Raw genomic sequence first — 1,071,100 nt, forward strand, 5'->3', positions numbered from 1 at the left:
GACTTGGCCAAAAAGTTCTACTCTCAAATTCGTATTGTTTCAAACGGGTCGCAGGCTCTCTCTGCTAGAACTATTTTGTGCTGAAATTGTTTTTTGCATTTTTAATAATGTATTTTACCATCTAATGGACATGAAGGTGGCCGAGATAACAAAGAAAATAGGTTTACATACATACATACATACATACATACATACATATAAATAAATTAGGTTTACACTTCCCTCATAGAGTTTTTATGTGACTCCCCATCCCAAATTCTCTAATGTGCTATGCATGTTTCCTGAAAATCTTCCATATCTCATTCTATAATCTGCCCCCTTCTTTCAGAAAGCCATGTATGAACCTGTCAAGTAGCCAAAAGCGAGTAGCATTCCTTGTTGGGACACACAGGAAACTCATTAGCTGAGGCGTAGAAAGACAAGAGACCTTTCCTAACCTCTTTATATATTTAGGCAGTTTGGATGCTCCTTCCTTCTGAGATAGAAAGGAAGGAACATAATCCTTCCTTTTCGGCAGCGCATCCTCCCTCCTTCTCACACACAGAGTACCGGTAGTTGAAAACCACTCTTAAAACGAATGCAAACCTGCAACGTGGCAAAAAGCATTGCCCTCGGCTGTACTTGAGGGACGATTCCAACAGATTCCACACGAAAAATGCTTCTGTCCCCGTGGAGATGGCAACGCCGTATCGGTGGCGCATGCCCTTCTGGCTTGCACTCTTTATAAAGTCTTGAGGAATGAGATTATCACCCTTCTTTTATTGTCCATTCCGGGTCACCCAACCACTGCCCCAGTGTCCTTTCTCTTGGCAGATCAAGGTGAGCAGGTGACAGCAAAGGTTGCAAGGTTTTTAGCTGGGGCAATCAGAATACGATCCACCATTTGACTACTGATTCAGAACCCTAAAATGTATTTTATATAATTGACTTTTTATTTCTATTCTTTGTATAGCATATTGTTGTTTTATTGCTATGGCCGATGGCTGACACAAATAAAGATTCATCCATTCGTTCATTCACTTTGAATATATTACCCAACCTTGTTTGGAGGTCCTACTGATTGCTACTAGTTGACTCGGAAGCTGTCTTAACAATGAAGAAGCCTTTGCCTCTGGTTATGAAAACGTCCCCGATGAACCCTTCCCGGCAATAAATTTTAACAACTGAAATGAGGTGGAAGAGATGGAAGCGTAATTACCTTATTTTATCAGTGCATAACAGAAGCGTGGCTTGTAGCCACATGAAGCAGGCGTCTGAGGGCAAGGAAGAATGGCAGGGAAGGCAAAATCTCTTGCCATTCTCTAAGTTCAACGGGTCTTGGCACTATCTTCTGTCTCTGATTTGCTCCACCCCACTCAAAAGGTTAGCCAATGTGATGCTCCCCAGATGTTGTTGGGCTACAGTTCCCATCATTCCCTTTGGGGGGGACTTTTTTAAGGGTTTACAGAGAAAAAGACAAAACTTAATATCAAATACCTTTTCCTCATTTTTTTCCCTCGAAACGTTTGACAACGGAGGCGTTTGAAAACTGAGGTACCACTGCATAACACACAGAAAAGCCACTTTCTTTAAACAAACATTATCTTCAATCCTCAAATCCAAATGTCATTATTCCTTTTTCTTTTTCATGCAAAAGGCCCATGAGAGGTTTCTGATCTTTATCAAACGTTCGCCATCACTTTTCTCTGATGAAACATGGCAGTTTCTCAGCCTTCTCAGCCAAGTCCATTCATTTTGGCAGCCATTCTTCCATCATTGGCGGCCCTCATCATTCCTGACCAATGGATCATGCAGCCTTGAAATGACAATGCTTGGAAGAAGCCCCATGGCGTTCCTCTGATCTAATGCACCTTTTCAGACTTCTGTGTCCTATCTTGTGTTTTTAGTGTTCAGCTACCCTTGGGACGTGGGTGGCGTTGTGGGTTAAAGCACAGAGCCTAGGATTTGCCTATCAGAAGGTGGGCGGTTCGAATCCCCGCAACGGGGTGAGCTCCCATTGCTTGGTCCCTGCTCCTGCCAACCTAGCAGTTCAAAAGCACATCAGAGCACAAGTAGATAAATAGGCGGGAAGGTAAATGGCGTTTCCGTGTGCTGCTCTGGTTCACCAGAAGCTGCTTAGTCATGCTGGCCACATGACCGAGAAGCTGTACGCCGGCTCCCTCGGCCAATAAAGCAAGATGAGCGCCACAACCCCAGAGTCAGTCATGACTGGACCTAGTGGTCAGGGGTCCCTTCACCTTTTACCCTTGGGAATGTGTGACAGAAAGGGAGGAGGCAACAAAATCATAGAATAGAATCATAGAATCATAGAGTTGGAAGAGACCACAAGGGCCATCGAGTCCAACCCCCTGCCAAGCAGGAAACACCATCAGAGCACTCCTGACATATGGTTGTCAAGCCTCTGCTTAAACACCTCCAAAGAAGGAGACTCCACCACACTCCTTGGCAGCTAATTCCACTGTCGAACAGCTCTTACTGTCAGGAAGTTCTTCCTAATGTTTAGGTGGAATCTTCTTTCTTGTAGTTTGGATCCATTGCTCCGTGTCCACTTCTCTGGAGCAGCAGAAAACAACCTTTCTCCCTCCTCTATGTGACATCCTTTTATATATTTGAACATGGCTATCATATCACCCCTTAACCTCCTCTTCTCCAGGCTAAACATGCCCAGCTCCCTTAGCTGTTCCTCATAAGGCATCGTTTCCAGGCCTTTGACCATTTTGGTTGCCCTCCTCTGGACACGTTCCAGTTTGTCAGTGTCCTTCTTGAACTGTGGTGCCCAGAACTGGACACAGTACTCCAGGTGAGGTCTGACTAGAGCAGAATACAGTGGCACGATTACTTCCTAGATCTAGATGCTATACTCCTATTGATGCAGCCCAGAATTGCATTGGCTTTTTTAGCTGCCGCGTCACACTGTTGGCTCATGTCAAGTTTGTGGTCAACCAAGACTCCTAGATCCTTTTCACATGTACTGCTCTCAAGCCAGGTGTCACCCATCTTGTATTTGTGCCTCTCATTTTTTTTGCCCAAGTGCAATACTTTACATTTCTCCCTGTTAAAATTCATCTTGTTTGTTTTGGCCCAGTTCTCTAATCTGTCAAGGTCGTTTTGAAGTGTGATCCTGTCCTCTGGGGTGTTAGCCACCCCTCCCAGTTTGGTGTCATCTGCAAATTTGATCAGGATGCCCTTGAGTCCATCATCCAAGTCGTTGATAAAGATGTTGAATAAGACCGGGCCCAAGACAGAACCCTGTGGCACCCCACTAGTCACTCTTCTCCAGGATGAAGAGGAACCATTGATGAGCACCCTTTGGGTTCGGTCAGTCAGCCAGTTACAAATCCACTGAGTGGTAGCATAGTCAAGACCGCATTTTACCAGCTTCTTTACAAGAATATCATGGGGCACCTTGTCAAATGCCTTGCTGAAATCAAGGTAGGCTACATCCACTGCGTTCCCTTCATCTACCAGGCTTGTAATTCTGTCAAAAAACGAGATCAGGTTAGTCTGACATGACTTATTTTTCAGAAATCCATGCTGACTATTGGTGATCACAGCATTCCTTTCTAGGTGCTCACAGACTGTTTGCTTAATGATCTGCTCCAGAATCTTCCCTGGTATTGATGTCAGACTGACTGGGCGGTAATTATCTGGGTCCTCTCTTTTCCCCTTTTTGAAAATAGGGACAACATTTGCCCTCCTCCAGTCTGCCGGGACTTCGCCTGTTCTCCAGGAATTCTCAAAGATGACTGCCAGTGATTCTGAGATCACATCTGCCAGTTCTTTTAATACTCTTGGATGCAGTTCATCTGGCCCTGGAGACTTGAATACATCTAAACTAGCCAAGTATTCTTGTACTATCTCCTTATTTATTCTGGGCTGTGTTTCCTCTGCTGAATCATTTGCTCCAAATTCTTCAGGTCGGGCATTGTTTTCTTTATCGGAGAAGACTGAGGCAAAGAAGGCATTGAGGAGTTCAGCCCTTTCTGTGTCCCCTGTTTGCATTTCACCATCTTCTCCTCTGAGTGACCCCACTGTTTCTTTGTTCTTCCTTTTGCTATGAACATACCCATAAAAGCCTTTTTTGTTGCTTTTAACCTCTCTAGCAAGCCTGAGTTCATTCTGTGCTTTAGCTTTTCTGACTTTGTGTCTACACGTGCTGGCTATTTGTTTGAATTCCTCTTTGGTGGTTTCCCCCCTTTTCCATTTTTTGTACACATCCTTTTTAAATCTTAACTCAGTTAAAAGTTCTTTAGATAGCCACCCTGGCTTCTTTAGGCACCTTCCATGTTTCCGTCTCATTGGTATTGCCTGAAGTTGTGCTTTTACTATCTCCCTCTTAACAAACTCCCAGCCATCATGAACTCCCTTTCCTTTTAGTATTACTGTCCATGGGATCTCACCCAGCACTTCCCTAAGTTTAATGAAGTCGGCTTTCTTAAAGTCAAGAAATTGAGTCCTAGTATGCTTGGCTGCTCCTTTCCACTGTATAGTAAACTTCAGAAGAGCATGATCACTCGTGATAAATCATTATCACCCTCCACCACAGCTGAAGGAAGCAGGCTAGTTACAGAGTGCCATGGCTCAACAGCTTTTTCCTTCAATGGAGAAGAATGACTGGGGGTCAGAAAGATGCATGGGGGCGGCAGGGGCATGGGTGCCATTTCCCCCATGTGCCAGCATCGTGGCCAACACTCTCTGTCCAGCGATTGCATCAGAAACTTCAGATACCTTCCATCTCTGTTTCCAAAAGCAAGTCCACATTACAGCAGTCCAACAGGTTGCTCTTGAATGGGCAGAACTTCAATAATTCAGCCTCTTATGCAGCAGGAGTTGTACTTCGAAAGCCTTGAAGATTGCTTCGAGCAACTCATATGTGTTGAAATTGCTAAGCAGGTATTTAGACTGAGAGGGACACGGGTGGCGCTGTGGGTTAAACCACAGAGCCTAGGTAGGACTTGCCGATCAGAAGGTCAGCGGTTCAAATCCCCGTGATGGGGTGAGCTCCCATTGCTCAGTCCCTGCTCCTGCCAACCTAGCAGTTCGAAAGCACATCAAAGTGCAAGTAGATAAATAGGTACCACTCCGGCGGGAAGGTAAATGGCGTTTCCGTGCGCTGCTCTGGTTTGCCAGAAGCGGCTTAGTCATGCTGGCCACATGACCCAGAAGCTGTCTGCAGACAGACGCCGGCTCCCTCGGCCAATAAAGCAAGATGAGCACCACAACCCCAGAGTCGGCCACGACTGGACCTAATGGTCAGGGGTCCCTTTACCTTTACTATTTAGACTGAGCCTTTTGTCCATGTGATGAACCTTTTATTTTTTATGGGGGAAAATTATTCATTTTATAACACAAATAAACATCACAAACAGGAACACAAACAACAGAAACAGATTCTTGTCTTATCCTTATTTTTTCTAAACATTGTTAGGTGGGCTTCCCCAAGTCCCCCCTATCTGATTTTCATTTTACCTCATCTTTAGCAGTTTACATATATCATAATTTCTAACCATTTTTTTTATCACACTTACTTTAACCATAAAAATCTTCACATTTTATCGCTTGCAAATAATACTATTTTAAAATATCCTGGGGGTCTGCTGTTCTGGAGCAGTTTCCCCCACCTTTGATGTACCGAGGTCTCCTCCAGCGAAGAGATCTCCAACTACAGTGGTACCTCGGGTTACAGACGCTTCAGGTTACATATGCATCAGGTTACAGACTCTGCTAACCCAGAAATAGTGCTTCAGGTTAAGAACTTTGCTTCAGGATGAGAACAGAAATCGTGCTCCGGCGGCACGGCAGCAGCAGGAGGCCCCATTAGCTAAAGTGATGCTTCAGGTTAAGAACAGTTTCTGGTTAAGTACGGACCTCCGGAACGAATTAAATACTTAACCCGAGGTACCACTGTACGATGGTGTGCACAATCAAGCGGAAAGCCTGTGATGAACCTTTCAGGTGCAGTTCGTCACATGGACAAGGCAGTGAAAGGGACTGGAATCTGCATCTGTGGATTAAATTTTTTTTTTTCAAAAAAACAGAACCCAAAGACAAGAAATTTTCAGCTATAGAATATCATGCCGGGACGAGGGTGGTTTGGGATTGAACCTTTTCCAGTGCCATGAGTCATTTATTAGCTTTTAAGCCTTGATAAATGATGGCTGCTGCTGAGATTTTATAGTTATCTGTAAATATTTTAGGACAAACCCTTGCGTTGCCAACCAAATGGCTCATCCTCATGGGAAACGAGGGCCAGCGATTCAAGGCAGACAAGCAGAAGACCCACCTGATGCATTTTTATTTTTGCTGGGCCACACTATTTCAGACTAAGTGGGAGGAGGCGGGGCAATCTTTGACTGCTTGACCCCATAAAATACTTTTTACATGTACGCAACTGTATACACACGCCACAGGGGATATGTGGAGTCTCTTTCATTCTTTTTATTAAAAAAAAGGCATTAGAAAATTCTTCTGCCTGGAATGGTATATAGCCTAGAAATAGACAGTACCTGAGACATCCGCTCTTCTGTTTTCTGAAGTTCTCTTGAGGTGTTGGTGGAGGGGAAAACAATGAAAGGAAGGGTCTTTCAGTTAAAAAAAAATTAAATGATAAAATCTAAGGTCGCACCCAGATTAGCTGGTTATTGAGCATTAATCCTGATTTGTTTGTGCAGAGTTTTCAGGATGCTTGCATGACGTCATATCAAGCAGTAGGGAAGCTTTTAATGTTTAATAGGTTATTGTATTTTAGTGTTTTGTTGGAAGCCGCCCATAGTGGCTGGGGAAACCCAGCCAAATGGGCGGGGTATAAATAAATTATTATTATTATTATTATTATTATTATTATTAATTATTTATTATCCCGCTCTCTAAGGCAAATTCCCCATCACTTTCCTTACTGCAAAAAGTCTGGTGTGTTTTTTTATAATGCTGGTTTGTTGTGTAAGAGTTTTCCAAATTCATTTTAATTGTGCAAACCGAAAGTTCCTGCATGCGCTTGAATCCCACCTGAAAAATAGTGACAGTCTGGAATCGCCCTTCTATCGTTTCAGCTTATGCTGTTTTCGTACTCAGGCAGTGACAGGTAATGTGCGTGGATGAGGGAAGCTTTGGGTCTAAGTTAATGTTATGTACTGAAGTTCTCACCCTGGGCCAGCAGGGGGATACTGTACATAGTTATGCAAATGAAGGATCGAAAGTGATGTTCAGTGATTGGATAGTTTGTATGCAAATGAAGGATCGAAAGTGACGTTCAGTGATTGGATAGTTTTAGAAAGTTGCAACAGTTACGTTGTTCTGGAGCTCTATATAAGCAGGCTGACTGAGTTCCTCAGTTCAGTTCTGTTCTGCCTCTGAATAAACCAGAGCTGTTTGAAGAATCGCTGTGTCGTCTGATATGTTCGCCCACAACTTAATAGTTAAGATCCGTTGAAGGAAGAGCAGCCAGCCTATATCCTAAAGCAGCCTGGAGAGATCTATTAAAAGGAAGTGTTTAAAGGTTGGCAATGAAAAGTAACCAGCGCTAATTGCATAGCAAAGTTTGCCAAGGTTGCAGGGAAACTCCCAGGGCATGTCAGAGCACATTCTAGCAAAGATAATTATTCATCGGATGTTAAGTACATCTCTGGAACGCAACTGTGTTAATAGCACAGGTCTGCGCTTTCACATCAACTGCCTATTTATATATTGGCAGAACAGATGTTTGAGGGAGGACTGGAACATCAAACATGCTGAAAGCATAAAACAAATAGGGTGTCCCTAGGAATATTTTGCGCCTGCTGTTGTTTTGATTCAGGTAGAATGTTTTCCATCCGACAGATGCAGCAAGGCTCCCTAACTATTGACACACATTTCCAGTGCAATCCTAGGCATGCCTGTTGACTCGGACATCAGTTTCATTGCATCCAGCGGGATCCTTTTCCCCAAAATCTCTGCTAAAACCTGTGGGGGGGTGACAACAAGGTGGGGTGGGTGGGTTAAAAATGGAGCAATCTTAGAAGAAGAGGGAAGCCCAAGGGAACATCAAGAGAACCTTTTCATAATTCAGTACGCTGATTGCAGGTGGGATTCCCAAATACTTTTTGTACTGGATGCCCACCCCTTGAAAAAAATTTAAGGTCCACATGCCCTGTTGAGGTCTTGTGTCAATGGTGGGAAGGGCCAGCAAGCCCAGAAGGCCTGGATATGCCAGGGTTATATATATATATTTAATCTTATGCAGCATTTGTTCATAATCTTTGTTGTGATTATTTTAATTTTTTATACATCTCCTAACCAGGGCCTCCACAGTCACTTGTGGACACACTGCTAAGACCAAATTAATGGAAGGCAATCTTAGTCGGCTACGAGGGATCACCAAAAAAGAAGAATTTAAAATGAAGCTGTCCGTGTGCGGAGTGTCCAGGCCCTGGTGAAATGTCTTAAGACTAAAACCTGGCAAATCTCTGAAATTCAGGGCTTATTTCCAGCTTGCTTTTTTCACACAGCCCCTGGACCTTTCAGGTGGGCGACATTGCCGTTCTAAGAGAACAAGGGAGAAGAAGTTTGTGGTGAGCTCTGGCACCTTGTTTTCTAGAAAAATGGCACTGTTCCTACATGATTGAATTATTATATTTGCATCCTTCTAACCTCCCCTCACTAGAAGGTCTCTCCTTCTCTCAAATCTTAGTCTCTGCAGCTCGGGAGACGTCAGTGGGTTACTAGACCCAGGGGCCGCCTCAGCCTCCCCTGACCCAACCGGTAGTGGAGCAGCTGTAAGTGATGGCTCAGCTGAAGGCAATGAGGGAATCCCCGCATCTGGAGCCAGGGCAGGCTCAGGCCCCTGACTCGGCCCAGCTGGTGTTTGTTGCAGGGGAACCTGTGCAGACTGGGACTCTTCAGGATCAGGCCCCAGACTTGGTTCAGATGATGCCTGAGGCAAAGGATCTGGTGCAGACTGAGACTCCTCTAGTTCTGAGTCCGAGCCCGAGTCCCAGGCCATCACAGCAGGGATGCTTCTAAATACCATTTGCTGGAAACCACAGGAGGGGAGAGATACTCTTGTGGCCAGATCCTGCTTGAGAGTTTCCCACAGGGATCTGGATGGCCGCTGTGAGAATAGGATGCTCCATTCGCCTGACGCAGCAGGCTTTTCTTATCTTCTCATGTCCCTATGCCTCCATCTTTTCTTTTCAAGTTGCCAAGCAGGTCTTCCTTTCCCTCCTCTCCCATCGTGCGACTAGCCTCTTGCTCAGTAAGCCCAAGGGCAGGGCTTTTATTTTGATTTATGTGTGCTGCCTAGTTAATGAAAGTGCTTCAGAAACATAATTAGATCCTCAGGGCCACTTATGCCTCTGCCCAATGCATTGTTTCAACGTATTGTGCGGGGACAGAATTGCCAGTGTTTTAAAGGCAGTTCTGCATACCAGGGCTGCCTGGCAAATGGGACAAATCCCTTTGCTTTCAAAAACAACAGCAAAACAACACCCCGCCTCCTAGTTTGTTTTGCTGGTGTGGCAGGTTGCTGGATGAGGACTCTTGAGATTCATGTTCCCATTCCCTCTTGGACATGAAGCTCACAAGCCATGAAGCTGACTTGAGAGAGTTCTTGAGAGAATAAAATGAGGGGAGGTTTGTTGTTGTTGTTGTTTAGTCATTTAGTCGTGTCCGCCTCTTCATGACCCCATGGACCAGAGCATGCCAGGCACTCCTGTCTTCCACTGCCTCCCGCAGTTTGGTCAAACTCATGCTGGTAGCTTTGAGAACACTGTCCAACCATCTTGTCCTCTGCTGTCCCCTTCTCCTTGTGCCCTCCATCTTTCCCAACATCAGGGTCTTTTCCAGGGAGTCTTCTCATGAGGTGGCCATAGTCTTGGAGTCTCAGCTTCAGGATCTGTCCTTCCAGTGAGCACTCAGGGCTGATTTCCTTCAAAATGGAGAGGTTTGATCTTTTTGCAGTCCATGGGACTCTCAAGAGTCCAGCACCAGAATTCAAAAGCACCAATTCTTCGGCGATCAGCCTTCTTTATGGTCCAGCTCTCACTTCCATACATCACTACTGGGAAAACCATAGCTTGAACTATGCGGACCTTTGCTGGCAAGGTGATGTCTCTGCTTTTTAAGATGCTGTCTAGGTTTGTCATTGCTTTTCTTCTAAAATATAGCAAAGGAAAGTATTTTGCCTTATATCACTGTGTGCTTCTCACAGTGTAGCAAACTGATCTCCATGCATCCGTAACACATACTTCTTTTAACACCTCTTCTGCCAAGCGCAATTCACTGATCCCATTAAAATGTTTGCCCCCAGAATAGTCCTGGGTGAACTGTGCCCTTCTGCATACATGTCTGCATGAATGCTGGTCCCGGTGCCTTTCAGTCATCTTTATGTTGTCCTCGCTTCTGTATAAATAACAATAAAACTCAGTGTTGTTTACAGGTTTATTATCACTAGTGATTATCATTTTAATTTGATTTTAAATTAAACTACCCAATTTGTTTTTATGCTTTTGGTTTATGGAGGCCTTGGCGATGTGGTCTATTTTTCACTGCTTTGGAACAGAGGGGTCGGAGCAAAGCAGAATATGATATTGCTCTGAGCTCATGTGGAAGATGTGCCAATTCCTGGGGGCCGTGGCAGATTCGGGGGGCCCCAATGTGTTTTTTGAGGGAGCTAACCCCCCTCAATATTCAGCAGCAGAGCAACTTTGACCCCAAAAGCCACATCCCGTCCGCATTGTAAGCTGCGGCGCGTACCTTTGAGACACCAATCGCACATGCGCAGATGACAGCGGCTCCACAGATGACAGCCCATGCGTTTTATACTGTATTTTATGCTGTTTTTTGTTGCATCAATTAAGTGTTTTAAATTTGTTGTGAGGTGCCCTGAGCCCAGTTTTCTGAACTGGGAAGGGCGGGGTATAAATAAAAATGTATTCATTATGATTATTAGAAATGACAACTTCATGAACGGGAGGTGAGGGGGTTGCAGGGGCAGGGAAACCAAACAGGTAATGCACATCGGGTGAAGGCATCCCCAACTCCTTTCTTGCAATTTGCAACGACTTGCGACATTGTTGGGAGAACAGCCTCACGACATTTTAAGCCACTAATGTGTGCATAGCCTTTGCATCATGCAAAATCATCCCATGATCCTAGAAAATGGTATCGGATCCAGAAAATGGCTTCCAGATAATTTGGGGTTGCTGTTGTTGTTGTTTTAAGTATGTTTCCTGCCTTTAAGGCTATGAAGATAATGCTTGGAAATGAATCTGGTCAAAATCTCAGAAACGAAAGAGGGAGGGAATTAAGATGTCCAGAATTTTTTGGGTGGGTGAGTGGGGTTTTCATAGCTACTTTTCCCTCCTTATGATAGACAAACCAAAATAAATCATTGTAGTGTACATGATTTTATGCAAAGCAAACAACTTTGCGTTTTGTTTTAATTTTATTTCTGAATTTATAATCAGCACTGGCATAAAAATATAGGAAGGTGGTGTTCAATGTATGATGATAACATCAACAAAGGAACCTCAATTTAAAACATCGATAAAAAATTCAATAAATATCCAAGAAAGAAAATGGTTAAAAGGAAAATCAGGTTGTAAAGGCCTGTTTAAATGAAAAAGTTTTCAAAAGATGTAGGAGAGGACATGGTTTATGTCTAGGAAGCTCACCAAATTCAGCTTCTCTTGGTTCAACATCCACCCTAGTCCCACAAACACAGCCGTGATCATTATTTTGAGGTTCAAATGGGAACTGGGCAGTTTGTTTGTGGTGCTGTTGGCCTAAGTACATCTCATGTGATGAGCAATCACGTTGTGGGTTTTTAAAATTAAATACGAGACGTTGCGGGGAGTGTGGGATTGGGACCAGCACACAGGGAGGGGAGATAATGAGCCTGGGGCTGGGGAAATTGGCTCAGCATTGGCCTTGCTGACTGAAATGTCATACAAATGAACAGACTACTCTGCGTATAGCTTCCGTCTGTTCCAACGAAATCGCTCGGTTGGTAGAAAGATGGAATTTGCTTCTACCAGATTGCTTGATCTTTGCAGCCAAGTCTAATTTCCTTCGCCAGCATAAATCTCTCATTTGTATCTGGAGCATGGAATGAACTCTGTCTAAGGGCTGATTAATCGCTACTCTTTCCCGTAATAGTACTATCTGTGCTATATGGAACAAAATATTAACATATTGTGGTTTGAATCCTGCAACAGGGGCCCACTTTGTGCTTTCGTTGTTGGATTATTCCCTTTTAGGCTTCATGGGGATAAAAGTCGATCTTCCATAAACACTTTTCCACCTTCAGAGAGCCTGCTGAGGGTGTCCATTGATGACATCTAATCGTGCCACTGAGTTTTAATTGAACTTGGTCTACACCACCAGCTTCATTATAGATTTAATAAACTAATTCACTAAATCTGTGTAAGCATGAAAGAACTCAAGTCAGACACTAGTGTGAATAAGTAGCTTTCTTTTCCTGTTGCCTTTGTAGAAACAGCTCATGCAATGGGGTGGATGACGCAAGCTGGGAAACTTGTAACCGCTAGATGTTGGGTTTCAGCTTCCATCAAGCCCGAACATTAGTCAAATGGAGGGCAGATCCATTCAATACATACAAATTCAACAACATGCCGTCCATCTGACTGGGTTTCCCTAGCCACTCTGGGCAGCTCCTTACAGAATATTAAAAACACAAAAAACATCAAACATAAAAAACTTCCCTAAACAGGGCTGCCTTCAGATGCCTTCTAAAAACCAGATAGTTGTTTATTTCCTTGACATCTGATGGGAGGGCTTTTCAAAGGGCAGTGCCACTACTGAGAAGGCCTTCTGCCTGGTTCCCTGTAGCTTCACTTCTCACGTTGAGGGAATCGCCAGAAGACCCGCGGAGCTAGACCTCAGTGTCCAGGCTGAACAATGGAGGTGGAGATGTTCCTTCAGGTATCCAGGGCCAACACCATTTAGGACTTTAAAGGTCAGCATCAACCCCAACCCAAGAATCCTGGGAACTGTAGTTTGTTAACGGTGCTGGGAATTGTACTGGTGTGAGGAGGGAAACTACAGTTTCGAAGACTCTTTGGGTGAAGTCATGTGCTTTAAAAGTGTGTTGTAGGTGCTCTAATGTATAGTGTGGATCTGCTCTGAACTGGTGATACCTGGCAAAGATCAAAGGGGGAGGTGCTCCCTTGTGTGTCTTGGACCCAAGCCATTTAGGGCCACAAAGGTCATCAACAACACTTTGAATTTTGCTATTCTCCTATCCGAAAAACATTCCATTGCAACACTTCCTCCACCTCCCAACTGCCAGGAGAGGTCGTTCATCATTGATCTTCATCATACAAATCAAGAACGTGAGAAAGGATGATTTGAATGACTCATGGGTCAATGGATCTTGAAGCCCAAGCTCATTGGATCATACAAACACATTTTTGTCCTATCTGCTTTTGTGAATGTGATGCATTTTATGGAGCCGATTCATTTTAATACATGATTTCCTGACATCAAACTACAGTCTTTAAGAGCAGCTCATGTGTCACATCACAAGCTCAACATTTCCATCCTACAGGCTTCCCTCTAGAAGTTGTAATGATCACCACAGAAACTTTATAACTTTATCCCCTACAACATCTGGAAGCAGTGCCTGGGTCACTCACTGTAACTGCCATTCACAAGCTGTGATGACAGTTAAACCTTTGTGGTTATAAATAAGCACTATTGAAACACACCGAACTTTAAAAACTATGTCACCATAACATCCAACCACCTGTCGATTTCAAATCCTAAACCCTTTGAAGCTCGCAACCAGTAAAACTAAACATATACTTTGTCATGATTTTCCTTCACGGAAGCTTTTACAGTCCTATAAATCGCTTGTCTGAGAGGTCTATTCCTCAAACGTTGAGTAGTAGCTAAAAGGCTCTCCTGGAGTTTAAAATTGTCCTCTCCACTTTTGTCTTGCATGGCATAATTGCCATTTAATTTTGCTCAGCTTTCAGACGATGAACTGTTTAAAGTTCAAGAGGAGAAGAAAGCCAATTAACCTGTGAGGCTCCTCCACTGTATTCCACGGTGAAAATATCAAGCTTATTTGCAAAGCTTGCTGGTGCATTAGCACACAAATGATAGGTCACGTCTATTACATCTGCTCTGCCCGTCCAAGAAAACAAAAGGAATAGAATTGCTCTTGAGCTCCCCACCTCTCTGGGTGATGAGATGTTCCAGGGAAAGCTGGGTGTGATGGCCTGGGACTCGGGCTTGGACTCGGAACCAGAGGAGTCTTAGTCTGCGCCAGATCCTTTGCCTCAAGCATCATCTGAACCAAGTCTGGGGCCTGATCCTGAAGAGTCCCAGTCTGCACAGGTTCCCCTGCAATAAACACCAGCTGGGCCGAGTCAGGGGCCTGAGCCTGCCCTAGCTCCAGATGCCTTCAGCTGGGCCATCACTTACAGCTGCTCCACTACCAGTTGGGTCAGGGGAGGCTGAGGTCTAGTCACCCACCGACATCTCCCAAGCTGCAGAGACTGAGGGCTGAGAGAAGGAGAGGCCTGAGTACTCGCAGGAGGAGTGTTCACCTTCGGGCGAAGCAGGGAGGTGAGGCGCAGGGGGCTCAGGACCAGCCATTACCCCGACAAAGATAAAAGGCTGCTGGACCCCGCCCCAGGTTGCGGGAGCAACATTGCTGTATGCCAGATCCTGCCTGAGATCCTGTATCTGTCCTTGCCTGGTTTCCTGCCTCGTGTCCTGCCTTGGACCTGTCGGACTGACTCCTAGTGGAACCTTTGGATTCTGGACTGGTCCTGGACCGTATTTCTTGGGTTACCCCCGGGGCCTGCACACTCTGCCAGGATTTGCCTTCCTCCTGGAGAAAAGTGTTTGTTTTGTTTTTTGGGACAGCATACTGTTGTATGCCACCCTGATCTACAAGTGGTGTGAGATTCCTGGGGTTTCCGACTCTTACCATGAGTTTGTGCTCTCCCTCCCCTTTAAAAAAAAAAAAATGAGGAAGAGAGCACAACTACTGGATGAGCAACTGAAACAGCTCACGGCTGAGATGCATAAAACTGTGAATAAAAATGGACCAGAGAACCTTTGGAGAATAAGAAGACACAGAACCTTTGGAGAATCATACTGATGGAGGACTGCTGGAACAGGAGGGCGGAATGGCAAAGGCAGAGGCAGTAGGTGGTGAATTGGAGAGGACTTCCACACAGGTGGAAGGAGGAGAGAAATTGTCAAACAGTGGATTTGTGAAACTGGAGGAATGAGACCATGGATGGAGAAATTAAGAAGTATTCTGAGCTGGCAGAGAAAGAGCTGAGAAAGAAAGGATTCTGTGTACTATTTGGAGTGAATGTAGAGGAAAAAGTTACCCAGCCCCTAGTAACACTCTTGGAGAAAGAATGGAAGGAGTGGAAATGGGAAGAATCTCTTCTTCTAAATTATGATGGAAAATCACAGCAAATGGGATTGGGAAATGTGGAACAGGGTGTGAATTAATGAATATATATTAAGTAAATAACTATGGATTGCTGTTTTCATATATTACCACAGCGAAGAGACTCCTGTGTGAGTAAAGATGAAGGATTTGTGGTTTCTCAGCATTGGAGGTAAAGCTGTTCCGCTGGACTGGAGGAAGACTATCGTTGACCTTTATCGATAATAATAATTGGAGAAGCTCTTTTAGACTTTTTGTGAGGAAGGAAAAATGAAGACTGGGAAAATATCTCCTAGCAGGAGGAGAAGCAGCTGGATGCCATCCTGGAGGGATTGCTTATTTTGAATAATCTTTATATATATAACTGAAAGATGGCAGATTGGAAGCCCCTTCCTTCCTTCCTTCCTTCCTTCCTTCCTTCCTTCCTTTTTTCGGGTCACGTGTTGGACTGCCCTGATCTGAAGGGTACCAGGTTCCTCACCCCTCAAGTGACAAACTTGCATTGCTTGTGTGATCTGTGTCAGTGAAGACTGGGTTGCCAGGATGGAGGGTGAGTCCTATCCTCACCACAACAGTGTTTTCTCCATGGGGTGAATAGTAACCAGCCACTTACCGTATTTTTCGCTCTATAGGACGCACCCTACCATAGGACACACCTTGTTTTAGAGGGGGAGAACAAGAAAAAAAATTCACCCCCTCTCTCCTCAGCACCCCTTCAGTGAAGTGGCAGGAGAAATGGAGCCCCTTCCATTTCTCCTCCCGCTTCGCTGAGGGGGCGCTGCGCAGCTCTCCCTCTCTGCTGAAGCCGGGAGAGTCTTGCTCTCCCAGCTTCAGCAAAAGGAACCTGAAGCCTGCGGAGCGCAGCGCGAGTTCCCACTGTGCTCCGGAGGCTTCGCGTTGCTTTCGCTGAAGCCTGGAGAGCGAGAGGGATCGGTGCGCACTGACCCCTCTCGCTCTCCAGGCTTCAGCGAAAGCAACACAAAGCCTCCGGAGCGTGGAAGGAGCACTCCCTCTGCGCTTCGGAGGCTTTGCGTTGCTATCGCTGAAGCCAAGGAGCCTGCATTGGCTCCATAGGACGCACACACATTTCCCCTTAATTTTTGGAGGGGGAAAAGTGCATCCTATAGAGTGAAAAATACGGTACATGGGAGAAATTAAAGGTGTGCCTTCATTGGGGATGTGGTTCAATTCTCCTCATCCAGCAATCAAGTCGCTGGCAATCAAGGAAAGGCAGATTTAAACATCGCCGTCGATTTTGATCTCCTGACTGATTAGATTCTAACCGTTCTGATGCATTTGATCAAGGGAAAACATGCTCACTAAAGCACACACGTCACAAAGCCCCATATAAATAAATAAAAAATCTCTCTCCACTTAAAAATTGAGTTCCCCCCTCACTTTAGTGACCTGCTTCTTCTGCGAAAATGACAGAAGTTCTATAAAAGACAAGACTTTGTCCTCTGGCGTGCTGCAGATGAGGAACATGGTTACTCTCTGATTCCCATGGCATTCCATTATGCGAAAGGAGTTTGGTTTTAGTACAGGTCCCCAAGGAAACCTGTCCTCTTCTTCTCTGCTGTTGCTGCATCAAACTGGTTTCTTTGTTGTTGGTCTGAACAAAGAGAAGTGTGGGGGGGGGGAAGGTTAGATGATGCAGTACATCGAACAATAATAGAAAATCCAGCAATACCCTAATTTACAGAAGATTCAGGCAATGCAAATCTAAGCTCAACTACTCCAGTTCAGCCGAGGAGTCGCATAGTCTTTGCAATCAGTAATCACAAATGTAAACTGGAAAGTTTTCGTGTCTGGACTTAATGGCCTTATGCCCTCCTCTTTAGGTTGCAGTGTGTATAACTTTAAAATGTAGCTGCTGAATTTGGGGTCTGTTATGTACTGTGCTGAATCCTAGAACAATAGGATCCAGAATGCAGCAGTCTGATTGGTCCGAAGGAGCCACCCAATCCAGCTCCAGGTGGAAGTGAATCAGCGACCTGATTGGCCTGCAGGAGCAGCCAATTAGGCTCCTGGATGCAGTGAATCAGCAACCTGATTGGCCTGCGGGAACAGCCCGGAAGTAGCCAATCACACAGAGCCCATTGTGTAAATAATGTATATCTAGCTAGACGTTTTGGGGAAAGATTCATTCATTGCTACTATGAGCTGAATAAAGAGCATGAAATTCACACTCGACTCCGAGTATATTTCAGGGTCCCTCCTGCTCATTCTGTAGAATGGGACTCTGGGCATTTGACCCCCCAAATCCTGCCCAGATATAACAACTGCTATGGGGCACTTCTCATCTGCACTGTTTTTTATATTTACAAAAGTGTTCATTTTGAATCACAGAGCCACAGTTGCCCATAAAGTATGCTGCACTTCTTAAAAAGGTGTTTTAAAATTCCTTCCTCTCAGACACATTCTAACCAAGACCATGGGGCCAGTGGGAAAATCCCTCCCGGTGCAAACAGCAGCTGTGGGGGCCCGGTCAGAACTGCAGCCATAGTGGCAGCAAAAGATAAATGCCCCCATTCTCCCACAGCTCCAGTGTAGCCCAGTCTACCCCTGTGGGCTGCTTTTTACTTTGAAACACACACACACCCGTCAAGTGCTAATTGCATGAATGGCGTCATATCTATTTGGGGCCCAAATGCCTCTCCCACTCCCATTTCCTGATGCATGACCTCCTTTATGAATGACACATGAGGTCATTTTATTTGAAGGGTTTTCAAAAAATAAATAAATAAATTGCCACCCAATTGTCTAATTCTGGCAGCTAAGCTCACTCGTTTGGGAACTTATCAGATAGCAACAGTAAGATGGATATCTATTTTCTGTCTCTGCATTTTTTTATCTTTGAGTTCTTTGGTGATATCCAACTAACTCATAGCGTAGACCAATTGAAACCAATGGACTCTGGTTACTGCTCTGAGTGTGACTGACATTGCCTCTCTCGCCCTCTCTGTCTACTACATAAACCTGCAACAACAAAAACTTGAGTACTGGGACTTTTAACTTGTTATCCCACTTTCTTGCTTGTGACATGTGCCTCCTCCAGACTGAAAGCGATTTAACTGCCAAAATATCCACAACAATGTACACAAACTGGCAATTGTAGTTCAGGACTAAAACTTTGCATATATTTTTCTCGTCGTCAGCCTTTAACAGTAGCTTCTTTCCAAAAGTGAGAAATTCATATGGAGGGTGGCATGCAGAAATATATACAAGACGATCTATTTTCATGGACGTTTGAAAAGTTAATGGCTGACTCAAGTCTCCAGTGTGAAATTTCACCAATGCTCCTAAAATGACCGCAGAAACAAAAGTGCAAAGCCATGGCTTCCTTGCGTGTTTGTTTTTCTGCAAATCTGTAGGGATCTATTTGCTTAGTGATCAGTTTTCTGTCCTACCTTGCAGCAAAGTAGTTGGAGATGCACTGGGGAAACATGGGAGAAATTCTGCAATGGAACGTGAATTTTTGGCATTAAGTTTCTGCAGGCCTGTTGCTGACACGGAATGCAAGTCCCTGTGATTATCGCGGACACTTCTTCCCATTTAAGCAAATAATGCACTGTCATCTGGTGGCAAACCAAGGAAATGACCTTCTTGGATTTGTCTCACATGGTCTGAATAAGAAAGGCAAAGGGGATGAGGACAGGCTGTAGAATGGCTCTGATTTGGACCAGGCCAGGTGAACCTTCCCAAAGTCGTGCCATGCCACAGGGATGGCACCAAAGCCCACAAACTGGAAGAAAGTTGGTTCCCACCACTAGCATGTGAATGAGCAAAGCCTTTTCTTCACCCCAGTCAGACCAACTTTCTGTGGGTGCTTCCAGGGTGTCCTGTTCATTGAGCATCCATCCTGATCTGTTTGCAGGGAGATTAGACCACATTGACTATTGAATTAGCGTTCCTTCTGATTAGTTTGTGGGGAGGTTAGATGACATTGTGCCAAAGCAAGTACAGTCGTACCTCGGCTCCCGAACGCCTTGGAAGTCAAACGTTCCAGCTCTCAAACTATCGAAAACCGGAAGTGATTGTTCTGGTTTTTGAATGTTCTTTTGGAAGCCGAACATCCGACGGGGCTTCCATGGCTTCCGATTGGCTGCAGGAGCTTCCTACAGCCAATCAGAAGCCGCGCTTTGGAAGTCGAACATTTTGGAAGTCCGGAACAGATTCTGTTCAACTTCCAAGGTGCAACTGTACTATCCCATACTCTCCAGTGAATTTTCCCATCACTTTCCTTCTTACCTCAAAAAGTCTGATCTTTTTGGGAAGCGGTTTTGTTGCCCAAGACCTCCACATATATATAACAACACAACCTGAATTTGCGAATATGAATCCCACCTGAAATACCAACAGTCTGAAATCGCCCTGTATCGGAGATTACCTACCTCCCAGTTTAAATATTGCTAGAAAGAGAACGCCTTTCCTTTATCAGAAGGCCCTTGCACAAATATTGCTGGGCACTGGGAAGATTTTACATCTAGAGTTTTGCTTCTCCCTCCACCCCACCCCCAAATCTGAGTACAAATTAAATCTGCCGTTTGTACTGTTTTGCATTGTTTTCAAATTGCATTTTGCTGTATTCCTTTGCTTATTTCGTGCTTTTGGTAGAGAAAAAAAAGCCACGTAAATAACTAACTAGAGGAGATGCACAAAGAAGGCTAGTGAAGTAATAAAAGGATGTTAAGCAGAGTTTGCGCAGACTTTTATTAGACTCCACTCTTAATAGGGTTATCAGGCTTAAAATGCTTGCAGAAGTCGCGCCTGGAAGAGCCAGAGGAACTGGGTTAATTGTCTTTATTTATAGACAACGTTCAAGACTCACACCCATTATTGTTGTCTGCAGTTTCCTTTCTTCTTCCTTTTTGGACTCTGGTCTTTCCATACTTCTTTGTGTAAAGCAGAGGCCTTTTGCCATCTCTCTGCTGAAACTACAGTCAATGCTATTTTGTGTGTGTGTGTGTGTGTGTGTGTGTGTATATATATATCGGACGCGTGTGGTGCTGTGGGTTAAACCACAGAGCCTAGGACTTGCCGATCAGAAGCTCGACGGTTCAAATCCCCATGAAGGGGGGAGCTCCCATTGCTCGGTCCCTGCTCCTGCCAACCTAGCAGTTCGAAAGCACGTCAAGTGCAAGTAGATAAATAGGTACCACTCCAGCGGGAAGGTAAATGGCGTTTCCATGCGCTGCTCTGGTTCACCAGAAGTGGCTTAGTCATGCTGGCCACATGACCCGGAAGCTGTACGCCAGCTCCCTCGGCCAATAAAGCAAGATGAGCACCGCAACCCCAGAGTCAGCCACGACTGGACCTAATGGTAAGGGGTTCCTTTACATACATACATACACACACACACACACACACACACACACACACATTTTTATTAGTTTTTTTAACATACTATTTTCAACAGTAATTAAACATATTTGTACATCTTATTCAATTTTTTGACTTCCATCAGTCCTGTCTGAAAATTTTCCAATCTAATCTCTTAGTATACATTTCTTATTTTCCCTGTTACGTTTAAAACTCATAACCAATATCTCTATTCTATATCTACTTTGTAGCACTTCATATATTCCTCCTTAAAAAACTTTTTGTAGTCCTACTAGCATAATTTGTTGGTTACAATTGCTTTTCAAATAGTTCATATACTTCTTCCAATCTTCTGTTAATCTCTGGTCCCACAGGTTTCGAATCCTTCCTGTCATTTTGTCCAATTTTGCATAGTCCATTATTTTCATCTGCCATTCTTCTTTTGTCGTGATTTCTTCTTGTTTCCATTTCTGGGCTAACAATACCCTTGCCACAGTTGTTGCATATAAAAACAATTTAACATCTTGCCTATTAATGTCCACAGTAAATGCTATTTTGAACTCGCTTTTCAGTCTGTTCGCTATTATGCCTGGTTTTTGACTGTAAGTGTTTTGCTGACCACAATCTTCTCCTACCAATGTGGTGATCATTTTAACTGAAAAGTGGAAGAGAAGCAGCTGAACTGGTGGAGCATATGAATTGCCAGTTCATATACAAGTCAAGAGATTCTCCTTCACTGAAAGTTTTTAAGCAGAGATTGGATGGTCATCTATCTTGGATGCTTTAGTTGAGATTCCTGCATTGCAGGGGGTGGACTGGATGACCCCAGAGGTCCCTTATATTTCATGATCCTAAGGGCTGCTGAATTGATGCTTTTGAATTCTGGTGCTGGAGGAGAGTCCCATGGACTGCAAGAAGATCAAACCTCTCCATTCTGAAGGAAATCAGCCCTTAGTGCTCACTGGAAGGACAGATCCTGAAGCTGAGGCTCCAATAATTTGGCCACCTCATGAGAAGAGAAGACTCCCTGGAAAAGACCCTGATGTTGGGAAAGATGGAGGGCACAAGGAGAAGGGGACGACAGAGGACAAGATGGTTGGACAGTGTTCTCAAAGCTACCAGCATGAGTTTGACTAAACTGCAGGAGGCAGTGGAAGACAGAGGTGCCTGGCGTGCTCTGGTCCATGGGGTCATGAAGAGTCAGACACGACTAAACAACTAAGCAACAACAACAAGGGCTGCAAATTTTTGGTCTTTCACAACATAGACCCTTTTAAGATTTTGTGGAAAGAAATCTGAGTAGCATTAAGCAGACCACTCAACAACAACAACAATTTATTTGCTTCCAACAAATTATAAAACCACAGTAAAATGTCACACATTCAAATCATACATCAGACATCTCTGCTTGCCTGATGGAACAAGATGCAACCACTTTATGATGATGATGATTTAATTTCTATACTGCTTAATATATTTCTTTTAAAAATTTCTAAGTGGTCTTGATGGCGACCATTATTAAGTCTGCAGGGAGATTATCGTTATGGAGATTTGTATATATTATTGTGACTGTAGTCTGAATTCCAAATCCATTGTTTTCTTCCAATTACAAAGGGCTGGGCAGAGAAATTTAGATCATTTCACCAGTGTAATCTGCCTCTTGTGAAAGCATTCCTTTGAATGCACATCTGAATGTCAGGCATTTGCTGTTGATTCTTAAAATTGGCTTAATTTCGCCTTTGGACTTCTTAATAAAAAAAAGTCTTTGGTGCCACCCCACCAACACATCTCAGCTATTCAGAGATGGGGGGTGGGGAGGGAGATTTGACTAGGTAAAATCCACCCCATGTGAAAGAGGCTGCGTGGCCTGTAATAACATTTTTTATTGGACTTTAGATGCTACTCTCCTTTACAGAGTGGTGCTTTATGCTTCGTCCCCATCCTGCTGCCCAGACAGCACACATCAGCCTTTAAATCTTCTTCTCCTGCCTATGAAAATTTATGGAGGCTCTCAGACAGGCTTGGCTTAGAGCCATTGACCTTTGTGGCCTGATTCATTGACCAGAACACAGCATCCTCAGCCCACAACCGTATCTGTCTCTTTTTATCTCCCTGAAAGAAAAGGAAACGGCTTTCCAAATGACCAGGAACCCAGTAATAAAGATGGGAGCTATCTCTGCATTTTGTCGAAGTGCGGGGGGGGGGGCAGAACTGGCCCTTGGAGGGAAATGATAGACGTGATCCAAAGACTCACTCAGCAGAACTTTGACACACACAAACCCTGTTCACAACCCATTTGGGAACAGCAATACAAAGCTCCCCCCGAATGACCTGAGCATTTGCAACATGTAATTAACCAAAAGAGTGACGGTTTTTATGGCTAATCAATAGTAGATAATAGAGGGTGTAGATCAGTCAGTAAGTCTCCAGAGGCCACTGCCAAATTCTCTGGAACCAAAACCATCGCAGACTCCCAGATTCCGAGCACACATCCCATAAACAATCATTTTTAAGCGCTCATTGACTTGCATGTTAGTTTATGATTCAGCCCTTTTGTCTTACTAATTCGTTTAGTACATTTCTTTGTTCTTTAGCTTCGGCTACACGCCCACCATACATTCAAAGCATGCGACTTCGAAAGCAGAGGTACCAGGATTCTTTGGGGTCAAGTCATGTACTTTCAATGTATAGCATTTATGTTGTTTTATTCTCTTCTCTGTTGCTCACTTAGTTGCTTACACACTTTGGGTTATAGCGCATGTGAGCCATACTCAGAGTAGAACCACTGAAATAATAGAACCATAGAGTTGGAAAAAAAAACCTGAGGCTTCTCTAGTCCAACACCCTGCAATGCAGAAAACTTTCATCACATGTGGGACTCAAACCCACAAACCTGAGATTAAGACTCTCGTGCTCTACCAACTGAGCTATCTCAATAGACTTAAGTCTTACAGGTTACTTACCTACTAATTTACAGTTTTATTGTGCTGGATTTGCATCAGGGGCTTTATGCTGGTTTTTTCTTGAGTTTGCTGTGCTTTTGTACTGTAGTATGGTTTTGCTGTTATTGTTTTTATTCTCCAGTTATGTGTTCAGCACTTAGATAATTTGTTTTTAAGGGTCCTTATTAGTAAATTTAGCCATTCTACTTCTTCCTCATCTGACTTCCTCATTTAGCCTTTGACTCCTTTGTCCACTGCAAGCAGAAATCACCAGCTCCTTTCAACCACAGCTCCCATCAGAAGCGCATGGTCTGAGCTGGACAGGAACTATAGTCCAAAATATTTTATAGGGCGCCAGGGGGAGTCGAATCAAACCCACAAGATGAGGGACATCAGCCCATGGTGATGCAGCCTTGCCCAGTCCTAATCTTCTTTAAAGTGAAAAATAACTAATAGCCAGTTTTCAGGCTGTTTGCCGTAACTCGGTTCTTCTTTGAAAACTTACAGGAGAGAAAAAGGAGAAATTTGCACAGGAAAGCTGCGGGGGTGGGAAGCAGAGAGAACATACAGCATCGATTTTTTTCCCAAGACACAAGAATGCCTATAATTTATTGCTTTCATTTTGAAAATCCTGACAATTGAAATTATGGCTTAGTACATTTGGCCTGCACTATGCCTGACCTTTTGTGCAATATTAAGATGGTTTTATTATCGAACTCAGTGTCCGACCAATTTCAGTGAAATAGGTTTTCATAGCGTACGCAGCTTCCTCACCCGCCCATTTGGTTTCCCCTTTTTCTTTGCAGAAGAGGGGGATCTCGCAAATGGATTGCTGGCAAAGTAATTTCATTTTCATTTTTATTTAACCTACTGGATTCCCCCCCCCCCAATAGGGTAGATCTAGATTAAATGGGGGAGGAGGCAGGAATTCAAGCTGGTGTTTTGATGCCAATGACATCATGTGGACATCCCAAAAACACCCATCCCATAATAAACATCTGTCTGGAAGCACCCTATATCTTGAGATGAGATAAGATGAAAACCTTCCAGGTTGTCTGAATGTGACAATAACAGCTCTTTGCACTTAAGGACCGAAAACATGTCCTTAAATCAATGCATTGCCAATTTGCATTGTTATTCAAAGCATTGCCCCGGATATTTTAATGAAACTATATTGAAAACTAGAAAGGAACATAGGAACATGGGAAGTTGGGTTGGTCCTATGGTCTATCTAGTTTAATATTGCCCACTCTGACTGGCTGTGGCTCTCCAGGATTTGGGGAAGGGATATTTCCCCAGCCCTCCCTGGAGATGCTGCTGGTTGAGTCCAGGACATTCTGCCTGCCAAGTAGGGTTTCTGCCACCAAGCTATATCCCTTCCTGTACCACCTTTCCAGTAAGTTTAGAAAAGGAAAATATCTTCTAAGCTTTGGGGAAAGCGAGTTATTTGAGAACGGAACTTTTGTAATCATCTATTTTCTCTCCACTAGGTGGTGGCAGAAGATTATCCCAGCCAAAACCCAGTGTCAAAACAAACCTTACCAAGTGCACCTTGTAGATGTATTTCCACCAGATATTGCTGGAAACCCAATCATAACAGTGCTTAGCTCACTCCAGAATAACTTATTAAAAGCTTTTAACAATTATGAAACAACTAAGGAAAAGAGGCAGAATGTGAAATAGGTCGTGCGTGGGTTTTAAAAATTTTAACCCTGTTTTTTACGGCACATTGCTAGATCAAATGTTCTGCTAATGATCACTTCACGCAGAGGAGTTCTTGGTCATGTCCCAGAGAGCACATCGGTCTGTTGAACAGATGTGCAGGAAAATACAGCCGTAGCCATTCCCCTCTGTCCCTGGAAAATAGGGACACTTGGAGGGTCTGTGAGCCAGAAAGTCTGAAGGGGATTCTTTGAGATTGTGCAGATTTCACCCCATAAACTTCATTCCCCCACATTTTCAAAAATGCTTGAATAAGGCCAAGAGGAAAGCAGAACTGCTGTGATCTTTCTGATTTTGTTCAATATTCTCAATACTTCAGGTATTCAGCAGCAAGATAATGCTAGAAGTGGCGTTGTTGTTGTTGTTGTTGTTTGTTGTTGTTGTTATGTTTATTTCTTGCTCAATAGCTTGTTGACAGACCTTTCCGAGAAGCTTGTATCTAACTGGAGCTTTATGTAGCTTTCAAAACAGTCCAGATATATCCCATGAGTGTTGAGCTGTGCACATTGGAGAGAGGCAGAGAGCGCACATCCATAAATAATACAAAGGTTTTGTAAATGTCACTGAACAACAACAATAAAGCCAATTACATAAGCTCCTTTTCCCTGACATGCAGGGAAATCTTTCCCTTTTTAACATACTCTCAGCATTTCCACAAATGCAGGATCTTTTGACCATATAACCCACCAGAGCACATGGTGTTTTGGAGAGATGATGGACAAGGGGAACTTTTCAGAACTGAAATGTGCCACACAATACCACACGGCAGGGTTACATGAGGTTTGCCACCTTTCCCACCTGTCACTGCAACTGTGCTTTTAACAGCTGCTTAATTAAGTGGCTGTGCTTCACCTGCTAGCATGTGCACATTAAAGGTAAAGGTAAAGGTCCCCTGACAGTTAAGTCCAGTCGTGAACGACTCTGAGGTCGCGGCGCTCATTTCGCTTTACTGGCCGAAGGAGGCGACGTTTGTCCACAGACAGTTTTTCCTGGAAAACGCTGTTTACCTTCCCGCCGGAGAGGTACCTATTTATCTACAGTGGTACCTCAGGTTAAGTACTTAATTCGTTCCAGAGGTCCGTTCTTAATGCAAGTCTTCAATACGCAGCCAGCATCCGAGCTGTGGGTGCAAACTCTGCTAAACAATTCAAAAACACCTAAATATCTCAGAATAGGGGTGGGGGGTGCCTGCTTCTCCAGCTCCCAGCCTTTTCAACCATCTTATCAGGGATGGTGGGGCTTGTAGCCCAGAAACATTTGGGGTTGCCCACCTCTGCCTTAGAACATTTCCTGGCCATGATGCCTCCTCTGCTACACTAGCAGAAGTTTTTGTGTTGCTTTCTTTGCTGCTGCTGCTGCTGTAGCTGCTGCTTCTACCCACAATGCATAAGGAGAAACTGTTCTCAGCAGCAATCCAAGAACACCTGATTACTTAGTCTGATCTCTGCGAGGTCAGGGCTAATCAGTTTCAAACGCCAGACCTTCTGCTTTTGTTTAATATAGCCCACTGAGATTAAAATGGGATTAGAGCTGGACCCATGGTGAGAATAGCTTCCGAAGAAGCCGAATTCTTTTTTCACTGCAAAAGACTGAAGAGGAGGAAGTATCCTGTTTTCCTCAAGGGTCCCAAACCATCTACCACAGGCACTTCTAACACAATCTCCCCACCCTACCCCTAACCAACGGTTGCACATTTCTCTGTCTGTGCAGGCAGATGTTCAGTTTAAGACTCCAGCTTTGCGAGTGTGAGCATAAATTTCACCTTCGTTTCCAGAGGTCTTTCTGATTCGATTGCTGGCTTTCGGATTTGTCCTTGTTGCCAGCTGCCTCTTTTGCGTCAAGCCAGATGTGATTTTGGCCACATCTTTGAATCCTGTGATTGGGAGCCAGTGTGGTGTAGTGGTTAAGAGCAGTGGACTTGTAATCTGGTGAAACCAGGTTCGATTCCCCACTCCTCCACATGCAGCTGCTGGGTGACTTTGGGCTAGTCACACTTCTCTGAAGTCTCTCAGCCTCACTCGTCTCACAGAGTGTTTGTTGTGGGGGAGGAAGGGAAAGGAGGTTGTTAGCCACTTTGAGACTCCTTCGGGTAGTGATAAAGCGGGATATCAAATCCAAACTCTTCTTCTTCTTCTTCTTCTTCTTCTTCTTCTTCTTCTTCTTCTTCTTCTTCTTCCTTTAAACTCACAACTGACCCAGACTGGGACTGCACTGTGAGAGAAAGTGTTTTTCAACCCATTTTCCCGTATGGTGTTTTATTTGACAGTTTTGAACATGTGGTTATCAGTGGAGCAAACTTTGCACCACAGACGGTCCTGATTTTGGACCCAGCTGTGGGAAGAGAGACACATCTAACATCACACGCCTAGGTTGACCTTGCTGAAGCGAAGTAGGTGATAATATATAGCTCCTTGACATGAATTCTTGTTTCCTGACCCCTTGGCTCCTTTGAGTGACATGATAGCAATAGGCTGTGGCTCTGCTTAAGTGTGGGGCAGCAGCTAAACGCTTGCGCATTGAGCCAGAATGTCCCTAATTGAAGTTGCTCATGTGCCTCTAAACGAAACTTGGACTCCAGATATTGTCACCATCTGATGATGCAGTGAATGCTTAACCTGCTCATTTTCAAAGATCAAGCTGCAAAAGTCACAGGAGTGGGCCAAGTTGTTATTTTATGATTTGTTGGCAACCCACTTTCTAATTCAGAGCTTGCCTCTGTCCCATATTCAGTGTGAACTTCAACAAGCCACACCAGTGCCGGATTTACATATAAGCTAAACAAACTATAGCTTAGGGCTCCACTCTCTTGGGGGCCCCAAAAAATTTAAAGGGAAAAAACCTCGATATACGATTCCAAAATATAAGATAAAAAACAAATAAAATAAAACCTACATACAGCAACTGTGTTTTATGATGTGTAGCTCCTGTGATGTAAGTACAGTGGTACCTCGGGTTAAGTACTTAATTCGTTCTGGAGGTCCGTTCTTAACCTGAAGCACCACTTTAGCTAATGGAGCCTCCTGCTGCTGCCGTGCCACCGGAGCACAATTTCTGTTCTCATCCTGAAGCAAAGTTCTTAACCTGAGGTACTATTTCTGGGTTAGTGGAGTCTGTAACCTGAAGCATATGTAACCTGAAGCATATGTAACCTGAGGTACCACTGTAATCGGCCCCGCCTGCTAGCCTGCTCCCTAAAACATCACTGGTTTCCTGCTATTATTTCATGTTATAGCAAGTTTCTAGAGACTAGATTATGAGTCTTTGTAAATTGTGTTTCTAAAGGAACTCTTGTTATTGCCAAATGCCAATGAGTTTGCATTATTAAGTTTGTTATGAATAAAAAATAATTTTAGAGCTTTAGAGCTTAATAATTATTTCACTATTAATATACTTCTTCTTAATTGTATTTCACTATTAATATACTTCTTCTTAATTGTATTTCAGCTCAACAATTACTTTGATAAAATACATATTTTGTTATGTGCAAGTGGTTTGAGATACCTATTAGGTCCATAAATTACCATATAGCATATATTCAGCACAAAAAACAGCAACAATTTGTTGTGGACAAAGGACAGCTGGACATATAAAGGGCCCCATTACCTTCAGTAGTTGAGGGCCTCATCAAACCAAAATCTGGCCCTGAGCCATACTCTCTGGCTGTATGCACATTAACAGTTTAAAAAAAGCCAATTTCTGCATTTTCTATAAGTTTTTGTATCCATTCTTTTTTTGCTGGGACTTCTTCTTTCCATTTTTGGTCAAGTAACATTCTTGCCATTGTAGTCACATACGTGAATAAATTTCCGTATAGTTTGAGTAGTCCTGTCCCTATAATTCCCAAAAGGAAGGCTTCTGGGTTTTTCCCAACTGTTATTTTCAACATCTTTTTCAATTCATTATATATCATTTCCCAGTAAGCTTTAATCTTAGTACAAGACCTTCCCCAACCGCAATGTAATACTGACCAACTTGCCAGGGTTGCTGACAGCTGCTGTAACTGAAGTCCTGCACCTGACATATTTTGAACATTCTGGTTATTCCAATTATCCTTTTTATAAATCCAGGAAAACAAATTATTCACAGTTCTCTAAACTTCAGACACACTTCCTGAATCTTAGAGATATTACAGCACGCTACATGCAGAAGCTTACTCTTCCCTTGTGTCTGAAAGGGTCATAATAAATGGTTGGGTCAATGCCATTATGAGAAAGTTTTGATCCTGCTCTAATTTCCACCACCACCCTGCCATTTTTTTTTTTTTTTACCAACTCTATTAGATTGGAATTACAGAGCCATTAGGTTTTTTTTAGGCTGTTATCCCTTTACGAACGGTGAGTGTCACGCCAGAGTAATGATTCTCAATTGCGCTCCTTTTGTGACGGACAATTTGCAGACTACTGGGAGTTAATGAATTTCAGGCTTTGTCAAGCCCGACTGCCGCATTATGCCACATTTATTCTACACCTTCCCGTCATTCTGCTAAATGAGCATTGATTAGCTCTTGACCCGCTCTGGGGCCAGAGATTGCAATAGTAATTTCATTACCAATCTTTATTGTCGCGGCTAGAACCTCCTTATAGACACACACACACACACACACACTCCTAAGAATATATTTTGTAAAATAGCCTGTCTCAAGATTTCTGTGACTAATGAGGCAAAAAACAAAACCCTTGGCTGTGAAAAAAGGGTTAGATTAGCCTTTTCTTATGGGTTGCTGGGTTTATACTTTGGTTCTCAAATGCCTTGGTACTCAAACAACTTGGAACCCAAACACTGCAAACCTGGAAGTAAGTGTTCCGGTTTGCAAACATTTTTTGGAAGCCGAACGTGCTCCATTTTGAGTGCCGCACTTCTGTTTTGAGTGTTACTTTGAGGTCCTTCTGTTTTTGCTTTTTATTTTGCATTATTGTTTTTGTGGCTTTTTTTGTGTTTTTGTGACTGTGTGGAACCCAGTTCAGCTACTGATTGATTGATTGATTGATTGTGTGTCTGCAATACATTGTTTATTGTTTTCATTTTATGGATCAATGGTCTCATTAGAGAGTAAAATTCATGTTAAATTGCTGTTTCTGGGGTTGCTTTTAAAAGTTTGGAACGGATTAATCCATTTTGCAATACTTTCTATGGGAAAGTGCACCTTGGTTTTGGAACACTTTGGTTTTGGAACAGACTTTCGGAACGGATTAAGTTTGAGAACCAAGGTACCACTGTATAGCCTTTGCAGGGGTGACACTGATGCAATTGCCGTGGCGAAAGTCAAGACTGCCACCAGAGGCTGACATCACTAGATGCCAGCAGAGAACAAACTACTGTCCCCTATGACGCCACGCCCTCCAAATGTCCCTATATTCCAGGGACAGTCCCGGATTTACAAAAGCTATCCTGGTTTGTGATTTGATCCTGGAATATCCTACTTTTCCTTCCGACGTCCTTTTTTTCCATTGGAGAAATGTTGGAGGGTATGGAGTTATGCGTCCCCTGAGCCAAGGAGATAAGAAACGATACAACCTTTAGAAGACATCTGAAGGCAGCCCTGTATGGGGAAGTTTTCTTTTAATGTTGAATGTTGAATGATGTTTTTATCATCATCAACCTTTATTACGGTCCAGAGACCCAACAAATCGTTACAAAGCAATACACAATTCATACAGCCTACCTCCAGGTTAAACAAGCATTTTGTTCAGAATATAGGGATCATTGGTTCTTGCAGCCACCGATAAAAACTTTGCCACTGCTAATGTTCTAGCGTTTGTCCGGTCTTCCAATAGGAACCTGACATAGTGAGCCTCTGGTTTTCCGGGGAAAGGTACCAGCAAGGGTAATATCAGTTCAGCCCTGGCTTGCTCATATTTTGCACAGTGCAACAAAATATGTTTTATGGAATCGATGTCTTGAGCACACGAGCAAAGTCTGTCCTGGTAGGGAACTCCTCTCAACCTGCCATCCAACACTGTAGAAGGAAAGACGTGTAGTCTGGCTTTGGTGAATAACCTTCGATAATTTGGTACTGTCAGGTTTTTAATGTAAGGTGTTAACTTAAGGACATGCCCATATTGTACTCCTACTGCCAGCGGACTACAGACTGCGTGTGATCGAGATCGCAAGTCACTGTGTGCATTATCCCATAATCTTTGCTTTAACATCATTAGGGCGCCTTCATAACCCAGGTAATACAGTTGGGGGGGGGGTGACAGACCAATAGAGGTAGCTTTTCTAGCCATGGTTTTCTCCCATTTGCTGATAAATTCCTCATTGGTCAGGTGTTGGTACAAACCCTTCCCTAGATCAAACACAGAAATCCTGAGCCAATGTTTTAGGGCAGCCCACCACGCTTTAGTTGAAATTGGGCATTCACCAGCTCCTAGCAGAAGTATGGAGTTGGGGACACAGTTGGGTACCAGCAGCAGAGATCGTAGAAATTTTGCCTGAAAGCCATCTAGCTTTGGCAGGTTTTTATATGTGTTGGAAGCCGCCCCTCTGATGAAGACTGGGAAGATTGGGGTGCCCAAACGTTTTTCAAAGAGAACCAGATTTGATGAAGTGAACATGCATGAGGGCCGGCCAAAATTGTTGAGCTTTTTTAGGATTTAACCCTAAAGCCACGGGGCATGGATTAAGTCCCCAAAACACTTCCTCTGGAAAATAGGGACACTTGGAGGGTCTGGGGATGTTTGCTATTTATTGAACATTAACAGGGCACCTTAAAGGTGGAAATTGGCAGGAACAAGCGGACCCAGTCACGATCTATAAGAAGGACCGATGTTTCTCAGCTGACCACAGCATTCTCAGGACCACAAAAGAAAGACAGCCTACCTGTGAGTATAGCAGCCGTTTAAAATTGTGCAGGGGTCCCATGAAATGGCGCATGTGCACAACTTATGGGTCTCTCGTGTGCTCACAGCTCCCAGTGTGCATGCACTAGCTTAAATAATATTGATTCAGTTAAAAAATGGAAAAAATAAATGGCCACAGGAAAATTGGGCACAGATTAGAATGCCAGTCCTTTCTCTTTCGGCAAAGGCATGGAGGCATGATCAAGGCCACCCAAACCTGCTGTTTTGAGGGCAGAGGTGGCAACCAGTTGTGCCACACAGTTGCATTTTAAAATAAATTATTTCAAAATAAGTTATCAAAAGTTTGATGCAGACACTTTTTAACAGTCAAAAGAAATGCAAGGAAAAACGGGTGATTGCATTAAGGGAATATAACATTTGTTTGCACTGCTAAATATGCCGTTCTATTTCAGAGTAATTATCACAGCAATTAAATGCCGAAAAACCAAAGGAAACAAAGCTAGGCTAAAGCTGTTAACTCTGTTTGAGGTTGCTATGACTTCAAGCACACACACAAAACTGATAAGCTCATGTGAAAAAAAATTAAAAAATACAACTGAGTCATCTATTTGATCTTCTGACCTAACTAGGCCACAGGTTGAAAACAGCACCATCATAATCAACGTTTCATAGATGTTTCTGGATAAAGGTCTGAATCCTTCTGAAACAAGGCAGATTATTCCAAAAATGCATTAGCCTTGCGTGATCTGCAAATCACTAAAAGCTACTGTAATTAACTTCATTGATTGTTAGCTGGAGATTTTGTAAGCAGCAAGTTTTATTTCCTGTGCGTTGCCCTCAGTTAAACTGTGCAGAAAAGTTAAAACTATCTGACCTAATGCCATTAGTTTTCAAGCAAGATTTCAAACCTTTTCAAAAGATTCAGGGAAGGGCTGCTGTCTTCTTAATGCACTCTTTTCCTGTGCTCTTTTTTTAATAATATTTTTTATTGATTTTCCAATTTTTTCATAATAACATCCATTTTATAGATAAAATACAAAAGAAAAACATTTCTTTAAGCAAACTGCATGCTGTAAAATCTTTCTCCTGTGCTCTTAAACACCAATTTGACAAACAAATATTTAGCATCTGAAGCTTTTTCTACATGGTTTTCAGCCAGCATGGAACCTCAGAGCTCATCTTCTTTGTTTTGTTTGAATCAAAGAAATATTTAAGAGCAACCAAGGGTGGTTTCATTAAAGCACCAGTTCTGAACAGCTGGTGCACAGAAAAGTATTCTTGGTGAAATCCCTTAATGGCCCATGAAAATCTGAGGCTGAATGCCTTCCAAATGTGATGTGAGATTTCCCTGATTTGGTTTTAACCATGCAGGCAGGTCGTTTTAATTTATATATTTATGCATTCGTTGTGTTTGTGTGTATTAATAAAACTTTTCTTACTTGGCTGAACTCTTGGGAAGGTGCAGAATGCAAATTATTTTTTAGTTAAAAGGGTCACCCATAAGGATGAAAGTGTTTGTATCCATGTGCCTACAAAGTGTTTAATTTATAATATTGAATACATATTTACTAAAACATCTATTAGTTCCCACAAATGCGCATAAGAAACAGTTGGGATTTGTTAAAACAATCTTTGCAGGATCTAGAATCCACCCTAGTTTTGTGATTGCAATTTGTTTTAAACTATTTTTTATGTTGTGTTTTAAATTGTTGTGACCTGCCCTGGGACTTTAAGGCGAAGGGTGAGATTATAATAGTATTTCTTATTTTTGTAGCCTTTCTGAAGTCCCATTAAATTCAGGGGGAGAGACTATAGTACATATTTGAATATTTTACTTTCAATTAAGTGGGATTTCAAAGTGCTTAATACCCCCTTGTTATCCTCATAATCAAAGAACTGCTTGAAAATGCAAAAAGGGGAAAGAAAAATATGACCCAGTCTTATGTATTTGGGCTGTTTTCCAACCATAACGCTATGGTACTTGAGCTACAAGAATGGACAGCTTTAATTTAAGACATAAAGCAGCAGTACTCAGGTAATTATATTGTGCCTGCTTAAATTACTTCTAATATAATAAACTTGTCATAGTTGAGAGTAACTAACAGGTAATGGATTAGTGCTAATGGAGCCACCGCCCAAAAAGGTATTAATTTGGTTGTTTGTACATTTCACTCTCTGAATCACGCAGCCAAGATGTATTTATTATTGAAGAGTCTGTTGAAACATTAACTCTTGCCATTCTAAACTGAGCAGAGGTTACTTCCTACGCAATACCTCAATCTCTGAGAATTTCACCGCTATTTTTATTTTTGCTGCTGCATCACACTGTTGACGCGTGATAAGCTTGTGGTCCACCAAGACCCCTAGATCCGTTTTGCTGGGTTTCCTCCATCTTATATTTTTGCATCTGGTTCTTCCTGCCTAAATGCAGAACCGGACATTGGTTCTGTTTTCACAGATGCCTATGGGAAGCTGCAAGCGGGATGTGAGCAGGACAGCACTCCTTCCACTTGTATTTCCAAACAACAACAACAATTTATTATTTATACCCTGCCCACCTGGCTGGGTTTCCCCAGCCGCTCTGGGAGGCTCCCAACAGAATATTAAAAACACGATAAAAGATCAAACATTAAAAACTTCCCTAAACAGGGTTGCCTTCAGATGTCTTCTAAAAGTCAGATAGTTGTTTATTTCCTTGACATCTGATGGAAGAGCATTCCACAGGGCGGGTACCACTACTGAGAAGCCCCTCTGCCTGGTTCCCTGTAACTTCAGTTCTCACGGTGAGGGAACTGCCTCGGAGATGGACCCTGGTGTCCAGGCTGAATGATGGGGGTGGAGACGCTCCTTCAGGTATACTGGGCTGAGGCCATTTAGGGCTTTAAAGGTCAGCACCGACACTTTGAATTGTGCTTCAAAACATACAGGGAGCCAATGTAGGTCTTTCAAGACCGGTGTTATATGGTCTCAGCAGCCACTCCCAGTCACCAGTCTAGCTGCCGCATTCTGGATTAGTTGTAGTTTCCAGGTCACCTTCAAAGGTAGCCCCACATAGAGTGCATTGCAGTAGTCCAAGCAGGAGATAACCAGAGCATGCACCACTCTGGCAAGACACTCTGCAGGCAGGTAGGGTCTCATCCTGCGTACCAGATGGAGCTGGCAGACAGCTGCCCTGGACACAGAACTGACCTGTTTCTCCATGGACAGCTGTGAGTCCAAAATGACTCCCAGGCTGCGCACCTGGTGCTTCAGGGGCACAGTTACCCCATTCAGGACCAGGGCGTCCTCCACACCTGCCCGCCCCCTGTCCCCCAAGAACAGCACTTCTGTCTTGTCAGGATTCAACCTCAATCTGAGTGGTACTCAGAGACATGCTACCTCTGACAGCAAAGGCAGGGCTGATAGCCTCATCCCCTGTGAATTTGACTTTTAAAGTCATCTGAGTTGGTTGTCGTCACTACACCCAATGGTAGCTATACATTCTGCCATACGTGTAACAAGTGTGTTAAAAAAAAACAACCAAGCTGTCTCCTTCCCCTCCCCCATTGTGAGCCGGAAAATTATTCTGCGTACGCCTCTTCCTATTCAACATCATGCTATTTGCATTTTGTTTCCTCTAGCCCTCTTCTTAAAATAGGGCGTGCGTTGTGAAGTATTAGGAAAAAAATGATTGCAATTTCGATCGTCTCTTATTTCTCTATCGCAATTAGCATTTAAAAGCCCAGCTCCAATTTGTATTTAAATATGCCGCCTTTGTAGTCATGGCAATCTCCTTCGCTTGCCTCTTCCCGTTTTAGAATGTACTGATTCTAGCTGCTATTCAGGCACTGCTCTCATCAGAGCCTGTTCTCCCACTCTCTCTTCCTCTCACACAGATGCTTGTGCACATGTACCTCTGCCGCCTAAGTACATGTAACAAAAGAGTCGTAATAAAAAATTGCCTAAAAATAGAATACTGCTCTGATAAACACCACTCACTGAAGGAAGTCTTTTGGGAAAAGGAATGAATGAACAATTATTCCTTCGTGATCTTCAGCAGGTGTCTTCATTCATGTGATACAGAAGTAAACCAAAAATACATGCTTTCCTCTTCTCACATTTATTTATGGATTATGCATATTTTACAAGGGACAGGAAAACGAAGAGAATCTTACAGTATTTAATTCCATGGTGGGGTTTGTCTGGTTGTTCGCAAAGTGGGGTGGCTTGCACCTTATATTGCTATGTCATAGGCTAAACCCATGATCTTACAAACGAAGATCATGGCCACTGGGCCCATCACCTCCTGGCAAATAGAAGGGGAAGAAATGGAGGCAGTGAGAGATTTTACTTTCTTGGGCTCCATGATCACTGCAGATGGTGACAGCAGTCACAAAATTAAAAGACGCCTGCTTCTTGGGAGAAAAGCAATGACAAACCTAGACAGCATCTTCAAAAGCAGAGACATCACCTTGCCAACAAAGGTCCGTATAGTTCAAGCTATGTTTTTCCCAGTAGTGATGTATGGAAGTGAGAGCTGTACCATAAAGAAGGCTGATCACCAAAGAATGGATGCTTTTGAATTATGGTGCTGGAGGAGACTCTTGAGAGTCCCATGGACTGCAAGAAGATCCAACCTCTCCATTTTGAAGGAAATCAGCCCTGAGTGCTCACTGGAAGGACAGATCATGAAGCTGAGGCTCCAATACTTTGGCCACCTCATGAGAAGACTCCCTGGAAAAGACTCTGATGTTGGGAAAGATGGAGGGCACAAGGAGAAGGGGACGACAGAGGACGAGATGGTTGGACAGTGTTCTCAAAGCTACCAACATGAGTTGGACCAAACTGCGGGAGGCAGTGGAAGACAGGAGTGTCTGGCATGCTCTGGTCCATGGGGTCACGAAGAGTCGGACACAACTAAATGACTAAACAACTCAACAACAACAGGCTAAACCCAAAATAGGTTTGAGCTCATGTTAAGTTTTGCTTATTGCTAATTATCTTAATGTTCCTCAGAGTCCTCAGTCTGAGCAAGAATATCTTTTTAAACTCCATTGTGCAGCTTGCATTACTTCCATCTTTTTCTGGCAGGGCTTTCTGCACCCTCCTAACAGCTGCAAGGTGAGAATTCAGCTGCTGAAACTTTCCTCATCAGTGAATTAACATGTTTCGGAAATGCCCAAACTTCTGAATTTATACTTGCTGTTCAGGAAACCTGGCTGGTGGGGCAGGCAGGGGAACCGGCAACCCTAATTTGCTCCTGCCACATCTTATGCTTTGGAACAGAATAGGCAAGCATCTAGCAAGCAAAGCTTTCCCCATCTCATTTCCATATCAGGAAAAAGCATCAGAAGTATCCTGACTTTGTGTACTCTGTGCCGTAGGGCTGCTGTTTATTATTTACTCATTTATAATACTTTATATACCACTTTTCCATTTTCAGTATATACCTAAAGTAAATGGAGCTAAATAGGTGAAACAATTAAAACATCTTAATTCTAAGGTTTTCTCTAGAGTTTTGTGTTCGAGTCTTGGAGGTTATATAGGGCAGATGGCATCAACCAGGCTCTCAGAATTCTCAGTGGAGAAATGTGTTAGATCTGCTAGTGGAATTGTGATACCTGGCCCTAATCTTCTCCACTTCCTCTCGGCTTAGGCCACAGAACCAGCCAAGAGTACAAGAGAAGTAGAGAACATAAAAAGAGTCTTCTGGATCAGGCCAAAGGCCAGTCTGGTCCAATGTTCTCATGGTGGCCAACCAAATGTCCGTGGGACAGACGTTTGCAGAACATGAGAGCTCTTGCCACCTGTGGTCTCCAGAAACTGTTATTCAGAGGCTCTGAATACAAAGCAGGTAGAACATAGCCATAATGGCTAGCTTCCATATGTGCTTCTCCATCTCTTTGTTCTTGTCTTACCTGTGTTTGCGTGTTTGGAGAGGGCTGACAAACAGCGAAGAGGTGACAGAAGGCCATGAAGCCCCAGAGATAGACAGTGGCGCCCCCTACTGGTGTATGGGTCTAGGCATGTGCCCAATGATGCCAACCCAATGCCCACCTTCTTCTGTCATCAACAGCAACTTAAATCACCTGCTGACGTTTTTCATGGAATTGAGATTTATCACTAGCTAATACCTTCACCTAGTGGGATGCGGGTGGTGCTGTAGGTTAAACCACTGAGCCTAGGGCTTGCCGATCAGAAGGTCGGCAGTTCGAATCCCTGCGACGGGGTGAGCTCCCATTGCTCGGTCCCAGCTCCTGCCAACCTAGCAGTTCGAAAGGACGTCAAAGTGCAAGTAGATAAATAGGTACCGCTTGGACAGGAAGGTAAAAGGCGTGCACTGCTCTGGTTTGCCAGAAGCTCCTTAGTCGTGCTGGCCACATGACCCAGAAAAACTGTCTGTGGACAAACGCCGGCTCCCTTGGCCTGTAGAGCAAGATGAGCACCGCAACCCTAGAGTCGTCCGCGACTAGACCTAACGGTCAGGGGTACCTTTACCTTCAACATCGTCACCTCTACCTGCTATTTAGATAAATAACAACTGTCCGGGAGCCTTGTTGTGCTGCCTTTCAATCCAGAATGCTTCTCAAGGCATGAATAAACTATACATACACCAGCCCTACCAATCAGCATTGCATTGTGCTAAGGCAGCAAGATCATCCCCAGTCCCTGACCCACTTCTCGTTATGTAACTGCTCTCCTTGCCTTTCGTCCCATTTCGTTCCTGCAGCTGGGATGTTCTGTTGCTTGGCTGTGTATTTATTTTCTCTGTCCCTAGAACGGCCCGTCTTTTCACCTTCCAAGGGCAGAGAGGGATGAGTCAGGTGCAGCAGCAGCTGCGCCTTCGAAGAGACGCTGAGTGATGGCAGCTGGATATTCTGTCACCTGGCTGTGACCTCCTTCCTTCCTACCTGCCTGCCTGCCTGCAGGATTGCAGGTCTTTTCGCAGCCCAAGGACAAAGGAGGAGATGCCAGGTGCAGCGGCAATGTCTTCTCAGATGAAAAATGGGCAACTCCGCTTGCGAAACAGGAAAGGCATTTAATAAATCCATCCGTCCTGTGTGTATTTGTAGCATTTTGTTCACAGAACTGCAACCTAGCACTGAAGCACTAGCATGGGCTGTGCTGGTTGGGGCTGAAAACATCGGAAAATGTTCAGAGGGGTGCAGGCATAGCTGTCAACCGTCCCTTATTTGGCGGGAAACTCCCTTATCCCAGCGCCGTGTCCCACTGCTGTCCCGGATTGATGATGTCCCTTAAATTTCCCGGGTTTCATGCTCGCGCGGCTCGGGAGGGAAGCAGCGGCTCGGGGTTCTCCGCCTCGAGAGAGCGAGCACATGAGCTGCCGTGTCTCCGTCTCTCCCTTTTCACCCTCAGGGGCGCGTTGTGAAAGACGGGTAGCGGCGGGCAGGCAGGCAGCCCCTCTCTTGCGAGACTTCCGCCGCGCTGCCAGGGGAAGTCGGAGGCGGCAGCGGCGGCAGCAGCCTGAGGGAGGAGGAAGAAGAGGGGATGGGGAGGGTCACAGAAGGGCAGCGCTTCAGTGGCCGCCACAGCACCGCAACGACCTCATGTCGGGCTTGCGGGCAGCGTGGGCGAGAGTCTCTCTCCCTCCCTCTCGGGTGCTGAAGGGCCAATGGAACTCATAAGCTAAGCAAAATCCCTCATTTTGGCTGCTGATCCCTTATTTTCAAGGCTGCTGGTCCCTTATTTTCAAATCTGTAAGTTGACAGCTATGGCTGCAGGCTCCCTATCCCTGGAGGAAGAGGAAGAGGAAGAGGAGGAGGAGGAGGAGGAGGAGGAAGAAGAAGAAGAAGAAGAAGAAGAAGAAGAAGAAGAAGAAGAAGAAGAAGAAGAACAACAACAACAACAACAACAACAACAACAACAACAACAACTACTTCATTTCAGAAAGTGAGGAGGGATATAACACTTTGGGTATGTTATGCACCCCAACCCTACAGATATAAATTCAGCAAGATTTATTCTGAAGGAAGTGCACAGCCCAGCCACAATCGGAAGCGTTGTTCCCTGGAAGCAAGAAAATCCCCTTGAACTCAGCAAGGCAGGCTTCTGAATCAACAAGGCTAAGAAGGAAAAAGTGCCCCCTGCTAACACCCAGCCTCTCAGAAAAGCATAGGAGCCCCGGGTGCAATTTCCCAGGGGGGCAAGAAGCCCCATTCCTTGCAACTTCTGGGTAGACAAGAACACGCAGGCGGGAGCAGCAGATTCTATGGTGCAGACTTGTCCTTGTTTAGGCATCTGCTGTTGCCTCTGTCCGCATCCTAATCTGTTCTCCACGATGCTCAGGGTACCCCAGCTTTGAGCGTAGTTCCTGGGAAGGACTGCCTGCCCCCCAAAATTAATAAAATATGGGGGAGCACATAATCACAGAACATGACATGGCACACCCACCCACACCCATTTGGAGGGCAATGCCTATCAACTTTGGCAATGCCTATCAATTTTTTTTGGGGGGGGGTGTCCAAGGCACCTCAGCATAGCTGTCAACGTTTCCCCTTTTTAAAGGGAAATTCCCTTATTCCGAATAGGATTCCTCTCAAGAAAAGGGAAAAGTTGACAGCTATGCACCTCAGCCCCTAGTGTGGCAGGGACCCAAAGGGCCACAATAAATGTGATAATGTGTACCCCTGTAAATCCTTGAGTTTGCTTCAATTAGAGAAGTTATGGTAGCCTGTTATTTTATGCAACTGATGATTTTGCAAGTTGCCACCCCCCATTGGGGCAGAAATACAGCTAATATAGTAAAAGGTAAAGGGTATCCCTGACCATTAGGTCCAGTCGTGGCTGATTCTGGTGTTGTGGCGCTCATCTCGCTTTAGCTGTATAGTAATCACATCACCTTGCGAACAAAGGTCCATATAGTTAAAGCTATGGTTTTCCCAGTAGTGATGTATGGAAGTGAGAGCTGAAGAATTGATGCTTTTGAATTATGGTGCTGGAGGAGACTCTTGAGAGTCCTATGGACTGCAAGAAGATCAAATCTCTCCATTCTGAAGGAAATCAGCCCTGAGTGCTCACTGGAAGGACAGATCATGAAGCTGAGGCTCCAATACTTTGGCCACCTCATGAGAAGAGAAGACTCCCTGGACAAGACCCTGATGTTGGGAAAGATGGAAGGCACAAGGAGAAGGGGACGACAGAGAACGAGATGGTTGGACAGTGTTCTCAAAGCTACCAGCATGAGTTTGACCAAACTGCTGGAGGCAGTAGAAGACAGGGGTGCCTGGCGTGCTCTGGTCCATGGGGTCACAAAGAGTCGGACACGACTAAATGACTAAACAACAACAATCACAAAGATACAGCTGAATCACAAAGATGCAGCTCAAGTTGTTACATGGTGCAAATGGCTACACGTAACACAGGTTCCCAACATGCACACTGACACAATGTAACAGAACACAGCAGGAATCAGAACTTAATCAGCAGAAATTGCCAGTGTTTATTGCACACGTGTATTAATCATGAAATGAGGTAATAATGTATATGACTGGTAAAAATTGAAATGCTTTGTTTGAAACTTTATAAATAGTCGTGCCTGGACCACCGGGCGGGGTTGCAGTTTTGCAGAACGATCAGACTGTAACCTATTGCTTTGCAATAAACAATGTTGGGCTCCTAACTCTTCATGTTTCTGAGTTCTATCTGCGTAAACTCAGGAGATAAGCCATTTTTCGGCTTACAACACTAGGAGTTGGCTCCTGAGGCTGGCAGTCAGTGCAGACAACTTGAAGCTTTGATGGACCTGGTGATCTGGGCGCTTCCTGCGTTTCTCATCCTCTCTGAGGCATAGATGGAGCCAACTCCTGGGGGCTGAGGTCCCTTTGTACCCCCTGCCCCAAATAATATAACTGAGGGGGGCTGGGTCCCCCCAAAGTTGATGGGCATTGCTATCTGATTTGCATGGATTTGCATTGATTTTTATTCCTTTAGTGAGTGGCAGATGCCCCTCTGAGGGCATAGCCAGGATTTTTGTTGGGGGGGGCAGAACCTTAGACTTGTATTAACTTGTATTGGCGCAGCCAGCCAGCCAGCACTGGCAAAGCCAAGGGGCGTGGGGGCAAGCATGATTGAAAAGCGTTGAAAATACTCAATTATTTGAGGTTCTGCCACACACCGCCAGCAGAAACTTCCCCCCTCCGTGATGTCCTCTACTTTTTATCCGTTATTTTCCAACTTTGATTTCCTATTAAAAAAAAAACACCTTTGGCTGTCCTCCCCCCTCCCCACTTAACAAAAATACGCCCATGGTCAGCAGGATTTTTGTTGTGTTTGTTTGTTTGTTTTTTGGGGGGGAGTTGTGAAGCTTTTTTGAGGGAGATCACAGGTAAAAACAAGACCTGACAGGGGCAGGTATTTTTAAGGGGAGCAGGTTAAACTGAATATTTAATTGTTCATATATGGTGGGATTGCAAAATTGCTGAGAAGTATTGGGAAATGATTTATAATGAAATGAAGAAGTTGTTTAAAACAACCTTTGTCCAAAAACAAACCCAGAAGCTTCCCTATTAGGTATCACAGGAATGGATTTACCAAGATCACAAAAGAACTTGTTTATGTACACAACCAAGGCTGCAGCAACATTGTTAGCTAAAGAAGATTGGCAAGTCAAATTAACGGAATATGCTGAAATGGCGAAACTGACAATGAAATTAAGAGGAAGAGACAACAACGAATTTAAGGAAGACTGGAAGGACTTTATTGCATATATACAGAAGCAGTGTACAGTTTAATACATCGGCAGGGTTTTGAAGAATACTTGTAATTATATTATGAATGGACATAATTCATATGGTTAAAACGGGCATAGGCAAACTTGGCCCTCCAGATGTTTTCGGACTACAACTCCCATCATCCCTGATCAGTGGTCCAGTTAGTGAGGGATCATGGGAGTTATAGTCCCCAAAACAGCTGGAGGGCCGAGTTTGCCTATGCCTGGCTTAAAACTTTATAATGGACATGTAGTACACTGATATACAATGGAACCAAGGAAGGGAATAGGGGGGAGTCAATCTGTTTTGTTTTTGTTTTTATCTTTATTATTGTTTTTATGTTTTATATGTTTTAATGTTGTATTTCAATCAATTGTTTTTATACCTGGTCTTAGCTGCCCTGAGCCCGGTCTTGGCTGGGGAGGGCGGGGTATAAATAAAATTTATTATTATTGTTGTTATTGTAAAATTAATAAAATGTTATGTGGTAAAAACCTGAGTATTTGAGTATTTTTTTTAACGCTTTTCCATAATGTTTGAGGATTGGGGAGGAGTGTAGCTGCCCTGAGATATGGACAAGGCATATAACTATGAACATGGTTTATTGTGGAAAAGGGACGCAGACATGTCGAAATTGAAATTTAATTGAAACTCTGAGGTAAAAAGGTGAGGGGGAAAAGAGCTCGAGGCGGGCGGGGGGCGGGGCTTGGACAGAGCGCGGGAAAAGGCGGAGGCGGAGAAGCCCCGCCCCGAGGGGTGGGGATGAGAGGCTCCGCCCTCCTGGCTCGCCCAGTTCCCCTGGGTGGGCGTGGTTGGGTTGGGCGGTGGGCGTGGCTCCCCGGAGGCTCTCCTGGTCCTCTTCCAGGCAGTGGATGCTGCGCGTCTGGCGGCGCCGGTCGGTCTCTCCCGGAGCTGCTGCTGCTGCCGCTGCCGCGGGTCTGCCTGGCCGGGTCCGAGGCGTCTGCCGCCGCCCGCTGATCGCGCTGGAGAGGAGAAGGCTGAGTTCTTGCGCTGGGGGACCGCGGAGGGGCTTCCCACTCATGCCCGGGGACGGAGGGCGCAGGGTGGTAAGTTGTGCGGGGAGGGAGGGGGCGCCTAGGATGCTGGGGGGGGGGTGTCCGCGACCTCAACTGGGGTTTGCATTCATTGTGATTTGAGGTTTGCATTCATTGGGATTTGTATTAATTGGGATTTATAGCCTGCTCTAAGTGCCCCACTCCCCACCCGCTTCCTGGGTTGGCGCTGCCAGTTTCAGAGAATCCTGGAATTTGCAAAAATCGGAAGGGACCCCTGAAGGTCATCCAGCCCAACCCATGCAATGCAGGAATGCAATGCAGGAATAAGCAGCCGCCCCGCACGGGCATCGAACCCGCAACCCTTGGCGTCAATCGCACCCCTCATTCTCACCAGCAGAGTTATCCAGGCAAAGATCATTCCTGCTTGCAGTTTTGCTGCTTTCCTTATCCTGCTGGATTTCTTCACTGGATCCGTTATGAATGACCCGCCTTGTCTAAGGACCTCTTCCTAGAAGGATCTTGGAATCGTAGGGTTGCAGAGCTGGAAGGGACCCCTGAGGGTAATCGAGTCCGACCCCCTGCAATGCAGGGATAGGCAGCTGTCCCATACGGGGGATCGAAGCCGCAACCTTGGTGTTATCACCACTTGTTCTAACCAACTGAGCCATGAATTCGTTTTGCATGGAGTTGAAGCCCTGCCAGATTCCCAGAGGAAGGGTCATTTGCCCTCGACAGAGAACAAGCAGCTTCTTAAAATGGGGCAGTTGTTTCGATTTGCTTGGCCCCAGCACAGAACTGTGGCACAGTCCTATGCAGGTCTACTCGGCAGTAAACCCCATGGAGTTCAAATAGGATTTGCCCCCAGGCAGGGGTGCCAGTTTCAATCAAATATTGGGAGTGGAGTGGGGCTACCCCCTCCACATAATCGCTAACAAGACATGCCCCCCCACACCATTTGAATGGCTAATCTGCTTGGGGGGCATGGCCCCCCCAAATCAATAAAATCAGTAAAAAAAAAAAACAACCCTGAGATTCTGCCCCCCCCCAACATAAATCCTGGCATACCCATGGGTGGTCCCCTCAAATATTTTATTGGGGCGCCAAAGTGACCTCGATCCCTAGGAGTTGACTCCTTTGCTCCCAGGTAAGTGTGCCTAGGTTTTTGCAGTCTTCCTTCAGGGGTTTTCCTTTGCCGCGGCTGATTTGCTCCAGTCATCCTGAGCGTTGCAGCTGAAGAGCTGTTTTGTTTCGAAGAATGCGATGGAAACGGTTAAATCTCTCTCTCTGGGAAAAAAAAAAAATTAAAGGGACATCCATGCAGTAGGGAAGGTTTCGTCATTGTTTTTCGGTCAGACTGGGTTTCTGATTTGGAGAGAAGCAAATATTTCAACTGCACCATGATACGCCCTGTGGATGGTAACTTACAAAAAAAAAAAGTACAAGAAAGCCTGAGTCTGTACAGTAATAGGATCAGTTTGCCGGGAAAAGTGCACAGCGGAGTCTGAGGGATGAGCAGAGGTCGGAGGAGGAGAGGCTTAGAGAGTAATTAATTCCTTGGCCATAAGTATGCCATGACTGCTTACAAAAAGGAGGGTCAGGGAGGAAAGGACAGTTGAATCCATTGTACATGTTTTGCCTTTATGGCGGTGGGTACCAAGGCAGTGAGGAAGGTTTTTCCAGCTTCTCTTTTTATGATAACACACTTTAGTCTCTTGCAGTGTCTTTTTCCAATGCATCTTATTTTGCTCCGAGTTTACAGTGGCTCTGAGTTTGCTATTACTGAGTGCATCGCATTGGATAGTATTTGAGTATTCTTCTAACTATGCTTCCAAAGGACTGCCAGGGTGTTTTCACTTTTCAACGCTGCATATTGCAGTATTGCAATATTGGATATTTAATGCCTTTAATGTCCTTAAGAAACAACTTGCAGCTAGGTCCACAGAGCTGTGGATCCATGTGAAGCGGCTGGATTTCAGCCAGTCTAATTCAGTTGACTTTGGTGGGTATTAATTGTTTAAAGTGGCTTAAATCCTAAAGCTTCAGTCCAAAGAGATTGTGAATTGGGACTGGTTTTTGGAATGCTCCTCTGTGTCAGCCAGATCACCATTTCTGCACACTTTCCTGACAATAATATTGACGCTTGTTGCGTTTTCTTCTCACCAAACTGCAGTCACAGATTCCACCCGCTCCCCCCCCAAAAAAAAGAATTTGCGCACTTCCCTCAAGCAGTGCATGCATGCACCTGTGTTAACTTGATGCTGACTAAAAGAATGAGGGATCAGGACAGGTACGCTCAGTGACTGATCCTGGGATCGTGAACTTGGCAGGTTTGGCTTCAGCTATAAGAAATTAGTAAATGAGTGCTCAGATTCATAAATGATGACTAGAGTGCAGTGATTCAAAATCAGAATAAAATACTCCTTGTTGACTGCGTACCCGGTGGCAGTCCCAGGTTTTCCATCACATAAAATGTTAAGCGGCACTTATTTGTGTTATTAGTCTTTTTGGTTTAATGTAGCCGGAAATTTAACTCTCTTTTTTTCCTATAATGTACAGGGAAATGTCTTTTGATGTTTGACCTTGTAACTAAACTGATGAAAACATTTCTCTCTCTTTTTAAGCGCAACCAAGGAATGTGTTCCACATGAAGCATAAAGCTATCGGATTCTGAAAGGACACGTCAAAGCCGCATTTACTTGAACAGTGAAAGAAGAATGACAGAACAATCTGTCTGACTTTAAATTCTCGGACCGCAAGAAAGAGCTCAGAATGGCTCCGTGCAAAAACATTGTCGTCAACTTTCTTGAGGAATTGTGTCTGCCAGAACCGCTGCTTGGCTGTAAGAAACACCCAAACGTTAGGAAAAAGCTGAGACTGATACGAATAACAGGACTTTTCCTGGGTATCGTGGCCGTTAGCACGCTGTATCTTTCAATTAGTGCCTTTTTCCAGTCGCAACCTTATAGCACAGAGACAACCAGCAATCTAGATAGCCATAAGTCAAAGCACATGCATCAAAGAACTCTATTGGACTTTAACGAACAGAATCAAACCGGCGCTCCAGATTCACCTATTTCTATGAAATATGAAGCTGGGCAGGATAACCATACGGAGGAGCACTCCAAGGGAGAGTACCCGGAAGATCTTTTTTCTCTTGAAGAAAGACGGAGGGGTGCTGTAATACTTCATATTTGTGGAATGGTTTACATGTTCATAGCCTTAGCCATTGTCTGCGATGAGTTCTTTGTTCCTTCATTGACAGTCATTACAGAAAAACTGGCAATTTCTGATGATGTGGCCGGGGCAACATTCATGGCTGCTGGTGGCTCAGCCCCAGAACTCTTCACTTCTCTAATAGGAGTTTTTATATCCCACAGCAATGTCGGCATTGGAACAATAGTTGGCTCTGCCGTGTTCAATATCCTCTTCGTGATTGGGATGTGTGCTTTATTTTCCAAGGAGATCCTGCACCTCACCTGGTGGCCCCTCTTTCGGGATGTGTCTTTTTACATCATGGACCTGATATTGCTGATCATCTTCTTTTTGGATAACTTCATCATGTGGTGGGAAAGTTTAACGCTGCTGTTTGCTTATTTCGTCTACGTGACGTTCATGAAGTTCAACGTGCAAGTGGAAGAACTGGTGAAAAGCCTGCTAAGCAAGAACAAAGTGGAAAAAGTATCGCCAGAAGTCGAAGCAAAGGTTAGTATCGTATGGAGAAACTAGTACCACTCACTTTCAAAACCGTGTTGCGTTGTCCTTAGCTTGTGGTTTGCCGCTGTGTCTATATCAGGGCTGGTTCACATTTCCTGGCAGCCTCTGTTTTCCCTCCCCATCACCCATTGTTTTGATATTATTAACCATCTTTTCTTTCTGCATGTGGGACTGTTAGAATGTCCAACCGTCATGTATTAAATGGGATCCGTAATTCCTGAGCTGCAAATAAAAACCTCAAACCAGAAAGCAAAGCAAAAAATTCAAAGCATCAGCAGTAAATAGGCTTCCACGATAAGCATTCAGCTACTGCTCAGGTCTAAAGCATATGGGAAGAATAACATGTCTCAAGGCAAGCAGAATACTAGACAGTGAATTCCATAGTCCGTGTGCTACTGCTGAAACAGTTCTGCTTTGTGTGTTGCTTCACCTTATACAGTGAAGGATTTCAGACAAAGAACAAAAGGCCCGGTGGCTTTAGATGGAAGGAGGTAGCATTTATACATCTAGGTCCCAAACCAAAACCTTGTGCCTTCAGAGTGTGCTGTACTGTTGTGCTCGTGGATGGTGCCACATGCATGACCTGTGGATAATGACCTTCACGTCAGGACTGTGGATATGACTTCAGCAATTTGCGCAGTTCTGACAGCTGCATTTTGAACTGTTGGAAGGGACACAGGTTGTGGCAACAGCTTACGTATATAGAGCTTGGAGGAACCATTTCATTTCTGTACGTAGCACGATGTCATCAAACCTGCACACTCGAGAGCTTGCTCAAGGGCTGCTACAAATGTGAAATAGCTCACAGTTTCAGCCACAAATGCATTTCTGCAAGCATATAATACTGTGAGTTAAAGAGCTGATATACTCAATAATATATTTGCTCTCCTTCTACATACTGTGGCTCAATTCAAACATCACACCAAACATGCTTTGCACAGGTTGTGATTTAGGACCTAAAGGTTCCTTGGGTCATGCCAGCTCTGTTTTGCCGGTTTATTCCCATTTCCTTATAGACCTACCTGTGGGTGTGGTGCTGCAGCTATAATAGGCTTTGCCAGTTCAGGTATCATGTCAAAGCAGCAGAAAGAAGAATTCACAACCGTTCAAAAGTAAAAATACCAAAACAGATTAAAATTGGCCAACTGCCATCTGCAAATGGCCAAAGCAGAACCAGATATCTTCATTTAAAAGTGAGGTGTAAACTGTACTCTTCAGTGTAGTCTTTTCGGCAGCGGTTGAAAACATTTAGGCAAGCCTGTCCGCTACAGTCATCTGCCTCTGTAGTAAAATGTTGCGATGTGAAGTTCTGCATGTCTTGTTTTCCATTGGGATACTTTAAAGATACAGTTTGCATTACTTCAGAGTAAACACTCTGCATGAGGAGAAATGTAACTAATCAGTCTTTGCCATATGAATTAAATGTTTATACGTGTCTGCATTCTCCCAGCTTTAAAAAAAGCTTTCCAAGATATATCTACCATAAGGTTTTATATGAGAAAGTTTGAAATGTCATATCTGATTAATATACAGTTGTTTGCATGATCATTCTAGGTGTGTAATAACATTCTGGATCTTCCTAACAGTTTTCAAACTCTTTTGGGGAATGCAGAGTTCATCGATGAGATGATCAGTTATGCTCAATACAAGCTTTCACAAATGGTGGATTGAAACAGCAATCGCGCCATTTTATTCCAGAAAAACTACAATTTCCTGTGATCTGAATCATTAACATGGATTAGAATTTCCAGTCTGTACATTAAAAAGGGACGGGCGTAGATGCAACAGAGTCCACTGGTGGAGAGACTGGGCATGGGCCATAGGAATGTGGGCTCCTTTATTCTTGTCTGTCTCCTTTCTGGTGCAAATTCTACACACACACCCTTCATATCCTTAACCATGGTTAATGCTAAACAGAGTTTACCCTTTACCACAATTGGAAGCAGGGTTGGCTGTGGTTAAGGCTTACTTTGGCAGCATCCTTAGCCATGGTTAAGGATGGCTGGGGAAGGATGAAAGGAATTCATAATGGACTGATGGGAGTGGAGACAGGGACTGCCCATGCCCACCCCCTATTCCTTACCCATAAATGATGAGTCATGTTACATCTTCCCTGGCTCAGAGTGGGCCAGTTTATACAGTCTCACTATAATTCTGTGAGCAAAGTACATACGGTAAGAGGTTTACTAATCTGTACAAAATGATCATGAGTCGGATATTGATGTTGGCATCTGTTCTTCTTGAGGGACCATGGAGTGTGCCTCTGGGGGTGAGGTCAAACCGCAGTACTGAATTGACCTCCCTGGGCATTGAACATGGAGGTCCTGGGCTGCCCAGAGGACAAGACACCGCCCCCTCCTCGGCCATGCTGTGGGTCCAAAGGAAAGTGAGCAATACATTTGGCACCAGCTTGGCTGCAGGAGATGCCGGGAGGAGGTGTACAAGTCGCCATCCGACCATCTTAGGGACTTCACTCTGGATATGTGTAAGGTTTACTCCTTCTCCCAAAGATGTCCCCAAGGCAGCACAGGTTTAGGGTCAGAGTTTTCTGAGTTTTCCTTCTCCTGGATGGACTACCTTCCCAGGCTAACGAGCCCCCAATAACTATAGTGGCACACAATGCATCATGCTGCTACAATAGCATACTGATCCATTATTTTATGTTGACTATCATCTGCAGGCCCAAACCCGCCTAACAGTATTGAGTGCATTGATTGGCAACGTATTTTTGTCTTGGAGATGTCTGGGAAGCTTTTAGATTAGCACTTAGACCAGCTTCCACCAATCTGGTGCCCTCCAGATCATCCGATGTCCACATCATCTGCAGGATATCAGGTTGGCGAAACTGGCACAAACATATCACCCCCCCCCCCCCCCCCCGTTTAGCAGCCTTAATTACTGTTGTTTCTGAGCTATGTGCAATGCCTCGTGTGTCTGCAGTGGCATTTCCTAACATGGCAGGATATTACGGCTCTGTTCCATGTAGGTTTTGTTTTACTTTGACATCATGGTCCTTTGCACATATCATAAGCATAGCTCCCTCCTTTTTTAAACATCTAGCTAGATTTGCACTCAAACCCAGGAGGGAGGGAGCATATCGCTTTCAAAGAATTACAGTGTAAAGATTAGAGGTTTCACAAAATGGCCAAGCATTGGTGTAGCATGACTCTTGTTTGTTACTTTTAGAAATGCATCTCAATGAGGGGCAGCAGGGTTTACAAATGGTTTGGCGAGGAGATGAGTGCACCGTGACACATCATTTTACAACATTATCCAATCCAGGACACTTGCACAACCACATTCCATGCAGCAGTTAAAAAAGCAGTTGAGGTATTATCTAGGGTTGGTGACTGTAACATTTTGTCAAATGCTGGAAAAATAGACTTGAGTGATAGAAGTGAAACCTTGAGAGGGTATTGGAGAGTAAGGTAAAGGTAAAGGGACCCCTGACCATTAGGTCCACTCGTGACCGACTCTGGGGTTGCGGCACTCATCTTGCTTTATTGGCCGAGGGAGCCAGTGTACAGTCATGTGGCCAGCATGACTAAGCCGCTTCTGGCGAACCAGAGCAGCGCATGGAAACGCCGTTTACCTTCCCACCGAAGTGGTACCTATTTATCTACTTGCACTTTGAGGTGCTTTTGAACTGCTAGGTTGGCAGGAGCAGGGACTGAGCAACGGGAGCTCATCCCGTCGCAGGGATTCGAACTGCCGACCTTCTGATCAGCAAGTCCGTGGTGCCTATTTATCTACTTGCACTTTGACGTGCTTTTGAACTGCTAGGTTGACAGGAGCAGGGACTGAGCAACGGGAGCTCATCCTGTCGCGGGGATTCGAACTGCCGACCTTCTGATCAGCAAGTCCTAGGCTCGGTGGTTTAACCCACAGCGCCGTGGAGAGTAGCACTTGGTAAATGCACATTTTTATGTGCTAAATGTGCAGGAAGATTTTTAATAGATGAGGTTATGCTCACACTGACTGGGGTCTGACTGATGGCTGAGGGTATATCTGTTTATTAAAATATTCATGTGCATTACACATCTTGATGGATTTTCTTTGTTAGAACTGCTGGACAGTGCACTTGATTTTTTTGTGGCTCACTGTGGGCCAGATCACCAAATTAAGTCTATGGAGAAATTTCTGGATGGATAGTTTTGCTTCAGGCTGATATCTGTTCTAGTCAGGTGGGTCCTGAAACAAAAAGCTGAGTGTGCTTGTTCATGGTTTCTCTTTTCCACTGTGTTTTCTGTCCAGCTGGTTTTCTACCCCTGTCCCTTGACATCGGTCATCACTCTTGGCTACTAAACATGCTCAGCTCAGTGGGCTGCTACTTTGCTTTACTTCTGCAATCTTGGGGTTCCTCCAAGCCTGCAGATACTTCTTCCCTGTGCACAGATGGTGCCTTTTTTATAGTTACACAAGGATCAACACTCAGCGAATTGAATTTGCTATTAGTGCAGAGAAATGTTGCAGAGTGCAATGCTCCTCAGGATTCCAGACACTTCATTCTATTTGCACTTCCATTTCCCCATGTATTTTGCTTTCCCTCTCTGTTAGTCAGCATCCTGAGCATGCCAACTGGGCATAAGCCCTTAGTGGGCTTTTGGGTGGCATGGATTCCATGTTCCCCTTAGAGTGTTTTCCTCTGTGGATTTTTAAAAAAACTTTTGCAAATATTGGGGCTCCCACAAGGTTGCCGGTTCATCCGTCTGTTGTTCGGTTACGAACATTTTGGCTACTTATGGACCAACACTCAGAGAACTGAGAACACTGTTGGAATATAAAGGAAAGGGCACTTTGCTTCCTCCTTGTAGTATAGAATGTGGATATTCTGCATGCAACTCAGAAGTTCAATGAGTTCAGTGGGATTTATTTATGTATAGTGTTACAGTATTTTTGTTACATCTAAACAAATGTTTTGAAAGTTTCAGAGTAGTTTATAGGATGGTTTCCTAAAGCACTCAACAAGATTGTTCTGGCATCTGTAGCAAGCATTAATGACTAATCCCGACGGCACATGGACTCTAGCTCCTGAAGCAACAGAGGTTAGAAGCATTGCAGAGGCGGTGTTCTTGGTTTTCATTGGGACAAGCTATCTCCTGTTATTGCGCCTGTTAGTGGCTGCAGAATTTGTCCTTGTTCTGTGCAAGGAAATAAATGACAAGCAGTATTGCTATATTCTAATGGAGAGTCAAATGCAATTCGTTTTCAGTGCAAAGTATTTTATTTCTTTCTCTCTTTCTTTCTACAGAATGTATAACAATCAAAGCATTCATCGTAGAATCAAAATAAATTTATACGGCAATGGTTGTTCTAGGTATTAATAAGATGCAAGACTAATTTGGCGGTTCCTGCTGTTTTTCTGTACCTCTCCTTTCAAATATGCAAAACGAGCTTTAGCTTTCTTAAGCTGGAAAGTGGTTAGTCAAGGAAACTGTTGTCTGTGGTATTTATCTCTAAGACTTTGTGTTGTAATCTGACAGCAGGTCAAGAGAGTTCTGAGAGACCTAAATAAAGAACCAAGAGCTAAAGAGTTATCCTAGCAACAAATCCCCAATCCCAAACAGTGAAATGTACACAGTCCCAGTTAAATGAAAAACATTTGAATTTGGACATTTCTACGGTGCTAGAGGACAGTATGTCATTTCAGTCTGTTGCAATAAACTACTGATGAAAGAGCCACCTTTGAAAAAGAAACTCTAGCATAAAAACAGAAAAGCTATTAGTGCATCACACAGTATTATGGATAGACCCATTTTTGTTTATATTTTTCCATTTGTGGGGGAAATTCCTGCCTATTATTTTAAAATGCAATCCTAGATATGTCTACTGTACTCAGAAATAAGTCCTATTGACTGCAGTCGGACTTATTCCCTGGTAATTGTGCATATGATTGCAGCCTAACTCAGGTTTGACTCACTACCTCAATAATCTGCTGCAGTCTATATATAAAACATATTTTATGTCTTTTGAAGCACTTTATTATTTCTGTGGACTCAGCTGGGTTTTTGCAACGTACTTTTTTCTCGCTCAAGCTCAACTCTTGTAAAAGGTGCCTTCCTCTTCTTTAGAAAACCTTAAAGAAGAGGAGGGAAACCGTTTTTGCACATATGGTGAACTGACCAGAGAAAAACAAAATTGGAAATTGATTGGTAAAATTCCAAGGGGTTGGCAAATAAGAGTAGCTTTAATATTGGAAGTCAAACATACCTTTCCAGGTGGCAATTGGTAGCTCTGCAATTAAGTTGCTGCCTAAAGGATTCTAATCTCTTCACCCGGTATTGTGTGCTTGACAACAAAAGAAGCCAAATGTGAGTGGCAGAACAACAACGTGTGCAAATTGGCACCATCTTTATGGCCAATATTTTCTTGTTGTAGTTATTTACAGAAGTCATTTCATAGAATCATAAAGTTGGAAGGGACCACGAGCAATGCAGGGATGTTTGCAGCCGTTTGCCTTGGCAAGAACACAATTTCAGTATAATAAAGTCCCTTGTTTGCTCATCATGCCTTTGGGGTGGTGAAGTATTCAGATAGATTACTTTGGGTAACATGTTTTCAGTGGCAACGAGAATTGAGAAATACTGTATACACGTCATGGGAAAATGGTGACACTAATTACAATCTTAGTGAGAAACACTTAACAAGTGAATTATAAAGACGTCTTTAATCAACACATCATTTACTATTACAGCTGTTACCATTTGAGATGGAGAAGAGGCGTTGCTGTTTGATGAACAATGGTTGAGGTTAAAAAACTTAGTAAGTCATAAGACACCTGAATTTTCATGTTAGACATATACAAGCTACTACAAAAGAGAGCCTGGGTAAGTGGCTAGAGCAGGCATCGCCAAACTTGGCCCTCCAGATGTTGTGGGACTACAACTCCCATCATTCCTACCACTGGTCCTGTTAACTAGGGATGGTGGAAGTTGTAGTCCCAAAACATCTGGCGGGCTGAGTTTGGGGGTGCCTGGGTTAGAGTGTTGGGTTAGGACCTAAGAAACCAGATTGCCACTCACCCATGAAACTCACTGGGTGACCCTGAGCCAGTAACTCACTCACAGCCTAAGCTACATCACAGGGTTGTTGTGAGGATAAAATGGGGAGGAGAACTATTTACACAACCTTGAACTCCTTAGCTTAGAGGAAAGGTGGGATATAAATTATACAAGCCAGAGATTTCTTGTATATTTTTTGTATATATAGTTTTTGACATGGCACTCTTTCTATGAGGATAGAAAACCAGGAATTTTAATAGTCCAGATAAATGATCTCGCTTCTTAAATTTTGCAAAACTTTTAAGTGAAACATTGTAGTAGTTCCAAATACAGTACATTAGTAGAATGCTATTGTAGGCTGGGCTGGATGAATCCCAAACCAGAATTAAGATTGCCAGAAGAAATATCAACAACCACAGATATGCAGATAACACAAGCTTGATAGCAGAAAGTGAGGAGGGATTAAAGAACCTTTTAATGAGGGTGAAAGAGGACAGCGCAAAATATGGTCTGAAGCTCAAAATCAAAAAACGAAGATCATGGCCACTGGTCCCATCACCTCCTGGCAAATAGAAGGGGAAGAAATAGAGGCAATGAGAGATTTTACTTTCTTGGGCTCCATGATCACTGCAGATGGTGACAGCAGCCATGAAATTAAAAGACGCCTGCTTCTTGGGAGAAAAGCAATGACAAACCTATACAGCATCTTAAAAAGCAGAGACATCACCTTGCCGACAAAGGTCCGTATAGTTCAAGCTATGGTTTTCCCAGTAGTGATGTATGGAAGCGAGAGCTGATTGCCGAAGAATTGATGCTTTTGAATTATGGTGCTGGAGGAGACTCTTGAGAGTCCCATGGACTGCAAGAAGACCAAACCTATCCATTCTGAAGGGAATCAGCCCTGAGTGCTCACTGGAAGGACAGATCCTGAAGCTGAGGCTCCAAGGCTTTGGCCACCTCATGAGAAGAGAAGACTCCCTGGAAAAGACCCTGATGCTGGGAAAGATGGAGGGCACAAGGAGAAGGGGACGACAGAGGACGAGATGGTTGGACAGTGTTCTCGAAGCTACTAACACGAGTTTGACCAAACTGCGGGAGGCAGTGGAAGACAGGAGTGCCTGGAGTGCTCTGGTCCATGGGGTCATGAAGAGATGGACACGACTAAACTACTAAACAACAACAATTGTATTGAAGCATTCTTTTCTCCAGTCTCGTACCCAGCTGTCTTCGACTTGCCAAAATATGCATCACTTTATAAGTTGGCAACACTTGGCTCACGCTGACTAGCAATCTTTCCCAGGAATACTCAGAAGAAAAATTATGTATGGAGAGGCTTTGTGATGGTGACTGTACCATAACAATGTCTCCACAAGAAGGAGATAGTACGCATACATAGAGAGAAGCACGAGAGATAAATTGTGAGAGGTTCAAATGCTGTATGTTTTCTTTTAATTTTTGTTTTAAAGAAGTTTATTTACCTGACTTTAAAGTTCAGTGTTACACTATCCTAAACCCATTCTAAAAACAAAAGTTTGTTTCTATAGGAGCACGTGAATGTTTGAGAACTACGTCAGTTACAGGATGAATACTATTTAAAGTAAATGCTTTGCATCTTGATTGTATAGATTTATATGTAAACGACATTCTGAACATATTGGGGTGCATAATTCTCCTTCAGTTATGGTTGTCTTTATCAAATGGGACTGAGCAATTGTCAGAAAGCCTTGGACATTTGTACAAGAGGCTATATGGATAAACAGAATGATACATGTATAAATATATATACATGTACATCTTTCATATGCTTTTCAATTAGAGCTGCAACATTTAATTGGTTAGGTTAATGAATTTACAGCACAATCGTTTGCACTTTTGCTCAGAAGTGAACACCACTGAATTCAATAGGATTTACTCCCGGGTACAGGTGTATAGGATTGCAGCCTTACAAACCTGTTAATCAACAGAAAAGTTGCATCTGCTTACTGTTTTTAATACAAGTCTCTTACTTGAAAAACTGCTGTTGGTCGTACATAGGAGAGAAATACATCTTCTAAAATGCTGCCTACTCCATGAGTGCCTCACCTAAAAACCAAGGGTGATTTTTTGCTTCAGAAATACTCATAAGCACATTAAAGTGATCAGTGCAGCCTGCGTTCCTTTACCTGCTTATCTGATTTATTTTCGATTAGGCCTATATAAAAGGGTACTGTTGGATTGCAATATTATGCATGCATACGGCTGCACTGTAAACTTCATAGCATTAATTGATTGCCTGATCAATCCTATCCTTGTTAACTCAGAACTAAGATGTTTTAAGACTTTTATTCAGGACTAGATGGTGCATTTGTTTTATTATTATTATTATTAATAATAATTTATTATTTATACCCCGCCCATCTGGCTGTGCTTCCCCAGCCACTCTGCGCGGCTTCCAAAAAAATATTAAAATACTATAATACATCAAACATTAAAAGCTTCCCTAAACAGGGCTGCCTTCAGATGTCTTCTAAAAGTCTGGTAGTTGTTGTTCTCTTTGACATCTGGTGGGAGGGCATTCCATGGGGTGGGTGCCACTACTGAGAAGGCCCTCTGCCTGGTTCCCTGTAACTTGGCTTCTCACAGTGAGGGAACCGCCAAAAGGCCCTCGGTCTGCCAGAAGGCCCTCGGTTTATTTATTTATTACCCACCCTTCACTGTAAGGTCCTAGGGCAGGTTACAGGCACACAGACAACTCGAAGTAGGAATTCAGTTGTGGGTAAAAGCTGTAGAAAGTTATGAACACGGTAACTTTGGCTATATGACTTCATAGAGGTCCATAATATGTAGGTGGGACTGTCTGTTCATGCTGTTTGAGCCATGCTAGGGTGTGGACAGGTCTGTATACCAGGCCCTAAACCTTCCCATTCCCAGCATCAAACTTTCCTTTTCTCTCCCCTCCCTTAACAATTGAGCATGTCAATAGCTTCCTTGTAAGTAGGCTAGAATTTGCCCAGCTTATTGTGACATCAGCTGCAGCTATAGCTAATATCCTTGTGCCATTTGTACTCAACAGTAATAACACATTTTACAATTTCTTTGAGAGTGAGAGTGGTAAGCCTTTTTGTCCTAAGTATTTATTTTCAACACATATTCCTATCGTTTAAAGGGGAAAAAATTATATTCAGGTTTCCAGGCTGTACAATATTATCTGTTGGCAGCTACAATAGAAATAAAAAAAAGTTAAAATACAATTCAGTGCAGTTAATTATAAATGATTGCTCATATGTATAATTTCAGTTCAAAATGTTTTCTAAGTTAGTGATATTAAAAATTATAAAATACAACCCAGACGTGCTACAAAGAGAGGAAGTATTTTTCTACAGCATAAATACCTATAAAGTCAATTCCCTTCTCCGAGATTTATAATTCTTTCTTGACATATTGCATTGTTGTTGCTGTTGTTAAATGTATTTACATCCCACCTTTCTCCCAAACTGGCATTCAAGGCAGCTATAAATACTTTCCTACCATTACAGTTAATTTTATTATACTTGGTTATCCCAGACTCTTGAACAAATCCACCTACATTTTCAAACATCTTTCCATTTTTCTGCATATAAAAATTTGTCCATTTTAAGGATTGTAACCCTTGAGTCCAATAAGTTGACTGTATTGATTATTTCACATAATTTAGCAACGTATAATAATAAAAAGGAGGGTCTAATGCAGTAGTGGGAAACCTGTTGCCCTTCATATATGGCTGGACTCCAAATCCCATCAGCCCCTGCCTGCGTGGCCAGGGATTATGGGAGTTTTAGTTCTGCAACATCTGGAGGGCTGCAGGCTCCCGATGCCTGTTCCAAGGGTACGTTGCACCTGACTATTTCATTTCAATTTTATTCTTAGAAATGACCACATTTGCTATCTTTCCCAGTTTGTCTGCCTACATTAACATGGATTCATAATGTGGGAGTCTGAGGTGGTACAGTCCTTGCTTTTGACAAAGAGGCAATTCAAGGCTGAAACAGTTCTCTCGTGGAAGTTAAAGAACCTCTGTGCCAATGGCAGTGAAAGCGAGCAATATTCATATGGGAACTCCATCCCCGTGTAAATGTTTTTAGAGTCATCGTCCGAAGACTAGTTAGTAAGAGTGTGTTTAGGCATGAAACATCCCAGGTCAATATTTCCATGCAGTCATTGTGCTTGCTGTGTGACATTTGATGAATCACTTTCAGGCAGATATACTTTTCAGAGTTCTTGGGAATTAAATTAGATGAGAACATTGAGAACTTAGACTGCAATCCTGTACTTACTTAGCTTGCTTAAAGCCCATTGAGTTAAGATTTCTAAGCTGCACTTAAATTATCTGTAGGCTTGCAATTGTCGAATACTGAAAATTACAGCTGAAATTATCAACAATAATTGTTTTAAAGATGATGTTTGAGTAAATGGATCCACCCTACCATTGATCTAATGCATTTTGCAAGGGTTACTTATTGTACTTAGCATAGTTTGTCTGTCTGTCTATCTGTCTGTCTCTCTAATCTACAGTATTTTAATTCCAATTCAATTAATCGACTGAAAGAATCAATTTATTTTGGTCACTGACCAGAGTGCCCGATTCAATTATTTCAGTGCCATTGCTTATGTAGACAACAGATCAATAACTACATAGAAGAATGAGTTATCCACAGACTCAGGATAACTTTGCAGGAGTAAAGAAGAAGAAGGAGAAGAAGAAGAAGAAAGGAAGGAAGGAAGGAAGGAAGGAAGGAAGGAAGGAAGGAAGGAAAGAAAGAAAGAAAGAAAGAAAGAAAGAAAGAAAGAAAGAAAGAAAACTTCAAGCACTGTAATGAAGACTCAGTGGTGGCCATGAAATATTGACTGATTTAGAGGAAAATAAACTACGAAACTGAGAGGGGACAACGACGTACAGAGTGGCAGGGAAAAGAGGACTAGCTGTTGTGGAATGGAATGGAATGGTTGGAGCCTTGAACAGAAGCCCTCCATACCACAACAACATCTTGTTGTAGAGCTATCATTTGAATAAACAAGTAAGTGCAAATTGAGCTTTTACTGTGTGCCAAATACTGGAGACAATAACCATTCCTTGAGGTGGTGCATTTTTTGTTTTGTTTTGGGAAAGAAGTGCCCATTCTAAAAGTGCCAAAATTGCTTTTCCAGCAACACATTGGAGAGGAAATATTTTGTTGTTAATTTAACAGCTGATTTCTCCTGTATGCAAATATGCCCAGGTTGGAAAGATCAGCCACTCTGCTGCACGGTGTTGTAATACATGGCTTGGTAGCAGATTTGTTGCTGTTGTTTAGGATTAAAGTAAAGGTCTTGAAGGACTGTTGGTTACAGAAGGACTGTGTTTTGGTAGGAAAATTTTCCATGGCGTTGGCACATAGAAATCTGCTGAGTGAGAAAATGGGATTCTGTTGTGCAAATCTGCTTCAGCGAGAAACCAAAAAGCTGCTACAGGGATCAAAATCCCTCTACCCTAACCTGTGTTCTGAATAGCCATGAACTTCAGCTGAAAGTTTCCTTGATAGCTTCCTTGCAATTCCCCAAGCATTGGTTATGTGGGGGGGGGGGGGGAGGTTTCATCCTTTTAGTGCTTTGTATGCTGTCACCTGGGAGAAAAGCAATGACAAACCTAGACAGCATCTTAAAAAGCAGAGTCATCACCATGCTGACAAAGGTCCGTATAGTTAAACTATGGTTTTCCCAGTAGTGATGTATGGAAGTGAGAGCTGGACCATAGAGAAGGCTGATAGCCAGAGAATGGATGCTTTTGAATTCTGGTGCTGGAGGAGACTCTTGAAAGTCCCATGGACTGCAAGAGGTTCAAACCTCTCCATTCTGAAGGAAATCAGCCCTGAGGACACTGGAAGGACACTCAGCTGAGGCTCCAATACTTTGGCCACCTCATGAGAAGAGAAGACTCCCTGGAAAAGACCCTGATGTTGGGAAAGATGGAGGGCACAAGGAGAAGGGGATGACAGAGGACGAGATGGTTGGACAGTGTTCTTGGAGCTACCAACATGAGTTTGACCAAGCTGCAGGAGGCAGTGGAAGACAGGAGTGCCTGGCGTGCTCTGGTCCATGGGGTCACGAAAAGTCGGACACGACAAAACGACTAAACAACAACAACAACATGCTGTCACCATGGGGTAACTTGCCAGTTGAAAACTAATATTGAGAAGCATTATATATATATAAAGGTAAAGGTAAAGGGACCCCTGACCATTAGGTCCAGTTGTGACCAACTCTGGGGTTGCGCGCTCATCTCACTCTATAGGCCGAGGGAGCCGGCATTTGTCTGCAGACAGCTTCTGGGTCATGTGGCCAGCATGACTAAGCCACTTCTAGCGAACCAGAGCAGCGCATGGAAATGCTGTTTACCTTCCCGCTGGAGCGGTCCCTATTTATCTACTTGCACTGACGTGCTTTCGAACTGCTAGGTTGGCAGGAGGAGGGACCGAGCAACAGGAGCTCACCCCGTCGCGGGGATTCGAACCACCAACCTTCTGATCGGCAAGTCCTAGGCTCTGTGGTTTAACCCACAGTGCCACCCGCGTCCATTATATATATATATAGGGGTCAAAAAATTGTGTCTGGGCTTTGTAACAGGCAGTTTTTTTCTACTAGCCTGCAGGAATGAAGAGGCAGCATTCCTGAGCATATGCAGAATGCCTTGCTGCTATGCCTCCACCTGCTCTGCTAGCTGCCAATCCTGTGGTCAGTTATGACATTAATTCTGCATAGAATTGGCTGCAAGCCTCACAGCATGCAATTATCTGGTCCCCGGACGTTTTACTTGCTAGGATGAAAAACATCCTTGCTCCAGGTGTGTTGGCGTATGGTTTTTGTAGAAGGCTGATAATGTAAATCCAAGATAAATCTTGCCTTGCTCAGCTGGAAGTTGCCGCTGTTAAAGCACCCACTGACTTCCATGGGAACAGGATCGATCCCTGTATTTTCTAAGGACAGAGAAGTGTTATCCTTTCTGATTGGTGTTTTGTTCTAGGGTGATGCAAGGTTCAGGGCTCACATTGCTTGGAAAGCAGCTTAAAAATATCCCTCTGCTCCAGCTTGAACCAGATGCAACTAAAGTGTATTTGGCAATTTTACAGTAATCTCAAATGCTGACAAATTTCGGATATGTATCTCAGCCCAGAAATGATTGGTCGGTAATTGCTGTTTTTATTGATCTGCCACTAGCTGTCTGTGTCTTCCTCGCTCTTCTTCCTTTTAAAAAATGTCTTTCTTTAAATGGCAAAGCCATAAATAGCCGTGACCTTGAGTAACTCTTTTAAGGTGAGATGTGGGAATAGGCTTAAAAGAGACATATGGTTTGTGGCATAAATAGCTCCACAGAAGGCCAAAAGCTTACATTTAGAAAAGGGAAATGAAGGAGAAACAGGAAGAAATATCCAAATAGTTTAATGCTGGAGGAATAGGTGCATTTCTGGGAATGTTTAGAATATACATAAAAAAGAGGAAGAGACTTACGCAAATACAGAAATATCCCAATAAGTTTCATGTTGTTGGAGATATAAATATCTAACTTGAAGCTTCACTGACAAATGCAATAAATAAAACTATCCATAAATTATGCTTAGGAGTTAGTTTTATTATCTCTTTAATGGTTGCTGCTCTTAGTCTAAAGTAAATTATGTTACCAGGGGCATTTATTATGTAACTAACTAGTGTCAACATTACACATTTTTTTTAATACTGTACTTTGGCTGTTGACACACATGGGACATTCTGCAAGGAAACAAAGTATCCCTTACATAAATTTCTTAAAAGAATTTCCTTTACTGCTTTCTGTTGTAACTAATATAAATGTATTGGCCATAAAGGAAGAGATTAAACAATAACGGCTTTTCTCCTTCTTTTGCTGAAACTGTATTTTTTAAATCTTGTTGTCATCTTGATTGTTTAGTGCACGAGTCCTGCAGCCTGATCCCAAGAATTCTGTGACTGCTGATTTATTGTTTAGGTTAATTTAGGTTAATATCCAAGGATAATCAAAGAAATGCCTAGTAAATAAGACACAAAACATTAAATAAAATAAATTAATTATTTATTTAAATTATTTAAATTAAATTAAAATATTCCAACGCACAATCAAATCCAGGAAGACAAACAGTGGTGATGGCTGCAGAGAAATAAGAGTATATTTAGTATATTCTTGGAAAGAGAAAAGTGAGATCACCCCTCCCTCAAATCGGAGAAAATCATTAACGCATAAGCATTCCATTGTATGGTGATAACATAAGTACCTTTTATTAAAATGGAACCCCACAATTCTGAAATGGTGCAGTCTGTTTTCTGTATTCCAGGTACTGCAATAAAAATAGACTTGTAACATGAGAACAAAATGAACTTCTTCTGGCTTTAAATAGCATATCATTGCAGTCACAAATACAAGCACATAACAAGCAAGAAACAACAAATAAATTGCAAATTCATGTGTTAATTTAGGAATTTTGAGTCTAATGGTTCTCTAATCCAATCAGGCAGGCAGAAAGGAAGCTTTGTTCTGAAAAAAATGGTCTCGCAGGCTTGAAAGCCACTGCTTTTAAGAAGATTAGTGTATGTAAGTGAATCAGTAGAAAGAATATTGACTGTAAAAATCTTAACACAGCTTAGTTATTTAATTGGCAGCCATGGCTGTTCTAAGGAAGGTAGCAGTTGCATAAGAAAAACACACCCAATTAGGGATTTCATTGTTTTCCAATTTCATTGTTCTGTATGGGACAATGACAATAAAGATATCGTATATTGATGAGAATCTATGACCACTTTGCCTGGTCCATCAGTTCATAGCCGCTTTTAATGTGTGTTTTGCTTCAGATTGGTAATCAATCTGGATTTTGTGTTAGACCTAGAAGATCCACAGATTACTCACAGAGGGTGAACTTTCCTCAGTTCCATAACTTTAACGTGAGACTTGATTATCTTTATAGATGGTTGATGTTTTGTTCATTAAGGCAGCTGTTCACAGGGCATGGTATTCTGATGCTATGGTGAAAAGCAACAGAGATCCAGCAAAATGTCAATAAACTTCTGAAAACAGTGTGTGTGCCCTGCTTTCTGTAACAGAAGGGAAGAGATGAAACCTAAGTGTGGCTAGTTTTGTGTGATCTCTGTCTGAATTCATACATGGTATCCTGAGCAGAGTGTCACTCAGGACCACTAGAGCTCAACTTTGACATTGGTGGAAGGATGTGCCCTTAACCCTAATGGCAAAACATATTTTCAGGTCGCAGGTGTTAGGTGGAGAGCTTTGCTTTCCCATTAGGTAGGAGGAGGAGTTTGTGATACGTTTGACTTATTCTAATAAAAATACAGGGTCTGAAGATGGCTTCCAAATTATCCTAAATTGCTTCACAGGTTATTTTAACTTTAAAGCAAGCATCGAGTTCCAAACAGACAATCAAAACTGACAGGTTTAGGGGAGCAACAGAACAAGCTAGGAAGACAAAAGGCACGAGTCATCAGTGACACACAAGTTTTCTCTAAGCTCTACCTGCATGCAGGATATCAGAAGTTGAAGCTAGATTCCAGTTCCAGATTCATATGCTTTATTTTATTTTTATGTGTTAGAGAAGTTTATAATCTGCTTTCAACTCAACTGTGCTTTTTCAATGTTACGATTGCAGTTCCTTTCTCTAGTTACAGGTAGGTAGCCGTGTTGGTCTGCCGTAGTTGAAACAAAATAAATAAATTCCTTCCAGTAGCACCTTAGAGACCAACTAAGTTTGTTATTGGTATGAGCTTTCGTGTGCATGCACACTGTGTATCTGAAGAAGTGTGCATGCACACGAAAGCTCATACCAATAACAAACTTAGTTGGTCTCTAAAGTGCTACTGGAAGGATTTTTTTTATTTAGTTCATTTCTCTATTCTTGCTGGTGTAAGGAGATCCAATTTTGGAATCTTTTCAGCAGCAGAAATCTTTAAAGATCTCAGTCATGAATTCTGGTCAGCAGCGGCGTAGCGTGAGTTGTCAGCACCCGGGGCAAGGCAAGTAATTTGCGCCCCCTAACCCGGGGCAAGGCAAGTAATTTGCGCCCCCCCCCAACCCCTAACCTGCCGATCTGAGTCGAGTTGCTGCTGGCGCTGCCGCCCAAACCACGCCGCTTGCCCGGAGGAGGAGGGGGGCAGAGAGGCGAGGAAAATGCAACATGGCCCAGCAGCTGCAGCAGCAGCAGCGGAGGCGGGGCTGTGAGGAGGGGCTGCCTGGCACGTCCTCCGCGGCCCTGACGCGCGGGGCTGAGAGCCGCTGCCTGCCGGACGCCTTCAGCCCGGGCGCGCGCACAGCTCATCGGTTCCACGAGACATGGGGCTCTGCTACAGCCTGCGCCCGAGGCTCTTCGGCGACTCCGGAGGCAGCGAGCGCGCCCCCCCAGATGTTGCGCCCGGTGCGGCCGGCCCCCCTGGCACCCCCCACGCTACGCCACTGCTGGTCAGGAATTCCAGTAGTGAAAAACCTTAGTGATTGACAACATGTAGAATTCTCAAATAAAATTAGTACATCAAAACCAAGAGAAAATTATCATTAGAATGTGACAGTGTGGAAGTGAATTCAAAAAGATTATCTAGTATTCTGTTACTAGCTGTTCATATAGCAGAAGCACAAAGCAGTATAAATGGGATTAGAAGCCTATGGGAACTGATCAATCGCATCTCATGATTTATCAGGGATAATTTCTCCAGTACTTGACCAAGCAAAGTGAGTAGCTGGTCATTTTAATGATTGCTTTGTCTTGCTTCTAAAGGTTATACATTGCTGTACACCACCCTGAGGTTTTGTGAGTGGATGTCATTTGAATATATATATATATATATATATATATATATATATATATATATATAGTAAGTATTAATAAGTAAAATATAGACTGGAATGGGGCAAGAAACAGGAGAGAGACCTCTTTGCCAGCTATAAGACAGGGTTGGGAACTGGTGACCTTGTAGATAACTTTTATCAACTCCAGCCAGTAATCAGGGATGATGTGAGTTGGTCAACATCTGCTGGTTTCAGATTTCCATGGTATATGCAGTATTTGCAGAGTCAATTTTAAGCACCCATTAAGGGTGATTACTTGTCTGAGCATTCTCCATTTTTTGCTTGTAATTGCTGGTCCCAATCCGAATTGATCCTGTTGGAGTGCTGTGATATATATAAAAAAGCTTTATAACTCTATTCAGTTGAGACGTGCAGAGAAAAGAGCTGGTTTATATGTAACATGAAGTCAAATGGTGGCTTAGAATCTATACTCACATTCTCAGGCAGGACATTGCGGATCCTGCGCTCCTTCCCTGGTACTCCGACTGCTGCAAGGTATGCCATGGTTTGGCTTGGTATATTGTCTTGGTTCAGACCAAGGTTTGTTCTTGTGTTTTCACCTTGTGATTTGTCTGAAGGAGGCAACAGCAGCAGGAGGACTGAAGACATAGTTTGACTTAATGTTGTGTGTGAGCTCACTCATTTGGGGAAACCAATGGGGTTTTTGCTATTAATTTTAGTTGAAGCAAGGTTTGATTCTAATATGAAGGAAATCTAGTTGCTGACTAAATATTCTCATTTGTGTCATGGAGAAGATGAAGTATGTTAAGACAAAAATATGCTTGACTGGAAGCCACCCGTCTCTTCTTGTTCTGAAACGTTCCATCTTTTAAATATATATATATATATCCCAAAGTGGTTTTTTGAACAAGGTTAGAGGCACTGTAGAAAAGAAAATGAAGGCAAAATGCTGTTGTACAAATTTGCTTTAGCGCGATATTTACAACTTTGAGCAATCTTGGTAGATAGATTGTGACCTATTCAAGGTCATGCATTGAGTTTTCGTCTCCTGCCAACCTAGCAGTTCAAAAGCACATCAAAGTGCAAGTAGATAAATAGGTACCGCTCCGGCAGGAAGGTAAATGGCGTTTCCGTGCGCTGCTCTGGTTTGCCAGAAGCGGCTTCGTCATGCTGGTCACATGACCCGGAAGCTGTAAGCCAGCTCCCTCGGCCAATAAAGTGAGATGAGCGCCACAACCCCAGAGTCGGCCACAACTGGACCTAATGGTCAGGGGTCCCTTTACCTTTAGCTTTATTGAGTTTTCGTAGCTGAGTGGTGACTTGTTTCTGGTTCACCCAGATCTGAAGCAGACACATTATCCACTAATCCTCAGGAAATCTTTCCTTTGGAAATCTCTCCCCTAGTGAAGTCAAAAGAGCCAGACTTGAATTTTGGTTTCTAGTGGTATGTTCTCTTAATACTTTTGATGTTTCTTTGTAGAAAGGGTCTAGCATGATTATTCTCATTGCAATGATTCTGTTCAGTGCTCATCCTGTATATTAGATTATGGTGAATCTTGTGGCCTACTAGTTAATATACAGGGCAAGGATTATGCGCTTGCAGAAATTAAAATGGGAGAAGGTATGGAATAGAGATTCTACTTTCTGACTTTCGGCTTGTGTCTGATGTTGATGCTGTATTGCCACTGCTTGGTTGTCTTAAGGTTGCCAGAAATAGATGAAGGTAGCATTTCAATTCAGCTATCTTGTTCTTGTACTAAAGGGTTTCAAATTAAAAATGTGGGTGCTTCTGTGGCTATCATCTAGACTCTTCTGTTTATAAATTTTTGAAACATTAATAGGAAAATAAAATGGTAGGTCTATACCGTATTTTTCCATGTATAAGACGATACTTTTTGCTAAAAAAAATTACTGTATTTTTTGCTCTATAAGACTCACTTTTTCCCTCCTAAAAAGTAAGGGGAAATGTGTGTGCGTCTTATGGAGTGAATGCAGGCTGCGCAGCTATCCCAGAAGCCAGAACAGCCAGAGCTGCTTTCACTGCACAGCGATCCCTCTTGTTGTTCTGGCTTCTGAGATTCAGAATATTTTTTTTTTCTTGTTTTCCTCCTCCAAAAACTAGGTGCGTCTTATGGTCTGGTGTGTCTTATAGAGCGAAAAATACGGTGGGCAAAAATTGAGTGTCGTCTTATACACGGATAGTGAATGCAGAAGGGGGACATGCGATTAATGGCAGCAGCAAGCAGGAGATTGGCAGCGGCGATTGGGCAGGTGATTGGTGGCTGCGGCAAGGCCTGCTGGCGATTGGCTATGGCTGCGGCAATTGGGCAGGCAATTGGTGGCTGCAGCAAGGTGTGCAATCGGCAGTGGCAAGCGATTGGCAGTGGCGGGCAGGCGGGTGAGCGGTTGGCGGAAGTGACCTCCCCCACCTCCCAAAAAAGCTTAACAACTTAATTTCTTAGTTTTGTGTTAAAAAGAAATAGGGGTCGTCTTACACATGGGGGCATCTAATACACCGAAAAATACAGTAATTGGTACTCTGTCTTCCAATATAAAGTCTCAATATTACCCTTCCACCTAAACAACAGCAACAGCAAAACTTTTACCAAATCACTAGACAAGCATTGGGCAAAGCGAGTACTTCCAGGCCTATTGTCTGCTTTTCTAATGCTGTATCCCAGGTTGCTGTGTTGTGTTTCCACAGCAGATCGATTGTATGATAGTCATTAATGCATGTAGCTATTTCAACTCATTTTCTCACATAGCAGACACAGATATGGTAGTACCAGTGCTTTTTTTCTGAGGGTACGCAGGGGGTACACATACCCCTAAACATTTTGTGAATCTAAGTTTGGCTTCATTGAGGGGCAGTATTTCAATATGAGGAGGAAAATGAGAGTACCCCTAAACATTTTTTTAGAAAAAAAGCACTGTGTAGTACTATCTAGTTTCTTATCAGTGGATTATATATTTCTGCCTTTTTTAGGCTTCTGCCTCACAATAAATATTTCAGATGCTGCAGATGAAGCTGTCCCCTATGTTTTATAAATGTAGGCAGCAGCTCAGAAAAAGACGCTACTATGCAGAAAACAGTGTTACTAATTCAAGCCTATGATATGAATTTTTCAGTAGGCTTGAAGCACCTTAAAGTTAAGCTACTTTAGATGTTTATTTCCACTCAATACTGAATTCCCAGGTTCTGATGGCTCGTGTTGGTGCCTAGGTACCTTAGAACAGTAAAATGCTTCAGATAGGATTGATTTTTTTACTCGTTGTGCTACGTCTGTCCTTCTGATCACATAAAACAGGAGCTGAATAGAAGTAGAAACATGATGCTAAAAAAGTCCACCTGCAGTTTGGTTTGAAGCAGCATCTGGCGGCCGGAAAGTAAACCACATTCATAGATAAAGGTAAAGGTAAAGGACCCCTGGACAGTTAAGTCCAGTCAAAGGCGACTATGGGGTTGCGGCACTCATCTCACTTTCAGGCCAAGAGAGCCAGAGTTTGTCCACAGACAGCTTTCCGGGTCATGTGGCCAGCAGGACTAAACCACCTCTGGTGCAACGGGACACCGTGATGGAAACCAGAACACACGGAAACGCTGTTTACCTTCCCGCCGGAGCGGTACCTATTTATCTACCTGCACTGGTGTGCTTTCGAACCGCTAGGTTGGCAGGAGCTGGGACAGAGCAACGGGAGCTCACCCTGTCGCAGGGATTTGAACCGCTAACCTTCTGATCGGCAAGCCCAAGAGGCTCAGTGGTTTAGACCACAGCACCACCCGTGTCCCTGAGCTACATCCATAGGGCATGGCTGAATAAGGAGCATCTGGAGGGTGTAGGTTCCTTTGCCCTTGGTGTAACCATTGCACTGAACTGGGTTAAGAGGAAGCTAAGGAAATGGATACTGATAAAATGTGTGTGTTCTCCCCCTGGACTACCATAGCTGTGTTTCATTCTGCTAGCATGGATTGATAAGGAGAAGGCTGTACATGCAGAGTACAGAGGCTGACTGTGCAAATAAATAGCAGTTCTCCTGTAAAGCCACCATTGATATGCATCCAAGAGGCAGAGATGGATCAAGGTGATCTAGGATTGGCTATGAAAATGACTGTGAAAAGGAGGTTTCATTGAAACTCAACCAACCATATGACTACACAGGTAGACTCGGGAGATCAGTGATTGGGTGAGAAGGGATGGCAGAAGCTACAGTCTTCCTATTTTTCAAGCACCAGTATGCCATCACCATTACAAGTCCTTTCCTAAAATAACCTCTCCATCTGCCTTTGTGCAATTTATTTCTTCTCTTAACGCATATTCTTTAAATTAGACTAGAAAACTCGTTGAGATAATCACCTTTTATAAGATGGCTTCGCCCGTTGCTTATCTACTTACAGGAGCACGATGGTTCCCCTTCCCTCAAAGGAGATAGATATCTGCAATCGACTGTAATTGCAGCTTGTATAGCTTTTTAAAACCGGAGCGCTTGTCCTTTCTCCCCCTGGATTGAAAAGTAGTATTCATATTAACAATACATTTTTATATTAGGACTTTAAAAAAAGTACAATTGCACATAAGCTCAGATTTGGGGGGGGTGAAGGGGGGACAAATGCCCCAGGTGGTAGGTTAGTGTGGTAGCAAAACAGAATCCTGCAGAACTTGGCCAGAACACATAGAGTCCCCATGTACATCGCTCCAGGTGTCATCCCTGAGTGGGGGTGACATTTGGTGCGCCGCCTGCGACTCGGAATCCCTTCAGGGGAAGGGGAGAGCTGCTGCACCGCCTTGCCGGTTCCTTCCTCTCCCCTTCCCACTCGCCTGCCTCCTTCCCGTCCTCTCCCCTGCCTGCCTGCCTGCCTCCTCTAGCCGGGGGTGCGACCCAGCAGCTCCCCCCTTCCCCTGATGGTTGGCGCGGGAGTATGGGTGGGCGGTGCGCCGTTGCCCTGTGCTCCTGGCTGGAGGAGGCAGGCAAGCAGGAAGGGGAGAGGAAGGAAGTGGGATTGGCGGGTGCACATGAGGCTATTCCGTGTCTGGGAGGGCACCCTCTGTGCCCCTCAGGAATGTGCCTGCCCCATGAACTCCAGCGGGTGCAGAATGCCGCAGTGAGGCTCCTTACGGGGTCCTTGCCACGAGATCACATTCATCCAGTGCTTTACCTACTGCACTGGCTCCCAGTGGAGTACAGGGTCAGGTTTAAGGTGCTGGTTTTGACCTTTAAAGCCCTATGCGGCCTAGGACCCAGGTACCTACGGGACCGCCTCTCCTGGTATGCCCCCCGGAGGACCTTAAGGTCACAAATGACAACACTTTGGAGGTCCCAGGTCGCAAGGTGGTTAGATTGGTCTCAGCTAGGGCTGAGCCATATTTTTCCTTGTAGCAGACAACACTGTATATGTAGTTCTATGCTCTCAAATGCAAATATTTTTCAGCATGTAATTTTGATAGTTGTATTTCTTAGAAGCATTCAAATGGTTCTCCCATGACTTACAATCTTTTTTAGAGGTAGACAACATTCAGTTACCTGCCTGCTACCTTGGCAGGTGAAAATGCAACCTAAAACCTTTGCGATAGAAGCAAAGCCACAAGGAGGTTTCATAGAATTTCCCCATAGGGCATTTTATGTTTTAATTTCTAATATGAAATGTTATAATGGAATAAGAAGAGGTGCTACAGAAGGACAATAATTTATAATAGCCATTCAGAGCACCCATTTTGCTTGAGAAAATCTCATTTTGTGCTAAAAAGGAAAGAAATAAAAAAAGATTTGATTAGAATACTAATTACTTTTAAGCTAGATGCAAATAATTAAACATCTGTGTAACATTTTGGAGCACACGGACAAGGAAAACCAAATGTCTGTATTTTGTTAGAAGTTTGTGGAATGAATTGGTAATTTGGCTTTTAACGGGGCCCATACTGAATACCTAAAATGAATAAATGAATCTTTTCCATTTAGATTACAGTGCGGAACACCTGCAGGTTGTTCAGAGTTACAGCCGTCTTGGTCTTAGTCCCTTATCAGTCTCTCACTTTCACCCCAATAATTGCTTTTAACAAAACTCAATTATAGAAGCCAATTGAGAATAGCAAGAGTTCTTCTGCACTGCATAAAAAGACAAAATAGAATGTAAAATAGAAAGCATGAATCTTTGCATAACGATGGGATCTGGAAGGCTTTTTTTGTGCTTGTTGCATAAGGCAGGTAAGCCGTTTTGGAACCTCTTTGTTAGCTGGAGAACAGTGGATCTTCCAGCTGATTCTTGTTGACAGTGAAGCGCTCCCCACCTTTTTGTTGACACGCTATAGCCCATGGCTATAGTAAGAGTGCATTGGACTGCAGTCCAGATCAGGGCCCCACATCTGCTGCTTGCATTGGAAGCAAAGGTCCCATTCAGCTGTCCACACAATTTGCTAATTTTATGAAAGTGCCTTGCCTAACTTGGGCCACAGATCTAGTGCTGCTGCTATAGACAGATAACTTAACAGAGTCGGTGGGAGGGAGGTCTGTGTTGTGCCTCACATCTGTTTACTTTGCAGCGAGCCCAATAATATTATTTCCATGCGGCACTGAAAATAGTGATCATGGAAATGCCAATGTTACTAATACAGGATTGACCTTTCTAACCTGGAGCCTTAAGTCCTCCTATTGCTGGCAACAGTGGCTAGGTAGCAAAAGCTTCTCTGCCTAATGCATAGCAGGTATTAAGGAAGCACAGCTATGCAGTCTCACAGCAGATTTCGTTATTTAAAGAAGCCAGTGGTTAACGCTGCAATCCAGCTTAAGAAGTCATCAGCAATCAAAAAGCTAAATCACAACATTGGTTTCTCCCAGCACTGCCCAAAATTAACCCGGTTTTAGAAACTGGCAAACTCAAAGGCTTGTGTTTCCAAAGCAGAGCGGCAGGTTTCTGAAATTTAGTTGGCAATCTTGTTCCCAGGCTGCTGTTTATTCAGATGATTTTGTTTTGTTTTACCCTGCCTTTTGAAAGGCGTCTCACAACCAAAACATCTGAAATAAAGATGAAAACACTGGTGAGAACATGATATGCAAATAATGATAATGAATAGTTAGCTGGTTGGTTAAATTAATCAGGAGTAAGCAAAAGCAAGCAAACAAGCAAACAAACAAAAACTAGCAAAAAAGGAAGGAAATACTTTGAAATTCAGAAAAAGAGTGCAGTCTTTTCCTGGCATTTAAAAGCCAACAAGGATGGGGGATGAGGAGTCATGTTCACTGCTGTCAAGGACCTGCCTTGACCCCTCACCCTAGCACACAATCTATACAGAGCCCCCAAGGGACAGGAAAATGCTAATTACTATGGTAACCCACGCGGATGGCACTGTGGGTTAAAGCACAGAGCCTAGGACTTGCCGATCAGAAGGTCGGCGGTTTGAATCCCCGCGACGGGGTGAGCTCCCGTTGCTCAGTTCCAGCTCCTGCCAACCTAGCAGTTCGAAAGCACGTCAACGTGCAAGTAGATAAATAGGTACCGCTCCGGCGGGAAGGTAAACGGCGTTTCCATGCGCTGCTCTGGTTCACCAGCAGCGGCTTAGTCATGCTGGCCACATGACTCGGAAGCTGTACGCCGGCTCCCTCGGCCAATAAAGCGAGATGAGCGCCGCAACCCCAGAGTCGGTCACAACTGGACCTAATGGTCAGGGGTCCCTTTACCTTTTTTATGGTATTTATATTGGCCACCCAAAAACAGGGTTCTGGGCAGCTCACTCAAAAAGATAAAATTATCAAATGCTATATTAAAAATAGTATTAAAATAATTGCAGCGTGCAAAAAAAAAAAAATCCATATGATCGGTGGGAGTTTTTTAAAATTGTTTTTTAAAGCTCAGACAAATTTTCAGTCAAGGTCTTAAGATGGTGTGCAGGAAGATGCTGCTTACTTGATTGGATTAGTGACTGCTAGGTGTTATGTAGGTTTCAGATTACACCTTGGATTGCTGGGATGAGGAAATACAAAATGGTGGTTTTCCTATTCTTGAAAATATAGAATACAGCAGTTACCCAGATCTGCCTCCAGTCTGCACAGTTCCTCTACTGTGCAGGGAACAGAAGTAAAGAGTAACATGGCAGTTTTTATATTAACAAAACTAGAGATTAATCTTAGGCGGTAATTTGATAAAAAGTCAATAAACCCTTCAAAGGGTGACATCTTCTCTCTAGGTATTAGGAACCATCTTTCTGCAGGTCTAAGATTCTATTCTGGTATGGCTAAATTGACATTTTTCCAAGTTATACAAAAACCCAAAGGTTTGTCTATGCTGTGAACAATACTTTATTGTTGTTGTTGTTGAGTCGTTTAGTCGTGTCTGACTCTTCATGACCCCAAGGACCAGAGCACGCCAGGCACTCCTGTTTGTAGCTTCGAGAACACTGTCCAACCATCTCATCCTCTGTCGTCCCCTTCTCTTTGTGCCCTCCATCTTTCCCAACATCAGGGTCTTTTCCAGGGAGTCTTCTCTTCTCATGAGGTGACCAAAGTATTGGAGCCTCACCTTCAGGATCTGTCCTTCAAGTGAGCACTCAGGGCTGATTTCCTTCAGAATGGATCGGTTTGATCTTCTTGCAGTCCATGGGACTCTCAAGAGTCTCCTCCAGCACCATAATTCAAAAGCATCAATTCTTCGGCAATCAGTCTTCTTTATGGTCCAGCTTTCACTTCCATACATCACTACTGGGAAAACCATAGCTTGAACTATACGGACCTTTGTTGTATCTAATAAATACTTCATTAGAACCAACCAAAACACACAAAATGATGGGGGCAAAGATTCCTGCACTTGATAACACTTGTGATTCCTTCCTGCTCTACATTTCCATGATTCTGTAAGCAAGTTTTTAATGTTCTAAGAGTTGGTCCAGAGGTGTTTTAGGTCTGGTGTGTCAGCAAGCTGTTGGGAGTGTTTACTCGTGTAAAAAATGGAGTTGTAAGTTATGAAAAGATTGCAAGTCAATCCTATTTACGTAAACTACTATATAAAAAATAATAACCCAGAAGGGCAGAGCGTCTCCACCCCCATTGTCCAGCCCAGACACTGAGGTCCAGCTCCAAGGGCCTTCTGGTGGTTCCCTCCCTGCGAGAAGTGAGGTTACAGGGAACCAGGCAGAGGGCCTTCTCGGTGGTGGTGCCTGCCCCGTGGAACACCCTCCCACCAGATGTCAAGGAAATAAACAACTAAATGACTTTTAGAAGACATCTGAAGGCAGCCCTGTTTAGGGAAGCTATTAATGTTTAATATTTTATTGTGTTTTTAATATTCTGTTGGGAGCCGCCCAGAGTGGCTGGGGAAACCCAGCCAGATGGGCGGGGTATATTATTATTATTATTATTTTATATAATGAAAATGTTTTCTTCACACAATGGCGTTTGATCCAGTGGACACCTTTGCTGATACAAGAGGAGGGGAAGCATTTTTTTATTATTTTTTGCCAATTACTCCTTCCTGCTGCAACCTACTCCACTCCCTGAAAGTCTGTTTCAGAGGGTTTGGGAACCCTCTTGAATTGCAGGGAAGCTAGTATAAAGGGAAGGGATCACACACATGCCCATACGCTTGTGGAAGCATCTTCTGGAAGAAAGGCAGCAATGGAACATCAGCATTGGATTCCATTCTTCATGTGTTTGGTTGGTTTTACGTTAACATGCTTATTTGATGCTTGAAGCATTCAGTACTGGGACACGGGTGGCGCTGTGGGTTAAACCACAGAGCCTAGGACTTGCCGATCAGAAGGTCGGTGGTTCGAATCCCATGACGGGGTGAGCCCCCATTGATCGGTCCCTGCTCCTGCCAACCTAGCTCGAAAGCACGTCAAAGTGCAAGTAGATAAATAGGTACCGCTCCGGTGAGAAGGTAAACAGCGTTTCCGTGCGCTGCTCTGGTTTGCCAGAAGCGGCTTAGTTATGCTGGCCACATGACCCGGAAGCTGTACGCCGGCTCCCTCGGCCAATAAAGCGAGATGAGAGCTGCAACCCCAGAGTCGGCCACGACTGGACCTAATGGTCAGGGTTCCCTTTACCTAGCATTCAGTAAGCAGAAAGGGCATCAGAGCACAGAAATGCTATGCTACCCTTTCCAACTGCAACCTTGACAGCTTTAAGGCCATGTGTTCACTTTTAATAGGAAATATGACATTAATAATGGATGGTGTAAAGCCAAATATGGATATATGTAGAAACCCTTGAGCTGCCCAGAGTGCTGCCTGGCATTCTGAATGCATCATTTTTAACTTTGACAAATGCGTGTGTTTAGTTTCTTTTTATACTATAACTTCAGAAATTTCTGTAGCATGAAATCTTCCTCCTCCAGTTATGGTTTTATCCTGAAGAACATGCAATAGAAACCAACATTAAAATCCCCAAAGGTTTTAAAGCAGGCATAGGCAAACTCGGCCCTCCAGATGTTTTGGGACTACAACTCCCATCATCCCTAGCTAACAGGACCAGTGGTCAAGGATGATGGGAGTTGTAGTCCCAAAACATCTGGAGGGCCGAGTTTGCCTATGCCTGTTTTAAAGAGTCTTCTTGCAGGCTAAGGAACTAATCAATGGGAGCAAAGTGCCAGAATCATCAGGCAAGGACAGAGAGCAGAATGGGTGTTCACAGAACTCCTTATGTCACTGCTAGTGACTAAATGCTTAGGTTAAATTCCTTATGCCAGTTATGGAGACCTGGATTATTTCTGTGACCAGGGATTGCCCAGGCTAAAATTACTTGCACATAGATTTATGTTGTAGTGCAGAAGAGATAAACCAACAAGTTTATATAATATATATATATATATATATATATATATATATATATATATATAAAATAGCTTTTAAATTCCATCTTGCTTGGCGTGACAAAATCAATTTTTTCTTGTGGTTTGCAAACCTAAAATTATGCAGCCCAGTATGTGTTCTGAATGAAATCTTTCCATAAAATGAAATTTTACCTTAGAAACCCTGGCAACGGATCTACAGATATGAAAGTACTTTCATTTTCTTTGCTGGCTTAAGTAGATATGCTCCAAAATAATCTTCAAGGATCATCTTAGCACAGGTTGAGCAAGTGATTTGTATTTAGGCTTGAGGGGGGAAATAGCACAAATTATCCCAATATGTGTTATTCGTTCTGTATAGAACAGTTTCACTCGTTTTTGACACAGTCCCCAGATATTTAAAAAATGGGGAAGGGTATTCAATAAAAAAAAATTGTTCCAAATGCGGGGGAGGGTCTCCAGTACTATCAAAAATGTTTGCCAGAAGTACACAGGTTGTACATGAAAACTCTGGTTTTAATGAAAAGGAAGGTATTTTCTTCAGTACCATGGAGAGCACCTTGCTATCTCAGAAGTCATTGCTGAAGCAAGATTCATACAACAGCAGAGTTGGGACTGATGCACAATACCATTTTATATATCAAAAACACAGCTGTGGCACTCATGTTAGGTGCTCCACTTGCAAAATAAAATAAAATAAAATAAATCAGTCAGTAATTTCCTACAAGTACAGATCACTGCTGAATAAATGACCAATTCGTCCACAATTAAGGTGAAGATAAGTTGGACCCTTTTACCTTACCCAGTTAAGCTGAGTAAAAAAAAGCTGTTTTATGAAAATGGATGCTTACTGTTGGTGCAAAAGGATCTTTTTAAAGGAATCTGTGAATAATGCTCATAATTATATTGGCATAAGGCAATACACTGAGAAAACACATTATTACACAAAAGGCCTAAATATGAAATATTGGACAATTTCAGATAAAGCACAGTGCTAAAATGTGATAAAAGACCGATTCCAAGAAATGTGGGTATGACCTAAATGTCATTTACAGTTGCAGAATCTCAAGCAAAATGGAAGTTAATCAGTGAACATCTGCTACCATTTTCAGAACTAGCATACTAGCTAAATACCCAATCAGGAACCATTGTGGTTGTGCTTAGATTAAGTATGAATAATAGTCATTTTTCCTCTTATGTCACCAATGAAACCGTATAAAGTGTTGGCATATTGATGTGGGAGGTGGGAGATAACAAAGCAGAGATAATAGCTGTTGTTGTTAAAAAATGATAAACCAGATTGAGACAAATGTTGATGATGGGGATTGTTCGTTTTCTGGAATGCTAGCGTTATGTCATGAAATTAAACCACATTGGGGTAAAACCGTCTTTCTTGAATTGTCCATGTGTCAACCATAGGTTATTTGTTAATCTCTCTCAAGGAGGGCTGTTTCCCGAACTGTTTTGTACGAATTGTCTATCATTGTGCCAGAAAGGTCTTCCAATTAAAATTTGTAAAGAGAAAGAAAGAAAAAGAACTAGCATCCAACAATTGTATGTTCCATCAGAGGGCATAGTCTGCGAGCCACAAAAGCTGGCAAGTCTAAAATGGAGTCATGTGATTGTCTTACGTATATAGTTGGCTGGGAAAGAAGCAATTAAGTTCTGTTGAATCTTTCTGTGTGATTTGAAAACTATATTGTTCTTTGTATGAGTGTCAGTTATCGTTGACATGATAGCGTGGCATGGTACAGATAATGTACTGCTCTAAATCAAGATGGGGGAGTGCAGTGGCTTAAACATAGATTGCATTGCCCCTTGAAGGCATTTGCTATCCTCTGTGAAATTGGAATGAACAATCAAAATCAGAATTGAAATATTGACTTGTCCTTACAACTTAGGGCAGGCACCCCCAAACTCAGCCCTCCAGTGTTTTGGGACTACAGTTCCCATCATCCCTGACCACTGGTCCTGTTAGCTAGGAATGATGGGAGTTGTAGTCCTAAAACAGCAGGAGGGCCGAGTTTGGGGATGCCTGACTTGGAGGTATGCCACCACTGTTATACACTGATGGGTGGTGGAAGAGTTCTGAGACTCAGAAATGTGCCACACTGAGAAAAGTTCATGGCTGGTGTGAGCTCTTCAGTCTCTTAAGTTGTTGATCTTAATATCACATCACTATAATGCTTGTAGAGGGACGCAGGTGGCACTGTGGGTTAAACCACAGAGCCTAGGACTTGCCGATCAGAAGGTCGGCTGTTTGAATCCCCATGACGGGGTGAGCTCCCGTTGCTTGGTCCCTGCTCCTGCCAACCTAGCAGTTCGAAAGCACGTCAAAGTGCAAGTAGATAAATAGGTACCACTCCGGCGGGAAGGTAAACAGCATTTCCATGTGCTGCTCTGGTTCACCAGAAGCAGCTTAGTCATGCTGGCCACATGACCCGGAAGCTGTACGCCGGCTCCCTCGACCAATAAAGCGAGATGAGCGCCGCAACCCCAGAGTTGTCTGCAACTGGACCTGATGGTCAGGGGTCCCTTTACCTTTACCTTTACAGCTTCCAAAGCGAGCCTCTTGATCCAGCTACTGCTCCTCAAAAGCCTGGCATTCTAACTTGGCAAGTTTGCTTATATGTTGACATAATGGTAAAGGTAAAGGGACCCCTGACCATTAGGTCCAGTCATGACCGACTCTGGGGTTGCAGCACTCATCTCGCTTTATTGGCCGAGGGAGCCGGCGTTTGTCCGCAGACAGCTTCCGCGTCATGTGGCCAGCATGACCAAGCTGCTTCTGGTGAACCAGAGCAGCGCACGGAAATGCCGTTTACCTTCCCGCTGGAGCGGTACCTATTTATCTACTTGCACTTTGATGTGCTTTCGAACTGCTAGGTTGGCAGGAGCAGGGACCGAGCAACGGGAGCTCACCCCGTCGCGGGGATTCGAACCGCCGACCTTCTGATCAGCAAGTCCTAGGCTCGGTGATTTAACCCACAGCGCCACCCGCATCCCTTATATGTTGACATATTTTAGGGTAAATCGACATTATGAACTTGAACTGTTTAAGCCTGGGACCCTGTGCACATTCACCTTAGAATAAGCACCATTTAATTCCATGAAACTTGCTTCTGAGCAGACATGTAAGATTATAGCTTACAATTTTATGAACTCTTTCCTGATGTGTGCTTTATAGAATAGACTTTTGAATAAATATGCATAGGATTTCACTGTGAAACCAGGATAGATGATAGATAGGTAGGTGATAGATAGATAGATAGATAGATAGATAGATAGATAGATAGATGATGGATGATATAGTAGTTTTCTGATGATACTAGAAATACTTCATTTATGCAATACTTGAATACTAAGATCCCCTCCTAAATTACAGTTCCTGGTTTATCTCCTTTTTGGTAGAGAGTCTATATACTCTGTTCTATAGAATTGCAGTAGGTTTATTCTCTCCTGTGTGTTCTCCATACATTGGATTGTCTCTTTGCACTAAAGTACCGGTTTATAATCAGTGTTAGGATTGGTTAGAGACAGAGGATGCCACAAGAAAAAGGAAGGAGCAAGGAAAATGAAAGGGTGGCTTTTTATTTAATTCTTGAATATTTAATATCAATAAACGGTTAATGGCTGAACATTTATTTTTAAAAAAACTATTTTGACGGCACCAACATCCATAGAGGCTATATACCTTCACCCATCTCAGTTCTTTGCAGAAACAAGGTGCGCCTGCTCCCTCTCTTCCTAAAAATAGGTCTCAATCGATATTGTGAGTCTTCCTTATCTGCACAATGAAAGGCATTCTCTGTCAAAGGCAGGAAGAGATTTCAAACAATTTCCAGTTTCTCAGAAAGAAATCCTTAGACAACAGCTCTGCCAGGAATCTCAAGATTAGATGTGTCCTCCCCAAACCTAGTTAAGCTTTTTAAAACAATAGCCACTTCTCTTTGTTGAATCTTGCAAAAGCACGATGACTCCTGCAGGTCTACAAATAACAACACTTTGGAGGTCCCAAGCCTCAAGGAGGTTAGATTGGTCTCAACTAGGGCCAGGGCCTTTTCAGCACTGGCCCCGATGTGATGGAATGCTCTGTCACAAGAGACTAGGGCCCTGCGGGACTTGACATCTTTCCGCAGGGCCTGCAAGACAGAGCTGTTCTGCCTGGCCTTTGGTTTAGACTCGGTCTGACCCTTATATTTCCCTCCCCTTATGATTTATCAGCTACTTTAAAATGAGGCTGCATTTTAAATTGCATTTTAACCTATATTTGAAATTGGTTTGTTTCTCTCCCCCACCCCTCTTTCCCCCTATTATGTTTTTACTGCAATTTTATTGGTGTTAGCCGCTCTGAGCCTGGCTCTGGCTGGGGAGGGCGGGGTATAAATAAAATTTATTATTATTATCATTATTATTATTATTATTATTCTCATCATCATCATCATCATCAGATTTCACGGTCCTGGCATATTTTCACACAACGCAGGCATGATCTAGGGATCACTTGTGTTGTTGGCATCTGTCTATTTCGAGAGGGGTGCATCTCTGGGGGTGAAGTTAAACCACTGCATTAGCAGCACTGAAGAGTAGTATCCAGTGTAGTGCAGGAAGATTTTCTCTCCTGCGCCCACCCCCAAATCTGGACCACAGAGCTGCTTAACCCTCCAAAGAAGATGCGTAGAAAAAGAAGAAGAGTTTGGATTTGATATCCCGCCTTTCACTCCCCTTCAGGAGTCTCAAAGCGGCTAACATTCTCCTTTCCCTTCCTCCCCCACAACAAACACTCTGTGAGGTGAGTGGGGCTGAGAGACTTCAAGGAAGTATGACTGGCCCAAGGTCACCCAGCAGCTGCATGTGGAGGAGCGGAGACTCGAACCCGGTTCCCCAGATTACAAGACTACCGCTCTTAACCACTACACCACACTGGCTCTCACCAGTGAAGCAAGCAGAGGGGAGGACAGTGGCATGCCGTAGGATAATAATAATAATAATAATAATAATAATAATAATTTATTTATAACTTGCCCATCTGGCTGAGTTTCCCCAGCCACTCTGGGTGGCTCCTAATTGAGTGTTAAAAACAATACATCATTAAATATTAAAAAGTTCCCGAAACAGGGCTGCCTTCAGATGTCTTTTAAAGATAAGATAGCTGCTTATTTCCTTGACATCTGATGGGAGGGCATTCCACGGAGTGGGCGCTACTACCGAGAAGGCCCTCTGCCTGGTTCCCTATAACCTCACTTCTCGCAATGAGGGAACCGCCAGAAGGCCCTTGGAGATGGACCCCGGTGTCCGGGCTGAATGGTGGGGGTGGAGACGCTCCTTCAGGTATACTGGGCTGAGGCTGTTTAGGGCTTTCAAGGTCAGCACCGACACTTGGAATTGTGCTCAGAAACATACTGGGAGCCAATGCAGATCTCTCAGAACTGGTGTTATGTGGTCCCAGTGGCCACTGCCAGTCACCAGTGGTAGTCTCTGCTGCTAGCTGCAGGCAGGCACAATTAAACTATCGCTCTGTAAGTCTAGATGTCTCAGCTATGGTGTGCATGCATTCTACACAAGCATGTTCATGTGCAAACTCTCCCGATCTTTCTCCGTGGAGATTGTTCTGTGCCCATTATAATCCTTCTCAGCTGAGAACAAGATAAGGAATCATGTTTTTGATGGTGAGGAAATAAGATATTAGTTGTTTGCCCAATAATTGGGGGGGGGGGCAGAATTCACATGTCTTTACTGCAGCATATCTCTGATATGGGGTTCCTGGGAGGTCAGAGGGGAGGCAATGTGTTGTAAAAGAAGTGTTCCCAGATATGTTTCATGTCTTCTATCTATTGCAGAGTGGGTGATAATGTAAAAAAAGGGTTTGTGAAATACACCATTGGTGTAATACTCTATTTAGGTCAGTTCCAGAGATGTCACTTAATAATGTTGTTTCCAGATAAGATCATCTCTGGTAATAAAACATGGTTTCACATGAATGTGTAGTTCTTAGATGCTGGCAGCACTTAAGCGCATGCATGCACATGTTTTTAAAACCTCCCTGGACACGAGTAGGAGACGTCTTCTCTCAGTCAAGGATGCTTATTAATTTAAACACTTGGGTTGATATTTTCTAAATACTGCCCCTGACTGACTCCACAAATCCCTTTGAAATGGGACAAGAATGTTCTGTCCTCTAAAGAGTACAAATGTCACACACACAAAAATGGATGTGTGTTCCGTCTAGATCTAAATTTCTCTAGACAGAAATACTGTGCCAGCATTAACTTGATATATTGGAGAAGTATGCAAAGGGCATTGTAAAATGCTCTGCCTCTTATCTGAACAGCCAAGGTCAACCCGATAGCTTAATAATTTTATTTTGCAGCCTGGTTCTGTTGTTAGGTGCTATTCGTCACGCAACAACATCAAAACCTTTCAAGCTCCTTGATGTTGCATTTTGGCTGGTGCATATTTGTGTCAGGCTGAACTACCCCTGTATTACATAGAAGATTTTATGAGTGCTGTTAGCATGGGACCCTGGACCTTAGCACCTGAGCAAAAAGCCCTATACTCCACAGCAGGTAGCAGGTATTGTACTATTATTGAAATTAGTTATGTTCTATGATTTATCTATGAGCAGAATTCATCTAAGTTGTAGCAGGGGAGGAATGAGGTCTGTTGCTGCAATGGGATTTCCCTTCAATGCCTCCTTTCACTCCCTAAATCTGCTCTGGAGGGGGCCCACGGTGGGGGGGGGAAGCATGGACTTTCCCCCCTGCATGCGTACCCTACTTAGTTCCTATGTTGAATTCCACCATATAAATGGTAAATGAGAAAGCGGTTAATCTCTTAAAGACTCCAGGACAAAATATCTTTGCAAAATGTATTTTCACTAGATCAGTTTTGATGTTGTTGTTGTTGTTTAGTCGTTTAGTCGTGTCCGACTCTTTGTGATCCCATGGACCAGAGCACGCCAGGCACTCCTGTCTTCCACTGCCTCCTGCAGTTTGGTCAAACTTATGTTGGTAGCTTCGAGAACACTGTCCAACCATCTCGTCCTCTGCCGTCCTGTGCCTTGGCCAAAGGCTTGGTGGAACAGCTCTGTCTTGCAGGCCCTACGGAAAGATATCAAGTCCTGCAGGGTCCTAGTCTCTTGTGACAGAGCGTTCCACCAGATCAGGGCCACAGCCGAAAAAGCCCTGGCTCTGGTTGTGGCCCGGGATCTCCACGATGTTTTGGTTTGAAGACCGTAAGTCCTCCGTGGGACATACCAGGAGAGGCAGTCCCATAGGTACAAGGGTCCTAGGCTGTATAGGGCTTTAAAGGATAAAACCAGCACATTAAACCTGATCCTGTACTCCACCGGGAGCCAGTGCAGCTGGTATAGCACCGGGTGAATGTGATCCCGCGGCGAGGACACCCGCTGGAGTTTCTGGGTCAGTCTCAAGGGCAGCCCCACGTAGAGTGAGTTACAATAATCCAATCTGGAGGTGACCGTCGCGTGGATCACAGTGGCTAGATCAGGGCGAGAGAGGTAAGGAGGAAACTGCTTAGCTTGGTGGAGATGAAAAAATGCCGCCTTTGTTATAGCTGCAATCTGAGCCTCCATGTAAAGGGAGGTGTCGAGGAAGCAATAAAATATACATGGGGGGCGGGGTATTTTTATTCAGGTTCTTCTATCTTTTATCTCCGCTCTTTTCCTTTTTTGTTTTTTTTAACCAAAGAATGCATATTTAGAACCAGTTCTGAAGCTGGGAAAGTTTGCAGAGGACAAGAGCTATAGCGCAATGGAGAGAGAGGTGAAAGATGAGGTGAGGTCTCGAGTAGAGACCTTCTGGATCAGGATAGCAACTGCTAGCCATAGGTCCCCTCTGAACTTGATGCATCACAGTGCTAGGGAAAGTTGTGTTCCACATGTGCTGTAGATCAAGAGAAAGGCAGATGTATGAGATTAGTTTGATTTCGGGCCAAATCCTACTTATCTTTGTGTGTGTGTCTGTGTGTGCAACACAGCTGGTTTAGCCAGCCATAAAGTACATTTGGCAAGAGTGATTTGGATGTTCTAATCATATTACTTATAAATGCGAGTTTATTGATGTTCTTTATTAAGTAGATCTTTTTTTCATTTGCTGAATAAACTTGTTCCACTGCCCAGAACTGAAAGTTTTTAATGTCATATCCATATTCCAAGAAATGACTCACCAAAGGGGTGCCAATCTCCTGGTTCCTAATGTTACCCAGATGCTCCTCTATTCTTAATTTGAGCATCCTTGTAGTTTGACCTACATAGATTCTTTTTGCATGGACACTGAATGATGTATATAGCATTGTTAGTGATTTAGTGAATGATTCCAAAGGGTAAACATTGTGTGAGTCATTTCTTGGAATATGGACATGAAATTAGACGATGGATTTTGAAATTAAGCAACAGCCCCTCAAGGCTTGAATGAACTAGTGCGGTTTTTTGTTTTGTTTTTTGTCTTCTTTTAGCCTAAATAGCATACTCATTGATTTACATTATATAATTTCCCAAAACATTGTGCATTGCTGAATAATTGTTATTTTTAATGGGGGTTGTTGTTTTTTAGACTGTGTTGTTGTTGTTTAATCGTTTAGTCGTGTCTGACTCTTCGTGACCCCATGGACCAGAGCATGCCAGGCACTCCTGTCTTCCACTACCTCCTGCAGTTTGGTAAAACTCATGCTGGTAGCTTCGAGAACACTGTCCAACCATCTCGTCCTCTGTCGTCCCCTTCTCCTTGTGCCCTCCATCTTTCCTAACATTAGGGTCTTTTCCAGGGAGTCTTCTCTTCTCATGAGGTGGCCAAAGTATTGGAGCCTCAGCTTCAGGATCTGTCCTTCCAGTGAGCACTCAGGGCTGATTTCCTTAAGAATCGATAGGTTTGATCTTCTTGCAGTCCATGGGACTCTCAAGAGTCTCCCCCAGCACCATAATTCAAAAGCATTGATTCTTCGGCGATCAGCCTTCTTCATGGTCCAGCTCTCACTTACATACATCACTACTGGGAAAACCATAGCTTTTACTATACGGACCTTTGTTGGCAAGGTGATGTCTCTGCTTTTTAAGATGCTGTCTAGATTTGTCATTGCTTTTCTCCCAAGAAGCAGGCGTCTTTTAATTTTGTGGCTGCTGTCACCATCTGCAGTGATCATGGAGCCCAAGAAAGTAAAATCTCTCACTGCCTCCATTTCTTCCGCTTCTATTTGCCAGGAGGTGATGGGCCCAGTGGCCATGATCTTCGTTTTTTTGATGTTGAGCTTCAAACCATATATTGCGCTCTCCTCTTTCACCCTAATTAAAAGGCTCTTTAATTCCTCCTCACTTTCTGCCATCAATGTTGTGTCATCTGATTAGCCCTTGATAAAGGCCTCCTGGCCAAAATGTGGGCATTCTTCATAAATAAAGTCACCATTATTCTTCCAGCATCTTTGAGATTCATTTCTCCCATGGTCTTTCAGATGCTTCCAGATTTTGGTGCAATGTGAAGCAAGGATTCAAATTCCTTTTCAATCATAAGCATATCCAAACTAATGCAAGGCAAATAAATAGCAGGTGAAAAGCTCCAAAGTTATATGAAAACTCATGCGCATTAGAGTTTATCAGACATCTTAGGTTGCAGAGAAGAAGTGTTCTTGGTAGCTGCTTCCTGACTTCAGAGATAGAGGGTTTTCTTAGAGGTTCTGGCAGAATATATTTCAAAAGTTACTTAAGACACTGGGATACATATATCCTTTTTCATCTTACTTTTTTTGGGGGGGGGATGGTGGAATCGTTCTTAACATTTTAAAAAACTTGGCTTTTTCTTCTTCTGATTTTCTTTTAAAAAAAAACCACACTCTTCAGAAAGCTCTAAAGCATTTTCCACTAAATGAACTTCATTTGACATTAAAGCTGACCTTTTCAGAAAGCTGCCGTTTTTGTTCCTAGGCTCTCTTTGTAACTTGAGTGAGCGTTGTAGGTATTTCCCTGCTCATGTTATGTTTTGTCATGGAAACAGACCTTCTCTGTTTGCTTCTAGCTGCAAAAAAAATATGACAAAACATTGTTGTTTGATTCAGTGGTGATGCAGTTATTATCTTCACCATTGGATGCAATTAAAATGCATTTGCCAGGCTTGGAAGAAGAGAATAAATTCGTTAAAACTGTGAGTTTTATGTAACCAGCAGTAGGAACTAGGTGTTCTCTGGTTGCATTATTGCTACCTCTTTCAAATCAAACATTTACAAGACTAAAGAAAATAAAATACAATAAAATAATTTTTAAAAATCCTTCCACTAGCACCTTAGAGACAAACTAAGTTAGTTATTGGTATGAGCTTTCAACTTGAGGTTGTAAAGGTAAAGGTACCCCTGACCATTAGGTCCAACTTCTGCCAGTTTCAGAAATTGTGGGTTACTTTGCACCCACAGACTCTGGTACCCAAAACCTGTAACAATATTATTTTCTTAGATATGTCAGCTTTGTTGTTGTTGTTGTTGTTTAGTTGTTTAGTCGTGTCCGACTCTTCATGACCCCATGGACCAGAGCACGCCAGGCACTCCTGTCTTCCACTGCCTCCCGCAGTTTGGTCAAACTCATGCTGGTAGCTTAGAGAACACTTTCCCACCATCTCTTCCTCTGTCGTCCCCTTCTCCTTGGGCCCTCCATCTTTCCCAACATCAGGGTCTTTTCCAAGGAGTCTTCTCTTCTCATGAGGTGGCCAAATTATTGGAGCCTCAGCTTCAGGATCTGTCCTTCCAGTGAGCACTCAGGGCTGATTTCCTTCAGAATGGAGAGGTTGGATCTTCTTGCAGTCCACGGGACTCTCAAGAGTCTCCTCCAGCACCATAATTCAAAAGCATCAATTCTTCGGCGATCAGCCTTCTTTATGGTCCAGCTTACGTATCCTTAAATGTAATTTTGGGTGCATGGTGTACACAAGCATATTTGATTCTCTCAATGATTTCAAGCAAGTATACTTAAAATGACAGCAAATATTTCATTTGGAGTGGTACTTGTGGGGAATCATTTATTCATAGCAATTCTTTGAAAAAGGCATCTCAACAACTTTTCCAGTGGAAGAATCACACAGCATGACAAGATAGCAATGCTGTAAAAACTAGCAGGACATTTTTATTTTATTTTATAAAGAAAATGAGGACTTCTATTGTTGTTGGGTTTTTAAAATATGTGTGTGTGTAGAGAGAGAGAGAGAGAGAGAGAGAGAGAGAGAGAAAGAGAGAGATGGATCACAGCCATTTTTATTATTATTTAGTGGCTTCAGCTCTTAATTTTGTCATATTTTGAATAGTAGGAGTGATTTCATCCCAGCCTGGGCTGAACAAAGAAAGAAGTGTGATGCTAACTAGGTTTTTTGGACTCATACCAAAATGCAATGTGCTTTATTTGGCTACCTTAATAGGTTATAATAAGGTTTAAGGATTGTTACTCCCACAAGCCCTTTTGAGCTTATAATATATTTGCTCTTAGAGACTTTAGTCCTTATCTACCAAACACTTGTTCGGACAAGTAAACCTCCTCTATATTTTTTGTCAACTTAGGAGAAACTTTGCTTAGAAGGTTTGCAAAATTGCACAAAATCATATTCCATCTTGTAAGAACAGCTTTGCCCAAATCCTGATTCAGAGAAGTGTGGGAATCAGATCTGGGTGGGAGACCTCAAAGACCTGAGGTGGGATACCATCTGGGACAAGCAACCAGCCACTTAAAACAATGTTGGCTAAAATTAAAAGAGTCCGTACTCAAGGTTGAACATAGTTGCCATCTCATCCTAGTAAGGGTGCATTATATGAACTGATCTTCAGCATCATTATGTTGGCAGCGTTATAATGTGGAGGCTCTCTAATATGTATGTGGTGGGGTGGTAAAGTTTTTGGGGAGATTTCAGAAATTGTTCCACACATAACCCCACTAATGTATATTTAGCACATCTCTCATTATATGACAGCAAAGCAATATTGATTATACACAATGGCTCATTGATACTTCTCCTGGCAGCAGTAATATTGGAAGTGGTAAGATACTAGAAGCTGAACACTAGATCTCCATTAGAGGGGTGAATATAATAGAATCTAGAATTTTTGTCTGAAAAGGTTACCTACCGCAGCAGAAGGTTGAGGGGCTTGGTCAAACAATGCAACTTTCTGAAGACTCCAAATGTTACTAAAGGATCTGACCTCCCAAGACCACCAACAGATCTCTTTCTGAGGAGATAATTTACCTTGGACATTTTGGTAGCAAAATTAAACACCAAAAAGACTGGGCTTAGAATATACATTCCTTTGAAACTTGTATGAGGAACATGATTTGGGAAACTTGTTTGTATTTTGGAATGTTAATTGTGCTGTTTGAAACCAAATAAAAATGTGTCCATATATTTGTTCAGCTAGTCAGAATAGGCAGTAAGCTTTGTACCACGTTATTGCATCATCTCCATCCTGTATGAGGCAGGGAGAGAGAGACGTTTGCCCTCCACAGCAGGTCAGGTCACCATGTGCCAGTTAACTTAGAATAGCTTGATACCAGAGATGAAGGTTAGGAGACCGTTTTCTTTTTGTGTTTGGAAGATCACAGTCATACAGGTAAAGTGCCAGGAATAATTAGAAGAGACAATGCTTCAGTCCCCAGTAGGTGCTGAACGCTTTATCTGTAATGAAGAACTTGCTGTTCAGGTTTTGTGCTGTTTTGTTCTGATTAACTGGCAAGCGAGTTGCCCATATAGTGCATTCTCATGGTAGCGGCAATGCTGTCTTTCTGAATAATCGTCACGAGGATGTAATATGAGTTAGTACTGTGTTAGACAGTACTAAAGATCGTGTTCAACAAGTCAGGTTGCACCCTTGCTGCATAATTTGTTTGACTTCTATACTGATTGTCTCGCCTCTGTTTGGGGGCAATTCTTACACGTCCAACATCTCAGTCCCAAATCTGTTTACTTGGAGCTATTTGTCCCACTGATTCTTAGTAAATCTGCTTAGGAACTCGAGAGACCCTGCAGCTACAATCCTACACATACAACTTATATTTAATGATTTTATGCTTTGCTGTTGTTTCCCACTCTGGAAATACTTTGGAATACTGTGCCAATAACTCTTTTTTGAAAAGAAATGTGTGTGTGTTTTGGAGGGAATCATAGCACTATGGCAATAGTTCTGCCAGCACAAGCTTTTCAGCTTGCCAGGTAGAACTGTCCCCCTTTGCACTAACAGACATCCCGCTCTGGGGTGGGAAGAAGAGTGCAGAAAGCCCCATTGCACTAACAGACATCCCGCTCTTGGTCTCTGATGATGATGATGATGATAATAATAATAATAATAATAATAATAATAATAGCACAGCTCTGTTTGCCGCTGCCATCTCGTACCAAATCCAAATACTGTATAGGTCTGAAAAGTATTACGTACAGAGAAAATCACTCCTCCTTCACTGAGCACAGGTGTCAATCATCATGTAGTCAAAATGGCACCACCTGCACATAAGAGGAAGGTGTTAGGAGGCTCAGAAGAACCCCAAGATTTGCAGTAATGCAAAAAAAGAAATCTTTAGGAACACCTTCCCCCCAAACAGCTCATTGAGGACTCAGTGGGCACAGAATGCTGCCTGGAAGGAAAAATGGAAAACCAGGAATTGAACATCATGGAAAATGGCATGGCTGAGAGGAACAGGAACATCTTGGGTAGATTCCATTGGCTTCCCCCGTTTTCAGATTTCAGCGGGTGGGAGATAATCCTTACGTAAGACAAAACAGCTCCATCCACACACAAGAGAGCAGGTACTGTGAGGTTTGGGTGAACCCAGAGATTTGCAGAAGTACAAGGAATCTTGGGGGGTGGGGTGGATATCTAATGGGGAGGAACCCGAAACAATCCATTGGGGACTGAGAAGGATCAGCAGCCCTGAAGTGCTGAATCACTTGGAAATGCAAACAGAGCAAGGAATGGAATGGAATGGGCTGACTGGTGAGGAGAGTTGCGATGGGGCAGGAGATGCTAGCTGAAAGAACAAGGAGGAAGCCCAAGAAAGTGGAAGGTAGGCACTCATACCTTGGTCTTTTCCATTACTGTCCTCTGTCTCCTTCCCTTTACTCCTTTTGGAGAAATTAGGAGAAATCTGCTTCCAGGGAAGATAGATATAGATTAGATATAGATATAGATATAGATATAGATATAGATATAGATATAGATATAGATATTTCCCAGTAGTGATGTATGGAAGTGAAAGCTGAACCATAAAGAAGGCTGATCGCTGAAGAATTGATGCTTTTGAATTATGGTGCTGGAGGAGACTCTTGAGAGTCCTATGGACTGCAAGAAGATCAAACCTCTCCATTCTGAAGAAAATCAGCCCTGAGTGCTCACTAGAAGGACAGATCGTGAAGCTGAGGCTCCAATACTTTGGCCACCTCATGAGAAGAGAAGACTCCTTGGAAAAGACCCTGGTGTTAGGAAAGATGGAGGGCACAATGAGAAGGGGACGACAGAGGACGAGATGTTTGGACAGTGTTCTCTAAGCTACCAACATGAGTTTGACCAAACTGCGGGAGGCAGTGGGAGACAGGAGTGCCTTGCGTGCTCTGGTCCATGGGGTCACGAAGAGTCGGACACGACTAAATGACTAAACAACAACAACAATAGTTGGGCAGTGGGTTGAAGTCATCAACGCTTGATTGGAGCCCAGGAAGCTGTAGAACAAAAGTACCACGTACAGTAGCGATTCGGCAGGATGGTAAATTGTATCTTCAGATAAGCTTGTGAAGGAAATTACCTGTGCTTCTACAACAGAAGAACCCTTTTCCATTTTGACCCCAGTTGACTTTTCCTTGTCGTAATAAGTTAAAAAAGGAGGAAAGGGAAGTTTTCTCATCTAGTCTACCACATCGTCTACCACAATTCACATGTAGCTTCTATGGGGCTTTAAGCAAAGTCTTCCTTAGGTTGGAGACCTTCGTCCTGCTATCTAAACATCTCAACTCTTCATCTAGAGCAGGCATGGCCAAATTGGCCCTCCAGCTGTTTTGGGACTACAACTCCCATCATCCCTAGCTAACAGGACCAGGGGTCAGGGATGATGGGAATTGTAGTCCCAAAACAGTTGGAGGGCCAAGTTTGGCCATGCCTGATCTAGAGTTTCTGCAGATTGTACTTGGAACTCTGTTGTGCCCTCTACTGCTGAACTGTGGAACCTCCCATAATTGATTTCTTTTTAGCCCACATCCCAACAATTCCCTAAATATCAGAGTTCATTCTTCAAAAAAACTGGATCAAAGTGAATATAGGAAAGTTCAGCTTGCTTTTTATCTTCTGCCAGTGGTTCTCCTTCTGAGGTCAACTACAAACGAGCCGTATCTATTGGCCTGAGATGGAAATTCTGTTTTATAAATTGTGGGTTCTCTTACTTTATATCATGTGTATTATTGCATAGTATGTTCAGTGTGCAGCATACTCTGCAATGTTTTGCATCACTAAAACTTACAAATTGGGCTTCGTTCCCTAATGGCTTGTGGCTTGAAATACCAGGAATGTGCTTATTAAAGTATCTTTGAACAGTTCGGGCATCTCTGGAGCAGGGCCAGCCATGGACATTTTGCCACCAGAGGCAAACCAGAAATTGCTGCCCGGTTTCCTCCTACTCCTCTGTGCACCCAACATGCATTAGATGTCAATCAGGCCTGGTTAAAGAGGAACTTTTTCTATCTATTATCATTTATTATAAAAGGTAAAGGGACCCCTGACCATTAGGTCCAGTCGTGGCCGACTCTGGGGTTGTGGTGCTCATCTCGCTTTATTGGCCGAGGGAGCTGGCATACAGCTTCCGGGTCATGTGGCCAGCATGACTAAGCCGCTTCCGACAAGCCAGAGCAGCACACGGAAATGCCGTTTTCCTTCCCGCCGGAGCGGTACCTATTTATCTACTTGCACTTTGACGTGCTTTCAAACTGCTAGGTTGGCAGGAGCAGGGACCGAGCAACAGGAGCTCACCCCGTCGCGGGGATTCGAACCGCCGACCTTCTGATCGGCAGGTCCTAGGCTCTGTGGTTTAACCCACAGCACCACTCGCGTCCCATTATTTATTTATTATACTTGTCCTGTAAAGGCCAAGCTAAATGTGAGGGGACATGGAATTAATTGTGTAGATACAGTTATGTGCACTTAAATAAATTTGTAAATAACATCCATGGGAAGCCTCCAAGTTGTTGGGGATTGGGATGTGGGACTGCTTTCCACTGTCCAAACCATTACTTCTCTGAAGAGATTTACATTTTAAGGGAAGTCCTCATTGGTCCTAAATATCAATTACAGGTATAGTAGGTATGTAGTCTCTGTTTCAAAATGTCAAGGCAATCATCCTTATTTCTTCAAGCCATTCTTCTTACAGCAGGATTACTCTGAGGTGCTTTATTTACATATTTATTTACATAGATGAATGATTCAGATGCATATGTGTCTAGAATAAATGTCTAGAGTTGCATGACACTGAGATGTGACTCTTTTCTAGAGAATGTATGTTAGCATTTCTAGAGAGAGAGAGAAATTATTGTGCTGTCTTGACACTTTGTTTAACACTTTCTTTTGAAAACATTGGCATCCTTTACCATCCATTTTACTCTTTTGTTTTGTCTTTCCTTTTTCCTTTCCACTCATGCAGTCAAATGCCGGGGATGACCAGACACTAACGGTAGGCAGTAGCAAGTGTCTTTTTATATCTAGTCATTTTGATTCTAAAATGCATAGTCAGTTTTTTTATTATATATGTGATGATTTAATTGTAAAACTTAGAATTCTAGTGCTAAAACTATTTCTGGGATTTTACTTTTCCATTTCATTTGCATTTTATTGGAAGATGGATGCATATACAGAGGGACTGCATCCAACTAAGTTTTATTCACAGTTGGCCTGTTGAAATGAATGATCCTTAGTTAGGCATGCTCATTAATTTCAATAGGTCCATTGTCAAGTATGACTTAAGACTGGATACAAGTCAGAGTCTGCCATTTTTCCTTGGCCTTAATCACCAAGCCACATACAGTCATACCTCAGGTTACAGACACTTCAGGTTGCGTTTTCATGGGTTACGGACCACCAAAACCCAGCAGTACCGAAACGGGTTACTTCCAGGTTTCAGTGGTCGTGCATGCGAAGAAGCGCTGAATCGCAACCCACACGTGTGCAGGTTGCAAACGTGCATCCCACACAGATCACGTTCGCAACCCGAGCGTCCACTGTATTGTAGTTGCTTGCCTCTCTCCTTGCAGTTTTGCAGCCCACAAGAAACCAAGGTGTAGAAGCTGTCTAGCCCAGTTTAGGTGAAGAACTTCACTTTCATTGGCTAACTGGCAGCCAAGGACACATTTCCCTTTCCTTTGATAGCTAAGGTAAAGGTAATGAGACCCTTGACCATTAGGTCCTGTCGTGACCGACTCTGGGGTTGCGGCGCTCATCTTGCTTTATTGGCTGAGGGAGCCAGCGTACAGCTTCTGTGGCCAGCATGACTAAGCTGCTTCTGGCGAAACCAGAGCAGCGCACAGAAACGCCATTTACCTTCCCGCTGGAGCGGTACCTATTTATCTACTTGCACTTTGACGTGCTTTCGAACTGCTAGGTTGGCAGGAGCAGGGACCGAGCAACGGGAGCTCACCCCGTCGCGGGGATTCAAACCGCCGACCTTCTGATCGGCAAGTCCTAGGCTCTGTGGTTTAGACCACAGTGCCACCCACCTTTGATAGCTAACTCTCTTCAAATGCCTGTTCTTTCATTCGTGTCACCTCAGTAGATACGGTTTTGTGAATGTGTTTGCCCAGGTCATGCGTAGCTCCCCTCTCAGGGCTCATGTGCTTAACCAAACCCCCCTGGTTATAAAAGAATGGCCCTGCAAGTTATTTTTTTCTTTTCCACCAACTGCGCATACATCTTACAGTCATATATATTTCCAGAGTTATAATTCCACCTACAAAACTACAGTGAGTCAGAAGAATGAATTGCATATGAATATGGAAATCATGTTAAGAACTTCATTGCTTTTCCATAGGTCTGGTTCACATGTCGCTTAAAAAGCAGGGGTCAGCAAAGGTTTTGTAGCTTGGGCCAGAGTGCGCACGCATGCGCAAATGCTATTTCCGGCGCTCCTTCCGGTGCGGAGGAGGCTTGCCCTGTTCTAGGAAGTTTTTAATGTGTGATATTTTAGTGTTTTTTTGGTTTCTATGGAAGCCGCCCAGAGTGGCTGGGGAAACCCAGCCAGCTGGGCGGGGTACAAATAATTAATAATTAATAATAATAATAATAATAATAATAATAATAATAATAATTATTATTATTCCATTGGCTGCAGGAGCTTCCTGCAGCCAATGGGAAGCCGGCCAGCGTCGCGGAAGGCGGTCCCCGCTCTGCTCTGCGCCGGTTTAGCATGGCACACGGGAGCCAACTAAGCAGGCGGCGAGGGTCCCCTAGCGGGCAGTGTGGGTCCATGGGCCTTAGGTTGCCAACCCCTGCTTTAAAGCACGGTTGAAATAAAACTACCACACTGTTCAAAAGTTCCCGTTTTCTTCCTTTTGCTGCACCAAAAAGCAATCAAACCAGACTGGCCATAGTACACATGTCCCTTCAAGTGTCCCATTTTCTAGGGGCAATCTCAGAATTTCAGAAGCCGTCCCAATTTCTGATTTGATCCTGGAATGTCCTGGTTGTCCTTTTTTTACTCCCCTCCACAAATACCCACTCCTGCCACGAACTAGTAAGTAAAGGGGAAGAGTTACCTTAGTAGATGCTTGGTCTTGTTTTTAGACCAATTTGGAGCCTTCATTTTGCTCAGTATTTCTGCTGTGGGCTGGAATTCTTCCTTAGCCACAACTACCTTGTCATTTGCTCTTAAGATACTGGTGTTTATGAGGCTTATATAATGTGACCCAGGGACTGAAAACCTAGCTTTATGTGAAGTATTTAAGACTATATTATCTTTTTTCTTTTTTTTAAAGATATTTACTAAGTTTTCCATTGTAACCATCCAGTAAAAACCACATTAAAACATTCCAAATTATAATACAATTTAAAAAGCCAAACAACTATGCCAAATTAGATATTAGCCAAACAACTATGCCAAATTAGTTTGGGGAGTGATGATCTAACGTTGCACTGCATTCCTTAATTAGTCCAAATAGTCCTGATAAACATTTCCGATATTGATCCTTCGTTTATTTTTAACAGCCTCTGAATTCGTTTAGCAAGCGATTTAGTCCTGACTGTACGACCTTATTGTGTTATCTAATTATTTTCCTAAAATATTTAAAAAAATAACAATACCTGCTTTATATACATAGTAGGGAGGAGTCACAGTGTTGTAGTACATGAAGTAAATTTACTTTCCAAACAGGATTTAAATAGTTTTTCCCCCTCTTTCCCCCTTTAGACTAAGCCCCGTCTGCAGCGTGGTGGGAGCTCTGCGTCTCTGCACAACAGTCTAATGAGGAACAGCATTTTCCAGCTTATGATTCACACTCTTGATCCACTTGCTGAAGGTATCGCTTCAACGTGTTTTATTTTTTCTGTTGCTTTTCTTTCCCTCTTGTTAATTTTATTTAAAATTGCCTTCGGCAGCTAATGCTTCTTTTTTCCTGTTCTCTTCCGGCTCAGTTGACAAAATGGGTGCTTTCTTTTCATCTCAGTAGGGGGCTTCCACACGTGCAAAAACCTCCCATGCACAAACATTGGTTTAAAATCAGCCTTTAAATCAAGGTCCCGCTGAAACAATTCCTCTCCCTTCAGATAAAATAGACAAATGTAGACACAGCCCTGTTTGTGTGTTTTGTGTGTATGCAGCTCTCTCTCTCTGTGTGTGTGTGTGTTCTTAAGTCTTGGCTTTAGCTTTTCATACAGATTATGTCTTCCGAAATAACGCTTGCATTTGCAAGGCTAGAATTTCTCCAAAATTAAGTAATCGTATGTTAGCAAACTATGAGAATATTCTCATCATTTGCTTACTCAAGTGATTGCAAAATTTAAATTGCTCTGTATTAGAAGCACAAGGAATTTGGGTTTCACTTGAAAACTGTTTAATTACATTTTTTTTTAAAAAAAAAAAGTGAATACTCCACATCTCTTTGAAACGAAGATTTTGGGGTTTTTTGGTCATTTGTAACCAAATGATGTAACGTTCACCAGTCTTAAAGGAAAAGCTGCTACTCTTTCATTCCTTACGTTCTAAGCATTACCAAGTCTCCGCTCAGACAAGTACATGTGCTTGAAAATGTTGTCAGAAGCGATTGAGACTCTCTTGACTGTATAAAGCTTTGCAACTGCCACTGGAAGCTTTGCAGCTGCTCAGTTGAAATTAACTTTGCCAGTAATAATCTGTCTGGACTGTGAAGGTTAGCTTTTAAAAAATAAATAAGATTTGTATCTTCTGTCATCTTACTAAAAGAAGCAAACAAACCCCAAGACACCCAACCAAATTGTATAATTTGCCTCCTTTTATATTTCTTTGTTTTCTCCTTCAAAGCATAGCTTTGCATCTGTCTTGCATCATCTGCCCTAAGCAGCTGCTGTGTAGCCTTTCAGAACCATTTTTTAAAAACATAACACAGTGTTGAAGGAGGTTTACTTTTCCTCTCCTGTAACAAAAGTATTTAGATGGATATTCCAGAAATCCAGTGTCAGCACTCATTTATTGGTGGGCCATGACCAACAACTAGCTTATGCCTTACCCTAAATTTGCACCTGTGAAAGCACCACCATCTTCTTAAAGTCTTCTTAAAAGGTTGAGGGGGAAAGCATGGGAGATCAGGCAGGAGGGAGACAAGAGAAGGGGAAAGCTGGGTCAAAATTAATATTCAGTGTGCATTATAAGCCAAGAACAGAAATGCATGTATTCAAAAATTGGGTCTGATCTTGAAATATTATTTTAGCAAAACTATAAATCCTCCAGGTGATGCGGTCATCTAGTTGTGAGATTATGACGATGACAATTGTGATTAAAGTTACCAAGGCGCTGCATAAAGATTAATTTTATTTAAGTACAGTTCCTTCCCACAACCTTACGGTCTAGTAGATACGATACAAAAGGGGAAAGGGGTTGAGAGTTCAAAGAGGGAGAGCAAACTAGTACCGTTAATTTCCCCACCCCCCCCAAAAAAATTATTCATTTTATAACACAAATGAACAACAAAAAAGCAAACAATACAAACAAATTCTTATCTTATCCTTATTTTTTCTAAACATTGTTGGGTGAACTTCCCCAAGTCTCCCCTACCTGATTTTCATTTTAATTCATCTTTAGCAGATTACAAATATCATAATTTGTAACCATTTTTTTATCACACTTGCTTTTCCCATAAAAATCTTCATATTTTATCCCTTACAAATAATACTATTTTAAAATAAATTATCTTCTACTTCTAACCCTACAGCCTATATCCACTTCCAAAGCTATTCTAAGATTTAAATATTAACATATTTTTTCAAATAGTCTTTAAACTTCTTCCAGTCTTCTTCCACCACCTCTTCTCTCTGGTCTCAGAATCTCCCAGTCAGTTCGGCAAGTTCCATACAGTCCAGTGGTCCCACTAATGTTATACGTGTTGAACCATCAGGTGGAATGGCCACTGAGGGAGATGGTTTGGGGAGAGCCACTGCTTTTTCATCTATTGTACTAATAATAGCATTAACTTAGGACATTTATTAAGGATTAAAGTATTCCTCGGGCCATTAAGTTATCCTGGGTAATTGTTTGTCTTCTGGGAATCTAAAGTATTCATAAAGTGCTTTAGAGTGTTCAAAACGCTTCACATACATTAAATTGTACAAAAAGGGAGGCACGATTATCTCCATATTACAAATACAGAGAGAGGGACTGAGAGATAATGGCTTTCTTAAGAAAATGAGCTTTATTTGTATCTGTCTCACCCTTCACTACTGCATTTATAGGCAGCTGACATCTTATGACTATAAACAAACATAATAAAATTATGACAATAGATAAAAACTACAACAGTAAACCACCAAACATTAAAACTAGGAATTTCCTGATTTGTAGCTCATTTTCATGCAGCACAAGTCTATGCCTGTTTACGCAAAACTAAGTCCCACAGTGCTCAATGGAACTTACGTCCAGGAAAAGTGTGTAAAAAAAATTTGTGTCCTTAGCTACTATGCCATATCAGGACATCACTTGATTCTTAAGGCCTTTTAATCCACTGGCATTATTTAAACTTTGCAAGAAATTTGCAGAATAAGTTATCACATCTTAAAGCATTTTTTTTAAATTCGTAAAAAGAACCATATAAATATTTGAATACTTAAGTATACTTTCAGCCCATTCCGTCTTATTCCCCAAACTTACAAATGTGTACAGGTAACTTTAATCTTACGCTTATTTTACTTATACAGTTGCAATTTTGTGCAGGTGAGCAGAGGAAACCCAGTCTCCATTTATTTGTTTCCCCACAGGCAACTGCACCAAGCTCCTATTGCAGCACCCCAGGTGTCAGGCTTTGGCAGGTGTCTTAGAGAGCCAGTGTGGTGTAGTGGTTAAGAGCGGTGGACTCGTAATCTGGTGAACCGGGTTCGCTTCCCTGCTCCTCCACATGCAGCTGCTGGGTGACCTTGGGCCAGACACACTTCTTTGAAGTCTCTCAGCCCCACTCACCTCACAGAGTGCTTGTTGTAGGGGAGGAAGGGAAAGGAGATTGTTAGCCGCTTTGAGACTCCTTAGGGTAGTGATAAAGCGGGGTATCAAATCCAAACTCTTCTTCTTCTTCTTCTTCGAGCCCACTGGCCTCTGTCCCCAAGCTGGGCAGGTGCTTACTAGGCTTTGGGAAGGAGGAGGGGGGACTCGAGGACTCTGCCAGAGTCCTCACACCTGCTTCCCAAAGCCAGGCAAGCACTTACTGAATTTTGGGAAGGCGGCAGGAGGGCTTCAGGACCTTGTCAGAGTGGAGTGTTTTTTCAACTTTCAAATTCCAAAAATGTGGGGTGCTAAAAAGTTGTAACATCGCCACTTCCAGGGAGGAAAGGTGGCGGACTAGTCATGGACTGCTGACACTCCTGTCGGCAGAGATAATTATGTTGTGATTGAGATAACCAAGGTATGATGTTTGGTTACCAAAACTTCCTTTTGAGATAAGGGAGTTCAGCAATGAGCATCACATGCTCAGAAGAAGATGTTCATCATGCCAGAGACAGAAGCTTTCGGGAGTAGAGGATCATCTAGAGAGAGGAACAGTCATTGGGCCCATGCACCGCATAATAGCCCTTAAATTAGGCCATCGGGTCAACGAAACCTCCTTCTTTTCGCTACTACTAAGATTGGAAGTAAATATGAGTTTTATTTTCTGTCTGCCAATTAATTAGCACCCAGAAAGGAAGCAGGCTGCGGGGGGTGGGGCGGCTGCAGTGGCAAAAAAAGCACTAATTAACAGGCTAGAAAATAAATCAAAAATCTTAAATTGATTACTATCAACTTTGAAAGAATACAACTTATAAGATAGACCTGAATCTGCTTTCAATCTTCACTTTGTATTGCCTGTAAATCTCCATCTTGTATGTGCTGTGTTGGCTGCGGAAACGAATCTGAAAAGGAATGCTTAAGAAGACACAAGTTCCTGGAAAAGGAGACTGCCAAGGGGGAGATTAATAGGACCCAGTATGGCAAAGGCAATGCTGAATGCTTCACCAATAGTTTATATCATACGATGGCTGCTGGACGAACAGCTGACAGTTAAGAGCTGAGATGTGTAGAACGTTAAGAGAGATTGGATGAGAGATGCTTCAGACTAAGAATGCACAAGACCTGTTTCTATATCTGCCTGAACATGTGCAAACCTCTAGTGAATATTGTTAATAATCAGTAATAATAAATGTATGGCAAGAATATACTCCTAAACAGGATATTTTAAAAAGCTGTACAATCCAAAATGCATTTCGTTTTTTAAAGAAATCAATATGCCACTGCTTTTTCACCTATTATGCTAATAATGGCATTAACCTAGGGCACTTATTAACGATTTTAAGTATTCCCCAGACCATTATCCTGGGTAATTGTTAGTCTTCTGAGAATCTGAAGCATCCATAAAGCTTGGTTTGTTTTCCAACTGCTCGTGCCTCATACCTCTGTAACTTGCCGAGAAACTGGGAAGGAGTGGCTGAATGACTCGTGGTTAAGCAAGCCTGGTGGGTTTGGACATAACGCCAAACCATAGCTGAAAGAAACCACAGGCTAAACAAACCATAGCTTACTTACTCAAGGGCTGATTCTGCATAATGTATTTGCAGAAATTCTGAGGTATCAGAATTTGAAACAAAAGTGACTAATAATCCTAGATTAGTGAATCTGTTTAGGCTTAGATTGGAGACACAGATAACACACCCTTCAGATCCCTAGCTGTGGCAATATATTGTGCACTTATGGCCTTGATTTCTTCTTACCTACTCTTGCGTTTGCTAGCGTGTACCTTCCTTCCTTTCTGTTAGTATCTTTTCTGTCAATGGGAAAATCTGATTACAAAATACTGGGTATCTGATATCCCTTACGTGTTCATTTTCATTCTTTGATTTGAGGCATGTTGTGCAACAACCACTTCAGATCGCAATATGTAATCCTTTGCATTTCTCCCCCGCCCCCAGTTAATTTATGATACTTATTTCATTTCTCCTAGTCTCTTTCTTGTAATAAATTCCTTCCCTGAACACCTCCTCTTCTTTCCTCCTCCTTGATTATTATATCCATCTGGGATCATCCTGGTACCTTCCTCAAACTTCCACTTGGCAGGCACTATTACAGTGGTACCTCGGGTTACATACGCTTCAGGTTACAGACTCTGCTAACCCAGAAATAGTGCTTCAGGTTAAGAACTTTGCTTCAGGATGAGAACAGAAATCGCGCGGCTGCAGCAGGAGGCCCCATTAGCTAAAGTGGTGCTTCAGGTTAAGAACAGTTTCAGGTTAAGTACGGACCTCCAGAACGAATTAAGTACTTAACCCAAGGTACCACTGTATTTTCCTTAAATGAGAAATGTTAAGGATAAACACTCTTTCCAGGATCCCAAAGAATGTCAGCTTAAGGTAATGATTGTGGCTGCACCTCAAACCGCTGCTGCTCCCATTCAGAAGGAAGTGGGAAGAGTTGTTATGTCAGGGGTCGAAAACCTAAGGCCTGTGGGCCACAAGTGGCCCAGGGGAGTCGTTTTACCAGCCCACGAGCCCTCCACGAACTGAGCCACCCGCTTGGCGCATCGCTGTGCTAAACCAATGCAGCACAGTGCAGGGACTCACTTTCGCAGCGCCCAAAATCGCGTCTGTGCAGACACAGATGCTGGAAATCGCAGGCGCTCTCACTCATGTGCGCCCGCGATCTGGCCCACAGAGGGGGTGAACCGGCCCAGGCAAAGTAAGCCTTGCTGACCCCTGTGTTATGTAGTCCTTCATACAGCTTTTAGACCAGGGGTCGGCAAGGTTTACCTCGCCTGTGCTGGTTCACTCCAGCAGAGATCCCTCCGTGGGCCGGATCGCGCATGTTTTGGCATCTGAGAATCCGCAGATGTTTTTTCCGGCACCGTGGAAGCGAGTCCCTGCACTGTGCTGTGCCAGTTTAGCGCAGCACGCAGATAGTCGCTGAGTGGGTGGCTCGGTTTGGGGGCAGTTTGGGGCCCATGGGCCTTAGGTTGCCTACCCCTGTTTTAGACAGAGCCATGTGTTACGAATGCTCCTCCTTTCAACCCCACTCTGAATGCCATACATATGTCAGGATGCAATTGTGCTTAGAAATTCATGATATATTTGAAAGACAATTGTAATCAATTGACATCGCTTGTAGGGTTACAAGAAGCTTTGTAAGGAGAACTATATGAATTCTTGCGAAAGAGGACTAAGAAGGAGTTTATTTAGGATTTGGATTTCATAGCAATAACTATAATAAAAAAATTCAAAATTAGAAAGGAAGTTAGAAAACCATCAGTTGAGGTTGATGGAAGTCCTAGGCTGTGATAACCAAAGTTTGTTACTGTTGTTTAAAATGGGATGTTATGTTTGTAAAAAGCAATAAAAATTATATTAAAACAAAACAAAACAGAATGCAATTGTGCTTGCATGCATTATGAATGCCAGTAGAAAAGTGAGCCATTTATTTGTTCTGGTTATTATTATTATTATTATTATTATTATTATTATTATTATTATTTCTACCCCGCCCATCTGGCTGGGTTTCCTGAACCACTCTGTGCGGCTTTCAACAGAACATTAAAAACAGAATAAAAACTTCAAACATAAAAAACTTCCTTAAACAGTGCTGGCTTCAGATGTCTTCTAAAAGTCAGATACTTGTTTATCTGTTTGACATCTGATGGGAGGGTGTTCAACAGGGTGGGCGCCACCACCGAGAAGGCCCTCTCCCTGGTTCCCTGTAAATTCGCTTCTTGCAGGGAGGGAACCGCCAGAAGACCCTCAGAGCTGGACCTCAGCGTCCGGGCTGAACGATGAGTTGGAGACAAATACACCAGTCCTCCTAAGATGATGAATTGTGTAAGATGGTTGGGAACCTGTTGCGGGAATGTAATTGATATTGCCTGTGTCAATCACTTATGACAAGAGAATCACCCAACCTCCCCCTTCACCATGACCACAAAATGTTAAGAGCTGATTCTTTTAATTTTTCAAAAATCTAAAAGAATTTGAGCATGAAGTCCGCTGCTTTTCTTTGTCAACTTTTAAAAACTTGAAAGACCTGACCTGAATGCAAAACTGCCTCTTTCTTTTCAAGGACCCTTTTAATTATGTTTTTGCTCTGTCCCTTTCCTACTGCAAATATTGTGGGTTGGGGAGTTATGTGAAAATGTTTTTTTCATTAGGAAAGCCTTCTGAAGCAAGTCCTGTTTAACCGTTGTTGTAGCACTGTTGCATTTTAATGCCTACCTGGCAGATAGCACCATGAGGTGTTTTTAGGGCATTCAGGAATCTTAGGCAAGTCAACCGAAAAAATCACATTTCCCTAAAAACTCAACAACTTCCTGGTTTTTTACTTTTTGAAGTAAATGCCACGTAACTGTTCTGAACAGTGGCATAGCAAGCAAGAGACTGTCGTTCTTAAATTGACTATACATTTTAGCCAGTACAGGGATGCACAGGTAAGATACATTTCATATTTATCAGGAAACAAAATCCTCTTCTTATTAGCAATTAAGATTGGAAAATCGTCACTGTTATCTTAGATCTAAACGTAAGAGAGAGATCAAGTGTTATGGAAATGTGCCTGAACCCAGACCGTTTTTAGAAGAGAACATGCAATCGAAAGAGTTGACTAAAGAGCGAAATAATGGACCGTTGCTGCTATAATTACTTTCTAAGTGCTTCCATTAAAGCAGGGAGAATAACATCTGAAATTCTATTATTAGGTCTCTGCAAAGCTTCAGTTTTGGTAGTCGGTGATAAATGCTCAGAAATGGAATTACCGAAGGAGGACTAGAACATAATGATGGGGGGGAATCACAGTGTTTCTAAATAATTTGCCTTAATTTGTCATTATTTTGCGCCCCTACTTATCTCATGAATAATTTTAAAAGTCATTTTGAACAATTAACTCACCCCCAGGTATTAAAATGAGCTCATATTTCCAGTTCAGAGGGGAACTTTCCCTTTGAACTTGGAGAGTTCCAACACTGTTTCCACCGTTGATTTGCATCTTATATAATCTTAGCTTTGCTGCATTGGTGCTACAAGATAATTCCACTTTGCAGAAGGCTTTTCCTTCTGTTTGACGAAGGGGTGAAGAAGCTCCCTGAGTCAGATGTTTTCTTTGAAACATATGCTCAGCAATCACAGTGCGACTGTAATGTGCATTTCTGAAGCATTCCTCTTTTATTTAAGTTTTCAGTTTTACAGTTACATCGTTTTCCATTCTTATACAGCAGTTCCTTTTGACTTCCCACCCAGTCTGCATGAAAAACAAAATGAAGTATATTTAGAGTATATCACATAAAAAGCCACAACCTAAACTAAATCATGAAAAGCCTTATGTGGCTCAAGAGCTCAATAGCTCTCCCCATAGGAACCAACCTAGACTCTGTGCTTCTCATCCAAGGCCCTTCACTATGTCCCCCCCCCCCAAGAGGTTTGGAGGGTTAAACCATGAGAACGGGGCCTTTTCTGTGGTGGCTCCCAGTCTGTGTAATGCTTTCCCCAGAGAGGCTTGCCTAGCACCATCATTATATATCTTTAGGCTCCAGGCGAAGACATTCCTCTTTATCCTGGCCTTTGGCCGTTAAATATCTATGGCCTGTTAAATGGGGAGGGTGGGCTCTTCTTACGATTATTTTATTATTATGCTGTGTATTATCATTTTTTTATTATTATTATGCTGTGTAAATTATGTTCTTAATTTTGTACACTGCCCTGGGATTTTTGGATAAAAGGTGGTATAAAATTTAAAATAAATTAATAAAAAAACTTCAATCGTATCCCAATAAACATTAAATAGGCTTTCACCGGAACATGTTCTAGGCATCTTGCAGACTATTGGTGCTAAATAAATATTAAATCATAGCATAAAATTGTAGTTTACAAAAGAAAATTCTCAGAAGGTGAAACTTAAAACGTAACCTTAGAAGAGAAAACGTAATTTCCGGTGACACCCCAAAACTTAATGCGTTTTGTGCTCCAACCAACCTATCCAGGATGCTTACATTAACTACAAAAGCAATTTTCATAAATACGTCTCATTTTGACAAGCTGTGCTTCCCTACTCTGCAGAAAGATTATTGCTGTGAATTTTATTGAGAATGTGTGAAAGCATGTTGATTACTTTGAATGTCTGCTGCTTCCTTATCTCTGTGTCTTTTACTATGATGTTGTAGAGCTGGGATCATATGGAAAGCTAAAATATTATGACACAATGACTGAAGAAGGTAAGAAATATTTTGGAATTTTTGTCTCAGCCTTTTTTTATACTCCTTTTTAAACAAAAAACAAAAAACCTACTGTGATTACTTTTCTTCTTCTTCTTCTTCTTCTTCTTGGGTTTTCTTTTTTCAGTTCCTCTTTGCATGATTTCACTGACATAGCGTGATGTGCTGCCATACCTCTTAACGTTTTTATCAACTCGCATTTGCTGTTTCTTTTTTTATTGCCATACAGCAAATCAGTTTTGCTTTCACATAGCACACACTTCCACTGATCGGCACTTTTAAAACTTTGTTCTTCATGCAAACCTGATCATGTCCACAGCAAGCCCTACTGAGTTCAGTGGGACACACTCCCATCTAAGTGTGTAAAAAGACCGCTGTCCAGATGTGCCTAGATTTATTAACGCAAGACACAATGAGACTTATTAATCACACTTCTCATTTCGGATATAGCAAGGCTAGGAGGTGACCTTTTGATTTTGCAAACACCTACGTGCAAATCGTTCAGAGCTTCATAAAAATATTTGGCTAATTGATGTGAGTGTTTTCATCGAGGTTAGGTGATGTTGTGCAATCCACATTAACAACTGAGATATAGTTTACACCTGTGCAGCCATTTTAAAAATGTAAGCTATGCCAGTTAGCAGTTTGCTCCATCTTGTCAGCACACGCAGTCCTTATCCTTATCACACTGAGAGCCAGTGTGGTGTAGTGGTTAAGAACGGTAGACTCGTAATCTGGTGAACCGGGTTCGATTCCCTGCTCCTCCACATGCAGCTGCTGGGTGACCTTGGGCCAGTCACACTTCTCTGAAGTCTCTCAGCCCCACTCACCTCACAGAGTGTTTGTTGTGGGGGAGGAAGGGAAAGGAGAATGTTAGCCGCTTTGAGACTCCTTTCGGTAGTGATAAAGCGGGATATCAAATCCAAACTCCTCTTCTTCTTCTTCTTCTTCTTCTTCTTCTTCTTCTTCTTATCCAAAGTTTTTGATGGACAAATGAGAGATGGGTGATGCTTCTATCGTCTCCTCCCCATTGCTGAACCAAAGGTGGAACTGCACTGAGAGTTCTTGCAATCCTAATGCAGGGAGGGGGCAATTGCAAGGCAGAATCCATGGAAGGAAGTGAGGCACTTTCCTCTTCCCTCTCTCACTAATTTGGTCTGAATGGATCTCAAACGGGAAATAAGATTGGCATTTTGCCACAAACTATGTCCATTGTTGGACACGGGTGGTGCTGTGGGTGAATCAGATGACAGAGGCAAAGACAAATTCTCCTTGTAGCTCGTGACTCCTGAGCTCTTAGGGCTCCTGTAGCACTGGAAAGTGGGACGTGGGTGGTACTGTGGGTTAAACCACAGAGCCTAGGACTTGCCGATCAGAAGGTCGGCGGTTCAAATCCCCGCGACGGGGTGAGCTCCCGTTGCTCGGTCCCTGCTCCTGCCAAACCAGCAGTTCGAAAGCACGTCAAAGTGCAAGTAGATAAATAGGTACCGCTCCAGAGGGAAGGTAAACGGCGTTTTCGTCTGCTGCTCTGGTTCGCCAGAAGCGGCTTAGTCATGCTGGCCACATGACCCAGAAGCTGTACACCGGCTCCCTCAGCCAATAAAGCGAGATGAGCGCCACAACCCCAGAGCCACGACTGGACCTAATGGTCAGGGGTCCCTTTACCTTTAGCACTGGAAAAGTCTGTTGTGTGGATGGGGCTGGCTTTTCAAATGATTCTGGACTTCAGCTCTCAACAGACCCAGTCAACATGGCCAGTGGTCAGGGATGGTGGGATTTTAGATTAACACTGCCAGCTTCCCCTCCCTTGCTCTCTTGAGTGTCATGCTAAGCGGCCGAAATGAGCACTTTCCCTATTATGGCCCTGGCAGTCAGTGCAACCACTGGCTTTGTTGGGGGTGGGGGTAGGAACAACTGCCTGTCCGTGAGTCCCTCTGGCTGCAACAGGAACAGGTGTGATCTTGCAATAGGACCCGGCCAATAGGACCAGATTGTAAATAGCCCCTTCTGTTTGTGTGCCTCTTCTGATGACTCCATAATCGATCTGTATCCATTTTTCTACCCATAAGTAGATTTGTACTCTTAACCATGTGAGGTTTTGTACCTATTATTTTAGATTTGCGTTTTCCACTGCATTAGAATGAACTAACTAATGAACAGATGACATCTCATTAATCGGTTCTTCATTTCTTTTTGTAAGCGCTCTTTATATAGTCTGGCTTTTGTTTCTTGAAGCACCCATTGATCTCGCTATTACATTACCGTATGTTGTATTAAATGCTCCTGTTTTCAAGCTGTGCCATGTTTGCCAAGTGCATTCTTCTGTGTCAAACCAGTACCAACTTTAAAATACATCCATCGGACACTGCAAACATCAAATAATAAAAATGCTTCGGGATGGATGAATCTTGCCACTGGAGAGACGAATTTTATTGGTGTCCATCAATTGCCATGTTTATCTTTTATTTGATTACATGATTATATCCAAGCTTTATGCCTTCATAGATAACCTTCTATGTTCCTAGTCCCAGTTTTCGTTGCTTCTCTGCATCCAGCCATCTTCTGCTCTCCAAAAGCCTTTCAGAAAACCACAAAGGTTACATTTTTAGAAACTAATCTGATCTCAGGAAGGTCTTTTGAGGGGGGCAAAAACCATTGTTGTCTGCATCTCAGAAACATAATGAAAAGGGAAATAGAAAAGTATTTCTCTTCCACCACTTCCCCACAAATATTTGGTATTTCCCGCTGCCTACTGCCTACCATTATATTTGAGCTATATCCTTAAATCACTCCACTACTAATTGAAAAGCAATTGTTAAGATGAATACCGGAAGTCTGTGCTGCGGGCGGATCCCAGCTATAGCTGAAGACACAATCATGTGCTCTTCCCACCCCCCAGGCAAAGGAGTTGAATGCAGTTGTAAAAACAGATTGCTGCTCAGGGTACATACATTTTTTATTTTTATTTTTTACTTTCACCTCTTCTACATAAGCTTTTCATGGTTTAGCAAATATGCCAAGCTTTTTTGTCCAAAGACAACAACAGAGCAAAACAAATACATATATCCATCATGGGAAGTATCCTGGTTTGTGCAAAAGACAGGTTCTTATTTTCAGATAAAATAGGAAACTGGTTTGCTGCAAACTCTGGGTTGTTTTACTACATTCAATTTGAATCAGACACTGGTCCATGGTGTTCGCTCAGCCAGTTCCTGCTCATTATCAAAATTCATTATCAGAACGGGGAAAATATATTGTAGGATAATTACAAATGTCATGCACTTAGGTCTCTGAGTTGCATAAAGGTCTTATTGCGTTAAAGTATTTTATTGATTAATTGATAAGTAAATAGCGTATGATTTGTTGGCGGCATTTTATTGTTTGTGTCATATGTGTCTTAAAACTGTTGTACGCTACCTTGAGATTCTCAGAGGAAGGAAAAAGAAACATTTTAATTACCCCCCCCCCCCGTTGCATGAGTGAATCTCCAATTCCTCTCCGTCCCCCTTGTGGTATAACCCCCATATCTGTTCCAGAGGGTTGGGGGATCCTCTGGAAAAGATTTTGGGGTCGGCTGGTGGGCTATAGGGGGAGGAGAGGAGCAGGAAGTCCCATTGCTCATGCAGAAGTCAGTTGTACAGTCAGACAGATATCATTGGTATTCACCCCTATATTTACTAGGTAGGCTCTAGCTTGAGAATGATTTTGCCACAATTAACGCATTAGTCTCTGGGCTGCCACAGGCCTCTTAGGCTGCAATCCATTTAATTTAGTGAGATCTAGTGTAAATTTGCATAGGACTGAGCTGTTAGTTGTCTCTTCTGGAATTTGTCTCCTAGGAATGGGAAAAAAAGGCGAAGCATAGCAGTCATCCTATTAATAAAAGTTGGTGTTAATTCTGACAGGTTTCTTCATTCAGCGTTAATTGAAACCAAATCCATGTGCCCCCTTGGTCCAAGATGCTGTCTCTCAGCCTTGCAGGAGCTTCTGATGATACAAATACACACGCAATACTAAGCCACCGTTTTGCAGCTATTCAAGTTGGAAGATATAAGTTCAGCTTGCTGTTTCACGGTGCAAGAAGCTGAGGCAGTAACAGGAATCTGCCACCTCCGATAGCTGTGCTTTAACAAATGTGGTTTTTTCTTTCTTTCAGGAAAGTTTAAAGAAAGGGCATCTATTCTTCATAAGATGGCCAAAAAGTGTCAGGTGGAGGACGGTGAAAAACGGAATGGAAGTGCTAATCATGCTGGTAGGCAAAACATAAGAATATTTAATTATTTCGTTTGCGGATATGTGAATAGAGAGATAGATAATTTATTATAGTCAAAGACCAGCTCACATAACATAACACAATAAAAACAGCATTCATAAAGATAAAATCTACAATCGGAGCAGATTGCAGCATTCGCTCATGAGTTAAAATTGAGATATATACATACACCCGTACAACTGAGATTTGGGCTAGCATAAAAAAAATTGACCCTGAGGCGCCCCAAAGGGGAACTTCAGCATTTCCCTAGTAAGCTATTTTATTCTATAGGATGATCTGTGCCTACAAATCTGGGCGCAGAATCTGGCTACCAGACAGGTCGTCTTACGATCTTTGCCTAAGAGGAGAGAATTAAATATGTGAATAGAAATGCTATAGAGTACTTTACTCAAGAAAATACCGCATTTTTAAAAAAATGAGGTAATACCTATGTATTTATAGTATAATTGCAAAATAGCATGTGCTTTTTTTGTTGCAAAGAAACCTGCAGCTGTTCTGCACAAGATGGATGGGTCTGGCATTCTCATCTGTCTTCCAGTGCAAACATGCTTCCCTTGGCTTCTTGGTACAGTGGTGCCTCGCAAGACGAAAAGAATCCGTTCCGCGAGTCTCTTTGTCTTGCGGGTTTTCTCGTCTTGCGAAGCAAGCCCATTAGCAGTTTAGCAGATTAGCGCTACAGTATTAGCGTCTTAGCGGGCTTAGCGGATCAGCTGATAAGCGGCTTAGCCATCAGCTGTTAAGCGGCTTAAAGAACAGCTGTTAAGCGGCTTAGCCATCAGCTGATAAGCGGTTTAGCGGCTTGGGAAAAAGGGGGGGGGGAAACCCCGCAGGAACTCGCAAGACATTTTCGTCTTGCGAAGCAAGCACATAGGAAATTCGTTTTGCGAAGCACCTCCAAAACGGAAAACCCTTTCGTCTAGCGGGTTTTCCGTCTTGCGAGGCATTCATCTTGCGGGGCACCACTGTATATGCGGTGCAACTGTGTTCACCAAGTTGAAAGCAGCAGTGAAAAACAAGCTTTCCTTCTGCAACATCTTTTTTCCATGCTTGATTTTATTTAAGCTTAGCTCAGCAGTGGGAACAGCAGCCCACCGGCCTAATTAGGCCCAGCAAGCCATTTCCCAAACCAGACCCACCTGCCCACATGATGTGTGATGCAGTGACAGTGAACCCCTTTGAAGATATCACCTGACATCATACTAGAATCATCTGATTGACAGCTGGGCAGTCCCACTCAGCCAGTTCCCCTCCCCTCCCCTGGCTTAGATAATCCTCTGTGATCACACAGGCTAATGATGGTCAACAGGTTGGCTCATTTGCAACCCACCAGCTGATACACGTGTGTGTCCCCCAATTAAGGGATAGACCGGCATCCCTCATCCACATTCTTCTAGAGACTGGCTAGGAGTCAGAGAATATACTGCAGAATAAGCAGTGCCTTTTATGCCTTCCTCCTTCACCTGTTCACGAGTCTTTAAATTGTGGTGTGTGTGAATAGCCCAGGTTTATCCTTGCACCAGTCAGGTCTAGCGGAACGGGAACTAGGAGAATCCCAAAGCACTACATATTCTTCCTCTCTTGCAACATAAATGCTTATGTATGGGCAAAGAGGAGCAAATCACAGAGCTTCTCTCTGCCAGTTTCATCTCCTGAGCAGTTCTACCTGAGGTCCTGGGAGTTGGCCGTGTCTGTAAGAGGCAGATGCATGATAAGAGACTAATTCGCTCTGGGTGAGCAGCTGTGTAAACAAGGAGGTGATTAATTAATAGACTTGATATTGGAGCAAAGAAGGTAAAGATTACAAAGATATTATATTAAACTCTGCTAGCATTCAGTTTGACTCTCCTTTAAATGCCACTGGCTTCAGTAGGTTTAAGCTAGACTATTTTTGTCTCAAGCTAACTCTTATATCAGCTAATTAAATACCAGTGCTTAACTGTTCAATGAGTTTACAGATTAATGGTTGAAAAGTAACTGATATGTTCTCAGTTTTGCTTACGTTTTGTTTTTTAATTTCTGGAATATGCTTCAGGTGCCCCAAACACTGCAAAAGTCGAAGTTGAAGTGACACCACCAAATGACGGAGCTATGCAAAACGGAACGGCTGTTGGAGCAGTAGAGGTTGCTATCTTATTCCTTCCCCTTCTCCCCCCTGTCTCCTCCATCCCTATTTATGCATGATTTCGTGATGCACAGGAAGTACCATAAAAGGGCAAAGAGATTCATAAAATTATGAAACACTGGAGAGAGAGAGAGAGAGAGAGAGAGAGAGAGACTCTTCTTCTTCTTCTTCTTCTTCTCTTCTTCTTCTTCCTCCTCTTCTCCCTCCTCACAAGAATTCAGTCCTCCACAGGTATAGCAAGTTATCATACGGTGTTTGTGAATTGCATGGACACAAGCTGTAGTGTTGGCCACTTGGTTTGATCACTTGGCCATTAGCTTTATGCCCTCCTCACACACCCCTTAGAAACATCCAGCTGGTCACTGTTGCAAACAGAATTATGGGTGTAGGCCACGGATGGGGAAGTTGTGGCCTTCCAGATGTTGCCGGACTTTGGTGCCTGTCCTCGCTGACAAAGGACTATGCTGGCTCATCTTCCCCATCCCTGGACAAAGTGGACCTTTGGTCCATTTCAGTAGCACCCTTATGTTTTCACCGTACGAAGTCTGTGGGCCCAGGGTGGGGGACGCTTACCACTTATCAAGATATAACCTATATGTGAGAACAATCACCTTGGAGATTTAAAAAAGCCCACTGGTTTCACATAAGCTGATGCAGCAGCCGTGTCGTGTGATACGTGGCAAACTGGCTCTCCAAAACTTCTGAGTGAACATTTTTCTCAAGGTTGGGCCAAAGTCAGCGATGTTTCCTTCCAGGGTGCATTTCTCACTCTTGCCTAGGGAACTGCGTTCAGATCACCTGGTTCCATTAATATTCTTTCCTTGCGCTGAGCAAAACATTTCCTCCCAAGACTGCAGCCTGTCAGCTGTGATTAACTGGATTCATAAAAGGGACACGCTTGTGAGTGCTGCAACCTAACCCACATTCTCTCATTTTATTTTATTTCTCATTATTTATAAGATTTTATTACTACATTACAATTAAAAAGATTAATCTGAAAGAAAAAAAAAGATACAAAGCCCTCTTTCACAGGTAAATCTTAACTTAGACTAACACAAGTTTTGACCCAGAATGAGTTTTTGACAAATGGATTCCCACTTTCAAGACTTCATAATTAGAGTCATAGCAAATATACCTGTGGCTCCACTCTTGATGTTCCTGAATAGTCTTGAAATAATTTCAGCTTTTAAACAAGGCTGTCTTCAAAGCAGACAGACAAAAAAAGACAAAGCGCAGTGATTTAATTTTCCATATGAATATTGTTTTGTTATCTTCTTGTTTACATTAGGTATCACCCAGGATTTTAATTTCAGTTAAGCACTTCATTTCACTGGGAGATATTTGAGCATCTGCTCTACTCTCCCATTGACTCACCAGGATTTAAGACTGCTTAGTTTGGCCTGGATCTTGCCCTTTGTCTGTCTAACAAAGAAGTGTTTTCTTTAAGCACAGGGAGAAAACACAAAAGGGTCTAGAACTGAACGAATTAATTTGGAAGTCTTTATCCTTCCTGTCACTCAGGCCTCAGAAATTATTCAGGAAGAACAGAGGCACAAGGAAGCACAACTGCATCTCATAGAATATTCTATGTACAGTCGTTGTGTGTCTAGCATTTTCTAAGCCCACTGGAAAATCCTGCAGAGTCAGGAAGTCTTGTTTTCAAAAGCAAAGTGCTATGTCTGCCTTATTTTGAATAAACTGTAAAGAGAAGGGACCTGACTTTTTGCAAGTCCATACAACTGGATCAAACCATGTTCTCTGCCAGTTCTGCAAAAGAAGAAATCAACAAAAATCTGGCATCAGAAATGGCAACATTTAGAAACCAGTGGGTGAGCCTTTTAATTTCCCAGAACGCTCCACTTTTTATATGAATGTTGGAGTTCCCTGTCAGAGGAATTTCAGAGGGAGAACAGCGTGTCAGATAGCTGGACTGAGACTAATCAAGAAGTTTGATTCCATCATTTAAGCTTCACTAGATACCATGTTTTACTGTCCCAGTATAGCTGTTAATTGACATAGTAAAACTCTGATGCTGCTGCTATCAGCAATTGCTGTTCCGTATTTTAAGCTTTACACAGAGTTGTGGACATTGTCATGTATCCCCCAGCTGAGATTCTAGGCCACGGGTGTCAAACACATGTGGCCCGTGTAGCCACCACCGGCCGCCAGCCTTCACCTTTTATTCTCCCTTTTTTTTTTTTTTTTTTGACACAAGAAAGCCGCCTCTTCAGCGCATGCGCGGCAGCCTACAAGCCAGAGAACGCCTGCCCTCTAGCGGCCCTCCACTTTACTGTAGGACCTACAGATACAACCGGCCCTTTGAGGGTGACCAAACTGCTGATACGGCCCCCGATGAATTTGAGTTTGACACCCCTGTTCTAGGCCATGAAAATTTATACTGCACTGACAGCCGAAACCTGTACCTGTTTACTTAGAAGTAAGCACCACTGAGTTCTTTGGGACTTACGTACAGGTGAGGGAACACAGGATTAAAGCCTTAATCTGCTGGTCTTTCAGTAACCTTGCCAAGATGACACAGCTGCCCAATGGCAGGTGCTGAACTACTTGTTACACTACTTAACTCAGGCCAAGAAAATCTTGCAAGCCTGTTCCTCATAGCTTCTACTAATCTGAGAGGAGTGTACTTTGCAACCATTTATATTTCATAGAGTAGCAATGCACTCTATTTCATTTCCGATAAACAAAAGCTACCACTCGCTTTCCAAAGAAAAGGCCATGTATTACTGTATATTTTCTTGCTGCTAGCATTAGAATGTTATGTTCTATAGCTTGGCACTGAGTATGTTTGATTTTAAAAAAGGCCAAAAGTACTACAGGAGCCGCTCACTGAAAAAATGAGGCTGCCCTATGGAAGATCATCCAGAAATTTTATATACCTTTTAAAAGCACCATTCCCCTGTTAGATAAGCAGTTAAGCAAGTTCAGCTGTAATTGTTCTAACCTGTGACTTCCCTAAAAATAACATTCACTTTCACATTAACATCTCCTCCCACTCAGACGTGTTCCTTTTTTAACAGTTTCTATGGAAACCAAATCAGAAATATATATATATATATGCGCGCATGCCTGCCATGGCAAAGACAACTTCTAGTGAAAAGGGGCAAACTTAAGTCCATATTGTTTTCTCTGTGATTAGTAAACAGCTTTATTGAATGACTGTGGCAAAGTGGGTTTTGCTTGATACATCAGAGAGATAACACAGGATTTACTCATTTCAGGAAAAGTTCCTCTCTGGAGTGTTTTGTCTCCTTGCAATGCATACTGGGCCACTTTTGTCAAAATAGCTTGACTTTTAACTATGAATAGTTGGCCATTTCTCCCTATCCCATTATTCCTTGGGATCACTGAATGTTTCTAACAAGATAAACAGTTTTTGGGGGAGTGAAGAGTGAGAACATGCATTTAGATGGTGTGGTTCTGTAGAATTATATCTCTTCAACTCATGGGTTGCAGTTCTGCTCCTAAGGTGTATCACATCTGTGTCATCAGCACTGCAACCATTGGTCATTTAAAGTTTTTTAAGGAGAATGAACAGACAGAAGCAGAGCAAAGGTGAATCACATTACTCCAAAACATGGTTAATACCAACAAAGTAGGCAAGGAGTGAATTATCACAGGAAAGGCTGGGAGCAGTAGACCATCTCAACTTTACAAACCAGTATAATTACAGAGACTTTGGTAAAGGTAAAGGTAAAGGGACCCCTGACCATTAGGTCCAGTCGTGACCGACTCTGGGGTTGTGGCGCTCATCTCGCTTTATTGGCCGAGGGAGCCGGCGTACAGCTTCCGGTTCATGTGGCCAGCATGACTAAGCCGCTTCTGACGAACCAGAGCAGCGCACGGAAACGCCATTTACCTTCCCGCTGGAGCGGTACCTATTTATCTACTTGCACTTTGATGTGCTTTTGAACTGCTAGGTTGGCAGGAGCAGGGACCGAGCAACGGGAGCTCACCCCGTCGCGGGGATTCGAACCTTCTGATCAGCAAGTCCTAGGCTCTGTGATTTAACCCACAGCGCCACCTGCGTCCCTTACTTTGGTACTGGACTTTGGTACTGGACTTTAATTTCCCTTTGCTGGGTTGATCTACACAAGCAATTTTTGACTGCTTTTGGGTGGCCCCTGCTCCTCTAATAGTTGTGTAGCAGAGAGTGAGACTTGTCATCATCATCACTTTTAATTTGTATACTGCCTTTCTATCTTACAATACTCAAGGCGGTTTACAAGCTGAAGAAACAAAGAATGTGCACCTTACAACAATCTAATGCAATACAAAAATGTGATAATGAAACAGCTTTAAAATAGCAATCTACATCAAATAAAGTAACATTCAACAATCATTAGAATAGTATAGAATTATAATATCAGCATATAAAAATTAAACAGAAACCCGATTGCAATAAATAATTTCGAATAAATAAACAATTGCAATAAATAATTTCGAAACTACAATCAATAAAACAACGGCAAGCCACAGTGCATAAAATAATACAATACAAATTGAGAAGCAAAGACTGGAGGGTGGGGCAAGGCAGGTGGAAGGCAAATTGCATCAGCTGAAAATCCCTCTTCTGCAGAACTATTAATGGTTCAGGAGCCCTGTCCTCATTTTCCACTGGCCAGCCAGACTGTGAGCTCAGATCACTGGCAAGCAACCAGTTCTGAGAGTAACCTCACGCAGATCACAGTCTCCGCGCAGGTGATTGACGCCTGTGGCAGCTAAGCCAGTTTCCCCCATAGTTCATTCAGCATTGGCAAGGTGAAGGAATAGCTTACGCAACATGCAGAGTGCAAACATTCCACTTCAGGGGGAAATCGGAATGGTGCATTACGGCAAAAATTCACTTACAAAAATATTGGAGCCTATGAGGTTAACATGATGAAACAGCAACTAGACCTGCCTGAAAACAATTTGGAATAGGCTCCTTCGGGAGATTGTAGACTCTTCTTCCTTGGAGGTCTTCAGGCAGAGGTTGGGTGGCCATCTGTCAGGGCTGCTTTAGCTGAGATTCCTGCATTGCGGTGCGTCAGACTAGATGATTCTCGGGGTCCCTTCCAATTGCACAGTTTGGTTATTTTATGCATAGTAAGGTAAACAGTGTTTCCGTGCGCTGCTCTGGTTCACCAGAAGCGGCTTTGTCATGCTGGCCACATGACCTGGAACCTGTCTGCAGACAAACGCCGGCTCCCTTGGCCAATAAAGCGAGATGAGCTCCGCAACCCCAGAGTCGGTCACGACTGGACCTAATGGTCAGGGGTCCCTTTAACTTTACCTTTTTAACTGAGTCACGCTGCTTCAAAATTGCAGCAAAGCTACTCGGTTCAGCAGGGCTGTTGCAAACTGCTGCTGCTAATACAGGAAGACGGCAACATCACGGTCAACAACAACAACAACAATTTAATATTTATACTCCGCCCATGTGGCTGGGTTTCCCCAGCCACTCTGGGTGGCTTCCAACAAAACACTAAAATACAATAACCTATTAAACATTAAAAGCTTCCCTAAACAGGGCTGCCTTCAGATGTCTTCTGAAAGTCTGGTAGTTGTTTTTCTCTTTGACATCTGGTGGGAGGGCATTACACGGGGTGGGTGCCACTACTGAGAAGGCCCTCTGTCTGGTTCCCTGTAACTTGACTTCTCGCAGTGAGGGAACCACCAGAAGGCCCTCGGCGCTGGACCTCAGTGTCCGGGCTGAACAATGGGGATGGAGATGCTCCTTCAGGTATACTGGACTGAGGCCATTTAGGGCTTTAAAGGTCAGCACCAACACTTTGAATTGTGCTTGGAAACGTACTGGGAGCCAGTTTAAAGCAAGACTATTATGGACCAAAACACATGTTAAAGTATATCCTAATTGGGATTTAGCATTTCTGTAGCCTGTACAGGAATCCCATTTTCCCCATCATTAAAACCATTGCAGAGTTGTTTAGATTAAGAAATATTAAGTAGGTGCAAGGTTTTTACGGCTGCATTGTAATTGATTCTCCTATCCGAACATTCTACGTAGTGAATAGCCTCTAGGCTAGAAAATGAGTTTTCACAGTACAGGTGGTCCCCCCCCCCCAATCCTTTGTGAGCACATGCAACATTGAATGGGCTCTGCACTATAGAACACAGAATCACACATTCTGGGCACATGCTCCATTTTTTCAAAGCACATTTTTAGCCCTTATTGCTGAACATGAATGGGAAATGTTTGGTGAATGTTCAGGACCTGGATGGGAAAGAGGAGGGAGAAATTTTGATTATTCAGTGCTCTGTCAAGTTTTTTGCTGCTCCCCATTACTTGCAGAAGCAAAGCAAATTCAGTGAAATAAGTTTCTGCTTCTTTGCCATCCAAAATCTGGGTTATATAATATTGCAAAAAAAAAGTTTTGTTTTGTTTTGTTTTTTAAAAAGGAAATTCAGTGAAAAGTGTATATAGTTTGGACCCAAGACTGATTTGTAACTGTTACCTTTCTTATATCACAAGATGCTAAAACTTGTATAGCTTTTATGCTGGTATTATTATTATTTACCACCCTTTATCTGAAAATCCCAGGGCGGTGTGCAACATAAAAAGCACAACTTTCCGTTTTGCAGCCAAATTAACATTATTGCAATTTCTCTCCCTTGTAACAGGAAGAGGAGGATGAAGATCAGCCCCTCAGCCTGGCCTGGCCCGACACGCCCCGCAAACAACTCACCTATCTGGCTATTCTCCCCATCGTTTTCCCATTATGGGCTACCCTGCCTGACGTCAGAAACCCTGTAAGCAGTGCAATGATTATTCCCTTTTTGTATAGGATTTGAAATATTGGGTATTGTCAGGGAACTGCCATCAGCTCAGAGGCGAGAGGGGGAAGGGCAGCTGGATTGCAGAGAGCCTCCAAAGATCGTGGGAAGCAGCACCTCCTCAGCGGAGGAAGGAAGCCCCGCCTCTAGTGGAGAGGAGCTTCAGGGCTCGGAGGATGCAAGGCAGTGCCAGGACACCTTGCCTGAGCAAAGCAGGGAGGAGGGAGGTCCTCTTTTACCCAAGCCTTCCCTGCGCAGTAGGCTTTCGTGCAGAGAGGGGAGGCGTTGGCTGGGGGTCAAGACACTACTCTGCTGGGGAAAGTTTAAGGACCGCCCACTCTCAGATTCTGCTAGTGAGTGAGCAAGACATGGAATAGAGGCGTTCTGCATTGCAAATGTTTTGCTCCAATAATAAAGCCTTTGAAAAGACCAGTGAGGGACCTTGCCTGATCGCTCTTGAGCAACCACACCGATAGGCATAACAGGTATCTTAAGTAGCAGATCTTCTCAAGAAGTGTACGGTTGTTAGGGCTCTGTAACTAAGTTCACGATCCCTTTGCCTCCGTTAAATTTCCTGGTGGAGAAAATACCCGGCAAGAGTTGCTGCGGGAAATGACATTTGGTTTGAGCCGTTCTTAACCTGGCAGACAATAGCTGTGAATATATTGCCATTTACCTATGTAAATATTTAATGGCAACCTATAAAATACGGCATGAATAGTCCTTTCATGTGGATCCCTGTGGCTGTTTCTTTAGATGTCTATTATCAGTACATATGCATAAGAAATAGTCCCCCTTGGATTCTGCAGGCGCCCAACAGTTTGTATATCCTTCAGTCCTCTCTTCTGCAGAAGTTTCTGCATTCATTTGGATAAAGTATTTTCCATAATAGAATCAAGGGAGCACACCAGTTCTTTCCTGGAAAGAAATTCCGTTTTTTGTTTTTTGTTTTTAATTTCAGTGGAGCTTCCTTCCATGCAAATATAAAAAGCTTCACAGCCTAAGATTGTGCATGTTTCGTTTCTCACCTTTAGAGCCAAGCAGCCTGCCCCTCCCAAGTGAAGTTGTAGCCCCTCCATTTACTATTTTGTATTTCCTTCAGTGGGACGCGGGTGGCGCTGTGGTTCGAATCCCCGCAACGGGGTGAGCTCCCGTTTCTCGGTCTCTGCTCCTGCCAACCTAGCAGTTCAAAAGCACATCAAAGTGCAAGTAGATAAATAGGTACCCTTCCGGCGGGAAGGTAAACGGTGTTTCCATGTGCCACTCTGGTTCGCCAGAAGCGGCTTAGTCATGCTAACCACATGACCCGGAAGCTGTACGCCGGCTCCTTCAACCAATAAAGCGGGATGAGCACCGCAACCCCAGAGTCAGTCCTGACTGTACCTAATGGTCAGGGATCCCTTTACCTTTAGGCTTTAACACCTTTGTAGCATGCGCAAATGAGCAACAAGGCAACTGGTTGCACCATCATACAGCGTAGACCAGGCATGTCCAAAGTCCATTTTGGAGGCCTAATCCAGCCTGCCGGTCGGTTTAATCTGGCCCCTGTGGTAGTTTATTTCCTGAGGTAAAATCCTAAAAAAAACAAAAGCTCAACGACTTTGAGGGGAAATCATAAAAAAGCTCAACAACTTCAGTCCTTAAAAAAAGCCACGGTCCGTCATTTCATCAAAACTGGCCCTCTGTGAAAAGAGTTTGGACACAACTGTAGACAGATTAAACACTTAAAGAGAAATTCTCTTGGAAAGTCAGGGCCAGTGCAAACCACCTGGGGTTGAGGAATGTACTAACTCTGATTCAAATGATGTCCCTTTCCACCTTTTGTTGTTGTTGTTGTTGTTGTTGTTGTTGTTGTTATTCTCAAAACCTATTTGGGCACGTTTTCCAAAGAAATCTTAATTAATTCACGTATTTCTAGCAATGGATTCGTGCTGCTCATAGGAATATGCTTTAAGGAACAACTCGTTTGTTTTATCAAAAGTTATTTGGTAGTAATAATGACTGTCACCCAGTTAAAGAAATCTTAGTCCATTATGGATTGGCTTTAATCAAACTGGTAATTCATTCTTCATGCTTTGGGGGACGTGGGTGTATTTTCACAAGTGATACCATTGTAGGAGAGGCATTACCTCCCGTGAAGAATAAATGTATCTTCTTTGATGGTGCCTATCATCTGTAGCTGCGCTGTATTCAAAAGCTCGCTAGGCAGCACATTTTAATAATGTTAATTATTTTTCTGCACGTACTTACACAAAAGCACTTAGAGTTAAAATAATTAACATTATTAAAATGTGCTGCCTGATTATTTGGGGAGCTTTTGAATTGATTAACCTAATGTTTAAAGGTTGTCGCTCTAGTTTTAATGTATTGCACTTCATAATTTAAGAGCTGAAATGTGCATCAAGGAAATCTAAATTGCTCAGATGAAGCACTGCATATCAGCTGCACTGAGCCAGCTAATCTTCCTTCAAGTTGCTGAATCCAATTGGTGTTGTCAGGGTGGAAATTGGATATTTGCTTTATAAAAAAATACTTGTCAGCATGTCCTATTGCCATGACGGCAGGAAAGATGGCTAGTAATAAAGAAGTTGCTAGGTTCTTTCCAATACGCATTACAAAAAAAGTCATGCATTTCTTCTGGAAGGAAATGTTCAGACGGGAAATAGCCGATGGATTGTTGTTGTTTAGTCATTTAGTCATGTCCGACTCTTCGTGACCCCATGGACCAGATCACGCCAGGCACTCCTGTCTTCCACTGCCTCCCGCAGTTTGGTCAAACTCATGCTGGTAGCTTTGAGAACACTATCCAACCATCTCATCCTCTGTTGTCCCCTTCTCCTTGTGCCCTCCATCTTTCCCAACACCAGGGTCTTTTCCAGGGAGTCTTCTCTTCTCATGAGGTGGCCAAAGTACTGGAGTCTCAGCTTCAGGATCTGTCCTTCCAGTGAGCACTCAGGGCTGAGTTCCTCCAGAATGGATCGGTTTGATCTTCTTGCAGTCCATGGGACTCTCATGAGTCTCCTCCAGCACCATAATTCAAAAGCATCAATTCTTCAGCGATCAGCCTTCTTTATGGTCCAGCTCTCACTTCCATACATCACTACTGGGCAATAGCCGATGGATAGTTTCAACTAATCCTTTCAGAACCCTTTTGCCATGCCCTCTCTCACCTTAGAGATGCAAAGATCTTGTGGAAATGTGCTTCCAAGACACAGGGGCATTTCAAAACTAGAGGAGGGGGGTAACAACATTCAGCAAATTGCAAGGGCTGGCTCCTGGATGCATTAAGGATTAAATTGTGAAAAGGTTTATTACAGGAGCATTTCTTCTGATTATTTCTGTTTGCCTTGAGGGATTAAGTCAGAAGGATAAAAATGTGGTTGGGGTGGATTGGCCATGCACATAGAAGCAAAACAGATTATACATCTGGGTAAATTTCAGTAGAATGCCTCATTTTGTGGACTTTGGACTAAACTAGTAGCACCTCTACTTACTGTTCCCATTCTTTCTGTTTTTCAGAGCTCAAAGAAGTTTTTCCCCTTAACGTTTTTCGGATCGATCTCTTGGATAGCAGTATTTTCTTACCTAATGGTCTGGTGGGCACATCAAGTAAGTGAAAGATACGTCTCTGTTTTGTGTGTAACCCTTCCCGTCTGAAAATTTCACTATATCGCAAGCTAACTTAACTTGATACATCTAATGGCTTTTTTTACTCCGCTTCTGTACCTTGACGATACAACTAGTAGAGTGAGATGAAGCTTTGGATGTAAGGATGGGGGATAGAAGCTGTTTTTTATTTAGTACTGTTATTTAAGACCTTCCGGGGCAACTTAAAACAGGAAAGGGATATGGAGCTGAAGAACAATACCATAAAATAAGTAAAACAGCCATTTCAGCATAAAAACAGAACAGGGTACTGAAGAAACCCACCCTGGAAAAATAAAAAGGTCTTCAGCTGGTGCTGGAAAGATGCCAGACAAGTGGTGCCACAATCGAAAAGGCCCTGTATCCAATCACGGCCCTCTTCATTTGAAAAAGTGCTATAGATCTGGAGAAGAACCTCTGAGGATAATTTTTATATCCAAAAATATATCTATGGAGTTGGGGAGCTAAAATAGCACAGTGCTCAAAAGCAAAATCAGCAGCAGACCTAACAGCTTGAAGAATGCCAGACCAGCTAAGGGACCAGGTAACAAATGCTGAAAGCCCCTTGAAAGATAATCATGTTATTAGGTCAATAAGGAAAGCTCTCTTCATAGATCAGTTAAGACTAAATATGGACTCACCAAAGAGCAAAGGGAAGGTCTGCTTGCACATGTAAGCGTTCTTCCTCCTGGGGACGTCAGCCCTGAATTAAGCACACAGAGAGACTAGAGCAGGCATAGGCAAACTCGGCCCTCCAGATGTTTTGGGACTACAACTCCCATCATCCCTAGCTAACAGGACCAGTGGTCAAGGATGATGGGAACTGTAGTCCCAAAACATCTGGAGGGCCAAGTTTGCCTATGCCTGGGCTAGAGTATACTTCTCTACTCTGCTAAGTATAGTATGTTTTGCAAAGAAGTGTTTCTCGCTTCCACGATTTCAGCTTATTATTTTGTGTTTAGGTGGGAGAAACCATTGGCATCAGCGAAGAAATCATGGGTCTGACGATTTTAGCTGCTGGCACATCGATCCCTGACCTAATTACCAGTGTTATTGTGGCACGTAAAGGCCTGGGGGACATGGCGGTGTCCAGCTCTGTCGGAAGTAACATCTTTGACATCACTGTGGGGTAAGTACTGTTTTTCTTTTTTTTAAAAGCGGCAACACTCAATTTTAACTTAAGCCACAGATTGAAACTTTACACTACAGTTATTAGTTGCAGTTCTTGCTTGCTACTTTGGGGAAAAGATGTAAATTAGAAATACGAAACCTCAAGGGAAAAGTAGTTCACAGCCTGTGAAAGCTGCTCAAAGTTACTTCTCTTCATGGATTTGTTTATCATTTTTACCACTTAACATACTAAAAATTTCTTAAGAGGTTTACATAGGGGTGGTATTCATACATAAGGTAACAGGGGGTGGTATTCAAACTAAGTCTAAAGTAGACCCATTGAAAACAGTGAACCTGACTTTGTTAGGCACATTCATTTGAAAGGGTCTACTCTGAGTAAATTGAACACCAGTTAATAAAATGCTCTAAAATCTGGATTAAAAACAAGTTAAAATAAGACACAACTGCGTATCACAAATAAAACTGAGTGGTTTATATTAACGACCCAGCCATGCATAAAGGCATGTTAAATGTGACATTCTTACACCAGTTGGTGTTGGCTTTATCATATAGCTTTCACTGCCACCGTGTTGATGGTGTGGCAGAATGCACTTTTGCTGCCTTTGAGAATGGTGTGATGCTCAAGGTGACAGGAGTTGGTTCTCCTTTCAGTGGACCTCAGCCAGCAACCTCCTCGTCATCTTCTGGCGCAGAAAACCCTTTCCCCTTCTAATGCACTTGTTGTTGTTTAGTCGTTTAGTCGTGTCCGACTCTTCATGACCCCATGGACCAGAGCACGCCAGGCACTCCTGTCTTCCGCTGCCTCCCGCAGTTTGGTCAAACTCATGTTGGTAGCTTCGAGAACACTGTCCAACCATCTCATCCTCTGTCATCCTCTTCTCCTTGTGCCCTCCATCTTTCCCAACATCAGGGTCTTTTCCAGGGAGTCATCTCTTCTCATGAGGTGGCCAAAGTATTGGAGCCTCAGCTTCAGGATCTGTCCTTCCAGTGAGCACTCAGGGCTGATTTCCTTCAGAATGGAGAGGTTTGATCTTCTTGAAGTCCATGGGACTCTCAAGAGTCTCCTCCAGATTCTAATGCACTACCATTCTCCAAAGAAATGTTTCCGTGCTCCCTACTGATAGCCTTTCCAATGTCGCTTGTGAGCTAAATCACACTGTCTTCCAGTTGCTAGCAAAGCCTTTGCAAAAGCGTTTCCAATATTGTCTGCCTCTCTCTTCACCCAACAGCCTTCCTCTGCCATGGCTCCTCTATGCTGTGATCAACAATTTCGTCCCCGTGGCCGTGAGCAGCAACGGGCTCTTCTGCGCAATAGTCCTCCTTTTCATCATGCTGCTCTTCGTCATCCTCTCCATTGCGGCTTGCAAGTGGAGGATGAACAAATTCCTGGGCTTCACCATGTTTGGGCTTTACTTTGTGTTCCTGATCGTCAGCGTCCTTCTAGAAGACAGGATCATCGTGTGCCCTGTGTCTATTTGACAAGGAAGGAGGTGCCGCTTTCTTGAACAACATCCCCCCCATACACACACAAATTGCAAAAGCAAATGCCCAAACCAGAACCAGACAAGAACAAAGAAACAGTCTTGCAAGACAAGATAAGCAACGTCTTTGGAACCCTCTAATTTAAAACAGTGGGGAGAGAGAGAGCTGAAGTCATGAAGCGAGGCGTGGAGTAGTTCAGCTCATACAATTGCTGCCGCTGAACCGTGTTGTGGCTGCTTCAGAAACATGGTCTTGGAGAAGTCCCACTGCTTATCTGTTGGAGGTATTGTGCATGTATTTTATAACAATGTTAAGCTATTACGTATGCTACACCTAGGATCTGCTCCCATGCATCTTTCTCTCTCTACCTATATATTAACAAATACATGCTACACAGAGAGAGAGAGAGAGCGCAATATCTTATAAACATACAGGAAAATGCCGATATCCATCTTTGGGGAGATGCAATTCTCCTGTTTGGGATTTTATCTGTTCGTGTAATGTAACAGAAAGAGTTATCAGTACCCAGTGCTGTCAGCATGAAGCGAACGACAGACAAGAGACGATTCTCCGTGGATCGTGTGCTGTTCCGGTGCAGCTAGCACGTGACGTGGACACGGAGGCTCTGCAGGTTTGAGAAGCGTGCAGATGCTTAGAGCAGATCAGTAGACGTTGGGTTGATCCACACACACCCAGACTGTGAGAAATCAATAACCTTTATATGAGGCCAGTCAAGTTAAACAACAACAAAAAAGTTCGGATACTAGCATCTCCTGTATGTTCCTGCTTATCACAGCATTATAGCAAGCAACTATTATGTACATGTGTGAAAGAAGCACCACAGGTCGCATATCACAGAGGTTGTGCAATGCCTCTTATATAATACTTTACCAGTGGCGGAAGTTTGCATACTTAGGTGTGCAGCATCGGGGTCAAGCGATGTCCAAGCATGTGAGAACCAGCCTTTAATCCCCCAAAAAGATGCACCCTGGCTTGCTCTGGCTTCCTTAGAAGGATCTCTGCATTTTTGCTATTGTTCTTCAACTATATATATATATATATATATATATACATTAGCAGGACATCTTTGAGGTACTCACAGGTAAAACCCACACTTGAAGTGTGGACTCCCATCGCCCACAGCATTTACATAAAAATGTACCGCTACTAAGTAAATATACTCATTTTGGTAGTGCAGCAATACTGTAAGGATACAAAGTCATTTTAAATGCTGTTTCCATTAGTGCATTTGCCTTGTCACATGAAAGATGCTAGTGTGGCTTCCGTGTAGCTTTTTAAAATAGAATTTCAAAACTGCTCTATGATGGGGACAAGAACAGAAACGGATAAATCCCATAGGTTATTTCCTTTTGTTACCTGCACTGCTGTGCACACTTCCATGTTCCTTTTCTGCTAAAACTTTGGGGATGTTTGAGAAGGTAAATCATTTCTAGGGATGTGGAACTAAGCGGTTTGAAACCGTTTTCTGAAGTCGTTGAGAAATGTGAAAATCTAATTGGGACAGTGAACAATTAAAGTTTCATCCATCTCCTGTAGAAGCCCCAGGAAGAGGGACAGTAGCAAAGGAGAAGCAAAAGAGGTTTCATATTTACTAAGACTCAGCATTAAATAGAACAGCTGTAAAAAAACTTTTTTTAAAAAAACCAGCCCTTCCTTCTACAATAATCAGCACTTATCTGTGAAGCATCTTCTACCTTGTTAAAACTCATGCCATCTCAGTTCCGTGAGTGATTCATTACCAGTGTTCTTGATATCCTAGGTCACCCATGCACCATGGAAACATGATACTTAAGACCATATAACTGAGGACTCAGCAGATGTTGATGCTGAGCTTTCCTGTTCGTCTCACGCTTCCGCTTTCCTTTGTACTCTGTGTATTCATGCATCTGTACATAGCTATATTCATGCATAGCTATATCCAGGTAAATCACAGAACTCACAGAAAACAAGCCTAGATATTAGCCTAGGCATATTAAAACAAAAGTGGTGGAAAGCGAGATAACACGTGAAAGCAAGAAAATAAGCCGCCCCCCACCAAATACTAGCAACATAACTGCTGTTCCTTTCTTGTTTCTAAGCTGCTACAGCATCTTCCTGGGCAAACCTTTGTTTGTTGTTGTTTCCTGGAACATCCCTGGTGCCATTTTGAGGCCCTGTTTGTTCATTGTGCCCTTTGGGGTTGCATACAGGGCTGGGCTTGATACTGACACACATACCACTATGTTGTAAATTCTGTGCATGTTCCTTGAGGTTTACTCCAGCTTCTAGAATCTAGCAGGGCTTTCTGCCATCTCACAGGATTGCAGCCAAAGTTAATATCCGTACGTTGTGTTAAAATACATGGGCTAGGATTCAAAGATCTGTTCGCCCCTAAAGAGGGAGCTTTGCACTTGTGTTTCACAAACATCTCTTCTGAAATGCAAATCGGTTGTGATAGGACACTGGGTGGGGAGGTTGTGGGGGAAGTCAGAGATTGCTCTGGAGGCATCTAAGCCCTTGGACATGCCCAAAGCACTTCTTTTTATCTTGGCCCTTTTTATCTTTGTTTGAAAAGTTAAAGTGTAATTTGTTCATGCCCATAGAACAGGCACATCCAACTTGCAAGAGACTGCGAACTACAGTTGTTGAGTTTTTTGGGGGGAGGGTGAGCTTTTGGGGGGGCGATCCACCATGATCAACCACAGACACCCCACGATCGACCGGTAGATCATGATCGACCAGTTGGACATGCCTGCCATAGCGGTCTTCAGCTTTCTTTTCAAAATGTCAGCTGTGAGGGCAGTTCCATCTATGGGCCGCTGTCACCAAGAACTCCCTATCTCATGTCACTGCCCTTCTGCCTTCTGCCATGGATGAAATGAAGAGCAGGGCATCTCCTGCCAATCATAATCCCTGGGTCGGTTGGCAGTGAGTAAGATGATCCTCAGATCCTTGAGTCCCGAGTCATTTAGAGCCTTTTATGCTAACAGCAAGTCTATAAGCTGGGTCTGTGGAAAAGCTGGTTGCAGTTCTTAAGCTGAACAATCCTTTGCATGATTAGCTGAGAAGAACTGCTTTTTCTCTTCTTTTGCAGTTCAGTAGCTTCACTTCTAAAGGTAATGATGAGGATGGCATGTACTAACTTGCTTGAGTTGGGTGGGCTGACAAAGCATCATAGATCATTTTTATCCAATAGCTGCTTGTAGCCTTTACTTGCAGATTCACACCTGCAATAAAGACATTGGGGGGGGGGAGAGAATATGCATTTTGGGGTAGGAAGAAACTGTACGGTACTTCATCTCTCAGGAATCAAAATCCACATTAAAATTGGAGCAGCTTCAGACGCAGGATTATGATTAAGGGTTTGGAATGCATGTCATAGGAAGAAAGGCCGCTGACTCAGAAGTAGGCTAGCTTTTCAAAAACACCATTTGGGGAGACAACTGTGCAGGAAGCTGTGGGGTGGGTGGTTCTGCAGAACAACACAGTGACATTTGGAGAGGGACAGAGAACCTTAGGAACAAACAGTTCCAACAAATGGCTGGAGCCTCCGTTTGGCAGAGATGCTCCTCGCAGAGTTCTGTGCTTTCCAGCGCTCGGTTTCCATGGCTTCAGCATTCCTAGTTGTTTGGAAAGTTAAAAGTGCAATATTAGGTTATTAGAACCTTGTAGCACAAATCATTGGCAGGTTACTTAACATCAGCACATGAAATGCAGCCACACATGTTTATTTGTGCCCCCATAACTATGTATTTACAAGACACAATGGGAAGAATAACCCCATCAGGGCCTAGACCACTGAAAGTGTAGACAATCTCAGTAACCAGAATGGAGGCTTAGTTTCCAACAGTAGGGCGTATGACTTCTCTTCTCTTAGTAACTCTTTGACCCTTCTCAGGAAAAAAAAAGAGAGGCAAATTAACATAATTAATTCCAGTTGCAGAATTCAGCTTTTCTTGGCGCAGGACTTGAATTCCTTGGGCGCTTAATTAAAATTTGTTTTTAGTGCAGAGTACACAACAGCCCAGATGCTATCTAATTCTGTGTAGTTATGAAACATCAGGCTGACTTCAGTTAACCCAGGACTTTGCCCAATACTTTCTTGGACATTTTAATATCAGTGAGATGACTGTATGCTTTTCAAAACTCCGTAGTCAGGTATGCCTGAGATCCTTTATAGATTACAGAAAGTAGTACTTCTCATAGATTAGGCTTGGTTGAACTTCACATCGCCATTGTAAAGGGCTGCAGTTCCTGCTTTGAGAAGCACCAGTGAGATTTAAGTGGTGCATTGCTCTTGATAGCTTTCTCTGCAAATTTCTGGTCCTTCTGCAGTTAAAAATAAAATGTCCCCTGAGTGCTTCAACTCCTGCTAGTTTAAACTAGTACCGACATTCCCATCAGAGCTGTAATACAAGTGAGGTTCTCCTTGCATGCAGACGGAAAAGCTTCTCTAGTGACGGTCACTTGAATGGATGTAGATGGCGATTTTGAATTAAGTTCGAAATGGTTAGGTGTTAGACGTTAAGTGCAGATTTCTCATGTACAGAAACACATTCAGCTTGCATGTAAAGCCCGTGGACCCCAATGGAATTTGCGCCCAAACATGCTTCAGGTTCATTTAAACACAAACACTTGGGCTGCAATCCTGTATCCACTTACCTGGAAGTGAGACCCGTGAGCCAGGCTTGACTAAAAACTTGCAGTAGCGGCGCTGGCACAGTTGTGGTTCCCTCTTCTCCCTCTGTGTGCATCTGCCACCGCCGCCACCCTGCAAACATCTGTGAAGTTTGGGAGAGCACAGCTGGCAAGAAGAACCTTTGTGCAGACCAGGCGACCGTAACAGTGCAACGTTGCATTCGGTGTGACTGAATAGACCTGTACAAGGTTGCACTGTTAGATGCAAACACTAGTAACAAGTAGATAAATAGGTTCCGCTGTGGCGGGAAGGTAAACTGTGTTTCCGTGCGCTCTGGTTTCCATCACGGTGTTCCGTTGTGCCAGAAGCAGTTTAGTCCTGCTGACCACATGACCCGGAAAGCAGTCTGTGAACAAACGCCGGCTCCCTCGGCCTGAAAGCGAGATGAGCGCTGCAACCCCATAGTCACCTTTGACTGGATCCAGCTATCCAGGGATCCTTTACCTTTACCTTTTACCTTTAGGGTTGCACTGTTAGATGCAAAAACTAAGTAACAGGAATGGGTGTCCGTAGGCTTATGTGGTTAACACCTTTGCAACCTGCCCTGCTGCCTCAACAAGGCATTCCAAGCTGCAGGCAGCGCTGAAACTCTGCAATATTTCTTAGCTATCCTCAAAAAGCCAGATAAGAAGCAGAACAAAGCAGCAGAACAAACCATTGTCAGACAGGAGCTTGCAGCGTCCCAAATCAACTGAAGGGCAACATGCACCAAACTATCCCACGAATGCCAATTAAGAATCTATGCACAGTATAGAAAAACCGACACCCTGTTATATAAATATAAATCGATCCAATTTTTTGTGTGAGAAGTGATGGGAAAAGAGTATCAAACTGAAAATAAAGTAACTGATCCCTGATGGAGATGGAATGCGTTCCATCTTTCAGGTGTACAGGGAATTCAACACGGTTGCCTGTGATGGCTTTCCCCCAATTAAATTCTTAAGGGGGTGCTGTAAGCGCTCCCTCTTTCCAATTGTTCTCCCCCTCCCCTTTGGAGACCTCAGCAATAACAAAATGTGAAGCTTTGCTTTGTTTCAGTCTGCCATAGACCCCTGAATTACCAGGGATGGGGGTGGCGCTGTGGTCTAAACCGCTGGGCCTCTTGGGCTTGCCGATCCGAGGGTCAGCAGTTTAAATCTGCGCAACGGGGTGAGCTCCCGTTGTTCTGTCCCAGCTCCTGCCAACCTAGCAGTTCGAAAGCACACCAGTGCAAGTAGATAAATAGGTACCACTGTGGCGGGAAGGTAAATTGTGTTTCCGTGCGCTCTGGTTTCCGTCACAGTGTCCTGTTGCACCAGAAGTGGTTTAGTCTTGCTGGCTACGTGACCCCGAAAGCTGTCTGGGGACAAATGCTGGCTCCCTTGGCCTGAAAGCAAGAAAGATGAGCGCCACAACCCCATAGTCGCCTTTGACTGGACTTAACAGTCCAGGGGTCTACCTTAGACCCCTGAAGAATCACGTCATTCTGATTTGAAAAAGCAAGTTGCTAACAGTACTGCAGAGGACCTCTGAAGGCTGCTGGTGTTCTGTAGATAGTGGCACTCAATGCAAATTGCATTTCTCTTTTAACAGGGAACATTGCCCACCAACCTAGGCAGCCTGCCTTACACAGTGTTAGACCATTGGTCCATTTAATTCAGTATTGTCTCTACTAGCTGGTTGCACCTTCTTCGAGTTTCTTCCCTAACCCTAACAAGAGATCCCAGGGATTGAACCTTCAACTTTATTCATACAAAGCAGATGTTCCGTGCAGTCCTTCTCCGGTGTAATTCCAAAAATTTGATTCTCCAAGGTCAGTTTACCACCTTGATAGCAACTTTTTTTGTTTTTAAGTTGATTTCAGAAATTAATATTGCAAAAGCCTCCAACGTCACATTTAGTCATTGCGGGAATGACCTGGAAAGCCGTACCTGTGTCGTTCCACTACTGCAGTTTGCAAATTACTTTCTCCAGAATAGATCTACATACGTCAGTAGAACTACTTCTGAATAAGTATCCTGTAAATTGCAGTTCAGTAACAAATTTGCACTTTCTCAAGATCAGCCATTGATTGTGAAAACATTGATAAAGCGTTATGAATGACAATCATATATTATTTTTTTAATAGAGTATTTTTTAAAAACCCCAAGCAAACAAACCCACATTTCCTTTGTTACTTAGGGGGGAGAGTATTGATTTCAAGCTGCTAATTATTTACTTATTTTAAAGAATTGTGTTTTGTTTTTTTAAAAAAAGAAATTAATATATGCAGGCCCAAAATAATAATTTATTTTTATGTGAATTTATTTATTGCTATTCCTTGAATGAAAATGGGACAAATGAATCAGTATTTTCTCTGTGAATAAAAAATTTGTACATAGTGTGAAAGCTCTTATTTGTACATAAGTGTTGCAGAAATATTATTCTGAATGTATTTCTTCACTATAAGTACTGAATTTTAATTATTGTGACTCGTGTACACTTTTCCACAGCTACTCTGTGTTCCTGTAACTCCTCATAAGGCACCTTGTGTAACTTAAAAATCATATAAGTGTGGAAATAAATGAACAAATTTAAAAAGTGAGTGACCTAAACGAGGCTGTGTTTTCTTTTTCTCCTTCAACTCTGCCTCCCAAAGAACCCTGGGAACCATAGTGTGTCCCGTACAGAGCTATAGTTCCAGCAAGCCTAACAAACCTTAGGCTTCTTCGGGCAGGGGAGTAATGTGTCTTCTTAAATATATAAACTTTATTTATAACTCTTTGCTGGAGGGAGTTTGGCACAAGGTTCCTGTTCTGGGTTCTGCCCCTGTACCGTTCATGACACAGCTCTCCCCCCCCCCCCCCCGAGATAGTTGTCATCACACCAAACACATCACCAAGATTTAAATTGGTACGTTTCCAATTATCGCTGTAGCAACTTCGGACCTAGATATTTTTAGATTAAATCTGCTTAGCAGCAAAGAAGTCATATGGTAGTCTCTCAGCAAGATGCTTTTCTGTTTTCTGAATCTAGTGGTCCCTCGAAAGTCCAGCAACGGTGCACATCTAGGTAGGCAAGGGGGTCTGGGTGCTCAAAGAGCTTGGCTTTCCCGCACTGCCCACTTCCTGCTGATGGCTTCAGCTAGTCAACAGTCAAATTACCTATCAAAATAGCTTATTAAGTGCAAGGCTGCTCTGGCACCCTTAAGCTTCTCTCGCGACTTGCAGCCTGCCCCACAAGGCTTCCTGCTAGAGGCTTTTCCTGGAAGCCTTAATGGAGGACAGGGGGCAGGTAGCAGACAGAAGGCAGAGCGTCTCAGCGAAGGAAATTTAGCCCCCCGAAAAAGCAGCCCTATCTCACCCAGATTAGCATTGGCAGGTGCCAGGATGAGTGCGCCGGACTCATGTGGGACTGTGCCAACACCTCTGTGTTTAGCAACAGGTGTGCTTATGGCGATCACACAGGGTCCCCAGACGTTTCACCATCTATTGATCCCTGTGCCACCACTTGATTTCTCGCTGCCACCACCCAGACCCTACCTGGTACAATACTGAGTCCAGTCAGGGTTAAATTGGAACATAAACTTCTGTTTATTTATTGCAGTTTAACAAGCGTGTGGTTTCATAAACGGTATCGGTCAATTACAATCATGGGATGCCTATCCAGACCTATAACTTCCACTACCTGATCTCACTCACTAAACCACCTCTCAGATATTTACTTGTCTTCCTAGCTCCTAACTGTTCCTGACTCAACTTATTTCGCTACACTAACTCAACCTACCCACAGGCTCTATCCCAATTCACTCCCACTCCAACCAACCACCCAACTCCCAACGAACTCCCCTTTCGCCCCTCCCAGAGCTGGTTTTATAGTCCCTCTGACTCCACCCCCGGGTTCTGATTGGGTAACTTGTTTAACTAATTCACCTCCAGCACTCTCATATGTTAACGTCACAGTGTTCAAGAGCACATGCAGGAAATCTGGTGATTTAAAGTCGGCAGTGTGACATGATGGCAACTCATAGCAGGAATTGAAGCATTTCGCAAGAGGTTGTAAGGGGGAGGGAAGTAGTTCTGGGGGGAGGCATTGACTAAGGAAGAGGGCTACAGCTTCCTTGTAAGACTTGTAAGACTTGTACAGCACAGGGTTAATTAGCTCCTTTGCCAATTTCAGTCTCGTGCCTGCATCAGTTACTGTACAAAAATTGACGTGCAATTATTACAAAGACAAGGGTTTGTTTTTTAAAAAAAGAGCTGAGCTAAGAGATGATAGTGTTGTTTCCAGCTTCTTAACAATTTCAGCAAATGTGTTTTGTCAATTTTTACATGTTCGATAGTACATTCCCTGGCAAACTCTACTGTCGTGTTCCTTAGCACCCGTTCTTGCAGCTACAAGTGTTAAAAACAAACAAAAATATGTATATGGTGGGTCCTAAAAATAAAGTGTCAAAAACCAAGGTAAAAAGGTACATATTCAGCAAACATATTGTCCATTCAAGGCCTGTGATATGAGGAGAGTATTTGAGGGGGCCCGACGAGCATGTGAATCAACCCAGGCAGGAAGAACTTTCCTCTCTTTGCGATCAGTTGTTCCAAACACTTGAATCAACTCACTGGTGGGACACACAGACTATGCACAGAGTCATAAGCCTTAACCATATATAGAGAATTCTAGAACTGTAGAGTTGGAAGGGACTATGAGGAATTTTTTTGCCCCATGTGGGACTCAAACCCACAACCCTGAGATTAAGAGCCTCATGCTCTGCCCGCTGAGCTATCCTACCAGAATATGCGCCAACAGTGTTAGAAAGAAAGAAAGAAAGAAAGAAAGAAAGAAAGAAAGAAAGAAAGCATTGGGGGAATGAGATGGTGGTGTGCCAAGATTTGGGGGTCGGGGGGAATACATAGCACAGGACCTAGTCTCGTTTGAAGCTTGGCGTTTAAATAAAATAGATAAAGCAATTCGGTTGCTATGCACCCAAGTAGCAAATAAGGCATTCATCATTTAAGTGGGACTAAAGACGGAAATGATTGATGGGTTCAGGCAAGTAGGAAAATAAGTGAGCAAATTATGTAAGAGATTACACACAGAAGTAGCAGTGCCATTCTATGTACGTCTACTCTGAAGCAAGTCACGCGGGGGTCATTTTGACTTACTCCCACACAACATAGGCTCTATGGACTTAAATGGCTAATGGACAGACAGGAACGGCAATCCCCTGGGAGCAGATCTCACTGAACACAGCTGGACTTGCTTCTGAGTAGACATACCTAATATTTCACTGTAAAGGCTTTACTGTCGCAACGAACTTTAGCATCCACTTGCGTAATTTACAGAAGTGTCTCCTTGGTGCAAAATGGACCAGAAATTACTTGGTGCTAAGTCTGTGTAGCGCAATTGCGGGTGGCGCTGTGGGTTAAACCACAGAGCCTAGGACTTGCCGATCAATTCCCGTGGTTCGAATTCCCGTGACGGGGTGAGCTCCCGTTGCTCGGTCCCTGCTCCTGCCAACCTAGCAGTTCGAAAGCACGTCAAAGTGCAAGTAGATAAATAGGTACCGCTACAGTGGGAAGGTAAACGGCGTTTCCGTGCGCTGCTCTGCTTCGCCAGAAGCGGCTTAGTCATGCTGGCCACATGACCCAGAAGCTGTACGCCGGCTCCCTCGGCCAGTAAAGTGAGATGAGTGCCACACGACTGAACCTAATGGTCAGGGGTCCCTTTACCTTTACCTTTAAGTCTGTAATTGCCAGTTACAAATCACAGCGTCCGACTCTGCTGGTTTTTACATTCTTTGGGCTGCGGACACAGTTTGACGTTCCCCCTTCTGACTGAGCGGCTCTGTGAAGTCTCCCACCACATTGGGCAAATAAGCTTTTTCCATTCTAAAGCTACGGTTTCGTTTGCGAGGAAATCCATCTACACCTGTCAGTCACAATTTAGGAAACAGCACAGGCTGAGATAACAGCACTGAGAACTGGGAGGACTGCAGATGGAGCTGCCCTCTCTGACTGGCTAAGCAAGGTCTGAGGTAAAGCTTGTTTCATTAACTCAGAGCCCTCTTTCTCACGCACAGCCGCCGCGCACAGGGAGAAGCCATGTGCCGTCCACCTTGTGAGCGGCTCTTGCATGGAGCCGGACATCTCTCAGTGGCAGGAACCTGATGCAAGCGTCTTTATATATCCTTAAACCTCTTACCAGTGCACCTTTCTTGGACGAGGGCAGCTCTGCGCAAGGTACAGAATGGGCTGGCGCTTCTGATGAAAGGTAGTGGAAGAGTTATGGACTGCCACAGAACCACTGAAAGCAAGGCAGACAAAAACATACATATACACAGAGAACAAGTCTTCCAGTTCCTTAATTAAGTAATTAATTTATTTTATTTTATAATATTTATTAAATTTCATCAATAGACATAAGAAAAAAGAAAATATACAACAACACAATTGAAAAGTGAAAAAGAAGAAGAAAAAATAGCAAACAAGATACCTAAACAGAAAAAAAAATCAATTAATTCATTAAAATGCATTTTCATAAACATTTTGGTTGACTTCCTCTAATCTCCTCCATCTGAATTTCCTCTTAATTTGAATGTAGCAGTTTCCAATATCATTATTTCATAAAACAATATTACAGTCATGTTCCAATTTCTTTACCTTTCTTATAATACATTTTCTTATTTATATATTTAAATCTAATTTAATCCTAGGCCTGATTGGTTCTTTCAAGTGATTACATATCTTTAATATTAGAATATTTGTTCAAATAGTCTTTAAATTTCTTCCAGTCTTCTTGGTATTCCTCTTCTTTCTGGTCGCGGATTCTCCCGGTGAGATCAGCCAGCTCCATAAATTCCATCATCTTCATCTGCCATTCTTCTACCGTTGGTAATTCTTGTGTTTCCCATTTTCTGGCTATTAAAATCCTAGCAGCAATTAAGTAATTAATTTAATGCAGGCCTGCAATATTTAAGCGGCAGTTACAATGCTTAGTTGAAGAATCAGATTTTTTATTATTATTTTTAAGTGTCCCTAATTAATTGGGCAATGGACCTTTAAAACACTGGTCTTTTTTTTATCACAAGCACTTGCAAGAGGTGCCCCAATGTTTTTTGGCGCAGGGGAACCTTTAAGACGTCAAAGAAACTGTCGTGGGTAGTTTCACAGGAGGAAAAATTGGCAGTGCTCAGTCAGGACCACTGCCCCAAACAAGTAAAACACCTAAGCACACCCCAAAACAATAGAAAAGGGCAGGGGTCCCCCAAAGCGGGTAAGCCTTTCAGCAACAAAAAATAAATGAAAAAACAAACCCAAATGGGAAGGGAGCCACGTTGGTCCCAGGTAAATCTACCCTGGTGGTCCTAGATGAGCGGCATAGGTGCAAACTCCTATTGGCTCAGCTGTTTTGCAGCCTCCCCCCAAAAATTTTGGTATGTTGTCATCATCACAGGTAAGGGTGACTAACTTTGGGTTCAATCAAGAGGGCTACATTGGCTCAGGCAAGGGGGGTCCTTCCTTGATTTCTGCCCACTGTGACTTACAGCTAGAACTCCTCACAGCCTCAGGATCAGCTGGGGGCAGGTGGGGGGGCAGTAGGTCCAGGAAAGTCCCATGTCACAGCCATAGAATCATAAGAGCTGGAATTATTATTATTATTATTATTATTATTATTATTATTATTATTTATACCCCGCCCATCTGGCTGAGTTTCCCCAGCCACTCTGGGTGGCTTCCAATCGAGTGTTAAAAACAATACAGCATTAAATATTAAAAACTTCCCTAAACAGGGCTGCCTTCAGATGTCTTCTAAAAGTCAGATAGTTGTTTATTTCCTTGACATTTGATGGGAGGGTGTTCCACAGGGTGGGCGCCACTACTGAGAAGGCCTTCTGTCTGATTCCCTGTAACCTCACTTCTCGCAATGAGGGAACCGCCAGAAGGCCCTCAGAGCTGGACCTCAGTGTCCAGGCTGAGGGACACAGAGCGTCAGAGTGTCATCTTGACCACACACACACACACCCCTCGCAATGCAAGCATACCTTAATGAATTTCAAGTAACAGAGGCAGATATTTTTAAAAGAAAAATGGTTCCACTGCTTTGCTATGGAGAAACCTCTTTGTGACATGCTGCCAAGTTTCTGCAGAGTTTCTCGCCTGCATTAAGTTCACACTGTTAGGTCAATGCTGCCCCCGTGTGGAACTAGATGCCACAGTGAGAGATTTCCCCCAATTCTCTCCGATAAGAGATACAGCGGTACCTTGGTTCTCAAATGCCTTGGTACTCAAACAACTTGGAACCCAAACACTGCAAACCCGGAAGTGTTCCAGTTTGCGAATGTTTTTCGGAAGCCGAACATGCTCCGTTTTGAGTGCCACACTTCCAATTTGAGTGTTACGCTGAGGTCTGTCTGTATTTGTTATTTATTTATTTATTATTATTTTTTTGTGACTGTGGAACCCGGTTCAGCTACTGATTGATTGTGCATGGTTTATTGCTTTCATTGTATGGATCAATGGTCTCGTTAGACAATAAAGTTCATGTTAAATTGCTGTTTTAAGGGTTGTTTTTAGAAGTCTGGAAGGGATTAATCCGTTTTGCATTACTTTCTATGCGAAAGCGTGCCTTGGTTTTGGAACGCTTTGGTTTTGGAACGGAATTTCCAGAACGGATTAAGTTTGAGAACCAAGGGACCACTGTACTTCATAAAGGAAATCATATCCTCCAGCATTTCTCCAATGAAAATAAGGATGTGCTAAGTAAGGAAAATCAGAAATTGGAGTGGCTTCTGTAAATTCAGGACTGTCCCTGGAAAATAGGGACACTTTGAGGGTCTGGGAAAGCCAAATAAATTTGTGAAACTGTAATCTCTCCCCCCTCCCATTTTATTCTGTGTGTGTGTGTGTGTGTGTGTGTGTGTGTGTGTGTGTGATGTTTGCCCTGTTATTAATACATTTATACTAGCCAGAATCCAAAGAACACAAGTGCTTCTCATGCATCCAAAAGGCCTTTAGAGTTGTGATGTTCAAAGAGCAACTTTCCTTACCCTATGACAAAATGGCTTTGGGAACTGAGACGGGTTAACAACCACCACCAGTTGCAATATGGAGGAAAGAGTGTCATGTCACCCGAAGAGGGGGGAAATGCCCAAGCCTTTGAGCTCTTAAGAGCCCACCTGGAGAAAATAAGGCCAAGGTAAAAACAGAGCTGCTCCGTGATCAAAAGATGCTTAATATCTTTTGTGGCACCTGCCCTGTGGAACGCCCTCCCACCAGATGTCAAAGAGAAAAATAACTACCAAACTTTTAGAAGACATCTGAAGGCAGCCCTGTTTAGGGAAGCTTTTAATGTTTAATAGGTTATTGTATTTTAGTGTTTTGTTGGAAGCCGCCCAGAGTGGCTGGGGGGACCCAGCCAGATGGGCGGGGTATAAATAAATTATTATTATTGTTATTATTATTATTGTTGTTGTTGTTGTTGCTATTCTGTTTGTACATTTCATGCACATTTTAGAATACTACCCATAGAGGATCTGTAAGCTTTGAAAGCAATTCAGAACTTAATACTGTGAAGACTACCCTCCTCCAGTATATTCTGCTTTTCTTCTTTTTCATGCACACACACACACACACAGAGAGACATTGTGCCTGGCCTCAGCTCACCTCAGACTGGCAGACCTCTTCCAGCAGAAGAGTTGTACTGATACAGCAAACCAAAACATACGAATTTTGAGGAACGCTTTGCATTAAATTGGCATGTAGCCTGTGAGGACACCAGGACACAGACTCTAAGAGCAATCACTGTATCTCTCTGAGACCAGAATCCTGCACACTAAATGTATGTTTTGGCTTCAATCTTAAAACATGCTTCCTATTAAGTAAGTCCCAAATACTGGAATGTACTTTTAAGAAAGCAGAGTAAAAGGAAAACTTCTCAGTGTTGATTTTATAAAAACAAAATATGAACAGGGTTCCTAGTCCTCAAGAAAGCAGATGAAACATTTTCCCCAAGGGTTACAGCAAATCCAAGGCAGGCTTCCAGGGATGAGGAATTTGACGCCTTAAAAAAAATAAATGTGAAGAAGTTCTGGCAATGTTTGCTCATCCACATGTTTATTCTTTCCCTCTCCACTTTTTCACGATTCCCAACCACCCTTCCCCAGTTCCAAAGTGGATCAAAATAAAAAGTCTGAAAGCAAAATTCCAAATACTGAAAAAAATGTGACTTTTACAGAAACGTTTAATTTTTTCCCCAAGTACTGTTTTTTTCCTTTTGCAGAAAAAATAGTAAGTTCAGAGCTTTCTGCAAACCTTTCGGTAACCTCTGCCTGACCCCTCTGCAGTTACCTCCATTAATACTGCTCAAAATACGAAATCTCTGTAATGGAAAGGATACCTGCTATATTAGAGAGAAGAACTATATACATTTCAGCCTGTTTCAGGCTACAGAAAGGGGCAGTGCATTGGCTTCCCTGTTCTATAGATGGCGACGGAAATTACTAACGGTTCTTTCCGTCACAGCCCCTATTAAACCCATTCTTTTCAGAGAGAAGTTCCAAAGGAAAGATTTTATTGCAGTACACAGTGAAGAAGATTTAACACTGAACATTTTACTAAATCATACACAAAGGAATTAAAAGCTTGCTGGGTTTTACATCATCAATCTTTATTACGGTCCAGAGACCCAACAAAACATTACAAATTAATACAGAGTTCGTACAGTCTACCTCCAGGTTAATCAAGCACTTTGTTTGGAATATAGGGCTCGTTTGTTCTTGCAGCCACCGATAAAAACTTTGCCACTGCCAACGTTCTAGCTTTTGTCCGGTCTTCCAGTAGTTTTACATGAAACTTGCTCACTTTTAAAATGCTAGCTAGGTTGCATTCTTGTCAAGTGGTACCATCCCATGAGTCACATTGAGTCCTTAAGCAATTCACGGTATATGGTTTGTGTGTGTGTGTGTATTTTAACATCCGCAGAAAACCAAAACACACGTTGAGGGTTAACACTGTACCGGAGTATTATCACAAATTTCCTAAGCTTAAAAACAAAAACAAAGACAGACAGTGGTAACCCTGAAAACCCTAATAAACATAAAATAAATTGGAGCAAAGAGAAGTGCAAAGAAAGGAAATAGGAACAAGGGGTGCACATTCCTATCTAGGATCTTCTGCATGAAAATCTTTTGAGGTCAGCCAGAGCCAAAGCCTTTTGGTTTGAAATGGGCCTTGCCGTGGGTGTTCCGAGCCAGAAGTGGGAGAGTCTGTCTCATGTGCCAGTGCCACACATCTGACGATGAGGTAAGCCATGCTCCTGTCACATCAAAACATGGAGGTACCACCTGGGTCAGTTAGGTGGCCCATCAGAAATCAAGCTTGAGCTCTCAGCTTATTTAGTTAGAGGGACCATATCTCAGCTTAATAAGCCACTGAGCGTGAACTTTTGTGTACATCAGAAAACAAACCAAGCCATCTTCCACCGCTCTTTGTTGGAACCGGGGAGCTATGGTTAGTGAGTAGCATCTGCCCAAGCCAGGCGTTGAAGCCAGCTTCAAATGGTGGTTTAATACCTCGGCTCCTTCAAAGTGTTAACCATATTTTTTCCAGATTTGGACAAATGAGGAAACTATGGTTAATTGGAAGGCTACCTGGTCCGTTTCCTAGTTCTTGTGAAGGGAGAAGGCAGGAAGCACCTACACAACATTAAAACTGCTTTGTCATTAAGCTTTATATGGAGCTGGGTAAAATTAAAAAGCTAAATTTTGGGGTTAGAATACAGTTTAGAACAAGGTATGTTATGCCTGGAGTTGGGACCCAAAAATATGATGTATCTCTCCAAAGCAGCTAGATTCTCTGAGGCCTATATTAATCATCATGCTTTCTGGTCAGATGTTATAGACTGTGCCAATGGCTCATGCAACATTTGCATCATGTTGTCCTAAAAGTTGAAACAGCTTTTATGAATTCAGCTTGTGAACCACAGTCTTCACTGTTGTTGAAACGAAACTGCAACCTCCTTAAAACTAAAACAGGTGCCAGAATATTAGTGCTCTCTGCATGAGCACTCTCTAAAACTCTGTCATGGCAACATGTGACAAAAAAAACCCCATATTTGACAGCTAAACTTCAACCTTTCAGAGTTCATTTATTTGCTCGCAAAGAGCCAAGGATTTAAATGCAGATTAAAAGGTAAATTGGTTTTTCAAAAAATCTGGTGGCTTATTGTTGCATTAATCTCTTTCCAAGAACTCAATGCATTTTTCAGTTGCTACCAAAAGGGAACTGAAGGTGGGATAATAAAGCCATGTTCAGTCATTTCAATCAGTACTTGGGGCACAATTAGCTAAATGTGGATTTTATTTTATTTTTTATTTGTTTTAACATCTCATTTCCTTGGTGGGGGTGGGGATTAATCTATTAAAAATCAAGGCCAATATGTCTCAACAGAAACAGCAGCCAGAAAAGTGTGCATCATGATATATACATATATGTTAATTATATGTTAATAACGAAGTGTTTAATTGGTTAATTGCTTCCTTGCCCACAATCACCTAACAGTGTTTTTTTAGTCTGCTTATTGTCATAGATTGAGAAACAGCCCCAAATAATAAGGATGAAGCTCAGAGCTCAAGCAAGTAGATCGGAATCTGAAGGTTCATTCTTAGATCTTGCAATTCAAATCTCTCAATGGAAGGAGAGATTTTCATGCATTTAGAGCTTTTAACCTACCATCTCATTTTCCAGCCCAACTGAGTTCACGCAGAGTAGACCCACTGAAATGAATGGGCCTAAGTTAGTAATACCAGTTGGTTTTAATGGGACACCTCTGAGTAGGACTAATATTGAATACCTTATTCACACTGCCCTCAAAGGCCCAACCTTATAAAGAGCACCTATGGCTGATCTGCCAACTCTTCTCCACTTCCATTGCCAACTCAACCCAGATTTCTGCTGCGATAACTTGAAAAGCAGGAGGTCATTGACAAACACATGATGTCTAAGGGTTGTACAAGGCAGCCAGCATTCCAACTGGGGAAGGTTCGAGGGGTGGGGGGAGAAAAAGGTCTGTCCCGGGACCCCCAGCCCCCTGGCACTGCCAAACCACCTCCACCACCAAGTGCCACAGCTCTGCTTAAAATGGTGGTTGAGCAATGCAGTCACGCCACCAATGGATTGGAGGCATCTCTCCCGAGGCGTCTTCCACACCGCCAGCCTCGTAGTCCTGAGTAAAGAGAGAGGATCCGAGGCGGCAACTGCGAATTTGCACAAATTCAAGGCCTTCTGCGGAAGCCTGGGAGAAGAACATCACAAAAAGGTAAGTGGAAAAAAGCTCCTTCCTCTGAATAGGGTTGTAAAGACTGCGGAGAGAATAATTGGGTGCACTCTTCCCACCTTGGATCAAACCGATGCTTCCAGGTGCCATAAGAAAGCTGCAGAGATAGCACAGGATGGTGCACACCCTGGAAATGATCTCTTTCAGCTTCTGCCTTCTGGGTTATAAAGACTAGGACTAGCCGCCTGAGAAACAGTTTCTACCCAAATGCAATTTTGGTTTTAAACGCAGTGTAGAGAGTCTCTATGGGAGTATATTGTATTTAAAAATGGGGTATCAGAGTTTTTAGGGGGCTAACCAGGTTGGGATAGCTGGGGTAGCAGGCTTGTTGGGTTTTGAATGTTTTATGTAGATTTTTCAATTTCGTTGTTCTGTATGGGACAATGACAATAAAGATTATCGTATAGATGCACGCGAGTTTTGTTTTTTTCCTTCAAGTGGCAACTAATGGCAAGTGGCCACTAGATAATCACACTGCCAAGTAAGGGGGACAGTGGACAAGACAGGGGCAACCTGGGTTGGCTTTTTCCTATGCCGTAAGCAGCTGCCTGATCTGCAGAAATCAACAAGGGAAAGGTTCACAGCACCGACCCAGCTGCCATTCTTAAGTTGGCAATTCCCAGTGAGAATGAGTTTACCATAGTACAACAGGAGGAGACCTAGAGCAGAACAGTCTCAGTGGTAAGCCTACGAACTACTAAATCAAGCAACTGAGAAGAAAAGCCGGCTTCTCAAAACATATTTCCTTGTGAATCCCTGCCCCCCCCCCCAAGAAACCCAACAACAACTTCTGACTAGATTGGCTAGAAATATATTTTGTCCTTGAAGATGCCGTTGGTATAAATATCCTCCCAAGTTTGTGAGAGAGGCGATAGTGGTAGAACTACAAAGCAAACCTTTCAAAAGCCTTCAGTAACAGCTGGATCCTGTGGTTACTTCACAACGAAAGATTGCCTCTATAAATACTCTCTCGGAGGTGACCGGAGGGGTTTTGTCAGGAGCTGGGCTTTATGGGAAATCGCGTGGCATTGTCAAAGTTGACATGCTGTGATGTCAGAGCATTCTGGGCGCCCCCGCCCTGCAAGAGCAGCTGGCAGCCAATTAAAAGGGAGGCAGAGTTCAATTGTGGAAGACGCCACACATTGTGGGGGGAGGTAGGTGGTTGAGGAAGGGGAAAAAGAGCTTGGCGCCTTTTCAACAACAACCGCACATCTCCCACGATGTCTAGTTCCAGCTAGAGAACGCTATGCAAAACGCACACGGCAAAACATTGCCAGTACTATAATTCAAGACTTCTAATGGGGGGAAAACTCCAGTTCTGCCAAAACCACAGAGAAGGGGTGCAAAAGAGTTGCCATTGCTGCTCGCTCCTAAGAACTTTGCTTGGGAGCCAGAGAGAGGGGTGGGAGGCAGGAAAGACGCAGCTTACACCCTCGTGGTTCCCTTTGCAGAACCGCAGTTTGTAGAGACAGAGGAAGAAAGGCGCAGGTCTCGTTCTCTGGCCTCTCCTCCTCCTGCAGGTTAGAACCGTCAAACATCATGTGATCTTCAGGGGCGATTTCTTGTGCGCGCAGAGGAGGGAGACGTAAGGGACCCCGATGAACGCCCACTTCTCGCTGGGCCAGAACTTAATGACCGGGCCCTGCTCAGGGATCTCTGAGACGGCATCGAAGTAGGCAAAGCACACGCAGCCCAGGTAAGCGGCAATGCAAATGAGGATGTGCCTGAGGGGGCAGAACAGAAACGGAGGAGGGTGAGTACAGCTTGCTCCTCACCACCAGCGTGCAACTGATATTCATAATAATAATAATAATAATAATAATAATAATAAATGTTATTTATACCCCACCCTCCCCAGCTCAGGGCAGCTAACGCCAATAAAATCACAGTAATTACATAATAGGGGGAAAAGAGAGTTTATTTGTAATATGTATGTATTAATGTTGAATTAAGGGACGCAGGTGGCGCTGTGGGTAAAACCTCAGTGCCTTGGGCTTGCCAATCACATGGTCGGCGGTTCGAATCCCCGCGGCGGGGTGAGCTCCCGTCTTTCGGTCCCAGCTCCTGCCCACCTAGCAGTTTGAAAGCACCCCTAAGTGCAAGTAGATAAATAGGTACCGCTTTATAGCGGGAAGGTAAATGGCGTTTCCGTGTGCTGCGCTGGTACTGGCTCGCCAGAGCAGCTTTGTCACGCTGGCCACGTGACCCGGAAGTGTCTCCGGACAGCACTGGCCCCCGGCCTCTTAAGTGAGATGGGCGCACAACCCTAGAGTCGGACACGACTGGCCCATACGGGCAGGGGTACCTTTACCTTTACTAATGTTGAATTATTTTAATAATAAAATATTTGTCAAAAAATTTTGAAAAAAAATCACAGTAAAAACATAATGGGGGGGGCCCAATTTAAAATAGAGGTTCAAATGCAATTTAAAATGCAGCCTCATTTTAAAAGTAACCGATAGATCAAAACCATAAAGGGAGGGCAGCATAAGGGTCAGACTGAGTCCAAACCAAAGGCCAGGCAGAACAGCTCTGTCTTGATTTCCTTGCAAATCTGAAAAGAAGGAACCGTGCGTTAGGCCTGGGCGATGTATCGATACATTGTCCAGGGCCGGATTGAGGGCCAGATTGTGATGGGGTTTTAACCCGGCGGTATATTGGGGGGGGGCTTCCCTGCAGGCCGTCACCTTTGATTCCTTCTCCTGCTGAGCAGGCAGGCTGAGTGCTTCCTCCATGCGCTGGGTGCTGGCAGAAGCTTCACTCCAGTGCCTTGTGAAAGAGCATCTCCATATACCTGAAGGAGCGTCTCCACCCCCATCGTTCAGCCCAGACACTGAGGTCCAGCTCCGAGGGCCTTCTGGCAATTCCCTCACTGCGAGAAGTGAAGTTACTAGGAACCAGGCAGAGGGCCTTCTTGGTGGTGGCACTCGCCTCCCGTCAGATGTCAAGGAGCTTCACAATATTCCAATATACCTGAAGGAGCGTTTCCACCCCCATCGTTCAGCCTGGAAACTGAGGTCCTGCTCTGAGGGCCTTCTGGCGGGTCCCTCCCTGCGAGAAGCGAGGTTACAGGGAACCAGGCAGAGGGCCTTCTCGGTGGTGGCACCCGCCCTGTGGAACACCCTCCCGCCAGATGTCAGGGAGATAAATAACTAAATGACTTTTAGAAGACATCTGAAGGAAGCCCTGTTTAGGGAAGCTTTTAATGTTTGAAGTTTTATCGTGTTTTTAATATTCTGTTGGGAGCCGCCAAGAGTGGCTGGGGAAACCTAGACAGATGGACAGGGTATAAATAATAAATTATTATAATAATAATATTGTTGTTGTTGTTGTGAGGCTGGGGCTCCTCCCTCCACAGGCCAGGTGCTGGCGGGAGCAGCAGCAGTTTCGCCCTGGTGCCTCACACGCCTTCCTTTTTGGCATCGTGATATATCACTATATCACGATGTTCAGCTGGTGATCATCATGAGGCTGAAACAGGAGGTGTCAGGGACTGAACCGGGGACCTTAGGCAGGCAAAAGATGCGCTTTGCCCCAAGCACAGGGCTATTTCCTTAGAAATGTAAATCCAGTATTAAGGCAACAAAACGTTTTTTTCACTCCCAACACACATTTTTGTAAAAACAACAGAGTTGAATGCCTGTAGTGTCTGGATCAGCCTTCACAGACTACACTGAGAACTCAGACCAGCTTTAACAAACATGGTGCCCTCTAGTGTGTGGGGCTGGGGGGGGGTGATGGGCATCGGGGAGGCGGGTACCACGTTGGTCAGGGGTCAGCAAACTTACCGCGCCTCAAGCTGGTGGTTCCCAGCGCTGATCGCACTGTGGGCCGGAGGGCGAGGGAGCACATGCCCATACGCATGCGCACACGCTATTTCCGGCGCACTTCTGGGCCGGAGGAGCACCGGAAATAGCTTGTGAGCATGTGCACGGGCCTCCCCCAACCTGGATGTGCACCAGAAATAATGCTTGCGCATGCGCACAAGCTATTGTCAGTGCTCCTCCGACCCGGAAGTGGGCAGCCGCGCAGAGCAGCGCCGGTAAGAGCAGGTGGTGGTCGCGGGTGGCAGGGGTCTCCGTAGGCCAGATAAACGAGTCCCTCAGGCCTTATCTGGCCCGTGGGCCTTAGTTTGGGGACCCCTGATGTTGGTGAAGGGTGGTCTGAGTTTTCTATATAGTCTCTTCATCCAACAAATATGGCAAGATGTAATACTGGGAAACGGAGGGCAGAGAGAGGGGGGCGGGAATTGTGGGAAGGACTGGAATCCGAACACGATGGACTCACCATACACAGTGCAAATATGGGAAGTTGAATGATGACCAGATCTCACAAAATGCTTTGTCGCTGATCCAACAAAAAAGCGCCAAAGTCCACCAGAGGCCAGAAAATAGTCCCAGCTTGTACACTCGCACATTGTCACATCTGAAAGCCAAGCCAGGCGATCATTGAAAGCACAGCAAAAGCATGACATCTGACCCAAGATTAAGAACTGAACAAAACTCAGAGGCGATAAGCTTTGCACATTTGGGGGCAACATTTGCATACACCCCCCTTGCCCCGAGGCAGGTCATGGCATGAAAACAAGTATCAAGGGCATCGTCTAAAAGCACTCTTTAAAAAAACAACAAGCATGTGGCCCAGAAAAAGCCACGAGCCAAAAGCAAATTAAGGCTTACAACTAAACACAGAAAGTCTAAGCCACTTTTAGAGGCATCCAAGCTGATGGCCGTCATTGCGCACGGCAGGAGCGAATGCCATAGACTGCATGTTCCTGTGTGAAGCGGTACTTTGATTTCGTCTTCCTGCTTTCCCCACAACACTGTTGCAAGAAGGATTGGCGGCAAGTTAGGGTGTGTTACACCTGCCCGAGGGGTTCTTATCCCAGCGCAGTTCCACTGGCATTTCTGGTTTCCAAATAAATGAGACCATTCAGATGGTGACTAACAGCCAGGCACTGGGACGCGGGTGGCGCTGTGGGTTAAGCCACAGAGCCTCTTGGGCTTGCTGATCAGAAGGTCGGCAGTTCGAATCCCCGTGACGGGGTGAGCTCCCGTTGCTCGGTCCCTGCTCCTGCCCACCTAGCAGTTCGAAAGCACCTCAAAGTGCAAGTAGATAAATGGGTGCCGCTCCAGCAGGAAGGTAAACGGCGTTTCCGTGCGCTGCTCTGGTTTTGCCAGAAGCAGCTTAGTCATGCTGGCCACATGACCAGGAAACTGTACGCCGGCTCCCTCGGCCAATAAAGCGAGATGAGCGCCGCAACCCCAGAGTCGGTCACAAGTGGACCTAATGGTCAGGGGTCCTTTTACCTTTACCTAAAAGCCAGGCAGTTACAGATGGTATTTTTAAAAAATGGGGGGAATGGACAGGGTATAAATAATAAATTATTTAAAAATTATAATCCCTCTTCTCAGCATCACAGCCCCTTTTGAAGGCCCAGGTGGCAGCTTTCAAACTGGGAGCCTTTGTCACCTCTTCGAAGTGACAAGATATTTTGTTTTGCAACCCTAAGGGAGAGAAGTTATTATAATGCACCCAGTTTATTTACAGAACCATTTATCACCTTGTCAAGTCGTCCACCCAAAACAGCTCCTGTCCAGATGCTTGGGATTTCCATGGGAACATTTAAGCTCTTTTGTGTCTTAATTCCAGGTGTGCTTCTGCCTCTCTGCCCACAAGTAAGTCACACGCCCAGTGCCGGATTTACGTATAAGCTAAACAAGCTATAGCTTAGGGCTTCACTCGCTTGGGGGCCCCCCCAAAAAAATTATAGGAAAAAAACCCTGGATGTACATTTCCAAAATATAAGAAAAAAACAAATAAAATAAAACCTACGTACAGCAACAGTGTTTTGTGTTGTGTAGGCTCCTCTGATGTAAGTCATGGGCCCTGCCTGCTAGCCTGCTCCCTCAAATATCACTGGTTTGCTCCTTTCTATATATAGGGTGCCTACATTCTGCTATTTATAATTATTAGTAGTTTGCATCATATATTTACACCTATTATTATTTCATGTTATAGCAAGTTTCTAGAGACTAGATAAATCTTTGTAAATTGTGTTTCTAATGGAACTTTTGTTATTGCCAAATGCCAATGTGTTTGCATTATTAAGTTTGTTATGAATAAAAAAATCATTTTAAGTTAGAGTTTAATAATTATTTCACTATTAATATACTTCTTCTTAATTGCATTTCACTATTAATATACTTCTTCTTAATTGTATTCGAGTTCAGCAATTACTTTGATAAAATACAAGTTTTGTGATGTGCAAATGGCTTTAGATACCTACTAGAGCCATCAATAGGGATGCGGGTGGCGCTGTGGGTTAAACCACAGAGCCTAGGGCTTGCCGATCAGAAGGTCGGCGGTTCGAATCCCCGCGACAGGGTGAGCTCCCGTTGTTCAGTCCCAGCTCCTGCCAACCTAGCAGTTCGAAAGCACGTCAAAGTGCAAGTAGACAAATAGGTACCACTCCTGCGGGAAGGTAAACAGCGTTTCCGTGCGCTGCTCTGGTTCGCCAGAAGCAGCTTAGTCATGCTGGCCACATGACCTGGAAGCTGTACGCTGGCTCCCTTGGCCAATAAAGCGAGATAAGTGCAGCAACCCCAGAGTCGGTCATGACTGGACCTTATGGTCAGGGGTCCCTTTACCTTTACCTTTAGGGCCATCAATTACCATATAGCATATACTCAACACAAAAAACAGCGCCAATTTGTTGTGGACAAAGGACAGCTGGACATAGAAAGGGCCCCATTACCTTCAGGAGCTGAGGGCCTCATCAAATCTAAATCCGGCCCTGCATACACCCAGAAGGTGTTCGCTCCAAACGGTAAGCAAGCATCCAAACAGAAGATCTATTTTGTCACAGCGACAGACACCCACCTTTTCAGCTCTGCGACGAGCAAGGCACTGCAGGGAAGACCCAACGTCATCAGCGAGATGTTATTGATGGCAGGCTTAATGAAGGCGAGGCAGGTGGTGACCCCAGAGAGGATGCCCACTGCTGCCTTAAATCGGCCCCTGGATTATTATTTTTAAAAAGAGTCAGCATAATTAAACCTTTTATTGGCATCACATACAAACTTCCAAAACAAATCAATACAGAATTTCCACTTCCCCAGTGGCACAAAACATTTACTAAAAGAAAGGAGGCAGAACAGTCTATGGTCACATCTCTTGGTCTCCAGGGAGATCAGACGTCTGCAGTGTATTTCGACGACAAAAAACCAAATGGAGATATTTAGCCACTAACTTGGTGAGCTCCTGATCATTCCCCAGTAATAGAAAATGTATGACCTCTGACTCTGGTTTCCATTTGGGGATACAGAGATGATCTAGAAATTGCTGGCGGAGATCAGCATATAGTTTACAATTGAGAACCATGTGTGTAAGGGTTTCCACCAGGTGGTCTTCACATGGGCAAATACTTTCTCCTTCCACCCTGCCTGAGAACCTTCCCCAAAGGAGGTTTGATGGATTTGAATTAAACCTGGCCAGCGAAAATGCCCTCCTTTCTTGAGGGTTAAGCAGAAATTCAAGGTAATTGTGTTAGTTTCATGTGCCCAAGAAAGTTGAAAATAAAGAGGGGAACATGTTTTCTCTGCTGCTACTGTTAGTTCTTGGCTTTCAATATCCCACAACCTAGTTTTTATTATAGCCTTGGCAGATGGCAAATTTAAAGGTGATGTCAGAATCTCTGGGTTACAGCCCTTTCTGGTTCTCTCCTGCCCTCTTCCGAGGAGAAGGACACGGTGCTATTAATGCAGCCCACTCTTTAAAGGCCAGCTGTGATGGCCTGGGATTCGGACTCGGAGGCTGAACCTGAGGAATCCCAGCCTGCACAGGAGTTCCCGCCTCCAGAACCAGCTGAGCCGGGGCTGGGGCATGAGCCTGAAGGGTCCTCACCTGTGCTGGATCCTCAGGTGCAGGCACCAGCTGAGTCTGCTCTGGCTCGTGAGGTGATGGAGGACCCATTGCCTGTAGGTGCTCCACTTTCAGCCCTGTCAGAGGAAGCTGAGGTTGCCTCTGGGTCCGGTAACCCTCCAGCCTCTCCTGAGCTGCAGAGGCTCAGGGCAGAGAGGCGGAGGGAACGAAGTTCCCCCAGGAAGAGTGCTCACCTCCAGGCCAGGAGAGGAGAGTCACCAGAAGATCGGGGCCGCCCTATGCCTCAGGGCATATAAAAGCCGGCCAGCCCCAGTCCCAAGTTGCGGGAGCAACATTGTTGGTAGCCTGTTCCTGCCCGCACCCTGTCCTGCTCTTCTGCCAGAGTTCCTGACCTCGCCCGACTCCCTGCCTTGGACCCAGCTTCAGCTTTGATGGACAGCCTCCATACTACACCCTCGACCTCGGACTAGACTCGGACCTCGCCACACGGTTAACCCTCGGGACCAGCACACCAGCGCTTAAGAGACATTACCTGTCGTTCCTGAACATTTTGGGAAGATATCTTCTGGGAAACCACAGAGCCAGAGCACACATCAAAACCCAGAGTATAGCGAGTTCGTCAAGCATTTGACCCAGGAAACTGAGCGTGGCGTGGAAGTAGACAGATCCAATTCCTGGAGGGGGGACACATTCAGAATCAAGAGGTCATTACAGCACAGTTCAAACTTTCCTCTTCTCTTCTTGGCGAGATTCAACAACAGCCAGGCGGCTTTGCACAGACAAGTGTCTGAAAATTGAATGCAAGCAAGCAACCAAGCACACGGCGAAGAGCTAGATTTTGAAGATCGAAACCCACTCCCAAAAGCTTCAAAATTAACTTTAGAGCAAAGTATTTGTGGGAGACTTCAGTGGGGAGGGGTTTTGTTTGCCCAGTCAGTTATCTCATTGCAGAACTTAATTGAGAAACTGTGAGGATGTGTTAAAATAGATATCTATATATATGAAGGTGCAAAAAGTAAATCAGCTGATGAGTAGTTCAGGGCCTGACTGAGCAAACAGGGCTGGCCTACTACTCTTTGAGGTAAGTAAAATAATACGCACTGCCCTTCCTCTCGAGACCATTAAGACCAGAACCGAAACCAACCTCAATGCTTACAGACAGGGACTTAATCTGCATATTAGCAGAAATGGGTCATTGGCAACAGACTTCTTTGTACTTATTGGATTTCTGCCAGAAAGGCTAAATCCAGATTAAATGAAGGATGGATAAAACTTGTCGGCTTGAGGAGAAGCCATCCCAGCATAAGAATCCAACTGGAAGCACCATGACGTATCCCACAATGTTCGTAATAATGGAAAACTACCTTATTTAATACATAGCAGGGGAAACTGAGAGGCTCAAAATGGCACCCAACTTCCAATATTTTATTTTGGGAGTGTACTGTACTTCTGAATTCGGGCACATTCTCCAAGCACCTTATTTGTTGTCCACCCCCACCCCGGTGCACCTTGTTTTCAAATAATAAATAAATAAATATAATTTCAGGTCACATAGGACAGACACAGAAGGACTTACCAACCACCACAAGGAGGGTCCATATTAAATATATTCCGCTGTTGAAGCAGGTTGCATATTGTCGGAATAAGCACATACATATGGGTGGCAAAACAAAAAATAAGATGTTGCTTATCTAAGGGGGGAAACGGGGAAAAAAAATTAAATAAGCAGAAAGGAATGATTAAATAAAGTGGTATTTTACAAAACTGAAACAAAAAACGTTAGGGGAGGGAGAGGGATCTTGCACAACGGAGTAAGCTTAGCACTTTCCCAGGCAAATATCTGGATAAGAGGAGGCAGAAATAAAAACAACCTCTCCCCCCCCAAGACTCCATCCCTGCCCTGACACACAAATTGAGATAGAAGTGTAGACCAGGGGTCAGCCAACTTTTTCAGCAGGGGGCTGGTCCACTGTCCCTCAGACCTTGTGAGGGGCCGGACTATATTTATTGGGAGGGAATAATGAATTCCTATGCCCCACAAATAACCCAGAGATTAATAATAAATAAACAGCACACATAAATAAAAGCACACATTCTACTCATGTAAAAACACACTGATTCCTGGACCGTCCACGGGCCAGATTTAGAAGGCGATTGGGCCGGATCTGGCCTTAGTTTGCCTACCCATGGTGTAGACAGACCTCATGCCATGCACGACTTAGACCATCGCTTTGCCTGAGTCAACTCTTTCTAGGACATGCAGTGCTCTCAACTGCCTGGAGAAGACATCACCCTCATGTTGACACAATATGAAAATGGCGGAGACCAACAGGTATGATCCCTGGAAGACCACTGCCAAGGCTGCAACCACAAAACCAGGAGTGGTGGCCATGAAAGAGGCCAACTGGGTTGCGGGCATCCCCCAATTTTGAGCCAGAAGAAAGAAAGCGCTATGAAACACTTGCAACTCGGTCTCCGTGCCCTTTCTTCTTCTTCTTCTTCTTCTTCTTCTTCTTCTTCTTCTTCTTCTTCTTTTGGCCGAGAGCATTGAAAGACTTGCACGTGCAAGGAAGAATAAATTGAGCAGAAGTCACTTGGCTCCAACTCGTGGGAAGTTCTGGTCCGAGCCAGCACTTTGGCCTGGAAAACACATGGCAACACGGCTCTTCCCGTGGCTCAAGGAATTTTGTCACCTGAGGCGAGCCACAAAACAGTGCCGCCCACCCTGCCAGGAGAGGAATAAAGATCTACAATGGGGACAAGGGTGACAGGAGACCAGCCGTGCCTCCTATTGGCCAAGAAGCTGCTATAGAGGCGGCAAGGAGCACCCTGTCACTGTCACCACAGCAGCAACGGACAATGCTGCTGGAAGACAGATCTGCCGTCCCTGTGGATCCTGCCGCCTGAGTGGAGTGCATGCAGAAGCCAGGCCTGTGACCGGTAGGGCTTCGCAGGACTAGGGCCTTCCTAAGTTTGTTCTGAGGAGGCAAGGTGCGGCCACACAGGTGAGGCCGATTGGTAACTCGCTGCATCTGGTGGCAAGAGCCGGGAAGGGATATAAGGTCAGCATTTTCCTTCGGCTCTTTGCCACAGCAACACGTTCCCTGCCTTGCTGTGTTTGGCTCCTTGACTCCTTGCTTCTTGATCCTCGGACCCCTTACTTCGTGACTCCTTGCTACGTGATCCTCGGACCCCTGACTTTGTGACTCCTTGCTTCTTGATCCTCGGACCCCTGACTTCGTGACTCCTTGCTTCCTGACCCTCAAACCCTTGGCTTCTTGACTCCCGGCTCTCCGACCCTCGGACTCTTGGCTTCCTGACTTCTGGACCCCCGTTCCTGCTCCCACCCCGCCATCTTGCCCCCGGTCCCGAAGTCCTCAGCTGGGACTTTGCCTCGGACCGTGACACCATTGACTCACTTTGCCTCACGGGAGAGCCAGCCATAGTTCAAACTCTACGACAGAACAATCGGTTGGCTTTAGCTTCTTAATTTTGGGGCAGCCTTGTTGTGTTGGAGGAAGGAGTGGGTGGAGAACCCCCACTACACCCCTTCCTTGTTGTTTGGGACACATCAAGAGGTCAACAAGAAAGGAGATTTCCAACTAGATATCAGGAAGAACGTTCTGACAGTAAGAGCTGTCTCTCTAGGGAGATGGTGGACTCTCCTTCCTTGGGGGCTTTTAAGCAGAGGTTGGATGGCCGTCTGTCATGGATGCTTCCGCTGAGATGGTGGGATTGGACTAGATGACCCTCGGGTCCCTTTCCAATTCTGCGATCCTATGATTCTATGCTCTGCGATTCCAGGAGACCAAGAGAAGAGGAGGTAAGAGCTCCCTGAACCAGCTCTCTGATGGACGCAGCAAAGGGGAGCAAAAGTTTTGAGGGGGCAGAATAAACAGAACCAGGAAGGGGGGCAAATGCTAAGTGGAATATCTCCCTGAATGCCCTGCAAGTAGAAAACCAGCCCTGCAGTGAAACAGAGAGATAGCTAAGAGCAGGTTTCTCCCAGACACAGTATTGTTGATATGCAAGGAACTTTGCACAGTCAAACCTCGGTTCTTGAATGGCTCCGTTTTCAAACGTTTCGGCTCCCGAATGCTGAAAACCCAGAAGTAAATGTTCCGGTTTTCAAACGTTTTTCAGAACCCAAACGTCTGGCGCGGCTTCCATTTTGAGTTACCCTATTGAACTGAGAGGGACGTGGGTGGTGCTGTGGGTAAAACCTCAGTGCCTAGGACTTGCTGATCGTAAGGTCGGCGGTTCGAATCCCCGCGGCGGGGTGAGCTCCCGTCTTTCGGTCCCCGCTCCTGCCCACCTAGCAGTTCGAAAGCACCCTTAAGTGCAAGTAGATAAATAGGTACCGCTTTATAGCGGGAAGGTAAACGGCGTTTCCGTGTGCGGCACTGGTGCTGGCTCGCCAGTTGCAGCTTTGTCACGCTGGCAACGTGACCCGGAAGTGTCTTCGGACGGCGCTGGCTCCCGGCCTCTTGAGCGAGATGAGCGCGCAACCCTAGAGTCGGTCACGACTGGCCCGTACGGGCAGGGGTACCTTTATTGAACTGAGGCTTTCGCTTTGTTTTTTAAACATTTTGGAAGTTGAACCATCTTCCGGAATTGATTACGTTTGAAAACCAAGGTTCCATTGTATCTTGCAAACACTGGGAGTGTTCAGAAACAGCATAAGGCTGTCTTCATCAACAGATTCAGCAGAGCCCAGTGGACAGACGAGGGTAGGCAATATGTCAATATATCATCCCAAATCGATTTGAAGTCCATATTGTGATAATGATTTCCTAATCTTTGACCTGGCAATATATCAGACTTCCGGAATGGATTATGTTTGCTGCTTTCGTTTTTGCTTTTTTGCGTTTTTGTGGCTTTTTCGGTTGATTTATTTTTGTGACTGTGTGGAACCCAGTTGAGCTGCTGACTGATTGATTGTGCGACTGCGGAAATGGATAAAAGCCCCCCATCCAAACAATGACTATCATCAGTGCAGGTAGGAAAAAATAATAATTTTAATTTCAATCATCTACAATACTGTCTTATTTATTTTATAGTACAGTACATTTATTATTGCTTTCATTTTATGGATCAATGGTCTTGTTAGATAGTAAAATTCATGTTAAAAGGTTGTTTTTAAAAGTCTGTAATGGATTGATCCGTTTTGCATTACTTTCTATGGGAAAGCACGCTTGGTTTTGCAACAGACTTCTGGAACGGATTGTTTAAGAACCAAGGGACCACTGTACATAGCTCCATCCTTATTTCAGACATCGTGATATATCGGTATATTGCGATGTTTCGTCGGTGATCTATCGCCATGTTGATCTATCGCCATGTTGAAAACCAGGTATCGCCCAGCGCTAGCACACAATGGGAGGCCTTCACTGACAGAGTACTTGCTTCCATTCAGGGAAAATTTCAGAAACACTGGGCATGGAGCAGGGACGTTGAGGGAAAGGAAGGAGGAAGAGAGAGACACATTTTTCCACCCTGTTCCGTTTGACTTTAGAAACAGCCTTGCAGATGGAACGGAAAGCACTAAGCAGCCTATTTTGTAAAGATTAAACCCCACTACTTTCGGTACAAGGCAGTTGCTTGAGAAGAGCAAATCCTTTTGAGTTGCTTTTCAAGTTTCAAAGCACAAGATATAATCCTTAATTTGGGCTGCATGGGGGAGGGAAAAGCACTCCTACTTTATATTCACTTCAGCTCCTTAATTGCAACCAGCAAACGGCCGTGAGGAAAGAGGTAACTTTTTCTCTCCTCTTGAAATCATAAGGGCATCCATGGCGGAGGTGGGCCTGAGAGATCCAATCATTTGGGAGAGATCTCCCAATATTGACTTTATTTTCTAAAAGTAGCTGTCACTAGAATTTTTGGGGGGAAAAGGGAAATATCAACCTTTTCCTTTTATATGTTGATATTATCATTTTATACTACTCTAATAATTGTTGAATGTTACTTTTTGATGTAGGTTGCTTATTTTAAAGTTTTGTTTTATTATCACATTTTTGTATTGCATTAGATTGCTAGATCTTCAGCTTGTAAACCGCCTTGAGTATTGTAAGGTAGAAAGACGGTATGCAAATAAAAAAATTGATAATGATATTTCGCCTCCCACCCCAAATTGAAATGTGGAACGCTCTCCCCCAGGGAGACTCATTCATTCTACATCTTTAGGTGCCAGGCAAAAAAGGTTCCTCTTCAACCAGGCCTTGGACTGATTGTCATCTGAAGCCCTTTGAAAAGGTGTTGTGAAAAGGGGGATTCTTGGTTTGTCTTTTGTTTCTATTATCTATTTTCTGTTTGTTTTTTATATTGCGATTTTATGTTGTGAATGGCCCTGAGATCTACAGGTATAAGGGAGGTATACAAATTTAATAAATAAATAAACCTTGACGTTCAAAGTATGTCCTCATCAGAGCATCCTGCTGAGGCCATGGGTGGATTGATTGATTGATTGATTGATTGATTGATTAATTAATAATAAACCTGCTTGGGGACATTACTGGATTATTATGTCAGTGGTGGGTGATGAAGTGGATTGGAATGAAAATTATTAGATCATGTATTACAGGTCTTAGACACACCTGAAATTCAGGTAAACTAATCCTTCACTTGTGGATTGCCTGCTTTTCAAAAACCCCGGTGACAGAATTAGGGCACACAACCTCAGGGTGTCTAGCCGGAAATGCAGTCACTTCCTGTGGCTCATAAGTGATGAGAAGAACCTATTGGGCGCAAACTCTTGACGACTTCAACCGGTATCCTAACCCATCACCTGTGCAAACGTGAAGATAAGGTGCAGGTAAGAAGAATCAGTCCTGCATCTCAGATCAGTCACTCGGCCTCGGTAGTCCATCTGTAAAATGGGAGCAATGGTGGATCACTCTTCTCGAGTGCACACATGGGTGTGAGGTGAGGGGCGTGTATAAATCATTTGCTCCGAATAAGCCCCCTTGCGCTTATAAAACATGCTCAGCAGGTATGTAGATTACACTCTAAGCAATTGCAGAAAGAATTAATGTGTTGCAGAGCATTATCACACGTGGCTTATTTTGGGGAACTCTCATACATGGATTTTATATTATTTTGTAAACCTTTTTGCAAGGCTTTCAAATGTGTCTGTGGGAAGGGGGTTATTGTTTTGCTGTTTTACTTATTTTCATGTTTCCATCTTATGAGATCTTACGATGGCGGGTGTTATATAAATCTCAATAAATAAAATAATAAACAAATGTGAGAGGAGGGTGACAACTCTGTTGGCCCATCAATGGCCAACAGCACCATTTCATTCCTCCTTGCTATTCGCTTTAAGATGCATCACGGCCCGGGTTTATGCAAGCTGTCTTCGGGGAACGAAAACTTGCTTCCTAGTTCAGACTTGGGGCAATGATGAGGCTCATCCCCAATTCACTCGGTCAATCAGTCAGTAAAGTTGACACCAACAGCAGCCTGACATTCAGACGACAACTCATATACAGTGGTGTAGTTAAGCTGTTGCTCAGGCCAATGACCAAAATGTCACAGGCAGGGCCGTCTTCCCCCAGGGGTGCAAGGGGTGCAGGGCACCCGGGCGGCGAATTCTTGGGGGGGGGGAGAGCACCATGCGCCCGCTGCTGAAGCCACCTAAGCTCTTAACCATCTACCTGTTATGAAATAATAAATAATTTTGATCAAGCTAGAAAAACAAAATACATATATACCTAAGTATTACCGAAATGTATACCTACTGTTTCACTAAGGGACTTTCGACTTTGTGCGCTCATTTACCAAAGACGCGCCACACCATCACTTGTGCACGCGAAATTAACTCTTACATCAAAATATTATGTTACGTATTATATTGAGCCGCTATGAGGCAGCGGGATCAGAGGCACCTTTGACATGACTGATGTTTCTCCTAAGTAGGTGCCCAAACAATAATAATAAATAATAATAATAATAAATTTTTATTTATGCCCCGCCCTTCCCAGCCAAGACCAGGCTCAGGGTGGCTAACAACCAATAATAAAAACAAGTTGATTAAAATACAATTTAAAAGATTAAGATACAACATTAAAACAATTAGGGAGCAATCTCATCATAGGAGGAGAAAGGAAAAAGAAAAAGGGGGAGGGAATCAAACTGATTCTGAGCCAAAGGCCAGGTGAAACAACTCTGTCTTACAGGCCCTGCGGAAAGAGATCAGATCCCGCAGGGCCCTGGTCTCGTGAGACAGAGGGCCAGGCCGGAGCCAGTGTTGAGAAGGCCCTGACTCTGGTTGAGGCTAATCTAACTTCCTTAGGGCCCGGGACCTCTAGGGGGTGCTATATATGGACCTTAAGGTCCTCCGTGGGGCATACCAGGAGAGGCAGTCCTATAGGTACGAGGGTCCTAGGCCGTGAAGGGCTTAAAAGGTCAAAACCAGCACCTTAAATCTGACCCTGTACTCCACCGAGAGCCAGTGCAGCTTGAAAAGCACTGGGTGAATATGCTCCCATGGCAGAGACCCTGTGAGGAGCCTCGCTGCAGCATTCTGCACCCGCTGGAGTTTCTGGGACAGCTTCAAGGGCAGCCCCGCGTAGAGTGAATTACAGTAGTCAAGCCTCGAGGTGACCGTCGCATGGATCACTGTGGCCAGGTCGGGGCGGGAAAGGTAAGGGACCAACTGCTTATAAGTGTGGTGGTATTAATTTGGGGGCTAAACTAAATTTGGGGGCGCTGGGCGGATCTTTGCACCCTGGAGGCACATACGCTAAAGACACAGTTTCGGACTGCAAGGAGCAATCTTTAAAGCGCTGAAGTGTCAACATGCTCCTAACAACAGGATCCTGAGAAAATAAACGCACTGGCCTTTTCCAGGTGGCCTCGTGTTTTGAAGTCAGGTGGAAGGAAAATAATAGCACAATTTCTTCCCTCACATTTGTTGCCTGTTTTGTTGTTGCTACCTCTATCCTGCGTCTGTGTGCGCACATTCGTACGCAGGTTGGGGAGTTACGTTCAAATGTGGATTTTTGTTTGATACTGTTTTATTCTGGGTCACCAACAGCATTAAAGATCTTGCAGTGGAAAAACACGACTTGTGTTTTCAAATCAGCAAACGAAGAAACGCAGGAAAGTACGCAACAATTGTCCCATGGGATGAGGGGCCGCTCCACACATTGCCACAATATTGTGGAGGTAGGAATTAAGTGCTGGCTTATAAATTGACACAGAAAACCAGGTGAATAACTTAAAAGAATCCCTCCTGACCAGAAAAGCAGGGAACCTTTTGGAGATGGAAGAAAGATTATTCTTATCCTTTCGGGCTGTTTAAACACGCTATTGACTTAACATAGGCGTGTGCAGTCAGAAGGCTAGTTGGTTTGCAAGCTAGTTTTTTTGTGGGGGAGGGCGGACTTATTAGCAGATTAAATTAATGTGTTACCAGCATGCAACACCATGTGCATCCAGGCCACATTTTTGCATGAATGCACAGTCCTCTATGTGTGAAAACCTATTTTTATTTTTATTTTAAAATTAGCAAAGATATATCATAATTGTGACAATATGTGTTGGAAATGTAAAGAAAAGGAAGGAACCTTTTATCATATGTGGTGGACCTGTCCCAAGATGAAAGACTTCTGGGGAAAAAATTATAATGAATGGAAAAAAATGTTGAAATATACATTTATAAAGAAACCAGAGGCCTTTCTTCTTGGAATAACAGGTTTGGAATTGCCCAAGAAAGATGTTGAATTATTTTTGTATGCCACAACTGCTGCTCGTATTTTGTTAGCTAAAAAGTGGAAAACCCAAGAATTACCAACAATAGAAGAATGGCAGATGAAGATGATGGATTTTTCGGAGATAGCCGACCTAACCGGAAGAGTCCGCGACCAGAAGGAGGAGGAGTATCAGGAAGAATGGATTAAATTTAATGATTATTTAGTTAAATTTGTTAAGTTAAACTGAAAATAGCTTGCAGATACCCAATGGGCTAAGGATTTTATTTATGTTACGTGATGAATTGATATGTTTAATTCCATAAGGTGAAGATCTAAGGATGTTAATGCTTAAGTTAAATTTTATAAAAATTGGGATTTGGAAAACTGTTAAAAGGACATGCAATGAAATTCAACCAAAGGGAAGTGAGGAAGTCATTTAACAAAGTTTATAACTGTAATTTTCAATAAGGCTATGATTTATGTTTGTCTTGTGTGTTTGTTTGTTTGTTTGTTTGTTTGTTTGTTTGTTTATAATATTGTGAAAACTAATAAATTTTTTGGACAACTATGTGTGAAAACCTACATGCAAGATAGCATTATTCCTACACAGAGCTGATTGCATGGAAGAATTTGTTAATATGTAAATCAGCCCTGAAAGCAGTCTTAATTCCTTGAGAAAAAGCTGTTTTTCTAAAGCTGGGAAAGGCAAGACTTCAAGCTTGTGAACTCCTGATCAGGCCAGAAATTTTGCTCTCAGTTCAGTACCAGAATTTCCCTTCAAGTTTCCTAACTATCAGACGCCCAGATTGTAGCGTTTTAGTTGTTAGGAAAGCCTGCTGATCTGCAAATCAGCCAGAGATCCAGATCTACCTTTTCTAAAGCAATGTTAAAGCTTAAGATGATAACAGATGGAAAATTCTGCTTTGCTCCATTAATCCACTGCATGCAATTTAAGCTTTATCCTCCAATCTGAACAGCCTGAAAAAATGACAGTCCATGATCCCAGCTCCTCTCAAAGGGGATTCAAAGGACTACAGACTTTTTCCAGCTCTATGGGGGATTCTCTGATTTTACAAGCATTTCTGCCAGGAAAAACAAAAGAAAAAAGCTCCCAGGAAAGCGATCTGATCCCCAGTTCCATATCTGCAAGCTATTCAGATAATAAAAAGATAGTTTGTGGTATTTTAAGGCCCCGCACTTTCTGAAAATAAGACCACCAGGATAATAAACAACCACTTAGAATACACTATGGTCGGTTTTACTTTAAGAAACTGTTTGTTTACCGAGATAGGCTCTCTCTTCGATAAAAAAAAATATACACAGCTATTCGCCAGTAGCTGCAGTTTTAAAATACAACACTGGGTATCCTCTTCCCGATTTGCAAAATAGTCCTTTTCCCAATTTGACCAAGGCTGAGAACTGATATGCAGCGCCTTGCACGCGAGTCGGTGCCAAAGCAGAAATCGGAGCCCGACTTGAAGGTCTCCAGGATCCTATTGCAAGTCTGATTGCGCCCAGAACCTCATTTGGCATTTCCACGACGCGGTGGCATTTGTTTTTTAAAAAATAACCATTTGTTGAGAAATCAGTAATTGAGCGGCAGGGAAGGGAAAGAGCCGAGCCGTGTGAACATCATGTATTCAGCCCCGCCGTGCATTTGCACGTACTTCCCAATCCACACGCCCCCCGCCCCCCGTATTCCAAATGCACCCTCCTCCTCCTCCTCCTCCTCTTCCTCCTCCTCTCCGGGCTCAGGTCTTGAGTTCGAGATACGCACCGTGTTGTAGAACTCGGCGATGCTGGGCACGATGGTGTAGTTGTCTTCGCACCAGTCCAGCTCGGAGCTGCCGGCCCGCAGGTGGTCCCACAAACGGAGCGTGGTCATGATGGCCAGACCCGGGCAAGGAACATGGGGGGCGCGCGCAACGCCGACGCAACCTAAGCAGAAGAGGATCCGCGCAGCAGCATCCGCGCGGGGGGAGGCTGGTCGCTGCTGCCTCGGCTGCTGCTTTGTCCCTCTTCTGCCTGCTCAACTCCGCACCAAAACAGCCCCCGCCGCCGGCTCTGGGAGCGCAAGAGCGCACGCCTCCCGCCAGCTGATCCGGCCCCCGGGGGCGCGTCCTCCCCGTCCACAGCGCGCCTGCGCAAAGTCGTTAGGCTTGCGCCGAGCCCCTTTATCACGTGGTCTAGCCCACAACCTTTAAGCGATCCTATGCATCGTGGCTCGTTTGGACGCAGCTGCGCGCCACGGATGGGGCTGTGCGCCACGAAGAGCACGGCGCTTTACGCTCCCCGCCGCCCTCCAACTTGCATTTGTTTCTGGAAGGCGGGGGGGGGGGGAAGCATGGGATTTTTTGGGAGGGAGGGCAGGTCTAGCAGTCTGTTGCTCTTGCGCGGACTCATTTGGAAGGAAGCAAACGCGCGTCGCTGTTCCTGTTGTTCTGTTTTGAGTGGGGAGAGGGGTGGGTCTAAAGTTTTGTTTTAAGTGCGTGGGACGTTTCATGGCAAAAACCGCACCCAAAGCTTTGCAGGGCCAAGTTCTTAGTCCCCCCCCCCCCCCGGAACGCTTCCTCAGGATAGATGAGGTCGGGATCCAAAGGCGGGGTGGGAAGGAAAAGGGTGGCTGGCGGCGGCGGAGCCAGGCAGTTTGCCTGCATTGCGCAGTCATGGGGCAGGCCCGGCAGAGAGGCAAGTGAAGGGGCCTTTCAGGTTTCAGGATGCGCCCAGGCTTGGGGTGCAGGGAATAGGAAAGGCCTTGGAGATAAGGTTCCCCCATTACTTAAAGTATAAAACCCGGCCGTTGCCCAGATATGCCGCCAGGTCTTGTTTTATTTAAATGTGAGCTGAATTGTACAGTTGGAAAGGGGTCCCCAAGGGTCATCGAGTCCAACCCGCTGCAATGCAGGAATCTCAGCTAAAGCATCCATGGCCAACCCCTGCTTGAAAACCTCCAAGGAAGGAAAAATCACTGCCCCCCAACTTCTTCTTTCTGCCCCCTTCCCCCTCTTCACAACGTTTGTAGCAGCAGGTGTCTCACACCAAATGGAAGTGATCTGTAGTGTTATGTACTGAAGTTCTCACCCTGGGCCAGCAGGGGGATACTGTAGATAGTTTTCACTCAGGTCCACGTATGCAAATAAGGGATTGAAAGTGACGTTAAGTGATTGGATAGTTACAGAAAATGGTTACTGTTGCGTTCTAGTGGAGCTCTATATAAGCAGGCTGGCTGAGCCCTTCAGTTCAGTTCTGTTCTGGCCTGTGAATAAACGAGCTGTTTGAAGAATCGCTGTGTCGTCTGATATGTTCACTCACAACTTAACATGTAGAAAGGACTCATGTGAATGTTGTACGTCCCCTTGTTAACTATGAAAAGTTTTTAATTGAAAACAACCAGTGCTTTTTCTTCCGGAAAAAAGGTGGAGGAACTCACCACCATTGCCATCATTTTCCCCCCACCACACGCACACTAACCCACCCCCAGGCCACCACCGTGTGCCCCTGAGTCAGGCAATTGTTCATCTATGTTGTTTGAAACAGAGGTGGGAAAACTTTTCCCTTCCATTGACCCATAGGAAAAATCAATTTGCAGTTGCAGCTGATACCTGGTCAAGGCCAAGTGGGCAGTGTTTGCTGCACTGCAAGATTGCAGAGTCCTCTCCCCACAATCTGAGTCTCTCTCTGCCATCTCTAGAGTGCATAGAATTAGGTTGTGAGCCCTCGGGTTCCTTATCTCAGCTGTAAACTGCCTGGCAATGGTTCTCCAAGGCGTTGCAGGTAGCAGTTGTTCCCAGGCTTACCTAGATATACCAAGGACTGACCCGCTAGGCAGCCTTTTTTATGCAACATGCAAGTTACTGAAAGGGACACTGGTGGCGCTGTGGGTTAAACCACAGAGCCTAGGACTTGCCGATCAGAAGGTAAGCGGTTCGAATCCCCGCAATGGGGTGAGCTCCCGGTGCTTGGTCCCTGCTCCTGCCAACCTAGCAGTTCGAAAGCACGTCAAAGTGCAAGTAGATAAATAGGTACCGCTCCGGGGGGAAGGTAAACGGCGTTTCTGTGTGCTGCTCTGGTTCGCCAGAAGCGGCTTAGTCATGCTGGCCACATGACCCAGAAGCTGTACACCGGCTCCCTCAGCCAGTAAACGAGATGAGCGCCGCAACCCCAGAGTCGGTCACGACTGGACCTAATGGTCAGGGGTCCCTTTACCTTTACCTTTAAGTTACTGAAAAAGCTAATAGCAGTGACATTCAAGGAAGACAACTGCCTCTCTGAGGCTTTGTAAGGTTCAGCTGCAAAGCAGTAGGAATCAGGCCTATCTAATTACCCAAAACTGTTGGTATCATGCCTACATTTCTTTAATTATAAATAAGCACCAAGAAACTAAAGGAGACCATCTTTCCTTCTGCATTGTCTTGCTTTTAATGCAGCATCGAGCTGCTGCTTTTTATCCTATTCACAAACATACTTGAAAGGGGAGGACGGCAAGAACCTAAATTGGTGCACGGGTCCAGCTGCAATATTCTGAGCGGCGTAAACGAAGGGAACATCACACAGCTTTGCTTGCTTGCGAACACTGGGAAGCTGGAACAGGAACAGCAGAAGGGAAAATGACCTGTGCTACTCAAATACATCAATAGGATCTAGGGAAAAGAAGGAGACGTTTTTCTGAACAATCGTGACACGTTCTTGGCTGGGAACAGGGTCACGTCGCTTGCTGGACATGCAAAACTAAACAGAAGGGTGCACTTCCTGTCGCCTGCGGTCTCGTGTTTCTTTTGTTTGATTAGCTGTAAAGCTAATCCGCAGAATGTAATTCTGGGGAAGAGACTGTACGGGAGATGGAATGACATCAGTGCAGAGTCAGAGAGACGAGATCATTGTAAAGGGAGACGGGAGACTTTGTCGTAAGCAGTGTAGTGTGAACTCCCAGGCTGTGGCACGTCCAGTTCCACTCTGGATGTACTAACCCTTAGAACAGTGTTTCCCAACCTTGGGCCTCCAGCTGTTTTTGGACTACAACTCCCATCATCCCTAGCTAGCAAGACCAGTGGTCAGGGATGATGGGAATTGTAGTTCAAAAACAGCTGGAGGCCCAAGGTTGGGAAACACTGCCTTAGAACAGAGCCATAGTGGGGGGCCATTGACAGTTTGGGGAGGTGCATTCCTCTTTTTTAAAAGATTTTTTATTAACAATTTCAACATATCAAAATATCAAAACATATCATATTCATTCTTTCCCCCCTTTCCCCCCACCTCCCCATCAAACCCTCCTTCCCTACCCCCCGAGACTTCCCTCAGCTCCTCTCTCTGATTTCTCAACACATATTATTCTCTGCATACTGTAAAATTGTATAAATCCTTATAATAGCTATCTGCTATGTTAACAATCAATAAATTTGTGTATGTTTCTTCAAAACCTGCCAAGGAGTCCAATTCATTTTGTTGTCTTTTTAAGTAATTTGTGAAAAGTTCCCATTCTTCTCTGAAGTCACAGTTGTCCTTATCTCGCAGTTTATATGTCAGTTTAACCAGCTCTACATAGTCCATCAATATCTCTTGCCACTGTTCTTTTGTCGGGGTTTCCTCATTCTTCCATCCTTGTGCTATCAAGACTCTTGCCGCTGTTGTAGCATATATAAATAAATTCTTTGTTTTCCTTGGCAGGTCTTGTCCTACAATCCCTAACAAAAATATTTCTGTCGTTTTTTTTACAAATGTGATTTTAAACAGTTTCTTCAATTCATTATATATCATTTCCCATTTTTTTTAATTTCTCTACATTCCCATCACATATGATAAAAGATCCCTTCCTTTTCTTTACATTTCCAACATATGTTTGACCTGGTTTTATACATTTTTGCTATCTTTACTGGTGTTATATACCATCTGGGGAGGTGCATTCCTTACGACGCCCTGCCGTGTCCTGAGCTGTTGCGTCCTTCTCTTAACCTGGGATGCAGGTGGCGCTGTGGTCTAAACCACTGAGCCTCTTGGGCTTGCTGATCAGAAGGTCAGTGGTTCGAATCCCCACAATGGGGTGAGCTCCCATTGCTCTGTCCCAGCTCCTGCCAATCTAGCAGTTCGAAAGCATGCAAGTAGAAGATAAACTGCGTTTTCATGCACTCATGGTGTCACATGGCACAAGAAGCAGTTTAGTCCTGCTGGCCACATGACCCGGAAAGCTGTCTGTGGACAAACGGTGGCTCCCTCAGCCTGAAAAGTGAGATGAGCGCCGCAACCCCATAGTTGCCTTTGACTGGACTTAACCGTCCAGGGGTCCTTTGCCTTTACCTTTTACTTTTTACCTTTCTCTTAACCTGGCTTAAGGTGTCATCTGAACTCGCCAGATGCTTAACTGTTAATGAATTGCAATCAACCCACCATTTGAAAAATAAGACTTTAGAGACATCTTGCCCAAAAATGGCAACTAGGCATCCTGTTATGGTAGCTGTAACCTTGGTTTAAGGAGCCATTTGGCGCCTAGTTTATATACCTGAGTTTCTAACACTGATGCCAACCAACTCAGCAATGCTCCAAACACCTTCTCATGCATTAGTGCTGAAAAGCATTCTGCTAGCGTTGCAATTGTTAAGAGCCAATTATGAACCTCAAAAGCTCCTTTCAGGAACACAGGAAAAAGGTGCCTGTCTTATACGGAAGCGGACCATTGGCATCAATCGAGCTCAGCATTGTCAACATGACAACCGGCAGCAGCCCTCCAGGAGTATTTCCCAGCCTTATCAGGAGTTGCCAGCATTTGACCCTGGGACCTTTGAATGCAAACCACAGGCTCTGCCATTGGGCAAGGGAGATAAGAAGCCAGCAGGACAGTCCATTTCTGCAGAGTAAATTGACTAGAAAGCCTTTTCAAAACAGCATCTTTGAAATGTGCATTTATTCACCACCTCAAAAAGGGCTGGTGCTTATGCATAAAATCTACCGATCTGTATAAATTCAACCAGGTATTTTATGGTTCAAAGAACACTTGTCCCTGGCACCTATGAGACTATGTAACTGTCCTCAAATGTTTTTAGATATTCTTAATGTTTTAATATGTTTATTTTTGCATTGTTTTTCAACTTTTTTGTTTGCCACCCTGGGCAAACAAAAGGAATGGAAGGATGGAATAGAAATGTAATGAATATGATTTAATAGTTTCACTGTGTCATTTCTGTCTAGCTGGAAGAATTTCTCATATCCTAGCAAAGTGTTAGCTCATGTACTCAAAGCAAGAAAGCGGATACTTAGGCACCGTTAGGTTATATTCTCTAGCCTTAGACACATAATTTTTTAAAATGTTACTGGTTTTCAGTAACATGGCAATGAACAACTTGTTAGCTTGGGGTTCAGAGATGATTATAATCAATGATTCTGCCACCCAGTCTATATCAACTCAAATGGTTCGTCTGTCTCAGCTATGGCAACACAGCTGTAACTATTACTCTACTATGGTTAGAGGCAGGATAGTTGGCCCTATAGCTGTTTCCAAACCAAAACTTGGGGGTGGAGGGGGCACTGGATGCAGGGAAAAATCAGAAGAACACGTTTTCCAAACGCAAAGGATGTATTTGTACCCAGTGAGTAGCAATCTCCAGTTTTGCCTGTCCTGAATCTCTAGCTTGAGAGAGGGAGGGAAAGCTCACTTTCTCAGATTCCTGAATAATTTTATATACCTCCACCCCAGATTCCCACCCACTCATGGGTGTAGCTTAGATTTTTGTTGGGGGGGGGAGGAGAAAGTCAGCTATGTATTTTTTATTGTTTTTTATTGATTGGGGGGCAGCTGTCTCTCCCTGCCCCCTCTGGCTACTACGCCCATGCACCCACTTAAATGGAAAAGGTTCAACCATTGTGACTTTTCTTGGTTATTCCAGCCCCCTGACCCTTTTGAATGCCCCTTTTTTTACCAACTGGTCTTAACCACCGCCTGGATTAGAAATGCCAAGAGGTTTTGTCTACGGTGCCTTGAAGAAGCCCAAGAAGAATCTAAGAACAACCTTCCGGCACTCTCTTCTCACAGCGGCCAGGGGAACCTGCAGGCAGACTCTGACCCTTCAAGTGTCCCTATTTTCCAGGGACAGTCCCAGATTTACAGAAGCCGTGCTGGTTTCTGAATTGATCACTGAATGTCCCGCTTTTCCTTAAAGATAAAGGTAAAGGTAAAGGGACCCCTGACCATCAGGTCTAGTCGTGACTAACTCTGGGGTTGCAGCGCTCATCTCGCTTTATTGGCCGAGGGAGCCGGCGTACAGCTTCCGGGTCATGTGGCCAGCATGACTAAGCTGCTTCTGGCGAACCAGAGCAGCACATGGAAACGCTGTTTACCTTCCCGCTGGAGCGGTACCTATTTATCTACTTGCACTTTGACGTGCTTTCGAACTACTAGGTTGGCAGGAGCTGGGACCGAGCAACAGGAGCTCACCCCGTCGCAGGGATTCCGACCTTCTGATCAGCAAGTCCTAGGCTCTGCGGTTTAACCCACAGCGCCACCCACTTTTCCTTAGGACGTCCCTAATTTCATCAAAGAAATGTTGGAGGATATGGAGTTGTGCCACCCCCAAGTTTAGAAAATAAGTAACTATGCAATGTTTAGAAGACAACTTGAAGGCGGCCCTGTATAGGGAAGTTTTTAAATGTTTTATTATATTTTTATATATGTTGGAAGCCACTCAGAGTGGCTGGAGCAATGCAGTCAGATGGGGAGGGGAGTACAAATGTGATGATGATGGAATAGGATGTCCCTAATTTCATCGGAGAAATGTTGCAGGATATGGAGTTATGCAACCCATGAACCAGGGAGATAAGTAACTATACAACCTTTAGAAGACATCTGAAGGCAGACCTGTAGAAGGAATTTATTATTATGGAATAGAGCATCCCTATTTTCATCAGAGAAACGTTGGAGGGAATGCTGTGGTTCCCATCAATTCCCATTCAGAATATGCAGCAGTCCAAAATTCCTCTATTTCTCCATTCCTTCCTCTAAATGAAAGAGTTTTATTCGCAAGACCACAGCAGCTGCCCACTCTACCCTTTTTCCTATCTCTATCGGCTCGCCCAGGAGCTCCCGCTGAGCCCCGAGGGGGCGGGCCCTTCTGAACTCTCGCGAGATCCCGCGCGGGAGCCTCTGTGACTTCCGGCCGAGCGGAAGAGCGTCCTCTTTCCCGTGGCGGACCCGAGGCGAGCTGTGCCGGCGCCATGAAGGTAGGTGTTGTGGGGCGCGGAGGGGGCGCAAACCGCCTCCACCCCCGGGAAATAGAGGCCTCGGCAGGTCGAGGGGCCCCGGCGGGAGGCGGCGGGGCAGGGGGCCGGCAAGAGAACGCGGCCCCGTCGGCGGATGGAGGCCGATGCGGGGAAGCGGCGCGGCGGCCCTGGCCTCCCTTCCCCGCTTCGGAGAGGAGCTCTCGCGCGGTGTGTCATCTCGCGGGAATTACTGTTAACCCTTCAGACCCCCCCACCCTGTGCGTCTTGAGCGCTTAGCAGTGGTGGTCAAGCTTGGCCCTCAAGTGGTTTTGGGACTACACGTCCCATCATCCCTAACCAAAGATCCTGTTAGCTAGGGATGGTGGGAGTTTGGCCGCCACTGGTAAAGGAGGCAGCGTTTCTCGTCCTCGTGGAGCAGTGGTTCTCAACCTGTGGGTCCCCAGATGTTGGACTACAACTCCCATCATCCCTGAGCTCTGGCCTTGCTGGCTAAGGGTGATGGGAGTTGTAGTCCAAAAACAGCTGAAGGGCCAAGGTTGGCCATGCCTGATCTAGAGCAGTGGTGGCCAAGCTTGGCCCTCCAGCAGTTTTGGAACTACAATTCCTATCATCCCTAGCTAACAGGACCAGTGGTCAGGGATGGTGGGAATTGTAGTCCCAAAACTGCAGGAGGTCCAAGTTTGTCCGTCACTGGTAAAGGAGGAAGCGTTTCTAGTCCTTGTGGAGGACGACGGGGCTCAATGCCGCCCTGGGGAACCCCTTGAACCCCTTTGCAAACCCGAGTGTGGCTTCTTCTCTCCTCCCTGCAGCTGAACATCTCCTTCCCAGCCACCGGCTGCCAGAAACTCATCGAAGTGGACGATGAGCGCAAGCTGCGCACCTTCTACGAGAAGCGCATGACCACGGAAGTCTCCGCGGATGCTCTTGGCGAGGAGTGGAAGGTGAGGCTGGCTTCACAAGGCTTGTTGCATGTGTGCAAAATGGGGCTGAGAAAGCAGCGGCGGTGAGAAAATTTAGGGTCTGTGGGTTGCCATTTTGGTTCTTGCCAAATGCCAGGTTCTGTGTGCTGCTGTGCTCGGAGTCTGCCTGCAGGTTCCCCTGGCCGCTGTGGGAATAGAGTGCTGCTGAGCCAGGTGGTCGTCTGGCCTGATCCAGGAAGGCTGCTCTTAGGTTCTTATTGGGCTTCAAGGCAGCGTAGACAAAAGCTCTTGGCATTTCTAATTCAGGCAGTGGCTAAGGCCAGTCAGTAAAGAAAGGGGCATTTAAAAGGGTCAGGGGGCTGGAATAACTCCCCCACCGGGAAAAGTCGCAATGGTTGGAGCATTTCCATTTGAGTGGGTGGTTGGTAAGGTTGCCACCTTTGTTCTGGCAAAATACAGGACAGGGTGGGAGTTGGGAGGGTGATTTTAAAAAAAACAAACCAGGTGCTGAAGTGACTTCCGATCAATCCATTGCAATCTATTGCAGCCTAACAGGATGGGCCCCCTAGAATCTGTTGCCCAAAGACATACACATGAATTTGTAAAAGTGTGCTGGGCTACCCAGAGCTGAAATACATACCCTTTCAAACACATGCAGTTGGAGAGGATCCCTAATTTGGCAGAGAGAGGGGACCTGAAATACAGGACAAAACTCTCAATACAGGATGTAGCCTGCGTTATACAGGACAGGTGACAACCTTATTGTCTGGTGTCTTGTCCAGAGGCCCTCGTGGATTCATATTAAATGAGAACTCTGGGAGTTACTAAGTTACACTTTGGGCCCATCTAATTATTCCTGAGAGGTTGTTTCAGTAGTTGGGGATAAATTGTTCCTAGGCTACCTTCAGATCTCAGGGATTGAACCTGGGAGCCTTTGAATGAATGCAAAGCTACTACTACCACTGAAGGCATGGGCCTTACCCAAAAGGATTTGGGTGCATGGTTGTGACTGCATCTGTGTTTACCCATCAGTCTGAGAAAGAGTGAGCTCAGAGTTTAGTGGTGGCATTGCTACTCCTGTCCACAGATCTCTGCATGCAGTAGCAAACTCCTTGCGCGCAGTGCATGCAAAAACCTGCATTCTCACCTGTGTGTTGGTGGTGAGTTGGAAGGGAGTCTGGAAAATACTTAAGTTAGCAAAGCGGTGGTGGGTTGGAGTTCAGAACGCTACCTGGGAAAGTGGCTTAGGGAGAGGTGTGGTGATGTGATACAGCATGAAAATTGTCAGTAAATGCACTTAATGAGTCTGACTTTGAGAGTAAATTCACTTCTGCTCAAGTGTGCTAACTTAATTGACTTCTGCGGAGCAGGGAATCCAACAGCAATTTTCCTTTATGCATAGCAATCTTAGTATTGAAGCATCTGTGGGGAGCATGTGTACACCCATTTGCCCCAAAAATTGGGAGGTTATGTTAGTGGGATTCAATTTTAGTGGAAATCAAACAGATCAAAACAGCGTCTATTTTGTTAACACCCTTGTGTTTGTAGGCTTCATGTCCATGTATTAGAAATGGAATTAAGCGATCTGATTAAATGCCTGGGCAGGACATGATGCACTGGGAGATTGTCACATGTTGGCCCTTATAGGGAAGACATTCCATGTGAAAACAGTAGACTGCGCATCATAAAGTGAATTTGCTTTAAATCGCTAGACTTGGCATTTCCTCTACATTCAAGACAGATTCCACAATATTGCTAAGGAAGCATGATCAATAGGCATAATATGGTAGCATTGTAGACGTTCTGGAGCATGGTTACAATATTGGTCAAGCCAGGCAACCTCAGCAGGTCTAGTTGTTGATGCTCAAAATGAAGAAAGGCAATGTTCTTTCTGCCAGTGCAATTGAGTTTATATTTAGCGGCATCTGTTACCTGTATACGGAGAGAAGAATGAGAAATTGAACTAACGCTCTTAAATTGTTCCCCCTTGAGAGAAAGGTCTAAGCTCTTTGTCTTTGTTTCGTCTTTGTTTCAGGGATACGTTGTCCGCATCAGCGGTGGCAATGACAAGCAAGGCTTCCCCATGAAGCAGGGGGTCCTGACTCACGGACGTGTCCGCCTGCTTCTCAGCAAGGGCCACTCATGTTACCGCCCTAGAAGGACTGGAGAAAGGAAGCGCAAATCTGTTCGGGGTTGCATTGTTGATGCCAATTTAAGCGTTTTGAATTTGGTCATTGTAAAGAAAGGTAAGGGTTTCCCCACACACACATAGTAATGACCAGCAAATAGGGCTGTACATTGCAGGCTCAAAAACTCCTGCCCTACCAGCAGGAATTTACACAGGGGTTACATTCTGAGGCACTGTATGCATCAGTGAAATCACATATAATTGAAACCTGTCGAAAAAGCCTGCAAACACCCCGTCCCACCCTTTTAGTGAAGTCTTTATGATGTTTCTGAGTCACTTCCAGATTCAGCATGTATACACGGTCACACACATAAACGGGGCTGCCTGTACTGTGCCCTGCCCTTTAAGGGGCTATCCTGGGTTTATCTAGGAATCTGGATCTGTTTTTACTGTTGTTGTTTTATGTAGGACAAGTGTTGCATTTTACAGGTCCTTGCCTGAGGAGCATACAATCTACAATTTTTTAACATAGGGCTCGGCTATACAGCTACAAATAAAATGTTTTAAGTGACACTTGATGGTGATGGCGAGCCTTTTGGAAAATGCAATGTATTTAAAAAAAACTTTTTAAAAAAACATTTTCGAACGGCTTTCAGATGTGTGTAGATTCTACCATAGTGAAGATAGCAAAGGGAAAAGTGGCAGATAATTTTGCTCTGGACTGTGAACTGCTAAGGGTCTGGCGTATTACATTTCCAACGGATTTATAGCTTTGGTGGCAAAGTGTGTCCAAAAAGCTCACTTTTGCACTTATCCTGGAGCAAGGTCTACAGCTCCTAGGTTGTGACCAGCAACATTTATCCCCAGCTCCATCTAGGTTTCAAATGTGCCTTCATTGCCTGATTCATCTGTGCCTAACTTTAAGGTTGCCACCAATAATACTTTTTTCTGAAATTGCTCTTGGTAGCTGTTTAGCAGCTGTAATCGGTGTAGCAGCCTTTCTGAACAAGCACCAGGAATAAAAATTCAGGCTTGATTACCCTCTGAGCAGAATTCAAGGTGTCCTAAGTGTTTCAGAACTATCTTTGAATCTCTGATTACACTACTAGATGTTGGGGTTTTAGGAAATACTCAGCTTTTAGCAAATTAAGATGTTTGTTCTCAGATCTTGGGTCTGAATGGAAATTTTTGATGTTGCTGCTACCACCAGTGAATTAAGGGAGGGAAACTAGGCAGTAGGAAATTCTATACATAGTATTGCCTGTTCTAGAGAGCAGAAGTTAATGAGGACTGGGTGGCTCAAGTTTTCACATGCATTATCTTGAGATACTTGAATTTGAAAGGGATAGGAGGCCAGAGTTTCAGGTGTGCGGGGCAGGGAGCTTGGCTTCTGAGTCTAGCTCTTGCTAAGAATAATCTTTCTGGTCTGGCAACTACAGGTGAGAAAGATATTCCTGGACTGACTGACACCACTGTGCCTCGCCGACTTGGTCCCAAGAGGGCTAGCAGGATCCGAAAGCTGTTCAACCTCTCCAAAGAAGATGACGTCCGTCAGTATGTTGTGAGAAAGCCATTGAACAAGGAAGGTAAGAGGAAAGAAGATAACATTTTGGTTACCGTACTTTTCTGTCTATAAGATGCCCCCATGTATAAGACTTAGTTTTATACATGAGGGGCTTAGTTTTCAGAAAATGAGGGGAGATGGCCCAAAGTTGTTGAGCTTCTCCCCCCATGCAGCTGCGGGTAGGAAACACTCCCTAGATTGTTTCCCACACACAGCGGCATCGGGGGAATTTGCGCTCCAGCCAACCGGCTGGCAGTTGGGCGCGCCGCTTCCCGCCCATGCCACTATCTGTGTATTGGATGACCCCAGTTTTTTGACACAATTTTTGAGTCAAAAAACCTCGTCTAATACATGGAAACATACGGTATTTTTGATGCAACGGGTCTACCAGGTAAAACTAGTGATTGGCTGTGTATTCAGGTGCTATAGTGTCATTCCTGTCGGACTTGGAATTATCACAGAAATGTAACCAGGCAGGGTGGGGGGAATTGGAACTAGGTGGGCATTTACCAATCTGCTTAGCTTTCAGACTGCTGTCCAGTCAACAGGCCATTTCAGCCACAGTGTTTTGATACTGGTATATGGCGACTCCACCAGCTGCCCATTTAGAGCATATTAGAACAAGTTCTACATGTGGCTCAACATACATGTGTAAATCTACTCATTAGGGGGATGCTGGCCCGGCCCAGGAGATGTCCTTTCTCCCTCGGTAGCGTGGAGGAGCTCTACGTGCATACATTAATTTGCATGCAGATTGCTTGCACATGCCTGTCAAATGTGTATGTGAAGGGGGCAGTCTTGCCCATATGTTCCATCCATCCCACATTGTTTTCAGATGTGTTGGGACATCTGAACCCCGCCACCCCTTTGAGCTTCTAGGGTAGGTGGGATTAGTAAAACGGGTTGTGCGTTGCCCAGTACATTCCCTGTGGCATAAGTGAAGTTATAGGTATTTTATCACAGTGCAGATGGAAATGTGTGTTCTTGAGGGCAGGTGCAAACTGATTACAGCTTTTCCTTGCACATTACCAGTTACCAGGGCAGAATAAATGCAGAATGTCTTCTTCAAGTCTGTAGCCTTATACGTGTTGGGCAAGTTTTGTTCCAATGGTAGAGAAATGAGCTGAACCGCAATTGTAGATTCTTTGCTCTGGACTTGACAACAGCTGCCCTGTTGATTGTGCTCGTGTCTGTTCTTAGGCAAGAAGCCCAGGACCAAAGCACCCAAGATTCAGCGCTTGGTGACTCCCAGGGTCCTGCAACACAAGCGCAGGCGTATTGCTCTGAAGAAGCAGCGTACCCAAAAGAACAAGGACGAAGCTGCAGAATATGCCAAGCTTCTGGCTAAAAGAATGAAGGTATACTTAGTTCTGTGCAGCTTCTGGCTTATCTGGATTCTGAGTCCACCCCATCCTCAAGGCACATTCGGCATTTATTTTTGATTACACCCATTAAGCACAATATGTTAATTACTGGCTGATTTAAACCAGGGGTGAGAAACTTCTTTCAGCCCATGCATGGATTCCTTTCTGGGCACCCTTGCAGCAGCCACATCTCAGTGGTGGGCAGGGTCAGAGGCCAAGGTGGAAGGATGATAATGCCTCCCCCCTTCTTACCTGGATGGGAGGATAGAGGGTTTGTGTCTGCTTGTAAGAAACTAGCTTTCTTGTATGTGAGATGGATGCCAGCCTACAGAAAGCTATCTTCTTACAAATGCACCCACCCTCTAACCCTTCATCCAGGTAAGCAAGGGGGCATTATCAGAGTTAAGGCGAACACATTCACAAAGGGTGAAAAGCAGGGCCAGTATTGGCCAGGGAAGGGAGTCTCTTCTTTGTACAGTCCAGGGGCCAAATGGGAGAGGTGGAGAATCACAGAGCCTGAGGTTCCCCACCCCTACATTTTGAACAGTCCACTACCTAGCAGAATGATATTGGCATAGTTGGTAACTGACCTCTGTCTTGGAAGATGCACAGGTGAGAACTGTGGTAACAGATGGAGGCGTATGAAGCATCATTTATAGAACAGAATAGGCTTCAGGCCTTTGGACACCATGGTCAGTTATGTGTGAGGGGCTCCTGCAGGGGATGAAGGCAGTTGCTTTTTGTGACTTCCCCCTTTCCCATTGGCAACCCTATGAAGGAAGGACCCTCCTCCACATGTTGAGGCTCCCTGATGTTGGAAAACAGTTGCCCTCCAACTTGTGGAGGATGACAGGATGTGGGGCTAGCATTTCTGTTCCCATGCCCCATGTGAGAATGTCTGAAAAGGACTTTACAGAATGCAGCTGTGTCTTTTTGTCGCAGAAACACTGTTTTGTACTGATATGTGGTACCTTCTCCCCTCTTTTTTTTTTTTAAGGAGGCAAAGGAAAAACGGCAAGAGCAAATAGCCAAGAGGCGAAGACTTTCTTCTCTGAGAGCTTCCACATCTAAATCCGAATCAAGCCAGAAGTAAATGAGGAACTGTGTTCCTGAAAACATTAAATAAAACTTTTATGGTGAGATGGAACTGTTCACGTTATTTTTTAAAAAGAGACAAATGCCCATTTAAAGTTTAATGTTAGTATTCTGTTACCACATTAATTGATGGGTGTGCAAAACAAATGGCTGTTTGAGGCATCTCTCCATATTGGAGACAGGTGTGGCACTTGTTTTGTTCATCTTTCTATATTATTGTCTGCCTTTCTTGTGGCAGAAACTTGGAACTCGAAGCCACTGACCCCTCTCCTGCTTTGGAGCCTTTGAAAAACATTGCTTAAGAACAAAAGAAGTGCAAGAGACTAATATCAGACATTTGTACACTTTTATTTTTGATATAACATTTAACAAGTGGTTTCTAAATCACCCAGGGTACCTATGCAAAAGAGTCAATAAGAAACAAACTTATTAACAAAAATATTAAGATACCAGGTAGCTCAAAGCACAGTGAATTGATAACATTCAAATTCTGAAACCAGTACATGATTGTATTAGTAATTGAAACCTTCCCACCTTTACCATGAAATTATAAAATTTGACCTCAAAGCAACTCATGTCACTTTTAATGTTAAAGACAAAACAATCCCTTTTTATACTTGTACTCCGCAGGATTCTAGGTGTTTTAAGGTCTGTTTCCCAACCCCCTAACATGCAGCACAGTCAATGTGGCAGAATAGGAACAGAACTGTAGCAAACTCCTCTCCTAGTTTAATGTAGGGAATGCTCTAAAACACTATAAAAGTTGGGTGCAGCCGGTGACCCCTTGATGTAGGGTTCTTATTCCTGGCCCCTCTGTGCATCGGCAGAGCACGTATAAAGACCCCCTGTCAGGGAACTGCCATCGGAAGGAAGGGAAGTGAAAGGGCTCACACAGGTTGGGAGAGACTCAGCAGCTGAAGAGGGAACCAGTAGGGGGAGAGGAGCTGGGCTGAGGGAAAGGGAGCTGGAGGGATGGCTCAGAGACACTTCCAGCGAAAACAGTGGGGAGGTTTCAGGACCTCCTGTAGGGACACCCACTCCTCGCCGGAAACTGTCACGCAGAGAGTCCAGAAGACGTGTTTCCGTTAAGGAGCTTTTATGTTGGAAGCGATTCCGAAAGCAACCACTGTCGGAATCTGCCAGCGACTGACGGAGCCATGTTTAAGGGGCTCCGTTACAGACAGAGGTTTGCAAACTTGACCAAACTCTGAGGGACTAGGATTTTACACACAAGCAGCTCATCGTCCCATCACAGCATTCCGACAGTCTTCGTGAGCAGCTTGTGCAGGAGAAGGCATCATGAGCAACCCAGCCGGAACCGGAGAAGCAGGAGCTGGAGCGGGTCCAAGCCTGGAAGAAAGGTACCGGGTGTTGGAGGTCCAGCTAGCGCTGCAGACGGCGAGGCTTGAGGAGAGGAGGGCTCAGGATGCAGACAAAAAGGGGAAAGACACCCAGCTCGTCAGAAAGGTACCAGGATTGGTGCAGAAGTTTGGGGGGGAGCCCAAAGACTATCATGGCTTTCGGACAGAGATGCAATATGCCCTCAATCTGCAGTTTGATGAATTCCCTGACGAGGAATCAAGAGTGGCTTTCGTGATTGGGCATCTTGAAAAGGGGGCGAGAGACTGGGTTAGACCCCTGATGGCAGCGAATAGTGACGTCCTAAAGGACACGATGAAGTTCTTTCGCGCCATGGATCTGATGTTTTCCAGCGATATTGAACAGGGAGTGGTCCGCAGACAGTTAATGGCTTGCAAACAGGGGAGCCGATCTGTCCGTGAGTACTGGACTGAATTCACCATGTTGATCCATAAATTGGGGTGGGATCTATCGGCGGAACCCATTCAAATGCTTTTTGAAGAAGGGCTTTCTTCGGCTGTGAAAGACGAACTTTCCCGGGCGCCCAGGGCGGAGTCTATGGACCAGCTGACCAAATCAGCGCTGACCATAGGAGCGCGCCAGGAGGCGAGAGCATTGGAGAGGCGGGAAGGGAAGGGGGAACGTTGGAAGGAGTTCCGCATTCCAGACATTCCAGAGCCAACTTTCCCGCCGGCAGAGCCGATGGAAATCGGAACAGCGCGCGCGCGCGCAGTTTCAAAGCCCAGTGAGGGGGGAAAGAAGGAGGGAAAAGGCGCCCGGAAATGCTATCTCTGCCAACAGCCAGGTCACTTTGCCAGAGTCTGCCCCCAGAGGAAGGAATGGCAAGGGATGGTAGGAGCTGTGGAGGGAAGAGAGGAAGAAATACCGAAGCAAGTAAAAGCCAACGCCTGGCTGCCACCGTCGGGGCACAGCAGTCAGGCCAAAGAGCAGTGAAAGTGCCCACGCCAGAACCTCCTAAACCCGCCCTAGTGATAGAAGTGGCGCTAGAGCTGCCAAACGGACACCCTCTAAAGATAAAGGCGCTGTTGGACTCAGGCAGCTCCTGCAATTTCATGAGCAAAGAGTTTGCAGCTGAACACCAGATACAGACGATCCCTTTAAGCAACCCCCTGCAGGTGACCACGATCGATGGCAGGGAGCTGTTGGGAGGAGAAGTCAGCTTGCAGACCGTCCCAATGATAATGAAGGTGGCAAGGCACACCGAACTGATAGCGTTTAATGTGGCCACCTTGGGAGGAGCTCCCATTATATTGGGGATGAGCTGGCTAGCGTTACATGATCCGCTGGTGGGCTGGCATCAGAGAGTGGTTTCTTTTGGTTCAGCACATTGCTTAGAACACTGCAAAGAGGGAAAGGGTTTGGCAGGGGCCCAAGCCACCCTAGCAGGGACTGAAGTAACGGAGAACGTGAAGGTACCACGACAATACGCAGATCTCCGCGACGTCTTCAGCGAAAGGGAAGCTGACCAATTACCCCCGCATAGACCCTTTGACTGTCAAATCAATTTACTCCCTGGGGCACAGCTCCCTGTAGGCAAGCTGTACGCCATGTCAGACAGAGAGATGCAGGAGCTAAGAGAGTTCATTGACAAGAACCTGAAGAGAGGGTTCATCAGAGAGTCCAGGGCGGTGGGGGGCAGCCCAGTGTTTTTTGTGGATAAAAAAAACACGAACAAGCCGAGGCTTGTGTGTGACTTCAGGGCCTTAAATGCAGTGTCAGAACCAGTGGCTTTCCCTATGCCCAGGATTGACGACATTTTGACAAGGGTCAGGAAGGGAAAGATTTTTACTAAACTGGACCTAAGGGGGGCGTACAACCTGATACGAATAAGGAAGGGGGATGAATGGAAAACCACCATGTTCACCCCTTTGGGGGCATTTGAATATTTAGTTATGCCCTTCGGCCTACAAGGAGGCTCCGCGTGCTTTCAATCGTTTATGAACCACGTCCTGGGGCCTTTGCTTTACAAGAATTGTGTGGCCTTCTTAGACGACGTGTTGGTGTATTCTGAGAATGAGGAGCAGCATGTGAGAGACGTCAGAGAAGTGTTGAGCAGGCTGCAAGCCAACCAGCTGTGGGTGAAACTGGAGAAGTGTCAGTTTCATACCAAGGAGGTGGAATTCCTGGGGTATCGCCTGTCAGACAAGGGATTGGCCATGGATCCCGGCAAGGTCCAGGCGGTGCTGGAATGGAAAACACCCAAAACAAGGAAGGATGTGCAGAGGTTCCTAGGATTTGGGAACTTCTATCGTAAGTTCATCCGAAACTTTGCCCACCTGACGGCGCCCATTACGGACTGTCTCAGCAGTAAGAAGAAGTTCGTTTGGACTGAGGAGGCGGAGCGAGCATTTGAGGAACTAAAAAGGGCCTTCGCCTCGGAACAACAACTCCTGCATGTGGATTTACAAAAACCGATGAGAGTGGAAACTGACGCATCAGACAGAGCGATTGGGGCGGTGCTTCTGCAGCCAGGGAAGGAGGAGTCAGAGTGGAGACCGTGTGCCTTTTTTTCGCGAAAGCTGAACAAATCCGAGAGGAACTACACGGTGTATGACCGAGAACTACTAGCCATTCATGAGGCGTTCCGGAGATGGAGGCACCTGCTAATTGGCGCACAACATAAGGTGCAAGTGTGCACTGACCACAAGAACCTAGAGTATTGGAGGACGGCACGAGTGCTCAACCAACGGCAAGTGAGATGGGCCCAGGAGTTCTCCAAATTTAACTTTGAGATTTGTTACGTGCCAGGCCCAGAGAACATTAGGGCGGACGCTCTCTCACGCAAACCTGAATATTTGGAGGAGGAGGGAGCACCCGAAGAGAGACATGTCATTCCAGAGGACCGCTGGGTGTGTGGGGCGGCATTGGTGGGACAAAGAGAACTGGTAGAGGAAACAGAGAATGATGAATACGCCCAGAATAAGCTCAGAGGTCTTAGGGGTGAGGGAGAGGAACCAGGGGGTTTCGAGGAAAGAAATGGAGCTTTGTATTACAAAGGGGCACTGTATATCCCTGAAGGAGACTTAAGGGGGAGGGTACTCAAGCAGTTGCACGACAGCCCCACGGCGGGGCATTTTGGACAACACAAAACCATGTGGTTGGTCACCAGGGAATTTTGGTGGCCTAAGGTGAGGGAAGATGTACGGGAGTATGTAAGAGGGTGTGAGCAATGCCAGCGAGCCAAAGGGGAGAGGCGGGCACCGGCGGGGCTATTAGAACCCTTACCAACCCCAGAACGACCTTGGGAGGCAGTGTCGATAGATTTTATGACTGATCTGCCGAAGTCCAAGGGGAAAACAGCCATCATGGTGGTGGTAGACCTACTAACAAAGATGTGCCACTTTGTAGCCTGCTCGCATGCAGTCACGGCGGAAGAGACAGCGAAGTTATTTGTAGAACACATTTTTAGGTTGCACGGGGTGCCATTGAGGGTGGTCTCAGACCGAGGAAAACAATTTACGTCCAGGTTCTGGAGGAAGCTCATGAGCTTACTGCAGGTGGAGGTCAACTTTTCGACTGCCCGGCACCCTGAAACCAACGGGCAGGCGGAAAGAGCAAACGGGGTCCTCCAGCAATACCTGAGGTGTTATGTCAATGACAGAGAGAATGACTGGGTAGAAAAGTTGGCGCTGGCGGAATTTGCCTACAACAATGCCGAGAATGTGTCCACAGGGATGAGCCCCTTCTTGGCTAATTATGGGTGTCATCCCAGGGCTTTCCCAGGGGGAGAAGGGGAGAGATGGGGTGTCCCGGCAGCCGAGCATTTTGTAGAAGAAATGGAAGCAATCCATCGTCAGCTCCAACTCAACTTAGAAAGGGCGAAGGAAGAATACAAGAGGCAGGCAGACAAGAACCGAAGGGAAGGTGAAACCATAAGGGTGGGAGATAGGGTGTGGCTGTCAACCCAAGGGTTGCCGTTCAAAGGAGGTTGTAAGAAATTAAGACCCAGGAGATTGGGTCCCTTTGAGGTCATTCAACAGGTCAACCCAGTGGCTTTCAGGCTCCGGTTACCCAACCACATGAAACTGCACCCAGTATTTCACAGGTCGTTACTGTCACCGTATGAGGGGGGACGAGAAGGGATGGCCACTCGGGGACCGGTCATAGAAGAAAGGGAATGCAGCAGCCATGTGGCAGAAATCCTCGACGCCAGATGGAAGGGGGATCAGGTGGAGTATTTGGTAGCGTGGGAAGGAGAACCGGAGTCAGAAAACACTTGGGTAATGGCAGAAGATATCAATGACGAGGTATTGATAGAAACGTTCCATCAAAGGTTCCCAAGGAAACCTCAGCCTGTGGAGAGGTTCCGGAGGGAATACTTTGGGACCACCGATGAGGAGGAGGAGTTGGAAGGATTCTCGGAATCGGAAGGGGAAGGGGAGATGGACTCTGAGGAGGAGGAGTACTTCGAGACCAGGAACCGCAACAGGTGGAGAGAAGTGTTCGGGACATCGGAAGATGAAGGAAGTTCATTCCGGGGTTTTGCCTCCTCACCGCCCGTAGAGGAGGGGGCGAGAGGGGATGAAGGGGGCCCTGGAGGGGAGGTGGATGTCAGGGAACTGCCATCGGAAGGAAGGGAAGTGAAAGGGCTCACACAGGTTGGGAGAGACTCAGCAGCTGAAGAGGGAACCAGTAGGGGGAGAGGAGCTGGGCTGAGGGAAAGGGAGCTGGAGGGATGGCTCAGAGACACTTCCAGCGAAAACAGTGGGGAGGTTTCAGGACCTCCTGTAGGGACACCCACTCCTCGCCGGAAACTGTCACGCAGAGAGTCCAGAAGACGTGTTTCCGTTAAGGAGCTTTTATGTTGGAAGCGATTCCGAAAGCAACCACTGTCGGAATCTGCCAGCGACTGACGGAGCCATGTTTAAGGGGCTCCGTTACAGACAGAGGTTTGCAAACTTGACCAAACTCTGAGGGACTAGGATTTTACACACAAGCAGCTCATCGTCCCATCACACCCCCTGCTCCCCTTCTTCTCTTTTCCGGACCCCATGTGTCTGCAATTACAAGGCAACTGGACACACCTATGCTGGTCACCGCCGGAATATAGAAAGGAGCTTAAAAGGGTTTTCAAATGTAGCCAAGTAATTTTTAGTTTCTACGCTGCCACAGGTTGTGGAAAAGCATAGTATCTTTTTACATCTCACAGCTTTTGCGCTGGAATAAAAAGGAGCTTTAAACTACCCAAAAGTTAAAATTGCAGGCTGGCTTGCTTTGATTTAATTCCCCAAACCAGGTGTAAGCTTTTAGTGTTTTAGAAACATCCCGTATTAGTTTAACAGAGAGAGGACCTAATTTTATACTGCATAAGTAGCATTTTACTTGGTTTGGTCAGCACAAATAACTAACCCTATGAGTAATATGCCTGAAGTCCTAACTGTTCATCTATTTCCATACCTAAATACATCTTTTTTTAAAAAAATAGATGGGGAAAATGGATATAAAAACAACTAAACTTTGTGGTTATTCTGTTAGTTTTCATTATTCTATAAAAGAGACTTTAACTGAACAGGGGTTTCATGACGCTTGCACTATAATTAATTTGCTACCATTAACTCCCAGTAATGATGTATAGTGGATAAGCTGCTGAGACATTTACTTCCAAGACATTTGCCCCCTTAAAATTTAACTTCATGTTAAAGTTATGCATGGTTAATATGTATGTTTCATAGAGCCAAACTGTACACGTGGCACTAGCTTTCCTTAGGCAAACTTATTTGGGGTGTAAATTTCATTGAACTCTATGAGACTTCTCAGTGAACTTGCATAGGATCAGCCAGTAAGTGATATAAATTCTTCAAAAGCCTTGCGCTTCTGAAGATCCTTTCTACTACCTTATTACTCAAGCTGCCATACATAGTTCTCTTTCCCTAAGCAACCATCTTTACCTCTTTGTCAGCTGCTTTGATGGTTTTCTAAAGTGCACTCGCGATTAACATGTTATCAGAAACCAAATTAATAGCTTGCATTAAAAAAACTCGCTTAGACCAAATTAGCCCCCAATGAAATAAAATTTATAGAGAACTATACCACACAGTCCCAGAATTTACAGACAGTTGAAAGGAAAACGATGGCACTTTTTAAAAAGCAGGTGACAGCTTTGATATGGGTCCAAAATACGGCACTAAATGCACTAAATTGAAGCTAGCATTTGTGTTACTTCACTGGTTAGCTAGAGTAACATTAGCAGCTCGACCACATGGGAAGAGTCTAGGCTGCCTTCACTCCAACATCTGCTTTCAGGAAATTAGGTTTCTCAAATTTGCTGGAGTAATAATGCAAGAACTTACCGTATTTTTCGCTCTATAACATGCACCCGACCATAACACGCACATAGTTTTTAGAGGAGGAAAACAAGAAAAAAAATATTCTAAATGAAACAGTGGATGTATGATTTTTGTGGTTCATGCTGTGGCCACAGACATGTGATCTGACGGTGAGTTTGGGGTAGCCCAATGCAAAAATCCTGAGCATCCATGTGGATCCATGCTTTGTAACCATGTTTTTGCACCACTGTGGCCCCAGGCAACAGTGGGTGCGTGATTTTTTTGGTGCAAGCTGTAGCCATGGACATGCTATGTGATCTGATGGTGAATTTGGGGTGACCCAGTGCAAAAATCCTGAGGATCCATGTGGATCCGTGCTTTGTAACCAGGCTCTCTGTCCCTCTCTTCTCCCCACTTAGCAACTCTTCTCCCGCTTTGCTGTTGCAAAGCGAGCAAAGCGAGCCACGGAGGAGGGAAGGAAGGGGAACCATGGATCCTCTGCTCACGACTGCAGCAGATGCCCCCGCCATCCGTAGGCATTCGCTCCATAACATGCACAGACATTTCCCCTTACTTTCTAGGAGGAAAAAAGTGAGTGTTATGGAGCAAAAAATACGGTAAGTCTTTGGTGCTTATCCTCTGTTCTGCATTAAAACAGAAGTGCAATGCCAACAGTTCAAACACAGCAAAAGGTTTTTAAAATGTGACTTGCTTTACCCTAAATGCTATTTGTTACAGCAAAAGAATTACCACTAGCTAAAATGCCAATTTTTTTCTGCATAGTATCAATAGCCCAAATTGTTCCTGCTGATTTGCAGTAAGATGTAATTCAGAAACGGCAAAACTGAAATGGTAAGAAACAGTCTGCATAAACAAAACAAGAAAGGTTCCAAGTGCAATCTTTCATACATAACATTAATTTACAATGGAAATATGAACATACCATAAAAGGTGTTTCGTAAGGGTTTTTATTTATAATAATCATTTGTAAATGAAAAAATGCATTGTATTTGAGAAAGGGACAAAGGAGGGATAAAACAGACATCCTACAAGCAACCTTAATATACTAGTCCCCTGCAATTTCAGAAAAATAGTGGTGGCAGGGGTGGGGAGGAAAAGTATAAGGGATATACTCTCTGCCTACTGTGCTCTTTCATGGGACGGCTTTCACATTTAAAACATTCCCAGCAATATATTTTGAAATGTGGTTTAGTGTGAACACTAAGAGAGAATCTAGTCTAAAGTGCCAAACTATTCTGACAAGTGCAAAATTCTTGCTGTTACTGGAATAGTCACAATCCTGCCATGCTCTGCTCTAGCTTAGCGCTAGTGCAGTATGAAAGATTACAAGGGGCAGGATCAAGAATATGTGTGTACTTTTAGTCATTATCCACAATCCCTCTTAATGGACTTGCTTCATAAAAGTAGTTAATGCAGATGCTCAGATACCATGACATCATCTGAAGTGAAGAGGAGGAGGATAGCCATCTCTCTTAACTGTCATTAAATGTTTCAGAAAACATCCATGCAACTGTCAAAAGAGAGCTAGCTGTGAATGCAAGCATTCTCCCCCTCTCTCTGCAACAAACTGGTAATTAACCAGAGATATTTAAAAAGTTAAGATTAAAAATTAGCCTTTACACTCCTGGTAAACATATATGTTCAAGTGTGTGAGTATAAATACATTTTAATATAGAAGTATTTAAATTGGACAGTGCAAAGAAAATGTCCCACAGGTTAAAAAGATGAGCAAGGAATGAGGCACCTGACAGCTTCAAGCTTTGCCCCAAAATACATATTATATACTTTCTTTTACACAAATGCTAAGACAGGTATATGTGGTCAATTTTCCCCACCCATATATGTACCCTAGATTCATTTACTCCCACTTTCCTTTATAGAGAGGCAACTGCCTTCAAAGCCACTCAGGGTAGGAACCCATCATTGTGGGGAGAACATTGTATGTACAGTTTGAGAATTATTTAAAGTAGTTATTCTATAAAAATGAGAAAAATACTATGCTTTACAATAGCCACAACAGCTATATTCTTGCTACAGTCCAAGACAGTGATTGTTTTCTAAGAAGAAGATGGGCGTTTAAACTAAAGCTAAGGTTTGGTCTTTTGACCCAAGGGAAAAGAATTACAATTCAAAATGTACAAAATGTACATATACATGCAGCAAGTAGAGATCTCTCTTTTAAACTGATGGATCCATTCATTAAGAAACCAGTGTGCTCTTGGGCTAGAAGACAAATAAAACATTCCAACATTTCAAGTTTTAAAAAGCAAGACACCAATTAAAACGCCAGTCTCCGTTGTCGTTCTAAACAATGATGCACAGGAAGGTTAAACTGTCAATTCAAAAGCCAGTGACTTTGCACTAGCGTATTTGCACTTAATTCTTGGGGCTGGTATAGACATCGGACTGTCACAGAAGAGAGTGCTACATGTATTCCTGAATTGGACGCCAACAGCTATAGCTGAATCCAAATCAACACATTCACCATTTTGTCCCTTTCCTCTGCTCTCTGTTTGTGGAGCTGCTACATGGCATCATCTTTGCGGAGTTTATATGACAGGCGCCCCAAAGTATTTCCTGCACCACTCAACGCTGACGCTGGGCGGGGCGTCGATCTTCTGCATCTTTTCAAGCACCTCGGCTGGAAGGCTTTTATAGGCAGCTCTGTACTCATTGTCAAAGGCCTCTGCAAAGAACGAAAGCAGCGTTTCAGTCAAGGGAGACGGAGAAGTTGTACAGACCTTTTGCTAAAGCTTTTCAACACACTGCAAAACATCTCTTTCCATGCAGCAGAAAGCCATTCACAATGGAAATGGAAGGAGATTCTCTCAGGTAAAGATAGAATGCCTGGGCCTTTTTGAGTTGCTAGTCTTCAAACACACAAAATATGAATGCACTGTCCATTCTGATTCATCCATTAAGCCTTTCAAAATCTTGTTTTTAAGGGCACCAAAGATATAGCAATTATTACAAGTTAGAAGAAACAATATTAAAGATTAGCTATGCTTTGCTTTTCCAGGTGAACTGATAATTTAAAAAGAAATGTATTTGAAGAGTTAGTTTCTGGTTACAAGAATAATGACATCCAATACCATTCATAAAACACACACACACACACACATGCTTACGTGTCTTACCTATGTCAATATTCTCTCTCCCAAGGGAGACCAGGGACAGGAAAAGAATTTCTCTGTAAAAGCTCCTGCAAAATGCATGTTTAGAAATTAGACAAGTTCAGTCTTCCCTTTAGCCTATTCCAACCACATGCTGCCTTGTAAGTTACACTACCTTACATGGAACTAGAGTTCTCACAGGTGAAAAATGTCACAGAGTGTGTTTCTTAGGTCAAACAGTCACAAGTTTTCCTGGGGGAAAAAGGCTTTACTGTTCATTAACGGCAGCCCCATCTGCATTGTCTTAAGAAATCCAACACTCGTCAGCTGCTTTCTGGGTAATGCAAATCACAAGGAAGGTGTTCTCGAAAGGCTCTAGATGTCAGTGTGACCTTTCATTATATAGTTGCCTCTTTGCAAGAGCAAAACAGTAAAATTTCACACCAAACTTCCATATTGATATACTTATTTCTGCATGCATATTTGCCGTCTCTGCAGTGATATTTGTCTCCATTGATTCCTGTAGAAGCAACTGCATGCACCTTAATGCAGGTTAACTTCCCCCAGATAGCTGAATTCTATGCACAGTGCGAAGTATGCAAGGAACTTGAAAATCGCCACTACTTTTCCTCCCCATATTTTTGTGGAGTCAGTGGCATTTCCCCTTTACCTTTGTCGTTTCCTATCTTGCTTAGTTTTCTGCACGAGAAGATTGATGGGTTTCACGACATCATTGTGCTGAATACTCAGTTTGATGTTCTCAGCTAAAGCGATTGTTGCTTGTTGCTCTTCTGAAACTGCAGAAGGTTTCTTTTCTGTAGAATCTAGAAGGGGGGGGGAAATCAACAAATTATGACTAAGAAAGGTGAAAAGCCATCACTAAGGGACGCGGGTGGCGCTGTGGGTTAACCCACAGAGCCTAGGACTTGCTGATCGAAAGGTCAGCGGTTCGAATCCCCGCAATGGGGTGAGCTCCCGTTCTGGGTCCCAGCTCCTGCCAACCTAGCAGTTCAAAAGCACCCCAAAGTGCAAGTAGATAAATAGGGACCGCTCTCCAGTGTGAAGGTAAACGGCGTTTCCGTGTGCTGCGCTGGTTCGCCAGAAGCGGCTTAGTCACGCTGGCCACGTGACCCGGAAGCTGTCTGCAGACAAGCGCCGGCTCCCGGCCTCTTGAGCGAGATGAGCGCGCAACCCTAGAGTCGGTCACGACTGGACCTGTTGGTCAGGGGTACCTTTACCTTTTAAATGTCAGAAGAAAACTACAAGCAACAGAGAGGAAGGCAGAGGTAGAGGAAAGAAAGAGACTAGAAAGGGGAAGATGGGAGAAAGAAAAGATGGGGAATGAAGGAAGAAATACAGGGCAAAGGAGGAGAGGGGTGGAAGTTTTGGCAACTGGAAGAGGAAAGGAGAAGCAGCTTTCAGGCTAGGGATTACAGCTGCACATAGAAGGTCCCTGATAGGAAATACAGTGGTATCTGCTTGCAGACGGGATCCGTTCCAGAGCTCCGGTCAGGTCCCAAGGTTTCCGCAACTGGAGGGACCACTTCTGTGCATGCAATCCATCAAGTAAACATTAGATGATCACCAGGGCTAGCTGGCTAAATTAGTCCTATTTAGGCCAGCATGGAGACCAGGGGAGAATAAGCTGTGGGATCCCAGAGCGGGTAATCTTCATAACAATGGAAGGGAAGGAAGGGGAATAAAAGATCAGGCTAGGTTCAAGTTGAAAGCCAGGCAGAATAGTTCTGTCTTACAGGCCCTGCGGAAGGAAGTTAAATCCTGCAGGGCCCTGGTCTCATTGGACAGAGCATTCCACCAGGTCGGAGCCATCACTGAGAAGGCCCTGGCCCTGGTGGAGGATAATCTAACTTCCTTAGGGCCCGGGACCTTTAAACTATGATTATTCAAGGACCTTAAGGTCCTCTGCGGGGCAGACCAGGAGGTATGTCACGCCTTTCCTACAGAGCCAGCAGCCTCACCCTTTTTTGAACACCCTCCCTTGTGGAGTGTTCCCCCAGCCTCCTCTCCCTTCTCCTTGGGAGTCCTCCAGGCAGCTGCTGCCGCCATCCCTGGTCTCTGAGCTGCCCCAGACCCCACTTCAGAGAGAGGTGCCTCTCAGAGGCACCATTTGCCTATGGAGCTTATAGCCAGGGCTGCTGCAATAGCAGCTGTGCAAGCCTTTGGGAGGCAGAGACATGAGAGGGCATCAGAGGAAGGAAAGAGGGACAGAGGCCAGTGTTGCCCGCAGCACCCCAGACCATCATTCAAGGCACTGGTTGAAAATCACTGGCCTATTGCATTAGTAGATTGTACTAGCAACAAGCTAGTATCCAAGTTGTATCCAAGCTTTTCATCCACCAAGGCTGCGGGTACTTGGTCCGAGCGCTGACCCATCAAGGAACATGGGCAGTCATTTTGGGGAAGATGGGCAAATATCAATGACCATCGAGTACAGGTGAAGAGTCTTATTCTCAAAACAGGTTTTGAAATGTACACTTTTACTCACTGAAGTTTCTCCAAGATAGGTACAGAGGTTCCCCAGGCTCTTGGTGAAGATTGATATTGTCCCACAGAAGTTGGATAAACACTAGCTTGCTGTCTTGAGACAAATTTGACAGAGGAAGCTAAAAGAGAGGAAACACGCTTTCTTATCACTTTGCCACAGACTGAGCTCTCTTGCCAGCAGTTTTGCAATGGCGGGTGCACAAGGCTAATTTCACCCTTTGCTGGCGGAGTTCTCTAGCGAGGAACATTTGTCTAGAGCACATGGCCTCCTCCCATTTAAACAAAGCCAATTTCAGAAACAGGAAGGGATTTGCATCATATCCACAATATCAATCCACAATCCACAATGGTTTTGAAAAAGCCATCGGCTGATGAACATTTATGAAAAGAACACAGTGTTCCCACAGAAACAAGTCTCCATCTTAAGTAATTGCATTTCTAAACTGAAATGCCTTATTTATGTACCCCATAGCTGAAGCTGGTTTTCTACATGGTCTGTTCCACATCTTCTAAACACATTCCCCAAGCAAATCACAATCTTCTCTCCAACAAACCTATGCTATTTCCTAAATGATCAAGCCGTTTTCTAACTCTTCTTATTCTCTCCAAAGTTGAGCACTTTAAATCCCAGTGATTTTTTTACTGAATAATTTAACTTTGTTCCGACGAAACCAATGGGCCATGTGCCTAACTTTGTCTGAGTTGCACTTTAACTATCTATCTCCCCTGCTATATTTTGAAATAGAACAATTGCTTCTTAGGGGGTCGCCCTTTCTATCAGCAGCATGCACTAAAATGCACTCCCCCAACAGACTTTGAACACCCGAAATAGATGACTAGCCTCTATTCAATATTGTCAGTATTTGTTTCTGTCACCAAGGCAAATGGAGGCAGGATACCAAGGCAAAACAAACCAACAGGTTACCCTCTTTTAAGGTTTGCAAGGGCAAAGGAAAACAAACATCACCAGGTGCACCTGCCGTGTTGGAAGTACCTGTGCAGAACCTCACCTGCACGCCTTCATTGCAGTGCTCTGATGTTAGAATGAGTCCTGGCAAGTTGCTTGGGAGGTCCAGGCGTCGGAAATACCACACCAGGTTCCAGAAAATGATGGGGTGTTGATTGATGAACGTGGAGGTGTGAATCACTTGTTCTCCCTCGTTCTCCAGCAAAGATTCCAGCTCTTTCCTTAGTACCAGGGGGCTCAAATACGGGACGGACACAGGTAAAGGATTGGCCCTTTTGGCTAAGGGATCCTGAAAAACATTCAACAATCATTCATCCGTCAAACAATGCTGGGTGGCTTCTCTCACCAACGAAACACCGTGAGGTGTCCCTGAGCCACATTACACGAGAGCAAGTTGCACAAAATAATGCAGCCTCCCTTAATGCAACCAAGATGATCGAGGGTCTGGAAACGAACTTAGGAAGAATAGTTGAGGGAGCTGGGGGGTGTTTAGCTTGGAAAAGAGAGTGAGAGGAGGTATGAGAACCATCTTCAAATATCTCAAGGGGTGTAATATGGAAGAGGGACTAAGCTTGTTGTCTCCTGCTCTGGAGGGTAGGACTCGAACCCATGGCTTCAAGTTACCAGAAAGGAGATTCCGACTAAAGAGCAGTTCGACAGTAGAATAGTCTCCCACGAGAGGTGGTGGACTCTCCTTCTTTGGAGGTTTTTAAGCAGAGGTTGAATAGTCACCTGTCATGGATGCTTTAGCTGAGATTTCTGTATTGCAAGGGGTTGGACTAGATAGCCCTTAGGGGTACCTTAGAACTCGATTCTGTTATTGAACCATCCTGACTTGACTGGGGCTGAAGGGAGTTGTAATCCAAAACAGTTAAGGGCACCAGGCTGGGGAAGTTTGCAGTAATGCAAACTCGAGTCTAAAACAACACACTGCTACAGTTCCACAGCTTTCTTGTATAACAAAAGTTGCTGAAACACATCACCCTTAGCACATTTGGAATGTTTGCATTGCGACAGGGGTTAAAACAAACTATACAAGGAAGCACCTCTTCACCCCTTACTGGTTTACTTTAAAGGTAAAGGGATCCCTGACCATTAGGTCCAGTCGTGGCCGACTCTGGGGTTGTGGTGCTCATCTCGCTTTACTAGCCGAGGGAGCCGGCGTACAGCTTCTGGCTCATGTGTCCAGCATGACTAAGCCGCTTCTGGCGAACCAGAGCAGCGCACGGAAAAGGTGTTTACCTTCCCGCCAGAGCGGTACCTATTTATCTACTTGCACTTTGACGTGCTTTCGAACTGCTAGGTTGGCAGGAGCAGGGACCGAGCAACGGGAGCTCACCCCGTCGCGGGGATTCGAACAGCCAACCTTCTGATCGGCAAGCCCAAGAAGCTCTGTGGTTTAACCCACAGCGCCACCTGCGTTTACTGTACACAAGATCAAAGTTCCTGGAGAATCTCTTCCCGCCCACCCAAACAAGAATGATAACGTTCAAGACGCTCTGTAGCTAGCAAAGGATCTCAAAGCACATGCAGTCACTCGCTACCAACAAATCAGCTTAACAAGCAGTTATTGCCGACGACTTACCGCAGCCTCTTGCAAGCTGTTGGGAAGGCTGACGGTTGAGATGCCATGAGCCGGCCTTTGCAAGAGATCAATATTTTGCAGCGGACCACCAACGCTATGGCTCCGAGTCAGAGAACCTCCTCGTTGCGAGGCGTTGCTTGTAGCAGAGGGCTTGGGGGGGTTGAGGTCCCTGTCCCCTCCTCCTGCGACGCCAGTGCTTAAAACGAAAGGGTGGAATTCAACGTCACGCTATGATGGAAGTTTCCTAGGTGCATGCACCCCCTCTCCTCTCCCTGTGTTCTCCCCCAAACCCCCCATCCAATTTGGGGGAGGGCACACAATGGGGAGAAGAAGGGGGTAAGCCCCATGGTGCAGGCAGAAGTCCTTCAGCAAGCACCGCCCATTAGGTGAATCCCACCCTCAGCATTTGGTCATTGCTAGGTCGGTTTTTTCTCCTGGGGAGGGAGACACCACTTCTTTTTTTAATTGGTTTTCACATATTACAATACAGATGTACCAAATCCAACACCATTTCTTCCCCATCCCCCTATACATTTACATTTCCTCAATCCATCGTATTATTCTTTTCTGCTTCCTCCCACTTCTCTCCACCCCCACTCAATTTCCTCCACATTATACAATTTACAATAATTTTGCATTCTACAATCTTCTCAAATCATCTATATATTCTTACTATCTTTCCTTACTAATTTTTCTTCCATCGAGTACTTCACATTTTAATCTAGGCATATTAGCGTATCTTTTTTTGATAGCAAATGCCTCCAGCGGTGATATCCACCAAGGTGTCTGTGGTTCCGGATGTAATCTATATTTGTTCCAAACTTTAAATAATGCACCTCTTAATATATGACTTGTAAATTCTTTATTGACTTTTACTTTCTCATAATTAAGATATGCATGCCATCCGTATCTATTTTTAAAACTTCCAAGATCCAATATATTAGTTTTTTCCAATCTAATCCAATCTCTTACCCAAATTAAACATTCTGCTTCATAATATAATTTTAAATTTGGCAATGCTAATCCAGGGGAGGGAGACACTTCTTTGTACTTCTGCAAACCCTGGGATCGCCACGAGCGTGCTGATACCTCCCTCTCATCACTTGGTCACCCAGTTTGGGCTAAAAGCTGAGTTTGCTATTAGAGGGAAGGATTTCTATCAGACTTCAATGCACAGAGCGCTTTGATAACTATTCCATCTGCAGAAGTGTCCAGGTGGAAGATTACTTCCCCACCCAGCCTCCGAGAAACCCCTCTTGGAACGGGATGCGTGATGGCACAGAGGGAAACCACGGAAAACCTTCCTTAGCAAAGGCCTTTGGGGAAAACTCAGGAAGGCTACTGGAAGGAAGAGGGGGAACAAAGTCCTGGAACTAAACCTATTGTATACTGCCACTGCAATTTCGTAAAGGGCATTTGGACTCATCTCATTCTACCGTAAATGAAGCCAGCCGAGTGCAGCAGTCTACTCACACTGATATAATAATAATATACAGTCATACCTCTTGTTACGTTTGCTTCAGGTTAAATCTTTTCAGGTTGTGTCCCGCAGCGACCCGGAAGTACTGCAAAGGGTTACTTCCGGGTTTCGCCGCTCACGCATGTGCAGACGCTCAAAATGACGTCACGTGCATGCACAGAAGCGGCAAATCGCAACCCATGCATGCGCAGACGCAGGTTGCATTCTGCTCATGTTGCGAACGGGCCTCCGGAACGGATCCCGTTTGCAACCAGAGGTACCACTGTAATAATTTATTACTTATACCCCATCCATCCGGCCAGGCCTCCCTAGCCTCTCTGGGCGGCTTCCAACATAGTATTAAAAACACAATAAAACACCAAATATTTTAAACCTCCCCAAACAGGGCTGCCTTCAGATGTCTTCTAAAAGTCGGCTGGTTGTTTATTTCCTTGACATCTGATGGGAGGGCGTTCCACAGGGCAGGCACCACTACTGAGAAGGCCCTCTGCCTGGTTCCCTGCAACCTCACTTCTTGCAGGGAAGGAACCAGCAGAAGGCCCTTGGAGCTGGACCTCAGTGTCCAGGCTGAACAATGGGAGTGGAGATGCTCCTTCAGGTATATTGGAATATTGTGAATCTCCTTGACATCTGACAGGAGGCGGGTGCCACCACCGAGAAGGCCCTCTGCCTGGTTCCCTGTAACCTCACTTCTTGCAGGGAGGGAACCGCCAGAAGACCCTCAGAGCTGGACCTCAGTGTCCAAGCGGAACAATGGGGGTGGAGACGCTCCTTCGGGTATACTTGCCTTGGTCTCTGCACTTAACAAACAAGGATCTCTTAAGTACCACCAGATTTTCCACTAGATTTGAGTACACACTGTTCTTCCAAACATTTTTTGAAACAAAGCTTCAAAGCAAAGCAAAGGCCGCATGAATTCCCCCAGGAACTAAGAACTGCCTTGCCTTTCTCTCTTTCGGTACCTTTGCTTCGCTGCGGTGCTGTTTTCTTCAGCGATGGTCTGGTTCATATCTGAAGATTCGGCAAAACTGATCAGATCAGTAGCGGGGCTTGAAACAGCCTTTGGCTCCAGAGAATCTGTGGTTAATGGAATGTTGCTGCTGTGCAAACTATCGCCAGAGGTACTCGGTTTCAAAAGCAAGCTAATAAGGAAACAGGAGCAAAAAACCAAAGCCAATGAAAAAGATTGGAATGCAAAATGTCCTATTTTGGGGGTACATTAACTACAGTCAGAATTCACAATTGGCTTCAGCAATTAACTGTTATAGACCAGAAATTGATATAGACATTACATTTTTGTTTTAAATAAAAATAAAATAAATAAATAAATAAATGAGAGCCACCCACCAATTCATTATCGTGTAAAAGATTCTCAGGCAATAAAATTGTTTTAAATGAAAGAAAAAACCTGCACACACTTATTTTGCTGTGTGAAGAGAAAGAGAAGCCAGAAATATAGCCAAAGGACGGTTCAGGTGTCAAAGGAAGTAAAGGAATGTCCCTTATCTCAACAGCTACCATTTAAATTTACCACAAGCTGCATATGATAGAACGTGGAAATATCTACGCAGCACTTAAAGGCCATGGATTCACACAGCGGCAAATGAACCAACCTTGCAAGACCACGCAGGTCTTTAAATTCCACATTAAGAAGAGGTAAGAAAGTGCTTTTGCAAAATGGGCATGTAGTATTCAGATTAGAGTCATCCGCTGTCCATCCCGCCATGATTTCTTCGTCGTAAACTAGAGCTCCACATACACGACACTGAGAACAACTTGACATTAAGACCTAACAAAACAACAACAATAACAACAACTAATTACAATCGTTATGGGTTTTATGTATCAGAGGCTGTACGTGTGAACAGAACAGACGGCCATTTGCATAATGGGACTTCTGGAGCAGATTCTGAGAGTACAAGGTCAGCTTACAGGAGGAACGAGAGGAAGCAGAATCCCGTTATGAAAGTGGAAATCCGCTTACAAATATTTAGAACTCAGAGCCCTTGGGTTTTTTTAAAGTTCCTTCAAAGCTTCTCCTAATTAACACATCTCAGTAGATCAATAATCCTTATTCTCGTGACATATTTTGTTAACTGTTATTGCACAAGGGGTATGCAATTGCCTTGACCGTGATCCTTTGAGCATTTGTGTGTGGACGGACTATATACAGGCTGCGTCTGAAAAGGCAATGGATTCCGTTTAGGCTGAATCTGAAGAACGAAAGGCATTTCATGTCATCACATAACTTCAAAGTGAACATTCTCAAGTGGAACTTTAAAGAGAAATTGTTGCAGGTTTTAAAATAGTTGACTTGATTATTTTTTTAAATAAAATAAACTTGAAATGCTTGTTTTCAATTCATTTTACATATTGATGAACAAGATCTGGTTCCACCAGGTACTGATAGAATGAAATGTCTCCAACATCCCTCAAAATAAATCTAGCAGAAGATCAACTATTTTTACCTCCATGGCACAATTTTGGAAGATGCTGGACAAACTGGTGTTGTGGGAAGAGCCATGTTCTGACTTTTCCGAATCCAGACCTTTCATACTTCTTGGAATCTGAACTTCACCTGCACAAACGGAATGGGAACACGTTCAAGGCTGAAGGTAAGGCAACAGAGGAAAATGTGAAGACAGCTTGAGAAACATAGGAACAACCGATTTTGGCATGCGGATAAGCCTAAACACGTATTTTACTAGGGAAATATATATATATATTTAGTGGTACCTTGGTTTTCAAATGTAATCTATTCCCGAAGACCATTTGACTTCCGAAACGTTCAAAAACCGAAGCATGCATTTCCGGAAGCATTTACTTACGGAAAACTCAATACGGAAGCACATTCGACTTCTGAAAAGTGTTCGAAAATCGAAGCATTGACTTTCGGGTTTTCAGCGTTCGAAAACTGAAACGTTCGACTTCTGAGACATTCGAAAACCGAGGTACCACTGTACAGTCATACCTCGGGTCGAAGTCGCTTCAGGTTGAGCATTTTCAGGTTATGCTCCGCGGCGACCCGGAAGTAATGGAACGCGTTACTTCTGGGTTTCGCCACTCGCGCATGCTCAGACAAGCAAAACGATGTCACGCGCATGCGCAGAAGCGGCAAATCGCGACCCGCACACGTTGCGTTCTGCTCTGGATGTGAACGGGGCTCTGGAATGGATCCCATTCACATCCAGAGGTACCACTGTCAAGTCTTGATACATTTGTGCTTTGGAGGATGGATGGCGGCTAACAGATTGAGGGTGAATCCTGACAAGACATAAGTACTGTTTTGGGGGGACAGGAGGCGGGCTGGTGTGGAGGACTCCCTGGTCCTGAATGGGGTCACTGTGCCCCTGAAGGACCAGGTACACAGCCTGGGAGTCATTTTGGACTCACAGCTGTCCATGGAGGTGCAGGTCAATTCTGTGTCCAGGGCAGCTCTATACCAGCAGGATTCAAGCTCATATATTTACCTCCTGGTTTCCTCAATGCTGAATGCCACAAACGGCTAACCCAGGAGTTTCTGGAATGGGGCTCTTCTAAACCTGCAAATTACCTGGCAACTAGAACTTTTCAGCACCTTGATCTCAAGTGTCAGACAGCCCATCCTAGCTGCGAGGGGAGGAGAATACCTGCTTGGAAGTGCTGTCTCCCTACGTCGCCACTGCTGTTGCTGCTTCCAAGACTGGTGGTGCTCTGGGCAAGTTCACTGGTGGCAAGCCCTGCGATTCCCATTTTGGGCGGCTGATTGACACCTAGAATATGATCTTCAAAGCCAGCAGCAAAGGTGAAGTCAGGTCGGCTGGTTTCTTCCTTCAGATGAAAGGGGGGGGGGGAGAAATGACAGACAAGTTCAATATCTCTTATCAATGACAACCCACGTTGCTTCTCTGACATTCAGTTATCACTCTACGATATACAATACGATATACGATATCTTTATTGTCATTGTCCCATACAGAACAATGAAATTGAAAAACTACATAAAACATTCAAAAACCTCTAAAAACTCTGAAACCCCATTTTAAAATAAACTATACTATAAAATACACTATACTATAGAGACCCCTTATGCTGTGTTTAGAACCAGAATTGCATTTGCGTAGAAACTGTTTCTCAGGCGGCTAGTCCTGGCCTTTATAACCCTATACCTTCTTCCAGAAGGCAGAAGCTGAAAGAGATCATTTCCGGGGTGCATACTATCCTGCGCTATCTCTGCCGCTTTCTTATGGCACCTGGCAGCATAGATTTGATCTAAGGTGGGAAGAGTGCACCCAATTATTCTCTCTGCAGTCTTTACAACACTGGATAGCATTGTTTTTTCCCGTGGCCGTGCAGCTCCCAAACCACACACACACAGAAAAAAAAGCAAGGTAGTGCACTTGTATTTCTAGTGTAATTGTCTCCTAAATGCCTAGCATTTGCAGCCAATCATTGCAGACAGAAGACGAAGAACAGCTAGCAGAAGAGGATTGCCAGAAGGAATTTGGAGGCACGCAGCTATGAGGGAACAGAACTGGGAAACATAACTTTGCTTGAGGGGGGGAAACGGCCATAATATATAGACAGAATATGCAGCCAGGCTCCAATGACCTTCTTTAGTTGTGTCTATGGGTTTGAGAACAGCTGGTGGAATTCTGGGCCATTTCCCCATCCCTCTGTACAGCAGGCTGTTCACAGAAAAAACTGTTTTTGAAATTCCTTGCCATTTCGAAAAGACCTCACAGTGTAAGGGGCTCTTTTTTGAAACCTCAAATCCAAAGTTCCCTCCTCTGGGGAAGGCGCTGACCTTCCAATCAGCAAGCCCAAGCAAACTAAGCTGATGGAATATGCCAAAATGGCAAAACTGACAGGAAAGCTCAGGAACCAAGAAGACAAAAACTAAAAAACTAAAAAAATGGGGGAAATTCATAATATATCTAGGAGATCATTGCAAGCAGATGAAAACATCAGCAGGATTTTAAACTCACTTGGAATGTAACAAACGTTTTGGATAATATGGATTGATATAAAATATAGACCTTGGAATGATATACAGTTTCAAATATTGACAACAGGACCCATGAAGGGGATGGGGGTGGGTCTTGAGATTCAGAGGATCTCTATATATGGATATGTATCTGGATTGTTATATTTGTAAACCAAATAAAAATGTTTTTTAAAAAAAATAAAAAATAAAATAAACAAATTCAAACTTACCTCATCGTCTGAATAGCTGTATGCTGAGGACACAGCACCCCACACTTTGCTGGCGACATGAGCCGCTTGTTTCATTCCAGACTTCAGGACGTCCATTTTAGGTCCCGATAATATGTGGTCTAGCTTCAGACCAGACAGAGTTGTGACGACCGCGCCCAACGACGCCTGCGGCGAAGTTTTGCCCAAGCCCGTCAAAGATGTCGACCGTTCTTTTTGGCTACGCGAAAGGGCCAGTTGTTTCGGTCTCCCAGTGAACGTTTTGGACCTGGAGACGGCGGGGCTCTTCCGGCTCGCATTCGGAACCTGGGCTGGCGGAGCGGAATCGGAGGGCAAGCTCGACCTCCTCTCGAGAGAAGGGCCTAGGAGTGATGGGGAGGCTGCCTCTTGACTGACGCTGTCCGGCCTGTGGAGCTCCATGCTGGAAGATTTGCTGCCAAGGGGACTTTTCAGGTTCATGTAGCTTTCGATCTCGTCGGCCAGGTTGCGAGCCACGACCGGTGACATCAACTTTTCTTCCTCTTTGGCGGGTTTGGGCTCTGCGGTCTCGGTTGCCAGCAAAGACAAAGGGTCCAGGCCCACCTGAACGTCTTCTCGCTCAACAGGCCTGGCCACGCCATATAAACTACTTCTCTTGTTCACTGCGTCTTTGGGTTCCGCCTGCTCTGTTTGGGGCTGCGCGGTTTCAAGAGGTTTGGGGTTGGCGATCTCCGCTTTGGCCGTGCGGTCATCATGCCCATTTTCAAGCTGTTCCTGTCCTTCCTCGGGCTCCTCCAGAACAGGGGACGACCTAGACTCTGATTCCCAAATATTTTCGCTCGCACGAGTCCTAGTTGTGTCTGTGGCAGAGAAGAACAGCCCGCCACCTGCGGTGTCAAAGCTGTGGGGTTTGCTCACATGGGGCAGCGGCGATGTTTTGGTCCCGGACAGAGCCGCCGTAAGAATCTTTGCATCCGCGCCCATCATGATGGCTACGTCGCTGGTATTCAGATCCAGGCTGCTCTTCTTCCGCAACATGCCTGCCCTGCTTTCGGAGCTGAAGCTGCAGCTCCTTTCTGAAAAAAGCTTTTGCTTTTTATTCCCTTTCTCGCTGGTTCTCTTGGGAGAAGTGTTGCTGTCAAACACGGAATCTTCAACGGTATCCTGAGCTATGAAAAGAGGACTGGATCCCGTTCCTTTAAACATACAAAGAACATGAGCATGAATAAAATGATGCATCGATCCAGGAAATGCAAAAATGGTGAATGCATAATGCATGAAAAGCACAGGAGAATACAAAAGAGGGACCACAAAAAACATAAAAGCAAAATAATTTGATGAGCTGGCAGGCAAAACTACACATTACATTCAACATGCTTTCCCAAGAAGCATATTAAAGTTGGACACTTTCAAAATAAAAACAGCTACAGTCCTAAACCTCTCGCTGGGCAAGGCTACTGGAAAGTTCAGAAGGGACCTATCTGCCAAACTAGTATTTTTTTAATGCAGGGCTTAATTCTGTACAAAAGTTGCTAGAGATTTATTTCTCTCCCTCCCCCACTGCAAGAAATCCCAGATGTCCGGCGAAACATCTCTCCGAGAGAAAAGGCATTCTGCATATACTCACAAGCGCTGGTTTTTATTATTCCTATACACATTCCAGCACCTGACACATCAAAGACGTTTTCTTGGGCAGGATCAGGCTTGCCTAATGGGCCATCCGTTTTATAGCTACAATAACCAAAGTGTGTTCACTAACTCACCGCTGCTGCTCTTCCTGCCGGTGCTATCAAAAACACAAGAGGGAATCTTGACGATGCTGCTTGACGGGTGCAAAGATACTTCAACCAGACTGTGTGGTTCTGCATGATGATGTGGCTTTTCAACGGACTCACCGGCAACACAAAATTCTTCAAAAGGGAAGGGAGAGAGGGCTAAGAGTTAAATGCTCTGTCAGTAAAACAGAAGCTCAAAACCAGTGCATTGCACCAAAGAAGTATCATTTCTACCATTTTATAAAATGGATTTTATAAATTGGCCAGGCCAATTTTTCCCCGGCATTTATACTTAGCAAAAAAATTAAAGCACTTTGAGGTGTTTTGTTTTTTACAACCAAGCAGTGCATAACTTTAATCAAACAAAACAGACTTTAATTCCATACACTCTCACACACAAAAGGTAACATTTTAAGCAGAAAAAAACAGGGAATAGTGGCTGCAAATGAAATTGATGACAGTACCCTAAAACAGCTCAAAGACTTCCCTGAAAAGCCATGTTTTGGCTACAGACTAAAAAGGCCAGCGATGAGGAGGAGATGCAAGACCTCTTTGGAGAGGGTGTTCCGCAATTTAGGACAATTTAGCATCCTCACCCTCAGTATTTCACATAGCAGACAGATTGTTGATAGTCACTTAGTCAGGACTAGCAGCCCTGGGTACCGACCTCAGCCCACATTCCAGCAAGCGGACCCACTGCCAAACTCACCCAGCCCCAGCCCCTGCTGCTTCTCCTTGTTGTTGCTACCTGTTTCCTCATCCCCTCCAGGTGAGTGAGCAGTGGCAAGAGTGAGCACTTTCCCCTATGCTCCTTTCTGCCCTGAAATTCCCAGCTCTCGATGCACAAGGGTCTCCGACAGCTACATTGCACAGAGAGCGTCAACAATGAAAGAGAAGGCTCAAATCAGCTGGACTTCTCCTGGCTATGTACAGTGGTACCTCGGGTTACATACGCTTCAGGTTACATACACTTCAGGTTACAGACTCCGCTAACCCAGAAATAGTACCTCGGGTTAAGAACTTTGCTTCAAGATGAGAACAGAAATCGTGCTCCGGTGGCGCGGCAGCAGCAGGAGGCCCCATTAGCTAAAGTGGTGCTTCACGTTAAGAACAGTTTCAGGTTAAGAATGGACCTCTGGAACGAATTAAGTACTTAACCCGAGGTACCACTGTACTGCTATTAAAAAGCACAGCCTAGCGAACTCTAGCTGCGCTTTATTAATTGTTTGTTTCTCCAGCCTTTTTATTCTGAAAGATTCAGGTGGAGGCTGTAAACATACTGAATGTGTGCTTTCCCTAGAAAGATCAAAAACACACAAGGTCCGTTTGCTTTACTTAATAAAGCATCACTAAAGTGAATAAAATTGTCAACGCCATACCTCCAATTAAGTCATCGCCTTTGGCAACAAGCGCTTTTTCTACAAGCGTATCTGTTGTATGAAGACTGTCTGCATCATCCTTTACAAGTTCATCTTTAGAACCATAACCCTGATCGGACTGAGCACCTGCAGGGAGGAAAAATGCAACAGACCTTCTAGCAAATTATTTCCCAATCAGCAAGCCCACATTTGATGTTTTACATTACTGGGAGGGGGGGGGGACTCCTGGTGCCTTGCACACAAAAATTACCCTCACATAATATTTGGAGTGTGAAGGGGAAAGAGCAGCAGCAGAGACAGAATGAAAAGGTTTGTTTGATCTGCAGAGCGAATTTTCAGCAGGACGTTATTGAAGCTGACTCTCCCCAGAGGAATAAGGACCATTAACGGGTCATTATAAGGGACGTGGGTGGCGTTGTGGGTAAAACCTCAGTGCCTAGGACTCGCCGATCGTCAGGTCGGCGGTTCGAATCCCCGCGGCGGGGTGCGCTCCCGTTGCTCGGTCCCAGCGCCTGCCAACCTAGCAGTTCAAAAGCACCCCCGGGTGCAAGTAGATAAATAGGGACCGCTTACTAGCGGGAAGGTAAACGGCGTTTCCGTGTGCTGCGCTGGCTCGCCAGATGCAGCTTCGTCACGCTGGCCACGTGACCCGGAAGTGTCTTCGGACAGCGCTGGCCCCCGGCCTCTTAAGTGAGATGGGCGCACAACCCTAGAGTCGGACACGACTGGCCCGTACGGGCAGGGGTACCTTTACCTTTATAAGGTAAAAAAGACCCCTGGATGGTTAAGTCCATTCAAGGACAACTATGGGGTGCGGCGCTCATCTCGCTTTCAGGCTGAGGGAGCCGGCGTTTGTCTGCAAACAGCTTTCCGGGTCACGCGGCCAGCAGGACTAAACTGCTTCTGGCGCAATGGGACACCGTAACGGAAACCAGAGCGCATGGAAGCACAGTTTACCTTCCCGCCACAGTGGTACCTATTTATCTACTTGCACTGTTGTGCTTTCGAACTGCTAGGTTGGCAGGAGCTGGGACAGAGCAACGGGAGGTCACCCCGTCGTGCAGATTTGAACTGCCGACCTTCCGATGGGTAAGCCCAAGAGGCTCAATGGTTTAGACCACAGCGCCACCCACGTCCATTATAAGAGAACAAGGGAGACGTTCATGGTGAGTTCCAGCACCTTTTTCTAGAAAAACAGCACTAACCACATACCCCACAATAAAATGCATTAGTCTGCTCTTCTCTGGGACAGAAGCTAGTTAACCCACTGCTGTTAGCTACTTGCCCATTACACATACAGTGGTACCTCGGGTTACATACGCTTCAGGTTACAGACTCCGTTAACCCAGAAATATTGCTTCAGGTTAAGAACTTTGCTTCAGGATGAGAACAGAAATTGTGCTCCAGCGGCACGGCAGCAGCAGGAGGCCCCATTAGCTTCAGTTTAAGAACAGTTTCAGGTTAAGAACAGTTTCAGGTTAAGTATGGACCTCTGGAACGAATTAAGTACTTAACCCGAAGTACCACTGTATACAGGGCCACAATCCTACTGCATTAACCAGTCAGACCTCTGCTGTGCCTTGGGGTCTAGGCCTCTCGCAGCACAGAAACCCCCAGCTTCTCATTCGTGCTGTTGATCTTCCTTTGAGGGTCAGCAGAATGAGGGATCTCAGCGGCTGCCAACCCCAGCAGCTGCCCAACGGTCACAGAGCCTAAGAAAACCCAGTATCTCTCTGCTATAGCCCCCTCGTTAAGTCCATTAGGTGCACAAAGATGGTCAGAAGCAGAAAAGCATGCAACATGAATTTGTGCCAAGTACCAAACAGAAGTTCTGCAGCACATCTCCTTATAGGATAGCTTGCTTAACGGCAAACGGGTTTTTGCTTATTGCCAGGGGAGCTTTCTGGCATTGTGCCCAAGCTCCGATTAACCGATTAATGGAAAGTGCCTAACTTCGTTCTTACAAGTAAGTGTGCCACACCAACTGGTCATTATTTACAATATCAGGTTAAGGGGAAAAACCCCTCTAACTACTCCTTGCGCATCAAGTGACAAAAGAACCCCATTAATAAATGGGAAAATTTACCTGGAGTGGTTAACATTCAAGGGCAGAATTAGTGCACATTTGCCTCCAAGGCTTCGCGCCATGCAAGTCTGCACCCACACCGAGGACAAATGCGGCACCAAAGGACAGCACAGAGCAAGAAGCAGAGCAAGAGAGATCAGAGAGAAGGAATGTTTAGTCGTCTACAAGGCAAAAACAGCCAAGCCATCTACACAGGAAAGAGAGACTCAAAATGCTTTAAAAAGGAAAGATGTCAGAAAGTTTAGTCCAGAAAGTGAGAGAAGAGGAAAAACATGGACAGGCTATGAGGAAGATCTGTGTGTGGCAATGCCTTCAGTTTTTGCCTTTATTTAAAATGCATAACATCTATAATTTGAAAGGCTGAGTGAGAGGGGGAAGAAAACATTTAAGGAGTAATCATAAAAAATACACTACACAGAGCTAAGCAAAAACCAAAGAAAACCCTAAATGCACATTCGTATCTGGCCACCAAATGTTGGTTACAATCTATAATGTTTCTACCTGATGCAAGTTATTGCTGCTTTGGCTGAAACACTATATTCCACATTGAGTACGCAGCTGCTTCTTAGCAATTTCCCCTTTTCCCTCCCCGAAACGTAAGCCAAGTTCAAATATACCGTACATTTTTATATACATATAACACAATGCTTTTCCTGCCAACGGGTTGTTTGCCAATTTGTAATTTGAACAGCATGCTCTATTCTTATCAACAGATTACGTGTATGTACAAGAATTTGCCTTATCCACTGGCTTCTAAAGACCAAATTGCTCTAGGGTGGCCAAATTCCAAGTTCCAAGCTGACACAAAGCTACATTTCCTTATTATTAATCAACAGCACTGTGTTATGTCCCCCCCCCACTCTTTCCCATTAATATTGTCCCCAGTTATTCCTCCTTTAGGACCCACATCATGAGATGCGGAATAACGCCAGTGAGATACTTCTATGTCTGAACCCATGTAGAAACATGCACTCAGCCTGTGATTGACACATGCCATTCGTTTCCCTATGATCACCCCGTGAACTGTGTCCTGATGGATTCGGCTGTTCAACTCTCAAAATGTCACGGTACACAATTTCTTGCAAACAGAGAGAACGACGCGAAGGAAATTCAAGTCAGCAATGTATTAGGACAGTGGTTCCCAATGAGCTAAGGACTGCAGACCCCCTGTTTTTCAAAAGCCAAAAGTAGGACCCCCGCTTTTGAAAATGTTGATACCTCTGTGGTAGTTTTTGTTATGTGGATGGTGCCGCAGACCTCCCCCCCCCCCCGGTTGGGTCGCACGGAACCCTCTGGGGTCCACCAATTGGGAACCACTGTACCAGGAGGAGGGTGTGCAGTTAGTGAAACCCAACGTATCTAGTACCTGTGCTAGAGTGATTAGCAATGGAATCAAGCCTGACTAAGTCTCTGACGAAGAAGGTGTGCTCCCCACTGTTAGCATCATTAGAACTAGTCACACTATCATGGCTCACCGTGTCCCCATCACTTCCACCCGTGTGCATCTGAGGAGCTGAAGACAGGAAGAACAGTGAATTAGATACAAAAGACATGAATATTTTAAAAAAGAAAAGACACAGCGGCTGGCTGCATTCAGAGAATGCGCTAGATCAGGATTCGCCAACTTCGGCCCTCCAGATGTTTTTGGCCTACAACTCCCATGATCCCTAGCTAGCAGGACCAGTGATCAGGGATGATGGGAATTGTAGTCTCAAAACATCTGGAGGGCTGAGGTTGAGGAAGCCTGCGCTGGACCATCAAGAATAACTCTCTCCTCCTCCATCCCTCCAGTGCACCAGCAAAGAGATCGGAAGCTTACGTTTCAGCTTCGTATTCGCTTTCTTTTAGGTAAAGCGTAAAGGGACCCCTGACCATTAGGTCCAGTCGTGACCGACTCTGGGGTTGCGGCACTCATCTCGCTTTATTGGCCGAGGGAACCAGCGTACAGCTTCCAGGTCATGTGGCCAGCATGACTAAGCCGCTTCTGGCGAACCAGAACAGCGCATGGAAACGCCGTTTACCTTCCCGCCGGAGTGGTACCTATTTATCTACTTGCACTTTGACGTGCTTTCAAACTGCTAGGTTGGCATGAGCAGGGACTGAGCAACGGGAGCTCACCCCGTCGTGGGGATGCGAACCACCGACCTTCTGATCAGCAAGTCCTAGGCTCTGTGGTTTAACCCACAGCGCCACCCGCGTCCCTATCGCTTTCTTTTAGCACGCATTTAATTACAGTGGAACCTCAGTTCTCAAACGTCTCTGTTGACAAACGTTTCGGAACCCGAACGCTGAAAACTCGGAAGTAACTGCTTTGGTTTTCCAACGATTTTCAGAAGCCGAACGTGCTACGTGGGTTCTGTTTAGAGTTCCCCTATTGAATTGAGGCTTCCGCTTTCGGTTTTTGAGCTTTTCAGAAGTCGAACGGTCTTCCGGAATGGATTACGTTCGAAAACCGAGGTCCCACAGTACTTTTATGAATCGCTCGCCCATAAAACGCCCTTGAGCGATTTCACAAAAATAAGAAAAAACAAAATTATATACGTATAAAGCATATGTAAATTTTAAAAAAACGAGAATCAAAATCTCTAGCAATGCCATCACATCATAAACTGTGGATCATCTTATTTGTGGTTAATGAAAACAAGCTGAAATGGTCTTGCTCTACCAACCAGAATTGAAATTAACCACAAATTGCCCAGGATCAGAGGACATGGAAAGCTGTCGTTAATCAGAAACAGAAGCAAAAACTTCCCAACTTGTTTCTTGACAAACCATTGTCCAGAATCTGAATACCTGTGGGTAGTCTCACAATGGGTGGGGAAAGGTGACTTTTTCCCACTCTTTCCAAGAAGATACAGCTTGATGCTTCTCAAATTATGTTACATGGATCTTTGATGAAATCCCCTGATGCTACCTTAAAGCCAACGAGAGAGCTCTTTATGCCCAGATTCTGCAGAAGCTGGTCTGTAGGATTACCTGGTATTGAAATAGCCTGCGAACACTGTGTTGACTTTCTGAGACATTGCCTAAATTGTGCCATGCTGTGCACCACATTTCGCAACTTCGTCCAGAGAAATATACCACTGCGATTGCTGCTAGGCCACGGGCTCTCCAAAACTGCCTGGAAAAGTGAGATGATTAAGCAAATGTTTCCCATGGTCAAAATGCTCTAACAAACTCAAATAACTCACATTTATCTACTGCAATCTCAGGGACAATGCTATATTCATCATCAAACCTTTTATTTGCATCACATAAAGGTAAAGGTAAAGGGACCCCTGACCATTAGGTCCAGTCGTGGCCGACTCTGGGGTTGCGGCGCTCATCTCACTTTACTGGCTGAGGGAGCCGGCGTACAGCTTCCAGGTCATGTGGCCAGCATGACTAAGCCACTTCTGGCAAACCAGAGCAGCACTCAGAAACGCCGTTTACCTTCCCGCCAGAGCGGTACCTATTTATCTACTTGCACTTTGACGTGCTTTTGAACTGCAAGGTTGGCAGGAGAAGGGCCCAAGCAACGGGAGCTCACCCCGCCGTGGGGATTCGAACCGCCGACCTTCTCTGTGGTTTAACCCACAGCACCACCCGCGTCCCATATGTGGCAACACATACAAACATCCAAAACAAATCAATACAGAATTACCACTTCCCCAGTGGCAGAACATCTCTATGTGGCCTTCCTAGATATTAAGGCTGTTTCTGACACTGTTGACAGGGGGCTGTTATGGACCAAATTGGAGACAATGGGCCTAGAACCCAGATTACTTTACTTGAACAAAAAGCTTTATACAAAGAACACCTGCCGTATAAGAACAACACCAGGGAATGAAATGACAGATCCTGTCATCATAAACCGAGGAGTAAAGCAGGGCTGTGTACTTGCTCCCTCTCTTTTTAACCTATTTCTTAACAACCTCGCTTCCTTAACGACCTCGCACACAGCCCAAAACTCAATGCATTAAGTATTCCCACCCTCCTATACAATGCTATATTGCACCAAAGCTGTGCTCTGGGGTTCCCCCCTTTGAAACAATCACTAACAACTAAACCTGAGAGCTGCTGGAATTTTAACATTTATGGAACAATGCCCTGAAAAATATCCAACAGATTCGACTGATGAAGAAGTGAGATCCATTACCAGTTACAACAGATAGGTGGCTCAAGGGATTCCTTTCAAAATACGATGAGCACGTACCATTCTTTCAGAATTGGCCCTAAATAAAGTGAAAGCTGGACCATAAAGAAGGCTGATCGCCGAAGAATTGATACTTTTGAATTATGGTGCTGGAGAAGACTCTTGAGAGTCCCATGGACTGCAAGAAGATCAAGCCTATCCATTCTTAAGGAAATCAGCCCTGAGTGCTCACTGGAAGGACAGATCCTGAAGCTGAGGCTCCAGTACTTTGGCCACCTCATGAGAAGAGAAGACTCCCTGGAAAAGACCCTGATGTTGGGAAAGATGGGAGGGCAGAATGAGAAGGGGACGACAGAGGGTGAGATGGTTGGACAGTGTTCTCGAAGCTACCAGCATGAGTTTGACCAAACTGCGGGAGGCAGTGGAAGACAGGAGTGCCTGGCGTGCTCTGGTCCATGGGGTCACGAAGAGTCGGACACGACTAAACGACTAAACAACAACAACAGGCCTAAACAGGAAGGTTCCTCAAGGTCATCACCCAGAATAAGAGGAATCTACACGGTGTGTAAGGGCTTCCTTGATGGTGGTCTCCCCCAACCGCTCACCCCATTGCTTGCTTACCTTGTTGTAGTACCCATATGTGATGGCATTGGGTGCTATGCCAGCAATTTTCATTTCAAAGAGGGCCCTCACAGCCAGAACAGGATGGCCCCAAAGTCCACAGAGCAGCATCACAACCCTATAGCACACCTGGTAAAAGATGGAAAAGTTCATATTGTTAGAAGGAACTTCGGCGCCAGATGTGACTACCTGCAAACAATAAAAAGGCTTCCTCTATGACTTTCTGCATGAAAAAGAAAATGAAATAATGACATTTGGATTTCAGGGTTGAAGATCACATTTGTTCATAGAAAGTGGCTTTGTTCGGTGTTATATTGGAGTGGATGAAGTGAATATTGTTTATATAGAGCAGACAGACGAAGAATTGCAAGTCCTTTACTTTCTGAATTTTATTTTTCTCTCTTTCTTTTTTCTTTTATTTTAATCCTTTATTATTTTATTCACAAAGTATACATTCTTTACAGCAAACAACTCCAAAATAAGCAGACAACTCAAAAATAAAATCATATGTAACAAAACCACAAGCCTCATGTTTTCATTTACACTGATCTCCTCTCCGATACTTTTACTTGATATTTCTTGCTGCTTTTGGCTTTCCTTATAGAATATTTATAAAAATTTAAATCTCTTAAATCCTATACCAATCTTTAATAATTTCAATTAATCCCTTCACCTATTTTTCTCTCTTCCTCCCTCCCTCCCTCCCTCCCTCCCTTCCTTCCTTCCTCTCGCTCTCCCTCCCCAAATCTCCTTTCCCCCCCCTGCACTCAACCAGAAGCAGCAGAAGCCACGTCAGACATTCGGCTTCCAAAAAAAAGTTTGCAAACCAGAACACTTGCTTCCAGGTTTGCGGCATTCGGGAGCCAAGCCGTTCAACAACCAAGGTCCCACTGGAGAGGGTTGGTTGACAGCAGCGGAGCCAGAAGGAATGTTTATAGTTTTAAAAAGAAACTTTCAAAAATGAAGTTTAAGTTTAAAACAGATCTCCAAGCTGGTAGGGCACAGGCCCTCTCATATATATAGTTCTCACTCTGAAGAAGGATCCCCTTAGCCCTTTCTCAGAGTGAGGAAAGAAAAGGCAGGGAGGAGGTGGGGGGGGGAATGATAATACCAATAATAAGCCAAGCTAATAATGAGGGGTTGGGCCCGAAATTCCCCTCACCACCCATAGATGCCACCCCAAACAAAGACCACATTCTTCCTTATTCCTGTCCCAAACCTGATGTGACAGCTAGGTGGATTTTCAGTTCCTTATGCCAAGTTTCAGAAGATTATTCTGGTGGCGCTAATTCAATATTATACTTTTCTCACTACAGTGGTGCCCCGCAAGATGAATGCCTCGCAAGACGGAAAACCCGCTAGACGAAAGGGTTTTCCGTTTTGGAGGTGCTTCGCAAAACGAATTTCCTATGGGCTTGCTTCGCAAGACGAAAATGTCTTGCGAGTTCCTGCGGGGTTTTTTTCCTCCCCCCCCCCTTTTTCCCAAGCCGCTAAGCCGCTTATCAGCTGATCCCTAAGCCGCTTATCAGCTGATCCGCTAAGCCGCTTAACAGCTGATCCTTTAAGCCACTAAGCCGCTTATCAGCTGATCCGCTAAGCCGCTTAACAGCTGATCCGTTAAGCCACTAAGCCGCTTATCAGCTGATCCGCTACTGCTAATAGGCTTGCTTCGCAAGACGAAAAAAACCGCAAGACGAAGAGACTCCCGGAACGGACTCTTTTCGTCTTGCGAGGCACCACTGTAATTCCAAGCTTGACACCTAAGGGTGTCACCTGCATCTGCATGGAAATATGTTCTTTATTTTTCCCTATCTAAATTTGGTTGAGGCAAGGTTTAGAGGAGGAAACTCACTAAATAATAATAATAATAATAATAATAATAATAATAATAATAATAATTTATTTGTACCCCGCCCATCTGGCTGAGTTTCCCCAGCCACTCTGGGCGGCTTCCAACAAAGATTAAAAATACATTAAAATGTCACACATTAAAAACTTCCCTGAACTCACTAAAGGAAGCGAGTGTGACGATATGTTAGAGCCAAGATTATTACATTCCCAATTACAGTCCAAGTGGAAGAGGAGACAAATAGTTTCAGAATAAGCTTTTAAAGTTTGCAGATGGTTTAAGCTGACCTGTCCAAAATAATTTCCCGTTTCTGCCTCACTGCCATCTTTTTTTCATGCTTTTCTCCCCGGGGAAACTTCACTTTCTCATCTAACCATTAATTTATATTTTTATAGGTAAATCGTAAGAAGAAAGTTTTGAGCAATTGGACTTTTTACAAAATTACAGGAGGGTCCGGTGAAAGAAAGACATATTCCTGAGTATGTGTGCTTGACCGTGGAGCGAGGCAAATGTTATTCTCAGAGGGAAGACAACTAGAGTTTGCCGAAACTACTTTCCCACATTTAGAGAGGAAGGGGTTGTATACAGGGAACACATCACAGTTCTGTTCTTCCAAGTCTAACTCAGAAACAGCACCACCCAAGAATAATGGATGTTAAGGCCATTGCTGTGATTAAAAAGATCTGAAGTGCTGCTAATAACTGACAGAATTCACCACATTTTCTTCCTCTGAGCAGTTACACTGGCAGAGTAAGATAGCAAGATTTCAAGTCACTAAATGGATTTCTGGCTTGCTTATTTAGACCATATCTGATTTCTGTATTCAGAGGAAAAAAAGGAAATATCTGAAGTTCATTTAATCCAAAACTAAGGAAGCTTGAAATTTCTGGTAAAAAAACAAAAACAAAACAGTTCTACAATACAAATATCAAGCAAAGATTAAAAATGCATTTGGATCTCTTTATGTGGTATATGTTTTTGTTTAACTTACTTCATCTAGTGGTTCCACATCAGTTTTCCTCATTTTAATAAGAACGTCATATGCCTGCTGCAGGGCTCTGACTTTGGGGTGGGAAACCCTAACATAAGCTGGGAGACAAATGAACCATAAGCTGTAGCAATGGCTGAAGAGACACTTGGCCCACTGGGAAGCATTTGCGTAGTATTTCTTGGCAAGCTTATGAGCTGCTTTTATCTCCTACAGAAAAGTAAAGCAAAACAAAAGGGGGGAAAATCACAGTGATCAGTCAGAACGTCACATCTCACAATCCTTTAACAACATGCAGTGTGAAAGACAGAAAGCAGTTCTGAAAGTATGGCTTTTCCCAGGGTTTTAGCTCTGCTTCAAATATTCAGAGCTGAACATTCAGCTATTCTCAGAGTTACATATTTATTTTATTTCACAAGACTTATATATCAATTATTTTTTTAAAAACATCTCTCAGTTGCTTACATAAAATATATGCTTCCTCTTATATAATCTAATACATTGCTTTTAAATAAAAACCTGACCTGCTTTGTCCTCTTTGCCATAAGTGCTGGACTATTGGAAATGTTTCCTCCGGTTGAGTGCCTGCTGAAGGAAAGCTTGAGCTCTTGTGGTCTGTCAAAAAGCTTCAAGTCTAGCCTGGGGAAGGTTTTATAGCTGAAAGAGACAAGTTCAAAAGGTGTGAGCCAAGCCTGTTTGTTTGTTGAAGCACAATATATTTAGCATAAGACACCACTTCAACAACTTCCAACCAAGAATTGTGCACGGTGGATTTTAGCCATACAGTGGTACCTCGGGTTACAAACTTAATTCGTTCCGGAGATCCATTCTTAACCCGAAACCGTTCTTAACCTGAGGCGTGATTTCGCTAATGGGGCCTCCCACTGCTGCTGCCGGCACGCGATTTCCGTTCTCATCCTGGGGCAAAGTTTGTAACCCGAAGGTACTACTCCAGGTTAGCGGAGTTTGTAACCCGAAGCGTTTATAACCCGAAGCATTTGTAATCTGAGGTACCACTCCTAGAAATACAGAGGGATGAATGCAGCTGAACGTTAAATGCAAGGTATAAAATTATACTTGAAAATATTAGTAAAACTGCTTTGGGGCAGGCGGGGACTCTACCAATAAGATCAAATATGTCATTAGCATTTTAATTACAGTGGTACCTCAGGTTAAGAACTTAATTCATTCCAGAGGTCCGTTCTTAACCTGAAACTGTTCTTAACCTGAGGCACCACTTTAGCTAATGGGGCCTCCCACCGCCGCCACACGATTTCTGTTCTCTTCCTGAAGCAAAGTTCTTAACCCGAGGTACTATTTCTGGGTTAGCGGAGTCTGTAACCTGAAGCGTATGTAACGCGAGGTACCACTGTAGTAGAAATGGCAAGAATCTGTTTTGTACACGTGTACATGTACGCACGCAGACACTCGTAACACGCACAGAGTCAAGCCAATATTGTCCACCCTAACATTGAGTGACTCTCCAACACTTCATTTTCAGTCCTGGTACCTGAGACTCTCAACCGGAAAATGCTAGGGACTGAATCTACTGAATTTGCATGTGTGCTACCACTGAGCTACAGCCGTTCTCAGTCTCACTTGGACCCCTGTGAGATCTCACCACAAAACATTAAATTGATACGACAACCAGACCAGTTCTCTGTATGATTTGTAACCATTTTGGATTCCCCTTTAGAAGGCATCTGGATGATGTTGGGATGAAGGCTCTCAACAGGAACAGGGGAATGCCCAAAGACTTGGGATATTCCCGGTGGAATTTCATTTTACCCTCTTCTTGTATCGCAAGCTGCTTTTGAATTCTCCTTCCAGTTTTCAAAAGAGCTTTGGCAAGCAGCTGGGGGTGGCCAAGAACAGGCTAAGATAATCTTTTTGAGAAGAGCTGCTCCTAGCTTCTCTCATGCATACAGAATGAGTTGCATAGTTCTTTGTATCGAAACCATAATGTTTTGAATAATAGCTTATATTTAGATACAGGTAGGTAGCCGTGTTGGTCTGACGCAGTCGAAATAAATTTAAAAATTAAAAAATTGTCCAGTAGTACCTTAGAGACCAACTTGAGCACCATTGAGCTGCATGAAATGGAAGTCCATCAACCTCACAAAGAAACTTGCACAGGTACAGACCGATATCAACTTTCTGACTAAATGTAAGAACCTGGACATTATACCTAAGGGTCTTAGAATTAAGAACCCTCTACAATCCATCTATCCTACTGAATATGCAAAGAAGCTATGCCACACTTTCTCTAAGATGCTCAAACATCTGATCAGTGTTAAAATACCCAGAACAAACTTAGTTAGTCTCTAAGGTGCTACTGCACCTTAGGTGTAGTACTCTACTCTAAGGTGCTACCTGCTTGGACTACTGCAATGCGCTCTCTGTGGGGCTACCTTTGAAGGTGACCCAGAAACTGCAACTAATCCAGAATGCAGCAGCTAGACTGGGGACTGGGAGCGGCCGCCGAGACCACATAACACCAGTCTTGAAAGACCTACATTGGCTCCCAGTACATTTCCAAGCACAATTCAAAGTGTTGGTGTTGACCTTTAAAGCCCTAAATGTCCTCGGCCCAGTAAACCTGAAGGAGCATCTCCATCCCCATCGTCCAGCATGGACACTGAGGTCCAGCACCGAAGGCCTTCTGGTGGTTCCCTCACCACAAGAAGTGAAGTGACAGGGAACCAGGCAGAGGGCCTTCTTGATGGTGGCACCTGTCCTGTGGAACGCCCTCCCATCAGATGTCAAAGAGATAAACAACTACCTGACATTTAGAAGACATCTCAAGGCAGCCCTGTTCAGGGAAGTTTTTAATGTGTGACATTTTGATGTATTTTTAATCTTTGTTGGAAGCCGCCCAGAGTGGCTGGGGAAGCCCAGCCAGATGGGTGGGGTACAGATAATAATTTATCATCATTATTATTATTAATACAAGACAATTTTTAAGCTTATATTTAGAATGCTAGGCTATGCAATACTGTACTACCAAGATACCTTTCTTTCACAAGACAAAATAACTTCCAGACATTGGGAATATCCATGCCGTAGCACATTGTTAATGAAACTGGGTAGAAAAAAAGCAAGAAATGCCAACGACCATCAATGCAACATTATCAGAATTCGGAACAGACCAAGACCAAGGTAGCAATGTAATTTTTAAAGCAGGAAGGCTAATATAAAAGGTTGAAGTGTGCCGGAAAAATCTTTATAAATAGGATGAAGACAAAAATGTATCCAGGCTGCCTTACCTGTATTTAGGTAGCCTATCCTGTCCATCATCAGGGGGAGGCTCAGGCGGCATGATAAACACTGTGTGTTCACTCTTCTGCGACTCATCAAGTTCAATCAATCGGGTATCCTCTGTGGAATCCGTATCAACCTGCAAATACATTGAATTGAAATTGCACGTGATGATGCCAGTTTAATGCCTTGCCTTGCGTCTCTAAGTACAGGAAGCAGCACCATGAAAAAATGTATAGACAAATGCCAATTCTATTTATTGATTTATTATTTGTACTTATTGCCTGGCCCTCACCAAATGGCCCCAGGGCAAGTTACAAAAATGTCCACTGAAAAAAAATCAACGCATGGCCAGTTTACAAGACACGCATTTTGCAGCTATCATACACTCTGTACTAGCCTATCAAAAATTCTAAGGCATGTAATTAAACAACCACGATTCCCACGATTCCCACGATATTGTCCAGACATGTGAAATACAAGAAAACGCTTAAAATGTTCCTATAGGAAGTAAATAAATACCTTTTCTCCTTTTTCTGATCCTTTCTCTGGAAAAAGCTAGAAAAGGCGATAAAAATTAGAAAAGAATATATTAAAAACTCCAAAACTAAGTATAATATTTTTTTCCATACTCTTTGCCTAAGAAAAGCTGCTATTGGATATTAAACACAGAAAGTTCCCAAAGGAGAAGTAGGCATACTTTTCAGTGTACTGGAGATTCATATACCGATGGGATCTTCTATTTTTTTTTTTTTTTTTTTAAATAATGTTTATTAAAAATTTTCAAAAATACAGAAAGTAAGAGTTAAAATACATTCAGAACCTTATTTTCATATATCCACTTTCTGGGACTCCCCCCTTCCCCCACCCCTATCATATTCCTGTTTCATATTGTTGGCTCCACAAGCTCTCAGTTCTGATTAAAAACTTAATTTGTTTAGACCATTGTTCGAATTTAAAATTTCTACACTCCTCATCAATACCCTTAATAAAAAACCAAAAATTTCTTTCCCAGGGCCCACCCCATTTTTATTCCACAATTTCCCTTTTTTTTTTTAATAATAGAGACACCCCACATAATAGAAATATCAGAAATAAGAAATAAAAGGTATAATAGATGAAACAAAACCAGTTCAAAAAAAAAAGAAATTGACAAGCCTTTGGATTTTAGTTCTCCCCCTCTGTCCCCGGTTTAATTTCCCCCTGACCACCAAACCATATTATCCGCCTGGAATTCTTACAATCCATAAATCGCCTGTTTCCCCCAACTCCTTGCTGGTTTTTTTTTTTTGTTTTTGTTTTTTTCCTTTCATAATTATTTTTTAAAACACTTAGCTTCAGATCTTTAATAAAACTCCCCCCATTGTTCTTTCCAAATTGTAGTCCAGTTTCCTCTTGTTCCGCTGCTGAAACGTTGTAATTCAGAAGCTTAGTAAGTCTGCAGGGATTATTGTTATTCAGGAACAAAAACTTGCGTTCAGTCCCTTCCTTTCTTCAATAGAAAATTCTATTGTCTCCTTTAGCTGAACACCCTGTAGACAAAATATTATTTCCGTTTTGCAGCTTTCCCAGAAGATAACCAGTTCTGTAAAATTCCAATGGTATTTTTCCACTTACGACCATCTTTGTAATGTCCCGAAACTCCTCTAGGGGGATTGTTGTAACTTTGTTTTTCTCTAGTCCAAAAGTCCGATTGTTATCCATGTTTTCGCCATTTTGTATCCAAGTTTTAAAAAGTTATAGCAAATTGTAACAAATTTAGCCAGCAAAGTTCTCCTAATAAAATCCTCTCTGCTTTCCGACTTTGACAGCTACTTTGACAGCTGTCAAAATCTCCAACTCTTTTCACCAGGCTCTCTCTTCAATCACCCCGGTTCCCAGGGGGGGGGGTTACGTTTCTTCTCCCTCAATTCGTCCTCCAGCACAGTTCTTATAATTTCCCATCGTGGAATTCTTAGTTTTTATCAGCAATACAAATCTTTTTGGACCTTGGTTTCCCCGTCCTTGTCTTGGAAGGTTTACAATAGGGGGGGGGACTGACTTCCTTTTTGGATCCCCCCCCGCTCGTGTCCAATTCGAAAAGAAATTCTTTTTTTTCCTCCTTTTAAACCCAGTTTCCAAATTACTCACGGGTTGTTGTTAAAAAGTCCGAATTTTCAATGGAAGAAGTCAGCGCTCTCCGCCGGATGGCATGCGGCTGCGCTCGGCAGGGATAGCAGAGGACTCAAAGCACCACGCTTCTCCCCGGCACCCGATCCGTAGCCTTTAAAAAGGCTCCTTCACGAGTCGGGAGGGCGCTGACGGTGCCAGCCGAGTCTCCATGTCCACGGCCCTCGTGGCCGTGGTTTTTAAGGGTCCCCGCATCGCCGGTGCGGTAGGACCCAGCCCCTGCCGAGCAGGCTCCCTCCGGAGCTCGGAGGGAGTCCGCCATTCGGCGATGGCGCCAACCCGGAAGTCTTCTAGCCTGGACTAGTAAGCTGAGTGAGAGACAAATCACACAGGCCCAGGGATAACTCCCTCTGCCATTATAAAAGAGAGTTTGAGCTAGAGATATGCCATTCAAAACAAGCTCCAAGAGCTCTATATCCACATGACTACAATTATTGCCATGTCCATTCTATTACATGGGCTTCTCCATTAAGGCTGATATATGTAGATACTGCGCTGCTATTTAGCCACACACATTCCCTGTATAAAACTACAATAAGCAACTCAACTCAAGCTGTTTCAGGGGGTGAAATTTCAATCCTGACACATCAAAGAAGGAGAGACTCAGGAGCATGGGTAGGCAAACTAAGGCCTGGGGGCCGGATCCGGTCCAATGGCCTTCTAAATCCGGCCCGCGGACGGTCTGGGAATCAGCGTGTTTTTACATGAGCAGAATGTGTCCTTTGATTTAAAATGCATCTCTGGGTTATTTGTGGGGCATAGGAATTTGTCCATTATTATTTTTTCAAAATATAATCTGGCCCCTACTAACAACAACAACAACAATAACAATAATAATAAATTATTTATACCCCACCCATCTGGCTAGGCTTCCCTGGCCACTCTGGGCGGCTTCCAACAAAATATTAAAATACCATAATACATCAAACATTAAAAGCTTCCCTAAACAGGGCTGTCTTCAGATGTATTCTTAAAGTCTGGTAGTTGTTGTTCTTTTTGACATCTGGTGGGAGGGCGTTCCACAGGGTGGGTGCCACTACCGAGAAGGCTCTCTGCCTGGTTCCCTGTAACCCCACAAGGTCTGAGGGACAGTGGACCAGCCCCCTGCTGAAAAAGTTTGCTGATCCCGGCTCAGGAGCATTTAGCAAAGAGAATCAAAAGCCTAACACTATCACATTTCGTTAGACAAAAAAGAGAAAGAAGTTTTTACCTTTTCTACGCAGTCGTCAAAGAATGCCAGTCCAGTATCTTTGTCACTCACAAAACTGCATTCTACAATGAAGCTGCTAAATATCTGCGTCTTTGTTAAAACGGTGTAGAATTTTGTGTAGGCACGGTCCCTACTTTTTAAAAACCCTAGTTAAGAAATAAGACAATTTGCTAGAGATAAAAGGTTCACAATTAACTTATTTGCATATTGAGCTTCTTATTTTAGCAACTTGCCATTTCCTCATTTTATTATAAGTGTTTGCTGCTCATATTTCTTTATATCATTATATGCCACTCGGTTAATAATGTCCTCCAGGTGGTTAACGGTCAAAAGTTAAAAACTATAAAAAAGCAACCCACAAGAACCCCAGAAGTTAAACAAAGCAAGACCAACTACAGCATAGAAAACAAAACACACATGAACAAAAAGGGTTAAGCACGCTTGGAGATCTTAACATTCCTAGGAAAATAAGAGAGTCTTCATGAGATGCGCTGAACATAGGCACCAAGCCTATGTTGTAAGAATTCTAAGGTCCCAATATAAAATAAACGTTCATAAATGTACAAGGCAAACACATACATAAGTATATGAACTACGTGTCTGAAATAGTACAGGAGAGCAATCCTGAAGCCATTTTGACTCTTCCAAATTGACCTCAATATAGTTCTCTGCAAGGAGGGAGGCAAATGGGGAAAGCCTTCCCCTTGTCTCTCTGCTTACAAATCCTGTCTTCTTGGTGGGGGGGAGAGGGGAAAACAGAACCAAAACCAAAAGGAGAAAGATGAATTGCCTAGTAATCTTATCCAAATTTAACCTGCCCGTTTCCTTTGAGAAGCTTCTACGACAACAGCATTTTTGTGCTGTCAGTTTTCTGTTGCCACAATGAAAATTAGTATTTTGTAAAAAAATTGCAATTTTGACAAAATAAGCTGAGGACAATAAGCTCTGGGAAGGATGGGGGAAGGGTGGGAACCCTTAAAATTCAAACCTTGAGAGACCATTGAGTGTAACCCTATATGATATTTATATATTCTAGGCTTGGTGCATTTGAGAAACCAAGAAACATAAATAGGTTTTCCCATTAATTTCAACAGGGCTTGCGCAAGAAGATTCCAGCACACTCTGGTGCTGTGAAGACTTTAAACTCTACTGCTCTCCAACTCTGAAGTCCAATAACATGCACAGTGCAGCCCTGTGGATATACAGAGGACGTCTGCGAGACACAAGCTGAGAATGGCCCTGTTACCACTGCTAGCACTACATTTCAACCAGTGCCCACGTTCTTCTCAAAACTCACCTTGGTTGTCAAACAAGGAATCTGTAGCAGTAGCTTTATTTGAAGGTGCCTCGGTGATCGGTTTAAGAAACGTCCTGTACCCTTTTAAAATAGATGCCATGAAGCGTAGAAAGGCTTCCTGAATCTCCGTTTCGAATTGCGTGTTCTTTTTGTGCCACGAGAAATCTGCCTCTATAGGGGTCATCTCGACCGCAGAGCCTTCTTGTGTCTTTCTGTGAACTGTTGGAAGGAGGCAAGCTGAATTAAATGGGGGTTTTTTTTCCAGCTCCACAGATGTGGTTTATTTAAATATTAAAAAGGCTAACCATCAAGGAATGCTTAGACAGAGGGGAATTAAGAGTGAGTGCAATTTACAGCGTTTGGAACCTAAAACCTCTATGGGCTTTGACTTTCAACTTTACCATTCGCCGTAACATCTTAGCTTCAAGCTATTATGTCATACCCTTTTATCAGCAGATCTGTGAAAGCTGAAATAAAAGTGTATGCTAAGTCAGTGAGGTTACTGAAACTCGCATTATGCTTGGAACTATGCATTAAAAATATAGCCTTCAGTAAACAGCAAAATGTGTTTGTCTTTCCTAAACACACAGTAAAGGAAATCTCCTTTGCAACCACCACCCTGGCACTTTCTACCCGTCACAGGAAAATGTGATGTGTGCAAAGAGTTTTAGCTGAAACGCACCATGGCTTTTTTCCATGTGTGTGGAAGCAAGCAGTTTCACTGCTGATAGAAACAACAGCTCTTGATAAGAACCAAGAAGAGGACCAAAAGAGGAAGATAAGAAGTTCCCCTACTGATTCTGCAGGGTAAGTACACGGGCAGTAGTAATTTAGGTAAAAGGTAAAGGGAGCCCTGACCATTAGGTCCAGTCGTGGCCGACTCTGGGGTTGCGGTGCTCATCTCGCTTTATTGGCCGAGGGAGCCGGTGTACAGCCAGCATGTGGCCAGCATGACTAAGCTGCTTCTGGCGAACCAGAGCAGCGCACGGAAACGCCGTTTACCTTCCCACTGGAGTGGTACCTATTTATCTACTTGCACTTTGACGTGCTTTTGAACTGCTAGGTTGGCAGGAGCAGGGACCGAGCAACGGGCCAACCTTCTGATCGGCAAGTCCTAGGCTCTGTGGTTTAACCCACAGCGCCACCCATGTCCCAGTAGTAATTTAACCCCTTCTATAATTTAACCCCTTCTATATTACCAGCCGAGTTCACACTTCCCATCAAAGCATAGTTTTAAAAAATAATATCATTACCAGCATGTTTTTGCATGCTACTCAAATAGTCCTGCTTTGTTCCTGCTTTTGGCACCAGGGAGAAAACAAACCAGATTGGTTTCACTTCCACGCAAACCAGAGCCCATGGTTTGTTTCCTCCTAGGAATAAACATCAAATTCCAAATAAACCACAAATCCTGGCTCGCAAATAAAGGGAAGCTAGTCTCTGGTAGGGCTTGGCGATAAACAGTAGAACCTCGGTTTTCGAGAGTAATCCGTTCTGGAAGACCGTTCCGAGTTCTGAAAAGTTCAAAACTGAAAACTCAATAGCCGACAGCTAGGCCTCAGGACCTTGCACTCAGCAGAAGTCACGCGGCATGTTCGACTTCCGAGGTGTGTTCGAAAACCGAAATGTTCGTCAATGGAGATGTTCAAAAACCGAGGTATCACTGTATTGATATATCGTCCAAAATCGGTTTGAAGTTCACATTGTGATAATTGTTTCATCGTATTCGAGCTGGCAATATATCGCGAATCACAATGTGTGTAAGGACTAGGCGATATCTGGTTTTCAACATTGTGATAACTCACTAGCTCAACCTCACAATATCACCAGCTAAACATTGCAATCTGCCACAATGTATGAAATTAAGGATGGAACTATAGAGAGGCGAACAGGACAATGTTGGGGCAACTGCTACTACTTAGGGGTCTAAAACAGATAAATGATTGAGTGGGTGGTTGCTGAACAACTCCAGGCATGCCTGGAGGATGTGGACCATTTGGATCCCTTCCAATCAGGATTCAGGCCTCATCATGGGACTGAAACTGCCTTGGTTGTGCTGGTTGATGATCTCTGGTGGGCTAGGGACAAAGGTGAGAGCTGTTTCCTAGTTCTGCTGGATCTCTCAGCGGCCTTTGACACCATCGACCATAACATCCTTCTGGACCATCTAGAGGGGCTGGGGGCACTGTTATACAGTGGTTCTGCTCCTTCCTCCTGGGCTGTGTCCAGAAAGTGGGGGGGGGGATGAGTGTTCAGACCCCTGGGCCCTCTTGGGTATCCCATAAGGGAAAAGGAGCATCTTTTTTTTGTTATAACACCACCATTATAATTAACGTATTTTTTGCTCTATAAGACTCACTTTTCCCCTCCTAAAAAGTAAGGGGAAATGTGTGTGCGTCTTATGGAGCGAATGCAGGCTGCGCAGCTATCACAGAAGCCAGAACAGCAAGAGGGATTGCTCCTTTCACTGCGCAGCGATCCCTCTTGCTGTTCTGGCTTCTGAGATTCAGAATATTTTTTTTCTTGTTTTCCTCCTCCAAAAACTTGTGGTCTGGTGCGTCTTATAGAGCAAAAAATACGGTATCTTCTTTTGCTTAAATCAACTTTATTCTCCTTCTACACCATGGTTTACCTAATGCCAGTTGTGGATGCAATTTCTTTAAGGTGCTGAGAAGGCTTTTGCATGGCTTCTTAGGAAGCTGCTTCCAGTTCATGCTCTTCTTATCATCTGATCTACATGATTGAGAAAACACACACATGCACACACAAATCAAAACAGATATATGTTTCAAGGTGGAAAATGTATTGCTTTATTCTAGCATTTCTTAACGCCCAAGAAGAAAGGAAATTATAACGCTCCCACACTCCAAAGCACCTTTTGTTTTTTCGAAGTGAACCATCTGGTAGCAGCTATTGGGTTTCGTGAAAAAGCGATAGAGCTCTCTTAACTGAATTTGGATCTAATCCCAGAACACACAAATTTTATTTAAGTTTGATTTAGGCAGTATTCCAACACGGAGTTCCCTATCCTATTTCAGTGTCTGCATTTTTAAAAACGGTTTCCCACATTTTAACTGATTTCCCCCTCCAGTTGGGGAAGGAGGGAATTGCTCAGGTACAATTAAATTTGGCAGCCATACAATTTTGTACCTTCATCGGATTTTTAATTTTAATGAGTCTTGAACATGCACGGCAAAAGATTCAAGGGTTTTCATTTTTCAGATATGCCTTTAAACTATTATACCTGCAAGAGATGCAAATATTCAAAACCACGATGAATCACTATGCTGTTATTTCTCTGAGATGAAGGCCGGTGTCAGAAAGAAGCAAGCATTTTTATTTTTATTTTGCAGACTGGGAACAGACTGTCAATCAAAAATAAATAATTTGATCCAGGATCCAGGAGTGGGGAACTTTTAGTCCTCCAGATGTTGATGGACCACAACTCCCAACATCCCACACCACTGGCCATTCTGGCAGGACTGATGGGAGTTGGAGTCTATTTGCATCTGGAAGGAAGGTGAAATAATTGCTGGAATCTGTTGTGTCCATTAGCATGCCATCATTTCACACAAAGCCTACGCTATGAATGCAAATGTGGGAACCGCTCCTTTATACGCAAGATCAAGGGCGGGAACTAAATAATTAGTGTTTGTGAAAAACGCACAGCTGCAGTATAGAGCTTCACAGTTTCTCTGCTGCTTAAAATGAGGCCTGTGTCTTCTGCAAGGGAAGCTACATCAAGAATGCAGAAATATAATTCTGGCTGTGTGCAGCTCATTAACATATGCCCATAATCCTTTTTGGGATCGTGACCAAGACTGGGATTGGGCATCAGCAAGTACCTGACTGGCAAAAATAAACTCAGCTTTTTATATTCCTCCTGGTGCTTGAGAGGAAGGTTTTGGAACATTTAGGAGAAATAAAACTGCACTTCAGAAAACAAAAGAAAACCACAGTGCGTGACATTTAAAAATGGGGGGGGGGGCGGGATATGGGATTTGTGGATTAATACTTAATGTCATGTGTTACCATTGCTAAGGCCAACAGTTAAATGTAGAGGTATATGCAGATATAGAGGCTAGATTATTCACAGCTGCATTCAGTTCTTAAAATGGGTGAGATGGAGAGAAAACACTACAAGAATGATATCAGTGCTTTTAGAAGAATACTTGCTTCTCCCTGACACAGATATGCATTTAGGGGAACCCTGCAATTAAACAGCAGGCAGTCTTCAGCAGCAACAAAAACTAATATGAGGGGGGAAAATGACCTATCGACCCGCCCAATATCTGCACACAAACAGCTTCTCATTGTCACTTCTGTTAATAGACTCTGAAAGCAACTGAAGTCAGACAATGAAGAGGACCGTCTGATGAATGAAAGCTATTCAACATTTTTCTGGCACTCAGTAATGCCTCCATCACTATGGTATAGTTGGTAGCACCAGAGTCACACACAAGACCTGCTTATCTGTGACAAGTGTCTTATCTGTGACAGCGCTTTGCTTTTCTGAGAAGTGCTATTCTTCCTTTTCCTCAACGCAAGGTCATCTTGGCAACTGTTCCTGGGTAATTCTGCGGTGACCAATGTAAGATCTGTATGCTTCTTTACATAATACTTTGTGTTTTAGTTAATGTCATCTAGCTCCAATTAACATTAAGCTATTTGTTTGGCGACTGACTTGATCCTTGCTGCAAAAATGATCAAGAAGTACGCCACTAGTAGTTTAAAGGCTTTATTTTAACTGTGTTTTAAAAGGTGCAAATAACAGTTTTGCAGTCTGAACAATTTATCTGTAATTTGGATAAGTGTTTTCTCTAAAGGCATGGATATGTATTTTTCTAGAAAGAGCTAATGTTTCACGGGCAAGTGTCAAACTTAACATTTATTGCAAACTGTGGGGAAAAGGTTTTCTAGCAAATGACCTGTGACCAACATAACATGTGACACGCAGAGATGGCTAGACTGACTGGAGAAATCAGAAATCAGGAGGATCAAAACTTCCATAGAGAATGGGACAAAAAGGTTGTATTTAAAAGAACCCTGTGAACACTTGAACTCTTTGGCAGGTTTTGAATAACCCTTGAAATGTTACAAAGACTTTGGATATTTTGGAGGACTCTAATTCGGATGAACTATAATATGCAGTTGATTAAGATATTTAAAGGACCCACAGAGGGGAGGAGGGAGGTCCTAAGATTCAGAAGAATCTTGTTTTATGTTTAATATTCCAAAAAAAATTGTCAATTGTGTGATTTATTTTGTAAAACCAATAAAAAAATATTTTTTAAAAACATAACGTGAAAATTCATTGATAGACACCCAAAAATAAAAGCTTTCAAAGCAAGACCCAAGTCCATGTGGGCAGTTGTAATGCTCACAAGAATTTACACCTGGCTATGGCAACACCCTAATGATTTGTTTCTTTGATTTGTTTCCTACTGGCTGCAGGAAGCGTCCCAGAAGTCAGTCCCCGCACAGAGCAACCGGCACAGCGTGCCAGTTTAGCTCCACGCGGGGACTGACTGAGCGGGTGGCAAGGGCCAGGAGCCAGTTTAACGACCCCCTCGGGCCATATCTGGCCCATGGACCATAGTTTGCCGACCCTTGTTTTAGTACAATCACATAGGGACTTTATTCCTGGTGTTGGTGGTGTTAATTTTAAATTATGTTGCGGCTCATTTGCACTTTGTGTTCAGAACTGCCTTTGACCTTTTGCAGGATTGCACTGTTCCCTGACTCATGGCAAGAGACCTTCAGCTTCTGGGGGGGAATTATGTCTCTCTAGGTCAGGTGTGTGGAAATTCCAGCCCATGAACCAATCTTGGCCTGCTGGACTTCCCCGTGAGGCCATTTCTGGGCATGCATCCTATACTATATTTTAACAGAACTCCAGATATGAGAGTCGTTCACAGGTTCCCCAGTATAAAATTGTGGACTAACAGGTTTATCATTGTTTGAGAAGCAGTTTAGGTCTTCTGCTTCCAATGACTTTCTGTCCTGAAAAAAACAAGGTGTTGTTTTGGGACTACCAGGCAAGCTGTATAAGAAGACCCCTGTTGGATCAGGCCAAGGGCAAGACTGCCTAGATCATTCTCACCACCTCAAGCCATGGTTTGGGGTCAGATCTAAAGCAGCCCATTGATTTGTACTAAAAGCAGCACTAACTGTAATGTGGCTTTATCGTTTTGAACACAGGTCTTGCACCAGATCAAGCGCACAGTCACAGGCAAATACATGCAACTAGAGGCTGCACTCTTGCTCCCATTACTCTGCACCCCTGCCTACCCCAATCTGTAACCAAGCCCTCTTCCTTTACACCAGGCCCAAACACCCATCCTCTCACTGCTCCTTCAGCCCCCATCCCAGCCTACCTGCTAAAACCCCCACTCTGTTTCGCCAAACCCCATCCCCCCAGTTTGCTCAGAATTCCCCCCATCCCCTTGCAACTCACTCCAATCCAAAGACCACCCAGTGGCTGCCCCAGTGGTCTCCCTTCCGCTACCTCCCAAAAAACCAACCCGGAAAAGAAATTGTGAGGACTCATATGCTACCCTCCCGAGTGCTGTTAGAACTACATTAGAGCGAACAGTTACTGTATTTTTCGCTCCATAAGACACATTTTTTTCCTCCTAAAAAGGAAGGGGAAATGTCTGTGCGTCTTATGGAGCGAATGTGTAGTCGATCGCTGGCTCCCTTTCCGGCCCCTTGCCCAGGCCTCCATTGTTGAATGTTCTGCAGATGTTTGTTTCCCCAACGATATGGGACTGGCTGTTTAGATTATCTGTCTGGAAATTGTAGAAACGGCTCCCTTTCCTTTCCTAAAGAAGCTGCAGAACTGTGAGTTGAACCCCATAAAAACACGATTTTTTTCCCTTTGCAAAGTAAGCTCAACAACTTTGAGCTGATCCTCAAAAACGGGGCTTTTCCCCTTTGCAAAAGAAGCTGCACAACTGTGAGCTGATCCCCCCACAAACGGGGCTTTCCCCCTTTCCTTCTCTAAAAACTAGGTGTGTCTTATGGCTATGATGGCTTATGGAGCGAAAAATATGGTATTTGAATGGACTCCATTCCCATTGGCTCTGACCATTGGCTCTGCTGGCTGCGCCTTGGTGGGCTCAAGTTCCCCATGTCTCGGAAGGCCAATAACAGCTCGTGGTACAGCACATGACATCTGCGCCTTCAAAGCTCCACCATGTCGTTGCTGGTCAAGCAACAACTGTGTAGCCAGAAGCAGAGGCCAGGACATTTGGACCACGAGATTACAGAATAGTAGAGATGGAAGGGACCCCAAAGGTCATCTTTTCCAACCCCCTACAATGTAGGAATCTCAGCTAAAGCATCCGTGACAGATGGCCACCCAACCTTTGCTTAAAAACTTCCAAGGAAGGAGAGCCCACCACCTTCCGATGCCGTCCACTAACAAATATTTGCCTTTTGGAAGCCAAGACTCGGTTTTCCAATGGTTACTAATCACTGACATGCTTTCTACTGTATCTGAGTTTTTTCCTGTTTTACGGTATTTTTCACTCTATAAGGGACACTTTCCCCCTCCTAAAAAGTAAGGGGAAATGTGTGTGTGTGTTATGGAGTGAATGCAGGCTGCGCAGCTATCCCTGAAGCCAGAACAGGAAGAGGGATTGCTGCACAGCAATCCCTCTTGCTGTTCTGGCTTCAGGGATAGCCGTGCAAAGCTTCTTCGACAACATTTGATTCAGAATATTTCCCCCCCCTTGTTTTCCTCCTCTAAAAACTAGGTGTGTCTTATGGTCGGGTGCATCTTATACAGCGAAAAACACAGTAAGTCCGGGAGCAAGAGCAGTTTGCATGAAGCCACACACAGATGGGCTTCTGAGACTCCCCTCCAAAACTCATCTTAAAAATGAAAGCGCAGCTCACTCCCTCAGTACCATTCACCAAACTACTCCCAAAACTCAGGAAAGGGCATCTAGAGCTACAGTTGGGGCAGCAGGGAGCAGACGGAAACCAAAAAGCAAACAGAACGGCCTAGTATTCAACTCGAATGACTTACAGGAATCTAATGGACTTTGGATCTATTTTAAGGCCAATTCACTGGATTGAATGGATAAAATAAATACATTCAAATTCACATTAATGCCTTAAAACACAGAGAGACATACATACACAAAAAAACAGAGGATATAAACAAAAACTGGGGGGAAAACAACCACTTACATGTACACCATGTTTGTATCTAAGTCAATGCAAACCACATCTTGTGGAGGGTCATACAGATCAAAGTATCGGGAGTCAACTCCAACTATGAATGGGACGGGAGCACTGAGCACCGTTGCCAGAGACAAAGGACAGAGGGGGATGTAGGGACACTGCCACTGAAATGGGAAAATCATCTGAAGGAAAAACGAAAACGAAACCCATGTATTAAAACATAAATAAAAAGTGATGTAACGTCAAGTCATTCTCGTAACACGGACCACCGCAGCAAGAACTGCAGCAGCAACGTTATAGAATAGCAAACTCAAAACTGTATATAAGAGATCCAAATTTGTTGTTTTAATAATTGCCAGTGCTCCTGTAAGTGCAATAAACAGAAAATTTAGCTTCAAGGCAGGTTTGGTTGTATAGACAAAACAGTTAACAAACATCAAGTATCAACAAATGCACAAAAACAGTCAAGAAGCCATTTTGGCATGTATGTGGCAGAATAATTGTGATGATGATGATGACAATAATAATAATAATAATAATAATAATAATAATAATAATAATAATATAGCTCAAATAACATCATCATCATATCGCTCAAATAACAGAAGCATTTTCCCCTTTCAAAATCCCGTGATTTCTTCATGAATAGGAATAGCATTTTAGAAGTAATTCACCATTCACTTTGAGCTGAAGAAAGTAAGAAATGAGATGGTTTGGCCAAGATGCACAATTCACAGGACGAATAAAAGAAATGTTAGAGCTACAGACATGCAAAGGTAGAGGGTGGGAAAATGAAGAGAAAATCAGACATGGCTATCTCTTCTTTTTTGCAACACACAGTTTCTGAAAAGTAGAGAATGCATTTTTTAAGCATTACATTTTTTTAAAGATAAGGGGCCATGTGTCATTAACTTTGCTTAGACTATAAATGGAGAAATACTATGAAAACTGCCTTTGAAATTGTTTTTAAACACTGACTATCATACGCCTTGAAAGAGGAAGTTATATCTTCCCCTTTCAAAGGCACACTGGGATAAAGAAGAATTTGGAGCCCTAAGAGTTCAACTGCATTCTTCATTTCTCTTACCTACGTCAGTGAAACTAACAACCCAGAACCGAAAAAATGATACATAGGTTTTATCCTTCAAGATCACTAGACATCATGCATGTTAAAAAAGGTCATGTTGCATTTAATTTATTTTTAATTCTCTTGAAAACAACATTTCCAAGGGTGTAATCCAGCTGGTGTGCCTTCTGCTGTTATTTCAGTTGAGGCACACATCAATAGAAGAGGAAGGGAGGCGATTTTTGCCTATTCCCTTCCCATCTCCCACAGACCCTCCAGACCAGTTGTGGGGGGATAAACAAAAACTGCCTCCCTTCTGTCACCAGACAGCTCCATTTAATCAAAAGCTGTTGTGTTCATGGAAAGGCACCAGTTGGATAGGTAAAGGTAAAGGGACCCCTGACCATTAGGTCCAGTCGTGGCCAACTCTGGGGTTGCAGCGCTCATCTCGCTTTATTGGCCGAGAGAGCCGGCGTACAGCTTCCGGGTCATGTGGCCAGCATGACTAAGCCGCTTCTGGCGAACCAGAGCAGCACACGAAAACACTGTTTACATTCCCGCTGGAGACGTACCTATTTATCTACTTGCACTTTGACGTGCTTTCGAACTGCTAGGTTGGCAGGAGCGGGGACTGAGCAACGGGAGCTCACCCCGTCGTGGGGATTTGAACTGCCGACCTTCTGATCGGCAAGTCCTAGGCTCTGTGGTTTAACCCACAGCGCCACCCGCGTCCCCACCACCTGTGGTATTCTATCAGTCTAAAGACTTGTTTCAAAACAATTGCCACCAACATTTTAAAAAATGAACGAACAGCTTGCAAGAATCCGGATTATGGATTCAGGACTACCTGAGCTCTCCCAATTTTGCAATTATAAAAAAGCACAATCTGCAATTGTTCAGATGCTTAAACATTCCTTAACAGCAAAAAGCTGTAAAATCACTTAAGACTACTCTAGTATAAAATTCTTCCCCTCTAGGTAACTGAAGCTGAACAATCTACTTCTCCATCTGTGCCTGAGCTGTCCCCATACAAGTAGTAAAAATTACTACTGTATAGGACTTTGCGTATTTCCCCTAGAAGTAGGTTGATCTCTTCAATTGTCATGGAGAGGCAAACTAAGGCCCGGGGGCCAGATCCGGCCCAATCGCCTTCTAAATCTGGCCCGCAAATGGTCCGGGAATCAGCGTGTTTTTACATGAGAAGAATGTGTGCTTTTATTTAAAATGCATCTCTGGGGTTATTTGTGGGGCATAGAAATTCGTTCCCCCCCCCCCCAAAAAAATATAGTCTGGCCCCTCACAAGGTCTGAGGGACAGTAGACTGGCCCCCTGCTGAAAAAGTTTGCTGACCCCTGTATTAGATGGTCAGTGCTACATTAGTTCTGAAAACAGTAGAAAGGAAGAAAGGAAGGAAAAAAGAACAGAGGGCGAGAGGAGGGAGAGAGAGAGGGAGGGAGGGAGAGAGAGAGAGATTCACAAAGCTGGCTAACTTTTAAAACCTTGTACGAGTCGGCAAAATGAAACATGAAAATGTGAGGCCAGCAATAGAATAGGCTGCCTACTGAAATTAAAGGGCTGCTCCAAAGTCTGCAGAAATACTGTTATTTCAGCTTTAAAGGAAAACACGGCATACTTACAGCTGCCACTGCTTCCGCTACTCCAGTCAGCACAGCTGGTCGGAGAGAGTGCAGCAGGATCTTGCCCTCCAGCAGCACAAAGAGGAGTAAAGTGGCACAGTTTTCTGGTCCAAGATTCATGAGCAGAGTGCTGAAGTTTGCTCCACTAGAATGCGATCAGAAGATTCAGAAGCGCAACATTTGTTATTTGTCATTTTAACAGCTACCAACAGAATGCATCATGCCGGACAGCGACGCAAGTCAGTTCTGTCCTTTCCCAGGGCAAGTCTCTGGTTGTGCTGTGGCAGCTCAAGTTATACCCTATGCGAGGTAAGGATGTACTGCCAGATAGACCAATTTCGCCCATCCCCACCCCTAATCATCCTGCTACACTGGGCAGTGGAAGCTTTCGTTAAAAGCACAACAGGATTGTATAGTGGAGGCTAGGGCCAGGCAATATCTGGTTTTCAACTTTGTGACATATCGCCAGCTAAACAATGTGGTACACCGCTATACCACAATATCTGAAATAAGGAGGGAGCTATGTAGGGGCATTGGCTGGCTTCACGGTTTTCCCCACATGATTTTTGCATAACACACAAACACACACATCACAATTTGCAATATATTGCCAGGTCAAAAATTACAAAACTGCTATCACGATATGGACTTCAAACTGGTTTGGGGCAATATATCAATATATCAACCCTAGTAAGAGGCTGTCCACTGGTAAAGGGAAAACCAAAATGTTCATCAACAGAGACATTCAAAAACCGAGATACTACTGTAGTGTGGGCCACTGTTGTTTACCGTGAGGGAAGCAGGAGCGAAGCACAGCAAGGCGCTCATCTCGCTTAATTGGCCGAGGGAGCCGGCGTACAACTTCCGGGTCATGTGGCCAGCATGACTAAGCCGCTTCTGGCAAACCACAGCAATGCACAGAAACACTGTTTACCTTCCCGCCGGAGTGGTACCTATTTATCTACTTGCACTTTGACATGCTTTCGGACTGCTAGGTTGGCAGGAACCGAGCAACGGGAGCTCACCCCGTTGCGGGGATTCTAACCGCCGACCTTCTGATCGGCAAGTCCTAGGCTCTGTGGTTTAACCCACAGTGCCACCCACGTCCCATGATGCACATATAGAAAGTTAATAAATAGATAAATACGCGTACACACACACACACACACACACACACACACACAGTATCTTCAAACATTCCTTTGCTTTTCAGAGTTATCAACTATCATTACCTGAGTGGCAAGGGCGTAGCAACCGGTTGTGACAGTATTAACGTATCATGCGCAGAGAGCTGGAAAAACGACAAATGCACAAATATTAGTGAGTCGGCCGAAAACTCATGTAAGCGTTCTAATCAACCATGTATGAGGCGTGTGCGTCACACGGTACTGTGGGATTGGGAAGACCCTGGGAGGCGTCCAACACACTTGCTGTGGCAGCAGAAGGAGGAGCTTAGATTGCGGAACAGAAATTCTCCTCCTTTTCCTCTCTCTCTGTGCCCTCTAAATCGATTTTGGGGTTCCCCCAACCCTCCAGAGCAGGTTGGGGAGGGTGCAGAGCAAGAATGGCGAGAAGAAAATGGGAAAGTTATGTTGTACAAATGGAAAAGGCTTGTGCTAACGGATTAAGTCTATTATATATTGATTAACTTTCGTGGATAGTTCAGTTGGTTACAGTGAGGTGCTGACAGTGCCAAGGTCGTATGTTCGATCCAGTGCCGGATATAGATATAAGCTAAACAAGCTCTATCTTAGGGCCCCACTCTCTTGGGGGCCCCAAAAAAATTTAAAGGAAAAAACCTGGCTGGACATTTCCAAAATATAAGATAAAAAACAAATAAAATAAAACCTACATACAGTTAAAGCTTAATAATTATTTCACTATTGATATACTTCTTCTTAATTGTATTTCACTATTAATATACTTCTTCTTAATTGTATTTCAGTTCAACAATTACTTTGATAAAGTACATATTTTAGATACCTTTAGATACATATGAGGTCCATAAATTACCATATAGCATATATTCAAAACAAAAAACAGCGACAATTTGTTGTTGACAAAGGACAGCTGGACATAGAAAGGGCCCCATTACCTTCAGGAGCTGAGGGCATCATCAAGCCTAAATCTGGCCCTGATTCAATCCCCATACCTGACAGTCCCTTCCAAATCTATGATTCTACATAAAACAAAGCAATTCAACATGGAAGTCCCACCAGCACTGCAATTGTAAGCAGCATTCCTAGGGCGCTCAATGTATTTCACTTACTTACCTGCACAAGAATTCTTGGTCTTTGGGGAGAAGGGAAAGGTATGTTGTGCATAAAGTGGGATATGTGCCTGTAAAGACAATTATAGATATTTGTCATCTCAAAACCATCAAGTCTGAATTTAAAGTACACTCACTATTTTAAAAAGGATTTTAATATTTTTTAAAAAAATCAAATGTAAACATGCAAAATGAATTTAGTAGCCACGTTCGTAGCACAAGTGAAATTCCACACTGTTTTTAAATGATGCAAAGAGGAGCACTTATTTCAAACCACTAAAGCTAAATTCACCTTTCCAGTTCAGAGGCTTATTTAAGCTGCTAAGCGTCAGCACTTAAAGAGTTAAGCAGTTGCATAAATACTTAGGAAAGATCAAGAAATCCCGAAAGGGTCTTGCTAGATCAAGAGAACCTGCTTTCCTTTGGTAGTGTGCTTACTGAAAAGAATGAGACCACTAATAATTGTTCAGTATTCAGGTAGGTAGTTGTGTTGGTCTGACGTAGTTGAAATAAAAATAAAATAAAAATAAAAAAAATTGTCCAGTAGGTCTATAAGGTGCTAATGGACAATTTTTTATTTTCATTTTATTTTCATTTCAAATTGTTCAGCATGTCACTGGGATCTGCAAGTGAAAGTCAAGTGTGGCAAGACTACTTGCTAGGAGCTTCAAAGTTCTGAAAGATGACACTCAAAGATGACAACAAGAAAGGAATCAACAAACCATCTCAGAAGACAGTGCAGATAAAAATGACCACATGCAGGGAAATAAGCAGAAAACAGGTATACTCCGGAAAGTACTTCAGGGCAGAGAGAAGAGGAAAGATGGATTTGGCAATGCTTTTGCAACTATCTGTATTTTTTAATTAAAAAGGGCACATGTGAACTCAGTTTAATAGAAATCACTAATGTTTAGCTCTCATATTTTTAAGAAATATTTTGATGCAATAATCCTGGTCATTTTGATGTCATTATGGTACTTAAAAGGTTGCTGCTTCCTTCCTATGCTATCATTCAAATTAAAAATATGTCCCAAAATTGACTCCATATACTCACAGCTGCATGACCAAAACAGATTGCCTATCACCGTGGACGTGACTTGATGTTACGTAAGTTAAGAATCTCAAACAGCCTAAACCCACCCAAATATATTTTGCCGTGCTATTCTAATGTTTCTCGGTCTATGATCACTGCGGCCAGGGAGAGGTTTGCTGCCCCATCTAAGTATTGGCTGTCAGGTTAACAATATTATTCAGCTCCCGCACCACTAAGGAATGTAAACTGTTAATACTAAATGTCAGTAACACATCTGTCTATGTGATCCTTAAAAAACCCAAACATACCCACTGGAAATTTCCTGATTTCACATTCAACGCACTATCAGTGTAACATCTATCAATATGATGGCAAATGATTCCAGGCATCTGAGTAACCAGCTAGGTCTGCAACTCTACCCAGAAAATCAAAACCTATATATTGTTCATTTGCATGTTTAGAATTATCCCTTGAAACAACACTTGAGACTAAGGTAAGAAAAGAATTTTCCTCCTTCCTTAGAACATGGATTGAAGATTTATTTTTAAGTTTGTGCTTCCTGCAACAACCATCTTCGCACCTGAAAATGTTACTGCTCAAGAGTTAAGCCTAAGAGCCGACTTAAGCATAGCTGGAAAATAGCTCTGATTTAATTAAGATTGGAGTATGACTTCCTTTGATCTCAAGCCCCTTAGTGCACAAGAAATTGTAAATGCAAGGCTTTTAACACCGTCTCTTTCGTTTCTTTCAGGAGAGCTGCAGAGCATTCCTACTGAAACCTCCATCAGCACACACACACATACAGAAACACACAAACTTTCTGAATAAATCACTTCGGCAAACTATTCTGCTGGCACATACCTCACTTTGACAAATAGCTTTTTATCTTTTCCTATGACCAATGTTATAACGGCGATGAATAAAATCATTCCAAAGTACCTGCAGTTGCCAGATTCTGCACAGGAGAAAGTTCTGAGATTTTAATTTAAAAACAATTCCTTCTCTGCAGGACTTAAGAAAGGCTGTACCTGCCAGAGTCCCGACACCACAGTAATATTAAAGGCACTAAATATTTATTCTATACGTAATCAGGCAACCTTAACAAACTTGCAGTTTATTTAATGATTCTTTTAATTTTTATTTATGGTTTTCCAGAATGCAAGCGTATCTTGGATTCCGAAGTATTTGTATGTTACATTTTTGACAAGAAGAATAACGAGAACCTATTAGCCCACCTTGCCTCCTAGTTTCAGGTAACCAATGGAGAACCATTGTTCATTTGTCCATATTACATTATTATTTTGTACTATATCCTATTTCTTTTTTCAATTCAATAGTCATCTTAGAAGGTCAATCCATAACTATCTGATATCAGGAATCACAAGACAGAGAAACCAGTAGGAGAACACTTCAATCTCCCAGGACATTCTATACAAGATCTCAAAGTAGCTGTCTTATTACAAAAGAATTTCAGAAATAGACTGGAAAGTTGCTGAATTGCAACTCATTACCAAACTTAAAACCATGGAAAGACCTGGTCTGAACAGAGACATTGGATTCTTATCTCTTACATGATGAAGCCATTTTTGGCCATCTCATCCATTGCTTTCCCCCCCTGTAAGACCAATTGCAGTCGTTAACAGTCGGCAACAGGTCTACCACATCTATCAGCCAATCACCCATTCCCACCACCCTTCTGAGTAATACACCTCCCCACCCTCTCACTATATATAAAGGTCTAGAGACTTCTGTTTCAGTGTATCTGAAGAAGTGTGCATGCACACAAAAGCTCATACCAAGAACAAACTTAGTTGGTCTCTAAGGTGCTACTGGAAGGAATTTTTTAAATTTTTTTAATTTTGTTATCCCTGTGTAGCTAGTGGATTCTTTGAGTGGTACTGGTTGCTTATGTAAAGAATAAAACAATGACAAGTATTAATAAATTTGCCTGAGTGCTTGTTTTTGTGCAGGGGTTTTTATTTCTTTTCTTTTTTACAATTTTAGTCTGAGTTATCTTTTCCATTAAAGTTGTGTACGAAATCCTTTGCATCCATTGTTCCAGAGTAAGAATGTTTTCCAGTGGCAGGCTACTGTTTGGCATGCTGCCACAGACAGGCGACCAGTTCTGTAGGTTTCAATTCTGCCTGATAATTCAGATAATTCGGACAACAACCTCTACCAGCTCCATGAAAAAATTCAATTCAAAAACTATTGGGGGACACTAGGTTGGGGAAGGCTGGACACTGGAAAACTGGTGCCAGTGCAAATCAGTAGCAATGGACCAAGCAAAATACAGTATCCTACCAGATTTTTCGCTCTATAAGACGCACCTGACCATAAGACGCACCTAGTTTTTAGAGGTGGAAAACAAGAAAGCAACGCAAACCCCCTTGAGCGAAGAGGCAGGAGTGCTCCGGCTGCGCTCAAGAGGCTTTGCATGGCGATCCCTGAAGCCAGAAGAGCAAGAGGGTTCGGTGCGCACCGATCCCTCTTGCTCTCCTGGCTTCAGCGATAGCTGCGCAGCCTGCATTCACTCCATAAGACGCACACACATTTCCCATTACTTTTTAGGAGGGGAAAAGTGCGTCTTATAGAGCGAAAAATACGGTAAGTCATCTTTGTCTTACAACTCAATTTTGGGTACAACTGTTTGAAAAACAGAGACATCACCTTGCCAACAAAGGCCCATATAGTTAAAGCTATGGTTTTCCCAGTAGTGATGTATGGAAGTGAGAGCTGGACCATAAAGAAGGCTGATCGCCGAAGAATTGATACTTTTGAATTATGGTGCTGGAGGAGACTCTTGGGAGTCCCATGGACTGCAAGAAGATCAAGCCTATCCATTCTGAAGGGAATCAGCCCTGAGTGCTCACTGGAAGGACAGATCGTGAAGCTGAGGCTCCAAGACTTTGGCCACCTCATGAGAAGAGAAGACTCCCTGGAAAAGACCCTGATGTTGGGAAAGATGGAGGGCAGAAGGAGAAGGGGACGACAGAGGATGAGATGGTTGGACAGTGTTCTCGAAGCTACCAGCATGAGTTTGACCAAACTGTGGGAGGCAGTGGAAGAGAGGAGTGCCTGGTGTGCTCTGGTCCATGGGGTCACGAAGAGTCGGACACAACTAAAAAACAACAGTTTGAACACTCCACACACATCAAATCAAACTTATTTCAAAACAAGCATGATTAACCTTAAGATTACTGAGGCTTACCCTCATCAAGAATATATGGAATTGCAGGCTCAGAGATCCATTATATTATGGCCCTTTGGATTGAGCAAAATGCCTCTCAAATTCTTTTTCTGTATGCTAGGTTCAAAATGGCACCATAACCAAGGCTTCCTTGATGGCCGCTTTATAATTATGGGTCTTTCAGAGAATATTCTGAAAGCACTTGAGGAGCCTTTTGGTTTGGACCAAATATTGGTGGTTTTGACAGCACAATCCAATATTGTTTTACTCAGAAGTTAAGTATCACAGAGTTCAATGAGACTCCCAGGTAAAGGTGCTGAATATTACAAACTTAGTTCATCAGATAACATCCCACTGCTTAGCAGTGAGGGCAGGAACTGGATGTGAAAAGGAGAAACACTTCGTTGAAGGTTTCAGCTCTACTTTGTAAACAAAAGAAAAACTGTCTTGAAAACTTAAATGAAAACCATTATCTCAAGCAGCAGTAACTGAATACTTTTGGTTCTTGTTGCTTAAAGTGGCAAAGGAGCTTATGAATTTAAAGGCTTCTGTTTACCCCCAAACAGCAACAAAATTATCTTCATTTGCACAGCACTCATTTCAAATATACAAGGAAGCTCACTATCTTTTTTTAAAAAGCTTTTAAATTACTTTATTGAACTTTTTAAAAAAAGCAACACAAAATCAAAATCATCCATAACAAATAAACATCAAAGAATCATCAGTATCTATTACACCTTATCACTGTCGTCTTCTAGTTCCATTGACTTTCTGTCAACTCCATCTAGCTTTAAATTTATATTTATCTAGCACACTGTTTGTGTCTATTTTAAATAATTGCTTAGCCAAGATATTGTAGTTTCTTAAAACTATTCAGTGTATAACAGAAGCTATTCAAAGGCTGCCACGGATTTTATATTGTCACAAACTTTTATGTAACTTTTAAATAAACTCCATTTGTTGAAAAATACTATCAGTGGTTCTGTTGTCACGCAGATATAGACAAACATGGTTATCACCCAGGAGAAAGAGGGCAGTGCCATTCCTACGTCTAACTTCTCTCTCTCTGTTTCTGAGCCACTGCCTGCTCGGATTCTGCATCACTGAGCTCCTGATGAGCTGTAACGGAAAGAAACTAATGGCATGAATGTTTTCCTTCCATGCTGTTTCCAGATCAGGGGCTCATAAAATGGGTACAGCAAGGCTGGGCGATGACTAGAGCACAAGGGGTGAAAGATGTCCTGTGAAGTTGACCAAGTGCAAGAGGAATGATGGCGAGGCCTCCATCGCACCCTCAAGGTGACACCCAATGCGGTTTGTTTGCACTGTTTGTTAACATCTCCTCCAAGGCGTGGCGTTTGGGACACTTTCAAAACCTACTGGTGGTGGCAGTTGATAAACAGATGGCAATTCTAAATTCACTGCAGCTTCCCACCTGCAACTCATATACTGTAGTTTTCCGTGTACAAGACAAGGGTTTTTTTTACTGTAAAATAATGTTAAAAATTGGGGGTTGTCTTATACACAGATAGTGCAGAGGTGGGGAGAGGGGCTACTGGTTGCAGCCACGAGCAGGAGCTCGTCAGTGGTGATTTGGTGGGTGATTGGTGGCTGCGGCAAGGGCTGCTGTGGATTGGCTATCGCTGCAGCAATTGGGCGTGCGATTGCAGGCTGCTGTTGGCAAACAGGCAGACACTTGGTGGCTTCGGTGACGCTTGCGATTTGTAGCGTTTGTCGGTTGAGTTAGTGATTTTTGGCATTCTCCCCCCCCCCCAAAAAAGCTCAATAACTCTGGGCCATCTCCCCCCATTTTCTTAAATTGGAGTCCCCCAAAATAGGGGTCGTCTTATACATGGGGGCGTGTTAAACACAGAAAAAAAGGTACACGTTTGTGGCACTTGTAGAACTAACAGTCAGCATTTCCAGTCCAGAGAATGAAGTACTGATATTGCCATGGCTATTATGGCAACAATAACTTAGTTGGTGATGCCAGATTCTGGTCTGTTCTTCTGACCTTTTAACGCAAAGCTAACAGGAAATGGAAACGGAAGGAGGCCACATAGCAGCAGGTTTTGTTTCTTCCCTAACAGCACACCAATGCACAGCGGGACACAACAGGAGTTCTCCTCCACCTCTGCTGCTTTCACTTTGAGATCTTCAAGCATGCAAGAGTATAAAAAGTAAAGGTAAAGGGACCCCTGACCATTAGGTCCAGTCGTGGCCGACTCTGGGGTTGCGGCGCTCATATCGCTTTATTGGCCAAGGGAGCTGGCGTACAGCTTCCGGGTCATGTGGCCAGCATGACTAAGCTGCTTCTGGCGAACCAGAGCAGCGCACGGAAACACCGTTTACCTTCCCGCCGGAGCGATACCTATTTATCTACTTGCACTGTGACGTGCTTTTGAACTACTAGGTTGGCAGGAGCAGGGACCAGAGCTCACCCCGTCGCAGGGATTCGAACCACCAACCTTCTGATTGGCAAGTCCAAGAGGCTCAGTGGTTTAGACCACAGCGCCCCCCGTGTTCCTATAACCAGCTCCTATTTTGTGCCATCCCTATCCTACAGAAACTTCTACTCACATGCAGCACAAGAGTCAAAATAAAACCCAGATGCCTTTTCAGTGTGCAGTGGCTTGGCAGTGGAAAACCACAGCAGTAATTCACAGCGTGCGCCACAGCTTAGCAATAAGAATACCAGAATGAGCACCTTCGCATAACCGTCCCTCATTTTCGCAAAAGCCGTGAAAACAAGGAGCAGACTTGGATGACTTCCTACTTACTTTTCAATGGGAAGAGGATGCGGCCCAGACACGGAAAGCTTATAAATGAACATGAGGAATTTTCGGAAGGCTTCAAAGAACGGCCAGTGTGACAGAAGGCAGATGCACTTGTTGGAATTTATGGATTTTGAGGTAACCACTTTTCTCTCGACAGCTGTCAGGAGGCCCAACTGCATGTGCTGCTTTTCCGACAGCAGCTCTCGTGAGTAAGGCTCGTAAAACTGGATAGCAGCGCCGTACACCTATAGGAGGGGAGGGAGAGCCACGTATATAATTACCTCCAGCAACTGGAGGAGAAGGGAGTTATCTTGATTCTCTAAACATGGAAGGAAAGAGATATTCTTCTATCCGCCCACTCCCAAGATTGCTAGAATACACGATTTAGGTAAAGCACAAAGTGTGATACAACAGTGCTATAGGACCCCAAAGTGAAATCAGTAGCTAGTATGCCAAGTTACAAGGAACCAGGCAGAGGGCCTTCTCAGTAGTGGCACCCGCCCTGTGGAACACCCTCCGATCAAATGTCAAAGAGAACCACAACTACCAGACTTTTAGAAGATATCTGAAGGCAGCCCTGTTTAGGGAAGCTTTTAATGTTTGATGTATTACGGTATTTTAATATTTTTTTGGAAGCCGCCCAGAGTGGCTGGGGAAGCCCAGCCAGATGGGTGGGGTATAAATAATAAATTATTATTATTATTATTATTATTATTATTATTATTATTAGGGCCCATTAACATTGCGAGAAGTGAAGTTACAGGGAACCAGGCAGAGGGTCTTCTCAGTAGTGGCACCTGCCCTGTGGAACACCCTACTTTCAGATGTCAAGGAAATAAACAACTACAGTCATACCTCTTGTTACGTTTGCTTCAGGTTAAATCTTTTCAGGTTGCATCCTGCGGCGACCCGGAAGTACCAGAAAGGGTTACTTCCGGGTTTCGCCACTCGCGCAGACGCTCAAAATGACATCACGCGCATGCACAGAAGCGGTGAATCGCAACCCGCGCACACACAGACGCAGGTTGCGTTCTGCTCATGTTTTGAACGGGGCTCCAGAACGGATCCCATTCGCAACCAGAGGTACCACTGTATTTGACTTTTAGAAGACATCTGAAGGCAGCCCTGTTTAGCGAAGTTTTTTTTAATGTTTGATGGTTTACTGTGCTTAATGCTTTTAATTTGTTTGAAGCTGCCCAGAGTGGCTGGAGAAACCCAGTCAGGTGAGAAGCATATTATTAACAACAAAAACAACAACACCATCATCATCATTTCTGGAGTAAAATATTATCTAACATGTATATTAAACCGGGATGCAATATGACAATTTGACAGGTCAAGGAACTATGCAGGTTTGGCTTTGATATGCAATAAGAAAGGAAAACAGAAGATTCTAACTGTGACATATGAAAACAGAATGCTACGGTTCTCAAGACATACCTTTTCTGCACTTGAGGCAGTCAGAACAAATGTTGAGAATACAGGCAGCGGGTATTTGGTTTGAGGGTCCCAGCATTCAATGGTGGCCCCCATTGGAAGACAGAAGAGAGGTACAGATTCTGATAAGGGGAATGACTCATAGTCATCTTCTGGGTATCTGAATATCAAGCCTTTCCAAAGGGAAAACAATGAGATACAAGCATGTTTCGCGTTATCTTACTCTGTATGGAGATAACAGAATATACGTATAGAGCAATGTTAAATGGCCATGGTCATGTGTTCGAGCCTCATTCTGGGCGAAAGATTCCTGAATTGCAGGGGGTTGGAAGAGATGAGCCTCATTGTCCAACTCCACAATTCTATGATTCTCCCACATTTGAAGGACATTCATCTTAGCCAGGGATGGGGGCACAAAAATGGGACAGGGGTCCTTCTCTTTTTTGCTTCACCAACTCCAGGCAGGCTGAGGGGCAGGAGGGTCAAACCCTTTGGGGGATCTACAGGGTTTGGGATCCAAAAGGTTGCAATTCTCCTGCTCCTCACCTGAAGTGCCCTGTTTTGAAGCCTGGCAACGCCTACTGATGGAAGGAGAACCAACAGCTGGAGCTTATAGCCCACCTAAGTTGAAGCCTCTCCAGGGTCGAACCCACCAGTACCACCAGCGCTCTTTTCTGCCAGCAGAGAAGACACCATAAATCACCTTACCCCATCACCAGTGATCAGCACCAGGGAGTTAAGGGTTGCACTCACAAAGTAAGAAAAAACCTGGATAAGGCTGTATGGTATCAGGAGCAAAAACCCATGACTAATCCACATAACGTGATTGGAAAGCATGTTGCAAAACAAAATTCAAAACCATTATGTTTTTTTAAAAAACAACCATTTAGGCAGCCATGTATCATGAACTTCTACTTCTAAGGGAAAATTTGACTTTAAGCCATAAGGGAGGCTGCATAAAAGTTCCAAGCAACGATTGGATCACCTTGGATCAAATCTATATTTCCAGGTGTCATAAGAAAGCTGCAGAGATAGAGCAGGATAGTACGCACCCTGGAAATGATCTCTTTCAGCTTCTGCCTTCTGGAAGAAGGTACAGGGTTATAAAGACTAGGACTAGCAGCCTGAGAAACAGTTTCAATCCAAATACAATTTTGGCTTTAAACACAGTGTAAGGTAGTCTCTATGGGAGTATATTGTATGTAATTATGGGATATCAGAGTTTTTAGGGGGTTAACCAAGCTGGGATAGCCGAGATAGCAGGCGTGTTGGTTTTTGAATGTCTGGTGTAGATTTTTTCAATTTCGTTGTTCTGTATGGGACAATGACAATAAAGATTATCGTATCGTATCGCTTGTGCCATTCAAAACGGTTACATTATAAATTCGCCCCGAAGGAAAAAGCCAACACCTCTATGCTCAGTGCTTTTTGCTATGGCACGCTGGAACATTAAAAAACAAGCTATTGCGTTTGCCCATTTGCCTTAAGGAGTCAGAATGGTTGCACTAGCTGAACCTCTGGAACGGATGAGCAGGGAGGAAAAAGTCCTGTTGCATCTGCTGGCTCAGTGCTAACTGGCCAACGATTCCATGCCGACAGGCCCGTTCACCTTACCCCATGCTTCTCATGTTGTTATTTTGTAAGGAACTCTTGGGGTAAGAGCAACATCTTGGGGCAATAAACAGAGTTTCCCCAGTTATTCCTGGCTGCTGCTCCTTCACGGAACTGTGAACACACTTCCAAGCTTCTCCATCCATAGTCCTTTCTGGCTTTACAATTTCTAATTCATTTATTTTGCAGATTCTGCAAAATTCGCTTCGGTTGAAATGAAATCCAGTGGGTAGAATAGTGTTCTGGAGAGACCCGGGTTCAAATCTTCACTCGAGGTGATGAAAGGAATAAAAGGGGGCAGGGTGCAATGAGAAACCCACGTACACTGCTCTGAGTTCAGTGGAGGAAGGATGGCAGAATACAAAGAAAAATGTATAATCAAACGTCTTTATTCAATGAAGTGGATGGTGTTTAAGGTGGAGTAGTGGAAGCTCTTTGGCATCAAGAAATCCCAGCCGGCAAATTTAGTAAGCAGCAAAGTAATTTAAAGTAAATTTAAGGTAAAGGTTCCTTTGACCGTTAGGTCCAGTTGCGGACGACTCTGGGGTTGCGCGCTCATCTCGTTCTATAGGCCGAAGGAACCAGCGTTTGTCCGCAGACAGCTTCCGGGTCATGTGGCCAGCATGACTAAGGCGCTTCTGGCGAAACCAGAGCAGCTCACGGAAACGCCATTTACCTTCCCGCCAGAGTGGTACCTATTTATCTACTTGCACTTGACGTGCTTTCAAACTGCTAGGTAGGCAGGAACAGGGACCAAACAATGTGAGCTCACCCCGTTGCATGGATTCAAACAGCTGACCTTCTGATTGGCAAGCCCTTGGCTCTGTGGTTTAGACCACAGCACCACCTGCATCCCAAAGTAAATTTAAATCAGTGCTAATATTATCTGCAGTATATGGAAATAAATAACTTACCAGCTTTGTATGCAATGGAGTTCGAAGCTGGAACGGACTTCTTGTAACACAGGTATACACTGGAACCCCACTGCGAAGGTACCAAAAATTAGATCATCACCGAAGTCAGTGCGTGGGAGAAAGAGAAAGCACCAAACATCACAGGAGAACGGCTTGCCTTTCAAAACCCTCCCAGAGCGAATTGCATACCAAAAAAATTGTTCACGCCTGCACATATATCAGTGGCCGGATTCTACTGAAACAGCAGTTCCTCCAAAAACAAAAGAAATTTGGACCAATTTGACAAGGTAAAAAAAAAAAAAAAAGGAAATTAAGAAGAATAAACTAACTGGATCCACACCAGGGTGGTAAAGGTTTTCTTTTTTAAAAAAAATATCTTATTAATTTTTCATGAAGAAAAAAACTTTGCAAATGTTAACATAAACCATAAGTTAGTTTATCAACTGACTTTCCTGTCCTCCCCTTTCATGGTTTCCATATTCACCTTTAAATGTTGCATATTTCGCCTATGCTATTCAATACATTCAATTTACCCTATTTAGAACGGCCTCCGCTTACGAAAATAGACATGTAAAGTATCTCAGCATAGTGTTTTATCTCCTCTTGCTTCACTCCTGATCTGTATATTTGTGGTAAAAAGGGAAGGAAAGACTAGTTCTGCTCTGTCTTGTATGGTACAGTTTCAGGGACTCAGAAAAGTGCTAAAATTCAACCCCACACCTATATGTTCTAAACTGGATTCTACTGACCCTGTGCCTACACTTCAGTAGCGTTATCTGAAAAACTGCTTTGGAAAGGCGTTTTACTTTTATGTATATCACCACAAACACAGCAATATATTTATTTTTAAGGCACTGGGAACTTTTGCAACTGGCTTATAACTCACAAACGAAGAACGCCAACAGTAAAATCACCTTCTTTCACTTCCACTTTAATAGCTCGGCTGTTATTCATGACAAAAGTAAAAGCTACTTTTTATCACTATAACACCAGCAATCTTCCAAAGTTCAACTCTTCCCTCCTACCCTGTTCTTAAGAGAGAGAGAGAGAGAGTAGTTGGCTATCTCATAGATATGGATTCTGGCAGCAGAAGTGGAAGAAGGAAGAAATACAGGGCTGTGGAAAATGAAGTGACGCAAACTGTACTCAGAGTTAAGTACACTAGGTAAGAGTGCAATAAATACTTTATTATTATTATTGGAAAAAAACATTTTTAGCAGAAGCAACAAGCCCCAAAAGCATTTCTGCCCCCTCACCCCATTACAAAGCCAAAGTTTCAGACGACAACGTATTAATCTCACCATGCCACAATTCAAATTCTTATCAACTTTGCAGAATGTATGAGGCGGGGTTTCTCCTTTGCTGGTTACAATGACGCAGATGTCGGTAACGGCCAAGGAGTTTTGGGGTCGCACCGGGGGAGCCCTCCGAAAGGTGATGAAGATTCGCTGGGAAGTTGCTGAACTGTTGTTGACGTTCGCGCAACGGCCGTAGGGAGTAGCCTGGATCACCTCACAGCCTGGGATCAAGCGTTCCTTCCCTTCGTATAAAACTCTGCAAGCAGGGAGGAATAACGGACACAGGAACATTTCACACACATAGTACCAAATTATTTGCCAGTGCACTATTATAGAATTCTATACCCTTCTCAACAGGATCCCTTTCAAGCACAAATACAGTGGTACCTCGGGTTACATATGCTTCAGGTTACATGCGCTTCAGGTTACAGACGCTGCTAACCCAGAAATAGTGCTTCAGGTTAAGAACTTTGCGGAGGGGCCACTAGGGGCGCATCGGAAGATGGCTGACAATAACATCTCTCCAACCCGCACAAGGTAATTAGGAGGCTGTGATGGGAGTAAATAGCCTCCCTACCCCCCCAAGTTTGTGGGGGGGGGGGCTGCCCTTGCCTGCTGTGCCCTATACCACCCCCGAATTTGTGGGGGTGGGGGCACTAGGCAGAATGCCCTTGTGCGGATTTCTGCGCTCCTGGACGCTGTCTCTGATCCGCGCCTCTAGCTGCAATAACTTCAAAAGAAACAATTAGGAGGAAGCGAATGCACATATTTCAAGGAAGGAGGGGGAGTAACGACTGCTAACTGAAGAGATCTCTGAAAAACAAGACGAGTCGGAGGAACAAGAATAAATCATGAGAAGACTCACCAAGGCTCGGTATGGCAAAGGGACTGGATGGGGGAGGGGAAAAAAACTTTCCTTTCTTTTCTCTATGTGATTAACCAAGAATCCCCCCCCCCAAGTCACAAGTCAGAAATGCCGTTTTAATGACTGTGTGGAGATAACTTTCTAACCAAAGCATGTTTTAAGAAGACCGTGGAAAGTATAAGAGCTTTGGAATGACGCAGTAAAAACTACCGTCGCCATGTTGGCAAGTTCTGTCAGAGGACTTAAGTCTGGGAGGAGGATTAGAGCTGCTTTTATATTGTAGGTGAGACTCCTCAGAGGGACTTAAGAGCGACAGATCTGCGAGATGGAAAGAGCGATGTTATTTATGAAAGCGATGATATATGGAAACTATCTTGATATGAGGATTGGACGTACGGAAAAATTCACACAGGATTATAATTGGTGTTTATCAGCTTAAGGAGATTATCAGAAGAGATCATAAAGAAAAAAAGAAAAAAATATACGAACAAGATGAGATGTGGAAACAGCAAGATAAGACTGGATAGAATTATGAACATTATTTGGACTGATTTGGACATTAACGCAGTAGCAAGATGATCGGAATCCCCCTTCGGAACTTGAAATATGGGTCCCCTCAACAAAAATTTAAAATTCGGCTTTGTAATTCGGAATTTATGTGATGTGATTTGATTTGATTGGTCGGTTAATAAAAATTATTATTAAAAAAAAGAACTTTGCTTCACGATAAGAACAGAAATCGGGCTCTGGCGGCGCGGCGGCAGCAGCAGGCCCCATTAGCTAAAGTGGTGCTTCAGGTTAAGAACAATTTCAGGTTAAGAACGGACCCCCGGAACGAATTAAGTACTTAACCTGAGGTACCACTGTAATGATTCTCAAGGAATACCGAAAGAATTCCCATTGACTGCTGCTTTTCCATGAAGACGGTTTTGCGAAGAGCATTGTGGAAACTAGAGATGGGCGATATCTGGCTTTCAACATAGTGATAGATCACCGGCTAAGCATTGTAATTTTGGCTGCACCTGTTTTTGTGATACGTTGCCTCTGCATGAGGCAGGAGAGAGCTAAGCTGGCCGAGTTAATGGGGGCTGCAGGAATCAAGAGATGGCTTCACGGTTTCCCCCACATTTTGTGTGTGTGCGTGCGCTCGTGTGCTATGCAAAAATCACATTATGATTTGCTATATATTGCCAGGCAAAAAAAAAAAGATGAAACTGATATCACAATATGGATTTCACAACAGGATTTGGATGATACCGTATTTTTCGCTCTATTAGATGCACCGGATGATTGAACACACCTAGTTTTTAGGGGAGGAAAACAAGAAATAAGAAAGGAACGCAAAGCATCCTGAGCTAAGAGGGAGCGCTCCTCCATCTTCACTCAGGAGGCTTTGCGGGGCTACCCCTGAAGCCAGGAGAGCAAGCGGGATCGGTGCGCACCAATCCCTCTTGCCCACCTGGCTTCAGCGAAAGCAAGCCTACTGGCTTTCCTCCCGCAAGAGCCACACGCTCTTTAAAGGGAGCGTGGCTCTTGGGGGCTTTTCTGGGAGGTGGGGGAAGGGCAGCCCTTCTCCCTCCTCGGGAAAAGCCCCCACACGCTCCACGCGGCTCTTTAAAGGGAGCGCTGACAGAGCCTCCCACCTGCATTCACTACATAAGATGCACACACATTTCCCCTTACTTTTTAGGAGGGGAAAAGTGCGTCTTATAGAGCGAAAAATACGGTATATCACCCAGCCCTAGCACACATCATGACCTAACACACAACATCACCAAAGCGCAGCTTCTGATTGGCCTCCTGCAGCCAATCGGAAGCTGCAGAAGCCCCATCGGACGTTCGGGTTCCAAGGAACGATTCATAAACTGGAACACTAAATTCTGGGTTGGCGGCGTCAAGGAGCCAAGGTATGACTGTACTTACATTCTTTCAAACATGTACAGTTTTGGATAGGACAGGCTGTCAGGAGTTCCAATCCTGAAGATCTTTTTTTTAAAAAAAAAAAAGCAAAAGCACAATTTTATCTCCCACACTGATGCAGCTCAACGACTAACAGGTCCTTTTCTGAGCGTACGTTTCCGAGCACAATTCAAAGTGTTGGTGTTGACCTTTAAAGCCCTAAACGGCCTCGGCCCAGTAGACCTGAAGGCGCATCTCAACCCCCATCGCTCTGCCCGGACGCTGAGGTCCAGAGCCGAGGGCCTTCTGGTGGTTCCCTCATTGCGAGAGGCAAAGCTACAGGGAACCAGGCAGAGGGCCTTCTCGGTGGTGGTGCCCGCCCTGTGGAACGCCCTCCCAGCAGATGTCAAAGAGATAAACAACTACTTGACATTCAGAAGACATCTGAAGGCAGTCGTGTTCAGGGAAGTTTTTAATGACATCTTAGTGTATTTTTTGTCTTTGTGGAAGCCGCCCAGAGTGGCTGGGGAAACCCAGCCAGATGGGCGGGGTACAAATAATAAACTATTATTATTATTATTATCTGTTTTCACCGCAGCACTGCTCACCCGATGTCTGTAAGAGGCGGCTTGTCCCTGCTTCTCTTGTAACACAGAAAGAGCTCCGGACTTTTGAGACTCCCATAGTTCAGGTTGGCCTGAAGTGCTGTGGGGGTTGCTTCGACACAGGTGTATCCCTCGGGAACGGTTTCTCCCGCTGACTTGATGATGATAGCAAGATCTGTGATGGGAGCTTTGGGGCCAACCGACTTTGTTTCAGAGCGATTTACTTCTTGGTCCAGAAGCGTCGACGTATCAGTGAGTCCAGCCACTACGAAATAGTCCACCACTCTTGGGCCTTTATCCTCTATCATAATTGTGCTGGGGGGATTCCTGCAAATTATGAATGGAAATCAGGTTAAGAACCATCTTTTTAAAAACAAAAACAAAACAAAAATGTAGTAATTATTCCAGGCACACATGATTCCGAATGAAGATGGTAGGTCTCTTCTAATTGCATAGGTAAGAGAATAACAGGAGAGTCATTTATTACATGAATCAACCCTTAAGGCATGTTCACTATCCCAAAAGAACCTAGAGCACAGGTAGGCAAACTAAGGCCCGGGGGCTGGATCCGGCCCAATTGCCTTCTAAATCCAGCCTGCGGACAATCAGTGTGTTTCTACATGAGTAGAATGTGTCCTTTTATTTAAAATGCAGCTCTGGGTTATTTGTGGGGCATAGGAATTTGTTCTCCCCCCCCTCAAAAATATAGTCTGGCCCCCCACAAGTTCTGAGGGACAGTGAACCTGCCCCCTGCTGAAAAAGTTTGCTGACCCCTGACCTAGAGGATGTTGATGGTGAGATTTCTGTGAGCAAGGGTGCCGGAATTCTGTCTCTTCTAATTTTATTCCACCCCACCCACCCCCAAAAAATAATCCATATTCTAAAAGCATGCATTCTCATCTCTTTTGCTCAGCAAAAAAAAAAAAAAAAAAAAGGCGGGGGGAGGAGGAAGAGAAGAATCAACCTGAACTTATACATCAAGGTGAGTTACATGAATTCAGATCATTGGTCCATCTAGCTCAGAATCGAGATCACAGGCAAATATTTGCTTGGGGGTTGAACAACAGAGGAAAGGGTTAAGAAACCTTTTGTGCTCTGACACCTGAGGTTTCTTAACCCTTTCCACTGTTGTCAAAAAAGGTTACTTATGTATGCCATAACTGCAGCCCGTGTATTGTTAAGCCCGAAAATGGAAAATGAGCAAGGTCCGAACCAAAGAGGAATGGCAACTTAAACTGATGGAACATGCGCAGCTTGTGGATCTAATTTATAGAATAAGCAGAACATTCTTTTAAAGGAGATTGGGAAATGTTTATTGAATATACGGGGGGAAATTGTGTACACTTGAAAACGTTGGCAGCTTTAAGATAAATCCAACGGTGTAAATAAGTTTTGATGGAAGTAATAATGGTTTAGTTTATATAAAATATGCAGGGATTTATGCTACGCAAAATGAACCAAGGAAAGAGAAGAAGGGAAGTCATTAATATTTTAAGGTTGTTTAAATGAATATTCTAAATTGTAAAAAGAAAAATAGTTTGTGTGTGTGTGTGTGTGTGTATAGAAAGAAACCTTTTGTGCCCCTTCTAACCCTTCAAATTGCAGCAGCGCTTGTTTTAAAACCACATTAAAAATATTCACAATAATTTATGTAATTTGTTCCTCTGGCCTGAAACCAGAAGTCTCTTAACCGATTTGCGGTTAACCGCTTTGCCCTGTCCAACCATCCCCAAAACTGCTATGCTGCATAGAGGCTACTGTCAACTTTTAAACATGAATGAATCTGGAATTATTCTATTCCTTGTAGATTTATCCATGGTGTCTCAGAAAGGAGTCATCTGAAACTCTCAGAAATAAGTCTTCCCTAAAATCTACCATTCCCCCCGCTGCTCTTCTTCGTGATCTCCACCTCTAATCTCAAAACCCCCTGTAATACTGCAAGTTATCAGATTGATGCTAGAGGCTCTTATGTAGCTCTTGTCCAAATCTATGACTGCTAATGCAAGAAGGGACTCGTCTGAACAATGATTTAGAAGAGCAAGCATCACATCAAATAAAGAAACTGTTAATGCAAGCAGCCTCTGTTCTAGGAAAGCCCTGATCTATAGGTAATGTAAAGGTAAAGGACCCCTGGTAGGTTAAGTCCAGTCAAAGGTGGCTATGGGGTTGCAGCACTCATCTCGCTTTCAGGCCGAGGGATCCGGTGTTTGTTCGCAGACAGCTTTCCGGGTCATGTGGCCAGCAGGACTAAACCACTTCTGGCGCAACGGGACACCGTGACGGAAACCAGAGCGCATGGAAACACCGTTTACCTTCCCACAGCATCGGTACCTATTTATGTACTTGCGCTGGTGTGCTTTTGAACTGCTAGGTTGGCAGGAGCTGGAACAGAGCAATGGGAGCTCACCCTGTCGCACGGGTTCGAACCGCCAACCTTCCTATCAGCAACCCCAAGAGGCTCTGGGGTTTAGACTACAGCACCACCCGTGTCCCTATTCCTGATATACAGACTGGGTTGTCACTGGCTTATTGCTCTCTTTCAAAACACTACAACCAGGGGACACCAAAGACCCAACATGTTATAAAACTGAAGATTCCCTCCCACATTCAAACATACAACTGACTGTCAAGTTTTGTGAAGAAGAAGATGAGTTTGGATTTGATATCCCGCTTTATCACTACCTGAAGGAGTCTCAAGGCAGCTAACATTCTCCTTTCCCTTCCTCCCCCACAACAAACACTCTGTGAGGTAAGTGAGGCTGAGAGACTTCAGAGAAGTGTGACTAGCCCAAGGTCACCCAGCAGCTGCATGTGGAGGAGCGGGGAAGCGAACCCGGTTCACCAGATTACAAGTCCACCCCTCTTAACCACAACACCACACTGACTCCAGTGTGACATCAAAAGCAGCGACTTTTCTCTCAATTTATTCATCAAAAACTCCAGTAGGTTCAATTTATTCACCAAAAACTCCAATAGGTTCAAAGCACTGGTAGAATTAACCCATCAAGCATCGTGCCAACATCTAGCAAGAGATAATTAAAACATTTTCCTGCCTTATTTTTAGCACCCCTTTCTTCTGAAGACGTGAAAGAGCACCCATTCAGGTCTTTCTACTTCTGCTCAGGCGGCCTCAACAGACATACCAAGGGTTATTTGGGCGGCAGCAGGGGGCAAGTCCGTTCCTGCTTAACAGGAAAGATCTCCCTTAGCAGTTAATTCTCCTAAATTCTTGATAGAAAAGACATCATTCTTCTTTCACACAAAGCCACAGCCCAGGCCCTTCTATGGGATGCTCCCCAGTTGACTCCTCTATGTGTAACTGAAACATATGCGTGTGCATGTGTGTGTAAGGTATTTTATTTACACACAAACAAACCTCTCAGTGAACAGGACACACAGATAAGGAAGATTCATGCAACTGCGGTTGCAATATTTATAGATATATCATAACTAAATGGGCAAGTACCATAGAGACACAGAGGCCTACAAATGGGAACAAACACTCATCAGATTATAACAAACAAGCCACTCCAGCTTCAAATTGTGTAAAATATTCCTTCAATAACTGTTGTCATTTAGTCGTGTCCGACTCTTCGTGACCCCATGGACCAGAGCACGCCAGGCACTCCTGTCTTCCACTGCCTCCCACAGTTTTGTCAAACTCATGTTCGTAGCTTCGAGAACACTGTCCCACCATCTCGTCCTCTGTCATCCCTTTCTCCTTGTGCCCTCCATCTTTCCCCACATCAGGGTCTTTTCTGGGGAGTCTTCTCTTCTCATGAGGTGGCCAAAATATTGGAACCTAAGCTTCAGGATCTGTCCTTCCAGTGAGCACTCAGGGCTGATTTCCTTCATAATGGATGGATTTGATCTTCTTGCAGTCCATGGGACTCTCAAAAGTCTCCTCCAGCACTATAATCCAAAAGCATCAATAACTACTAACATGTTTAATATCATATATATATATATATATATATATATATATATATATATGCACAAAAGCTTGTACAGAGCAATGGGAGCTAACCCTGTCACACGGATTCGAACCACCAACCTTCCAATCAGCAAGCCCAAGAGGTTCAGTGGTTTAGACCACAGCGCCACCCAAACCTAGCAGTTTGAAAGCACGCACTGCAAGTAGATAAATAGGTACCGATACGGCGGGAAGGTAAATGGCGTTTCCGTGTGCACTGGCTTCCGTCACAGTATCCCGTTGCACCAGAAGCGGTTTAGTCCTGCTGGCCACATGACCTGGAAAGCTGTCTGTGGATAAACGCTGGCTCCCTCGGTCTGAAAGCAAGATGAGCGCCGCAGCCCCATAGTTGAATTTGACTGCACTTAACCATCCAGGGGTCCCTTAATTTTCTTTTTATATATATTCAAATTTTAACCAAAGCAGCGGTATTTCTCTGCTCCAACATTGAGCTTATAGTTTCACCCCAATCCTGCCAGTCCTTTCCAATGCCCAACTGATGAGCGAAGTTATGACGAGGTAGCAAATGGACGTTCTAAGAACTGGGATGGCTCCAAACACGGCCAACATGTCCATTCACAGCAAATACATATGCAGATTCCATTAACGTTATATTTCTCTGCAACAAAATAGCATGCAAAACCAAGTCTGCTTTCTCATATACAAATAATTTTCAAAATGCTTGTTCCAGAGTATTTCTACACCACGTAGACATCTTCTCTTCTATCACTTCCTATTAAGACAACACTTGCTCCAACTTTTGTAACCTGGAAATAGGTTAACACTTGATTTACATTAATTTAAAAAGGTAATAGCTTCTTATTAAATTACACTTAATTACCTCTTCCTAGTGAAAGCAAAACAAACTCAACAAGCTGCTTCCAAGTGGCCCTACCAACGTGAGCGCTGTGTGTGTGTGTGTGTGTGTGTGTGTGTGTGTGTTTATGACAAAAAGAGAGAGAAAGAGAAAGAGAAAATATTTGGAAATATCCATTACTGCACATTCCTTAAATCCTATAAGAGACACATTTTTAACAATTGGCATTATGTTCTTAATTATGCCACAGAACTTGGCTTCCAAATATTTCAAGTTATCATAATTCAGTATGCAACAAAACTGCTAGCATTAAGCAACTGGTTGGACTTGTCTAGAGCAGCAGACTCCAGTCAATATGGAAATTCTTCAAGAAATGATACAATCCTCCTTCTCTACCCTCACGGCAGAAGGGTCTAATTCTTCCCCTCTTGCTCCATACGTTCCCCTCTTGCTCCATACATGAGAACGGAGCTGACATTTATTAAGGACTGGAAATTTCTTAGGGGCTTTTTGCGTGAGAGAGAAAATGAACTTGTAATATCTGGATTTGAAGACTGACAAAATACTGGTTTCTAGAAGACAGAATGGTTGGATCTTAAGGAATGAATATGATATGTAGCTACAGGACAGAGAGCAGGAAGTCCTTTTATTTTATTTCTTCTTTTTCTTTATTCCCCCCCCCCCTTTCTTTTCCTCTTCTCTCGGTTTCTCTTTCTTTAGGTTTCTCCTTTCCTTGTCTTCCTCCTGATCTTGTTCTCTTTTAGACTAAGTAGCTGTTTTGTCTCAGTATATTACAAAAGGATACTTTGTAATGGGCATTTTTGGGCGGGGGATACAGTCGTACCTCGGAAGTTGAACAGAATACGTTCCGGAAGTTTGTTCGACTTCCGAAACGTTCAGCTTCCAAAGCGTGGCTTCCGATTGGCTGCAGGAAGTTCCTGCAGCCAATCGGAAGCCGCGGAAGCCCCGTCGGACGTTCAGCTTCTGAAAGAACGTTCAAAAACCAGAACCATCACTTCTGGTTTTCGATCGTTTGGGACCCAAAACGTTCGACTCCTGAGGCATTGGGAGCCAAGGTATGACTATACCTGCGTAGCCTCACAGCAGAGCACAAGCAAATTTAGTCTGAGGAAGTTACAATAACAATGAAGATAACAGTATTAGTTATTAACATAAGTGGACTAATTCACCAACATGTTTATTTTAGAGGACGTTATCAGGAAAACACATACATAACAAACAAACGAAATCTTCCTTCAATATAGAGGAGCAGTGGGAAAGGCCACAGTAACACAAGAAATGGTTTATTTTAAAAATTAATTCCAACTTACACCAGCAGTATCCTATTTCACTACTTGCTAAATGTTCGTAACACCGACTTTCACAGCTAACAATGACTTTCACAGCTGTCAAATGGAACGTATCTGATTCCACAGTGTCAAGCGGAAATTGAAGGAAAGGGCGATATTATCCCTAGGAAATGGGAAAAGTGACTACACCGAGTATTCGTTGGAACAGCTGGTAAATATCCTAACAAGAACGACAATACTCATTAGCATTTACTTTTTAATTGCAAACTTGACAGAGGTGAATTATCACTTCTTAAATTTAAGGTGTAATGATTCACCTCAATCAGGTTTTTTTGTTTTTAATTCATCTTCCCCATAGACTGTGCTGTACGCAAACTCCACTGACTCGTCAGACAGGTTTCAGCAGAAAACCTTGGCACTAAGACTTTATAAGTCAGCATTTTTTTAAAAAAAAAGTTCCTTTCCGGCTTTTTCATTAAATGATCTAACCTCTATTGCAACCAAAACGTTCCAATAGCGAAGGGCAACAAAGGGGAGACACCTGAGACAGATCTACAAATTATCCTTCCCTGCAGTTCCAATATTTACAAATACAACACTTCCTGGGTGGAAAAATGGCAGTCTCACATGCATCCTTAGGAAATTAATAATGTGGCGGAAATTGAAAAAAAGGAAACCTAAAGCGTTGTTAGTGAGGTTTTATGCCCTAATACACAGCTTTGGTAAAAACAACCACAAATTATAGGGCCCTCCAGGAAAGGGATCTTGGATCTTAATTACTGAAGAAAAACGGCTAAATATGTCGTCTATAATTGACGGCTTCTGCCAATTAGTGAGATGAAGTGTTAACTGTTCGTTTCCCCCTCCCCAATGGCATTTAACTAGATGTTTGTAGTAACCAGCAATGTCATATGAGATACCCCCCTCCTCCCCCCAGGCACCTCCCATACCCCACAAAATAGCCCCTGAAGCTGGGAGAACCCCCTGTGCAGGGGGGAGGAGGGGTCATTCCATCCAGTAATCTGAAATCCTTGCCCTGACGGAACGGTTGGAAGCGCACAACATTGACTTCCTCCCCAAATCACCTGCATCCATTAAGGCAGCCTTTTTCTCCAAAGAAGACGTGGTTCGCCCCCTTCCTCAGTTAATCCCTACAGAAACCCTATGAGGTAGGCGGAGAGGCTGTGATTGACTCCAAGGTCACCCACTGGGCTGAGATCCAGCGCCAAGGGCCTTCTGGCAGTTCCCTCATTGTGAGAAGCAAAGCTACAGGGAACCAGAGGGCCTTCTCGGTAGTGGCACCCGCCCTGTGGAACACCCTCCCATCAGTTGTCAAAGAGATAAACAACTACCTGACATTCAGAAGTCATGTGAAGGCAGCCCTGTTCAGGGAAGTTTTTAATGTGTGACATCTTAGTGTATTTTTGGTCTTTGTGGAAGCCGCCCAGAGTGGCTGGGGAAACCCAGCCAGATGGGCAGGGTACAAATAAAGTATTAGTATTAGTATTAGTATTAGTATTAGTATTAGTATTAGTATTAGTATTATAGGGCAGAGTGGGGATTAGAATCCTGATCTCCCAGGTGCTAGTCTGACACTCTAACCATTATACTACCCTGCCTTCCTAGAGTACTTCTGCTATGGGGCAACTATATCAAATTCCCCAGGTGCCAGGTACGTTTCACTACTGGCACAGGTCCAACGGAGACTACGTGAAGATTATGGCATTTATGTTTACTCTTTAAATTCTTTATTCCAGTTTATCTGTTTTATTGGATCATAGTTGTATTTGAATGGTTTATATGGGCTTTTAAATTGTTTTAAACCAGGCTTCCTCAACCTCTGCCCTCCAGATGTTTCGAGACTACAATTCCCATCATCCCTGACCACTGGTCCTGCTAGCTAGGGGTCATGGGAGTTGTAGGCCAAAAACATCTGGAGGGCCGAGGTTGAGGAAGCCTGTTTTAAACCACTTAACTATTTAAGATCATAGGGTGACAAATAAGTAAGTTTGGAATGTCACTGTGCAACTATAGCAGGCAAAAAGCAGGCTAGGACTGCCAAGAGCCACAAAAACTGCTACACGTGCAGAGTGACACATTCTTTCTAAACTGTTTTTCTTTCCTAGGAAAAAACCCCTTAAAACAAGGTCTACAGAACTTACTATTATTTAGTATACATCTCTAGTACTCTTCAGTTAAAAGCAACAACTCAGGGAAGTTTACAAAAGTGAAGCACAACAATTCAAAACACTCGATCCATTACTTTACATTTCTGTACGCCAATACACCACATTTTTGAAGCTGAGGTTGCAGTTCCATAGCTGCTTGCCTGGGTGTAAGACCCATTTAATTCAGTGGGACTGAATTAAATAGATGAATTAATAGATTTATAATCTCACAGATAAAATTCAAGGAGGATAAAAATGACTTAGACCTTTGGAATTTGGGTGCAAGACCGTAAGGAGTAAAGCAAGATGGGAGAATGGAAATCAAACTTGCTTGTGTCCATAGTGAGAATTCCCGAATGTAAAAATGTGTATTTTTTTAGTTCTTTGAAGCGCACCTCCCAAATTTACCTCTCTTCGCACCCCCGCCCCATCCATAAATGGCAGTTATGGGAACCAGTTTCATTTTTACTTGATGACAGTCTCATGTTTATGAAATGTTTATAACGTGAGTCAGGTTGGTTTCCACTGAATCATCACATCAAAATCTTCAAGCAAAGCAAAAAAGGAAAAGGGGAAAAAAATCAGTGCAAAGAAAAATGCCAGCAAGCATTCATCTCTCTACCATGTCAGCCTCGCATCATGCCACAATATACATAGCCACAACAGCTGTATGCAGCTTCCAGGACTCAGAATCCACAGCCCCAAGCAGTCCTAAAATGCAGTTTCCATTTGATATATTAGCCAGCTTTCTAACTGAAATATTTTCCGAAAGATGGTATACAATAGCTGATATAATCAGCTAAAAGGGATATGGGTGGCGCTGTGGTCTAAACCACTGAGCCTTGGGGCTTGCCGATTGGAAGGTTGGCAGTTTGAATCTGCATGACAAGGTGAGCTCCCATTGCTTCTGCCAGCCTAGCAGTTTGAAAGCATACCAGCTAGAGTAGATAAATAGGTACTGCTGCAGCAGGAAGGTAAACGGCATTTCCATGCGCTCTGGTTTCCGTCATGGTGTCCCATTGTGCCAGAAGCAGTTTAGTCCTGCTGGCCACATGACCCGGAAAGCTGTCTGTGGACAAACGCCGGCTCTCTCATCCTGAAAGCAAGATGAGCGCCGCAACCTCATAGTCACCTTTGACTGGACTTAACCGTCCAGGGGTCCTTTACCTTTCCCTTTTTACCTATAGTCAGCTAAAGGTAATCTCCAAAGTCAAAACCTATTTGAACCATTTCCCCCATCTAGCAATAGTACACTTTCAACTCCATCGAACCAGGCAGTACATTTAAACCACGTGGGTGGTTATTTTTCTATTACACATTCTATTACCAAGCCAGGAGGAGGAAAACTAACAAGTTACCAGGCTCATTTCTGCATATTAGACTCCTGCACAGAAAAGATCAATGGTTTGCAGCAAGCCTTTCCCATTTTGCTGGGCTGTTCACAACCACGGCAAAAGAAATCTTACAATGCCAAGCCTTTCCTACCCTCACTATTACTAGTGTGTTTCAAAACAATGTTATGTTGAGCAAACCATTTGCTGTTTGTGAGTAGGAGTGCGCAAACACTATTGTTCCCATTTAAAGTTATCAAACTTGATATACTTGTGAAGCAAGATGAGCAGTGTTCGAAATTAGACAGGTGCTAGGTGCATTTTTATATGCCTGTTGTCTTTGTCCATGGAGTTTTCTTGGCAGGGATACTGGAGTGGCTTGCCGGTTCCTCCTCCAGGTGGATCACGTTTGGTCTAAACTCTCCACTATGACATGTTCATCTTGGATGCTCGGCATAGTTCATAACTTCTCTGAGTTATTCAAGCCCCTTCACCACGGCTTGGCAGTGATCCATAATTTCAGCCACGAAATTAAAAGACGCCTGCTTCTTGGGAAAAAGCAATGACAAACTTAGACAGCATCTTAAAAAGCACCTTAAAAAGCAGAGAGATCACCTTGCCAACAAAGGTCCGTATAGTTAAAGCTATGGTTTTCCCAGTAGTGATGTATGGAAGTGAGAGCTGGACCATAAAGAAGGTTGATCGCCGAAGAATTGATGCTTTTGAATTATGGTGCTGGAGGAGACTCTTGAGAGTCCCATGGACTGCAAGAAGATCAACCTATCCATTCTGAGGGAAATCAGCCCTGAGTGCTCACTGGAAGGACAGATCCTGAAGCTGAGACTCCAAGACTTTGGCCACATCATGAGAAGAGAAGACTCCCTGGAAAAGACCCTGGTGTTGGGAAAGATGGAGGGCACAAGGAAAAGGGGATGACAGAGGACGAGATGGTTGGACAGTGTTCTCGAAGCTACCAGCATGAGTTTGACTAAACTGTGGGAGGCAGCAGAAGACAGAATTGCCTGGCGTGCTCTGGTCCAGGGGGTCACGAAGAGTCAGACACGACTAAACAACAATAACAAGGTGCATTTTGCACCTGGCTATCAGACACCACGACCAAGAGAAGATGCCTGGATGCTAGGATGGTGCCTGATGTCTCCACCATCTGGAGGTGCATGCCTGGCAATCCTTGGATTTTGACTGTTTTCACGCACTTAGTACCCTACCCTGTATAATTCTGTTATATTTTATCTGCACAATCAGAACGAATTTCAGGAACCAAAACCAGCCTGAGCAGGAGCTGAAAACAACGTTGTAGTTAATTGTTGTCGTTTGTCGTCACTTACCCCACCCCGATGCCCTGCTCAAAGTTGTGGAGAATATTATTGTTATAAATGGTCTGTGTCACTGTTACAAAAAAGAAGTTGGATTAGGCCAATATATATGTGAACTGTCCCTGAATCAAGTGACTTTTCTTCAAGTTCTCAAAGCTCTTAACCTAGCTCAAGGTTGTCCTCTGAACTATCCGGATGTCTAACTGAGAATCAATCAAAGTCAGTCCATCATTTGAAAAATAAGACACTGGAGCAGTCTTGTGCCAAAATGGCAACTAGACGTTCCATTTCGGCGACTGTAACCTTGGTTTAAGGAGCCATTTGGCACCTAGCTTATATATCTGAGTTTCTAAAACTGAAGATGAGTACAGTGGTACCTCGGGTTAAGTACTTAATTCGTTCCGGAGGTCCGTACGTAACCTGAAACTGTTCTTAACCTGAAGCACCACTTTAGCTAATGGGGCCTCCTGCTGCCGCCGCGCCACCGGAGCACGATTTCTGTTCGCATCCTGAAGCAAAGTTCTTAACCTGAGGTACTATTTCTAGGTTAGCGGAGTCTGTAACCTGAAATGTATGTAACCTGAAGCGTATGTAACCCGAGGTACCACTGTACTAGAACACGACGTGCAAACACACAAAAACAACCCAAACACCAAACAAACTCCGAACCCTACAATGTAAAAGCCGTAGGAATGTAGAAAAGCTACAATATTTTCTTCTTTATGGAAGTAACATCAAGACGCAATTGCAAATCATTCTGACACCGTTTTCTTCTGTGTGTCAGCAGAGCCTTATCAACCTCCAGATGGGGGGAAAGTCATTCACATCATATGCTTTTGACCGTTTCCATGATAAACACTCTGTTTAACAGCAAAGATATCTTCAATATGCAGAAGATACGCCGGTGAATTCAAAACTGAAACATGAATCATTGGAAGGGAAGTAAGGACGGCATTCTACAATAAGAGATACAGATGTCTTAAATGCAGCCGTGGAGACAACATTAACTTGTCCCTCTCCCCATTTTGGATATTTTTATTTATTTTCAAGAATACTATTTAGGCACAGAATAATTAAAATGCCTTCAACAGTAGAGATGTTTGTCATTTTTGAGTCAGTAACAGTTATACAGCAAAGAACATTGACCCCCCTTTTTTAAAAAAAGTAAGGTCATAACCAAAAACTAGAAAAAAGTGGGAAATTAACTTTAAATTCACTGTTAGCTGCGAAAAATGACTAGTATCTGTATACCTGAGACATTTATATGCATTATTACATCTCTGATGAGCCATTCCATTTATCAGATATTCCAATATGAAAACTCTAGCATTACAACTGGACCATTTTATAACATGGATATTAAAATCTGGTTTACAGAGTAGTCCAAGTAATATCTCAAAATTGAAGGGCTACAGTTACTATGAAATACTAAGATGGCTTTGGAAAGTCTGACCAGCAAGACACAGAAGAACAGAGAGACTGACACCTTTTAGGGCTGGGCAATATATCACCCAAAACCAGTTTCAAGTGCATATCGTGATATCAGCTTCATCATTTCTGACCTGGCAATAATACATCACAAATCATGATGTGTGTGTTTGTGTGTATGTCCGATGCAAAAATCAGAATGTGGGGGAAACTGTGGAGCCAGCCTCCACATAGCTCCCTCGTGATTTCAGACATTGCGATATATCACTATACAGTGGTACCTTGGTTCTCGAACTTAATCCGTTCCAGAAGTCCGTTCGACTCCCGAAACATTCGGAAACCAAGGCACAGCTTCCGATTGGTGCAGGCGCCCCGGAAACAATAGCTGACAGCCGCATCGGACGTTCGGCTTCCAAAAAACGTTAGAAAACCAGAACACTTACTTCCAGGTTTTCGGCGTTTGGGAGCCGATTTGTTCGTCAATGAAGCCGTTCGAGCATCAAGGTTCCACTGTACATCAGTATATCGTGATGTTTAGCTGGTGAAATATTGCCCAGCCCTACTTCCTGCCAGACCTGACATGTGTTTCCTTTGCCTCTAAGCTGCTCACAATTTCCTCCAACCAAGCAGTTACATTTGTTCTGCTGTGAACAACCTGTTTCTCCAATGCAGTCACCTGTTTTCCTTCTACAGTCTACTATTAATGGAAACTTTTCACATAAAAAAACAAATAAAATCAAGATAACTGTACAGTTTGCTTCATGTTACGTGTTTTCAGGTTACGTCCCGCGGTGACCCGGAAGTACCAGAAAGGGTTACTTCCGGGTATCGCCGCTTGCACATGTGCAGACATGCAAAATGACGTCACGAGCATGCGCAGAAGTGGCGAATCACAACCCATGTGTGCACGGACGCGCCGCTGCAGGTTGTGTTCTTTTCATGTTGCGAACGGGCCTCTGGAACGGATCCCGTTTGCAACCAGAGGTACCACTGTACTATTGAAGTGTGTCTCGGTTTTTTCTGAATGAAGATTAGAGACACAGTACTACATGCACATACGCCCACAGAGGAGAACCCTGTCCCTGCATTTCTGTGTAAGTTGCCATCCTCAGCATGTCACCTGACTGGAAGCTCAGAGCAGTGATTCATACAGAGATACAACATGTCACCTTCTCTGAAGATGCAGCAGACTAAGCAGAGGATGAACAGGCCAGTGCCTTGCTGCCCAGTAGCAGTTTTCCCATGGCACATACGTTGTTTGGGAATTACTGGGCGAGGCATAAAAGAAAATCTCATAGCATTTTTCTGGTGTGTCTGTACATATGCAAAGAACAGATTTTGCAGAAATCATAGTCTTAACAGGTTACATAAGATGTTCACCAGCCAGAAGACTGAAAAGCCTGGTTTCCTGTCTGTAGGAAGGAGCCAAATGGCAAGAAAACAGCAAGATCAAACGGCCAGGCAGCCGATAGTTTGGTCTGAGATGAGCAAGAAAAGGGAGCAAAAAGGCAAGTAAAGACAGAGCTGAGTAGGGGGTAGGGGGAAAGCAGATTTCAGTTTCTGTACTATCCCATCCTACAGATAAGGTAAAGGTAAAGGGACCATTAGGTCCAGTCATGACCGACTCTGGGGTTGCAGCGCTCATCTCGCTTTATTGGCCGAGGGAGCCGGCATACAGCTTCCGGGTCATGTGGCCAGCATGACTAAGCCACTTCTGGCGAACCAGAGCAGCGCACGGAAACGCTGTTTACCTTCCCGCCGGAGCGGTATCTATTTATCTACTTGCACTTTGACATGCTTTCAAACTGCTAGGTTGGCAGGAGCTGGGACTGAGCAACGGGCGCTCACCCCGTCGCAGGGATTCGAACCGCCGACCTTCTGATTTAACCCACAGTGCCACCCGTGTCCTCATCCTACAGATAGGGGCCAAATAAAACAAGAATATATACTTCAACATGACCCCGGATAGCTCAGTTGGTTAGAATGTGGTGCTGATAACGCCAAGGTTGCAGGTTTGATCCCCGTAAGGGACAGCTGCATATTCCTGCTTTGAAATGGGTTGGAATAGATTGGCATTTCTCAAACTTGGGTCTCCAGCTGTTTTTGGACTACAACTCCCACCATCCCTAGCTAGCGGTCAGGGATGATGAGAACTGTAGTCCGAAAACAGCTGGGGACTCAAGTTTGGGAAACCCTGAACTGGAAGATCCTCAGGATCCCTTACAAGTCAACAATTCTGTGATTAGATTAAAACCTATCAACGCCACTAGCAGCAAGGACAATGAAAACAGTGCTATCGTGGGGTGGTCAAGCTCATATAAAACCCCTCGGTGCAATACTGATCTTATAGTAAAATCTGGTTCCCAGAAAATATGTCGAAGAGGACATTTTCAAGTCAGTTTCGTTATCCCTGTGTTCCTAACAAGGAGGTTTAGATCTCCTTGCAGTGAAGATCTGAGCCACCATTTATCTATGCATGGGGAGGGAAAATTGAAATTGGTGTCCAGTAAAAACAACTGGGGTTCAAAAGCTTTTGAGCAGCCACCTTCCACGTTGGTCATGGATGAACTTTCAGTTTCACAATATGTTCTTGCCTGCTCTGGACGTGATGTTCTCTTCAGCCAGGGCATTTGACAAGCTGTTCTGTCTTGTCTCTTCTCGCACTACTAGCGCAAGAGGGTTTTGAGTGAGCCCTCTGACAGCACTTGATCTGAAATTGCTAGAAGCAATTGTATTCCCTTCCAACTCTACAATTCTATGGTCATGAAAAGTCTAGAACAGTTCACCAGTTTGCATTACTTTCTATGGGAAAGCGCTCCTTGGTTTTGGAACGGACTTCCAGAACGGATTAAGTTTGAGAATCAAGGTACCGCTATATTACATGAATGTAGGAAGTTGTCTTAATTCAATCAAATAAATCCAGATCAGCGTTTCCCACTGACTGTAGCAGTGGCTCAGCAACATCCAAAGCATTTCATATCCAGACATGCCTGGCTTCTTCACCCACTCACATGATTTTGCTGCTTTAATTTGTACACTGGCCAGGTCTTAATTTCAGGGTGGAAAACAGAAACAGAAAGACCATGAGCTTGATGTGGCAATCCAAAGAATTAAACTCGGCCGAGCCATGTTTCACAGGTATCGTAAAACTGACCTGAACGGTTCCTCTCCCTTTGTTACCAATAGCCTTAAAACTAGACTGTTCAAGATCCCTTTACGACACACGAGTAGCAGTTCCACAAATGTTTAAAACCAAGCCTCTAATGTACCAAGCCACCAAATTTTCTGAAAGGTGTGTTTGTTAGCAAGTACCATCTCAACGGCACAACGTGGTAACAAGAAACTAGATCTCTGTACAATCGTATCGGTGCACGGGAACCAAAAATGATACTATGAACTGAGTTACTCACTTATATCAATGTTACACAATCCACATCCGCCTCAAACAGACCAAAACAGCAGCACTTGGCAAACAACGTAACATCCCAAAGCTACTCTCACTCCTCAGGTTAAAAGCTAAATTGCCACCAGCCTTTTTATTATTCTTATTATTACTTACAATATTATCTCGCAGGGCTGGATATATTCCTATTTTTATCAGCTTAATCATTTACAGCCAGAATTTGTCCACAACCACCCGCTATAGAAAATTATAGATCAACCACTGGACTTAACCACCTTGATTCTTATGCTCCTTCCATCAGGCAGAAGCAGAGGGGAAGAGAAGCAGGGCTATCCCATAATTTCTGCTAATTTTCAGCTCTCTTTAGCGCTCCCTAAACTGTCACCTAGCAGCAGCCATTGCATCAGGCAATTTGAACCATTCAATCCCAGCGAATCATTTTGAGAACAGGTGCCTGAGCTTGAATGAATGAATCTTTATATGTGTCAGCCATCGGCCGTAGCAATGAAACAATAATATGATATACAAAGAATAGAAATAAAAAGTCAATTATGCAAAATACATTTTAGGGTTCTGAATCAGTAGTCAAATGGTGGATCTTATTCTGATTGCCCCAGCTAAAAACCTGGCAAACTTTGCTGTCACCTGCTCATCTTGATCTGCCAAGAGAAAGGACACTGTGGCAGTGGCTGGGCAACCTGGAATGGACAATAAAAGAGGGGTGATAATCTCATTCCTCAAGTCTTTATAAAGAGTGCATGCGCCACCGATTCGGGACTGCCATCTCCACAGGGACAGAAGCATTTTTCGTATGGAATCTGTTGGAATCGTCCCTCAAGTACAGCCGAGGGCAAGACATTCAATCTTGAGAGAGTAAAAGCGTGTCTGTATTTTAGAATTGCTAGGTTGTGGTGCCTGAGCTAGTTTTCCTCCCTTTTCCTTCCCAATCCCTTCTTCCTTGTCATGTATTTTAGACTGTAAACATTAGGACACAGCTTTTTTATTTATTTTTTACTACAGATGTTTGGAAGCTGCTTTTGGCACTCCCTCCCCCCCCCAAATTGTTTGGGGTCGAAACAATTTAATGAGATAAATAAAATACTTGAGGTTTTTGCACAACGGCGGGGTGGCACGTTACGTTCCCGTCACTCATGGAGATGAAAAATGAATGCCGCAAATAGGTTGTCCGTAAGAAAGGGAGGGGGAGATTAATGCTGCCTTCTTCCGCAGGACAGAACTGACATGCTATTTTGTCAATAAATACCACTGCTACTGTTAAAGCGAAAAAAAAGTAGTTGATCAATGGATTAGACAAGGAAAACCTACAAAGATTCCTTTGGATTCCATTTCAGCCATCTTTGTTTTGAGTTTACCTTTTCAACAAGTACAGTAGTTTGGTTTTCTTGGCCTAGCTACCCATGAACACAGAGATTAGGGATTTTTGCTTTTGTCTTAGCTCATATATATTAGCTATATATTGAAGTTATAGGAATATGGGATCCTTTGTTTTTAGGAGTTCTTCACCGCAATGCTTATAAGACTGAATTTACAACTAAACTGGATTTGACAGTGGAAGTTCTGTATGTTTTACATGTGGAATTGCCCCGTTTTCTCAGAACGGGATGTCTGATTTTAACAGCACTAAAACACACACACACACACGCCTGACATTTATCTCCCTAGCTCTGATACTAGAAATTATTTCAAAGGAGTTAAAGGCACGTGGAAAGGGGAGGTATAGGAAGTTCTCTGCATTCCCAATTCATGTGCACTTTTTGTTGTTATAAATGCCACACATGACACTCAAACCTACTGTCATCACATCTTGTTCAGCCCTTATTACTTATGTTTTCAAATCAGTGTTTCGTAACAGCCAACCTAGATTGTATTGTTAAACCATATGTTTATTTTTCTATCATGTGTCTACGATGGTTTCTTATTTTGACAGCAACTCATGAGTGAGCAGCTGACACCAACTATTTAAAAAACAAAACCCACAATGCACCTATTGAAGAAAGTTTGCATTCTCAGAAGATCCAGTTTATTTAAAGCAATTTATCAAAGTTTTGGGTTAAGGGGGGAACGAGAGAATCTCCATGCTGTGGGCCTCATTACGGCTGCCAAGCCCTTTTGCTCGAGCCCTTTTGCTCACCTGGCCTTACATGCAATGGCAGGTATGGGGCAGCTAAAGGTGATGCCAGCCCAAAAAGGAGTTTCAGGTGCCACTGATCTGCAGCACCTGTAAACCTCTCTAAAGCCACAACGATCAGTGGATTGTCTGGGCTTCAAAGCACAGTGCAGGGCACTCTACAAGCCTCAACCATCATTTTTAGGAGCATCTCTCTCTCCTCTGCAGAGATTTCAAAGGTGCTCCCTGGGAAGGACTCCCTCAGCCTACTGTACAAAGGTAATTCAGTGTTCCACCCACTTTTTACTCCGGACATGCCCAGCCCTGGCATACGGTCCCCTGAAGATAGCCCATGAAGTAATGTGGTCTTCAGGAGAATAAGAAGCTTCCCACACCTAGCTTAACTTTTCTATCTCAGGGGTTGCTGGTATTTGGACACATGTTTAGAGCTGGAGGAGATGAACCATAGGATTGCAGAGTTGTAAGGGACGCTTTTGAATTACGGTGCTGGAGGAGACACTTGAGAGTCCCATGGACTGCAAGAAGATCAAACCTCTCCATTCTTAAGGAAATCAGCCCTGAGTGCTCACTGGAAGGACAGATCCTGAAGCTGAGGCTCCAAGACTTTGGCCACCTCAGGAGAAGAGAAGACTCCCTGGAAAAGACCCTGATGCTCCCTGGAAAAAGAAGACTCCCTGGAAAAGACCCTGATGCTGGGAAAGATGGAGGGCACAAGGAGAAGGGGACGACAGAGGACGAGATGGTTGGACACTGTTCTCAAAGCTACCAGTCTTCTTGGTGGCTGCTCCCAGACTTTGGAGCTCTCTCCCTAGAGAAGCTAGACCGGCTCCCTCCTAGCTGTCCTTCTGCCAACAGGTGAAGAACAGGCTTTTGGGAAGTGACTGCTTTTAATGAGGGGCCTGGTGTCATTTTTGTTGTGATTGCCTGTAGATCATACATAGATCATATGTGTGTGTGTTTAATTGTTTTTTAATTATTGGGTTTTTTTCTATGCTCTTCATAGAACTGTAGAGTTGGAAGGGACCCTGAGGAAAATGCATCTGTCCCATATAAGGATCAAACCTGCAACCTTGGCATTACCAGCACCACGCTCTGAGCTGTTCTTATTTTATCTGTAAGCCACCTTGAGTCCCTGTCAGGGTATTAATAAATATACAATAATAATAATAATCACCTAGGAATATGGCACATTTATAAAATCTGACAGGGCCCACCAGGAACCATATAAAGATGATCCAGGGGCAGGATTTAGCCCCCAGTTGGACATTCCTAGTTTAAAGCATAGTAAAGTACCACTGCAAACAGGTTGGACTGAGAATTCTTTATTCACAAATGCAGACAGTGCTATTAACTAGGTTTGCAAACTAGTCACAATCAAGATGCTGTACTACCCAAGGCCCAGTTATTTTTAGCAGATATATATTTTTAGCAGACATATCTCTTTGGTTTATTAGAGAAGAGTCTGCACCAAAACATGGAACTAAACTCTAAATGTTTTTACAGATCAAAGCTTTAGGGATCACATTTCTTTATTCACTTTCAACCTATAAAGGCAGCAAAACAGCACATCCAGAATCGTACTGAGCGGCGTTACATACACAAAAGTGTTATGTACCAAACACAAAAAGTGAATTGGAATATTGCACAACCACCAGCAGCACGGCTGGAAGGTACTGGTAAGTCCACTTAATAATATTAGCTCTTGTAGCCAGGTCCCCAAACACAGGTAAACAGAAACTGAAAACTGCCTGAATAATTACTCATGAATTACTGCCATATTTTTTTTTGTCAAAACACTACAGAACTCAGCTCACATAGCAACAGACATCATGACACATCACAGCAACTGGCTTATTTCTACTCTTTCCTGAGAAATAATGTTTATGATTTCTTACACAATTTCCTTCTAGAGTTACGTCGAATCACACAGGAATTCAAGAGAGGAGTTGGCAGGGAAAAAGCAGATAAGGTAGAAAGTTACCTCAACACCTGCAGAATATATCTCCTTTGTGCTGGCACCCAAGGGGGCCCTTTCAACTAACTAATCCTCCATCTGCCAGGCACAGGGGAAGCCAAAAGTTGGGGGCGGGGACAGGGAGAGGGAACATTCGGAGCAAATACTAAGCAGGATTTCCCCCCCACCAGCAATTCAGTTATAATGGCTTTCTCACACCGATAATGAAAAATTGAAACTATTGCTGCAACACATTGGAAATATTATTGCTAAACATGGCAATGCCCAGTGAAAGCAGCTTGCTACCACTTTCCTCAAGACTGATGATTGATGATCTCAAGAAGAAACTGCCTTGTAAAAACCACCACCTAACAAGCAAGCTACTCTTCACAGCATACCCTCCAACATTTTGGTGATGAAAATAGGGACATACTATTCCATAATAATAATAATAATAATAATAATTTTTATTATTATTATTATTGCTTCAGACACTCTGGGCGGCTTCCAACATATATAAAAACATAATAAAACATTAAGCATCAAAAACCTCCTTCTACAGGGCTGCCTTCAAGTGTCTTTTCATGGTTACCGGTACTTATCTCCTTGGCTCCGGGGTCGCATAACCCCATACACGCCAACATTTCTCCAATGAAAACAGGGGCGTCCTAAGGAAACATTCTGGAGTGAAACCAGAAACTGGGACGGCGTCTGTAAATCCGGGACTGTCCCTGGAAAACAGGGGCACTTGGAGGGCTGTCCTATAGACAGCAAAATGACAACAAGGCGCGCACAGGTGTGTAGGCTTCCGGTTTCCGCTGCATGCGCAGCAGATGTGACAACAAGCGGCACATCTTCCCCGATGCTCAGCAAGAAAGGATGGGGCCCTGTGGAGCCGCCTTCTTCCCCGCGACAAACTGCTGCCTCCCCATCCCCACCTGCAAGCGAACGCCGCCCAGCACACCTTGGGCAGGTGAGGACATGCGCGGCGAGGAGGAGGAGGAGACAGCCATTCCCAGGAGGAAACGCGGAGCGAGTAGAACAGCGCGCGAGACTCTTTTCCCCGCCACCCCTCCCAACCCCACATCAGGAGGGCTGCCGCCGGACGCCCTCCGCTTCCCAAACCCTATACAAAAGAGGGCAGCCCTCGCTTTGGAGAGGCCACCTCGACCCCCTCCGGGGCCGGGCGCAATTCCCACGCGCCCTCTCTCTCTTTCGCCTTTCTGCGTTTCCAGCCTTCCTTCCCACTCACCCCCAACTTGCCCCAATGCTATGGGGAGGGGAAAGGGCTGCTGCTGCCGGGGAAGTGCGTGGGGGGCGAAACAGCCAGCCCCACGTCCTCGACTCTGCATTCGCCCTGGCCGGGTTGCGCGCGCGCGCTCTCTCCCCGCCACCCTCTCCAAAACGACCCTCTTGGAGGGCGAGCTAAGGGGGTCTCCTAACCGAGGAAGCGCCCCGGGAAGCGGCCGAGCTCTCGTCCGCCTGTCAGCCTGCCCTCCCCACCCGGCCCCCCGCGCTCTCCTCTCCCCGCCTCACCGGCGGCGCTGGCCAGACGCGGGGCTCCCCGTCCGTCGTCGCCTTGGGCGCAGAGACTCCCTCGCGGCCTGGCTCGCTCCGGCGCCGCCTCACGAGCAAGCCGAAACGTCGCTGTTGCTGGCGAGGGAGGAAGCGGCCACCATGTTCCTTTCGGCCCCGCCAGCGGCTGGAGGCGGATCCGAGGCCCGCCCAGGAGGAGGAGGAAATAGGGCGAAAGGGAGCGCAGGCGCTCCTTAAGCAGCCGGCGCTTCGCAAGGAGGCGCTGAAGAGCTCTGGCTCCATTAACGGCAGCTGGGAGGGCTCTCCGCCGCCCGGACGTCGCCTCCGCTCAGGGCGAGGGCAGGAGGAGCCTTTCCCGGGCACGGGCGCGCCGGGACTGCGCTCCCTGTGCGCTCGCCTTGGGCACTGTGCGCTCGCCGTCCCGTTACGCACGTTTACCGGCTGGCTGGGGAGGGCGGGGGGCGGAATGCGGCAGGAACCCCCCCCCCGCGGCCCCGGCAAACGTGCACAAGAAGAGGCTGCCCTACTGGGAAGGTTTCCTTCCCCGGGTGGCGGGTGGCGAGTGGCCATCATTCTCCTTGGCCGCGCGTAAGCGAGCAGCGGGGAAGGAGGGGAAAAGCGAGCGAGCTAAACGCCGGATCTGGGATCTCCGGAGCAGAGTTGTGTTTGGGGTGTGGTGGGACACACAGCCATTCACAATGAGATCAGGTGTTAAACAGGTTTGTGTTATTACCCCAACTCTGTTCATTATTTTCACTGCCATGATCCTACACTTTGTCGAAGGGAAACTCCCCACCGGAGTAGAAATCGTATACAGTATAGAACAGATGGAAAGCTCTTTATTCTGAGCAGGCTGAAAGCAAAGGGTAAGGTTACCGAAACTTCCGTCATAGAGCTTCAATAGGCTGATGACAACGTGGTGTGTGCACGCTCAGAGGATGACCTCCAAACCATCCTAAATATCTTCGCAGAAGCTTACGAAAAGCTTGGCCTATCGCTCAACATCCAAAAAACCAAAGTGCTGCACCAAGCACAAAACAACCCCTCTGCAGCGCCACAAATCCAACTGAACCTGTAACTTTGGAAAGTGTCAATTCTGTCAACTTTAGTTGCCATTCTTCTTTGGTTGGGACCTCGCTCATTTTCCATTTAGGGGCTAACAAAACACAGGCTGCAGTTGTAGCATACATAAATAACCTTTTTTTGACACCTGGGGATTTCAGTCTGAATTATTCCCAACAGAAAGGACTCTGGATTTGGGGGGAAAGTACATTTAAACATTTTTTTCCAGTTCATTATGGATCATTTCCCAATACTCTTTTACCCTTTTACAAGTCCACCACATATGAAAGAACATTCCTTCCACCTCTTTGCATTGCCAGCACTTATCTGATTCAGTCTTATACATCTTAACAAGCCCACTCGGAGTTCAATACCACCTGTGAATCATTTTCAGGTAATTCTCCTTCAAATAATAACATGCTGTAAACTTCAAGTCACTTTTCCAGAGTTTTCCCCAGAGGTTAGAATCTATATCGTGTCCTATATCTATTGCCCAGTGTGTCATTGAGACTGAGTGACATTTTCAGGTCCGGCCATTACAAAACTCTTTCGCAATTTTTTTCCACAGAAGGGCTGCAACTTTTTTTTCACAATATCAGCACTTTGTGCTGCACAGAAATCACAAGACATCCGACACATTTGAGTTCGCAATCGCCATGCTCCACCGCAAAGCACAACATTCGCCTCTCGTATGGCTCAGGAGAAGCAAGACTAAAAAGACAGCGGTCGTTGCATTGAGGAAGAATCCTGATGTGCTCTGTAATCCCAGAATTGGCTGGCTGAATTGTGCAATGATAAATGAAAGTTAAATATTCTTTACAACTGGCCCAAAGCATCATGGACATTTGGACTGGACTCGCATCCCATTGTGAAAGTGTGTTCTGATAGTCCAGAAGTACCTGCTTTTCTGGCTTTGGCCAAAATTGTCTTTGCTATTTTGACGGCTGATTCAGTTTCCCTATTGCTTTGGGGATAGGCAGGTGAAGATGTCTGTTGATCAGATCCCAGCTGCTTTTGGAATGTTCTGAAATGCAAACTGTGGCCCATTATCAGAGAATACAATATCTGCTCTTCTATATGTGGGCGAAAAGTCTCTTTAGCCTCTTTATGATTGTCCTAGATCCATACCCTCCAACATTTCTCCGATTAAAATAGAGGCATCCTAATGAAAAGTGGGATCAAATAGAAACCAGGATGCCTTTGTAAATCCAGGACTATCCCTGGAAAATAGGGACCCCTGGAGGGTCTGTCAATCTTTTACCTGGTAGTGGATCCATCTACCAAAAGAGACAATCTTTCTCTTCCCATGTGAATAAATCTACCCCCTGACTGCTGTGCTACTGGCACCTCCAAATTCTCCCTGCAATGCCCCCTGCCCTGAACATTAACATCATGAAGAGAAAACATAGGTTTCCCTTTGAAGTTTGGCCCTACACCTGGCTGAATTGTCCCTATTTTTAGACAGCTGTCTTGAATCAGAATGTGGCATACTCGTCGGCTGATATTTTGAATATCTTTTTTGACCGTTTGAAAGACTCTGGTCTGGAAAAATTAGCACAACTGCAACCTGTTTTGTCCTTAAAAACTACACTGCCGTTCATTCCGGCGTTTCCTTCATCTCCCCTGGAATTCTGCCAATCATTGTCCGTAGGCCTCCTTGACCGATGTGATAAATGACAAACTTATTTTCAGCCTCTGAAGCACTGAGCTTTCTAACAGATTGGGTCCCAACACAGGCTTGGACTGAACACTGCGAGAACGATTGCTGCCTTCAAACATGTCAAGTGAATTTGCTTTTCTTTCCTGATTTAGTGGCTGTTCAGTTGAGCTGTCGGAGAGCTCATAGTCTCTGCAGGCACTGCAGCGAAAAAACAAGTGGCCAAAAACCCATTGGCCACACTATCTGTCCAGCATTCAGGTAACACACATCGTATACAAAAATATACTGAACATCCAGAGTCAATTACCATCCCAGTATTATGGCTCAAAAAAAAAACAACCATCAGCCACTGCCTCCGTCATTTCTTGTAGCAGTAAAGGGAAGGAGGCTGGGCTGTTAGCAAAATAGATGCATCACGTTTATGAGACCTCAGGTTCAACTCCTGTAGAGGAGAAGCAGGAAGGAAAATCTGGTAAACCTCAAGGTGGCATTTTGAAAAAGTGTTCCTGAAAAGTAAACATCAAAAAGAAAAGCAAAAAACAAAAGTGGAGCTGAGATTCTGCAGAGCCTTGAAACTATAGGCCAGAAGCTTCTCAACTGAGATGCATAAATGCCAACCACAGGAAATGTGAATATACCCTCCCTAACTTTTGTACACAATGCTGTTGCCCAAATACACTGCGGATGGGTGACCTTATGGGAACTGATGCAGAGGTTTCAACACCCTTCTCTCAAAATCTCTGATTTGCCTGTTTCCAGTGAAATCAAGAGCAAACACTGGTCGCAAAATGGGGCACTAGGTTTAAACAAAGCAGACTGTGTCAACTGCTCATTTCCGGGTGCTTGACTTACTGTACAGGAAAGGCTCTCACCTCTGTGTTTTCTGGAAGCTTAGTCAATAAGTCCTGATCAGATCGAGATAGATGAGAACACATGAAGCGAAGACCCAGTTTCTCTCACAGGCTGCAGTTCAGTGCACCCTTGCCTAGGTTGGAGTAAACCTCTTAAACACAATGGGACTTACTTGCGAGTAGATGTGCATGGAATTGCATCGTCAGGCTGTGTGCACGCTATAACTTTAAAGCACATTTCCCCCCTCAAAAAATTACGGGCACTGTAGCTTATTCAGGTTTCCTGGGAATTGTAACTCTGTGCATGGGCGCAGACAGGACTTATGTTGGGGGGGTGGGGGTGGGCAGGACCCCCAGCTGTCATCATCCTCTGTCTGGCTCTGTCTAGTATTTTCAGAATGAAATGTCTCAACAACAGTGGTTTCAAATTACCTTTTTGAACCCCAAGGGCTCAGAAAAATCCGACTAAACCTTCCGCCATGTGAAAACTAGGAAGCTAAACAAAAAATTAACACCGGGGAGTACCTTTCATGTGGTGAACGAGTGTATATTTTGCAAAATTACAAAGAGCACTCCCTTTTTCATCTTGTTTTAGAAAAAAAATCTAAACCAAAACAAGTTTTCTCAGATCTGATGCAAACCTTTTCTGCACTTCTTCAATCCCTCCTCCCCCCCCCCATGCAGTTTTTCTGTGTGCACTCAGTAAGCAAAGCCCATGGAGATGCTCCCCTGTCATTGTTGACCTTAGCCAGGTCTTTACTCTCCGCAAAGGACTGAATGACCGCTCCAGGGGACAAGTGCATTGCTGAGCAAGAGAGATGGCCGGTCAGACCCACTGCTGCAGTATCCTGAATTCTGATGTTGTGCAGAGAACGGCTCGCACATTATAATGAATGATGAAATGATAGGTGACGTGCATTTGTGTGACAAAAGCAAGCACTGACCTTTTCTGGGGAAATGCTCTCTGGGGAGGGAGATGGTGGTGTTTGTATTTTTTTACTTGTTTTGGGGGTGACAGCTGCCGCCCCTGTCTACGCCCATGACTCTTTGAGAGGTAAACTGCAGTGACCAGAATTCATAGAGCGGTAGAATGTGATTTAAGGGGATACAATGGTACCTCGGGTTAAGTACTTAATTCGTTCCGGAGGTCCGTACTTAACCTGAAACTGTTCTTAACCTGAAACACCACTTTAGCTAATGGGGCCTCCTGCTGCTGCCGCGCCACCGGAGCACAATTTCTGTTCTCATCCTGAAGCAAAGTTCTTAACCTGAAACACTATTTCTGGGTTAGCAGCGTCTGTAACCTGAAGCATATGTAACCTGAAGTGTATGTAACCCGAGGTACCACTGTAATATGTATGCAGACCATATTACTGTGTGACGCTCCTTCCTGAGTGGTGGTTAGCTTGGTAAAATGTGAGGTACTTTGTAATTTTAAGGCTACGGCACTGTGAGCTTTCAGTTAAACAAAATTACTACTGCCCCTGACTGTACCTCGCACTATTAGAGCAAATTGACAGCTCGCTGTATTCTCGGATCTTATTTAGGATAACAGAGACTTTCATCTCTTCCAGTTCAAGTAAATAAACCGAATCGACTGTGTTGCGGATGTTCAAGGGCAACCTTAGAAAACCTGGAGCTCTGTTTGCCCCTTGCTGTTGTATTACCTTCCTTCCTGCTCATTACGTTCCAAATCGAAACCTGTTTTTCCCTTTTGGTGGGCCCCTCAAAGCAGAGAATATTAAGCAAGTGGATGGATATCTTTTATTTGGAGCAGATAGCGTTCAAGCAGCAGCGTGCAAGCTTCCAAGTTACACAATAGCCCCACATTTGGGCTGCATGTTCAAAGGGAGAAAATAAAAAAAATAATAAATCGTGGCGGGGGAGGGAGATTTGACGTCCCTGGGCAAGGCATGTTTTTGTAGATAGTTCATTCCATTGCCTGCTAACAGTAGTGGGTTTAAAACACACACACACACACACACACACACAACTGTTAAGATAAAGGGAGACAGCTGGAGGAGACAATTAGGTTGAACGCAGGCCATGTGATCACATTTCAAGTTACACAAAAACCACCCCTAACCACAAGGGACAAAGCCGGGTGGGGTATGAAAAAAATGTGCTAACTTTGAAGCTATTAATATCAGGCACTGCATGCAAATTGGTCATATGGGATATAGCAATATATGAATCTCACAATTCCTGAAACAGATTAAAATCTCCACTTCAGGCACTGGGCAGTGAGAAAATAGTATTATTATTAAAGCTTTTATTGGGTAGAGCAGAGTAATAAGAGCAATGGGTGGCACATGATGTGCCCCAGGAATTATACAGAAATCTATGTGCAGCAGATTATTTAGATATAGCAGCATCGGTGTGCGTTGGTCTTTAGAGAGGACAAGTGGACAGGTCTGTGCCCTGAGGAGCTTACAGTATAAAATTGCAGAGAAAGCGGGCAAGACACGGAGGCAAAGAAGCAATATGCCGTTATTTCAGTTTGCAGCCTGTGTTTTCATAGAATCATAGAATCATAGAGTTGGAAGAGACCACAAGGGCCATCGAGTCCAACCCCCTGCCAAGCAGGAAACACCATCAGAGCACTCCTGACATATGGTTGTCAAGCCTCTGCTTAAAGACCTCCAAAGAAGGAGACTCCACCACACTCCTTGGCAGCAAATTCCACTGTCGAACAGCTCTTACTGTCAGGAAGTTCTTCCTAATGTTTAGGTGGAATCTTCTTTCTTGTAGTTTGGATCCATTGCTCCGTGTCCGCTTCTCTGGAGCAGCAGAAAACAACCTTTCTCCCTCCTCTATGTGACATCCTTTTATATATTTGAACATGGCTATCATATCACCCCTTAACCTCCTCTTCTCCAGGTTAAACATGCCCAGCTCCCTTAGCCGTTCCTCATAAGGCATCGTTTCCAGGCCTTTGACCATTTTGGTTGCCCTCCTCTGGACACGTTCCAGTTTGTCAGTGTCCTTCTTGAACTGTGGTGCCCAGAACTGGACACAGTACTCCAGGTGAGATCTGACCAGAGCAGAATACAGTGGCACTATTACTTCTCTTGATCTAGATGCTATACTCCTATTGATGCAGCCCAGAATTGCATTGGCTTTTTTAGCTGCCGCGTCACACTGTTGGCTCATGTCAAGTTTGTGGTCAACCAAGACTCCTAGATCCTTTTCACATGTACTGCTCTCAAGCCAGGTGTCACCCATCTTGTATTTGTGCCTCTCATTTTTTTTGCCCAAGTGCAATACTTTACATTTCTCCCTGTTAAAATTCATCTTGTTTGTTTTGGCCCAGTTCTCTAATCTGTCAAGGTCGTTTTGAAGTGTGATCCTGTCCTCTGGGGTGTTAGCCACCCCTCCCAGTTTGGTGTCATCTGCAAATTTGATCAGGATGCCCTTGAGTCCATCATCCAAGTCATTGATAAAGATGTTGAATAAGACCGGGCCCAAGACAGAACCCTGTGGCACCCCACTAGTCACTCTTCTCCAGGATGAAGAGGAACCATTGATGAGCACCCTTTGGGTTCGGTCAGTCAGCCAGTTACAAATCCACTGAGTGGTACCATAGTCAAGACCGCATTTTACCAGCTTCTTTACAAGAATATCATGGGGCACCTTGTCAAATGCCTTGCTGAAATCAAGGTAGCCTACATCCACTGCGTTCCCTTCATCTACCAGGCTTGTAATTCTGTCAAAAAATGAGATCACGTGTTTTGGTTGACTTAGAGTAGCACACATGAACAAGGTCTTACTAGCCCACGTCTAGCAGTCTTAAATGTTCAGGCCTTGTCCATAGGATTAGCTGCATTGCACCTTTCCACCCGTTGAAATGGTTGTTCTTACCTAGGACAATTATAAAAAGGTAAACAGTACCTTTTTATAATTGTCCTAGGTAAGAACAACCATTTCAACGGGTGGAAAGGTGCAATGCAGCTAATCCTATGGACAAGGTCCAGTCAAATGTGACTATGGGGTGCGGAGCTCATCTCACTTTTCAGGCCAAGGGAGCCGGCATTTGTCTGCAGACAGCTTTCCGTGTCATGTGGCCAGCAGGACTAAACCGCTTCTGGTGCAACGGGACACCCTGACGGAAACCAGAGCGCACAGAAATGCCATTTACCTTCCCACCACAGTGGTACCTATTTATCTACTTGCACTGACATGCTTTTGAACTGCTAGGTTGGCAGGAGCTGGGACAGAGCAATGGGAGCTCACTCCATCATGGGGATTCGAACCGCGGACCTTCTGATCAGCAAGCCTAAGAGGCTCAGTGGTTTACACCACAGCGCTACCCATGTCCCCTGCAGGACCATTAATATTACCATGGAACGAGTTATCTGGCCAAACTGGTGTTTGTTAATCTGAGTGAGTGGATTGGTGTAGCGTCCTTCATGTAATTACCGTATTTTTCAGCCCATAGGGTGCACCGGCCCATAGGGCGCACCTAGTTTTTTGGGGGGGAAATAAAGAAAAAAAAATATTTCCCCCCCGGCGCGGGGCTGGGGCGGGGGAAGCCCGAGCTTCCCCCGACCCCAGCCCCCAGAACAGGCAGCTCTCCACAAGCCGTGGGAGAGCTGCGCGAAGCCCGAAGCCTGGGGGGCGCTGAGCTCAGCACACCCTCAAGCTTCGGGGTGCAGGCAGCTCTCCTACGGCTTGCGGATAGCTTCCTGAAGCCTGGAGAGCGAGAGGGGTGGGTCGCACCGACCCCTCTCGCTCTCCAGGCTTCAGCGAAAGCCTGCATTCGCCCCATAGGATGCACACACATTTCCCCTTCATTTTTGGAGGGGAAAAAGTGCGTCCTATAGGGCGAAAAATACGGTACACAATACCCAAATGTCAGCACGGTCCAATATTTGCCCCGTCACCACAAAATGATTTGAGCAGTGGTTCCAAGAAGTGTTTGGCTCCAAGGGAAGTGGAGGAGCCACTTGTCATGCAATGGCCACACCCACTTTAGCTGACACTTTAGCTGTGCAATGAAGGCAGAATATGGCGTCAGAAAAGAGAACATCTCACTGTGCAGCCTGTCATATTGTCAAGGAGCTGTCAGTGAGGCAGGTCATCCACAGGGCAGGTACACACACAGCAGGCATGGAAGGCAAGTAGCTCTTTATTAATAGAAAGTAACAAGACTCTGGGGCTGTCTTGCCAATCTCTGACTCCTCTCTGCCTGAGTCCCAGCCTCTAACCATCCTTCTTCTGACCTCCCTTGATTGCTCAAACCTCCTGCTTCTAGCACCTCCCAGCTCATCCCTTCTGCAGACTTCTCTTCAGTGTCCCACCCAGTGCGATATTTGCGTATAAGCTAAACAAGCTGTAGCTTAGCGCCCCACTCTCTTGGGGGCCCCCAAAAAAATTAAAGGGAAAAAAAATGGATGTACATTTCCAAAATATAAGATAAAAAACAAATTAAGCCTACATACAGTGGTACCTCAGGTTAAGTACTTAATTCGTTCCGGAGGTCCGTACTTAACCTGAAACTGTTCTTAACCTGAAGCACCACTTTAGCTAATGGGACCTCCTGCTGCCGCTGCGCCGCTGGAGCACGATTTCTGTTCTCAACCTGAAGCAAAGTTCTTAACCTGAAGCACTATTTCTGGGTTAGCGGAGTCTGTGACCTGAAGCGTATGTAACCTGAGGTACCAGTGTACAGCAAATGGCTTTAGATATCTATTAGGTACATTTTAGCCAATTTTCGTAACATTTTCTTTAAATGCACTGCATGCAGTAAAATTAATACCTTCCTTCCACAACCTTTCCCAAGTTTCTAACTGAATATGATATCCAAAATCTTTAGCCCATTGTATCACCACCCCTTTGACTTCCTCATCTTTAGTTTGCCATTCCAATAATAATTTATACATTTTCGATGATATTTTCGACGTAGGAGCTTGATCTGGCGTTTTAGCACATTGCCAGAAGTGTGGGAATTATAAGTATAAAGGATAGGCAGGAATCTTGTCTCCTAAGAGACACTCCTTTGTAGATATTAGGGAGCTGGCTGTGCCGTGTGCTCAACTGATGCTAGCCCTCCCTCCACTGGGAGACAGCTGTGAGGATCAAATATACCGCATCTGTCAAATAAACATCCTGTGGGTGTTCTGCTCCCCTTTCTCCCCACTGCTACCTCATTTTTATCTGTTCGGGGCCAAGGTCTCTGTGCTCTTCGCTTTCATCTGTGCAAAACAATATTTCTCTGGGGACAAAGCACGAAAAGTCCGCTTTCTGTGTGTGTTTGAGTTACCGCATGCAGGGAAAGCTACCTAGCAGGCTATTCTCCTGAAAAATAAACAGATATAAAATTTAAAGCAAATCAAGAACACGCAGCTTCACCTCAACACAAAGAGTAATGGTAACACAGCAATATTTCATCCTTCCCCACCCAGCCAATGCTTTCTATGCATGCAGATACTAATAAACAAGACCCAAAAAGATGCAGCTAATGCAGTGGTGTCCAAACTTTTTTCAAAGAGGGCCAGATTTGATGAAGTGAAGGGCTATGAGGGCCGACCAAAGTTGTTGACCTTTGACCTTTTTTAAGGATTGAAGTTGTTGAGCTTTTTAATGATTTTACCCCAAAGTTGTTGAGTTTTAAGACTGAAGTTGTTGAGCTTTTATTAGGATTGAAGTTGTGGAGGTTTCTTTAGGATTTTACCTCAGGAAGTAAACTGCCACAGGGACCGGATTAAACCGACTGGCGGGCCAGATTACGCCACCGAAATGGACTTTGGACATGCCTGTTTTAACCCCTTCTTCCCACCCTTCCTCTACCTTAAAGCATCTCTCCTCCCCCCCCCCAACCCCCCACTTTACTGGGACCCAGTTTAGGCCAAGACAAGCTGGCCATGGCCACATGTCATCTGACCCTTAGGAACTATAGGAACTGATGTAAGCAACTTCTTGCTATAACCTATTGAGTTCAATAGAACTTAGTCTAAGGTAAATGTGTATAGGATTGCAGCTGAGCAAGATGGTAAATTTTATTCCCCTCCTCCGCCCCCGCAACAGGAAACGTGGAACTGCCTTAGGATGAAGAACTAGATTCCGTTTGTGCATAGATGAGTTACACTTCATTTTCTTGCCCAAAACCAAATATGAAAACGATAGCATTCTGAAAGGTGTCTCAGTTTTGCAGGTGGCCCTGAAGCACGGAGAAAAGCAAATCCTTTTCTATCCAGCCTTTTGTGCATGCAGTGGCGTAGCGTGGGGGGTGCAGGGGGGGCCGGCCGCACCGGGCGCAACATCTGGGGGGCGCACTCGCACTCGCAGCTCTCTGCCCCTACCTGGCTCACTCACTCTCTCTCACTGCAGTGCTGGCTGTGCGAATCCGATCCGAGCCGCTGGGTCGCCGCCCACTGTGGAGGGGGTGGGTGCCAGGCGTGCGGTGCGGAGAGAGAGCGAGGGACTATCTGGGGGAGGGACAGTGCAGCGGCCGCCCAGCGCAGCGCTGAGTGCGGGAGAGAACCACACCAGACCAGACCAGGCAGCAGCAAGAAGAAGCTGGCAGCGGCGGCAGGTTAGGGGTTAGGGGGCGCAAATTACTTGCCTTGCCCCGGGTTAGGGGGCGCAAATTACTTGCCTTGCCCTGGGTGCTGACAACCCACGCTACGTCGCTGTGTGCATGAACTAAAAAGGCAGCAGCTTTAGTTCATTGGACTATGGACCTGGGTGTGCCATATTCAAACAACAAACACCAGAAAGCAATTTGACTTGTGCACATTTATCTGGCTTTAATCTCTAAAGAGCCGTTTGCTGTGGGCTGCCCGGGCTGTTAAATCGATCCATATTCATCTACCTTAAGCTCTGCGGCGTCACTCACTGTACCATAGAAAAAGCGCTCTTGAAATGGTCCGTGTTTGTCTGCCTTTGATCTCTAGGCTGTTATTTCCTGTGGGCTGCTTCTGTACGCGAGGCTTGTTCAAAAGAGAAATAGCGTCCACGTTTGGAGGTCTGCTGGGTGGAATATACTCATGAGCTCAGCACAAGAGTCACTTTTGCTGTTCGTGCAGAGGCTAAAAAGCTACCATGATCACGTAGCTCAGTTGCGTGTCGAGACCCCGCAGCCACCCCCTTGTTGGAAATAACTCGCACAAGGACACGGATATTAGGTTTATGTTATTGGGCAAATTTTGGGCCACAACTTTATTGAAATTACAGAATGTGAGTGGTATTGGCTTAGGCATTGATTGGACCTGACTATATCTGACTCCTGCCCATTATGCAGGAAGTCCAGTAAGGGTAAGCCATCAGTAGGGGGAGCCCTGTCGATGCGAACCAACTCAAGCTCCCCCTGGTGTTTCCATTGGGGTCATGTCAAGGCCCAAGCCCCCAGCTGGGTTTCAGACTAGATCTACACTCCCGGATTCCTTTAACGGAATACCCTTAAGCATGGAGAGGCAGGTGATGGCCACACCTCCCTTCCCCCCACACAAGAAGCGAGCCAAAGAGGAAGTCCTCTGGCTCGCTCCTCCATTTAAACAGCTCCAGCCATGTCCCCCCCGGCCAGCGGATTGGCTGGCTGGGCTCTGACATGGCCGGGATCCCCCAGGCAATGGGGGACAAGGTCCCCCACCCCCAGTGGGGAATGGGTGGCCACGCGGTCCACCGCAACTCCTCCCCACTGGGAAGTGGACGGGTTAGCAGAGCACAAAGACCTCAGAATGGATGCCTCACATCCAGTCTTCAGTCTTCCCAGTTTAAGGATCTCAGATAATAGAGCTGAGTCAAAGAAGATAGCCAGAGAAGTCAGTCTGCAGGCAGATGAACTGATGGGCTTCGAAGGATAAAGAGACTGACATCGTTCAATGTTTCTGACGGCAGACAGTGCCAGATTTACATATAAGCTAAACAAGCTCTAGCTCAGGGCCCCACTCTCTTGTGGGCCCCCAAAAAAATTAAAGGGAAAAAAACCTGGATGTACATTTCCAAAATATAAGATAAAAAACAAATAAAACAAAACCTACATACAGCAAAAGTGTTTTGTGTTGTGTAGGTTCCTATGATGGAAGTCATGGGCCCCGCCTGCTCCCTAAAATATCCCTGGTTTGCTCCTTTCTATATATAGGGTGCCTACATTCTGCATGGAATGGTTGCATGGCAACATGGGCAAATGGCTTGAGATACCTATGAGGTCCATCAATTACCACATAGCATATATTCAACACCAAAAAACAGCGACAACCTGCTGTTGACAAAGGACAGCTGGACATATAAGGGGCCCCATTACCTTCAGGAGCTGAGGGCCTCATCAAACCTAAATCCGGCCCTGGTCCCACCACCAGGATCTGGGATCTAGGTCGTCTTCTTCTGTTCCCTCCTAGGCTAGGATGTAATGCCTCCAAAGTTGCGACCATGCGGGTCTCTTTGGCCAGAAGGGAAGTGGAGGAAGAGGTCCACAACAGAGTCCCACCAGGGAAGCGATGAGCATCCATTAGCTCAGGCATGTCCAAAATCCGTTTCGTCCAGCCCCTGTGGCAGTTTATTTTCTGGGGTAAAATCCTAAAGAAACCTCCACAACTTCAATCCTAATAAAAGCTCAACAACTATAGCTTGTTTAGCTTATACGTAAATCCGGCACTGGATCCTTCTCTACAGATGTTGCATTGTAATGGCTCAGGCAATAAAAGGAGGAGGATTCTTTGCCATTAATGGATGGCCTATCTCAGTGACCAGATGGAGGCATCACAGAGAGAGACATTAATGGGGTGATGACAGTCACTCGCACCTGATACCCCCCACTGAGCTCCACCAAAAGAGATTCAGCAGGTGCCTTTTGTGTCAACTTTTAAACGCTTGATGGAACCATTTCTGTTCCGAGAGGACTATGCAGGCGATTAAGAATACATTTTCCCACAATGGTCAGCTGATGGTTTTTGTTATATATTTTATGTAATATTGCTGTAAACTGCTTTGGTGTTTTTCATTTTATGATATGGAGGCATATAAACATTATTTTTTTTAAATAAATAAAGCAAGCATCCAAAATTGGCTTGCAAAAGAAAGCGCATGCCATTGCCTTGTGCCGGATACAAATTTATTGTGGTATTTTGATGGTATTATGTTTATTTCAAATTTACCCAGCAAACTATGTTGATATAAGAAATAACAGCAGTGGTACCTTGGTTTAAGAACAGCTTAGTTTATGAACAACTTGGATTAAGAACTCTGCAAACCCGGAAGAAGGTGTTTTGGTTTGTGAACTTTGCCTTGGAATAAGAACATGTTTCACTTCTTGTTGAGTGTGTTCCATTTGTGAATTGAGTCCCCACTGCTATGAGAAAGCACGCCTTGGTTTAAGAATGCTTTGGTTTAAGAACGGGCTTCCAGAACGGATCAAGTTTGTAAACCAAGGTACCACTGTATATACCTATTAAATATATATATTTCCCTGTAATGTGGTATAATTATCATATGGGCCAAGATTTGAACAAGCATCAGGACTGCACAGCTATCTCCTGCATCAGCTGTGGAATCAGACTATGTTTTGTTTCCAGCCACGAGGTGGAGCTATAAAACCCTGAAATAAACCATATAAATGTAGCAAAGGTCCCCTTGCCTTTTTTCTTTCTTTTCTTGGCGAAGGGTGGTAGTTTTTTTGTTACACAAGGTCACGGGATTTGTTGTAATGGCGGGCGGTTGTGTGGAAATAGTTGTGTACTCCTGCCATAGCTGTCAACTTACAGATTTGAAAATAAGGGACCAGCAGCCAAAATAAGAGATTTTGCTATTGTAAAGAGTTACATACATTGGTAGGATTGACAGATGCTGTCAATCCGGCATGAGATAGTTGCGTCGCGGCGGCGGCCGCTGAAGCGCCGCCCTTCTGCGTCCCTCCCCATCCCCTCCTCTTCCTCCTCCCTCAGCTGCCACCACCGCTGCCGCCTCCAGTCTTGCGGGCGGCGTGGGCGAGAGTCTCTCTCCCTCCCCCCTCTCTCTCGGGTGGGGAAGGGCCGATGGAACTCCTCGCGCCAGGACGACGGCGCCAGCGCGCGCTCTCTCACGCGGCAGAGGACCCCGAGCCGCTGCTTCCCTCCCGAGCCGGGCAAGCATGAAACCCGGGAAATTTAAGGGACATCATCAATAAGGGACAGCAGTGGGACACGGTGCTGGGATAAGGGAGTTTCCCGCTAAATAAGGGACGGTTGACAGCTATGACTCCTGCCTGCCTCCCCCCCTACCCAGTGTTCCCCCCTAAAAACATGTTTAGGGGGTACTCCCATTTTCCTACTCATATTGAAATCCTGCCCCTCAATGAGGCCAAACTTAGATTCACAAAATGTTTAGGGGGATGTGTACCCCCACGTACACCCCCCCAAAAAAGCTCTGCCCCTACCCATTCTACACACTTCTTCTGTTAAATAATCCTTACATGGTTTGAGTCAGAGTTAAATTTTATACAGCAGTTGGCTAAGCTTAGACTCTGGACCTAATGGTCTCACGGGGCTCCCCTCTTTAGACAGCAATGTGTTTTGCTTCATAACTTGAAAATGTGGTGAGCCAAACCTGCTGCATTTCACAGAATCCTAGAATTGTAGGTTTGGGACCCCTGGGGTCATCCATCCCAACCCCCTGCAATGCAGGACTATGAAGCTGTTCCAAACAGGAATCAAACCTGCAACCTTGGCATTATCAGCACCAAGCTCTAAGCAACTGATAATGATGATGATATTTATGCCCCGCCCATCTGGCTGGGTTTCCCCAGCCACTCTGGGCGACTCCCAATAGAATATTAAAAACACAATAAAACATCAAACATTAAAAACTTCCCTGTACAGGGCTGCCTCCAGATGTCTTCTAAAAGTCAGATAGTTCTTTATTTCCTTGACATCTGATGGGGGAGCGTTCCACAGGGCAGGTGCCACCACCGAGAAGGCCCTCTGCCTGGTTCTCTGTAACCTCACTTCTTGCAGTGAGGGAACTGCAGGAAAGCCCTTAGCGCTGGACCTCAGTGTCCAGGCAGAACGATGGGGCGGAGACGCTCCTTCAGGTCAACTGGGCCGAGTCCGTTTAGGGCTTTAAAGATCAGCACCAACACTTTTAATTGTGTTTGGAAGCGTACTGGGAGCCAATGAAGATCTTTCAGGACTGGTGTTATATGGTCTCGGCGGCCACCCCCAGTCACCAGTCTGGCTGCCACATTCTGGATTAGTTGTAGTTTCCGGGTCACCTTCAAAGGTAGCCCCACGTAGAGTGCATTGCAGAAGTCCAAGCAGGAGATAACCAGAGCATGCACCACTCTGGCGAGACAGTCTGCGGGAAGGAAGGGTCTCATCCTGCGTACCAGATGGAGCTGGTAGAGGCGCAAGTCAATTCTGTGTCCAGGGCAGCTGTCTACCAACTCCATCTGGTACGCAGGATGAGACCCTTCCTTCCCGTGGACTGTCTTGCCAGAGTGGTGCATGCTCTGGTTATCTCCTGCTTGGACAACTCAATGCGCTCAACGTGGGGCTACCTTTGAAGGTGACCCGGAAACTACAACTAATCCAGAATGCGGCAGCTAGACTGGTGATTGGGAGCGGCCGCCGGGACCACCAGTCTTGAAAGACTTACATTGGCTCCCAGTATGCTTCCGAGCACAATTCAAAGTGTTGGTGCTGACCTTGAAAGCCCTAAACGACCTCAGCCCAGTATACCTGAAGGAGCGTCTCCACCCACATCATTCTGCCTGGACACTGAGGTCCAGCGCTGAGGGCCTTCTGGCAGTTCCCTCACTGTGAGAAATGAAGTCACAGGGAACCAGGCAGAGGGCCTTCTCGGTGGTGGCACCTGCCCTGTGGAACGCCCTCCCATCAGATGTCAAGGCAATAAACAACTACGTTACTTTTAAAAAACAACTGAAGGCAGCCGTGTTTAGGGAAGTTTTAAATGTCTGACGCTGTATTGTTTTTAATATTCAGATGGAAGCCGCCCAGAGTGGCTGGGGAAACCCAGCCAGATGGGTGGGGTATAAATAATAAATTATTATTATTATTATTATTATTATTATTATTATTATTATTATCTAATGGAGCCCAGGGATGGAAGCTTTCCTGCTGTATTGAGGCAGCACCGGGTATTGAAATTTTGCACCCCTTAAGAATTTTGCGCCTGGGGCAACCGCCCCTGTGGGCCACCCCCATGCTATGATGCTGGAGAGTCTGCTACCACACTTCATAGGCTGTTCCTTTATCCTGGTTGCCCTTTGCCATCGCCATCCCTGGGGAAGCTAGGAGAGAAAGTCAATGTCTTGGTCAAAGCAGCCTTTCTCAAACTTGGGTTCCCAGATGTTGCTGGACTGCAATTCCCAACATCCACAGCCAGCGGTTAGGGATGATGGGAGTGGTAGTCCAACCATATTTTGGAATCCAAGCTTAAGAAAGGCTTGGTTAGGGAAGTTTTGAATGACTGATGTTTTAATGTATTTTAAATCTTTTGTTGGAAGCTGCCCAGAGAGGCTGGGGAAACCCAGCCAGAGGGGTGGGGTATAAATAAAAAGGTAAAGGCACCCCTGACCATTAGGTCCAGTCGTGACCGACTCTGGGGTTGCGGCGCTCATCTCGCTTTATTGGCCGAGGGAGCCGGCGTACAGCTTCCGGGTCATGTGGCCAGCATGACTAAGCCGCTTCTGGCGAACCAGAGCAGCGCACGGAAACGCCGTTTACCTTCCCACTGGAGCAGTACCTATTTATCTACTTGCACTTTGATGTGCTTTCAAACTGCTAGGTGGGCAGGAGCAGGGACCGAACAACGGGAGCTCACCCTGTCGCAGGGATTCGAACTGCCGACCTTCTGATCGGCAAGTCCTAGGCTCTGTGGTTTAACCCACAGCGCCACCCGCGTCCCTGGGGTATAAATAAATCATCATCATCATCTTACTAGGACTTGGGAGACGAGCATTCAAGTCCCCGCTGAGCCATGAAGTTCAGTGGGTGACCTTGGGCCAGTCAAGTTAGGCTGAGAGGCACAACCTCACAGGGTTGTTGGTAAGAATTAAATGAGGAGGGGGAGAACCATGTACACCACCTTAAGCTCCTTAGATAAGAGGATAAAAATGCAGTAAGTACCGCGGTGCCAAGAAACTTAACTTGTGCTGTGGGACTTGAGACCCTTTCTTGAAGCTAGCAGCCGCCCCTTAGAAAAGAGGACATAGATTTGCTAAAAAAAATGCACATGCTAGTTTCTATTTGTGCAGATGCAAACTGAGCAGCAGTTACTGCAATTTATATAAGAAAGGCAGCCGATCTTGCCACGGGGGGGGGGGGGGGGGCAGACGGTGAGCAGGCATGTCTGCTGATCTGTTGATGGGCCAATCCGAGGCCCCTTGCCCTCCCTTGGTGGGATCCTTTATCTTTCCATCGGACTTAGACCAGACAAGCCAAGTCGCCATAAAGTAGGACGCATGATCCCCTCTTCCACTGCCAGCTCCTCCCAGGAAATGGTATGAGTGGGAACTGGGCTAGAGTTCACACTGCAGAGACGTCCTTGGTACTCTTGTTTGAAAGGGGACGTAGGTAAATGGGTCATATTTCGTTATCTGCTGCTGGTCCGGACCCTGATTCTGTGTTCCTTCTCTTTCATCAGCCACGGCTATTCCAGGACTTGCGTGTCGAGGTCCCCAAGCCACCCCCCTAAATAAATCACAATTCACACAGAATTTTTGTTTAAGGTTTTTGGCATAATTTTGGCCACAACTTTACAGTGGTACCTTTGGTTACGTACTTAATTCGTTCTGGAGGTCTGTTCTTAACCTGAAACTGTTCTTAACCTGACACACTGCTTTAGTTAATGAGGCCTCCCGCTGCTGCCGCACTGCCAACGCGAAATTTCTGTTCTCCTCCTGAAACAAAGTTCTTAACCCGAGGTACTATTTCTGGGTTAGCGGAGTCTGTAACCTGAAGCGTATGTAACCTGAGGTACCACTGTATTAAAATACATAATGTGAGTGGTTGCTTAGGCATTGGTTGCGACTATCTGTCCCCGCCCCGGGACAGAACTGACTTCCAGATTCCAGCGAAAGCCAGTAAGGGAAAACAATATTGGGGAGAGAATGGGGCTGGGCACCATCACCTCTTCCCACATGCTCCCAGGGGCTTGCACGGCCCTAGCTCCTTGCCGGGGATATGGACAAAAGCATGGCAAACCCCTGGATTCCTTTAACGGAATTCCCTTGCAGCAGCAGCATTGGAGGGGCAGGCACAGCCAATCCATACCCCTCCACCAACCAATTTTTGAAACCAATGCCTAACCACAACCTTATAGGTTGCGACGATTTGCTACGCAGTAGGCAAAAACCGAATGGCCCCAGCCAATCAGCCAAATGGACAAAATTCCTACCAGGCCCCTGCCCCAAAAGCCGACGACCCCATGACAGGCATAACAAGGTCAAACGCAACAAATACCCTAAAATTAGGGAGGGTGGGCGGGTGATCCGATGCGCGCAGCGAAAAGAGGAAGCTCAACGCTGCGCGCAGGGCATATATTCAACCCAGGCTGTCACTCAAAAATTGGCAACATCAAACTCTCCCCAGCCACCTGAAGAGTCCAATCACATTTTGGGCCAACCAAACCAACTTGCCTAGCAACAGGGGGTGTCTGGTTAACCCCACCGCAACCCGTGCTCTCCATGAAGGAGAGCACACATTGTCAACCTTTCTTTAGGGAGCATGGCACTGCCAGCGGGATGGGAGGAGGCGGGCAGCGGCTGGAGGGTGGCTTCTCCAGCGGGAAAGGCTGGACGCAACGCATCCCGGCTCAGCTGGTTGCTTCGTGCTGCGGTGGCCACAGCAGACGGAGGCTCCGGGCGCAGTGCTGCTTTGGCACAGGCGGCATGGCAGAGGTGGGCGAGGGTGGCGAGCTGATGCCAGGAGGTGCTGCGTCCAGCCTCCGCCTCTTCCCTGCCGCCCTCCAGAACTTGGTGCCCTGGCGCCCTGTGCCACTAGCCTCTATGGGTAAGACGGCCCTGGTTCTGAGCTATGAGCGACCTTCTGAACTCTGAGCTATGAGCCACCATCCATCTCAGGTCTCTCTCCCGCCCTGCAAGATATATTGCATCCTTGCATCAGCAAGCTCTTGATTGTTTTCTAAAGGAAGAGTTTGCAGATGAGTTTATGACGATATGTGCAATGTTTGCTTCTTCTGCAGACGACCTGTCCCAGTCACAAAAGACAGCATTGTTCATATATTGACCAGATTTCACAAAGTCCTCCTAGCCATTGATATTGACTATCTTTTGGTTATAAAAGACAAGAAAGGTCAAGGATTATGTGCGTGTTATCGGAAGGCTTACATTCTTACTCTCTGTTTGAGCTCGCCATTGGTAAATTTCCCAAGGGAAAGGAGGAGTTGAAATCCACACCCAGCATATCTCCTTGTCTTCCATACTGGTTCTGAAGTGTAAGGAAACCTTAGGATTTTCGCTACTGGTGAATAAGAACAAAGGATGTCTACAAAGGGTAAAATCTAGCGACTGATTCAATAACCAGGCTAAGTAATATTTGCCTGATGTGCTCTGTTGTTGCAAAGAAGGGCAGGTGGGTTTTGTGGGACTGAACTAGTGGTTTCGTGATCTTCCATTACTTTTATTTATTTGTAGTACCGTTGACAAGTCATATGTAGCTTAAAGGTTAAGGGTAAAGAGATCCCTGACCATTAGGTCCAGTTGTGACCGACTCTGGGGTTGCGGCCCTCATCTCGCTTTATTGGCCGAGGGAGCCGGAGTACAGCTTCCGGGTCATGGGGCCAGCATGACTAAGCCGCTTCTGGCGAACCAGAGCAGTGCACAGAAGCGCCGTTTACCTTCCCTTCCCTATTTATCTACTTGCACTTTGACGTGCTTTCGAACTGCTAGGTTGGCAGGAGCAGGGACCAAGCAACAGGAGCTCACCCCGTCGTGGGGATTCAACCCACCGTCCTTCTGATCGGCAAATCCTAGGCTCTGTGGTTTAACCCACAGCGCTACCCGCGTCCCTCATATGTAGCTTAGAAATGCACAAATTTTGTATTTCATTCATTTATTGGGATTTTATTCCCCCTTTCTCCTAGGAGCTCAGGTGAAGCAAATGTTCTACCCATCCCCACTGAACCCTCACACCAACCTTGTGCGGTAAGCAAGACTTGGGGGGAAAGTCAGTGTCATCCCTGAGCAACTTTGTATTAGAAGCTTCCTGCACTGGGTCCTGTATTCAAAACACACCAGATTTCAGGGGTGCATGCAGGCCTGTAGCTGGACAATTTGAGGGAGATGAAGCCGCCATCTGGAAAAAGAACGCTCCTTCGAAGGGGACTTTGCTGCCCTGAAAAACTGGTACCATTAGCGCACAGGAACCATCACCTCCTGCAAAACTTAACCTGCGGAAAGCCATTCTGTCAAGCCCCGTAGTGACATTCCTAACCAAACCAGCGCATTTTGGGGAAGGCGGGAGGAAGAGAGGAGAAAAGGAAGAGTATATGTGTTTATACAAAAGGAAAGAGGGGAAAGGGCCACAGAAGAGAAAAAGCAACATAATGTGACACACGATTTCCTTATCTTACTTCCACAGGTTCTTTTCTCTTTTTAAAATAAATTTTGCAGGGTTTCTCAAACTTGGGTCTCCAGCTGTTTTTGGACTACAGTTCCCATCATCCCTGACCACTTGTCCTGCTAGCTAGGGATGATGGGAGTTGTAGTCCAAAAACAGCTGGAGACCCAAGTTTGGGAAACCCTCATTGGAGTATAAAGAAAAACACAGAACTTAATCTCAGATATCTTTTCCCTCCAAACTGAAGCATTAATCTAAATAGCTCATCAAAGGGAAAAAAGAGAAGAAAAAGAGTAAGAACAAAAGAAGAAAAAGAAAGCATAGAAAGAAGAGAAGAACCTCGGAATAAGTACTTAATTTGTTCCGGAGGTCCGTTCTTAACCTAAAACTGTTCTTAACCCGAAGCACCACTTTAGCTAATGGGCCTCCTGCTGCCGCCGCACCACCAGAGCACGATTTCTGTTCTCATCCTGAAGCAAAGTTCTTAACCTGAAGTACTATTTCTGGGTTAGCGGAGTGTGTAACCCGAAGAGTATGTAAAATATGCAGGGATTTATGATATGTAAAATGAACCATGGAAAGAGAAGAAGGGAAGTCATTGATATCTTAAGGATGTAAAATGAGTATTTTAAATTGTGAAACAGAAAATTTAATAAAATTTATATAGAAGAAGAAGAAGAATGAGCTGCAATTCTCCAGACATTAATTTCTTCACACTCTTTGGCTCAGCTGCAGGGAACATGCGCTTGCTACTGTACAAACCCGCTCTGAAAAGTACATTATTGGGTAACACACCAATAATAATAATAATAATAATAATAATAATAATAATAATAATATATTGTTTATACCCTGCCCACCTGGCTGGGTTTCCCCAGCTACTCTGGGCGGCTCCCAATAGAATATTAAAAACATGATAAAAGATAAAAGATCAAACATTAAAAACTTCCCTAAACAGGGCTGCCTTCAGATGTCTTCTAAAAGTCAGGTAGTTGTTTATTTCCTTGACATCTGATGGGAGGGCGTTCCACAGGACAGGCGCCACCACCGAGAAGGCCCTATGCCTGGTTCCCTGTAACCTCACTTCTCGCAGGGAGGGAACCACCAGAAGGCCCTCGGAGCTGGACCTCATAATGATGGGGGGGTGGAGATGCTCCTTCAGGTATACTGGGCTGAGGCCGTTTAGGGCTTTCAAGGTCAGCACCAACTCTTTGAATTGTGCTCGGAAACGTCCTGGGAGCCAATGAAGGTACCCTGTAATGTTCGTATGCTGTTATTTGCACACTGTGCCCAAGTCAGTGTATCCCTGGAGGCACAGGAACGGGGCAGATCAGCTTGCAGACTTGACCCACAGAAGCCGCTCCTGAATTTAGTAAAAGGCTGTATTGGCACAGACCTAAATATAACAGCTGCCTTCAAGATCCCGCTGCATCAAGGGATCACGTTCCCCATATTCTCTTACACGCACGTGATCTGCTTCTCCTGGACTCTGCCCATTGCAGCAGACAGCAGTCTGTGCAAACAGCTGTGTGAGTCAGCAAGCGCCTGAACTTTGCTCTATATCGGCTAATGAAGCATCGCCAATAAATGGACATGTGAGGCTCAAAAAACCCAGTGGAAGTTGACCAGGCCCATTCGCTTTCTGACACGTAAGGTAGTTGTGCAACAATAGCTCTGGTTCAAAAGACTTAGTTCAAAGTATGTTCAGATATAGATATACTCCAACGAGACCCACATCTCGCTGAACTTGGGAGGAGAAAGTGAGAGTGTCTCTCAGGAGAGTGAAAGTATTCTGAAGCAGCCTTAGAAACAGAGATATGAAAGCTAGGATAGGGTTGCCATAGGGACACCTCAAAAATTGTTGACCTTTTTTTTTAGGATGACCCCGTAATTGTTGAGCATTTTTTAAGGAAACCACAACAATGGTTGAGTTTACAAAAAAGCAATGTCTGGGAAAATACAGGTGTAAATGGCACCTTAAACCTAGGTTATCGGTGCAAAAACGGACTGTCTAGGCGTGCTTTTTTATAACAAGAATACAAAGCTGAAAATGAATGAACAGCAGCTAATATTTTTCATATGATCTAGTCCTTCTCCTTCCCACCCCCCTAATATTCTTAAGAGGGTCTCTTCTCTAGTCTTCAGAGTGTAGCTGGAAGTGGGGAGGCAGAAAAAGGTCCTCCTTTCCTTCCACTCTGCAGTTTTAATCTGAAATCTCAGGCACAGGATTGCGCCCAGAGCTCAGAAACTGCTCACGCTAATGAAATTCCCTGTCGCAAAATGTGCCCAGAACAAAGGGAGTTTTGAACGCTGATCTGAAGGACTTTTAGGGGCAGGTTATGACTTGATATCTTGAAGTTCTGTTTTTTTCTGGCTATAATGTAAACCAGCAATAATGTAAACCAACAAAGGTTGCATGGTTTGAAGCCACAATGGAGATATCGATTCCAACATATTTTACTATAAAGTGATATGCTGTAAAATAAGAAATAGTGCCTGTTTGTTTTTCTCCTTCTCCCTCCATATTTATTTCCTGTTGTCATGTCTTTTGGATCGCAAGTCTGAGGGCAGGGACTGTCTCATCACTGACACATTTAAGCTATTCTTGGAGCCTTCTGAATGTTCTCTAGGGAACTTTTCTTGTTAAATAAACTACAGTGCTACCTCGGGTTAAGAACTTAATTCCTTCTGGAGGTCCATTCTTAACCTGAAACTGTTCTTAACCTGAGGTACCACTTTAGCTAATGGGGCCTCCTGCTGCCGCGCGATTTCTGTTCTCATCCTGAAGCAAAGTTCTTAACCCGAGGTACTGTTTCTGGGTTAGTGGAGTCTGTAACCTGAAGCATCTGTAACCTGAGGTACCACTGTAGTTGCATTGTGCCATTTCTGAGGGTTGGAAATCAATTTACCATGTTGCCCACAATGGGGAATGATCTGAGATAGCATTGCACATTATTATAGCATACTGTAGCCGTGTGGTGAAGGGGCCAGAGACCAGCACTCTGTACACCCACGAGAAAGAGTAATACCATGGTGACAACTGCCAGGAGCCCACCAAGTTATGTCGTTGCAACAAAGGTTGGAATCAATCTGTCTAGAGCTTTGTTGCTAACCAGGTTCAAATCTCCTGCTTAAGCCATTTTCTCCCAGGTAAAGCAAGACAGCATTTCTAGTGTGTTAGAAAGAAATGAGTATTTATTTGAACTGAGGAGCTGAGGTGGCTTTTTAACATCAAATCAACCCATACCTGCCCTTTTTAAATCTCGTTTTATCTTCTGTGCTTGGAACATAAAAGCGTTTTGGAGTTTTTGTTATAATGAGAGACACACCCATTGCATTAAGTTCAGCTGATTTCAACACGATGACTTGTGAAGGGGAAACCAAGGTTGCATTGGTTTATATGACTGTGGGAGTTTTCTGCTTTCATTTCCCCATTTTAGTGGTTTCCAAGCTTTTTTTTTACTTTGAAGAGACCCTTTTCCACATGAATGGGTCTGCCTAGGAAGCGACGGAGGGGCAATTCTGTATTGCCAAAAGGATGAAATGCATCACACACACAAAAAAGAGGACAACATATTTGCATAAAAAGTGCAGATGATAATGTGCACATATAGATATACAACTAGTAGAAATATTATTATTTAAATAGAAATATAATGCATATCTTACCATAGTGAGAAAGATGGTGATTGAGTGATCTGTGTCTGCTTTCCAGCTCTTAACTATGGGTACACAACTTCAAGGACCGCTCCCCTCCTTTCTCATAGTTCTATAAACCAGTCTTCTTCTTCCTCAGTGCTGAAAATAGCATTTTTTTCAGGGTTTACCATCTTGGCTGCCTTGCAAGCCTTTTCCCACCTGGCCTGGGAGGGCAGCACCCGGACTGACTCCAGCTGCAAAAGCTGAGGCTGCTGAAGAGGACAGAGACCAGTGCCGGATTCACGTATAAGCTAAACAAGCTATAGCTTAAGGCCCCACTCTCTTGGAGGCCCAAAAAAATTTAAAGGAAAGAAACACCTGGATGTACATTTCCAAAATATAAGATAAAAAACAAATAAAATAAAACCTACATCCAGCAACAGTGTTTTGTGTTGTTTAGGCTCCTATGATGTAAGTCAGGCATAGGCAAACTCGGCCTTCCAGGTGTTTTGGGACTACAACTCCCATCATCCCTAGCTAACAGGACCAGTGGTCAGGGATGATGGGAGTTGTAGTCCCAAAACATCTGGAGGGTCAAGTTTGCCCATGCCTGATGTAAGTAATGGGACCTGCCTGCTTGCCTGCTCCCTAAAATATCACTGGTTTGCTCATTTCTATATACAGTGGTACCTTGGTTCTCAAACTTAATCCGTTCCAGAAGCCTGTTCCAAAACCAAAGCATTCCAAAACCAAGGCACGCTTTCCCATAGAAATAAAACAAAACCTACATACAGCAACAGTGTTTTGTGTTGTGAAGGCCCCTCTGATGTAAGTCATGGGCCCCACCTGCTAGCCTGCTCCGTCAAATATCACTGGTTTGCTCCTTTCTATATATAGGGTGCCTACATTCTGCATGGACTGGTTGCACAGCAACATGGGCAAATGGCTTTAGATACCTATTAGGTCCATAAATTACCATATAGCATATATTCAACACAAAAAGCAGCAACAAATTGTTGTTGACAAAGGACAGTGGGACATAGAAAGGGCCCCATTAGCTTCAGTAGCTGAGGGCCTCAACGCAGTTCTAAAAGAGAACCGCCATGACAAGACGGGCTCTGTTGCAGGATTGATGGTCAAGAGGGGGGAGGAAGCCACGGCTTTGTTATCATATTAGACTCTGTGTTTGATCTGGCAGAACCCCCTTGAAAAGATTGATGTCGGAGCAACAGGTCTGCGAAAGCTAATGAGCAGACGCTGAGACTGTATTTTATGGAAATGCTGAAATGGCGTCTGCCGTTTGAATAATACTTTTGGATTAATGAGAAAATCCACACAGGACTATAACAACGTTCGTTTCAACTCGCTTGTGGAGATTTTCAGAGGTTATAAAGAAAGGAAAAAAACACGATAACAACAAGAAAAGTGAAAGATGATTTGTGAAGGAAAACAACAAAGAGATGAATGGACAGAACTGTGAACATCAAAGCAACAGAAATAAGAGACGATTGGACCCTTTCTGAGCACGAAGCATGGGTACCCCCAACAAAAATTTAAAATTAGGTTTTGTAATTTGGAACTAATGTGATTTGATTGGTTTGCCAATTTTTTTTTTAAGTAGCTGAGGGCCTCATCAAACCAAAATCTGGCCCTGATAAAGACCCTCTTGGCTGCCTCTTGGTACAGACCCAGGTCACTGAGTCTGAGCTTCACACCACCTGCCACAAGCCACCATTTTCAGTAATGGCAGCAATAGCAGCAGATATGCTCTATGGCTGAGATAATATTTCATTCCCTTGTTAGTTAGGCTGTTTGAAATGTGCATTTTAGATCTGACTTCCTTTACTAATATTTTCTCTTGAAATGTTTATGATAGTTGTTGTTGCTGCTAACTTTTCTGTGTTAAATGTGCCTTTGGTAGTTGGCCGCCTCTGTCATGTTTTGTTTTGAAATCTTTAAGAGAATCTTTCAGTTTTCTGTTAATTGCATTGCTTTGAATACATGCTTTATATTTGACTTTCTTCAGAACAGTTTTATTCTGGGTTGTTGTGTTTGGTGTTTGAACGTGTTGCAAACAGCTTTGAGATTTTTTCATAAAAAGGAAATGTAGTATAGAAATGCTATAATAATAATAATAATAATAATAATAATAATAATAATAATAATAATATGGTTTATGTGGAGTGTTGGCCTCAACATTGCCTTACATGGTCTGACACTGCATCTCAGAAAACACCTGTCCTCTGCAGTTAAATATTGCAGGTAAAGTAGGCTACAGGGCTTTTTTTCAGACAGAACTCACCAGAACTCAGTTCCAACATCTCTCAGGTGGGCGCCATTGCCATGATAAGAGAACAAGAGAGGCATTCATGGTGAGTTCCAGCACCTCTTTTTCTAGAAAGAGAGAGCCAGTGTGGTGTAGTGGTTAAGAGCAGCAGTCTCGTAATCTGGGGAACCGGGTTCGCGTCTCCGCTCCTCCACATGCAGCTGCTGGGTGACCTTGGGCCAGTCACACTTCTTGGAAGTCTCTCAGCCCCACTCACCTCACAGAGTGTTTGTTGTGGGGGAGGAAGGGAAAGGAGATTGTGAGCCGCTTTGAGACTCCTGAAGGGGAGTGAAAGGCGGGATATCAAATCCAAACTCTTCTTCTTCTTCTTGTAGAAAAATAGCTCTGGCTGGGGAAACTGACTTTCTGTGAAGTTTGTCTTCTGTTAATGCCCCTTTCTTTGAGATCCCTGATAAACTTCTGAGCAACCTCAACGTTCCTAGAACAGAGTTTGGAAGAAACATCCTCTTTCCATCAAAACATGTCTTGACCTTTTGTGCATATTGCAATCCGCCCTCAATCTTTTCTGGTCAAATATGTTTAGAACTTATGGAAGAGGGAAACCAAAAGAGGGGCAGGGAATCAACAGCATGAAGAACTACAGTGAACAATCTGTATTTCCCAACGTGCATCAATCGTTCTGGTCAAATAACCTAGCAACCATGTTTAGGACATACTGAGAAAAGAAAGCGTAGGAAAAATTAAAAGTAAACAGCTTGAAGGACTATAATAAACAAATCTGCAAAGCAACTTTTAGTTTACTTTCGACTAGTGCAATGTCCTATGGGGTACTGGCTGCAGAGCTAAATCTTCCCCTGACTGCAATGAATTCAGTCTCATTTGTCAACCAAATGTTGGTTTCTTTCAGAATGGTTCCTCCTGTTTGTAAGCTGCCTTCTGTTGTTAAACCCGTAACCATCTTCAACTCCAACAGAAATTTTCTCCTTTAATGGCTTTGATGTTTTTTAACCCTAGCAGTGATTAACTATACAGTGGTACCTCAGGTTAAGTACTTAATTCGTTCCGGAGGTCCATACTTAACCTGAAACTGTTCTTAACCTGAAGCACCACTTTAGCTAATGGGGCCTCCTGCTGCTGCTGCGCCACTGGAGCACGATTTCTGTTCACAATCTGAAGCAAAGTACTTAACCCGAGGTAATATTTCTGGGTTAGCGGAGTCTGTAACCTGAAGCGTATGTAACCTGAGGTACCACTGTAGATCATGTGTGTGTGTGAGAGAGAGAGTGTGAGAGACAGAGACAGAGAGAGACCGAATGAATTCATAACAGAAGACAGATCGGTGTGTAACATGAACAAACTGCCTTTTCTCAGTGTTGAATGTACACCTGGCCATAATAATCTGAAAACCTCAGAAGGGAAAGCAAAGGAGACTAATGGCCAATTTCCATTCCCATTGCTTCTCAATATCTCTTGTTTCTAAATCAATACTGACCTTACCGGGAGGAAAGCTGTGCTTCTGCTACACAAACCATGAGGGTAACTGATACATATATTCTCCCTTCCCCAGTTAAGTAGTTTAATCTTTATATGAGAACTGGTGGATAGTCTCGTAGTAAGCATAAGGCAACATAAGGCCCATGGACCACATATGTATGTCAAGGTTTTCCCTGTATCCCTGGCCAGACCTGCAGCCACACTAAGTAAGTCCAGGAGAGCAGCCTTAGTAGGCTGGATGAAGCCCACACATCTGATCTGATTTTTCTTGCTTTCAAAGTTGATGTTTTCTTCTATATTTGTATAAATTGGGACTCCTACTCATCATTGAGTATTTTTATATATTTAAAAGTGACCTTACTTTAAGTAAAGTTGCATAGGAAGTCAACCTGAAATTAAGGAGCAATGTTTTTGTACCCTTTCAACCGGGAATTTGGACCAATTCTGTTTTCTTTCCATTTCTAACGGCAACATGAATACAGAGATGGGTACCGTATAGAAAATAGGCAGACACTTCCTCTTGCAGTTCATGGCCTTTGGCCCCATTTTATTGCATCATCTCTTAGCTGTCGATGACACACCTGGTGAAGTCCAATGGACTCTGGTTCATGAAAGCTTACGCCATGGTAAATGGGTTGAGTCTTTGTAGCTGCAATCCTAAACACGCTTTACAGTGGTACCTCGGGTTAAGTACTTAATTCGTTCCAGAGGTCCGTACTTAACCTGAAACTGTTCTTAACCTGAAGCACCACTTTAGCTAATGGGGCCTCCTCGTGCCGCTGCACCGCCAGAGCACAATTTCTGTTCTCATCCTGAAGCAAAGTTCTTAACCTGAAGCACTATTTCTGGGTTAGCGGAGTCTGTAACCTGAAGCATATGTAACCTGAAGCGTATGTAACCTGAGGTACCACTGTATTATCTTCTCTTTGAACATGGGCTTCCCATAGGCACCAGCTTCCCTTCTGTGGGGAAAAAGGATGTTGGGCTCGATAGCAACTCTCTCCTTACCCTCTTTGCTGGTTGTCCTGCAACAGACCTCCATGGCTCCCTCTCCAGAATTTTTAACAAGCCAGGAAGTGGCTTAGTTTATTACCAGTGCATCAAAGTTACTTTTCACGTATGCGATGGTATAGATAAGGCATCCCCAACCTGTGGCCCTCCACATGTTTTGGCCTACAACTCCCAAAATCCCTAGCTAACAGGACCAGTGGTCAGGGATGATGGGAATTGCAGTCCAAAACATCTGGAGGGCCGAAGGTTAGGGGTGCCTGGTGTCGGGATCTCCGCTCTGCCAAGCTGATAAAGCTCATTTTCTCCCCCTGAGTCTTCGGAATCGCCTCCCAACGTGTTTAATGACCTGAGCCTTTGATAAGGCTCCAAGGCACATTCTTCAGCAGAATTTCCAGCACAGGAAAGAGACGAGAGGTTTGGGCTACATTGTAAAGAGTTTTATTTCTAAGCTACGCAGTCAGAAAAGACATCTTCTCTCTATGGAAGCAGAGAGCAACTGAACAAAGGAACAAAGGAGCAAAGGAAGCAGGAAACCACTACGTCACATCCTGTCTCCTCTCCCGTGAGACTTCCAATAGTATGGAATCCCAGGAATGTAAACAGAGTCCTGTCACTCCAAGCAGCTGCTCAGTGGCAAAACAGAAACTAACACCTGGTATAGATCACACACAAATATACCACACACACGTTCAGACAAGCAAGAGGCGGATTTCGGGCAGTGCGACTGCTTCCCCCGCCCTGGGTGCTGAGCCTAGGGGGGGCCGCAGGGTGCCACAACTGCAACATAGTGAATGGAGCAGAAGGGAAGGTGCCGATTGTTGGCCTCGCACAGGACGCTGCAGAAATCTGAAAGACCAAAGTCTGCCCCCAGACATGCCTACCCAGAGGCTTAGAAAGTGGACATAATTCTAATCTGTTCTAGCAATGCCTTTTTCTGGGGGTATTCAAGGGTACACAGTACTGGCACCTTCACCCCATGTTAAAAGTGTGGCATTTACTACAACAACCTGAAGGAGAATCTCCATCCCCATCGTCCAAGGGTATTCTGGAGGTTTCCTCACTGCGAGACGTGAACTTACAGGGAACCAGGCAGGGGGCCTTCTCGGTGGTGGCGCCCGCCTCCCGTCAGATGTCAAGGAGATAATCATCTTTCTGACTTTTAGACGACAGCCCTGTTTAGGGAAGCCTTTTAATGTGTAATGTTCCATTCTTATATATGTTGGAAGCTGGCCAGAGGGGCTGGGGCAGCCCAGTCAGATTGGTAGGGTACCAATAATAAAATGATGATGGTGATAGTGGTGAGTACCATTATCCCTCTGTTTAGGGAGGTTTTTAATGTCTGATGTTTTATCATGTTTTTAATATTCTGTTGGGAGCCGCCCAGAGTGGCTGGGGAAACCCAGCTAGATGGGCGGGGTATAAATGATTTATTAGTAGTAGTAGTAGTAGTAGTAGTAGTAGTATTACTGGCACTTTCCCCTCTTTTTTTCCTTTTTAAAAGAACTGCGTCAGTATTTTAACTTTTGTATGTTTCCCTTCCCTCCCCCTTTTATGAAGATCCCACAGCTACCGGTAATTCTCCCCTGGTCTCCTTGCTGGCCCAAATAGGACTAATTTAGCCAGCTAGCCCTGGTGATCATCTATTGTTTATTGGATGGATTTTCCCCCTAAATTGATTTTTGAATTCTGAATTTATTGTTATTCACATTTTATACTGTATTTTATGCTGTTTTTTTGTTGCATCAATTAAGTGTTTTAAATTTGTTGCTAGCCGCCCTGAGCCCGGTTTTCTGAACTGGGAAGGGCGGGGTATAAATAAAAATTATTTATTCATTTATTTATTCTCGGTTTTGCTTTTTTATCTTTTGCAAACCACTTTGAGCTTTCTTCTTTTTTAAAAAAAGACATAAAGCAGTGTAGGTATACACGTCATGAAATAAAGAAATAAGGAAATAAGCGGTTCGGGGCATTGCATAACTGGTCCTGCGATTCAACCTGCACGCTAACTGCTGCGATTTCTTGGGGTTGCCATCTTTTTTAAAGAGCCTCCCCCAAAAGAGGACGCTGCGTCGGCCATCCAAAGCAAACAGATGCGCTTTGTCTTCGATTTCACCCCTCGGAAAAAGAGGGCGCGTCCTGGGGAAAGAGGACACATGGCAACCCTCGTCCCCCTCTCTCTCCTCGGCTTCTTTCAGCTGCGCAAGGAGGGGCCAAGAGGGCGCGGCGCCGAGAGGCAGGATCCGCCTGTTTCCTCCGCCGCCGCGCGCCCTCCGCGCCCCTCCTCTCCTCGGAGCCGTGCGCGCATCGTGTGCGCGCTTGGAGGAAGCTGCCCGGATTTGCAGCTGCCTGGCGTCTCGCGAGAGGAGGAGGAGGAGGCTGCCCGACGGCCCCCCCCCTCTCCGCCCGGATAAATTGCCGGCGAGGCTGGGGCGCGGCTGCGGAGCCGAAGGGGCGAGAGGACCAGCTGGGCGCGCTTGACGCACACGAGGCAGCCGCTACCTCTCCTCCGACAGGTGAGTCGCCTTTGCCCTTGGCCGAGAGGAGCCTAACCTGCGCGTCTTTGCAATCGGGGGTGGGGATGATGATGATGATGGGGGACGCGGACGCGCCTGGAGAGGCTGCGGGAGCCCAGGGCGCAAAGCAGCAAGCGGGTCTGCGCGCACCCTCGCCTTGCAAAGGGACCTCGAGGGGTCATCCTGTCCAACCCCGGGCTCTCTCGCCCGACGCGGGTCTCGAACCCACGACCCTGAGAGCAAAGAGTCCCACACTGCGAGCGGGTGGGTAGGTGTCCCTTTGCGCTTTCTTGCTCTGCGTCTTCCTTCCTCTCCATCTTCCGTTTGGAAAGCCCCGGGAATGATGCGCAGGGGCCGTAGACAAGGCAGGGCACACCCTGTGTATGCTTACTCCGAGGTAAGCCACACACACACACGCGAGTTGATTGGGGCTTACTCCCAGGTAAGTGCAGTTGGCAGCCTCTTTGCCCGAGGGGGCGGGACTACAGGGCATCTTCTTAAACCCCTTTTTTCCCGTGAGGAAAGATCTCTCTTGAGGATGCAGGAGTGAGTGGAGAGGCTCTCCGGGACGGCAGCAAGGAAATGCAGGCGCTCCCCAAACGCCTCCGTCCCGATGCTTGGGGAGGTCTATAAATGTACTTTCACTTCTTGCTGGCGGATGCTGTGCCGTCAGTCATTGAAGTGGAGCCATAATTGGGTGGGAAACATTTCTGTCGGATAGGTCATCATCTTGGCAATGTAGGTGGGGGCAAAGGACAATCGGGAACAGAGCTGTGTGATAAATACAATGCAACGTAAGCAAACAGAACCGAGATAGAATCTGCTGCTTAAATAGGTTTGGTCCCATTGTTTGGAGGAGACCAAGCCTGTTTGTTTTCTCTCCCTCTCTGCTAAAAGCTGCGTTCATCTGTGTAACATGCAAGCTGCCTCAAAGCCTCTAAATTATCCCATACTTGAAGGGGCCGAGAGGCAAAATTTGCAGCTGTTTCACAGGGTTCTCTGTAGGAGAGGTTTAGTTTGGTTGCTTTTATTTACACTGCGTGAAATATTGTAGTTGGGTTACAAAAAACTGTTGTGGGTGAGTGAGCATTTTTTAATTTGAAAAAGCTCCCTGTGATTTTTGGAATTCATTGTCTGTTGTCTGTAATAACTGTTTAACCAATGCATCACCTGTACTGTACTATATCTTAAAAAAACCCTGGGTTTTGAGTGCTTGGTGGTCCTTCAAGTATTGCACCGAGACTTAAAATGGGAAGCTTAAATGCCCCTAGCATGGTGTGCTCTTTCCCTTTTGCTACCTTTCGTATGAAAAGGAATCCTGCCTGATATTGATCAACTTAAGAGAGGCATTAAGGTTTTTTGTTTTTAAGTTGCTTTGTAATCATTTCTGCAGCAGGATAAAGTTTCACGAGAACTGAAATGGAAACACGTCCTGTCATTTCTGTGTTACAGAAACTCTTTAATAGTGCATACACAAAACGTTTCAAACACACCCATTCAACCCCCCCCCCCCCCACTCCTAGAACTGTAGTTTATGCCTGTATTTCTGGCACCCTTAAATTATAGTTCAAAGGATTCCTTTCACGGAGAGGAGAGAGAATGTGCTTTAAATGTACAATGTGTCCTTGGCTGAGAACAGATTTCTGAATCCTGTTTGGTTTTGACCACAGCCTGCACCAGCCATAGCTCATAATCATGGGATGATAAGAGTCACGGTCAAAATATCTGGAGGGCACGAACTCAAGGATGGCTGAGCGAGAGGAATATTCCAGAGCAACTCTGTCCTTAATAGACTAATTATGTGGTTTCATAATGCAGATGGCAGTTCTGTTTGCAGAGGGAGAGTCTCACAACCAGCAGTGGAAGAAGGGGCAATTGCAACGTGTTAAGCACTTTATTGCTACAGAGGGAACAAACAGTCTCCCTTGTTCCATTTAACACAACTTTGACAGTGGATCCACATTTGATAACTGTGGATTCAACTTGGCTTTTCTTCACTCATTCTTGTAACCAGAGTTTGATGCAGAGCTTTCCAAACTCTCCATGTTGGCGGCACACTTTTTAGACATGCATCATTTTGCGACACAGTAATTCAGTTTTAGTAGCAAACCGGAGGTTAAATGAACCCCCTTTCCACACACCGACACACTGCAGCAGACATGTCGTGACACACACAGTCTGGAAAGCTCTGGTTTAATGTCTACTCTGAAGGCACTGTTGTTTGTTTAGTAACTTAGTAAAGAATACTAGAATACAATGCTCGGCTTCCACTTTTCAAATCCCAATTTAAACTCTTTATTTCCCTAACTTGTCGCTACTACGTTTTGGCTTGGAAAGTGAGGCGAATTTTTGGACACAAGAAAAGCCAAGTGTTCCCAAGGTTGTATACAAATTGGCTTTGCCAAAGCAACCCAGAACATGTCTCTGCTCAGTTCAAGCATTACTGAATAAACTAGTGAATTATAATTTAGAAATAACAGAAGATATCCAAAATAGTCATGCTTTAAATACGCCCATTGAAATTGATACTTAGTACATCAAGTTACTTAAGCCTATTGATTTTAGCAGGTCTATTCATGAGTATGACTCACTGGATATTGCCCACAAATTTTATTGGCTAGTCATATTTGTCCGGAAAGAAAATGCTTTCAGATTTGAAGTTTCAACCTTCCATATTGCATAAATGGAAAGCGTTTTAATAACGGAACAAGCTGAGCATATCTTAGCGGCTGCAACTTGTCAAAAGGTTAGGTTTTGTTTCAAGCCTTGCATTTAACTTGTGCTTTCTCTCCCCTCCCCCAGACTCTGTAAAGCATTCAAGGCCCAAACATGGCGGAAGAGAGGATTGATTCACAGCAGGTATGTTTGCATGCACCAAAAATGTTCCTGACGATTTATTCCAGAAGAAATGTGAGCTAACTGTCCTGTCTTCTGCATAAACAGAATGTGGTCGCCAGGGTTGCCAACCTTCCCCTGGTGAGCTCCACCTACGACATGGTCTCCTCAGCTTACGTCACCACGAAGGACAACCATCCCTACCTGAAGTCTGTATGCGAGATGGCGGAAAAGGGCGTAAAGACCATTACTGCAGTAGCCATGACTGGTGCTCTGCCTATCATCCAAAAGCTGGAGCCACAAAGTAAGCCCCGACTCTTGGAAATACTTTTCAGCTTGCAAAATTCTTCCAGAGGGAAAAAAAAAAGACCAGGTTTATTAGCAACAATAAACAGGTTCCCAAGCAGAAATGACAGCCTGGGAATACAAGTTGGTATTCGTTTGGAAATGGCTGTCGTTTCATAGGCTGTGCGTTCAGATGTGTAGACAGCATGGTAAGGTCCAAAGTCATCTGTGATCCCTCTAGTGGAGTTTGATGGGAACAGTCAGGATCCAGTGATCCTCAGGCATGCACCTCCAAGTGGTGGAGCTGTCAGGGCTCCATCCTGACTCCCAGGCACCTTCAGGTGGTTGCAAGGGACCAATAGCCAAGTGCCAAATGAGCCTGGCATCAGGCGAATTTTGAACACTGCCACCGAGTATAATAATCTCACGCAGTGTTCGAAACTCCCATTTTTCTTGGTGCATTTTGCGACAGGGAATTTCATTAGTGTGAAGAAGAAGAAGAATTTGGATTTGATCTCCCGCTTTATCACTACCCAAAGGAGTCTCAAAGCGGCTAACGTTCTGCTTTCCCTTCCTCCCCCACAACAAACACTCTGTGAGGTGAGTGGGGCTGAGAGACTTCAAAGAAGTGTGACTAGCCCAAGGTCACCCAGCAGCTGCATGTGGAGGAGCGGGGAACCGAACCCAGTTCACCAGATTACGAGACTACCGCTCTTAACTACTTTTCTGGGCACAGTGCAGTGGTACCTTGAGTTACAAACGCCTCAGGTTACAAACGCTTCAGGTTACAATCTCAGCTAACCTGGAAGGGTTACCTCGAGTTGAGAACTTTGCCCCAGGATGAGAACGGAAATCATGTGCCGGCGTTGCAGCGGCAGCAAGAGGCCCCATTAGCAAAAGCACGCCTCTAGTTAAGAACAGTTTCAGATTAAGAACGGACCTCTGGAACAAATTAAGTTCAGAACTAGAGGTACCGCTGTACTGTGCCTAAGTTATCAGATTAAAACTGCAGAGCGGAAGGAAGGGAAGATCTCTTTCTGCCTCGCCACTTCTAGCTACTCTCTGAAGACTGGAGAAGAGACCCTCTTAAGAACATTAGGGGGTTGGCAGAGGAAGGACTAGACCATATGAAAAATGAACATAATATTTTAGCTGCAGTTCATTCATTTTCAGCTTTGTATTCTTGTTATTAAAAAAGCGCGCCTAGACATTCCGTTCTTGTGCTCATATCCTAAGTTTAAGGTGCCATTTAGCTCCTAGTTTTCATATCTCAGCTTCTAACACTGACCTCAGGATGGTTATTCAACCACTTGTGTGCTGCTTAATTTCGCCAGCGGTCAGGGATGATGGAAATTGCAGCCCAGTGACATATTCAGTTGTCAGCTTGCAAAATGCTCTGCTCAGAAGCCTTGCTGCTTTTGTAGAATGCCTAAAATGTTTTCACCACGTGGAGAGTATTTTGTTTGGCTTAGTGGAAGCACACTCCCTACAAAGAACTGTAAAGGCCTGCCTTAAATAACAGCTCATTGCGAGGCTGCTAATACCTTTGCATAACGTTTATGGGCTGCTGTGGCTATAAAGAAGCTTTCTGGACGAATTGAGTGCGAAGTCAAATAAGATTGTGACTTGTAAGATGCACAGTGAGTCAAAAAAATCCTCCTGGCTCCAGTTTCTCACCCTTCACCCACTTCTAAGTTCTGCCTCAGCTTCCCCTTTCGCCTACTTTCTAATGTCTCACAGTTTAGAAACTTGGCACTTTGCGTTTTGCACTCCCATGCTTGAGTGTGTCAGCTTGTTTGCGGAAACCTATTCTTGCAAAGTGGCAGAGGGCCAGGAGACCCTCTTTTATCGCTTTCTGAGGGAGCTCTGAACTTGCTAATGAGTCATTCATGATGAACTTCGTCCTTAACGTGATACGTCAGAATGCTTCCTGTTTCCCAGCAGTTGAAAGAAACAAACAGCTTCTGATTAACTTCTTAAAATTGCAAAAGCTGGCCTAACAGTCCTTTAATGTTTCCAGTTGCAGTTGCCAACAGCTATGCTTGCATAGGACTTGACAAAGTCGAGGAGAGGCTGCCAATACTTTATCAACCAACTGATAAGGTAAACTATTTAGAAGGATTTTAATGTGGCTTTTTCTCTCTCGTTGGTTCGAAGCAGAGTTACACATGAACTGGAAAAAAGGTGCCAACTATAACAGGGTGCATTGGGGAGCGGGGGGGGGGGACTTCATCGCAGGAAACAAATGAAGTAGCCCCAAGGCACACAGGATGGTACAACTTACTTGGGATACCGGCCCAGTGTTTAATCTACAAATGCAAAAGTTCCCTGCTTTATATATCTTTTGGGTTCAAAGCCCTCTCCTGCAGGGCTTTCTCATTCACTTCTTTGAAGGAAAAGGTCTCGCATATCTATAGGCTGCTCACTGGACACTTAGGGTGGTATCCAGTGCTAGTCCTACTCAGAGTAGACTCACTGAAATGAAGGGACTTAAGTTAGTCATTGCCATTCATTTGAGTGGGTCTACAGAGTAGAACTGACCAGTGGTGTTGCGTCTTTTGCTGGTGCCAAAGGCACTGCTCTGCTTGCCCCTCCAAATCATTTGCCCAGGGCTATGCCCGCCCCCCCCAGCCCTCTCCACGCTACGACCCTGGGACTTCCAATATTATTACTTACTACTTATTTATTGAATTTATATACCGCCCTATACCTGGAGGTATCGGGGCGGTTCACAGAACAAAACCAAAATATAAAACCACAAAATATATCATCAAAATAAAAACAATACCCCTTGTGCAAAAAAACACACACCAGACATTTTAAAAGGGCATCAGGTGTCAATCAAATCAACCAAAGGCCTGGTTAAAAAGGAACATTTTCGCCAGGCACTTAAAGGTGTGTCATGAAGGCACCAAGCAAACTTCCCTGGGGAGAGCATTTCACAGACAGGGAGCCACTGCAGAGAAGGCCCCGCTCTCGTGTTGCCACCCTCCAGACCTCTCGAGGAGGAGGCGCACGAAGGAGGTCCTCCCCTATGTGGCATTCTGTTTTGTTAAGTAAAAGCCCAGTGTTACAGCTCCTTTGAAGACTCTAGGCATTGGGGACACACTCCTCCAAAGTATGCATGGCGTACACACAGTGATCCAGAATCTAAGCTGGTTGCATTGTCAGAACTCAGGTTTATGTTTGTTCTCTCCCCCCCCCCCCGCAAAAAAAACAAAAACAGCAAGCAGGAAGCAGGAAGCAAGCTTTTTTATTGGCTTACTGATCTTGGTTTTTTGGGAAACCATCAGGTTATGCAATGGGCAAGATTCTGTCTTGTTTTATGCTTGGTGGGGGGCTATGGAAACTCATGAAGAACTTGCGAGTGTGTGCCAGCACACCGCTCGTTCGTAATAAAACTGTATTTTTAAACTCTGGCTTAATGTGATGGGCAAACTGGGCCCATGTGCTTTATACTGAATGAGTTGTGTCACTCCTTGCGTCTTGCATTCAGCTAGCAGTGAAGAATCTGCAACCACTTTTTCTAGGTTGTCGCTAATGCAATGGATGTGGTTGTTGGTGCGAGGGATGTCGTCGCAACTACCGTGACTGGTGCCAAGGATACTGTTGCACAAACCATTAATGGAGTTGTTGACAAGACAAAAGGAGCCGTCCAGGACAGTGTGGAGTTGACCCGGTCAGTGGTCAGTGGCAGCATTAACACCGTTCTGGGAAGCCGGGTGCTGCGTCTGGTGACCAGTGGGGTGGACACTGCACTCAGCAGATCAGAGACCCTTGTAGACCAGTATCTCCCACTGACGGAAGAAGAACTAGGTAAGTTCGCCTAGAACAGTGGTTCTCAACCTGTGGGTCCCCAAATGTTGTTGGACTACAACTCCCATCATCCCTGAGCTCTGGCCTTGCTATCTAGGGGTGATGGAAGTTGTAGTCCAACAACATCTGGGGACCCACAGGTTGAGAAAGGCTGTCCTAGAATATGGGTAGGCAAACTAAGGCCCGGGGGTTGGATCCGGCCCAATCGTCTTCTAAATCTGGCCCGCGGACAATCCAGGAATTTTTACATGAGTAGAATGTGTCCTTTTATTTAAAATGCATCTCTGGGTTATTTGTGGGGCATAGGAATTTGTTCAGTTTTCCCCAAAAAATATAGTCTGGCCCCCCACAAGGTCTGAGGGACAGTAGACCAGCCCCCTGCTGAGAAATGTTTGCTGACCCCTGTCCTAGAAGGTCCAGTCCGCCAGGTTACATACTCCGTTATGAAGATCGTGCTATTTTTCATAAATAAAAACGAGGGGGAAATACATTTGCCAAAGTTCATTGGTTATGAAGCCAATGAAATGTGATGCTATCGTGTATTACCGTATTTTTCGCTCTACAAGACGCACCAGACCATAAGACGCACCTAGTTTTTGGAGGAGGAAAACAAGAAAAAAATATTCTGAATCCCAGAAGCCAGAACAGCAAGAGGGATCACTGCGCAGCGAAAGCAGTGATCCCTCTCACTGTTCTGGCTTCTGGGATAGCTGCGCAGCCTGCATTCACTCCATAAGATGCACACACATTTCCCCTTACTTTTTAGGAGGGAAAAAGTGAGTCTTATAGAGCAGAAAATACGGTATTTTTCAAGAACAAGGAAAACATAGTTTGTGGGTAGAACTGGGCCACTTGATCTTCATTTGACCATGCGGTTGGTTTACGACTGCAAACTTTGTAACATGGCGTAAGATCAGTCGGCCCAACACACTCAATCATGGCGACTCTCTAGGTTTGACAGAAGACTTCACATTCAAAGCTCTTCCGTGGGAAAGTCGCCAGCTCTCACCTTGAATGTTTCACCATCAGACCAAAAACACCTTGCAAAGTTGCCTTGGGAGAATTTGTCTCTCTTGGTTATAGGCAACAGACTCTCAAGAAGCGAGCGAGAAAGATAGGATGCGGTTGTTAACTTTCCTAATTGCAAGCTTGACGGCGTTAACTTGCCGCGGTTACAGTTGGAATGGTTTGCTCTTTTGATTCTGCAGAGAAAGAAGCTACGAAAATGGAAGGATTTGAAGTTGGAGTTCAGAAGCCAAGTTACTACGTTAGATTAGGGTCTTTGTCTTCAAAGGTCCGATCCCGTGCCTACCAGCAGGCCTTAATCAAGGTTCGAGATGCTAAGCTCAGAAGCCAAGAGACAATCTCTCAACTTAACTCCACTGTCAATCTGGTAAGTGAGTTCTGGGCTCTAACTTCAGATTTTTGCAAAGGGTTTCAGTCCACCTTTGGGACTCACATGTATCGGTGGATGGCAGTCTACTCTATCTTTTTAATAATATTTTAATCCTGTGTTCTTTACCTGTGAGTTGGCCTCAAGTTTTAAAGTTTAAAAGGCTAGCATTAAGGTAATACACAGCTCAGCGTTTTACTAGGCAGCCTTCATACATCCATGGACACAGTAAGAATATTTTCTTAACATCAAATTGTTGAAACAATAGGTCTAAAAAACACTATAGTGGCATTTGATGGGCTCTTAGGGCAGGGTAGGCAGGGTAATCTGAAGGGGGAAATGTTAGGCTTTATTTAAACAAATAAAGAATTCTTCAAAATGATATGTAGTGTGCCAGCAACTGCAGCAAAGGAAAGGAATTGGTGAAAACAGAGGGTCTATTGGGCAAGAATACACAGTTGCATTTTGGGGCCCAAGTAGATATCTTTTATTCATACGAGATCCATATAGAGTGGTACCTCGGGTTACATACGCTTCAGGTTACAGACTCCGCTAACCCAGAAATAGTGCTTCAGGTTAAGAACTTTCCTTCAGGATGAGAACAGAAATCGGGCTCCGGCAGTGCGGCGGCAGCAGGAGGCCCCATTAGCTAAAGTGGTGTTTCAGGTTAAGAACAGTTTCAGGTTAAGAACAGACCTCCGGAACGAATTAAGTACTTAACCCGAGGTACCACTGTAGCACTGTGAAATTCCAACTTCCTAATTCTTTTTCAGAGGGTTTGTTGGAGGGTTTAACAATCCCTGGTGGAGTTTTAAAAGGAGATATCAGAGCCAACCTTGTACAAACATGTTTGATAACTGAATGAATAAAAAAAATTTAAAAATTGTCCAGTAGCACCTTTGAGACCAACTAAGTTTGCTACTGGACAGTTTTTTAGTCTATTTATTTCGACTGCCGTCAGACCAACACGGCTACCTACCTGAATCTTGTTTGATAGCTGTTGGCAGAACAAAGATTGCTTTAGCTGCGAAAGCACTCCCAAGAATGATCTGAGTTTCCTGTATCCTGGGAGAAAGATTCGCAGAAATCAGTGGCTACTCCTGAGTAGACATGTGCAGGATTGCACCGTTGAAGAGTACTTCCCAAAAGTTGAACGTGCAAGTCTTTTGTATTCCAGATTGAATATGCCAGAAAGAATATGAATAGTGCCAACCAGAAACTCCAAGATGCCCAACAAAAGCTGTATAATTCCTGGGTAGAATGGAGGAAAAACACAGGCCAAAATGAGGAAGATGACTCCCGCAGTGCTGAGGTGGGTTGCTGAGTGAGCACTGGTCAGATGCGTCAGGTTAATACTGTATTTTTCGCTCTATAAGATGCACCAGACCACAAGACACACCTAGTTTTTGGAGGAGGAAAACAAGGGAAAAAAATATTCTGAATCTCAGGAGCCAGAACAGCAAGAGGGATCGCTGCGCAGTGAAAGCAATCCCTCTTGCTGTTCTGGCTTCTGGGATAGCTGTGCAGCCTGCATTCGCTCCATAAGACGCACACACATTTCCCCTTACTTTTTAGGAGGGAAAAAGTGAGTCTTATACAGCAAAAAATACGGTATTCTGCAGCCTTATAAATATGTTTGCAGGAAGAGGGCTCACTGTTTGGTTGTTTTTGTTTTAACTATTTACTTGTGTTTTTTTATTGTATTCAATTTTATTAATATTACCAGTTAAAGTAAAAAAAAGGAAATAAAATACATAAACCATTTTAAAAGGTAGAGGAAAACAACACTATGACAGCAAAATATAATTAAGATCACAGAACTATATAACACATGTGCAAATGACTGAACTTACAGTTTCTCTCAAATATACATGGATTCATGGGTTGGTATGGTTTCGATAGGGACACGGGTGGCGCTGTGGGTAAAACCTCAGCACCTAGGGCTTGCCGATTGCATGGTCGGCGGTTCGAATCCCCGCGGCGGGGTGAGCGCCTGTCTTTCGGTCCCAGCTCCTGCCCACCTAGCAGTTCGAAAGCACCCTTAAGTGCAAGTAGATAAATAGGTACCGCTTTATAGCGGGAAGGTAAACGGTGTTTCCGTGTGCTGCACTGGCGCCGGCTCGCCAGAGCAGCTTCGTCACGCTGTCCATGTGCCCCGGAAGTGTCTCCGGACAGCGCTGGCCCCTGGCCTCTTAAGTGAGATGGGCGCACAACCCTAGAGTCGGACACGACTGGCCCGTACGGGCGGGGTACCTTTACCTTTACCTATGGTTTCGATAAATGCACTCCAAATATTTAATTTGTCCATACATAATGTTTGTCTGAAGGCGATCCATTCATGAGTTGTAATGCCATCTGTCCATTGATTGAAAGGCTATGTTTTTGTCCTCCTAATGTATTAGTATCATATATATTTTTGCAGATATAAAGGGCAAGGTTGCACCCAAAACAATTTCCTTGCCCAGTTGCTGCAGCAGTCTACAGCTGGCCATGCTGAAAGTTCTTTATCAAGGTTAAGAGTATTAACCTTTTGACCCAAATAATTACAGCAGTGATAAGGCTGCTGTCCAGGACTCAAGCGAAGGCTTAAACTTAGCTCTTGCTACTACTGGGTATTAGCTGCTTGTCTTGTTTCAGCCACAGTGGAAATACAGGAAGCTTGTAAAGAAAAGGGAAAAGATGTGAATGAGTAAGGTGGCTTCTCTCAGCACACTCTTTCCCACGCCTACAAAATCTTTGTAGCAAGCATGGGGGTAAAGCTATCTGGCAAATAGGATATAACTGAAGAACCACTTGACAGATCTGTTACTGGTGGGAGGCCAGGAGAGAGAAATGCTTTTCGCTTTCCAGGTCAAGGGGTCTGATTAGGTTGCAAGTCCCAGCCAAAGTTAGGATCCCTTGGATGCGGAGAAACATTGGTCAGTGCGTATAAGCATTCATTTGGGTCTTATGGCAGTGTCTCAGCCAGTGTGAGAAACTCAGATATATAAGCTTAAGTGCCAAATGGCTCCTTAAACCAGGGCTAGTCACCAAATCAGAATGCCTAGTAGCCCTTTTGGGGGCCAGGCGGTTCGAAAGCCGTATTTTTCAATTCCTGAAATTCATTCTGATTGGGCAGTGAAAATGTAACAGAATTATACAGGATGCATTGTGAAAACAGCCAAGATCCATGGTTCCCCAGGTATGCACCTCCAAATGGTGGAGACATCAGGCGCCATCTTGGCACCTGGGCATCTTCACTTGGTCGTGAGTGGCCGATAGCCAGGTGCCAAATGGGCCTGGCAAATTTTGATCAGAGGTCCCAGCTTCATTCCATACTTCAGTCGTACCTTGGAAGTTGAACGGAATCTGTTCCAGAAGCCCGTTCGATTTACAAAACGTTCAGAAACCGAATCGCGGGTTCTGATTGGCTGCAGGAAGGTCCTGCAGCCAATTGGAAGGCACGTCGGACATTCGGGTTCCAAAGAACGTTTGCAAACCGGAACACTCACTTCTGGGTTTGGGAGCCAAAACGTCTGAGTACCAAGGCATTTGGGATCCACGGTATGACTGTACCCCCACATTGGAAGTTCAAGTTATTGTTGTCTAGGGTGGCGGCCCCGGCTGTAGAATACAGTCATACCTCAGGTTAAATATGCTTCAGGTTGAGCGCTTTCGGGTTGTGCTCCGCGGCGACCCCGAAGTAATGGAACACGTTACTTCCAGGTTTTGCCGCTCGCGCATGCGCAGACAGTCAAAATGACATCACACGCATTCGCGTAAGCAGCGAATCGCGGCACGCGCAGATGCGGGTTGCGTTCACTTCAGGATGCGAATGGGGATCCGGAACAGATCTGGTTCATATCCAGAGGTATCACTGTATTGTGTTGGGTTGAAATAATGACAGATGAGTAGCAAGTGTCATGTGAGAGGCATCTCTCGAGCAAGTCCCGAGAAGACTCTTTTATTGAATATTACAACATTGCCACAGGTGCGCTCGTTGCTGATTGGTTGACACAAGTACAAAGCAAAGGTTATATATAGGCATTAATCACCAATAGATTAAAGGCTGGGAAAGGGAGCACAGAACTAGACAGGCATGAAACCTCCTAATTAAATTATAACTAGTGATTGATCGTAACAAGACTTGAAAGAATATAACAATCGCAGTCCGTAGATGTGGTCAACAATGTGTTAAGAACAGGTCAAGGTACACTGTTTCATGAACTCAATGGGAACTGATCAGAACATTCTCAGACTCATGTGCAGAGGCAAAAACTTCCCAGCAGTATTGGGGTTATTTTAAGCTAACAGAATAACATGGAGCCCGTTTCCAATGTCTGTGTGTTTTGCTTTTGTTTCCAGTACATTGAATCACGCACACTAACGATTGCACGGAACCTGACCCAGCAGCTTCAAACCACCTGCGTCACCCTGGTGTCGAGTATACAGGGTTTGCCCCAGAATATCCAAGGCCAGGTTCACCATGTGGGGGAAATGGCGGGCGAGGTCTACCGGAACTTCCGCTCAGCGTCTTCCTTCCAGGAAGTGTCAGACAACCTCATCACCACCAGCAAAGGGCAGCTGAAGAAAATGAAGGAATCGCTGGACGACGTGATGGATTACCTGGTGAACAACACGCCCCTCAACTGGCTGGTAGGTCCCTTTTACCCGCAATTGGCTGGCTCTGAGAATGCTGGGCACAGAGGTGACGGGGAGAAAAAGACCAGCCAGGAGGACAAACAGCCTGAACGCAACACAGAATAAATGGCAGCGTGACAAAACGTACACACACACACGCCGCGTAGCTTGACTGACAAGGTGGCCGAGCTGTGGTAGCTGCAGTGTAACCTGCTGGGGGGCAGGGGGGAGAAATTTAATTCCTGCTGTGCTTTCTCTGACAAAAAAAGCAAAAAAAGATTTCTGCGCTTCCGAGTTGAGTTCCCAGTGTTTGGGTTCAAAGTTGTGAAAGATGCAAAGTGCCTTAAAAGACTTCTGAGCCTCAGCAGATTGCATTGGAGAAAACCCCTTGTTTAGCTACCTGTATATTATAAAGCCCCATCTTGTCTCTCAGTTAAAGTGGCCTTTAAAAGGAGCTTACTGCTATTCTGTTAATATACGCAGGGGCGGGGGAAAAACAAAGCAACCCCCTTTATTGAAAATCTGTAAAGCTTCTGGCAGCATAATTACATTTTCTTACTCAGCTTTCGTTTGAAAACTGCACACTGTACCCTTGTATACTTATCATTCCTTCCATTTGCCTTAAAGCAACTTGTTCTAGGACCTAAAAAAAAGAGAAAAAGCCTTGATAAGCTTTTTCCACTCCTTGCGTGGAGTTGGACTAGACTTGCCAGAGTAACTTGTCTGTTGCGACAGCTCACCTTCGTCCTTCATTTCTAAATATGAGACATTGTACTACTCAGTAACTCCACTTAAGCTACTATTGAGCACTGTGCGCTAAACGAGATTCATGCTGTTTGTACATGGGTGTTTTTAGCCTGTCTTTTTGTAGTGCCTTGCCTTGTAATTTCACATGTATGCTTAGTAATAAATGCTTCAGCAGCCGGAGTCTGGTGTCTCTTGGATTGTGTAAAGAGTACTGAGGATGTGAAACAAACCTTGTGACTCAATTACCGTTGAGCTGTGGGTCTGTTTAAAATGGGTTGAATGCAAATTGCTGAATCAGCACCAAGCATTACATGTAAACAGATGGTCCAGGTGTTGCTGCTGTATTTATTTCCTACCTACGGCTCCTCATCCAGCTCTCTGGATACTTGCAGTTTCTTAAGCTTCTACCATCCCAGCTTTTGCTTGTAGCTTGCTTTTCTGGGTCGGGGCTCTTGAATCGGTGGGTTGTGGCTTGAATCGGTAGGTTGTTATGATGTATACTATGCCAAAGGAGGCCAAACCACCTGTCTCTCGTAGCACAGACATTCCACGGTCTTGATGGCCCGTCAGATTTTACAACAGGTCCTAGGAAGTTGAACCACAACAAACTGTAGAGAACACCTGCAAATGATCTGGAGATATTTCTGGTTCCTCCTGCTCTGCTTGTTCTTGCACTTGATGCTTAAACTCAAACAAAAATAAGTTTGCTCTGCTGTCCAGGTATCCTGCTGCGCTAACAGTTACATGACAAAGTACACACAGGTCAATATGTTAATAGTTTTGTCCCCGCAGGGAAGACATTTAGCACACGGGATGCCCTGAGACTTCCACCTGTGTAGAATCAGCACTGATGAGGACTTGAGCGTTCTGCCAACGTTGCTGGGGTAGAATTAAGCAGCAGGCCCACTCGAATCACAATTCGTTGCCAATAATTCCCCTAGTCTAAAAGTGCCCTTTAAAAAAATGGCTTTAAAATTGAACCATGCCAACTGTCATGTGATCTATAATGCATGCTTTGTTGTGCTCGTTTCTTTGAACACAGTTTTTGGTTGGTGTTGCCTAGTTGCATTGGCAGAAGAATGTGAACATTTTGTTGCACCGGCGGGTGGGTGGGTGGGATTCACCTAACTAGTCCTGTTAGCTGAAGCCCTGCTCAAGGACTTCTGCTTGTGCAATGGGGCTTCCCCTCCTCTCCAACCCCTATGCCCCTCTGCCCCCCCAGAATAGCATGCAAGGGCAGCAGAGGAGAGATTGTTTCATCTGGCAAACTGAAATGCTTGTGCAGATGGTGCCGTCGACACAGCAGAGTGTTGAATTTCTCCCCAGTTGTTTATCCTGGTCCAACTGCCCTGGCTGCCGATTGGTTTCCAAGCCCAATTCAAAGTGCTGGTTTTGACCTATAAAGCCTTAAAAGGCTCAGGACCTCAAGGACCGCCTCTTGCCATATGAACCTACCCAGACCCTGAGATCATATTCTGAGGCCCTCCTTTGTGTGCCTCCTCCTCAAGAGGTTCGGAGGGTGGCAACAGGAGAACGGGGCCTTCTCTGCAGTGGCTCCCCGTCTGTGGAATGCTCTCCCCAGGGAGATTCGCCTGGTGCCTTCATTATATACCTTCAGGCGCCAGGCGAAAACTTCCCTCTTTAACCAGACCTTTGGCTGATTGACATACAATGCCCTTTTAAAATGTGTTGTGCAGGGAGCAGGAATAATTAGGTTGTTACTGCTTTTATTTTTATTATGTATTTTGTGTTTTTTATATTGTGATTTTTTTGTCCTGAGCTGCCCTGAGACCTGCGGGTAAAGGGTGGTAAACAAATTTGAATAATAATAACCACCACCTTGGCTTACTAAGGACAAGCAACAATTCATGTATGGACTTGTTTTAGCCGTGCAATTAATCTGTGGTTTAAAGATCATGGATAGGCTGTGGGATCTCTCACACCCATGGATATTCTCCTTCCCTTCAGGCTGTGGAATTTTCCCTCTATACAATTCTAGTGTTGCATAAGCATTGTTCATCTGCATTAAAACCAATTGCATGTGCTTCTAATAATAATATTTTTTTATTTGTATCCCGCCCTCCCCGGCTGAGGCTGGGCTCAGGGCGGCTAACATCATAAAAACAACACAATAAGCATAAAAACAGACATCAATTAATTAAAATACATCTTAAAATTAATTCAGACAAGTTAAAATCCAGGCAGGTGGCAATTAGGTAAGGTAAAGGACCCCTGACCGTTAAGTCCAGTCGCCGATGACTCTGGGGTTGCAGCGCTCATCTTGCTTTATTGGCCGAGGGAGCCAGTTTACAGCTTCTGGGTCATGTGGCCAGCATGACTAAGCCACTTCTGGTGAACCAGAGCAGCGCATGGAAACGCCGTTTACCTTCCCACCGGAGCGGTACCTATTTAACTACTTGCACTTTGACGTGCTTTCGAACTGCTAGGTGGGCAGGAGCAGGGACCGAGCAACGGGAGCTCACCCTGTTGTGGGGATTCAAACCGCTGACCTTCTGATCGGCAAGTCCTAGGCTCTGTGGTTTAACCCACAGCACCACCTGCATCCCCAGGTGGCAATTATTATGGTGCAATTGAGAGTGGTTAATGATTGCCAGGACCAACTGTTTCCATTGAACATACGATGACCTGTGAATGGGTTGGGGGCCTCCTTCAGGCTTGTTTTATACAAAGGAAAGTAAGCTCACATGCAATTTGACTGGGGCTGATGAGTCCCACAAAAACCTGGGAGGGTCCCACATTTTCTACCCCTGCTTTAAAGCTATGACATGAAGATAATTATTAGTTTTCTGCACAGGTGAATAACATGTTACATAGCAACAGAAGAACCAGGGCACTTGCATTTTGCCGTTGCTTGGTACATATGTATATGTTCCACTAGCATTCAAGACAAACATAAGTACAATCCTATTCACGGCAATAGCTCAATCTTCTTTGCAAGCAGAACGTCACAAACTCAATGCCATGGAGCTCCAGTGCTGGAAATTCGCCAGGCACATTTTGCACCTCTGGCTATTGGCCGCTTGTAACCAAATGAAGGTGCCTGACATCTCCACCATCTGGAGGTGCATGCCTGGGGATCTGGACTGTTTTCACACACTAGCAACACATCCTGTAGAATTCTACCCCTTATATTTTATCTGCAAAGTCAGGATGAATTTCAGGAAACCAAAATGCTGCCTCTGTGCAGCCTGAGCAGGAGCCGAGAACGACGTTATAGTGAATTGTTGTAGCTTGTCTTCGCTTCTCCCACCCCAATGCCCTGCTCACACTTGCGAAGAATAGCACTACGTTATGAATGGCCCGTGTCACCATTAAGAAAAAGAGGTCGGAATAGGCCAATAGATATATGTGGACTGTCCCTGAATCAAGTGACTTTTCTTCTTTTAAGTTCTCAAAACTCTTAACTTAGCTCAAGGTAGTCCTCTGAACTAGCCAGATGTTGAACTGAGAATCAGTCACAGTCAGTCCATCCTTTGAAAAACAAGACTTTAGCCCCATCTTGCCCCAAAATAGCAACTAGACATTCTGTTTGGGAGACTGCAACCTTGGTTTTAAGGAACCCTTTGGTGCCTAGCGTATATATCTGCGTTTCGAACACTCTGCAGCTCTAGGTAGGGCAATTGCCCGCCTGCGTTGACAAAATGGAACTAGATTTTTCTCCCTTGGGGTGTAAGATGAAGCCTCATGTTCCTACTTAGAGGTTTTAATGTTCAGTGGTGCTTATGCCCTGGAAAGTGTGTGTAGGATTGTAGCCTTATCTGCGTAAGGTGCTCAAAACAGGTTACGGAAGAGTAGGCAACTTGACCTCGAATCCAGTCTGCTGCTGAAATAGGTACAGCACGGCTAGGACAGAAAACTCCTTGCTGCCTTATTCTGAGAGCTTCAAAGCAAATGGTAGCAAGGAGACCAGCATAGCAGCAGACATAGTCAGCATAGTACTTTTGTGTCCACAGTGTTAAAATTAATAGGCAGCTGATCCTGTCTATGCTTACTCTGAAGTTCCACTAATTACAGTGGCGCTTACTCCCAAGGGATCACAGAGGCATTGCCACTTTAGGCCTGAATGAGCCCATTGACTTTAATTATTTTGAAACTAATTCATTCTGAATCGAATTATTTCTGGTTTGCATGAGTCAGTTTACCCTAACTATCCTGCGGGCATAAACCACTGAGCCTCTTGGGCTTGCCGATCGGAAGGCTGGCGGTTCGAATCCTTGTGATGGGGTGAGCTCCTGTTGCTCTGTCCCAGCTGCTGCCCACCTAGCAGTTCGAAAGCACACCAGTGAAAGTAAATAAATAGGTACCACTGCAGCGGGAAGGTAAATGGCATTTCTGTGTGCTATGGTTTCCGTCACGGTGTCCCATTGTGCCAGAAGCGGTTTAGTCCTGCTGGCCACATGACCCGGAAAGCTATCTGTGGACAAACGCCGGCTCCCTTGGCCTAAAAGTGAGATGAGAGCTGCACTCCCATGGTCAAATTTGACTGGACTTAACCGTCCAGGGGTCCTTTTCCTTTCCCTAACTGTTTCAGAGATGAAATCAAGCCATGTAGTCATGCTGTTGCTTTAGAATCAGAGATTTGGAGGAGAATCTGGTCTAAACTATGACAGTTGGTTAAAGTAAAGCGGGCATGCACTGAGGGAAACTGATTCACACGTACACTACAGTTTAACACATACTGGATCTCACTTCTGGTATCAGAGACCAGCTTAGGAGAAGACATACGGCAGGGATGTAAGCTGTGGGAGGAAGGAAAGATTTCTCTCCAGATTGTTGGTCTAGGGATAGGACTCGTGCTTTCAGTGACAAAGGCCTTGAGTGCAATTCCCAGACAAACTTGCGCAACAGGAAGAAGAGGGTCGAGCCCTTAATTGCTAGCCATAACTAGAGTGTATGATTTGCATGCAGAATATCCCAGGTAAAAACCCTCAAATCTTAGTGCTGGCCGGGAAAGACTTCCTGTCTGAAATCCCCAAGTGGTATTCAAGTGAGTTTTACACAGAGTAGACCTGTTAAAATTAATGGGCCTGACTCAGAGAAAAATAAGAATATTTCATTTATACCCCGCCCATCTGGCTGGGTTGCCCAAGCCACTCTAGGCGGCTTCCAAGACATAAAAACATAATAAAACATCAAACATTAATAGGAACAATCTGATCCAATTTAAAAGTCACAATAACTTTAAAATAAACAACTTATATCAAACAAAGCAGCATCCAACAATCTATCAGAATCTAATTGTTGTTTAGTTGTTTAGTCGTGTCCAACTCTTCGTGACCCCATGGACCAGAGCACGCCAGGCACTCCTGTCTTCCACTGCCTCCTGCAGTTTGGTCAAACTCATGTTCGTAGCTTCGAGAACACTGTCCAACCATCTCGTCCTCTGTTGTCCCCTTCTCCTTGTGCCCTCCATCTTTCCCAACATCAGGGTCTTTTCCAGGGAGTCTTCTCTGCTCATAAGGTGGCCAAAGTCTTGGAGCCTCAGCTTCAGGATCTGTCCTTCCAGTGAACACTCAGGGCTGATTTCCTTCAGAATGGAGAGGTTGGATCTTCTTGCAGTCCATGGGACTCTCAAGAGTCTCCTCCAGCACCATAATTCAAAAGCATCCATTCTTCGGCAATCAGCCTTCTTTATGGTCCAGCTCTCACTTCCATACATCACTACTGGGAAAACCATAGCTTGAACTATACAGACCTTTGTCGGTAAGGTGATGTCTCTGCTTTTTAAGATGCTGTCTAGGTTTGTCGTCGCTTTTCTCCCAAGAAGCAGGTGTCAATAGTAAACAGTAAAATTAAGCATCAGCAAATAATAATTAAACAGTTCAACCACAATAAAGAATTACCAACCTATAATCAATAAAAGTAACAGCAAATCACAATGCATAAAACACCACAAAACTTACAAAACCATGTAAAAGGATCAAATTGAGAAACAAAGAAGCACAACTTATAAAACTATTTTTAAAAAATATCCCTGAACTCCTCTCTTTCCAGCTGCTGCTGCTGCTGCTCCTGCTGTTCTCAAAGTCATAGTCCGGGAAAGGCTAGGTTGGGAAAGGCAGGTGGAAAATACAATCATACATTACAATGGAGTTAAACACGAAAATGATAAAGAAAAGAGACAAAAAAGAAAAGCAAAAAAGTCACACACAAAAAGAATTGACAATAGCAAAAAAAATCAGTTAGAAAAGCCAGTCATTTATACAGCATCATATCTTATCCGATAAAGTCTTCTGAGAAAAACTTCCAATCGTTTTCATTGTACTTTTCATATTGTCTTGATTTTATCGCACAGTTTATTTTATGACTTTTTCTATATATTCCTCTAAGATGTTTATTCCATTTGTTTATTATACACAAGTATCATTCAATTCTGCTAGGATATTATCATTTTTACAATGTAATCTTATATACTCCTTGAATAATTTCCATTCTCTGTATGTTTTTTGATTCGGGGCTCCCCTGACTTTTCCAGTCAGCTTTGCTAATTGAAAATACTCGATCATAAGTGTTTGCCAATCTATTATTGTTGGTGTTGTTTCACACTTCCAACTTCTGGCTATGAGTATTCTTGCAGCCGTGATTGAGTACATAAACAGTGCTCTTGTGTTTTGCTTGATTTCTATTGGCAATATTCGGATCTTGAATGTTTTCAAACACCAGCAACACACCCTGTACAATTCTATCCATTATATTTTATCTGCACAATCAGCATGAATTTCAGGAACCAGAAAGTCAAATTGAAAAATAGGACTTTCGAGCCGTCTGGCCCCAAAATGACAACTAGGCATTCTGTTTTGGCGACTGTAACTCTGGTTGAAGGAGCCATTTAGCACCTAGCTTACATAACTGAGTTTCTACCATTGCTTCCTACATTAAAATAACACAATTTGGATAAATGGTTGGTTTAAAATCTTTGGGTCTCCCTTTATTTCTCACTATGAAACCTACGCCAGAGAAAGAGGCATTTCCCCACATGAATTCTTTGTGAACTTTTTAAACGATAAGACATTATTATTTCATTTCACATGTGATACGCTATGTTTTTGTCAATATAGTACTGAAATGGGAGGAAATTTTGCTGGCCTGTTCTTCTCAGTTTGAGTCCTAGGTCCTTAACACTTTGGGAAATGTTGAAAATGTTGCATTCAAATTTATTTGAGTTTCTTCCTCTGCAGGTTCCGGATTTTGCTATCACAGACTTGTCTTCAGAATCGGATGAGATACCAGATATCTTGGCTTTGGATGAAGAAGGGCAGCAAGATTATTCGCGTGCAAATGGTCCCATCACCACAGGTCAAAGAGCTGAATAAACACCGAGCACAAGAAACCAAAAACTAATACTTTTGATTGAATAAATATATGTTCATACCCATTTTCCCCCCTAACCTTATCCTCCTGCTTTTTGGAGTGGAGTTACTTAGCTCTTGGGGAGTATCGGAATTGTTTGTATCACTTTTGCTTCATTTAGATCGATCAAAACTGTGACCTTGTGAAAAAATATTATGGAACGCACATTAGCGTAACCTATTAGCATGGAGGAATGGACTGTTTTTGTCCTCCGTGTCAGATAAATGTATTCAACTGGTCAACAATATCAATTTTAAGTCTATATCACAGTTTGGACAGCAGTTGCTTCTGAAACCACATCTCTGCTGCTTTGACATGGAATCCTGTCTGAAAGAAGATTTGCCGATTTCAATTTCAGTTCCTCTGTAAATACTTCTGTGTTTCTCTATCAACATCTTTACCTGCCAGGAAGAAAAAATGCAGCCATTTCTCGTCTCTTTCTGTTTCGTTGTGATGTATCTGCATGACTCCGTACCAAATGTTTAAACAGGTGCCCTTTGAGTTAAAATGCAATGGATGAGCTCAGTGCTCCTTGCTTTTCTAAGAGATTATGATGCTCCAGCAAATTGCAACTCATGTTCTCAGTCAGGTGATAAACCTGTGCCTGGGTTGCGCCATTTTAGACTATGGGAGAAGGACCAAACGCTCTTCCATACAAAGTAAATCTTTGCATGTAGAAATCTTAGCACATCACAGAGAAGTTTGAACTAGGACCGTCCTTCCTGAGACCTAATTTTGTTTTTCTCTGGAAGAGCAGTCGTGTGAGCTCTCCACTTGCAGCCAGAAGTGGTACAGCCCAGGGACAGTAAGAATTAGGCTTTGCAGTAGGGGAACCTGTGTACCTTTCCCATATTTTGGACCACATCTCCCATCATCCCTTTCCATTGGCCAGGCTGGTTGAGGCCAATGGGAGTTGGGAGTCGCAGGTTTCGCCATCACTGCTTCAGAACATCTGGAGTTTAACCAGGACAATACTCTAGAGTAGTGGTGGCCAAACTTGGCCCTTCAGCTGTTTTTGGACTACAATTCCCATCATCCCTAGCTAACAGGAGCCGTGGTCAGGGATGATGGGAATTATAGTCCCAAAACAGCTGGAGGGCCAAGTTTGGCCGCCACTGCTCTAGATGCAAACTGGGAAACTTCTGACAGGGTTCAAAAAAGGAAAGATGTGTAGTGAAAAATGGGGCAGAAACTACGAATGAGATGGAGAAAGCTAGCCCTGAAGCGATGTTCCTGCGCAATCCACAGTTGTTTTAGTAGGGTTTGTATAGTTCCAGTGGTTTGCCGTCAAACAGATCCGCCATTTCTTGACGCAAATCGGAAGAGTCAGAGGAAGCTCAAAACAAACTAGAAATGCAGAATCAGACGTACTTAACGAAATGCTACAGTTGAAAGACTACGCCGTGTTTTGGTTCAGACAACCTTCAATATCGCTGGCAGTTTTGGGTTTCCCCCCCGTTTTTTAATTATGGGATTATGAGGATTTCCTATGGTGCTAATTTTTATAGGTTAGGTCCACAGATCTGAATTAAAGAGATAATTTGACGCTCTCTTTAGCATGAAGTGGACAACCTCTCCCCCTACTCTTCAGTTATGCATTATAAGAGATAACATGGAAGTTTTAAGCACTAGTCACTGAAATGCCTTGGAAATAAAGTTTAAAACTGTATAATCTGATGGCTGCTGATGTTTTGCTTTTCCTTTTTATTGCTTTTTATATGACCTCCAAACCATTAGAAATTCATGATTATTTGAAGTTGTTGTAGCTGCAACTGGAAAAAACCAGCCTTTTCTGAGATACAGGGTTATCACATTTTGATGGGATCATAAGAATATGATTTCTTATGCTGTCTTACGTCTGTGACTAAGTTGAGTTTTTTAAAAAAGCACACAAGATCACCACTGATCCCACAGTCAGATGTCTTCCATAAAAAATAAAATGTGTATCTACTACTTTTAGTTACGCTGAAGATACTTTTTAAAAACACACACACCAAAGAAGTAATTGTTGCTTCTGTAAGGGTGTGACTGAGTTGGCAAATACCGTTCAAATGTCATTATTAACAAGTTAACCAGGCCTTGAAGTCCATTAACTCCTCTCAGAAAACAAAGTGATAACGCAACATGCTTCTTTTAAGAACTAAATAACCATTATCCTTGAAATATTTTTGCATCCTAGCTCTGTCACAGGACTTTTGGGTGCCTGGAAAAGTATCTAAATAAAATACACGCCCCTTCCCAAATAATAAAATAATTGACTGCTTAACTGCTCTATAATGCCTACCCTCCAACATTCCTCAGATGAAAATAGGGACGTTGCTCACTCCCACGCCCAACTGATCCTCCTTGATCTCCCATTTTGTCCCCCTCGCTCCCCACAGGGCCTTTTCAGTGATGGCTCCGACCTGGTGGAATGCTCTGTCCCATGAGACTAGGGCCCTTCAGGATTTAACCTCCTTCTGTCAGGCCTGTAAGACAGAGCTATTCCACCTGGCCTTTAATTTGAATTCAGCCTCATTTTTTATTTCCCTTCTCTTCCCTCCCCTTTTATGAAGATCACCCGCTCTGAGACCCCACAGCTAATTCTCCCCTGGTCTCCTTGCTGGCCCAAGTAGGACTAATTCAGCCAGCTAGCCCTGGTGATCATCTAATGTTTATTGGATGGATTTCCCCCCTAAACTGAGTTTTTATTTTATTGTTATTCACGTGTCTTACACCATATTTTATGCTGTTTTTTGTAGCATCAATTAAGTGTTTTAAATCTGTTATTAGCTGTCCTGAGCCCGGTTTTCTGAACCGAGAAGGGCGGGGTATAAATATATTATTATTATTATTATTATTATTATTATTATTATTATTATTTCCACCACCAGTACCCCAATGGGACACAGCACATATCCCCTCCATCCTGAGAAAGCCAGCGTGGATGAAGAAATGGTGTAGTGGTTAAGAGCGGTGGACTCGTAATCTGGTGAACCGGGTTCGCTTCCCTGCTCCTCCACATGCAGCTGCTGGGTGACCTTGGGCTTGTCATACTTCTCTGAAGTCTCTCAGCCTCACTCACCTCACAGAGTGTTTGTTGTGGGGGAGGAAGGGAAAGGAGATTGCTAGCCGCTTAGGGTAGTGCTACCCTCCTTAGGGTAGTGATAAAGCGGGATACCAAATCCAAACTCTTTTTCTTAATCCTGATTTGATTTTATTCTTTGGTAAATCTAATAGAAAATTATTTACAGATAACAGTTCCTAAAGCAATTCAAATGTTGGCCTTAACCAGTGCTGGATGTACGTATAAGCTAAACAAGCTCTAGCTTAGGGCCCCATTCTCTTGGGCCCCCCCAAAAAATTTAAAGGTAAAAGACCTGTGGATGTACATTTCCAAAATATAAGATGAAAAACAAATAAAATAAAACCTACATACAGCAATGGTGTTTTGTGTTGTGTAGGCTCCTATGATGTAAGTCATGGGCCCCACCTGCTAGTCTGCTCCCTAAAATATCACTGGTTTGCTCATTTCTACATATAGGGTACCCACATTCTGCATGTGCAAATGGCTCAAGATACCTATGAGGTCCATAAATCACTATAGCATATATTCAACACAAAAAAAACAGCGGGGATTTGTTGTTGGCAAAGGACAGCTGGTCATATAAAGGGTCTCATTACCTTCAGTAGCTGAGGGCCTCATCAAACCTAATTCCGGCCCTGTCCTTAACACTTTCTCAATAGTGTTTTTATGCATACTTTACACAGGGGCTCTGACATCGTCAACCGACCTCCGTCGAAATGCCACAGCATTGAGTCTACTGGCAAGGAATAAGTTGCACCGGACACCTTACCCTCCCAAAGCCACCAAACCAGCATTCAGAGTAGGATGTAGCCCATTGAATGTGCTGACATGGTGCTGGTGTTGCAAAATGACACCGTGAGCCTGGAGCTGCAATGTGTGTTGCGTCTGTGGTCATTTAGCAGCTAGTTATGCGGGGGAAAGCAAAGAAGGGCACCTTCACCCCAGTGTGGTTCCGCTTTATCAAATACACATCAGAGCCCGGCCAGCCAATCTGCTGGCCGGGGGGGGGGGGGGGGGGAGAGGCCAGGGCCGTTTCAACCGAGGAGCGAGCCAGAGGACTTCCTCTTTGGTTCGCTTCCTCAATCACCCTCCCTCCCTCCCTATTTGCAGGTTTGGCACTGGCCTTGCTACGGACTTCGGTTGGTCGCCTTGGTTGTCCAAGGGACCTGGTAGGAATTTTTCCACCTGGCGAATTGGAACTGGCCACTTGGTTTTCGCCTAAGGTAAAGGGTAAAGGGACCCTTGACAATTAGGTCCAGTCGTGACCGACTCTGGGGTTGCGGTGTTCATCTCGCTTTATTGGCCGAGGGAGCCGGCGTACAGCTTCCGGGTCATGTGGCCAGCATGACTAAGCCGCTTCTGGCAAACCAGAGCAGCGCATGGAAACGCCGTTTACCTTCCCGCCAGAGCGGTACCTATTTCTCTACTTGCCCTTTGACGTGCTTTTGCACTGCTAGGTTGGCAGGAGCTGGGACAAAGCAACGGGAGCTCACCCCGTCGCGGGGATTCGAATCGCCGACCTTCAGATCGGCAAGTCCTAGACTCTGTGGTTTAACCCACAGCGCCACCCGTGTCCCTCATGGTTTTCGCCTACCTCGTAGCAATCGTCACAACTTTGTTAGGGTTGCGGTTAGGCATTGTTTGACCTTGTGTGGAGGAGGGGAGGTGTGGCCATCACCTGCCCCTCCAAGCTTAAGGGTATTCCGTTAAAGGAATCCGGGGGTGTTGATCTTGTCCGAAGCCCGGCTGGGGGGGCTAAGGCCTTGATATGACCCCGACGGGAATACCAGGAGGAGCTCGAGTTGGTACGCATTGACAGGGCTCCCCCTACCCTTACCGGACTTCCTGCGCAGCGGGCAGGAGTCAGATATAGTTGGGTCCAATCAATGCCTAAGCCAAAAGCGCTCCCATTCTGTAATTCAATAAAGTTGTGGCCAAATTTGCCCAATAACATAAACCTAATATCTGTGTCCTTGTGTGAGTTATTTCCCAACGAAGGGGTGACTGCGGGGTCTCGACACGCAAGGCAGAGCGAGCAAGAGAAAACTCTAGCTGCTCTTGGTTCCTCTCATTTGTTCTCTCTCTCTGGGTACTGTGCAAGGAGGGATGGCCCCACAGTGCCACCTAGAGAAATTGCAAGTAGCCACCTCCGCCCCCTTCCCTCTGTCTAGGGCAGGGTAGTGTTGTTTGTGGTCACGGAATACCAAGTAGCCAGCTCTTCCTCACCTGGCGCCACTGTGGGGAATTTGGCCACATGGAAAGAAAAGAACAGGACACCTTAGAACTTGTTTTAAGAGGTTTAACATTTGCTGAAAAAAAAATACCTGAATCCAAAATGGAAAGCCATTACAGTGAACAAAACCCAACAACAACTTTCATTTTTGAGTCCTCTTGCTTTCATAAACCAGAAGCAAAGTTTGGCAAGGGAGCAGCTGCAGGACTGGAGAAACACAGATGTTCTTCGTCCCAAGGATGGTTCCTCACTCTAAATCAAGCCGTGGCAACACAGGAAGAATAAGGTTTCCAAAGGCAGAGTCTTGGGTTATGAAGTATCCTGAGGAATGTGCATGAGCATGCTGCGAAAGGAACGTAAGTGTTTCAAAATGAGACCTTTTCAATGGAAGCCAAGTCTCTCCACTGTCATGCAAGCATGAGTGCGTGCTTAAGAACATCAGATTTGGAAGGAATATCTGTTCTTTGCCACATTTCAGTCCTGCTAGTAGTTCAGTTGCTAGTAGTTCAGTTCCAGGTGTGGGGAATCCCCGGCCCTCCATATTGCCGAACTACAACGTCCGTCCTCACATCTAGCTCATTATTCCCAAGGTTTTGCCCGCAGTGTTTAAAACAGGGCTAAAAGGTGAGATAATACAGAACGTAACATGACCAAAGCCACTTCCCAAATCAGAAGACACTCTCAGAATTTTAAACTTTGTCATCACTATGCAAATCTTAAGCTTTTGTGATGCATGTTAGCTTTTGTCCCCAACGTCTGAGACGGGTGGGAGGTTCTTAGGAGCTATAGTCTCCGAGGCACCAAAACAAAAAGGCCCAGGGAAACTTGCAATATGGCCCGTTTGGATATGCTTTGGTCAGGACAACTCACCTGTAGAGCAGCCTTCTGCTGTGCAGCGATGTGCTGTAGTTCAGCATGATCACGAAAGTCCTTGTTAAGGGAAGATCTGGCGAGAGAGATGCTGCGAGCAATGATAAGAAACTGAGATGTCACACAAAGGCAGGGAAGGCAGCCATCAGCACAGTATCAAGGTAGAGGCTTGTCATGGCCAGGGTGGGTGTTTCAGAGTCAAGAAGTTCCATGTCGTTACTTTAAATACAAGACTTGGGATTTTGGGCAAATCTGACATGCAAAGTGAATAATTTGCACATGCCAGACAGCGTTGGAAACTCAGATATATAAGCTAGGCACCAAATGACTCCTTCAACCAAGGTTACAGTCGCCCAACAGAATGCCTAGCTGCTATTTTGGGGCAAGACAGCTCTAACGTCTTATTTTCCAAATGATGGACTGACTGTGATTGAGTCTCAGTTAAAGATCTGGCCTGTTCAGATGAAAATCTTGAGCTAGGTTAAGAGTTTTGGGAACTTAAAGAAGAAAAGTCACTTGATCAAGGGACAGTCCACATAATATATATTGGCCTATTCCTGCCTCTTTTTCTTAATGGTGATACGGGCCATTCACAACAGTGGGAGAAGTGAAGACAAGCTACAACAATTCACTACAGTGGCCCCTCCGGATACGAATTAAATTCGTTCTGGGGGTCCGTACTTAACCTGAAAAGTCCGTAACTGGAGGTGAAACTTCTGTGCACGTGCGTGGCACGCAGAGTGCTTCTGCGCATGCGGCGAAACCCGGAAGTATACACTTCAGGGTTGCTGCGTTCGCAACCTGAAAGTTACATATCCAGAGCGGTATGTAACTCTAGGGTCCACTGTATAATGTTCTTGGCCCCTGCTCAGGCTGCACCGAAAATGCGGCAGCTAGACTGGTGACTGGGGGCGGCCACCGAGACTACATAACACCAGTCTTGAAAGACCTACATTGGCTCCCAGTACGTTTCCAAGCACAATTCAAAGTGTTGGTGTTGACCTTTTAAGTCCTAAACGGCCTTGGCCCAGTATACCTGGAGTGTCTCCACCCCCATTGTTCTGCCCGGACACTGAGGTCCAGCGCCGAGGGCCTTCTGGCAGTTCCCTCACTGTGAGAAGCAAAGCTACAGGGAACCAGGCAGAGGGCCTTCTCGGTAGTGGCGCTGTGGCCCTGTGGAACGCCCTCCCATCAGATGTCAAAGCGATAAACAACTACCTGACATTCAGAAGACATCTTAAGGCAGCCCTGTTCAGGGGAGTTTTTAATGTGTGACATTTTAGTGTATTTTTGGTCTCTGTGGAAGCCGCCCAGAGTGTCTGGGGAAACCCAGCCAGACGGGCGGAGTACAAATAAATTATTATTATTATTATTATTATTATTATTATTATTAATATTATGGCTCCAGAAATTCATTCTGATTGTGCAGATAAAATATAATGTATAGAAATCTACAGGATGGGGTATTAGTGTGTGAAAAGAGTCCAGATCCAAGGATCCCCAGGCAGGCACCTCCAGATTGCAGAGATGTCAGGAGTCATCCTGGAACCCGGGCATTTGCACTGGGCTGCATGTGGCCACAGTCAGGTGCAAAATGCGCCTGGCTAATTTTGAATGCTGGTGCCAGAAGGACATTTCTGCTCAGGAACATTCACTCCAGCAATGGCAGGTGAAATCAAATAGGGAGGAAACCCAAGTGTAAGTCAAAAGGAAGTCAACCGGAAGGCATGCAGTAGAAGAAAAAGGGACCCCAGCACATTTTGCTCTCTCACCGGCGCCCCCCAATAACTTGCCTAAGTGATACCTGAATAAAACAGCGCTACTAACCAGGGGTCCATAGTCTTCATGATGGGGAGTTCATATGTTTGGTAGAGTGGCTGCAGAACTCTGTATGCAGGAAAAGAGTTTCCCATTGAGATTGCGCTGAGACAACGTCTCTTCGTAGCCAACAAGTTACAGTACGCGAAAATACTACTACTACTACTCCACCATGAGCAATAAATCAAGTTCTACGCTAAACACATGGAAGAGGATTTTGTTTTGTTTTTTCAATTCAGGGGCAGCTTTACATTTCAGCAGATTCATAGAAATCTCAAATCTTAATATGAAAACAATGATAAGGTTCAACACAGGGGAAGCGGAATTTTGGTGGAGAAGTGGGTGGAAATACAAAACATTAAAAAGTTAACTTTTTTTTTTTTAAAAAAAAGGTGAACTGAAATTTCCCCTCTCCAGAGGGAATGAGCAAAGGTGGAAACTCTCTTGCAGCTGGCTGCTTGGAAGAATTGGCACACAACTCTGATGGTTATGAACTGTTTCCATTAGAAGTATGTGTTGCTGATAGGTCTATTCACCTTCTTGGTGGGCGGCGTTGCGGCTGGGTATCCGGGCCCTGGTAGCGACCCGGCTAGGGGGCGGGAGATTGTCGCCCCCTCCACGCCAGCCCCAGCTGTATCACCCCCCCTGGCCAATCTATGCTGATGGGGGGCATGGCCAAAGGGTAACTGAAATTGCGGCGCGGCCAGGGGTTTCTTTCTCTTGCCTCCACGCCAGAACTGCTCGGACCTGCAAGGACCCTTGTTTAATGGAGGATACTCCTGGATAAGGGTATCCTGCTAAAAGGATCTGGAGTTGTGGATTCTGTCCAAAGTGTGGGCATGGCCTAGGGCAGGAGTCAGCAGACTTTTTCAGCAGGGGGCCGGTCCACTGTCCCTCAGACCTTCTGGGGGGCCGGACTATATTTTGAAAAATACTAATGAAAGAATTCCTAACACCAGACAGGCCCCACAAATAACTCAGAGATGCATTTCAAATAAAAGGATACATTCTACTCATGTAAAAGCACGCTGATTCCCAAACCATCCGTGGGCCGGATTTAGAAGGTGATTGGGCCGGATCCAGCCCCTGGGCCTTAGCTTGCCTACCCATGGGCTAGGGCAGGGTTCAGCAAACTTTTTGAGCAGGGGGTCGGTCCACTGTCCCTCAGACCTTGTGGGGGGCTGGACTATATTTTGGGGGAAAAATATGAACAAATTCCTATGCCCCACAAATAACCCAGAGATGCATTTAAAATAAAAGGACACATACTACTCATGTAAAAACATGCTGATTCCTAGACCATCCATGGGCCGGATTTAGAAGGTGATTGCGCCGGATCCGGCCCCTGGATCTTAATTTGCCTACCCATGGGCTAGGGCCATGCCACTAACCCAACGGGGACCCCTCGGACTGACCTTATTTGATGTAAGTCATAGGGCTCCCCCTTCTGGTGGTTTACCCTTAGTTAGACTCCCTGCAAGGGACGCGGGTGGCGCTGTGGGTTAAACCACAGAGCCTAGGACTTGCCGATCAGAAGGTGGGCGGTTCGAATCCCTGCGACGGGGTGAGCTACTGTTGCTCGGTCCCTGCTCCTGCCAACCTAGCAGTTCAAAAGCATGTCAAAATGTAAGTAGATAAATAGGTACCGCTCCGGCAGGAAGGTAAACAGCGGTTCTGTGTGCTGCTTTGGTTTGTTAGAAGCGGCTTAGTCATGCTGGCCACATGACCCGGAAGCTGTACGCAGGCTCCCTCGGCCAGTAAAGCGAGATGAGCACTGCAACCCCAGAGTCAGCCACGACTGGACCTAACAGTCAGGGGTCCCTTTACCTTTACCTTTAGACTCCCTGCAGGTGGGCGGGCGTCAAGATATACAGTGGTACCTCGAGTTAAGTACTTAATTGGTTCCGGAGGTCCGTACTTAACCTGAAACTGTTCTTAACCTGAAGCACCACTTTAGGTAATGGGGCCTCCTGCTGCTGCTGCCCTGGCCGGAGCACGATTTCTGTTCTCATCCTGAAGCAAAGTTCTTAAGCTGAAGCACTATTTCTAGGTTAGCAGAGTCTGTAACCTGAAGCGTATGTAACCTGAAGCATATGAAACCCGAGGTACCACTGTAGCCTGGTTTCACCCAACGTCCAAGCCAATAAAGTTGTGGCCTGTTTTAGCCCATAATCCCAAACACTCGTGTTGGTGTGTTTATTAATCAATGGGGAACTACAGGGCACGGGGCCTTGGCATGCAAGAGAAAGCGTCCCTTGGCTTTCCTCTTTGATCAGAGAACACAACTGAAACAAAAAGGCAGGTCTCTAAACTTACTGTACCTGGCTCCAGGGTGATTTGTGGAAGACTGGTTTTGCATCAGCAGCTTCCTCTTCTCCTTATCTAGCTCTGCCAAAATCGCAACCCTGTTTTTATTCTGAAACCCTGGCAGGAGTGAGAAGAATGGAAAAGTCTGTGCACTACTTCAAGCTCTCCAAAGTGAATGATAAAGAGTACAGTGGTACCTTGGTTCTCAAACAGAATGCGTTCCGGGAGTCTGTTCGACTCCTGGAACCGTTCAAAAATTAAGGTGCGGCTTCCGATTGACTACAGGGGTGTCCTGCAGCGAATCGGAAGTTGTGCCGGACGTTGGACTTCCGGAAATCGTTCAAAAACCGGAACACTCACTTCTGGGTTTTGATCGTTCAGGAGCCGATTTGTTTGGGAGCCAAGGTACCACTGTATTAGAGATTGTACTGAAAGGGCTGCTGCCGTGTTGTTTTTATTGTAATTATTTGTATACAAATATAAAATAGATTTTATATCTGCATATAGCTTTAAATCTAACAATGTTTAATTGGTTTTTATTATTATTATCGCTTTCCCTATGTTTTTAGCAGTTCTTATGTTTATTTATAAGCTGCTTGTAGTCCTGCCTGGGGAGAGGGGGGGGGGCATAAAACTGTATATAAATTTTACTCCGGCTCTTTTTGCTGGCCCATGTAGGACCAGCGTGGATAGTTGGCCCCAGTGAATATTTGACATTTTCTCCCCTTATGGCTTTGATCTATAGACTAGCACTTAAAACGGGGCTGCATTTTAAGCTGTATTCTAACTTATATTTTAATCAGCTTTTTGCTTGGTTTTTGTTTTTTTTAAAAAGTTTTTACTGTATTTATATTCGGTGTTAGCTGCCCTGAGCCCGGTCTTGGCCGGGTACAAACAAATAAATAAATAATAAGAGTGTAGCTTGTCTCCTGCCTGTCAAGATAAACAATGTTTGCTGGTTGTGGTTTCCTGGCTAGTCTGAGCCATTCCTTTGAAATGGTAAGCACCCACTGACACACAGAGAATGCTCCTCTGACAGATCTGTTTTGCCTTTAACAAATACAGTCGTACTGTTGTTCTCTAATTTAATCCGTTCTGGGAATCCATCCGACTCCCAAAATGGTTCGAAAACCAAGGCATGGCTTCTGATTGGCTGCAGGAACTTCCTGCAGCCAATCGGAAGCCGCATTAGGACGTTCGGCCTCTCAAAAAAATTGCAAACTGGAACACTCACTGCGACGTTCGGAAGCTGATTTGTTCGACCACTAAGGCGTTCGACTACCAAGGTACCACTGTATTCGATTTGAAGGATTTGCAAGTGAAAGAACTATTGGGAAAGGTTTTCCAAGATGAGAGGAGGTAAGACTTTGGGATTGTTCTGTGTACTCAAATGAAGTCTCAGGGAATATTTCCTAAATTTTGAAGGGTGAAGGGTTTTTGCGGAGTGTGTGCACCTTAAAATTTTATTATAACGTAACCATGCAGATAGAGGTGAAGATTACCAGACGTAACATTTACCTTGCCCAGGAGGATTTGATGCCATCTTGCTAGTTTCCGCCTTAATTGGCTATAACGTAGTTATGGGATGAGCTGCCGAAAAGAATATAAATGGACACGTGAACATAAAAGGCTCACTACTAATACAATTGTACATTAATATTCAGTTTGCAGGATGCAATAGCAACACATTTTGCAAAATGCTTGTGAAACCGCTGAGTAGCAGGTATGCTATACTCAAAGATGGTGTGAACTGGGGCCACCTACTGGGTACATGTGACCCCCTTATTGGAACAACTACACTTGGTTTGGATTGGTTTTCCAGGGACAGTCCTGGATTTACAGAAGCCATCCTGCTTTCTGATCCTGGAATGTCCTGCAAAACTGTTGTAACGTAAAGGGACCCCTGACCATTAGGTCCAGTCGTGGCCGACTCTGGGGTTGCGCCGCTCATCTCGCTTTATTGGCCGAGGGAGCTGGCATACAGCTTCTGGGTCGTGGCCAGCATGACTAAGCCACTTCTGGCGAACCAGAGCAGCACACGGAAACACCGTTTACCTTCCTCCCGGAGCGGTACCTATTTATCTACTTGCACTTTGACGTGCTTTCGAACTGCTAGGTTGGCAGGAGCAGAGACCGAGCAACGGGAGCTCACCCCGTCGCGGGGATTCGAACCGCCGACCTTCTGATCGGCAAGTCCTAGGCTCTGTGGTTTAACCCACAGCGCCACCCGCGTCCCCTGCAAAGCTGTAGGACATCCCTATTTTCCTCAGGGAAATACTGGAGGGTATGGAGCTATTCATGTCATCGGGAAGCAGCCCAAGTTTTTAAAATGTTCCATGTTTTATTATGTTTTTATATATGTTGAAAGCCGCCCAGAGTGGCTGGGGCAGCTCAGTCGGATGGACGAGGTATAAGTAATAAAAGTATTGATTACGGAATAGGACATCCCTCTTTTCATTGGAGAAACGTTGGAGGGAATTTCGTTCCATGGTTCATTTTTCGGACTACAACTCCCATCAGCGGAAGCAACTGATGGAAGAGGCTGTAGTGCAAGCTGTCTTGCAGGGTGCCTGGACTTGGGAATCCGCGAAGGGGATTCTTACAGTTAGCATTGTGGTTGCTGCTTGGCTCACCTCCAGCAGATGGGTGGAGTCCCTAAGTGAAAGCATAAAAATAAACATCTCCAAGCACCTGGCGATGGACACAGTCCATTCACCCACATCCTCCTTGCCGGTGGACTGCTCCCTGTTTCTCTCACGCCACCCCCTTTAGCTGCCCAGATGGACTCTGCCGCCCCCCCCCCCGGCTGTCCAGGTAGACTCTCCCAAACCTCCTTTGGATCTACAAATAGACTCTGCCACCCCCTCTTTGGCTCTAGAGATAAGACTCTGCTTCTCCCCCTTTGGCTGTCCAGATGGATTCTCCCGCCCCCCCTTTGGCTGTTCACGTGGGCTCTCCCAAACCGCCTTTGGATCTACAGATAAGACTCTGCAGCTCCCCCTTTGGCTGTACAAATGGACTCTCCCGCCCTACTTTGGTTGGACGAATGCAATCTCCCGCCCCTCCCCCATTGGCTGTCCAGATGGACTTTCCCGCCCCCCCTTTGGTTGGACGAATGGACTCTCCCGCCCCTCCCCCCATTGGCTGCCCAGATGGACTCTTCCTCTCCCCGTTTTAGGGGCTCTTTCTTCCCCGCTCACCTGCTCCCGACTTCATTGTCACGCGCGCCGCGTTAACGAGACGGGGCCAGGAAACAAGCCCCGCCTTCGCTTCCCTGACCACCCTTGACTCAGAAAAGGGTAGAGTGACACGCAGCGTCCAGCTTCCGGGATGAGCTGGAGCTTCCGCTTAGCGAAGGCTTAGCCAGCTGGGTCTCCACTGGCGGGGAGTTCCAAAGGCGCCGCCCAAGGAAGCGGGTATTCTGCGGCGGCGCCTGCGAAAAGTATTAGTTTTCCAAGTGTCTCTTCAGCGGTCAGCGTCTGAAAAAACCCCCCACCTTGTTATTCTCCCCCCCCCCCCAATATTCTTTACTGGTTTTCATTTGCACACTCCACATACACATATTTCAAATTTACACCTGCTCCCCAGAGCCGACTTCCCTCCTTCCCTCTTCTGGCCTTTTACATCACATCTTACTTTTTCACATTGTCTTCATCCCTTTTGTATATTATTGTTCTTTTGTATTTGTCCATCGAGTGTCTATTGTCAAATAAATCCTCCTGTATATACAGTTCTTATTGTCTGCCTATATTCAATTACAACTACCATTGGTTACATTGATCGCATTGTACATTTTACGTTTTGTTATTTTCTTTATCCAGAAATTTTCTTTGTATTTCACATTATGAGGTTTATTTCAGTTCTACTGGTTTCACTATTCCACCTTATCCTTCCTATGTATGACATAATTCCCCCCCCTTCTTTTTGAAATGTTTCATCGCCCTGTTGTCGAATTTTGCCCGTTAATCTAGCTATTTCTGCATATTCCATTACCTTCTGTCGCCATTCTTCTACCGTTGGTGCTTGCTGTTGTTTCCAAACCAACCTTGTTATTCTCATGCTATATCTCATGATCCTTGTGGATGCCCTGAGCTGAGATTCCTGCCTTGCAGTGGGTGGGACTAGATGGCCCGTGGGGTCCCTTCCAGCTGCAGGATCCGGCGACTCTACACCGCAGGCTGTGGCTTAAAACATCCTTGCAACTGGAACAGAATATTGCGGGGGTGGGGGGGACTCAACCCCTAGGAGTTGGGCTCCTGTGCATAGCTGTCAACCTCCCCCTTTTTTGCGGGAAATTCCCTTATTCCAGCGCCGTTTCCCGCTGCTATCCCGGATTGTTAGATATCCCGTAGACTGTCCCCGGGACAGGTGAGGCTGCTGATCCCTTATTTTTGAGGCTGCTGATCCCTTATTTTCAAATCTGAAAGTTGACAGCTATGCTCCTGTGCTGGCCATGTAGTCCTTGCAAGGATGAAGGATGACCACGCAAGAAGCCACAGAGCAGGATTCAATTACATTGAAAGCAGGGCCGGATTTTGGTTGGATGAGGCCCTCAGCTACTGAAGGTAATGGGGCCCTTTTTACGTCCAGCTGTCCTTTGTGCACAACAAATTGCCGCTGTTTGTGTTGAATATATGCTACATGGTGTTGTAAACAAAAATTGCCCTTTTCCCTCATGGGGTATCCAAGAGCCCATAGAGTGTCCTTACATAGGTTCCCTATTGGTAGGAGAAAATAACAGAGGCCAACCAGAGAATATTGAGAAGCAAAGCAAAGCTAGTAAGCTTGATCTTTATTGATCTGTTGCAACAGGGTGCTCCCCTCACCCGCAGGAGAGAGGAGGGACCCAGAAAAATGGCATGCAAGGCCTTATAATGACTTTTGAAATTGCCACCCTGTAGATCAAGACCACCCCCAGAAACATCATACATACATCACAGAAGGGGTGTAACCTAAGACCACCACTCAGATACATCACACCTACATCACAGAAAAGGCGGTCTAAAACAGAACATTTGAATGTTGTTTTTTCTCCTGTCCTTATTTATCTCCTGTCTGGCAGGTTACTTGATTGGATTGCCTGGGGAGCCTGGCCATTCTTTTGTAGTGATAAATACTTACCGGTAGTTCCTGGGCCAGGTCACAGGCTCACACCCTATTCAAACACAGACATACCCTTAAGACAGGATTTGTGAAGGAAAAGACAATGGGGAGGCTTTTCCAGTTTGACCTTTCAGAGAAAACATTTGGTCAGTTTAGGAATCAAAATGGCTTCAGGTCGGTCTTCCTGTGCTGATCTATGTACGTGCGGTTATGAAAACTACCATATATCTAAGACCTCAAAATTCCTATCACAATGGTCATTTATGGACCTCATAGGCATCTAAAGCCATTTGCACATTACAAAATACGTATTTTATCAAAGTAATTGTTGAACTGAAATCTATTAAAAAGAAGTACCGTATATTACTAGTGAAATACAATTAAGAAGAAGTATATTACTAGTGAAATAATTATTAATCTCTAACTTAAATTGATTTTTATTCATAACTAACTTAATAATGCAAACACATTGGCATTTAGCAAGAACAAAAGTTCCTTTAGAAACACAATTTACACTCATAACCTAGTCTCTTGAAAGTTGCTATAACATGAAATAATAATAGGTGTAAATATATGATGCAAACTACTAATAATTATAAATAACAGAATGTAGGCACCCTATATATAGAAAGGAGCAAACCAGGGATATTTTAGGGAGCAGGCTAGCTTGTTTTTCATCTTATATTTTGGAATTGTACATCCAGGTTTTTCCCCCTTTAAATCCTTTGGGGGCCCCCAAGAGAGTGGGGCCCTAAGCTAGAGCTTCTTTAGCTTATACATAAATCCAGCACCGATTGAAAGCCCGTGGGGAATTTCCCCCCCTCCGTTGCTAAGGAGCAGTTTCCGCTTTCCGCCTGCGGAAGAGCCTCGCGCAGCAGGCAGACACTTAACTAGTAGCCCCCTTTACCCTTTTCGTAGCTCTACGCCAGCGTGCCTCGGTTGAGAGTCGGGTACGGTATATGTCTCCGGCAAGCGGGCATGCTGGGAACTCGCATGCCGGTTCCCCCCCCCATTGGCTGGAGCCGCGCATGTTTCTCTTTGATTGGCTGGCGCGCGCCTCGCCGCCCCTCCCCGTTTTCTTTTTTGGCGGTTTGAGCTTCAATGGCGGCGCGTTTGGTGGGCGAGGCGGCGGCTGAGGCTGAAAAAGAAGGGCGCCTCTGAGAGGAGCTGAAGGGCTTGGCGAACGAAGGCGGAACCCTTGAGGAAGAGCAGAGCGCTGACGCGGAGGATATACCTGCACGTGAGGAAAGGAAGACACGGGTCAGCCCGGTTCGCCTCGCGGCCATGAGCGCGCAGCAGCTCTCGCCTCCTCCCGCCTGGGAGAAAGAGCACCTCTGGCTCTACCTTCTGGCGCTGGGCTTCGACCCGGAAAAAGCCGCCGCCGGGAGGGTCTCCACGCATCTCGGCCTGGGCGTGTGAGTGGGCCTTTTTTTCCTTTTTTCTTTTAAACTGACCTTTGTTTAATGCTGCGTTTCCCAAATTTGGGTTTCCGGCTGTTTTTTGGACTACAACTCCCATTGTCCTCAGCCTTCCTTGGAGGTTTCTTAAGTAGAGGTTGGGGGCCCCACTTTCTTGGCCTCCCCCCCAAATTTCACTATAGTTTTAATATACTTTTTCTTAATTGCATTTCAGTTCAACAGTGGTATTTCAGTTCCACAGTTACTTTGATAAAATACATATTTTGTGATGTGCAAATGGCTTTAGGTACCTATTAGGTCCATAAATTACCATATAGCACACATTCTTTTATATCTATCTATCTATCTATCTATCTATCTATTATTGGCTTTTTAACATATCATTTTCAACAATTATTAAACATACTTTTATATCTTATACAATTTTTTTGACTTCCATCAATCACATCTGAAAATTTTCCAATCTTTTCCACTTAATTTACATTTCTTACTTTCACTATTACATAAATATAACTAATACCTCTCTTCTTTCTCTTCTTTGCAATATTTCATATGTTCCTCCTTACAAAACTTCTTATAGTCCTACTAGCGTAATTTGTTGATTACAGTTGCTCTTCAAATAATTTGTAAATTTATTTCAATCTTCTGTGAATTTCTGGTCCCACAGGTTTCAAATAATTCTTCCTGTCATTTTATCCAATTCTGCGTAGTCCACTAATTTTGTCTGCCATTCTTCTTTCTTTGGTATTTCTTCTTGCTTCCATTTCTGGGCCAACAATGTTCTTGCCGCTGTTGTTGCATATAAAAACAGTTTAATATTCTGTCTATTAATGTCCTTGACCATATAGCATATATTCAATGCAAGAAACAGCAACAATTTGTTGTTGACAAAGCACAGCTGGACATATAAATGGCCGCATTACCTTCAGGAGCTGAGGGTGTCATTAAACCTAAATCCAGCCCTGTCTGCCAAGAATGCTTTAGCTGAGATTCCTGCATTGCAGGGGGGTTGGGCTGGATGACCTTAGGGGTCCCTTCCCACTCTACAATTCTGTGACTCCGTGATGGGAATTGTACAGTAGTTTGAAAGCAGCTGGAGACCCACTGGTTTAATGGGTGTACATCTCACACAAGTTCCTAGAAGCAACAGCGCTGGTGGGGGTTAAAATGCTATGGGGGTTTATTCGAGTATATTGTTTATGGTAGTGGTTTTTTGAAAAAGATACGGTACCGTCTTAAAAATCAAGTACTCGTGTGCCTTAAGCACACCTCAGGCGGGCAAATGTTGGTAGATGAAGTATTCCCATCACTGCACCTCTCTCCCTTAAAATTAAAAAAGAATGCCCACGTTCATGCAAATTGTATTTACCGACACTAAAATGGATCATGGGAAAGAATTAATAGTGCAGGACTGTGGCCTTGTAGCACTCCTGTAAGTTTTAAATGTGCTATTATAAGAAGGGAAATAAAGCATGGTTGGATGTTAATCCCATTTCTTGCTCCAAAAAACAACAACCTGCTTCTCTATAAATCTTATTTTGTGAGCTGCTATCAGTGCATTGAAGGGCCCTCTAAGGGAGGAAAGGAGGCAATCCTGGTGGGTGCTGAGGTTTGTGCATGGGGCAATTGTTTCCTTTACAAGGACATTTCTGGTTTTCATATTTTTTTTATTTTTTTAGGAACATGTTTGATAAACCGAACAAAGATGCATTTAGTATCGTTGTGCACTTCCTGTTTTCCAACGTAGACCAGTCTCGTTGTAATGAGATTTTCAGGTGAGTGTCATTTCTCTTTAACTTCATTTAAAGGATGCTTTATTACTCAATGGCTTTTTCTTATAGACAAAATTATGAACGGGTCCACAACTTCTGGATGGCTTTACAAGCCAAACTAAAAATTGTGGCCACCAGAATGTAGTTGGTCTCTGCCAGGCAGCGCCTTTTCACCCTTTCCTGCAGAAAAGGGTAACAGGGTGTTTGCCAGTTTGATAGCTGTGTGGCCAAGGGCCCAGCAACTATGCAGCCCACAATTGCTAGTAGCAGCCTTCCTCTGGGGAGAAATTGTACATTGCTATCCCTTTGTGGGACTGCCATATTGCTCCCCATTAAAAGAAAATAGTGTAATATCCAGCCCACAAGTAGTAGAGGTCTAGTCTTGCTGCAGAGGAGATAACCATAATGTTTGTTTCTACTCCTCCTCTGCCCACCAAAAGGATGCATATTGTGCACAAGGCAGGGGGAAGAATTCTTGTGGATGTGATTAATAGAATTAGAGGAATGTGTAGGTACTACTTGTTAATTTAACATCCTTTCCTCCATTTCTTCACATCATTTTTTGAGATTTTAAGCTTACTGCTGCTGCTCTCTCTGTGTGTAGCCTTTGTTTGAGAGGAAAAACTAGCTAACAAGGGACTTGCTGCACATTTTCTGGAGATTATTTAGTTGCAACTCTTCCAAGATCATCTTTGTGGTGTTGAGGTCCCAGGGTGCTGGAAACTGATAGCAATGAGCAATAGAACTCTTTTCCAACTGATGTCATGAATAATATCTTTGTAACAATATAGTATTCAGTGTTTGGAATATACGATTACACAATTTATTACTTATAAAACATAGCAGTGCATTTAACAGTGCAATCTTGCAAATGTCTATTCAGAAGTAAGGGCTTCTATGTTAAATAATACTTGCACTCAGGAAAGTATATAAAAGCAAGAGATCAGTTCACTAAAATAAATTATTCTGAAAGGTCAGATACCTGCTGGGATAAGACTAAGTCATGTGCCAGAATTTTCTGTTCTGACAAGTGAATTAGGTGATAAAAAGCTTTCAAGCTTCACTAATTGTCATGGTTAGCTCAGTTTCAAAAGATGCAGATGGAGGAAGCCAGTCACTTGGTAAGATGATATGTGTTCAGTTATTTATGCTAATGCCAATCTATTGTAGCAAGCAGGAATTCTAGCTTAAACAAGGCTGTGGGCATTCAGAATGGAACTTGATCTCTTTTTATCTGCTTTTTTTGCAGTCATTAAGTTCTAACTATCCACAAAAGCAATGGATTGTGATTTATTTCCAAACGAAACATGTAGATAGGATTTTGGAGACAAAATGACTGGCTGGGTGGGGAAAAAAAAAACCTGAGAAAGCGAGGGAGGAAAGGCTGTGGAATAAATCTCTAGTTAAAAACAGAATTTAAAAAACTCAAGCTATATCAATTTAAGATATATGTTTTTTCCAGATAATATATTAATTGATAAATTCAGGTAATATTATTGTGCTATCATAGTGGAACTAGACTGCACAGCTAGCTAGTAGAAACTAATGCCTGGCCGTTAAGCCAGATATATTTTGTCAACCCCCGCTTAACTATGTGACAAAAGCTGAAGAGAAAGCAGGCCAAATAGACTTCCTAAGGCAGGGAATTTATCAGTCTAGGTGCTGGCACAGCACCCTAGGAGAGGTGCTTGTCTCCTAGCTATTTGTCATTCATCACTGATGGGACCTGGAGATCTTAAGATTAGGCAGATTTATATTGGAGACGATGCTCCTTTTGGTATTTTGGGCCCAAGTCATGTAGTGAGAGACTTGTATGTCAGCTTGTGTTTGGAAGTGAACTGGAAGCCTGTGCAGCAGTTGGAAAGTAGTCAGCGCATGTTCTCTTGGGTGAACACACACCAAAACCCTTTGTTTACATATTCCACATCAGCTGAAGCTTCCAAAAATTCTTCAGAGGTTGTCCATTTGGAACACATTGCTGTAATTGTAACATGCCTCTTCTTGTCTCCATAACTTGCCTATTACTTAGCACAGGGGTAGTCAACAAGGTGCATTCCAGAAGTTTTTGGACTCCACCTCCCATCAGCTTGGCCAGGGTTTGGGGATGATTTAGTACTATCAATGCCAGCCTGAAAATTGACTACAACTGTTGTCTATGCAAACTCTATCCTAGGTGGGATACTTAGGTCTTTGTTAATGCAAATGTGTTTAGAGAACACTGAGCCTTTTGTATTGCTATCTTTTGTGAGAAATATATCTGATTCATTGAACGTTTGTTGAAATTGACTTCTTTCCCTTCCCTGGAAAGATTTTGTTTTCCTCCAACAGATAAAAAGACAGACTCTGAATTCAGGAAACATAGTTACGAATGGCTAAGAAGAATTTCAGTAAGTATCGGTAAGAATGAAAAAGGGGTTCACATATTTGCCCCATAAATATTGGTGGTCTATGAGAATTCCTTTCAGACTTTGTGTTCTGACTCTTTAGGTGTTGAGAGGGAGAGTTCTCTCATGCCCTATTCTCTGCCTCCACCATTTCACCTTTTTCACGCTTTCATCATCTTGCAACAACTCAAGTAGTTCAAGTTGTCAGCAAATGATAGAAACTGTTTGGAAGGAGAGCCAGAAAGGAGTGTGGACGAAGATTCCTCCCTCCAGTACTTGCTCCTTTGGGGAGGTTTCCTTGCCAGCCCCAAAAGTAGCTGGTCAGTTTAAATTGTTGCTGTCCAGGATCAGAACATTGGTACCTCTCTTTAGTTTTTAAACAGGGCATTTAAATATGGCTTTGCAATCCTATGGTTGCAGCACGTGGGATTGAATTTGAAACACCCAGTGCCGACATAAAAGTACATTTGATGAAGTCATGCTGGGTGGGATTCAGCACAGCAGAAGCTATTCCTTCATTTGTTTGGAATATGAATAAACAGGCAGCCCTGTTCAGGGAAGTTTTTAACGTTTGATGCTTTATTGTGTTTTTGGGAGCCCCCAGATGGGCTGAATAATAATAATAGTAACAAAATACCATAGTGATATCCAACCATAATAAAAAACGAAAAGATAACAAATAAAAACAGATAAAACTATTATCAGAGAAAAAATCGGATGTTTTCCATGGGAAAACATTTGGGAAAGCGTGTAAAAATAAAAGTTGTTAGCCTGTGACAAAATGTGTCCAATTTCAGAGCCTGTCTTAACTTCTACAAAAATCCAGTTGTGATGCTACATGGGTCGCTGTAACTAAGCTGTTCCTGTCCAGGAATGGCCATTGTTAGCACAGCAATGATGTCTGGGAATCCCTGCTCGTCCCAGAACAGCTGCTGACGGGGGGAGGCAGGGATGGCACTCTGGTTGTTACTTTAACTGGTTTACAAACGGCAACAACAACATGCAATCGCCAACATAGATCCTGAGGGGCCTCCACCATTCTTACTTGGCTGATCCCCAAAGTAACCATGGGGGCCGGTCGGAGTGATGGAAGGGCTGCTCTCGTTCCACAGGTGCCTCCTTTGAACACTGGGCCGCTTTGAGGGTCTGGACTTCACTGCCCTCTTCCTCTCCTGGCTGGGATTTCTGCATTTCAGAGGCTTGGACTAGATTACCCTTTGGGGTCCCTTCCAACTCTACAAAGCACTCCTAATTACTGAGATCACTACTGTCACTTCCAGTGGCAGTGATGAATCAAGGAGTACTTCTAGACTGTATGCCTGTTCCTTCAGAAAGTACAGCCTCGTTCAGACCAGTGATGGGGTGGGCTACCTCTGTTCTGTCCAGTGCCACATTCCCTGGGGTGGGGAAGTAATCTGTGGACCTTGCATGCCGAGTGGTGGTGGGGCACCTCCCTCCCCCTCTTCTTTTCCCCCTCTCTCTCGGCAGAGGAAGGAAGGTGTATTGTGAGCTGTGGCTCAGGCACAATATTATTTATTAATTTATAAACCACTTAAATGTCATAATGGCTTCTAAGCAGCACACAGCTATAAAATCGATACATACTTAGATCCACAGTAACAAATCCATTGGGGCACTCAACATCCTTAATTAAAACCTACAGTAAAACAATTAAAAATCATAACAAAGGAATACAATCAGAAGTTCGGTATTGGTAGAAGCCTCAGGAAATGGTGAAGCAAAGTATGCTGATTTGTCAAAGCTGCTTGGTATTGTTTTATTTGCCGATTGTATTAGTGCTACAAACAGGTAGTAGCTAAAGCTTAAATCTAAGAGAGAGAGAGTTGTAGGCTGCAGTTCACTTCCTCCGTTCACTTTTTTATCCTTTTAATTCCCCAGGACGAATGTGGAAACAGCTTTCCTCCAGTTGTCGCATCTTTATTCCTTTCTCCCGGTGGGTCTAAGTTCATTCATCTAATGTACTGCTTCGCAAGATATGTCATAATGCAACATGTTAAAGTAGATTCTGCAGGTAAGCAATCATTTCTTGGGAGGCTTTCTATTCCAAACTTTTTTTATATGCACACCACGTGGGAAATAAATTGTAGGACATGTAGTTGATACTGGGTTCAAGGGATCAAAAAACAGAATGGAGGGGGGCCCATGCACAAAAGGCTTGAGAAACTTGCTTCCATTCTTCCATTGTAGGTGCTGACATATCCTATCCAGAAGCAGTGAACTCAAGACCTCCCGACTTGAACATTGCAGTTGCAAAATATCATGTAGCACAAAACAGATTTTTACACGGTCTGCAAAAGGAAGACACTTTGATTCAAGAATTGCAGAAAAAAGCATTGTAAGTAGAGTTTCTATAACATGTAAGTTGTGGCAGTTTGAGTGATCCAAACAACCGTATAGCTGAGATTGAGTTTTCGTTTCTGTGCTGCCTTCCAGCCAAAAGACGCCCTCACAAAGGGTAGCACACAAATACACAATTCAAATAAAAAAATAAGTATGAAACTTACAAAAATGTAAGACAAAATCTTAGCGCTTCAAAAAAGACTAGAAGCCAAATAAATGCATGATCCTGCCAAGAGACATAGGGCAGTCTCTACAAAGATGTCAGGGAGAATAGGAGTAAATCCCTAGGGAGCAGGCCTGTGTAGCTAAAAAAGGCTTCTTGATTCAAACAAACAAACAAACCAACTAAAACTTTTAGGGAGCTGCCATCTTAGAATTGCATATTACTAAAAAAGTAAACACATGAACTATGTGAAGCACATATTGGGGGTTTGGGGCTTAAGGAAAAAATGATGTTTGCTCTTCATCAGCTGCTTTTGGGAGTATTGTACATTTAAGAATCTTTACCTGTAGCTATTGGCTTTTACTTCTTTGTTTGCAGGCATTTTAGTAAGCGAATTAGAGATTTAAAATTTGAAAATGCAGATCTGGACAAGCAACTCCAAAAGTAAGTGTACCCTCTTAGCTTGCTTTCATTTGAAAGTTTCAGTTTAGAGTTTTTTTGCCCTGGTTGTGGTGTCAACACATTTTCATTACAACATAATACCTGGCAGATATGAGAAGTGGGAGAAGGAAGCATTTTGTGTTGACTTGTATGTGATACGCTCTTGTCATGCCTAATGCTCTCAATGGCTACTGATTAGCTGTTAGCAAAAGACACCAGAATATGTGAGTCAGCTTTTGCTGTAGCACAAATTATACCATTGGCTCACACTTTTTGTGTTTTTCACTTTCTGGCTAGAATGGAGAAAGGCCTTAATCCAAGTCAGAACAACACGGCAGAGAGAGTTGAGAAGGTGAGGATATTTGATCATGTAATTCCAACTATCACCATCTGGTGCCCTGCCTCCCAGGACTGTCATTTTACGCGCATGCATATTTCTGCTTTCTCAAAGTATCTCATTTTCTCTCTCATTTCCACCCCCGCTTTCTTTTACTTCCAAAGGTTCGCTGTTTATGGACACAGATAACGGAAACACTTACACGTCTACAAAAAGAAATAGAAGTTGTAGATTCAGTTGTCAAAGGTCATATTGACCAGTACGTATTAGATGGCACAAGTGTTGCTATTAATGTTCCGAGGCCTCTACTTGAAAAAGTTGAAAAGGATATGCACCAAGTAAGTTTCTATGCATCTTTGTTTTTGCGCCACTGTTTCTGTAGAATTGTTTTTTTCTCTTGTCTGGTGTTGTTTCGTTTAGTTGTTTGAAATTCATTGTCCCCTAGTTACTGTGATTAGCAACTTTGTTAAGACAAAATGCAGGGAAAGATCTGCAGTATAGTGAAGATGTAATCAAACTTAAATCAAAGAGCTCTGTTCTAAGAGTTGTACTTCTTGCAAGATCATTCCACCCCTACACTGAGTTGGGCTTACGTGAGCCAGGCTCTCCTTGCAGCTGACTGATCATTGGGTTGGATGAGGTTCCATGCATATATCGGCACCCTTCATCTGTAATAACCAGGGGTGACTAACCCACGGGTCGCATACTACCCCCAAGAGATTCCCCCCCCCATTTAAATTGTTTGCCATGTAAATTTTTAATTTAAGAGAAGTTTACTGATTGCTCCCAAGCATACACTAGCATGATGCCAAAAGTCTTTTGGTGCCCCTTTCTCGGTAGTCTCTTGAAAAATCACAATGAAAAATCGGTGATGCCTTCTTCTTTTATCCTTCAGCCACTCCCCATTTGACTTCCAGGCCCATGGCATAAAGAAACAATCTACAGCCCTGAATCTCAAGCCGCAGGCACTCAGTTATCTCTTAAATCACGGTCTTCACTCCATTTGTCTTGCATGGCTCACTATCCCATTATATTTTGCTCACTTTTCGAAAGAGGAATGGGGTGTTACAACAATGTATTTCTGTATTAATCAGTTCCTGCCCTTGTTTGCAACGTTTTGCAGTTTCATGTAGGGAATGTCTATGAAGAAGGAAAACTAAACGTTTTAACGGTTGTCCACTTACTCAACAAAGCTTTGGAAATACTGATGCATGAGCGCTGGCGCATTGACAAGAATGCACTAAAATTGGATCTTCAGTACATGGAAGGAAAGACCAAATACCAGAATGTTAATTTACAGGGTCTTAAGTCACTGAGGTGAGTTCAGAAGTCTGTGGCTTGCATATCCTACATGCACAGCCGCTTTTCACATACTTGTGGCATGAATAAACTGACTTACTGGCCTGGCTTAGATGTAAGGGTCTGGTAAACCATGATTTCCTGGATCTGGAGCAAACTATGCCCCATCTTCTGTTATCGACCTTAAGTCAATACTTCTATGGTTTATTAAGTCAATTTTCTCATGATATCTGAACCAGGAAACTGCTTTAAGTAATCCCTAAAACCAGGAACATTCCTGTTTTTTTACGATTTGCTTAAATCAGAGTTTTCTGGTTTGGATGCCATGAGGAAAGTGTGGTTTAACAAGCGCTGGAAGTATTCAGAAACGGAATAGAAAAGAGTGGGAAGCATACAAGCACATTATTTGTTTCTGGACTAGTTGATGGATCTGAACTTGGAGTACAAAATTCCTTTCTCCCTGTATGTCTTGGTGTCCAGATTTTATTTTAAACAGAGGACCTGTACTGTTTACCTTCTGATTTTATTAACTTGCAGTTAGCTCATTTCAATTGCCTTTTGGTGAGTATTCTTGCTTTTCAGGTCTATACTAGTAGTCTAGTAACTGTTAACTTTTTAAGACACAAACTTACTTTTGTGAGTATCAAATAGCTTCAGATTTTTGTAAATGAAACTTGTATATTGTGGTCTTGCAGTTTCTTTCTGCTTACTCTAATTATGGTTCACAACTAGACTTTAGCTAAGGCACAGCTGCTGTGTAATTTATAGCAGATACATTCACTTGATATAACTCATTTGTTCATGAAATCTCAGTTTGCTTGAATAAAACACTTTGTAGTAACTATGTTGGTTATTCTTCAATTCTTACAGGCAAAAATTAAAACGTGAAGATTGTGTATCAATAAAGCAGTCTATTTCTAAAAAACAGCAGGAATGGGATTTGAAGTGGGAAAATTGCCTTGGCCAGTCACCTTTTCATTTAATTAAAAATCCGGATCCTGTAAGTATCCTTTTAGGGAGAGTAAAAGGCTTGTGTTGATTTTTAAAAATGTATGTTTTCTGTAGAAAATTAATTGAAACAAATTGCCTTTAAAAATCCCAAAGGCAGTCCCCTTATTGTTATACTAATTGTTTAAGTTGACCAACACACTTTTTGGTAGTGACGCTGGTAAAATCCTCAAGTATTTTGCAATGGTTAATTCTCTTGATTTGAACCTTCTTAAAGAGCCAAACCTATGACCCCTTACTATTGTAAGGTTGTAAGTATAATGTTTTTAGAATGTTGCACTATTTTAGTGATGTTAGCCGCCCTGAGCCCGGCTTTACTTGGGGAGGGCGGGATATAAATAAAATTTATTATTATTATTATTATTATTATTATTATTAAGTTTTCAAATGTTTATTGAAATGGTAAAACTTAAGGGCAGCCTTTTAGATTTTGAAAAGAGGCTGTGTGGTTTTAAAATTTTGTAGGAATTTTAAGTTTTCTGGAATATTGACGATATATTACTCAGAGCTAAAAAATATTGTTTAACATAACTTTTTGAATGTCTTTCTTTTTAAGGCACTTGACTTATTACCAGCCATGTCTCCCCTTTCTTTTTCTCCTGCTACCGAGGAAGCTTATAAAAGCAGTGTCTTCTGCCAGTACCCTGCATCAATTCCAGGTAAATCTCAAGAGCAGCTTTATCAATCCTGCCCTGAGATCCATAGCCTCAGAGCATGGGTAAGGGCTTTCGATGGCAACAGTCGCAGACATGTCTGTCTTCCTCTTTGCATAGTTATACATTTAAAATTATCATCATTAGCCATAATTTATTCATCATCTTGCTAACATGGGCACAATATTTGAGGCATGTAGTATTAGTCATTAGGGCAGGAATCCCAAACTTGGCCCTCCAGATGTTTTGGGACTACAACTCCCATTATCCCTAGCTAACAGGACTAGCGGTCAGGGGTGATGGGAATTGTAGTCCCAAAACATCTGGCGGGCCGAGTTTGGGGATGCCTGCATTAGGGTATTCTAATCTAGTAAATATAACAAATTTGCACTTCTCGAAAAGCCATGATTCTCTTTGTAAAAATGTATTTTTAGATTCTACCAAGAAGAAGAGTTTTCAGAAAACAGAACTTGAGCTTCCTGGCAAAGCATCAAGATGTCAAGGTAGTTCAGATGGGGTAATTGCAGAGAGGTATGGCTTTAATATGTCCTTATGCATCAAAGGGCTGTGTGTGTGTGTGTGTGTGTGTGTGTGTGTTGAATGTGACACAAGTCTGAAAATTGGAGGAGCAGGTATTATACAGGGATGAAGTACTGCTACACATCTCACCTCTTGTTTATAGTTCTGTGACCATCTCATGGAAATGCAATGCGAATCAGTCTTTTCCTTCTGATGCAAATCTAGATTTGAGCTCTAAGGCTAGATGGCTTCACTTACCTGCCGTCTCTTACGTTTCCTTAGTCCCAGGAGGCGCCCAGGTCCAATATGGGGGCAGAGGAGGAACAGCAGAGCTGAATTAATTTATGCTTGGTTTCTCTTGTAATGGGAAGCTACCCTCAAGTGAGGAGGACTCCACTTGCGCTGCTGCTGCTCCTGTCAGGTTTGGGAAGCATCTCTGAAGAATGTTGTCCGTCCCCCCCATTCCCCCCTCGTAAGACATGCATGCTGCTCCCTGAAGTTCTTAGGGTTGAAATATCATTTGAGCTACGCGTGCAACTGATTCTGCACAGGTCAATATTGACCCAGCTATATATGAGGCATACCTTCCAGCTCTTGTAGCCCTTCCTATAAAGGACTATAAATAGTTTATCCAAATAGGGGGAAATACCGTATTTTCCCGTGTATAAGACTTAAGTTATTTTCTTAAAATAATTGTGCTAAAAACTTGGGGTCGTCTTATACATGGATAGTGGAGAGGTGGGACGGGTGATTGGTGGCTGCTGCAAACAGGATATTGCCTGCGGCATTTTTGTGGGTGATTGGTGGGTGCTGCAAGGTCCGCTGGCTACTGGCTTCTGCGGCAATTGGTGCTTGCTTTCGGCGGGTGTGCAGACAATTGGCTGTTGAGTTCCTGCGGGTGAGCGATTTTTGGCAAAACCGCCACCCCAAATGCTCAACAAGTCTGGGCAATCCCCCCCAAAAGATCAACAACTCTGGCCAATCTCCCCCCAGAAAAGCTCAGCAACTCTGGACAATCTCCCCCCATTTTCTCTATTTGAAGAGGAGACGTCTTATACATGGGAAAATACAGTACTTACCATACGTAAAACACTGATTTTACTTGAAGTTCTCTGTGTGGATTGCTACATGGTGTGCAGTTGCGATTTGTGTGCAAGCTGTCTTTAAAAGCATTCTATGAAGCATATATTTCCAGGCACTGAATTCTTTGCGTGTGCATATATTGTTGTTCATGAGATTCACCTTTATACTTCTGGGAGGCTGATACTCAAATAGAGATGAAGCTTTGCTCTAGTTGGCACTAGCTCTCCCTATAATAAAACTGCCTTTTGATGACCGGGACGAATTGAGGGAAATCGTAACGGACAGATACGGGGCATACAGCTTTTGACTGAATGAAGTGCAGAGCATCAACAGTATGCATTTAGTAATATTTTCACCTCTCCTCACCCCCCCCAGGATGGTCGTGCCCTCTTCCAGTCTCGCCACAGCGTCTGAAAATGAAACATGGGTATCTTCGGAAAAGGTAACCTATCTGTTCTTGAAAAGCTGAAGTGTCTACAAGGAGTTACAGAGCTTGGAGTAAAGTCATAATTTGCCTGGTTCTGTCTTTCCCAGCTTGTGGATGGGAGTGATTTCTGCTTTTGGTTGAAGGAGAAGGGAGACAATATAGGCACCAAGAAGTAGTGCTACTCTGGGTGTGAGGCAGCACATAGACTATTTTGTGAGTGTTCCCTGCCTTCCACATGGTGTTGATCGGCTTCAAAAAACGTTATTACTTCATAGAGAGGCCATTGCCTTGAAGAAGCTGAACCTTATCCTAAGATTATTTTACTGGTTTTGACCTTTTAATGGCCTTGAGACCATATATGCCTGCCAGTAGACATGCATGAGAGAGAGGGCCTTTTCAGTGGTGCTCCTGTGCCTAAGGAATTATTTATTCTATGGCCTAATAGATTTATAAATATTTCTAAGCAATTCATTGGGTTTTTAAATAGTTGTCTTGATTTTCATTATTTATTTTATTTTATGTTGTGTACTGTTTTTAGTTCTTTATTAGATTTCTTACCACCCGTCCCAGGGCAGGTTACAACAATAAAATACGTGAAATTTATTAAACAAATGAAACAATTATAATGGGGAAACACAAAAGTGTCAAAACAGTTAAAAACATTTCCATATATAAAATAATTCCATATAATAACAATTAACAATAATTGCCAACTTGGGAGCTATCTTGTGAGGTTATCTACCCTGAAAGAGGGCCTAAAATCTTTAAAATTAAATGTTTAAAATGTGTATATGGTGCAAATGTGGCTTGGTTGCTGCGACATCATAAAATCTTTTACCTTAAAGAAGACCAGCTACACCAAGCTTTTCTGTAGTGACAGCCCAAAACCTGCTTCTTCCTTCTGAATAGGGGAATCCATATAATTTGGGAAACTGCAGCATTGTCTGTTGCAGTTAAATCTGCCATGGTGGTTATGTTGTCAAGAACGACAGTCTGCATCTAAAACCGGTCCTTGAGCATTTGTGCAAATAATTGCATCATTTCAGGGATCGGTTACTGAAACACCCAAGGCAGCAGATCACTCTAGTTATCAACTCTTAAGATATAAAGGAAGAAGTTCAAGACCTGCAAAAACAGCAAAGAAAAAACAAGCTGATACATTCAAAACGCCATCTTCCGTTAAACGAGAAGATCCTCTGAAGAAGGCACAAGAGCAACTGGCGGAACAGGTGAGAGACATCCTTGAATGTGATTCAGCCAGAAAATTGCCACAAGGCAAGCAGCTCTGCTCGGAGGAAAGGTGTTCCCAATTAAGGTTTCCACCCACTTCCCTGCCCCCCCAGTCCCATCACTTCCATCTTGCAACCACCGTGCTTTTTGTGTAGCCACCTTATCTGCTCTACGTGACCTTGGACTGATAGGCTGGACGCTTTCCAGTGAGAGAGAGAGTCTGTTAGCTCTCTCTCTCTCTCTCTCTCTCTCTCTCTCTCTCCCAGTTCTTCTTCACTTTGCTGTTCACCCTCCCAGTTCTTGCCAACTATGCCCCTCTGCAAACCACTGTTTCAAATCTATACTGCTCTACTGCTCCTGGGCAGCTTCAGGATCCTGGTCAGAGGAGGGGGAGGCTCCCACCATTCCTCATCAGAGGTGCAGACCTCAGCCTGGTTTCTTGACACCTAGGAAAGAGTTGGGAAATCTGCTTGCATCTTGAGCAGCTGCTTTAAAAGCTGTTTCATTGGCAGGTGTCTAATGAACTAGTTTTTCTGTCGAAGTTTTACTAATGCTGCTCTAAAGCTCAATGTTAATAGTCCCATAGTTTGTCAAAGCTGGATTCAGAGTCCCATGAGTAGAACCCGGTCCTGTGGAAACCTGTGTTACTTGTATGTTTTTTTTTGTGTGTGTATTTTTTTGCAGATGGCAGATGTAGTAGTATCTAATTCTCCCCAGAGCACTCGAGGAGGAGGACAGGATTTGGAGGACCTGTTTGGCACCCTAATCTCAGATCCCTTCTTAACAAAGAAACAGATTCCACGGACCCCAGAAAATCTGAGTGAGTATCTCTAATATTCCACCCTTTAATTACCTATGGCAGAGGATTCTGCAATGCCAGTTGGTACAAAGTTAAGGTTTTGAGGGAATGTAATTCCTTTGTCTGATGCAGGAATTTTACAAGAAGTCGCGTTCTCTCTTGAACAGGTAGAATAGACACCACAATTAAAGGCATCAGAGAAATCGTTCAATATTTTGGGCAGTCAGTGATGCTTCTGTGCTAGATGGCAACGTTTTCCTCTAGGACTCAAGTGTTGAAGGCAATGGCAGCTGATACCTTTTGACACACAGGTTCTTGCAGATACAGCCTCATCCTTTCTGCCTCTGTCCATTTTTCTTTAAAGGGTCAGGAAGAAGGAAGCAGAAATTGTCCTGGTTGGCTCCCTGGACTAGAAGGCTCCCTTTTTGGTGCTGACTGACTCATTGAGAGGCCAGTAAATTGTTCCCTCTCGTCACTCCAGCTGTTCTTGGGGGAAAGTGTGATGTCCTCTATGTTGGCCTGTATGAATAACCTGCCAAATTGTAATTACATGTGGGAAAGGAGGAGAACAATGATTGGTCAGAGTTCAGTTACGAGCCAGATTAGCAGAAATGCTAATAGTTCCCAAAGAGGGTGATTCTTTCCAACTTTTAACTTTATTCTTCTGCAGCCTAATTCATTTATTGTACAAGACACGCACAGACTATGGTATTACCTTCACTCCCTGAGAATCCATTTTTTGTTTATGAAGAGTAAGTTTCTTTTCCTTATGGCAACAAAACAGGCATTTCCATTCTGTGGGCGATGCCTGGTGAAATATGCCTGGAGGAGGGAAGCCTTTTCACTGATCAGAGGTTGATGCTTCAGCCTATTGTCTTGCTGTTCACATGACTAGCAGAGCAGTTCAAGCTAAGCAAATCTGTTCGGCTCATACAGAACCTGATTTTTAAACGCAGATCAGTCACAGTCTGGCAGTACAAATAGTTTTGCTTCCCTGAACTTTGACATTATATCCACCATTCTTCTAAGGACCTTATACTTAAGTAACTGATGACATTGCATGTGGAAGGAAGCGAGGGAATCCAAACGGTCTGGGCCCAGTATCCTGGAAGGAGCGTCTCCACCCCCATCGTTCAGCTTGGCCACTGAGGTCCAGCGCCAAGGGCCTTCTGGCGGTTCTCTCCCTGTGAAAAGTGAGGTTACAGGGAACCAGGCAGAGGGCCTTCTCGGTAGTGGCGCCCGCCCTGTGGAACGCCCTCCCATCAAATGTCAAGGAAATACAGTGGTATCTCGGGTTACAGACGCTTCAGGTTACATACGTTTCAGGTTACAGACTCCGCTAACCCAGAAGTAGTACCTCGGGTTAAGAACTTTGCTTCAGGATGAGAACAGAAATCGTGCTCCAGCAGCGCGGCGTCAGCAGGAGGCCCCATTAGCTAAAGTGGTGCTTCAGGTTAAGAACAGTTTCAGGTTAAGAATGGACCTCTGGAACGAGTTAAGTACTTAACCCGAGGTACCACTGTAAACAACTATCTGACTTTTAGAAGACATCTGAAGGCAGTCCTGTTTAGGGAAGCTTTTAGTGTTTGATGTTTTATCGTGTTTTTAATACCCTGTTGGAAGCCTCCCAGAGTGGCTGGGGAGGCCTGGCCAGATGAGTGGGGTATAAGTAATAATATATTTATTTATATTTATATTTATATTTATATTTATATTTATATTTATATTAGCTGTCCTAGCTAGTTTTGAAGGTAACATGCTAACTGTGCAATAGAAACACATTGGATAGGAGTATGGTCTCCAGTGCAGTGCTACATTTCACTTATTCTTGATTGAATTTTAGTTGCTGAAATTAGAAGCTCCTGGAAAAAAGCTATCCAGGATGAAGAAGCCTCAAGTGTGGAAAGGAATCATACCGAAGCAATAAAAGACATGCCGGAGGACCGAGTCCCTGCGTCTCGAAACCAAGTAGATTCAAGTATGGCATGCTTTATGTCTTCATGCATGTCTGATACAGCAGAATCTCCATTTCTGGATGCGCGGTCTCCATTTTGTTTCCAGCAGGTGGTTACCGGTTGTAGCGAATTGCTGACCTGTCAAGCAGCTGCTGGGCCAATGGGTGAGATGTTTTGGAAGCAAGGGTTAACATGCGCTGTTCCAGGCAAATGTGAAACAAAAAGTCCAGAACCTGGCCTCAAGACTGAATGTGCAAGTGAGCTGGAGGATGGTCCATGGAATGGCATTGTGGCAGAGACTTTGCCTCCTTATGCGAGCCAGAATTCTTCTATGAGTACAACTGTGTCATGGGATGGTCTTCCGATAGGAAGCTGCTCTGATAGCCAGGAAGTTATCCAACTGGGCATACTTCAAGAAACCCTTCCAGAGGAAGGGGCACTCTTAAGCCTTAATAATAGTTGTAAAGATTTTGAACTGGATGAAGTAAGAGAAGACAGCAACACTTTGCCGGACTGCGTGGCAGGAAGTGCGTGCAAACTGGATTTGCAATCTATTCGAAGGCGCTTGGAAACGTTGAAAAAATCTGCGCTCGAAAACTCGCTGCCTTCTAAAAAACAAATCCCAAGGTGCAGGTCTGAGTTTAGTCTCTCTCCGGCGAGCTTGGAAGCTTGCAATGTTCTTACCCCTTCGGGGAAACCATATGCATCAGATGCAGAACTTGCCGGGAAACCATCGCACACGACTCTACTTGAAAGAAAGATCCTTCTCTCCCCCCTGGGTTCGCTTCCTTCAACGCCACAGAGAGAGCAGTTAGGCTCACAGGATAGGGGAGACCTGTTAAAAGGTTAGTACCTGTTGGATCTTGCAGATGAAAATGTGTTTTATTGCCGTGTTGGGTTGGGTTGGCATTCCTCTGTTTTCAGTGTATGATTTTGGCCACAGTCCTCTTGTTTGCCTACAGGGGAAGCAGTGGTTAGAGCATCTGCTTTGTACGTAGAAGGGGCAGGTTTCTCCCTAATCATCCACAGTTAGGGGTGTCCACACCCGCTCTCTGAAACTCTGAAGAGCTGATGTCAGTCAATGTAGACTCGATAAAAAGCAGCTTCCTATGTTCCCAAGCCCCAGTGAACATGATGGGACTTCTGAAGCAGGCATAGGATTGCTGTGATGGAACACTTTCTAATACTGAGTGGGGCAGAAGCTAAGGAATGCCAGCAAACTGCTAGCACAGTTCTGTAAGGGATAAAATAGCTTGCATTTCTGCTGTGCTCAGATTTGCATTTTCTAGCGCAAGCAGTCATGCCATAGTAGGTACACAAGGGAGCAAGTAGCTGTGTGAAATGGCTTATGAACATGAGACGGGAGCCAAAGAAGCATGCCACTAATTCTGCACATCCAAGGTAGTGTCTAGTTTTGGGGTTTTTTGCCCCACCATTTCCTATGTAGCAAACAGCTTTTTAAACTTTGGGGACTTCCCAGACCAGTTTGTGTTAGAGCAAGAAAGTCTGCTGTCTGTTTTTTATTTCTTTGTTTAATTCTCATTTGTTCCCACTTGCACAACAAGTTCTCTGGATATAGTTTTATTTAACAAAATCCACGTGCTGATTTTTTAAAACAATCTTGTATTCAGAGATCTTGCATGCGTCGTTTGTGCAAGGAAAATGATTTCTCATTTTCTGCCCTTAACATGTGAAACATATTCTCTCAGTTTTGACCATCTTATTCTTAATATTATCTAAATTCTAATAGCCAAAGTGACCATAAAAATCTTCTTTTGCTACTTGGAAGCTTAAAAAGTTTTAACCGAGGGTGCTTTGTAATTGATTTCTACCCCATACATAACAGGGTACATCCTTGGAAGACTTTATGCCTAAAGGACTATTATTTCTAGGCAAGTTTTTAAAAAATAATTGAAAAGTTTTTGAATGGCATATGTGTTTCTTTTTCAGAAATGTAGCATGGAACTGGATGTAAAAGAATCTTCATCTGCAAAGATCTGTAAAGATGAAAACATTCCTTGGTTATATAACAATGCACTAACTTCAGAAACTTAAACATTTCACTTTTACCTAAAGTATTTTTTTTTATTTTTTTTTTTGGTAAACCTCATGCTTTCATTGAGATTTTGGTGTTAAACAATGCAAACTCTGACTTAGTTTGTTGCATAGTCCCCATTATGGTGCTCTTCTGTTTTTACTGATTAAGAGATCCTGAAAAATTGAGGCCATTTGAGACTTTCACAAGCATGGAGTGTTAAGAGACTGAACCAACAAACATTATCTGTGTACACCTTTACATATCATAACTGCATTCTAATCAGATTTTGACAGATCATTTTGCTCTAACCCTTTTCAGCACATGTTCTTAATGAAATGCTCTTGTAAATAATTGGCTAAACCAATTGCCCATTCTTATGTCAACTCTTCCTCCTGTGTGTGAATCTACAGAGGTTTAAGAATAGTCCTCATTACGCAGATGTTTTCATCTTTCTCTTCTGTGTTTTCTCTTAATATTTGCTGTTGCAAGATCCTCCCCCTAAAATAGGTTATGTGCTGTGTATTTAAGAACTAATCTAAAAAACGGAGAGCTTGCTTTGTTAGAACACATTTGCCCAGACATAGCTTGGTCATGTAGACAATGAACTGAATTCTAGTAACTAACGTATTGTCTTAAAACTTTCACTTGTCTTAAAATATTTATTAAAATGAAATAAAAGTTTCACTTTTTGAAAAGCATAATAAACCTCTCTCAATAAAATCTTCTGAATTAAGGGTTTCCCTCCTTCAGCTCTTTGGAAGAATGAAGTAAATTTATTTAAGGCTATGAAAGAGGCCCAACTTGTGTTTTATGCCTGTTCACTTATTTTAGGCTGGATTCAGCTAATGGGTCCTGCCAGCGAAAGCCCAGGTAAGGCCTTCTGCTAGCATAACAGGTCTTTTCAAACTTCTGCAGCCCCCCTCCCCCATTGGTTCTGAGTGGTCCAAAATGCTTTCGCTGGTGGAATAGTCATCTTAGCGCCACATTGAATTCCTCCTAAACATCCCTCCAGCTTTATGGCGGATGGTCTGTTCATGTGACTACTGTGGCTTCTGAGCTGGGAAAGTATTTTTCCAGCAGCAATTTTCTATACTTCATGAACCTTTATTATTAATTTCATTTCTATACCTCTTTATATTTTTAAGAATCTCAAAGCGGTTTGCAGCATATTAAAACATCAATAAAACAATCTGAAGAAAGTCAAATAGAAAACTAAAACATTATCTTAAAGATTTCAAAATAAAATATTACAAAGGAGGTCAACTACAGAATACAAATTTAACACAAAGTTAACAAAACAAAGTTAAAAACAACACATTCCTAAGTGAAGTCAAATGCACATTTAAAACAGCATAATTAACAAGAGAATGAAACTGCGCTTAGGAGCCTCTCTGATCACAGAAGGGGCTTTTGCCCCTAGCATTTAGTAAATTTCCCTCTTGCATGCTGTATTGCAGCATTTGGGTTATGCAGGTCAGGGGAAGTGGACCTGCCAGAATTTTCTCATTTGGAAAAGCCAAATAGTGTCATAGTGAAGTCTTCAAGGTGGAATCTACACACATATAGAAAACGCTTTGAAAATGCTTTTTTTTAAAAGACGTTTTGGAAAAATACTTTTACTTTTGCTTAGCTCACTCTTGCCATCTAGTGTCACATTTGTATATTGCACTTTACAACACATTTAAAACGTTTTATTTGCAGCTGTGTAGCTGAGTCCCAAGTCAGATTTGCTACTTTTTCATATAGCGTGTAAATGTAGAAAAGCCCCTATAAAAGAAACTGCCAGCAAGGGAAGATGTCTTCTTTCATACGTTTCAGCTGCACAGCTTGCTCCCTTGCCTCAAAATATTTTGTTGGGACTTGGTACCTGATAGGATGACACCAAGGATGCTGGCCAAGTAATCCTGATTCAATGTGGAGTGCCATTTAATTTCTGTCTCTGTACTAGATTTAAGGATATTTTGTAAGCCACTGCGATCCTCTTGGGTCTATAAAGCAGGATATACATATTCTCCTTAATACAAAAAGTCTTGTGGCCTGTCTCAGTAACATTTTTATTACAGGAAGTGTTCTAATATCAAACATGTGTATGGATCTGTTTTCAATATTAGTGGGCAGCATGTGGGTTTTGCTCCACTCCACGTTCACAGGTAGTTTTGAAAATGTTGCAGAAAATATGCCCCAAATGCCCACAGGAACAAACAATAGCCATTTAATATTAATGTGTTACTGTGCCTTTGGCATTGATACATTAAGGTTTTCAAAGGACTGATGCGAAGCTCCACATGGAAGGGTAACAGTTCTCAAATAAAAGTATTGTCAAGTAATATTTGCAGTTGTATTAACTAAATTTTGTTTTCCTTTTATAAATATTGAAATGGGGGCCCTTTAGCTTGCATCTCTAAAGCTGGAGTAGTTTAGTGATTCCCAGATTTAAAATGGAGCTGGCTATAAATTAAGCTATGAATTCCTCCTCTGTTTTGTGGTGGGGGCTGTGCTAAGTCCTGCTTTTGGCAGTTTTGCTGCTGCAAGATCCAGGTCTACCTTGGTGACTTCACAAAGGATCTCCAAGTGACCACCCCAAGAGGATATTATGAGTCCCCTGTCCTTTGCAGAGCAGGCCTGGATTTAGTAGAGGCTTGAACAGCAGCAAGTTTAGGGGGAAAGAGAATTTGTGCTGCTCTAGGAAAGCTGACTAGCTGAGATGTGCAGAATACTTTATTCCTTTGTGACCTGCTGCAGTGAGATGAGGAAGAGCTAGCCTGCAGGTTGCACCCCAGAAGAAACAGGACTGCAGCAGCCATGGCTTCTCGAGCGGTTTCACGTCTCTCCCAACCATGCATTTGCGAGATTTGCGACTGCGGGTATGTATATGCCATGTGCTGGCTTGCGCAATCATAGATCAAGATACACACCTCCATCCCCATTCACGGTTAAGTAGCTTTCGCAGAGCTGTTACGGACAGACAGAATCTCTCCTCGCTGTGTTGTGGTCCATGGTCCCGTGGCCAAGGATGTCTACGAGTTGATTTTCAGAACGGCCACGTGACTTTTAATGCCTTGACATAGTTCCATCCTTATTTCAGACAGTGTGATATATCAGTATATCATTATGTTTAGCTGGTGATATGCTGCGATGTTGAAAACCAGCTATTGCCCAGCCCTACTGGGTGGCTAGTAGTAGCTGGCCTGACCTAGAAGTTTTGGGGGAAGTGTTGCTGGTAGGGATCTGGGTGGTCATTCTTTGCAATCGATAGTTTCTTCTGCTTGGTATGAATTCACATTGCAAAACACATCAGGTCTTGGTTTTGCCCATTTTGTTCCAATGTGAATTGACTTGGAACATCCAAAACATGTTTGCATCCATAAACCACCTTGCTTAGGGCAGCTGTTGGTCGTCTAGTAGGACTTTTCTGAACTGCATCAGGTATACTTTCCTGCAATGGTAACCATCTCTATATGTTTTCTGGATATGCATTAGGACAGTATGTGTATAAACCAGTAGTGCAGCTTGATCACCGGGAACCTCAGATTTCGTGATTGCAGAGGAAAACCTTTAACTATGAAGTGCCCATGGCAACTTTCTGATATCACTGGCTCTAAGCCCATGTGTTTTCATGGCTGTCCAGTCATTGGTTTCAACCTTGCAGTACTCCTTTTTTAATTCTACACCTCTGATGCAGTCCAGACATTGCATAAAGTCAGCATACTGACATTGGGTGACAGTTTTCTTGAGCCTCTGTGGGTCGTGACCTGGATGCTCCTGCCTGTGCGAGAGGTTGCTTCAATCTCCACATCTGGAGCAATGTGTGTGGGCCCACAGCTGGGGAACTCGATGTGTTTGGTGGATTTGGCACAGAGCAGAAACACACACATCGCCCACTGTTAGTACATCTGTGTCTCCTTTATTTTGGGTACATTAACACTTTTCCTAGCTTTCCACATCTGTTGCTGTTTTTCCATGGCACTGACAGTGGTTTCAGATATATTTACAAAAGGAGTCGCGCTGGTGCTGAATTTGGTCCGCGTTTGCCTTAATCTCTCATTTATGGATACACTGGCTGCTCAGCTGTCTCTTTCCAAAGTGTCTACATTTCAGTGGTTAGCGCCACGGACGCCATGCAGAGATGTCTGTGAGAAGCTGGTTTTTCAGCACAGCCAGCAGCAAAATAATGTTATTCCACAATTATTTGTATTTGCGGTGTGAAACTCTGTTTGCTTGACACAATTCAGCACAGTCCATCCTTTCCAGCTTGAAACAGGATTAAGTGTTGACAGTCTCCTCCAACCCATAATAAGAAAAGAATGAAGGGGTTGAGTCTATAGATGAGGACAATAACTCACTGGAAGACCCAGAAGTGGGAACTTGTTTAAGAAGTATCTTTAAATGTTGGAATCTAGACTCACAATATTGTGCTGTAGTAGATATATATAGATTTGTGTGGTGGTGAGTTCTCATATTCCTAGCAGATTTATCTGAATTCTTAACATTCCACCGCACTTGTGTGATCAAGGATCTGAACCCAGGGTAGATCAGAGCAGGCTTGATTCTCAATGTCTGGGGTTAGATGAGTCAGTAAACAGATGTACCCCACAGACTTCCCCACCTCTTAGGAATGAAAAGATAAAGGTAAAGGACCCATGGATGGTTAAGTCCAGTCAATGGTGACTATGGGATTGTGGTGCTCAACTCGCTTTCAGGCCGAGGGAGCCACCGTTTGTCCACAGACAGCTTCCCGGGACATGTGGCCAGCAGGACTAAACCGCTTCTGGCGCAACGGGACACCATGATGGAAACCAGAGCGCATGGAAATGCCGTTTACCTTCACGCCACGGCGGTACCTATTTACCTGCCTGCACTGGTATGCTTTCGAACTGCTAGGTTGGCAGGAGCTGGGACAGAGCAATAGGAGCTCACTCCATTGCAGGGATTCAAACCGCCGACCTTCTGATTGACAAGCCCAAGAGGCTTAGTGGTTTAGAGCATGGCACTACCTGCTCCCTTAATGAAAAAGCGAAGTATAGCATTTGGGGGACACAGCTACAGTCGAGACAGAACCAGACACTAAGTGACTTAGCCTTCACTGACAAGGATCATGCAGTGTGTCTCTTTGACTGCAGCGTACAGAGGTGTTCTGCCCCCTCAGAAGTCCTTGGAGTATCTATGGAGACTTCCTATGCAAGGAAAAGAGGAAAGGGAGCTGCTAGATGCAGGCTCTACGTGTTTCAAATTAGTATGTTCAGAGGTACATTTTAAACAACCAATCTTGCTATTCGGTCTCTGGTGATTCTGCTGTAAAGTAGCTTGGACTGTTTGGCAGCAGAGTTGCTGGAGACTAAAGATTAAGGCTGGTTGCTTTTACGATGTTCTTCAGGAACATGCTTAATTTGAAATGTCTTAGATCCAACGAAGTGAACTTTGCACTGAATGTTTCTGCTTTTTACCAGTATTGGTGCTTTCCCATGTCTACATCCGGCCCGTCGTTAAAAGCCATTTTGTTTGTAATATGTGTTGTAAGGACGTGCGAGGATGGCCAAACACTTCTGTTTGGGGAATCTGAAGTGCTGGAAAACCTTGTCTTCTGACGAGTTTATTGCCCTCAATAATTCTCTTAAGATAGTGGTTGGTAGTATTGAAACAGCTTGAAAGGTAAAGCAATCTGTACTTCTGCCCTTGATAAATACGAATATTCAGATGATGCATAACTTGGGCAAAAGGTGCAAATCCACTCAGAATTTGAAAGCTAGCAAAGCTGTGTAAGATCGAGCTACATCCATTCTTCTATAGTCTCTCTCTCTTTTAAGAAGCAATCTCTGTGAACTTGGCATGTATTATTATTATGATGTACAGGTGGTAACCATTTTGCCTGCATTCAGTTGACGTGTGACAGCCGATGCACAGGTCCTTTTGGACCCGGAGGAGGGGGCGGCTTATGCATACTCTACTGTTGTGCATGGGGGCCAGGAATGGAACCCCTGTGCAAAATGCTCACCCCCCTGTAAGCGCGCGCGCACACACACACACACACACACACACACAGAATTCCTCGTGAAACACCAAAACCAAGGAAACTTACAACAGCAAAAAGGCCAGCGAACGCCCCCCCTCCAAACAAACCCACCTATAAAACGCACAAACCATAGCTGCTAAAACAATTTAGCAATCCAAACCAGCAAAGGAGAACTTTGTGCAAAGACTGAAGCACCCAAGTCAGTGCAGTGTGTTCCCTCCAACCCAGACAGCCTATTCAGCAGGATACCATGGTTGATGGAGTCAAAAAGATTGAAGAAAACTGACAGTGTGTCACACACACCCGTCTGTGTCTCAGCAGAGGTGATCCCACAGGGCAACAAAATCAGTTTCTGTTCCACAACCAGGCCTCAAGCCCACCTGAAGCGGATCTAGTAAATCAGTGTTGTCCGCAGAGAGTCATGAGCTGAGCAACCACCCACTCAAACACCTTGCCAAGGAAGGGATTTTCTTTTGAATCCGACATACTAACACCTCCTTGGTCCAGACTATGTTACTTTAGGAACAGTGCAGTCATTGCATCCTTTAAAGACTCTGGATCCAACGCCTCTTTCGATGAGGAATTTACAACCACCTTGACATAACAATGTGGAACTTCTGTCTCGTTTGTCCTTTCAGATGCCTGATGGCTTGCTGATGTTTCCTAGCGCATATCATTATTTGTGACCTTGCCCGCTGCAGGGTATAACATAAGGGGAATGCTGTATCTATCAGCAGGAAGCTATTTAGTCTGGGCTGTGGAGCCATGCTAGGGATATCCATCAGGACCCTCTGCGGGGCTGGAGAGTGATCCAACTGCCTGTGTGTCAACAGGGTGGCTATTTATTATTTTGCTCCAAAGAATAGAGCTGTGTGTATTTTGCTGGCTTGCTTTGTGCTTTGACCAAGAGATTTGAACACATGGGAAGCAGTTTCTCTTCTCAAAAGTTTTTTAAATGCATGTAATGTTCCTTCATCCTTCACGGCGAGGTGAAAATATGTAGACATGGATAAAAGTACCTAGTGTGAAATATTTACATTTTAAGAGGGCATTCAACACCTGCTGCCCTCACCTGAGTATACAAGCTCCGGAAGCCGTTCAAATAACTGCAGCAGGAGAAGAACAGAGCCACCTAGGTGCATTATTTTGAATATTGACTTTAATGGAAGGCACACTTCAGCCATTGTATGTTTGCGAAATAGGCGTGCATCTGTTCAACAGGTTACCGTAGAGGCGGTGAACTTGCTGCCCTCCAAATGTCGCTGGACTCCAGCTCCCATCATCCCTGGCTATCTGAAGCCGGGCTGACTGAGGTTGTTGAACTCTAACTCAGCATCAGTATCTGGGAGAAGCACAGATTCCCCATCCCTAGGTTACAGTGATTTAGGCTGGAACTAAAGGTTTCCCTTCGCTGACCAAAGGAACTTCTGCCAAGAAGACTTACTGTATCCACAGAAGAGGACCTTTCGGATCTGAATACGAGTCTTCCCATGAGTAGTTGTTGTTATGCACCTAATGTTGTGCATCTAAAATCAACATTGATGTTCCAGTTGGCATCTGATTTTTTTCCTGAATGGTATCTAACAACAACGCTGGTAGGTTCTGGGCTATGGGATCTGATAATGGCAACTAGCAGATTGAGGTTGAATCCTGACAAGACAGAAGTACCATTTTGGGGGGACGGGGCGGGCACGTGTGGGAGACTCCCTTGTCCTGAATGGGTTTACTATGCCCCCGAAGCCTTGGGTAGGCTTGCCATACATCTGGAATTTCCTGGACATACCCAGAATACTGCTGTCAGAAGCAGTGCCCCGGCAGAAATTGGCATATCCGAACTTATGGCAACCCATGTCGGTAGTGTTTTTGCCTATTTTCCTTGTAAAAAAGATTAAAAAACGGCAATTTTGTTTTGCTTAGGAAATCGGAAAAAAAATATTTGCCCAATCTGGGCTAATCCAAAGTTGGGCTTAATGTTCCACTATAGCCAGAGAATTGGGGCGAAATTTATGGGTAGCAAATTTTGGACAGATTGGTTCAAAATATGCCACTCTTGAGGCTCAACCTTGTGCAAAGATTATTGTTGTACTCAGATTATTGTAGCAACAGCAGCCAAGTAGCACCAAGATGGAGCTGGGGGTTTGCATTGGGAGTGGTTCAAGATGATGCCGCCATATTGTAGTCTAGTAAGCTTCTTGGATGCCCTTTATCCCCCACTGCTAAGAGGAGAGGAGGGCAGGGCATAGTCAGGGCCACTGATCGGTGGTCCTGTTCCTGCGGACGTTCTCTGTCGCTGTCAACGAGGTTCTCCTCAGCATCTTTTTCCCTCTGAATTCCACAGGGTGGCAACATAGACCTTAGAATGCCAGAATGTGGAGGTTGCTGTTAGCTGTGAGTGCTTTTGCCTCTATTCACTTGCCTTTGCTCTGCGTTCTTTAAACCTGCTCCATGCTTTTGGGAAGCAGGTAGCAGAGAGAGAGAAAGAGAGAGAGGTACTTTAATAATAATAATAATAATAATAATAATAATAAATTTTATTTATATCCCGCCCTCCCCAGCCGAAGCTGGGCTCAGGGCGGCTAACAACAATAAAACAGTACAAAAGTACAGCACAAACAACACTCTAAAATCATTCATTATAAAATTAATTAATTAATTTACATTTGAAGGTGCTGATAACTGCCCACCTTCATTCCCAACTAGTATTTATTATTATTATTATTATTATTATTATTATTATTATTATTATATTAGGCAAACACCACAATTCTATACAAAATAAAAAAATTCCATCCAGTAGCACCTTAGAGACCAACTAAGTTTATTATTGGTATGAGCTTCCGTGTGCATGCACACTTCTTTAGATGCACCACACTTCTATGATTCTATGTAATGTAAGGTTAGGGAGAGAATAGGTGGGGAAGTATTAGGTCTTTACTCAGTCAAATAACGTCCCTGCAAATGTGCTCTCCCTCCCTGCTGCTAGTTTTGAAATACAGTGGTACCTCAGTATTCGAGCATCTCGGAAGCCGAACGCTGAAAACCCGGACGTAATTGCTTCCGTTTTCAAACGTGCCTCAGAAGTTGAACAGCATCCGCTGCGTTTTTTCATTTTTTCTCCATTGACCTTGCTGATCGCCCTTTGCGCCTCAGTTGTTGAACGTTTCGGAAGTCGAACGGTCTTCCGGAATGGATTATGTTCGACAACTGAGGTACCACTGTATCTTGCCCCTGTATGAACCTGCCTGGAGCCTGAGATCATCACCCTTCGCTGTGTGCCTTCTCCTTCTCCAGGGAGGTCCAGAGAGTGGCAACTGTTGTGTGGTGAGCCAACCTGGTCATCTGTTTGATGCCAGACAAAGGCGTTTTTTGTCTCCTCTGCATTTGGGGAATAGCGCCCATGATATTGTATTGGTTAGCCTGTTTTAAATGGGTTCAAACCGTTTTATTATTGCAGTTTTTACTTGGTTGTAAGTCACTTGTGACTCACTTATCCCCTTAAACTTTGCTGCTCCTGAGCAACTTCTGTTGTGAAAGGAGCAACCTCTCCCTGGCGATTACTCTCACATTTGCCTTCCCCAAATAGGGCTGTGCAATATATTGATATATTATCCAAAACCGCTTTGAAGTCCATATTGTGATACTGGTTTCATAATTTTTTTACCTGGCAATATATTGCGAATCATGATGTGTGTGCTATGCAAAAATCACAATGTAGGAAAAATCGTGGAAGCCAGCCAGTGCCCCTTACATAGCTCCATCCTTATTTCAGACATTGTGATACATCGGTATATCGCGATGTTTAGCTGGTGATCTATTGCGATGTTGGAAACCACCATATATTGCCGAGCCAAACCACAATGGGGGGGGGGGCATCTTGGCTACACTGAGCTCCGTAGAGCAAACCCCAGAGCTTTTCATCAGTGGGTTGAATCCAGACTTAGCCACATTCAGAGCAGACCCATTGAAATCAGTGGGACTTATTAGCAATGAACCATGCAGTCCTCACCGTGTCTATGCAAACTTTAATCCTGTTGAATTCCACAGAACCTACTCCCAGGTACTATGTGTTGAGATTTCAGCCTCAGCCTAGGATCCAACCTAGAAGGCCAACTACAGTGGTTGGCATTCATACGGACGTTGCTGTAGTCCACTTACCAGTGCTGTTTTCCCACCGGATGAGCTATGGAGGCACAGCTGTTGCTGGGGTTGAAGTACTGCCCTTTCAGTAGCAAGAATGCTAATACCCCAGCATTCCTTGTGTGCAGCAAGAGGTTGCTTTCATCATCAATCGTGCTTGTTGGCTCAGAATGCTTTGTGGATAATTTCCCAGCATGCTTCACAAAAGGATAGCTTATTACCAAGGCAATGGCCCACAGCATGCTGGGACACATTTTATGATGTGCATGAATGTGCTGGCTAGGATAGGAAATGATTCTGATGGAATACCACCAGTGGCAGGCTAAAAGCATGGCTCTCATAAAATAACAAAATACAGTGGTGCCCCGCAAGACGAATGCCTCGCAAGACGAAAAACTCGCTAGACGAAAGAGTTTTCCGTTTTTTGAGTCGTTCCGCAAGACGAATTTCCCTATGGGCTTGCTTCGCAAGACGAAACGTCTTGCGAGTTCTTGCGAGTTTGTTTCCTTTTTCTTAAAGCCGCTAAGCCGTTAATAGCTGCTAAGCCTCTAATAGCCGTGCTTCGCAAGACGAAAAAACCGCAAGACGAAGAGACTCGCGGAACGGATTAATTTCGTCTTGCGAGGCACCACTGTACAGCCAAACCTCCGTTGTTGAACTTGTTATGTACTGAAGTTCTCACCCTGGGCCAGCAGGGGGATATTGTAGATAGTTCAGGTCCACATATGTAAATAAGGGATCCAGAGTGACGTTCAGTGATTGGATAGTTACAGAAAATGGTTACTGTTGCGTTCTAGTGGAGCTCTATATAAGCAGGCTGGCTGAACCCTTCAGTACAGTTCTGGCCTGTGAATAAACAAGAGCTGTTTGAAGAATTGCTGTGTTGTCTGATATGATCACCAACAACTTAACAGAACTTAATCCTTTTCGGAAGTCCATTTAGCTTCCGAAATGTTTGACAACCGAGGCACAGTTTCTGATTGGCTGCAGGATCTTCCTGCACTCAAGCGGAAGCTGCGTCGGACGTTCGGCTTCCGAAAAATGTTCAAAAACCGGAACACTTCCAGGTTTTTGGCATTCGGGAGCTGAAATGTACGGTAACGGAGGCGTTCAGGAGCCGAGCTTTGACTGTATAACCTAGCCTTCTCTTCTAGCAAGTAGTGTTGCACACAATGACGTGAGATCGGTTCTGCCTATGTGAAAAAGCCACGTCCATATATTTTTATTTATCGTGCCCTGTCTCTCAGCCCTTGTTTTCTTTCTCTTGGTTGCGTAGCAGAGTTGGAAGTTTCGTTGTTTGTGAATGAAACATGACATGTGAGAATTTCCTCTTCTGTTTTGCTTGCACCATCATATCATTTGAGATTCACATGAGCGCAGATATATTTTAAAAAATAAAATAGAGAGAAATAACTCCTAATGCAGCAAACGCCAGGAAGTAACTGTGAATCTGATCCAGAAGTCAAACGATCAGATGATTTGAACAGGTCCCATTGTAAAATCTGCCCCATCCCTAATCCTCTTAAGTCGCTGTGGGTGTATATCTCTTTCTTCATCAGCTTCAGTGAATGGCAGCTTTTTGTGGGCAGGGGGCTTGTAAAATAAGTCTTGCCTTCTGCCAGCTGAGAACCGACGGCTGACTTTTGGATTAGGAAAGCTGTTTTAGGCCTCAGAAATTCTCTCTGATCTCTGACATCCTTCCTTCAGGAAGCTTCTTTCTTAGATTGGGTTTCACCAAAGGAGGAAATATTATGTTCTACCCATTTAATTGGTATTTAGGATCTTAATTACCACACCTGTTTGCATTTAACTGCCTTTTGCAATAAGCTTGCACGATACCCAGTTTGGAAGGAAAACCCTCCTACTTCTCATCTGAAGATGTGCTGGGGTAGCTTTTCCTATAATCACTTCTTTGTCATCCTAATTTTCTGTTAATGGACTGCAAAATGTGCTAGGCGACAAACCATTCTTTATCTGGTGCTGCTATGGTCCCAGGTTGCCATCTGTGCTGCTGAATTATTATATTTTTTACATTTATAAACACTTGATACACTCCTATCCAAACACTCCTATCCAAATTTTGGACTTTATACTGGCAAACAGCTGGATGCTGATGAAAGTTTTGCATTCTGTATTGCGTTTTACAGTTCAGTGTTCAATTGGATCTGGATTATGGTGTTGCTAAAAGGGGAGTTAATCCTCCCCCATGTCATTTTCCTTTAAAAAAATAAATCAATCAATTTTATTAACAGTTTTCAACCTAATATACCATCAAATTCCAACTAAACTAAAAAGAAAATAGAATACAGTATATCAACCAGAAAGGAAACTAAAGAGAAAAAGAAGATAAAACACATTAATAATCCTCATATAATCCTCATAATACACAAAATTATAAATACATCTATGTTGCCCTCGGTCACCCTTATATCTCGATCTTCACAAGAGAGTGGGGGGGATGCTTCCATTTTGCTATCTGCTAATTGTGTATATAACCGTTATTCAAAGTATTTAACATATATACTCCTGGTCCCAGCCCCTTCTGCCATTTTCCTGGTGCAAATTAAGAAAAACACCTTGGGGCAAACAGCAGCTTCAGGAAGATTTACACAAAGAAAACTGGGGAGGCTTAATCCCTTCACCAGAGGCCCGGATATAATTCTCTACTCTGCCTTTAAAGGAGCCACAGGTCCAATTGTGGACTAGCAAGGTTGCAACTCGTTGAGCCGTTTGGTGCACCTAACCGGTGGCTTTCACATGCACCATTTTGCCTAAACCAGAAAACCAGGAAGGAGGACAAAGTCATTGACTTGAAAAAGCAGTTAATTCTGCTTTTCAGGGCTGCCCCGAGCGTGTTTAGGATTACAGCCTTCAAAAGACAAAGGGAAGTTTTTAAGCGAATGTCATGACAGGCCGTCTGCCTTGAGAAATGTAATGATCTCATGGCGGACCCTTTGCTGACCCTGCGAGCTGACAGTAAAGAAGCTGACCTTGTAATGACTCTGCCTCGCTGCAGCTTATAAAGAGGAGACATTCACGAGAGTCTTTAACAACATGCTCCAATGTCTGTCCTCTTCTCAGACTATTGACCTCATTCGGAATTAATAAAATGCTCCCAGTGGCTGATAAATCACAGCTGACTCTTATCGCAGCAGCCAGTTCAGAGCACAGATTTGTGCATTTTTAAAACTTTGGTTTTGCTTTCCTCAAAAATAAACTGTACGCATATATACCCGCACTAGAGAATACCAAAGTTTTATTTTGGAAAACAGTGTAGCTCCAGGGTTGCACCCGGTTTTGCCTTGCTCAAGAGCTTTTGATGCAACAGATGCAGCTGCTACCATAAGAGAAAGGGGGAAGATGTTCAGCGGTTCCCTCTTTGGCCCCTTGAACCCCTGAAAATACGACGATTCACCTTGGAAGGGCTGAATAGCTTCTCCTCTGAACATTCAGAGGGATGGTTTAGAGGAATTTCTTTGGAGGAGCCCCGAGGTCTCTGGGGTGGAAACTCTGGCGTATAAAGTATTGCAGCGCAGTCTATAGAGTCGCCATAGCTATAAATTAGTAGCAAAGTGGTTGGGGGAACAAAAGGAATTGGGGAGGACAGAATGTACTGCTCTTTTTGCGGACAAACCAGGCCCATAAGATCATGTTTTATCTAGCTGGTTTTCTAATTGTGGTTTTTGTGGAATGAGCTGGATCCCACATGACTTGAGTGACAGCGTGGCTTAGTATAACGAAAGTCAATGGAGAATTGTCAGATAGCAGGGGACTGTCAACTCTGTTGTTAAAGTGTTGAGTTAGATTATGAACGGGCAGGAGCCTGTCTTTTCTGTGATATTATTTGCTGTTACTAATAATAAGAGTAAACTTAAAAATAATAATCGTATCGTAAAAGTTATTCAATTTATATAGGCTATTGCGATGAACAATGCTCTTGGTTTTAAAACTATTTTGAGTGGTGTCTCACATTTTATTGTACTGTTGTATGGACAGATGATGGCCTTTGGCTAAGCAATAAAGATATGGATTTTGCTTTTTGTCCACCCTCAGCCCCTTATAAAACTGCGTGTCCAGATTGTAATGTTAAGTGGTTATTCTGATGGATGAAATACTACTACTACTACTACTACTACTAATAATAATATATGTTTGAGCTGCTGCTTTTCTACTGCACAAGGTCTGATCATGTGATAAAAAGCATATTAAAAGTCTTTAAAAAAATAAATAAATATATGAATCTGTTATTGTCAGTCAGCCTAATCACATACCCTGTTTTACACGTCAGCGTGGGACAGGCTGTTACAGACCCATAGCTGTCAACCTTCCCTTATTTAGCAGGAAACTCCTTTATTACAACTCCGTTTCCCGCTGCTATCCCGGATTGTTGATATCCCGTAAATTTCTTGGATTTCAAAGGAAGCAGCTCCTCTCCCTCCCTGCCGGCCAGGGAGGCTCCTCAACTGCGTTGCTCGGCTGTGTTGCTCACCAATAAGGAGTCTGAGAATGACTGGGGGGTGGAGCTTGCATGCCTTGTGCCGATCAGATTGGCCGTGTTGCCTGGGGACTCGCCTTTGCTTCAGCGCTTCCCAGCGGAGAGGTGACGGTGTGGTTTTCCTTGCTGCTGTATCCCTTTGCCGGGTTGCTGCGCTGTGGGAACCACCGCTTGAGGCTTCGTTTGGCTGCTGGCTGGGCTTTCTGCATTTGGGCCTTTTCGCTTGGAGGGGCTCTACTCTGTGTGTGTGTGTGTGTGTGTGTGAGAGAGAGAGAGAGAGAGAGAGAGAGAGTGAAGGTGTCACTTAAGCTGATAGTAGGAATGCTGTAGCTTTACACACTTACCTTCACACAATGTGTAATTAACTTGGGGCTTTTTTTTACCGCAGGATGTGGTGAGGTCAGTACTTTAGATTTACAAGGGGTTCTGAGAGATGAATGGGAGATACGGTTTGTCCATATTAATGGACAGCTAAATAGAAACTTAACCCCAAAAGTTAGGACCAAGATTCAAATCCTGACTGGGCAACTTTGCTCACTAGTAACATTGAACCATGAGGACAAGATGGTTGGACAGTGTTCTTGAAGCTACCAGCATGAGTTTGACCAAACTGTGGGAGGCAGTGGAAGACAGGAGTGCCTGGGACAGGTGAGGCTGCTGATCCCTTATTTTGGCTGCTGATCCCTTATTTTCGAGGCTGCTGATCCCTTATTTTCAAATCTGAAAGTTGATAGCTATGTACAGAGCTAATGCACATAGCATACAGCAATGGCTCCAGAGCCTTTGGTTGCGTATGCACCATGCATTTAAAGAACATGACTCTCCTCAAATAATCTTGGGGACTGTAATTTACCCCTCGCAGCACTACAATTGCCAGCAGCCTTAACGGCTTAAGAATCCCCGGGATTCTTTGGGTTAAAACATGGGTAGGCAAACTAAGGTCTAGGGGCCGGATCTGGCCCAATTGCCTTCTAAATCTGGCCCGCGGATGGTCAGTGTGTTTTTACACGAGTAGAATGTGTCCTTTTATTTAAAATGCATCTCTGGGTTATTTGTGGGTCATGGGAATTTGTTCATCCCCCCCCATATAGTCCAGCCCCCTACAAGGTCTGAGAGACAGTGGACCAACCCCCTGCGGAAAACGTTTGCTGACCCCTGGGTTAAAAGGTGCTTTAAGTGTATGGTACATATGCAGGCTTGGCCAATATGTCACAGATAACGATCCTTGGTGTAAAAAGAGATATTTGGCACGTCCTTAAGAGTGGCTTTTCTTTTCACCAATGAATGGCATCTGTGTGTGTGTGTGTGTGTGTGTGTGTGTGTGTTGTACTGGTTGCATGTGCAAGATGCCAGCTTTCATGGCCAACTTGGGTTTATTGGTGCATGCAACTGCTGGTCTATGTTTTAGCATTTGGGAAGCGTTCGTGGAATCAGGTTTATCATCCAGAGCGCTATGTTACAACCATGGCATTTGGAAAATGCTTCTGAGCTCTGCAGGAGTTCCTGCTAACCCTGTAGAGGTTTTGGATTAAAGTCATAAGCGTAGAGACTTCAAACTTTTGCTTTCCCCAAAGGAGGAGTTGCTTTTCACTGCACCTTTAAGTTTTATTTCAAAACCACTCACTGTCTAAAAGCAACGGGCTGACATTTCCATATGCCTTTATCTGCAATGTGTTTTCATTTTCTTAATACTATTACCACATCTAATATTCCTGTGTGATACATTGTGATGTGTTGCACATGTATGCTTTTGCTTCCTTACATTATCTCTGTAAGCTATCCTGCATACCCATGTATATATCTTATAAAAATAATCCTATAATGTTGAGATATTGCAGGCACTCGGTATTTGTAGCGTCCGGAAACAATTGAAGATGTTCTTGTTTCGACAAGCTTTTCCAGCTGGATGAAGAATTGTTAGGTCTCTCTGCCTAGGGTGTTTCCCTTTCTTTCTTCTAGTTGTTTTATTGTACGGTTGTAAACTGCCTTGAAATTTATATGCAAGGATATTCAAAAAATAAGAAGAAGAATGTAGGCCGCTGTTTGCATGCCCAGGCGCACTCCCCCCCCCTCCTTACCCCGGGAGCCAGACCTCAAGGGCAAAGGAGTAGACCCAACAACATATTTTGGGATTAAAATGGCCCCAACTTTATTAAATGTCAGATGTAGGAAACCTTGGCATAGGCATTGGGCATGTATCCTTCTCAGCCCCAGTTGGGGGTCTGAGGCATGGCAGGGTCAAATAAGAATATGGGACCACCGCAAAATGTGCGTTTACACAGCTGGTCCCCTCTTGTGATGCTGGGGGGAGCTCTGTGGCCCATTTGCCGTGTGCTTGTGGACAGAAACTCCCCTTAAGACCCCTCTAATGGGGAACCCTGCTATCGCCGCCGGCATGGAAGGGATGAGTCACCCCTTCACCCCTTCTGCAGTTGTTAGACTAAAGCAAGGTTGGCAAGGTTTACCTTGCCTGGGCCGGTTCCCTCCAGCGGAGATCCTGTGATTTCCTGTGTCTGCACAGATGTGATTTCCTGTGTCTGCACAGATGTGATTTCCGGCGTCTGTGCAGACGCGATTTCCGGTGCCGTGGAAGCGAGTCCCCACCCCACGCTGTGCCAGTTTAGCACAGGACGTGGGGACTCGCCAAGTGGGCGACTCAGTTCGGGGGCGGCTTGTGGGCCAGTTAAATGACCCCTGTGGCCTGCTTGTGCCCCATGGGTCTTAGTTTGCCTACCCCTGGACTAAAGGATTCCGCCCAAGACCTAAAACCCCACCCGAGACCGCGGAATCGCAGTCTCGCCACCAAGACTACCTACAGCTGAATTCACTCTTCAAGGCTCTGCTTCACGTCTCTCAACTGACGCTCATTCCCTGTAGGTGTAAGATGCACTCGGTCAGTTCTGAAAAGGTCCAGTTTGTCAGATTTAATTTCTGGATGTTTTATCATTTGGCCACCAAGATGCAGGGTCGCATTGCGTATAGCCCTGTTGATTTTTACTAGGGCGTAGCTGAGGCGAGAAGGCTTGAAAGCCCCTCTCCATTTCAAATGCAGAAGGAGCTCAGACTAGAAGATGGTGGTATCGGGGGGAAATTGTCCTAATTGTTTCAATATCTGCAATTGCTGCCATGATTAGATGCTCTTTTGGATGACCAGGTCATTCTCGCCCAGGTGAATCAGCAAGGCGTCTGGGGGACCGTGAGAAGTGTTTTCGCGTTGCAACTTTGGCAGGAGGGCATCCCAATGCACCCGTTGTTGGCCCAACCAGAATAAGTAGACTCTGAGGTGGATGCTCAGATACTCACCCCAACGATTCACAGCTGTGTGGACGCCTGCCCAGTGCATGACACTGTGGCCAAGGATCCATATGTGCTTGCTGGGGGTATCACCAGTGTTGAAGCAATGATTCTTCAACATCAACTTCGCTGGACTGGTCACGTTGTGCAGATGCCTGATTCTCATCTTCCAAAGCAACTACTCTATTCCGAACTTAAAAATGGAAAGCGTAATGCTGGTGGTCAACAAAAGAGGTTTAAAAACTGTCTCAAGGCAAATCTAAAAAATTGTAGTGTAAAAACTGACAACTGGAAAACACTGACCTGCGAGCGCTACAAGTGGAGAACAGCCTTTACCAAAGGTGTCATGGGCTTTGAAGACACTCGAACTCAGGACGCAAGGGAGAAACGTGCTAAGAGGAAGGCATGCTTGGCAAATCCACACTGTGATCCACTCCCGCCCGGAAACCAATGTCCCCACTGTGGAAGGATGTGTGGATCCAGAATTGGCCTCCACAGTCACTTATGGACTCATTCTTAAAACCGTGTTTATGGAAGACAATCTTACTCAGCTACGAGTGATCACCGAAGAAAGAAGAAGAAGACCTGTGAAAGGAAGAGTTACAGGGACTCATCAGTGATTGCCAACCGGGGCAAATGTACACCTTAGAATGCAATTGGCCCATGGCCTTGATGTGGTCAGGGAACATGCCCCAGGCATTGCAGCCCCAATGTGGAATGAGTGCCCTGAGAAGCGGCTGGGATTGCCTCCGCAAACCGAAGTAACCTTTCTCAATACGGCAGTGAACTGATGCCTGGACAGAGGGCGGACGTTAGCATGAATGAGGAGGTGGCCGCCAAGGACCCTCAAGAACCTACGGGTGTTGCAGACTGGGCAAGAGCCACTGTGTGGCCAGGGGGCCAGAGTCCAGCTGGTGTCCCTACATAAGCAATTGGTTTCAGAGGAACGTATTTTGAGTTTCAAAGACCCCTCTTGAAATTTAACATTCTTGATCCACAAGCCTGCATGGGACAATGATGCCACGCTCCCAGTGCACTCGCCGATGCGCAGAGCCCCCCAAAAGGCCAGTGAATATGCGGCTCAGAATAATTTAACCTCTGAGGTGGACCAACGTACACTGCACAACTTGTCCCAAATCAGCCGCAAGGTCTTAAAGGTAATAGGCTTTCTGCTGTCTGGCAATGCTGGGTCCCTGCAACACCATCCCGTGATTAGTTTTTTTACATGGAAAGTATTACAGGGGTCTGGCAGCCAAAAACATTGGCTAAAATAGGAGATAGCCGCCCTGTAAGGGCTTGTGGTCTTTCCGCTTGAGGAAGACCAGGTACTTTAGAACATCAGATTTAGCAGTGGAATGCCTTTGAAAGGAACAAGGCTCTAAATCCTTCAAAAGATGACCACACTCTTGAATAGGCCAGCGGTGTGGTGGAGCTAGGTAGAGGCATTGGCTGGCTTCACAGTTTCCCCCACATTGTGATTTTTGCATCACACACACACACACACACACACACACACTGATTTGTGATATATTGCCACGTCAGAAATTATGAAACTGAAATCACGATACGGATTTCAAACCAGTTTGGGACGGTAGACTGATATATCACCCAGACCTGGTGGGGATGCTGCCATCTTGTGTTTTGCCTCGGGCAGCAAAATGTCTCAGGCCAGTCTGTCAGCCAACTTTCATGCTGTGTAGGGTTGGTTGGAGCGCTCTCTTTGGCTGAGGTGTGAACTGAGTAAGGGTCCACCAATACTCAAACCATTTCTTTCAGTGCACTTCTTCAAAACCTGGCAGTGGGGTGCTGCACAGCTCTGCAGCAGAGCGCATATGGTTCACCCACAAGTTCCCATGTTCTCTAATATTGATCCCAGTGGCGTAGCGGCAATTGCTGGTGCCCGGGGTGGAGGTGCATGTGCTGGGCAAGGGGTGCCCGCCCAAGCCCTCACCATTGAAACAGGCAGAGTGACCTCACCAGAGCAAAGTGGGGCCACGCTGAGGCACCTGCCCGCTCACTCAGGGGGAAGCCCACCTGGCCAATGTTGCATGTGAGCATGTTACAGTTTCCCAAGTGTCTCTACGTGAATAAGGGTGGGGAGAAATTCAGTTCCGTTCACAATTAGAATCATAGAGTTGGAAGAGACCACAAGGGCCATCGAGTCCAACCCCCTGCCAAGCAGGAAACACCATCAGAGCACTCCTGACATATGGTTGTCAAGCCTCTGCTTAAAGACCTCCAAAGAAGGAGACTCCACCACACTCCTTGGCAGCAAATTCCACTGTCGAACAGCTCTTACTGTCAGGAAAATTAAAGGCATTTCCCTATCTGTGCTTCCCAAAACAAAAACCCAGCCATTCTGCAAAGCCCACACTTCTCCATATTTCGCAGTGCAATTCTCCAAATGATAGTTACAAAAATGCACATATGTTTATATGAGGAGACAGTCACACTAAGATGCCAGTGAATATTCACGAGGATTTTTTTTTTAAAAAAAATGCAAACTGATGTAGAAATGTGGAGAACTGTATTTAAGGTGGTGGTGTGGGGGGGGGATGAGAAACTGAAAGAAATCAAAATTGACAGGTTCACCCATTCCCATACACAAATCATAATCTGGTAATTGTGTGACGTCATGCAATTTATATGAGACTTTTGAGCACTTTCCTACAAGGACATGATCCCTGTGTCTTGAAAATCTGAATTACCGGGCCTGGATAGCTCAGTTGGTTAGAGCGTGGCGCTAATAATTTCAAGGTTGCAGGTTCGATCCCTGTATGGGTCAGCTGCATATTCCTGCATCCATGGGGTTGGGATCCCTTCCAACACTACGATTCTATGAATATTCAGTAGCCCTCATTTTTTTTGCTGTATTAGTGCCCCATTCAGGAATTTGGGTCTCTGGTAACATCCTTTCCTGGCTGCGGCCTCAGGAGAGCAAGACAACACTTCCATGGTGCTTGGTTCATGTGTGCTCTTGAGGCTCATTCCCCAATTTCGTGTCACAAAGGCCCTTGTTTCATGAAGAGGGTGAACCTTCGAGATGCTGTCAGATCCCTTTCTAACAGCACTCCATCTAGTCACACCAGCTGACAACTTGGGGGCTAGGACTTTGGCCAAGCGCATAGAAATCCACCCAATTCACTTCTAATTACCAGGGGTGATTTTAACAATGCAAAGTCGAGGTCATAAAGTAAGCAGGATAGCACTCGTCACTATCAATGAAAGATCTTTCTTCCGCACCGCCTGCACATGGATCATAAAGAACCTCTGCAGCTCTAGGTGTTACAGAAAAGCCTATTTCAGCTTGGCGGGCCATGTGTTTTCAGCCAGCCAAATCACTGTAGACTCCGAAGATGAGCTAGCAATATTGCTTCAAGGCAGACAATGCATCACAGCAACACCTTTAACTGCAGAAGGTGCTTTATAATACTTTAGCAAAGATATGGATTGAAGATTTTCCATGGTGTAGGTTGATATCAATAATATTCTCCTCCATAGCCCATGAGTGTTTGTTGACATATATATTCTACCATGCAGTGCAAAGAGTTCCTGTATAAACACAGAGCATCCCCCAAAATCCTCTGCCATGTCAAGGGGGTGGGGCAGGAGGCAGTAAGATAATTCTATTGAAATTGCCAGGCCAGAAGTATGGTTGGGCAATACCTGGTTTCCAGCGTTGTGATATATCACCAGCTAAGCACCGCGATGGGAGGCGGGTGGCGCTGTGGGTTAAACCACAGAGCCTAGGACTTGCCGATCAGAAGGTCGGCGGTTCGAATCCCCGCGATGGGGTGAGCTCCTGTTGCTCGGTCCCTGCTCCTGCCAACCTAGCAGTTCGAAAGCACGTTAAAGTGCAAGTAGATAAATAGGTACCACTCCAGCGGGAAGGTAAACGGCATTTCTGTGTGCTGCTCTGGTTCACCAGAAGCGGCTTAGTCATGCTGGCCACATGACCCGGAAACTGTACGCCGGCTCCCTCGGCCAATAAAGTGAGATGAGCGCCACAACCCCAGAGTCGGTCACGACGACCTAATGGTCAGGGGTCCCTTTACCTAAGCACCGCGATACACTGATATATTAGAGCTTTCCAAGCTTTTCATGTTGGTGACACACTTTTTAGACATACATCATTTCACAACACGGTAATTTAGTTTTACTAGCAAACCAAAGGTTAAACTAACCCCTTTCCGACCCTGAGAGGAGCACGGGGAGTGTTCATGTGACACACCTACACACTGCAGTTGACACACTTAACGTGTCACGACACACAGTTTGGGAAGCTGTGTGATATATCACAATGTCTGAAATAAGGATGGAACTCTGCAGAGGCAATGGCTGGCTTCATGGTTTTCCCCACACTGCAATTTTTGCATAATACACACCATGATTCGTGATATATTGCCGGGTCAAAAATTATGAAGCTGATATCACAATATGGACTTCAAACTGATTTTGGATGATATTTTGATATCTTACTTATCTCTAGCCAGAAGCAATCTAGAAACCTGGAGAGATGTGCTTCTGCCAACCCTGACTGCATGGCTACTTTGCCCATAGAATCATAGAGTTGGAAGAGACCACAAGGGCCATCGAGTCCAACCCCCTGCCAAGCAGGAAACACCATCAGAGCACTCCTGACATATGGTTGTCAAGCCTCTGCTTAAAGACCTCCAAAGAAGGAGACTCCACCACACTCCTTGGCAGCAAATTCCACTGTCGAACAGCTCTTACTGTCAGGAAGTTCTTCCTAATGTTTAGGTGGAATTTTCTTTCTTGTAGTTTGGATCCATTGCTCCGTGTCCGCTTCTCTGGAGCAGCAGAAAACAACCTTTCTCCCTCCTCTATATGACATCCTTTTATATATTTGAACATGGCTATCATATCACCCCTTAACCTCCTCTTCTCCAGGCTAAACATGCCCAGCTCCCTTAGCCGTTCCTCATAAGGCATCGTTTCCAGGCCTTTGACCATTTTGGTTGCCCTCCTCTGGACACGTTCCAGTTTGTCAGTGTCCTTCTTGAACTGTGGTGCCCAGAACTGGACACAGTACTCCAGGTGAGGTCTGAGCAGAGCAGAATACAGTGGCACTATTACTTCCCTTGATCTAGATGCTATACTCCTATTGATGCAGCCCAGAATTGCATTGCCTTTTTTAGCTGCCGCGTCACAGTGGCATATTGTCAAAGTGGCCTAGATGAGGGTCTCCATGTGGAAATGATTTCCCTGGCATGAGGATCATTTGTATTGGGGATGGGGAACAAATTTTGTTGTTGTTCTTCAAGGCCTGCATTCCAGTGGTAAGTGGGACCAGAAGGGGATGGATGGGGCAAAGGCTATGTTGCTAAACTTTGCTCACTCAACTCCCTTCCAACCATGCTAACCTCTGTCTGGTCTAGCAAAAAGCGTTATCTCACATCATGGGACATTCTAGCCAGGCCAAAGCAATCCAGGAGGCTGTGGAGCAGGACCCGCAAAGGGTGTGACTTGGGGGAGTCCTGAGGGCAGAAGAGAGGCCTGAGGTTCCTCACTGGATATACATATGGGAAACACAAATAGTGTGGAAAAATAAGATTGGTATAACTGACTTGGGAATTGGGGCTGGGGGTATTCATCCTACCTCATGATGACCTTCATCATGAGAGCCAGAGAAGTGCAGTGGCTAAAGTGCTTGGTTGGACTGGAGAGGGTTGGGTTCAAATCTTGCCAAGTCAGGAAGCTCTCTGGGCTGGCCTAGGCCAGTCTCTCTCTCTCTCTCTCTCTCTCTCTCTCTCTCTCTCTCTCTCTCTCTGTGTGTGTGTGTGTATGTGCCTAGCCTACCTCACAAGATTGTTTGGAATGATGAAGTAGATAAGTCATACATACATCACCCAGACCTCTTGAGAGTAAGGTTTTGGAGGCCCGTATAATACATCTCTGCAAATAAATATTTTCTTTGTGGCGCGGTAGGTTAAACCACAGAGCCTAGGACTTGCCGATCAGAAGGTCGGCAGTTCGAATCTCTGCGACAGGGTGAGCTCCCGTTGCTCGGTCCCTACTCCTGCCAACCTAGCAGTTCGAAAGCATGTCAAAGTGCAAGTAAATAATTAGGTACTGCTCCAGCGGGAAGGTAAACGGTGTTTCCGTGTGCTGCTCTGGTTCGCCAGAAGCGGCTTAGTCATGCTGGCCGCATGACCCGGAAGCTGTACGCTGGCTCCCTCGGCCAATAAAGCGAGATGAGCGCCGCAACCCCTGAGTCGTCTGTGACTGGACCTAATGGTCAGGGGTCCCTTTATAATACATCTCTGCAAATAAATATTTTCTTCATATCCCACCCAACAACAAAGGTCATGACAATGCGATCAAAAGAGAAGGGGCAACATTGAACTGAACTTGGGGGAAGCATAAGAGATAGCTAGGGAGAATCCAACTCTTGCCAAGTTTTTCCACAACCCCCAGTCATTTGCTGGCAGTGTGCTGAGCACATTGCAGCTCCCCCCTCCTTTTACCAAACAAGCCGCTCCACACAGAAAAAGAGCTGAAATATTCCCCCCCCCCCCAAACGCATGAGTAGCTCACTGGACACAACTCTTATTTTCTCCTCAGTAAATTCAGGTTGTTCTTGTAACAGCTGCAAAGAGAAAAAGGGGGATAAGATAACTTCAATTATTTTTAAGTGGTTAATTTCTCTTCAGATGACAAAAAGGATCAGGCCAACTTGAACAAAGTCGCTGAGATATAGAACAATGCCAGAAATTTGCTGTACTTAAAAGAAAAATGCATTTGGCTTGAATATTTCTCTTTGCCTGACTCGGGAAAGGAAGTTTGTTTAGGTCAGCGAGAAGAATGTTTGAGCTGCTTCAGAGCTTGCCCTGGGGATTCACGGCTAGTGCTTTATGATTTGCACCGCTATTTAACGACCTTTTAATGATCTGCATGAACTTGGAAGCGCACTTGTGTGCAGATGATGTCATGCACCAGGCTGCTTTGACAATGTAAGTCACAAGTACAAAAATATGTGGCTTTCTGATCAACTAGATGCCAGTTCTGTGGGCAGTTGATACTAAAGACCTGCTGCCATAAATAGAGTATATTTTCTAACATTAAATTGCAATAGAGGGTCCTCGATGGTCTGATTTAGAGCTGATTTAATAGCGGTAATAACTTTATATGTTTTACTCCAGTTCTGTACAATGAGGTTGCCACTATTTCTGCTGGCCCAGCCATTGTGACTTCAAGGGGCCATAGCTAAGAGGTAGAGGTCCATTTGACCATATGCATTGGCTCTAAATTTCACTTCCAGGTGTTGAAAGTAGATTCCAACCACTATTTTCCACTCTCCACTCCCTTAACTGATAAGTTTGGAACTGAAGATTCTGAATCCAGAATTTGGAATTTCTAACAATCAGGACATAGGTGGCCAGAGTGGTGCATGCTCTGGTTATCTCCCGCTTGGACTACTGCAATGCGCTCTACGTGGGGCTACCTTTGAAGGTGACCCGGAAACTACAACTAATCCAGAACGCGGCAGCTAGACTGGTCACTGGGAGCGGCCGCCAAGACCATATAACACTGGTCTTGAAAGACCTACACTGGCTCCCAGTATGTTTCTGAGCACAATTCAAAGTGTTGGTGCTGACCTTTAAAGCCCTAAACGGCCTCGGTCCAGTATATCTGAAGGAGCGTCTCCACCCCCATCGTTCTACCCGGACACTGAGGTCCAGCACCGAGGGCCTTCTGGTGGGTCCCTCATTGTGAGAAGCGAAGTTACAGGGAACCAGGCAGAGGGCCTTCTCGGTAGTGGCGCCCGCCCTGTGGAACACACTCCCACCAGATATCAAAGAGAACAACAACTACCAGACTTTTAGAAGGCATCTGAAGGCAGCCCTGTTTAGGGAAGCTTTTAATGTTTGATGTATTACAGTATTTTAATATTTTTTTGGAAGCCGCCCAGAGTGGCTGGGGAAGCCCAGCCAGATGGCCGGGGTATAAATAATAAATTATTATTATTATTATTATTATTGGACTCTGAGGGTGATTTTTGTGAATCAAGATAAACCCAGAAGTATGGATGAATCAAATTCTCTGTTTGGGTTTCTTTGAGTTTCTTGTTTCTCCCATCTTAACTTCAGTTCACCACATTCCCTCATCAGTTTGCATTCTTGAAAAACCTCAAAGACTTGTCACCATTTTAGCATGCATTTCTTCTAGAAAATTTTGTATGTACTTTTGCCCAATATACATGTTTTTGGAAGCAATTTAACCTAATGTTTGGGTTATGTACTCTGTGGTCTGTGTTTGCCTGAGCTTGAGTCTGGACTAAGGATTCTGAACCCCTGTGTTCTGATTCAATACATGATATCCAATCACAGAACATTTCAGGATTTGGGCCTCTGCCATTGGCCCTTAAAACTCTGAGTCATGATTCGCAGCTTGGGAGTTTAGACAGCCAATCACGTTGGGAGTGGGAGTGGCCCAGTCCTTCAGAAATGTATATAAGCAGTTGCTTTGCCCCTGTTGTCCAGTTCTGGTAGTTCAGTAAAGGTTATTGCTGTTACCGCTGTGTCTTGTCTCATGGGAACCCGCCTACACTTCAGTTTGTGTATTGCTTTCAATATGCATTTCATGTGTATGCTTTTTGGGGTGCATACTTTCTCCTTATACACTTGTTTTTGTACACAAGTTTTCAACTCAAGAGAAGCGCAAACTATTTATTTATTTTTTATTTTTTATTAGCAAAAACATATAAATACATAGTTAACAAATACATACATTAATAACCTATATGAAAAGAGGAAAGGGGGAAAAATACACGTCAACGTAAAAAAGAAGAAGAAAAGAATAGAAAGGAAAGGAAAGAAAAAACAAAAGCAAAAAAGATACAAATTGACAAAACTTAACTATAACAGAATGATAACTTAAACATTCTCAATACCTATCACCTGATAGATTCTATTTAATATGATTCTACCCTGTGTTGGTATTTCTTATATGTTGTGAACCTTCGGTGTGGGTTGAATCTCTTTACTTATTTTTTATTGTAGACTTCCTTCTGCCTCATTACAGTTTCAGTTCACATTAACCTACTCTTTTCCCCTGTCTTCATTGCTTTATCCTTATCTTGGAGAAGTGCAAATTTTAACTGATACCAGCATTCTGGTTTGCGTACTGTTTCAGGAACTGTGAATTGGGTAATGCAAATCAAACTGAATTCCAACCCTGTCCCTGCTCAAGAGGCCTGGGACCAGAACCTTTTCTCAACTAGGAATGTTCCAGATTGTTCCCATTAAATCACCTGTAGGCATTCCAGCATTTCTTGGATTTCGGCAGAGGGAGAGGGAGGTCAACAGCATGGGCCACTGAATTTTAATACAGGAAAGGCAGACTTATCTCTGAATGCAACTGTCAATATTCCCTGAGGGGATTTATTCATTTGCAGTTTTGCCTAAGGTTCCCACATTTTAAGCAGCAGCAACATTGCCTTACTTCACAGGTGAGGTATAAATTAATTTCAAAACGGAAAAGCATTCGCATTTAAACTTGGCAGGAAACCATACTTTTGTGACTCTGAGCCCGGCTTTGGCTGGGGAAGGTGGGATATAAATAAATTTATTATTATTATTATTATTATTATTATTATTATTATTATTATTTTATAGGAAGGCTTGCCGTCCTTCTTCTTCCCCCTGTACAGTGGTACCTCGGGTTACATACGCTTCAGGTTACATACGCTTCAGGTTCCAGACTCCGCTAACCCAGAAATAGTGCTTCAGGTTAAGAATTTTGCTTCAGGATGAGAACAGAAATCGTACTCCGTCAGTGTGGCAGCAGCAGGAGGCCCCATTAGCTAAAGTGGTGCTTCAGGTTAAGAACAGTTTCAGGTTAAGAACAGACCTCCGGAACGAATTAAGTACTTAACCTGAGGTACCACTGTAAAGTGTTTTAGGGCTAGCTCTGGTGAACCTGTGCCATGGGAAAGGATCTCTGCACATGCTCCAAGGATCTCTTCTTTATTACTATGTCACATGTCTCAGTCCTCAGCACTGTCCCTGAAAGCAGTCTGCAGAGCTGAGCTGAGACAAAGAAAGTTCTTGTTTTGTACGCCGACTAATTCCTAACCTTTGTGCTTCCTCCAGGCGCCATCGTTGCCCTCATGTAACCAGACCCTTCGAAATGAACGAGAAGCCGTGTCTCCTCACTGAGTATACAGAGAAATACCCACTTTATCCCAACTTTGAACCCAGAGAATCCTGCAAACCCGTCATAGAGTACAATAAGCAGCCAGTACCAATGGAGGGCATTTCTACTATGAGGTAACAAATTGGCAAGTGTTGGGTATCTGTGAGCCAAGAAACAGACATACCTGGGGAAAGATGTGTGTTGCAGTCCCATGGGGGGGGTGAAGTTCTGATTTTCGGGACTTGAGGAGGGAAATGATGGAGGGTTTGTTATCCTGCTGAATGGAGAGAGCAGAGAGGGCAGAATGGATGTTGCTCTAACACCAATACCTCTTGGAAACACCCTGGTTAGGTTTGGACAGTCATATTTTGGCCTCATAAACTGAGACAGGGAAGATCAGTCCAATGTTTATTATGGTGAGCGGACCATCAAAGGAGTACAGAGCATAAAAAAATATTAAATCACAGCCATTGCAGAACAAGGCTTGACAGGTGGCAAGGGGACACCTAGCTACTTTGCCACGAATTCAAATATCCAGGGCCTGATAAGCTGCGCCCAAGGGGTACTAAAGGAGCTCACAGATGTCATCTCAGAGCCTCTGCCTAAAAACTGAGAATTCTTGCAGAACAGGAGGTTTTTGAACTGTCCCTAGCTAAGATACTCAAGAATGTATGGATGCAGCCTTATCTATGGGGCTTCATTAGACTTGGAAGAAGAGGCTATGGGGTGGAGAAGGAAGCATAGTTTGTTTTTGTTTTTTTAAATAATTTTTATTAAGTTTTCCATTTAAAAATCTAATCATACTGCATTAATTAATCTGAATTATACCAATGCATATCATAAAATCATAAAATCCAAATATTTTGCCGAATTTTTAAATTTTTTGTTGGGGGTACCCATGTTTTGAGCTCAGTAAGGGTCCAATAATCTCATATTTCTGCTGCTTTGATGTTCACAAGTCAAGGGAGTACAGTTTGTAAACAGCAGCAATAATAGCAGCAGCAGCAGCAACAGCAATGTCATGCTAAGCACAATGCTTGTGAGTTTCTTTTTCTTTAAACAATTGGCCTTTAACAGCTGCCAAGTTAGGACCCACTACAGATTCCCAGCTTGATTACCACCATACAGATATATCAGAGGGCGAATAAAAAGTGTATCCTCAAGTGCATGTTTGGGCTAGATATGGGACTTGGGTGTAAAAAATTTGAAGACTATTATCATTTATGATGATTAAGTTTATTACCTGCCTTTCACCAGCAGGTCCCAGGCAGGTCACAATAACCTAATATTCAACATTAGGAACAGTTAAAACAAATCACAGTTGTGGGAACAGGGCGAGTTGGCTTGTCAACCCAAATCCCCTGCCAGCTTCCAGGGGCATTAAACCTGTCCAAGAACATTATCTAAGGACGGGTGCAATATAGACACATGTTTTTCCTCGGTTCTAGATATTAACACAAGTGAGCCATGCCGGTGTTCTTGTTTACAGGAGAGATTACATCCCTCATGAAGTGTCGCCTATAAAGTTGAGGCCGCCCGAACAATATTTCAAGAGTAATGCAGCTATGGACCTGTTGTCTACGTATAAGCAAGACTACAACCCTTACCCCATTAATCGAGTGCGTCCTTGCATGCCTCAGGAACGGAAATATTCTTCCGATGACAAGATGACCACAGTACCAACGTACAAAGGTAAGTGTCAAAGGAGCTATTTTATAAGGCGGTCTGCTTCTTTGCAACGTCTTGGACATTTATCTACTTGCACTGGCGTGCTTTCGAACAGCTAGGTTGGCAGGAGCTGGGACAGAGCAACAGGAGCTCACCCCATCGTGGGGATTCGAACCACCGACCTTCTGATCGGCAAACCCAAGAGGCTCAGTGGTGTAGACCCTTGGTGCAAGAGGAGGAAGCAGGATGGTGCCCCCGGGACCTTCCACTACTCCAATCTGAACATTTTGTATAGCGTGTAACAAATGGTATTTGTACAAACATATAGACTGCCTACAGGGCTTGTATACAGAAGGTCTGTATGCACTAAGTCATTCACAAGGTATGGGAAATGTGACTAACGGGGTTGGGGGAACCTGTGGCAGACCCGCCAGGTGCCCTGATTTTCCAGGGACAGTCCCAGAATTACTGAGGCCATCCCAGTTTATGATTTGATCCCGGGATGTCCCGGTTATCATTTTTCCTCCCCTCCACATCTTTGCTCTTTCTCTCTCTCTCTCCCTATAATTTCGAGGGAAAAGGTTACCGATCCACTTTAAATTTTTTCATGGCAATGCTTCATTTTTAAGGAAACACGTGGAGTGTTGATTCCTTTACTGTAAATGGAGCCTTACAATGCAAGCCTTTACATGTCTACTCAGAAGTAAGTCCTGCTGTATTCAGTGGAGCTTACTCCCAAGTAACTGGTTAAAGACTGTGAGGCCTTACACTGCAATTCTAAGCATTTTTATTCAGAACTAAGTTCTAATGAGTTCAATAGGATTTACTCTCTGGTATGTTCTTGATCATTTTCACCGTTTCCATTATTATTATTATTATTGTTGTTATTATTATTATTATTATTACTACCCACCTTTTCCCCTGACAGGGACCCAAGGCAGCTTACAGATACAATTTTATTTCATTCCATTTGTCTGTGGAAGGTGTTGTGCGCGATCCCTTCCCTCGCACATTTTTACTTCACCACAATCCTGTGAGGTAGATTGAGTGGAGAGATTGCAATTGGCTCAAAGTGCTAGATGTCAATGTCCAGGTGACATCCATGTGTGCGTGAGATCAAACACGGGAGCATCTTCCTGACACAGAAGAGAATTCCCTGTTTTCATTGGAGAAATGTTGGAGCTCATGCCATGGACACAATTCTGCTCCCCACCTACGCATGCCCATTGTGCATGCGTGTCCCTTCTGTCCCGTCTTCCCCGGCCCTTCGAGTGTGTGGATTCATCCCCTCAACGACGTTAGCGTCCCAAACCGAAGTGCTTAAACTACCTGCAGATGAACCATATGAAAACCTTAGGTAATGATTTGCAGAGCCTTTGCCGGGGTTCCGAGAGCCGTAATGAAATGCAGCCCGGCTACATTTGGTTGCAATTTACAACTTTTTATCACAATTCTCTGCAAATGGAAATCCCCAGCTAATAATTGGTTCCACGGTCTTGGGCATATTGTGCTGATTCATTGTTTATAGGGCACATTTCATCGATTTGGAGGACTGGAACAAAGTGGCGCTTTCTAGTATTCAGGCAGTTATATCCCCTTAGCCAGAGTCAGACCAATTAAACTGCACTCACAAAGTTCCTGCGAGTTGGGGTCTCCATTCACTTCAATGGGGGATGGGAGGCAGCTGCTTCCATCAGTAGAATGGGGAAGGAGGCAGTTCCTTCTCCCCACTGCAGCTCCTGCCCACCCTAAGTTAACTCCGGAGGATTTGGAACAGTGCCGGATTTATGTATAAGCTAAACAAGCTCTAGCTTAGGGCCCCACTCTCTTGGGGGCCCCCAAAAAATTTAAAGGAAAAAAACTTGGATTATATTTCCAAAATATAAGATAAAAAAGTAATAAAATAAAACCTACATCCAGCAACAGTGTTTTGTGTTGTGTAGGCTCCTATGATGTAAGTCAGGCATAGGCAAATACGGCCCTCCAGATGTTTTGGGACTACAACTCCCATCATCTCTAGCTAATAGAACCAGTGGTCAGGGATGATGGGAGTTGTAGTCCCAAAACATCTGGAGGGCCGAGTTTGCCTATGCCTGATGTAAGTAATGGGCCTCACCTGCTAGCCTGCTCCCTAAAATATCACTGGTTTGCTCATTTCTATGTAGATTTCTATATATTTCTATATACCTTGGTTCTCAAACTTAATCCATTCCGGAAGTCCGTTCCAAAACCAAAGCGTTCCAAAACCAAGGCACGCTTTCCCATAGAAAGTAATGCAAAACAGATTAATCCATTCCAGACTTTAAAAAACTACCCCTCAAAACAGCAATTTCTTCTTAATTGTGATTCACTATTAATATACTTCTTCTTTCTTCTTAATTGTATTTCAGTTCAACAATTACTTTGATGAAAATACATATTTTGTTATGTGCAAATGGCTTTAGATACCTATTAGGTCCATAAATTACTATATAGCATATATTCAACACAAAAAATAGCGACCATTTGTTGTTGACAAAGGACAGCTGGACATATAGAGGGCCCCATTCCCTTCAGTAGCTGAGGGCCTCATCAAACCTAAATCTGGCCCTGCTTTGGAACAATGTGGGAGGGGTGCACTGGGGCAGAGGACAATTGCCCCCAATTGCCTCCCTCTCCTTTCTGCTGATGGAAGCCTCTGATACAACCCACTTTCCCCATTTCATAGAATCATACAATTACAGAGTTGGAAGGGAATTTGTGGTGCAGGGATCAGACCCACCAATGCAGATCCATGTTACCCTGTTATCTTTCAAGGTCAGGTATGGGACAATCCCTTCCATTAATTATATGGAGATAGAATATAATTGAGACAGAAATGAGAGTGAGAGGGGAAAATGCAGTTTTTGCATTTATCTACATACACCCCAGCCAGACAGTGTGGCAGAAAATGATGCTATCAGGTCGCAACGAATGCCTTGCAGCTTTGCAGCATCACCCTGTGTATTGTTCCAGTCTTCTCATTATCTCCCAGATACACTCCTGATCTCGCCATAGGTAGATAATTTAATTTTAGAGTCATTTTGTTTGGCCATGCTGAGGCCTGCCTGAGCCTTTTTTTAAACATGTGGTGCACATCCTTGATTCCCTCCCCTGTTTCTTAATTTTTTCAAGATGGTGATACATGGGAAGCCATTAATACCCACCAGAGAAGAAGGAGAGTTTCAATGAAATTGTAACATATTTTGATGGTGGATAGTAGCGCTGTTGGCTCCAACAAAGTAAAATATATTCATAATACCTAGGAGAGCTCCAAATGTGTGGAGTTCATTTTAACACACACACACACACACATGTGCAATGGAAGACATATGGAAACGTTTGCCATCTTCCAAATATTGTACAAAACTCCCATATCAGCAAACATCCTAGGCCAGATTATCACAAGTCATGGCAAACTCTGGAAATACTTCCGTATGTCTTCAACGGCCTACAAACAGTGTTTTTGAAAGGTAATCCTTATAAATTTGCTCCATGGTTGCGTAGAGACTGCGTTAAGAAGCAGCCGTAAAAAAAACCCGAGGGATGTTCTCACTTAGTCGTCGCTCCATTTCCCCATGGTTCCTTTCAATACGTGTACATGGCTTCTTCCCAAAGTAACCTTAATCCTTTATTGCGTGCAGTAGCTATTAAACTGTGGCTGTCCGCGGAGATCCCTTGCAAGCACCTCAGTCCTCCTTGGGATGCAGCACTGCAAGGAAGCAGATTTAAATCCCAAGGCTGTCACAGGTGTTGTGTCTCGATGGCAGCTTCTCAGGTAGCAAAGATGCAGGTGTGCGGATGAGAATCAGGAAGAAGTTAAAGATCGCACAGGGCTTTGCATCACAACAAATTGTTGGGGCTGTGCCAGAGCAGACAAGAAGGGCTGTTGCACACATAACACATAGATAACTTTTGGGATTCAATAATAATAATAATAATAATTTTTATTTATACCCCGCCCTCCCCAGCCAAGACCGGGCTCAGGCGGCTAACACCAGGTATAAAAACAATTGATTAAAATACAACTTAAAAACAAGATTAAAATACATTAAAATACAGCCTCATTTCAGTAGAAACTCAAATCAAAAACTTTTTGGGCATGAAAATGTCAAATCTTCACCAAGGCCAACTATCCAGACTGGATATTTATTCATTAGCATGGCATGCCATAAAGCCATTTATTTATTAGCATGGCATGCCATAAAGCCACTTCCGACGTAGAAAGGAGGTGGGGTTGCGGGCTTCTCCCTCCCACCATGCACGTCGGGGCTGGCTCTCAGCCTCGGTGCGATTGAAGGAATCCCCGATCGGGTCATCCCCTGGCCAGCCAATCGGCTAGCCTGGGGGGCGTGGCCTGCTCCATTTAATGCAGGGGCGGCCAGGGATCTCCTTCTTTGCCGCTTCCAGCTGCTCCAGTTTCCCACCCTCCCGCCCTTTAAGGTTTTCGTCTTTGACCTTGCTATGGACCTCGGTTGGTCGCCGTTAAGGGGCCTGGTAGGAATTTTTTTCCACTTGGCAAATTGGCACCAGCCACTTGGTTTTTTGCCTACCTCGTAGCAAATCTTCACAACTTTCTTGGTATTGGCGGTTAGGCATTGGTATTGGTATTGTTATGTAGATGGAAGGGGGGGAGGAAGCGCCATCACCTCCCCTGCATATTGAAGGGTAGTTTGATAAAGGATTCTGGGGGGCATGGCCCTATCCAAAGCCTGTGGAGGTGAGTGCCTAAGGCATGCCCCCGAGCGGTGACCCCGGGGGAGTCCCTAGTTGATGTGCATCAGCAGGACTCCCCCTACTGGTGGTTAACCCTTCCTGGACTTCAAGCAGATGGGCTGGAGTCGGATATAGTCGGTTAGGACCAGTGCCTAAGCCAATATCGCTCATCACCTGTAACCAATAAATATCTGTGTCATGTGTCTTTATTTCCACTGGGGGGGAGGCGGGAACTCACCACACAAGTGGAGTGGAAATGAGAATATGAGGATAAACAATAGCCCCCCGTTATGAGTCAGCAAATGTTAGCATATGATTTTGCTTTAAAATCACATTCTCCTTACATTTCAGCTGATTACTTGCCATGGAAGCAGCCCAAAAGGGACATGATTAAGCCGCCACACACTTTCCGCCCAGCAGAAGATAAATTTGACTGTCGGACCACGCACCAGGATGAGTACCTTTACAAGGGCCCAGTGATTACGAAGAGCTGCAAACCTTTTAGATCGCCACACATTACAAAGATACCCTTAGACAGTATGACCAACTATAAGTTGAATTACGTGGCACACCCCTTGTCCAAACGTCATGCCCATGTCCCGGAGCCATTCAAGCCCAGCGAGGAGCCATTTGATGGTCTCACCACCCACAAACAGTCCTACAAAGGGCTGGCAGGGCCCCCCGCTCAGTCCGTGAAGCCCCCTTACGTGAGGCCGGACCTTGCCAATTTTGAGGGGACTACCGAATTCCGGGAAAAGTTCTTAGCTTGGCCAACGGCCCCGCCGGTCAGCAGGAAGCCTGCCGCATACACACCGCCTAAGGAGAAGATGGACCTCAAGACGATGGCGCAGATTCATTACGTCGACCCTCACGGCCGCCCGGCAACGTCCTGCAAACCCCTGGCCCGTGTCGTAACCAACACAGATCCCTTCGACCACTGCTCCACCATGAAGGAGGATTATAAGCATTGGGACTATTCGAAACCGAAGGCCATTGTTCCTCACTGCGAGGTCACGTTGCCCAAAGTCCCCATGGACACCTTGACCACCTTCCAGAGCCATTACGTGCCTCACCCGCTTCCATTCACCAAGAGCTTCAAGCCCCGGCTGCCGGCCGCTCGGCCTCATGTCCCGTTTGTTGACGAAACCACCTACGCCACGTGCTACACACCCAAGAAAGTCCACATTTGCCCTGCCACGTACAAAGAGCCACCCGGCTACGTATTTGAGAAGATCGATGAAGCAGGGCACAGGCGGTTCCGTCCTGCTACGGTGGCCCAGGACCGATGTGCGTCCAGTTTGAATATTGGGGACCGTAGAGGCAGTCTTCCTGGCGGCAGCTTCAGTCAAACGGGCCTCAAAGAGATTGCGATGAAAGCCTGATGTTTTTCGAGCTAGTTTTCAACTCACCACTGAATTTATTCGTTGATGAATGCTATTGGTATCATGTTTATTTCCAGAGGCTTGTCGCCCTTCTGGTAGAGCTGAATAAATAACTAACATTCTAGGAAAGCTCTCCTCCCCTGGTTGCATTATGACATTTTATTTCTGAAGCTGCCACCAGAAAACCATATGGCGCGATCCTCTGCATATCTACTTGGAAGTCCCATTGAGTTCAATGGCTCTTACTTGCAGGTACAGGTATGCAGTTTAAATTCATTAATCGTATGAGTCTGAACTGATTGATCAGGCAATTAATTGATCAAATCTATGTTTGCATGAAAAGGGACGCGGGTGGCGCTGTGGGTTAAACCACAGAGCCTAGGACTTGCCGATCAGAAGGTTGGCGGTTCGAATCCCTGCGACGGGGTGAGCTCCCATTGCTTTGTCCCAGCTCCTGCCAACCTAGCATTTCAAAAGCACGTCAAAGTGCAAGTAGATAAAAAGGTACTGCTCCGGCTGGGAGGTGAACGGCATTTCTGTGTGCTGCTCTGGTTCACCACAAGCGGCTTAGTCATGCTGGCCACATGACCCAGAAGCTGTACACTGGCTCCCTCAGACAGGCCAATAAAGTGAGATGAGCGCCGCAACCCCAGAGTCGACCACGACTGGACCAAATGGTCAGAGGTCCCTTTACCTTTATGTTTGCATGTGAGGAGAAAACAGTAATTCTCCAGGGGAAAAATGTTTTTAAAATTACGCATAGGCATGTCACAAAAGGGATCAGCGCTGGTGAGTCCTTGTTGCACACAGATGTGTGTGTTCTCTTTTAAAGTGATGATTGTAGTCCGGTTTTATATATTCAGAATAATGTTTTTTAAGGTCTGCTGCCCAATTAATTAGGGCTCCTTTTTTTAGTCAGCAAAATTTTTAAACTGATTAAACTAACCAATTCATCGACTAGGTACAGTGGTACCTTGGGTTAAGTACTTAATTCGTTCTGGAGGTCCGTTCTTAACCTGAAACTGTTCTTAACCTGAAGCACCACTTTAGCTAATGGGGCCTCCCGCTGTGCTGCCGGAGCCCGATTTCTGTTCTTATCCTGAAGCACTATTTCTGGGTTAGTGGAGTGTGTAACCTGAAGCATATGTAACCTGAGGTACCACTGTAAAGGTAAAGGGACCCCTGACCATTAGGTCCAGTCGTGACCGACTCTAGGGTTGCAGCGCTCATCTCGCTTTATTGGCCGAGAGAGCCTGCGTACAGCTTCAAGGTCATGTGGCCAGCATGACTAAGCTGCTTCTGGCGAACCAGAGCAGCGCACGGAAACGCCATTTACCTTCCCGCTGGAGCGGTACCTATTTATCTACTTGCACTTTGATGTGCTTTCGAACTGCTAGGTTGGCAGGAGCTGGGACCGAGCAACAGGAGCTCACCCCGTCTCGGGGATTCGAACTGCCGGCCTTCTGATTGGCAAGTCCTAGGCTCTGTGGTTTAACCCACAGCGCCACCCGTGTCCCTCATCGACTAAGCGCCCTACTAATTGCTGCTGTTGCTACTGTTAATCAGGACTTCATTGCCAAAAGGGGAGGTGATGGGGCTCAGCTGTGCACAGAAGTGAATCTCTTTGACTTGAAAGTGCTGCACGGAATCATAAGAGTAGCGAGGGTCGTCTTGGAGCGGCCTTCCAGGATGCAGTTACAGCATCCCTGACCAATAGCTGACCCTCTGCTTAAATATCACCAGCGAATGAGAGTCCACCACTACTTCCCGAGGTGGCCTGCTCTGTTCATCCACTTGAGAAGAACTCTGCACATGCTCAGAGTCATGGTCCTTGTTAGTTCAGTTACTAGCCCAGGCACATTTTTACAACTTTATTCATTTGTGAGAAATTTATGTTGTAAAGGGAAGAGAATAACTTCAGGGCAGATCGACACCATACATTTAAGGCACATCCGACACACATTTTAAAAGGTTCTCCCAGAGAATCCTGGGAAATGTGGTTTGTTAATAAGGCTGGGGATTCTAGTTCTCCCAGGACGTGTAGTCGTTATGAGGCTTTGCTACATATTCCAAAAACTGAATTTTGGCCCTAATAACAGCTTCCAGGCCTAGCAGTGACCAGCCCTGAGCCTCACTGCACCTGTGGTTTTGTTCTTAGCAATCCCAGGAGTTTGCAAGGTTGCCATGTGTCCTAAATCACAGGTGATGGCCAATTTGTTTGAAGGGCTGCCCAACCGAAGCCCAGTTTAAGGATACGGAACCACCAAAGGCAGGGGGCTGGAGGTTGCCCATTTATTGTCAACACCTGGGCAGAAGAATGAGCAAGCACCCGAGTCACCTCCTCACACGATTCTGGTGAGTTGCATTTTTATTTCAAATTATAATAATTAATGCTAAATTGACATGCAAAGGGATGAAGTTTGGGGATAGATGACCCCAGGTCCAGTCCCAGGTAGGGGACTGGGGGAGAGCTGTCTCTAAAACCTCAGAGAGCCGCTGCCAGTCTATGTAGACGATTACACAGAACAAAAGAAATTACCGTGAAAATCCCTGAAACGAGAAGTAATTGACTATAGAATAACAAAAATCAAAAAATAAACTAGAATTAAACAAAAACTTAACGAGATGCCGGCTACAAAACTCATTTCACTGAACTAATCCGTTTCCTCAGAAGGAAATAAAGAAATTATAAGATTTTAAGTGATATCAAACAAGCTCAAGAGCCCTATTTAAGAGAATCGAGCAGTAGTGATAAGAAATTGAGGTTTTAAAGTTTCAAACAAACTCAAAAAACAGGGCAGATACTCAAAACAGTTTTAAATAAAACCCTATTTAAGAGAACCAAGCAGTAGTAATAAGAAATAGAGATTTGAAGTTTCAAACAAACTCAAAAATAGGGCAGAGACTCAAACAAGTTTTGAACATAGCCCTACTGAGAAATTGAGGTTTTAAGTTTCAAACAGACTCAAAAACAGGGCTGAAGCGCTCCTGACTGTTGATGTTAAAGAATGATATAGGGTGTTCCCAATCACAGGTTTTTATACTGTAAGGGGAAAGAATTTTTAAAGGGACAGACCATCTAGTTCAAACATAGGGCGTGGTTGCCAAAGTTTGTAAAGAATAACAAGAATATTGTTTAAATAGAGTTATAAGAGATTACAATAAGGAACTAAAGTCAATATAAGAGTTGAGACCTGATGGAATTAAGGAACCAAATCTAAAATGATAAACCATCTGAAATCCGTTGCCTTATGTTTGGTTTCTAAGAAATGAGAAGTAAGAGGTGCTTCCATCACTTTATTATGAATACGATGGTTTATCATTTATAAACATCAAACTCCTGAGATAAATACGGATATTTTAAGAAAGAAATTACTACAGAAGGAAATGTATTGGATTTTTAGATTGCTCGATTCTCTTAAAGCCCTGTTTTTTGAGTTTGAAGTAAGTTTTTGAAGTAATTCTATAGTCGATTACTTCTCATTTCAGGGATTTTCACGGTAATTTCTTTTGTTCTGTGTAATTTCTTGGTTCCGTGACTGTCTTTTTTCCACTAGTCTGTGTAGACGATGGCAGAACTAGAATTAGCCTCCTGACAAACAGTTTCTAGCCAAATGTGATTTTGGTTTTAAATGCAGTATAAGGAATCTCTATGGGAGTATATTGTATTTAAAAATGGGCTATCAGAGTTTTTAGGGGGCTAACCAGGTTGGGATAGCAGGCTTGTTGGTTTTTGCATGTCTTATGTAGATTTTTCAATTTCGTTGTTCTGTATGGGACAATGACAATAAAGATCATCGTATCGTATCAATCTCACTTGACACAAGGCCTATGGAGGGACAGTGTGGTGTACTGGTTAGAGTGTTGGATTAACACCTGGTGGAGACCAGGGTTCAAATCTCCACTTAACTCGTTGGGTTTTCTTGGGCCAGTCCCTGTCTCTTAGCTGGACCTGCCTCGCAGGATTCTTGTGAGCATAGAAAGTGGAGAAAAAGCCCTGTGGGGCACCTTCAGCTCTATGGAGAAAAGGTGGGATATAAATCAAGCAGAAGAATAAAACATACAGTGGTACCTTGGTTCTCAAATGCCTTGGTACTCAAACAGCTTGGAACCCAAACACTGCAAACCCGGAAGTGTGTGTTTCGGTTTGCGAACTTTTTCCGGAAGCCAAACGTGATCCATTGCCATACTTCCGTTTTGAGAGTTACACTGAGGTCTGTCTGTTTTTGCTATTTATTTTGCATTTTTGTTTTTGCAGCTCTTTTTTGTTTGGTTTTTGTGACTGTGTGGAACCCAGTTCAGCTACTGATTGATTGATTGTGTGACTGCAGTACATTGTTTATTGCTTTCATTTTATGGATCAATGGTCTCATTAGATAGTAAAATTGGATAGTAAAATTCATGCTAGATTGCTGTTTTAGGGGTTGTTTTTAAAAGTCTGGAATGGATTAATCCATTTTGCATTACTTTCTATGGGAAAGCGCACCTTGGTTTTGGAACGCTTTGGTTTTGGAACGGACTGCTGGAACAGATTAAGTTTGAGAACCAAGGTACCACTGTACATGAAAATCAAGATGCATATCAGTGTTGTTTAAATCTGTGCCCTCTTTTTGGAGATTTACATAAGTGGCCACTGGAGGCACTTACTCAGGCAGGAATCTGATATCCCAAACCTCTTTCTGTGGGGAGTATTAATTGTCCAAAATTTCCTGGTTATATGGCAAGTCTGGAGAACATCACCATTTTATATATTCTGCTTAGTGGAAATCGTGGCTCATGCATTCAGCCTTAGTTTTGCTTAAGGGGGTTTGCAGCAACTGTTGGTTTTCAAGCAGCTTGGTTCTCGAATGTTTTGGCTCCCGAACGCCGCAAACCCAGAAGTGACTTTTCTGGTTTGCAAACTATTTTTGGAAGCCGAACGTCTGACGGGCATCCATGGCTTCTGATTGGCTGCAGGAGCCATGCTTTGGTTTCTGAATGGACTTCTGGAACTGATTCCATTCGACTTCCAAGGTACGACTGTATTTGGTCCTCCTGGCTATTGGTTAGCCATTCCCTGGTTTCTGGCTCAGGAATCTTTCCTCCTGGGTGCAGTCATACTTGATCTGCTATGATACGTCTCAGCAAGTTAGCTTTCTTTCTTAGGTAAAGGTAAAGGTACCCCTGACCATTAGGTCCAGTTGTGACCGACTCTGAGGTTGCGGCACTCATCTCGCTTTACTGGCCAAGGAGCCGGCGTACAGCTTACGGGTCATTTGGCCAGCATGACTAAGCCGCTTCTGGCGAACCAGAGCAGCGCACGGAGACGCTGTTTACCTTCCTGCCAGAGCGGTACCTATTTATCTACTTGCACTTTTACGTGCTTTCAAACTGCTAGGTGGGCAGGAGCAGGGACTGAGCAACGGGAGCTCACCCCATCGCAGGGATTTGAACCGCCAACCTTCTGATCAGCAAGTCCTAGGCTCTGTGGTTTAACCCACAGCACCACCTGTGTCCCCAGCTTTCTTTCTTACTTGGTAATAAAAACCACTAGGTTAGACCACTGGGTTTGTAGAAAACCAGCCCCATAAACGTTGCTCTACCAACCTCGCAGAACATTTACTTAAACCAATAATTTAGGTTTAACAGATAATTTTGGGTAAAGTGGGGGAGGGAACAGCAACCTTCAATCTGACCATTGAAGCATTTCCTTAAGTAACAAGGAGCAAGTTCTGGGTTCCTTCATTAGCAATTAAATTGTTCTCCGTTTCTCCGGTCTCTTCGGTTTACATGGCGCTCCTATTTGTTTGGGTTGACCTTCCGGATTGAAGCATGAGATCATCCCAATGGTCATGAGGGACCGAGAGGCAGCAGACTGTTTTATAGGATCAGAGGAGCGCCCGCGTGTGCAGAAGAAATTGATTTCTCAATTCCCACATGATTTTGTTGCAAGCATATTTACAGTGCAGGGCGTGCAGCCACAGCGATCATAATAATTACCCACTCAAAAGCAAATGTTTTGTATTTCAAATCACAGCCTCTCCCAGCACTTTAATTCCTTCTCAGCTAGACACATATGCACCATATTTGTTTGTTATCGCAGATTATCAGCTATTTTACCCTTTATCAGCGGTGTCCAAACTTTTTTCAAAGAGGGCTAGATTTGATGAAGTGAAGGGCCGACCAAAGTTCTTTTTTAGGATTGAAGTTGTTGAGCTTTTTTTAGAATTTTACACCCCACAAAATAAATCAACTGGCATGCCTGCTTTAGATTTAGATAGCATTTAGTCCTTTGAAGGAAGAACTCTAAGCCATGATAAGCTTTCATAGGAACCTAAGACCACTATCCTGTGAACACTGGATCTATGTAAGGACAGACCCTCCAAGTGTCCCTTTTTTTCCAGCGTCCCCGTTTCCGATTTGATTCCGGAATGTCCTGCTTTTCTTTAAGATGTCACTATTTTCATTCGAGAAATGCTGGAGGGTATAGGGATGTTTCTATTTTAATCGGAGAAATTTCAGAGGGTATGGAGTTATGCAACCCCCCCCGAGCCAAGGAGATACAATCTGTAGAAGACATCTGAAGGTAGCCCTGTATGGGGATGTGCTGTGGTTTAAACCACTGAGCCTCTTGGGCTCGCCAATCGGAAGGTCAGCAGTTCAAATCCCCGCAACGGGGTGAGCTCCCATTGCTCTGTCCCAGCTCCTGCCAACCTAGCAGTTCTAAAGCATGCCAGTGCAAGTAGATAAATAGGTACCGCTGCGGCGGGAAGGTAAACGGCGTTTCTGTGAATTCTGGCTTCCATCACGGTGTCCCATTACGCCAGAAACGGTTTAGTCATGTTGGCCACATGACCCAGAAAGCTGTCTGTGGACAAATGCTGGCTCCCTTGGCCTGAAAGTAAGATGAGTGCCACATCCCATAGCCGCCTTTGACTGGACTTAACTGTCCAGGAGTCCTTTATCTATAGGGAAGTTTTCTAATGTTTAATGCTTATTAAGTTTTCATATATGTTGGAAGTTGCCCTGAGTGGCTTATACCCGGATGGGCGGGGTATAAATAAGAAAATTATGATTATGGAATAGGACGTCCCTATTTCCATCAGAGAAATGTTGGAGAGTATGTAAGGATAAAAATGTTTAGGATCAGGCTTTGGAAGCTCAGTGGTAGAGTAAATGCTTTGCCTGCAGGTGGTCTGTTTCAATCTCCAGCATCTCCCGGTAGGGCTGGGAGATGCTCCTGCCTGAACCTGTGGAAAGCGCATCAGTGTTGACAATACTTATATATATATATATATAATAAAAACAAAGCTCAGCCAAGAACAAGCCTCCCAGGAGAGAAGCTTCACTCTGGTATCTTAAAAGGGAGAGGCTGCCATAAAATAAGCGAGAAGCCATTTCATATGGTGCTATCCCTCCTCTTGTAAATCCGATGCAAGTGGGATGCAGTACTGCTTGTTGGGCAGAAGGAAGCCGGTGAGGAAAGCCTTGGTCCCCAGGCCTCCCCCCCCCCCCAATTTGGCAAATATATCATTGGCATCGGGATTGTTCACGTGCAACGAACCAGCCTTCGGTTTTGAAGTGGGCCAAAATTCTTTTTGGTGCCCTTTAAATTCAGGCAGATAATGATGGCTGACATGAGGGCAGGTATTAAGGAGTTTCGTTTGCTGCATTATCATTCACCATGGCTACTATTTGTTTCTCATCTGCACAACAGTACTTTAGGTTTTGTAATTAGGGTTTCAGTTTCGGGACCCTTAGGGGGCAGGAGAAGGAAACTTAAGTCATTTGCCTAATGTTAAATCCACCCTCTCGCCTGGAAACCGAAGCCCAAGGTCACATTTAAATTGGCTATTAAAACACATCTCTTCTCTCAAAGAATATGAAGAACTGTAGTTTTCTCCTCATGGAGCTCTAATTCCCAGCACCCTTAACAAGGTACAGTTCCCAGATTTGGGGGGGGGGGGGCAGGGCATTTTAAATCTACACAGCCTAAGGTTTTTGATACTTCTCTTCAGATCTCGGACAGAAATTAAGCACGAGCTGTTTCTAAATTCCAAGGCGTCCGTATGGTTTATAAAGAACGAGACGAGACAAGAGGGAGTAAATAAATAAGATGCATTATTTGTACAAAAAAAAATTATATAATCAAGTTTTTTGTTTTTGTTTTCTTAAAGGGGAGGGAAGCCGCCTCCTGTAATATTTTCCAACCCTAATAAATGTACACTGATGCTCTCAGGTTGCAATTCATCAGACAAATTACATTTGAAATTACATTCATAGGCTGCAAGCCTTTGCACAGTTAACAAACCTGCAAGCCCCGGCGGGACTTAGCACAGGCGCTCTGCGCAGAGGACCCTGGCCATGGTGTGCAAAGGGGGCAGAGCGGCCGAGTCAGCCTCTGAGTGCAATTCAGCACCACGAAATACAGCGGTACGATCCTGGATTTCTGTAGGCCTTGCCTTGGAGAGTCCTTGCAGGCGCAGGCCCCTCTGTGATGCCCACCCACAGCGTCACATGAATGAAAGGGGGCAACAAAGGGATGTGTGCGTGGAGCTTCACTCTGCGCTAAATTTTTTTGTGGGGGAGGTCTGCTTGGGTGAGAGCCCCAGGCATGCTGGTCCACCGGGGCTTTAAGCTCCGAGATCCCTTGGAGCAGAGTTATTGCATAATGACTATGAAAGAGGTAGCTTATGATTGCCATGTGTCCTCTTTTTTCAGGACACGTCCTCTTTTTCAGGGGTAAATTTTTGAGACAAATTGCATTTAATTGCTTTGAATGGCTGGCACAGTGTCCTCCTTTTTTTTTGCTCTTCAAAATATGGCAACCCTACCAAAGGCTGATATTACCGCTGCATTTCTCGCCAGTTATTGCTGTCGGAAAACAGCCGCCACATCATTATTAAGTAAGCTGCTGTTCGTTCTCTTGGTAACTCCTTGGTTTTTTTAAATTAATTAATTAAATTTAATTAATTTAAATTAATTTTAAAAAACCCACCCCACCCTTGCCTCCCAGTTGTTGCAATTTACTCTGTATGCGCTGAAACTCAGTCAATATTAAACAAGAAGTGCTGATTTAGAATTTGGGGAGGGGAGGGGGATCTACATTATCACTGGTACAACAAAAACACATTGCAGAGGGATAACAGAATAGCTCCTCCTCCTAAATAGTTTCATCTGAACAACATAATGTACAATTATTCATATTGCACTTTTTATACAAGAAATTCTAATAAATATACAAAAAAGATACATTTACATACATAGAAAGACATTCTTTTTCTTTTTTAAATAAACGTCGCTTTGATTCATAGCAACACAATAGCTCAGAGACCCATCTGAAAGAGAGAGAGAGAGAGCACGTATTCCCTGCCAGATACATTTTGGAATGACCCAAAACCGGAGGCAATTTAATCTGTCGGACCTGATGCTGGCCTCACCAGAGAACTTCCAGACTTGCTTTAGAATTGGCAGGTAATAAAAGCTGCAACCTGTCAATGCTACCTTCAGCACTTGAGCTGCGTTTTATGACTTCAGCACAAGCCCTGGGCCCCCACAGAGACACCTGAGGCACAGCTAAGCCCTTTTATAGAACCTGGTGCTCAACCAAAGGACGAGAGCTGCACAAAGCTAAAGGTTTGCAAGCCAGGCCTCCCCGCTGCCTTGCCCCACTGACGTGGGGGCTTCTTTCTAAACAGCCTTTTATTTTCCTTGGCTTGAAGAGGTGCAGCACTTTGTGGCACTAAAGCCCGGATATATAAATCCTCTAGACACCTATAGGGATGTCGGGGAATTCTGACAAAAACGGAAAAGGAAGCGGAATCTGCTGCAGCTTGCGTGTTTGTCTGCAGTCAGGAGCAGAAATGAATTGAGCAAGTAAGATCAGTGTTCATTCACATTGCTGCTGTTTCTGAGTCTGCAAACAAGCAGGCAAGTTAACAGCATTTTAAACATGGTTTTGGCGTTCCCTTTACACTGAAACGAGTGTAAGGTACATTAACTAGCGGACATAATGTAGCATTTGACAGAAACTGAACTGCAGTGGAATGGAAACGGCGCTGATTGTGATGGATACAGGTCAGAATGCAAAAGGTGGCCTTCACCCATCCCCTAGAGAGCTCAAAGCACACATAGGATCAATGCTATTTATTGCAGAAACTTGTTCTTTCTGCTTCACTTTGGGGCCGGGGGCTGCAGGCTGCATAGGTTGCTGTGCAGGCATACTGGCTGCAGTCCCACAACCTCACCCGCTGGCCCACCTGCTGTTTGCAGCCTGGAAGTCATGCTCATGTAACCCACATGAGCTGTGTTGTGGGCCAACACCTATTTGACAACCTGCAGAGCCAGTGTGGTGTAGTGGTTAAGAGCAGTGGACTCGTAATCTGGTGAACCGGGTTCGATTCCCTGCTCCTCCACATGCAGCTGCTGGGTGACCTTGGGCCAGTCACACTTCTCTGAAGTCTCTCAACCCCACTCACCTCACAGAGTGTTTGTTGTGGGGGAGGAAGGGAAAGGAGATTGTTAGCCGCTTTGAGACTCCTTAGGGTAGTGATAAAGCGGGATATCATATCCAAACTCTTCTTCTCTTCTTCAAATCTGCCAAATCCTAACTGAGCCATTCACGGGGGGGAAACATGCACCTACTGCGAGAGCCTGTTGGATGCACACTTCCAAATCTCAAAATGTGCATGAGATGCGCATGGACTTTGGTCAAAGTAGTCCAGCTGAAGCCTGCTTCATACCTGACCCCGAAAACGTTTATTGGCCATATGTTTCACTAAAGTGGGAGTGTGGCTCAGGAACCACCTAGACTGATAGTCCTATACTTATTCAACATTTATCTTGTCCTTCTTCCAAAGGGAGTCCTTTTTGTCTGAGATCTGCTTCAAATGAGAGGGCCGCACAGCCACGTTCCCCCAGTTACGGGAACGCTTACCTTTGTCAGAAGCAGCGCAGTCAGCATCATGCTTAAAGTAGGCCATTCACATCAATTCATGGTGTGGCCCCGTGCCGTGGATCGATGGTCCAGGTATACTAACATGCCCATGCTGCATGGTCAGGTGCTACTGTTTTAAACATGATGCTGAACTTGTGGGAATTCCGACAGGGTGTGTTTAACCTTAATATCCTCGTAGTGAGAAATACCTGATTGTGTGCCAATTCTGGGCCAGCAGGTGGGTGGAGATGGCTGCGTTGTACAAATCTCGTCACATTCAAGAGTTACACACTTTTGCATTTTTAACCTGTATACTTTTATTCTGTACTGTTAGCTACAGATGGCTCATGGTATTTCTTTTTCTGGACTAGGTCCCACACTTACCTCCGTTATAATCAAATATTCTTCTTCAAATTTTTTTAACACTCAGTATGCACTATTGCATCTATGCACCTGCCCAATCTAGATCCTATTTTAATCATTAACTCTCAATTACGTTCCAATTTAATTTTTATTAGCACCAGCTAAACCAGATTAATTGCTTCAGGAATTTTGAACCTGGGCTCTTATTCCAGTTTCATCCGGTCTAAAATTGATCAAGTGTCCTATTAGTATGTGAATATCATTGCACATATTCAGTATTTATTGAGAATATTTTGTGCGTGTGTTTTAAAAAACAAGAGTCTATACAGTCGTACCTTGGTTTTTGAACAGCTTCGTTCATGAACAACTTGGAACTCGAACGTCGCAAACCCGGAAGTGGCTGTTCTGGTTTGCGAACTTTGCCTCGGAAGCTGAATGTCCGGCGTGGCTTCTGATTGGCTGCAGGACACTCCTGCAGGCAATCGGAAGCCACGCCTTGGTTTCTGAACATTTTGGGAGTTGGACGGACTTCCGGAATGCATTCTGTTTGAAAACCAAGGTACCAGGGACAATGAACAGAAATCAACTGAAATGTGACAAGAGGGCAAGCCTTTGGTGCATCATTTCTTTCAAGACTCTTTTTTGTGACTGGGATTAACAGATATACCCTTTGCATTGCTCCCCCTGTTTTTAACGCCACGCTGAAATGGAGCTTGTGCCAATGCAGTATTTTGAGACTTGGACAGTGCCTCCTGAGCATAACCCAAAAGCAGGGAGGCCCAGGTGGTAAGGCAACAGAGAAACAGCTATACAAAACCCATGGCGGATGAATATACGGAACTGCTGACCACATGAACACACAACCATTTGGGAAGCTGTTGGGCTGCAGCATCCCTGCCCCAACTGCGAGTAGCAGAATTTTCCCTCTCCCTTGCTTCCCCGTATTTCTGACTGCAATGGTACAGGGTAAATTCCTCTTCGGCCAGCGGTGGGTGGCTGTTCCTTCCCATGTCCATGTGGTGAAATGCACTACATGGGAAGCTGCTCATTTTAGCAGATGGTCATATCTATTCACCTTACGTGAGCAAGTCTTCCAGGGTCAACTGAAGGCTAATCCATTCTTCAACATGACACCCCCTTTTCTTCCACCCTTCATTTGTGCAGGGGTGAATGTCGCGTTCCACTCTTGACTCAAGGTACTGGCAATTTCACTAGGCGTTTGCTGAGCCCAGTTGCTCAGGGTCGGTTTCCGCAGGTTCCTTCTGTCCACAAAGGGCAGCCTTGAAGTCTTCCAGGGCGTTCCATCATTCCAGACTCTCCTCTCTCCGGTGCTCTCTTTCCTTTTGTTTTTGGTCTGCACCCTCATAACGAATTCTGTGACTTGCTGCGTTTGTCTCCTTATAGAAGGGAAACCTTGTCGAGGTCTTTACAAAGACTTCAGTTTAAGAAAGGGATTTTGAAAAAAGCGGAAACAAAAAAAGGGGGGGGGGAGAGGAAAAAATAAATAAATAAAATGGAAGATAAGGCCATTCCATTTCCAATTTTTCCTTTTTATGAAGAAGCCCTCTCAGTAACAAAGCAGAGGGTGGGGGCTGGTGGTGCCAAATTCATCAGATGGTTCTCTGCCTGCCACCTTTATGCTTTTCCACACGTCCCACAGCACCGTGATTTGAATTGTGCAAGCTGGCAGAGCTTCAGCTGCTTCACCTTCTCACAGTACCTGGTGGTATCTCTGCACTCGACTAGGAAAAAGAGAAAAGAGAGAATCATTGCATTATTGCATAAAAGAGAGAGAGAGAATAATTCATTACCTTGCATCTCATATGTTGACTGGTTTTACAGCTTCTCTCTGCAAAGTTCCTATCTTCCTATCATTTCATTACCGTTGCAACATTTAGGGCCATTTCTTTCACAGAACTGAAGACAGAACTATTGGCCGTTTACCTCCCCCCACCCAAAAAAGCCCCATAACTTTTCTGTCTGCAATTTGGCAGGCTTAATCCAATCTGCAGGGGGTCTTGGGCTTGAACATTTCATTCGCTTTGGCCAAAGGCGGAGAAAGTTAGAGCTGTTTTTAGATACTCCATTATAGTGAATGGGGAACACACAGCTTTTTTAATATATATACAGAACAGGTTAAAACCTGAAATGCAGGTCAAACTGAAACACAGATTGAATGGGGGAGAGCGTGGCATGATGCAGAAACAGATCATAATTTTTTTTTTAATGCACAGCTTGCAAGGTGAATCTTGGGGCCTCTCTAGAACTCCAAAACAAAGGAGCTGTGAGAAAAAAGATTATGCAAATATATATTCATATATATGAATCAGTACATATTTCAACCTACATATGGGATTATCCTGCGACAATGTCTATAAAGAATAACCACAGAGCTTTATTTATATAGTACAGTGGTACCTCGGGTTACATACGCTTCAGGTTACAGACTCCACTAACCCAGAAATAGTACCTCAGGTTAAGAACTTTGCTTCAGGATGAGAACAGAAATCATGCTCCGGCGGTGTGGCAGCAGCAGGAGGCCCCATTAGTTAAAGTGGTGCTTCAGGTTAAGAACGGACCTCCAGAACGAATTAAGTACTTAACCCGAGGTACCACTGTAATGTAATTGTGCTTTACATGCAACTGTTCTGTAAGCTAGTCTTTCATGATGTTCTGCCGGGTAGCGATGAGAACTTTATCATATATAATCTGATTAGAAATCTGGGGAATCAGCAGTGTAGTGAAATTCATGCACAACCAGCTATGACCACCTGGCAGAGGATGACATGTGAACCAGTCCCCAGAATCTGCATTTTCAGACAGCGGCTTTCCCCAGCAAGTGCAGTGCTAAGTTGGAAAGACGTACTATTTTCACAGGGAGTGATGTTGCAGCGCTGCCAGTTAGCCGGCCTCGGTCTCCAGGCGCAGTAGTGCTCTTGCACAGGTTTGTTGGTGCGGACACGCACACATTCCACTCGTCTCGACTGGAAGCCGTAGTTCCCGCAGGTAGCCGTGCACAGAGTCCACAGACTGACCCTCCAGTGCACTCCGCAAGCATCTGTCCAGCAGTTCTGCGTGCTCAGAGGCCTTTTGGCAAACAGAAGAGATACAATGCTACTGCAGAAATATTCTTAAAAACAACACCTGTTTTCCTGTTTCAGGAAAGGTTGACCCTTGTCTGGCCAAGTAGGAGTCAAATCAGAGACAGTCCCCTGTCTTGACAAATCAACCAGAAGGATGTACACTCTGCATATAAAGGGACCCCTGACCATTAGGTCCAGTCGTGGCCGACTCTGGGGTTGCGACGCTCATTTCGCTTTACTGGCCGAGGGAGCCAGCGTACAGCTTCCGGGTCATGTGGCCAGCATGACTAAGCCACTTCTGACGAACCAGAGCAGCGCACGGAAACACCGTTTACCTTCCCGCTGGAGCGGTACCTATTTATCTACTTTGACATGCTTTCGAACTGCTAGGTTGGCAGGAGCAAGGAACAAGCAACGGGAGCTCACCCCGTTGCGGGGATTCGAACCGCCGACCTTCTGATCGGTAAGTCCTAGGCTCTGTGGTTTAAGTCACAGCGCCACCCGCGTCCCTACACTCTGCATATACACACACACAAACACATGGAATGATTCACTACAGTATGCAGAATTCTGCACAATCGTGCCTACCTGAAGGTTAGGTTTTGCTTGACCAGTGTAGCATCACTGAGTTGGGCTTACTTGTGCCTCTCGTGGACCAAGGGAGGAGTAGCTTTTACAGGAAATAGGTTGGGTCCTCTTAGTTTTGCATACTCGCCAAGCATTAACAGTCCAGAACTGAAACTCAGCAGAGTGCTAACCCATTTCTTGCAACAAACCATTAACCGAAAGCCAACCGTGCAAATGGTGCCCTGAAAAAATTGCTAAGTCGAAACGAAGTTGTAAGAGGAGTCACAAATGACTGCAGGAGCAAAAAACCTTCAAAAGCGGCCAGCCTTTTTCTTGTTCAGGCTTACTCCTGCCTTCGTACAAGTAAGCCAAATTCAATGATGCCACAGTGGCAAGCAAAACAGCCCAGTTCTCTTTCCATCATTTTGCACGGTTTATTCCGACATCTGTGTGACTTTGCATATTTGCTTTTGGTTTTGCAAGTCATAAGGAAAAGGCGAGGATGTGTGAAAGGCACAGACGCCTTGCCTTCTGCCACTGGAATCCTGCCAATGCCCTCTGGCTTCCAGGGTTCCAGCAGAGATTGTCCAAATGCATTCAAGCATTTCTTTCTAACAATAAGGGCTGGGCACTTGCCCTTTATAAAACGAAAAGTCGAGCTTTTCCGGAAGCTGAATTGTGTGTGCAGTATCAATACTTGGGCATTTTCTACATCCACGTGAAATCATAACATGTGAACATAGTCTGCCAGTAAGAAAAGAGAGGAAGAGGATTGGCCAATGTTTTCATTTTCTCCTTTAATGAGCCAATCCATCCATCCCTAAAGCAACAACTACCCTATCCTAGATTTATTTACTTTGCAAATTGTAACATTGCCTCCAGGCATTCTCAGTATTGGTAGACTTTATTTTGAGACAGGTGAAATTGTTAGATGAAGCATTGAAATGGGTGGGGTTTAAGGGACCAGGGTGCTTGTGGGCTTCTCACACGCATCTGGTTGACCACTTTGAGAACACGATGCTGGGCCAGGTTGTCCTTTGGCTTATCTAGCAGGGCTCTTGCTATGTTAACTAATGCCCATCCTACAGTTTGGGCTTTCTCCCTTTCCAGCTCCTGTCTTTCCTTGCTTGGGGGGACAAATGTTTCCCGAACAGGGACCTGATGACTTTTCCTTCTTGAGATGCTGGCAGGTTGGGAATTTCTCCTTTCCAGCACTCTCATGGTTATGGTGGTGGGATTCAGGAAAGGAAGGGTAGGACTGAAATTCCATCTTGGATTGGCATTTCCCTTCTCAAGCTTGCTGCTTAGGGAAGAGGATGAGCTACTCAGACTCTGATTTGCCTTGGTTTCTTTTTTTTTAATGAGCTATAAACCAAATCAAGTAGAGTTATTTCACTCTCTTCATAAGTCCTCATTATCATGGGTAATGAAGTGACCATATTCAAGGTAACTAGATCTTGCAGGAAAGATGGGCCTTCCCTAAAAAATATAAATGATTCCGTCCCAAAATCTGTTGCAATACCCCTTCCTATATGAGAGAATACATTTGCATTCCTCTGTGATAAGGGATGATGTTAGATATATAGTTGTAGCTCGCACTCCACAGGAAACAGGTGACTGGGAGTGGCCACAGAGACCACATAACACTGGTCCTGAAAGATCTACATTGGCTCCCAGTACATTTCCGAGCACAATTCAAAGTGTTGGTGCTGACCTCTAAAGCCCTAAATGGTCTTGGCCCAGTATACCTGAAGGAGCCTCTCCACCCCCTTAATTCAACCTGGACACTGAGGTTCAGGTCCAAGGTGGTTCCCTCCCTGCGAGAAGTGAGGTTACAGGGAACCAGGCAGAGGGCCTTCTTGGTGGTGGCGCCCGCCCTGTGGAACACCCTCCCATCAGATGTCAAGGAGAGAAAAAACTACATGACTTTTAGAAGACATCTGAAGGCAGCCCTGTTTAGGGAAGCTTTTAATGTTTGGTGTTTTATCGTGCTTTTAATATTCCGTTGGGAGCTGCCCAGAGTGGCTGGGGTATAAATAATTCCACCCCCCCAACAGGATTAAAACTTAAAGTTTCAAACATAAATAATGCTGTGTCACAATTGGCAAACATGGTGTCAGTTTCTGAAAATATCAGCAGGGCTTACCTCGGAAGGGAGCTGCATTGGTCGGAAGGCACAGATATCCCATCCCTGGTCCGGCAGAAAACCTGCCTGTGTTGTACAGCCAGTCGAGATCCAATGCATGGTCCATTACACTGTTAAGAAAGACAACTGGACACTTAGAACAGACATGCACTATTTATTATTATTATCAAAGAATGCAGCCTACCAATCATGTATCGAAACCTATCAAGGACTTGATCAATATTTATTTGTTGCTCGTTCTGGATTGTAAAAGAGGTGTGTGTGTTGGGGGGTTAATTCCCAAGCACCTGACACACCACAATATGTGGCTGTTATATTGAATTCAGCTTGGTGGGTCATAAATTGAGCGGGCTGCGGCAGAATGAAGAAATAGCATGCATTTCTTTCAGCACTGCTAAAGGAACACTGCAAATGAGTCAGATGCTCCCTGTCTTTTGCTACAGATCTGTGGCCTGGGATATGTATGATTCAATAATTTATTGTTAAATTCCAGAAGCATAGCTAGGGTGGTCTGTTTCGGGAAAACCAACAAGAGTCCTGTTGCACCAGGAAATTAATGGTAGCATGGACTTTTGTGTGCCAGAGCCCCTGAAAACTGATGCTACAGTAAACACATTAGTCTTTCAAGCTGCCTTGGTTGGTGCTATAAATTCAAGAGTTTAGGACAAATGAAAACTCCCCTCTCATTTTCCCATTTTGTTGGCCTACAGCTTGAGATCCACATGGCAAATGTCACTCTATCCCATTTGCCGGACATTTTACCACTCATAATTTATAGGCAACCCCTTAAAAACAAGTAACTGAAAAGCACGTGACAATTAATGCAAGTCCTAGAAACGTAACAAAAGTCGTGAATGAGAATTCATAAAGAGTTTCATGGAAGGGTTGTCCACAGATCTAAGGTAAACTCCCCTCAGTATGGAACAATGGGTAATGACTAGAGATCTGCCTAAATGAAAATAATTAAAAAGAACTCGGCAGTGGAAATATATATCAGTTAGGCTCCTGCTCATTGCCAGATCTCATAGCCTCTTGTCCTTCTTGTAATTGATCATGAAGTTGTGATCCTAGAAGGCCGACAGGGTCACATGAAGTCTTCTGTTGTTTGGTGCAGGGATGCAGAGTCCATCATCATGTCCTCGAGGTAAGGAAAAGGGAATAGGCACAGAAGCAGCCACTACCTAGGTGAATGCTCTCTGGGCTGAGGCAAGGGCAAACCAGATTGCTTTGTATTGGAGGTGAAAGCCGTTGTAGGCAAACATGAGGAACCTGTGCTGTGGTGGAAAGATAGGAATGTGTTTGGGATGTGATCCATGAGAAGCAGTCAAGTACAACATTCCTTGTAATGCTAGAGAAGACACGCAGGGAAATGTTTGGTCCAGCCAGTCAAAACTTCCTGTTCCTCCTGGCTGGAGCATCCTTCCTTTGCATGTGATAGAAGGCGGGTGTGGCCTTACCTGTCCAGGTAATAAAAGGACAAGACACACAGCACACTTTATCTTTTTGACTTCCTTCTTCGTTTGACCAGCTTTCAGCTAGGACTGCTCTGCTAGCTCTCAGCTAGCAGAAGCACTGGGATCATTCCCCCATATGGGGTAGATCCACATGTACATATTTGTAACTAAGTCTGGCTTCAGGAATCCAACTGTGAACTGATGTGAGTAAACTTCTTTTATTGACTTTGAATAACACTGTGGCGTCTTTATTCTTTTAAGAGGGATTCAAGTGAACTTACCAGGTATGTACAATTCAATCTGAGACAGACTGAATTGTATAATAGTGAGAGGCTCACACGAACCTGCAACCAGCTATCTGCTGTGCATGTAAAAAGGGGAATGTAAACTCTGCTAAGTAAAGGAACTTGCTAGTGCAAGTTAGGAAGTATATTAATAAACAATATATCCTCTCCTGCCACCCTGGACATTCCCACAATGCGCAGGTTGGCTTCTGTGAGATAGTCAGAAGACATGAAGCCCCCCTTTTGGAGATATTCCTGAATAGGCTGTAACGTCTCCATCTGAAAACGGTGGTGTTTATGAGTTGGTTGCAAAACTTGAGGTCTAATAACGTTCTGAGTGATCTATCTTTCTTGGATGTGGTAAAGGTAGAATAGATCCCTGAGCCACATTCTTCTTGAAGAATGTGCTCCACCAACTGCTCTATCTAGTAGGTGTACCATTGCATTTCTGACCCCAGCTCTCTTGGAGGGGTCTGGCGAGACTGGAGACGGTAAGAATTTGGATGGAGGAGCTGTAGGTTCATTCCAGACAAACACCATTGTGGATATTGTCCAGCACCCTTCGGTCTGATGTGGTCAGCTGCCGGCTAGCTGCCCTCCCACTGGAATGGCAACATTACTGAGAGTGGTGGGGTTTGTTCTGTTGAGTGTTGCAGGATTAGGACTATTGATTTGATTTATGCTCCTGCTCATTGCCAGATATCACCTCCAACTTGATTCCTCACCAAATACTGTGGACATTGCCTGCTTAACTGACTATATTGTCTGGAAGTGGAATGATCTATCATGCTGTGAACACCCCAAAGCTCTAGAGTCAATCCAACCCTGAATTAAGCTACTACTTCCCAGAGGGGACTCAATCCACCCAAGGGAACTTTTGACTCCTCCCATTACTCTGAACAGCCTGCCTCCCAAACAGCATTTCAAATTCCTCAGCCCTAGACTTCAAATCTGTAGTCTCAAATATCTCCACTGCAAACTAACACGAGTGAAACTGGAGTTACAGTGAACGTACTTAATTCTTATGAGAAATGATTGTATGAAATTCCTGCCTTTGAGGCTGCCACGACAACTACATCAAAACTAAATGATAGGAGACAGGGGAGGGAAGGTCTGTTTGCAGAGGGGACAACGTAATCTGCTTATTTTCCCTGCACTTTGGGAAAGGTAATCATTGAGCTTGGCCAATCGGAACCTGATGTCTCCTTGAGTGGACTGTGTGATACAACAGTGAAATGGCACTGATCCATGGCCAGTAATCTGTTCTTAATTGTAATCAGAATAATCAATTTGTAGGCCTGCCTGGGAATGGAGCCTTGTAAGTTTACATAATGCATGAGAAACTCCTCTCCCAGTTGTCTGGTTGGAGAAATATTATATCAGAAAGCCGAAAGGTCAGGTGAAACAGATGAATTCATACAACTTTTTATAATTGAGCTTGGATATGACATCATGGGATGCTATAAACTAAAAGCCATCCCTCTGGGGGAACTAGACATAAACCTTACCTGGCATTCCAGGGAAAGTACAAATTAGACCATTCGCTTACAGCTTTTCAAGGAAAGATCTGATCCTTTTTAAATAAATGGCAGCATGATAAGTCAATCAATGCTGGAGGGAACATTTTCTAAAATCTACCAAAGCAGAATTTGTGTGTGTGCACGCATACACATGTTTTTAATGAAGTTGTTATCAGCTAAATGAAAGCTGATAATAAGTCTGATTTGGCCATAGGATACCCTGCAATCCTTCTTCACCCCACCAAACCGTATTCTTCAGGATGGGCTAGCATTGCCCTCATTGTGGCAGCTCAACACATACTGTGTAACGGACAGTAATGTAATGTGTAATGTCTTTTAACCGGGGAATTATAAGTCCATCTGGTTCATCAGGAATTGTAGAATAAACGTTGCTAGTTGACCCACAAGGCCTTTTTACCTGTCTGACATAAGACGTACTTTATTTGCTATTCTTTCAAATTGGCTTACCATGCTGTGATCATTCTCAGTAATGGGCCGGATATTGCGGATGATGCAGTCATACGGCTATTATAATTTTATCAGGATATTACTGGGTTCTACTAAACTTAATTTCCCTGTGCAGCTAATATTTAACAACAGCCATTAAAACATATGGCTTAACGCTGTCATTTTAGGGTCAACCAAGAGTGACAGCAACATGCGCTTACAATTTCCTTTAATGCTATTATGATTAATATACACCAAACTTTTTAAACACACACACACACGCCCGCCCATGTTAAAATGCTAATTTTTGCCTGCACTGAAGCAATCCTGAGAGGCAGGTCACCGTGGTTTTACAGGTGGGTAACTGGGATGATGACTTGCACAGGGCCATCTAGTAGAGAGACACCAACCCAATTTTTAAAATGCATTCTCAACCCCTGTTTTAACCTCCTCACAATCCCAAACAAGAAGAAGAGTTTGGATTTGATATCCCGCTTTATCACTATCCGAAGGAGTCTCAAAGCGGCTAACATTCTCCTTTCCCTTCCTCCCCCACAACAAACACTCTGTGAGGTGAGTGGGGTTGAGAGACTCCAAAGAAGTGTGACTAGCCCAAGGTCACCCAGCAGCTGCATGTGGAAAAGTGGGGAATCGAACCCGGTTCACCAGATTGCGAATCTACTGCTCTTAACCACTACACCACACTGGCTCCTAATGACTGGCAGCTGCGTGTACTTACCTGCCCCCAGGCAGATGTTGCCCACTCGACACACAGCTGTCTGTTACAGCTCTGGGTGTCTACTGGGCGCTTGGAAAGTTGAGCACATGCGTCGTTTGCCATGGGCATAGAGCTGCCTGCAGCTGTCAGCTTCTGACATGTCACCCGACGGGTCTGGATGCCTCCGCCACAGCTTTGTGTACAATGGGACCACGACGTCACCATCCATCTAGCACAAGGATAAGGGGAAAGGAAGAAGAATTACTGGTGGGTGAGCCACAGGTATGTAGCAAAACGACCTGCTTTTCTTCCTTCTGAAACTGTACACTTTCAGTCAACTTGGCTTTTATTCTAACAAGGATTCTCACCTTCTCCTTCTGTGAAAGGCCAGTGGGACTTGAGAAACTCAAAAAACCTCTCTCTCTCTAGCAGTGAACAAGGTGGTAGGTGCTGAGTGAAGCGCAACCAAAATGGGGCCAGCGAGAAACAACAGGGGAGACATAAGTAAAAAAAGGAAAAAGCTGCAACTTTTTCAAACACCTGTCGAAGAATGAGAATGCCCAGGAGGTGCTGAATGCTAGCTGTCAGTTGCGGGAAAAAACAGGCATGGGAGGAATTTAATCTTCTACACCCACTCTTTATAGCTTGTTGTAAAAGGTAAAGGACCCCTGGACGGTTAAGTCCAGTCAAAGGCGACTATGGGGTTGCGGTGCTCATCTCGCTTTCGGGCCAAGGGAGCCGGTGTTTGTCTGCAGACAGCTTTCCAGGTCATGTGGCCAGCAGGACTAAACCGCTTCTGGCGCAACAGGACACCGTGACGGAAACCAGAGCACATGGAAACACCGTTTACCTTCCCGCTGGAGTGGTACCTATTTATCTACTTGCACTGGTGTGCTTTCGAACTACTAGGTTGGTAGGAGCTGGGGCTGAGCAACGGGAGCTCACCCCGTCATGCAGACTCAAACTGCCGACCCTCCGATTGGCAAGCCCTAGGCTCTGTGGTTGAGACCACAGCGCCACCCGCGTCCCTGGCTTAACTTGCTGTATCCAGGAGGAGGCACGTGACTGGCACCCTGAATAGGAACACGCCAATTAGGTGTGATGATAACGACACACTGCAACCTTTTGTTGCAGGTAGGGATGGGGAGAATTTTGGTTTGGTTCCCATTTCAATGTGAACCCACTTAATTCGCCCTCCCTAAAACAACTTGAGAACTGAAACACGGCCATCTCTCAAAACTCACACTTCTCCGAATTTTGTGATGCAGTTCTCCAGCAAAAAAAAAAATGTAATGAAGTGCATATATTATGAGTAAAGTGGGCATAAAAATGCGTATTTCGGCAAAAATAACGTACAAACACACATCTTAGGGAAAATTGCTTCCAAATACATAAAAAAGAACATTAAAAAATTATGTTAGGAGAAATGTGAATTTAAATGGTACGAATGTTCACGAGGACTTGTCAAGTGACACAGATCTCAGGCAAACTTATCTTAAGACTGTGAAAATGAGCAACTGAAATGTACAGATTCATCCATTTCTATTTCATGCCTAGGAAATGCAATTTTTGATGCATTGCTAATTCTTAAGGTTCTATGACACTGGCAGACCAAGAATATACATTATAATGATACTTGAACTGTGTTTTTTTTTTTTTTTTTTTTGGTCTTTGTGGGGTGGTGCTGTGATTTGACAATATAATTTAGGCTGCAGTCCTAACTAGGAAGCAAGGACCATTGAATAAAATGCAAAAATAGAGAAGAATTTAGAAAACCATTAGAAGGGGTTGAGGGAAGTCTTAGGCTGTGATAACCAAAGATTTGTTAAGATGTTATGAAGTTGTTATGCTGGAAAATTTGTGCAAAAAAAAATATATTAAAAAATTCTATACAGTATAGGAAGCAAGGAACTTACTTCGAAGTAAACATGAATAGGACTTCTCTTTCTTGTCCTTTAAATTAAATAAAAATGCAAACTCTGCAGCTGTGAATTTGCTTTTATTCTTGTCCTGCTAACCAGGACTCCCCCCACCCCAAATACCCCCCTCGAAACCTATCAGGTCCTGCCAAAACAAAGAAAACACACTTCCCCTGTCTTTGTAACGCTGCTCTTTGGAAAGGTCAAATCCACAGGTTTGTATGCCCCTTGTAAATTTCAGCCCTGCATTTCCAACCTCTTTCTCTTTCCCAACTTATGAACATTTCATCAGTTTCTTGGGAGTCGGGAAAAGCAGCATGGGCGCTGCTGCAGCTTAGGAGAGGGGCAAATGAATGTGCATAAATCATTCCTGCAGAATGTGTTTCCCACCAGCAAGTCAGAATTTTGCTGATACTAATGAGCAAGTTTCATATTTCACACACTCTCCTGGTTCCAGTTGTCCCTTACGGTTCAGCTGGCCATCCTTTGCCTAAAGCAGAAGTGTGTGTAATTAAAAGGGAGTTATTTCCAAGATGGCCACTCCAAGCTGATCATGCAGATCTTTGCTTTTGTTGTTTCGTTTCTATTGGCAGCTGTGCTGCTGCTGCTATTGTCAGAAAAGATTCTGAGGTCATGAAACACCGGAAGTGGCCCCTGATAGACCTTTGCTCCACAACGTCTACGTTGGCCTGGTTTCTCATGACACAGCGAACGGCTTGCAGAGAGCACACAAACTTGCAGGTTCTTGGAGAGCAGCTCGCAACCACTTTGCTCCTCTGCAGTCTTCTTCTCCACTTCCACACCATACTGACTGAGCAAAAGTTTGACTAAGCATCCTGTTGTCCAAACCTAGGCTCGTGGTCGAGCTGTCTTCTTGCTAACCAATGGCTGTAAAAAGGTAAAGGGACCCTTGACCATTAGGTCCAGTCGTGGCCGACTCTGGGGTTGCGGCACTCATCTCGCTTTATTGGCCAAGGGAGCCGGCATACAGCTTCTGGGTTGTGGCCAGCATGACTAAGCCGCTTCTGGCAAACCAGAGCAGCGTACGGAAACACTGTTTACCTTCCTGCCAGAGTGGTACCTATTTATCTACTTGCACTTTGACATGCTTTCGGACTGCTAGGTTGGCAGGAGCAGGGACCGAGCAATGGGAGCTCACCCCGTCGCGGGGATTCGAACTGCCGACCTTCTGATTGGCAAGCTCTAGGCTCTGTGGTTTAACCCACAGCACCACCCGCGTCCCCTAACCAATAGCTGTAGCAAAGGAAAAAAACCTTGGCTGTACAGCCTGTGGTTAGTGAAGAGAGAGCTGAACCATTTGGCCAAGTCTGGATGGCTTAGCACAGCACCTGAGTTGAAAAGGCAGAGGAGGAACAAAAAAGGACAGCAAACTTCTCTCTGGGAGCACGCACACTTGGGGAGATAGAGGCACAGGAAGTGGGTGGTCTCGAATAAAATTTAAGATACTAACTGATGCCAAAGAAAGAGGTAGATTTGCCCTGCCAGACCTTAAACTTTATTATGAATCAGCTGCTTTTTGCTGGCTGAGAGAATGGCTGTTTCTTGAAAGCACTGACGTGTTGGATCTAGAAGGTTTCAATAATGTATTCGGTTAGCATGCATACTTGTGGTACCTCCTTCTGCAGGGCCTCTAAGACAGAGCTATTCCACCTGGCTTTCAATTTGAACTTAGCCTGATCTTTTATTCCCCTTCCTTCCCTCCCCCTCCCCTTTTTATGAAGATTACCCACTCTGGGATCCCACAGCTAATTCTCCTCACTGGCCCAAATAGGACAAAAATTTTGCCAGCTAGCCCTGGTGATCATCTAATGTTTATTGGGTGGCTTTTCCCCCTAAATTGATTTTTGAATTCTGAATTTATTGTTATTCACTTTTTATACTGTATTTTAAGCTGTTTTTTGTTGCATCAATTAAGTATTTTAAATTTGTTGTTAGCTGCCCTGAGCCCGGTTTTCTGAACCGGGAAGGGTGGGGTATACATGAAAAATTATTATTATTATTATTATTGGCTAGGAGTGCCTTTCAGTGGCATGCGGTGATATTTTTTTTGTAGGGGAACAATTAGGGCCAGGTGCTCCAGCTTGCAAAGGCAATTGGGAGGTCTGATGTTGTGTGTGTGATGCTCCAACGTTACATGTTTGAGCATCGCGCCTCCCGCTCTGAACTGGGCACAAGCCTTCCAGACCTTGGGGAGAAAGTGCCAGGCTTTAATATTTTAATACTATAATTTACCAGGAACCTTTAGGAGACTAGCCTAGTTCCCCTAGTCCACTGACTGCACGCCACTGTACAGGGTAGATATGGATTGTAGCTAATTTTACATGTTTACGTCACTTCCCAAACCAGACGTGGGAGCATAGTGGATAAAGAGTAAATGGGAGTATGTACGCAGCCTACATTTTCTCCAAAAGATGGGCTGAAAAATCTAGTCTCTTCCCAAGCACAAGTCTAGGAATCTTTATGTCTAAGATAACACTGCATAATAACATGGGGAGTGTGGCCTGCAGTTTGGCTCAGTTTATTTATTTAAAACCACTGGTCATAACAAAACAGATCACAGAATACAGTAGTCTCCGAAAAGTGCTGAGAATTATTGCTTTCTTTTACTAAGCTGTGCTTTTTACAAGCCGTCTCATAAAAGGAACTATGTGACTGTGAAAGCTGGATTCACCCAATATTTCTCTCGCCTCCTGCATTCATATAGACCTCGTTTCTCTCTGGGTTTTTTTACAAGAGTTTCTTCACTTGACTGCCGGCAGGGAACTCTTTATTTACTTCAGGCTACCAAACTTGTGTGTGTGTGTGTGTGTGTTGCTTTATAAGGCTGATTAATATTCTACCTACAGCCTTTTAAATGTGTTTGTGGGATGGGGGAAGGGCATTATTGTTTTGTTTTAACTATTTACTTGTGTTTTTACCTTGTATTTTCATCCTGTGAACCGCCCTCAGATCTTGTGATGAAAGGTAGTATATAAATCTAATAAATAACGACCACAACCACCAGGCAGTTTCAATCCTGCGGTGCAATCTGCACTTCAGTAGCACTGGGAATGCGCACAGCACATGTTGAAAACACATGACCAAACACATGATTAAAGCACATGACTTCTGCCAAAGAATCCTGGGAACTGTAGTTTCCCCCCTCACAGAGCTACAATTCGCAACACTCTTAACAAAACCACAGAATTATTAAGCAAAGTCGTGTGGTTTAAAAGTGCATTGACGGTGCTTTCCATGTATGGTGTGGATCGACGTTTGGTCAGCGAGAAGGTAAAGGACCCCTGGATGGTTAAGTCCAGTCAAAGGTGATTATGGGGTTGCAGCACTCATCTCGCTTTCAGGCCGAGGGAGCCGGCGTTTGTCCACAAACAGCTTTCCGGGTCATGTGGCCAGCAGGACTAAACCGCTTCTGGCACAACGGGACACTGTGACGGAAACCAGAGCGCACAGAAACGCCGTTTACCTTCCTGCCACAGTGGTACCTATTTATCTACTTGGACTGGTGTGCTTTCAAACTGCTAGGCTGGCAGGAGCTGGGACAGAGCAACGGGAGCTCATCCTGTCACGGGGATTCGAACCACCGACCTTCCTATCGGCAAGCCCAAGAGGCTCAGTGGTTTAGACCACAGCACCACCCGCATCCCTCCTTTTGGTCAGCAGCACACTCTTAGCTAGAGAAGGGAACCATCTTGACTTTGTAGTGATGCTTTGTAGCACATAATTATACATTTCAGGGGAAAGGCCAAACCTCGAAGGGCAATCTCTTCTGTTACAAGCAACCGGCTGCAGAGTCGGTTTGGGCTTCTCCATGCAGTGGGAGATGTTGACTTGGGCTCTGTCCAGTAAGCATCTCAGCTGGTGATACTGCAGACCCTTGTTACCGCAGGAGGCTGAGCAGGGCGACATCTTATCCACCGACCACCAGTAATCTGCAAGAATAGCAAAACATCCAGGTGAAAAGATCTAACAGAGTTAGATCTAATAGAGCTTATTAGCAGGTGTAAAAAGCACCAGACTTCTCAACCCATCTTTTTTTTTTTTTGCATCAATATATTTATATGGTTATAGGTCATGGGTGGGCAAGGTTTTTTTTACCCGCAAGGGCCACGTTCTCTTCTGGGTAACCTTCTGAGGGCCGCATACCAGTGGTGGGCAGAGGCAGAGGCAGAAGTAGGTGCAGCAGCAAATGTAAATTTTATCTTTGTAGAGTAGGTGAGTTTCTACACGGTGCACACACTCAACTCATTCTCTGTCCTTCATCCAGACAAGAAAGAGGCATTTTCAGAGTCCATTAATGCACATTCCGTGAAACCCGTGTTCTGTGGTACCCGCAGCAGTTTCTTAGATTTCCAAATGTGATCCCATGTCCAAAAAGGTTGGGGAAACCTGACAGTCATTGCCATTTATTGGAAATGGCTTTTTCCTCCACCACCACAACCCTTTTGATGCAAGTAACCAGAGCCAGATTTAGGTTTGATGAGGCCCTAAGTTACTGAAGGTAATGGGGGCCTTTCTATGTCCAGCTATCCTTTGTCAACAACAAATGGTCGCTGTTTTTGTGTTGAATATATGCTATATGGTAATTTATGGACCTAATAGGTATCTAAAGCCATTTGTGCATGTTGCCCTGCAACCAGTCCATGCAGAATGTTGGCACCCTATATATAGAAAGGAGCAAACCAGTGATATTTTAGGGAGCAGGCAGGTAGGTGGGGCCCATGACTTACATCATAGGAGCCTACACAACACAAAACACTGAATCTGTTGGCAATATTCTAAAATACATAATTTATTGCCCAGAAACTGACTGCTTCCACATGAAATTTGTATGCTGTTTGTTTGTGTGTTTGTTTGTGTGTTTGTTTGTGTGTTTGTTTAAACAACAACTGTATTACCTATGCCATTACACCAATTCCAAAAATCTAGAGGTGCAGTATTTACCTTGGACTGTCAGAGATGTTTTTTGTACGAGCAAGCCTGCCTCGTTCTGAGCCATGCAGCTGATTTCTCCTTGATAATCAAGGCTGATGTTCAGTATCTGAATAATCTCTCCAGATGACAACACATGGTGAGGCATGCTGAGGGGCTGACCAGCATGAAACCAGGTAATGTTAGGAGCAGGATGACCATTCACAGGGCAGCCTAAAAAAGAGAAGAAAAAAGGACAGTAACATATCAAATCCCAGCAAACTTGGTCCCCGATAGCAGAGAACCCAAAGATGGTAGCTCCATATTCTTGACTTAAACATTCATATCTGCATTGTCCTGTTCAATTCAAAATGGCCAGTGACATTCACACAAAGAGAAATAAAAATCATGAAATAGATCCTTTGCAAACCAATCACCAAATGGATGCTACCTACAAGAGAATAGCAGTAAGCTCTGAGTTGCTGTCTCCATTAGACTGGCCCCACTCCAGAGGCAGTTTTAGAGTACAGTCATACCTCGGGTTGAAGTTGCTTTAGGTTGAGCATTTTCAGGTTGCGGAACGTGTTACTTCTGGGTTTCGCTGCTCGCGCATGCGCAGATGCTCGAAATGATGCCACGCACATGCGTAGAAGCAGCAAATCGCAACCTGTGCACACACAGACACCGGTTGCGTTCTGCTCTGGATGCGAACAGGGCTCCGGAATGGATCCCATTCGCATCCAGAGGTACCACTGTAGTGTGATTGGTTTGGCCGCACCGGGCGCCAACACCACAGGGTGTTGCACAGCAACAACGATGCAAAATGGAGCATGAGAGGGCCCCTCGACTGTTAGCGTTGCATAGGGCGCCGCTGAAATTTTAGGGCCCCTGCCCACTCCTGACATCCACCAAGGATGGGATCAGAATAATAAAGATGGCAAGGGTGGTGAGTCCCTGCAAATCATTACCGGCGGCGGAGGAAGCTGCTTGGGCGCCTGGGGCAGGGCGCCCAGTGGCGGGGCGAGCCACCCATAGGGGCAGGGCACACCACGGGGCCTCCAGAGTCTGCCTGCTTCCTCCCACTCAGCCGCCCAACAGCTGGGGGGGGGGGAGGCAGCAGGCGGACCGTTTGAGCAACGCGGAGCCTGTGCTTACCCAAGCCATGGCTTCACTCCCAAGAGAGACACGTGGCTCGGGCGCGCTGCAGGCCCTGTGATGAGTGCTGCCTGGCATTTTGTCACCCCCTCAGTGGTGACACCTGGGGCGGTCCGCACCCACCGCACCCCCTTCTTCCACCCCTGATCATTACAGTGGACGCTTGGGTTGTGGACATGATTCGTGCGGGATGCACGTTTGTGCAGAAGTAACCCGTTCTGGTACTTCCAGGTTTCGGCAGTCTGCAACCCGAAAAAACACAACCTGAAGTGGCTGTAACCCGAGGTATGACTGTACTACAGTCATACCTCGGGTTGAATACGCTTTAGGTTGAGCGCTTTTGGGTTGTGCTCTATGGTGACCTGGAAGTAACAGAACGCGTTACTTCCGGGTTTCGCCGCTTGCACGTGCACAGATGGTCAAAATGACATCACGCGCATGTGCGGAAGCAGTGAATCGCGACCCGTGCAGTCACGGGTTGCGTTCGCTTCAGGATGCGAACGGGGCTCTGGAACGGATCCCGTTCGCATCCTGAGGTACCACTGTGCAAGGACCCAAATCAGTGGTTAGTACCAGAAGTGGGCCCTGCCAAGGCCACCAGTTCTGGCACATCCCCCAATATATTGCAGTACATCCAGCCTTCATTTAGGTATGACACATCTAAACACCAAGGCAGGTCTTATAAAAACATCAGTGCTCTTTGCGGCCTGTTTTCACGAAGCCAGACTCTTTCGCTTGCACCATTTCCCCCCAACTGATGGCTCTGAAGCGGGGACATGATACTTGCACAGACAACCGTAAGCCTTGGCTCCTGTGAAAGGTTCTGTGCACAGCAGACGAGGGCTCTTGCCTCTACAGCGTGCCGTGCCTGTAACTTTCGCATTGTGGCTAGGCGTGATCTGGCCCCGAGTGACTCCTAGTTTTTATGCATGTTGCAGATGGGAACAGAATGTATAAAAGTACATCCGCAGGTTCACAACAACTACACTGAAGGCCAAATTCAGTTTGTCCTCAGCCAATTTTTTTCTTATTTTTTTCATCTCCTACAAAGTTCTGGGTTGCCAAATAAGTCAAGCCTTGTTCTCATCGCTATATATTTAATTTGCATCAGCTATTACTACCTCTTCCAAAACTAGTATATAAGATAATGGAAATACCATTATCAACAATGGGAAAATAAATAAGTAAAACTCGCCCCCTGTTCTTGCAGCATGTGCAGTGATACATTTTCCTATTTCTCTCTTTCTCTCTCTCACCCTTTCTGATATCTATGAAAGTAGTAAGTAACATGTATTTCTCACTTGCACCTGTGAGAGGAGCATCAATCACCCTTGACAGGCGAGATATTCTACATACATTCTTTACTACAAAACATAGTATCTTGCACAGTGAGAATAAAATATAAAAAGATACTGAAGACTGACCTTTCATTCTGTGGAAAGGAATATTAATCCCACCTAATGCATCTTATTGCTAGTAACTCTTATTCTGTATTTCCTATCTGTCATACATTTTGACTACTTTTTGCTCAAGACTCATGTAAAATAAAGGGCACAGCCTATGGAAGTAAAACAGCCTTTACATACCGCCCCAAGTGAAGCATGGGGATATATAGACCTTTTAAATATTCCACTGTTAAGTCACTTACAGTGGCTTCCCATTCTACCCCCTTTGCAGTGAATAGACTATGAAGTTTGGTAAGTTTAAAAGAACTTTACTTACAAACTCATTCAGGGTCAGAGTCCTGCGTTTTTCTATACAGCAGCAAGAAAATTCAGGTAGAAAAACTTAAGTTTACAAAATGTGGCAAAAGCTTCTGAGCACATGTTCTGAGCTTGAAGCGGTCAAGCTCAGAAGTCCACTCTGATTGGGTTCATATGGTGGAAGAGAGCAAATAGAAGAAAAAAGGTAAAAAAACCCAACTTTACAGGACATAAGGGGCCGTGACCTGGTCAAGTCTCGCACAACAGCTTACTCTATGGTCTTAACTCCTTCATGCATTTAACTGGAGCTACACATGGTAGTTATATGAGTCTACATTTCCCACACTGCAAATCTTGGGGTGGGGTGGGGTGGGGTGTCATCTGGACTCTGTTGATTCTACCTTTTTATATATGGCCGTTGCCTTCCTGGCTCCCCAAGTGATGACACTTGAACTGAATTGGATTTCAAATAGAGGATGAGTATGTTCTGTGTCCTGAATCAACTGACGCTGTGTGTGCATATCATGCATTTAAAGCACCCCCCCAATCCTGGGAACCAAAGTTTGTTAAGGGTGCTGGGAATTGTAGTTTTGTGAGGGGTGCTTTAAATGTATGGTGTGTACTCAGCCGAAAAGAGCGGGGCCCTGCAGTCTAGCTTCTCAGAAAGAAGCATTCTCTCCCAGGATCCCAAAGTTAGACTTGCAGAGTGCTGGCAGTCAGGCAAAACGAGCTCTGACTTGTGAACTGAACAAATATGATATGGAAGTCACCAGGGGAGAAGACAATAAATATGGAACAGCAGGATTTCCTTTTTACAGTTGACTGTACTTCTCTGGTCATAAAAAGCACACTTTACTAGCAAACTCTGCTGTTATTGTTTCATATCTCCCATGAATAGGGGCTTTTATTGCTTTTTAAAAAACTACTTGTACTGAAAGTCTGGGTCACAGACTGGACGCGAGTCAAATGGTATGGGTAGAGGTTGGTTTTTGCGCTGCTCCATAAGGGTCAGATGAAGGGAACCACATAACACCGGTTCGGAGAGATCTGCATTGGCTCCCAGTACGTTTCCGATCACAATTCAAAGTGTTGGTGCTGACCTTTAAAGCCCTAAATGGCCTCGGTCCTGTATACCTGAAGGAGCGTCTCCACCCCGATCATTCAGCCCAGACACTGAGGTCCAACTCTGAGGGTCTTCAGGTGGTTCCCTCATTGCGAGAAGTGAGGTTACAGGGAACCAGACAGGGGGCCTTCTCGGTAGTGGCGCCCACCCTGTGGAACACCCTCCCTTCAGATGTGAAGGAAATAAGCAGCTATCCTATCTTGAAAAGACATCTGAAGGCAGCCCTGTTCAGGGAAGTTTTTAATATTTAACGCTGTACTGTTTTTAACATTTGATTGGGAGCCGCCCAGAGAGGCTGGGGAAACTCAGCCAGATGGGCGGGGTATAAATAATAAATTATTATTATTATTATTATTATTATTATTATTATTATTATTATTATTATTACCTGGGGCCCTTCAACTGCTGCTGGACTTCAACTCTGACCATGGGCTGGGGCTGATGGGACTTGGAGGACAACAACACCAGGAAGGCCATAGGTTCTACATGCCTGCCTTAGGAGCAGGTTCACAGTCTGTGGAACCATTAGATCCCAGTTGTGCCTCTGAATGCCTAAGGGACTTCTGTGGCACAGAGCATCTTTCACTCCCCCCACCATCCCCAACCACTGCACCTGCTGGTTACAGCTGGCAAGAGCTGAAGTCTAACAACATCTGGAGGACCACAGGTCCCCAATCCCTGGTTTAGTGGCAAACCCCTTACCCAATTTTTGGGAGGGTTTGGAGCTCCCTCCAAACTTGAAGCATGGGAAGTCCTATTAATTTTTTTAATATAATTTGGCAGAATATTTGGATTATTTGATATGTATATATGTTTTGGAATATTTGATGTGATTTGATTGGATTGTTAAAGTGGAAAATTTAATAAAAATGAATTTAAAAAAACCATTTTTTGGGGGGAGCTGGAATAGCAGGTTGCTTAAAAAAAAAAAGTGCTGATGATAACCTTTAAAGCCCTAAAAGGCAGAAAACAATGCTTTGATGTACAGTCTGTACCTTGGTGTTCGAACAGCTTAGTTCGTGAACGTTTTGGCTCCCGAATGCCGCAAACCAGAAGTGAGTGTTCTGGTTTGCGAGCTGTTTTTGGAAGCCGAACGTCCGACGCAGCTTCTGATTGGTTTCAGGAGCTTCTTGCAGCCAACCAGAAGCCACGCTTTGGTCTCCGAACGTTTTGGAAGTTGAATGGAACGGATTCCATTCAAGAACCAAGGTACGACTGTACAGTCAAACCTCGGGTTACAGACACTTCAGGTTGCATTTTTGGGGTTACGGACCGCCGAAACCTGGAAGTACTGGAACGGCTTACTTCCAGTTTTCAGCGGTTGCGCATGCGCAGAAGCAGTAAATTGTGCTTTGCGCATGCACAGAAGCGCCGAATCGCAACCGGCGCGTGCACAGATGCGCCACTGCGGGTTGCGGATGCTGCAGGTTGCGAATGTGCATCCCACACGGATCACGTTCACAACCCGAGCTTCCACTGTACGTATAGGTTTTCTAACCTAAGTTGCTAATGATTCTGTTCTGATCTGACTTCCTCACCAAGTTCAGGGGAAGAGGAGAGATATAACTGGGCACCATCTGCATATTGGTGGCAACAACAGGCTGCTACAGATCCTTTTGTGACCTGAACTGCCTGCCTCACTTTTTCAGTGATTTGGCAGCTCAGTGCAACTGCTGCCGTCATGTCTAGCACTTGACTTAGCTGTCACACCTCTCATATATGCACAAAAACAAAACAAAAATTGTATTTCCAGTGCAATGATAAAAAGAGCATCGAAACCCCCACCGCTCCGAAATCTTCCTTTTAACTTCTTGGAAAGGTCCACAGCCTTAAATATAAACACTTAACATTGTACATTCATTTTTTTTTCAAACAAGAGATCAACATACTTTTGGAAATCTTAAATGGGTCACTAATAAAAATATGTGAAAACTGATGCTTTTCAAAATTGTTGAGGCAACTGTTTATAGATCCCTGGTAACGTTTTAGAAAACAGAATACTAAACGCAGGAACTGGCATGCATGGCATTGATAACTTTATCTATATAAAATTATTCTAACAGTCCTAAGTGGTGGCTGCCATGGGTAGATTTACTGTCTTTGATTTAGTTTCCAACTATTTCAAGTGTTACTTATACCCCAGTTTCTCTTAAAACCTGGGAACTTGAAGCTTCATTCCAAACCCTGCAGCATCTCTGTTGCTGCATTATAAACGCTATCAAATAGTCTTATAGAGATTGCACACGCATACATGAAATCACTGCACATCAGGAAGATTGGATTTCTGCTGATTCTTAGAAATAAATAGGACATGTGGGGTAGGAAACACCAGGGAGGCTTGTCAAATGTTTCCACTTTTCTCTGTGTAACAAGAATGGGTAGCCCTGAAGGAGGGTAGGTATCAAATTCATATTTTGGCATTCTCGCAGCTCAAGCCTACAGATGTCTACTCAAATGTAAGCCTACCAAGTTTAATGGGGGCTTGTTCTCAGGAAAGTGGGTAAAGGATTGAAGCCTAAAAGTAAGAAAAAACAACAAACACCTATCTCAACCACCATTCTTTGCGGCTTCTGTATTTGACAGGTAAATTAATCTACAGTTGCCATTTGCAATAACCCTCCAGAAACACGCAAGCATGAGCCATGTAAGCAGATTATTTTTCATCTGTACAAAGGGAAGCCAGCATAGACCAACATTTCAAATTCCTTGGTCTATGGGATATTCATACAGAATTCCCAGTACACCAGGGAGCAGATCCGCAACTGGATCTCCCACTGAAAAAAAGAGGAAAAAACCCTACAAAAAGTTAAAAGCGACTACGTGTGTTTAGAGTTAAATTTTGGAGCAGCAGTATGGGTTGAGGGGCAGTTCTTTGGAATGAAGTCACCCTCCCACAACCCAAAGTTTCCATGAGCGCTTCTGGGATGGGAGAAAAAAAAGTTGAACGTGGTAAATTCTAAACACCTGAACTTACCAATCAGCACAGAACTCCCTGGGCTGAGCACTTTTCTCGTTCCTGAAGGAGATGTTATCACAGAAGGAACGCCTGGTCCTGTGATGGATAATGCGGCTGCCATGTCTTCCAAACGTTGAGGGAATTGTGGCGGGTCTGGGAACACATTGAAAAGCCTAAGATACGACAAGGAAGCCTCTTAACCAAAACAGTTAATTCCTGATGTTCTTTAGTACCACTCGTGGTATTGTTTGCCACACTGAAATGTGAACTTTCTCAAATGGAACTTATATCTGTTTTCTGAATGCGGGAATAAGGAGGGTAAAACATTAACGAGACAACAGGCCTAATGAGCGACATCATGAACGGAACCATTTTCAATGTTGGGAAGTGGAATCCTAACAAATACAGTGGGATGCCTCAACAGCCAGCAGATGGACAAAACTAAGCTAGGATATACAGGTGAATGAGTCTATGGCCCATAATTAATCTGTGGAACTCAGTGTTGCAGGATATGTTTGATGGTCACAAGAAAAACTTTTTTAAAAAATCAAATCAAATTCACAGAAAACTGGTTTGGTAGGGGATTCTAGTCAAACATAATAGTAGTAGTAGTTGTAATAATAATAATAATAATAATAATAATAATAATAATAATAATAATATTGATTATACCCCGCCCATCTGACGGGGTTGCCCCAGCCACTTTGGGTGGCTTCCAACATATATAAAAACATAATAAAACATTAAACATTTTAAAAAAGCTTCCCTATACAGGGCTGCCTTCAGATGTCTTCTAAAGGTTATATAGTTGCTCATCTTCATGACAACTGATGGGAGTGGGGTCCCCTACCGAGAAGGCCCTCTGCCTGTAGCTTTACTTCTTAATAATAATATTATACTAGTGCTGGTCTATCTCTGACTATTAGATGTGGGATAATAAAAACAGAAGGGATACCATTATTTACCTGATCATGATTCTCCTGAGGATATCTCTCAGTAGAAAGAATCCTAAGCTTCATGGATTTGTCTGCCCAGCATAAACATGTCTAAGTCACCCTGGTAACACGGAGTTTTCCAGATGACTTCAGGGGTTGACGAATCTCTTAATTCAGAAACTTCCCCATTCAGAGCTTTTTAAAAATTATAATCAGTCCCCTTAGGTTGATTAAAGGCATACTCATCATTCAATGACTTCTGCCTCAATGTCAGGGGACTGCCATCAGTGCCGGAGGGAGAGAGCAAAATCCAGAGGGATTCCAGAGAGCGTCCCGGGATTGGGAGAGGCAGCCCATCTTCTGGGGAAGAGAATCAGCGTAGCACCAGTGGAGAAGGGGGGCAGATGGGGGAAGCAGCGAGGCGGTCCCATGACTCCTTGCCGGGGACCAGCGGGGAGAGTAGAGCTCCTCCGCTGCCTACGCCCTCCTTGCGCAGAAGGCTTTCGCGCAGAGAAAGTAGGAGGAGACCACGCGTCAAAGAGCTTCTTTGCTGGAAGAAGTTTAAGAAACGCCCACTGACGGATTCTGCCAGTGATTGAGACAGAAAAGGTTCACTCAGGCAATCCAGCCAGGTGTTTGCACCGGCTTACGCACGAGCACCCCCTAGAACCATTACACTCAAGTTATTTGCCTGCACAAAGGGGCCACTCGGATTGTGTTGCCTATCATCAGTTCAGGCACAACATTTTTCAGTGGAGTCAGTTCACACATCTAAGTGCACCAAGTATAACTAGTACAGTGGTACCTTGGTTCTCAAACAACTTGGAACCCAAACACTGCAAACCCGGAAGTACATGTTCCGGTTTGCAACTTTTTTTTGGAAGCTGAATGGGCTCCATTTTGAGTGTTATGCTGAGCTCTCTCTGTTTTTGCTATTTATTTTGCATTTCTGTTTTTGCGACTTTTTTGTTTCGCTTTTGTGACTGCGTGGAACCCAGTTCAGCTACTGATGAATTGATTGTGTGACTGCAGTACATTGTTTATTGCTTTCATTTTATGGATCAATGGTCTCATTAGATAGTAAAATTCATGTTAAATTGCCATTTTGGGGGTTGTTTTTAAAAGTCTGGAACAGATTGATCGATTTTGCATTAATTCCTATGGGAAAGCGCGCCTTGGTTTTGGAACGCTTTGGTTTTAGAATGGACTTCCGGAACAGATTAAGTTTGAGAACCAAGGTACCACTGTACATGCAATGTGTGAACCAGCCTTTGCACAAACAACAGGGTTTGAGAAGTCTCTGTTTCTAAAGGTGACGCCAGAGACAGAAGGGGAATTTCTGAGCTCCGTCTGCATGCTCTGCCCTAGAAGCTTGGGTCAGCAGGGGTTTAAAAACAAGCAAAGCATCCAGTCCTGAAAAATGAGGTCTGCCATGGGTACTTTCGTATGAGTTGGGAAGCATCAATTCGCCCAGGCCTCTCCAGAATGTGCACACTCCATTAGCAAATCTACAGTAGCATTTGCTCAACCTAGCCTATCTTTCAGCTCTCAAGCAGCAGGGAGTAAAAATGGCACAAACGTGTTATTAGGAAGGAAAATCCATCAGCAAGCGCCATAAATCAGCCCCAGGAACACATTTCCACTCATGCTTTGGGCCTGACCATGTCATTCCAAATCACCCAGCTAGACTCAAACTGCCTGCTATCGTGAAACACAAGACAAAGTAAACTTCACCCTTCGGTGAACTGAGTCCCTGTTTTGTGTGCGCTTTTTAAAATACAGGGCCGAGTTTGGTTTTTGCATCTGTCAGTGAGGTGTGAAATTGGTCCATGTCACTTTGTGATTTACCACAGGGCTTGCTTCTCCAGTAAGGAGACCGTGATAGAGAAGCAGGAGGAATATATTGCCTTCATTTAGGGAAGCCTGTTCTTGGAGAAGGGCCCATTTCTGTCCTCGGCACGAAAAGCTGGTGTAATATTAAATTCTCAAGTATCAGCTCAGTGGAAGTGAGTTCAGGAGTGCCATTTCAGATTCAGTAAGGAGACAGATATATTTCACTAGAGGTTGGTATTGGGTGTATCCTTGGGAAATTCTTACCCCAATTAAAAGACCCACTGTTTGTTGCATTAAATAGGCAGGGAAAGCAGTGCCTTTAAGGGCATTTTAACAATATAGCAATAGCTGTCATTTAACCAAAGCAAGCTTACCAAGTCAGTCACCTTTCATTTTTAAGTGAAGAAATTTGTAACACTGGCATACATATCTAATACACAAGGCATTTTCACTATGATGACTGCAGCCACCTAATGCGTAGAACCAGCACACAGGCCACAAGCCAAAGGTCCTCCTGAGGAGAAATCACATGTGGTCTGAAGTATAAGAAAGGGAGGGCGCTGGTCCCTTTCAGGCCGGGCTCTACCGTTAGGCAGAGTGCAATGGCCACCTCAGGCGGCAGATGTCGGAGGGCAGGAGGTGGTGGTGAGGTGTTGCAAGAGAGAGAGAGCGAGAGCTGTGTGTGCACCACAGAGAGATGGACAAATCTGTCAATGTTGGCTTCTCTCAGTTTGTAATTTCAAAAAAGTATTTAATTCAGTTCTCCGCATTTCCACATCTGTTTCCTTTCCTTTTTTAAAAAAGAGAATCTCGAAAATTCACCAGCGTTTTAGTTTGGCTTTCTCCTAATATACACAATTTTGAAAGAAATTTAGGCCATTTCAAGGCAACATTCCCCGATGCAATGCATTTTTGTAGCTCATTTGCACCAATATATGCATCTTTGTCTACACCTAGTTTATGTACTATTGTACACAAGACTTGGGCAGAGAGCTGCATTGCAAAATTCAGAGGAGTGCAAATTTTGAAGGTATCATGTTGGAGAAAGCAGATTAGACAGGTTTGCCTTTAAATGTGAACCGAACTGAATTTCTCCACCCATCTCTAGGGTCACACGGCGTATTCTGCACTTCCTAAGTGAGGATGCTGGCCTCTGACTCGCTTAGGATTCAATTACCAGCCTGTCTGGCTTTGATACATGGAATTGTGGTATGTCCTTTCATACCCTCCAATTGTGGTGTGTCCTTACATACCCTGTAAATATGGGACTGTCTCTGGAAAACAGGGGCACTTGTAAGATCTGTCCTTCACGTCAGGCAGCAAAAAGTATTAGGTAAGCCCTGTGACCAGTGGCACTTAAGTGCTCAACACCTTTAGAAACTTGCTGTGTTTTATGTTTCACATATAACATTAAACCAGTGCTGCTCTCCACCTCAAAGACCTTATTTACAACATGAATCCAACCTATCACCAAGTAGGTATTTCACAATTGCACACCTAACGCTAAATTTTGAGACTGCTTCCGTGCGCTGTCTAGCTTCTGGAGGTCAAAACCTCTGACAGTTCCTCTCTCGTAACTCTACTGAGGTCCAAACTACACAAGATGTTAAATACGTGTCTGCCTCTGTTTGCATTGTAAGGGAATTCCCCATTGATACTACCCATATATTGCATTCCCCTCTCCATGCCTGTCTGCTTCCTGTTCTTATGCCCCCAATGTCAGCTGACACCATCTGCCTATTTAAAACACCTGTTCTTCCAAAGCAACTACTCTACCCTGAACTTAAAAATGCTGGTGGTCAGCAAAAGAGGTTCAAAGACTGACTCAAGGCAAATCTTTAAAAATGTAATATAAACACCAATAACTGGGAAACACTGGCCTGCAAGCGCTCCAATTGGAGAACAGCCTTTACCAAAGGTGTCATGGACTTTGAAGACACTCAAACTCGGGATGAAAAGGGAGAAATGTGCTAAGACGAAGGCATGTTTGGCAAATCCACACCATGATCAACTCCCACCTGGAAACCTATGTCCCCACTGTGGAAGGATGTGTGGATCCAGAATTGGCCTCCACAGACACTTACAGACTCGTTTTTAAAACCATGTTTATGGAAGACAATTTTACTCGGCTACGAGGGATCGCCAAAGAAAAGAAGAAGAAGACTTTGAATATTGTGACTGGTTTGGCCCTGCACCCCTCACTTTTATATTATGGCAATACTGGTTTTTCTCTCTGAAGTACATGTGAAGAAACCTTGGCAAGAAATGTTAGCTCTTTAAACGACAGTGTAAATTTAAGCTTACCCAGAACAAGAAGCTGAGTGCTTTCGGTAATCTGCCCACGAATGTTGGCTGCCCTGCAGGAGTATAAGCCTTGATCCGAGAGAGAAACATTTTCAATCTGCAGTGACCCATCCTGCAGGTAATGACCAGGGGCCAGCTTGATTTTATTCCTGAACCAGGTGAGTTCTGCTTCAGGCACACCTGTTAAGAGAATATATATTTAAAAAATCCTGAGAGAGCGAATCTACATTCTGTACACTCTGCAAAGGTGTTGTTGAGAAAAGCTGATGTTACATATGTTGGTTATTATTATTATCATTATTTGCCAAAATCCAAGTCTAACACACATTAACTTGTTCTGAGAAGAATAAAAGTAATTCATTCATTCTACGTACACATTATCCTTCAGTGATCAGGATCACAGCACAGTTCACAATGTATTTAAAAGAAGGTTAAATACAAATCAGTAAAATAAAGTATGCGAAAACATGCAAATTAAAACTCAGAGTTTAAAGCAGGCTTCCTCAACCTCAGCCCTCCAGATGTTATTGGCCTACAACTCCCATGATTCCTGGCTAGCAGGACCAGTGGTCAGGGATGATGGGAATTATAGTCTGAAAACATCTGGAGGGCCGAGGTTGAGGAAGCCTGGTTTAAAGTTATCATATCCAAGCAGCAATTGCCAGTACAAACACCCCAAAGTCTAAGTGAATAAGTCTTAGTAAGTCTTAAGTTGTCTATGAAAACTCATCAACAAAGTGGGTGCACCTCTAATGGAAGTGAATTCCACAGATGGTGTGTCAGCACAGGTAAGATATTCAGTACAGTGGTACCTCAGGTTACATACACTTCAGGTTACATATGCTTCAGGTTACAGACTCCGCTAACCCAGAAATAGTGCTTCAGATTAAGAACTTTGCTTCAGGATGAGAACAGAAATCGGGCTCCCGCGGCGCGGCAGCAGTGGGAGGCCCCATTAGCTAACGTGGTGCTTCAGGTTAAGTACAGTTTGAGGTTAAGTACAGACCTCCCGAACAAATTATGTACTTAACCTGAGGTACCACTGTACTTTGAAAGGCTACACCAGTATCTTGAACTGGGCCCAGTAGTGTGAAGGCAATTCCTTCAGAATGAGTGTAATGAGATTCTAGTTTGAGGCACTGCTCTCAGTACTCTTGCAGCCACAATCTACACCAGCGTCACCTTATTTTATATTTATTGCTATTTCAATTTGTATGCCCTCTTTCCCACATACGTGTGTCCAACATGGCTCACAACATGGCAGCAAGAAAGAAGAAGAATACATGATTACAGTAACAGTCTGAATCAGGCACCCCCCAACTCGGCCCTCCAGATGTTTTGAGACTACAATTCCCATCATCCCTGACAACTCGTCCTGTTAGCTAGGGATGATGGGAGTTGTAGTCCCAAAACATCTGGGGGACCGAGTTTGGGGATGGATGCCTGGTCTGAATCCTAAATCATTTCAAAACATGGCTATCCAAATAAATAATTCATTTCAATAATACGGACATAACAACATCTTGATTTTTAATCATTAAAAATAGCATTCAGTCTAATGCTACCCTAGCCTATTCTGTTATAGACACTTCTAATCTCAATCCCAACGGCTGTACAAGTTTCAGGTAGTGAACAAAAACCAAATCGCCACATCCACATTTCTTTTCTGGAGCTGGCGTGCTGCCTGGGCTCACGTGAAACCAAATCCTAAAATCATGACTCTGATCCATGGTTCTGCAAAACAACAAAGGGGAATTTTATTCGGATAAAAGTAAGGGCTTAAGGATTTGGAGGCAAAGTGTTTCTGCTGCAATCTGCAGCTGCGTTCAGAACAGAACGGAATATAGCTCAGTGCTTCTATAACTTTGATCACCTGCACAAAAGAGTTACCCGCTGCTGCCTTCAAGGTGAACAGAGAAGAATCGAAACCAAATGTCCCACCTGCATGGAATAAATGTCATGGGAAAGCGGAGAGAGAGAGAGAGAGAGAGAGAGAGAGAGAGAAAAGAAACAGCAGTGAGCAGCCCCTAAGCTTTCCTATCCTTCTTAGTGAGCCTTATTCCAAAGAAATAGGCAATGAAACCGAGAACATGGCGATCTGGCAAAAACTTCAAGATGTGCAATTTAGGACACAGGTGCAGAGAGGCCGACCGAGTCGCTATTTAATCGCAGCAGCAGTAGGGGGAGCAAGAGCATTTCCCGAATCTAAGTTTTGTGTTTTCTTTTACTGCATCTGTCACCTGCAGTGCTTGATGGAAATAAGGCTTAGAAAAGGGAGAAGACATTAAAGAGAGAGAGAGAGAGAGAAACATTAATAAGAAGCCATGCAATCTTCAGAGTGAGAAGATTAAGGGCCATGTAGCCAACTGGAATGCGGGTGGCTCTGTGGGTTAAACCACAGAGCCTAGGACTTGCCGATCAGAAGGTCGGCGATTCAAATCCCCACAACGGGGTGAGCTCCCGTTGCTCGGTCCCTGCTCCTGCCAACCTAGCAGTTCAAAAGCACGTCAAAGTGCAAGTAGATAAATAGGTACCGCTCCGGCGGGAAGGTAAACGGCGTTTCCGTGCGCTGCTCTGCATCGCCAGAAGCGGCTTAGTCATGCTGGCCACATGACCCGGAAGCTGTCCGCCGGCTCCCTCAGCCAATAAAGCGAGATGAGTGCCGCAACCCCAGAGTCGGCCATGACTGGACCTAATGGTCAGGGGTCCCTTTACTTTACTAGCCAACTGGAACAGGGAGTATATTCAAAATGGCACAGGTGGAAGTAATTTTTTAAAAAAAATTCAAGGACAATTCTTCAATGGGCTGTATTACTCATCAAGTAGAAAAATATCATTTCCTAAGCATTGTTCCACCACACCATTATTTGCTATACTTTTAGCTATTTCTTCCTCTTGAGAGCTCAGAGCAGCTTCCACTGGGCTCCCCATCAGGCTCCCATCTGAGGCAGTGCCCAGGGCCTCCAGGTCTGCCTCCATGCAGTGTGATCCTAGCCATGTCTACTCGGAAGTAGGCCCACTGAGATCACTGCACACTCTCACCATCTGTGCATAAGTTTATTGTTCTAGCCAATAGCCATGACAAATATGAGGGAACTGTTAGACCAGGGACGGGGAAACTTTTTTTTCTCTTGAAGGTCGCATTCCCACATGAGTAATCTGCTAGGGATCACATGCAGGTGATGAGCTTAGCCAGAGCCAAAAGTGTGCAGAGTACTCCTTTGCTCACTCTCTCTATAAATAGTTACATGAATTAATTAAATAACTTACTTAACAAGGTAAACAGAGGACAGCAAGACCATATAACACCGGTCTTGAAAGACCTAAATTGGCTCCCAGTACGTTTCTGAGCACAATTCAAAGTGTTGGTGCTGACCTTCAAAGCTCCAAATGGCACGGTATACCTGAAGGAGCGTCTCCACCCCCATCGTTCAGCCCGGACACTGAGGTCCAGCTCTGAGGGCCTTCTGGTGGTTCCCTCACTGCAAGAAGTGAGGTTACAGGGAACCAGGCAGAGGGCCTTCTCGGTGGTGGTGCCTGCCCTGTGGAACACCCTCCCATCAGATGTTAAAGAAACAGACAACTATCTGACCTTTAGAAGACATCTGAAGGCAGCCCTGTTTAGGGAAGTTTTTAATGTTTGATGTTTTATTCTGTTTTTAATCTGTTGGGAGCCGTCCAGAGTGGCTGGGGAAACCCATCCAGATGGGTGGGATATAAATAATAATAATTATAATTATAATTATTATTATTATTATTATTATTAGACACCGAACTTCAGCAGAATGGAAACAGGACCAATTGTGACAAATATAGGTTGGAATGTAATGTAATCTTCTGCTTTCTTTAATTCCTACTTGCTACCCACATGAAATGAGGCCAATGGCTACGTGTGGCCTTGAGTCCACATGACTCTGGACTAAATAATCCTTTCCAGCTATATGATTCTTAGTGGTCTGAGCTGTTCCTTTCCTTACTGGTGATATTCTGGACACTGTTCCTATTAACCTATCGGCTGTTTCAAGTCCACAACTGTCCTAGGCCAGCCAGTCCATTTGATTACAGCAGTGTTTCCCAAACTTGTCTTTCAGACTACAATTCCCAACAACCGAAAAAGGGACACGACAAGGTTGCCCTATTTCCCCTTTGCTATTCATCTCGGTTCTGGAGGTGCTATTGAACATGATTAGAGGGGATCGGTTGGTGGAAGGAATTCAGGTCGGTCAGAAACAATATAAATTAAAAGCTTTCGCAGATGACCTGGTTTTGACCTTGCAGAAGCCAGAGCCCAGTACGAAAAGAGTATTACAACTGATTAATGATTTTGGTCGGGTGGCTGGATTTAAACTAAACAAACAGAAAACCAAGGTTTTGGGGGAAAATCTGACTGATACAGAGTCAGAACGGTTTCAGAATGAGACGGAACTTAATGTGGTTAAAAAAGTAAAATACCTAGGGGTAAACATAACAGTAAAAAATCTAAGTCTATTTAAGGACAATTATGAAAAATGCTGGACAGAAATCAAGAGAGACTTAGATAGTTGGTCAAAATTGAAACTTTCTTTGTTAGGCCGAATTGCTGCTATCAAGATGAATGTATTGCCAAGGATGTTGTTTTTATTTCAAACACTTCAGGTTTTGGACAAAACGGAGTGCTTTCAGAAGTGGCAGAGAGATATTTCTAAGTTTGTCTGGCAGGGCAAAAAGCCCAGAATTAAGTTTAAGATATTAACCGATGCAAAACAAAGAGGGGGCTTTGCCCTGCCAGACTTAAAGCTGTATTATGAAGCCACAGCGTTCTGCTGGCTAAAAGACTGGCTACTTCTTGAAGACACTGATGTGTTAGATTTGGAAGGGTTTAACAACGCTTTTGGATGGCATGCATATTTATGGTATGACAAGGTTAAAGCAAATAAGGCCTTTAAGAACCATATTGTCAGAAAATCACTGTTTAATGTCTGGACAAAATATAAAGACTTGCTGGAAAATAAAACACCAAGGTGGCTTTCACCTCTGGAAGCTAAGGCCCGAAAAAGACCCAATATGGAGGCTAAATGGCCAAAATATTGGGAAATATTAGAAAAGGATGGAGACAATTGGAAATTGCAGAGTTTGGAGAAAATGAAAGACAAAGTGCGAGATTGGTTACATTATGCTCAGATTAAAGAAGTTTTTAAAAATGATAAGAAACTAGGGTTCCAGGTGGAGAAATCGAAATTAGAAACAGAATTGTTAGAACCAAAGATTAAGGTACTTTCAAGGATGTATAACTTGCTGTTGAAATGGAATACACAAGGTGAAACGGTTAAATCGGCTATGATAAGGTGGGCACAGGACATTGGGCATAATATCATGTTTGAGGACTGGGAGAGGTTGTGGAGTAATGGATTGAAATTTACTGCATGTAACGCTCTGAAAGAAAATGTAATGAAAATGATTTATAGATGGTATATGACCCCAGTCAAACTTGCTAAAATTTACCACCTGTCTGATAATAAGTGTTGGAAATGTAAAGAGTGTGAGGGAACGTTCTTCCACCTCTGGTGGACTTGCCCTAAAGTGAAGGCGTTCTGGGAAATGATTTATAATGAACTGAAAAAGGTATTTAAATATACCTTCACTAAGAAACCAGAGGCTTTCCTTTTGGGTATTGTCGGCCAAGGGGTGGCAAGGAAGGACCAGACATTTTTTATGTATGCAACAACAGCAGCAAGGATACTTCTCGCAAAACACTGGAAAACTCAAGATCTACCCACACTGGAAGAATGGCAGATGCAACTGATAGACTACATGGAACTGGCTGAAATGACCGGCAGAATTCGTGACCTGGGAGAAGAGAGGATTGAGGAGGATTGGAAGAAATTTAAGAACTATTTACAAAAGCATTGTAATTTGAGTGAATGCTAAATAAGATGCTAGACTAAAATAACTGAGCACCACTAAATTTAGAAGTTTTTAAGAAAATAAGTAAGACTGTGAAAACTTAGCTCCTTTCGAGAATTATAAGATCATGAAATAAAGAAGGGATATAAGAATTTAAATAAGATGATAAATTGCTGACAAAAGGTTACAACGATGAAAGTGGGAGCGGGAGATGTGAGGAAGTCCAAAGAAAATGTGAAACTATGTTAAGACAAATGTTACATTGTTTATTATGTTTATTTTTTACTGTAAAACCCAATAAATTGCTTTAAAAAAAAACAACAATTCCCAACAACCTTTGACCACTGGTCTTGCCAGCTAGGGATGATGGGAGTTGTAGTCCAAAACAGCACGAGACCCCAAGTTTGGGAAACACTGGATTACAGTAATGAACTGCAGCATGTCTAGCCCAGCACTTAAGATTTCCTTCTCCTTCTTAATCCAAAACGCTCTCCTATCATGTAGCTAGGCTTGAGCACTGTGAGGTGGCTACTGAGTACGACTTAAGCCCCATCTGCCTTCCCTGCCGCCCAAGAGGATAATCAAGTGTCCTGGTTATTTTCTTCCACTCATTGACTTGCCAATTATTCTCCTTTACTCATGAATGGGAATGGATGTTGTTCGCACTTGTTGTTTGTTATCCAATTAATCTACACGCACTGGCTGCGTTCCAGCGAGTAAGTACCGCAAGAGCAGCCAAGAATTTCAGACTGCTGGCGACATAACCACAGAGCTTGTGGTTCTTTGCCATCCGTCCTTAGCCATGGGATTCGACTGCACACACGGCTCTCTGGATTGCAGCAGCTGTGCACTACATCACTCCTTCTAATGCCGAACTCAGTCTCAGAGCGATGACAGCTTTGCAGCCAAACAGAGCCACTGAGCAACAAGGCCATACCTGTACGTTTGGGGGAATCTCACAGTTTGGAGAAGTATAAACAAAACCTTTTTTTAAAAGAGAGAGAGTGTGAGAGAGAAACCCACCTTTAAGCGACAACCCACACCCCCTGCAAAACAGAAAGCTGCATGGAAGGAAGGAGAATGGGGAAGAATGAGGAATGGTAAATGCACACATCTAACTTAGTTCTTGACCACCTTGTTCTGTTAAACTCAGATGACCCAATAGGAGAAATGGATGAAGCAGGAAGGACGAGAAAATGAGATGAGGGGAAAAGGCTAAAAAGCAGGTGGGAGATGGAGGGGCTGAGAGTGGGCGAGGTGAAGGAAGCAGGAGGGATAACTGAAGCAGATATGAGAAACAGCAGAGGGGTGGGGCAGAGCAGAGGAGCCAGAGGGAGGACACAGAGAGCAGAAACCTCTCACCTGCAACCTGGCAGTTGATGGTCACGTTTGCACCCAGGATGGTTTTCACGGTGCTCCCAATATCAACAGTGACAGCAGGCAACTCCTTGTTGACCAGTGTAGCTCTTGATGTCTTTATTAATGGCTTCCCTGTAAGCAGAAGGGATCGCGGATTATTAAATAGATAAGGGAAGAAGCAAGATCTGGGCACTGCTACTCTTCCTGAAAATAGCGCAAGGAATTGGCTCAGTCTGTATTTTGTCTCCTGGCTGTCACTGACAGCCCTCGATTAGGACTGCCATTTCCTTCTTCCCCCATCCTGCAACATTTAGTATGATGCTAAAGCTGTGGTCTAAACCACTGAGCCTAGGGCTTGCCGATCAGAAGGTCGGCAGTTCGAATCCCCGCAATGGGGTGAGCTCCTGTTGCTCGGTCCCTGCTCCTGCCAACCTAGCAGTTCAAAAGCACGTCAAAGTGAAAGTAGATAAATAGGTACCGCTCCAGCAGGAAGGTAAACGGTGTTTCCGTGCGCTCTAGTTTCCATCACGGTGCCCTGTTGTGCCAGAAGCGGCTTAGTCCTGCTGACCACATGACCCGGAAGCTGCCTGCGGACAAACGTTGGCTCCCTCGGCCAGTAAAGCGAGATGAGCTCTGCAACCCCAGAGTCATTTGCAACTGGACTTAACTGTCAGGGGTCCCTTACCTTTACCTTTTTAAAGAGTCGCAAGCTTTCAGATGTTCTGATATCTTTCATCTTACAAACTGTCACTTTCTTCTTTAATTTTCTCTCTCCCTTAAGTCCGGTTACCCTCATTGGTGGGCAGTGTTGCAGCCAGGCCCTGGACCCACAAGTGATCCGACAAATGGCAGGCCGGATCGCTTGGCTGCTGGCTATTGGCCAATGCCATCAGCCCTTAGACAGGGTGTTCCCCTGGCAGAAGGCCCAACCAGCAAATGGGGATGCTTGGGCTCACTCCCAGGAGTTGTTAAATTGCAGCCTGTTGTGGTTTACTCTTAGATGCACTCCCAGCAGATGGGCTGGAGTGGAATAGCAACGGCTTTACCTAATGCCTATCCCAAACCATTCTCTACTGTAACCAATAAAGTTGTGGCCATATTCAAGCCCAAAAACCAAAATGCTGTTGTCCTGTGTGGTTATTCGTTTCCCCTAGGGAACTGTGGGGTCATGGGGTCTTGGCATGTAAAACCTTTTAACCTGCTTTGTACAAAGTAGCCCACTCAGACTAGACCCTTCCTCTTTTGGAAGGAATTGCTCCTGATCATGCACAACCTTATGTACAGTGGTACCTCGGGTTACATACGCTTCAGGTTACAGACTCTGCTAACCCAGAAATAGTACCTCGGGTTAAGAACTTTGCTTCAGGATAAGAACAGAAATTGTGCTCTGGCTGCGCGGCGGCAGCGGGAGGCCCCATTAGCTAAAGTGGTGGTTCAGGTTAAGAACAGTTTCAGGTTAAGAACAGACCTCCGGAATGAATTAAATACTTAACCCGAGGTCCCACTGTACTTGCAAACTTCATCTCAAAGTCATCTCTTTCCCCCACATTCCCCATCTGACATCTATGTGCATGGATACAGGTGTACAAAGGCAGCACTATTTTGGAAACAATTCGAAGCATACAATTTGGAGAGAGGGGAGCATATACACAAATGGAGGATGCATAGAGATAATTTTGGGGGCAGAAAAGACGAAATGAAATGAAATGGAACCAGTAGCCCCTGGCATGGTAAAACATGCCCCGTGAATCTTGGCAGCTCTTATACGATTGAAAACAATATGGTGGTGTGTAAACTGGAGCATGATAACTGCTCATTCACATGTCAAATCCTACCTAAGTTCACTAAGATTAATGTCAAAAATCCTCTTGAACAGGAGAATAAACTAGACAAATAGAAAACCAGTTGCAACAATAAACGAAAATGTAACTGAAGCTGATATTTGCTTGACTATTGCCACAATCCTGATGTCTCAAGTATCTGTATACATATTCAGGGCTTCCTCCATAAAGTTAAGTTTCATTCTCCTTGTGCCTTTATTTGCATGTCTCCAGGGTAGGGCCCCAGAAGCTGGAGAAATTAAGTTGTGCATCGAAGGGTTAACGGCTGCAAAGTCAGATGAACCACAGAAAACGTTCCATGTTGCTGGGGAGGGAGAGAGGGAAGAGCTCAAAATGCCCCAGCCCAAGTGAGACTCCATCTAGCTTACGTTATCTTCTTGTATTGGGGCCAGCCCACTTCCGAAGGCATTAATGTTTGTGAGAGAGCTTCTCAGTGCTGGCCGGCTGCATGCTTATCTCCCAGAAGTGGGATTGTTCATGGGCCAGCAGAAGACAGAATGGATGCCGTCGTGTGATTCCACGGGCTTGGGCCCAAAACAGGAGCCTACAAGGCCTATGAATTAATCCAGCCATAAATCAACAGTGGCACTAAGAGGGGAAAAGCTGCCTAAGAAAGGATGGGTGGAAGAGGGAGGAGAAGGGGGAAGAATTATGGGTGCTTTAGTTGGCAGTAACCAAAATGGTTGAAATCTGGATTTGTTCCTGTCCTCCTGCCTCTCCGCAGATGCCGCTGCCGCGAATTAAAATCCATAAACTGCCCTGACAGCTGAAATGGACTCATGTGGAATAGGCAGCAAGCTAATCCACGTATTTTGAGAGGATGCCATGAAGTCCTGATGCTGTGCAGCTTCACTTTCAGTAACACTTTTTGTACAGGGGCAGGACTCTAGTGTCCCTGAGACATCAATGTAGAGCAGCATATCCAAGCACAAACATGTTCCATTCAGTCACGGAAAGTTCACCAAGTTCTGATGTTTTACAGGGTGCTCCTAAATCAAGGAGGAGGAAAGAGAGACCTCAAACGGCAATTGGCCTTTTAATTTTTCCTGGTGGTTTCTTCTTCTTCTTCTTCCACAATCTCTTTGTTAGATTAAATATCTGTCAGCTGCTCAGCCCATAAAAAGTAGCAAACTACTCCAAAAATGGAACCACATTTTCTCTCTGGGCCCTCATGTGCTAAATTAATCAAAGAGGCTGAGTGTTTCATTTAGACTGCACAAAGCTTACCCACTTCCTCTGCAGAAAAGTTCTGGGCTCCACTTTTGAAAGAAAATGTGTGTGGTTTATTTTTCCACCTCCTTCTTTTGGTTAATTGCATTTTCATTATCTCAAACTTGGTGTCCAGATTTCCAGCAGCTGAGTGACTGGGCACTTTCAGCTCCTGCTTGACGGATGAGGCTATTCAGAACCTTCCTTCAAGTAGTGTTGTCTCTTGAAAATATGACCCAGAGGGCCTTGCATTTGCTAATTTGTTTGCATGAGAAAATGAAATCAAGACATGGAGCATTTTATTAGAAAAATGATTGCTGGTTGTTGAAAACCCAAAGGCATATCTATCTGTTTCGTGTATTGCCCTCTCCCCGCTTTTTCGGGAGACAGTGATTGATTAGCCTCCATTAGATGAAAACTGTGACTTGAATGAAGAGGCTTTCTTCCAAAACTGTATTCTATACTTATAGCCTTTGAAACTTGCCCATCAGGAGCATAACTGGCTGCAAAGGCTCTCTGCAGAATGGATTGTTATGTCCCGCCGCAAAATGCTAAGCCTGAAAACTCCCATGTTAAATCCATTTTTGATACCATTCCATTGTTGATAGGAGAGTTCCATAACAGATGAATTATTCCAGTGTTTTATATTACAGTGAAGTTTTTTAAAAAGAGTCTACATTCTCCTAATTGCATTAGTTTTTCTAGGAGACACAACTGTACTGATTTTCAATGGAAATATTCCAAAAGTAGGCACGAAGCATGCAGAGAGAGAGAGAGAGAGAGAGAGAGAGAGAGAGAGAAAGAAAGAAAGGAAAGAAGGAAGGAAGGAAGGAAGGAAGGAAGGAAGGGGGATGCATTTGGACATAACACAAAACCTGGGTTGGGAAACCTCAGACCAGGGGCCAAAGGCAGCCCTCCAAGTCTCTCTCTATAGCCCTAACCACAGTTTCCATCAAAGAAAACAACAAACTGCTGTTAGTTTACATCGAAGCAGTTGCTTCTGATCCCCTCCTTGCAGCTGGGGAGGCGTAGGGAGCAGGTTTGCTGCATGGAATGTGAACTATGGTTTAGCATTACATCCAAACAAAATAAGCATCATGGTGTATATCAGGGGAAGGTAACCTTTTTTTAAAGATATCCACACACCTGAAACCTTGTGGTATATAGCATCTTCTTCATGGAGAGCATGTGCTGTGGTGGGGTCTAACAAGACATCCCACTGTTGCTGGGCGGGTACAGATAGCTGGCCACCATTGCGATTGGGCTCCCCTTGTCGTTGGGAAGAATTTGATGTTGCCATTTTGTGATTGACAGCCAAAAAGTATACTGTATATTTCCTGCGCAGCGTTGAGCTTTCTCTTTTCACTGCGCGCATCGGATCACCTGCCCACCCTCCCTATATTTAGGGTTGTTCGTATTGACCTTGCTATGCCTGCCATGGGGTCATCTGCTTTTGGAGCAGGGGCCTGGTAGGAATTTTGTCCCTTTGGCTGATTGGCTGGTGCCATTTGGTTTTTGCCTACTGTGTAGCAAATCGTCACAACTTGTAAGGTTGCGGTTAGGCATTGGTTTTATGAATTGGTTGGTGGAGGGGCATGGATTGGCTGTGCCGGCCCCTCCAATGCTGCTGCTGCTGCAAGGGTATTCTGTTAAAGGAACCCAGGGGCTCACCATGCCTTTGTCTGCACCCCTGTCAAGGGGCTAGGGCCACGCAAGAGCCCCTGGGAGCATTTGGGGAGAGGTGAGGGCATGGTACCCAGCTCCATCTTTCTCTCCAAAATGTTTTCACTTTCTGACTTTCACGGGCGTGCGAATGTCAGTCTGTCCCCGTGCGGGGTCAGATAGCCGCAACCAATGCCTAAGCAACCACTCACAATTTTTGTGTTTTAATAAAGTTGTGGCCAAAATTATGCCAAAAACCTTAAACAAAAATTCTGTGTGAATTGTGATTTATTGGGGTGGCTTGGGGACCTCGACACACAATTTACCGAGGCTTTAATGTCACTGAATGCACATGAGTGATAGCTAATAACCCTGTCAGAAAGAAAAGCTGTTGTATTATCTGCTTACTCGTTTTAGCAATCGTCCTACAACGACTCAGGTTTAGTCTTTTCTCTTTTTTTGGCTTTGTTTTTAAATTTTTCTCTGGATTGCAAAGGAATACTGAATTTTCGCTGGAGGTGTAATTTTTTGCTGGGTGGAAAAGCATTGCTAAACTATTTCAACTGCTGCTGCTCTGAGTAGAAACTTTACAATATCTGCAAGGGCTTTGCACCTTGGAGCCTGGCCTGCTCCACATTTGGGCTTAACTTTTCAAAAACATAAGAGGAAAAAGGAAGTATTTCTGTGATGACTGTTAGGAACATATTACCTGCTAACGTGACGGCAATGGAAACAGAGTCAGATCCCAACGCATTCGTTGCATTGCAGGTATAGAATCCGACGTCTTCTTCAACAGGCTCCAGAATTTGCAAGGAGTCATCTGGCTGAAGAAGTATCCTGCAGTGACAGACCAATATGTAAGTCTAAGATCCCTTGCCAAGTATGCTATTACTCAGCACTAGCTATTTAAATAAATATATATGCAGAATGACAAGTTACAAGGCCTCATACATTCCAGTTTTGCAGATTCTGTTTAATTAAATAACAAGTTTTTAAATCTAGCAATAACAAACTGCATAAGGCATCTGTAGCCTTCTGTTTTTTAAACTATGAACACATTAACTTTTCAGGTTCTACCTTGATATGACACACTGCTGTGTGCATTGGCTTCCAAAGCAGAGGTGAATGACGTTGACTTGTTCAAGCCCTACTGCATGTCTCAGTGCCTTGCAGCCTCCCCACCGCAGCTTCATAGCGCTAGTTAATTGCAATCTCTAGGACTCCGGTACAAAGACATAGTCTTCACAACCATGTCCCAAGGCAGGCAATGGTCCCCAAGGAGCTGGTGACTACCTCCACCTGTGCCAGTCCTCTGCCTAACCATCATTTTGGTCAATACGGTCACCTCAAAGCTCCACATCATTCTTCCATTTCACCTTTCCCCGGAAAACATGCATATATTTGTTGCTGGGCCTCCAAATATCTGAGGTTGCCTTAGCTAAGTTTCCTTCCCAGTCTGGGATGTTCATATTCCAAGGCTTCTCCAACTATGTGACTAAATTTGATGCAAGGGGGAGTGAAATATTGGATTAGGGAAATCCTCTTTCAAATGTCATTATCGTGTGAATGTTGAAGACTAGGGGGCTGCCAATTTTTAAGGAGCAAATTCCACTGACTTCAGCGCAAGTAGCATCACGATCTCTCCTGTGGGAACTACTCGAAACAGCCCATTAACAACCTCTTGTTTTTCATAGACAATGCTACTTCGAATACCTATACATTCTTCTGAATAATTTATCCCAGAACAGGACTCCAAAATGTGCTGAAAACCACGCTGCCACTGTTGGTTGTTCTGAGATGGCAGCCCCACTGGCTGCTTCAACTTTGAGCCTCTTAATATTGTATGAGGCAGGGGTTGCCAACTGTTCTGAGCCCATGGGCATATTTACAAACCAGAAAAACTGTTGTGGGCATCACACACACACACACACACACACACACACACACCATCCTATTATTTTGGCTGCAGCATCAGGCTTCTCCCAAACCTAATATCAGTAGAAGGGTGGGGATGAGACCCTACAGGCAACAGGGCAGGTCTCTGCAAGTGGTGCAGGTGTGCCTAAAGGTGCCACTTTAAGGTAAAAGGTAAAGGACCCCTGGATGGTTAAGTCCAGTCAAAGGCGACTCTGGGGTCGTGGCGCTCATCTCGCTTTCAGGCTGAGGGAGCCGGATTTTGTCCACAGACAGCTTTCCAGGTCATGTGGCCAGCAGGACTAAACCGCTTCTGGTGCAACAGAACACCGTGACGGAAACCAGAGCGCATGGAAACGCCATTTACCTTCCCTTACCTATTTATCTACTTGCACTGGCGTGCTTTCAAACTGCTAGGTTGGCAGGAGCTGGGACAGAGCAACAGGAGCTCACCCCGTCGTGGGGATTCAAACAGCCAACCTACCGATCAGCAAGCCCAAGAGGCTCAGTGGTTTAGAGCACAGTGCCACCCGCATCCCTGGAGCCACTTTGGTGACCTCTGGGTAAAGTAATTAAATCTGAAATCTGGTTGACACTAAAGAAAGGAGCCTGAAGCTGGCCAGAACCTCCCTTCTTTCATCTGATGAAGTAGATTTTTCTCCACCAAAGTTCATGGCACAATATACCTGCTGCTCTTGGTCTGTCACAACTGCACATTTGATTTTTGATTCTGATTTTTTTTGCTGCTGCAAAATTAGCAATCAGATTACTGGATTTCATGCTTTCTGCTTCCAGGGAAATCTTTCTACGTTGCCTTCTTGTCTATCAGCAGAATCCCGCATACTTGCCAGGCACTGCTGTGTGCTGCAGAGAATCCTGGGGCATGTACTAAAGTGCAAACTCAGCTCACGTAAAACAAGAGGCAAGTCCTACTGTTCCTCACTGTTAACTCTGTATGAACTGAGATTTTGTGCCCCTAGCATGTGGACAGCATTAGAAGACAGCTTCACACTGCACATGATTATGCCAGACAAACTCTTTCAGGGAAGATTTTCTACCATTTAATACTTTCTCACAGATGAACCTGATAAATTTCTGAGGACGCCCCAGCTTGAAAACCTTTATTGTGTGCAGTTGAGGACACATTGGTAGCAGGTTTCTGGGGTCTCTGTGTGATGCCTTCCTTTTTATGGAAAAAATGTTTTGTGATTCCTGAGGATGTATCCGCTTAGCACCAGGAATAAAGGTAAAGGTAAAGGGACCCCTGACCATTAGGTCCAGTCGTGGCCGACTCTGGGGTTGCGGCACTCATCTCGCTTTATTGGCCAAGGGAGCCGGCGTACAGCTTCCGGGTCATGTGGCCAGCATGACTGAGCTGCTTCTGGTGAACCAGAGCAGTGCATGGAAACGCCGTTTACCTTCCCGCCAGAGCGGTACCTATTTATCTACTTGCACTTTGATGTGCTTTCGAACTGCTAGGTTGGCGGGAGCAGGGACTGAGCAACGGGAGCTCACCCCGTTGTGGGGATTCGAACCGCCGACCTTCTGATCGGCAAGTCCTAGGCTCTGTGGTTTAACCCACAGCGCCACCCGGTCCCCAGCACCAGGAATGAAGAAGGGTAAAAGCACTGTCCCTGGAAACATTCACAAATTGGAAGAAGCTGGAAGGGAGTGAGATTGTGAGTTGACAAATGGCAGGGAGGAAAAGGGTTAAGCAGCCTCTTCATGTTCCTTCCTTTTGCCTGAAGAATGTCTTAGGCTGCTTTTCATTTAAAACAGCAACACCACCCACTGGGAGAAAAAGGCATGCCATTTCTAGTTTAGCCCTGAATTTTTCATTATCTGATTTGCTGACTATCTGAATTCTGTGCCTGCCACCTATGTGATCCTGCGTAATTGCAAGCCTGTGTAAACAACAGCAATACAGTTTATTCAAACTCAAGAGATCATTGGGATAAACCATACTTTGCAAGTGACAAGCAGACAACTAAGATCCAGGGAGTCTAGTTGACTTTTCCAAGACCACACAAGGAACCTAGTAGCAGCCATCTCTCATCTTTCACATCCCATGGGCCAATTCCAACGTTAATCTTGCCTACTTGCGTTTCGAAATAGCATAAAAGGAAGCAGCCAGGAAAAGGATGGTAATAATAAAAATGATGCAGATATTTGCAAACTGGGAGGTGGGAAGGAGCCTGTGACTCAACTCATACGCAACCCCTTTGCATATTTGGTGCAAGTCTTTCACCGAACTGTCCCAGTAGTGTAAAGACTGGACCTCCAAACATTTTGGGACTTTTCCTGGCCACGTCTGTTAATACTGTTCCAAAGGGAAAGTAGGAAAATGTAACTTCAGAAGAGGTCCCCAGGCTTCTTCCCAAGCAGCTGGGAAAAATCCCCACATCCCACTAACTGGACAAAATCATTATTATGTATTAAAAACATTTGTAGCGTATTACATATCCATCATCTTTAGAAATTGTCTTCTGTTCCAGGCTTCTCTAGCAATAGTCTCCTGTTTTAACTCGAGGAAATATCTGGCATTTGCAAAACAGGGGAAGCTTCTACAACAGTTATACAGTGGTACCTCGGGTTACATACACTTCAGGTTACAGACTCTGCTAACCCAGAAATAGTACCTCGGGTTAAGAACTTTGCTTCAGGATGAGAACAGAAATCGTGCTCCGGTGGTGTGGCGGCAGCAGGAGGCCCCATTAGCTAAAGTGGTGCTTCAGGTTAAGAACAGTTTCAGGTTAAGAATGGACCTCCGGAATGAATTAAATACTTTACCCGAGGTATCACTGTATATGCAAAGCAAAAGCACCCAATCCCAAGATTATAGGGATCAGGGGGATCCTTTTGAGAGAGGGAAATGCATTAAAAATAGGTGGGGGTGCACTCAGAAACAGACCCTCCAAGTGTCCCTATTTTCCAGAGTTAAACCCGCAGAGCCTAGGGCTTGCCAATCGGAAGGTTGGTGGTTCGAATCCCCACGATAGGGCGAGCTCCCGTTGTTCAATCCCTGCTCCTGCCCACCTAGCAGTTCGAAAGCACGCTAGTGCAAGTAGATAAATAGGTACCACTCCAGCGGGAAGGTAAACGGCGTTTCCGTGCGCTGCTCTGGTTTCGCCAGAAGCGGCTTAGTCCTGCTGACCACATGACCCAGAAAAACTGCCTGCGGACAAACGCCGGCTCCCTCGGCCAGTAAAGTGAGATGAGCGCCGGAACCCTAGAGTCGTCCGTGACTGGACTTAATGGTCAGGGGTCCCTTCATCTTTACTTTTTTTAATCCCAAATTTACAGAAGCTGGGGAGGCATAGCCAGGATTTATTTTAGGAGGGGGACAGGCTTTATGTTATTGAGGGGGAAGTACCAAGTTATCTGAGAGGCAATTGGTCATTTAGTTAAAGTATTTTTGTTTATTTACTTAATAGGGGGCCCCCAGATGCCCCTCTGCCCCCTATGTCTGCGCCCATGCATGTAGGGTCTGATTTCATCCTGGAATGTCCCACTTTCCTTAGGACATCCCTAATTTGATCGGAAAAATGTTGCAGGATATGAAGTTGCCCCCCCCCCCATCCAAGGAGATAAGTAACTCCACAACCTTTAGAAGACATCCGAAGGCAGCCCCTGTATAGGGAAACTTTTTTAATATTTAATGTTTTATTATGTTTTTATACATGTTGGAAACTGGCCAGAGTGGCTAGGGAAACCCAGTCAGATGGCAGGATATAAGTACAGTACAGTCATACCTTGGCTTCTGAACAGAATGTGTTCCAGAAGTCCATTCGACTTCCGAAACATTCGGAAACCAAGGTGCGGCTCCCGATTGGCTGCGGGAGTGTCCTGCAGCCAATCAGAAACTGTGCAGGACATTCACAAACTTCGTAGACTGGAACACCTACTTCTGGGTTTGTAACATTCGAGTTCTGAGTTGTTTGTGAACTAAGCTGTTCGAAAACCAAGATATGACTGTAATGAAATTGTCGTCGTCCTTGTTTTAATTGGGAAAGTGTTGGAGGATATGCAAGAACTTAGGGCTGTATGAGATCATGCTTGTGGAGCAGAGGGTGGGAGCCAAGTATAGAGTCTATATCACTCATAGGGGTGTGGCTGTGGCATGGAGATTTTGGAGATAATATGCCACAGACCATTGTGTTATCAATGGTGCTTCTGTATCATTCATAATCACACATAAATATACACAGGTATGCTGGACTTCGGCCAAAGGGTTTCCAAGCTTGGGCCTCTGGAAATCTATAGGTGGCCCTAACACCTCTCTCTCTCTCTCTCTCTCTCTCTCTCTCTCTCTCTCTCTCTCTCTCATTTTGCGGCTTCCACTTCAAAAAAGCTAATACTAGAAACTTCCTCAACCCATTCTTAAGTTGAATTAATGGGGGGGGGGCGGGAACTATAGGCAAGGTTGCTTTTCTCAGAAGAAAATTGCAGCAGCTGTTTTACATAAATCGTTTTGCCAGGATGGTGACAGAAAAAGAAATTGGGGGAGTAAAAGAGGATGCGAAAGCTGGAATGAGAAAGCCCATCCGAGTGCAATCAAAGTCTAGTTGCTTACCATGCGCTGATGAGATTTTTTTTGTTTTCCCCTTGAATGAAAACTACTGCCTCATGAACCACAAAGTTAAGGATATTTGATCTCACCCACAGCTCCATGGGTGGCAACACTCTAAAACAAACCAGATTAAGCCCACCCATCAAATACTTTTTGGGGGGGGAGGGGAAAAGCAAACTAGGGAAGGGCAGCGCACAGACTCTACCTTTAAAACACATTTGAAGCACATTTTACTCCTCAAAGAATTCTCGGCACCCTCATAGAGTAACAATTCCCAGCCACCCTTAATAAACTACAGTGGCCAGAATTCTCTGAGGAATAAAAATGTGCTTCAAATGTATAGTGTGCACGCAGACAAGGTTCTGTCCCACCAAAAGATATGTTGACCTTCCTATTGCTCTGCAACATGTAGGAGGCAAAAAGGATCTCGCCTTACATATTTAGGAAGGCTTTCGACTTCATCGAAAGAGGCCCGGGGTCTTCTTAAGCAGACCATAAAGAAGAGGGTCATTCCTTCCTCCAGAAAGGGTAGCCTTCAAGATGGCATGTAATCGCTACACGTCTATTTAGAAACCAGCCTCTGCAAAACTCACACTTGTGTGCACAAAATACCCTTTTAGTACACAGGTAAGCGTCGGCTGGTTCAGCATGCTCATCTGAATAGCATAGCACGGTCATGAACAAGGTCTTGAAAATGAGTACTCAAATAGTTAGGACTGCTTTGCACGTTGCATTTTGAGGTGTACATCTGAGATGCTTTAGGCATACACCTAAAAATGCGCAGCTTGAATGGGACAAATGCATTTGTAAACTGACTGCACTTCCAACTTGACTATTCTTTGTGGTAACCCCAAGTTTGCCTCTACAAAAAGAAAAAGAAATGTATGAAATGGTACTATGGATGATAAATAAAGGTAAAGGGACCCCTGACCATTAGGTCTAGTCGTGGCCGACTCTGGGGTTGCAGCGCTCATCTCACTTTACTGGCCGAGGGAGCCGGCGTACAGCTTCTGGGTCATGTGGCCAGTATGACTAAGCCACTTCTGGCACACCAGAGCAGCACACGGAAATGCCGTTTACCTTCCCGCTGGAGCGGTACCTATTTATCTACTTGCACTTTGATGTGCTTTCGAACTGCTAGGTTGGCAGGAGTTGGGACTGAGCAACGGGAGCTCATCCCATTGCGGGGAGTCGAACCTCCGACCTTCTGATCGGCAAGTCCTAGGCTCTGTGGTTTAACCCACAGCGCCACCCACGTCCCTTACTATGGATGATACCGAGAGGGAAAATACGTTATTTATCTAAATTTAGAATCATAGAATTGTAGTTAGAAGGGGCCTCAAGGGTGATCAAGCCCAACCCACTGCGTTGCATGTATCTCCTCACAGGACTCATTCCACTCTATTGAGAGCACCTCACCCGAAGAAGTTGCCAAAACCTGGAACCAACTATTTGCTCCATAACAACAAAGCACTATATTGGTGCACATATACTACTCAAGCACATTTACTTGCAGCGTGGGATCAAGATACAATTTTCTCTTGCTTAATATCAATCCTTGTGTGGACTTAATGAATATCAATTTATTTTTAAAAACATGACACACACACACAAATACCTATACACCACAGTAAGTTCAAACAGAATGTGTGTATTATTATTATTATTATTATTAATCACTTTATGGGCACTTTCCGAACAGGATGTAACCACTGGCTATGCAAATCTGTGCATGCAACTCTCTACAGGCCAGAAAGATATTTTTACAGGACGATGTCCAATCAAATATATATACTATAGGCCTATTCTTGATTAAGACTGCATGTGCTTTTCATAACAAATACATTCCTGTTCTTACATTGAGGGTGGGAGAGTCACACACGTTTTGCTTTTAGTGGTAAAAATCAAATGTATCATCTGCCAGGGAAATAACAACAATAATAATGAATGAAAATGCTGTTTTAAAAAGCAACGATGCTGCAAATGCTAGCAAATTGCAGAAATCGTTGCACTTGGAGAGCTTCTAGCCGCAGAAAAGGGAGAGCAGCAAGCAAGCTAATTCTGTATCTAAACCGCAAGCGATGAACTGCGCCTTGGATAAATCACAAACTTGCTAGATCCTCGACAGAAACAGCCATTTAAAATTAATTTTAGCTCTGAGAGTTGACTCTTGTGTGTCTTCTCATTTCCTAGGCTGACCCTGGTGACCGGACTCGGATATTTAACCTCGGGCCCATAACTTACGCATAGAGGAAACATGTACTGGCAGCAGATTCTTGGATGGCTGCCTTGTAAATACGTCAACTCATGCAGATGCCTCTGAGCACACTAGCAGGTCTTAAGCCGCTCTCTCATATGGCCACCCAACCCTGTGCATGCGTAGCGCCACAAATTAACACACAGCTGAAAGCATAGTGAGGATACAAGGCCCCAGATACATGATCAAATATTGCCAGCCATAAGAAAACGACACAGAAAGGAGTTTTGCTTAAAAACAAAAGCAAAACAAAAACATCCCCCTTTTTCTGCACAAATTAGAAGCTGCCTCTTACTGAGTTATCTCCCAACGACTCAAGCCCCCTTAAAACAATGGAAAGCAAACTTTTTGGCAAGGATGCCACAAGTCAAAGCTAATGCATAAGATGTGCTACTCTGTTGTGCCTGTGTTATATAGCGGACAGGGGGTTGGACTTGGCCTGGAAGAAACTTTAGCTATTGTAAATGATGGGGCTGTATCTTTTATCACATGTGAAACTTTCCCATATATAGCTGCAGCTGCTGTTAATAATGACTGCTCACTTCACCGGAGCCAATTTAACCCAAGCCTAAAATGGTATTATTTTTCACTTGGGTGTGTAAATAATCATCACTATATGCTGATCATTCAGAGAACTCGGAGGAATTTATTACAGATGGGTGTTTGACAGTTCAGGCTACAGGTTTTATTGCCCATGAAGAGTTCGGAAATGAAGAAGTAGCGTTCTTGGTGCAGCAATTCTCTCCCTGCCAACATAGGAGAGGGAATATGTCTTGATTGAAAGCTCCCCCCCCCCCCCGTGTTCTTGACAACCCCCTAAGCCCTTCGAACAATTAAACAATTCCTTTTCACTGTGCATCATCAATCTTGCTAAAAATCTTGCTAAAAATATTCTATGCTAATTATGTTTCAAACTACATTTGTAAATAAAGAATAAAAATCAGCCAGAGACAGGCTATCAGAAAGAAGGGAGGTGGCGTCAGGGTGCTTTTTAAAAAAAATTGGGTTCTGAGTTGCTCTTTATTAAACAAAGTTCTGTGTTCCCCATTTACTGTACTCAGAAATCTATTTTTAAAAAGGCTGTAATTTCCCCTGCTTTTGGCCAAAGTGGATGAAATTTACAGTCACAAGAGTCCCTCCAGAATATATTAAACCTGCTAAGTAGTAGGTATTTCATGCAGGGAATCTTTAAAGTTAAATTCATATTAACAGTCTATAACTTTTTTCATTTTCTGCCAGAATTTGCAGGACTGGCTACTTCCATCTGAGTGAAGTGTGTCAAATTTTAGAATTTATAGCTGCAGAATGATAGCTGCAGTGGGTTTTTGTTTTTTTGCAAGGGCAGAATTTACTGTTCTGGGATGAGTGCTGTAGGAATCATAGAGGAGGCATGAAACAAAGAACATGGATCCTCAGGAAATACTGTGGTGGCAGAAATGTAACCCCTCCCAGAAATGACCCTGTTACCCCAAGGGGTGGGGGTAGGCTTCTAGCTCCCCAGGTTTTCTTGCGCTACAGTGGGGATCTCCCCATTTATCTCTCCATAGGGGAAGGTATTGATCCATGCACTGAATAACAAAGACAGGTTTTAATCAGTGGTCGTCACATGGACAGTACCACTCCACACTGTGTGTGCATGCTTGCAAAATGTGCCCCCAGAACAGGAAGTGTGAACATCAGAGGATAAATACTAAAACAGAAAAGTGCATAGCTTAATCCTTGGGAAGGTAAAATCAACAGAATTTGTTACCTTTTGCTGAACTGCACAACCTCTCCATTCTTTGCCCAGCTAATGGTGGGCTTTGGGTTCCCAACCGCCTCGCAGTGAAGAAGCACACTTAGCGTCCCGCTAGCTAAAACGACTGTATGTCCGAGATGGGTGACCACTTCGGAGGCGGAGAGCTGTTGGGCTGCAGATATCTTCTTGAGAATGGCAGGCTTTCTATGAGGCCCCCGCGAGCCATTTGTCAGCTCTGGTGATGAGGACAAGTGGGCTTCAGCCGAAGACGTTCTCAAGGAACTGGTGAACTCGGAAAAATACTTGCTGAATGGGACCTCCACTGAAGCAGAACTGACCCTGCTCCCTTGCGTTTTGAAAAGGGACTCCTGATGTTCCAAATGGCTTTTGAAAATTTCGTGGGCCAACTGCGCAACCAGCTGCTTGCTATAGACATCCTGAACTTCCTCTGGCTGTTGGGACAAGTTTCTCAGGATGTCGTCCAAACGATCCTGGTTGGCGACCATGGTGAAAGGAAGGGTGTACTCCTGGCCTTGATCTTCCTCAGAAGAGATGTTTCTCTCCGCAGAGTCCTGAGCTTCCCATGGCTCTGGGTGGTCCCGAGGCCAGCCTCTGTACTCCAAAAGCCTGGAGACAATATCGTCGTACCGGCTGCTAGGGTCAGTAAGAAGCCCCCGTTTCTCAGTTTTGCTCCCGTTGAAGAGGATTCCGTTCTGATGCTTCTCCTGGGCGTGCAAAGCTTCGTTCAAGCTGGCCTTCCTCGTGGCTTCTTCTTCTTTCATCATCCCAAGTGACAAGGCGGCCATGCGCTTGTTGTGGCCTCCTATGAGCTTAATCACAAAATGCTCCCGAGCCAGCCCTGCTGTGCAGGTGTAAGTCCCCGTATCGGAGGGCTTCAACCGATGAATTTTCATATATCCATATGGAGCAATAGTCACGTGAGCCGAACTGATGAGCCGCTTGCCATCTTTCTCCCATGTGATCATTGGCTTCCGGAACCTTCTCACGGGGCACCTGAGGATGACGGAGGTTTTGGGGAGAAGGTAGGCGTACCCGCCAACAACGAAGTGCAGCTTTCGCTGTTTCCTTGTTTGGATGAAGACTTTCTTTTGAGCCATGATCAGAGGGGTTTGCTTGTGAGATGGCCTCTGGTGTCCTAAAATGTAATTAATAATGTTTGGAAATGGAACCACATCATCTCTCCATTCTCAGCCTAGCAAGTTCAGGTGGAAACTAGAATTGGGTTATCCCCTCTCTCCCATTTTGTTCCAGTTCATCTGTGATATGCTGTGATCAGATTGCGCACTTCCTGTTCTACTTCCACAACATCGGCTGCTGCTGTGGCAGGAGGCAGGGAGGGCCAAAGAGAGCATGACATGATAAAGATAAAGGTAAAGGTAAAGGTAAAGGCAAAGGCAAAGGACTGTTAAGTCCAGTCAAAGGCGACTATGGTGTTGCAGTGCTCATCTCACTTTCAGGCCAAAGGAGCCAGAGTTTGTCCACAGATAGTTTTCCAGGTCATGTGGCCAGCATGACTAAGCCACTTCCGGTGAAACCAGAGCAGCGCACAGAAACACCATTTACCTTCCAGTCGCAGTGGTACCTATTTATCTACTTGCACTGGTGTGCTTTCGAACTGCTGGGTTGGCAGGAGCTGGGACAGAGCAACAGTAGCTTGAATGACATATCATGGGATAATACACTATATCAGGTATCCCCAAACTCGGCCCACCAGCTGTTTTGGGACTACAATTCCCATCATCCCTGACCACCGGTCCTGTTAGCTAGGGATGATGGGAGTTGTAGTCCCAAAACAGCTGGAGGGCCAGGTTTGGGGATGCCTGCACTATATCATGGCACGGGGCACTACACTCTAATCTAGGAGAAAGGAAGGAAAATCACCACGGAGATATCATTTTCAGTAGCACCTCAGTGTTGTCCAGAAATGTCATTTGCACCTCATCAAACAAAATAAACAGATTCTTTTTGGCACTGGCTGTTATTTTAGCTATTATGATTTATAGCAAATAGGTGGGTGGCAGCTGCACCCTCTCCCCCAAATCAGAAAACAGCAATGCAGTTCCCATTGCCGAAGGTCTTTCCGTGAAGAAGCCCATCTAATGGATACAAGGAAGGTGCGAAAGAAAAAGGGGAACTCCCCTTGTTAAATGTTCATCGTTTCAGCTCTGTGAGGCCCCACAGCTGAGAGCAGCAAGGAGGAATCAATGCAGTGGAGTCTCGAGGGTGTAATGTGAAGCAGAACAAATCTAGTTTGAGCGGGTTGAAAACCCCACGGTGGATAATATTAGACTTCATTAGTTATGTGGGTCCCTGCAGTTCAGATCTCTGTGCCAGACAACTGAAAAGAATATGAGGACTGGGTCATGGATTTTGAAAATAATGTTACATTTTGCACTTAGAAATCAAATCCCAATGTAGCATTTATGAATGGCCCATCCATGTATAAATCACAGCTGTTGCAAACTTATACAAACAAGGCCCCCAATTCTTTCCTTCTCACTGTACCTCTCCATTTTTCAGGCAAAAGTTATGATACATGAGTAGCATACTAATCTTAAATGACATTATACTAAACACATAGGGCGACACCCACCATTTCCTGATTCCCCCCTCCCATATTTTTTCGAGGGGGGCGCACTGAGGGTACAAGGGATGGGTGGAACAGTTCTGCCAATGAGGGACGCTGTTAAACATCACTCATAAACCTCTGGAATGCTGAACCTGATTATTATTGTTTGGAAAGGGACCCCCACCCTTCTATATCTTCTTCATAGAAAACAAACAAGCCCTGGGAATTTCAGGCACAATTGAATACAACTGCAATAGCAACTTTCTTATGAAACTTTTATCATTTTGAAAACATGGAATCCATTTGCCCCAAAGTGATTAGAGGGCATTTTCTTGCTGAATCAAACCGCGAGACAGCACAACCAAATATCAGGGATGGTGACAGCTACAGTCCAGCAATAGCCACAATAAGGTCTCTCTCTTTTTTTGGTCCATAATTCACCCACATCTACATCTGCAGACTCCCAGGGTAGACCGTGGACTGTGTCACAAGCCATCTTGCCACTGATTCAGATTTCTGTGTGTGCATCAACTAGTCATTAAGGCCTTTTCTTAACTTGTTGCCTGATTTTTAAGGAACACAGGCAAAGTATTATGGGAAAGTCTTATGAATGGGATCTAGAGGGCAAATAATCCACCGTGCTGATTGAGTTCAGCCCCTGCTGAACTTCCAGGTGCTTTGTAGTAAATTGTTACCGAGTAAAGGGTTATACAAACTCCTGTTTGGTCACAGAGATGCCACAAACCCTCAGAATTCCCACTCGCCCCAGTTGCTTTTCTATACTCACTTGCACAGGTTGCTACTGCACATGGCCTGACCAATGATGAGAATGGCAAGGGTGGGCACAGCGATGAATTGATGATGGCAGAAAGCCCGGTGTTTAGCATTTTCCTGCAAATAGCATTTCGCTTCTGGGTTCCCTCACCACAGCTCACAGAACACTAGGCACAAAAAGGAGCTGATTAGGAAGGTCACATGTTAAAAGACAAAGAGGTGCAGAGAAAAGGGCCGGAGGCAGCTGGGTGCATGGACTATAATCGCTTCCTGTGGCCACTATGCTTTAAAATATTAGGGTGCATTACTCTGTACAGACGGGAACTCCCCTTTGCAGATTTTTGTGGACTCGGTAATGCTCATACATGTAAGGTTCTCACAGTATCCACAAAACATCAACCTCATGATAATGGTGTTCTCTGTCTCCACCCACCACTTTAACCCAGATGCACTGTTCATGGTTTTGGTTGTTTGTTTTAATTGGTGAAATATACTCGGAGTCGCGTAGTGATTTCATGCTCTTTATTGTAGCTCGTAAACAGTGAATGAATTTCCCCAAAACCTCAGGCTTTATATACATTATTTACACAATGGGTCCCGTGTGATTGGCTGATTCTGCTTCCCTCCTGGAGCCTGATTGGGCTGTTCCTGCAGGACAATTGGTTGTTGCATTCTAGGACCCTACTTGCTTATTGTTCTAGGATCCAAGCTCAGTACATAACAATTGGATTTTCCATGGAAGCCATAAACGCGGGTTAAATGGGGAAATAATATGGGAAGACATTATGTGGCTGTTGTTCAAACCAAGCATGCATAGTCACAGCTGCCTTCCTGCAGCCATCTGAACATGGGAAATCCTACCCATGCCGGCATAAGAAGACAGATTCCCATTCCTTCGCTTCTCACCATCCTGTCTTCAGGAAAAGTTAGGTACTCCAGTGGGCAGGCTATGGAATACACAGGATCGCTTTGGTGTAACTAATATGCAGGCAACTTAACAGGCCTGCACGCTTGCCAACATCTGCAAAGAACTCCAATGCTGCCTCTTATGTTTTCTGCTTGTGGTGCTGTTCCTGGAAGCGGCTGATGACTAACATGGTAACAGCAAGTGGGAGGGAGGGAGGGAGAAGCAGACATGATGCTCACATGGACCCCAGTTCAGATTCAGCCTTGCACAAGGCAGGGTGGGCATGTGGCAAGTAAGGCACGGGTATTAATAATTACCAAAAGCTGTGGCCCCAGATAACCAAGAGCTATTTAAATCGTAAGACAGATGGAAGGGCCCATCTCCATCTCCAGTGAAGGACCTGCATTCTTGAGCAAAGGGGCTGTCCTTCCTTTGGGCCCTGTGCACATGGTTACAGGTGCAGTATTATAAACTCTATGTGCAGATCCAGTAGCAGCTGCGAGTATCTGGGTCCAGGTTTGCTCTGCTTGCCCTTGCTGTGTGTGCACCCCATAAATAAATGGCTCTTGTTGAATCAGGGCTATAAAATATACCTTTCTAATACTCGTGCAAGGATGGTTATAGGTGTAGAAAACAGGGTGGGGAGAGACGCGCCAAAACGTTCTCTGGTGTAGAAGAAAACAGCCCCCTTTTGAAAAATAATATAAATGCCGTTATGCAGAAAGTTGTGTAGGTTTTTATGTACATTTTGATGAGCAAAATGACTGCCTGAGGAGGGGGGTAGAATGCCTGCTTTAGCCCCATAATGGGTGCATGTCCTAGCAGCAGATTGCATTATACAATCTATTTATTTGGCAGGATAGATCATTATCAATTAGTTAAGCTTCCTCTACAACACACACGCACACAAACACATCCTGGCACGACGGGTTTCTTTCATCGACAAAGCTATTAACTTTCTCATTGAGTGAAAAAGGGGTTGGCAATGGCAAGGAGAAGAACACCTACTTGGTTTTAGGATTAAGCAATACGCTTTTATATATGTTGGAAGCTGCCCAGAGTGGCTGGGGCAACCCAGGCAGTTGGGTGGGGTGCAAATATTATTATTATTATTATTATTATTATTATTAGGTGCTCCAGACATCCCTTACCTGAAAGCCTCTCTCTCTCTGCAATCACTCGATAATGTCAAACCCAACGTACAGATGTATTTGGTTGTGGATCATTAAACAAGACTAGAGCAGTGCTTTACGCAAATGCTCTCCTACAAAGTGTTTATTGAAGTTGGCAAGGGCCTTTTTGCAGCCTGAGTATTCTATATTGCGAGGCTTGACAGGTGGTTCCTTAGAGAGACAATAAGGCTGTGTACACATGTTCATTTCCTCTGCATCTGCTGGTCTAGGAAGCCATGCACTCATGGTATTCGCCACCACCTGTATCTATCCTACATTTTCAAATGAAATACTGCATTTTGATTCATTCCCCTCAAACCAGCTTTGATCAGAATGGAAAAAAGGACTTCTCTGCATTTAAACTGGTAATGTGTACGCAGCCTAAGAAAGGACAAAAAAGTCTTCCTCTGCAATGTTACAGGGGAGGTGCTGGTTAGGCCCTCTCCAAAGTGTGCTCTAAGTTCACACAGCACAACCGTGTGGCCCACAAACCTTTTCTACAATGGATTGCATTCCCTGAAACATGCTCTGAAACCTCCTGCAGCACACACAGGTGTTCTGCTGCAGACAAGGCAATGCGGAAAGGCAGCTGTAGCCAACTTCATTCCAGTTGTTGCTCTTGTCTCCTCTAGCTGCCCACAGTGCACCTGGCTCCGATGAAAGTCAGACCCCATAATTATAATAATAATTTATTATTTATACCCCGCCTATCTGGCTGGGTTTCCCCAGCCACTCTGGGCAGCTTCCAACAGAACACTAAAATACAATAACCTAGTAAACATTAAAAGCTAAACAAGGCTGCCTTCAGATGTCTTCTAAAAGTTTGGTAGTTGTTTTTCTCTTTGACATCTGGTGGGAGGGCATTCCACAGGGCGGGTGCCACCACCGAGAAGGCCCTCTGCCTGGTTCCCTGTAACTTGGCTTCTCGCAGGGTAGGGAACTGCCAGAAGGCCCTCAGCGCTGGACCTCAGTGTCTGTGCTGAACGATGGAGGTGGAGACGCTCCTTCAGATATACTGGACCGAGGCTGGTTTTGCATAAGTATAGAGCCAATGAACTAGCAACCAACGAATCTGTACCACTGTGGAAATAACCTGAGCACCAGGACGAACTATCACTCACTCCCTCGCCTGCCCCCAAACTCACCTAGAATGCACATGGTGAAGTTCTGAATTTACAAGCCATCATCTCCAACTCTTATTATGGAGGTTTTGCAGAGATGTTCCAAATGGAAATGTCAATACAGAGCATCCCTTCAGCAAAGCTTGAGGGTGACACACTGTGGTCTCTACCACCAGCCAGGTGTACTACGGCTATTAGGAGAATACACCTCACAACTTTCAGGAAGAACATCAAGGGAAAAGGGAGACCTATCTGACCCCATCCATTCAGTGAAGGCTGGTCACTGAGGGCAAATGCACTGCCCAACCAACCTCAGCCTGCCTTTGGTCAGCCCCAACCTACCTGCTTTTCTCCTTACAACCTGCCTAGAGGGTGGCACTGCCAGTCAGCTCCCTTCTCCTTAGTTTCAGTGTTGCCCTTGCAGAACTCTTCAGGGAAGAGGATGGGGACAAAACTAGATGTCAGAGGCTGGCTAGATGAGGAAGAGTGGAGGCAGCCATCTGCCCAAGAGCCCCTCAGGGAAGACACAGAAAAAGACGACTTTGAACCTGGTGGCCAGTGCACAGTGGCGGGGGTGGGGGTGGAGGCTGGGCACACACAGAATTTTTTTTCTGTGGGTGCCTGGGCCCCCAGGACCCCCTGAAGTTGGTGTCCCTGTGGAGGAGCAAGTGCCATTGTTCAACTATGCAATGCATGAAAACCACTTTTTTATCCATCCTGAATCTTCCAGCATTCTGCTTCATTAGATGCCCACGACTTCCTGTGTTATCCTGCCTAGAGCTGATGGTAATAATAATAATAATAATAATAATAATAATAATAATAATAATTTATACCCTGCCCATCTGGCTGGGCTTCCCCAGCCACTCTGGGCGGCTTCCAACAGAATATTAAAATACATCAAACATTAAAAGCTTCCCCAAACAGGGCTGCCTTCAGATGTCTTCTAAAAGTCTGGTAGTAGTTGTTCTCTTTGACATCTGGTGGGAGGGCGTTCCGCAGGGCGGGTGCCACCACCAAAAAGGCCCTCTGCCTGGTTCCGTGTAACTTGGCTTCTCGCAGTGAGGGAACTGCCAGAAGGCCCTCGGCGCTGGACCTCAGTGTCTGGGTAGAACGATGGGGGTGGAGACACTCCTTCAGATACACTGGTATTCACAGTCTCAAACATCTGGAGGGTACCACATTGGCTACCCAGTGCTAGAGACACCCAAGGCTGCGGTTTGTTTGTTTTTGTTTTCTACTGCTACCTCATACCTGCGTCCAGTCTGAAAGAAGCCACTCAGGGGGGCAGTCCTCATTTTGGCAGGCTTGTTGGGAGGCGGGCCTCAAAGTGGAGCAGAATGTTTCTGGAAGCTCCAGGAAACTCCCATCGGCCATGCGCTGCTTGCAGAGCACTTCCCGCTTCTCATGGCCACCCCCGCACGTCTGTGAACACTGGAGGACAACAGAAGCGGCAGAGGCCTCAGAGCTTGCTGACATTTGCAGCAACTGCCATGCGTCAGGTCACTTGAATCGCAACTGAAGTGAATGGGAGCAACCTGACTGCGTGTGAGATGGCAGCCATTACATACAGCCTACTTGTGAGAAGAGTGTAAGTTAAACAAACAGCAGAAGCGGAGCTGTCCTTCGGCGCTCTCTTTGCTCAGAAAACCCTCTGTTCAACACCAGGCCCAACCTAACTCCACAGTCTAATCCACCACCCCCACCAAATTTTAATTCATGGGAAAGCTACACCCTGGGTCTTCAATCCGCAGCTCCCTAAATAATTGGTTTGCAAGGTTAATATAATAAACTACTAAACCGCATAGTCCTTTATTTTTATGACTCTTGGTGAATGCTGTGAGCACTGCTTCCAAAAATAAAAGGGGAGGGTTATTGGAGTCAATGTAAGTATGTTAGATTAATTTCTAATGAACCACATCTCCCTCCCTCTTTAAGCTAAATCGTCTCCTGCATACATTCATGCAGGCCAGGAACTAGATTATAAACTTGTATAGAGATTCGCTTGACCCAATGAGGCCAGTGAGGCCCTGCTTCTAGCATTACTTTTTATGCACAAACCACCAGGTTAAATAACATGGTGCCCATGATGTGGACTGCAACTTCCACCATACTGGCTGGGGCTGATGGGAGTTGGAGTCCAAAATCCAAGGTACCATGTTGGGTTCCCAAAAGTAAGTTGAAACTGGTTCCATACTCTCCTGGTATGTCCCACAGAGGACTTTATGGTCTTCAAACAAAAACATCTTGGAGGTCCTGGGCCATAGAGAGGTTAGGCTGGCCTCAACCAGAGCCAGGGCTTTTTCGGCTGTGGCTCTGATCTGGTGGAACGCTCTGTCACAAGAGACTAGGGCCCTGCAGGACTTGACATCTTTCCACAGGGCCTGCAAGACAGAGCTGTTCCACCAGGCCTTTGGCCAGGGCATAGCCTGACCCCCTTCTTTGGCAATCCTCATAGAACTCTAGCCCAATGGTTGCCATTAATCTGATTTGAATTGATTTTATAATGAAATGATTTTAGAATGTTGTATCATTTTAATGTTGTTAGCCGCTCTGAGCCTGGCTTTGGCTGGGGAGGGTGGGATAGAAATAATTTTATTATTATTTTATATTATTATTATTATTATTATTATTATTATTCTATTTGCACCTGTCAGTTGGCTAATACCAATTAGTGACTTGTATGTTGATCCTCGGGAAGACTTATCACATTCATATTTCCTCTGATAAAAAACTTCCTACAATCTTGGTTTTGCATGTTATTATCCCTTTTGGTTCCCAATTAAAGAGCGTGAGATCAAGCGAGTGAGAGAACTACTCAATGGAGTCAGATCACATATTCAGTTGCAAGGTTAGCAAGCAGTGAGAAATAAAAGGGATGCCTAAGCCTGTACTTGTGAACCAGCTCTATGTCCCACATATGACAATGTGCATAAAGAACCATGAGTTGGAAGGCAATGAAAACAGGCATGAAGGAGGAGTCGCGTTGTGTGCTTGTTCCTACAGTCCCTTTGACATTATAGCTAAACCATTTACAAAATGTCTGACGAGGCCTGACATGATATGGGAGATAGACCTACCCACAACAACGGGCTCTTTCTGATGCTTTAGGATGCTACAGTCTCCCATAAAGGTGTTTTAAGGCACAGGTGTGTGTGCATAGGTACTTCGCTATCCAATCTACCAGACAAAACACACATACAACACACAAACAGGTTCTGCTTTGTGAAACACAAAAGGAGCTTTCAAATTATTTGGGGCTAGTTTTTAGAATTATTCACTGAGTAGTACCTAGAGCAGTGAACAAAGGGAGGCATACAGATGAGATTTCTTTTCTTTCTTTGCCCTTGCATTATTATGAATTGCAGCTGCATTATTTATATTGTTGTTGCTATTATTAATGTATCTTTGACACATTTATTTATCCCCTTTTCCTACTCCCCTGTACTGTTTGTGTCTGTAGCATATGTATTAACTAGATATTACCGGGTGGGTGCATCAGTGTGTTTGGGTATGTGACGAGGGGTAACGGGAGGGAGAGATGAAGGGGGCTGTTGACTGCAGCATAATTTTGTGAAAAAGAAAACCTCAGCAAACTACAGTGGAACCTTGGTTCCCAAACGTAATCCGTTCCTGGAGTCCGTTCGACTCCTGAAACGGTTCAGGAACCAAGGCGCGGCTTCCGATTGGCTGCAGGAGCTTCCTGCAGCCAATCAGAAGCCGTGCCGGATGCTCGGCTTCCAAAGAACGTTCAAAAACCGGAACAATCATTTCCAGTTTTCGATCATTCGGGAGCTGGAACGTTTGGCTCCCAAGGCGTTCAGGAGCCGAGGTTACACTGTATTTGCAACAGCAAAAGGTAAATAAACACCCAACAGCTTTACAACTTTAAACTTTTGTAAGCAAAGCGACTAAAAAACAGTGACAGTAACAACATATTGTATACAGCAGGGCGAGAGCCTCACTACTGAAATGCTTGATTACGTGGACTGTCATTCACAGAGCACCAATTCACCGGTTGTCTGAAATGTGCCGAAATTAACAGCGATTATAACTCCCTTCTGTGGACAAGTTAGTATCTGGTAAGCAGTTATTTTCTACGTTCACTCTAGGAATTGTTCACTTGCATTGTTAGGCAATGAGACCAAACAGATGCAGAAGGAAAAAGGAATCATGCTTTCCAAAACTTTAATGGTTACTGTTGGATCCTAAAGCATTCTAATTGCTGCATTCAGAAGATTCCCCCCCCCCCTTTCTTCCAAAAATACTGGGAGAAACAGTTTTGAAGGGGCAGGAGAGGGGAAAGAAGCCTTTAAAAATGTTCTGGGACATGTCAGCCCAAGGAACTTTAATAGATATTCTGAAAAGTGAGCCATGGTTTGTTCTATTAAAAGTCCCTTTCCTTCAGCAATAAAGTGAAGATAGAAAAAGATTTATTGATGCAACCCTTTGCAGCCACTTTCTGCAAAAGAGATGTTTACCGGAGCTTATAAAAATGAATTCTGATACCATTTTCTTTGGGATGGGAGGCGAGGAGAAGAGATAACCCCTCAAAACAAGGTAAACACCCTCACAGCTTTATCCCAAATATGGAACATTTTAAAAATAAAGACTTGAATTTATAAGGACGTATTTTTAATCACTCAAAATGTTAAACATGCTGATGGTTATCTCAGGAGTTCTTCTGCCAAGAACATTAAAGCTTTATTAAATAAATAAAAAAAATCTAATTTGGACCATCCTTCCTTATGAGAACTCAAAGCCACAGCGAAGAAGAGTGATAGCGCTTGTAGCTAAAATATTGTATTCATGTAAAAAACGGCAGTAGATACAATGAACTTCCCAGAGCGAGGTTTACCCCATGTCAGTGGGGCAGCCAAAGAGGGTGTCTATGGGGGCAGTGGGCTTGCCTCAAAATCAAAGCAGAAATGAGAGACTGTGTTGATCAGCGGTCAGCAACCTTTTTCAGCCATGGGCGAGTCCACTGTCCCTCAGACCATGTGGTGGGCCAGACTATATTTTGATAAAAATAATGAATGAATTCCTATGCCCCACAAATAACCCAGAGATGCATTTTAAATAAAAGCACACATTCTACTCATGTAAAAACTGTTAGAATTCCTGCTCCATGATTGCAGTCATGGGACTGTTGTCTTTCACATGACAGTGTATATTTTGACTCCACAAAGTGGGAAGTGACGGAGACAGGATGTTTGTGTTATTGTGCTCCGTGAAGTGGGACTATTGTCCTGTTTTTTCTCGCTTTGCTGTCTGATGCTAGAGAGGGAGCCATGTTGCAGTGCTCCGCGTGTGTTTATATGTAAATAAAGTAGATTAGCCCAAATGCTGAGTTGCTGAGGTCTGTCACGCGAGATGTGCAAACTCTGTGGATCCCTAAGTGTGCCGGTGTCGGTTGGCATCGGTCGCTGTGATGTTCGGGTTGAAGAAAGCTTTTGAAGCTCCTGAATGAAAGACCAGGAGGGAGAGAACATGCCAGTCGGGCATGTGTCTCTGCCAGGGTCCTACTTGAGTGTAGGCCGAGCTCCTGACAAAAACACCAGGCAGGCCCCACAAATAACCCAGAGATGCATTTTAAATAAAAGGACACATTCTACTCATGTACAAACACGCTGATTCCCGGACCATCTGTGAGCTGGATTGAGAAGGCGATTGGGCCGCATCCAGCCCACGGGCCTTAGTTTGCCTACCCCTGGTGTTGATCTTTGATGGGGTTCAGGATTTGCATCTTCCCTGTTTGTTGTGCAAGCGGAGGAAACGTCATGCCTTGGTTCACTGAATGAAAGACATTATTTACCTGTTGCCACTCAGAGAGGTACCAGGATGGGGGGCAGTCGAAATGATTGCAGGCTTGCACCTGGATGGGCTGGGGCTTGTGGCACAGCCCGTCTGCCAAGATCACCGTCTCATTGGTTTCCCGTGAGAGGAGGTGAGAGCAGAAGACGTCTCGGGTCTGCAGTCCAACGCCGCAGGTGAGGCTACAGGAGCTCCACTGCCCCGTCTCCCACCTGAGGGGGAAAAGCCGAGAAGAGGAAACCGCAGCATCAAAACAAGTTTCCCAAACCTCCTACCAATCTGCCTGCCTTTTCTTTTCTCTCTGCGTGAGAAACTTTGGAATGGATCCAGCCTAATGCTACAATCCTATAGACCAGGAGTAGGGCATCTTTATAAGAGGCTGCGTTCCCTTCTGGGCACCTCTGCCCCCGGTGGGCAAGGCCAGAGGCAAAAAAGAAATGGTCACAACTCTTACCTAGATCCAGTCATGCTGAAGTTTTTACACAAACCCGTTTACAGAGGCAAACACAAAAACGAGTCTACTAGTTATTTGAGAAAGGCTGTGGAATCTGGGAAGGTGGTACATGTGCAGCTCCCCAGGGGATGGTATTACTGTGCCATCGGACTGGGAGTCTTCATAAGAGAGATGCTCCAGAGGAAGAACTGTGAGGGAAGAGAGACTTTCTGTTCATCATTGGCTCCCTACATTGGCTCCCATTACGTTTCCAAGCACAATTCAAAGTGCTGGTGCTGACCTTCAAAGCCCTAAACGGCCTCAGTCCGATATACCTGAAGGAACGTCTCCACCCCCATCTTTCAGCCCGGACACTGAGGTCCAGCGCCGAGGGCCTTTTGGCGGTTCCCTCCCTGCAAGAAGTGAGGCTACAGGGAACCAGGCAGAGGGCCTTCTCGGTGGTGGCACCCGCCCTGTGGAATGCCCTCCCATCAGATGTCAAGGAAATAGATAACTATCTGACTTTTAGAAGACATCTGAAGGCAGCCCTGTACAGGGAAGTTTTTAATGTCTGATGTTTTAATGTATTTTTAATCTTTTGTTGGGAGTCGCCCAGAGTGGCTGGGGAAACCCAGCCAGATGGGCAGGGTATAAATAAATAATTTATTTATTTATGATCATCATCAGGCAATGGCTTTGCCACCTGCTTTGCCCCACCCTCCAGCCCTAGGAGCCTCTCCCAGAACATGACATTGAGAACAGCAGAAGTAGATGGGAAGAGAGAAGAGGAGCTCAGGGATATATATATTTAAAATAACTTTATAAGTTATGTGTCCTTGTTTTTCAACTTGATCCTTTTACATGACTTTGTGGTGCTTTATACATTGTGACTGGCCACCATTTTTATTGATTACACTGTAGTAATTCCTTATTGTATTTGTTAAGTGTAAACTGTTTAATTACTATTTGCTGATATTTAATTTCACTGTTTACCATTACGTTCTAATGGCTTATTGAATATTGCTTTATTTGATATAAGTTGTTTATTTTAAAGTTATTGTGGCTTTTTTTTGTAATTGGATCAGATTGTTATTAACGTGTGTGACCTTGGCTGTCTATTTTGTTGTTTCTTCGCCTTGTGAATAATAAGATAGAAAGGCAGTATGCAAATTAAAAGTGAAATGAAAATTAAATGTTCCAGTACAGATGTAGCGTATTTGCTGGATGCAGATTGCACCCAGAATACAACTTAGGCACAGAGCAGGATACATCCTCCATTGTACTCTGTTTGCATTCTGAATGTTGCTGGCCAGGATTTGAGGTTTAAATTTGAAATGGTTAACCTTGCAATGTGTTGCTGATGGCAAAAAATTATGGTGTGCATATCCATAGGTAAAGGTAAAGGGACCCCTGACGATTAGGTCCAGTCGTGGCCGACTCTGGGGTTGTGGCGCTCATCTCGCTTTATTGGCCGAGGGAGCTGGCGTACAGCTTCCGGGTCATGTGGCCAGCATGACTAAGCCGCTCCTGGCGAACCAGAGCAGCGCACGGAAACGCCGTTTACCTTCCCGCCGGAGCGGTACCTATTTATCTACTTGCACATTGACGTGCTTTCGAACTGCTAGGTTGGCAGGAGAAGGACCGAACAATGGGAGCTCACCCCGTCGCGGGGATTCGAACCACCGACCTTCTGATTGGCAAGTCCTAGGCTCTGTGGTTTAACCCACAGAGCCACCCGTGTGCATATACATACATGGGCACAATTGCACAATGAATACCCGTATCACAATGCCATGTTTTTTTTAACCTATTGACTAGCATTGTCAATCTGGGATGACCTAACGATTCCATTTCTCGATGAGAGATTGGCAGATTACAGCTGCTTTTTGTGAGAGAGCACAACTAAACAGGACCATGTTGGCCGCAATCCTTAAGCTGCCTGTTCCTTAAATTATTGTGACCGAGAGAAATATTGGAACCTAGGAAACATAATCGGGTTGCGAACGTGGTCTGTGCGGGATGCACGTTCGCAACCTGCAGCATTCACAACCCGTGTCTGTGCATGAGCGGGTTGCGATTCGGCACGTCTGCACATGCACAAAGCGTGATCTAGCGCTTCTGCGCATGCGCGACCGCCGAAACCTGGAAGTAACCCGTTCTGGTACTTCCGGGTTTCGGCGGTCCGCAACCTGAAAAAACGCAACCTGAAGCGGCTGTAACCCGAGGTATGACTGCATATGAGGACAAGGGAGGCGTTCAGGGTGAGTTCTGGCACCTCTTTTTCTAGAAAAATAGCACTGGACCCAGCACATGTCAGGGTATCCTGGAGACGCAGCCCTGTGAATATACACCGGCTCTCTCCCAGAATCTTATTTACTGGCCTTAATAAAGCTATTTGAAGGCCAAGGGACTTATGAGCATTGCCTAAGTTATGATAAACGAGGGGGCTGCTATCACCGCTTTTCTGTGGGACAGCAATGGCACCTGGCTGCCGTTTAATCTAATTCAGAGCAAATCTCCTTGATACACGAACCTTGGATTACAGGTCCCACGAAGTTGTCAGTCGGAATTAATAATGACATATCGGCTACCCTCTGTGCTTGGCACACCTTAGAGGTATTCAGAGTACTTGGTAGTAAAAAACAAAACAAGACCCAAAACCCAAAATAAAATCCTGCCTTTTGTCTCTTCTTTGGAGGTCTATTTCAATGCAGAGCTTATTGCAACACTTGCCAAAGTTTATTCTTCTGGAGTGGGAGGTTTTCCAGTTACCTCCAGCAGCTCATTGTTTATCCGTGGAATAAATGCTCAGCATTCATGTTGGCAATGAGCAGCCTAGCAGGCCATAAGAAGGAATGCATCCTTTATTTGGCTTCTTTAATAATAATAATAAAAGTTCGCAAGTTTTTTTAAAAAAAAAATCCTATTTTTTATCTTTGGATGAAAATAAATCCTGTAGCCTTTTAAAATGTTTGTTTTTTTCTAAGTAGAGCTGAAATCAAAGAAAGAAAGGGGGACTTTTAAACAGTTTCCTGATTTAGTGAAGTAGTAGGCTTGACTGTAAGTAACCAGTTTCCCCTCTGTTTCCATCATAAACATGGACATGAATGAGGATTTTTAGGAGCGAATCTTTGAACAAAAATTGTGTTTGACTGAAACTGAAGTCCAAGGGAGGACCCACAAAATTGTGGGTTTTTTGCACAGTAAGTTCCAATCTTCTGAATGGTGGCAGGCATATAAGTTTGGTTCTGCAAGCCTAGCATGTTTCAGAACCAAGTGTGCAAGAGAGATTATCTGATGCAAAGTGACTGGAGAAGGAGGAGGAAGCAGATGATCAGGTGGTATGACTCTACCTTTAGTAAGTGGTCGTAGTTAAAACTTTGCAAAAGCATAGGGAACTCTAGCTCTTCTCTAGATGAAAGACCAACTTAAAATTCTTGGCTCTGACCTCTGTTTCCAAATTGTCAATTTATAAACCCACAACGAACGGCTGCTGGATTGCAGTCTGCAGCAGTCTCTTTGCTACCCAAAGAAGCACCAGGAACAGCAGCAGCAGCAGCAGCAGCAGCAGAATGGTGGTTTGCCATTGTTTCCTATGGAAATTTGGCATGCAGATAAATCAAACCTGCAGGAGGAGCTGGCTAGAAGCCCGCTCATTTACCCCCCAAGGGCAACTGTTGAAAGCATTAAGCACATCTCCAGACCTGCCACATAACTGCTGGAATGCGATTATGTCTTTTAACCACAAGCAGCTATCTAAAAGGGTTTCAGCTTCTACAAGCGTGCAAAAGGCCAGGAGCAGAAGGCTCCTCGCTTACGCACGGTCTTTAGATGGTTGAAAAACAGAAATGTGCTCAATCTTCTGTTCCAAGAGGAGAGGAAAGCAGAGGGGCAAACTCTCTTCTCTGCCATAAGGTCAAGTGAAACTCATGGTGTGAGTTTATCATGGGACGGCAAGTTCCTTCTCCTAATTCTAAATCACATGTAGAAGAAGAGAAACTTGCCACATGACAGAGTGCTGTCATACAGAATGTTTCTCTAGCCCTTATGGGGGAAAGCCAGATAACTAGACACTGGAATTCTGTTTAAAGCAGCAGTCAAATGTCATCCAAGCTGCCGTGCTAGTTCTGTCCTGAGCATCTCTACAGGGATTGCTTGTATCCTGCATTTGGCTCCTTCCCATAGAATTGTAGCTATGACACAAAGACCCAAGGTATCTTGAATACTCATTGCTATGGGTCAGCTCTGGGCTGTAGGCAGCAGCCTGGAGAGAGTCTGGAGTTTGGGACAGGGAATCAGGACCAGAGAGCAATCAGGCAAAGAGCAATCGGGAAAAGGCACACCAGAAAGGCCTGACTGGAGAACAACCCAGGAGTCAGGATGAGAAGAGGAGCAGAAACACTAGACCAGGCATAGGCAGACTTGGCCCTCCAGATGTTTTGGAACTACTATTCCCATCTTCCCTGACCACTGGTCCTGTTAGTTAGGGATCATGGGAGTTATAGGCCAAAAACATCTGGAGGGCCGAGTTTGCCTATGCCTGCACTAGGCATACTAAAGCTCAAATAGACCTAGTTGCTCAAGCAAAGCAAGCCATCTCATCTTCCTTCCTATCCAGAATGAGCCAGCGGCCTGCCTCAGTGGGTGGAAGCAGTCTAGATCCAGAAGGTTCTTCCCCGAGAACTGGAGCAGATTGCATGGCCAGGCAGAGATTGTCACGGTCTGGTTCATGGGCAAACAAAGTTCTGGCTGGGGACGTCGGGACCGGGGGCAAGATGGCGGGGTAGGAGCAGGAACAGGAGTCCAGAAGCCAGGAGTAGGGAAGCCAAGAGTCCGAGTATCAGAGAGCTGGGAGTCAAGAAGCCAAGGGTCCGAGGGTCAAGAAGCAAGGAGTCACAAAGGCAGGGGTCCGAGGAGCAAGGAGTCAAGGAACCAAACGCAGCAAGGCAAGGAGCGTGTTGCTGTGGCAAAGAGCTGAAGGGAAATACTGACCTTATATCCCTTCCCAGCTTTTGCCACCAGGTGCTGTGAGTTACCAATCGGCCTCACCTGTGTGGCCGCGCCTTGCCTCTTCAGAACAAACTTAGGAAGGCCCCAGTCCTGGTCACAGGGCCTGGCTCCTGCACGCACACCTGACAGAGATGTGGAGCCACCCTCTTGCTGCAGCTTCCTGAATGGGGCGAGGCAGGGTAACAGTGAGGTTTGGTTTGCCTGGGCAGGGCTACCAGGCTGGCTCTGGTGGTATGGCCACACATCCCTGACTGCTTCCTTGCCTCCTGCCCTGCCCAGGTAAGCTGCAGCAATGCTGGTGTCAGGAAGGTGGTTCCATGGGTCCACTCCACCCCACACAGGCCACTGCTACCCGAGGTTGCAGTTATGGAACTCACTGTGTGGGGCAGAGATCAGGAGTTCCTGAAACTATGAATAATGGGAAACCAAAATGTGAAGAAACTTGGCAAAGCCACTTCCGCTCTGCAGAGGAGGTGGGATTGCGAGCTTCACGGCCCAGCCCCCGTGCGACTGGGGGAATCCCCGGTCACTTCACCCCCTGGCCAGCCAATCAGCTGGCTCTGGGGGTGTGGCCTGCCCTATTTAAGGCAGACACAGCCGGGGATCTCCCTCTTTTGCCGCCTACCAGCTGTTCCTGTTTCCCACCCTCCCGCCCTATAAGGTTTCATTCCTTGACCTTGCTATGGACCTTGGTTGGTTGCCGTTGAGGGGCCTAGTAGGAATTTTTCCACTTGGCAAATTGGCACCAGCCACTTGGGTTTTCGCCTACCTTGTAGCAAATCGTCACAACTTTCTTGGTATTGGCGGTTAGGCATTGGTATTGTTCTGTAGATGGAAGAGGGGAGGTAGCGCCATCACCTGCCTCACATACTGAAGGGTAGTCTGTTAAAAGATTCCGGGGGGCATGGCCCTGTCCGAAGCCCAGGGAGGTTAGGGAATAAGGCACGCCCCCTAGCGGTGACCCCGGGGGAGTTCCTAGTTGATGTGCATCAGCAGGACTCCCCCTACTGGTGGTTAACCCTTCCCGGACTTCAAGCAGATGGGCTGGAGTCGGATATAGTCGGTTAGGACCAATGCCTAAACCAATACCGCTCATCATCTGTAACCAATAAAGCTGTGGCCTTATTTAGCCCATTAACCTTAATAATTGTGTCATGTCTCATTATTTCCACTGGGGTAGGGACAGGAACTTGCCACGCAATGATGATCGCTGCAATGATTGCATTCTAAGGCAGTTTCACTCACGGCTTTTTAAATTGCCGCGGGTGCAGTCAGAGCAGTGATATGAGACAGAGAGACAGACAGACAGCTCCTGCTGACTGATTTATCGTCTTTCAATTAAATTGTTTCAGATAGCCTTTTATAAAGAAATTTTGCCTTAGAGGTTTCAGGTGAAGAGGTGAACATCCATGTGTGCAAAAAATAAGAATAAGAATGAAGAGAACTCCTTTGTGCAAAACACTTTAGAATGAAGCCAGTATGTGCCATGAAGATTTAGTAATTATAAACGAATAAAAAGGAGGCAGTGATATATGGCATGATGGATGTTGTGAAGGATGAGGAATTACAATTTCCATAAGGATCACCCAGAGAAAAATGACCCATTGTGGAAAACCAGGTGTCACATCCTGTTAAGAGTTGGACAAATAATCTACAATAAATCACCTGGTTGACAAATTAGATTTTCCCCACTTGCAATTGTCCATGAAAAAGCCATAAAAAAAATACTATGTCCATTTGCTTAATGCATAAACCAATAAGGTAGAATGCTATTTTTACTATGCGAGTTATTCTCAATGACTGGCTCACATGACACACAATACCAATCTTTGACTTTGAAGAACTGTGCAAATTTGGGGGCTCCCAGAGAGGAATTTGTAGCTATGCTAATGTTCCCCCAAACTTTTTGCTGCTGTACCGCCCTGAGCTAAGGTTCGGCTTACTGACTTGTCTGAACAGCGATTTCTGGTTAAGCCCTCTCCTCACTAATCACAAGCTGTAACCAGGCTTGAATTGATGCTTCTGAATTCTGGTGCTGGAGGAGACTCTTGAGAGTCCCATGGACTGCAAGAAGATCAAACATCTCCATTCTGAAGGAAATCAGCCCTGAGTGCTCACTGGAAGGACAGATCCTGAAGCTGAGGCTCCAATACTTTGGCCACCTCATGAGAAGAGACGACTCCCTCGAAAAGACCCTGATGCTGGGAAAGATGGAGGGCACAAGGAGAAGGGGACGACAGGGGACGAGATGGTTGGACAGTGTTCTCGAAGCTACGAACATGAGTTTGACCAAACTGCAGGAGGCAGTGGAAGACAGGAGTGCCTGGCATGCTCTGGTCCATGGGGTCACGAAGAGTCGGACATGACTAAACGACTAAACAACCACCAGGCTTGGATTGCAGTTCCCTGCCACCATGCGCAAGTTCTGGCAACACAACAGCATATTTACATAAAACAAGTTCCAGATCAGGTTTTCTTTTTACACATTCTCATTGATACTTTGGATATTATGGTCAAGATCTGTGGGGTTGATTTAGTATTTAAAGTCCTGGATGTGTTTTACATAATGGTTTACCTTTTCCTTTTAAATCGGGATGGGGTACCTGTGGTCTCAGCTGGCATGGCCAATGGCCAGAGATGTTGAGAGTTCTCATCCAACAGTATATGGAAGGCCACAGTTCACCATCCCTGCTCTAAATGATTGGTCTGCATTGCATATCTCAATCTACCTGTGACATTCCCTTCATTGGGCGTGGTGTGTGCTGTGCTGTTTGAGAAACAGATGCCCAAAATTCCTTTAGGCCAGCCTTTCTCAACCTGTGTGTCCCCAGATGTTGCTGGACTACAACTCCCATCACCCCTAGCTAGCAAGGCCAGAGCTCAGGGATGATGGGAGTTGTAGTCTTAACATCATCTGGGGACCCACAGGTTGAGAACCACTGCCTTAGGCAAATGGAACAAGTCATGAACTTCCTTAGACCCAGGCTATGGATAAAGCAAATCCAAACTCTTCTAAGTGTGGTGGTGTTAATCTGGAGGCTAAACTAAATTTGGGGGCACTGGGCGGATCTTTGCACCCTGGCGGCACATATGCTTAAGAATCCTCAGTAAGAGACATTTATATTTTGGGAATGATTCATGTTCCTATGTAGCTGCATTGTTTTACACTTTCTGCATGTTCCATGATCATATTATAAAGTGGTTGTGTTCTATATTATAAATCAAGCACTCCTAGGTGTTGTTTCTTTTTGTTTTCCAATGTATTTCTTATTGATAAGAAATTCAGTGTGGCGCAAGCAAATTTTCATTCTGAAAGTGTGGCCCAGAGAAAAAAAAAGTTTGAGAACCACTAGTTTAACTTCATACACCTGCAAGCACAGAGGTGCACTTTATGCTGTCTTGGCTGCATGGCAACTGGGCTTATGAAACACATCGGTCTGAATTATGTTATATTGTCTACCTTCTGTTCCACCAACAATGCTGGCGAGATGAGCAGAAAGATCTGCCATTTCCAGTTCTCTCACTTTTCTCACTTTCTCATTGTTCCATTCTTAAATTAAGTTTTCTGCATTTCTGCAGCAATTTGAGCATTTATTTATTTTTCATAGTCATGAAAATTCTTCAGCATTTTAGTGCAAATTCTCCAAACAAACACATTTTTGTATGCTGTTCTGACTAAAGTTACATATTTCCCCAAGCAATTTATCCTAACATAATGCATTTTTTGTATTTTATTTTCAATGATATATTTATTTTATGTGCACTTTTACCTAATATATGCAATTTTTTGGTAAAAATTTATTGGAGAACCACATTGCAAAATTCACAAAAGTCTAAATTTCAAAAGATGGATACATTTTGCGTCTCATATAGGTTCACAAAGTATGAATTTGATAAATTTAGCTTTCAATGCAAACTGAACTAATTTCTCCCCCATCTCTGCTGGAGAGAAGGTGAAGTCGAGACTTACAAACAGTGGCGTAGCATGGGGGGTGCAGGGGGGGCCGGCCGCACCGGGCGGAACATCTGGGGGGGCGCGCTCGCCGCCTCCGGAGTCGCCGAAGAGCCTCGGGCGCAGGCTGTAGCAGAGCCCCATGTCTCGCGGAACCGACGAGCTGGCAGCGGCTCTCAGCGCTGGCCGCGGAGGGCGCGCCAGGCAGCCCCTCCTCACAGCCCCGCCGCTGCAGCTGCTGGGCCATTTTGCATTTTCCTCGCCTCTCTGCCCTCCTCCTCCTCCGGGCAAGCGGCATCGTTTGGGCGGCAGCGCCAGCGGCAACTCGCCTCAGATCACCTGACACGGACCCGCCGCCATGGCTACCTTACCGTAAATACCCCAGCCCAGGCAGCAGCAAGAAGAAGCTGGCAGCGGTGGCAGGTTAGGGGTTAGGGGGCGCAAATTACTTGCCTTGCCCCGGGTGCTGACAACCCACGCTACGCCGCTGCTTACAAATACACTCAAGACCATTCCACCTGTTGCTTTTTCTATTGCTTAAATTATATTTATGGCAAAACTATGAGCATGTGAGATGTATAAAACTTCAAAAGTCTTTCTTGTTTCGATGTTGACTTTATTTATGGGATTTATTTTAAACATATATGAACAGAATGGAAAGGGTGCCATTGTTTTCTAACTGCTGGGGAAGCAGTCCTTTTTGTACTAATCCCTAGTCCAGAATAATTAGTAACTAAGAGTACATAGTTAGTAGTAACTAGTGTACCCCATGCTGAGATTAGTTTAAGCAGTTCATATGGGATGAATGAATGGGATGTTGCAAGAACTGCACTTCAACAAGTGCACCGCCCACGATAATTTGCACAGAAATGCAAAACGGTGCCAAGCATCACTTGGCCACTTGCATCGCTGGGTTGTGTTTTCAACAGATGTACAGCTGGGAGAGCTAGCCAGATTGGCCAAGAGCTGAGACTAAAATGTCTGGCTGAATCTGCTCTGAGCAGTGGTGATTGTGGAGGAAAATTAATTCCATGCCACTGAGCTAGCTGATACACCTGCTACATTTCAAGTTTGGAAACTGCTGCATGGCAGGATTCAAATGCCTTTATCCATCTGGCTCCCTGTAGGTCTTGTGTCAGCTTAACTCAGGTCTCAAAATCCAAACAACCTCCTACAGCAATTCCACACCATTTCACAGAGCCGTTTGTCCCATTTCTGTAGGTTTTAGGGAGGCAGGGTATTCCGTGTTTGTAGCATTGCAACACACTTCTCTGAAGGAAGAAGAAACGGTAGATTTTGCTTCCTTCTTTTTGATAGCATGGGAAGACAGGTGAACTAATGTCAGTGTACTAGAAGAAGCAATGATTCTTCACCAGTGTTGAAGCAATGATTCTTCAACATCAACTTCGTTGGTGTGGGTGCCTGATTATCGTCTTCCAAAGCAACTACTCTATTCCGAACTTAAAAATGGAAAGCGTAATGCTGGTAGTCAACAAAAGAGGTTTAAAGACTGTCTCAAGGCAAATTTTTAAAAATGTAGTATGAACACTGACAATTGGAAAACACTGGCCTGCAAGCGCTCCAGTTGGAGAACATCCTCTACCAAAGGTGTCATGGGATTTGAAGACTCAGGACGCAAGGGAGAAACGTGCTAAGAGGAAGGCACGCTTGGCAAATCCAAACCGTGATCAACTTCAGCCCGGAAACCAATGTCCCAACTGTGGAAGGACGTATGGATCCAGAACTGGCCTCCACAGTCACTTACGGACCCCCTGTTAAAGCCATGTTTATGGAAGACAATCTTACTCGGCTATGAGTGATTGCCAAAGAAGAAGAAGAAGAAGAAGAGTAAAACCACAGAGCTCCTAGTAAAGCAGTCTCCTTGGGACTGGATATAGTGGCATGTGGGGAAAATGGAAATTGTGGTGAACTTTGGAAGCTTGTGTAGATAAAGTCAATAGCTCAGCAGAGGCTTAAAGAGCCAGGGCAAATCCACTTCCTCTCATTCAGATGCATGGAGGCATCAGCCCACACTCATGTTTTCTCCATTCGTACAGTGGTTGGGGGAGACTTTGATCTGGTGTAAGCTGTGCTGCCTTCACTGCTATCTTCAAGGTACCAGCATGGCGGTGGCTCAGAAAAGAGACCCATTTCTCTTTGTGGCTTCTTTCCTTCCTAGCTTGGTGACAGAGTGCTGGCCAGATCTATCGTGCTGAATGGCAGAAATAAAAGCTCCATTCTGTAGCCAGACATTAGCAGTACGGGTTGTTCAAATATCATTTCCTTCCTGCAAAAAAATGCAGCTTAGTGCCACCAGCACAGATGCTCTCCAGGCTATTCCAAGGTATTTTGCTGCTTTGAGTGGCTGTATCAGGTGTGGATTCCATGCTGCACTGCACTGCATGCTGGGACAGAAATCTCTGATCACATGTTTCTTCAATGGTACTCTGAAAAGATTGCTTCCTCAAGCCAATCACACTAGGATTGCAAGTGCAGTTGAGTGTGTCTGGGGCCACAACATCACCAAAGAGTGAAATACCCCAATACATTTTGGTGCTTGAAGCAGAAAATCCAAATGCAAACCCTATGGTGGTAAAACTAATAAATAAACTAAGTTAACCAATCGTTTCTTGCCTTTCTGTAATATTCCATTATCTCACATTGCCTGATACACCTTAAGTCCCATTAACCCAATTTGGAATTCTCTCCATCTTACATGAAAATATATGACAATGTACTTATCCGACTCTCTTTGACTTGTGAATGTGTGAAGCTGTGCAAGTGTAACTTCTTACTATTAACTATAATGACACATGCCATTTTAAGCACTTATGCTTCCTTATAGCTCTCAAGTAATTTTGCAAGCTCAGAGGCTATTGTTTCATAAGCTTGCTATTTCTGCATTGCCAGCTTGGCAACAGATCAGACTCACTTGGTGGGTTTTCTGAGCAGAGAGGCATGGTGATTCTGCTCCCCCTCGGCTAAAAAAGCGGCTGTCTCCCAACTTAGAAGAATCCATGAAAAGAGACTATTGTACAGTTATTCTGCATCATTAAGCCTGAACGCAGACAGATCAAAGGCTTCATAAGAAAGGTTTGGGATCAAGAGCTGCGGTCTGCTTTGGCTCTGTGCTCTGATTGGTATCAATCAGAATTTTATAGCTCACAGTGAATCAAAAAGGCACAAAGCCAGCTTTTAGGTAACAAGGCGGAGGAAGAACTTTACAAAGCGGCTGAAGAAAGGGAGGCAAGTTAACAAAAAGAAGCCTGATTGCATACCAGGAAGTATCACCTTTGGTACAAAAGATCCTGATTGGCTGACGCAAGAGATTAATTTGAAAAATGTGTGCTCTGCTTGTCCCTGTGTTTGTTGGTTAATTTTCCAACCGCGAGGTTTCCCATACATTTTGGTACCAGTGGTCTATGTTCACTCCTGATAGGTCCTTCCAGTGTCTAGTTACAATAGACACAGTGGGTGGTGCTGTGCTCTAAACCACTGAGCCTCTTGGGCTTGCCGATCAGAAGGTCGGCAGTTCGAATCCCCACGACGGGGTGAGCTCCCATTGCTCTGTTCCAGCTCCTGCCAACCTAGCAGTTCAAAACCACGCCAGTGGAAGTAGATAAATAGGTACTACTGCGGCAGGGAGGTAAACAGCATTTCCGTGAGTTCTGGTTTCGGTCATGGTTTCCCGTTGCGCCAGAAGCGGTTTAGTCCTGCCGGCCACATGACCCGGAAAGCTGTCTGTGGACAAACGCCAGCTCCCTCGGCCTGAAAGCGAGATGAGCACCACAACCCCAGAGTCACCTTTGACTGGACTTAACCATCCAGGGGTCCTTTACCTTTTTTTTTAAACAATATTTCTAGCTGCTGAGAGTAAGAGACTTATGAGTTCCTTGTCATGTGCGCAGTTCCCCTTTGTCACATAGACAGCTTAGGCCAATGACCTACCCCCCAACAACATAATAATCAATAAGGCTAACCTGACACAAAAACACCCCCCCCATACAAACAAACCATACTGTAACCAACTGAATACAACCAACCAAACTCTGGACCCTCCAATCTCTCACAATGCCAATAGAAACAAATAGATATATAAATAAAGGACCTAGCCATGAGATACTGGCATAAAAACCCTGCACAAACACTATGCAATATAATGAAAAGATAATCACACCCAACCCTCTCCCTCTCTTTCTCTCCTCCCCCTTCCCCTAAAGTCTATGACAGTAACATCTCATACCAAATGTAAACAAACTGGATTTCAAAGTGGGCACCCAACAAACTTATTTAACCCCCAGGTCAACCGCAAACTTGATTTCAAGAGGAATTGCAGAGATTCCTGCCTGGGCAAGGTACGTGAGGAATTTCAGTGGAAGCCAAAGGAGAAGGCTAGTCTACTAAAGTCTTACAGGGAGTTGCAGAATATACCTAACAAGTCCTGTTGAAAGCAATACATATTGTGAGTGCTCCCAAGCCATATTTCGGCCAGCTCATCTGATCTGCTCAAGTATATCTGTGGGCGATGAGCAGCAGCAATTCATTGTTAGCAATCTGTGTGAAGCAAGCACTCATATGGACAGGTGGGATTCAAGGCACTCATAAGGCAATAGTAGGAAAGCAACAGCTTCCAGGAGGGTCTCGCAACATCCAGCCACAAGCCGAAGCAGCTCTGAAATGTTAACCTAATTATTTACGGCCTGCCCCATCCCCAGAGACTTGGGGCAGATTAGGGCAATCATTCATGAACTCCCCAGAGCCTTGCTATTTAAATACTGTATCTTTCTGTAACACAGACAACATACTTTTACACTTAAAGGCCGTAAAACCGCCTGTCACTCTCAGATTTCAAACAGAAGCTCCTTAGGAAGTTTGGGGTTTTGCGCTGAGACTCAAGAGGGGAAGCACCTGTACACAATTCACACAGGATCCTGCCTGACATAGGGCCACAGCCATGGTAGATCACTTAAACTTGGACACGTGGGAACATAGGTTAACTACCGAAGCCTTGTTTGGTATCCTGGTTCCAGACAGCTCTTCCAGTTTTAAATGCGGACGTGGATATGCAGCGACGGCTAGTGAATATGCAAGATGAAAATGCCAGCACTGGCTGTCTTGTTGAATCTCTGTATAGCATACATAAATAAGCGATGCTCTGTATATTATATATAAGGAAGGGAAGTGATGCTCTAGAGTGGACGGAAAGGCAAAAAGGAGGGAGAAGTAAGTAATTTGGGGAGCAGAGAAGATGTCCATCCTTTCTCCCCCTGTAATTCCATCTGTAGATATTGCATTTATAACTTTGGGGTGGTCTTCAGTACTAGTCCTACTCAGAACAGACCCATTAAAGTTAATGAGCATGGCCAACCTAGGTTCTTAAATTACAATGGGTTTGCTCTAAGTAGGAGTTAGTAGAATACAACCTTTGGTTTGTATACACCAAAATCTGGACTAATATCTAAGGAATTTTCCCAACAGTGCCTCCAGGTTATTAGTATTTTGCAGGGCAGGTGTGTGTATGTATTCAAGGGCATACCATAACTTTAGGTTTGTGTTTTCAAAGTGAATCAAAGCACCCTGTTGCCTTGATGAAACCAATCCACTTAAAAAAACAAACCACCAGCTGGACCTTTCCCATTTGACGTGATGGAGAGTGAGAAACTGGAAAGTGAGAGATCAATGGACGACTAGTGTGAAGATGCTCATTTTCATATAACCACCTCATAAACATATCAGAATGAATGCTAAAAAAAAGACCAGGCATAGTCTAACTACTGCATAAGCTTTCTGCAGGCAAATCAGGATGAATGCAGAATAAACAGATTGTTTGGAGGAGGCCTAACTCTCCACAAACTCAGTGGGGCTTACTTCCGGGTTCCCTTATACTCCTTCTGAATCCTGTGCAGTGTTGTACCTGCACATCGGATCCAGAGGTAATCCACTGTCCCCAATCTTTCCATGTGGATGTAGGAGATTAAACACTGTGACTGTGTCAGCAGTAGCTGGGTGGTGAGGTTGAGATTCTTAAGCGCTCTTTTGTGAGTTTGCAATTCGTGACTTACTTTCTGCATCTTGCATGGGAGTGACTGGGAGCGGCCGCCGGGACCATATGACACCGATCCTAAAGGATCTTCATTGGCTCCCAGTACGTTTCCGAGCACAATTCAAAGTGTTGGTGCTGACCTTGAAAGCCCTAAATGGCCTCCACTCTGTATGCTTGAAGGAGCGTCTCCACCCCCATCGTTCAGCCCAGACACTGAGGTCCTCCTCCGAGGGTCTTCTGGTGGCTCCCTCACTGCGAGAAGCAAAGTTACAGGGAACCAAGCAGAGGGCCTTCTTGGTGGTTGCACCCACCCTGTGGAACACCCTCCCATCAGATGTCAAGGAAATCTGACTTTTAGAAGACATCTGAAGGCAGCCCTGTTTAGGGAAGTTTTTTAGGGATTGATGTTTTTATAATGTTTTTAGATATGTTGTAAGCCACCCAGAGTGGCTGGGAAAACCTAGCCAGATGGATGAGGTATAAATAATAAAATTATTCTTATTAAAGAGTAATCATTTTAGCACAAACCAATCTTTGTTCGTAGCAAGGTTACTCTGTTGCAAGACTGTTCAAGACGGCTTGCAGAATGCTGAAACCAGATTGAAATGAATAAAGACTATCACTGTTTCAGGATATACCCAGACTTTTAAAACTGATTTTATTATTGGCTTGGTTTTGCAAAAAGTGTCTCCCCCCCACTTCTTCAGCACTGGCAGAAAAATATTTCCTTTTGTGTTCAGAAGAACAAATTCCTTCTGCCAAGAGAGTAAATTTATACTCGGGGAAACTGAGAACATATTTAAAGAGGAAACAAAGAATAAGAGGTAGAGGTACAATATATGGAGGGGAGACAGCCTTCCAAATATTTGAAAATATTAGGTGGCAGTGAGTATTAGGTTCTCTTTAGAAAGGGCATTAGGAAACAGAGACAGATTGAAGCAAGGTGCGGGGACAAGAAAACCATCCGTTCCAAGACAAGTAAAATGAAGGAAAATTGGTCACTGTATAGTTCTTAGTTTGGCTTTAAACTCGTGATCATATATGCTGCCAATCAAAGAGGGAGAAGCGGGTGGAGGGGGATGAAGTCAATTTACACTGCAAGGAAAACACAACGTCTTCTTCATGCCTCGGCACTACAAGTTTATCACCGGACAGGTACCTGTGTGCACAAGGATCATCAACAAAGATGAGCGATACGATGCCTTTTGAAGCGAGAAGAAAAAACAGAGTGCCTACAAGCCATTCCTGTAATAAATCATTTACAGATGTGCTCCAATATTTTGTGAACACATTGACAAGGAATTTAACACGCACCGAATCCAGTGAAGATTAAAACATCTACATGTACAAATCTGGGTAATATAGCTGGAGTGACTTTTTAGCATATATATTTTAAACATTTATTTAAAATCGAATCCAACCGAACACAGGCTAGGAGAAGACGTGAGTGTTTGCTGGGGAGGGTTTTTCCACTCGGCTCATTCAGCACATCTCAGCACCACAAACGATACCTGCCTACAGCTAAGCCTACACTGAACACTCTCTCCATGCCCACCTGACTTCAGATGGCGGTGACAGCAGAGCAAGAGCACAAGACACTCCCATACAAACAGATTAGGGTGTAACACTATGAAGGAGCTTCTCCACCCCTATCGTTCAGCCCGGACACTGTGGTCCAGCTCTGAGGGCCTTCTGGCAGTTCCCTCCCTATGAGAAGTGAGGTTACAGGGAACCAGTCAGAGGGTATTCTCGGTGGTGGCACCTGCCCTGTGGAACGCCCTCCCATCAGATGTCAAGGAAATAAACAACTATCTAACTTTTAGAAGACATCTGAAGGCAGCCCTATTTAGAGAAGTTTTTAATGTTTGAAGCTTTATAGTGTTTTTAATATTCTGTTGGGAGCCACCCAGAATGGCTGGGGAAACTTATGCAGCTTTAAACTTAAAACTGTTTAATACACACACACACACACACACACACACACACACACACACACACCAGCTTTAATTCTAGCCCATCAGGGTTCCTCCTTTGAGAATCCTGGAATCCTAGATTTGTAGAGTTGGAAAGACTCCAGAGGATAATCTAGTCCAACCCTCTGCAATGCAGGAATCTCAGCTAGATCGCACATGCCAGATTGCCACCCAAGCTCTCCTTAAAAACCTGTAATGAAAGAGAGTCCTCTTGTAGGAGTTGGTTCCACTATTGAACAGCTCTTACAGCTAGAAAGTTCTTCCTGATGTTTAGTTGGAATCTCCTTCCTTGTAACTTGAAGCCTTTGGTTTGGTGGTCCTGCTCTCCTGAGCAGGAGAAAACAGAGCTTGCTCCCTCTTCCATGTGACAGCCCTTGAGATATTTGAAGAAGGTTGTCATATCTCCTCTTAGTTTCCTCTTTACTAGGCTAAACATTCCCAGTTCCCTTAACCATTCATCCTTGTGGTGCAGACATGAGAAATGCACCAAGTTCTTCAGCGTTCTCCAAAAACCCGCTACTTAATTTTTTAAAAGAGCATCACTTTCTTGGGCTCCATGATCACTGCAGATGGTGACAGCAGTCACAAAATAAAAAGACGCCTGCTTCTTGGGAGAAGAGCAATGACAAACCTAGACAGCATCTTAAAAAGCAGAGACATCACCTTGCCAACAAAGGTCCGTATAGTAGTTCAAGCTAAGGTTTTCCCAGTAGTGATGTATGGAAGTGAGAGCTGGACCATAAAGAAGGCTGATTGCCGAAGAATTGATGCTTTTGAATGATGCTGCTGGAGGAGACTCTTGAGAGACTGCAAGAAGTTCAGACCTATCCATTCTGAAGGAAATCAGCCCTGAGCGCTCACTGGAAGGACAGATTGTGAAGCTGAGGCTCCAATACTTTGGCCCCCTCATGAGAAGAGAAGACTCCCTGGAAAAGACCCTGATGTTGGGAAAGATGGAGGGCACAAGGAGAAGGGGACGACAGAGGACGAGATGGTTGGACAGTGTTCTCGAAGCTACCAACATGAGTTTGACCAAATTACGGGAGGCAATGGAAGACAGGAGTGCTTGGCGTGCTCTGGTCCATGGGGTCACGAGAAGTCGGACACGACTAAACAACAATCACTTATGATCTAAAAGTAACAGAACTACAAGACAGCAAAAGCTGTGAATGAGATTACAGAGCTACAATGGACAGGTGAATGAGTTTAGATTAAAAGGGCTGGAACTCCTACGTAAAAAGGGAAGCAACCGTGGATTATGGGTCAGAGGGCCACACTAGGAACCGGGGATCCTGAATTCAAATCCTGGCTTAGCCATGAAACTCACCGCGTGACCTTGGACCAGTCACTGTGCCTTAGCCCAACTTCCTTCACAGAGTTGTTGCGAGGATAAAAAATGGGTTGTAGGGTGTGTATGCCACCCAGGACTCATTGTTTAAGAAATATTCAATACAGTACATATTTTGCATAATTGCAAATAATATTATTTGTTCCACTATCAGCTCTACTGTGATGAGAGCCAAAAAAACATAAGGCAGCAATTGAGAGTGTCAGTGGAGTGTAGCGGATATTCACGGCTGGTAATCTTGGTTTGGGTGGGGGGCCCTTACCACGTGACAAACTAATGTACCTCACAAGGTACAGAGGCTGTGTACAATGCAAGCAAACATGTACATTCCTGAGCTTGTTGATGAAAGGTATGATTCATATGTAGTTAAACTAAAACAGGTCTCCCCCCAAAAGGTATCCCTTTTCAGCCTAATAATGGAATGACACCCTTGACATACAAATTTGTTGTTTTTTTTTGCAGGCATTAAGGTTAACAAAACAGCATTTGTCTCTTCCAACACCTCATTATTTTCGTTCCACCACAGACAGGAAGCAAGCAGGGGGTGAGGAGGGGGAAAAGCCATTTTGGCATTTGAAGCTACAGGATTTCACACCCACCCACCCACACTCCTTCCAGCCCCACAGGGAGAGCCTCAGCCTAAGGTTTCCAGCTGATCCTTATGGTGACTCCTCAAGAAGGGCTTTCTAACACGTTCCTGCTCATGCCAGCTTTGTGTGTCCTGATTTAAAGGGGAAACTTTGAGCGACTTCTATGTCCAGAATTACCAGAGGTCTTGCCTTCTGTTGTTCTAATTCGCTTTCCAAAGCTCCTTTCTCCCCTCTTTTAGTTGCATAAATGTGAATCTGGAACCATGAGGAGGAATGCCTTCTGTTGCTCTACCTCAGGTAAAAAATTGTATTAGGCCAGTAAATCCACACACAATGTGTGCAAACTTCATTTGTCTCTGTCCCAGTAGGCAGAAGGGGGGGGGGGTTTCTACCTGTGTGTTTGAATACATCTTAAGACATGAGTCTGTATTATCCTTATTTGGGGGGGGGGGCAATGCCTGCAGAATGGTGCTGTCAAGCCAACTTCAAACCCTCCAAGTGCCCCTATTTCTCAGGGATAGCCCCAGATTTACAGAAACCGACCTGGTTTCTGCTTTGATCCCAGAATGTCCTGCTTTTCCTTAGGACGTCCCTATTTTGATCAGAGAAATGTTGGAGGGTATAGAGTTATGCGACCCCTGAGATAAGGAGATAAGTAACTATACAACCTTTAGAAGACATCTGAAGGAAGCCTTGTATGGGGAAGTTTTTTAAAAAAATGTTTAATGTTTTATTATAAATTTAAAAAATTGTCCAGTAGCACCTTAGAGAACAACTAAGTTTGTTCTGGGTATAAGCTTTCAAGTGCATGCACACTTCTTCAGATACCATGCACATGAAAGCTTATACTCAGAAAAAACTTGGTTGGTCTTTAAGGTGCTACTGGACAATTTTTTTAATTATTTCGACTGTGTCAGACCAACATGGCTACCTACCTGAATGTTTTATTATGTTTTTATATATGTTGGAAGCTGCCCAGAGTGGCTGGGGCAACCCATTCAGGTGGGCAGGGTATAAATAATAAAATGATGATGATGATGGAATAGGACACCTGCCAGTCCACCTGCCATTTTACTTGCGACCAGCTGCGGTGGGGGAGGGGCGCTCTGCTTCTCATTGGCTCTGGCTCCAACTAATGCTGGTTCTTTGCCCTCCCAGTTCTAGTCGACACCAGTCACCACTGGCTTCATATTTATGTACATAATTCTGTGTCTATTAGCCAACTGTTGAGAGAAAATACTTGATAAATAGTCCATGTTTTCTCATAGCTTTCTCTTGACAAATCAGAGGAGAATGGGGGAAAGTCTCAATTCTGCAGACACAAGCAACCAGAACCACAAAAAACCCCTTGCTTTAAGAATAAGGAACTGATGTTCCCCAACACAAATCAGTCTTATAATGGAGGAGGTCAGGTGTTTACTACTCTGGGGTTGACCTTGTCAGAGTTCTGAGATTTATCAGTCCTGTCCTGGAATTATCAAACTGCTGTTGCAGACTCTTTCTCCCTGTTCTCAGAAGAACCATAAAGTTTGAGAAAGAGTTGTGTACAGAAGGGAAATCTTTCCTTTCCCCCCTTTTTGCTGTTCCTGGAACTTTGTGAGCTGTTTCCCCCCGTGTGTGTCTGTTCTCTGCTATTCAGTTATTTGCACAGGAATAAACGTTTAGTTCTGAAAGTATGTTAAGAACAAAGCGGCAGAAATTGACTGGAATTTCCTTCATTTTCATCCATCTGGCTTTCATTGCCTGCTCCTCTTTCCTCCTACTCACCCACCCACCCAAATCTCTTTAGCACATGCTGACCAAGATGCAGGGGGGATATTTTAAAAAAAATATAATTCATAACACCCACCGTGGAAATCTTTCATGCACTTGGTAGCACTCCCTGTCTTTCCAAAGACTACTCATGCCTTCACAGTTGTCAAGAAACAAGATTATGTTATAAGCCATGCATTTAAGAAAGGTGTCAAATGCTCCGTATATTAAGTTAATGTGCCTTTTTACAGAACTATAAAGATTCATGGGACAGCTCTTATTTCAAAAGGCAGCTCCGGTTGTGTGGACACCACTCTAAAAATCTTTTCCACTCTAAAAATCTTTTGAGGGTGCAACTGATCTGCCATGCTAGGATGGTGATGGGTGTCCTAGATTAGAACAGCCTTATCTTCTGCTGCCATTGACTTCCCTCTTCCACCCACCAAAAGTACAGGCAGAGCTGGAATTACCACTGGTGGTCCCAAACCCAGTTGCAACTTTCCTTGGTGTAACCCTCCTAGGGTATGAACTCACCAAAGTATCCCCTTAGAGCGCTTCGAAAATCCAAGCGAGTGGAATAATATGTTTCTGGTCAGTACAAATTCCTCTTCTGCTGAAGAGGGAAATTGTTTCAGTTTCATTGATGGCATGCTTTAGCTTATGAAGTCATCTGCCAGAGATGCTTCAGAAAGAGAATATCCTATCTCAGGGGAAGGGGATTTGTCTGTTGCCTGCCTGCAAGTAATCCTCTCTGCATTGATGCATCTGCAAAGGGACCTCTGAGCATATGCCAGTACTGTGCACAGGATTCTGGGGTTCAGAGGTGTACACTAAATTAATGCGAGCCTAGAATGCACCCAACAACATTTGCTTCTAGGGAAACTTGAAGAAATCCCAGAGTTCCTTGAAATGCAGCTTGTAAACCACTGGATCAGAACATTCATTGCCTCATTTCTAGGACAAGGAAACTAGGATTCTATAGCTTACTCCTGACTTGCAGGAAATGCAGCATTAGTAGATATATGGCCGAAATATATCCATGTGGTAACATGAGAATCAGATGCATGCCTCACCCAGCAATTGTCTGAATTATTTAAAAAACCAAACGCTTGTGCGAACTTTTCACGTGTCGACAATTTCACACACTATGTGGTCTTTGCAGCAGAAAATAATAATTATTTGTGGAAGGGAGGTATGTGTTGGGAAAATGCCCAGAAAACGGTGGTTCCTGTGTATTTTCACAAGCGCACCCCTCCTCCACATGTTACAGTGGTCTCAAAAGGGAGACACACTAGTTGGTTTGCTATTGAATATATATATAAATGACACCTAGGAGAAATAGGCAGGCTTGATCCAGTTTTATTGTGGCACATCTAAGGGATCACAGAAGACGAAAATCTGATTGCTGAACCAACCTCTCAGCAAAAGTTGAAGCCGACACCTGCATAATGCTCTTATGTTTAAATATGTTTAATTCCGCAAGCGTTCTGTATTAAAAAGGCCTCCGAGTTCTCACACTCAAATGTTCTCCGTTTCAAAAAGAACCCAAGAAAGTGACAGAGGAAGTAAAAGCAGGGCTGTTTTCCTTGCCCCTATTTCTTCCCACTTTCCTTCTCAACTGGGGAGACCAGCCAATACGGTATTGAAGATACCAAGGCTGAGCACTTGGGTAAGAAAGGAAAACATTCTCAGCAAATCCTGGGAACTGTAACTTGCCCCTCACAAAGCTATCCTTTCCAGCAAGCTTAATTGAACTATAGTTCCCAGGATTATCTAGGTGTGGGTGGGTGCTTTAAATGTATGTTATGTATGCAGCCCCTGGGTCAAGTGTACACTTGGCTGCAATGTTTGCTGGCTAACTTAGGGCTGGGAGAGAACTGTGTCTGAAATATTGTAGGGCCACTGGGTACTGAGCTAGATTGACCAATGATCTTACTCAGTACAGTAGACGCTTGGGTTGCAAACATGATCCGTGCGGGATGCACACTCGCAACCTGCAGCAGCACGTCTGCACACGTGTGGGTTGCAATTCGACGCTTCTGCACATGCATGACCGCCAAAACCTGGAAGTAACCCATTCCGGTAATTCCAGGTTTCGGTGGTCCGTAACCTGAAAAAAACGCAACCTGAAGCGTATGTAATCCGAGGTATGACTGTATAAGGCAGCCTCTTCTGCAAGCCTACAGTGTTTAAGGCACAGGCAGATGGGCAGGCAGGAAAATGAGTGAGGCCTCTGGCGAGGAAATAGATGAGAGGGCTTGCTTTGGAATCCACCCTAAATTCGCTGGAATTTCTGAGCCCCCAGCTACCTACATACTAACAACCCTGAATAGATTCAGGTGAAATAATTAAATCATAAATCAGTGATATATCCCAGCATAAGTTGTCCCATTTTTGCTAGATTCAGTGGCCCACTTCAAATATTATTTGGTATAGTGAAAATTTAGTTTCAAGACACTGTAGGCCAATAGTTCTGTTTCTTCTTCTATATAGCGACTGGATAGCTCAGTCGGCAGAGGGTTGTGGGTTCAAGCCACACGCTGGGCAAAAAAGGTTCCTGCATTGAAGGGGGTTGGAACAGATGACCTCAGGGGTCCCTTCCAACTCTACAATTCTGAGACATTATGATTCTTTGACTTCTATATGCCTAACTGAAGAAAAGAGCAAAGAGCAGCCTACCTTGGGGGACAAGGCTCCAGGTTACAAGCTTTCAGCAACTGTGGGGGACGCCGGCTGCTCACGCATAGATTTTCATCGGCAAACTCTCTTGTCTGTTTATTCAGGCAAGCCACTACTGCCTCTTGAACACCTGCAAACACACACACACACACACAATTACGTCAAAATAAAATTTAATGTAACAGAATCAGGGCGGAAAAATCACAGTCAGCGCCAGGAGAGCAAAGTGCGGACATGGCATCGGCAGGGGTCCTTCTGAGTTGTTGTGGAGTTCATTGCCTCCGGGAGATGAATCTGATACTCCTCGCTGTTGACAGGGCAGGATCACACCATGCTGCCACCCATGGAACAGGAAGGGAAAGCAAAGTGTCAGATGTTGGGAGATCTGTTCCTTGTTACATCCTGTACCTGTATCAGGGTTGCAAAGGAACTGGAATTTCTTCACTGGCAAGCGGCAAATAAAAAACAACAACCCCACAGCTTTCAAATTCTTTTCTGATTAAGAAAACATCTCAGTCTATTCACATTACAGTTCTTGGTTTACTCGGTTCACTCTTTCTGCAAAGAAACACAGCTATGGAACCATTACCTCCTGCTGCTGAAAGTTGAGTGCCCACACTTTTTAAAGTTTCTAGCTATGGAGCAAATGGTCTGTGCACCAGGCGACACCGACAGCAGCATGGCTCTGTTCTCAAAACACCTGGAATAAGGTGCAGGTATTGGAAATTCAGGTTCTAAGCCTGTCTGCACAAACTAAGGTCCAGTAAATGCAGGTGTAAGTGGAACTTTGTTCCACCAAGCTAAATGGAACTGAAATGGCTCAGGGATAATATCTCCTAACAACGTCGTTACATTCCAGCTACAACTATAAGACCAATGCAAAAAAGAAGTTTTTAAAAATCCTATTTACAAAAATCAAATTCACAGTGCAAACCTGTACCTGTCTTCACAACTGAGTTCAATAGGGTTGACCTTCAGATAACCAGACATAGGATTGCAGTCTTAGGGCCAAACCAGGTACTTTCATTCTGCAGCAAGCAGCTATGTTCTTTAATTTTTATGGTGGGGAAACTTCTCATCAGAGCCACAGCACATGGGAAAGGAAGGATTAACACACCCTGCAAACATGAATATTGTGAAGGGTCTCTCTCTCTCTCTCTCTCTCTCTGTGTGTGTGTGTGTGTGAGAGAGAGAGAGAGGGGGGGGGTACTTCCTAGCTATTATACAGCCCTTTCCATAGGAGATATAGATGATAGATAGATAGATAGATAGATAGATAGATAGATAGATGAGAGATGATAGATAGATAGATGATAGATAGTTGGATATTTCCAGCTCATGTGGTTCTGTATACAGTTCTGAAAAGCTACTGACAGTGCAGTTATATCTCAGAACACAGGGCAGGTTAAAAATCCCCAAACTATTATTCTGCCCCGTCCCCAAACGGGTTTTGCACCACATGTTGAAATTTCCCGCACATTTGCATAAGCAATGCCAGAAAAAGGCCGTGACAAGTGTAATGCATCCGTTGCCTATGTCTTGGCATCCACAAAGTACACACAAATGCTGGGCCAGATATGTTAATTAAGTGAAGCTAAAATATGCAAATTAACTGCAGCCCTCTAATATGTTTCCAGTGTTGCTCTCGGTGTGTTGACATAAAGTAGCCTGCCCCAGGCCTCAGGAAACCAGATGCAAGGCATTGTTTTCTCTGAGATGCGAGGCGAATGGGTCGCCTTCGCCCATGTGGCTAGACTGTCTCTGGGTAATTCAGGGGTCATCCAGTTGTGATTACAAGGCTTTATGGGATGGCAATGTTTAGCTTAGGCGAAACCTTTGGCATCACCTCCACCACAACAGTAAAAGCAGCAGCAGCAGCAGCAGCAGCAGCAGCAATGTAGAGGTTCACCCACCAAAGCACCAAGCTCTTTTGAAGATGACAGCATATTTACAAAAGCATCAAGCAAGCCTCAGAAGCCATGCTGAATGAGCAAAAACAACACTGCCACATGCATGGAAGCTACAATGCCTTGATTTATTTTTGTTTTTAACGCCAAAGCTTAAAAAGAAACACACCGCCTCTTTTTATAGTGATGAATCAAAGCACTGCTCTTCAAAACGCTACTTTGCTTTTCATCAGAGTCACAGAGCTGTGAGGACCCGCAGCCCTTGCCTGCTTTTATTCCCTACGGGCCGCTCGCCGGATAATGCAAAGCACTATCGCACCGTTGCACCACCAGCACCTCACTCTGAGCTGCAACGTTTGCCCGTAAACATGGGCAGGTATGCATGAGCAATGCAAAAAACTCTACTCTCCCAACATAAACAGCAGGGACAGGTGCAAGGGACTAGATGCAGAATAAGATCCGAGCTTCAGGGCACTCCATGGACTACATTTTTAGGTGTCTTTCTGTGGTGGCCACCTACAAACTGACACCTAGGAGGAAACGCAAAAGGAAGGGCAAAAGAGAACAACCATTTGCATGAAATATGCATATTGGCACCTGTCTGTCTCGTGAGACAATGGATGGATGTGCCTAGGTCAAGCTGTTGGAAGGTAGTGGTGCCTGCTGTGGCTGTAGAGACTAATACAGGAGAGACATGTTTTGTTGCAGCTGGGGCAGAGGAAGGTGTCCGGCTGTGCTGCTGCAGATGCACCACGACGCTGCTTCTCTCTGCACTCCTCCCAGTGATTGTTCCTCCTCTGGTCACTGCTATGGATACATGGCTTGACTGCCTGTGTCCAGGCACTGCGGTCTTCTGCAAGGGATTCCCACATGGTAGTGCTGATGTTGCCAGCCTTCATGTCATGTCTGCAGGCATATCCGTAATGCAGAGTTAGTCTGCCAATCGGCCTGGTGCTAGAAGCCAGCTCCCCGTGGAGCATGTATTTGGGGTTCCTGCCATCTTCCATTCTGTGGACATTGTCACAGTCCGGTTCACGGGAGATCAAAGTCCCTGCTGGGGACATCAGGACTGGGGGCAGGATAGCGGGGTGGGAGCAGGAACGGGAGTCCAGAAGCCAAGAGTCAGAAAGCCAAGAGTCTGAAGGTCAGAGAGCCAGGAGTCAAAAAGCCAATGGTCCAAGGGTCAGGAAGCAAGGAGTCACGAAGTCAAGGGTCCGAGGATCAAGAAGCAAGGAGTCACGAAGTCAAGGGTCCGAGGATCAAGAAGCAAGGAGTCACGAAGTCAAGGGTCCAAGGATCAAGAAGTAAGGGGTCTGAGGGTCAGGAAGCAAGGAGTCATGAAGGCAAGGGTCTGAGGGTCAGGAAGCAAGGAGTCAATGAGCCAAACGCAGCAGGCAGAAACCGTGTTGCTGTGGCAAACAGCCGAAGAGAAATGCTGACCTTATATCCCTTCCCGGCTCTTGCCACCAGGTGCTGTGAGTTACCAATCAGCCTCACCTGTGCGGCCGCGCCTTGCCTCTTCAAAACAAACTTAGGAAGGCCCCAGTCCTGCGAAGTCCTACTGGTCACAGGGCCTGGCTCCTGCACGCACACCTGACAGATATGACCAAGACAGCGTAGATGTCACTGAGACAGAAGTGCGGATGTGCTGGGGATGTTGACTTGGGGAAGCACATCTTTGTTTGGAATTCTGTACTGCCGTGTGATGCCCAAAATCTTCCTGACGCAGCGCATGTGGAAGGCGTTGAGGTGTCACTCCTGGTGGGTGTAAGTTGACCATGAAAGCCTGGTAGACTTCATCTTGGTATTGCTCATTACGTTCTCCCAGACCCTTTTGGAGAGGCGACCCATTGCTGCAGCTGCCTTTCCAACCCACTTGTCCAGCTCAGCATATGCATATGCTAAACATAAATCAACTACAGCTGATCATGATGTGAACACATGGCCGTTGTGCTTGCCGTCTAGAAACTAAAGATTGATGGGCAATTTGAAGGTCACCACTCTCCCTTCTTAGGATTTGGCTCAGAAAGCCCTTCTTCAGACTAAGGATGCTTTCAAATAGAGGACTTTCCTCCTTAAAGTATCATCATCATCATCATCATCATTTGTATACAACCCTTCATCCAAAGATCTCAGGGCAGTTCACAGTAGGATATGTGATGACCAGATATACACTTAAAATTGTAAAGTGTGAATGCAACAGACACATGCTTGCAAACACGAAACACTTTTTTTAATAAACTTAATTTCTCTAATCTCTAATAACTTAATCTGTGCCCTACTACAACTCCCATCAGCCCCAGCCAGTATGGTCAATGGTCAGGAGTGATGGGAGTTGCAGCCGAAAGCTCTGGAAAGCACAAGTGTGGGGGTAGGGTTAGAGGCAGAACTGGAGAAAATCCAGGGTGGTTTTTTGCACAGGCTCACTGCGGACGGTAAGGTCTATGAGAGTGAAGAACAAGATACGGTGAGGATACACTCAAAGGTGTGGTAATAATGGGAGATGCTATTAAAGCAGCCATCTTCCTAACAAGTTCACAGTGACAGGCTGAAGCCCATGGTGATGAGGTTATTGTCTCGTTTGTCATTACGTTACACATTTTTGTCTTTTCGTACTGTGGAACGCCAAGTGGTTATAAAATGGAAGTTTTCAGATCACAATTCATCCATCACAGCAGCCGAAAACCACCTTAGCAACTCCAGTCTGCTGTAGTTACGAACGTTTTCAAGCAGACTTCCTTGTGCATTCATAATGAATTCAGAACTAAACCAATGAACTATTGTGTCCGTTCATTTCAAGAGGAAGACAGGTTTTTTTTGTAGCATCCTGTGACCTCAGACCATTCTCTGGCAGAAAGCACTGCTCTGAACTATGTGCTCCTTTATGCATTTTTAGAAATGATAGGTGAGCCCATATTCTCTCTTGTCCTCAGAGAAAACTAGAAAGTGGCAGAAAGAGATAAGTAAAGGTGGGGACCTCCTATATGAAATGGCAATGGTGCATTTCCATTCTAAAAATCATTTGCTTGTGTTTCAGACATTTTTCAATAGCTAGTAAAACATTCGAGATGCAGCACAGAACCAAGTAGCATGATAGTGATTTGTCCCTCTTGGAATTTTAGGATTAGATCTTGCAGCTTCCAACACAGATGTATTCAGAAACTGGAAAATACATATAACGAAGAAGCTGTACATTCCTTTCTAATGAGAAAATAAGCTGCTCAAAATGGGACACAGAAAAGCCCTGGGCTTTCCACTTTCCAGGGTATTTGAGGCTCGAGTTTTAAAAATTATTGCTCACAATTTTAACATAATGAAGCTGGGTTTGTTTTTCCTTGAAAATCCCCGAAGTTTATGGCTGGGAAATTAAACTGCTACACGGAGCAAGGGGAGGACATGAATCTAAGTAGCTTTCAGTTCACTTTCAATATACCATCAAATAGGATTTGCTGTGTTTATATCTACCAGAATAGCATAATTGTTACATGATACTTGATGACAGCAGTGGAAGACGCAGCCACTTCATGAAGACTAAATTGTTAACTGGTTCCTTCTGGCTGCTACTCCTTCGAGGGTGAAGGGCTACTTCTACATGAATCAAATTTCATCTCCAGAGAGCACAAGAACAATAAAATTAACTTGATCTGTCATGCAACTGTGGAAACAAAATGATTATTTGGAACCTATTTATTCCATTTTTATTTGCTTAACAGAAAACGTTTTTCCCCAAAACATTCTGAATGCCAGTCATTTCGCAAACAATCAGATGGCATTGAATGGATCAAAGAAATGGTTTCTGCTACAGCCACATATTATCAGGTACAATAAATGTAACAAGAGATGCCGCTCCCAAGTTCTCTGTGGCAATGCTGTTCAGCAGACCGAGCGCTGGATGTGAATTTAACTCATGGAAACAAGCGGTTGCCATCCAAAGGTCTTTATTTCCTACAAGCCACTGTGCTTTGATATGGCGTAGGAATTCTGCAAAGTAGGGCCCACGGTTCTCACTGTGTGTGTTATGGGCATCCCCAAAGCGGTGTGTGCCCCAAAGCACAACTGCCTCCCAGTTCAGAACAAATGTGGACTGGGGTCAGGAAAGAGAGGATAAACGTTTCTTTTTCAATCAGTGTATGTCAGAAGCAGCACATCTGCTTGACGAGATGGTTGACAGAAGTGACAGCCAATGATGAAGCTCTCTATTTTAACAGGCTATCTTATTTTAAAAGATGCTGCGGTACTGTGTTCACCCGATCCCTCACTTTTCTAAGCTAATGCAAAAAAAACAGCAGCTAGACTAGGAGTAGCTGCCGGGACCATATAACACTGGTCCTGAAAGACCTACATTGACTTCCAGTACGTTTCCAAGCACCAACACTTTGAAGCCCTAAACCATGGGTCAGCAAACTAAGGCCCAGGGGCCAGATTCAGCCCAATTGCCTTCTGGATCCGGCCCACAGATCGTCCAGGAATCGCCGCGTGGATCAGCGTGGGGATTCTGATCGTTCGGGCTGCGCCATTTCCCCCCCTCACACACACTGCCATGGCGCCTCCCCCCTCCTGGCTTCTCCCTGCCCTGCCTAGAGGAGGAAGGGGGCTGGGCTTTGTTGAGCTGCGGTTGGCTGAGCGCCATTTTAACTGTGCCCCTGAAGGACCAGGTGCGCAGCCTGGGAGTCATTTTGGACTCGTAGCTGTCCATGAAGGCGCAGGTCAATTCTGTGTCCAGGGTAGCTGTTTATCAGCTCCATCTGGTACGCAGGCTGAGACCCTACCTGCCCGCAGACAGTCTCACCAAATTGGTGCATTCTCTGATTATCTCCCGCTTGGACTACTGCAATGCGCTCTACGTGGGGCTACCTTTGAAGGTGACTCAGAAACTACAACTAATCCAAAATGCGGTAGCTAGACTGGCGACTGGGAGCGGCCGCCAAGACCATATAACACCGGTCTTGAAAGACCTACACAGGCTCCCAGTACGTTTCCAAGCACAATTCAAAATATTGGTGCTGACCTTGAAAGCCCTAAACGGCATTGGTCCAGTATACCCGAAGGAGCATCTTCACCCCCATCGTTCTGCCCGGACACTGAGGTCCAGCGCCGAGGGCCTTCTGGCAGTTCCCTCACTGCGAGAAGCCAAGTTACAGGGAACCAGGCAGAGGGCCTGGTAGTGGTGCCCGCCCTGTGGAACGCCCTCCCACCAGATGTCAAAGAGGAAAACAACTACCAGATTTTTAGAAGACATCTGAAGGCAGCCCTGTTTACGGAAGCTTTTAATGTTTAATAGGTTATTGTATTTTAATATTCCGTTGGAAGCTGCCCAGAGTGGCTGGAGAAACCCAGTCAGATGGGCAGGGTATACATAATAAATTATTATTATTATTTTATTATTATTATTAAGCAGCCCCTCTCTGGAGCCAGCCCTTTTGCGCCACTCATCGTCCTTCCACCACTGCCGCCAGCCGCTGCCGCTCACAAGGTACAGGTAAGCAGCCACCGGGGCTCATCCAGTGCTGTGGAGAAGGGAGGGGAGAGTCGTGGGGGGATATTTCTTCTTCAAAATATAGTCTGGCCCCCCACAAGGTCTGAGGGATGGTGGACCAGCCCCCTGCGGAAAAGATTTGCTGACCCCTGCCCTAAACGGCTTCGGTCCAGTATTCCTGAAGGAGCATCTCCATCCCCATCGTTCAGCCCATACACTGAGGTCCAGCTCCGAGGGCCTTCTGGCGGTTCCCTCACCAGGAGAGGGGCTTCTTGGAAGTGAAGTTCTCCCTCTGGAACTCCCTCCCACCAGATGTCAATGAGATAAATGCAACTTTTAGAAGACATCTGAAGGCAGCCCTGTACAGGGAAGTTTTTAATGTTTTATTATGTTTTTGTATATGCTGGAAGCCACCCAGAGTGGCTTTGGGCGACGCAGCCAGATGGGCGGGGTATAAATAATAAAATTATTATGATTATTAAGCGGCCTATCCCCAAACCACACGCAGTAACAGCTTTTGCTTCTTTTTCTTTAACTTTGTAAGGGCTAGCTAAGTTTTAACTTGAATTAGGGAGGAGCCGTGGTGATGCAGAAGCGAGTTGGGATGCTGCAAGGATGCTTGAGAAACCAAGTGCCTCTCCATGCGAGAGGTCCAAGGTGAGCTGGGTCCCGTTCATTTCCGGCTGTGAGCAAAGTGAGCAGAGCTGTGTTCACATGGAACCTGCAGTTGCCACCACTGCCTCCCGCTTCCCTGTAGGGGAAGGAGACAGGTGGCAGTGGGTTCCAAGGAGGTCGTGGTGGAGCCTCTTTCCTAAATGGGAATGGAGCTTCCAGCCCTCATAACCTCTGGTGCAAAATTGACTTTCATAGACCCAGGAGAACTCCCCTGCTCAGTGCCTGAGGGCCCCAGTCCTGCCACTCACCACCTGGCCCAGGGCGAGGCCTGATGGGCTCTATAAAGGACTGCCGCCGCCGCCGCTGCTGGGCAGAGAGGGCTCCGTTTCATTTTTGCTTTTTGTTTAAATTGCTGGGTTTTTTTTACCTATGTCATTTTAAACTGTGATATTAATGCTGTATTCTTAGTTTTAGATTTAGATTTATGTGGAATTTGTTTCCCATTTGGTTGTGTATTTTTTTGATGTGGTTTATTTATTGTTTATGACTTTTGTAATGATGTAAATCTTGTTATGCTGTAAGCCGCCTTGAGCATTGTTTTTTTAACTGTGGAAAGGTGGCATGTTGTTGTTGTTTAGTTGTTTAGTCGTGTCCAACTCTTCGTGACCCCATGGACCAGAGCACACCAGGCACTCCTCTCTTCCACTGCCTCCCGCAGTTTGGTCAAACTCATGCTGGTAGTTTCGAGAACACTGTCCAACCATCTCGTCCTCTGCCGTCCCCTTCTCCTTGTGCCCTCCATCTTTCCCAACATCAGGGTCTTTTCCAGGGAGTCTTCTCTTCTCATGAGGTGGCCAAAGTCTTGAAGCCTCAGCTTCAGGATGTGTCCTTCCAGTGCGCACTCAGGGCTGATTTCCTTCAGAATGGAGAGGTTTGAACTTCTTGCAGTCCATGGGACTCTCAAGAGACTCTCCAGCACAATAATTCAAAAGCATCAATTCTTCTGCGATCAGCCTTCTTTATGGTCCAGCTCTCACTTCCATGGAAAGGTGGCATACAAATAAAAAATGATGATGATGATGATTCTCCAGCTACCTAATGGTCCATCTCTAGGCATGCACTCATTCCATGCCTGCACTCATTCCGCTTTGAGCTTTGACCTGGGTTTGGCGTGAAAGACTACACCTGGGGCTTCTTCTGGATTCAAGAAAGCATGTTGACCTGCTTTCAGAGCTCTGTAAATTAGGGTTGCCATATGTCCAGAATTTCCCAGACCCAGCCAGAAGACGGCCGTCGGAAACAGTGTCTGGGAGGAAATAGCTGAAACGTCCAGGAAAATCCAGACACATGGCAACCCCAGGTTGAAACTCTAGTTTTTGGTGCAACAACCTTTGAGGGAGGGGATGGCTCAAGAACTTTGCCCCCCGCAAAGGCTCAACAACGTTTGTGTCTGGATTTTTACTTTTTGAAATATGGCAACCCTATGTAAATTGTGTATGTGTCAGATTTGAGCGACGCTGCAGAGATAAATGCTTTCTGTGCCATTTTTAAACCCACTTCCCTATTTTTACCTGAGAATGAGGTAGTAAGGGAAAGCAATGTTTTGTTCTGATAGGGTACAGGAAGTGGGATAACCAAAGGAAGGAATGAATAATTATGAAGCACTATTCACTTCATGATAAAAATGTTCTTTTTCTATCATGCACAAGTTACCACATTTTTCGTTCTATAAGACGCACACCAGACCATAAGACGCACCTAGTTTTTGGAGGAGGAAAACAAGAAAAAAAATATTCTGAATCTCAGAAGCCAGAACAGCAAGAGGGATTGCTGCGCAGCGAAAGCAGCGATCCCTCTTGCTGTTCTGGCTTCTGGGATAGCTGCGCAGCCTGCATTCGCTCCATAAGACGCACACACATTTCCCCCTACTTTTTAGGAGGGAAAAAGTGAGTCTTATAGAGCAAAAAATACGGTACTCAGAACCCATGAAATGCAAGCCATTTGTTACAATTCCTGTGTGGAAAAACCCCAGCTTTAGAGGAGCTAAGGAATTTTAGGAACGGGACGTTTCTAATGGGCGCGATTTTCATAAGCAATTAGCAGACTGAGTAGACCCAAATGGATTAGACACCATGTACATTAAACAATTCTCATAATATGCATAAATGGTGACCCTCCTTAACTTTTAACCTAAGTGCCAAACTTACTAGCTCCAGGCAATCTTTTCGCTGGTTATTTTTGCCATATGTTTTCTCTCTCTCTCCTTTACCCTGCACCGAGATCCAAGCTAATGTCATTTGCTAGTAAAAGCTATCAAAACCAGCTGAGTCTCCAGTAGATTCAGTAAAGAAATACATATGCAACAGCCCAGCGCTTGGGATCCACATGTCTCTGCTTACAAAGCAGAAGTCAGGCAATGCAGAGCTAATGACACCTGATGCTTCCTGACTTAATCTTGCTCTTTAAAAATACGCTTCCCTGGCCCAAATGTAAGTGGTCAGCAGGAAATGTAAACAACCAGACTACTGCATTAGTCATATGAAAGACCCCAGCTGTGAATTCTGATACCTTCTAGATCCAAAATGGTATTACATCTGGACTTTATTTTCGATAGTTCCCTCACAGAGCCACTCTTCCATTTCAAACAGAGAAAACAGAAGACCGAGGTCTGATTCTCACATTTCGGCTGCCACGGTCGAGCTGGTGGGACCGTCCACACAGTACCCAAAATGTGCAGAAGGTGCTCATTTCATGGGTTATTGATGGATGGATGGAGTCGCTTTATATGCCACATTTATCCACATTTCCCATTAGCCAGCTGCGTGCCTTGTGAAAATCGGCTCTAATCCACTGAATTGAAAAGCTCGGTTGAACAATAACCCCTCTTCAGGTTTTCCACACATTTGATAAAAACTAATTTAGTGGGTAAGGTTGTGTTTTTGCAAGGCACCGCTGTGGAACAATGAGAGTAGCTCTTGGGCAGAGGGAAGGATTAATCAGTACACAATAAGATCAAAATGCGAGTCGGGTGAAAGTGTGGATGCAGTTAGTTCAAATTAAGTCTGATTATAATCAGTGAGGCACGTAAGGGACCCCTGACCGTTAGGTCCAGTCACGGATGACTCTGGGGTTGCGGTGCTCATCCCGCTTTATTGGCTGAGGGAGCCAGTGTACAGCTTCCGGGTCATGTGGCCAGCATGACTAAGCCGCTTTTGGCGAACCAGAGCAGCGCACAGAAACACTGTTTACCTTCCTGCCGGAGCGGTACCTATTTATCTACTTGCACTTGATGTGCTTTCGAACTGCTAGGTTGGCAGGAGCAGGGACCGAGCAACAGGAGCTCACTCCGTTGCGGGGATTTGAACCGCCGACCTTCTGATTGGCAAGCCCTAGGTTCTGTGGTTTAGACCACAGTGCCACCCTCATCCCAAGGCACGTAAGGTAGTCATGACTTAATACCCATCCATATTTTGCCTGTGGATAGGCAATATTTAAAACAAGTGAAACAAACAAGTTGGGAAAAAAAAATTGCAACTCACCTCCTGCACAAGACTCAGAGCACTCTGTGAAGCCTTCATACTCCCAGTCATGGAGTTCGTCAAAATCCTGCAAGCCGCCATAAAACACATCGGCCTCTTCGGGACTATATTCGCTGGTCTCCCCATTGCAAGGGCCGCCATAGCAAGCTCGTTCGGAGGCTGGTTTGGGCCCTTCACATTCATCAATGGGCAAATCAGCCACAGACTGAGAGAAGGAGAGCAGAACTTGGCACTTCACTAAGCGGACTTGGATTCCGACCGCACAGGTCACGCTGCAGGCAGACCAGGTCTCTGGAATAAACCTACAAGGAAAAGCAAACATCTCCCTAAGACAGTGGTTTTCAGTCAGGGCACCTTGAATGGTGCATCGCAAGGCAGGTGCATCGCAAGGCAGTAGTTCTCCAGACAAGACAAAGTATATAAAATAATACAATACAAATTGAGAAGCAGAGACTAGAGGGTGGGGCAAGGCAGGTGGAAGGAGGCCTTGCCAGATGAAGTCTCTCCCCACACCTCAAGGGAGCTGTGGACTCAAAAAGACTGAAAACCTTTGCTCTAAGGCAGGCACAGGCAAACTCGGCCCTCCGTATGTTTTGGGACTACAACTCCCATCATCCCTAGCTAACAGGACCGGTGGTCAGGGATGATGGGAATTGTAGTCCCAAAACATCTGGAGGGCCGAGTTTGCCTATGCCTGCTCTAAGGCGTCTGGGCCTCTCTGCCAGAGATGCCAAAACTGTAACTTGAAACCAATATTATTTGAGAAGTTTGAAGGGCTCCTTCTATTCATGGAAGGGACTCAGGTCCAATGGAAGCTCCTGATGAAGAAGGCAGGTTTGAGGAGGCTGCATGCAGGGGGAAGGGGAAACAGTAAAAACTGCAACCACCCCTTTTTTAGTGTGAGCATCCTGTGAGTGGATTCAACTTAAGTAAAGAAAGATGGTCCCTTCGCAGTGCGAAGGAAATGGGCCAGATGACTTTAAGGAAAGTCTAGCTTCATAATTTTATAATTCCACAGATTCCTCTTACCAAAAACATGACCGCAAATTAATGCAGGCAAAATGGCTCTACTATTAAAAAAGCATGTTAAGTTCATGCAGCACACCCTGTTAAATGAAATAATGGAGATGTGCGTAAACCACATGCTCAGAGCAACAGCAGAAAAGAGAAATGTATAGCCTGTAAGGAAACTCTTCTAGGGAATGAAAATTGCTGCATAAACTATAATCTACTCATTATTAATCATTTCACTGTGCACAGTAATTCATAACTGAAAAGCAGGAAATAACATCAGGAAGTTATATTTTTTCCTGCTTCCTAAACAGATACTTTGCATTTTGAGTTATGAGCCTAGTAGGGTAGGTTTATGCTATGTAATAACTTGCTTCAAAGGCATAAAGAGAACCTGTGGAGCTGAGAGCAATAAAACATACAAGGTTGCCATTAGAAAGTCAACATTTACTAATAACAACCATATTTCTGAGTTTGGTGATAGTGCTACTTTGCTGTGAAATAAATTCTTAATATATGCTTATGAGTTACTCATCAGTGCTAACTTTTCAGTTGCTGTGCATTTTTATTTTTCCTGTAGTACAAAACTGTAAGAGATATATTCCAAGCTTATTTGTCTATTTGGAACGAGCAACACTTGACTAGTCAGAGTTGCGGTAAATCAAAGCGCTACTTGCACAGGGTTACAGCGATAACAGAATTAATATCCTTTGAATTAATATAATCAGGATCACTGTGCTTAGCATGGTCTTGATTATTTGAATCTCAGTGAATTAGCTCAGAACAGAAGTTAGCACTGAAATAGTAACAGGATCAAATGGCAGTTCCATACATTGAGCTAATAATCCTATATATTTCTGATGTTCAGGTTATGAGTGCCATTGATTATGCAACTACAATGGCACCACCCACAAATAATTATTACAAAAATAGTAACAATGCAATTATTATCTGTAGACTTGGAGGGGGGAAACTCCATTTGCAGAAGTATTTTTTTTTAAAAAAGGAAAACTACTTAAGGTGAAGAAAGAACCCAATGAGGACCAAGCCTACTCAATAGTCACAGAATGCTGACTTTTAGGAACAGAAATGTAAAACAGGTGGGGGGGAAAGGGGATGGAATGGGGTGGCTTGAATTTTGGAAAGTGTTTCTTCTGGATTGCGACATTTTGTTTCAGGTCCAACTTGCATGCAGAGTGAGGGGAGAGACTTCACCATGCAAGGCCTTCTTCCACCTGCCTTGCTCCACCCTCCAGTCCCTGCTTCTCATTTTGTATCGTATTATTTTATTGTATCATTTTGTATTGTATTGCATTGTATCATATTGTATTGTATCATTTTGTATCGTATTATTATTTTGTATCTGTAGCTTGCCGTTGTTTTACTGATTGAAGTTTAGAAATTACCATATTTTTCTCTCTATAAGACGCACCAGACCACAAGACGCACCTAGTTTTTGAAGGAGGAAAACAAGAAAAAAAATATTCTGAATCTCAGAAGCCAGAACAGCAAGAGGGATCGCTGCGCAGTGAAAGCAGCAATCCCTCTTGCTGTTCTGGCTTCTGTGATAGCTGCGCAGCCTGCATTCGCTCCATAAGACGCACACACATTTCCCCTTACTTTTTAGGAGGGAAAAAGTGAGTCTTATAGAGCAAAAAATACAGTATTTATTGTAATTGTTAAGAATGGATTTCTGTTTAATTTTTTTATATGCTGATATTATTATTCTATACTATTCTAATGACTGTCGATTGTTACTGTATTTGATGTAGGTTGCTTATTTTAAAGCTATGTTTTATTATCACATTTTTGTATTGCATTAGCTTGTTATAAGATGTACATTTTTTGTTTCTTCAGCTTGTAAACTGCCTTGGGTATTGTAAGACAGAAATATGGTATACAAATTAAAAGTGATGATGATGATGATGATGATGATGATATTTTTGCTGCTGGATACATTTGGGACGACAGTCACATTCACGCCCTGCTTGTGAACTTCCTGAGGCATTTGGAAACATATTTGCAAGGCAATTATGATCTTATGTGCAGGAAGCTTTTGAGGAGCGGTGAGTGGGAAGCATTCAAACCCACAGTATTGCTTCTCCTGATGCTTCAGTAGAATAACGCTGGTAGAACAACTCTGGTAGACCTGATCTACACGACTTATGCCCAATTAACCCAAACCATTAGCTATTTATTGCTATGAAATGTGCACTCCCACCCAAACCATTTTGGCTTTCCCAACAGAAACTTGGAACGGTACCCTGGATTTAAGTGCATGTGATAATTAGCAGAAAGATTAATTGCCACATTCTCAATTCTTTCACATTAAATCTCGAATCATCACATTGTTTGTTTGTTTGTTTGTAAGAGCTAGGCTATAAAAGCTAGCATGTAGCCTGGACTGTAGAAACTAACAACAAAAATTCATTATATCCAGAACTGGATAGCCAGGCAAACACCTTACATCTGTAATCAATAAAGTTGTGGCATGATTTGAATCAAAGAATGTTGCCACGAGTTGTCATTCAAGCACATGCATGTTGCAGGGTCATGATGCCTGGGCATGCAATTTCTTCTGCTCCTTCCACAACCTCCCCAACTGCCTTGTAATCTTGGGTTACCAGCCAGAGGAGTAACTGCCTGATATACCCAGTTTTGTTAACAATGCATGTATCTCCAGACCATGGCTAACGCAAAAATAACCATGCCTAGCAAATAAGTTCACAAATCCTTTTTTTTTCCAAAAGCAAACAAATAAGCAATGTCCCTAATTAAAACTAAAAATTTAAATTAAATTCTCAAGTTGCAAAATAAAATGCCAAATCACGCCCCTGTTTGATGTGAAGCTCTGTGCAATCGTTTGACAAGTTCTTCTTCCTTCAGGCAGGAAGGTCTGAGTTCTTTTAACTTATAAAAATGAACACGCTTCAAATTCAACATTTGCGGTTAAGGAATATTGCTCCTGAGATAAAGATCGCCTCGTTTATAAAAACAACAATGTAACGGGGCCCTACTATTTTAAACAGATATTAGCAGTGAGAATGTCCACATTTTGTTTTGGCATGGAACAATCACATTCATTTATCGTTAAAATCCTCTAGAGCGAAGTGGGGTGGTTTGTAGTCAAAGCTTTGAGAGAGCAGTGGCAAGAGAAATGGAGAAAGACAAAGGGAAGAAATTGCACAAGTTGATCCAATGTCCTGGCAGCTGAGAGGGAATTTTCCCAACTGTTTCAAAACGCAATGGACTGCAACCATAGGAAATACACCTCCAAAGAGATATTTTGGCCGACAGAAAGCAGTGCAAAAACTAAAGGGAAAAAGTATCCGTAGATAATATCAAGAGCAATATATACATAACTAACATCCTCGCTGACAGCCTCCGATCCTCCAGGGCACCTCTAACAACCAATTTTCATCTCCTCTTTCATCTGAATATGGAATGTTCAAAAGGCTTCAGGATATATCATCTCCTTGTAACCATTTCCAGAGAGGCAGTCATGCAAGCCTTTGCACAGCAAAAAGTCATGGGGCATCCTTGAATACCAGCAAGTTTACTATGGGATAAGGTTTTGTCAATTGCAGTCTACTTCATTAGAACATAGCTGTCAACCGTCCCTTATTTAGCGGGAAACTCCCTTATCCCAGTGCCGTGTCCCGCTGCTTGTCCCTTACTGATGATGTCCCTTAAATTTCCTGGGTTTCATGCTTGCCCTGCTCAGGAGGGAAGCTGTGGCTCGGGGTCCTCCACCACGCGCGAGAGAGCGCGCTGGCACAGTCGTCCAGGCACGAGGAGTTCCATCGGCCCTTCCCTGCCCGAGAGAGAGGGGGGAGGGAGAGAGACTCTCGCCCACGCCGCCCGTGAGCCCGGATGTGGCAGCAGTGGTGGCAGCTGAGGAGGCAGCCTGAGGGAAGAGGAAGAGGAGGGGATAGGGAGGGATGCAGAAGAGCGGCGCTTCAGCGGCCGCCACCACGCCACAACTGCCTCATGCCGGATTGACAGCATCTGTCAGTCCTACCAATGTATGTAACTCTTTACAATAGCAAAATCCCTTATTTTGGCTTCTGATCCCTTATTTTCGAGGCTGCTGGTCCCTTATTTTCAAATCTGTAAGTTGACAGCTATGCATTAGATGCATGGAGTGTTCTCCTGAGTTGCTATAATGCTTGTAACAACCCTACCAAAGAAGTCGGAACCATTTATTTCTTTTAAAGTTATCTTATTCATTACATCCATATCACTCCTATCCTCCAAGGAAGTCAAGGTGATCTTTATAGCTCTCCTCCCCATTGTAACATCACCACAACTAGGGACAGGCCTGAGGTTACCCAGGGAGCTTCATGGCTGAGTGGGAATTTGAACCCTGGTCACCCATGTCTGCGTCGAGGAGGAGGAGGGAGAATAAGAATAAGAAGAAGAACTGGGTTTGGGCAAAAGATTCCTGCATTGCAGGGGGTTGGACTAGATGACCCTCAGGTCCCTTCCAACGGCATGATTATCAGATACTGCTTAAGTGTGTTCTCCCTAACAGAGAGCATATATTGTGGTGGGGTCCAGCAGGCCACCCCACTGTTGCTGGGCAGATCCGTTTGGATGGCCACAGGCAGTAATTGGGTAATTGAGTTTCTGGGGAGATTTCGATGTTGCCATTTGGGGGGTGGGGTCAAAGGTTTTAAATACTGGACACGCAGCTTTGGGCGTCCTCTTTTGCTGCGTGCACCTGATCACCCACCCAACCCTCCCTGGACTGGAGGGGGGGTTCTTGCTTTGACCTTGCTATGCCTGTCATGGGGTCGCCTGCTGTTGGGGCAGGGGCCTGGTAGGAATTTTGTCCATTTGGCTGATTGGCTGGGGCCATTTGGTTTTTGCCTACTGCGTAGCAAATTGTCACAACTTGTAAGGTTTGGGGTTAGGCATTGGTTCAAATTGGTTTGTGGAGGGGTAAGTGCCTACCCCTCCAATGCTGCTGCTGCAAGGGAATTCTGTTAAAGGAATCCAGGGGCTTGCCATGCTTTTGTCCAAATCCCTGGTGTGGGGCTTGGGCCGCACAAACCCCCGGAAGCATGCAGGGAGAGGTGAGGGTCTGGGTGTCTGGCTCCATTTTCTCCCCAATATTGTTTTTCCTTACTGGCTTTTGCTGGAATCCGGAAGTCAGTTCTGTCCCTGGACGGGGACAGATAGTCGTAACCAATGCCTAAGCAACCACTCACATTTGTGTATTTAAATAAAGTTGTGGCCAAAAATCATGCCAAAAAGCTTAAACAAAAATTATGTGTGAAGTGTGAGTTATTTGGGGTGGCTTGGGGACCTTGACACGCAAAAAGCAAGCGAGCTGCTCAATACACAACAGAAGTTAAATGTCCCAGGGCTTTCCAAACCACACTCTTGAAAACCAACATACTGGCTCCTCTCAGCATTTAACATTTCTTGATTGAAGCAAAGCTCACATTCTTCGCAGCACTCAAAAATCAGTTTCGAAAGTGTTTCCAACTGAAAGCAATTTGTGTTTTTGTTTGTTTGTTCTAATATTATTTATTTATTATTATGTTGCACTCAACTCATTTTAACATGGAGCAGGCCCAATGAGAATAATGGCCATGGCTGACATAGGCCTAATAATTTCTATTCGGGTGGTGACCCAGCTGTGCCCCTATCTGGACAGGGATAGCCTAACTTCTGTCGTCTGCACTCTGGTAACCTTGGGCTGCCTCTGAAGAGAGCTCAGAAACTTCAGATGGCAAAGAATTCAGTGGCCAGGCTGCTCACCGGAGCAAGACGGTTTGAGTATATTACCCTGATCCTGGCCCAGCTGCACTGGCTGCCAATTAATTTCCTGGCCCAATTCAAAGTGCTGGTTTGGGCCTATAAAGCCTTAAATCATGGGTCGGCAACGGGAGTTGTTTAACCGGCCCACGAACTGCCCCGAAACTGAGCCGCCCGCTCAGCGAGTCCCCGTGCACTGCGCTAAACTGTCACAGCACAGTGACTCGCTTCTGTGGTGCCAGAAATCGCGTCTGTGCAGATGCCGAAAATCACAGGCGTGTGCACTCACACGCTTGTGTGATCTGGCCCATGGAGGGATCTCCGCTAGAGTGATTCAGGACTTAAATGGTTCAGGACTGGAATAACTCAAGGACCCCCCCCCCTCCGCATCTGAACCAATTCAGATCCTGAGACTCTTCTTCATGTGTCTCCTCCATGAGAGGTCTGGTGGGTGGCAACATGAGAATGGGACTTTTCTCCAGTGGCCCCCGTTTGTGAAATAATATGTTTTTACCCAGCCCATCTGACTGGGTTGCCCCAGCCACTCTGGTTCCTTTCTTTCAAATCCTTAGGCACAAGGTGAAAACATTTCTCTATAACCGTAGCTTTTTAACATCTATGGCCTTTTAAATGTGTTTGTGGGCGGCGTGTAATTGGTTTGTTTCTGTTTTATTACGTATTCCGTGTTTTCATTTTGTATTTCTATGTTGTGAACTGATCTTCAGATGAAGGGGAGTATACTAATTTAAACAAACAAACATATAAATACATGTTTTTACTATGTTGCTACTTACTGGAGCAATTCCGTGTAGAATGAACGCGCAGATCAAGTACATTGAGATACAGGTAAAAGTTCTGAAAACACATCACCTGTCTAGTTCCTTAAGCCCTTTTGGTAGGAAATCTCACCTCTAAAAGACTGGTTCTAAGCAAGCGCGGCTTAACATTTAGGAATTATTATTGGGCGATTGCATACTACTGGCCTTTCTGCAGCTAAGTTGTTCCCTGTGGGTTCTATTCAAATAGATGCATGTCAGGAATTCCCTTTTGTTTCTTATTGAATCAGCCCCATCACTTAGCCGGTGCCATCTGGCATCCAGATATTACAGTTTGCCCACCCCCCTTTTGCTTTATTTTATTTTATTTTTACAGCTCACACCAGGTTATTTATGGCAAAATGTTAAAAGCTGGATATCGTGTTAACATACAAAAGTGTTTTTCAAGAGTTGCAAATCTTTTAGAAAAAAACTCCCCCCCAACTCGGCAAACTCTCCAACGAAACAAGTCAGATGAAAACTAATAGGCCCCTGACTTTTTCAGCCGCGATGACTGTGTAGTGGACTGTGTTCAGGTTGTGTAGTGGGCTATGAAATCAGGCCTCCATGAAGAAGGGAAGGATGAGGCTAGCCAAGTTCTGAACGGTTTCTTTCATATACTATACTTTCCCAAACATCAATGTGATAAAGTGGCAAGGAACGAGACATAAGGAGTTTATAACTATGTTTTACTCACTGGTGGATTTATTGTTTTCAGCTACTTTTATAATTACATCTACATTTCCTACACTTGCTTTTGAAGGTAGCATTCCAAGGAACACAGTTCCTACCTAAAAGGTAAAGGTACCCCTGCCCGTATGGGCCAGTCGTGTCCGACTCTAGGGTTGTGCGCCCATCTCACTTAAGAGGCCGGGGGTCAGCGCTGTTCGGAGACACTTCCGGGTCACGTGGCCAGCGTGACGAAGCTGCTCTGGCGAGCCAGCACCAGCGCAGCACACGGAAACGCCGTTTACCTTCCCGCTATAAAGCGGTACCTATTTATCTACTTGCACTTAGGGGTGCTTTCAAACTGCTAGGTGGGCAGGAGCTGGGACTGAAAGACAGGAGCTCACCCTGCCGCGGGGATTCGAACTGCCGACCATACGATCGGCAAGTCCTAGGCACTGAGGTTTTACCCACAGCGCCACCCGCGTACCTAGTTCCTACCTAGAGGGCCGTATATAATGCCATCAATGGGGTCTCTCTTTCCTGCATGTTTATTATATGGCTATGGCCACTGGAGGATTAAAAGGACCTAGTTGAGGTTTAAGTGAACACACTTTCCAATCTAGAATCATAAGGCATTGCTTCAGGCAATTCGCAACACTGCAAAATATATTATCACTCCCATTTTACAGCTGAAGAAACAGCTCTGTTGTCAACAGCTCTGTTGAACAGAATGGTGCTTTTAAACCTCTTCTTAAATTACTGGATTCCTTTCAAAAAAACGACACAGAGGTCAGATATTAATGCATAGGAATGAACTTTAGGTTGTGAAAAGAGCAGGATTGTGCACACCCCGGAAATGATCTCTTGAAGAAGGTACAGGGTTATAAAGATGAGGACTAGCTGCCTGAGAAACAGTTTCTATTCAAATGCGATTTTGATTTTAAATGCAGTGTAAGGTAGTCTCTATGGGAGTATATTGTATTTAATTATGGGGTATCAAAGTTTTTAGGGGGCTAACCAGGCTGGGATAGCTGGGATAGCAGGCTTGTTGGTTTCTGAATGTCTGATGTAGATTTTCAGTTCCGTTGTTCTGTATGGGACAATGACAATAAAAATTATCGTATCGTATCATATTGTATCGTACTCTAATTAAAAATGAAAACAGGGTGTCACAGTACGGAGCTTTCATACTGGTTTAGATAGTGCTTTTAGCAACTGCAGTTGCATGCAACATTTTGCTTGCATCCATAGATGGAAATATGCATGAGTCCATCAGGCCCAATTGAGATTATAAACTGATGAGTGGGAGCTGCAACATAATGTTGCAGTGTATTTCCATTTGTGGGATGGTTCAAGTTCAGAGCTCCATTCAGCTCAGAACAGTGCACTGTCCAGACTGCTCAAGAGATGGGATTGAAGGAGGGGTGAGGGAAAACAAGGACGCCTCATTTTCCTTGCCCTCCCCCTGATATAATGCTAGAGATCTTAGACATAGACTCACAGAATTGTAGAATTGGATGGGACCCCAAAGGTCATCTATTTCAACCCCCTGCAACGCAGGAATCTCAGCAATAGCATCCATGACAGATGGCCATCCAACCTCTGCTTAAAAACCTCCAAGGAAAGAGAGTCGACCGCATTCCAAGGGAGACTGTTCCACTGTTGTACGTCTCTTTCTGTCAGAAAGTTCTTCCTGGTGTTTAGTCGGAATCTCCTTCCTTGTAACATGAAGTCATTGGTTCAAGCCCTGCCCTCCAGAGCAGGAGAAAACAAGCTTCCTCCATCTTCCATTTGACAGCCCTTTAGATATTTGCAGATGGCTAACATCCCTCCTCTCAGTCTCCTCTTTTCCAGGCTAAGGATACTCAGTGTGCTGGGCCCGGGGGTAACCCATGAAACACGGTCCTGGTCCAGTCCAGAATCCAAAGGTTCCGCTAGGAGTCAGTCCAACAGGTCCAAGGCAGGACACAAGGCAGGATACCAGGCAAGGACAGGTACAGGATCTCAGGCAAGGTCTGGCATACAGCAATGTTGCCCCCGCAACCTGGGGTGGGGTCCGACAGCCTTTTATCTTTGTCGGGGTAGCGGCCAGTCCTGATCCCCCAGTGACTCACCTCCCTGTTTCGCCCAAAGGCGAGCACTCCTCCTGCGAGTACTCAGGTCTCTCCTTCTCTCAGACCTTAGTCTCTGCAGCTCGGGAGACATCGGTGGGTTACTAGACCCAGAGGCCGCCTCAGCCTCCCCTGACCCAACTGGTAGTGGAGCAGCTGTAAGTGATGGCTCAGCTGAAGGCAACGAGGGAATCCCTGCATCTGGAGCCAGGGCAGGCTCAGGCCCCTGACTCGGCCAAGCTGGTGTTTGTTGCAGGGGAACCTGTGCAGACTGGGACTCTTCAGGATCAGGCCCCAGACTTGGTTCAGATGATGCCTGAGGCAAAGGATCCGGTGCAGACTGAGACTCCTCTGGTTCCAAGTCCGAGCCCGAGTCCCAGGCCATCACACTCAGCTCCTTCAACCGTTCCTCATCAAGGTTGGTTTCCAAACCCTTGATCATCTTGGTCACCCTCCTCTGCACACGTTCCTGCTTGTCAGCATTCTTCTTGAATTGTGACACCCAATCTATTCAATGTACTGGCATTAACAGAGCAATCTTATACGTTTACTCAGAAGCAAGTGACACTGTTTTCACTAGTAACTGCACATATGATTGCAGCCAAAGGGTCTAAGAAATGTTGTTAGGAGGCATTCTTTAATCTTCACTTAAAGTAGGGCTAAGTTAGAGGATTAAGATCCTTGCAGTACACAACCCTATAGAGAAAATTTAATACGAGTCATCCGTCTCATTTCTAATAGTAATTGGCAATAGAGTCAACCCTCAATTTAGCTGTTCTCCATAGAGATCACATTACTGATCATTCCCATAAGATTTTGTTGCCTTTGGAAGGTTAGCAGACGGTAGGTTTGTGTTTCGGCCTGTCGAAAAGGGCTGTTTTCACAACTGCAGGGTGGGTCATAGGTGCAGTGAATTTAGCCCTCTGAAATTTGTTTTATGATAGAGGAGGATATCCTATCTAGTTCAGGCAGATGGAAAGCGACTGGTTTATCTCAGCTAGATGAATAAAGTGTGCTGAGTTGCAGTTTCTTATTCTCCTCTTTCTTGTATTTGTGGGAAAGATCCCCCTGCTAACCAAACAAGACCTTCTACAGTACTCCTACGCAGTGGCATAGCATGGGTTGTCAGTGCCCAGAGCTGCGTGGAGGGGATTTGTGGAATGGAGGGAAACAGGCGGAATACGCATGCACATTCAGCTGCGTAATGGTGTCCTCATCACCCAGGAGATTGCGGTTGAAGATAGGAAAAGAGGAGTTGTTCTGTTGCCTGGAGAGGTCACTTCCTGGTTCGCATGGAGAAGTTTTGTTTAAGGAAGTTTCTGATACAGTGGTACCTCTGCATACGTTCACCTCTGGTTACGTATCCTTCAGGATACACACACAGCAAACCTGGAAGTATTTTTCTGGGTTTCAATGCACACACATGCGCAGAAGTGCTCTTCCTCGCCATACGCATGCGCAGAAGCACTCTACCATGATGCGCGCATGCGCAGAACAGACACCTCTGGTTGCGGAAACCTCGGGATCTGACCGGAGTTCCAGAATGGATCCTGTCTGTAACTGGAGGTACCACTGTATTTTATTGTGCTTTTGATACTTTGATGGGAGCTGCCCAGTGTGGCATATAAATTAATACTAATACTAACACTACTAATAATAATATTTCAATGGAGCCCAGCAATGAAAGTGCACAGCTGTATTGAGGACGCACCAGGTGTTAAAATTTTGTGCCCCTAACAATTTTGCACCTGGGGCAATTGCCCCTGTGGTCCCCCCACTGTACACCAATGCTCCTTACAACCACACGAATAGAAAACCACTGCTGCTACATGCCACACTATATAACCTACCTAGGATAAATACACAACTGGAACCACTGAATATTTTTGACCCCACCCTCAAAATTGACGAAACGCTCTCCTCAGTTCACCCCCTTCAATGGAGTAGTAATTGTGAACAAGGCATTTCACAACAGACCAAAGAAAGAATGAAAGATAACAAATATCTCTTTTTCTATCAAAGAAACCTTAATCCACCCAAACATTGTGATGTTATTTTACAGAGTTGTTTCTCCATTTTACAGCTGGGGAAACAACTCTGTAAAGCAAACAGATCTGCTGAATAAAAAGGTGCTGATAAGTACAAATAAAATCTCTGCTTAAGTTCTTGGGATTCCTTTCATTCCCCCCCCCCCCCATCCAAGGCTGTATATAATTCCTTCAATCATGATCTTTGCCGTTTGTCCAAAATACTTTATAATTATATTCCATATTTTCTGTTGTACCTTATCCCAGAATCCTTACAAAAATTCATTTGTACCACTATTCAGAAATCTGTTGTGCTTTCATTTTTAAAAGAATGCAATAACTATTCAAGACCAAGCATTTGGGGAGTTTTTTCCCCCTCACGAAGCAACGCCAACATTAATTTTCAACATTCAGATCCAGACTTTTGTCAATAAGTCCATGATCATGACTTCTTCTGGAGTTGTGGCTTCTTCTAGCTTATTTTTTTAGTGCTCTGCAGCAGAAATATGGGCTATGATTCAAATCATCCCTTTCCAGTGTAAGCAACGTGATCCCTGTTTCACACACCCACACCCACACACACACACCCCCTGACACTGCCCAGTTCCCATTATACAACTGAAGGGTAATTATAGTTTGTTAAATATGTATTTAGAAAAGTGGTTTACTAGTAGACAGAAAACTGCAGAAATCCAAAAACTGGGCTTCCAAATTAAAATAAATAAAAACAGATTCAAACGTGTATCTGGCACTTGGCTATAAATGAACAAAAGGCACATATGAAATATATAATAGCTCTGAAGTATAACTTCATCATAACATGTAACAGCTGACAAATATATATTTACATACGATACATATAAACATAACTATGATCTTGAGTATAATATTGTACATTTCCTCACTGTTTCCCCATGGCTTCAATTAAAATTTGCGCGATTTCAGGTCAGCCATGCCAGCATGGCAGCTTTACTATCTCAAAGACAAATTTTATGAGATGAAAATATGGCTCTAACATCAGTCAAAACCAAAAATTGTCTCCAGGAAGGCTAGATATGTTTCAGCTAAATGTGTTTTGGAATGTGAAAAGTTCAGAGTCTAAAGGACAGCTGAAGCAGCTTGCACAAATCCTGCTGCCTTTCTGACACCATGAGGAAGACGCTAATTTTTTCCCCAATCCCAGGGCCGGTTCAAGACATTTGGCCGCCTGAGGCAAAGGAGAAGATGGCACTCCATCCTAATTCAATGTTCAGAACCCAACTGGGCTGATGTTTGAATTTTACTTCAATGTTGATGATAGGAGTAGAATCCTGTGCCACATCAGGGACAGCTGTCCAGATTAGGGGCGACAGGAAGGAGAAGTGGCAACAGAGTCAGTTGCCTTACTCTGCCTAATATTAGGGCCGGCCTTGTCCCTTTCACAGTAGCAGCAGTTTTCAGAAAAGGTGATACTGGCTGAAAAAATAGCATTGAGGAAAATGCTTAGGTGGCCCCTCTCCCCTGTGGCTGCTTTTAAACAAAGAAAAAATATGTTGTTGTTTAGTTGTGTCCGACTCTTTGTGACCCCATTTAGCTCATGCCAGGCACTCCTGTCTTCCACTGCCTCCCGCAGTTTGGTCAAACTCATGCTTCAAGAACACTGTCCAACCATCTCGTCCTCTGCCGTCCCCTTCACCTTGTGCCCTCCATCTTTCCCAACATCAGGGTCTTTTCCAGGGAGTCTTTTCTTCTCATGAGGGGGCCAAAGTCTTGGAGCCTCAGCTTCAGGATCTGTCCTTCCAGTGAGCACTCAGGGCTGATTTCCTTCAGAATGGAGAGGTTTGATCTTCTTGCAGTCCATGGGACTCTCAAGAGTCTCCCCCAGCACCATAATTCAAAAGCATCAATTCTTTGGCGATCAGCCTTCTTTATGGTCCAGCTCTCACTTCCATACATCACTACTGGGAAAACCATAGCTTTAACTATACGGACCTTTGTTGGCAAGGTGATGTCTCTGCTTTTTAAGATGCTGTCTAGGTTTGCCATTGCTTTTCTCCCAAGAAGCAGGCGTCTTTTAATTTCGTGACTGCTGTCACCATCTGCAGTGATGATGGAGCCCAAGGAAGGAAAATCTCTCACTGCCTCCATTTCTTCCCCTTCTATTTGCCAGGAGGTGATGGGCCCAGTGGCCATGATGTTGAGCTTCAGACCATATTTTGCGCTCTCCTCTTTCACCCTCATTAAAAGGTTCTTTAATTCCTCCTCACTTTCTGCCATCAAGGTTGTGTCATCTGCATATCTGAGGTTGTTGATATTTCTTCCGGCAATCTTAATTCCTGTTTGGGATTCATCCAGCCCAGCCTTTCGCGTGAAAAAATATACTTCACATCTAATTTGGCATTTATCAGCATCCCGTGAGAAACCACTTCCCATTTCAATACAGTAGGAACGGAAGAGAACCTTATGAGAAAGTCTTACAGAGCTTGTTCTTTAATCCCCTCCCCACCCTGGGTAAATTGTAATATTTTAGCTTGGCGAATCAATAACATTCTTTAGTTTTTAATGTTTGATTACTGTACTTTTCCATGTATAAGATGAGGTTTTTTTGTTTTGTTTTTTACACAAAAAGAATGTTAAAAATCAGGGATCATCTTATACATGGATAGTGCAGAGGGGAGACGGGCGATTTGTTTCTGCCGTGAGCAGCAGCTTGTCACTGGTGACTGGGTGGGTGATTGGTGGCTGTGGCAAGGGCTGTTTTATATTGGCTCACCAACTCAGGGCAACCCCACCAAAAAAGCTCAACAACTCTCAGCCATTTCCCCCCAAAATAGGGGGCGTCTTATACATGGGGCATATTATACACAGAAAAATATGTTAAGTAAAATGTCATTTTTCAAGGTGGGAACCTCTAAACCAGTGGTTCTCAACCTGTGGGTCCCCAGATGTTGTTGGACTACAACTCCCATCATCCCTAGCCCTGGACTTGCTAGCTAGGGGTGATGGGAGTTGTAGTCTAACAACATCTGTGGACCCACAGGTTGAGAAAGGCTGCTCTAAATGTTTAAGTGAGAGACATTTTCTGAAATGAAAATTTACTTGGTAAAAGCACCCAATGAACCTTGGGAGTGCAGGGTGTGTGGAAATCTCAGATCCGATGGCCAGAGTTCACAAGATGAATTGCTGTAAACACGGCATTTCTGTGATGAATGTGATATCTAGGCTGGCTCTGAGCTAGCATAGGCTGGAAGCGGCAAGTTTTGAAGTTTGTGTGTGCTTTCAAACTCATGCGAAGCCTGAACTGTACAGTTATGCGAGAGGTTTTGCACTGCTTCTGCAACGGAGAGTTTGAGTCAGCTCTTATTCACCAGTTTACACAAACCAGAATAAATAAACTCAATCAGCATGCACAAAACCACTTCGGCTACAAGTGAAAATCAGCACAACTTGATTAAAAACCTCAGCTGCTACGAGCTTAGAGGGTCATAAAAATAAGCCCTCTGTGAATCAACTTACTCAGTTGTTAGAGCTACATCATGTTAATTGTGGTTTAACTCCTCGCAAGAAGACACAAATCAGCCAGGAAGACTTTCAAGTTAAGGGCAGGATTATGGGGTATGGAAAATATCCTAACTTCAATGGGGTTTAACTCCATTCCGGAATATAACAAAATGCACCGCACATAGTCTTAAAGTAAAATACAGTTTCAAAGCACTGATCAACTCCTGACTTCATCCCAGTTTCAGAAAACCATACTCACGTTGGTTCTTCTGATACTATTGCTCCTTCTTCCAATTCCTGGGCTTGCTTGTACCATGGCAATTTAGCTTCAACAGGAAGTTTTTCTGTGGGAATAATTACAGGTAAATAGGAAATATGCCGCTGTAATATCATGCACATTTTTTTTTGTAAATCAATCCACCACTTTTCTGTGTGCTGCATTTATTTCATACTAGCAAGACACTAGTCACTATGACCACAGTGTTTGTGGAGAACACATTCTGTCTCTGGGGACAGGGTGCAGTAAGTCTCTGCGGCCTCATTTGCAAACAATGCAAAACTGCAGCTCCTATCATTCCCAGACAGCATGGTCAATAGGGATGTGACAGGAGGTGAACAACATCTGGAGAGTCACAGGATAGCCACCCTGGTTTAGCGTGTCATCCAAATCCTAAAGTCTGGTTAATCTGAACTATGGTTAAGATGCAGCTGATCTAAAACGCAAGCTGAAGTGTCCAAACTCCTCCTTGCAGACGTATTGGAGGAGACCAATGGGCTGGAGTCTGAAGCTCAGTTTCATTACACTAAACATTGGTTTAGTATTACGTCTGCAATAGCTCTCTCTCTGTGTGTGTGTGCTCTGCACATTTATGCCAGAGGGATGTGTGGGCTTCATAACGCAGAAGTCATGGATCTCCCCCTGTGGGAGACATGAGGTTTTGTTTTCACTTGTAAGCAATGGCAGGAAGTGAAAATACACAGGTGCACACATTTCCCCCTGCTCCTTTTAATGTGCCTTATAGCCCCAAGTTCACGTTAACAGATCTGAAGATTCCTGCATTGCTTAGTCAAAGATCTGTGTGTAGTTATACCCATTGCATCCCCACTTTAATAACCTGAATGTATATATATGTATACACACACACACACACACACACACACACACACACACACACTAAACTCCACTCTGATGGATTATTATGACATTCAAGAAAATCCAGATGTGATGAGTGATAGTTGAAGAAACAGGCAAATGCAAAAATAGTTCAGTGATGCCCTTTCCAGTTTGAGCTTATCAGTTCATCAACTATGTGAATTCGAAGAATGAGCTGAATACTTTCCCTGTCATTTTTGATACAAAACAGCGCTGCTCCGTATTCCCGACCTCTCCCTTCCCCTCCAAAATCAGTACCAAAAATATACATCAGAAGTATCTAATAAAATACTCACTTTAGGAGCCAAAATATACTCCCTTGGGAACATAAATCTGGATTTGGCTAGAGTAAACTGGAGCAAACCAGACTTGCAATGGCCCTTCAAGGCTAGACTTTAGGACCTGAGCCCATGACAAATGGGTGACTTCACCCTGAAGGAACAGAAAACCATCCCCAGGGACCTACTGATCTCTGCGGAGATCACTGGATGCTACAGTGCTGCTCCCAAGCTCTCTGACTATAGCAAGCTGCTGGAAATATGTGATCTGCCTACATGACCATTTCCTCCCTGAAATTCATGACCCAGAAACAACCCTACATGGGCCCTTTTTTCCTTCAAATCCACTTGAACAACAGTTTACAGTTCTCATATTCAAACTAGCTAGAAAAACAGCAACTGTAGATACCGTATTTTTCGCTCTATAAGACGCACCAGACCACAAGACGCACCTAGTTTTTGGAGGAGGAAAACAAGAAAAAAAATATTCTGAATCTCAGAAGCCAGAACAGGAAGAGGGATCGCTGCGCAGTGAAAGCAGCAATCCCTCTTGCTGTTCTGGCTTCTGGGATAGCTGCGCAGCCTGCATTCGCTTCATAAGACGCACACACATTTTCCCTTACATTTTAGGAGGGAAAAAGTGAGTCTTATAGAGCAAAAAATGCGGTAATTAATAAACTAAGTTAACCAATCGTTTCTTATAGAGCAAAAAATACGGTAGTTGCTACTTATGAGCAACATTGCTCTGATTAGAGTCTCCAATTCTGGCAATTCGACACATGCAGTTGTTTCTGAGTAAGCCCAATCTGTTTTGTGTTTAATCCTAGAATTAAGAGCCCTGGGTCCATATGGAACGCGGCTTTTCTGAACCTCCCACCAATAGCTCATTGCACTTCCCCAAAAAAACCTTCTCTTGAAGGTTGAAAGAACTTCAAAAGTGGAATTTAACATATGCAGGGAATGCAATCTGGAGTGAACTCTATTAACCCTCCCCTTTCTGCTTGTGTATGGACTGGGCAGGTGAAGCTTTAGATGCTGCAAGACACAAAATTTAGATGAAATCTTTTGATGATGGATCTACTATAGGGACGTATACCCAGCCTAAGGTTTCAATAAGGGCATTCCCTGCTGCTTAGGGCCCCAGGTTTTCTTCCAGGAACAGAAGACTGCCACAGAGCAGAACAGGAAATTAATACATGCATACATACTTTTATTCCATGCTTCCTTTCCACAGTTCAAATCATGCTCAAGGCGACTTACAACATGAAAATATGCATAACTACAACATGACAAAGTAGTAATAAACTGTAAATAGAACATTTAAAAATGCACAACCAGGCTGAACGATTTTCACGCAACAAGCTTTAAAATATGCAAAAAACCCAACAGCAAACCCCCCCTTACCAACAACCTCCCCTATAGATTGTGCATTCAACATTTTTCATACAGTCTTTCACATTGATCGAACTATCCGTTGCAATTCTGGCAACACACAGTGACTATAACCTGTAATCCTATTTCACATCTCCTGTGATGAATTTTCCTGGAGTAGATTTTTGGGCATGAGGACAAGAGGAAGAGGATAATGAAGTTATTATGCCCTGATTCCTCCCCGACCATTACTTGCCAGATTTCTACTCAGATATATTTAGTGGTACCACTTGATGTTATATATGTGGAAATGCAGCTCTTAGCTTAATCTGTATTTTACCATGTTCATTAACTCTAATATGTAAAGAGATATTTCTGTTTATACACAGTATACTTATTTTTATGGTAATGGAAAGTCAGGCCTTATTGCTTTTCTTTTGCCCTTTTAAAAAACTGTACAGCCTTGTAAAACAAAAACAAAAAACCCCCCACATATGGTGCTTTCCTGTAGAGATGCCTGCATGATGCCTGTAAAATATGGTGTGTATATGCCTTGGTGGGTCAGAGGGAAAGAGACATATTAAGTCACATTCTGTTTACAAATCCTCAAGGCCAGCCCAAGGCATTCTGCTGTCCTTTCCAACTCTATAATTCGACTTTAGCATCTGAGGCAGCCAATCCCAGAAGCAGGGTGTAAAAACACAATAACAATGTTACAATAAATAAAACAAAGCAAATTTGCTGACTTTGCAAGCTGTTGAGCTGATCTTAACTTTGGTCTGACACAATACAATTATCATGGCGTTTGCAACTTGTTTGGTGATGACATGATACGGTATCATCTCAGACCCTGATGTTGCTCTAGGAAGCTAAGTGCAGTCAGAACAGAATATACACACTTTCAGAGTTAACACTAAATACTACTTCTGGTAAATAAGCCACTATAGCTGCTAGAGGGATGTGAAAATTTGTGTCCTGGGCTTTTTAGACTCGTTTACCCATGTACTTGGACACGGGTGGCGCTGTGGTCTAAACCACTGAGCCTCTTGGGCTTGCCGATCAGAAGGTCTGCGGTGCGAACCCCCGCGACGGGGTGCACTCCCGTTGCTCTGTCCCAGCTCCTGCCAACCTAGCAGTTCAAAAGCACGCCAGTGCAAGTAGATAAATAGGTACCACTGCAGCAGGAAGGTAAACGGCATTTCTGTGCGCTCTGGTTTCCATCATGGTGGTCTGTTGCGCCAGAAGTGGTTTAGTCACCCGAAAAGCTGTCTGTGGACAAACGCCGGCTCCCTCGGCCTGAAAGCAAGATGAGTGCCACAACCCAAGTAGCCTTTGACTGGATGTAACTGTCCAGGGGTCCTTTACCTTTACCTTACCTTTTACCCATGTACTATCTGAAACCCAAGGGGTGCATTGGTTGCCAGATGTGAATCCCCCCCACAGCTCTCCTACTCCACTATATTGGCGAAAATTAAACCTAGGGCATCACCTCTCAGACATCCAACTTACTGGTGGAAATGTCCTGCCACTCGGGTGGCGGGGAGTACATGTATTTAGAGGGAGGGAGAGAGAAAAGCAGGCAAGGATTCTTCTGTCCTGTGTTTTACCTTTGGGCTTGTAGCAAGGAGTGGGAACGATGCATTCTTCTTTGATGTGAGGCTTTGTTTTAGCAGTGCAGCCACCGGTATGAATCCCTCTGTGATCAATGCACAGCACCACTCGGTATCTTAGGCCTTGGCCACATGTCACTGTGCACTGAAAGGAAAAACAATGAAAAAAGTATATTCCTGAATAGCCAGACTCTGCCTCCCTTTTCTAATCCTGCTTGCCCATATGGACAATTAGCAATCTGAACCAGAACAACACCATCCACCCATCCTGGCTTTCTGATCATGGTTTGTTAGGAAGAAGCAAACCACAACTCTGGTTTATACGTAACAACAAACCATGTACATACAGCTTATTTCTTCTGCTCATACCTGGGCAAGAGCAACAGGGCACAATACGCTAGCATGCTGCTTAATCCCGATTAGCCGTTAACGGTGGCGTTGCATGGGGGCCCCACAGAGGTGATGGCTCTGGGCGCAAAATTGTTAGAGGTGCAAAAATTCAGCACCCGGTGCTGCTTCAATACAGCTGCGCACTTCCATTGCTGGGCTCCAATGAAAACAGTTTCTCCATGCAAACCAGCAAGTGACCTCTCCAGACAATGGAATGACTTCTTTTCTTATCTCTATGGCTATGATCTGCTGGGTGATGTGGACACTGTTAGGCAGTTGAATGGGCATGCATACTCCGTCCATTTCTCTCCCTCCCACCCCATGGCTTGTGGCCCCGGACACTGGCAACCCATGCTACACCACTGGCCACAAGCAATGGTTTATTGTTCCCAACGTGTGCTTTGTGTGTGACTGGCATTCTGAGTTAAGAGGAAGGAACAAGAGAATATGATGGTTTGGATTGTTCATAATTATTTGGTAGATAGGTCGTCTTCTCTTTCTTTCTTTCTTTCTTTCTTTCTCACTCACTCACTCGCTCACTATCTCAGTACCGGTTATTTGGCTTGCAGCCACAAGTTGCTGTGCTTACTAACACTTCATCACTTTCATTTGTAGTCACTTTGACTTAGTACAGAGGCAAAGCACTTAATGCTATGTGGTAATCAGTGCGATGTCAAGCTTTTTTGGAATGGTGAATTACATACAGTAGGCTCTGCTCCTTCAACTATATAATTTATAAATTATATTTTAAACCCACATGTAGTGAAGGATATTCTTTATGAATGTTCTCCCATGGTAATTTTGTTGGGTTACTCGTAGGAAACTCACTAGGATCTTATATTTGCAGCCTGAATACATTTCACTATGTGTATTATCCTAAACTTTCACCCCAGTTTTAAAACTATCCCTCCTTGGTTTGATTTTATGTTCTCGTTATCCTCAGTATCATATAAAAGCAAAGGCTTTGTCAACGTCCTACACAATAAACCGATCCTGCATAGTAATCACCACTCATTTCACAATCAAGGTATAACTGGGCTAAAGAACCAAATTTTGAAATCTTGTGCCATTGAGGCACTGGGAAAAGGTAACTTTCCCACTGATTTATTGTACGGACAAGGCACACTGAAGCAACCACAATGACTGAAATTGTCCTGTGCCTCCAAAACCTACACAGGTACCAACATGCTGCCCTCCAGATGTCATTGGACCACAACTCCCATCATCTCCAACCACTCGCCATGCCGGCTGGGCATGACCTATCACTCATCTACACTGTGTTTTGCATGTGCAGTCATTCTATTCTTTATACTGAGCTGCTTTCAACTATTTACAAACACTTCACAATTTGCTATTTAAAAGCTCACAGAGCTAACACACAGGTTCTGAGCTGTGGGGTTGTTTTTTTAAAGACGTCCAGGAGAGATCAGAGCCTCTCTACAGAAAGGTGGCCCCGGATAATGATATGGAGACTGCTGGAGGTGCCAGGTGCAGTCCTGCTTGCCCTGTGGGCTGATATACTTGCATGGAAATGGAAGACAGAGAGAAACCTCCAAGATTCCTAGACTGCCGTTCCTGTGCTGATCTCTTGACATTCCTTCAGTGTTATACTGATACTCTTGGGGTTTGCTGACCTAACCTCACTTCCTCTCCCTTCTTCTCCATGCCTCCCTTGTGACCAGAGGGACGCTTGAATCTCTCTCCATCTGAGATGCAAGCAAGTTAGCTATAACTGGGGATCTCTCCAATCAAGTAATAAACACAGATTTTTATTTATTTATTTTACAAACTCAGAATCTCAATGTGCTTCTCCGGGGGGGGGGGGGTCAAGTACAGTGGTACCTCGGTTTATGAACTTAATCCGTTCCAGAAGTCCGTTCTTAAACCAAAACCGTTCTTAAACCGAGGCACGCTTTCCCTAATGAGGCCTCCCGCCACTGGTGCCCTTCCACCATTCGGATTCCGTTCTTAGACCGAGATAAAGTTCCCAAACCAAGACATTATTTCCGGTTTTGCGGAGTTTGTAAACCAAATCATTCTGAAACCAGACTGTTCTTAAACTGAGGTACCACTGTATGTTCCTCCAGGGGAGATTCTGCATGGTTAACGTCTGCTGAGCATTTAAGCTCTCGCTGCCATCAGCCATGGTAGTCTAAAGAGAGGCTGTATCCCACTTTTCATAATAATAACCAATCTTAATAGCAATCTACTCTTGCTCATTCCTTGTTGATCACATTTGTGAAATGCATCACAGGGCTTTATAGAACTGAGAGGGCTAATAAGCAATGCTGCAATATACAGTGGTACCTCTGGTTGCGAACGGGATCCGTTCTGGAGCCCCTGTTCGCAACCTGAGCAGAACGCAACCCACGTCTGGGCGTGCGCGGATCATGATTCACCACTTCTGTGCATGACGTCATTTTGAGTGTCTGCGCATGCGGTGAAACCTGGAAGTAACCCTTTCCTGTACTTCTGGGTCACCGCGGGACGCAACCTGAAAACGCTCAACCTGAAGCAAACGCAACACGAGGTATGACTGTAATAAATACGTATTTAAAGAAAGCGGTTACCGGAGACCACTCCTGAGCCAACCACTTGGGGCAATCGAAGATGTTGCATGGCTGGACAATGGGCATCTTGGGAGTGTACATGCACTTCCATTCCTCCACAGAGCTGACGAGCCCCTGGATGTCCTCTTCCACGCAAGAGATTGTGCGGCTCTGAATGCCTCCGCCGCAAGAAGAAGAGCAGGCAGTCCACGGAGTGCTTTCCCACCTGCAAAACAAGATGCCAGTCAGGGAAAAGGCTGAGCATCCGAGCTTTCTCACTGCATGCATCTTACGATATATTGGCATTTCTCTAGTAGCAGCAGCAGCAGCAAAGCACAACCATGTCTGTTGCTGGAACAATTACATCAGCCAGTATTTCACCCCTGACTGCCTAACAAGGACAAATTTTTTTAGCTGGTGAAAGAATTAGCAGCATGACACGAACGGAAGAAATCGGTGGATTCATTATGCCTTGGCAGGGGTCACCCACCTTTACGGGTCTGTGGGCACGTTTGAAAATGGGAGAAACTGTTGCAAGCAACCAAGGAAACATTGCAACGTTGCGTACTGATCAGTGCCTGGGCATCTTCCCTGAATCACCATTTCTCAGGGGCAGCGCATTTCCGCAATATTCGAATGGTGAGATATTACTGCCGGGAGAATGCAGTTCCTGCAGTCTGGAATGTGGCAGTGGTGTGCATGTCACAGGCACCTACTAGATTCTGCCTGAGACACCAAGCGCAGCTACACCACATTGTATGTGCCATGCTCAGAGTGCTCTGCGATGGAGCTGAAAGGGAACGGTCTCAAGGCAAAGTACATTTGTCAGTTTCTTTCCTGGCAGAGGGGTTTCCAGTTAAGCCTTTGTGTCAATGGTCAGCAATTACAGGGCTGCCCTGGGTGCTAGTGTGCTAAGCCTTCAGTCTTTAACCCCCTCCATGCAGCCAGCGGGCAAGTACAGTTATTGCGGATGCAACTACGACTCCCACCACATCCAGCTATCCTTTTTGTGTTGGCAAGCAGGTGGGAAGAAGGAACAGACGGCATTCCCTCAATGCTGGGTCTGGATTTGGCCCAGCAGCCTATATAGTTGCTAATTCCTACGTTAGCTAGACCCAGTCATGCTATTCAAGCAATTTCCCAGGGCACATGCACACTCAATGCATGGGGCATGCTTACAGCCCAAACCACTAGCACTGACATCTATGCAGTGAGCAGGACATCTGCAGTAGAGTCCCCACGCTAGTGTGAATTTTGATGACACAGGGTTTCCTATCTGATGGAAAGCCTATGTACACAAAGTTGTAAACGCAGAGGCTTCCCTCTTCAGACATTTCATTGAATGTGCAACATTGGTGGCAATGGCCTGTAGCAGAGTCCCACCTCCCTGTCCACACACCGAGTGGACGAACGTGACGACTATCTGAACAGGGCTATTGTTAATGTGAAACCAACAAAGGACTTCGGCCACAATCCTAACACCACTTACCTGCAAGTGAGCCTCCCCGAATTCAATAGGACCTACTTCTGGTTAGGGATACATGAATCTTTCAATTTCAGTTTCTTGGAAGAGCTCCTAATTTCCCCAAACTTAAATCCCGTTCTCTAGATTTCCACAACAGTTTGTGATTTCTTGTTTAAAGTCCTCACGAAAGGCCATCAGCATTTTAGCACAAATTTATTTTAATAAACAACTTTCCATACGCTATTTTGCCCAATATACAATTTTTGCAATGCAATCTCCCCTAATGTAATGCATTGCTGTATGTTATTTTTAACATACATATATGCATTTTAATGCATAGTTTAGTATAAAGATTTTTGTATACATTACTTGGCTGGAGAACTGCATTGCAAAATTTGCAGAAGTGCAAATTTCAAAGTGTGGTAAGAATTCATCTCTACACCACCTTTTTTGTTACCCAGGTGAGGAATAACCATCTTTTGAATAAACTACAGAACCAAGGAAACTATTTCCAAGTCCAGCACCCAGATTTAGCGACCTAGCATTTATTATAGCTATTGTAATAGGACAGAATTCACTCATTGGTTCTGTTGTCTGTTCAAAATGTGGTTGTTCCTCACCTGGGTAATGAACAAGGTGTTGTACAGGTGAATTCTTACCATGAAAGGATGGCTCTGTTTGGGCTTGCTTATTATTTTGGAAAGTTGGTTTTAGGTAAGATTGCCTTTAAGTGGAAACTGAAATTAATTCCTCCCCTTCCCTACATCAGTTCCAGTTCCCATGCAAGACCACTCTTTGTGGGTGAAGTTCTTTGTTGACTGAGAAGCAGTAGAAGCAAACTGATGGAGGGAGAGACACCATCTCTCACGGCACAATTAATTTCCTCTTCCGTTAAGTGTGGGGCTGGGCATCATGCTAGTGATTGTGGATAAAAGTTTGCAAGGCAGGTCTGCATAGCCTAAAGTGTGGTTGGGCTATACTTTGAACTTAGCATCTAGATCAGGCATAGTTGCCAGCTCCTAGGGGCCTGTGGGATGTAATCCACTGGGAGCAGTCAAGTACAGCATTCCTTGTTTTGCTAGAGTGGACGTGCAAGGGAATGTTTGGTCGAAACTTCCTGTTCCTCCTGGCCGGGAGCATCCTTCTTCTTGCATGTGACTAGTAGGTGGGCATGACCTTTCCAGACCTGGTAAAAGGCCAAGGCTTGCTGCCACTCTCCTTCTTTTCCATCTTCCTTTCATCCTGTGAACTGCTGGACTGCTAGCCTGCAGTCACTAGGTGAATCTCCATTATGGGGTAAACCGTTCTTATACATTTGTAAATTTAAGCCTGAAGCCTGCCTTCATGGATCACACTGTGCTCTGCCTGATTGTGAGTAAACTTTCTTTTTATTGCTTATGAGTAAGACTGTGGTGTCTTTGTTCTTTTAGGAGGGATTCAAGGGGTCTTACCAGGAAAATATTAGAACACATTTCAATCTGGACAAGCCAGATTGAATTGTGTATTGTCTTAAGAAAACTCACACGAGTTTGCAACTAGTTTTCTGCTGTGTAATGGGGAATGCACTCTGCTAAATAAAGGAACTTGCTAGCACAAGTTAGGAAGGATATCAATAAACAATATATCCTCTCCTGCCACCCTGAACATTCCCACAGGGCCGAGGCATTGTTTTTGGTTTTTTGTTTTAGGGGACCAGGCCCCCTCAATGTTCATAGGGCACTTGGCTCCACCCCCTGGCTCCTCGTGATGTCACACGCGTGATGTGAGAACATCACATTGAGCCCCCTCAATCATCTTGAGAAATTGGCGCATCTGAGATCAGGACTATGCAGACCTTGTCTGAGGCCAGGTATATTGTTCAAATAAAGCTGTAAACTCAAACAAAAAGGCAGCCGGTCTCAAGTGGGGGCCCTCAGCCAACTTAGCCCACCGAAACCCAGCCATTCTATAGCAGCATACTTTTTATATTTACCATTAATTTGCATTCCAATGAGAAATGCAATTATGTGCTGCGCAATTCACCAAGCCATTCATCCTTCACAGTCACTTTAACCTTAATAGCATAATATATGCCTTCTGGACACACAAACACAAACGCACACAGATGTTTCTCCCCAATCAAGCTTGTAATCGGCTGAATGCTTCAATAATTGGGCTCAAGGTTGCCTCAGAATAAACACACGGAAGAAAATACTTTCATAAGTTACATCAATAAGCCAAACAGAATTAAATAGATTCTGCTTCAATTTGGCAATTGTTAAAGAGTAAGGCCTTAGTCACAAAATTCTAAAATAACAAGCTTCTAGCCAATTAAGACTCATTTATGTTGCTTAAAAGATGAATATGCGAGAAATAATGTAATACAGTCATGCAAAAACACCAAAAGCTGTCAAGAAATATGGATTGAGACAATGGCTTTTATTGGCCCCATTAGCAATTCAACTGTAATAACCTGGATTGCTATGTTAGAACTAGAGATGCCAGAATTTGTTTTCAATTAATTGTCTTGTTTATAGCTGATTATATAACAAGTTGAGTGGCAGTATTTTGACTTTTAACATATTACGTGAAATTAATAATTCTGGAGAACACAAACGCTCTCTGTTGCTATAAACCTTTACCTTAAATGAACTGCCTTCAATCAACAGACTGTAATTGCCATTTTGAGAAAGATCCAGTTAAAACTCTGCCTCTCAAAGTGCCAAACATGTGCCCACATGGGGAAAAGAAGGGGGGGCAACAGCTCAACATTTTAATCTCAGTCTCAATTGGATATTTCAGTGACAAGATTCTTTGCTTTGTGTGATAGGTGATTATCATTCTTTGCGAGAGCTCCAGGAAACGAGAAATCCAGATTTCAGTATCTCATGTGTACAGAAAAGCAGGAAGCAATGAAAACAAAACACAAGACCGCAGGCCCAGAGCGTGTTTGCAGATCACTACCACACTCTGTTAAGAGTATCAATCAACCACAAGCACATATCTGCATGTTTGTTAAATAGAGAAGCTGGTTTACATACCGAGGAAGAGGATGGTAGAGGTCATAGGGCATGATCTGCTTGTATCCATCACTGTTAGGAACAATAATGCCAACCCTCTGAGTAGAAGGTACACACAATAAAATAAACACTAAATGATTACATTATACAGAGACATAGCATTAAATAGATTATTACGTCATTCTACTCATGCGGCTAAAAATCTAGCTTCAAAGACTAAGGAGGCAAGCAAAAATTGACATTGGCACTCATCATTTCACTTTGCAAAATATTTCATGAACCGATTTTTTTAACCTATTAGTTAATATGGCTCCCACAATGTAAAGTGATTTATTTATTAAATGCAGAACAGTTATGTCCTTAAACTGAACTCAACAGAGTTAATGAGTAAGTGAGGGAGAGAATGATATGTTTTGTATCTATGGGGAAGGGGCGCAGAACTTGTGAGCTTCCAAATGTGCTGGGAGTTCAGTTCCCATCCTCACTGACTGTAGGCCAAGCTGGCCGGGGCTGATGGGAGTTGGAATTCAACAATATTCACATAGCCAGAGATTCCCCATTCCTGGTGCGTGGAAAAGAAGAGTTTCTCCACTCTTACAAATCACAAACAGCAAGGAGTTATTCTGTCTCATTAAAAATAAAGCCCACCACCAAATTTTAAAGGTCAACCTAAAAAGTAGGGATTTTGTGCTGCAAAAAGAGACATATTCACCATTACTTGTTGACAAATAAAATGACTCTGTCGATCAGTAGGATTCGATTATAACATCTCAACAAGGTGGGAGAAATGTTGCCATCTTTGTACTAACCATAATGTTGAAGGATGCTTCCACACATCAAAGTTAACGGGAGAACAGGAAGCACAAACAGGAAGTACCTCACTGGAGTTTCTTTTTGTTGGGGATTCAGGCTACTCATGCTTCTCTTGCATGATAGCGATCCTGCTAGCATCCATCACAACTTGGATCACCCCTTGTTCAATATGTGGTTTCCAGGTCACCAATGCTATAATTTACAGTCTTAATCCTCCACATTTACAGGGATGCCCCTTTACGACATCATAGCTCATTAGCTTACGAACTAAGCATTGATAAACCAAAGACTGAGCAAAATGAAGCGAATATGCAAAAAGGCTACATAGCCTGAGAGGCAAAAGTACGTATTCTAATGGATCACTTCCCAACAAATTATAAAGCAAGCAAACAATACGAATCAATAACAGGAAAGCATTGGTTTTCTTTAAGTACTTGTTTGGATCTTCGGTGCTTATAGTTTGCATCTATGTGTACTGCTGCATGAAAGGAGGCTGAATGTAAAATCTGGGTTTGTTAGACACTAAGGTGGTAGCATATTGGCATTCTAAATTCTAGATGGCTAGTGAGGAACCACATTGCTGCTGGAGACCAATCCTTCGCTCCACCATGTTGTCAGCCAAGAACCCAGAGCCTAGTACCAAAACACAGGGTTAATTGTTTTGGCAACTGCAAGAGCCCGGAGCCTAATTCAGTAAAGGCCACAGCAAACCCGAGTTTGCAGAACTACTTGACAAGTGTGCGGGGAGCATGAGATGCCACAAATTTCCTTGAAGGCAACATCCGGACCACTGGGCACGTGATGAAAGGTTAGGGGGCCTAAGAAATACATTTAAAATAGAGCTGCTCATCTTTGTGTGCTGTCTGTTGAACCCTGAATTTAGGCTGCATCCAGGTGCAGGTTATATACACTGCTCCTTGGTGGGGCTGCAGCAGCATTCCTGAAAGGTCAGAGTTGCAGATTCCAGGGAAACAACTCTTCACATGCAACCAGACACCCTTGCTGCAGATGTTTTGTGTTGTACAGATGGACCTCAAGGGAGGCGTGCACACCATCCAGGGCTACTCAACATGGGCCCACTCTGTGCTTCCAGAGTCTTTGTCTGGAGGCCCCAGTACACCCCAGATGTTCCACCCCAATGTGTATGAGTTCTCAATGACTTTTTCTTAAGCAGAAGCAGTCCTGGGAGGCCGCAGTTTTCCAAGCAGAAGAAAAGCAAGAGGAAATGAGGTGCTTAACCCCTTCTTCTGTGGCTGTCTGCTCAAGATCAACCTACACACCCACCCCAGCTGCTCCCCTCTGTTGGGGTTTGAGGCTCTTTCAGCAAGTCTGAGGAGGAAGGGCCTTGCATATTAGACTGCATTACGGATAAGGACGTAAAGCTGGAAGAGAGTCCTGACAGGATGTTTTCTTAACTAATTAGAGAGGTCTTTTCAGTTCATTTCAAATTGGCAGGTTACGCTGGAAATTTCTTAACTGCCTTGCTCTTATTCTGTCATCACGTTGCTGAAAAGTATTTAAATAGATAGCAATTATGAGGCAAATATCACAGTCAATCTGTATTCCAGTTTCCACTAAATTCGTGATCAGAAGAGCAATGAGACAAGTATTTTGGCACATTGTGTGTACGGGAAGGGCCTCTTTGTCAATGCCTGCAAGATACGAGTCCTTAGCAGTCTCGGTTAGCGGTAGAATGCTTTCCGCTGTGCTAGCTGCCCTGCAACTGGGACTCATAAGGCAAGCGAGCTCCCACATGAGACCTCAGACTGCCAGTCAATAATTAAGCAGCAAAATTCAATCTGGAGGGCAGTGGGTCTGTACTACGTGCTACTGTTGAATGGTTTCTTTAAATTTTAGGTTTCATTATTGTTCCACAAGATGTGTATGTCTTTAAGGGCCAGAGCAAATAACATGACCTAGTTTTACATCTGTGAAGCAGTATAGCAGGTGCTGTTAAGTTATGTTAATTAAGCTGTTGGGTATAGTATATAAAGAGCAGCAAGTAGCTCTCTCAGTACCCTGGTGGATGGGTCACACATTGATATAATGTAATTTAGTGTAAAAGGAGTTTTTGTTTTGGTCATTTGTTATTAAACCAAGCAAAAGTTACTTTTGCATTTCTTGAATATGTGGCCTCCCCAGCACACTTTCAGCCAAACTAATCTGCAAATACAGGGGTACCTCGGGTTACATACGCTTCAGGTTACATACGCTTCAGGTTACACACTCCGCTAACCTAGAAATAGTGCTTCAGGTTAAGAACTTTGCTTCAGGATAAGAACAGAAATTGGGCTCCGGCGACAACAGGAGGCCCCATTAGCTAAAGTGGTGCTTCAGATTAAGAACAGTTTCAGGTTAAGTACGGACCTCCGGAACGAATTAAGTACTTAACCCACGGTACCACTGTAACCAATAGTTACAGATGCTGCTTTCCTGCAAATTGGCTCCACCTCTTTGTGGGGACACGTTGTGCGTGAGCCACCAAGCCTCCCCCCTCAGTGTGGGGGGCAGGACTGTGTCCTGCCTTACGCTGGGGAGGCCCGGCCGCGCCAGTTAGCCAAGCGGCCAATCAGGTGGATTGGGGAGCGTGGCTGGGACCAATTTAAACCACAGCGCAACGTTGAACTGGCCCTTTTCAGCCTCGCGCCGCAGATCTCCCGCCCTCCCACCCTTTGTTCAGGTTGCGTCATTGGCCTTGCTATGGACTTTGGTTGGTCGCCGTTGAGGGGCCTGGTAGGACTTTTTCCACTTGGCAAATTGGCACTGGCCACTTGGTTTTCACCTACCTCGTAGCAATCGTCACAACTTTGTAAGGTTTGGCGGTTAGGCATTGGAATAGCGTTGTGTGGGGAAGGGGAGGTGCGGCCATCACCTGCCCCTCCGTGCTCAAGGGTATTCCGTTAAAGGAATCTGGGGGTGCGGATACTGTCCGAAGCCTGGGGAGGGGCTAGGGCCATGCCACAACCCCAGTGGGAACCCAGGGGGGCTCGAGTCGATCTGCATCGGTGGGGCTCCCCCTACTGGAGATTTACCCTTACCAGACTCCCTGCAAGGCGGGCAGGAGTCAGATATAGTCTGTTGATGCCAGTGCCTAAGCCAATACCGCTCACATTCTGTAACCAATAAAGTTGTGGCCTAAATTTTGCCCATTAACATTAACCTAAAATTCTGTGTCCTTGTGTCTTTATTCTCATGGGGGTGGCTTGGGGCTTTGACACACAAAGCAGTATCAGCAGAAGAACAGTTGTGGGTTGTGTGTGCTAGCCTTTCCCCCCGCACCTCTTTTCACCTCCGTCACTTCCAAAAGTCATCCTTTCAGCCACTTTCCCCCTAGATTGTGTTTCCAGCACAGACGCAAGAACCCATATGGAGGAAAACTGGCTGTGAGGAATTCAAATCCCATGCTCCCAACTCTGCTTTGCAGTGGTGACCAAGTGAGAAGCGCCATCTTTTTTTGGTGACTGTAGTCATTGGTCTTTAGTGGGTCAAATGTCTTCTCTCTGCCATCGTGATCGTGCCAAGTATGGATACTCAGCGGGGTGGTGGGGGAGCAGGAAATGGATGAGCCCAACCTATGCATGTAAAGGCTAGAAGGAATCGTTTTCGTTTGTCAAATGTGTAGGTGGAATTTTTCCAGCATTGTCTGTACAATGGAAGGAATTTGAAATAAAGGCACAAGATGACTTTGTTAGGACAAGCAGAGATAGGGTGGGTAACCGAGTGTCATTCCGGGTGTTAAAAGGTATGCACAGTTAAGTAACATCAGCATAAGGCTATAATTAATGTGGAAAGGAAAAAAAACCAGGTGATTTGCCTATCATATGCAACCTCCCAGGCGCCTGTCTGTAGCCTGCAGTGTGAATAGCGAAAAGATGGATAGCGCAAACACATGAGAAACCCACTCAGATCAAGGGCCTGAGTAAAGCTTATTCTTAATATTGGTGAAAATGGATTAATTAAACCAATTAGCTGGTGGGGGGGGGGCTATTCTGCAGTGCTCTTTTAGAGCAGGTTTCCCTGCTGAGGATATATATATATTGCTTCCAAGAGCAAATGCAGTTATGAGAAAGGTCCTATACTACAGTCACATTACTGACTAAGCCAACTTCATTCTGGTAGGTCCCATAAGTGGAAGAGAAGACTCTTGCATCTAAAGGACTCCTGCCCTTCAGGATCCGTATGTCAGCAGCCTCACGTTGATCCGTCTTGTATAAGAGCAAAAATTACTTCCATGACATCTGCCCAGAAGTTATTTTTCTCTTTCTTTTGATATGCATGCACCATGCAGCCACCTGTCTTAACATTTATGTATATGTAGTGTCAGGTCATATATATATATATATATATATATATATATATATATATAACACCAAACTGGAAAACAGCTTTGAAATCAGTTCCCAGAAACAAATGGCGTGTGTGAGCTCTAATATAATAAACATCAAGAAAGGCAAACATTTAAAAATGAATGGCAAAAATAAATACCCAGGCATGTTTAATCTTTATTTTGCAGGCACCACTGACATTCTGAGCGGCCTGCCGTGTGTCTCCCTCTGCTTATGGTACACTGCAACTTGCAAATTTGTGAAAATGCACTTTTCTATTTACCCTGATAATTCAGGCTGGCACAACATGTAGACACCAGGTTGTACCTGTACGCAGCACATCAGTCGTATCTTGTGCTCAATAATGCCTGCTTCTGTTGCTCTGGGCAGGCCAGGGCACAGAGCTATCACGCTACCTACAACCAATATCTTAGGCAGGCCATAGCTAGCCGATTACAGTGTAACAGCAGAAAAGCAGAGGAATGCACAGGTTTGCTTTCCTTGCTCCTGTAGTGCTATGGTTTATTATAAATCTGGTTTGTGGTCATGTTCTTTGCTGGAGGCCAATTCTGCCTTAATTGTTAACTTCTATTTTGCGCAATCTCTTTCCATATTGCTTATCCTTTTCAGGCAAATGTTTAACATCACTGAATGTTAAATGCCCTGCTCACTGTATTCTCAGAGCTCTTATTTTATCTGTTTTTTGGGGGGCCCTTGGCCCCTCAGCCCCTCCTAGATGGCACCCCTGGCTGAGTTAAAGAAAGCTATCAGAAGTGGGCTTTTGTGTTAAAAAGCTGTGAGCTCAGGTCAGGTCTTAGAGACAAATTCCCAAGCTCAAAATATGATCAGAGGCACCTGCGTCTTTGATTCTAATAGCATGTCTTTTGTATCTGATTCTGGCAGCTAGACTTTGAGGTTCTAGAAAAATAAAACCAAAGTAGATCCAACAAGCCTGAAGTCTGTCTCTCCCCTGCTCTGACGAGACCCAATTCTCATTATTTTTCTGTGTTGGCAATTGATTTTTTTTTTAAAAAAAACCCCAACCAAAACCAGAAACACACCATAAGGTTCCCAGCAGGAGGAGTGGGAACATTTAATCAAAGGTCAAAGGTGACAAGCAATAAAGCCCTGGTCAATACTTAATTTTCATGAAGTGCTCTTTTCAAATTGGAAAAATATAACATTCAATAATACAAGGTAGCTGGAATTTCATCTATATTATCGTTCTAATGCTATCAGTATGTTTCTCCTTTCAACCATCAGAAACACTTGATGAAAACACAAACCAACAAACCTTCTCCTCATTGATAAAGTTGTGGATAAATGCCAGTGATATGGGATGGGCATTTCTCCAGAAAAGTTTCCACAGATATATATCCCCCTACTCCCCCTTGCTCAAATGAAAATTATCTTTTTCTGAAAATGCAGCTTCATAATGACTGGAAGAAGACCATTCAAAATTGGGGCAATTGCAAAGTTGTGAATTAGTTTTTGTTCCCAGGTAACCATCCCAGGAAAGCATATATAGTACGTTTAACTGCGGAGCTCCTTCTCCGTGCTAAAATGAGCATATCTTCAATTTTCAGTGACTTCATTCTTTCTTAAACTTTCGACAACATAAGGACAAGTACAGTATGCTATTGATCTCTCTCTCTCTCTCTCTCATATATATATATTTAAAAAATATAATTTCCAAGTGCATAACTAAATTACTTTGAATATCCCACTTTTCAGTGCAATCCTAAAAAACATGCCTACTCAGAGACATCAGCTACATTAACAACTCTTTCAAGAGTTGTCCACCACATTTACCTCAAAAATGCTAAATCAGATCCCAGTTAATTTACTACACCACAACAGAAAATGTCCTGGGATCCCCCCCCCCCTCAATTTAAGATGTTCCAATCAATGTGGTTACATTAATTTGTACATGCTGGCTGGATAACAAGCTATTTGCAATCCTCTCAATATCTAAACAATAAATTAACTGGTCTGATTTTGCTCAGTGTAAACTATCTCAAAATCGTGAACGGACTTACCTGGCAGGGCAAGGATCCAGGTTGCACTCCTGAAGTTTTGGCTTTGGCTTGATGTTTTCAGGGTAGTAGTGGCAGTATTGATCAGAGACCACTCTATTGCTTCTCAGATCATAGCACTCAGCAGAAGTCAGCTGGTAACCTTAAAAAAAAATCTAGACTCAGAAAAGACAAAGACAACTACGCAACTCTGAATTAACTCGCAGTGCTAAGGTTTGTGATACTGGGCTAAAATACTAACCAGAATGTACTTGCTAGCCTAAAAAGACCTTGCAAGTGGGTCTTAAGAATGTAAATATAGGTTTGTTCCAAACGTTCGTTTCTCTTTTGGTCACATGTATCACAAGAGCTAAGAGGCTATGTACAAATTAATAAACCTACGTGGCTGAGTCGTGATGGTGTTTTTTAAAGGTATGAAACGGAGCTTTGGGAAACCATTATTTAGAGAGGCGAAGCAGTCGTGGAGAAGATGCTTAAGTCCTTTCTCACCTGCATCCAATAGTAACAGCCACCCTAAGTGGCTTCCCTCCACATGGTTTCCAAAAATGTGACTGGAAGTCACTGTTAATTTCTCAGCTATCTTTGAAAATTTTGTGTAAACACATTCCCCCAATAATTATTTACACACACAAAATTAAAGAGGACACGTGGTCCGTTGCCCTACAATAACCTTAACTATTACATTGTCACATATCTTGAGGCCTGAACAATTTATCAAGACAATAGGTGAAATCCTGTTCTGCTGTTCTGCTCATGAAATGGCTGTTGATCCAAGAGAGTCATTCCCTAATGGAAGAGAAGAGATGATTTTCTCTTATTCTCATTTCCCTACAGGCCCTTGACTCTCGCCCACAATGTTTTGGAGGGTCCCCCCCCCCCAACCCTCTGAAACAGATTTCCAGGGAGTTCTGAGTCCTGCAGTGGGGAAAGCAGAACCGGCAAGAATTTCTCCCCCTTCTCTTGCATTGACAGACACCTTCACTGGATCAAGAGCTATTCTGCAAGTATAACAGCAGTATTGGATTTCGCCTATTGCCGAAGCCTTTCAAAAAGAAACATTCGAAAGTATCAGCTTCCTAGCTATTGTTTTATTCTGGGGATTTTATTTAATTCAAAGTCACTGCTGTATATAAAGTATAATTCAGAGTTAACAAAGGTCGGTGGATACTGTCGATGGCAGTTTCCTTGAGAGGAACAAGAAGTTTATAGAATGCCTGTCGTTGGCCCTTGCTATTCTTAAGGTGGAAATTGATTCCTTTTGCCTCTTCTTGGTTAGCTGCATGCTGATGTCAACTGCAATATTATACGGTTCTTTTATAGAGGGTTAATGCCCTAGGCTGTGATTTCTGTACAACAACCTTGGATTCTTAAGCTTGGTGCTACAGAAATCTAAAATGATAAAGTAGTAAAAGCAAAGTGCAAACTTCCCCCGACTGCTCGTATCTTTCGGGTTGATTTATCTTTCCCCTTAAAGTCCAGCTTTTGCATTCTGCATTACGAGTCTCCTTCTGAGCATTTCCTCCCTTTCCCCCTGTAATTTCCCATATGGGAGTATCGACTGTTGTGACCTAATTTCAATTACCAGATACCAGTTCTCTCTAGGTGCTGCTATCCTTGACCACAAAGATTGCATAACTCCCCCGGAGGCTTTCATGACAAGTCACTGTGACAATTCCTTTAATGAAATTGTTTGAAAATCGTTGGAAGAGGCAAGGGGAAGTTCACAGGCTTCTTCCCAGTGCACTAGGATTCAGGACGCCTGTATCACATACGTAGTACCCAATATCACACGGCAAGTTGTTAACTTTGCCCTTTCATTTGCCTTACTGCGTCCAATAAATTGGATCTCTTCCTCCAATCAAGTTGCAGAGCTGATGATGAGTTATGGAATCAAAAGCACATGCTGGATACATTAAAAGTAAAAACAAAAATATAGCTCCAAAAAGCATGCAAATAAATAGACCCTGTTTCTGTAATATGGCTAACTTCACCTGTAGGGTGAAATTTAGGTGCATTTTTTTGTAAAAGGAGCAGCTAGACAAATGAACACGTTCAGTAGTTGTAACGGTATTGAACTTAATTCTCTCTTCAGGCCAACTTTCAAGATTATACTTTTCAACCAGTATTTGGAAAACACGTAGGGGTGACATGGGTAGATCATGGCTGATATGCTTCTTTGTAAACCTGGAATGTCCCAAAGGAATTGTGTCATGCACATAGTCTGAAGATAGTCAGAAAAGCTTTGTGAGATGTTTTCTCATATTCATATTGAACATTTCTGAAATTACCAAAAGCCATGACTTCAGTCCTCCTTTGGCAACTGCAAATACTTTCAGAACATGCATATATATCTATCTCTATATTTAACTTGGGATACAGGAACTGACTTTCTAAACAGAGAAGTAATCTGGGAAGGAGAGATGGTTTACAGTATAAGAGTGAAAAGCAAGTCATTAATCAGTGGTATTGATGCATCCTTGTGGACCACACTGGAGTTATAAATAGCAATGAACCACCTTCTATAATTATCCTCCACAGAAATAGACTTCCCTTGGGACAGATAACGCTGCAAATCAGATGCAGTGTTTTTGCCAGCACACCTGGGAAAAGACACACACCAGCAACTTGGAGAAAGGTTATATTTATTGAAACGTATCAAAATTTGAAGATCTGCAAACCAACAAGCTGATTCACCACATCAAAATATAGTCAGGACTGGGAAGCTCCCTGAGGGTTAAACTCCCTCACGCCCAATGGGCAGGATGAGAGGCCTTGCCTGTGATGGAGTTGGAGAAAAGGATTCGAAGGAACCCTTCCTCATGCTCTGAAGGCCCTGGAAATCTGAGGTCTGCATGCACACTGCGGTGTGGTTCAGCATTCACCCCAGGATGCATGTCAGCAGAGTAAAAGGTTGGAGAAAAGGATTCGAAGGAACCCTTCCTCATGCTCTGAAGGCCCTGGAAATCTGAGGTCTGCATGCACACTGCGGTGTGGTTCAGCATTCACCCCAGGATGCATGTCAGCAGAGTAAAAGGTGACTCAGAGCATCCTTAACCCAGCACTGCCTCATTTGATTACTCCTTAACTCTTGCCCAGGCTAATCGCCAATTAAACCAAATAAACAGCGCTACTCCAAACAAAACTCACAGCAGCATGAAGCAGGCAAAAAAGAAGAGCCCAAGGGCGACTGAAAGGGCTCCCTGCCCTCCCCCCCAATTTCTACTTTGCCCCTTGAACAGGCAACTAGCGGGGTCCATACTGCATAGGGAGTTGGGTGGGTGCAGAAAAGAGAAACTGCAATATTTAGGGGGTGGAGGGAGCTCATAAGGCAAGTTCTTTACGGGGCCCAAATTTGGACGGGTAATCAGTGTAGCATTCTTGAACCTGTCCAATCCAAATTCTTAAGGCAGATTTTTTTCTGTACCACCCTATGTCTCGAATGCAGCATTACGACTGGAGGCAAGTCTTCCCTCTGTAGAAGCTCGGTCCTGGCAAAGAACTCCGTCTAAATTTAAGTCCACCTGGTCTACTGCCCTTAGTGACACAAGACCCCCATAAAAGTGCGTGGTTTAAAATTGTGCACCAAAAACTCCTCTCCTGTGGACTCCACCCACATCAGCTTCTCATGACAGGCTTTATTAAAGCAAAAAGGCTAATTGAACAGCGTCTGAAGGACTTAGAGCAGCAGAACAATCTGGCCATTATAAAGAAAGTCTGTCCTTGGTATGCCTTTCCCCTCCCTTCTCAGTTTGATTCCCTGGCACCATATTTGTATAAATTAACTATCCCAAAATACAGACGTGCCTTCAGACTGGCCATATTGGATGTGATGCCCTCTGCCGTACTTGAGGGCAGATACCAAAAGATTCCAACTGAGAACCGACTCTGCCCCTGTGGAGATGGCAATCTGGAAACAGTGGCTCATGTTCTCCTATCCTGTCACCTTTATAAAGATCTGAGGAATGAGATCATCACCCCACTCTTACTTACCATCCCAGGCCGCCCATCCGCGGTCACATTGTTCTTTCTGTTATCAGATCAAAATGATCAGACAATAGCAAAGGTTGCTAGGTTTATTGAGGGTGCAATGAGATTAACGACCACTATCTGAATGATAATCTTGGTCATTTGATTGCCCTTTTTAGCCATTGCTGTCTTTTTATTTGTATATATTGCTTGTTTTATGTTGCCATGGCCGTTGGCTAATGTGAATAAAGTTTATTTTTTTATTTTCTCCTCCCCTCTCTGATTGGCAACAGAAGCCATAATTCTGGGACAAAACAAGGAAGTCTTTTTCCTGGGGGAACTAAGATGTGACAAATCAGCTCCCATGCTAATTGGGTGTGAATGGCATTTTCCTAGAGGTAGCTGTACTGTACAGAAGTACTAATCAGATACAAATTAACACTCCCCCTCCTACACAAGCAATTCCTAACAGGTGAAATCCATTCCAAGATGAAGAGTCAACAAGCGTTAATTCAGAATGAGCGAAACTCATTCCCATTTTTTTTAAGCAACAACAACTTAACCTTATGTATATTGGTACAGAATGCAAATCGCTATAAACAATGTTAAATTTATTACCTCCACCACAGGAAGCGGAACAAGGAAAGAAATCAGTTTCTCTCCATCGGTGAATAATAGGTTGGTAGAAAATAAACTGAACCGTACTGTCGGCAGCACCAGCGTAACGGATCTGAAAAGGAGAAACGCTGCAGGGTAAAGTTGAAAGGTATGTAGCGCAGGTATCAAACACCTGTACAGGTCTCAAAATATAATAAAAAACACGGCTGGTAATATTCAGAGCAGGAGAAACATGTTACACCTTCTGCCGGAACTATGTCAAAATGTATATACAGAAGGATGCATATCGAAGTAAATTAGGCAAGCTTCGAATCCTAAAGCAACAAAACAACACCACCACAAACTGGCTTATAAGAATAAAACCAAATTTACTAGAATAATAGCTAGAATAGAGATAGACTTGTAGCCATTCAAGCAACAAACATACTAAGGTGCCTTGTTAAAATACAGTTGTACATTTATCCACTCCATGTTTACAGTATTTCCAGGCTTTGTTTTGCACATGGCACCTTAGTATGTTTGTTGCTTGAGTGGGGTGGGGGACAGATACAAAACCAATTGCATTATATTTGGATTACTTATTTCTTCAAGAAGTAAGAGGAACGTAAGTACTAATAAAATAGCATTTTAGCTGGGGGGGGGAATGGGGGAACCAGGGCAGAAATGCTTTGGGATACGTTGAAAGATATAAGAGTTGCACTCTACTGAGGGAAAGCTGGTCTTTTTAAAATCAAGATAAACAGTGATGTCAAATTCCCCATTGGAATATATATATATGTGTGTGTGTGTGTGTGTGTGTGTGTGTGTGTGTGTGTGTGTGTACAGCTGTAGCAATGGAGGAGGCCTCTTGTACGGATTAATATCATTTTGTTGAACATGCCATAAAAAGGATGTCCAATTCCTTGAAGTAGGGTGGTACATTAATCAAGTATGGATCTGAACTTAACGAAAAGCCCCACCGACTCTTGGGAACCAGAATGGTATCATGCTAGACACTATTTGAAATCTCTTACTGGAATGTGCAGCAATGAAAGCTTTTGTAGCTTAGAGAGAGATAGATAGAGAGAAGAGAGAGAGAGAGAGAGAGAGAGAGAGAGAGAGAGAGGGAAGGACCAACTACGTTGCCTGGACCTGAAAGGTCTCATTCTCATGTGTGAGGTCCTAGCCAGAGCGTGATAAATGAGGAGAGAGATTACACAGGGACTAGTTGAAAGGGTTGAGTAGGTTCCACATCCCAAGCTGGGAAGACATAACAACCCGGATCCCCAAGGATTCTTGTCGTGTTGTCTGCTTGATTATCTGTCTTCTCTGACACAGAGAAAAGGCAGATGCAGATCGATCTCCTGAAATAAGTGGGAAGTTATTCAGACAGCAAGGAATACACTGCAATTAATCACAGATGGAAAAATAACATTACTAGGTGAACGAGGCAAAAGAAATCAGTAAAAAAGAAAAAGAAAAGAAAGAGTGTTTATTGTTTCATAAAAGCTGCATAGGCTTTGGGAGAAGAAGAGACTATTACGATTACCGTGTTGTCAGAATTTTGTTTGACAAGAGGTTAGACCTGGGTTCTGCAGCCCGGAGGCAGGATCAGCTGTTGACTAGGCACACATGTTGATTCTGCTGAAAGCTAAATGCTGTATCCTGCCTGCACACCCATTTTAAAACTTTGGACTACCTCTAAAAGCTGGGGGGAGAATCCACAAGCCAAGAAGCCGTGTCCCCATGTTGAAAAGGGAAGCATCTCTTCTCAATTCCACGTTTTGACTCACGATGTCTCTCAAAAGTAAGTGGTGCTCACTTCTGTTGTGAATTAGTAAAATGGATCTAGGGGCTGCCTCCTCATGTTAGTCTTATGATTAGTTGGGTGACTTTTTTATCTATTTTAAAGGTATTTTAAATTAAATTTGTTGTTGTTTTGCACCCAGTCCAGAATACCTCCGGGCTAAAGGGAATAAAGAACTAATAGAAATAAATAAAACCAGGCAATTGCTGAGATGATACCAAAACACGATGGGTTTCTCCAGACACCCCATTGATTGAGCATTCATCCTGACTCAGGGGGATAAAAGGCTAAGGAATAAACTCAACGCAAATCCAGAGTGGAGTCCCTAAAATGGCTGGATTGGTGCTGGGTATGCCTCCTTCTGGCAACTCCTGCAGCCAAGCTGGTGCCAAACGTCTTGCTCTGCTTTCCTTTGGGTCCCCTCAGCAAGCCTGAGAGGCCTTTGTTACTATATTCCGTTCCACCTTAACAGATGTGTGGAGTTGTTGTATGTCACATGTCTGTTTACACTCCAGCACAGCTTGCTGGGAACTTCCATTTTGTGTATAGCTTTTGCCTATGTCTCTTCCAGCACCATAATTCAAAAGCATCCATTCTTTGGCGATCAGCCTTCTTTATGGTCCAGCTCTCACTTCCATACATCACTACTGGGAAAACCATAGCTTTAACTATACGGACCTTTGTTGGCAAGGTGATGTCTCTGCTTTTTAATTATTATTATTACACCACCACAAATAATATCCACCAATGTTCCTAATTTGTTCTGCCTATTTTTTTTTGGTGGCTAGTTGCACTATTGGCCATCCCAACATTGGTTTCAGAAACCCAAGTTCAAGGGAAAGTACAGATTCTAAATATATCTGTTAAATGCATTGTACCATGGAAAACACTAAAGAGTAATACTCTGCTCAGTTTATCGAAACCACACATGTGGTTAACACCCACCCACATTTGAAAAATGAAGTTTCTTTGAATCTGAAGGTACACAGTGGAAGCTGAAAGGAGCTCAGGATTCCAGGGGCATGTTTAAGACCCAGTAAGTAATTTTTTATATGGAAGCATTTTCATATGGAAATAAGCATCTGAATTTGGTGAGACTTCCTGATGAACTTGCTTAGGATCACCGCCGATGTCAGGAAACTTAAATAACGCAAATGGGTCCACTTAGCCCTGTGATTGCTTTGGTATCAAAACCACATGATATAATATATATGTATATAGGAATGATCCAGGAAAGGAGAAAAGGAAGGAAGCACCCGAAGCAATCAATGTCTTCCCCTTTGTTTCTAAATGATTTATCCATTTACTGCGGATGCTGAAAACAACTGTATGCCTAGGCACCAGCTATTCCTCCAATCCCTTGTGAGCTAATATATGTCCGCTTTGATCAAACTTCACACAGATCCATAAATAACAGGGCTCTTTGTGATAAACGCAATAAATAATCTTACGCTTGAAGCTATGATAGGAAATGGTGATTTGAAACATCTCTCTGGCAGTTAGTCCCACTGAAAAACTTTTCGGTTTTAATCAGATAAGTTCACATCCTGTTGCTAAACAGAACTGTTTGGATTTTGGCAACGTGGGTCCCATCAATTTACTCCTGCCTGTTGGAGTTTACAGTAGCCTGACCTAAGATGCACGTTCTAAGGTTACATCTGCTGTTGTCTGGTTTAATCAACATGACATATTAATCGAGTTTCGCTAGGTCATCATCAAATAGCCATCTGCAAAAGGGGTATGGTCAGGTTAAGAAGAAAGAAGTTTCCGCAAAGGAAAGCACACTTCTAAGGAACTTGCAATTGCTTTCTTACGTGTTTTAGTATGGTGAATACCTAGAAGGTTAGGCCTGGAGATGGGATAGTCGCAGACTCAGGTCCATAGATGTATTAAATTGGTGGGGTGGAAGATTTCAGGTGCATGATGGAGTCAGAGTTCAGCAACCACTGGCTGCATCATTCCTCAGTCCTGACTGGCCACATCTCCAGAGCAGTCCCAAAGAATTGGTTGATTTAGAAATACTCATATCCCATTTTCACATGCACACAGACCGAAGCTCTGAACTTGAAATCCATGTTTGGATTTAGTTCTGTGCATCTAAGAATGTTGAAAATGTCTGCCATCAGCACCCTTTCAAAAATAAGGGGGAAAGACATAGCGGACTGACACTAAATACCGAGCTTTTCTGTGTATAAGTCTAGGTTTTTTCCTTTTAAAATCATGCAAAAAAGTGGGGGTCGTCTTATACATGGGTAGTGCATAGGGTGTCTGTTTGATTGGTTGCTGCCATGGCTGTCAACGGCTATTGTGCATGTTATTGGTTGCTGCATCAATGGGTGTTGTTGATTGGCCAACGCTGTGACAATTGGGCGGGCGATTGGCAGCATCTGCGTGCTGGTGAGTGATTTTCAGCATTCCCCCCTAAAAAAACACTCAACAACTTTTTGCCACATCTCCCCATTTTATGAAATTTCAGTCCCCAAAAATAGGGGGCATCTTATACATGGGGGCGTCTTATAGATGGAAAAGTACAGCAAGTACAGTTCTCCTAGTTTTTCTAAGGGTCTGTTCCTCAGAAAATAAGGAAACAAGGATTAATCGCGTATATGCTTACAGACCCTCCAAGTGCCCCTGTTTCCCAGGGACAGTCCTGGATTTACAGAAGCCGTCCCAGTTTCTGATTTTGATCCCAGAATGTCCCGCTTTTATGCGACCCCTGAGCCAAGGAGATAAGTAACTATATAATGTTTAGAAGACATCTGAAGGCAGCCCTGTATAGGGAAGGTTTTTTTTTAAAATGTTAAATGTTTTATTGTGTTTTTATATATGCTGGAAGCTGCCCAGATGGACAGAGTGTTGCCCTATTTTCATCAGAGAAATGTGGGAGGGCATGTGCTTGTTTTTTTGTTTGAGAAGCATATAAGTGAGGAATTCCTAGGACATGGTACTACAACACTGCCAGCGCCCACATAGCAATTATATCCATCTGCATTTGAGTTTCTGGGCTCCTCACACTGCAAGCACTCATGTCTCCAAGCAATTAATAAGGCTTCCACTACAAGCGCCACAGAATACCGTATAAACACCAAATGCCCAATGCTATATGGCCGCTATTCTGCCTTTTAATTTTTGCTGCACCTGTGCACAAGGCTAGTTTTTAGTTGTTAATAAAAGTAAAATGTTAGGGCTGCACTGTTAATAATTATTCCCTAGGTCTAGAGGATCCTAGGAACTATAACTGGGAGGTGGCAAGGAATTGGAAGCAGAAAATTATGAGTACGTCACCTGACTACAATTTCAATAATTCACTAAGGGAAGCCATGGCAGTGACAGGGATATAAAACCAATATATCTTAGTAGTAAAGGCCACCATGATATAATACAACATTGCTTTAAATGTATTCACTAAGTGTATGGAAAATTCTTTCAGTTGCTGACCTGATCACACATACTACTATTGTTAAAAGTACTGTGTATTCTAAGGTTTTTCAGATACATTGCATTCTGCAATTCACAGCTAAAGGAACCTGTATTGGGGGGGCGGGAGGAAATCTTTGGCACCTACATTCTGATCAGCAAATTCTCAGCTGAAACGAATGAAATGTTTGCATAATTGAGATTACATCTAGTTAGGTCATTTCACTTTTCTAAATGGAAACATTCATAGTAAGTGCTTTTAGAGAGAAAGGACATACCCCCCTTCAACGATCAACCTTTTTATTACATTTTTGCTTAGTTCTGTTTGGTCCAGAATTGCCTTTCTGGAAAAGTAAATCAGGACACTCTGATGAGAACACATTGTTGTAAGTTTAAAACAGTCAAAACACTAAGGCAGGGTTTCCCGAACTTGGGACACCAGCTGGGTTTTTTTGGACTACAATTCCCATCATCCCTGACCACTAGTCCTGCTAGCTAGGGATGATGGGAGTTGTAGTCCAAAAACAGCTGGAGACCCAAGTTTGGGGAAACCTGCACAAAGGGCAAGAAAAGATGCAGGTACCATAGTTTGACTACCAAGAACTCTTAAGAAAAAAAGTTAAGAAAAGACAGAGGACAAGTGGTTCATTCTGCTGTACTGAAGAACAGCTGATGACCTATGAACATGTGTGGATTTTGATGAAGAGTAGCTGAAAATGTTTAACATCCTGGCTGTAGGGCATTTTATTTGGCGTGTGGCCACGGATGTGATTTTGAGCCTCCCACCCTACCTTCAAAAGGCCACATTTTCCCCATCTCACACAAAGCATATTCAATCTTCATGCAAACATATGTCCTCTTCTACAGGTTGGTTGGAGGGCCCAATCCACATACCGTGTACTGGACCCAGAAAATCCTATTGGCACCCTCACTTTTAATAAACATCTCTTTTGGTACCTTGTGTGAACTAACCCGAGATATACAGGTATAGTGAGGAATGCAAATTTAATAATAATAATAATAATAATAATAATAATAATAATAACAACAGTAATAACAATAAACTGTTTTTGCATTGGGATCATTTTCTCAGCTGGACTAGATTGCTACATCTGGAGAGGGTTATGAAGGGCAGGTACCACACACAAAAAGCCAACAGACTTAATTCTATTTTCTTCAATTCGGTTTGATCCCATATTCTGCTTTCCACGCAACCATCTGCATTTCCATCTGCCACAAGGTCATCAGAATCAGCTCACATCAAACACCCCCTGACACTGTATCCCACAATGAAAAATTTACGGTATCCTGGACACAATGCAATTTTTACAGCTTTACAGCTGAAATCCTTCAGGCCCTCTTGACCTACCTCCCTGCCTCCCCAAAAAGGGGTTTTATTTTATTGTAATTCCCAAATGCTCACATTTGTCTCTGCAATTTCACCCCCTTCCCCTACAGAATGTGCACACTGCCTCCAGCAATGTGTTTTATATTACCTGGAAGAATAGGAAAGCACTAATGTGAGGAAACAACTTGATTCTTACAGCCAGCACTGCGCAGAGCAGAACTTCAAAATTATACAAATGACTTCTTGACCAAAGCCAGCCTGCTCATCTTGAGAGGCTCGGGGTTTAGTTTTATATGCGTTTTACACCTTCTGTGAGACTGCAGAAGCATAAAAACCAGTGAATGATGAGCCTGAATCAGAGTCTAATTTGCCCACTTCAGCTTCATTTTATACTGACTCTTATTTTAGCTGGGATCTCATAACCGACCTGCCTTTTCCACAAGTGTTTCCTCCTCCACTCCATGAATGTGTTCATCCCTAAGAGATTTGATTCTACTCTACTTAACTTGGCAATTAATTCATTAAGAAACGACACACGGAGTACTAGCAATAGCCTGCAAGGAGATATTTCCAATAAAAGTTTGCAACTCTTTGTACAGTGGTACCTCGGGTTACATACACTTCAGGTTACATATGCTTCAGGTTACAGACTCCGCCAACCCATAAATAGTACCTCAGGTTAAGAACTTTGCTTCAGGATGAGAACAGAAATTGGGCAGCGGCGGCACGGCAGCAGCGGGAGGCCCCATTAGCTAAAGTGGTGCTTCAGGTTAAGAACAGTTTCAGGTTAAGAACGGACCTCCGGAACAAATTAAGTAACCAGAGGTACCACTGTATAGCTATCTTCCTAATGACACACCCTCCCACCCACTACCCAATACTGAACGAAAGCCCTTTTGGAGGGCTCACAGCTCTGATTCCTCAGAGGTGTGCAGGAGTAAAGATATAGGCAGCATATGCAACATAAATTTAAAGCCCATTTCACTACCTCCCAAAGAATTCTGGGAACCGCAGTTTGTTAAGGGTGCTGGGAATTGAAGCTAGTTCCCAGGCAATGAGAGATTTTACTTTCTTGGGCTCCATGATCACTGCAGATGGTGATAGCGGTCACAAAACTAAAAGATGCCTGCTTCTTGGGAGAAAAGCAATGACAAAGTTAGACAGCACCTTCAAAAGCAGAGACATCACCTTGCCGACAAAGGTCTGTATAGTTAAAGCTATGGTTTTCCCAGTAGTGATGTATGGAAGTGAGAGCTGGACCATAAAGAACGCTGATCGCCGAAAAATAGATGCTTTTGAATTATGGTGCTGGAGGAGACTCTTGAGAGTCCCATGGACTGCAAGAAGATCAAACCTATCCATTCTGAAGGAAATCAGCCCTGAGTGCTCACTGGAAGGACAGATCCTGAAGCTGAGGCTCCAATACTTTGGCCACCTCATGAGAAGAGAAGACTCCCTGGAAAAGACCCTGATGTTGGGAAAGATTGAGGGCACAAGGAGAAGGGGACGACAGAGGACAAGATGGTTGGACAGTGTTCTCGAAGCTACCAGCATGAGTTTGACCAAACTGCGGGAGGCAGTGGAAGACAGGAGTGCCTGGTGTGCTGTGGTCCATGGGGTCACAAAGAGTCGGACATGACTAAATGATTAAACAACAACCCAGGATTTGTTGGAAGGGGATGAAACGTGGTTCAAATTTATGGCGTGCTACATGCAGAGGGGCAATAACTCCTCTCTTTTAATCCCATACTATGAGCATTGAGGGTCAATGGGGACTTTCTCCCCACCTGATTTCATAGGAGATACCCCATCTCTATGTCAATCTTGGCAGAGAGCTGGAAGGATAAGTGGCCTTTTGATGCACTGTTTTTGAAGAGAACTGCCCATTGTTTCACATTCCCCTTTCTTTAAAAAGAACAGCATGGTTTAGTTGTAGCTTCTCACCTTGACAGTGAAATCTGCAGTGAGGGGGCCAGGCATTCTCAGGATCTCTTTGTCCGGAAACTTCTGCAAGTCCACACTAGAATTGTCCACGAGGAACGAACCTGTGGAGCCGAGACTGTTTTCGCCTTTCAAACCTTGCAGCGTCTTGGTTTCTAAATCTGGCAAACACAACACATTTAAGAGGAGGGTGCGCTTGTTTCGGCAGCTTGCAGAGAGAAAACAAGCAAGCAAAATTATTTGTACCAGGAATGTCAAAGCACATTTGAAAGATATACTACGTTTTAAGCAAATGTCCTTTTCGCTGAGTGAGATGGATTTTCCCTCCGTTAATAAGGAGCAGCCAATCATTTAAGTTGCCCTCACTAATGTCTATGCTTGTGAACATCTCTGTTAAGACCTGCACACAATTTTTTTCTACTTTATTCCAGTGTATTTTGGTCTCCTCTCTTTTTTCTATAGATTTATCTATTTGGGAGCCAGAAAAATTCCCAGTAGAATTAAGAAGGTGTTGTGTATATCTCTCTCTCTGTTTGTGTGTGTGTGTGCTGAGATTCCAAGCGGAAGTTGTACTCCTTCCTGGCCTCTTTCAGAATAAGATATAGAAGTATATATAAAGGCTTTTATTCCAGAGCTAGCCAAGGAGAACAGAAAGCTCCAGCCAAAAAAGCTCCGCAGGTCGGCCAGGATGAACTCTGTTTTAATAATGCATTTTCCACAGCGATGCAAAACCCCCTTCTACATTTCATGCAAAACACACACGATTCTGCACCAGGCAGTTAAACGAATTACCTAACTGGTTCACCAGCACCAACCCCTTCCTTGGACTTAGGTTGCGTTGCTAGCCCCAGAATGTTTTGAGAACATGGAAATGCATAGCAGAGGGAGGAGAAAGGAGAACAAAAAAGAAGGAATAAAAGAACAGTGGCTGGGAGAGTCATGGGTAGGATCAGGAACGGGGAAGATATTCCTTACAGAACCAAATTGTTGGCTCAATGCCCAAGGGCTCATCCCCATTCCCCCCAGGGCATTTAATCCATGATGCAATAAGACAAGGGCATGACAAGTCATGGTGCAGCACAGAAATACGACCTGTTAAATGAAAACTGCCTTAGGTGTCAATCAGCTAGGCTTGTTAGGGAATTTCTTTCAGTATCTTCACATTACCGAAGCTGAACCAGGCTCAGCGTAACAGAGCACACTGGTTTCTTGCCAGGAGAACACATTTATTGCAAACACATGAGAAGATCATGATCTTGTGTAAAGTTTACTCCAGGATGACATTCACCATCTGCCTATTGCTTAGGAGTCATATTGGTCCTTCGGCTCACTTTGAATGAGCTCATCCAAGGCTCTGCTTTACGTGGAGCTGATCTTCTTTTATTCTAAAACTCTTCGTGATGCACAATATTTATGATATCTCAGCTTCACTTGTGAAAGCATGGGTAGGTGTGTTTTGCTTTCTGTCCGATCTTCCATTTCACATATTTGTACTTTTCATTTCTCTCGACTGCTAAATAGCCTCACATAGCACTAGGCAGGATTGGCGAGGGGGACGGGATAATTATTACGCACATGCAGAACCTTTGATAAACCAGTTAATATTATATGGCTGTAGCAAACACCCATAAACTATTAACCCTAGTCTGGTGTTTAGAGATTTACGGAGATCCAGTTCTCACATTGTAACATTTAAGTGACTATGCATCTAACCAGAATTTATTGCAGATTTCTTCTGTGGGCTTTCTAGAATCTTGAAAATCATGTTATATTGTTCCCTGAAAACCAAGGGGGAACTGCACCATTTTAACGGCCACGACGAATTCAATTAATATGCATCTTTTCACCTGCTTTCAACATCTCTTCCCTGGTGTATATTTTGTTTGGTTCAATTACTGGTCTCTCTCTCTCTCTCTCTCTCTCTCTTTCTCTCTCTCTCTCTGTGTGTGTGTGTGTGTGTTCACAGCAGGTAAAAGGGACACTGTCCTGATCATCCAACGTGTCACTGGCAATAAACTAAGCTGATCTAGATGCTACTTTCACCACGAGGATGAAATTTTTATAGTGAATTCCCCACCTTCTTACTGTGTCAACACGAAACACAGCTCAAGATGTTAAGTCGGCAGGACCATAATGCAATGAGCTTCCCTCCGACTTTTATTACTGTGGGATATGGCTGAGGACTGTATGACTCACACAGCGACTTCGGCTTCATGAGATGCGAGAAATTGTAGGCTTAAAGCAAGACAAATAGGGGTTGCCCCTTTAAAAATCCAGCATCATCTCATCATGAATTACCTGTTCTTTGGGGAGGGGATACAGCCCATGTTTCAAACATGTTATCCTCCAAGTGAACCAACTCTATTCGGGTGTACTCTGAACTCTTGTCTTCCATCTCTGTATTTCATCATCTAATTCAATCCGTATCTCTAGGCCACGCTTCCTCAACCTCAGCCCTCCAGATGTTTTTGGCCTACAACTCCCATGATCCCTAGCTAGCAGGACAAGTGTTCAGGAATGATGGGAATTGTAATCTCAAAACATCTGGAGGGCCAAGGTTGAGGAAGCCTGCTGTAGGCCCTCAGGAACATATATGGCTGTTAATGATTTTGGCTCCCTCATTTGAGCTCATGAAAAGAAGCCAACTGGAGACTCTGCAAGTCAGGACCTCGTTGGAATATTTGCCTTCCATATCTGTTGCCATTCTGCTCAGACATCTTAAGCTGAGCTCGTGATATGATATACTACAAGCTCCTTGGGGATCTCCAGTGTATCTGTATTCCTTATGTCCCACCCTTATTAAACCATAATCTCTGCTCCACTATCTTGGGCACTGGCATGCTTTCTTTGGGCAACATCCTTTAACAGCACAGTACAAAATGCACGTGTCTCCAAAGTCCAGAAATACCAAAGAAAACATATGAGCAAGAACATGTGTTAAGCTCATGAGCAGTGTGGTGCTTCAGCAGAGCAGAAGGAAAGCTGTATTCGCTGTATTCTCATCAACCAGCACAATCTTTTCTACGGCAGTCCTTTGCATCAAGCTCGCTGGAAAATTAGTTTTATTTATGGGTTAAATTATAGCTTCTTATAATTGTGCAGCTAACTGATGCTCTTGGGAGTGGCGTTTGAGGATAGGGCTGACTCTTACATTGGGCAGGAGGGCAGGGGCAGAGAAGCTGCAGAGTTGTTTTTGTTTTTTGGTAAATACAGCTCCACAGCATATTATGAGCATTTGACTATTGTGGTTCGAGGACCCACCAGCACCCTGGCCAACAAATTAAAATGTAAGGCAAACCCACTCAGTCACCCAGACCAGCCATGCAATTGGACAGGCAAGGGCAATAGAGGGGAAAACGTACAAGCACCCTGGCCAAAAATTAAATAAAAACGCACAGCCACCAAGGCAGAGGCAGGGGAAGGAAAGCGAGGAGACGAGGGAGAAAGAAAGACGGAGCCACACTCACACTCAGACCTCACTGGGGGCACGTGCTGGGCAAGGGAACAAGCTGCAGCTTAAGAAAGGTAATTCGCACTCAGACCGCACAAACAAATCAAGCACCAGGAGTGGGGGGAAATAGAAGGTTAAATGTAGGTTTTTACACGGAAAAGAGGACACAGCAAGGCAAACCTGGATGCCTGGGTTTTTAAAAGCAGTAAAGCAATGAGCGCACGCAAGCCTCCTAAAGTGAGTGGGAGGCAGGGGGCTAACGCCCCCTGCTTGAGGCAGAGTCCGGCTCCCGACCACAACCACTCCCCTCTCTTGCAGGAGGAGAGTCTTTATTGTGTAATTAACACATGCAATGCTGAAATAAGCTTCGAAGCATTTTTCATAGTGCAAAAACCAAGTTCATGTGAAGCATTCAATTGCAAATATATGCAATTAAAACACACAATTAAACAGCCCTGTTAAAACAAGACAGCAATTAAAAACGGGAGACCACGATAAAGTGTACTTTTACTCACAGAGATGATCAGGACCTTTCAGCACCAGGCGAACGTGTCGACTTCCGTAGGGAATAACAACCACGGTATCATCCGCTGGGTGGGGGAAGAGGGAGGCAAAAAAACATACATGATCAACAAGCAAAGGAAGTGCCCAAACAAGCAGTGAAAACAGTTCTTCATGGGAAAATGGCAAGCCAAGTTTTGGGCCACCTAAAAAGACAAACATTCAAACCCAATGAACCCTGAAGTACAGCTATATATGAAACAATTATGCTCTGCTCTACCGTCTCACAGATTTTGTGTGTGCTGCGCTGCTAGACAAATGCCCTTGTTTTCAAGAGAAAGCTATCACTTTAATTATACAGGGTTGCTTTGTAAAATAAACACTTATTACACGTCCATAGCAACAGCTGCTCTTGCAGATATTAGGCTACAAACCAGCTGTTTACTGACTTTCTTGTGAGCCTCCTCGGAAATTTGACTGTGCATCTGTATTGTCATTAAACAGTTATCAGCATTTTTATGGCAGGAGGCAAAGAGATATTTTATTGGCAAACAATGAGAATTTGATCTTTCTTTGGAAGGGGGGATGAAATATTTACTTGGTTGGGGTGTCGGGATGTGGTAACTGGGAATTGGGGGGTTTGGTGGTCACATTGCTCAGATGATGGGGGCAAGGTAGTAGGATGGAATGGAGAGGAAATATCACACAGGATCTACTAAACAAAATGAAACAAAAAACCCCCAACTTTTTATCTTTTAAGATCTCCCATTTTGGTGCTGGCTGGAGCAGCTCCGTAACTGACATTTGTAGGCAGAGAAAACAAAATTAGGTGCCAAACTCAAATACTTGAAACTCTTTATCCCAATCATCCCACCACTTTAAATTAAAATACATATTGGATGCCAGCTCAGCCCCCCCCCCCCATTCTCACACACTAAAACATTCTCACAGCCTCAGAAACCAACAGAAAAACCATTTTAATGCATTTTTTAATTCTTAGCAAGCATATTTTACCTGCCTCGAACATTAGGAAAGGTCAGTGAAACCTTTGCTGCCTACCCTTGTAGTACAAAAAATTGGTTAATAAAAACTTAATGGAATGGGGCTGCTGAAAATAGAAAGTCTATGTTTACCCACAGGTCATCTGAAGTGCAAGCAACAGCAACCTTTCTATGTGAGCTTTAATTTTTTTAAAAAAGATCCAGTAAGCTCAACACAGCCATAGTCTGTTCTTCTTACTCTGTTGTGAAAATAGATTTGCTGTCCGCACTGCAAGTTCTGCTGTAGCCTTTTGACTTTAAATGTTCAACTCCACCAAAGCCAGCAGCAGAGCGAAGGTGCCCTTTCAAAGCCAAGTTGCTCAAGCCACAAAGCAGCACACAGTTCACTGAGGGCTTGGCCAACACCTCCGCTTGTGCCATGAGAGGTTCTGCCTTCACCCTACTGCTGAAAACCTGCTCTTTAGTGCTATATCAGAATAGCAGTCCATGGAAAACTCAATTACCATTTTATCTTCTGATTCAGTGCTAAACCACAGGTTTTTTTTTTAAAAAAAATAATAATTTTTATTAAAGTTTTAAACAACAAAAAAAGAAAAGAAAAACATACACAATACTTATCTCAAAAAAGGAAAAAAAATGATAACAAAAACACACAAAAAAACCACAATTCATCAAAAAAACAAAACAAAAAAAAACACCATAACAATTAAAAACAATATCTCTTTTCCATTTCCGTTTTTTTTAGTTTACTTATTTTCTGGACTTCCTCATACCTCCCTCTTCTGTATTCCAATCCAAATTGTTTGTCCAGCGATTTCTTTTCCACTTTTTTAATCCCAATCTTTAGCTTTAATAAAATATTGAAATATATAACTTCCACTTCTTTAAACCTGATCTTTAGTCTTAGTATCATATAACATTAAAATTTTCCCTCTTAATGTCAAATTTCCAATTCTTTAAACATCTTTAATCCTATTCTTTAATCTTAGTCTATCATTAACTTTAACCTGTACAGCTGGAAACCGCTTATTTTCAGTCCAACATCACTCTAACATTCTTTAATTTTGCAATGTTTCTGAAGATAGTCTTTGAATTTCTTCCTAAACCACAGGTTTTTGGGAGGGGAAAGTGGTAGGGCAAACGGACGTGGGTAAGCCCTGAGTCTTATCATGGTCTAGACCAGAGTTTCCCAAACTTTTAAGGCTACAGTTTCCATCATTCTTGACCACTGGTCCTGCTAGCTAGGGATGGTGGGAGATGCAGTCCCAAAACAGCAGGAGACCCAAGTTTGGGAAACCCTGGTCTAGACTTTCCTAAGGTCCAACATTTGAAATAATGTCTGTCTGGCCAATTGGTGAATTGACTCTCATTATCCTAGGCTCACCCAAGCTGGACAATATATACATAAATAAAAGTATTTGACCCTGTGATGCTTGCTTGTTTGTGTGTGTATCCGTGCAGAGGAGATAACAATTTTCACGTGTGATCTGCTGGAATACCGCTAAAGAAGAATTACTTGTGACTTGAGGCAAAGTAGCTTGGAATCCCTAGCAAGCAATCCATTTAGTCTTGACATAAAGCCAAAGTTAGAGAAAATGTCAGCAAAGCTGTCCTTTTATCAGCGCATGCCAGTGTGTTTATGTGAGAGAGGTCCAGATAAGAGCTGGCCATGTGTGTGCATGTGCAAGCTGAGAAGGGCAAAAGCAGCGAAGACAGGAGTGCCTTTGATCCAATAATGGTAGCAGCTCAGAGATTTTATTCAATTAAGTTTGACTATCCAAATCATGCTTGAGTAACACACAGTCCTGTACAGTCTCAGAAGTAAGTCAACTGCAACAGCACTTAACTCCCCCCCCCCCCCAGTAAGTGCATTTAGGATTTCAGCCGAAACCCACAAATTTCCCAAAAAGATAGCCTGCAAACCTTGGAATGCACACTTACTTGGGAGATAATCCCCACTGTTTTTCTCCCTTTAGCTACTTTGGAGTAAGCATGCACAGGATTGCATTGCTAGGGAATCAAAGTCTCTAGACTTCAGAAGCATGACAGAAGTGAATCCTTTCTCAAAGCTACTCTGCAGTGGGGTCTTTCAGAAGCCCCACCTATTCCTGGCAAAAGATCTAATTCCTTGAGCTCACCCATCCCATGGCATGAAATCTATTGTCCTTGAGTGAAACAGCTCAACTTTCCAGGCATTCTAGCCCCCAGGAGGGGAGTGGAAATGTGTTTGGTGGCCTAGTCCCCTCTATTGCATCCTGACAGCTTGACTTGGCTGCCTTCCACACATTGGAGCGCTCAGGACTGAAGTGAAGGATTGAGGTTGAATCCTGACAAGACAGATGTACTGTTTTTGGGGGACAGGAGGCGGGCAGGTGTGGAGGACTCCCTGGTCCTCAATGGGGTAATTGTGCCCCTGAAGGACCAGGTGTGCATCCTGGGAATTATTCTGGACTCACAGCTGTCCATGGAGGTGCAGGTCAATTCTGTATCTGGGGCAGCTGTCTACCAGCTCCATCTGGTATGCAGGATGAGACCCTCCCTGCCCGCAGACTGTCTTGCCAGAGTGGTGCATGCTCTGGTTATCTCTCACTTGGACTACTGCAATGCGCTCTATGTGTGGCTACCTTTGAAGGTGACCTGGAAACTACAACTAATCCAGAATGTGGCAGCTAGACTGGCAACTGGGAAGACCTACACTGGCTCCCAGTACATTTCCAAGCACAATTCAAAGTGTTGGTGTTGACCTTTAAAGTCCTAAACAGCCTTGGTCTTGTATACCTGAAGGAGTGTCTCCACCCCCATCATTCTACCCGGACACTGAGGTCCAGCACCAAGGGCCTTCTGGCGGTTCCCTCACTGCGAGAAGCAAAGCTACAGGGAACCAGGCAGAGGGCCTTCTCAGTAGTGGTGCTCACCCTGTGGAATGCCCTCCCAGCAGATTTCAAGGCAATAAACAACTACCTAACATTTAGAAGACATCTGAAGGCAGCCCTGTTCAGGGAAGTTTTTAATGTGTGACATTTTAATGTATTTTTAATCTTTGTTGGAAGCCGCCCAGAGTGGCTGGGGAAACCCAGCCAGATGGGCGGGGTAGAAATAATAAATTATTATTATATTATTATAAGTGGAGAGCTCACACAGAATGCGCAGCCCAGAAACCAGCCCACAGAAACTGTGCATGTGACAGATGAGCTCAGGATCAGCACTTTATCCGTTACTTTGAGAAAGTGGATTCTGAAAAGCTGCCTCCGATTTGGAGGCAATGCAGGGTCAAAGCGGGAAGAGATTCAACCATGCAGGGGCTTTGCTGCAGAAGAAAAAAAATCACAAACCAGACTAGTTTTACAAGCAGGAGTAATAAAAACACATTAAGTACTTTTGGTGGATGCAGAGAAAGAGCCTGGATTGCTGAAGAGCCAGATCTTTCAAATAATCTTTCATTTTTATTTGCAAGGAGGGGGACACCAGCCCAGGTGTTTCCCCTTCAGAAGAGCGTAGGAGGGAAGTGGGGGACACATCTCTCTTCCCACCATGGTAGTCCCTCCCCCCCCCCCGGTTTCTCACACTTCTGGGACTGATATACTATCCCTGTGAATACTGAGATAGTTGTTTCCGTTGCAAGTGCTAACAGTTGCACTGCTCCACCCACATCTTTGTCTTCTGATCCCTGTCTCCAAAAACCCTCCACTCCCCCCTCCACAACCCACCCCACGATGTCCGCAGAGTGGGAGAACAGAACTGAACGCAGATACAAAGAGAAAATTGATTCAATACGATGGACGCAGCGGTGTGTTTGGAATGCTTCAGAGAGAAAAAACATTCCCAGCATTTATTTTTCCTTTTGGCACAGAAGCTGCTAATGTGAAGTGCTAAAAAAGGGAATCTCTTAAGTACAGCGGCGTTCCTCAGAGCTTCTAAGCTACCTGCTTCACAGATGCTCAATCCCAGGCAACAACCCCCCCCCCTTATGTGATAGTACAAGAGGGAAGGAAAACCAGAAATGAAAGCAGACTCCCTCCAGCAGCCAAATGTTCCTGATGCCATGCCTTGCTGTGCAGGAGGATAGCTATGGATTTGGAGAGGAAGTATGGGAATGAAATTACACTTGGACGAGGTTTTTTTAAATATATATATATATATGTAGTAGCAGCAATAACTGCAGCAACCCTGAGATTAAACAGCCAAGTCATGCAAGGCCTGCAGCTCCAGAGCACAGAAACATGAGCAGTGCTATCAGATTAAAAATTGTTGCACATAAGTAGAACCCGCAGCAAAATGTTGCAGTGTATCTCCAACTCTATATGGAGCAGCAAACTTTGTAGTAGTATACAATCAACCCTTTAAAGAAAGGGCCTGAAAATATTTACTATATATATATTATCTACCCATTCTCTAAGGAGCTAAAAGGTAAAGGGACCCCTGACCATTAGGTGCAGTCGTGGCCGACTCTGGGGTTGCGGCGCTCATCTCGCTTTATTGGCCAAGGGAGCCGGCGTACAGCTTCCGGGTCATGTGGCCAGCATGACTAAGCCACTTCTGGTGAACCAGAGCAGCGCACGGAAACACCGTTTACCTTCCCGCCGGAGCGGTACCTATTTATCTACTTGCACTTTGACGTGCTTTCGAACTGCTAGGTTGGCAGGAGCAGGGACCGAGCAACGGGAGCTCACTCTGTCACGGGGATTCGAACCGCCGACCTTCTGATCAGCAAGTCCTAGGCTCTGTGGTTTAGACCACAGTGCCACCCACGTCCTTTCCCTAAGGAGCTACAGGCAGTATACATGCCCCTTTTCGTTTTATTTCCGCAACCACCTTTAAAAGCAGGTTATGATGAGGCACAGAGCTAATAAGTCTTCTGGTGAGGTTAATGGTTCGGTGGGAATTTGGACCTGCTTCTCCCCAGCAGAAATGCACCGCTATTCAATAATCCAAGGATGTATGGGGAACCTTTTGCTGGATGCCCATAGTCCCAGTCACCATGGACAGCAAGATATAGGTCACAATATACAACTTGAAGATTGGATAAAACATTGGAAAGTAAATCTGAAATTCATAGATTGTATATTGTTAAAAGAGAATTACATGAAGATGATGTATTAAAGATAGTATATTTCACTGGTTAAATTGGGAAATATATATAAAAATGAACAGAAGGAGTGTTGGAGGTGTAAAGAAGTTGAAGGAACTTTTTGCCATATGTGGTTGGACTGTAAAAGCGTTAAAATATATTGGGAAATGATATATAATGAATTGAAAAAAATGTTTAGAACAAAATTTGTTAAACAGCCAGAAGCCTTCCTGTTGGGTATCTGAGGGCAAGATCAGCCGAAAGAGAAAAGGACATTATTCATGTATGCTACGGCGGCAGCAAGAATACTGTTAGCACAGAACTGGAAGACTAGAGAAATTCCAGCCAAAGAACAATGGCAAGAAAAACTGATGAACTATGCGGAGTTGGCAAAGCTGACAAGACAGACTTTGGGAAAAGGACAATAGTGACTTTGAAAAAGAGTGGGAACCTGTTATATTATATTTGCAGAAATAAAGAAAGAACATCGACTCGATGGCAGGATTTAAATAAACATTCACAATTTTATGGACGGGGAACAAATATTGTAACAAAGTGAAAATACTGATGTATTGTAAAAAACAGCAGAATATAATAATGAGGATAATAAATCAGAAATGGAAGTTGAGGGAAGCCCAAAGGGAGAGAAGGGGAGATGTTATGCAAATTGTACATTATGGATATAAGTATATTTGTGATGAGAAAAAAGAAAATCAATTATTATAATTTTTTTAAAAAAGAAATAAATGCTGGGAGCTGAGGGTCCAGCAAATTCCCTGCTCCTACACTAAGCCCACAGCTGGCCCTACCATAGGACAGAGTGAGGCAGCAGCCTCAGGCAGCTCATTCCGGGTTGCATTAAAAAGGTAGCAAACTGTTCATCATTTTATTATTGTTGCATTTTCTGCCTCAGATGCCATAATAACTTGAGAAGACTGGGGGACTATTGTCTTTGACATAATTGAGGGGTGGAATTTGCTGTCCTGTTTCACGCAGCAAAATGTATTTGCTGGTCCCACTAAGCCAGGTTGCTTGGTATGCTCTCAGTCTTACAACACATAGTATTTGCAGAAGACTATTCAGCTTTTCCGTGAATTGTTATTCCTCGATCTCCTGGGCCCATCGCAGCTAGTGCATTCATTTTCGGAAGCATGCTGTGCAAACTCAGGGTGTGTCTCAAACTTTTCTAGCCATCGGGCTATTCTTTGAGACTGTAAGGATGATTCTGTAAACAAACGCCTTTCCATGTTCCCCACAGAAACCAAACATAAATAGGTGGGATAGATATTCAGCAGAAATGGTTCCACACACCCTTGTCAGAAATTACATGCTATTCTAGATGTTTAGTTCATGTGCCAGTTTTTCTTTCTAAATTCAGAATACACACACACCCACCATGCGTTCTGTAAAACGAATGTTCACTTTTGGCCAGAGTTGAGGAAATCTAAGCATTACTGTTAACAGCAGGATGATTTGCACCAGGCTACACATTACATCAGGGACGCGGGTGGCGCTGTGGGTTAAACCACAGAGCCTAGGACTTGCTGATCAGAAGGTTAGGGGTTTGAATCCCCGCGACGGGGTGAGCTCCCATTGCTTGGTCCCTGCTCCTGCCAACCTAGCAGTTCGAAAGCACGTCAAAGTGCAAGTAGATAAATAGGTACTACTCCGGCGGGAAGGTAAACAGCATTTCCGTGCGCTGCTCTGGTTCGCCAGAAGCAGCTTAGTCATGCTGGCTACATGACCTGGAAGCTGTACGCCAGCTCCCTCGGCCAATAAAGCGAGATGAGCGCCGCAACCCCAGAGTCGGTCACGACTGGACCTAATGGTCAGGGGTCCCTTTACCTTTACCTTTACTGTTAACAGCAGGGTGATTTGTACCAGGCTACACATTACATCACAACCACATGTAATTATTGCCCCTTTTTTATTGCATGGTGCTCATGGAGGGGCACTTAGTAGCAAGGGGAGATCCTTAACCCTTCACCTGCCAGCAGGGTTCACACCCTGCACCCCATTTGTTCTAGATTCATCTTGTCAAAGTAATTGTGTGCCTGGGGCATCTACATAGGCAGAAGTCAACGAGAGCATGAAAAAAAAATTTTTTTAAGGGTAGGGGGAGCAGACACACTCCCTTTCCACTAGAAAGCTCCTGACCAAAGGTGCACTGCAATGGAGAAGGGGCCATCAGGCTGACATTCACACAGCAGTTTGGCCCCATCTGCAACATTTAATGAGTAAATCATTCTAGAATGTCATAGCTTTCCCCAAGTCCATTTTTTGCTCCAAGGGCTTACGAATATTACCTCATGTTTTTGGGGGGCACAAAATATTGCAGTGTTTGTATGTGTGCCATAGTTGTGGCCTGATTCCAACCCCAAAGGGGCTTGTATACAGGTGAAACTCAAAAAATTAGAATATTGTGGAAAAGTTCATTTATTTCAGTAATTCAACTTAAAAGGTGAAACTAATATATGAGATAGACTCATGACATGCAAAGCGAGATATGTCAAGCCTTTATTTGCTATAATTGTGATGTTTATGGCGTACAGCTGATGAAAACCCCAAATTAACAATCTCAGAAAATTAGAATATTAAATGAAATCAGCAAAACGAGGACTGCAAATAGAGCAATATTGGACCTCTGAGAAGTAGAAGCATGCATATGTACTCAGTACTTGGTTTGGGCCCCTTTTGCATCAATTACTGCCTCAATGCGGTGTGGCATGGATGCTACCAGCCTGTGGCACTGCTGAGGTGTTATGGAAGACCAGGAAGCTTCAATAGCAGCCTTCAGCTCTTCTGCATTGCTTGGTCTCATGTCTCTCATCTTTCTCTTGGCAATGCCCCATACATTCTCTATGGGGTTCAGGTCAGGTGGGTTTGCTGGCCAATCAAGCACAGTAATCCCATGTCCATTGAACCAGGTTTTGGTACTTTTGGCAGTGTGGGCAGGTGCCAAAGTCCTACTGGAAAATGAAATCAGCATCCCCATAAAGCTCGTCTGTGGAAGGAAGCATGAAGTGCTCCAAAATCTCCTGGTAGACAGCTGAGTTGACCCTGGACTTAATGAAGCACAGTGGACCAACACCAGCTAATGACATGGCTCCCCAAATCTCTTTTCTGATGACAGCAGCTTTTGCATCTCATTTGGAAATCAAGGTCCCAGAGTCTGCAGGAAGAATGGGGAGGCACACAATGCCAGATGCTTGAAGTCCAATGTGAAGTTTCCACAGTCTGTGTTGATTGGGGAGCAATGTAATTTGGGGTTTTCATCAGCTGTACGCCATAAACATCACAATTATAACAAATAAAGGCTTGATATATCTCACTTTACATGTCATGAGTCTATCTCATATATTAGTTTTATCTTTTAAGTTGAATTACTGAAATAAATGAACTTTTCCACAATATTCTAATTTTTTGAGTTTCACCTGTACATTTGTAGGAGCTATGCTGCAGGCGAGCTAGTGGAAAGCCATTTAGCAGGTGCCGCTTCCTCCATCACGGCAACACCAGAGCAGACACACCTGTGGAGTTTCCTTCTGACGCGTCAGGAAAAAGCTGCCATGTCCTCTGCGACATCTGGCAAACCTATCTTCCATCTGCGTGCCTTCAGAATCCAAACGCCAAGCCTTTTGTTGACGGAAGATTAATTCTGCCTGATTTCCCAGCATGGGGTCAGTACAGTTAAAGGAAACATTTTTTAAAATGTTTGGGTTATAATTAAAACCCTTAGAAGCGACCGGTCCCTTTACGCATCATTGTTTGGAGGGCGTTCATATTCCTGTTGAGGCAAAAAGTCAAATCAACATCTTACGTTTATTTGCCAAGAGCTGAGATTTATATTGGCCTCGGACAAGCCGGCAGGTGGAACCATCGCCATTGCAGACCCCACAGTTATCTTCCTTGACAGTGCTTCCCAGCTGGTGGTCACAGCCAACAATCTGACAAAAGAGAAAGATGTGCAGTTCAAATTGAGCACCTCCTGACTGCTGGATCCATCTCTGTGGTTAGTTCCCGCCAATTTCTTTCCCCCCTCTCTCACACACACTGTCTCAAGAGGGCCATAAAGCATGTTAGCAATGAAGGGGGGGGGGGGAGAGCAAATGAATTCGGCTGAGAGAGCTCCATCTGAACTGGGCAACAAAGTGATGGTGCTGTGGCTGCAAAGAAAGGAGGGGAAAATGTTTCTCAAAAGGAGTAGTGGCTTAGTAGAGATCACTTCCTGGTCAGGGGTCCAACGATGAGGTACAGTGGTACCTTGGTTCCCAAACGCCTTGGTACTCAAACAACTTGGAACCCAAACACCGCGAACGTGGAAGTAAGTGTTCTGGTTTGTGAACTGCTTTCGGAAGCCGAATGTGCTCCATTTTGAGTGTTACGCTCCCGATTTGAGTGCCACACTTTTGTTTTGAGTGTTACACTGAGGTCTGTCTATTTATTTTGCGCTTTTGCAGCTCTCTTTTTTGTTTTTGTGACTGTGTGGAACCCAGTTCACCTACTGGTTGATTGATTGTGCGAATGCAGTGCACAGTTTATTGCTTTCATTTTATGAATCAATGGTCTCGTTAGATAGTAAAATTCATGTTAAATTGCTGTTTTAGGGGTTGCTTTTAAAAGTCTGGAACGGATGGGCATTACTTTCCATGGGAAAGTGCACTTTGATTTTGGAACGCTTTGGTTTTGGAACAGACTTCCGGAACAGATTAAGTTTGAGAACCAAGGTACCACTGTATTGTTTTTAACACACTTAGCTTGACACAGGAAGACTACAAAGGCTTTAATGCCAACAGAAGGTTATCTAAGACAGTCTTCACCCAACCTGGTGTCTTGCAGGGCTGATGGGAGTTGTAGTTCCAGTTGGTGAAGGCTGATCTAAGATTTACCACGTCACGGAAGAGATGCACTATACACAAAAAGCAATGCATAACAGTTGCATTCTGGTGACGTCGGTGTATCTAATAGGAGCGTGAAAAATCACGCCTGGAAGAAACACTGAGGAATGTACAGTCTGACATGCATGCTGCGGAGTTTATCTTAACTCACATTTTAAACCTGCGAGACTGAATGCACTTGCAGCGGTGAACAGCACCGCCAGCGATACAACCCACAGTAAACGGGAACATGCAACTTGGAGCCCAAACATATTGGTCTGCATTCTGCAGCAGTCCCAATAAAACGCCCATTTCCAGAGTAACATGTGGCATTAATTACATTTGACTATCCTCCCAGTCCGTATGCAAACCGTGTCCAGATAATGTTCAGGGTGACACACAAGAGAGGCTGTATTTAAAACGAGGGTTTGAAAACCAGCAAGTCTGGATTCCATTTCCAACCCTCCAACAGGCATTGGGGGAGCCATTGGGAAGCCTTCTCTTCCAAAATTTATATAACCTTGAGTGCTCAGCTCAAAACCAATACATAAAGCCTGATCTGCAAAACAGATAAGCCAGAGAACCTTGATCGAAATGGGTATAGGGTGTTTTGTTTTGTTTTTACATCAGAATGACCAACTAAGTCACTTTCATTGAAGTACCCAAGCTTAAATTGTGTGTAGAGCACACCATCAGGGCTCAGATGTGTCACACCCAACACCCATGTACAAACTCATAAAACACTCATAACAGTGATTTCTGTCGCTTCCAATATCAGAAGAACCTTAGTGTCACCACTGAATTTCACCTATACTGGTAAAATTCGAAAAAAATTACAAGACTGGAGATAAAGCATGTTGGAAATTCAAAATCAAGGAAGGAAATTTCTACCACATGTGGTGGACTTGGGAAGAAATTAAAAAGTTTTGGGAACTTATCTACAACGAATTTAAAAAAATATTTAAATACACCTTTGTTAAAAAACCTGAAGCTTTTCTTTTGGGGATGATTGGAGATGAAATTAAGAAAGAGGATCAGATATTATTTCAATATGCAACAGCAGCTGCTAGAATACTGATAGCACAAAATTGGAAGACAACAAATATCCCAACTGTTAAAGAGTGGCAAAGTAAATTATTTGAATAGATAGAATTGACAAAAATGACACAAAAAAATCAGAGACCAGAAAGATACAAAGTTTATTAAGGAATGGAATAAATTTATAACATATATCGAAGCAGATGTAAGAAATTTAAAAATCACAGTAGGTTCAATATAACCCTACGACGCGCAGATGTCATAAATCAAAACTGCGAGAAAAAACTTTTTGTTATATAATCCAAAACCGAGGTGGAGGGAAGTCAATTATTTGTATGATGCTTTTTGTTGTTTGTCTTCTTTTTGTTGTGTTTTTGTTTTGTTGTTGTTTGTGTTTGATTGGTTAATGGAAATTAATAAAGAGAATTGAAAAAAAAAAAAAAATTCACCTAAACTGAAATTTGTGTTGAATTTGATGAATCTTACTAAGGCAAATCATCTGTAGGAATTTTGCATAAACTTGACAGGACTCTCTTAAGACTGGTATAAGTTTTTGTGGCTCTCAAACCGTTACCACCAAATTTCTGCTTAAAGGAAGCTTTTGGAGATTACTTTGGGCAGCGGAGACAGTAGAAATTTAGGGAGAAAATAAAAGCATTTACATGACGACCCAAATTTATCATAGGGGTGGGGACGGGGTTACACACTTTAAGGGGGGGTATTCAAGTAGAGGAGGCTTCTCCCACCACAGTGCCCTCCAGATGTTGTTGGACTACAACTCCCATCCTTGCTGACCACTGATCATGTTGGCTTGGAAGCTGTAGTCCAGCATCCTTGCCCTGAGATCAATGAACTTATCACATTCTTGCCACCATAACAGCTGAGTTATTGTTAAGTAGCGTTGCAATATCATTACTTGGCAGGCTAAAGATGAAACCCAGTTTCTGCTCCACATGTTGCATGACTCTGTATAACCACCAATTCTGTCCAATGTTTTCCACATTTGACACATCTTCCTCTCATAGCTCACACCCATATCTAGGCTGAGTTGTTAACTTTGCTTGTAGGTTTAGCACAGATAGCAGCCAGAGTATTAGTTCAGATATGCTGCTTCCTGCATCTGAGGCATATGGCTCTTTGGCATAAGTCAACATGGCCGTGTTCTGAAGTTAAAAACACCATACTATAGTTTAGAAACTGACTTTTATATTTCATGTTAAGTGTGACCCCCTTCATTTGGGCGAACACCAAGTTGAACTGGCAGGACAAAGAATCGGGATACGCAGCCATAATATAGAGCCTCATACATCAGCCATTGTTTACAAGACACTACATGAGGCAGGAAAGGTGAGGCAATGAGTTTCTGTGGACCAGTAAAAGCATCCCTGTGGTATAGCCGTGTTCTCCCACTATGTGTGAACTTTGGGATTTCTTCAGGAATACGAACTGGACCAGCAATGACAAGTCCTGGGGAGCTTTGCGTGCTCCTAAGTGCCCTAGGGTAAGACATTTTCATAATCATTTCTTCTCAGCATTGAGAAACTTGGCCAGGAAATGGTGTAATAAAAACAAACCGGCAACTCCAGCCAAGTATAGATAAATCTCTTTTTTTGGTCTTTCAGAGGCCCTGTCTGCACCACTGAGTTTATGGATAAAGATCCCAAGATTGGAATGGGTGTCCCTAATCCACTTAAACACTTGCTTTTAATTTAACCTTGCACATATTTTACAATCTGGTTGAATGCTGATATGCCCTGGAGCTTTGGTCTGGATATTTGAAAAAGGCGCAAATGACAGTAAATATTGGAACTGGTGTTGCAAACAGATTGAGGGACAACAGCTGCCTTACAAACAAGCTCACTGTTAAAAATTGGTTGCAAGGAAACCTATCAGCATGATTTATTTCACTTAGAAATGTATCAAACACTATCATTAATACTACTACTGTTATTATTATATAGCAACATACTGCTGCAGCAACTACTACAATTATTATAAAGTGAGAACGGTGTGCTACCAGGTTAATATCTGTGCAACACTAGTTTCAACACTTGAACTAAACCATCCAATATGCATTGTAAGCTAAACTAAAAAGAGATGTAGTGAATTGTACCAAAATGCTAATTTAGCATCACGAGTCCCTTTCTTCCGAAGACACGCTAGGGATTCAGGTTGGGAGACAGAGTTACCCTCAAGGCATCCCCAAATGCACATCATCAACCAGGAACATTTGCACAATGCCTGTGATGCCAGTACCCCTAGGGCAGGCTTCCTCAAACTCGGCCCTCCAGATGTTTTGGGACTACAATTCCCATCATCCCTGACCACTGGTCCTACTAGCTAGGGCTCATAGGAATTGTAGGCCGAAAACATCTGGAGGGCCAAGTTTGAGGAAGCCAGCCCTATGGTGTCACATTAATAATAACAACAATATAATTTTATTTATATCCTGCACTCCCCAGCCGAAGCCGGGCTCAGAGCGGCTACCAACAATAAAAGTAACACAGCGTTCTAAAATCAATTCATTCTAAAATCAATTCAGAATCAAATTAATGGCAACCATTGGGCTAGAGTTCTATGAGGATTACAGAAGGAGAGAGGGGTTCAGACTGTGCCTTGGCCAAAGGCCTGGTGGAACAGCTCTGTCTTGCAGGCCCTGTGGAAAGATGTCAAGTCCTGCAGGGCCCTAGTCTCTTGTGACAGAGCGTTCCACCAGATCGGGGCCACAGCCAAAAAAGCCCTGGCTCTGGTTGAGGCCAACCTAACCTCCCTGTGGCCCAGGATCTCCAAGATGTTTTTGTTTAAAGACTGTAAGGTCCTCCATGGGACATACTAGGAGAGGCGGTCCTTATAGGTACAAGGGTCCCAGGTTCTCCTCTGAGTTAGAGGACTCCAGCTAGAAGCCCTGATGGAACCATAGCTTTCCCCTGCTCTGTCACAGTAAACAACAGCTAAAGCAAGCTGAGCCCCTTTAAATAAAGAGGACCCCCTCAGTAAAGACGGCACTAGTCAGAGGATGACAGCCGCTGAAACAGGACAAAAATACAGTCCCCTTTGATGGATGGATGGATGGATGGACGGATGCAACCCATGAACGGATCACCTTCAGACGACAATTATACATGCACAAATTTAATGATATTTGGAATGTATTTGTTGAAACCATACTGGCACACGGCTTAACATATTCTTGAGGGAAACAATGTCTGTCCATCTACATATATACTGTGTAGTTTTGTATCCTTCATTACATTTTATGGTTATTTTGTTATTGCTGTTTTCCTCTGCTTTTAAAAATATTTTCCCCACATTATCTTTCTCCCCTTTTTCTATTCCTTCTTTCTAATTTACTGTAATAATCTCAATAAAATTTTATATAACACAATTCTCTAAAAAAAGCCTGCTCCTGAATACAAGACAAATATGTATAGGGCTACTTATGAATAGTACAAATTTGTATAAATTATACACATATGTATAAATTATAGCTTGGTATGTATGAACAGACAGCAGTCTGACCCTTTCTGAGCTGCTTGTACAAACCTTTGGGGCAAAAGCTGCAATTATATTTACAAACAGAAGTGATACATGATAATACACAGATACCTATATTTTATATTTTATATATGTGTACAAAAAACAATAATGTTCAAAAGCAACATTGGATAATAACTTCCTTTCTTTTCTGTCATTTCCCAAAGACAATCTGTTTGGGTGACCAGTGTGGATCAAAACGCATTTGGATTGTTATCTCCCAAAGGATACATTTTAAACTGAATTCCATTCTTTTTGCCACCTCTACCCAAAATAATACGCGGGTGGTGCTGTGGGTTAAACCAGAGAGCCTAGGGCTTGCCAATCAGAAGGCCGGTGGTTCGAATCCCTGTGACAGGGTGAGCTCCTGTTGTTCGGTCCCTGCCCCTGCCAACCTAGCAGTTTGAAAGCATGTCTAAGTGCAAGTAGATAAATAGGTACCACCCTGGCGGGAAGGTAAACGGCATTTCCGTGCGCTGCTCTGATTTGCCAGAAGCGGCTTAGTCATGCTGGCCACATGACCCGGAAGCTGTATGCCGGCTCCCTCAGCCAATAAAGCGAAATGAGCGCTGCAACCCCAGAGTCGGCCACGACTGGACCTAATGGTCAGGGGTCCCTTTAACTTTACCTTTTACCCAAAATAATAGGACTTACACAGTGAATCTATGCACATAGAGTTTGTTAATTTCTCGTCCCTTCTCCGAAGAATACTTTAACATTAAAGCTCTCAGCTGAAATACGGGGGGGGTGGGGGGTGGATTTCCACAGAAGTCTACAGTGCATCAACTATGCAGTTGCCAGATTCACTGACTTAATTATTCAGTCTCACTTGTTTCTTCTTCTTTTTTTGAAGGGCGTTCTCATTATGCCACATATCAGCATTCACCATCATTCTTGTTGGGTGCCCTTTCCAACTCCACAATTCTCCGATTCTATGAAATAAACAGGGCTTAAATGTTTCATGTGATCATCTGTGATCTTTGGCTTCAGCTAGGGACAGTCCTAGCAATGTTTATATCAATACTCCTTCAAGGAGGAGAGATGGCAAGTTGGCCAGGAATATAAGTGTGCCTGATAAATAGACACTTTAGCAGCACAATGGCTCCTGACGGGCTGGTGCCAGTAACCCGCAGCCTTGGGCAAATGTCAGGCTCATTGCTGGGTCCCTCTTCATTTGTCTTCCTCCTGGCCCAGCACTGCAAACTGCACCCTTCTGCCATGTCAAGCCAGCTTTTAAATTTCCCACAATGCCCTGACCTGGCATCTGAGGCATTGTGGGAAATTAAAAGGGTCTCTCAGCACTTCTTGGAATGCTGTCACCTCCAAGGGCTCATCCACACTTAGCTTTGCTCTGCATTTCTTTGTACAGGTCTGGGTTTGCCAGCTCTGCATCTCAGTGCTTTCACCTCCCCACCCCCCATGTGAAAACCCACTCTTTAGTGTTGAATCGGAGCAAACAGCAATCCGTAGAAAGCACAATTTGTCGTTTATAATAAATAATAATAATAATTTTTTATTCATACCCCACCCTCCCCAGCCAAGACTGGGCTCAGGGCGGCTAACACCCGATACAAAAACAAATTGATTGAAATGTAACTTAAAAACAAGATTAAAATACAACATTAAAACATTAAAACATAGCCTCATTTCAATGGAAACTCAAATCAAAAACTTTTTGGGGGATGAAAGCGTAAAGTCTTCACCAAGGCTAACTTTCCAGACTGGTCCTACATCGGCCAGAAAAAATCCAGGGAAGTCCCCAAATGGGAGTTCCATCACAGGAGGAGAAAGGAAAAAAGAAGAGGGGGAGGGAATCAAATTGATTCCAAGCCGAAGGCCAGGCAGAACAACTCTGTCTTGCAGGCCCTGCGGAAAGAAATCAGATCCTGCAGGGCCCTGGTCTCATGAGACAGAGCGTTCCATCAGGCCGGAGCCAGAGTTGAAAAGGCCCTGGCTCTGGTTGAGGCTAATCTGACTTCCTTAGGGCCTGGGACCTCTAGGCTGTTGCTATTTACGGACCTTAAAGTCCTCCACGGGACATACCGGGAAAGGCGGTACTCCAATTCAGCAGTAAAAGATCAGGTTTTCCCGGGGACATACGTGCCAAGTTCCACCCAACAGTGTGTGTGCGTGTGTGACACATGCATGTGAAATCACACATGCAACTCACACATGCATGACATCATGCATGTTGGGAGGAGGCTGTGATGCCCAGCAGGGCAAGACTCCACCATGGGGAGTCCTGAAAGGGCCCTCTGCCACTGTGGGGACTTCCGACGAAGCCTTCACTGCCATGGCCCGGCCCCTCAAGATTGGGGGATGCTCAGCCCCATCCTCACATACATCGGGGTGTGTGTGAGAGAGAGGTGTCCTCAGCCCCATAGAGTTGGTGCCTATGCCTGGGGAAAGTGCTCAGACACGAACAGGGAAAGCATGGACCTGTGGCCAGAAAGCACATGGCAAAAGGCAAATGTGGAGGAGCCCCCAAGAGTCGACTGACAGACGGTAGGGGCCCCACTGCTCCTCAGCTTGGAGCTGACCCCGGTGGGGAGGGCAGGGATATTGTCCCCTATTGTCTGGCACTTCTGCAAATAGGGAGCAAATTCCTCAGTGAGTCACAGAAATGCAACTTTAGAGAAAAGAGGAAATCCTATAGTTTTTATTATGTCCTTTCCCTGTATTTCACTTACATATTGCTTTCATTCTTTTTTTTTTTAATTTTTCTCTGTATAATGAAATATACCTGGATTCATGATACTGTTCTTTAACGAAGCAAAAAATGGACTCTTTAAATTCCTGACCCTCAGTAAAACAGCTATGTTTGTGATGGCAAGCAAAGTTAGCGGTGACAAAGAAGGCACAACGCAGACAACTTGACAACCTGACATGTCAGATGACAATTCTGTTGTCATTGGCTGCTATGGATATCGTCCCATGATGTAGATCCCCTGGAGATTTAGCTGACACAAGTTCCCAGGTTTCTCAGAGCAGGGAAATATATGCACTAGAGAAAGTAAATAACCTACTGTCGAGCACATGTCATAAAATGATCAATCAAGGCATATTTGTTCCACCATTTTCAGAATAGCATAATCAACTTTTTTTAAAAAAAAGCAAGCGATGGAATTAAATACACATAAAGCCAGCCTTTGCTAACCCTTTCAGATGTGTCCAATTACTAAACAGCAAGAGTCTGTATGAGCTACCGCTGGATTCTCATTAGAGAGTCTGTGATTCTTTGTCAGCGGCAATGACTTCATGACATATTTGGGTATCGCCAATCAAACCGTTCCATCCGCAAGGCACGTACATTTGCTGCTAAAACACACAGAGCTCCTTTTGTTGATAGAAAAGGGTCTTCTGGCCAGATGCAAACAGACGTCCCACTGGAGTGCATCTTTATTGTCAGCGCCTGTGCCAAAGGAGGTCTGTTGCTGTAATCAGATAATTAGCCTGTACCCTTGTGAAAGCAAATTCAATGGGTTCACCCTGACATCAGCCATCAGCAAAATGCTGGATTCCAGGCTTCAAATCCTGCATTACAGCTCAGCCCATGTATTGCCAAGGAAAGACCGTATGAGCAGCATAAAATGAGAGAGGACAAGAGGAATTAGAGACAAGGATGCAGCTGTTGCAAAGAGTTAGGAGCTTTTTCTAAGGAAAAGAAAATAGCAAGTATTCATTTAGGTACTTGTTGCTTTTCAGTGACTCTGAGCAGTTTTTTTTAATTTTAAACTAACTGCAACATTTTCAAGACATTTGAAAACTAATGAGATGATGAATCTAATTACAGTGGTGCCCCGCAAGACGAATGCCTCGCAAGACGGAAAACCCGCTAGACGAAAGGGTTTTCCGTTTTGGAGGTGCTTCGCAAAACGAATTTCCTATGGGCTTGCTTCGCAAGACGAAAATGTCTTGCAGGTTCCTGCGGGGTTTTTTTCCTCCCCCCCCCCCTTTTTCCCAAGCCGCTAAACCGCTTATCAGCTGATGGCTAAGCCGCTTAACAGCTGATGCTAAGCCGCTTATCAGCTGATCGTTTAGCCGCTTATCAGCTTATCATTAAGCCGCTTATCAGCTTATCGTTAAGCCGCTTATCAGCTGATCCACTAAGCCCGCTAAGCCGCTAATACTGTAGCACTAATCCGCTAAACCACTAATGGGCTTGCTTCGCAAGACGAAAAAACCCGCAAGACGAAGAGACTCGCGGAACGGATTCTTTTCGTCTTGTGAGGCACCACTGTAATCCTTTCTGGGACCCCTTTTTAAGAGAGCATAAGCCAAGTATTTTTGGACCTCTGTAAAGTGCTATAATTGATGCTTTTGAATTATGGTGCTGGAGGCGACTCTTGAGAGTCCCATGGACTGCAAGAAGAACAAACCTATCCATTCCTAAGGAAATCAGCCCTGAGTGCTCACTGGAAGGACAGATCCTGAAGCTGAGGCTCCAATATTTTAGCCACCTCATGAGAAGACTCGACTCCCTGGAAAAGACCCTGATGTTGTGAAAGATGGAGGGCACAAGGAGAAGGGGACGACAGAGGACGAGGTGGTTGGATAGTGTTCTCGAGGCTACCAACATGAGTTTGACCAAACTGCGGGAGGCGGTGGAGGACAGGGGTGCCTGGCGTGCTCTGGTCCATGGGGTCATGAGGAGTCGGACACGACTAAACGACTAAACAACAACAAAGTGCTATACATTGGAGTTTGGGAGGGGGCAAATCTCCACCCCTAATAATCTCTACATTCAGTGAAGGGTCTGAATTTGAGCAAACTCATAAATTCATTAATTTAGCAAGGGCTGGAAATAATACTGGCTGGCTTTCTCATGGGGCCAGCCTGGCAATGGCTCGCTTGGGATGGGTTTGCCATGAAACAAAAAGCTGATAATGGTTTGTTTGATAACATTAAGCCACTGGCCAAACACAAGACCCTCTGCCTAGTAGCTTTTGGGTTAGGATTACCATTGGCCTGATGTAAGCAGCAGGGAAAAGTGCCTTTGGCAATGCGTTTGAGAAACAGAGGTTGCTGGGGTGCCCAGTGGTGCTGGTGGGGCTGGATGTGGAGAAGGGGTTTTCTGCAAGTGCTGCTGGGAAGGAGAAGGAAGAAGTGTGGAGGACTCCGTGCAGAGACTGAAGGGCAATAACCACGCTGGCTGGCTGGAGCAGGCAGTTACAAATAGACATAGGGTTGGCGCTTATGATGTCTTTGAATCCAAAACTGCGCTGCTGGGAAGGACAAGTGCCTCTTGAGATGCAAATGCTGTGAACTCTCTCTCCACAAAACTCCAGTGTAAATATGTGTGAATAACCATATTTCTTAAAGACCCTACAGTCTCTGCTGTGCCTCATTCCAAAGGAAAGACAACCCCTGTTTAAGTGTTGGACTTTCGGAGGAAGAGAGGAGAACTAGCCCCGCTGTACATCGGGGAGGGCTGTGTGGAGAGAGTCTCTTCCTTTAAATCCTAGGAGTTTATCTCAGTGAGGACCTTACTTGGAACATAAATACAACCCAGGTGGTTAAGAAAGCCCAACAGAGACTCCATCTCCTCAGAATATTGTGAAAGAATGATGTCAATCAATATTTGATGATCTCCTTCTACCGGTCAACAATAGAAGTGTCCTTTCATACTGCATTATGGTGTGGTATGCTGGTTTGACATCAACTGATAGGAAGTGCCTACAGAGGGTGGTGAATACAACACAAGATATTATGGGCTGTCCCATGAATCTGCTGGATGAAACAGCGGGAAAACGTTGCCTCAGGAGAGTGAGGAAAATTCTCAGGGATGATTCACACCCTGGCTGGCACTTTCTTGATCTCCTGCCCTCAGGCAGAAGATATAGAAGCATGATTAGTCACACTAACAGGGTAAAGAACAGCTTCTATCCGTGGGCTGTTAGGCTGCTGAATGAAAAGATAACAACAGGGCAACTGATTTTTGGGTTTGGTGGGTGTGAGTCAGTAAACTAAGACTAAGAGAGCTGAGTGGAGGGTGCTCCTGTAATCTCACTGTATACAAGTTGTACAAGTGACAATAAAGTATTTCAATTTCAAGTGCCAAGACTCCCGGAACCTCACACTGCTCATACAGATTGGGGTGGCCTATAACACTATATTATGCTCCTGAAAATTGCAGCGCAGTACCCCCTCCGCCCCACATCCAAACAGGAGCCAGGTGAGCTGCCAAAGACCCCTCGGCCCCTAGGAGTTGACTTTTTTGTGAATGCATGTCTGATGGGCTCAGGAGCAGAATGTGGTGACCCCTGAGCCCAGCTGCAGCAAGAGGGGCTGTTTGCAAAGGGAGAAGCAACTCCTGGTTTCTCAGCTACAGCAGTGTGCCAGGGCAGGGGCAGGGGGACAAGATCTTGGAGTGAGCAAAGTCGTCGCAAGATCACAAGATCAAGATCTTACGAGATCTTGGCAGGGCCTTTGTTTGTCCCTCAGTTGGTACTGAGGCAGCAGCGCTTAACTAAAAAATTGTATTTTTCAAAACATAAAGCAATATTCACAACTATTTAAATATAGGAATTAGTGCCTACAAAATCCGTTTTCTTTTTCATAGGTCTGTATATAGAGTCAGCAGCTGTTTCTGATGTAAGTAGCAGCACAGCCTGCCTTTTGATGTAATAATTTACATCCCTGAGCCTCTGTGGATGTTTAACCTACGGGGAACTTAGTAGTTATCTTTGCTTTTAATGCTTGACCTTTTAGCCCTAAAATGTTGTAAGTTGGAGGATGAGATTTCAATGTGTCTTTTCTGAAACTCATCAACGCCTGTTGACCACAGCTGCAACTCAACACGCAAAACAAATCCTTAATCGGTCTGGTTTCGGCTTTCATTGCAGGCTCAGTATATAAAACAAGTCTTCAAGTGAGCGTTCCATTAGTACCTATATGGCAGGAAACAAATTAAAAATTCAAAAAAATGGAGATCCCTTTCTTTCCATGAGGAAAGAAAAGAAGACAAGACTCTGTGCTGTGAGATTTCAGTGAAGCTAGTCTATCCAGAAGTTACACAATACGGTAACAGTTAAATTGGGAACAGAGGCACAGCTAAGTAGATAGAAACTTTGCATTTCCAGGAATGTGAAGGAAATTGGTTAAGCTAGAGTTGGAGCTTCTAAAGCTTAAGGCTGAAGATTTCAACAAAGATCACATGCCAATCTAGTGTCTTGTTGGGTTAAGATAAACTGTAGACCCTCCAAGTATCCCTATTTTCAAGGGACAGTCCCAGATTTACAGAAGCCATCCCAGTTTCTGATTTGATCCCAGAATGTCCTGCTTCTCCTTAGTACATCCCTATTTTCATCGGAGAAATGTCGGAGGATATGAAACTGATAACACATCTCAGTCCTCTATTTACAAGAGGACCCCAACAGTTGTCAACTGTTGCTCCCTCACAATATCACCACCCAACCGATAAAATAATCTCTCTAGCACTCAGTACACTCAATGCATGGGTGCCAGTGTTGTCGCCAGTAGCTCCTATGGCGATTGTGAAAGATTTCAGTAAATAACCCCTCAAAATGCAGGAGAAACTGTTTGCTCTTCCTGATCAATTCTTGTTGGTACTGGCTCAGCCTTGCCTACACTGAATATGCCCCCCTGCATGTTTTCTGAGCTGCCCCCTACCCCTATGAGAGGTACCTCCTCACACTGCCCCACAGGGGCCTGGGAAGCACGCCCTGCCCAGCCCCAGAGGCACCATTTGCCTGTGGAGCTAGTAGCCAGGGCTGCTGCAACAAACAGCTGTGCAAGTCTTTGGGAGGCAGAGATGCGAGAGGGCATCAGAGGAATGAGGGAAGGAAAGAGGGACAGAAGCCAGTGTTGCCCACGACACCCATGACCATCCTTCAAGGCACCCCAGGGTGCCATTGCACACTGGTTGAAAACCACTGGAGTAGACTAATGGATAAGATTGTGGTATTTGCTTCCCAGCGATCTTTTCCCACTTGCATATAAGAATACAAGCAGTACCGTATTTTTCGCTCCATAAGACACACCTTTTTCCTCCTAAAAAGTAAGGGGAAATGTGAGTGCGTCTGATGGAGCGAATGGCGCTGCGCAGAGAGGGAGAACTGTGCAGCGCCCCTTCAGCAAGGCGCCTGTCCTGTGAAGCCGGAGGAGGAACAGAAGGGGCTCCTTCTGTTCCTCCTCCTGCTTCGCAAAAGGGGCGCTGCGCAGAGAGGGAGAACTGTGCAGCGCCCCTTCAGCAACACGCCTGTCCTCCTCCCACTTTGCTTTGTGCAGCGATCCCGCTTGCTGTTCTGGCTGCTGGGATTCAGAATATTTTTTTCTTGTTTTCCTCCTCCCAAAACTAGGTGCGCCTTATGGTCTGGTGCGTCTTATGGCGCGAAAAATACGGTAGATACCTGAGTCTTTTCTTCCCTTTTTGAAGATGGGACATTTGCCCACCTCAAGTCTTCATGGACCTCATTTGGGTCCCCCTATTGCTTCTTCTTTCATGTTGGGCTCTTGTAACTCCCCACCCTAAACCTCTGCGCTACTTCCCAGATAGCTAAATTATTTGTGGGTCCATTTATTCTTACGGAGCTTTGTTCTGCGAAAAAGAAAACTCAGCCTTTCAAAAAGACAGGGTGTGTGGGGAAGTTAAAGCTTCCCAGGCATGGTGCCTCCAGCTAATGTTTCAATTTCTGAAGTTGATTAGGAATATTATGGCTGTGCTTCTCCCTCAGTTCACAAGGAAAATGTCACAGGTGGTTAGTAAATCAGAAATCTGAGGGTACCAATTATGTCTCACCCATGAAGAGCTGGCAGACCATTTTCTGTTCTTAGACCTAGGAATGCAATTGAGTATCAGCAGCACTGCAATTAAAACTATGGCCCAGGCCATCTGGATGGGCTTTCACAACGCACCCCTTCCCTCCTCACTGAAGGGCAAAGAATGTGCCATTCTTTTGAAACTCCAGTCAACTTGAGGGGACACAGAGATTCCAAGCCAAAGGAACCAAACAGGATAAACACTACAACAGGAGGAAGAGCTTGCAAGTTCTTCAGGTGAGGACAAAATATGGTGCTCCAATTGGAACTATCTGCTTCCTCAATAAGTGATTTTACAGACCAACCCTTTCACCACTGATGTTCTTCTGACTTCCCCCTACCCCAGGTCAGAAAAACAAAATATGCATGATTTGGGCAATGGGGAACGCACCCACCCAGTCCTGGTAAAGTGATGGTTTTAGTATTGTATGGAAAAGCACAGGGATGGGGCAGAAGGCTCTTCCATAACTTAGCTCCCGGCATCAAATTTCGCCACTAGCAGAAAGGTGGTGAAACCTGCTGTTCTGCTTCTGAATAAAAAAGGCGAAATTAAACAGTGAAACGGAAAGCCACACAGATCTGACAACTGGGGACATGTATGGGAAAGGTTTATCACCAGACATCTTGTCTTGGGTAAGATTTTGTCACCTGCAAAGGTATATAATTATTAATTATTATTAAGAACTGGTATTATAATGTCGGGAACAAATAGAGGTGCCTCCTCACACTGCCCCACAGGGGTTTGGGAAACACCCCCTGGCCAGCCCCAGAGGCACCATTCACCTGGGGAGCTTGTGGCCAGAACTGCTGCAACAAACAGCTAGGCAGAGACGCGAAATGGCGTCAGAGGAGAGAGGGAAGGAAAGAGGGATGGAAGCCCTTGTTGCCCGCAGTACCCATGGCCATGATTCAAGGCACCCCAGGGTGCCACAGCACACTGGTTGAAACCCACTGCTGTACTGAATTTTTTTTTTCCTGTTTATAGAGATAATGTCATGATATATATTTTTTATTTTTTCAAAAAGCGCAATTTAAAAAAATGAAGTGTGAAATTGCCACCAGTAAGTGGATATTATTTCTCATGCACACACTGATGAAGCACAGTGCATTTTCAACATGCCGTCTACCCATCCTGCTGCAGAGCCAACGTTTCCAAGGACAGCTGCTTCTGACTCCAAAACACCACACAAAAAGCTGGCTTTCCTTCTTCTGAATGTAGCCAGAAGTCTGTGTTGATTTTATGCTAAGCTGGTGGGTGGTCATACGTAAAGCAAAAGGGCTTTGCCACGAGAACTTACAATTGCACAAAGCCTCATAAATATGTCACTCAGCTACTTGCATCCCTGCATCACGAACAACATCAAACAAATATGGATTAAAAGAGTCGTATAAATTTCACTTATGTTGTCATCCCGATGGGGTCCCAAACAGACAGAGCTTGCAAATGCAATCTTAATGATGCACTGAGGAAGTAAGCCAGCTCTTAGTCTTTGTATGATTACCTTGGAGGATAAGCTGCAGACAGAAGACACATACGAAGCATGACCCAAGCTATGTAACGAAGAAACAACCTAGTTAGGCAGGAGTTCAAGCACACATCTTTCTATGCTGGATTCATGAGAAACACAATATGCAGAGGTAACCTTTCCTACTTTGTCATCTGAAAGGTGCTAACCACAATAGAATCATACACCACACTTCCAAACTTCCCTTGATATTGAAAATACATAATAACTTGCTCTCAGGTTGTTGTTGTTTTTTGTATAATTTGCTAGCTTAAATTGCTTGCTAGTGTACGATACGATAATCTTTATTGTCTTTGTCCCATACAGAACAACGAAATTGAAAAAATCTACACCAGACATTCAAAAACCAACAAGCCTGCTATCCCAGCTATCCCAGCCTGGTTAGCCCCCTAGAAACTCTGATATCCCATCTGATAGTCCGCAGTCTTTACAACCTTGGACAGCATTGTTTTTCCCCTGACCGTGCAGCTCCCAAACCACACACACAGACCATAAGTTAATACACTCTCAAAAGTACAATAGTAAAATGCCATCAATAGGTCCTTTGACAGATAAGATATAACCTCTGCTGTGCTCTCATCATCAGGTCTTTGCTGTTTTCTCTCCAGGTTAGGTCATCTCTCAACTCCATTCCCATAAATCGAAACACCAAGACCTGTTCCACGCACTTCCCCTCAATAATAAGTGGCTGAATATTCAATTTACATTTCCTAAAGTCCACAATAATCTCTTTTGTTTTCTTTAAGTTAAGGAGTAAGTTGTTTTTCCTGCACCACTCCCCCAATTGCTCAACTTCCTTCCTATAGGCCGCCTCCCCCTCTCCAGGCACGATTAAACCAACCACCGTTGTATCATCTGCAAACTTAATGATCTTATTACTGGGGTATTTGGGGGCACAGTCAGCTGAATAGACTGTACAGTGGTACCTCGGGTTACATACGCTTTAGGTTACATATGCTTCAGATTACAGACTCCGCTAACCCAGAAATAGTGCTTCAGGTTAAGAACTTTGCTTCAGGATGAGAACAGAAATCGTGCTCCAGTGGCACGGTGGCAGCAGGAGGCCCCCATAGGCTAAAGTGGTGCTTCAGGTTAAGAACAGTTTCAGGTTAAGTACAGACCTCTGGAATGAATTAAGTACTTAACCTGAGGTACCGCTGTATATAAAAGCTAGTGAAATTTTAAATGAATCTCATCACCTACTTTGGCAGGGTGAGGTGGAGATGAAACTATTTTGAAGTTATGAATGTGCCCAACAAAATAAAGTAGCTGCACAGGAATGATGGTCTCCACCCCCCGCCTCTCTTTCTGTGTTTTCTCCTACCTTTGTCACTGTGATAGGAGCCAGAGCTCAACCCAGTGACCCCACCAGCCAGCAGGGAATAGAGGGAAGTGTCAAAGCCTGGTGTTAGGAGAGGGAATCCTGGAAGCAAAGGTTCAGTTCTCACTGACATGGTAATGATATGTCTGTGATCACATGGCTGAATGTTCAATTGATGTAAAGAACAGGAGGAAGACTTCCAGTCTTATATTCTTCCTGACATCCAGCTTTCTATCTGGTAAAGGAAGGGATGAGTACAGAGAAGCTGTCCATTCAGTTTAAAATGGTGCAAAACAGAGGGATTCACTATCTCAGTAAAAACTAGGGCAAACGATGAGCCGGTGAGGTAGAATAGAGGAAATTGTGGCACACTTAGCAGAAATCAGATTCATGCCAAAGGGTACAGAAGTGTCACAATGGGAGCTGCAAAAATGAAGTATATTAACATTGGGGTTAGGGGGTGGAGGATAATAATAATAATATAATAATAATAATAATAATAATAATTTATACCCCACCCATCTGGCTGGGTTTCCCAACAGATTAAAAACAGAACATCAAACCATTAAAAACTTCCCTAAACAGGGCTGCCTTCAGATGTCTTCTAAAAGTCAGATAGTTGTTTATTTCTTTGACATCTGATGGGAGGGCATTCCTTGGGGTGGGCGCCACCACCGAGAAGGCCCTCTTTGAACGTAAGCCAGAAAGAGGGTCTAGAACAGTGATTTTCAAACCTTTTTTTGGTCACCACCCCTTGGTTCCATCATTGGACCCATAGTGCCCCCTACCCTACCTTACTGAAAGCATTATTCAGAATGCTTTCAGTTTCCACAACCCACAAAGGAATAATAATAATAATAATAATAATAATAATATATTATTATTATTATTATTTATATCCCGCCCATCTGGCTGGGTTTCCCCAGCCACTCTGGGCGGCTTCCAACAAAATATTAAAATACAGTGGTCTGTTAAACATTAAAAGCTTCCCTAAACAGGGCTGCCTTCAGGAAGATAACAACACACACACAAAAAATTCACCACAATTAACAATTAACTGCATGTTTATCAAAATCCAATCAAAACTATTTAGTTTAATTAGTTCAACAAAACTGATTAACTTGATGCAGTGATACCACCTTTTCAAAATCTGATAGTCATTTACACCTCCAGCACCCCCCAGGTGTGCTACCACACACTTTGGGAACTACTGTTCCAGAAAATTCAGGCGAGGAGAGTGTTAGCTCAGTAGAAGCATGGAGTTACAAGTGACCTGGAAGCCACACTACAAAGCCTCCATTTTGGGATTGTCATATTTTTCTGTGTATGAGACGCCCCCTATTTTTAAGACTCAAAATTAAGGAAATGGGGGGAGATTTCCAAGAGTTGTTGAGCTTTCTTCAGGGGGGATTGCCAAAAATCACTGACTGCCTGACCAATAATGACAATATTGCCCGTATCGCCGAAGCCACCAATCGTCTGCCCACTTGCTGCCAGCTGCCACCAATTGCCCGCCCTATTCCTGCAGCGACAGCAGCCCTTGCCGCTGCCACAAATCACCCGCCCAATTGCCAATGACAATCTCCTGCTCGTGGCTGCAACCAATCGCCAGTCCTCCCTCTGCACTATCGGTGTATAAGACGACCCACAATTTTAAACATTATTTATAATAAAAAAACCTTGGCTTATACATGGAAATATACAGTAATAGATGTTCAGTGTAATAGGAAAATCCTTTACTTGTCCCTTTCTCCAGCCTACTTAAATTCACCAGAAAGTCTGACCATAGCCTATATCCAAACACATGACTAGAGATCTTATTTTTCACAGGATTCTCAATCACATAGAAAGCGTCTCCCTGTGTAGGCTCTGTTCTAAGAACTTGCCACATCCTGCACTAAAAAGTCATGCTGGTTTTCAACTAACTTTTACTCAGAGTAACTCTATTGTACTCATGTTCATTAATTCCAATTAATGAAGTAAAGCTTAGTTGACTACCGCCCCATGATTCTGCAACTGAAATGCAATCCCAGCTGGGCAGATTTATAGCTCCCTTGTAGAAAGTTTTGTTTCTGTTTCACAACTTAAAACTAAACAATTCAAAATTGTGAGGTAAGGTTCAACATCTCTTTCCCTATTAAAAAGGAGCCGGCAATGTGGCAGTCCTAGTTTGCTGCAGCTCTGAGAACACACTAGCATTTATAGGACGTCTTACTTTCTTGGGGTTTGGAGTAACTTAGGCGCCAAGCAAGCACATCCTTAACAACAGACCCCCGACTCCCTTGGAGACGATACATATTGTGTCATTGCTGGTGGTAATATCAACATATTTGTTGACAGATATATGGTCTGCTTTGAGAGTTGTCTTGGACTCATGCTTAATATACAAGATGTTTACAGATTGCATTTTTTTTTAATCTCCATGAAAAAGTACATGCTCTGGGAGGTTTTTGCAAATATAGGCCAAGGGTAAATGATGCAATGCTGGACAGTGCTCAACAAGAAACAATGATTACAGGCGCTTAGGTTGTTTTCAGACAAAGAGGTTTAAATGCATCAAAAGTGCTGCTGACTCTACCCAGCTAACCTGCAAGATACACAAGGGCGGTGCCATTCAGAGCTACTTCAGACAGGAAATCAGGGTCCAGCAGTACACTGCCATGTTTGTTGGATGTTTTACTTGAACTACACATCTAAGAAACTACATGATGTGAGTTTCGCCAGCTCTGCTTCACTACCTTGAGCAAGAAACATGGGTTCAGTGTAGGTCTTCTGCATGCAGATTATGGGCACCATCCACTGATCTAGTCCTGGCTGAATAAATTAATTTCACTTCAAGCCTACTGCCGAGTTAATTATGGTTGGTAGTCTGAGACTATGGGTTCTCTATAGTAGTGAGCTGACTTTTGCCACCAGAGCGGCTGAATTTCAATCATGGGACCTGCAAGCAAAGTAGAGTCTTCTACCCCTATTGTGTTTAAAGGACAATTCACCTCTACAAGGCACAATAGTATTCTTAGAAATAGAATCACCTATACAGTATGCTGGCCCACAACATAAGATGTTGTGTAAATGATCTGGAAAGGATTCTGATCTTCCTTTACATCAAGTGCAATGGTGTCCTGTTCTGACACAGCTGTGCAGTGACAAAAACGGCTCCTTTTGAAACCAATTTGTTATGCTAGTTCTGGGCAGCAAGTGAGTCCAGATTTGGGAATCATTTTGCAGTTTGTGTGTGATCCATCTTCTCTCTCGTAATTCCTCAATGTCCTGCATGCCTGATGGAAACTTACAGAGATGCACAAGCCAGGGGGCATTTGGGTTTTAACATACAAGAACAACAATAATTTTAAATAACAATATAATTGTCAGTGCTGTGCTCCATTTCTCCCTATATCCAAGTGTGTAAAAACAAGGAACACATGCTTCAATGGTGGATGTTATCTATTAGCACTGGAAGGCTTTCTCATATAGGTGTGTCCTGAACTTGGACTTTAAAACACAATCCAGCCTTAGTCCAATACGATCTGGCAAACAGATTGTTAGTTGACTCAAGAATGCTCCAAATCCACATCTTGTCCTGAGCTCAAGCACTTTAGCCAACTAGCGAGGGGGTGGGGAAAATTAAACACATTGTCCCCTGGAGTCGCTTATTAATAAATTGAGAAACAGCCAACAGCAAGGTTTTCTGACTCGACTAAGCTCACTTCTCAGAAAGACCATTGTGTCCTCTGATGAAATAAAGAGACATGTCCCTGTTTCAGTTAATTACAGAGCTGAGATAAGTGAAGCTATGTGCTTTATATCACATTCCATTTAGCTTAAACATCTCCCTCAACAATAAAGACGTGGGCCAGGTCAGAACGCAACACTGAGGAGAAAGAGCGCTAGGGGAAAAACAACCGTAAGACACAGAAAGGAAATTCAGTTCAAATGCTAATAAAATGTCAGGAATTATATGGGATTATGGATGGGGAGAGCTGTGAAACTTGGATTTGGAACGACAGTAAAGTTCAGAAATGCTTGCATCCTTTTTTGTTGTTTTTGTTTTAATTCAGTGAGTCAGTCTGGATTCATATTTGACCCCAAAGCTTTAGGAGCCAGAGGTTTAGATGAAGTAATTTTATTATGTATCATTATAAACATATAATGTGTTAAATGCATGTATTATTTAAACACATAAGAACTTACGTATTGTCTTGTCGGGTCAGACAATGGCTGGTTCCAGTTCAGCTTTGTTTTTTCCCCAACAGTGGACAGCTGGATGTCTCTGAGAGCTCACAAGCATTATGCATGCAAATAACATTTCTGAAACTGATGTTGCTAATGTTGAATTACATCACTTGTACTCAGATTGGCTATGCAGGCATTAGCCAATGCGGACTTAGAAATGGCTGCCCATTTTCATGGGGGTGATGGAGCTGAACAGGGGTTGAAGAGGAGAGGAAGGTTTGTTTTGTATTTTTAAAAATCAAGTATCGGGGCTTATCAGTAAAGTGGCAGCAGGCCTGCATTCTCCCTTCTTCAATGGAATTGTTCTGTACGACAAACCCACAAATCACTGGATAACTATGACACAAGCCTGGTGGCACAGAAAAGCTTTCAGCATTTTTAAATTAATAGAAGACATCTGAAGGCAGCTCTGTTTAGGGAAGCTTTTAATGTTTAAGAGGTTATTGTATTTTAGTGTTCTGTTGGGCGGGGTATAAATAATAAATTATTATTATTATTATTATTATTATTATTATTATTATTATTATAGATGAACCTGCAACCCTCAATTGAGATGTCTAATGGAGCCCACACCCCATCTTCGGCTCACGCAAGATGGGGGCTCTGTTAGACTTCCCCACTGAGGGGCAGGCAGTCGCTCTAATATTATGAAACTCTAACAGACATACAAATCCTAACAATCACAGGGCCTTTCCATTCTGGAGAAACATATAGCTGTTGCTAATACTGACAAGAATACAGTGGTACCACAGGTTAAGGACTTAATTCGTTCTGGAGGTCGGTTCTTAATCCGAAACTGTTCTTAACCTGAGGTACCACTTTAGCTAATGGGGCCTCCCGCTGCTGCCGCTGCGCCACCACCGCACAATTTCTGTTCTCATCCTGAAGAAAACTTCTTAACCCGAGGTACTATTTCTGGGTTAGCAGTCTGTAACCTGAAGCGTCTGTAACCTGAAGGGTCTGTAACCCGAGGTACCATCATATTGGAAGCCCCAGCTTTTTTGTAGCTCCATGTGCACATTGGACTGATTGAAACCATAGAATACGCTTCAGTCTTTCAGACTTTGCCTGTTGTGTCTTAATCCATAACACAGAACACTGATATCAAGGGCATGACCATAGAACTGAATGGAGCTGGAATGAGTGCATTGTTCATTACGGAAAGAATAGGTTGTATCCAATGTTAGTTGTCCTCAGAGTAGACCTGCTGAAGTGAATAGACTTAGAATTCCTGCTCCGTGATTGCAGACATGGGATTGTTGTCGTTCATATGATGGTATATGTTTTAACTCCACAGAGTGGAAAGTGACGGAGATAGGATGTTTGTGTTACTGTGTTCCGTGAAGTGGGACTATTGTCCTTTGTCCTTTTTTTCTTTGCTGTCTGATGCTAGCAAGAGAGGGAGCCATGTTGCAGTGCTCTGTGTGTGTTTATATGTAAATAAAGTAGATTAGCCTAAATGCTGAGTTGCTAAGGTCTGTTTAGCAAGCTGCGAAGACTCTGCGGATCCCTAAGTGTGCCGATGTCTGTTGGCATCGGTCGCTCTGATGTTTGGGCTGAAGAAAGCTTTTGAAGCTCCCGAACGAATGGCCAGGAGGGAGAGAACATGCCAGTTGGGCATGTGTCTCTACCAGGGTCCTACTCGAGTGTAGGATGAGCTCCTGACATAGACATGGCTAAGTTAGGTCCATTCATTTCAATGGGTCTATTCTCAGTACACTGTACAGTCGTACCTTGGAAGTTGAATGGAATCCATTCTGGAAGTCCTTTCGATTTCCAAAACATTTGGATACCAAAGTGTGGCTTCCAAGCTCCTGCAGCCAATCGGAAGCCATGGAAGCCCCATCAGATTTCGGCTTCCAGAAATAGTTCGCAAACCGGAACAGTCACTTCTGGGTTTGCGGCTTTCAGGAGCCAAAACATTTGAGAACTAAGCTGTTTGAAAACCAAGGTACAACTGTAGTTGGGTACACAATTAAGTATTTTGAATAGCAGTATCTCTAAATTGATAAATTACCTACATGTTGGGAAATGGGAATTCAACAGCCCCCCCCCCCACTTTCTCACACGAACAAACAAGGAACCACAATGCAACCAACTGAACTCAACCAACCAGGCACCAGACCCACTAATCTCTCGCAATGCCAATAAACATTTAATTAAGGTACGAATAAAAGGCCTACTCACATAATGCTGACCCAATAGTCTACACAAACGCTACGCAACAGAACGAAAGAACATCACATTCCCATCTTTTTCCTATCTTCCCCCATAACGGCATGATATCTAGAATGATAGTGTCTCATACAAAACATAAACGAATTGTGAAAAAGACTCTAATCAAAAAATGGAGATGCTATATGAGCTTTCCGCCGCTTGTTTGTTTTGTAACACAATAAAACCTCTAATAAAAGGGAATTAAAAATTAAAAGGGAATGGGTATGAAAAACCTGAAAGGACTGCTTTGAAAGGGTTACCTTTTCAGGCTGTTTTAACAGGAAGAGCTGGCACAAACTTAAAAGAAACTGGGGGGGGGGGACCCTACTGTTGATAAAATGCATTTCAGAAGCAAATATGTAAGTGACTCTGAAAATGAATGCCCACTTTAAAGAAGACTGTAGAAGCAAGCACCACGGAGGAGAGGGGGCAGGGGAGAGATTAAAACACGAGACACACAAAAAGACAAAAGACACAGAAAAAGGATGTGTGGGGGGTGTGAAAATCAGCAAAAAAAAAAAAAAAAAAAAAAAAAGGATTGTCCTTACTTGGCACAAGCCGCTAATGCACATATCTAGCGATTCAGTGTAGCATCGGGTCCCATCCAGCACTTTAGGAGCCAATTCCACAACAAAGCTTGTCCCTTTGGCCTGGCACTTTAAGGAGCATGGGTTGTCAGGATCATTCGATACAGGGAGCCATTCGTAAAACTGCCCCTGGTACTTGACGTCGTTGTGCGCCGAACATTGCTGGGTACGAAAATCACCTGCTTCTGGAGGGCAGTCCTAAGGAGAAAGAGAAGAAGGTCAGGTGGTCACTTGCAAATGGGCTAATAATTGCGTGGCGAGTTCCCGCCTCCCCCGGTGGAAATAAAGACACATGACACAATATTTAGGTTAATGGGCAAAAAATGGCCACAACTTTATTGGTTACAGGAATTAGCGGTATTGGCTTAGGCATTGGTCGTAACCGACTATCCGGCTTCAGCCCGATTGCTTGAAGACCGGGAAGGGTTAACCACCAGTAGGGGGAGTCCTGCTGATGCACATCAACTAGGAACTCCCCCGGGGTCACCGCTCGGGGGCGTGCCTTAGGCCCTCACCTCCATAGGCTTCTGACAGGGCCACGCCCCCCGGAATCCTTTATGGGACTACCCTTCAATATGCGGGGGAGGTGATGGCGCTTCCTCTCCCCTTCATCTACATGACAATACCCCTAACCGCCAATGCCGAGGAAGTTGTGACAATTTGCTACAAGGTAGGCGAAAAACCAAGTGGAAAAAATTCCTACCAGGCCCCTTAACGGCCACCAACCAAGGTCCATAGCAAGGTCAAAAGGAAAAACTAAAGGGCGGGAGGGTGGGAAACCTGATGAGCTGAGGCGGCAAAAGAGGGAGATCCCTGGCCGCACCAGTGTGATATCGCAGAAGCCACGCCCCCCCTAGGCCAGCCGATTGGCTGGCCAGGGGATGACCCGGCCAGGGATCCCCTCAATCACGCGGAGGCTGAGAGCCAGCCCCTGCACACGTAGAGAGGGCGTGAAGCCCGCAACTCCACCTCCTCTCAAGTTCGGAAGTGCTTTTGTATTCTCAACATGGGGAATTCAACCGAGTCTATATATAATGTGGTCATAGGCAGAAATCAGACGGCAGTTTTAAGGGAGTCGAAAGTGGGCATTGCACAAAGACACACACACTCCTTTCATAGCACTAGTGACATCGGTTAGACAAGTTTTCTTGGTTTAATGTGAAAATTTGCAAAATCTGTTTTGCAGAAGCAGCCATCGGGTATGAATCCCTCTTTGGGACTGTCCTGAAGAAGTAGAAAAGATTGTCTCTCTCCATCCAGAAGCAAACACATCAATTGAAGTAGCTCATGACATTATTACTAGAGATTCTTCAACTATGTGTTACTGAGGGACAAGTTGAAGAGGACAAAGCGCCATGTGTTTCAGTGTATGAAATATATTTTCTCCTCTCACAAAAAACTGCCTGTTGTTCAACATTTCTTCTGACTTTATGCACATATGCAGACCTAGCCAACTGTTCTTTCTCCTTTGAAAAGGGAGAAGGGGGGGGGGGAGGAATCAAGAAAATTGCTTGATTCAAGTGTTTGTTTATTTAAGCATTCTTTGCTAGCGTTTCTTTCCAAAACGACCTAAATCAGTCAGTGAAGCAACGTGAGCCAGAAAAATGCTCTGTATATTTGTATTACTTCAACCTGGCTAATGCAAGCAGAGATTTTACAATCCACAGAATCAGCAACTCTTCAGATTCCCCCCCCTGCTTATCACGAGTTATTTATTTATTTATTAAATACCCCTTGTTGACCTCTCAGGGGAGGTTTCAGACAAGTTTTGGGTGCAAGCATAGTATCTCTAATTTGTGCTAAGCAATAAAAAAAACCCCCAGTTTAGCTGTTAATGTTACTAAAGACTAATCATATATTTGGCTAGATATCTTAGCAAAGGCAATAATTTTCTGTAGCATTCAAGATAAAAGGTTTATCCAACTTTCAGTAGCTTTGAATCCCCCCTTCTCCCAGAGCTACTTCAATGACCATTTCATTTAGTCAAACACACCCATTAGCGTAGTGGCTGTTTCTAGAGAGACTGTGGATGTATCCTATTTGGTCACCCATCACAAAATTTGATGGCAAACACATTCAAAACCTTCAAAAGAACTCTTAAAGCCTGACCCTATGAATATCTGCTAAGAAGGAAGTCACACTGGGTCCAATGAGACTTACTGTAAAGTAAGATATAGGTAGGTAGCCGTGTTGGTCTGCTGTAGTCGAAACAAAATTAAACAAAATTAAAAATTCTGGTGACTTTTGTTTCAGTGTATCTGAAGAAGTGTGCATGCACACAAAAGCTCATACCAATAACAAACTTAGTTGGTCTCTAAGGTGCTACTGGAAGGGATTTTTTTTATTTTGTAAAGTAAGAATATTTAAGACTTCCTGTAAAGTAAGAAAATTTAAGAAGGCAGCTTAAGAAGAGCTACTCACTCCTTTGGTGATTAATTCAATCTTTCACATTTTCCATAGTTTAAAATTGCTCTTGGCAGTTTAGCCATAAATCAGTTTAAACCACTTACTCTTTTCTTCTTCACTTGCAGTTGTAAATAATATCCTTGTGTACCCATTGCCTAACAGAATAGCTACATTTTTTAAAGAATAAAACTCACTGTTTCCTTATGGGTTATATTAAAACCACTCTTCAGTTATCTACTAGCAAGTAACAGTTTCTTCCAGTATTAGCAGCTTGCCTGACCCCAAACATTGCTGCCTCCAATTCCTTTATCTTGTTTTTGTCACGGGGGTCTGATTCAGGTCAAGAGTCACTATAGCATGTGGGGCACCATGTGGGAAGCCTTCACTGCTTCTGAAGGAAAAAGATGGATGGCGGCTAACAGATTGAGGTTGAATCCTGACAAGAGAGAAGTACTGTTCTTGGGGGACAGGGGCGGGCTGGTGTGGAGGACTCACTGGTCCTGAATGAGGTAACTGTGACCCTGAAGGAGCAGGTGCGCAGCCTGTGAGTCATTCTGGACTCACAGCTGTCCATGAAGGCACAGGTCAATTCTGTGTCCAGGGCAGCTGTTTACCAGCTCCATCTGGTACGCAGGCTGAGACCCTACCTGCCTGCAGACTGTCTCACCAGAGTGGTGCATGCTCTGATTATCTCCCACTTGGACTACTGCAATGCGCTCTACGTGGGGCTACCTTTGAAGGTGACCCAGAAACTGCAACTAATCCAGAATGTGGCAGCTAGACTGGTGACTGGGAGCAGCTGCCGAGACCACATAACACCGGTCCTGAAAGACCTACATTAGCTCCCAGTAAGTTTCCAAGCAAAATTCAAAGTGTTGGTGCTGACCTTGAAAGCCCTAAATGGCCTCAGCCCAGTATACCTGAAGGAGTGTCTCCACCTCCATTGTTCTGCCCAGACACTGAGGTCCAGCGCTGAGGGCCTTCTGGCGGTTCCCTCACTGCAAGAAGCAAAGCTACAGGGAATCAGGCAGAGGGCCTTCTTGGTAGTGGCGCCCGCCCTGTGGAACGCCCTCCCATCAGATGTCAAAGAGAAAAACAACTACCAGACTTTTAGAAGACATCTGAAGGCACCCCTGTTTAGGGAAGCTTTTAATGTTTAATAGACTATTGTATTTTAATATTCTGTTGGAAGCCGCCCAGAGTGGCTGGGGAAACCCAGCCAGATGGGTGAGGTATAAATAAATTATTATTATTATTATTATTATTATTATTATTATTATTAAGCTGACATGGGAACAAACCACATTGTAGATGTCTCCCACATGGTCCAGGGCTTCTGAGGTCACCCAGTCTGCACAGGAAGAAGCTGTCCTCCTGCAGTCACTACCACACCAGAAAGAAAAAACAAAGTTCTAGCGCTTACTGTCCTCTGTCTCTTTCCTTTACCACTGAAAGCAGAACTTCTGCACATAACAAGGGGAGAAAGTTGTGGCAAAATACAAATACAAAACCTCCATTTTTGGACTATGAACAGCGGTGCAGGGAGGCTGCTCTATATGTTGTGTCCTTCCATAGTGTCCTAAACAGCTTGTCTCAGAGGTGATTCTGTTTCTTCTTGGCTGAACTAGAATGAACCTAGTTCAGCCCCTGATCCTTAGAAACAAGCAGTCAACACACTGCGAAAGCCCTGTGTGAGCATTCAGTGAGCTTTGGCCCAGATCAGCTGGGTCTGGTCTGAAAGGGCGCTCCATGTAAAGAGCCTGAGAAACTATTAAAACAAGTGTACCTCCCTCCTAGTTCCCTTTGCACTCCTTTGTTCCACAAGGGCATGTAGCCTGGTTTAATAAGCTTGGCTTATTCCAGCATTCACAGAGCCAAGCTAGATCTCTTGTTTGGTTCTGTCTTGGCTCATCCTACATAATGTTCCGGCTTGGGCCGATTTATTTTTACAGAGATAAAAGGTCCAATAAACCCTACAGATATATATATATATTCTCAATCTTGGTTCACCCGCAAGCCAATAGGATTGTTTGAGCTGTTTGTTTTCTCAAACCAAAGGAATAAAAAACGAACGGTTAACCTAGCACGTTCCTCGGACACTGCAGGTGATCAGGACCAAAAGTTAAACGCTACATTGCCTTTGATTTCCACGATTAAAATAATAACATGGGTTTAAATAGCCAAGTATGTGTTTAAAGAAGTTTCCTGTGAAACTTGAAGCTCTTTGGAGAAGAAATATGAGCACTCAAAAAAGCCTACATGCATACTTATGCCACGGGCCCTAAGGCAGGAATGAGTGGATTTCAACCTCTAGGGTGAAGGGCCAGCACAAACATACAATGCTAAACCCCAGCTAGAGTCAAAATCTTCAGGCCCAGCAAAATACCTTCTGTGACTTCCCTACTTTATGAGGCATGTAGCACTACTGAGAGACACTCAGATTATTTAGAAGCTCTACAGGCAAAATGCGTTTCAAAGAGTGGCTTGCCCATCTGCAAAAGGCCATTGAGAAATCACAAATGGTTCTGTGGATCTTTGGGGGCTTCCCCAGAAAAGGTAGATCTGGATTAGAGGAATGGCGTGGGATATGGGCTGGCATTCTTATGCCAACAATGTCATACAAATATTGCAAAAACAAGTGTACTGTATGTATGCATAGGGACGCGGGTGGCGTTGTGGGTTAAACCACAGAGCCTAGAACTTGCCGATCAGAAGGTTGGCGGTTCGAATCCCCGCAACGGGGTGAGCTCCCGTTGCTCGGTCCCTGCTCCTGCCAACCTAGCAGTTCGAAAGCACATCAAAGTGCAAGTAGATAAATAGGTACCGCTCCGGCGGGAAGGTAAACGCCGTTTCCGTGTGCTGCTCTGATTCGCCAGAAGCAGCTTAGTCATGCTGGCCACATGACCCGGAAGCTGTATGCCAGCTCCCTCGGCCAATAAAGTGAGATGAGCGCCGCAACCCCAGAGTCGGCCATGACTGGACCTAATGGTCAGGGGTCCCTTTACCTTTATGTATGCATAAGGAGCCAATAAGCACCCATGCAGAAGCACCTATGGATTCGGGTGATTCTGCAGAATTCAACAGAATATCCATGACCAGAATGCAAGAGTTTGGGATTTTTATTTTATTGTACAAAGGTTGTTCCTGTAAAGAGTCTCATACTTCAAAGGCAGTGGAACTATAATTACCAAAACAAGCAAACCTCTGAAATGGTTTGCTTGGAGAGGAAGAGTTTCAAAGGGGAGTAAATTAATAGGTGACCAAAAAAAGTGGCTGAAACTGAAACCATCTTAATACAGAAGTTTGACTTATTGGCCTTAGGTAGCCTTCATTCAGATATGGCTCTGCAAGAGGCAATATGCCTTTTACTGTCATCAAAAGAGAAGTGGAGGCTTGAATTGTAGACAAAATATTGAAGCTAAAGCTGGAATACCAGGATTCAAATATTATCGGCCTTGTGGACTCAGGGGGGTATTTGGGCAACTAAACACCTTTCAGTGTTAGCCTCTTGGTTTTTTGGTTTTTTAAAAAATAAAAAATACACACACACCCTTCCCGGAATTGCAATCACAGCCTCTCAAACCTTATTGTTGGAAATGACAAGATAATTATAAAATTGTTGAGCGCAAATAAAACATTACTAAAATGCACGTTACCAATTGTAATTACTGCTGCAGGATTCTGTTGGACATTCATTCCAAGGGGCTGAAAAAAAGTGATTTCATTCTACATAAATTATTACACTTTCATGTAAGTGGATAGCTTGTGGGTTTGGGGCCCAAAGTCTCAGTGCCTCACTCTTGTAATTTTAGTTTCCAGTGGGCAATTTTTCTCTCAACCACAATCATAGGCTCTGGTTTCTTTTAGTTTTCCCCTTTTCTTCTTTTCTTAAATAAACGGCTCGATACGCACAGATAAATGATACAGAAGGTGCAGGGTTTAGAACCAGAGTTTATCCCAGCTTCAATGGCCAGGGCCTCCTTACCTGTCCTGTACAGACACAACAGAGGACCTACTTCCTGTACCTGAGAGAGGTGGGAAACATGCAGCAGGAGCCACTCACAGATGTTGCATCCTCAGTAAAGAACAAAGGCATCCAAACCGCTACACCTGAGCCCACCTGACATCTCGGGAACTCTAGTTTGTTAAGGGTGATGGCAATTATTGCTCTGTGAGGGATCTCAGCAACTCTCAGCACCCTTCACAGACCACACCTGCCAGGATTTTGTGGGGAAGCCATGACTGTTAAAGTGGTGGAAGAGTATTTTAAATACATGGGGTGCATGCGGCCATTGTCTTTCTGATTCTTTGATGATGGCTCAGCACTGAAATATCTTTTACACCATAAATTTTTTGAGTGCATTTGAGGAATTCATAACCTACAGGTCTTTTCTTTCTCTTGAGCGTTTGTTTAATGTCAATAACTATCAACTATTACTCATCCTCTTGGGCATATACTTCCTACAAAAACAATTTTTACTTTAAAGGTGGCCAACCGTTCCCTAGGTGAACAAAGCCCTTTCCTTTGAATGCAAACACAAAATGTTAAGTCTCTGTATTTGAAACATAAAACCCAGATTGCCTAAATTTCTCTTGTCCACACATACACAAGAACCATTTTTGCCATGACCTTTTATTTGCCCTCACTGTGCTTCATAACAGCAACACAGGTCTGTCATATTTAAATCACATTTCAAACAATTTCTATTAATCAATGAGCTAGAGAAAAAGATAAGATGAATCCCAGATGTGCTTGATGGAAGTAGATCAGATTACATGGGACATGAAAGGATTGAGCTATTAAAAGTCTACTTGGTAGGTTAGATACAAAGATCTTATCAAGGTTTTTATAATAGAGAAGCAGTTGAGAAGCCTCTAAAACAATTTATAAAATATACATATTGTATATTTCAGGTTCCAAGAGAGATTAGCTATATACTATCCCCAATAGGATTAGGAAAGGAGATTTCTGAGTGAAGTCTATGGTATTTTGGTGGGAGATTTGCAGTCAAACCTAACAATGCTAGTTAGTATATGAAGGAGTTAAGGACCACAGAGTTCTAACTGCTAGAGTTGGCTCAATGAGATCATGCCCCATCTTCTACTGACAGGAGGGAAGTAATTTTTTTCCCCTGTCCCCTCCCCTCACTCTCACACACACTGCAAGCAAGGAGGTCCTTAACTGGACTCCCTGTCTCAGACATGTGTCTGAGGCTGCTCTGTTGTATTTCAACCAAGCATTTTACCTGCATTATCTTTAAGCTGTTGCTTAAAGGAAAATGCATGACTATGACATCGATTAAGTAACTAAATCATTTTTAAACTCACTTCAGAGTGTGTTCCGTTTGATTGCATGAGGATAGAAAGGGTGTCAGTTGATTCTTGCAGCTGAACAAAATTAATAAAAGGTTTAATAGCCTATTCCTATGCTTCATTCATGTGCCTAATGATGGGGCTGAATGCTCTGCTCCTTGGGCTCTCTGTTTTGAAAACAGGTGCTGCCAGTTTGCTAACTGACCCACACATGCGGGTCTGTAATAATAATAATAATAATAATAATAATAATAATAATAATAATTTTTTATTTATACCCTGCCCTTCCCGGTTCAGAAAACTGGGCTCAGGGCGGCTAACAGCAAATTTAAAACAACAACAAAAAACAGCATAAAATACAGTATAAAACATGAATGACAATAAATTCAGAATTAAAAACCAATTTAGGGGGGAAATCCATCCAATAAACATTAGATGATCACCAGGGCTAGCTGGCTAAATTAGTCCTATTTGGGTCAGTGAGGAGACCAGGGGAGAATTAGCTGTGGGATCCCAGAGCGGGTAATCTTCATAAAAAGGGGAGAGGGAGGGAAGGAAGGGGAATAAAAGATCAGGCTAAGTTCAAATTGAAAGCCAGGCGGAATAGCTCTGTCTTACAGGCCCTGTGGAAGGAAGTTCAATCCTGCAGGGCCCTGGTCTCATGGGACAGAGCATTCCACCAGGTCGGAGCCATCACTGAAAAGGCCCTGGGCCCTGGTGAAGGATAATGTAACTTCCTTAGGGCCCGGGACCTCTAAACTATGATTATTCATGGACCTTAAGGTCCTCTGCGGGGCATACCAGGAGAGGCGGTCCCGTAAATACGAGGGCCTTAAGCCACTTGTAGGGGATTAACTGTAATTGATATATCGTCTTATTAATTTCCACCAATTTTTATGGTTAGTCCTATAAGCTTAATAAACAGCAAATACTTACAATACTGCAAGTATTGAGATTAGTCGTGTGGTGGCAACGATATTGTGAGAGTTATCTGTTCTGTTTTTCTCCACAATCACTTGCAAACCGTCTCACAGAAGTGAGGGTTGTCCAACCCCCTGCAATGCAGGAATCTCGATACATGGGGCCTCCCATCCAATCTGAAACCATACCAGACCCTGCTTAGCTTTGCAAATGTGCTAGCAGTTTTATTGCTGCACCGCTAGGAGGCAAGCAAAGATATTTGAGCGGGGCGCCCAGATGAAGAAACCACTCCTTTCAAGGTGATCAAAGGAACTCTAAGCCAAGGATTTCCAGTGCTCTTCTCCCATAAGCTCCTTCCAAACAAAAGATTCTGTAGAGGGGCAATACACTCGCTAATTTGCAGAGGAGGAGGTATTTCTGATCCAGCTTCAGCTTCCGTCTTACATTAAATCATTTTTTCACGATTTGTTTAACTGCCATGGAATGTAGGAAGGGGCAGGAGGAGTGTGGTGCTTCATAAAGCAGATTGGCGGTTCCTAGTCATTACTGCATTGGGCTATCTATTTTGAGAAGGATCTGTAATGTGGGGGCAGGTGGAAAGTAAAGGTGACTTTTGGTCTAAGACATAATATGGTTCCCTTGCTTAGGCCATCTGGTTTGTCTTACAAAATTAAGTCTGCAGCATGGAAGATTCAGCGCCTGAGAAGGGAGTTGTACCAGATGGCTTCTGACTCTATGAACTTAGAAAAAGGTATAATCTGAGTATTTAGAAGCATGGAAATTCAGGTCATGTGATGGTTGAGCGGTTCTGTTTGTAGATGAAGAAATAATAAAAGGTTATTTTCAGGAGGAGAGAATTAGTGACATCTTGTCACTAAAAATAGAAAAACCTTTGGCAGCTGAAGGTGAATCTCCAGGAAAGAAAAGGGCTGAAAGAACAGCTTTAAAAATCCATCTTTTATAGGTTTACAATATGGCAGAGAAATCAGCTTTAGAAGTTCCATGCAGCCAAGAAATGTGTGAGTCACTTTTTAAGATTTTGTTTACTTTTCATACCAAAGGGTATATAATAACATAGCAAGTTATAAAAATGTGTCTTTTTCTTTTACTGCGTTCAGGGTCGTTTTTCCAAGAAACAACAAAGGGTATTTTTCCTTCAAAGTTCCAGAATGGTTTCAGACATGTTTAGTTGGGTTTTTCTCCCCCTCAAGTTTCTACCACAGTTCAGAACACAAATAGATCTTTCTTGCCTCCAAAATAAAAATTTCCTGGCTGGACCCTAAAGCCATTTAAAGAATAAGAATTGGGCTGGCAGAATCATACCAAACAACCATCTAGTCCAGATAAAAGTTCCAGAAGGATGCCAACTTTTTCACTGGCCTTTGCTCACATGCCTCTAAGAGCAGCCTGGCACACATGAATTTAGCTTTTCTTCACCTAAAAATAAAGTTGCTGTGATAGGAGGACAGCCAGAAAAAGAGCTCAGAACCCTTACTCCATGCTTGTAGTCACCACATGAATTTATCCATGTTCATCCCCACAAACAAGACTTGCTGCAGTTACTGCTATTCTCACACACACCTTTAAAACAAACTAATTCGGTGTGTACTCCAGAACAATGAAAGGATCAAAAACTCTGGGAAGCAAGGATACCGGATTAAGCCAACCGTAATGGGAAAATAGAGGTGGACTTAATGCAAGAGGCATCTGGGAAAAGTTTCTTGTCAGATTTATCTAGACTTCTTCAGATTGCTTTCTTGGTTATTATTATGCTTCTGCAACTGTAACTGCACTGAATGTTCCCTATGAGAGAAAGGGTTGCATCTCCCCAGGTACACAAAATAGGATTGCCGGGGCAATAAGATGAACCTTGAGAGAAAAATACGTGTGCCATATGCAGTAAATGAGAAACAAATGTGTACTTATCACACCAAAAATATGATTGTTTTGAAATTCCCTCAGTGCATACTAGACCTGGATATCTTTCCTTAGTTCTCCCCATTTTCACTGTTAATTTGTCAGTTCCCCCTCCTGCTGATTTGATATATGCAATGTATATGCAGGTATATTTTACCAGGAGCAGGCATCCCTTTCATCATGAAGACAAAACTATTTCCCTACAGGTGATTTATCTCTCCCTTGGACACTGAATGAGGAATTGCTAGACTATCTCTGCAGCATGCATTCTGAGAAGGCAACTTCTGGAAAGAGGTTTTTGTTTTGTTTTTAAAGGGGGGCTTAGACAATCTTTCCTACTCTTTGTAAATTGTTTTGCTGTTTGCATTTGTGCAATGAGTGAGCTCGTGTTGAATTTCATGTAGATGCATATCTATAAATCACTTTCCCACATAAAAGCAGCCGAGGAAGTGGGCGATAAAAAAATTAAATAAAACCATACATCCCTCCCCCTTGAAACACAGATTAAATAAAAATTGGAAGACAGGCTAACCAATAATGAACCCACACCGTTCATTAAAACGACTCAATGGTAAATTGGATTATAAAAGCTCTCCCAAGTTTCTTGGACAAAGATTTTAGAAAGTGGGCTTTTGTAGTGAGGGCACGCCACATTTTCAGCTCCACCGCATGAAACCCCTACTCCTAACCACCACTAGCACCAATGGCTTCCCTAAAAGAAAAAAATACTTAAAACAAGACTCTCCTCAAATACTTATTTGGATTCTGAACCAGACAATTGTTGGTTCCAATGACATTATATAATATAATAATAATAATTTATTATTTATACCCCGCCCATCTGGCTGGGCTTCTCCAGCCACTCTGGGCGGCTTCCAACAGAACATTAAAATACAATAACCTATTAAACATTAAAAGCTTCCCTAAACAGGGCTGCCTTCAGATGTCTTCTAAAAGTCTGGTAGTTGTTTTTCTCTTTGACATCTGGTGAGAGGACGTTCCACAGGGCAGGCGCCACTACCGAGAAGGCCCTCTGCCTGGTTCCCTGTAACCTCACTTCTCACAGTGAGGGAACCGCCAGAAGGCCCTCAGAGCTGGACCTCAGTGTATGTGTAGAATAATGGTAGTGGAGATGCTCCTTTAGATATACTGGACTGAGGCCGTTTAGGTCAGCACCAACACTTTGAATTGTGCTTGGAAATGTACTACTAGCAGCCTTTCAAAACATCGTTCATGTGTAGAGGTGCCCACTGGAGCCTCAGGCCACACAGTTGCGCCCAATATTACATTACAGTCCCCCTGTTTCCTTGGATTTCTGAGCAAAGGAACAGCAAGAAACACCAACATTCATGGCATGAAGTAGAGAGTGACTGCTCTATAACTCTGATTCTACACACTCAATTCTCTAGTCTTGCTTTTGGACAGAGATATGTGAACTTTTATTTTGAAGAGACACATTTCAAGTGTATTAGCCAGAAGATCGAACCTATCCTAAGAACAACATTTTTATTTTTTTTATTAAGGAAAGATTATTCTTTGTGTTGGAAAAGTTCAGCTGTTCCTATAAACAAGGGCTCCGAACTTAGGTGTAATCCCAGCTTCCCAGCAGGGTGATCCAGGAACAACAAACTAATGCAGAGAAGCATCTCGTTACATTCTGCTTCCTTTGGGGCTGGCAGCAGCAGAACAAGGCAAGGAGCAAGCTGGCCAGTATTGTGCAAAACAAAACAAAACCCGCGAGAGTCTTTTGAATCCCATCAGCTTGGACAGTGTCTCTTTCATTTCTCCCATGCTATATTCAGTGGAGTCATCGTATGTCTCCAGACTTGACACAAATTATTAAGCCTGTTGCTCTCTTCGGTCTCCTGGTGTACCCAAAGTGCCTTGCAGCTGGAAGACAACCCACAAAGCAGAGGGCAGCTTTATTGATCGGCTATTACCTCCAGTTGTTGTCAATGAGGACAGCTCCTGTCTAGACTAAAGGGATATTACAACGACCCGGAGAGGACCCCAGTGTAATCCTGTGAACAGTAAGGTGGTTTAAACGCCCGTGAAATCAATGAGATTTATGCAGCCAAACCACACACAACGTTGGAGCCATTAGCCATCATGTTCAATGACTGACGGAATAAACATGAGTGTATGGGGAGCAGTTGTTCTAGTGAAGGAAAGAGATACAGTTAAAAGGTTTTCTGACTATTTAACACACGGGTTTAACACTTGCGGACCTGCAGATGTTGTTTGACCACATCTGGTCTTGATGACTGGGGTAGATGAGATTTAGAGACCAACAATATCCAGAGCACTACAGGTTCCCCATCCCTTCAGCAAGAGCATACCCTCAGGTTTTCTCTGACGAAAACAGGGACATGTCCAAAGGCTGTTCCGTGGGCCTAATCCAGCCCACCGGTCATTTTAATTCAGTCCCTGTGGCAGTTTATTTCCTGGGGTAAAATCCTAAAAAAAAGCTCAACAACTTGAATCCTAAAAAAGGATAACAACTTAGGCTGGCCCTTTAGTCGGGCCTCATGGCCCTTCACTTCATCAAATCTGGCCCTCTTTGAAAAAAGTTTGGACACCACTCATCATCATCATTTTATTATTTATACTCTACCCATCTGACTGGGTTGTCCCAGCTACTCTGGGCGGCTTCCAACATGTATAAAAACAAAATAAAACATTAAACATTAAAAAACTTCCCTATACAGGGCTGCTTTCAGGTGTCTTCTAAAGCAGGGGTAGGCAAACTAAGGCCTGAGGCCAGATGCGGCCCAATCGCCTTCTCAATCCGGCCCACGGATGGTCTGGGAATCAGCGTGTTTTGACATGAGTAGAATGTGTGCTTTTATTTAAAATGCATCTCTGGGTTATTTGTGGGGCATAGGAATTTGTTCATTCCTGCCCCCCCCCCCAAAAAATATAGTCCGTCCCACCACATGGTCTGGGGGACAGTGTACCTGCCCACGGCTGAAAATGGTTGTTGACCCCTGTTCTAAAGGTTGTACAGTTACTTGTTTCCTTGGCTTGGCGGGGGTCTCACAAAACTTCATACATTTCTCTGATGGATACAGGGATGTCCTAAGGGAAAGCTGGACATTCTGGGATCAAAACAGAAACCAGGACGGCTTCTTTAAATCTGGAAAACAGGGGCATTTGGAGGGTCTGCAAGAAGGCAAGCATGAAAAAGGTGCCCTTCATTCTCTTCCTCCTTCTGCACTGAGGGGAAAGACATCTGCAAGGAGGCTTGAGTATTGCGCCTCTATGGGGAAAATGTGCCTCTCTTCATACCAACAACACTTCAACTGTAAATATTTGTGTATAAACCTCATTTACTTGAATGTCATACGCCACTACCAGAGACCTATCCTTTTGGGGGATAGTTTCCAGAGCACCCATTTGTCACAAACCCCAAATCTTTCCAGATATGTGGATTGCAGTAGCCCCGGCACATAATCACTTACCACGTTGCTGCATGTTCGGTATCTGATATTTCGACCGTCACAGCTCCTGTAGCCAAACAAAAACAAAAGCCACATTACTGCATGTCAATACCCTAATCCACAAGTCACTCATTTCCATCTGTCTTTTGCCAGTCATATAAATCAGACACAATGCACAATTCCGACCACTGAATGTTGTCAAGATGTGCATTCACCATGATATATTTCATGCTCCTAAATGGAGCAATGTGAAGAAATACATTCCATAACATGTAGCTCTCTGAAGCTGAGTGAACTTGGAACTCAAAAGGGACGGTAGTCTTCAGAAGGTTAAACGCCTTTGCTCAAAGATAGTCAATTTATTTATGTAAAATATTTGCAGAGCACGCTTTTCATTAAAATACAACAAGGCAGCATACAACATGTCAAATTATAGTGACAATAGTGCATGACTGCTACAAACTATTTTCCAACACAGAACCTCAGAATATTGTGCGGCAACTTAACATAAGGGTTACTGACAAACATTCATTAGGCAATACGATGAAAAAAATGGTATGATGAATTAACTCAGTAAATTTTGACATATGGTCAATCTGTTCCTCATGTGTGTTTGTGTGTAGAGGTGGGGTGGGGGGGAGAAAGTCAAAGCTATAAGTATGTTGCAAGAAAACTGAAATGAATTTGTTGCCTTAGATTCCCAGCATGAAAGAAAATCAAATTAACACTTTTGAAAGATGAGCATGTTAAGTTAAAATTCATAGCTCTGTTGGATCCCCAAAATAAAGTCTCAAACTGAGATATTTGCTTTATGACCTATCATTGTAGCCTTCAGTAGCTCTGTCTGTGTACTCCAGTTTCTGTCTCCTGTAGATCCTTTTTCCTTTCATAGGCTACAGGTTTTGCCTTCCCATATAATTTCCCTGACTTTATACATTCAGTCCAAGTGATCAACAAGTTTGCACTCCAGGGGGGACCAAGATTATCTTTGCAGGGGAAAAAAAAAATCACAAATTAATGAAGGTGGATTTGGAATTCCGAAATTGGAACTACACCATCATGCCTACTTACTGTCTAATATCAAATGTAAGGAAACCTTTCTTCGGTTTCAACTTTTTGAACTGGGGAACTTTAGAATATACATCTATAGCAACTTGGGCTGGTTGGACAATATTAGGATCAAAATATATGAAAACTCATATATGACTCTTAAAACAATTAAGTCAGTTTGAGGGATATGTAATAGCGTTAATGGAAAAACAACAACTCAACAACAGAAGTTCCTGAATTGGGTTTCTCCAGATTATGGGAGGGAGGCTGAAAATATTTTAATTTTTTTAAAAAGCAACAACACCTTATATATAGGACTATGCCACCTGGCACCTTAATAAGTGCAAAGAGACTGCAAAATGTTACCAGATAAGGATGAGAATTTTGTAAATGCTGTAGGCTGACTGGAATAAAAGACGGAACAAGATGAAGACTGATGGCCATCTGGAGATCAGAAACAGAAAGAAAATTTCAACCTAAACATTCCAGTTTCTGACAAAGTCCAAGCGCTTTTCTTTTTTTCTCTCCCTCCACCCAATCATTCTGAACTATACCACGGCCAACATAATGCTTGAGTTAACGGAAGATCTGTTTCTTTTCTAAGCTGTTGCATGCATGGGAAAGCTGACTTTTCTTAATTTAAGAAGTTGAGCATTAAACTAACATAGTTCAATAAATCCAAACCTTTGAAATTAAAAATATACTTCAGTTCCATGCCACGATGGAACACCCTGAGCAAGTCCATCCTGCTAAGAAGTATTGCAATAGGTTCTGATGCAGCACAATACAAGAACTATCGGTATTCTTAACCCCCATAAAATATATATTTTATAATACATAGGAAAAGGAAAGAGAGCCATACATACTAACAATCTGAACAGTATATTGGCAACCCTCCATGTGTGCCCGTTCAATATGCGTGCATCTGTGCATCGCACTGAACCCAGAAGTGACCTGAAAACATCACAAAAAGAGGCAGGATGGGGAGGGACAGGGCAGAACGGGGTGTTTGCAGGCTTTTTCAATGGTGTTTCAAATATATGTGATTTCACTGATGCATGCAGTGCCTCAGAATGTAACTCCCCGCAAAAATGGGGGATTGCCTGTAATTATTGCAACTTCTCTTAAAAAGCCCATTATTCGATCGAAAGAAGAATGGATATTGAAGATGATGGAATATGTGGAGATGGCATGGTTAACCGGGAAGATCAGGCACCAAGAGGACAATAAGTTTAGTAGAGAATGGTCTTCTTCTTCTTCTTTGGTGATCCCTCATAGCCGAGTAAGATTGTCTTCCATAAACATGGTTTTAACAATGAGTCTGAAAGTGACTGTGGAGGCCAATTCAGGATCCACACCTCCTTCTACAGTGGGGACATAGGTTTCCGGGAGGGAGTTGATCACTGTGTGGATTTGCCAAGCATGCCTTACTCTTAGCACGTTTCTCCCTTGCATCCTGAGTTTGAGTGTCTTCAGAGCCCATGACACCTTTGGTAAAGGCTGTTCTCCAATTGGAGCGCTCACAGGCAAGTGTTTCCCAATTGTTGGTGTTTATACTACATTTTTTAAGATTTGCCTTGAGAGAGTCTTTAACCTCTTTTGTTGACCACCAGCATTACGCTTTACATTTTTAAGTTTGGAATAGAGTAGTTGCTTTGGAAGACGATAATCAGGCATCCGCACAACATGACCAGTCCAACAAAGTTGATGTTGAAGAACCATTGCTTCGACACTGGTGATCTTTGCTTCTTCCAGTACACTGGTATTAGTTCACCTGTCTTCCCAAGTGATGTGTAAAATTTTTTGGAGACACCATTGATGGAATCTTTCAAGGAGTTGGAGATGGTGTTTATAAGTGGTCCATGTTTCACAAACATTAAAGAACACTGTAAGAGTTTACAAACATTAGCAGGATTCACATAGCGCTTGTAATTTAAATTAACAAAGGGTAAGAATGGAGTATAACAAAGTTAGATAAAGTAATTAGAGGCAGTTAAAAGGGGAAGAATTCTGGAAGCCAGTGGAGGGGTGGGAGGAAGTCCTGGGGTTCAGGGAACCCCATAAAGGTATTGATATGAATATGGTTTTGTGAAAATAAGTATCTGTGTGTATATGCATATGTGTGTGTGTTTAAAAAAATTATGCTTTCTTTTAGAAAATTTGAAAATAAGAAGCCCAATATTCGAAGTGTCATAGTATCTGAATTCTAGGATACTATTTTAATCCATGTTGTTGTTTTAATTGGGAGTTGCAGTAGCTTGATGATGATCCTCCCCCAAAGCGTGGCTGAAGCGAAAGTGCAAACCATCAACTGAACAAAACACCCGCCAACATCGTGTCCAAATGACTTTGCTCAAATGCGCAGCTTCTCTTGAGCTAATACAGTTTTTCAGGCATTTTCACACAGTTCAACTTGGGCACAGATCGGCTTGGCACAGAGCAACCTTTGCCTTCAAAGTTATGTCCTCATGGGCCCCATTTCTTGCAAATAGGTTTGGAGTGAAATGACTGGGTTAGGGTTTTCCATTCATTTGTCAAACAGAAGCAAGGGTTGTGTATAAAGTTTCTTAACACACTATACTATCAATAATATGCTAGAAGCCTGCAGCCAAAGAACAGGCTGGTTAGTTTAAACTGTGACATTCAGTGCCCCCGGCATTGCTTTTAGGTCTTTGTTGCTGCCCACGTAGGGTCGTTGAGTTATAATACTGCAATGAGAGTAGAAGCTTCAATTGGCAGAATACCCTATACATTCTAGACCAGGGAATGGGAATCTTTTCTTTTTCCCTGTAGAGGTTTGTTCTGGTGAGCGGTCGTTTTGGCAGCATCAGCGGCTTGTCTGCCCCGGGTGCAGGCAACCCATGCTATGCTACTGGCATGTAGTCATTGGAGGATAGCTAAAAGGAAATGTGGTCTTCTGGCTAAAATGGTTCCTTGCCCATGACACAGATTTTCTTGAAGCTTTGTCGCAACATGGGACTCCTTCCTGACCCTTGATATTAAGCCTGTGCCCTAAGGGAGGCTCAGGAAATGGGCCTTTGGGGACTTTCCCCATCTTTCCTTCTAGTGGTCAGGACTTGGACAAAAAAGGAGGGGGGAAATGATAGACAGTTTGAAATCACATGGGAAAATTGAAGTGTTTTATCAGCCATAGTGAAAATGAAACTAAAGAGGTTGTTTCAGCTCAGCTCCACGCTTCACCCTTTAAGATCAGAAAAGCAGGCGAGGGGTAGATAACATAGGCCTTCTTCTTTCCCTGGCAACCTAAAAAACACACACGCCGAAACATATCTGAGGAATATTTTTTTCTGTAGCGGTAACAAAATAAACAACCAGCTGGCAAAATGCCAGCAGCAGTCACTGCAGTCAGCAAACTGGCCAGGAAAATCAAAACACAAATCATACCTTTTGGACTGCCAAAGGCACACATATGGGATGCAGTATATGGGGTAATGACCCAAAATGAGAGCAAGACGAGAAGTAGTAAAGCAGGAGACCAAAAACTATTAGGAATTAATACTTTTAGCATAAATAACATTTCCCAAAATCTCAGGTTTTAGAGAGTCAGCGTTTCTGATGCAAATAATTTATCATAGCTGAAATGAACTAAATGCTAGCCTTTGTGTGGGAGGAGAGGTAGATTTGAGCTTCAAATAAATGTCCCTGGGATGAAACACACTCCAAATTACATCAATGTAATTCTAGAGCACTCATAAAAGTCAATAAAGCTGCACTGAATTTACTCCCAATGTTACTGAGAATGTCTCTCCCCTGCCCGCTTAATGTCTGTCATTTCATAGAGTTAAGTAGTAAAGACCTGCTGCCCAAGATTTAGTTGGATGGTTCGAACCAAGATGAAAAACCAGACCTTAACATGCAGTGCTGCGCCACCAGAAGTTCTCCAACCCCTCTGCGTCTTTGTTCTTCCTGATACGAGCTTTGGACCCCAGACAAATTCATCAACAAGATGTCATAAAATTACTACTGTGCTTGCACTTCCATTCAACAATGAAAATTGCAAAAAATTAATAACCAGAACTAACACAGGATGCAAGTGTAATGGAAAAGAGACCTGCAACAGCAGAGGGTGATTAAGAGTAGAAGCCCAAGCCAGGAGAATCAGCAGCACTCTCACAGTCTATGCTAACCAGGCTGGTGCTGCAACTTCATTGCAAGTCAGAAAAATGACCACAAGCCAAGTCCTAGTTTTTAAGAAGGTGGAGGACAGCAGAGAAAGTCTCCAGAAATCTGGCTGTGACCATGTCTCCATTCCCCATAATAAATGAGTGGATATTGGGACCCATAAACTCTCCTATGATATACGCAACATGCACAGGCTGCATATTAAACCATCCATGTGTATGGCACTTGGCAGAGTAAACAAGGAGCTTGCCATCTCAACATCTGAAGAGGAGATGGGGACAAACACTGGCAGAGTGTGCAATTATTTAGTTACTTATACACAGCTATAGGGCGCAGCGGTACAGGAAATAAGAGGTGTGTAACAGTGACCCTTGTTTTTTACAAGCTGCCCTGGGTTGTTTGCCAAACCGCTAGTTTGGTCTTAGGACTGGAGCATAATTTTGAAACAAGGTAGGGATTTTTCTACAGGGAGCAAGATTCTCTTTCTAGAGTGAGATGTGTGCATGCATTGGTTCTGCTGCAGACCCTTGAAGCTGCTACCAATCAGAGCAGATAGTATTTCACAGGAAGGACAAATTATCTGACTTCCCATAAATCAGCTCCTTATATCCCAAGCATAGCTGGATGCATTTTGCAGGAGGCCACATAAATGAGCTTACAATGTACAGTATATCTGTTAAAAGTCAACCCTGCAATTTGAAAACACAGAGACATTCCTCCCAGTCTTTACCATGCTAACCTCCCCTATCCCATAATATCCTGGAGGCAACGGTAGCTGTTTATACGGGGGAAACCATTTGGAAGATATTTAATGCATTATTCATAATTAACATGGTGTAGTGGTCGGAAATTAGGAAAACCACAACCAAGTTACCAGCCATCTCTGAAGGAACGATTAGCGAAACCTACAGACTAAACTGTCTCTGTAAATTGTCTGAAGTTTGTGACTTCGTGCGGTTTGGATGCAAAACAAGTATTGGAACTTGATGGTTCAACAAGCTTATCGTCCACAAATAAGTAACAAATTCTCTCTGGGTTTGCTGATGTCATCAGCATCGTATATATTTGGCTTGCGTTTCTGCCTCGCGAAACTACTGTGAAGGTAGGTCAGCAGGTCAGTTTTTACAGATGGGAAATACTGCATGTCAGATGATGACTTGCTTACAGTTGGATACTGATGCGCACAAATATGAATCCAGGCAAAAGCCCAACATTCTATCCACTGTATTTCAGTAGAACCTGGATGCCAAAGTTCTGGGAGTTCCACGATAGTCAGGAAAAGCCATAGGCTCAGTGAGAGGCATATGCTTTGCATGTAAAAGATCTGAGGTTCAATCCCTAGCAAGAATCCTGATAAGCTGCTGGCAGTCAGTGTTGACAGTACTGACCTAGGTGGACCACAATGGTCTAACTTCAGCCTAAGGCAGCACCCTGTGTCCTTTGTCTCCAAAGACCACTAAAGCTATGACTGTCCTCTACTTCTGCAACAACAATTTTCTCCTTTTTTAAAGATTGTATTTATATTTTGGGGCGTTTATGTGATTTAATAACAAAGTAGCTTATTATTCACTCTTTTTACTGTTGTGAGTGTTTGTTGAATGGAAAGTAGGATAGAAATTGAAATTGGATAGAAATTGAAATAGAAATTGAAAGTAGGATAGAAATTGAAATAGAAATTGAAACCACAGCAGAATGGGTGACAAAGAAAGACATCTGAAAAATAAAGTACAATGCCATTAGAAAAGTTGTTGGCAAGTATTTTAATAGGAGTATATGTATTGTACTTAAAGTGTACTTGTTACTCCTGATGCCTGCCAATATTTGCATATTGTTCTGGTTACGCTTGCACCAGATTGGGGTTCATTTTTGACCCCTTTCCTAATGACACATAACTTTCCATTTTTGCAGTTGCCACACACTAAGTGGATGCTTTCATTAAGATATAGTCGTATCTCGGAAGTCGAACAGAATCCATTCCGGAAGTCCATCTGACTTCCGAAACGTTTGACTTCCAAAGCATGGCTTCTGATTGGCTGCTCCTGCAGCCAATCGGAAAGCCACGGAAGCCCCGTCGGACGTTCAGCATCCAAAAGAATGTTCGAAAACCAGAACAATCACTTCCAGTTTTTGACCGTTCGGGAGCCAAAACGTTCAACTCCCAAAGCGTTTGGGAACTGAGGTATGACTGCATTCACTATGAGCCCAAGATCCATGGTCAAACATCAGCAATTCATTCACACCCCATTAGTGTAGATTTGAAGTTATGCTTTCTTTTTTGCCCAATGGGCATCACTCTATATTTAATTATAATGAACCACATTTAGTATTTTAATGCCTGCGTCATCCAGTTTGGAGAGATCCTTTGTAATCTTTTTTGGTATAACAAACCTGGATAATTTGGTGCTGTAAATGAACCTGGCCACTTCATTGTTCACCCCAACTGCATATCACTTAGGAACAAATTTAAAGCACCATTCTCAGCACAGATTCTTGTGGGACACAGCTCCTTATATCCAGCCACAGTAAGAACGGTCTATTTGCTCCTACTCTACACTTCCTGTTCCTTAGATGGTTTATGACGCATAACAAGATGTGTTGTTTTATCCTATGACTGCTAAATTTGCTCTGGAATCTTTGGTGGTGAAGTTTATTCCAAGCTCTTGGAAAGTCCACATACAGAATGGCTACTGGATTACCAATACCCACCTGCTTATTAACACTCTGCAAGAACTCCAAAAAGTTAGTGGAACAAGGGTTACTTTTGTAAAATCATGTCCATATAACTCCAGAAAGACTTGTTCTTTCTATAAACTTGATAATTTTATCTTTAACAATTCTTTCCACCATTTTACCTTGAGTTTATCTAAACTAACTAGCCTATAATTTCCTGGATCCCAAACCCCTGGATTCCTTTTTAAAAACAGCTGTTACATTGCTCAACCACAAAGGCTAATCTAGGGGACAAGTTACATATTTTTGTTACGAGATCGTTAATTTCACATTCGAGTTTTTTAAGAACTCTTGGGTGGATACGATATTATCTGTTGATTTTAAAAAAATCTTCTGATAAAGCCCAGAACTTCATTCTCTTGTCAGCACCATTTGCCTCTCTTCTTCAGACTCCTTTCCTGAATTTTGACTCTTGCTTTGAAGAACAAATGCACCCCTTCCAAAGATATGGAGGTTGGAATGAAGTAAGACAACAATGGTAGTGAATTCATGGTAATGGTTTCATTCTATCAAGCTATTCAAAGAGCAACAGAAGTTTTTTTCAAGATGGAAAATGGTATACTAAGTATATGACCATCAAGAGTGAGGAAAAACAGCAAACCAGGGGAATCTGCTGCTGTCCTCCGCAACCCATCATTCCAGAATTACACCAGATGTGGCTGCTATTATGTTTGCATGCCACAGCAAAGTAGGCTTAATCCACATAAAACTAGAGCTATGCATTGAATGCAGGTTTTTCTCCATGTATACAAATGTATTACAGATTTGAAATCCGATTTCCCCTATAGTTTAAATTAAATATAATTTTAGAAATACACATTAACTGCACAATTGCCTAATATGTATACAAGGGGACTTAAATTCATTCCATGCAAAGGTCAATAGCAAAAACTCAGACAGGACTAAAATTTTGGCTATGTATATTGTGCAATGGCAGCTGTTTTTAGGGAATATGAGTTTTGGCTATATAATCTCCACATGCTTACTGAAATGGGAATGGAAAGGTGAGTATTCCAAAGAAAGCACCGAACAATGATTCCTACTCTTCCAATGACTTTTAGAAAGTGGCTTCTTCACATTGCTCTAACTTGGAGCATGACAGCAAGTTGCCCTATCAATGTGGAACAAATTGGTGCATATCAATTCTATGTCACAGAGGGAAGGAAAGAAGGTGAACAAGCAAAATAAAATGTATATATTATATAAAGTGTCGTGATTTGGGTTTTTCGGTGTGTAAAAACATCTGCTGCTCAAGGCAGAAGGATCCTGATCTGAAGCTGAAAACCGTAAAATACAGAGCAATGGAATCATGGCCAACTCCATCATCCTCAGCCAAACTTTGCAAACAAAATATAGCTTGACAGGAAAGGATGATGACAAAAGGGAGTGTGCAAACAGTCACAGAGGGTGCCAAGTGAAACAGAAAACTTTGGCTCAAAGCTGTGGTGAAAACCACTCTGGGATTCCATAGGTCATCTTAGGAAAGGTTGCTGATCCATTATCTCCAGCCCAATTCTCCTACGGCTAATTTAGAACAGAACAAAATGAATGGGGTTCAAAGGGGATGAAAATTTACAGATTTTCCTGCCCTATAAAAGTGTACTTAACTTATGTACTAAACAATGGGTCAAAGGGTGGGGGGGTGTTCCTGACAAGATATCAGACTGTAAGAAGAGTCCTGCTGTATCAGGCAAGAGGCCCATCTAGTCTAGCACTCTGGTCTCACAGTGACATCCACAGGAAGGCCACAAGGAGAACTTGAACACTCTACAGACCTGTGTTTCCCTGAAACTGGTATTCAGAGGCATACTGCCTCCCTCAGTGGAGGTAGAACAGAGCCTAGCAGCCATGGGCAAACTTCTACAGGTGCACATTCAGGCATGCTCCCTTACAGTTACAAATAACTTTCCATACTGTAATATAAAATACAGTTTGTAGACCAGCAGGGCAGAAAGGACACCATCTGACTGCATGAGCAAGATTGCTGGATGAAGTACGCAGACTTCTTCCATTTGCACACTGTATATCCAGTGGATGTGCTTACTATGGTATGCAGCTGATACTAGAAGAAAGCAATTAAAATGCTGATATAAAGGTAAAGGGACCCCTGACCATTAGGTCCAGTCATGGCCGACTCTGGGGTTGCGGCACTCATCTTGCTTTATTGGCCGAGGGAGCCACCGTGCAGCTTCCGGGTCATGTGGCCAGCATGACTAAGCCGCTTCTGGCGAACCAGAGCTGCGCACGAAAACGTCATTTACCTTCCCGCCGGAGCAGTACTTATTTATCTACTTGCACTTTGACGTGCTTTTGAACTGCTGGGTTGGCAGAAGCAGGGACTGAGCAACGGGAGCTCACCCCGTCGTGGGGATTCGAACCGTCGACCTTCTGATCGGCAAGTCCTAGGCTCTGTGATTTAACCCACAGCACCACCCACATCCCTTAAAATGCTGATATAAGCATTTTTAAAAACGAAATGAAACATGAAATGTAAGGCCATGGAACCAGGACTGGTTCCTGAGGGTATCTACAGTATGTTTGGATACTCACTGGGACCAGCAGATCCCTCCCACCATCCCTGACTACTGGCCATGCCACGCACCTGAGATCAACAACATTCAGAAGGCCATAGGTTCCCTGTCCCTGTTCTATGTTAAAGAGGACTCTGGAGGGTTCCTTGCCCAAGCTGCTCCCAAATTTTGGAGCTGGTCCTGCCTGAGCCATATGTGGCTCTACAGTGGTTTTGGAGAACGGTTATTCTCTTAACCTGTGATAGAGTTACAATATGGGGGAAGCTCAGTGATGTAAGACCTCTGAGATAGTGTGTTTGTGTGTGTCCTGTGGGATATGTAGAGAAAGCTGTCAAGTCCATCATTTCCTGTTTCCTAGAATGGGCACACAGGGGAATGGGTCTCCAACAGGGAGGACCTGTGGGAGCCCCTTCCCCTTGGGTGCGGCCAGGTCGAGGTGGGCTCGACCCAAATTAAAGGCTGGACACATCACCATTTCTCTCTCTTGCCTCCTGCTCTTTGTCTGTTGATCTGCTTCCTGAGATGCCTCATGCATAACAAAGGATGTGCTAAGTCTGAGACTTAGCTCAGGCATCTCTTCATTTTAATCTACAAATGTACCCTATAACTGCAACTTAAGCCTGCCTTCAGACTGCTACTGAATGTGAACTGTGAGTAAACTCTACTCTTATTTTAAGAAGACTATGCTGTATGATTATTCTTTTAAAGGGGGAATATAAGGAGGGGGGATACCAGGAAGATCTAGGCTGCACCAGGGGCATTCTGGATTGCTTCATCTAAAGGTTGAAACCAGCTTCTCAATAGCTTCCACTAGCGCTGCAAAGGAGGTGTACTCTGCTATATGCATAAACGTGAGTAAGGAAGGATAACATCAAATCAATTTATACTCTGCTACATTCATATGCATCCCCACGTCTTATATTGAGATGGGGAATAAAACCAAACAATAATGCACCTATTACAACAACACGTATAAGAGTTAGAGAAATAAACAACTATAATAGCCAAATAATTTTTAAAAATACTGGAAAGATCAAATTGGGAGAAAATACACACACCGACAGTAAAAAAACAAAAACAAATCCACACTGTAGTCCATCAAGCTCACTTCTTGCCATGGCCTGACTCACTCATGGCATTTCTCACACCTCCCTGGCATTCATTGGCATTCACCTACAACAATGAATCTACTCATGGACATAAGGGTTCTAGTTTGCTTTGAAATAAAATGCGAACATTCAAGAGGTTTAATCTTGATCAGGAATGTTTTGGGACTACAGTTCCCATCATCCCTGACCACTGGTCCTGTTAGCTAGGGATGATGGGAGTTGTAGTCCCAAAACATCTGGAGGGCCGAATTTGGGGGTGCCTGATCTGGATTAATAACTGTGCAATAAAAATGGCATGCCTTCAAGTTAGTAATATGGATCCCCACTACTTAGGAGGACCACTCCCCCCCCCCCAAAAAAAAACCCAATTAAGCAAAGGACAAGGAGGAATCTGTCTTTGTGAAATATTTGGTCACATAACTGATAAAGCAGGGCATGGCCTGACAACATTTCCAAAAAAATGTACCGTATTTTTCGCTCTGTAAGACGCACCAGACCACAAGACACACCTAGCTTTTGGAGGAGGAAAACAAGAAAAAAAATATTCTGAATCTCAGAAGCCAGAAGAGCAAGAGGGATCGCTGCGAAGTGACAGCAGCAATCCCTCTTGCTGTTCTGGCTTCTGGGATAGAAGAAGAAGAAGAAGAGTTTGGATTTGATATCCCGCCTTTCACTCCCCTTCAGGAGTCTCAAAGCGGCTAACATTCTCCTTTCCCTTCCTCCCCCACAACAAACACTCTGTGAGGTGAGTGGGGCTGAGAGACTTCAGAGAAGTGTGACTGGCCCAAGGTCACCCAGCAGCTGCATGTGGAGGAGCAGAGACGCGAACCCGGTTCCCCAGATTACAAGACTACCGCTCTTAACCACTACACCACACTGGCTCTCTGGATAGCTCCACAGCCTGCATTGGCTCCATAAGATGCACACACATTTCCCCTTACTTTTTAGGAGGGAAAAAGTGAGTCTTATAGAGCAAAAAATACGGTACTCAAAAAAGAGGAAGGAAAGAATGAAATTGCTGCAGACATGGTAGAAGGAAAGTCCTTCCTTTTACCTTAAAAACAAAACAAAACACACACACATCTTATTTCTTTAAAAGTAAAAAGAATTCTCTTTTAAAAAAAGCAATGGTCAGGTAAATGGTAGGCTGCACACCTGCCTTCTACACCTATATGAAACCCTAGCTGAGGCTGCCATGGGGCTTTCAGGAAGCACAGGCACTTAGGAAGGTTGTGGAGCGCAGACCACAAGAGAGATAATTTGCAGAATATGATACGATACAATACGATAATCTTTATTGTCATTGTCCCATACAGAACAACAAAATTGAAAAAATCTACCATCAGACATTCAAAAACCAACAAGTCTGCTATCCCAGCCTGGTTAACCCCCTAAAAACTCTGATACCCCATAATTAAATACAATATACTCCCACAGAGACTACCTTACACTGTGTTTAAAACCAAAATCGCATTTGGATAGAAACTGTTTCTCAGGCGGCTAGTCCTAGTCTTTATAACCATGTACCTTCTTCCAGAAGGCAGAAGCTGAAAGAGATTATTTCCGGGGTGCGTACTATCCTGCACTATCTCTTCAGCTTTCTTATGACACCTGGAAGCGTAGATTTGATCCAAGGTGGGAAGAGTGCACCCAATTATTCTCTCCACAGTCTTTACAAACCTGGACAGCATTGTTTTTCCCCTGACCGTGCAGCTCCCAAACCACACACACAGACCATAAGTTAATACACTCTCAACAGTACAATGGTAAAATGCCATCAACAGGTCCTCTGAGAGATGATTTTTCCGGAGGATTCTCAGAAAATATAACCTCTGTTGTGCTCTCATAATCAGGTCTTTGCTGTTTTCTCCCAGGTTAGGTCATCTCTCAAATGAATTCCCAGAAATCGAAACACCGAGACCTGTTCCACACACAGAACAGGGCACTCAACAACACCTCTAGGCCACATGTAAGGTAACTGCAACAAGGACCACACACCCCAACCACAAGGATTTATCCAACACTTTCTCCCCCCTTTGATAATTTTTCATATATAATTTATTTTCTCATTAACTGAGGATGGATGATGTGGATAAATTTTAGGCACAGGCAAGATCTCCACCCTGATGAACAATTCATACAGGATTTCCTAGAGGAAAGGGTGATGATAACAGATGTTGGCCCATAAACTTGGCTTCAGTGATTCAATATCCGTGAGACCACACATGGTCAGCTACGTCTTGTGTTTTTTAATGTTTGTGCACACACAAAGTATCCCATGCTTTGCCCTTTGCTGGAAAGAATGACAACAATAATGGATAGGATCTCTGGGTAAATATTTAGCTTCTTGGTTAACCTATTATCACCTAAGATTGTTTCCAGAGTCCTGGGAGTTCCTCCCTTCCTGTACCCTCCCTTTCCATATTACGCATTTTCAAAGATTATTATAGAAGATTATCGTGAGAAAAACGCACCATTTCTCCCCAGAAGATGTCCAGAAGTAATGCAGTGAGGATGATGGTGGCATTTATTAACAATTGGCAGAGGAGGTACACAATCCAATGGCAACAGTTTTAGGGCGGAAGGACTCTTGATCCAAAGAGTAATGTGGAGAATTTCAGCCTCAATCTTGAGGGAAGGGGCTTCACTTGCTAACTTTGGACCAGATTGAAATCTATGTACCAGACTGAACTGACTAGTCCTGCTAGCAGACACCCTGCGGATGGGCAGGGGGTATGAGTTTTGCTTCACAGTTGGAGGCTGCAATGCTTCTAAATACTAGTTGCTAAACCCATAGTTGAGAGTCCCATGGACTGCAAGAAGATCAAACCTATCCATTCCAAAGGAAATCAGCCCTGAGTGCTCACTGGAAGGACAGATCCTGAAGCTGAGACTCCAAGACTTTGGCCACCTCATGAGAAGAGAAGACTCCCTGGAAAAGACCCTGATGCTGGGAAAGATGGAGGGCACAAGGAGAAGGGATGGCAGAGGGCGAGATGGTTTGACAGTGTTCTCAAAGCTATGAACATGAGTTTGACCAAACTGCGGGAGGCAGTGGAAGACAGGAGTGCCTGGCATGCTCTGGTCCATGGGGTCACGAAGAGTTGGACACGACTAAACAACAACAAAACCCATAGGAGGGGAGAGCACTCTTGGGCTCATGATTTCTCACAGGTATCTGGTTAGCCATTGTGAGAACAGGATGCTGGACTAGATGAGCCATTGGCCTGATCCAGTAGACTCTACTTATATTCTTATGTTCTTACCAGCTGGTTGCCTCACCTAAACCCTCAGCTTAACCCTTTCCTTCTAACTTTCCTTCTTCAGAACCTACCACAAGTCCTGCTGTCCCAATTGAACTCAACATTAAGCACAGCTGGTTTGGAACTACTAATGTCTTCCATGCTACTTGATGAACAAAATTTGCAGTGCATTGTATGGAGATCATATTAAGTAGGATCTTTGCATTTACACAGTGAAAATGCATGACAGCTAAACATACCTGACCCGAACAGCTAAAGGAATGGGACTAATCAGGAGATCTGGCAGGCGAGTCTTGGAAAATAAATTAATTGCATTTATTCAGCTGCTTAGCTGAACAAAGATATTTAGAAGCAGGACATGTATTCTTTGCATGGCTTCAAAGCTGACACAATGGGACTGCATTCTCCTTTTACTTCGTGTTCTGGAAGCCATCACACAGAGAACGAAAAGGCGTAATACACCATGAACATTCCTCAGTGGAGGAGAAATATTTAGTTTTGGTTTGTGGGTTGGTCTGTTCTATAGTGCTCAACTAGCGCGCCAGTTCTTAATTTATCAAACTAACAATCAAAAATCTAGCGTCATTCTTCATTTTATCTGTTATAGAATTATGTACGGCATACACAACTCTGCAACATGACAGACATCACAAAACTGTGAACCACCAACACAAATCACAGATAGTTCATTTTCTTCTTCTTAAATTTAAAACTGTCATGCTTTGGGGTTTGTTTCTAAATCCCCAAAGTTTGGGTGGGTTTCTTTCCTTTTCGCTTTGAAACTGCTTGTCCAGCATCACAGGGAAAAATAATAATCATAATCATTTAGCACTCTTTTATATTCATAATTGTATGCAGACCAGAAAAAGGAAAAATGAGTTGCACATTTAGTGCTAATTCAAGGTCAAATTTTACTATTTAGAATATATTGTTACTGGCGAACAGAATCAGCACATAATAACCCTTTCTCAATCTGCGAATAGGCAAAAGTTCACATTTGGTTTCATAAATCAAACCGAACTCTCTTGATATGGAAGCAAAAAACAACACACTTTTAAAGACAATTCCTATGGAGTATGTCCCTTTTGCATATGTGCCATAGACAGCTTTTACGCACACCACCCAAAATGCTTGTTTTCATAGAGCAGTGGTGTCCAAACTTTTTTCAAAGAGGGCCAGATTTGATGAAGTGAAGAGCCATGAGGGCCGACCAAATTTGTTGACCTTTTTTTCAGGGTTGAAGTTGTTGAGGTTTTTTAGGATTTTACCCCAGGAAATAAACTGCCACAGGGATCAGATTAAACCGAGCGGTGGGCTGGATTAGGCCCCCAAAATGAACTTTAGACATGCCTGTCATAGAAGATACCTTACTAAGCATAACTAGGCAAATAGACAAATTATAGTTTGTTCACCTTCATCTTTGACTACCTTCTCTGAAAATCCCCAGATACTATCATGAACTGCAGCCTGCACTGATGAAGCAGAGGCAAACTGTTATGTATTGACAAACCATGGTTTGGTGGTTCAGATTTAATGCCAACTATGGTTTGCCACTCAGTTTAAAACCATAGTTTCAGATCCTGGTTTGGCATGCACTTGCAATAAACATGGCTTGTCAGATGGGAGTCTGTTCAGGTTATCATTCATAACAAATCTTTTTTTATTTTTCCAGGCCCTAGAAAAATTGTTGAAGAACAGTACAGAAATCTGACAATTAAGTACCTACCTACATACCAAACAAATAACTAAACTTGGGTTTAGCATTGTTTTGCATTGCTGCTGAACAAATTCATACTGTCCCATGTTCAATATATGTTGAAAATTACAGCGAAAGGAAGCATTGCCTTCAAGGAAGAAGCAGAGCAGAGAGTGACAGTAGCTTTGGTGCATCTAAGGACTAAAAACCACATGAACTGGCCATATGAATGCTTCTGCTGAAGCCATTAAGAAAGAGTAGAGGTAACCCTCATCCTAATCCTTGATTTAAGTGCCTTATTATTTCCACCATTCTCGCTAACAGATATACCCACTCACTGTGGGTATATCAACCCTTCCCTGCAAATCCTATTTTCTGCAGCCTCTTCCAGGGTCAGACTGGTAGCAGAACCATAACACTGCAAAGCAACTTGCATCGTTGGCCATGATGGCTGGAGCTAAAGGGAGTTGGAGTTGCCCATTCTTGGGATAATGAATCTTAAGCTAACCTGCTGCTTACCGGGAGGGAGACGGGTGAAGCAGCAGCAAGGTCAGTGCTGTGCAAGTGCACTGGTGGACCTAATCCTGTGTGCCCACACAGTCCAAGCCTTGTCACCGCCATGTCCTTCCAGATCCCAGTGAGCAGCAGTGATGTTGCTACTAGGACACTATTGTTGTGGCTCCATCTCATTGGGGGAGCTGCTCCTGGTTTTAAAAATGAACCATATTCACTGCAGTCCAGCTGCTTCACTACCTTCACGTACCAGCTGATTTCCCCCTTGTATACAATGCCCAGAGAAAATTTTATATCATCTATTAACTGGTCCTCCAGCTGATCCCCCAGAAAGTGACAAGTCAAACGCTTAGCTGATAAACATCTGCAAATTACACATCTGGTAGTCAAATTTGCTCTGGCAGCTAAGAAGCTCCGTTCCAGCTATATTAATGCTTTCTAATTTTAATTTTTTTATGCTGTCAATTTTTTATGCTGTAAACTTTTATAGGTTATGTTGTGTGATTTCAGAGGAAAGCCTTGCCTTTGTCCTCTGCTCTTCATTGTAAAGGGGATTGCAGAGGGGATGCTGGTGGCGCTGTGGTCTAAACCACTGAGCCTCTTGGCTTCCGGAGGCGGCGCGAAACGGCAATGGCGGTCCTCTTCAGCTGCTGAAGAGGGGCTCCGCGGAAAAGGGTCGTGCGCTGCGGCACAGCGACGACCCACTTAGATAAACCACGGGTAGAGTGAGCCCGTGGCCGTGGGATTCGGCGGGCACCAGGAGCGACCTCCGAAACGAAGAAGGGACCCCGTAAGGAGCCCCGGAACGTAGAGGGGGTAGCGGTGCTGTGAATCCATCGCTCTTTCCGCGGAAGTGAAGCCGCGCGGCTGTTGCTGATGAGCGCTGACCTTTCTTCTTTCAACACTTGATTTTGAAACTACTTACTCGTGAGTAAGAAATCTGAGACTCTATTTGAACTCAAATTTGTAAATTTTGGCTGAAAGCGGGAGACGCTAAAAAGGAAGTCAGTCTTCCGTCTTTGTTTAAAGCATCAAGCAAAGTTTTATTAAAACGGAAGCTTCGAAAGGAGCTTAAAAGAAGTTGGAATATACCCTGCAAATTCGGACTTGATTGGTTAAAAGTAAAAGAAAAGTTAAAACTATATTATAAGTGGACAGAGACTGTGATTTTTCTCTCTACTTTTTGTGGATTACAAAGTTACGAACTCAGCTCTCGGGCTGTCTGGATACAAAGTAACATCAGACAGCGGTAACTGTGTATGAGGCATAAAGTTATATTGGGCTACTTTGTAAATTACAAGAAAGGAACTGTGGTGTGCACCTTTGTAAAGAACTTTTATTTCTGCAGTTTAAAGTGAACTCAGAGGGTTCTCTCCCCTGTTTTGGTTTCTATTCAATTTTTATTTGGGAACTTAATGGTGGAAAATTTTTATCCTTCTCCCTAATTTTTTGGGGAGCTCCCCCTGCTGGATTGTGGAACTATTTGTCTCTGAGAACTGCTGCCTGCCTTGGATTTTTTTTTGTCCTTGGATGTTTATTTTCTAGATTGCTTTTCCCATGGGATTTACAATTTGACCTTGAAACTTGGACAGCTGTGGAATGAGTGGTGCAGCAAAAACAAGGGCTGCTAAGAAAGCAAAACAAACTGAACTGTTGCAATCAACTCTGCCAGTGCAGGTACGTAGGTCATCTGTTCCAATTGTGACAGGTCTACAAGAAGGCCAATCTAGACAGCCAGCTTTTGGGGATATGGCTGCAGGAGGGCTAGACCCTGTATCTAAAGAAATATTGGACCAGCTGGCGGCATTAAACAAGAAAGCAGATGAACAAGCGACCAAATTTGACCAGGTGACAGCTACAATAAATAGATTGACAGACCAAGTTGCCCAAAACACACAGGCAATAGGAAATTTTGAAAAAAGTATAACAGAAAATCGAAAATTTGCTGAGGAAGCAAATACAAAAGCAGACCTTAATAAAAAAAGGATAGAGGAACTTAGTGGGGAAGTAAGACCACTGAGCAGACAGGTTACTGAACAGCAAGCGTATCTGTCGATGGCAGAATTGAAAAATAGGGAAAGCAATCTTAGGCTTAGAAATATCCCAGAACTAGAAAAAGAAGACTTGATTGGCTATTTGACAGCAGAAATATCCAAGTTCTGGGGTTTGGCAGAAGAGAAGGATTTCAAAATTGTCACCGCTTTTAGATTGGGAAGAGTGGTCAAAAAGGATAAACCAAGAGATTGCTTGATCATTTTGAGATACAAGCAAGAAAAAGAGAACATACTCGGCCTACATTTTAAAAATCCATTGGTGATACAGGGAAAGACAGCAGAAATCTTTAGAGATATACCAAAACAGTTGTTGGATTTAAGAACTACATATAAAGACCTGGCAAGCTTGCTGAGAAACAACTCAATCCGATACAGGTGGGAATTCCCTCAAGGACTATCTTTCAGTGTGAAAGGGAAGAAGGTAAAAATTAGATCAGCAGAAGAGCAAGAAAAGTTCCTAAACGATTACGGGGAGGACCTTCGGAAAGGAACAATAGGTACTTGGCCACCCCCCACGCCTGGTGCAAAACCAGATCCACCTCTGGATATAGACGACAAGGGAGACAACCCCATTGGTTGACAAATTGAGCCAGGATGTCTTTGCAGCTTTTTAGTTGGAATATTAATGGCGCAAATTCCCCCGAGAAAAGGAAGAGAATTTTTCATATATTGAGGAAAGAACAATTAGACGTCATTTGCCTTCAAGAAACTCATGTAACTAGGCTCCATAGAAGAGTATTAACCAACAAGAGACTAGGCCAAGATTTTACATCATTAGATAAAGTCAAAAAAAGAGGAGTTGTGATATATGCAAAGGAGAGCCTAGCACCAAAATTTGTGTTTAAAGATGAACAAGGAAGAATTTTGGCGATTGAAATACAATCACAAGGAGAAAAATTTCTGATAGTAGGAATTTATGCACCAAACGAGGGGAAATCAGAATTTTATAAGAAGCTGCATGAGATAATGCTGGAATATATTGACTATACTAACATCATTTTGATGGGAGATATGAATGGGGTTGTCTCCACGCATATGGATAAGTCACAAAATCAAAATTTGACTAAAGATGGCAGACTACCTAAGACTTTTTTTGAACTTATAGACAATATGGACTTGATTGATATTTGGAGGACAAAAAACCCTCTAGGTAAAGAGGGAACATTCTTTTCTGAAGCCCACCTATCCTGGACAAGAATCGACCAAATTTGGATATCTAGAGGACTGGCTCCTAAGACTAAAAAAATAGAGATCTGCCCCAAAACTTGCTCCGACCATAATGCTTTGAAAATAGATTTAAGACTCACACCAGCTGGATCCGTCAGATGGAGAATGAATGACTCCTTGTTTAGAGATCAGGAGATTGTGAAGAAGGCCCAAAAAACGATGAAAGATTACTTTGAAATAAATTTGAACACTTCGGTGGAAAAGAAAACAATCTGGGACGCGAGTAAAGCTGTTATGAGAGGGTTTCTGATACAACAGAATACCATAAAGAAAAAACTTTGGAATGGTAAAAAGGATAAGATTTTGGAGAAGATAAGAGACGGAGAGAAAAAGTTGAGACTTAATCCAAAATCAAAAGAGGTTTTAAGAGAAATAAAATTCCATCAAGCACAATATGTGAAACTGACAAATCAAGAAATTGAATGGAAAATTAAACAGATGAAACAAAGATCATTCGAGTCGGCTAATAAATGTGGGAAGCTGCTGGCATGGCAGCTGAAAAAGAGACAAAGACTGAACTTTGTTACCAATCTAGAGGTTGAAGGAGAATGTATTCAGAAACCAGAAGAAATTAGAAAGTGTTTCCAGAGATACTTTAAAAAATTGTTCACCCAAGGACCCCAAGTGGAGATGGAGATAAATAAATTTTTAAAAAGTCATGGCCTGCAAAAGCTTACACAAGATAAACAAACAGCCCTGAATTACAAAGTATCACAACAGGAAATTGAAAGTGCCATTCAGAACATGCAATTGGGCAAATCTCCAGGCCCAGATGGACTTACCTCCAAATACTATAAGACATTGAAGGAATATTTGGTTCAACCATTAATGGAGGTATGTAACCAAATTATGGAAGGGAAGGGGGCACCAGAATCGTGGAAAGAGGCATTCATCACCTTGATACCAAAATTGGAATCTGAAAAGACTCAACTTAAGAATTACCGTCCCATCTCACTCCTAAACGTGGATTACAAAATTTTTGCTGATATCTTGGCAAATAGACTGAAAAAAGTTTTAAAAGAAGTAATTCATAAAGACCAAGCAGGCTTTCTCCCTGGCAGGCATTTGTCTGACAACACCAGGAATATTGTTGATGTTTTGGAGTTACTGCAGACAAACTTGAATACAAAAGCAGCTTTGATTTTTATAGATGCGGAGAAGGCCTTTGATAATATATCTTGGAAGTTTATGAAGAAAAATTTGGAAGGGATGGGAGTGGGAAGGGCGTTCCAGAATGGTATTGAAGCAATCTATTCAGAGCAAAAAGCTAAATTGATAGTAAATAATGTGGTGACAGAGGAGTTTAAAATTGAAAAAGGAACACGACAGGGGTGCCCCTTATCACCCTTGCTATTTATTTCTGTCCTGGAGGTGTTGCTTAACTTGATTAGGAAGGATCAGCAGGTGCAAGGAATACAGGTCGGAGGAAAACAATATAAACTGAAGGCTTTTGCAGACGATTTGGTTTTGACATTACAGGAGCCAGAATCTAGCACAAAAAGAGCTTTAGAACTAATTTCTGAGTTTGGTCGGGTGGCGGGATTTAGGTTAAACAAACAAAAAATTAAGGTCTTGGTAAAAAACTTGACACCTTCAGAAATAGATGGGTTTCAAAAGGAAACAGAATTAAATGTGGTTAAAAAAGTGAAATACCTGGGAGTTAACTTGACCGGGAAAAATTTGAATCTATTTAAAGACAACTATGTAAAATGTTGGACCGAAATCAAAAAGGACCTAGAAATTTGGTCAAGATTGAAACTTTCCTTGTTGGGAAGAATTGCTGCCGTTAAGATGAATGTATTGCCAAGAATGTTGTTTCTGTTTCAGGCCCTGCAGATCGTGGACAGAGTAGAGTGTTTTGGAAAGTGGCAGAGGGACATTATGAAGTTTGTCTGGCAGGGCAAAAAGCCCAGAATAAAATTTAAAATATTAACAGATGCAAAGGAAAGAGGGGGATTTGCCCTGCCGGACTTAAGGTTGTATTATGAAGCTGCATCCTTCTGCTGGATGAAAGATTGGTTTTTGTTAGAAAACACTGATGTCCTAGATCTGGAAGGGTTTAACAATGCTTTTGGATGGCATGCATATTTGTGGTACGACAAGGTGAAGTCTCACAAGATGTTTAAAAACCATATTGTCAGGAAATCTTTGTTCATTGTCTGGACTAAATACAAGGACTTAATTGAAAATAAGACTCCGAGGTGGTTATCACCGATGGAGGCTAAGGCCACAAAAATACTTAATATGGGGGGTGGCTGGGCAAAATATTGTGAAATAATAGAAAGAGAAGGTGACACTTGGAGGTTGCAGAGTTTTGAAAAATTGAAAGGAAAGGTGCGAGACTGGTTGCATTATGCCCAAATTTTAGAGATCTTTAAAAAAGATAAAAAAATCGGCTTCCAGGTGGAAAAATCAGAATTAGAGTTGGAATTACTTGAACCTAAGACGAAAGTGCTTTCAAGAATGTATAACTTGTTGCTCAAATGGAATACTCAAGATGAGATGGTTAAATCAGCCATGATTAAATGGGCACAAGACATTGGATACAACATTATGTTTGAAGACTGGGAAAGGTTATGGACCACCGGTATGAAATTTACGGCATGTAGTGCCTTAAAAGAAAACATTATGAAAATGATGTACAGGTGGTACATGACCCCAGTCAAACTTGCAAAGATATACCATTTGTCAGACAATAAATGTTGGAAATGTAAAGAGGCTGAAGGAACATTCTTTCACCTCTGGTGGACATGTCCGAGAGTGAAGGCCTTTTGGGAAATGATTTATAACGAGTTGAAAAAGGTATTTAGGTATACCTTTAATAAGAAACCAGAAGCCTTCCTCCTGGGCATTGTGGGCCAGAGAGTGTTAAAGAAAGATAGAACTTTCTTTTTATATGCAACTACAGCAGCAAGAATTCTTATAGCTAAATATTGGAAGACACAGGAGCTACCCACACTGGAAGAGTGGCACACGCAACTGATGGACTACATGGAATTAGCCGAAATGACGGGCAGAATCCGAGACCTGGGAGAAGAGGCAGTAGAAGAGGACTGGAAAAAATTTAAGGACTATTTACAAAAACATTATAAGCTATATGAAAGTTGAGAATTTGCTAAGTTTTGAGGAAAACATGCTTCAGTATTGAGAATTGAAAATGATTGAAACTAAGCCATAACGGTGAAAAGTTTTAATTTGGAATATATAAATAGATGAAAGTACAAAAACATACGAAACAAGGTATTAATTTGCTGTATAATACTCTTTTATTGTAAAGAATGCAGGGATGGAAGATTTGGGGAAGTCCAGTTGAATATGAAAAAAAGATGTGGAAATGTGAATTTTCTTTTTTCTAACTTTTTCTTTTCTTTGTAAAACTGCTTTTGTTGTGTAAATTGATGATGGATTTTGACTTTGGAAAATAAGCAATAAAAAATATTATTAAAAAAAAAAATAAAAAAAAAAAATAAACCACTGAGCCTCTTGGGCTTGCTGATCAGAAGGTCAGCAGTTCAAATCCCCGCGACAGGGTGAGTTCCTGTTGCTCTGTCCCAGCTCCTGCCAACCTAGCAGTTGGAAAGCACACCAGTTCAAATAGATAAATAGATACCACTGCGGTTGGAAGTTAAACGGCATTTCTGTGTGCTCTGGTTTCCGTCACAGTGTTCCGTTGCACCAGAAGCAGTTTAGTCCTGCTGGCCACATGACCCAAAAAAGCTGTCTGCGGACAAATGCCGGCTCCCTCGGCCTGAAAAGCGAGATGAGTGCCGGAACCCCATAGTTGCCTTTGAGTGGACTTAACCGCCCAGGGGTCCTTTACCTATTCTTTTAGCTTGTAAAGGCCTTTGGCTATACACAATAAATCGATTGACCTTCACAGTGATTGTTCAGCTGCTTAGTTGTCTTGAGAGGAGGTGTAGAGATTTACTGTGCTCTGGTAATGATGAATGAGTTCCCTATGGAAAAGCTGGGCTAATTCTAGTCCAAGGCAACGGCAAGCCATTGTCCATTTCTACAGGGAGCTAAAACAAACACACTGTTGCCCCACTGATTTCATGGTTCCATCATGAATCTTTCCTCTCCTCATAAACATCCCACTCCTGCCTCAACGTAACAGCAACAGGAGATCCAGCTTCCATCTTTGTGCTGCCTGGACTCAATTATAAAATGAACAGTGCTTCCTTACATCGTCATAATATCAAACCTAATAAAGCACTTTTGGACAGTATTTCCTTCCCAACAGGTTTCTATTAAATTCTCATCAGCATGGTACAGAAAACATGTGCCAGGTTTTTTTTTGCTCTGTTTGAATTACACCTGGGTGCCGTCAACGTGTAAGATAATAAAAGCATCATTGAAATTGATGTATGATTATTCCCGCCAAATTCATACTTGTTGACATGTTCAGAGTCATGCTCTGTGGCAGCTTCCCTCTTCTCAGTTCATAGAAACCCCAATTCTGTACACATCAGGTCAATTTATGCACATTTATCTCAGGGCCATGGGTTCAAGGTTGGGCAAAGGTTTCCTGCGTTGCAGGGGATTGGACTAAATGATCTTCATGGTCCTTTCCAACTCTGCAATTCTATGATGCTATGATCTTCCTGTTTAGGAAGTACTTTTTGAAATCTAATAGAGTAATAAACCTGGTTTTAATTTAATGCTGCTTGCTTGGGCTGTAGGTTTAAGATTTGCATGCATGTGGGTACTTTAGGTGTGGGCTTCGAAAGTTATTCTAAAATGGATTTTATTATATTAGTGATATTTGTCATAAGGGGTTTCAAGAGTCCGGTGGGGCTAGTTTAAGACTATAAATTTCAAAACAGTGTGGGTCTTCTTGGGCACAAAGACACACATTTACAGTTTAGCCTGCTGCTGATAACACGCAGATCTTTCTGAGGGCGAAACTAGACATAATACTTGCATTTCCGTTTGTGAGTGAGTGCATGTGAATTGGTTTGGTTTTTAAATGAGAAACGAGCCACTATACAGACAGAACTACCATACACTCCCCGACTGTCATCCTGTCACTCTTACAAAACTACTTTTGGTAAAAATGGGGACCAGGGATGCCAACTATAGGGGGCAAAGGGGGATTCAGCCCCCTCAATATTTGGGGGGCAGGGGGCTGAGCTCACCCCTCAAAACTGAGGGGGCCATCCTCCCTTGCCGCCAGAGGGCAAGTGCTCGGGAACTGGGCGAGTTCAGGACACGAGCGCCCACCACATGCCCCAGCCCTCACCACCGCCAGGTGAGCGTTTGGGAGTGGGGTGGGGTAAGGATGAATCACATGACACCAGGCCCCCTCAATGTGTGTGTGTGGGGGGCAAGTTGGTGTCCCTGATGGGGACCTTCCATTGGTGCCAGAGTCTTTTGCTCTCCCATCTCTAGGGTTAACAGGAATGGCAGAGGAGGGGAAGAATTTCCATTGGGACAGTGGCATGAAAGAAAGGGTCAGCCCCCTGTTATCAGAACTGATGGGGGTGGGGCAGAGGAAAGACCTTCCTAGTGATTCATTTAGCATCTTGTCTAGTTTGGTCCCGAATCTCCTTTATAACCTAAAGGAAATATTCTGTAAAAGCAAAAGCTCAGTATGTTATTATACATGTGTGTGTTGTGTGCATGTGTCTATATATAGACACAAATATGGATATCTTTTTTGGGGTTTTATAGATCCCATATGACTAAATGATTTAGGGTGCGAAAGCTGGAGGTTTATCTCAGGTTCAATGCATAGGAGTGAAGAGGATTACCACTCTGAATGAGAGAGTCTATGAGTGGTTTCATTTTTCATTAGCTGGCAACGGACCGTTTGGCATTAGACTCAGGTAAGAACTATGTAGGGATTGTTCGCTGCGCTGCACGGTTTTTTGTTTTTTTTACTGCAGGCATATTTTAAGGACTGTGCGTTGGGCCATCAACCCCGCTGGAAGGTTGCCTGAAGAAGACGCGACCTTTCGTCTTCCAAGTTTGAAATGCAAGCACGATTCCGAGACACCCGCTGCTCTGTATGCTGTAGACTGAAGAGACTCAAGAGACATTTAACTCCTTACTTGCTGCTCAGGCAGCGCCTGAGGGAGTAGGAAGCGCCTCCCCCACAAGTACGGGAACATTCGCTCCACGAGCCCCAGGCATCCCACAGCGTATCTCGGTCTTCCTCCGATCGAGCAGTTCGAGAACTCTACAAGAGAAAGAAAGAACGAAGTCAAGAAAAGGAGACATTGGTGACAGTCAAAAGGTTTAAGATGCAGCCATTTTACTTCCTCAGGACTGTTCGCACAAGGCATCCTCACATCCAGATTCTATACCAATGAATCAGGTTCCTTGAACGAAACAGCATTTTTGCAAAACAATAATTCGCACAATGTGTAAATCCATCTGCTCCACCTGGCACACTGGCTGAGACCCTTCCTGCTTGTGCACTGTCTCACCAGAGTGGTACATGCTCTGGTTATCTCCTGCTTGGACTACTGCAATGCGCTCTACGTGGGGCTACATTTCAAGGTGACTTGGAATTGACAGCTAAGAATGCAGCTGCCAGACTGGTGACTGGGAGCAGCCACCGGGACCATGTAACACCAGTTCTGAAAGACTTACATGAGCTCCCAGGACATTTCCAAGCACAATTTAAAGTGTTGGTGCTGACCTTTAAAGCCCTGAATGGCCTTGGCCCAGTATACCTGAAGAAGCATCTCCACCCCCATCGTTTATCCTGGACACTGAGGTCCAGCACCGAAGGCCTTCTGGCAGTTCTGCCACTGTGAGAAGTGGAGCTACAGGAAACTAGGCAGAAGGCCTTCTCAGGAGTGGTGCCCACCTTGTGGAACACCCTCTCTTCAGATGTCAAGGAGGTAAAGAACTACACGATTTTTAGGAGACATCTGAAGGCAGCCCTGTATTGGAAAGTTTTGAATGTTTGACATTAACCCAGCCAGATGGGTGGGATAATAATAATCACCACCACCACCATCACTGGAAACACTTCATTCCAATTGCTTTAATTGGGGGGAAAGTCTGGGGGAAGTTTTGGTTGCTAAAAGGTGAAAGAAATTGATTCTGCACATGCTCCAAGGCCCTCTGTCTTTTACTGATCCATTTCAGAGATGATCTGCGGCATTCAAAATAAGTCTATTATTTTGGGTCCGAGTTAGGCTATTCCTTGTGTTAATTGTTGCATTTAGATGAAGGCTATGGGATGGTCAGAGACAAATAAGGACAAACATGAAAACTGCTTCTCAAGAAATTGAGTAACATAAAACACACAACCACTGGCTTCTGATATAGTAACTTGAGGTCTAAACTACTGATTGTTTCTGTTGGGATGCTGCAGCAGTTTAAAGCATAAAATAGCTTTCTTATCTTGAAAGGCTGCATGAAACCTTTGTCATGATATCAGAAGCCTAGCGAAAGTCTTCTGTGCTGAATGCAGTTATTCACAGGCAGTTTGGGTAGGGGGGTTGGGAAGGGGTTCACTGAAGGCTGGAACTGTGAACAGTTCGGTATATATCTTTTCAGGAAAGCCTTTGAACTTATCATAGACCTAAATCCAAACCATCAACATCTACCAACAGCTGGGAACTGTGCCTGGGGCCCTCTCTCTTTAAAGTTCTTTATCAAGTAGGACCTACCAATGTGGCTGCTGAGAGCCTTTGACGTTACAGTTGACAGTTGTTTATACTGGGAATGAAACAACTAAGAATCTATTTATTAGTAATGCCGAGGGAATGTGGTATTATTCACTGTTGTGTTCTCCCGCAACCCCACTTCTCATTTAATGTAATAATGAGCAGTAGGAATGTTATACCAACTACATTACCCAGCAGTGCTGCTACTCAAGTGACTGGGTAACAGGGAGATCAAACTCACGTAGCATAATTTTTATTACTGTTGTGCCAAAATCCGTCATCCAATTTCTTAAAAGAGGCTTCCAAGATTTAATGTGTTTTATTTAACCGATTGCTCTAAGCCCTACAAGACTGAACTTCAGATATTTGACAAAGACCTGTTTATATTTCAGAAGGCATTTTAAAGTAAGTTCTACCATGCCTATTTATTGAACTCATGTTTTCACTTGTGTTTTTTGTTTGTTTTAATCACCGTATTATTTGGGTTGATTGTTTTATTGCTGGTAGTGTGCCCATCTGTGGTGCCCTTTGTGCCCATCTGTGGTGAAAAGTGGTCTATAGGATCACACTAATACAGATTATTAGAAAACTGAGCCTAACTAAATATGGTCTAAAGCTCAAAATAAAAAAAAAACCTAAGATCATGGCCACTGGTCCCATCACCTCCTGGCAAACAGAAGGGGAAGAAATGGAGGCAGTGAGAGATTTTATTTTCTTGGGCTCCATGATCACTGTAGATGATGACAGCAGTCACGAAATTAAAAGATGCCTGCTTCTTGGGAGAAAAGCAATGACAAACCTAGACAGCATCTTAAAAAGCAAAGACATCACCTTGCTGACAAAGGTCTGTATAGTTAAAGCTATGGTTTTCCCAGTAGTGATGTATGGAAGTGAGAGCTGGACCATAAAGAAGGCTGATCACCAAAGAATTGATGCTTTTGAATTATGGTGCTGGAGGAGACTCTTGAGAGTCCCATGGATTGCAAGAAGATCAAACCTCTCCATTCTGAAGGAAATCAGCCCTGGGTGCTCACTGGAAGGACAGATCCTGAAGCTGAGGCTCCAAGACTTTGGCCACCTCATGAGAAGACTCCCTGGAAAGGACCCTCATGTTGGCAAAGATGGAGGGTACAAGGAGAAGGGGAAGACAGAGGATGAGATGGTTGGACAGTGTTCTTGAAGCTACCAGCATGAGTTTGACCAAACTGTGGGAGGCAGCGGAAGACAGGAGTGCCTGGCGTGCTCTGGTCCATGGGGTCACGAAGAGTCGGACACGACTAAACAACTAAACAACAACAACAACAATCAAGTTCTTCAAACTATTGAGTGAAGAGAGGATTTAGAGCACGCATAGGCAAACTCGGCCCTCCAGATGTTTTGGAACTACAACTCCCATCATACCTGACCACTGGTCCTGTTAGCGAGGGATGATGGGAGTTGTAGTCCCAAAGCATCTGGAGGGCTGAGTTTGCCTATGCCTGATTTAGAGGTACACAGCTTAGAGCAGGGCTAGCCAATGTTGTTGAACGACATCTCCCATAATACCTGACTATCGGCCATGTAAACTGGGGCCGATGAGAACCATACTCCACAAAACATGTAGGGAACACCATGTTGGCTATCCCTAGATTAGAGCAAGTTGAGTTAACAAGACTGGGGCATAAAATCCTAGTTTAGAAAGTAGCAACAGGCATAATCCAGCCAAAGCTAAATTTTAAACCCTTAAAGCTCCAGCCCCATGTACAATACTTAGAGTCCTCCTAATGCATTCAATAGAGCTTTATTATGAGTAAACATATGTTTAATTGGACTGTCAGCATCTCCCACTCAAGCCAATGGAATTCAAATGTGTTTCACTTTGTGTTAAGTGGAAATGGTATATTAAGGTCTTATTGAGAATGGAAGGAGTCTAAAAAACTAATCCCAGCGCTTGATTTTAGAGCACAGATTTTGTTTCTTCCTGCGTACCATTTCCTTTTTTAAAAGTCATTTTACAGTAGAAAGTTAATCTTAGAAAATGAAGCACCCTAGAGACAGATTTGTGGCTGCTAAAAAACAGCAACACCCAAGTTGTCTTATTTCCTGCAGCCACGCCAAGGGCAGTTCTGTGAGTTTAAAGGAAGGGTTGAGTGGCAAGGGTCAGGTGCAAGTGACAAGGGGGATTCACAAAACCGGTGTCCACTGACCTGCTGCTCCTTTGACATTTCCAAAGTGACATACTGGCAGCATTTCTACAGCTGCTTCTCATCACCCTTAAAGGCACAGGAAGCTCCTTTTTTAAAAGAAAGAAAGAAACCAGAGCACAGAGATATATACTAAGGGAAATGAGGATTCAGGGCTAGATTCATTTGCCTTTAAAGAAAAACAACCAGCTGATCTTGCAGTTATTGCTGCAATAAACCACGTAACTTGTTCTGCCCATGTAGCTCTGCTAGCTGCTGGCTATGGAACAAGGAGGGCACCAAGAATAGCAACGTCAGGTTGAAAGTGAAAAAGTACCGCATCCTGCTATTTCATGCATCCAACTGATGGGAATGAACAACAGGAAACTGGGCGTTGTTACTGTACTACTAAGCTGCCTGCCAAATGGTGGGAATGACTGCTACAGGGCTCAGCTTGCTGAACTCAGAAGGACAGTAGTAGTTCACAGGCTGTCAATATCATAGGTAAAGGGACCCCTGGCTGTTAGGTCCAGTCGTGACCGACTCTGGGGTTGCGGCGCTCATCTCACTTTATTGGCCAAGGAAGCCGGCATACAGCTTCCGGGTCATGCGGCCAGCATGACTAAGCCGCTTCTTGTGAACCAGAGCAGCGCACGGAAACACCATTTACCTTCCCGTCGGAGCGGTACCTATTTATCTACTTGTGCTTTTGAACTGCTAGGTTGGCAGGAGCAGGGACTGAGCAACGGGAGCTCACCCCGTCGCCGGGATTCGAACCGCTGACCTTCTGACCGGCAAGTCCTAGGCTCAGTGGTTTAACCCACAGCCCTTAATTCTACACCAAAGGCTAAACTACACATGACACTTGCTGAGTGGCAACTTGACTTTTATTAATTAAACACCAGGGGATTGCAAGTGAAAGACATTTCCATTTATGCATGGTTTCAGTCTCACACCAATTTTATCACCCCGTGCTACAACTCCCCCAGAAAACTTCTCCAGAGATTTGAGGGATCCTTTGGGGTGGTGTGTGTTGTGGAGCAAGGGGCTTCAGCCTGGGGTGAGGATTCTACTAGCATAACCCTATATTTGGATCCAAGACTTTGTACTTAAAGCAACCAATCCATTTTTCACATAAGAAGATGCACAAGTTAATAAAGAAGTGTAGTGGCAATTGGCTCGTGATAATCCTACAGCATCTCCAGATGACATCATTCTGGAGGAGACTGGATGTGCAGCCTGCTTTCCAGAGTCCACATGTGCTAGTGACCCCCATTTCACACTTACCTTCCAACTTTACTGCAGGTGGAAAGAACTCAGGGACCAATATGGGCTGTGTAGTTCACTTGGCAACAGTTCCTTTGTGATTGTGTGCCAACCTCTCCCCCCCCCCCAACAACTTCTTTCTTATGGAAATGTATGGTAATCTAATTTCCTGTCTTTCCAGTTCCAAATGCACCAAACTGTGAGAGGAGCAAATTGCCCTCTAGGCACACCACAGAGAGCCACGTGGTGCATGGTCAGGAAATACTGTGGCCAGGTGAATGGAATCGTGCAAGGCTATTGGTGCAAAACAGAGAAGCCTCAGAGGACTGCACACTACGAAGAGAGAAGATAAAGCTTTCCCAAGAAAGCTATTCAGTGAACTTAACGGCTCTATTCCATCCTATTCGTGAAACTTTTCCTTCTTCGACTGACAATACTCTGCCAAATACCGTATTTTTTGCTCTATAAGATGCACTTTTTCCCTCCTAAAAAGTAAGGGGAAATGTGTGTGCGTCTTATGGAGCGAATGCAGGCTGCGCAGCTATCCCAGAAGCCAGAACAGCAAGAGGGATCGCTGTGCAGAGAAAGCAGCGATCCCTCTTGCTGTTCTGGCTTCTGGGATAGCCATGCAAAGCCTCCTCACAGCAGCAGGAAGAACATTCCCCCTGCCCTGAAGAGGCTTTGTGTTGCTTTCGCAGAAGCCAGAACAGCAAGAGGGATCGTTGCTTTCACTGCGCAGTGATCCCTCTTGCTGTTCTGGCTTCTGGGATTCAGAATATTTTTTTTCTTGTTTTCCTCCTCCAAAAACTAGGTGCATCTTATGGTCTGGTGCGTCTTATAGTGCGAAAAATACGGTAGTTCTGGTTTGTGGACAGAACCATAGCATACTGGGAAGCTACTGTAGGCTGTTGTACTTCTATGGAGACTCAAACCGCATCTGAAACAGATGTAGGGGCTTCTTTCCTCCCCTCCTCTCCCGTGCCAAAGTAGCTTTCTAAAGATCCGTTTCTAATCTAAACGGTTAATAGAATCTCATTCTAACTACTGTAACATGCAATATTTCATTGTTTGGCTTTCATCCAGTGGCTGGCGGGGTGGGGGTGGGGTGGACCAGGGACCTAAACTGAATTAATATATTCTTATAGCACAAGAATATCAGATCAGTCCAGTGCACAAATAATTATTACGCTCATTAGGCATACCAAATTCAATTCTCTCTTATCTTTATTAAAATGCCACGCAGCTTAATTTTGAACCAACCCCTGTAATTGCTGGGATAAAGATAATAATTAAAAGGAAGCAAGATAAGTGATCAAATGGTGACCACAGCCAATCCCAACAGCTGCAAAGGATCACCCACACACTGGGTGCGCAGATGTTCTCCATCCAACAGATGCAATCCCATTATCATTTACATGTTGGGCAAGGATAGTCAAATCCCTGGTTTCTGATATTTTTACGGTAGCTTGCTTCCCAGATTGTTGTCTTAAATAAAAAACAAAACTCAAATTGGATGGTGGGTACGAGAGAGAGAGAGAGAGAGAGAGAGAGAGAGAAGTTTTGTCTTACCGCAAAGATTTTTGTAAATCACGAAAGAAACCTAGAGCAGTCATGGTAATAAGCTGAGACTGAAGAGCAATTAAGCAGGGGTCACAAGGTGAAGCCACAATCACTGAGCGCTCTTACCTCATCACAAATTCCAAGCAGTAGAGCAACTTGAATTTGGACGAGAAGTCCAAATTTCCCCGAATAAATTTGCACGCCCACCAAGAAAAGAGCCATGTGCCTGCTATTTGCATTCCAAAATTCATTATAAGACCTACGCTTCCCCCCAAAACATGTGACCTCCAGCTGGAGCAGGGTCCAGGTTTCCTTTTAACAAGTGGAATAAACATAATTCATTTCAACTTGGGCCATGTTTAATGTTAGGAGAAAGTAAAGTGATTTCCCCTCCTCTTCTGAACTGACTGGTGATGCCTTAAAGGCCATTTAAAGGTTTAGAGGAAGAATGTGTTTATTTACCCTGAGTCTGAAGACTGCCTTGATATATAAACAGCCAACCTGTGTAATCCATTTTTGCCACTTTCCTGAGCTGTTTTTGTTTACTGCTGCATTAGCACTTGAGGATTTACAGTAGTATAAACATTTAAGAAAAGAATTTTTTTTCAGAAAGGCTCCAAGAAACATCAAGCAAATCCCCCTTGGACAATTACTGTGGAAAGGAGATCTTAGGAAAGTGAATTCGCATCTGAAATGTTTGTTGTCTAGTACCACAAATCAACAAATCAAGTGATTAGACAAGAATGAGCAACATGACTTGCCAAAAAAAAAGGTCAACAGAAAAGTAGAGGCAAGTTATATCTTCTCTGCTCCAGTATTGAAATTTGCAGTTTTCCATTAACGAGAAATTGTTCTTTTAAATGTGCATCTTATTCCCCTCTCATAGGCTTAGCTAACTAACAAAATAAAATGCAAGCACTAAGATACATTCTAAAATCCGGATATTCTGCCAGCTTGGGCTTAAATAACTGTTTCCTCTTAGGATGCTTCCAAAAATGGCCCATGCTTTAGAGTTTGGTGAGTTTCTAAGACAAATGGGGATTTTTGCTTGTGGGGTGAAAGAAAGTCCTCTTTTTATGCTCTTGTTCCAATTACGATAATGAAATTGTTAGGAGGGTGTTCTTTATAGACGGAAAGGGAAATTAGGGAGGAGCTTTGACTGGCAGAATTGGCAATACTAAAGACACCACAATACCTGTTCTTCATTGGTAAGAACTCGATTGTTTGGTGTGGCAGGACTCATTGCACAAATATGCACAAATATGGGCAACACACACACACACACACACACACACAAACGCTTGCTTGCTTGCTTGCACAAATATTGCACAAATATGGGCAACACACACATACACGCTTGCTTGCTTGCTTGCTTGCTTGCTTGCTTGCACAAATATTGCACCAATATTGCACAAATATGGGCAACACACACATACACATACACGCTTGCTTGCTTGCTTGCTTGATATCATCAAGCAAGCAAGCATGCAAGCAAGCAAGCAAGCAAGCGTCTATGTGTATGTGTGTGTGTGTGTTGCCCATATTTGTGCAAATTTACATTGACTGAGATAAGCTATTGGAACTAACGTAAAAGAAAATTTCTGGAAGTTTGTGTCTGCAATAAAATGTTTAGGGTGACTGCATTTCCTCATCTCCTGGTTTTAATTACATATACATCAAAGATTCAAAGAATCAAACACATCATTAATCAAACGTGTGCAACAGAATGGTATTCATAAAGCACGAGAATACTTTAATAAAGAGCTAATTCAGAATCTAAACCAACCTGGGCATTCACATCAACCATGACCTAAAGAGAAGGTGCTAAATGAATGAATAGATAAATAATAGAAAACCAGCTGTTCTACATGTACGTTGAGGCAGAAGGAATTATTCTACTTCTACTGTTTGGTTTTGTCTTTTTGCATGAGCATCCCAGTATTTGAATGGACAGACATGAATTGGTAATCACAAATATTGTATTTCACTTAGTTCGGTGCATACGTTGCTTCACTCAAGTGACCTCAATCCCCACCCCAAGCAATACAGATGTAAGCCGCAATGGCTTTTCCAAACTGTTTGGAATCAGTCCTGTCCTCAGTTCCCTAATACACACTTAACCTTCACTTGACCCTGTTAATACCGCTAGGTATAGCTGCATTTAACAACAGAAGAACAGATAGCATGTATCTGTAAAAAGCAAAAGCAAAAGAACCCCCCGTAAACAAAAAAAACCCCTCCCAAATCTGCCAGTATAATGAAAAATATGTACATATTACATAACATGGAACAGGTCAAATAATGGAGATTCTATTAACCATCTCTAGAGCCTTGCTAAAAACATTTGCCTGGCAAATGAATCAGGCTCAGAGTGGGATTTTTATTTTTTTTATTTTTTGTATGCATGTGGGTTTTTGTTTTGTTTTTTTGCTGTCCTAGAAAGCAACTGATTCAGATAGCAGCGTCCTGAGTGCTGCATGTCTGAAACATCACAAGCTACGATGCTCTTAATCTGAAGTTGCACAAAGACGGAGCTGAACATAAGCCTTTTCGGACATGCATTCCATGTAGAATGGATGCAAACGGAAACCTGCTCCCTCATCCCATCTACAGGTGTTCATTTGAATGCTTGAAAAGAGTGCCTTCCATCAGCTTCGGCTGGTGGCCCTGCTGTGCCCCTATCTGGACAGGGATAGCCTAACTACAGTTGTCTTTGCTCTGGTAACCTCTAGGTTAGATTACTGCGATGAGTTATATTCTATGTAGGGCTACCTCTGAAGACAGTTCGGAAACTTCAACTGGTGCAGAATTCGGTGGTGAGTTTGCTCACGCAATTCAAAGTGCCAATATTAAACTATAAAACAGCTCAGGGCCGCTATACCTCAAGGCTTGCCTCTCCCCATATGAAGCTACCTGGACCCTGAAATTATCATCTGAAGCCCTTCTGTGTGTGCCTTCTCCACGAGAGGTCCAGAGGGTGGCAACAGGAGAACGGGGCCATCTCTGCAGTGGCTCCCCCATTTGTGGAATGCTCTTCCAAGGGAGGTTTGGCTGGTGCCTTCATTATACACCTTCAGGCACCAGAAAAAAATATGTTCCTCTTCAACCAGGCCTTTGGCTGGTTGACATCCAATACCTGTTACAATACGTTTGTGTGGGGGTGCGGTTATTGGTTTGTTTTTGCTCTTGTTTTTAGGATCTTGTATTTTTGTGTTGTGGAGCGCCCTGGGATCTACGAATGAAGGATGGAATACACATTTAAGAAATAAATAAAATAAACAGAGTGCCCACATGATAATCTACCCAGTGACGTTATTCAGACATAGCGCTAAATCATATTATACTGGGCTAGTATTGGCCTCCTTGACTTTTAGTAATGCCTTGAAATATTCCAGCCAAAAGCAGTACAGTCGTACCTTGGAAGTTGAACGGAATCCATTCTGGAAGTCCGTTCAACTTCCAAAACATTTGTAAACCAAAGCACGGCTTCCGACTGGCTACAGGAAGCTCCTGCAGCCAATCAGAAGCTGCACCAGACGTTCAGCTTCTGAAAATCATTCGAAAACCGGAACACTCACTTCTGGGTTTCGATCGCTCAGGAGCCGATTTCTTCCAGAGCCAAGGTGTTCGAGATCCAAGGTACGACTGTATTTGCATGTTTCACCTAAACAGCAATAGCAAATGTCATGCTGTCCAATACCACTGCAATATCCAAATCTACATTTTGCTTCTCTTCTTTTTATTGGTTTAAAAGGCCATGGCTAGGAAAGACATAAATGTGTACATTGATATGGATTCTGTATCACCTGCTGCCCATCTGGTTATTGCTCAGGGATCTGATAACAGCCAGTGATGACATGGGAACATCATTTGAGGTTGTTGTCTTAAACTTAAAACGTATTCTCCGCTACCGCAGAGAAGGCTCTATGCACACTGCAAGGGCATGAACAGAGGTGTAAACATGGAAGGAGCTTGCCAGTAAAATGCTCCTGCTGTCCTTCACACCTGCACTGTCTCCCTCTAAGATACTTGGGAGAGCGTGAGATGTTTGACCATCGCATAACCACTGCTTGAAAATACCCTGCATTCTGCTGCATGTCTCCCTCCCATACCATGCAAGGTAACCATGGATTCGAATTCTGTAATAGATGGTTTGGAAATCTCCGCTTATCGACAGAGCATAATGCTAGAATGTTAGTATTTCACTCCTCCGATGCCGCAGATGAGATTGGTGTAAATCACATGCCTGTCTGGGAAGAGTGTGGGAACGGAAGACAGTCTTATCTCTTCCACTGTATGTACTATTTGTACTGTACTTTTGCTGTCACTTGTCTCTCTTCTTCTCTTGAAGCTGGAGAGAGAAGACGCCATGAATCCTTTGTCTGTACATGTTGTTGTTGTTTAGTCGTTTAGTCGTGTCCGACTCTTCGTAACCCCATGGACCAGAGCATGCCAGGCACTCCTGTCTTCCACTGCCTCCCGCAGTTTGGTCAGACTCATGTTTATAGCTTCGAGAACACTGTCCAACCATCTCGTCCTCTGTCGTCCCCTTCTTCTTGTGCCCTCCATCTTTCCCAACATCAGGGTCTTTTCCAGGGAGTCTTCTCTTCTCATGAGGTGGCCAAAGTATTGGAGCCTCAGCTTCACTATCTGTCCTTCCAGTGAGCACTCAGGGCTGATTTCCTTCAGAATGGAGAGGTTTGATCTTCTTGCAGTCCATGGGACTCTCAAGAGTCTCCTCCAGCACCAGAATTCAAAAGCATCAATTCTTCAGCAATCAGCCTTCTTTATGGTCCAGCTCTCACTTCCATACATCACTACCGGGAAAACCAAAGCTTTAACTATACAGACCTTTGTTGGCAAGGTGATGTCTCTGCTTTTAAAGATGCTGTCTAGGTTTGCCATCACCTTTCTCCCAAGGAGCAGGCATCTTTTAATTTCGTGACTGCTGTCACCATCTGCAGTGTCTGTACATAGTGTGTAAATAAATGCGTAGATTAGCTCTATGATGTCTCACGCTTCTTCCTGTGTTATGCTAGAAGATCAGTGTGCATATATAATTTGATATATGTCGCTGAAGTGCACTGGAGAAGAAGTGAAATGCCTTTTCCAGAGCTGTGTATATCGGAGGACGCTCAGAGTTTGGGGGCTGTAGGGGCACCCCAGGGCATTTTCCAACAATCTCCATGCCAGTTGCATTACTTTTGGTACGGTACTGTTATTTGCAATGTAGCACAGAAGATACTTTCCAAATGCTTATTGAAATCTGGAGTATTGTGTCCAGTTGAATAAAGCACGCAGAAGCAATAAGCTTTCACAGCCCAAAGGCTGCATTAAGATGCGATAACCTCGGAGTTATAAACATCCTGAGAATCACTCAGCACCTCCGTCTCTATCCTGCCGTATCTCTCCTCTGAAATGACCCTGCAAACTGATGGATTGCACTGGTCAGAGGGAAATGGCATGAAGCAGACATCTCCCAAGCCATGCCCACCATCCCCTTCTCCCTTCACACAGAAACTAGGATGATGCTCATACACACGCCACACAAATAAAAAATATTGAGGACCCTTCTTTGCAGTAGAAGAAAAAGCATTTTTAGTGCGTTATTCCAGAATACTAGTTGAATACAGTGGTACCTCTGGTTGCGAATGGGATCCATTCTGGAGGCCTGTTCGCAACCTGAAAAGAACACAACCCACGTCTGCGCATGCGCGGGTCGCGATTCACCGCTTATGCGCATGACGTCATTTTGCGCGTCTGCACGTGCGCAAGCGGCGAAACCCGGAAGTAACCCTTTCCAGTACTTCCGGGGCGCAACCTGAAAATGCGCAACCTGAAGCAAACGTAACATGAGGTATGACTGTAATGGCAACAGCATGCTGAAAAATCTGGTGAAAGCAGCAACGATATCACTATACAGTGGTACCTTGGGTTACATACGCTTCAGGTTACAGGCGCTTCAGGTTTCAGACCCAGAAATAGTACCTTAGGTTAAGAACTTTGCTTCAGGATGATAACAGAAATCGTGCTCCGGTGGCGCGGCGGCAGCAGGAGGCCCCATTAGCTAAAGTGGTGCTTCAGGTTAAGAACAGTTTCAGGTTAAGAACGGACCTCCAAAACGAATTAAGTTCTTAACCCGAGGTACCACTGTAAATGGTAGTTGCAGGAAGTCTTAGAGAAAGATAATCCCTAGGCCTTTACTCTTCTGTCTTTTCTATTGTAGAGTGCTGAGGGTCTTAAACCAGGTGACTAATGCCAAGTGACTTACTCATTGGGCCACTGATTCAGCTAGCAAACTGGTCTGAACTCCACTGTGCTGCATCACCTCAATTGCAAGTGATGGCAGGGATCAGGAGAAACATAGACCCAAAATGGGCCTCACCAGTGGTGTAGCGTGGGGGGTGCCAGGGGGGCCGGCCGCACCGCAACATGGGCGGGGGGCGCGCTCGCACTAGCAGCTCTCTGCCCCTACTAAAATCCACGGGTTAGGGAGCCCGCGCTCGCTCGGCTTGGCGAGGAGGTCGCGGAAGGGGGAGAGCGAAGCCTTCTGCCGCGGGCAAAAAAAGGAGAGGAAGCCGGGTGGGCGGGCGGGCGGGCTGGCTGGCGGGGGTCTGGCTGCGCCTGCTGCTGCCGGTGCAGGGCAAGGCAAGCAGAGCGAGGAGGAGAGAGAGGGGAAGGGGGGGGGAAGCAGCTAGGAAACGCTGCGGTGTGGAGGAGGAATCAATTAAGGAGAGAAAGCGAAAAGCCTTGGAGAAAGGGGAAAAAGGAAAGAAAAGAGGCAGCTCCAGGAGAGCGCGGGGGAAAGAGAAGCCTCGCTGCTGCTGCTGCTTGGGAGAGTAAATTACTGTACTTGCCTTTCCCCGGGTTAGGGGGCGCAAATTATTTGCCTTGCCCCGGGTTAGGGGGCGCAAATTACTTGCCTTGCCCCGGGTGCTGATAACCCAGACCACGCCGCTGGGCCTCACCACTATCTGCATTGTGCTCCTGGATCTAGCCCTTTTCTCCTTAGTCTGGGCAACTTGTCACTCACATTCAAACTGAGCGGCTCAGACCACCTCCCTGCTTGCCTCTCCTCCGAACCGCCTACCTCCCTTTAGGCCACCAGCCCTGAGAGCCATTCAGCTCCCCCCAAAGCATCCAATAGAGCAACTTCAGCAGCTACAAGGTCCGGCCTGAAGGACAGGATTAGCAGGAGCCGGCCCAGCCAGTGCTATTTCACCCATCACAGTGTTGCAGCAGCTGAACCCCTTCTTGACAAGCAGCTATTAAGAAAGGCGAGAACTTATAAAGGTCAGGAGTTGCCAGCTTTAACCATGTCCCACCTGCCAGCTCCCCACACAAATCCTGCTCTGTATTTCCTGACAAGCTACTTGAAGAACATCCTTCCACAATCTTGTAACCCTCTCAAAGTTCAGGGTTAATCTGACAGCAGGAACTCCAGCAGCAAAGAACAAAGTGATTGACATTATGAATGGGCATTTGGTTGACTCGTCAGTTCGCATTTCCAGTATTCATATCCCCCAAGGAAATACTGTACGGATGAGTAAATTGGCTGTGGCAAAAAATATATGTCATAGGTCTCCACAGAGAATATATTCAGAGAGAACATCAACATACCAGCACACACATAATGGTAAATTGCTGTTCTGCAAAACACATTAGTGGTCTCATTCCAGTTCTCGTTGGCATATGCCCATTTTTGCATATAAAATAAGAAAAAAGGAGAAGAATTACCTCACTTGGCAATCATTTGTTGGCTGCCCCAGAAGCAGAAATGCCAGTTTCAGACATGGCACTATCCGGAATTGACTCCTGCAAATTGATGGTAGCGGGCAATCAACTGGCAGAAAGGTAAGTCTGCTTTTTCACATACAGTCAGAGCACTTCAATTTATTTGTCGCCAACATCACGAATAATGACTGTATACACTCATGGATATATATAAATGTAATACACATGCACAGACATATATATATACTGTATATATGTTAATGCAAGTTCACTAGAAAATGTAATGCAAGTCCACTTTTCTACGCAGGGTGGGATGTGGCAAAAGTTGACAGCACGAACAGGCAATTTCACAAATGGCCTAGTCAAAGTGCACCAATTCACCAATATTCACCAATATTACAAATGTATTGCTTTTTAATGATTGATTTGTCCATGTTTTTTATCTGTAAACCACCGCCCGTCCCATCAGGGGAATCAATAAAATATTTATTGTGTCTCATTGAACATGGTTCACCCTCTCCACTGGGTTGCATGCGTCTTGCAATTAGGAACACAATTATCCCCACATTACAGGGGTTCCCGGGACAGAGACACGGTTATACATAGCAATGATTGTATCTTTTTTCTCCTGCCAGTAAAATCCAAGAGTCATTTTCCAGGCAGCTGATTAGCAAAATGCCTTATGGTGCATGTTATATACCCACAATAATGTCATCACAGAGCACTTTCTATATATATATGAAAAATATTTGGATGTGGTTTCTTGTTTTTCTATTGGAGGGGCTGGAAACAATAATTAGGGCAACTAGCTAAAAGAACACATACGCTACAGTAGCTTGCTCATGTACCGAGTCTCTGAATTCCTGATGACCAACACTTTTTTTCCATCTGGGGGATGGACCTACAGAGCTATAGTTCAACTTTTCTAATTCCCGGCAGGAGTTGGCAGATAAAGGTAATTCACCATATGTTGCAATCCCTCTGTTTCTTCAGAACTATGATAAAGAGGCTGAACAGAAGCTATAACCCTTTCCTCAAACATAGTCAAACACTAGAAAAGGAGGAAGGGAAGAATCTGGGGCTATCCAGATGTTGTTGGACATCTTCTCTGGCCATTGCCCATACTACCTAGGTCTGAAGGGGGCTGGAGTCCAGCAACATCTGGAGGGTGACAGCCTCTCTGCCCCCCCCACTGCCCCCGCTTCACTGGCCAAGCATCTGGAACTAGGTCAAATTGGTGCCCTACTTCTGAGGGGCACGCCCAGTCTGTTTGGGTTCTGCCGGGCCCACACACTTTTCCAGAGAAGTTGCAGCAAGAAAAAAGGCCTTGTGCTCAGTCTTTCACATCTGTTAAAATAAGACAACATGAACTTAATCATAATGACTCGCTCAAATCAACAGAAGGCAAAGAAACTTTTCGTTCAATGTCGTTATGTGCCTAGCATAAATCAAAGTGCCCCATTTAAGGTGATCAGGCAGAGCTAAATTGGCAACGCAATTCATCTGATTGGGTGTTTTCTTTTTCAGATTCTCCTTTGCACAAATGTGTAGAAAGAAAAGAAGAAGGGGGGGAATGGTCACAGCAGCCCTACTTGGAGCAAGATTCCTTAAAGATTTATAATCTGGTGTCCATCACATCGGCACCTAACTCAACGAACCTGTTAAGTTGTGGGTGAACATATCAGACGACACAGTGATTCTTCAAACAGCTCTTGTTTATTCACAGGCCAGAACAGAACTGAACTGAAGGGTTCAGCCAGCCTGCTTATATAGAGCTCCACTACAATGCAACTGTAACACTTTCTGTAACTATCAAATCACTGAACGTCACTTTCAATCCCTTATTTGCATATGCGGACCTGAGTGAAAACTATTTACAGTATCCCCCTGCTGGCCCAGGGTGAGAACTTCAGTACATGACAGAACCTAATTCTGTTAAGTTCACAGCAACCTCCTGCCCCTCTATCGCTAAAGAATCTCAGCCGAAGTTGAGCTCACACCTTCCCTTTAAAGGGACAACAACTAAGAAGGAAGCTTGGCACACCATACAACCTACAGTATATCACTTCAACAGTTTGCATGTTGTGCTCACCATAACATTTTTATAGAAACACTTGAAATTTTGAAAAAGTAGTCACCAAAGTAGTTCCAAAGGAAGGTGAGGGACTGATTAAAAACAACGGAAGAGATAATTAACAATTGGTAGAGTTTTCAAAATGGAACAGGCAGAACATCTTACAACTAATCCAGAATGCGGCAGCTAGACTGGTGACTGGGAGCGGCTGCCGAAACCACATAACACCGGTCTTGAAAGACCTACATTGGCTCCCAGTACATTTCTGAGTACAATTCAAAGTGTTGGTGCTGACCTTGAAAACCCTCAAAGGCTTTGGCCCAGTATACCTGAAGGAGCGTCTCCACCCCCATTGTTCAGCCCGGACACTGAGGTCCAGCTCTGAGGGCCTTCAGGCAGTTCCCTCACCATTGAGAAGTGAGGTTACAGGGAACCAGGCAGAGGGCCTTTTTGGTAGTGGCGCCCGTCCTGTGGAACACCCTCCCATCAGATGTCAAAGAAATAAACAACTATCTGACTTTTAGAAGACATCTGAAGGCAGCCCTGTTTAGGGAAGCTTTTAATATTTGCTGAAGCATTGTATTTTAATATTCTGTTGGAAGCCACCCAGAGTGGCTGGGGAAACACAGCCAGATGGGTGGGGTATAATTACTACTACTACTACTACTACTACTACTTCTACTACTACAAGAGCATTTGTGATGTGGCTAAGCTGAATCCAAGTGAGCAACCTTTTTAACTGTTTTTCTAACACTTTGCCTCCAAAAGATGTCTTTTCACTGCAAAATCAGAGAACGATACAACCACCTTTCCCTTCTGCTCACCAAGCAGAAAGCAATGCATTTCCTTCTACACACTTCACAACTACTCTGTTAGACCAATTTTTTTCTGAGGTGTCCATCCCTGCCCAAAGTCCTGATTGCCCTCCATGGCATCTCCTCTTCCCTTGAGCTCCAGTTTTCCCCCTTTCCTTCCAGCTCCCTCCCAAAGTTTAACAGCTCTCTGTGAGCACCTGTCAGGAGAGAAAATTCACACAAGCAAGTGTGACCTGAAGTCTGAAGATCAGGTTCTGTGGAGAAACCACAATTGTAGAAAACGCTGGGTAGGCCCACCCTTTCCCATGCTTTGTTTAAACTAAGTGGATTGATTGGCTGACATTTGCCCGCGTAGGAAAAAGTGAAAGAAGGAAAAATAAGTAAATTCTCCAGGCTGTATTTCAGCACCAGAACAATAAAAGCCGTTATTACTTCTTTCATACCTTTTCATTTATGGTTCTATTGATGCAACACAGGAATTAAACACAACTCTATCAGACTTCAAACAGGGGGGTTAAGCTTATATCCAACAAAGCAGGGAGGAGAAATCCAATACCCCCAATAGTACTTTTGTGTAGAAATAAAATGAGTTATATTTATTTTATGGGACAGTTTGGATTTATTGCATGTTGCACATAATCTCCGGTCTTATTTCTTCAGTTCTCGTGGATTTTATCTCAGGATGCCTTACGTTATCGCCCACCTTCTTCCTTCCACTGCGAAACTATTACTATTAATAATAATAATAAAAACCCCAAACCGCACTCAGTGCACCACCCTAATAAATGGTGGGTGCTTTGGAAGAAATTCCAAGTAGGTAATAAAGACAAAAATGGAAACTCGGCAAAAAATTAATGTAGTGTAGAATCAGGGAACATACCGCTTATTGCTTCTACACAAAAATAGCAGTCGGAACCCATTTATGAGGTATAATTCACAGGTGGTGAAGCTATTAGCAAGTGCTGCATATGCTTGCCACAGAGATGGAATAAATCTTGCACTCATACTTCTTGCACAGTTTTCTCGCTACTGTGTCTTGAATCCCACCCTTCTGATGATGAAGCTTTCTGATTTACCACAACTATTTGGGGTTATTTTTACAATGAAATTAAAGCATGTTCTACTTCGGAGGCGGCGGAAGCAGCAACGGTAGGGATGTGAAAGGAAACTTAAATCATTGTGCTGAAAGAAATTCGAAAAATGCCTATCAATTTACTAAGAATTGCAAAATGCATTCTGCAGACACTATGGTCACTGCAACTACATTTGGGACCAAAGTTCACTGCCATGCTGTCATTCTTGTGGGAATTTGCAAACAGCTAGACTACAAAGCAGCCAGTATGACAGTGTTGACAGACTATCAGAACTGGAACCAGGGAAGATTCTGTTCCTTCGGGGATCTACCTGGACATCCTTGGGCAAAGATCTCTCAACCTCTTTGCCTAATTTCATAGCTGACATATAGGCTTGCAAACCTGAAAAATTCAAACTCCTGGCACCTTGGCAGAGCTCAGAGGGTGGGGCCCACAGAAGAATACCCTGTTGTTCCCAAGATGCACAGCTATTACATGTGCTCACAAGTCTCCTGCCATCAAGGCATACAATACATGAATGGTATCAGCTCCCCACAGATCAACACAACACAATCCATTTGCATGCAGAACGCATAAGTCAAGACAACAATCACAGATGATGCTTCAACTCACACAACACACATATGCATTCTATGGCTAAGGTATGTGCCATATAGAAAATATACATGCACTTTCCACGCTCAGCCTCTCATCGTTAACACAAATGCACGCACAAAGGACAAGACTGAGGGCACTCCAGACTGTCTCTATTCCGTCACATGCCGCTAAAGTTTGTAAAATTAAAGCTGCTTTGGAGTTCTCACACAACTAGCCTGCTTCTCTGAAAAGTCAGCCTCTTTGCTATCAGGAAAGTGAATGGAAAATGTGGGATCACATGCGCTTCACACAATGTTGCCTAACCAAGCTAATCAGAATTCTTGTTCAATAAATAGCTGGCATGGTCTAAACCTCCTCACAAACTTTGTGCAAACAGTTCAGGATGATTGCTGAATAAAAAGGTCATCCGAATGTGACCTGAAACCCAGTTTTTCTTCCCTCACATATACGTCGGAATCTCCGCTACGACCGAGCTGATAAAGCTCATCTTCCAGAATCTCCTCCGACGATAATTCACGACCTGAGCCTTTGATGAGGCTCCAAGCATGTTCCCATTACGCAGAGTTTCAAAGCAGCAGAAGTGACGAGAAATATGAGCTACATGCTAAGGGTTTTATTGCTAAGCTATGCAGACAGAAAAGAAATACATCCTCTCTCTGTGAGAGCAGAGAGCAACTGAAAAAACAAAGGAAACAGGAAACCAGCAAACATCACATTCGTCTTCCGTGAGACTTCCAACAGTCTGGAATGCAAAACAGAGTCTTGTGACTCAAAGCACTGCACAGTGGCACAAACAGAAACTAACAATATACACTCACACTACCTGAACCAGATGCCTGTATGCATGCTTGGTAGGGGCAGGGCCTTCTTGGTGGCTGCTCCCAGACTTTGGAACCCCCTCCCTAGAGAAGTTAGTTTGGCTCCCCACCCCAGTTGTCTTTCCGCTGGCAGGCAAATACTTTCTTATTCCAACAGGCTTTGGGGAACTGACTGCTTTGAATGAAAGAGCTGGTGCTGTTTTTATTATAATTATCTGTATGTTTTTAATAGACCTCAGAAAGAGCAAGAGTGAGATGCTGAATGATATTAATGTTTAATTGTTTTTCCTATTATTTCTTTTCTATGTTTTTAGCTGTTCCTATTTCATCTGCAATCCACCTAGAGTCCCATCCAGGTTTACAGTCATCACTGCTTCCTGTAGCAATGAGTTCCATAGTTTAACTGTATGAAGGAGTACCGGTACTTTCTTTTATCTGGAATCTTCTAGTGATATGGGAGAGGGAGAAAATGTTTCCTCTATTCACTTAATCCATGCCATGTACAATTTTATAACCTGCTATCATGCCACCGCTTAGTCACCTGCCCTTTCACTCAAAACAGTCAGTTCCCCGAAGCCTGTGGGAATAAGCTCCCACACAAACAACATGTCAAGGAAATGAATCAATATCTTTTCTATCAGCTGGGAATGTTTTATTGAGGCGCGTAGGATCATAGGAGCTCACACCTGCAGTCTGAGGTGGTAACGCTCTGAGACAGGTTTCCTGTCTTATGTGCTGTTAGACCTAATACCTACACCCTTTAATAATCTATGCTAGACCTCTTCGATTGTCTTTAGTGACATATTTAAAGGTTTTCAGGATTCTTCCCATCACTGCTTCCTCAGTAGTGCATAGTAGTGCTTTAGATCAGTGCTTCCCAAACTTGGGTCTCCAGCTGTTTCTGTACTACAGTTTCCATTGACTGGTCTTGCTAGCAAGGGATGATGGGAGTTGTAGTCCAAAAACAGCTGGAGACCCAACTTTAGGAAACACTGCTTTAGATAAAACGCCCTTTTGCCCAGTGGATATGCTTTTAATCTCCTGATTTTGAACTCAGGTGCAGCGAAGATATCCGAGTGGCAGAGAGCACGAGATAAGTTTTGGACACGGCTGCCGAAACGGTGCAGTATTTTTGAACACGGATCGTGTGCATAAACAAAGCCACTTGACTGCATGTGTAAAGAGCAGAGTACAGTGTGCACATATTCAGCTGGCACAACTGAGTGCCGGTCGCATACACAAGTGAGCGATCATGGAAAAAGAACATGTGCATTTTTGGAGCAAGCATTGGAAAATCGTTCTCTCCTCACAGCTATAAACGTAGAAACAGATGGGCAGTCTTAGAGTGATAGACATATCTGCACAAAAAAGGGGGGGTGACAGAAGAAAACTTTTCTGAGTTCAGCTGTAAAACAAGGAATTTAAGATTCAGTCCACAGGCTAATTGCACCAATGGTCATCCAAAACAGATAATAGAGGAGGAGAGCATGAATGGAATGGACTATTGTACTTGACTAGATTCCATGTATAAATTAGGAGGAGGAGGAGGAGGAGGAGAAGGGGAAAGAAATTCTTGAGGGGAGGGGGAACCCATGTACTTTATTATCATTCCTAGTGTTACTCCTGAAACTATTACAATGGCAGGCAAGAGAGAGAGCTAAGGCCCCTGAAAAGGAGCAGACAGCAAATGCAAATTTGATTCAATGACTCTTTGACAAGAAGTGGTTTGACTTCAATTCAGGATGAACATGCATGTCAAAGAGCAGCCTAAGTCTCAGCCACATTCCCTTTGGGTGAGAAGACTGAAGGCTCCCTGTGTCTACTCGCAACTTCGGGGTGTTGTTGTTTTTTTATTGGCTCATTTCTTCGGCATGTAAAATCTATATAAGGAGCAAAGGCATCTCTTCTCACCCCACCGAAAAATACCTGGGTTTGTTGGTCCCTGTCATTGGAATTTTTGGGCTATGAATGTATGTCCATTTTGCAAGCCAAGGCCAAATTCTCCGCTGGTGCAAATCAATGGGGGTCAAATGAGGTCCAGCGGTCTGCATCTGATTCCTGAAGCATCAATATTAGTGGTTAGATTATGGCAGGCAAGCTCTTTCCATCCCTGTTACCTCAGGTGAATCTCTTTCATCAACAGCCTCCCAACCTTATCAACCATAATTTAAACAGCAGGCTTTATCTGTGCATACACACCTCACAAGACAGGAACTCCATGCAATATTGATCAAGGCGTGGTTAAAAAAGAAATCTTTAGTTTCTCTTATCTTCCGCACACATAACCTCACGAAAAAAGGAGAAAAATCCCTGCATTTTTATAATAAGCACATCTTATCTTGTCTGCCGGTGGGACTTGACCCTTACCAGTTTGCGTACAAGGCAAAGAGATCCACAGAGGATGCTGTGGCAATGGCTTTACGTGCTGTCCTGACTCATTTGGAGAAGCAAGGGAACTACGCGAGACTGTTATTTGTAGACTTTAGTTCTGCATTTAATACTATTCTTCCGCATAGATTGGTGCCCAAATTATTAGACCTGGGACTTCCACCATGTTTGTGCAGGTGGATATTAGATTTTCTATCAAACCGTTCCCAAAGGGTCAGGTTGGGTTCCCACGTCTCTGCGGATCTCATCACGAATACGGGGACGCCGCAGGGGTGTGTGTTGAGCCCGCTTTTATATACGCTCTATACAGCTGACTGTGCCCCCAAATACCCCAGTAATAAGATCATTAAGTTCACAGATGATACAATGGAGTTGAGAGATGTCCATCTGAGTGTGTCCAAGTGGCTTGGACTGGTCCAAGGTTATCTGTGAGCTTCATGGTTGAGGGGCCTTGAACCTGGGTCTTACAAGCCCAACCACGGTGCTACATAGGTTCTCATTCAGTTTTTTCACATTCATAGAATGCCTCGTGTATGCATTCTTGTGGATACAGAGGAAAATGTTCACCTCTGACAAATCTCAGTCACATAAATGTTTCTTCAATTAATTAGAACACCCCCCTTTTTTACAACTTATTTATTTATTTTTGGTGCATCTGGATTGGCAGTTTTTAAAACACACACACACACACACACACACACACAATCTGCTACTGATATTTACTCACAAAAGGGGCCTAATTTAGCATTCTCTCTTTAAAGTCTGGAACTTCAAGCCTCCCCTCCCCCATTATGTACTTCATCAAGCAGGTTCCAGTTATTTCACAACTGATCTGGAGAAAGACTCACGCTGTGCCTCTTCTTGGTCACTTTCCTGTCTCTCCCCCCCCCCCCCTTTTCATTTTTGGAGCAAGCGACTTGCAGAGCTGCACCTGTGCAGCTACTCAGAAGGAAACAGTAGTAGTCTGCTAATTCTTTTAGCAGAAGCTAAACCTGGCTACCTACCAATTCTCTTCAAGATTCCCTCCCCTCCAATTTTTGGCAATCTATATCAAATTAAGTGCATGTGCATGGAAACAATTGAAGAAATACATTGATTAATAAACCTGAATCCCCACAAGGAAGAACTGCATATGCACAGAAAAACACGAGTATGTGTTTTACAACAACAACAACAACAACAACAACAGTGAAATTAAAAGCAACAAAGATCAATCCTGCTCCCCAATCTTCTTATTTCTAAAATTAATTACTCGTTGCAAGTTCAGGCCCTGTTGCATAACAAAGCAATGAGATTATTATTATTTTTTAAAGCTAATTAAAAATTATTGGGCTCAGTCCCCTGATAGGTCTTTGCAGTGTCAGGTACCTCCTTTTGTATGATGGTTTGTAGTTCTCGATCTGCATGCAGTGGGACTTTCAGAGGTTGAGCATGGCCAGCCCTCTTATGAGCACAGTGACTCAATGAACCAGAGGGTGCTAAATCACAGCTCCACTCTTGCTCAGAAAGAATGTGATGGGGCAGGAGAGACAGAACATCAAGGCCTCTCTCCTGCTGCCTAGCCTGAGCTGGTGCAATATTTGCAGGGTTCCCCCATCTCAACTTCTTTTTGCTGGTGGCAGCATATTTGCCTATCAGCCACAATAAAGCCTACATTCCTATGAACTAACATATGTGAAGAGTTTCCACTGAACTCTGTGTCAGCATCACTGAAATATGGAATTTTTACAAGAATGAAGGAGGCTGGAGGTCCTGGCACTCACAAGGTCAGTGGTGAAATCTAATGTCTGGAATTCTTTTGCTTCTAACCAGAGGTGGGTCTGGTAGACTTCTCCAAGGGGCTGGATGTGGCCCTGCTGCTGCTGCTGCTGCTGCCCTCAGCTATATGCTGTGGCAGGCGGAATGCTAAATTATCGCTTGAGAAACTCAAACATATAGTCTTCACTTACTTCAGTGCCACCTCACACATTGCATTCTTAGGTGTTTAGTATATACTTCAAAGTATGCATGAAACAAATGCATGCATCCTGCAAGGACTCTCCAAGGGAAAGTACTCTCAGTGGTTTCCGTTTCTTCTTGAGTGGGCTTGTTGTTGTTTAGTCATTTAGTCGTGTCTGGTTCTTCATGACCCCATGGACCAGAGCACGCCAGGCACTCCTGTCTTCCACTGCCTCCCGCAGTTTGGTCAAACTCATGTTGGTAGCTTCGAGAACACTATCCAACCATCTCATCCTCTGTCATCCCCTTCTCCTTGTGCCCTCCATCTTTCCCAGCATCAGGGTCTTTTCCAGGGAGTCTTCTCTTCACATGAGGTGGGCAAAGCATTGGCGCCTCAGCTTCAGGATCTGTCCTTCCAATGAGCACTCAGGGCTGATTTCCTTAAGAATGGATAGGTTTGATCTTCTTGTAGTCCACGGGACTCTCAAGAGTCTCTTCCAGCACCAGAATTCAAAAGCATCCATTCTTCGGTGATTAGCCTTCTTTATGGTCCACCTCTCACTTCCATATATCACTACTGGGAAAACCATAGCGTGCACCTGGTGACAAAAACAGGTTTGCTTCTACGTGTGCAAAAGATATTAGCATTTCAGGGTGTAAATCATTTGCCATCAACATACTCCCAAAGTGGTGGTACCTCTTCTTGGACACATCTGTGTGGGCTTATTGGGTGGTGAGACTGAAATACATCCATTCTGCCCATCTGATTCCAGGCAATAGGTCAGTGTTCACAGCAGGATTTTCAGCATAATAAGGGCAGCCACCAAGGGACCCAACATGTTCCTTGCTTACATTCACACCTTTTCACAATCTGATTGCTTTCTATTTACAGCTGTTCCAGTGTCATTCCCCTCCTCCCCTTCCTGGCCATGTGCTTCTTCCTGACTATTGTGACCCTAGTCAATTGGGGCAATCATATCATCAACAGGATGACATCATGATTTGGCTGTATGATTACATGACAAAGCCCATTCAGAGTGAGGACAGGGCGCATTGCCCTCACTCTGGCTACACAGACACGTCTGCTGCTGTTTGTACCCCCAGACAAATCAACTGAAAGTGGTCTCTTGTTGCTAAAGCCTTATCTGATTCCTGGCAGCCACAATGCTGTGTGTGCTGTTCTGGTCCCCAACTGGCATGTGGTGAAGATGTGAGGATTTGAGTGCCAGGATAAAGAACTGATGCATTCTACACTACTACTGCAGACCACACAATTCCTGCCTTTTCTGGAACTATGACCCATTGTTTTTTACAGGAAGAAAGTGTTGAAGACGATGGCTCTAGGGAAGAGGATGTACCACGGCAAACACGTCATCAGAGATTAAAAACCTTAATCTAGGATGTGGACCTTGGTGAAAGCAGCAGAACAATTACTCCAGCACACAGCAGGGTGGCTTTTGATCAAACTGGGCTAAGCTGCCCGTTCACTTCCCATTTTGCATTATGCAGAAATATGAAAAAATGGTGCTATTCAGACCAGAGGTGGAGTGAAGTAAAGGATTAGGGAGATGCCTGGAACTTCTGCACTCCATCTGACTGTTCAGACTCTGAGCATCTCTTGTAGTAGGGGAAAGGGGGCTTGCAAAACAAGGCGGTGAAGAGTGGGGGGCAACACCATCTAAAATGAATGCACACTTTTGGCCTACAGCAAGAATGGGGAACCTGTGGCCCTACACAGATGCGCTACAAATCCCATAAACCTTGACCATTGGCCATGTTGGCTGGGACTGGGACTTCTAGAGGACCACAGGTTCCCCATCCTTGGCTTGGAGGATGGAAACCCCAGGTACTTATCCCGCTGTACCTATTTTGCTCACATAACCACAATCCATTCAGGTTTTTGACCTTCAGTCTCTAGGGACTCATGTACGCCAGCTTTCCAGGCTCCCAGTTGCAGCATGTAACCAGTAGCACGGGAAATGTTCACAGAAAAATTGCAAAACCTTTCCCCTCCAAGACATGTCCTATGCTCATCCTGGGAAGCTAGCCATGAAAACCAAGGCTCCTGTCTGCTTTGTGTGATCTATATGTGGGCTGACTCATTCAGCGTACTGAGGAGGTGATAGTTTCCCCCCCTGATCCATGCATACAGAGGTGTCTGCAAGTGTCAGCTACAGTCTATTCTCCAGCAAATCCATAGTGACAGCTCTACATACATGGAAGTTATCAGGGATATGCTAGAATTGACAGCAAACACTCCCCCCCCCCGAAATGTGGGCCTGCACGAATAATGAATAAAGTGAGGGTTACAAGGCCCAAATTTAACAGTGAATGATGCGGTCGAGGAGGGGTCAGGCCCTTCAGAATAGTGCCCTGACTGGCTTACCTGGAGGCAGGCAACAGTGATGGCACTGCTAGGTGGCTGTGTTCAGCCCTCATTTTAACTCCTCACAGCCTTCAAAAGGCATGCTACCTCAAGTGAATTGTGGGAAACTGAAATGGTGCCTAGACTAAACCACCCAGTGCTGCTTCGAGTGCCAGACTAGATTAAAAAAAAAACCACACACACACAAAAACCCAGCAACCCCAAAAAACCCAGGCCACCCACTCACAGCCTCCTTTTGCTCTTAAAACTGGGCCCCTACCCCACTGTTTTATTAATGATTGGGGCAGACATCTACCAAAGAGAGGAATCTGTTTCTGGTGCTTCTGGTGTGGCCCTCATCTGACATCACAAGCTGCTTGGGGATCAACAGGTATGTGTGTACTCAGCTCTGATACCTTCCTAGTTGACTTTACACAGGTAGCTGTGCATACCTAATGTAACCTTGTTTTTTTTTTTGTTTCTTGTTGCAAGCCACACCTGCAAGGCAAAGGTGACCTTTCTGTGTGCAGTGCTATGCAGACCAGAACTAAAAGCCAAGCACAATATGCTTCATTCTCCCACATAAATTAATGCTGAGCTGAAGTTGGGTGACTTACTTTAAAGGGAGGAGCCAGAGATCTGCAGGTTTCTATAATCTATATCCTGTTCTTGGTGTCCCTCCATAATTCACTCATTCATCACACTTGATTTAGGGGAACTCCTTTAGAAGAGGAACGGAAGTCATGATTCACACGAACACACACTCCATAAATGCTAGCTTATTAATCCCCTAATTATGTCCTCTCTTATCTTCAACTCTCTTTTAAATTTCTTGTTCCATCTCATTCCACCCATAAAGATCTTTGAAACCAAACAGTGAAGCAGAAAGTTGCCAGCCTGCCAAAATGCATATATTAATTTGCAGGGGGAGTGTAACATAGTCTTCCCCATCACTCATCATTTTATTGTGCTTTACTCGGTGTGCTTTGAAATGCATTGGGGCAGGAAAAATATTTTTAAAAAACAGTGCATTGTTTTGTGTACCTTTGAGATTGCATCTCTCCCATCCTCTTTTCCCCTATAACTTACCTGCAGGCACAAATTAAGTTTTATTTGGTGGTGAATGGGGAAATCTATTTAAAAGAGAGAAAAGAATCCCAGTCAACTCACCCAACTCAAACTAGGACCACAAGAATAATGCATAATGGTTGGCAGCAGAGAGTACTATTTATTTTAGTGAACTGAGAAATGAGTGCCTAATTCACAAGTAATGGAGATTTGGTTTAGGTATGTTCTGAGGATGAAGCCAAATCACGCTGCTTCAACTCTTGCTTCAGTCAGTCCTAGAATACCAAAAAAACAAAACAAAGTTTTCCAGTCGTGTATAAAGCGGGGATCAATTTTAAGAGAGAAAGGGGCATGTGATTGAGGCATGGTGAACCAGTCTGTTGCCCACAATCTCTCACTCACAGCTTATTGGGGCTGGCAGTGGGGAGGTACGCTGGGGGAGAAGGAGGGTTTAGCACCCCTTTTTGCTCTCAAAAACTGGCTCTTGGTGGATTAAAATTGCACGATTTGGCAGGGCAACGCAGAGTAACAATTATGCAAGTCTAACGCAAGCATGCTCCAAATATGTACTCTTTCTCTTGCTGCTGGGATGAATCCAGAAAGGAAGAAAGAGCCTTGCTCTTTTGACTTGCAGAGTAATAAGCTTACAAATCATTACAGTATTGCATAATGCGCATAGCCCTTTACAGTGTAAAATAAGCAAAAGACAGGCCCCTGCCCCAAGGAGCTTTCAAACGACCCCTTTATTATAGAAGTGGTGGATGGAAGTGATTATTCAGTGGCAAGAGAAATTGCTGATGTGTTCTGGCACTGAAAACAGGTTCTGGAGGTAAAAAGCCCCGGATAAGCCTGACCAGCTACCCATTCTTGCCACATTTATACTAGTGATTTGTAATAGTTTACACATTTTATCTTAAAAACAAATGTTGATATGCACAATGAAATAATATGTGCATAACTAGTGCAAAGATTTGGGGACAGTGGCATGTACAATATCATGCACAACACTTGTCGGCAAAAAAATAAGTTTGCCATAAAAGTGATGGTTGGTATAAGCAGTAGAGCTGGCAATAATTACAATGACAAACAGTAACCCGGTTTAGGATAAGCAGCCATCTGTAGGAAAGTATTTACAGTGCAAGTGAAGTGCAGAGTCATATCCCTGTCACAGAGAACGAGTGAGTCAGCAATAAACTTTCAAATATCTCATGGACCTTAATGTGCAATAGCAAGTTTAATTCGTATTTATAGACAGACTGGATTTTCCTTGAACCACACCAGAAACAGTACTATTGACGTTCAAATATCATTTCTGACCCCACACCCCCTTGCATTTGTGAAATCCTTCACACGGACAACTCCATTCCTGGTCCCAGACAACTTTAGCTCTTGTTGCAAAAAGATCAGCATGAACGAGTCAATTATTCCAAATCACCAGAAGTGATTTGGAAAAACAAACAAACACAAAAGACACGGGCAGCATGCAAGAGCATATCTTTTCAAGATTGTGAGCGACGCTTTTGGGAACGTGAGGGAGGGTAGGGAGGAGGGGTAGTAACCCACGGGGGAGACTTTGCAACGGAGCTTTCCCTTTTAACACCCCCAAACCCCCAAGCCCAAGAGTCCAACTCGCAAAAGAATTTCATCCGTCATTCAGGTTAGGGAAGCCTCCTATCTGAAAAGTTTCGTCTGGAGGAAATAACGCGCGCTTAAGATCCTCAAACGGGCAGGATCGGTGGCACCGTGGAGAGGAAAGAAGCAGCTAAGTTTGCGCGAGAATCTTGCAGTGATCAGAGATCAGCGCGCTACTGCAGTAGCAGGGCTAGATCCTTCAGTCGCTTGCGGGACCTGCTTTTCTCTCTCTCTCGCAGAGTGGGCGAAATAGTTTTTTTTTAAGAGGAGGGGAAAAGAACGGCATCCCTTCTAGAAAGAATCCCAGGCACATCCTTAACCACAGAACTGGATGTCAGGAGTGTGGGCTTCCCCTCCAAGACCCAGAAGTTTCAGGGGCTGCCTGTCCACACCAGAGGCGAGCCCAACTCTCAGTACCCAGTGGCGTAGCGTGGGGGGTGCAGGGGGGGCCGGCCGCACCGGGGGCAACATCTGGGGGTTAGGGGGCGCAAATCCACGGGTTAGGGGGCGCAAATTACTTGCCTTGCCCCGGGTGCTGACAACCCACGCTACGCCACTGTCTGTACCTGCCCTTTAAGCCCCTGCCACCTAACGGGACCTGCTCTGCGAGGCTGGGACCTCTGCGAGAGGAGCAGCCTCGCTTGGAAGGAGTCGCCGCGCGCTCTCCCCACCTAAGTTCTCCAGACATTGCAAGGGAGGAGAGACCATCCTGCGGCCGCCGCTGCTTTAGTAAAGGAGAAGAAAAGGCATTTACCAGGAGCAGGGAAGCCAGGAGCAGAGCGCCAGCTGTTGCCCGGCGGCACCATTCCATGCTTGGATCCTTGCCGGGATCTCAGTCGGTCAGGCAGAGGCACTGAGTGAGTGAGCGGCTGCGGCTGCTAAGCGGCTCTCTTGCCTCGCTTGCCTGCTGTCAGGCTCGGTGCAGCAACAGCAGCGGCGGCGGCGGGGCGCTAGCGCTTGAGCCGCTGCCTCTCCGCTTCCATCCGCCGCGCTCACGTTTCCTGAGCGAGGACTGGGCGAGAGCAGGGGCTGATCTGCATGGAATCTCTCTCCGAACAGGCAGGCAGCCAATCAGGCTCGGGCTAATCAGACATGCCGAATAACAAAAGGGGGAAAGGGGGTCCCGGACAAGGATAACTGGGAGAAGGAAGGAGGGAGAGGGGTGGAAGGAGAGAGGGAGCGTGGCAGAGCTTGGAGAGGAGGAGTGCTTGGCTTGGAAGCTCTGGCATAGTTCGTTGCTTGCGTTTAGGAACCAGCAAGGTAGCTCTTAGCTCTCTTTCTGCCCGCACATTGTTCCGTTCAGGAGGGGAAACTTAATCCCTGTCAATATATAACACATGCCGTTAAGGGGGACGCGAATCAGAAGAGGCAGAAATCTTTCAGGGAGGAAAATAAATCATCCTCCAAATATGCTCCCGTGCTCTTTGTAGGCACACGTACTGGGGGGGGGGGACCCCCAAACCATGACAGGCCAGCCAGCCAGCCATAAAGAAAGCTTGCTTGTCCAAAGGTATATAAATTTTGGGCTGGCCCTCAGTACGCACCAACACACCAATCGTGGATGGGAGCTGGTTGTTTCGTTAAGAGGTTCATCTCGAAAATGTGACGCTGGAGATCAAAGGGTCAAGAAGCGAGAGCAACCCATATCTCGACAAGGTGGCAGGAAAGGGAAGGAACGAGACCATAATAAGTGCAGTCCATGGGTGCTCTTTAGTAGATTCTTTCCGGGGTGGGTTCATTGCAAAGGAAATGTCTAGCACACACATTATTTACATAATACAACATGGAGTGTTTACATGTTTACTAGGCTGTGCCCTTTCTTGCTCTACTCACCAACCCCATCACCCTGCAATTTCCCTCACATCAACCTCCCAGAGCATCCCCTTTCCTGCAACTACTAAACTCACTTTTTGCCTTTCCAACCCAGGTTCTGAAGCCACTTCTATTCCGCAGCCCTACTTTGCCTCCTGTTTTCACCTTGCCCCTCCTGCCCATGCCTTCTCCTCCTTGCCTCTCCTTTTGTGTAACCTCCCCTTGCACACAGACCCCTCACACACATTGCAACCAGTAGGCACCCTTTCCATCTTCTGTCCAATTAGGAAACCACCCTCTCCTCTTCTCCAGACCCTTTCTTGCTCCTGCCTTCCTCTTCATCTCCACTCCCATGCCTGTTACTCCCTCCTTTTTTTGAAAACCCTTCTGCACCCCCAATTTCCCCTTCAACCCCCTTTCCCCCTTCCTCCTCCTCCTTTTCTCAAATCTCTCTTCCACGCAGATCACCACAATCTCTATGCCCCGTCCTCTCGCCTGTTCTGCAGCCCCCTCTGCGCACACACCCCTCGAGATGTATGTTTACGTACCCTGCTCTCCCCACACATATATCTGGCGCTTCAGTGAATCCATAAGTTATACAGGGACCTTGCTGCCTTGGCAAGAAACCCCAAGGAAATCCCTCAGCTTTTTAGAATATGTTCTGGTGGACAAGAGGAGAAATGACCATTGGCAGGAGTGCAGAGTGAAGAAATGCCATGGTGCATCTATAACAGTGTATAAGGACGTGGGTAGCGCTGTGGTCTATACCACTGAGCACCAGTTGTCCTGGTGAGGAGACTGACCTGATCAGACTGCTGCAGTTAAACAGAAATCCAGGGACACAGGGGAACTGCAAAGTTGTTCTCACCATGTTGCAAGACAGTGCAGATAACCAGCTTACAAAGTGATTGCATGTGCACCATGCCATAGCAACACTTCATAAATGGCTGTATATATTTACCAGGTGGCGCTGTGGTCTAAACCACTGAGCTTCTTGGGCTTGCCGATCGGAAGGTCAGAGGTTCGAATCCCCACGACAGGGTGATCTCCCGTTGCTCTGTCCCAGCTCCTGCAAACCTAGCAGTTCAAAAGCACACCAGTGCAAGTAGATAAATAGCTACCGCTATGGCAGGAAGGTAAATGGCGTTTCCATGTGCTCTGGTTTCCGTCACGGTGTCCCGTTGTGCCAGAAGCGGTTTAGTCCTGCTGGCCACATGACCCAGAAAGCTGTCTGTGGACAAACGCCAGCTCCCTCAGCCTGAAAGCAAGATGAGCACCACAACCCCATAGTCACCTTTGACTGGACTTAACCATCCAGGGGTCCTTTACCTTTTACCTTTATAACAGTGAAACCAGATGCCTTCATTTGCCCCACCTGCAATAAAACATGTCTCTCCCGTATTGGTCTCTAAACCCACTGCAGGCCCTGTAACTCTCCAATGCTTTGACTTTACCCCCAATGGCACACTCTTCCATTGTCTCTGAGGCAGACAGATGACAACAACAGCAATTCTAGTAAGTTGCTTTATCTGGGCTGAAATGAGATCCACACTGAGATAGGCGCATGAAAGCTTCTACCACAATAAGGCTGCAACCTTAACCCCACTAACCAGAGAGTAAGCCCCACCAAACAAAATTGGAGTTAATTCTGCGTAGAAATGTAGAATTCTGCTGTTCTTTTGCCACAGATTTGGTAATATACTTCATCAGAAAACTGGGTGGGAAAACTGCACAGATGGAAAGATTAAAAGGTCTTAAGAGACCTACTGTTATAGGATTGGTGGAGTGGGGTGCCTAGTCTGGGTTTTTATACCTGTAAGATGGGATTCTGTTGGAAGATGCTGCTTAAGCAGTCAGATGCACATCAGTGTTCCTATGCACACTTATGTCCACTAGTATACAAGTAGCATACAAGTTTATGAGTTCTTTTCAATAAAATAGGCCTATGCCTGTAAACCTATACTTGCAATAAAACCAAGGCAAAGATTCTCTTCTGCAAAACTCCCCAAAGGCAGGTAACTCATCATCTGCAGCTAATTAAACTGGAGTCTGCATGTGAGCAATTGACAGAACCATCATTGTCCTGCGCGTTGAAGTCAACAGGAATTTTGCATGCAGAAAAAAATGTCAGAAGAAATATATTAGTAGCTGTCAAATGGTGTTGCCTGCAGCCCTCAGACACATAATTTGTCAGCGGGTGTTTTTTAAAAAAAGATTTATATTTAATAAATAGCACAACTATCAAATGTAAGAGCTCTGCAGTTGAACACAACTCTGGGCAACACACCCCTGGCTTTAGACTTTTGAGCTGGTTCAGACATAACATTTTCCAGACACAGGATGATTACTTCTAGAATGGTTTCCATTACCAGGCACATGTACGAATATGTTGTGAATCATGCTTATACCTTCCCACCCCCATACCTGTCTCTCCCTCTGTAAACAGATGGCGGAATCGCTTTGGCTCACCACAGTGCCGCGATTATGGTTTAACAACTTATAGAACACAGCTAAGGTGTTCTGCCCATTGCAGAAAGACCAAATGAGGTCTGAAGAGATGTGGCAATTATAGGGAGCATGTTGTGCGGCATTTTACTCCAGCTTTTACCACCGCGAGGCCACCCATAGTGCTGGTGCTAATTTTACACCCAGTTATGTTAGTCGACCGTAAAGAAGGCTGATTGCCGAAGAACTGATGCTTTTGAATTATGGTGCTGGAGGAGACTCTTGAGAGTCCCATGGACTGCAAAAAGCTCAAACCTATCCATTCTGAAGGAAATCAGCCCTGAGTGCTCACTGGAAAGACACATCCTGAAGCTGAGGCTCCAAGACTTTGGCCACCTCATGAGAAGAGAAGACTCCCTGGAAAAGACCCTGATGTTGGGAAAGATGGAGGGCACAAGGAGAAGGGGATGACAGAGGACGAGATGGTTGGACAGTGTTCTCGAAGCTACCAGCATGAGTTTGACCAAGCTGCGGGAGGCAGTGGAAGACAGAAGTGCCTGGCATGCTCTGGTCCATGGGGTCACAAAGAGTCGGACATGACTAACATGTTAGCCAAAACGCAATCAGGTAAAAAGACAAAGCGGCAATGCTAGTGAAATTAAGGGTAAAAAAAACTGAAGGCGACTGAGGCTGCTTTGATTGCATGGGGGTCCATTTCAATGTTTAGCATTTCTAGATAGAGGAACTCTCTTTGTCTCTCTCCAGCGAATCAGTCAGCACTGAGCACAGAGTTGGTCAAGCAGCCTGACTCACCACATGACAGCTCCATCATCCCTAGGGCAGACTTTAGGTCTAAGTGCTCTGGAGACAAAAAGGTCCTGGGTGAGGAGAACACCTTGAAACAGAGAGGGGGCATATCTCAGTGTAGGGCACACATTTTCTTCACACATTCTGTCAGTCATTTTGATGAGACCTTAGAGAAGCTTCTAAATTAGTCACTCAAGAGTTTCCCCTCCTTTCTAGTGGTTATTTTCTTCTTGCTTCTAATGAAGATCCTTATTTAGTTAAAAAAGGAACCTCTACAGGTGGGGAGGATAGTCTGGAGTTGTGGGATCATCACAAAGCGACACAAAGCTGATTCCCCATCATGAGTCTGGATGGGCCCATGCCTTTGTTCCTTTGCTTTTCGGCTTTCAGATGTTGGAACTGAAGCTGCCTGGTTAGCAATGCCTCAGGCCTACAGCAAGTTTATGTGAAATGAGCGCAGAAGCAAGAGCGGGTGTCAGAACTGTCTGATGCATCACTCTAAGCTCTACAGATTTAACAATGCTTGATTTAAAAACCACCTGCCAGGACAGGAGAAAGCTGTTAGCATCAAATGTGCTCTATAACGGGTAGAAATGGTGAAGTGAACTTTGGAGTTGATCTCCCTGGAGAGAGTCACTTATAGTTTTCACTTTGGAACCCACCTGTCTCTTTCTGAAAGCTGCACATTCTTATTTTCTCAGTGTTTTCTTTAAACGTTTTTGCTGCGGTGTTAACAGTTGTTATTAAATTGCCACTCACTACCCATTAGTAAGCAATTAGTGAGCATAGTGCATTAGAGTTCATGCTTATAATCATGGTTTGCATTTATTTGTTTTTGTTTTTATTGGAAGCTGCTCAGAGAACTTGTGTTATTGCACATCATAGAAATGTTGTAAATTAAACAAAGAAACAAATGCTGGATGGATATTTACACAACACTAAGCTGATACAGATGGAAAGGGTGCTTTGACAAATGCTCTGGTTCGCCAGAAGCGGCTTAGTCATGCTGGCCACATGACCCGGAAGCTGTACGCCGGCTCCCTCGGCCAGTAAAGCGAGATGAGCGCCGCAACCCCAGAGTCATCCGCAACTAGACCTAATGGTCAGGGATCCTTTTACCTTTACCTTAAAAAGGGATGCGGGTGGTGCTGTGGATTAAACCACTGAGCCTAGGGCTTGCCGATCAGAAGGTCGGCGGTTTGAATCCCCTTGACGGGGTGAGCTCCCGTTGCTCGGTCCCAGCTCCTGCCAACTTAGCAGTTCGAAAGCATGAAGTGCAAGTAGATAAATAGGTACTGCTCCGGCGGGAAGGTAAACGGCGTTTCCGTGCACTGCTCTGGTTCGCCAGAAGCGGCTTAGTCATGCCGGCCACATGACCCAGAAGCTGTACGCTGGCTCCCTTGGCAAATAAAGCGAGATGAGCGCCGCAACCCCAGAGTTGTCCACGACTGGACCTAATGGTCAGGGGTCCCTTTACCTTACCTTAAGCTGATACCCTTTACCTTTACCTTAAGCTGCTACAGATGGAAAGGGTGCTTTGACAAATGGGAATGTGTGTGTGTGTAACAGAAAGGGCAAAGCAGCCTTTGCCAATCTGCTGCCCTCACCTCCAGACATTTCAGACTACAACTCTCTACTTGGTGGGACTTAATAGTCCAAGATTTCTGGAGGGCACTGGGTTTGTGAAGGCTAGGGCAAAGAGAGGTGGGAGAAAGTCATCGATTGTGAAAGTTGTGCAAATGAAAGGTGATGAGACTGAAATGACCATATGGATCATTATAGAAGAAACTCGTCTTTGCACGAGAGATCAACGGAAGCATGCCCAAAGAAAGTGTGGTGCCCTCCAGGCTTGCTTGGATTCCAAGACCCTCTATCAGCATGGTCAATAATAAAGATGATGGAAATTGCCATCCATCATGGAAACCATCAAGTTGGCTACCCCTGACATAAGCTATGGGGCTGGGGGGTTCTTTCTTTCAGAAGATACGTCTTTTAACCCTATCCATATTTACATAAAAATAAAGTTCTTATGGGTTTCACAGGATCTCACATCAAAGCAAATGCATTGAACTTAGATTAGCCACTTATCCTCCTTAAGTTATGGACCAAGAGCTGAACAATGCACACATCAGGTTCACAAAAGGTGGCAAAATCCTATTCTATTCTTCTGAATGGTGTTGTGTGTATGGATTCTTTGTTCACATGGTAGCCAGTTCGGAGTTATTATAGCTCAGAGGTTTTATGATGTCATCAAGATGGCAAAAGCAATCTTTTTCTGATTTAAGCTATAATGTGATCTAAGTGTTGGTCAAATATGATAGCATTGCAAGTAACATTATTAATAAATTGCTGTTATTCTTTCATGGGTAAAATAACAAAGATATTTCTGTAGGACCATGGACCCACTAGATGAAAAAAGCACGTGGCCACAGAAGTGACCTCATCTGTCTGAGAACACACTGTCCACTTCTGTGCTGAAATAGCAAATGTAAGAACCGTGTCACCTTAAATCCCCATGGAAGATGTTGCCAAAAGCAGAAGAAATCAGAAACCACCAAGCAGCTTTAAACCTTGTAAAATTACCTTCAGAGCAATTTCATCATAAGTGCCGCAGCCTGTTTAGGATGAAAAGTAAGTTTGGGTGCTATGATCACCAAAAGGTAACTACTGAATTTATTACAGCTACAGAATCTAACACAAAGGAACACCTTTTTGAATATCTTGAATTAGCAAAAATGACTGAGACAATTAGGAGACAGACAACTCAAAGGTATAAAAAAGAATGGGGAATTTATAAAGAATACTTAACTAAACATTGTCCACAAGTGAAAACCTGGACATGCTTTGTCTAAACTCTGCAATTCGTAAGTTAGAGAAAGAATACATGAGATAAAATAAAAGAAAGAAATGCACATAAGGAATATTGAAGCAGTGATAATAAAAAAGGGGGGGTGAACCCTTAATGAGGAGATGGGAAGCCATATGGAGAAATTAAGAAATTGTGAATTAAATACAAGTCTTCTTTGGGAATTTAAGGATTTATACATATTTGTTTATTTGGTAATTTATTGTTCCTTTTGTATTTTATTTGGAATGTATAATTTTTACCATGTAAGAAAATCAATAAATTTTCTCTGAATCATATAGCAAAAAAAGAAAAAGGAAAAATGCACACCAGATGTGAACCTTGCCCTTCTAGAATTTATGAGTTAAGTGTTTTTTCTGTAAGAGACAAACCAATTAATTACGTGAAAGGATGAAATGTGGGTGTTCATTACAAATGCAAGTGTGTTCCATAGTATGGAAAGGCGTCTCCTTATCAGGTCTGAAAGACGTTCACAGAGAAGACACTGCACATTGGGATGGACTTCGGAAAAGTATAAACAGCCTTTTGCCATGATGCAGTTTTGCTGAATGAATTTATTTTGGTTAAGCTTATTCTTCAGGACTGAAACGTAACAATTCAAAATGAACTAATCCCCTGTCCTAAGAACTGCATCACAAATGACGTTACAAAATACCCAGTCTGTTCCTAATGTCCTCTTCTTTTCAGGTTGTAAGTTCCAGCCATAATGTTCATGGAATTCTTGGTAAGTGATGGCTTGCAACACTGTAGAGCTCTTTGTGCCCTATGTGCTATGACAGGGGTCAGCAAACTTTTTCAGCAGGGGGCCGGTCAACTGTCCCTCAGACCTTGTGGGGGGACGGACTATATTTTGAAAAAAAATAAATATGAACGAATTCCTATGCCCTACAAATAACCCAGAGATGCATTTTAAATAAAAGCACACATTCTACTCATGTAAAAACACGCTGATTCCTGGACCGTCTGCAGGCTGGATTGAGAAGGCGATTGGGCCGGATCCGGCCCCCAGGCCTTAGTTTGCCTATCCATGTGATATGAGGACTGTGCTCTTGGTTTAGTCTGGCTGAAACTGGTAAATCCCAAGGACGGCTTGCTTGAGCTATGTGCATTAATATCTCACACACACACACACACACACACACACACAAATATTCTGCAATGTTTACTGGATCCTCTGCAAACATGGTAATGTGGAAAGAGTTCCTTGAACATGGAAAGCTCCTATTCATTTGTTTGAATAGGACGACTCTAGATTGACTCTGTTGAAACTATAATCAGCAGGTGCCCTAACACAGAGATCACACCAGCAGCTAGTCTCACTGCATCTTCCGATGTTAAGAGTTTTGTTAATAGGTTAGCTACTAAAATAAACAGGGTTTCAGTCTACATCTTTTAATTAAATGTTATTTATATTGACAAGAGTGGAGAAATAAGATTGAAAACAAGGCAGCCCTGTCTGCATGCTGATAATTTATGCCAGGATTGTGGTTTAAGAAGAAAATTTCATTGATGTCAAAAGGGGGATTTGGAGCCAAAAAATGAATTTTCATTTAAAAAAAAAAAAAATCTGCTTGGGGCACTTTCTAACTTGATGACATTCGTCTGCTACGGATTTTGAATTTAGTGGCAAGTTTTTTAAAGTGCAACATTTAGTATGTGTTGTTCGGGCCAGGAAAATGCATATAGATTTGCCTGTATATGCCACTTTAAATATACTTCTGTGCTGAAAATGTCAGTCATTTCCAATGAATAAATGAGAAAATGAATTTGAAAATTATGAAAGAGGGGAGAAAATTTCAGTGAAATTCTCGTGGATAGGAGGTTGGCTTTTCTTGTTTCAACTACCTTACTTTTCAGGTGGCTGAGAAGTTTTGAGTATTGCTCCTCTCATTCTATATATTATCACTCTAGTGGTCTGCATTTTGCAGTCATCCTAGATATCTGAACTGCCTGTAAACCCTATTGTGCCCTTTCCTCTCTAAGAACAGGAAGCTATCTACCAGGCTGCTTGTTTTGAAAACTTGTTTTGAAAACAAAATCAGCAACTGGGCTGATCTCAGGCGCTTGCTAGTCAGGACTCCCGAGCATACTGTTCCCTTTTTTAAAGGGAAATCCCATTATTCTGAATAGGATTCCTCGCAAGAAAAGGGAAAAGTTGACCGCTATGCTCCCTAGCTTCCCACATACCTTCATTAAAACCCAGGGGACGATATCAGGCGATATTGTCTCCTATATGTCTGCCCCCTTCCCCCGCCCCACAAAAGTAAGCAGGGCACCTGGGGAGGCTGCAAAACACTGAATACACACAGCAGCGGAGGAAGCTGTTCAGGTGCCAGGGGTGGCGTGCCCAGGGGTGGGGCAAGTCACCCAGAGGGGTGGAGTGAACCATCCATAGGGGCGGGGCACACTGCGGGGCCTCCAGAGTCTGCCTGCCTCCTGCCCTACAGCTGGGAGGGAGGCAGTGGGCAGACTATTTGGGGCAGCGCGGAACTTGCGGTCACCTAAGCCACCGCGCCACTCCGAGGAGAGACACATGGCTCAGGTGCACTGCAGGCCCCGCGGTGAGTGCCGCCCGGCATTTTGTCACCCCCCTCAGTGGTGACACTTGGGGCGGTCCGCACCCACCGCATCCCCCTTTCTCTGCCCCTGAATAAACATGCTAGCCTTGGCCACCTTGCAACAAGGAGCTAAGCTCATAGCCCCATATCCACTGAAACAATTCTACCCTGCAAATGAAGCAGAAGAAGAAGCCGCCTCTTTTCTAGGGGAAGAAAACTTTCAAGCAAATGGAGGACAGGTTTTGCCACAGCACTACCTTCTTATCTCAGTCAGCGTAACACTGGCTGTTGTGTGCTTCCTACATTTACTGGGTTGATGGATTATAGGGCTGCTGTTTAATGATAACGGTCTGTTTTATACAAGGGTTTCTTGCTGGGGTTTCTTTGTGCTTTACTTCTGCCGGTTCCCTTCTTTTCCAGCACGTTGGCTCTTCTGCCTCATTTGAAAGTGAGCTCTGCTTATTGAATTGTGCTGAATGAAGCAAGAGAACCGGGGAGCCCACAGACCCACCAGAAACTGCTGGGCCCCCACCCCTGAGACCCACTTGAAACCACTGTGTAAAAGAGGGAACTTGAATTCAATGCAGTGGGCAGGCTTCTGGCACCCCATCCAAATCATTCTCTCCAATACGTGAGAAAGGAGAAGAGGTAAACCTGTTTTATATTACCATGCATGAAGAACCCCTTGTCCATGTAAAGGGAAAGTTAAATAAGGAAGCCATATGGTGATAAACTCCAATAAATAATGTTTGAAATATTAACCAACTTTGACATTTTTTTCTTGTAGAGATATAAATCCTTTACAGTTCCCTCCAACCCCAAAAATGCATGTTCGATGTTATAGATTTGTACCCACACAATGTAACTCCCCCTCTCCCAGATATGAAAGTGTTGGGGAATTTCAAGAAGAAAAAGAAGAAGAAGAAGAGTAGGAGGAGGAGGAGTTTGGATTTGATATCCCGCTTTATCACTACCCTAAGGAAAGCAGCTAACATCCTCCTTTCCCTTCCTCCCCCACAACAAACACTCTGTGAGGTGAGTGAGGCTGAGAGACTTCAGAGAAGTGTGACTGGCCCAAGGTCACCCAGCAGCTGCATGTGGAGGAGCAGGGAATCAAACCCGGTTCACCAGATTACAAGTCCACTGCTCTTAACCACTACACCACACTGTAGAGTATTGTGGCAAAGGCATGAGATACCATTCAGATAGTAGGTTGCTATGAGCAAAGCACTGTGTATATGTTATACAAATAAACAATCTCCCACATTTTGAACAAAATAACAGGCAGTGTTCAAGTCTTTAGAACATGCTAGATGGTAAATATATAAAAAAGGTAAAAGTAAAGGACCCCTGGATGGTTAAGTCCAGTCAAAGGTAATTATGGGGTTGCGGCACTCATCTTGCTTTCAGGCTGAGGGAGCCAGCATTTGTCCGCAGACAGCTTTCCGGATCATGTGGCCAGCAGGACTGAGCCACTTCTGGTGCAACGGAACAACGTGATGGAAACCAGAGCACATGGAAATGCCGTTTACCTTTCCGCCACAGTGGTACCTATTTATCTACTTGCACTGGTGTGCTTTCAAACTGCTAGGTTGGCGGGAGCTGGGACAGAGCAACGGGAGATCACCCTGTCACGGGGATTCAAACCTCCAACCTTCCGATCGGCAAGCCCAAGAGGCTCAGTGGTTTAGACTACAGCGCCACCCGCGTCCTGGTAAATATATACAGCCATTTATCAAGTGTTGCTATGGCATGGTCACATGCAATCACTTTGTAAGCTGGTTATCTGCACTGTCTTGCAACGTGGTGAGAACAACTTTGCAGTTCCCCTGTGTCCCTGGATTTCTGTTCAGCTCCAGCAGTCTGATCAGGTCAGTCTCCTCACCAGGACAACTGGAGTTCTATGCACAATGGGGTGAGTTACCACCAGGTCATCTATATGCCCGAAAGTTAAGAAAGTATTAAATCATAGGGGCTGGACTGGAAGTGACATTGTGTTAGGATATGAAATGCATTAAGATGAAGATCATGCACACTGTGGAGCTAATTCAGCACCACCAGTGCAGTTTGAACACATCTATAAATGCGACATATACATTGTTGTACTTCTTTCTGATTTTGATATTGCTTTTGTAAATTTTGCTATTTACTGGAACCATTGAAGTTCCAGTAATTTATTTTTTAAATGGCCCTGTTTTCAAAGAATAGTAATGACCAAAGGAGACAGGTGGGCAAACAGGAAACAATAGTGATATATGATTTTTCTGGGGGTGGGATTTGAGATAGGGGCATGAACATAGGGACCCTCCCCTCCAAATATCCCGAAAATGAAATATAAAATCCTTGGATGGTTTAATTCCACCCTTTCCCTGAATGTTTTTAAAGCATCTTCATAACCATATACACTAGGAACTTTCATTTTTTCACACCCAGTTCACGGAGTTCTGCATACATGTCTGGAAAATATATGCAACACTTCAGCGACGCATGCCAAGCTACAAGACCAGCAAGCAAGTTCAGGTCCAGTATTAGGTGTGAATTCAATCCATACCTTTATATGTGATTGGGGGGGGGGGGCGAGGAATAAGTTCTATAAATTCAGTAATTTTTCAGGACATCTCAGCTCTCCCTTTATCAGCTCTTTTGGTGCACTTTGTCAGTTTGACCCAATACGGGTTAATGAATTTTCTTTTTTCTTTTAAAGAGAAATAATTAAACTTAAACTTCAGGGAGTTAGAAATTAAGATGCAGCTGCTTCCTGATGTGAGGAAATCTTTCACAGAATCTGAACAAGACACTGCCAGGTCAGTATAGGCCCCACTTATAGGTATTAGAGAAACAAACTTTTAGAAAGCCTTAGGTCAGCAGAAATGTTTCCTTTTCACTTTTTCGTGGAATATATTTGCCTTGCCGATTTCTTTAACTCGTTCACTGCTCAACTTTCCCTCTCAGAATGAACCAGCAGAAATACAGTGGTACCTCGGGTTAAGTACTTAATTCGTTCTGGAGGTCCGTTCTTAACCTGAAACTGTTCTTAACCTGAAGCACCACTTTAGCTAATGGGGCCTCCCGCTGCTGCTGTGCCACCGTAGCACGATTTCTGTTCTCATCCTGAAGCAAAGTTCTTAACCTGAGGTAATATTTCTGGGTTAGCGGAGTCTGTAACCTGAAGCATCTGTAACCTGAAGTGTATGTAACCCGAGGTACCACTGTAATGAAATCACCCAGGCACATCAAAATAAGTCTGCAACACTGCTTATACTTGTTTTATTGTTATAAGGCGAGGGAAGGAAACCATTTTTTCTTTCTTTCAAGTGTGATATGGGGTAATGTGCAGCAGAATGAGAGCCTTTTCCTTTCCTCTTTTACTTTCTTTCACCCTGTTTCCTTTTTGGCGAATGAGTGGGAATGAGGGGTGTTGCATGAAACTGCTCTGAGCCATTGGGGTGCCATGCAACTGGCAACTCTCTCCATGGCCTTTTCAGAAAGGTTGTGGAGGGAGGGATGTTGCTGGATGCTGGTCAGAGGTGCTTGGGGTACATCATCTGATAACCAGCCATTCTCATGCTGGTTTCTCCCAGTGGGAAAGGCAACTGTTGAAAGAGGCAATGTACAAGGGCAGCAAACTTTTTCAGCAGGGGGCTGGTCCACTGTCCCTCAGACCTTGTGCGGGGGCCAGACTATTTTTTTGGGGGGGGGAGACGAATTCCTATGCCCCACAAATAACCCAGAGGTGCATTTTAAATAAAAGGACACATTCTACTCATGTAAAAACACGCTGATTCCTGGACCATCCGCAGGCCGGATTGAGAAGGCGATTGGGCCGGTTCTGGCCCGCGGGCCTTAGTTTGCCTACCCGTGTGCAATGCTTTTCAAAGCTAAGCAGGGCATCTCCTTCCAGGATGCAGAACCTGCCACTCCGTGGCGTGTGGTCAGGGGGGGGACTATAGGTTAGTTCCCTAAATGTTCCCCTGGTGCCGGCCTTCCCAAAGCCTAGGAAGCTTTTGCCTGGCTTAGGAAAAGAGATGTGCTGCTCAATGGGTCTAAGAGCCCTCCCACCACCTTCCAGCATCCTGTCAGAAGTCTGGTGATATAAATAGATGATAGATAGATAGATAGATAGATAGATAGATAGATAGATAATTTATTACGGTCAGAGACCAGCTTATAAAACACACTTGGGGGTACAAATCCCAGAAGGAAAACAAACATTTAAAACAATGTACAGCAATAAATTTAAAAATTATAAATGTGATAAACGTATAGATAAGCGCAGAGAGATGACCCAGAGTCACCCATGGAACCGAGTTTGGGGATTTTCTTAACGAACTAGTTTGGGTCAGGGGGATGGTCTGCACCTACAGATCTGTACACAGAATCTGGCGATCATCCGGGTCGTCTTATGATCTTTGCCTAGCAGGAAAAGGTCAAATTTTTGCTTTTCTGGGAGGTCAGCGAGCCTCACCAGCAGGGGATCAATGGTCTCACTATGTGCCTCTTCATAAAAGGGACATCTAAAGAACAAGTGCTCTGGGCTTCCTATCTCCCCCAATGAACAGACGCAAAGTCTCTGAGCATATGGGACTTTTTTAAAGGCTCCTTCCAGGACCAGCGAGGGCGGAGCCGAGCTTCTGGCGAGTGTAAAAGCCCTTCTTGCATTTTTCGATATGAGAAAGAGGAGATATGCTGCCGGTGCGGCCATGTATCTCTCTAGAGGTCTGGTGTCTTTTCCTCAAAGCCCAGGAAGCTTCTGCCCAGCTTAGGAAGTGAGGCACGATGCTCACGCATGCACGCAACGTAAGAGCCTCCAGCCCAAACACCCTTGGCAAGCTGGCACTTCTGGCCCTAACTGTTCCCCTGGGGGAAATTTCACTGCACACCACTGCAGCTGCTCTCCCACTGGGAAAGGCCAGTGCAGGAGGGAAGTGATGCTGATTTGAAGCACTTATGATCATGCAACTGGAGACGGGCAGTGATGATTGCTGTGGAGGGGCAAAGGGTGAACGGAGGGGGCTGAGCGGATGCCAATGCCTGGATGGAAAGGAGCTGCCGTTCCAGTTGGCAGTGCTTCAACCCTTTCACATGCAAGCTGTAGTTTAACAATGTTTTCTGATCCTGAAAATTAAGCCTTGCACCTTCTTTCTGTCCTGAATGAGAGAGAGACTCCACAAGCCCAAATAAATAATTGTGAGAAAATATATATTCCCTTTTTTGAACAAAAGTTTGAAAACAAGAAAGCAAAAATGCTAAACTCCTGAAAGTCCAGGACATTATTATATTATATTATATTATATTATATTATATTATATTATATTATATTATATTACAATATTTTAGTATGTATGTAAGTATACTGCCCTATACCTGCAGTTCTCAAGGAAACCCAGCCAGATGGGCAGGGTATAAATAATAAATTATTATTATCATTATTATCATTATCATCATCAGGGTGATTCACAGGATAAAATCACAATATGAAATCACAAAATACATAATCAAAATAAAAACAAAAACAGCCCAATAACTCCCCCCCCCCCATTTTAAAAGGGCATTGAATGTCAGTCAACCAAAGGCCTGGTTGAAAAGGAACATTTTCACCTGACGCCTAAAAATAGATAATGAAGGCGCCAGGCAAACCTCCCTGGGGGGAGCATTTCACAGACGAGGAGCCACTGCGGAAAAGGCCCTGTTCTCGTGTTGCCAGACCTTCCGGACCTCTCATGGAGGAGGTACATGAAGAAGGGTCTTGGAAAATGATCTGTCATATCTATTATTATTATTATTTCAAGTTATTCACAATGGAGGAGAATAATCTGAGTATGGCGTAGAGCAACACGCCTCTCTTCTTTAGGCATGACTACCAACACTTCTGATACTTCTGATGTATGTAATTATCCAAAAAGGTGCATGGCCTCTTTACAGAGATTTAAATAAGCTGACGCTCTCTGTTTCTGAAAGGTTTTAATGTAAGTTTGCTTACTGTCAGTTTGTGCATATAGTTGAAATATTTTTAAAATAGCATAATTAGGCATTGTGCAATGATGTGCTCATATTTTCCCTGTTAGCTGGGTGTGTGACTGCTGAGTGACAGCCAAATGTCTTATACAGGCACGAGTACAACATGAGTCAGAACATCAGAATGGGAATTCCAGAGAAGAAAATATTAGGATATTAAGGCTCATCTGCTCAAGCACCCTGCTCCAAAACAAGTGGCCAACCTCATGGCCAATACAGCCATCATGATTATTAGCCATTAATAGATATATCCTATCCACTTAAAAACTATGAAGGTAGTGACTGTCACCATATCTTGGTCTCTGGTCATGATCCCAAAGCACGACCATGCAAAAACTAAGCAGCACTGGGCTAGTGCCTTTGTGGGAGACTGCTTGAGAACAATGCTATGTGTGGCACCTTGGGTTCCCTGATGTAAAAAGCAGGGGAATAAATAAAACATATTTTGGCAGCAAATTCCACGAACTAATTATGTGCTGTGTGAGGAAGTACTTGAGCTCAGGTAGAAGGAAGGATGCTTCCCCTCCTTTCTGACTCATGGCAGAGGTCCGACTAATGTGTCTTCGGAATGTTCCTTCTGAATTAATTAAGCTTTCATTCCCATCACTAAGGACAGAGTCCTTCTAGTTTCAAAATTTTGAAGAATTCTCAATGGCTGTCTTTTATCCAAGATCCTCTTCCCTAGTTTTAGATCTACATTGTATAAATGGCAGGCCCAGCTGTAATCTTATGGTGCTATTTAGTCTATAACATGGAAGCGCAGGTGAAAGTGGTACCCCGTAATATATACCGTATTTTTTGCTCTATAAGACTCACTTTTTCCCTCCTAAAAAAGTAAGGGGAAATGTGTGTGCATCTTAAGGAGCGAGTGCAGGCTGCGCAGCTATCCCAGAAGCCAGAACAGCAAGAGGGATTGCTGCTTTCACTGCGCAGTGATCCCTCTTGCTGTTCTGGCTTCTGAGATTCAGAATATTTTTTTTCTTGTTTTCCTCCTCCAAAAACAAGGTGTGTCTTGTGGTCTGGTGCGTCTTATAGAGCAAAAAATACGGTGCTGACTGATAGTTTCAATATTACATTATACAATATTACATTGAGTGGAAATCCCCGCTTGTTTGATTCTTAGGTACTTGATTACTCCTTAAGGAGGATGACACAGCTCAGTAATGGTAGACGCATTTCTAAAACTCTGCTCAGCAGCCAGATACCCCAACTTCTTAACAGTATGCTCTAGTTGCATAAAAATAGTTGCATAAAAACTGCCTGGCTAGACACTGTTTCTCAAGCAGTTCCACTTTTTCTTTGGGGGCTTTTTCAATCTGGAGAGCTTCTACTGTCATCCCCACCACGACTTTCTAAGACCCACAAGGTATCTGCCGACCCATTTCCAGATATAGTGGGTCAAAGCGATTTGCCACTGGGATTGTGAACTCTGCAGACCTAACTTATCTTTAGAAGCTATAAAAATATTGGTCCAGTTTCATCTGTTCGGTATTCAGTAATTCCACATTATCATCTTTGTCCAAATTCCAGGGTTGTTGGTTGTTGTTTTTAAAATTTCCTCATCTTGCTGTTATGTGTCCAGGCTCCCACCCAGAACACACAGATAGATGCTCTTGCTTGAAATGGTGCAGACTCAGCAGCAATGGTGCTCAGGAGACACAATTCAGGAGTTCAGCAGCAGGGCAAGAAGTTCAGAACTGGGCAGAAGCTACAAAGATGCCCCAAAAAGTATCCGCACATCTCCGGCCAGCTTTTAAAGGTGAAGCAAGGTGTGTTCACTCTCAAGACTCTCTCATCTTATAGGAATGGCGAAATTGGTAGATTGCTTCCCCACCCCCACCCCCCGTGTTTTATTCAAGTTGGCACCTGTCAGGAGTCCAGTCCCCGGCTTGATCACACAGTAAGTGTAGTTAATTAAAAAGGATGATTTATTGTCAAAACAATAGATAGCTCCGGACAGCTCTAACACAGCCTCCCAGTATCATCAATCATGATGACCCTTCTGAAGACTCCTTCCAGTTTCTACAGAAGACAGAGAACTTTCGTGTCTTACGCCTCTTGTTTTGCTTCCGGTCTAACATCCCTCCCCTTAACCTACTCTTAGGAGGGACTGGCTCAGCTCCAATCTCTTCCCGTTCTGACAAACGTTCTGACAAAGTTTGCACTTCTCAGAGCGTTGGCTGGGTTCCAGCCCGCTCTCAGACATTCCCTTATCAACAAGCATTCTAAGTGGAATGAGCCGATGCTCATCCTGCCTGGCAGTTAACCCTCTCTGTTCCTGCCTGCTTTCTTCAGCTGGTTGCAAACCTTTACTGGGAGCTGGCTGCAACCCGTCACTGGGAATTGGCTCACTCATGACAGCACCCCTGGGAAACGCTCAACCTCATCTGTCAGCAGAGGAGGAAGAAGAGAGGCACCACAAAGAGGGACCATGCATGTATTGCGGGAAGGCAGGTAATTATGCCAATGTGTGCCGACCAAGGCTGAAAGACGCCCATTGTGGGAAAATACCAGATCCTAGCTCTCCAAGAGGTTCAAGAGCTGGGAAGTATCAGCCAGACTGGATCTGCATCGACCCTTTCTGCCCAGTTGTACAGCTCATAGGGATAGGAGGTCCAGTCACACGCCATGATAGACCACAGTCTGTCTGCTATCAACAAACAGACTTGGACGAGGCAGCTCACCAAATAGGAGAGGTCATCTTCTGATATAGGCACTTCCTCTGACAGCCCTTCAAATAGAGGACTGTCCTCTGTTAAGTAAGACCTATGGCCATCTTGCCCAACAAGAAGAACCATTGCCATACATTTGTTTCTGGTGTTATTTAGCAGCAGCGCTATTTTTCTAGAAAAAAGAGGTGCTGGAACTCACCATGAACACCTCCCTTGTTCTCCTATAATGGCAATGGCGCCCACCTGAGAGGTGCCAGAACTGAGTTCCAGCTGAAAAAAAGACCTGTTTAGCAGCAGAGATAGTGAATCCTAGAAATCTTGCTTATAGAATGCCCTGCATCAGGCCTCAAGTTTTCAGATGTTCTGTTCAACTATTATGTAAATAAAGTTCAGGCTCACAAACAAAGAAATCACACATGGGAGAAAGGAAAACTGTTCTTGAACTGTACCACTTAGGACTGCAGATGTAGAGCCACACGTCTGAAAGCTTTCCCAAGCTGAAAAACAAAACCTTAGCAAAATAATAAAACAACAACAACAACCCAACAGGCTGTTAGGAAAAAGATGGGACTGAAACACATCTTCTTGACATCTGGTTTTCTCTGTGTAGGGAGTTTATATGGGAGTGCAATGTGCTACTCCATCTGCAGTCTGAAGTGGTACAGTCCAGACTTTCGAATGCAACCTGCTGTTTGTGTAGATTAACTCTCTGTGGCTTCATGGTTCTGCCACTCTGGTACTCAAACAAATCACAACAGTCCTTTGAAAATCTAGAAATGTTCAACATCCTGTGAAAGTGATGAAAAATGATTGAGAAGTTAGTGCTGGCCAAGAGAGAGAGAGAAAGTAGTTCAAACTGCAAAATGTATTTATAAACATACAAAGAAGGAATACAGGAAACTCTGTTATAAAACACAAGAGGATAATGGTAAGCTTTGGGAGCACAGCAACACGTGCACATAAATGGAAAAGATATTTGGAGAAATATTTGAAACATATGGTTTTTTTTGTTTGTGTTTCTTGCAAAAAGTGAACTCTACCTGTATACAAGTTTGAACATGAATGCACTATTGTGTTGTAACAAAAAATGCATTTATAAGCAAAGCAACAGGCTAAAAAAAAAAAAAAAAAAAGGAATTGGAAAGAGTTATATTGTTAATGTTAATAACTTGGAGGCTATCGGGTTCCATATTAAATTTTTTTCAGCAGAGGTGCTTGCCATGCAAAAAGCAGCACTTTTTCACTCTTGATGGATTAAACAGTTTCAATGTGGTGGAAATGCAGGAAACGATTAAATAAAACAGATAATATTCTACCCTAGAGCTGGGAAGGGAAGGGCGGGCTCTCTATCATCAGGTTAAAGCAAAACCCAGCCATTACTGTATTGGGCCATATTTCTCTCCATTAAAACTGAATGGTAACATTTATCCCTTACATCAACTGCTGCTCCCTGCAATGCCTAGGTAGCTAACCAAATGATTTCCAATGAGCTCTCCAGGTTAATTCCAGGCACCAACGTTTGGCCACAGTTCAACCTCATGTATCAATGAAAAACAAAAAAAAAGCTTTGAAAGAGTTATATGAGTTATGGATATTGCACAGATTTGTATTCCCAAATCCATCCTCACTCTACACAAGGAGCCCACACTCTACACAAGGAGCACCATCTGATTGATTGATTGATTGATTGGCTGTCCAACTGACCGGGTTACCCCAGCTACTATGGATGGCTTCCAACAGATTAAAACAAAATACGACATCAAACATTAAAAGTTTCCCTATATAGGGCTGCCTTCAGATGTCTTCCAAAAGTCAGACAGTTGTTTATTTCCTTGACATCTGATGGGAGGGCGTTCTGCCTGGTTCCCTGTAACCTCACTTCTCTCAACGAGGGAGCCGCCAGGCGGCCCTCGGAGCTGGATCTCCAGTTCAAAATTGTTCTCCAGTGCAAAACTGGAGTTAAGCTAGAGCACATTTGTGAGAAGAGATATATATTTTAGCAGGGAGAACAAAAAGGCCCACATTTGAGACTCTTACCGTGAAAAACAGGCACCATGAAAGAGTTGTCTATGCTGTTTAAGACCTCCCAGAGCTCATGGAACCTGAGTTTTGTTTGGTCAGAGCACAAAAGACTCAAAGCACACTCTTCCTAAGTATGTGTTTAGGACCGCAGCCTTACTTTGGATTTATCACATGAACAGGCACTGCTTCCTGTTCCAGGGCTGTGCATCACAAAGCAGGCCTATGCTCAAAGCAAAACAATTCCTCACATTTGAGTCTCAGCACTGAAGGAAACATGCTTGACATAGGGCCACTGAGCAATGGCACACCTGGTAGAAGAAATGAACTTGGCTCACAAAGTCAAACCCTCCCAACCCACTTGAGCCTAATGTGTCATTCCAGACATATCCATCAGCAGGATAGACAGGATCTTCTGCCCTGGACCCAGTGGGAGGTAGAGAAAAAGTGGAAATTTAAGTCTGTTGATAAGTCACATTTCCCCAGATTTACACTCCTCTCTCTTTGCATGGCCTTCTCGACTTTCTTCCTGAAAGCTGTTAAAAGCAAGATTCTACTTCCTCCTGGCTGAAAGGGAATGTGTGAAAAACACCTTTGCCAGCACTCATCTGGGAACCTTGGTAATGAGGTCCTGTCAGTCTTGCACAGCCAGAAGCCAAACACATAATCTTTGTGGCATTCCTAGTTTCCACAAGCTTGAGTGAAATAAAGAGGAGAGGCCTAACCCAAACCAACTTTACAGAATGGAAAACCTTGTGCAAGGCTAATCAGTGGCAGTTGTTGGACTGATAATGTCTCATGTCCCCTATTTTCCATCTTGTTGTTTATTGCGTGGCATTCAGGCAGGATGGACCAGAATTACACGACAAACAGAAAGAAAACGTATTCTGAGAAAGCGTGTTCTCCTTCATGAAGAGCACGTGTTGTGGGGTTAACCAAGACACCTAGCTGCTGCTGGGTGGGTTAATTTGGATGGCCACTGTTGTGACTGGGCTCTTCTGCTTGTTGGGGAGAGTTTGATGTTGCAAATTATTGACAGTCTTAGGTTATAAATTCCCTGCACACAGCGTTGAGCTTCCTCTTTTCACTGCGTGCATCAGATCACCCCCCACCCTCCTTAATTTTAGGGCTTTTGTGTTTGACCTTGCTATGCCTGTCATGGGGTCGTCTGCTTTTGGGGCAAGGGCCCGATAGGAATTTTGTCCTTTTGGCAGATTGGCTGGTGCCATTTGGTTTTTGCCTACTGCGTAGCAAATCGTCACAACTTGTAAGGTTGAGGTTAGGCATTGGTTAAAAAATTGGTTGGTGGAGGGGTGATTGGCTGTGCCTGCCCCTCCAATGCTGCTGCTGCAAGGGAATCTGTTAGAGGAATCCAGGGGCTCACCATGCTTTTGTCCAAACCCCTGTCAAGGGGGCTAGGGCCACGCAAGAGCCCCTGGGAGCATTTGGGGAGAGGTGAGGGTCTGGCACCCAGCTCCATTTACTCCCCAAAAATGTTTTCCCTTACTGACTTCGCAGGTTTGAGGATGTCAGTTCTGTCCCTGCACGGGGACAGATAGTCGCAACCAATGCCTAAGCAACCACTCACATTTTGTATTTTAATAAAGTTGTGGCCAAAATTATGCCAAAAACCTTAAACAAAAATTCCTGTGTGAAGTGTGAATTGGAGACCTCAACACGCAAAGTGCTAGATAACCAATGTAGAACTGGGCACATACCGTAATTTTGCTCATAATGGGTGAAGCAAGGCTATGGTGGATTTTGCCGTTTATATAAAATGAATGGGAAAGTTTCATTTTAAGAATGCTAATACCATGTGACACGCATAGGCGCCAACTCCAAGGGGCCAAGGTAACTTCAGTCCTTGCAATAAAAAATTTGAGAGGGCTGCCCCCCACGTTGATGGGCACTGCCAATCAAATGGTGTGTGTGAACTGCATCTTGTGATCGCTTATGTTGGGTGGGGCTTACCTGACTTCCCCACCAATATTTTATCCAAATTGGCACCGCTGCATGGAGGCAGCTGAAAGAGGAAAGTCTGATCTTCAGTGGGCTCAAGAGTAGACCGTGCAGCCTTCATGCTTAAGCATTCTGCCCAGCGATCGTGCTAGTGTGTAAATACTTTGCAATTACAATGCTCTAAGGACATGACTTAGTGTTGCTCTCATTCAGTAAGGTCTTTGCATTCTTCGTTGGCATTATGTATGTGATTATCGATTAGAACAGGGGTCAGCAAGGTTTATCTTGCCTGGGCCGAATCTGTGGGCTGGATCGTGTGCGTGCCTGCAATTTTTGGCATCTGCGTCTACGGAGACGCAATTTGCAGCACCGCAGAAGTGAGTCCCTGTGCAGCGCTGCACCAGTTTAGTGCAGTGCCTGAGGGGGCGGCTCAGTTCGGTGGCAGCTCATGAGCTGGTCAAACTACCTCTACGGGCCACTTCCTGCCCATGAGCCTTAGGTTGGTGACCCCTGGATGAGAACCTGTGATGCATTACTTCAGCTGCTAACAACAATTGCCCAATATATTGTGGACTGCCCGCTTATGACAGGCTTGGGGGACAAATGTGGTTTAGCATGTTTTGTGATACGAACTTACCCAATTCGTCTTTGGCAAAACAATATGTGAACCAAAATGCTGTTCTTCTTCAAAATTTGCACTTCTCTGAATGTTGTGATGTAATTCTCCAAGAAGAAGGGGGGGCGGAATGCATATGAAAATGCGTGTAATAGGGCAATTTGTGTGTAATATTGCACACAAAAGGTGTGTAATACAATACATATATATGAGTGAAGATAACAAATTGCATAATATTAGAGGAAATTTCTTGCAAGGAAATATGCATATTAGGAGAATGTTAAAACGCTGGCAAGTTTTCAGGAGGACCTTTTAAAAATAGTAATTGCAATCTGCTGCAGAAATACGGTGATCTGAACTGAAGAATGAAAAAAATGAAAAACTGGGAGAAACCAAAATTGACCGATTTACCAGTCCCTATGTAATGAGCAATGTTAAATCCCACATATTATTTTTACAGTTTCATCGTCTTAATCAGGGAGACGGGCATCTAAAATAAGGCACATACCCATATATTCCCATTTCCTACATGCTCCCCTACACAGAAGAACGTTTTCTATATATTTAGTTTGGAAGCATTTGTGACAAAACAATCTTGTGGCAGCTCTTGGCTTCACATGCTTTGTTTTGTTTTAGTCTGAAGTTATGATTGGGCGGTATATGTCCTTGATAGTAATAATTGCCCTGAGTGCTGCTTTTGCTGTTTTACTTGAAACCATGGCACTGTAAAATCATGGATAATAAGAGCCCCCCCCCTTTTTTTTTTGGCCAAGCAGGAAAAAAGAAAAGGGGGGGGGACCACATTTCTGAACTATTAAAATTAGGGAATCATAAAGAGAGGGGAAGAAAGCTGCTAAAACAAAGATTTGTTCAGTGTGTTGTTATGCTGGTCCCTGGATGTGGAGGAGATGGAGTAAGTAAACTGATACCTTTTATTGACGCAACTTTTTGCTGGTATACGCATGCAAGTTTTTGAAAGCTTGGACCCACCAAATGAAACGGGCCCTGTAAAAGGTATTATTTTACCTAATTTATTTCTCTCATAACCAAGGAACAAAGAGTAATGAATAAATAAAAAAAACGCATGCAAACTTTTAGCTGCCTGTCTGGATTAATAGCTAGATGCTACTGCAATTAAAGAAAGGCAATGACAAACCTAGACAGCATCTTAAAAAGTAGAGACATCACCTTGCCAACAAAGGTCCGTATAGTAAAAGCTATGGTTTTCCCAGTAGTGATGTATGGAAGTGAGAGCTGGACCATAAAGAAGGCTGATCACCAAAGAATTGATGCTTTTGAATTATGGTGCTGGAGGAGACTCTTGAGAGTCCCATGGGCTGCAAGAAGATCAAACGTATCCATTCTTAAAGAAATCAGCCCTGAGTGCTCACTGGAAGGACAGATCGTGAAGCTGAGGCTCCAATACTTTGGCCACCTCATGAGAAGAGAAGACTCCCTGGAAAAGACCCTGATGTTGGGAAAAATGGAGGGCACAAGGAGAAGGGGACGACAGAGGATGAGATGGTTGGATGGTATTCTTGAAGCTACCAGCATGAGTTTGATGAAACTGCGGGAGGCAGTGGAGGACAGAAGTGCCTGGCGTGCTCTGGTCCATGGGGTCACGAAGAGTCGGACACGACTAAACGACTAAACAACAACAACTGCAATTAAGCCTGCTTCGTTTTATAACGTTGGATTTGTGAATGGACCCAACTCCCTATTTTCACTTTTATCATTCTAGCCAATTAAGGGGAAAGATCAAAGTATAAGGTAAAGGCATGCAAACAAAGATTGTGCTCCAGAAAGGCTACCCACCCCTTACTCGCTTTGCTGATAACTCATTAACATTTATGAGCACAGGACTTCACTGCACATAAGGAGATATAAAGAGTCAATTACACTCTGCTAGATCATAAAAGAATGTCAGCTCATCAGTGGCTTCCTATGATGTCACCACCAACTGTAAACTGCAGCAGTTAAGCTCCGAGAAGCTGGATATGAAATTACCATTTTTAATATTGACTCAGAAATAGAGCTCAATAAGGCTAACAGAGTACACTTAAATATATATTTCCCCAACCCTATTAAAATATATCAAAGGCTTGGTTTTCAAAGGCATGGGAATGGCAGTCTATTTGGAAAGAATATCCTGCACAAGAGTTTTTGGTGGAAAAATCAGCAGGCAGCGTGGAGCAGCAGGTGAAATTAAGGAACTGACAGGCTCTACAGGACTGTAAAAATCCCGTAGTATTAGAACTGACTAAGACACTGGTACCAATTTTTCCTTTATAATAAGGCCATTTTGCTTCACTTAAGTGCCCTGGAGGCGTCTTAAATCAGGCATAAATTATATTTACAGTCACTTTTAGATGCCATGGAGGTCTATTTCTTGAGCCACTCATTTCCCCCGAGGTGTCGGACTGGCCAGCAACGCATTAATTTGTGTCTACACTGCAACAGCTTACTAAAATGTAGAATGCATGAAAACCCATATTGCACAGCACACACAACATTTCCAGAATGCAAAGCTTCCTGCATGCCCAAAAATAATGCCAGTGTTTTCCTAGATAGCAAACAATACATTTACACATATAACTTGGGAATTATTGGTTGTTGTTTTTTACGTGCTTTCTGATTTAGAGTACTGTCATAACTCAACCCATAATTCTGGTGTAAACAGTTTGACAAGCCGGGTTTTGTTCTGTGGGGTACAGAAGAGCTGCTGGGTTCACTTAAGGAACATGTGTGTGGCATCTGGACTTGTGGTCATTCCATGCTAGGGTTGCAGGTGGCGCTGTGGTCTAAACCACTGAGCCTCTTGGGCTTGCCAATCAAAAGGTTGACGGTTCAAAGCCCCGCAACAGGGTGAGCTCCCATTGCTCTGTCCCAGCTCCTGCCAACCTGGCAGTTCGAAAGCACATCAAAGTGCAAGTAGATAAATAGGTACCGCTCCGGCGGGAAGGTAAATGGCATTTCCGTGTGCTCTGGTTTCTTTCACGGTGTTCTGTTGCACCAGAAGCAATTTAGTCTTGCTGGCCACATGACCCGGAAAGCTGTCTGTGGACAAACGCCGGTTCCCTCAGCCTGAAAGCAAGATGGCGCCGCAACCCCAGAGTCGCCTTTGACTGGACTTAACCGTCCAGGGATCCTTTGCCTTTTTTTTTTTAACCATTCCATGCTGATTCTTGTTTCATTTTGCGGGATAAATAGAGCTGCAATACTCTGAAATGCATGCTGAAAGCCAGCTCTTGTGATACTTGAGCAGCATTGTCCTCCTCCTTCTGCTCAAGTTCATTGGCTTTCTGATAACTGTACAGGAGGAAACTGGTGTCACTGCTCTCCATGCCAAAGCCACCAGCTCATGTGGTTGTCCCAACCACTGTGGGCAGCTTCCAACATATATAAAAATGTAATTAAACATTAAAGATTTTTTAAAAACCTTCCCAATATAGGGCTACCTTCGGATGTCTTCTAAAGGATCTATAGCAGTGGTTCTCAACCTGTGGGTCCCCAGATGTTGTTGGACTACAACTCCCATCATCCCTGAGCTCTGGCCTTGCTAGCTAGGGGTGATGGGAGTTGTAGTTCAACAACATCTGGGGACCCACGGGTTGAGAAAGGCTGCTCTATAGTGATTTACCTCCTTTGCTTAGGCATCACGTAACTCCACGCCCTCCAACATTTCTCCAATGAAAATTGGGACATCCTAAGGAAAAGCGAGGCTCAAATAAGCAAGATCAAATAAGAAACTGGAGCAGCTTGGAGGGACACCTGGAGAGTCTGAGCTGGTGTGGGAATAACCATATTATTCATTCCACCCAGAGAGTCACCTTGTTCAGCTGTTACAGAAGCAACTCAGAACATGAGCCCACAGCCACGGCAACCACACTTCTCAGGTAACAGGAGAACCAGCCTCGAGAAGCAACCTCTTTTTTTTTCCATTTCACAAATAATTGTTTCTCTGAAAGCGGAGGTGAAATTTAAAGGACATTAAATCCTTTTACAAGATTTGGACTAAGTTATGAAGAATATATTGCTGAATGGAAACCTGATGTACTCCGTTGACTTCAAGAAGAACAAATGCGCCAGTTGTGATCCAACTCTATTGGACTAAAATCATTTAAGCTTCAATAGATTGGAGAGAAACCTAAGTCTCTTTCTCTACTGTTTGTATTCCACTAGGGGCCAATGTCTGCATTTTAAAGCTGGTGGGGAGCACTGCTTCTGTATGGCTTGGCCTGTTGTGCATGTTGAGTGTATGCACGTAAAATTGACTGTTTTCAATAAAATTTCATTGCACCTCTATGGTGAGGAATTATGGCGTCTTCCCAGTTTTCACAGGTTGCTACACTGTAGAAGAGAAACTTTACACATGCTGGTTATGCCTGTAAATCAAAGTACTAAAGCAAGGAACATTTAATTGTGTATATTGCAAAGCAGTTTTAATTAAACTGCTCAGTCTGACATCCAATACTTATTCAACTGGATGTAGAATTATCTTCCATGTTTTTTATAATCACCTTTTCTAATATTGGTTTTCTATGTAAGGATTCGGAAATGATCCCCAAATTAATAATTCCTGGTAGGCGATAACATACCAATTGGTCTATTTTAAAAAACCTCAACCCTGCAAGTACGTACTGCTATTCTAGCTAATATTGAAACACAACATGACTGGTGAATCCATTGAAATTACTCGTTTCAGTGCTAACCTCTTTGCAAAATTGGCAAATGAAATCTACGGGCCATTTTGGTTGGAAGCCGCCCAGAGTGGCTGGGGAAACCCAGCCAGATGGGTGGGGTATAAATAATAAATTATTATTGTGTTAATATTATCTTCAGAAAGCTGGGCTCAATGCAGTCCAAACTGAACACTTTAATTAGCAAAGGACACTGAGACATCTAGGAAGGAGTCTGCCTTGAGAAGATCCAAGACACTTAAGGAACCACCTCCTTCTAACCTTTTGTCGCCACTTATATGACCCAAGAAGAGTCCCCCAAACCACAAGATAATACATTCCAGTTGCATAACGGGGTAACTGGAAAACAGCATCACTCAGTGCGACAATCAAATAAGGTCAGCATCATGGTATGTAGCTATAAAGGCTGGTCCCCACCTTGGACCAATATTTGGCGATCTAAGAGGCACATAAGGTCCATGCTAAGGGATCAAGGAGGTCATATAGATCTAATAAACATGGAACCCCTGAACTTCTTTAACCAACAGCAGAAAATTTTACTTTTTTTTAAAGAGCTCAAAAATTCCCTCACTGCTACTTCATGCAAAGTGCATGCTAAATGCACATGAGTGTCAACTTGAATAAAATGTTGGGAGCAGGAAGGTAATCCCTGCCTCTCATAATCTATCACAAGACACAGCACACAAACACCATTTGAATTAAAATGCCCATCAACTTTGGGGGGGTCTCAGCCCCCTCCAATATTTTATGGGGAGGTTAAGGGACCTCAGACCCTAGGAGTTGACTCCTATGCCTTCCATCCCATATTGCATGATTTAGTTTATGGTTCCAAAGCAGTGGAGAATTCTTAGTTCTATGTTGGAAACAACATGGTAATTTGGAACTCCAAAATTCAGGGAAATTTGGCTTAGGATTTTTTTGGAAACATTACTAACATGTAGGAATGGCCGTGACAAAAAGTGAGGATTAAACCAGTCTTTGTTTCCCAATGTCTGTGATCTGAATGCAAAAAGCTATGTTGATTAAAATGTACATTTTGAATGAACAGCTTTCTTCCACTTTCTAATCATTCTGTTGCACATTAACATTCATAAGTAGCGCATTCTAGACTAAGAGGCGTTCTTAATGTCAGTTGTGAAAATACCTTTTGACAACTTGCCTAGTTAAGCAAGCATTTTGGCTCACTAAAGGCAACCAGACCCAGGCAGCAGTTCCATACATGCTTACTCAGAAGTAAGTCTCACGGATAGGAAAGTGGGAATGGAATTGCAGCCTAAAACAGTATGTTTCACTTTAAATAAGTGGGTGGATTTAAGAAGCAATTTGTCTTATCATTACAATATTCCAGAACAATCTATAACATAGGACAATTTATATTTAAATTATAAAGGTAAAGGTAAAGGACTCCTGACAGTTAAGTCGAGTCACAGATGACTCTGGGGTTGCAGTGCTCATCTCACTTTACAGGCCAAGGGAGCCGGCGTTTGTCCGCAGACAGTTTTCCGGGTCATGCGGCCAGCATGACTAAGCCGCTTCAGGTGAACCAGAGCAGCGCACGGAAACACCGTTTACCTTCCCGCTAGAGCAGTACCTATTTATCTACTTGCACTTTGACGTGCTTTCGAACTGCTAGGTTGGCAGGAGCAGGGACCGAGCAACAGGAGCTCACCCTGTTGCGGGGATTCGAACTGCCAACCTTCCAATCGGCAAGCCCTAGGCTCTGTGGTTTAGACCACAGTTTAGACTAATTTATAGTATGGAACAATTCCTACAATACAATTCATAGTATAGAACAATGTTCATATAAAACAATTCATGGCATTAATTACAGTATTCCCTGGGGCCATCTCAGTGTTGGTAAGCCAACAGAGAGCCCTCTTCTCTCTCCTACTAGGAACTCTTGACAATAATGTTGACATTACAACCTTAAATATGCAAAGGTGCAAACGTGGTATGGAATGGGGAGACTCAGTTTTGCCACACTTTTGAAAGGAAGGCAGATGAAGCCTTGAGCAGCTGGGAAACAGCTAAGGAAGGAAAGTTTAATGTTCCTGAGAACATGGTAGGCTGGCACAATGTCCTCTTGATCTCTGGTGTGGCTCTACTAGAGGGATGCTAAGTTCTGTGTTATGCATTGTGCGTACATAGATAACATGTAAGAGCATATGTAAAGGGAGAGCAACGATTCCCACTGGGAAAGAGCCAGCCAAATACCCAAAGAGGAGAGCCAACAACAGCAAATGACTGATGTCAGGAAGAAATGAGCATCACCACAGCCCCATCTAGGGCACCACAGTAGAGCTGAAGAAGAAAACAGTAACAAGATGTAGCAATGGGGAAAAAAGAGTGACTGTGATGGAAGAGAGAACTGGGGAGCAAAAGGTACTGAAGGAATTCTAGAGGAGGGGGAAAGTGGGGAATTCACCTGAACATATTCCAAAGCAGACAGAGTTTGTCTTTCCCCAAAGAGCTGCAATTTGCCCAATTAATGCAAATGCGTAATTGGAGGACTAGCACCTTTGGAACGGAATCGAATATTATTTTGGTCACAGACCAGTTCCAGCTCACATACAATATCAAGGAAGTCATAAAACATGATAGGGATACATTTGAATTTGCAATTAGGTATAACAGGGACAAGGGACGTGGGTGGCGCTGTGGGTTAAACCACAGAGCCTAGGACTTGCTGATCAGAAGGTCGGCGGTTCGAATCCCCGTGACGGGATGAGCTCCCGTTGCTCGGTCCCAGCTCCTGCCAACCTAGCAGTTCGAAAGCACGTCAAAGTGCAAGTAGATAAATAGGTACCGCTCCAGCAGGAAGGTAAACGGCATTTCCGTGCACTGCTCTGGTTTGCCAGAAGCGGCTTAGTCATGCTGGCCACATGACCCGGAAGCTGTATGCCGGCTCCCTCAGCCGCAACCCCAGAGTCGGTCACGATTGGACCTAATGGTCAGGGGTCCCTTTACCTTTATAACAGGGACAATACAGATATAGCAACAGTTTAAAATATATAAATGAAAACTTAGTCGCAAAAATATAACCTAAAATTATCATTTAAGGCCTTAATCATTAATTGTTCCCTAAGTTTTATGGCAATTGCACAGAATTTAGCTACCCTTAACGTGATCTCAGGATCCTTGTCCTCTACCAGGGATTTTAGACATTGAAGTTCGGATTCATTTGGAGATTTTTGCAGAGCAGGGGTAATAAATACCAAGCATATATCCCCGTAGAAACGGCAGCATAAGAAGGCATGAGAGACAGTTTCTACCTCCGTCAAGGGGCAGACTCGTCCCGCGTATGGTTTACCCTCAAATCTGCCCTGCAATAAGGCAGATGGCAGCACGTTGTACTTTTGGAAATTAGACTGCAAACCTTGAAAACCCTTGACTGGGAGGAAGCCTCACTGAACCTAGTGGGACTGATTTCAGACTAGGTATGCCTAGGATTGCACCACGTCGGCCTTCTTGCAGCTTTTTGAGCATGACTGCAATGTACTGCTGACTGCAGATGCAGTTGGGTTGCAAATCTCAACACAAAACCATGCTCATAGATCTTTAGCATGGTTTTGTGTTGAAATTTGCGACCAAACTGTTTGTGGATTTGCCAGGAACAGATACTGTTGCGGTGGACTACTCAAACAGAATTCCTACAAATGAACACTAAAACATGGTGTTTAGAAAAATAGGTGAAGAAACATAAAGTTGCTACAGTAAGTGCCACACTTTTTAGCAACCCAAAAAGAGGTGCTGGTACTGCGTACCCTTGAATAGCCTCTGGAAGGAAAATAAAAAGCACTGGTGCTTAGGACTGGTTGGGATGGTGCCCCAGACCATCTCTGCCAGTATTTTGACTTCGCCCACCATAACATTCTACTAGGGGCGGAGCGGGGTGAGTCTGCAGCAGACATATATTAATTAAACAAACCTGCATAATCTAACACCTGAATCCAAAACTTGTTAAATCAAAAGTAATCCCTACTGAACTCAGCAGAATTGAGTTCTCCGTAAGTATGGTTGGGGTTGCATCTTAATTTTATTTTATTCCAATGTGATTAATGATGTGAGCAGAAGGGGGAGGTACAAGATATTGTAGTGACTAAGCTAAAAAAATTCAAATTGCACCTCCATTGTAATAAAAGAATATTAATAATAATATTTGCTAATAACGAATAAATGAGTACATTTTACTATTTGTTGGCTTTCGGGGGTACTCCCAAACATAGTGAGATGGAAAGTGCATCCTGCCTAATACTAACTTCCTGTATATATCACATATTAATATCTACAGTCATGTGGTATAACTGCAGAATGCGTACTACACAAGTGTCCTGGACATCAGCTTTTATCCTGCGAAAACACTTTGGGAAACTTTGGGTGCTGTGATCCCGCGTAATTTCGCGCCAACATTTTACCTAGAAAAAGCCTTTTCCCCTCCAAAAAAAATGTGCTTTTTGCATGGCTGCAACCTCACACGGTACCTCCAAACATGCATGTGGCGTTTGTCCTCCTAGGTGTGTGACATCATACTGGGTTCAGAAGGAAAGAGTTAACTAATTGTAAAATGACCAACCTATAGGAACCCAAGGGGAGGAGTTAGAGTTGTTAAGAAGTCAGTCTGGAGTTAGAGAAGAGAGGGGAAGGATAAATCTGTGGGTTGAGCTAGTCTGATGTGAAAGAGTGAGAGAATCTGTTAAGAGAAGTCAGTCAAACAGTTGAGATAACCAGTCAGAAGGTATCAGGAAGGTATAGGCAGGTAAAGAAACTAAGGTTAAGAAACTGACAAGAAAAATTACCTGAAACCATAAACTTGTTAATGTTTATAAAATAAACTTGTTTAATTGGTTTAATTTTAACAACTGTCTGGACTCAGTGTGTACCCAAGAGTAACAGGTTGGTGGCAGCAGGGAAGCGAGCACAGTGGTGGCACAGGGATCAATAGACCGTCAAACGTCCGGGGACCCTGTGTGATCGCCACAATGCATTTTTGGGTGCTGTGGAAGCATGGCCCCAAGAAAAGCATGTGCTCCGTGATCTCACACAGGACCATGGACAGAAAGGCATGAGTCCTGGTTTGGGGACTCAATATTTTGGAGGATATGAGACTATTTCTCAGGGGTGGGGAACCTGTGTCTCTCAAGATATTGCTGGATTACACCTCCCATAATCCCTGGCCACTGGTCATTTTGGCTGGGGCTGATGGAAGCTGGAGTCCAATAATTTCTGGAAGGCTATAAGCCGCCCTCTTCTGAATATAATGAAACCTGAAAACAGAATCTTAAGGCTTCCTATGAAAGAAATATAACAGGATAACTTCCCCAGGTTTAAAAATGCGGAGGGGAAATTGCGTGTACACATAGAAAGAAGCGGGGGAGCAACCTAACATCTTTAGCTCAGCAGTATTTTAACTGAATTGGTCTCCATTGGTCTGAAGCTTGATTTTTATTTTAATTGTGCTTTTAATAAATCATCAGTCAGACGAGGCCTTGGTGGAATTCTTAGCTTGTCTGGGAGAGAACGTGAGGCAAGCCAGCAGGTCTGCTCTGCAACCTCAAGAGAAGTGAGCCTGTGTTAAGTTTTATCGCGACTGCAACAGTGAAAACACTTCAGGGTACAAGGCCAGGAAGCAAAATGTGTGTAGTCAGCTTGTAAACAAGCTCTCTTACTCCTTCCCTTTCCCCTTACGACGACTCGGGCATCCCGTCAAGATGATGAAATGTTCTGGAAATGGCATCTGGCTGGCAATGGTTCTGAGAGCCTATCCCTGATAACAGCTGGGTACACAAGTCATGTTCTAAAATAGGCTGGATGGCAATGCCGGCCACCGAGATTAGCTGAGATATCAGACAGCTGTCATTTTCTTCCCAGTGCCGGGCAATGGAAAGGTCACACAGTCCCTTAGGAATAATACTTGTATTATTAAAATGCTTCGCTTATCGCAAGGGCTAGGCTAGCTGCAGGGTCTCTAATTAGTATATCAATTCTACAAATGAATAATGAGACATGGTGCCATGTGCCAACTTTCTGGCTGCTCAGCAGCAGTGATTATCTATTTTCTCTTCCCAGCCCCCCAGCCCGGCCAATGGTAAGTAACTAAACAATGATCTTGTAACACAAATTTCATTTGTAGCAATTCAGCTTTTCTACCAAAAAGGTAGTATCAATTTACACTACACTTTGCCCCAGGAAAAAAAAAAGTTTGTTGCAACAATAGCATGAAGTCAAAATCAAGCTTTAAAAAGCCAAACAGAGAACTTAATAAAGCTGCTGTAAATATTATTTTGTTACATTTCTATCTTGCAGTAAAAATACAAACAAAACCTTAAAGAAAGAAAAAACTTAAAACATTTAAAAACATTAACAGCACATATAAACATTTAAAGTATTAAGATAGTGCAAAAGGAATTAAAAACAAACCCCCAAATTAAAAAATCTAAAAACGTTAAGAATATTATAATCCAAAAATGCCTTAAAAGGATTGATTAAGGGTTCATCAGTGCTGGTGATAAATGGTGAGTTTTATTTTAATTGGGAATTGAAGTTGCACATCAAAATTTAGCACGTGGTCACAGTCTTCTCCACTATAATGAGATGCAGTGTAGTATTTCTAGTTAAATGATAGTACAGTAATGATTTCTAAATTCACATCTATACAAATAAATAATCATGTGTGGCTTATACACAAATCTGTCCCCTCTTTTTTCTTTGGTGATGCATTTGAGCAATGCATAAGTTGCCATTCTATATCTTGCGCTGGTGCAAAGGTATGTCTCAATTTTCCAGGTAACTCTCTAATCATGCCTTAGTCCTGAGCAGGTGATGATAATATGTCCTTCAAACTTTGCCCTCTGTGATATTAGCTGCTCTAAAGAATGCTACGTAATGATGCTTTTCTGGTCTCGATATTATGGAGAGAATAACTCCCCATTCCTTCAATCTGATTTATAAGGAAAGCAGTGCTGAGACCTATGTACCTATTTCCTTAATTCTTTCAGACATTTTGCCTATGTCTAATTACTGTTTTCATGAGAATGACCAGTAACTGGCTTTAAAAAAAAAAAAAAAATCCTAAAGGAACATTAGGAATAACAGATTTAATCTTAGGAATGAGTAAGAAAAACTCTGCTATGTATTTGTCTTCTATATGGACACCTCTTATGAGAAGAAACACATTTTTTTGGCTTTACCTTCCTTTATTTTAGAACAAAATCTGGACTACGACCAAGATCCCAGTAGGGAAAGTTTGTTTTCCTCTCTCTATTAAACCGCACTGCGATTGTTTCAAGATTTCCCTTCCAAACAGACCATAAAGATAGCATGATTGGAACAAAATGTACTTTCACAGGAGACCATGATAATAATCAGCAGTGGCCAATTAGCAAAACGATATTTGGCAAAAAAAACCCTCCTAAACCTATTAAAAGTAAATTAATTTAAAAATGAGCTCTCTACAGATAGCGTATCTAAATTGCCAAAACAACCCTCATTCCAGCAGGAAGGCTTGATTTAATACCCGGAGGGTCACAGTGCTTTCCAGAAATATGTGACAATGACAACCCACAATATGCTGAATCGCCGCTTTTCAGGACTGTGAGATGGATTTCTCTAAGGAAATCTAGACAGTTGCTAAGAGAGGCCAGACCCCATTCATTAACTATCCAAACATTCTTATTTGATACTTCAAAAAGGCTCATTATTAAGCCCATGTCACCATTGGTCCACATACAGACAGCGTGGCTTAGTGGTTAGTACTTCAAGTAGAACATCTGCTTTGTATCAGAAGGTTCCATGCTCAATTCCTGCCATCTCTAGGTAGGACCAGGAGAGATTCCCTGCCTGAAACCCTGGGGAGCTGCTGGCAGTCAGTGTACTGAGCTGGGTGGGCTGACTCTGTACGGCAGCTTCTGATGTTCCTATGCAGGACTGGATTTAGGTTTCAGGAGACCCTAAGCTCCTGAAGGTAATGGGGCTCTTTCTATGTCCAGCTGTCCTTTGTCAACAACAAATTGTCACTGTTTCTTTGTTGAATATATGCTATACAGTGGTACCTCGGGTTAAATACTTAATTCGTTCCAGAGGTCTGTTCTTAACCTAAAACTGTTCTTAAACTGAAGCACTGCTTTAGCTAATGGGGGCTCCTGCTGCTGCCGCGCCACCGGAGCACAATTTCTGTTCTCATCCTGAAGCAAAGTTCTTAACCTGAAGCACTATTTCTGGGTTAGCGGAGTCTGTAACCTGAAGCGTATGTAACCTGCCTGTTGCAATGGTTGAAAATCATCTTCAAAAGATTTGTAGTATGAAGTTGATAGCCCATCAGGGCCTGGCAGCTTTCTGTTCTTGAGACTTTTTAATAGCATCACCTAATTCTTAAATAGTTATAGGTCCATTCGTAATTTGTTTCTGCGAGTGTGAAATTCGGTATTTGGTAAATTTTGTCTCTGTAAGTATTCATTTATCTATCTATATTTAAAAAGTTGCTTGGCAACAGCTTAGAATAAAAATACAGCTTAGAATAAAAATGATGAAATACTTTTTTCATATTTATACTATCTGTTATTATAATATTTCCCTCTTGCAGCTTCAATGTCACTTTCTTCTCTTTCCCTAGTTTATACTCCAACCACTTCTCTGAAACACACATCCCAATTCTTGAAGATACAAGCAAGCAAGCAAGCAGACACTCCACGAACAATGCAAATGCCCCTTCTAAAAGCTACCTAAATTGCTGTATGCACATCCATTAATGTTATTATTAATGGTGTTTGGAAGTCTGGCAGACCAGGTAAAACCATCTGTGACATTTCTTAACCTGTTTGTGCAGCTGCAAGGGAAGTGTAAGATTTTAATTGATGACCCTTCTTAGTTTTATAGGACTGTCTCTCTGACTAGGTTGTCTCATACAAAGGACTCTGAATGAAGACGATGAGACTCCCTGGAGTCCTCATTAGACTGAAGTGAGCAACATATACTAGAAACCACAATGTTCCTGTCCTCTGGTACCACCTTAACTGAAAGCATGTTGGAAAGTAACATAACAGATGTCTGCCAAAGCAATAAGAATCTACGCAACTGCTTTGTCAAAAAAATAAGAAGAAGGGGTGCCGTTATCTATTTTGCTCAAATGTCCCCAACCCCCCAAAAGAGGCCCAAGGAAACCAAGAACAAGAAGAAACCCTGCAAGGAATAAATTGACATTTCAACAAAGCCTCTCCTCCTCCCGGAGGGGAGGGATTGTGACTGGGATCCGATTCCCGCGAGGCACAGGGGGCGTTCCGGCTCCTGCCTGCCGTTGTCGCTGGCGCGCCACGCCCCCTGTAATGGCACCCAATCGGGTGGCAGCTTGGGGGCGTGGTTTGGCCGCTCAAATGCGACCGCACCAGCTTTCCCGGCCATTGCACTGCCGGATTTCTTTGAGTCACCCACCCACCACTCCCTTTAGCGCTTAGCTTCTTGCTTGACCTTGCTATGGACCTATGGTTGGTTGCCTTGGTTGTCCGGGGGGCCTGGTAGGAGTTTTTTCCCAATTGGCAAATTGGTACTGGCCTCTTGGTTTTTTCGCCTACCTCGTAGCAATCGTCACAACTTTCTCGGTAGTCGGCGGTTAGGCACTGGAATGTGTTGCTGGTGTGTGGAAGGGCAGGGTGTGGCCATCTCCTATCCCTTCACTTACAGGTATTCCATTAAAGGAATCTGGCAGTCGTGGATCCTGTCCGATGCCCTGTGTGGCGGGGGGCCATGGCACGACCCCCAGTGACATCAGGGGAGAGCGTATTTGCATCAACAGGCTCCCCCTACTGGTGGTTAACCCTAGTCAGACTCACCCCTCTCCGAGTGGGTGGAGTCAAAATTTGCTGTTGGTCCAATGCCTAAGGCAATACCTCTCACATGCTGTAATCAACAAAGTTGTGGCCTTTTCTAGCCCATTAACCTTAATTTACTGTGTCCACATGTTTTTATTATTCATAAGCGGGAGGCGGGTCCTCGAATCACAAATAGGTCTCCACTTTCTCAACATTATTTCAGTTCTTTGCAATCAGTCTTGCTTGAATATTTCAGTTTCCATCACAGCTAAACAAAGCCTTAAATCCAGCTCACCTTCTTTTTCTAAAGCCCTAGTGGGAATTCCTCTATAAAGGACACAGACTTCTTTAAATAAATTATGACTTCTTTCCACAATGAACACTTTCTATCCCAGAGCTTCAAATTCATTTTAGATGACAAACCATTGGCTCGGCCATTGCGGTAGAAATCTCCAGGCATCTTCATAACCTAGCCTCCACCCATTTGAAGAAAGGTTTCACATCGACTAACGCAAAAAGTTTGAGACACACACCCTGGGACAGTCTGCTAAAAACAAGACCAGATTTCTTACTACTGAACATCAAGCAATTGAAAAGCACAAGCATGGTACTGAATACGAGAGATCTGTACGTGCATGCACACACAAACGCACGCACAAAAGAGGATATACACTTTCCAAATAGATTTATACAAGTTTGGTTTAAAATACAGCTCTGATGAGCCAACATGACAAAGCTTTGGCATCGTGTAGCATCCAAAGTTGCCTTAAGTCAGATGTATTTTCAGTGATGACAACTGGCTTGGGACGAGGCCTCTGCTAGCACCCTCTGGCTAGCAGACAATGCTCTTATTTGCAGTCTTCTCAATTTGCAAACCAGGTTTAAAGATAAGGATAAGGGTGGTGGGGCTTTTTCTTTTTTTCTTTTTTAATCTTCCCAAAATGAAAATCTTTCTGAATGAGATCATGTAAGGAAAAACAATTAAGTTGTTTTGCCTTTCACACAAATATGAGACAGACAGGTTTTTAAGAGTAAGAAATTCAACTTGTTGGATAAGAAAGCAGCAGTAAGAATAAAACATTAAATAAGTAAAGCCAGAGTCATGCTGCTACTCAGTTTTACACACACGTACATGGGGAGGGGAAAAGAGAGAGAATGAAAGAGAATGCCCACAGGTGTAGGATGTTGGAATAACTTTCTATGGAGCCCATCTGAGGAACAAGTGGAAAGACCCAACAACTGACTCTGTGTGGGTCACAGGCCTAAGTATTGGAATGTTGTGGAACAGCTATTTTCATGACGTAGCAACATAACTTCATGATGCAGGGGTTTTTTATATATATCATAGATACATACTACAGTCATACTCACACAGGTTTTGAATCAATGCAGCCAATTCGAGGAACACTGAAGCATAGGTTCAAGGGAAGCCGCTTTATACTGAAGTCAGACCACGGGTCCATTAAATAAATAAATAATAATAATATTTATTATTTATACCCCGCCCATCTGCCTGGGTTTCCCCAGCCACTCTGGGTGGCTTCCAACAGAATATTAAAATACAATAATTTATTAAACATTAAAAGCTTCCCTAAACAGGGCTGCCTTCAGATGTCTTCTAAAAATCTGGTAGTTGTTTTTCTCTTTGACATCTGGTGGGAGGGCGTTCCACAGGGTGGGTGCCACTACCGAACTCAGTATTCACTACAGTGGCTGTCAGTGGTTCCCCAGGGTTTCGGGCAGGACTTGCAATAGTCTTTCCCAACCCTACCTGGCCAGGCCAGGAACTGTACCTGGGGCCTTCCACATACAAGACAGATGTTCTACCACAGAGCTATGTTCCTTCACCAAGTGTAGCATGCCATATTAAAGGACCAAAACCCTGGAAAAAGTGACCTCTTCCACTGGTGGGCTTACTTGGTATCAGTGATGCACTACAGCAAGCAGCAGCAGTGCTCTGAGTAGAGATGTGGGTGGCGCTTTGGTCTAAACCACTGAGCCTCTTGGGCTTGCCAATTGGAAGGGCGGCGGTTCGAATCCCTGCGACGGAGAGAGCTCCTGTTGCTCTGTCCCAGCTTCTGCCAACCTAGCAGTTCAAAAGCACACCAGTGCAGGTAGATAAATAGGTACTGCTGTGTCAGGAAGGTAAACGCTGTTTCCATGCACTCTGGCTTCCATCACGGTGTCCCGTTGTGCCAGAAGTGGTTTAGTCATGCTGGCCACATGACTCAGAAAGCTGACTATGGACAAACGCCGGCTTCCTCAGCGTGAAGCGAGAAGAGCGTCACACCGGCTAGTCTCCTTTGACTGGACTTAATCGCCCAGGGGTTCTTTACCTTTTGCTCTGAGTAGTACTAGATTGCAGGATCTAGCTCCCCTATTTCTTTTCCTTACAATAATTTCTTACAATTATGAGTGATGCTATGTCGTGCCTCTGTACGCCCCTGAACACCAGTTGCGGAGAATCACAAGACGGGAGAGGGCTATTGTGCTCATGTCCTGCTTATGGCTGTCTCAAGATGACCCCTCTGTGACCAGGATGCTGGCTGTTCTCATATGCTTAAATGTAAATGCTGGCTAGGCCTAGCTGCCCATGCATCTCAGAGAAAAATCTAAAGAGTAACAGAAGTACCCAAGGATGGTGAAGATCTATGGCCATCTGCATGCTCAAAATTGAGATGCGGAGTGATAAATATATGTGCAAACATGAAACTGAGAAAGCCGAGAGTAGCAGCCCAAACATCGCAATTATACGCATGTGTTTTATCAGTAACCCCTGCAAATGAAAATCTGGAAACTTTTAGGTAGCTAACGTTTGGTAGTTAATTCACGTCACTTCTATTGCATGTGAATTAAGTTCATTGATAAAAATTGGTTTAATGGATATACCAATTGAACATTTGCTTTGCATTTTGGACTGCGTGGTTGCAAAGTCCCTGTAACAGTCACAAGAGGGAATTGGCAGAAGTTGCATAGTGTATCTAATTCACATTTGAAAGAAAGATAAGCAAATAAAGAAAAAGCCTCTGATCTAAAATCTGCCTTTGTTCAGTTTTGAAAGCAATTTATCATGGGGAGAGCTTTCAGAAGAGAGTCCAAGGAAGGGCTGTATTTTGATCTCCAAAAATTGTTTCATGAAAACAGAGAAGACCTTGATTAAATTTGTGGTTCTGCCTTTACACCCTGCTTGTGGGCTCCCTGAAGGCATTTGGTCGGCCACTGTGGGGGGAAAGGATGCTAAACTTGACAAGAGCCCTGGTCTGACCCAACAGAACTTTCCTTGTATATCTGTACTATTAACCAAACTTAGCCAAATGACACTGAAATTAAAAAAAATGTTGGCTCTTCCTCTTAAGGGTGCTGCTTCTGATTCTTTTCCACTTCTGAACTTCTGTTGTGCTTCCTTAGCTTCTTAAAATACCCCAGACCTCAAATACCCCTGGGCAAAAAATAATTAGCATGTGGGGGGAAGCAGTGCAATGTACAAATCAATTAATTTGAAATGAAAATGAGGTTTCTTGTGAAAAGTATAGCATGAAGAAACCTGCTAAATCCATTAAGTCAAATTTAGAAAGGCTAGACTTGGGATTTCCAAACGGCAAAGTGCTTTATTGTGGAAAAAATTTCCAGTAGTCTAATAGTAAGGATTAAATAAGTTATTATGTATTTAGACACATTTCTAATGCACAAGGAAAAAAAACTATTATGCACTTCAGAGAGATTTTAGCATATCCTAATGTATTTCTCACACAACCCATTTAGAAATGACAGAGCATGCAAAATGCAAGTCTCTTTGTTATTTATCTGTGACATAGTTTTCTGACACTCAGTTCCACAGAGAAGCGTACTCACAGATAATACTGTGACACAGAGGAGAGTTATAGGTTGACTATGGGATCTGTGCACTACTGTAACTGTGTTTTCAATTAAAGTCTGAAGATTTACGTTGAGAATGGTAGGAGCTCCATGTATTGTGCGTTACAATTTTCAGGAGGATAGAAAGAAAAAGGAAGCACGGAGAACTAGCTTTCTGATTAAAAGTTAACAAAAACATATTTTGGAACAGGAAGAGCTTTACCTTAGGGAGATGACAATAGCTGAATCCCAGTCTTAAGGTTCTCATTAAAATCTGCTTTTGGGGGAAGAAAAGAATGGGAGACAAGGCACATAGAAATTAAACCTGAAGAAGTAGAGACGCATGAAAATTCACAGATGTGTTTTGCATTTGCAATACCTCTTGTGTCCATTCCCCACTCACTCCTTCATGTTCAGTGCTTTAATCTGATACTACATGCATCTCTCCACAACCCTAATAAGTTGCCCTAAGAAATTATCCCAAAATGGCACTGACTCTGCGAATAGATCTATAGATACACTGATCCCATTGATTTCTGTATAAGCTAAACAAGCTGTAGCTTAGGGCCCCACTCTCTTGGGGACCCCAAAATATTTAAAGGAAAAAAACCTGGATGTACATTTGCAAAAGATAAGATAAAAAAACAAATAAAACCTACATATAGCAACAGTGTTTTGCGTTGTGTAGGCTCCTATGGCGTAAGTAATGGGCCCTGCCTGCTCATCTGCTCCCTAAAATATCACTGGTTAGATACCTATTAGGTGCATAAATGACCATATAGCATATATTCAACACAAAAAACAGTGACAATTTGTTGTTGACAATGGACAGCTGGACATAGAAAGGGCCCCACTACCTTCAGTAGCTTAGGGCCTCATCAAACCCGGCCCTGACTGATCCCCAAGCATAGAGAATTTGTCCTACTGTTCTTACTTGTTATCTATAGAGCAGTTAACTTCATAAAGGAGATAAAATTTTCTAACCATATGAGTACCTGAATGATGCGAAATCATGGCATGCAAAATAGAACATGCCAAGTCAAATCTCCACATTCTGTTTAAAAGAACCTTATGTGGTCCCCCAAGAGACCCTAGAATAATAAAGTCAAGATATACCGTTTTATTTTGTTTTAAGCCTTTGTGATGCCCAGGATGTTGTTTGCTGGATTCTGTGGAAATCAACTATTTACAATATGTAGAGACACATGAGGCATCTGAGCATGCAATAGATTCTTAGATGAACAGTAGAAGGACAATATTGATGGCAAACCTGGATCTGTTGGACTTTACTTGTTTTAGAAAAGAACCAGCTCTCTATGTCCTGACATGTATCCCAAGATGGGTTCCTGTGTGGGCTCCTCAAATCACTCTTGCCCACTTCCCTTGCTAAGGTGTTGTTTCAAATCCCTTACCATATGACACTCTAAATACTTCCATCCACTCCAGAAAACACACCTCTTACATGCGAGAAGCCAAGTTACAGGGAACCAGGCAGAGGGCATTCTCGGTAGTGGCACCCGCCCTGTGGAACGCCCTCCCACCAAATGTCAAAGAGAAAAACAACTACCAGACTTTTAGAAGACATCTGAAGGCAGCCCTGTTCAGGGAAGCTGTTAATGTTTGATGGATTACAGTATTTTAATATTTTGTTGGAAGCCACCCAGAGTGGCTGGAAGCCCAGCCAGATGGGCAGGGTATAAATAAATTATTTATTATTATTATTATTATTATTATTATTATTATTATTCTACTTGAGGTGAAGCACTGGGTAGAAACATTACACCAGCTCAACAAATCTTTACTAAACTTGGAGGCTGAAGTTCAGCCTAACCGTTTCTGAGGGTTACTTTAAACTTTCACTGTGGGAGAGTATTAAGTATTTAACTTCAGTGCAACTTAAATCCCCTAACTCTTGCTGGATTCCACCCATTTATTAGTGCACCCAGAACTATCAATATAATCCAGCTGACATTCAGTTAATACAGCACAGATAAGCTACCATCCAGAAAAGAGATAGATGGATTTATCCCAGTTGATTTCATTTGGACTCAGGTAAGTGGGTGTAATTATGCAGTAAACTGTAGCCATAGCGTTTATTAAGCCAATAGAGCCATCACTTCTGGCAGACTGATTATATATGCCCAATGCCTTATTACATCTGCCCCCACCAAATTTAACCTTCTTGACAAAGATAGTCCTTGCATGCTCATACTTACATGGTAAATAATATTACATTTCCTGCCAGTGCTTCTCTAGATTTATCTTTAACAGGAGGGGGAAATATACAGTATGATAAGCTCAGAGTTATAAATATATCTCAGCTTTAATAAGCTTTTTTTAATCTCATGAAATTTCAAAGTGACACACTCCTCAAGAAAATAAGCAAAGGGTTATTTGACAGAATGGGAGCAGGATCTATTTGCTGTGAAGAAGAATCCTCTATTTCAGCCGTTCATTACTTACAACTTTATATAAAGTCCTTAAAGGAATGTCAGAAATACAGTTAAAGCTCTTGGGTGCTGTGCACTATGTTTCATTCTATGATTTAGCTAACTTTTTTGGGGGAAAAGACAACTAATTCATATGTAAATACATGCTTAATGCTGGGCATCATAACTGATCCCTCCCCCCTCCCATGACAATTTTAGAAATGCAGATTCTCTGCCAGTTTTCTGTTGCTGCCACAATCTGGATTAGGTTGGCCTTATTTATTTTTTTAATGGCTAGAAAGAAGTTTCATGGTTGTCTCTTACTCTAAGCATACGGACAAATGTTCGTCTGATCTGGGGTGTAAATCCATCACAAATTGCTGGGTGCCATTTAAACACAAGGCTCTTTGGTTTGGGGACTGAGTTGGATTATCTTCTGATCGTTTCATAGAACCATAGAATCTTAGAGTTTAAAGGTACCCCTAAGGGCCATCTAGTCTAACCCGCTGCAATGCAGGAATCTCGACTAAAACATCCATAACATACGGCCATTCAACCTCTGCTTAAAAACCTCCAAGGAAGGAGTCCACAACATCCTGAAAATAACAATAATAATTTATTATTTATACCCCGCCCATCTGGCTGCCATCAGATGTCTACTAAACGTCAAGATAGTTGGTTATTTCTTTGACATCTGATGGGAGGGTATTCCACAGGGCTGGCGCCACTACCAAGAAGGCCCTCTACCTGGTACCCTGTAACTTCGCTTCTTGCAGGGAGGCAACTGCCAGAAGGCCCTCGGAGCTGGACCTCAGTGTACAGGCTGAATGATGGGGGTGGAGACGCTCCTTCAGGTATACTGGGCCGAGGCCGTTTAGGGCTTTAAAGGTCAGTGCCAACACTTGGAATTGTGCCCGGAGACTGTTCCACTATCATACAGCTCTTACTGTCAGAAGGTTTTTCCGAATGTTTATTCGGAATCTCCTTTCTTGTAACTTGGTTTGAGTCCTACCTTCCAGAGCAAGAGAAAACAAGCTTGCTTCATCTTCCATGTGACAGCCCTTAAGATATTTGAAGAAGGCTATCATATTTCCTCTTTTCTCGACTTTGGAGCCCAGAGATGCCAACTGTGTGAACCACTGACAGCCATTGTTCTGAATGCGCCATTCCATGTTAGGTCTTGACTTAAATTAGCCTGACATGGACTGTGGCAGAAACTTTCAGTAAATCAATACTAACAGTCTTTCCCTATTTGGAGGAGAAGCCAAGATAAATTATGGTTATAACTTTTCTTACAGCCTCATGTTCCTGTAGCTTAGTTAGATGAATCTTTGCCTAAAACAAATGAATGAACTGTCATTTCCAAATCTTTTGAGAAAAAGGTCACCCCGAAATTAATAAATCGCTTTATGTATATGCAACTGGATAATGTATTATGTAATATGGACAGCATGTATTATAATACAGGAAAAATAGATCTTGCAATTTTTCTAATACTTGTACAATGCTTTGTACACTGTGCATCACTTCTTGTTGCTTAGAATAAACTGAGTTTACCGTTTGTCTTTGTTTCTGCTGCAAACACCATTAAGTTCCTGCATCACTTTGACTGCACGTTCTTTCTATATACCATTATTTGGACTCTTATAGAACAGTTCCAAACAGCTGTAAAAGTTCTAAACAGTCCCACATAGTTTTAAAAAGTGCTAATACTTATGAGTTGTAACATTACATATACAGTGATTCCAAGTTTCCATTTCCAGGTGACCTTTTTTCACACCTGAGAAGAATTAGTTCCTTTCTCAGTGTTTCTAAGCAAAAGTTCATCCCCTTATGATGCAGGAAATCTTTTTCTTTTTTTTAAAGTCAGTAAGTTATAACCCTAATGAATATAACTAGGCAGGATAATAGATTCCATTTTGCAGCAGCACTGTCTCCTAATTCAATTCATCTCAATCCACATATGCAGTTGGCTGTGGGTTTTTAAGATGCATCAGAACCGGTTCCCCATATGGTCCAAGGTTCCCCAAATCTCAGACCCCAAAGAACCAGACCCCACATATCCATGATGGGTGGAACATGAGTGTCACATCTGAAATTGTGGCTGCTGGTATTTCTCCTCCTTTCTGTTCTAGAATTCAACCACCAGTTTGGACCAGAGGGTATTTTTATTATTTATTTTTTAAAAAACAGTAACATGTGGATACTAAAACCCTCTCTACTGATTTAATCTCTGCTCCATTTCCAGGACAGCTTGGCTAATGAAAATATATTTTATGCTTTCCTATATAAAACTTGATAGAGAATTATAGATAGAAGGGCTGTAAAGATCTGAGCAAATCTGTATCCCATCTGCATAAGCTACTGCAAGCAGAACAGAGAGTTCTAATGAAACACAGTAGCAACAGGTTACGACTTTGGCAGTTCAGCAGATTTATTAACATACCGAAAACTCCAAAGTGGGACATTTGCAGTTGAATATCAATGAGGATGCAAAAAGGATGATGAGTGGGGATGAAGGAAGCAAACTGTTGATTGGCAAGTCCCCATTTGAAGTCAGCATGTTATATTCCTACAGCCTGGGGAGAGGTACAGACTGCCAATTTTACCGTGAACTCCTTGAGGTCTGTCGTGTTTAGAAAAATCAGACAGAAGAATATCCAGTCATAACATGAGTGGGTATAAAACCCAGAAGGACTGAGGCATAACCTGTACTTTAATAACTTAATAGCAGCACAGCATTGAAACATAAAAATGTAATAGCATCAATCAAAACATGGGTCATCAACAACACTCAGGCTATACCTATATTCCTGAGCTACAAACATAGCTGATATGTTTTTATAGCAGATAACTTTACCAGCGACCTGGGTGCTCCATAGAGACTCACAGCAGTGCAGAAGGTTTTTCTTCCACAGAAAATACGTGCAGATAGTTTTTCCAGGCAAGCGGACCACTCTGTGGTGCACCCAACTCACATGGGATGCTGTTATCTCTAGGACAGAAGCAACTGGAGGGGGAGAGAATCCCATCACCCCTCCACTGCAAATTCAGGAGTATATGAACCACATCTCCACATCTCACAGATAAGCAGTCTCCACTGAAAAGGATATTGTGCTTGAGGTGAAGTCAGGAAAACTCTGTCCATGGTATTTGATTTGTGCTGGCTATTTCATCCATCCAAGTCATCACCCGAGGTTGCAGTTAAGTCATGAGTACTAAGAAGCAAGTGACTAGGGGCATGGCATAATAATACAAAAAGGATTCCTTTTTTAAGTGCATGATTCAAAACCAATTTTGGTGCCCATGTGTGTGTGTGTTGTGTCGGAGGTGGGGGGGGGGGTGAATTCCTGTTTAAATTGAGCAGAAAGTAATTTCTGTCCATGAAGCAATAAACCACCAAGAGGATTTGGGCAGGAAGCCAGATTTGTTCCTGAACATTAAAATCCCTACGGGCCTTTAGGTCACCAGTGAAACGCCCTGGAAAATTTAATTAAAGTGGATTCCAGGAAGAATGACGGGGCTGATAGAGGTAGCCACCACTAAATAAGAGAGAGAACTCGTACGCAAGTGCCTTGCAAGCATGACATGCCAAAGTCTGGAATGAACACTGGCTATTTCAAGTGACCTTGGTGTGATACACATAATAAAGTAGCCAAGATGACAACCAGCTCCCTTTCTAGTAGTACTCGATTGTACGTTTTCTGGGTAAAACATTTCCTGACTTTTCTCAATGGGAATATTAGCACTGTTGTACAAACACACACACATCTACACAACAAATGGACCTTGATGCTTCACATATGTGGGACAAAAAGCTACAGTTAGAACTGGATATGGAACAACTGATCAGTTCAAAATTGGGAAAGGAGTACAACAAGGCTGTATATTGTCTCCCTGCTTATTTAACTTATATGCAGAATTCATCATGCGAAAGGCTGGGCTGGATGAATCCCTAGCCGGAATTAAGATTGCCGGAAGAAATATCAACAACCTCAGATATGCAGATGACACAACCTTGATGGCAGAAAGTGAGGAGGAATTAAATATCCTTTTAATGAGGGTGAAAAGAGGAGAGCACAAAATATGGTCTGAAGCTCAACATCAAAGAAACTAAGATCATGGCCACTGGGCCCATCACCTCCTGGCAAATAGAAGGGGAAGAAATGGAGGCAGTGAGAGATTTTACTTTCTTGGGCTCCATGATCACTGCAGATAGTGACAGCAGCCACGAAATTAAAAGGCGCCTTTTTAAGACTGTAAATGGTAAAATTACCATTTTAAGCCTGTATCTGATATTCTGCAACAGAAACTCAGAGTGAGTAAAGGTTTCTTTTTTACCTTTTACAAGACTGTTTTGTGAGAATCCAGTCTGCCTTAAAGCATCCTTGATTACTTAAACTAAAAGGCTAAAGCTAGCCTATCTAAGCTTCCCTTTTAAGCTGCAAGGGGATGCACTCTGCCGAAATTACAAATGTGAGGAAGGAAGGATAATATCTATTAAATATATCCTCCTCTAGCACCTATACACTCCCCTACAACTTATAAAACAGGAAGTTAAAATCACAATAGACCAGACTAGAACAAATTAACACTCATATGAACTTTCCAAACATCTGGCTCGGCGTGTCTAAATAAGAATGTCTTAAACAGGCACTGAAAAGAACACAGTGAAGGCACCTGCCTGGAATAAATAGGCAGGGAGTTCCAAGGATGCTAGCCAATACCTGACACCAGCTGTGCCACTGACCCATGGACCATTTTGCAGTGGAGGAATCAAGGCAAAGAGATCACTAAACCACGAGTTAGTGGTTTACGTGGGATTGAACTCACTGGTCTGAGACCATCAAGCGACTGCAATAAGACATGAATAGATGCTTAAATAGGTAGCTTTCATTGTAAAATGACCAACATTTTCTTAAAGGTTCAGTGTATTCATTCATGTAACTATTAGATGGGCATTGGGGAAGCTGACATTCTCAGCCCCGAAGATTTCAAGGAAAGGACTGCAAATAAATTCCAACTGTCTCGGCAGGCACAATTAATAGACAGGTGCCCACAAAGAAACCTGCATTTTGAATATATATTGAATCACATTTTGATACCGATATATCCCACCGACTCAAATTTTAAAAATGCATTAATTTTATTCTGGCTGAAAGATCTAATTTTTCATGCCCAACCCACTTGAGGTGGATGAGACACCACAACTATTTCAATCTTTTTTAAGAATGGCAGCTCAATGCAAAAGGAAAAAAAGGACAATGTTTCCATGTAGCGGCTGAAGATTCTTGTCTCCATTTCTGCAAGCCTTACCAGCAGATCCATAAACAAGTCATGACAGTTTCAAGGTACCCACACATTATACTTAACATTCCCCTGCAGTTTCCCCTGGGAGATTCTTACGATGCTGCAATTATTCTATTTACTATTTTAAGTACAGAGAAATTATCTTTGCTGCTTTCTAGATACCTCTATAATAACTGTGGGTAAATGAATGTTAATGACAACACATTTAATACAGTATATAAATCAGTAGTTGGAGGCAGCATTTGCTTTGAACAAATAAATGAAGCATGATGTTATAAGAGCCCTGGGAGGTCAGCATCTAAGTTAGCAGAAAATAATGAAGCATTGCTGGTAGTATATGAGAGATGAGCTTTGGCTGTGTGACAAACTATAAATTGTACCACACAGTTTATCTTCTAAAATACTTCAGAGCCCCAAAGAGGATTTGCTTTCTTAACTGTACAAGCTATCATACAGAAAAACATGTCACACCCATTTGAAGTAAGACTTGCAGCTTGGCTCTTGGAAACAAGATTAGAATTCACCTTCTTGCTGAATGTTTTATCATTCACGAATACCAAATTTATATCAAAATGACATGAATTATCATGATTAGTACACATAAAAGTGAAGAATGTTGGCACCCAAAATTGCCCCTAATTTATCTCTCTCTCACTGCCTCTCAGCTGGGTAAAGTAAGCAATTCTCAAAGTTTAAATGCAGATTAAAGCTGCAACTCTATACACATTTAGGAAGAGCCAGGTCTTTTTTTCAGCTGGAACTCACCGGAACTCAGTTCTGGCACCTTTCAGGTGGGCACCATGGCCAATCTAAGAGAACTCATTCATGATGAGTTCCGGCACCTCTTTTTCTAGAAAAACAGCAGTGGGCATAACTAAGTCCCACTGGATTCAATAGGACTTACTTCTGAGTAAGCATGTATAGGGTTGTGTTAGGTAAAGGGTAAAGGGACCCCTGACCATTAGGTCCAGTCATGGCCGACTCTGGGGTTGCGGCGCTCATCTCGCTTTATTGGCCGAGGGAGCCAGTGTACAGCTTCCAGGTCATGTGGCCAGCATGACTAAGCCGCTTCTGGCGAACCAGAGCAGCACACGGAAACACCGTTTACCTTCCCGCTGGAGCGGTACCTATTTATCTACTTGCACTTTGACGTGCTTTCGAACTGTTAGGTTGGCAGGAGCAGGGACCGAGCAACGGGAGCTCACCCTGTCACAGGGATTCGAACCGCCGGCCTTCTGATCGGCAGGTCTAAGAGGCTCAGTGGTTTAACCCACAGCGCCACCCGCGTCCCAGGGTTGTGTTATGAGATGCTAAAATTCCCAGGCCAAATATAGTTTCACCGAGCCTTTTACTACACTGATTGTCTACGGCAGCAATTGGGAACCTTTGTTCCAGCCTAAGGGCCACATTCTCTTCTAGACAACTTCCGGGGGGGGGGGGCACATGCCAGAGGTGATCAGGGCCAAAGGCAAAAGTGAGTGAAACCAGAACAATGAATATAAAATGTTACATTTGTACAGTGGTCATGTTTCTACAGGCACCTACGCAGCTCTCTATTGGGCAAATAAGAAATGTTATCAGAGTTCAAGGACAAATTTCATCCAGGTAAATATTCTCAATGAGTGTGCAGAGCACGGCTTGTGAAGTGTGTCACATGGAAAGAGAAATATGGCCTAGGAAGAGTCCCAAGGGCTACACAGAGAAGACTGTCTCCCAGGCCTGAGGTTTTCCCATCCCTGGTCTAGGGACACCACCCTAGCCGTGGGCATAATCAATATACCCAGCCATGGTTCCATCAACTTAAGATATGTGCTTTCCATACACATGCAGTATGGTGAAAGTGTGAAAAAAGAAAGCACACACATATGGATTTACCCCAGAATTCAGGTTAGCAAGGCAGAGATCCTATCTCATTATGCACCACTATCTCAAAATGCACCACTCAGTTCAGAGAACCTCAGTTCCACTTGCCTGGTATCAGATGGTGATCATTCCTCACATCCATGTCACAGACTGGTTCACAGGCGATCGAAGTCCCGGCAGGGGACGTCAGGACCCGGGGGCAAGATGGTGGGGTGGGAGCAGGAACAGGAGTCCAGGAGTCAGAAAGCCAAGAGTCCAAGGATCAGGAAGCAAGGAGTCACAAAGTCAGGGGTCCGAGGATCAAGAAGCAAGGAGTCACAAAGTCAGGGATCCGAGGATCAAGAAGCAAGGAGTCAAGAAGCCAAGGTTCGAGGATCAGGAAGCCAAAAGCAGCAAGGCAGGGAGCATGTTTCTGTGGCAAAGAGCCAAAGGGAAATGCTGACCTTATATCCCTTCCCAGCTCTTGCCAGCAGGTGCAGTGAGTTACCAAGCGGCCTCACCTGTGCGGCCGCGCCTTGCCTCTTCAGAACAAACTTAGGAAGGCCCCAGTCCTGCGAAGTGGCCATAGGGCCTGGCTCCTGCACGCACTCCTGACAATCCAGAGCTGGCCTGACCATTAGCATAGCTGTCAACTTTTCCCTTTTCTTGTGAGGAATCCTATTCAGAATAAGGGAATTTCCCTTAAAAAAAGGGAAAAGTTGACAGCTATGCCATTAGGCAGAGGAGCTTCAGATGGCAACAGCTGAGGGCAGGGAATAGTGATGAACCTCTGAACAACAGAACTGTGTGTGCCATGCAGTTTGCCCAGTGCTCCCTAGTTAATATTAGCTAACCCTAAGGTAGCCTGCTGCCCTCAGTTGCAGTGGCCCTTGTTTTTCTGCTGCCACTTCTGAATTGAGATTCAACTGACAATTCAGTGGAGTTCAGTATATGGAATGAAGGGAGTTCTGCTTTGTCCTTTGCCTCAGGTGGCAAAATGTCTTGGGCCTGCCTTGCTCATGTTCCACAGATTTCAGTGAGTTTAGGGAGCTTTCAGCACAAAAAAAGCCTCAGGAAATGCCAGAAATCAGTGGCTTTGTTTTGCAAACAGTGTTCCTGATTGGAATTTTTTTGTCCCTAATCAAGACCTGGGAATTAGCGAGTCATCAAAACCTGCTCATCCTTCCTATGGGTGACCACGGATTACTTCTGAGGGGGTGGGGGGGTGGGGAGAGAAGAAGAAGAAGAAGTAGTAACCACAGCTGCCTGAAATAGCTTTTTCTATTTATTACAAAGTCATTTCTGCTTAACTGCATAGCTGGTTATGGTTACTGAATGAGTAGAAAGGCCTCATTTCATATACTCATGTTCTTCTCTTACTTCATGTCCTTTAGATTCTGGTGCTGTCTTTTATTGGCCAAATAAAAGAATAAATGGAGAGGTGCCAGCCCTGCAAGGTTCCTAGGCAAGTGCAGCCAAAGTTTCCCTGAACTTTTCCTTCCTTTTGTGGGGGAAGAAAAGAAGAACTGCTCCTTTGAACTTACATCAAAACTGAAATAAAATGCCAGATTCTTTTTCCATTTGTTTTGTCTTTGGAAAAAGCCTATGCAGTACTCATAAATGTTACCTAGGGTCTTCAGGCTCGTTCGTATCTCCTGCACTCATCCTGCACTCAACTTACCAGAGTGGAAGCAGGCGGTGACCAGAATAGTGTATTTCAGGTCATGGCACCCTGACTCTGGAAATGCTTCCCTCTCAGGAAGTTTGCCTGACATCCAGTGTGCTATCTTTCAGGTCAGAAGTGTTTTATTTGTCCAAGACTTAGCATAGTTTTTTTCCCAGAATTGTAGATCTTAGACTTTCATTGCTTAGGGTTGCCCAAAAATCTTGGGGAAATGAAAACACTCACCTCATATGCCCTACTCATTGTAATGTCAGGTGTTTTTTCTTTATAAATATAATAATAGTCTCTCTCTTGTTCAGACTCAATCATCCATTGGGAAAATTCTAGAGACATTTTCTTGCTGAGTGAAAAACAGACCTATATTATAATCCTATGCATATCTGTTTAGTAAGTCCGACTGTGGTCAACAGAGCCTAATCATGGCCTTTGGGTGGCTAACACCACAGTACACAATTTCAGAGCAATTATAGACTTTTCTTTCTTTCTTTCTTTCTTTCTTTCTTTCTTTCTTTCTTAGCACTCTATAATCTATTGGAAACTCCCCAAGGGCTGCTAATTACTGCAATTTCCACCACACAGCATGTCAACTTTGAAGTTTTCTGGAGGCAATGACTACTTAATTTATTTTAAAATAAATATTATATGGTTTTGAATGTTTTTTTCTGGAGGGAAACATTTATTTAAATTAACAAGTAATCTCAGGTACATTCTGTCAGGTGCTGCAGAAGGAGAAGTTGAAATGCGTTGATTCCCCACTCCCTCTTTAGTGCAGAGTAAAAAAATATTGACTATTTTGTGTCTCACAATAAACTACACAACAAGAAACGCAATACAAAACTTGCAGAAAAGGATTTCCTCCCATAATACTCTTAATAATATTTTTGTCTTTCAACCCTGCTGCAAAAAAGCAAGTAAAATAAAATGAATGAATCGCTTTCTGAAGAAGTCCACAATATCAAGATATGCCATAGCGGTGGTCCAAATGCTACCAAGAGGAATTCCAAGATATTCATGCCATGGTGATTCTAGCTTTAATCTTTGTTTCCGGGCACAATTCAAAGTGTTGGTGCTGACCTTGAAAGCCCTAAATGGCCTCAGTCCTGTATACCTGAAGGAGCATCTCCACCCCCATCATTCTGCCCGGACACTTAGGTCCAGCGCCGAGGGCCTTCTGGCGGTTCCCTCATTGCGAGAAGTGAGGTTACAGGGAACCAGACAGAGGGCCTTCTCAATAGTGGCACCCGCCCTGTGGAACGCCCTTCCACCAGATGTCAAAGAGAAAAACAACTACCAGATTTTTAGAAGACATCTGAAGGCAGCCCTGTTTAGGGAAGTTTTTAATATTTAATGCTGTATTGTTTTTAACACTCGATTGGGAGCCGCCCAGAGTGGCTGGGGAGACTCAGCCAGATGGGAGGGGTATAAATAATAATAAAGTTATCGTTGTTGTTGTTGTTATCAGTGCAGCCAAACTGGCACAATCCACACACACAACAGCAAACTTCGAGGAACCTCAAGGTTTGCAGAAGTACACAAAAATGCCGCAGAGGGGAAATATGTAAATGGGAAAACATAAACAGTGTCCTTGGTGGACATGGAATGCTGATTGACTTATGGGGGTTGGGGATGGAAGTTCAACGCGCTCAAAAAGAAACTAATTTCAGTACATGTTCATCACTAAACAAAACGAACTAGTTTGGTTCACAGTTCAAGTTCATCCAAATGATCCTCAGCAAAAAGAAAAAAGAAAAACCAGCATGAAGAATGATACAAGCTACTGTGCTGAAATATAAAATATACTAAGAAAACATCAAAGCACACACCATGGACTGCTAGTTGTTTATTTCCCCCAATAATGATTATATTTAAGCGTAATGGCTCAAAGAGTCCAATGCATAAAAACACATTTCTTGAAGATGAGAAGATGAACTAGAAATCACTCAAAGTTCTGCCAGAAAATGAATTTAGTTCACATTCAGTTCCCCCAGCAATTAGGAGAACTACTTTCAGGTGTAGTTCAGAGATTGTATTTGTACTTGCTTAACCCACCCACCCCAAATAAAAAATGTTTAAAATAAATTATGTGAACTTTGTTAAATTGAAATAGTTCATTCCAAGTACTTCCTAATACTTCCTAATTTTTGTTTGTTTGGTACAGAGGAGTATTCAATCTTGTGAGCGTCCATCTGCAATCTGAAGTGGTATAACCTATACACAGGTTTATAACAGCAATCAGACTCTATTTTTTGTTAAGTCTTTAGTTAATCTGAAGGAGGGTGGGGGAATATCCTGGGAAACGGAAATTGGCACAGAGGCTAAATGGCTGTCTCTTCATTCTGAGCCAAGACACTGAAGATTAGTTAGAAAATATACCACATTGATTCCACTGGACAAATTCCTTTATTGCTTTTTAAAATATTGCTTCACTGTGCTTCGGATGTTAGGGGATGAGAGGGAAGGAGAGAAGGAAGGAAGGAAGGAAGGAAGGAAGGAAGGAAGGAAGGAAGGAAGGACTTGGCGTTTCCTGTTTCAGCAGCAAACTTAATGGTGCCCTAAGCAAAATAAGCTCTTCTCTCTTTTATTTGTGGCTGGTGCAGAATGGTGACAACTTTCATGACTAGGACACAGGGCTGGCCCAGGACATTTTGCTGCCTGACTCAAGGAGAAAGATGGAGCCCCTCCTATTCCACATAAAACCCAGAGCAGACTGGCAGTCAAGACCTATTTCAACACTGACCACGAGACAGCTTCTTCCGCTGCACCTGAAGGCAGCAGGCCTGCTTAGAGTGCAGAAGACAGGTCGAATGATGCACACAGCTCTGTCCTCAGACACCTCCCCATCGCTTCCCACCTTCCAGCATCAGTTGCTGGAGAAAGCTGGTAACATACAGCGGTACCTCCGGTTACAAACTTAATTGGATCCGGAGGTCCGTTCGTATCCGGAAACCGCTCATAACATGAGGCGCGCTTTCGCTAATGGCACTTCCCACTGCTGCTGCACCACCAGAGCACGTCTTCCACTTGCATCCCGGGGCAAAGTTCGCAACAAGGGTCATCTATTTCTGGGTTAGCAGAGCATGTAACCCGAAGCATTCATAAGGGGGACGGTACATAACACGAGGTACCACTATAGTGCCCTGCACTAGTGACAGAGCTAGGACTTGGTGCTGGTGCAAGTGAAGGTGTCCTTCCCCATTCACAGGAACATACTACAGTGGTACCTCGGGTTAAGTACTTAATTTGTTCCGGAGGTCCGTTCTTAACCTGAAGCACCACTTTAGCTAATGGGGCCTCCCGCTGCTGCCGCTGCACAATTTCTGTTCTCATCCTGAAGCAAAGTTCTTAACCTGAGGTACTATTTCTGGGTTAGCGGAGTCTATAACCTGAAGCGTATGTAACCTGAAGTGTATGTAACCCGAGGTACCACTGTATGCTTGGGAACTCATGTCAAATTCAATATCCCTAGGTGGACAGCATAGAGTCATAGAACTGTAGTGTAGAAAGGGACCATGAGGGTCATCTAGTCTGAACCCTACAATGCAGGAATCTTTTGCCCAATGTGGGGCTCACAGAATCATGGAATTGTAGAGTTGGAAGGGACCCTGAGGATGAACAAGTCCAACACTGTCAGGGAACTGACATCGGAGCCAGAGGCGGAGGCAAGGCTCCCGAGCGATGCTGGAGAAGGGCCCAGCAGGGAGAGAGGCAGCTCATCAGCTGGGGAAGGAAATCAGCGTAACACCAGGGATAAAGGGGGGCAGATGGGGGAATCGGCGAGGGGGCTCCAGGACTCCTCGCCGGAGACCAGCGGGGAGAGCACGGGTCCTCCGCTACCCACACCCTCCCTGCGCAGAAGACTTCCGCGCAGGGAGAGTAGGAGGAGACTTGGCGTCAAACAGCTTTTATGCTGGAAAAGGTTTAAGAAACGCCCACTGACGGATTCTGCTAGCGACTGAAACAGCCACGAAGTGAAGGGCTGTCCAGACAGAAAAGGTTTAACCAGGCAACCTAGCCAGGCGTGGCAGCAACTTATGCACGAGCAACCCCTATAAGTATTACAAACACCATGCGATGCAGGAATATGCAGCTGTACCATACGGAACTGATGCTTTTGAATTATGGTGCTGGAGGAGACTCTTGAGAGTCCCATGGACTGCAAGAAGATCAAACCTACATGGGGTCACAAAGAGTTGGACATGACTAAACAACAACACAAACCATACGGAAATCGAACCTGCAACCCTGGCATTATTATCACCAAGCTGTAACCAACTGAGCTATGCAGCCGCATCTCAAACCCATGACCCTGAGATTAAGAGTCTCATGCTCTACTGACTGAGCTATCACAACATCACATACTGGTTCCCAGTTCCTAATCCTGAAACAGCCACTTTCTGAACTGTGCTTCCCCATAGTTGCAGGAGACAAATTTAGGATTCAAGCCAGCTTATGGGATATTAGACCTTATGCAATAAATGCACAGTATACTAACAACATGAATTAGTAAAACAAGGCATATGATAAACAGTATATCATGGACGTTTGGAGTCATTCCATCACCATGTGTATGCTTTCAGCCGAGATTTTAAGGTGAATTGGATGTGAAAAGCCAGTTCTTCATCGGATATAAGAGCAACAGCAGCGAAGATTTCACTGGGGAGGCAACAATTGATCCCAGCTGAAGCCAACTATCCCTAAATCCTTGAGCATAATTCTTTAATATCCAAATGATATCATGAGTATCTGAATTACCCGCTATTCGCCACATGGAGGAAGGGGTGCATCTGATGGAAATATGTGTCTCAGAAACAGCTCAGCCCAAGGCCCCCTGCCTCACGTACCCCTCCTCCTCCTCATTCAGTGTCAGCAGACCAAAACAGATTTAGGCAGACTTATGCAAAGCTAAGCACTGCAAGATAAGGAACTCATTTGATATTAAACTCAGGCAAATTAATGCAGACTTAATGAAAGCAATTCAGTTTGAAAGTAGATTCCCAGACACTATTTCTTACTTTCCATGACATAATGTATGTGCAATAAAATAATAGCTAACCACCTGGAGAAAACTTGGTGAGGGTGAACTGCCTGACAACACAGTTCTGGGAACTGTGTGAACTATTTACGAAATCTGAAAGTCAAGTTGCTCTGTACACATGGCTCTAGTTAAGCCACATTTTTCCACAATTTGCCGTCAATCAGCTCTTTGTATCTGAATAGTACAAGGACAGAGCCTTTCAGAATTATACCATCTGCTTGTATGTTTTTGTCCTATGGCATTGTTTAGAATTCAAGTACAATAAAGCAAAGCTCTCTTTTGGAAACAAAGTGATGCAGATTAAGTGTTCCTTTTAAAGCTGCAGACCGAATCAAGCTTGCCTCTTTACAAAATCCGCTTTTCTTTTACAAAAGGCATGGCAGTCTGAAGGGCCCAACCAACCTTGACACAAACACAGAGCTCCAGCACTCTCCTGTCCCCAGCAAAGAGAAGGGGGCACTTTGGCATGGTTCACACATAGTATTATACCATAGTTAACTATGAGTTAGTGTGAATGAGCAGTGTGCTGCCACAGGAACAACAAATCTAAGAAGCTTGGCTCATCATCTGAACTGGAGTTGATGGTTTGTTTCTCTCCAAACAAACCATGAGCAGCAGCCAAGATTTGCTCTTGGTTTACGAATCACCATTTGTTTGGAGGAAATAAACCAGGAACCCGGGTTTGGATGGCATGGCAAGCCAAGGCTTGTGGTTTGTTGTTCCCAGAACACCAAGGCCAGCAGTGGGGAAGGAGAGAAATCGGGACTTTTAAGCAGCATTAGACCATAGTTAAACATTAACTATGGTTTAATCAGATGTATGAACACAGCCTTCTTGTTTTGCGCTGTTGCACTTGACCAATAGCACAGGGTATGCCTTTAGTCTGTTACACAAAACGCTAGGCTCTTTTCACAGCCACAGTGGCAGCTGCTTTCTGCTTTCTGCATTTGGAATACCATCTCCCATTTCCAACTGCACCATCCTATTTGATTTTCATGCTTGGATGGCTGAGTGAATGGACTGCTTTTCTGCATGGGCTGGAGTAGAAAAGATCTGCTGTCGCTTCAGTCATTACAATAAAGTTGCCTAATATGCTGTGAGGGCTCCTAGCATATCAATCCCTCTCCTGCATTAGTACCAATCTATGCCAGGTTTCAGCCTGGGGTATGTCAACTTGGGCTGCCACCAAAAAAGGCAAATGCATTCCTCAGAATTATTTCACCACCACGATTGCTTCAGAATACAGGATTTCAGCTGAACAGTGATCCGACAGACTCTTGTGATTGCATTTTAAAAGTTCTCTTAATGAAAATAATCTTGAGCCTATAGTCCTTTAAAAAGTCTGCACTGTTCAGTGTTCAGAGATCATGTTGGCAAAATCAATCAACTGCTGCTGATGTCGCAATCTCCTCCTCCCCCTCCCCCCCCCCCGGCACATTCCAAGACTATCAATATAAGGATTCCATGTGCTTTTCATTGCTTCTGGTACTTTCTGCTTTGGTTATAAAATGGTTATCAAACAAGCAGTCTTGCTAACAGAGACACGGAGTGATGGTTCGTAAGTTGGTCTGCCCAACAACTTCTGCACTAAGCTGCTAAATCTGTTAGAAGCTTGGAGCAGAAGCAGATTCAGGGGAACAAGTTCAGTTGCACAGCCCAGCCTCCCTTTTGCTTTGCCTCCCTCTCTCTGAGTAAGCCACAGCGATGCTGCTGCTGGGAAGCGAGGAATGAAGAAATCCTTGGATATGGATGTGTCCCTGCATCTTCCATGACTACCTTACCCAAATATTACTCACTGCTTGTGAAAGCAGTTCCAGCAGATGAAAGAGTCAACAGATACAAAATCTGATCCACATAGACATTTGCACTGCTGAGCCGACACGGATTTCTGGAATTAACACGGTATTAAATACATGTAACAGATCTTTCTCCTTTGGCCAGGTCACACAACCAAATTAGCATCAGGAGAACATGCAATGAGGAGATCCATGCAAGGCACTGAAGCATAATGGAGCAGTTGTGCAGGGCAACCAGTTTTTCATATGCACAGCCTGCAACTTAGGTCACTGCTCAGGTCTAACAGTTCATTGTGCAATTTTGGATTGTGTGATGCAAGCCCAACCCTACTGATGGTAACTTTCAAGATGATGCTTTGACTATCTCTTAAGAACTTCTCACATAGCAAAGTATTTTATTCTATTTAGCATTGGGTGATGTGGAATCTGAACTTTTTCAAGCATAGCAAACTGCACTGCAGCAAGATATCACAAGATATCACAATACATGAAATATATTTTCCAGCTTTTGCCATGGGGGGGGGGGGGCTGCCTCCTTGCCTCTGTTCTGGGTTTTCTCCCAGCCCTCCAGAGCAGAAGGCTCCATGGAGGAGGTCAAGATTCTTCTTCCTGGTGGGCCGGCAAGAGAGGTGGGTGCATGTGGTGTTTGCTGCTAGCCTAGGAGATCGCATTGCAAAAAAGAGCTATGTCAAGCTTTTTATTAGTCTTTGTAATTGTTTTAACCAGCTTTTAAATACAGTGGTACCTCAGGTTAAGTACTTAATTCATTCCGGAGCTCCGTACTTATTCATTCCGGAGCTCCGTACTTAACCTGAAACGGTTCTTAACCTGAAGTACCACTTTAGCTAATGGGGGCCTCCTGCTGCTGCCGCACCGCCAGAGCACAATTTCTGTTCTCATCCTGAAGCAAAGTTCTTAACCTGAAGCACTATTTCTGGGTTAGCGGAGTTTGTAACCTGAAGCGTATGTAACCTGAAGTGTATGTAACCCGAGGTACCACTGTAATTGTTAATGCTGCAGTCCTTTGCTATGATATTCTGAGTTATGCCCCCAAAGTAGCATATAATTGGACAAATGGATAAAGATAAGGAACTATCTGGTGACTTGAGGCAAAGTCATTTAGGAGAAATGTGCAGTTACCGTATTTTTCGCCCTATAGGACGCACTTTTCCCCCTCCAAAAATGAAGGGGGAAATGTGTGTGCGTCCTATGGGGCGAATGCAGGCTTTCACTGAAGCCTGGAGAGCGAGGGGGGTCGGTGCGCACCGACCCCTCTCACTCTCCAGGCTTCAGGAAGCTAGCCGCTAGCCGTGGGAGACCCAGCTCTCCCACGGCTAGCAGAGACCTTGCCGGCACCCAGAAGCTTGGGGCGCGCTGAGCTCCGCACGCCCCAAGCTTCGGGATTAGCGCAGCGCTCTGCTAGCTGTGGGAGAGCCGCGCGAAGCCGCACGGCTCTCCCACGGCTAGCGGAGACCTTGCCGGCACCCAGAAGCTTGGGGCGCGCTGAGCTCCGCACGCCCCAAGCTTCGGGATTAGCGCAGCGCACCTGGGGGGGAAATAAAAAAAATTTCCTTTATTTTCCCCCAAAAAAACTAGGTGCGTCCTATGGGCCGGTGCGTCCTATGGGGCGAAAAATACGGTAAATGCTGACAATTTTCCATGGAGACTTTAAAAACAACAACTCTCAAACTCATTCCTAACTATGGTGAATTTCATCTAAGAGTAGAAACTGAAATTGACAGGTTCACCCACCTCTACTCATATTATCTTCTTTTTCATTATGGGCCAATTTCTGCCAATATACCCAACATGCCTGATTGCCTTTAAGCTGCTGCATCTGTCAGACTTTAATCCAAAGGTTGTTCACACCAGCATGTGGTCTCTTACTTTGCCCAGTTTCCTGGGATCAATCCTGGAAAGATCATGCTCACTCGAAACACATGCCAGCCTTAGAATGCATTATCTGCAGATCAATAACAAGGAAGAGTAGCAATTTTTCTCCCTTGCATTTCCATCTCATTCAAGCCTGTTAGGAAACACAAGGAAACCTACGGTGGTCTTCCTTTGCCAGAACTGAAGAACTGACGGGTATCTAATATATTTTTCCATCAAAATTATGATGTGGGTACTGCTTAAAAATATTTCTGACAAAAAGCGAGGCAGTAACTGGGGACAGTGGGACAATCGTGAGGTCAGAAAGTTAACTGAAAATGGCAGGTGTTCCCAAGTCCTCAGTCCTTGGATGCCACTGTTTTTCTTCAAATTCTCTTCCATGTGTTGTTAGTTAGCAACACCACAGGAGGAATCACAGAGAATGAAATGCCAAGTTCTGCACAAAGGTAAAGTTCAAACAATGGCCAAAACTGAAATTCTTTGAAGCAGTGCAACTTTTCTTGGAAAGTAACTTAGATTAACATGTTCCTTTCTGGAGTGGGGAGAAGACAAAGGATTAAACCCAGTCCAGTAGGCCTGGGGTGAAGTATTGATACATCGCCCAGGACCACTTTGAGGGCCAGAGTGTGATGGGTGTTTCAACCGGTGGTATTTATCAGAGGGACACGAAAGCGGCGGCGCTTCACCCGCGATAAACTCCAGGTGAAGCCACCAGCACGCTCTGGTCGTCATACCACAGAGGGACCGCATGGGCAGGTGGCTTTTTTAAACTGCTCTGCTGAGGGGCATGCAGCTGCCCACACCTCAGTGAGCAGTTTAACAACGTCCCCACTCCAGCTCACAAAAGCCGGAGGCCAGGAGCTCGATCAGCTGAGAAGCGGGCTTGCGTAAATTGCTCACTTCTCAGTTGATAAAGCTGGGGGGGGGGGCTGCCTCTTCCTCCTGGGAGAAAGTGATAGCCTGACCACCCCTGCCCCCATGCCAAGGCAGCAGTGGCTGAGGCAGGTGTGCTAAAGCAGGGGTAGGCAACCTAAGGCCCGTGGGCTGGATGCGGCCCAATCGCCTTCTCAATCTGGCCTGCGGACGGTCCAGGAATCAGCGTGTTTTTACATGAGTAGAATGTGCCCTTTTATTTAAAATGCATTTCTGGGTTATTTGTGGGGCATAGGAATTCGTTCATTCCCCCCCCCCCAAAAAAAAATATAGTCTGGCCTACCACATGGTCTGAGGGACAATGGACCGGGCCACAGCTGAAAAAGAAGAAGAAGAGTTTGGATTTGATATCCCGCTTTATCACTACCCAAAGGAGTCTCAAAGCAGCTAACATTCTCCTTTCCCTTCCTCCCCCACAACAAACACTCTGTGAGGTGAGTGGGGCTGATAGACTTCACAGAAGTGTGACTGGCCCAAGGTCACCCAGCAGCTGCATGTGGAGAAGCGGAGATGTGAACCCTGTTCCCCAGATTACAAGGCTACCGCTCATAACCACTACACCACACTGGCCACCGCTGCTGACCCCTGCGCTAAATCCTTTCCTCTTCCCGGAGGGGAGGGGGTGTGAGCAGGAATCACTCCCCGTGCTCACAGGGGGGCATGGCCGGGGCCCCTGCATCACTGGAGTCCTGGGCCCGCGTCATGCACCCAATCTGACTGGCTGGGGTGTGTGGTTTATCTGTTTTAAAACGGCCGTGGGCCACAAGTTCTTCCTTGTTGTCCTGGCTTCCTCGGATCAGCCTCCCTCCCTCTAGGTTTCGCTTCAGCACCTGACCTTGCTATGGACCATGGCTGATCACCTTGGTTGTCCAAGGGGCCTGGTAGGAATTTTTCCCACTTGGCAGATTGGCTCCAGCCACTTGGTTTTTCACCTACCTCGTAGCAAATCGTCACAACTTTGAAAGGTTTGGGGGTTAGGCATTGGAAAATGTGTTGTGTGTCAGAGGGGACCCCTCCCCTTGAAGCAGCCTTTCTCAACCTGTGGGTCCCAGATGTTGTTGGACTACAACTCCCATCACCCCTAGCTAGCAAGGTCAGAGCTCAGGGATGATGGGAGATGTACTGCAACAACATCTGAGGACCCACAGGTTGAGAACCGCTGTCTTGAAGGGTATTCCGTTAAAGGAATCCAGCGGTCGTGGTTCCTGTTGGATGCCAGGTGGTGGCTAGGGCCATGGCACGACCCCCGGTGACTCTAGGGGAAAGCTTCCAGTTGATTTGCACCAACAAACTCCCCCTACAGGTTGTTAACCCTTGTGTGACTCCCTGCAGAGCGGGCAGGAGTCAGGTATAATCTGTTCAGATCCAATGCCTAAGCCAATACCACTCACATTCTGTAACCAATGAAGTTGTGGCCTTTTTTAGCCCATTAACCTAAAATACTTGTGTCCATGAGTCTTATTTCATCACAAAGCGGGGAGCGGGGCCTCGACTCACAACAGAACATTTGTGGGCCTGCCTCAGTTACCTTAGCATGGGCGGGTGGGTGCTGGAGGAGGCAGCGGCTTTGGAAGAGGTAGAAGCTGAGCACAGCAATGACAACTGTCTCTGTCGCCAGCAACTCCCTTCTTCTTCCCCGCCTCCTTTCCAACATCGTCATATTCCTCCATGTCACCATGTTTAGCTGGCGGTGTACTGCGGTGTTGGAAAGCAGATACTGCCCAGCCCTACTGTGCAAAGATACCTACCCTTAGTCCCAGTCTTAGTGGATTACAGCTATCTTAGTACTGAATATTTAAATAAAGGATGTAATTGGCATTCCATAGCTTTCTAAGCCAGATCACATATGGATGCTCATTAGTCTATGGCAGTCTTTCTCAACCCGTGGGTCCCCAGATGTTGTTGAACTACAATTCCCATCACCCCTAGCTAGCAAGGCCAGAGCTCATGGATGATGGGAGTTGTAGTCCAACAACATCTGGGGACCCACAGGTTGAGAACCGCTGGTCTATGGCATCAAGTGGGGGGCATGTAAGAGTGGCTGAGTCCTTGCAGCTTAAATCTCCAAAGGAAGGACAATCTCTCTGCTCATTTTCACTTTCTACACAGTACTATTCAGTGTGTCTCCATATATGGGTGTGTTTTTGTTTTTTTAAGGAAAGGAGTGCTTGTGTGAACCAAGCATGAGTCCATATTGCAATGCAGGGAGGCACTGAAGCTTCTGATAGTGTGACGTGTAATTGGAACTCAGTCTCACGGCAAGGACTGCCTGGACCAGTGATGGGGGTTCAGAGTGCAAATGATACTGGAGAACTCTTGTTAAAGTCTTCTGATTTGCAACTAAAAAAGGCAAAGGACCCTGACAGTTAAGTCCAGCCACAGACGACTCTGGGGTTGTGGCGCTTATCTCACTTTACAGGTCAAGGGAGCCAGCATTTGTCCACAGACAGCTTTCTAGGTCATGTGGCCAGCAGGAATAAACCGCTTCTGGCACAACGGGACACTGTGATGGAAACCAGAGTGCACGGAAATGCCGTTTACCTTCCCACCACAGTGGTATCTATTTATCTACTTGTGCTGGCATGCTTTGGAACTGCTAGGTTGGCAGGAGCTGGGACAGAGCAACGGGAGCTCACCCCGTCGCGGGGATTCAAACTGCCGACCTTCTGATCGGCAAGCCCAAGAGGCTCAGTGGTTGAGACACCAGCGCTATCCGCATCCCTGAATTGCAACTATATAATAATAAAAGAAGAATGTCTACAGGAAAGGGTACATTTCCTTCTAGTCACTTTATCCAATCCACTGGGTTTTTTGTTTTAAAAAAAGGATACACCAGACATAAGGAAAAAATGGCAAGAGTAAGTTCCTGGAAAAAAAGGTAAAAATAGATCCAGAGTTTATTATTGTTCTCTATTGCATTCAAGTGATTTATGAAAGTCGCCCATTCTGAAAGGCACGTGAAGCTATGTCTACTACAACATCAGTTCTTGTTGTCACTTAGATTGCAATTCTCTTAAAACCCGCCAACCCGTTATGCTGCAGAAATAGCAGCACAGTGTTTAAATTCAAAACATTCTTCCATGTTATCAGGAAAACTGGTGCCTATTGATGGCTCACTTCAGACCTGCTGTCGAATTATGTTTGGTTCAGGGTAGTTTAAAAGCCAAAGAAAACTGCTGCCCCATCAACCTCATGTGAGCTTCACCTTATGTTTCATAATTGCAAACGTTGCCGCAGTACTCCTGCTGTTAACATCATGAAAATCTCAACTGTTCTTTTTATTTACCGTATTTTTCGCACCATAGGACGCAGTTTTTCCGTCTTAAAAACTAAGGGGAAAAGTCTGTGCGTCCTATGGAGCGAATGCAGGGGGGAGGCAGGCAGGAAAAGCCCCCAAGAGCCACACACAAGCTTCGTGCGGCTCTTGCGGGCTTTTCCCCAGGAGGGAGAAGGGAGTGACGTGGTCAGTCAGTCCCTTCTCCCTCCTCTAGAAAAGCCTTGCGCAATCTCTCCAGCCGCGGGGAGGCTGCGCAAGGCTAAAGAGGAAGCCCGGGCAGCGAGCGCGATCCATCCCGCTCGCTGCCCGGGCTTCCTCCTTAGCTTTGCGCGCCTCTCCAGCCGTGGGAGGCTGAGCAAGGCTAAAGTGGAAGCCCGGGCAGCGAGCGCGATCCATCCCCTCGCTGCCCGGGCTTCCTCCTTAGCCTTGCGCGCCTCTCCAGCCGCGGGAGGCTGAGCAAGGCTAAAGAGGAAACCCGGGTAGCGAGCGCGATCCATCCCGCTCGCTGCCCGGGCTTCCTTCTTAGCCCTGCGCGCCTCTCCAGCCATGGGAGGCTGAGCAAGGCTAAAGAGGAAGCCCAGGCAGCGAGCGCGATCCATCCCGCTGGCTGCCCGGGCTTCCTCTTTAACTTTGCGCGCCTCTCCAGCCGTGGGAGGCTGAGCAAGGCTATGGGAGGCTGAGCAAGGCTAAAGACGAAGCCTGGGCAGCGAGCGCGATCCATCCCGCTCGCTGCCCGGGCTTCCTCCTTAGCCCTGCGCGCCTCTCCAGCCGCGGGAGGCTGAGCAAGGCTAAAGAGGAAGCCCAGGCAGCGAGCGCGATCCATCCCCTCACTGCCCGGGCTTCCTCCTTAGCCCTGCGCGCCTCTCCAGCCGCGGGAGGCTGCGCAAGGCTAAAGAGGAAGCCCGGGCAGCGAGCGCGATCCATCCCGCTCGCTGCCCGGGCTTCCTCTTTAGCTTTGCGCGCCTCTCCAGCCATGGGAGGCTGAGCAAGGCTAAAGAAGAAGCCCGGGCAGCGAGCGCGATCCATCCCGCTCGCTGCCCGGGCTTCCTCTTTAGCTTTGCGCGCCTCTCCAGCCGTGGGAGGCTGAGCAAGGCTAAAGACGAAGCCCGGGCAGCGAGCGCGATCCATCCCCTCACTGCCCGGGCTTCCTCCTTAGCCTTGCGCAATCTCTCCAGCTGCCCGGGCTTCCTCTTTAGCTTTGTGCACCTCTCCAGCCGTGGGAGGCTGAGCAAGGCTAAAGAGGAAGCCTGGGCAGCGAGCGCGATCCATCCCCTCGCTGCCCGGGCTTCCTCCTTAGCCTTGCGCGCCTCTCCAGCCACGGGAGGCTAAGCAAGGCTAAAGAGGAAACCCGGGTAGCGAGCCCGATCCATCCCCTCATCCCCTCGCTGCCCGGGCTTCCTCCTTAGCCTTGCGCGCCTCTCCAGCCGCGGGAGGCTGAGCAAGGCTAAAGAGGAAACCCGGGTAGCGAGCGCAATCCATCCCCTCGCTGCCCGGGCTTCCTCCTTAGCCTTTCACCTCTCCAGTCTTGGGAGGCTGCGCAAGGCTAAAGAAGCCAACTTTTAAAAAATCTCTCTATCTCTACCTCTTTTTCTTTTTTCGTCCTTTCTCCACCCCCTTCTTTTCCTCTGAATCAGTGTTTTTATCTAGATTAACGTTTTAGTTTGGGGGGGGGGGAATATTATAAAAAAGAAAACTTTGCAGCTTTTATTTTAGTATACAATAAAAACAGATTAAACAAAACACAAAAGAAGGAAATAGCACAGAAGAAGAAGAGAAAATGGAAAGCCATTTACCAGAGGTAGATCTTAACCCTTGCCTCACCTGGGAGCTTCTCTGGGCAGGAATTCCCTCGGCTTAAGTGGGGTGGGGGGAGAGTGGCAGGTAGGGGGGTATCTACCTAGACACTGAAGCCACATGTCTCTCCAATGAAAATTGGGAGGGGGCATTGTGTGAAGTGGCTGTGGATCTCCTGCCGCAGATGTGTAGGACTGTATAGAGTTGGGAGGGCCACCTGAGGGTCATCTAGCCCAGCCCCCTCACAATGTAGGAATTACAGCTAAAGAATGCCAGGCAGATGGTCCCCCAACTGCTGCTTAAAAGCCTCTTGTGGTGGAGACCCCCAACACCTTCCAAGGTCATAGAATTGCAGGGTTGGAAGGGAACCCCAGGAGTCATCTAGTCCAGCCCCGGTGGACAGCGGGCACGATCCATCCCGTTGCGCAAGGCTAAAGATGCTGCTTAAGGCTAAAGAGGAAGCCAAGGCAGTGAGCGTGCAGCCTGTCCCTTGCTCTTTGGGGCTGGGGGGTGGAATAATATTTTTTCCCTTGATTTCCCCCTCTAAAAACTAGGTGCGTCCTGTGGTCCGGTGCGTCCAATAGAGCGAAAAATACGGTACTTATTTTTATGTCTCTCCCCCCCCGCCCCGCACACCCTATGTTCTATATCAGGCAACAGATGTTTGGAACAGTAAAGGCGCTGGAATAAAATGATAATTAAAACACTGCATGCCAAAACAAGTGAGAATGGCACGTTTTCAGTCATTAAACCCCAAATGCTAGTAAACTTATCGGAAAGGTGCTGCCAATCGCCATGTTATACTATCAGCAGAATCAGGGACTGGCTGGATGAGGAAGAATGGTGGGAGCTCCCCACCCAAGAGCCCCCTGGGGGAGGCACAGAAGACGATGACTTAGATCCCAGATCCTGGTGGTGGGACGCTGAAGAGAAGTTTGCAGAAGGGAGAAGCTGGGAGGTGCTAGAAGCAGGGGGGTTGAGAGATCATGGGGGGTCAGGAGAAGGAGGACCTTCCAGGTCAGGGTTAGAGAGTCAGAGTGTGAGCGCAGACTCAGACAGAGAGGCGTCAGAGGCTGCCCCTGCTACCCAGGAGAAAGATGGCCCCAATCCTGCTGGCTCTCCTCCCCCTCTGACACATTCCTGAACAATGGGCAAGGCAAGCCCAGAGGAGGAGCTCGTCTCTTGACACAGTCTTTGTCTGCTGGGGACGGATCCAGGGTCAAAGACTAGAAGGGGAAGGGTGGGGCTAGTGTATGGTTACCAGATTTTTTTTCAATGAATCCGGGGACTTTTTTTTTTTTTTTTTGGAAGCTGAGTAGCAACAGGGAGTCAGTAGTGGGGATGGTGAGGCAAAAGACCCTGGGCCCAAGCACACATGCATATTGTATAAAGGTGCTAAGCCCTTTTAGCTTAGTCACTAAAATATCTTGTACTTCCCCCTTCTGCTCACATCATTAATCACATTGGAATAAAATAAAAATAAGATGCAACCCCAACCATACTTACGGAGAACTCAATTCTGCTGAGTTCAGTGGGGATTACTTTTGATTTAACAAGTTTTGGATTCAGGTGTTAGATTATGCAGGTTTGTTTAATTAATATTACTGGGCAACGGACTGCCACGCGCCCATGACTCCTGAGCCTCCCCCGATCTCCCTTTGTTTTGACTGATCGGGGGAGGCTCAGGAGTCGTAGGCAGCTGGCCGATGCCCAGTTTTTTTTAAAAAAAACTGCGCATTTATGTTTCACAGGGTGCAAAAGAAGGGCTTTGCACCTTGCCTGGCAGAGAAACCGTGCGCCTTGCACCCCTGCTGGGCAACGGCCACCTGCCCACAACTCCTGAGCCTCCACCGATCTGTCAAAACAAAGGGGGAAGGGGGCAGGAAATCTGTACCGCCGGATGTCCCCAGTTCCCCCTGGGCAGTGGCAGTGGCAACAAGCAGTGAGCAGCTCCTGAAGCCAGCCAGAGCCAACTGCGCTACCAGGCTGGCTCCGGGCTGCTGAGGCTGCCACCGCCACATTTCCCAGGGACAGATTTGCAAATCTGGGGATATTCCAGGGACAGAATTTGTCTGGGGAAAGATTTGGAAATCCAGGGACTGTCCCCAGGAACCGGGGATGTCTGGTAACCCTAGGCTAGTGGGTCAGTTTCAGCAGTCTCAGCTGGATTAAGGCAAAAATGACGCTCCCTGTCATCTGAAGAAAATGTTTTGCTTCGTCAAGCATTTTTAGAGAATTAATTCTATTCATAATTGGGCGTTCAGCCCTGCATTTTGGTGTGATTTAATTACTTCTATTGTATTTTTGGTGCTCAATATTTCTCAATAACGAGTTGGCGGTTTATATAAATACCCTTATAAACAAATATAACAGGGGCATGGGGCTAAACATTCTCCTAATCCTCTTGTTCCACATCAAATCGTGCCTATAATATTTTTTCTTGCTGAAAGCCCAGATGCGCTGCAGAGAGTCGAGTTCCCTTCCCCTCCACATCTGCACATCTGAGAGGGCAAGATGCAGTGAATCTGCTGCAGAAACACACCAACATGCACACACTTACACACAGAGAAAATCACTGTGTGGCCCTCTGAAGGGTTATATGCTATCCTTTGGGAAACCACTATAAAAGTGTAATTCTTTTGAAAGGGCTGAGTCTGGTATTCAGCAATAGAAAAACTGTGCCTGCAGTGTGTCCTAACTATTCCTGACAGAGTTAGTAAACAGCTTCTCTGGGAACGCACCACAAAACATTCAGACCTACTCCATGCGCACAGCTAGCAAGAGGCCGCGGTTTCAGCGTTTTAGTAAAGGCGGACAGAATTAAAAATCTTCACGTTGCAGCCCGGTGGGGGAAAATGGATGTAGTTCAAATTTGGTCTGGATATTGGATTCAGGTCCCAAAAAAATTTTTTGGCTGAATTTAGAATTCCAGCATGATACTAAGCTTGAGAAGAATGCACAGTAAGAAATCCTAGGAAAGGAAAGTTGGGGGGGGGAGGGAGGGAGGGAGGTTGGAGAGGCGAGAAATCAGGCAATGTATTATATAGCAGTGAACCTGGCCAGTGGAAATATTAATATCACTGGAGTTGGAGGTGATTATTTTCTCTATTCTTTCTCAAGACAGTCAGATGTCTTTAATCAATGGATCCCTTTTTAAATGCACAGTAACCCAGAAAATTCTCCCATGGCCACTATAAGCCCTGCTGTTTTAAAGACAGCCCCTGATGAACTTCCAAAAGTTGGCAGCAGCAAACTAACCTCTGAAGGCTTTTGCATTCAAAGAAGACTCCCCTCCATCCCACCCACTGTGTGCAACAAACTCTTTGGCTACTTCCTAAAAGGCAGAACTTGATTTCTAAAGTAGGAAGTGTGCCAGGGGTTCCAGTCTGCTGGAATGTTTTGCTCTGTGCATGCTCAGAGGCACTGTTTTAGATCATTGCTTCACATGTTGCTGCTTACTGTTGTTCACATATTTCATTGGATATAGTTGTTTTGATTTTCAAAATGACAGAAGCTGTTCTTGGCACTGTTTGGACCATTGAATGCACAATATATAAGTTTTCTAAAATCGATATATCAAAAAATGAATTTCATAATGGCTCAGCACCAATACTGGGAAAAAAGGCCTCTCACGGTTGATAGCATATTTTAACAGAGCTAAAAGCTCTGTTTGAGAAAGTTTGAGAAAGTTTGAGAAAGTTCATTTTATCAAGGGCATACACACACATAACTTGTTACCTCTGGTCATAGAGTTTCACGGGTCTTTCAAGCAAGAAAGACAGAAAAGAAAAGCTTTGTAGGTTTTTGTAAACTAGAAGGTGAAAGTGGACTGAATATGAGCAGCAAGCTTTATTTCAAGCAAGCTTCCATTTTGGGGGTGGGGTGGGGGGTGGAATAAACACTGCCTGTCTCCAGTCTGTTCTTTTGGGTTCTAAGCATTGGTTCAAGTTAAGTCTTTAGAAAGTTACAGCTCATCATTTCCACACAAGGAAACCCTTACAATAACAAAAGGCACCACAGCACTGACCAAACTGTGGCTTACAAGCCACATTGAGCCACAGATGCTTAATTTGGGCCAAGCCTTGCTCCAACATCTGTTTTCAATGAGCTGACTCCCAACCTATAATAAAGGAAAGCAAGCATGTGCTCATGTATCTTCACTTGAATATATTCAGCCTGTCTACACTCATTTAGGATTCAAGTCCAAGGCTCCCTAAGAAGCCATATTACTGCCTGCAAGGTCCGATAGTTTCTGGGCAGATGTGCATCCTGGCACCTCTCTGCTTCAAAATAAAGCACTTGGGGGATTTTAATTGCCTTCCCCTGATAGTTCAGGAGAATCAGAGTTGAAGGGAGAGGTGCTTGCTTTTGTCTGCACTACATATGATCCTCCCAGGCTCATACTGGGATGGAGGAAGTTCAGCAAGAATACAGGGGGACTGAACTTCCATTCATAGGGTGCCAGACAATGGCGCTCTCTCTCTCTCTCTCTCTCTCTCTCTCTCTCTCTCTAACACACACATTCTATGAGCATTGGGAATAAGCCCATTAAACTCAGTAAGACCAGGTAAACTTGCATTGGCTCTGGTTGCACAGCTAACGAACGCTTAGCTACTTCTATAATAATAATAATAATAATAATAATAATAATAATAATAATAATAATAATTTATACCCCACCCTTCCCAGTTCAAAAACCGGGCTCAGGGCAGCTAACAACAAATTTAACACACTTTAAAACACTTAATTATAAAAGCAGCATAAAATACAGTATAAAAACATGAATAACAATAAAATTCAAGAATCAAAAATCAATCAGATAATCCCCAGGGCTAGCTGGCTGATTTGGTCCTACTTGGGCCAGCAAGGAGGCCAGGGGAGAATTAGCTGTGGGGTCTCAGAGCGGGTAATCTACATAAAAGGGGAGGGGGAGGGAAGGAAGGGGAATGATAGATCAGGCTGAATTCAAATTAAAGGCCAGGTGGAATAACTCAGTCTTACAGGCCCTGCAGAAGGAGGTTAAATCCTGAAGGGCCCTGGTCTCCTGGGACAGAGCATTCCACCAGGTCGGAGCCATCACTGAGAAGGCCCTGGCCCTGGTGGAGGATAGTCTGACTTCCTTAGGGCCAAGGACCTCTAAACTATGGTTATTCATGGACCTTAAGGTCCTCTGCGGGGCATACCAGGCTAGGCAGACCTGTAAATACGAGAGCCCTAAGCCACAATGGGCTTTAAAGGTCAAAACCAGCACCTTGAACCTGACCCTATACTCCACCGGGAGCCAGTGCAACTGGTAAAGCACTGGGTGAATATGCTTCCATGGCAGGGACCCTGTGAGGAGCCTCACTGCAGCATCCTGCACCCGCTGGAGTTTGTGGGACAGCTTCAAGGGCAGCCCTGCGTAGAGTGAGTTACAGTAGTCAAGCCTGGAGGTGGCCGTTGCATGGATCACTGTGGTCAGATCGAGGCGGGAAAAGTAAGGGACCAACTGCTTAATGCGGCAAAGATGGAAAAATGTTGCCTTAGTGACTTCTAGAGACTGTTGCTGCAATTCCTGTTATTTATTCCTTCCATAGAAACAAGACCACACAACATTCAGACATTGTGAATGTTTACTGAGATGCAAATATTGCTATGAGAGTAAAGGGGGGGGGAGTGCATAATTATACATATTTGTTTTAGAATATGCAAACTTGGGTGAAGGAATTGAGGGGATGCTCATCAAATCTGCAGATGAAACAAAGCCGCTGGGTAGCCAATGCCGCTGAAAACAGAATCAGGATTCTTAGCAGATTGGAGATCTAACAAAAAGGGCAGCCCTGTTCAGGGAAGTTTTTAATGTATGATATTTTAGTGTATTTTTTGTTTCTATGGAAGCTGCCCAGAGTGGCTGGGGAAACCCAGCCAGATGGGCGGGGTACAAATAATAAATTATTATTATTATTATTATTATTATTATTATTATTATTAAAATGAATTTCAATAGGGACAAATGTAAGTCTCCACACTTAGGCAGGAAGAACCAGCTGCAGAAATATAACATGAGGGACACCTGGACTGCCAGTGGTACATGTAAAAAGGTCTTAGTAGACCACAAGCTTAACATGAGTCAACAGTGTGGTGCTGCAGCAAAAAGCTAATGCTATTCTAGGCTGCATCAGCAGAAATATAGTGTCCAGATAATTCTGCTTTGGTCAGACTACACCTGGAATACTGTGTCCAATTCTGGACACCGCAATTTAAGAATGACATTGACAAGCTGGAATGTATTCAGAGGAGGGTGACCAAGATTATCAAGGGTCTGGAAACCAAGCCTGATGAGGAATGGTTGAAGGCGCTGGACATGTTTAGCCTGGAAAAGAGGAGAGTGAGAGGAAATATCTTTAAATATCTGGAGGGCTGTTGCATGGAAGATGGAGCAAACAGACTCCAGCAGAACAGGTTCTCCTTCCGTGGAGCTTTTTAAGCAGAGGGTGGATGGCCATCTGTCATATATTATCTAGTTGAGATTCCTGCATTGCAGAGGGTTGGACTAGATCACCCTCAGAGCCCCTTCCAATTCTATGATTCTAGCATTCTAAGTTGAATAACTTTATTTCTGGGTTATGAAATTGATAAACCTATTGCAACAAAAGTGTCTGTCCCTAAATATAATAGCAATATATGGGTCTCTGTTCTTCACAGTGCTGTTAAAGGGAGGGGACCATTTACTCTAATGCCTACACATGGCTAGATTTTTTCATGACTTGTATTATGGACACTTTTAAAGTCAGATGTAGCCATCTGATAACAGGACAGTTTTCTTGATGCCATGAACTCCATTGCTTCACTGAAGAACATAACACGTTGGTAAGAAAAATACTTTATCTGGAGCCATTTGGAAATGAAACCAAATATAGTTCTGGCGTGACTAGCCATTTGCACAACGTGAAGCCCAGGCAGGGCTCCCTTTCCCCCAAATAACAACGTTTAAAAATAAATGTGGTGTTGTCTCCTGTGGTCCTCTACTTGCTCACAGCCACAGCTTCGTGAAACAGCGCCAGCCAGCTCTGATTTCCACGAGGTGCCTTATTTAAAGCGATGGTGATGCCTTTGGAATTCTGCAGAGAAAAGCTGTGCTCCATCAATGTACAATAGGGCTCCAGGCTGCCAAAGTTCACAAAACCAACATTCCTTTCCGTGCTTCACTGCCTTCTGAAACAGTGCTTTTACACTGAGAATATTATTGGTCCCCTTAAACCCATCGGACACTTCAAGGCACTGAACCTAAAACTACAATTTCCCTCCCAAAAAAGCTCTCCCTCGCTGATGAACAATGTTAGCAGGTGGGGCTTGGACCCACCAGAAGCCGCAAAGGAGCTTCAAAGGAGCCGCAAAGGAGCTCATCCTCTGACGTCCCCTTCTCCTTGTGCCCTCAATCTTTCCCAGCATCAGGGTCTTTTCCAGGGAGTCTTCTCTTCTCACTCCCCTTAAGGAGTCTCAAAGCAGCTAACCATCTCTTTTCCCTTCCTCCCCCATAACAAACACTCTGTGAGGTGAGTGGGGCTGAGAGACTTCAGAGAAGTGTGACTAGCCCAAGGTCACCCAGCAGCTGCATGTGGAGGAGCGGGGAAGCGAACCCGGTTCACCAGATTATGAGTCCACCGCTCTTAACCACTACACCATGCTGGCTCTCTAGATTGCAATGGATTGCTATGAACACTTCAGCACCAGATGGAAAAGAAAAGAAAACTCTCCCCAACCACTCCGCCCCACCTTGTATTTTGCCACTACAAAGGTGGCAACCCTAATTCCAGTCATTCATTGGTTTGAGGGCTATGTGGACCTGGACAGTGAGAGGTGTGGCCTGGGAAAAGCAGGGGTGGCAAAGGAAAGTGGGTGTCCCATGGGCTTGTGGCTACATGCTCTCACATTCCAACATACCAGGTTTATCATGGCTTATTGTGGATAAGCGTTGCTGCCCAGCCTTCCCACTTCACTGCTCCCTGGGTATGAACTGGAGAAACAAACCAGGAAGCCAGAAACTGACATACTGTGATAGGATTTTGGCTTTGTTGCTGCTTAAAAAAGTCAGGATTGCTAGCAATCCTGAAATGATAGTTTGCTCTTGGATTGCAAAAACCTGGTTTGTTGGGGAACATCAAAATAGGACCTCAGGTTCAGGAATCACCAGAGTATTGCCTAGAATTTTCCAGATGATGATGATGATGTCATTATCCAGTCCAGAAGGCAGAAGTTGGTGCAAGCTATTTGTGTTCTGCCAAATCCACCAGGGAATGAGGCATTCTGTTCCTGCATGCAGCCTGATTATGATAAATTATAATTTTTATTATTAGCAGCTGGATATGGGAGGCAGAGGGAAGGTCTCGCCATTTTTAAGGCCTGTGTGAACACCTGCATGCTTGAACAGTATAGTGAGGCAATGTTTTACTTATAAAAGTTTGTGTCCGACTCTCCGAAGGTCCCAAACAAAGTGGACACGATAGGAAATGGGCTGTGTTACTGATCTTTTATGATATCCTATATGTCCCACTTATATCAGTAGCAGTTTAAAACATTTAGTTTACTAATTCTCTTTCTCATTCCACATCTCTTTTGCGCATATATATATATATATATATATATATATATATGTTTGCAGATAATAACCTGGTTAGCAGACATTTCTTGTTGCTCTTCTTGTTTCTTTAATGCAGCCTTCTTCAACCTGGTGCCCTCCAGATTATGTCGGACGACAATTCCCATCACCCGCCCTGACCACTGACCTGACTGATCCAAATGATATGAGCTGGCTGGTGTCAGTTGTGGTCCGAAAACACATGGAGTGCACCAAGCTGGAGAAGGCTCTCCCAACGTCTGCAACACTGAAACAAGGAAACCCCACTAAGCATGGGCACGTCTAGGGCTCTCCTTTCTTCTGTAACATAGAGAGCCACAGAATGGGGCTACACACGCAGTGTGTTCTCCTGCGCACACACAGCAACAACAGACATGCTAAACGGAGAGGAGAAGAGTGATGTGTTAATACTTGTAATATATTTGTTATAAAATGTATTTTACAAATACAGTGGTACCTCGGGTTACAGACCATAGCTGTCAACGTTTCCCCCTTTTTAAGGGAAATTCCCTTATTCCAAATAGGATTCCTTGCAAGAAAAGGGAAAAGTTGACAGCTATGTTACAGACGCTTCAGGTTACAGACGCTTCAGGTTACAGACTCCACTAACCCAAAAATAGTACCTCGGGTTAAGAACTTTGCTTCAGGATGAGAACAGAAATCGCACGACGGTGGCGCAGCGGCAGAGGGAGGCCCCATTAGCTAAAGTGGTACCTCAGGTTAAGAACAGTTTCAGGTTAAGAACGGACCTCCAAAATTAATTTAGATTTTAACCCGAGGTACCACTGTAATCCAGTAGTGATGTATGGAAGTGAGAGCTGGACCATAAAGAAGGGTGATCGCCTAAGAATTGATGCTTTTGAATTATGGTGCTGGAGGAGACTCTTGAGAATCCCAAGGACTGCAAGAAGATCAAACGTATCCATTCTTAAGGAAATCAGCCCTGAGTGCTCACTGGAAGGACAGATCGTGAAGCTGAGGCTCCAATACTTTGGCCACCTCATGACAAGAGAAGACTCCCTGGAAAAGACCCTGATGTTGGGGCACAAGAAGAAGGGGACGACAGAGGACAAGATGGTTGGACAGTGTTCTCGAAGCTACAAACATGAGTCTGACCAAACTGCGGGAGGCAGTGGAAGACAGAAGTGCCTGGCGTGCTCTGGTCCATGGGGTCACGAAGAGTCAGACACGACTAAACGACTAAACAACAACAACAAACCACTGTAATACATTGCATTGGGGGAAAAGGAAAACCTCTGTAATGTAATGTAACAGCTGCAAAATCTTGCTGCTCCAATTAAGGTCACAGAAATGCTGAACCATTGCCTTGTCGGTTTGTTAACTCCCTATAAAAGTGAGTATGGGTGTCTTAGGTAGTGATAGGAGGGGTGGGAATTGTTTTGCTATTGTTTTGCGGAGCGTGGAGGTGCCATGTCCGGAGAAGTTTGTGAGGACGGACAAAGCTATGGACTGATCACTTACGCACTGCTAGGAAGGAGTTTGGGAAGCAAGAAGACCCTCTCTTGGGCTCAAGGGAGAGAAATGCATTGCATTGCACTGGACTTGACATGTGTAAATGCTACTGCTTGTTAATAGTTGCCATCCTGCAAGTAAAGAGTCATCTTCAAGTTTTTATGTGTGGAGTCTACTTCATCACTAGGGCTTTGAGGGTGATGCCACTGTGTGACTCAGAAATACAGCCAACATGAAGATATGGTTGAACCGTGGTACAATTATGAAACTATTTCAGACCTTGGGGAAAGTAGCCACGCCAACATTATGGAATGAAATATATTCTGTTCCAGCTATTTCATATAATTTTTCTCTTTTAGTACCATCACATGTGTGATATTGGCTTTAGATACAAGGGTATCTTTTAGGTGCCACGCTAAAATGAAACTGCCACTGAGAAGTGCACATTTCAAAGGCTGATTCATATAAAACTATACAAGTCAGAAAAGTAGATACTCATTCTGAAACTCAAGTTTCTCCATCTTTTTCTTTTTTATCATCACTTTAAAAAAATATTGAATTCAAATGAAAGGGATACAGGAAACAAACAGCCAAAACCTAAAAGTTGATCAGCTTCCTGTTCTTACAATAGGAATATTCATCATTGATAACTGGATGCCAGATTTTAATAAATAGTCCTTATTACGCACGGAAGAATAAAAGATTTATGCACGGCAAATTAAACTGTGCCTAAACCCTATTACATATTTAGGAATATGCTTATGTGCTCTTAATTATTTTGCACCAGCAACCTTTTTTCCCTTAACATTCTCACAGGGACTCTATATCAGTGTATGGAGGATGTGCCACAAACATGTATTTATAAGCAAATAAAAATTCCAAGCAAACTTACCAGTAACAACTAAAATAATATCACATTCCACTAAAAAAAACAGGGGTAAAAAGCCTCTAGTGGCTATAGCTTGTATTCAGGGTTTGGCAATATGAAACCCTTTGCAATGTGATATACATTTCAGATGCACTCCACCCTTGTTAAAATACCAACTTTAGGAGACAGGCATTTTCTGTGTTATCATAAAGTATTATTCTAATGATGGTATGTATGATAGCTCAACTGGAGCCGTATACCAAACAGCATGCTAAAACAGAGACAGCCCCATAATGAGGGGAAAGTGTATGGCTATAATAGATTATACAAACCATCAACTTATAAATGGCCTTTATTTGAAAAGGGAACAGAATTGAGTAGAATGCGATGGGAATAAATTGTTCGAAATGCCAAATAATTTCCAGACTGTGGGAAACATTTTCCACCCATTTAAAAACTAAAGAACCACTTTAGTGTGCAGCAACCAATCTGCTCTGCTGCTTCCTCAGGAATTGGCAGAAATTAAGCCAAGAAATAACAGCAGCAGCAACAACAACCAACAACTACTACTATTTTATTTTTACATGCTGCCCATTGTTGCTCCAGCCGCTCTGGGCAGCTTCCAGCAAAATCTAAAACACAATAAAATACCAAAACATAAAAAAGTTCCCAATACAGGGCTGCCTTCAGATGTCTTCTAAAAGTTGTAGTTAGTTATTTCCTTGACATCTGATGGGAGGGCGTTCCACAAGGAGGGCACCACTACCGAGAAGGCCCTCTGCCTGGTTCCCTGTAATGTGACTTCTCGCAGGGAGGGAACCATCAGAAGGCCCTCGGAGCTGGACCTCAGCGTCCTGGTTGGACAATGGGGGAAGAGGCACTCAGAACAAGGGTACAGGAAGTGTGACCCATAACATTCTTAGATTTATGCCAGTTTCATTCTAATGATTTCAGTGGGGTGAGATTAACTTAAATCCAGAAACAATGAATTAAAAATGAGTTTTTATAGAACAAGTTGATAGGATGTTAATGACAGACATCCCAGTACTGCTAGGAATTGTGTTAATTCAAATTCCTGTGTGAGTGTTTCTCAGACTTCTGATGCCTTGAATAAACTCCCTCCCCATCACCCAAATTAATATTGGACTAATACTTTTGCCTTTTCACAGCTGCTGTGCACTGGGACAACATCTCCATCAAGATATCCAATATGACCCGAAGGTGATGATCAGCCACTGCCAGTTCAGACCCCATGAGTGCATGTGTAAAATGGTATCTGAAGAAGTGTGCATGCACACAAAAGCTCATACCAATAACAAATGTAGTTGGTCTCTAAAGTGCTACTGGAAGGAATTTTTTAATTTTGTTTCGACTACGGCAGACCAACACGGCTACCTATCTGTGTAAAATTAAGTCTTCCTAGCTGGATGAGAATGAATACACACAGTCCAAACAATACAATGTTTCCAGCTCCATAATGATCTTTGGCTTCTGAATGGTAGCAATTGCTTGTATCCCATTTCTGTTCTTGTTGACTAGGGTTTTCCCTCTGTCTTCAAGGGACGGATTGACTAAGAAGTTATGTTTCCTATAACGTTGATGTAATAAATGATATGCCTTTGAACTGATCATGAGATCAAGTGGCTTATTATCTTCAATTCATGGGAGTATTTGTGACAGTGATCCCATTGGTCCTGTTCAGATGGTAGTTTAAATCCTGATTTGTTGTTGTTGTTTAGTCGTTTAGTCATGTCCAACTCATTGTTTGACTCCATGGACCAGAGCACGCCAGGCACTCCTGTCTTCCACTGCCTCCTGCAGTTTGGTCAAACTCATGCTGGTAGCTTCGAGAACACTGTCCCACCATCTCGTCCTCTGTCGTCCCCTTCTCCTTGGGCCCTCCATCTTTCCCAACATCAGGGTCTTTTCCAGGGAGTCTTCTCTTCTCATGAGGTGGCCAAAGTATTGGAGCCTCAGCTTCACGATCTGTCCTTCCAGTGAGCACTCAGGGCTGATTTCCTTAAGAATGGATAGGTTTGATCTTCTTGCAGTCCATGGGACTCTCAAGAATCTCCTCCAGCACCATGATGGCAAATGAAACAGAGGGTTCCTCTGTCCTCTTTACTTGTTTTGGGCACATGGAGGATGAGCCGCGCCAAATTTACGCATAAGCTAAACAAGCTCTAGCTTAGGGCCCCACTCTCTTGGGGGCCCCCCAAAAAATTAAAGAAAAAAATATAAGATAAAAAACAAATAAAATGAAATACTTTGATAAAAATACATATTTTGTTATGTGCAAATGGCTTTAGATACCTATTAGGTCCATAAATTACCATACAGCATATATTCAACACAAAAAACAGTGATAATTTGTTGTAGACAAAGGGCAGCTGGACACATAAAGGGCCCCATTACCTTCAGGAGCTTAGGGCCTCATCAATCCTAAATCCAGCCCTGAGGATGAGGGAAGTCTTTGGCTGTTGAATAAACCAATTTCTATAACAGAGCAAAACCTAAACCCCTCTCTCATAAAACCCCCCTTTGGATAGCATCCTTCCTTCCAGCAACACAAGGAAGACCCTTTCCTTCCATGATCCTCAAAGTGAATCAATACTCACTTTTTACCTGAAAATGCATGGGTGTCTAGCAGGAAGGGAAGAAATACCCGTTTATGATTACACTTGAACTGCCAGTGGTAAGCATCCATCTCCTATTTAGTTGACTTGATTCTAACATTCCCCCATGCTGATCTTCCCTCCTGGAACCCAGCGTAAAAATGGCTAGTTCCAAACATGCTTTTGTTTCTGTTTTTGTTTGGTCTCTTGCCAGATGGAACCCATAATAATGCAGAAGAATGATATACTCTCATATGTAAGTTACTAAATCTTCCTTAGCGGTTACAGCAGTCTGGGATCAGTTGACAATTACTGTTATATTTTCTTTTCAACGCAGCCTGCTATTTTCTCAATTTCCTTATCTGAGCCCTTTAATAAAAAACACTTTAAATCAGTAGCCTGAAGTCGACCGACTTGGCACATAGCTTAGGAGTCAGGCCTGCCTCACCCACATGTTTAATTGCCTTGTTTGTGCTAGACGTTTTTTCTAAGGAGAGAACAGAAATTACAGAAGGGAATCTAGCTGGTAGGGGACAAGTAGGCTTGAGAAACATTACTTTCCTATTCTCAAGAAATCTAGTATCTCTTAAGTGCCTCCAAGCTTGTGAGCAAGAGGATAAGGGGAAGTGGTAGGGGTGATAAATCTTGCAGAGATGCCTCTCCACTAAAATTACCTCCCTGGATGCCACAATTTCATATTACTAACACAGGGAACTGTGGGTTAAAGTAACCCTTGCTAAAAAAATGTTTTAAATATTGTTGACTTGCTACAGTTAGAATAAATCACAGTTTTCTGGGTCTCTTTGTAACAGGGAACTATGATTTAGTCAAAAGTGAAGTAGAAGATTTCACATTCTTCCTCTCATGAATGCATGTAAGGATGTTGGAAAATTCCATAGGAATGGAAATGGGAGTGGAAATTGCCACAATTTGCATGTTCACCCAGGGTTGGGAACAGAAATCACACAAGCGAATAGAAGTGGTATCCACTATCATTTGTTACCCAAAATAAAAAAAATGGCTTAACATAGTGGATCGTTTGCTCTTGGATCCTGCCCTTCTCCCAGAAGACAGCAGCCTTGCTTGAAGAGCATAATTATGCAAAATTCTTTATCTGGACTGAATGGTCAGTACGACCTTGAATGGTTGTGTAGGTGTGGTAGAGAGGAATCAGGTGTGAGAAATGAACTTCTGTGTCCCTTGTACAGCCAGCATAAGTTGTTTGCATTTGCGATTCTCTTTGTTTTGCTATTTGGAATCCCTAAACATGAAGTAAATTCACTAGAGTAATGTTTCAGAACTTGGAAGAAATCCACTCTGCTTGCCTGTGGAAGGAGCATAACTCTTCAAACCTGTCTCTTTTGATCCTTTATTGAGCTGAGTGGTAGTTTCAGTTACTACCACGTTTGCTTTGAAACCTGTTTCTGGGGGAATCACGCTGCATTCTGCTTTGGAAAACTGTGTTTAAAATACATTTTATTTAAAACCTTAGAGCCAAGTCTAGGTTTGGCTCTGAATTTTTTTTTGGAAAAAATAGCAATAAAGAAAGATCAAATTGTTAAAAAGCACTGTTTCCTTCATCCCTGCAAAGCTCCATCTGCTTCAAAGAGGATAGGGAAACATTGTAGACCCTCGATTGTGCCAGAGCGAGGATCAAAAGGGCATGTTCACTTACTTTCAGATGCAACCACTTCTCAAAATACACTTAAATCAACAACAAAACCAGCCTACAAAAATGAGAACTACATTTTACATATTACATTGTTTATTTTTGAACTTGGAGCCAAATTTAACAATCAGAACATAAATGAAGAAAGAGAGGGCTGTTTTCAGTATGCAAGAAAATGACAAGAGCTGTGGTTCTCAGTCTTTCTGCCTTGCTCGAAAAGGAAGCATAGAGCTGTAGAGTTGGAAGGTACCTCAAAGGTCATTTAGCCCAACCCCCAGCAATGCAGGAAACTCTGAATGTTTCTTATGGAACCCATAGGGATTGTGTTGCAGGGCATACGCAGGGCCATGCACTCAGGCTACCTTGGACAGGCCTGCTGGGTATTCCCAGTTAGCTGTTAGTTTACCACGAGGTCAAATTAGTTCTTATCAAAGTTCCTCTGGCTTCTGTGCAAGGGACTGAACTAGGAACGGTCATGCCCCCAAACTCAGTTGTTGACTGGCTTGCTAGTACCGCTTCTGCTGCCTTCTGTGCAAAACACAGGAATTTGATGTGGCAAATAACTGTCACAATCTTGTGCAAGTTACTTTTCAAAACTCACACCTATGAAAACAAGCAGCTAAGGTCTGGTCTTACTCATCCATTTGTTAATCTCTTCTTCCTCTCTGAATCTAGGATTACTGATTTTTATTCCCTTTAATAAACCAGAATGTGAGAAACAGCTTCTGTACATTTGTGCTTCACGGAGCTTTTCAAACTGCAAAAAAAGCTTTCTACACTTGCCGGCTCAGGTTTCCCTATTCATACATAATCTGTCAACTCTCATACAGCTTTTAATGCTCTTCCTGTATTTAAACACAGAGATTTCATATCACTGGAAGCTGAAGTCCCCTGAGAAACCAATGGTAGCCCTTCTGCTAAGCCTAATTTCTATCTTTGAAAGACCTTGTTGGTTTTTCCTTTAACGAGGTAAAGATGGACTGGGCTTTGCAGCTGACGTTCTTTTGTGGGGTTCAGAACTAATACTGTCTTCGTGGTACAATATTTTGCGGTCTTACGCCATCTTTTATTATTATTTAATACTGTTGTTTTAATAAAGCCAGCACCAAAAAACACAGTCAAAGGATAATGTAGCGCTTGGCTTTCCTGATTATCCTGTAGGTGTGCTCCACAGAGCCATGCAAACTTCGCCCGGAACCAGTCCTCAATGGAACACGTAGAGAAATATAGGACACATAGTGAAACTACAGGGTTGATCTTTTAGCCCATAGAAATAGTGGTTCTGTGTGGTGGAGAGGAGCCTGATCCTTGCCTGGATGGTGGTGGAAGAGGGAGGTGGTGAGCTCATGGCAGCATGGGTATAGTGGCAAGAGCACTAGACAGGCAGCAAAAGTCCCACCACTGTAACGCTAGTCTCACCACCATACCATCCCAGCTTGTCCAGGTAACCAACAGCAACACTGGTATTAGGAGGGTGTCTCTACCCCACAACACATGCCACTATTGGTCCGTGGTGTGTCAGCAACACTGTTCACAGTAGCACAAGTGGCAGGCTACATCTACACCAGATAGATGTAAATATCCCCAAGTAGTGGTACAGCAGAAAATGTCAAGGCCTCATGAGTTTGCATTTGAGTACTCAGGTTTGCTCTCCCACTCCCCACATTATATAATATAATAATAATTTATTATTTATACCTCGCGCATCTGTCTGGGTTTCCCCAGCCACTCTGGGCAGCTTCCAACAGAATATTAAAATACAATAGTCTGCCAAACATTAAAAGCTTCCCTAAACAGGGCTGCCTTCAGATGTCTTCTAAAAGTGTGGTAGTTGTTTTTCTCTTTGACATCTGGTGGGAGGGCGTTCCACAGGGCGGGTGCCACTACTAAGAAGGCCCTCTGCCTGGTTCTCTGTAACTTGGCTTCTTGCAGGGAGGGAATCGCCAGAAGGCCCTCGGCACTGGACCTCAGTGTCTGGGCAGAACGATGGGGGTGGAGACGCTCCTTCAGGTATGCTGGACATTCTGTGTCATATGTCTAACAAACAGATGAACTAATTTCCCAATGCTTTACATTACTGACTCCAAAACAAAGGACCGTGCAAAACCTTCTTTTGAAAAAAGCTAAGCAAATTGCACAAACATTTCATCTGCTTTTCACCTGAGTCTTTAACAGCTTGGAGAAAACTATGGGCGTGCTGTCCTAGAAGGCCAAACTCTGCAATTGCTGAGAACAGTTCTCCCGGGGGGCATTGTTCAGGAAAGTTCTTCAGCTTTGAACCCAAGGGAAATAGACGCACCTGGCATCAGTATCTGGTACACCTAGGCAAGAGACCCAGGAACCCAGCAAGGCCCACCAACCAGCACTGTTTTAGCAGACCATGAAGCCTGGATGAATTAGATTGGAAAGATCCCTTGCGATTTATGGAGTTCAAAGACTTTATTCATGCAGGAACCATTTGCAGCTTGAGTGAAGGTAGAAAGGGGAAATACCAGACATTTTGTCTCAACAAGTTGGGAGAGAGCTAACTTAGACAAAGAGTCTCACAAGCAAGTGCTGGCTAGACTACTACACAAACAGTGTCCTCCTTTAGCTTAAAGTAATACATGCATTAATTACGAACTCAAGAGAAGAAATTGCATTTGCCCTGTGTCCTTAGTAGAGGCTTTATGTGGTGGTGGAAGCACTGAGCAACCCTTTTAATTTATCACAACAAAAAGAGCACTGCTACACTGGTGGAACTGTGGGAAATTAACATGGCTACCCACTGCTGTTAGGTACAGCCGAGGGTCACACCAACACAAGAGGGGGCTTGCAGTGCCAAGGGCCCCTTCAAACCTGGAGCTGGCCCTGAAGATACACAAACTTTGAGACTGTCCAACCAAGTACAGTATGCTGCAGCTTGTAAGCTTCCCAGAGCACTGTGGCAGCAAACATGGAAGAAGCAACAGCAGCCTCCATATCTCTCCACACAAGGTGCAAAACAACTCATTCATTTTCAGCCCTTTAAAACCGGGGTGCAGATCCTTGTTCAGCCTGATAGCTGAAGGTCAAACTAGGCAATCTTCTGAAGGTCACATGCCAGAGCTGGGCAGAGGCAGACCAAAGACAGTTAAGTTTTACTTTTGTATGGTTGGCTAGTTTCTACACCCACGAACATATATCTCTATCCTCCGTCCATGCAAGCAAGAGGCATTATCAGATTTCAAGGTCACTTTACAGCCAAGCAACAACGCTCAAAGGGTGACTGGGGAGGAAGTATGGCTTGGGAGAGTTTTGAGGGAATGGCAGAAAGGGTTGCCTGGAGGGTTGCATTTGGCCCAGGCCTGAAGTTCCCCACCTGTGCTTTAAAACACAGAGATAATAATGCTCATGGTTCTGATAGAGACACCTCTCAAATGAACATTGCCTGTGCTCACACAATGCTTCCAAGTTTAATTTCCAAAGTTATGTACCAGCTTCCCTATGTCTTAAACAAATGTCAGACAAACTTGAATTTAATTGCAGGGGTCATTCCACTTACCCTTTAAAATATTGAATGAATCATTAACTTTCTTCCAATCTCCCCAAATCCTTTCATGTTTTTATGATTTATTAAAGTCTAATGTCATTAGAGGAGAGATAGCCTCAGCTAATAGGGCTATTGGCAAGTTATTGGGGTAGTATATTTTTAAAGCTTTGCAACATTTTTATATGCTGCTTCAGGATCTCCTTGGCTACGGCTGTAATGAAAAGCAGTTCACGTGCTATGAAAGTTAGCCCCATATTAAAAGAAAAATATTTACCGAAGTAATGCCCTGATATGTAGTGTTAACAATAATTTTTTATAATTTGCATATGCTGCATTAAATTAAAATACATATTTTGGGAACAATGCAATCAACATTTTGTGGCTGCTACTGGGTTATACTACAGCATAAGTATCATTTGTGGACGATTCCATCCAGACATTCACAACTTTTATTTATGCTTAAATGTTCAGCCCACATTTATGCAGCTGTTTGTGTGAACTGAAATTACAACTTTTGCATTCTTCTTTTAATGTTTGGTTTTAATTAACTGCTTTGAGAACCAATATGCTTGAAAAGCATTACATGAATACTTCTGTAAATAAAGAAATGAATGACATGTCTATATTCTGTTACATTTTTCTGTTTGTCATCATACAATATAGCATAGTTCTGTCATTTCATTCTGTTGTATTTAGGAATATAAAAAAAAATCCAGAAACAATTGTATCTGTAAGCAATAAAATGCAGGATAGAAGTAATATAAAAGGGAGTTTGAAGGATGCTATAAATGTCCTTTCACAGCTGAATGGACAGACAACCACACCAAATTGTCAGCTGTGCCCCTCTCTTCTCTCAATGTGTAAATACTGGAGTGTCTGCCACACCCTTAGGCATGTTCAATTTATGTGCACCCACATATAGGCAAAGCACTGGGAAATGAATAAATAGATTGGCCACTCCTACCTGCGGCTCAGATCCCCACTCCTGGTACCCTGGCTCAAATGTCCACACACAGAGAGACACACACCAGCAAATGGTCAGAGGTGATGGAAATTGTAATCAACATCTTGGGGGGCGGGCACTGCACTGATGACCCCTGATTCAGACTGTATAGATATACTTGGCTCTTGTTGATTAAATAGGTGCCTGCAACTAGCCCAAAGGTGGTTGGTAGGTGAAATACAGAGCAGAAATTATTTGTTTCCCAGTTGAAAGTAAATTATGTAAGGAACTGTAGAGGAACAACCTTGGAATGTGTATGAACTTACCGGGGGGGGGGGGGACGATACCCCTAATTGCTAACATTTTCACTTCCTTAGCTGGAACAAATTCTGTCCAACAATTATACTTAAAACAATATGAGAAATACTTAAAATTACCAAAGAGCCATCACATTGCTGTAGTTTATTAGGTACTTCATCATTTTGGTTTATTTTCTTTGCTGGAGCCTGACCAATTTTACATCTCTTACAGTTTCTCAGACTTAGAATAAAACTTGGAAGCTTTCCTTAGCCCTCTGATCTTTTGCCTATGTGGTGATGTAAAGAAAATCCAGAGCCCACAGGCCGAAGCACCATCTCCCTCATTTCGAAAACCCCTTCCAGTGCAATAAATAAACAACTGCTTTCCCGATGCACACAGGCAAGTTTTGAAATCCTTCCCACTACTTTCTGGTGGTACCGGATGGGGAGAAACAGGATGGTATAGACTAAGTCACACTTAGAATGGACCCACTGAATCATTTGGTCCAATGGGTCTATGATGAGTATGACATACTTGAATACTATCCACAGATACTGAAATACTGAACAAGATAATTTTGTAAAAAAATTCATGGAATGTAAAATGCTGATTTTAAAGCAGCAGGTCTACGCAGCCTTAATGTTTTTGGACACCAGTGATAAACCACCACTTTTTCAGTTATAACTTACACATACCCTCCAACATTTCTCTAATGAAAATAGGGGTGTCCTATTCCATAATAATATTATTATTGAATAATTTTATCATTTATACTCTGCCCATCTGACTGGGTTGCCCCTTTCATCCTGGGTGGCTCCCAACATACTGTATTTTTCCGTGTATAAGACTAGGTTTTGTTACTTTAAAATAAGGTTTAAAATCTGGGGGCATCTTATACATGGATAGCGCATATGCCCATTTTCTAAATTTGGGGTCCCCAAAAGGAAAAATATGGTATATGAAAACATAATAAAACATTTGAAGCCACCACTTAAGATACTGAACTACCAAGTCCCTAGGAATTGTTTGAAATCACCATCACAAATCAGAGGCCTTTAACTGCATATAAATATAAATAAAATCCATCTAATGTTACTCCACTAAGCTGCCCGTTCTTAAAGCATTTGTGCAGAATTTATAAGTTCAGAAACCACTTAACTAAACATTTTTTTAAAAAATAAAACTCAGAGTATCAGTGCCACACATCATGCCTATATAGTTGAGTTTAAAAGCAAAGAGAAACAGAACAAACAGCAAAGCACAATTCAATCCATTTATCAAACATTCACCAACGCTTTCCCTCTACTCAGCGCTGGAACATTTATTTAGTCAATAAATAGTTTAAGTAAGGAATCAAACCATAAGGGCGAATCTCAAGATCCTTATTGCCAAATATGTAATTTGCTTTCATGGTAGCCTTAGTTTTCGTGTACCCTGCAGCTCATGGTGATTTTACACAAAAAAAGCAGCCAATGCAGGGCTGGCTCACTTGTAACCTTCCAGGTGTTGCTGAACTACAACTCCCAGCATTTCTGACTGTTGGGCTGAGGGGGATTTAGGGGAGCATGAGCTCTTCGGTTGCAATGCATGTTGAGCTTCAGTGGCACTGCACAGGGTTCTGCAACTACCATGTCAGGTGGAAGGCAAGAGTTGAGCTGAGTGCCAGCTCCATTGGCGCCACTGAAACTTGAGACCTCAAGGCCCGCCACTGCTATTGGTCGCACTGGCTAGGGCTGATGGGAACTGGTATTGCCAAAAATCAGGAGGAGAAGAATAGTTTGGATTTGATATCCCGCTTTAACACTACCCTAAGGAGTGTCAAAGCGGCTCACAATCTCTTTCCCCTTCCTCCCCCACAACAAACACTCTGTGAGGTGAGTGAGGCTGAGAGACTTCAGAGAAGTGTGACTAGCCCAAGGTCACCCAGCAGCTGCATGTGGAGGAGCGGGGAAGCAAACCCGGTTCACCAGATTACGAGTCCACCGCTCTTCACCACTACACCACACTGACACAGATCAAATATCCAATCAAACAAGTGCCTGTCCCTAGAACAAAGTTTTGTCCAGAATGAATATGCTGGGTCAGGGCATTCCAAAGCCTAGGCAGAGAAACAGCGAAACTACATCTCAAAAGCTTTCAACTTTCAACTGAACCTGAGGCCTGCAAAGTGTTTGTTCTACTGAACATGTATATTCAGGTACTGAAGGTGGATGTTCTCAATATCTGGTTTGTTAGTCTTGCACTAAGAGCAGAACAAGTGAGCCTTGTGCTTATATTTCCCCTGCTTCCCTCTGGCCACGAGAAAGTGATTGCAAGCATTTTGTGTGTGTGTGTTCGCACGCCTAATGTGGTAAAAAGGTACTAATTGTAACATTTGACATCACTTGACATTGTCTGAATGCTGGGTCAGGGTTATTCCTTCTTTTTTAATCCTACCCCCTTTATTTAACCATCATAAAAGAAACACAAAAGCACCTATGTCACACCCATGAAAGCTACTAGAGGAGCCTTATTTAACCTGGTGCCCTACAAAGGCTTTGAACTGCAATTCCCACATCCCCTGACCATTGGCCATACTGGCTGGGGTGGTGGGAGCCACTGCCCCAAACATCTGGAGGGCAGCAGGTTGGGGAAGGTAGAATTAGATTGCCTGGTCAGCACAGCCCCCAGCTGACTACATCTATCAACCCAGCGAAGCCTCTCTGTGCTAGAGATCTGTTTTCTATTAACAATCTTCCTGATGCTGTAGTAAAAATATAGGCTATGCTAATTAAAGCATGCCAGGGGATTGTATAACAAAGGGCGCTCCAAAGCAGCTATAACAACACACTCTGCATTGAGAGGTTATCGCCGTTTGGTGGTCTTCTGATATACACTCTGCTTTATGAAAGAAATGAGCTACATTGATGTTGATAATTATATATATATGAGAGAGGGAAGGAGGGGAAACAGAACTGCAGCTCCTATCAGTCATTCCTTAATTAAAATCCTTTAAAAATTATACACAAAGAGCATAATAGAAAGATGTCTACTTTCCCCTCATATAATCGGTCTCTTATGCTATATACACCATCACATTGAGTTTAGAATTACGCTGTGTATCAATTTTTTATTTAAGCTTAATAATTTATATCCAATTTCACAATTTTTCAAGAGAGTCACACTCCCCATCTCTCTCCCAGCAAAGATCATCCAAGAGGATGATCAAAGCAGATTTTAAGTCCTGAAAACTACCTGGAAGTCCACGTGAAATGCATCCAGAAAAATCACTGAATCCAGAAGAGCCTGGAACTTGCAAACTACAGCTTGCTCCACCACTTCGGGCTTTTTTAAGTCACAAGGATATATATATATATATATATATATATATATATATATATATAGTATCTTTGAGTCTTAAGCCACCACTTCCTCATGGAGAGTTCTTCTTGGCCATCACAGATATGGACATAATGGGTCAAAAGGAGCATGGACTTTGCACCCTGTCTGCATCCTTTGGTCTCAATAAGTTGTCCAATATAACCTGAAATGAGGAGGTTGTGTGGAGGACAAGTTGGAGTGTATATATGAGCAATTTTAAACACACACACATACACACACCCCTGCAAAAAGTGGGTATATCTGGAATCACTGTTCACTACATCTGTTTGCGGACCACTTCGGCAGTGCTGGACATCATAAAACAAAGCTTTACGGCTTGTTTTCACCTGATAAGAATGTGACCCACTGCTTCTTTCAGAGACTTGCATAGCCCACAAAGACTTTCAGAGACCTATAAGACTTATGTTTGTTTGGTTCTATGTTTTCAAGAGAATCCATCAAGAGTGTGTATTTTGTGACTTTCAGAGATTTAGAAGATTTCTGTTTATTTGGTTTTGCAGAGAGTGCATATTTCATATATTTCATATTGTTCATATTGTATAGATTATATAAAGAGTTTACATTGACATTGCATGTGGTACTTGGTCATCATGTTGCCTTTGGATATTACTGCAAAAGTGTCGCAGCAGGCAGCTATTAAATCTAGCCCTGCCATTGCCATTAATAAACTGTGACTGTGAATCAGCGCAACTTCACAGGCTTCACTGGCTCAGGGCAAATTCACACAACCCTTTCAACAGGGAGAAATCTGTGTTGATGATTGAGTCACATTGCTGCCTACAGTGCTTTCCCTGTTCCAGTAGTTTACAACGTGGCTGGCCGTAAGAGCAATCTGACCATTTCACTACCAGATGAGCTAAAGAGAGACTCAACCCATACCTGACCAGACTAAAAAAGAGAGAGTCATGTTTGTTTGTTTGTTTGGAAGCAATTCTACCCCCACCCCTTCCAACCATGATGGTTATGTTCTATCTCCATTGTCGGACCCAGTATGCCTGTGAACACCAATTGCTGAAGGTGTTGGGTCATCATAAGCAGGATAATACTGCTGCATTCATGTTCTGCTTCTGGGATTCCCATAAGCATCTGCTAAGCTACTGGAAGCACAGGATGTTGGACAAAATGGGGCTTTGGGCTGTTCTAGCAGGACTTTGCTTATGATCTTCAACCAATCACATTCTTCAGAATGGCCTCACGTGATAATCTTACACTGCTTTTTTTAATAATAAGATTTGATTAAGACCTTTCCTAACACATTACAATAGCAAACCAACTAATCTAAGCAAAAAAAACAAAGGAAGAAGGAAAACAGGAGAATACAAAGTCCTCTTTCACAGGTAATTCTTACCTTGTCCCACACCTGGAGAGGTGAACCCTCCCAGCTCTCACCTGGGAGCTTCCTTTTCTTCTCCCATCCTCCCACCCTGGAAAATCTCCCCTTCCCTGCATCTCACATAGGGTCCTTCATCAACTCTCCATCACCTTTATATATGTATGCTAACTCCTCCTTAATTCTGAGCAGAGGACCACAATAAATTCAAAAGACTGTAGCAGAGCAAAAACACAAAGCAGAAAAATGGGGGGAGGGGGACAAAGAGATGAGAGCATTAAAGGAACAATAAAAGAATAAAAATAAAGAAAATATAAAAAATAAGTATAAAGGACTTCTAGCTACCCATCTGTCAGTTATATTCCTCAAAACAGTCTAATGTTCAATCCAGAGTAGTATTCTTTATTATTATTATTATTATTATTATTATACAGTATTCAGCTGTCTCTCCCTCTGCTAGGCAATGCTTTTAGAGTCTTCAGTCTGGGCGTCTCAAGTTTGTTCATTTTCTTTCAAGACGAGAAGCCCAAAAGAGGTTCTCTGATTATTATTATTATTATTATTATTATTATTACGGATAGAAGTCATGATCTAAGAACAAAGCTAGGCTGCCCACAGAACAAAGTGGGAATCTGATTCAGTGGCTGGACTTGAAGGTGGTGCTGGCATTGTTGCTTCCCTAATCCAGGTGCTTCCAATGCTGAGATACATCCTAGGAAAGGAGGGATTAGCACGCTTGGTCTACATGGCAGAAACAAAGGAAGAGAGACATGTGCCTGATTCTGTCTGCTTGATGGGATAACCGCCATTAGGCAGAGCCCTTCAAATACCCAGCTACCCTTTACTGACAGAAGTCATAGGACAGCAAGACCATTTATACTGACTCCCTAATGCCATGATTGATTGATTGATTGATTGATTGACTGATTGATTGTTTTTATGCATACTGTATTATTTATATGAAGTTAGCCGCTCTGAGCCTGGCTCCAGCCGGGGAGGATGGTAAAGGTAAAGGTAAAGGGACCCCTGACCATTAGGTCCAGTTGTGGCCGACTCTGGGGTTGCGGCACTCATCTCGCTTTACTGGCCAAGGGAGCCGGCGTACAGCTTCCGGGTCATGTGGCCAGCATGACTAAGCCGCTTCTGGCGTACCAGAGCAGCACACAGAAATGCCGTTTACCTTCCCGCTGCAGCGGTACCTATTTATCTACTTGCACTTGACGTGCTTTCAAACTGCTAGGTTGGCAGGAGCAGGGACCGAGCAACGGGAGCTCACCCCGTCGTAGGGATTCGAACCGCCGACCTTCTGATCGGCAAGTCCTAGGCTCTGTGGTTTAACCCACAGTGCCACCCGCGTCCTCTAGGGGAGGATGGGGTACAAATAAATTATGATGATGATGATGATGATGATGATGACTTCCATTTTGCTTTTAGATTAAGGTTTAAGTATGAAAAAAGTTTTACTTTTTTCCTACTTTTAGAAGAAAGTAGGAAAAACCACTGGGCCGGTAAGATACAATCTAAATCAAATCCCTTATGAATACACAGTGGAAGTGAGGAACAGATTTAAGGATTTAGATTTGGTGGACGGAGTGCCTGAAGAACTATGGATGGAGGCTTGCAACATTATACAGGAGGCAGCAACGAAAACCATCCCAATGAAAAGGAAACGCAAGAAAGCAAAGTGGCTGTCCAACGAGGCCTTACAAATAGCGGGGGAGAGAAGGCAAGCAAAATGTGAGGGAGATAGTGAAAGATACAGGAAATTGAATGCTGACTTCCAAAAAATAGCAAGGAGAGACAAGAAGGCCTTCTTAAACGAGCAATGCAAAGAAATAGAGGAAAACAACAGAATGGGAAGAACCAGAGATCTGTTCAAGAAAATTGGAGATATGAAAGGAACATTTCGTACAAAGATTACCATAATAAAGGACAAAAGTGGTAAGGACCTAACAGAAGCAGAAGACATCAAGAGGTGGCAAGAATACACAGAGGAATTATACCAGAAAGATATGGTATACCCCACGTAGTGTGGTTGCTGACCTTGAGCCAGACATCCTGGAGAGTGAAGTCAAATGGGCCTTAGAAAGCATAGCAAATAACAAGGCCAGTGGAAGTGATGGTATTCCAGCTGAACTATTTAAAATTTTAAAAGATGATGCTGTTAAGGTGCTACACTCAATATGCCAGCAAGTTTGGAAAACTCAGCAGTGGCCAGAGGATTGGAGAAGATCAGTCTACATCCCAATACCAAGGGCAGTGCCAAAGAATGCTCCAACTACCGCACAATTGCACTCATTTCGCACGCTAGCAAGGTTATGCTTAAAATTCTACAAGGTAGGCTAAAGCAGTGTGTGGACCGAGAACTCCCGGAAGTACAAGCTGGATTTAGAAGAGGCAGAGGAACCAGAGACCAAATTGCAAACATGCGCTGGATTATGGAGAAAGCTAGAGAGTTCCAGAAAGACATCTACTTCTGCTTCATTGACTATGCAAAAGCCTTTGACTGTGTCGACCACAGCAAACTATGGCAAGTTCTTAAAGAAATGGGAGTGCCTGATCACCTCATCTGTCTCCTGAGAAATCTCTATGTGGGACAAGAAGCTACAGTTAGAACTGGATATGGAACAACTGATCGGTTCAAAATTGGGAAAGGAGTACGACAAGGCTGTATATTGTCTCCCTGCTTATTTAACTTATATGCAGAATTCATCATACAAAAGGCTGGACTGGATAAATTCCAAGACGGAATTAAGATTGCCGGAAGAAATATCAACAACCTCAGATATGCAGATGACACAACCTTGATGGCAGAAAGTGAGGAGGAATTAAAGAACCTTTTATTGAGGGTGAAAGAGGAGAGCGCAAAATATGGTCTGAAGCTCAACATCAAAAAAACGAAGATCATGGCCACTGGTCCCATCACCTCCTGGCAAATAGAAGGGGAAGAAATGGAGGCAGTGAGATATTTTACTTTTTTGGGCTCCATGATCACTGCAGATGGTGACAGCAGCCACGAAATTAAAAGACGCCTGCTTCTTGGGAGGAAAGCAATGACAAACCTAGACAGCATCTTAAAAAGTAGAGATATCACAAAGGTCCGTATAGTAAAAGCTATGGTTTTCCCAGTAGTGATGTATGGAAGTGAAAGCTGGACCATAAAGAAGGCTGATCGCCAAAGAACTGATGCTTTTGGGGACTTCCGGGTCAGCGCCATCGTTAATGGCGGATTCCCTCTGATTCTCGGAGGGACCAGCTCCGCGGGATCGGGTCTTACCGCTGCGGCAAAGCGGGGACCCTTGAATTCTGGTGCTGGAAGAGACTCTTGAGAGTCCCATGGACTGAAAGAAGATCAAACCAATCCATTCTGAAGGAAATCAGCCCTGAGTGCTCACTGGAAGGACAGATCCTGAAGCTGAGGCTCCAATACTTTGGCTACCTCATGAGAAGAGAAGACTCCCTGGAAAAGACCCTGATGTTGGGAAAGATGGAGGGCACAAGGAGAAGGGGACGACAGAGGATGAGATGGTTGGATGGTGTTCTCGAAGATACCAGCATGAGTTTGACCCAACTGCGGGAGGCAGTGGAAGACAGAAGTGCCTGGCGTGCTCTGGTCCATGGGGTCACGAAGAGTCGGACACGACTAAATGACTAAACAACAACAAATGAAAAAAGTAGAGCAAAAGTAACAACAAAAAATAGCAGGAAAATAGGAGGGGAAGGGTTGATGGTTAGATACAAAACTGGTGGAAACTGCAGTATCAACTGTATAAACGACTGAGCAGAGTAAGCCTCAGTCATAGACAGTTCCCGAGTCTGTGCTGTGCAGAACATCATACTCAGTAGAACTGCATGAAATAATCTAGCTTTTGAACTCAAGTAGGTATTTCCATTTTGCAGCACATTATTCTTCAGATTATAATAACCCAGCTGAGAATTGTTTAAGGGTAAGTGATACAATTTGATATACCAATTTCGGCATACCAATTTCTCTTCAGCAGCCATGCTAAAGAAAACACATTTGCAATATCCTTTCTGTACCACAAATTACAATGTACTGTATTATGTGCACCAGTTAACAGGTACAGAGATCATGCTAACAATAGCTGGTATTATTGAGATAATGACCAACCATTATGACCAACAATTATGGCGCACTTTTTTTTTGCAAATTGTTGGGTCTCCTGGCAAAATAATTAATGTACGAGGTCCTCATCTTCCCCCATAGGTAAATTAGTGGCACATATCAAAAACCCTGCTCAAATTTATTCCAGTTACAATTGTGCTGACCTGGTGATCAAGCTTTTGCGCTAACAATGTCTAGTATATGACCTCCTATTAATGCAACACACAGCACAATACAATGGTAGATGAACACGGAGGCTCAGCTCACTTCAAACCATAGTTTAAAGCAAACTATGTTGAGGATTAAGACTGGAACTGTTGTTATTGGATTAATTGAGATTATGCAAGCAGGAAGAAATAAGAACTTTGTAACCTGCAACTCAGTATAGGGGAAGTCATCTCAAATTGATTAATTTGGTTTTTGAATAATTGGTTCTCTCTCTATTAATTGGATTGTAATTTGGTCATGTGACGATGTGGCTTTTATTGGAGTTGTATTAAAATTAATAAAATTATTGTAACAATAAAGCAAACTATGTTGTAACATGAATGACATCAAACATTCCTGCATCACTGCTCCCCTGCCACTGCTGCACTGAAGATGAAACAAACCATAGTCTGGCTTACATTGTCAAAATTTGGGGTCTCGGCCCAGTATACCTGAAGGAGCATCTCCACCCCCATCGTTCTGCCTGGACACTGAGGTCCAGCGCCGAGGGCCTTCTGGCAGTTCCCTCACTGTGAGAAGCAATGCTACAGGGAACCAGGCAGAGGGCCTTCTCGGTAGTGGCACCTGCCCTGTGGAACGCCCTCCCACCAGATGTCAAAGAGAAAAACAACTACCAGATTTTTAGAAGACATCTGAAGGCAGCCCTGTTCAGGGAAGTTTTTAATGCGTGATATTTTAATGTATTTTTAAACTTTTTTGGAAGCCGTCCAGAGTGGCTGGGGAAACCCAGCCAGATGGGTGGGGTACAAATAATTTATTGTTATTGTTATTGTTATTGTTATTGTTATTATTTCTCTTCAAACAAACTGCAATCAGGAACCATGATTTGTTCTTAACTCACTGCACAAGGTTTGTTTTGGGGAAGCAAACCATGAGCCCAAGTTCAGACAGGACAAGTCAGGCTCCAGCCTTTTTCATCTGTGGCAAAGCAGCAAGGGCAAGGCAGCCGCATGCCCCAAGAAGCTTGCCATGCACCAAGATACTGCTCAGTCACATTAAACCAGAATTTGTTTTAAACTATGGCTTAAAGCGACGTGCCAACCAAGTTAAAATGCACCTCTTGAAAGCCGAAACAAACCGGCACTCAAAAATAGAGAATGATCCAGATCACAGCAATCATGTTAAGTCTGATTTTTTTTCTATCGGGTGCGTGGATGAAGGAACGGATAGCTATCTAGACAGATGAAGCGGTTGCTGAGTTCTTTTCACAACCCCGTTGGAAAGATACTGCTGCATAACATTTTGCAATGAAACAAAGGTTAGGTGTACATTTGGTCCTGTGGCTTGTGGTACAGGGAGGCCACCCAGAGAGGAGAGAAACTATTTGAGGCTCATCAAAAGCACAAGAGAAATGTAAATGCAGGCTATTAAAAAGCCACCCAAAAACAATGGGATAACACTATACTGTTACAAGCAAACCTTCCATTTAAAATGTGTTTGGGTTAAGATCAGAAGTAATTTGTTTTCCTAATTTTTATTTCACACCAGAGACCAAAAGGTACCGTTTCTAAAAGCTAAAATATTTATACTGTGGGCCAGACAGAGAAGTGCTTAAGGGGGGAAGGTGGAATCAAACTTCCTTATAAACTCTTTTACAGCAGATCTCAAAATTAAGAAATACCATTGAGGCTAGTAATGTGGCTGAAAGGCAGGTACACTTGGAACATTTAGAAATGATGTCTTAAAGCACAGCATTGTCTTTTTATATGCAATGGATTTTTGAATACTTTCTCTGCTTGTGCTGAGTTTATGAAAGGTAATCAAGCTGCAATTATTAGGAGAGACAAAAAAAAAAAATGTCCAGGAGGTGGAGAAATGCCAAAACAGATCAAGTTGGAGTGGTATTGTCCCAAGGGAATGCAAGAGACATAACAGGTAAAAATAATACTACAGAAATTTGCGCAATAAAAGATCTACTCTGATTTGTGGGACGTATCTATGCCACAAACCAGTATCAGTTTTAGAGCATTTAAATGTTGTGGCTCCACACCCCTCCACCCTTGCAAAGGATTGTGGGAACTGATGAGAATTCTAAGTTATAAATTCTGACCCACTCACAAAACTGGTTATCAGGGCTCCCTGAGAAAGGTAACAATACAGACCTCTTAAGACAGTCAGAGGGAAAATCTATGCATTCAATGGGGTTTACTTTCATGTATAAGACTTTCATGCATTGCCAAAAGACAAGACGCATCACCAAATAAGAAGGCAAACTATTGCATAACATTTGCATATTATATGTATAGATGCATGTGGAATATATGCACTATATTTTAATAGTAACAATAACCATTTATTTATACGCCTCCCATCTGGCTGGGTTTCCCCAGCCACTCTGGGTGGCTCCTAACAGAATATTAAAAACACAATAAAATATCAAACATTAAAAACTTCCCTAAACAGGGCTGCCTTCAGAAGTTTTCTAATTGTCAGATAGTTGCTTATTTCCTTGACATCTGACGGGAGGGCGTTCCACAGGGTGGACGCCACTACCGAGAAGGCCCTCTGCCTGGTTCCCTGTAGTTTTGCTTCTCGAAGGGAGGGAACCGCCAGAAGGCCCTTGGAGCTGGACCCCGGTGTCCAGGCTGAATGATGGGGGTGGAGACGCTCCTTCAGGTATACTGGGCCAAGGCCATTTAGGGCTTTAAAGGTCAGCACCAACACTTTGAATTGTGCTCAGAAACGTACTGGGAGCCAACAAACGTCTTTCAGGACCAGTGTTATATGGTCTCGGCAGCCACTCCCAGTCACCAGTCTAGCTGCCGCATTCTTGGATTAGTTGTATACAACACATCTCACCATAGTGAGGAAGATTGTGACCAAGTGGCTGTGTAAGTCTGCTCAGTCTGCCGTCTAGTTCCCTATTCAGTTGCTAAGTTAACAGATCCCTTGGTAGAAGCTTGGATAAAGCTTATTTGCTTTCCCATGATCCTCTAAGTGCATTCAGTTTCTGCACATAGGAAAGAATGAATGAGAAAGCTGAGGAGCAGGGAAAGGAAAAGACAGAATGCATAGAAATTGAGGTCTTGTGACTGTTTCTCTCAGTCCTGCCACCCTCGCAGGCACACTTGGTGGGGATGCAGAAAGGATCTTCTTGGTGGCTGCTCCCAGACTCTAGAACACCATCCCTGGAGAGACTAGACTCCCCCCCCCCCTTGTTATCCCTCCGTCAGCAGGTGAAAAAGACATGTTTGTTCCAACAGACTGCTTTTATTGAAAGGGCTGGTGCCTGGCTGCTTTTATTGTAATTATTTGTATGTTTTAAACAGATTATATATATCTATATAGTTTTAATTCTATTAATGTTTAATTGCTTTTACATGATGGGTTTTCCCCTGTGTTTTTAGTGATTCTTGTTTTTATCTGAAAGCCGCCTTGAGTCTCGTCAGGAAAAAAGGCAAGGTACATACATACAGTCACACCTCGGATTACAGACGCTTCAGGTTGCGCGTTTTCGGGTTGCGGACCGCACCGAACCCAGAAGTACCAGAACGGGTTACTTCCAGGTTTCGGCGCTTGCGCATGTGCAGAAGCACAAAATGCCATTACGCACATGCGCAGAAGTGCCGAATCGTGTCACGCGTGTGCGCAGACACAGCGCTTCAGGCTGCGAATGCTGTAGGTTGCGAATGTGCCTCCCGCACGGATCACGTTTGCAACCAGACGTACGCCTGTACACACATACATACGAGAAATGCACTGGTATCAACTGGTACAGAATTGATGCAATGTGCTCCAGCTGCCTTGCCTGGCTCATCTTCAAAGACAGCTCCCAACTTGCATTGGTATTGTTTGCTAGCATAATGTTCTTTACAGCAGATGTTCTCCAGAACTGTCAACCTGCTGTTTTTCAACAGGATGAAATTTTGAAAATGATATGTGGAATTAAGTGGAAAAAATAAATGTTTCGATACAAACCTACATGACTTGCTGTGATTTTTTTTTTTTTAAAAGCGTTCTGAGGAATCATGGTTGTGCCAAAGCCTGGAGCTATTTTTGGTTGGTTCTTTGGCAAACACCTCCTTCTTTCTCCTCCTCAAGAGAACAGAAGACTCTGAGAATTAAAAGCATAAGTGCTTTGAACCAATGTGCCAAGTGAAATTCATCACAATTTATTGCTCCCTACAAGACAAACGGAAAGCTCCTTATTTATCTCAAATGGTCTGACCTACTCGCAGTCGTAGGAGCCTGTGACACCATTCCTACCCTCCTCTTCTGGCATTATTAATTTATTTATTTTCAGATTGTTTAGGGGAGAGATAGAACCGCCAACTTCAACAGTGCATGTAACAATTGACCAAAAATATTCTTTAGGAGCCATCAATCAGGATTATATATTCTTCTGATTTCCAAGCTGGCTCCTGTTTGGCTACAGACTTACGATTAACGCTCGCTTAGTTTATCACTTCTGAAGCAGGGGAAATCTCATTCAAAGACAGGAGTATTGGGCAGCAAGTGGAAAAGACAGAGAAGAATGAATATTTCCATTGAATGTGCAAGAGTACCATATCTCTGAACAGAAATGCCATTTCCAACCTTTTTTTAAAAAAAATTTTTTTTTTTTTTAAATCCCCCTTTAACCTATCGCTAGAATCAAAGTTAATCTATTAATGGAAAAAATGTCCAAACCAAACATCAGAAGCTGACATGTAGAAAAGACTCTATGAACTGAAAACACAGGTGCTATACGTAGCTTTGTTATCCATAAAATTATTTCAATAAAACCAATTAAAACAACAACAACAGAGCACAGCTGACTGGTTCTACAGCAACGAAGTGTTAATAGGCAAGAAAAGATCTGAAGAGACATGGTGAGGAAAGACATGAAGAGATTAAAGTTGGCTAACACAAAGTAAAAAGATAAGCACAGAAAAGCAAGTAACTGTTTACAGTGGTACCTCGGGTCTGTACTTAACCTGAAACTGTTCTTAACCTGAAGCACCACTTTAGCTAATGGGGCCTCCTGCTGCCGCCACGCCGCCAGAGCACGATTTCTGTTCTCATCCTGAAGCAAAGTTCTTAACCCGAGGTAATATTTCTGGGTTAGCGGAGTCTGTAACATGAAGCGTATGTAACCTGAAGCATATGTAACCCGAGGTACCACTGTATAGTGTGGAGCAACTAGAAGAGCCTTGTCCAATCTGCGCCCCTCCATGTGTCAGGCTCCGAGGACTCTGCTTCCTACCTCCCTTTTGCCGTAGATAAGCAGGACAATGTGAAAATAGTCGCTTTCCATTTAAAGAGTCTTTAATGGTCACAGCAAAAGAACAAAGCAGTCATTCTTGGAATGAAGGTGCTCCCCATTAAGGTCTCCACCCACTTCCTTCCTAGTCACTTCTGCCTCTTGCAACCTGATCTTGCATCCACTGTGCTTCTTGTGTAGCCACCTTATCTGCTCTACGTGACCTTGGACTGATAGGCTGGACACTTTCAAGAGCGTGTCGGTTAGATCTCTCTCTCTTCCAGTTCTTCTTCACTTTGCTTCACCCCCCAGTTTGTCCCAACTTTTGTCTTCAGAACTATGTCCCTCTGCAAACCACTGTTCCAAATCTATACTGCTCCACTGCTCCTGGGCAGTCTCAGGATTCTGGTCAGGAGCAGGGGGATGGGGAGGCTCCCACTATTCCTCATCAGAGCTGCAGACCTCAGCCTGGTCTCTGACACCATGTTACTATTCCAGAGTGTTGTAATTAAATGCATTGCAACAGGAATGGGGAACCTGTGGCTCTACAGATGCTTGCAGACTAAAGCCCCCCCCCCCCAGCCATGGTGATTGGGGCTGATGGGGGAGCAGGTCCAGCAACAAGTTCCCCACAAGTTCCCCATCTGTATATGATCCTAAAGGGTCATTTTCATGAGATATAGCATTCTGCCAGATTGCCACCTTCCCAGAAGCCTTGAGGGGGCTTGATGGATTTTGATATTTCTTTTGTGCCAATTATTCCCACGTAATTGTGTAAATTGATGTAGCATATCTGTTAATTCACTGCAACTTGAATGAAGAACTAAAATAATAATAAAAAATTGGTACCTGCAACAGTAACAATTGACTACAAACAGCAGCACGTGATTATAGCACATTTTGAATAAATAATTAGTTATCCTTTATTAGGCATAGCAAACCATACATTATCAAACAGACACCATATACAAATTGTGCAAAATACGAGCTCAACATAACAAGGTTTGTCCCGGTCAGATCTTTAAGTCCAGAGAAAATCAATTTGCATAAATAATACAATACAGCACTACTGAATCCCCAATCAATTAAGAACCACTAATTCTCTTTATAATGACCCAGTCTTTCTACATGGACAGCACTCAAAAATTCAGCCACTATTAAAGTAATTTGATCATTCCTGTCCAATAGCAGGTCTTGAACCGTTCGCTTTGGCAGTGCATATACTAAAATTGGAACGATTATTGCACATTTTCCAGCCTGGCTCATTGAACATCATGGTTGTGTCTCATGTATTTCCTATCACCAGCAAGCAGTGATAAAGGGAGAGGGAGAATAAAGAATGACACATGACCACCACAAACACCCTTCAGCCCTTCACCTGTGCAGGGGCCCATGCATGGACAAGTGTGAGATGTAGGCATTACAGGCCAGTAGATATCTTTGCACATGTAGGGCTCAAATGGAATGCACCAGGCTCTATTAGATCATTTAATGTATCCTTCTCTGGGGCATGGGGGGCAGGCTTATAGAGCATGTATCTCCAAAGCAGTTGTGGAGCTGGGCTGCTAAAGATACAAAGATCCCATAAAGTTTGCAAGGTATTTTTATGATTAGCCATGCACTTTAGGCATTCTCCAAGAGACTCAGGACTTTGAGCAAGTGTACATTGAGAAATGTATTGTATAGGTAAAGGTAAAGGTACCCCTGACCATTAGGGTCCAGTCACGGACGACTCTGGGGTTGTGTGCTCATCTTGCTTTACTGCCCAAGGGAGCCGGTGTTTGTCCGCAGACAGCTTCCAGGTCATGTGGCCAGCATGACTAAGCCATTTCTGGCGAACCAGAGCAGCGCATGGAAATACAGTTTACCTTCCCACTGGAGCGGTACCTATTTATCTACTTGCACTTTGATGTGCTTTCGAACTGCTAGGTGGGCAGGAGCAGGGACTGAACAACAGGCGCTCACCCTGTCGCAGGGATTCCAACCACGAACTTCTGATCGGCAAGCCCTAGGCTCTGTGGTTTAGACCACAGTGCCACCCACGTCCCATGTATTGCATAGCTAATTCTAAAAACATTAGAATAATACCCAAGTAGAGATACATGTAGATCATATGCAGTGTAAGATCTAACTCAACCACCCAAAGATCTGTTACGGTATGCTGTTTCTCTTATTCAAAAACAAGAGATTTATCTTGAATGTGTATTTTTGACAAATAGAGAAGTAGGAGAAAGACCAGGCACAGGAATATTATGTATACAGAGGACAGCATTGTTGTAAAATAATATATTATATTTGGGCTCAGCTTGGGGGGGGTGTGGAATGGTCCTTGCCTCGAGCTCCTGAATTTACTACAGCTGAGTTGCCAAAAACTTCCAAACCTCTTAGCCTCATTCCCATTACCAAAAAAACTTCCACAGTCCCAGCAGATCAGATTTCATATCAATATTTGAGTGGGCTGGCAGCCAAAGCCTTATCAAGGAAATATGTAATTACTGCCTAGACTGTCGCATGCTGAATTCTACAACTCACACACCCCTCTCTGTCTCAGAAACTAATATAATAAAAGTGCAATGAGATAACGTATCTGCCCTTTATTTATTTGTTTGTTTGTTTGTTTGTCTGTTGCAGTTGAGTTGCTTTAACTGATGAATACTTCAGGTACCATTAAGGCTACTGACAAATGCCTGGTTTGAAGATGGAAGTTCCAAATTTATACAGGATACACAGTGATATACCATACTTTTGCCTCCTGATGAATAGTTGTTATGGTAATTGAAAAATCTTGCATCAACTTGTTATATTTGGCCATAAGTCAGATATCTAAAATGCCTACAACTCTTCTGTAATTAAAATTCATCTCCATGCATTTATTTCATTCCATTGATATTTCTAGGTCAGAGGCATCTATCCCATTATCCAACCAGGCTGACAAGAAATCTTTTGGCCACAAGGATTCTAATTTCATTCAGCTTATTATTATGGTTAACATCTGCAAAGCTGCAAGTCTATTTCAAATGTGAGTTTACCAGCTGTTAAACTATAGAAGATTTGCTTCTTTACTCATTTAAAAAGCTTATATCCCACTTTCCCCCACTGGATAGACCTCAAGTGGCTGACAATGTAAACCTATTTAAAAGCACATCAGGAGTGTACAAATAAAGATTTTAAAAATAAAATATACATATAAAAACAGCGTAACAACCAACCAGTATAAGAGACCATTGAGAAGGGATGTGGTAAAGTCATCTGACTTCCTTCACACAAATCCACATACTGAATGGCATGATGATGAGGAGAAGGTTGCATCTCCTTTGAGCTCTGAAGCCTGCAATTTGTTTTCAGTTAGCTTTTAGTTTCTAGCCATTAGCCAGGTAAGTTTTTATATCGTTAATCTTATTCTAATACTAATACTTCCTGGGAGGTTTTGAAACCTCCGAGGACTACTGGTAAAGCCAAACAACTCTGTGAGCTAGCTGAAGATATCCTCCTCCCATTTGGAGAAGACGAGCAAGGCCAATACTGTTTTACTATGCTATCTTAAGCTCCCTTTAGGTGTCCTACTCAAGTGTAAATGCAACATGCCAGTGAGGACATACTAAGCTTTGCTCCAGTATGAGTTTGAAGGGTTGACTTCTGAAGTGAGGAGACTTCTGGATTCATGGATGCTCAAATAGGGAACCTCTATGAGTATCGGAGACTCCTTCATCCTCCAGCACATGACGGGGCTTAGGGGACTTCTCCCTAGTTGTGTTTCTTTTACACAGGGTGCAGAATGCCTGAAGAAGGCTACTATCAGCATTCAAAGTATCAGCACTCAAAATATAGTACTATGAATTGGCCTGGAGACCTGCTATATACATACTTTCTTCTTCTTCTTTGGCAATCACTCGTAGCTGAGTAAGATACATAAACATGGTTTTAACAATGAGACCGTAGGTGACTGTGGAGGCCAATTCTGGATCCACACATCTTCCACAGTGGGGACATTGGTTTCCAGGCAGAAGTTGATCACAATGAGGGTTTGCCAAGCATGCCTTCCTCTTAGCACATTTCTCCCTTGCATCCTGAGTTCAAGTGTCTTCAAAGCCCATGACACCTTTGGTAAAGGCTGTTCTCCAATTGGAGCTCTCACAGGCAAGTGTTTCCCAATTGTTGGTGTTTATACTACATTTTTTAAGATTTGCCTTGAGGCAGTCTTTAAACCTCTTTTGTTGACTACCAGCATTACGCTTTCCATTTTTAAGTTAATAGAGTAGTTGCTTTGGAAGATGATAACCAGGCGTCTGCACAACATGACCAGTCCAACAAAGTTGTTGTTGACGAATACGTACTTCACATCACTTGTACTCCTTTAATTTCCCCCCTCAAAATACATGGAATGGAAGTGGAGTTGCAAAAGAACCACGAGCTCCACACTGGTTTCCATGTAGTTTACAAAGAAAAAGAAGACTTCGATCGGCTACAAAAATGGCAGCATACATAAACACCATTCAGAGCTGACGCTAGGCATACATAAAAATGACAAGTGAGAAGCAGCCCTGAATCTCAAATGGTGTAACACATCCATATACAACAGGCTCTGTAGCAGCTACTTGAAACCTTTCTCTTCTTTTTCTTCTATGTCTGCTATTTCAGTATTGAGCACAGATGCCACACTTGAGGAATACCAATGTGGTGAATTAGAGCAATCAGCATGAACCAGAGACACCTGCATTTAAACCCCAGCACAACCACGAATCTAACTGGGTAACCCTGGACCAGTAAGGATCTCTTAGCCTTACAAGCCCCGTTCTGTGCCCAAATAAGCCTTTGCCCAGCAGCGCTGTAGCCCATAGATTGCAGCAAAATACTGGGTAAGGCTTTGCCCAGTATCTTCTCTGTGTGATGGGCTCATGGGAAAAAGCTGTCCCATGAGCCCTTGCTACAGAGGGAAGCCTATGTAAGGCTGCTTCTCCTGGAGCTCGCAGCCATTTTGCTTTGAGAGCTTCCCACTCGCCCACCCTCGGGTTAGAGCTTTCACTGAGCAATTTTGGGTCGCTGGTTGACAGGAGTGGAAAGGATTTCTCTCTCTCTCTCTCTCTCTCTCAACCTGATTGGCACTTGGTCACCTTTTTTCTTTCTTTCTTTTTTTGCCTTTCCCCCAGTGAAATTATGGCTTTCCTTTGTAGGCAGAAGAACATTGCGTGATGGTGGAAATGGCATTGGGCAGGATCAATATAGTATAGGGGGGCTTCCATAAGGGGCCTGAGGGGAGGATTGACCATGGCAAACCTGAGCCTGGTTGGAATCTACACCCTGGTCCCCAGTGAGACCTTGCTTTCCTGGCTTCCACCATGACAAGGTTCAACACTGGTTCCCAGTGGATCCAAACCCAGCGGATCCATTCCACCAGCATGGGGCTTGTGGAATGATGAACTGATCCTGGGACCCAATGCCATGCCAACCCTTGCCCTTCCCACTGCTGTCAATAAAGATTTGGCCTGATTTTATCCCATCGCTGTTGTACAGTCTGGTTATTTTGTTGCTCTCATGCGTTATATAATGCGCCTGCCTGGGCAAATAAGCTAGGTTTAGTGAAAGTGTTAGTAGGCAAACTATACAGTCATACCTCGGATGAAATGTGCTTCAGGTTGAGCATTTTCAAGTTACGCTCTGTGGCGACCCGGAGTAATGCTCGCGCAGACGCTCAAAATGACGTCACGCGCATGCGCAGAAGTGGCAAAACGTGACCCACGCATGCGCAGACATGTCTTACGTTCTACTCAGGATGCGAACGGGGCTCCAGAACGGATCCCGTTTGCATCCAGAGGTACCACTGTATAGGCAAACTAAACAGAGGTAATAATAAAATGCAAAGAGGCTTTAACTATAACTAGGGTTTTTTTTCCCCCAGCATGGATTGCAGGAAGCAACTTTTCTCCTCTTGATGAGATCGTTTCTCCTGTCAACGAACATACGCAACTCTCGTTAATGGTAATGTGAGTTACATACATGCATGCGGTGGGAATGATGAGCCCCCTGTGGTCGTAGGTGCAATGTCTATTCGTTCTTTCTTTTCTCTTGCCTGAGGTACAGAAGCTGGCTATTTGACTCTGCTTGGCACTTGCTGCGCTGTTAATGTATAATCTGCAAAAGCCATTTTATCTATGGCATCATTTGTTTATTTTACAAAAAGAAGTTAATGTGCCTCTTATGTGGTTTCACAGGTAGAACTGATGATGGCATCATGCCTGCTTGAAAATAATTTTAAGGGGTTTTCATCAAATGTTTTATTTGCAGAGTGTGATATCCTGGTATCGTCAGTGTAATTACCTTGCCAGATGAGTGCTTTGTTTGGTTCACATATTGTAGCTCTGTTTAAATACAGGAAATGAATGGTGTGTCTTGAACACACACATATACATAGCGAGTGAGCAACAAGCAGCCATGAATTATAAAACTATAATTCCATCTCAGTCTCCTGCTGACTTCATAGCCCACAAATGTGAAATGTTCAAGTCATTTTAGGCTCTGTCACCAGAGTTGCATTTTGCAAGCCCACAGGTTATTGGTATCATTCCATATTGACTCTCTCTCTCTCTCTCTCTCTCTCTCTCTCTCTGTGTGTGTGTACACACTACATTTGTGATTCATCATATGCCCTGAGCTATCTGCTGAGTCTCTTTTGTGGCGTTATAAATGAAATGTATGTTATATGTCACTGACAAATGCAAAAGACCTGCCAAAGTCCAAGCCTGAGCATTTCCTAGAAGCCACTCTTGTTCGGATTGACTTTTTATAGCTAGATGAAGCAAGCAAGAGTTTATCTTAATTTGCTTCTCTACACGTTGTACATTTTATTGGGAGTTTCCTTGTGGGCTGAGAAATGACTCCTAAATCTCCACAAGAAGGCTGAAATGTAATGAGTAGCACATCGGTCATCAACTTCCAACTGTAGTTTACAGACGGGGTATCTATTAGCAAATTCTACCAATCCATTAATTGGTCTCTTAAGCCCATCAAAATAATAAAATAGATTAATCCATATCACCCAAAGGGGAGCAGGGAAATGCATCTTGTCCAGGTCTCTCACTTTATCATACATTTCTTTTTAATTTCAGGCAGGAAGGAGAACTTTGATAGGTGGAAAAAGCAGACACTGTCTTAAAAAGGGAACAAGATGGATGCATCCTAAGTTAGCTGGGCAGTGTTTCCACTGAAAACAATGGAATGTCAGTTACTCATGGTATGACTAAGTTAAGTCTCACTGGTTTCGATGGGAAGTAAGTGTGACTAAATTAGTCTGAATCCAGTCCATAACACATTTCACAAGAAAGAAGGTACACCAAAGCAGCTGAATGATTCACAATCCCTTGGTGCCAGGGTTTGCAAGCACAGAATTTAAAGGCAAAATGTCTATTCTTAACAGGGAACCCACAGATTTTTGAGGCTCGTGCTGGTGTACAAAACTACATGGGTCTGATCTTGTGCCATACAATCCTAATAATAAAAAATAATAATATATTTTTATTTATACCCTGCCCTTCCCAGTTCAAAAACCAGGCTCAGGGTGGCTAACAACAATTTTAAAACATTTAATTGTAAAAGCAGCATAAAATACAGTGTAAAAACATGAACAACAATAAAATTCAAAGTTCAGAAATCAATTTAGGGGAAATCCATCTAATAAGCATTAGATAATCACCAGGGCTAGCTGGCTGAATTAGTCCTACTTGGGCCCGCGAGGAGGCCTGGGGAGACTTAGCTGTGGGGTCTCAGAGCAGGTGATCTTCATAAAAGGGGAGGGGGAGGGAAGAGAAGGGAAATAAAAGATCAGGCTGAATTCAAATTAAAGGCCAGGAGGAATAAGCATTTTTATAGATGTGTCCTAGTGATCTCAATGGGGCTTTATTTTCTAGTCAATGTGCCTAAAGACTGCACTCCAATTTATGTAAAATTTCACAAACCAGGCGCAGTCATGACTTATATGAAAAAATTGACAGCCAAATCTTAATAGGGAATTTCCCAATAAAATCTAGACAAGCGTTTGTCTTCAGGTCAGTATGTTTAAACTTAAGGAAGTTTGACCTGAAGATTACAGACTGCCAACCTTGGGTGGCACTTGAACCTCTACTAGGGGAAAACTGGGAATGATTGCACAGAATAAAATATGTATAGGGGGAGAATTTCCCACTAACCTGCAGATGAATTTTCATGAAGACTAAAAAATTAACAAACCGCTATGGAACTATGAAGAACTGACTGGGAAAATCAGAAACCGAAATTGACACACCTGCCCATTCCTACTCGAGAGACTGCTTTGTTTGAGAACCTGGAAGCATAGCAGACCACTTCATTTGTGATTCACATGAAGGGAGCATCACACAAATACATCTGATGATTTGACAAATAATTTGTAGATGTACCTGTTCACACTAGATTCTGGCACGTCAAATGTATATTTTTAGAACCTGCCTTATTTTTGCAATTTTCAGCTGTTCCACTATTGTGTAATATTACATTGTAATATTAATGTTGTGTTTTAATCATTGTGATCTGCCCTGGGACCTTAGGGGGAAGTTCATGAAATAAACTGTGACAATGATAATGATAAATTAGGCTGCAGTTCTAGCCCTGGGAGTAAGCCCTGCTACACTCAGTTGTGCTTACTTCCGAATAAGCATGGTAAGGACTGCACTGCTAGTTTCCTTTTATTACATTTGTCAGTGCCATGACTTCAGAGTCTAGCAGTAATGAAAACACAGCCAGTGGTTAAAGAGTTGCTAGCTAATGAGCAAGACCAGGTATCCGACTCTAACCTGATGCTGGTCACCAGGGGAGTGCCAAATCCAAGGCTGTCAAGCAAGAGCCCCCTGGATCAGATTTCACATGTCCCATTAAACCTAGGCCTGAAGAACTGAGTGCCTCCCAATCTACCACACTGGTTTAGTTGCACAGGGAGCACACCAGGGAGGGGGGTAGGGGATACAGAAGTGCCCTTGGGGTTGGCCTTCTAAGTACTGCAGTTCTCATAATGGAAGGGAGGCCTAGAAGAGGTGGACTTTAAGCTAAAGTGAAAAAGGCCTCAGTACATTTTCATTGGAGCAAGTTGCTCAGTTGGAGCTCTCCATGGTGCTGCAGCACTTGACCGGGCTTGCCACCTTGCTCTGTGGGCTCTTTTGCCCAACCAGAACAGTGCATTCAATTTGGATGACTGGGATATTCCCTAAAACAGATTTGTCCTATCCTTTGGATTATAAAAAAACAAACCACTGTACATGTGCAGTTTGCAAGGACAAAATAATAAAATTATATTATTATTATTATTATTATTATTATTATTATTATTATTATTTATTTGTACCCCGCCCATCTGGCTGGGTTTCCCCAGCCACTCTGGGTGGCTTCCAACAAAGATTAAAAATACATTAAAATGTTACACATTAAAAACTTCCCTGAACAGGGCTGCCTTCAGATGTCTTCTAAATGTCAGATAGTTGTTTATCTCTTTTGACAGCTGATGGGAGGGCATTCCACAGGGCGGGTGCCACTACCGAGAAGGCCCTCTGCCTGGTTCCCTGTAACTTGGCTTCTTGCAGCGAGGGAAACGCCAGAAGGCCCTCGGCACTGTACCTCAGCGTCTGGGCAGAACGATGGGGATGGAGATGCTCCTTCAGCAGCGGGAAATTTCTGTGTGGCCCTCAGGGCTCTCTATATGGCCCTTGAGACTCTCTCCAGATCACACCCCTCACCAGCCATGCTTTGCATCATTCTTGAGTGCTTCTTGGTTAGCTGGAATGCATCCTGGAATTCTGCTAATACTTCATGCTTCCTCCGGATAGAGGATAGAAAGGAGTGTGCAGCTGTGTAGAAAGTAACCTACTGTCATATACTGGGTGGATGCAGGAGTGGTGGGAGGCACCAGCTGAAAAATCCCGAGCAGAAGGCGGCTGACAGCCAGGGGGTTGGTGGAGGGACAATGAGTGATCAGAGGAAAAAGAAGGAGCAGACTGGGAGGAGGAGGTGTAGGAAGCAGAAGAGGTAACAGGGTTTAGTGAGCAGGAAGAAGCTGTTGCAGACAGCATTTCAGACTCCGAGGCTGGAAAGGAATGGAGCCAGGAGACAGAGAGGCAGGCTGCTGAAGACTACAGGGAGTCTCACCCTCCTGCTGCAACCAGCTCCCTTCCCCACTGGTCTCCCAGAACATGCAGAGAAAAGGGGGGGGGAGCAGGGCAGAGATTTGTTGTGCACAACAGTTTGAGATTGCTTGGAGGGGAAACCCTGGAGAGAAGGAGCCTTAGAGAGTGTTGGGAAGGCAGCAACCTTCAATCCTCCCAACTGCCTCATTTTGGCAAGACCTACTGGGAAGAGTTTGTTGGGATCACCATTGTTGTTGTTTAGTCGTTTATTCATGTCCGACTCTTCGTGACCCCATGGACCAGAGCACGCCAGGCACTCCTGTCTTCCACTGCCTCCCATAGTTTGGTCAAACACTTGCTGGTAGCTTCGAGAACACTGTCCAACCATCTCGTCCTCTGTCGTCCCCTTCACCTTGTGCCCTCCATCTTTCCCAACATCAGGGTCTTTTCCAGGGAGTCTTCTCTTCTCATGAGGTGCCCAAAGTTTTGGAGCCTCAGCTTCAGGATCTGTTCTTCCAGTGAGCACTCAGGGCTGATTTCCTTCAGAATGGATAGGATTGATCTTCTTGCAGTCCATGGGACTCTCAAGAGTCCCCTCCAGCACCATAATTTAAAAGCATCAATTCTTCGGTGATCAGCCTTCTTTATGATCCAGCTCTCACTTCCATATATCACTACTGGGAAAACCATAGCTTTAATTATACGGACCTTTGTTGGCAAGGTGATGTCTCTGCTTTTTGCACTACTTTGGCTTCTTTGAATAAAGAGTTAACTTCACTGACACCGTTTTTTTTTATTGCTGATCTATGCCTGACTCTGGCTCCTGACCCTACTCTTATGAAGGTGCAGGGAGGTAGAGAATCACATTAATTGCTTTGCCCACCTTGTCTTTGGCCTTATCCACCATTTGACACGTGGCATCAGGGAGGAAAGGCAGTCCTTCGGATGAAAAGGATTCCTCACCCCTGCTATTAATGTTCATTTTTTGGTGCAGGCACATATGAATGGAAAGTAGGGGTCAGAGGCTGGCAAAGCAGCTATGGTTATTTCTGCTCGTGGTGGAAAAGAAAAGAAGAAAACATGCAGGCGAAAACAATGGAAAAGTCTATAAATAAAAGAATGTCGCCATGCTTCGTATTAAGGGTTCTTAAAAATGTCTCTGATGGAGATATAACATGACAGTTACTAGATGTTCAATGCCAACTGAATATTAAAGATGAATTTAATAAAGGTTCAAGGGCATATATCTGACCCAGTCTTGGCAGCACAAAATAGCCTTAAAGGGACGGGAAAAGACTGTCCTGAAACACAAAGGTTTTCAGGTGCAAGGATATCATATAGAAAGAGACAGGAAAGTCATTCCCCACAGCTTCAGAGACAAAGGTATTTTGATAAGACAAGTGATTATTGATTTACCTAGTCTGAAATATTCTCAAGTGTAATTCTAAGAGGTGCAAGGATCTTTGTGTGTATATATGCATATATAATGAATTTCTGCATGGAGCCAGGATAACTCCTGGGGTTGAAAGAGATGGGAAATTAAACCAAGGAAAGGTTAAGAGTGAAGGGGACTTGTTTCTCCCAAAGAAAATGATTTAAATTAGCGGGTGCCAGGTCTACTTTCTCTCACAATGTTATTTTGTCTATCTTCATACAGCTGGTATTGCCAAACCCCATGGTTCAAATTCATGAGTCATCTCCTTCCTCACGATCTTAACACTGTTTCAAATTTGAAAACAATTTTGAGGGCGTTGGTTATTTACTTTCCAATCTTTTAAAGTTTTAATTGTTCAACATTTTCAATATTTCTACAACTACTCATATTCTCATACTTCAAACAATAGAAGTTTTAAATTAAAACACCGTTTATTGCCAGTTTAGAAAGAAGCTGAAAATCTTTCATGCGGCTTCCATTAGTGCTTGTGCAGAAACAGGTTTCATTCCTTTAGAGAACAGTCTTGCAGCATATACAATTCTGTTAATTATGTTGCCATGAGATTATAGTTTGAATTATATTTTGAAATTTTAAATTACCTAGTTTTAACTTTGACTTTTATTGACAATTATAATGTGGGGTTGTTATTTTTTATTTTTTATTTTTTTTGCAAAGTGCTTAGAGGTTCTTTTTACAATCAAGCAGTATATGATTTTTGTTAAATAAAATAAGATTGGCTGTAGGAGAACCATTTTATTTTAATACTGTATTTACTCAAGTCTAATGCGCCATCAAATCTAATGCACACCTTAATTTTCGCAACGTATCTTGGCCAAAAAAGGTGAGTATTAGATTTGAGTAAATACGGTAAATATGCTACAGCCTTTCCTTTTTTCTGGGAACATAAAAACATGTATTTTAAACTACAAAGTGTAAAAACCTTGGACTGTATACAAACTGTGTGCATGAGGCTTTCTACTCATGCAATATGATCTCCCCAACCCTAATTTGTTGTTCTTGTTTAGTCGTTTAATCATGTCCAGCTCTTCGTGACCCCAAGGACCAGAGCATGCCAGGCACTCCTGTCTTCCACTACCTCCCGCAGCTTGGTCAAACTCATGATTGTAGCTTCGAGAACACTGTCCAACCATCTCGTCCTCTGCCGTCCCCTTCTCTTTGTGCCCTCCATCTTTCCCAACATCAGGGTCTTTTCCAGGGAGTCTTCACTTCTCATGAGGTAGCCAAAGTCTTGGAGCCTCAACCTCAGGATCTGTCCTTCCAGTGAGCACTCAGGGCTGATTTCCTTCAGAATGGAGAGGTTTGATCTTCTTGCAATCCATGGGACTTTCAAGAGTCTCCTCCAGCACCATAATTCAAAAGTACCAATTCTTCGGCAATCAGCCTTCTTCACGGTCAATAATAAAGGTATGTAAAACACACCAGTTCAAGGTATGTATCCAGTAGAGTCTAGTCACACTTTAGTGCAAGCCTAACCATGTCTACTCAGAAGTTAGTCCTGCTGAATTCAGTTGTGCTTACTTCTAGGTAAGTGGGGTTAGGGTTGCAGCCTACTGGTTTCAATGAAAGTGGGAACAAGTTCTTCTGGATTCAACTCTCAGTCTACAAATTTGTGTGAACAATGATATCAACTTTGTAGTTCCTCCCCTACCACCAGTCAGCTGATATGGCATAAAGATTATTGGAAACCCTCTCAAAGGAGACCTGTTGGGTTCTATCTCTGCTCACTTTTTGGTAGGCAGTCAAAACACAATGCAGGTACCTTTTTTAAAACGGATGCTTAAAAATTTAATCCAATTTATTAATCAATAAATATTCCAGCTCTAATAATCAGTCACACACAAACAAAGAAAAGGGGGTGGAATCTAACCCAAAGGTAGGTGCAAAAATTATACACAACGTACTAATTTTTTTTAAAAAAAAAAATCTCACTTATTGTCATTAGTGTTGGGTATGTAAAAACACCTTATATACAACATAAGCAAAAGAGAGAGAAAAGAAACCCTTGGTTTTCTTCCTCATGGTTCTTATAATCTGAAGTTTCACATTAATGAGGGAATAGAGAGGGGAAAGAGGATAATAATTATAGAATTATAGCTGGTATGTTTCTCCCTAATCTGCACCATTTGGAGTTACGCTTAACCAAAGCCTCTCACTTTCTAAATCCATTTAGATGCCAACTGCACTCAAAATGCATCTGGTGATGGGCAAAGTTTCATATCGCATTCCAAAATCTTAAGCATCGCCCTCGCTTAAACTTTTGTGTGTCTTAAGCAAATGAACATAATAACCCAAACTTGTGGTCCAAAAACTGTCTCAGTATAGCATTTTTCAATATCATATTCCTAAGTAACATCGTTTCAGTTTCTAGATTATTATTTCCAGTGAACTTCGCAGGCTGCTGGCTTCATCTTGCATCATTTGAGCAATGCTTAGTATCCAAAGCATTTAGACATCGTTTTGAAACTACTTCAGAAAATAGAAGTCCTTTTCTCTTGCTTGCCTTAGGAGCATCACAGGCCCTTCGCTAAAGGAAAATCAGGATGACTTAAACAACTCTGGTACAGATGACCCTTAAGATTTGTACCAGAATACCTGTTGGTAATACCAGTATAGTAGCACTAAAATCCTAGTACAATGCCATTCTAGTGCACTGAGCACTTGTATATCCCATACTAAGTATACAATGCATCAAGCAGTTGGTCCCTTACCTTTCCCGCAACGACCTGGCCACAGTGATCCATGCGACGGTCACCTCCAGGCTTGACTACTGTAATTCGCTCTATGCGGGGCTGCCCTTGAAGCTGTCCCAGAAACTCCAGTGGGTGCAGAATGCAGCAGCGAGGCTCCTCACGGGGTCTCTGCCATGGGAGTATATACACCCAGGACTTTTCCAGCTGCACTGGCTCCCGGTGGAGTACTGGGTCAGATTTAAGGTGCTGGTTTTGACCTTTAAAGCCCCTCACGGCCTAGGACCCTCATACCTACGGGACCGCCTCGTATACCCCACGGAGAGCCTCAAGGTCCATAAATAGCAACACCCTATTGGTCCCAGGCCCTAAGGAAGTTAGATTAGCTTCAACCAGAGCCAGGGCCTTTTCAACACTGGCTCCAGCCTGGCGGAACGCTCAGCCTCATGAGACCAGGGCCCTGCAGGATCTGATCTCTTTCCGCAGGGCCTGTAAGACAGAGTTGTTCCACCTGGCCTTTGGCTTGGAGCCAATTTGATTCCCTCCCCCTCTTTCTTTTTCCTTTCTCCTCCTGTGATGAGGCTGCATTTTAATATTTTAATGTTTCAATATTTTAATGTTGTATTTTAATCTTGTTTTTAAGTTGTATTCATTCAACTTGTTTTTATTATTGCTTGTTAGCTGCCCTGAGCCCGGCCTTGGCTGGGGAGGACGGGGTATAAATAAAAATTATTATTATTATTATTATTATAGCAAGACTTAGATGTGGCTGCAAGTCTGCAACAATGGATTTAGTCAGCAGTGTTCATGGTACAGTATCTGGAAGTCTTTCGTGAAATCCCTAAAAAATTCCCTCTTTCAAATTACCGAAATATCTATAGTGATTATTTTTAAGAACTGCTCATTAAAGTACTAGAGAAAGGAAAGGAAGGGTTTCAGAAAGTGTCTCATTTCATATGCACCTCTTACTTGGTTGAACAAGAAACGAATTCATCAAAGAGGATGAAAAACAAAATCCTGACAATATATCAGATGAAACTATGCTACGGAGCTTATCAGTTTATAATAAAGGTAAAGGTAGAGGATGCCTGGACAGTTAAGTCCAGTCAAAGGCGACTATGGGGTTGTGGCGCTCATCTCGCTTTCAGGCTGAGGGAGCCGGCGTTTGTCCACAGACAGCTTTCCGGGTCATGTGGCCAGCAGGACTACACCGCTTCTGGCACGACGGGACACAGTGACAGAAGCCAGAGTGCACGAAAATGCCATTTAGCTTCCCACCACAGCGGTACCTATTTATCTACTTGCATTGGCATGCTTTTGAACTGCTAGGTTGGCAGTAGCTGGAACAGAGCAACGGAAGCTCACCCTGTCACGGGGATTCAAACTGCTGACCTTCTGATTGCCAAGCCCAAGAGGCTCAGTGGTTTAGACCACAGTGCCACCCGTGTCCCTTCGGTTTATAATATGAAGCTCCATCTCAGCGAATTGTAACAGGACAATTCGCTAAAGCAAGTGTATGCACATAAAAGGGATTCTGCTGTCACTGACACCCCTCAAAGTAAGCCTCTGTAGGAGCCAAGCATTTTAATAATTTCTCCTGTACCTCTGTCAAAATCGTTTCCCCTCTTTCAAGTTCCATTTTGGACATAACAGAGAAGGAAACACAGGACACGTTAGAATAAAGTTAAAGTTTATGTTGTGGATGCAAAAGGGAAAAAGAAAAAAATAGGAAACGATTTCTCAGTGAAATTTCCCACTTTGGTTTGTGGTAGCAATTCAGTTTATTTCAAGTTCTGCAAAAGCTTTTGGGTTTGAACACAGCCCAAACCAAACTTCCAGAGGTTTGCCCATGCCCTTATTCATGGAAATGGTATTTTTATGGCTTACCGCCCTCCAGAAACAGATTTCTCATAAACTGAAATGACATATATATTTTGAGCATCCAATTAGTGACACTCCGAATGTGTTTAATCTTTGGACCCATTTAGAAGAATAAAACACTTCAAAACTATTAATTAAGAAAAGCTTAAATAGAAGGCATTTCCGTTTCAACCATTTCCAGGGTAGCTGTATCATTCAAAGTGACATCTTGCTCTTAGCTAAATAAATGACCCACGTTCTAACAACAGATACAAAGACAGCAGTTCACGCTTATGATATTAATACGCAAAGAAGGGAATTTTTTTATTGACTGTCGTTTCCTCTGAAGTTTGAATTATGAGGGCAGAAGTTGAAACAGAGTTTTTCTGCCTCTGAATGATTTTCTGAAGTATCTTTGCAGAGAGAAAAATGAAGAAAAAAGTCTACATTAGCACAGTGGATCACATGTACCCCAGCCCTTTCATCTCAAATTCCATTCCCAAGTGGCTTTGGTGTGCTTTTGCATAAAAGTAATTCATTTCACAAATTTTTCCAAACCCTTTTTAACATTTGTGCTTCAGGCAAAAATGAAACAACCAAAGTCTTTACGGTGCTATTCTTTAAAAGTAGGAGGGATGCAACAACATTGTTTCTTATCTAAAATACATAATGGATATTGCTAGTCCTGTTTGCTGCAAACATCACTCCTAGCTGCAAACAGATTTGCCATTTCAGAGAGAATATGTTGCCCTTTTCCTTACGCTGTGTTTTTGCCTTTTTGCCAAGCCACACTCTTGGAATAACAAATTCCCACTCGGACACGGGGAAATGAATAGAGGCATTGTTAGCCCACAGAAGACAAAAATGCTCCCTAAGAATATCAGAGAGGGAGCCTGTCATTTCCCCTCCTTTCTTCTTCCTTTTAGTGTTTTGATATGACTAATATCTTACTAAGATACACAAGAGGAGGCTTCTTAAATCTCATCCAGACTTAATCCCTCAGGGCTTCCCCTGGTATGTCGGTAGCCTAAAATGATCAGTTAACAAATACTGTCAGAGAGTATTTGCAGCAGTAAAGCCAGGGGGGTAAGGGGGGAGCAAAAAAGCGAGGGAGTAGTTCATATCTTTGCTGCCTTCTCTTTTAGTGCCACTGCCAGACAAAATTATGTATCTACCAGAAGAACAGATTCAAAGCTTAATTTCAGCCAGGGCTCAGCACCTGAACCTATTTCAATGTGCATTGCTACAATATAAGTAACAACTCCCACCCCACACTTCTGTGTTGGGGGGGCAGGGCTTCCAAGCAAGAAAAGGCAACGACCAGGGCTTCTGCATCTCTCTTCATGTTCACCACTGAGGAGATTTTAGTGTGTGTGTGTGTGTGTGTGTGTGTGTGCGTGTACTGTTTCTTGAAATATTTCTATCTCCGGACACATCCTTTGTTTTACCAACTTGGTTCTGTTTAACTTCTCACTAAGTCTCCAAGTACCTGATGGGTTCACCTCATGAGGACACACAACAGAGAGGTGCATAAGATTATCCATGGTGCAGAGAAAGTGGAAACACTGTACAAATATTAGAAAATTTGCAAGCCCTGTTAATCCTGTACAGTGGTACCTCGGGTTACATATGCTTCAGGTTACAGACACTTCAGGTTACAGACTCCGCTAACCCAGAAATAGTACCTCGGGTTAAGAACTTTGCTTCAGGATGAGAACAGAAGTGGTGCTTCAGATTAAGAACAGTTTCAGGTTAAGAACAGACCTCCAGAACGAATTAAGTTCTTAACCTGAAGTACCACTGTGGTACAGTGGTACCTCAGAAGTCAAACGGAACCCATTCCAGAAGTCCGTTCAACTTCCAAAACGTTCAGAAACCAAGGTGCGGCTTCTGATTGGCTGCAGGAAGCTCCTGCAGCTGATTAGAAGTCACAGAAGCCGCGTCAGGACGTTTGGGTTCCAAAGAATGTTTGCAAACCGGGAAACTCACTTCTGGGTTTGCAGTGTTCAGGAGCCAAAACGTTTGACTCGCAAAGTGTTCGCGAACCAAGGTACGACTGTATTATAATGCATATTACATAATATATTATACAGTTACATTTACAAAAATCAATTTAGTGGCATGGCAGCAGAGCCAATATGCTGTCCCTGCCATCATTTCCTGCACTGCACTGAGCTCCCCACACCTCACACTTCTCCCTCTCAGGAACATAGCTGTCAACTGTTCCCTTTTCTTGCGAGGAATCCTATTTGGAATAAGGGAATTTCCCTTTAAAAAGGGAAAACGTTGACAGCTATGCTCAGGAACCAGCTGTTGTTCTTTTGTGTTGGGAAGGCAGGTGAGCAGCGATACAATGCCTGAGCTGCCCCACTGACTGGCACTGGATACCAAATGGCCCGGCTTCAGGAGAAGGAACTGAGAGCGCACTCTAAGCCAACTCAAGCTTGGCTGCAACAGAAGATCTCTGCTGAAAGCAGAGTTTGCAGGCACAGCCAACCAGCCGATTCATGTCAGTTGCAAGCCCCACTTTTGCAGGAATCTATGGGGTTTGCAGCCAGGCCGATCAATTGATCTGCCTGCCTGGCTGCAAATGGTGCTTTTGTAGGGATGTGGTTCTACTTGAAAGCTCTGACCAGAAGCTCATGAAGGGAACCAATCCCAGGGGGCTTGCATTTGGCATGAAATGTAAAAGGGGACAAACATAAGCTTCAATTTCCAGAAAATAATGGAGAGCTCACTTTGAGGTTCCCAGGTCTTCATTTGCAGCTGCTTCTTTACCCGCCCCCACACCTGATATCACATATGATGTCAGGTGTAGGGCAGGTGAGAGTGGCTAAAATGGCCTTGCAGGTCACATTAGGACCCCTGCCAGGTCTAATCAGACTCTTCTCCATTGCTGTTCTAACGAAGCAACATTGAAGGTTTCACACACACAGTTCAGGCCATTACTAACCCAGCAGAGTGGAGCTATGACAGCTTGCTAGTATCTTAAAGCTGTCTCAGTGCCTCTCCTGTCTTGGACAGTTTCCAGTCGTATATCACCATGCCATAATTGACTTTAATTGACAGCGCATTGGCAGGCTGAGCAGAAATCAAGGATTAAACAGGGAAGGAAAATGAATCTCACCTCCCACTTTCTATTCCTTACCTTTCTTATGAAAAAACAAATGACCTCAGTTTTTAAGATTGGCAATTCTACACCTTCCAAAGGAAGGATAAAAAACACTCACCTAATTATTTACCTGAAGGACTGACGTCTAGATGTCTACAGTAGAGGCTAGCGATATAGTAAAGTGGGTATTTCATGTAAGCAGGGCTGAGAAAGGGAATTGGACTTTCTGCTAATGTTTACTCTCCTCTACCGACAAGAGAAGCAGTTAAAGGTAAAGGTAAAGGGACCCCTGACCATTAAGTCCAGTTGTGGCCGACTCTGGGATTGCGGCACTCATCTCGCTTTATTGGCCGAGGGAGCCGGCGTACAGCTTTCGGGTCATGTGGCCAGCATGACTAAGCTGCTCCTGGCGAACCATAGCAGCGCACGGAAACGCCGTTTACCTTCCCGTTGGAATGGTACCTATTTATCTACTTGCACTTTGACGTGCTTTTGAACTGCTAGGTTGGCAACAGCAGGGACTGAGCAATGGGAGCTCACCCTGTCGTGGGGATTTAAACCGCCTACCTTCTGATCAGCAAGCCCTAGGCTCTGTGGTTTAACCCACAGGGCCACCTGTTACCCCATCTCCTTCAACAATTCTCCGATGAAAACAGGGATGTCCTATTCCATGATAACAATAACAGGAGTACCGATAAACAGCCTATTCTGCATCCTGAATGATCACTGCTACAAAGCGTTTAAAAAGAATGCATATAAGCATGTATGCCAAAGGAACATATCCTTTCAATTCTTTGAAAAAAGATGGATGGGGATTGTACATGTGTTGCTGTGATATAGAAAAAGTAATTGCAGCAGATGCAGTTTAATCTTTGCTAGGCTTTTAAAACTTGCTGAGAACCCTCCCATCCCTCAGTTTAATCTGAAATGTTGCCCATATACTGGTTTTGCCATGAAGCTCCCATCGCCCTCTCAAAATGGCAGCAAGGGTCCAAACCAGCTTTCCTACCAACTGACTGAGGAGATACTACTTTAAGAAAAACACCAGCGGGCTAGTGATACAGCATTTATAAATTACCATCATCAGTGCTGTTTTTGTAGAAAGAGAGGTGCCAGAACTCACTCAACGCTTCCCTTGTTGCCTTATAATGCCAATGGCGCCCACCTGAGAGGTGCCAGAACTGAGTTCCAGTGAGTTCCAGCTGGGGGGGGAGCCCTGACCCTTATCATAATATTTAACTAATAAAATACATTATATTAAACATGGTGTGACTTAGAAATTCAGTGTAAGAAAGCTGTCCTTTCGCGCTGTACCTGTGATGCATTTGCGACTGCTAAAGGCAGAACATCAACATCTACTGGGAGTGCTTTGGTTTTGGTTGGTTAAATTCAGATGCCTAATGTTATTTAAACACAGTGTTTCATATTTAATAAGAAACATAGCTTTTCCCCTTGAGACACAGGGAATAGAGAAAAAAGAAAGAAAACTAAATGCAGCGGTACAATCTCTTTACCTACACACAACTTACTAAATATACAAGGGCTGAAAATAGCTGGGGAGGGGGCAGAGAGAGAGAGAGAGAGAGAGAGAGAGAGAGAGAGAGAGAGAGAGAGAGAATGGACTCGAAGAGTGTTTTAACAGTGAAGTAAAACCACAACTAATGACTTCAGGAGACAGGAGTGAGGTGGACAAGCACAGCATTACGGTTTTAAATATAAAATATTTGGCTTCACCTCCCAAGTAAGTGGGCTGGCACAAATTCAAATGGGCTAGTCTGGCACGCTAGTGCCTCTGGAAAGGGACCACACTGCCTGATGGAAACAACCACAAAAGCCACAGAGATAGCATAGACTTCCAAAGGCAACATGAAGGCAAACAGACGGGCAGCTAAACAATGCCAGAGGTTCTGCCTTGGCAAAGGGCAGCTAGGCCTAATGATGCAGCCCTGTCCTTCAGTAAAAGAGCCTAACAGGTTAGGCAAAACAGCACCTAACAATATAAACGTGTAGAGCCTCTGCCTTGCGAAAGACCAAGACCAAAATTAATTAGTAGCAACTGATATATACCATTTTAAGAAATGGGGTGAGTGGGTATGCATAGATACTAATGATAATAATTTTATCATTTGTGCCCTGTCCATCTGACTGGGTTGCCACAGCCACTCTGGGTGGCTTTCAGCATATATAGAAACATAATAAAACATTGAGAAAAGCTTTCCTATACAAGGCTACCTTCAGATGTCTTCTAAAGGTTGTATAGTTACTTATCTCCTTGACATCTGATAGGAGGGCGTTCCACAGAGCGGGTGCCACTACCAAGAAGACCCTTGATGACACAAAAGCAATCCTCTATGTATCAATTATAAATACCACTTGTTTTAATTCTTTTTATGGTTGGAATACATAGGTTTTAGCTATGAGACATATTTTTGTAGCAAATACTGTATGGTGTAGCAGAGATGCCGTCCCATCACCAGTTCTGAAATAACTGGCAGTCATCTCAGCTTCTGTATGAGAAATAAGGAGGGACACCATCTTGTTCTTTGCCTCAGGCAACAAAATGCCTAACTTTCCAAAGTTCACAAAGGGAAGAAGGTGGACAGAGTGTAAGATGCTTGTCTTGTTTCCATGTGGATAGAAGGACAGCTCTTGAAAAACTCCCCAAAGCCGGTCAGTTAATTGCACCTGATTATTCTCACGCTTCTCTTTAATGTGCATGACCAGAAAAGTACTGAGCATGTGTAACGACACTGATCTAGATGCTCCTTGATGGAATGCTACGGTGGGACACATCATGTTGTGTGCACACTAAACCCAAACTTCAAGAATTCCAAGTTTTAATTCACCTGAAAGTCTGGGAGGTATGGCCCATTCCAAAGACAACATTAATATGTGCTCAGCTATTGGAAAGAATTATGACAAGCACTGACAGAATTATCCCATATCTGCAAGAGTAACTCCATACCTCGGGGCAGTTACAATTACACCAAAAACATACGCCAATGTGGACGAAAAACGAACATCTTCAATGTATATGAAAGGGTCCCTATCCAAATGAATGTAAAAAGCTGCTTATAAACCACGGAAATATCAGACACACTTCATGCATTTGCTGTAGGAAACATCAGTGTTCCTGGCATATAAAGTGTTTAGAAGTGAAGTCAGATTCCACCAGAACTGAGAGGTGTTTTTCTTCTTCTACATAACTTCCAAGCATAATCTAAAAAAACTGGAAGCATCTTGGACACATTGCAGTAATAAAAATGTTGATGTTGCCTAGATTCTCATCTCTTTTCCAGGTACTACCAGTCTTAAGACGTCCCCCCCTCAAAAGGCAAAATAAACACAATTATCAAAGAAAAATATCAAAGGGCAGTCATAAAATCCCATACAAGTCCAAGGGAGTCTTAGGAATGCCCAATTTAGGACTGCCCTATGTTGCATTTCAGGGATATGGGTGGCACTGTGGGTTAAACCACAGAGCCTAGGACTTGCCGATCAGAAGGTCGGTGGTTCGAATCCCCACGACGGGGTGAGCTCCTGTTGCTCGGTCCCTGCTCCTGCCAACCTAGCAGTTCGAAAGCACATCAAAGTGCAAGTAGATAAATAGGTACCACTCCAGCAGGAAGGTAAACGGCATTTCTGTGCGCTGCTCTGGTTCACCAGAAGCGGCTTAGTCATGCTGGCCACATGACCCAGAAGCTGTACGCTGCTCCCTTGGCCAATAAAGCGAGATGAGCGCCGCAACCCCAGAGTCGGTCACGACTGGACCTCATGGTCAGGGGTCCCTTTACCTTTACCTTTATGTTGCATTTCAAATAAAATCATTGATCCTACTGACCAGAGGCCAAACTGATTATCCTTGGGTACAGCTAAATTTGCTCCCTCCTTGCTGTCAACAGGTGTGTCATACTTGCAGGGACACAGAGAAAGTGGAGAATCCTTTTTTTTAAAGCAGGAATGATTGGCATAAAGTTCTACAACTCCCATTCTAGACCACCCTACCTTTGGTTAGGCAGACAAGAAGGGAGTCAATGGGGATGTATAGAGTTTGTGATCTTCTCCCCATTGAGAAGCCAATCTAAGCATAATAATAATAATAATAATAATAATAATAATAATAATAATTTCTTATTTATACCCCACCCATCTGGTTGGGCTTCCCCAGCCACTCTGGGCGGCTTCCAAAAAAATATTAAAATACTGTAATACATCAAACATTAAAAGCTTCCCTAAACAGGGCTGCCTTCAGATGTCTTCTAAAAGTCTGGTGGTGGTTGTTCTCTTTGACATCTGGTGGGAGGGTGTTCCACAGAGAGGGCGCCACTACCAAGAAGGCCCTCTGCCTGGTTCCCTGTAACTTGGCTTCTCACAGCGAGGGAACCGCCAGAAGGCCCTTGGTGCTGGACCTCAGTGTCTGGGTAGAACGATGGGGGTGGAGACGCTCCTTCAGATATACTGGACCAAGGAAGTTTAGGGCTTTAAAGGTCAGCACCAACACTGGTGGAACATTATGGGGAAGCTTGAGGATGCACACAAGTCTTGGTTCAGAGCATCACAAGGCTATGCTTTCACATGCTACCTGGAGTCCAAAGGGGGAGGGCTTACCATCCCTCACTGCATTCGAGTCTCTATGCTTTAATCAAACTACGAATTGAAAGGGACAGCTTCCCTAATCTATAGTATTGGAACATAGTATGGAAAATTCAGAAAGTTTGTGGCAGCTGTGGGAGACAGAGGTAGGAAAAAAATATAGAGGCTCACAGGTGGGACATGCCCTTTAAAGACAGTATCTGATCACCTTCAAGAAGGCCCCCTAAAAACTATCTTCTGATGGTATTGGACACCAATAAGACTAGCTAAAATAAACCACAGACTGTCCCCTTTCTACTGGAAAGCATGTGGGAAGCCTAGATATTACATGCATGTATGATTTGAATGTATAATTGTACAAAATTCTGGATCAACGTTTCCAAGGTTATTTCTATTATCACTAAACCATCTCTGCAGCCTAATCCAGCATTAGCACTCCTCACAGAGGACCTTAAGGATCACAAAGAATTAACTGGTTTTCATCGGACTGCAGGACACCTGGTGATAGCCCAGCAGTGGAAAAATCAGTCAGAAATACACGTGGATCTGTGGTTTAATGCTGTGTGGAATGTGGCCTTATCAGAAAGACTTGCCTGTCACAGAAGAGTTACACAAGAAACTTCCAAAAGAGACAACTTCAACATGGTGTGGCGTCCATTTATTTCTTGTGTTAATGAACATAGAAGAGATTCCCAATTGCCCCACTACTCAAACAGATCTTTGGAGAGGTTACCTAAATAACTGATGTTTCTAAATCAGAAATAAGGGCACTTCTGTATTGTTTTAGTTGCGGCAAATACACAATGCAAGTTGTGATAGTGGACAACAATTTAATGTTTCTGTTTCTGTATTGTGCAAAAATCAATAAAATAAAGTTTGGAGGCAGGGGGAAATAACTCCCAAGCATACAAAACCATATAAGGCAGGATTCTTCTCACCCTTTAAAAGAGAAATATTGCCTTTTCTTTTTCAACTGTAATGTGATATTTTCTTTTCCTTTTAACTCATCATTTTTCATTCTGCTATGTTGAAATTAGTTTTCTTTTAAAGATATCATTCCGATCAGAGTTTTAAAACCCCCACTATGGAGTGTTACAAGCTTCCCTCTTTTTATTGCAAGTTTGCTGGCAACCCAACCCTTTGTGAGGGGTAACTTAATACATATTTACACAAAAGAAGATGGCCAGTGTCAGATGTGTCAAGCTATGAATTTGGCACATTTGATATATCTGCACAGCTCAGCCTTTCCATTTCAAATAAACTCTTTCTAGGCCTTGTGGTTTCAAAAATAATCTTCTGGATTTGATCTGATGGAGCATTTCTATTGAGTTTAAATCATCAACTTTGAAAAGATGTGGTAAAGCACACAAGGAAAGCTTCAATCCTAATTGCACAAAACCTCAGAATCCTAATAAGAATGTTTCCACAGACAGATTATCAAACTATTTAAGCATGAAACTGCATGTCTAATTTTGCATACTTAATTACTGCAATTTCAAATGCAAATCCAGTAAACCCAAATGGTGAAAGAAGAGATGATCAAAAGATGTGGAGGTTCTGGAATTATTCTGCATCACTCTTTCCTACTGAGTTTTGATCAATTTGAGTACAATCCACTTCTATTTCTATGGCTGTTCGCCATTTTATCTAAATTTGATCAACTACCGTATGTTGCCTTAACTTTGCTGCTCTGCTCTAGAGAGCACATAATTAAAAGCACAATTAGGGGTGCTCTATCAGAATGGATTTGATGGCTCGGCTCTGCATATTTCAATACTGTGACAGCATCTCCAACTTCTGCTTTTAAAGAACTTGCAATAATAGGGCTGGCAGAATAATTTTTAGCGATGTGCCAACTGAGAGTGTTGAGGGTGATGAGAAACCAGATGGCATTGCCATTTTTCTGTATGAACAACACCTTGCAAACTCTTATGTACATTTCCTGGAATTCCATGGATGAGAGGCAGGATAGAACAAACAAACAAATTAGCCTTCTTCTCACTGTTGTGTTGCTCCCACAGCAACTAACACTTAGTGGCACAGTCCCTAAGCTACCATTTAGCCATGATGGTTGATAGCTGTTGCTATATGTCCAATGACTTTGTTGAAACCCTTCTGGAGCGATCTTAACCACTGGTACACCTTGTTGGGAGAAGAGCAGCAGGGGGAGCTAGAGACAATGCCAGGCAGTAGAAGATGGTTCTGTCTCATCTTCTGTCAGGAATGAGCCAGCTCCAAGCTAAGGTTTGCAGCCAACTGCAGAAAGCAGCCAGGAACAGGGAGGCTTTGATGTGAGTCAGGCAGGTGAGAGCCGGCAGCTGCAGACTTTGGCTCTTCCTGACCTTGACGGGCTGGCTGATAAGGAAGTAGCTGAGAGCAGGCTAGAACACAGCCATAGCTTGCCGGAAGCACAATCAGGAGTGAAGAAACTCAGAAGCAGCCTCTCAGAACAAGAAAAGGTTGGAGCTGATTCAATAAGTTGGTGGGGTCGGCGAATGGGAGGGCTTCTAGATAGGAAGCAAAACGAGATGTAAGGGTCGTAAGTTCAATATCTGCTGGAGACGCCGGAAGCAGTCTTCAGAAGGATCATCTTGAGTAATGATGCCAGAGAGTTTGTTAGAGCCGTCTGGAGCTGTTTGTTTTTGCAATAAATCCTCCTTTTTTATTAGCTACACTTACTGTGTTATCAAGCTGGGAATCTTACACTGTTTATTAAGCGCCTAGCACCGAGAGACATTTGAAATATGCACTCACACACAAACTTGATGCAGTGGTACCTTGGGTTACAGACACTTTAGGTTACAGACGCTTCAGGTTACAGATTCTGCTAACCCAGAAATAGTATCTCAGGTTAAGAACTTTGCTTCAGGATGAGAACAGAAATCGCGCAGCAGCGGGAGGCCCCATTAGCTAAAGTGGTACCTCAGGTCAAGAACGGACCTCCAGAATGAATTAAGTTCTTAACCCGAGGTACCACTGTATACAGCAGCAGCTTGCCCAGCTGGGAAATGGATGTCCACTGCACACACAATATAAAACATTCTTAAGCACATGTTTATCTTTTAGAATATTGGTTAGCTCTGAAAGAACAGGTCATGGGTGGTATTCAGCCACGTTGTACTTAGAATAGACCCACTGAAATTAATTTACATTGCTAAGTTAGGTCCATTAATTTTAATGAGTCCGTTCTGGGTAAAACTTAGTTGAATACCACCCCATGTGTCCAAAGATAAATTGCATGCTTAAGTCTACTTTATCAGCTTGGTTAGAGTGCTCTGTGTCACACACAGAGTGGATAGGAGCAAATATTCCGCTCATTGAGTTGCTACTTATTGTCTCACTTTTCTAGTTATTCAGGTTACTCTATCGTAGTTATTCTCAGTAGACAGTGTAATAACTTTCAGTATAACTTTCAGTTATTAGCAGGGTTGTGGAACCTGACAAGCTAACAAAATTCAACAGAAAAAAATCTCATTTTCTAAAACATTGGCTGCTGAAATTGTGAGTGCCCTGGCTTTCACTACATTTATAGGCAGCTCATTATGTTTCCAGTGTCGAAAATACTACCACATACCTCCAGGGTCGTAATACACTATGATAAATTTTAAAAAGCCAATCTTTATCAAACATGTATTTAATCATATAAGGCTAATTTGAGACATTGACACTTCTACAGCATTTGTTGCTTTCAAAAGTCTTTGAGTGGTCTTCAACATTAGTCATAATCAAAGCACACCCACTTGAAATCATAGTTATGATGTGCTAAAATTAAAGAGCTTCTTATTTACTTTTGTTCGTAATTTCTGGAAACTCTTAAGACTGTTGTGTATAGAAGGCATATATGTAATTCTTTTCCAGATTACCGTATGTTCCGGCATATAAGACGACTTTTTAACCCAGGAAAATCACCCCAAAAGTCGAGGGTCGTCTTATACGCCAGGTATACCAGAGCCACCTGTTGGGAAGGAGGAGAGGGAGCTGGTGAGCAGAGGCGCCCCTTCTGCCGTCGCTCCTCCTCCCTCCCCACGGAAGGGGACGCAGCCTCCTGTGACGCAGCTCAAAGCCCGCCTCTTCCTTACCGGTACAGCGCGTGTTCATTGGCCGCCGCTCTCTCCTCACCGCGGAAAGTCCTTGCGTGGCGAGTTCCCACCTCCCCCTCGGAAATAAAGACACATGACACCAACAATTTAGGTTAATGGGCGAAAATTGGCCACAACTTTATTGGTTACAGGAATTGAGCGGTATTGACCCTGCTTTCCAGGGACAGTCCCACATTAACAGAAGCCATCTTGGTTTCTGATCTGATCCTGGAATGTTCAGTAGGATGTCCCTATTTTTGTCGGAGAAATGTTGGAGAATATGGAATTATGCTACTCCCAAATCTAGGATATAAGTACTATACAACCTTTAGAAGACATTTGAAGGCAGCCCTATCTAGGGAAGTTTTTTATGTTTAATGTGTTATGTTTTTATATATGTTGGAAGCTGCCCATAGTGGCTGGGGAAACCCAGTCAGATGGGTGCGGTATAAACAAAATTATGATGGTGATGGAATAGGATGTCCCTATTTTCATTGCAGAAATAAGGCTCCAGTAGGTATTTTTTTATTAATCAATGACCTGGTGCATGTGCTTCACTCATTTTGTGAGTGAACTGCCAAATTTTAACATTTGTATTGTCTTAGCCACCCTATTGCTTGCCTTTACATTATTCCTGGTCCTGATATTCAGAGCAAACTTCTGCAGAATCGGTTTTTTGTACTCTGTTTCTTACTTTTGCTTTATGCAAGCGCTATCTTTTGTGTGTGCTTGGTTTTTGGATCATCCAAGAATCTTTTATAGAGCTCATGCAGTACTAGATGATAGGCGATAACATTAACTTTCTGACTGCAAACCAGTTGGGATTTTGAGAATTAAATCTCCTGGACACATCATCTGTTTTTACTTTTGGCGATACCTACTCAAGTTTGAATGTGAACGCACATATAAAACATACGGTAAGTTATTATTACATTTCTGTTATCACTGCTTATACCTAGTAGCATGGCTTGCAGTAATAGCAAATTTCAACAAAACTATGCCCAACAGCATCCCCTAGTGTCATGCAGCTGATTCACACAGAAAAATACAAATGGTTTGAGGTTTTCTGCTTTACAATCTAAAGAATGGTAATAAGCCTGGAAGTTTGGAAGAAGCAATGCAAGTAAATACTGAAAGTGATGAGAAACTTTTGACCGTTTTCAAAACAAACATCTTTTCGCTGCCTGTGGGATACCCAAAATAGTCTTATAACACGCTGGGAGCAAAAGATCACTGGCAGGATTCAATAAACATAGAAAGCCCAAGCTTTATGTTGCCATATACCACTGCCTGTTTTGAACATACCATTTTACATTGTGTGTAATTTGGGTTATAAACATCGCTGTTGGGTGAGCAGGAAGTCGCTAGTTTTGTTGAATTAGAATATAACTTTTGAGTAACAAATGTAACTTTCTACATGGACGGAAGAATAAAATATTATTATTATATAATATTATTATTAAAGAATATAACATTTTACATCCCAGTTACAGAAGAATATGACTTATAGCTCCCACTGCCTGAAAACTTCAGCTCTGGTAAAATGAATGATAATCCCTGAAGTGATATACACAGACACGATGGAAAAACCTTGTCAATGCATATGAAAGTGGAAGGATTTAGTATTGGCAGGAAAGTAAAAAAGTGTATAAGTGAGAAAGCTATAGTTCTTGCAGGAAATGTGAGCATTAGCTACAGGAACATAGGAATCTTGTGCATCTTGCTCAGTTGTCTGAACTAAGGCTCAGTGCTTAGTTCTCTGCAGACAAGCTAGGAGCTGTTACTAAGATTTGTCTTGTGGTTTATAGTTTGTTTGGGAGAGATAAATCACATTATCAGGTTGGGATAACATGCTAAGCTAAACCATAGTGTAGTGTAGCTTACTGCAGAACGGCCGCAGAACAACCAGGGAGAATCAAAGCAGCCACAATCTCTTATCCGGAAGCTCACAAGTTTGCTTGTTCACAATAAGCCATGGTTTGGCTTAGTGTTACATGTGAATGAGGCCATTATGCTCTGTGACCAGGAAGGAGAATACTTCCTTGTGGAGACGAAGGGCTGTGGGTTCAATAATCAAAGAGGGTGCTCAACATTCACATTGAATACCCAGCAATAAAGGGGGGGGGGTCTTATTCCTACTAAAGCAATGACCAAGCAATTATGCAGATGGTCAAAGTCTTTGAACTGGATGCTAGAATCAGAAATCAAAAGCAGAAACATGCTTTCCAAAGAGAATGTTATGAATGGCGTTAGCTGTGTTGTGGGACCCTCTAATGGAGGATAATGTGAGTTGCAATGCTTACATACAAAAAGGGATAAAAAGGTACATTATGGCAATTACTACATTAGAATGCCTACAATGCTATCTTAATATTATTTTGCTAATTAAAAGTTTGAAGCAGTGAACACTTACTCTCCTCCCCACATACATCCCATGCACATATTTTCACCTTATTCACTCACTGTATGTGAAAACCCTGTGCTGCTTGATCAAGACGATGCCCTTCATCTAGAGTACAAGGTTTTATTCTAATGCACATCTCTAAGCAGCGAACAACTATGGTTGGAACCAGAGATGCTCTTCCTCAAAGGGAAGGCCTTTTCCAAGAAAGGCTTTTTTCTCATTTAGTACAAGATCTCTGTGGGAGAAAACAAAACCGAAATATATCAGCATTCTTCTTTAGGTACAAGGCCCACTGCAAGGCCCAAGGCCACGTAGAATATTTCAAAGATGCATATTTGTGCTAAGTCTATTTTGTGCAAAGTCTTTTCCTATCTCTTCTACAGAGGTTTACAGAAAAGCACCACTCCTGGAATTTTTTTCTGCTGGTTTATTTCTGAATTCAAACCCCATGCAGTGGTAGCCAATCTGGTGTCTTTCAGATGTTGCTCAGACTACAGCTCCCCTCAGCTCCCCTCAATATTACACTATGTAATCAGAAGGGTACAATCCTGACTGCCTTGCCTAATGTTGCTACTGTAGCTTATTAAATTTATTCATTTAAAAAAAACCACAAATAAATCTCAAAGTGATTTTTCATAAGTAAAAATGCAAGATGCCGTAAAACAGGCAAAAACGGGAAACGGTGTATGACGTTTTGAGCTGAGCAGAGTATGTGCACTTATGTTCTATGAATATCATTGCATCTAGGACTAAAAATCACAATGAAAAGTAAATTGTTTGCATTGCACAATGCATCAGTCTGTAAAATGTGCACTGTGAAATATGGCAGACATATGATTGTGCAAATGAAGCTATTGCACAAAAACCAACATTTGCTACGGTATAATCGTGTGTGAACAGTTGCTTAACACAATATAGTGCTAGACTTAAAGCAATCGTTGCAAGTCCTCATTGTCAATGCTTCCTCCATTTCCTAATCTACTAGATTCACAAGTGGTAGCTGTTTAGTTTTTGGAAAGGCCTGATATCCACTTCAGAGGATAATTTAAATTACTTTTAGTTATAGCATAAAGTCTCTTACTATGAACCCAAAACAAAAAAAAAGAAAAGCTTTCCAGAGTTACCTTGTGCAAAACAACTATGGGGGGAAATGGCCACACAGTGTTTCAATTCTATTTGCGTAGGCTGCCAAAACAATGATAAAGACACGCTACAACACATATTTCTGTTTCCAATTGCCTTGAAGATGTTTGCTTCTGTTTTTAATTTTATTTATGTAGTAATTAATTCCCAAAATAGAAGGTTGGCTAATGAAAGCATGCATAAATTTCACTGTGTTTATAGGCAAGAATATAATTCAGCCCTTGGAGTAAATGAAAAGATTCACTTGGCACTGAAAATACCACGAAGATATGGGAATGATCTTCCATAAGTGGGGTGCCATTGCTGAAAAGCTTCTCTTCCTAATGACTACCTGCCTAACTTTATTCAGTGAAGAAAACTTGGAGCAGGCTGTCCAAAGAGGCGTTTGGGGAGAGAAGGCATCAGGTAACCTGATGTTGAGGTCTTTGAAGTTTTAAATCAGCACTGTGAATTGGGCCTGCTGGAAACAAACTGGGAACTGGTACACCTGACAAATCCAAGTATAATATGTTCAAACTGGCAAGTTCATACTGCTACCGAGTTCCAGTTTTAACTCACCCTTGAAAAAAATCTACAAGCTGCATCCATAGCTCTGAATTCTGTTCACTCTGACTGATGTGCAACATCTGCTTACCACGTACTGAGACCCTGCATACATTCCCGTTTCCCATAAGAACTAATAATTATTGTGGTCATGTGAACAAACCCACATGCGCAAACATGTGATAATCTAATATTAATATTATCTTGGATATTTTGTATCTCAGGGGCAAACTCATATGTTGAATATTGAATTGGCTAACGCATACGGAGTTCAAAATTACATCTGGTGTTGGAGCATGATGTAGGCTCAGAAAAAAAGTCAGTACTGGTGGCATAAGCAATACATTCTTTCCAGTGCTGAAATAAAAGCATTAGATTATTCAGAAATCTTAATCCTTCTGGTAACAGTAATCAATTCTTATGCCTCTTGCAATGCAAAAAATTCTGGCACAGCAGCTGAATACAGATTTTTAAGAATATAAAGCAAACATGGGAATCTTGATTAGCAATCAAGGGAGCATCCAGCTGAAAGCAAGATAGCATGAGTGAATGTACAATAACAATCTGGACCGCAACACCACAAATATAATTCCCCACAGTAACATATCATTGTTGCGACACTCAGTGTCTAAACATCCAGAGCTTTCAGCTCTATTTAAAACATGCTGGGGCAGCCACAAATCAAGCAAACTGTTGATAGACAGAGAATTCATCTGAGGCATTTCTCATGCGCATGTGTACATCCGCAGCGATGAGGAAAAACCTGCCAGTTATGGAAGAATCAGAAGTCAACTCCAAGCTGTGGCAGGGGACAGATATGATAAGAGGAAGAGCTCTTGGGTGACATTCAGCATTTAGTGTGGAACATAGGGCAGAAAGGGGGAAGAGAAGGAAAGGAGAAAGGGGAGGGGAATACATGCCTTTATTAAAAAAGTACACATTCCTATTGGTACATAACAATGGTAAAGTGAAGCAAGTCTGCTGGTGTTTTTGCCGCATGCCTGGATTAATTATATCAACTCTAGATTTTGGCTGCCAGAGGTCATATATTTCCTCAATGGTAGCTCTAGGGGTTCAACTGTCATAGCCATCTGTTTTCCGCTGCTAACCCTAAAAACCTGACATGTGTCTTCTTAGTTGTAATGCCTAAGTTTTTAGCTAAGAAATCCTAGCATAGCTATAGAATATTTAGACTTGTTGAAAGGTGGTGTTGGTTTATTAGAGCATGGTGGATTTAAATGGAAAACAAGCTGGTCACATAAGCACAAAAAGAACCCCTATTATTTATAAAAGCTAGTCCCCAAAATTCTCTCTCACACACATTAACAGGAGTTGATACAAATGATTTTATAAGCCAGAAATAACAGGTGTGAAGGACAGGTACACAGTCTAGACTCAACATCTTATGGTTGTGAAGCCACAGTTGCAGAAATATACGCATCTGTTAAAAGTATAAATGATTGGCAGTGATACACTTAACCATGGGAGAATACATTTTTGTAATACGATACTAGATGTGCAGCATGTTTTCTGTTCTCTATCCTTGTTCTCAGTGTCTTCCTAACAAGGATAATTTAGTTGGGTAGCGGCAGAATGGTGGTTTGCAAAAAGTTCAGCAGTGTGGTTTGCCAGGATGAAGCTAAAACTCCAAAATAAAAAAATCCTTCCAGTAGCACCTTTAAGACCAACTAAGTTAGTTCTTGGTATGAGCTTTCGTGTGCAAGCACACTTCTTCAGATACACTGAAACAGAAGTTGCCAGATCCTTCTATATAGTGAGAAGGTGGGGAGGGGTATTACTCAGAAGGGTGGTGGGAATCGGAGATTGGCAGATAGCTAAGATGAGCCTGCTGACGACTCTTAACGACTGTAATAGGTCTTACAGGAAAAGGCAAGGGGTGAGAAGGTGAGAAATGGCTTAGTCATGTATAATGGGATAAGAATCCAATGTCTTTGTTCAAACCAGGTCTCTCCATGGTTTTAAGTTTGGTAATGAGTTGCAATTCAGCTGGGAGATTGAAGTGTTCTCCTACTGGTTTCTCTGTTTTGTGATTCTTGATGTCAGATTTATGTCCATTTATTCTTTGGCGTAAGGTTTGTCCGGGTGTATGTGGCAGCAAAGTTGGCATCTGGGTTTATTGCAGGCTCTGGTGCCAGTGTCCGTGTTAAGTCTGGTTAACTCCAAGTTTCTGTTGACAAACGCGAACGATATTTGCCAACTTTGTGAAGGGGGTGTTGAGTTGTGTAAGACCCAAAGTGCTTTGCTACTTTGCTTGCATAGGGGGAATGAATCACAGCCTGCTATCTTTACATGGGAAAGGTGGCTGTCCCAATCGAAGCAAGTTTTTGCTTTGTTAGATGTTCAATCTGACTGCACAGTAGCTAAGTGTCTATTTAGAGAGAGTTCAGAGACAGACTTCTGCATGACACACAAGTTTTCTGTGTCTAACTGTAGAGGAGCATTTCATTAGGACAGCTCTCAAGTGAAGCTTAAAGTGGTTCTGTCCATACACAAAGCTTTTATCCTGGCTCCAGCAGTGCACAGCAGTTCACCTCCTATCTGCAGCTACTTTAACAAGCTTTGGTGTCATACAAATAAAGGAGTTTCAAGTGCTGGTGCTAAACAGATTGAACAGAAGCTAAAGAAGTGACGGTTATTAAATTGTTCCCTCAACTAACAACCATTTAACTGATCTTGGCTTTGATTATAGGCTGCTATGTTGTATGCATGTGTGCGGTTGTTATGAAAGACAAGTATCCCCCGAGGTGCTCAAGGGAGTTGGCTGTAAACCTCTTCAAATTCTGGGTGGGAGGAGTTATTTGGTCGTCAGAGACACACTTCCCATAATCCTGTTGTTCTTTGTTTTCATATTCTGTTTGTAGATATAATAGATTAGACTTCTTGGAGGCAGTTGGAGGATGGATGGCAGCTAACGGATTGAGGTTGAATCCTGACAAGACAGAAGTACTGTTTTTGGGGGACAGGAGGCGGGCAGGTGTGGAGGATTCCCTGGTCCTGAATGGGGTAACTGTGCCCCTGAAGAACCAGGTGCGCAGCCTGGGAGTCATTTTGGACTCACAGCTGTCTATGGAGGTGCAGGTCAATTCTGTGTCCGGGGCAGCTGCATACCAGCTCCATCTGGTACGCAGGATGAGACCCTCCCTGCCCACAGACTGTCTTGCCAGAGTGTGCATGCTCTAGTTATCTCCCGCTTAGACTGCTGCCATGTGCTCTATGTGGGGCTACCTTTGAAGGTGGCCCGGAAACTGCAACTAATCCAGAATGTGGCAGCTAGACTGGTGACTGGGAGTGGCTGCCGAGACCATATAACACCGGTCCTAAGAGACCTGCATTGGCTCCCAGTACGTTTCTGAGCACAATTCAAAGTGTTGGTGCTGACCTTTAAAGCTCTAAACATCTCCACCCCCATAGTTCAGCCTGGACACTGAGATCCAGCGCCAAGGGCCTTCTGGCGGTTCCCTCACAGCGAGAAGTGAAGTTACAGGGGACCAGGCAGAGGGCCTTCTCAATGGTGGCGCCTTCCCTGTGGAATGCCATCCCATCAGATGTCAAGGAAATAAGCAACTATCCTACTTTTTAAAAGACATTTGAAGGCAGCCCTGTTTAGGGAAGTTTTTAACGTTTAATATTTTATTGTGTTTTTAATATTCTGTTGGGAGCCACCTAGAGTGGCTGGGGAGGCCCAGCCAGATGGGCAGGGTATAAATAATAAATTATTATTATCATAATCATCATCATTTAGTTTTAACAATTATGAGGGGCAAAACACTTATTACGAAAAAATATCTGCAAGTATTTTGTTAAACCAAGGTATGGGCATACTGAGGCTTTTAGCAATTCAACTGTACAGTATATGCATAATCAGATCATTTCCTTCCTGGTAGCATTACTAATCATAATATCCAGATGTAGCCCAGTAACATGTGGGTACCCAAAGAGAGTCCACTGGAATCAGTTTTGTGCCTTGGGGATTTAGCCATAACCATCTTGGCTGAGTGTCCCTGGGAGATCTGCTCCCTGGCCTGGGAGGGCAGGGTCCCGACTGACTCCAGCTACAAAAGCTGACACTGCTGAACAAACTCTTGAGTTGGCGTATTGTTTAGAGCCGCAGAGATCAGAAGAGTTGTTCCGTTGTCTGGAGAGGTTACTTCCTGGTTCAAATGGAGAAGCTGCTTGCAATGAAGCCCAGCAATGGAACCATACGGCTGTTTGAGGAACCACTGGGTGCTGAAATTTTGCACGCCCCAACAATTTTGCACCCTGGGCAACTGCTCTTGTGGACGCTCTCCATGCAACGCCACTGTACACAACCTGATTGACTGGTCACATGGGAGAGATCTGTTATCCTTCAACATGCAAATAACTGCTGCAACTACTGTTTACCTGTCAAATTAAGTGTGTGTGTGTGTGTGTAATTTCTTGAAATTTGGGCTCCTCTTTTCATATCTGTTTGTTTTAAATTGTTCACATAATAAAACATTCAGCTGCATTCTAAAGTCATAAATGTGTGCATCATAAGTCTTCATGCCCAGAAGACAAGTTCAGATTTTATATTATTTTGGGGCTTCTGTTCATGTAAGTTTGATCTCTCCCTTGTGTCTTGTGTGGTCTATAAGGACATTCAATCTCATCTACCTAAGGCAAGTACTCTCCCCTGAGATATCTGAAGCATGATGATCAGTGGCAGTAACACAGAAAGTTAAACAAGGATGACACATTAGAACTAATTTGAGAATTAGACAGCCTAAGAAGTAATTAGGAAGGAGTAGCCACTATAAATTGTGGAGTCTTGTCAGAGCACTACACCTATAATTAGGTAAACCCAGAAGTTCAAAAGCTCCATTTTCACATCTATGCTATTATTTTCAGTAACCGAAACATGTTGTCAAGTTGTCAGTATTAAGAAAGTAATCTCTTGCCAGGTAATTATGTAAAAGAACATTTTAGGAGGAACAACTCTGCAGTGTAAAAAGCAAGCACTCACTTTATCCTGTTCAAAAACTAGAGTTAATACTTCTAAGGACATATAAATAAATAAATAAAATACTACAGTACCAAGACAGCAAAGGACACATTTGCTTTTTCTTTTCGACTTCCATCCCCCTCCCCTTACCATTACGAACCCAAAGGGTGCTCATCAATGGTTCCTCTTCATCCTGGAGAAGAGTGACTAGTGGGGTGCCACAGGGTTCTGTCTTGGGCCCGGTCTTATTCAACATCTTTATCAACGACTTGGATGATGGACTCAAGGGCATCCTGATCAAATTTGCAGATGACACCAAACTGGGAGGGGTGGCTAACACCCCAGAGGACAGGATCACACTTCAAAACGACCTTGACAGATTAGAGAACTGGGCCAAAACAAACAAGATGAATTTTAACAGGGAGAAATGTAAAGTATTGCACTTGGGCAAAAAAAATGAGAGGCACAAATACAAGATGGGGGACACCTGGCTTGAGAGCAGTACATGTGAAAAGGATCTAGGAGTCTTGGTTGACCACAAACTTGACATGAGCCAACAGTGTGACGCGGCAGCTAAAAAAGCCAATGCAATTCTGGGCTGCATCAATAGGAGTATAGCATCTAGATCAAGGGAAGTAATAGTGCCACTGTATTCTGCTCTGGTCAGGCCTCACCTGGAGTACTGTGTCCAGTTCTGGGCACCACAGTTCAAGAAGGACATTGACAAACTGGAACGTGTCCAGAGGAGGGCAACCAAAATGGTCAAAGGCCTGGAAACGATGCCTTATGAGGAACAGCTAAGAGAGCTGGGCATGTTTAGCCTGGAGAAGAGGAGGTTAAGGGGTGATATGATAGCCATGTTCAAATATATAAAAGGATGTCACATAGAGGAGGGAGAAAGGTTGTTTTCTGCTGCTCCAGAGAAGCGGACACGGAGCAATGGATCCAAACTACAAGAAAGAAGATTCCACCTAAACATTAGGAAGAACTTCCTGACAGTAAGAGCTGTTCGACAGTGGAATTTGCTGCCAAGGAGTGTGGTGGAGTCTCCTTCTTTGGAGGTCTTTAAGCAGAGGCTTGACAACCATATGTCAGGAGTGCTCTGATGGTGTTTCCTGCTCGGCAGGGGGTTGGACTCGATGGCCCTTGTGGTCTCTTCCAACTCTATGATTCTATGATTCTATGATTCTAGGTTTGATGTACAAATTATATATACAAAATGATCAGGACCTTGGACACAACACCCTCAAATGTTTGAAATACCCACGGAAACCTTCCCAGCCTAAAATCCCTTTGTTGACTGACTCTCCTATGGAAACTGGAAAACAACTCTGATGAGGAAAATCTCTATCCCAGAAAGCAGGGGAATGACTCCTCTAACACCTTCAGACTCCACCCCCTACCAATGTATTTATTCTGCCCCATCATTGAACAGCCCAAACTGGCAATACCACATAATTTATTTTACTCCATCTCCTCAGAGTATTGCGGAAGAACGATATCAGTCAACATTTGATGATCTCCTTCTATCGGTCCACAATAGAAAGTGCCTTTTCATCACAGTGTGGTACGCTGGTTTGACATCAACAGATAGGAAGTGCCTACAGAGGGTGGTGAATACAACACAAGATATTATGGGCTGTCCTGTGAATCCGCTGGATGAAATGGCAGAAGAATGTTGCCTCAAGAGAGGGAGGAAAATTCTCAGGGATGATTCACACCCTGGCCGGCACTTTCTTGATCTCCTGCCCTCATGCAGAAGATATAGAAGCATGATTAGTCGCACCAACAGGATAAAGAACAGCTTCTATCCGTGGGCTGTTAGGCTGCTGAATGAAAAGATAACAACATGGCAACTGACTTTTGGGTTTGGTGTGTGTGTGTGTCAGTAAACGAGGGGATTTAAGACTAAGAGAGCTGAGTGGGGGGTGCTCATGTAATCTCACTGTATACAAGTTGTACAAGTGACAATAAAGTATTTCAATTTCAATGTTCCCTGGCAAGCCCACTGTGTTGTTTCATACCCTCCAAGTGTCCAGATTTTCCAGGGACAGTCCCGGAATTACAAATGCCATCCCAACTTCTGATTTGATCCCAGAATGTCCCTATTTCCCCTGCCAGTGAGCTTGGGGAGGAGAATGAGCTGGTGCAGGAGTGAGGGAGCATCCTGTGGCCTCCCCATGGCCTCTCCATAGCTGCTGCTGCCGGCCTCCTCCCTTGGAAAGCTCATAGTGGCTGTTTGAGAGCTCAGAGAAGGCAGGGACAGCAAGGAGGAGAAGGAAGCTCCATACAGCTTAATTCTGCTTAATTCTGGCACTAATCTTGGTTAAAAGAATTATTCTTGGCTGGATAATCACTACCTAAAACATTAGTGGAAAGGAATTAAGATAAAATAGGTTGAATTAGCATAAAATAGTTAAAATATTTTCCCCCTATTAAATTTTCCACAGGCTTCTACTTGCATGATCACGTATGTTGACAATATCTATGAAACTGAAGTTTAATTTGACTTTCAGAGCTAGAAATTATGGGATGGTAGTGGTTTCATTATGTTCAGAAACTTTGCATTAAATAAATTAAGACAGAAATCAAACGGGAGGACTGGTATACTTCAGCTTTTCATATTAGTACATTTTTTTCAGGGAAAGGGTAGTCTGGAGACAAAAGTATTTAACTGGCTAACATGTAGTAACTTGAAATGCACATAGCTGTCTTCTCCCTCCATACTTATTTTACTCCAAGGGTTATTTTTTTTGTTTTGTTAATTGACTGCTTTAAGGAGCTGTTAAAAAAAAAATACAACCCATGTACTGTGTGAAAGATGAGTATTCGGATAAAATTCAAATTGACATGCTCACAAACCTATCACTCCTGCCACTCACTCTCAATTATGCTTGAACATTATTTCTTGTACACTTTCAGCAACAAATTGAAGCAGGAACAAAATGGGATTTAATTAAGATCACTCTTTTAAAACAGCTCAGCATCAGAGCTCCAGTAAAAGAAATAAAACTTAAAAAACAACAACAACTAATCCAGGAATTTTTATCACAAAAGTGTCCTGCCTTGAAGCAGACCTGATGGAATCCTGATTTAAATTAAGATTGCTAACTGCATTCCTTTGTAACTCAGCTTGTTGCACTGAGAATCCTTGATAATCCCACTATTCACTGACCAGCAAGAGGTGAAATCCATTCCATAAACAGAATCATAGAATTGGAAGGGGCCTGAGGATTGTCTAGCCCAACCTAAAATCTTGGCGGTAACAGCTCTATGCTCTACCCAACTGAGCTATCCAGGCTGAGATGTAGACATAGTTTACATACAACCATATCAGGTCACAAGCCCCTCTTGAACTTCATCAAGACAAGTATTATCAAAAACTCATTGAAAATATTTCCTTGCTGTACAGTGGTACCTTGGTTCTCAAACTTAATCCATTGCGGAAGTCCGTTCCAAAACCAAAGCGTTCCAAAACCAAGGTGCACTTTCCTATAGAAAGTCATGCAAAATGGATTAATCTGATCCAGGCTTTTAAAAACAACCCCTAAAACAGGAATTTAACATGAATGTTACTATCTAATGAGACCATTGATGCATAAAATTAAAGCAATAAACTATGTACTGCAGTCACACAATCAATCAATCAATCAATCAATCAGTAGCTGGACTGGGTTCCACACAGTCACAAAAACAAAGCAAAAAAGTCGCAAAAACAAAAACGCAACATAAATAGCAAAAGCAGACAAACCTCAGCGTAACACTCAAAATGGAAGTGTGGCACTCAGATTGGAAATGTAACAGTCAAAACGGAGCACGTTCGGCTTCTGAAAAAAGTTTGCAAACCAGAACATTTACTTCTGGGTTTGTAGTGTTTGGGTTCCAAGTTGTTTGAGTACCAAGGCATTTGAGAACCAAGATACGACTGTATAGGTTTAAGCAAGTGCAGGTTCTGTATAGGAGAACATCCTGTTGCATAGTGACAGGACAAATATACTGCTTCTATTCATTCCAACAAATGAATTTGCATGGAAGAACAGGGATTGTGTCCTTTGCCATCGTTCCATTTCTGTCGCATACACTACAGAGACTTCTTTTTTATGGAACGAAGAGAAGGATGTGTTGCATAAAATCATTATAACATTGACTCTAGTAGCATATGCTTTGAATATCTGTACAAGCTCATCTAATTAAATGCAATGGCACATCTCTTCCAGTAGTGAGTGCTCTTTGCTAATAAGAAACCATCTAAAACTCTCCATGGGCCATTATTTTCAATACATCTGAATCTCTGTGAAAATATCGAGCATGACCAGTTTTAAAAGCTAGCAGCTTAAATACCATTGTGAAATGTTGGGATTCTGGTCCAGGGACATCTTTGAACCTTCTTTCTCCTGAGTGTTTGGTTCATGGGCTGTTTTAAAGAATGAGAGTTTTAAAGAAGCAGAGTCCTGTGCTTAAATCCGATGGCAAGGTCAACAGAACATCTTCTCTGGAGGCTGTGCTCCCAGGCACTAAGAGGATACAACGAATGGATTCCCTACCCTTTTCCTTTACTGATGGAGAAGTCCACCCTTCTCCATTTGCTTTGGCCAAAAGAGCTCTAAATGAGAATGAGACACATGTTTGTTGAGGTAGAGAGAAAAGTGAGCAACAGGACTGGCATGGAAAATAACAAAGAAGCCGAGTCTCAGAGCATTCAGTGGTATAAGCACAATCTCTGGGCCTAGAAACCATACATTAACATAAGAAAGGCATAAGCAAACTTGGCCCTCCAGATGTTTTGGGACTACAACTCCCATCATACCTAGCTAACAGGACCAGTGGTCACGGATCAGTAGTCCCAAAAAATCTGGAGGGCTGAGTTTGCCTATGCATGACATAAGATATCAGAAAATGCTAGAGCAGGCATAGTCAGAGAGGTAATGTTGGCCGGACGTTACTTTTTTGTTCCACCAGCAAAAGCATATTTCTCTTAGCCATTCCAGGAATCAAGAAAGCTAGAGGATCTTCCTTCTCTGAATGGTACTATCAATGGCACTTGGACCTAATCCTTTTCATCTTGTTTTCTCAATGAGCTTCCTTACCTTGAGCAGACCCCAACTTTATAGACATGTAGCTACAACCTGGTTCTCTTTGCCAGAGGACTAACTTAGACAAATATGGAGAACACATAATGAACTTCCTCTCCAGTTCCCATTCACCTTTCCTTGCTTTCTCCTATACATTTTGGTGGCTTTTCTCATCATAGAACTTGTAAGCAGTAACTGACAAAATAATGGGCTGCTTCATTTTTGCCCAGATACTGCCCCAGGTCTCACAGATAGGTAACTTAGCTGTATACCATTCTTCTTTGGTCACTTCCTACTATTTTCATTTTAGACCACCCCTCCCCCCAAATAAAATATCTAGGATGTTTTCCTAGAAGTTTGGCTCTGTATATATGCAAGTCCATGCTTATACAGATAAATAACAAAAGTAACATAAATGTGGTCTTGATTGCTACTGTGTACCTTTTCATTGACCAAATGAGTGGGAACCTGTTTGATACTGTGCAAATATGTATGCTAGAATTCTACCCCATTTTTCATTATCCATAGTAAACTAAAACTGTAAAGCTCCCTTAGTCCAGCCATGCTCAGACCCCTGAATGTGAGATTTCCTCAAAGAACCAGGAGAAGCAGGACCTGCCAACAAACAGCACAGCCACCAAACCCAAGAAACACACCATTCTTGCAGAAATGCACCATTCCCCACCATTCCAGCTGCAGCACTGAAAACTCCAAAATGGATACCAGATTCACTCAAATTACCCAAGGGCTTAAGGACGAGAGGGAATGAGGTTATGGCAAGTCAAGCAGGAACATCAGGGTGGCCAATAGACTACCTAGCTACTGTTGGAGGAAAGCAAAAACATTTTCTTCTCTAAATATTCTAGTCAATGCATGTGCTGTTTTAAACCACTTCTGTTTTAAACAGAAGGCACTGTTTGTATAGCAATCTAGACTGCTTTTATTCGTAGTTCTCTAAGTTAACTCCATGCCTAAAGGCTGAGCCATGTTTTTGTTTGCTGTTTTCTCCAAACAATGTGTGTGCTATTTCTCTCCTATCTCCACCAATCCTGTAAGAAGTTCTTGCATGAATAAGCCCTTCAAACTCCAGAAGCTATGATTATTCCAGTCTAATTCACCCAAGGTGCTAACAGCTAGCTCCTCAAGGCTATTGTTTACATAATAATACTTGGAAGAAGAAGTCCATGTGACATCCTGCCCAGACCAGGGTCTTTTTGAGAGCCAGGAAGAGGAGTCTCCATCTCCTATGGAGGCTCAGTCTAAGCCAGGTGGTTGCTGATGTAGCACTTACCTTGGAACGCTTTCCCAGGTTCCCTGGCCCTTCTTTTGTTGCAAAATATATACTCTTCCTCCTTCAAGACCAAGTAACAGACCTTGTCTTTTTACCTGCAAACAACTGTTGCTTTCCTCAGTTCAGAGTTTTGTTTATAATGAGCACTTGAGGCTCCAGCAACAGCAGCAGGAATTCTTCTTTGAACTGTGGGACCACTTAGAGAAATGTAAATATTGTATTTCAGTGCAGTGCAGCTAAAAAGAGCTAAGCTTGTTTTTTAAAAAGATACAAATAAAGGAGGTGATTCCTATTGGGAAACAAATCTGGAACAAAGCCATTGTTGCATCCACACTCCTGCAATTTCCAGCTCAAATTACAGTGGTTATTCTATCCATGAATGGAGAAAATAACCATGATGTGATAGGTAAGCCAAACTGTTTTTAATAGTGTTTTATGTTTTGCTGCTTTATGACCACCTGATGTTTTATGATATGGCAGTATATAAATATTTTATAAATAAATGATCCTAATAAACACTACAAGTGGCATGTGGTCATCAGTATACACCAAAAGCAACAAGGGCAGGGGAAAATGTATACTAAACATTTGTAAAACTAATGCAATTCGTTTATACACGCTATTCAAAATACTTAGTTTATTATATATTAGACACACATATATTACACACAGAATTCCAAATCTAAGACAAAAATACCAAATGGACAAGTGCCCGACCACTGCTGTTTCAGTCATTATCAATGGTATCAAAACAAGAACAGTATATGTTTATTATACATAAAATTTTGTAAATAATTAAATGCATTGATTACTTCTTCTGTCAGTACAAACAAGATCTTTAACCCTACACCGACAGAGAAACTGCTTTTACAAATCCAGTGTTTGGGTCAAGAAGGGCATACAAATAAAATATTTGGCAGATTTGATTAAGCATCACATCACTTGCAAGAATATGAAAACATCATGCCTTCACTGCAACATTCATATTCCATTGCATCGCCCTTGTGCTTGACCCAACCTGTCAGCAAAGGGTTAAACATGCTTCTGCTAACATCTAAGCAACTGATGTCCAATCATAAGTTTAAGAAGTAAACAAACCAATTAAAAAAGCGTGTAATATTCCTAAAAGTCCATTTTGAAAACCACTAAGGAAACATTAAATCCTTGAGAGTCAATACATTGTTATTTTACATATAACCGTTGCTTTTTATTTTTTAATTCTATGTTTCTAGTGAATGTTCAAAACTGAGGGTATGCAACGGTAAATAGGGGTACCCTGGAGGAAACATGGGATCCATTGCTGGACTGCATTCTCTAGTTCATTTTTAGTTATGAGTTTAGCAAAAGATAAATATAAAAGATATAAAAACAAAAGATAAATATGATAAAGATTTGGGGGCAGGGGCAGAATTCTTCCCCTGACCGGCAGAAACATCACATTTCTGAGGTTAAAGCTGGAAGCGCTGTACTGCTATTTTTGTATCATGTTTGTGCAGTGTTTGCATAATAGGGGCCTATGGGGCTACAGGATTGTAACTCACAGATCCATCCTTAAGACTCCAGAACAACAGAATTTGGGGACTTGATTCCCAGGCCGCCCAAATACTGCTTGGGTTGTCACTGATGGTGATGAATACACATTAGACCAGCCTTTCTCAACCTGTGGGTCCCCAGATGTTGTTGAACTACAACTCCCATCACCCCTAGCTAGCAAGACCAGAGCTCAGAGATGATGGGAGTTGTAGTCCAACAACATTTGGGGACCCACAGGTTGAGAACTGCTGCATTAGACTGATAACTTACAACAACTACTAAGTTTTTGCAACTGGTTCTCTGGGAGAAAATCACAGCTAGCTTTTTATTATTTTGAATAAATCTTTAATTTCCAATTGATGCATTGTTACTTTAAAGAAAAGTTTGTTTTAATTATCTGATTATCCTGCAGATAACAATGTAACAATACTCTTGTCATGAAGCCATAAAGTCTGGCCTTTTAGCCTTATGCTACTGTGCTATAATCTAAGACTGTGGTTCCCAAATTCCACCACCACCCCAGACAAATAGATAACTGCAGAGTATCTAGGCAGACCATTTTTCTGTCTGTTGTTCACCAATTTAATGAGCTGTGCTAGATGCTAAAGTCACTGCTGCAGGCGATCAGAATAAAGCCCGCAAACCACCGATAGCCCATTGACAGGGCTGGGCCATTGATATGGTTTTCAACATTGCAATATATCATCAGCTAAATACTACGATTTACCGATATATCATGATGCCTGAAATAAGGTTGGAACTGTCTAGAGGCGAACATGGACCACACACTGGGAACCTGTGATCTAAGAGGTAATCTGAATACCCAGTGCTAAACCTTCCAATAAAGTATCAGATTCAGGATGTAGGGAAGAGTATTCTAGGAGGAAATATTTTCCCACATCAAAAATCTCCTGACCATGAAAACCATGAGGGATCTAGGCCAGGCATCTGCCTGAAATTCTAGTTCTCCACTTAAAGTGAGAAATCATTCAGACATGATCTCTCCACCTTCTGAGCTGATAAAGTTCACAGATATTTTTATGCCAGTTTTCAATAACGAAGGAGAGAAGTGTGAACCAGGAGATACCCTTGAGTGATAGAATCAGCAACCTCTATTTATTTAGATAGTTCTACACAAGGGCGGCGCTGTGGGTTAAACCACAGAGCCTAGGACTTGCCGATCAGAAGGTCGGCAGTTCGAATCCCCGCAACAGGGTGAGCTCCCGTTGCTCGGTCCCTGCTCCTGCCAACCTAGCAGTTCGAAAGCACGTCAAAAGTGCAAGTAGATACAGTGGTGCCTCGCAAGACGAAATTAATCCGTTCCGCGAGTCTCTTCGTCTAGCGGTTTTTTCGTCTTGCGAAGCAACCCTATTAGCGGCTTAGCGGATTAGCGCTATTAGCGGTTTAGCGGCTATTAAAGGCTTAGCGGCTAAAAGGCTATTAGCGGCTTAGCGGCTTAGAAAAAGGGGGGGAAGCGAAAAAAATCTCAAGACTCGCAAGACATTTTCGTCTTGCGAAGCAAGCCCATAGGGAAATTCGTCCTGCGAAGCGCATCGAAAAACGGAAAACCCTTTCATCTAGCGGGTTTTTCGTCTTGCGAGGCATTCGTCTTGCGGGGCACCACTGTAAATAGGTACCGCTCCAGTGTGAAGGTAAACGGCGTTTCCGTGCGCTGCTCTGGTTTGCCAGAAGCGGCTTAGTCATGCTGGCCACATGACCCAGAAGCTGTACGCTGGCTCCCTTGGCCAATGTAGCGAGATGAGCGCAGCAACCCCAGAGTTGGTCATGACTGGACGTAATGGTCAGGGGTCCCTTTACCTTTACCATTACACCACTATTGCAGTGTATTGGGTGGTAGAGGAGGGGTAGTACCTGGAGGGGTGACCTTTGGTCCCGACCCTGCACTCAGCACTCATCTGTGGCTCCTAGAAGCTGCCAACATGCAACAGCGGCTAGACCCTGTGAAAGGATTTGGCTGGCCGGCTTAAAAAGGTGAGTTATAGACTTCCCCTGCATGTGGAGACAGGCTACAGTGGATTGATCGGATGAGATCAATGGTCCAATGGTCAAGAAGGCAGTGGGTCCAATGGTCAAGAAGGCAGTTTCTGCATGTGTTGTAAAGGGAATTGAGGGGCAGATGGAATTCATCAGCCTGGTAATTTAGCCCATATAGGAGAATGAAAACTCTGATCCTAAACCTCTGCTGCCTTGTGGGATTTCCTCAGGAGAAGGAGTAAACCCTACACCAATGCAGAGCAGGGTCCCTAAGACAGTTGGATAGCACCTTGAACGCCTCTTTTCTTCAACTCCTGCAGCCAAGCTGGTGCCAAACATATTGCTCTGCTTTCCTTTGGACCACAGAGTTTTAAAATATCCTGTTCATATTCTGTTCATTCACATTCAGCTTATTTGATTTTCTGGCATCTGTCAACCAAAAAAATATATAATTTCTCAATGAAAATTTAAGATGTAGCATAGCTATCAGGGTGTGTGTTGTTGTTTTTAAAAGCTTTTTTTTTTTTGCTTACATTATATCGAGTAATAAAATGAACTTACTGAGAAGAAATAGTTTCTGGTTGGAACTTTCTGTATAATTAACACAGTACTATCGCTTGTTAACCATGTACAAATACTTGTAGTCCGGCACAAGACCAATGTATTTCAATACAACCACAGGCCAAGCCAGCAAAACAGACACAAAACTAACAAAAGGTTGCCTGCTGGTCTATGGAGCATTGCATTCGATGCACAGAGATTCAAGCCACACATCATTAATCACAGTGAGGGTTAATCGCATCCTCTTCACAAAGAATCTTTTTGTCTTGGCAGAAAAGCATTGCTTGATTCTACTATGAGTCTCACCAACAGATTTATACACGGCAAAAACAAAGTGTTGATTTTGCCTGATGTGTGAACTCTTTGGGTGGGATTGTGAGAATCCTAGAGATGGTTTGCCGAAAAGCAGATGAATTACCAGGGGATTGTTTATTGCATCCATCCTCTTAATGCATCCATCCTCTTTGTTAAGTATGTTCTTTGACCTAAGCAAGATTTATTTATTTTAGCAATCCTCATCTCTCTAATGTTCCAGTCAACCGTGTTCTCACCAGTCATATCCACTCCACAATCACAAGTGCAGCTGAATTGCAGCACAAAGCATTATCTTTGTATCTGCTTTCTAAAAAATAAATTTATATAACCAAGATGAAACAACTACATACAATCAGAGAGTCTTCTCTGAATACAACACAGAACCTTGGAAAAGTGTATATGCTAAAAGAACCACAATCTTAACAAACACAAAATGATACACAATAACCTCCATCGCTTGGACTGTTGTCCACAAATGAAAAGATAAACTGAATCAGCAGGAGGAGTTCTGGTCTGCAGGACTTAGGCAAAGACAGGAGGAAAGAAGAAGAAATGCTAACCAAAAATATATGCCTCTGTTTAATTTCAGGGACAGGATTTCGACACCAGAAACATTGAGATAAATTCAGTGTATTAGCACAAAGCAGGCAAAATCTAGAGAAAACTAGGCTCACGCAAGTCCCATCAAAATAATGACTATTCAGTAAGAGTTCACCAGCCTTGTCTGATGCCCTCCAGATGTTGTCCTCCAGCTCCTATCAGACCCAGCCAGCATAGTCATTGTTCAGGGATACTGGGATTTATAGTGCAACAAAACGCACAGGACAGTAAGTTGGTGAAGTCTGGCCTACACTATAGAGCAGGGGTCAGCCAACGTTTTCAGCAGGGGGCCGGTCAACTGTCCCTCAGACCTTATGGGGGGCCGGAATATATTTTGGAAAAATAATAATGAATGAATTCCTATGCCCCACAAATAATCCAGAGTTGCATTTTAAATAAAAGCACACATTCTACTCATGTAAAAACATGCTGATTCCCAGACTGTTCATGGGCCAGACTGAGAAGGCAATTGGACCGCATCTGGCCCCCGGGCCTTAGGTTGCCTACCCATGCTATAGAGCAATTGTTGCAGGTAAATTTCAGCTTCTATGCAGTCTTGTTACTTAACTAGGCTATGCTCCAGAACTGGTTTTGTCTAACAGTCACAACTTAATGCCAGACTCCCGAAGGGTTATGGGAGGGAGATGCTCCTTCTGGTTTGCTCCCAGCCTATACTGACTGAGCTACTGGTTCCAGCTCACCATTCCGCTCTTCTCTCTTGAATTCAGAGCAACCTGGCAGAGCAGCCAGAGCTGCAGTAGATCTCCCTCCAGTTTGTCATACTTGACCTCTGTAGAACAGTTCTCAACTAACTGACTCTCTTCTCCCTCATACCTGTTACAGTGCAAGTTTCTCTTTCCTTATGACAGCCTTTCTCAACCTGCGAGTCCCCAGATGTTGTTGAACTACAACTCCCATCACCCCTAGCTAGCAGGGCTAGAGCTCAGGGATGATGGGAGTTGTAGTCCAACATCATCTGGGGACCCACAGGTTGAGAACTGCTGCCTTATGAGTTCTGGGATAGGAAGGAGCCAGAAGAGCACTGCTACGGGAGGAGAGTTTGCCACCAACAGTTCCAACCATGGCTCTAGTATACCTGCTCTTCCTAAAATCTCTGACCTAATATCTCTCCTGCCATTTAGAATAACGCTCTAAATGCTAAATGGCATTTTTCACATGCACCATAATATTTAAAAGATAGGCCGGTCCTACCGTATCTTCAATTCTGTGGTTCGTATTCAGCAAATCTGAAAGGAAATCTTCATTAAGACTCTCTCTCCGAATCAAGGTAAACTCACGCAGAAAGATGGCTCCTTGGCTTTGGTCGCCACCAACCTAGAAACATAAAATACTATCGTTTAGAAAAATAATGCTTTATCTTTGCTGGCAACATCATAGAAAGGAATAGCAATTTCTGAACTGTCTACAAGAAATATGCTGATGCATAAGAAAATGAAATATTTGATCAGCTTTTTTTATACAGCCAACCATGGACACATTGCATAGTGCAACAGGAGTAATAAACCCCAAATAACAAGAAAGGAAAAGCAACAATCCCAATTATTAGGGTGGGAAAAGATGAAGTCTATAAAATCTCAAATGATCAATTTTTCAAGTTCTCTTTGGAATTATATGCTAAGCCAAAATATGTAGCTTAAGACAATATAGAGCTTTCCTTTAACAAAATAAACAACATATCTAGGTGACACACAAAAGCATATATTAAAAAATGTTTAGGGAATACTCTCATTTTGACTCAAGAAAGTTATCATTTTATAGTTCAAATCGGGGGAAATAAATACAGTAAATGGACAAAAGTACAAAGATTCATAAAATGTTTAGGGGTATGCGTACCCCTGCTTTCCCCCAGAAAAAAAGCACTGGATTTATCAGCACCAATTGTACAAAGAGATGCTTGATAAAGGTAATTTATGAATGACATTCAACCAAGCTTATATTACAGTTGCACTCAAACCAGATAAAGATCACACTCAGTGTGCAAATTATTGGCCTGTATCACTGATTTATGTTGATACAAAGAATTTAACAACGACTTTAGCAATTAGAATCCAGCAAGTGATAATGTCCGTTATTGAGAATGACCAGACTGGTTTTATAAAAACGAGGCAAGCAGCAGTTTATATGAGATTAGTGGTGGATTTCATGAAAACAAAGATCACCACAGCCAATCACAAACAAACAACCACACCCTTGGCCAACCCCAACCTCTCTCACCACCAAAGGAACACAAGTGAATAGCAGAGAACCTGCACAAGCAATGCTGACACAAAACCCCATATATATTAAGTATAATAGAAACATCGCCACCCGACCCCTCCCCCACCCACCTTTCCCCCCTCCACCTCTTTCCCCCTTTTCTTCCTAATGTCTCAACAAATGAAACTGATCTGTAAAAAAGAGAGCGAGAAAGAGAGAGAAAGAGAGAGAGAGAGAGAGAGAGAGAGAGAGAGAGAGAGAGAGAGAGAGAGATTGCACATACTTTTGTAAACCAGGAAAATCAATAATAATAATAGTAAGAAGAAGAAGAAGAAGAAAAGAAGAAGAAGAAGAAGAAGAAGAAGAAGAAGAAGAAGAAGAAGATTAGTGGTGGACTTAAACAAAAATAAAGACCAATTTCTAATGTTATCATTAGATGCTGAAAAGCCTTTTGACACAATTCATAAACAGTATAGAGAGGCAGCTTGAAATAAATTTTGATTTCATAAAATGGATTAAGATATTGCATGACTTGCCTAAACGTAGAGTTAAAATGAATGGTATCGTGGACCCACTCTCAGTGACCCATCCCCACCCCCCAAGGGAACAAGACCTGAGCAAAACTATAACCTGTATAGTCATGGCTAGTATTTATACAAACTCTGCAAATGCCAGCCATCATAATGCTATGTCCCAGATCAGCCTCACCTGTGCTTTGGACTACATTTCCATCAGCCCCAACCAGCATGGCCAATGGCCAGGGATAATGAGGGTTGCAATCAAACAACATCTAGATGGCAGCTGGGTTGGGGCTCTGTGGGTAGTTAACAATGAGTGGCTGAGAGCCACCTGTCACAACTTGTGACATTACCGCTACTTCCCTTCACCACCGATAAGCCCACCTAGGGTTGAATGGATATATGAGGGGAAAACCATGTATTACTAGCAGCCTGCATAGTATACAGTAATGTTAGCTCACATCTGGTGAACTTAAAGAACAGCAATTTGTAGCTTGACAGCTTATATTCCTGCTACAGCAATTGGCCCAAGAAAGTTTTTTGTCTCATACTTCTTACTGCTGCTTTTATACTTCCCTGGTTGGTTTGTAGACTGCAAAGCTACCTTGGAAATATTCAGAAAGCTTACACTTTATTAGGAAAGCTATGGGTTTAACCCATCTGTCTATATACCACATGACTTTGTCTTAACTAGGAAACCAGGACCAGTCCACCACTCACGGGCAGATATATGGCATTTTAGGGTATAAGGATGCGATCTTTTCACATGAAGAATGAGCAGTGATGTGTTTCATAGTTACTGCGCCTTCCATTGAGATGGCTGGAGAGAAATCAACTGAGGAGGAAAGGAGAGGGGTGGAGAAAAATAATACCGAAAAGGGTGGATGGAAAATTTGAGGTCTCTCAGCACAGAATAGCCTTAGTTTTATACTTTGTAATATGTTGGAGAGAATTCCTTGAGTTCATGGCTGTGAAAAGGAGAGGGAGGTGTCCAGACCTTCTGAGTGCACTGAACGCTTGTGCTGTAAAATTAAATGTTAAAAATTATATTATTGCTGTTGTATAAGACATATATGGTTTTATGAGCATGGGGAATTTTTTTAAAGAAAAAAACAGGTGCATGGACTTTGCATTATGTGGTTAACAGTGAGGTACACACCCAACTGTATTACATAAGACTCACTGTGCCATAGCAACACTGAGTACAACATGAATCAGGTGGGAATTGAAAAAATATCTCAAAAGGAATGGTAAAGTGCCACAACAAGCTTGCAGCTGTGGAGAGTTCTAAAGAGCAAAGAGCCATACCCAGGGGGAAACCTACTCATTATGAGAGGCTAACATGCTTGTAAGCTCAGTGTTACTCACATATTTTTAATAAATGCAAATCTGTTTGCAGCTTAGTGTATTATTTGTGAAGCTACTCTTTATGCAGATGTACACCACTCAAGATAGAGGCATTATTATATTATTATTATTATTATTAGTAGTAGTAGTAGTAGTAGTAGTATTATTATTTATAATACCCTGCCCTTCCTGGTTCAGAAAATGGGCTCAGGGTGGCTAACAACAAATTTAAAACACTTAATTGTAATACAACATAGAAGCAGCATAAAATACAGCATATAAACATGAATAACAATAAAATTCAAAGTTCAGAAATCAATTTAGGGGAAATCCATCTAATAAGCATTAGATATTCACCAGGACTAGCTGGCTGAATTAGTCCTCCTTGGGCCAGCGAGGAGGCCAGGGGAGAATTGGCTGTGGGGTCTCAGAGCGGGTGATCTTCATAAAAGGGGAGGGGGAGGGGGAGGGGAGAGAAGGGAAATAAAAGATCAGGCTGATTTCAAATTAAAGGCCAGGCGGAATAGCTCTGTCTTACAGGCCCGGCGGAAGGAGGTTAAATCCTGAAGGGCCCTAGTCTCCTGGGACAGAGCATTCCACCAGGTCGGAGCCATCACTGAGAAGACCCTGGCCCTGGTGGTAATCTGACTTCCTTAGGGCCCAGGACCGCTAAACTATGATTATTCATGGACCTTAAGGTCCTCTGTGGGGCATCCCAGGAGAGGCGGTCCAGTAAATACGAGGGCCCTAAAATAAGAAATAAGGGGCAGAAATTATTTTCTTGAAATAGTCAAGTGGACTATTTTTCAATTTAAAAATGCCACCTGTGCCCTGAACCTTTTTTCTTTTTTTGCTGCTGCAAATTAGGGTGGCTAACTTGATACGTTTTTGGACTACAACTCACATCATCTCTGAATATGCCGGCTGGACACATGGGAGTTGTAGTCCAACAACATCTGGAGGTCCACAAGGTCTTTATTCCTGTTCTCCTCAACACGGAAGCTCCTCAAAAGAGGCATAAATCTCTGGCTGCTTTATATCCCGTTTCTGATTTCTTTGGTTCAATTATCAGCAGCCAGAGATTAGCATGAGCTCAATTTATTGAGCCCAGGGATAGGCAGCAGTCACGATGCTTATAATTAAACACAAGGAATCTGTGTTTATGATTAACTGGCTCAAGATACGGTGCAGTCCCAGCAGGATAGGAATTAAAAATGTTTCAGTGTGAAATGACACTTAATGAGTGCTAATTGCTTATGATAAGGTTCTGACTTCTCTCGACTGACTGAGAGAGCAAACATTTCTGTACCATCACAAAAATGCCCTGTTAGTGCATCCCAGGCCTCTTGCTCTGCAAAGTTACTTGGACAAGGAATGACTTCCTGTTAGGCCTTCCAGATGTGTCCGCATTGCTGCTCGCTGCCAAAAACACTTGCTGATTAGCACTGCTGTGTTGCTTCAAGCAAGGGTGGGTTTATTTTCATATAAAAAGGGAGTGGGGAAGGAGAGAAAAATATAAGGAGTGCTGAAAAGAGACAAAAATTGTAAGCAGTCACATCAAGCCTATGTTTAGATGCTTTTGAAGGAGTCCCTTTCAAAGAGGAGAATATGATTGAAGTTATAAAGTCATGCGTAAAAGAGAAAGAGGGAAATACTATTTACTTTCACAAAATACGAGAGCTAAAAGCGATCTCGTGAAAATTAACCACCCAGCAAGATTAAAGCAAAAGGGAACTCTGCATATACACTGTGCACTATGGCAAGAACCAGAAGCGTACCAAAGATTCAAATTTAAATAAAAATAGATTAAATGAATCCATAAAAGGCCAGATACCTTATTTGCCAGATGGTGGGATGAACATCAGAGTACAGAACTCTGTTATCACCCTGTGTTGTTAAAACCCAGTGGAAGAGTCACATCCTGGCTCTTTGTCCGAGATAGTTGGGTGGAGGATGGACTGTTAAACTGAGTTCATGTAATCTACGGAACTCAGTTAATTAACAATTAACTGACATTTCATTTCCAGGAATGTGGAAGAAACAACAGCAAAGGGATCATCTCTCTTGGGACCTGGACCTCACCAACAGGAAGGAACTGATCAATAAAGAGGAAGTACTGGGAAGTTTGGGAGAAAGTGATCATGTCCTCTTGGGTTTCATGATACAGAGGCAAGGGAAAGCTGAGGGTAGTGTAGGTGATACCCTCTGGACTTTAAGAAGGCTGGTTTCAAGCTTAAGGAACTAGTGGATGAGATTCCATGGTGAGAAATACTCAAAGAAAAGGGAGTCGAAGATGCATAGGAGTTTCTTAATGGTGAAATATTTGAAGGCACAAATGCAGACAAATCCAACAAGAAAGAAGAGTAGGAAGGAACCACAAAAACCAGTGTGGCTGCAGAAGGAGGTTACAGATAAACTGAGATTTAAAGAGGGTGTGTGCATAAGAAATGAAAGAAAGGGGAAATTCATGCATGAATAGTCAACATTTGTAGGGAGATGGTCAAGTGGGCCAAAGCTCTGGATGAACTCAGGACTGCAAAAGATGCTAAAAATAATAATACTAATAAGGTTTCACATGTAAAACAAAGAGATATAAAACAGGCAGAGCGGTACCTTGGGTTAAGAACTTAATTCGTTCTGAAGGTCCATTCTTAACCTGAAACTGTTCTTAACCTGAGGTACCAGTTTAGTTAATGGGGCCTCCTGCTGCTGCCACGCAGCCGCCATGCGATTTCTGTTCTCATCCTGAAGCAAAGTTCTTAACCCGAGGTACTATTTCTGGGTTAGCGGAGTCTGTAGCCTGAACTGTCTGTAACCTGAAGCGTCTGTAACCCGAGGTAGCACTGTATATGAAATAATTATCAATATACTGCAACGTATTAGCTACAATTCCTTCTCTCCCAGGTGTTTCGGATCATTTATTACAGCACCCCTGCAAAGCTGCTAAAACGGCTTCTGGATAGTGGTTTTGAATTATCTTGTTGAGTTCATGCTTTTAAAGACAAAAGTACTTTTTTGCTGTACATCTCCAAGGATACAAAGAGGGTGCCCATACCTGACTGCCCTATTTAAAAGAAAAAGGAGTTGCGTTAATGGGACAGTCTGAGATGTGTTACAACAAGCCCAAGAAATTCCCAGTTCAAATAGCAATATATTTCACAAGGGAATGTTTTTCATTCTGCTTGAAAATGTTCCCACCAGAAATTCTAGTTGCCCTTGAAATATGTTAAATCTCTCTTGCCCGCCCCCCCCGAACCTTTCTTTCTACAGAAACTGAATTCAGGGTTTGCAGCAAGACTCTGACTCTTTTCCATGGCCTGTGAAGGAAATGTGGCTTTGTGCTAATTATTTTCAGTCCTCAAGCAGCCACAATAGATAAGCCTGGTTAATGTATTCATGGAAATAAATTATTTGAGCTCCATTTCAGCCTCTCCTTTCTCAAGGAACAAAAGCAACAAAAAGTGATTTGCATTCAAGATTACAACGTGAAGTTGCCCCCTCAGACAAAGCCACCAGCAACTTAACATCTGAGGCAGACATTAGCAGTGATGGGGATGTTATTTGTAAAGCAAGCACACGCCTACACTTGACCCAGAGTGTTCTAACAACAGAGAAAGCCAACATGGCCCCAGCAAATGGAGTGGCAAAAAAGAGAGAATGGGGGGGGGGGGAGAAAAAAAGAACGTAACAAAAAAAACAACACGCCAATACTTCTGCTGCCAAGCAACCTTGGCTGAAAAAAAATATGGGCAGCAGACTGTGGGAAAGAAAGATGAACTCATATAGGAGCAAACAAATCAAAGCTTTACATCTGCTTTAAAACCCTGTTGATTAGAACAACCTTGCTGGTGGGCCACCAAGGCATGGCGAAGACAAAAAGGAAGGATGGGGTATCCTTTATAAGCTTGAGCAAATTGCGTTTTACAAAATTTACTCACTTGGAGCTTGAAAGGTGTTGTAAAAAACTGAGGGACGGGTGGGTTGAGTCAGGGTTTGCCACCAAATGTCCCCCAAAAGCAAAAGGAAAGATGAATTTAGAAGACCGTTCGGGCAAAAGATCTTCAGAGGTTTGAGAGATGCTAAGAAAGAATAAGCCTAACAGTTAACAGTTTTAAGTTCAGTGGAATTTTGCACATGGAATTGTAATGCTACTATTTTAGCTAATTTTATTATTTATATATTTTACACTTTAAAAAAATTAAACTGCCTTGAGATGTTTTTTACCTATAAAGCTTGCCTAAAAATATTTTTTATAATGATAAGTAATAATTCACATACAGTGGTACCTCGGGTTACATACGCTTCAGGTTACATATGCTTCAGGTTACAGACTCCGCTAACCCAGAAATAGTGCTTCAGGTTAAGAACTTTGCTTCAGGATGAGAACAGAAATCGTGCTGCGGCGGCGCAGCAGCAGCAGGAGGCCCCATTAGCTAAAGTGGTGCTTCAGGTTAAGAACAGATTCAGGTTAAGTACAGAACTCCGGAACGAATTAAGTACTTAACCCGAGGTACCACAGTATTCCCATTTTTAGTAATTCCTGATTAAAATGAGTCTTTACACAATCTTTCCAAATCATTCTGGTTCGCAGGCTTTTTCCCCGTTAAATGCCAGGATCTAGACCAGCCATTCCCAGCCTGGTGCCCTCCAGATGTTTGGGATAGCTCAGTCGGTAGAGCATGAGACCCTTAATCTCATGGTTTGAGCCCCACCTTGGGCAAAAGATGACCCTTTTAGTCCCTTCCAACTCTACAATTCTATGATTCTATGATAATTCCATCAGTCCTTGCTAAAAGTCAGGGGTGATGGGAATTATAGTCCAAAACATATTGAGGACAGTAGGTTGCAGAAGGCTAGTCCAAACATCATATATGATGATGGGGTGGGGGTTATTGTTTTATTTTTGCTTTAACTATTTTTTGGGTCTTCTATCCTATATTTTAAGGGACGCGGGTGGCGCTGTGGGTTAAACCACGGAGCCTAGGACTTGCCAATCAGAAGGTCAGCGGTTCGAATCGCCATGACGGGGTGAGCTGCCGTTGCTCGGTCCCTGCTCCTGCCAACCTGGCAGTTCGAAAGCACGTCAAAGTGCAAGTAGATAAATAGTTACCTCTCTGGTGGGAAGGTAAACGGCATTTCCGTGCGCTGCTCTGGTTCGCCAGAAGCGGCTTAGTCATGCTGGCCACATGACCCAGAAGCTGTACGCCGGCTCCATCAGCCAATACAGCAAGATAAGCGCCGTAACCCCAGAGTCGGCCACGACTGGACCCAATGGTCAGGGGTCCCTTTACCTTTACCCTATATTTTTATCTTGTGAACCACCCTGAAATCTTTAGATGAGGGGCAGCATATAAATTTAATAGATAACAATAATATTAAGGATCTCAGTTCCATACCCCCATATCTGAATTTCTTTTATCTTCCTCTCCTTACATCAATCTGATTCTTTATCCAAAGTTCTCTGTCCATATAGGAACTGGCGTAAACACCCCTTCATAGAATAAAGGTCAGAAGACCACTAGAAAGAATTCAAACATTCAACAACATGTTATCAAGTGATGGGACATCAAGTGATGAACACACACGTGCAAATCTCAGTTGGTGGTGCTTCAGGGTAGGAAACTTTATATCAAGATTTGTTGTCTGGATGGTTTCCATTCCATCAACTACAGGTATATCTAGATGCCTACTTCCTGTGCTACACCTTAGAAAGATCGTCTGTAAGTATACTGGAGCAGGGCAAAGTATGGTTTTAAATACTCCCATTCCCCAGAATCAAAGAGCTGAGTGGCAGGTTCATTCTGGGTACTGCCCAACACATAATGTGGGTGCAGACATTTCTGATTTACAGGGGTTTGCCAGGCCGTACTGACAACGGGTGGCAGCCTCTGAGCCTCTTGGGCTTGCTGATCAGAAGGTCAGCAGTTCGAATGCCCGCGAAGGGGTGAGCTCCTGTTGCTCTGTCCCAGCTCCTGCCAACCTAGCAGTTTGAAAGCATGCCAGTGCAAGTAGATAAACAGGTTCCGCTCTGGCGGGAAGGTAAATGGTGTTTCCATGCACTCTGGTTTCCAGAAAGCTGACTGTGGACAAACGTCGGCTCCCTTGGCCTGGAAAGCGAGATGAGCGCCGCAACCCCATAGTCATCCTTGACTGGACTTAACCATCCAGGGGTCCTTTACCTTTTACCTTACTGACAACACCCATCACACGCATGCTCAGTAGGACTGTTGACACACACACACACACACACACACACACACACGGAGGCTGATTTTTGAGAAACACAAAACCACAGTCCCCTAGGCACATGGAACTCCTTGTAGAGTTCTTTGGATCCTGGCCATTGCATGTTCAAGTAAACCCAGGGTTGTTTGGGGGCTTTTTAAAAGCCTTATTTTCACTTTGTGGCAAGCTAAATTAAAATCAATGTTTCCTTCCACCCAGTGTTGCGGGTGGAGAACTTCTCATCGTATCTAATATCAGCTGTTCCCTGCTAGTTCCATATCAAAAGGAAATGTGCATCATTTAAATAATTTCATCAGGCCCATCTTTCCGTGAGAAGTCTTACGTTTGAGGGGTTTTTTCCCATGCTTGATTTTTATGTCCCCCCCTCTCCCCCAGATGCGTTTGATTGGGATGGGATTTTTTATGTTTCCTGCCAATGGTAAAACTGGTTTTAATAACTGATGCATCTCTATTCCATTTTTTAAAAATACTACATGGTATACGAATATAGTTTTTTTACGATGCTGGAAATTTTTTCTTTTTATCTCTCCAATTTGGATATGCTCTGATCTTTGTCACATGTGTTATTAATGAAACAAGCTGGGTCACACTCTTGCAGCTCGAACTTTTTAACTGTTCTCAGATCATTGTGCAGTAAACACGGAATTTATTTTTTCTATATTATGTTATTCTATATGATGATGGCACGGGACAGAGGCTTTCATCATTGCTGGGAGAAGAGATGCAGCTCAAAGAGCCTGAGACTTTTGGCACTGAAAAGGTCTGATGTTCTATCCCAGGTAGAGATGGGGATGTCCCTTACCTGGAACTCTGAGGAACCACAGCTAGCCAGTGTAAACAATGCAGAATTAGAGAGATCAGTGGTCTGACTTGGTATAAACCAGCTTCCTTTGTTCCTTCCTTCCTTGTTAAAGATATTTAAGCTTGGTGTGGGGTGCTTTTAAAAACATTTATCCTCTTGGTTTTAATGTATCCATGTGGGGTTCACTGTCTGTTTCTTTGACTGTAAGTCACTTCAGGTTGCCCTGGATGAGATAAAGTGACCGACAAATTTAATAAATAATAATAAAATTAAAAGCTATGGGACAAAATCAGTGAACTTCTATTTAATGCCAGTATGTGCCTTTCTAATCTTTAGTTCCGTAACTGCTTTTAAATGCAACCTCCATGTAAGATTTCTTTCAAAAAATTATATATACAGTTAAGGACTTTTAAGCCCTACTGATTTTAATTGGGGGGGGGGAGAGAGATAGAGAGAATATGAATATGTTCTTAAAACGCAAGAGGACCAAATAGTTTGTTTTACTTGAACTGTATCTACTGCATTCACATGCATGGGCATTCTTGTACAGTGGTACCTCGGGTTACATACACTTCAGGTTGCATATGCTTCAGGTTACAGACTCCGCTAACCCAGAAATAGTGCTTCAGGTTAAGAACTTTGCTTCAGGATGAGAACAGAAATCGTGCTCCAGTGGCGCAGCAGCAGCAGGAGGCCCCATTAGCTAAAGTGGTGCTTCAGGTTAAGAACAGTTTCAGGTTAAGAACGGACCTCCAGAACGAATTAAGTACTTAACCCGAGGTACCACTGTACTATTTCTGGTTTTTTTAAAAAAACATCTATAACCATGCAATAGTCTTATAACCCAGAAAGGAGGATTAGGGCAGTGTGACAGGTTCTGCCACACTGAGTGACAAGCCTAGGTGCTGCTGCAGGGCTTCTTACTCTTCTTTGGCGATGCCTCGAGGCCGAGTAAGATTGTCTTCCATAAACTCAGTTTTAACAATGGGTCCCTAAGTGACTGTGGAGGCCAATTCTGGATCCACATGTCCTTCCACAGTGGGGACATAGGTTTCTGGGCAGGAGTTGATCACGGTGTGGATTTGCCAAGTGTGCCTTCCTCTTAGCACGTTTCTCCCTTGCGTCCTGAGTTTGAGTGTCTTCAAAGCCCACAACACCTTTGGTAAAGGCTGTTCTCCAATTGGAGCGCTCACAGTCCACTGTTTCCCAGTTGTCAGTGTTTATACTACATTTTTTAAAATTTGCCTTGAGACAGTCTTTAAACCTTTTTTTGGTGACCACCAGCAGTATGCTTTGCATTTTTAAGTTTGGAATAGAGTAGTTGCTTTGGAAGACGATAATCAGGCATCCGCACAACATGACCAGTCCAACAAAGCTGATGTTGAAGAATCATTGCTTCAACACTGGTGATCTTTGCTTCTTCCAGTACACTGCTATTAGTTTGCCTGTCTTCCCAAGTGATATGTAAAAATTTTCGGAGACACTGTTGATGGAATCTTTTGAGGAGTTGGAGATGGTGTTTATAATTGGCCCATGTTTCACAAGAATACAGTAAGCATCGCAACTGTCACATAGTGAACTGAGCAGAACGGAAGACAAGAGGCAGAGAGGCACCAAAGTTTGGCCTTGCACAGAGCATCATTGAAATTTGAAAGGCCCAAGTCCACCCTCGGAGCCCATTTCACAACCAGTTCTGACGTTTCATGCCTACAGTGGTACCTCAGGTTAAGAACTTAATTCGTTCTGGAGGTCTGTTCTTAATCTGAAACTGTTCTTAACCTGAAGCACCACTTTAGCTAATGGGGCCCCCTGCTGCCGCTGCGCCGCTGACAATTTCTGTTCTCATCCTGAAGCAAAGTTCTTAACCCGAGATAATATTTCTGGGTTAGCAGAGTCTGAAACCTGAAGTGTATGTAACCTGAAGCGTATGTAACCCGAGGTACCACTGTATTTCTATCATTCTTCTCGAAAGAACCTTGCACTTCCATTAAGTCAACTGGCATCCATTTAGTCAGCTTACAGTTCATTTTAATTAACATTTCAAGAGCAGCATATTAGACAAGATACAAAAACTTACAATATAAAGTCTAAATATACAGGTGGTTGAATATATTGGGATGGGGACATGGGGAGAGAAATTACTCAGCAGTCATATGTCATTTTTAAGAATTTCAGTCTTCCAACTCGGGAAAACCAGCATCACAGCATGACCTGCAATCACTAAAGAGGATAGTTGTGGTTTTTTTGAGCAATCACAAAGGCCTCATTTTGTTCAAAGCAGCAGTGACTTGGGATGAAATGGAATATTAGAAAATTGTTGTTCATCATGACTGCTTGCTTTGATGCAAAAAATTGTGCTAAGAGGCAACGCTACTTAGTGCCAGAGGTGTTGCAACAACTCTACAGCTTATGTCCCTTATATGCTGTTGAAGTGGAGAGTTTGACTATTTGTTACTAGGCTTGTAAACCAGTTAGAAAAAGGATCTTAAAGCAGGTTCCCATGTGTTCAGACAAAGGAAGAGTGAAAGCATATAGACATACCGTACTTTGTAGAAGACAAACTTCCTGCTATTTTACAGTATACTTCTTACTGTTTTAAGGCTGAATCTCATGCAGTGTTCATAACCTTATTAAGCCACAGTAGTGCTTGGGTTTTGTTTAACAGACATACAAGGATTTTCATGGGGAAAGCAAGAAAATGCTTTCAGATTCCTCCATTACCAAGAGCTACATTCTGCCATTTTCAGAAGATGTATGAAGGACCAAGAGCTCTTAAAACAATTTTTTTTGGTTATCCTTCAGTGCACATTATTTCTGTATATGGTGCGAAATGTACTTTCTGAATGAATGATTGATTACTTTTGACTTGTATACAGCATTAGAAGGTGGTGTTCTCTTTAACCCAGATAGAGCTGGCAACTACATGGAGATGACAGGTACAGTCATCTCTGCTGCCTTCTGTTATTAATACACAGCAGTGGGAGCTGAGCCAGATAGCTTTCCCAGCATTCAGTCACTACAATTCCTGCCTCCCAAAAGAAACATGCTCAACACTGGCAATACAGGCTGAAATAGCATGTGTGAGTGAAGAAGCATTTCTCAGCATTTGTGTGGTGTGTGTATCAATGGCTTGGGTCATAGGGACCTATAGCCCTATGGTTACAAGCAAAGCCTTATCTTGATTGGAATGATATGCTTGGAAGCAAAAGCAGGGTCAATTGAATTACTAGATGCCACTGGGTCTATCATGACATTGGCATCCTGGCTGGTCTAGGACCAATGGCAGAAACAACTGAATGTTCCTCTCAGGGTCACTGGTATCCTATCCTGTGACAACCATAGCTGTCAACATTTCCCTTTTTTAAGAGAAATTCCCTTATTCTGAATAAGATTCCTCGCAAGAAAAGGGAAAAGTTGACAGCTATGGTGACAACTGGTCTGAAGAGTTGCAGGGGCAATGGAATCTTACTGATGTGGCAGCTCATCAGGTCCTCTCAGAGGTCTGTTGAGGCCTGGGCCACTTCTGGATTTTGAGGTCACAAACCATAATAAATGCAGCCCAGCCAAAAATGACACATGGGAACAAAATAAGTCACCACCACCTTCCAAAAAGGGGACAGGAGTAGGAATTAATTAGATGGTTTTCCAGACTTTTTCCTGTGAAATGCAGTAATTGTTGTGGGAAAATATCCCTTTCACGTAATATTAACCCTGATATTAACCCTAATATCACAGTTGATGTTAAGCACATCACAGTTAAGAAAATCTGTGACTCTAAAATGCATTTACTACAGGGGTCAGCAAACTTTTTCAGCAGGGGGCTGGTCCACTGTCCCTCAGACCTTGTGGGGGGCTGGACTATATTTTTTTGGGGGGGAATGAACGAATTCCTATGCCCCACAAATAACCCAGATATGAATTTTAAATAAAAGCACACATTCTACTCATGTAAAAACACGCTGATCCCCGGACCATCCACAGGCTGGATTTAGAAGGCAATTGGGCCAGATCTGGCCCCCGGGCCTTAGTTTGCCTACCCATGATTTGCTACTTCTGTGCTGCAGACAGTAAAACATGTTTACTACTTATATGAAGCTATAGTTAAGCCAAAGTGCCTTAAATTTCAATTTCCATCCTTTTTGTTACACAGGTGGATTTGTAAACACATTAAGTAGAATGTTAAGTAGAAAGCTTTTTGATCCAAGAACCAGAACCATCAGGATAGCTTTTCATTGGAGTATAAAGCAGAATTATGTTGTTGGAGGAAACTCTTGAGAGTCCCAAGGACTGCAAGATCAAACCTATCCATTCTGAAGGAAATCAGCCCTGAGTGCTCACTGGAAGGACAGATCCTGAAGCTGAGACTCCAATACTTTGGCCACCTCATGAGAAGAGAAGACTCCCTGGAAAAGACCCTGATGTTGGGAAAGATGGAGGGCACAAGGAGAAGGGGACGACAGAGGACAAGATGGTTGGATAGTATTCTCGAAGCTACCAGCATGAGTTTGACTAAACTGCAGAAGGCAGTGGAAGACAGAAGTGCCTGGTGTGCTCTGGTCCATGGGGTCATGTAGAGTCGGACACGACTAAACGACTAAACAACAACAAAAATAAAGCAGAACTGTTTTCTAAGTGAGTAACAGGAATAATGTCTATTGAGTGTTAGTTTTTTCCACTGCTTCTAAATTATCAGGTTGCTGGCTTTGTCTGAAAAGGTTATTTTTCCTCTGCTGATAACTGAAATAGTTCAGCTATAGATATTCAGTAACTTCATGGTATATGCTCAAATAATTATCTTTTCTGATAATTTTTACAACCGAGATGTTTAAATGTATTTCAGCATGGTAGATAATAAAAAGAATGGCTGTTTAACCTGAGATTTCAAACCCTACACAAATCTTTATTTGTGTTGTCATCTGTATTTAAAAGGCCTAAGACTATATTATTAAATTATTATTATTATTATTATTATTATTATTATTAAGATTCCAGTGTATTAAGAATTAATAAAATGATCCAGAGATACTAGTGGTGAGCTGAAAAGAACCCCCCTCTTTCTCATTTGGGTAATTCATCATAATCAGTACTGAGTCCAGCACCTCACTTATTCAGAGATGGGTGGATTTCACAACTAACAGCAAGCAAGCAGTGACTAGAAAGTATTCTGAGATAGTAGAGAAGTGAACTGGACAGGGTGACATCCTGTTTTCTCGGCTGGGATTGTTTATTTGCAAATAGCAGCCTCGCCCTCTGAAGTAACCTAAGGACTTTGAGCATGTAAACAACTGCTTTGTTAATTACATTGAACTAACTACAAATCAGACCAAACATATTGTTAAAGTTTTTTGGGGGGGTACCCCCCTAAACTCTAAAAATTAATAAATGGAAGGATTTTGATTAGTTGGGATGTGAAGGGAGAAATGCAAGTTGCAGAGGAATTCCTTGGCTAGCCTGTGCAAAAAACACACGACCTGGCCAAGCCAGGGCCGTCAGGAAACAGTACAGGGCCACTGAGGGCCATTGGCATAGCAAAAGAACTGTCCCCCCCTCTTGCCCTGAGGTGTGAACAGAGACTGGGGATTTGGAAGTTTGCCTGGGTAACTGGGTATGAAGTGTCAGGAAAAATCACCTGTTAGCAGGTGTGCTGCGTAGAAGGAGGAGGAGGAAAGAGGCAGAAAGAAGACTAGGATCCATCTTGGGAAGGTTGGATGAAGGCTCGCTGCACTGCTGTGGGGGACAAGCCCATCTTGAAATGACCATGCTGTAAGCTCTGGACTCCCTCCATGCAGACTGAAGGTGCAAATAGGTGAATAAAGCATGTTTCTTAAAGCTATGGCCATCTCTGCCATGTCTCAGTTCTCCAAAGGAACACAAACGTTGGGTGAGTGCCTGGAACCCCCTGGGATCTTGCTATTGCTCAGCAGAGAGTGAATGTGGCACCCAACTTTTGTAACAATATTAATTCCATTTACCTGTGTTAATGTCACACGTTCTGGAAATCTCATTTTAGACATTTTGTTCAGGACTTCCCCATTAAGATTAGAATGTAGGGACAATCCATATACTTGGAGGATAGCATTTATTTAGAGCAGGGATTAGAGACCTATGGCCATTCAGATATTTCATAGAATCATAGAATTGTAATGTTGGAAGGGGCCGTGGGGGTCATCAAGTCCAACCCCCTGCAGTGCGGGAATATGCAGCTGTCCCATACCAGGATTGAACCTCCAGTTCCCATTAGCCCCAGGCAGCATGGCCAATGGTCAGGGACAATGGAAACTGAACATCATCTGGTGGGTCACTTCTCTGGTATGGGAGTAATAATAATAATAATAATAATAATAATAATAATATATTATTTGTACCCCACCCATCTGGCTGGGTTTCCCCAGCCACTCTGGGCGGCTTCCAACAAAGATTAAAAATACATTAAAATGTCACACATTAAAAACTTCCCTGAACAGGGCTGCCTTCAGATGTCTTCTAAATGTAAGGTAGTTGTTTATCTCTTTGACATCTGATGGGAGGGCGTTCCACAGGGCAGGCACCACTACCGAGAAGGCCCTCTGCCTGGTTCCCTGTAGCTTTGCTTCTCGCAATGAGGGAACTGCCAGAAGCCCTTGGTGCTGGACCTCAGTGTCCGGGCAGAACAATGGGGGTTGTGATGCTCCTTCAGGTATACTGGGCCGAGGCCGTTTAGGGCTTTCAAGGTCAGCACCAACACTTTGAATTGTGCTCGGAAGCGTACTGGGAGTCAATGAAGATCTTTCAAGACCGATGTTATGTGGTCTCGGCGGCCTCCTCCAGTCACCAGTCTAGCTGCCGCATTCTGGATTAGTTGTAGTTTCTGGGTCACCTTCAAAGGTAGCCCCACATAGAGAGCATTGCAGTAGTCCAAGTGAGAGATAACTAGAGCATGCACCACTCTGGCGAGACAGTCTGCGGGCAGGTAAGGTCTCAGCCTGTGTACCAGATTGTGATGGCTTGAGAATACTCTCCGCAAGAAAAGCTCCTGCTCACTCAGAGATACATAGATACAGTCTTTATTTTACATATGTACAAGCAGCACACATACTATGCGCCCGAATCTTGAGAGTCAGATTCCCGAAGTGACTTACGTCCGCCCCTTTTCCAACAGAAGAGGCGAGGCATTCTCAATTGATGTCTCTGTCCCCTGCGCTTTAACCCCTGCCAAGGAGTGTGGTGGAGTCTCCTTCTTTGGAGGTCTTTAAGCAGAGGCTTGACAACCATATGTCAGGAGTGCTCTGATGGTGTTTCCTGCTTGGCAGGGGGTTGGACTCGATGGCCCTTGTGGTCTCTTCCAACTCTATGATTCTATGATTCTATGATTCTAACCCTCTCCTTTCCTGAGCAGATAGAACTGGCACTGCATCACTGTCAGTGCCAGAGCTTCCTGTGAGGAGTTGAGGCTCTGCTCCAGCATCTGAGAACCTTCCCTCCTCCTGACTTCCCCTCCTTTCTTGCACTGGCACTTCCTGCCCCCCTTCCTCTGCTTGTCTCTCCTCCTCCTCCCCTGCGTTCTCCGGCAATTCCATGACACAGATGGAGCTGATAAACAGCTGCCCTGGACACAGAATTGACCTGTGCCTCCAGCTGTGAGTCCAAAATGAGTCCCAGGCTGCGCACCTGGTCAGGGGCACAGTTGCCCCATTCAGGACCAGGGAGTCCTCCACACATGCCCGCCTCTTGTCCCCCAAGAACAGTACTTCTATCCTGTCAGGATTCAACCTCAATCTGTTAGCCGCCATACATCCTCCAACCGCCTCCAGGCACTCAGACAGGACCTTCACCGCCTTAAGAGAGGTAGAGCTGGGTGTCATCTGCATATTGATGGACACCCAGTCCAAACCCCCTGATGATCTCTCCCAGCGACTTCATGTAGATGTTAAAAAGCATGGGAGAGAGGAGCTGCTATATTGGTAGTTATTTGGCCACAAGTTAAAGTCCCCACTTAGTCCCCAGCATCACCTACCACACTGCTCTCCAGAGGGTTGGATGATGCTCTGGAATGCTGGCAGCTGATGCCACTGGAAGCTCCAAGAGGAATCTGCAAATGCCACCCCACCACTCCCTGGATCAAAAGCCAGAAAGAGCATTTCTGTCTGTTGAAAGTGAACTTTGGATCAGGACCAAGGCAACTTTTTAAAGTATTGTTTTTCATCGCAGCACCATTAGATGCTCTGTGCTACTGCCCTCTGTAAAATGTTCTGTGTGTTTTTGAAAGACAGTCTCTTATAAGAAAATATGAACCCACCAGCGCAATCCTACAAATGTCTATTCAAATATTTTAAATACAGACATATGGAAGCATGAGTATACTTAAACCCCTGAAAGGCAAACTAAGGAACTAGGAATGTGAACAGTTTGGCCTCTGCTTTGTTCTGATCTAGCTTTAAAGACTTAAGAGTATGTCTCTCTCTTCTTGAAACCAGAGTTGCATTTTTGGGGACTTTATGGCAGATGGATACAAAATCTCTGAGATTTATCCTATCTGTATAAGTCTGGCAAGAATTATGAAGAAAAACATCTAACATTGAAAAGTGTGTGTGGGGGGGTGTTCTTTCTAAATTTGCATTCTATTAATAACTGGTGTTTAGCTTGACAATTATAACCTTTTTCATATCTCTGTTTTGGTGAGATGAGGCCTGTCTGGACCATAATTGTATAATAGAATTAAACGTCTTTCCATTATATGTAATTATTTCCTTGTGAAAACAAATTAAATACTGAAAGTTGTTATATTGCATTAATTTTTGTGTTAATATGGCTTTTGTATATTTTAAGAAAGTCTTTGCCCTTTTTAACATTGTGTACTCTTGGATTCAAATTGCATGATTATGTACACACACAACTTCTGCTGTACAGATCACATGGGCAAAAGCTTTGCTTTCCCCTCCACTATCAATGCTAAGTGTGGCTGGCCTCGCCATAACATTTTAAATAAAAGTCATTATTCAATAGACTCAGAAACCACACTCAGCCTATCATCATTCTGTTTTAATAAGTTTGCATTGAACTGTTGTTGTTTCGCTTTGAGACCGGGCTGATAATCTTCAGTGAGCCATAGTTCAAAATCTTGTCTGATCTTTCTAGTCATTTTCTAATCTGAAAGAAAACCCACATCTAACGTGAGAACAGATATTAGGGCAAGGCCCAACTCAGGAAATAGACAAGGAGAAGAAGCATTTGTTCACCACATTGAATATCATTCCATAGAGCATCTTAATGTACAGGGATGATAAACAGAGCCATGTGGACTCTGCTAAATGAGAAACAAAAGGATGTCACAGCAGAATAATGGGAGCTCATCTTTAACACTTTTCTATATGTGTTCTGCATGAAGGCAATGTCTCAGTGTTCCATGGAACTGAGTGGCCCAGGAATTTTGGGGAGGGGAAAAATTTTGCTATGAACAATGAGGTTCCAGAAGAAGTGAAATCTCCCACTCAGTCATGAGAACTGTAGCAGTTGACTTCCCTCTTCTAAGGTAGAGTCCATCACCAGTGGGTGGCTACTATCCAAAATCATAACTAGAACCATTACATTAACCAAAGAATAAAGGTAAAGGGACCCCTGACTATTAGGGCCAGTCGTGGCCAACTCTGGGGTTGCGGCGCTCATCACGCTTTATTGGCCGAGGGAGCTGGCGTACAGCTTCCTGGTCATGTGGCCAGCACGACTAAGCTGCTTCTGGAGAACCAGAGCTGCGCACGGAAACGCTGTTTACCTTCCCACTGGAGCAGTACCTATTCATCTACTTGCACTTTGACGTGCTTTCGAACTGCTGGGTTGGCAGAAGCAGGGACTGAGCAACGGGAGCTCACCCCGTCGTGGGGATTCGAACCGCCGACCTTCTGATCGGCAAGTCCTAGGCTCTGTGGTTTAACTCAGAGCGCCACCCGCGTCCCTCGTAACCAAAGGGTAGGGCATTCAAATTGGAAAATGGGGGGAGGGGAGTCACTTAAGTACAGTAAGTGCTAAATCAAGCACAACTATTGAAATACAGTGTTCAATTCCCCAGTTTGTGTTTTGAAAAATGAAATGAAACACCAGTACTGTATTTATAAACACATAGAAAGATGAAATGTGCAGATTATGCCAGCAGCTGTTTTCAGGGTAAGCAGAAGGGGGGGTTCTCCCACTTCTATTGATCAGACAACAAGCTCACTGGCAGACCAACTCTGCTTCTGCATTACAAAGATGTCTGGAAATGTGACACGAAGGCTGGTGACATTAACCCCACCATGTGGGAATCCCTTGCAGACAGCCATAGTGCCAGGAGACAATCAGTCAGGTTGTGTATCCACAGCAGTGACCAGAGAAGGAATAACCACTGAGAAGAGTGCAGAAAGAAGAAATGCTATGGTACATCTGCATCAGCTCAACCAGATGCCTTCATCTGCACCAACAGCAACAAAACATGTATCTCCTGTATTCGTCTCTATAACCACAGCAGGCGCTGTGACTCTCCAATGGTTTGACTTCACCCCTGAAGGCGCATTCTTCCACTGTCACCCGAGACAGACAGAGGCCAACAGCAGCAGTTATCGTCCACTCTGAAAACTGCACAGTGCACAAAAGTGGCAGAGGCATAAACAACCAAGGAACATTTTCCATATTTCTTGATGCACAGCTATTCATCGCCTCACAGTTTGTTGTGTTCAAACCAATGTCGAATAAATTCTAATAGCTCCAAAATGTTTATAGCTAGTATTGCCTGTAAAAATAAAGGGGGGGGCCTCAACTCCCATCCTAAAATAAAATGAAAAGGATATGATATTCTTGCTCTTTCCCCCTTCATTTAAACGGTTTTACTGATTTGATGATAGCGTGCTGAAGAATTGCAAAAAACTGGGCAGCTGTCAACAGTGTATTTGGCAGACTCCTAAATTTATTATGTAGTCCATCTACTATCTGCCAGACCTGACCCTCGCATCTTCCCTGTTAACAATCTTCACATACAATCTCTTTCCAACTCCCATTGGGGTCTAGCCAACAGCATTCACACACACACACAAATTCTTCCTGTGAATTACAAACAACATGCAAACATCTATCCTCTGGCAATGGGGGGTGGTGGGTACTTCACAAGGGTGCTATGTGTAGTGCAAATTGTTTGTTTGTATGTCACAGAAATAGCATACACGCTTGTAATTTCTGCACGAGTAGCAAAACAAAAAGGGGGAAAAAATGAGAGTCCTCATTGCTGTTTCCTGCTAATAATCCACAGGCTGCCAAAGTAACTTGAACCTCTCTCCTCTACACACCCAGTCCCTAAGTCACTAACCTTCCCAACAGCACTGACAGCAATGATTGCCTGGAAAAGAATTGCAAAAGCTAAGAAAAAACAGCTTTCCATACAAAAAGAATTTGGGGGGCTGAACTGTGATCAGAGTGTTAACCTACCAATGCAAATGTGGTGGCAATGTTGAAATCTTTCTTCACACACAGATACACATATGGACATCAAGCTGCTATTCTGTGCCTACTTACCTGAGAGCAAGCCCTACTGAGTTCAGTGGGGCTGACTTCTGAGTAGACATGCACGGATAGAAACCGACACTGCAGCTATTTTTCAACTTGCCCTCAGTTCTCCTTGTTTCTATGCGCAACCCATCGACACACTTTATCTCGTTATTACATCAGAGAATATTGCCTCAGTGATGTAGAAGAGCACAGTACATCTGGTAAGTAAGGAAATAAATCACAAGGCTGGCTTTTGGGAGTCCTCCACCCCCCACCCCACCCAATACCCTGGTTTGAATAAAAAGAATTGTTTCATCATCTGCTACTTCCCTGCTAGCTGCTCAGCCCTGTAGGCTCATATGGCCTGTTTTGGCTTAGGAGAACTTTCTCACTAGCAGATGAAGGCTGGCACACACCAAAAAAGAGGTTCACAGCTGTGCAATATGCTGCGCTGCATTAACTACAAATCCCCAGCTACATTATGAAATTTTTATTTCATACTCCGCCACCCCCCACCCCACCCCCCAAATATGAAATCTGTACTTGCTACATTCTCAACTTGACAGGATGACAGGCACACAGAAGATTAGGCCAGCCCTCTTGTCTGGCAAGAGTAATTTTCTAAAAGCTAAACTTCTGGTGTCAGGAACTCCCACTTTCTTCTCAAACTTGTATATGCATAAACCGTAATTTCATCCACAGTTTTCTTAATTAAACCAAATGCACACATGTAACCGAGCAAATGTTTTCACTAGGTACACTTGCATGAAATAATCTGCCCAAATATAGGAAGGTAGGAAGCTCAGGAAGGTAGGAAGCTCAGGAAGGTAGGAAGCTAGGAAGGTAGGTAGAGACATCACCTTGCCAACAAAGGTCCGTATAGTAAAAGCTATGGTTTTCCCAGTAGTGATGTATGGAAGTGAGAGCTGGACCATAAAGAAGGCTGATCGCCGAAGAATTGATGCTTTTGAATTATGGTGCTGGAGGAGACTCTTGAGAGTCCCATGGACTGCAAGAAGATCAAACCTCTCCATTCTGAAGGAAATCAGCCCTGAGTGCTCACTGGAAGGACAGATCGTAAAGCTGAGGCTCCAATACTTTGGCCACCTCATGAGAAGAGAAGACTCCCTGGAAAAGACCCTGATGTTGGGAAAGATGGAAGGCACAAGGAGAAGGGGACGACAGAGGACGAGATGGTTGGATAGTGTTCTCGAAGCTACCACAGCATGACTTTGACCAAACTGCGGGAGGCAGTGGAAGACAGAAGTGCCTGCCGTGCTCTGGTCCATGTGGTCACGAAGAGTCGGACATGACTAAACGACTCAACAACAACAAAAGGAAGCTCTCTTAGTATAAGTCAGACCATGGGGGGGGGGTCTATTTGGCTTGGTGTTGTCAACAATGACTAGCAGCCGATCTCTAGGGATTTCAGACATCTCCTACCTGGAGATATAAGAGATCAAACCTGGGACCTTTTCGATGCAAGGCACATGGTCTATTACTGATCAGTCACCCTTCTGATTGCCCAGTTCCTAAGGCAATCAAGTCACTAACACATACTCACAAATTGACAATAATAAGTAATAATAATAATTTATTTGTATCCCGCCCATCTGACTGGGTTGTCCCAGCCACTCTGGGCGGCTTCCAGTGTATATGAAAACATAGTAAAACAATAAACCTTAAAACCTAGAACCCTAAGTGAAGGATAGGGCTGGGAGATACATCAATATATCATCCAAAGCTGGTTTGAAGCTCATATTGCTATATCGATTTCATAATTTTTGACCTGATGTATCATGATGTGTGTGTGTGTGTGTGTTTGTGTGTGTGAGAGAGAGAGAGAGAGAGAGAGAGAGAGAGATAGAGAGAGAGAGAGCGCTATGCAAAAATAACAATGTGGGGAAAACCGTGAAGCCAGCCAATGCTTCTCTCGATTCCTGCAGCTCCTGTTAACTCTGCCAGCTCAGTATATTGCTGCAGTGTATAGCTGGCGATACAGTGCTATGTTGAAAGCTACTTATTGCCCGGCCCTGTTGAAGGGGAGCTAAAAGGCAGCAGAAGCATTGCAACCACCAGCAAACACTTTAGCACATATTAGGTAAAGGTAAAAGGTACCCCTGCCCGTACGGGCCAGTCGTGTCCGACTCTGGGGTTGCGCACTCATCTCGCTCAAGAGGCCGGGAGCCAGCGCTGTCTGGAGACACTTCCAGGTCACGTGGCCAGCGTGACTAAGCGGCATCTGGCGAGCCAGCACCAGCGCCGCACACGGAAATGCCGTTTACCTTCCCGCTATAAAGCGGTACCTATTTATCTACTTGCACTTAGGGGTGCTTTCGAACTGCTAGGTGGGCAGGAGCTGGGACCGAACAGTGAGAGCTCACCCCGCCGTGGGGATTCGAACCGCCGACCTTGCGATCAGCAAGTCCTAGGCACTGAGGTTTTACCCACAGCGACACCCGCGTCCCTGCACCACCCTGTACTTTAGCACATATTAGCATGTATCAAAGTCAGCAACCTCCAATGCTATGAAAGCTGAGGGAGCTAAACAGGCTTTGGGATTGGAATATTGTGAAGCTGGTTTTGTTGCCGTTCGCATTGTCCCACTTATTTAAAAATCATTTTGAACTTCTTTCTAACTTGTGTATTTTTAAACTTGGGGATTAAAAGATGTGAGGTGTGCCTGGGAAGAAAGGAGCTGGGGAGAGAACAGGGACTTTTATCATTCTTTTATCTAAGCAAGCCACTCACACCACAAATAAGGCAGCCTTATTTGCATCTGAACTCCCTCTCTAACCCCAATTTAGTTCTCCATGTTCTTTTCTGCACGCCTTTCACCCTTCCTTCAACCTTGCCTCCTCTCCAGCCATGCCATCTCATATCACCCTCATCTGTCCCACCTGCAATAAAACATGTCTCTCCTGTATCAGTTTCTACAGCCACAGTATGTGCTGTAACACTCCAGGGATTAGACTTTGCCCATGAAGGCACACTCTTCCATTGTCTCCCAAGACAGACGGATGCCAATAACAACATATCATGACATACAATGACTGTGAGATCCACAAGTACATCTCTGGTCAAATGTCAAAGCGGACACACAATAACATCCTATACTGGTTATTATTTTTCAATTAAGTTGTGTCCTTGTGAATAATAATTTTATTCTAATCTCTAATGGCGAGAACAGAGGTTTTGAAAGCAAAATGGTGTCAATGTCAACAAAAGGAAGATGCTTCTGTCTCTTCTAGGGGAATGCCAAATGTATGCGGAAGACAACTTCCTTCAGCAATGGCACAGGGCTATGCTCACCCACTATTTCTCAGTCTAACAATCTGCAAGCCGATGTTCAACTGGTTGGCTTTGAAATGGCTGAGCAGCGAAGTTCATTTTAGCTATAACTCAGCCCTAATTTTATCTGTCAGCAATTTTATGCAGCTTCCCAGACATAATAGGTGATTGCCAAGTTCGTTTTTGAATAAAACCACCCTTCTAAAAAAAGCATCGTATTAATATGTCAGCAGGCAATGAAATATTTTCATTCGACAGTTTTTCTTCAACATTTGCTTATGCACCAACATAAAACGGGATTTTTTTTTTTTTAAAAAAAGCAATTTCATTAGGTGCTAGTCTGAATGTTTGTTTGAAAGCATTTGATTTGGCATAGCTGTTCTTTCCGTGGTCCCCACACCCAAATCTCCTGACTGGGCAATGCTGGTTTGTTAGTTTCAGGACTGAAGTTGGTCTGATATGAGAGGTCAAAAAGTAATCAAAATAGTAAGAACCACCGCCAAGAGAAAAAGAGAATTGTGAGATTTAAAAATGCCCTGATTGTGCTGTTATAACACATAAAGTGCTAAGAAAATCTCTTTCCCCCCCTCCAGGCTTTATGAACTCTGCCCTCCAAATGGACACCGATTCCAAAATGCACTTTTAAGTTTGCTTAGCCCCAGTTTACACTGGAGGACAACAAGATTCAGATTTAGTTGCTGTTCATCTCTAAACTCTGTGATTTAGGATTTGCCATTGTGTTTTGACCCAAACTTGTGCCTATGTAACCCCTGTGGCTTCAATACACCTGTTACTTTATTGAAGGCTTTTAAGCTATTGTGCACAGATTGGGTTAGGGAGGAGCGGAAGTACATGACAGAATGCTTTCAAGGCTTTAGGTAAAGGTAAAGGGACCCCTGACCATTAGGTCCAGTCGTGGCCGACTCTGGGGTTGCAGCGCTTATCTCGCTTTATTGGCTGAGGGAGCTGGCGTACAGCTTCCGGGACTTGTGGCCAGCATGACTAAGCTGCTTCTGGCGAACCAGAGCAACGCACAGAAACGTCGTTTACCATCCCGCCGGAGTGGTACCTATTTATCTACTTGCGCTGGTGTGCTTTCAAACTGCTAGGTTGGCAGGAGCAGGGACAGAGCAACGGGAGCTCACCCCATTGCGGGGATTCGAACCGCCGACCTTCTGATCGGCAAGTCCTAGGCTCTGTGGTTTAACCCACAGTGCCACCCACATCCCTCAAGGCTTTAGATGCCCTTTTAACTAAGAACTGCAAGAACGGGATATTCAGAGCAGGCCTGGGCTATCTAGTTATTTTTAAAAGGCGAGTTCTATCCACCCCAAGTAGAATTCAGCGCAGAACTGAGGAAACTGTTCCATCAACACAAGAATTTCTGCTTGTCCAATTTCTGCCCTTTCCTTCCTGCACACACTGTTCTGGGGTTCTCCTGGCCCCCTAAGCCAACTGAGGAGGCAGTGGCATAGTGTGGGTTGCCAGCGCCTGGGGCCGCATGGAGGATGGCAGATTGGAGGGAAGGAAACCGATGGAGTACACATGTCCCTTCAACTGCCTAATGGTGTCCACATCACCCAGCAACCAGAGAGATAAGAAAAGAAGAGTCATTCTGTTGTCTGGAGAGCTCACTTCCTTGCTCACATGGAGAAGCCATCTTCAACAGATCCCAGCAAAAGAAGTGCACAGCTGTATTGTGACAGCACCAGATGCTGAAATATTGTGCCCTGAACAATTCTGTGCCTGGGGCAACTGTCCCTGTGCCCCCCACATGCTGCACCGCAAGGGGAAGGAGGGGAGGAAGTCCCATACGCAAGCAGGAAACCTTGCAGTAGACTCCACTAGTGGAATGGGATGATTGGATCCAGCCTATTATTATTATTATTATTATTATTATTATTATTATTATTATTATTATCTGGGGGGAGGGCTCTCTCACAGCATACTTAAGTAATCATATTGCAGTATGTATCTTTAATTATAACTGGGGTTTTAAAAAATAAAAAATAACACTGCTAATTCATGCAGCCATTGATTCAACAATTGTAATGTGTGCTGCTGTCCTTTGTTCGCTTAAAATATTTCAAGCAGCATCTTAACTTCTGCAATGTTAACAAAGCCCAGCATTTGCAAACTGGAAAAGTATGCATTACAGCAATAAAGGCATCCTTTGAAGAGAATGCACAATTTAAAAACATGTGGTGTTGTAATTAAAGCTGGGGGGCGGGATTCAATAAAATATCTATCTTTCTTTCTTGTCAAGCTGCTTCAGAAAATATTTACCATGATACAGAATTGTTTATCTGTTCTTCGTTTGTTTTGAAAGTGGCCATCAAATTGGTAGCTAACTATTCCCTGGCACTAGGCAAAAAACTGATTGATTTCAGACAATATCACTTAGATGCAAAGAGGCCTTGCTAGCTCGCCTCATTTCCTTACTGTGCTACATACACTTTATTGTAAAGGATTTAACCACAAACCACCTGCATGAATTTTTATTTTTGTAAGAACTCATTAAGACGTTTAACAGGACTGTGGAGCACTGCTTTATGCAACATTTAGTGTTGGCTATCAGCTGTTCGGAAGGACTGAGAATGTTTTATAAAGTGAGAGTAACAGAAAGCAGAGGGAACAATGAGATGAACATGCAGCATTTGTCTATGGGTCCAAGTCCTCTAGAATGCACAAACGAAGATTTAACAGGTCAATGATTCTAGCAACTTTGATACTTGAGCAGTAAATACTGTTCTAACTTGAGTGCTTTTTTAAAAACAAATCCATTTTGCTCATTTCTATTTCTTTCACTTGTTCAATATAGGCAGGGATTGGCCAGTTCATCTAAGAACTAGCTCTGCCTTTGTATGTGAAACTGATCCACCAAGGGCACGCACTAATGGTTTTTTTCAACAACAGGTGTGCACCTGCACTACAAGTTTAATTATATCTGCATGCTGCTTACAAGCATTCCAGGAGTGTGGCTGCTTAATTAGTCATTTGAGTAGTAGGCCTGGAGCACAGGTGGAAAGGCATTTCCAAACAAGCTGTTATACAATTTTCATTTGGTACATGTGCAGTCAAACAAAACTTCCTGGACCACAGCAAGCATGCAGTCGCCTCCCTAAAATACAAATCCTTTCTTAGAGAGACAGTGGAGTAACATAGGCAATAGGATGCATCCAATGCTATTCCTACTTAGAGTATACCCTATGAGCATTCATGAACAGTTCGACAGTGGAATTTGCTGCCAAGGAGTGTGGTGGAGTCTCCTTCTTTGGAGGTCTTTAAGCAGAGGCTTGACAACCATATGTCAGGAGTGCTCTGATGGTGTTTCCTGCTTGGCAGGGGGTTGGACTCGATGGCCCTTGTGGTCTCTTCCAACTCTATGATTCTATGATTTTATGAAACTTAGGTTCATTAATTCCAATGGGTCTACTCTCGGTAGGACTAGCAGTGGACACAAGTCAATAAATATTGCAATCTACATCCTTAGTCTTAGGATGAGTGTGTGGCCATGCTAGTGGCGACATGCTTAATTTTCTATTACAAGAAAATTCAGTGTCTGAAGCACTGCATTTGGACTGAAGAAAGCTGCCTTCAGATCCTCAGTTGGTAATGAAGTTCTATTGGTTAGTCACTAATCTCAGTTTAACCAATCTCACATAGGTTTTGTGAATATAAAATGTGGAAAACACCATATACACTGCCCTTGTCTCCTTCAAAAGTTGCAGGCAAATAAGGAATCCAGAATTAATTATTGGAGATACAGTGGTACCACAGGTTACATATGCTTCAGGTTACATATGCTTCAGGTTACAGACTCCGCTAACCCAGAAATAGTACCTCGGGTTAAGAACTTTGCTTCAGAATGAGAACAGAAATCGTGCTCCGGCGGCGCAGCGGCAGCAGGAGGCCCCATTAGCTAAAGTGGTGCTTCAGGTTAAGAGCAGTTTCAGGTTAAGAACGGACCTCCAGAACGAATTAAGTACTTAACCCGAGGTACCACTGTATTCCAAAAAAGTAAAATTCCAGAAACTACCTTCATCATCATTATTATTAATTGAATTTATATACTACCCTATACCAGGGGGTCTCAGGGCAGTTCATGGAGTTTGGTGCATCATTCTCCTTCCAGTACAGGAAAATCCAACACGTGTTTTCTTGGCCTCTTTTCCATGGCCTCTTTTCTCATTAAAAGGGAAGAGGCATGTGGCCTGGCCAACTTATATTCCTGGTTTTCTTTACGTGGCAACAACTGTAGGTGCAGTCTGTTTACACAGATTTTTCACCTGACCACAGAAGAAAGCACTTTCAAAGTTATAAATAATTAGATCATAGATTTACGGAAATTTGGCAGGAGGAATGAAGAACAGGTGTACATTTGAAAGTACACTGGACTCTTTGTATACTGAACTGGCTAGAATTAAATTTATATCCCCTCGATCGGTTGGGCATGACAAAAACACGAATCTTCCAAAGGCCTACATGCAAGTCTCCTACCTGGAGAGACAGGTTGGTACAAGGTGCAGATCTTGCAAAAATGTCTAGATGCACACTATTAAGAATGAAAAGGACCCAGACTGACACACAAACGTTTTTAGATCAACAGGCAATGACATTGACCTAGAAACACTACGGAATGTTTTATTAGACATTCTTGCAATGTGGAGTTCCACATTTTGAAACTCAATCTTATTTCAAGACATCCCACTTTTCAATTTATATGAGGAAAATAAATAATCAGAACAAAATGATTCAAGGCTTACCATTCTAGCTCCTGATGGCCTGAACAAAAGCAAGAATTTTATTAATTTGTAAGCCGCCCATCTGACTGAGTTGCTCGATTTTGCATTTCCTTCCATTTTGACATTTAAATTGTCCTTACAGTAAGCTTGACTTCAAACTGAACTGAGTGATTTTGACATTTTGTGATATAAAGATAATTTTGCAACAATGAAATGGGTATGTGGCATATGAGCAACTTAGTTATTTAATAACTGAATTTCTGCAGCTTCCAATGGAAGAAAAGTGGTTACAATGATAACTACAATAGTTACTTTGTGCTGAAAAAGGAAGACGGGGTTGAGGCTATTCTGATACACAGTCAATGGAACAAAGCACACAAATTCCTTTATGTCACAGATTGCAGAAATGTAATTCTTGTTAAGAGGGAATTTATTTATTTATTTATTTATTGCTCCTTTGGTACTCAAAATACATTAGCCGCGACCACCAGTCTGTTTCCTGCTCAGATCAGAATAGAACTTTCTGGGGAAACCAAAATGAAAGCCAAAATCATTCTCTCCCCCCACAAAAGATTTTTGCCTCATCCTGACAACATAGCAGAAACAAAACAGCTGATTTTGAAGAGGGTGAAAGGTCACATGAGCCATCCTTGGCAATGCAGTACAGTGGTACCTCCAGTTGTGGACAGGATCCGTTCCACAGGTCTGGTTGGATCCCGAGGTTTCCACAACCTGAGGACCACTTCTGTGCATGCGTGCATGGCAAAACCCGGTAAAATACTTCCGGGTTAGCTGCTTTCGCATCCCGAAGTTTACATAACCAGAGGGTTATGTAACCGGAGGTACTACTGTACAGTCATACCTCATGTTACATTTGCTTCATGTTACGTTTTTTCAGGTTATGTCCCGCGGTGACCTGGAAGTACCGGAAAGGGTTACTTCTGGGTTTCACCACTTGCGCATGCACAGAAGCGCAAAACGACGTCACACGCGTACAGCTTCCGGATCATGTGGCCAGCATGACTAAGCCGCTTCTGCCGAACCAGAGCAGCACACGGAAACACCGTTTACCTTCCCGCCAGAGCGGTACCTATTTATCTACTTGCACTTTGACATGCTTTCGAACTGCTAGGTTGGCAGGAGCAGAGACTGAGCAATGGGAGCTCACCCCGTCGTGGGGATTTGAACCGCCAACCTTCTGATCAGCAAGTCCTAGGCTCTGTGGTTTAACCCACAGCGCCACTCACAAATCTAGCTAACTGTTATTAGGCCTAATTTCAAACACAATAGGTTGGTATGGTTGTCATTTCAGCTCAGGCTGACTAAAGTCTGTGGTTTAATTGCATTTGCCTTAAGTAACTGACAACTGTAGAACTGAAGGCAGCCCTGTTTAGGGAAGTTTTTAATGTTCTGCTCAAACTTATATCCTGATGATCGCATTCACTGTTAAAACACTAGTGGTATGTAGTAAAAGTATTTGCATTCAATTTATCAGAAGATGAGAAAGCTTACACTCAAGCGGCAAAGATTTGGATCCAGATGTTAAGTCCCCCCCCCCAAAAAAAATTTCTAGAATGTTTAAATCAAGGAGCTAGAACTGGCTTCACTTCAGCGACAATGCAAAACTGTCACTCAGTCAGAGCTCCAGTGTAGAAAACAGAGCTAGCTTTGAATGTAAAAATAGTTACATACTGTATTTGTCTTAGCAGCTTCTCACTTATTTTTAAAAAATACAAATTTATCAGGAATGAAAGCTATCCTAAAGTTAAACAAAAATGGTACATTTTCTTGGCACGGAGTTATAAATAATGTTTTATCATATTTACAAAGATCAGCATTTTTCTGTATTTCCTAATTTGATTAGGAGCAAAGCTGGATTGTAAATTTGATCAGATTCTCCAGAGTTAAGGCGATGTTCTTCATATTTAGAAGTTAAAAACATGGTTATAGCTTCATTTATCACAGTGCACTAACAAGAAAGTACTGTAATCTTTTATATTTTTATGAAAAGGGCAGTCTATAAATATTTAATAAATAAAGTTAAGATTTGCACAAACCCTGCCACTTCCAGATCAACTGGAATAAGAAAGTAGCAGAGGATCAAAAGGTAAGTTGCAACCCCAATACTTAAGACACAGGCTAAGGAAGGACAACATGGATTATTCAGGGAATGGAGAGGGGGTTAGAAAAAGAAAAATAGCTATTTATAGTTGAAGTCTGATCTTCACTCAAATTCCTAGGATACTGATAGCTTACAAAATTAAAACACACAAATTAAAAAGTAAACATTCTGACACTGGCTGTATATCGTCTCCCCCCATCAGTCACAAATGGTGTTGCTCGATTGCAGCAGTGTGAGGCCAGAGTTAATAGCATAAGAATCATTAAGAACATTATCAGAAGCAATCTTAGTCACTTCCCACAGATTAAACCTATGACGGGAATCGGAGAACAGCTTCTGTTGATGACCCCATGACTCAGGTAGGTTCAAATGGGAGCAATAGTCCCCTTGACACATGGCCAGCAAGGTTATTGGATTTGGCAAAAGTGATAGTAGATAAGCTCCACAATGATGAACAAGCAAGTTGCTTAGGATCTCTTTCGGACCAGAGAGAGGAAAGTTTATTGTGCTGTATTAAGGACTAAAAAGAAGGCAGGACTGCATCACTTGCTTGTTGAAGAGCAATGTGTTACTCTGTATCTTGTAATTTTTATGTGTAACTATTTTAAGACTGCTTGTAGTAAAGCTCTGAAACTCATTACTGTATTGTGGTAGAGAGCAAATTCTTTTCTACTCTACACAAGGCCAAGATCAGGGATTTCTTTCCACTGTGTGTGTATACCTGCCTGAGAGAGGGATGAACAAACAAAACATAGACTCATTGTGGTCCCAGTCGCAGAGCCACCTCTCACCATGCAAAGGCTATAGAAATGTGTAAGGAACAAACTCAGCAGGACAATGATCTGGGGTTAGAAAAATGGCCACAACCTACATCGATTCCAGATGTAGGTGGACTTTGGCTCAGGCACTGGGGGTTTCTCCATTCCAGCCTCATGCAAGAGGGCTGAAATTTGGAGAGGGTTGTTGTGGTGATCACACAGGGTCCCCAGACGTTTAACGGTCTATTGATCCCTGTGCCACCACTGTGCTCACTTCCCCGCTGCCACCAACCCGTTACTCTCTGGTAAAACACTGAGTCCAGACAGTTGTTAAAAGTGAACACAAAAAAACACAAGTTTGTTTTACAAACATTAACAAGTTTATGGTTTCTCAGATAATATTCCTGTCAGTATCTTAACTTTAGTTTCTTTACTGACTGATTATCTCAACTGTTTGACTGACTCCTCTTAACAAATTCTCTCACTCTCTCACACCAGACTAGCCCAACCCACAGACTTATCTTCTCTGTCTCTTCTAACTCCCGACTGTCCTCTTAACCACCCTAACTCTAACTCCTCCAAAAAAAAAAAAACACCCCTCTGTGCTTAAAACCTTATACACAGTTAACTCTGCTCCTTGGGTTCCCATTGGTTAGTCATTTTACAATTAGTTAACCCTTTCCTTATGAACCCAGTATGATGTCACACACCTAGGAGGGCAAACGCCACAGTTGTGCAAAGGATTATGGCCTTCCCAAGATGCCAGTCTACTGAGGGTCTATGGCCTGCCTGCCCCACACTTGGCTTCTGGACAGAGGCTTCCACCTAGGCCCCTCTAATGGGTTAGCCTGTGTAAACCTGCTCTTGGGTCAAAGTGGTTCACCAATTTCTATTTAATGTACAGTTTCGGTTGTGACATTGGTGTTGCGATTTCTGGTCTTCTTGGAATTACCATATTTTTGTGTGTATAAGACTAGGTTATTTTATTAAAATATTATACTAAAAACTTGGGGTTGTCTTATACATGGACAGTGGAAAAGTGGGATGGGAGATTGGTGGCTGCCGTGAGCAGGATACTGTCCATTGCATTTTTGCGGGTCTACTGGCTATTGGCTGCTGCAGCAATTGGGCGGGCGATTGGTGCTCGCTTTCGGCGACCATGCAGATGATTGGTGGCTTCGCCACACATGTGCGTGTGATTGGCTGTTGCGTTCCTGCGGGTGAGTGATTTTCATCACCCCCCCCAAAAAAAGCTCAACATCTCTGGGCAATCTCCCCCCATTTTCTCAAGTTGGAGCCCCAAAAAAGAGGGGGTGTACTATACATGAGGGCATATTATACACAGAAAAGTATGGTATGCTTTTATTTTGTTTACTTTGCTTTGAAAACAATCACATGAAAACCATTATTGGAACTAGAATGGTTTGGATTCGGAGTGACACTGCAGTTCTAACCCCCATTTACCTGGGAATAAACCCCATCAAACTCAACAGGATTTACTTCTGATTAGGCATCAGTTAGCTGAACTTAAGGGACGCGGGTGGCGCTGTGGGTAAAACCTCAGCGCCTAGGACTTGCTGATCGCATGGTCGGCGGTTCGAATCCCCGCGGCGGGGTGAGCTCCCGTCATTCGGTCCCAGCTCCTGCCCACCTAGCAGTTCGAAAGCACCCTTAAGTGCAAGTAGATAAATAGGTACCGCTTTATAGCGGGAAGGTAAACGGTGTTTCCGTGTGCTGCTCTGGTGCCGGTTCACCAGAGCAGCTTCGTCACGCTGGCCACGTGACCCGGAAGTGTCTGCGGACAGCGCTGGCTCCCGGCCTCTAGAATGAGATGAGCGCGCAACCCTAGAGTCTGTCAAGACTGGCCCGTACGGGCAGGGGTACCTTTACCTTTTAGCTGAACTTAAGCCCCACTGATTTCACTAGGATTTAAGTAAAATCATGACTAACATTGATTCCAGTGGAAACTAAGCTAAACTAAACTTGTTGTTGTTGTTTAGTCATTTAGTCGTGTCCGACTCTTCGTGACCCCATGGACCAGAGCACACCAGGCACTTCTGTCTTCCACTGCCTCCCGCAGGTTGGTCAAACTCATGCTGGTAGCTTCGAGAACACTATCCAACCATCTTGTCCTCTGCCGTCACCTTCTCCTTTTGTCCTCCATCTTTCCCAACATCAGGGTCTTTTCCAGGGAGTCTTCTCTTCTCATGAGGTGGCCAAAGTATTGGAGTCTCAGCTCCAGGATCTGTCCTTCCAGTGAGCACTCAGGGCTGATTTCCTTAAGAATGGATAGGTTTGATCTTCTTGCAGTCCATGGGACAATCAAGAGTCTCCTCCAGCACCATAATTCAAAAGCATCAATTCTTCAGCGATCAGCCTTCTTTATGGTCCAGCTCTTACTTCCGTACATCACTACTGGGAAAACCATAGCTTTTACTATACGGACCTTAGTTGGCAGGATGATGTCTTAGTCTGGATCAAATCCAACATGATTACAAAACCCTGGGCATTGTCAAAAGTTCGTAACGTTACCAGGCGGGTTAAGTCTGGGGAGTGGAGGGGTTTACCAGGCATGATGGATTAGTAATTATTTACTATGAGGAATACATATTTAAACACATGCACACCTGCTTAATACAAGAGCATTCCTTCAGGCCTACTTTGCCCCTCACTTAGTTCTTCAAATTTCACATCAGTGCCCATATATTTCTGGAAGTAAGTAAATGTATGAATAGGGTTACAGCCAGTCTACCAGTTCTAGGTTCCGTAAGAGTAGTTTTCCAGATGGAGTAAAAGAAAGCAGCATTTGTATATAATACTTAGCTCCTTTTACTTCTCAAAGTCATTAAAGGGGGGGGGGGATACAAGACACAGAAACTGAGGAGAGGTGCATGGGAATAGCTGTTCTTGTTTGAGAGTGTGGATGGAAATTGGAGTGGAGTTTGGCTCTTAAGCAGAACACTCACTCGTCAGAGGTGGTTTACAATAGCCAGAGAGAGAGTCTAACAATGGGAGGCATATTGTAAATGAAGAGATTGTGTTATGACAGCCAACTATTCTGCAGAATGGACTCTAAACAAGGAACATGCTGGAGAGAGACAGAGAGAGAGAATGCACACACACACACACACACACACACACACACACACAATGTCCAAACTTTAGACTGTTGGGTTTTTTTTTTGGTTTTGTTTTTTTTAAAGAGAATTGTGGAGATTTTCATTTCTTATCTGTCAATCTTCATCCTCCCTAGAACAGGAAAATAACCTAGTCTGATGAGAAGTCACTTTGCCTGGGGTGACAGGATGCAGGATCAATGCTGAATACTTCCTCCCAAGAGAGGGACATCCTTGGAAGCCTGTAGTTTATAGAAAATCCTTCTTTGGAGAACTGAGGGCAAGGGGAAAGGCGGGACACTGAAACAAACATGAACATGTATAAAAACTGGAAAGTTATTCAACAGCTTCCACAGAAGAAAGAAAAACAGACATTGAAGAGATCTACTCTAGACTACCCTATAGCCTGTAGGATCAAGACAAAGTAAGGTATCTGAATATACTTTATAAAAGAAATCTGGCTCAAATTATATGGGCTTTCCTGACTATAGAGTTCATAAGAAGAGACTTTCCTAAAGGGATGTAGATGCTAGGTTTGGAATAGGGAAAGGAGCCACACTTTCACTTTTATTATTACTTTATTTATTTATTTATTTTATTTCCATATTGCCCTATACCCGAAAGTCTCAGGGCAGTTCACATAAAGGATCACATACATAAAATCAAAATACAAACAAAAAAAGGGAACGTTTTTGGTTAAAAGGGAACGTTTTTGCCTGGTGCCTAAAGGTGTATAATGAAGGCACTAGGTGAACTTCCCTGGGGAGAGCATTCTACAGGCGGGGAGCCACTGCAGAGAAGGCCCCATTCTCATGTTGCCACCCTCCAGACCTCTCGAGGAGGAGGCACACAAAGGAGGGCCTCAGATGATGATCTCAGGGTCTGGGTAGGTTCATATGGGAAGAGGCAGTCCTTGAGGTATTGTGGTCCTGAGTCTTTTAAGGCTTTATAGGTCAAAACCAGCACTTTTAATTGGGCCCAGAAACTAACTGGTAGCCAGTGCAGTTGGACCAGGATCAGTGCAATATGCTCAGACAGTCTTGCTCCGGTGAGCAACCTGGCTGCTGAAGTTTCCGAACTGTCTTCAGAGGCAGCCCTACATATAATGCGTTCACTTCACTCCCTTCCAATCCCTTTACTAGCTGAGGTTTAGTTAAGACCCAGATCTATCTCCCACACAGTCTCTAATTTTGATCCTGCCTCTTGCTAATTCAGAAGGTATGTCTTTGCATCAGTCCATACTCTTGTTCTGCATCTAGCATTTCCTCAGGTTTACTTGCTTTTGCATAGGACTTCAAAGGAAAGCAATAATCAGTATTTGTCATAAGTCTATGTAAATACTGTACTGTACTTCCTATCCCACATAAAGATACAAACAAGTGAAGAATTGCTGTGCACTGCCTCATCCCAGATAAAAGAACTGACATTTTCAAACGCAGTGTTGCAGCGTCCGAGAGAGCTGAACATCTAAAGGCAATAAATCACAGTGGTTGTTCTTTGCGGAAGGTCTCAGATACCTCATCCTAAATAGAAACTTCACTGTGATGCAATAACTTGGGCTGTCAAGAATGCAAGTTCTCTGGGCTTTGGTTACACAGAAAACGTGCGTTCTTAACAAGGAAGGTGAGCAAAAGAAAACAGAACCAAATAAGGGTGAAATTACTTAAGATTAGCAAGTCAATGACTGCAAGAAGACTACAGAATTCCATCTCCTGGACTAGGCATGTCCAACTCCCAAGAGACTGTGATCTACTCCCAGTATAAAAAAACCTGGCAGTGGTCTTCCCATTGTCATTGGAGGGAGGAGGGGTGTGCGTGGGGTGGGTGGATTGCCCAGAGTTTTCGAGATTTTTGGGGGGAGGATTGCACAGAGTTTTTTAGCTCCCCCCGTAACTTTTTGTACACAATAAGGATCCCGCAATCTACCAGGATCAGCTGGGGATCTACTGGTAGATCTACTGGTAGATCACGATCTACTGGTTGGACATCCCTGTCCTAGACTATGCTGTGTTGTCAAAAAGTCCTGCGCGGAAGCTTTTCAATGGAAATAACAGCATTTCCCATGGGACTGTGCTCCTGTGGAAAATTTTTGATTTCATAAACTCATTTATAATGATGGGTGGTGTCCAGTTAAACGGTTCCACTGGTGCAAGCACTGTTGGCTACACAATGGGAATTCTTGCCCCTCTCCTCTCCCTGTGCCCCTGACCAATCTGCTCTGGAGGATTGGGGAAAATCCTGCAACACATTTGGGGAGTGAGGGCGAAGAGAAGGAGAGGAAGTTTCACTGTGCTGACAAATGTGCTTTTTCTATTAGAACTGTTTAGCTGGACGATGCCAAAGGAATAGATGCCAACTGAATATAAAGCACTAGGCAAGCTTGGCAAGTTCAAAGTTTTCAGCTTTGTTTACTAAAGACAAATAGAAGAAACATGTTAAATTAAATTAGTCTCTGGAGCATCAGAAAATTTCCCAGTGCAAACTGAGTATTTTCTGGTGCACGTAATTCTATGCAAATTGCCCTGATAGGCAAAGGAAATTTTATTTGGAAAATTTTCCACTTCAGAATTTTCCATAAAACCCACATCATGGTATAGACTATATTAAAATATATTGTTTATAATCAGAGATTAGTTTGTTGGTTCTGTGTCTGCTGCATCAACACAGTCTGCGCAAGGAAGCCTATCTGCCAAAGCAATTGCACTATGGTCAACATGAATAATCAAACCAATAAATTATTCCGCTCACAGCAAGCATTTGCATGTGAACCATTTATTTGAAGGCTTCACACTATTTTACCTGAGATACATATTTATTTCTACTTCCAACCCCCATTCATTGGCTCTTAAATATTCTTTCCTACTGCCTGTCTGCTTGACAGCCAATATTTCCACAAGTGAACATGTTCTAAAATTAGCTCAAGGTACTTCCAAAATTATGAAGAATGCCAGAACATAAGAACTCAGAAGAATTCTGGAGGGATCAGGTTTTAATATATGCAGATTATGATTTGCCACATTCATAATAGCAAGATCATGCTATGAAGGAGGCAGTGGTAAAACCACTCCTTAAAAAACCTTCCCTGGATTCAGAAAACCTAACTAACTACCGGCCAGTTGCTAATCTCCCTTTCCTGAGCAAGGTTCTGGAGCGAATGTTGCAGACCAGATCCAGGCACTTTTGGAAGAAACTGATTTTCTGGATCCATTTCAATCAGGGTGTATGCCTGGTTTTGGCACAGAAACTGCTTTGGTTGCCCTGTATGATGACCTCTGTCAAGAGAAAAACAAAGGAAACGTGTCCTTGTTCATTCTTCTCAACCTCTCAGTGGCTTTCAATACCATCAACCATGGTATCCTTCTAGAACAACTGTCCAAACCAGGGGTGGGTGGCACTGCTTTGTGGTGGTTCCAGCCCTACTTGGATGGTCATTCCCAGAGGGTACTACTTGGGGAATGCTTTTCAGCCCCATGGAACCCTCAATGTGGGGTTCAGCAGGGCTCAATCCTATCCCCCATGTTGTTTAACATCTACATGAAACCGCTGGGTGAGGTTATCCGGAGGTTCAGAGTACGTTGACCGAAGTATGCTGATGACACTCAGCTCTATTTCTCCTTTACATCTGCGGGTGAGGCAGTGGAAGTGCTGGACCAGTGTCTTGCCTTGGTAATGGACTGGATGAGAGCCAATAAACTGAAACTCAATCCAGATAAGACAGAGGCACTGTTAGTAGGTGGTTCCCTAGACCAGATGGATGGGAGATCGCCAGCTCTTGATGGGGTTACACTTCCTCTGAAGGAAAGTGGTTCATAGCTTGGCGGTACTCCTGGATCCTTTGCTGTCGCTCGAGGCTGAGGTGGCCTTCTATGAGCTTTGGCTAGTGGCCCCATCTGGACAGGAATAGCTTAACTACTGTTTTCTGTGCTCTGGTAACTTCAAGGTTAGACTACTGCAATGTGTAATAATAATAATAATAATAATAATAATAATAATAATAATAATTTATTATTTGTACCCCGCCCATCTGGCTGGGTTTCCCCAGCCACTCTGGGCGGCTTCCAACAAAGATGAAAAATACACTAAAATGTCACATATTAAAAACTTCCCTGAGGGCTTTCAGATGTCTTCTGAATGTCAGGTAGTTGTTTATCGCTTTGACATCTGATGGGAGGGCGTTCCACAGGGCGGGCGCCACTACTGAGAAGGCCCTCTGCCTGGTTCCCTGTAACTTGGCCTCTCGCAGTGAGGGAACCGCCAGAAGGCCCTCGGAGCTGGACCTCAGTGTCCGGGCAGAATGATGGGGGAGGAGACGCTCCTTCAGATATACTGGACCGAGGCTGTTTAGGGCTTTAAAGGTCAGCACCAAGACTTTGAATTGTGCTCGGAAACGTACTGGGAGCCAATGTAGGTCTTTCAAGACCGGTGTTATATGGTCTCGGCGGCCGCTCCCAGTCACCAGTCTAGCTGCCGCGTTCTGGATTAGTTGTAGTTTCCGGGTCACTTTCAAAGGTAGCCCCACATAGAGCGCATTGCAGTAGTCCAAGCGGGAGATAACCAGAGCATGCACCACTCTGGCGAGACAGTCTGCAGGCAGATAGGGTCTCAGCCTACGTACCAGATGGAGCTGGTAAACAGCTGCCCTGGATACAGATTTGACCTGTGCCTCCATGGACAGCTGTGAGTCCAAAATGACTCCCAGGCTGCGCACCTGGTCCTTCAGGGGCACAGTTACCCCATTCAGGACCAGGGAATCCTCCACACCTGCCCGCCTCCTGTCCCCCAAAAACAGTACTTCTGTCTTGTCAGGATTCAACCTCAATCTGTTAGCCGCCATCCATCCTCCAACTGCCTCCAGACACTCACCCAGGACCTTCACCGCCTTCACTGGTTCTGATTTAAAAGAGAGGTAGAGCTGGGTATCATCTGCATACTGATGAACACCCAGCCCAAACCTCCTGATGATCTCTCCCAGTGGCTGCATGTAAATGTTGAAAAGCATGGGGGAGAGGACAGAACCCTGAGGCACCCCACAAGTGAGAGCCCAGGGGTCTGAACACTCATCCCCCACCACCACTTTCTGAACACGGCCCAGGAGGAAGCAGCGGAACCACTGTATGACAGTGCCCCCAGCTCCCAGCCCCTCAAGACGGTCCAGAAGGATGTTATGGTCGATGGTATCAAACACCGCTGAGAGATCCAGCAGAACTAGGAAACAGCTCTCACCTTTGTCCGTAGCCCGCCAGAGATCATCAACCAGTGCGACCAAGGCAGTTTCAGTCCCATGATGAGGCCTGAATCCCGACTGGAAGGGATCCTAATGGTCCGCTTCTTCCAGGCGTGCCTGGAGTTGTTCAGCAACCACTCGCTCAATCACCTTGCCCAAGAATGGAAGATTTGAGACTGGGTGATAATTGGCCATTGTGGCCGCATCTAAAGATGGTTTTTTAAGAAGCGGTTTAATAACCACCTCTTTCAGCGGGTCTGGGAAGGCTCCCTCACGGAGGGAAGCATTCACCACCCCACGAAGCCCATCGCCCAGTCCTTCCCGGCTAGCTTTTATAAGCCAGGATGGGCAAGGATCCAGGAGACAGGTGGTTGGCTTCACTCGTCCAAGCAGCCTGTCCACATCCTCGGAGGTAACAGATTGGAATTGATCCCACACAACTTGACTAGACAGGACTCTAGCACTCTCCCGCCCTGGCCCTGCTCCCACGGTGGAGTCTACTTCTTCCCAAATCTGAGCGATTTTATCTGCAAAAAATCATTGCAGGAGATCATGTGGCCCGTACTGGGCCCCAATGTCGCAGGTGGTTCCGCTAAATTGTGAACCACCTGAAAAAGTCTCCTGCTGCTGTTTTCTGCAGATGCAATAGAGGCGGCAAAGAAAGTCTTCTTCGCCGTCGCTATCGCCACTTGGTAGGCTCGACGTTGAGCTCTAACCTGTGTCCGGTCAGATTCGGAATGAGTTATCCGCCACCGGCGCTCTAACCGTCTCAACGATTGTTTCATTGCCCTCAGATCCGTGGAAAACCACGGGGCTGCCCGGGCTCCATGCAATCGGAGAGGGCGCTTCGGAGCCAAACAGTCAATAGCCCTGGTTAACTCCACATTCCAGCGGGCCACCAGGGAATCGGCTGAAAGGCCATCAACATGGGATAAAGCATCCCCTACCACTCTCTGGAAACCATTTGGATCCATTAAGTGGCGGGGGCGGACCATCCGAATCGTAGGGCTGCCTCTGAAGATGGCTTGGAAACTTCAGCTAGTGCAGAGTTCAGTGGCCAGGTTGCTCAATGGAGCAAGACAGCATATTACACCAATCCTGATCTGACTGCACTGCCTACCAATTAGTTTCCAGGCCCAATTCAAAGCACTGGTTTTGGCCTATGAAGTCTTAAACAGCTCAGGACCACAATACCTCAAGGACCGCCTCTTTCCATCTGAACCTACCCAGACCCTGAGATCATCTTCTGAGGCCCTTCTTTGTGTGCCTCCTCCTCAAGAGCTCTGGAGGGTGGCAACACGAGAATGGGGCCTTCTCTGCAGTGGCTCCCCATCTGTGGAATGGTGTCCCCAGGGAAGTTCACCTAGTGCCTTCATTATACACCTTCAGGTGCCAGGCAAAAACGTTCCTTTTTAACCAGGCCTTTGGCTGATTTGATTGACATCCTATGCCCTATTAAAATGTGGTGGGTGTTTTTGGGGAGGGGGGTTATTGGGTTGGTGCTTTTATTTTGATTATCTATTTTGTGGTTTTATATTTTGATTTTGTTTTGGGAACAGCCCTGAGATCTCTGCGCATACGGCAGTATATTAATTCTAATAATAATAATAATAATAATAATAATAATAATAATAATAATTCTGTAGGAGTCTTTGGAAACATGAGAATCACCAATATATCAGCTATACCGTAAATAGTGTTTAGGATCTTATTTGATCTGAAATTTATATTCAGTTAGTGGCTGTGAATAAAAACACAAGGAATTAACCAGAGCAGAGGACCGAGCTGATCCTGGAATTAATAGCTGCTGCAATCACAGCATTACTCATTTGGCTCTAATTCACACATTAAACACTGACTGACAGTGCTGCTATTGTTAGTCTATGAAACCTAGGCCTGCTATTTAGTCGTTTAGAGTAGGCCAAAAGGTGTAAAAATATCCACAATGAGGAATATTGTTTACAGTTAAAACTGAGTAAGAATGTGAGACATAGATAGGCTTTTTAAATTTATCTATTTCTGATATTGGAGATAGAGAGAAATCTAGAAATAGTGATGGGTGGATGTTAGCAACATCAGATAAAGTTAGTAGTTTGGGCTTATAATGAAATAATTAATATTAACAAAAATATTTTTATTTCTGTATCTATTTGGCAATGAATTAACAAATGCAGGGATAATGCTGAACTTTTTCCACCAGTGCATATTAGGATTTTTCAACTTTAATTTCAGAGAGAGAGAGAGAATGAATAAGAGAAGGAAGCTATTTTGGAGGAAAACTTAGCTCACTTCAGGGTGCTAGTGGGAATCCACAAATATCTATTTCCAACTGATATTTCTGACCTAATAACTAACAAATGATATTCAATAACAGCTGCCAAAACAGACCTTATCACTACCCAAATATTCACATAAATTATGCATTTGCTGACTCCATACACAGCAGCTTATGCTATTGTGGCCCAGTTCTTACATCATGGAAAACCATAGTTAGAATCATAGAATCATAGAATCATAGAGTTGGAAGAGACCACAAGGGCCATCGAGTCCAACCCCCTGCCAAGCAGGAAACACTATCAGAGCACTCCTGACATATGGTTGTCAAGCCTCTGCTTAAAGACCTCCAAAGAAGGAGACTCCACCACACTGGTTCACTATGTTACTGGTTCACTATGTTACTGGTTCACTATGTGCACACAGAAATTGCTCTCACTTTAGGGAGTGAGCAGGAGCAACAAACCATGATGTCTGCCTTAATGTTGCATCGTGGTTTGTTTTGCTCTACCTTTGCCAGGAAAAGGACAAACCTTGGTGTCCCAAACCTTGGAGTTTGAATTTAACTCCAAGACAGAGATTATGGTTTGTTCATCTGACTGTTGCTAGGGCAGAAATGACATAGGAGCCGCCTGCATGTTCATGGTAAGCCATAATTAGCATAAGTTCCTCCTTAGTTATGGAAGTGAGAGCTGGACCATAAAGAAGGCTGATCGCTGAAGAATTGATGCTTTTGTTTTTGTTTTTGTTTTACTTTGTGACTTATTTATTAAAGTTTCAAAAAATACAAGAAAATACAGAATACAGAAAAAAGAATAAAGTTTTTAAGATATAACAAAAAAGTAAAAAATAAAAAGAAACATACAAAATAAAACAGTTAAATACACGTTAATTTTCCATAGCCTATCTTCCTTACACTTATTTCCCTGGACCTCCTCATACCTCCCTTTTTTGTATTCCAGTTCAGTTTGTTAGTTCAGCAAATCCTTACCATTAAGCTTTTACCCATTTGTAAGCCTTTTTTTGTATCTCTTAAAGCATTACAGCTGGAAACCACTTAGTTTCTATCCAACATCCTTCTAAGATTCCTTAATTTTACAATATTTCTGTAAATAGTCTTTAAATTTCTTCCAGTCTTCTTTCACCGACTCTTCTCCCTGGTCTCGGATGCTTTTGAATTATGGTGCTGGAGGAGACTCTTGAGAGTCCCATGGACCGCAAGAAGATCAAACCTATCCATTCTGAAGGAAATCAGCCCTGAGTGCTCACTGGAAGGACAGATCCTGAAGCTGAGACTCCAGTACTTTGGCCACCTCATGAGAAGAGAAGACTCCCTGGAAAAGACCCTGATGTTGGGAAAGATGGAGGGCACAAGGAGAAGGTGAAGACAGAGGACGAGATGGTTGGACAGTGTTCTCGAAGCTACCAGCATGAGTTTGACCAAACTGCGGGAGGCAGTGGAAGACAGGAGTGCCTGGCGTGCTCTGGTCCATGGGGTCAGGAAGAGTCGGGCACGACTAAACGACTAAACAACAACAACCTCCTTAGTTGCTTTGCTGTGCTCTGTGCTGACCTTAGCCAAGACTTGGCAGAGCATGCCATCTGAACCCAACCTTGTGGATTGTTCTCTTTAGGAAAGTCAATGCTTTTCCCATGATTTATTGCTCATAGTTTGTCCGCAAAGACCCAAACCATGAACCTGGGTTCAGATATCATATTAAGCCAAACCATGACTTTTGGGGGGCAGAGTTCCATAGCGAAGCAACTAGGAGAAGAGCAAAGCAGCCGTTATCTCCTCTTTATACATGAGACGTAACCGGCTGTGTTCTTAGATAAATAAGGTATACTATTCATAGTATCAAATATTGAATTTCAACAGAAGTAACTCATAAAGTTCAACAAATGAACAAAGCAGAAGACCCAGTGGATCAGAACATTCTATAGTCAGTTCATGTATAAGGTCCATCCATGTAATGGTGTCTGCTCCACCTGTCTGTTCATAAAGTCCAAACCATCCACATGAAAGGTTGTTACAGTTCTACAAAATCCTTTCACAGAGTCTAAGACAAGGATTTCTGGAATATTGGCCTTGTTTCGCCGTCCTGGGCTTCATCAGTAGTTAAAGCTCATATGTGATATTACAGGACAGTCGATCTTACGGCATAGTAGTAGCTCCTCTTTGGCAATCTGCATTTTTGCACAAAGGCATAGTCTGGTTTAGCATTATCTGACAACGGGACCTCTGTCTAATCTCTTGTCAGAAATACTGCTCATTCCTTTTAAATACTGCATTCGAAAAAAATCCATAAAATAATAATTATTATTCAATTATTATTTTTCTTGCCTGCTTTATAAAAGAGGTATCTTTAATCTAATCTAATCTAATCTAATCACATTTGCATGTTTTAGGACGCAATAAAAAATACCTGTATTCGTGGTCCTTTTAAAAAGGAAGGAAAGGATTTGCTATGACACATACTATATTTCTTGTTATGTCTCTGGCTTTGTCAAACTATCAGCTACTCCCAGCAAGTAAAATGTAGGCAGAAGTAAAGAAATGTAACACCACACTGCACCTCTATTCTATGTGTGCCATCTGGTGACTGACAAGTCAAATTATAGGGTCATATTATGTGAATAACTACTAGAATTCTTTTTAGCTACTTTCCTGAAGAAATGTAATTATGTCAGCAGTGGGATTAGATTCTGTAACAGATTTTTGAGGTTTTTAACATAGCTTCAAATAGCATATTTGAAAAATCACATTTGGGTTTTGTTTCCACAAGTTTTGTTTGTTTCGGCAAAGTTCTGGTCTGGCTGTATTTTCTGCAACAGAATTACTTTCCCTTTTCAAATTAGCTACCTACTGTCTTGCATTTTATTTTTAGTTTGTATAACGACACTCACAAGAGTAATTCAGAATCTGGAAGTAACCTTTATTACACTGTAGTACTTTTGTTTGTATTAGTTCCTGAGCAGAGGAAACAAGAAACTATGTAAGGTTTCCTAATAAAATGTAAACATTCAAAATAAAGATCTCTTCCCAACAAAAAAGTCTAAATACTTTGGCCTACAGCAGTGGTTTTCAGGCAGTGCGTCATGCCACCCTGGGGTGCCATGAATGATTATCTTTCCTCCTTCCTCTATTGGCCTCTTGCATCTCTGCAGGGCCGGATTTAGGTTTGATGAGGCCCTAAGCTACTGAAGGTAATGGAGCCCTTTATATGTCCAGCTGTCCTTTGTCAACAACAAATTGTCGCTGTTTTTTATTGTTGAATATATGCTATATGGAAATTTATGGACCTAATTGGTATCTAAAGCCATTTGCACATAACAAACTATGTATTTTATCAAAGTAATTGTTGAAGTGAAATACAATTAAGAAGAAGTATATTAATAGTGAAATAATTATTAATCTCTAACTTAAAATGATTTTTTTATTCATAACAAGCTTAATAATGCAAACACATTGGCATTTAGCAAGAGCAAAAGTTCCTTTAGAAACGCTATTTACACTCATAATCTAGTCTCTTGAAACTTGCTATAACATGAAATAATAATAGGTGTAAATGATGCAAACTACTAATAATTATAAAGAGCAGAATGTAGGCACCCTATATATAGAAAGGAGCAAACCAGTGATATTTGAGGGAGCAGGCTAGCAGGCAGGGCCCATGACTTACATCAGAGGAGCCTACACAACACAAAACACTGTTGCTGTACGTAGGTTTTATTTTATTTGTTTTTTACCTTATATTTTGGAAATGTACATCCAGGGTTTTTTTCCTTTAATTTTTTGGAGGGCCCCCAAGAGAGTGGGGCCCTAAGCTAGTGCTTGTTTAGCTTATACTTAAATCCGGCACTGCATCTCTGCCTCACAAAGGCTTGCATAGCTGTTTGTGGCAGCAGTCCTGCTGCTGCCAGTGCTGCCTTCCAAGGTAAGGTGCTGGCCTCATGTTCACCTTTGGCCAGTCTCTGTTGGGCCACTAAAGCTGGGGGAATTATCTGCCCAGGTCCCTGTGGGGTGGTGTGAGAAGGCACCTGTCTTTGGGGGCAGGGGGCAGTTCAGAGACCAGGGGTGGCAGCAGTGGCTGCTCAGAGGACTATCAATAATAATAATAATTTTTTATTTATACCCCGCCCATCTGGCTGGGTTTCCCCAGCCACTCTTGGCGGCTTCCAGAAAGTATTAAAATATAGTAGTCTGTTAAACATTAAAAACTTCCCTAAAGAGGGCTGCCTTCAGATGTCTGCTAAAAGTCTGGTAGTTGTTCTTCTCTTTGACATCTGATGGGAGGGCATTCCACAGGGCGGGTGCCACCACTGAGAAGGCCCTCTGCTTGGTTCCCTGTAACTTGGCTTCTCGCAATGAGGGAACCGCCAGAAGGCCCTCGGCCCTAGACCTCAGTGTCCGGGCAGAACAATGGGGGTGGAGACACTCCTTCAGGTATACTAGACCGAGGCCATTTAGGGCTCTAAAAGAGAGGGGAAAGGAGAGGAGGCTGAGGGAACCCTCCACAAGGGAGGGTGTTCAAAAAAGGGTGAATGGCTGCCAGCATTGCAGCTGACATAATTGGGCTCCTGAGCCCCACAGGGGTGGCACAGAAAGAAGGTAGTTGGTCAAGGGAGCCGTGGGCTCAAACCTCTGGCCTACAGTAAGGTAATCACTTTAGAGACATTTTACATGTGCAGCAATCCACTAACTTCAGAAGGCCTTGCTTCCAAGTAAATGTAGCTAAGATTACACTGACATTGGAGAAAAACATTCTTGTGTGCAGGAAGAACAAGCAACACAATGACCCAATTTCAGGGAAGAGAATGGTTTGCTCCTAATTTCACTATCCTAAAAAAGAAAGAGAAAACACACGCAACCGTGCATAGAAGATACAGCAATAATCTTTGAATCTTATATAACGTAACTGGAGAAGGAAGGGCTCTGGGCTCTCACTTATTTAAAACATTTATACCCCCAACTCCCTGAGGTAGCTTCTGACAGAAAATAAACTATTAAAATAGCAACAAAAGAAGATCACTGTAAACAATACAGAGCCGCAAATGTCCACTCAGCAGCCAAATGCCTTTAAAAAATAAAAAAAGGATAAGCGCCAGTACATTGAATTGAAACCAGAAGCTAATTGCCCACGAAGAGCTTGAATACAGTCCCATCTCTCATCATTCACCAAGAGGTAGTTGGCAGCATTCTTTATAAACCCAGTTGGTGCTTTCAAGTCATCTTCAACAGCAGCCCCACGCAAAACACATTGCAGAAGTCACTCCCCGTGATTTCAAAAGTGTGGGTAACAGAGAAAGTTTGTATCTAACAACATAAATAGTTCTCACAAGCAACTGATTTTGTCTCAATAGTTGTCTAGCTAGAAATCCTAAACACAACAATAAAACGATTCATTTTCAAAGGTACGAGGAATGTTTTGCGTGTCGAGGTCGCCAAGACACCCGCCAATAAAACACATAATTTTTTGTTTAAGGTTTTTGGCATAATTTTGGCCACAACTTTATTAAAATACCAAAAATGTGAGTGGTTGCTTAGGCATTGGTTGTGACTATCTGACCCCGCTTGCAGACAGACTGACATTCACACGCACGCGAAGTCAGAAAGGGAAAACATTTTGGGGAGAGAGATGGAGCTGGGAACCATGCCCTCCCCTCTCCCCAAATGCTCCCAGGGGCTCTTGCGTGGCCCTCCCCCTTGACAGGGGTTCAGACAAAAGCATGGCGAGCCCCTGGATTCCTTTAACGGAATACCCTTGCAGCAGCAGCATTGGAGGGGCAGGCACAGCGAATCCATGTCCCTCCACCAACCAATTCATAAAACCAATGCCTAACCGCAACCTTACAAGTTGTGACGATTTGCTATGCAGTAGGCAAAAACCAAATGGCACCAGCCAATCAGCCAAATGGACAAAATTCCTACCAGGCCCCTGCCCCAAAAGCAGACAACCCCATGACAGGCAAGGTCAAGCGAACAACCTGAAAATAAGGGAGGGAGGGAGGGAGGCAGCGAAAAGAGGAAGCTCAACCCTGCGCGCAGGGTATATAAAGGCTATGGCTGTCAATCACAAAATGGCAACATATAAATCTCCCCAGCAACAGGTAGAACCCAATTGTAAAGTGGCCAACGTTCTTTCCCGCCCAGCAACAGTGGGGTGTCTTGTCAGCCCCCACCGCAACACGTGCTCTCCATGAAGGAGAACACGCCTTGCCAAATTAGAGTCTGTATCTTGTGCTCTAGGTGGGAACATCCCCTATATGGAATTCCACCCAAGGCTCCCTCTTGCAGAAGTATATTTTGATTATTCTCCCTGTTGTCACCAGTACCACCCTCTGGAACAGTGTGGGAGGGTGTACTGGGAATGGGACCCATCCACCCACCCGATGTTTCTTTCAACATTGACCAGTTAAAACACCATTTCATTGCCAATGAACAGCAGGGACTTTTTTTATTTTATTTTTTGCAGTGGTTGTTCTTTTTCATGCTTTCAGTTTTCATTTCTTAGTACAGAAAGTATTGGTCTGATGTGTGGAGATTTTTCCTATTCTGATTAGTTCAAGAATGTTCTAGAAGGTTTATTTCTATGTGAGAGAAACAGGAAGGAGATTCTGTTCTCTATGTTGTAGTGTTAAGGTTAAGTCTTAATACAAGTTACTGTAAGTTTTGTTTTAAGTGCTGCAACTGGATTTTTATGGACTGTGCCAATTCTGAATGCACTGGATTTCTGACCATTATGCTCGTTAACCTTAAGCAAGTAAAGCTCTGCTGAATAATAATAAATAATAATAAATTTTTATTTATACCCCATACTTCCCGGTTCAGAAAACCGGGCTCAGGGCGGCTAACGACAAATTTAAAACACTTAATTGACTCAACAGAAAACAGTATAAAATACAGTATAAAACATGAATAACAATAAATTCAGAATTCAAAAATCAATTTGGGGGGAAATCCATCCAATAAACATTAGATGATCACCAGGGCTAGCTGGCTAAATTAGTCCTATTTGGGCTAGCGCGGAGATGAAGTTCAGTTGCCTCTGGTCTATTTTTGGGGAACTCTGCTGTAAGTTTTCTCCTGCTCCCCCCTTCCATGGGTGACATATACAACTGGGTATAGAGGGGTCTGTGTGTGTAATCACTGAGAGGCAAATATTCTCTATCTCTGAGTACAGTGGTACCTCGGGTTACATATGCTTCAGGTTACATACGCTTTAGGTTACATACTCCGCTAACCCAGAAATAGTGCTTCAGGTTAAGTACTTTACTTCAGGATGAGAACAGAAATCGTGCTGCGGCAGCGCGGTGGCAACAGGAGGCCCCATTAGCTAAAGTGGTGCTTCAGGTTAAGAACAGTTTCAGGTTAAGTACGGACCTCTGGAACAAATTAAGTACTTAACCCGAGGTACCACTGTACTTCTGTATTGCAATCTCATGTCACTTCTAGCCCATTTAAAAGCAACACTGAAGTACGCTACTACAAAGGTGCTTAGTACGCAGAATATAATGCTTAAGTTGGCAACGACTTCTAAGTGCTACTCAAGAAACACTGTTTTACTAGGATTACCACATGACTGCACTTTAGAAGTGAACGATCTTGCCCATTAAAGCAAAACATCTAAATGAGAGACACTAAGGAACCCACGGTCTTCTCCCTATCTCGTACGCCACCTGCCTACTCCATGACAACTTGATTACATGCAGCCTGTTCATTCTGAGGAGATTGTTCTCTCTTTCAATTCATGTTTGCTTTTAGTTTAGCTTAGTTTGCCTGAATTCCAATGTCGTCTCTACTATGCCTTGAAAAAGAAGGCACAGCGGGGTCAGAACTGGATCGACATCCATGGAGGGGTTTACCTCCCCCAACAAAACCTATTGCAAAAACAAACAAACCCAGGTTTTCCTTAAAACCCCAATCATTGAAGAAAATGTTAACTCTGCACTCCACATCTGCTGCAAACCTGATAGGTATCAGCTGCCGCATGTGAAATGCAAATGGTTATGTACATGCAATCTTAACTATAACTCAGGTTGCTGCAATTTATGCTAGAATAGGTTGCCTCATTCCCATTCCCGTGAACCGCCCCGATACCTATGGGCGTAGGGTGGTATACAAATTTAATAAATAATAATAATAATAATAATAATAATAATAATAATAATAATATTTTTAAAAAAACAACTGTAATCAGGAGCCTATTGCAGGGGTTGCTTGCCAGCTAAGCTGTCAGGTGAGTGTGGGTCAAAATATTGAGGATTGGGCCCTAGGTCACGTGACCAAGCTGAACCAGGTGGTTTGGAACAGGTGTAAGTCTTGCCTGGTCTCATCCTGCCCCCCAGAACACCAGCTTTTCTATCTCATTTGTCAGTTACTCATTTGTCAGATGCAACTCCTTTGCAAGCACCAGACAAATAGTATACAGTGGTACCTCGGGTTAAGTACTTAATTCATTCTGGAGGTCCGTTCTTAACCTGAAACTGTTCTTAACCTGAAGCACCACTTTAGCTAATGGGGCCTCCCGCTGCTGCCGCGCCGCCGGAGCCCGATTTCTGTACTTATCCTGAAGCAAAGTTCTTAACCTGAAGCACTATTTCTGGGTTAGCGGAGTGTGTAACCTGAAGCGTATGTAACCCGAGGTACCACTGTAATGTGGTGATTGTAACACAATGGATGGGCTGGCAAGCTGGATGAAACCAAGCAAAGATTGTTTAAGAGACTTCGAAGGAAACAAGCTGGTATTCAACCACACTTCATTTCCTCCCTCCCCCTCTGACTTGTTCTGCTTTTGTACAGAGTGATTCCCCCCCGCCCCAATTATTATTTTACAAATGATCTGAACTGTCCTACAGTGGAAAGCAAATAACTTTATGTCAAGGGAGTTCAAACAAACAAGTTGGGCAGTTGGTATTCATTCAGGGCTGGCAGAGAGTGTGCTCAAAATCCATTGGTAATTAGAACATACATATTTTCCCCCACTTTGGTAAAAAAAAACCAAAAAACAGCTTAACCTCATGGGGACTATTATATTATTTTCCCAAAAAGCTTTAGAGAAGAAATATGACTAGCCCCCTGTGTCTGGATTTTGGAACTGATGTCTATTTTATTTCATTGCATAAGAAAGCTCTTGCCCATTTTACACACACAAAAGCAACATATTAAGTCGAGGAGTGAAATATAAACAAAAAGAAGAAAATCACACACATCAGGAAGCTTTAAACATAAAAAGTATTATGCAGTATTCTCAAAAATAAATTTCCTATATCAAAAAATTCCTGTTCTTCCCATAGGGCTGTGGTATTTATATGCATACTGGAAAACGATGGGATACCATTGATTTATCTTGTGCACTGCCCTGAGATCTTGTGATGAAGAGCAGTATATATATATCTAATAAACAAATAAATAAGAAAGAATAAATAAAATACCATCAAATGCCACCCCCGGAAGTGACGCCTACAAGACTATGGAAATTGCAAATTTCCTATGATTAATTCTTATTCTTATTCTTATTCTTATCCTTATTTATATCCCACCCATCTGGCTGGGTTACTACATGCAATCAGAATGAGATTTACATATTAATCCTGCTGCCTAAATATTGCTTTGATAGCTGTTATTCACACAAGGATGGCAACCAAAGCAGGGTCCCAGCAGTGGCAGAAACCCAGTGGAACCATTCACTGCCCGACTACATCTGCTTCTAGTAAACTTGGACAGGTTGCCAAGTAACAGGTGTTCCTAATCTCACATTCTAAAAGCCACAGTGACAGCTGTCAATAATCAAGATTTACTCTGCCTATACTTCCATAAGTGAGACGTTAAAACATTAGTAAGGTATGTTTTTGTTAAGCCTTATCAATTTAAATGTGGTCAAAGCACATTTGATATTTGAAGAAAGCAGCCCAAACTTCTATTGGCTTAAGTGTGCAGAAGCTACATTAGTAACAGGCATATCATATCGTTGATTACTTACTATGGAACCATCCTACCATGATTGGCTTGAATAAATAGGGTGCCTAATGCTTAAACAAATGGCAATTTAATTCTTCTCATCTGTCAAGTACCCTGTGCAGCTGCTATTTTTAGAATCAACTAGTATTCAAACCAGAAATTAGCTGATGACAGGTCTTTCATCTTATACAATGAGCATTGCTGAATAATCAGTTTTAAAAGGTATTATTCAAAGCCAGTTCATAGACTAAATTCCATCACATCATGCACACAAGGGAATGAACATATCAAGAAATCTTACCAACGTGGAGCAGGGCTTTGGAATGGCTTATCTTACATAAGGTAAAGGTAAAGGGAGCCCTGACCATTAGGTCCAGTCGTGGCCGACTCTGCGGTTGTGGTGCTCATCTCGCTTTATTGGCCAAGGGAGCCGGCGTACAGCTTCCGGGTCATGTGGCCAGCATGACTAAGCCACTTCTGATGAACCAGAGCAGCACATGGAAATGCCATTTAACTTCCCTCCAGAGCGGTACCTATTTATCTACTTGCACTTTAACGTGCTTTCGAACTGCTAGGTTGGCAGGAGCAGGGACTGAGCAACAGGAGCTCACCCCGTCATGGGGATTTGAACCACCGACCTTCTGATCAGCAAGTCCTAGGCTCTGTGGTTCAGACCACAGCGCCACCCGTGTCCTTATCTTACATAGTTAGCACAAAGAACAGGCTCGCCTTCTCCCATGTATACCTGCCTGGGCCTTGAGATCTTCAGAGGCCCTTGTCGAGGTTCCCCTGCCTAATGAAGTGTTACTAAGAAGACAGCCTTCTTGGTGGGGGCACCCCGCTTGTGAAATGCCCTTCCCAGACATACTCGCCTGGTGCCTACTCTATGGTTTTTAAAGGCAATTTGTTCTCCCAGGCTGTTTAATGTAATGAGTATTATCTATTTAGTACTTTTAGATCTTTGCATACATTATTCATTTTGCTGGCTCTTTCTTGTTTTTAACTGCTTTATTTGTACTAGTCTTTGTTTATTTATACAGTGAATGCTCGGGTTGCGAACGTGATCCGTGCAGGAAGCACGTTCACAACCCGCAGCGTTCGCAACCTGCAGCACCGCGTGTGCACACATGCAGGTTGTGATTTGGCGCTTCTGTGCAGGTGCGACTGCTGAAACCCAGAAGTAACCCATTCCGGTATTTCTGGGTTTTGGCACGTCCGTAACCCGAAAAAACGCAACCTGAAGCATCTGTAACCCGAAGTGTGACTGTGGTTGGTTTGACTGTATAAAAATGATTTTATTTTGTATTTTTAAATTACGTGTAAGCCACCCAGACAACTCTTGTGAAATGGGTGGTATGCAAATAAAATAAAACTAACACAACTTATTTCACTTCTACATTTAGATATGCATACGTACGTGTATCCAAACTATATCTTTCCTTTCCAAAAAAATAACAATAATCCTGCCGCACAAGAGATTGGGCTGACCAGGAGCAATATTTTGCATTGGGTGATTGAGCAGTCAAATGATGGGAGGAATAGAACACTATATCCACACCAAAGCATTGTCTGGGGGCAAATGGTTTAGCTCCTACTGAGTTTTAAGTCTAGCCAGCATCTGCATGGAATGCGCCTAGAAACCTTGTGCTTACTACCTTGCATTCTGTGATGGAAGACCGACAGGACGTAATTCCAGTAACTAAATAAATCTGTCTATCTGCAGCCAGAAATAAAAGTCAGCACCAAACTGGGGTGCTAAGATGCTGCATGCATGGATATTTTTGAAATTTCACCTAGAACTCTCAAATTAATCAAAAGCATCTCATCACTGAGACTATGGGTAGCAGGGGTGATTGAAGCCGATGCAGAGGAAACAAACGGTCAGCAAATTAGCACAACCCCAATACTTCCATTTTATGTTCAGGGTACTATGATACCAGCTTTCGTGCTGCAGGGTGGTTTTGCGGGGGGGGGGAGTAGGACATTTGCCTCTGTTGGTGCAGTTCGGCAACATACAGCACGCAGTATACATTTCATTTGCATTCTACCCAGGCTTCAGGGCTCAGTAGCCGCTTGATAAAATTACAAGACGCTCAGCAAGTTCTGGCTGTGCTGGCATCCCCTTGCAGTTACAGAATTGTGAAAGATTAGCAGCAGAATTTCATCCGTGAACCAGCAAACAGAACATATCGAAGAGTCCGACTCATAAAGACACATTTTCTCAAGGCACAACTCAACGCCTGTTTAACATCAAGAATTTTGAGCTGCCAAAATGCCGTTTCTTTTTTGAAGCCACGAATGCATTGCAATCGGACATTCTGAAGCCTAAAAGCTGAATGTAATGCAATGACCTTCTAAAACAGGAGAGACCAATATAATAATTTCCACCCTTTATCATGCCCCTTGCAAACTGTCTTCCCAGGCCATTTTTAGACTGGAAACTAAGTCTAGTTGAAAGGAAGGGGGCAGCTTGGATTGTTTGCAGGGGAGAATCTGCAAATGTGAGAATGAATCAACTCCCTTCCTGTGGATTCGCCCTTGCAAATGCAGACCTCAGCAAAAATTGAATTCCTGCTCTTAAAATTCCCTCTCTCTGCTACAGTTTCAGCGTCTGGCATCAACTGTCACCAGTATGGTTAAAGAGGTTTAGCATTCCAGTGGATAGCCCCCTGTAGCCAAACTTGACTTATCTTCCCCCCGCCGCTGCCCTGCTACACTCTTCTGTAAAAGCTGGAACTTACAGTAGGCTCTTTCTGCCTTGTAATCCTATCATGAAGAGCAAGATTAGCTTGAAACATTCTGAGTGCCATTGCCAAAATACATCTGTCATCCACACCGTGTACATCAAAGAAAGGTCATAGTGTTATATAATATTTCAAAATTGAGAGTCCCATCAGATCTGCTATCTGAGTACCCCTGTCCGTTTTAAAAAAAAGATTTATTTATTTTTTAATGGCTCCGAAGTGTTGCTTTTACAGCACAGCCATAATTGCTGTGGGGTAGAACGGGGCTGCAGAAAAAAATAGAACACACACACACAGATGTAGAGCATCTTTCAGACTGGCTAATGGAGTTTAGTGTTGCCAGCACTCAGAACAACATATGTTTGAATACTTGATATTCCCCTTACAGTCTCTGATGGATATTAATATCCCCTTTTAAGGATCAAGGAGGTAATTCATCTTTTGGTCCTCTGTGACCATTCAAATTTAGCCTTTGTTTGTCTTAATTTTCCCCAATGAAGCTTCTATTGGAATTATAGCCGTATGTTGGCTTCCGAACACCTTGGTACTCAGATGTTTTGGCTTCCAAACACTGCAAAGCCAGAAGTGTTTTGGTTTGCGAATGTTCTTTGGAACCTGAACGTCTGACGCTGCTTCCATGGCTTCCGATTGGCTGCAGGAGCTTCCTGCAGCCAATCAGAAGCCACACTTTGGTTTCTGAACATACCACTGTACGAGGTACCACTGTAGAGAGTTCTGTAATGCAATCCTGTTCATATTTGTTGTTGTTGTTTAGTCGTTTAGTCGTGTCCGACTCTTCATGACCCCATGGACCAGAGCACGCCAGGCACTCCTGTCTTCCACTGCCTCCCGCAGTTTGGTCAAACTCATGCTGGTAGCTTCGAGAACACTGTCCAACCATCTCGTCCTCTGTCGTCCCCTTCTCCTTGTGCCCTCCATCTTTCCCAACATCAGGGTCCTTTCCAGGGAGTCTTCTCTTCTCATGAGGTGGCCAAAGTACTGGAGCCTCAGCTTCAGGATCTGTCCTTCCAGTGAGCACTCAGGGCTGATTTTTACTTAGAAGTAAATCTCACTGTGTTCAACTTCAGTGGACTTACTTCCAGATAAGAATTCATAGGATTACCAGATTATTGTCCGTTTTTGAAGAAGGTTAAATTCCAATCACCATTAAAATAGAACCAACGGACCCTAAGAAAATGGGTGTACAATATGTACTTATGGATATCTATAGGATAACCTGTGGTCCTCCACATATTGCTGGACAAAATTCCCCATCGTCCTTGACCACTGGCCATGCTGGCAGAGGCTGCTGGGTCCCAACATCTGAAATACCGCAGGTAAGCCATCCCTGATATAGTAAAGTATGCATAACTTGCCAGCCCAATTTAGCCACAAATGCTCATATCTATTAGCTTGCTTCTGCTGCTCTCTTGCCTACTGTAAGGATAATCAGCTAAATATCAGCAATTATTACACTAATTCTATCTCTACCTTTTAAATTTCTATGAAGATGTCCATAGGATGATATATTGGAAGTTGTATTTTTCAGTCACCTGTTGTTACAATGCAAATTCATTTCTTAGTTTCTATTATTATACTTATGTAGTTTTTCTGGCAATTGTAGTTTCACAAATGTTCTGATGATTTTTAATCTGAGCTACAGTTTGGCGTCATGGAGTACTGTCTCCCAAACTCCATGGTTTTTAAATTTAATATAAGACTGTTATGGGAGACTTGAACCAGGATAGCAGTAACAAGCTTTCATGTGGTACAATCAATGGCTAGTGTTTTTTTATTTTAAAAAAGCCTAAATTATAATCCAAGTGATTCTTTAGCCTTGACTGCTTGCTGCTTTGTGAAAAATCCAATAATGATTGGATCGTGTCCATAGGCAGAGACTGTTTTTTATTTCAATGAATTCTGATTCAAATGCTTCAAGATACATCTACACACATCATTCTAATTAACATCTTAAACTCTGCATTCTGCTCAAATATCATTAAGAATTTCTCTGCCTGATTCCAAACTGAAAAACTGTCTGAGGAGCCTGTAGTCATTTCCAGGCATCAACTAAGTTTACACAAGTTTATAGAAACAGTATAATGTGATTCAAAATAAGAGGTAGCTAACTTGCATAACCCAATGTGGTCCATGGTGCTGAACATTTCCTTCTTCCAAAACACTAGGGGGGGGGGGATCAGTTTTGCATGAATAACTTGGCATGCGACACAATTCTATATTTTAAACATATAAGCAACATTTGTTTTATGAGGCAATGACAATAGCTCAGACCGGTACAGTCATTCTCAAGTCACATTCATCCACATGCCACTTTAGAAATGGAAGTACAGGTCAAAAATTTAGCAACAGCCAGGTAACACATGACAAGTAAGGTCAGTCTTCTATAGGAAAACATAAGCAGCTCAGAGAAACTAATTAGAATTCAGCTTTTTGGCAGACGACCATATTGGGTTTCTTATATTAAAAAATCCCTACTCTGTGTTCCTCTGTTTGGTCCTCTGTATGAGTTTTAGCTCCATCAACTCTAAACTGATTGGGACATGTCCAGCCCTACATACTAACGTCCAAAGCAAGGATGCTACGAAAGACTAATGGTAGCCCCGGAATGCAGTAGTGCCCTGGAAGCTCAATAATAAAAGCCTATATTTTAAGTGAACTTCCTGCATGAATAATGCCCCCTTCTCTTTCTTGAATTTAGAGTTTCATTAAGCACACTTATCTCTAGATAAATGGGATTACTTGTACACAGAAAGTAAAGCTTTCTCAGCCATAGCAGATAATGTTACGGAAAGCAAGGCAGCACTACCAAGTTAGAATATACTGGCTGGCTGCTAAAACAAAAACAAAAAATTTATGGGGATGAAGGAACAGGCAGAGCTGAGAGATAGGGGAGGATGGAATAGGAACTTTGTTGCAGCTTTTGGACACCCAGTAAATAAGCAAAAACGTATAAATCTGAGTCAAGTATTTGTTGGAGACGTAAGGAAGTAGAAGGTACATTTTAACCACATGTTGGGGACATGTAGAGTGCTTAAAACATACCCATAATTACAACAAAAGCATCACGGCACCAGGCCTACAATAATAATATTCTTAGTTTTTAATGAACTAATAGTCATGTGAAAATTATCATTTATCTACAGAACTAATCTGCTAAGGAGGTCTTCTACCAATGCATTAACCTTCTGATGAACTATCATATAACCTAATCTTTCAATGATCAGTTTTTCCTAAGTGTTTGTTTTTTTTCTTATCACTATAGTCTTTTCCAGTTTGTTATTGAATTTACTATACAATTCTGTACTTTCATTAATGAAGAGGTTGGAGTGGTTTTGATTTGCTTGGGTTTGTGTGTGTTTTTCAATTAATGCATCAGTACAATTGGAGGAACTGGATTATACATTACTTGTCAATTACCTAGTTATCCAGCTAGCAGGATACAGGTTGCGCTGTGGTCTAAACCACTGAGCCTCTTGCTGATCGGAGGGTCAGCGGTTCGAATCTCCACGAGGGGGTGAGCTCCCATTGCTATGTCCCAGCTCCTGCGAACCTAGCAATTTGAAAGCACACCAGTGCAGGTAGATAAATAGGTACCACTGCAGCGGGAAGGTAAACAGTGTTTTCGTGTACTCTGGTTTCTGTCACGGTGTTCCGTTGCACCAAAAGCAGTTTAGTCATGCTGGCCACATGACCCGGAAAAGCTTTCTGCAGACAAATGCTGGTTCCCACAGCCTAAAGCAAAGATGGGCACCACACCCCATGGTCAATTTTAACTGGACTCAACCATCCAGGAGTCCTTTACCTTTACCTTTGTGTAGCTAGTGAAGGTTATGTTTTAGGATTACATTGGCTTATAGTGTAGTTTAATATTATGAAAGGAAGTGTGGAGTCATGGGTCAGATAGGCTAATGAGAAAAAAATGGTTCTTCAGGGGATATTTGAAAATTACAGTGGTACCTCTGGATGCGAACCTCCGTTCACATCCTGAAGCGAACACAACCTGCATTTGCGTGTGCACGGGCCGCGATTCGCCACTTCCGCGCATGCACGTGACGTCATTTTGAGCGTCTGCACATGCGCGAGCAGCGAAACCCGGAAGTAATGCGCTCCGTTACTTCTGGGTCACCGTGGAGCGCAACCCGAAAATGCTCAACCCCGAGCTACTTCAACCCGAGGTATGACTGTATTATAAGATGACACCAAAATAAAAAAAATTAGAGATGAAGCAATGATACAGTTAACAACTGGAGATTTTTTTTAAATAGCAAAATAATTTAGAAGTTAGAAAGAGATGGGAGAAAACATGATTAAAAAAGGAGCAGTTGGAAATGAATAGGACTGATTAACAACAAAAATTCTTAGGAACAGAGATCTTTTATGCGTAACTAAAAAGTTAAGGCATTGGTAAACAAGACCAAGAATAGGTAGTAGGAAAACAAGCAGTTGATACAGAACAGAGATTTGTCTTCTTGAAGTTAAATAGCCCTACTGGGAAATTAACAATGGGAAACATTTATGCTCCATATGATGGACAAATTAAGTCCTAGGAGAATTTATAAAGAAAAAGGAATGACATAGCAGAAGGAGAAAACCTAGCTGGGGATATGAATGGGATATTCAACCCTGCCAAGGATAAATCTAAGGATAAAAATAACTCCTCTAGAATATTACCTGAAATACTTCATAAATATATGGAGGTGTTAATGTTGAACAGTATTTGGAGGCACCGGGAACACAAATGGAGGATTACCTTTTATTCTACATATTTTAACACATACACTAAAATAGAAGTGTTCTGGATAACACCTACTATAATGTAAAAAACAAATCAAGTTAAAATTGAAACAGTGACATATGCAGACCATAACCTGATTGCAGTGGAATTATTTAATGGGGAGAAAGGAGGTTGAGTTTTTCTTATTAAACCCGGAAGTAATAGGGAAATGCAAGCTGAATTAATGGATCCTTTCACTTTTAATAACACTTCGCCACTTCAGAAAACAGCAGGAGCAGTATCGGACATGGGCAAAATTTATATTAAAGATAGAGAATGAAGTTAGAGTCTTAATTTGGGGAAACAACAGTGCTGTTAGCAAATTAAGTATATGCAGGAAACCCCAAAGCAGTCAGTTATTAGAAGCCTATAAAATTCAGACAATCAATTACATTTTGCTAAAGAACATTTGACTGGGGAAACAAAGAAGGAAAGCTGCTGTCTTATCAATTGAAATAACAACATATATAAAAGCAGATTCCACCATTAAAAAGAGGCATTACTGATGTATGGATTACTGTGGATTACTGATGTATTATTCCAAAACTTTATAAATAAACCTGATAAAAATCAAATAATTTAATTTTCTTTTTTTTCTTTCAGCTAAAAACTAGGCTAAGAGAATCACCAGGCCCTGGATGCTTTTGCTTCAGGGGAAAAAATATTAGAAGCCATTAGACTACAATAATAATAATAATAATAATTGTCAGGGGTTCAGGGACAGAGGCACAGGGTAGGCAGGAGATGGAGAGCGATGGGGATGAATCCCAGGGCAGCGAGGAAGAGGATGACAATGACTCAAGAGATTCCATGAGTCTTTCCAGCGAATCAGAGGATTCCCAGAAGGGGGCGCCGGTGGTCAAGGCCAGGGGAGCCCCAGGGGGGACGTGTCAGGAGCAGGGGGCCAGCGGGGGATCCCAAAGTGGCAGCTGGGCGTCAGGACCAGCCTCCCCGCCAGAGTGCAGCGAAGGGGGTGGAGGTTCCAGTGTATCAGGGGAAGCAGCTCCGGCAGCAGAGAAGGGAGGGAGGTCGGAGCAAGCCACCCTCCCGGAAGGGGAGGGGAGTAGTGAAGGGAGTAGTGTAGCTGTCAAAAGGAAGGTTAGAGGTTGGGCGCGCGCGCCAAGTTCAAATGTGGAGGCGCGCGGAAGTACAGGGAGCCCGGAGGAGGAGCCAGGTCCCAAAGCCCGCAGGAGGGGGGAAGAGCAATCTGGGGATTCCGCGTCAGGGGAATCCAGGAGGGGCGAAACCCCAGCGGGCAGGAAGACCCTGCGGAAAAGGAAAGAGAGGAAGAGGTGGAGCAGCGCAAGCCTCTTAAACTGGTGCAGGGGAGGGACTGACTCAGAGGGGACTTCAACGGTCTAAGCGTAACAGACGTGGGGCTGCGCGCCTCGGATGTGAAGCAAACGATGAACTCCAATAAACGCTTTTGTATATAAGAAGAACTTGGCGTTGGTCTTTTGTGAGCTGAGACCTGAGGCAGCCTTGATAATAATAATAATAATAATAATAATAATAATAATAATAATTTATAACTTATACCCCACCCATCTGATTGGGCCTCCCCAACCACTCTGGGCAGCTTCCAACAGAATATTAAAAACACTATAAAACATCAAACATTAAAAACTTCCCTATACAGGGCTGCCTTCAGATGTCTTCTAAAAGTCAGATAGTTGTTTATTTCCTTGACATCTGGTGGGAAGGCGTTCCACAGGGTGGGCACCACTACTGAGAAGGCCCTCTGCCTGGTGCCGTTAGTGTATTACAAAACATTTGCAGATTCTCTAATAAAACCCTTTAGGAAAGTAATGGATTAAATTTTCATAAATGATAGACAATCAGGAACATAGCAAGGAGGTTCATGAAAAGATGTAGCTGCATAAGAACTGTTCTGACTAACTGATGTCTTAAGGTCAAGATGCTTAGACCAAAATAGTCTGTAGATTAGTTTTATTTATTTATTTTTCTTGTGGCATTATTGTTCCTTAAATGAGACTCGTTCTGCTTTTATGTGATTGTTTGGGGTGCTCCCAAACAATGAGCATCAGGTGTGTGGGTGCCTGTTCTCGATTCCCCTCAGGGTAAGAGTCTGTTTTGAGGAAAGAGCTTAATGTCTCCAGATGAGACAGGGTGACAGGTGTTGGCATTGCCTACTCTGGAGGGGCTCCTGTGCCTACAAATTTAATCCACTTATACCAAAATAGAAAAAGAGGCATAGCCATTTTTAGATTCCCCGTAAGACACGGCCTCCACGGGATCCAGCAGATCACATGCCACCTCACATGCTTCCTGCCCCCCAATAACCCATTTGATAGGTTCCATTGGCTACCACCACTTAAGATGATGGTGATGATAGGTTTCTACCTGCTATTGGGGCACTTCTCAACCACAGTAGGGGCTCCCATCAAGAGCAGAACCTGGTGGAGCAAGGCAGGGGTAAGATGAGGAACATGTCTTCCCCAGCCAAATGCCACCCAGCATGGCAGATCAGGGGGTTAGATTGCTCTGTAATTTACATTACTATTACACTGAGAGGGACGCGGGTGGCGCTGTGGGTTAAATCACAGAGCTTAGGGCTTGCCAATCAGAAGGTCGGCAGTTCGAATCCCCATGACGGGGTGAGCTCCCATTGCTCGGTCCCAGCTCCTGCCAACCTAGCAGTTCGAAAGCATGTCAAAGTGCAAGTAGATAAATAGGTACTGTTCTGGCGGGAAGGTAAACGGCATTTCCGTGCGCTGCTCTGGTTCGCCAGAAGTGGCTTAGTCATGCTGGCCACATGACCCGGAAGCTGTACGCCGGCTCCCTTGGCCAATAAAGCGAGATGAGCGCCGCAACTCCAGAGTCGGTCATGACTGGACCTAATGGTCAGGGGTCCCTTTACCTTTACCTTTATTACACTGGGAAAAGCTATACTTCTGTTTTATATAGAGTGGTTCAGAATCCAGATCACAGATCAAAGCACAAAGCAACTCAGAGATATTTCTTAAAAACACACACACAGAGATACAAGGAAAATCTTGGGATCTATACTGAGTGCCAGCCAGGGGCGCCATCTCGCCCTCAGGATTGTGGGTGCCCATTGCTGTAACACATACGTGTGAGGTCACATGCACACGCCTGCACATAGTGCGCATGACATCACACGAACTACATGCAGGCATGTGTGTGTGACATCCATGTTTTGGTGACTGGCAGGGATTACTCCTCTTCCTCCTCCTATCCACAGCAAAGGAGACACCCTTTTCTGTGGGGAGGGGCTCAGGCTTGGAGGCAGAGAGACTGCTTCCACATCCAAGCCCCTCCCCATGTAAAAGGGTGCCTCCCTTGCTGGCCGTGGAAGGCGGAGCTGAACTGCTCTGTAAGAGGCAGCACTGCTGCCGCCTGCTAGCTGTTTTCGTTGACTTTGTGGCTTCCCAGGCCCCAGAATTATATGGTTTCTGCGGGATGTCTGGAGTTGTCCCCTATGGTGCCAGCACCTGTTTGGTTTTTTACTGAATCACATGGAAGTATCAGAAAAACAGGAGGATAAGGAGTAAATGTCATATAATAATGGAAAACAAAAACACATCAACACTAAGAAAATCCTGAGGGAAAGCAAGGATTAATGCTAATGGCCAAATTGAAATATTATTTACAGGTGCATGAATGAAAGCAACAAATTAACTTCCCATCAAACAGGAAAATCTTTTACTGAGTAGTATAAAGTTACAGATGGGTAGCCGTGTTGGTCTGCCATAGTCGAAGTCAAAAAATTCCTTCCTGTAGCACCTTAAAGACCAACTAAGTTAGTTCTTGGTATAAGCTTTCGTGTGCATGCACACTTCTTCAGATACAGATTCTGAAGAAGTGTGCATGCACACGAAAGCTTATACCAAGAACTAACTTAGTTGGTCTTTAAGGTGCTACAGGAAGGAATTTTTTTACTTTGAGTAGTATAAAAGCATTGCATCCGCAGTGAAAAGGAGGCTTTGAAATACTCTCGAGTCCAAGCATAGGATGAACTGATTACAGGAAAATATTTCATAGGAAATTATTTGCCACTGTTTGGCACACAATTTTTGTTTTATTCTTTCCCTTAGTTCATATTTATACAATATAAATATTTGCAAATATAATATAATTGTTATATATTTGATGTGTGTGCATGTGTGTTGGGTGGGGAGTGTTGCAGGGAATTCATTTGAACTAATAGTCAAGTGTGGGGGATCACAAGCAGTTTGTCAAGAAACAGAAGATCTGTAACTGTCAGGAAACAAATGCTCATTTATCACTCCTCCCTTCTGAAAAAAGAGATAACTCTCCATTTTAAGCTTTCTGACTCACACTTGTATTCCTTTGCCAATAGTGCCTACATGAGAGTTTCTTCTTCAAAAGATTAAATACACACAGGACACATTAGTATGTCCATAAAAGGTCAGGTTCTGTGTATGAATTTCAAAGGTTTGCATTATTTGCAGACAGTATCACAGAGAAAGGAGGAAGACTGACTATCTACATACAAAGTAAGGAGGCACACATTTTTAGGGACATCTCTACTCTTGTTTTGTTGCAAAGAATGGCATAGAAACAAAGTTATGGATACATCTAGTCTTAGTGCTCTAGCAATGCCCCAAGTCACTGTTTCCCAATCGTGGGTCTGCAGCTATTTTTGGACTACAACTCCCATCATCCCTAGCTAGCAAGACCAGTGGTCAGGGATGGTGGAAACTGTAGTCCAAAAACAGCTGTAGACCCAAGGTTGGGAAATACTGTCTAAGTGTTATCTGTCATCACAAATTTGTCCCATTGATCTCCATGGCATATAACATCAATTAACACTGGGATGCACCTATTAAAAGATGCACTATGGACTCGAACCACAATGAACGTGAACTATATATGAAATATTAGCTGACTTCGAGCATATGGGTTTTTGGGAGGTGGGAGCCAAGAGATGGGATAACTGTGTCTCATTATTTGCCGGAGACCTGGGCACCATAGCATTTTCCCACCATTTAACATATAATAAATAGGCTGCTGCTAAATAAATGATCATTTTTCACTCCAGCAAATGCTACCTTCCCTTAGACCCTTACCCAATCACCATGCACAATGCAACTGAATGGAACAACAAAGTAACACCAGTTGAAAATAATCTGATATAAAATAAACAGCTACAGGCATTGATGAGCACCAAAACAAAAAACCTTTTAAGGATAACTTTTTATTTACACTTCAAATATTTTTTAAACCAGACCCCCAAGCTGTTGTTCTAGCATAGAAGATGGAGGATCTAGCAATATGCTGGTTTCTTTAAAGGAACAGCAGCTGCCATGCTATATAGATCTGTTGCTTCTTGCAGCAGCTGTCCAGCTGGCTAGAACAACAAGAGCTGTTTGGCAGTGTGATGGACTCCCTTGGGAAGTTGTGGACTCTCCTTCATTGCAGAGGCTAGATGGCCATCTGTCTTGGGTGCTTTATCTGAGATTCCTGGATTGCAGGGGGTTGGCCTAGATGACTCTTGGGGTCCCACCAACTCTACAATTCTATAATTCCATGAAAGTCTATGCCATAATAAATTTCTTTGCTAGCCTTCAAGGGTCGACAAGTCACTTTTGTTTTTGCTAAAAAAGACTTAATCAACTGCTCTTTGGGAAGTAGCAGCACATGTTTTACAACACAGGGATTCTGACAAATGGCAAAATAGATGAGCCAAATAATCAAAATTAGCTTTCGAAGAAAGAAAAACCAAACAGACCAATAGGCAATACTGAAATTAACATTTCATTGGTTGAGAACAAATTTTTGTATAGCTGCAAAATGCAAACACACTACCAGGCCTCCATGGGGACATTTCTAAATCATTAGATAGATTTATTTATTTATTTATTTATTTATTTAAAAAAGCATTTTTCCAGTTCCTCCTCTACTCAAAAGCATATCCTGTGGAGTTCAATGCAGCATGTTCCCAGGTTAGTGGGTACAGGTTTGTAGCCCCAGTGAATAAAATACACCAGTAAAGGGTCAAACTGCAGCAACAAGGTTTTATGGAGTTATCCCAGGGGGTAAGAGAAAACTGGTCCTAAAGCTCCTAATAGCTGAAAGCAAAGCTTGAAGTGTTGCTATGTTAACTGAATTAATAGCAGGTTTTAAGATAATTCAGCAGCACTGAAGCACATAGCAATTGGGCTCTTTCCTGGGTATTGTATGTCAGGAAGCTTTAGTTTCATCTTGCACTGCACTCATTTGGGATGGACTAGAGGCCCCCACAAGGTCCCTTTTCAACTTAAGATTCTATAAGTTGCGGCTCCAATTCGCTCCAATTCAAAGCAATGATTCCTTGCTGAACATGAGAACTATATATTCACACCTCTCTTGATTTTCTAGATGTTAGGTAAAGGTAAAGGGACCCCTAACCATTAGGTCCAGTCGTGGCCAACTCTGGGGTTGCGGCGCTCATCTCGCTTTATTGGGCGAGGGAGCAGGCGTACAGCTTCTGGGTCATGTGGCCAGCATGACTAAGCCGCTTCTGGTGAACCAGAGCAGCGCAAGGAAATGCCGTTTACCTTCACCGCCGGAGCGGTACCTATTTATCTACTTGCACTTTGAGGTGCTTTCAAACTGCTAGGTTGGCAGGAGCAGGGACCGGGCAACGGGAGCTCACCCCATCACGGGGATTCGAACCGCCGACCTTCTGATCAGCAAGTCCTTGGCTCTGTGGTTTAACCCACAGCAAGCATCAAAGCATGAGGGTTACACAGAAGTCTCAGTTATAACGGGGAAAGTTAAGGCTGTGACACTAGTTAGCCTAACTATAAATCAGTTAAAGCCTTTTCGTGAAAAGATGTCCTTGGTGAACCAGGCTGCACAGTTTTATGGAACTGTTAATTATTTTAATAAGTGGACTTATAAAAAAAATAGGTGGGTTGCAGGTCGCATTCCATTGCCCTTCTCTCTAAGGATGGTGCCTCTCAATACATAATCCAATAAATAAAAATGATTTATCCTGTGGTACCATTATTTTATTCATATGCAAATTTATTAAATCAAAAATTATAAAAAGACATCCTGCACAAACTACATTTTAATCAGTATCTGTAGTGGCATCCATTCAGTTATCTATTCCTCCAAAGAAGGGGATTCAAAGCAACACTTACAGAACTCCTGGATAACATTAAGAAAAATCAAGCCTAGACTATTCTTATAGTTCTTTTCCTTGTCTGGTCTACTTTTTCAAACTTCAAGTAATCTGTGCATGTTTTATCTTTACCTGACTATTCCTCACAACAACTATGGAAGCAAGACCAATTTATTTTTTTTCTATATCACACCCAGGGAACTGAGCATGAAAGAATCACTAATTGCCCAAAGTAAGATTTGGGGGCTTTGGGGGTCACACCATAACTGTTTTGCTACAACAGCACTCTTAAGCAAGTTCACGCTTTATTTTTTTTATCTCCTTAACCATGGCAATGCCAGATCACACGTTTCCATCTGTGTGGTCTTTGCTTGATACATTTGTCAAACAGACAAGTTAAATAATGGGTCGATTTTTCTCACCTGGTACTTGACATTGCAAACTCATTGTACTGTAACTTTGCAATGCCGCGTTAGGAGTAAGGATTGTAGACTGCCATGTATTAGAATAGTGGTGGGAGTAAAACGGCAGATACATCAATTGAAGGTGCTCCATCTGTCTTTGTCAAGAATCCAACATCTGCTCCAAGTTTAAAATGTTAAAATAGCAAATTACCCATCATCCCATGATTGGCTGATGGCTTTTCTCGTCAGGCAGCACCATGGTTCAGTTCCATTCCACCCTCAACAAATACAGGAAAGGAATGTACATCAATATTCATTTACAGGGCTATTGACAGTACTCTATCACCCCCAAACCTTCTTTGCGTGTTTTTCCTTGGGGAGCTGTCCAGATAGTCTCCATCTGTGACTTGCTCTTCATTACTCCAGCCTCCAAGGTCCAAATACAAGCTCCATATGTTCCTTCTGAGCCAATAGTTCCTTTGTGATTCATCATATCTGTCATACTAAGCTCTGCTTCAAGCCTTTGAAGGATCAATAAGAGCTTTTTCAACCACCACATGTGTGATAGGCTCATTCTCAGAGTTGACGTCATTCTTAGGAACCAAACACATGACCCATTTTTTGTGCAAACTTTTAATACATAAACTGTGCATAATTGGATAGCTATCCTTGTGCTTATCTCAATAGTTGCTTGCTTTGTCATTTATCCTGACACACTAGGCTCTTTGCTCTGCTTTTGGCCAAACAGCACAATTCCCTGAATGAAATGGTGAAGAAGGAGCTTGTCCAAAGTACCACAATAGTCAAGGTTGGCTAAAGAGGGGAAGACAGCAAAAATGGGATATCCTTCAGAACAGGACTGCATCCATTATGCCCATGGGAGACATGATGCCCTAAATTCCCTGTTAAGTACATTATTAATGAAAGTACGTAATTAGTATTCTGCACAGCCTGTCTATTATGTTCCTATCCAAGCAATTGCCCACAAGTATAGCTTCGTCTTTAATGAGTAGGTGAAGTATGAACACTGCATATAATCACACACAATCCAGAATTAAAACATTTGAAAAAATAGAAGAGATTTAAAAAATGTCTCATTGAATAAAAGACTGGTTACAAAAGAGACTCTCACAAATGACCAGGAATGTGTTCTCTGTACTCCAGTTTGTACACCTTATAAAAAAGAAACATGGGGACAAGGCTTGGGCTTGCATCACTGCTAACGCAAACATAGCATTTTGTGTAAAGCAACAATGACATGCATACCTTTATGTACAAATAATGTCTAGGCACATGATCTATAAGAAGAAGAAGAGTTTGGATTTGATATCCCGCTTTATCACTACCCGAAGGAGTCTCAAAGCGGCTAACATTCTCCTTTCCCTTCCTCCCCCACAACAAACACTCTGTGAGGTGAGTGGGGCTGAGAGACTTCAAAGAAGTGTGACTAGCCCAAGGTCACCCAGCAGTTGCATGTGGAGAAGCGGAGACGCAAACCCGGTTCACCAGATTACAAGTCCAACGCTTTTAACCACTACACCACACTGGCTCTATACACAACTTTGTCTGGAAAGGGTTACTTCCGGGTTTCGCCACTCGCACATGCACAGAAGCACAAAACGATGTCACGCGCATGCGCAGAAGTGGCGAATCACAACCAGCGCATGCACAGGTGCGCCGCTGCAGGTTGTGCTCTTTTCATGTTGTGAACGGGCCTCCGGAACGGATCCCGTTCGCAACCAGAGGTACCACTGTATATTAAAAGACAAAGTTACCTACTGTTGTAGAAACTGCTGCAACAGATAAGGATAGTAGCGGCACCTCACCTATGAAACCACTGAACATGCGTGTCTTACTCCTTGGAAGTGAATTAGCTGCACCTGGCATCAAAAGTTACAGAAAGGTATTTTAACTTTAATACGGACATTCAAAATTCTGTAGTGGCGGGGGATGGTTCTTGAAGATGACAAGCATTTTGTGACTCAGTCCTGCTGATCCTGTCAACAATATTCCCAGTGATTAGCATTGAGCACAATCCTCAATGCACGTTGAGCCACCGAAGAAGACTACATGGACACAAGGCATTCAGTGACCATTCACTCTACCTGGCTTTATTCAATCCTGAAGTTCCTGCTTACTCACTCTAAAAACACAAAAAAACTCCTTAGTTTTCTATGCTTGTAATCTCAATTGTATGTACCTACATGCACTTGGAGTTTTTGGCTGGTCCTACTTACTCAAGCCAAAAACTGTGCTCATTCCACCTGCCAGCTGTATGACGTCAATAATCTCCACCCAACAGCAAAGGAATCTCTGGCAACATTTCTTGTGGAAAAGGGAGGAGCAGGCCATTCAGGCTTTAGCCCATGTTCATAGGAGAGGCTTAGAGACCCCTTCATCTCTTTTTCTCCTCTTCTTGTCATTAAAAAAAGGAGGCGATTGTTTCAGTCATTACAGGCAGCTAGGGCTCAGTGGCATGTGGAAAATCGAGGTGGAGAACATGCTTGCAAACACCTTCCCCAGCTTTCCTCCCAACATTGAAGCTGCATGGATGACCTCCACCTGCCTCTGGTACTTCACAGTTGGGAGGAAGGCTTTCCACTCACTCTCACCAGAGTGGCAGTGCCACACTTGTTACGATGAGCGTTATTTGTAGAAGCCTGCACACAGATGAACTTTCCTGCTTTTTAACACAGCGCTAACTCAAAAAGTGTGGGACGTGGGTGGCGCTGTGGGTTAAACCACAGAGCCTAGGACTTGCTGATCAGAAGGTCGGCGGTTCGAATCCCTGCGACGGGGTGAGCTCCCGTTGCTCGGTCCCTGCTCCTGCCAACCTAGCAGTTCGAAAGCACGTCAAAGTGCAAGTAGATAAATAGGTACCACTCCGGCGGGAAGGTAAACGGCGTTTCCGTGTGCTACTCTGGTTTGCCAGAAGCGGCTTAGTCATGCTGGCCACATGACCCGGATGCTGTACGCTGGCTCCCTTGGCCTATAGAGCGAGATGAGCATGCAACCCCAGAGTCAGTCACGACTGGACCTAATGGTCAGGGGTCCCTTTACCTTTACCTAACTCAAAAAGTACCAGAATCTAGACAAAAAAATTAATACACCATCTCTCGCTCTCTCTCTCTCTCTCCCTCTCTCTCTCTCTCTCTCTCTCTCTCTCTCACACACACACACCACACACAAACTTCTCCAACAATAAAAGTCTCATATTTACATAGGTTGAAACAGAGGTATTCTTGACGATCAGGTAGCATGACCCAGCTGTGCACCAGCTGTTTCTTCTTCAGCACTTAAGACAACTTGGAGCAAACCCTTTCCCTTCTGAAGAATGAAACCGAAGTTTTCAAACTCCATGCTGGACCAAGCGGTTGCTATTTTCCCAAAGGAAGGCTACCACCCGTTGTCAGAAGGAAAGTTAAGTATTTGTGTTTTTAATTGCACACTGCAGGGATAATGTAAAAACCAAAAGCAGATTTTAAAAGTGAACAAATGTGACATTTTAGCCGCACTAATTAAAGCTTTTGGCCATACAAATGAGAACTGCCTCTACCTTACCCACCAGCCAACTATCGATTTGAGATTTTAAGGTTCAGAACCTGCAGCCTCCCTGGTGTTCTCCAACTCCAGTTTCCAGCAGCCCCAGTGAGTCCAGTCACCAGGGATGAAAGGAGCTAGACTCTAGCAAAACTGGACAGCCACAGATTCCAACCACCCTCTTTTAAGGCCTACCATGCTCACAAGCTTCCAACTGTCCTAGCAGCACAGTAATACATTAAAAAAAAAAAAAAATCTAAACATATTTTGATGACGCAGTTAGCAACCAGGCAGAGTGGTCATGTTTTACTACCTTTTCACATCTTATTACTTAAGATGTGGCATTTCGCCCATGCAATCCGACACTATTCTCAAGAAGTGTAACCTTACATTAAGAAGTATATCAAAGCGATCGGATTTAATTATGTTTTTTTTAAAAAAATAATAATCTGGAGATGACTCGAAAACAAATAAGAGTAACCAGGAGGGGCGGGTTCTCACACTAGCTTCACTTTCAGTTTTAAGAAAACAAGAAAAGTTAATTAAATTAGATTTGTTTGTGGCCCATTGCATCTGCAGGATATTCTACAGCCCACAGCCCCCCCCCCAAGCTAAGCTATGATCCATTTCCCTGAAGCAACATCTGGGCAGCGGAGATTCCATGACTAAGCAGAGGGAACTACCTTGTAGAGAATACTAAAATGACATCAAGTACGTGTAAATTATACCCATGGGAAACACAATGACACAACCCAGCTCAACATTCTGCTTTCAAGAAATGAAAAACTCATTTGAAAACAAAACAGGAGAGGCTACAGGAGTACTTGATACCCTGGAAGAAGAAAAAATTCCTCCTCACAAGAGGATAACTAAGAATCACGGCCCATAATATTTACTGCAGCCTGCACAGTTTATAATAAATACCATGCAACCTTCACTTCCCTGGGATTATAAAACTAACTTCATCTTTTAGATGTCCAGTGTGTTTTATTAGGAAAAGTAAACCTTACATCCAAATAGCCCCTATTTAGGAATCACAATTCCCCTTTCAATTTAAAAACCAGATTGTGCAGAGCCTCCACAAACAGAACAAGAGAAAAATTATGGGGCTCTCCTGCTCAGGACGTGGGATGCGGGTGGCACTGTGGGTAAAACCTCAGTGCCTAGGACTTGCCGATCGCATGGTCGGCGGTTCGAATCCCCGCGGCGAGGTGAGCTCCCATCGTTCGGTCCCAGCTCCTGCCCACCTAGCAGTTCGAAAGCACCCTTAAGTGCAAGTAGATAAATAGGTACCGCTTTATAGCGGGAAGGTAAATGGCGTTTCCGTGTGCTGCGCTGGTGCTGGCTCGCCAGAGCAGCTTTGTCATGCTGGCCACGTGACCCGGAAGTGTCTCCGGACAGCGCTGGCCCCTGGCCTCTTAAGTGAGATGGGCGCACAACCCTAGAGTCGGACACGACTGGCCTGTACGGGCAGGGGTACCTTTACCTGCTCAGGACAGAATGACTGCACCAGATATATTTTTTTATATATGGCTAACACTTGTATCTTGTCTTTCCTCTAAGAAACTCAATGCAGCATATATGTCCCCCCCCCTTCTGTTTTATCACACAACAACCCTGTGAGGAAGGCATGGCTGAAAGTTAAGCTTTATCAAAGGCCTGGGTTAACAGGTACCATCTTAACCTAATGACAGAAGCCCAATAATGTAGGGACCAACTGTACCTCCAGGAGGAGTAAATTCCACAGGTGGGGCACCTCTACAGAGAAGACTCACATCACTGTAGAGCAATCTGCACTTGCTGGCAGTACAACAAGAAGAAGTTTCCCTTTGTTGATCTCAGGGGCTCGGTGAACTGCTGTTATGTGACATGATCACAATCTCAGATTTCCATAACTTTTTGCTGTCTCTCAAGACAAACACAGTTGTCACGCTGATCACTACAGTGTTACCTTGGTTTAAGAACAACTTAGTTTATGAACAACTTGGATTAAGAACGCTGCAAACCCGGAAGTAGGTGTTTTGGTTTGTGAACTTTGCCTTGGAAGCAGCATATGTTCCGCTTCCTGTTGAGTGTGTTCCATTTGTAAATTGAGTCCCCGCTGCTATGGAAAAGCACACCTTGGTTTAAGAACGCTTTGGTTTAAGAACAGACTTCCAGAACAGATTAAGTTTGTAATCCAAGGTACCACTGTACAGTGGTACCTCAGGTTAAGAACTTAATTCGTTCAACAACAGTACCAGTACCTACCTGCGGAACAGTGATTTTTCTGTTTGCCTCAGCAAACCTGATATGTAGTTGAGCTTTTCCTCTACTTGGCTGATCATTAAAAAAGAGAGAGAGAGTTCTCAGGAGACCCTGCTGCTGTGTATAATGATTTGGTACCCCCTAAGATACATGAGGGGGGACGCGGGTGGCGCTGTGGTCTAAACCACTTAGTCTTGGGCTTATGGATCAGAAGGTCGGTGGTGCCAATCCTTGGGACGGATGAGCTCCCGTTGCTCTGTCCCAGTACCTGCCAACCTAGCAGTTCGAAAGGACATCAAAGTGCAAGTAGATAAATAGGTACCACTCCGGCGGGAAGGTAAACTGTGTTTCCGTCCGCTGCTCTGATTTCGCCAGAAGCGGCTTAGTCACGCTGGCCACATGACTTGGAAAAACTGTCTGCGGACAAACGCCAGCTCCCTCGGCCAGTAAACGAGATGAGCACCTCAACCCCTGAGTTGTTTGCAGCTGAACTTAACTGTCAGGGGTCCTTTACCTTTAAGATACATGACAACAATATGGGATGCCAATACAGAGAAGGCCCTGCTTTGTAACTGTTGAACTTGCTCTCCAGTACTTTATAGCTAGACAACCCAATGTGGGGTAGGTATGGGACATTCCATGGCAGAAGCATCCCCAAACTCGGCCCTCCAGATGTTTTGGGACTACAATTCCCATCATCCCTAGCTAACAGCAGTGGTCAGGGATGATGGGAATTGTAGTCCCAAAACATCTGGAGGGCTGAGTTTGGGGTTGCCTGAACTAGAGACAACAGGAATAGAGCACTTTATCCATGTTGAGTGGGGGTTTGGTCCCCACACCTATATAATAATAATAATAATAATAATAATAATAATAATAATAGGTTTATTTCAATTGACTCCTGCTGAGCTTGTGCTAGAAAGGTAGAAGGGGAAAGGGACAGCTCTTTGCCTTTTTTTGACCATCCTGTTCCACTCCATCCCTTTCTTTAATATTTTTTTCCTCTCACTGGTTCCCCATGAAAGAAAAACCAGTATGCCAGCTCTAGGCCTTTCCCACTATTCCAGGGATGTGTCCAAGGAAGAGGGGGCTTTGGATTCAGCAAATGCAAAGCCTTCCCCCAATATGCTCCCTTCTCTCTCTCTCTCTGCTCTTGGAGCACTGAGAGTGATATACCTTTCCACAGGTGTTACAGGAAGGCAGGTGAGGGTGAACCTCCTTCTCCACCAGCAAAGAAGGAGATCTGCTGTATCCCATGCCCCCTTGGATGACCCCCAGAGGGACAGGACATCTGTTTGTGTCCTTATATATTAAAGTTTAGAAATGTATATATTTTTACCTAGTCTTCCTTGGTAAATTACTGCACGGGGAAGGTTTTCTGGTGGCAGAACTGGGGCAGTTCATTTAAGGCATCAACAGCATAGCTTTACTGTGCATTCTTTTACTGTTCGTTATTCAAAGTCAGTGTTTCATAGTTTTTACAAATGTTTGTGCCTTTTCACTAGTTTTTTTTTCCAGTTTTGTTGACAACTGTTAAGAAAAAACAGGAAAACACTGAAGCAGATACAATGTAGGCTTGGCTGACATTTATCATCAGTGGGATATACTGACTCTAAATTGACTTTAGACCTAGAGTCAATGCAGTACCAGGGGGCTCATATCTTGGGTCCAAAATTAAGACAGAATTCCTTGTAAAAGAGCTTGGAAACCTACTTGCATGTAATATGGAGCAATTCAGACTCAAAGCTAGAAAATCAATCAAGTCACTAGCCATGCAACACTGCATTCTTAACAACTCTACTAACCTCCCCTCCAACATTCAATTTCCATTTATTAACCTGTGCACCAAAATGCAATCACGGCATGCTGATAAATGCAATTGTTCAGTATACTGAATTTTTAGGTTTTAGCTGTTATTATTGCAGCCAAACTGGCAAACTATCCAAGAAAGGTTTGAGAACTGTGTGTGCTTTCAGCTTTACACAAGTGGCAAAAAATATTTTTAAGAATAAAAAAGGGGCAGAAAGGGAAAACGGGTTCTGGGGGAAATGACTTTGACAATCCCACCCACCACTGAACCCAATGGGTTTTGACTTTACTCAATTTTGGCTATACACATGATCCCCAGAACATAGCCCCCACATAAGTTGCAGGCCTACTGTATTTAAGATGGCAGAGTCAGCAATCTATTGGTGTACTTCTAGGAAGAGAATGTGACCTATATTTAAAACAATGGACAAAAATAGAATCTGGCAGAATTCACACTAGGGGTTTTATTTTGGAACTCTGGGGACTGGGATACGCCAAATTTATGATTCTTGTGGTACAGGCAGAGAAAGCAGGCCATCTCCATTTACACAGTGGCATTTGCAAAGACTGTATTTGAAATTCAGAGGATGCTGGCATAATCCAGCCTGGTGCAACCCACCAAGATATAGGTACTTTTGGCATATTGAATAATAAAACATTTTCAATGACATTGGGAAAAGTGAAGTGGCATTGAAATGTGTTTATATTTTTAAAATGTTTATTCTTGAAATTTTCAGGTTTCATTGTTTCCAAAGAAAACCAGCTAATCTGGCAACACCTCCTGTTTTCGACATCAGTTTCAAGTTCTGCTGTTAGCTGCTAGACACAAAACAAGTCCTGTTTCTTCCCTTCCACTTTCCAGCCAATTCAGCCCTTGCTGGGTCTAAAGAGAAGGTAATTTACCTGCTTTGCTAAATTTGCTCAAGTGAGATGGACATACAGCTCTATCCTCAACACCCATTTGCAGCAGAAAAAAGTGGCAAGTTTCCCTGAAATTCTACACCAGATTCTGCAGGTTTTGAAACTTCTGCTTCTTACTGAAGAGGATAACCATATCCTGAATTCAGGCATTAACACATTCAGACGGAAAGCCAGTTTTTAAAATTAAAAACCAACAACTTTGCTATCACTTATTTGCACTCAGAAACCAAGATGCAGGAACTGGACAGAGTCTCTAAAACTCCTCTGTAAACACCAGAGAAGCAGACACTGTACACGGCATAAATTAACCCCTTATTAGAATCTCTGCAAGAAACCAAAGGGGTGGTCCGCAAGTCCAAAGAAGAGGACACTTCCTTGAAGTTCACATGTCATGTTCTGATAGTTCAAAGCTCCCTGGAAATGCCATGTCCTGGAACAAAAAGTCAGCTATTTTAAAACAACTTTTAAGAACCATCTCCTAAAAGCAAATGACACCTGTCAGTCTCAGCTTGGAGTCATCCTGAACTGCAAAAGCGCACAGTTCTTGAAGCCACCAGAGATGAAGGAAATCTTGTCCTGTCCCAAACTTCAGGTTCCCAAGACGCTCTCTATCATAGGAGCCAACTCCTAGGGGGCCAATGGACCTTCACCCCCCAAAAATATATATATATTTGAGGAGCTCACCCTCCCAAAAAATTGATGGGTATTTCCATTGAAATTGTGCGTGTGCACTGCATTATGTGATCAATTATGCAGTACGGAGCTTGCGTGGCCCTCCAATATTTTATTCAAGCTGGCATCCCTGCCTAGTATTACAACTCCTGACACCATGGGCATAGCTGGGGGAGGTAGCTGCCCCCCAAATCAAGTAAATAAATAAAAATACTTAACTAACTGACCAATTGCATAGCAGTTAACTCAGTTTTGTGTGTCCCCCATAAAACCTTCCCCCCATGGCTACGCTCATGCCTGACAGTGCATAGCACCATAGGGCCAAAGAGATCCCTTACTTTAAGAGGGACCCCAGGGCTGGATTTAGGTTTGATGAGGCCCTAAGCTACTGAAGTTAATGGGGCCCTTTCTATGTTCAGCTGTGCTTTGTCCACAATAATTTGTCGCTGTTTTTTGTGTTGAATATACGCTATATGGTAATTTATGGACCTCATAGGTATCTCAAGCCATATGCACATAACAAATGGGAGCCTACACAACACAAAACACTGTTGCTGTATGTAGGTTTTATTATATTTGTTTTTTATCTTACATGTTGGAAATGTACACCCAGTTTTTTTCCTTTAAATTTTTTGGGGCCCCCCAAGAGAGAGGGGTCCTAAGCTATAGCTTGTTTAGCTTATAGGTAAATCAGGCACAGGGATGCAGGTGGTGCTAGGGACGCAGGTGGTGCTGTGGGTTAAACCACTGAGCTTAGGACTTGCCGATCAGAAGGTCGGCGGTTTGAATCCCCGCGACGGAGTGAGCTCCCGTTGCTCGGTCCCTGCTCCTGCCAACCTAGCGGTTCAAAAGCACGTCAAAGTGCAAGTAGATAAATAGGTACCGCTCCAGCGGGAAGGTAAACGGCATTTCCGTGCGCTGCTCTGGTTTGCCAGAAGCGGCTTAGTCATGCTGGTCACATGAACCGGAAGCTGTACGCCGGCTCCCTCAGCCAGTAAAGCGAGATGAGCGCCGCAGCCCCAGAGTCGGCCACGAGTGGACCTAATGGTCAGGTGTCCCTTTACCTTTACCTTTACCTAAGCTACTGAAGGTAATAGGGCCCTTTCTATGTCCAGCTGTCCTTTGTCAACAACAATTTGTCGCTGTTTTTTGTGTTGAATATATGCTATATGGTAATTTATGGACCTAATAGGTATCTAAAGCCATTTGCACATAACAAATAGGAGCCTTCACAACACAAAACACTGTTGCTGTATGTAGGTTTTATTGTATTTGTTTTTTATCTTATATGTTGGAAATGTATATCCAGGTTTTTTTTCCCTTTAAATTTTTTTGGGGGCCCCAAGAGAGTGGGGTCCTAAGCTATAGCTTATTTAGCTTATACGTAAATCAGGCACTGATCAGTAGCAAGCAAGCAAGCAAGGAAAGTTACAGGCAAGAAACGCATCCCGGCCCCTCTTACTTACACAGAGACGTCTTTCCCGAAAGCTCACCCGTGCGCGCAGGAGCCTCTGCTGGCCTCAGGCAACCCCTGCTCCGCGCCCGCCCGCATCCACACGTGCGTGTCCACCTGTCGTTCGCCCGACAGGGGGCTCCCCGCGCTAACAACCGAGCCGAGGGGAGAAACAGAGGGAGAGGAGGAGGAGGAGAGGGAGACGGGACGCGGCTTCTCTTACCTGGGGAGCCGAGCACAGGAGCCACAAGCTGACGGAGAAGAACACGGGCGCGGCGACTAAACTCCAGGCGCGCTGCTGCCGCTGCTGCCGCCCCGCCGGCGCTGCCATGGCCCTCGTCCTCCTCAGCTCCGAGGGCGGGAAAAACAAAGTGCGCGAGGAGGAGGAGGAGGAGGCGCGCAAGCTCCGCGCCCGGCTCGGTCGCCCCCCTCTCGTCCGCTCCGCCTCCCGCTTAATCCCTCCTGCAGAGGCTCGCCCCGTCGGCGGCTTCTCGCTTCGCAGCCAGGCGTCCCCGGGGAGCTCCGCGACGGGGCGCTTGCTTGCTTGAGCGGGACATGGGCGAAGGGGGCGAGCGAAACGGAGGAGCTCGGCGGGGCAGGAGCGGGTGGCGGGGCCGCGGCTGCTGCTGCTGCTCCTCCTCCCTCCTCCCTTCCTCGGTGGACGGCTGAGGGGAGCCGCCGGACCGCGGCGGGGCTGCTTTCGACGCCGGCTTCTCCGCCTCAGGGTTTCAGGCGCCGGGCTCCCTCGAGGCACTTGGCTCCTCAATTTGTGAGGGGTTTTCGCCGAGCGGGCGGGCGGGCTGGCGTCGGTGTGGGGAGAAGGGCCTCGCCCTACCTTCCCCGCCTTAAAGAGACACCGCTGCTTTCCCCTGAGGGGATTCCTCGGCGCGCCGGACCCGCCGGGGGCGTCCGCACAAGCGCGCGCCCACTTCGCCAAGTCGGAACCGGAGCGCAGCCGGCGGGCGCCTCGACGCGCGCGCAGAAGCGCAGGCTCAGGCGGCGATCCTGCGCGCGTCGTCTATCCTAGCAGAAGAGCCACGCATTGCGCTGGGTTTTCCTGGATGGTGCAGGATCAGACCGCACGTGCACAGCACGGGCATTGGGGGCTACTTCACCCAAGCGCAACCCGAATGCATGCCACCTTAGCTGACAGCCCCGTGATTTTGAAATACTAAATGTTACACGGGGTTGCCATATTTTGAAGAACCAAAAAAGGAGGACGCGCTAATCGACTTCTACCTTTGACTATGCATCGCTGTGACAACTCCATCCCTGAAAAAAGGGGGACGTGTCCTGGAAAAAGAGGACATATGGCAAGCCTAGTTCTGGCAAAATACAAGACGGGGAGGGGCGGTTGGAAGGCGATTTTTCCCCCCATCTAGTGATGAAGTGACTTCAAAGCAATTAACTGGAGCCAACCCTTAGGGGCCGAGATACCTTCGCTCCCCTCCCCCCATTAAAAAATTGAGGGCGCCAGGGCCTCCCAAAGTTGATGTGCATCACCATTCAAATAGTGTGCATGCACCGTGTCATGTGCTCGATTATGCAGGGAGGGCTTATCTGCCCCACCCAATATTTTATTCAATGCTACTCAGAAGTCCCACCTTAGGCTGGATCTATACAGATACGGAAAAAACGCTATTAAAAACGCTATAGGAGAAGGAAGAAGCTTCCAAGGCAATCTGCCATTGACTTTGGATTCTGCCCTACAGCACCACCTGGGGTGACATTTTTAGAACGGGTTTATAATGTTATAAATTGACCTGTGTAGCTGAGTCATAGATAGATGTGACAGCATGGCTGCCATATGTCCAGATTTTCCCGGACATTACCAGGATTTCAAAAGCGGAATTGATGTCTGGGGCAGAGGGCAATTTCCACAAGGTGACGCTTTGTCCTGGATCTTAGGCAAGTCAGTTTTGGTGGTTTCCTTTATAAAAGTAATAATAAGAATAATAATTTATTATTTATACCCTGCCCATCTGGCTGGGCTTCCCCAGCCACTCTGGGCAGCTTCCAACAAAATATTAAAATACAGTAATGCATCAAACATTAAAAGCTTCCCTAAACAGGGCTGCCTTCAGATGTCTTCTAAAAGTTTGGTAGTTGTTGTTCTCTTTGACATCTGGTGGGAGGGCATTCCACAAGGCAGGTGCCACTACCAAAAAGGTTCCCTGTAACCTCACTTCTCACAGTGAGGGAACCGCCAGAAGGCCCTCAGCGCTGGACCTCAGTGTCTGGGTAGAACAATGGGGGTGGAGACGCTCCTTCAGATATACTGGACTGAAAAAGCTCAACAACTTTCGGGGTAACCTGGTTTATACTTTTTGAAATACGACGACCCTATGTGACAGGAAAAAATCACCTAATGGAAAACTGTGCATCAGATAGCTCTTAAAGGCACAACAGCAGAAAACTATAGCTCTTGTTAAGTAGTACCTGCCACTAATTATTTTTTTCTAGATTCATTCCCCCCACCTCACACCTTATCCCAATCCTGTATGGATCACCCCCACACCAACATCACCCATCAGTATGATGCACAGAGAGGTAGTGATAGCAAAGCCGGCCCACACATGAGGCAGGGTGAAGCAGCCGCCTCAGGTGGCGGAAATGCAAGAGGCGGCACCCCCTCGGGGGCCCCTCCCACCCCACCACTTCTGCTGCCACCAGAGAAGCAGCCCAGGCAAGGAAGGCATTGGCAGCTGCTGATCACCCAAGCGGCCCACCCGCCCCTCAGCGTTGCCCGTGGGGTGAGGGAAGACCAGAGGCAAAGGTCGCCAGAATGGCTCCCTCTCACCAGGTTTTGACAAGAGGGGGGGCATCATGGATGCCCTTGTAGCAGTGGCATGCGGGGGAATTTTTCATAGGGGAACAGTTGTCAGGAGTTCAGCCTACACTCAAGTAGGATCCTGGCAGAGACACATGCCCGACTGGCATGTTCCCTCCCTCCTGGTCGATCGTTCGGGAGCTTCGAAAGCTTTCTTCAACCCGAACATCACAGCAACAGATGCCAACCATAGAATCATAGAATCATAGAGTTGGAAGAGACCACAAGGGCCATCGAGTCCAACACCGGCACACTTAGGGATCTGCAGAGTTTGAGCAACTTGCGTGACAGACCTCAGCAACTCAGCATTTTGGCTAATCTACTTTATTTACATATAAACACACACGGAGCACTGCAACATGACTCCCTCTCTCTCAAGCATCAGACAGCAAAGAGAAAAAGAACAAAGGACAATAGTCCCACTTCACAGAACACAGTAACACAAACATCCTGTGTCTGTCACTTCCCACTATGTGGAGTCAAAACAGACATGTGATAGACAACAATCCCATGACTGCAATCATGGAGCCGGAATTCTAACAACAGTTAGGGCCGAAAGTGCCAGCTTGCAAGGGTGATTGGGAGGCGATGTTGCATGCACAGGAATCACACCTCCCTCCCTAAGCTGGGCAGAAGCTTCCCAGGCTTTGGGAATGATACTTTAATACTCTAATTTGTCAGGAACATTTAGAGGAGTGGCTAGCCTAATCCCCCTAGTCCACTAACTTCACGCTATTGCCTTATGGAGTTTGCCCCCCACCCTGGCCTGGTAGTAAAGTTTAGCAAAGGCTTTTGCCCTTTCAGAGCCTCACACCCCATTGTGGGGGTGGCAGCTGGACATTTTGCCTCAGGTACCAAAACATCTTGGGCTGCCCCTGAGTTATAGCATAACAATTTATACACAGGGAAAATGAGAATCCTCACAGTAGAGTCCAAAGTAATATCACATTTTGCAAGCAAGGGCAGCCTCGTTTATTCAGAAATTCTTTGGGAGCATTGATACTTCACAACAACTGTGACTTCAGAGGAAGAGAAGCGTTGTTTAAGGAAGAGACATCTTACTGATTTGGATGTTAGATTTTCAGATAAAGAATGAACAATGGGCGTTGTCATCTTTGGTATGCTGGTAAATGCATTACCAATGCATCAAACATGACCTTGTCTGACATTCAGTATGAAAATAGCTTATTTTTCCATACTGCGTAGTGAAAACTAGACTATATATTTTAATATGAAGGCACCAATCCCAAGAATGCTTGCCTGTGAGTAAGTGCCATTGTGCTTTACATGAGAAAGCAAACATTGGAATGGATTGTCTTGGTGCTGATAGTCACACAGAATGTCAGCCGTTTTCTACAGGTCATGATCCAGTAACTGCAGCCTAGCACAGAAAGAAGGCAGGTCTAGTTTTCCTTGTATGGAGCTAGAGAGTGGTGCAAAAAGTTTCACCTGCTTAATTCTGAGTTTCAGGCTGCTGCTAAAGGCACAGAAGCGAGATTTTTTTAATAAAAAGAAGAAAAATGAATTAAAAAGGCTAGATCTTAAAAACAAAACAAAAAAACCTTTTGATTCACAGCTTTAAAAGCTTTTGGCTTGCATATAAAGCCAGACATCTGTTAATGAGAAAGTTGCAAGACACATTTCTAACAATCAAATAGGAATATCAACCTGGACACGTTTGTGTTGGCAGCCTGTGAAAGATTCGGCTTGGATCCCCAAAGCCTCTTGCAAAACCGCAAGAAAATGTATTATTATTATTATTACACACATTTCTCAGCTCCCATCATGAGTATATGTGCACACTCCCTTAGCATCTGGGCATATAGTATTTACATACTTGGATTATCTGTGGAAAATGCACACCTCGCTGAGGAGCCAAATACATCATATGGGAATCCTAAATAAAACTATATGGTGATTAAGCAGCATGTATGCCGGCTGAAGATGGTCATCATAGCTCTCTTCATCTTTTCTGCATTATGTCAACCACTGCAGGGGCATTCTACCTCCCCCCTGCAGAGGTGGTTTTTTAATGCTTAACATTAACTTCTAGGAGTGATTCAGGGATAAGGAGTGGATAGGATTTATACCACATTTAATCCAATAAGTATTTGCCTTCTGTTGTGCATATGATGAAATCTGACCAAGTAAAATACACCCTCCAGATATGTGTTCATCGAATAAAGAAATTGCTACACGCCCCCTCTGTACACACACAAAAGCAAACAAACTTGGGCTGGCTGCAGATATAAACATTCTGCCTTACAGTTTCTTGTTTCTTCTCTCTCTCTCTATATATATATAGATATTATGCAGCTGAAAAAACTCTATAGCCGTAGAATGATGTGTTTTGGGATGCCACTGATATAGCACAACCCAAAGAGGAACTTTTTGCCCCATGATTTCAGAAACAAAGAGTTTAATCCCACCTAAAGACAGGATCCAATGTTGTCATCTGATGACCAGATGCACAAGGCAGATTTGCAGCCCTGAGCAACGTTGACTCTAATTGAAATTGAAATACTTTATTGTCACTTGTACGACTTGTAGACAGTGAGATTACACGAGCACCTCCCACTCAGCTCTCTTAGTCTTAATTCCCTCATTTACTGATGCACACCCACGAAACAAACAGTGGTTGACATAATGCAGAAAAGATGAAGAGAGCAAATGATTCAGCAGAGGAAACACAGCCCAGAATAACTAAGGAGATAGTACAAGAATACTTGGCTAGTTTAGATGTATTCAAGTCTCCAGGGCCAGATGAACTGCATCCAAGAGTATTAAAAGAACTGGCAGATGTGATCTCAGAACCACTGGCAGTCATCTTTGAGAATTCCTGGAGAACAGGCGAAGTCCCAGCAGACTGGAGGAGGGCAAATGTTGTCCCTATTTTCAAAAAGGGGGAAAGAGAGGACCCAAATAATTACCGCCCAGTCAGTCTGACATCAATACCAGGGAAGATTCTGGAGCAGATCATTAAGCAAACAGTCTGTGAGCACCTAGAAAGGAATGCTGTGATCACCAATAGTCAGCATGGATTTCTGAAAAATAAGTCATGTCAGACTAACCTGATCTCGTTTTTTGACAGAATTACAAGCCTGGTAGATGAAGGGAACGCAGTGGATGTAGCCTACCTTGATTTCAGCAAGGCATTTGACAAGGTGCCCCATGATATTCTTGTAAAGAAGCTGGTAAAATGCGGTCTTGACTATGCTACCACTCAGTGGATTTGTAACTGGCTGACTGACCGAACCCAAAGGGTGCTCATCAATGGTTCCTCTTCATCCTGGAGAAGAGTGACTAGTGGGGTGCCACAGGGTTCTGTCTTGGTCTTATTCAACATCTTTATCAACGACTTGGATGTTGGACTCAAGGGCATCCTGATCAAATTTGCAGATGACACTAAACTGGGAGGGGTGGCTAACACCCCAGAGGACAGGATCACACTTCAAAACGACCTTGACAGATTAGAGAACTGGGCCAAAACAAACAAGATGAATTTTAACAGGGAGAAATGTAAAGTATTGCACTTGGGCAAAAAAATGAGAGGCACAAATACAAGATGATGGGGGACACCTGGCTTGAGAGCAGTACATGTGAAAAGGATCTAGGAGTCTTGGTTGACCACAAACTTGACATGAGCCAACAGTGTGACGCGGCAGCTAAAAAAGCCAATGCAATTCTGGGCTGCATCAATAGGAGTATAGCATCTAGATCAAGGGAAGTAATAGTGCCACTGTATTCTGCCCTGGTCAGACCTCACCTGGAGTACTGTGTCCAGTTCTGGGCACCACAGTTCAAGAAGGACACTGACAAACTGGAACGTGTCCAGAGGAGGGCAACCAAAATGGTCAAAGGCCTGGAAACGATGCCTTATGAGGAACGGCTAAGGGAGCTGGGCATGTTTAGCCTGGAGAAGAGGAGGTTAAGGGGTGATATGATAGCCATGTTCAAATATATAAAAGGATGTCACATAGAGGAGGGAGAAAGGTTGTTTTCTGCTGCTCCAGAGAAGCGGACATGGAGCAATGGATCCAAACTACAAGAAAGAAGATTCCACCTAAACATTAGGAAGAACTTCCTGACAGTAAGAGCTGTTCGACAGTGGAATTTGCTGCCAAGGAGTGTGGTGGAGTCTCCTTCTTTGGAGGTCTTTAAGCAGAGGCTTGACAACCATATGTCAGGAGTGCTCTGATGGTGTTTCCTGCTTGGCAGGGGGTTGGACTCGATGGCCCTTGTGGTCTCTTCCAGCTCTATGATTCTATGATTCTATGATTCTATGAAACCCAAAAGTCAGTTGCCCTGTTGTTATCCTTTCATTCAGCAGCCTAACAGCCTACGAATAGAAACTGTTCTTTACCCTGTTGGTGCGACTAATCATGCTTCTATATCTTCTGACCGAGGGCAGGAGATCAAGAAAGTGCCAACCAGTGTGTGAATCATCCCTGAGAATTTTCCTCACTCTCCTGAGGTAACATTCTTCCGCTATTTCATCCACCGGATTCACGGGACAGCCCATAATATCTTGTGCTGTATTTACACCCTCTGTAGGCACTTCTTATCTGTTGATGTCAAACCAGCGTACCACACTGTGATGCTTTTTATAGGGACCTCAAGGTCAGGATGCCCTCAATGGGTCCACTTCTTTATCACCACTGTTACCACCCATTCATTGGTTCTTTTCCGCTGAGGCCAATTTCCATGAGAAGCAGAGAGCAGGCTGCGAGTAAGCAAGCAGCAAAGGGCAAACAGGTAGTGGCAGAAAGAAGGAAGGGCTCTTTCTAAGTGAGCCCCTTGGCACAGTCTTTGTCAGTGGTGTCCCTGTGGCTCCTGCCTTGGAAGAGACTCAAGATGAACTCTGATAGAGGGAGGCATACAGAGGTCCTGGTGGAGAGGCGAGATGAATAACTGCAGAGGAGCAAATTGACCTGATGTAGGGTTGCTCAACCCCCTCCTTGCTCCTGTTTTTCCCCCATGTGTGAATTGGACTATCTCCCTTTCTGCCATCTCAATGGTCCATCCTGATATGGTCCTGAGAGCTTAACTGGCAGACTTTTTTGGGGGTGAGGCAGAATTTAGGATTTGGGTTAAATAACACGCGGGTAGCGCTGTGGGTTAAACCACAGAGCCTAGGACTTGCCGATCAGAAGGTCGGTGGTTCAAATCCCCGCGACGGGGTGAGCTCCCATTGCTCGGTCCCTGCTCCTGCCAACCTAGCAGTTCAAAAGCACGTCAAAGTGCAAGTAGATCAATAGGTACCGCTCTGGCGGGAAGGTAAACGGCATTTCTGTGTGCTGCTCTGGTTCGCCAGAAGCGGCTCAGTCATGCTGGCCACATGACCCGGAAGCTGTATGCCGGCTCCCTCGGCCAATAAAGCGAGATGAGCGCTGCAACCCCAGAGTCGGTCATGACTGGACCTAATGGTCAGGGGTCCCTTTACCTTAAACACATTGAAATGTCTTGTGTGCAGGGATGGGTGAATCTATCGCACTCTAGATGTTGAACTACATTTCCCATCATCCCTGGTCATTCTAGCTGTGGATCAAACAACTTCTGAAGAGCCACAGTTTCCCCATCCCTACTTTAGATAATAAGAAAAAAATACCTTACCAAGCAACACCTGATAATCCTGACCCAATATCTCCCAAATCTCCTAATTTTTTTTAGATTAAATGTTATTACTTTGTAGGACTTTGTCTAAATATTGTTGTTGGCCTGGCCCTTCTGCCTTTATCATTTGATAATTTGACCTTCCATTCGATTGATCTTGCCTTTATCAAGAGAGCTAGCGTGGTGTAGTGGTGAAGAGCAGTGGACTCGTAATCTGGTGAACTGGGTTCACTTCCCCACTCCTCCAGATGCAGCTGCTGGGTGACCTTGGGCTAGTCACACTTCTCTGAAGTCTCTCAGCCTCACTCACCTCACAGATAATAATTTAATAATTTATTATTTATACCCTGCCCATCTGGCTGAGTTTCCCCAGCCACTCTGGGCACCTCCCAATCGAGTGTTAAAAACAATACAGTATTAAATATTAAAAACTTCCCTATACAGGGCTGCCTTCAGATGTCTTCTAAATGTCAGATAGTTGCTTATTTCCTTGACATCTGATGGGAGGGCATTCCACAGGGCAGGCGCCACTACCGAGAAGGCCCTCTGTCTGTTTCCCTGTAACTTCACTTCTCGCAATGAGGGAACCAACAAAAGGCCCTCGACGCTGGATCTCAGTGTCTGGGCTGAATGATGGGGGTGGATATCCTTCAAGTATACTGGGCTGAGGCCGTTTAGGGCTTTAAGCGTTAGCACCAACACTTTGAATTGTGCTTGAAAACTTACTGGGAGCCAATGCAGTTCTCTCAGGACCGGTGTTATGTGGTCCCAGTGGCCACTCCCAGTCACCAGTCTAGCTGCCACATTCTGGATTAATTACAGTTTCCAAGTGTTTGTTATGGGGGAGGAAGGGAAAGGAGATTGTTAGCTGCTTTGAGACTCCTTAAAGGGAGTGAAAGGCAGGATATCAAACTCCTCCTCCTCTTCTTCTTCTAGAGACAACAAACTCAAGGTTATGCAACTAAGCATGGTTACTTACAACAAAATCATATGCCTGTTTACTCAGAAGTAAGTTCCTCCAGCACTGGGTTCAGGGGCACTTACTATCAAGTCAGTGGGGATGGAATTGCAGCCCGAATCAACTGAACATGTTCAGGATTTGGGTGTAAGGCTTGCATGGGGTGATGTGTGCTTTGCTGCCTGATTCCCATTCTTGACTTTTCAAGATCTGGGACATTCCTGGTCACGTCTATTCCAATGCTGCAGGAGTTACAATCTTTAGAATTGTGAGCCAGTAAATTTGAAGAAACAAAGCAGGATGTTTACATCTTCACCCAACCAACTATTTATTGGCTGTACTCACATCCCCTGGGACTATTTGGATATGCATGCATTTTCAAATGTTCATTTGCTAGTGTTTTCCCCTCCCCTTATGGCCACCAAACACCAGTTGAAATGAAATTGGAGTCTTTCCATTTGCTTCAGTGGGCGTTGGATCAGTTCTCTTGTGAGTAATGAAATGTGCAGGATTTGTAACTGAAATGGCACAAAAGTAGCTGAAAATAGCAGCTGTAAATTTCTATTTTGATTGAACATAACACAGATTTCTCTTTCTAGAAAGAAAAACAAAATCAACCTGCCGAATGTAACTTATGTTTAAAGTGTTATATTTATAAACTTGATGTTTATTGAAGAAGCCTATTGTGTTGCTTTTTTATAAAGACACAAGACAATAGAAATAAGATAGAAACGAATTACTAGCCTCCATTACAAATTAGACAAAATGTCTAATTGTATATAGATATACAGTGGACGCTCAGGTTGCAAACATGATCCGTGCGGGATGCATGTTCGTAATCCACAGCAGCACGTCTGCACATGCACGGGTTGCGATTCGGCGCTTCTGCACATGCGTGACCCCCGAAACCCGGAAGTAACCTATTCCAGTACTTCCGTGTTTCAGCGGGTCCACAACCCGAAAAAACGCAACCTGAAGTGTCTGTAACCCAAGGTATGGCTGTACACACTTTAAAGGTTTTGGGTTTGTTTGTTTTAAAAAACAACAATACCAGCCTGTCAAACTGAAAATGTGACAAAACTGTTTTTCATTATACATTAAAATGACTTAACAAGAAATAAGTTCACACTCTTTTATGGTGCTGGCTGGTGAATGTCTGCTCAGAAGCCCCATTAAGTTCCATGGCGCTTAGTTCCAGGAATGTGTGCATAGGATCAAAGCCCTAAGAAGTCTCAAGGAATTGGGTTTGTTTGTTTGTTTTTTAAAAAGGAATCCATATTTTGCATTTTATAGAAAACTGTTATGTACTGAGTTGAATAGGATCCAAACTGTAGCAGTCTGATTGGTCCTAGAACAATAGGATCCAAAAGGCAGCAGTCTGATTGGTCCTAGAACAATAGGATTCAGAATGCAGCAGTCTGATTGGTCCTAGAACAATGCAGCAGTATGATTGGTTGGCAGGAACCACCCAATCCTGCTCCAGATAGAAGTGAATCCACAACCTGATTGGCTTACAGTAGAATTCCAGAATTAGCCAATCATGTGCAGCCCATTGTGTAAATAATGTATATAAAGCAGATACTGTGAGGGGACATTTATTCATTCCTCCTCACCACTATGAGCTGAATAAAGAGCATGAAATCACTTTGCGACTCTGAGTATATTTCACTGGCGACGAGGATGGGATCCCGCTGAGCTGACTGCCACACACAGCACCGCAGCACCGCCAACTGCCGCACCGCTGCCTCGCACCGTGTATCCAGGCTTCAGCTCCGGGGCACAAGGAACTCAGAATGGCAGCCAACAGCAGCTTCTCGCCATTCAACCCAGCATCTGGAGACTGGGAAGCGTACGCCTCCCGTTTCACCTTCCTCCTAGAAGCCAAAGGGGTCACCGACGAAGAAGACGCCAAGAAGAGGGCGATATTCTTCAGCGTCTGCGGAGAGGAGACGTTTGAAATCGCCCGGGCTCTCCTTGCGCCTGAAGACGTCGCTACTGTTCCATACAAAACAATAATGGAACAGCTGAAGGGGCACTTTTCGCCGCAGCCCTCAGTGGTGGCTCGTCGAAATGCCTTCTACGCAAAGCGGCAAGCCCCTGGGGAAACCATAACTGGGTTTGTGACCTCTCTCCGCCAAGCCGCCCGGTTCTGCAACTTCTCAGAGCTGGAGAACATGCTTCGTGACCGCCTCGTCGGTGGCCTGAAGGATGAGAAGCTGCAACGGCGCCTCTACGCTAAGAAGGACCTAACGTTCCAGGTCGCTCTGGAGGAGGCCCTGGCAACAGAAGCTGCCGAGAGGTCGACCCAAGAGGCACGGCCGAGCCTGCCATCCCAACCGAGGGTCCACCATGAAGACCTCACCGACGACTCAGGATCCGACAGGGAGGAGGTGCACCGAGTACAGCAGCGCACTCAAGCAGCGCACAGACCACAGCTGCCTCGACGAGAAGGAGGGAACTGCGCAAGCTGCGGGGAGAGTCACGAGAGGAGGACCTGCCGTTTCCGCAACGCAGAGTGCAGGCAGTGCAGAAAATCGGGACACATCGCCCGGGTGTGTCGGGCTCGGCCCACCCGACACCAGGCATCAGATGACCAATCCAAGAGCCCCAGGTCCCGGGGCCCAACGCACCAAGGCAACTCGACGGAGCTCACGGACTTCCAGGTATACCAGTTGCCCCACCCCAACGTAGAGAAAATTTATGTAGAGGTACAGATAGAGGGGGCCCCATGCCGCATGGAGCTTGACACGGGTTCAACTCTATCCATAATCTCGGCAAGGACCTTAAGGAAACTGTGTCCCACTGGGGGTCCCAAACTCAGGCCGGCCCCATTCACCCTCCGGGACTTCCAGAAACGTAAGGTCCCCACAATGGGGGTGGGGACCTTCAGGGTGCAATACCGAGGGCGGACGCGGCAACTGGACTTGCTTGTGGTCAAGGGCCCCTACATTAGCTTACTGGGATTGGCATGGTTTGGACCACTGGGGCTAGCTGTCACCGGGGTGAACCACACTAGCTTACAAGTGGACGTGGACGCCATATGCAAGGAATTTCCAGGGGTTTTCGATGGGAAATTGGGACAGTATACGGGCCCCCCCATTGCGCTACAGCTTGACCCCGCAGTACGACCGGTCAGGCTCAAGGCCCGCCGGGTCCCGTTCGCCTTGAAACCCCGTATAGACGAGGAATTGGACCGACTCGTAGAGCAAGGAGTGCTGGAGCCGGTGCCTAATGCTCCCTGGGAAACCCCAATCGTCACACCCGTCAAGCCTAATGGTTCGGTCCGCATCTGCGCAGACTACAAATGTACCATAAACAAGGCCCTCACGGCCCACGCATACCCAGTGCCAGTGGTCAGCCATGTCCTTGCCACCCTGGCTGGGTCGAAAATTTTTGGCAAGCTGGACTTGGCCCAAGCATATCAACAGCTGCCAGTAGATGAGGCCACAGCAGAGGCACAGACGATTGTGACGCACAGAGGAGCGTTCAGGGTAAAGCGGCTGCAATTCGGTGTCAGCGTGGCACCAGGCATATTCCAGAATATAATGGACTCTCTCCTTAAAGGGATTCCTGGCGTCACCCCCTTCTTCGATGATGTGTTGATTGCCGGCCCCACACCAGAGGAGTTTGAGGACCGCCTCCGCACCGTTCTGCACCGTTTCCAGACGGCGGGTCTCAAGGTGAAGCGGGAAAAATGTCTACTAGGAGTGCCTCAGGTGGACTTTCTGGGATTTATGGTGGACGCAGAAGGGGTCCACCCGACTGGGGACAAGGTACGGGCCATTTGTGATGCCCCAGCGCCCAAGAGCAAGACTGAACTTCAGGCCTTCTTGGGACTATTGAACTTTTACCATTCCTTCCTTCCCCACAAGGCGGCGGTAGCGGAGCCCCTACACAGACTCCTGGACAAGCGGGCCCCATGGGTGTGGGGCCAGCGCCAGGAGGCCGCATTCCAGGCAGTCAAGGACTTGCTTGTCTCAAACTCGGTCTTGGCACACTTCGACGAGAGGCTGCCGGTGGTGCTAGCATGCGACGCCTCACCCTATGGCATTGGAGCTGTCCTGGGGCACCAACTCCCGGATGGAAGAGAGGTACCGGTGGCGTACTTTTCCCAGACACTCAACACAACCGAGCGGAACTACTCGCAAATCGACAAGGAGGGTCTGGCAATCGTAAAGGGAGTAAAAAAATTCCATGATTTCTTGTACGGGCGGCCCTTCACCGTGGTGACTGACCACAAGCCGTTGCTTGGCTTGTTTGCCCCCGAAAAGCAGACCCCCCAAGTGCTGTCTCCTCGCGTCCTCAGGTGGTCAATTTTCCTTGCCAGCTACCAGTATGCACTGATTCACCGACCTGGGAAGGCGATGGGCCATGCGGACGCCCTCAGCAGGCTACCACTACCGGAAACAGGCCCTGACCCAGCACCTGCACAAGAGGTTATGAGCCTGGAGCTGCTTCCCGACCGCCCCATTCAGGCACAAGAAGTTGCACACCATTCCAAGAAAGATAGGGTCATCTCCCGGGTCCTGGACTGGGTGTGGAGGGGATGGCCCAGCAGCAGCCCCGGGCCAGAATTCGCCGGCTACACAACCCGCAAACATGAACTGTCGGCCCACAAGGGGTGCCTGTTATGGGGAAGCAGAGTCGTTGTTCCCCAGCCCCTCTGCAAAAGGGTCCTCACAGCCCTACACGAGACACATCCAGGGGTAGTAAGAATGAAGGCCCTTGCCAGGAGTTATGTGTGGTGGCCGGGGATCGATGGAGAGATAGAGGCCTGGGTCAAACACTGCCAGGCCTGCCAAGAATCCCGCCCAGATCCCCCAAGGGCCCCAGTCCAGTCCTGGGAGTCCGCCCGAGCACCATGGTCACGCCTGCATGTGGATTTCGCTGGCCCCTTTCAGGGGAAAACATTCTTCATAGTGGTGGACTCCTACACCAAATGGCTGGAAGTCGCACTGGTACCGTCCACTTCCACGTCCGCAGCCATCCGGGTACTACGCAGGCTGTTTGCAACCCACGGGCTCCCTGACACTCTCGTCTCAGACAACGGGACTGCATTTACATCAGGAGAATTCCAAACCTTCACAGCGCAGAACGCCATCCGCCACATCCGTTCGGCGCCGTTCCACCCTGCCACCAATGGCCAAGCAGAACGCATGGTGCGGACCACCAAGGACACCCTTCGCCGCATGACGCAAGGGGACTGGGAGTACCGCCTTGCCACATTCCTTCTAGCACAGCACAGCACCCCCAGCTCAACGACTGGCCGGAGCCCCGCTGAACTACTAATGGGTCGGCGCCTTGCAATCAGATTGGACCGCCTTCACCCCGATAGAGCTCAGGATGAGGTAGTGGTGGGGGAAGGCAGGAACCCCCGGACCTTCGAGGCCCAGGACCCAGTGTACGCAAAGAATTTTGGGGCAGGCCCAGCATGGGTACCCGCCACAATCACCAGGGTCACTGGCCCCGTGTCGTACGAGGTGCTAACGGATGGGGGGCAATGCTGGCGCCGCCACTGCGACCAGATACGGCGACGATTCCCGGGAGAAAACCAGGAGGAGGACAGGTCAGAGGAGTCCCAAGGGAACAGCGGGGCAGTGAGGCCCATAGAGCAGGAGGGGCCAGCAGGAGAGGCAGAATCAGTAAATACAGAGAGGACCCGTGAGGCCGAAAGGACACCGGAACCAGAACCACGACTGAGCGAGCCGGTTGCACCAGACCAAACAGCCGCATCACAGCCAGCATCCTTGGAACACGAGCCAGAACCCGGAGCCCGGACCAGGGAACACCCCAGGCCACAACGCACACGTAGGCCGCCGGCATACCTTGAGGACTATGAATGCGACCTCCCGGGCAGGACTGGAACTTAGAGGGGAGGGGTGTTATGTACTGAGTTGAATAGGATCCAAACTGTAGCAGTCTGATTGGTCCTAGAACAATAGGATCCAAAAGGCAGCAGTCTGATTGGTCCTAGAACAATAGGATTCAGAATGCAGCAGTCTGATTGGTCCTAGAACAATGCAGCAGTATGATTGGTTGGCAGGAACCACCCAATCCTGCTCCAGATAGAAGTGAATCCACAACCTGATTGGCTTACAGTAGAATTCCAGAATTAGCCAATCATGTGCAGCCCATTGTGTAAATAATGTATATAAAGCAGATACTGTGAGGGGACATTTATTCATTCCTCCTCACCACTATGAGCTGAATAAAGAGCATGAAATCACTTTGCGACTCTGAGTATATTTCAAAAACCAAGCCATAAGACGAGATCTAAAATACTTAGCATCCCCAAAGTACCGTAACAGCTTCTATAAACTGCTTTAGGGTGAGGCTTTATGAGAGAGATTCAGCTACTCACACACAATGTAATGAAACAGTCAGAGTCCTCCAAGTACATTTGGATATTCTTGTCTTAGAGGAGCATGAAAGCAATAAGGCATTAAGGGGAGTGCCATAGATCAGTGGTAGAACATCTGCTTTGCATGCAGAAGGTCTAGGTTCAGTCCCTGGTGTCTCCAAGAAGGGCTAGGGAATGTCTCCTGCCTAAAATCTTGGAGGACTGCTCAGCTGGATGAACCAATGGCGTGGGCGACTCAGTATAAGACTCAACATTTTGCAGAGACAGAGGCACAACAGTTTATATTAGTACTGCAAGTGCATATTGTTGAGAGCTCTTTATCAGAATCTGCACTGAAAAAATAGGATTCCTGTTTCAATGGATATATCTTCTTCTTTGGTGACTCATAACCAAGTAAGATTACCTTCCATAAACACGGTTTTAACTATGAGTCCGTAAATGACTGTGGAGGCCAATTCTGGATCCACGTGTCTTTCCACAGTGGGGACATAGGTTTCCAGGTGGGAGTTGTTCACGGTGAGGTTTTGCCAAGCATGCCTTCCTCTTAGCACATTTCTCCCTTGCGTCCTGAGTTCGAGTGTCTTTGAAGCCCACAACACCTTTGGTAAAGGCTGTTCTCCAATTGAAGTGCTTGCAGGCCAGTGTTTCCCAGTTGTCGGTGTTTATACTACATTTTTTAAAATTTGCCTTGAGACACTCTTTAAACCTCTTTTGTTGACCACCAGCATTATGCTTTCCATTTTTATGTTTGGAATAGAGTCGTTGCTTTGGAAGACGATAATCAGTCATATATACTACGCCAGGCATAGGCAAACTCCGGCCCGCCAGATGTTTAGGACTACAATTTCCATCACCCCTAGCTAACAGGACCAGTGGTCAGGGATGATGGGAATTGTAGTCCCAAACATCTGGAGGGCCAGAGTTTGCCTATGCCTGTACTACGCAGTAAGGCCAATCGGCAGCAAAACAGAGATCCAGCCCTGAATCTTTATAAAGTACGTTGTTGAGGCAAGGCAGCCATAACTTCTGCCATACATTTCCCCTTGTGTCCTTGTGTCAGCTTTCTCATGGGACAGGGACACTATGGGGAATCCATAGCCACCGTCAGAAGTCAAACAGTGGCTCAATTTACTCTTCCTCGTCATTCGTCTCTCCTGTCTGCCCTTGGCCAGTGGCAGCAGAGCTGGGTAAGAGAGTGGAGAAAAGGCAGGCCAAGAACAGGAACTTTACAGCTCACACTCTAAATTTAGTGGCCGGTGGGGTGGGAGGAGCAAGGATAAGAGGTGATGATCTGTGCAAAGCGCTGATTGGTTCAGTCAAAATTAGATGTGTCCCCTTCTCACTGCTGCCAGAGAGCATAAAGTGCCCCAGCCTCACACAGGAAAGGCAAAAACAATATCTAGTACTCATTTCTCCTGGTCCTGTCTCCGTATTTAACATTTTTCTTTTCATTCATCATTCCTACTTAGCACTGAAGGCATAATCAGTTTCCTTCCTTTTAAATAGATTATCAATGTAGCTTCCTCCTGCTGTACCAAAAAAAGAATGACAACTTGCTGCTTTAGCTTTTTCCAAAATAATATGCCGTTGCCTGTGGCATGTAATCACTGCAGGCATAGGCAAACTCCGGCCCTCCAGATGCTTGGGACTACAATTCCCATCATCCCTGACGACTGGTCCTGTTAGCTAGGGATGGTGGGAACTGTAGTCCCAAACATCTGGAGGGCCTGAGTTTGCCTATGCCTTAAGACCAGGCATCCCCAACCTTCGGCCCTCCAGATGTTTTGGACTACAATTCCCATCATCCCTGACCACTGGTCCCGTTAGCTAGGGATCATGGGAGTTGTAGGCCAAAACAACTGGAGGGCCACAGGTTGGGGATGCCTGCCTTAGATGATTGCAAGCCAACAAATGCAGATTGATCAGAACCAGCAACACATTAAAACAACAGCAACAGCAGCAGCAGCACACCGACAAATTATATGTGGTGTGTTAACAATGTAGGAATTGAACAGCCTGTTGATTCTGTGATTGATAAGATTCTTCTTTTGCTGAAATTTCTATACAGGACAATTTCCACAAGACAATAGTTGTGTACACACATTTCAGCCTTGGAGGCGCCACAGTTTGGGGTTCTTCTAAGAGTGTTTTTGTAGACGTCACTCTGCAAATGTAGTGTGGTGTAGTGGTTAAGAGCAGTGGACTTGTAATCTGGTGAACTGGGTTTGATTCCCTGCTCCTCCACATGCAGCTGCTAGGTGACCTTGGGCCAGTCACACTTCTCTGAAGTCTCTCAGCCCCACTCACCTCACAGAGTGTTTGTTGTGGGGGAGGAAGGGAAAGGAGAATGTTAGCCGCTTTGAGACTCCTTCAGGTAGTGATAAAGCGGGATATCAAATCCAAACTCTTCTTCTTCTTCTACCTACACACCGTGTCCTCTAGTGCATATTAGTTTCTGTGCTCCCTCCCCTTCCAACGACCCTCACACTGTTTACTATAGAGATGCTACCTGGGTAGCAAATCATAACTGCATTTATTCACAAGCAAGTTCCATGGATTTCATTGATGCTTGCTTGCAAGCAGGTATGCTCAGGATTGTGACCTTGCAGTCCCAGAAATATATATATGTATAGTAAACAATGATTTAATATTATTAAATCAATTAACCAGGTGATGCCTCATATCCCGTGATTGTTAATTCCGGTTCACTTGCAACATACATACATGAAGTAGGACTCAACAGTTTTGCTGTCTTATCTTCAGATGATTGCAGTGAAAGAAAATTAGCATCTGGTACAGAAAAAAAGAATGTACATGCACCCCCTTATTTATGCTTATGAAAATATAGAGAGATTGGTATTTTATAATTACTTCCCCAGAATTCACTTGGTATTAATACAAGTGGGACATGCAACATTATATTACTATGTGGAGCAACTATGTTCAAGCCAACTATTCTTTTAGGAGACGCCATTCCCTCTCACCCCCAGATGTTCAGAATTATGTGGCCACTTACTATGCTCAGTTATCATTGGGTGGTTTGTGAGTTTGTTTCCCCACCCCCAAAAATATTTGTTGAATTTCTGCAGACCAACAATGCTAATGACCCCCTCTTGTTTCTTAGCAGCTCTGTCCTGGTTACAATCCTGCCAGCCTTCACTGGCTGAATTTACTGTCACTTTTGCTATGCGCACATCCCAATTTTCATACCATGAGAAGTTTCAGGGCAGCAGAGTTGGCTTTAGGGTATCACGGCCGCTGTGATCATCCTGGGCACCATGCTGCAGGAGGCACCAAAACAATGCTGTAGAACGGGGAACAAGAGGCGGGTGGAACTGAATTTTAGAGTCCAAAGTCTGCCACCGAAGGCAGTCCAGTGCATGCCCCAGGTCGGTTTCCTTTGAATGAGGTCATCAGAGATTTATGGGGTTCCTCTGAAATAAGGTGTCATCTCTACAAATACAGGCTGAGCACAAGAGGTGAATTCACTGCATTGACTCCAACAGATATTTCTCCCCATCAGATAGATAGATAGATAGATAGATAGATAGATAGATAGATAGATATGTGTGTGTGTGATATATAGTGGTACCTCGGGTTAAGTACTTAATTCGTTCCGGAGGTCCATTCTTAACCTGAAACTGTTCTTAACTTGAAGCACCACTTCAAGCTAATGGGGCCTCCTGCTGCCGCCGCCGGAGCACGATTTCTGTTCACATCCTGAAGCAAAGTTCTTAACCTGAGGTACTATTTCTGGGTTAGCAGAGTCTGTAACCTGAAGCGTATGTAACCTGAAGCGTATGTAACCCAAGGTACCACTGTGTATACACACATACACACACACACACACACACACACATCATTCTCAACACATATAACACATTTTCTTATCTTATGCAATGTTTTGGACTTCCATCAACCACGTCTGAAGATTTTTCAGTCTTATCACTTAGTCTACATTTCTTAATTTCCTTATTACTTTTAATTGTCCTTAACTAATAATTCTCTTCATAATCTTCTCTGCAATATTTTGCATAATCCTCCTTACAAAACTTCTTGCAGTCCTACTAGCATAATCTGTTTAGTACAATTGCATTTCAAAGAATTCAAATATTTACTCCAGTCCTCTGAGAATCTTTGGTCCCGCAGGTTTCCTCATGTCTAATTCTGCATAGTCCATTAATTTCGTCTGCCATTCTTCTTTCGTCGGTAATTCTTCTTGTTCCCCATCAGATTTCTAATAGAATTCCAAGTGTGCCAAGTTTAGATTCTCACTGAGCAAAACCCAGACCTCTGTGTCTCTGTGGATACAGTGCTTATGCAGTCTCAGTTTCAGGACTGCCAGTCTATGGTTCTCTTATTTACACATCATCTTGATGACACCACCTGCCATGGGGAGGCAGAGGGAAGCTAAGCCCTCATGTTGCTCCTTCCAGGAATAAAGCATCCATTGAGAGTCACCTCCTTCAGGAAGACTGGGGAGTTCAAGATAACCTGGCTCCCTCTCCCCTGACCAAACCTCAGCCTTGCAACCAGGAATCACAGGGCTGAAAGGGACCCCTCAGATCACACCCAGACTGGCCCTCTGAACTTAACAACAACATGAATGATTTTTACAATGTATTACTGACCCAAACATCATATGAAAGTCAACAGACACAGTAACACATCTTTTACTCAGCGCTTGTTAGGTTTCAAGATACAGGAATACTATCTCCTGTTTTAAATCCAAACCAACTGTGTGAAAAGGGAACTAGAGGAGAGAATGACCAAAAAAATAAATGATAAGAGTTTTGAAAGCAGGCTGGGGAAAGTGGAGAAAATGAAAAAGACAGCAACTGTTTAGAAGCAGCAAGCCTTGCCATGAGATCATTATTTTCTCCAGCTATGGACCCCCTTGCCCATGCTAGGCAAACCTTCATAGGCTTTTCTGCATATGCAAAAGCATTATCTATTATTATTTTTAAATAAATATATAGCACTTTAATTGTTTGAAAGCTAAGGAAAACCCACATTCCCACCTCAATTTTATAATTTGCTCAGTATTTTCTTTGAGGTGCTCAGTTAAATAAGACTAAGAATTACATTATAATGACAGATTTAAAGAAAAAGAAAAAACACAGTTCAGGCAATATATTGCCATTATCCTTTACACAACATTTTCTATCTCTGTGACTTGTATGTAACTGGCACCATGTACTAAATGCATTTATATGAAGCAGATAGTGCTAAATTCACAATGGGGGAACCACCAGAAAACCCTCAGAGCCCAACCTCAGTATCTTGGATGAACAATGCAGATGGAGACGCTCCTTCAAGCAGACAGGGCCAAAGTTGTTTAGGGCTTTAAAAGTCAATATGGGAAAATGGTGGTTTGTGCAAACCACAGTTTGTTAGCAGGCCAATTCATTAAATCAGAGTCAGATTTACAACAAAGATTTTAATTGAGAAAACAGCATAGGGAAAGAGATAAACGACCTGTCTTCCAGTACTGCTATCCTTATCAAAAACAGAGCACTACACAGCTGCTTCAAAATGGGGGGGGGGGGGGAAATGTTGAGAGATCTAATCAGGGGCCTCCTGCATTGTATCTGTTATCAGGTCCTCCATGTTGCTAGCTAGCAACAGATTTCACAAGGTGGAAACGCAGAATAATTGCACCTCTCTTCTGCCACAGACCTAAAATAATGTACAATTTTGGTGCTATTTATAAAAGGCCATAGAGACGGCCACCCATTTCACAATGAACTCCCCCCCTTTTTTTAAAGGGGAAAGAATCAGACAATCATGTACAGTATAATGGTCTTTGCAAAGGACACCTACATCAGATATTGAGCATGGTGGAGGGCTGCTGCTGACTTGGTGCTCATCCATGATTTGAATAATAATAATAATAATAATAATAATAATTTATTATTTATACCCCTGGGCTTCCCCCGCCACTCTGGGCGGCTTCCAAAAAAATATTAAAATACTGTAATACATCAAACATTAAAAGCTTCCCTAAACAGGGCTGCCTTCAGATGTCTTCTAAAAGTCTGGTAGTTGTTGTTCTCTTTGACATCTGTGGGAGGGCGTTCCACAGGGAGGGCGCCACTACCGAGAAGGCCCAGTAAATATCTGGACTGGGCCAGTGGGAGTCACAGGACTGGGGGTCCCGTGAAGCCTTGGGGGAGAGAAGGGCAGAGCTGGTGATTTCTGTGAAGTGATTTTTCTTCCTCCTGGGTTTCTTAATGAGATCACTCTTGGATTGTTTTCTAAAGCTTTAATAATGTGCTTATCCCAAACATCACCACAAATGATACTAACAGTCCTTTTGAGTGTTTCTCTCTGTGTGTTGTACACAAGTCTAGTTAACAGGTAGAAAGAAGGTATTTGTGCTTATTTGTGCAGCACCCCACTCCCTGCGTAAAAAGCCTACTACAAGCAACGGAAAAGGTACAGCAAAATGCCCTTCTGAAGCAACCCCTCGAGGGCTAAGTCCAAATCTGTATTCAAGACTGAATGAATAGCGAAAGACACATTTAATTATAATGCCGAGCAATATTAATTTCAAAATATATTAAAATGACTGCAGCCCATGAGTCTCAACAAAGGCAACTGGAATAAGGCTCCATTGTCCCTTTCTTCATAGCATTAACCACTTACAGCATAATTCTGTGCATGCCAGAAACAATTACGTTGTTAGGCCAATGGCACAAAAAAGACTTTCCACTCAACAAACCTTCATTGGTTTCAAATATGAGAACGCTTGCAGGTATGGTGGTTGTTGCTTTAAACATTCTTCTGACTGTGTATGCTAAAGGTAAAGGGACCCCTGACCATTAGGTCCAGTCGTGACCGACTCTGGGGTTGCGGTGCTCATCTTGCTTTATTGGCCGAGGGAGCCGGCGTACAGCTTCCGGGTCATGTGGCCAGCATGACTAAGCCGCTTCTGGCGAACCAGAGCAGCGCACGGAAACGCCGTTTACCTTCCCGCTGGAGTGGTACCTATTTATCTACTTGGACTTTGTGCTTTCGAACTGCTAGGTTGGCAGGAGCTGGGACCGAACAATGGGAGCTCACCCTGTCGCGGGGATTCGAACCACTGACCTTATGATCGGCAAGTCCTAGGCTCTGTGGTTTAACCCACAGCGCCACCCGTGTCCCCCGTGTTTGCTGCTTTATCAAAATTACCGGTAAGTGGTTTTTACCGCCTAACTTCTAAAAGGCCAATTTAAGAAGTTGGGGGGGGGGGACTCCAGAAAGATTCCCCGCTCCGCCTATTCAACAGCTGCTATCAACAACATCTTACAGTGCAATAACTTTGAGGTAACTGTTGTCAATCCTAATGGGATATGATACTCCAATCTGACTCTGCATGGTGGGAACTGAAACGCCATCCCAGCTTTGCCATTCCTCAGGGATCCCCATTCAAATGGAACTTGCAGATATGCATTCCTTTTTTATGTAGGCCAAATACATGTGGCCAGTTCCTAGATTTTATCAGGGAAATTGATTATGTGATCTTGACCTGTTACACAAGACTGGAGCCATTCTGTCAGACCTTCCACACCCAGGGCCATCTTTACCTGGGGGTGCAAGGCACCTGGGCGCTGAATTCTGGGGGCACCAGGTGCCCGCTGCGGAAGCTGCCTAAGCTCTTAACTATCTACCTGTTATGAAATAATAAATAATTTTGATCATGCTAGAAAAACAAAATACATATATACCTAGGTATTACTGAAATGTATACCTACTGTTTCACTAAAGGACTTTCGACTTTGTGCGCTCATTCACCAAAGATGCACCACGCCAGCGGTGGCGCTTGTCATTCACAACAGCAGCGCTTGTCAGACTCAACGATGGTGTTTGTGATTCACAACGGTGCCATGCGCGCGAAATTAACTCTTACATCAAAATATTATGTTATGTATTTGGGGCAAATGTGAGGCTAAACTAAATTTGGGGGTGCTGGGCAGATCTTTGCAACCCGGCAGTGCATATGTTAAAGACAGCGCTGGCCACACCCATGAGATGAAAGTAGGAACAGGCTTGATGGCTCCACATAGAGGGTCATATTGAATCTCTGTAGTATCATCCAGACCAGAGTGTTGCTGCCTACGGTGTGCATATCCCTCCCACTCTGATATATTTTTAATGATCAAGGACCAGAGGAAAGATTTACTGTATATTACTTCTGCTTTCTTCAAAATCATTGTCTCCAGCATATTACAGTCATGGTAAACCATTGTCTTGGAAGTTGAAGGTAGATTGCTGGGAGGCGGGGGAATGATTCAGATTCCAAATTTTGAATTATTACCATGTCTCTAATTTTGGCTTGCATTGAAGTGTAAGTTGGCATAATAGCCATTATGGATATATTTGGATAGGTAATAGACTGGGAAGAAAGAAAAAAAGAAAAGGGCTTTCAAGTGAATGGAAGTATACATTACAGTAATCTTAACCCTTCACATGTTTGTTTGTTTGTTTGTTTGTTTGTTTGTTTGTTTGTTGTAAACTTGTCCTGCCTTTCATCAAAAGAGCTCAGGGATACGAGAGAGAGAGAGAGAGAGAGAGAGAGAGAGAGAGAGAGAGAGAGAGTGTTATGTACTGAGTTGAATAGGATTCAAACTGCAGCAGTCTGATTGGTCCTAGAACAATAGGATCCAAAAGGCAGCAGTCTGATTGGTCCTAGAACAATAGGATTCAGAATGCAGCAGTCTGATTGGTCCTAGAACAATGCAGCAGTATGATTGGTTGGCAGGAACCACCCAATCATGCTCCAGATAGAAGTGAATCCACAACCTGATTGGCTTACAGTAGAATTCCGGAATTAGCCAATCATGTGCAGCCCATTGTGTAAAGAATGTATATAAAGCAGATACTTTGAGGGGACTTTCATTCATTCCTCCTCACCACTATGAGCTGAATAAAGAGCATGAAATCACTTTGCGACTCTGAGTATATTTCAGAGAGAGAGAGAAAGCCTAGAGCCAAAATTGCATAAAGTTAAAACGCAATGGGGTGCGATGGCAGGTGGGATTGTCAAAGCCATTTTCCTGGGAATCCCACCCCCTTTTAATTTATTTATCTATTTGCCACGTGTTTAAAGCCAAGTGCGTACAAGTTAAATATGTGTAAGTTGCATACTTACTGTGTAACAAAAGAAAGTACCTCTCCCTCTCTCTCTGGAGAACCAACAACCCTATGGTTAAACTGAAGACAATGACATCTCAGGAACACTCGCAGAGCTTTATGGCTGATCTTAGTTGTCCAGTATTCTAGTCATCAACGAGCTTCCTGCACCTTTGCATTTTTTAAACTCTTCCCTCCCTCTGCCTCCACATTTGCAGTGAGAGAACTAGCATTTTCTGCACTTCATCTTCTATCTTTCTCACCTCGATATGACGATGCTGATGCTGATGATGATAACAACTCCATTTGTGACCTTTCTTTAGAGCAAGGCCTTTAAGATGAGATGCCCAAGGCAGTGCCTGAGTTGTTGCCACAGTAGCTAAACAGGCTGTTTTAAACTTAGACAAGTTTCTAGTAACCGCATTCCATCCCCAAACAATTTTTTAAAAGTTTCTGTAGCCGCCATGACAAACTGCTGCAGCAACTCATAGAACTTTTCCGAAGAAGGACCTCCTTAACCCATTCTCTGAATAAGGTGAGACAGGGAGGAGAAGGTAGAAAGGGCAGTAAAGAGCTTTGACTCATGGGGAGGTGGCTGGCCAAGTTAATAATGAAGCTTATTATTATTATTATTATTATTATTATTATTACTACTACTACTACTATTCATACCCCACCATCTTGGCTCATGGGAAGGGGAGGTGGCTGGCCAAGCTAATAATGAAGCTAATAATGATAATAATAATAATAATTAATAATAATAATAATAATAATAATAATAATACATTTTTATTTATACCCTGCCCAGCCACTCTGGGCGGCTCCCAACAGAATATTAAAAACAGGATAAAACATAAAGCATTAAAACCTTCCCTAAACAGGAGACCTAGGGGCACTAATTCTCGCACAAATTCCATACCCGCTGCCTGAGAGAATTTTCTCATTCTGTCTCATTTCGGGACCGGATCTGCAAACCATTATTAGTTCCCTGTTTACAAATATTCTGGATCTCTTCAGCCGCCCAAATGCCTTCATTAGCGCTAGCCCAAATTCAGCCTTTGATTATACTGATCTAAGACCCGGTTCTAATGAGATGTATCGGAAAAAGTTGTCCATGCAGCATTCCCCATGTTTAAACTTGGGCCTCGGCTGCTCCCCGTGTTTTGTTCGCATGGCAGTGGGGTGCCATGGACCCCTGGCATGTGAGCGCTGCACACGTAGGCAAGGCAACCCAGCTTAAATGAGATTCTGGCTGTGTGGCGCACCACATGGACACATTTTTCTGACACCCCTGGCATCTCATTAAAAGAGCAAGGGAAGCTGAAATGGAAATGCGCATTCGGGGGTGCCAGATGGATCTTGGCAATATATGGTGTTGATAACTTTATACGAGAGAAACTTTTATGTGAGATATAAAATGCAAGCATATCAGGCAATCCACTGAGACTGGAGCTGAGTGCAGGCAGAAATCTAAGATCAAGCGAGCTCCGTAATGAACTGATGTGCATTACTGACAAATTTATAGCCATTTTGGAGCACTGTGACGAACCCATGGTGTTTTATAAATGACATTTTATGCAATGGAGTAATAAATCTCCCATGAACTACATTGTCTCTGCAAGGAATAAAAGGTGTTTTTTTAGTAAACAATAAATATTTTCATGCTTAGCTCTTCTTGTGGCAGAAATTCAGCTTTATTGATTTGATACTCTGCCTTTTACAGCACAATTAAAAGCACCTAGTTTTTGCTTTCTCTTTCTTGCTGTTTCTCCCGCACCCAGAAGTTGACTTCATACATAAGACCCTACAGCCCATTTAAATTAGATCTGCTGGGAAGTCATTCTCATTTATTTCCATTTCCATGCAGTCTCTTAAATGGGTGTAGGCTTAGGACTGGAAGCCAGCGTGCTGAGAGCTATGATTTAGGGCGGGTTTCTCGTTTTATTGTATTGGGAGGGGCTGGATGCTCCCCTCACACCTGAAGCAGACACACAGTAGCACAGTGTGGGATTCAAACAGGAAGCCATGTACAGCCACCCTATGTGGCAAACTGAACTGCGGCTCGCAGCATCCACCTAGGCCAGTGGTGACAAACCTATGGCAGGCACAGAGTTCGTAGGGGCAGCGCACGCATCGTAGGGGCAGCACGCGCATGCGTGAGTACGATACGATACAGTGTGATAATCTTTATTGTCATTGTCCCATACAGAACAACAAAATTGAAAAAAATCTACATCAGACATTCAAAAACCAACAAGCCTGCTATCCCAGCTATCCCAGCCTGGTTAGCCCTCTAAAAACTCTGATACCCCATAATTAAATACAATATACTCCCACAGAGACTACCTTACACTGCGTTTAAAACCAAAATCGCATTTGGGTAGAAACTGTTTCTCAGGCGGCTAGTCCTAGTCTTTATAACCCTCTACAGCGGTACCTCGGGTTACAGACACTTCAGGTTACAGACGCTTCAGGTTACAGACTTCGCTAACCCAGAAATAGTACTTTGGGTTAAGAACTTTGCATCAGGATGAGAACAGAAATCATGTGGCGGCGGCACGGCAGCAGCAGGAGGCCCCATTAGCTAAAGTGGTGTGTCAGGTTAAGAACAGTTTCAGGTTAAGAACGGACCTCCAGAATGAATTATATTAATATCATGAAAAGGAGGAGGACTGAACACAGATAAGCAACACCCAGCAAAATAAAATGGTTTTTGCTTGGCACAATGTCCCTGGTGAAAGGATTTCCCTCTCCCCAGTTACCACCCATTTTACTTCTGCATATGGAGGTATTGGAGCAGGACATCCACTGATGACATCCGAGAATGGGCAGGCTCATATAGACACAGACGTACTTAAATTTTGGCTTTAGAAAGGATTAGGCAAATTCATCAAATCCAGTGGGGACTACATCCCAGTAAAAACAATACAGTACTAAAGTCTATGTGTTCTTCAGAGTATGCTTGTGAGTTTCAAGTACAGAACCAGCGATGTTTGAATTATACAAAGGTCTTTTAATTGTGCCCAAAGAGTGTTGGGTCTTTACTATGTTTGCTTTATACCTGAAGGAGCGCCTCCACCTCTATTGTCCAGCCCGGACACTGAGGTCCAGCTTCGAGGGCCTTCTGGCGGTTCCCTCACTGCGAGAAGTGAAGTTACAAGGAACCAGGCAGACAGCCTTCCCAGTAGTGGTGCCCACCTTGTGGAATGCCCTCCCATCAGATGTCAAGGAAATAAACAACCGTTTGACTTTTAGAAGACATCTGAAGGTAGCAGGGGTGCCAACTTGAATAAAATATTGGCATGTGACTTGGTACACACAACCATTTCAATGGAAATTCCTCTCAACTTGGGGGGCAGCCACCTCTAATATTTTATCGGGGGGTGAAGGGACCTCAGCCCCTAGCAGCTGGCTCCTATGAAAGGCAGCCCTATTTTTAATGTTTTGTTGGGAGCAGCCTAGAGCAGCCTTTCTCAACCTGTGGGTCCCTAGATGTTGTTGAACTACAACTCCCATCACCCCTAGCTAGCAAGGCCAGAGCTCAGGGATGATGGGAGTTGTAGTCCAACAACATCTGGAGACCCACAGGTTGAGAGCCGCTGGCCTAGAGTGTCTGGGGCTATTTATTATTATTATTACTATTATTACTACTACTACTACTACTACTATTATTATTATTATTGATTAGCCTTACTCCCCTCTACCATTGAATTCAACATCAACTACAGACACATAATGACAATTTTAATAATAATAATATTAATAATAATAAATCTCACTAAAACAGCTCTGAAGTGGTTGGCCATGTCAGCTGTAGCCGTTTCCCATTTATTTAACTTTATAAACATTTGAGAAGATTTAAGCTATTTCCTGTGCTTCATGGTATGGCCTCCCACACCCGAAGAACTTTACATCATCTAGCTAGAATGCACCAAAGGGAATAGCCTGTGCTGTTTAGCAAGGAACAGCTTTATTTAAGAAAAACTATGATTTCTTAGGGAGCTTTCGCCTTGCATTTGATTTGTGGGTAGACACAAGCAGCTGACCGGAGGAGGAGAAGGTTGCCCTGCAGTCAATTTCATAGGAAGGTGTTGAAAGGATCAAAGGCATTTTCTCTCACTGATTACAGTGGAAATAGGGATTGTTCTGCACATCTGAAAGTCAAAACCACTAGCCCACTGAGAAATAGTTGCTGCTTTGCGCAAAAATTGTATTGCACCACTAACTGATTGAGGCAGTATAGGCAATGCTGTAAAGATCAGTAAAGAGGAATGTGAGAGAAATTTGTTTCAGTTTGCATTTAAAGGCAAACTTATCAAATCTGCACTATCCAAAACAGTGTGCAAGCCATCTTTCTAAATTTGTTCTTCTCTGAATTTTGCAATACATTTCTCCAACCACGTTAATGTGTGTAAAAATGTATATTCTAGGGTATAGCGTGCATAAAAATGCACTAATTTCTGAAAATAACACCTGCAAGGATAGCAGGCAATCCTAATTCCTGTCAACAGAATGCAGAAAGTCACTCATGGCATGTATACAAGATAAAAAAAGGATAAAACACAAAACCCAATTTCTAAAAGTAATAAAATAGTTTCCTCAAACTCTAGAAGCGATAAATCCATTACTTTACAAAATCTAGAAATACAATAAAGCCGTATTTGCAAATATGGAGTTAATATTATATAAGTGATTGGGTCACCCCTTAGGGAAAGCCTTATTGAATAAAAATGTCTTCAACAGGTGCTTAAGCATCATGATGTGTTCCCCATTAAGCTTGACACTGGAACAGATATAGGAAGAGACAGCCTTTACCCAATATATTATCTTCATTCATTTAACTCCAATACTTTATAGTTTTCTGCTGTCCCTCATTGTCATACACAAATCTTGCAACAGCAGATGTTATTGTACAACCTCTCTGCAGCAAAAAATTATCTTGCCTGTGAGAACTATTTGGCATCTTTCCTGTAAATTTCTTTTTCAAGGGAAGCAATGCAGCCCAAAATTCACACCCATTGCATATATTTTGGAACGCATCTCGAATGACTGCATTACTAAACATTGTGGCGAAGCAGTTAAAATCAGTGCACATGTGTAGAACATCCTTGATGTATGAACCAAGGAACTACAAAAATATCAGCTATGAAATACTGTCTGCTTACTCTAGTCACTTGGTACTCAAGCTGAACATGAACCAACAGAGATTCTCTGTCTAATAGAAGCAATACACAAGAGGACTTGAGCAACTCTGCCTTCTCAGGGATACCAAACGAAGCAGCTGTAGACCAGACCTTAAGGCAAGGAAATACAGCTTACTTGCTGCTAACATAAGATCTGAAAGAGCACAACACTGGGTTAATTTAATTACACCAGGAGCAGATATCCCTGTTAAAATAGGAATCAGGTGAAATTAATCCAGGCTGTGGAAGATGAAAACTGAATACATTCCATTCACTTAAGTTACATTCCACCTCTTCCATTCCATCTCCCACTCACAACGGTGTGGAGGATCATAGCTCAATGGCAGAGAACACGCAGACTATCCAAAGTTCAGTCCTTGTCTTCTTCAATTGAAAAGAGCATGTGTTGGGTGAACAGAGCTCTGCCTGAGACTTGGGACAACAACTGCCAGAATAGGCAAGGACGGGCTCAATAGTTTAACCATCTGACTTGGCATAACACCTTGTACAATGGGGGGGTGGGCAAATGAGACGGTACTGTACAACAAGTGAGTGCCTGCAGGAGAAACATTATAGTAGGCCACAGTGTACAATGAGAATAACATAAATAAAGTTCAGTTAAGCAGACTGTGTAAGAACTAGATCTTACATTTCACATGTGCAGCTGAAAACTCAACACAAGACTTTCTCCTCCCTTCCTGTAGCAGACACATGTTGCTGGTGTGGTTGGGTGTGCGCACAAAGACTGGGTGTCAAGTCAATTCCGATGGGGCAAGTTCCGTCTCGTATGTTAAACTATCAGCCCCAAATCTCTATTTTTTTCATATTTGTGCTCTGGTCCCAAACAACTATTATCCAATTAGATAAAAGTGGTTTCAGTAAGATTTATAGCCAACTGCAGTCTGAATTTATGGTTCTTTCTTATTATTTAATTTAGCTTCCAAGTGGGTGTTTCAAAATGCATCATGAACAATTTGCAAGCCCCTTTGGCAAGCAGTCTTGCCCTGTTCTTTATAGCCCCAAAATCTGGGCTGCTTGCAAAGGGGCTTTCAAACAGCCCTTTGAAACACCAAAAACAGGGAAAGTGATATGCACTGCAAAAGCAGCTGGATTTGACCCCAGCTGCTTTGACTGTGTGTATAACAACAGCAACAACATTTTTTTTTTTTTAATTTATACCCTACCTATCTGGCTGGGCTTCCCCAGCCATTCTGTTCCCAGCAGGGGAAGTGGTACACTCAGTCAAACTGAGCAGGATTTAATCCCTACTCAAATCCTGCTGCTTTGGCAGGATGGAGCCCCCCGATGAGCTCATGTCACTTTCCAACTGAGTGCTTGATGCTAGCTGATTGGCAGGTGGGTGTGTTTTTTGAGAAATAGCTTTACAGGCCAATATACTTGTCAAAATGGTTTCTAAGTGGTTTGCAAGTATAAAAATAAATTGCAGGAAGATAGCAGCCACATGTCATTAAAATGCACAATAAAACAATTTCATCAAAACAGTAAATTAAGCATCTGTAACAAATATGTACAATAAAGAAACCCACTGAAACAGAATAAAAACAGCAATTAAAACAGGAGGTTCGAAGCTGAAAATCAGATGTGTGTTTGTCTAAACAGGTATGTTTTCAAGAGCCAGTGGAATGCCAATATCAATGGGGCCTCTCAGGGAAATCATTCCACAACCCCAGCCTGCCCTCCAACATTCATCCGACAAAAATTGGGACATTAAAATTGGGGTATGCCGTCCCCTGCTCCATAACTGTTGGGTGAATTTTACACACATTCCACTCGCAAGGAGAATATTTGGCAAAACCTCCCTTCTGCTTCCCTCCTCTGCGCCTCTTCCACACCTTTTCCTCAGCCCACTTTTGCCACAGCTCCCTTGCAGCCCCTCTGGGACCCACTCCACTCCACCCCCTCCCCCGGCTCTGTTGGATGGTGCAGCAGAGTCATGTACCTGAGAGCACCGTACTCCACCCACAACAGAGTGCTGCTCACCAGTGGCGGAGCATATGCCCACCCTGCCCAGGGTGGGCACATTCCCGAGGGGTGCAGGGGAGCGCTCTTGAGGGGGCACAGAGGGTGCCCTCCCAGGCACGGGATAGCTGCGTGCGCACCCACCAATCCTCTCCCCTTCCTGCTCGCCTGCCTCCTTCCCAACCTCTCCCCTGCCTGCCTGCCTCCTCCAGCCGGGAATGTTTCTGTGAATCTGGGATGCCTCACTTAAAATGGAGCAATTGATGGATATGCACTAGTGCCCCCAGCAAAAAAGCCCCCCTCTGCGTTACCACAAGCCAGTGATAATCAGGCCATGGGAAAACTGTGTTCCATTTGTTGATCTTCATACTCCTACTGGCCAATGGCAATGGAACAATGTCTACATTGGTTGAAAATTCATTTTTTGTCACATAGTCTTAGAAAGGGTGTGGTTATTGAGGTTGTCATGAAGACCGCCTCAGAATTACATACTACCCCACAAAACCCAAGTTCAAATAAAGCTCACCAAACAACTTTGGCCAATTTACTACCTCTCAGCAAAACTTGTCTCACAAGGCTATTTGTGTAAAAGTGTCTCTAAAATGGCTCAGAGCCTAGAACCATCATGTCCTGTTGCATTCTGGGTATGAAGGAAGCCATGCAAGGCAATAATAATAATAATAATAATAATAATAATAATAATAATCCCACAGCTTGTGAAAAGTATATGCGGACACTCAAACAAACTTTTAATGAAGCCAGTGCACTGGGAAATCCTTATCTGTCCTCATCTTAATGCTCAGCACCCAATCATGTGTGCAACCTCACTGGGAGAGAGAGAGATGAGGCAGGTGGGCGGGGGTCCTCCATAACACCCCCAACAATCTATATTGCTCAATCCAACTCTCCAACCTCACCTTTCTGTTCTTTTATTTATTCCCCATTTTTTCACCATTGCACAAGGCACAGCCAGAGTGCAACCTAGAGTTATTATATCATTTTTCAATCCCTTCTTCTCAGTAAGAATCAATCTGCACAGGGACTGGGGTAAAATAGAATCTACTCTGCCCCAGGCACCAGCATAACTATATCTGTCTGTTGTTGTGAAAAAGGCAGAGAGGAAAGACCTGCATCTCTGCTGTGGAAGAAAAGCCTGTTTGTGCTTAATACATTGGAGAAATTGTTCAAGAACAGTTCATCCATGTGAAAAATATGACCGCTCTCTGGCTGCCAAGTTTAGTAAGTCCTACTATGATCAGTTATGTTAAGTGCCAATTCTTCAAGTTCAAGCTGCCTGGGGGCGGTTTCAAGTTATGCACCCAGTTTTTCAGAACTGAGAGGAAAGAAGTTTTGCTTATTTGGGTCAGGTATGTCATCCCCTGTTAGTTCTACATGTGTATCTGGCAAATTCCACTACAGTGTTGGTATTGGATTCCAAGAAATGCACAACTGAGATAGCATAATTTATGCTGTCTGGAATACGTTTTAAACACATGCTGAAAATCCTTTTATTCATACTAAACTCCTGTTTTCCAAAACTCTTGTGTCCCTTTTTATTTTGAACTGGAAAATCTGAACGTACACTCAACATAAGCAATACACCACGGCCCCACCATCAGTGATGTAAGCAGGTTACATCATATGATAATGATATCCCACATCATTATTCATTTGTCACATTTGCAACTTTCTATTCCCTCAAAGGAGCTCAGTGCAGTATAATGGCATCATCCTATTTTATCCATGGAGCAACCCTGTGAAGTAGATCAGGGTGATAGTGACTTGTCGGTACAGCCTTGTCAGTACAGTTCTCACAAACGTGGTAAACTGGCTTTAGAGCTGAACCAACACAGGCAAGACTCACACGGTTTATTCCTCCTCTAGACTAATCGTATCCCTGATGTTGGCAATGAATCTGGGTCTCCCCATCCCTTGTTTAATGAAAGGATTTGGTGATTACTCACCCATGCACAAACCCTTTCACGCCTTTTCTAGAGGCATGAGGCTGCCCCCAAACCCCATGTTTGTTTGTGTGCAAGGGCCTTAAAAAAATAAGTAATCCAAAATTAGTTGAAAGGAGAAACCTGGAATTAGCATTAGTATTCTGCTTTTCCTCCCACAGAGCTCAAGTCTCAGCATTGTGCATGTTTATTTTTTTTGCATGAATGTCATTATATATTTCTATCTTGCTTTTCCTCTCAGGAGCTGATGGCTGTGCACATTACCTTCCCCTCCCTTTTTTCAATCTTTGTAACAGATCTGTGAGGTAGCCTAGGCTGAGTTAATATAGGTCCACTAGCAGCAGTTCTTACTAATAGTTTGGCATCCCTGTCTGGAGCACCACAGATTCCCTTTCCCCACCGTGAAGCGAGAATGAGCTTGGTTTGGGCAAAGGGAAAACCGAGAAAGTTGTCTCTTCTGATCGGCACAACTGGAATGGTATTGAGTTGACCCTGAACAGAGCGGAAGCCGCGTGGAGCCACAGTACATGATGAAGCCAGAAGTACAGTGGTGCCCCCCAAGACGAATGCCTCGCAAGACGGAAAAACCGCTAGACGAAAGGGTTTTCCGTTTTTGAGTTGCTTCGCAGGACGAATTTCCCTATGGGCTTGCTTCGCAAGACGAAAATGTCTTGCGAGTCTTGAGATTTTTTTTCCGCTCCCCCCCCTTTATCTAAGCCGCTAAGCCTTTAATAGCCGCTAAACCGCTAATAGCGCTAATCCGTTAAGCCGCTAATAGGTTTGCTTCACAAGACGAAAAAACCGCTAGACGAAGACACTCGCGGAACGGATTAATTTCATCTTGCGAGGCACCACTGTATCAGTTCCAATCGCAGTCAACATTAAACTATACTAAAGACCTATCAAAACAATCTCCTGCTGTAATCCTAAAGCAAACGAACTCATTTGAAACACGGTGAACCATACTTCCCCCAAAGCATGCATAGGATTGTGCTGTTAGGCTCTTTATTGCATTGCGCATTTCAGGCAGAAAATTCGTAAATTGCAGAAAAAACTGGTTATTTTAGTCAAAGGCAAGATACGGAACATGGTGGTTTTCACTCACCAAATACCGCAAAGATGTTCATGGAACACATTGGGGTGTTATTTTCCCACTCAGACCATACAGGTCTCTGCCTATGGCCATCTAAGTGGCTCTATTTTCAGAAAACATTTGCAGCAGCTGTACTGGTTTCCTTTTCAATTTTTATTTTTTTTTACATTTTATTTTTCAATAAACAAAGTAAGCATAGCTAACATCCATAATTATACATTCGCATCATACACGTCAGCAGACCAATGTACAGTGGTACCTCGGGTTAAGTACTTAATTCGTTCCGGAGGTCTGTACTTAACCTGAAAGTGTTCTTAACCTGAAGCACCACTTTAGCTAATGGGGCCTCCCACTGCTGCCACGCCCCCGGAGCACGATTTCTGTTCTCATCCTGAAGCAAAGTTCTTAACCTGAAGCACTATTTCTGGGTTAACGGACTCTGTAACCTGAAGCGTATGTAACCCGAGGTACCACTGTACGGCAATCACTTAGTATGCTTTAGAATGATGTTCTCTACATCATTTTTCATGGTTTTGATTTATTGCTGCACATTATGCTTTTAATTGTTGCATTTGCATGTTGTAAGGTGCTTTCGGGATCCATGGTGAAAAAACAAGGTGGCTTATAACTTGTTTGATTAATAAACAACATAGTATATTAGGAAGACCTTATAATTTCCTCTTTAGTTAAGATTCGTCTTTGTATTTCTTACATACATATCATATTCTTTCAGGAAAGAGTTACAGATTCATGCATTAGGTACATTGTTATCCTCCTCACAAAGTAAGATACACTTAGAAGTGTTGGTTTTTGTATTTTGGTTAAAGATAAAATATAGGCATATAAAAACCAAGAATTCCATAGATGCCTAAGATCCAGGCTTGGAGCAAGTACTCTGTGGTGAGAGAACCCCAGCAGAGATTTAAAATCACAAAATATGCAGCAAAGTAAAGCATGGAAATATAGGCTATTAGACCTTTAAAAGATCCCCTTCTAAGTTTCTTCCAAAGTTCCCCTCTTCCTTAGCATAGAAAGAGATCACACATTTGGTAAGTTAAAATGGTCTACTTACAAACTCTTCAAAGGTCAGATTCATGTGCTTTTCCATACAGCAGTTAGAAAACGTAAGCAGTAAAATGTAGGTTCCAAAGTGGTGAATGTTTTTAAATTATTTGTATAGAAACCCAAAGACGGCTTGCTTAAGCCAAGTGGTCTGAGCTTGGAAAATCCAGCTTAGACCTCCTTACTAGTAGGGTTCATTTGGTGGAAAATGGAAGAACAAAAGCTTGATAGCCCTTTGACCCATTATGAGAGGGAGTGACCTAGCTAAGCCTAGCAGGACAGCTTACTCTGTGGTATTAACCCCACCATGCATTGATTAGATTTAAGCATGTTGGTTATATGAGGCTAGTTATCCCACAATATGATGATGTCTGGTCCAGGATCACCAAGTCAACTTCATGCAGTAGTACCATCATGGCAGGACTCTGGGGTAAAGGTTCAGGGCACCACTCTACAGAATGGGCAGGATGACCCCAAGTTTCTGTGAGGTTGGCTTTCGATACTTTGAAGTAAGCAAAGTAAAATGGTTTGCCATCTAAAGAGGAGCACCCCCTACCTTGTAACTCTATTGACCAGAGTCTAAAATTATGTAACTGCACCACCGGTTTCATGAGAAGCAGTTATTCTGCACCACCTTGATGTCTCTACTCTGATCACACAATGGTGCAAATACCCTGATCAGTGTTCTGAACTCAATAACCCAGGATATCCCAAACTTGAGTCTCCAGCTGTTTTTGGTCTGCAATTCTGATCATCCCTGACCAGTGGTCCTGCTAGCTAGACATGATAGGAGTTGTAGTCCAAAAACAGCTGAAGACCCAAGTTTAGGAAACCCTGCACTAACCTATCATTTACAAAAGTTGGGCGCTTAGCACAGTTTTTGAAAACTAGCCCTGAAACAACCAGGAGTTTCAACATGGTGTTTCTTACATTCCTTTCATAAATATTTGTTCTCAGGAGATCGATGCCTTTGGTTAAATAGAGGCAAAATGAAAGCAGTTATTATTAATGCGCAGAAGTAGCTCAGCCTAAGCTCCCTATAAAAAGGGAGAAGTCAGAATGCTGTGGTTTGGCTAAAGAGCCCCACCAGATTTCAGCAGTTCTGCAGCTGGAGCTGGAGTGTGATTCTGGTGCCAAACATTAAGCTGCACAGAGACAGTGTGCGGACAGAGCTCTGCTTTGTCAACATCCCTTCTCTAGGATGCTGAAGCTCCTCCTCTAGGTCTTCCCAGGTCCATCTTCACATATGGCAAGTGACACATGTTAATGAAGTCACGTCCATGAGAACAAATGCAGAATGGCTCACCCACCCATGCACACACAGCAAAAACGGCCATTTGTTGATGGTAGTTGCCTTTCTAAAAAGGGAAAACGGAGGATCTACTTGGAGCAGTTTGCTCCAAGTACTTGACTCTCGCTTTTGGCTCTCAATTACTGCCAGCCACCTGTTCTGTATTCTGCTGGAAAGGAACATGGCTGAGAGGTCAGAGAGCAACAGCAGCTTCTCCCACAAAAGGAGCAGTTTTTCCAGCTCGCAATCGCTCTTGTCCTTAAAGGAAGGAATTCCACATCACACTGCTTCCTAACTCCAGAACAATTACTTACACATTTATTAGCTATTGTAACACAACTGTATTTATTGTTTAAATGCAATATGTTGACACAGAAACACACCCCCATCTCTTTTGGCTTCCAGGCTGTTCTTTGGGGGTTTAGTTTTTATTTAAAAACAAAAAAAGAACCCCAAATGTTTCTTTAGAGGGGGTGTCTTTTCCCTAACTTCCCACCCCAACATAACTTATATTGACAAAACATATTCGTTGCACATATCTGTTAATCAAATGCAACCAGTGAAGCTGCAGTTACTATTGCAAGTATTTAAGATGTTGGATGGGAGTTTAACAGCTCTTGTGCACCCCCAAAGTAGACAGAAACATTTCTCTCTTCCTATCCAAAAAGCACGTCCATCCAGAAAGAGGCATGAAAATTGCATGCAGATCACTATGTGTGAAGATTGTAAAAGCATCTGATTCATTGTGCGAACATGTAGCTGAGCTTAAATGGGGAGCAGATTTCACTCTCACTGACTCGCTCGCTGTCTCGCGCACACACAAATCACCCCCCGTGAAACATTCCTTCATGTCTCAGTGATTACGGGGGGAAGGGGTGTGAAAACAAGGGGGCGAAAATATTGCCACAATCCTGATTCGGCTTCATAATGTCACGACGTAGCCATTCAGATTTGAATGCGAGCCCAAACTTCTTAGCTAGCAAGATGTGCCCTCTTTTAAAATGGGAGCGAGACAGTTTTAGAGGGTACAGTGGTACCTCAGGTTAAGTACTTAATTCGTTCCAGAGGTCCGTTCTTAACCTGAAACAGTTCTTAACCTGAAGCACCACTTTAACTAATGGGACCTCCTGCTGCTGCCGCGCCGCCGGAGCACGATTTCTGTTCTCATCCTGAAGCAAAGTTCTTAACCTGAAGCACTATTTCTGGGTTAACGGAGTCTGTAACCTGAAGCGTATGTAACCTGAAGTGTATGTAACCTGAGGTACCACTGTGTTTTGAAGAGAAGGGGAGGCTGAATTCCATTTCACAGCTAGGATGCAGTTTAGCTTTTTCATCACATCTTCAGTGCGTATTCAAGATCACTCAAAGTAGACGGGTACCATATTTTTCACTCTATAAGACACACCTTTTGCCTCCTAAAAAGTTAGGGGAAATGTGTGTACGTCTTATGGAGCGAATGCAGGCTGCGCAGCTATCCCAGAAGCCAGAACAGCAAGAGGGATTGCTGCGCAGCAATCCCTCTTGCTGTTCTGGCTTCTGGGATAGCCGTGCAAAGCCTCTTCAACAACATTTGATTCAGAGTATTATTTTTTCTTGTTTTCCTCCTCTAAAAACTAGGTGCATCTTATCAGGTGCGTCTTATAGAGCAAAAAATATGGGACATTTCTCAGTGGCCTTCACCACCCTGCTACGCCAATAACCAGGATGGTAAAATGCTTTATCTTTCACTGAATACAGAGTGCAGGATTACACTGTTAGAAATCTGGAAGAAAGATTATGAGCTATTCACTGGACAACTTAAAGGTCCCCATTCTTATGGCCCACACACAATATCACAGTTTTGCAGCCTTTGTTTTGTGGCCCATTGGAGTATGGGACCCTACATAACTCGTTTTGACAGTTGTTTATTGAAACAGGGGCAATCCTATTATTAAAATGGCAGAAGATTGTCCATTACTTAGTTTATTACTATACTTTTTAATCACAGCAGGGGAGCATCATTTGGATTTTCTGACTCGGGAAACAAAATGATTCTCTCTACGGAATTGTTATGGATTAACTCACTCAGAAAAACATAGACAGGCCAAGCTAGAGAGTGATAGCATTGCCACTGGTTTCAGTTTCCCATTCACATGCCATTGGCAGTGATAAAGATGGAGAACACATTTTGTTAGGTCTCCTGCATTGCCTTAATAGGGATGCATAATGTTGGGCTATTTTTCAATGCATGCTACTATGAGGGAGGGCCAGATCAGTCAATTTCAGTTCCTCCCAGTTTCTCATTCTTCCAGTCTTAAATTCAGTTCTCCACATTTCTGCAGTGATTTGTGGATTGTATTGATTTTTTTTAAAAAAAACCCTCCTGGAAATTTATCAGCATTTTCCTGGGAATTTCTCCTTATGGACACATTTTTATATGCATTTCTAATGAATTTGCAAACAATTTCCCCTGATAGAAAGCATTTTTTGCATGTTATTTCCATGAGTGGGCTACCTCTTTCTCCCGGGGGGGGGGGGAGAGGTGGCCTGCCACGCGAAGCTGATGGGGACTGAGGCCACAGCGCAAGTACTCCGTTTTTGCAGCTGCAGTTTAACCTGTGATATACCTCTGGGTGAACTTAAACACGTCATCTTTAACTCCTTGGAAGATTCCATCAACGGTGTCTCCGAAAATTTTTACACATCTCTTGGGAATACAGGCAAACAAATGCCAGTGTACTGGAAGAAGCAAAGATCACCATTATCAAAGCAATGATTCTTCAACATCAGCTTTGTTGGACAGATCATGTTGTTCGGATGCCTGATTATCGTCTTCCAAGGCAACTACTCTAGTCCTAAGTTAAAAATGAAAAGTGTAATTCTGGTAGTCAACAAAAGAGGTTTAAAGACTGTCTCAAGGCAAATCTTTAAAAAAATGTAGTATAAGCACTGACAACTGGGAAACACTGGCCTGTGGGTGCTCCAACTGGAGAATAGCCTTGACCAAAGGTGTCATGGGCTTTGAAGACACTCAAACTTAGGACGAAAGGGAGAAATGTGCTAAGAGGAAGGCAAGCTTGGCAAATCCACACTGTGATCAACTCCAACCCGGAAACCTATGTCCCCACTGTGGAAGGATGTGTGGATCCAGAATTGGCCTCCACAGTCACTTACAGACTCACTGTTAAAACCATGTTAGTAGAAGACAATATTACTCAGCTACGAGTGATCGCCAAAGAAGAAAAAGAAAGACTGTCGGGTGAAGCAACCATTGCGGTCTGGCCCTCATACCATTCCTGAGCGAGGTATTGATACATCGCCAGGCTTACCACTGAACAGTAGGTAAGCACTATTTATCCAAAGTTAATAGCACTACTATGAATCCCATAGGATTCGTACACATATATACAAAGAGGTGGAGTTGGAAAAATGTAGTACCAGATTTTATGGCCTAAGAGCATATGCTCATTTCTGAGAATTAATAGGCCTAATACATTCAATGCTCTTCCTCAATACACTGTTACTCTGAGTAAAACAACAGCAGAAAACAGCACCTATTGAACACCACCCATTTACCTTGCGGTTTCAAACATACCAGGCAGAATTCTTAACGTTTTTTCCCCAAAGTCATCTTGAGATCTAGGACATCTGTGGTATTTTTGCCAAAATATTTTTCAACTGTATTCATTAAGAAGCTTTTGGGTTTAAACAAAGCTGCCAGCTATGATTCTATGATGGGACGCTTATTTATTTCCTTGTTTACTCTCATACAGCTTCAGTCATCTAGAATAAATCTGAGGGAGTAAAGCAAGTTTTTTAAAAAAGACCCAAGTGTGGGCGTATAATATTGTTGAGTATCAAATAACTGATGGAGAGAGAGAGAGTGAAAAAGAATTGACAACTTCTGAGTTTTGGCCGTAGAGAAATCACACATAAAAACTAACTGTAGATTATTGGGGGACACAGATGTTTGGCTAAGCTGCCTTACATTTTACTACTTGAAATATTTTCCCAATGGGCATGATCCAAAATCCATTTTCCTATTGTTGTATGTATAAAATGGTGCCTAAATTATTCACCTCTCCTGTTGTTGTGACCATGGCTGTGTAAACACCAGACTGTTAATCCACAAGTGGGTCACTCAGGTCCATTTTTTTCCATTTCTGCTTTTGAACACACTCGTCCACACATGAGAATTTTCAGCTGAACTTTGCCTCCCAGCTTCCCACACACACTAAGGGGGCAGTGTTTGATGGGATGTACTGTATTTGCACTGTGTGGTGTTGTTCCCACTCTCCAAAATAATATTTTCCTACCCTCCTTGAGTTCCAAAGACCTGTGAGCATCTGCATAGGGATTTTTGTTTGTGGACTTTTTTCTTTCTTTTTTTAGATCCAAGTTTTCCAAATGCCAGACTGGCAGAAAACAGGTTAAAAAACAAAAGCCATGCATGATGTGACTGGCCCCACAAGCACCCCACTGAGGTGTGCTTCACCAATGGAAGTTAAGGGTTTGGTGATAGATGACACCCTACAGAATGTCACCATGCACAAACACGTACACAGGAAATTCGTACTTGGGGAAAGGGGATTAGCTCTGCCCTGACTGTCATTTTCCTGCCAAGAGGAAAAAGAGTCTGAGGGCTTTAAAAACTTGGCTCTCTTTTGAGGATTGTTACTGAGCTGTCTTGTGGCCCTGCAGATGTTGTTGGATGTTGTTGGACTCCATTGGCCATGCTGGCTGGGGCTGATGGGAGTTGTAGTCCAACAACATCTGCAGGGCCACAAAGCCTCCTCAAACATGCATTCAGGGCAGTCAGCAAGCAGTCTGCTGTTTGAAACAACAACAAATAGACTTCAAGTAGCAATCAAATTGTATAGCAAAGAGCAGAAAAGCAGATCTTCCTTTAAAATGAAGAGGAAGAAGAGGAAGAAGAAGAGGAAGAGGAAGAAGAGGAAGAGGAAGCGGAAGAGGAAGAAGAAGAAGAAGCAGAAGAAGAAGAAGAAGAAGAAGAAGAAGAAGAAGAAGAAGAAGAAAACCCTGGGCCTCCCTACATTGTCCACCACAACATTGACAGCAAGAACTGTATTGGAGAGTTGGATGACATGAACAGGCAAAGAAAGTATAAGCTTGCTAGAGGCAAGACATTCTTCCACAGCAAGCAGCAAAAAAGGAGTGAAATTTAGTCAGCGATTATGATGAATGCAGTAGAATAAGATGCATCTCTTCCCACCAAAAACTGCCACAATGCATTTCCCTGCCTCCTTCCTTGTGCCTACTGAAAACCCTAAGCAAGACACAAGAGTTATTGTTCTACACATTAAATTGCCTCGGGTTTATATGTATTTTTTCCCTCAGATCAGTGATGCTCTATGAATAATGTGGGAACTGCAGGCAAAAATAAATGGCTCAGACCCAAACTGGACACGCCATCACAGATTCTATATAACCAGCAGCCTTGGGACACTGTAAGCTTAAGCAAAGGAAAGTGAGGAGAGGACCATTTCTCCCCAACTCAAAATGGTTTCCCTGTCAATTGGCTCCCCCCCCCCCCCACCAACCGTGAGTGTTCTGTTGCATCCAGTTTGGACTTACTTGGAATACACTGCCCTCCTTTGTCCATTTCATCATCTCCTGGTTATTGGGGTCAATAGCTTCCTAATTTGCAGCGCTTAATAGAGGCGCCACTTATCAGAATGGCAAACGTAAAGCTGAAAAGTTTGGCACTTCAGTCCATTAGGCTGGTTGTAAAATAAGATGCATTGGTATGGGTCGGACAAAGGAATCTTAGCCCAGCTACTGGTGGAAAGGATCAATGGCATAAAAATTATTGCAGCAAATCTGAACACGAATTGAAGCACACGGAAGTTTTCTATAGAAGATTCCAGACCAGGTTACACCTTCCACCTGAGAAGGAAGCCCACAGCTCCTGATAGAAGCTGGTAAAAGATTGGGTGCTCTGATATTCTGTGCAGCACATCAGTTCACAGTAAAGTACTTGAATTGCCAGAGGAGCTGTCACTGAAATACTGCTGTGCACCGATCCTATGTAAAGGCTTCTGTGACGGACAGATGATCCAGGCCAGAGTCTGGTGATGCAGTGCCTCCGACTCCCACCAGAGGGTTGGAGCCTCTCTCTGATTGGCTACCAAGAGGGGGTGGAGCCAGCACTTTGGGAGGGAGAATAAAAATGAGCTGCTTCTGACCCAGGTGGGGTCTAGGGCCACAGAATCCCCCAGTTGCAATCCAGCAGGGGAGTTGATCCTTGATGTAATTCAAGAATCCCCTCACTTCCAGTTGACCCCAAATTTAAGTCCTTCCGGCAGGCAGGCCAGAAGTGCTTGGTTCCACCCAGAGCCTGTGCCAAACCTCTTAAATCTGCAGGCAATAAAGTTGTGGCCTGATTTGACCCAAAATATAAGTTGTCATCTCTCATTATTCACTGTTGAAGGCGGTCCGTCGGGCGGGGACGCCTGGGCACACAACTTATATTACACATAAAAGATTTCCTATATTAAGATTGAACTCAATGGAATTTCCCTCTGTGCAAAGCACAGTCAATTGTGATGTGTACACATATAGCTATTGGGTCAGCTAACAAAAGTTAGATATCTCAGTTCAGGGGGGGAAACCAGGACTATTTTAAGGGAATTTACAAGCATGTGATGAAGCATAATCTGTCCTAAGATGAAGTACAATATGTTGTGGCCAAACAGATATGTAATTTCATAGGCAATAGCATGTGGCGTGTACGAAGTTTTCAAAAATTAACAGAAATGAACAGTGCAAGTGAACATGCAACAGGTGAAACCATGCTCAATGAACTGCTGTGCTGTGGATTACCATACGTTCACAAGATAATGCCAAACTAATAATGCCCATGATGAAAGATAGATCACATGATAAAGAGGGTACAATCTTCTCACCTCCCAAACATAACACTTCATATACATTTTTGGACACTCTCTCTCTCTCTCTCTCTCTCTCTCACACACACACACACACACAGAGAGAGAGAGAGAGAGAGAGAGAGAGAGAGAGAGAGAGAGACCTCCCTCAGTTGAGGAACACCATACTAGACCCTTATGAAACACACTTCAAACGTTAAAAGGACATTCTTATACATTGCCTCAGTTATCCTTACAAGACGACTGTGGTGGATCTTAGGGTCTCAAATTTTAGTGGCACCAAAATTCGGCACCCCCTGCCTCTTGCGCTCCATTCTAAATAACAGTTGTGGCGGCACTGAGGCTCTGCCCAGTGTGATTGAACTACTCACTCTTCCCTAAATCTGCCTCTGAAGATGGCTGCATTCAGACGTCACACTTAACCATACTTCAGCACTACATAAACAAGTCTAAATGAGCAGTGGACTCACTTGCTCCCCTCCTCTGGCATGGCCATGAGGAGGAGACTGGAAGCTTTTTCTATTAGCAGTTACTTGCTGTGTTTGAAAATAGACAAACAGTGGTGATAACGCCTAGGAAAATAAGCCAGCTTCAAACTCTGATGAATGACCCTGCTTTGCTCCCTAAGCCACAGTTAACATTAACCTTTGCCTGCTTTCTGGACGCAAGAAGCAACTGTGATTGCCTGGAATCAAGCAGCCCTTCTGGCCATATTGGAAGAAGAGAAGGGAGTTTGGAAATTAAGAGCTGTGCAGTGCATATAATCTCTGTACAAGGGATCCCTGCAAGGTAGGCCTGTGCTAGTTTATCCATGTTGCAAATGGGAACAGGCAAAGAGACTAGACAGGCATAGGCAAACTCGGCCCTCCAGATATTTTGGGACTGCAGTTCCCATCATTCCTGACCACTGGTCCTGTTAGCTAGGGATGATGGGAGTTGTAGTCCCAAAACATCTGAAGGGCCAAGTTTGCCTATGCCTGGATTAGGAGAGCAGTAGCATGCAGTAGTTTGCCTAAGGCCACCTAGTGAATAATGACTGATGTAAGATTTTATCCTATGACTTCCCTGCCAAAAGCTTAAAAATAAAGGTAAAGGGACCCCTGACCATTAGGTCCAGTCATGACCGACTCTGGGGTTGCAGCACTCATCTCGCTTTATTGGCCGAGGGAGCTGGCGTACAGCTTCCGGATCATGTGGCCAGCATGACTAAGCTGCTTCTGGCAAACCAGAGCAGCACACGGAAACGCTGTTTACCTTCCCACCAGAGCAGTACCTATTTATCTACTTGCACTTTGACGTGCTTTCAAACTGCTAGGTTGGCATGAGCAGGGACCGAGCAACGGGAGCTCACCCCGTCGCAGGGATTCGAACTGCCGACCTTCTGATCGGCAAGTCCTAGGCTCTGTGGTTTAACCCACAGCGCCACCCGCGTTCCCTGCCAAAAGCTTACATGTATGCTATAGCAGCTCACTAAAATAACAGCTAGAATATTAAAACATACCTTACATCATTTTTTGGATGTGGCTGAACATTTCATTGCATCACTCGTAATGTGTGCTGGCATGTTAAAATGTCCATCCGTACTTCAAAAATGCCTCAGCGGTTGGGTGTGTCCTGAAGAAAATACTCTCCCCTCACACCCAGAGCCCAGATCTTTTGGTACCTTCATACTTTTGGTCCATGACCTCCCATCATGCGATCAGAACATTGGCCTCTTTGACCACAGAAAGGTGTTCATCGGTGGTTTCCTTTTGAAGGGAAGCTTTCGTTCAAGGAGTACCTTTTCTACTAAGTGGCTACAGTAAGGAAGAAAACAAAACTCTGAAAGAAGATGCTATCTCTCCACGACACCCACCCCTTTCTCTGAGCCAACTGCTTTAACAGCCCTGCTTTTTAAACGCTGCTCTGTTTGACCTTTGGATGAAGGCATCCAGTGCTAGGCAACACCATTTCTTTGCTGGTCTCCTGGGTAGCCACTTGAGACTGGTTTCTTTGTATTTATATGCAAAAAACAACAACAACCCAACCACTTCACTTGGCCCATCATATTCTATATTCCCTTTGCTATTTATTATCTGACATATTTTTGCTTGGATAATAACTTACTGCCTGACAGCTATAATCCGGTATTTGTGACAGTCCGTTTTGTTGCCATAGAAATGAACATAGTATCAGGGGAAAAAACAGCATTATTGCAACTTGACTGTGGTTGGAAGAAGCCATGGGCTCAAAAGCGTATGGGGAGAGGGGCGGGAGGCCATTGAAAACTCAAATATCATCAGCAGTTAGCGAGAGCACTAAATACAGTAGAAAAAAAGGACAGGTTCAGGCACTTTTAGTAGATTTAGAATGCTTTTGTTTACATCCCCCAGAAGACCAGTTCTTGCCCTGGGGCCACCAGCTGCTGATTTTTATATTATGAATTCTGCATTCATACTTCAAGCCTGCTTTGGAAACTTCTGAAGAACCAGAAGACGAAAGAAAGATTGGCCTAGCGTGTAGTGCCTCTGCGATGGCAGATTCTATCTGATACACCCGCATGCCTCCATTCCTTGTAGCTGTCAAAAAGTTCATTTGTGTCATTATACACAGAAACATAATGCATTTTCAGCTATCGATTCAAGGTAATATTTAAAGAAAAAAGTAAAAAAAACCACAAGTGAAAGTCTTGTTTGCTGTAAGCACGCATGGAATAACAATGGTCATATAATATATTCAATATATACAAAATACGGTAAAAGCCAACTAAGGATGATGTTACATACTTTATATGAACAGTTTATTAAAAAGAACAGAACATAAGAAGAGCTTGTCTGTTCTCACAGTAGCCAATCAGATGCTTATGGGAAGTAGAAAAACAGGACCCGAGGGCAACAGCAGACCCTCCAAGTATCCCTTTTCCCCAGGGACAGGTCCCGGATTTACAGAAGCCGTCCAAATTTATGATTTGACTCTGGAATGTCCCGCTTTTCCTTAGGACATCCCTATTTTCATCAGAGAAATGTTGGAGGGTGTGGAATTATGTGACCCCCAAGCCAAGGAGATAAGTAACTATACAACCTTTAGTAGACATATGAAGGCAGCCCTGCATAGTAAAGTTTTAATGTTTTGTTGTGTTTTATATGCCGTATTTTTCACTCCATAAGACGCACCTGACCATAAGACGCACCTAGTTTTTAGAGGAAAATAAGAAAAAATATTCTGAATGAAACAGTGGATGTATTATTTTTATGGTTCATGCTGTGGCCACAGACATGATATGTGATTTGACGGTGTGTTTGGGGTAGCCCAATGCAAAAATCCTGAGAATCCATGTGGATCTGTGCTTTGTAACCACGTTTTTGCGCCATTGCGGCCCCACGAAAGAGTGAATGCTTATTTTTTGGTGCAGGCTGTAGCCATGGACATGCTATGCGATCTGACAGTGAATTTGGGGTGACCCAATATAAAAATCCTGAGGATCCATGTGCTCCCCCCCCCCGGCAGCCTCCTTTATCTCTAGAGTCCCTTATCTCCCTCCCAATCGCTTGCCGATCAGCTGCTCAGCGGCTTCGTTTCAACACCCCCTTCCCTCTTTCTAAAAAAAAAGCATGATCTGCTTTTTGCCACTGGGCAATTCGGCTCCAGGGACCACACATTAGCTCCATAAGACGCACAGACATTTCCCCATACTTTTTAGGAGGAAAAAAGTGTGTTTTACGAAGCGAAAAATATGGTATGTTGGAAGCCACCCAGAGTGGGCAACCCAGTCATATGGGCGGGGCATAAATAACATTGTTGTTGTTGTTGTTGTTGTTGTTGTTGTTGTTGTTGTTGCTGCTGCTGCTGCTGCTGTTGTTGTTGCTCTTCTTCTTCTTCTTCTTCTTGAATAGGATGTCCCTATTTTCATTGGAGAAATGTTGGAGGGTATGCAACAGAGCTTGGCCCAAGGTGATTTCTAGCAGGTGGCATTGAGAGGCATAGGGCCTCCGGCAGTGGAGGTCAAAGGATAGCTCTGCTGGGACTGAATGCCTTCAGAATGCAGGTGTGTGACTGCATGTATGAATGTTCTCCCACACAATAATAAAAGAAAAAGAAAGTAGTCTTCTTGCCGTTAGCAGGGACCAGTTTTTCCTCGTGCCCCTCATCTTGGAAAAGGTGGCTTGGTCTTTTCCAGGGCAGGGGCTGTGGGCCCATCACAGTGCATTCAACCAAATTCTACACTCCTGTAACTTAAGCCCATTAGGTCTAGTTCTGTTCCAGAGGCAACAGAGAACATATCTTCACCCTCCCCCTCCCCACACTTCTTTAAGACAGCCCTTAAGGTATTTGAAGAGTGTTATCCTGGCCCTTTGAAGTCTTCTCTTCTCCACATAAAGCATGCTCACTCCCGTCAACCTTTCCTCATTTTCCAAAACAGCGGACCATCATTATTGCTCTCCTGTAGACTCATTCCAGTTTGTCTACATCCTTCTTTAGAGTCCTTTTGAGGTAGGGGTGGACACGTGCAAATATAAACAAGTAACAGCTTTGCCTCTTTCACATACATTTTCTGCCCTGAAATCTCTTTTAGATGCACCACATCTGGAATTTAGGAGTGAATTATATGGACAAGACAGGAAGTTGGCAAAAGAGGCTGCTGAACAAAGGGCTCTCTAATGGGCACTCTGACTGACTCAAAGTTACACCCAATTATTTTTTTCTCATGCCCACTACATTAATGGGAGCATATAAAATGCTCACCATTCTGCTAAAAGGGGAGGTTTCACGATAGCTACATGTTGCTTCGTGCATTGTGGTCATATGCAGTCAGTAAGAACAGCTATAAGCCGATTGAAACAGGCTTCAGATTTTCCCACAAAGACAACGCTGGGTGTGCCGGGAAAGTATTTTGATGATGGGTAATGGTTTTAAAACAAGGAAAAGCTCTGTTGAACTTCCAAGTGCCATCATCTCCTTCTGTAAGCACAGGATAGAGTCCTTTGGGAGAAAAGTATGTTTTGTTTTCAGCCAGAGGCCTTAAAGCACTGTTGCCTGGATTATAATTTTGAAAACAACACCTGTATTGCTCCTTAAACATTACAAATGTATCACATTTTCCCCCTGTTCTGCAGTAATAAAAATAATACTTAAATAAGTGTGGGGAAAGCCAAGCTAAAAGACAGACTACGGTTCATCCGTATTAGCACCCAGAGGCTAGTTCAACTAAGGCATTTGTTGTGCAAAAACGTACTTTTTCTCAGTCATTGGTGCTCAGTCTCACAGGACCAGCGCTTCCATGAGACAGTGAAATCCGGGGGGGGGGGGGGGGCTCCACAGACATACCACCACCAGAGAAGCAAGGATTAGTGGCCGTATTCCTGTGAGATTTTCCAAGAACCCCACAAAATCTTGTGAGAGCACCTTGCTTGGAAGGGTCATGCGAGAGTTCTGGAAGATTCCATGCACTCTTGCAGAACTCTTGCATGCTCTCACGGGGCTCTCATGAGATCTCACCAGAACCTGGAAGCCACAGCTGCACGATCCCTGTGAGTGAGGCTTCGGCGGGGGTGACAAGGGGGGGCACATGCCAGACCCTCGGCCCAGTATACCTGAAGGAGCATCTCCACCCCCATCGTTCTGCCCGGACGCTGAGGTCCAGCTCTGAGGGCCTTCTGGAGGTTCCCTCACTGCGAGAAGTAAAGCTACAGGGAACCAGGCAGAGGGCCTTCTCGGTAGTGGCACCCACCCTGTGGAACGCCCTCCCATCAGATGTCAAAGAGAAAAACAACTACCTGACATTTAGAAAACATCTGAAGGCAACCCTGTTCAGGGGAGTTTTTAATGTGTGACATTTTGATGTATTTTTAATCTTTGTTGGAAGCTGCCCAGAGTGGCTGGGGAAACCCAGCCAGATGGGCGGGGTACAAATAATAAATTATTCTTATTCTTATTTTTATTATTTCACTTCAGCTGCAGGAGCATTCTCAACAGGTTGCTTTCAGTATTGATGGATTCTACATCCTTCTGTGCACAAAGGGTGGGTGTGGCTGCCTGATAGCCATTTGTTGAAAGGTGGGCATACTTGGAGAGATCCTTCTTAGGGACAGCTTAGAAATTTGATCTTTGTTAATATTGATACGAACGAAATAATTGCAACTTCGTTATCCACCCACTTCCACACGCCCTGAATGTTCCAATGCAGTTACAAGTTGTGATATATCCTATCCAGTGGCGGATTTACGTATAAGCTAAGCAAGCTATAGCTTAGGGCCCCACTCTCTTGGGGGCCTCCAAAAAATTTAAAGGAAAAAAAGATTTGGATGTACATTTCCAAAATATAAGATAAAAAACAAATAAAATAAAACCTACATACAGCAACAGTGTTTTGTGTTGTGTAGGCTCCTGTGATATAAGTCATGGCCCCGCCTGCTAGCCTGCTCCCTAAAATATCACAGGTTAGCTCCTTTCTATATATAGGGTGCCTACATTCTGCATGTGCAAATGGCTTTAGATACCTATTAGGTCCATAAATGACCATATAGCATACGTTCAACACAAAAAACAGCAACAATTTGTTGTTGACAAAGGAGAGCTGGACATTACCTTCCCACTACCTTCAGTAGCTGAGGGCCTCATCAAACCTGACTCTGACCCTGATACTATCACTAGGGCTCAGGGAAGACTTTAGCATAGCTATAAAGCACAATTGATTAAAAGTTTATTGAATTAAGACCTGATTTTCCCAAGAAGATTTAGCACTGCTGATGCAGGCCCTTATTGTACGCTGCTTGCAAGTGCGCTTTAGAAAAAGTCTCACAAGATCTTTGCAGGCAGGAAGTATTTATCAGCATAATGCAAAGATAAGCTCTCATACAATGGCAGAATCATGGCAAAGCCCCCAGTCAATAATGTATTAGGATCAATAATTACAATACATTAACTAAAATAACTACAGTAATTCTATTCTGAAGCCCCTTTCCCCCATTTTCCTGGCTAGCTGTCCTCCTTTGTTTGAGAGAAACAATGAGACAAAGGAGTATTCACCTCTTATCTCCTAACTTGAACTTACACAGGATGCGAAATTTGCACTAAATGCAAAAGGGTTTGGTGTTTACTTAGGCGTTACACATACAATATTTTATTCTAGAATCGATGGAGAAGGAGTACTTTGTCCGTCCGCCCCCCCATATAGTTCATTCACAATCTAGGTTTGTTGCATATTTTTTGTAATAACAACAATAACAACAACAATAATTTATTTATACCCCACCCATCTGGCTGGGTTTCCCAATGGCTGGGCGGTTTCCAACATAAGATTAAAAATACATTAAAACATCAGTCATTAAAAACTTCCCTAAACAGGGCTGCTTTTAGCATTTGTCCTTGAAAAATGCTTCTTTAGGAACTGGTTTCAATTTACATTTCATTGTAGACTGAGTCTACATTACACCGCAGTGTGCCTATTTGAAAACAGATGCAAACTGATGTAGGTGATCCCAAAAATGGGCGAGTATATCCACACCTGACCAACAGCATTGTGGTTGGGCATATACAATGGTACCTCGGTTTACGAACTTAATCCGTTCCCGAAGTCCGTTCTTAAACCGAAACCGTTCTTAAACCGAGGCGAGCTTTCCCTAATGAGGCCTCCCGCTGCCGGTGCCCTTCCACCGTTCAGCTTCCGTTCGTGGACAGAGGCAAAGTTTGCAAACGGAACTCTACTTCCAGTATTGCGGAGTTCGTAAACCGAATAGTTCATTAACAGGACTGTTCATAAACTGAGATACCACAGTATCACAATCACCACCGCCTTTTTCATTCACCTGGAGAATGTGCAGAAAGGAAAGGGCAAGGCAGTCTGAAATGGAATAGTTCAGAATCCTATTTTCTCTGTAGATCCCTCTGCAGGTCCACCACATGCATTTCAATATCTTCTGTTCACTGGTACAATTTATTCTGGAAGTAAGCAGAGTGACCACAGTTGTTAGGAGATTCCTATTTGCTAAATGGAGCTACAGTTCTCTGAGTGGTTAAATAGTCAAGTTCCTCTTCCAATGGAACTCTGAGAGGGATAGGGGTCTCCTAACATCTCTCAGCACCCTTAAAGAGAACCCAGGATTCTGTGGGGGAAGCCATTACTGATAACGTGATATGGTACTGCTTTAAATTTGGGTGCAGATGTGGTCTTGGATCATTTGCCGGAAAGTGTTTTGTTTTGTTTTTTTGGACACAGCAGTGCTCTAAAACCTGACGTCACCAACTTGGAGCCTGAAGTGGTACAGACTGCTTCATCCCCATTACAATGTGTTTAGACTAAGCGTGAGAACCAGGGTCGTCTTCACCCAGGGTTGCAAAGGGTGCAGGGCACCTGGGCGCTGAATTCTGGTGGGCGCCAGGCGCCTGCCGCTGAAGCTGCCTAAGCTCTTAACTATCTACCTGTTATGTAATAATAAATAATTTTGATCAAGCTAGAAAAACAAATACATATATACCTAGGTATTACCGAAATATATACCTACTGTTTCACTTAAGGACTTTCGACTTTGTGCGCTCATTTGCCAAAGATGCGCCGCGCCAGCGCTTGTCATTCACAATGGCGCCGAAATTAACTCTTACATCAAAATATTACGTTACATATTGTATTGAGTTGCTATGAGGCAGTGGGGTCAGTGGCACCTTTGACACGACTGATGTTTCTCTTAAGCAGGTGCCTAAACAATACTTATAAGTTTAAGTGTGGTGGTGTTGTATACTTAAGTATAAGTGTATTGTAAATAAATGAGCAAATAAAAAAGTTTGTTTCTTTTTCCTCCCTTCTTTCGTAAACAAGAGATAAGGTGTAAACGAGGTGTCCAACATAAGAATAATAAAAGTTAATTTGGGGGCTAAACTAAATTTGGGGGTGCTGGGCGGATCTTTGCACCCCGGTGGCGCATGTGCTACAGACAGCACTGGTGAGAACCATCTTACAAGATGCACCATTACCTTCAAATACCCGCCTGCTCATTCCAAAAGCAGTTTCAACCACCCAACCGCTACATAATTGGCATTCCCACACATTGACTGTTTTAAGTAATCATAAACGCAGCTCCAGGATCGCAAGATCTGAAGAAGCGTTTATGATGTGCCAGGCACAAACAAGATGCTTTGAACAGACAAGTGTTATTTATTATGTCTGTACAGCTAAAGTAATCGGGGGACCGGTAAATGTGGGAGGTGCCACTCAGAACAAGAGCAGCGTTCTCTGCAAATCTCTAAATGTTTATTTTTTTAAAGGCCTTGGTTGCATCAATTGCAAAAGGTGTGCCCAGGCAACAAAGGTAGAAAAAAAAGGTAACAATGCTTCTTTAGCTTTTCCAGGCTTCCCTTTTAATAACTGAGATTCTTCAGAGACAGTCTGTCCAAATGGCATCTGCAAGTACCTGCTTTCTCTCCCCCTTCCTGCCACAGTCCCCCCGATCTGGCGCCAGGATATCACGGCTGTCAAGAAATCTAGTTTAGTATACTAATAGGCTAAACCCCCCTCAAGAACCCACCTATTCACTGTTCCTTGTCCTTATCTTGCTTTTTCTTATTTTTGATCAGAGCAGACATTACTGGACATATGTGTAATTTTTTTATTATTGTTACCCTGCTTACAGTCACCTTGAAAATGCAAGGTGTTCCTTAAGCATGTACTTCCTCTTCTCTTTCTCTCTCTCTCTCGGTCGATGCAAGAGAGGGGCTCCCCACCCTCGCCACAACAGTAGAGCCAGGACAAAGGAGCTTCTTTTGTAAAAAAAGAAAAGAAAAGTATGTGAAGAATTTGGAAAGTTTGCTTTTGCTCCTTGAGCTACAAATGCTTTCTGTACAAGAAAATTAGGCTGAGTGCATGCACACAAGCTCACACAAAATGTGAAAGGTGAGAACACCAGGGTTGTTCCTTTTGGGGTGGGGTCTATAAATTCATTTCAGCAGAGCTGTTAACTTACTGCCTTGGCCGGGATGCTGCCTACACCACTTGTCTAAATCTTACATCTTTGCCATTAGGCAGGCTTGCAAGGCTCTTCCACTGAGCTGCTGAAGCCCATTGTCACTTGTCTGGGGAGATCTCCATCTCTCGCTGAACCTGCTTCTCGCTACATGACCTTGCATCCTGCTTATGTCCAAATCCTTCCAAGTTTTCACCCAAAACCTAAGCCCCAAGTGTATTTCTGGATGCAGAGCATTGGGATTTAATGTTGGCAGGCCCGAGCCTCCTACAGTGTCATCAGCTTTCCCTTTAGCCTGGCTCTGATACGGACTTCTGAACTCTTATTGTGGCATATTATCTAAAACAATCATAGATGGCCTCGACCAGATTCTGCCAATGCTCCGATACCAGCAGCAATCGGAGTCAGAAAGGTGGTCACACAGGGCTGCAGAAAGGCACAAATTGAAAGTCTCTTGCCTAAGTAAGAACAGAAGAACACTTCTGACAGATGTCAAAGGCCAATTTAGTCTGATGTTTTCTTTCTCATCCGGTGTCCAAGCCTAAAGGCATCTCCCACTGCTGTTTGCCAGCAACTGATTTTGCTGCCTCTGATGCTGTACTGGCCGCAGGTAGTTTGATCCTCCGTAAATTTGTCTAATCCCCCTTTAAAGTTTACTTTTATTGTATTGGATCGTACTTGCTGTTTTATTGGAGCATTTTCACCTGAAAACAAAGGGGAGCTTACAGCATATACAATCTAATCTGATGGCCATCGTCATATCTTGCGGCAGAAAACTTCTTGCGGCCATTACACTGTGGGAAAGTTTCTATGCATTTAGTGGGTTATGGGGTGGGGCTTAGCCAAATTGGGTCCTTAAAGAGGGCACATATCGCGGTGAGACCTGGAAAACCGACACCCTGTCTTGTGGGTGGGTACGATTGGTCAGCCACAACACCAGATTGGTAGGTCCCTCAATGCTGGGTGCAATCTGGCCAACGGGACACAGTCCAAATGGTTTGAGGGACCTATTTTTACCCAAGCATGTGACCCAGAGCTTCCTCTTTCGGCACGTGCATTTGGAAAACCCGCCTACCTCTCCCTACTTTTAGGGCTTTGCGCTTGACCTTGCTATGCCGTCGTGTGTCGTTGGGACAGGGGCACGGCAGGAATTTTCCCCACTTGGCTGATTTGCTGTTGCCATTTGGGTTTCGCCTGCTGCGTAGCAAATCGTCACAACTTGTAAGGTTGCAGATAGGCTCTGGTTCAGGTGATAGGGATGGGAGAATGATCTCACCATCCCTATGCGAAGGGTATTCCGTTAAAGGATGGTTTGGTCATCCCCTGGGAGGGGGTAGTGCCGGTGGCGGAGTTAGCCCGTTCCTGGCTTTCCGCTTATCCAGCTGTTCACCCTAGGCTGACCTATGCTGGAACCCTGGATCAGTGCTACCTGCAGGGCAGGGAGCTAGTCAAACCAGAGCCTATGCAACCAGTCATTTTCTGTAATCAATAAAGTTGTGGCCTAAATTCTGCCAAAAACCAAACCAAAATTTTGGTCAAGTGTGAATTTATTTAGGGGGAAGGTTTCTGGGTCTGAACACGCGAAAGCTAAGTAACCTCTATAACAGAGTCATTCCGTTTAAAACAGGGGAAGGGGGGGGGAGAGAGAGATTTACATTTGTAGATTAGAAACTTCAAAAGGAATGTAAAAGAAGAACAACGTGCTCAAAGAATACAGAATATTTTTTCTCTCTGTGTAAGCAGTTGCATGCTGCCTTTAAGGCTCAGGTGTACTGTGACATTTTGGGAATTGGGAGTTAAAAATTTGTCAAAGAACAGCCTGCACAGAGACAACTCCCAGGCTGATGCTGGCAAACATCGCAGAAAAGCTTTCTTTTCTCCCCGAGGCAGGAAGACACACCCTAACTTCCTGCCAGAGTCACTTCCTGAGCTTTCAGGTCCATCCCCTATGAACGGGCCACACCTTTGGGGAGCTGTCTGTTTTCGTGCCAGGACATATCAGTCAGCCAACATTATTAACTGTGTCAGTGCCTTTTAATTCAGAGTTGTCCCCCTCCCCCAGCTCAAACATACAGACTCTTTTTTCCTTTCCTAAGCCTTGACATTTCTGGAAGAAAAACGTTTTCCAGAAAGGAATATTTCTTAAACCAGTCTACTACTTGATTTAAAGCATAAAAGAAAATCATTGAAATGCACCTCACAAAACACTGCACTAGCTCTTTTAATTTAATTTCAAAGGAAGAATAGAGGGTGCACTATATCTGCTAAGGGAATGTAAGATGAAGTGTGCGTTTGTTTGTATTGTTATTGTTGTTGTTGTTGTGTGTGTGTGTGTGTGCACACACCACCCCAATATCTGAGCATTGCAGGATTCCAGGGATTTCAGACTCTTACCCAGGGTTCAGTTTCCTCAGAATGAAGGACAGCGACGTCTTAAGGATATATAGTTTATCTTCACATATATACAGCCTGAACCTATGAGGGAGGGGCTTATGGCATTAACACCCCAATAAACTCTTGCTTCTCCCATAGCCACACTCCTGGCTCCCAGCAGAGATCAGGCATGGCTCTGTCACTCAGCTGCCCAGCCTGCTTCTAGCTCCTACACACAACTTTATCTTTTGTCTTTCCAACAAACAGTAAGTTGAAGGAAGGGGACCTGTCCATTTGTCCTCTGGCACAGAGACACTTCCTTTGTTACTTAAAACCCCATACTTAGGCCGTTACCAAGAAACATGCCTGACTATTCCAGCATTTGAATCCTTGTTGGATTCAGGAATTAGAAGGATTATTACCCCCTTAACTGTTTTTTTAAATTGTTTTAATTTATATATAATTTATTTGTTTTAATTGTTATATTGGTATGTATACATCCAACTCCAGAAACTTACTTTGTTTATGATGGTGAAGGTGCTACTGCTACTAATAAAATAGGGTTTCACAATGGAACCAAATATCTGAAGACACTGTACAACACAATGCAAATCTCTCATGAACAACTTATCTCTCATGAGCCAACAGTACCCTCCAGGGCTGCCAAGTTGAATAAAATATTGGGGGGGACCCAGGCTCCTATGGTCCTCCCCCTGCTCTCACTACTTTGTCTCTTTCTCTCTGCAACTAATCCAGAATGTGGTAGCTAGACTAGTGACTGGGAGTGCCCGCTGAGACCACATAACACCGGTCTTGAAAGACCTACATTGGCTCCCAGTACGTTTCCGAGTACAATTCAAAGTGTTGGTTCTGACCTTTAAAGCCCGAAACGGCCTCGGCCCAGTAAACCTGAAGAAGCGTCTTCACCCCCATCGTTCTGCCTGGACACTGAGGTCCTCTTTAGAGGGCATTCTGGAGGTTCCCTCACTGCAAGAAGAGAAGTTACAGGGAACCAGGCAGAGGGTCTTCTCAGTAGTGGCACCCACCCTGTGGAATGCCCTCCCACCAGATGTCAAAGAGAAAAACAACTACCAGACTTTTAGAAGACATCTGAAGGTAGCCCTGTTTAGGGAGGCTTTTAATGTTTGATGTATTACAGTATTTTAATATTTTGTTGGAAGCTGCCCAGAGTGGCTGGGGAAACCCAGCCAGATGGGCAGGATATAAATAATAAATTATTATTATTATTATTATTATTAAACCTCACATCATCTTCTTCTTCTTCTTTGGTGATCCCTCATAGCTGAGTAAGACTGTCTTCCTTGAACACGGTTTTAACAGTGGGTCTGTAAGTGACTGTGGAGACTAATTCTGGATCCACACGTCCTTCCACAGTGGGGACCTAGGTTTCTGGGTGGGAGTTGATCACGGTGAAGGTTTGCCAAGCGTGCCTTCCTCCTAGCACGTTTCTCCCTTGTGTCCTCAGTTTGAGTGTCTTCAAAGCCCACAACACCTTTGGTAAAGGCTGTTCTCCAATTGGAGCGCTCACAAGTCAGTGTTTCACAGTTGTTGATGTTTATACTACTTTTTTTTAAGATTTGCCTTGAGAGAGTCTTTAAACCTCTTTTGCTGACCACCAGAATTGTGCTTTCCATTTTAAAGTTCGGAATAGAGTAGTTGCTTTGGAAGACGATAATCAGGCATCCGCACAACATGACCTGTCCAACAAAGTTGATGCTGAAGAATCATTTCTTTGACATTGGTGATCTTTGCTTCTTCCAGTACATTGGTATTAGTTCACCTGTCTTCCCAAGTGATGTGCAAAATTTTTTGGAGATACCATTGATGGAATCGTTCGAGGAGTTGGAGACTGTGTTTATAAGTGGTCCATGTTTCACAAGTGTACAGTAAAGTTAGTAGTAGCTCCTATGGTCCCCTCCCTTCTCTCACCACTTTCCCTCATTCTCCTCATCCTCACGTACCATTCATCTCACTCTGGAGTTCCCACATCTCTAGCCTATAAATGTGTTCTGCACATGGAATGGCTTTCCTTGTGGAGATCTAATATGGTTCTCCTGCCTCTTGGTTTCCATATCAGTGCCCAAAGAAAAGTGCTGTGGCCTTTCTGGAGCTATCCAGAGCTAAACCCAGAAGGATTTGAGATTGCGGTCACATTCACACAATACACTTAAAGTGCTATGCCACCACAAACAGCCATGGTTTTGTACGCTTGTGAATTCCCAAGGAATTATGGGAACTGTAGTTTGTTAAGGGTGCTGAAAATCATTAGGAGACCCCTATTCCCCTGCCAAGGGACGCGGGTGGCACTGTGGGTTAAACCACAGAGCCTAGGACATGCCGATCAGAAGGTCGGCGGTTCGAATCCCCGCGACAGGGTGAGCTCCCATTGCTCGGTCGCTGCTCCTGCCAACCTAGCAGTTCGAAAGCACGTCAAAGTGCAAGTAGATAAATAGGTACCGCTCCGGCGGGAAGGTAAACAGCGTTTCCATGCGCTGCTCTGGTACGCCACATGACCCGGAAGCTGTATCTGGTTGGCCACATGACCCGGAAGCTGTATCCCGGCTCCCTCGGCCAGTAAAGCGAGATGAGCGCCGCAACCCCAGAGTCGGTCACGACTGGACCTAATGGTCAGGGGTCCCTTTACCTTTACCTTTACTATTCCCCTGCCAGAATTACAATTTGCAGAGTTCCCTGCAGAGAGGGATTGGTTGTTAAACCACACTGTGAATTGTAGCTCTGTGAGGGGAATAGGGGTCTCCTAACAACTCCCGCCACCCTTAACAAAATACAACGCCTTGGGGGGAGGCGTGCCTGTTTAAAGTGGTATCATAGTGCTTTAAACGGGTGGTGTGAATGTGGCCTATGACATATGAGCAATGCTAGTAAAGAATTAGCACAGTTCTGAATGGAAAACGTTTGCCATTCAGCTATCACTAACAGGCTCTGCCGTGCTCTCGGGACATTCTTTCCCATCAGCGAGCACCTTTGAGCTTGACTGAAGGAAGGCTCAATTCCTTCCTTGTGCTCTTCAAAATTACAAAAATGTTCCCCAGAGGGCATCTGAGATCATTGCGCTCCGCTTAATGAAAATCAAGCACATCAAGTTTCCGCCGAACAATTTGGGAGAGAGCGCATAGAAAAAGCAGGAACCTGTCTATTACACCAGCTTTTGTGTTGGGGTTTTGCAACAGTGTACTTGCGAGAAAGCAGCTTCCTTGCTGAACAGCAGATTGATGGAAATAAGGAAATACAATGACATTGCTTTCAACTCATGGCACTTACCTGGGTGTAGGACATATTTCATACAGTGGGGCTTACTTATGAGTAAACATGTGTAGGATTGCACTGTTAGAACGCAAAGGCTCCGTTTGCACTAAGCATTTAAATCCATATCATACTGCTTTAAACTGTAATGGCTTTCTCCAAAGGAGCCTGGGAGCTGTAGTTTGTGAAGGTGCTGAGAATTGTTAGGAAACTCCTATTCCGTTCCCAGAGCTACGAGTCCCAGAGTTTCCTGTGAAGAGGGGCTCTGGGAACTGTAGATCTGCAAGGGAAACACGAGTATTCTAGCAAGTCCCAGCACCCTTAATGTACTACAGTTCCCAAAATTCTTCAGAGGAAGCCGTTGTATCACAGTGCATTAACTATATGGGGTGAAGCAGCCTTAGGAGTCCTTTAGCCTGACATTCAGCAGTCCTTTTCTGAATGAACATTGTCAGAAATGAGAAAATTGGTGAGAAATACTAAAACTGCAAATCTGCAGAGCACTGGCTCACTCACTCACTCCAGAAAAGCTGGAGAGAAACCCCTATTTTGGAAATCAACTTAAAACACACACACACACAACCTTCTTAATTGCTTTGAAAATGCTTACATTCTGCTTAAATCTTCACCTTCCTGTGACTCACTTAACCATGCGCACAGAATAAAGACAGTCGCCTCTAAGAGCTAGAGCTAATGTTTGTTAATCTTGGAAGGCCCTCATATTAAAGGTATGTAAAATTGGCTTGACCTGTGATGAAAAGCAAGCTGTAAGTATGCCAAATATTGTTAGACCACTTTATCTGCAGGTTTTTATAGGGAAGGCGGGAAAACCACAAGTCTTCTTACGGCTAGGGGAAGCAGGTTTGTTTTTTTAAAGGATGATTAATTGTTTGAGCTTCATTGAACAGTTTCAGAATACATTCCTTTTTTTAAAAAAAAGAGAGATGAGCATCTGCACATCAATGATTGCAAGAAGGGGGAAAGAAGTCTAAACGTGTGCAGAATTCCTGCATGTAATCATAAAGCCACACTGAACATTATCAATTTTCTGGATTAACTACTATGCTAAAACTGCTATAGAACAAGAAGGAAGGCTTGGTCCAAGCAGGTGCCTTTGCTGCCCGGTAATTTTGAACAAATTTTGTACTGAACTGGGATGCGGGTGGTGCTGTGGGTTAAACTTGCCGATCAGAAGGTTGGCAGTTCGAATCCCCGCGACGGGGTGAGCTCCTGTTGCTCGGTCCCTGCTCCTGCCAACCTAGCAGTTCGAAAGCACGTCAAAGTGCAAGTAGATAAATAGGTACTGCTCTGGTGGGAAGATAAACAGCGTTTCTGTGTGCTGCTTTGGTTCGCCAGAAGCGGCTTAGTCATGCTGGCCACATGACCCAGAAGCTGTACGGTGGCTCCCTCGGCCAATAAAGCAAGATGAGCGCCGCAACCCCAGAGTTGGCCACAAGTGGACCTAATGGTCAGGGGTCCCTTTACCTTTACCTTTGTACTGAACTGCCGCTCACTCATTAGTAGAATACATCCTTTGAGAGCTGTAGTCTAGCTATACCTGGAAGGCAACAGCTTCTCCACTCCTTCACTACAGCCAACACTTCAAAGCCGCATTATTCTGCCAGCAATTCTTGACTTTCATCTATGTCCTGTGGTGCCAACCTTGTCATGGTCCGGTTCACAGGCGATCAAAGTCCCGGCTGGGGACGTGGGGACCGGGGGCAAGATGTGAGGGTGGGGGCAGGAATGGGGGTCCAGAAGCCAGGAGTCAGGAAACCAAGAGTCCGAGGGTCAGAGGGCCAGGAGTCAAGAAGCCAAGGGTCCGAGGGTCAGGAAGCAAGGAGTCACGAAGTCAGGGGTCCGAGGATCAAGAAGCAAGGAATCACGAAGTCAGGGGTCCGAGGATCAAGAAACAAGGAGTCATGAAGTCAAGGGTGCAAGGCTCAAGAAGCAAGGAGTCACGAAGTCAGGGGTCCGAGGGTCAGGAAGCAAGGAGTCACGAAGTCAGGGGTCCGAGGGTCAGGAAGCAAGGAGTCACGAAGTCAGGGGTCCGAGGGTCAGGAAGCAAGGAGTCACAAAGTCAGGGGTCCGAGGGTCAGGAAGCAAGGAGTCACGAAGTCAGGGTCCGAGGGTAAGGAAGCAAGGAGTCACGAAGTCAGGGGTCCGAGGGTCAGGAAGCAAGGAGTCACGAAGTCAGGGGTCCGAGGATCAGGAAGCAAGGAGTCAAGAAGCCAAACGCAGCAAGGCAGGGAGCGTGTTGCTGTGGCAAAGAGCCAAAGGGAAAATGCTGACCTTATATCCCTTCTCGGCTCTTGCTTCCAGGTGCAGCGAATTACCAATCGGCCTCACCTGTGTGGCCGCGCCTTGCCTCCTCAGAACAAATTTAGGAAGGCCCCGGTCCTGCAAAGTCCTACTGGTCACAGGACCTGGCTCCTGCACGCACTCTTGACAAATGTGAAGGATTTTCAGCATTTGTAGATTGCAGGAGAAGCTACATCTGCTGAAAACCCAGCTTTTACCCAACACCTAAAGGTGCAAGAGGCCTGTCCTGTCCTGTATCTGGCTGCCCTAAGCAAGGGAAGGAAAAGACGGGAGACTTTCCTTATGCAAACTCACTTATCTGGAATTTCTCAGACATAGCCAGGAATCGACTGTAGGAAACAGTGTCCGGGCAGCAATCGCTGAAATGTCTGGGGAAATCCAGATGTATGGCGAGCCAAAAACTTTAGTATTTTTTGAGATTTTGCACACACACACACACACACACACACACGCTCATCAACTTAGGGCAAAACTAAAAAAAGTTCAACAACTTTGGCTCTCGCCCAGAAAAAAGCTCAACAACTTTGCCCCCTCCCCCCGCTCAACTTTTCTGTCCAGATTTTCACTTTTTGAAATACAGCAGTCAAGCCTAGGATCCATGCCATTGCAAATAAACCCCAACAACTTTGGAAACGTCTGCTTCATTTGCAGCAGTACTGGTGGGCATCCTGTTATGGGTCTGTTAACATTTTAGCATGTTGACATTTACTTGCATAAGGCATTTACATCCATAAACATCGAGTCCAAGGCAGTTTATGCACCGCAACTCTAATGAGCAACATCGCATTACGTATTTAGCATTTCCCAGTCTCCCCTGTGACTTAGGTTCTTAATTTCCAGATGACAAAATGCAACAGACAGATTCAGTTAGCCCGCATTTGGTATTGTACTGCAAACTGGAGCACAAATGTCAGCACAAACCTGTTCTTTTTGTAAGCAATCTATTGGGTAAACTTGCCAAAATGAAATTGCATCCTCTTTGGAGTCTGTCAGCTATCTTAAAATGCCTGAGTGCCCTCTACTGGCTATTAGCAGTCACTCACCCTAACAATATTGTTTACTTCAAGGAATCTGCAAAGGAACCCAAATATCAAACACTACTAGGTCACAGCTCTGCTTTACTTAAAGGTTTAATATCAGATTTAAATATTATAATGCACAATGGATGTAGTTAAACGCAGACACATACTAGTGCCCCAGGATTTCAACTTTTATTTTTAAAACTTAGATGACTACAGTCATTTTTTAAATGACAGCTAATGAGTGAAAAAAACATGCCGACCATTTTACATTGACTTGGAAATAATAGCCTTGATTTCTTCAACACAGTTAACTCTGTGTTGTGTTCTGGCCACTAATTAAAGAGCTTTCTGTGCCTTCACTGATTTCATGTAAGACTGTTAGATAATAATAATAATAATAATAATAATTTATTATTTGTACCCCACCCATCTGGCTGGGTTTCCCCAGCCACTCAGGGAGCTTCCATAGAAACCAAAAATACAGTAAAATATCACAGATTAAAAACTTCCCTGAACAGGGCTGCCTTAAGATGTTTTCTAAATGTCAGGTAGTTATTTATCGCTTTGACATCTGATGGGAGGGCGTTCCACAGGGCGGGCGCCACTACCAAGAAGGCCCTCTGCCTGGTTCCCTGTAGCTTTGCTTCTCCCAATGAGGGAACCGCCAGAAGGCCCTCGGCACTGGACCTCAGCGTCCGGGCAGAACGATGGGGGTGGAGACGCTCCTTCAGGTATACTGGGCCGATGCCGTTTAGGGCTTTAAAAGTCAACACCAGCACTTTGAATTGTGCTCGGAAACGTACTGGGAGCCAATGTAGGTCTTTCAAGACCGGTGTTATGTGGTCTCGGCGGCCGCCCCCAGTCACCAGTCTAGCTGCCGCATTCTGGATTAGTTGTAGTTTCCGAGTCACCTTCAAAGGTAGCCCCACGTAGAGCACATTGCAGTAGTCCAAGCGGGAGATAACTAGAGCATGCACCACTCTGGCGAGACAGTCCGCAGGCAGGTAGGGTCTCAGCCTGCGTACCAGGTGGAGTTGGTAGACAGCTGCCCTGGATACAGAATTGACCTGCGCCTCCATGGACAGCTGTGAGTCCAAAATGACTCCCAGGCTGCGCACCTGATCCTTCAGGGGCACAGTTACCCTATTCAGGACCAGGGAGTCCTCCACACCAGCCCGCCCCCTGTCCCCCAAAATCAGTACTTCTGTCTTGTCAGGATTCAACTTCAATCCATTAGCCATCCTCCAACCGTCGCCAGGCACTCACACAGGACCTTCACCGCCATCACTGGTTCTGATTTGAAAGAGAGGTAGAGCTGGGTATCATCTGCATATTGATGGACACCCAGTCCAAACCCCCTGATGATCTCTCCCAGCGGCTTCATATAGATGTTAAAAAGCATGGGGGAGAAGATGGAACCCTGAGGCACCCCACAAGTGAGGGCCCAGGGGTCTGAACACTCATCCCCCACCACCACTTTCTGAACACGGCCCAGGAGGAAGGAGCGAAACCACTGTATAACAGTGCCCCCAGCTCCCAGCCCCTCTAGACGGTCCAGAAGGATGTTATGGTCGATTGTATCAAAGGCCGCTGAGAGATCCAGCAGAACCAGGAAACAACTCTCACCTTTCTCCCTAGCTCGCCGGAGATCATCAATCAGCGCGACCAAGGCAGATCATATATTATTATCATCATCACTATCTTGTACCCAATATCTATGACATCTTGTCATTAATTCCAATCCAATTTATAAATTGGGATCAGTACTGACCAAACACCACATGCTAATTTCCCACAAGAAGTAGCAGCCATTGCTTTCACGCTGATCCTACTTTTACTCCCAAGTGGGGGCATGATAAATAAATAAAATACCTGCCAGTCTGCTGGATTTTCTTGCCCTTGTTCCCATGCTTTTCTGTGGCACAATGCACTATTCCCTTATGTTTCGAGGATATACACAATATTTGCCACAAGCTACCATTAAAGAAAGACTTGCTTTTTGTCCCCAAATATCGCAACCGGGCCATGAACATAAATATTCAGATAAGACCCCAAACAACTCCTTACCTTGCCATCCTGGAAAGAAGGCCTTCTCTTCTCTGTAGTGTGGCTCGGTGGGCTTCAGAGCTTGGGAGAAAGGCTGCCTGCCTGCCTGCTGCTAACCTCAGGTGGTGCCTATCTCTTTGCAAATTATCATTTATTCAGATTGGATGCAGCTGCTCAGCTGCCTCCCCAAGACTGCCATCTCCATTTAATATACCCACTGCAGGGCAGAATTAAAATCTTGCCTGCTGCACAGAAGGACAGGCCACTGCATAGTCTTTCAGGTTTTTTAAAGAGATAGGTGTGTTCAGATTGACAGCTATCAACACCACCTGAAGCCTGTTTTCAGATTGATAGCTGTCAAGCTCACCTGGACAACACACACCTTTCTGGGCTGCAGCTGGATTCTGACATTTGTTCTGTATATTAATAGCCTTTCAAATGCTCTTTAAAGCACTCTTTTGCCATCTCAACAGTTAGGACATCTCAAGGAATCCTGGGAATTGTAGTTTGGCAAGGGTGCTGAGAACTGGAGCTCTCCGAAACATCTCCTAATAAATCTCAGCACCTTTAACAGCCATGACTGTTCAAAGTTGTATGTTGTTGTTTAGTCGTTTAGTCGTGTCCAACTCTTCGTGACCCCATGGACCAGAGCACGCCAGGCACTCCTGTCTTCCACTGCCTCCCACAGTTTGGTCAAACTCATGCTGGTAGCTACGAGAACACTGTCCAACCATCTCACCCTCTGTCGTCCCCTTCTCCTTGTGCCCTCCATATTTCCCAACATCAGGGTCTTTTCCAGGGAGTCTTCTCTTCTCATGAGGTGGCCAAAGTATTGGAGCCTCAGCTTCACGATCTGTCCTTCCAGTGAGCACTCAGGGCTGATTTCCTTAAGAATGGAGAGGTTGGATCTTCTTGCAATCCATGGGACTCTCAAGAGTCTCCTCCAGCACCATAATTCAAAAGCATCAATTCTTCGGCGATCACCCTTCTTTATGGTCCAGCTCTCACTTCCATGCATCACTACTGGGAAATAAAAATCAAAGTTGTATAGGAGTTCTTTAAATGACATGGATGGGGCAGGTGGGGTTTTTTTTAGGCAAGCTTCCTCCAAAATTTTAAATCTACACTCTGAACACAGTTTTGCTTGGCGCAGATTCCTGTGACACTCGAAAAAGCCTGCAAACGGGTTTGATCAGGAAACTATACAATCTCATAAATTATCTCTGTGTATGGCTTTTGGAGTGAAAACAAAAGTGTTTCACCGCTAGAGGGCAACCTATTTTCCTCCGTAAAATAGGATTTCCCTGAGTCATTGGAATGTAGGCTCTGGATGAATTTAAATCCATTTCCAGGTAAGGATGTGCACATGTGCAACCTCATCTGCAATCATTAGCTGCGCTTGGAAATGTTAAGGAACATTGCCAGAATTTATTTATTTTTAATGGTCTAAGAGTGCAGTGAGCACAGCCTTGTCCCTGCCACAGAATGACTACCACCTTTGTTTCTTAGACATGCTTTTATGCAGCAGACAGAAATTCAAGATGCAAAAGCTCTCACTGTCTCCATGCAGGGGAATGAATCCTTTCTTGGGTTTTACCCCTGTCATCATAGAGCCGTTAGAGAAACAAAGCCCTTTGGGCAGAAATGCTAATACAGAATAATATCTCACAGGCTTCCTGCACAGATACATCCCCCATTCACAAGTGCCCTGGTTTTCTTTAATGGGGATGTTGCTGGACTCCAACTATAGCTGATCTTAAAAGGCAGTGTGCTTTAACCACTGCAAAATCAGAGAAAGAAAGAAAGAAAGAAAGAAAGAAAGAAAGAAAGAAAGAAAGAAAGAAAATCCACTATCCAGATGTGTATTCTGGTTTTTGTTTTGCAAATTATTGATAATTACTTTATACACACCGCTCAGAGCTTTTTATATATTCTTCTAAAAAGATAAATTTTGCAACTTTTTTTCATGTTACTATTTCCACAGCTGCTGCTAACAGATGCAAAGCTGACTTATTAGATCAAACATTCAAAAAGCATTTGCTTCACTGTCATGAGTTACATAAAAATTGAATCCTTGATTCACCATCCACTTACAATTATTATTATTATTATTATTATTATTATTATTATTATTAAAGATTGTTTTGATTAAGAATGGAAAGAAGGGGAATTGTGGTGGTGACGGGTTGGGTTTAATTAAAGAGGAGTATTTATGCTTACGCATTAGCCCCATTCACATGTAACGCTCAGGATGCTTTCAGACACGGGGTTTATTGTATTAGTTTTCCTGGTTATAATGCTGGCGCAAGTAGATAAACAGGTACCACTCCAGCGGGAAGGTAAACAATGTTTCTGTGCGCTCTGGTTTCCGTCACAGTGTCCCGTTGCGCCAGAAGCGGTTTAGTCCTGCTGGCCACATGACCCGGAAAGCTGTCTGTGGACAAACGCTGGCTCCCTTGGCCTGAAAGCGAGATGAGCACCTTCTTTACCTTTTTTTTTTTTTTTTTTTACTACAGTGGACATATTTGGATGTGGTGTCATGGTTCTGTTCTCCCATAGTTCTCTCATGAAAATGGCACGAAAGAACTGTATGCCCGCACTATCACGTGGTTGTGTGAACCAGACGACTGCATGCAAGTCCTTTGCTAAAATTGCAATGAACTTTGAAGAAAATTCAGCAAATTTCTCATTGGCTGCATCTAGGCTGTTCCATGACATATGTAACTCCATCCCTTGCTGGTTGCGAAAGACCTTTTTATTCTGCAAGACTTTCGTTATATGCAGCAGGTAATGTTCTTATGCATGTATTTTATTGCTGATCCTGCCTCATGGGTTCATTGCTTGGTATTTATTGCTTTTATGCCATTATAGTTTTCAAACGATAGCTGCCCCAGGCAGCTTCTTTGCACCAAAAGAGTGGAATGGAAATGTTTTAATGAATAAATAAATAAGTTTCTGGTGTGCATGCACCAGAAAGACAGAATAGAAAGCTCTTCATATGCATAAATAAAATAAAATAAAATAATAAAATAAAAGCATCATCCTGTAACTGATCCTTCAGCTCCCACTGACTTTTTGGAATTGTGGCCAGAATGAAATTTTAGTTCTTGAAGCCTCAGGTTATAAGCATCCTTTTTCCCCCTCCAAAAGCCTCTCCCTTATTTTAATTTCCTCAATGGAACGAACATGCTTCCCACAGCAACACAAAACCCAGGAAGCTAAAAAATGAAACTGGGCAAACCATAATTTCTTCAGCGCATGGCAGAGCCAAAGGAAACCCAGGCAGCAAACCAACAAGCCACCTAAATGCTGCTTTATTATTAATGCGTGGAGGTTTTGAGACATTTCTGCAAATGCCAGACAATAACACTGAAATAATCTCCCGGACTTTCCCTTGCATAGGCACATGCACTGCCAGACTCCTGTCAATCAGACTCTGGACCGGAGCACAGCTGGCTTGCCCACCTCTGCAAACAAGGAACAGCTGGGTGTGCAAAGAAAGGATCTTACAAGCCACAGCCATTCACGAACTCAATAGGCAGAAGGATAAGTCCCTTGTAGTTTGCATCGGACAGCTAGCTTGCCATGCTGTTTGCCATAGGCAGTGATCATTCAACTCTGTGCTGGCAGCGAGAACGTTTTGCAGGGAGACACTGGGGACTGAACCTGGGGCATGCAAGGAAGATTCTCTGTCACTGAGCTCCTGCCTTCCCCAAATCCTACGATCCATTCATTGCCACCGTAACAAAGCTGCAGAGGTTCTGTTATTTAAAGACAAGCCACCGCAGGGGCTGCCTCCTTTGGTTTTTCTTCCTAAACATCTCTTGCAACTTCCAAATGGATAACATGGGACTGGTCCACCCATGCGGCGAAGTGAGAGGACCGCCTCAGGTGGTAGCATCTGTGGGATGTGAAACACAAGAGCAGTCAAGTACAACATTCCTAGAGTGAACATGTTTACACATGAGGAGGAATGTTTGTCTGGTCAGCAGGTAAACTTCCTGTTTCCTTCTGGGCTGGGACAGACTTCCTCTGCATGTGACTAGAGGTGGGCGTGGCCTCACCTGTGCAGGTAATGACAAAAGCACAGGGCAGGGCAGCCATCTCTCTATGACTACTTTCGTTGAAGCAGCAACATCTGCTTAGCCACAGATGCTCTCTTGGCTTCCAGCCAAGAAAGGACAAAGGGACTGTCTCATTATGAGATAGTTTCCAGGTGATACGTCTGCCTTCTGGGATCCGACTGGGAACAGAATGTGAGTGAGTAAACTCTTTTTATACTTTTATAGAAGACTGTGTTGTGTCTTATCTTTTCTGAGGGAATAAGGGGGAAATACCAGAACAGTTATTATAGAGGCTTTAGAGAGCCTGAGCAAAAGCATCCGCTGTGAGTTTAAAAAGGGGATTGTTACTCTGCTAAATTGTAAACTTGTTTACCCAAGTTGGAAAGGCTATAATCAAACAATATATCCTCTCCTGCATCCCTGACCATTCCCACAGCATCTACAGAGGCAGCATAGCCAGCCTCCAAGGAATGTGTCGCCCAGTGCTGCTGCCGCAGTGGCAATGACAGCTGTGCCACACTCCTCAGAGGCTGGATCTGCTTCCTTCTTCGCAGCCCATCTCACAATGCTGCCTCTATAGCAGCCTTTTGGAGAATAGGAGTCATTGTGGGTCTCCTCCCCCCCCTTGTTCCCAGTGGAGACCTTTATCTCCCCCCTCCCCTTGTTGCTGATGTAGATCTTCACACATTCCTTTTCCCCTGGTGGGAGGCGGCCGCCATTTTGTGTCAAAATGTATTGAGCTGCCCTTGGAATATGATACTGGGCAGAGGCAAAGGATGAGCTTCTTTCCGACACAGAGGTGACTCTCCAGGGGTTGGAAGAAATAGTCAATATTCACTTCGGCAAAAAAACCACAGCATTCATTCCTCCTTGGTGCCTCCCTCTACAGGTTACCAGAGTGGTATATGAAGGTATAATAATAATAATAATAATAATAATAATAATAATAATAATAATTATTATTATTATTTCCCCAGCCACTCTGGGCGGCTTCCAACAGAACACAAAAATACCATAACCTATTAAATATTAAAAGCTTCCCTAAACAGGGCTGCCTTCAGATGTCTTCTAAAAGTCTGGTAGTTGTTTTTCTCTTTGACATCTGGCAGGAGGGTGTTCCACAGGGCAGGTGCTACTACCAAGAAGGCCCTCTGCCTGGCTCCCTGTAACTTGGCTTCTTGCAGTGAGGGAACTGCCAGAAGGAGCTACAGAAACCTATGGCCCTAGCCATTCTGTCTGAATATTTAATTTAAGTATTGAGTTTATGGAGAAATTCCCTCCTTGCAGGAGAAGTGGAAAAGGAATAATCATACACAAAAAATCTCCCCTCCCCCAACAGATTTGCAACGAAAATTATGCAGTGTAAAATACCAAGGCGATCTTGATTTGCACCAATTCAAAATGTATTTAGTTGGACCTTTTTGTCAACGATGCCACAGTTACCCCAGACGTGACATACCTCTTGAAATACTGCCTGCTGCCATCAGAGGAGACTCAGGTGTGGTGGAGTCAGAAGGAAAACAAAGTCAGTGCTCAAATGACATGGGGCCCCATCCTGTGGACTGCCGGAGAAAAAGTAATACAGCCAAGAGCAGCTATTCCTCCCCCTTTAAAAATGTAATATTTTTTGTTTTGTTTTATCCCAATATAAATTACGCAGAGAACTTTAAAAATAAGAAATGCAACAAAACACACTTGGAAGGCTCTGCATTAATCAGCAGACCACATCAGGCTTAAGAGGATTTTAAAGGGTAACATAGGAATGAATAATAATAATAATATTTATACCCTGCCCATCTGGCTGGGTTTCCCCAGCCACTCTGGGCAGCTTCCAGCAAAATATTAAAATACAATAATTCATCAAATATTAAAAGTTTCCCTAAACAGGGCTGCCTTCAGATGTCTTCTAAAAGTCTGATAGTTGTTTATTTCCTTGCCATCGGATGGGAGGGTGTTCCACAGGGAGGGCGCCACCACCGAGAAGGCCCTCTGCCTGATTCCCTGTAACGTCGCTTCTCGCAGTGAGGGAACCTGTATGAAGCTTTCTTCAATTGTATCAAACCATTTGTTATGTTTCCCAGGATTGTCTGCAGCTGACAGCAATTCGCTCTTTTCCCATTCCAGCTACCTGAGATCCTTTGCGGTACCTTATTCGCATGAAGTGTGTGCTCTACCAAGGTGCTACACAAACCCTTTTCTAAACACTTTCATAGCTTGCTCCAAGATTCTCCATACAGAATGCAAAGTCAGCCCCAAATAGCATCACTTAGATTGCCAAGTCACTTTGGGTAGATGTACCTCTTGGTTAGAAAACAGCATTAAATTGTTTGCAATCTGTCTCCAGTCGACATTTCAGTATTAAGATTCCCCATCCCCACTTCGTTTATCTTGATTGAAAACATTCATAAATCAAACTACTTCTGACTGGTATAGCAGTTAAGCAAGAGTTTTGCATTTTAAAAATGTTCTGGAAGGCTGCATAAAAACTTAGAGGAGTCGAAAATGATTGAAGGCAGCATAACCTGTCGATGACAGCACAACATCGCCTCCCTTCAGAAAATATGGCTTGCTTAGCTAACAGTGCTGTAGTCCCACAGGCACAGCAGTTTCAAAGTGCCTGGGATTTGATACTTGCTAGCCAACCTAATTTGTTAGAAGCCGCCCAGAGGGGTTTGGGTAACCCAGTCAGATGGGAGGCATGTAAATAATAAATTTCTATTATAACTTAAAACTGGGGCACATTTTGGTGTGTGTGTGTGTGTGTGCGTGCGCGCGCGCGCACGCCTGGAACTCAGTTCAGTTGTGAAATTTCATGTAAACATTTCTGTCTTGTTTTAATCATCATTATGTGGAATGTATTCAAAGCACACAAACTAACGAACTAATTGCAAATGAAGTAATTGCAAGATACTTCCTTGGTCATTCCTGCAACCACAGGAGTATATGCAGCCTCGTTTTAAGCACACAATTAGTGCCCTTCACACACTTACACAATTGCACGAGAGCCATTTCTCCATGCTTCCACTTCACATCACTACAGTATATATGTGAAACGTACATCACATCTCTTTCCCACATGAACATTGCCCTAATGAGATGGATTTTAACGATGAGGTGCGAGAGACGCATACAATCGGCCCAATAGTTCGGAAACCGGAGCAGTCACTGTTAGGATATTTCCGTTCCACCTTAAGAAGGGAGCAGGTTGTTGTGTCACAGCCTGCGTATTTCCTGTTCACAGGATGTTTCTCTTTTGTTATATTGCTTTTGTTTTCTCTCTCTGTGCCTGAACATCGAAGCAGGCAGTCATGTTTTTTCTTTGTTCTGACCAACACTGAATAAAGTTGTAAATAATGCTCTCCTGAGTGCATCTTTCATTGTGCGAACTCTGCTGAAAGAACGTGCACCAGCCTTGGAATGTGGCATGTTATTTCTGAGGCTCGTGTCGCTAATTGACTGATACTGTATCTACGGGAGATCGATGGATCGTCCAGAGACGGCGTGGGGGCATGATGTCCTTTGTCTCCCTGGCAGTATCCCAACAGTCACTTCTGGGTTTGCGGCATTCGGGAGCCAAAATGTTTGAGAACTAAGCTGTTCAAAAACTAAGGTACGACTGTGTGTGTGTGTGTGTGTGTGTGTGTGTGTGTGTGTGCCCTAAGCATTTCTGTTAGGGATTATAGGGGTAGAAATCCCTCCCTCCAAAATGTCAAAGTTTTTTATGTATGTAACAGCAGCAGCTAGGATTCTATATGCACAGAAACAGAAGGAAGAAGAAGCTTCAACCAAAGAAGAATGGATAAGTAAGATAATGGAATCTGCAGAACTGGCAAAATTAAGGGAATCTAATGATGAATGTTTTATGGAAGAAAGGATGTCCTTTTCAGACTATTTAAAGAAATATTGTAGTATGATGAACTTGCAAGCAGGATTTGAGCTATGAGCAACAGAAGTAATTAATAATAATAGTAATTTTTATTTATACCCTGCCCTCCCCAGCCAAGGCTGGGCTCAGGGCGGCTAACAAGCAATAATAAAAACAATTTGAATGAATACAACTTAAAAACAAGATTAAAATACAACATTAAAATATTGAAACATTAAAATATTAAAATGCAGCCTCATCACAGGAGGAGAAAGGAAAAAGAAAGAGGGGGAGGGAATCAAACTGGCTCCAAGCCAAAGGCCAGGCGGAACTCTGTCTTACAGGCCCTGCGAAAAGAAATCAGATCCTGCAGGGCCCTGGTCTCATGAGACAGAGCGTTCCACCAGGCCGGAGCCAGAGTTGAAAAGGTCCTGGCTCTGGTTGAAGCTAATCTAGCTTCCTTAGGGCCCGGGACCACTAGGGTGTTGCTATTTATGGACCTTGAGGCTCTCCGTGGGGCATACCGGGAGAGGCGGTCCCTTAGGTACAAGGGTCCTAGACTATACTACAGTGGTACCTCGAGTTACAAACACCTCAGGTTACAAACACTTCAGGTTATAAACGCTTCAGGTTACAAATGCCTCAGGTTACAAATGTTTCAGGTTACAAACTCCGCTAACCTGGAAGAGTTACCTCGAGTTGAGAACTTTGCCCCAGGATGAGAACTGAAATTGTGTGCTGGTGGCACAGCAGCAGCAAGAGGTCCCATTAGCGGAAGCACACCTCTAGTTAAGAATAGTTTCAGGTTAAGAACGGACCTCCGGAAAGAATTAAGTTCATAACTAGAGGTACCACCGTATTATGGTTATGATTTGAGAGATAGAAGATAGTTTGCATCAGAAGGGGAGAAACAACTCCATGGAAAACAGGGAGGTCGACAATAATAAGAGAAAAGATGAAATTGTGTTTTGACTGTATATGCTAAAAATATTGAAACTTAATAAAACAGAATTGGATGAAGCTGCTGATATTGACTTGTGAAGACTTAACAGCTTGGGACTGAGCTCCTTTACCTCCCATAGCATCTTGATACCTGCATCTTGGGTTAGCCAAAGACCTTTTCCTCTGTTACTTCCTTGTCAAAGGTGAAGCAGGCGACAATCAGAGACAGGGATTTTTTGGTGGTGGCACCCCATTTATAGAAAGCCCTCCCTGTTTTGTTTTGGGTTTTTTTCAGGCACCAGGCAAAACCACCAGGCTGTTACATGTTAGGCATTTGCCAACGGTTCTGTTTTATGTAGCGGTTGTTTTATTCTGTGTTCTTATTGCCGTGGCATTTTTAATGACAAAAACTACATTGGAGCCAATTTTGGCAAAGGGTGGTGTATAAGTATTTTGAACAAACGAATAAAATAAAGATTCTGGGAGGGTAAGGAAACTGGGGTGAGTGGGTTGTTAGTTGTTGCTATAGCTAGACAACTGGAAGTCAGAAACAGGTGTTGATCTCATGCAAATCCCCCAGATTTTTACTAGGAGTTCTCCCAAGCCCCCTCTCCAAGCCCCCCTGCCCTGACCTACAGAATGTGATTGTGCTGGCACAACAAGAGAGACAGCAAATCAATGAGGGGAAAGCACACACACTCATTCACTAGTCAATCCGCATTTTTATTTGAAATAACAATGCTCTCCATGGTATAAGTTTATACATTAAAAGCAGGAGGATTGCCGTCGTTTCACATGGTCCAATACTGAAGCGGCACGTCCAAAGCAGTGCAGGAAGAGTCTGTACATATAGAAATATATATGTACGTAGATAGATAGAGAAATAGAACTCTGGGCAACTCAAATTAAAACAAACTCTTACAGCAGTTACCAAAAATAGGAACAGTGAATCAGCTAGAGACATCACTATGCACACACAAAATGTAGGACGCAGAACGGGATATATATATATATATATATATATATATATATATATATGACTCTGGAGAGGAAAAATCAACTTGAATGTTTTTGCATATATAGCCACATGTCGCTTTAATTGCTCAGCACAAAGATTCTTCTGTTTTGTTTTGTTTAGTCCTCACTGAGGGCAGAATATACACAAATGATGTTCGAAGAACACAAGGTAGATGAAAATAAAAATTACATAACGTGAGTTGCTTTTCATTATTATTTTTCAGTGAAGATGTAGAATAATATTGGGGTTGTTGTTTTTCTGTGCCTAGACTTTACACAAAGTGAAAACAGTTGTGTTTGTTTGTTTCTTTAGGTTTTTCTTCTAGCATCATCTATTTGCTGCTGGCATTAGGTTGTTGTTGATGATGTTGTTGTTGTTGTTGTTGTTGTTGTTGTTGTTGTTGTTATGTCCAACATTTCTGAGGAAAGCCACATTGGCTTGTGGCGCTTTACTTTCCTGGCCTGGCCTTTGGATGTTTTCAAAAGGTAACCTGGATACTGCACAGGCCTCTATTTAACTATTGCGTATATAAAAGCTGGTTCTACGCCAACAGCGGGTATAGAATAGTGGCGATTCATCTGCGGAGAAACTGAAATATACGCTATGCTGTTTCTCCAAGGACAGGACTCTGTCTTTCCCCTCCCCCTTTATTTTTTCCTTTTTAAGAGAAGAACGACATGAGAAGCTGGTTAGCAATATTAGGCCCGCATAAACCGCAACATTTGGGAAGGGAAAGATGGAACAATCAGGGGCGCGACCCAGCTCCCCGCTTTCGATGGGAGAACTAAAATGGCAGTAGACTGGCGACACGCTTTTCTTCCCAGCTAACTCAACTGCATCCCCCATTCCCAACACTATGACTGACTCAAATCGCCTACCGCCACTTTCTCCCCCCATCATTCTCTGTGGCAACCATGCGTGTGTGAACGTGAAAGTCCCACGTGCCTGGGCACACAGCCTGGAGAAGATAACACGCATCACCACGATGTAGCATGACAACACGAAAACCAAGGATTGTCTGTGGGGGCCCGATGACTGGTTTTTTGTTTTTGTTTTAAGAAAAAATCACCACCGCAGCTTGTATTTGTGATGTGGAGTAAGCAGCCATATTATGTATTCATTGCTTTGTTTTTAAAAAGCAGTGGTGTCGACACATGACCTGTTTTATTTATTTCTCAAGGGAGGGGGAGAGATTAAGACACGGTGACTCGGCCCTCCTAATGAGGCAAAGCGACGAGAATATCCACGTAATTAATAGGGAAGAAGCCCGACTGGCCATGAAGCATGCCTTCATACCAGTTTTCGTCAATCTGGTTAGTGAGGGTAATGATATCACCCTCTTTAAAGCCCAGCTCCCCTTCGTTTTCGGGATCGAAGTCATACAGAGCTCGACAGCACGGCTGGTCCATGGGAACATCTGCAGAGGAAGCAGAGGGAAGAGAGGGGAACAAAAACAAAGGCGCTTAGAGAGAGAGAGAGAAATCAATACTGGCAGAAGTCAGGGGTAGGCAACGTGGTGCCCTCCAGCCCTCATCAGCCCCAGCCAGCATGGCAAGGGATGGTGGGCACTGTAGGCAGTGACAACTGAAGGGAACCAGGTACCCTACACATGGCAAAAATAAATAAATCTGGTCCAGCATAAAAAAAATGCTGGACCAGATGGGCCCTTGGACTGGCTGAGGAGAGTAGTCATACTAGCTGATAAATGTCTGGTTATAGCATAGGTTTGGGACATGGGAGGACAAATTAACCTCTATATCCCTGTGCTACCATCCCAATTTGGCTGCTACCTACACAAACACACACACAATTTGCACAACTTTTTTCTTATTCTCGAGTATGGACCTTGTGCAACTTTCAACTAACTAAGCTGAACGCGGCCCAGGAATGATGCTCGGAAGTCCATGGAGGGTTCAACAAACCTCAGTAAAAGGACAGGCGTCCACAATGCCATTGGAGACTTCTGCTCACCATCAAAACTTTCATTGATGGAACACATGGCAAAGACATTGTGGCTGCTGGCAACACGCTTGACTCCCCTACATTCAGTGGGGTGGACACATGTAGGTTCTCTAAGCACGACCAGGAAACCTGAGAGTGCAGGGTTCCCAGTGTGTGGAAGCATTTGTGCCAGGAGTAAGGTAAAGGTAAAGGGACCCCTGACCATTAGGTCCAGTCGTGGCCGACTCTGGGGTTGATTCGCGCATCTCACTTTACTGGCCCAGGGAGCCGGCGTACAGCTTCCAGGTCATGTGGCCAGCATGACTAAGCCGCTTCTGACAAACCAGTACGGCACACGGAAACACCGTTTACCTTCCCGCCAGAGTGGTACCTATTTATTGACTTGCACTTGACGTGCTTTCAAACTGCTAGGTTGGCAGGAGCAGGGACCGAGCAATGGGAGCTCACCCCATCACAGGGATTTGAACTGCCAACCTTCTGATCGGCAAGCCCTAGGCTCTGTGGTTTAGACCACAGCGCCACCCACGTCCCTTGTGCCAGGAGTAGCTAACTTTATTTGGTGGCCCTCTGAGGCCCTCCAAACCAGAAATGGGTGTAGCCAAAATCAAGTGAGGCAACCCACACAGAGACCCACACCTCACAGGGAGCATGCACAAATGCACCCCAACACTGTGTCAACTGAGTTTTTAATTTTTGCTTCATAGGAACACTTGATTTTATTTTATTTTATTTTTTAAAGGAGCATGGTGGGCATCTTGAGGGAAACTGGCCTGTGGTCTAGATCATGTCCTCAGACCAAGAATTGCATACTTCAGCCTAGACATATTCAATGGTTTGCACCCAGTACCAGGACCACATTTTATACTGAATGAGCTGGGGTAGAGTCAGGAGGTCTTTGGTCAACACAGATTATGAAGGTGAGCATGGGCCCCTCTTTCAGGAGCCACCACCCTTTTCTGTCTTTGCTGCCAGTTGGGTTGGTAAATCTACGAATGGCATTGGATCGGCAATACATGAAGGCTTTAGGCACTGCAACCTCACAACCTGTCAGTGCCTAAATGATATCGAGCATCAGAACAACTTGGCCACAATAAGGAAATTTTGCCCATGGTATAATTATTTTCCACCTTCCCATCTCGACTCTCTGGCACTCTAAACAATCTAAATAACCTAGCAATTCTAAAATATAGATGTGCTTTTACTCTCGCAAGACTGAATGTATTGACCATGGCTGTACTTGAGGGATGATTCCAACAGATTCCACATGAAAAACGCTTATGTCCCTGTGGAGATGGCAGCACTGAATTGGTGGCACATGCCCTTCTGGTTTGCACTCTTTATAAAGACTTGAGGAATGAGATTATCACCCCTCTTTTATTGTCCATTCCAGGTCGCTCAGCCATTGCCCCAGTGTCCTTTCTCTTGGCAGATCAAGATGAGCAGGTGACAGCAAAGGCTGCAAGGTTTTTAGCTGGGACAATTAGAATAAGATCCACTATTTGACTATTGATTCAAAACCCTAAAATGTCTTTTATAAAATTGACTTTTTTTATTCTTTGTATATCGTATTGTTGTTTTATTGCTATGGCCGATGGCTGGCGCAAATAAATATTCATTCATTCATACGTACTGTGAGAATAAAAGGAGATAGTGTCATGTGTGCCAGCTTTGTCTTTTTGGAGGAACAGTAGTGAAAATGTATGAGAGATCAACCAATGAATTGCGCTGACAGATGCCCCTGCTTTTCAATGCTCCTTGTCTCATATCCAAGGGGGAAAGTCTGTGCATGTCTTCCATGGTGAATTATGTGAGGTGTTCCCACATCTGATACTGCCCATGCATCTTTCTACAGAATTCAACCTTTGGGCATTCCTAGCCAGAAATTGAAAATGCTATTGCAGGAGTCGCTCATGTCAGCATTTGTCCTTGTTTAGTATTAATTTTCAGAGCAACCCCCAGAGAGACTTTACTATCATATGTTCTCCACCCCTCCTTTCCACCTTCTCTTACTTGAGGGCTTGGGAGTGGTGGCATTAGAGAGCCCTCCGTTGTGCTGATTGTTTTCAGAGAAGTCCAAACTCATGCGGGGCTTTGGCTGATACTCTCTTCTGGGCTGAACTGAGGCATCTTTTATCCTGCCAGAAGATAAGCAAATCCTGAGCAAGCAATTCATCAGCAAATCGTAAGCACCAAGACTAATGAAAGACAAAAAGTTTCCCTTGCATTCTGAATAAACTGGAGTCTCTTAGATATATTGTTCTGTTTTGTTTTGGTATATTTATAACCAGGGCTTTTTTCAGCCAGAGCTCACAAGAGCGCCAGCACCTCTCAGGTGAGCACCATTGCCATTCTAAGAGAACAAGAGAGAAGTTCATGGTGAGCTCTGGTACCTCTTTTTCTAGAAAAATAGCACTGATTATAACCCTTCATCATCGTAGATCCTTTTGTACTTTTTCCTGGAAGGTCTGATTGCAAAAGACCTCAGGAAAGCTGTGTTTCTGCAAAGCTGTCATGTTCTGCAGTTTGAGGTCAAATTTGCAGTGGAACTGAAGCTATGCAGATTCCCTGGCTCACTGAATATATTCAACTCTCCATTGATAGAATGCAACAGACTGGACTTGTCCAAGGTGCTTAAAGTCAACAGTAGAAAGACTATATATAGTTGAGTAAAAGTGTAAAGGCATACTGTCTTAGGAAGCTCCAAAATCTTCCTGTCAACAACTTACAGAATTTAAAACAAGCAAAGAAGCCAGCTCCAAGTTTTGCAACACCTGAAATAGGTACACATGACTTCAGAATGAAAAAAGGGAAATAACCCCACCACCAGTCTTTAGAAGTAACATTTCAATCCATCTGTATCTGTTCTTTTACTGGCATGGGAGCAACTGCGAATACTAGTAAGGCTAGGGATGGTGGTGGTGGTAGTGGTAGAGTGGATGATGTTTTCAGTTGAGTGCCTGCTGCAAAATATAACATGCTCCAGCCCTAAGTTACACTTGCGTATCTTACTTCCTGGTGGCTGCAACCAATGGGATTTAAGTTATGTGTTAAAAGACTGAACAGATCAACAATACAATTTCATGCCTGTTTTTTCTGGTTCAGCACTACTGACAAGTTTGCACAGACAATATACACAAATTGAAACATATATTAAGCCTCAGATTCCCCTCCCCCCCCTTTTTTAAGAACATCAGAAATATTTAGTTACCTCTCTTCCAACTTGGAACTAACTTGCTGGAGGATCTGTGTGGCTTGCCTGTGGTACTCCAGCTGGGCTTGTACAAGGGCAGATAGCTGGCTCACTTGCTCGATCTGAAAAAGGGAGATATTGAAAACGTATCGTTGTGCAGCTTATTCAAAGAGCTTTCGTAAAGGCACTAACACTCCAACACGCAAGAAACAGTGAATAAAGTACTATCTGTATTGGACTGGAAAGCCAAAGTGAACATAAACGTATGTAGACTTGTGTTAGGAGCTCACTTCAGCAGGAAATGGGCAGAACCATTGGTATACCAGTGGCAGACTGATTGATCAGTACTGGGCATTTTCTGAGTAAGAATCATTTGATTCCAGCTGGGTTCTGGAATGAGGGCTAGATAGATGTTGGCCTGGGGCAGCAAGGTGCTTCTTATGTTAAGAGTCCATACACAGACTAGCTTGCACACAAATAAAACATTATTATTGTGCATGCTAGCTCTCTTGTTTTAAGAAATACGATGATGCATATCCATGGAAGAGAGTCTAGGAAACATGAACACAAAACTCAGTTCTTTTGTTTTGTTTTTCTACTCATTTAAAAAGTCATTAAACTGCCAACAAACATGTCAATACTACAACACATTCCAAGGAGATAAGAGATTTGCTCACATCCATTTCTAGCAGATTAAACATGCTCAACTCAGCAACTTCCTTTGACTCATCAAACTTCTCCAGAGCCGCACGGAGTTCTTCATCTGGGATTTTGCCTTGCCTTTTCTTCTTGTAATCGAAATCCAGGCGTCTGCCCTCCAATTTTTTAAGGTGATGCTGAAGAGGGGGGAAAGGGTGGAGAGAGTTTCTGCAAGTCCTCGCCTCTGCCTTACAAACACAGTGGACTAAATAAAGACTATGCATTCAAACTTATATGGAATGAGTTGACTAAGTACCCACAGATTCTGCTGTAGAATCAAGACCGTATGCTACTCATATTGCAGATAAAGGGCAGAAGTCATAGTTGGTAGCTGTTTAGATGTGAAACTAGCCTATCAGAGTGAGTGAAGGCTGAAATACATAGAATAGGAGAACCACACAGTCATATTTTTAATATAACATTATTTGCCTAAATATGCAACTTAAAAAAAAAAACAAGCAATTTTAGCTTGCAACCTAATTTTTGTCTCACTGTATGAAATATACTCAGAGAAAGGCCATCAGTTTATTTCAGGGTAGCCAGATAAAAACAGTCAGGGTGTAGCCAGGCTTGTAGTCCCTCCCAGACCCAGGTTATATATCCTGTAACCACACCCTAGGTCACACCTGATAGGTTAGTTCAAACTTCCCTTCTGGAGCCGGATTGGACGGCTCCACTGCCAATCAGATGCTGCCTTCTAGAATCCTCCCTGCCTATTATTCTAGAATGCCAACTCCAGACATAACATCCTTATTTATTCAAGGACCACACACTGCTTCCTTGAATTTTGACAACTACCAACTACATCAGAAACTATGTTTATCACAAGAATGTTGCCTTTCCAGGCTCTAGAGATCATCAGGAAAAGTGGTACTCCGAGATCACCCTTGTTTTATTTTGTTGATTGTACAGCATTTCAGTGGCTACCCTCCTACCACAATTAAAACAATAAGTAGGCGTTTATACTGACAGGAAATTCCATCAAATTTGCAGTCCTTGAAGAAAGCAGTACTGCACAAGACTTCACTGCAGAGGGAGCTGAGAGTGCATCCAATGTAGCACAAAGTTAAAGTTGATTAGTGATGTTCTTGTTGCGCTGGCGAAACATTGTTGGACAAGGGAAAACATAAGTACTTTACCAAGCATTGCTGTGAAACAAATTGCACAATAAACATTGGCTGTTGCACAACAAACTTCCACTAGCGCAACTGCTGCATTGAATTTCTTTGCTGCGCAACCTTTAAACCCTGCCATCTGCTAGCAAAAATGGTGGATATGGGCCACAATTATGGAGGCAGTCCTGCCAAGCTACTTCACCTGCCCAATTCTAGGGAGCTTATTAGCCTTAAAAAAAAAAAAATTGGCAGAAAGTTAAGAGATGGTACCATGACTGGCGTCTTCTTCTGCTGCTGTTGCTTTCCTATTGCTCTTTGGGTTTCTTTGTTTTTAATCTGTGCATGGGGTTGTGTCGTTGTTGTTTTTTAGAAAGCTGTGATGTAAACAACCTTTCATTTGCCTAAGGTGTACTTACAGCCCACTAAATTAAAGGACAGTTTAGGAATATCTAAAATAAAAATAATAATTTTACAAATAAAACATTTTTTCTAGCGCTCTCCAGTAAGCCATTAGAGCTCTGAGTGAGCCTGTATCCAAACACCAGTGTCTGAACAGAACTACAATTCTCAGGCTGCTGGGGAAGATGCTATCGTGTAGATGAGGACCGCAACACCGGCCACCAGGGAATGTTCTTTTAGTTTTGACTTTGGAGTAGGAACTTGCTGCTGGGAGTGATTTCTATTCTTGGAATCCTTGTTTCCATTTTTAATTACATTCTCCCTGAGCTGCGCTGCATAAAGGGTTGGATCCAGACCACGGCTGCAATGCTATGCACTTACCTGGGAGTCATCCCGTTGAAGATTCACTTCTGAATAAACATACATAGGATTGCAGAGTTAAAATAAGCTGAGCAATGTTATATATTGGTATGACCACCATTTAACAACTACTTCTTCTAAGATAGAGATATGTGATGATAGATAGATGATAGATAGATAGTAATAATAATAATAATAATTTTTATTTATACCCTGCCCTCCCCAGCCAAGGCTGGGCTCAGGGCGGCTAACAAGCAATAATAAAAACAAGTTGAATGAATACAACTTAAAAACAAGATTAAAATACAACATTAAAATATTGAAACATTAAAATATTGAAATGCAGCCTCATCACAGGTGGAGAAAGAAAAAAGAAAGAGGAGGAGGGAATCAAATTGACTCCAAGCCAAAGGCCAGGTGGAACAACTCTGTCTTACAGGCCCTGCGGAAAGAAATCAGATCCTGCAGGGCCCTGGTCCCATGAGGCAGAGCGTTCCACCAGGCCAGAGCCAGTGTTGAAAAGGCCCTGGCTCTGGTTGAGGCTAATCTAACTTCCTTAGGGCCCGGGACCACTAGGGTGTTGCTATTTATGGACCTTGAGGCTCTCCGTGGGGCATACCGGGAGAGGCGGTCTCGTAGGTACGAGGGTCCTAGGCCGTAGATGATAGATGATAAATAGATACATAGGACAGATAGATAGAAAATATTGTGTGTGTGTGTACGTACACATACACACAATTAAATTACAGATATGGAGCAGGGCAGAGGTAAGGTGAATACAGTGCAAGCACACCAACAGATCCAAACAGGTCGCCCGCCAGTGCATGTGCTTCTCTATCCTGGCACTTTGTATTATGTGAAAGAGAAAGGAGGAGCTACAGAGCAATGGTTCTGCTGTGTATCTTGCAACGGCCAGTTAATTTCTCAGCAAATTACCTGTATTTCCCTCAGATCTTTGTCATGAAGGTTTTGAAGGGGATCAATAAAATTCTGTTTCACATCAATGTCCAAAGAATCTTTCACCTCAGAAAGTTCCCTCATTGCTTCCCCAACGTCACCGAGAGCTGGGCCTGAAGAAATGGAAGAGTCTACTTAATCTTGACAAAGAAGCAAAGACTGTACTTCCACATCAGCATAGAGCAGGGCAAGTATTGAGAAGTTCCATACAGAAATAAAATTCTTAGCACGGTTCCTAAGCTCAGTAATTTCTCAGGAATCAAAAACACAGGGGTGAAAACCAGCATTAATCATACACAAATAGACCCACTGAAACCGCTGGATTTAATCCACTGATTTCAATCATTCTAATGTACAACTAATGTTGAATATCACTAAAGGCATTCTAGGCAACAGAACTTCTGTATCATGGCACATAATCATGCAACTCCCTCCCAGATGACCTTTGGTTGTCTGCTATGTTGGCCTCATTCAGACCCAGCCTGGGGAATACCAGCCATTAATTTGTTTATTTGTAAAAACCAATAGTTTTCCACACTTCTAGTGTGGAAATCAGGCTCTAGTGCAGCTAAGAAGATTAGAAACAAAAGCTTATAAGCATGGCAGGATGTGAGAAAGCCTATATCTATCTATCTATCTATCTATCTATCTATCCATCCATCCATCTATCTATCTATGCTTATGTGAGTAGACAATGCTCACAGGATCAGGACATCCCTTTTCAGTGGACATCTCATGCAAGCAAGATCTACTATTAAAAGCACTCATGCCTGTAAGCCCTGGTTCAGACTGAAGGCTATCTGTGCATGCTGGAGAAAATTACATGAGCCCAAGGGATGCTACTATGCCCAACAGTGTGTATATTCTGAATAGTTAGCCTTTGTGTGCAACAGCCCCAAATGTTTAACTGTCAGAAAATAAGCGGAATTGACATCCGGGAGGAATATCCGCTTTGTCCTGGATCTTAGGCAAGTCAATTGAAAAATTGCATGTTTTGGCTCAACAACTTCAGGGTTCTCTTTAAAAAAGCTCAAAAACTTTTGGGGTGTCCTGGTTTTTACTTTTTGAAATATGGCAACCCTACATATGGCGTGTTGTTGAATTTTTGTACTGGGAGCTTGTGTCTGATACAAACTATTCTACAAAGGTCCAGTTATGAACATTTAATTCATAAAAGAACAATTTGGCAAACCAGATGCAGAGATTCAAAGCAAATTGTGGCTGCAGCTACACATTCTGAACGAGGGTTCTCTGCATGTGCTTAGTCCTTGCCCTCCCACATGGGAAAAATCTGCCCGAATAAATGTGTGGTATGTTGTGATTTTAAATCTTGTTATGAGCCACTTTGTGGGGAACCTCTCTCAAAAAGCAAGGCATAAATTTGTTTAAATAAATAAAATATGGCATAATCAGGTTGTGCCATTTTTGTGTCACCCCGGGAGGCCTAACCCCGAGAAGGTCCGTCCAGCCAGAGGTATCTTACAATGAGGATAAAATAAAAAAAATCACATTACCAAAGTTGCAGTCATCTCCAAGTTCTTTTCCAAACTTCAGCATCGCATCTGCTAACAGGGCCTCCGCCTGTTGGTAACCTGGTCCTTTCTCCTGGCCTCTAATTTTGGACATAGTGTTGAGCATGTTGAGTCTAGCTCTGGAAGCTGCAAGCAAGCAAACAAGCTAATTAGCCCAAGAAAAGGTGACAATACAGGACCAAAGACAGAATAATAATTTTAACAAGAGTTATCCCAGTGAGTTCTTCAGCCATGGTGAAACTCCATTTCCTCCAAGATTTGCCACAGTCTGACCCCCCTCTCTCCTTCTGTAATCCTCATAGAACTCTAGCCCAGTGGTTGCCATTAATTTGACTCTGAATTGATTTTAGAATTGAATTGATTTTAGAATGTATTTCAATTAATTGATTGTGATTTTATGCAAATTGTGTTACTTTTACTGTTGTTAGCCACTCTGAGCCCGGCTTTGGTTGGGGAGGGCGGGATATAAATAAAAATTTATTATTTTATTATTATTTACAAAAGCACATGTGTTGTCTCTTTCTTCAGGTTGTGTTTTCTACAGCTCAGTTACATTTGTTGAGAGACATTGGTGTCATATGCAGTATAGGGTTGGTAAGAAAAGAGGAGGGGAGGGGACGGGAGAGAGAGGGGTGGTGGGGTGGTGAAGCTTATGTTATTTTACTTAGTGCATGTGTGGGGGTTTTGTGCCAGCGTCACTTGAGTAGGTTCATGATCATGATCATGATCATCATTTTTTATTTGTATGCCACCTTTCCTCAGTTAAAACAATGCTCAAGGCGGCTTACAATATGAAAAGATTTACATGATCACAAACATAGCAAAGTAGTCATAAAGTAAAGGTAAAGGGACCCCTGACCGTTAGGTCCAGTCGTGGCCGACTCTGGGGTTGCGGCGCTCATCTCGCTTTATTGGCCAAGGGAGCTAGCGTACAGCTTCCAGGTCATGTGGCCAGCATGACTAAGCCGCTTCTGGCGAACCAGAGCAGCACACGGAAACACTGTTTACCTTCCCGCCAGAGCGGTACCTATTTATCTACTTGCACTTTGACGTGCTTTCGAACTGCTAGGTTGGCAGGAGCAGGGACCAAGCAACGGCAGCTCACCCCGTCATGGGGATTCAAACCGCCGACCTTCTGATCAGCAAGTCCTAGGCTCTGTGGTTTAACACACAGCGCCACCCGCATCCCAAAGTAGTCATAAAAACAAATAAAACACATGATTAAGATCTACACAGCCAAACTGAACAATTTCCACATAAAAATAAAGATACAAAAAGTTAATATCAGTACAGTGGTACCTCAGGTTAAGAACTTAATTCGTTCTGGAGGTCCGTTCTTAATCTGAAACTGTTCTTAACCTGAGGTGCCGCTTTAGCTAATGGGGCCTCCCGCTGCCGCCCCGTAATTTCTGTTTTCATCCTGAAGCAAAGTTCTTAACCCGAGGTACTATTTCTGGGTTAGCGGAGTCTGTAACCTGAAGCGTCTGTAACCTGAGGTACCACTGTAATATCAGTTAATATCAGTAACAACAGCAAAAACTCGTATCATAGAAAGGTTCTCTTTCTATGATTCTTCTGCCTACATGGGTGCCTTGGGCAGCAGGGAAGAGAGACAGAACTGTTTGCTTCCTTCTTTCCTCTAAAGCTCTGTATTAAGTGAGCAGACTGCCTGCTTTCCCACCCCCAATGCCTGGCACTACAACTATCAGCACACTGGACAGCAGACAGTCGTAATAAGCTTAACCCACTCACTCTTTCTACATGGTTCCAAGGAAGCTGTAGCTCAAGAGACTTTCTGAGTGCACAAAAGATCCTCATATCACATCAGGAATGAGAGGAGCATGGATATGTGTTTCCCCGCCTTAAAATATATGCCAGCTGCAACCGGGAGAGATATGAAGCCACACTCACATGAACTGCAAAGGGACCTGGAGTAATTTATGCATGCACACAATTCCTCCGTTGTGGATGCATGACGCATACATTTTGTAGCTGGGTATCTGTCTCAGAGTACAAAACCTATCATAGGAAGCAAACCTTATTATCTCGGTGACTCATCTACGAAAATGTGTTTTGGCTGTGGTGCCTCTGCAGCACAAATTGCTCAATAACACATAACGTATATATCGCAACCAAACCCACGAGGTGGCAGGGGAAATCATCAGAATTCTGTTGCTCAGAGTGGGAAACAGAACACTATAATGATACCAGTGGAGTGCAGGATGGCAAGTAATGGTTTGCGCCATTGCATTCTGTTTGTTCCGCTGCAAATCCTTTCCGGGCTCACTAAATCCTTTCCAGTCCTCTTGGAACCTTGAGCCGGGGAACAACAAAACAGTGAAACTGTTGCACAACCCCCTTGCAGTCTTCAGATGAAGGCTGGGTTGGAAATGGCTCTGTCTTAGAGGCCCTGCAGAAGGAAGTTCAATCCTGCAGGGCCCTGGTCTCATTGGACAGAGCATTCCACCAGGTCGGAGCCATCACTGAGAAGGCCCTGGCCCTGGTGGAGTAGGCAATGGCTTGGTTCCTAACATCCATTCTCCTTATGGAGCAGAATTTTGCTGACATGGCAGGGCTCTACCGCCTCCTCTGTAGCCCTCAAAATCCATCCCCAAGTCTTGGGGAACAGGAAGGCATTGGGCACAAGGCACTTAAGGAGGAAGAGAGAACTGACAAATACCAGGCTCCTCTTGTCCTAGCTGAAGCACCTACCACTCATACAAGAGCATCTTAAGAACTAAGGCAAAGGGGGTTCAGGATATGATAGTGTCGGGTGTCTTTTCTTTTCACTGTACAAAGGAGCCCTGAATGTTGAGATTCTGATCAACTTGAGGAAGTGAGACTCTGCTGAAAAGGGGAAAGCAGAACAGCCTTCTGTGTACATTAGGATGTTCCTTGCACTGATGTACATTCAAGAAGTATGGCAACAAAGGCTAGTGAATTCCTCACTTTAGATTCAGTGCCCATGCATCAGTAATGACAAAGCTCTTAAAACCATCTATATACGTCATACTTTGCACAGAGAATATCTCTCCTACACATCATTTCCTACTCTGCTGTTGTTTTTCGATAAAAGCCCATCTGAAGCAGCACTGGAATAAAGTGAGTGAGCTTTTAATCAACATGCACTCTGATTCCCAAAGAAGGACAATTACCTGGGTTAGGTTGAAGGTATTCTGTTGTCCTGGCCATTATTTCCATCACAGCCCTGCTGGTGACATCTACTTTCTGCAATTAGAAGACGAAGAAGAAGATATAAAAGGGAGAGAGGAAACACCCAATGAGGATGGATAATCCAATACTTTTTGTTTTCTGTACTTATTCTTCCATCATTCTTCATTATATGTGGTAGATGACACAAATGTGCTAGTTGTGTCAATAGCAACTACAGATTAACAGACCCAACACACTGCTGTTCTCCCCTAACATGTTACTGGGTATGTGGCAAAATCCTATGCCTGCCATGATAGAAAATCTATAATGCTGCAGACTCTGCCTCATGCAACAACCTCCTTAATGAGCCAGAACAGGGACAGAAACCTTCAAGAGCCTATAGAAACCACTGGTTCTGATAGCCACTACAGACACCTGGCACAGGTGAGCCCGCTTCCATATTTCACCTGGCCCCAGTTTCTGGGAGGGCGAGAGCTGCTACTCACTCATCCTCTGGCAGTACCTTGCTTTTTCTTGCAGAGAAGATCAAGGAAGTCACTCCCTGACTGTTTTCCTTCCTTGTTCCCTCTTTTGTTGACATCTCCTGCCTGCAGTTGGGAAGGAGAAGAGTAGGGAAAAGCAACCAATGTCAGACAGGACAAGAAAGGAAAACTGGGGAGCAATTGTCTACTTCCATCCTTAAAAATAAAAGCAAGGCACCTATTAGTTGGTTAGTGAGCAGCTGAAGCCCTTTACTCACCGAGAGCACAAGGGGGATCTCCGACTTTGAGTGTCAGGCATCAAAGATGTCAAGACAGAGAGTCATCTACAGGCTCTGGGAGGCTTCTATGTATGTTATGCCTCATTGAGAGGTGAACATATGACTCAAGCCTTCCTTTCAGAGAAGCTAAGGCTCAATAAGCTATTACCAGTCTTCTGGGCTCTAGATATTCTCAATATTCTACTCTGAATATTTTACAGTGTATCTCCTAAAATGGAACCATTATGGTAAACAATGCGATAGCTGGGAAACTGAGTCACATTTTGAAGCAGGGGCAGAGTTCTGGAGATTATTCAGCCCCATTCACTGGTATTAAAACACTTGATAAGGTTCAGTGTGGATACACTAAAGACATGTGGCACCTTGAGGCCAAAATGGCATCCCTTCCTCATTCCACAAATGGAAGCTCATCAGACATGCAGTGGAATCTTAATTGGAAGCACGAGCAATGAGGCAGTGCCTCCACTGCCCCGCAAAGTAGGAGGCTGGCTTAGAGGCTGCAGAGCAGGTCATGTGGCACACATAAAGCTCTGTCTTTCAGCACCTCTGCCAAACTATTGCATGAGGTGGCCACATCACTCTGCAGAACAATAGGACCGTCCGTGCTCCCAAACCCAGCAGAACATGGCCAACTTTCAATGGCTTATGCAGAAACCTGAAAATAGTCCTCCTGCACTTGCTCAGCTACCATCCTTGACCAAATATCTACCCCATTCTTTTCACGTACATCTGCATTGTTATGTACACAACAGATACCTGCTTATATTGTTAATCTCCTTTCCATGCCCTCATTTCATTTGTTACCCACCTGCTTTGTTGTTTATACGACAGTAAGCACTTTGAGGGCCGGGGAATAATTAAAGTTTATTATGTGTCATTACAATGCTTAGCACAGTGAAGTACTGGCCTAATTGAGGTCTCAGAGCAACATAAAATCAAAAGGCTGGAATAATAAAGGCAGTGAAGGAAGCCCAGGAAGTAGCAGATCTAACAACACCAGGTCTGAAATGCAGATTCTTGAATGCAATGGCCTTTCCATTGATTTATTGCAACTACCGTATTTTTTGCTCTATAAGACTCACTTTTTCCCTCCTAAAAAGTAAGGGGAAATGTGTGTGCGTCTTATGGAGCAAATGCAGGCTGCACAGCTATCACAGAAGCCAGAACAGCAAGAGGGATTGCTTTCACTGTGCAGCGATCCCTCTTGCTGTTCTGGCTTCTGAGATTCAGAATACTTTTTTTCTTGTTTTCCTCCTCCAAAAACTAGGTCCGTCTTGTGGTCTGGTGTGTCTTATAGAGCAAAAAATACGGTATATCCTATCCTTCCTCCGTACAGCTCAGAGCGGTCTGCATGTGGTTCTGTGTCACCCATTTTAACCTTACAACAATTTGGTGAGGTGGGTTAGGCTGAGAGACAATAACTGATCCCAGGTTCATGACTGAGTGGAGAATTGAATCTAGGTCTTCACAGTCTCATACTCTTAACCACATTGGCTCTACAAAGAATGAATGGGAGCAAGGAGGAAATTTTTGGCTTGCTGCATATTCTTGGCCACTTACCTGTTTCAATCAGGACAAGTACTGCCCTTAATTTAAGTTCAACATTTTCAACATTACTATGAAGCTTCCCAATGGGGCCTTTCCTCTCAATTCAAGGAGTAATTTCCAACAGGAGCACAGCAGGGGTGGAAAGGGTTAAACTCCTCTTCCCTGCCTGCTGAAATTCTGTCAATTATCAGTCATTTGTCCCTCCCCACCTGAAGCTGCTATTTGCATTCTGAAAATGTGCACATGAGATGCAACCATACATTCAACATCACATCTTTGGGCCTGGAATAACAGTTGCATTTAGGGTTTTCAGAGCCTCCTCTGTTCTCCTCTATCATATGTGCAAATCTGTTATGTAAAGGTAAAGGTAAAGGGACCCCTGAACATAGGTCCAGTTGTGGCCGACTCTGGGGTTGCGGCGCTCATCTCGCTTTATTGGCTGAGGGAGCTGGCGTACAGCTTCCGGGTCATGTGGCCAGCATGACTAAGCCGCTTCTGGCGAACCAGAGCAGCGCGCGGAAACGCCGTTTACCTTCCCACCAGAGCGGTACCTATTTATCTACTTGCACTTTGACATGCTTTTGAACTGCTAGGTTGGCAGGAGCTGGGACCGAGCAACGGGAGCTCACCCCATCATGGGGATTCGAACTGCTGATCAGAGATCGGCAAGCCCTAGGCTCTGTGATTTAACCCACAGTGCCACCCGCATCCCTAATCTGTTATATAGTTTTAAGGAAATAGGTATATATATTTTTAACAAACTATTGAATATTTTCATTCTTTTTTTAAGTTGGACCTAGATGGGGAGCTCCAGTATCACACCAAGGGACATGAAATTATCCCTCTTCCACCCCTCTCCCCGGAATATTTTCCTTGCCTTCTGCTCCAGAATTTCCTCACCTGCTACTGTGATGCCACCCTCCCACAATGCTTTGAATGACTGGATGGGGCTAATGACAGGCCCTGGAAGCAGGTCTCCAAAATCACCACTGCAAGACACAGGCAAAACCTGCCTCCTTGTGATCATGAACAAGCAACCCTTTTATTAGGAACAGTTGGTGTCATTCTGTTAGAATATTGGGACAACCCAGTGGTACAGCCCAAGCGCACCTGGCCTGCTTGTTCCTTTGCAGGAGGAAGCATTTATAGATGTCTCGTTGCCTTTGCCACTTCCTCCTCCCTTCCATGTTTCTGGCACAGGTGTTCATCAGAGCAAACACAGACCTAGTAATCTTCCTTCACTGCAGTGAACACTCAACAGCCCACCAATCATTAAAACAGCTTGTACATGTCCAAAGAAAATAGAACAAGCATATGCAAGGATCTAGCTTTCATCTGGCTGCCCATCTTCCACTTTTAGGTTCATTCAATTCTCTGCCTTTATCCATTTTCCCTAATGAGTCATGGGCTTAAAGCACAAAGCAAAAGTAGATCAACACAAATTTCATTGGAAGGCAAAATAAGTGGACGTTGTTGAAGCTGCTGAAAATTGGGCTCCAATCCAGACGTCGTCCGTTCACATCAAAAGTAGCATCCAGCTCTTTCAATGGGGCTCAGATCAGCATCATGTTGTGGATGGGAATGTGTACCATCCACATTTATATTGGCAACTGCAATGGGTATGAAAGAAAGACCAGAGGCCATGCGAAATATTCAATCTCTCCTGCCAGATTGGGGCACGGGAGTTCGCTTTCTTAATCCTTTTATTCACCTGTGATATGGCGGCATATGACAAGATAAAAGTAATAGTCTCTTCTGAATTCAGTGGTAATAAGACACTGGGTGTCCTTTGAATCCCTGATTTCCTACACAGTGTGCTAATTGTTTTATCGTAACTAGGTCCAACATTTGATCAAAGCCATCAACGTCAATTAGTAGTAGGGGTTTAAAACCTCTATATATGTCCCATTCATTTCAATGGAGCTTATCCCTAGGTAGGTATGAGATTGCTGCCTGAATTACTAGCAATGCAGTCCTATGCATGCCTGTTCTGAGGTTGTCCTTTTGAATTCAATGGGGTTAAGTCCCAGGTTAAGTAGGTCTTGGTTTTCCTCCTTGCAATGGTTGAAATCCACACTCGGCGACGCAGCTCACTGGAAGAAGCACAGTCTCTCAGTCTGACCTCCCTCACGGGTTTGTTGTGAGGAGGTGGGAAGAACATGGGGAGGGGGTGTATAAATGTTTAATAACAAAAAAAATGAAGTCAACTATCATTCTGAAGTCAACTATCATTGGCTCCCAGTACGTTTCCAAGCACAATTCAAAGTGTTGGTGTTGACCTTTAAAGCCCTAAATGGCCTCGGCCCAGTAGACCTGAAGGAGCGTCTCCACCCCCATCGTTCTGCCCGGACACTGAGGTCCAGCGCCGAGGGCCTTCTGGCGGTTCCCTCACTGCAAGAAGAAAAAGCTACAGGGAACCAAGCAGAGGGCCTTCTCGGTAGTGGTGCACACCCCGTGGAACGCCCTCCCACCAGATGTCAAAGAGATAAACAACTACCTGACATTTAGAAGACATCTTAAGGCAGCCCTGTTCAGGGAAGTTTTTAATGTGTGACATTTTAATGTATTTTTAATCTTTGTTGAAAGCCACCCAGAGTGGCTGGGGAAACCCAGCCATATGGGCGGGATACAAATATTATTATTATTATTATTATTATTATTATTATTATTATTAAAAATCAGAGTTGGTTTCCAGATGGAGCACACACAAATCACAACAAGCACCATCTTAAAAGAGATACCCTCCCCCGCTAAAATGGTGCCTGTCATTTGTGGCTTTGTAAAAGCTTGTACTTAAAACAAACTTTTCAAAAAATGAAATCTGCCCCTTGAAATCTGCTGCCTGTGCAATCAATTAATCAGAGGCACATTTTTAAAATAACATTCAAAAGGTTTTTAATCAATTGTTCCAAATGATTAATCAACTATACATTTTGGCCCTAATTGCAACGGTGCTTTAATAATTTTTTTTCAAGTAAAACATGTCAGTGTCTGTGCATATGGTTTGGGCTACTTTAGATCTACAACCACAGGCCTGTTGATAAAGAGAGCTTCCTAAACATCACTTCAAACAGACATGAACCGGAATAAGCTTTGAATTGCAGCATTGCCATGCAAGCTTACTCTTCTGGTTCTCGTGTCAAGAGAATTCTTTGAATTCCTTTTATGGTGAAGCATAAACCAGATTTCCTTTCCTCTCTCCAAATGATTTTAGTTTCTCCTTGCACATGCTCAAGCTCACACAATGTGTGTACAGGTTTGCAATGACAGTTTGTCCTACTTGATGACTGTATTACTCCTTACTTGTAAAGAGAGCATCAAAACCACATGGTCTTGGTGGGCTGCTACCAAAGACTCGTCTTGTAAGCAGTAGCCTGTCTAGCAGCATTTTTTGTTTTGTGTTAAGTAAGAACACTTTCCAGAAAAAGATGTCATGGGAAATCTCCAAATGTGTAAACGCTGCCCAGCCATACCTGAAGAACCCTACATTAATTGAATTAGGATCTGCCCACCCGTTATTTTTATTTCTTGGTTGAAAATAGAGGCACATTTTTAAAATAACAGTCAAAAGGTTTTTAATCAATTGTTCCAAATGATTAATCAACTATACATTTTGGCCCTAATTGCAACAGTGCTTTAATATCAGGCATTGCCGAAATAATATGAACGACGTAATAGCAGTCTTTCAGACTTACCCTTTCCATTTCCTTGAAATCCTCATCTAGCTTGGTTCCTTCTGCTCCACCAACCTTCTCACTCACTTTCTGCAGACAAAGAAAAGCAAAACAAGATAAATCCAGGTGAAACTGATAAGCCAGAAGGAGCTTTGATATGAGACTTTAATTCCCAGCGTAGAATGCCTTTCCTTAAAGGAAGCAAGGATGGAGTGATGTTTTAAAATTATTATTAATTCCATTTATATGCCACCATTTATCAAAAGCTCCCAGGGTGGTGAACAACTTTAAAAACACATTACAGAACATGACAAAAGCATACTGACAGCCAGCCTAATAATAAAGTAGTTATTATAACAGCAGTCCTCTCCCCCACACTTTCACAGGCTGTAGGTTATTTAATAGCCATAGGCCTGGGTAAAGAGGAATGTTTTTGCCTGGCACCTAAAGACATGTAATGATGGTGCCAGGTGAGCCTCTCTGGGGTGAGCATTCCACAACTGGAGAGCCACCGCAGAAAAGGCCCCGTTCTCTTGTTGCCACCCTCCAAACCTCTCTGGGAGGGAGGGACATAGAGAAGGGCCTCAGGTGACAAATCAGTTCAGGTCCAGGTCAGTTCATATGAGGAGAGGCCATCCTTAAGGTATTGAGGTCCTGAGCCATGTAAGGCTTTATAAATCCACACCAGCACTTTGAATCACACCTGGAACCTAATTGGCAGCTAGTGCAATTGTGCCAGGATCGGTGACGGTGTTTGTTCTTAAGCATCATGATTTTGTTTGCAAGCCAGAAATACACTTTTGTCACCATCAGGCTTAATAATCAACAGAGTCAGAATATCTTCCTGTAAAGGATTTATGCAAGGCAAGGAAAAGAGCACGAGACCATAGCTTTAGAGGTTTCAAAAGGCATTCTATGCATGAAATCCACACTCACAATGGATTTCAAGGAAGACTTCCAAAGCGGGCGATACTATATACTGGGCTTCTTTAGACAATCTAATTATATCACTTGATGACATGGAGCTGGACCAGAATGGCTCTAAAAGCAGAGCATCAAGGTGATCTGAATCAGACCATTTTAGCTGAAGAAGTTGATGCTGAATTTTTCCAAAAAACAACAACCCCCCCCCCACACCTTAAAATGGTAAATACTGAGTAATGATGGTCTAACTTAAGAGTTTACGGACATTTAGCAGATATCTGAGTCCCTCATCTTTCACTTCTGCTTAATTCTATCCTGGATGGAAGTGTTATTCCTGCTTCTTGGAAGCAATCCAGACACGTTGTTGCACCCAAACCGGATAAGGACCCTCAATCAATGAACTTGTACAGCCTGTTAACGTTGATAAATCATGATGTATAGATCTTTTTTGGCAGCAACGTTAAGTGAGAAAACCATTTTCTTGATAATGATGACTAACAAGATTTAATCAGTTCATTCTGAAATGCGCATCCAGCCATTCAGTCAGAAGGGCACTGAATGTGGTCTACCATGGTGCCCCCAAACTAAATCCTAAATCCTTCTAATCCAATTAGACATCTTCAAGCTTTTGAGCAGTTTGAATGGAACTTCCTTCTAAGATTACTTTGGAGACAGGTTTTTTAAAGCAGTTATTGCCCATCTATATTCACTTCAAGTCTGGCTGCACAGGGGAATAAATCAAGGGTGTTCACTATCAGCTCTTCTTTCCAGAATAGTTATAGAAACATTTGCAGAATCAGGACGTACTAATCTGAAAGTGAGACGTGTTACAGTCAATGTTAAATATTGTTGGAGTTGGTATGCTGCTTCTTTCAGTAATTTGAGAGATGTCCTGTCAGAAACATACTGAATTGGCTACTGGCTTAGAGATTTATTTGCCAAGTCAGAAACGTTGTGCCTAAGCATCTCTCTTATCAAACCTTAAATTGCAGCTAAAAATGTTTAGAACTGATTATTATGATTTGAAACAGCTTAAGAGGCAAAACTTTGACCCCCCCCCCCAATAAAACAGGATATTCAAAATTGGAGACTGTTAAAACTTTCCTTGGTTAAGAAAGATTGCAGTGCTTTAAATGATGGCTATTCCCATGTTTTCTTTCCTGTTTCAAGTGCTACCGGTTTAGTTTGCAGAATGCTTTGCACATGGAAACCGAAAGTCAAGGTTAAGAGCAGGATTTAGCATTGTTATAATGCATCTCAGTCAAAACAACTATTTGCAATAGCTAGAAATGAAAAATTAATCCTGTGGGTGTCAATTCCAGCTACTTTCCCATGTAATCTATTCTTTTTACCAATGAAATGGATTATATTTAACAATATACATAACCCCTTCCCCTGATGTCTATTATTATCATCATCATCATCATCACTCCTACTACTTCTCAGCCTTGTTCCCTGACATGGACTCAGTGCAAGTTACAGATAAAATAGTAACAGGTAAAAACGTAGAAATAATGCAATGATTTTTTAAAAATGATTCTATTAAATCTCTGCCGCCTCCTCATCTCCCCCCTCCCCCTCAAAAACATACAAATAATTATAATAAAACCCAGCATGGCACCAGCCCTTTCACTGAAAGCAGCCAGCTCCCCAAAGTCTGTTGGAATAAGAAAGTCTTCACCTGCCAGTGGAAGGACAGCAAGGAGGGAGCCAGTCTGGCTTCTCCAGGGAGAGAGTTCCGAAGTCTGGGAGCAGCTGCCAAGAAGGCCCTGTCCTGCATCCCTACCAAGCGTATCTGTGAAGGTGGCAGGGTGAGAGAAGTGCCTCCCACAAAGATCTCAGAACCTGGGCAAGTTCATAAGGGAGAATATGGTCTTTCAGATAGCTTGGACCTAAACCTGTAAAGGGCTTTATAAGTCATAACCAGCGCTTTGAATTGTGCCTGGAAACAGGCCTGAATGGAGGATGGAGAGATCTGTTGTAGGAACGTCTGATTTTTGCACAGTTCGCGTAAACCCTACTGTATAAAGGTAAGAGTTCCTCTATTGTTCCACCCACCTTTGTGGTCTTTCTGACCGCAAAAGGTTTTCCCATCCCTGTACCATCCCATATCCATATCCATATGCACCTGTCCATTTAGCATTGTGTTTTTTCTCACTCTTGCAAATAGAAATACACACAGAGAGAACAGTGTTAATCCTCTACGCTAATGGGTGACATTTGCCACGCAATTGCCTAGAAGGAATACAAATGATTTCTTATTGCTCGGCTTTATCTCTCATATTGAAATTGAAAAGCTAAATGAGACCACCGCCAGGTGACAAAAGCTCTGCTTGAAATCGGAGTGTGAGAAATTAAGACGCCGTGAGAATGGGTTTTTACAGTCAGGGTTGGCTGGCTGGTGCTTGATGTTAAGCATAATAGTTGCATAAATATATGGCTTTATTAAATGCCAATCCACATCTTCGCTTTTCTTTGTGACTGTGGCAAGGCCTGTTGCAAAGAAGAAGGTGCTTTCAATTCCTTCAGCCCTGAAGACCTGTCTTGCTAAGGGTGAGCAATATGTGGCAGATGGAGAGGAGAATTCTGCAGTTCTAGATACCAGCACCAGTTTCCCTGGGATGAATTTAAGGCTGTTTAGATCTGGAGTGCCCCATGTCTGAATAAACATAAACCTCACGAAATAAATAAATAAATTGTCCAGTAACACCTTAGAGACCAACTATGTTTGTTCTGGGCATAAGCTTTTGTGAGCATGCACACCTCTTCAGATACAGCGGTACCTTGGGTTACATACGATACAGGTTACATACGTTTCAGGTTACAGACTCCGCTAACCCAGAAATAGTGCTTCAGGTTAAGAACTTTGCTTCAGGATGAGAACAGAAATTGTGCTCTGGCGGCGCAGCGGCAGCAGGAGGCCCCATTAGCTAAAGTGGTGCTTCAGGTTAAGAACAGTTTCAGGTTAAGTATGGACCTCCGGAACAAATTAAGTACTTAACCCGAGGTACCACTGTACATTGAAACAGAAGTCCCCAGACCCTTATATTTAGTGGGGTTTTTCTCAGAAGGGTAGTACAGTGGTATCTCGGGTTAAGAACTTAATTCGTTCTGGAGGTCCGTTTTTAACCTGAAACTGTTCTTAACCTGAAGCACCACTTTAGCTAATGGGGCCTCCCACTGCCGCCGCGCCGCCAGAGCACGATTTCTGTTCTCATCCTGAAGCAAAGTTCTTAACCTGAAGCACTATTTCTGGGTTAGCAGAGTCTGTAACCTGAAGCGTATGTAACCCGAGGTACCACTGTAGGAGATGGGTGATTGAGTCAATGGGTATGGTAAATCTGTTGCCTACTGTTGTTCCTGTAGGACTAATTGCATTCGTTAACAGTCATCAACAGGTTTACCATACCCATTAAGTCAATCACCCATCTCCTACTACACTCCTGAGAAAACCCCCACCCTCCCACTATATATAAGGGTCTGGTGACTTCTGTTTCAGTGTATCTGAAGAGGTGTGCATGCACACGAAAGCTTAGACCCAGAACAAACTTACTTGATCTCTAAGGTGCTACTAGGGACGCAGGTGGCGCTGTGGGTTAAACCACAGAGCCTAGGACTTGCCAATCAGAAGATCGGCGGTTCGAATCCCCATGACTGGGTGAGCTCCTGTTGCTCGGTCCCTGCTCCTGCCCACCTAGCAGTTCGAAAGCACATCAAAGTGCAAACAGATAAATAGTTACTGCTCCGGCAGGAAGGTAAATGGCGTTTCCGTGTGCTGCTCTGGTTTGCCAGAAGCGGCTTAGTCATGCTGGCCACATGACCCGGATGCCGTACGCTGGCTCCCTTGGCCTATAGAGCGAGATAAGTGCCGCAACCCCAGAGTCGGTCACGACTGGACCTAATGGTCAGGGGTCCCTTTACCTTTACCTAAGGTGCTACTGGACAATTTTTTTATTTATTTCGACTGTGTCAGACCAACGCAGCTACCTACCTGACTCTATAAACCTCATTGTCATCTGTAGTACTGCAGGAGGAAGAAAGGGCAGCTTCTTGTGGGCAGCACAGTGTAGGGGTTGTCTACCTAGCATCTTTGCATCCCAAGTGGCAGAAAAATAGCTGCCCAGACCCACTGCAGGCCATCCCCAACTGACCAGCATCTTGTTCCTTCTATTTCCCATACTAACCAAGAACAAACCAGGCAAGAATTGGAATGGTTGGCAATCTACTGAAGGGAGAATCGGAGGGCAGGGAGAGAGAAGAGTCCTGCAATATCGTACAGGAGAATTGAAAACTAAATGTTCTTTATTAAACTTGGAACACAGCCAGAGTAACCAACGCTTGGTCACATCAACCCTGAAGCAACATCCTTGACAACTTCAGTGGTTTATAATTTATTTACTTATTTTAAAACACAGTGTTGATCTAAGTACCTCGGCAACTAAAGAGGAGACCGATGAAGGGAATGGCATCCCAAGGACTTTTAACACATGAAGGTGACCGTAACTAATCTATCGCTACTCCTATGACAAAAGAGGGGATCAAATATAACGTGGTTTCAGTATCATCCTCTCACCCTAGTTAGAGAACCTGTCCTCAAAGAGCAGTTCAAGTGAACATTTTCATGCTTCTTTTAATAATGCCAGGATAGTGCGTAATTGCAAGTTGCTTTTTAAAAATAAATAAATACAGAAATCTGCCTTCTGTTTTGTAAAGATCTTAACTGCACATCTTCTATTTTGAACAATTCAGGGTTCTCACATTTATTTGCTGCCTTCTTTTTTGAAGCCATTTCAAATGTTGTTTTTTAAGTTGTCATTCTAGATTTTTTTGCGTGTACACCTTGAAAATGTAATTTTTAAATAATATTTATCAATTTTTCTCTTTTTTAAAATAAAATCAAAATAAAATTTTATCATCACATAAATCTTTGCTCAATCAGAGCATCGACTCTCCCCGCCCCCCATTCCCCGACTTCTATAAATACTAATCTTAGCATTTCTCTATTAGCATTTCTCTATTACCCTATTTAGCTTCTTTCTATGCTTATAAATCAATTCAAATATTTGTAAAGAGGTATCTAATCATAACGTTACAAAATATTTTAAATCAATCCTGCAAACGTTTTCAAATGTTTACAGTGTTCCTTCATATATTGCAAGAATTTACTCCAGTCCTTTTCAAACAGTTCATCACACTGCTTTCAGATTTCCCCTGTCAGCTTCGCCAATTCTGCATATTCAATCATCTTGGTCTGCATACATAAATATATTTAAGTCCTTTTGGGGAATTTCATCTCCTATTATACCCAATAGAAAAGCCTCTGGGGTTTTTTTTTTAACTAAAAGTGTTTTTAAATACCTTTTTCAATTCATTATGTATCATATCCCAGTATGCTTTGATCTTAGTACAAGTCCACCACATGTGATATAAAGTCCCTTCCTTTTCCTTACATTTCCAGCAAACCTTATCTTGGGTCCTATACATTTAAGCAAGTTTGGTCGGTGTCAAATACCACCTATAGATCACCCTCATGAAATTTTCCTTAAGTGCCATACATACAGTAAAATTAATAGTTTTTGTCCATCATCTTTCCCACATTCCTAATTGAATATTATAACCAAAATCTTTAGCCCATTTAATCATAACCGTCTTAACTTCTTCATCTTTAATATGCCACCCTAACAATAATTTGTACATTTTAATGCAGCAATAATATCTGCATACACCATGCAGGTACACCCGCAAAAACAAAAACAAAAAAAGAAAACCAAGGTGGACTATGGCTCCCAGTGGCATGACATTTCCAAGACTGCTGTCAAGTAATGTAGGAAACAGGCCCCCGCGCAATGTCTTATTTGAGTACCCTACCACCACCAATAACTAAAGAAATGGAAAACTTCTTATCTGCTCTAGATCTGGAGGAGCTTGTAATTTTCCTCCACCACAGCCAGCACAGATCCAACCAAACATGTAAAGCAGATCCAATGCACATTAAAAAGACATCACTTTCCCCAAAGAATCCTGTAGTTTCACTCTCACGGAACTACCTTCACAGAGCTGCTCTGGAGGGCAGGATTCAAACCAATGGCGTGGAGTTACAAGAAAAGAGATTCCAACTAAATTTCACTTCAGGAAGAACTTTCTGACAGTAAGAGACAGTGGAACGGTCTCCCTTGGGAAGTTGTGGACTCTTCCTTCCTTGGCCATCTGCCAGGGATGCTTTTGTTGAGATTCCTGCATTGCCGGGGTTGAACTAGATGATCCTCAGGCTCCCTTCTAACTCTACAATTCCATTATTCTATCATTATCAGCAGTCTTGACAAACTACAGCTCCCAGGATTCTAAGGAGGAAGCCATGTTTTTAACTCTGCCTTAGATGTGCTTCAAAGATGTGGTATAGATCTGCCCATACTCTCACATATCAAGTTTCTCTGGTTCAGGACCCCCTGAAGTTAACACTGGCCCCAAGGAATTCGAGGTTTGTCTCAATGGACACCCAGCAATAAAGAACATCCATTGTTTAACTTGTGAAGGTTTCCACTTTTAGACCACATAGAGGTCAAGTCTGATAAAGCAGCACGTAGGAAGGGAACTTTTGGTCTTCGAGATGTTGCCAAATTACAACTCTAACCATCACTGGCCAGTGGTCATGCTTCTGGGCTGATGGAATACAGCAACATCTGGAAGACCCAAGGTACGTAACTGTGTCCCCAACTCCATACTTCTGTTAGGAGCTGGTGAATGCCCAATTTCAACTAAAGCGTGGTGGGCTGCCCTAAAACATTGGCTCAGGATTTCAGTATTTGATCTAGGGAAGGGTTTGTACCAACACCTGACCAATGAGGAGTTTGTCAGCAAATGGCAGAAAACCATGGCTAGAAAAGCCACCTCTATTGGTCTGTCACCCCCCCCCCCGCAACTTTATTACCTGGGTTATGAAGGTGCCCTAAAGACGTTAAAGCAAAGATTATGGGATAATACACACAGTGACTTGCGATCTTGATCACACGCAGTCTGTAGTCCGCTGGCAGTAGGAGTACAATATGGGCATGTCTTTAAGTTAACACCTTACATTAAAAACCTGACAGCACCAAATTATCGAAGGTTATTCACCAAAGCCAGACTACATGTCTTTCCTTCTGCAGTGTTGGGTGGCAGGTTGAGAGGAGTTCCCTACCAGGACAGACTTTGCTCGTGTGCTCAAGACATCGATTCTATAAAACATATTTTGCTGCACTATGCGAAATATGAGCAAGCCAGGGCTGAACTGATATTACCCTTGCTGGTACCTTTCCCGGGAAAAGCAGAGGCTCACTATGTCAGGTTCCTATTGGAAGACCGGACAAACGCTAGAACATTAGCAATGGCGAAGTTTTTATCGGTGGTTGCAAGAACCAATGATGCCTATCTTTAAGTCTGAACAAAATGCTTGTTTAACCTGGAGGTAGGCTGTCTGAATTGTGCATTGCTTTGTAACGATTTGTTGGGTCTCTGGACCGTAATAAAGATTGATTGATTGACTGATTGATTGATCTGGAAGACCCAAGTTCCCCTTGTTTGGAATTAGCATTTGATTTCAGTTTATCTGGTGGTGATTTCTTTTTAAAAAACCCACAACTTTTAACATAAGATTCCTTCTAGCCTTGCTCAACAGTTTAAGGCTGCACGATCTAGTACATTCCTGTGACTCAGGCAGCAAAGAACAAGAGCAAAGGATTTGAGCCATAGCCGGTACCTAGTTTGGCAGCAACGGCTCTGCTGCGTATTCTTCCAGCCCACCGCTGCAGAGTCTCTGCTGCAGTGCTATTGCATTCCACCTAAAAGCTACACATCCACCGGGGACCAAAAGGCAACGTCTGCGTGGGAGGACAGAAAGAGCAGCGGTGTGAAAGTCCCTCACGATACAGCAGATCTGCCGTGCACAAGGTCAGCAATGCCGCAGGACAAATGATGTCAGCCAGGGACACACGGCACATCCTAAAAGTAAATCAATGTTGCTAATTTCAGGGGGAAGAGATTTGCATAGCGTAGCATAATGCCAAGTCAGCAACAGTTCAAGTGATAACGCAGAAAGGGAACATTCGGAAGAACAAGGCTGCTTCGTTTGCATTATGGAAGTATTTGTGCAATTGTTTTATGCGGACCTTAGGAGCAGCTTTTGTTTTTGTGTGTCTCCCCCTCCCTCCCCCTGCCAAATTTCTGCTCAGAAAGCCGGCTTTAGCATCCCTGATCATCTGGCTGACAAGTTATCACTTGCTCTCACCAGCTGGTAGCAGATATCCTGATAGCTGAACTTAACCAGAACACACCATTCCTCGCATGCAAGCACGCTCTCCCTGGGTATGAACTGCTGTGGAGGCTGGTCAAGTCATCTTAGGTGGTGATGCTAACACAGAATTATGAGCAGTTTCTCAGCCTGTGTCTCCACCTATATTTCAGGGCTACAAGGCTTGGTAAGATCATTCTGAACATGTAGAACTTTTGAAATTTCTCGTTGCTGCTGTTTGCAATTTAGGTAGGTGAAGGTTTCTACAAATACAGTGGTACCTCAGGTTACAGATGGTTCAGGTTACAGACTCCACTAACCCAGAAATAGTACCTCGGGTTAAGAACTTTGCTTCAGGATGAGAACAGAAATCGCGTGGCGGAGACGCGGCAGCAGCAGCGGGAGACCCCATTAGCTAAAGTGGTGCTTCAGGTTAAGAACAGACTTCCAGAATGAATTAAGTTCTTAACCCAAGATACCACTATATAGGCTTCCAGGGGAAGGAGGAAGAGCAGACACAGCCACTTCTGAAATTTCAAATGTTGCCACGCTCTCTGCTTTGATGTGACACTGATGGCTACAAAAATGCACATATTTAATCAAGCAATCACAGTAATACATGTGCGGCCTCAATGTAACACCTTTGAGGAAAGGCAGTTGTCTGAGATCTACCACCTGCATTTAGGCTCTCACCTAGGTTGCATACACATCATAAATTTAAGCATCATTATCCCCCCCCCCGCCCCGAATCTTGGGAATGGTAGTTTGTTAAGGGTGCTAGAAATTGTAGTTCTGTGATGAGCTGGATTCCTGGGAAGGAGGAAAATGCTTTAAATGCATGGAGTGTACACAGTCTTACTATTTAAAAAGGAGGCTGTATTTTATTTTGAAACAGGCACGTAAAATTAGGTTGTGCATTATCTCCAAGCATCTTCAGAGAGAGAGCATGTCTAGGAAATACAATAGATTAACTGCTCAAGGGCAGAACTGAACAGGAGAGCACTTGAAACCATTGCAGATTGCATAAGGTGTTCAAGAATAGACTGTATGTTTGTTTTTGTTTGTTTGTTTGTGTTTGTTTGTTTGTATGTTTTAGTTAGTAGTTGCAGTCAACTATTCTATCCTGGTAGGTAGTTGGAGAATCCTTTGGTATTCACCTTAATATAGAGATACTCATTTTTTTCATTCCTAGTATATTTAAAGCTACTGCAATAGCCCAGTCCTAGGATCCTAGCCTTCACATCTTTAAGGTAAATGACAGATTTTATTCCAGTCTTAAAGTCCATTGTCAGATCCTAGGTAGCTGCAGAATCAACACACACGGACCATTTATAAGCAGCAAATACGCAGGATCCGCTTGCCACCGCCCCCAATACTGTGATGTGCCTTTGTTGTATTGCTGCAGAAATCGCTAGCATGAACTTCTCACTAATATGAATAATTTCAGCGCAGTACAGTATTCTAAACTTTATTCAAAGTTTGGTTTGACTCTATCAAAGGCAGCAGAGAAGATTCAAAGTTATAATAGTTAATGCAAGGAGACAGACAGATGGAATAAATGCATTTTTATTCATTTATCTTGCAGTTTAATGTTATTTATTTGCACACACAAAAACCCAATCAATCAACAAACCACGGGAAGCCAATAAACACCTTCCTTCAAATATCCCTAAGCTATCAGAATTATGCTGAGCACACACAGCACTCCAGCTTCGCCTTGAATCATGAGTCATTCCATCTCCATGTGCATAATGTTGGGTAGTTTTGTCTTTTTTGTTTTTGTAATGTGACATCTCAGCCTATCCAGAAGCATTGCTGACAAACCAGTACACTACTCATCGTGAGTAGAAAAGATGCATCGTGCTCTGGCCAATATTTATTTGCTAGCGAAATGCCTATGATTATGACAGGCAGGTCATGTTCACTGATTTCAATGGGTCTACTCTAAATAAAACCTAGCTGAATACCATATATCATCATCAGGGGGGGAAACAACCCCAATATATAGGCACAATGTAGGAGAACGTTTGTGCAAATTAACATCATATTCTCTAAGTGATATTATGGCTGTGATTTTGGTTTATTCCTTCTTCTTGATGAATGTTGCTATGTTCTTAACCAGATACTAACAATGTTCTGAGCAGCCAATCTCACAAGTATTTCCTGTACCAAAGTCACTGATTAGACCTGTTTGGTTAAGAGAAGCCCAAACTAGGGAGCTCATGCTATTAGCTCCTGAAATTGGTCTGGGAATATTTCATAGCCTTTCTTCAAATATTTAAAATTGTAAACCACCCTGGATACCTTGGGAGGAAGGTAATATATAGATGTAATATATAAAGACATAAAAATGGAGCTTGTTATCCTGTTATCCTATAATTCCCATCAATCTCAGCCAGCATGGCCAATGGTCAGGAATGGTGAGAGCTATAGTTCAGCCCCATGTGGAGTTCCACAGCTTGGCTACAACTGGGTTAAAAACCAATAAGCTGCAACTGAAAGAGATCCCACATGAATTTCTTGAGTCCCAACCTGTGTTCTCTTTATCTGCAGTTCTCAGCTGCAGTTCTGAAATTTCATGTTTATCTGACATAGACGGGAACTAAATACTGTTTGCTAATATCAACAAATCAGCATCTTTATTTTATTCCTTTTATAAAGGAATAAAGCTCTACTGAGCCGAGGAGTTAGATAACTTTTTGCAGAATTGCTTTTGTGATTGAGAATTTTTCCCCATGACCAGATTTGGAAGATCCTTTAAATTGCAAGATAGATTAAAACTAGTTTGCATCCCACAGTTCATTTAATTTTCTACTAATACTAACTCTGTGTGATGCTTCTTTCCTAATAAGCCACAGCTCTACAAATTAAAGGTTTCATTTTTCTTGAGCAAGCTAGCTGTGTCAATGGCATCATGCTTAATTCAGTACCCTTGACTAGCAAAGCTATATCTACAGCTGGAACATTACAGCTGGGAAAACAGTATGTCTGGTGCTATGTTTGATCTGTGACCATTATTCATTTGGCTGATGCTTCCAAGGCAAATTAATTTGGGAAACGATGCCAACGATGGCATATATTGTGTTTGGAGTAGCCATGCACAGTTGTGATTCCATTTCAGCCAAATTATGCAATGCAGTGTGAAACACAACACAGGATGCATTAACCCAAAGTTCAGAATTGTGTGCCCAATGTCTCCTTTCACATTGACTCTGCATTGGGAAAGCTGACCTCTAGATACCCTTGTTTACATTTTGAGATGGATTGCCAGATGTCATGGGCTGGTTGGATTCAGAGGAATGGTGGCAGGGACCAGCTGAGGAACCAACAAAGGAAGGAGGCTCAGAGCCCAGGGATTGGTGGTGGGACAACAATAAGGGGTCAGAGGGAGAAGACCAGGAAAGAAGTAACAGGGGTTAGTGAGCTGGGAGAGTCTGTGGCAGAGTCCAGAATCAGAGGCAGAAGCTGAAGCAGGGGAGGAGGAAGGCCAAGAGGTAGAATTGAGTCAGGCTGGTGAAGAGGCACGGGTATCTCTCGCCCTCCTGCTGTGACAAGCTCCAATCTCCCCTGGTCTCCCAGAACCCGAAGAGGCATGAAAAGGGAGGAGGAGATGTTGGTTTCTCACAGGCGTAGTCTCCGATTGCTTGGGGAAAACTCTGGAGAGGAAGAATCCTTTTGCCCAATGTGGGGCTTGAACCAACAGCCCTGAGATTAAGACTCTTATGTTCTTACCAACATTGAAATGGTTTTTTTTGCATTTAGATCTGTGTCTTTACCTATGCAAGCAAATGGAGAACTCCTTTTGCTCCCAAGCGGAAACTCACCCCAGCAACAACCCTTGGGGCAGCAGGGCTCTTGCTGGGGTTTGTTTATAACACATCTCTCATCCCAGTCTTTCCTATTTTCCCACCAACAGAAACGTGGGCCTAATTTTATGAAACTCCCTTGTAGCTGAGGTCAGACAAGCCCTCTCCCCACTGAACTTCCATTGCCTACTGAATCCTTTAAAAAAAAAAAAAAAATCTAGCAGGAATTTTAACTGGATTCTGAGTTTATAATTTTACCTGGCTTTTATTTTAATTGTAGTGATTTTTTTTCTACACTGCTAAGAGATCAACATAATTAAGCAGTACAGTCGGACCTTGGATTCCGAACGTCCTGGAACTCAGACGTTTTGCTCCTGAATGCCGCAAACCCAGACGTGAGTGTTCCAGTTTGTGAACATTCTTTTGGAACCCGAACATCTGACGGGGCTTCCGCAGCTTCTGATTGGCTGCAGGAGCTTCCTGCAGTTGATCAGAAGTCGCAATTTGGTTTTTGAACGTTTTGGAAGTCGAACAGACTTCCGGAATGGATTCCATTTGACTTCCAAAGTATGACTGTATACAAAATGTCCAATTGAAATAAATGAAAAAGAAATGTCCCACCTGCCCAGCAAAGAGTTTAAGTTGGCATATGTGCTTCTCCCTTTCCTCCATATTTTATCCAGAGAGATGTTACAGTGACAGTAAGTGATGCAGCTGAAGCTTCTGCCAGCAGTTCAATATCCTCGGCTAGGATCAGACATATCACAAGCACTCTTATATTCTTGCTTCTGATCTGGATTTTTGGTCCCCCAAATAACAGGGAGTAAAGGTCACTGCTACTCACAGAACTCTGGCGCTCTTTGCAGAGATGGCTGTAGGCTGATGATGTACTGTGACTCACAGAATCTCCAGCATTGTTACTGATCACTGCCAGGCGTTTGTAGTCTGCAGTGCTATCATCTAAACAGAAGCAAGCGAACAACAAACTTGCTGTTATGGAAGGGGGGGGGGAGGTCATGTACAGAAGACTTTGGGGGAGGTTCATGTCCCACCTTTCCTTCAAGGAGCTCACGGCGGCACACACAGATCTCTTCTCCCTATTTAATCCTTACAACAGCTCTCTGAGGTAGATTAAGCTGAGGGAGCATGAGAAAAGCAAGGTCACCCAGTGGGTCTCCAAGTCTAGGCTTACACCACATTGGTTCTCTTAACATAACTTTAGAAAAGCAATGACAAACCTAGACTGCATCTTAAAAAGCAGAGACATCACCTTGCCAACAAAGGTCCGTATAGTTAAAGCTATTGTTTTCCCAGTAGTGATGTATGGAAGTGAGAGCTGGACCATCAAGATGGCTGATCGCCGAAGAATTGATGCTTTTGAACTATGGTGCTGGAGGAGACTCTTGAGAGTCCCACGGACTGCAATAAGATCGAGCCTATCCATTCTTAAGGAAATCAGCCCTGAGTGCTCACTGGAAGGACAGATCGTGAAGCTGAGGCTCCAAGACTTTGGCCACCTCATGAGAAGAGAAGACTCCCTGGAAAAGACCCTGATGTTGAGAAAGATGGAGGACACAAGGAGATGGGGACGACAGAGGACGAGATGGTTGGACAGTGTTCTCGAAGCTACCAGCAGTGGAAGACAGGAGTGCCTGGCGTGCTCTGGTCCATGGGGTCCCGAAGAGTCAGACATGACTAAACGACTAAACAAACAATCATGTCTATACCCATCCATCAGATCCTCATCCCTTTGCTGCAGGAAGCTTAGCATTTGAACAAAACTTCAAGATCAGTTCCACCGAAAAATGGTGCCACCCAAACCTGTAACACTTAGGACAAAATTGTCCCATTAGTGCAAAGTCTTCCCCCTGTGCAATGGGGCTTCCTTTCCTTCTCATGACCTTCCCCAAGCAAATCTTTTCTGGGGTTCTCCCAACTGTCCAAAGCATATTTGGGGAGAGGAAGTCCTGTTGTGCAGAAGGAAGTCCTTGAACTAATGGGATGACTTTGGGCTCCTCCATACCTCCCTATACCCCACTGCTTTCCCCCAGGGAAATCCACCATATATTGCTGAATAGGACCAAGTGGCAATGGGGTTTTCCATGAATTATTTGTTCCGATTCAGAAGTAAAGAGCTTGTTTTTCAGGGGAAAGTTACAGAGCAAACATACAACTGCTCAGACCTCTTCCTAGAAAGCGTGAGACTGGTGGAGAATGGCTCAGAGCCAAGCTTTCTAGGCATGAGAGAAGCGGAAGCGTGGCTGAACCCTTTGGGGTTTTTTGGGGTTTTTTTAACGTATTTTTATTAAGGATTTCTTGGTTTACAAAAGTACAGTACGTGCAATGTCTCAAGTTGCAATTTCTACAGATCAGTTTCATTTGTTGTGAGACATTAGTGTTACATGAGGAAGAAAAGGGGAAAGAGGTGGAGGGAGCCATGGTGAGTGGGGGTGGGGTTGGGTGGCAATGCTTCTATTCGTCTACTTATTGTATGTGTGGGGTTTTGTGTCAGCATCTCTTGTGTGGGTTCTCTTTACTATTCACTTGTATTCCTTTGAGGGTGAGAGAGGTTGGGGTTGGATAAGGATGTGGTTGGTTGGTTGTGATTGGCTGTGGTGAACTTTGTTTTCATGTGTGAGTGGGGTGGGTGGGTGTTTTTGAGTCAGGTTAGCCTGATTGATTTGATTGCTGTTGCCGGGTTCTTGTCGTTGTCGGCCGAGCCCTTTGTTGAAGCAGAAGTGTGGCTGAGCCCTTAGAAACAACCTGTCACATGGTTACGACTGATTTCATGATGGGCCCCATACACGGCACTGCTCATCTGCCTGCGGCTGTGGCACATGCCAGATGTTCAGCCTCAACTACAGAATTAGTTCATTTGCAAATACAGTGGTACCTCAGGTTAAGTACTTAATTCGTTCAGGAGGTCCGTACTTAACCTGAAACTGTTCTTAACCTGAAGCACCACTTTAGCTAATGGGGCCTCCTGCTGCCGCCGCACCGCCGGAGCACGATTTCTGTTCTCATCCTGAAGCAAAGTTCTTAACCTGAAGCACTATTTCTGGGTTAGTGGAGTCTGTAACCTGAAGCGTATGTAACCTGAACTGTATGTAACCTGAGGTACCACTGTAATGCAGCTTCTGCATAGAATAGTAATAATAATAATAATAATAATAATAATAAAAATAAATAATAATAACTCTGTTCCCATATAATAAGGGAAATGTGTCTCTCTGCATGTAGAAGGGAATGACGTGCATTCACACTACCACCCAAACGGTCTGTACATTTGTTAAACAGTGTGTGTATGGCAGTGCTATTACATATAGGGACAGGGGTGGCGCTGCGGTCTAAACCACTGAGCCTCTTGGGCTTGCCAATCAGAAAGGTCGGCAGTTTGAATCCCCGCGACGGGGTGAGCTCCTGTTGCTCGGTCCCAGCTCCTGCCAACCTAGCAGTTCGAAAGCATGCAAGTAGATAAATAGGTACCACTGGGGCAGGAAGGTAAACAGCGTTTCCGTGTGCTCTGGTTTCTGTCACAGTGTCCCGTTGCGCCAGAAGCGGTTTAGTCATGCTGGCCACATGACCCAGAAAACTGCCTGTGGACCAACGCCGTCTCCCTCAGCCTGAAAGTGAGATGAGCGCCGCAACCCCATAGTCGCCTTTGACCGGACTTAACCGTCCAAGGGTCCTTTACCTTTTCCCTGCTATTATATATGCACAGTCAGAAGATTGAGGGTGGGAGAATCCATCCCCAACAGCATGTACACAGCCTATGTGCCCACAAACTACATGCAGAACAGATGTGTGTGGTTAATCAGACATAGCCGTTTTGTACCATATCCTCTGCCCTACGCCCTCCAGTTTAGACCATCTGAACAGTCCTTCAGATGTTTTCTTTTCTATGGCAACCATGCCACTAGCAGAACTCCCTAGGCACAGAACCGCACAGAAATCTGCATAATGTCATGTGGTTTGCAATTATGTTCACCTTGCCAACAAAGCTACTTAAAGTCCATTTCTTCCCTTGATGGCTTCAAATTATGTATGAATCCACCCTTGCAGCTTCTACTAGCTCTCTGTGAAGGCAGAGCTATTTGCTAACTTCAGGCTCATTAATCTGACTTCCTGCATTAAGCTAATTCTAAACTGGAATTTCGCTGAGAAGTAGCTCCTAAAATTAGCCCAGATTAAATATGCAAAGAACAGAAGCTATTAAGGAAGTACGACATCATACCAAAGCTCTGCTAGGCATCACCATAAAAAAAAGAAGAGAGCCAATTGGAAATGTGGGAAGAAGGGGCTATTTTTGAATAAAAGAAGCTGCTGGTTTTAGGGCAGAATTAAGATGCTAGTGGCACTCCTCCCATCAGGAATCCAATGGATCTTTCTGTGTGGTCAGTCTCAAGTGGTTTGCATGGCCATCTGCTGCAGCTTTTAAATCACTTGTTTAAATGACAAACAAAACAAATGTCTTGCTACATTTAAATGACAAATTATGAGATTTGCTTCTAGTTTTAACCAAACTTACTACATTAAACATGGCTGGGCTTGCTTCAGAGCAAACATGCAAAGAATTGTACTGACAGGGACATTGTGGGCCATTATCTCAGTTAGCTAGAAGGACTACAGCATTATTCTTGTGACAATGTGTAGCTGTCTGCATAACTGGGACTAGATAGCAATACCAACCCACCAGAGACCAGTGATAACCATGGGTTCTTTTTCTGCATGTTTCCCCAGTTTGCTCGCTCTTCCCATACACATTCAATATTTTTTACTTAATACACATAAGAAGTTAGGCCTTACGTACACATATAGAAGATCATTTCCTATGTTTCTTTTGTGATTTTTTAAAACTAATACCTTTACTCCTTTTCATGCTCAGCACTGTATGCCACCAAGCTAACAACATGCAAGCAGTCTGTGTTTCCTAGCTCAAGAGTAGCACATGTGGTGGCTGTCCACATTTGCCAGAGTGAGATCAGCTTACCATGTTAATGCCATCCAGCTGGGGTGTGTTGCAATTAATCACATAAATATGCTTTGCATTTAAACCATTGCATAGCATTTCTTCAAAACACACACACACATAAACACAATGCTTGCTTAAGGTCCATGAATAACCATAGTTTAGAGGTCCCGGGCCCTAAGGAAGTTATATTATCCTCCACCAGGGCCAAGGCCTTCTCAGTGATGGCTCCAACCTGGTGGAATGCTCTGTCCCATGAGACTAGGGCCCTTCAAGATTTAACCTCCTTCCGTTAGGCCTGTAAGACAGAGCTATTCCGCCTGGCCTTTACTTTGAATTCAGCCTGATCTTTTATTTCCCTTCTCTTTCCTCCCCTTCCCCTTTTATGAAGATTACCCGCTCTGAGACCCCACAGCTAATTCTCCCCTGGCCTCCTCACTGGCCCAAGTAGGACCAATTCAGCCAGCTAGCCCTGGTGATTATCTAATGCTTATTAGATGGATTTCCCCCAAATTGATTTCTCAACTTTGAATTTTATTGTTATTCATGTTTTTATACTGTATTTTATGCTGCTTGTTAAAATTTGTTGTTAGCCGCCCTGAGCCCGGTTTCTGAACCGGGAAGGGTGGGGTATAAATAAAAAATTATTATTATTTATTATTGTTTTGGTTAATTGTCTCCAATTCTGTGACTTGCGTAGTGGAAAGCGTGTTATTCTGTGAAGCTTGCAAACTCAGGGAGTTAGATTTCACTCTAAGGGTCAATGTTGCCATCTCCACGGGGTGGGAGAGCCCTCGCAAGTACCAACAACATGCTGGTGCCATTTCCTTAAAATGACTTACATGCGAGGCAACTTCAACCTGCACACAACTGGAGAGCTCAGTGTCTTTTTGGTTTGGTGTCCAATTAAAGCCAAATGCAGCGGAGACATCTCTGAGCTCCTGTGGACTTGAAATTCTCAAAACATGCTACATTGTCATTTATTTAAAAATGCTGCCAGAGCATTATGTAAGTTCCACTGCACTGAGCCTCAATGGAGATGAAGCTGTAACTATTTCAAGGTGCAGGAAAAAGCAGTGGTTGAAATCACTTCACAGCAAAATCCAGGATTAGTTGGGTTGTGTGGTGTTTTTTCTAAGGATAAGCAAAATGGCAAAGTAATCCCAATCTTCTCAACTCAAACATAAGGATACTGGGGTGGGGAGGAAGGCAAGGAAGGATAGCAAAGTCATGTCCAGGCAATTTTAGTGCTAATTTTAAATGCCTCTTTCCAGAAGTAAAGAGACGTATACAAACACATAAAGAGTTGTTAGTGTGATAGGGGAATTAGTTATCAGCTGTTGGGAGAAGCCACGCCCCATTGCAGCTGTAGTCAACCTGCCAGATGTTTTGGACTACAACTCCCATCAGCCACAAGCAAGATGGCAAATTGCCAGGAATGATGGGAGTTGTAGTCCGAATCATGGGAGGGCACCAGGTTAAGGAAGACTGCCCTAGAGTGCATTAGCTGGCCACTGCCAAACTAGAGCTTCTCTGGATATGTCAATGTTTTCCTCCCCCAGAGCTTTTTAGCTCCTATCTCTTCTCATTCCCCACCTGCTTTCCACCCACCCATCCCTATTATTTTTGCAACGTAATATTTAATTAGAGTTTGGACTTGATATTCTGCCTTTCACTCCCCTTCAGGAGTCTCAAAGCGGCTAACCTTCTCCTTTCCCTTCCTCCCCCACAACAAACACCCTGTGAGGTGAGTGGGGCTGAGAGACTTCAAAGAAGTGTGACTGGCCCAAGGTCACCCAGCAGCTGCATGTGGGGGCATAACAATTAGGGCATAACAACACTAAGAACGGCAGCAAACAACACTTTTGTCTGGACAGAAAAGTGTCCTGGGCCAGAATCTGCATTTCTTAACAGAGATTTTCTGTCAAGCACTCTCAAAGGCTTAAAAAAATAAAATAGACTGTAGGAACCGTATTTTTCGCTCTATAAGACGCACCAGACCACAAGACGCACCGAGTTTTTGGAGGAGGAAAACAAGAAAAAAAAAATATTCTGAATCTCAGAAGCCAGAACAGCAAGAGGGATCGCTACGCAGTGAAAGCAGCAATCCCTCTTGCTGTTCTGGCTTCTGGGATAGCTGTGCAGCCTGCATTCGCTCCATAAGACGCACACACATTTCCCCTTACTTTTTAGGAGGGAAAAAATGAGTCTTCTAGAGCAAAAAATACGGTAATTCAGGATCCAAAGTGAAGCGAGTTCTGCTTGTGCTTGTTCTGGATAAATCCTTCCAAATACAGGATTACTGCTTGATATTAAAGTAATCACAAAACATGTCAGGGAGAATGAAACTGTAGTAATTCTACAGTTCTTTCCGCAAAACACAATATATTTTATTTTGATAAACAGACGTCCCAAGCTAGCAAATAAGCTCTCGTGACAAACATGAAACATGTGCTGGTTACTTGTTACGGTTATGAGATCTCCAGAGAGACCTTAAGGCCACCAGCCTCTGTTAAGCAAACTCCTCTGGCAGAAACTAAGCGCTGGATGGGTAGGGTTTTTCTTCTTGTTCTTTCACCACTGAGAGCTAAGAATTGAAAAGTGGGAACTTTTAATAACCTCCAGCCCAATTATGTCCCAATGCACATGCAGTGATTAAAGAAAGGTGATACATACTTCCCCCCCCCCAACTCTAGGGGCTCTGATCTGAGAGAGTAATACCCAATTCTGTGGTTACAGCTATTCTGGGATGATCATGAGTGTTCTTGAACCAAATGAAAAGACTTAATTAACCTACAGACAATTTTTGCGCACCCATGGTTTTCCTCCCCACAGTGTGACTAACACAAAAGTTCCATATTGTAACACTCAGCAGGATCTCATGACTGGCTGTCAATGCCTGTTGATTGCCTCTGCACACTGTAAGAAAGGGCCTGGTGCAATTATTAATTTGAACGTCTTAGAGTGGGGAAGGAATAGAGAATTGAGTCTTTTGCACCTGTATAATCCTGCAACTCAGGTTAGATGGTTCAATCCAGTTAGATGGGCTGGATCCAGTGGCGTAGCGTGGGGGGTGCCAGGGGTGCCAGCCGCACCGGGCGCAACATCTGCGGGGGGCGCGAGTCCAGAGGGAAGGGACAAGTTCCTTCCTCGGCCGGGCTCCCCGCCGCCGCCGCCGCCACCAGCCTTGCGCCCTAGCGCGCGCGCCCCCCGCCGCCGCTGCGGCTGCGCTCCACTCACTGCTCGCAGGAGGAGCAGCCGCTGCAGCAGCGCTGACGCCGCCACCGACGCCTGGCCGGGCACGTGCAGCCTCCGCACCCCGACGCCGACACCATCCCCTTCCCCCTTTTTTCCAGAGCTGGGGGAGGGGGAGGTTTTAAAAGGGGGTCTTGCATTGGTGATCCTGCAGCACTTTGGGCCGCACGACGCGAGCGCGCAGCACGGATCAGCCACGACCCCACCCCGTGCATTTCCCGGGGAAAAGTGCTCCGCGTGGGAGGCGCGTTTCCCCTTCATTCCCTCTCGTGCAAATCCTCCTTGGGTTCCCTCCCCCGTCTTTCCTCTCCCTACCTCACAAAAGCCTCACCTCGTCGCCTCCTCGCTGCCTCTCGCCTCCGCAGGAGCGTTTCCCTCCGCGGAAGAAGGAGCAGGGCGCTTCTGCAACTTTGGATTGCAACTTCCTGCTTCCCTGGGAAACAGAGCCCGGCCGGGTCAGTTGTCCAGCGGAGGGCCAGTTCCCCCCTCCCTCCCCCCTCTCTCTGCAACCCTTGCGCCCCCCCCCCTTGCGTACTACTTGCAATGCAACTTCCACGCTCCATGCGCTTTCATAGAATCTGTCGAGCTGGAAGGGAGCCGAGGGTCATCTAGTCCCACCCACTGCAATGCAGTAATACGCCGCTGCCCCCCTACAAGGGATCGAACCTGCAACCTTGGCCTTATCAGCGCCGTGCTCTTAAACTGAGCCATCCGGGCTCCCCTTTCCCCCACCTTCTTGCGTGCCTGAACCTGTCCGTGTTTTGCATTCTAACACTTGCAAGCTCCATCCTCCAGCAGTTCCCTGACGCCGGCTGCTCTTCCTTTCAGTCCAATACTTGGCAGCCATAAACTCGCACTGTGTCCAATATCCTATAAAAAGCATTAATCGGAATACCTTGCAACATTTCATCAAAGAAAATTGAGACGCCCTATTCCATAATAATAATAATAGTAATAATTTTATTATTTATACCCTTCCCATCTGACTGGGCTGCCCCAGTCACCTTGGATAAAAATATAATAAAACATGAAACATTTAAAAAAACTTCCCTTCAGATGACTTCTGAAGTTGTAGAGTTACTTATCTCCTTGGCTTGGGGGTGTCTAATAAAAATAAAAATAAATTATTTATACCCTGCCCATCTGGCTGGGCTTCCCCAGCCACTCTGGGCGGCTTCCAAAAAAATATTAATACGTCAAACATTAAAAGCTTCCCTAAACAGGGCTGCCTTCGGATGTCTTCTAAAAGTCTGGTAGTTGTTCTTCTCTTTGACATCTGGTGGGAGGGCGTTCCACAGGGCAGGTGCCACTACTGAGAAGGCCCTCTGCCTGCTTCCCTGTAACCTCACTTCTTGCAGGGAGGGAACCGCCAGAAGGCCCTCGGCGCTGGATCTCAGTGTCCGGGCAGAATGATGGGGGTGGAGACGCTCCTTCAGGTCTACTGGGCCGAGGCCGTTTAGGGCTTTAAAGGTCAACACCAACACTTTGAATTGTGCTCAGAAACGTACAGGGAGCCAATGTAGGTCTTTCAATGTAACTTCATACATTATTATTGTTGTTGTTGTTGTTGTTTAGTCATTTAGTCGTGTCTGACTCTTCGTGACCCCCTGGACCAGAGCACGCCAGGCACTCCTGTCTTCCACTGCTTCCCGCAGTTTGGTCAGACTCATGTTTGTGGCTTCCCCTCCCCATCCAGCTTGGTTTCGCTAGCCACTCGGAAACCCGAACCCTATGGAAATAGGGATGTCAAGGTTGCAGGTTCGATCCCCGCACGGGACAGCTGCGTGGTCCTGCATCTTTCCTCAGGGCCTGCAAGACAGAGCTGTTCCACCTGGCCTTTGGTCTGGACTCAGTGGGACCCTTATGTCTTCCCTCCCCTTACAGTTTTGATTTGTGGGCTACTTTTAAAATGAGGCTGCTTTTCAAATTGCATTTTAACCTGTATTTTAAATTGGTCCCTCCCCCATTATGTTTCTATTGTAATTTTACCGGTGTTAGCCGCCCTGAGCCCGGCTCTGGCTGGGGAGGGCGGGGTATAAATAAAATGTATCATCATCATCATCACCACAGGGGGTTGGACTAGATGACCATCGGGTCCCTTCCGACTCTACGATTCTATGATTCTATAAAGTCAAGTGTTACCAGAAAAATCCGAGGGCGCGCTCGCACTCGAGTGCTAAAATCCACGGGTTAGGGGGCGCAAATTACTTGCCTTGCCCCGGGTGCTGACAACCCACGCTACGCCACTGGCTGGATCAGGCAGATGTTGAAGTGCAGAACTCTGTTTGAATGTGGCTGCTATGACATTTTCAGTGTCATGACTATGCAACCTAGGAACTAAAGGAAAATCCAGCCAGGGCAGAAAATGCAGGAGACATGGTCTATATACTGATTCCTTGATTTATAAATGTGTTGTCTGGTAGTGCTCATGGCCATTAATTAATCCTTAAATGTGATTTCAGTTATTCTAGGTTGACTCCACACAAACACATTTTTAGGTTGTCTTTAACTGTTCTCATGGGGGCAACAGTCAATGCTTCTCTGACCAAGGAATATTTACTTAATGGGGGGAAATATTGAATTGTATTGACATTTTAATATTGCTCCCTAAAAGTAGGACAACAATGGCAGTAAAGAGGTTAAAGAGAAGAGAAAGCCTTATAATGTGGAAGGGTAGGAGCAAGGATTCATGAATATTTCCGAAGCAGAATACCAACTTTTGCAGCAAAGTTTTGGCCCTCACAAAAATTCAGCATAGTACTAGCATGTGCTGCTAGTAATGGTGTGAATAATTGTTTGCCTTATTCATCATTATACACCGGAGCGTTTAGTAAATTGGGGCCCAATGGAATGGTGTCTGCCAAAAATCGCCTGTATAAATACACAGAAGATATTTGTGCAAACATCCATCCCATAATACCTTGCCCATCAGTCCTTTGCTCCCAGGATTTGCTCCCAGTCCTCATTCAATATAAGCCTAACAGTCAAGAAGATGGAAATTGTTTACAAGCCAGATAATGCAATGCAAATTACTTGACAGATTTACTCACAATGTGTTCTAATAGGCTTGGCCATGATCTCTCTCCCAGTGAGCCAGGCATAATTCTTGCAGTCACAAAGCATCAGATGTCAGCCTGGCTTCTTCAAATGGTTCCACCAGGTGCTTGAAACTGTATCTAATCAACCTAAAATCATAGATCATAGAACTGGAAGGGACCCAAAGGGTCATCTACTCCAACCTCCGGCAATGCAGGAACCCTGCCCTTCGCCATCCCTGCATGACCTTAGACCACCAACCTTCTGGTTACCAGCCAGACGCACTGACCCACTAAACCAGTAGGACATCATCAAAATGCAGGCAATCTATTTTGGTGTAAGAGTACTTCAAAAGAAAGCCATGCTATATATCTGCACCAAGCATAGCATCCCTTATGGAACAGCACACTCTTTGGCAATTTAGAGGGTGTCATCCAGTGATACCCACAGGGACGCAGGTGGCTCTGTGGTCTAAACCACCTTGGGCATGCTGTTAAAAACACTGGCAGTTCAAATCCCTGTGACGGGCTGAGCTCCCATTGCTCTGTCCCAGCTCCTGCCAACCTAGCACTTCGAAAGCACACCAGTGCAAGTAGATAAATAGGTACCGCTGCGGCGGGAAGGTAAATGGCATTTCTGTCAACATGCAGAGGGGTCGGGAGGCCAGCTGGCAAGCCCAGCTCAGACATCTCCTTCCATTGGCCCGTGCTCTGACGTAAATCAGCAACCCAAACTTCAAAAACCAGGGCACGCAATTAGCAGAGTGTGGTTCGCACACAGAAGTAGGCGTGAGGCGTAAGTCATGCTACAGCTACAGATTTATTAAACATAAATCAGAACAAAGAAACATGTCGTCTCTCTCTCATGTCATCTCGGAGAGAACAGCAAAAGCAAAAGCTATACACAAACAGAAGTTCCCAGCATACTGTGCTGGAATGTAAACAGACATGTGACATGCAACAATTCCACATGTCTGTTCCTTAAGGTGGAACGGAATTCTCAACAGTTTCTGTACGCTCTGGTTTCCATCACGGTGTCCTGTTGCACCAGAAGCGGTTTAGTCTTGCTGGTCACGTGACCCAAAAAGCTGTCTGTGGACAAACGCCGGCTCCCTTGGCCTGAAAGCGAGATGAGCGCTGCACCCCCATAGTTACCTTTGACTGAACTTAACCATCCAGGGGTCCTTTGCCTTTACCTTTTTCCCCCCACAGGGTTGTATGACCCATTTCTGCTTCCAAAGCCGAACTTCTCCTTCCTTTCATTCCCTCTTCATACCCCCAAAATGTGCTCCAGACAAGATTTTTGAGGCATACAGGGAGTGGCAGAGGAGAAGGAGTGCAAGGGATAGTCTGTTCATCCAACACTGGGCGTCACCCAGAGTTGAGGAAAACCTTAGGGAGTGTGTAGAAGGAGAGCGTTACATTGTGCAAGCAAACATCGTGGCATTGATGGGCCAATTGCCTTAGCACTACATTGGATTCCACCCAGTGGCTTGACATTTTACTAAATCAAAAATATTCAGAATTAGGCAATAGCCACACAATATTTATGAGGGAAAGAGGAAATCCTGTCAGAGGATTTCTTTGAAAGGAGGTTGACAGCAACATACAATGAGTGTAATCTGCCACATGATATTCCTGTGCACACCTAAAAAAATGTAAAGTGTGAATGCGTCCAAGGCGCAAAATCATTTTCACATTGCCTGTCATCCAATCTTGAAATATCTGTCTGGAAATTTCTGTTTTACGTACTAAGAATGCAAACACTTTATTAAAAAAACCAACACGAGTGCATATTTCAATTGTTAAAAACTGGGGGGAACAAAACCCCTGAGCGCAGTTTGGCTTTGTAAATCTTGATATGTGGAAAAGAGCATCTGACATTATGCCACAGACAGCTTCCTCGGTTAAAAAAGGGAGGAGAGAGAGAGGAGAGAGGAAGAATCAAGCAAAACAGCAGTTGGTATTCACTGTCACAACCAGGAAAGTCAAGGTTGCCTAGCAACAAAACAGAAGAAAAGTGAGGTGTGAGCAGTCTAAAAATTCAACTGAGGAATCTCTTCCTGGAAGTCCAGTTACTATTCAGTTTTGTCCAGTGTTGGTTAGAGCTAGAAAATAAGGTGGCATATACACAGCCATTAAGAGCCAGGAGCTGGGAGACGCGGGTTCAGATCCCCACTGGACCCTGGTCAAAGTTCACAGAGTGACCTTGAGCCAGTCTCTGCATCTTGGGGTTGCTGTGGGGACTAAGTGTGGCGAGTCAAGTATACCACCTTGAACTCATGGGAGGAAGATAGTGGTATATAAATGCAACAATGAATGAATGAATAAAACTTGGTGAACCAGCATTATACTTCCCAGTGAATCAGAGGGTGCTCACAAGCTGGGCTGGGCTGAAATTCCCGACAGAACGTTGGGGGCACATTGTGTAGGGGTTGGGAGCAGATCAGAAGGAAAAGGAAACCACAGTCCTTGGAGGACTGGTGAAATCTTTCAACCTTTCAACGTCCATGGTGGGGGGGATAAATGAGACAGGACTTAAGTTTTCAATAGTCTGCCATGTTTGTGGGGCAGCCAGATTTTCCCTACAACCATTTATTTATATTAGATTTCTGAACCTCCCTTTACCAGAAAGTCCCAGTGTGAGTTGCAACAACAGAACACACATTCTCAAACTGATGAAATAGTGACAACTATAAAACAAGTGTAAAAACTATTTTTTTAAAAAAGTTCCATATAGAAAACAATTCCATATATAAAAACAATATAAGCATTTAAAAAGAATTCCACCTATAAAACAGTTAAATATAGTAGTAGTGGTAGTAGTAGCAGTAGTAGAAATAGAATAGAAGATATATTATTAAATATTATAATAAATATATGATACTATTAAATATAATAATAAATATAGTTCAATACAGATGCAGACTTGGATAAGATGCCCCTGGAAGTATGCTAATCAAGCCAGCATAATAAGTGACCTGAAAAGTTTTTTAAGCCTTATAGCCAGTTAAACACTTAAAGCACACACAGGAAGAAATTTCCAAACTGCTGCCAGAAAGGCTCTCTTGTGCCTGCTAACCAGCACTCAGAACTCTAAATAAACTGACTGACAATATATTTGGAAAAAAATAAATCTTTTTCGCTCATATCTTTCACATGCCATACAAATTGTGCACAATTTCTGAAGCCCTGCTTACAAGCAAAACCGCATGCTGTGAAAGGATCTGTCACCTGCAGAAGCATGATAGATTTTTCAGAAGATGACAAACCATCTCTAAAAGCCTACACTTTCAGCCTCGTTCTCCCCCGCCCCCCGCACAAACACTGTATTTTTACACGTTGAGGATATGTAGCCTAATTTGCTTTCCATGCTTGCTTTTGAGAAAGTCTGGAGATGTGAGGAACTGCTTATTCACCAAGCGAAGATGGTCTAACTAGGAGGACAGTGTTGCAAAGAGCAAGATGCCCGGGTCTGGGTCCTAGAGTCTGCAGTTTGAAACTCTCGGCTGTCTTACATTATGTGGGCATGTGGCCTCTAGGCCTTTATCAAACTGGGGTTTGGAGCTACGGCTGCTGTTTTGCCATAACAACTGCTGTGCCACCCACACAGATCCTGCTAGCCTCCCTGGAGCAGCAGCAATAAATATGGAGATTCGTTATGCAAGGCATCTTCTGCTATTGCCACCACAGCGCTGTATTGTTTTATTACTGCTTGTATATGCCATCTTTTCTCCAAGAAGCTCAAGGAGTCATACTGGGTTCTCCTTTCTGCATAATATCATTACAATAACCCTGTGAGGGAAGCTGGCCTGAGAAGAGGTCCAAGGGCACCCAGTGAGTTTCATGGCTAAGTGAGGATTTCAGTCCTGGTCCCCCAGCTTCTAGTCCAACATGGTGACCACGAGATCACAAGGGATCTCTCACCAACCCTGCAAGCAAGTTTTTTAAGGTTTTGGGTTGTTGTTGTTTTTAGCAGGAAGCAGGAGATCCAGGGTCCAATGTCCTTGGGTGTTTGTGTCTGAACTGTTCCTAATGAGGGAATACACCAAAATAAAAATCGCCATTTGGCTTACAGATATTCATGCTACAAAGATGGAAGCTCAGAGTGACATCCTTTAGAGCAAGGGCAGTCAACATGGTGTCCCAGACCCTCCAAGTGTCCCTATTTTGCAGGGACAGTCCTGGATTTACAGAAGCCGTCCCGGTTTCTGATTTGATCCCAGAATGCCCCATTTTTCCTTAGGACGTCCCTATTTTCATTAATAATATTTTGTTTATATTCCGCCCTCCCCAGCCAAAGCTGGGCTCAGAGTGGCTAACAACAGTAAAAATAGCACAGTTTACATAAAATCACAGTCAATTGATTGAAATACATTCTAAAATCAGTTCAGAATCAAATTAATGGCAACCATTGGGCTAGAGTTCTATGAGGATTACAGAAGGAGAGGGGAGGTCAGACTGTGCCTTGGCCAAAGGCCTGGTGGAACAGCTCTGTCTTGCAGGCCCTGCGGAAAGATGTCAGGTCCCACAGGGCCCTAGTCTCTTGTGACAGAGCGTTCCACCAGATCGGATCCATGGCCGAAAAAGCCCTGGCTCTGATTGAGGCCAGCCTAACCTCCCTGTGGCCCAGGATCTCCAAGATGTTTTTATTTGAAGACTGTAAGGTCCTCCATGGGACATACCAGGAGAGGCGGTCCCATAGGTACGAGCATCCTAGGCCATATAAGGCTTTAAAGGTTAGAGAAACGTTGGAGGGTATGCAATGTTATTGGTACGTTGTAAGCCACAGAGAGGATAACACTGTTTTAGATGATGGCCAACGCAATTATTAAATGAAATTAAAATACAAAAGTTCTCCATACCTCGTCCCCACATAGGCCCTGGCTTGAGCAGGTGCTAAACATAGCAAGACTGACTTCGTGTGCAGTGGAGGCAGCAACAGGCATCGATTCTGTAATCAATGCAGAAGAGTTTTTCCCAGCAAGATGCTGCTCGGTTTTGTTGGACTCAAACTCCCATCAGCCCCAGCCAGCTTGGCCAGAGGTCAAGGATGGCGAGAGCTGTGGTCCAAGACATTTGGAGGACATTATGTTGCGGAAGGCTGCTATGCAATGAGTGGCGGGCGTGCATGAGGTAAGAAGGAATAACTTTCACATGCCTTCCAGAACAGTAAGTCTACTGTACTGATCTGTTGCACCAAAACATCTGGAGCATTCTAGGCTGGGGATGTAGAGACTGGAAAGCTGCTACCTCAGAGAGCTGTATAGTCAGCATTTGCACATAACACCAGTCTTGAAAGATCTACATTGGCTCCCAGTGCATTTCTGGGCACAATTCAAAGTGTTGGGGCTGACCTTTAAAGCCCTAAACGGCCTCAGTCCAGTAGACCTGAAGGAGCGTCTCTACCCCCATCGTTCGTCCTGGACATTGAGGTCTGGCTCCGAGGGCCTTCTGGCGGTTCCCTTGCTGCGAGAAGCCAAGTTACAGGGAATCAGGCAGAGGGCCTCCTCAGTAATGGCACCAGCCCTGTGGAATGCCCTCCCAACAGATGTCAAAGAGAAAAACAACTACCAGACTTTCAGAAGACATCTGAAGGCAGCCCTGTTTAGGGAAGCTTTTAATGTTTGACGCACTATTGTATTTTAATATTTTGTTGGAAGCCGCCCAGAGTGGCTGGAGAAACCCAGCCAGATGGGTGGGGTATAAATAATAAATTATTATTATTATTATTGTTGTTGTTGTTGTTGTTGTTGTACAGCAAACCCTGCCCCTTAACTGCCATGCAATGCAGAAACCATCCAGTTGTTGCAGAAATGGAGTTCGCTTCACTTCTGCCACCTAAAAACAGAGCCTTCTACCCTGCTCTGTACAGACAACAGATCTTACCCTACATTTTCCATAGAATTGTAGAATTGGAACGGACACCTAGTCCAATGCTCTGCAACACACACAAATTGCCATATGTATGTAGCAGCCATACTTTGGACATAATCTTTTTAAGGTTTGCCAGAAAGCCTGCCGGGCACCAGCCTAAGAATTTAGGTACAGGACCCAACAGGATATAACTCTTGTTTCCCTATGTAATGCATCCTGTGCCTTATATATCCTACCGTCTCCCTGATAGCCCCAATCATTAATTGTCTCTATAATTGCATCTTTAAACCACTTTACTCCAATTTATTCCAGAGTAATCCCATAAGTGTGGTATGTAACTTGGTTCAGTTCAGTAGAAGACACCAAAGGGCTTTAATGTTTGTTTTTTACTAGAGCTGCAAAATTTAGTCAATTAAAATTAATTTGAAACCTTTTGATCAATTAAAAAAATATTGCCTCTGTTTTAAAATACAAATCCTTGCTAGTAGCATCTTAGAAGAAGCTTCTGTCTTTGGTCTCATTGACACACAAGAGGCTCATCACATGCATCATCTATTAAAACAAATAAACTATTTTATTTGCATATATTTAACGAATGTGCATCTTTAATTGGAGAACAAATCAAATTGCAGTTAGCCACCAAGCTCATATAGTAAAAACCCGTTGCATTAAATTCATGAACAGAGATATCTCTCCCCTCTCCTCACCTCTTTTCTGGTTGTGGTAGGAGTGTTAATATGCAGTTTTATTTGCTTGGCAGATACAACCTTCTGTTGTATAACAACATGCTGGATTTGTTGTAAATGTTAACTGTGATGCAGGTCAAGCTCCCTTTTTCATTTTGATTGTCAGTTCTATGTGGCAGCATTCATCTGTAAGATTTCATTTCATGGAAGTTAGTTCTCTGCCTACAAATCTACTTCAAGCAGGAAATCTAGGCCTGTTATGTGTGACTGTGGTCGTTTTGATCTCGGCTGACCTTTGAACTCAACCTGAATAGGTCATGTATTTATTTATTTTAACAGTCATACTTCATTCTTACAAAGGGCACACACAACAGCTAAAATGTGGATCTGTCAGTCACTCCCCTCTCTAGGCAGTTTACAAGGCCAATCGAGCCTGTTCAGCTTTTGAATCAAAACCAATTCCTATATATTGACACCATTTGCAGGACAAAACGGCTGTCAGCATCATACAATCCCTAAACAAGCAATAGCTAAGCCCCAAAGGAAGGAGGCTTAACTTAAGCACGTTGTGACCATAATACATAAAACACAGCTGTCATGCTGTGTTTAGCATGGGAATTTCACGATAAGTAGAACTGGTTTTAGCCCATTTCTTTGTACCTGCAGGAATGGGAATTTAATGAATGAGGATGCTGATTTGGGACTACCAGACTGTCTGAACCAGCAATAATACCATGGGAACCAGCAATGAAACCGTGGGTGGGTCCCCAGATCCTGTCCCCACTGATGCTTCAGCTTTGTCAATCATGGTTCAACTTTGTTACTCCCCCTTCCTCAACGGTCTCTTCCAACTCCACAATTCTGTGATGGGTGTCCCACTCTGATAGCTAGCTACAGGGCAGTTATCATGCAGGGTCTGCGACACCAGAGCAGAAGTACAGGTTGCTGTTGTTTACTCGTTTAGTCATGTCCGACTTTTCGTGACTCCATGGACCACAGCATGCCAGGCACTCCTGTCTTCCACTGCCTCCCGGAGTTTGGTCAAACTCATGCTGGTAGCTTCGAGAACACTGTCCAACCATCTTGTCCTCTGTTGTCCCCTTCTCCTTGTGCCCTCAATCCTTCCCAACATCAGGGTCTTTTCCAGGGAGTTTTCTCTTCTCATGAGGTGGCCAAAGTACTGGAGCCACAGCTTCAGGGTCTGTCCTTCCAGTGAGCACCCAGGGCTGATTTCCTTAAAAATGGATAGGTTTGATCTTCTTGCAGTCCATGGGACTCTCAAGAGTCTCCTCCAGCACCATAATTCAAAAGCATCAATTCTTCGGCGATCAGCCTTCTTTATGGTCCAGCTCTCACTTCCATACATCACTACTGGGAAAACCATGGCTTTAACTATACGGACCTTTGTCGGCAAGGTGATGTCTCTGCTTTTTAAGATGCTGTCTAGGTTTGTCATTGCTTTTCTCCCAAGAAGCAAGCATCTTTTAATTTCATGCACCATCTGCAGTGATCATGGAGCCCAAGAAAGTAATATCTCTCACTGCCTCAATTTCTTCCCCTTCTATTTTCCAGAAGTACAGGTACTATCTGTTAAATAAACTTCAGGTTTTCTGGGAAGCTACGAGTAAAGACAAAGTCAACACTACGATATGGCAGTAGTAATCACATTGGTCTCTATTCATGGATTACTTGCTCAAGCAATACCAGGATTCCATACATAAGAACACACAGGGGGAGATACATTGTTCGACCTGCACATATTCCCCGCTTACTGTTCTTTTTTTCTTGTGATTCACATCATCCTTTAGCATTTCCACAGCGCTCAAAACAGAGGCATTTAATAAACATGTTTTGGTACACTGCACCTTCCTTTATATTTAACACATTTTTCATTATGCCAACAATTAATTTGACTTTCTGCAAAGCTTCAGTGGGAATTCAATTATAGAGCATTAGAAAATTATAAACCATAAAAGCACCCCTGTGTAATTAACTACCTTGGGGTGGGGAGACATATATTTGGACAAAAAGTATAGTGGCTACTGGAAATCAGATAGCTGAACATAGGATAAGTCAAGCTTTTCTTTCTTTCTTTTGGAAAAAAAAATGCAAGCCACAAAATAGAGCTATGATTCTGTAAAAGCTACTTGGTAGGAGCAAATGCAAAAATGTATTCGAATTTGTATATATGTTGTTGCTTGGATTTCCTTGTTTAAAATTTTTGTTTTATTGCCGCAGTATTTCTGTCACAAGTGAATTGCCGGCAAACGTTAAAACAGGCGAGGGCCCCTGAACAGCCTCGGCCCAGTATTCCTGAAGGATCGTCTCCACCCCCATCGTTCTACCCGGACACTGAGGTCCTCCTCTGAGGGCCTTCTGGCGGTTCCCTCATTGCGAGAAGTGAGGTTACAGGGAACCAGACAGAGGGCCTTCTCAGTAGTGGCGCCCGCCCTGTGGAATGCCCTCCCACCAGATGTCAAGGAAATAAACACCTATACTATTTTTAAAAGAAATCTGAAGGCAGCCCCGTTTAGGGAGGCTTTTAATATTTAATGCTGTATTGTTTTTAACACTCGATTGGGAGCCGCCAAGAGTGGCTGGGGGAAATTCAGCCAGATGGGCGGGGTATAATTAATAAATTATTATTATTATTATTATTATTATTATTATTGCAGTCCCCACACACAATCAAGATAGCATCACCCCCACCGGAATAGCATGTGGGAAACTCAACAGGGAGCAAAGCACAACCAGAGCTTGTACTTTCTATTGGCACCGGTATTGCAAAGCAGTCCAGATTTACAGGGTGCCAAAATGAGTGTAAATGGGATAATGATGCACAATGCAAGAAGCATTGTGCAAATTCTAGTTTAAGCACAGAAACCACTGGCTAAGAGGAACACCTCTCCCTTGCCGCATAGCCTGCAGGTTGGGCAGCAACTGTGGGAGAAGGAAGGAGGTGGCACTTTCTGGTGCTTCATTTCTGGCCTCAGGGCCAGGCTGGCTTGAGGCTCTCATGACTGCAAGTGTAGCTTAGTAGGCACTGTAAGATTTCAAGCAAGAAATCAGCCTCTATAAGGTCTGTACAGGGTTGACTTGGGGTCGGGGTAGCGCTGTGGTCTAAACCACAGATCAGAAGGTCGGCGGTTCGAATCCCTGCGACGGGGTGAGCTCCCATTGCTTGGTCCCTGCTCCTGCCCACCTAGCAGTTCGAAAGCACGTCAAAGTGCAAGTAGATAAATAGGTACCGCTCCAGTGGGAAGGTAAACGGCGTTTCCGTGCGCTGCTCTGGTTCGCCAGAAGCGGCTTAGTCATGCTGGCCACATGACCCGGAAGCTGTATGCCGGCTCCCTCGGCCAGTAAAGCGAGATGAGCGCCGCAACCCCGGAGTCGGTCACAACTGGACCTAATGGTCAGCGAACCAGAGCAGTGCACGGAAACGCCATTTACCTTCCCACCGGAGCGGTACCTATTTATCTACTTGCACTTTGACGTGCTTTCGAACTGCTAGGTTTGCAGGAGCAGGGACCGAGCAACGGGAGCTCACCCTGTAACGGGGATTCGAACCACCGACCTTCTGATCAGCAAGTCCTAGGCTCTGTGGTTTAACCCACAGCACCACTTGCATTCCTTCAAACAACAGGGTATAAATAATAAAATTATTATCTGTCTTGAAATTGGAGAGGGGGCTTTGTGGCTATTGAGCCAGGCTGGTTTTTCTGTGCAATTCTACTTTGGGGTATTGAACTTCTGTACATGCACACCCTCCGTTCTTTTTCTCTGTGTTAATTATATTTAGTAAAGCTCTTGCCTACTTTTACACCTAACAGCCAAAAGTGAGACTCATCCAGAGCCATCAGCAAACTTGGCCAAAAGGCTGGGACTGCTGAAAGTTGGAGGCCAACAGCTGTAGCGATCCCCCATTTCCATTTCATATACCAGGCTGATGCCTCTGAGAAAGGACTAAGCCTTTAAATATTGAAGGAACATCATTTCCCCCTCCCAATAGGACACATTAGCATAAAATAATAAAAATAAAAGAGCTTCATTTGCAGAAGAATAGCAGGCTCTGATCTCCCAAGCGAATGTTGGACGCTGTCCATTGGCAGCTGGTGCTGATCTAATCAAGCACCATAGCAGCAGCGTATAGTTCTCTTCATGACTAACTATTCTACCCATGCTACATTCCAAAACAAACATTGCTATCACTGCTGTGCAACCGGCTGGAAAAGAGGAAAATGACCATGCAACTCTTTCTGAATTCACGTAGCTCACTAATGAACAGGTAGTTGTTATGGAACATCTCACTGGACACCATTTGAGAAGTGGAGACCAACACTAGCTAAACATAAATTACACTAGAACACATTTCTTGCTCATTAATTTTTTTAGCTGCTCCTCATATTGTCAATGGTGGTTTGACATTCTGCACAGGCTTTACCAAGCAATTCCACTTGTGACCCCTGATCCCTTGACATCCAAACACTTCTATTAGACTAATTATCAGCTGGGATCTTAAAGGTAACAAGTGAGTGAATCACCAAAGCTTCAGGGATTATTATTTTTACTAGTGGAAAATGCTAATAAGAGCCGAGTCCTGCTTGATGTAACAAAGGCTGGCAGCAGAATGATTCCTTCTAAATAATTTGTGGCTCAGAGAGTAGCAGCAACGGCACAGAATAAAGTTTGGGTATCTTGAGCGGCAATGAGAATAGCACAGCTCCTGAAATGCTCCTTATACGGCTGACAGTCAAATGGCGAGAGCTTAATGAAACTGCTCTATAGAGGAGACAGGAGCAAGCCATCATTTCTTGGAACTGTTTGCAACTGTTTGAAAGCTCAGCTTCGAAAAACTCTGGCAAACTACTCTAAACTCAGAAGCTCTCAGGAACATATAATGGGAACATGGACCACTGCCATTATGGTTCATTATGGAATAATGGACGGCACTGCAATGCAAACACATTCTAGTTCTAGGAGCTTCAAGATTCTTAGTTCCATTTAGCAAGTGCTCTCCAATGCCAAACTCCAGCTGTAAGAACTTCTAAAATTCTTCTTCATAAAATGCAATACTTCATTGACTTGCACCAAGGCCGGACCCAGAAACCTACCATTTGTCAAATCCCAAAATACCACAATGTGATAAATTATATCTGAGCATGCACAGGAATTAAGAAGTGGAAGTTAAGTGGTGTTCTTTCAGGGGTGTCATAACCCCTGGAGATCCCAAATCCCCTTCTCCATCTCCATGTGCAACCCACTCCTTCATAACACTTACTTTGTGGAGCAGCAGGTACTTCTCTCAAGAGGATTCCTCCAGAGGGGGCATAGCAGTTACAATATCTTCAGATGTGTCCAAAACAGTGTAGTTTTGAAAAATGTCTGGTGTGAAATTGTAATTCTAATGGGATTCAATGGCACCCAAACATACATGGAAAAACTGCTCCTCAATCTTAGGAACTTTTGTGCCAAATTTTGTGTCAGTACCTTAAGAGATGTCTGAATTCAAAGAGAACAGGTGAATGGCCAAACAACTTTCCAAAATATAGAACAGTTTGCATTCTTGTGGGAGGTAACATGTTTAATAATTTAGCATTATATCTCTTATAGAAAAGGGATGCATGAAATCCTGAAACAAGAAATATATAGGGCCAAACATGACATAACATTAAAATGCTTCTCTGCATTAAACATGCATCTTTGCTTTTAAACAGAGAGGGGTGGAGAGAAAACATGCCACTGCAGAAGGCCTGGAGGGGAAGTTCAACCATTTCCTCTTCTGCAATGGTCCTGAGGAACATCTCCTGCACACGTGATGGGCTCCTTCTGTTCTGCAGGTGGATCAGTCATAGACCTCTCAGGTTCTGTATACATAACTTGGGCTCCTAAGGTGGTTTCAGAGACTGTTAATTTGGTGTGATGCAGGTCAGCAATTTCACCTTGGGGTTATTCACATAGGCAAACAGTCCTATTCTCACTTTGACTGGAGGAAATGTCCATACAACAAATGATCAAAGGATCTGTGGCATGTTAAGAGGTTGGCTTCATATCCAAGTACTTCTATACTTGGGAAGTTGCTTTGTAGTCTTTCCTGTTGTCTTTTTAATGCATCTGCATCAATTCCTTCAAGTCTGTATCAGCGGCCTTTGCTTGATTAAAAATACACTCACCCTTTCGAGTCTATTGCACTTGACATTACAACTGATAAACTCAGCTGAAGGCTGAAGAGGATTTGGTCTAGAATGCTGTCCTTTGAAGCAGAGTGTGATTCTGATCTTGGTTACATGACGAATAAATGAGATGGTGATGATGATAAGCTAGCCCTTTTAAGAGCTATGTGTGCTTTGTATACAGCACAACAAATCTAACCATCTGTGTCTCAGTTGAATTAAATAATCATAAAGTGTGCTTTGCACACTTCTCTGGCAGTATCTTCTGTATCCACTTAATCATTTGCACTACTGGAGAGTTAATTCCACTATAACTCACAGGACCAAAAAGGAAAGCATGAACTTTCAGTCATCTTCGCCCATAGTTAAGTGCAATTTTGTAAACAATTCTATACGATTCTCATTGGTAGCCTTTTTATATGTAGAGATTGTGGATCAAAAGGGAGGTTTACAGTCCTGAACCAGAAAGTATATAGAACAAGCGAGATATAAGATTAAAACGCTCCTTCCCTTTTGTCATGCAGGTTTTAAACAATGCAAATAGCATCTGGTAAGGGTGGAAATTGATGGTTATGGTGCGGTGAGTGAGTTACTTTAACCATAGCATGGATCCTGAGGAAAACCCTTCCTCTAAAGTTGCTATGTGCAATAAGGGGAAATCCCCCATTGCACCCAGTAGGGAATTCTTTTCATTGCCAAAAGCAGCTTCAGAGAATATGCAAACCCAATTTCCATCTCATGCCATGGGGCAGCTTAACCTCATCTACTTGAGTCTGGGAGTCTGAAAGAAAGAAGCCTTGGATTGCTGGGCAGGCCCACAAATTATGCTGCAAAATCTACCGCTGCTCTCAACAATGGAATTTACTCCATACATTATCAGCGAGTGAGAGAAAAAGCAAAACTTGCATTGTTCCACAAGTCAAACACATCACTTAAAACATCACCTGTTTCAAAAGTGAACATTAAGATGGAGAAATTCAAACCACAGCTTTCTGGCTCCTCTCCTTCCTCATTTTAAAGGTTTGCCTTTTGCTATTAAGCTTTCTTCATAAATGATATGAATGTGGACAAAATCCTATTTAATGTGCGCATGCAGTATACATTTACTAAGTTTAATACATCTGACAATATGGCAACGTATATGCAGCATCCCAATGAATGACAATAGCTTTCTAATCATTTCATGCTACTAAGATTAAGCACAGGAAGAGATGGCTGCAAGCGTTTAAGAGGCAGCCACGGACTTAAACGGATGCGATTGAGGTTGAGGAGCTTGAAAACTCTGACCTGTTTCTGACCTTTAGATCTTTACGCTGAGCTACCAGTTCACTATGTATCAGAGGTCATAATACTGCATTTAGAGAAACAGACAACGCACACAGTTGGAAGCCAGCTTGTGCAAACAGAAACAAAATAAACCACCGTCATATTTTCAGGAAAATACGTTTCGCTTGCAAGCTTCCTAGCGATGGAAATTGTTTAAAAAGGGAAACAGAATCTGACTGACTCTTTCAAGTTTCTACCAAGACTCCTCTTCCCTCACTGCGAAAAGAAATTCACATTTGAACATTCCATTTCTGAAGAATGTTTTGCAAAATCTACATGGAAAGAAAATGAGCATCATGAGCAACATGTGAACCCACTAAATTGCTTCCTGGTTATCACGTACTGTTACATATTGTCTGCTTTTATTTTTGACATTACAGCATTTACTGCTTAGGGGCTACCTTCAGTTAAGAAAAGCAGGTTGTAAATATAATTTTAAATTTTTTTAAAAAAAATGAAATTAAAATTGACCCTTAAATCCCTAGGGTTTACCTACATGTATATTTTAAGAGCTCTTAATCTATCTCCTGCCTGGATTATTACGTCAGGTCACAGGAGTCGGGAACTAGGAGACGTGAAATGTCAGCAGTCAAGAACATGGAGCCAGAACCACAGAGTACAGCAGAGCAAGCCAGAAATCAAGACAGAATGTAGGAATGCGTCAAGAGTTCAGAAATTCCTTCTCAGGTGGATCAAATACTGAACCCGGGGGCTCAGCTACATTAGTTTAAAAAAAAAAAAACCACACAATTTAAATGTGTTATAAAACTGTGACACCAGATAGCACTGTGGAGTTCCATCTTTGGGCAACATGATTTCCCATGTTGAGGTTTACAACGCGTTTTCCTCAAACTTTTTTTAATGCGTCTAGATCCAGCCGCAGTGCACCATGTAAGTGCAGGGCTTGAAGGATAGACTGTTTTTAGACTTGGATTTTATAAATATTAAGCAAAAGGTACACAGACTGACTCTTATGGCCAAGGTTTATAGAACGTGTGCATCACGTGAAGTCCTTATGCGACTGAAATTAACTAAAATAACGGCAACTAATTAGCTGCAGAGCTGCTAGAATGCTTTCCAAATTGAGTGAGAACAGTCTGTCATATTTCATTGATTTGGTGACCCATTTTCCTGGGTGTCTCATAGATCACATACACAGTGACACTGTTTTATTTATACCCTCTGGAAGGTTGGTGTATCTTAATTATTTATAGAAGGGCGAACCGAGCGAGCAGCTCATGCGTTCTCTTCAAGCCTTTTCCTCTTCCCCAGCAACTCGACTCAAGACAGACAATATCTTCTTACACAGCAATGCCTTATTTTTCTTCCTAGACATCCTTATAAACAAGACGAGTCAGCTCACGATTTACCTCAAACAGCTTTCCTGCTGGCATTTTGAAATCATCGTGATTATGACTTTTAAAAAGAGCCAGGTGGTTCTAGTTCTTCCCAATCCCACAGCATCTTCCTGGCATGTCCTAAAAAAAGTGTGCCAGGTAATGCCATTTCCATGGGTGTGTTCTAGCAAATATAGCATAGCTGAGGCCAGCAAGGGCACAAAATGGGAGCGAATCCCCTCACCCACCTCTTACAATCAGCAAAGGTAAGGCAGCTGCAAACAGCCAAGAAAGATGGGGTTAAAATTTCCACCCAGATCCTCCTGGACAGCCCTATAAATCTGGGGAAAGCCAGAGAGTCAGAAAGAACAGGCAGTCCTTTGGGGCTGATGTGATGCTGCTACAGGTGAATGGAAGATATGCAAAGAGACCCTGGAGAGTGCAAGGACCAAGGAGGAGGAGTGTGTTGGCAGAAGATGTCTGATACTGTGCAAGGCCTCTCCTCCTCACAGAGGGGAGGTGTTGTGAGCGGGAACCAGTCCCACGTCAGCAGGGGGGCATAGTCGGCCCCCTGCATCACTGTCCTGGCTGCTGCGCCCCACCCATCAGGCCAGCCAATAGGGCAGGGTTGAGCTGCGTTCAAGCAGACGCCGCAGCCTTGTGTCTTCACTCTGCTGCCTGGTACCTTCAGATCACCCGCCCACCCTCCCCTAGGTCATAATTCTTGCCTTTTGACCTTGCTATGGAACAGGGTTGGTTGCCCTGGTTGACTAGGGGACCTGGTAGGAATTTTTATCCATTTGGCAAATTGGCACAAGCCTCTTGGTTTTTCGCCTACCTGGTAACAAATCGTCACAACTTTTCAGGTATTGGTGGTTAGGCATTGGAATATCTGTCGCGTGTTGGAGGGCAGGTCGTGGCCATCACCTACCCCTCCCCTTGTTGGGTATTCCGTTAAAGGAATCCGGAGGTTGTGGATCCTGTCCGATGCTCTGCTGGTGGCTAGACCACCGGTGACATCAGGGGAAGCTTCCAGTTGTATTTGTATCAACAAATACCCTCCCACTGGGTGTTAACCTTTAAACGACTCCCCGCTGCACGGGGTGGGGTCATATTGTTGATTGTTGATCCAATGCCTAAGACAATACCTCTCACATGCTATAATCAATAAAGTTGTGGCCTTATTTAGCCCATTAACCTAAAATACATGTGTCTTGTGTCTTATTTATCCTAAGCAGGTGGAGGGTCCTTGACTCACAACTGCCTTGCTGAAACTTCGGGTTTCCAAACCTTAAGACAATGTAGTGTGTCACTGTACATCAGCATGTATACACACAAGAAAGAAGAAAACGGTCCCTTGGTTCTTCAGTAGACTCTAGATCTGCAAAACAGGGACAGATAAGCTCTCGCTGTAATCTGTTCTGCAGGTTTAAGGGCTATTGGAAAAGAAAGGAAGAGTGATGTGGAACTTCCAAGTTTACGCTCCCTGTGTAGCTTTGACCACTCTGTATTTGAGCATGCACAGCTCTATGAGCAACAACAAATGGCCACGGCTGTGGAATTGGCGTAGGCATAATGTTGGTAGCATCTTGGGACTCTACACAGGTGCACAAGTTGTGCGCAGCTGATGCACATGCATCACACACCTCCCAGATGTAGAGAGGCTCCTGAATCTATCTGCTGTCACTCCCTTCTTTCCATCGCATCTGATTCTCTGCTATTCCTTCATCTCAAGCAGCACATGCAAGTTCACAAAAGCGGCATGTTTCATCTGCAGCTCAAATACTGTCCCAGGCGGCTTATTCATGCAATTGGACCAGAATAGCAAACTTTAGGCCCAGGATAGGCAAAGAGAAAATTATAAACCTATCACCTTTGAACATTCGGGGATGTGGAAGTCTCATGTAATACCAGGAGAAGGTGAACCTGCATAACTTATTCCCAATATGGAACATGCACATGCTCCCAATTTCTGGTGTATGTGTAGGGAATACTATTAGCTCATTTTTCTTCAAACTTTTTATTAGTCAGACAGTCTTACTAGAATGTTTCAGATTTTCTAAATTCATACAAGTGAGCTGTTCATGGTCGTTCCTACTGCCATTACTTTAGAATGGCATAGAAACAGAATGGGATAAAGAAACAATAGATGGCCTTCATTTTGGAAAATAAATTCTGCTTTCAGCCAGCCAAGATAGAAAGCTGACTTACACCATGGCCCCATTTAAAACAAAACAAAATATTTATCCATTGGGTATAGAAACATAGAAGCAATCTTGTGATGTATACATGGTTTTGCAATACTGATGCAGAATAGAATTTATTTTTGAAGAAGAAGAAGAAAAAAAGCCAGGCATTTTACTGATAATACCTCAGAAAGAACAAGGCATCAATGTTTCAATGCCATTTATCTCAGTTCAGTCAAGCAAGGAGAGGTTAGAGATTGTGCACAAGCTGTTTTTTTAATGTTCAGATTAACACTGCCTTGGGATAATCTGAACAAAGGGTTTCACAGTGAGTTTGCAGCAAGATGGTAACTGGCACCACTAAAACAAAAGAAGTTGTCTTTAAAAACCTCACTTTTTAGCCGAGAACCCTCTCTAACTGCCAGCAAGCTTTGTATGTGTCAGAAAACAAACTTGAGATCTTCCCACCCACAGGATCTCAATTGTGCTAGGATTCAGCTTCCAATTCTTGCCTCCCTTTCAGCCTACCACTTCATCCAGGCACTGGGCTCAGAACTGGCACGTACCTCAATTGGCACAGAGAGATGTCATCAGCATACTGATGACGCCTTGCTCCAAATTCCCAACTGGCCACTCCCAATGGCTTCAATGTAGCTGTTGAACAGCACTGGAACCTTCCTGAATCTCACAGTCAAAAAGCCATGGGGTTGACCAAGCATTGCCAAATGCTCTGGTTCCCTGAAGATAGGAGCAGAACCACAGCAACATGGGGCCTGCAATTCCCATGCCACTGATCCACTCCAGGAAAAATCCATGGTCAATGGTATCAAAACAGAATCAACACGCTCACACTCACTCTTTCCCTCTCCCAATAAAAGCTATACATCAGGACTAAAGCTATCCAAGGCCTGAATCCTTACTGGAACTGGACTGGATAATATTTCTTCCAAGAGGCATGCATCAACATGACCCTCCCAACTTCCTACAGTGCCCATTATTCTTGGCTTTTGACCATTTGGGCTGGGCTGATGGGCACTGGAGTCCAACAACACCCTGGCACTGGCCATCTCTGCCCAAAGATAACGCAAAAAACTTACTCCATGTCTCATAGCAGTAACCACACAAGTTCTTTGATGGCATACTATTGCTATATGAAGACCTTCTGTCACCATCACCAGGCAACTGCACTGTTGAGCTGTTGAGTTTCAACCTCACAGCAAGTTTTGGTTCCTCCATCTATCTGTGCATTAGGTTTTATTGGTATTTTTAAAATAAATGTTTAATTGTGTTGTAAGTTGCCTTGAGCATTTTTAACAGAAATCCAGGGTTAATGTACTTTGAATATTACCTGCGCTTCCTAGAATTCTTATGGTGTGTTTATGAAAACCCTTGATTTCTAGGAAGTGCCCTTTTGAGAACTTCTATTCTTGGCTAGATACATTTATTGCAGTGTTGTCTTGTAACATTGTCTATAGGTATCAAGACTGAACATGTATGGGAAAATAAAGTAAGCTTCTATTTTAAATCACACAATAGCATAATGCACACACCTACGTGTCTATGGGCAAATTAAAGCACCGCACATCTTAAAAGTATGTGAGAATGCCGGCCCTGTTAAGTTCCTCCCATACAAGCACTTTATCAAAACAGAATATGGAACACAGACAAAGTGACAGACATTCGAAATTCTTCCATTGTTTGGAAACGGTTCTTTTTCTCCAGTTCTCTAACTCACACACCCACTGTTGCCGATTAAGTAGGAAATGAAGACTAGGAATCTGAGTATACAGTACATGCATTTGTAAAAGAAGAAGAAGAAGAAGAAGAAGAAGAAGAAGAAGAAGAAGAAGAAGAAGAGGAGGAGGAGGAGGAGGAGGAAGAGGAAGTTCAAGAACAGCAATGAAGTTTATATGAGTATTTATATAACCAAGTTGTTTGTATTAAGCAGAAGGGACTGGAGGAGGGGGAACAAGCAACTGTGCTAGATGAAAGTAAATAGACTACAACTGAGAAGGCCTTGGGTACAAAGCACGAAATCCTAGCCAAATCTTTGTAATTCCATATGGAATAGACTCAATGCAGCCAAACTTTAGCATCTGAGTCATATACAAAATAGAATGCTTGGAACTTGTGTTTAACTACTCCACTGAAATCAGTGATGTGCTTAGCTTTGGTTGGGTCATTCCTGTGTTGTTAATGCATGGTTTCTGCAACAGCTAAAGAACTGGACTTCATGCAGGTCACAGCATGTATCACGCATCATATATGCAAGAAGGTGCATCCAATCTATTTTCCATGTCTGTGATATTTTGGAGAATCCCGTTATCTATCCAGTGTCTGCAGGGTTGCAGTACAGGAAAAGCAAAGTAAAATCCTTCATCACTGTTGCCTCTAATTTCATAACTGCTTTATTAATGAGCAAAGATTGCTATGATGTGCCACATTCAATCTTATAGTCAACTGCAAAGATACACATCTTAAGGTTATCACATGTACTAATTTGATTATACTGTGGTTCCACCCCCTCATTCCAAGCTGGAGGGTTTTTCCTCCTATAATTTCTCTGGCCCAAAGGAGAAAGAGATGGAAGACATTTCAAAAGCAAAACAGCTCCTAGAAATGCAATTGCTGTCAGCAACTCAAATGCAGAGTCCTTGGGAGGGGAAAAAATCCATACAGCTGGCTTTTTGTCACCCAAGCAGCTAAAATAAACCATTGCTTAAACTGAACAGAAGCACACCTATGATAAATAAGTAATCAATAGTACTTGTTTTCTTCTACAGATTGCAATTCTGCATGCATGTCCTGCCCAGCAGTATGAAGTCACAATAAATCAAGCTATTACACAGTGAATCATTAGGGCTCCTCCTCCAATGAGTGAAAACTGAGTGCCTGAGGAATAGGTTCAGAGGACACACAGCATCATCAGAGCCAAGCAGACAGGGACATGGGTATCATTTTAGGTTTCAGGCAGCCTGGGGAAAGGAGGCAAGGCTCAAAGGCCCCCTTATGGAGACATTCAGAATTAGATTGTGAAACAGCAGTATTGTAAGAGTGTTTGGTATTTCAGATGCCATAAAAATAGTAAGGGATTTACATCTTTTGTCATGCTTATCTAGCACACAGGCATTTTTAAAGCATTTATAAATTGCCATTAAGTTTGTCATAGGAACATCCAATGTTGCCTTATACCACTGACCCATCTGGCTCAGAATGGGCTACATCAAACTTTCTACCCTCAAGACCCTCTTGAGGGGGCTAAAAATCAACACATCCCACCAGCCATAACATACGGGAAGCAAAGCCAATCACAAAGTGGTGGTGGGTGGGAAGAGCAATTAGGTATGGCTATCTAATTCCCTGTGGCAAGGAGTCCCATAGCTCAGCTTCAAGTAGAGACATTGGTTCTATCAGTATCGTGACTCATCCCCTCCATTTTAGGCAGACTTTTCTGATCCAGAGGCATTACGTGCAGAAACTTCTTTTATTTTCTATTCCCCCCTCTCCCACGTGCCTCTTCACGTATTTTTATTCAGTTTGTATCATTTCTTCTCTCCTTCCACTGACATTTAAATAGCACCATGAAGGACTAGCAAGTCGCTACCAACATATTGGTAGCACTGACAGAACCTTCACACAGTGCATCAGATTCACAAGTTAGTTTCATCAGTGCTAATAAATGAAGTCAGTGCCTTAAGATGGTCATTTGAAAATTCCTTCTCATATACTTTCATAATGAGCCATGTTACTGTTCGTTTGAGAAACACCAATGTTTCCAGATGCAAGTACATGGCTGGTTGGTTGTGATAAAGATGCGCACATCACCACCACAATTTACCCTTTTGTTATGGCAAACACTGGCATCTCCTTTACTAGTCATAATATGTAGTCTTCCCCTTCATCTCCAGATTTAGTGTATTCATTCAGGCATCAGTCATAGAGCTTCAGTATGCTGATGACAACGTAATGTGTGAATTCTCAGAGTATGACCTCCAAACCATCCTAAATACATTTGAAGAAGCTTATGAACAGCTTGGCCTATTGCTCAACATCCAAAAAACCAAAGTGCTGCACTAACAAGTACAAAATAACCCCTCTGCAGTGCCACAAATCCAACTCAGTGGTGTAACATTGGAAAATGTTGATCACTTCTCCTACCTTTCCACAAGGGATGACATTGATACCGAAATCCAGCATTGCCTGAGCTCTGTGAATGCAGCTTTCTCCCGACTGAAGTGCAGAGTGTTTGAGGACCAAGACATTCGCGGGGAAACCAAAATGCTTGTTTACAAAGCTATTGTACTACCAACCTTACTATATGCTTGTGAAACATGGACCACTTATAAACGCCATCTCCAACTCCTCGAAAGATTCCATCAACGGTGTCTCCAAAATTTTTTACACATCTCTTGGGAAGACAGCCAAACTAATGCCAGTATACTGGAAGAAGCAAAGATCACCAGTGTCGAAGCAATGATTCTTCAACCTCAACTTCACTGGACTGATCATGCTGTGCGGATGCCTGATGATCGTCTTCCAAAGCAACTACTCTATTCCGAACTTAAAAATGGAAAGCGTAATGCTGGTGGTCAACAAAAGAGGTTTAAAGACTGCCTCAAGGCAAATCTTTAAAAATGTAGTATAAACACCAACAATTGGGAAACACTTGCCTGTGCGCGCCAATTAGAGAACAGCCTTTAACCAAAGGTGTCATGGACTTTGAAGATGCTCAAACTCAGAACAAAAGGGAGAAATGCACTAAGAGGAAGGCACGCTTGGCAAACCCTCACTGTTATCAACTCCCACCCAGAAACCTATGTCCCCACTGTGGAAGGACGTTTGGATACAGAATTGGCCTCCACAGTCACTAACGGACTGATTGTTAAAACCGTGTTTATGGAAAACAATCGTACTCAGCTACGAGGGATCGCCAAAGAAGAAGATTCATTCAGGTATCATGAACTTTTGTATAAAGGCATTTGTGCTGGTCCCGGGGGGGGGGGGTTACCGTGAGGCGTGGTCAGAGTCTGGTCCTGGGCCGAGGGTCTGGAGACTGTCCACCAAGGGCGAAGCGGGGTTCAAAGCAAGAAGCCAGGCGTGGTTGGGAACTCTGGAAAAACAGGTCTGGGTGCTGGCAGAAACAGGTTTCCAACATCGTTGCTCCCGCAAGCTGGGACTGGGCTGGCTGGCCTTTATCTCCTCTGAGGCCATGGGCGGTCCCGGCCCACAGGTGACCCGCTGCTCCTGGCCTGGAGGCGAGCACTCCTCCTGAGATAACCCAGTTCCCTCTGCCTCTCTGCCCTGAGCCTCTGCAGCTCAGGAGAGGCTGGAGGGTTACTGGACCCAGGGGCAGCTTCACCTTCCCCTGACAGGGCTGGGAGAGGCACACCTGCCGGCAATGGGTCCTCAATCACCTCCGGAGCCAGAGTGCATACATCTGGTGTCTGCACCTAAGGATCCGGCACAGGTGCAGGCCCTTCAGATTCAAGCCCCTGCCCCGGCTCAGCCGGCCCTGGAGGCGGGGACTCCTGTGCAGGCTGGGACTCCTCAGGTTCAGATTCTGAATCAGATTCCCAGGCCATCACAGCGTTGCTGTATATCATCGAGTGGCCGTTGCCACAAGAAGGGAGGGTGGCCACAAACATTGGCAATAAGAAACATCCTAGGTAACTGCTTAACTCATTACAGCCAAGAAGTTCATTCACTCTGGGAAAGATACGGGCTCCTATTGCCATTTCCAAAATCCATTTTTAGATTGCAGTTCAAAAATGGAAAGTTGGAAGGAGCAACGGCAGAGAGCACTATCCATGGTGCTGATCCACCCAGGCTGACTCTCTAGAGTCTACACTGTGCCCTGCAGCATACATGCATCATCAACCACAAGTTCACTTTCAAAACTGGGTAGCGGCACACCGGGCAAAATATTCCTGTCGAAATGGTCATTGTCTGATTTTATTTGTTATTTATATAGCAACATCAATGTGCACAACACTTTAAAGAGTACAAGAGAACCAACACCAAGAACCTTACAATTTGAAATTCAACATACTCAGTTTGCACACACTTCTCCAGACAGAATAACTCCCCCCGAAACACCCAAACTCATAGAGAAATGGGATGCACACTCTGTATAATTCAATTAAGTAAGTCAACATTCAGCTAGCTTCACTCATAGAATCAGAGAAATGTAGAGTTGGAAAAGACCCTGAGGGTCTACTGCATGTGGGAGCTTCAATGGCCCCAAACCCCTTTCGATTGAACACAATTGTCCAAATTGAAGGGGGGGGGGGTCTACTAAGCATGCATTAGGTTAAGCATGCTTCAAGCTACGTGGATTTATTGAGTAACATAATTGCCTCAGTACCAGAATTTTATTTTATTTTTAGGGAGAAATTGAGACTACCAGCAAACAACACCTCTGCAAAAATAGCTGATACTCTAGAGACTCTTTTCCTCAGACATCTTACTGCTTGCTATAAGAGTCAACACTAAATTGGACATACGTAAAGACAACTCTTTTTTGTTTGTTTGTTTCAGTCTCTTGGCAACTGCAGCTGCTGCGGCTTCCTACATTATGAGCAGAGTTGTTTCCCAACATTTCAGAAATAATGCACTCTTCTGGGCTACGCTGTCAGCTTCATGGAGTTCAGTTAAACTGCAGTGACTTGGAACAAGCTGGAATGCTAATTGTGCAGAGTCCCGTGGTTCTCTATAGAGTTCTGAAGTGCTGGGTCTCAAGAGCAGGAAATAGCAGCCATTATTTTGACACCATATATCAGAATGTGAGCTGGTCTTTGCAAAATAGACCAGACGTTAGGGCTTCCAGCAAATTATCAAACAGAATTGTGTCTGCCTTGCAATCGTGAGCTGAAAGCCCCTGAAGTGGAGGCATGCAGTTTTGGAAGAAATGAAGTTCTGAACCCAGCACCATGCTATCAAGGAATAGAGGACATACAATTTCAGAGAGAAAAGGTGTTGGATGCCTTTGATGTAAGCAGATGAGGGCTTGTTGCATATCCACTTACAGAAAATATTGAAAAGCAATAGGAGGAAGGATAATGGTTTTTCCATTGCTGTGACTTGCTTTACCAAGAGAATTCAGTTGAGCATCATCTTTCTATTATGTCAGGTGCCCTTCACCAAAAGCCTTGTAGCTGAAACTGTCTGGTCATCTTTGATGCACCTTAACATACACCATGTAATGAACATGTGTGTGCGACCCAGTGGAACTCTGGGGTCAAAAGAGGTGCCATGTATCTCTTGCCGTGGGTCACTGGCACTTGGCTTCAGCTTTCATCATATGCAATTCTATATCCAAACTTTCAAAACTGAGCCAGAAAGCTCACTGGGCACCCTTGGGCCAGTCACAGTCTCTCAGTCTGACCACAGGGTTGTTGTGAGGACAAAATCGAGAAGAGGAGAACCCCGTATATCCACTTACATTCTTTGAAGGAAAGGTGGGCTATACAAGTGCTCAATAAAATGAAAATAATATAGAATAGTTGTATTTCATCACTGTGTTTCAGTTTTATTTGTAGATTTTCAGCATGCTGTCTCAGGGCAGATGACAACAATTTAAAAATACATTTAGGACAGCTTTGAAACACTGCCTTTCTACATTCTGCCCTTTGCTTCTCTGTGAAAGGTGTTCCACACATGCATGAGCATGTACTGATTTGTTAGCATTTGGTGCCTGGCAACTGAATGGCTAAACTATCCTCAATATGAAGGATTGTGTATAAGAGGACACTGGATCTTTAGGATTTGCTTTGTGAAGGCTCATTGTCATATGCGGGACACCCATGATCTTAGGAGATAATCAAGAAATGAGCACACATATTGAAGAATCCCCAAGTATTTTTTTGCCTAGGCCAGGGACAGACAACATGGTACCCCCCAAAGGCTGTTGGACTCCAAATCCCATCAGGCCTAGCCAGCATGACCTATGGTCACGGGGTGATGGGAAATGCAATCTGAAAAGCTCAAGAAGGCACCAGGTTAGCCACCCCTGTTCTAGCTTGTTGGGTGATCACCCTCTTAAGAAAAAGGTATCCCAGAGACCTTTACGGATCTAGTAAGCAATTCACGGGGCTAATAAGCCACATTTCCAACATACCCACCTACAAGGAATATTGATATGATAAGCACAGTAACACTACCCACACAAATCTGAATGAGCCAAGAAAACACTATGGGTGAAGTTCAACATGACACTCTTCCAATCTTCCCATCTGTGCAAGCCTTTCAGATGGGGATCGTTAGGCAAATCCTGCCCTGTGTGCCTCAACTGATCTAAAATTCTATTATGTTGATCAAATACTAGCATCTTCAGTAATTCTTACTTTGAGAACATTGCAATAAAATCTCTTGGGGTCTGATGTTTATGATGGTGAGGGACCACTGCAGCCATGTTAGTCTGCTATTAAAAAAAACAACTCAGTATCATGGCAAGATATACATTTTCAATTACCCGATCTTCTTTGTCGGAGAGTAATATATTCATCTTGCTGGCTGGAAGCACTTAATAAATAATCATATTCTGAGCTGTGGGAACAGCCATTCTGCTGCTTGTTACACTACAGGCATGCAACAAAAGGAAAACAGAGAAGGCGAGAGGCCTGCCGGCCCGCAGGGAGGTCTTAATTGGATTCCGGGATTCAAAGCCTGCTTCCACCCACATGGGAGGAAAAGGAAAGTCGCCCTGAGTGGCAGAGGAAAGAGCAAACACACACAAACACACACACACCAGCGTATTGTGGGGGACGGAAACCCTCAGAGCTGTAACATTTAGGCACCGAGTTAATTCAAGAGAAGCGCAAGTGTTGATAATTGACCACTGGTTGCAAGGAGGCATTATAATGCAAAACTCAAATAGGAGTAATTATGCATCTGCCAAGATGGAGAAGCAGCCGGAATTCCCATGCACAGCTCCCGCTTTGAAAGAAGCAGGCTGCTGAGACAGGCGGAAAGACCCTCTGGGCAACAAAGATTCCGCAAAGCAGCTATTTGGTTCCAAATGGCATGGAAACGAGACTTCGTAACCAGCTTAACCTGCCTCCGATAGGGCTGTCATCATGCATTAAAGGTGCCTGCAAAGAATGGCACTGAGCCAGCCAAGTCCATATGCAGGCAGGCTGTTGGGGATGGGGGCAAAGAAGAGAAGGGACTTGGTATGTATGCATTATATCCGCTAGTACTTGTATTTTGTAACCATTATGCAGCCCACGTAAGGTACAGGGGAGACTGTTAGTTGCATGCTGTAAGCTACAAGGACCCACAAGATGGTAGGGGTCTCCTAGGCCAGATGGGAAACCAGTGTGGTGTAGTGGTTAGAGCAGGCATAGGCAACCTCAGCCCTCCAGATGTTTTGGGACTACAACTCCCATGATCCCTAGCTAACAGGACCAGTGGTCAGGGATGATGGGAATCGTAGTCCCAAAACATCTGGAGGGCCGAGGTTGCCTATGCCTGGGTTAGAGTGTCCAACTAGGACCTGGGAGACAAGGGTTCAAATCACTGGGTGACCTTGGGCCTGTCACTGTTTCTCAGCCACTATGAGTTCCTTAGAGTAGAAGGTAGAATAAAAATGCAATAAAATAAACCAAATTAGATATTCATTTAGACAGGAGTTGCCACCCATTTTTGCTTAATGTAAAGTTATTCTGACATTTCTGCTCATTCTAAGTGTTGGAGGAATTTAAGGAAGATATATACATATGTATTAATTGCAGTGGACCTTTTCCACGTGGAAGGTCCCAATTTCTGTTTCTGGATCTTGAGTGCACATCTGCCCATGTCTAGAGGCTTCAGCCATGCTGAATATTCAGCAGTTTTAAAATGCTTTTAAAATGAATACAGAGACGCATATGCATATATGCATTAGGGCTGGCCGATATATTGATCTAGGGTCCAAAACTAGTTTGAAGTCCATATCATGATATCGGCTGCAAAAATTTTGAACTGGCAATATATCGCAAATCGTGACATGTGTATGTGTGCTATGCAAAAATCGCAATGTGGGGGAAACTGAATCCAGTCAACGCTTCTCTCGATTCCTGCAGCCCCTGTTAACTCTGCTGCTAAGCTCTCCCCTGTCTCCTGCACAGAAAAGCGAATCACAAGAGCAGGTACCGGCAAAAATCACGATATGGGGAAAACCGTCAAGCTAGCCAGTGCTTCTACATAGCTCCATCTTTATTTCAGACATCAAGTTATACTGGTATATTGCAATGTTTAGGTAGTGATATATTGCAATGTTGAAAACTAGATATTGCCTAGCCCTAATATACACACACACACAAAATGAGGGGGGGTGTCATGCAATGATGGTCTATAAATTATCTACTGTACAGTCAACATGGAAGTTGGGTGCCTCAAAGCTGCCTAGCTGGCACAATCAACACACACATGTGTACACGTGGAATGTCAGCTCAGGCTAAAAAGTTTCATGTATAACCCAAAATACAACTTCACACTCAACAGTTATACACAGTGATGACAGAGGTGGATTTCTGCCAACAGCGCAATGAAGTAAGAGAGAACTGTCACGCATTTTCGCAGGCAGGCAAGAGTGGGTGTGGGAAGATGCAAATACAGGAGCTAAGATTGCAAATATCCCACTTCCAGGAACATGCTTGTGTTGTTTGGGACACCTACAGATAAACTGATACAACACCTGACAAAACAGATTACAGAGACTGTGATTAGCTTGTTAGGAAGATGCACCAGCTGTGGCTATGAGGCCCTTCAGGTGTGCATAAAAATGGAAATCTCCTTTGATACGTTACATAGAACAAAATGGCACAATCTTTAATTTCCCCCTTTGAAGTTTTTCTTGGGGAGGGGGAGCTAACAGCAGAACTTGGCTTAGCTGTCTGATTTGCTTAGATAGGTGTTGCAGCCAATGACTGAGTCCTGGGCAAAGGGCACAACTAAACAATCATTACAGGCTAAACAATGACACAGCCAGTTATTGTAGGAAATTCCCTACCAACTTATTGGCGTTACATCATTGTTCTGTTCAATTACTGTAAGCAGGAAGATTAACATTATTATATGTAAACAGCGAATGGATGAGAATCTATGGAAAGCACCTGTGTGAACCTAGCAATACCCAAAGGGTCACTGTGGAATGAAACAGGTAGTTACAGAATGTGTGTTGGCATCTGTCTGTCTCGAGAGACAACGGGAGAGTATACCTTTGGTGGTTAAGCCAAACCATTGGAGAGTTACAACACCTAGTGTGGCAGCAGAGACTGGTACAGGAGAGAGATGTTTTATTGCAGGTGAGGCAGATGAAGGTGCCTGGTAATTATGTATGCCTTACTTACAGAATTCGGTCTCTCCCCTCTGCCCCAACTAGCCATTTTTTAAAAACTAAAGTCTTTTTTAAAATACTGAACACACTATCACTTTTAATTTTAAATTAACCATGTCTCTAAATCAGGTGTGGGAACCTTTGACCCGCCATGTATTGCTGAACTACAACTCTCATAATCATTGGCTATGCTTTCCAAGGCTAATGGGAGTTGTAGTTCAGCAATATGTGGAGGGCCAGAGGTTTTCTACATTGGCTCTAGAGGAAGTCCAGACAAGAAGCAAAGTGACTCTCCTCTGAATATCAATTAATTGCTTCTAATAAGAAGAATGCTTGACCAATAGAGCACTGAGGTGAGTGAGTGTCTGACATTTCTTTCTGCTGTGGAATCTCACAGAGCAACCCAGAATGACCTCATGAGATCTACCCAATAGGCAGAACTGTAGCCATTGCAGTTACTCATAACTGCACCCAGCTAAGAGCCCTGGCATCCCAGGATCAACATGGTCAAAAGCTACTGAGTGTTCCAAGAGAACTAAAAAGGCTTCACTTTCCCTTCCTACTTCTAGGCAAAAGTAATCAACCAGGACAATTAAGGTACTTGCAATCCCCAAACCAGATCAGATTGTAAATCAGAAAGGATTGCAATCATCATCATCACCATCATCATCATCATCCAGGAAAATAACTAACCCACAGAAGGATCACTAACCAGCAAGTCACTGTACTAGTTAATTTTGGCACATCTAATGCACACAAGCTGAGGAGCAACGGTCTTCCAATGTACAATAGTTCCCTAGAGGTCAATCTTGTTTGTCACAGGATGCCAGGTGAGAAGCCATTTCGAGGCCTGAAACTGCAATCCTATACACACTTACCTAAGAGTAAGCTCTAGTGAACACAGCAGAATGTGATTCTTAATTAAATACGCATAGGGTTGCACTGTGAGCTACCTCATTATGAGCTTAATTCTGTGGAAGCTTTTAATTGGAACTTTCTTCTGGACTATACACATAGCTTCTCTTTTATTGTCTGTCAATTCAAGGCACACTACATTTGGATCTTAGCTTGTAAAAGGTTCCCCATAAATATTTACCTGGCACAGAGCAGGCAGCTGGCTTCACAATAGTTCTGTGCAAATCCAGCAGAGTAATTTGTTTCATTATATTGATTGCCAAGGTGAGTAAATCTTGTGAAGTGTGCAGAACAGAAGCTTACGGTTTTTGAGTGGGAGGGCTATAGGCCCAAAATAGTTTCAGATTAGCAATTCAGTTTGTCAATTACATTTGGTCATCATTAAACCTGAAGCAACTTAGTATAGTGAATGAATTAAAGTGAGAGAGAGGGAGAGGAAGAGGAAGAGAACACAATGAATGCTCTTTGTCAGGACATATTATGCTGTTGTAGAAAATTTGGGGTTGGCTTCTGCTGCCCAACTCCCCAAGGGACTCTGAGTCCCCTAAGTCCATGATCAGTCAGAGAAGAATGGATGGAACCAGTGGAAAGCAAGGCAGGTCTTGATTTTTCTGTTGCAACAGAAAGTGAGAGACCCAGAACAAAGAGAGACACCTCTTTTTGAGGGTTAGCATTTTGGCATGAAGATGAAGGACATCTCCTTTACAGTAAGAAATACATCACACATAAGGTGGGGTTACAGTGGCTCAGGCAGGTCAAGCTGTGACATTCCTGGGGTTTAGTAAATTTTACATAGTTCCAGACATAGTTTACACAAAGCATCAGCATTGTTGAAACAAAAAAGGTAAAAGTAAAGGATCCCTGGATGGTTACGGTGAAGGTAAAGGGACCCCTGACCATTAGGTCCAGTCGTGACCGACTCTGGGGTTACGGCGCTCATGTCACTTTATTGGCTGAGGGAGCCGGCATACAGCTTCCGGGTCATGTGGCCAGCATGACTAAGCCGCTTCTGGCGAACCGGAGCAGCGCACGGAAACGCCATTTACCTTCCCGCCAGAGCAGTACCTATTTATCTACTTGCACTTTGACGTGCTTTCGAACTGCTAGGTTGGCAGGAGCAGGGACCGAGCAACGGGAGCTCACTCTGTCGCGGGGATTCGAACCGCCGACCTTCTGATCGCCAAGTCCTAGGCTCTATGGTTTAACCCACAGTGCCACCCGCGTCCCTTCCTGGAGGATTAAGTCCAGTCAAAGGCAACTATGAAGTTGTGGCACGCATCTCGCTTTCAGGTTGAGGGAGCCAGCGTTTGTCGACAGACAGCTTTCCGGGTCATGTGGCCAGCAAGACTTCTGGCACAATGGGACACCGTGACAGAAACCAGAGCGCACGGAAATGCCATTTACCTTCCTGCTGCAGTGGTACCTATTTATCTACTCGCACTGGTGGCTTTCGAACTGCTAGGTTGGCAGGAGCTGGCACAGAGCAATGGGAGCTCACTCCATCGCAGGGATTCAAACTGCCGACCTTCTGATCGGCAAGCCCAAGAGGCTCAGTGGTTTAGACCACAGTGCCACCCGCAGGTAATCCTTCCATGATGAGAGCCTGGGCAAACAATGACAATTAACATAGAGGTTCACAGTTTTGGGGGGAAATCCCCTCAGCGCTTCCCCTGATGGATATCTGCCCATGTGATCTCAGGCAAGGGGAATTATGGAGGATTCCCACTATGCAAAGAGGTACACATGACCAACAAGGTCCAAAAGCAAGAATTATACATTTATTCTATATCTGAGACCTTAGAATTTTTACAACACCCTTCAGAGGGTCTCAATTCCATTGGAATCACTTTGTCCTGGAATCGGGGCCAGATGGCAACCCAATAATACCTGCACGAAACCTTAAAAGCACAAATGTAGATCGAAAGCATGGCAGAGCCATCAGCTTACGGAGATCATCTTTCCTCACAACAATCATTTCTTGGCAGAATTAGACTGATCCTGTATTGTATAAATATAAGTTCGTAGGGAGGTAAAAAGAAATTATATAAGAAATATATAACTGTGTAGCATAAAGTAATGGATAGACAAACTACAGTGAGATTAATTGGAAGTCAGTTTTAAATTTCTTCTCTATAAGTTTTATAATTGTGTTCAGCATCAGGAGTATATATGATGATGATTATATTAATCTTCTTCTATATTATAGTGTGGTAGTTTGTTTGATTTTTCTATTAGTTGTTTGTTTGATTGTATGTTTACTTGTATCTACATCTGTTTTCTCATAAATGTATTTATTTTAAATTAATAAAGATATATTTTTTAAAAAACAAAACAATCATTTCTGAGGAAAACATAATATGAGGCAATTAAAATAAAATTGGTAGTCTATCCCAGTCACTTCCCACCAGCTGTTACGCCCCACTGCTTTGCTGTGGCAAATAACAGCATGGAGTTTTAGGTCGGTGTGAATGCTGAGATGGCAGCCCTTTGATGTGAACCAATTATTCCCCCCCCCCGCCCAAGGTAAATATTGCAGTCAATACAGCAGCTGCAGGGGACGAGCAAACAAGGAGCTTATATTGAGGCTGGTTAGCAGGGTCAGTTTGGTAACCAAGAAATATAAAAAATTAAGGTCAGCCATTGACACAATCAATGTGCTCCTTACTGCACAGAACTCTGCAAGATCCTGCCATGCTTAAATTTTCCATTCGCTTTGTACAGCATAATGTGGTTCATAACGCCCTCAAACCCGTACAACAAAGTTGGCTAGGTTTCTGAGACACTTGTCTTTCCCAAGATGGAAAGGGGAATTGGCTTCACATTCAGAGTTTAACTCTGGGACTGAACAAGCAGGAGAAAGGTTAAGTAACCACAGTACATGTGATAATAAATGATACACACACAGTAGGTTTCTCCACGACAAGAGGATTAAGCAAAAGCTGATGGACACTAGCATGGAAACGGTTCATCTGAGGAGGTTTGGGGCAGCCTTATAGATATTTTGAGCTACAACTCCCATCTGTCCCCAAAACCACAAGCTGGTTGGGGCTGGGGGCTAAACTATCCGAAGAGTATTAGCTTGAAAGGGCTGGCTTAGACACAAAGCCTTCAGCAGGATCTTGGCAAATGCTACTCTCAGCCATGCTGCAAAGTGAGGTTGCTGCCAGAATCCCATCACATCCCAACTTCCAAGTTAGGAGAAGCTAAGTAGGGGTTTCTCGAAAGAGTACACTATAAGGCCACACGAAAAGAGAGAAAGACAGACAAAGAGAGGTCTCTGGCCATTGGCTCCATACCAATTTTAGTGATGAGGCCAAGTTGGCTCCAGCTCACCCCATAAGGAAATCAGTTTCTCCAATGAGTTATTGGGCAAAGGCACCAAGCCCCTGCCTCCCTGCTGGGTGGCTCACCAAAGCACATTTATAGCATTAGTCTGCTAGGCTTCTCAGTTGGTATAGGAAGAAATCACTGTGCAGAATTCCATTTACTTGCATTGTCAGAAACACATTAATTAGGTGAATTTTATCTCCAGAGGAAATTATGCATCAGCTAATTTGGCTGGTGCTATATTAGCTTCTGACATGGAGCCCAACCCTCCACCTCTCATTAGGTTGGTGTCACCAGGTCCAGACTCCTCCTCCTCTAGCAAAGCTTTTGTAAGAAAGCCCCTCTTTCTGTGTTGGCTTTTAGATGTATGCCAGAGGAAACTAATTATCAATGCAATATTCAGACGTATTTTCCCCTAGGCTTAATGGCCTTTGTGTAACATTTTAAACTGATCAAAATACTAAATTTAACTCCCTTCTCTCCAGCCAAATAACTATTTTCACAATTACCTTCCCTGACATCTCACTCCTATTTTGGTTCATGTAGCATTAAAGAAAACCAGCACAATTATCTTTCAGCAATTACTGCAAACAAATACTTATTAGGGTTGCTTCAGTTTATAAATATGTGGTTACTGGCCACCAAAGTCTCCCATGAAGCGCACTGGGTGCAGTTTCTTCCTTTCTTAATTTTAATTAAACTTTTCCAAAGTTTCATAAATTAACTTCAAATCATATTCTTACATTAAAAAATAAAATAATGCACCAGTTGAAGTCTATGAACCATCTTCAAAGGCAGCCCCACATATAAAGCGTTGCAGTAATCTAACCTAGAGGTTACCAAAACATAGATGAAAGACACAATCCCAGAGTGTTGTTTCCTCCTGGGGTTAATGGGACTTGTAGCTTTCTGTGCCCTTTGGTTCAGTACTTCCTGGGCCAGGAAGCATTGAAAACATAACGAAATCTAGTAAAAAATGATGTTCCAGCTTGAGTTGTAAGGAGATAACTCAGCAGTACAGTGGTACCTTGGGTTACATACGCTTCAGGTTACAGACTCCGCTAACCCAGAAATATTACCTCAGGTTAAGAACTTTGCTTCAGGATAAGAACAGAAATCATGCTCCAGCGCCACAGCAGCAGCAGGTGGCCCCATTAGCTAAAGTGGTGCTTCAGATTAAGAACAGTTTCAGGTTAAGAACAGACCTCTGGAACGAATTAAGTACTTAACCTGAGGTACCACTGTATTTGCTTCTGGAGAAACATGCCTAGAATTGCAGTGTTGAAGACAGTTGGTTGCTTTCTGCCCAAAAGAGTGACCCTAGCCTTAGACAGAATGAGAGGGCTGCCTCAGGCAGGCAACTGAAGGTGTCGTGAAAGGGCAGCAAATTAAATAGCTAACCAGCCATTTATTATTATTATTGTATTTTTACTGCTAGGAAGGAGGAAGGTGTGCTTGGTTTCCTGCCTTAAGTGCCAAAATGTCCTTGACTGGACTGGGTAGGGCATCATTTACTACTCCGGCAATATCTTACTGCCATAGTCCCATCCAGGTCCCTTCGTCAAGCAAGCAGGGGTTAGGAGTCTCTGATAAACCCTTGCCAGAGAGCAGAATCCACATATGAAGTCAGAGAGTCCAGAAGTCAGGGAATCCAGGTGATCTCAGAGCCAAGGGTCCAGGTGGAGAGCAGGAAGCAGCAAGGTAGGACCAGGAACTACAGGTATTATTTCCAGCATCTAACTGCTGCTGAGAGCTCTGTTTAAGAAGACCAGAACCAGCTGGCTCTTATCAGTGCCTTCTCCTCTGTGGAGGCTGATCAACCGCAGGTGGAGTCACTCTGCCTTCTCCCCCCTTCAAGCTGCTCTTCAGCAGGCAAAGCTGACTCCTAGCCCATGGCATGGACTAGCCCAGTCAAAAGAACAGAAGACTCATCAGGCTACATTTGTGTGCATTTGCCAAACCACCTCTCAAAGAGGCTGGAAGTTGGGTTGGACAGAGGTGGGTGCTTAGGTTTTGCTTTTTAGGGATCCCCCAGAGACACAGCCGTGTCAGCTTGTTGCAGCACAAACATTAACAAATATTGCGGCACCATAAAGACTAACCATTTTATTATGGAAGAAGCTTCTGTAGGCTACAGTCTACTCCAGATGCATCAAGTGACTGACACTCCATGAAAGCTGCTGACAAAGGTTCAGGTCTTTACCCCTGCTGAAAGTCTCTTTGCCATTTTTATTTTATAATGGACTCACTGATCATTTGTGGAGGGCAAGAAGATATGTTGCAGCTGGTCAGCCTAGCTGAAGCTCTGAAAGTTCCTCCATCCTTCTCCAGGTGCTACTTATAAGCCAAACCAATTGCTTGAAAACACCTGGAACCAGGCATTTTGCAGGCTCACTTGGACATGCCATGTGTCCCATTACTTGCTCTGCTTGTGATATACCATATAGTCTGGATTACATGACACAGACTACTATGATTAAAAGGTGATCAATCCCGTACAAGGGGTTGGACTTGGTCTATAGAGTGCCTTCTAACCCCATGGATTTCTTTTCAGAACTGATCCATTTTCTCCAGCGATCACCATAGGAAGACAGAAGCCATTCCAGAGCAGCACTTACTTGGAAGCCTTTTAAAGCTCAAATGCGTATTTCTTCCCAACTGTAAACTTCCACACTTGCCAAATTGGTTTATGCCCGTTCAGTTTTACTCAGCAGGGATGCTATTAGCAGGGTTCCCAGTGGGGATATTTTAAGCCTCTCTACACACTTGTCCATGATTGACCTGAAGTAGTCTATGGCTTGCTTGCATTACTACGCAAAAAATAAATAAATACAAAGAATAAATTGAAGTAGGCTCACATAACTACACAATTAGGCTTCAATAGAGTCTTACGAATTCATGCCCATACACCCAGTAGCTAGACCGTGGAAGTTGTTTGCCCTCAAAGAGATAAAGAATACTCAACAGTTAAACGTCAATTAGTATTATTAATTGAATTTTTTAGTTTTATGCAAAATGAAACTCAAAGCGACTTACAAAAGCAAACGCATATAATTAAAACCAGCATAAAACTAAAATGGAGTAAAACCTAAAAATACATTCATAGTTATAAAATGGCACATCTTACCCTCTGAACAAGGCTACAGATAATTAAGGGCCAAAGGCCTGGTGCAAATGAAATGATTTTGCCTGGTACCTAAACATAAGTAGTGATGGTGCCAGGGTAGATGATGATGATGGGGAAGCCTGCCAAATAGAGCCTAACCTGATTATTATAGCATCTGGGAAGTGGGGCAGAGGAGAAGGTGCATTGGACCCTAACTTCTCCCATCCACAGTCAAAATGCTATCTACTTTTAGGAGACCCAACCCATTTACTGTTGAAAGAGCCCTGGGGGTGATTTACTAAGGTTGGAAGAAAAACATTTCCTCCAGTCCTGATCGCACACACTCAACTCTTTCATCTAAGGCAAAAGTGGGAAGTTTGTGGCCCTCCAAACATTGTTGAACTCCACTATCCCCAACCACTGGCCATATTTGCTGTGATTAATGGAAGGTGGAGTTCAGCATCTGGAGAGGTCCCCTATCCTTGTTTTAAGAAGAGGTCAGAGCATCCAACAGCTTAACAAATATTGGAATTCACAGCTAGCACAAAACCCATCTCCAGTTCTTCCCAGAATATTGTGTGTGTGTGTGTGTGAGAGAGAGAGAGAGACAGACAGACAGACAGACAGACACTGTCTCCAGACTGAGCAACACAGATTTTGGGAACACTGAGTAGATTTTTGTTCATCTAGCTCTAAACCACAGGAACTAGAGCTATAAGGCAATAGTGCCAGGCTGCTGGGATTCAGGGCCCTGAGTCACTAACCTACCCTATACAGTGGTACCTCGGGTTAAGTACTTAATTCATTCTGGAGGTCCATTCTTAACCTGAAACTGTTCTTAACCTGAAGCACCACTTTAGCTAATGGGGCCTCCTGCGCCGCCAGAGCATGATTTCTGTTCTCATCCTGAAGCAAAGTTCTTAACCTGAAGCACTATTTCTGGGTTAGCAGAGTCTGTAACCTGAAGTGTATGTAACCTGAAGTGTATGTAACCCAAGGTACCACTGTACTTAGAAGCATAGAGATGGAAGAACATCTACTCCAACCCCCTGCAATGAAGGAATATGCAGCTGCCCCATACGGGGATCGAACCTGCAACCTTGGCATTATTGGCACCACACTCTAACCAACTGAACTATCTTGTGCTAATGCTACTGAGGAGGGAAAGCGATTCCAATTATTTATCAGCCTTCCCTGCGATTCCTCACTTGCCTCCCCTCCCAACTTCTTTTCTCAAACACTCCATTTTTGAATATACTATTCCAATCTTTAAATGTACACCTAAAAGTGCAATAAGTGAGCAGCAACTTGCAGAGGTACACACAAGGCTAAACCAGAAACAGGTGCCATGTTGAAAAAGGACTCAAGAGGTTTAATAAAATAAAATAAAAATTCACATGGAATGTGAAAGAGTGCACAGCCTATTTTTACCGTGTGCAGTGGGAGGCTAAAAGGGATTTGCAGGTGTTAAGTAATTGTAGGTATTACGCTAACTGGAAGGCAGAATAGGTTAAAAAGGTGAGCAGAGGACAAGGAGGCACGAAATTCATTTCCTTAACTCCAGCCATACACAATTCATGGAGACCAAACTAATTTAAATGCAAATCTCTGAAAAAACTACAATTAATAACAGAAAGTTTAATTCAGTTTTCGGCAGCGGTTTTTGAGATTTCTGCAGCACTGAGTTTTACCTGCTTATTCAGTCTTTTTTAAAATAACAACAACACAATATTAAAGGAGTTATATCAAATGTGATTCGCCTTCAGAACTATATTTCACAGTTTATTACTCAGAAATAGGCCTTCAAATTATGACACATGCAGTTTTAATTTCTACCTACTTTATTTAACCGGCACGAAAGTTTCAGAAGTGTAACCCCATAAGAATATAGTAAGGGGGGGGGGGATGTTGAACCATTCACAGGATTTTTTGCCACCTTTTACAAGGGGAGTCAGAATGCTGAAAATATTGATCAAAACCAGCATTTAAAATGCAACATCAGCTAAAGTGTCATCCTCTGTCTGCCAAATCTATTTAATAATCAAATTCAATGGGACTTACTCTGTTGTGCATATAGAACGAAAGCCCTCATATCGTTGGGCCATCTTTCTAAATATCTCATTTTTAAAGCCTGCTTAGTTGAAGACTTTTGCCACTCCTGTTAATACTAACAAAATTCAAAATTCTTATTGCTGGTTATAGGATAATCTTCTCCAGATCATTTTACTCTAACCCTAAATGTTCCTGACTAGCAAAAGAGTGCCAACATTTATATGCTGCTCTCCCAAATAGATTCAACCATATTCTCGATGGGACCAAAGACTGACAGAAAGGAACTAAAATATTGAGACGATGAAGGCAACATCTGAAGCCCACTGATCCCATGACATGGTGATGATAAGCCATGTCATGTTCATATCAAAGCTACTCAGTCCAGTATACCTGAAGGAGCGTCTCCATCCTCATTACTTAGCCCGGACACTGAGGTCCAGCTCCAAGAGCTTTCTGGTGGTTCCCTCCCTGTGAGAAGTGAGGTTACAGGGAACCAGGCAGAGGGCCTTCTCGGTGGTGGCACCCGCCCTGTGGAATGCCCTCCCACCAGATGTCAAGGAAATAAACAACTATCTGGCTTTTAGAAGACATCTGAAGGCAGCCCTACTTAGGGAAGTTTTTAATGACTGATGCTTTAATGTGTTTTTAATCTTATGTTGGAATGTTTGATCGTGTTTTTAATATTCTGTTGGAGGCCGCCCAGAGTGGCTGGGGAAACCCAGACAAATGGGCGGGGTATAAATAATAAATAATAATAATAATAATTACTGAAGAACGGTTGCAACACAGTGTTGCTTCCCTCTAATAAAGTATTTGCATTGCTCACTTTGGCTATTAAAGTAATTTAAAGTAAATGATGATGGAGGAATCAGAATGAAGGCATGTGCCAGTAGAACTGCTCCATCGTGAATTACTAATTCTGGAAGGTCGGCATTTCCTAGAGGATAAGACAATGTGCTAGAGCTGGTCCGAAACGTCTGATGCTGCACTGCATTCTGCAGAGGAGATTCACTAGGGTGATATTTTTAAACAGCTTGACGTTATCTTGAAGAGACTTCATAGGCGGCATTATATAACACGTGGCCTTCAAAAAAGGAAGACAGAAGGTTTTCTGTGACCCGACAGATATTGGGGATTCGATTCCCCTTCCTGTCCCAGGTTTGCACCAGCGTGAATTGAACTGAATCAGAATCTAATCCTTGGTTACAGAAATACAGCATGAGGCCATTAAACCATCAGACTTCACTCTCCAAATCAGTTACTCACACAAGCGCATTGCCACTGGTCACAACACAAGATTAAACTGAAAAAAACACTGCAGCCTGACAGACGGACACACTAGATTATATTTTTAAGGAACTTCCCCTCCTGTAATGAAGGGGTGGCTGTGGTGGCAAGGCTCTTTACCACCAAACAGATTTAACCAACAAAATACCAAAACAAACCAGTTTGGCAATATCCAACTCGAGCGTCAAAATACCCCACACGAAACACCCCCCCCAAACACCTCATTCATTGGGATTTTAAAGACTAAAGTTTAATATAGATCTACTTCCATTCATGAAGTCGAAAGCCCGATGGAAGGAAAGGATGGTTTTCCGTTGATGAGAAGGGGAAAGGCGCGGAGGGAGGGGAGGGGACGCGGGCACGGTTAGGGACACAGTGTGATGGAGCAGCGGGGGGGGGGGGAATCAAAGCTCAGTAACTACATCACTGCAAGGTCACTGGAGGAGGATTTTTACATAATCCGAGTCCCGGCCGGATAGTCCACTGGAAGGGTATGGAAATAGTACAACTGGCCAGCCCTCCTCCTCCACCAGCAGCCGCTTACACGTTGCAAGCTCCGCCAGCCTCCCGCGCCCGGTGCCCCCTCCTTCCCCCCTCCCAGCCGCGTCCCAGAAAGGCTGCAGGAGCAGCAGCAGTAGCAGCGCGGCGGATAAAAGCAGCCACAAATCCTCGCCGGGCTCTGCAGCGGCTGAGCTGCTCCAATGCGGGGGAAGCGCGGAGATGGAGGGCGGGAGGAGAGAGAAGCGCAAGATCCCGCGTCTGCGGCGAGCCAGTTATGGGCGCCCAGCAGGGAACGAGGCCGGGCAGAGAAATAAAGCGGGTGGGGGGGAGAGAGGGGGGGAAACCGGGTGTCTGATCCTCCGTCTCCCTGGAAAGCAGAATGCGGTACCCATCGCGCCCCCTGCATTGGCCAGACCTGGTCCGGCCAAGCGGCCCTCCGCCAGGACCCTTTCCAGCTTCTGCTGCAGTCACACAGAGCAGGTGCGCTATTTATTGCAAAAACACCACTTAATTGGGAAGACCTGGCAATGGCCCAGGGCCAAGCAGCGAGCCTCTTCGATCTCGGATGTGTTCCCCCACCCCACCCTCTCCCCTCCTCGCTTTTTTTGCCCCGGGTTAAGCCTCCAGAGGGGCGCCAGAGAGGCTCCCAGCCCGTGTGTGTGCGCGCACGCAAATGCGCTTTGGGAAGGGTGCCAAACTGGGTCTTTGCCCTGGGTCAAATAAAGCCTAGTTTCGCCCCCTGCCCCCCACCCTCTCTGGCTCTCCTCCCAGCTGCCCCCGGTCCTCCCGATTGCCCCGCGCCCCCTCCCCAACGCAGCGCCCCCTGGAGGCCTCCGCCGGCGCCTCGCTCCCTCCCGCGCGCGCCCAGAGGTTCCTAACTCGGAGGGTTAGACCCGCGCTTTCCGCCGCCCCCGCGCGCCTCCCTCCTTGCCCGGGGCTCCTCGGCCTCCTCCGCGTGCGCCCCCCGGCCCCCTCACCTGAGTGGCTTTGTGGAACTGCTTCTTCAAACCTGCCACAGACATGGCTGCAGGAGACGCGCTTTCCGCGGGAGGATGCTGAGGACGAGCCGGCGGGGCTGCGGGAAGCTTCCCGGGGGAGCTGGGCTTCGCTTCCTTCTCCCTCCCTGGCCGGCCGCGCTCGCTGCCTCTCTCGCCCCTCCTGCCCGAATGGGGGCTCGCGGGTGCCGGCGATGGTGCAGAAACAGCCTGACGTCAAATGGAGGCGAGCCGGCCTCTTAAAGGGAAAGCTCTGCGCTTCCCTCTCCGCCTTGCGCTCTCTCGAGAAAGGAGCGGCGCGCTCCGGTTCTCTCCAGCGTGTGGACGCTCCTGGCCTGCGCCCGCTTGCTCCGAATTAAGCCCCGGTTACCGGTGCCAGCGAGCCTCGTAGCCCCACGGTGTATACCATTTCGCCAGTGAAAACAGGGATGTCCTATTCCATAACAATAGCAACAACAAAACAACAACAACAACAATTTTATCATTTATACCCCACCCATCTAACTGGATTGCCCTAGCCACTTTTGCGGGTTCCAGCATATATACAAACATAATAAAACATGTCAGCTTCTTCATTAATGGCTCCACATAATATGAGAGACCTCCAGTCCTCCCCCCCCCCTTGCATGTGTGACGGCATACCCTCCAACATTTCTCCGATGAAAATAGGGATGTCCTATTCCATAATAATAATAATAATAACAATAACAATAATTTTATTATTTATACCCTGCCCATCTGACTGTGTTGCCTCAGCCACTCTGGGCAGCTTCCAACATATATAACAACATAACAAACCCTTTAAAAACTTCCCTATACATTCCCTTCAGATGTCTTTTTTTTTTTTAATTCAAAGTTATAACAAGACATATTATCCAAAAACATATCCTTATTCCCCCCCCCCCCATTTTTCCTCCCTCCCCCCCCCCACAGAACCCACCCCACCCGCGACTTCCCTCAGTTCCAGTCTTTGGTTTCTCCAATAATGCTGTTTTCTGCATGTTACAAAATTGTATAGATCCTCAAACTGTTTAGATGATTGTTATCAGTAAAAAAATTGTGAATGTTTATTCAAAACGTGCCAAGGAGTCCAGTTCGCTTTGTTTCATCTTCGGCTACTTTGTGAAAGGTTCCCATTCATCCTTAATGTCACAGTTATCCTTGTCCCGTAGCTTATATGTCAATTTTGCCAGTTCTGCATAGTCCATCAATTTTTCTTGCCATGATTCTTTAGTTGGGGTTTCTTCAGTCTTCTATCCTTGTGCTACCAGAACTCCTGCCATTCCCTTCAGATGTCTTGACCTAAAAGTTGTATAGTTACTTATCGCCTTATCTCAGGGGTTGAATAACTGCATACCCTCCAACATTTCTCCAGGGAAAATTGGGATGTCCTAAGGAAGAGCAGGACATTCTGGAATCAAATTAGAAACTGGGATGGCATCTGTAAATCTGGGACTGTACCTGGAAAATAGGGGTGCTTGGAGGGTCTGACCATGTGTGTTTTCGCTTGGATATACTGCATCCAACTTACCTGCTAACATTGAGGTGCATAAGACACAGGTTCACCTCTGCTCAGGAGAAACCCACCTTGGGATGCAATGATTGCAGATATTAATACTGTGCAGTTTGAAGTGACTGAAGCATAAGAACTGACTCCTTTTGGAATAAATCACTGTCCAGGCCCATAAAAATATTATTCAAACTTTTACTGGCAGAATTCTTTACAAACAAAATATAAGCATCAAAAATACATCCAAAATATCCATATAATGTTGTGTGCTGTCCAGCACAGGTTCAGAATCTTAGAAATAAAAGATAACTCTCTCTCTCCCACATTCCAGCTTGCCTAAGCCTACCCTACCTAAGGCTATGCAACTCTTTTTGGAGAGCCTTTATCACATCCTTTGTTGTATTAGCCACTACCCTTCCAAGATGGCAAATTAGCAACTCGGTACCTTTGTCAACAACCTCAGATATGCAGATGACACAACCTTGATGGCAGAAAGTGAGGAGGAATTAAAGAACCTTTTAATGAGGGTGAAAGAGGAGAGCGCAAAATATGGTCTGAAGCTCAACATCAAAAAAACGAAAATCATGGCCACTGGGCCCATCACCTCCTGGCAAATAGAAGGGGAAGAAATGGAGGCAGTGAGAGATTTTACTTTCTTGGGCTCCATGATCACTGCAGATGGTGACAGCAGTCACGAAATTAAAAGATGCCTGCTTCTTGGGAGAAAAGCGATGACAAACCTAGACAGCATCTTAAAAAGCAGAGACATCACCTTGCCGACAAAGGTCCGTATAGTAAAAGCTATGGTTTTCCCAGTAGTGATATATGGAAATGAGAGCTGGACCATAAAGAAGGCTGATCACCGAAGAATTGATGCTTTTGAATTATGGTGCTGGAGGAGACTCTTGAGAGTCCCATGGACTGCAAGAAGATCAAACCTCCCCATTCTGAAGGAAATCAGCCCTGAGTGCTCACTGGAAGGACAGATTCTGAAGCTGAGGCTCCAGTACTTTGGCCACCTCATGAGAAGACTCGACTCCCTGGAAAAGACCCTGATGCTGGGAAAGATTGAGGGCACAAGGAGAAGGGGACGGCAGAGGACAGGATGGATGGATAGTGTTCTCAAAGCTACCAACATGAGTTTGACCAAACTGCGGGAGGCAGTGGAAGACAGGAGTGCCTGGTGTGCTCTGATCCATGGGGTCACGAAGAGTCGGACATGACTAAACAACAACCACCTTTGTCACCTGACCTAAAGTTACAACAGTTTAGAGTAACAGAATCAATGGGTAACCATTAATCCATTTAGGAGCTTAGAGCCCCTTAGAAAATCTACTATGGAAAAACCCAATGTTACCAATACACGTTTAACCATTTTCCATTTTAAATTTCATCTTCCATTTCTGTGTCAATTAAATCAATCATACTCAGGGCTTTTCCCCCCTAGTTGGAACTTGTTGGAACTCAGTTCCAACACCTCTCAGGTGGGCACCATTGCCATTAAAAGAGAACAAGAACTTTACAAAAGTTAAGCACCTTTTATCTTATCCTTGGAATCAATTGTGAAATGACCGCAAACATAGAGAAGTCACGATCCTTTTCACATTTTGTATAATGCAAAATTTTACTATGAAGTAAGTCTTGCTGGGTTTTGTGGGTCTTAGGGGTAAGATATATTTTGGGGCTGTTGTGTGTGTTGAAGCCTTGTAGTAACATTGAATTAACACAGGATCTGGGCACACATACAGAGAGGACTGAATATTTTTCTATGATGAGGACATTTATTAGTTATCTTCTTTCACAAAGGGGTTTCTTTCAGCTATAAAGAATAGTTGATATGCAATAAACGGGAGATTCATTTCATATATATATATATATATATATATATATATATATATATATATGGGTTTCTCTGGAGTTATTTTATTGAGTGCAGTAAAGTCAAGTAAACTTTAACACTGAATTTTCATTCCCCCCACAAGATAATACTGCACAGAAATAAATAACAATGCTCTGAAAACAGAGACACACAAAATCCATTTATACAAGCAAAGCCTCTGAAGGATTCACCTTCCAAAAAAAATGTATATTTGTTCTGTATATATTTATAGCTTTAATCTTCAGTCATAGTGGGTTGCTGACAGTTGAACAGTCGAAATGGGCTCTCTTTGTGGAGGCTAATAAAAAATATAATTCGAAATGATAGGAGTGTGCTCTTGTTTCAGCCGATATATGTTGAACCACTTGCATCTGGTTTTGAGAGAAAACAGGAATCATCAATACTCCAGCAGCCTCGAAACAACACTTGCGCAAAGCTAGCAAATGACAGCAAAACCCTATAAATGTTTACTCAGGAGTAATCCCCTCTGAGGTCAATACAGGGGTGCCAACTTGGAGCCCCGACTGTGGGTGCCCAGCATGCCACTCCACAACATCATCGTAGCTGAGGTGTGAATTCTATGATTATGATGAACGCCAAACACAAATGTCTAATATTTTGTAGCTCACACAGAAAGAGTTGTCTCCAGCCATGAAGCCACAGTAAGTGAAGGTCCCATAGCCAACACGTGAAGTCATTGCTCACCCAATAATTACTCCCATGACAGTGGAAATCATTGTGTGACCTGGATATAAGTTGAATGGTTACTCGCTTTGCTCAGTGCAAATTCTCTTGCGTTATCTTCCCATGAGGACCGTTTTGTCTTCATTTGCATGTCTTGTAGCAACAGGTGCCAAGCCACTGGGATGAGCAGGTGTTAATACTCTCAAGCCTTTGATCCCAGGGGGCTGGAACACTGCAGAGGTAAGCAGAGTTTGTGCTTGACAAAATCTGTGCAGTTCTTCCTTGGCTTTTCACACATTGTCCCTCCTCTCCAGTCTCGGAGCCTTCCAAGGCAGAGAAGGGATGCATTTCTGACAGCCACCGCAGTTGCCTAAAAACCAGGGACAGGGTATCTTGCCCTGCTTTGCATCCTTCTTGAGTGTCTTTGCCTGGGCGCAAGGCATTTTTGAACTCTGATAATGCCCTCTGCTTGCCTGCATGGAGGACAAAGAAGGATGTGTGTGCAAACACAAATGGAGAGGTACCCTAAACCATGGAGAGGTACCCAAACATGGCCATGGAACACCGTCTTCCCCATAGCTCCACACCATTCCCCACTCATTTCCTGCTTGCGTTTTTTGCTCTTTATTTCCCACAGCTCCTGCATTGTCCCTTCCTTAAAGCATCCTCTATATAAACTCCTTGTCGTTTCCATGCTGCTTCATTACTCAGCCCCTGCTCTCAAGCGCTGCAGATGGTACCTCTGCTGCTAATTTCTAAAATGAGCAGTATCACGCACTTGTAAACTCTGAGCTCTATATTCTGATTTGATCAGGATGCCTTTGCAAAGCGACAGGTGGCTGTGGTTACCTGGTAGAAGAAGATTACTCCAATGCCCTGCTCTTTTTTATCAGCTTTTCCCCAGCTTAGCCTGAGATTTGCATACACAACATCCAGAACAGTAAACTATATCCCCCATGATTGGAGGGAATGTACCTGTGAGGACCACATGCTGGGACACAGCAGGAGAAAGGCTTGGCTTTATGATGCCCTTCTTGCGTTCTTGCTAACAGATTGAGGTTGAATCCTGAAAAAACAGAAGTACTGTTATGGGAGGACAGGAGGCGGGCAGGTGTGGAGGACTCCCTGGTCCTGAATGGGGTAACTGTGCCCCCGAAGGACCAGGTGCGAAGCCTGGGAATCATTTTGGACTCGCAGCTGTCCATGGAGGCGCAGGTCAATTCTGTGTCCAGGGCAGCTGTTTACCAGCTCCACCTGGTACGCAGGCTAAGACCCTATCTGCCCGCGGATTGTCTCGCTAGAGTGGTGCATGCTCTGGTTATCTCCGGCTTGGACTACTGTCATGCGCTCTACATGGGGCTACCTTTGAAGGTGACCCAGAAACTACAACTAATCCAGAACGCGGCAGCTAGACTGGCGACTGGGAGCGGCCACCGAGACCATATAACACCAGTCCTGAGAGACCTACATTGGCTCCTAGTACGTTTCCAAGCACAATTCAAAGTGTTGGTGCTGACCTTTAAAGCCCTAAACGGCTTCTGTCCAGTAGACCTGAAGGAGCTTCTCCACCCCCATCAGTCAGCCTGGACACTGAGATCCAGCTCCAAGAGCCTTCTGGCAGTTCCCTCACTGCAAGAAGCCAAGTTACAGGGAACCAGGCAGAGGGCCTTCTCAGTAGTGGCACCAGCCCTGTGGAACGCCCTTCCATCAGATGTCAAAGAGAAAAACAACTACCAGACTTTTAGAAGACATCTGAAGGCAGCCCTGTTTAGGGAAGCTTTTAATGTTTGGCAGACTATTGTATTTTAATATTTTGTTGGAAGCCACCCAGAGTGGCTGGAGAAACCCAGCCAGATGGGCGGGGTATAAATAAATTATTATTATTATTATTATTATTATTATTATTATTATTATTCCAGAGGCATGTGGCCTGCCACTGGGAACAGGATGCTGAGGTAGTCTAAACTGGCACAGATCCAACATTGCCAGTTTTCAGTTCTAATAGTCTTAAAGTGGAGCCCTGCCAGATTCCCACTTATTTTTTGCTCTCCGGCCTCCAGCATATGGCACAGAGAATAACACGAGGAGAGCTCGGTCTTTGATGGGGTTGTGCCATAACCTGCCAACGAGCCACACTCAAATTGCAACTGTAGATTGCTGCAGACTCCTCTCCACAGTCCCTGGGAGTTGATACCTGTTGCTGGGATGTTTTTCTTCACCACCTGCTTTCTCTGAGAAGCATAAGAACCAAAACTAAGCAAAAGAAACAAGAACAGTATTTCACAGGATGCTGCAGCAAATTAAAAAAAAGTGCTCCTTTAAAAAAGCGTTGTCAAAAGCTGTGGGTTGCTGAATATCAGTCCTGCTCAGATATATTTACAAAACCAAAAATAATCCATTATACATGAAAACACAGTTCTAGCCTCCTAATCACTAATCACTTGCAAATCCGTTCCTTTCTAATTATTTTAAGCACACTCCACATTCAATTTCCTCTTGAAGATTGATATATCTTATTATGAAACTAATTTGTTTCGTAATGATTTCAGGCTTCCAGATCTTTGCTTCTGCCTCTAGTCAATTCCGCACTCTGCATGCATGCTGTGCAGCTGCTCTCAGCACATTAATTGCAGCCCTCCTTGCATGCGTGCGCACACAGCCATGCGCCTCCTCCTGCAGCTGCAGGAATTCCCCAACGTGGCATGACTGTATTTGCAGGGGGAACAGCAATGCACACTGGCATTGCTGGGGAGTTAGGTAAGAGGTGGAAATGTTGGAATGAGCCGATTTCTGTGCATAGCTTTCAGTGCTCTGCCTGGAGGAAGTGCCAGGATTCTTCAGGAAGTAAGGCCAGCTATGCACATCTCCCCTCCTGTATGATTAAGACAATAAGGAGAGCATTAAACAGTCTGGACCTCTGAGGTTGTAAATGTGGGACAGCTGTGTAACTTGTCTGCAGTGGGGCAGTAGCATGTCCTCTCTGTTAAGAAACCATATCTGAAATCTAAAAATTATTGTTCAGGTTCAAATATTCCAATCCTAGGTAAAATGCTTGGAGTGTGTCACCCAGCTCTACATTTACTCAAATGAAGCTAATCATCTTGGATGCAGCTAATTTGGGACAGAAGCTTTCATAAACAGCTCGTACCAGGAGACAGATGAGGGGAATGCGACCCTGAACCTCTCAGCATCTTTTTCAGTACCATCAACATAGGATGGATCTACACACGGGGGTGGGGGGCAAGCGCTATAAATAAGTCAGAAATCAAATCATTATAACAAAAGAAAAAAACACTACGTAAAAAATTGCATAGAATTTTTTTGCTCTCCGGCGCCCTCTGGTGTTGCATGTTTATAATGCAATCAAAGTGTTGTTTTTTTGAGTAATGTAGCTGAGTCCTATAGTTCCCTTCTGGGTCATCTTTCAATGGTGGGTTTAGGAAGAACCCTGCTGAGGTCCTTTGGGGTCGCTACGGATTCTAGAAGATGGGGATGAGAAACTTATGCACGGACTTCAGCTCCTGGGTGCAAGAGGTTGTACCTTATCCCCAATGCTCTATACCACAGATGAAACCGCTAGACGAAGTCCTACAGAGATTTGGGCTAAAGTGTTACCAGCGCGCTGTGCATAAATAGCTCTACGGCTCTTTATTGATTCAGTTAAGAAAGGTTTGGAGTCTGAACGAAATAGATTTACGTGTCCCTTTTTCTAGCTCCCCATTTCACTTACGACCAAACATGCTAAGGTAAGGAAGCCTTGCTCTGCTTTCTTTTGACCTGAGCTTTCTGTGTTCAGCTTTCCTTTTTCATTTGATCTGCTGTTGCTTCAGCTTTTGAGGTAATTGTTCTTGCTGCCTTATGCTGCTGCTTTCTTAACTGTTTTTATTACTTGGAAATATAATTTTATTGTTAGAATGTTGTTTTATAAAAACAACAACAACCTTGGGCTGTAATCCATTCTGGGATATATATGATTCCTATGCTCCATAGGAATTATTCTATTCTATTCTATTCTATTCTATTCTATTCTATTCTATTCTATTCTATTCTAAACAGACTCCAGTCTGGCCACCAGCCAATGGCTCAAGTGAAGCTTGATTTATTTGACAAGGCCTATTCATAGATAACTAACTTCCATAGTGCTTTGCCTTGTGGTTCTATGGGTTTATTTTTCACCCTGAGGTTTATTGTATGAATACAAGTGCAGAAGGTCTTTGGGGGGCTCATCTGGAGAGAGAAATCGCCTTTTATTCTCCTCGGCTCTGAAGCAGTAACTAATATACCTTCCGGCCTTTTCTGTTGTGAGGAGAAATGTCCAAGAAGCATGTTTGATGATGTGATTATTATTTTGCTTCGCCTGTGTCTCAGGGTCCAGGGGGCATCTTGCTGTTTCAAGGAGGGACCAGAATCTGATTATTATCCAGATACAGTAAGCAACATTGTTGGGAAAATTGACTTTTTGGATCCCGGCTGATTAGCTGTTTGCTGTCTTATCTCACTAGGCTCACTAATGCAGTTTGAAATGTTCTGTCAGCCTTGGTTTAGCCACCGATATGAGGCAAGCAGACCATCTGCTCTTGCATTTTGATGGGATGCCAGATCACAGGCTGGCAAATTGTTCCTTAGGTGGAACGGACGGACCTCCTGCGAACTGCTTTCTCACCTAGCAACAGAGACCTGAGGTGGCCTGGCCACCAGGCCTCACGGATGTCATCAAAGGCAGGTGAAGGTCAGATGACCCATTGAAATGCCAGTGAAGGAAAATAGATATAAAGGGGGGAAATTAAGTTTAGAACAGATTGGAGGATCATTTATTTACAAAGCTATTGTAATGAGGGGCTGGAGGCTGGCATACCCCTTTGCTATCCTATATATAGGAGTGGGGTGGGAACAACTTAGAGCTCTAAGTATTTCTGCAATCTCTTTTTATGCCCAGTAGGCGGAACCTTCTTTTCGGGCTCCTCCTGGACCCAGGTGATGCAGGAGGTGTCTCTGCCTCCTGAGAGGTTGCTGGTGTTAGGATATTGATGTTCCGTTCCACCTAAACAGATGTGTGGATCTGTTGTATGTCACATGTCTGTTTACATTCCAGCACAGCTTGCTGGGAACTTCTGTTTGTGTATAGCTTTTGCCTTATGCTGCTTCTTGCTTGGACATGAAGGAGAGCAGACATGTTTTCTTTGTCCTGATCTATGCTGAATAAACTGCTTGTAAATATGCTTTACATATGCCTCTGTCTGCCCTTCCATCGCGAGGAGTTTGTTATCTCTGCTGGCTTGCGTGCTCAGCTTCTGAAAGACTTCTGAAGCTCTGAGTCACAGATTGATGCAGAAACGAGGACTGGAATTTGACCGGCCACTGGCTGGTGGGCTGGAGCCAGCTGGGAGTCCCCCCGTTCCCTCAGCCAAGATGCCAGGGATGGTTCGGAGTTTGACCATAAAACCCTGAACCATCCTGGCAGCTGGCACTGGAGAAACACCCTGTCTGGGAAGGCAGAGCTCATCCCTGCATCCCATAACGCAAAGGTGGGTGATGTTACAGGCGCCTTCAAGGACAGGTGAAACAAGAGAGCAAGTTAAGACACTCCCTGCTCCATAGAAGCTGTCAAGCGGCAAAGGATTCAACCCCCACCGCAGGTTGCCATGAACAGATACGGCAAGTGAAAGTTCTTACCAACTGTTTTTTATTCAATATTCACAGAGAGAGGCTTGGGAAGGCAGCCTCTTGGAATAATGGCGTTGACCCAAGTGAGTCTCCACCCCCTTCCTCTCTCACGTGTCATCGCTATGGATGCTGCAAAGTGCCCTCTGCATTTGAGCTCTTTGCTCTCCTACTTTCAAGGCTCGCCAAGTTCTGGGAGGTGAGGTCTTGAATGCTTTCTAAAGACACTGTGTCCATCAGCTGTCGCCCCCCTGGTGCTTCCTCTTCCTCCTCCTCCTCTCCCATTATTTCCCAGCTTTCTCTCTCATCTGCCTTTGAGCTGTGGCCTCTCTCCCTTGTTGTAAATCTGAACTGTCTTCTTCTTCTCTGAAGAAGAAAGAAGAGAAGCAGTAACTAAAGAGAGTTAGTCAACATTACAAAAAACCTGGTCTAATTAATTTTGGCATTTGGGGGTGGCGCTGTGGTCTAAACCACTGAGCCTCTTGGGCTTGCTGATCAGAAGGTCTGCGGTTTGAATCCCCGAGACGGGGTGAGCTCCTGTTGCTCTGTCCCTGCTCCTGCCAACCTAGCAGTTTGAAAGCATGTCAACGTGCAAGTAGATAAATAGGTTCCGCTCTGGCGGGAGAGGCGGTCTCCAACATTCCTCCTTTGCCCAATCTCTTGCAGAAGCCAACTGGTAGTGGTCAAGGTCCCTTCGGTCCCCCCCCCAATAAAATATTTGAGGGGGCTGCCCCCCAAAGTTGATGGGCAATGCCATTCAAATGGTGTGTTTGTGCCATGTCATGCGATCAGTTCTGTGGGGCAGAGCTTAACTGTCCCCCCAATATTTTATTCAGATTGGCCCCCCTGCCCCCCTCCATCCCCACTAATAGGCTGCTCCAATCCCAGCAGAGGTCCCTGACTCCCCACATCCCACTGGAGCCCTCCCCCGGGTCCTCAGACAATGTGCTTTCTGCATCCTGCATCCTGACCCAGCCAGGCCATGACAGTGATTTGCAACTAACTTTGAAATCCATTCTATTTGTATCCTGCGCCCACAAACACCAAGACAGCTCAGCTCGCTTCGCTGTAATTTTAAGGAAGAAAAGCTCCAAAAGTACAGACGTCACTCTCCATAAGTGCTTGGATGGGACTGAGAATTCCAAAATGAATGGAAAATTCATAAATTGTTAATACATCTCTTTGGGTTGAAGTGCCCACAAAGTGTCAGTGCTATTGCCTGGTTTGCTGGTTGGTTTATTGGTGTTACGGAAGAGATGAACTTGATTCCCTTACTCCTGCCTTTCCTCAAACACTCCAATCTACCTGCCTCATTTCTTGTACTTTAGCACCATCATGTGTTCGATTGGAAAACTTAACTTTTATCAGAAAAGATGGTGGTGACTCAGTAATTTCCAAATAATCGAGAAGATTGGTGTAACTATTCTTTCAAATGCTAAATAATGTTTGCTCCTGTAACTCACAGTTACAGGGTAAAATAAAAGTTATTTTATTTGAAATGCTTGCCATCCTATCCTTCAGTTTTGCAATTTGCAGGGCAGCTGACAGACCCCCAAATTTCAAAATCCCAATCAGCATACTGGCCTAGTTTCCTTTGGGAGGAATGGCAGGATATAGATTTATAATTATCATCATCATCATTATTTACAACCTCCAAACATTACTGAAAACTGTAGTGAAACCAAAAACAGAAAGAAGAGAAGCAGTAACTAAAGAGAGTTAGCCAACATTACAAAAAACCTGGTCTAATTAATTTTGGCATTTGGCAGGTGGCGCTGTGGTCTAAACCACAGAGCCTAGGACTTGCCAATCAGAAGGTCGGCAGTTCAAATCCCCGCGATGGGGTGAGCTCCCATTGCTTGGTCCCTATTCCTGCCAACCTAGCAGTTTGAAAGCACGTCAAAGTGCAAGTAGATAAACAGGTACCGCCCCGGCAGGAAGGTGTTTCCGTATGCTGCTCTGGTTCGCCAGAAGTCACTTAGTCATGCTGGCCACAAGACCCAGCTCCCTCGACCAGGTGAGTGCCACAACCCCAGAGTCATTCGTGACTGGACCTAATGGTCAGGGGTCCCTTTACCTTTACTGATAATATATTGGTCAAGTGTTGGCAAATAATTACCAAGTTATCTCCTAGGAAAGGTATTTAGGCCAGGGGTGCTGAAACCTGGGGACCTGATGTTCCCTCAACTTCATATTTTGTTGATGGTGGCCAAAAGAAATACAAAATTAACGTAATGCTAGGGTGGGCAGAGGAAATTAAAATTTTGGGTATGCAGCGACCACAAAATTTGTCTTATATCTGTAGCATCTGTTAAATCTGAGGCTCTGCCTCTACCCTCCCAAATAGGTTATAATGGGGAATCTAGAAATGGCCCTAATCTTTCCCCCCACATAGATGGGTGGAACTTGCAGAGAAATGAGTCCCTCTAGAACTGGCATAGGCAAACTCGGCCCTCCAGATGTTTTGGGACTACAACTCCCATCATTCCTGACCACTGGTCCTGTTAGCTAGGGATGGTGGGAGTTGTAGTCCAAAAACATCTGGAGGGCCGAGTTTGCCTATGCCTGCTCTAGAATAAAACAATTTTTCCATATTTCAGGCAGATTCATCCAGGAGCTTTCATGCAGGAAACCTTTAAACTTTTCCCCCCTGCTAGAATTGGATGCAAATTGCAGGCATGGTCACCCCTTCTGAAGCCTACCAAATTTCAGACAGAAAGATGCCGTGGCCCTTCAGTAATAGCAGGCTCTATCTGCCTCGTCTTACTGGATGGGAAGGGGAAGAGGTCTCCGTTACCTGTACTGCTTTATCTGAAGCTTCAGCTGATGAAGCTTCATTCCCACTAGCAAGTCAAGCAGTGTGTGCAAAATCGCATCTTCTACACAACCAACAGAGTTCCATTAGAACTGTGGGTCAAAACATAAACATATGCAGAGTGAGATAATAGACATGTGATGGACTCATTTTCCCTGCCAACATAATACATTTTCAGTTAAAGTTTGCCATCTAGTGGGAATATTGAGGGTGTGTTTGCATTTATCACTTTTTTAAAAAAAAATCGCTGTAACAAATGGAATGCTCTGGCTGGGGAGGGCAGGGTATAAATAAAGTTTATTATTGTTGTTGTTGTTATTGTTACAGTATTGTTATTATTAACCAATGAACGTGGATATGGTATCTGAAGAAGTTTGTTATTGGTATGAGCTTTCGTGTGCATGCACACTTCTTCAGTTACACTGAAACAGAAGTCACCAGACCCTTATACAGTACATAGTGAGAGGGTAGGCAGAAACCAAACAGAGAAACCAGTAGGAGAACACTTCAATCTCCCAGGACTTTCTATACAAGATCTCAAAGTAGCTGTCTTATTACAAAAGAATTTCAGAAATAGACTGGAAAGAGAAGTTGCTGAACTTCAATTTATTACCAAACTTAAAACCATGGAGAGACTGGTCTGAATAGAGACATTGGATTCTTATCTCATGATACATGATAAAGCTATTTTTAGCCATCTCACCCCTTGCTTTTTCCTGTAAGACCAATTGCAGTCGTTAACGGTCGTCAACAGGTTTACCACACCTATCAGCCAATCACCCATTCCCACCACCCTTCTGAGTAACACCCCTCCCCACCCTATCACTATATATAAGGGTCTGGTGACTTCTGTTTCAGTGTATCTGAAGAAGTGTGCATGCTCACGAAAGCTCATACCAAGAACAAACTTAGTTGGTCTCTAAGGTGCTACTGGAAGGAATTTATTTATTTTGTTTCGACTACGCAGACCAACACGGCTACCTACCTGTAACTAGAACTATGGAAGTCATTTTATATAGTCACTGAATTTATTTGTTTCTGGTTTAGACTAGGTAATGAGGTTTCATCTAGTCACACACACACAACCTGTTGATACCAAATGGTACTGAAAGTCAAAGATCGTCTCAAGCAGTTTAAGATCCTTTTGAATGTACAGTCGTGCCTTGGTTCTCAAACGGAATCCGTTCTGGAAGTCCGTTCGACTTCCGAAAGCAGTCAAAAACCAAGGCGTGGCTTCTGATTGGCTGCAGGAATTTCCTGCACTCAATCGGAAGCTGTGTCAGACATTTGGCTTCCAAAAAAACGTTCGCATATAACCAGCCTCATATAACCAACATGCTTAAATCTAATTAATGCATGAAGGAGTTAAAACCATAGAGTAAACTGCCCCACCTGGCTTAGTTCGATGACACACCCTTACCTTGGAAGGAAGGTTGACCAAACTCTTTATTCTCTCTCTTTCCACTATGTGAACGCTACCAGTAAGAAAGTCTACACCAAGCTTAGACCACAAGGATTTAGCAAGCCATCTTTGTGTTTGCATACAAATTTAGAAACATTGTACCACTTTTTGAAACTAAGCTATATTGCCTGTCTTTTCTTGCTGCTGTATGGAAAGGCACATGAATTTGAACTTGGAAGAGTTTGTAAGTAAACTGTTATTAACTTACCAAATTTGTGGTCTCTTTCTATGCTAAAGAAGCTTTGGAAGTGACTTAGAATGGGATATTTAAAGGTATAACAGCCTATATTTCCATGCATAACTTTGCTGCATGTTTTGTGACTTTAAATCTCTGCTGTGGCTTTCTCAACAAAGAGTACTTCCCCCAAACCTGGCTCTAGGCATCCAAGAAAGTATCCTTTTATTCTTTAACAAAATTACAAAAGCAACATGGGTGACCTAAAGAGAAGCAATAACTTGTCGTGCTGGCAAACGTAGCTATAGAAAAGAACTCTTTAAAAAAAAGTAAGGATTAGGTCTGAAAAGGTAAACTGGAAAGGTAAACAGCTATGTCATGGCAGATAACCTAGTTTTAAGGCATAAGTAGCTCCCTCAAAGTTAACGGGGAATGCCAGTCAATTCACTAAATGGAGACAGGATCACACTGAACAAATAAGTGATCAATATGGGCAGACTGCAGTCTAAACCGCTGCGTACTGTTCAAGCCAGAATTATTCACTGTTACTGGGCAATTCTTCATTTTGTACATATTGAGGAGGGGAAATATTGTAATTTTCCATTTATTTTTGCTTCCATTCCCCCTGCCTATTGCACGTTGGTTGGTTTTAAAAGAAAGAAAAAACATGATGTGTTTGCGTGATACAACCAAGCATAGCGGTGAGGGGGAGGACGACAACGACGACTCAGAAAACATTTTTTCCACATTAAAACTGTTTTACTGAAAAAGCTCACAGGAAGTACTAAAAGTCGTTTTGTGTAAAGTTTATTTAAGGCAGGTGGGAACTTTCCTTCCACTAGGTGGAGCATCAGGAGCACTTAATGGAAGAATAGATTCAGCCAGGAAGCCCCCATTGTCTATATAAAGTAAGAGGACATTTTCTTTGACTTATTCTCCAGTTTCCTTGGTCATGTTTGGGGAGGTGTACATAAAATGTGCATTTAAAACCCTGTACTATCCAATACCATTTAAAAATGTGCTGTATTTCTTGGGTTGTTTCCTTTTTTATTATGTATTTTGTTGTTTTTTTATATTGTGATTTTATGTTGTAACCGCCCCGAGACCTGTGGGTATAGGGCGGTATGCAAAATAATGAAATAATGACACGCAAAAAAATTAAACCCTTAAGAATCTGCTAGGCTCTAGAAATTTTATTTGGTCATTTAACTGTCACAAAGAAGCAGCTAGCAGCAACCTGACCCAGCTAGGCCATAAGCAGGTCAGGATACTTATCTTTAAATTCAGGAAGAACGACATATGCAACATATGCAAACAATGTTATTCATACATTTCCCCGTGCTGAAGAGCCCCGTTCAGAAGAAGGGGCTGCAGTGGTTGTTGACTGCACCAATCACTTCTTCACAGTGCTATTTTGTATGTGTCTACTCAGAAGTAGACCTCATAAGAATTTAATCATCGCTTCCTGCTCCACACCTTCCTGGTAATCTCCTTAACAGCGGAAAATACATATGACTCTAAATGAGGTGTGAGGAACCTTTGGTCCTCCTGCTGTTGACTAACTGCAACTCCTATTTGCCTCGGTTCAGGGATGATGAAAATAATAATAATAATAATTTATTATTTGTACCCTGCCCATCTGGCTGGGTTTCCCCAGCCACTCTGGGCAGCTTCCAACAAAGATTAAAAATACATTAAAATGTCACACATTAAAAACTTCCCTAAACAGGGCTGCCTTCAGATGTCTTCTAAAAGTCATTTAGTTGTTTATCTCCCTGACATCTGGCGGGAAGGCGTTCCACAGGGAGGGCACCACTACCGAGAAGACCCTCTGCCTGGTTCCCTGTAGCTTTGTTTCTCACAGTAAGGGAACCGCCAGAAGGCCCCCGGCGCTGGACCTCAGTGTCCGGGCTGAACAATGGGGGTGGAGACTCTCCTTCAGGTATATTGGAAGATTGTGAAGCTCCTTGACATCTGGCAGGAGACGGGTGCCACCACCGAGAAGGCCCTCTGCCTGATTCCCTGTAGCTTTGCTTCTCACAGTGAGGGAACCGCCAGAAGGCCCTCGGCGCTGGACCTCACTGTCCAGGTAGAATGATGGAAGTGTAGTTCAGCAACAGCTGGGAGCCCAAAGGTTCCTCACACTTGATGTTTATAGTGGAAAACTTGTCTGTGAAGAATTCAAATGGTCTTGAACAAGAACAAAGGGACTTGGCTGTGTTTTTTAACAGGCAGTAGCTGTTACTCTCAAACATCTCAGCTTCTTTATTGATGGCTCCACGCAATATGAGAGACCTCCAGTCCTCCCCCTTGCTTGTTGCATGTGGGACAGCATACCCTTCAACATTTCTCCAATGAAAATAGGGACGTCCTATTCCATAATGATGATGATAATTTTATTATTTATACCCTGCCCACCTGACCAGGTTGCCCCAGCTACTCTGGGTGGCTTCCAACGTCTATAAAAACATAATAAAACATGAAACTTTTTTAAAAAAACTTCCCTATACAGGGCTGCCTTCAGATTTCTTCTAAAGATTGCAGAGTTACTTATCTCCTTTGCTTGGGGTTTGCATAACTCTATACCCTCCAACATTTCTCTGATGAAAATAGGTAAAAGCAGGACATTCCAGGATCAAATCAGAAACCAGGACAGCTTCGGTAAATCCAGGACCAGGACTGTTCCTGGAAAATAGAGCCATTTGTGAGGGTCTGTGACAGGACTCAGGGATGGGCAGAAGAAGTCTCCTTTATTGTGCTGAGATATCAAACCAGGAAAAAGCTTCTACTTGTCCTAAAAGTTGGCTTGACACAGGAGACCTTTCAATTCTTTATGAACTTGGAGGTAGAGATCTCTGTGCTGCTGGACATCTTGACCAGGGCAGGAGTCACTGCCAGAGGGTCAAGGGGCAGTTTCCTTCACAAGTACATTTGTGGAAGCTTGGTTGACTGATTGAACCAGAGGCGGCTGTTCTTACAATAAACACACTATTACAAGGAACAACAGGTTGTACACAACTCAATTTTCCTCAGAGTAGACTCAGATGAAATGAATGGATCCAAGTTAGTCACATCCATTAATTTAAATGGGTCTACTGTGAGAATGACTAAAATTGGCTACAATGCCTTCTTGCTAGAGCAATGGCTACTTGCCAATGAGTAATAAGGAATAACTGCTCAAAGAATTATTATTAATTTTAAAAAAGAAAATGACATTGATACTATTTGCTACAAACTAAGCTTTATTACTCATCTCATTTTCAAAAGTCTCAGAATTAATAGCCAGATACAATTTAGCGCAACCTGACAATTTAGAAACATTCAGTGCTGCTAAATGAATTGGTGATGCAGGAACATAACATTCACAAAGGGTATTAATTTGTTTTGTTTATAAACAAATTAGATTGGTTTATAAATGGATTCTCATTACTTCTTCCTTTGGCTGGAACCTTTTTTTTTCATTTCACTAAAATGAAATTTGCACAAAGCTAATGCAAAACATAAGACTCCAGAGAGAGAGAGAGAGAATATCTACGGATACGCACAGCGCTTGGATAATTGGCATTATCAATAAGCCAGGATTTGTGTAAGAACAGTTTATACTGTATAGTATTAATTATGCCTCTTTAGTCCATACCCACTGACAAAACTAATTCATTAATCAGTACAAGGCTGAGGCTAAAGAAAGTTGTAGAATCTTCACTATTGGATTTTTAAGAGAAGTTCAGAAGCTGTCAGAGATGCTCTGGGCAAAGGATATTCTGTTTGAGGACAGGAAGTTAAAAGCTGGCAACCCTGCCTTGAAGTTGCATTTTCCTGTAAAAAAATGAAACGAATGAACTGGTCTTGCTTAAATCCAACAAAGGTGGGGAATTTAAGCCAAGGATGGTAAACTTGCACTCCTCCAAATTGTTGGATCCTCCCCCTTGGACATGCCAGCCGAGGCTGATAATTCAACAATATCTGAAGGGTCACAGATTCCTCATCCAGGGTTTCAGCTGTTCAGCCACTCCACCTGACAATTTCTTCAAGCTGTAAGCTCTGTTGCCGTGTGTAGTCAAAGGCATTTGCTCTAATTATTGTGCTGCTACTGTCATTTAATGGTATTTCCTATGATCCCTGGGATTCCAATTCATTTTACACTATTATTAGGGATGGTCGATACCTGGTTTTCAACATCGCGATATACTGATACATCACAATGTCTGAATAAGGATGGAGCTACGAAGAGGCATTGGCTGACTTTCCTGGTTTTTTCCATGTTGTGATTTTTGCATGGCACATACACCATGATATATTGCCAGGTCAGTAATTATGAAAGTGGTATCGCAATAAGGACTTCAAACCCATTTTGGACGATATATCGATATATCACCCAGTCCTAGTTTTCATGTATGTATTCAGGCATACTCTGATGCGACAGACCATAAAATAAGCTCCCAGGAGCCTTTTAGAGCAGGGATTCCTAAACTGTGGTTTGTGGACCACTGGTTGTCTGTGAGCTTCATTCAGGTGGCTTATGGTATGTTCATTAAATAGCTAAAAATCAAATAACGCCAAGTGCAGTGCATTGCGTGGGATGCGGGTGGTGCTGTGGGTTAAACCACAGAGCCTAAGACTTGCCAATCAGAAGGTCAGCGGTTCAAATCCCCGCGACGGGGTGAGCTCCCGTTGCTCGGTCCCTGCTCCTGCCAACCTAGCAGTTCAAAAGCACGTCAAAGTGCAAGTAGATAAATAGGTACCGCTCCGGCGGGAAGGTAAACGGCATTTCCGTGTGCTGCTCTGGTTCACCAGAAGCGGCTTAGTCATGCTGGCCACATGACCCGGAAGCTGTACGCTGGCTCCCTCGGCCAATAAAGCGAGATGAGCGCCGCAATCCCAGAGTCGGCCACGACTGGACCTAATGGTCAGGGGTCCCTTTACCTTTACAGTGCATTGCAGTTTCTACAACTGGCAGAAAAACCATTAAATGGCTCACCAAGACCCTTAGCAATTTTCAAGTAGTTCACGGGGTAAGAAAAAGTTGGGGTGGCACCATTCTAGAGTTTTAGATCTATGATTGTAATCCTTCTAACGACTGTCTACATGTTCAGCTAAATTATGTGGTGTGCCCATTTCAGACTGCTTACCAGCTCATGGAAAAGCCTAGGCCAATTATTTGTTTCCAGTGTGCCAGATGGAATCTATGTGCAGGATTCAGATATGCAATCTCCCACTTCAGTGTAACAAGATTTTACTGAACATGCAGCTCAACTCTTAGACCCAACAGCAGATTTACAGTCCTCCTTTATAGAAGGGGTTGGGGGGGTTACAGCTGTTCATCTTGCATCTCTCGATGGGTCTCCTTTTTTTCTCCATACTTTTTAAAAGTATGTCAGGAGGGAAGCAAACTTTTTTGGCCCAGAATTTATAATCATCCAAAGACAATATTTTCCCGCACTTTGTGGAGGAGCCTAGAATCAATCCGAAAACAGGATCAATTGGGAAAAATTTATAAGCAATGAGGAGGAAGGGGAGGAAAGTAAATCAGAGGACTGGTCTGCATTCTAGGTGAGGCCATCATTCAGGTGTGGAAATAATGAGAGGTGATGCACAAAGTACCTGTAAAATGCAGCTTGCTCCAAAGTTATTTCAGCCGCTCAACAAAAATATTGCAGACAACCGGAAACGTGAAAAGCGGTGGGTTGGGGTGAGGAAATGTTGATTTATTTATTTTTACAAGCAAGTGTAGATAGATGTTTCTATTAGTTCTAGCTTTATGGGCAAGTTGTGTTTGGGTGGGATCAGAGAATTTCCCATCATGCTATTCTTATACGCTTTTTACTGAATTAATTAAATAGCAGGTGTGATAACACGTTAAACCGTCCGAAGGGTGTGCACGTATTTCACATCACTTCAGGCTTCGTGGCTTACAGGGTTAACTTCAGATAAGCTTAAGCACTCAAAGCATATGTCTGCTCAATTTTCTACGCCATAACAAATAAGATCCAAAAAAATTATGCGGTGCTAAACAGCATTTATAGTTACGAAATTTAGTCTCACTTTTTAAACCAGACAATAAAATTCATCTGTAGAAATAGCAATCGCGTATGCAGCTGTTTATAAGTGTTCTGATGTTGTTCTAATTAAATAATTGAATGGGCGGCCCCATTCTTCCATGCCAAACTCCTTGAAGAAAATACCAAGTTTTAAACCTGGAACTTCCATTGACCAACCAACCAATAAGGCACACCACTGTTTCATTTCCTTGAGCATATCTTCAAAGACATTTTAAAAGAAAATACTTTATATGGAAGACTAGAACAAGTTGTCAAGCAGTCTTCAGAATCTTGTTCACACAGAAGCAATTTACCAGTAGCTG

The 1,071,100-nt window shown here is 43.9% G+C and overlaps 10 protein-coding genes and 3 long non-coding RNA genes across 28 annotated transcripts; 6 read left to right on the forward strand and 7 right to left on the reverse strand.

Annotated features, from left to right (window-relative positions):
* The first annotated feature begins 43,752 nt into the window (after positions 1-43,752).
* On the forward strand, positions 43,753-131,818 carry SLC24A2 (solute carrier family 24 member 2). Of its 5 annotated transcripts, none has more exons than XM_080987807.1 (11): positions 43,754-43,974; positions 46,545-47,625; positions 92,874-92,903; positions 95,628-95,736; positions 105,058-105,108; positions 109,265-109,360; positions 111,414-111,502; positions 118,146-118,274; positions 121,818-121,907; positions 122,906-123,072; positions 124,304-131,818. In XM_080987807.1, exons 2-11 carry the CDS (start codon positions 46,693-46,695, stop codon positions 124,551-124,553), a joined length of 1,944 nt encoding a protein of 647 aa, XP_080843933.1. In that variant the 5' UTR covers positions 43,754-43,974; positions 46,545-46,692; the 3' UTR covers positions 124,554-131,818. The 5 variants fall into 5 exon arrangements, with proteins under 5 accessions (XP_080843937.1, XP_080843936.1, XP_080843933.1 ...); XM_080987808.1 differs by lacking the exon at positions 43,754-43,974 and adding an exon at positions 45,467-45,569; XM_080987809.1 differs by lacking the exon at positions 43,754-43,974 and adding an exon at positions 46,194-46,210.
* An 8,039-nt stretch (positions 131,819-139,857) lies between these two features.
* ACER2 (alkaline ceramidase 2) lies at positions 139,858-162,408 on the reverse strand. Its single transcript, XM_080987936.1, has 6 exons — positions 161,902-162,408; positions 152,006-152,120; positions 150,962-151,103; positions 149,428-149,565; positions 146,833-146,970; positions 139,858-144,269 (listed from the first exon to the last, which is right to left on the reverse strand). The coding sequence occupies exons 1-6, from the start codon at positions 162,007-162,009 to the stop codon at positions 144,083-144,085; spliced, it is 828 nt and encodes a 275-aa protein (XP_080844062.1). The 5' UTR covers positions 162,010-162,408; the 3' UTR covers positions 139,858-144,082.
* Positions 162,409-169,208: 6,800 nt separating this feature from the next.
* Positions 169,209-176,451, forward strand: RPS6 (ribosomal protein S6). Its single transcript, XM_080987949.1, has 6 exons — positions 169,209-169,328; positions 170,138-170,269; positions 172,284-172,494; positions 173,816-173,962; positions 175,141-175,298; positions 176,302-176,451. The coding sequence occupies exons 1-6, from the start codon at positions 169,323-169,325 to the stop codon at positions 176,395-176,397; spliced, it is 750 nt and encodes a 249-aa protein (XP_080844075.1). The 5' UTR covers positions 169,209-169,322; the 3' UTR covers positions 176,398-176,451.
* An 8,546-nt stretch (positions 176,452-184,997) lies between these two features.
* DENND4C (DENN domain containing 4C) lies at positions 184,998-270,020 on the reverse strand. The gene is made up of 33 exons (XM_080987681.1): positions 269,853-270,020; positions 248,453-248,776; positions 245,084-245,336; positions 243,783-243,852; positions 241,261-241,430; positions 239,824-240,065; positions 232,825-232,891; positions 231,784-231,842; positions 230,552-230,696; positions 227,855-228,030; positions 222,288-222,388; positions 219,656-219,874; positions 218,359-218,504; positions 215,502-215,537; positions 214,988-215,118; positions 212,246-212,378; positions 211,725-211,931; positions 208,885-209,013; positions 207,105-207,249; positions 205,495-205,641; positions 202,043-202,168; positions 200,652-200,798; positions 198,913-200,084; positions 197,346-197,526; positions 196,185-196,294; positions 195,330-195,505; positions 194,679-194,858; positions 192,237-192,432; positions 190,695-190,940; positions 189,686-189,803; positions 187,850-188,003; positions 187,204-187,268; positions 184,998-186,752 (listed from the first exon to the last, which is right to left on the reverse strand). The coding sequence occupies exons 2-33, from the start codon at positions 248,755-248,757 to the stop codon at positions 186,616-186,618; spliced, it is 5,889 nt and encodes a 1,962-aa protein (XP_080843807.1). The 5' UTR covers positions 248,758-248,776; positions 269,853-270,020; the 3' UTR covers positions 184,998-186,615.
* LOC308466820 lies at positions 226,008-243,644 on the forward strand. Of its 2 annotated transcripts, none has more exons than XR_013980981.1 (3): positions 226,008-226,498; positions 238,217-238,342; positions 243,058-243,644. It is a non-coding gene; the product is annotated as an uncharacterized lncRNA (long non-coding RNA). The 2 variants fall into 2 exon arrangements; XR_013980982.1 differs by having other exon boundaries at positions 238,217-238,317.
* Positions 270,021-301,738: 31,718 nt separating the features above from the next.
* Positions 301,739-324,621, forward strand: PLIN2 (perilipin 2). The gene is made up of 9 exons (XM_080987875.1): positions 301,739-301,882; positions 304,685-304,741; positions 304,826-305,021; positions 307,023-307,105; positions 308,533-308,818; positions 310,027-310,211; positions 311,389-311,523; positions 314,556-314,846; positions 322,778-324,621. The coding sequence occupies exons 2-9, from the start codon at positions 304,712-304,714 to the stop codon at positions 322,910-322,912; spliced, it is 1,341 nt and encodes a 446-aa protein (XP_080844001.1). The 5' UTR covers positions 301,739-301,882; positions 304,685-304,711; the 3' UTR covers positions 322,913-324,621.
* Positions 324,622-328,301: 3,680 nt separating this feature from the next.
* Positions 328,302-405,276, reverse strand: LOC308466786 (SOSS complex subunit C-like). Of its 6 annotated transcripts, none has more exons than XM_080987984.1 (7): positions 336,445-336,565; positions 335,878-335,899; positions 334,763-334,834; positions 333,259-333,361; positions 330,947-331,006; positions 329,120-329,210; positions 328,302-328,592 (listed from the first exon to the last, which is right to left on the reverse strand). In XM_080987984.1, the coding sequence occupies exons 3-7, from the start codon at positions 334,785-334,787 to the stop codon at positions 328,497-328,499; spliced, it is 375 nt and encodes a 124-aa protein (XP_080844110.1). In that variant the 5' UTR covers positions 334,788-334,834; positions 335,878-335,899; positions 336,445-336,565; the 3' UTR covers positions 328,302-328,496. The 6 variants fall into 6 exon arrangements, with proteins under 6 accessions (XP_080844110.1, XP_080844109.1, XP_080844111.1 ...); XM_080987983.1 differs by having other exon boundaries at positions 335,848-335,899; positions 336,445-336,534; XM_080987985.1 differs by lacking the exons at positions 335,878-335,899; positions 336,445-336,565 and adding an exon at positions 405,259-405,276 and having other exon boundaries at positions 334,763-334,836.
* On the forward strand, positions 339,413-358,954 carry HAUS6 (HAUS augmin like complex subunit 6). Of its 2 annotated transcripts, none has more exons than XM_080987774.1 (17): positions 339,413-339,762; positions 341,445-341,540; positions 343,846-343,924; positions 345,821-345,953; positions 346,130-346,277; positions 346,824-346,889; positions 347,184-347,238; positions 347,388-347,561; positions 348,347-348,540; positions 349,393-349,522; positions 350,087-350,189; positions 350,618-350,714; positions 352,161-352,227; positions 353,259-353,441; positions 354,127-354,262; positions 356,085-357,041; positions 358,147-358,954. In XM_080987774.1, exons 1-17 carry the CDS (start codon positions 339,632-339,634, stop codon positions 358,152-358,154), a joined length of 2,757 nt encoding a protein of 918 aa, XP_080843900.1. In that variant the 5' UTR covers positions 339,413-339,631; the 3' UTR covers positions 358,155-358,954. The 2 variants fall into 2 exon arrangements, with proteins under 2 accessions (XP_080843900.1, XP_080843901.1); XM_080987775.1 differs by having other exon boundaries at positions 339,623-339,762; positions 343,866-343,924.
* Positions 360,718-394,241, forward strand: SAXO1 (stabilizer of axonemal microtubules 1). The gene is made up of 4 exons (XM_080987864.1): positions 360,718-361,098; positions 386,286-386,462; positions 387,818-388,020; positions 393,082-394,241. The coding sequence occupies exons 1-4, from the start codon at positions 361,037-361,039 to the stop codon at positions 394,110-394,112; spliced, it is 1,473 nt and encodes a 490-aa protein (XP_080843990.1). The 5' UTR covers positions 360,718-361,036; the 3' UTR covers positions 394,113-394,241.
* Positions 405,277-405,845: 569 nt separating the features above from the next.
* On the reverse strand, positions 405,846-891,135 carry ADAMTSL1 (ADAMTS like 1). 3 transcript variants are annotated; one of them, XM_080987682.1, is made up of 30 exons: positions 890,865-891,134; positions 812,044-812,166; positions 631,040-631,167; positions 604,692-604,737; positions 590,635-590,871; positions 566,380-566,506; positions 556,505-556,579; positions 552,542-552,699; positions 544,047-544,158; positions 539,466-539,604; positions 532,310-532,360; positions 527,846-528,050; positions 524,883-525,030; positions 520,733-520,817; positions 504,595-504,896; positions 493,058-493,187; positions 469,279-469,489; positions 464,718-464,897; positions 460,277-460,430; positions 456,912-458,055; positions 447,130-447,257; positions 441,712-441,840; positions 434,467-434,646; positions 429,413-429,547; positions 422,491-422,691; positions 421,298-421,478; positions 415,631-415,838; positions 411,187-411,296; positions 408,257-408,477; positions 405,846-407,132 (listed from the first exon to the last, which is right to left on the reverse strand). In XM_080987682.1, exons 1-30 carry the CDS (start codon positions 890,970-890,972, stop codon positions 407,026-407,028), a joined length of 5,463 nt encoding a protein of 1,820 aa, XP_080843808.1. In that variant the 5' UTR covers positions 890,973-891,134; the 3' UTR covers positions 405,846-407,025. The 3 variants fall into 3 exon arrangements, with proteins under 3 accessions (XP_080843808.1, XP_080843810.1, XP_080843809.1); XM_080987684.1 differs by lacking the exon at positions 464,718-464,897 and having other exon boundaries at positions 890,865-891,135; XM_080987683.1 differs by lacking the exons at positions 812,044-812,166; positions 890,865-891,134 and adding an exon at positions 660,877-661,374.
* Positions 830,959-833,613, reverse strand: LOC308466812. The gene is made up of 2 exons (XR_013980968.1): positions 833,476-833,613; positions 830,959-831,087 (listed from the first exon to the last, which is right to left on the reverse strand). It is a non-coding gene; the product is annotated as an uncharacterized lncRNA (long non-coding RNA).
* A 74,395-nt stretch (positions 891,136-965,530) lies between the features above and the next one.
* SH3GL2 (SH3 domain containing GRB2 like 2, endophilin A1) lies at positions 965,531-1,050,776 on the reverse strand. 3 transcript variants are annotated; one of them, XM_080987917.1, is made up of 11 exons: positions 1,050,536-1,050,776; positions 1,016,056-1,016,220; positions 985,238-985,306; positions 979,737-979,821; positions 979,216-979,288; positions 976,043-976,186; positions 974,508-974,641; positions 971,676-971,834; positions 971,017-971,120; positions 969,819-969,943; positions 965,531-967,263 (listed from the first exon to the last, which is right to left on the reverse strand). In XM_080987917.1, exons 3-11 carry the CDS (start codon positions 985,261-985,263, stop codon positions 967,064-967,066), a joined length of 1,050 nt encoding a protein of 349 aa, XP_080844043.1. In that variant the 5' UTR covers positions 985,264-985,306; positions 1,016,056-1,016,220; positions 1,050,536-1,050,776; the 3' UTR covers positions 965,531-967,063. The 3 variants fall into 3 exon arrangements, with proteins under 3 accessions (XP_080844043.1, XP_080844042.1, XP_080844044.1); XM_080987916.1 differs by lacking the exon at positions 1,016,056-1,016,220 and having other exon boundaries at positions 1,050,536-1,050,775; XM_080987918.1 differs by lacking the exons at positions 979,737-979,821; positions 1,016,056-1,016,220 and having other exon boundaries at positions 1,050,536-1,050,747.
* Positions 1,050,777-1,054,662: 3,886 nt separating this feature from the next.
* Positions 1,054,663-1,063,183, reverse strand: LOC308466831. The gene is made up of 3 exons (XR_013980994.1): positions 1,063,085-1,063,183; positions 1,055,602-1,055,692; positions 1,054,663-1,054,687 (listed from the first exon to the last, which is right to left on the reverse strand). It is a non-coding gene; the product is annotated as an uncharacterized lncRNA (long non-coding RNA).
* Between the last annotated feature and the right edge of the window lie 7,917 nt (positions 1,063,184-1,071,100).

This window comes from Podarcis pityusensis (genome assembly GCF_964106645.2).
Source record: "Podarcis pityusensis genome assembly, chromosome: 17".
Lineage (NCBI taxonomy): Eukaryota > Metazoa > Chordata > Lepidosauria > Squamata > Lacertidae > Podarcis > Podarcis pityusensis.

Bases quoted from the DNA above. Each gene is read 5' to 3' on its own strand.
- SLC24A2 (XM_080987807.1), top strand. From the start codon at position 46,693: ATGGCTCCGTGCAAAAACATTGTCGTCAACTTTCTTGAGGAATTGTGT. The intron at 92,904-95,627 runs GTAGGCAGTAGC...TTCCCCCTTTAG, and splicing joins GGGATGACCAGACACTAACG to ACTAAGCCCCGTCTGCAGCG. The intron at 109,361-111,413 runs GTAGGCAAAACA...AATATGCTTCAG, and splicing joins TGGAAGTGCTAATCATGCTG to GTGCCCCAAACACTGCAAAA.
- ACER2 (XM_080987936.1), bottom strand. From the start codon at position 162,009: ATGACCACGCTCCGTTTGTGGGACCACCTGCGGGCCGGCAGCTCCGAG. The intron at 152,121-161,901 runs GTGCGTATCTCG...TTCCCCCCTTAG, and splicing joins TCGCCGAGTTCTACAACACG to ATAAGCAACATCTTATTTTT. The intron at 151,104-152,005 runs GTAAGTCCTTCT...TCCCCCCTCCAG, and splicing joins GACCCTCCTTGTGGTGGTTG to GAATTGGATCTGTCTACTTC.
- RPS6 (XM_080987949.1), top strand. The intron at 172,495-173,815 runs GTAAGGGTTTCC...TGGCAACTACAG, and splicing joins TTTGGTCATTGTAAAGAAAG to GTGAGAAAGATATTCCTGGA. The intron at 173,963-175,140 runs GTAAGAGGAAAG...GTCTGTTCTTAG, and splicing joins AAAGCCATTGAACAAGGAAG to GCAAGAAGCCCAGGACCAAA.
- DENND4C (XM_080987681.1), bottom strand. From the start codon at position 248,757: ATGATAGAGGATAAAGGCCCAAGAGTGGTGGACTATTTCGTAGTGGCT. The intron at 196,295-197,345 runs GTATTCTCCTCC...CCGTTTGTGCAG, and splicing joins GAGACAGCACTTCCAAGCAG to GTGAAGTTCAGATTCCAAGA. The intron at 195,506-196,184 runs GTAAAAATAGTT...TTGTTTTGTTAG, and splicing joins TCCAAAATTGTGCCATGGAG to GTCTTAATGTCAAGTTGTTC.
- PLIN2 (XM_080987875.1), top strand. From the start codon at position 304,712: ATGGCGGAAGAGAGGATTGATTCACAGCAG. The intron at 305,022-307,022 runs GTAAGCCCCGAC...TAATGTTTCCAG, and splicing joins CCAAAAGCTGGAGCCACAAA to TTGCAGTTGCCAACAGCTAT. The intron at 308,819-310,026 runs GTAAGTTCGCCT...TTGATTCTGCAG, and splicing joins ACTGACGGAAGAAGAACTAG to AGAAAGAAGCTACGAAAATG.
- LOC308466786 (XM_080987985.1), bottom strand. From the start codon at position 334,787: ATGGCATCAAATCCTCCTGGGCAAG. The intron at 331,007-333,258 runs GTACAGTAAGTT...TCCTGCATACAG, and splicing joins ACAAATCACCCTGGAGCCAG to AGTTCTGCAGCCACTCTACC. The intron at 329,211-330,946 runs GTTAGTAGCGCT...CATTGCTCGCAG, and splicing joins ATGAAGACTATGGACCCCTG to CATCTCTCTCGCCAGATCTT.
- HAUS6 (XM_080987774.1), top strand. From the start codon at position 339,632: ATGAGCGCGCAGCAGCTCTCGCCTCCTCCCGCCTGGGAGAAAGAGCAC. The intron at 339,763-341,444 runs GTGAGTGGGCCT...TTATTTTTTTAG, and splicing joins ACGCATCTCGGCCTGGGCGT to GAACATGTTTGATAAACCGA. The intron at 343,925-345,820 runs GTAAGTATCGGT...TTAATTCCCCAG, and splicing joins AATGGCTAAGAAGAATTTCA to GACGAATGTGGAAACAGCTT.
- SAXO1 (XM_080987864.1), top strand. From the start codon at position 361,037: ATGGCTTCTCGAGCGGTTTCACGTCTCTCCCAACCATGCATTTGCGAG. The intron at 386,463-387,817 runs GTAACAAATTGG...TCTTGTTTACAG, and splicing joins GAGGGCATTTCTACTATGAG to GAGAGATTACATCCCTCATG. The intron at 388,021-393,081 runs GTAAGTGTCAAA...CTTACATTTCAG, and splicing joins CACAGTACCAACGTACAAAG to CTGATTACTTGCCATGGAAG.
- ADAMTSL1 (XM_080987682.1), bottom strand. From the start codon at position 890,972: ATGGCAGCGCCGGCGGGGCGGCAGCAGCGGCAGCAGCGCGCCTGGAGT. The intron at 458,056-460,276 runs GTGAGTATAGAA...ATTACATTTTAG, and splicing joins TGCAGTAGCAACCTGTGCAA to GACACCAGAGGCCATCTCAC. The intron at 441,841-447,129 runs GTAATATGTTCC...TTCTGCTTACAG, and splicing joins CATTGCCGTCACGTTAGCAG to GGAAGCCATTAATAAAGACA.
- SH3GL2 (XM_080987918.1), bottom strand. From the start codon at position 1,050,580: ATGTCTGTGGCAGGTTTGAAGAAGCAGTTCCACAAAGCCACTCAG. The intron at 971,835-974,507 runs GTAATTTGCTGA...CCCCCTCTTCAG, and splicing joins AAGATCTGAGGGAAATACAG to CATCACCTTAAAAAATTGGA. The intron at 971,121-971,675 runs GTGAGCAAATCT...TCCCTTTTTCAG, and splicing joins TTAATCTGCTAGAAATGGAT to ATCGAGCAAGTGAGCCAGCT.